This window comes from Stegodyphus dumicola, chromosome 5 (genome assembly GCF_044657685.1).
Source record: "Stegodyphus dumicola isolate Sdum_Otavi_A_Nest chromosome 5, ASM4465768v1".
In the NCBI taxonomy this organism is placed as follows: domain Eukaryota; kingdom Metazoa; phylum Arthropoda; class Arachnida; order Araneae; family Eresidae; genus Stegodyphus; species Stegodyphus dumicola.
The window spans coordinates 188,350,955-189,504,387 of NC_140772.1; the positions used below are offsets into that span (position 1 = coordinate 188,350,955).

Below are 1,153,433 nucleotides of genomic sequence, written 5' to 3' on the forward strand. Positions count from 1 at the left end.
GAATCTTTAGATCATAAAGAATAGATCAGAAAAAATTTTCCGAAAGAATGCCATAGAAATCTCTAGATCAGTAATAATGAACCATCCGAAACCGCCAATAAGCATTGTTTGTAAACATCTATACTCTAGTGCAATATATATATATAATATAAATCATGCGTTCTAATATTGTATATCTCAATTACATTGCACACAGATTATTGTTTTATTGAAAATCTGAATTGTAAAAATTTCACTACTGGAATCTTTATTTGCAAGTGAGTTTTTATAGGTACAATGTGTAAACTGAATTGTAACCAACATGTAAAAACTTCATTAAAATTAATCAACATATTCTTAAAAGCAGACTATTAAATTGGACCTTAATATAACGTGTAATTAAAATTGTAATGAGCAGAATGTATTGTATTACATGTAATGTTATATGCATTGCATAAACAATCAGGCTGTTTAATAATTAATTAAAACATTGTTTAACAGTTTCGCTATAGAATCTCAGCTAAAATCTGTTATTGTAAATCATTAGCATATTTCAATATCCAGTGTAAAACAACTGTTTCAGCAAATATGATACATAAAATAAGCACATCTGTATTAAGAGCTGTGAACTATGTCTCTGTTGTGACATCTCCTCTCTTGTACTGGCCCACCAGGGGCCGAGCGGTAAAGTCGCTGAACACTGGTAGTTTGGTCCGAGGTTCGAATACTGCAAACAGCCTGGCTGCATGGGCGTTTTCATGGTTTTCCCCATGTGTAACCTGTATACGAGCCAGTTTCCCTCAGAAAGTCCTCCACGAAGGCATTCCTCCCCTGAGACAGATAGCCCTAGTGTGCTTTGCCATACTTAAATAAACAAACCAAACCTCTCTTGTTCTTGCGCTTCTTTTAGACGTTTACCTGCCAACTCTCTGAGGATGCAGTATTCCAGCTGCTCTTAGATAACACTGTCGACGGGTCTCACCAAGTCTAAATACTTCAGTATGTGGACCAGCTGTTCTCTTAAAAAAGAAATTCAGAAATTAGACATTCTTTTTTACGATTAATGCATAAGATTTGGATAGAAATTATATAATGACTCCCTTCTTCTTACACAAGAAGAAAAGATAAATAATTAGTGTTCATTGACATAAAAATATTTCTTCGGAAAAGTATTTGTAAAATTATCAAAGATTCAGGAAAAATGCTTCTACTGGAAAGGGAATTTTGGCCATAATTTTTATATGGCGATTCATTCTTCCATTTGGCTGTCTTAGGCTAAGTTTTGATTTCCAACAGCATATTCTCCTAAATTCATTTGGCCACAATTTGAAAAGTATAGAACCATTCATTCTTCAATTTGGCTATCTAAGTTTAAATTTCCAACAACTTATTTTCCTTAAATTCAGTGATTAAATGATAGCTTTCACGCACATTCAGTAGATTAGTAAATATGAATTATTTTTTGGCAATAACAAATGTTACAGTAAGGACAATACGTATGTGTTATTAATTTACTAAATTACTCTTTGATCGCCATTCTTTTGAAGGAAGTATCCAGACTCATAGCTTCTCTTTAATAAAGTCTCGTAAAATTAGTAAATGTCTTTCTTTTATTATGCACATATTAGTTCAGATTTTGAGTGATTACAGATCTGTTCAACATTTTTTAGCGATTATAAATCTGGTTTAAACAGATTATGACTTTCGCACTCATTTATAGGGAAATTTACAAAGTAGGAAAATCAGAAATGAATGCAAAATTTCAAACCAGACTAATTAATTATTAGATGCACAAATGTAATTGATATCTTGAAACACCCCAGAAAAGGAACAGTTTTCAAGAAAAATTAAGGTTTTCAAAATAACATACGCATTATTATTATATAACAACGTAAGCTTTATTTTAAAGAACTGATTACTTAGGAAATGTAAAATTTACGCATTCTTAGGCTACATGTAATCAGTGGTTGAGGTGTTTAATTATTAAATAATTCATTTAGGGATTGGATTCTAACCGTTAAATTCCTCTGCAGATGACTTATCTGTAATTCTTACAATCATGCTTTAACACTATGCTGCATGTTTATCTTTCGTTAATTCGAAACTCATGTTTTCCATTTTAGATCAGTTGTACAAATTTTAGTAGAAATAATTTTTAATAATAATTTATTTCCGGAAAACAAAGGTAATTTACTATAAAAATGCATTTCTTTATCAGTGTATTTCAAGTGTATTTAGGACTTAGCTGAGATATTATTTTCAATAGGAACCTGGCAAAAAATGTTTTACAAAACATTTTCATTCTTCATTTTTTCGCACTTTTAAGGTATAAAAATGTAAACACATTAGTAATGTTTTAACTGTAATTAACATGACGGATAAATTGTTGTTAAAATTTAAAAAGTAGTAACAAGAAAATAAAAATCCATGAAGATCTTATTAATTTTCTGCATATAGTAACAGATTTCCTTAATGACGAAAATGGCTATAACATAGAGTATCAATTTCAGAATTAAATCTTTAATTTTAAACTAAAAGTTAGCTGATGGAGGAAAAGAGAGCATTTAACTTTTCATAAAATACATATTTGAAAGCGACGATAAATAATTTATTACACTATGTTTGGCAACTAATTTGCCATTAATACGTCCATAACATTATTATTATTTTGTCATTTCTGAACCTTAACCTGATAATCCGAAAATTTCAACAGTAATACTTCAAACGAGCACTAAGGCTATTAATTATGTCTCGATGTTTCAAATAAATATGTCAATTCTTTTTAGAGTACCTTGTATAATACGTTTAATAATTTCAACTACATGAACAAAGTTAAATTTAAATTTATGTGTGGAAAATATTTGGTTGTATAGCGTAAAATTAAATGTGGTTTCACAAAATTTGCTACTTTAATGGTACATAAAATGATGCTGATATATCTTCAAAACCGTTCACTATTAATTAAGCACTTTATGTAAAACGAAGTCGTAAAAGGAATCGAGGTATATATTTTTATCAATTTTCTCTTTAATTTTTGAAAATACTCTTCTAAAAGATATGAAAGTAAATTAAAATCTTTGCAATGTAAATAGTATATTTATGAATTTTACTGCTTCCAGCAAATCGTTGATTTTGACAGGTTTTACAAAGGAAACAATTTTGAATCTTTAGTTGGAAATATACTTTGAATTTTTGGAAACAAAGCTTAACTTTCTTAAATAAAATTTTCGACTGAACACAAAATAGTTGCTGTTTTCTTACATTTCTATTAAATCAGCAAAGACAGTATGCAGTATACTTAATAATAATGCAAATAACACCATGAAGAGAAAAACCTAATTTTACTTGCGTCACGTACTTTTTTTATCCACGCATAAACTATGTAAAGTCCATCTTGTAATGGAGTATTTTTGTTTTGTTTTGTTTTGTGTGATATATCTTATCGTGTTCCATTCACAGCTTTTCAGTATAATTTCATTTTTACTTCCGTGAAAATATTTCTTCTTTAATTTCGTATATTTACATGTATTTCTCTGCTCATGTTGAACTCTATTTAAGTTATGGAAGGTACATTAGATTTGAGTTCAATGAATACAATTTGGCGATATGTGATAATCTAATTTCTTTGTTCTTCATCTTGACCATATAATTTACATAATCGTTTTACAGGCAAACTAACAAACACCCGAAGTGCGCTAAATAAAGTATTTTTTCCTCTGTGTGCAGCATTTTTACTGTTCAAATAAATATACTTCAAATAATATTAATGAATAATTAAACGTGAGGTACTTTGTTTTAAGCTTCTCATAATTCATCATTATTAAGAGATGCTTTTTTCTGGTAACTGGCAGTTTAAGCAAAAATTAATTTACATAAACATACGAAACTCCCTGTCACATCAGCTTCTCCTGATACTTCATAAATAAATTCTCACTCACAAAGAAATTTACTCAATATCGTCTTATACTCAATCACTACACAATATCCTTATCTGTCTTAAGAAATAAGAGTAAGTATCAGCTCTATAGACAATTCATATAAACAGAATGAAACCAGGTAATTTTGTTTTATCTAGAACATATGATATGATAGAGAAATTAACTGTATGTGAGTATTATAGATTTTAAAACTGACATTTTAAAATCCATAATACTCACATACATTTGGCTTCAGAAATTTCCTTAGCTGAACGTTCCCAAAATTTCTGCACCGTGAGTTTACGTTATATTATACTTTACGTTAATCTCTCGTACATAAGTTTTATCATTGTGCAAAACGTAAAGTTCAAAATCATTTTTTTGCATATCCACATGTCATAGTCTTGACTCTCGGAAAACTAATATCTATTCTAACATTATTATTCAGATTTAATCAAATTTGTTTATAGTTAATAAAGTAAGTGTCCATATCAATAACTGCATTTCTTAGTAATTTAAATTTGAAAAATCTATTCTACTTTTAACAATGCATCTGATCTAAAACCTTAACAGTATAGCTAATCTAACGCACAATTAAATTATAATATCCAACGGATCCATCATTAGATTTAAAATCGAACAGATATATTTAAGAATATTTTCTGTTATGTTGTATTCTATAAAATATATTTCTAATCTGTTATTATAAAATTCGAAGAGAAAAAAATGTGCATGGCGTGGACGCTCTCAGCTGATAAACGTTTAGATTTCTAAGTAACGTTTTCGAAAATAAAATTACCAACACAGTCTGAAAGAGATCATTGAGCAGTCAAACAATTTTAGTTGTTGGCTTTACAGATTCGTTAAAGAAGATCCTTTAGAGAATTGAGGGCTTACTAGTATTACTAGGCTTACTATTATATATTAGTTTATCTGTCACAGAATTGTTTTTTACAATTCTTAAATGTTATTGGTTAGATATTAAACTAAGTTCTTGTAACCGTTTTCTAAAATAATAGCAAAAAGACCCCTGCCCAGACGGAACATATACAGACAACTTACTACCATCGGATAAAATAAAGTTTAGATCAATTAGAGATGTAGCATCCTTGCGTTAGGCAAAGTGAAAACCGGAAAAAATAGTTTATATTCCTGTTTCCACAAGGAATTAGTTTCATCGAATTTTGATTTAACAGGACTTAGAAATATAATAATTTCTTTTTAGCTGATTTATTTTGAGTTTTTGTTAAAAAAGCTTATTCTTAAACACATCGAAACGAGTTTTATTTTAGGACGATATTTGTACTTAAATTAAAATTTGTGGTATTAACACTTTTAAGAAAGTCATCATTTATTAAATTCCTGAGATAGTTTTGATTTTCGAATTATCTGTTCCTGCTGTTATAATCCAACAATTTGAAACCCCACTAATGCAAATATATAAAAATTTATTTTAGGTTGCAAAATTTTAAAAAGGTCTTTCACTTAATTAAAATATAATGAATAACTGTTTGATGATGTACAGAACAAAGTAACAAAAACACTAATCAAAACGATGATAACATTGAAACAGTGCATAGCAAGAACATAACAAAAAAATGTTTACAAAAGGTGATGGAAGGGAAATGGTTTACAAAAAATTATAAAGGGAAAATGTAACAGAAGTGATTGATTTCTCATATCAAATATATTTCTATATTTTCTGTTCTGCGGTTGCTATGACTAAACTTTATTTCCTATATTTCTGTGGGCCTTTCGTTTTCTGGGCGGTTCCAATGAAGGAACCGTTGTACTGTATAAAAGCATAATTGTATATTTATGTAGTGTGTAATGCAAATGTTTATCAAACATTTGAACTATGTCGAAAAACAATATTTCTTAAGTTAGGGTATATTTTGTCTACATATTCGTAGAGTTAGGATAAGATAAAGAGCTTGACTAAAAAAATAATAAAATTATTACAACATAAAAGTAAAATAATATATTAATTTTTATTTGTAACATCAGCATGCAGTCGTAGCACGAGTTTTTAAACTTACTTAAATTACTTATTTATGGCTGAAAATTTATATAAATATAGCACTATTACATGATAATATTAATTTATTTATTCAAGTTAAAAGTAAATAAGAAAATTTATCACTGAACATAAAATTATTTATTTATCTACTTCTTCTTATGAATGCAGTCTAACTAATACATGTAAGAATCAAACACAAGTTTGTATTTAGAAGATACATATTCAAGAAAAGTATTAAAACCATGAAAGCAAGAAAATTTATATCAGATCTTGATCAGTTTGCACCAAGATGTTCACACAATACTCACTGGTCGACTTTAGAATCATATGAAAATGCTGGTGAAAATTAATCAATTTTTAGCTTTCCCTTCCAAGAAATTGATGCATACATGTTTACACAAAACATAGAAATCCTTTGAAGATTCTTTAGTTTGAACTTTAGAAAACGATGAAAGCAGACAGCAAATCACATGGACACACATACACCACGAAAAAGATGAAGCGAGGAAATGGATGTCTTCGTAATACGTCACCGTAAAAGGAAATGAATTACATAGTTCGTCAGAGGTTGCTTTCTCTAATGAAGCTGAATATTCCGTCTCATAAGGATTTTTATATGCAAGGTGTCCTCTTTTCATATCCTTCGGGTAATCTGTCTGCAAAACAGAATAATATTTCCTTATTAATGTAAGAAACTGATCACATATATATTTAAAATTTAATTCTAATAAATAAAAAAGACAACAAATTTGGACCGGCATTAAGTAAGTAAAATACCTAAAAAAGTTACCGTACGTATCTAAAGAACTTTTCTTACGTCTTAAATTTAAATCTTTTCTTTGATGTGTATAAAGTATGACTCGCCAAAACATTTCTCAAAAGTTTGTAAATCACTCAAAATCCTGGGTTATGTTAAGCTAGATTAGGTTATTTGAGCATGACAAAGACAGTTGTAATATCCACTTGTGGCTATATCGAAACAAAAAAAAAAAATATGAAATAAAAATTTATAATGTGTATTTTTGGTACTTACGGAAAATCCCGTCGAACATTTTTGCCTATTAAAGAATAGACGCCAAACTACGCGATTTTTCGTCAAAAATGGAAATATCTTCTTCAGACACGCTGGGTTTGGTGTAACCTTGATTACACGTGTTAGTTATTATTCTTGAATAGACTCTTTTTTTGCCCTCTATCTATCCTCAAATTTCACAAAATTTGGTAAGTAAACAATTTGTGATTTTTTATTAATATTTGAGGCGAAGAAAAGCATTTCGCGAGACTTATGTTTTTTCGCGAAACTTAAAACCAAGCGGTAATATTTGCATTTACAGTATATCTCCTTAATAAAAAATAATGGAAATTTTTAATGCAAAATTAAATATAAATAAATCATAATATAATAAATTTGAAAGAAAAATAAGGATAGAATACTTTTTATTGTATTTAGTAAATGTTTTTTGTTTGTTTGTTAGTTTGGCGCGATTAGCGCCATCTCTTGCGGTCGACGAGATTTTCCGTAAGTACCGTATTTTTGGACTGATTGCTTTGTCATATATTGAAAATTCAATGGGGTATAATATTTTTATATGAAAGGTATAACTATTCTAAAATTAATGCAGGGAAATTTTGAAAACAGAATTCCTAAACAATTAGAATATTTCTAAAATTTCATTTGGAAGAAGAACAATTACGACAGTTTTCCCCCCGAATAGTTACTTATTGAACTTAATAAACAATATTTCATAAAGACTTTTTTGTTTACTTCACATCCACTTGTCATCACACATAACAATAGAAACATTTAATTTTTAATATTTAATATTTTCCATGGAATTTAATTTTTAATATTTTCCATGGAATCGCTTGCCAGTATCTTGAATTTATGCAGCTAATGCTTCATTATAGCTTTTTCAAGTTTTTTACTTATGCTGATTTTTTTTCAGTCTTCAGACTGTAAGGATTTTCAGACTTAAAATCTGAAGTCTGGAAAAAAAATTAGCATAGGAAAATAATAGAAAGTAAAAGTTAATATATAACTTCAATAAAATGCTTCAATTTACGAGCATAACATAATTCGAAAATGGGATTCTAAATCATCAACAATGGAAAAAGGACTTGCAATCCAAACAAATAAAATGAGTAAAACGAAAATAAATGATTAAGTATATGCCGCAGATGTTTTAATAATCGACTTCGGTGGCGCATTTTTTATAAAAAATAATATATCGATTTAAACTAGTATTTTAAAACAAAAGCATAATTAACTAAGAATAATAAAAAATTAAACAATTTCCACGAAACTAAGTTTTCGTCGATTTTATCTCATTTTAACTACATTTGTATGGAGAAAAATATAAGGCTTAGAACTGAAAAATACAGTTTTGAAATAACTAACGTTAGAAATGTTTTGAATGTAATAAAAAACCTAAATTAACTTGCATTACTAATAGCTTTGAATAATTAGCATTTCAAAGAAATCCTTGCATACATGCATATTTAACAAATGAAACTTTACTGTCAATGTTTTGATGCATTACATCAAGACTTAATTATTTGTTTCTTTCAAGTATGACAGCCTGCGACTAAAACGCAATGGAGGCAAATTAGTTATACTAGGTATTGCGCATGTCACTCCATTTAGTCAGTTTTGGGGATATATATATATATATATATATATATCAGATTCATATTTTGATTCGTATAACGTCAGGCATTCATGATGCTAGATTTGGAAATTACCTATTCTACTAAATAATGGTAATTATTTAAACAGATCATTAGAATTGAACAGATAACGGAAGTTTAAACAGTTTCTAAAAGCACTGTATTTCGAGTCATTGATTTTAATATAAGTAATATGCCATTGTTATCAAAATTAGGATTTAAACATATGCTAGGCATTCATATATTCTGTAACATATGATTTTAACTAGATTATTGACAATAGTTGTGTGCATCAAATGACAAATCAATGACTTAACGTGTTTTCGAAATTTCTTCAGTTTAATAGTACTGATGAAAGCGATTACTCCAAAGCACTATTTTTTCAGTTTCAAATCATTGTTGACATATACAAATAAATTGCAATAATAATTTTAGTACATTACAACGTAGTAAAATATATATATATATATAAGATAAAAAATATGTAAATCAAAATTAAAATTTAAACTAAAGGGAAACTCTTTTCCTCTCTGTTTTAAAAATCGCAATAACTTCCCTGGATTGCGTCATTTCTAGATCATTTCATTTTGCATGGCCTGTGCAGTGCTGATGACGTAATAATTTGAAACTTAAACTTTTTAACTCAAACCAAAACCTTTCTCTTCGTGTGCTTCCATCTTGCATAACTACGCACTTCGGCTTCTCTCTCTGCCCTGCTTGGACGTAATTTCGCTATGCTGCTTCTTATTGCAATAACATCAAAAATGTAAATGTTCTTGGATAGGCACGGCTAGAGTGCCAAGCGAACTAGTGTGGCCACAAATGTGAGTTGCGAATAAAATGGAATTAAAACCGTCTCGACTGCCAAGGTTTTTAAATATTTTCAAGTCAACATTTTAGCATACTACGCAATCAGACTTTCCTCTTTAATATCGATCTACGTACGCATTCAACGCTGCTCTGTCTTTTTCCTTGTGCTATTATATATATATATATATATATATATATATTACGCAGTTTAAATTTTAAATATGTCAACTAATATGGTTATAATAATTTATTACTAAACCTTAAAAAGAGGGAATAAGTTGAATGTACGTTATTTCAAAAATTTAAGTTTTATTATTAATTTTTGCATATAATGTAAAACATAAGTTTTTTCTGGCCTTCTGCTTTTACTAATTCATGGGCCTATTTCATATTCTTACTCTGGTAAATAGCCCTTTACCAGTTAACTTCTTTGTGCATTTTATATCATTAATCAGAAATAAGTTAATTTCTTCTGTTTGATCTTTGTAAAATTTTTGCTTATTGTCCAAACTCGCCCTTTTTGGCCCTGCATGCTTTTGTTATTTTATTTAATAAATGTGGGGCCTGGGCGGTTGTTGGGACTGTCTTTCGTGGGCATTTGGTCTGTTGGACTGCCCCCGGGTTGAATTTGGCTCTGGGTTTGGGCGCGTGGCGTCTTGTAATTCCTCTTTAGGCTCTAGATATAGGTGGACGTGGTGCTATACCGATTAACCTTTTGGTAAAGGGACAGTGCCCACGTCCTCCGTTGCTTATCGCTTACATTCTATCACTGAGTAGATTTACAGTTCCAGTCATTTCTGAGTATGTTAATTTTAATTTTCCTTCTGACATTAATCCTAAAATTGTATATAAATCGTTAATGTTTATTTAACATTATGTAAGAATGTATAAATTTGTATTTAAGAGGTTTACTTTTGATTTTGCGTTTGGATATAAAAGAAAGTTTTAATTTAATAATTTAATTAGTATTAAATTATTACATTTCATCTAAAATGATGTATTAAGTTGAACCTTTTTCTACTGATTTCTCATTTCCTCATTTGCATATATTAATTTGTACAGGTTGTAATATATTTTTATTATTTTTATTATTTTACAATAAGGTGAGAATGTCTTAAGGATCTCGTTTTACTAGTTTAATTCTGTTCTTACTCCAGAAAAATTACTAATTTGATCTTTACTTGGGAAAAAGACGAAGCACTCTCACTTAATTTGTTATTGTGGTTATTGTTAATTGATAGTCGATTAGTTTGTTTCCCTTGACAATCAATTAATCTACGGTCAATGACAATAGCTACCTTTTCAGTACTTTAAATTTTACTTTTTAGAATTTTTACAGTCCAACATATTATTTCTTTACAGTTTTAAAAATTTTTTACTATAATAGAAATCTAAATAACTTATACTTCTTAAAATACTGACTAAAATTTATTCCAATCATTCATTGCTATAATTAAATTTCTGTTGCTTGGAGATGATATAACATAATAATAATAATAATGTTTCAGTATATAATAATGTTTCAGTATGTATAACATAATAATGTTTCAGTTCAATTAAATTATTATTGATTAATTGATTTTAAATGTAGTAAAAGATAGCAGCTAATAATTTCCAAATATTTAGAATATGTAATAACTTTTAATGTTAAATTCCTTTCATTATCAGGACAACGAATAATAAATTCCGGAACAGCATAATGAAAGATTCATGACCACTTATGATAAGTAATTTTCTAAAACCTGTAACAGTAATTAATGAATTATAGAAACAGATAATTATAGTTGTAATTAATTAATATAGTTACATTACATTACCCGCAATATATGCTCTTAGATATTTATTTTAATGTAAATATGCTACTTGAGAAAAGTATGATTGCAATTTTATAAAATCAGCAGAACATTTTCCACGTAATACAAAGCTAAAATTGTTATAACTAAAGCATAATTTGCAAAGGTATAATAAACTTGATTTTAAGATATATGGTTTCTCTGGAAAAAAAGTGAGGAAGGTTTATAACCTTCACATAAGCATTCAATATTTAGAAAGATGGGGAATGTGTATTCGGCAGATAAGTATGGGATGAGCAAAAAATAATAATAATAATAATAATTAAAAATTATATCTCTATATTTTAAATTTATTTGAAAATATGTTACATGTGCGTTCTTCTTTTGAGGTTCATATTTACGAAAAGACTAATTTTTGTCATTATAAATGCCTATTCGTCATTTGGAAAATTCCTCTTGTATTTTAGTTTAGTTTTAATAAGGATACTTCAATACAAAACACTGTTCTCCATCTTCAGCTATGCATCCACCATTTCTACTTCATGCATCCGAAATGCCTTTTGCGAAAACCTTACTAAACATTTTGAATCCATTGACATTAAACCATTCACCATTCTTGCAACTTCGCAAGTGTTTCCGCGAAAACATTTAAGACATTTAAAGAAAATTTTACACAAATTAGGAAAAGGATATTTCCGACAGTGTTGAAGTCAGTATGACTTAAGATCTTTAATTTATATTTCAAATTTTAACCGATTATTAAACGGCAAACAAAAGGCAATAAAGATATTCTTTCATGATATAAAACTTTACTTTTTAATTTTTGTTGTTAAAATATTCTTTAGAAAAAACATTCTACATTTTTTGGGCTGTTTCGTTACCCTGCTACGTGTTTGGTCTGTTACGGTATACATTTTCTTTGATGCATTTGGTAACTGTTCGTTCTGGCCGAAACAACATTTTGTATTACTCTTTCACGTGGCTACGGAAATAGCCAGTTCTCAGAGTGTTGCTATACATTAAAATATGTAAAATTAAGCAATTAGTCTTTCAAATTTAATTGATTTGTAGTTGCTTAACAAATTGATCCACTTAAAACGATCAAAGAAATAATTTCTTTATATTTTAAATCTTTGTTTTTAGTACATTTAATTTACAAGTAACTAAAGTGATAATATTGTCATCTTGTGGAACATGATTAAAAGATATATCTAAAGCCATGTAATTACAGCTTTAAATAAAATAGATTAGTTCTCCCTAAGCAAATCATTGGGCTCATTAATATGTTGCATTTAATCAGGAACTTATTGTGTTGGCATCTATAACTTACATAATTTTAAAATACATGTATAACATACCCAAATCATAAATTTGAACATCTGCAACATTATTGTATTTAATATAATATATCCGACTCTTTTTATTATATATATATATATATATATATATACATAAAACCATACAGAATTATTTGTCTTTCTATAAACGTAAAGCTGAATGAGGATTGGATGCCATTAATTTTATGCGGATGTTTATTAATTATTATTTAATTTGTACATTGCTTGGAAAAATTTATTATTAAAAAAGCTAATAAATTTTATTTAGTTATTTAATATTTAATTTTTTGGGAAAAAACAGTTTACGTATACATAACGTTATTTTATTAAAGCTTCGTACTGATGCTAGAAACGTGTATTATCTAATGTTTTTCATTTTCAACTTAGCTTACCTACCATATGCTACCACCAATCAGATGGATCTAATCTACAGCATTAATCAACCAGATGGTGGATAAATTTCCATTTTTGATCTAACAGTGTTTCGAATTGCAACAAAGGATTTCGTGTCAATATAGTGGGCTAAGTACCTTGAATAATCTTGTAATCCAACTCAGAACAAATACAGCTGATTAGCAATTTTTATCCTTATTGTTGAATAATATATCTATTTGCATCCAAAGTTTTGTAATTGGTGCACCTGAGTTTAACTGCCAATTTATATAATATTTTTTCAGATCGGTATGCAATGTGTGTTATTTAGTTGGTTGCTAAATATCTTTTGCTTTTCTTTATGTAGTTTTTTATTCTAAAGAAATTAATAGTGAATTTCTTTGTAATGTTTTAAAGTTATAAATAAATCCAAACATTTGACAGCAGCACTGCAGACAGAAAATTATAAAATAAACTGTCTAACTCTACTTAATTAAAATTTTGAAAGCAAACTTAAAAAAATCAAAAGAATTTAAAATAGAAAGCTACGACAAAACTGAAACCAAAATTTATTTTATGCATTTTCATTTCAAACGTTGTCATGACAAAGGCGTTTTTTCATGTGTCTAATTATATATCTGATGTTCTGAATTTTATTTATTAGTTTGATAAACACTTAGAATTCCACCCTTTATTGCAATTGGAAGGTTGATTGAAATTTGTACCAGAAGACTTTGAAATTTGATTAGTTTCTAAATGCTAATCGAATTTCTTTCCGTTTCGTATGAAATACGTGTACAGAAATATTAAATAAATACTGTTTAAGAAAACTTTTTCGGATATTTTGAAAGGAATTACAGCGTTTGAATAAATCGAAGAATTTTGCTTCCTGTTTCATTTCTTGAAAATTTCATAAAATAATTCAACATCATTGCTTTTCACTACAATGCATAGTGTTAAAAATTATATTTCTTTTCCAGAAATGATTTTATGGCGTCCAGTTTAAATTAGCTTATTTTTAATGATATGCCGATTTTGATGGTTGCATTTTACTTTGAAGTTTTGATAACCGTATCCAGTTTTTGCAATATCGTTCTTGCACAACAACAATCTTCAATTTCGATTTTTGAATAAGCTGTTTAAACATTTCAGAGCGAAATCATTTCGAAGGAAGTACTGTAAAGGAATAGTGTTATTAAGTAATATAACGGATTATGTTCATTCTTTCCCCTACGAATGCAGCCTTCATCCTCGCCAATCACCTCTTTATCACAGCTTTCAGTGGTATAGTCATTCAATAATGGGGAAATGAAAGTAAGAATGTCTTGGAAGAACTTTACCAAAGCAAAGACTTTAAGGATACTTATCTGTGCTACGTTCTTGCCAGTTATGGCATGTGTTAAAATTCCCCAAATTCACTGCCGATAGCCATAAGACACATAACGACCAGGTAATGAGCCACAGTCTGGCGTCCGACGGCTAGGAGCAAAATGGTGACGCCAACATTGCCTATAAACGAAAGGAAAAACTCATGATTCCTTGGAATACGGGACTGCGCACAGACAATGCCAGATGTGATTTTCACGAAAACTGTCAACAAGAGGCTGACAAGTAAATAACTCAACATCCTTCAGTCCATCATCAAAAACAAAGAAAATTTTTCTTTCATAGAATCTGCGTATATTAGAGAATTCTATAGTATTTCCATTTTCTGCCACACGTGATGTTACTATATCTGTGCTTATCACAGAGCTAAGCATTCACACACCTAGGCATATCTACTTTCTAAAAAACTGACAATTATCTTTACCTGGCCATAACAATTTTTTACACCTTTGAACGAAGTAAAGAAGTACTGTAATCTGCAGAAGTTTGGGGTATTTTATTTCAACGGAAATATCCATTTTGACAGTTCCAGAATTCATTGTGACTATATATTTTTAGTGGTACGTATATACGTAAGGACAGAATAAAGGTATATACGTAAGGACAGAATAAAGGTCCCCTTTTTACAAAACCGATTCTCAAATGGATTATTCAAAATAGACTTTTTTTCTGACGTTTGTATGTATGCAGGTAGGACTGTATCTCGCATTACTCAAAAACGACAAGCCGCAGAACCCTGAAATTTTGCGCATGAGACTACTATACGCTATACCATCAAGTTGTGTACCTCCCTTTTTTATTAGAGTTGGCATAACTAAAATATACCATATATATATATATATATATATATATATATATATATGGTATATTTATATATATATATATATATATATATATATATATGGTATACATATATATATACAATATATATTATATATATATATATATATATATATCGTATATATCCATCCCTCTTACCTGGTTTATGAAAATCCTTACCCGGCCTTTATTTTCCCAATCTTGTTCGTAGTCAAATGCTTCCATGTTTTGACAATGCCAAATTAAAAAAAAATAGTTTTAGACAAATAGCGAAATCTAATTTTTAATGCTTTTAATGGGTCTGTCGATTCTTATACTTACATTTGAGAAAGTTTTAATATTCCTTATAATAAAATAAAAATACAAGAAGTTTGACCCCCGACAACAAATTTGGTCGAGATATTTAATTCTAAAATGTGCTTTCTATCATGTGATTTTCAACTTGTCTTGAGGAATCGTATAATTAAGTTGGAATAATTCAATGTTATAATTGAAGGTTCAATAATTAGTTTAGAATAATTAAATGAAATGCAGCGAAGATTGTTTGTAATTTGATACACTGTACAAGAAAGTCATGTGCCGTCCACATCAAATTTCAATTATGTTTCAAATTACAACAATGAGTAACTTATCACTATAACATAATGAGAACTTGAACAATAATACAAATGCAGAAAAATTTCTTTAAAATTTCTTTTTCTGCTTTAATGTTTTAGATACCTTTAAGATATGTCGGTTATTATGTAACTACTTGTAAGCTGGAAATATAGCAAATTGTTAATTCTGTCAAGTGATGTCGCATTACGCTTACCCTTCCTAACTACCATATTTTGCAGAACTGAAGGAGGCTGGGAAGCGCGAATGTAAGACTATCTAGCGAGGAAAATAGAAATGAATGATGAAAACTAGGATTTTAAAATTCTGAAAACATTGCGAAGGACTGAAAAGGAATTAATGTCATGATATAAAGAAGGAAAATTATATAATCATGCATCAGCCAAACTAAAACAGCTTCAAAACTTCACTTCCAGAAAAACTAATATCTTATGTTTGAAAATGAGAAATAAACATATCTTCTATAGCTAATTCTAACTGGACACTTGATCACAATATTGAATTTAGTTCAGCAAATTTAAAGTTTCTTCTGTTGATGAATTAAATTTCATTGAAATTTTCGTAGCCAAAATGTGCACATTCTTTGGTTAATAATATTAATTCCAATCTCGTTCTGCTTAACGCTTTCAGAACTCTAATATCTTAAATTATCAAATTGTAATGCTGTTTTCCTATACAGGTGGATGCTCTGCCCTGTTCATTGGTTTCGGCATCCTCGTCTATTCCCCCCCCCCAAAAAAAAATTCTGCTCTCGAAGAAGAAAGACTGATACCTTATCTTCTTTGAAATCGAGAGTTTTATTCAAAATCTAAGTCAAATTAAAATAACGAATTTGAAGATGTCGGATAATCTTTATTTTATATAATGTAGTATGCAATATTTCTTTTGTTAAAAATTATCCTTGAATATCATTTTAAAATAATCCTTGCGAAAGGCACGTTTGAATGATCCCACGTGATTAGCTAAGTTAAATCAGAATTAAATTCCTTCTATCTAACTTTATTCCTACAACATTATGCATTCATATAAAAATGCATTTTAGATCTAAAGAAGACAATTTTCAACTATTTTCTTATATCTTTCGAAATTCCCAAGTTAGACCTGTGATTATAACTGATAGTTTTATCCTAATTTATCCTACTTTTTTCCTGGCGTATTATTTTATACTATTCGTTGGTATAAGATGAAAGAAATTGTCTTCAAATATAATTAAATTATGTATAAACATATTTATAGTATACATTTTAAAATATATGCGCTTGTGTTTTAATTAATATAGTATAAGAAGCTAAGATATGTAGGCTATAAATTACCTATGTAATTTTTGCTTGCCTTAATCCTCTTGGAAAAACTTTTCTTGAAATGTAATTGCTTCGGCAATTCCTTACCTATAAAACGCAAAATATATTTATATATATATACAAAATATAATATAATGTATATATATATATAAATAAATAAAAAGAATTTGGAGCTCACTCTTGTAAGTTATTTATAGTAAGAATACATGAAGAAATGATAAGAATAAATGATTAATAGATAAGCGTGAAAGTAATAATTCAGTTTCTTAAAATTATCCTAGGCTCATCAGTGGTCGATTTGTACAATAGCTGAATACTGGTAGTTCAACACGGTTCAAAGCAAACGGGCGGGTTGCGTTGTCGTGGTACTTCAAATATAACATGCATAAAAGTCGTCTGCGAACGTATCATTTCTTCGCGTGCTTTGGCATCTATAAATAAACCAAATGAAGTCATAAAATATCTCAGTGAAGTTCGTACTGTTTCCATATTTCTCTGAGAAACAAAGAAATAGTATTTGTGCAGAAGAAAAATCTCATTCGTAACGAGATGCATGACATACATTTTTATCGTGTACTTTATCGCATTAACCGTTGTAGTTTCTTTCAATATTTTACAGCAGAAAAAGAGCAACGTTTTATGCATTTCGCTTGAAGTTCATAAAACAAGTCGAGGTCTTATTGTAATCGCTTAAGGCAAGCCATTCTTAATGTTCCGTGAAATATAAATATTTATCCTAACATCTGTAGTTTTTGCTGGAATCCACTTGTGCATGCCTTGAGCTTTACAGAAGAATGAATGGTTGAATGACTATATAAGCAATAATTGGCGACAGCAACCGTAATAGAGAAATCCCACATGAGTCATAAAATTCCATTCCAAGCACAGAATATTGCTGTGTCTATAACAAGAATTTTTGAATGTGTTTCTTAACATGTCATTAATGCGAAATACTATTTAGAGTATTTTAAAGAAGTTCATAGTATTTCTACATAGAATGACCTTTGATGCATCATAACAAAGTAACCTTTTCGTAAACACGTTTTGGTGATCATTTTATTACGCCTGACTTCTCTAAATTTCCCAGACACAACAACGCAATTTTTTGTCTGGAATTGTTTTGGGTAGTGGTGAGAATTTACAAGAATTTTGCATCTTGGCAAAAAGATCAACATTGAAGAAATTCAGTGCCAAAACTGAAGATGTCTGACCACAGATACAGAAAAATATAGCAAGTAATAATGTATTTAATCATATTGTTCTGTTCATGAAGATTCGTGCGTAGCCTTTACTGTTTTTCCTTCTAATGGTATAACTCATTTTTCTTTCATATGCATAAAGGTGTTAGGTGGTTTCATGCCGAACCAGCTGTGTACAAACTTTTGCGACTCAAGAAACTCAGCTTTAAAACATCTCTCACGTAGCAAGCAAAACCGTAAGTAGCTTATTCATTAATCTAACGATTAAAACCTATTTGTTAATAATTTCAGTAACTATTTGTCCTTTAGTTAAAATATAGGCTATAATTCTTTATAGCAGTCTAGTTGGTAGTGATCATATAGACACAGCAGTCTGGCAATATTGAAAGATTGTTGGTAGAAAAGAAAATTCAAAACAAATATGTTAGTTGCATTGTACTACACTCATGTATATAAATTAAGGATAATGCCAGCTCCTTCAAATAAAACTTCAGAAACAAAACACACGTGACTTATTCATGAAACCCATTTATTAAACAAAAGATTAAAAACAAAAAAGATGGTGTATGTATGATACCAATCATAAAAACTAAACTTTTTGCTCCTGGGACTAATATCAAAAAATATTTCCCTTACAAAAATTTAACATTATATAGTTGGTAGGATGGTTAATACATTGTATGTCTCCCAGACGATGAAATACAGTCCGTACAACGTGTAGGCTTATAGAAGATTACTCCACTCAGCCAGCAATGCTCTACGAAGTTCCCGAACACATGTAAGAGGTACTTGACGGGCTGCAATTCGTGGGCCAAGGATTTCCCACACATGCTGTATCGTATTCAAGTCAGGTGAGAATGCTGGCTTCCGTAAGGGTGATATCTTCAGATTGAAGGAATTCCTTTACAATGTTTGCACGGTGAAGACGTGCGTTGTCATCTATAAACACAACTTCTGCTCCCACGGCACCCCTAAAAAAACGTACCTATTGTTTCAGAATGGTATCCCGATAAATTTGGCCTGTCATGGTTCCGATCTAAACATATAGATCTGTTCTGGAGCCCAGTATAATTTCACCCTAAACGAGAAATTCACCACCGTAACTGTCTCGTTCAATGATGAAGTCTTGGTGGTGGAGTTCTCCATATGAAAGTCCGACGTGAATCAGACTGCAAGCTAAACCTGGACTCGTCAGAAAACATCAAAAAGGCCTACTGTGACAATGACCACATCGCATGTTCTTCACTTCAGGCTAACCGCTGATGAGAGTGAGTTGCCGCGAGCGGAACACATCTGACAGGCCTGCAAGTATATAGACCAATCTGTCCCAAACGTCTGTACATATTTTGCCTTGAAACTGTCGTACCTGTGGCTGAAGACAGCTGACGAAACACGCCTGATGCTGTGCTCTGTCTACTTCTTTTGCCAGTTACTGCCAAATACCGGCCGTCATTCGGCGCTGTAACTCGGGAGCTGACCTGTGCTATAACGTCTACTGACATTTCCATTATTTTGAAATTGTTGCCAAAGCCTAGAGATGAAACTTTGGACTTTTCAAAATTTCTCGGATACTTCCATATAGGTACTCCTATATTCCATGCGGCCGACAATTCTACCACTCAAAAAATGATCCAAATGCGTCCTCTGTTTTATAACTATTCGGTTGCGATACTGAGCGGCTTACAGAACGCTTGAGCGTCATCTGATGGCTTTCTGTAATTTGTATATTAATCTTGAAAATGTGCTCGATAATTCTACAGGTGAAATTTTTTACTTTAGAATTCGATTTCCGTGCGATTCTGAATTATCCTTTCTTTATAAACATGAGTGCAAAACTGTCCAAAATATCGTCGGTTTCAAATAATGAAATCAGTTTTCTGTGCCAGTGGGCACTCATGATTATCGGTGATTACATATACCATCATTTTTTCGTTTCATTAAATAAATTTAAATAACGTTCACAAAATGTTACTTACGAAGGTTTTCCTGCTTATAATGCATGTTTTTCTGTCTCTAATTTTAACAGTACACATTCTGCATTGAAAGCAATGGGAATAATTGGGGAACAAATCTTTGCGCAGGAAAATTGGAACATATTTACTGACGGTTCGGGTTATGACAATGTAACTGGTGCAGCATTTGTGGTTTACTTGTTTGGTACATAAAGATTTTATGGAAAAATTAGACTTGAAACTTAAAATTCGGTTTTTCAATCCGAATTGGCTACTATCATATTTGCTCGCAATGTACTCATGAAAAACCGACTGTAAAAACATATATTAATATACAGACTTCTTATCTGGTTTAGATGCACTAGCTGATGTTGATAACATTAATATTTTGGTCTCACATATAAAAGAGCTCCTTGTAAATGTTGAGAAAATAAACTGGTGTGCAAAACTTAAGCAGCAATGTAAAAATTTAGCAGATAGCCATGAAATTGCAGAAAATTAGGTCTGGAGATCAGACAATGAACACGTAAGTCAGTAGAAACGTCCTGCGCATGCAAATATCAGGAACGAAACGTCAGAGGCGACGTGAGCATACACAAAACGAGTGATGTCGACGCGCGCAGCTCAACAGTAGAATAAAAGGAAGGACGGAGACGCAATTCAACATATTCGCTGCAAGTGTCAGTGAGTCAGTTCGTGAAATATGGCTAGAAGTAATCACCTGGACGACTTCACACGTGGAAAAATGATCGGAACGCTGGAGGAGGGGCATACTGTCACCAGTGTAGCTGCAGAGTTCATAATCAACAAAAGTGTCGTTTCGCGCGATTGGAAAGCGTTCCAAACCACAGGTACAGCTGTTAGAGAGATTGTTGGTGGTCGCCTGAGGACGACAACTGCAGGGGATGACCGATATATCGTCCTGCAGGCGAAAGGAGGCCGACAGCAGTCAGCAAGCGCCATTGCTCAGCAACTCTGTACAGCAACGGGGCGACAAGTGTCGCGGTTTACTGCGGCCAGACGCCTTCACAAAGGGGGCTTATTCGCCCGCTGTCCTGAGCACTGCCTCTCGTTGAAAGTTGGCCACCGTTTACAGTGGTGCAGAGAGCACAAAAACTGGACAACTGTTCAATGGAGTCGTGTCCTCTTTACAGATGAGAGTCGGTTCAGTACCAGAAGCGGTTCTCAAGGCGTTTTGATTTGGAGAGAGGTCGGGACACAGTTTTATCCCAATAACATCAAGGAAAGACACCGTAACGGTGATCCTGGAGTTCTTGTCTGGGGAGGCATTATGCTGAACGGGCGAACTGAGCTCCAGGTTTTCGACAGAGGGTCTGTAACCGGGGATCGCTATTGTGAGGAGGTAGTCCTTTCCCATGTGCGTCTGCTCCGAGGTGCTATTGGCCCAGACTTAATTTTTATGGATGACAATGCACGGCCACATCGGACTCTTGCTGTTGAGGAGCTACTGGAAAGGGAAGGTATCACTCGAATGGATTGGCCAGCGTATTCCCCAGATTTAAATCTCATCGAACATGTGTGGGATGCTTTGGGGAGACGCACTGCAGCACGCTTACATCTTCCGGAGAACACCCAATAACTCAAGCAGATGCTGATTCAGGAATGGGCACTCCTACCGCAAGAAATGTTGCACCAGCTGGTTCTGATTATGCGGAGACGGTGCGAAGCAACCATTGCAGTGAGGGGAGGGCATATCCCATATTAAGGAACATATGCTAGTTGTTTTTCCTCTTGGATAGAAAATCATGGGTCACGATACTATGCGTTCAATAAAGCTTGTTTTTGTTTGATTCCATAGTATATGCATTGTACTCCTTTTTCAGTTCCGATGCTTTCGTCATCCTTTACGTACATAATACTCTCCTTCATTTCTGCATTTCATGTCTCTCAGTTGATTTCTCATGTAGTTATGGCAAAAAACCCTGCTGTTGCTTAAGTTTTTCACACCAGTGTACATGGAGGGGAAATGAACTGGTTGAAAGCCCATATCTGTGTCATAGGCAATGAGATGGCCGATATTCTGGCCAAAGAGGCTGCTATGTGTAATGCCGAGGATGCGTTCGATATTCAAGCATCAAAAATAATTGTTAACGGTGAAATCAAGGGTTTATATTATGACTGCTAAAAAGAGAAATGGAACATTTCAGGAAAAAGGAAAGATTATTTGTTGAGCTTTGAAGTTTCTAAAAATATGAGAATGCTAGGTGATTTTGATTACAATCAAATATTGACTGGACACGGGGTTTCCCGGCGTACCTGAAAAGATTTAATTTACAAAATAAAAGTCCTCGTAGTTTTTGTAGTGCTGAAGGCAATACACCATATTTCGTCGCAGACAGCGTATTATTGCGATATGTTAGGGAAAAACATGGTAACGAAAAGGAATTCTACTGCCGTAATAAAAATTTTAGATTTGTAAAAGAATTTAATAAATTTTATAAATGGCAATAAAACAACACTGGAAATTTTGGTTTGATATTTTTTAACTGCATTACTGTTTTAATCTTTTGATTTGATATTTTAATTGTATTTTTGTTTGTCTGTGTTGCGTTAACCATGGGGCCAGGAGGGCTGCAGCCCACTCTTATGTTACATTACATTACCATCATTTCGTTATGTCGTTAGAAAAATTAAACAACTTTAGATGCAGTCATTTTAGGATGGAAGTGGCCAAAAGTGTTCCACTACGTTTTAAATTTTAAATTTTGATCTTTATTGTAAAAAATATAAATTATAAGACTCCCAAATTTTTCAGTTCTTCAGATATCCTTAATAATGAAGAATGGCATCAACTGCGAAAATACTTGCAATTAGACAAATCAACAACTTTTTGTTTGGTGTAGATTATAACCAAGATTCTATAGATTTTGACGATGGATAGGCAACGTTTCCTCTTCTTCAGGAGTAAAGAAATCCTGTAGCGTAAGAAGGAGTAACAGGTGCATTAATGCGAAAAGCAAAGTAAAGCGAATGAAACGGTAGCGTAGTTTGTCCACAGAAACAGTAATAGCATGAAAAATTAAGTTAGTAAAACTTTAAAAGCATTATGAAAGACTGTATTGAAATTACCGTGTTTAACTAAACAAGATAATTAATTATGAATGTGAAAAGCTTCAAGAAAATCTAATTCGTCACTGAAGAAGCTTTTTGGATAATTTTTTGTTGACCCAAAGTGAAAATTAAAATTAATCCCTTGACATAAAATAACGCCTGGGAAACGTCATTCATTTCATGCGCCATTGTAGAATTTGATATCTCGGAGACGTCAAGAACTGTCTTCGGCCAATGTCGTGCAGTAGCGATGATTAACCATCGAAAATTTATTTATTTCTTCTTTTCGGACATACGATTCTTATTCTTTGATGTGGAAACTTTAATTCTCTTTTATTTTGACCGATATTTCTCAAACACACTGGCAAGATATGCTATAAATTTTCTGAGAATTAAAATTAGATACTCAGGGCCGACCCTAGCGGGAGGGGGGGCAAGATGGTACACAGCACGTTTGCGGGCAAATCTAAGGGCGGCGAAATGAATATCAAATATATTATATTTCTGTAAAAAAAACGTTAAAAGGCGGTCAATTTGAGTTTGCAATTCAGCGGCCGGCGGTCTAGGATCGGCACTACAGATATGGAATCTTTAACAACCAAACCATGGAATTTATTGATAGGTGAGAAAAAATAAATCCACAAGTATTGTATTTGGCGAGTTGTCCAGAGTACTGTGATATTTATGCTTTCAACAATCACTAGCGCAAGAACTGGATATTTGAAAATATAATAAAGATTACTTTTAATCTGAACGTTTAGAAAATATTTCAGAATTTCATTCCTTGTTCTTAAACTACGATGATGTGATGCAAGTAAAAATAATAAACGAAATCACTGTACACAAATTTCAATTTTTTTTTTTAAATTTTGCGCAAAAGTTTTATGAAGTCAAAATAAAAAAAAATAATGTGGGCTTTAATAAGAGATTATTATTACTAAATCGGTTTAAGCAGCAATATTTTCATTTAATTTTATTTCACACGAAAAACAATTCCTGAGGCATTTCTCGCATTTAAAATATTTATACTTTATTTTCTAAGTATCGAATGGAAAAGTATTTACGTGACTCAAATTCATAAAACCCAAAGACAAATTCCCAGTTGCACATGGACTGAATATTCTTTTGAAATGCATTGCTCCCGGAAATGGAATGCTCAGTGTAGCATTCGGTTTTTCTGGGGGGGGGGGTGGCAAATCTAGAAAACTCTGAATTTTTTAGGTTTAAGAATAGGTATTTTAATGCATTTGGGATATAAATTTTGGGATAAATTAAAAATCTTAATACAATTTAGATTCTTTCTCTCGCTTATATATCAAATTTGCACAAGCATACATATAGCTTTTATAAGTATTTGCATACTTGGGAAAGAATATGTAAGTTGGTTATTTAACTTCGGCTATTTGCCTAAAGGACAGGATGCCTTCGTGCAGGACTTTCTAAGGGAAACTGATGGTATACACCCTCAAGGGGAAAATGCATCTGTAGAGAACATTTTAAGGTAAGTTGGCATGAATTCACATTACGCAAAGTAAACCCATAAAACGACCCATACAGCGAGCATTACATCACTTGGTTTTGTAGTGCATACACATTACTAATTTTATAATTTTACTTGTACAGGTTCCACAAACATATTTTTTACAGTATTCACAGTTTTGTTGCTACTGCATGCCTTAATGTAGCACTGTTTACGGGAAGGGTTGACGCAAGTGCCGCACAGAAAATTTGTGAATTTTGGATGAAACGTACATCTTTCGATACCCTCAGCCGTATTCAAAATAAAATCACGACGGTTGATATTCTTATATTCAGTTGTTTCCTTATAAATTATACAGGCATTTATCACGGCCATTTCAAGAATTAATATTATTAAAAATATATATAACATTAAATATATATTAAATATATTTAAATATATATATTATTAAATTATATATATTAAAATTAAACATTATTATTATATTAAATATTATAATATTAAAAATTTAATATAAATTAAATTATTAAAATATATTATTAATAATATTAAAAAAAAAAAACCTTGAACTGACCAACGGCTGGATGAGGATTTCATTGAGTATTTTCTGGCCATAGGACCCAAAACATCAACACCATATTTGGTCGAATTGTAAAATTTCACAATTTCTGGTGTATTGTTTTCATCAATTGCGATTTCCAATGCCGGGTGCATGGTACTCAGGAGCAGACGTTCTTGTTCTTTTTCTCCTTGATAAGACGTAAGACGTCCTTATATTGTCATGCTTAGCAATCTTACTGGAACAGAGCTCATTCCTCGTATTTTTGAAAGAATAAGGTACTTTTCTTTCTGAACGATATATTGTGCCAACACAGCTTAACCCTGAATTGTTCATTTCTTTTACTAATTTCAGCGGTTTCATCAAGGGAAAAGCTGCATGTTCACCTACTGTTTCCCCAGCTGGTCTTGGTTCGTGTTTTACCAAATAGGGAAACAGTTCAGTAAATATTTTGACTTTTGACTGCACATCAAATTAAAATTTAAAAAAAATCAATCAATTCAAAATTTAATGCCGAATTTGTTAGGACATTTTTAAGCGTATACTGAATAAATCGACATCGGATCTTCATGTGAAATAATTGTTCATCCAACTGTTATATTTTCGTCCGTCTTATAACATTTCAAGCAGTTTTCTATAAAATTATTCCAGATATCCGAAACAAGTGAAAATGGATCAGTTTGCAGTCTCTGGGACTTTGATCTAATTTTCTGTTTCGTGAGTAGGTTCTCTATCAGATGAATCGGATTCACTTGTTTCAGTAGGACAAGTGCAGTCCTCGTCGGATAAACTGGATATAGTTTCGGTATGAAATTCTTCATCTTCATTATCATCAGAAAGCCTTTCAAAAACTTTTAGCATCCCTTCCTTTAGTTAAATATTTTCTACCAACGCTTCTACGCTACATGCTAAACAGATCAGAACAACAAAGCTATCCAAACGAAGTAACGCACATTTATGTCTACTGAAAATTAAAGTTTCTAACACAAGCGAAATGCGCAGACACGTGGCGCGCAAAAATTCCAAACGGGTGTTTTTATTAACCCCTCCTCCTCTTCCCACTCACTTCTGTGAAATATGCAATCTTCCTTACTCAAACTACACTTGGTTTATTTATCAGCAAACCAGAAATAGCTAAAAAAGTCATAAAAATATTGAGAAATCTATAATTTTCTGGATACTGGCAAAATGACGGATATCCTTAATTCATGTATAAACAATAATAATGTGGAAAATAATTAATTAAGCTAAACAAAAATATATCATATAATATTCGGAAGTTTTTAGAAAAAGTCAAAAAGTATTGTTGAAATTTTAAGTTATAAATAGAGAATTAAAAAAGTTGTAGAGACATTAGGTATTTTTTGGAAACAGGAATGATGAAACATATGCAACGTCTTCGCCAGGAATCGAACCAAGGACCTCTGGAATACGCGCCCAGCGTGCAGACCACCACACCACAAAGGCATACCAAGAAGGTGGGTCAATTCTGAATATAACTTCTTATTCGCTGTAGGATCGATTCGTAACGGCCTGGCATATAAGTCCTAAAAGTTGACGAAGCTGATTTTCATTTGGACGGGCCATTGAATACTCGCAGATGCTGTGATTCACAAAATATGTGCACTAAACCAGATATTCTGCTTCGTTACCCAAACGTGACAGTATGGTATGGATTTACTGTATCATTTATTCTGAGGACGAACTTATTCGAGGGGCTAACTTTGACAGATGATATCCTCGTACATCGGATTATGATATGAGGTGCGATTAGGGAACGTTCCCGCCTTTGCACGTACACCAGTGCCTTCCAAGCACAGTCTTAATGCAAAGCAGACATACATTTCAGCGTGTCAAAATGTTTCCAAAAGACTTTTACAGATGATTAGGCCATCAGCTGGCACTTTCGTCACGTGGAGTCTCCCCGATCCCCTCTGGGTTCCAACATTGCCCGAGAGTAAGACCAATCGTTGTATGCTGGTAGTCTGTTATGGGTTCTATCTCGGGTTAATGGCCTGGTTGAATGGTTCCTTTTTTGATTTTTCCCATGTGTAACATGAATACCAGCCAATTTTCGTGGATATTAAGATCTAGTATCTCTCCACGAAGGCATCCCGCACCTCAAGCAGATAGCTCTCGTGAGTTTGCCACATTCTAACAAGCAGTCTAACCCAAACCAAATCTTACCGAACACTAGACCTGAATCATTGTGACTTTTAGCTTTGGAGAAATTTGAAACACCTGGTAAAGAAAGATAATATCCAAGTATGTTACCTGATCTTAAAAAAAGCATTTTGCGACACCTGAATAATATGTCCAGGCACATCCTTTGCTCATCTTTGGGACATGCTTTCAGTTTCAAGTGGTACTCGGAAATCAGAAACCACCACGTTTTGTTGTATCAAAATTGTACAGTTGAAAAATGTAGGTAAATGTATAAATTTAATTCAAAACGTTCTCACGCTGCAATATGTGAAGCTTATTTGGCTTTTTGCTAAATATTTTTCTCTTCCTTTATTACATCCAAAGTTTTACAGTTCTCTGATATATGGTTATTGTTGTAGGCAACTCTGAATAAATTAACGTTGTGAATTCTGTAGAAGACTGTAGGACGGTTCTTGGGATTCTTGAATTACATTAGTTAGAGTTATTATTAAAAAACCAAAATATGACAAAAAGTACTCGAATTTTATTTAAATCACTCAGTTCTTTTAATCGATTAATGGTTATAGCTTTAAAGATTAATTAATGATCCCGTATTCGAATAGCAATATCGTTGAGAATTTTAAGTTTATTAAGATGCATGAGATGGCCAACACTTGCCAGGCCACATCGATTATAAACTTTTTATCATAAAATAATATAAAATTTCATTAAAATGGAAAGATTAAGGTACATCCCAGTCTGTGTATAACTCATAGTCTTGTCCTATAAATACATAAATAAAATTATAACTGTTATGAGCACTGTAAAAGTACTTGAACGATTATTGACTGAAATGTTAATGATTTCTTTACTTTATGCACTTAATAGCTTCACTTGAAATTTTAAAGCGTCAGTGTGCATGTAATATTCTGTTGATAAATGGGAAACATCATAGAGTAAAATATGATGCTGCGGGCTAGGAACCCGTATCATATCAGTTAGAATTTAATATTGAGTAGATACCAGCATTTCAATAATCAGTGCAGAACATTTAAAAATGCATTCAAGTCTAAAAATATTTCTTTTCCTTTCTAAATAATAAAATATTTACTATTCTCTCAGCAGATAAATTCGTCTGTAAACATCTCAATAAAATGCCAAAATATAAATACAGAACTTTTATGGTGAAATCATTCTTATGTTAATGTTTTATGTTTAAACGGAAAAGCTTAAATATGAAAGTTTTCACGGAAATAAGTATTTACCTATTTTATAAAATATACAGTATCATTACGCGATAGACCTGTACTTCTAATCAATAAAAACACTCTTCTCTTTCGTACTCTGATAATATTTTTCTCATTCGAAGAACTAAAGCAGATATTTTTAATCATATGAGAATATCTCTCCCTATGCAACAAATTCAGTCGGAAATAAAAACTCGTTATCAGAACTGTAAACAAAACATGTGTTGATCTTTACAGCTAAAACGAACTTTTTTAGCAAAACGATTTTTTAAAAAATCTTTGACTTAATAAATAACAACTCTAACATAATTTTATGCAATCGAAGAACGGCAAAAAGTAAACCATGTTGAAATTTCGATATTAGTTTCCACCTCATGTTAAAAAAAACTTGTTCATTAATTGCTTAAAAGAGTTTCACGTTTACCATCCTATAGCTTTTCAGCAATTATCTGTAATTAATTCCACTTCCTTTGCTGCCGATAATTTAATTTAAAAAAAAAATGCAGCCTCCTTTCTTTTCCACAGCTCATTAGGCTCCTGAGAGTTAGCGGTTAAAACTGCATCGATTTCAAGCTGAATAACTCTCAAAGTGAATGGAAAAAAAATCATAAAACGCCATTTTATATTGCACGCTTCATGAGCGAAGGTACTAAGGACAAATGATCCGTGCTATATCATCAGTTTTAAAGGCAATATTTCCCCTCAAGTATCTTAAGTTATGCGAAAGTTTCGTGGGAAGCACAATAATGAGGATATTTAATTGTATAGCAAAATTATTTAAAATACACGTTTTAGAGGAATTAAGATTAAGGATACACTAATAGATGTATGAAAATTAATTAATGAATAATGCAATAAATAGCATACATTTGTGCCCATGTTATCTAAGAAGCTAATGATTAACGGTGCTAAAAGTAATCTCAAATATGAGACTTAATTTTAAAAATGATAGGTTTAGAGTAGCCAACTTAGAAGAAATTATATAAGAAAACATGAATCTTTTTCTTGATCATTAAAATTATTACCTTAAAAAAGAAATATAATTTTGGCAAATAATGGATAGTTGAATCATTTAAACCCCCCCAAAACAGTACAGATCGTTGTAGAGAGGCTGCAACTGCCGAACACTGGAATTAAATCTGAACTTCGGCTACCTGTGCAGTATATAGCCTGGATATTTTACTGATTTCTGCAAGTGTAACGTAGTATAAATATTTTTTCTTGAAAAGTCAAGCAAATACAAATACTCCGGTAGCTCTTTGACCAACCAATTAACTACTGATTATTTATTTCCTTTTAACAAAAAACTCAACAAAATGTTTATAACTAATATTTTTGTTGAAGCTTTGATTGAAACATATAATTTATTATCAAAATCTTGCAAATTTTTATTTTTATTATAGCAGGTTATAACTTTCCATTCTAAAATAAAGATAAAAATATTTATTTGATAAATATATCAAATCATACATAAACATTCATGCAAATGTTAATATATGATTAGATGATAAGATATCCTTTGTCAGAAAATTTCCAGGTCAATTAGACGTTCCTCACAAATGAGCTTACAAGCATGGCAGTTAAAAATTTTCCTGCTTGCTTCCAAAGCCTCCAGAAACATTGGCAATTGTGGATAGATAGCCTATTACCCCGAGATAGAGTAATGATTACCGAGTAATGACAGGAGTTAGGATCATTACTCGGTAAGTCAATTTTCTATTTTTTACCACCTTTGTCTTGGAACTTTTCTGACAAAGAATGACTATAACGATAACGATAAAGTTATTAGATGGTTTTAGTACAGGCTCCAATCTACGATTTGTAGTGTATTTCTCATATTTTTTAAATGTACATGCAAAAGCTTGCGCATAAAGTTGTGAATGCGTTCTCATAAATTGCAATTTATCGTTTAATTCAGCGTTATCATGCAAATATAACGTGATGAGAAAAATGGCTTTAGACTAAAACCTAGCTTCTATAGACGTTTTAATGTTAAGCTTGGAGTAAACTAGTAAAACTTAAACTTATCACTAAAATAAACAACGACTGGCTTTATGTGATTACGACAAAGCCTCGAGGACTATCTGTTTAAAGGGAGGGATGCCTTCGAGGAGGTCTTTCTAAGGGAAATTGATTGTATACACTTTACACATAGGGAAAACCACTAAAACGTCCATGCAGCCTACTCTGTCGCGGGATTGGAACCTCGGACCAAACTACCAGTGTTAAGCGACTTTACCGCTTGGCCGCTGGTGGGCCTAATAAATAACGAATTTTAAATGTATTCTGTGCTGGTTTATAAAGAAGTAAGAATAAGTTTTTGTGAACCAGTTAACACAGTTTCTGTCTGCGCCCATTTCTAAATTGTACCACTATGTCCCATAATGACGGAAATATAGATTACGACTCAACAGATGTATGGCTTCAACAAAGTATATGAATTTAAACGCATTCTTTCATACTAAAATATACTTAAAAGCACTAATTTAAAGATAGCCACTAAAATATATCACTATCACATAATTCTAAAAAAATGATACTCTATAAACTTCTAGTTAATTTACGTGTCCTTGGCTACTAGAACCTCGGGGAAGAGTTTAACGACTATTATCTGGTCTTCATAGTCAAATGCAAGTCCATGGAAGGGTTAAATACCCTTTTATTCACTCAATATTTGACAGACAGCCGCTCTCGGGCTTTGAGGAAAGCCTCCACTTGGGTTTAACTTAAGATAGAAAATAAGGAGCTAAAGTAATACTAACGAAATAAAATTTAACTGAAACTGTGGAGAAATAACTAATCGAGTTGGTCCGTAATTAAACCTCACCGGCGAATGTTAACAGGCTCGTACGACTGCGGTCGAACGTGGTAAGATGGACTTAAAGCAACGACGTGACCTAAAGGCAGAACGCGCTGTACTGAGAACTGCTGAGCTCTTTTACGGAAGTGACTGAACTTCCCATTAAATACTAGTTCTATCTCATTTACATAAAACGCTATACTAAAAACTCATTACGGTAGGGAGTTGTAGGTGGAAAACAAGAATTTAAAGCAAATGGTTTCAAAATTAAAAATAACTATTAGAAAACTAAAATAAAGCTTACAACTCTTTAAAATATTTAAGTATAATCTCATTTATAAGTTTTAGGTCAGATGTAAAAAATATCATCTGTTAGCTCAGTTCAAAATAGGTGAATTTAACTTAGCTTTCCTGTATAAGAATTATTATCTGTTAACTCATGAATATAAGTTAGCTTTTCTAGTACTAGCAGATAAATGTGCTGATAATTTTTTTTTAATTTATATATTTAAATCAATAAATTTGTTTGCTTTTACAACAAATACAAATGAAAAACCTAATGAAAACAAGCGAAGTTTTAATTTTAGAGAATAAATGTGAATTTTTTCTTTCGAATAGATGATCTTAGTTGCAAATGAACGCCACTATTCTTGAGGAAGAGTGAGAAAAGTGGTACTAAGAACACCTCGCACCGTTTATTCTCAGGATAATCTCGTTAGAGTTCAAATACATATACAATTAATTATGTTAGTCTGGTCTGATGTATACCAGATAATTAATATTGTTGAGTTATAGCACTGCATACATGTGCAGGTAACTGGATTCTGTCTTCCGGGAACGTGTTTATACTCTATTGAGCTCTGTTAAACATAGAAATTTGTATGTGACATTATATGTTAGCCCAGAACTGAGGTTAACATAAAAGCTTAAATACGATTTTGCAGCTCAAACTATTATGTGGTAGTCTCTGAGGCTATTGCTGAATAATTCACATGTTTTAAATTTTTGCTAACATATCTCCCTTTTCTTTTTTTTTTCCTAAATAGTTTACTTTTTTCCGTCAAGTCTCTATTTTGACGTTCAAAATTTTCCTGTTCTTCGAATGACGTTAATTTTACGTCAGGTATCGAAGCATTTGGTACATCTCCGCAACGTAGTTAATTGCCAGTTCAGAGAGTTGCCCCAATTATTGGCAATAAATTAATTTTACATTTTTTTTTTTCAAATTGTAGTAGTGTATTATATTAGATAACTTGTAGCAGTGTAGCAGATTAGAATAACAAATTGATCCAATCTGAAAATAAATGGAAGAAAGCAACTACAGAAAGCGTTTTAAAATGATAAAATAAATTAAATAATTTATTGTAAAGAGTAACCTAACGTATCAGAGGGATACAATCCATGTCAGTAAAATAATCTGTATTTATATTCATTTTTTAACTTTAATAACGTTAAGACTAAAAAAATTATTCCTCTAGCACAGAATTTATTACAAAAAAAAGAAACAGAAAAATAATTTTCTTTGGTAAAACAGAAAAATAATAAATAACCATAATGACATGAAAACAAGCAAAAACTCAATGGTGTGGATAATATGTTGAAACTAACTCGATACGAAAAGATGATAATCCAGTTATTTGTGTTACGAAAACCACAGATTTGGATTGCAGGAAAAAGACAACTCAACTATCTGGATTAGCTATACCTGCTATTGCTGCAGCTGTGTTCATTTATAGAACTGACTGATTTCAACTAGCAGATATCAATTACTTTAGCATCAAAAAGTAATTGATATCTGCTAGTGAGTTATTTTGGAAACGTTTTATTATATATGTATGTATATGTGTATGTGTCTAAGGTACAAAATATGAAAGCAAACTTCTAAATTTAATTGGCTGTAACCTCTTTTATTTTTTTATTTAATTTGGGGACTTCATCTCTCTGTCTTAAAAATAGCACTACAAGTCTAAACTGTGTCTTTTAATCATGCGATTTTACTTAACGCTTAATGCAATCAAATAATGCCCAATCAAAATAATTTTAAACCAGAAACTTTTGACTCCCTCCCTTCTTTCTCTGCATTACCACTGTGACACACTCTCTCTTCTCGCTTACCCTTTCATCCTGTTAAAGCGCTGCTGCAATCATCTATATTCGCTTCTATCGCAGTAGCATCAAAAATGCTTTGGAAATAGGCACAATTTTACTGCCAAGTGAATTGTGACTAGAAATGTGAATTTAAATAAATATGGAATTTAATCCGGCTTGACTGCTTCTTCTTCAAAATGGATGGATGCTCTAAATGTCAAGTATTTACGCTATGCAACATTGCTATGCTTCTACATCTCAGTGGTCTTACATAAGTGCATCAAAAATTGCACTTTATTGCTTTATTACATACTGAGGTGGTTAACTTAACATCTAACGGAGAGATAATAAATCACAAATGTTAATACAACTTTTCTCTTTTGTTAATTTTGTAAATGAATGCAGGTTTAAAATCGTGCGAATAAGACCGGAGTGAGATATTTCAAGATTGTTTTGTGGAACTTCAATAGTATTTATCACATTGGGATATTGTAACAACAATTTGATTCAATTTTTTTTTTCTGCATGCTCTTCCGAAGCTTATTCTGAACGATAAACAACATTCAAATATAGAGAGGCACTGAGTGTCATTATTGCTGCCTTTTTGGTATGTAGTACAGAAACATGGCAATACAGAAAATACTTACTTTCAGCTTCAAACATTGGTAATCGGCAACAAAAGAATTATTAGTTAATCAATCATAACCAAAATACGAGGTGATAAGGGGTCTTTGCAACATGGAATCTTCGAAATTATAGCTATGCCTGCACCTAAATCGAACTCAGGACTTTCAAGAGGAGCAGTATGCTGTTCGTTATATCGCAAGATTATAAGGTATTTTCTCCCTCGTCTTCACATACCTTCGTGGTATAATTGGAAAAAGTCTTGACGCGTATTCGAGAGGTCCAATGTTTGAGTCCTGGTGAGGGCATCGTACACTTTTCACATTGCCGGCTTCAAAAAAACTTGACTCTATAGTGGCGCCCGAACTAAAAGGTGGTGGACGGTAATTCGTCAACACAAGGATTTGACGATTGGGTCCTTTCATCATCAGTCGCTTTTTAAAAGGCGGCATATAAGGTATTTTCTTCCTCCTTCCCACATGCCTTCGTGGTGAAACTGGAAGTGTACCTGCCGCTTATTCGAGAGCTCCAGGGTTAGAGTTCCGACGAGGCATTGCCCATTTTTCACGTCTCCTGCTTCTAAAAATAACCTATTGACTCTACAAGATCACACAGAAGAAATTCATTTCAAACCTTACAACTGTTTCTACATATTTGTTTTTCAATTTAATTTAGATTAGTACAAAATAAGGTATTTATAGAGCACGATTTTGAAAGCAATTATCAGTGTCTTTATCACATAAGAAGATCAGGAGTCTATTATAATCAATGTCTTTGTCATATAAGATTATTCTTTGATTATTTTGTCTAGAGGTTAGTATATCAGGTCAGCGGCTGATAGGCTCAGGTTTATTTTTACAAAGAGAAGAGATAATCTCTCCGAGGTTTTCTGCTAGAAAAAATTCAAATGTTGTAGAAGTACTCAACAGGTTAGGCAGATAGCTCTAGCATGCTTTTCTGCAATCCAATAAACCAAAATCAATCGGTTAGGCTGCTATGAATAAAATCGTATAAAATAGGCATTGTTCATTGGTGTACCAAACGCATCGTCTATCACCAGGCGATGACATTTTAAAAGATATGTTCATTAATTAAAAAGATTTGATTTAGTTTTGTCGCTATTTCTTTTTCTTCCAAACCTTTTAAAACTGTTTTTCTAATCATGTATATTACTGATTGCTTGCTAAGTGTTTTATTTTCATTGCAGGGAAGTAGCAATAAACTTATTTTTAAAAAATGTTCTTAGTTAATTCTGCATGATTCAAATAATATATTTAATAGCCCTCCCTAGTGTTCAGATTTCAGAATTCGTATCCTCGTTCATTTTCATTTTTTCCTCCATTCTCTTATTTCCATAACTTTCGAAAAGCCTGCGCAAAGAAATATCGACTTCAAGCTTCATTTTGCACTAATGAATCACGTATTTTGTATCTAAATACAACTGTGGTATTTTTCCTCATGTTCATACTTACTTTATTCGCAAACAAAAAATTTCCGCAAAACATTATAAAACAGAGAAAGAAAAGCATCAGGATCAAAGTTTCAACAGAAGTACCATTAGAACTTGTAGAGAGTTCTTTTTGCAAAAATTGCATACAGCACGGAATCTATTTTCGGAAACGATACAAACAGTGCACTGAAAAGTCCGAAGAAATAGCCGGAATACATGACTTTGAACAATGCTTCTTTGTTCCATGAGAGAAACAAACTTTAGGAATTGAAGAAAATACATAACTCCAAAGAAGAAACTTTCCTTCAGATTATGTAGATCTTGGCAAAAGTTCATGAATAATGAATTTTTATTTTTTTACTAAAAAAGTTAGCATATTTTTAATTTCACATTTGCTTCTTAGTGAAAGTTATCATTTAGAAAACATTTTCCTTCGCATCATTAAAACCAACACAAAGTTTTGTTACTGTTGACAACAACTTAATTGCATTTTTAATTACATTTTTATCTTTATTTTTAATTATTTCATGCTTAAGTACATTGCCGAAAAGTAGCTATTGGTTTTTAAAATAGGAGATACATTCTGCTTCTCAAATAATATACATCTTTTATTTATTTATAAATGAATTAAATTATTCAAGCCATGAATCATGCTCAACCAGATTATTTTTCTCGGAAATGTAAACTTTATTCTACAATTTCCAAGTAGTACTTCATTTAACTGTTCTTAAAATGATGATATAACATTAAAAATGCAGAAGCTGTTACAGGAAAGGGAAATAGATACTTATAAGGAAATAGAAAATTATACAAAATTTTTTATAGAATAAATTATTAGCTGTTTACGGATGACCGAGTGAATAATACGACTTGACAACATCCACCAGAAATTAAAACCAGCAATAAATCTATTGTTTATTTTTACTAATTTTTTTCATTTAATTTCTTCGTTTGCTTATTATTAAATCGTTATTATAAGCCACATTCAATAATAGAGAGGGGGAATGTATTAACACATGTGAAACATTTTAACAGGTCACTACTCCATACCAAGGAGTACTTAAGAAAAACTAAACTTGTGACAGAAATCTAATTATATAACAGCATAATTTTAACTCTTACACTAGGACTTCTTAAACTTTTTTCAGTCGCGACCCCTTTTCATCACTGAGATTTTTCTCGCGACCCCTGAACCTTATAATATTTACGAAAATTTTGTGGGACCCCACACCCATTGTGCAAATCCGACACATGCGTGAGTAAAACTCAATTTTTTTCACTTGTACTGTAATATACTATTGCAATTTTAGGTGATTAACTTTGATTTCTAATTTTAAGACATGGAACAATGTGAAAATTTTAAATAAGTAACAGCCGAAATGACAGCGTCACGGGCAAAGCAAGTAAAATGAACGTTTATATTCTAAAAAGAATACGTCGAAATCTTCGTTTTTCTTTGTTTGCATTGTCTTATCTTTATCTATTTTCAGATACGTTGTGTAAAAATATTTGGTAATTGTAAAATTATTATAATAAGTTAAAGAAATATCAAACCTGCTAAACTTTTTGGCGACCCTCGCGGGGATCGCGACCCACAGTTTAAGAAACTTTGTCTTACACTATAGGGGTTCTCAACCGGTGGTACGCAAAGGAAAAGTAGATGGTACGCAAAGAAGCTAAGTATTTTCAACTATTAAATTCAAAAATTAAAACGCCAACATCCTGATTGAATTTTTCCTCTAACACTTGTAAATTTATGCTATCTGAACTTTGTTCAAGAGTGGTGGTGGTATTTTGTAGTGGTGGTACTAAATGTTTTCAATTTTTGTTTAGATGGTACGCTTTAGTCAAAGGGTTGAGAACCACTGCTATTAGATGGTTTTCTTGGGGGGAGCAGGAGGCATGAAAAATATGCAGTACCCTCCCCAGGACTCGAACCGTAGACCCCTCGAATACGCGTGAGGCATTAGAAAAGGAGAGAGAAAATACCTTATTGCGCTTTTTATTGTTTACATTAAGTCCAAAAGACCATATTTCAATGATTCGATGACAGTTTCTTAGGCTCACCCAAAATCTGCCTTATAGAGCACCAATACGGTTAAGAAGATGATAAAGAGATGTGATAGAAGAACTAGGGTATGATACCAGAAATTCACACCTTCAATGATATAAGAATTTAATGTGGCCTTTTCTGGTCTTGCCGCGGTTGTTTGTAAAAATCTAGATTTCTTGCATTGCAGACACACACCCGTTCATTTAGCCGCGTATCATCCGTGATTAGGGAGGAATTTGATGCCAATCAGTTTTAGAGCTTTGTTTTTTTAATAATGTACTTTTGAAACGACCTTGCAGTTCAGGTGCAAAGGAAGTCGGGAAATCACACCCCTCTCTTAAGCAAATCAACGATTTCATACCGTATCTATGGGCACTTCAGATGAGAAACCTAGAGTGCTAAAGGCTGATTTGATCTTTTCTGCATATAAATATTAGCTAGATTCCATAGAGTAACCTTGACCCCGTCTAAATGAATTTTCGCGTAATTTTGCTTTAACGAAGCCCTCCTAGAAGCATGCATTCTAGACGTGTCTCACCTGCTTCTGCCAATGACACCTCTTGACACAATGAGGTTACATCAATTATAAGCGGAAAATTAATTCATCCAATCCAGAATTTTAACGCAAATTTTGTATTGTCAAACATTAATCTCAAATATATATATATACAGTAGTGGCTAAAATTGTGGACACTTTTGAAAATTTTTATGTTTTTGAACTTTGTATGCTTATAGAAAACGTTACGTTTCACAAAATGCAAACTTGTATATATCATTTTAAAGAGAATTTATTACTGAATTCAATACAAAAGACAAAATTCAATTATTTACAATACAAAAAAAGTTAAACAATAATAGTTATCTATATACATTATATAGTGATGATTGCAGTTAGTTATTACTACTTAGTAGGGTATCCTTTATTTTTGATTACAGCTTCACATCAACGTGACAAGAGTTTTAAGTTGACAAGAGTTTTAAGCTTTTCTTTCGTTATTACATGATGCCAGGAAACAATTATAGCCTCAATTAATTCCCTTTTATTTGATGGGCGCCTCATTCGCACAAGAGTTTCGATAGGATTGAGGTCAGGACTTTTTCCTGGCCATGACAACAATTTAATGCTCTTTGTACGAAACCACTCTTTCGATATTTTGGCCGTGCGGCAAGGAGCAGAATCCTGCTGACAAATAAACGAAGCCTCTGATGAAAGGTAGAAGCTTTGGATCTAGAGTAGTTTCAGTGTACTTTCTGGCATTCATTGTCCCATCGATGACATGAAGGCGACCTATACCATCTGCTGACATGCATGACCAAATCATAACACTAACTGGGTTAATCAAAATCGTAAAAACAACCTTGTATTTTGCGTAAGTATAATGAAACACTCAATCGACTTCGAGGGCAGCTAAAGGTCCCTCCTCATCAGGAGAAAGAAATACCAAGAAAGAAGAAAATAAAGGAGAAGGAGTCTCAGAAGCACGTGGTCCTTATCAGCACTGCACGTGGTTATAACTGGATTTTTATTGAATCAATTGGTCGAAAAGGAGTTGCACTGGCCGCCTACTTTTACTGAGCCAGGCTGTCTGATCAAGCATAAAGGACAAGAAAAATTAGCGAAGTTAAAATAGGGAGCGAGGGGCAAATGCACCTTCACGCTCAAAATCTGAACTTCAAATAATGGAAAGCAATCACTGAACGGATTTTTATACCCTCTGGTAGTACCAAACGCGAGAAGGTAACGCCATCTATCGGCAAAAATAACTGAATTAAGATAGTAGAATTTTAAAGGCATTAGGAAGGACTGGATTGGATTTCAAATCATTAACTAAACCTGTTAAATCTTTGTGAATGTGAAAAGCCTCAAGAAAATCCAATTCACCTATGGAAGAAGCCTTTTGGATAATTTTTGCAGATCCAAAATCAAAATTATGGTTAGATGTCCAACTATGATACGCTATTGAAGACTTGTTAATTTCGCCTTTTCTGACATACGATTCATGTTCCTTTATACGAAACTCCAACGCTCTTTTTGTTTGGCCAATATATCTTAAACCACACTGACACGATATACTATAAATTCCCCAAGAATTCAAAACAGAAACGCAATCTTTTAGAATCGAAGGGTGAATTTTATTAATAGGGGAGAAACCGACTAGAAAATTGAATTTCTGGAGAATCCGTGCAATTTTATAGCTAACAGAAGGATAAAATGGAAGCACGACAAGGTCATTAATATTATTTCTAACAGTGGAATGTCTTCTTTGATGGGAATCTGAAAATTTTTTAACAGCTTTATCAATAATCACGGGAGAAAATCCACGGTCAATCGCAACTGCTCTCAAATAATTAAGTTCATTGGTAAGCAAAGATTCAGAGGAACAAACTTTAAACGCGCGGAATACATAATAGTAAAAAGAAGCCATTTTTTGCTTAACAGGGTGGCATGACTTGGCATGGGGTGGTAAACAAACTGCAAAGGGTTTACGGTACACAGTGGTGCTAAAATCAATTTCATTGCGGATTATAAGAATATAAAGGAAGGGAGGGAATTGTTGGATTCAATTTCAAGAGTGAATTGGATGACTGGATCAATTGAATTTATAATAGATAAAATCTCAGATAAATCATCTTTATAACCGTCAAAAAGTGCGAAAGTGTCGTCAACATACCGAATCCAAAGACGAAAAGATAGTTTATCAAATAATTTTATCTCAATATAGTGCATATAAATGTCAGCGAGTACCGTACTGAGAGGATTACCCATAGCCAATCCTTCAAGTTGACAAAAATATGCATTTTGGAAAACAATGTGGGTTTGACTCAGAGAAACTTTAGTAAGCGAAACCAACTCATTAATTTCAGTATGTGTGAAGTGAAATTCCCGAAGCCTAGTTTCAAGACAATTTAGTGCTCCTTCGACCGAGTGCTCTTTACTTCTTAGTAAACAGTTATTTGACATCAAATGAAACCATAATGGATCGAAGTGGAGAAATATTTTTAAGTTTATCAATGACTTCAACAGAATTTTTTACAGTGTGAATATGGTTAGCAAGTAGAGGAGAAAATCTGGAAATTAAATATTTGGCCAAAGGATATGAAGTAGTACCTATGTTGGAAACAATTGGTCGAAAAGGAATACCGGTTTTGTGGACTTTTGGAAGAGCATAAAGCCTAGCGCAATTAGTAATATGTGGAATAAGTGATTTCTTCAACTGAGTTGGCAGAATGTGGGAAGATTTAATAGCACTTTTAACTTACGTGAGGTCCGAAGTTGAAGGATCTTTAGGGATCGAGCAGTATAGGCCTTCATTTATAAGTTTAGAGACTCCAGTAATATATGTGTGTTTGTCCATAACAACTGTCCGCCCTTATCAGCTTTAGAGATAATGATATTAGTATCAGAATGAATTTCACGTAAGATCTCATTTTCCTTTTTGCTAAGATTCAAACCCAAAGATTTGTTGTTAAAATTAACGTTATGAGTAATTAGGTGGCGGATTGTATCCTTCTGCGTTTCCGAAATTTTGGAGAATTTAAAGGCTTTCTCTATAGGGGCGATGATTTGAGGAATTGAAGGTTTACATGTTTTGAAAAGTTGAAATTATACTTTAATACTTTTAACTGATCCTCCGAAAGATTCCCATTGGAGATTTTAACGATGGGGTTAACGTTTACAGTGGGAAGATCAGCTAGATAGGTGGGACTATCCGACTGGTGTGTGAGTTTAAAGGATTTAGAAATAAGCACATTTTTATGCCGTTGACAAACGGTATCGGTTCTAGACCAGGATGTATGTTCAAATGAGGAAAAATTTTCAGTTGAATTAGCAATTTTTAAATGGAGGTAATATAATTCAAATTCAATTTTAGATAAACGTTTGAGCGTGTCCCTTATAACCCTTTACGACTTTGATTGTCACATTAGGGTATTTCTCTTCTAGTCTACTAACTGTGTTCTTCACAGTTGTTTGAATGCAGTCAGGATGTAGCTCTTCTCCTATTCTACGTCTTACATATTTTTGCCCATCACTACCGAATAACGATATCTTAGTTTCATCACTCCATATAACTTGTGACCACTGATTAATGTGTTCCTTTGCCCACTGTAGTCTTTTTTTTTTTTTTTTTTTTTCGTTGCTGAAAATTAAGATAAGGCTTTTCTCGTGGAATTCTACCTCTCAGTCCAACATCTGTTAATCTTCTCCTGATTGTTCTTGAACTGACAGAAACACCAGCATCATTCAGATCACTTCTTATGGCCGCTGATGACATTTTTCCATCTTGGAGACATAGTCTTTTTATTCTTCTGTCATCAATAGATGTGGTGCACCTTTTTCGGCCTTTTCCTTCCTTGTTTTTTATTAAATTTGTCTCCGGATATCGTAAACAAAACTTTCGGACTCCAGTTGTAGTCACTGAACCATCCATCTGTCTTGCAATTTCAGCATAAGAAAAACCACTTTCTTCTAACACAATAATATTACATCGCTTTCTAGGTTTCCAATCTACTCTTTTATTTGATGTCATTACTTCTTGACTAAATATTAAAAATTTTTACAAAAATTCCTACTTGTAATTGCAGTGTATAAGAAACAGGTCCTCCTTCTACGGAACAAAGCAAAATAATGAATTGTTTCAAGTGTAAACATGATGTCAGCTTCTACTGGCAGTTACTAACATTTGATTGGTTCTCAGAACAAGAACAGTGATTGGCCAGGAAAGCTAGACATTACAAACCACTTCATAACTGTGTTTTTTATTTATAGTAAAGTGCGTATAACTTTTTTTAAATTGCAAATAATTGAATTTTGTGTTTTGTATTGAATTCAGTAATAAATTCTCTTTAAAATGATATATGCAAGTTTGCATTTTGCGAAACATAACATTTTCTATAAGCATACAAAGTTCAAAAACATAAAAATTTCCAAAAGTGTCCACAATTTTGGCCACCACTGTATATATATATACAGAGAGAGAGGCGACATCTCATATGTACAAATAAATCTGGTAACGTCCCACCATGTTGTTTCTCTAGGACAAAACACTAGCTGGTGGACTGCATTTCTATTGTGATTTTTACAATTGCATGTTCATACATTCTTCGGTTCTGAACCTGGAAATAAGATATTGCACTTACAGGAAACTAGGTACTGATAGTGAGTGGTGTATGATCTATGAGTGTATTTTAAGACTTTCTGCCTTATACATAGTTTCTGAATTACTAGATGATGCTACCAAAATTTGCAAATGGAGCAAATTTAATAACATAAAAATTGTTAGAGCGTCAAAGATATTTTAAATAACAATTTCATAGAACTGAGTATATTTTGCTTATTGTTTCGTTGCTGCTGAGCAGTTTACAACTCTAAGGAAAGCGTCAAGATTTGGCATAGTGAATAACTTTTGGATTAATAACTATAAATATCACAACTCAGTATTCTAAGACTGAAGAAGAGACATTACATCGAACGTCATCTCTTAGTTTTAGATAGGTACCTCTTAAAAGTTAATAAGGTGTTGCTGGGAGCTTGGCTGTAATATGCAACTGTCAACGGACACTTGAAAATATAATTATCTGGATCACTTCTTTCCCTGCATATGCAGTTGTCATTAAAACAGAGATTCTTTGTGCAAACATACATCCGGAAAGCACCATGCCAGTCGAGTATTGATTTGAGAAAAAGGTAGTACTCTCCATATCTTTTTTTTTACTTGTTGCCAATATTTGTGGAGTATTCTATCTTGGGATACATTATCCCAATCGTTTTTGCATTGTTTATTCTCGATTTTGTTCATATGGTTGGTAAAACTGTTACATTTTAAGGCAGTGGTCCTGATATTCTGAGTCACTTCTTATGTAAGTTGATTTGCTTGTCTGTTATCTAAGACGTCTACGTTAGCTTTTATGCAATTAACTGTAATGCAAAACTGAAGGTTGGTTTGATGTTTCAAAGGATTTCTTGAACCATTGGGAAGCGTGTTTGATATTAAAAAGGTCATAACGGTCTGACACGCTGTCGGATTTAATTGTTAGTTTTGAAAGGTTATGCTTAGTTACATATATAATTCCATAGTCAATTGCACGTATAAAACCTGTTTAATCAAATTCAAATAGCACTAAGTTCTTAGCTCCAACATATAACTAATTCAGATTGTTATCAGATGCAGAAAACTGCTCATCACTTTGGGATTTCATTGCTGCGTTGTTGTTGATCATGAGTTACTATTAGCTATTACGGCCAGCTGTTTGCAACTGCCCGCTAGTTAACAGCTCCTCAGGTTTGTGTTCTAATTTACTTTTTACTATAAAACGTAATTAACGCCAAAACAAATTCCTCGTTACTCACTACATGGTATTGAGAGTTCTCATTCCCTTGATGCAGGAGAAAGGCTTTGAATACTTACCCTTTGCTCGCGGTAGTTATCTTTGATACTTTGATTTGAAGACTGGCCTAAATTAAACTCATAAATCTGAATCAAACTGGACTATATAATCTTTAACTTGGACTTAAACCGAATATTCTAAGTGATAAATTTAATACCCAGCATCAAATTACAAAGAACATGCATAAAACTCATAAAATGAGTTTTGTTTGATTCAGAGCTCGATCGTCTAAAAATAGTAATGCAATTCAACTGGATCTCATATAATAGTAACTGATTGCATGATAGTAACTGGTGCTTTATGAGACAAAATGATTCCAGAACGATTCTCGAAATTAACATCCCTAAATACAAAAAGGATTCTCGAAATTAAAATATTTCAAGTAAGTATATTTTATTAAGTTATATAATTATATCAAGTTAATTTTTTAATTTTCGTTACTATTTCTGCCAACAGATGGCGTTACATTCTCGTCGGTTTAACTCATTTTGAATACAAATACATCCCTTAGTTGCATATTTCTTTGCACCTAATGAAGAGGGGCCTCTATCTGTTTGCCCTCGAAATCGATATGCAGCAGACACAAAGTTGTTGCTTTGCTATTACAAAATATATTTTATGTGTTACAATTTTCAAATTTATTGTTTTATTTTTAAGAGTTGCAAACAAAAGTTTGAAGTTCCCTTGAGAAATTTACATAGCACTAACTACTATTAAGACTCACATTTTTGGCATCCTGGACCACCTCTGAACTTGGTCCACAGCGCAGCACCCATGAATAGTAAAAAGCAGCAAAGAGCAGCTGCAATGAGGAGACTTGGTCCAATCCATGAGAATTCTCCTGATAAAGCTTCATCTGCGTGTTGTTCCCGATAGACTGAAATAAATGAAGTATTGAAATAAATGAAAAAACACCACATCTTTTTAGTTAGCAACCAAATTTTAGCGATTAGAAATAAAAATCAGAAACGAGATAAAAATGAGTTTATTGTAAGGCGACGATGCTTAAGATGCTTATTCATCAACCTAAGAAATTGAATCATCTAAAAATTTACCTTTAAGTACTTCTTAATTACATTTTACAGTAAGTGAGATAAATATGTTCTAATAGGCTGTAACATAAATAGAACAATTTCCAACTCTACTTATCATCTCCATTTAAAGTAACATCGAATGGTACTCATGAAATTAAGTTTTTTTTTTTTAATAAAGCTATTTTGATACTTAAACTGATTTCACTGGAAATATAATACTTCTTTGAAGTGTTAAGAAATACAATAGTGGTTTAATTAATAATATAATTAGAGAGCAATAATGTAAACATAACACTTTACATGCCCAGAGAAACCGAAAGTATCATGTGATTCCCTTAGCTGAGATATTTTGAAACAGAAATTTTGTAGGCTAGAACTGAACTTTCAATATTTCGGAGTAGGAGCATTTCATTAGCGCATACATTAATTATGATCATAGTATTTCTCTGTAGATTAAATTCAAGCAGATCATTTTGGAATGGTACAAAATTCCCATTTGTAATTTAAATAGAGATATAATATAATTAAGAAAATAGTAAAACGACATGTTTTTTTCTGCATATGAATGCCTAAAATTTTCAGTAATAGATAAATAGTGCGGTTTATATATAGGGTGGCTCATATTATATAGACCAATTTTAATTGGCAATTCCGACAGAGTACGCTTAGACATGTGTGTCATACTTACCTTCGTGGACAATTAGGAATCAGAAAATTAGTATTAGAATTATTGAATTTGAATTATACTTTGAGATAATGCATAACGATATCGTTAACTCGAAATGAATGTAATAACTCTTTCTTGTTGCTAGTAAATATCTGTTAATTTTCGTTACTGCATTAGCAACATTATCAGTAACATCATTTAATTTCAATAATAAAATACACATTGTAGAACGCTCTAATTTCAGTGTTTATTTCGAACATTTTACAATTTTAAGTCTTTTACATTTTATACTTTCCCAATATTTAAAATTTCATATGACCCCCATAGGAAAATTTTGCTGTTTTACAAAATATTAGGCTTTATTAATTAAAAACGTTTCCATATCTTTAAGGGCGAAATTCACAAAGATATTCTTACTAATATTTTCTAAATATTGCTAAACATCGATATAATAGTAAATATTATATTACCGAAGATGGCATCTCAAGTCTTTACTTCTTAGGTGCTCCGTAAATTAGTTTTTTTCCCGGATTATTTCAATGATACGTATATCAAAATTACTCAGTTAGTAAATTCGATTTTGAAGATCTACTTGAATGCCATAAAAGATGAAAAAAAAATTTTTTTTTTTTTTTTTTTTTTTTTTTGCTGATTAGGGGGTAATGAACAACAATTTCGACACTACGGATGACACTCCTCCCTGAAACTTTCTTACAGAAATTCTGTTTTTAGAGACTCTGCACCTAAAGCACTGGAACTATAATCATAAAAATGCTCGAAAGTACAAATATATAACCAATATTTAAGGAAGTAAATTAGAAACTGTTTTTTAGACTCATTTGTATAATGAAGTTTAATTAAAAAATTATTCTTTTGATGTCCTTTTGATAACACACTTTTGAAACCGTCTTAATGTGCTACAATCTTTGAACGGAAAACTACTGTTAATTTTAATTTATTTTGGCAACTATTATGTGAATATCAGACGTACTTCGTTAAACAGTTTAAAAATTTTTTACGCATCAAAGCACACTGTAATGAAATACCTCTTTCTTCCATTGGAGAGCGCAGTGTCCATACTCTAACCATCACCGGAGAACTTTTTCCGTTATGATTTACAGCATAGACAACGAATAAGAATTCAGAATCTGTCGGTAAATTAGATATAACAAAATAAGGAGTGACGCTGCTGGTTTGATAAAGCATTTCGTGACTGTGATACATGTACATTTCTAAATTGTACTTGAGATCCGGGTCTTGCCTAGGACCTCGTATGCAAATTATCGTCACAGAGGACATAGTGACATTAGTAGATGTGCAGTTCTGAAGAGTTTCTGGAGGCCCTGAAATACATTAAAAAAAGATCGTCATTAATTATACATGAATTTTTGTACTTACTAATTTATAAATTAAACATTTAAAAATTATATTTATTTAAATGCGATATATGTATTTGGTTTGGTTTAAATTGTTCAGTTCTTTTATTTCAGAGAGCTTTGCCTAAGAAACAAATTTTATTCTTAATACTTTTTTAGCATATAGATACATATGTATGAATAAGGCATAGATGTAAAAGTCATTTCGACCTATTAAGTATTCTACAATTCGAAAATCTCTGTAATCACTGCTGAGTAGAGGCTTGAGGAAGTTTAATGTATGCCATAGGCGTTGCTGAAGATTCTACTGATGTGGTTGTTTCAGTTACGTTTTCCATTAATGAAGCTGATAAGTCATTTTGCTTTACTTATTATCGGAATGGTTACGTTGAAAACCTTGGGTTGTGTGGTAGCTTTTCCTTTCTTTTTGTGGCGGGGCTTGATGATTACTTGTCAGGATTGATGCTCAGTTTTCAATTAGCTTACTGATCTTCAATGTTATTTGAGTAGTTTCGGAGCTGTTTGATAGCATGGTCGGCGTTAAGTCACTTGACTGCGATTGTAGTGTCGTCTGCGTAATAAGCTAGTAAGCCATTGGTTCTTAGGTCAGGTTTTTCTTTCAATGAACATGTTTCCTCCACGAGATTACATAAATACTATTTTTTATTGGAGACGTACATGCGCCATATTTCGATTGAGAACTCGTCATAACTACTATGCATTTAAGCGGTGAAACTGTATTTCACTACATATAATTATACAGATATGATTATTCGTGAAACTGAAGTTCGTATTAGATTAATTTTGCATTTTTATGCATTTGAATAATGAGCATTAGGCAAAATTAGTATAACTATCTAAAATGTAATCTTATCTACTAATTAAATATCTCATATGATAAAATTTACTATCTATACAAATAATACTTACCAATAGGAATTATTGTAAATATACATGGCATCTGTTGTTCACCTACTGAATTTTTTCCCCAACAGTATAGAGTTCCATAATCCCTAGCAGAACGTGGAGTGTAGCTAGCGACGCTTCTTAGCCCTGCACTAGTGTACGAAACGTTGTAATGGCGATCAGCAGTGTTACTAAAACTCCACTTGAAATCCACATTGGTAGGATCAGCTTCCACTTGGCATTCGATGCGCTCCATTTCATCTGCAGGAACTGCATATGTCTTTTGCAATCCGTTACGGCACACAGGCGCATCTGAAAAGTTAAATTTTTGGAAATTAAAACTGAATCAATGTTTTTCAAAGCATGAGGCAATAGCTTCAAGTTACCGTGCTTTATACTAAAAACACGAACAGTTAAAGAACCATGTGAAATCATTATATTACAGAAAATTCTGAGATTTTGAGATAAGAGCATAGGAATTTTGCGAATGTTATGATGATTATTGATGTTAATTATTTAAAAAATTGGTTTCACAATTAATAAAGTTATTTTCTCTCTCCTTAATGCATGCCTTCATGGTGTAACTGGAAGCACGCCTGATTGGTATCAGGCGTGCTTACAGTTACACCATGAAGTTCTGAAGGCATCGTTGATATTTTATGTTTCTTGCTTCTATATACCTAATATGCCTCTAAGGGCATTTAATAATAAATAAGGCTGGACTTAAGTGAATTTGAAAGAGAATTGAAAGTGGCATTTTAACGAATTAAAAATGTCGTGGACCACCAGTCACTACCAAGATACGGCAAGTGGGTCCTATCCTCTCATTTGTCCTTTACGTTGAGGAGAATATTATAAAATTAAACTTGAATTCGTTCATTCGAGCTTTTTTAAGCTCATCGTGTGTTTTGTGTACTTCTGTAACTTTATCCCTAAGGGCCTCTTTGTTACATCGTTTCGAAGAAATTAATGCTTCATTCTTTGTCCAGAACCCCTTTCTTTTAAGGAGTTCTTTAATGCAATTTTTCTTGATGTGCTGCTAAAAATACTCGAGGCCAATTCCATGTCTGAATGTCATCAACACTGGCAATATCCATAGACAAAAACGACAGTTCAGTCAAACTTCAAGTCGAAAAAATCCACAATACATAAAGAATAATGACTCAAATCACACAATCATTTCCCGAGCTAATTCTCCGACGATCATCAGAATTCATAATCAAAATGCACAAATACGCACTAACCCTAACGCACTCCGAATCCGCAAGAAACTTAAATCTGTAGGATTGGTCTTAGATAGATGCAATAGTCGTGCCGTCTCCTCCTCGTCACGAATGGTCACTGTTCCAGCTCCAACTCCCACTATTTGCTGAGACTTTGCTTAGCTGACGTATTCCGGTTCTTAAAGAATATGCCTCTAAATATACAATTCGTTTCTTCTGTTCCTGAAGTAAATTCTTGAAGTCTTAAAGGAAACAATATAGATACAGAGGCCACAACACTATGTGTTGTTCATATTTGAATAACAAAAACGCTCATGCTTACATGACTTCATTTAAAATCAGGTAATTTAGGAAAATCAGGTACATATTTGAAGAGACAAATGCAGGAACGTAGCACAACTATTTGGCTGTAACCGAACTATTTTATCGAACGCCATCTAGTAGCGACGAGAACAACTTACATTCAGTCGACCTCCGGCTGAGATGAGTATAGGTTCTCCATTGTTGTGTCTCCCTAACTCTAAGTTTAGCGTATAGCACGTCTCGCAGCTTCACCACACCACAGGTCCGGGATTCGATCCCCCCCCCCGCTGGGCAAGGTTGACTCAGCTTTTCGTCACTTGACTGGGTCGATAAAATGAGTACCAAGTTCGCTTGGAGACAAAACACCAGGGATCTTGCGACAAGCTGACCACTTGCACAGGGCATATGCTGATGCACTAACCAAGCACTTAGATCGGGATATTTGGCAGACCATTGAATGATGCCAAAACTCTAAATGATGTTGCCTTGAATTAAGTCTCATGATGCGTTGATGCTGAAACGGTAAGTGTGGGCAGTGGCCTCGTCTTATGAGTTCCATAATCGTCAGCAGATTCAGGACTCTCGCACCATGTCAGAATATCGTTTTCAGTTTACTATATCTGAGTGGTTAATTAACGTTTAAAAATGTATTAATGTATTATTCCACTCATGCCGCTATCAGATCAAACCACTAACGTTTACGAATATAACGGCCTTTCATGTATGTCTTGGGGTTCTGTAGGACATAGTATCAAATGTAAGTTGTTTCAACAGTCATTAAACTCTGAATGAATGAACTGAACATTTTCATCTCATGTTTGTGAAGTGTCACATTCCTGCATGTAAAATGTCCTATTAGTGAGCTGAGTTCTTGCACTAGTTAATATTTATATAGATGAAAATGAAGGTTCCATATTTAAGATCCAGTGCAGGTTTCATAGTGTGAATTGCAAAATTTGAGAATTACGCCTTGCAAAACGGTGTGGCGCTAACCTATGACCTTATGAATGATCTGAACGTTGCTCTGTGCATTTACATTCCTCATCCATGTGTTTAGTATGTCTTGTTCCCTTCCACTAGTTCCCACTGCTTCACCCATACACTGATTAGCTTTTGATTAGAAATTTTTATCGTCTGTAGTTGTTACAAACTCCTTCTTAAATGTACGCTGCACTATTACAATTGCTTCTGTATGATTCTACACAAAACATGCTGTTGAACGAGCCAGCACTGTATAGCTACTGATAGTCATGGTCTCTATACATAAAACACATACTGTTTCAATCAGCCGGAGCTAACTCTTCTTATCTACAATTATCAATTTGCCAGACACAGTAGTTCACAAATAGCTGCAGTGAAGGCATAAACAGAGCGCAGTAATAAAGTCCATGCACGTTCTAAATGGACAGTAAAATATTTGGAGTTGCATTGCCTCCAGATAATGTAAACTGTATCTTATTTAAAAATTGTAAATGAAAATGCTCTATTTTGTATTTCAGCTTCTAAAATAATGCTGCATAAAATACAACTACTATCCTTATTTTCCACTCAAAATCTTGAGGTATGCCAGATAATTGCAGCAAACAGGACACAAGAAACGTTTCGTTAAAAATTTAACACTCATCTATTTGCTTTAGCATTTGAAATATTAAAAATGTATACTCTAATTGCCATTAATATTAAAAACTGCAAGCAACCAATTTTTTTTTCTTACATGACGGGAGAATTGTTTTCCATTAACATGCCTCCTGTTTTATTGAGCGATTTTTTTTTCTATGTTTCTATCATTTTCATTATAAAATGGAGTTTTGATGGTCCTGCACTGCATATGTCTTTTATCCCCTCTATTTTAGTTACATGTTTCTTATTATTTCGCCAATGAATAAAGGTTTTTTTATATACTTGTTTTCTTTTCTCCTTTTTGTTTCCGCCATGTACTTCTTTCACCATTGCTAGATAATCTCTTCGTCCTTTCCGAAATTTGAAAAATACATATATACGTTTTTTTTTTTTTTTTTTTTTTTTTTTTTTTTGCTAAATATGAAAGCTTTATTAAGAGTAGCTTTTCATATTCATCAACAAAAGCTAAATACTCAGCAGCTAAATAGAAGGATGAATGTAGCAACTACCTTATTCTTTGCTTAATTACTCTGTGCATTAAATGTTACATTTTATTTTTAAAAATAATTTATCTGATAATATAAGATATCGAAGTATCAAAAAAATGGTTTAAGAAATGACTTAAGCAATTATTACTGTATTGATTTTTAAAAATTTTTACGAAAGCAATAAGGCTATGAAAGAAGAATAAAATACATTTCAAAAATTTAAAATTTTTCTTTATAAGCGCATTATCAGATAAACATACTCTGTATTATTTACAGGTATTGGCAAATTTCAAGTTATTGGATATTACGGTTTGCTCTGTTTAAAGTACTGTTTCACAGACACATGCGTTTACATAGCTCTAATAAATTTGTTAGAATATTATAAATCTTTATCTTAAAAGAGTTAGGTATCTTAGATTTCACAAATCATATGCGGAAAAAGAAAAAAAAATATTAAATGAAATTTCTTCAGAAAGAGAAAAATGATATTCTTCTCATTAATCAACTAAGAATGATAGAATTCAAATGCGCTGTAGTTACAAAACACACAATAATTTATTCGCGAATATTTTTACATTTTGAAACTATCTGTACGAACTCTATAAACGGTCTTAGTATGGTTTATGATTTCAAACTAAATTTTTATCAGCCTCATTTGATTCGTTTATAGAATTAATTCAATAGCTGCCTTCCTGAAGGACATTTGTAAAAATTTTATGTTAACCCTAGAAGAATGCTTCGAAGATTAAAAAGGCAAATATATTGAAATGTTACAGAATTCACGAGATATTTAAAAGGCAGGTATGCTTGCATCACTTTACGTTAAAATGTACTTTCTTTTGTCTTCTTTTCTCTAAGAGAAGGTACGAGTATAAAATGGGGATTAAAATATATAAATTACGTATAAGGCAGAAGTTGCATCACCGAATGCAAATAGGCAACCAAAATTAGTATAAAAGTCCATTCCGCAATCACACCACAACGCCTCATAAGGAGACATGACAGACCTATGCGTCAGTTCGCAAGCAGCTATTGTTTCATGTATCCGAGATAGACAAAATAGAGAGAATGAGTCGAAGACACCATTTTGCATGCTGAAATGTATTGGAGGATGGTTAGAACGTTGCCCGCTGGTGAAATACAATCCGCTGTTAAGAGAGGCAGAGTGAGCTGAATGTGCATCCTAGTGTCATGAATAAACTGTGGAATCGTTACCAAAGCGATCAAAACCCCTATAGAAGACATGGGTCTGGACGCCGGAGAATTAACACAACGTCAGACGATCGCTTCCTCTTGTTATGTACAAGACGCCGTAGATTACTAACAGCACAGTCTGGACGCCGGATAGACAAGTAGAAAGCACGAGATAGTCAAAGAAAGATCTGGACGCCGGAGAACCGCAGACGATCTCTTCCTGTTGTTATGTACAAGACGCCGTAGATTACTAACAGTACAACAGGCTGGCGTCGCATCGCTCTGCAGCTGGAAAATGGCCCATATTAAGCCTAACTCTGTAGCATTGACTGTGAGCCCGACGACCTATGGTTTGTGTTCATTTGTTCTCATCGCATGTCAGAACTCGCTTGAATTGACCCTCTAAACATCGCAGTTGGACACTAGAGCAGTGGAGACATGTACTATTTACGGATAGTCTCAATTTAATATCCAGAAAGATTCCCGGAGGGCAGTGATATCAGGAGAACCAGGGACACGCTATCAGACGCCAAACATCGTCGAAAGAAACCATTACAAAGTAGGAAGCTTACTTGTAAGGGCTGGGATAGAAACGAATGTCAGCACCGACCTCAACGTGATTCATGGTAGTAATTCATTGAATATATAATGTCATTTCATCAGATATCGTGATGAAATTCAACACCCTCTTGTGCATCCTTTTATTGCTGCAATGTGTACTGACGCAATATTTATGGACTAAATGCCTGGCCGTATGGAGCTCCAGTGTTGCGGAGTTGTCTGGAGAGTGAAACCATTCCACATCTGCCTGCAAGATCACAGGACCGGAATCCCATATTATACGTGGGCCATGTTGGGACGACGGATAGTAGTCGCAAGTGTGCCTCCAGGTACCCTCCAAGAGCTCCAACATGAATTACTACAGGAATGGGTGTTACTGCCACAATAAGCGATCAACGGCAGTATTGCCTGCTTGCCACGCCGTTCTCAAGCATACAATTCAAGCTTGAGGGTATCATGCCCATTATTAAAGAAATAGTTTCACTGCAGATTCTTCTGATCCATTTAGTCTTTAGCGGTGTGATGGTATTAATACACGTGTTTTTTATGTCTTTGCTCTATTATTTGCAGTGTGATCTAGTAATGCCGCACCAACCTCTTGGACCATTTTCATATATATCCATTAAATCGTTTTTCTTTAATTTCGTATTTTGCTTTGTTACTTATTTTTTGAAAAGGAGTGTATTTGTGCAATGATTAGAATCTCTTAGCTATCAGTTTTTTCACTTGGAATTCGGTTATTTGTGTACCTCTACTTCAATCTATTAGATGCAACTGGTGCTATTATAGAAACCAATTAGACAATTAAGTAATTTTATTAGAAATAGAAACCAATTAATTAATAGTCTAATTAAATTAAGCAATTTATAAATCCATGTACTTTTTTAAGAGGGAAGTGAGTTCCTCTCACGCAGACTTCATTTTATACGAATACTGTTCCTTGTTACTTTCTCAGCCTCAACTTTTATTGCAATTAAAAAGAAATTCTGATAATTGAAAGGTTACATGATTCGAAACGCATTTAAAGGGTCAGGAAATGTTTCGTGTCTGAACATTATAAAGTTGAAAAATATTTCAGCTTTTAAATGTTAAAGCAGCAAAATTGCGTTTCAGAATTACTTCCGTGTCCAACAAAATTAGTTACAAAATGAATGGAACATTGTAGATTATTTAGCCATTTAATCAATCCTGAAGTCATGAACTGAAAATTCATCTTATAAAATGTTTAAAGTGCTTAAACAGTGTATATGATAAACTAACTAATCAGAGAAGAAACTTTCCAAAACTTTCTTTGGAATAATCTACCTAAAGGATTTTTCAAATAAAACTCGGTAAAATAAACTCAGCTATGAAACTATTTCCCAAAGTGTGTTAATTATTTAACATATACGATATTCTATTCATTTCATAGCATTTTAAATTTAAGGGGGGCATTCTCTTTTGAAACTGCATCTTTGTAACGTTTAATTGAAACATCCTATGAACTGTTTTTGCTATACTCGCTGAATATTGTAGAGTCTGAAAAAATTAACTTTAGTAGATGTTTATTATTTCAATTATCAATGAGTACATTAATTGCTTTTAAATCACTCAATTTTTAACAATTATTGATTGAGTAAATTTGAAAGATTTAAGACACCCCCTGGGAGAAAAATATAAAATCTGACACTAGGAATATAAATTTTCCGAAAAAATATGTTCTAAAGTGTTTCTAATATCAAAATAATTTATATATTTAAATTTAGCATATGCGTAACACTGACGTATCGTTTTACAGCGATAAATAAAACTCTCATTCAGTTTTACGTATAAAACGTTTCTTATAAATTCTTAAAAATAGGTAATAACATAAATTTAAAATAGTTGAATTGATTTTAGTACAAATTCTTCTTTTGTTCTTTGTCTCAGGAAAATTCACTTACTTTTTTTTTCGATGAATACATTAAACTTTGCGAAAACAAAATATTATGATTTTCGTTTTGTTTTCGTTCTTGTATAATTACAGCAAAGCCTCAAAGGCTATCTGCCTTAGGGAAGGGATACCTTCGTGGAGGACGTTCTAAAGGAAACTGGCTCGTAAACAAGTTACACATGGGCAAAAACACGAAAACGTCCATACAGCTAGCCTTTTCGCGGGATTCTCAAAATATTATGATAATCGCTGTAAAACGATACGTCAGTGTTACGCATATGCTAAATTTATATTTACTATGTGAAGTGCAGCATATTTCTACGCACTGCTTCATAAGTCACAAAGCCCTCTCAAGTGCTGAAGAAGCACATATATGTTATAATGTTCCATAATGTATTATAATATTCTATGATTCATGATTAGTTATTAGCTCTAAAATGTTGAAAGCAAATACACTATTATATTCTCCCATCGATGTTGCAGTCTATAAATAGTGAAAATACTATGCTACCTAAGTTATCTGTTGTTTATATGATTATATACTGAGTTATTCTGAGTTATGATGATATAGTTGATAACCTATTTTATCGGGTCATATACAGGGTGATCAGCGAATATGCCCGGATTTCAAAATTAAATATCTATACAACAAAGATCGATAGAATTATGCGGTAAACTGTAGGTTTATTAGCAAAACTGTAAGAATGGTGTACAAAAGTTTATAAAATTTAGTTATGAAAATCGTTAACAGATGGCGCTCTGATCGCAATGACCTATCAATAGCCTTTAAAATGTGCTTCGAAATCGAAAGTGATCAGTACAACTGTTGGCAGAAAGAAAGTGAAATAATGTATTCCATTGAACAATGTGTATTTTGGTTCTGGAATTTCACCAATTAGAACACAGTTCTACGGCAACACGTCGCAGTTTTCAAAATCGATTCAATGTTCCACTTGGACCCGATTCGAAAACCATTCGCAAGCTCTTCGCGAAATTCGAATGGACTGGCAGCGTGGCTGATGATCGAAAGGGAAATGTTGGGCCTAAGCAAACTATAGTCACTCCTGAAAATGCAGCCAAAGTCTCTGGAATTCTTGAGCAAAATCCTAGGAAAAGCATCCGACGGATTGCATCAGAGACAGGTTTGAAGTACACGAGCACACAAAAAATATTTAAAAATAGCCTACGGCTGTTTTTATACAAAATCCAAAGTCATCAGGCCATAACCCATGAAAGCTGTGCTACAAAGGGTTGACTTTGCGAATCACATTCTAACAGTGATCGACAACAACAGATTTGATGTGAGCTGCATCTGGTTCACAGATGAGGCACATTTTCATTTGAAGGGAATCGTTAATAAAAAAACTGGAGATTTTGGGGTACCGAAAATCCTCATTTGTGTGAAGAAAAAGCACTGCATTCGCCTAAAGTTATGGCATGGGCTGCGGTATGCGCCAGAGGCATTATCGGACCCTTTTTCGTACGAGAAACAATAACTACTGAACGTTACGTTACAATTTTGGAACAGTTTGTCAGCACTCAACTAGCGTTGGAGGATCGACCAGGTATCGACTAGTTCCTGCAAGATGGGGCTCGACCACATCGAACAAATAAAGTTTTTCACTTTCTTCATGAATACTTTGGGAATAGAGTAATTGCGTTAGATTATCCTCAATTTACTGATAAAGGAATAGCTTGGCCTCCATATTCTCCCGATCTGAGCACTTGTGACTTCTTTCTGTGGAGCGCATTGAAAGACGCTGTCTATCCAAACTATTCTGCTACTCTAGATGAGCTTGAATCGTTGATTGGTGTTGCATGTGATTCCATTTCCGTCGAGACATTGCAAGAGGTGATGTCAGATTTCATTGTTTGTTTACGCCACCTCATTGTTTCGAATGGTGAACATTTTTAAAAAATTGTATTTTGATTGCAAAGGCTGCTTCACTTTATTTTTTTAATTATTTTTTTTACTCCTTTCAGAGAAAGTTTTCAGTGCAGAGCGCCATCTGTTAACGATTTTCGTATCTAAATTTTCTAAACTTTTGTACACCATTTTTATAGTTTTGCTAATAAATGTACAGTTTACCGCATAATTCTATCGATTTTTGTTGCAGAGTTATTTAATTTTGAATTCAGGGCTTATTCGCTGATCACCCTGCATTTTCTTCATATATGGTATGTGATCTGATACAGTTTATTACGTTATTAAATACGTTTTCAACAGAACTTTTTGAGTAATACCTTTGCGTAAATAAGAACGCCTATCTAACGTAAAATAGAATTAGACGCTTGGCTAATTAAGTAGATGATAAAAAATGTTTTCGTCATAGCCTAACCCCCAAACAACTTGACTGTTTTGAAGCTTTCTAGTAATTTTCTTTTTCAAATACTAATATGATTAATCTTAAGCCTTTCTGTAATCCTCCTATCCCAGCAACACAATTCCCAATCTTAATGTATAATAGTATAGTGTGAAAACAAGTGAGTGGTTGACAGATTTTGTCATCATTCCTAGCGCCAAATATCATGAACCTTCCTCTGATGTTCCCATCTAACCGTTGAGCTCATATCAAGACTATAACTGAAGAGATGAGACTAGTCACATGGTGTTGTATTTGATAGATGGGTGCAGTTACTGTCTACTTCCATGTTCTCGAAATAACTTACACCTTTTCGTTGCTCTGCGTTGGCAACGCGTTTTTAGATTTGTAGTAAATGCAATTCGGTCGCTAGAATGTAGCTGACCTGTAACTGTTCTTACTTAACTTCTAATACTTATTTTTATTATCAGCCGATAGATTGCATTGTAGCCAAGCCGCCTATAGGGGCAGCACGATGACAATCGAGAATCGGGAAGCGAGAGAATGTGATTAAGGTTAAGAATGTTTCTATGCATATAAGTATATATTTACTGTAATAATAAAGAATTTATAAAATGCGAGATTTATCCCTATTGAATGAAAAGTGAAAACCCAACTTAACCCTAGCCGTCCTGGAATTAATAACGGAGATTAAAGATAATATTTCAGAAGCGTGATGATTGATGAAAGCACGCATTGAATGACTCCCGTCTAAGAGCGTGAAAGGAGGGGTAAGTTTCATTTTTTTTTAAATTTAAATGCAAGCGAATTGTAAAATAATTCTAACACAGTATAGAATTTAGAAGTATAGAATTATATTATTAGTTAATATTATGGATGAGAATACAAAGAAAGCTTTAGATAAAGCAAAAACGAAACGTAAAACTCTAAGAAGGTTAACAACACAAGTAATTAACAGAATATCTGAATTATTGGAACAGGATATTATAGATACAAAATCATTAGAAGAATGTGAGATGAATTTACAAAAAAAAAAAAAAAAAAAGCAGATCAGATATTTAAGTTAGATCTAGAAATTGAGAATTTAATTCCTGAGTACGGAGTTTATTAACTCTTGGTGTTGAACTGAATTCATATAGAAGTTTGTTATTTCCACTACCAAATTTATTCCAGATTGCATTGTGCTAGATTTTTATAAACAGCATGAAAAAGACGATTCTTGGAATGTAACAGAATTATTAAAATTTCTTAGAAGAGAAAAAGAAACGCGAGAACGAACATTTTTGTTTCGACAAACAAGGGAAAATAATAAATCAGTTAAAAGCATAGACTATAAACTGTTAGTTAATGAATTTTAAAAAAAGGGGAATACATTCCAGAAATTTAAAGGTAAGCAGCATCGTTCGATTCCTTACGCAACCGCACTTAGTACATTCCAGAAAATTTTCATTTTTTGCAATAATTCTGAGCACAGTTCCGAAAATTGTGATAAGGAACGCGAACAGAAATTAGAAAGTTTGAAACGGAACGGGAGACATTTTTTATATCTGCAAAAAAATCATATGGTTTGCATGTAAATTAAAAGAGCGCTGCTCGACATGTAAGCGTAAACATTCTAGCATGATTTGTGACGCCAAATGCCTCCCGCGTCAGACAGAGAGTGGCGAAGAAATTATGAAAGACAAAATGAAAGATCAAAATAGTGTTGCGATGAATCATGCTGGATTATCTGACGTTTCAACGTAATTGAAGAACAGCAAGTGAAAATGAAAGAGAGATTCGATGGGAAAAGGTGTCGTACACTAATATTTGAGGAAGAAGAAATCGTTGTGATGAGATGTGCTCCTAAGGCTACAGGTCAACCTACCAAAACACAGCCGAAATATCGAGGGCCAGTTATAATAACCGAAATATTACCTAGCAATACCTACAGAATAACTCAACTAGAAGCGAAGAATCGAGGTCACTAATACGATGATAATGACGACGGCGACGATCAAGATACTGACCAGTTATCAAGCTTGGTTCCTCGACGGAATCCAATCAGATCTGCCCGTAAGGACTGATGGAAGTGCTGTTCCCTGTGATTAAGGTGAGATCTTTCCTTTGTGTGTGTATTTATCTACGCATGTTTGCTGATAGAAAACTTTAGAAACTTTTGAACATTAATTGACTTCTAACTTTCGAACATTAGCTGAAAGACTTAGTGCATTTGTTTCGAACTTATCATTTTAGGAATGATAACAAATGAGTTATTTCATATATATATCGTGTATTTGGTAAAGATTTACAGAAAATTCGATTAATATGCTAATGTATAAAAAAAATCTGAATTTATGTATGTGAAAATGTTTTAGTAAGTTTATTATCATATCAGATTTTAGAATAATGTGTATTCTTCTTTGTGCATTAGAAATATGTATTTTAAGTAATGTGTATAGGAGTTGAAGTAGAAAAATGTATTAATTATAAAATTGATTTGTACTCAGAACAATCGGGACGATTGTCGGAACGCACGATGGCAATCGAGAAACGGGAAGCGAGAGAATGTGATTAAGGTTAAGAAGAATGTTCCGTAATGATATGTATATAGGTATATACGAGCATTTACTGTAATAATAAAGAATTTATAAAATGCAAGAGTTATCTCGATTGAATCAAAAGTGAAAGCCCAACTTACCCCTAGCGTTCCTGAGATTAATAACGGAGATTAAAGATAACATTTTAAAACTTAACTGTGCTATAAGATTATTATTAGATGTTTACGTATGAATATTTTATTATTAAATGTTTATAGTTTGGTTTGAATAAACCTAGAGTAGCTGAATTTAAAGATATTTAAAATTGAAATTTCATCTTCTATTTCGGCGCCATTCGAACGCCGGAACGTAAACAGTCGCCCTTCACAGAATGTCATAGTCAACCTCTAATATAGCTTTAATTCAAGGGGTAACTCCAGAGTTTCCATGTGTTGTATTAGTGTATTCTTTCGCGTGTCCCGAAGATGAGTGATTCGAATTTTGAATGACAGTGAGCCATTACGTTTTTTACAAAGTACAGCACAACATGAATATAACTTTTGCAAAACCTTTCAGTAGGTCTATAACAGTTCTGCTTTGGACACAGGTTTTCGAGTGGATCGAGAGTGCAGGTGCAGGTCTTTTTCAGAACGGCAAAATCAACTGAAAGTTATCATTGTTTAGGAAGGATTTTAGCAAAAACAACTGATGATAATATGTGATTTAGTCATCTAATCACATATTATCATCAGTCAGTGATTTAGTTATTTGTCAGTTTATCAGCGAGATTAAATCCTGTACTGCGAAAACGGGTTATTTTCGTGAGACCGAAAATAAAACAGATTTGTATACTTTATCAGCATAATGTGCCATGTGACATGGCACTTTCCATAATGGTGTGATTGACTCCATTACTAAACTAAATACATTTAGAAATGTATTAGAAATATAGAGAATATATTAGAAAAATAGAGAAAACTAAAATACATTTTAGTTTTCTCTCAGCCTCCAAATTCAACTGAACTCAATATTCGTGACTTTCCTTTGTTCTCCAGAATGAAACCTTGTTTAACCCTTTAACTGCTTAAGACGTGTTTAAACGTTTTTGGAGTTTCCTTTAAAAATGCTTAAGACGTCTTTACACGAATTTCAAATCGCACGAAAAATGCTTAAGACGTGTATACACGAAGCCCGAATTTCGCGAAGATTGCTTAAGACGTGTTTAGACGACGCGATCTGGTCTTCCTTCCCCTACCTTTCTGCAGGCGGCTGTCAGTTGACACAAAGGTCTTAATAGGGTGTGAAGTCTGTTTGAAAAGAACACTTTACGGATGGCTCCTGAGAATGAAGAATCATTGTCAGAGAGCAGGTGTGCATTATCTTTCCAACGACTGCAAGCCTGTGAATGAAGATAAATCGTTTTACAACAGTTTGCCTTGTGGTTATTTATACAAATGAAAGTTAAACAGAATCGCTCGTTGTTATAATACATTACCGAAATTTAGAAGAAACAGGAAAAAGTAACAGTTGTAATGTAAGATGTACTTTTTAATAAACCATATATTATACAATGTATTAAAAGTTGACTACAACATCAAGAACAGGATAAAATATAAAATGCTGCAAACTATCTTGTTTGCCCTCGTATTTCAAGTGCGGGTGTTTCTAATGGTATATTTTTCTTTTTTACATTTTGAAATGTTAAAAACGTGCTTTCAGTACGCCTGATTTTTGTATTCGAATATGTGGCTATGTGTTCCTTGTAAACGCGAACTGACATATAAAAATTTCTTGGATGTCGAAAGGAAGATATTCTACTCGAAAACTTCTATTAAATCGAATAAATTCATATGCTGAAAGAATTTCTAGAAATATTTTTTTTTAAATTTTATTATTAAGATTTTAAATACAAAATAGTTTTAAAATCTAGGGAAAAAAGTACGCGTTTTTTGGAAAGAAATTTACCGGTATAAAATAGCATAAAATTAACGGAGTGTAAGTTAAGTAAAACAGTTAGTGTATGGAAGGGTTACATATACTGCGCACGAAAAATTAATCAGAGGAACAATTAGCTAACGAATTAAATTAATTACATTAAAAAATTTCGTTAGAAAAAAAAACCTCTCCAAATGTCAATACTGATAGCAGCACTACAAATGAAAGTTATTAAGATCGTAACTTAATTAATCCTTTGGTACTCAATAATTTTGGCCCACCTGCGGCCGAGCGGTTTAGTAGTTCGGTCTGAGGTTCGAATTTCCGCAAACGGTCTGAGGTTCGAATTCCGTAACGTATATATTTAGCCAGTGTCCATTACAAAGTCCTCCACAAAGGCATCCCTCCTCTTAGGCAGGGGCCCACCAGCGGCCGAGCGGTAAAGTCGCTGAACACTGGTAGTTCGGTCCGAGGTTCGAATCCCGCGAACGGGCTGGCTGCATGGGCGTTTTCGTGGTTTTCCCCATGTGTAACGTGTATACGAGCCAGTTTCCCTTAGAAAGTCCTCCACGAAGGCATCCCTCCCCTTAGGCAGATAGCCCTCGTGTGCTTTGCCATAATTAAATACACCACCACACCACACCACCTCTTAGGCAGAGGCCTCGAGGCTTTGTCGTAATCACATAAAACCAAATCAAATTAAAAACCAATAACTGTGTGTCAGTGATTACTTTGCAAAGATTTTTGATAAAGATTCAAGAAAAGCCCGCAGCGACCTAGTAGAAATTGGCAGTTTGAAGCGAATTTAAATCCCGGTGAATTGGCTGGCTACCTGGCAGTTTTCGTGGATATTTGCTGCCTAATAAGCCAATCTCATTTAAAAAGGTCCTTCACGAAGATCTCCTCTGAGTACTAGTCCTCGCTTGGGGTTAGGTTTAGTTTGGTTTGTTAGATTATGATAAAACCCGCAAAGGGCGATCTGACTAAAGAAAGTATGTTTCGTGAAAGACTGTCGAAGGAAAACTATCTTGTACCCGTGTTGCATATAGGCAAATTCACGAAAACGCCCATGTAGTGAGCCAGTCACATTGGTTTCAATCCGGGTCAAACTATAATTATATTAATAGTCCTCGTGTATTTTATCGTGAGCTAAATAAAATAAAATAAATAAAATCTTATGCTATTGAAATGGCAAAAATTTCGAATTATACAGGCCATCATTTTGCGTCCATTATGAGATTTTGCTCTTTTCCGTTACAAGCTAGCCCACAACGGAACACTGCTAGGTCTGTCCGGAGTTCGAATCCCGGCGAAAGGATTCTGAATGGATGCTTCCGTGTTTTTCTCATGTGTCACGTGTACACAAGTCGGTTTCCTTTAAAAAGCCCTCCAAAAAGGCATCCTTCCTATTATGAAAATTAACCCTCGAGTGCTTGGCAACAGTCAAATAAACCAAACGATTACTACATAACATGCTTAAAATATTTTGTGTTTAAAAGTTTATGCATCAAAGTTGGCTCCCGTTAAGTGAAATATGCTGTTCCTTTTTTTTCTTTGCTTTTATAGCAATGCTCTCGTTTTCAGAATATGAATAAAACATTTTTAATAATGTGTCATTCTATTTGTTTTTTTGTTTAATGGAAAAAAAATGAATTTAAGCAACAAATTTCTTATGTTCCGAAAAATTTTATTATTATAGACATGAGCTGCTGTCAGAAGTGCATTTTCTTACTAGCGCATCTATTTGTATAGAGAAAATTCTTTTGTGTGTGTTGTCCTATAACTGAGAAGATCCTGAGAAATTTGTATAGGGAAATAAAGTTATTAAATTTAAATAAAAATAAAGTTATTTGTGGGCTCTATGTATTTTGAGGTAAGAGTCGAAACACGAGGTATGCGATGAATATAAAATAATGATATATATAGTAAGGATTTCGTCGCTAGACATTCCCAACGAAATTTGCTAAATTTTTCTATATATAGAATCAATGTATATTCCGTTTAGTATATAAATTCAGTGTTATAACACTCTCCTTTATCAGTGTTATTCTGTGTTATATCGAGATTTAGTTACGTCCGGTGTAAGCATTTTATTTTTGTTTTATAAAATTGGTTCGTTTATTAGTATTATGCTTATTAAATACGATTTATCAGGGTTTTAAATCTATCAGACCCCAACCAGTGGCCTTCCTGGCTAAGACCGCTGATGACTACTAGTTCCACTTGCACTGAAACCCAAACTAACAAATTGTCTGCATGGTTGGGTTTCATAGTTTTCCCATGTGTGACATGGATATGAATGAGTTTTAATTAGAAAGCCCACCACGGCGACTAGTCTATCCTTTAAACAGACGATCTCGTTTGTTTTGCCATATTCAAATAATCGGACAAAATTTGAGAACAAAGACTATTAAATGAATATACCATAATAAAATAAAATAAGTGCATATTCAAAACTAAAATAAATGCATATAACGTAAGAAATGAGATCACAACAAATTTTAAATTATTTTTTAATACACTAATTACTAAATTGCATTATTTTCAAATTTTATTTCATTTTTATGTATGTATTAATGCATATTTTATACGTGCGAAAGTGCGCTTGTTTAGCTTATCCATATACATTAAACAAATCTGATTTGAAAATACATGTAGGTGAGATTTTCGTAACTTGAAAAAATTTACTCGCAAAATAATTTCTGAGTAAAAATATATATTAAGAAATAAAATTTTATCTTCCTACTTGGTTTTGCGTAAAACAATTTTAAAATTATCTTATTACTTTTTTTTACATCGAAATCGTATGTGTGGCACTGTGCTGCGTAGATATTGGCGAACTGAAATATAAAAATTATGTGAATGTTGAAAGGAAAATATTCTACTCGAAACTTCAATTAAATGGAATAAATGAATACGACGAAGGAATTTCTAGAAATATTTGTTTTCAAAATTTTATTATTAAGATTTTAAATCCAAAATGTTTTAAAATCTAAAGAAAAAAATATGTATTCCTTGAAACACTTTTGGAAAGAAATCTATCGATATAAAATCTCTTAAAATTAGTGGAGTGTAAATTAATTAAAACAGTTAGTGTACGGAAGGGTTAGATATATTCCGCACAAAAAATTACAGTCAGAAGAACAATTACCTAAAGAATTAAATTAATTACATTAAAATAATTTAAAATAAATTAACATCTGTCCAAGTGTCAATGCTAACAGCATTAGCACGAATGAAAGTTATTCTTTAAATTCCGAACTTAATTCATCCGTCGGTACGCAATGACTGTGTCTTTGCGATTACTTTTTTTATAGATTCTACAAAAGGCCACCAGCGAAGTAGCGGTAAAATCGTTGAATACTAATAGTTTGAAGCGGGTTCAAATCCTGACGAATGATTGCCTGCATACCAGTTTTCGCAAATTTTTGCTGCCCATGTTTAATGTGAATATGAGTCAATTTCAGTTAGCTGTTCATGACCACGTGCCTTGACTACGAGTCCTTGCTCGGGTTGTGTTTGGTTTGGCTTGTTAGATTATTAAGCACGTGAAGGCGATCTGCCTAAGGGGAGGTATGCTTTCGTGACAGATTTTCTAAGGGAAACAATCTCGCATTACAAAAAGCTAAAACCATAAAAACGCTTATGCAATCAGCCTCAGGATTCGTAGCGGTCCTTATATTTGAAAATAAAATATAAAGGCCCTTATAGTTGCTTACTTTTTCTTTAAAGCCCTTATTTTTTTGTTTCTAGTGCTTATTTTTTGCTTTTAGTGCTTTTTTAATGAACGCGCACCTCCCCCCCCGTACCAAAGCCCAAACTAAATAAACAACTTTTCTTCCTTATATGGAACGTCAAATGGTGAATCATACTCCCGGAAATAGCTTTTTCCCCTTTATCTGCATTAACTTAACCTATTGTGTGCTCCAGAGTATAGACAGGTGCACGTCGTTCTATTGCTCAAAGAATTGCAAAAACCGTAGAAAATTCCAGTACATTCGGTATTCTTTTTCTCCCACCCAAATACTACACACGTTTGAATTTCTATCAAGATTTTAATAATTTGCATTCTCGTTCCACGTGGTCAGTTCATATTCGTGTTTATTATGATCGTTATGCTTATATTATGAGCATATGTATGAATATTTATAATATAGTTGCAGTAGCTGCTGAAGTGTACATAAACTTCCAAAAATGGGTGTATATTTAAACAGATTAGCTTTCTGAGGAAAAATATTCGGAATGGCTTAAATAAAAGGAAAGTAATCGAATAGTCAGAATAATTTCTTTTCTTTTTCTTTTCTTTTTTTTTTTTTTTTTTTTTATCCAGTACCAATATATTATACAGTACGGAGGTTTGGAAATTCTCCCCTTCTCTGCAAAATCTCCAATATTTAGGCAGCGGACCTTTTTTTTTTTTTTTTTTTTTTTTTTGGTCACTGTCCAATCGGGACTAAAAGTTTTGCGGTCTACCCAACCCAAGCGAAGAATGATTCTATTCGGGAAATTTAACGCGGACTGTTCAAAATTAGAATCAAAAACACCCCAGATTAGTAAGTCTCTTTCTTTTCCTTTATTTAGTTCTTTATTCTCCGAATACCGGCAGCTGTTGATATCATGTATGGAAGAATTACGCCGCACGTATTGCGCAATAACGTTTGCGGTATTTTGCAGAGATAATTAATTTTGATGTTCAGTCAGATTTATTTATGAACACTTAAAAGAGTTTTACTGTGCTTTCTAAGCAGAATATTTCTCAGTTCCGTTGGTCTATTTTTATATGATGCACATATCGAAATGTCAAAATCATTTATTTAGCCCTGAAATCTAAAGAATGGCTACAATCTCCCCCCCTCCTCTTTTTCCAGTTGCGCTCGACTATATGGAATATTCGGCAATTTCCGAGTATGCGGGTTAGTTAAGCTTTTACTATTAAAGGATGACTGCATGAAGCAATTTCCCGTCTCCTGATTAAAGAAATGTTCCTCTTTTTTACTTAAATTACTTTGCTTGGAATATATGTTAAGGGAAAACTGTTATGCTATGAAAATTTAGAAAATGTTCAGAATTTTGATTTAAATTAAATTATTTAAATATTAATATGAGTGGAAAAATTAATTGTATTTATTATTAGGTGCCAAGCGAATACAATTAATATGGCTTATTATTATTTATTTTCTTTATTTTGAACTGAAATTTCATCATTAAATCTTGTAATATAGTTTAGTTTAGTTCTTCATAGTTATTTTTTCTCTCATTGTAAACTAATTCTGTAAATTGAACTGTCATTTAAAATTTAAAAAAAAAAAAAATAGGTTGTTTTCCATGGTTGAGGTAATGCTCATTCTCTTAATAAATATTGCATTGCTCATATTTTAGATAGCAAGTCTAATTTTTTATTTAAGGTTATGCAGTTGTGTATAATGTAATTAGACAGGTGCTTATTTTTTTTCTTAAAACGTGCTTGAAAAGTGCTTATACGTGCTTATTTTTTTAACTAAAATGTGGCTACGAACCCTGAGCCTGTTCACGGGGGTTTGAATGCAGGTCAAACTACCAGTATGTTAAGAGAAGCGATTTCAAGAATGTTTAATTATTTTATTTAGTTTGTCATAAGCTAAATAAAATAATCAAACATTCTTGAAATTACTGAAATATCAATAAATTCGAATTATACTATGCTACCACTTTTCCTCTAATATGAAATTTTGAGCTTTTCCGTTATCGGGCAGCCCACCAGCGACTGAGCGGAGTCTAACGGAACAACTGGTGGTTCTGTCCGGGGTTCGAATCCCGGCAAACAGGCTGGCTGCCAGGATGATATTCTTAGTTTTCCATATGTGTAACATGTATTCAAGCCAATTTCCGTTAGGCAGTTCTCGAACGAAGTCATCCTTCACCTTAGGCAGATAACCATCGAGTACTTTGCCATAATCAAATAAACCATTATCCATAACATGCTTCAAATATTTTTCTGTAGAAAAGTGCATGCGCCAAAGTTGGCCCCGTTGAATGAAATATGTTGTTTATTTTTGTTTGTTTTTTTATAACAACAATGTTCTTGTTTTCAGAATCTGAATTATCAATAAAATTCTTTTAATAATATACGATTCTATTTTGTTTTTTGTTTAATGAAAAATTAATTTAAGCGACAAATTTCTTACGTTTAGAAAAATTTTCGATTTTCGAAACGAGTTGCTGTCCAAAACGCATCTTCTCGTTGCTGCATATATTTATTTAAAAAACTGTTTGGCGCGTGTGCTTTTGTATTTGAAAAGATCCAGAGAATTTTCAACAGGGAAATAAAGTTATTAATTTTATTGAATTTTGTGGATTCTTTGTGTTTTGAGGTAAAAGTCAAACCATCAGATATGTGATAACCTTAAAATAAGGGTATATATAATCAGGACTTTACTGCCAGACATTCCAAGCGAAATATATTACAAAAAATTATCTATGTAGAATTAACGTATATTCCGTTCAGTATTTGAATTTATCAGTGTTATTACACATCAGTTTATCAGTATAAGTTATATCGAGATTTAGTTGTGTTCGATATTAGAATTTATTTGATTTATATAAATCCGATTTGTATAATAATATTATATTTATTAAATACTATTTATTAGGTTTCTAAATCTGTCAAACTCAATCAATGGCCTCCTGGCTAAGATTTCTGATTACCGCTAGTTCGACTCATATTCGAACCCAAACAAACGGACTGGTTGCATGGTTGAGTTTTGTGATTTGCCCTATGTGTAACATGAACATGAGTATGTTTTACTTAAAAAGTCGTCCATGGGGACATCCATTGCCTTTGGCTGATAGATCTCGTTTCCTTTGCCATACTCAAATAATCTAAAAACTTTTCAAAAAGATTATCAGATGCATATAACAAAATAAAATTAAGTAAATGCATGTAAGAAAATAAAATTAAGTAAATGCATATAACAAAATTGAAGTAAATGTATATAACGGGAAAAAATGAGGTAAAAACAAATTTTTAATAATTTTTCAATACAGTAGTTTTTAAATTGCTTGTTTTCAAATTTTGTTTCATTTTTTAGTATGTACTAATATACAGTGTATCTGTGTGAAAGTGTGCTTGTTCGGCATATCCATATATATTAATTAAATAAATCTGATTTGAAAATCCATGCACTAACGCGCTATTCTCGTAATTTGAAAAACACTAAAGTATTGTCTGAGAAAAATATTTATAAAGAAAATTAAATTTCGTCTCCTTACTCTGTGCTGTGTAAAACAATTTAAATAAGCTTATTAATTCTTTTCTTCTTTATTAAAAACAAATTAGTTTATTTTTCATCTATATATGAAAAATAACAAAATCTTGCTGTCAGAATGCAAATTCTTAAAAGTATAAAACTCGTTTTTTTCGAACAAAAGTTTCTGAGAAATTTCTCTTGGTCAGCAGGTAGTAACAGGACCCCTGACTGCTTTGTTTGAAAAACCCGATGAAGTGTATGATTTTACCCCCAAAAGGTTTTCTTTAACAAAGCAGATGCGGTCCAAATGGCTTTGCTGAGAAGCGTTCGTATTTGAATAGCTAGAAGCTTGAGTTGGAAGACTTATTGTTCCCGAAGCAATCAGTCAAACAGCAATAAAATTTGTTATAGATATTTCTCTCTCTCTCTCTCTCTGTGAGTTCTTGAAATCTTGGAATGGGTGAAAGTTTATTTTGTTTTACATACATAAGGAAACTGCATGTAAAGCAAAATAATTCAAGGCACCCATTCTATGTTAATCATTGTGCGTCCATTCAGCTCTTCGGTTGCATATTAAGAAAGGAAATTCCTATACTGCTTTTGTGTTACTTGTATAGTGAAAGATCTGAAAAAAAACAGCTTCATATGAAAAGATTTTCTCTGATGAACGAATACAGCTGAAAGCATGTTTGTGTCTTCAAGTATATCCACAAAACATGAAATAGTATTGTACTCTTTTGTATTCTATTGCATTTTTATATTACTTCGTGGTAAATTTTTTTATTCTTAAATTTCTCTCTCTCTCTTTTCTTATAATACACAAGTACTCTTTCAAATATGGCTCACCTATGAACCTAAATTTTTATACTATAAAATTTTATATAAAAATTAGCCGTAATCATTAGACACAGCTCTGTGTATATTATATTCTTAAATAACATGCCTCCAATTAATACTAAGAATACTATTGATAAAATTCGTGATATAAGTAATTATGAAAATAGTGTTTAAGCTAAAAACCGATTTGAATCTTTTTTTCATTATAGGGTAACATGAGCCAAACAATTTTCGTTAGAAATATACAATTATGCTAACTTGACACATCAGACAGAAAATATTTTATCGTCATCATCGGCTATGATAAAAGGTTTTTACGCTTAAGATTTTGGATTATGATAAAGCTCACAGGACCTATTTGTCTAAGGAAAAGGAAGTCTTCATGGTAGATTTTTTTTTGTGGGAAACAAACTGTTAATTCACAATTGTACTTGTGAAAAACCCTTAAACCTCCCATGCAGCCGCTAGAGTTTACCGGTGCTCAGCTATCTTACCGCTTGGAGACTAGTTGGCTTTCTGAACTTACGCAATATCTATCTGAATTTGAATATTTGCATAAAAAACGAGCAAAATAAAATGACATATTGTAAATAGTGCATTTTACTGAAATCAAACTTTCTTTGAAAAAGAAAAATTAATTGTAAGGAATAAGATGGATGCATTTAATTAAACGGCGGGCAATAACAGCGCTGATCATATGTTTTTATATAGGAAATCATTTTATTCGTGTTATCGTATAACGAGAAATATCCACAGATTATATTTTACAGTTTGTAAGAAGTCATGGGTTATCTGCTTTAAGAGAACACCTTCGTGGGTAATTTTCGAAATAAAATTGGCTTGAATTCACGTTACGCATCCGGAAAATCATAAAGACCAAAAGCAGCTAACCTGTTTGGTTGCCAACAACAAACTACCAACATCCAGCAATCTTATTCATTCAACTATAGTGAACTTTAATTAATGTTTGTATATTATTAGTAGTATTAAAATAACGAAAATATTTATTCTAATAAAAATTTTTGTTTAAATATCCTCCCTAGTAAGGTGTTTCCTTTGGTTGGAGATTTGTCAATAATAAATGCTATGTTTAAACAAGAACTTTATTTAGAGCATAATGCTTCAAAAATGTATGCTGGAATCCCTAGAAAAAAAAATATCGCCGGAAAATATATCTCTGAAAAAAATATTTAATTATTCATATTCTTATGATTAATTATTAAATAATTAATAACTTTTATAATTATTAACTGCAATGCTTATTTATATTTTACCAAATGTACAGCAGCACTCTTTCTTTACAAAAATACCATATTGAATAAATTATATTGTAAGCTAATGAGTAACAACATTGCTTTGTTTAATTATGATACAATAACAAGCCGAACAAACGTTTAATTGGAAGTCAAACAACAAAAATCAGCGTTATATTTTCAAATTTTCACAATCTAATTTTCATTATATCTTATCTCCTTCATTTGCGCTTTTGCAGCTGAGGATGATGGTTCGGTAAAACCATCGAAACTAGTCCTGTGAAAATTTGAAAATATAACACTGATTTTTGTTCTTTGACTTCCAAATTAATTGCTTTGTTTGTTATTAATATGTCTCATCTTTCCTATTTCAGATAAAGTTTACTAGTGTTTCTTGGACAGGAAAACAAGAATTTTAAATTTGAATCAATAAATTTATGATACACTGAACACAGTTTCAAGTTATAATTCCCTTTTTGAATATCTTGAATGTATATAAAAAAGTAAAATGCAAATTTAATATTAATATTATCACCCTTAAATAACACACAAATATTTCGTTTATTACTCTCAAAACTACGTAATAATTAAGGCAAAAAGAAATTATTTAAAATAATTATTATTTGCATGCAGTTGAAGAATATAGGAAAATGCTGAAAGTTTTAAAGATTTTTAATTAATGACAAAACTACAGAAAATCGGAAATAATACGAAATGTTTCAGCAATATCTCATAAGGAATGAAAGTTGCACCAGATATTTGTCAGAATAGAATTTTAGTGATAGCAGTTTAATCAATTTGCATTGAAATTCCTGTGATAATCAGTGACATACAGATTTAGGTTACTTAGGTTAAAAATGCATAATAGTTAAATATTTAACCAGGTAAATTTTAAAACCAATTTATTTGAAAACTAACAGCTTCGCTGCCAGCCTTCGTCTGGCTTTTAAATGTACCGGGAAAATGGCTGGAGGGAACACCAAACGTTAAATTTAAAAACTGCGTAGAACTTTATTCTGCAGAACAACTTTATAAAAAAGAGTTATTACGTATAACAAAATTACAATGAAATAATATATCCCTTAATACAAATATTAATTATCCTAATAAATAAATTAACCAACTTCCCTTTGCAAAATCTTAAGGACTCAAATGGTATAAAGGAGGTTAAGAACTTTGTTTCCTAAAAAAATCACTCATAACGTTATGAGTGATATGAAATGAGCAATAAATAACATAAATAATACAAAAAACAAAAAATTCTGAAAAGCAAAGTATAATTAATGATATTTTATCTTATATTTTCAAGAGAAAAAAAAATACAATAAAATAAGCTATATTCCTTAATACAAATATTAATTATCCTAATAAAAAATTAACCAACCAATTTCGTTGAAGAAACAAAATCATGCAAAACTTTTCAATATCTTACAAACAGTGAAATAAGCAAAAAATAACATGAAAGCAACTCAAAAAACATAAAATTCCGCGCAGAATTTTACTCTGCAGAACAACTTTATCAAAAAAAATCAATAAAATTGTATTTATATATATATATAAATGACAATGAAATATGCCAATCTCTTAAAAACAGTGACATAAGAATTACGATGAAAAATTGTTGCCAAACCCATATTTCTAAAAGAATGAAACTATTCAAAATGATGCGATTTCATCAAAATCCTATCGACAACAAGACAGGAAAATTGTTGCCAAACTCACATTTTTAAACATGTGAGAAGTGTACTCAGAAGCTTCATTTAAAAAATTCTTTAAAAATACAAAATATTATCATTTTTCCAAAATTATTTTTGTAAAAGCAGTCGCAAGAATGAAAGTTTAACGTGTCCAAAAATCAAAGAAAAATAAATTGTACATTTTTAAAAATAAACTTTTTTAGAAAAAATCCCGTTAAAAAGATGTTAAGCTCCCTTTGTGAAATAAATCCGTATTTAATCGATTTATTGAAACACGAAATTTATTTTAAGTTCGTAAAATAGCTAAGTGCCTACGTTTCATGACGATGTGAAAATGGAGTGTGTAGAGTAAAATCTCGCTTTCCTATAGCCCATATTGTCTCAAAATGACGCGATTTTGTCACGAAACATAAAATTTAAAAAAAAAATTAATTCGAGTTTCGAAAAATTCGCTTCGAGGTGCACTGGATCTTGTCTAGATGCACCTATGTACCAAATTTCGTAGCCGTGGGTCTATTAGCCTACTCGCATCGCGAACGAAAGACACACACACACAGACAGACTCTTTCTTTTATTATATGTAGAGAAGGGAAGAGATAAGATTGTTTAAGGGAAGGAAATTTAAGTTTCGCAGCTGTACCCTGCGGCATTAAGACGGTCATCACGGAGAGTCTAGTCTTTTGCAATTCTCTTGACAGCTCACATCTACGGAACAATATCTAGTAATCAATCTCACTTAGCGAATCACTGAAGTAAAATTCTGGGAAGGATGGGAAATAACAAAAGAACTGCTTGACAATTTTCAGAGGTTTAGGGTTATTTTCGCGACAGTTTCGGGAAGTTCGGTCCAAAACTAGCGACAATTTTAAAGGGATTCGCAGTAAATTACTCGACAGGCTAAGGGTTAAAAGGACAATATTTAGGAGCCTTAGAATACTCAAAAAGCCGCGACCGATCGACTGAAGATCATTTCAATTTTAAAGTTCCAACACTGCTTTGAATAACATAAACAGCGTCTCAGACAATACACGGCTTTCCAATGGAATTATTTTGAAATCAATCGAATGGATTTATTATTTACATGCAAATAAAAATGCTTATAAAAATTACATTATTAACAGATCTCATGACTGCAGGTAACATGAACCAGAAATAATGAAGACAATTGTTTGAAATCTCAGATAATACTCATTGGACCCTGCGACAAATACCTCAATGGACAACTGCATAGCTGGTGTACAAATAGCAATATACATAAAATAAACAAAAATGTCTTAAGTTGGCTTATAATTTGAACAAAATTCTGTCGATTTCGTTTGGCATTCAGACCTAAGTTCCTCTTTTCCAGGGAATAGGTGTTTTGCTCTTGAAGAAGAAGAATACCTATATCTTAATGAGATATAGACTTAGTATTATAGGACTTTATTCAAAGGCTACGTCAACCAATCTCGCCAAGGCGTTTTATTCCTTAATTTGAAATTTTACATTTGCGTTATCAATTTAATAGTGTAACTCTTTTGTGTAGGAAATCAATGAATGACAATAAACGAGCATTAGATGTATGGTAATTAATCAAATGGAAATTAATGAGTAAAGAGAGCAACATATTAAGACAAATCGGACGAAATACTTTTGTTTAAAAACGAAATCATACTTGTTTGAAACCTTATGAGCATTTTAGAATCATGTTCTTGCTTCCTATTTATAAGAATTGCACAATCAGTGGGCTATGCAGTTAGTTACATAATTTTCCTTAACTCAAGGATTTAAAGGGCACGATTTGTTGGCGGACCATGAAATACACCAAAAACAAAAATACGAATGAAAAAAAAACTTTAGTGAAAAACAAACTCTCACGAGCTAGCTTACTGTAACAACATATCTAACAATTCGGAGAACAAATACTGCGATGTTTTTCGTATTATCTACTAGTTTAAAACCATCCCATTCAAAGACAATTTGATTGGAGATTGCAACTTGATGTCTGACCTCTAAAACACAAATATTAAAAAACTAGCAAGCCTGGCGGTCATACGAAATGACCGCTGATCTAGATATTATAAATTGTAATTAAAATGATTTAGCAAAGGTGTCTGCTAATTTAAACTGAATTACCCAGGGCAGGCGGCAAGGACGCCCCTTCCCTTACTGTCCCACGAGGTTTCTCCCTTCTACTTGCTTAATTGCTTAAAGTAGAGTGCAGTGAAGGAAACCATTGGCGGTACATTTCTTAAGAGCCCACCGCTAGCCCAATCAATAAAGGTAATTTAAATAATGAAATGTTAAGTCACATGTCAAAGATCTCTTTGTACACAACATTTCTTGTGTAGATCTTTCCATCATTTTTAAGCTCGCCTTGCAGAAGCCCATCCATTATTTTTAATTTTATGTCCGCTCTTTTACGAACTCTTGAACAGGCAACATAAAGTTGACCGTGTCCAAATGCAGGCTCAGGTAAAAAATGCCAACACGCTTAAGCGTTTGGCCCTGAGACTTATGGATGTTCATAGAAAGGCAAGTTTTACAAGAAATTGTCTACGTCTTCATTGAAACGGCAACCCTGTGCCGTGGCAACTTGACCCTATTGGCTAGTACAGTTACGCTAGCAACCAATAAACTATCGGCGACAAACAGACACTTAAGCCGCATATATTGATATATATTGAGAGAATTAACATTATCTCCTCCGAAACGGCTGGCTCCAGGACTTAGCAAAGCAAGCCGTTGGATTCCGCAGGTCCGTGGCACGCCATTTTAACCATTCGCGTCTTCTTAGGACTTTAATTACCCGAGATATTAATTAAAAACTAATTTTCCACTTTCTTTCTAGGGTTATTCCTATTACAGGGATTTGGCTAAGTGTCAAATTCTTTTTTCTCGAATATCTACGGAAGGGCGCTGAATTGAAATTCGAGACGCGTATCCTCGAATTCCAAAAAATTCTCCGAATCCATCGATACCGTTCTCATCTTCGTACGACTTTAATCGGCCGAGATATTAATTAAAAACTGCGGAAACGTTAATTTCCGGGCTTATATTCCGAGTGGCAACAATAAACCATTGGCGACACACACTTTAGCCGCTTATATATATAAAGACTTACTAAGTGAATTTATTCCCCAAGAATTTACAAAAAAGAACGGAGTAGCAGCATGTTTCCTCGATTTCGAAAAAGCTTTCGATCGAGTGTGGCATGCTGGCTTACTTCATAAGCTATCTAACTTCCTTTTACCAAACAGCTTTATCAAGCTTATGCATTCTTATTTTAAACATCGTACTTTTTAAGTGCGCTGTGGTGAAGCAATCTCTTTAAAAAAAGTTATTTATATTGGAGTAGCTCAAGGCAGTGTTTTAAGACCGAAGCTTTTTACAATATTCATAAATGATATGCCGCTACCTTTTCCTTCTAATAAACTCAAATATGCCGACGACACAGTCATCCTTACCAGTTCACGAAGTCCAAATAATGCTTTAGAGAAACTTCAGCTCCAAGTCGACATTATTAACAAATTTTGTCAAGACTGGAAAATCAAACTAAATACTGATAAATGCTGCGTAGTTCTCTTCCGCAGAAGTATCCCAGTGAATATAAATATTCGACTCAATAACCAAGATATTCCTGTTGCCATCTTATTCGCCCAATAATCCTCTATGCAGTTCCAGCCTGGGCTACTGTCCGAAAAATAGACAGATAAAAATTAAATGTTCTTCAAAACAAAATCTTACGTAGCATAGTGAACGCACCCTGGTTCGTGCGAAATTCTCAAATTCACAAAGGCCTGGATAACAACCCAATGCACGACGAAATCCTAATTTCTGCACACAACTTCTTTCAAGATATGAGAAATTCTCCCTATGAAGTTATTAAAATCGCTAACAGATTAACCCTACTACTGAGCACGTAGTGAAAAGACCTCGAACGATCCACCACAATTCTAAGTGGTGGTAGTGTATATATTGTAAAAAAAAATAAAAATAAAAATAAAAAAAAAAATAAAAAAAAAAAAAAAATACTATTATTACTCTTCAGTTACTATTCAAGAAAGATGAACTTTGCAAAGTTAGGACTTTATTTTTCATCGATGAATTCTTCGTTTTACTACTTATTTAACCAAATTTTTTATTTTTACTTTTTATTTTTACTATTTCATATCGTGTGTTTTAAAATCAAAGTTCGTGGTAACACCAAGTGCTTACTCTCACTCATTAGCCCTAGTGAGCTACATGACCTCATTTTCGCCTTTTACAGTTTCCTATTCATTTAATGATTATATCGCAAGTTTAGATGCTTCTGCTCTTCTAGACTCACCCAGAAGCTTAGACTTTCATTTCGCCTCTCGCCGCCATTTATATAATCACCCATGATATGCCATGATATGCAATTTAGCAAAACTTATTTTATGAGTTCTCTCATTTATTGATCTCGCCTTCGGGCGCGGTGTATTTTTAAATACACCTCTTAAATTTTTAACTTTATGGCCTATGGTATAATGATAATATACTTTTAAGAGCTCTTTGTAGCTAAAGCCAGCAGTAAAGATATGATCCAAGATCCAGTTCGAGCAGAAACGGCATTTTTTAGACCGGGCTACATTTCGTAACAAATTGCTTATTACAGAATTTTTGTTTTTTTATTTTTTAGCACAAAAGTGAGAAAATCGTTTTCCTAGTTTTATATTTTTCAATAGCTTGCGACATCGCGCATAGAAAAAAAAAGCTCACATTTTCTAGAAGTTTAAACAAAGATGAAGTAAAGCAAATAATGTTTTAAAAAAACGTTAGTTACAAAAGAAATCTATGTCAAGACAAAGCAATCAGATAGTAGTTATATGCGACAGGTAAGAAGGTTATACGCGACAGGGGACGTACTTCTGAGAAATAAGCAATTTGTTATGAAATGTAGCCCAGTCTGAAAAATGCCGTTTATGCTCGAATTGGATCTTGGATCATATCTTTACTGCTAGCTTTAGCTACTAAGAGCTCTTACCAGTATATTATCATTATACCATAGGCTCTTACCAGTATATTATCATTATACCAGTATATTATCATTATACCATAGGCCAGTCAAAAATTTAAGAGGTGTATTTAAAAATACACCGCGCCCGAAGACGAGATCAATAAATGAGAGAACTCATAAAATAAGTTTTGCTAAATTGCATATCATGGCATGTCATGGGTGATTATATAAATGAAGGCGAGAGGCGAAATGAAAGTCTAAGCTTCTGGGTGAGTCTAGAAGAGCAGAAACACGTGATCAGCATCCAGCATTTAGATTGGTAGTATGATATGAACAACAAACCTCTTTATGCAAAGAATTATACTAATGGATATGTTTTCGCAGTATTTCAAAATCTCACTTTTTTACGAGAGATAGTAACACAGGAAAATTTTAAATGTATTTTCCTGCAGCGGGAGAAGTTCTGTTACTAGGTTACAGAATAAAGCAAAAATTCTTTCAGCAATTACGATCTAACATTAAGTAAGATTTTAGTAAAGCAAATTAAACCACATAAAGCAAAATTTCTTATTAATATTTTAGTTCTTTTGCCTCCATGCATGATGCTTTAACTTGTAACCATTTGTGGGCATTATTTTTTAAATTAAGGAATGCTATGTTTGCAAATATAATACATTAGCGAAATCTCTCACCTTTCTGTGAGTAGAAGTTTACGCAAATCCTTTGGATCGAAATCATGGTTTGAATACACTAACACAAAATAAAGAGCTGAAAGCTCACAATTTATTGTTTAAATAACAACGTAAGAATAGATCCAGATGACATTTAAAATTCTGAGAATCATCAATCATTTGTTTTCAAAAGAATAATAAAAGAAATGTAAAGCAAAAAATAAAAAAAAACTTTATGAAACTGGGCACAAAAAAACTTGCTTTGGAGTGCAGGGGGAGATCCATTTCCAAAGACGCCTAAAAACGTGTTGTTTCACAAATCCAGTATAAAATTTGCACGATGTTTTCCTAAGTTTTTGCTTTACTTGAATTCAACATTAATATTATTATACTTAGCTATCTCAATGATGTTAACTACTGTTTAGGAAATACTTGAGAGGATGATTTTTGTTAGGATCTTATTGTTCTCATTCAATGCCATATTTTTTATTATTTTTAGTTTTTTCACGATTTCGCTTACAGGTTATATAAATCGAAACCAAATAAAAGACTTACCATGCCAAAATGTACTTTAGAGGATTTCTATACTTTAGAGGCTATACTTTAGAGGATAACAATAAAATATGTTCCAGGTTTCTAGGTGTAGCTGTTGCCACAATAGTGAATAATGTCTTATAAAATTTGAAGAAAGGTGGCTGACGCAAAAACTTCGCCAGTTCAAATAATATTTTATCTCATTTTAAGATTCATATCATATTCTAAAAACAAATGTGTATACAAAAATCGAGAAAAATACGGACTTAAATTTGAGGCAAATCTCTGTTTGTATATCTAACACGTGCAATAAGACTAAGACTAGCACTGTGTGATGAAGTCCCCCTTCGGGTGTTCTGTCTCAAATCTGGTTGTGAAACGGAGCTATATTGTCACCTGTATGGTGCCCAAAAATCTTGCCAACGACAGGAGCGTATGGCCTTACCACAATGGTGGCTTTTCGTGAACTTGTGCTGATATTTGACAGTGAGATTGGTTAACAACAACAATAAATATCTCAATTCTTGTACTGATAAGCACTGCAATGCTATAATTTGAAATTTTTCAGCCTGTACTCCGATAAACGACGCACTATTATGCATTGAAACATAAGTAACTTTTTTTAAAAACCAGGGAATATTAACAATGGTCAGTACTGCAAACCGCGACGGCGCCAGTATAATTAATACTGTAGTCGATGACAAAATTTTAGGTTTATTAGTTTCAAAAGTATTCCTAATACGAAATACTGTATATCTCCATCATATATAACATAAACATCTTTTTAGAAATATTCAGGTTTACATGCTTATTCACTTTCATCTCACTAGCCTTTGACAGTTGATTTCTAGTTGTGACAGAATCTTTATTTATTTATTCATTTTGCTTTAATTTCATTTACTTCAGAGACTGAATAAACTAAAATGCTCTAAAATGGTTTCCAATGAGAAAAGTCTTATACTGAGACATTCCGAATACATGAAAATAACAGTTTCCTTCTTTTATGTCTTTACTGTCTTTAATGTCGATGCAAACTATGAGTGAGAATATGAATAAGGGAATTCTATAAATATTTACGTCGCACCGGTGGAGCAAAATATCTGGTTAATGAAGTAAATTGAATGCAAACATTTCATATATTTGCATTCCAGCTACTCCGTTTAAGGTAACAGATATCCCATAATAACTGACACCACGTAATCGAATAAAAACCTAGCTCTTTAGAAAACTATAGGAGTTTATAATATGTTTTTAGATGGATTACGATTGCATAAACACTCTTTGGTTTGTATTGTAATAATTCCAGTGTTGCTGAAGATGTGTTAATAGTTTTGGTATTTGAATTTGATAAGTAAGTCTCGAAATTGATACGTCCTTTAAAATATATAAAATTACAATATTAGTGCTTGTTCCTGCGTGATTTTTAATGTGTAATGTTCATAATTTAAGTATCTCTTCCGAAATAATGTGCACCGAGTTTTTCACATCCCAGTTTTCAGCTGTTAAAATCAGTAGGAAAAAGGGAGAAAATATACGAATAAATAAGGTAATGTAATAACACAGGCATTTCCTATTTTACTACCTTTCAGGGCAGCTTAAAAGTTTTCTTTATTTTTTATTATGCCTTCAATGTACTTATTTTTAATTTCGTTAATTAATTTGTCACTGGACTTAGAGAGTGCTATAAAGGTGACAAGTAATCAGAATATATACAAGTACTTACATCATGCTTCACATGAAAGGCATGAAGTATCGGTATGGGACATAATGATTTTCGGCAGTCAGATCCACCTTTACAACAGACATAGGTTCTGTGTACTATTTTTTCGGATATTACTATAATACTGGTTTTACCTATTTTAGAGATAGATATAAAACTGGTACAAACTCTCGTCAGGTGAGTTTATGTTAAAAGTACGAACATAGAAGGACACACGGGGGCATCCAATCTGATGATTCATTTCGATTTCACTAAAATGCTGCAAATGTTCATAATTGCCTATTTTATATAATATATATTGAATGGATTTTACATTTTATTAATTAGGTACAAAATTTTGAAGATAATGTTACAAAATATTAAGAAATGTGTCTATTCTTTTTAAATGTCTGAATTTATTAAGATGTACCATTTTATAAGCAATTATAGTTAAGATTTATTAGAAAAATTAAAGATCTTGGGTCATGTCGAATAGAAATTCTCAAAGTACTTGTTATTTACCATACAGTGAGGAAAATAAATTAATAATCTTATGTCTCACGCAATGATACGTCTCCCAGTGACTTCGAGTGATAACAACCAAAAACATTATTTGAGACTATATTGAAGGCGTTTCTAATAATAATTTGCATATCTAAAATAAATTACAATTTTCTATAAAGTAATATATAATTTGTGTAGAATTTTAAATATTCACAGTAAAAACGATGCTAGGGAGATTGATGTAAAGTCAAAGGAGAGAAAACCGCTGTTTCAGAAAAAGAAATTTAGTCAAATAGAGCCCATAGTTTCAGATATAATCGGCTCAGCAATTTCGAAATGAAAAAACAATTATTTGGGGGTTATTCAGAAAAGACCTTTTATCGAATATTTCGGCTAATCGAATCAAGTAGATTTGATGTACTGAGTAAATTTAACTAAATGTTTAATAAATTATTGAGGAGAAACATTCATTTCGACTTATTTTCAAATTATCAAATTGGTGACGTTAACATCACAAACTGAAAAGTAATTTTTTTTCTCCAATTGCACACGTAAAACTGCTCACTAAGAATGATGGCATTTTTTTCAGTCATTTCAATTAAATACTTTTTTTTTTTTTTTTTTTTTTTTTTTTTTGAATTTTCATGAAACATATCAGTAGTTAAGTTCGTAGCTAAACTATTTTTAAAAACATGCCCTTTTATATTTTCATTAATGGGAATCGAAATTTTGATTTCTATTAGCTTCAAATAATATGTTAATATATTTGAAACTATAACATATATATATATCTATATGTTATAGTTTTTATTTCATAATCACATACAAATAATACATTATTTAAAAATATTTGTAAAAATCTTTTGAGGGGGAAAAATCAAACAATTAATTGTATGGCTGTAAATTTTATATTTATATTTTATTGCAATGCGTCATAAACAGTTATTACTAATAATAATACCTGAACTCCTGAAATCTTCTGTTATTGGGTCCTTACGTACTGTTCAGGACAAAAATATACCTTATTGATTTGGATGTGCGTAAACTATAAACAAATCTATGACTATATTTGACAGTTTGATACAAGTAATTAATTATTATCTTCTAGCGCTTCTCCCATTACGGAGTGATTAATTGCTAGAGGCTTGTCATCTGTTGCATTGTTTGCGGAGATACAGTTTTTATGTGGAGATTACTCTAAGAATTTTTCATTAACACCACACTTACATCGTCATTCTTTCGGTAGTAAAGGTAGTTATTAAAGACAATATGGAACAGTTATCAAATTTTTACAGTCGAAATAGTTTATGTATTCTTGAGTAGGTGCACATTAGTAACACATAAATATTATGACATTAAAAAGATTTCGATAAAGTTAACATTCGATTTTTATTTCTTTCTCATTTTATGACTATGTAATATATATATATGTATAAATTATATTAATAACTGATTTTAAAAATAGGAAATACGATATAGTTAAAAATGCAAAATAAATTTTCTTACTTGCCTTTTATAATGAGTCATTCAGTACATGAATTGATTTAAATGAGAAAATGTATGCAATTTTAATTACACTCTTCTGAAAAAAAAAGTACCAGGAAGAAAGTGACTGTTTTTATCTAAGTTAAATACGCGAAAAGTTATAAATAGGTAATGAAATGATTAAAAATTAGAGGCAATAGGACCCGTATCAGTGGCTAGCAACTGCACACGGAATTCAAACCAGTAATTGGTGAACACTTCCCTGGTGGCAATGCATGCTTATAAACAGTGAGTCAAAGAGTGGTAAAGATTCCTAATCTCATCCTGCAATGAATTCCGCTACATATTGGAAATTGTTGCCCTAAATTCGGTACATTTCGGGTGCCCGAATCTGGCAGCCTACCGTACTCCCATATATGTTCGACTGGCGAAATGTCTGGCGACTTTGCTAGCCAATGAAGACTATCAGCAACTCGATGACAGTGTAAAAGAATGCAAACCATTTGGGGTCTAGCATTATCCTGTTAAAAATGGCTCATGAAGGGTAGTTCAAACTGCCGACGAATGTCATTAATATATCACTGCGCTCTTAAATATATATGCAGGTGATTAAGGTCGACCTATTGGCCTAAGAGATATCACCCCCACCATCACACAAAAGGTAATGACAGCGTGCTAATGTAAAACAAAGGCTGATTGACACCGCTGGCCTTTCCCCTCCACAACCGGACCTAATGGTCATCTGCTCGAAGACTGAAGCGGGATTCATAGCTGAAGACTATGCGATGTCTGTCGGTTGGCTGTCATGATGAGCGACTACTTTACCACTCCAGACCACTCTATCGATAATGAGGGGTTTACGGCAGACGTATTAAAGGCCAAGTCAGCGTAACACCGCCTCAACGATTAGTGGTATGGAAGAGGCTGTAGCACGTTAGCTAGCAGACAATGGTGCTGTTAGAGCAGTTCAGGTCTGTTGCACATATCGATCTTGTCTCGCGTTCGTACACCTCCGCCTTCTAGAAACTTGATTCTGCCGATGAAAACCTTGTAGAAACCCTTATTTTCAGCACCTTTGCACAACCGTATCCTTAATCTCAGAACAAACTATGCTAATGAACATTGATATACCAATCGCAATCATTTTAAAAGCCTGAGTAGTAATTAAATACCGAAAGTGCTATAAGAATCTTTAATGCATTTTATTTTTCACAGATATACCAACTAAGTAGACCTGTGCAAATAATTCAAAAGAAATTCTTGAATTTCTGTAATATGCATTTCGTCGCCTATATCCTGTATATCACGACCTTACAGGTCAGTTTCCTTCCTGGATATTCCCAGTTTTGGCTTTCAATCAATGCATCACAAAGACGAGTTTTTCAGCGAGGGGAATGAAACTATTATCCGTGGCTATTTCGACGTATCTTTTCGCCGTCGGGACGTTTTGCCGTCAAGACATATTTTTCTTTATACGTCTGTATTATATCTTGCCATATTATATTGATTGACATTAATATTCTGTTTAGTGTAATATTTCATTCAATTTAATAAACATTTTGTATAAAATAACATATAAAATGTTTTTGCGTACAGTTTTATACAAATATACCGTTACACATAACATACTAATTTTAAGAGAGTAATGTGCTGACAAGACTCCAAAGTAATTCCGTTTGTCATCCAGATTTCACAAAAATATGAATTTCCTGCTTGTATGTGCGATTTCTCTGAACTAGCCGAATGATGTAAATATTGAAACCGCATAATTTTAAAATCAATAATATAACTTCTGATATAGCAGAAATTTAGCCGCAGTTCTCTTTGATACTGACATAATGTTCCAACTAACTATGTGTAATTTCTTTATATCTCATACTTGTAAATAATTATATACATTACAAGCAAACTGTGTTTGGTATACAAAAGGTAAACATAATTTTTAAACTAAATAAATTTAATATAGTATAATACGGCAAGATATAATACAGTTATGTAAAGGAAAATAAGTCTTGACGGCGAAACGTCCAGACGACGAAACGGCCCGAGGGCGAAATGTATCAAAACCAATATCAAATGGTTGTAGCGGGAAATAAAGTTTTCCATCTTTCTCTGTACCATCCATATTATGCCTTAAACTGCACATAAACACCATGTCACAATATATGTAAAAATTAAACGATTCATAATGCATTTTGACTGATCTCCAAAATACATAATGTTGTTATCATAAAATGTGGAACAGTAATAAAGCTTTATTCAGAGAAAAAAAGTGTTTTACTTAATATTTAATGCACTGATGCTAATGCAATGAAAACACAAGTTTATAAGGAGATGTTGTACGGTTTAAATAGATAAATTTTATACATAATGGGCTATAGCATAGCAGAATTTTCTGAATTTTTAATTTACATTTACTTATATCAAATCCATTCGAAAGCTGGCATCAGTTAGAGTATGGTAGCATATGCGTTTTTGTAGTTCTCGAAGCATGAATTCAATAGCTTTTCTAGAAATAATAAATTATTGAATTAATAAGGAATTTGACTCATATTCAATTAGGAAAGAAAGATAATTTAGAATTGAACTTTTCTTTTTTACTAAAACTGCTAATAAGAATTTTAAATAATAACATTCGACTTTTTAAATTACAGTTTAATATTCTTTGCTATTATTAATTTCCCTTGCCAATATAAGCAAATCAGTCAGCGTACTTCAAAAACAATTTATCAGCTTGAAAGTTTCAGTCACCTTATAGTGCTAATTAATTATTTGACATGGTTTAGTATTAATTTAAATTCATTAAAGATAAAATACTATTATTTTTCTGGATATAACAGACAAAATGTAAATATATAAGCAGATTCTCAAGTCATAGCAAAGGAAAATTTAAACTAAAACTGTATTTCAGTGTCAGTGTGTGTTCAATACATAGAAATTAAATTAGTGTAAGAATGTGCTAAATTATAAGGATATTCTTAGAAATTTGATTATGTTAATTTTTATCTCGTTTATGCACGTTAGATGGCATTTCATACGTAAGAGAATTATTGTTATAAATAGCAATTATTATTTAGAAATTATTTATTAAAAATTATTTGGAAATGGTGAAAAAAATATTATCATGGTGAAATTTTTCATAATGATAACAGCATGAAGAGGATATGAGACATATTAGCAACATAAACAATACTTCTTTAATAATCACTGATACATAACGCATAACGTTGTTGAGGCATTAGGTATTTTTTGGAAGCAGGCAAGATGAAAAATTAGTAACCGCCTTCGCCGGCAATCAAACCACGGACCTCTGAAATACCGGGCCAGCGTGCAGAACCACTACCCCACTAAGAAACGCTTGGAAATCGGGAGAAATACCTTATATACTCCCCTTTTTAAAGGACGACTGGGGTTTTTAGGGGACCAATCGCCAAATCCTGGGTATGGAGAATCCTCATCCAATGTCCCTTTAGTTCGGGCGCCACTGTAGAGATATTAGGTTTTTTTTTTTTTTTTTTTTTTTTTTTTTTGGAAGCAGGCAAGATGTAAAATGAGCAAACGCCTTCGCCGGGAATCGAACCACGGACCTCTGGAATACCGGCCCAACGTGCAGAATCACTACACCACGAAGGCACGCTAGGAAAGCGGGAGATATACATTATAACGTCTTTTTACGATTTCAGTGATGTTGACGTACAATGAAGGAGTAGTGACAAACAATTCCAGAACGTCACATAGACTGAAATATTATCCTCAGGATTTTGACATCTCTTATGATTTCTGAAACTCTATTTAAAAAATTACAAGAGTTCTAGCCTGACGACTCTATAGCCATTCATATATTCGCACTGAAAACAAAGACTTATAAATCAATTTTAACTGAAAACAAAAAGAAAAATACAAGTGACCTAAGGTGATACTTCAGTCTGTAAGAATTTCAAAAAGTCCAATGTTTGCCTTTCTTCTAAGTTGTAAATGTTGTTAATTCATAACAAGATGGTGTAAAATCTCATTTTCACCATGGCATTTCGGAACAGAGCCCTTCATTCCGAAGGATATGAAAGAAAGTCTGTTGGAAGTACCTCTAAATAAAATTATGTTAGAAAAATATCAAAAGAAGTATTTGTTAACTTCAAGGTTTGTCACTTGTTTTTGCTATTTGCATTACCATATTAAATTACATAAATACATTCTTTGAAATATAAATTGCTGAAACGTTTGTGACTTTGGGTCACTTTGTTTATCACGGTTTGAGATTACAATTTTTATTATGATAAAGAATGTAGCAAATACTCTACAGCTCAGTCAAGGAAATTTAGAAAATAAATCAATTTCTTATTGGTGGAATGTTTTCACGTTTAAAGTGTGTCATCTGATATTTTATTTGCAAAGCTTTTGAAAACGATAAAGCCTATATCTATCCCAGCGGTTCTCAACCTTGTGACTAACGCGTACCATCTAAACAAAAATTAAAAACCTTTAGTACCACCACTACAAAATATTACTGCCACCACCACTCTTGACCAAAGCTCAGATCGCATAACATTTATAAGTGTTAGAGAAAAAAACTCAATCAGGATGTTGGGGTTTTAATTTTTCAATTTAATGGATAAAAATACTTTGCTTCTTTTTTCGTGCCACCAAATTTGCTCTTGCGTACCACCGGTCGAGAACCCTTGATCTATCCGATCCGGTCATATAAATTTGACATCTTACTTAAATTTCAAACGTTTACATGAGATTACACCAACTATATTTATTGAATAATGCATTTGAATACGTGCATTATTGAATAATTATTTCATTATTAAATATCTAAAACATTTAAATGAAACCAGTCAGTGGGCTATGATCACTGTTCGACTAATGTTGTACGTAATTTATCTGTTTTATCTTTTGTACCTTTTCACTACTGTTTACGTAACACCTGTTATAATACTTTTATTATTTTTTTTTCAAAAACAGAGTCTAGTAATTATATTCTATGCATGAATTAAAATCGAGGGAAAAAATAATCCTAATTTTACAAGTTTACCTAATATAATTATTTCATTTCATTCAATTTCGATGGTTTCAAATAAAACGCCGCAAAAGCATTTTAAGAAATACTCGCTCGTATATAAAGCAGACTTGCATAAAATTCTGAGAAATATAAATTTATCACAAACCAGGCATTAGCAATATTTTCTGTAAAATTTAATTAAGCATTTCCGCTTCACTTTTAAACTAACCATGGAACACGTTATTCAAGTCAAATTTAAAATTATGTTCTCTGCACGAAAATAACGAAATTTATTCGTTGAAGCTTTAGCGCCAGTATTTGAAAATTTCTAACTACTGGCGAAATTCAGAGATGAAATAAATGCACAAAAGTACCATACATAATGCAGTGCGAACATGTAAATAACACGAATACAAATTAACTTTGTTTAAAGATTTATAAGATTTTCACGGAAAGCAGTAGATTATTTCCCTGAGGTATCTTTTCGGATTTCACGAAGATATAGTACTAAGCAATATAATATGTCAGCCGTACTTTTAATTTTGATTTAAAATTCACGAACAATGTCAGCAAAGATGTGATCAACGCAGAGCTTGTTAGTTTCTTGAATTGTGAATTTTCTCATGCTCATGAGCTGAAGGCGAGATGCTTCTTACATAATTTGAAAGTTTAATTTTGCAGAAGCACATAGAGACTGAGAGATATGGCTGATTACGCAATTCAGAATACACTTGAATTTAAATATCTTAATCGTTCATATTGTAATCATACCTGTTATATATATTTTAAACGTTATGTCCAGCAATTAAAGAATAGTGTATAGCTTAGCCAGATTAAACTTAACTACCTAAGCTATACACTATTCTTTATTGATAGAATTAACATTCAAAATATAGAGTAAAACTTTTGTTATTGACAACACATTTAAACATTGCGTTGAAAATAATCCGATCTTAAAGATACCAGCCCACCAGCGGCTGACGGTACCATCGGCTCAACAGCGTCTGAGCTCAATACCGGAGTTCTGTACGAGGTTTGAAAACCGCAAACTGGCTGGCTGCAAGGGTGTTTTCGTGGTTTTCCCCATGTTTAACGTGTGTACGAGCCAATTTCTCTCAGAAAGTCCTCTACGAAGGCATCACTCCTCTTAGTCAGATAACCCTAGAGAGCTTTGCCGTAAACAAATACACACAATATACACACACACATAGGTATGCAGAGACATTAGGATTTTTTGGAAGCCGGAGATGCGAAAAATGAGCAACGCCCTCGCCGGGAATCGAACCATGGACCTCTGGAATACGCGCCCAGCGTGCTGATCACTACAGTACGAAGGCATGCTGAGAAGACGGGAGAAATACCTTATATACTCTCCCTTTTAAAGGGCGACTGGAGTTTTAGGGGACAGAGTCGCCAAATCTTGGCGAATCATCATCTACCACCCTTTTAGTTCGGGTGCCAGTGTAAAGACATTACTATTTTTTGGAAGCCGGAGATGGAAAAAATGAGCAACGCCCTTGCTGGGAAGGGAATTGAACCACAGACCTCTCGAATGCGCACCCAGGGTGCTGGTCACTACACTACGAAGGCATGTTAAGAAGGCGGGAGAAATATCTTATAGTTAATATTGTGGGAAATGTTATGTCATGATATTCTCTAATCCCCTACTGTGTGACGTATGCATTGCGTCAGCATGTGTTTTCCCGCCTTCGGGAGAAGACGAGGACTAGCGGGCAAGCTGTCCGGTCATGATGGCCGAATGTGGGAAATGTTATGTCATGATATTCCCTAATCCCCTACTGTGTGACGTATGCATTGCGTCAGCATGTGTTTTCCCGCCTTCGGGAAAAGACGAGGACTAGCGGGCGAGCGGAGCAGACGTCGCTCGATCGCTCGTATATTATTTCATTAATTGTAATCATAATATAATCTATGTTTGTAAATAGTAATAAATGTGTATTATCAACTATGGTCGTTGCCTTTCCCCAGAATATATTCTAGACTTTTAAATACGTGAATAATGATGCCACAATTTTAAAATCATTTATTCCTATTTCTCATTTAAAAGCCTTTCTGATGAAGATAAATTTAATTTTGTTCAGGGAGCATATATGGACTAAGTATTACGCTTTGTAAGATCGTATATATTGAGAGTTGAGTGTACAATGACTCTTATACGTCATTCCCTTATATGGTAAGCAATTTTAGACATAAAGATGTTATACGGTATTTTCTCCCTCCTACCAGCATGCCTTCGCGGTGTACACTCGGTGCGTATTCGACAGCTCCAGGATCGAAGAGGGCATTGCACATTTTTCACATCTCCTCTCTCAATAAAGCCTACCGACGGTATAAGTGGAGCCCGAACTAAAAGGAGGTGGACGATAATTCGTCACTACATGGATTTGGTAACTGGGTCCCCTCATCTTCAGTGGCTTTTTAAAAAAAGGGGGAGTATATAAATTATAGTTTCCCTCTTTCCCGCATGCCTTCGTTGTGTAATTGGGCACAATTGCGATGCGTATTCGAGAGGTCCAGGGTTCGTGTCTCGGCGAAGGCCCTGGAGATTGCTTTAGTTCCTCGACTCCTAGAAATTCTAAAAAGCACTACAAATGGCGTCCGAATTATAAGGTGGTGGGCAATAATTAGCCATCATGAAGATTTGGAAATTGGGCCTTCTAATGCCAGTTCGCTCTTTAAAAAGTTGAGTATATTAAGCATTTTCTCCGTCCTTTCAGCATGCCTTTGTAGTGTGACGTTAGTATACTCGGGATGTATTCGAGAGGTCCAACTTCGTTTCCTGGCGAAAGCATTGCATATTTTTCACATTTCCCGCTTCTAAATAACATAATGACTGCACAATGTAAAAATAAATTACATATACGTATTCATATAGATGCAACTATATAGGCAGGTACGTATGTATATAGTTATATATATATGTTAAGGTAAGAAAAGTTAAATAAAAATACTCACTTTAATTTACAATACACCTTAACTCTCCATCTGTTGAGTCATTAGCTATATTTCGTATTAGGAAATATGAAAAAATCAACAATGTGTCCGATAAGATGCAAACTTCAAACTTCCAAATATTGCTTACAATTACTCCACGAAATGCATATGCTGTGAAGGAGGAAAACGTTCCTTACATTCTCTCAATTAAACGACTAGGATAGAGGGTGATTGGGGAGGAAGGGGCCCTTTCACCAGATTCAGGTTTTGACTAATTATCGTTTACCACATTTCAGTTTTGACGTCACTTGTAAAGTATCTTAGGATTTTTCAGAGGCCAGAAAACATGAAAAATCAGTGAAAATGCAATCGCCAAAATATGATACCCACCGACAACCAGGCGTATATGCTTTTATTTAAACCATTTATTTTATTAAAGAGGAGAGTGTTCTTTACATATTTTAATTTAGTTATTTTCTCTTTCTTTTCTATAAATAGCAGTTGTTTATAAAACGTCTCTACAAGTCGTAACATTTCAAAATTAACCGCTGTCATGTGATTTTTGCGTAACGCTATTGGCGCAAATACTTACATAATTTTTAACCAATAATAATTTCAAAATTTAACTATCAAACTAAAGCTGAACAAAAACAAAATAATTTTTTAATTGAAACTTTATCTCATTCAGACAAGTAGCATTCGCTTCTGTCTTTTCTGTGTAGCTAAATTGCTGTCACTACTTTTCTTACCGCAACATTTAAAAAAATGCAAATTCACTCAACCATAGGTGCTTTTAGAGCCAGTACGATCATCCCTTAGAGCCAATACGTTCAGCGATGCATGACAAATATTTGTCAATGAAAATAAAGAACTGTTATATCGGCTATGATTGCAACTATTGCTTTACGCATCTGCATGACTTCAACATCCAGATTACTTCTTGTACAGGGTGATTCTAAATTACTTTTACAAATTATGAGGGATGATAGTACTCATCCAGATGAGCAATAATTACCATAGAACATAGGGTCGCATTCCACTCTGGGAGGCAGAAAAGAAGAATATTAGAATTCCAATCTGAACTTACAGCAATATTGTAAGAGCGAATGAACGCGACCACTTTCAAACACTTGTCTAAATTAATAAAAACACTTGTCCAAATTTAATGGACAATGCTCTTGTCAAATTAACTTATAGAGTCATTAGGTTATTTTCAAGCAGCAGACATGAAAAATGAGCAATGCTCTCACCGGAACTCGAACCTGGACCACTCGAATACATGCCGAATATGCTATCGTTACACCATAAAGATATTCTGGAAGGAGGAAGAAGATACCATACATACTTCCCCTTTTAAAGAGCGACTGGCCATTAGGGGACCCAATCGTCAAATCCTGGTGGTGAAGCATCATCATCCACCACAGTTTTTAATCCGGCTGCCACTGTAAAGATATCAGATACACCACAAAGACATGCTGGAAGGAGGGAGAAAATACCTTATAAACTCCTCATAAAATTTTATGAATTGTACTATAAAATTTCCATTTTCAACACATTCACAGGCTAAAATGTGAATAAATAGTATTGTGAAAATTTTGTAGGTATAACGCTGATTTTTGTTGTTTGACTTCTGAATTAGTATTACTTCATTAGAAAAGTAAAAATTCAATAGATCAGATCTCATTCTGCTTTGATAAGCATTTTCTATCTTACTTAAAATACCACAGAAAAGTAGAATTCTACACAAAAAATTATACTGAAGAGTTATCAATTTGGATTCACGACATATTTATCTACATTATTTTACTCCTTGAAAAAAAAAAAAAAAAAAAAAAGGTTTTTTTCCTAACACCGAACATAATTTGTATATCCTACTATAACGACTAAATTTTCAAAATGCATTTGATTCATAGCTGTAGAGGCAAATGATCTTGCCCTTTCTGAGATCGAATACCCTTTAGATTATCTTTTATTTGTTTGAAATTAAGGAAAACATAATATCCAATAATAAAGCAAATTAATTGTGTCAAATCCCATGTTGCTCACAAAGGCCACGAGATATTTCTCTCCCAAATTAAGAGTAACTACATTTGTATGAAATTTATTTAGTAATGTTATATCTACCATTTTGGTTACATTATACCAAACAGCTTTCCAAAATAATATTTCTTATATCAACAGAGCCAATTCTGTGAATGATTTGATACTCATTATAAGTATTTAGAAACTTATAATATCCTAGTTAAATTAGAGTTCCTTGAAAGTTGGAACACTGAAGAACTACGTAGCGACTATTTGCTGAGTTCTTGTAACTAATAAGTACAAAGAAGGGTTAAACTACTCTTTTATTCCAACTGAAAAATAAATGATCAAATGACTCTTTTTCTCAGGCGTTCAATAAGCCTCCACACGGGGCTTGACTCAAAATAGAAAATCTAAAACTAATCTCAATTTAAATCAAACTAACCATCTGAATTTGAACAAAATGAAATAACAGTGTTGGCCCTTGTTTAAGGATACCGGCGTATACTAGCTGGCACATAGAAGTATGACCGAAGAACAGTAAACTTAGACTAATAATAACAATCTAGCCGAAAGGCAGAGCACGCTTTCCTACTGAAGTGACCGGACTTCAGCTTAAATACTCGTTTCTACCCTATTTGCATAAATCGTGTTCCCGAACATTCATTCTGGCAAGGAAACGTTAAGTGAGAAATGAGGATGTATAGAAAAGGCTTGTTCCAAAAACAAAAAATAACTATTAGAAAATTAAAATAAACCCTGCAAACTGCAAAGCGTTTATCAGCATTTTAAATTTTAACAACTTACCATTAAAAAATCTCAGGTGATTATAATAAATCTACAACTCAAAAGCTTCGAAGAAATCTACAGCATACATTAAAAACGAAATATGAAATAAAATACAATACGAAAATAGAAATTCAATTTCATTCTACACTTCAAAAATATCAAAAGTTAACCTGGAATATATGCGCAACAGTAGTACCACAGAAGCATTTATTAAGGTATTTCGTGCTAAATCCTCTTAGCATTTGATATCATTTAGAATAGGAATAGCGAAAACCTGAAAACTCGCGTATTCAACAGACCTCAGCATATGGTCTGGCCTTCTTTCATTTCATAACAAGCGTGAAATAGAGTTAGTATAACGGTAACATTTTTACCAAAATATCACATACATTCATATATCTTTCCAAAGTATTATTATATTATATATACTATATATATTATTTTCTCTCCACAAAGATGCGAAACGCCGTAAATACTATGGAAAACATATCTATTCTATATTAGTCAAAAAATACACAATAATGTTACGCAAAATGAAATACATAACATCATTATTATGGCATAGAAGAATAGACTTGAAAATAAAATAGATTACCCATTTATAAACATCTGAAAGCAGTAAAATAATCCTGGGTTTGTAGATCAGGAAAACAAAACAGTGTATTTCACAGCAGAATTATTTGAGCTCTGCATGCTAATTTTCTATATCTCAAGGTTTCAAACCAATAATAACTAAATCAGACTGCCGTACAATCGTTCTGATCATTAGAAGTCCCAATCATTCAATAACTAAATTATTTAAAATTGTTATAGATGGATATATCTTACGTAAAAGCTCAAATATAATGGATTCATTTTTTGAGCAAAAGTTCACTTTTGTTCAAAAAATGAACTAACTCAAAAGCAACGGAAGAAGCTGTTACAGCAACAAATTAAACAGATCAAGATAATATAATAAATGAAAACTAATGCCTAAATCTGTTCCGAATTCTATCTTACATTTCATTTTTTAAAGCAGGAACAGGATGGCCAGCAGAATAAGCGTAATGCGAGCAGGTGGTAACGTGCCCAGACCATTAACAAATATCGTATATAGACTGATTGAACTCATTCGAATCTATTACAGGCGTAAGAAAAAGCTAAAAGCAACGCAAATAGAAAAGCACAAAAGCTTACCATTTCACAAGTAAAGGAAAAATGAAGCTTAAGTTTCTAAATAACAGGTATATTATTTGTGTCAGGTACATTATATAACAGATAATAAAAAGTATATTATTTGTTATTTGTGAAAATGCTCGGAAAGAATATTTGCTAACTCACTTAAAAATTATGGATCTAATAACAACAAATTAAACTTTTCTTTTAAAATTTAATTATTTTATTTATAAGCCCACGCATAATAATTTTTTTAAGAACATAAGGTGCAAAGGTTTAATTAAGACATTATGAATTTTTTGTGTGTGCTGGATTTATATATGCTTGATCGAACTCTGTGGACTCACGAATTTGGACCAGATTTTTAACTGCATTTTAAGATTTTTATTCCTTTGTTATGTATATATGTTTCAAAATTTATGCATTTAAATTATATATTGTAATATTAAAACTATAAAAAAGTTGGTTATTATTTTAAAAAATAAATCTGCTTGGGCCTTCTTTTTAATGCTGGATGTGGTAACCAATGGTCACTGATAACCATTGGTAAAGACCAAGTGTCTCAATTCATCGTCTACTGAACTAAGCTGAGATCTCGACTACTACAGAGCTAACGTATTTAATTGAGATGAAAGCTTTCAGGTTTTAAAACTGGTATGTACCCTTCTTTTCTTTCATGTAAATTTGCGTTTCTTTATTTTGCTCTAAAATGCGTCTCGTAAGCTTTATAAAAGAAAATTACACGCGGTTGTACATGAAATTTAAAAGTACCTCTTTTGTAATCCGTATGTTACATTCCAAAATTTCTTATACATACTTCTTTTCACGTTTCATTTCAAAACTGGTTTGCATTGGATAACTGAAGAATAGTTTTATTTGCAATGATTAACTGTCAGTTTTATTTGCAAAGTCTACGGCTTCTTTAATTCAAATAAACGTGTTTTACTGCACAAGACAGTTTTATATTTTGGTAATTCTTTTAATTGAAACAGTGAAGTAGATCGGAGAAAGGCTCTTTTTATTGTTAGGAGATATTAAATTGATTCTTACATGTGACACTGGCACAAAACATTAAACTGATTTTTCAAATACATATTTCATAAAACATTTTTATGTAACTTCTTTTGCGCAACTCGTAATGTGGTAACAAGGTTTAGGAACATTGGAAAAGCAAAAACATAACTAGTTGCACGAAAAGCCCTTAAAAGTTAAATTAAGACAGGGAAAGCAAGTTTTCAAAACTACTCTGTTTTAAACATCTTTGTCGTTAACTTAAAAGAGAGTTGGAGAGTGTAGGAGAAAGAAAAGGTACGTGCAAATTAGTTCGTGAGTTTAGAAACTAAACGAACTTTACAAACCCAGTTCTTTTTCTAGATTTCTGCACTTTCCTTTTTTTATTTTTCTCTACTTTCAGGTTTCGGCTAAATTATAGTCGTTATTAATGGGGGAAGATGCACTGTCTAAATCTCGTGATAATACACGCACGTTTGTCTGAAGGTGTGCACGCAGGGTTTGCGAATTTTACTGCGAAATTGAAGAATGCTTTAGTATTAAGTTTACGACTTTGAGCATGATGGAATATTTTTCACGGAGAAATGAATGGAGTGACGTGTAGCAGATTTTGCTGCACTCCATTACAGTAATTTACAGCCATTTGACTCACGAAGATTATAAGGATAGTTTAATGAAGATAATGCTTAAAATAATGATAATCGTTGCTTCTGAACAAAATGACGAAATAATATAGCACATACTGTCGTTTATGTTTTTCAAGTCAACGACCTATACTCTTCATCTTTCCAGAACTGAGTTAAAATATTTTGGAATGTTTCCAAAGAAAAAGCTAGTAATTGTCTTTTTCAAAAGTTACATTCACAGAAAATGAAGTAAAATTAATCTAAAGCGCATATTGTATCTTATAAAATACTTGAAAGTAGTTTACTATTTGACTGACATTAGAAAAGATTGTTACTGTTTAGTTACCATTCGCTTGTAAAAGAAAATGTATAGAATGCTTTACATTACCTTATTTCTAAACGTTTTCTGAGACTTTTATTGGTTTTATTACATTATTTGGTTATAGAGTATTGAAACAGTTGAGCAATGTCAGCTTAAAAGATTATTTGGGATATTACTTTGATTATTTTAGTAAAGGAATACATATTTTAGTAAACAATATTTATTTCATTTGCCCGTATGTAGTCTGAGATCATATCCTCAAGGATTTAGAAACTGCTAAGGGGAGATAATTTACACGATATTAATTAAACTTTTTCTTAAACATTTAACATCGAGCATAGGGTATACTTTATTTTGCATCGAATTTAGAGATTAAATGAAGAAAAAAATTTTCAACACGCTGTCGACATTTAAGCAAATACAAGAAAATGAAGCAAAATTATTATATATTGAAAACCAAATGAAGAGATTTTCAATTAATACATTAATAATGACTTCATTTCATTTACAATATGCATATACTCACGATCTCATTTACAAAATGCACGTACCATTAAAATTTTAAATAATCATACCGTTGCTCTTAATTTTTGTCTCTGTCGCTTTCACTATTTGCCTGATATTATTTTTAAGCCAAGGAAAGTGATACACTGATGTTCACAAATACAAATTTTCATATTAGATTGATTATCTCAAGAACTGGCGGGCAAATTTTAAAAAGTCTTTTTTTTTTTTTCATAATATAAAATTGAATAAAAAATGTGGCTGGTAAGATGATATGGTTCCCTTTAATACGTTGAGCGCCACGCGTATTTCATAGGCAATCCCGTTAAGGCCACTCGCGCCGCTTAAAAGCTCTGGTATTGTAGGATCAGTGATTCTTATCGCAGCAGAATATAGTTTACGTTTGGAACGTGATTCCTATAGACATTCAATCAACACGTTACGCGCCAAGTCTATTTCGTTTTCTTTACCGTTTGGTCAACTAAATAAGATTTTATCGAAATGGATTCGTGACCGGTTTTCCTTTTACAACAAACCAGTTCATTGCAGTTCTTGGCCCCGTGTAGACAAAAATTTTCTTTAGCCCTGAGCATCAATATGTTAGTCCGAGAGTGTGAAAGCAATAGCAGCAGTGAAATTATTCTTGCTAGAAAATGGCCCTGAGTGGATGTATTTTTATCATCTTCTGAAGAGGAGGAGGAGATTGTTGGAGAATGGTATGACCCGAGAATGGCGGCCTAAACGAAAAGTCTAGTGGTTAGCCACAGGTGGCTGACACGGCGTAAACGGAAAGTCTAGTGTCAGCCACAGATGGCTGACGTGGCGCTCAACGTGTTAACATACATACAGCCACCTTAAAATGACTTCCTACTTGAAATGAAGCAGCTTATGAGTCACTACAGAAGGTCGGTCGCTGGCTGAATGAAATAGTGACGCTGATTGCTTCAATGAAAAGCCTAGGTCCAAATTCCGGAGGGGGCATGGATATTTGCAAACGTTTAGTACCTTTGAGCAACGGAACACTCAAAATATGGCCAAGCCGAAATCTTCGAGAGAGCCTACTAATAGGGGTAGATGGGCAAGAGATATCGGTATTCCATCCGGGGCCGAAATTCAGCAGGTAGCAAGGCTCGACGATGCCTAATATGCCTGCTTAGAAGCAGAAGTGCCGGCCTTGCTTCAACCTATACTTGTTGCACTCAGTTTTACACTTAAAACAATTGTGTCTTCAATTCTTGGAGTATTTTGAGAAGAAGCTGATTTACATTTGTTCTGCTAAGAGCGTTTTATACATGTTTTATAGGATTTAAGATTAGAGATCTGACTGGTCAATCCACTGAGTTCACATCCTCACTTTCCAGGAAATCATAATACAAATTAATCTTACATGGATGAGTGTTGTCGACGATAAAGATGAAGTGAAAGCTAACTGAAGCAAAGAAAAACAAACACAGGGCTTTAAGATTCTTCCCTATAGCTCGCAGCAGATACAAGAAGTTGAAGACTTGAAGACCTGTGCACTTGTCCAGCATGATCATCAAACATTCGTTACTATACTGGTACATTTTTCAGAGCTTAGCTTACAAGTGAGGTATCCCTGGGTTTCTCCAGATAAACTTATGGCGGGAGCCAGTACCTTGACTGAATCGAAAAATATCTGTCAAAAGAACAATCCCCTAATGATGCTTGTTCCAAAATCGATGTTGTTTGCACCATGTTAAAGCGAAATTTAACAGCACACTTTTGAATTTCACCTGCAAACAAAAAAAAAAAAAAAACAAAAAAACAAAAAAAAAAAAAAAAACGGCGAAAGTCGCCGAATGAAAACGAACGAAGAACGGAAAATCTGGCTTGCACTTTTAGAGCTCTCTTCGGAGTACTCCAGTTGAACGCGCAATAGAAAATTACGTATATGACACTAAATAGTTGCATTTCTTGAAGCATAATTTTTACCTTTCGTTCATTAAGTTGCGAGAAAAGCATCAAAATATGCAAATTTTCCTAATTTTGAACATTAGTGCGTAGCTGCTCTATCGCCAACTACACTGGTGTTCAGACTTGAGAACTGATGTTAGAATTCCATGAATGATGAATGTTAAATGTTCTCGATATTAGAACTGCTTCGAGTCCAAATAAAAACATTATTCAATTAATTAAAAAAGTTAGTTAATAAAATATTTTTACAATGTTTAATCTTGTCAGGACATTCTAGAAGAGTCTACTGCCCACATAGTATAATCGATTAATAAGAATAAAGTGATCTAAATTTAAAACTGAAAACTGGTTGCAGAATTTGCGGTAGGTATGAATGTTTACTTAATATGCACTTTTAAGGCCAAAAACACCTAATAAATAATATTCTGTGGCAATCCCAAATAGATAACATCGATATGATTTGCACTGTCTTCCCATCTTTGAAACATCATGTAAAGAGAAAAAAGAAATGCAACATCGATCGTCATTTTAGCAAAAGATTACACTGTATTTCAAGACTTCATAAACAATGAATTTTGTTTTAGTACATTCGGTATTCAGTTCTTAGTTAATATTCTTTTCACAGAGGAATTTGAAAACTCTTCGTTTACAGTTAAAATTAGGATATGAAACTTACAATTCTTTCGAGTATATTTTCAGAAGCTGTATCTAACGAAAGAAAATTCAAAAATCCTTAACAAATATTATCTATTCATGAAGAACTGCGCAAAATGTGTATAACTGTGTCTGAAAACTGCGTGTAACTGCGTAAGAAGAACTACGTATAACTTCAAATAATATTTCTCGTCCATCAAGTACATGAAAGAAACAAGAAGAAACATTTCATTGCTACCGTATTTGTTAAGTTAAACACAGATGCTCTAATATTAAAAAGCACAGCTGCCCAGTCGGTATGGCGGTTAGTGATTCTGATTGCCTTAGCCATGGACCCGGGTCCGAATCTTGGAGAAAGCATGGCTGTAACTGTTCGTCCTTTCATAGGAGGCAATGGTGGCCATCTAGGTGTTTGCATAATAAAATGACCACTACTTTCGGCCCGTGTAGTGGCGCTTGGCTAATGACTATTCAATAAAAGTTCCCGGCCATTCAAAAAAATTATAAAAGCAAGGTATACATTTTATTAGTGGTATTATCAATCTACGCCACACTGTAATCTTTAATAAATATGAAGATCTTTACGCGATCATTGACGCAGTTTTATCGGGTGATGCAATCGCTCTAGACCTCGTCTGCGAAGTTTTGAAAAATTGGACACTTTTGCCTAACATTATATGTTATGTGTTTATGCATTAAAGGGAAGATATTTACTTCGTTACCTAATATATAAGCCCATAAAGTTTCTACGTAAAATTATTTACTTCATTAGTCTTTCCTAAACTATCATTAAAATCCATAACCCCTGAAAAGAGAATAAGAATTAATATCATCAATATATCGCTGAACATGAGAAGCTGCAAAAGTTTCCTTCCTAGAAAAATGTGCTTAACAACATGAGTTTATGAAGCATTTTCTCTCTCCTTACCATATGCCTTTGTGGTGTAGTTGAAAGCACTTCCGGCTAGCAATCACGAAGTTCGAATCTTGGAGAGAATATTTGTTTCCTGCTTCGATAAACCTAATAATTCTACAAGTTTCGCTTTGAGAAAAACACAGTGATTATTCTAAATATATATTACTAACACTCTCTCTCTTCTTTCCTTTCTTCTCTACATTACAAGGTCCAACAGCACTTGAGCGAGAAAGTCTATGAACACTGGTAGTTCAACATGGGTTGGATTTGAGGAGGAACGGTCTGGCTGCATGGGGATTTTCATAGTTTTCCTTATGTGTAACCTGAATACGAGCCGATTTTCCTTAGAATGCGCTCTGCAAAGGCATCTCTTCCCTTATGCAGATAGCCCTCGCTTGCTTAATGAAATAATCCAAACCAATCTTTGTATTATGAACTCTGTTTAACCCTTCAACTGCTTAAGACGTGTTTAAACGTTTTTGGAATTTCTTTAGAAATGCTTAAGACGTCTTTACACGAATTTCAAATCGCACGAAAAATGCTTAAGACGTGTATACACAAAGCCCGAATTTCGCGAAGATTGCTTAAGACGTGTTTAGACGACGCGATCTGGTCTTCCTTCCCCTACCTTTCTGCAGGCGGCTGTCAATTGACACAAAGGTCTTAATAGGGTGTGAAGTCTCTTTGAAAAGAGCACTTTAGGAAAAAGTCCTTAGAGTGAAGTATCTTTGTCAGACAGCAGGTATGTATTATCTGTGTGCCGACTAAAAGTTTGTGAAAGAAGATAAATCGTTTTACAACTGTTTGCCTTGTGGTACTTTATACAAACAAACAGGATCAACAACTGCCTTGTGGATTTATCAAGTCAAACAGGATCCGACGTTGTTATAGTACATTGCCGAATTTTAGTAGAAACAAGAAAAAATAAGAATTGTGACGGAGGACGCCTTTATGCCTATATGTTATAGAATCAAATATTTTATTTTTGTATTGAAAAATGATTACAATTTCTGATTCGTCAGGAAAAAATATAAAATGTTGCAACCAGCTTTCTTGTTTGCCTTCGTATTTCAAATGCGTGTTATTAATGGTACATTCTTCTTTTTACATTCTTAAATGTTAAAACTGTGCTTTCAGCATGCCTGAGTTTTGTACTCGTATGTGTGGCTCTATGCTCCGTAGAAATGGCGAACTGACATATAAAAATTATATGAATGTTGAAAGGAAGATATTCTACTCGAAACTTAACTAAATGGAATAAATGAATACGACGAAGGAATTTCTAGAAATATTTAAAAATTTTATTATTAAGATTTTAAATCCAGAATGTTTTGAAATCTAAAGAAAAAATATGTAATCCTTGAAACATTTTTGGAAAGAAATCTATCGATATAAAATCTCTTAAAATTAATGGAGTGTAAATGAATTAAAACAGTTAGTGTACGGAAGGTTAGATATACTCCGCACAAAAAATTACAGTCAGAAGATCAATTATTCAAAGATATGAATTAATTACATTAAAAGAATTTAAAATAAATTAACATCTGTCCAAATGTCAATACTAACAGCAATAGCACGAATGAAAGTTATTCTTTAAATTCCGAACTTAATTCATCCGTCGGTACGCAATGACTGTGTCTTTGCGATTACTTTTCTTATGGATACTACAAAAGGCCGCCAGCGAAGTAGCGGTAAAATCATTGAATACTAATAGTTTGAAGCGGGTTAAAATCCTGACGAATGGATTGCCTGCATACCAGTTTTAGCGAATTTTTGCTACCCATGTTTAATGTGAATATGAGCCAATTTTAGTTAGCTTTTCATGATGACGTGCCTTGACTACGAGTCCTTGCTCGGGTTGTGTTTGGTTTGGCTTGTTAGATTATTAAGCACGTGAAGGCGATCTGTCTAAGGGAAGGTATGCTTTCGTGACAGATTTTCTAAGGGAAACAATCTCGCACTACAAAAAGTTAAAACCATAAAAACGCCCATGCAATCAGGGTTTGAATGGTTCGCGGGTTCACGGGGGTTTGAATGCAGGTCAAACTACCAGTATATTAAGAGAAGCGATTTCAAGAATGTTTAATTATTTTATTTAGTTTGTCATAATCTAAATAAAATAATTAAACATTCTTGAAATCTCTTCACATTACTGAAATGGCAATAACTTCGAATTATACTATGCTACCACTTTTCCTCTAATATGAAATTTTGAGCTTTTCCGTTATCGGACAGCCCACCAGCGACTGAGCGGAGTCTAACGGAACAACTGGTGGTTCTGTCCGGGGTTCGAATCCCGGCAAACGGGCTGGTTGCCAGGATGATATTCTTAGTTTTCCATATGTGTAACATGTATGCAAGCCAATTTCCGTTAGGCAGTCCTCTAACGAAGGCATCCTTCACCTTAGGCAAATAAGCATCGAGTACTTTGCCATAATCAAATAAGCCTTTATCCATAACATGCTTCAAATATTTTTATGTTGAAAAGTTTATGCGCCAAAGTTGGGCTCCGTTGAATGAAGTATGTTGTTTATTTTTTCTTTGTTTTTTATAACAACAATGTTCTTGTTTTCAGAATCTGAATTATCAATAAAATTCTTTTAATAATATGCGATTTTGTTTTTTGTTTAATGAAAAATTAATTTAAGCGACAAATCTCTTACATTTAGAAAAATTTTCGATTTTCGAAACGAGTTGCTGTCAAAAGCCCATCTTCTCGTTGCTGCATACATTTATTTAAAGCAAACTGCTTGGCGCGTGTGCTTTTTTATATTTGAAAAGATTCAGAGAATTTTCAACAGGGAAATAAAGTTATTAATTTTACTGAATTTTGTGGATTCTTTGTGTTTTGAGTTAAAAGTCAAACCATCAGATAAGTGACAACCTTAAAATAAGGGTATATATAATCAGGATTTTGCGGCCAGATATTCCCAGCGAAATACATTACAAAAAATTATCTATGTAGAATTAATGTATATTCCGTTAAGTATTTTAATTTATCAGTGTTATTACACATTAGTTTATCAGTGTAAGTTATATCGAGTTTTAGTTGTGTTCGATATAAGAATTTTATTTGGTTTATATAAATACGATTCGTTTAATAATATTATATTTATTAAATACTATTTCATAGGTTTCCAAATCTGTCAAACCCAATCAATGGCCTCCTGGCTAAGATATCTGATTATCGCTATTTCGACTCATATTCGAACCCAAACAAACGAACTGGCTGAATTTTGTGATTGACCCTATGTGTAACATGAACATTAGTACGTTTTACTTAGAAAGTCGTCCATGGAGACATTCATTGCCTTCGGCTGATAGGTATCGTTTCCTTTGCCATACTCAAAAAATCTAAAAATTTTTCAAAAAGACTAACAGATGCATATAAAAAATAAAATTAAGTAAATGCATATAAGAAAATAAAATTAAGTAAATGCATATAAAAAAAACTGAAGTAAATGTATATAACGAAAAAAAAATGAGGTAAAAACAAATTTTCAATAATTTTTCAATACAGTAGTTTTTAAATTGCTTGTTTTCAAATTTTATTTCATTTTTATGTATGTACTAATATACAGTGTATGTGTGTGAAAGGGTTCTTGTTCGGCATATCCATATATATTAATTAAATAAATCTGATTTGAAAATGCATGCACTAACGCACTATTCTCCTAATTTGAAAAACACTAAAGTATTGTCTGAGAAAAATATTTATAAAGAAAATTAAATTTCGTCTCCTTACTCGGTGCTGTGTAAAATATTTAAATAAGCTTATTAATTTTTTTCTTCTTTATTAAAAACAAATTAGTTTCTTTTCATCTATATATGAAAAATAACAAAATCTTGCTGTCAGAATGGAAATTCTTAAAAATATAAAACTCGTTTTTCTCGAACAAAAGTTTCTGAGAAATTTCTCTAGGTCAGCAGGTAGTAACAGGACTACTGACAGCTTTGTTTGAAAAACCCGATGAAGTGGATGATTTTACCCCCAAAAGGGTTTCTTTAACAAAGCAGATGCGGTCCAAATGGCTTTGCTGAGAAGCGTTCGTATTTGAATAGATTGAAGCTTGAAAGCTTGAGTTGGAAGACGTTTCCGAAGCAATCAGTCAGACAGCAATAAAATTTGTTATAGATATTTCTCTCTCTCTGTGTGAGTTCTTGAAATCTTGGAATGGGTGAAAGTTTATTTTGTTTTACATATATAAGGAAACTGCATGTAAAGCAAAATAATTCAAGGCACCCATTGTATGTTAATCATTGTATGTCCCCTCAGCTCTTCGGTTGTGTATTAAAAAAAGAAATTCCTATACTGCTTTTGTATTACTTGTATAGTGAAAGATTTGAAAAAAAATAGCTTCATATGAAAAGTTTTTCTCCGATGAACGAATACAGCTGAAACATGTTTCTGTCTTCAAGTATATCCACAAAACATGAAATAGTATTGTACTCTTTTGTATTCTATTGCATTTTTTATTACTTCGTGGTAAATTTTTTTATTCTTAAATTTCTCTCTCTCTTTTCTTATAATACACAAGTACTCTTTCAAATATGGCTGACCTATGAACCTAAATTTTTATACTATAAAATTTTACATAAAAATTAGCCGTAATCATTTGCCTTTGTGTATATTATATTCTTGAATACATGCCTGCAATTAATACTAAGAATACTATTGATAAAATTCGTGATATAATTAATAATGAAAATACTGTTTAAGCTAAAAACCGATTTGAATCTTTTTTTCAATTATAGGGTAACATGAGCCAAACAACTTTCGTTAGAAATATACAATTATGCTAACTTGACACATCAGATAGAAAATATTTTATCGTCATCATCGGCTATGATAAAAGATTTATACGCTTAAGATTTTGGAGTATGATAAAGCACACAGGACCTATTTGTCTAAAGGAAAGGAAGTCTTCAGGGTAGATTTTTTTTGGGGGGGAAACAAACTGTTAATTCACAATCAATTGTACTTATGAAAAACCCCTAAGCCTCCCATGCAGCCGCTAGAATTTACCGGTGCTCAGCTATCTTACCGCTTGGAGACTAGTTGGCTTTCTGAACTTACGCAATATCTATATGAATTTGAATATTTGCATAAAAAACGAGCAAAATAAAATGGCACATTGTAAATAGTACATTTTACTGAAATCAAACTTTCTTTGAAAAAGGAAAATTAATTGTAAGGAATAAGATGGATGCATTTAATTAAACGGCGCGCAATCAGTGCTGATCATATGTTTCGTATAGGAAATCATTTTCTTCGTGTTATCGTATAACGGAAAATATCCACAGATTATATTTTACAGTTTTTAAGAAGTCATGGGTTATCTGCTTTAAGAGAACACCTTCGTGGGCAATTTTCTAAATAAAATTAGAACGCATCGGGAAAATCATAAAGACCACAAGCAGCTAAACTGTTCGGTTGCTAACAACAAACTACCAACATCCAGGAATCTTATTCACTCAACTATAGTGAACTTAAGCTAATGTTTCTATATTATTAGTAGTATTAACATAACGAAAATATTTATTCTAGTAAAAATTTTTGTTTGAATATCCTCCCTAGTAAGGTATTTCCTTTGGTTGGAGATTTGTCAACAATAAATGCTATGTTCAAACAAGACATTTATTTAGAGCATAATGCTTCAAAAATGTATGCTGGGATCCCTAGAAAAAATATATCGCCGGAAAATATTTAATTATTCATATTCTTATGATTAATTATTAAATAATAAATAACTTTTATAATTATTAAATGAAATGCTTATTTTTACTTTACCAAATGTACAGCAACACTCTTTCTTTACAAAAATACCATATTGAATAAATTATATTGTAAGCTAATAAGTAACAACATTGCTTTGTTTAATTAAGATACAATAACAAGCCGAACAAACATTAAATTTGAAGTCAAACAACAAAAATCAGCGTTATATTTTCAAATTTTCACAATCTAATTTTCATTATATCTTATCTCGTTCATTTGCGCTTTTGCAGCTGAAGATGATGGTTCGGTAAAACCATCGAAACTAGTCCTGTGAAAATTTGAAAATATAACGCTGATTTTTGTTCTTTGACTTCCAAATTAATTGCTTTGTTTGTTATTAATATGTCTCATCCTTCCTATTTCAGATAAAATTTACTAGTGTTTCTTGGACAGGAAAGCAAGAATTTTTAATTTGAATTCATAAATTTATGATACACTGAAAACGGTTTCATGTTATAATTCCCTTTCTGAATATCTTGAATGTATATGAAAAAGTAAAATGCAAATTTAATATTAATATTACCACCCTTAAAAACACCCAAATATTTCGTTTATTACTCTCTTAAAACTACGTAATAATTAAGGAAAAAAAGAAATTATTTAAAATAATTATTAGTTGCCTGCAGTTGAAGAATATAGGAAAATGCAGAAAGTTTTAAAGATTTTTAATTAATGACAAAAATACAGAAAATCGGAAATAATACGAAATGTTTCAGCAATATCTCAGAAGGAATGAAAATTGCACCAGATATTTGTCAGAATATAATTTTAGTAATAGCAGTTTAATCAGTCTGCATTGAAATTCCGGTGATAATCAGTGACATACAGATTTAGGTTACTTAGGTTAAAAATGCGTAATAATTTAAAATATAACCGGGTAAATTTTAAAACCAATTTATTTGAAAACTAGCAGCTTCGCTGCGAGCCTTCGTCTGGCTTTTAAATGTACCGGAAAAAATGGTTGAACTCCAAAAATAAAACTCCGGAAAAAATGGGGAACTCCAAACGTTAAATTTAAAAACTGCGTAGGATTTTACTCTGCAGAACAACTTCATAAAAAAAGTTATTACGTATAACAAAATTACAATGAAATAAGCAATATCCCTTAATACAAATATTAATTATCATAATAAATAAATTAACCAAATTCCCTTTGCAAAATCTTAAGAACTCAAATGGTATAAAGGAGGTTTTGTTTCCTAAAAAAAATCAGTCAAAACTTTTCAATATCTTAAAAACAGTGAAATGAGCAATAAATAAAATAAAGGAATGCAAAAAAACAAAAAATTCTGAAAAGCAAAGTATAATTAATGATATTTTATCTTATGTTTTCAAGGGAAAAAATACAATGAAATAAGCTATATCTCTTAATACAAATATTAATTATCCTAATTAAAAAATTAACCAAATTTCCGTAGACAAAAATCATGCAAAACTTTTCAATATCTTATAAACAGGGAAATAAGCAAAAAATAACATGAAAACAACTCAAAAAACATAAATTTCCGCGCAGAATTTTACTCCCCAGAACAACTTTATCAAACAAAAAAAAAAAAAAAAAATCAATAAAAATATATTATATTTATATAAAAATGAAAATGAAATATACCAATCTCTTAAAAACAGTGACATAAGAAATACGATGAAAAATTGTTGCCAAACCCATATTTCTAAAAGAATGAAACTATTCAAAATGATGCGATTTCATCAAAAATCTATCAACAACAATAAGACAGGAAAATTGTTGCCAAAATCACATTTTTAAAGATGTGAGAGGTGAGAAGTGTACTCGGAAGCTTCCTTTAAAAAATCTTTTAAAAATACAAAATATTATCATTTTTCCAAAATTCTTTTTGTAAAAGCATTCGCAAGGATGAAAGTTTAACGTGTCCAAAAATCAAAAATAAATAAATAAATAAATAAATAAATAAATAAAAAATAAATAAATAAACTGTACAATTTTAAAAATAAACTTGTTTAGAAAAAATCCCATTGAAAAAGTGTTAAGCTCCCTTTGTTAAATAAATTCGTATTTAATCGATTTATTGAAACACGAAATTTATTTTAAGTTCGTAAAATAGCTAAGTGCCTACGTTTCATGACGATGTAAAAATGGAGTGTGTAGAGTAAAATCTCGCTTTCCTATAGCCCTTTATGTTTCAAAATGACACGATTTCGTCACAAAACATGAAATAAAAAAAAATTCGAATTCGAATTTTGAAAAAATCGCTTCGAAGTGCACTGGCTCTTGTGTAGATGTACCTATGTACCAAATTTCGTAGCCGTGAGTCTATTAGCTTACGCGCAGCGCGAACGAAAGGCACACACACAAACAGACTCTTTCTTTTATTATATGTAGAGAAGATATGTAGAGATAAGATTGTTTAAGGGAAGGAAACTTTTAAGTTTCGCAGCTGTACCCTGACCCTTAAGACGGTCATCACGGAGAGTCTAGCCTTTTGCAATTCTCTTGAGAGCTCACATCTACCGAACAATATCTTGTGTAATCAATCTCACTTAGCGGAATCATTGAAGTAAAATTCTGGGAGGGATGGGAAATAACAAAAGAACTGCTTGACAATTTTCAGAGGTTTAGGGTTATTTTCGCGACATTTTACTAAAAGTTCGGTCCAAAACTAGCGACAGTTTTAAAGGGATTCGCAGAAAATCACTCGACAGGCTAAGGGTTAAATACAACATCAAAAATCAAACTATAAAATTAATTTAGATCAAAATAAGTAATTAACAATTTAAATAAAATTGCAGAATCGTAGATTTGGCGTTGCAAACAAATGACATTAATAAAATATTTTAGCGCAAAGCTGGAATTCAACGTTAATTTGAACTAGATATATTTATATATAAAGACAAAAAGTATGGATTGTTTTTACAAATTCATATTTTTGTTTTCATCTTTCAAAAGAATATATGTGCAGTACAACTTTAGATATTTCCATTTTCCATAATTCCATTTCGAGTAAGCTCTCTAGGTAGGAACTGATTTCAAATCAGTGGAGACTATATCGGTTCCATTAGTAAAGAGATACCATTTCACATTTACTCCTGGGAAATTTCGAGACCCTGCTTCTCAGATTTAGATACACGCAGCAAATGCTTTTTTGTTAGAAGATAATTGTCTGTAAATGAATCACCTTCTTGAATTGGATGAGTTCACGAAAAGATTTAAGTAGTCCCTAGCCGCAAGTTTAAGAATATATTATAGCAATATAACTTGAACTCCGCAAGGTAAAATGCGATATGCTTTCCTTCTGCTTGGATAAGTGCTTTCAAAAATAAATAGATACGCAAATGAATCTTCCAAATGCATACTGAGAACTTAAGTGCAATAATAAGCTCCCATAGGAGCACTTTGGTCTGTCGTTACATGATGAGATTTCAAGAAGTATGAAAACTTCAGCACAAGGCATTAATTTTCAATTGGTCAATAATCAATGCATTATTTTTAAATGCTTTTAAAATATCTTTTAAGGGGACTCATACACCTTAAAACCCGTAAGATGTTCGATAAGGTGACTGTTGCGAGAATTGGGATAACTTATTTATTTTAAAAGCAATTACTACCACCTTTTTACAGCGGACTACATAATATAGCTGCTTTCTGAAATAGTAATCAGAAAGTTTGTGTTGCCACAAATATTTTTATAATTTAATCCGCTTTGTGACAACATTTTTCGTCATGTTTCCAACTTGCGCGCACAGTTTAAAACATTCTGTTTCATAATTTGATTCCATATTTAATATATAGCTTTTATAACATTTGGAAACTACTGTGAACCTAAAATTCTAAAAATTTCATGTTAATTTTTTATTTTATTTTGAGTTGAGATTATAAAATGTATTTTATTAAAAAATTTTTTAATGTTTTCACCCATAAAATTTTTCAATATTAAAATATTTATCAGATTGTTGGTTCAGTTAGAAAATAGTGCCCATATAAAGAATTCCATCAAATTTCAAGTGTGTACCATTAGCCATTTTTAAAATATCATGCGCGCAATGTGGAAACACGGTGAAATATTTTGTCACAAAGAGGATTAAATTACAAAAATATTTGTGGCAACACGAACTTTCTGGTTACTAGTTTCCAAAGCAGCTATATTATGTAGTCAGCTGTAAAAAGTTGGAAGTAATTGCTTTTAAAATAAATAAAATATCCCAATTCTTGCAACAGTGTATATTCGAAGATCATGAGAGGTTTAAGGTGTATGAGTCCCCTTAAGCATCAGTGATACAAACGGTAATCAACAAGTAATCAAAAGCAATAAAAATATATGAGTTAAGAAAAAAGAGCTAACAAAAGCAATAAAATTATGATAGAACTAACTTTGTCGGTATTTAAGATTTAATTAAATATTAAGAAACTTATCTGAAAGCAATCCTAAAGAATTTAATTGAAAGCAACTACAGAAAGAAACTATTTGGAAATGTAATACTAAAGCTTATTATAAGAATCGTTTACATTTTTTACTTCTAAAAATTTAAATTGGTTAGAAAAATAAAATCTTACATCGTATCGCAATGAATACATTATCAAATAGTGCAGTACTGGTAAGATTATACATAAAGGTAAGATATAGTTTATAGGTACACTGTAAAAAAGAAAATGAGACAGTTCTATATCTCCCGTTCTATTGCGCCGATTGAGGAAATTCAAACTGCGTTTTTCATATCTCGAAACCGCGAGTTAGCATATAGTGTAGATGTATATAGCTTTATTCTAATATAGGTATTTTGACAAAAAATCGGAATTTTTCTGAAAAGACATGCCAATTTTTTTTTCCAAATGTTGATTCTACGACTAAAATTATGCAAAAATATTAAATTTTGTAAAATTTGATGCGAAATTTAAAGAGAAATTCGAAAATTTACCTTGGCGTATTTTTTCAGTTGCGCCAAGAATCGCCACTTGGCGAACTTCTTAATTTATGGCAACCTATTTCCCTTTCCCATTTTACATTGTGAATGAGAGAGAAAAAAGTGACTCGTTGTACTTTCAAATAATTTTAACAAAGTGCGTAAAGCATAGTAGATATTACTATTGCCTTCAACAAATATGTCAAATTTCAACGCGCCAATATATAAATCCACGCATAGCTTCGGAAATTTTGAATAAAAAGCTCTAATGTTTTTCAGGTATGCTTAGAAATACATCTGCTTTAAGGTAATAGTAAAAATTTTATAGGTCATAATTCAAAATTTTCTCGAAACATTTGTAAACATTATTTTAAAATACAAATTTAAAAAATAAATCATTAAAAATGGGTGAATTTTATTTGGAATGAACCTAAATTTGAACTGCGAAAGAAGGAATCAAGTAAGTGCTATAAAAAAGAGATATTAAAAAATACATACCAAACTGAACTAACATAACAAATACATACCAAATTGATATTAAAAAATACATACCAAATTGAACTAACATACATACAAATTGAACCTAACATTTTGAGAGCTAATTTTTTAAAAACTTTTCATGCGATTTTTACAAAACTTGGCAGTTTGGCATAATTTGAATCGAATCGAAATATGAAAAAACATTGGCATGTCATTTCAGAAAAAGTCCGAATTTGTGTCAAAATACCTATATTAGAACAATATATAAATCTAATACATATCCTAAGTAGCGCTTTTGAGATATGTAAAACACAAGCTGAATTTTGTCAATTGGCCCAGTATAACGAGATGTATAGAACTGTCCCCCCTTTTTTTTTGGTTCCATGTAAGTTTACAGATAAGGATTTGTGTATTCTGTCAAAAACTCCTACTTGATATCAGATATTTCAATAAAATATTTTAACTAGTCATACCATCACTAATAAGCACGTCAGCTTGCAGTAAAATCTATTTTAATTTACTGTGATCCTCAGTTTAATTCCAATACCAAATAAAGAAAATAGAAGCAATGGATCTTAGGGGCAAAGGAAACGCCCCCAAATTTTCTTTTTATTTTGATAAAATACGCGTACAATAATAGAAGCATCACATAAAAAAGATAATTTTTTACCAATTGCATTTTACTATAAATTACGAAGAAAGTTCTTTCATCTTACACTAAACTGAATTACGAATAAACAGTTCTCATATAAAAAAAAAAAAAATTATCTAAGAAAGATTCCTTTCAGTTCATGATTTCACCAGTTTTTATAGCTTCTACTCATCTACCATGATCAACAAGCCTGTAACCAAGGCTTGAATCAGAATAATATTTAATACTTTAAGAGAAAAATAATAATGGTAGTTTGCGTTTTATTTTGTTAAATGCGAATGCAACACCCACTGAAATCTCATAAAACTAACTTCTTATTATAAAAAAGGAGGTTCAATGTGTGATACTTGGTATCTTTAATAATAGTTTTAAAAATTTAGAATTACATAGTAGCATTGAACCTTTTTAAGTGTAACTGGCCGATTAAAATAATAAATGTATAATTATACTTATTAGTTTTAAATCATTTCTCTTTAGCTTGCTTTCTTTTAAGAACTCTTTTCTGTAACTCATCTTTTCAGCTTTAGTTCTGTAAAAATTATCCAAAACTGTGTTCGTTGTTTAATTAGAAATTTTAAGCCTGCCAGTTTCTTCAAAATCTATCAAACAAAATTATTTATTTATTTATTTGTTGCAGTTATATATTTGCTAAATATTTAAAATGCTTTAGATAGCAACTTTCTTTAAGTTTTTACCTTCTGTTTCTTACACTAAATGACGCGAATCATTGTTACTTCCTTTTCCATTATTCAAGTAGAATATTTATACTCAATGAAGAAGACTGGTGTCTGATTCCCTCAAGGTGCATTTCTCTAAACGTTTTTTTACCACTGGCTAATCTGATTAGATCCTCTAACGCTGACTTTTGGACTCTAGTTCGAATTACTCCAAAAAGATGGCTGCATAGGTATTTTTAAGATTTCTCTCATGTGTAATATCATATTGAACTGATTTTACTTCAATAATTACCCATGAATACACCCTTGACTTTAGGTACTAGATAACTCTTGGGAGCTTTGCCTTGATTCACTGTATAAACAAATTATAAAAACGTACGTCATTAACCCTTTCCGGCACGCTACCTTTTAAAGTTGGAGTTTTTATAAAAAAACGGTAGGCAGTCTAATTAGGCCTAGAGGAGTACACAAGTAAAATTTTGTGAAGAGAGCACTTATCGTTTAATTCTGTTGGTGTGCCCAAAATGGGCACACTGATTGAATAGAGCTTCGAAAAGAGGGCTGAAACGAGCATTGTTGTCAACGAACTGACCGATGAGATGCGGAGAAACAAAGAATGCAGACTCTCAGCTGTCCTAGATTATCGGTGAGCCCGGTCTGGGCACACCTAGGGTTCGCCGTTTGATTTTAGGCAAGATTTCAAGGTAAAAACTTAAAACTAATATAGAATAAGGAGATTAGCCTACAGCCAAAAAATAAAATAGAAATTTATTTTCAAACAATTCCTTTTATACCCTAAAAAAATCTGGAAGATTTCTTTGAAAAATGAGGGTCTTAAAAAACCAAACATGACTAATGGACTGGTTTTTGATGAGCTGCCATCTATTATAAATAAAGAAGGTTCAGAGTAACCTATAAATCCTTTTTCATTCAATTTTTCTGTGCGTACAGAAGGAAATTTTTAAGTGTGTCCAGACCGGACACACTGTGCCGCAAAGGGTTAACAGATTGCTTTCATCTAATTATACAATTCGTAGGTATTCAATACATAATACATTTCATCAATTGTTTTACGCATATATATCGTCAATATTGCGCTTGTTTCAATGACTACTGTAACGTTGTTCAGTTTTATGCTTCTGCACTTTTTCCTACGCTACAGCAAGAAAAAATGCCAAAAGTCTCGATATTTATCCAATATAATCTTTAAAGCTCAGCAAGATGTCATGTCCAACATTGAACGGGAGCGTAACAAATTTACTAGATTTTCATCTCCCGCTTGGAAGAAATTTTTCAATTCACCGAAAACAGAAAATTCTTTAAAAAGAACCACTCTCTTTTCACTTACTTAAATCGGAGCGATTTCCAGAAGAAGAAAAAAAAAGGTATTCAACGGGAAGTTGAACCCAAAATCAAAATAAGTGAAACACATGTTCTTTGCGATATTTCTATTGACCCCATTTCAAAATCCTGACGAAAGCAGAAGTCATATTCCGCCCAAAAAAATCTTAGAATTACCAGAAGGTTCAGAAGTTCGGAGAGAGAGAGAAAAAGGAAGACGTAGTCGCATTGCGTGGCTAAACCGACATCAATCTTCTGTTGGTGACAGGTTCTGGGGAAAAGGTTGATGAAAACAAAGTTTCAGTTTTCGGTCAAATCAAATTTTTTTCTGTACCTAATATTAACCGCTGTATAGATAACTTTATTTGAAAACGAAAGAAGTGCCTTAGTATTATAAGGATACAAATTTATTTCTACAGTCAGTTACACTTTATTTAACAGAAGTTTTGCAAACTGCGCGTTTACAGTGTAGTAAGGTATCGCTGTTGTCAAGCTAAGGAAGACGCAGAGGTTTCGCGATAATATAATAACGTCTCTTATGTTTTCTTTCATTATGTGGTGATAAGTTGCGTATTATTATTATTGCATTATTGTTTTATCTTGATTATAGCACTAATGTGCTATATTATTGTCCAATTATGCTGCATTACTATTATTATTGCTGTTATTATTATTGATATACTATAATAAAAGACTATTTTATTAAATTTAAATAACCCACTATAATCTAAGTTTAGCAGAGAGAGTTGTCAACCGCAGCCTGCCATACAAAACCTCTGCTTCTGTTTCTACTTCGATTTGGTGAGTTTTATTTATAAAGAATTTGCATCATAACTATATATATCCAGTCTGCAAAGAGCAGATGTTTGTTTTGTTAACGCTTTGCATTCCAGTAACTCGGAGCTGAAATGAAAATATATTGTCTGTAATTTACGTTTTTATGTTATTCTGTTTCTACTATGAAGGTAAAGACGGGTGGTCATATATCTGGCAGTCTGGCTCAAGTGTAGAATTGGGTACCTCTTCGATTGGCGCCAAATTTTCCTCAATTTAGGTGATGAAACACCGTTTCTGGTTACTATGATGGTTTTAACTTGGTTTTAGCTTTCTGATTTTTTTATGTGAAAATAGATCGATGTGTACATGGACAAAGTCAAGGCAGCTTGCAATGCCGAGTTTGTGCAATTCTCTGATTTTTTTCAAGTGAAAACAGATCGATTTGTACCTGAACATCGAGTTTGTGCAATTCTTTGACTTCTTATTTTGGTTTTGTGTTGCGGCCATATTGAAATTGTGCCTTCCTGGCGCCGATCTTGGTGTCAAAAATAATCGCCAAAAAAAAAAAACGTGTACCCAATTGTAAACTTTTACCTGATATAAGAAGGTTAAACTAGTGTTTTATACTAAACAAGGAGTTTAACCATATACTGATTCAATAATAATATCTTGAAAGGGCATGGCTCTGTGCGTCTCAGTAAATTCGTATCCTCTGTAATCAGACGCTGTTGTCTAATAACAATGAAAGAGGTATTCAGTACCTAAATCGCGTAAACCTTCGATATTACGAAATTAATTTGAAGGTTAGGTTAGGTTACTTTAATTACGGCAAAGCCTCGAGGGCTATCTCGCCTAAGGGGAGGGATGCCTTCGTGGAGGATTTTCTAAGGAAACTGGCACCTATACACGTTAGACATGGGGAAAACCACAAAAACACCCATGCAGCCATCCCGTTCGCGGGATTCGAACCTCGGACCGAACTACCAGTGTTCAGCGACTTTACCGCTCGGCCGCTGGTGGGCCAAATTAATTTGAAGAATAAAGCGTTAAGTGAATAAATTAAAATATGCTTTTATGTGAACTTCCTAACAGCATTTTACATCAACTATTGGTTTTTTTCATAGCTTAAGGGCCATAAATAAAATAATTCTGTTAGCAGTTCATAATAAGATGATTGTAAAATTTTTGAATCTACGTCTTGCGTACACTATCATCTGTATTAGAACAAAATCTAAAGATTACAATAAATTTTGGAAAACAAGTCTCCTTACAAGTCTCCTTATACATGGTCTTTTATAACTTAAAGAATTTAGCTGCATATGTTATGCAATAATCTGGCTTCAGAGAATGTTAAATAATTCTAACTGTTTATTTGGGTTATATGGAAAGGAAATGCGAATGATTTGGTCATGAGAGGAGCAATGAAAAATAGTTTAAAAAAGTGTCGAAATAAAAGACCCATTCCCTTTTTAGTTCCCGGTAGCGTAAAGGCCCGTCTATACGAAGTGACAAAATTGCTTAGCAACAACGTAAAGATTCATTCGTAGACATAACGTCTCACAGTACAGGGCGATTTTGTTCTTATTTACTCTCAAGTATTAAGCCAATCAGAGGAATCAAAGCCGAGATTGATGGGATTGGTATCCCATAGGAGACCTAATAGGTCTCACAATAAACCTCATAATTTACAAAGTTTTCAATGTTCTTATTTTTCTGTGCTTAATTTTCAAAATAAATTGCATTATTAATAAAAGTAATAATAAACGGCAGGCTTAATATAAGCACAGAATTAACAGTGATTAAAAATGCGAAAAATAAATAAAAGTAGTAAATTGAAAAAATTAATTAGTAAAGCGGGAAAGAAAAGTAATAAATTGTGTTGTAGAGACATTAGGATTATTTTCTAAAGCAAGAGAGATGAAAAATAGCAACCGCCTTCGTCAGGAATGGAACCGGCCCAGCGTGCAGAACCACTACACCACGAAGGACGCTAGGAAAGTGGGAGAAATACCTTATATACTCCCCTTTTTAAGGGCGACTAGGGTTTAAGGGGACCTAGTCGCCAAATCTGAGTCAAAACTAATCTGAGTCCTGAATAAAAAAAATCCCACATATACCTAATACTTTAAATAGAGCCGGAGCTAAATACCTCATGGTGCAGTCTGTACGAGTCCTAAATTCTGCTACAAAGTGCTTTTTTAAGTTCTAAACTTTCACCGCACCTAAACTTTGCATCCCAGTGCTTTCCCTAAATCATAAAAAACATCTCATCCCTTAATTTTGCTGCTTGGTGCTTCCCCAAATTCCAAAAATTTCGTCTTCCCTAAATTCTGCCGTCCGGTGCCGACATATTCTGCCGCCGCTTCTGGATTTATGGTGAATAACATATCATTTTTTCTTAATTAAAATAGCACTAAATGTAATCTTTTGGCCTATGAGTTTCATTAACAAAATCTATTTTTAGCGTATGAAAAGAAATTTTTGTTGAATCTTTCTTCGTCAATATTTCTTATAGCATTTAGAAATCTATAATCATCGCCAAGCGTAATGTTAGCATAAAAGGTTGCCATACTCTTGTTATTCATTTACTAATATAAAAAAAATGTTTAGACATCACTGCATGAGTTATGACTGAAGAAAGCAAAGTTATGAGTATATATATGAGTATATTATATTTTGCTTTCATCAGTTCATGAATTATGACTGAAAGCAAAATATAATAAATAATGACACGCCAAGTCGGCGTCAGGGATATAAAATAGGTGAATTGTTCGGTTTGAGATGTATGCCAAGCAGATACTCAGCTACGGAGCCAAACTCACAAATTTATGCTTACATGATTGTTTTTCCAAAACGAGGTATTTTATTTAGTGTCTAAGTGAAATTAAGAATCGGAATTTTTACGCGAAAATCTCCACATGTTTTATTATGGAAGGAAAAATCAAATGCGCATGCGTAAAGCATACACACACACACACACAAAAAAAATGTTTGTGACTTTGGGGTACAGATTTTAGATCATTCCATATAATGGACGTCCGGATTTCGGACTTTGTACTGTATAATGAATATAAAATTATTATGTTAATAATCAATGGACGTCCGGATTTCAGACTTTGTACTGTATAATGAATATAAAATGATTATGTTAATAATCAATGAATTAATAGAAAATTAATAACTTTATGTAATGATAAAATAAATTATTTTTCGTTACATGTTAAAATTTTAATAATTATTAACGGACTTTTGTTAATTACAGAAAAAAGTAAAACACTTGTTTCCAGTGGAAAAAGCAGAAAACAGATGAGCTAGATTCGATCTCACAACATGCTGCTCTATGCAAAATTTAGCCCATCCTTAATGCGCCAAGTGAATGAGCAAGGATCCCAAATGCCCCGAGTGACCGAGCAGAGACCTAGCCAGCAACTTAAAATAACTAACACTATAGGAACTCTGAAATACGATCAAATGCAAACAAAAGATAAATTAGGCTTTTCTTGTTTGTTAAACGTTTCAAAACATAAATATATAGTAATCCCTTAAACATGAAAAAATATTCTACCAAAATTAGTTAAAGCTAACAAATGATATAAAAAATCATGCTATATACTACCTTTAAACAGGGGTCTTCAAATTGTGTTTCGCGATACCCTGAGTTTCGACGAGTCAAATTTCGGGTTCCGTAAGTCAAAAAAATGTAGGAAAAGAAACCTGCAAAAGCACTCATGCTAGTTGACTAGTGTTTATTAACTAAAAACATAAAGATACATTTAGTTATCTTTGAAAATTAATCAGATGCTTCATGTGTGGGTTGATGACGTCAGGAACGCAATGTCATAGACCTTATAAGTAAGTATCTTGTATCTTGTAAGGTCCATGCGCGATGTACAAGAAAGAGTAGCTCCGGTTTTTCGGTTGTTCAATCAATGTGTTTGCCTGACATATGAGGAAACAAAAACAAAGTACAGAAACAAATTAAATGTAGAAAAAGGACTTCAGATAAAGTCAATACAGCTAGACTCAGACGGTTTGTGTAAAACGATGCGAGCACAGCCCAGTTACTAAAGTTAATGCAAGGATAAATGACACATGGAGAAAGAGTTCATAGTGTTAATAAGTAAGTTACATTCTTCATTATTTTGTAGAGTCATTAGGTTATTTTGAAGCAAGAGTCAAGAAAAATATGCAGTGCTCTAACGTGGACCTCTCGAATACGTGCCGAGTGTGCTACCATAACACCACGATGACATGTTGGAAGGAGGGGTAAGATACTTTATAATTTAACTTCCTCAAAAATAATATAAGACGATATTATTTGGTTGCAACAGTTTGAAAATAATCCCTCCGTTTATAATGAACCAACGCAAAATCCCAGTTCGAGACTGATAGCCTCTTTTGGGTTAAAAACAGTGCTATATTAAAAGCTTTTAAGCAACAGGATTACTGAGCCATGCTCAAGATAAAATCAATCAAATTATTTTGTCATTTTGTATCATAGTGCATCTTGTTTAAAACTATATTAGGGATGTTATCGATTCGCTACTCCTTTGGCAATCAGTAATTCATTTTTAGCGTTCGAATATGTCAGAAATAAACCGCTTACACATCCACCTAAAAAATTTGATGTAGAAGACCAAGTCAGTTTTATAGCACTCTGGTAATTTGCAAAAGTAAAACTTCGACCGGATTTATTCTGAAGAATAAAACAATGTAAATTGTTATAATAATATATGCAATTATATTATAAATACATTGCAAAATGCGTACCAATTTATGTTTAATAGCAAAGTTATGTAAGATTTGTCTGGCTTTCCTAAGTCTCTGACTGAGCATAGCTACAGTACTAGAGTACATTTTACGAAAATAATGTTTTTCTGGGACAGCAAACTTTGGTTGAGAAAATTGCCGGTAATTCATATAAAAGTTGAGAAAGAACTTCGAGGGAAAAGTCTCAAACAATTAGTGTTTAGAAAACAAGACATAAATGAAAAATTGCAGGAAACAGTATAGGATGAAATATGAAAAACAAAATGAAATATTTTATTTTAAAACGGAAATCTTAAAAGCTTAAAATTTAATTCGATGTCATTTTAAGTACTGAAGAAAAATATATTTGCACATTCAGCTTATTACTAATAAGTAAAACTAATATTGTAGATAAGAAATCGTTGTAAATATAAAACTTAATTTTTAGTATAATTTCTCTTAGATAACATTTACTAATTGATAAGTCATTAATTATTTTATTAAATTAAAATTTAAAAGCTCTTTCTGTTAATGAGCTAAATTCCCCGAAATGTCAGTGAGTAGAGGACAACTAATAAGTGTAAGCTTGAAGTTAAATGTAAAGTACTATTATACACATTACAGAATGTTTAATCGTAGAAACGAGCGACTACGATTTATGGCATTTTCTCTAGTTGAAGGAAGTGAAGATTCAGTCATAATAAGAACTAAAAGTAATCTAGGGAAATAAATTCGTTCTGAAATATCTTAGCTGATTTCAGCTTAAAGAGGCAGAACTTTTTTGCATTTCTATTATTAAATGCTAATAACTTTCTTGATTAAAACTTCTGCTCAGTGGGGATAGCTTAACAAACAAGTCGACTTCCAAATTGACAATTCTGACAACTACTGCATTCCTTAGGCATAACATAGACCACTTATCCTTAAAATTATAACAATAGTTTGTTTATCACTGTACCAATTTGAGTGATTTTAAAACATTATGAATTTTACGAATTTATATAAATATAACTAAATATTGTAGAGTTCTGATTATTTTGTGAAGAGAGATATTCTCCCAAATACTTCAGCCCCTAAATTGAATTTAGCTCCTTTATGTTTGAGGGCAAATATTTCGTCATCATTGATTTTACATTCATCTATCCAATGCTATCTCTGTTTTATTTCGTTTATTCACTCTCCTTATCTTTGGACTGTAAAAAAAATCTGTGCCATAAAATGCGTAAAAAACTGAATGAATTCTACTTCCAGTAAAAAACAAATTATTGATCACCAGTTAATTACAAGAAGTTAAAAAACAGCAAAGATGTTAACTTAACCATAACTAGGAAAACTAAGGATTAGGGATAATTGTTATGCGTATTACATTAGGTTTCCATTTTTCGCGCAGAAAATGCAATTTAATATCGAAATAGAACATATAATATCTGACTGTTCAGTTAAAAGGATTATTATATTGTTCGTAAATGAAAGATTTACTTGATTTTATCATTTATTAACATGAAAAGTCAATTTCCGAGACCGTCTTAGTTCAATTTATTCGATATAATTAAGGCTGTACAATATTTATAAATATCGTTTACACTATATATACAATGAATAATGAATTTAAATGCAACGTTTAATAACAATATTAATGCAATTAATAAAAGATGTTTCTACCATTAGACATGTTTCTTTGTTAACAGAATAAATCCTTTACTTATATTATATTACATGTAATATTTTATTTCATTTTTGGTGACTTGCATTCGAAATGTTTTACTTTGAAGCTGAAAGCAGAAAGTAATAACTTGAAAACAGAACACGAAGGTAGCTAAAATGCAATGACTATCAGATTAAAAAAAAAAAAATGCATGTTTTAGGAGTGAAATTAATTTAAATTTAATGCAATTAATGAAATTATGCAATTAATTTAAATAATTTAATTATTTTAATTAATTAATGAAATTATGCAATTATGCATTTAATGCAATTTTCACTCTTAAAATATGCAATTAAGTTAGCTATGGAAAGCCACATACCTGTTTTAAGAATTAAATGATTTAACTATATCTGGTTCTAAACCGTTCTTATATGTATTTAGTTTAGTTTAGTGACGGAGGACGTGGGCACCATCCCTTTACCGTTATGGTTAATTGGTAATAGCACCACGTCCACCCTTATCTAGAGACTAGTGGGACTACAGGTCATACTTTACAGCACTTACGATATCGTACAATATAAATAAATCATACAATTTCCTACATATGCATGATACAGTATATAATCAAACAGGATTATTAAAGCATAATGCTGGTGCGTATACAGTTAAAATGCAAAAGTTAAGATGTAAAATACTAAGTATCGATTTAAGTTATATGACTAAATAATATTATATTATTCATGCATAAAAACCTTTAAAAAAAAAAAAAAAAAAAAAAAAACAATATCCTACATATGCATGATACAGTACATAATCAAACAGGATTATTAAAACATAATGCTGGTGCGTGTACAGTTAAAATGCAAAAGGTTAAAATGCAAAATACTAAGTATCAATTAATTATATGATTAAATATTATTATATTATTCATACATAAAAACATTAAAAAAATAAAATAAATAAATAAATAAATAAAAATAAGTAAATAAATAATGCGCTGTATATATATATACATAGAATATGCCATACAAAATAATACACATAATTAGGAGCAGAATGTGGAATATAGGATCATACAAATACAGGATCAAGTCGTGAGGATCATTGAAAAGTACATACTTAATGTGCTTCACAAATTCAGCCATAAGTATCATTCATACAAATGTAAGCATTCTCGAACAACAAAAATCAATAATGGTGTACCCTCATATTTGCTACAATACACTACACTGGTACAGTAATTTCTTATGAAATATTTTACTTTTACATTTCAGAGACACAAAATTTGATAGAATTTGTACTGAGTGACTATTTGAAAGGGTACGTTAAGACTGTGGTAACTAATAAGCAAAGTAAACATATTGTTTTTCATAGGGGGTGCATAAGATACAGTACAATGATCATTTCATTAGATCAGTCCGTTATAAGAATATCACTAAAATTTATAAATGTAGCATTAAACCAGAGTTTACCACGAAGATTATGTACTTTGCATCAATGCATTATGCCTATGAATGCTACACCTGGCACAGGTCTATTCCAAGACCTTTAACCTTTTCCATAACCTTGTTAATTTTATTAATCAAGTGCCTCTGCTTGATTAGAAATTTGCAAAAGGCTTGACGATTTTGCGAAGGGAATCTGATATGTAAGCCTTCTGTAAGAGGGCATTTTTCAAGGTAATGCTCCGGAGAGCCTAACTCTCCGCAGGTGCAAAAGCTGGAATCGCTTATTTTAAATCTCTCAAAATAAAGAGGGAAAGGGCCATGCCCTGAAATATAACGTGTCAGATGGGGATTTCCACAGCATCTATCTTGTGTAACGTAAGAAATATGGTAATAAGTACGACGACCAGTGGTACTATAATCCCATTCTTCTTGCCACTTACTGATTGCTTTGAGACGTAATGCAGATTTCAAATGTGAATGCGGCCAAGGTATGTGAATTTGTTCAGCAGCAATTCCAAAAGCGGCCTCCTTGGCGAGAGTATCTGCAACTTCGTTTCCATATTCACCCATATGTGCCTTTATCCAAGCTAAGTGGATGTCATGGCGTTGATGTTTTCTAAGGTCTTGTTGAATATCTCTAATGATTTTGGATGGGTGTTCTGGATTACTAATCGCATAAATAGCTGAAAGGCTATCAGACTTTATAGTAGCCTTTAGGATTTGGTGGGTTAGCAAGTAGCGAATAGCTTGCGCTATTGCTACTGCTTCCCCTTGAAAGACACTGTTATTGTTAGCCAAATGGCCCTTCCATTGTGCAATGACACTATTTTTTTGTAAGACAGCAAATGCGCTCCCCACATTTCCTTCAATTTTAGATCCATCCGTATAAATTACTATACTCGAGGGGCTACGGTATTCTGTAGGCGGGACATGCAGTCTAATGCCAACACCATAATCCGCAGGGTGAATGCTGTCAGATGTTAGTTTGGTTTCATATTCCTCCGAAGTAAAATTTTCTTCATCAAATGCTATTGGCTTGTGTAGCTGTATTAACATTTGTCGTGCTGCTTTCTCCTCAGTTCTAATATGCAGTGGGAGCAAACCAGCCAAGACATTTATTGCATCAGTGGAAGTAGTAATATATGCCCGAGTTATTCCTAAGGCAAAAGGGCGCTGAATAGTAGAGAGATGCTTGATTTTTCTCTGCATAGGGAGAGCCCAAATTGCTGCTGCATAAGTTACTAACTTTTCTACAACCGTTGTGTATAAGATCTTTTGGATGTGGTGGTTCAAACCCCACTTGTATCCATAAAATTGTCTTAGTTGTTTGGCGATGGCCAGGGTACGCTTTTTAATAGAGAGAACATGAGGAATCCACGTAAGTTTTTCATCAAAGGTAACACCAAGATATTTTAATTCTTTTACAATTTTGAGCCTCTGACCATTGAGTACAATACGCCGTCTCCTTGCCAAAGAGCCTCCCTTCTTAGGCACCAGTAAAATTTGACACTTATTTTCTGCTATGACTAATTTCAGTTCGTCACAATTTCGCTGGAAAATTTGACAGGCCTCATTGCAGTTCTTTTGCAATTCTTCACGAGAATGTCCCTTGACAACCAAGGCCGCGTCATCGGCATAGGCAAAAATGTTCGTATGCGCAGGCCAGGAAGCATTGAGTAGCTTATTGAGGGTTAAATTCCAGAGTTGAGGACCTGCACAGGAACCCTGCGGGCATCCTCTCGTCTGTGACGTTTCAATAATTCCCGCTGAATGTATAATCATTATTCTTCGATCCTGTAGATAATGATTTATAGTATTAAAGATATTGCTTGGGCAGCCAGAACTTCTTAGAGCCTGCAAGATCGCTGGCCACCATAAGTTGTCAAATGCACTCTTCAGGTCTAAGCTGATGAGTGCTGTATGGAGACCGTGATATTTGTTGTCCATGATAGCCTCTTTGATATCATGCAAAGCGTGTAAAGTGGAAGTTCCTGGCCTAAATCCATATTGCCTGGGACTGAGGATATTATTAACGTGTAGATAATAGCGTAGTCTGGTCATAAGGAGTTTTTCAAACAGTTTACTAAGAGCCGGAAGTAAACAGATTGGTCGGAAAGATGTGGGTTCCGCTGGATTGCGATCTTTTTTCAAAAACAACACCACTTGTCCGATTTTAAACGATTTCGGGAATGTACCCGTAGCTAGCAATTTATTGAAAAAGCTAACAAAGATTGTTGGCTTGGCCAAAACGACTGTTTTAACGATTGCATAATCAATGCCATCAGGGCCAGGGGCCTTTTTCTTTGGCAAATGCGCTAATATATGTTTTAGTTCTTTCAATGTAATATCCCTATCCGGTGGCACGTTGGTAGACATCTGTTCTGTACGTATAGTTGCTTGTTGCTTAGAATCTTCGGTTGGGTCATCCTGACTGAAGACGGAATCCAGGATCTGTATTAATGTTTCCCTTGTGTAGTCCTGAGTAACATTTATTCGTGTAGGGATGTGTAACTGGGCAGGCCTAAACAGCTTTCCAGTCATAATCTTATGATGAATACCATAGATGTTTTGTGACTCTGTACAAAAAGCATGCCATGAATTGATTTTAGCCTGCAAAATTGAACGTTTGTACTTCGCTCTTGCCTGTTGATAAATTGGGAGGGTCTTAGCTGGAAGGTTTAGTCTACGCTCAGTCTTTAACCTTCGACGTAATGCGCGACATTGCCTCTGCTGAATACGAAGTTCACTACTCCACCAATTGATCGTAGTCAGTTTTTTAGTACTACGCTGTGGCAATATGTCATCACACGCTTGCTGTATACACTTTTGTAGAGTCACTGTGAAATTCTCCAATTCGTCTCTAGAGTTCGCTTGAGTTAGCTGTTGTTCAATACCTTCAAACAAATTCTTGACTCTAGTAGTAAAAGCACGTTTACGCCTACCAGGTAGCTTGTAACGAAGAATAATATTAATTGTCGTCGGTTGCTCTATTGAGAAAGTAATGTAACGATGGTCGCTTAAGCTAATTTCATCATTAACCCTCCAGTTTTGTATTAATGGCGCAGCTGAGGCTGAGCTGACCGTCAAATCAGGCCAGCCTTGTGCGTAGATTCTGTCATATGTCGGAGGAGCGTCTGCTGTGTTATGTAAAACAAGATGATTAGCAGACAGAAAATCCTCCAGAAGGCTTCCTTTGTCATTCGTAGAAGCATACCCCCAAACCGTGTTGTGGGCATTATAATCGCCTGTAATTATTTTAAGAGGAATTTTAATCTTTTGCAGGTTATCTGTAAGAAACTGTGTAGTAGCCAAAACATCTGCAGAAGGAGGAGAGTATTGTGAGATAAACAGTAAAGATGCTTCTTGTGCTTCTATAATGATTGCAACATTATCGCGTTCAATTGCTACGATAGCCGGAGACCATTTTTTGTTGCAGTTAATAATAATGGCCCTAGGAGGATATTCTACATTTCCTTGTTGATAAATTGTCCATTGCAATGGAAATCCCACTGCAATTCCGTCTCGCGTGTAAGGTTCCTGAGCCATTATCAGGTCAGCACCAAATTCTGCTGCAAATTGTGCTAGTTGAGCAACTGCTGCTTTTGCTCGCTGTAAATTTATTTGTATACATTTGATAGATAATGTACTGCATATTGTATCTTTATTTATGATGTTTGATAAATCAAGATTAGCAGTATTCTGTATTATCTCGGATTGACTGTACCTTGCGCTGGTATTGTGGGCATTCTGGAGCATAGGCTGGATGGAAGTAGCTGTATTTGGTGCCATAGCGGGAGTTGGCCTCACCACAGTTGATACACTGTTGTTGTTGGGCTGTGCAATCACGGTTCCCATGTTCTTCTGCACAGTAGGAGCAATATTGTTTTCTACTTCTGCAGTCAGCTTGCTTATGCCCATATTGCTGGCATCTAAAACATCGCTGGAGGCCAATATGCTCTGAGACTCTATCAGCCTGCCAGCCGAGCAAGATTTTTCTGTGCTGCATGATGGCTGCAAAGCCTGTCGGCTCACACTCAAAAACCCACTTGATTTTGCCTTTACGACGTTCTTGTAATCGGAATAGGGGTTTAAAGGTGGTGCTAGGCATTCCAGTGACGCCGCTGAGTTCTGCGAGTACTTCTTCTGATTGTGTGGATACCGGCAAGTCATGGACGGTGCATCTTGGCTTACGTTTCCATGGACGGGTGACTTCCGCTGGGATATCTTGTTGTTGAAGCTGTTGTTCGAGGATTTCGACATCTTCAGTGGATTTACAGACAACCTCGAAACCTCCTTTGTTGAGCTTAGAAATTCTTTCTATACTTGCCTGTAGCTTGGAAAGTGGTACTTTAGCGTTTAGCTGCGCCTTTAGCTCAGTCTCTGTGACGTCCGCTTTGGGACGTATGTATAGACTTGGATTTTTATGTTTCTTTATAATCTCTGCAAAAGTTCGTCAAGAAGCTGTTGGCAAAGGTGGAGGTGCCTGTAAATCAGGTGGTTGTTGTGCTATCGGTAGAGGCTGAGAGCGAGCCAATTCACAGCAAAGTACTGTTGATGTATTAACACCTGTGTCTATCTTTGTTGGCTTGGCTGCTAATTCTGCACCTTGTAAGGCCAGCGTCTGCAACGCAACCAGGGAGTCTAATACTCTGGTGCGAAGAACTGTAGGTAAAAGATATTTAGTACTTCTGGTGGTGGCCGCTACCTGTCTAATATCCTCACACAAAATAGCTACTTTCTCTGCGTAAGGCAAATCAGAGGTCAATAAATTAGTGGCGTCTACGTCACTTTGTGAATGCGCGGAATCACCGTCAGTTGGAAACACTGATTGACAGGACATGCTGTCCAAGAACTTTCTCAGAGTTGCAAATTATCACACTCGTAGTGTAACTCTTTATCAAATACTTAACGTAAAATAGCTATTGCTTATTGCTGTATAACAACCAATATATGATAAAATTTGGTAACAATAGGTCCCTTTCACACCCAGTAACAAGAAATTCCAGTAATTAAAACATGTAGTATAATAAGTAAGATACTAAACATAATTAACAGATGAACTATGACTAAAAATTCTCTAAATACAATCAAACTGACTGATTTTTAAGTGCAAGTAGAAACATAAAAATACAAGTAATTAAAATACAGCAATTAATACAGTAATTAAAAGATTAAATAAACATTTCAAGTAATTAAAGGTAAAATACAGAGTGCATAAAGATCAGTTCTCATGTAAAACACATCAAAAGCACGCAACTAGAGCTTTAAAACTAAATTTTTAGAGTTTGTCGAATAGTGTTCAAAGTTATCGAAAAGTTATTCGACGACGAGAGCTATAATGTCGAAACTGAAGATGAAAACGATGGAATTAAAAACACTATGCAAATCCTGTAAAAATGTTAAACATTTTGAAAAAAAAATAAACATACCAGTTCTTGAAATTCCTATTGCAATAGATCCGAAGATATATACATATATTTTAATTAAAAATTAATTTCTGGACATGGAATATTTGGCCGATTTCCTAGGCTTACCAGGGGAACCACGTGGTAGCTAGGCGGGACCCTTCCGTTGCTGTAGCGGCAGAAGTGGTGAACAAAAACATGGTAAATTGCGACTGCCTATTTTCTTTTGTTAGAAGCACTAAAACACAAAACTCTGGAGAAATATCACTCACACACACTTAAACGATGTATCCAAGGACGCAGGAGATATTCACGCACATTTTGATATATAATACACACGTCGCACTCAAAAACTTCCACTGAAAATTGGACAAAAACCAAGAGCTCGGCGTGATGGCGTGCTTCCTCGTTGCATGCGCCGGCGTAATCGCCCTTATATATATTTAAGAAATCTAATAATTTTGTTTATATGAATGACCGACATATTTTTAAATTGATTCTTTCTTTATGGCCACCAGTGGCCGAGCTGTAAAGTCGCTGAACACTGGTAGTTCGGTCCGAGGTTCGAATCCCGCGAACGGGCTGGCTGCATGGGCGTTTTCGTGGTTTTCCCCATGTGTAACGTGTATACGAGCCAGTTTCTCTTAGAAAGTCCTCCACGAAGGCACTCCTTCGTTAGGCAAATAGCCCTCGTGTGCCACAAATAAGTACACATCTTTATGTTTACTAATGATCAGCTTAAAATTATTTTGTAAATGTATAATCATGTCGAATGACATCGCGACGGGAAATTTCCTTCGTGTATTTGAAAATTTCTAATTTTAATCCAAAAATATTATAGGTCTTAGCCTTTTTGCATTTTGAAAACAATTCCATTCAAATATATGTGGGAGACGCAGTGCGATCGTTCCTTAATAATTTCAGATTTTGTGAAAAAAAGACTAATTCCCTTTGAAACGTCAGCCTTTTTCTATTAGATCAACAGTAATTAATTTTTAATGGATATGTATTTCTTAGTACTTTTTTCATATGAATTCCATTACAATTTAAAATTTATACTGAGAATTTTTTTTTTTTTTTTTAAATTTCAATCTTCTAAATAATTAACTTTTAATAAGATTCCTTTTACGAGAGTTTTTACTCTTCGTTTCCTAGGGAATAATCGAGCAAAAATAATTAGATTTAAATTTATACTCCTAACAGATAGCGCTAGATTTTTACCTTTGAAGTCCATTTATGCTTTTTTGATTATTTGCTATATATATTCCAAAACAAGTACTTTTGATTCATGCAGAAAGTGTTTGGGAAATATATTTGACCTAAAGCAAATGTCATTTCAAGCAAGGTACTATAACTGAAGACAATTTTTTATGATACAAAAAAATATTAAAAACATCCTTTTTATCTTGCTCAAAATTCTTGCAAAATATACCCTGCAATGTATGGCGACAAAATGAACTCATTTGTTTCCTCTCTAAGGTTTCTGGAAAACTGTTTTCTAGAGGTACGTTCGAAAAACGTTTGCTCGTAGATAATCCTTTTGTTTCCCGTAGCTAGCAAAACAGAGATAAAAATGAGACAAACTTATATATCTGCGAAATCTTATCTAACTTCTAGAACGAAACAAGAGTATTATTGTTATTGTGCTTGAAGGAAAACAAAAGAATTACAAGCAATTTTTTTCTTTCGTTTTGAGAGAGCACAATTGAAACAGCTTAAAAAGAATTCTGGTTAACTTTTTTCACACAAGTTATGATTTCAAGACAAACTTTTCTTTTCCATTTTTTCTTATCGTGAAATCTAAAGAGATACTTAAACTTGTTTCAGTTAGATGTTGCTTTCATGGAAAGATGTTATTAACGTATTAGGGAAGAATGTTAGTATATTTCTTTTTAACTCGGGACGTTTAATGTTTCAAAAGGTACAGTGATAGTATTTAAGAAAAGTGCGTAAAGATAGAAAATTAGGTTCGCAACCGCTTTAAGTAATCTAAATCGATAAAATAAATAACTGATTAAAAAAAAGTAATGATACTTTTTAAGCGTTATTTTGCGGATTTTAAAATTTAAAAATGTTTAAAAACGCAACACACACGTGTAATGAAAAAGACTTTACAACGTTCATAGCGTAGAACGTAGAATGCAAAATCTATAATGAACAGTAAGATTTTTAGTTTCAGTAGAATTTTGATCCGTAATGAATAGGGAATTGGTAGCCGAGGAAGATTTTAAATCTTCATTTTTATTTTTTATTTTTTATTTTTTTTTTTTTGTTGTTGTTGTTACTTATGCTCACTTGTCTAACAGTAACATCAGCCCAAGGCGACGAAAATTCTTCTGGCAAGGATCAAAAGATACGCCTCTCGTTGCGAACAGCCTTGAGCAACTTGCAGGTGACAGTGAGATTTACCTCAGTTCCGCCCTCAGTTTTGATGGACAGCACCCCGGGGGGGCAGGACTGGTCCAAATGTCCCCTCACGCCTCTCTTCTTCCACCAAACCACACGAAAGAAGTTTCGGCTCGCCGCATATTTAGACTGCCGTCATGCCGCACCGACACTATACAAACATCCACACCTTCTCCGGGATTCAAACCCGGGCCCTTCGGCAGGCAGTCAGCGATGTTAACCTCTATAACGGTTGGGCGGCCTCATTTTTATTTCAATAAACATGTTGCGACCACAGACAACTTGAAGAAAATCTGTGCCATACAATGCGTAAAGAACTAAATAAATTCTGCTTCTAATGAAAGACAAATTACTAATTACCAGTTATTTACAAGAAATTAAAACACAGCAAATATGTTAACTAATAACTTAAGCATAACTAGGAAAACTAGGGATTGTGGATAATTGTTATAGGTATTACATTAGGTTTCCATTAGGTTACATTACATAAGGTTGTGTCTATTTCAAAATATTTTGACAGGTTTGCAAGAAGAATAAAGCATCCGGCAGCAGTTCCGCTAAACCAAGTGCATTGTGTTCAAGGCGAAATCTTAATTCAGATTGAGTTAATTTTGGTTTTCAGTGCATTTTGATTAGATAATTAATACTGCTGTAAATTTATTATTGGCTGTTTGAGCTTTAGTTTCATTTACATCAGTAGTATTATGTAAGTGTCGTATGCTATGGATTAGTCTCGAAATAACCCCGTTTAGACATAGATTACTATTAAGACCGAAAAGCTCGAATCTCAAATATTACATTTTTCTGTTTTAATAGGTTTTTCCGGTTTTACATGAATTTTAAATTCTTTAATAAAAATTTGATGAAATCATTTCACGGTTTCTGATCTCAAATGGACCAAGAGAACGAAACATATTGTTACGAATTTGGTATTTAAAAAGCTAATGTTAGTTCAATTATAAATTAAATGGTTTTATTTCTCGCGCAGTGCAGCGCGTGACGAATATTAAAAGAAAGCTAAGCCGGAAAATTGAAAATACAAGAGCGCGTGCATTAAATAAATAAATATCTCTTTTTGATTTCGAGAAAGTACTGGAAAATTCTAGCGCGTGATTTTAAAATCTTATAAAAGGAGGAAAACATCCCAGTTTGTGGTAGTTGCTTAGTTTGTTGTTGTTTAGAAAACTGCTGTTGTTGATTATAGCGAATTCGCGGTTAGCGTTCTTTAGCTATTTTGAATTACGTTCTATTGTACATTTGAGTAGTTAAAAGATAACTACTGTGAGATATTGTAATACTGCATGATAATTTGAGAAAATTTAAGCATTTTTGTTGTGATAATAAAAAAATTTTTGTTCATTTTTCATCGGACTTGTGCATTTATTTCATAACGAACTCGTACGCACGCAACAATTTTTGGTGTCAGGAGTGGGATTTGAATGCCAATAACAAGAGCGATGGAAGAGCAATTAAGGCATTTAATATCAGCCTTTGCCTCATTTAAAGAAGAAATGAAATTGGGGCAGGAATCCGTTAAGGACGAAATGAAAGCCGTTCAAGCTGGTCAAGAAGAAATGAAAAGAGAAATTACCTGCATAATAGAAAATAAATTTGAAGCTATGGAAGGCAGAATTGACACAGTTGAAAATAAAGTTGGACAAATTGAAGAAAAAGTTTCTTCTGTAAAAGATCAAATTGAAGAAAGAGTTTCTTCGGTGAAAGAAGAAATAGAAGAAAGAGTTTCTTCTGTAAAAGAACATATAGAAGGAAGAGTTTGTGCCGTCCAACACCAAATCGAACAACAAATTGATGATAGGGTTTCTGCAGTAGCCAAAGAAGTGGATATTTTAAAGAAATTCGTAGCGACGGCAGGGAACAATAGTGATGGTTTTAAATTTTTACCCATGCCTGCTCGTCCCTCTCTGAAGTTATCCACTTATGATGGGAAGACCTCCTGGCAAGTGTATAAAACACAATTTTCTATAGTGGCGGATGCGAATGAATGGGATTCCCAAACTAAGGCGAGTCATCTCGCCGCTTCGCTGAGAGTAGACGCAGCGGATATCCTGCAGACGCTTCCTGAAAACCAAAGACTTCACTTCGAAGCTCTATCCGGCGCATTGGAGCTGCGCTTTGGCGAGAAGTGTTTAAAAGACTACAGCAGGCTCCAATTAAAATCTCGTCAACAGAAGCCTACCGAAACACTTCAGGAGCTCGCCACGGATGTTGAAAGGCTGTCACATCACGCCTTTTCGGAGTGCCCGACAGAAACAAGAGAAATCCTGTCGCTGCAATATTTCATCGACGGCATCCGGGATCCTGAAGTACAGAAAGCTCTTCGAATGGCAGATGTAAAGGACATAAAAAGCGCTCTGTTGTACGCCATGAAGTTCGAGGCAGCCCAGCAAGCAACTAATAGAGATCGCTACCCAGTTAGAGCTGTGCGAGTCCATGAGCCAGTGGATCAACTGATGGCTCGTTTAGATGATTTAGCCAGACAAGTCGACGCTTTGATACGGAGTAGGAGGGAGAAGAAAGTGGCTTTAAGGTGTTGGAGATGTGGTAGTGAAGGTCACCTAAGACAGAATTGCAGAACACCCCAGGGTACGGAATATAAAGCAGATGATTTTACCAGACAAGTCAGTGGCTTGAGACGGAACATAAGTGAAAAGAAACTAATTCTAAAATGCTGGAACTGCGGAGTTGAAGGCCACATACGAAGAAATTGCAGAACATCTCGAGGTACGGAAAATAAGACCATTTCCCAGAAACGACGCAGTAAACAAATTAGTGACCATATCGAGGAACGGAGGTTGTCAGATAATGAAAAACCTTGTTTTAAAGCGCTTAAAATTTACAGTGAGTGGCAACAGTAACGGAATGTCCATTAATGGGAATATCGATGGAGTTCCTTGCGATATGATCATTGACACAGGAGCTAATGTTACCATCATTAGGAAAGATTTAGCTGAACAGTTTAAAGATAAACTTATTTGGACGCCATCCTGCGTTACCCTTCAGACTGCGTCTGGTGATAAGATCGACATAACTGGGAAGTTAAACGTGAAAATCACATTTGGAAGTGCCGCCTACCATCACACGGCATATGTGGCGGATATTACAGATCCATGCATACTCGGATTGGACTTTTTAAGGAAATACAATTTTTCCTTAGATTTGAAAAACAACAAACTGCTTTCAGGATCTGAAGACATGACTATCCATCCTAAGAAGGGATCCTCACCTGGAAATGCCGACGCTTTGTCCGAAAGAAACCAGCTCGAGAAACAGCCGAAATCATGCTAGGGTCGAAAAGAAACACCAGACTACCAGCTACTGTCCATCTCAGATGCTCTTCGGTCGAGACCTTCGTCTGCCTTGTGACCGCCTGTTTCATCGCCGTACGGATGCGCCTTCATCGCCTGAGGAACACATCCAAGATGTCAAGGCCCGTTTTGAAGTGATGCACCGTTCCGCACAAAAGCGAGTGAACTTGGCGACGGAGAAAGTGAAGACCAGATACAACGCGAGAGCTACTGGACATAGATTCAACAAAAGAGACAAGGTGTGGTTGTGGAACCCGATTCGGCGAAAAGGAGTCAGGCCTGAATTACAGTCACCTTCGGATGGTCCATATACAGTCCTGAAGAGACTGAATGACGTCATGATCCGTAAGTGTTCGAACTCTAAACCTAAAGTCGTTCATTACGACATGTTAGCTCACTACAATGGCCATAGTACATAATGTAAATAATTGTAAATAGTATCAGACCATGGTCCTTTTTGTTTTTAAATGTGTATTTGATTTGTTTTGTATTTAGTATTTGATAGTATTTCATTTGTTTAACCCCCCGAGCGTTACGGTTTTTTTCAGGAAACGACGTAAAAATAATCGTGTTTTGTTACCATGTCTGTCGCAAAAGCGGCAAGCATTTTTACTCAAACTGCTTCAAAAGCGGGCCCTCCTTACCATGTGGATATAATTAAGCTAATTCTCCCCTCCGTTGAATTTAGCGAGTGAAATTAGTTTTTCTCCCTATGGTATCTTCGTCACGAGACTGGTTGCTAAAATAGTATTTTATCTCCTATTTGGCTACTTTATAATTTGCACACTAACACATATTACTGTATATTACTTGTACCTTAAAATCAAGATATGTGCCGAATACAGAAAGTTAGTCAATACACATCAGTAAGAGAAACTACGTAAAATGCTTTAAATTTTCAGTTTCTTTAAGGAATTGCTTCGATAATGGTGAAAAATTAATCTTGCATTTTTTTATCCTTATTTTTTGAGGAAATATTTTTTAATATACAAAGGGAATTTGTGAGAATTTTTTTCTCTCGTGTTCCAATTTTTCGAATACAAATTATTCGCAACTTATTTTAGTATTATGTTTGTATTTAATTTTCAAATATTATAAGTTTATTCCAGTTTAAAGTGTTAGATTTAAATAATTCTTTAGATTGCACCATAAATTTATTAGTAGTTAGTTATTTATGACACCGTTTTGACTTGTGAGAAATAAATAAAGTATTGTAATCGCGAAACATTTCGATTTTCATATTTCAAAGGAAATTTCCATTTTGAATAGTTCCATCATGACGTTTACACGTACGTATGTCGCATAACTTAACATAAAATGTTGAAATTTTATATTTGGGACTTATGACTAGTTTTAGCGCGACGTATGTATGCATGTATATCGCATACCTCAACAGCAGAATAGATGAAGTGGCTGATGAATGAGATCAGGCAGTTCGGCTTTCATAGAGTAAAATCACTTTGGGGTAGAAAACAAGTAAACAGCTTGGACAAAGGAGCTTCTTGAGAAAATAAATGTATTTTCGAGTTACAATGCAATTTCCTTGTAATTAGCTATACATGAGTTACAATGCAAGTATTTATATACTACGTGCATTATCGAGATGTTAATAGAAACCAAAAAAAAAAAAAAAAAATTCTTTGTAGCAAAATTGTTAACGATATTATTTCTCCAAGACATTTACGCAGATGTGTATTCTTTTCATGAAGGATGAAAAATAAGTTAACAGTTTTTCGAGCAGATGCTCCAAATTATACAGCTTTGAAGATTAAGTAATGAAAACATAAATTCTTATTTCTGGTTATGTGCTGAAAAAGATATTACCCTTTTCAAAGAAAACACCTAATAGCGGAATCTCCAAGTTGACTTCAACGTAAATATACCTCCAGGGGTATATTTTAGTTTACTGAACTCTTTTAGTTTACTGAACTAAAAGCTTACCACCTTTGTACATTTTCTACTTTATATGGGAGACCATTACCTTTGTGCAAGGACAAAAAAGCATCCGCTATCTATTTTTCTCAGTTTTTTCATTTTGTTAACTATGACGAGAAATGGAGCTGCCGAAAATTCTAAATTTATTGCTTCTTCCAAAGACTCTGATTTCAAGTTGTGTATTTGCCGTCTGTTAGTAATTTAAGGCCTTAAATTCAGAAACATCCTTTCATCAGTAATTACAGTACATATAAACACAATATCATTATTTAAATTCAGACTTTAAAAACTTCATTTATGTTAATCTATGGAAAGCGCAATATATATATATATATATATATATATATATATATATAAATGTAGTAAGCTCGCATAAAAGTTACCAAGAGCTGTTGCTCCAAAAATTGCACAAGATGTTTTCTAGACCAAAATTAGTTTTTCAAAATTGTAATTACTACCTTGCTTGATATATATATATATATATATATATATATAAATTTAAGCAGTTTATTTCGTGAAAATTTATCACATTTTTCGTAGGAATTATTAAAACTGTTTTGCATGTAAACTATATATATATGTAAACACACAATACAAAACACTGTGTATACATATGGTGATGTATGTTTGTGAGCATGTGTGCGCGTGTATGTTATATTTCCCTATTATATATCATATCAGTATTTTATTGAAAGTAGTTGTAGACAACATTTAATAAAAAAAAACTGAAAAGTATAGTAAATCTCAAAATGATAGTGCAATTATGAAACTGAATATTACATGAAATCGAAAATTTATGTGAAGCAACTATGGAATGAAAATAAATTCTAGTTAGGTTTCACAGCATACAAAATAACACTTTAATCTAACCACTTGAGTAAAACGAATGCCAAGAAAATATCCTGAAAATGTATATCGGGAAAAAAAATTCTCCGGAAAATGCCTCACGGAAAATATGCACCTGGTTAAAAATATCGCTTGAATAATAAACAATGTAAATATTTTTATCAGGTACATATACACATGCACCTTGAAAAATATTTGTAATTTTTATACTTTGTAGAGATATATAGAGGATTCTTTAGTATTAAATATATTTTTCAATTATTTATTACAAAATATTCTTTCTTACTAAAAATATGCTTAATGATTACATCGTTTATATATCCTAATTAATTATGAATATTTTTTTTAGTTTTTTGTTATTTGTGTTTCGTTTCTGAGAATTATTAAAATTCAAGCAATCTGAATTTTACACAAAAATAAATTCTTTCCTTAGTGACAAGTATAACTTTTGCATTAGAAATTATTCATGATAAATGCAATCTTGCTTTTTTGCCAACAGAATGTTTTGGCTTATTTGACTACATCAAAGCATACTAGAGCTGTCTGCCTAAGATGAGGGTCTCTTCGTGGAGGACTTTTTAAAGGTTAGGTTATTTAATTACGGCAAAGCCTCGAGGGCTATCTGCCTAAGGGGAGGGATGGCGTCGTGGAGGACTTTCTAAGGAAAACTGGCTCGTATACACGTTACACATGATGAAAACCACGAAAACACCCATGCAGCCAGCCCGTTCGCGGGATTCGAACCTCGGACCGAACTACCAGTGTTCAGTGACTTTATCGCTCGGCCGCTGGTAGGCCCCAGGACTTTTTAAAGAAACTGCTCGTATATATGTTATATATACGGAAAACTATGAAAACGCCAATGCAGCCAGCCCGGTCTCTTAGAATCGAACTTAAGTCAGAACTCGGTATTCTGCGACTATTCAGCGACTTTACCGTTCGGCTGACAGTGACAGAATGTCTGCTACCTATACATTAATATACTACATCGGTAGATTTGTTTCCGAGAAAGAGATGCGAAACAGAAAAGATATGCGAATCATATCCATCTCACTGAGATGAATATGATAATTTTCAATGTGCCATTTGGTAGTGCTCTATTTAAATGGTCAACGTGTAAGTTAAGTGCGTGGCCAAATACCAGACAAGACATTTTTTAAAGCATAAAGATAATTAAATGTATTTTAAAAATTGAGTTTGTAATCAAGCTTCGCTATCTAGGAATAAGACATAGCTTGCAGTTAAGTTATATTCTTTCTTAAAAAAATATTTCTTTTGTTCACCTATTAAAAATAACAATCAGCAGCGTGTCTTCTTGAAAATATCCCTAAATGCAACATAAATACACGGCAGATTTCTTTAGGGAATTCTTTACGAAGACATTTTACCACTTAGGTGGAAAACCTTTTGCTAAATTAAACTCTAAATTTACAAAGGCGATTTTATGAGAAAACAGAAGGAGGACTCTATATTGGACTAATAATTAGCAAGTTGCTCATCAGTGAAACATGATGGCAATCTTGTATAAAATGAAAATCAGAACGATATTAATTAAGACACAATAACACGCCGAATAAATACTAATTCAGAAGTCAAACAACAAAAATCAGCGTTATATTCACAAAATTTTCACAGGACTAGTTTCGATGGTTTTACCGAACCATCATCTTCAGCTGCAAAACCGCAAATGAACAAGATAAGAAATAATGATTAGATAAGATAAGAAAGCCTAGACAAGAATAAGCAAGTGGCGCCATCTGTTGGCGAAACCAGAACTAAAACATAATTTTTCTAAAAGCCGAAGGCAAATTTGGATTGGAATTAGGATCGTTAACTAGAACAGAAAGATTTTTATGAATGTGAAATGCCTCTAGAAAATCCAGTTCTCCAATGGAAGATGTTTTTTGAATAATTTTGGCAGCAGAAAAATTGAAAGTGTGATTTTCGGACCAACAATGTTGAGCAACAGAAGACTTCTGTGTTTCCTTTTTTCTAACATATGCCTCATGTTCTTTGACGCGAAATTTTAAGGCTCTCTTAGTTTGACCAATGTAAATTAAACCACACTGGCAAGGAATCCTATAAATACCCCAGGAATTCATATCCGGAATGGGGTCCTTGAGTATAGAAGTTGGAATTTTATTGATGGGAGAATAAACAACCCGAAAGTTAAATTTCTACAAAATATGTGCAACTTTATAGCTAATTGATGGAAAGAAGGGAATGACAACAGAATTTTTATAATCTCCTAAAATAAGAGTGTGGCTTTTAGTGTGTTGAGATGACAATTTTTTAAATGCTTGATTAATAATGTTGGGTGAAAAGCCCCTGTCAATAGCTATTGCTTTTAAATAATTTAGTTCTTCATCAAGGGCTAGTTTGGAGGAGCAAACTTGAAGAGCACGGAAAACATAGGAATAAAATGAAGCTAACTTTTGTTTAGTCGGATGACATGATTTAAAGTGTGGTGGAAGGCAAACCGATGAAGGTTTACGGTAAACTGTAGTACTGAAGTTGGATGTTTTACGTGTGACCAGAATATCGAGAAACGGAAGAGAATTGCAAGTCTCAAGTTCAAAAGTGAACTGAATAGCAGGATCAATAGAATTCATTGTTGAAAGAACTTTATTTAAATCATCTTTATTACCTTCAAACAGGGTAAAAGTATCGTCTACGTAGCGGAACCATGCCGGGAAGTTTAAAGTTTCAAACAATTTTGATTCATAATAATGCATGTAGATATCAGCCAGGATGGGACTGAGGGGGCTTCCCATGGCTAATCCCTCAGTTTGCTTGTAATATTTATTTTGGAAAACAAAATGTGTTTGTTTCAAACAGAGTTGAGTGAGAGAAATTAGCTCATCAATTTCGATGCAAGAGAAATGAAATTCGCGAAGTCTGGTTTCTAGACATCTTAATGCACCCTCCACTGGGACACTGGTGAATAATGATTTTACATCAAAAGAAACCATGAGTAAATTACTAGGAGAAATGTTTTTAACCTTTTTTACAAACTCTATTGAATTTTTTTATGGTGTAAATGTTATTGTCTAATAGAGTGGAAAATCTAGAAACTAAATATTTAGCTAATGGATACGAGGCAGTACCTAAATTTGATACAACAGGGCGGAAAGGAATACCACTTTTATGAATTTTGGGAAGAGCATATAATCTGGCACAATTCGCAACAGATGGGATAAGCGAATGTTTTAAGTTGCTTGAAATGATTTGCGAAGATTTGATCGCAGTTTTTATTTTGGATAAGTCCGAAGGTGAAGGATCTTTAGGGATCGGATTATATGGTCCTTCGTTTAAGAGTTTAGTGACAACATCGATGTAAGTGTTCTTATCCATGACGACTATCTGGCCACCTTTGTCGGCCTTTGAAATGATAATATCCGGGTTAGAATGAATTTCGCGCATTGTAGCTCTTCCCATTGTAAACATCAATAAAAAATCTTCCCATTGTAAACATCAAGCCAGTAGTTAATATTTCTAATGTTAGTCTTTCAGAATAACAAGAGAGAATTCTAAAATATAATTTTAACTTCTCACAAACCTGTAAACCCTCGATTCCAAAGATTTTGGCTCCTATCGAAAAAGCTTTCAAGTTCAGTAAAGTTTCAGATTCACAGAAAGAAATGATTAGGCATCTTATCGCTCATAATGTGAAATTCAATAATAAACCTTTGAAACCAAATCTAACTGCGAGAGAAAGAGCTACAATGCGCGAAATTCATTCTAACCCGGATATTATCATTTCAAAGGCCGACAAAGGTGGCCAGATAGTCATCATGGATAAGAACACTTACATCGATGGTGTCACTAAACTCTTAAACGAAGGACCATATAATCCGATCCCTAAAGATCCTTCACCTTCGGACTTATCCAAAATAAAAACTGCGATCAAATCTTCGCAAATCATTTCAAGCAACTTAAAACATTCGCTTATCCCATCTGTTGCGAATTGTGCCAGATTATATGCTCTTCCCAAAATTCATAAAAAAGGTATTCCTTTCCGCCCTGTTGTATCAAATTTAGGTACTGCCTCGTATCCATTAGCTAAATATTTAGTTTCTAGATTTTCCACTCTATTAGACAATAACATTTACACCATAAAAAATTGAATAGAGTTTGTAAAAAAGGTTAAAAACATTTCTCCTAGTAATTTACTCATGGTTTCTTTTGATGTAAAATCATTATTCACCAATGTCCCAGTGGAGGGTGCATTAAGATGTCTAGAAACCAGACTTCGCGAATTTCATTTCTCTTGCATCGAAATTGATGAGCTAATTTCTCTCACTCAACTCTGTTTGAAACAAACACATTTTGTTTTCCAAAATAAATATTACAAGCAAACTGAGGGATTAGCCATGGGAAGCCCCCTCAGTCCCATCCTGGCTGATATCTACATGCATTATTATGAATCAAAATTGTTTGAAACTTTAAACTTCCCGGCATGGTTCCGCTACGTAGACGATACTTTTACCCTGTTTGAAGGTAATAAAGATGATTTAAATAAAGTTCTTTCAACAATGAATTCTATTGATCCTGCTATTCAGTTCACTTTTGAACTTGAGACTTGCAATTCTCTTCCGTTTCTCGATATTCTGGTCACACGTAACACATCCAACTTCAGTACTACAGTTTACCGTAAACCTTCATCGGTTTGCCTTCCACCACACTTTAAATCATGTCATCCGACTAAACAAAAGTTAGCTTCATTTTATTCCTATGTTTTCCGTGCTCTTCAAGTTTGCTCCTCCAAACTAGCCCTTGATGAAAAACTAAATTATTTAAAAGCAATAGCTATTGACAGGGGCTTTTCACCCAAGATTATTAATCAAGCAGTTAAAAAATTGTCATCTCAACACACTAAAAGCCACACTCTTATTTTAGGAGATTATAAAAATTCTGTTGTCATTCCCTTCTTTCCATCAATTAGCTATAAAGTTGCACATATTTTGCAGAAATTTAACTTTCGGGTTGTTTATTCTCCCATCAATAAAATTCCAACTTCTATACTCAAGGACCCCATTCCGGATATGAATTCCTGGGGTATTTATAGGATTCCTTGCCAGTGTGGTTTAATTTACATTGGTCAAACTAAGAGAGCCTTAAAATTTCGCGTCAAAGAACATGAGGCATATGTTAGAAAAAAGGAAACACAGAAGTCTTCTGTTGCTCAACATTGTTGGTCCGAAAATCACACTTTCAATTTTTCTGCTGCCAAAATTATTCAAAAAACATCTTCCATTGGAGAACTGGATTTTCTAGAGGCATTTCACATTCATAAAAATCTTTCTGTTCTAGTTAACGATCCTAATTCCAATCCAAATTTACCTTCGGCTTTTAGAGAAATTATGTTTTAGTTCTGGTTTCGCCAACAGATGGCGCCACTTCCTTATTCTTGTCCAGGCTTTCTTATCTTATCTAATCATTATTTCTTATCTTGTTCATTTGCGGTTTTGCAGCTGAAGATGATGGTTCGGTAAAACCATCCTGTGAAAATTTTGTGAATATAACGCTGATTTTTGTTGTTTGACTTCTGAATTAGTCAGAACGATATTATTGCAAATTCTTCAATAAAGCATCTAACGTATTGCAAATTAAAAATTTATAAAAGCGTTCTTTATTTTGTGAGTTTATTTGTGAAACTATTTGAGAAATAACCTCATTTTATCTTGTAATATTGGAAAATATTTTCAGCTGTCATTATCTATCACAAATTAAATACTTTGAAAGTAGATTCATTTTAAGCTGTTTAAAATATGATTTGTGTTCGTGCTTAGGGTGAAGAAATGTTTGTGTGCTGTGTTCATTCATAAGTATATGTATTTCGCCAGGATTTTGATTTTGCACTTCCCAGTTTTTATCAAATAATATAAAATTAGCATTTCATGGGGAAAAAACAACATTTTTTGTTTATCTTTAATTTAAACAACAAAGGGATTAGAATTTTTGTTACTTTGCAAAAAGTACTTAGTTAAAAGATGGATTTCGAATTTGAAATGTTTTTGCTATCTGGTTAGTAAATTAATTAATATAATGTAGTATACTACTCAGTTAACTATGTTTTTATTGGGAACCATTTAAGGACATATTATAACGGTGGAAATTACTTTTGTTCTTTTTTAAATTCCTCTATACATTATAAAATTAACCAATTGATAAAAATTTGCATTATACAATAAAATAAGTACTATAACACAACAACGATAAATAGCCTTCTTATATAACAGCCCCAATTAAAATTACTAACTAAAAACAACGAACGTGGAGACATTTCTATTACGTAGTAAATTAAGCTTTAAAATATTTTGGAAGAACTGGTCAGAAATTATGTGAAAGAAAGTGAATCCAATTTTCTTTTAAAAAATTTTCTTATAATGTGTGAGCTTATTTTAAGCCATTTTACCTAGTAATAACAACTTGATATTGTTTCAGGTTAAAAATAATGAATGCAATATCATCCATATTTCGAAATGGGCTTATTTAGTTATGCTGTTATAACTACTAATAACTGTTGATGAAACATTTCCCCAGCAACATAATTTTGATCTGCTATGCAAGTTAATTTATGTGTTTATTTTTTAAACAAATATTGAATCGTCGAATGTAAAAAAAAAAAAAAAAAAAAAAAAGCATTAATAAAATCTTTAAATGCCCGTCTTTGAATTTGAGTTCGAATACAGCATATTTAAAACAAGAGACTATTACAAGACTTTGCTAGGATCCTGCTAGCCGCCCAAGACGCTTTGTTAGAAGGAAACAACTGATTGAAAGCATGTGTTCAAATTATCACATCTGTCATTTATCTGTCGAACAAAAGGTAGGACTTTTGTATGAGTACGTTTCAAAGCTTGTTTTTCCGTTCCGTAAGTACGCGAATCCCCAGGGGTGTAATTAGTCTTTTACAACAAATCTGAACTACTACAGTTCTTCCGAAACGTGAAGAGAATATACTTACGATGACCTTACTGAATAATCTGAAAACCATCTGCTATTCTGAACTATTTTGTACTTTCTTTAAAAATGCAGAAGTTTATAAGTACAGGTTTTTTTCGCATCTACAGTTATTGTTTTCTAATTACTGTCATGTAACATAAATGCAAAAGCATTTAATATTACTGTCATGTAATATTGTTGTGTTATAGTACTTATTAATCTTTCACATAATATGTCAAAACAAATTTCTCTTAAGTCATCTGTTTATGGCTGAAGTTGATGTGTATTTCTTTAATTTATGCTATGGAAGTTAAAAATACAGCGATCAATAAAAAATATAAAAATTCTGCACATGTGAAAATAAAATTATGATGCTTGAACACCATCTCCAAAACAAGAGACTAAATTTTGAAAAAATCATGTTTGAGCTAAAATATTAATGTCTTGCAAAATCTTTCTAACATACTTGACAATTTTCGATAGAGGGACAGGCTTTCTTTTACTGCTTAGACCTAGAGTACTTTTTTTTTACTTCTTACTAAACAATCATAGATCCTTTCCCAGATTTACTAATCAGGTCTTGCTGACCTAAGATGTAATACTTTGATAAAGAAATTCTAAAAAGTTTAGCTTTTTTTATTTCAGTAACTCTGAATACTTATAAAAATTCGGACTACTACAAATTTTAGTAAAACTCATCCTGTGATTCAAAAAGTTGCTTCAGACCGCTGGCGAAGTTTTTAAATTAAAAAGAAACTGTATTTGATATGGTAATGAAGTTAAAATATCATTGAACCTGCTTAGACAATATTCAATCTAAGAATACTACTATTTTAGAGAATTCTATGCATTTCAAATAAAAAATAGCACAAATAATTATTATATATTCAAATTACACACGACTACTGCGTCATTCGCAAACAACATGCATTCAAAAAACAATAAAAAATTTTTTTTTAAAAATATTACAGGTCTCAGATTTTAAATTACGTCCAAAAAGACATTTCTTTAACGTTTTGTGTGGTACCTTTATTTATTAAATATCATGTTCTTTGCACTTACGCCATAAAATTCAGTTCAATAGCAATGTCGATAATTAATTTTAAAATGAGCATATATTTAGAATTTCCGGTACACAATTCCGCGCGCTGGAGATAAAAAGGTTTCCACCCCCGTAGAGTGTTGCTATTGCTTGCTTTGAAATCGTTGAGTTTGTTACTCAAAAATTCGTTAAAGTTTCACAAAATATGAAATAGATAATATCAAATTTGATCTTCCACATGCCCATATTCGTAGGAGGATTACGGCATTCAAACTTGGATGGCCTTTTTTCAAACCTTTTTTTTATCACAATGCCAGAAATATACACACATTTACGCAGATTTTCATTATTTACTTACTTCAAATGTAATGCGGGACTCTAAAATTTGGTGGCAACAGTCTGAAAAGTGATTCGCCGTTTATAGTGATTCAACGCAAAATCGCAAAAACGAAAACAGTATTAGTATTTAAAACAATAGTCTCTCAAGGACTATTGTTTTAAATACTAATAAGCCCCTTTGAACTAATAAATAAAAATATGAAAGGTTTCAGATTTTAAACTGCGTCCAAAGGAGTGTTTTCAACGTTTTGTGTGTTACCTCATTAAATATCATGTTCTATGTACTCAAACCACAAAGTTCAGTTCAACAGCAATATCTCAAAATTATTTTAAAATGAGCGTATCTTAGAGTCTCTCGCGCTGCAGATAAAATCGCTTTGAAACTCGCTTTGAAATCGTTTAGTTTTTTAATCAAAAATTCGTTGAAGTGTTATAAAATATGAAATCGATAATAAAACAAATTTCAAATTCAAATTAGGGCTTCCATTTTTGAAATTTTGATAGCTCTAGGTACCGTTGTTTTATTACAATGCGAGAAACATACGTACATTCATGCAGATTCTTCATTATTTAATTTCTTTAAGTATAATACAGAGCGATAAAATTTAGTGGCAACAATTTGAAAAGTGATCCGCCGTTTATAGTTTTCAATGAAAAATGCCAAAGCGAAATTAAAAGTTCTTCAGGGCAAATTGCCCCTTTGAACTAAAAATAAAGTAAGCAAACATAAATAAATAAAAAAAAAAAAAAAAAATCTGAAATTTTTCAGATTTTAAATTATGTCCAAAGCGGCGTCTTTTTAACGTTTTGAGTGTTACCTTTATTTATTAAATATCATGTTCTTTGCACTTAAACCATAAAATTCAGTTCAAGAGCAATATCGCAAAATAATGTTAAATTAAGCATATCTTTAGAATTTCCGATATACACAGTCTCGCGAGCTGGAGATAAAAGTATTTTTTTTTCTATATATCGTTGCCATTTCTCGCTTTTAAAGCATTGAGTTTGTAAATCAAAAATTCGTTAAAGTTTTACAAAATATAAAATCTATAATAAAACAAATTCCAAATTTGGGATTTCAGATGCCCATATTCGCAGTAGGATTTCGTCATTCAAAATTCGATGGCTCTATGTACCATTTTTTTATCACAATGCGAGAAATAGGCAATCATTTATGCAGATTTTTCATTATTTAATTTCTTCAAATATAATGCAGGACTCTAACATTTTGTGGCAACAGTTTGAAAAGTGAACCGACGTTTATGAGTCCGACGCAAAATGCCAAAACGAAAGCAATAGTCCTTCGGGACTGAAATCTGTTTGGACTAAAAAGTAAATTTTCGTGCTTCTTTTCTTAATAGTATTTCGTTTTATTTATTTACTGCGGTTTTTTTTTAACTGAAATTTGTTACTTTTAGAAAAGTTGCGGGTTATATTTCGGACATTCAGTTGTTAGGCTGTAGGTTGGTTATTTTAATAATTTATATAGCAAAATACAGAAATTTTAACACACCTTTGCCTTTCTACTTGTAGTTATTTTGCGATGAACAATGTAATTACAATTATGTAAGAAAATCAAACTAATTGAATTTTTTTCTAATAAAAATCGCATTGAAATCAATGTACATATAAAGATTTGGAATATTTGAAATGAATTTGAACAGAACTTCATCAAACCAGTATAAGCGACGAATATTGTTCCAAAATGAATAAATAATTCGCCATTATTATTTTTACTATAAAATTAGATTATGCTTCATAAACCCGTTCAAAATACGCTTATTATAAATTACTGTTGATGGCTAATTTTTATTTGAATTATTGCTTAATTATGTTATTCTTTACATGTAATTATATATAACTCATATTAAATGCAGTATTAAATTAAATGCAGTAATTAAATGCGCTATTCGTTCGCTCGAATAATTAAAACTTATAACTTGTCGGTTTTAATTATGTTTCTATATATCCATAAGTAAATTTGTTTAAATATTTCCTAATGCTATTTTTTAATTGAATTCACGAGCATTTCGCATATTTCTGAACAATCAATTTAAAAACTAAAGGATATTTTATGAAAATGTTATCTGTTTAAAGAGACTATTGAAAAAACATGCTTACATGCTACTTTTTCATTTCGCGAAGAATGCCCACGTTTGTTTGTTTATAAACCATTACATGTTCAAGCGTTTTCTTGGCGATTAAACATAGCGGTCTAAAACGAAAAAGAGCAACCTTCTTTGCCTCCTACTGAGAACTGTCATTTAGAGATCTCCAGGGTTCCAGAAATAAGGGGGGCTGGAGACATCTGCACGGCCGCTTTAAAGCGGTCATAACGCTTTCGAGGTCTTCATCACTGACCGCCTAGAACCGTCAGTATCGCTCTCGAACACTTTTCCAGTGACCGCCTAGAAGCGTCCGTAACGCTTTCGAGGTAGGCCGTCTTGACCGCCTAAACCCGGTCATAACGCTCAGAGGGTTAATCTTTGATTTCTTCTCCTATCATTCAAAATGTTAAGAGTATGATGTTCATAACGAAAATTAGAGAACTTGCTAAAATATATTGTAAGATTAAAGATACTTCTCAGCTTCAAGCATTTTAAATCGGATTGGTAGAGAAAGAGTTAGCTGTAGTAGTCTTGGGAAGTCGCTTAACAAGGCGTGCTGCAGTCAGTTGTAACGTTTCCAATTTTAAATAATTGGAAAATTCTTTTAAAATTTATATCCCAGGCTACATGTAGGATTTGAAAACTATATTAGAGAATCGGTCTAATAGATTTAAGTGGGTTAAAACTGAGTTTTGATCACAAGCAAAATCCTGAATATTCAACATTAATTCGTTGATACTGAATTCGATATTGTCAATGTTCGGACCACTGCACCAAAGTTGAATATCGTCAGCAAGTAAGCCAATTATGAAATCACGAGTAATAACAAATTCCAGTCGGGAAATGTATGATGCAAAGTTGCTAGGACTAAATACAATGAAAATTTTGTTTCGATAACTATATTCCACCATCTTCTCTGAATTTCTTCCTCCTTTCATAGACGCGTGATGTTTTAAATTTTCATCGCACATCTTCAATTTCAAGAGTTCACTTCATACCAGATTTTCGTGCAACTGTCCAGCTGTTCTAATACCTACGGGTTCTTCATGGCACTATAGCTTTGTGAGGTTTTCTCCTTTGGTTGACCTTCTACTTAAGAAATTTAAATGGAGACATAGTTTGAAACTACAATATCACACTCGTCATTTTACGACTAATAGTGGAAATGACTCTTTTCGAAGTGACACAGTAACAATGGAAGGAAACGCCACTCACATAGTTTCCAATATATTGCCTGATTCTGGCGATAATTTTCTTAAGAAAGACAAACATGAATACACTGAACGAAACTTAAACGATGACGAAGGACAAAATAAGACGGATCTTTCTGTCGACAAATATCTGCAACAACCAGAAACTGACCTATCGACAACGAAAGGTAAAGGGAATGTTCCAAATGATTATTAAGTTACCTCTCTGAACAGAAGAAATAATGTTATTTTTAAAGTAAGAGAAAGACATGCACCTCTAGTTCTTTCTCTGTATATCACTGGAATTTGAATTTTAGGGTTTAGAAAATAGGTCTCATTACTGCGATTATTTTCAAATAAATCAAACTGCCACTCATGTTTTATTATCTGAGAATCATTCATTCTCTTCTCCACAACTACATTCCATGTTGGAAAAAATATCGTGTTCATCCTACAACGTTTTCGCGAATGCTGATCATACTGGTCCTGTCCAGGCATATTCTTCTTTGCCGCCGATTTTCGCTATCTTTCTGTGTTGTGTGGAGCTATGGAACTATTCTTGGGAAACTATTGCGTTATACTTCTTCTTTCTACTAATCCCTCTTATCTGAACAAGTTCAAATCCCTGAGTTCATTTGCCTTCATAACTTCCAACACAAATTTATGTCTCTTGAGCAGATCTTCACGCACCAATGCAGTACCACTAAAGGGACCTTAGGCAGTAGCTTGCTGATTTTCTACATTTGACGCATCAGGCTAAGAAAATACCCTGAAAACAACCAAGTAAGAGCTGTTTTATCCTACCTCTCGCAGGTGAAAACAAGAACTGTACCAGGACCTGCATTACGATACCATGAGTCTGTCGGAACTTGTCTGGAAGAATTCTTAATTAAAGTATGTCCTTTAAAGCATAGTTCAAGGCATGTCAAACCTTCAGCATAAACCTGAGCTTGAAAGTCCCCTCCGTTTCTATTCTAAGAGCTATATGGTTATATTACAGATTTACATGAGATGAAAACCACTGTAGATGGAGGCATATGGAATGCGACAAAATCTTGACTTTTCGATACCTGTAAATCATTTCAGCTCTCTAATACTTTTCCAACTATGTAGGTATTAGATTACACTTCGGCTGTCCACATTTCCCTAGATAAATGTCGGTCTAAAACACAATCCAGACCCATATTAACAGCTATCAATTCACATCTGAAAACGAAACAGAATTTGTTATTTCCGCCCTTGAGAGATAGTACCTGTCCGCGAAAATTTAATAAAATAACCGTTACTAGTCTGTTCATGTTCATTTTTACTGCGATCTGTATATATCCTAACAGCCTCAAAATGTATTCTATTAGCGATTGCAGTTTTAAGTTAATTATTGCATTTATTGTTCATGTTGTTTGATATTGTAATGCTATAAATGCTATAATGTTTATGCCTCAGTTGCATTTATGCCACAGTTGTAAGTTTAGCTTCCTGTCCAGGGATTGTACTGCCCGGGACGTGCAGTCCTTGGGAAGGGGGCAGTGTTACGAATTTGGTATTTAAAAAGCTAATGTTAGTTTAATTATAAATTAAATGGTTTTATTTCTCGCGCAGTGCAGCGCGTGACGAATATTAAAAGAAAGCTAAGCCGGAAAATTGAAAATACAAGAGCGCGTGTATTAAATAAATAAATATCTCTTTTTGATTTCGAGAAAGTACTGGAAAATTCTAGCGCGTGATTTTAAAATCTTATAAAAGGAGGAAAACATCTCAGTTTGTAGTAGTTGCTTAGTTTGTTGTTGTTTAGAAAACTGCTGTTGTTGATTATAGTGAATTCGCGGATTAGCGTTCTTTAGCTGTTTTGAATTACGTTCTATTGTACATTTGAGTAGTTAAAAGATAACTACTGTGAGATATTGTAATACTGCGTGATAATTTGAGAAAATTTAAGCATTTTTGTTGTGATAATAAAAAATTTTTGTTCATTTTTCATCGGACTTGTGCATTCATTTCATAACGAACTCGTACGCACGCAACAATATTTTCGAAACATATTAGATTTTTATGAAGCTTTAATTCATTTTCCCCTGATAAGTTCTGAATTGGAGTTTCAATAAAATGAGATTAGATTTTATTTGTATAATTTTGCATATGTTCCCTTTCGTATTTTTATTTTTCGGGATTGTTCTACTATGAATTCTCTGTTTAACTGGATAAGTTTTGAGGTTGCGTTAAACCTCTTTTACACTGTTTGAATTATTATATTATATAATAATTGCCTTGCTTTTATTCCAATTTACTGATTAATTTAGATGCTTTAAGTTTATTCTACTTCAATCCTGCACTTATAGCGCAGGACGTGTTTAAAAAAACTTTTATTTGACTTTTTTAGTTCAAATTTTTAGCCTATTCATATACAAGTATTTCTTTCTATATATATCTATCTATCTATATATACGAGTATATATATAATATTTCTTTCAGTTAAACTCAATAGATCATATGAAATGCTAAACAAAATATAGGTAATTTGATCTTTGAAAATTACTATCAGAATGCACAGAATCGATTTCCTTCTGAATCAGCCATGCGGTTTTAGATCAATTACACTGTTACGATGAAACTCTTCATTGAAAAGTGCAATTAACACTAAATTGTTTTATTACTCTTTTGCTTCCTAATTCGGTCCTGCGCTGCTGATATCTTCAAATAAGCCTCTCAAGCACTGAGCTGAGGACCGAGTTGAGGAGTGCACACAACAACGAACACTGTTAATTCGAAGAGAATTAAAAAATCCTGCAGATGAGCTGGCTGAGTGGGTATTATCTTTGATTTCCACATGTGTAGCATGAATATCAGTCGCTTTCCCTAATTAAGTCTAAGAAAGTATCCTTACCCTTTAACAGATAGATTTCATGTGTTTTGTCACAAATCAGGAAACAAACACACTGTTTCTATCCAATCTTTTACATGAATAAGTATTTTATGCGCTAAATCATAATTTTAATAGAATTCTTAAAAACTGTTGCAAAATGTCGATAGAAAACATTTATTAAAAATATTGAAAGCATTTTTAGCTAGTAATCTTTGATACTTATTACGAATCCAGCATTAACCAAGCAGCCAAACCTCATGAATAACTATTGATATATGTATTTTTACGTGTCGTTATATCGTGAAGCTCAAGTACTAATTATGCTATAAATAATGCTAATTATACTAATTCTAAGATCTATAATCTAAACATTTTTCTCAACTCTCTCTTAGTACTTATCACGGGAGATGTGATGAGAACTTCCTCCACCCCTCATTTTCTACCATTCGTCTCTTGAAAATACTGTCGTAACGAACTAATTTTAATTGTACTTGTCTCAGAAGCAAAACCAGCTATGCTTTACCTATGACTCCAAACAAGGCTTTAATATTTGAAGCACTTTATGTTATCTTGTCTAAAACATGTCTAATGGCGAAGTTATACTCAATAAATTTTCAAAATCAAGTATGATCTATTGATTTATTTTTTTAAAGCATTATAACTCGTGAAATGCTAATATTTAATAACTTTTAACAGAAATATAACTTTAAAATACCCGATTTTAATTGCATTTTATTAAGAATAAAATTTGTAAATAATTTTCTACAACTGTAAAAAAATGTTAAATTATAATAATCATTCCTTAAGCCAGCGATTCCCAGTCTGTGCACCGTAAAGCATTTTCTGTGTGATGTGTCACATAATTTTCAAATTTGAAACTTTGTTGTAGTATCTAAGTTCATAACTGCGCAAATTAGAATTGTTTTCATGAATAAAAAACTATTAAATGTATAGATGTATCTTCAGTATGGTTTGAGTGTTAGCCTGTTAAACACTGCACGGCATCTTTGCATTGGTTATAAAAAATACTAGTACCAGATTGATAGTTGAGTGTTATTACAATAGTGCTAATAAAAATAGTATAACAGTAATAATCATACTTCAAAGAGTAGTAATAGTAATAATAATGTTAATAGCAATTCAAACTCATGATTCACTCTGGGTTACAGCGAGAATATCATCATCCAAAAATTTTACGAATTAATACCCTGAAAATCAATTTGTTCTTATTAACGATGTTATGACCTTTATTTAAGAATATTTTCTAGGAAAGGCTGCGAAACTTAATCTTATATTTTATTTTGACAGCGCATTAGAAATTTAATTGTGATATTGGTTTGTGACTATAAGTTACGATATTAAAGAAGCATTTGACATCACGAATAAACATACATCAGCTTTACAATTATGCCCTAAATATTTGTATCAAAGTTAACACGTTAAAATTCTGAAGACCGGTTCTTTCAAGCATTCTAAATAATTTTGCAGAGTAATTCTTCCTTGTGTAAATAAAAGTACACGAAGAACGATTTAAAATTACACACATTAATTAATTAATTTCTTGACAGTAGTTGAATAAAGACGAGGCATTTAGAAAGATTAATGGTGGTCGTGCAATATAATTTGGGAAAAGTTTAGACGTAAATTTATAGCAACTAAAAATATTGATATTTAATTCTATGTGGAGAAAAGGAGCATTAGAGCGCATGCATTTTAACCTATCAATATTATAACGTGTTAAGGAAAAGAAACTGTACAAAGCTGGCCTAGTTAACCTGAATTCAGTCACATCTCAATCCCGGTTCAGAGTATTTAATTTTCGTTTATATTTATGTTCTCATCTGAGTGCTTGTAGTGCGATTGAGAAATTGCTCTCTAAATATATTAACTAAATCCTTGAATCCTGCCTGTTTTCTCTCTGATTTAGACTAAATGCCCCTCAGGGGGTCAAGATCTTTTTTGTTTGTTTGTTTATTTCGGATATCAGCTGTGGGAAAATCCTAGTGTGCCAAATGGAAAGGAATGAAAGTTAATGAAAGATCACTGCAAGTTTCATTTCCACAAAGAATTGTTGTGTCTTCGGAGAAAGTAGCTTGGTTATTTGTCAATGTCAGGCAATTATGTCCTTTCACAAGTGAAGTCGTAAGATAAGTTGCCGAGATTTGTTGGTCTTATCCACCCTTCTTTTATTCAGCGTGTATATGAATAAAAGAAAAAAACCAATCAGCAATACGCTTTAAATTTTCTTTTTGCAGATTTAAATTTCTTATATATAAATCTTTCAAGCCGTAACATCTTTCACTTTTGAGATAATTATTGTTAAATTTTCTTTTTCACTTTTGTAAGATTCTTAAAACTGATTGGAAAACAGCGTCAGCAGACAACTGCTAAAACTAGCCCCCCCCCCGTTTATAGCATATATTAAAAAAAAGAAAACATAAATGCCATTTTTTAATTTTATGGAAAGAAATATATGTGCATTCATCAAAAGACACGAAATAATTTCGAAGGCCTGCACCCTGCTTCAACAGTCTTTTAGTTAAAAGTAGCGCTATCTTCGACTGATACAGTATCTTCGTTCAGAATCACACTGCAACTCACCAGTCAACAGCCACTCACAAAATGATCTATCTGCTTTGGAACTTATGAAAATTTATAATCAGATGAAATTATTGTAATTTGTGAAGTTTTGGTACATCACCACAGCAAGATAACATGCACTTATAAGAACAAAAGAGATCATGAACTTGCTTTTAAATTCCAATCCATGTTCTGCATAGTCAATAGACCTCGCATTCAGCCATTTTCATGTTTCTGAATTTTACAAGGAAGCAGTAGGAGAAAATTGAGCACTAACAAATAGAAACAAAAAATTGCGCAATGGCTAACAAATTAGAAGTTAAATTTTCATGGAGCTCATGTTTTAGTAAAGATTACATGTATCTCTGTAGAATGTGATAAGGAACATTTAAAAAAATAATGAAACGATTTCGATTCCACTTGTACATATTTTATTACTAAACTTGTCAGGTAATTTTTGACTGCCTTCATATTTGAAATTCATTGCAACTTTTTTTAATCTTAATTTAAGTATTCTACTTAGCTTAATGATTTTTGAAGTATGTATTTCATTATACATGCTCATGAAGTATCAGTTACATGCGAAACATTTTACAAATCAAATATTCTTTTAGAAAATTTAAAAAAAAAAAAAAAAAAAAGAAAAAAATTATGAAATGCAGCGGCGATACTGATTTGGTTTCGTTTAACGTGCAAATTTACGTTTCTCTGAGGTCTCAAATTTACATATCTCTGAGGTGTCAAATTTACGTTTCTCTTTGAGTCTCAAATTTGCGTTGTTCTTAAATAAATTTTAAGGTGCTGTTACAAAATATAAGTAATATTAACTGTAAAATTTGTGCTTTATTAAACGACATGCTTCAAAATAAACACTTTCTCCTGTTTTTTCCCTACAGATAAGAATTAATGGTGTGAAATTCAGTAAACATGCTTTTCAATACCTTAATAGCTTCGACATCACGTTTGCTTCAGAAAAAAAAAATGTTAAAATAACTTACACATAGCTCTGAGATTAATGACTCTGCTGTGTCCTGTTCCTTCAGCATTGCTGGCATAACACTGATACCTCCCACGGTGCTTCCTCTTCACTCTGCGAACTAACAAGCTCCGGAAACTGACCACCAACTCTGAGTCATCAGGGTTTAGAGGTTTACCTTCGAACAACCAACCTACTTCGTTTGCGGGAGGATTTGCTTTAACCTCGCAAGCAAAGCGAACGTCGTCTCCTTCTAAGAAAGCAGAGTGTTGCTTTGTGGAGCTACGTATGCTCAGGGATACAATCGGTGGATCTGAAAGTGTTATAATTGATTTTATTAAAATCCATTCAGTTACTGTTTCTAAAAATAAAAGCAAATGTTTCAGATAAAGGTAATGAATCAAAGTGATATTTGTCACTTTATTTTAGTGTATTGTTCCGGTGCACCGGAACAGAACAACTCAACCTGACTCTTTCGCTTTTGGAACTATGCCAAAGAACATTCTTAATTCAGTTGAATAGTCAGACTCAGACGAACGCATTCGCAAGGCAGCTGCTATGCTGTCTATTCTTCACTATTTAGTTCTGTTCTCGTACTTATAAGTGTTATATGTTATTTTCTTGTTTATACTTGTATTGTGCAGTTATTTAATATAAGTTTCATGTTTAAAACGAGGACGTGTTTTGAGTTCCTTCACATTTACATCGCAACATGTATATTAAATCACAATTTCTTAATTAAAGCTGCTGTTTAAATCAATCATTTCTGTTAATAATACTTTATTGAATAATAAAGTAATAAAATGCCAGCGAGGGAAACATCTTTAGTTACATATTTTTAATCTTTTTAAGCCCGACACAAAATTATCGATTCGTGGGCTGTCTTAAATTTGATGGCATGCAAGACTTAGATAATCAAACATGTGTATTCTTCGAAATTGAATTAAGAAAATTAAAATCAGTTAGCTTACAGGCCCACCATCGGCCAAGTTGCAAAGACGCTGAACACTGTTAGTTCGGTCCGGGGTTCGAATCCGGCGAACGGGCTGGCTGCATGGGCGTTTTCGTGCTTTTCCCCGTTTGTAACATGTATACGAGCCAGTTTCACTTAGAAAGTCCTCCACGAAGGCATCCCTCCCTTTAGGTAGATAGCCCTCGTGTGCTTTGCCATAATTGAATAATCCCAGTTAGCTTACTTTAATTAATTAAAATGGTACCAGAAATAATTTTTTGATGTTTAGTTTATGTATAAGGTTTTTATACCATTGGGATAATTAAAACAAATATGAATCTTGATACAACTTTTTCTATTCTTTAATAGAATATATTTGAAATGCAATAAATAAGTGGTAAAGAAATTAATTAAAATATGAATCTTGATACAACTTTTTCTATTCTTTAATACAATATATTTGAAATGCAATAAATAAGTAGTAAAGAAATTAATTAAAATATGAAAAGAACAGTAAAAAAATGCCTTGATTATATAACAATTAAAAGTATTACTTAAGTTTTACTACAATTAAAAACATTACTTAATTTACAATTAAAAGTATTATTACTGGTAGAAATTAAAATTAAGTCGCTTCCTTTTATACCTTCTTTTCCTTGCTTGTTTTTTTTTTTTTTTTTTTTTTTTTTTCAAGAGGGTTTAATATAAGGCAAAGGTATCTAAATTTTGTAAACTGCAAATTGCCTTTCATGATCAGCTGATTTAATACCAGTTCCTTCTAATACCTAAATATTTAAAAACTGATAAACGTTCATACTGTTTTCTTTTATGTCTTCTGTATTACCACAGTATACTCAATATCTTAGAATAAAATGCTTTAGCATTCTTTTACAATGTGTTTATGATAGCTTCCTTTGCTAAATCATTAACTTATTTAAACTACCAACTCCAACTCAAAAAGCTAAATGTATCTTAATATTACGTAGTTAAGTTGGAAAAAATGCAACACAAATTAAAACATGATATGTGGGTGCTGTAAACAGTAATTATTTTTTTAAGAAGTAAAGTTTTCTGGATTCTTTAAGAATTTTACTGGTAATTTTTTAATTTCCTTTCAATTTAAACAGAAAATTTTAAAATGTGTACTAAAGAGATAAAATGCATCTCTGCAAAAAGAATGTCTTCTATTCTTCATTTCAAGTAAAAAATAATCTACATCAAATGTAAATAAATGTACGCTGTTTATATCCGAGTGTCAATAACCAAGCAGGTTTGTAGTTAAAGATGAAAAATATTAGTTTCGTCTGAGTCAAATTCCACTTGCTAAACTGGCTAATAGCTTAGGCCTTGTATATGTAGTTTTCCTGCTATGTGCGACAAATATATAAATCTAAGTTAGTTTTTCTTTGAATAAATGCCTTTCCAATGGTATTCCTGCCCTTAGACAAGCTTTCAATAAAATGTTTTCCTGTTATTAATTTGTAAGTTCATTGCAGCGCTTCCATACTTTCAGGGCCTTCAATAATTCAGGTAACTTTGTATTAACCTTTGAATTTCTCATATGACGATTCTAAATAAAAATTAGTTTCTTTTCGAAATTTAAAGATATCAGCTGAATAATAACACATCTTTTTCATTTTCCTTTTATTCTTGAAGCTTGAACTTAATCGATCTTGACAAGGCATGAGAGGGATGCTGACTGGATTTAAGGCTTCTACTCACTTGTATGGTATTATATGAATGAAATTCTTTTCAATATATAGATTATCTCAGATGATACGTTTCGTATTCATATGATTGGAAGATATCGGAAACGTTTATGAAATAGTTCTTTCTTTCGATAAAATAATCTTCGATACCTTAGAAAGATTCGCATACCTTAGAACTTCCTTAAAATATATATTTTCATCTTTTTATTAAATTATTCAAATAGGAAAGCAATAAAATAAAATTTAAATTGAATTGCGCAAAAAAGAACACAATCTTTTATTCATTTAAAGGTTCCATGGAGAAAATTAAAATGTCGTATAAAAATTACAGATACAAAACAAAATTTCAGTATTTTTGCATCATATTTAATAAAGACGATACAAATTCTGATACTTATTTAAGCAAATGTGCTACGTAAGTAAGTAAACTATGATTTACAATGGTGTTATTATATTTCTTTTAGAACACTCACTTTAAAGAAACGAAAGAAGGCGAAAAGAAATTAACACTTTATAAATAAGAACTATAATTACTTCTCAGCTAATTGTATACAGCTAATTGTGTGCGTGCGTGCAACATTCATTAACGTACAAAATTAATCACTTGATAAATAACATTAAGTATAACTTATATTGCTGATAATTATACTCGTACTTATGATGAAGTATACGTTTTACGTATTTACATAAAAGAGGAAAGATAAATTTATAAATACGTAACATGCGATCGATACAATTTATTCCTTTGTTAATTACATTTAGAATATTTTTTTTTGTTTGTTTTCAGGGAACACTATCGCAAACTAGTTCACCTGGGCTCCAATACATAACCTGAAGCTCCAGGCAGACTCCAGAAGGTTTGCCACCGCTCGAAAAATAACTAATTGTAAGACCAAATCAGAGTTCAAACAGGGCAAAAAACATTCCGCCTATACAACAAAACAGAAAAAGCAAGATTATGCACTAACGCCCTTATAAACTGGTACACTATACTTTAAGAGACTTCTCAGCTGCAAGCGTTGCAAACAGATTGGTAGAGACAGATTTCAAGTGTAGTAGTCTTGCCAAGTCCAGTAACGAGGCGTGCTGCAGTCAGTTGTTATTCCAATTTTTTTTTGAAAAGTTGTATCCAAGCCTACATGTAGGATTTGATAACCATATTAGAAAATCGGTCTTATAAGACTGATACGTTCTCCTTAGGATCTTGTCGTCAGATGTCACCGGACATAAATTTAAAAATATTCAGTCTCTTTCTAGCCTTAGATAAAAGTAGATCGATTGGCTTCTAACAGGTGATTTCAGTGTCAAGGACACACTCAAGGATTCTGGAATTCCTGTCCAACTGTAAGATGTGACCATTTAAGGAAATGTTCCGACTCTAACTGTATAGACGTGTTTTTGTTATAAATAACCCAGTAATAGAGTTAAGTGGCTTAAAATTGAATTTGAGATCACCAGCAAAATCATGAATTTCGAACATTAAGTTGTTTATACTGGATTCGATATTGTCAATGTTTGGACAACTACACCAAGCTACAATACCGTCAGCAAATAAAATAATTATGAAATCACGAGTAATAACAGATTCCATTCCGTAAAAATATAAAGCAAAGATGCTGGGAATAAATACAATGAACAGTTTGTTGCAACAACTATATCCTACCACCTCGGCTGAAATTCTTCTTCCTTTCATAGACGCGTACGGAAAAAACATACATTTGAACTCAAATAAAAATTCAAATAAAAATAAAAGTTCAAATAAAAATTTATTTGAAATGAATCTGGAACAAGTTTCGCGGATGGCCTTCGAAGAATTCCTAATTAACCACTTTCAGAAATGACAAAGTAGCGCAAGATATGAAGGCCAAACTAAATAGCTCCCGATAAATTAGTCTAAAACCCAACAGCCGATGACCAAATAACCCATAAATATTGCCTAAGACCATGCCTTTAGAATTTCGTTCCGTGAATAAGTTTTAAATTTCTTAGTATCTAAATATATGCTGAGGATATAAAAACGTGCTACGACCTCTGAATAAATCAGTAGTTATATCGTACACGAAAATACATCATTAAAAAGACTCACGTGGACACTACTTGACTTTATAACACGGCATATTAAATTTTGCACCTTCTTTTCTGTAGTATACTTCCTTCAATTTGCTGGAATTTAATTAAATGTTCCCTTGAGGCAAGTTGGAAATCAAAACTATTAAATACCCGGTTCAGCATTTGTTGCACTGTGGTTAAATGTCTTGAGAGTTTTTTTTTTCTAGTAAACAGAGTGAATCTTCCTGGGATAAAAATACAGGTACTGCGAGACCGCATAACAACTTAAACATTTGAAGAATTTTGAGAACATTTTCCTGATTTCGATAGAATGCAAAGACAGCTGATACTATTTATTGGAAATGTGTCAAGAATTTTATTTTATTTTCAGAAGAAAAACCACCTACTTTATTGAGTAAAAATACGTTTTATCTTAAAAGAGGGAAGCGATCTATGTTACACATCACGTTCTGGACATATCCTATATTTACAAAATACCGTTCAAATGAATTAGCTGTCCAAGCTTCTCATAAAACGGTTTATTAAATTTTCAAGGAGCCTTAAAATGCATATTTTATTATTCAGTAACAGAGTAAAATATACAGTCACACCTATAATTTGTTTTTTTTTTAAATTTTGATACATTTTTATAAAAAGAGATTTTTTATTTGCGTTTTCTTAAAAAACATCGTAATGTATTAATCAATGAATTTGAAATGTGTTTATTACCTAACTATAAAATTCTAAAATATCTCTGTAAATTTTCACTTCGCGGTTACAGTTGTAATTCCGTATTTATGTACTTCAGCACCGAAAATTTCCGTATAGCAGTAAAATATTAAGAAAAAGACATCAAATATTTATTAATTATTATTATATATATAAGGTTTTGTCCATGAAGTTTCCAATTTTTTACAACAATTACATCATTTTGCATTGTTAAAGTATTCTTGGAATGAAAGAGACCAATATTGTTGGAAAATTAATCTAAACAATATATTTCAAATAAAACTTTATTTTGTTTCTGGAGTGAACTGCTTTCAGAAAGTGATTTAAGTTGCTAATTTAAAGCTTTATAGAAAAGCGATTTGATAATTAGAAACTGTGTTAGGTGGTGAGAGAGAGCCGTAAAACGGTGATTGAAGTGCATAATGCATGTATTGAAAAGTAAAATAATTTTCGTACTTTGTTTCTTGATACCAACAGCGATTGTGGTTTTCGTGCCAACGAATGCTTTGGCTCCCAGCGTTTTTAACTATCTTGAATTGAAGGCAAGTTGTATGCTAATATTGTTTTATATGACAATGTTTTATATATTAATTTGTGCAAATAGAATTAATAAAAGTTATACATACAATTTGAAACCTAATGAAAATAGGAATTTTGATGCAACACAAAATATTCTGGATATATCAATGTTGCCAACTAAGAAACGTATTACACGAGACAACGATATTCTTCTTCCTAACATTTCTACGGAATGTGTTGCATATTATCAAGAAAGAAAAATTTCCCAAGAAATTTCTGCTGTTAATGAAAATGAAGATAATTTTGGGAAAATATTCTGCGGGAACGAAATGAAAACTGATGAAAGTGCAAAACTAAATTATGTCGATTCAAATGATAGCATTAGAAGCTTTTTGATAGAAACAAGAGAAACACTTGTAGAGCGATATCCAGAAATTTCGGATGAAAAGAAATCTCGTATCTACTGTAAGATTCCATTGGCGTATAAGGAGATAAGCATGAGCCCCATCTTCATTAGTAAAATGAACCTGCAAGATGACATTAATTTAATAGATCTATGGACAGAATATGATACAACTCTTTCCCCTTCAAACAGTCAAATTCCTCTAAAAAGCAAGAATACATGTTCTGAAGAAAGCGTATTGACAACGATTAACGAAGAAATCAGACGTGAAATTTACAATGATCTACCGGACATTGATAAAAATTTTATCAATGGTGAAGAATTGAATAGTAAACAATTTCAAGGTTCTGGCAATATCGAATCTGAAGAAGTCGCTGATATAGTTGCTGAAAACTGTGAAGTGTCAAACAATCAAGACACACAAAATGAAACATCCACTAAGATTCAATCTGATATCAAAGGCGAGAGTTCCCTTGAGAAAATTGAGAAGAGCATCAACACAATTTGTGGAGATACACACAATCAAGATTATAGTAATTTAGCCGACCTACCGACAGATAACTTTAGAAAGGATTCCTGTGACACTAATCATTTTACGACTAAGAGTGGAAATGACTCATTTCCAAGTAACACAGTAACAATGGAAGAAAACGTCACTTACGTAATTTCCAATATATTGCCAGATTCTGGCGATAATGTCCGTAACAATGACAAACATGAATACACTAAACGAAACTTAAACGAGAACGAAGAACAAAATAAGACGGATCTTCCTGTCGACAAATATCTGCAACAAACAAAAACTGACCTCGCGACAACGAAACGTAAAGGAAATGTTCCAAATGATTATTATGTTACCTCTCTGAACAGAAGAAATAATGTCATTTTTAAAGCAATAGAAGGACATGCACCTCTGCTTCTTTCTCTGTACTTCACTGGGATTTGTGCTGGATACTTCATTGGAAACTTGTTGAAAAAATGAATTGACTTTTAAACTGCCATTGTTAAGTTCATAAAATACGTCTCATTAATACATTCAAAGCGAAAAAAAAAACTAAATTAAAGAAAATAAACTTTTTAAAACATACGTATTCATGGAATGTTTTAACTTTTAATGTAGTTTCTTCAAATATATTAGAATTGTTTTCTCAAAATTAGAAAGAGTTCGGAATAAAGGCATTTATCAATATTTGTTTGAGAATGTTATTTATGTATATTTTCCTTGCTCAATAGAACATAAAATTGCATTTCAGTTAAATTTGTCTTTTATAAAAAAGTACATGTATATATGGTTTACACTATTTCTCATTGAATTCACTACTTCCTTCTTATTTTACGGAAAGAAATGTTTTGGTCAATCATAAGCATAAAATATGTAAAATACAAATTTAGAAATATATGATGAAAAATGTTGGCTAATATTTCAAGTGCTAATTTAAATATAAATATATTAAATTTAGGAAAGGAAATTTCAAATTTAACGGATTTTAATTTTAAATTTCAAATTTAAATTTATTTTAATTGCTAAGTTAAATTTATTTAACCCTTTCATTAAGATTTAAGCGAATTTCTGCTAAATCTGTGAGTTAAATACTTAGTGGGTTTTAAATGACCTATTTATTAGAACTTGAGTTTAAAATGTTGTGCAGATTGCGGTTCCAAATTTAAATCTCTGCCATTTGTAAGATTTATATAAAATTATAAAAATAAATATAAGTATAAATTAACAATTTTAAATGGAGACACAGTTTGCGGCTACAATATAACATTAGCAAAGCCAATGCAAATATGCGTACTTTTCGTGCCATTATTTTCAAGTACATCAAACGTCCACTCATGTTTTATTATCTGAGAATCCTTCATCCTCTTCTCCACAACTACATTCAATGTTCGAAGAAATACCATGTTCATCTGACACCTTTTTCGCGAATGATGATCACAATGGTCTTGTCCAGGCATATTCTTCTTTGCCGCTCAATTGCTGATCCGCACCGATTTTCGCTACCTTTCAGTGTTCTGTGAAGCTATGGAACTATTCTTGGGGAAATGTTGTCTTTTTCTTCTTCTTCCTACTAATCCCTCTTATCTGAATAAGATCAAACTCATGACTTAATTCGCCTTCATAACTTCCAACACGAAATTAGGTCTCTTCATCAGATCTTCAGGCACCAACGCCACACCACTAAGGCGACCTTGTGCAGTAGCTTCATAGTTTTTACAATTGACGCAATTTGGAGGTATTGTAGTACCACGGAAATATCTCAAGCTATGTAAATAGCCTGAAAACAACCGAGTAAGAGCCGTTTTATCCTACCTCTCGCACTGGAAACCGAGCACAGTACAATAGATACACTACGACACCATGAGTCTGTCGGAACGTGTCTTTAAAAATTTTTAAAGTATGTCTTCTGAGCATAGTTCAAGGCATGCCAAAGCTTCAGCATAAACCTGATACTTGGAAGTCCCCTCTTTTACTAGTCTAAGAGCTATATTATTATATTACAGATTTACATGAGATGATAACGATTGCAGATGGAGGAATGTGGAATGGGACAAAGTCTTGAGTTTTCGATACTTCTTATTCCTTTAAACTCTCTAATACTTCACGAACTATGTAGGTATTAGATTATATTTCGGCTGTCTATATTTCTCTAGACAGATATCGATCTAAAACACAATCCAAAGACACATAAATAGTTATCAATTCACATCTGAATACGGAACAGAAATTGTTATTTCTGCCCTTGAAAGATATTACCTTCCCCCCCCCAAAAAAAAATTTAAAAAATCACCGCTATTTGTCCGTTCATGTTCATTTTTACTGCGATCTCTATATATGACAACAGCCTCAACAGGTATTCTATTAGCGACTTTCAGTCTTAAGTATACAAAATGTTGAGAGGATTTATTAGTCAATAACCCAGATAATGAGTACATAAGACATGTGAAGCTTTAAAAAATTTAAATTCAACAGAAGACGGCCAAACATAAAATTTTTTAGAATTTCTGAGGGGACTATTCCTTATAATTTTTGATTTCTTCTATCATTTAAAATGTTTGGAGTATGAAGTTCATCACGAAAACTAAATAGCTTGCTAAAATATATAGTAAGATTAAAGAGACTTCTCAGCCGCAAGCTTTGCAAACAGATTGGAAGAGAAAGATTTCAAGTGTAGTAGTCTTGCGAAGTCCAGTAACGAGGCGTGCTGCAGTCAGTTGTTACGTTTCCCATTTTTTCAAAAATTGTATCCCAGCCTACATATAGGATTTGATAACCATATTAGAAAATCGGTCTTATAAGACTGATACGTTCTCCTTAGGATCTTGTCGTCAGTTGTAGCCGAACATAAATTTAAAAATATTCAGTCTCTTTCTAGCCTTAGATAAAAGTAGATCGATGGGCTTCTTACAGGTGATTTCAGTGTCAAGGACAAACCCAAGTATTTTGGAATTCCTGTCCAACTGTAAGATGTGACCATTTAAGGAAATGTTCCGACTCAAACTGTATAGACGTATTTTTATTATAAATAACCCAGTAATAGAGTTAAGAGGCTTAAAACTGAATTTGAGATCACCAGCAAAATCCTGAATTTCGAACATTAAATTGTTTATACTGGATTCGATATTGTCAGTGTTTGGACAACTACATCAAGCTACAATACCGTCAGCAAATAAAATAATTATGAAATCACGAGTAATAACAGATTCCATTCCGTAAAAATATAAAGCAAAGATGCTGGGAATAAATACAATGAACAGTTTGTGGCAACAACTATATCCTACCACCTCGGCTGAAATTCTGTTTCCTTTCATAGACGCGTAATGTTTTAAATTTTCGTCGCACTTCTTTAATTTCAAGAGTTTACTTCCATAGTAACAGAGTAAAATATAAAGTCACACGTATAATTTTTTTTTTTAAATTTTGATACATTTTTATAAAAAGAGATTTTTTATTTCCGTTTTCTTAAAAAACATCGTAATGTATTAATCAATGAATTTGAAATGTGCTTATAATCTAACTATAAAATTCTAAAATATCTCTGAAAATTTTCACTTCGCGGTTACAGTTGTAATTCCGGATTTATGTACTTCAGCACCGAAAATTTCCGTATAGCACTAAAATATCAAGAAAAACACATTAAATATATATTAATTATTATTATACATAAAAGGTTTTGTCTATGAAGTTTCCAATTTTTTACAACAATTACATCATTTTGCATTGTTAAAGTATTCTTTGAATGAAAGAGACCAATATTGTTGGAAAATTAATCTGAACAATATATTTCAAATGAAACTTTATTTTGTTTCTGGAGTGAACTGCTTCCAGAAAGTGATTTAAGTTGCTAATTTAAAGCTTTATAGAAAAGCGATTTGATAATAAGAAACTGTGTTAGGTGGTGAGAGAGAGCCGTAAAACGGTGATTGAAGTGCATAATGCATGGATTGAAAAGTAAAATAATTTTCGTACTTTGTTTCTTGATACCAACAGCGATTGTGGTTTTCGTGCCAACGAATGCTTTGGCTCCCAGCGTTTTTAACTATCTTGGATTGAAGGCAAGTTGTATGCTAATATTGTTTTATATGACAATGTTTTATGTATTAATTTGTGCAAATAGAAGTAATAAATCTTATACATACAATTTGAAACGTAATGAAAATAGGAATTTTGATGCAACACAAAATATTCTGGATATATCAATGTTGCCAACTAAGAAACGTATTAGACGAGACAACGATATTCTTCTTCCTAACATTTCTACGGAATGTGTTGTATATTATCAAGATAGAAAAATTTCCCAAGAAATTTCTGCTGTTAATGAAAATGAAGACAATTTTGGGAAAATATTCTGCGGGAACGAAATGAAAACTGATGAAAGTGGAAAACTAAATTATGTCGATTCAAATGATAGCATTAGAAGCTTTTTGATAGAAACAAGAGAAACACTTGTAGGGCGATATCCAGAAATTTTGGATGAAAAGAAATCTCGTATCTACTGTAAGATTCCATTGGCGTATAAGGAGATAAGCATGAGCCCCATCTTCATTAGTAAAATGAACCGGCAAGATGACATTAATTTAATAGATCTATGGACAGAATATGATACAACTCTTTCCCCTTCAAACAGTCAAATTCCTCTAAAAAGCAAGAATACATGTTTTGAAGAAAGCGTATTGACAACGATTAAGGAAGACATCAGACGTGAAATTTACAATGATCTACCGGACATTGATAAAAATTTTATCAATGGTGAAGAATTGAATAGTAAACAATTTCAAGGATCTGGCAATATCGAATCAGAAGAAGTCGCTGATATAGATGCTGAAAACTGTGAAGTGTCAAACAATCAAGACACACAAAATGAAACATTCACTAAGATTCAATCTGATATCAAAGGCGAGAGTTCCCTTGAGAAAATTGAGAAGAGCATCAACACAATTTGTGGAGATACACACAATCAAGATTATAGTAATTTAGCCGACCTACCGACAGATAACTTTAGAAAGGATTCCTGTGACACTAATCATTTTACGACTAAGAGTGGAAATGACTCATTTCGAAGTAACACAGTAACAATGGAAGAAAACGTCACTTACGTAATTTCCAATATATTGCCAGATTCTGGCGATAATGTCCGTAACAATGACAAACGTGAATACACTAAACGAAACTTAAACGAGAACGAAGAACAAAAAAAGACGGATCTTCCTGTCGACAAATATCTGCAACAAACAAAAACTGACCTCGCGACAACGAAACGTAAAGGAAATGTTCCAAATGATTATTATGTTACCTCTCTGAACAGAAGAAATAATGTCATTTTTAAAGCAATAGAAGGACATGCACCTCTGCTTCTTTCTCTGTACTTCCCTTGGATTTGTGCTGGATACTTCATTGGAAACTTGTTGAAAAAATGAATTGACTTTTAAACTGCCATTGTTAAGTTCATAAAATACGTCTCATTAATACATTCAAAGCGAAAAAAAAACTAAATTAAAGGAAATAAACCTTTTAAAACATACGTATTGATGGAATGTTTTAACCTTTAATGTAGTTTCCTCAAATATATTAGAATTGTTTTCTCAAAATTAGAAAGAGTTCGGAATAAAGGCATTTATCAATATTTGTTTGAGAATGTTATTTATGTATTTTTTCCTTGCTCAATAGAACATAAAATTACATTTCAGTTAAATTTGTCTTTTATAAAAAAGTACATGTATATATGGTTTACACTATTTCTCATTGAATTCACTACTTTCTTCTTATTTTACGGAAAGGTACGTTTTGATCAATCATAAGCATAAAATATGTAAAATACAAATTTAGAAATATATGATGAAAAATGTCGGCTAATATTTCAAGTGCTAATTTAAATATAAATATATTATATTTAGGAAAAGAAATTTCAAATTTAACGGATTTTAATTTTAAATTTCAAATTTAAATTTATTTTAATTGCTAAGTTAAATTTCTTTAACCCTTTCATTAAGATTTAAGCGAATTTCTGCTAAATCTGTGAGTTAAATACTTAGTGTGTTTTAAATGACCTATTTATTAGAACTTGAGTTTAAGATGTTGTGCAGATTGCGGCTCCAAATTTAAATCTCTGCCATTTGTAAGATTTATATAAAATTATAAAAATAAATATAAGTATAAATTAACAATTTTAAATGGAGACACAGTTTGCGGCTACAATATAACATTAGCAAAGCCAATGCAAATATGCGTACTTTTCGTGGCATTATTTTCAAGTACATCAAACTTCCACTCATGTTTTATTATCTGAGAATCCTTCATCCTCTTCTCCACAACTACATTCAATGTTCGAAGAAATACCATGTTCATCTGACACCTTTTTCGCGAATGTTGATCATAATGGTCTTGTCCAGGCATATTCTTCTTTGCCGCTCAATCGCTGATCCGCACCGATTTTCGCTACCTTTCAGTGTTCTGTGAAGCTATGGAACTATTCTTGGGGAAATGCTGTCATTTTCTTCTTCTTCCTACTAATCCCTCTTATCTGAATAAGATCAAACTCATGACTTAATTCGCCTTCATAACTTCCAACACGAAATTAGGTCTCTTCATCAGATCTTCAGGCACCAACGCCACACCACTAAGGCGACCTTGTGCAGTAGCTTCATAGTTTTTACAATTGACGCAATTTGGAGGTATTGTAGTACCACGGAAATATCTCAAGCTATGTAAATAGCCTGAAAACAACCGAGTAAGAGCCGTTTTATCCTACCTCTCGCACTGGAAACCGAGCACAGTACAATAGATACACTACGACACCATGAGTGTGTCGGAACGTGTCTTTAAAAATTTTTAAAGTATGTCTTCTGAGCATAGTTCAAGGCATGCCAAAGCTTCAGCATAAACCTGATGCTTGGAAGTCCCCTCTTTTACTAGTCTAAGAGCTATATTATTATATTACAGATTTACATGAGATGATAACGATTGCAGATGGAGGAATGTGGAATGGGACAAAGTCTTGAGTTTTCGATACTTCTTATTCCTTTAAACTCTCTAATACTTCACGAACTATGTAGGTATTAGATTATATTTCGGCTGTCTATATTTCTCTAGACAGATATCGATCTAAAACACAATCCAAAGACACATAAATAGTTATCAATTCACATCTGAATACGGAACAGAAATTGTTATTTCTGCCCTTGAAAGATATTACCTTCCCCCCCCCAAAAAAAAAATTTAAAAAATCACCGCTATTTGTCCGTTCATGTTCATTTTTACTGCGATCTCTATATATGACAACAGCCTCAACAGGTATTCTATTAGCGACTTTCAGTCTTAAGTATACAAAATGTTGAGAGGATTTATTAGTCAATAACCCAGATAATGAGTACATAAGACATGTGAAGCTTTAAAAAATTTAAATTCAACAGAAGACGGCCAAACATAAAATTTTTTAGAATTTCTGAGGGGACTATTCCTTATAATTTTTGATTTCTTCTATCATTTAAAATGTTTGGAGTATGAAGTTCATCACGAAAACTAAATAGCTTGCTAAAATATATAGTAAGATTAAAGAGACTTCTCAGCCGCAAGCTTTGCAAACAGATTGGAAGAGAAAGATTTCAAGTGTAGTAGTCTTGCGAAGTCCAGTAACGAGGCGTGCTGCAGTCAGTTGTTACGTTTCCCATTTTTTCAAAAATTGTATCCCAGCCTACATATAGGATTTGATAACCATATTAGAAAATCGGTCTTATAAGACTGATACGTTCTCCTTAGGATCTTGTCGTCAGTTGTAGCCGAACATAAATTTAAAAATATTCAGTCTCTTTCTAGCCTTAGATAAAAGTAGATCGATGGGCTTCTTACAGGTGATTTCAGTGTCAAGGACAAACCCAAGTATTTTGGAATTCCTGTCCAACTGTAAGATGTGACCATTTAAGGAAATGTTCCGACTCAAACTGTATAGACGTATTTTTATTATAAATAACCCAGTAATAGAGTTAAGAGGCTTAAAACTGAATTTGAGATCACCAGCAAAATCCTGAATTTCGAACATTAAATTGTTTATACTGGATTCGATATTGTCAGTGTTTGGACAACTACATCAAGCTACAATACCGTCAGCAAATAAAATAATTATGAAATCACGAGTAATAACAGATTCCATTCCGTAAAAATATAAAGCAAAGATGCTGGGAATAAATACAATGAACAGTTTGTGGCAACAACTATATCCTACCACCTCGGCTGAAATTCTGCTTCCTTTCATAGACGCGTAATGTTTTAAATTTTCGTCGCACTTCTTTAATTTCAAGAGTTTACTTCCATAGTAACAGAGTAAAATATAAAGTCACACGTATAATTTTTTTTTTAAATTTTGATACATTTTTATAAAAAGAGATTTTTTATTTCCGTTTTCTTAAAAAACATCGTAATGTATTAATCAATGAATTTGAAATGTGTTTATAATCTAACTATAAAATTCTAAAAAATCTCTGAAAATTTTCACTTCGCGGTTACAGTTGTAATTCCGGATTTATGTACTTCAGCACCGAAAATTTCCGTATAGCACTAAAATATTAAGAAAAAGACATTAAATATATATTAATTATTATTATACATAAAAGGTTTTGTCTATGAAGTTTCCAATTTTTTACAACAATTACATCATTTTGCATTGTTAAAGTATTCTTGGAATGAAAGAGACCAATATTGTTGGAAAATTAATCTGAACAATATATTTCAAATAAAACTTTATTTTGTTTCTGGAGTGAACTGCTTTCAGAAAGTGATTTAAGTTGCTAATTTAAAGCTTTATAGAAAAGCGATTTGATAATTAGAAACTGTGTTAGGTGGTGAGAGAGAGCCGTAAAACGGTGACTGAAGTGCATAATGCATGGATTGAAAAGTAAAATAATTTTCGTACTTTGTTTCTTGATACCAACAGCGATTGTGGTTTTCGTGCCAACGAATGCTTTGGCTCTCAGCGTTTTTAACTATCTTGGATTGAAGGCAAGTTGTATGCTAATATTGTTTTATATGACAATGTTTTATGTATTAATTTGTGCAAATAGAAGTAATAAATCTTATACATACAATTTGAAACGTAATGAAAATAGGAATTTTGATGCAACACAAAATATTCTGGATATATCAATGTTGCCAACTAAGAAACGTATTAGACGAGACAACGATATTCTTCTTCCTAACATTTCTACGGAATGTGTTGTATATTATCAAGATAGAAAAATTTCCCAAGAAATTTCTGCTGTTAATGAAAATGAAGACAATTTTGGGAAAATATTCTGCGGGAACGAAATGAAAACTGATGAAAGTGGAAAACTAAATTATGTCGATTCAAATGATAGCATTAGAAGCTTTTTGATAGAAACAAGAGAAACACTTGTAGGGCGATATCCAGAAATTTTGGATGAAAAGAAATCTCGTATCTACTGTAAGATTCCATTGGCGTATAAGGAGATAAGCATGAGCCCCATCTTCATTAGTAAAATGAACCGGCAAGATGACATTAATTTAATAGATCTATGGACAGAATATGATACAACTCTTTCCCCTTCAAACAGTCAAATTCCTCTAAAAAGCAAGAATACATGTTTTGAAGAAAGCGTATTGACAACGATTAAGGAAGACATCAGACGTGAAATTTACAATGATCTACCGGACATTGATAAAAATTTTATCAATGGTGAAGAATTGAATAGTAAACAATTTCAAGGATCTGGCAATATCGAATCAGAAGAAGTCGCTGATATAGATGCTGAAAACTGTGAAGTGTCAAACAATCAAGACACACAAAATGAAACATCCACTAAGATTCAATCTGATATCAAAGGCGAGAGTACCCTTGAGAAAATTGAGAAGAGCATCAACACAATTTGTGGAGATACACACAATCAAGATTATAGTAATTTAGCCGACCTACCGACAGATAACTTTAGAAAGGATTCCTGTGACACTAATCATTTTACGACTAAGAGTGGAAATGACTCATTTCGAAGTAACACAGTAACAATGGAAGAAAACGTCACTTACGTAATTTCCAATATATTGCCAGATTCTGGCGATAATGTCCGTAACAATGACAAACGTGAATACACTAAACGAAACTTAAACGAGAACGAAGAACAAAAAAAGACGGATCTTCCTGTCGACAAATATCTGCAACAAACAAAAACTGACCTCGCGACAACGAAACGTAAAGGAAATGTTCCAAATGATTATTATGTTACCTCTCTGAACAGAAGAAATAATGTCATTTTTAAAGCAATAGAAGGACATGCACCTCTGCTTCTTTCTCTGTACTTCACTGGGATTTGTGCTGGATACTTCATTGGAAACTTGTTGAAAAAATGAATTGACTTTTAAACTGCCATTGTTAAGTTCATAAAATACGTCTCATTAATACATTCAAAGCGAAAAAAAAACTAAATTAAAGGAAATAAACCGTTTAAAACATACGTATTGATGGAATTTTTTTACTTTTAATGTAGTTTCCTCAAATATATTAGAATTGTTTTCTCAAAATTAGAAAGAGTTCGGAATAAAGGCATTTATCAATATTTGTTTGAGAATGTTATTTATGTATTTTTTCCTTGCTCAATAGAACATAAAATTACATTTCAGTTAAATTTGTCTTTTATAAAAAAGTACATGTATATATGGTTTACACTATTTCTCATTGAATTCACTACTTTCTTCTTATTTTACGGAAAGGTACGTTTTGATCAATCATAAGCATAAAATATGTAAAATACAAATTTAGAAATATATGATGAAAAATGTCGGCTAATATTTCAAGTGCTAATTTAAATATAAATATATTATATTTAGGAAAAGAAATTTCAAATTTAACGGATTTTAATTTTAAATTTCAAATTTAAATTTATTTTAAATGCTAAGTTAAATTTATTTAACCCTTTCATTAAGATTTAAGCGAATTTCTGCTAAATCTGTGAGTTAAATACTTAGTGTGTTTTAAATGACCTATTTATTAGAACTTGAGTTTAAGATGTTGTGCAGATTGCGGCTCCAAATTTAAATCTCTGCCATTTGTAAGATTTATATAAAATTATAAAAATAAATATAAGTATAAATTAACAATTTTAAATGGAGACACAGTTTGCGGCTACAATATAACATTAGCAAAGCCAATGCAAATATGCGTACTTTTCGTGCCATTATTTTCAAGTACATCAAACTTCCACTCATGTTTTATTATCTGAGAATCCTTCATCCTCTTCTCCACAACTACATTCAATGTTCGAAGAAATACCATGTTCATCTGACACCTTTTTCGCGAATGTTGATCATAATGGTCTTGTCCAGGCATATTCTTCTTTGCCGCTCAATCGCTGATCCGCACCGATTTTCGCTACCTTTCAGTGTTCTGTGAAGCTATGGAACTATTCTTGGGGAAATGCTGTCTTTTTCTTCTTCTTCCTACTAATCCCTCTTATCTGAATAAGATCAAATCCATGACTTAATTCGCCTTCATAACTTCCAACACGAAATTAGGTCTCTTCATCAGATCTTCAGGCACCAACGCCACACCACTAAGGCGACCTTGTGCAGTAGCTTCATAGTTTTTACAATTGACGCAATTTGGAGGTATTGTAGTACCACGGAAATATCTCAAGCTATGTAAATAGCCTGAAAACAACCGAGTAAGAGCCGTTTTATCCTACCTCTCGCACTGGAAACCGAGCACAGTACAATAGATACACTACGACACCATGAGTCTGTCGGAACGTGTCTTTAAAAATTTTTAAAGTATGTCTTCTGAGCATAGTTCAAGGCATGCCAAAGCTTCAGCATAAACCTGATGCTTGGAAGTCCCCTCTTTTACTAGTCTAAGAGCTATATTATTATATTACAGATTTACATGAGATGATAACGATTGCAGATGGAGGAATGTGGAATGGGACAAAGTCTTGAGTTTTCGATACTTCTTATTCCTTTAAACTCTCTAATACTTCACGAACTATGTAGGTATTAGATTATATTTCGGCTGTCTATATTTCTCTAGACAGATATCGATCTAAAACACAATCCAAAGACACATAAATAGTTATCAATTCACATCTGAATACGGAACAGAAATTGTTATTTCTGCCCTTGAAAGATATTACCTTCCCCCCCAAAAAAAAAAAAATTAAAAAATCACCGCTATTTGTCCGTTCATGTTCATTTTTACTGCGATCTCTATATATGACAACAGCCTCAACAGGTATTCTATTAGCGACTTTCAGTCTTAAGTATACAAAATGTTGAGAGGATTTATTAGTGAATAACCCAGATAATGAGTACATAAGACATGTGAAGCTTTAAAAAATTTAAATTCAACAGAAGACGGCCAAACATAAAATTTTTTAGAATTTCTGAGGGCACTATTCCTTATAATTTTTGATTTCTTCTATCATTTAAAATGTTTGGAGTATGAAGTTCATCACGAAAACTAAATAGCTTGCTAAAATATATAGTAAGATTAAAGAGACTTCTCAGCCGCAAGCTTTGCAAACAGATTGGAAGAGAAAGATTTCAAGTGTAGTAGTCTTGCGAAGTCCAGTAACGAGGCGTGCTGCAGTCAGTTGTTACGTTTCCCATTTTTTCAAAAATTGTATCCCAGCCTACATATAGGATTTGATAACCATATTAGAAAATCGGTCTTATAAGACTGATACGTTCTCCTTAGGATCTTGTCGTCAGTTGTAGCCGAACATAAATTTAAAAATATTCAGTCTCTTTCTAGCCTTAGATAAAAGTAGATCGATGGGCTTCTTACAGGTGATTTCAGTGTCAAGGACAAACCCAAGTATTTTGGAATTCCTGTCCAACTGTAAGATGTGACCATTTAAGGAAATGTTCCGACTCAAACTGTATAGACGTATTTTTATTATAAATAACCCAGTAATAGAGTTAAGAGGCTTAAAACTGAATTTGAGATCACCAGCAAAATCCTGAATTTCGAACATTAAATTGTTTATACTGGATTCGATATTGTCAGTGTTTGGACAACTACATCAAGCTACAATACCGTCAGCAAATAAAATAATTATGAAATCACGAGTAATAACAGATTCCATTCCGTAAAAATATAAAGCAAAGATGCTGGGAATAAATACAATGAACAGTTTGTGGCAACAACTATATCCTACCACCTCGGCTGAAATTCTGCTTCCTTTCATAGACGCGTAATGTTTTAAATTTTCGTCGCACTTCTTTAATTTCAAGAGTTTACTTCCATAGTAACAGAGTAAAATATAAAGTCACACGTATAATTTTTTTTTTTTTAAATTTTGATACATTTTTATAAAAAGAGATTTTTTATTTCCGTTTTCTTAAAAAACTTCGTAATGTATTAATCAATGAATTTGAAATGTGTTTATAATCTAACTATAAAATTCTAAAATATCTCTGAAAATTTTCACTTCGCGGTTACAGTTGTAATTCCGGATTTATGTACTTCAGCACCGAAAATTTCCGTATAGCACTAAAATATTAAGAAAAAGACATTAAATATATATTAATTATTATTATACATAAAAGGTTTTGTCTATGAAGTTTCCAATTTTTTACAACAATTACATCATTTTGCATTGTTAAAGTATTCTTTGAATGAAAGAGACCAATATTGTTGGAAAATTAATCTGAACAATATATTTCAAATAAAACTTTATTTTGTTTCTGGAGTGAACTGCTTTCAGAAAGTGATTTAAGTTGCTAATTTAAAGCTTTATAGAAAAGCGATTTGATAATTAGAAACTGTGTTAGGTGGTGAGAGAGAGCCGTAAAACGGTGATTGAAGTGCATAATGCATGGATTGAAAAGTAAAATAATTTTCGTACTTTGTTTCTTGATACCAACAGCGATTGTGGTTTTCGTGCCAACGAATGCTTTGGCTCCCAGCGTTTTTAACTATCTTGGATTGAAGGCAAGTTGTATGCTAATATTGTTTTATATGACAATGTTTTATGTATTAATTTGTGCAAATAGAAGTAATAAATCTTATACATACAATTTGAAACCTAATGAAAATAGGAATTTTGATGCAACACAAAATATTCTGGATATATCAATGTTGCCAACTAAGAAACGTATTAGACGAGACAACGATATTCTTCTTCCTAACATTTCTACGGAATGTGTTGTATATTATCAAGATAGAAAAATTTCCCAAGAAATTTCTGCTGTTAATGAAAATGAAGACAATTTTGGGAAAATATTCTGCGGGAACGAAATGAAAACTGATGAAAGTGCAAAACTAAATTATGTCGATTCAAATGATAGCATTAGAAGCTTTTTGATAGAAACAAGAGAAACACTTGTAGGGCGATATCCAGAAATTTTGGATGAAAAGAAATCTCGTATCTACTGTAAGATTCCATTGGCGTATAAGGAGATAAGCATGAGCCCCATCTTCATTAGTAAAATGAACCGGCAAGATGACATTAATTTAATAGATCTATGGACAGAATATGATACAACTCTTTCCCCTTCAAACAGTCAAATTCCTCTAAAAAGCAAGAATACATGTTTTGAAGAAAGCGTATTGACAACGATTAAGGAAGACATCAGACGTGAAATTTACAATGATCTACCGGACATTGATAAAAATTTTATCAATGGTGAAGAATTGAATAGTAAACAATTTCAAGGATCTGGCAATATCGAATCAGAAGAAGTCGCTGATATAGATGCTGAAAACTGTGAAGTGTCAAACAATCAAGACACACAAAATGAAACATCCACTAAGATTCAATCTGATATCAAAGGCGAGAGTTCCCTTGAGAAAATTGAGAAGAGCATCAACACAATTTGTGGAGATACACACAATCAAGATTATAGTAATTTAGCCGACCTACCGACAGATAACTTTAGAAAGGATTCCTGTGACACTAATCATTTTACGACTAAGAGTGGAAATGACTCATTTCGAAGTAACACAGTAACAATGGAAGAAAACGTCACTTACGTAATTTCCAATATATTGCCAGATTCTGGCGATAATGTCCGTAACAATGACAAACGTGAATACACTAAACGAAACTTAAACGAGAACGAAGAACAAAAAAAGACGGATCTTCCTGTCGACAAATATCTGCAACAAACAAAAACTGACCTCGCGACAACGAAACGTAAAGGAAATGTTCCAAATGATTATTATGTTACCTCTCTGAACAGAAGAAATAATGTCATTTTTAAAGCAATAGAAGGACATGCACCTCTGCTTCTTTCTCTGTACTTCACTGGGATTTGTGCTGGATACTTCATTGGAAACTTGTTGAAAAAATGAATTGACTTTTAAACTGCCATTGTTAAGTTCATAAAATACGTCTCATTAATACATTCAAAGCGAAAAAAAAACTAAATTAAAGGAAATAAACCTTTTAAAACATACGTATTGATGGAATGTTTTAACTTTTAATGTAGTTTCCTCAAATATATTAGAATTGTTTTCTCAAAATTAGAAAGAGTTCGGAATAAAGGCATTTATCAATATTTGTTTGAGAATGTTATTTATGTATTTTTTCCTTGCTCAATAGAACATAAAATTACATTTCAGTTAAATTTGTCTTTTATAAAAAAGTACATGTATATATGGTTTACACTATTTCTCATTGAATTCACTACTTTCTTCTTATTTTACGGAAAGGTACGTTTTGATCAATCATAAGCATAAAATATGTAAAATACAAATTTAGAAATATATGATGAAAAATGTCGGCTAATATTTCAAGTGCTAATTTAAATATAAATATATTATATTTAGGAAAAGAAATTTCAAATTTTAAATTTATTTTAATTGCTAAGTTAAATTTCTTTAACCCTTTCATTAAGATTTAAGCGAATTTCTGCTAAATCTGTGAGTTAAATACTTTCTGGGTTTTAAATGACCTATTTATTAGAACTTGAGTTTAAGATGTTGTGCAGATTGCGGCTCCAAATTTAAATCTTTGCCATTTGTAAGATTTATATAAAATTATAAAAATAAATATAAGTATAAATTAACAATTTTAAATGGAGACACAGTTTGCGGCTACAATATAACATTAGCAAAGCCAATGCAAATATGCGTACTTTTCGTGCCATTATTTTCAAGTACATCAAACTTCCACTCATGTTTTATTATCTGAGAATCCTTCATCCTCTTCTCCACAACTACATTCAATGTTCGAAGAAATACCATGTTCATCTGACACCTTTTTCGCGAATGTTGATCATAATGGTCTTGTCCAGGCATATTCTTCTTTGCCGCTCAATCGCTGATCCGCACCGATTTTCGCTACCATTCAGTGTTCTGTGAAGCTATGGAACTATTCTTGGGGAAATGCTGTCTTTTTCTTCTTCTTCCTACTAATCCCTCTTATCTGAATAAGATCAAACTCATGACTTAATTCGCCTTCATAACTTCCAACACGAAATTAGGTCTCTTCATCAGATCTTCAGGCACCAACGCCACACCACTAAGGCGACCTTGTGCAGTAGCTTCATAGTTTTTACAATTGACGCAATTTGGAGGTATTGTAGTACCACGGAAATATCTCAAGCTATGTAAATAGCCTGAAAACAACCGAGTAAGAGCCGTTTTATCCTACCTCTCGCACTGGAAACCGAGCACAGTACAATAGATACACTACGACACCATGAGTCTGTCGGAACGGAAGTATGTCTTCTAAGCATATTTCAAGGCATGCCAAAGCTTCAGCATAAACCTGATGCTTGGAAGTCCCCTCTTTTACTAGTCTAAGAGCTATATTATTATATTACAGATTTACATGAGATGATAACGATTGCAGATGGAGGAATGTGGAATGGGACAAAGTCTTGAGTTTTCGATACTTCTTATTCCTTTAAACTCTCTAATACTTCACGAACTATGTAGGTATTAGATTATATTTCGGCTGTCTATATTTCTCTAGACAGATATCGATCTAAAACACAATCCAAAGACATATAAATAGCAATCAATTCACATCTGAATACGGAACAGAAATTGTTATTTCTGCCCTTGAAAGATATTACCTTCCCCCCCCCAAAAAAAAAAATTTAAAAAATCACCGCTATTTGTCCGTTCATGTTCCTTTTTACTGCGATCTCTATATATGACAACAGCCTTAACAGGTATTCTATTAGCGACTTTCAGTCTTAAGTATTCAAAATGTTGAGAGGATTTATTAGTCAATAACCCAGATAATGAGTACATAAGACATGTGAAGCTTTAAAAAATTTAAATTCAACAGAAGACGGCCAAACATCACATTTTTTTAGAATTTCTGAGGGGACTATTCCTTATAATTTTTTATTTCTTCTATCATTCAAAATGTTTGGAGTATGAAGTTCATCACGAAAACTAAATAGCTTGCTAAAATATATAGTAAGATTAAAGAGACTTCTCAGCCGCAAGCTTTGCAGACAGATTGGAAGAGAAAGATTTCAAGTGTAGTAGTCTTGCGAAGTCCAGTAACGAGGCGTGCTGCAGTCAGTTGTTACGTTTCCAATTTTTTCAAAAATGGTATCCCAGCCTACATATAGGATTTGATAACCATATTAGAAAATCGGTCTTATAAGACTGATACGTTCTCCTTAGGATCTTGTCGTCAGTTGTAGCCGGACATAAATTTAAAAATATTCAGTCTCTTTCTAGCCTTATATAAAAGTAGATCGATGGGCTTCTTACAGGTGATTTCAGTGTCAAGGACAAACCCAAGTATTTTGGAATTCCTGTCCAACTGTAAGATGTGACCATTTAAGGAAATGTTCCGACTCTAACTGTATAGACGTATTTTTATTATAAATAACCCAGTAATAGAGTTAAGAGGCTTAAAACTGAATTTGAGATCACCAGCAAAATCATGAATTTCGAACATTAAATTGTTTATAATGGATTTGATATTGTCAATGTTTGGACAACTACACCAAGCTACAATACCGTCAGCAAATAAACTAATTATGAAATCACGAGTAATAACAGATTCCATTCCGTAAAAATATAAAGCAAAGATGCTGGGAATAAATACAATGAACAGTTTGTTGCAACAACTATATCCTACCACCTCGGCTGAAATTCTTCTTCCTTTCATAGACGCGTAATGTTTTAAATTTTCGTCGCACTTCTTTAATTTCAAGAGTTTACTTCCATAGTAACAGAGTAAAATATAAAGTCCCACGTATAATTTTTTTTTTAAATTTTGATACATTTTTATAAAAAGAGATCTTTTATTTCCGTTTTCATAAAAAACATCGTAATGTATTAATCAATGAATTTGAAATGTGTTTATAATCTAACTATAAAATTCTAAAATATCTCTGTAAATTTTCACTTCGCGGTTACAGTTGTAATTCCGGATTTATGTACTTCAGCACCGAAAATTTCCGTATAGCAGTAAAATATTAAGAAAAAGACATTAAATATATATTAATTATTATTATACATAAAATCTTTTGTCTATGAAGTTTCCAATTTTTTACAACAATTACATCATTTTGCATTGTTAAAGTATTCTTTGAATGAAAGAGACCAATATTGTTGGAAAATTAATCTGAACAATATATTTCAAATGAAACTTTATTTTGTTTCTGGAGTGAACTGCTTTCAGAAAGTGATTTAAGTTGCTAATTTAAAGCTTTATAGAAAAGCGATTTGATAATTAGAAACTGTGTTAGGTGGTGAGAGAGAGCCGTAAAACGGTGATTGAAGTGCATAATGCATGGATTGAAAAGTAAAATAATTTTCGTACTTTGTTTCTTGATACCAACAGCGATTGTGGTTTTCGTGCCAACGAATGCTTTGGCTCCCAGCGATTTTAACTATCTTGGATTGAAGGCAAGTTGTATGCTAATATTGTTTTATATGACAATGTTTTATGTATTAATTTGTGCAAATAGAAGTAATAAATCTTATACATACAATTTGAAACGTAATGAAAATAGGAATTTTGATGCAACACAAAATATTCTGGATATATCAATGTTGCCAACTAAGAAACGTTTTAGACGAGACAACGATATTCTTCTTCCTAACATTTCTACGGAATGTGTTGTATATTATCAAGATAGAAAAATTTCCCAAGAAATTTCTGCTGTTAATGAAAATGAAGACAATTTTGGGAAAATATTCTGCGGGAACGAAATGAAAACTGATGAAAGTGGAAAACTAAATTATGTCGATTCAAATGATAGCATTAGAAGCTTTTTGATAGAAACAAGAGAAACACTTGTAGGGCGATATCCAGAAATTTTGGATGAAAAGAAATCTCGTATCTACTGTAAGATTCCATTGGCGTATAAGGAGATAAGCATGAGCCCCATCTTCATTAGTAAAATGAACCGGCAAGATGACATTAATTTAATAGATCTATGGACAGAATATGATACAACTCTTTCCCCTTCAAACAGTCAAATTCCTCTAAAAAGCAAGAATACATGTTTTGAAGAAAGCGTATTGACAACGATTAAGGAAGACATCAGATGTGAAATTTACAATGATTGTTAAGTTCATAAAATACGTCGCATTAATACATTCAAAGCGAAAAAAAAACTAAATTAAAGGAAATAAACCTTTTAAAACATACGTATTGATGGAATGTTTTAACTTTTAATGTAGTTTCCTCAAATATATTAGAATTGTTTTCTCAAAATTAGAAAGAGTTCGGAATAAAGGCATTTATCAATATTTGTTTGAGAATGTTATTTATGTATTTTTTCCTTGCTCAATAGAACATAAAATTACATTTCAGTTAAATTTGTCTTTTATAAAAAAGTACATGTATATATGGTTTACACTATTTCTCATTGAATTCACTGCTTTCTTCTTATTTTACGGAAAGAAACGTTTTGGTCAATCATAAGCATAAAATATGTAAAATACAAATTTAGAAATATATGATGAAAAATGTCGGCTAATATTTCAAGTGCTAATTTAAATATAAATATATTATATTTAGGAAAGGAAATTTCAAATTTAACGGATTTTAATTTTAAATTTCAAATTTAAATTTATTTTAATTGCTAAGTTAAATTTATTTAACCCTTTCATTAAGATTTAAGCGAATTTCTGCTAAATCTGTGAGTTAAATACTTAGTGGGTTTTAAATGACCTATTTATTAGAACTTGAGTTTAAGATGTTGTGCAGATTGCGGCTCCAAATTTAAATCTCTGCCGTTTCTAAGATTTATATAAAATTATAAAAATAAATATAAGTATAAATTAACAATTTTAACTGGAGACACAGTTTGCGGCTACAATATAACATTAGCAAAGCCAATGCAAATATGCGTACTTTTCGTGCCATTATTTTCAAGTACATCAAACTTCCACTCATGTTTTATTATCTGAGAATCCTTTATCCTCTTCTCCACAACTACATTCAATGTTCGAAGAAACACCATGTTCATCTGACACCTTTTTCGCGAATGTTGATCGTAATGGTCTTGTCCAGGCATATTCTTCTTTGCCGCTCAAACGCTGATCCGCACCGATTTTCGCTACCTTTCAGTGTTCTGTGAAGCTATGGAACTATTCTTGGGGAAATGTTGTCTTTTTCTTCTTCTTCCTACTAATCCCTCTTATCTGAATAAGATCAAACTCATGACTTAATTCGCCTTCATAACTTCCAACACGAAATTAGGTCTCTTCATCAGATCTTCAGGCACCAACGCCACACCACTAAGGCGACCTTGTGCAGTAGCTTCATAGTTTTTACAATTGAAGCAATTTGGAGGTATTGTAGTACCACGGAAATATCTCAAGCTATGTAATTAGCCTGAAAACAACCGAGTAAGAGCCGTTTTATCCTACCTCTCGCACTGGAAACCGAGCACAGTACAATAGATACACTACGACACCATGAGTCTGTCGGAACGGAAGTATGTCTTCTAAGCATAGTTCAAGGCATGCCAAAGCTTCAGCATAAACCTGATGCTTGGAAATCCCCTCTTTTACTAGTCTAAGAGCTATATTATTATATTACAGATTTACATGAGATGATAACGATTGCAGATGGAGGAATGTGGAATGGGACAAAGTCTTGAGTTTTCGATACTTCTTATTCCTTTAAACTCTCTAATACTTCACGAACTATGTAGGTATTAGATTATATTTCGGCTGTCTATATTTCTCTAGACAGATATCGATCTAAAACACAATCCAAAGACATATAAATAGCAATCAATTCACATCTGAATACGGAACAGAAATTGTTATTTCTGCCCTTGAAAGATATTACCTTCCCCCCCCCCAAAAAAAAATTTAAAAAATCACCGCTATTTGTCCGTTCATGTTCATTTTTACTGCGATCTCTATATATGACAACAGCCTTAACAGGTATTCTATTAGCGACTTTCAGTCTTAAGTATTCAAAATGTTGAGAGGATTTATTAGTCAATAACCCAGATAATGAGTACATAAGACATGTGAAGCTTTAAAAAATTTAAATTCAACAGAAGACGGCCAAACATCACATTTTTTTAGAATTTCTGAGGGGACTATTCCTTATAATTTTTTATTTCTTCTATCATTCAAAATGTTTGGAGTATGAAGTTCATCACGAAAACTAAATAGCTTGCTAAAATATATAGTAAGATTAAAGAGACTTCTCAGCCGCAAGCTTTGCAGACAGATTGGAAGAGAAAGATTTCAAGTGTAGTAGTCTTGCGAAGTCCAGTAACGAGGCGTGCTGCAGTCTGTTGTTACGTTTCCAATTTTTTCAAAAATGGTATCCCAGCCTACATATAGGATTTGATAACCATATTAGAAAATCGGTCTTATAAGACTGATACGTTCTCCTTAGGATCTTGTCGTCAGTTGTAGCCGGACATAAATTTAAAAATATTCAGTCTCTTTCTAGCCTTATATAAAAGTAGATCGATGGGCTTCTTACAGGTGATTTCAGTGTCAAGGACAAACCCAAGTATTTTGGAATTCCTGTCCAACTGTAAGATGTGACCATTTAAGGAAATGTTCCGACTCTAACTGTATAGACGTATTTTTATTATAAATAACCCAGTAATAGAGTTAAGAGGCTTAAAACTGAATTTGAGATCACCAGCAAAATTATGAATTTCGAACATTAAATTGTTTATAATGGATTTGATATTGTCAATGTTTGGACAACTACACCAAGCTACAATACCGTCAGCAAATAAACTAATTATGAAATCACGAGTAATAACAGATTCCATTCCGTAAAAATATAAAGCAAAGATGCTGGGAATAAATACAATGAACAGTTTGTTGCAACAACTATATCCTACCACCTCGGCTGAAATTCTTCTTCCTTTCATAGACGCGTAATGTTTTAAATTTTCGTCGCACTTCTTTAATTTCAAGAGTTTACTTAAATAGTAACAGAGTAAAATATAAAGTCCCACGTATAATTTTTTTTTTAAATTTTGATACATTTTTATAAAAAGAGATCTTTTATTTCCGTTTTCATAAAAAACATCGTAATGTATTAATCAATGAATTTGAAATGTGTTTATAATCTAACTATAAAATTCTAAAATATCTCTGTAAATTTTCACTTCGCGGTTACAGTTGTAATTCCGGATTTATGTACTTCAGCACCGAAAATTTCCGTATAGCAGTAAAATATTAAGAAAAAGACATTAAATATATATTAATTATTATTATACATAAAATCTTTTGTCCATGAAGTTTCCAATTTTTTACAACAATTACATCATTTTGCATTGTTAAAGTATTCTTTGAATGAAAGAGACCAATATTGTTGGAAAATTAATCTGAACAATATATTTCAAATAAAACTTTATTTTGTTTCTGGAGTGAACTGCTTTCAGAAAGTGATTTAAGTTGCTAATTTAAAGCTTTATAGAAAAGCGATTTGATAATTAGAAACTGTGTTAGGTGGTGAGAGAGAGCCGTAAAACGGTGGTTGAAGTGCATAATGCATGGTTTAAAAAGTAAAATAATTTTCGTACTTTGTTTCTTGATACCAACAGCGATTGTGGTTTTCGTGCCAACGAATGCTTTGGCTCCCAGCGTTTTTAACTATCTTGGATTGAAGGCAAGTTGTATGCTAATATTGTTTTAATATGACAATGTTTTATGTATTAATTTGTGCAAATAGAAGTAATAAATCTTATACATACAATTTGAAACCTAATGAAAATAGGAATTTTGATGCAACACAAAATATTCCGGATATATCAATGTTGCCAACTAAGAAACGTATTAGACGAGACAACGATATTCTTCTTCCTAACATTTCTACTGAATGTATTGTATATTATCAAGATAGAAAAATTTCCCAAGAAATTTCTGCTGTTAATGAAAATGAAGACAATTTTGGGAAAATATTCTGCGGGAACGAAATGAAAACTGATGAAAGTGGAAAACTAAATTATGTCGATTCAAATGATAGCATTAGAAGCTTTTTGATAGAAACAAGAGAAACACTTGTAGGGCGATATCCAGAAATTTTGGATGAAAAGAAATCTCGTATCTACTGTAAGATTCCATTGGCGTATAAGGAGATAAGCATGAGCCCCATCTTCATTAGTAAAATGAACCGGCAAGATGACATTAATTTAATAGATCTATGGAGAGAATATGATACAACTCTTTCCCCTTCAAACAGTCAAATTCCTCTAAAAAGCAAGAATACATGTTTTGAAGAAAGCGTATTGACAACGATTAAGGAAGACATCAGACGTGAAATTTACAATGATCTACCGGACATTGATAAAAATTTTATCAATGGTGAAGAATTGAATAGTAAACAATTTCAAGGATCTGGCAATATCGAATCAGAAGAAGTCGCTGATATAGATGCTGAAAACTGTGAAGTGTCAAACAATCAAGACACACAAAATGAAACATCCACTAAGATTCAATCTGATATCAAAGGCGAGAGTTCCCTTGAGAAAAGTGAGAAGAGCATCAACACAATTTGTGGAGATACACACAATCAAGATTATAGTAATTTAGCCGACCTACCGACAGATAACTTTAGAAAGGATTCCTGTGACACTAATCATTTTACGACTAAGAGTGGAAATGACTCATTTCGAAGTAACACAGTAACAATGGAAGAAAACGTCACTTACGTAATTTCCAATATATTGCCAGATTCTGGCGATAATGTCCGTAACAATGACAAACATGAATACACTAAACGAAACTTAAACGAGAACGAAGAACAAAAAAAGACGGATCTTCCTGTCGACAAATATATGCAACAAACAAAAACTGACCTCGCGACAACGAAACGTAAAGGAAATGTTGCAAATGATTATTATGTTACCTCTCTGAACAGAAGAAATAATTTCATTTTTAAAGCAATAGAAGGCCATGCACCTCTGCTTCTTTCTGTGTACTTCACTGGGATTTGTGCTGGATACTTCATTGGAAACTTGTTGAAAAAATGAATTGACTTTTAAACTGCCATTGTTAAGTTCATAAAATACGTCGCATTAATACATTCAAAGCGAAAAAAAAACTAAATTAAAAGAAATAAACCTTTAAAAACATACGTATTGATGGAATGTTTTAACTTTTAATGTAGTTTCCTCAAATATATTAGAATTGTTTTCTCAAAATCAGAAAGAGTTCGGAATAAAGGTATTTATCAATATTTGTTTGAGAATGTTATTTATGTATTTTTTCCTTGCTCAATAGAACATAAAATTACATTTCAGTTAAATTTGTCTTTTATAAAAAAGTACATGTATATATGGTTTACACTATTTCTCATTGAATTCACTACTTTCTTCTTATTTTACGGAAAGAAACGTTTTGGTCAATCATAAGCATAAAATATGTAAAATACAAATTTAGAAATATATGATGAAAAATGTCGGCTAATATTTCAAGTGCTAATTTAAATATAAATATATTAAATTTAGGAAAGGAAATTTCAAATTTAACGGATTTTAATTTTAAATTTCAAATTTAAATTTATTTTAATTGCTAAGTTAAATTTATTTAACCCTTTCATTAAGATTTAAGCGAATTTCTGCTAAATCTGTGAGTTAAATACTTAGTGGGTTTTAAATGACCTATTTATTAGAACTTGAGTTTAAGATGTTGTGCAGATTGCGGCTCCAAATTTAAATCTCTGCCATTTGTAAGATTTATATAAAATTATAAAAATAAATATAAGTATAAATTAACAATTTTAAATGGAGACACAGTTTGCGGCTACAATATAACATTAGCAAAGCCAATGCAAATATGCGTAATTTTCGTGCCATTATTTTCAAGTACATCAAACTTCCACTCATGTTTTATTTTCTAAGAATCCTTCATCCTCTTCTCCACAACTACATTCAATGTTCGAAGAAATACCATGTTCATCTGACACCTTTTTCGCGAATGTTGATCATAATGGTCTTGTCCAGGCATATTCTTCTTTGCCGCTAAAACGCTGATCCGCACCGATTTTCGCTACCTTTCAGTGTTCTGTGAAGCTATGGAACTATTCTTGGGGAAATGTTGTCTTTTTCTTCTTCTTCCTACTAATCCCTCTTATCTGAATAAGATCAAACCCATGACTTAATTCGCCTTCATAACTTCCAACACGAAATTAGGTCTCTTCATCAGATCTTCAGGCACCAACGCCACACCACTAAGGCGACCTTGTGCAGTAGCTTCATAGTTTTTACAATTGACGCAATTTGGAGGTATTGTAGTACCACGGAAATATCTCAAGCTATGTAAATAGCCTGAAAACAACCGAGTAAGAGCCGTTTTATCCTACCTCTCGCACTGGAAACCGAGCACAGTACAATAGATACACTACGACACCATGAGTCTGTCGGAACGGAAGTATGTCTTGTAAGCATAGTTCAAGGCATGCCAAAGCTTCAGCATAAACCTGATGCTTGGAAGTCCCCTCTTTTACTAGTCTAAGAGCTATATTATTATATTACAGATTTACATGAGATGATAACGATTGCAGATGGAGGAATGTGGAATGGGACAAAGTCTTGAGTCTTCGATACTTCTTATTCCTTTAAACTCTCTAATACTTCACGAACTATGTATTAGATTATATTTCGGCTGTCTATATTTCTCTAGACAGATATCGATCTAAAACACAATCCAAAGACATATAAATAGCATTCAATTCACATCTGAACACGGAACAGAAATTGTTATTTCTGCCCTTGAAAGATATTACCTTCCCCCCCAAAATCACCGCTATTTGTCCGTTCATGTTCATTTTTACTGCGATCTCTATATATGACAACAGCCTCAACAGGTATTCTATTAGCGACTTTCAGTCTTAAGTATTCAAAATGTTGAGAGGATTTATTAGTCAATAACCCAGATAATGAGTACATAAGACATGTGAAGCTTTAAAAAATTTAAATTCAACAGAAGACGGCCAAACATCAAATTTTTTAGAATTTCTGAGGGGACTATTCCTTATAATTTTTGATTTCTTCTATCATTCAAAATGTTTGGAGTATGAAGTTCATCACGAAAACTAAATAGCTTGCTAAAATATATAGTAAGATTAAAGAGACTTCTCAGCCGCAAGCTTTGCAGACAGATTGGAAGAGAAAGATTTCAAGTGTAGTAGTCTTGCGAAGTCCAGTAACGAGGCGTGCTGCAGTCAGTTGTTACGTTTCCAATTTTTTCAAAAATTGTATCCCAGCCTACATATAGGATTTGATAACCATATTAGAAAATCGGTCTTATAAGACTGATACGTTCTCCTTAGGATCTTGTCGTCAGTTCTAGCCGGACATAAATTTAAAAATATTCAGTCTCTTTCTAGCCTTATATAAAAGTAGATCGATGGGCTTCTTACAGGTGATTTTAGTGTCAAGGACAAACCCAAGTATTTTGGAATTCCTGTCCAACTGTAAGATGTGACCATTTAAGGAAATGTTCCGACTCTAACTGTATAGACGTGTTTTTATTATAAATAACCCAGTAATAGAGTTAAGAGGCTTAAAACTGAATTTGAGATCACCAGCAAAATCATGAATTTCGAACATTAAATTGTTTATAATGGATTCGATATTGTCAATGTTTGGACAACTACACCAAGCTACAATACCGTCAGCAAATAAAATAATTATGAAATCACGAGTAATAACAGATTCCATTCCGTAAAAATATAAAGCAAAGATGCTGGGAATAAATACAATGAACAGTTTGTGGCAACAACTATATCCTACCACCTCGGCTGAAATTCTGCTTCCTTTCATAGACGCGTAATGTTTTAAATTTTCGTCGCACTTCTTTAATTTCAAGAGTTTACTTCCATAGTAACAGAGTAAAATATAAAGTCCCACGTATAATTTTTTTTTAAAATTTTGATACATTTTTATAAAAAGAGATCTTTTATTTCCGTTTTCATAAAAAACATCGTAATGTATTAATCAATGAATTTGAAATGTGTTTATAATCTAACTATAAAATTCTAAAATATCTCTGTAAATTTTCACTTCGCGGTTACAGTTGTAATTCCGGATTTATGTACTTCAGCACCGAAAATTTCCGTATAGCAGTAAAATATTAAGAAAAAGACATTAAATATATATTAATTATTATTATACATAAAATCTTTTGTCCATGAAGTTTCCAATTTTTTACAACAATTACATCATTTTGCATTGTTAAAGTATTCTTTGAATGAAAGAGACCAATATTGTTGGAAAATTAATCTGAACAATATATTTCAAATAAAACTTTATTTTGTTTCTGGAGTGAACTGCTTTCAGAAAGTGATTTAAGTTGCTAATTTAAAGCTTTATAGAAAAGCGATTTGATAATTAGAAACTGTGTTAGGTGGTGAGAGAGAGCCGTAAAACGGTGATTGAAGTGCATAATGCATGGATTGAAAAGTAAAATAATTTTCGTACTTTGTTTCTTGATACCAACAGCGATTGTGGTTTTCGTGCCAACGAATGCTTTGGCTCCCAGCGTTTTTAACTATCTTGGATTGAAGGCAAGTTGTATGCTAATATTGTTTTATATGACAATGTTTTATGTATTAATTTGTGCAAATAGAAGTAATAAATCTTATACATACAATTTGAAACCTAATGAAAATAGGAATTTTGATGCAACACAAAATATTCCGGATATATCAATGTTGCCAACTAAGAAACGTATTAGACGAGACAACGATATTCTTCTTCCTAACATTTCTACGGAATGTGTTGTATATTATCAAGATAGAAAAATTTCCCAAGAAATTTCTGCTGTTAATGAAAATGAAGACAATTTTGGGAAAATATTCTGCGGGAACGAAATGAAAACTGATGAAAGTGCAAAACAAAATTATGTCGATTCAAATGATAGCATTAGAAGCTTTTTGATAGAAACAAGAGAAACACTTGTAGGGCGATATCCAGAAATTTTGGATGAAAAGAAATCTCGTATCTACTGTAAGATTCCATTGGCGTATAAGGAGATAAGCATGAGCCCCATCTTCATTAGTAAAATGAACCGGCAAGATGACATTAATTTAATAGATCTATGGACAGAATATGATACAACTCTTTTCCCTTCAAACAGTCAAATTCCTCTAAAAAGCAAGAATACATGTTTTGAAGAAAGCGTATTGACAACGATTAAGGAAGACATCAGACGTGAAATTTACAATAATCTACCGGACTTTGATAAAAATTTTATCAATGGTGAAGAATTGAATAGTAAACAATTTCAAGGATCTGGCAATATCGAATCAGAAGAAGTCGCTGATATAGATGCTGAAAACTGTGAAGTGTCAAACAACCAAGACACACAAATTGAAACATCCACTAAGATTCAATCTGATATCAAAGGCGAGAGTTCCCTTAAGAAAAGTGAGAAGAGCATCAACACAATTTGTGGAGATACACACAATCAAGATTATAGTAATTTAGCCGACCTACCGACAGATAACTTTAGAAAGGATTCCTGTGACACTAATCATTTTACGACTAAGAGTGGAAATGACTCATTTCGAAGTAACTCAGTAACAATGGAAGAAAACGTCACTCACGTAATTTCCAATATATTGCCAGATTCTGGCGATAATGTCCGTAACAATGACAAACATGAATACACTAAACGAAACTTAAACGAGAACGAAGAACAAAAAAAGACGGATCTTCCTGTCGACAAATATCTGCAACAAACAAAAACTGACCTCGCGACAACGAAACGTAAAGGAAATGTTCCAAATGATTATTATGTTACCTCTCTGAACAGAAGAAATAATGTCATTTTTAAAGCAATAGAAGGCCATGCACCTCTGCTTCTTTCTCTGTACTTCACTGGGATTTGTGCTGGATACTTCATTGGAAACTTGTTGAAAAAAATGAATTGACTTTTAAACTGCCATTGTTAAGTTCATAAAATACGTCGCATTAATACATTCAAAGCGAAAAAAAAAACTAAATTAAAGGAAATAAACCTTTAAAAACATACATATTGATGGAATGTTTTAACTTTTAATGTAGTTTCCTCAAATATATTAGAATTGTTTTCTCAAAATTAGAAAGAGTTCGGAATAAAGGCATTTATCAATATTTGTTTGAGAATGTTATTTATGTATTTTTTCCTTGCTCAATAGAACATAAAATTACATTTCAGTTAAATTTGTCTTTTATAAAAAAGTACATGTATATATGGTTTACACTATTTCTCATTGAATTCACTACTTTCTTCTTATTTTACGGAAAGAAACGTTTTGGTCAATCATAAGCATAAAATATGTAAAATACAAATTTAGAAATATATGATGAAAAATGTCGGCTAATATTTCAAGTGCTAATTTAAATATAAATATATTATGTTTAGGAAAACAAATTTCAAATTTAACGGATTTTAATTTTAAATTTCAAATTTAAATTTATTTTAATTGCTAAGTTAAATTTATTTAACCCTTTCATTAAGATTTAAGCGAATTTCTGCTAAATCTGTGAGTTAAATACTTAGTGGATTTCAAATGACCTATTTATTAGAACTTTAGTTTAAGATGTTGTGCAGATTGCGGCTCCAAATTTAAATCTCTGCCATTTGTAAGATTTATATAAAATTATAAAAATAAATATAAGTATAAATTAACAATTTTAAATGGAGACACAGTTTGCGGCTACAATATAACATTAGCAAAGCCAATGCAAATATGCGTACTTTTCGTGTCGTTATTTTCAAGTACATCAAACTTCCACTCATGTTTTATTATCTGAGAATCCTTCATCCTCTTCTCCACAACTACATTCAATATTCGAAAAAATACCATCTTCATCTGACACCTTTTTCGCGAATGTTGATCATAATGGTCTTGTCCAGGCATATTCTTCTTTGCCGCTCAAACGCTGATCCGCACCGATTTTCGCTACCTTTCAGTGTTCTGTGAAGCTATGGAACTATTCTTGGGGAAATGTTGTCTTTTTCTTCTTCTTCCTACTAATCCCTCTTATCTGAATAAGATCAAACGCATGACTTAATTCGCCTTCATAACTTCCAACACGAAATTAGGTCTCTTCATCAGATCTTCAGGCACCAACGCCACACCACTAAGGCAACCTTGTGCAGTAGCTTCATAGTTTTTACAATTGACGCAATTTGGAGGTATTGTAGTACCACGGAAATATCTCAAGCTATGTAAATAGCCTGAAAACAACCGAGTAAGAGCCGTTTTATCCTACCTCTCGCACTGGAAACCGAGCACAGTACAATAGATACACTACGACACCATGAGTCTGTCGGAACGTGTCTTTAAAAATTTTTAAAGTATGTCTTCTAAGCATAGTTCAAGGCATGCCAAAGCTTCAGCATAAACCTGATGCTTGGAAGTCCCCTCTTGTACTAGTCTGAGAGCTATATTATTATATTACAGATTTACATGAGATGATAACGATTGCAGATGGAGGAATGTGGAATGGGACAAAGTCTTGAGTTTTCGATACTTCTTATTCCTTTAAACTCTCTAATACTTCACGAACTATGTAGGTATTAGATCATATTTCGGCTGTCTATATTTCTCTAGACAGATATCGATCTAAAACACAATCCAAAGACATATAAATAGCAATCAATTCACATCTGAATACGGAACAGAAATTGTTATTTCTGCCCTTGAAAGATATTACCTTCCCCCCGCAAAAAAAAAAAAAAATTTAAAAAATAACCGCTATTTGTCCGTTCATGTTCATTTTTACTGCGATCTCTATATATGACAACAGCCTCAACAGGTATTCTATTAGCGACTTTCAGTCTTAAAAATTCAAAATGTTGAGAGGATTTATTAGTCAATAACCCAGATAATGAGTACATAAGACACGTGATAGCTTTAAAAAATTTAAATTCAACAGAAGATGGCCAAACATCAAATTTTTTAGAATTTCTGAGGGGACTATTCCTTATAATTTTTGATTTCTTCTATAATTCAAAATGTTTGGAGTATGAAGTTCATCACGAAAACTAAATAGCTTGCCAAAATATATAGTAAGATAAAAGAGACTTCTCAGCCGCAAGCTTTGCAAACAGATTGGAAGAGAAAGATTTCAAGTGTAGTAGTCTTGCGAAGTCCAGTAACGAGGCGTGCTGCAGTCAGTTGTTACGTTTCCAATTTTTTCAAAAATTGTATCCCAGCCTACATGTAGGATTTGATAACCATATTAGAAAATCGGTCTTATAAGACTGATTCGTTCTCCTTAGGATCTTGTCGTCGGTTGTAGCCGGACATAAATTTAAAAATATTCAGTCTCTTTCTAGCCTTAGATAAAAGTAGATCGATAGGCTTCTAACAGGTGATTTCAGTGTCAAGGACAAACCCAAGTATTTTGGAATTCCTGTCGAACTGTAAGATGTGACCATTTAAGGAAATGTTCCGACTCTAACTGTATAGACGTGTTTTTGTTATAAATAAACCTGTAATAGAGTTAAGAGGCTTAAAACTGAATTTGAGATCACCAGCAAAATCCTGAATTTCCAACATTAAATTGTTTATACTGGATTCGATATTGTCAATGTTTGGACAACTACACCAAGCTACAATATCGTCAGCAAATAAACTAATTATGAAATCACGAGTAATAACAGATTCCATTCCGTAAATATACAAAGCAAAGATGCTGGGAATAAATACAATGAACAGTTGTTGCAACAACTATATACTACCACCTCGGCTGAAATTCTTCTTCCTTTCATAGACGCGTAATGTTTTAAATTTTCGTCGCACTTCTTTAATTTCAAGAGTTTACTTCCATAGCAGATTTTTGTGCAACTGTCTAGCTGTTCTAATACCTACGCGTTCTTCATGGCACTGTTGCATTTTTGCCTTTTCGCCTTTCGTTGGCCTTCTACGTGAATCTTACTTGGCCTTAATTTGATTCGTTTTGTTGAATTTAAGCTGCTAAGTACTTATTCTTCTCCCTGATTCCTTGTTCCTTGTTTTGAGCCTTTCGTGCTCTCTTTGACCTCTCCACCTCGTCTGTAGATTTTCTTTTGGAAATTATAACAAATGTCGGAATTTTGCTCTCTTTACTTCCCTGGCAACTTTTTTGATTTGCTCCAGACGGTTTTTATAGACTTAGATGTAACTACTGCGGCCACCGTTTAGATAATTTGTTACATAATTTCGGATGAATTTTAACTGTATCTCTATCAACCGGCTCTACAATATTTTACTGTGATCGAGAAGGGAATCAGTTCGTTAGTAACCAACTGTTGACCGTTTACGGAAAAAACACACATTTGAACTCCGAGTTCAATTAAAAATTTATTTGAAATGAATCTGGAACAAGTTTCGCGGATGGCCTTCGAAGAATTCCTAATTAACCACTTTCAGAAATGACAAAGTAGCCCAAAATATAAAGGCCAAACTAAATAGCTCCCGACAAAATAGTCTAGGACTTAACAGCCGATGACCAAATAACCCATAAATTTTGCCTAAATTCGTGCCTTTAGAATTTCGTTTCGTGAATAAGTTTTAAATTGCTTAGTATCTAAATATCTGCCGAGGATATAAAAACGTGCTACGACCTCTGAATCAATCAGTAGTTATATCGTACACGAAAATACATCATAAAAAAGTATCACGTGGACACTACTTGACTTTATAACACGGCCTATTAAATTTTAAACATTCTTTGCTCTAGTATACTTCCCTCAATTTGCTGGAATTTAATTAAATGTTCCCTTGAGGCAAGTTGAAAATCAAAACTATTAAATACCCGGTTCAGCATTTGTTGCACTGTGGTCAAATGTCTTGAGAGTTTTTTTTTTCCTAGTAAACAGAGTGAATCTTCCTGGGATAAAAATACAGGAACTGCGAGACCGCATAACAACTTAAACATTTGAAGAACTTTTAGAACATTTTCCTCATTTCGATAGAATGCAAAGACAGCTGATACTATTTATTTGAAGTGTGTCAAGAATTTTATTTCATTTACAGAAGAAAAACCACCTAATTTATTGAGTAAAAATACGTTTTATCTTAAAAGAGGGAAGCGATCTATGTTACACATCACGTTCTGGACATATCCTATATTTACAAAATACCGTTCAAATGAATTAGCTGTCCAAGCTTCTCATAAAACGGTTTATTAGATTTTCAAGGAGCCTTAAAATGCATATTTTATTATTCAGTAACTGAGTAAAATATATAGTCACACGTATAATCTTTTTTTTTTAATTTTGATACATTTTTATAAAAGGAGATTTTTTATTTGCGTTGTCTTAAAAAACATCGTAATGTATTAATCAATGAATCTGAAATGTGTTTATTATCTAACTATAAAATTCTAAAATATCTCTGTAAATTTTCACTTCGCGGTTACAGTTGTAATTCCGGATTTATGTACTTCATCACCGAAAATTTCCGTATAGCAGTAAAATATTAAGAAAGAGACATTAAATATTTATTAATTATTATTATACATAAAAGGTTTTGTCCATGAAGTTTCCAATTTTTTACAACAATTACATCATTTTGCATTGTTAAAGTATTCTTGGAATGAAAGAGACCAATATTGTTGGAAAATTAATCTGAACAATATATTTCAAATAAAACTTTATTTTCTTTCTGGAGTGAACTGCTTTCAGAAAGTGAAATAAGTTGCTAATTTAAAGCTTTATAGAAAAGCGATTTGATAATAAGAAACTGTGTTAGGTGGTGAGAGAGAGCCGTAAAACGGTGATTGAAGTGCATAATGCATGGATTGAAAAGTAAAATAATTTTCGTATTTTGTTTCTTCATACCAACAGCGATTGTGGTTTTCGTGCCAACGAATGCTTTGGCTCCCAGCGTTTTTAACTATCTTGGATTGAAGGCAAGTTGTATGCTTATATTGTTTTATTTGACAATGTTTTCTGTATTAATTTGTGCAAATAGAAGTAATAAAACTTATACATACAAATTGAAACCTAATGAAATTTGGAATTTTGATGCAACACAAAATATTCTGGATATATCAATGTTGCCAACTAAGAAACGTATTAGACGAGAAAACGATATTCTTCTTCCTAACATTTCTACGGAATGTGTTGTATGTTATCAAGATAGAAAAATTTCACAAGAAATTTCTGCTGTTAATGAAAATGAAGACAATTTTGGGAAAATATTCTGCGGGAACGAAATGAAAACTGACGAAAGTGCAAAACTAAATTATGTCGATTCAAATGATAGCATTAGAAGTTTTTTGATAGAAACAAGAGAAACACTTGTAGAGCGATATCCAGAAATTTCGGAGGAACGGAAATCTCGTATCTACTGTAAGATTCCATTGGCGTATAAGGAGATAAGCATCAGCCCCATCTTCATTAGTAAAATGAACCGGCAAGATGACATTAATTTAATAGATCTATGGACAGAGCATGATACAACTCTTTCCCCTTCAAACAGTCAAATTCCTCTAAAAAGCAAGAATACATGTTCTGAAGAAAGCGTATTGACAACGATTAAAGAAGACATCAGACGTGAAATTTACAATGATCTACCGGACATTGATAAAAATTTTATCAATGGTGAAGAAGTGAATAGTAAACAATTTCAAGGATCTGGCAATATCGAATCAGAAGAAGTCCCTGATATAGATGCTGAAGACTGTGAAGTGTCAAACAATCAAGACACACAAAATGAAACATCCACTAAGATTCAATTTGATATCAAAGGCGAGAGTTCCCTTGAGAAAAGTGAGAAGAGCATCAACACAATTCGTGGAGATACACACAATCAAGATTATAGTAATTTAGCCGACCTACCGACAGATAACTTTAGAAAGGATTCTTGTGACACTAATCATTTTACGACTAAGAGTGGAAATGACTCATTTCGAAGTAACTCAGTAACAATGGAAGAAAACGTCACTCACGTAATTTCCAATATATTGCCAGATTCTGGCGATAATATCCGTAACAATGACAAACATGAATACACTAAACGAAACTTAAACGAGAACGAAGAACGAAATAAGACGGATCTTCCTGTCGACAAATATCTGAAACAAACAAAAACTGACCTCGCGACAACGAAACGTAAAAGAAATGTTCCAAATGATTATTATGTTACCTCTCTTAACAGAAGAAATAATGTCATTTTTAAAGCAATAGAAGGAGATGCACCTCTGCTTCTGTCTCTGTACTTCATTGGGATTTGTGCTGGATACTTCATTGGAAACTTGTTGAAAAAATGAATTGACTTTTAAACTGGCATTGTTAAGTTCATAAAATACGTCTCATTAATACATTCAAAGCCAAAAAAAAAACTAAATTAAAGAAAATAAACCGTTTAAAACATACGTATTGATGGAATGTTTTAACTTTTAATGTAGTTTCCTCAAATATATTAGAATTATTTTCTCAAAATTAGAAAGAGTTCGGAATAAAGGCATTTATCAATATTTGTTTGAGAATGTTATTTATGTATTTTTTCCTTGCTCAATAGAACATAAAATTACATTTCAGTTAAATTTGTCTTTTATAAAAAAGTACATGTATATATGGTTTACACTATTTCTCATTGAATTCACTACTTTCTTCTTATTTTACGGAAAGAAACGTTTTGGTCAATCATAAGCATAAAATATGTAAAATACAAATTTAGAAATATATGATGAAAAATGTCGGCTAATATTTCAAGTGCTAATTTAAATATAAATATATTATGTTTAGGAAAAGAAATTTCAAATTTAACGGATTTTAATTTTTAAATTTCAAATTTAAATTTATTTTAATTGCTAAGTTAAATTTATTTAACCCTTTCATTAAGATTTAAGCGAATTTCTGCTAAATCTGTGAGTTAAATACTTAGTGGGTTTTAAATGACCTATTTATTAGAACTTGAGTTTAAGATGTTGTGCAGATTACGGCTCCAAATTTAAATCTCTGCCATTTGTAAGATTTATATAAAATTATAAAAATGAATATAAGTATAAATTAACAATTTTAAATGGAGACACATTTTGCGGCTAAAATATAACATTAGCAAACCCAATGCAAATATGCGTACTTTTCGTGCCATTATTTTCAAGTACATCAAACTTCCACTCATGTTTTATTATCTGAGAATCCTTCATCCTCAGCTCCACAACTACATTCAGTGTTCGAAAAAATACCATGTTCATCTGACACCTTTTTCGCGAATGTTGATCATAATGGTCTTGTCCAAGCATATTCTTCTTTGCCGCTCAATCGCTGATCCGCACCGATTTTCGCTACTTTTCAGTGTTCTGTGAAGCTATGGAACTATTCTTGGGGAAATGTTGTCATTTTCTTCTTCTTCCTACTAATCCCTCTTATCTGAATAAGATCAAACTCATGACTTAATTCGCCTTCATAACTTCCAACACGAAATTAGGTCTCTTCATCAGATCTACAGGCACCAACGCCACACCACTAAGGCGACCTTGTGCAGTAGCTTCATAGTTTTTACAATTGACGCAATTTGGAGGTATTGTAGTACCACGGAAATATCTCAAGCTATGTAAATAGCCTGAAAACAACCGAGTAAGAGCCGTTTTGTCCTACCTCTTGCACTGGAAACCGAGCACAGTACAATAGATACACTACGATACCATGACTCTGTCGGAACGTGTCTTTAAAAATTTTTAAAGTATGTCTTCTAAGCATAGTTCAAGGCATGCCAAAGCTTCAGCATAAACCTGATGCTTGGAAGTCCCCTCTTTTACTAGTCTAAGAGCTATATTATTATATTACAGATTTACATGAGATGATAACGATTGCAGATGGAGGAATGTGGAATGGGACAAAGTCTTGAGTTTTCGATACTTCTTATTCCTTTAAACTCTCTAATACTTCACGAACTATGTAGGTATTAGATTATATTTCGGCTGTCTATATTTCTCTAGACAGATATCGATCTAAAACACAATCCAAAGACATATAAATAGCAATCAATTCACATCTGAATACGGAACAGAAATTGTTATTTCTGCCCTTGAAAGATATTACCTTCCCCCACCAAAAAAAACAAATTTAAAAAATCACCGCTATTTGTCCGTTCATGTTCATTTTTACTGCGATCTCTATATATGACAACAGCCTCAACAGGTATTCTATTAGCGACTTTCAGTCTTAAAAATTCAAAATGTTGAGAAGATTTATTAGTCAAGAACCCAGATAATGAGTACATAAGACATGTGATAGCTTTAAAAATTTAAATTCAACAGAAGACGGCCAAACATCAAATTTTTTAGAATTTCTGAGGGGACTATTTATTATAATTTTTGATTTCTTCTATCATTCAAAATGTTTGGAGTATGAAGTTCATCATGAAAACTAAATAGCTTTCCAAAATATATAGTAAGATTAAAAAGACTTCTCAGCCGCAAGCTTTGCAAACAGATTGGAAGAGAAAGATTTCAAGTGTAGTAGACTTGCGAAGTCCAGTAACGAGGCGTGCTGCAGTCAGTTGTTACGTTTCCAATTTTTTCAAAAATTGTATCCCAGCCTACATATAGGATTTGATAAGCAAATTAGAAAATCAGTCTTATAAGACTGATACGTTCTCCTTAGGATCTTGTCGTCAGTTTTAGCCGGACATAAATTTAAAAATATTCAGTCTTTTTCTAGCCTTAGATAAAAGTAGATCGATGGGCTTCTAAGAGGTAATTTCAGTGTAAAGGACAAACCCAAGTATTTTGGAATTCCTGTCCAACTTGTAAGATGTGACCATTTAAGAAAATGTTCCGACTCTAACTATATAGACGTATTTTTATTATAAATAACCCAGTAATAGAGTTAAGAGGCTTAAAACTGAATTTGAGATCACCAGCAAAATCCTGAATTTCTAACATTAAATTGTTTATACTGGATTCGATATTGTCAATGTTTGGACAACTACACCAAGCTACAATACCGTCAGCAAATAAACTAATTATGAAATCACGAGTAATAACAGATTCCATTCCGTAAATATATAAAGCAAAGGTGCTGGGAATAAATAAAATGAACAGGTTGTTGCAACAACTATATCCTACCACCTCGGCTGAAATTCTTCTTCCTTTCATAGACGCGTAATGTTTTAAATTTTCGTCGCACTTCTTTAATTTCAAGAGTTTACTTCCATAGTAACAGAGTAAAATATACAGTCACACGTATAATTTTTTTTAAAAATTTTGATACATTTTCATAAAAAGAGATTTTTTTTTATAAAAAGAGATTGCGTTTTCTTAAAAAAAATCGTAATGTATTAATCAATGAATTTGAAATGTGTTTATAATCTAACTATAAAATTCTAAAATATCTCTGTAAATTTTCACTTCGCGGTTACAGTTGTAATTCCGGATTTATGTACTTCAGCACCGAAAATTTCCGTATAGCAGTAAAATATTAAGAAAAAGACATTAAATATATATTATATATTATTATACATAAAAGGTTTTGTCCATGAAGTTTCCAATTTTTTACAACAATTACATCATTTTGCATTGTTAATGTATTCTTGGAATGAAAAAGACCAATATTGTTGGAAAATTAATCTGAACAATATATTTCAAATAAAACTTTATTTTGTTTCTGGAGTGAACTGCTTTCAGAAAGTGATTTAAGTTGCTAATTTAAAGCTTTATAGAAAAGCGATTTGATAATTAGAAACTGTGTTAGGTGGTGAGAGAGAGCCGTAAAACGGTGATTGAAGTGCATAATGCATGGATTGAAAAGTAAAATAATTTTCGTACTTTGTTTCTTGATACCAACAGCGATTGTGGTTTTCGTGCCAACGAATGCTTTGGCTCCCAGCGTTTTTAATTATCTTGGATTGAAGGCAAGTTGTATGCTAATATTGTTTTATATGACAATGTTTATGTATTAATTTTTGCAAATAGAAGTAATAAAACTTATACATACAATTTGAAACCTAATGAAAATAGGAATTTTGATGCAACACAAAAAATTCTGGATATATCAGTGTTGCCAACTAAGAAACGTATTAGACGAGAAAACGATATTCTTCTTCCTAACATTTCTACGGAATGTGTTGTATGTTATCAAGATAGAAAAATTTCACAAGAAATTTCTGCTGTTAATGAAAATGAAGACAATTTTGGGAAAATATTCTGCGGGAACGAAATGAAAACTGACGAAAGTGCAAAACTAAATTATGTCGATTCAAATGATAGCATTAGAAGTTTTTTGATAGAAACAAGAGAAACACTTGAAGGGCGATATCCAGAAATTTCGGATGAAAAGAGATCTTGTATCTACTGTAAGATTCCATTGGCGTATAAGGAGATAAGCATGAGCCCCATCTTCATTAATAAAATGAACCGGCAAGATGACAATAATTTAATAGATCTATGGACAGAACATGATACAACTCTTTCCCCTTCAAACAGTCAAATTCCTCTAAAAAGCAAGAATACATGTTCTGAAGAAAGCGTATTGACAACGATTAAGGAAGACATAAGACGTGAAATTTACAATGATCTACCGGACATTGATAAAAATTTTATCAATGGTGAAGAAGTGAATAGTAAACAATTTCAAGGATCTGGCAATATCGAATCAGAAGAAGTCCCTGATATAGATGCTGAAGACTGTGAAGTGTCAAACAATCAAGACACACAAAATGAAACATCCACTAAGATTCAATCTGATATCAAAGGCGAGAGTTCCCTTGAGAAAATTGAGAAGAGCATCAACACAATTCGTGGAGATACACACAATCAAGATTATAGTAATTTAGCCGACCTACCGAGAGATAACTTTAGAAAGGATTCTTGTGACACTAATCATTTTACGACTAAGAGTGGAAATGACTCATTTCGAAGTAACACAGTAACAATGGAAGAAAACGTCACTTACGTAATTTCCAATATATTGCCAGATTCTGGCGATAATGTCCGTAACAATGACAAACATGAATACACTAAACGAAACTTAAACGAGAACGAAGAACAAAATAAGACGGATCTTCCTGTCGACAAATATCTGCAACAAACAAAAACTGACCTCGCGACAACGAAACGTAAAGGAAATGTTCCAAATGATTATTATGTTACCTCTCTGAACAGAAGAAATAATGTCATTTTTAAAGCAATAGAAGGACATGCACCTCTGCTTCTTTCTCTGTACTTCACTGGGATTTGTGCTGGATACTTCATTGGAAACTTGTTGAAAAAATGAATTGACTTTTAAACTGCCATTGTTAAGTTCATAAAATACGTCTCATTAATACATTCAAAGCGAAAAAAAAAAACTAAATTAAAGAAAATAAACTTTTTAAAACATACGTATTCATGGAATGTTTTAACTTTTAATGTAGTTTCCTCAAATATATTAGAACTGTTTTCTCAAAATTAGAAAGAGTTCGGAATAAAGGCATTTATCAATATTTGTTAGAGAATGTTATTTATGTATTTTTTCCTTGCTCAATAGAACATAAAATTACATTTCAGTTAAATTTGTCTTTTATAAAAAAGTACATGTATATATGGTTTACACTATTTCTCATTGAATTCACTACTTTCTTCTTATTTTACGGAAAGAAACGTTTTGGTCAATCATAAGCATAAAATATGTAAAATACAAATTCAGAAATATATGATGAAAAATGTCGGCTAATATTTCAAGTGCTAATTTAAATATAAATATATTATGTTTAGGAAAACAAATTTCAAATTTAACGGATTTTAATTTTAAATTTCAAATTTAAATTTATTTTAATTGCTAAGTTAAATTTATTTAACCCTTTCATTAAGATTTAAGCGAATTTCTGCTAAATCTGTGAGTTAAATACTTAGTGGATTTTAAATGACCTATTTATTAAAACTTGAGTTTAAGATGTTGTGCAGATTGCGGCTCCAAATTTAAATCTCTGCCATTTGTAAGATTTATATAAAATTCTAAAAATAAATATAAGTATAAATTAACAATTTTAAAGGGAGACACAGTTTGCGGCTACAATATAACATTAGCAAAGCCAATGCAAATATGCGTACTTTTCGTGCCGTTATTTTCAAGTACATGAAACTTCCACTCATGTTTTATTATCTGAGAATCCTTCATCCTCTTCTCCACAACTACATTCAATATTGGAAGAAATACCATGTTCATCTGACACCTTTTTCGCGAATGATGATCATAATGGTCTTGTCCAGGCATATTCTTCTTTGCCGCTTAATCGCTCACCCGCACCGATTTTCGCTACCTTTCAGTGTTCTGTGAAGCTATGGAACTATTCTTGGGGAAATGTTGTCTTTTTCTTCTTCTTCCTACTAATCCCTCTTATCTGAATAAGATCAAACGCATGACTTAATTCGCCTTCATAACTTCCAACACGAAATTAGGTCTCTTCATCAGATCTTCAGGCACCAACGCCACACCACTAAGGCGACCTTATGCAGTAGCTTCATAGTTTTTACAATTGACGCAATTTGGAGGTATTGTAGTACCACGGAAATATCTCAAGCTATGTAAATAGCCTGAAAACAACCGAGTAAGAGCCGTTTTATCCTACCTCTCGCACTGGAAACCGAGCACAGTACAATAGATACACTCGTACACCATGAGTCTGTCGGAACGTGTCTTTAAAAATTTTTAAAGTATGCCTTCTAAGCATAGTTCAAGGCATGCCAAAGCTTCAGCATAAACCTGATGCTTGGAAGTCCCCTCTTGTACTAGTCTGAGAGCTATATTATTATATTACAGATTTACATGAGATGATAACGATTGCAGATGGAGCAATGTGGAATGGGACAAAGTCTTGAGTTTTCGATACTTCTTATTCCTTTAAACTCTCTAATACTTCACGAACTATGTAGGTATTAGATCATATTTCGGCTGTCTATATTTCTCTAGACAGATATCGATCTAAAACACAATCCAAAGACATATAAATAGCAATCAATTCACATCTGAATACGGAACAGAAATTGTTATTTCTGCCCTTGAAAGATATTACCTTCCCGCCCCCCCCAAAAAAAAAATTTAAAAAATCACCGCTATTTGTCCGTTCATGTTCGTTTTTACTGCGATCTTTATATATGACAACAGCGTCAACAGGTATTCTATTGGCGACTTTCAGTCTTAAAAATTCAAAATGTTGAGAGGATTTATTAGTCAACAACCCAGATAATGAGTACATAAGACATGTGATAGCTATAAAAAATTTAAATTCACCAGAAGACGGCCAAACATCAAATTTTTTAGAATTTCTGAGGGGATTTTCCTTATAATTTTTGATTTCTTCTATCATTCAAAAAGTTTGGAGTATGAAGTTCATCACGAAAACTAAATAGCTTGCTAAAATATATAGTAAGATTAAAGAGACTTCTCAGCCGCAAGCTTTGCAAACAGATTGGAAGAGAAAGATTTCAAGTGTAGTAGTCTTGCGAAGTCCAGTAACGAGGCGTGCTGCAGTCAGTTGTTACGTTTCCAATTTTTTCAAAAATTGTATCCCAGCCTACATATAGGATTTGATAACCATATTAGAAAATCGGTCTTATAAGACTGATACGTTCTTCTTAGGATCTTGTCGTCAGTTGTAGCCGGACATAAATTTAAATATATTCAGTCTCTTTCTAGCCTTAGATAAAAGTAGATCTATGAACTTCTAACACGTGATTTCAGTGTCAAGGACAAACCCAAGTATTTTGGAATTCCTGTCCAACTGTAAGATGTGACCATTTAAGGAAATATTCCAACTCTAACTGTATAGACGTGTTTTTATTATAAATAACCCAGTAATAGAGTTAAGAGGCTTAAAACGGAATTTGAGATCACCAGCAAAATCCTGAATTTCCAACATTAAATTGTTTATACTGGATTCGATATTGTCAGTGTTTGGACAACTACATCAAGCTACAATACCGTCAGCAAATAAAATAATTATGAAATCACGAGTAATAACAGATTCCATTCCGTAAAAATATAAAGCAAAGATGCTGGGAATAAATACAGTGAACAGTTTGTTGCAACAACTATATACTACCACCTCGGCTGAAATTCTTCTTACTTTCATAGACGCGTAATGTTTTAAATTTTCGTCGCACTTCTTTAATTTCAAGAGTTTACTTCTATAGCAGATTTTTGTGCAACTGTCCAGCTGTTCTAATACCTACGCGTTCTTCATGGCACTGTTGCATTTTTGCCTTTTCGCCTTTCGTTGGCCTTCTACTTGAATCTTACTTGGCCTTGATTTGAGTGGTTTTGTTGAATTTAAGCTGCTAAGTACATATTCTTCTCCCTGATTCCTTGTTCCTTGTTTTGAGCCTTTCGTGCTCTCTTTGACCTCTCCACCTCGTCTGTAGATTTTCTTTTGGAAATTATATCAAATGTCGGATTTTTGCTCTCTTTACTTCCCTGGCAACTTTTTTGTTTTGCTCCAGACGGTTTTTATAGACTTAGATGTAACTACTGCGGCCACCGTTTAGATAATTTGTTACATAATTTCGGATGAATTTTAACTATATCTCTATCAACCGGCTCTACAATATTTTACTGTGATCGAGAAGGGAATCAGTTCGTTAGTAACCAACTGTTGACCGTTTACGGAAAAAACACACATTTGAACTCCGAGTTCAAATAAAAATTTATTTGAAATGAATCTGGAACACGTTTCGCGGATTTCCTTCGACGAATTCCTAATTAACCACTTTCAGAAATGACAAAGTAGCCCAAAATATAAAGGCCAAACTAAATAGCTCCCGACAAAATAGTCTAGGACTTAACAGCCGATGACCAAATAACCCATAAATTTTGCCTAAATTCATGCCTTTAGAATTTCGTTTCGTGAATAAGTTTTAAATTGCTTAGTATCTAAATATATTCCGAGGATATAAAAACGTGCTACGACCTCTGAATAAATCAGTAGTTATATCGTACACGAAAATACATCATAAAAAAGAATCACGTGGACACTACTTGACTTTATAACACGGCCTATTAAATTTTAAACATTCTTTGCTCTAGTATACTTAAAACATGACGCGTCTATGAAAGGAAGAAGAATTTCAGCCGAGGTGGTAGGATATAGTTGTTGCAACAAACTGTTCATTGTATTTATTCCCAGCATCTTTGCTTTATATTTTTACGGAATGGAATCTGTTATTACTCGTGATTTCATAATTAGTTTATTTGCTGACGGTATTGTAGCTTGGTGTAGTTGTCCAAACATTGACAATATCGAATCCAGTATAAACAATTTAATGTTCGAAATTCAGGATTTTGCTGGTGATCTCAAATTCCGTTTTAAGCCTCTTAACTCTATTACTGGGTTATTTATAATGAAAAAACGTCTATACAGTTAGAGTCGGAACATTTCCTTAAATGGTCACATCTTACAGTTGGACAGGAATTCCAAAATACTTGGGTTTGTCCTTGACACTGAAATCACCTGTTAGAAGCCCATCGATCTACTTTTATCTAAGGCTAGAAAGAGACTGAATATTTTTAAATTTATGTCCGGCTACAACTGACGACAAGATCCTAAGGAGAACGTATCAGTCTTATAAGACCGATTTTCTAATATGGTTATCAAATCCTATATGTAGGCTGGGATACAATTTTTGAAAAAAATTGGAAACGTAACAACTGACTGCAGCACGCCTCGTTACTGGACTTCGCAAGACTACTACACTTGAAATCTTTCTCTTCCAATCTGTCTGCAAAGCTTGCGGCTGAGAAGTCTCTTTAATCTTACTATATATTTTAGCAAGCTATTTAGTTTTCGTGATGAACTTCATACTCCAAACATTTTGAATGATAGAAGAAATCAAAAATTATAACGAATAGTCCCCTCAGAAATTCTAAAAAATTTGATGTTTGGCCGTCTTCTGTTGAATTTAAATTTTTTAAAGCTATCACATGTCTTATGTACTCATTATCTGGGTTATTGACTAATAAATCCTCTCAACATTTTGAATACTTAAGACTGAAAGTCGCTAATAGAATACCTGTTGAGGCTGTTGTCATATATAGAGATCGCAGTAAAAATGAACATGAACGGACAAGTAGCGGTGATTTTTTAAATTTTTTTTCTCTCTAATACTCTCTAATACTTCACGAACTATGTAGGTATTGGATTATATTTCGGCTGTCTATATTTCTCTAGATAGATGTCGATCTAAAACACAATCCAAAGACATATAAATAGCAATCAATTCACATCTGAAAACGGAACATATATTGTTATTTCTGCCTTTGAAAAATATTACCTTCCCCCCTCCCAAAATTTAACGAAATCACTGCTACTTGTCTGTTCATGCTCATATTTACTGCGATCTGTATATATGACAGCAGCTTCAACACGATGTTCATCACGAAAACTAAATAGCTCGCTAAAATATATAGTAAGATTAAACTGAGAGACTTTACTTCTTAAAAAATAATTACTGTTTACAGTACCCTCAAATCATGTTTTAATTTGTTTTGCACTTGTTTCCAATTTAACTACATAATATTTGGATACATTAGCTTTTTGAGTTGGAGTTGGTTTATAAATATGTTAATGATTTAGCAAAGGATAATCTGCTGGTGATCATGACCTTTCCAGCATATTTATTAGAGAAGTATATCGATCTGAGATCTGTGATTACGCGAAAAAAAAGAGAGATCCATTAAGGCATATTTTTAGGTCTCCTTCCTTCGGATTTCCACCAAGAGAAAACATCGAGCTTCCTGATTGCCATTCCGAAAAGATAATAAGGTGAAAATAAAAAACGTCATCCAATTTTTCAGTTAAAAGAGAAGAAGGTATGTGTGTCACATTTTAAAGTTCAGTTTTTGATCTTGTTATCGAATTGCACGATAATCCTATCTTAGCAATAGTTATGCTTAGAACCAAGTACAGGGTGCTCTTATTTGTACAATGTTTTAGATTAGCAGGCCGTAGGTTGTTCTCACAATATTTCAATCACTTCGGATACAAGGGTGATGAGTTATTCACCTGTGGAGAGACAGGTCACTTGGGAAGCTATGTTTCCTGTTACATCTATATTCATGTTAAGATTCTAGCAGTGGAAATAAAGAAGCTTTTGTGAAAAAAGTATTATCTAAAACATAAATTTACTGAGAAATTCGGGCAGAAAATGAAGCAAGAGGTGATTCTTTTAGTTAGATACTGCTCAAGATCACTACTATTTTTCTTTAACGTGCAAAATTTGTTAATTAAATTTAATTTCTCAGGACGTTATATGCATGGACAAAAATGAGTATTATAACCTCATTTGTATCTCATTGTAACAGTACCTCATTTGTTAACATTAACGAAGTTGTTTGAGAATTTTTTCCTATTTAAGAAATTTGTTGCAATATTATAGTTTTATATTCTGGAAAATCTGACCCCCCCAAAAAAAACGAAAAAAAAAAAAAAAAAAGAAAGAAAGAAAGAAAATTACAATTTTATAGTATTTGCTATAACAAGAATATTCGAGGACAGTTTGAGCTAGAAAGAACAACATTCGATAATATAACCTTTTCATGAATTAATTAAAATACACTATCGGAATGGATATGAATTATAAAATGTATATTTTTTCACACATTTCTTGAATAAAGGTTTCATTTCCTTTCACATATTCTTTGAATAACTTCTTTTCTATGCGAATTTTTTTTCCTGTTATTAACTTTTAATAATGTTTAATAATTATTTTATTTGACGTAAACAATTATTTTAAAAATACTTAAGTCATTTTTTTATTATTTCCAAACCATTGTTTTCATCTTATTACATTTATTTATATATAGTTAATTGCTTAATGTAACTAAAACACGAGTTATCTTTGATAACAAAATAATATGTATTATTTTATAAAGTGGAACAGAGTATCAATTTTTAAGTACATAAAAAAATAATAATTTTTACTCAATATCATACTAATTAATAATTTAATAATTACTAATTTTTATTAAAAAAAACTTTTCACCGCATTTTAATTTAGAATATCAGGTTTGAAATAAAATTATTAAAGGAGAACAATGGCAAAATGATAAACGTTTAGTTTCATTTAATAATAAATTGTGCAAATGTTTACTAGGTTAAATTCATTATGAAATTTACATCTTTATGAAATCTGAACTCGTATATTTATATCTCATAAAGTCTCTTCGTTGGAAAAATTTCACCTGTTTAAGCAGAACCTTAGTGAAATTCTTTCAATTATATTCTAACAAAAAATTACAAATCAGGTTTAATTAGTTATCTAGTAATAATAATTAGTAAGAAAGAAAAGAGAAAATTAGAAATCTTGTTTATTTCATCAAATTTTATTTCCTATGCTTTCTAATGCAATAAAAGACAAAGAAATGTTCCAGTCTTTCTGGGATAATACATTAGATTTGAATTTAAAATTCTTTCGTGAGTTTTATTATAAATTATAAATCATAAAAAAGAACTGAGAAGAAAAAAGGGAGAGCTAAATAAATAAACAAGGAGTGAATGAGACCTAAATAGCAAACCTCTGATTTCTACAGGGAAAGTTTATAAAATGGTTTAGCAGTATTATGTGGAATGCAAATGTAACAAATCCTAAACTGGGATATTGAACACAACAAAGGAAAAACACAATTATCATTGCATTATTACTGTCAATAAAACTACTAACATATAATATCCTTAGGATGCACTAAATTATACATTACAAATCTAAACAATTAATACAAATATACTTTAGATAATATGTATATGCTTATTTTCAATTCAGTCAACTCAAAAGAGGAAGAATTGTTCCAATAGAGGAAAAGAAGAGAAAGAAGAAAGTCATCGAAATTGTCTTTGCAGTCAATTCAGAATTATTCAAAACTGTCTGTAAATGGGGAACAATAAATATTACTCTTTTATCACATACTGCATTTCATCATTGTATGGCATGATATTTCATAAAAACTACAATTTAAATTCTTTCTAAAGACAGCACTTTAGGTTACATTTACACACGTGTTTAGAAAGAATTCAAATTGTAGTCTTTATGAAATATCATGCCATACATTTTTATTTACATATGTATGTATATTTATTATCCTCAAAACACGTGCATGCAAAGATTGTTATAATGATATTTAATTATCTAAACTAGAATTAAATACATTTAATTATCTAAGCTAGAATTAAATACAAGATTTTGTAAAATTTCATTTTTAATGCTTTACTTTATATTAAGTGAATTTTAAGAATATCAGGCATGAACTCACAAAATTTAAATAGCGTATTTTTTCACATTAATATCAGAAACAAAATTGTTATTAGGTACAGAGATATTATCAAGATTTTGCAAGGTCTTCGGATTTTAATAAATACGCTGTTGCTGTGACAAATGTATCGATATATTTAAAGGCAAGCATTTTGCAACATACAAAACGTATTTAAAATTTCGAATTTTTATTAGTTCTACATTTAATCTAATCCTAATTTTAAGTCACACATTTGTTTAATTTACTTAACTTGGTAAATGATGCCATTCACTAGAAATTAAGCGACTAGCATGATGATAAATAATGTTTTCTGCTATAGAATGAACGATTACCATGATGATAAACAATACTATCTGCTATAAATTAAATTAATAGTATGATTAAGTCATCATATTCATATAATCACTATTATACTTACAATAAGATTAAATACGTTTACTTTCTATAAATGTATGTACTCGCTTTAGTTTATGATAATTATATTTAACACAGAAGCACTTTTTTAAGAACAGGTAAGTATAAACTTATTCATTAAAAAAAAAGAAAGAAAAAGAAAACGCAACATACCTTCGAAAATTTCGTTGGCTTGAAATTGCTTCTATGAATCGCGTTTATCAATTTGTTTAATAATTCTTTCTCTTTCGGAAAAGAGAAAACTTGTACTTTTGGACCATTTGGGTATTTGCCTTTGCAGTTCGGTACACAGCATGTGTAAACCGTATCAAAAATTGGAAAACAAATAATATGAAAGTGGCATAGTCTTAAAATATCTAAAAAAAGGAAAGAAAATGTCGACTATTCTCATGGACGCTTTCTGACCGAGTGACAGTCAGAACTCCGGAAATCCACGCACCACATTCCTAGGTGGGAAGAATTAAGTGAAATGCAATCCCTACTGACATAACGTCACACCTCCTCCTGGGAAAAGTGCCGTAGCCTTGAATCCAGAGGGTGCTGGTCCTGATCACTCAAAAGATTCTGCTGGAAAAACACTTGAAAAAAATTTGCTGCTTTAGGAAATGGCTAAGAGAAGAAACATTTGTTCTCATGCTTAGAAAGTATGCTAATAGTAATATGACAGGATGTACACAGCACAGAAAACTGTGGAATATACAAACAGTACTTTACAATCTTTATATGGGTCATACAGAAATTAAATGCAAAACTGTGAGTATCTTTATAGACAGTACATTCAATATAATATCAGACGGTTAATTGAATGTACGGAAAGTCATATAGCAGATATAATGCTCATTCTTGTCCATGCATGTAACGTCCTGAGAAGTTAAATTTAATCAACAAGTTTTGCACGTTAAAGAAAAATAGTAGTGATCTTGAGCAGTATCTAACTAAAAGAATCACTTCTTGCTTCATTTTCTGCCCGAATTTCTCAGTAAATTTATGTTTTAGATAATACTTTGTTCACAAAGGCTTCTTTATTTCCACTGCTAGAATCTTAACATGAATATGGATGTAACAGGAAACATAGCTTCCCAAGTGACCTGTCTCTCCACAGGTGAATAACTCATCACCCTTGTATCCGAAGTGATTAAGATACTGTGAGAACAAACTACGGCCTGGTAATCTAAAACATTGTACAAATAAGAGCACCCTGTACTTGGTTCTCAGCAGGGCTTAATTTCTAAAATTATTAGTGCCTATGGAAGGCCGTGAGCAAAGAGGAACAAGAGTAAATAAATAAATAAAATGATTATTAAATTCATTAATAATTTTAGAATTAAATGATTAATTACTATCAAATTAATTAATAGCTATTTAATTAATGGTAATAAATTGCTTTTTAATCAATAATTATTATATAATTAAATAATTAAAATTAAATTAAATGTAAAGAGATAAATTAAAATTTAATAAGCGATTTTTAATATAATTTTATTGTTAAAAAAAATTTTGGAGAAAAAATATTTACTGAAATTGCTATTCTGTTACATAAAAGAATTCCTTCTTATTTAGGGCTCCGGTGCGCTGCGGCTAGAATTATGATTTATTGCAAAAATTAAGAAGCATCTGAGCCGGGATCCGGTGAGCTCCAGCGCAATTTAAGCTCTGATCGTTGGGGGGGGAAAGTTCTTTTATCATCACAAAAGTTAAATATACTTAAAATATAGCTGATGAAAAGTCATATAATGTTAAAAAGAGAGCGAAACAGAATGTGGGCGTGAGGGCATGAGTGGGTGGAATCAAAAAAATGAGGGAAATTTTGGTGAGAGAGAATGTTTTCTTTGACCACAGCTCTTTGCTGATATAATTATAGCCATCAAGCGAATGTGTGTCAGAGGTAAAATGAGTTCTGACTCAGAATCCTTCGGAATGGCAAGTTGCTGGTAAGGTTTTTCGCTCCCCGTATTTGGTTACATTAGTGGATATTTTGGTAAGACGATGTATAGAACGTGCTTGACCAGTTTATCTCAGTATTTTACTCTTATTGTACTCACTGTGACTTAAATCCATAACAGTGCACTAGATACGACGGCATGGGGAGACATTTACGCGTTCCTAAACAAACTCCCCTAAATTTATTGCCCTATCTACCTTTCTTAAAGGGAAAGGTTTCCGCATGTGAGTGAGGGGATTATTTTACTTGAACGTCTCATGTTCTCATAAACTCGTATTTCTAGGGAAATAGAGTATTGCAAGATCTGCCTGTTATTAAACTAAAACGTTAGGAATTCAAAATATTTTCCCTTGAAATTGTGGCTCAGTTATATAAAAAGAAGTACCGGAGCTCATCTTATTTACGGCTCCGATGCACTCCGGCTAGAATTATAATTTATCTTAAAAATTTAGAAGTACCAGAGCCAGCCTCCGGTGGGCTCCGGCGCAAATTAAGTACTGAACTTCTCGGCCTCACTCTTGTTAAGATTGGATTATGGTGCAATTCGAGAAAAAGATCAAAATCTGAACTGTAAAATGTGATACACATGCCTTCTTCTCTTTTAGCTGAAAACTGGATGACTTTTTTTTATTTTCTCTTTATTATCTTTTCGGAATGGCAAATCTCAGGAAACTCGATGTTTTCTCTTGGTTCCTTAAAACGTTGAGCGCGGCGCCGAACTTGCTGTCCTTTCCGTTCAGCCGGAAGCGAGCTAAGCCGTATTTTTGTTTAGAAAGTTTCAATACATTTCATTAAAACTAAATTTGATCACATTTCATTGAGACTATATTTATTTTTTAACTTTAATACTGTCGGTCCCGCGGACCGACGCCAGCCAAACGAAAATTCCAGTGCCAGTCCCCAGGGACCGACGCCGGCCACACGGAAACTTCACTGCCGGTCCGCAGGGACCGTCGCCGCGCTCAACGTGTTAAGGTGGAAATCCGAAGGAAGGGGACTAAAAATGTACTTTAATGGATCTCTCTTTTTTTCGCGTAATCACAGATCTCAGATCGATATACTTCTCTTATAAAAATATGCTGGAAAGGGTCGTGATCTATAGTGTACCAGTTTATAAGGGCATTAGTGCATAGTCTTGCTTTTTCTGTTTTCTTGTACAGGCGGAATGTTTTTTGCCTTGTGTTGCTTCTGTCCAGAAATTGTTCCATTTCCTTGATATTAATTCTTGAATGTCCTCTTTTAAATATGATTTGGGCGAGAATTTATGAGTGATTGCGCGTTATTTTTACAGCTGTTCTTTGGCAAGGCGATCTGACTTCTCATTCTCTTTGTTGAAAATCGCGTTTTCACTCTTTCAGTGTATATATTTGTATTCCTATTGCTGCTTGCTGTTGTAAGCATTTTCACACTATAGGGAACTATTGTGTGAAACGAATATTGTTTAAAGCATGTATTTATGAAAGGGACATAATTCTCATACGACAGCACATTCGCCTACAAACAAAACGTACATAAAACAGCACTCGATGCTTTTAGTTCTGAATCGGCTTTAGTTCTCTTTAGTTAATTTACCGCTAAAACGTTTCTCTGGAAATTTTCCGCCAAGAAATGACTCTGTGCCTCTCAATATCCAGCAACGCGAATGAAGGAATTACAAGTACCTACATGTAACGTAATTCCACCTTTTTAAGAACACCATATTTAACTGCTTTTAAGAGGTTTTCTTCTTGGGATGACTGACCTTTCTGACCTAAAACATCCTCATTTAGTTTAAATGACTCGCCTCATTTCTTTCTGCAGCCTTTTTTCTTTTATTACACAAATCGTTCTTCACTTTCCTTTGGAAGTCATCAGCTTGCTTATCTGACCACTTATTCTGCCGAATACATACCTCTTCTGTAGAATTTATGCCACCTCTCTCTCCAAATGTATTACGTAACTATTTACAAAAGTATCAATATATTTATCTGTCCACCTATATTCGGCTAGCCTCCAAATTTAGTACTTCAGCACCAGTTCGAAAAATTCTTCAAACATACCAGAATTCCGCTATTCATTGAAGCCCTTTATTTGCAGTAGCACATTCTGAATATTCAACAGTGCTACTTGGACATTTATCATGCTTCCATACATTAGCCATAATTCCAACTTTCCTTAACATAAACATCATAAATGTTTTCATGGCTTCTGATATTTTCAAAATAATTTGGCTTCAGCAGAGCCCTGTGCCTTACTTCGGAGAATTCTTTAGCTTGTGTGGATTTAAAAAATTGCACCTCTCATGACCAGGTTTATCTAACAAACTTTTTCTGATTATTCCGAAGCAGCTCAGAACCTTGCTGGAGCTAAGTTAAAGCAGGTTGAGCATATCTGTGCGGTTCTACATAGCTTTCAATAATAACTTCACATTTACATGTCAGCCAGAGGGTTACACAGAATCTGAATGAATAGCCAAAATTAACTTCCGCAACATGCGGGAAATTCAGAACAAAGTCGTATTAAAATTATTTAATTACATTAGTATTAAATTACGTATAATCAAAGCAACATGAATCTACTCAGCATTAGATCGAGTTTCAAGTATTTCACGATGCAAATGCGGCTGACGAAGGTAAAGGCGATAAAAAGACTTTAGGAGCAGAAAATTTGTAACAGAGTAATCCGTCAAAAACTGCCGAAACCTCTTTCCCGATTTCAAAAACTGCACGTTTATATTCATTAACTAAGTTGCAACCTGCTGAGAGTGGACGAAACACTACTGCTTTTTAAACCCATTTGAACCCGAAAATGGGGACGACTGTGAATGAGATGGGTGATTCAGTGAAATCGGATTTTCTAGCAGTTAATGAGAAGAATTGGAGATTGAAAATGACGAACGAGTGATCGTGGAGGAACCTTCAAAGAAAAGGCCTGGTCATTAATTTTGATGGTGATGATGATGGTGATGGGAGTGGACGAAAGTAGAAAAAGTAGTAAGGTACATGAACGTTTTAATATGGAATCTCAGCATAATCATTAATTATAAGATTAAATATAAGAGACGTGTATACAGCTATTATAAATCAAAACTTATTTTATTATAATAAATGGTAGAATAGATTTCTTCGTTTAATGCATCTAACTTTTCATACGTTTTTTCTGTGAGGGAAAAACTATTCTGTATGAGAACTTGAAATTTCTTAAACAGAAATTCGAAACTTACTCAATCCTCTTCTCCTTAAATATACGTTTTCGAACGAACTTCAAAGAATTCTTCAACGGTAGTTTACTTTTGCATGAAATAAGATAGAGGGAAATAAATAATTTTCTTCGGAAAAAGGAAAAATAAAAATTTATATTTATTTTGTTGTGAATATTATATTTTGACTTTTTGGAGCAAGGACAAAATAATTTTATATAATTTTGCTCTCTTTTCACAGTATTTGCAAATGAGTTAATTTCTTATGAATTATAAGGACAATTGCGTTTTTCAAAAAATATTCTTATTAGTCAGGAAAAAGGCAGAAACATAAATGCATTTTTATTCTATATACAGTACAGAAGAAATTTTTTTCATGTTAACATAATTTTCTTTAAAAGATAATGATGTGCCACTCTTATGGTATAAGTTACAGAATTAGAGAAACCACGATACAGCTAAGTAAAATAATAATGTTGTTATTATTTACTGTCTGTTGACGTATAGTCTGAGTGTCCCTCTGGAATCAATCAATAAGTTCGGTATGTTAATTAAAGTAGTAGGTAGTGTATTAAATTTAAATAGTTATTTGATCAAAAGTGCTAATTCCCTCCAAAGCTGCTGATCACTGGTGCCTCTTAAAATTGTTGATCACTAGTGAGCTACTGTTTGAGGGTTAAATGGAATTATTCAATAGATCACCGGTATGACGCAGAAAAGATAATTTAGATATAGTTTGAAATTAAAACTAAATCGGACTCAAGTGCCTGAAAAGGTCTTGAAAGAATTATACAAAATTTTTAAATTAAAAGATAACATTGACCGTAACCAAAGACTAGTGACCATCAAGGACACTGGGTACTTACGGGTTTGCAATTTTTAGTATTGGGTAGTATAGTGTTGTTTGAGTGCCAACATTTAGAAAAGCAAGTGGGCAGTACATAATACTTGATAATGTAAACCTAAAACCATTATTACATAATATAACACTCCAAAGGTTTTGGAGACTCTACTGAGGGCATTTCTAACGGCAGTATAAATATCTGTTAAATAATCTTTACCTATAAATAATACTTATCTGATAAATCTATCTCATAAATCCTTATCTGATAAATTATACGCATCTTTAAAATATATTCCCAGGCAGTTTATAGATATGGTGTAATACATGTGACAAAGACTCATAATGTTAAATATAGGGTCCATAAGAAGCCTTACACGCTTTTCATTTATTTCCAAATCAAAGATTCCATTCAGTAGATATTATATCTATTTCTGACAAAATAAATATGCCCAATGAGACAATTACAATCCTTCTCATGAAAATTAGGGAATGTTAACAAATCTATCTCTTTGATACAACTCTTGGATGTCTCGAATCTGTCTCTTAGAGGTCTTTAATTACATCTTTGCCATTCCGAAACTAAGTATGAAGGCAATTAGTGAAGGTTACATAAATTAGAAAATGCTTTGAGCAAGAATAATATATACATATATGACAATAATGTCACCCAGATGATGTATGAAGATGTATCAAGATTACGCTCATACAAAAGCAAAGCATTCTGCGATCAATTTGTATCTGAGATATGAATATTTGCGCATTTTTATGTGGATTAATAGTAATTAGATAATGCTCTACAATATTTTAACTAACCGTATTCTATTATCTGCGTGACTGAAACGAAATTTGGAACATAAATATGTCTAATTTGGAAAATAAAAATACGCATATTCATATATCTGGTAAATTCAATGCAAAGACTTCAGTCATAATTTAGAGAAATGTAATTTCAAAATATACTTACAAGTAATATTCAGATGCCAGCCGTCCTCCAACGCAGACCCACTGAGAAGAAAATTCTCAGCCCTGCACCTGAGATATCTTTTGTGATCACTTCGAGAGGGCCAGAACGACAAAATGCTCGTAGTCCTATTGCCATCCATTGAGAGAAGATCTGTGTGGTTAGAAAGGGGTTCATTATCCAGAAACCAAGACATTCGGGATGCGGGACGAGATCCACCAGAATAACACCGTAGATCTACTTTTCGACCGGCAGTGAAACTGACTCGTTGTGGACTCAAATTGACATCCAAGGGTTTCACTAAAAATAATTAATTTCATGTAATTTCAATGAATATAAATTTTTAAGCACATTTCTTTTAAATATAGTAAAAATATAACCAAAACTAACATAAGCAAAAGACTCACCTGGCCCTTTTTTATTATCTTTAATTAACAAAACACAATTAAGATAAAACATTACAATTAAGGACGTTATAATTACACATTTAAGTTACAAAGTAAATCTCAGGAAACAGCATCTCGAGAAACAACATTCTTAGTTCTTGATTCCAGTACATCGACCGAAGCCTATATTCTTTTTTGACCGGTGTTTCTTCCGGCAATCACTAGGTGGCGCTCATTGAGTCGTGGAGTTACAGACTCCTCCTCTGACTTATACGACGTCTCGGCGAAGAGCCAGAAATATCTTTCTTTGATCTGCGTCGTCTCAGAAGAGGTGCTACAGTCCCGCTATCTCTTGAAACGGGCAGTTCTTAAGCACGTAAGGCTAAGTTGTGATAAGTCCCAAGGACTTCATCTGGCTGAGCAGGATTAGCAATATCATACGTAGTGGGTGAAACTAAATAAGGTGCTTCACGTTTAGGCATGAATTTTGGCACCTTCTATTCTGTGATCTGCAAATAGGATGTAACGTCACCCATACTCTGTCACCTGGTTCGTAAGACGTCGATGACCATAATATATTTTTGTGCTTTTCATATTCTTCATTAAATAGGGATGTTCTATCAGCAGCATGGAATCTAGATGATTCCCTTCAAGCTTCATTGAATCAGGATGATTTATGGCACAGCATAGAATTAAGATGATTCTCTTCAAACTTCACTGAATCAGGATGATTCATTCAAAACTTCATAGAATCAAAATAATTCCCTCCACACTTCATTGAATCGGGTCAAACTTCATTAAACTGGGATGATTCATCAACATCATAGAATCGGGATGATTCTCTTCAAACTTCATTGAATCAGAATGATTCATCACACAACACAAAATCGGGATTATTCTCTTCATACTTCATTGAATCCGGATGATTCAGTCTAAACTTCCTGAATCGGGATGATTCACTTCAAAACCCACTGAATAGGAATGATTCTTTTCAAACTTCATTGAATCGGGATGATTCATCACACAACACAGAATCAGTATGATTCTCTTCATACTTTCATTGAATAGTGATGATTCATCACACAGCATAGAATCAGGATGATTCTCTTCATACTTCATGGAATCGGGATGATTCACTCAAAACTCCGTAGAATCAGGATCATTCTCTTCATACTTCATGGAATTGGGATGATTCTTTTCAAAACTCCGTAGAATCAGGATGATTCTCTTCATACTTCATGGAATCGGGATGATTCACTCTAAACTTCCTGAATTCAACCATTCAACAGCACAGAATCAGGATGATTCTCTTCAAACCTTCGCTCAATCGGGACGATTCATTCAACAATACATAACCGAAGCATACATAACCGATTCAACAATACATAACCGTATTTTTCCTTCGTGTTCCGGCTATTTCACGATGTATAAAATGCATATTTCTTTAGCGGCCCTTATTTTCGAATTTAATGAATGATTCAGAAGGTATTAATTTTAGATGCTACAAGATGCTTGTATTTTCAACTATTTTCGCACATTTCAAACTTTTTTAAAAAAGTGAATTTTTTAAAAATTTTTTTAAAAAGTGTTCTAATTTTGAACTTTTTTATTACATTTTCGGATCATGTACCTGACGATTACTTAATTTTAGATATAAATTTAACTACCTTTCTATTTTTTGACGTTTATAGTTTCCAACATACTTTGAATTTTAACTTGTTTACTATATTTTCACACTATGTACATGACTTTCACTTAATTATTCAACAGCACAGAATCAGGATGATTCTCTTCAGACTTTACTGAATCGGGATGATTCATTCAACAGTATAGAATCAGGATGATTCTAGAAAAGTTCACTACATGGTGTTGGATCTCCCCCTGGCTCGAAGCAGTTCTCTTGAATTTTTGCAAAAAGCGATTTACTTGAGTACGCCGTTTTGTAGGCACATATTTACCTTCGTCACTTCGAAGATTCACTAAAGTGGATGTTCCAAAACTTTCGTTTAATTGTAAATTTATGGATTTGTTTGTCTACATGCGGAATTAGCTCTTTGAGTTGAATCACTTTCAAATTATCTGAGACGGGCAGACCCAGTTCTGTGGTTAAGATATCCTTTTTCTGGTTAGTCCCAAAAATGCCATATTATCGTACTTCCAATATCCGTTGAAAAGTTCAATATTTGTTTGAAGAAAAATTATATGCTTAGAAATTTTATGAATTTCTTAATTACCCTTAACAATTACATAATACTCATTCAGAAGTCAAACAACAAAAATCAGCGTTGTGTTTTCACACTGTGAAAATTTTGAAAATATAACGCTGATTTTTGTTGTTTGACTTCTGAATTAGTATTTATTCGGCGTGTTTTTGTGTCTTAATTACATAATATTTGAAAAACAACATTGAACAAAATCATTAATCTGAGATTACTTCGAAAACGAAACTAACATTTTATAAAAATTGGTACTCTTGTCAATGGACAATAAAATGCATAAATTTAGTAATGCCTATGATGTCTACAAAATCCTGAATGCTTTAAGAAATAAAATTTCGACTGTAGTTCTTTTTGAAAACATAATTAGATGTATATGCTGTTCTCAAATATTACGAAATAATAATTTAAAAATTTTTAAAAACTCACAATTCGAAAATGCAGCAAGTATTAGAATGCCTTTTCAGAATAACGGCAACTAAATATTAATTCAAAAGAAGTATTCTTATTGAATAAAAACAAAACATTAGTGGCACAGTTTAAATAATACAAGTAGTGTGAAAATGCGGATTCAGCGACAGGATCTCAAACTCGCCGGCGGATTGCGGATGAGCCAGCACGCGGAGGCGCAGCAAATAAGGAGTGTTTCGGGATTCTTCATTTAACTGATAAGATGACATCACACTTTATAAGAGATTAACTTTATAAGGGAATGTTGATTTTCCGGAGGTTCTAGGTTAATAGATGTTTAGCCTTTGTATTTTTCCTTCGTGTTCCGGCTATTTCACGATGTATAAAATGCATATTTCTTTAGCGGCCCTTATTTTCGAATTTAATGAATGATTCAGAAGGCATTAATTTTAGATGCTACAAGATGCTTGTATTTTCAACTATTTTCGCACATTTCAAACTTTTTTAAAAAAGTGAATTTTTTAAAAAATTTTTTAAAAAGTGTTCTAATTTTGAACTTTTTATTACATTTTCGGATCATGTACCTGACGATTACTTAATTTTAGATATAAATTTAACTACCTTTCTATTTTTTGACGTTTATAGTTTCCAACATACTTTGAATTTTAACTTGTTTACTATATTTTCACACTATGCACATGACTTTCACTTAATTTGTAGCTACTTTCATACGTTTTAACCTTGGTAATTTCAAACAGGTTCTTAACATTTGCTTATTCCTATATTTTCTGACCATATATGTGAACTTCATTTAACATTAGATGTAATTTTTACCTTGTTTCATGCATTTTAAAACTTAAAATTTTCTATACACTCAGAATTTTACTTTATTTCTTGAATCTCCTGTTCAAATTACCACATTTACTTTACATAATCTTAATTACAATACCCATTTTTATTACTAAATTCATTTTACCCAGAAGTTTTTTCATACTTCTTAACCAATACTCTTAACATATTTGCTATATTTTACGAGTATAATTCCTAAATCACGCGTTATTCAATGTCAGATGCAATTTTTAACTTCTTTTCTAGTTTTTTAGCGTTTTTAGTTTCCAACATACTCTGAATTTTAACTAATTTGCTATATTTCACTATGTACATGACTTTCATTTAATTTCTTTCACTCGTTTTAAACTTCGTAATTTTAAACGTATTCTTAATTTTAGCTCAATTCCTCTATTTTCAGACCATATATATGAGCTTTATTTAATTTTAGATGTTATTTTTAACTTGTTTCGTACATTTTGATCCTTCATAATTTTGAAAGTACAATAATTTCGAACTTCTTTCATACATTTGAACCTTCGCAATTTGTAGCATACCTCTAATTTTAACTTAATTCTTATATTTCCTGATCATATACAGGGTCTTTATTGAATTCAAATATAATTTTGAGCTTATTTCATAATTTTAACCTTCGCAATTTTCAACGTACTTTAAGGTTTATTTTATTTTCACATTATTTGCATGAATTGTATTAAATTGTAGATGTAATTTTCTAACATTTTTAGAATTTTTGTTTCTCTTGTACCATTGATGTTTACGTATTTATCATATTTTCTGTTTATAATACATATTTATTTTAATTATTTTACCATTTCAACTAAATTTACATGTTTAAACTTCTTAAACATACATAGAGCAGAGATATTTTCAATTAAGCATTTTCTTTTATAATCTTAAACAACTATTCATATCCAATTCGTCGAATAACCCTTACATACTCTATATTTTATAGAGATATTTTAATATGACAATTCTACAATTTATCATTCTGTTGTATTCTTACCATAACTGATTCTACTATTTTACTTCATTTATAATTTCCTTGGCATTTTTAACCTTTATTATTTCCTGCCAATTCAGATATTTTCATATATCTGAATGTTCTAGAATGAATGGATGTTCTAGAATGTTCCATATGTATTAGTAAATGGAAAACATTTAATTTGTTAAACAATACTGATTTTGGATCCATATTATCTGATTGGTGATTTATGTGATTACCTGATCCATGATATAGCATATAAATTCATATCTTCCAATATTTTTATTAGTGCCTTGTAAACTAATTTTACGATTGTGTGTTGTTTGCTTGCTTTCATTTTTATATTTAAAATGGGTAATACTTCAGTTTCTTCAATCTCTAGTGATACTACTGCTGATGTATTTATACCTAAAAAAGTTGGTTTTACTATGCTTTATGAAATATATTTTAATATGTTTAAGGTTTATTAAACGTATAATGTTTATATTATTGGGACGTGATGTCCTTAGTGAAACCAAATTTGTGAGAAATTTTTCAAGATGAATATTTTATGGTTGTAACGTTTAAGATTTCAGATGAATTCAGCCATTACAGCCTAAGAAGTGCATACATATTATCAATATCTAATAAATTTCATTTTTCTTATGCTAGTGTTTGTGTATAAGATAGGTGTATGTACATATGTACTAAGATATTCTACTAATTATGAGTTTCTGCTCTTTTCTGTCAGGTATGTCGTATTTGTGATAAAGTGTTTGTTCTAAAGCATAATTTGACTCATCACCTAAAGGTCCATTCAGGAGAGGAATCCTTTCATTGTGTAGAATGTGTAATGTCATTCGTTCGACATAGCGATTTAAATAAGCATATGAAAATTCATGATGAAAAAACATCTTTCCAATGCAGTATGTGTTCCAAGCGATTCACTCGCATTGATAACTTAAAAATTCGTGAAACGATTCAACTTCGAAATTTTATTTGCGAGATATATTTACAAGTGTTCCCGAAAATAGGTGACTTGAATAGACACCTGAAATCTCATGAAAGGAGCTACAAATGTAGAAAACATTTTATCATTTGGAACATCATGAAGCTTCCCATCTTAAAAGATGTACTGAATTTTCGGAAGATTTTACAAGTCCAGAGGGGTTTTAGGATACATATGAAAATTTATAAAGTTACTTTTAAGTCTAAATCCTGCTCAAATTTATTTGGTGAACTTGATAATTTAAAACAGCATGAAGTTTCCCATCTTAAAAATTGTATTGAATGTTCGGAAGTTTTTATAAGCCAAAGGGATTTAAGAAGACATATTAAAACAACACGAAGTTGTGTTTAAATGCAATAGTTGCTCAAAGTGTTTCACCGGTGATGAAGCTTAAAGACAGCATAAAGTTTCTCATGTTAGAAATTGCACCCAATGTTCACGAGCTTTTAAAAGAAAAAGCGATCTTTTACATATCATATTCCAGTCGAGCATGGCCTAACGCGAACTTTAGAAAAACAAAGAAATGCTGATCCTGTCAATGCATATACTGGTGCTAAAATCACAAGTCTCAAAGATATGTTCGCTACTGAGTCGATTTTCTCTAATAATACAGAGAATGATCAAGACCTAGATGTGTTTCTCGAGCACATCAAATCGCAACTTGTAGAAAAATTCAGTGATAATATAGCAACATATCGGTGTCTGAAATGGTAAGCAGATGTTACCTTTAAAATGAGTCTTGAGTGTGAAAATGGGGGAACTGAATACATTTACCCATATTTCCGTAGCAACTGTTTGCAATTATTTAAAGCACATGATATAGAAAGAGCAATTACTGAAGCTTTCGAAAAAAATTAAAGAGAGCTATGATGAGATTATTGAAAATGGCTCAGGATGGATTCTGGAAAAAGTTATTAAATGTGAACTAAACATGGTCAGATACGGAACCTTTTCTTATAAAAGTTAATTATTCACATATAGTAAGAATATTAACTTGAAATTTAAAGAGTAAACTAAAATACAGGCAGGTATCGAATGATGATATTGCAATTGTTAATGTAAATAACTGATGATACATGTATTAAGATAGTGAATGCTGACTTTTATGCAGTCTGAAGCACTACTAAAATATCATTCATAAATCTTCGAATTCATTTTATGTGATATACTTGTGAATTTAATAGTATTTAGTAAGTTTTCTAAACTAAAGGACTAATTCTAAAAGCGTTAGTGTTTAGGTATTTCATTAGACATGTAATACAAATAATGTCGTTTTTCTCAAGCGTTTCCTATGAAAGAATAAATATTATTAATTATCTAGCGTAAGACAGGGTAGTAAGAAAAAATTAGTATATTCAGGGCGCCTAAAATTTAAAACATAACGGCATGAGTGCATGCAATTGGTGAACTTATATTGAACTAAAAGGTATTAAAATTTTTCGGAAAGACTTCTGGATGAGGACATGAAATAGTGAATATGTCCTGAAATTACAGATGAAATTTGGCACTCCATTGCAAAAATTCGGTATTTATCAAGCTAGCCTAAAGCTAATTGGGACTCAAAACTAAAGAGTGGTAACATCAAAGTGTTTAAAAACATGCATTCAGATATGAAGGGTGTTAAAAATTATAACAAAATATCTGAATATGCAGGAAATAATAAAGGTTAAAAATGCCAATGAAATTTTTAAAATAGTAGAATCAGTTATGGTAAGCATACTACAGAATGATAAATTGAAGAATTGTCAAGTTAAAATAGTACTATAAAATATAGAGTAAGTAAGGGTTATTCCACGAATTGGATACGAATAGTAGTTCAAGATAATAAATTAAAATGCTTAATTGAAAATATCTCGGTTCTATGTATGTTTAAGAAGTTTAAACATGTAAATTTAGTTGAAATGGTAAAATAATTAAAATAAATATGTATTATAAACAGAAAATATGATAAATACGTAAACATCAATGGTACAAGAGAAACGAAAATGCTAAAAATGTTAGAAAATTACATCTACAATTTAATACAATTCATGCAAATAATGTGAAAATAAAATAAACGTTAAAGTACGTTGAAAATTGCGAAGGTTAAAATGTATGAAATAAGCTCAAAATTATATTTGAATTCAATAAAAACCCTGTACTTGATCAGAAAATATAAGAATTAAGTTAAAATTAGAAGTATGCTACAAATTGCGAAGGTTAAAATGTATGAAAGAAGTTCGAAATTATTGTACTTTCAAAATTATGAAGGGTCAAAATGTACGAAACAAGTTAAAAATAACATCTAAAATTAAATAAAGCTCATATATATGGTCAGAAAACAGAGAAATTAAGCTAAAATTAAGAATACGTTTAAAATTACGAAGTTTAAAACGAGTGAAAGAAATTAAATGAAAGTCATGTACATAGTGTGAAATATAGCAAATTAGTTAAAATTCAGAGTATGTTGGAAACTAAAAACGCTAAACAACTAGAAAAGAAGTTAAAAATTACATCTGACATTGAATAATATAATACACAATAACGCGTGATTTAGGAATTATATTCGTAAAATATAGCAAATATGTTAAAGAGTATTGGTTAGCAAGTATGAAAAAAACTTCTGAGTAAAATGAATTCAGTAATAAAAATGGGTAATGTAATTAAGATTATGTAAAGTAAATGTGGTATTATGAACAGAAGATTCAAGAAATAAAGAAATTTCTCAGTGTATAGGAAATTGTAAGTTTTAAAATGTACACATCGACCTATTGTCACTTAAAAAGTCAAAGAAAATTGACAAAAATATAATTCTTCTTACTCTTGTAAAAAGCGCCAAACAAATAAGTGGGCGATTCTGCACTTTAGCCGCTGCTTTTAAAAATGCTTTCAATTACATATTTAATAATTCTAAACATGTACTACCCAATTCTTAACTGTACGGAACTACTTTCTTCGCATTGTTTACAAACAGCATGACCTCGTTACACGCCTACGCTCAAATACCGAAGTCACATAAACGTGGTTAAAAAGCATGGTAGGGCGCCCTCAGTCTCGTGTGCAGGGAGTTTAAAATATATGAAAGAAGGTAAAAATTACATCTAAAATTAAATAAAGTTCACATATATGGTCAGAAAATATAGGAATAAACAAATTTTAAGAGCCTGTTTGAAATTACCAAGGTTAAAACGTATGAAAGTAACTATAAATTAAGTTAAAGTCATATACATAGTGTTAAAATATAGTAAACTAGTTAAAATTCAAAGTATTTTGGAAACTATAAACGTCAAAAAATAGAAAAGTAGTTAAATTTATATCTAAAATTAAGTAAACGTCAGGTACATGATCCGAAAATGTAATAAACAAGTTCAAAATTAGAACACTTTTTTAAAAATTACGAAAGTTTGAAATGTGCGAAAATAGTTGAAAATACAAGCATCTTGTAGTATCTAAAATTAATGCCTTCTGAATCATTCATTAAATTCGAAAATAAGGTCCGCTAAAGAAAGAAGCATTTTATACATCCTTCAATAGCTGGAACACGAAGAAAAAATACAAAAGCTAAACATCCATTAACTTTGAACCTCCGGAAAATCAATAAAAGTTAATCTCTTATAAAGTGTGACGTAATCTTATCAGTTAAATGAAGAATCCCGAAACACTTCTTCTTATCTGCTGCGCCTCCGCGTGCAGGCTCATCCGCAATCCGCCTGCGAGTTTGAGATCCTGTCGTTGAATCCGCATTTTCACACTACTAATATACTAGATAAAACCCTTTTCACTTTATAATCATTTCTCGTCTAAAAGAAATGTGTTAATATTATTCATAAAATAAAATAAAACAAAACACATAACTCATTCATTGATATCAATACAGTTATAAAAATACTAAAAGATTTATCCACACCGTAAACGTATATCAGTTAGAACAAAAATAACATTTTGCCACGTAAACACTTCTCGTTCAGAACCGAAACAAAATTTTATTTCTGTTGACTTCTAATGAAAAGAAAATTAATCTTCAATTATTATATGGAATTAAAACACAGGAAATTCAAATAAAAATCAATTATTTAAAGACAATATAAATTCTTAAAGTGCAACATATCTAAGAGGAAACACCAAGAGCTTATACTTTATTATGAATCTGTTTCGTTATTAACGACGCATTCTATTCCATATTTATTAAAGTATTAACGACGTTATAGTTAGAATTTTATATTGCTTTTTAAATGAAAATCTGTTATCTTCTTGTTGAGTTAAATGGTTATTAAGTAAAAATCTCTTATCTGTTATCTTCGGGTGAAGATGAAACCGATACTTTATTCAAATTTATTATTTAAAAAATAATCTTGGGGTGAGGACTTCGCTGGTGGAAGTAGTACCTAAAACCTGGAAAAGAATACTAGTTGATGCTCTGGAGTCCTAAACTAAAACATGGTTTTTTTTCTCAACTGGATAAATCCTTCGAGCCGCACGTTGGGTGGCCAACTATACCCAAAAGTAACATGAACAAAAGTCTCGCCTGGCCTTTTTAAGTAGCGTTAATTAACGAAACATAATTAAGATAAAACACTACAATTACGGGCGTTGTAATTACACATTTTAAGTTACAAATTAAATCTCCGGGAACAGCATCTCGGGGAACAATATGCATACTTCTTGACTCCAGTACATCGACTGAAGGCTATTATTTTTTCGGCTGGTGTTTCTTCCAGCGGTCGCTAGGTGGCGCTCATTGAGCCGTGAGGTTACAAAAATACTTAAGCAATTAATACTAAAAGTGAATATAGTACTAAAAATAGCATATATTTATTTTAAAAAAATTTACAAAAATTTAACTTTATTCAAACATTCCTCTTCATTTAGGATACAGCATTCAGATCATGTAGGATAGGCCCACCAGCCGCCGAGTGGCAAAGTCGCTGAACACTGGCAGTTTGTTCCGACGTTCGAATTCTGGCGAATGGGCTCGCTACATGGGCGTTTTCGTAGTTCTCCCCCACGTGTAACTTGCATACAAGCCACTTTCCCTTAGAAAAGTCCTCCACTAAGGCAATCCTTCCCTTAGGCAGATAACCCTCGAGTGTTTTGCCATAATCAAATAAAACCAAACTAAACTATCATTTCACATTAGTATAAAATACAAGCTGTTTTTTTTTATCAAATGCGAAACACAAATAAATTATTTTTTCTCTTACTTTCTGCGAAAAATGTAGCGATATTGATAATACTGTTCAATAAAAATAAGAGACATATTCATTCAAATTATATTTTAATTTAATCTTGATAAACAATCACCTCATGAAAAATGGAATAAATAAATTACAAACTCTAATATCCGAATATTGATTACAAGAATGATATATAATACGGTATCATTAAAATTAGTTTACATAGCTACCAGCGAATATTACAGGGGAAGTACCAAAATATGATACCGCTGATCTAATCAACAAAATTCCTCTAAATCTTCAAATCTCTCTTCCCCTAATTTTCGATAATGTCGCTAATGGGTACTCTGAAATATGATTCATAATCACTATTATAGTATTCAATTGCCCTGTAATGCATTAGCTTCTCCTATTCCAGACTCATGCTGCTAATTCAGTTGTGCTTTAGCCTTTGAGTCTGAATGAAGATATATGTTCCGTAGTTCTATTATTCTCCATGACGGCGCATAATCCCAAAATTTCAGTTGCGTTGATGAAGATAAATTAAAAATTATTCTAATAGTGGAATTACGCCTGCGTTAATTGCGGACTGCAGTGTGCAAATATCAGTTATTCCACACCTTTGCTATACCTATTTCTTTTTCTTTCTGTTCATTTTCCTGAAATATATTTTTTTAAATTTCAAAATAAAATACTTAAAGATTGAAACAAATTTATATTTAGTTGAAATATGAACTTCTCTTGATGAATAGTCTTCATTAGATGTAATTTTCGGTAATAAATACATTATTTGAAATACATATTTTTAAATATGAAAGTCCATTTTATAAATCTATGTTCGTGCTACTCAGTCAAGATCCAGCATTGCTTCTAAAGCCTATAAGGTATTTCTCCCTTTCTCCCGCCTTCTTAGCATGCCTTTGTAATGCTGTGGTCTGCACCCTGGTCGCGTATTCCAGAGGTCCGTGGTTCGATTACCGGCGACGGGGTTGCTCATTTTTCATCTTTCCTGCTTAAAACTCCTAATGACTCTAAAAGCCCTTCACAAAGCATCTTAACCCATAATGTTTTGTTTCTAATGAGTCAACTGTTATTCTGCTTCAGAACTTAAATTTTGCAGATGATACTATTTATTCAGGTACATGTCAGCAGCTGTACCAGATTTAATGATTTCATTTTTTATAATTGATGTACAAATTTTGTAAAATTGTCCAAAAATTTCCTCAAGACTTGAGACTTCTATAAATTTTCTTCCGCTATCATTTCCTACTTTTATTACTACACTAACTGCGATATAAATCTTCAAAATTTCTATAAAATGTGTAAATAATAAGAAAATAATGTGAATGGTAATAGTACACCAGGTACTTGGCTGCAATCGTCTAAATCAGGGTTTCTCAACCGGTGGTACGCAAGAGAAAAATAGGTGGTACGCAAAGAAGCAAGATATTATTAACTATTAAATTCAAAACTTAAAACCCCAACATCCTGATTGAGGTTTTTCTCTAACACTCGTAAATGCATGCGAGCTGAGCTTTTGTTGAAAAGTGGTGGTAGTAGTAGTACTTTGCAGTGGTGGTACTAAAGGTTTTCAGTTTTTGTTTAGATGGTACGCGTTAGTAAAAAGGTTGAGAACTGCTGGTCTAGATCATATTTTTTTCTCTGTAGGCAAATAAAAGCTTTTTGTTAATTTTTTGGAGTGACTCCAATATTTTCGTTCATGCAAATAATATGAAAGGCTAATAGAGAATGCAAGATATATCTTTTCAGCTATTTTAAAACTAATTTAGGTGAATGTGTACAATACGTAGACGCCCTGCAGTATACTGTGCGGCGAATATGTATTTTGTAAACATTAACAAAAAATGACCTCCTTGTACAAACTATTAAATTATACACATTTTTGTTGCTTTTATTTTAAACTTATTTCCTTGATAATTCGAACTTAATCAACCGATCCCTCAATGCAAGTTCAAAATGACATTAAAAATTGTAAGTTTTGAAATTAAATATCCCGGTCGATTTTTGTCGTTTGGGAGTCAAACTTCTTCTAATTTTATTTTTTCAAATATAAGCATAAGAAGTAGAAGACGGCATTAAATGTTTGATTTCGTTATTTGTCGCCATTTAAATTTTTTTGAAAGCTTGACATTGCGAAACGTGAATACTTTCGTTATTTAAATCATTTCTGTAAATGGAAGTATATGACTACGATCAGTGATTGCGAAAATATATACATATTTTATTCATTATTAAACCTTATAAATTTACATGTGTAAGATACAAATATGTAAATCAAAATTGTTGTTTCAACCAGCAATAGCCTCTTAAGTACCCCTCTCTAGTCTAAAAATAGTAATAACTTCTCTGGACTGCGTCATGTTATAGATCAATCTATGTTACATGGTTTGTTGATGACGTAGCTAATTCAGAAACTTATCAGGTTCAATGTTTCTTCTAACCTTCTTCGGAAACATACAATGACCTGACTAGAACAGAGAGCTTACTAAAGCTATGTTCACTAATTGTAGTAAGTAGACAGGATACAGACGAAGGGTATACAAAACCCTTTATTTTTTTCTTTATATACAATGACTTCCGTACTTCGGAATACAATGACCCTCCACTCGGGGTCTAACTTAAAAGATATCAAAATAAAACTAAACTCTAATTTAACTTTAGAATAAGATTGGCCTTATAATAACAGAAAGCGTATGTAGCACAGAGACTGTGAACACTACAATACGTTTAATTTATCAAGAGGATTAAAACCTCTGGCCTGGAAGGCAAAGTAGCAACTGCGTAACTTCTAAGGTAAGCGGCCTGCTTCGAACTCACGGCTTCCTCTCTTCTGCTTGGCAAAAAGGCCACACTTAAATACTTGGCGTTCGCCAGACAACTTTGCATAAACTCCTTCACGCTTATAATTCTGGCCGGAAGTAGAAAATAAGAAGTGATAGTAAAGATTTAAAATAAAATAAACGTTAGTAAAACTTAAGATCCTTACATACTTCCCGCCAGAGTTAATTAGTTTGAAACTGAGGTCTAAAACGACCTTGTTGAAAACTTTTAGCTCTAGAAACTAACGCGAGGCCAAACTTTTACAATCGTAACTTAGCTAGAAACTAGAAAATTTTAAAAGAAAGAAATTTGTTACAATAGCAGCTCCCGGAATATACAACAATCTTTTTTTCTTTTTCATCTGTACTGCATCAAAACAGGAGCTTTATTCAATTCTGGTTCCTTCCAGAGATCTGGAAGGAAAACTAGTTTAATGAAATGTTACAGAATGACATTGCAAATAACATATAGAATATACTTTTCTTAACATTCTTATTTCATTCATGACTATTTTAATTATCTCTCCCCGTGCTCTCTGACATGTGTTGTAAAAACACCAAACACGAATGTGTTTCTGTCTATGTGTTCAACACTTCCTCCTACAATCAAAACACTAATGTGTTAAAATTCAACATACGAGACCTCTTAACACACCCTAATTTCAACTCTAGACCCTGAGGTACTATTCTGAAAGTGGCTAACTCTAAAGTGTAGCGTCAGAGAGCCTAACTACATCATTCAACCTTTAACACATATTCACCATGATTTAATCTTTACAGTCACACGAATAACAAATTTTTAACATTACTTTCACTTTTACCATATCACGGTATTTCTAAACATTCAAAATAACAGTTCACATGTATACAAGAACATATCAAGATGCCGTTAATTTTACACATTTGAAAACATACATTAGTAGTACATTGTTAACTTCTATTCTTTTCAAAGCAAGTGCCAGTTCTTTCTACATTGAAATAATACTACATTTCAAAAAGTCTTTCAGACTAAAACTTCTTTCTTGTTAGAATGTTTTAAATAAAATTTATACAATAACTTTTTACAATATTTAAGTCTTTACACAACGCTATTATACATCAACTTTAGTTTTACGCGCGAGTAATTGAAAACATAATAAGAAAATCGGTCACAACTCATCTCTCGCCCTTTTGGCGATAAAGGTAGACCTCGCATGAGGTAAAACTTCTTGAAATCTGCCACTTGCAGTAAGAATGAAAGATTAACTTAAGTTTGTAAAGTAACATAAAATTTTACTTATCTTTGTAATATTCAGACATCCTTTTCTGGGCCCAGTCTTTAAAGGTGCTGCAGACCGTAGCTTGGTTGATCCTCCTTCTTGTACGGGCTCGCCCTTCAGTGCTTTCCTCTGGAAGCTTCCGTTTTTCACCACTACGGCCACCCTTGAACATCTTCCTTCTGTCCTCTGCTTGTGGTCTTGGCCGTTTGAAGGCAGCTGGTCTTGGTGGAACCGGGAAACTTCTGTCGTGATCCTGCTTGGACCTCGTTGTTGGCCGTTCAAATTTTTCTTGTACTTTTTCCTCCGCCGCTGATGGGCCCTTCCGCAGTTCGGCGACTTTTGCTGCGGAGAGTTCTGTCGGATGAGTCAATCTTCCGTTTCACAGCCGGGTTATAGTTGCCGTCCTTTCTCCCGGTCTTTTCCACATACGTCGTCCTTCTCCCTTCTTCATTCTGGGGGTGTTCGTGAACTCTGTTTTTTTGACGGTGGAACGGCTTCTTTTTCTTTGTACCTTCAATTTTTCCGCGGGGCAATTTTCTTTTCACTTGCTTCTGTCTTTCATTGGCTTGCCCTTGTACTTGTCGTTTTCCCACCTCTGGAACTTGTACCTGCGGTGTCTGCCGTACCGGATCCTGCAAAAGATCTGAAAAGATTTGCATTTTATTACGGTCATAGAATGGTTTTATCTGGTCAATGTTTGCGGAGCAGGTTTCACCATTTCTTGCCTTTAACACTACAACAGCGTGAGTTATTTTTTCTATAACATATGGTCCTTCAAAGCGTGGAAAAAATTTGGCAGTTTTATCTTCTGGTGCTGAAGAAAGTGAATGCTTAATTTTTAGTACTTCATCCCCTACTTTATAAGTTACTCCCCGTCGTTTCAAGTCATAATACAATTTTTGTTTTCTTTGTGCTACTTCCGTATTCTTTTTTGCTTCTTTTATTAGTTTTTCTATATCACCCATTTTAAATTCTGGGGCTCTTTGTTGCACATAAAATAGTTTATCTAACGGTGTTATAACCTTTCTGCCTAGAAATAACTCAGCAGGAGTTTTGCCCGTTGTATCATGTTTTGCGGTCCTAAGGGCGAAAGCAAATTCATTGACATAGTTATCCCAGCTTTTATGAAAATTTTTAACATAACTACGGGTAATTTTCACTATATTTCTGTTTACCCGTTCCGCTATATTTGATTGCGGCCGATACGTGACCATTTTTAAATGACGTATGCCCAGTTTTTGGCACATGTCTTCAAATATATTACTTACAAATTGAGGACCATTATCCGATATAACTTTTAGGGGCGCCCCGTATTTTAAAATATATTTATTTAAAATAGAATCGGTAACTAATTTCGCGGAGGCTCGTTTTAAGGGAACAATTTCGGTCCATTTACTAAAATGATCAACTATAACAAGGAGATAGCGACTTTTGTTTAACTGACTTTTTGGGAAAGGGCCCAATAAATCGATGCCGATTATTTCATTTGGAAATTCGGATTTAATACTATTTAGAAACCCGGCCGGGCGGAAATTAATATAATTAACGGCTTGACATGTTGGGCAGGACTGGACATACGCCCTTGTTAACTTTTGCAGTTCAGGAAAGTAGACTGCCTCGCGTACGCGTTGAGTAGTTTTTCGAATACCAGCATGAGAAGCTAAAGGGCTGTCATGGAGCTCTTGCAGGATATTTAATCTAAGACTAGCTGGGATAACAGGTCGAAATTCGTTGTTGGAATTCGTAGTTTTTGTATAAAATAATAGACCATCTATTAGTTCGTAATGGGCCGCCCTATTTCTTATCGCCACAATATCTTGGTGGCTAAAATTTTCAGGATCCTTCAAATACTCATAAATACTTCCAAACTCAGGATCCTTACCCAGTTCGGTTATTACAGTTTCTCGGGAATTTATTGTACACGCTGTCAGCATTGCAACTTTTACGGTATTACCCTGTTCGTCTAATTTAATTCGTGACAGGGCATCTGCTACGATATTTTCCTTTCCGGGGGTATGCTTGATTACCAGATTATATTCTTGCAGCTTGAGTGCCCATCTTATTAACCTTGGGGATAAATTTTTTCCAGAGTACAATCTAGTTACCGCCGCATGATCACAATATACTGTTATCGGCGCCTTTCCAAAATAGACTCGGAACTTTTGCACTGCTAACAGAACTGCAAGTGCCTCTCTCTCGGTCGCGGAATAGTTTCTTTGTGTTTGATTTAAAGTTCGGCTAAAAAATGCTACTGGCTGCTGATTTTGCGAAAGTACCGCTCCTACCGCATAATCCGAAGCATCCGCTGAAATTTCTAAATTTTCATCCTTTTCAGGAAATTTCAACACAGGGGCTTGCGTTAATGCTTGTTTTAATTTTTCGAAAGCACTATTGGCTTCGGCCGTCCACGAGAATCTTGCCTTTTTCCTTTTTAATTTTAACAATGGCTCAGCGATAGCCGCAAAATCTTTTATAAAGGACCTATAATATGAACAAAGTCCTAGAAAAGAAGAGAGCTTCTTTGCCGTGTTTGGAGTCGGATACTTTTGTACAGCGATTATTTTTGATTCATCTGTCTCGATCCCTTTTTGCGATATTTTGTAACCTAAATATTTTAATTCAGGGGCTGCAAATTTGCATTTTTCGACATTAACTTTTAGACCGGCCTCATTTAATAAAGAAAACACCTGTCTTAAATCCTGTACATGTTGGTCTAGATTATCACTAGTAATAATGATATCGTCTAAATAGATAAATGTGGACTTTCCGAGAACAGGTCTTAACACAATGTCCATGCATCGCTGAAATGTTGCTGGGGCGCCTGAAAGGCCAAACGGCATTCGCAAAAATGCATAAGTGCCAGACTTGGTTATAAAAGCAGTCTTAGGCACGTCCTCAGGCCTGATCCCTATTTGAAAATAACCATTCGTTAAGTCTAAAGTTGTCATAAATTTGGTTGATTTTATGTTCCTTAAAATTTCTTCTATAATCGGTAACGGATATACCGGATATTTCGTTATGGAATTTAATTTACGGTAATCAATAGCGAATCTCCACCTTTTTGGATGCTCCAAAGGATAATCATTATTTTTCTTACATAAAACCACCGGACTAGCATAACTACTTCAGATAGGCGTTACGATCTTTTTACGTAGCATATCGGTAATATGCCATTCTATAATTTTTTCCTTATTCTTATCATACCGGTATGGTTTTTGACGAACCGGGAATGCATCTCCGGTGTCAATACTATGGTTAGTAACCTGGGTAAATCCTGGAATATCACTAAATAAGGAAGCAAATTCACTTACCACTTGTCGGATTCTATCTTGCTCGTCGTTAGGCAGGTGGTCGAGATTTAACCTTGGCGGTTCAACCTTTTCTACACGCACTGGTTTCATCGTCAGCTTAAGAGACGCTTCATTAAAATCCAGTGTAGCTTGTGCGTCTGAAAGAAAGTCTATTCCTAGTATTAAGTGTGCTTGCAAATTCTTTACTATAAAAAACATCACCTTTACTTGTTCGTCCTTGATACGGATGTACAAAGGTACTTTACCTACGCACTTACATTGTTCTCCTTGCGCCGCTAATACTGTTGTATTATCCGCATTATATATGCGGTATTTGCGAAAATACTTTCTAAAAAAGACTTCTGCCACACAGGAACACTGCGCGCCGGTATCCAGGAGTGCGGTGGCCGGGATATTATTTACCAAGACTTCAATCTTCGGAAGAGTTAAATTTTTCACCATTACTGTATTTAACTTGTAGGAAGAGGGGTTTTCGTGGCCTTCGGATTTCCGCACCCTCTCGTCAGCAGAAATCCGTTTTAGTTTAAATTATTTTTCCTTTCGGTGCTTTCCTTCTTTCTCCACTGGACTTGAGACTTTTTTCCTGGGTTGCTATTGAACTGTCGACTTTCGCCGGCTGTTTTTGAATGCTCGGGTTTCCTTGCCCACTGATTCGCTTTTTCTCCGTAGCCATGTGCTTGAGTTTGCTGTAGTCTTGGCGTACCAAATTGGTTTCGCTGTTGATATTGGCGTCTTCTTTCGACGTCCGCCGTTCTTCTACTTTCAAACTGGATTGCTAGCTCAAATAATTTTTCCAGTGTAGTCGGATTTCTCAATTCAATAAAGTCTTGCACTTGGGGTAGTAACCTCGGCAAAATCACTTGAATTATTTCAGGATCCGGACGGTTTCCATACAAGAGCTTGGAAACGTGAATTTTTCTTAAAATAAAACTCGAGTTTTTTTCCATTCTTTGTTGATATATACTGAAAAGTTCTGTTTCTAATTTCGCACGATCCCTTACAACAGGGAAGGCTTTTAGTAGGGCAGTCTTGAAATTTTCGTAGGTATAGGTGGGACTTCCTGCTTGACCCAAGAGACTTCTGCCGATACATTTGAACCAGTTAAGCGCTTGGCCCCTCAAAGCGCTGGTAGCTAAGGTAACTTTTTGAAACTCGTGCACGGGGTAGAGCATGAAGTGGTCATCCAATTTTTCCAAAAAACTGGTTACCTGTGAGTTTCCATTAAACGTTGCTTCTGGTTTCATCGAAGCGCGCATGGTCTGGACAATATACCCAAATCCTTCCAGGGCGGCAGCTGGCATTTCTGGATTCTGAGCTGTTTCTGCAGGCAGCACAGGTTCTTCTTGAAACTCAGCCATGGTTATTCTTCGTCGGGCGCCACTATCAGGTTCAATGTTTCTTCTAACCTTCTTCGGAAACATACAATGACCTGACTAGAACAGAGAGCTTACTAAAGCTATGTTCACTAATTGTAGTAAGTAGACAGGATACAGACGAAGGGTATACAAAACCCTTTATTTTTTTCTTTATATACAATGACTTCCGTACTTCGGAATACAATGACCCTCCACTCGGGGTCTAACTTAAAAGATATCAAAATAAAACTAAACTCTAATTTAACTTTAGAATAAGATTGGCCTTATAATAACAGAAAGCGTATGTAGCACAGAGACTGTGAACACTACAATACGTTTAATTTATCAAGAGGATTAAAACCTCTGGCCTGGAAGGCAAAGTAGCAACTGCGTAACTTCTAAGGTAAGCGGCCTGCTTCGAACTCACGGCTTCCTCTCTTCTGCTTGGCAAAAAGGCCACACTTAAATACTTGGCGTTCGCCAGACAACTTTGCATAAACTCCTTCACGCTTATAATTCTGGCCGGAAGTAGAAAATAAGAAGTGATAGTAAAGATTTAAAATAAAATAAACGTTAGTAAAACTTAAGATCCTTACAAACTGACCTCAAAATTTCGAGAACTGAAACCTTTTTCTTTATAGGTTGTTATATTAGATAACTGCGCACATTTTTCTTCTAGCTCTGTTGCTGTTAAAACGCTACGTTACTCGCTGACGCATCGCTTTTAGCCTCTGCTAGCTGTTGTCCATCGTTCTATAAATATAACCTGTATAAAATTGTAGGCTGCTTAGCGCACCTTAATAATGTGGGATGGCATCGTTCATTATAATCAGATGACGCGACAAGCTGTGAAAATAAATCTTTTACTTTTCCGATGATAGAAGGCAGACGATTCCGCCATTAAGACGATGACGCGATTAAAAGATGTTTGAATGTAAAGGCGATTCCTTCTCTTCATCTGTAAATAATCTCATCCATTTCCTTCTACGTATGTAATTACTTTGTAGTTTGTATCAACTATTCATGTTTCATTAAATATTCAAGTTTTACATAAATCGGACTAGTTTATTAACCCTTAGACAGCCACCTAAGAAGTAAGTTTAAAAACATCCTATTCCTAGATAGTAAGTACCGATTCTACAATAATGATATGCAATGAAAAATTATGTGTCCTAAGAATTAATTATCAAGGAATAAAATTATATGTGTAATTTACTTCTACGTCTGTCTTCTAGTGTCATCTTTCGAACTATGCAGTAAAGCCGCAGTAAAAAACAAAAGAGGAGGATAACAACTAAATGTTACAGGAAATTGGTTATCTTCTTGCGGGACACAGAAGAAACTTCACTAATGTACAGGCTGGTCATAAAAAAACTTTCCCGATGTATGACCGCATAGCGGCCTATCCGCTCAATCAAAAGAATGAAATTCAGTAGATTGTTATTTGAAAGTATATGCTCTAGATTGTGATTTTTTAAAACAATAGACACGGTTTATGTGACTGTAAAACATTTGTAAATATTCAACGTGCACCGCGTTTCAAGATAGAAAAAGTCATCTTCCACAGCTTTGCAGTTGACGCGATTTCCCGACCTCATTCCAATGGATATCTTATTTTGGGATTATTTAAAATATAAAGTGTACACATCAGATCCACGAGATTTGGGACGCTTGAAATTCGAAGTTATCCGAATTCTTCATACGATGTTACGGTCGTCATTGTTTTCAAGAATATCCCGCATGCAGAGCATTATCGTTTGCGAAAATGAGCAAGTTGAAAACTTTGCAATTCCAATCAAAGTTTTTTACTCTTTCCTTTCTTGTGTTGTCAATGGTCTTTTACAATGCTATGTTTCACTCCGGCAAGTTTCGTCATACGTGTATCGCTCCATTTATAGATTTCAGTGCGCTAATCAGTTTGCCCAGTAAAAAATTCGGTGTTGTCATTCAAAAACCGTGAATAAATCATCCCAATTTCGACAGCATGCCTTCAAATATCTGAAACTTTCGGATTGGTTCAAGGGATAGGCAGTTGCGGGTTCATACATCGGGATAATCTACCCTGTATTTGTTGTTGACTAATGTCCACTTGTCTGACCTATAATCGGCCTAAGGCCTCGAAATACCTCTTGACAAGGAGCAGAAGATTAGCCACAGCCTTGAACACCTTACAGGTGGCAGTGCAACTTAGCTCAGTTCCGCTCCCAATTTTCCAAAGTACCCCGGGGTACTGCTCCGAGGGCCTTCCACTCCTATTCCCCTACTACCAACCCCTTGAAAGGACTTTCGGCTCGTCGAAAGTGCCTCCATGCTACACGGACAATATGCATTTAAAACATCCATGCCTTTTCCGGGACTCGAACCTAGACCTTTGGACACCGCAGTCTGCGATGCTAACCACTTTACCACTGGGTGTCACCCTGTATATGCATTAAAGATAAATAAACTTACTAAAATTTTCCGATAATAATCCACGAAAGGCAAACTAATGTTATTGCAAACAAGTAACGTAGCATATTTGGTTTGCATTTTTAGTTGCTTACTTACTATAGTAGTGAAGTCTCCCCAAAATGTTCAGCCTTGATTTTAACTGGGTGTCACCCTGTATATGCATTAAAGATAAATAAACTTACTAAAATTTTCCGATAATAATCCACGAAAGGCAAACTAATTTTATTGCAAACACGTAACGTAGCATATTTGGTTTGCATTTTTAGTTGCTTACTTATTATAGTAGTGAAGTCTCCTCAAAATGTTCAGCCTTGATTTTACACGATATTGGTCCTTTATTGAAGTTTTTAGATTTGTAGATGTTTACTATCAATATATATTTATAGTCCCAGAAAAGTTATTCCCTTTTGAGTGATAGTCATCATAAGACGTTTTACTCCATTTCTTGTTACTGCATTTATTTCTCGCACGTGAATTTAAATTTTAAATGTGAGAAATTTGGGAAAACAAACTATTCTTCTGAAAGTGGAAAAGAATCATCGTTCGTTTTGTCCAATTTCAATTTTATTTTCTAACCATCGTTTAATGTTCAGTAGCTATAACACTTTTCTGAATACAATATTTCAATGAATGATTTTTATCAGACAACCTTTCTTGCAAAAGCTAAATTTTTCTCCATCTTTTTCAAATTAATCCGTTTCAAACTATGTTAGTTGTTTAATTATGCGTTCCATTTTTCTAAATACAAAATATAATTGTAAATAAAAATATAATATTATTTCACAAATCAATCTTTATGGACCTCTCGAGTTACTTACAACGGATATTTGATGCTTAACGATATTTTGGTTATTGAGCATATTTTTCTGGTTCCACAAAACTTTTTTCATGACCTCCATATGGAGCTTCAATAACAAAATTGAGGCTGACGTTTTGCAAGATCTGAGAATATTTACAAATTTTGGAAAGTACATTGAATTAAAATCGGAGATAGTTGCGCAATTATGGACATTGGACAGTTTACTTTCTACTATCCTAAACAAAAGAACATGTGCAAAGTATCAGTTCGTTACATCTCTGTTGATTCATTTTTATACCATTTTTTGAAATAACTTCTTGTGTCAAAGCACAGAGGTAAATAAATCATACTCTGAAAACACAGTTTTACCGCAAATCTTCCTGATTAATAACAAAGATTGAAAGTCACATTATAATATATGTATGCGAAGACCATGTACTTTTCTCCTATAGTGACATTTACAAATTGACGGATATACATTTTCATTCAACTCTCCTATTTCAAATGCAGTTGTGAAATATAAGCAATGACTCTCTATCTATAGGAAATGTATAAATCTTCTGCACATACAAATGTTTTTCTTCTTATCCATAAAACATTTTTTCCTGGTGTATAAGATGGGGCACTATGAAATATAAATTATGGTCTAAAATAAATATCCTTTCCAGATAAACTTTTAGTGCATTTTTAAAAGTATTCCTTTCAAATCATTTTTGGATATATTTTTAGTTGATAGTAAACTTAGATAAAAATGCACCGTATGAAAGTCGTTCAGTTAAACTATAAGAATTTTCATCTCTCATTTTTAGTAATTTTTCCCCGATTTTTTTTAAAAAAAAATTTTTCTCATTAAAACACATTTTTGATCGTTGCTCAAATTCACATGTGGATAAGTGCAAGCATTAATAATTTCTTCTCCGGTTCAAAATACAAAGAAACCGCGTGCTACCCGGAAGTTTTCCCTTATATTCTAATATCAATGATAAAATATCCGTTATTTATATAATTTTACACGTTTCAGTTAAAGGAATTGTTAAATAAACTTGTCCCTTAGTAGCAATTTATTTTGAAGAACTTTTTTGTCGGATATACCGATTTCAAAACTCAGCTATAAATCGATATTCCTAATACTCAAATTTTTATGTACAAAGCATTAAGACAACTCTCCTTTTATTCTTTGTAACATTAAATAATTACAACGTTTCCATTTTAAAACATCTAAATACGAATATGAAGGCAATTCTCTCGTTGAATTCAAAACATAAGAATACACTTTCCAGTTTCCAAACTCAGAGAAAACACGCGGAGTTATACTGACAACAATACGCGTATATAAATTTAACACTATTTTCCAAATTTAGCCAGTTAATTATTGTTATTTCACTGTATTAAATTAAGGGTAATTGAAAATAGTTACTGCTTTGCAAACGTATTTCAAGATACCTGAAAAATTAAACTTACATTTTAAGTACAATAAACATTAATTCAGATTAAATGTCTGGGAATATACAAAAAAGCTGCAAATTTAAATCCAACTCAATCGGTAGTTCATATGTGTTTCAAAAAATTTTATTAAATGAACTGAATTTGCTTGAAGATTCAATGAATCAATTATCTTGTATGATTTCTTTTTAAAAGAAACATCTATGTATTTTGCATGATTTTATTGCTACATTTTATGTTATATAAAGGTGAAAGTTTAAATATCTAAAATTTTACAGAGAATAACATTGGCCCGAACACAAGAAAATTTCGCATATCAGATGATTTGTATTTGTGAAAGCGTTATACGCAAATATTTAAAGATTTACATGTAAAACAGCCACCCGTATTTTATCTTAATATACTGAACCTTCTCGACGGGAAAGATTAATAAATCATTTTTTTAATATTATATTAAAGAATGTTTGAGTAAAAGTAAGTAAATATATTTCCTTTTGACCTAAAATTTAAGAAAGAGATGGTGAATAGCTTGATCTACAGGGTGGTCATAAAAGCTCGGATATACGAAATTTTAGCAGCCTATCCGCTCAACCAATCGAAATAAAATTTCAGATATTTGTTTTTTGAAGGTATGCGCTCGAGATTGTGATAATTTAAAACAAGACAGCTCTTATAATACGTTATATTAGAGCGAAAACATTTCGAAATTTTAAAATGGCAACAGCCACTGTTTTTCTGTGCAAACTACTCAGCGTACTGAAAAACCATAAATGGCTTTGGAACGATGCACGTATAACGAAAGCTGCCGTGGTAAAGAATTTGCAAAGAGGAGAATTGTAAGGCACCATTGAATACACAGAGCGGTGGTGCATTGACCCACTTTGCACAATCCACAGAAATAGACAGTTGAAATACCAATCACAGAATACCATGTGTAAATCGTCGTCCCTTAACAAATAGTGTGGGAAGACTGTATCTTCAGTAAACGTAGCTTACAAAATGACACTTACAAGGAAACAACCAGGTGAACTGATAAAGCTGTGTTATCTGAACTGGTAAACTGCCACCGACACAGTGCGAATATATAAGCAAAATCATAATTTAAGATTAGGCCAATGTCCGTTAAAAAAATTACACGATTTAGCAAAAACATTTGAAGAAACTGGATGCACATGGGATAGACCCCGATCCGGACGACCATGTGTGTCTGGTGATGTTTTTGCGGAAGGGCATAATACAATTACTGCATGTCTATTACATATTGCAACAAAGGTTACACTCCGTTTGGATGCACCAAAACCTACAGCCCTTAAGTTTCTGCACTGTATTCTGTGGATGTTTCCTTATTGATTCCAGCGTCTCCGGATGTTGCAACCTGGAGACGAGCAACAGCTTGTCGACTTTGGGAATTTTTTCTTTATGAGATATGATAAAGGCAACAGATAGCCGCTGCGGATATTATGGATGGATGAGGTTCACTTCTTCTTAACTGGGAATATAAACAGTAAGAAATGAGTTCAGTGGACTGAGGAAAATCTTGATATGGCAACAGCGCCTGTACACGCAGCCAAAGTGAACATAGTGTACACATTCGTTCCCGGTCCGCACTTCTTCGAAGAGGGTACTTCTACAGTTAGGAAATCATGATCCATCACAATTATTCAGTAAACAATATTGTTGAAGAATCACATAAATTCCAGAATTACAGCAGGAACATATCGTTAACGGCATTGTATGAATGCAAGATGGTGTTCTTCCACATGTCGCCACATGCATTACGCAAGTATTATAAGAGCGCTTTGGAGATAGAGTCCTCTCTAACTTAGCACTTTTGTAGCCACCGCGATCCCCCAAACTTACTCGAGCTAATTTCATGTTTTAGGATTATTTTAAATCTAAGGTGAACACATCAGATCCACAAGATTTATCAGAATTAAAAAATGCCATAAAACCGGAAGATTAACAGATTCCTTCGATGTTGCGTTCCTTATTGTTGTCAACAATCTCCCGCATGAAATGTGTTATCTTTTCTAAAGGTGGGCATGTTGAAAACTTGTAATTTCAATAAAAGTTTTTATCCCTCTGCTCTCTTGTGCGTTTAATTTTGTTCCTTGCAAATGTTCTATGCCGGCAATTTTCGCCATACCTGTACCGTTCCAGTGACATTTATTCTTTCCAATACACTGATCTATTTGCGCAGGAAAAGAGTGAGTGTTGCCAAATAAAAATTTCAAAATGTTTACACTGTAACCGTAACTAAGACAGCTTTATCGTTTCAAATGATCACAATCTCAAACGTACAACTTCAAATAACAATATGTGAAATTTCTTTTCGCTTGGCTGAGAGGATAGGCCACTAGGGTTTCATATATCGGGGAAGTAATTTTATGACGACCTTGTATTTTTAAATGCTAAATAGCCTATACAGGTCGAGTGCAGTTTTTATAGAAACACTTTAGGAAAGCACAAATAGTCTTTCATTCGTATTTATAGTAGTAATAAGTATATAGGTCTACAGCAATACGCGTATTGGTCCAAGTACATACATAAGTATCAAGTAGTAAGTCCAAGTTCGTAATAAGTATAGCGCACCAAATATAAATATATACTCGTGTATATTTAAAAATAAAAAATGAAGAATATAATAGGAAAAATAATTTAATACGTAGAATAATATAAAATTTTTTCAATGTTTTGTAATTTTGATATACGTCTGCAAACAATAGATACAACCTCTTCTGCATTTCGTATTAGACATTTTTTTAATTTTTGTTTCGTAAATTTCTGTTTATTTAAAACTAAGAAAAAATTCTTTTTATTTCGTTCTGTCGGATTTGGGCTATTAATTGTACAATTAAGTTATGTGTCATTATTTTGGATTTTCTCCTAATTTAAAATTTTTATCTAAATATTTAATCGGGGCTGGACTATTAGTTATATACTTTATTGCATTTAATTATTTTTATTTTTTTCAGAAATTAAGATTTTTATTGAAACATTAAACTTTAAATTGTGAAGTTTTCAGCTGAGAAACGGACTAATTTTTTCCTGCTTTCCTCGCAGCTACAAGCAGCTGATGAAGATTCCCGGGAAGTATGAAGTACGTTTGTTACTGTTTTTAAAACTTATAAAAAATAATAAATTGTTTTTCCCATTTTCTCAAGTATATGGAGTAATTATTTTTGAGAATTTCTTTGCTGCTCAGTTTTAGTTTATCTGGTACTTCTTAAATTGCTCTCTATTTTAATCTACATTTATCACCGGGTTATTTAATTTTTGTAGTTTTATTTACTTGCATCAATTTATATAGTTATTGCTTACCCTTTTTGCATTTCTGCCCTCTTTTACCAACTCATTTTTTACTACTTTGCGGTTATGAATACCCTATGTGAATTTACTTTGAATTCAATTAAATTTATGTTATATATTACCACGAGATTTAAGTTTATTTTATAGATTTTAGCTCATTTTATTTAATTATTCAGTGCGCGATTTGGACTTAACTTTTGCTGTTTTATTTGAGTTATATATATTTATGCATACTTCAGTAATGTAAACGTCAGAAACGCATATTTAAAAGCATCTACAAAAGTAATGCTGTTATTTTTTCATCTTTCCTCAATCCATCTTCATGATAAACGAAGAATCTCAATTTTGAATGAAAGTATCCCAAACGATGATTATCTAAACGGTTTCCTAGCCTCTCTCGCCATAAAATCATTATTCATACCAGAAGATATTTGCACATGCAAATTTAAAGCGATCGGTTACATACACACGTGATTTATTTCTCCGCATCCAGTAGGAAATAATACAACAGATGTTAGATCAGTGACATTTCTAAAATTTCATTTCTCGTGGAGAGAAAAGAAACAGAAACACGAATTCTAGGATAAGTTCTTATGCTTAGTAAGTAAATAAAAACTGAAATTTTTATTTTTCTTTTTATCTTTGCACTCTTGAATTTAGAAAAACCTGGATCTAGTTCACTCCGGATTTAAAACATGACTAATAATTTACATGACTCACATTAAGCTGCTATGTACAACTACCAAATATAACTACCATATTGTACAATACACAACTACCAACTCCAATATGCAAATACCAACTCCAATATACAACTACCAAATTGAATTACAAAATTAACCATATTTTAATAATATTTTTTAAAAATATCATTATTGCAAATGGCAAAATTTATCAAATAAACTAACATTTTTTTCTGTCAACAATAAAAATTTTTGTTATATTCAGTCTAAAAAACTATGGTCGAAGATATAAATAACACTAGCAAACTTCTTTTTATTCATAAGGTGCACACATAGAGGAAAATTCCTACTCATTTTTTATTGACCTTACCGAAACGTTCTCTGTCTATTAGTGGCTTATTCCCAGTTATTAACTTCTGCTCAGTACAACAAGAAAACTCCTCAGTATGAAATGGAAATATAAACAAAAACATAAAAATTCGAGAAGCTTACAGATTTTATCCTACGCCCAAAGATGCGTTCTTTAACATTTTGTGTGTTACATTTACTTATTAAAATGTCATGCTCATTGCATTTAAACCGTAAAATTCAATTCAACAGCAATATCACAAAATAAAAAAACAGAATATCTTTAGAATTTCCGATACGCAGTCTCTCATGTTGGAGATAAAAATTTTTGTTTCCCTATACAGTGTTGCCATTGCTCTCTTTGAAATCGTTGAGTTTGTTAATAAAAAATTCTTTAATGTCTGACAAAATATGAAATAGGTAATAAAACAAATTCCAAATTAGGGAATTTAAGATACCCATATTCGGTGGAAAATTACGTTATTCAAAATTTGATGGTCTAGGTACCATTGTTTTATCACAATGCGAGAAATATACATACATTTATGCAGATTCTTCATCATTTAATTTCTTTATATATAACACAGGTGAATATTATTTGGTGGCAACAATTTGAAAAGTGAAACGGACATTTAAAGTTTTCAACGCAAAATGCCAAAACGAAATTAATAGCCCTTCTGGGCTAACGCCATGTGTGCTAACAAAGACTTGAGACGTTAAATGGCCTAAAGCGCCATCTAGGCAGATGGTTTGGGTAACTCTTTGCAAATTGGCTCTTATTACAAAAAATCATATCCCGGAATTGGCACAAATCACCAAAAGTCGCATTTTATGATTTCTTCCTCTGGTAATGTATGAAAAGGAATGTTTTTAAGTGTAACTCTTGGATCATCTTTTTTTTAATCAGAAGCCAAATTAATGATGACATGGGGCGCTGGCAGACCAGGTTCTTATCTCAATGGGTGAAAAGGTTGACTGCGGATCTTTTACTGTCATGTAAAATGAGATTATGAGAAAAGTTTTCTGAAAACGCGCTTCACGAAGGCATTCTTTCAAGGTAGAAAACCTTCGAGTAATTTTCTGAAATGAGTTAAACAAGTACTAATGATCTCATGAATGTAAAACGGAGTAACTTACAGCACTGTTTAATTCGATGAATAAAAGCTAAAGGAACTTTAGCATCTGTCTCTGATGCGTATGTAAAGACGTTAGATTTTTTTAAAGCAGGAATCATGAAAAATGAGCAATGCCCTTGCCGAGACTTGAACCACAGACCCCTTGAATACGCGCCGAGTGTGCTGGCCGTTACACCACGAAGGCATACTAACAAGGCGGTAGAAATACCTTACATACTCCCCCTTTTTAAAGGGCAACTGGGGATTAGAGGACCCAATCACCAAATCCTAGTGGTGGAGAATCATCACCCACAACCTTTTGTAGTTCGGGACCCATTGTAGAGATATTAGGATTTTTCATGCCTCAAGACATGAAAAATAAGCAATGCCCTCGTCGGGATACGAACCACGGATCTCTCGAATTTGCGCCGAGTGTTCTGACCACTACACCTCATGGCATGCTAAGAAGGCGGGACAAATATCTTCTATGTATGTGGTGGGAAGGAAAGCATCTGAACGATTTCCTTTCTGATATAAAATAATAGGCCTTTGCTACACCATGAATAAAGTTTTGACTTTACATAATAATTTCTTGTTCTGTACGACGATGATAAATGATATAGTACACTCTTTATGCTTATACAGTAAAAGTATACATTTCGTCTTTGTTGTATTTGTTACTTTAATTTCATATTAGGGAGGTTTTCCTTTTAAACCTTATATTAAATTAGATAATTTTGATTAGTTTAACTAAGCATAAACTTAATACTAATTATATCTGTTTAACATAATTTTAATGGGAAGATAATATTAATGAACTATTAATTAACAGAGGTTTAATAGAAAGACACTATAATTGAGTGCTAATGCTTAAAAGAAGTTAGAGACACAATATTAATTGTTTCTTAATAGAAATTAGAATCCAGAAGCTGACCAACAATCGTACTGCTGAAACAGTGGAGCACTGTATTTTAAACTATGGCATGGTGGATTCAACTAACCTAATTGATGACTTGGTAGTTCATTCTGTGAATAAAGTGAACCAAAAGCAGTTTCTCGTAAACATATGTTGATAGATTTATTTCCCCGAGACAGATAACACCAGTGTTAGTGGTGTAATTAGTGATAATGATTTACTTTGTTTAAATAGACATAGATACAGTTTGGTTCGACAGCAAATATACTGATTAATAATCCGTATCTTATCATCATAACCGTTATTTTATCTCTATGAGAACCTAAGAAATAAAATATTCCCATAAGAGAAATACCAAGAGTTAAGTAAACTAATCCTTCCTCTTTCAGTTGACCATTTTCAGACAAAACGTCTTGCTTCTAAAACATCATCATACAAAAGAGATAATTAGAAGATTAATTAATGCACCTACAATGACATCGCAGAAATTCTTTTTCATTTTTGGAATGTTTTAAAAATTAGTTCTCTCTTTGAGTACATAATGGGCACACCGTAAATATGTTTAGAATAATGATATTGAATGATGATGCGCATTTATTTTCAGAGCATTTTTCCTAAAAAATAAATTCATGTAAAATTCTTAAAACTAGATGCCACATATGAAATTTTTGCGACTGTAACAACGTATGTAATATATCCTAAAAATATTACTGTGATTTTCTTAAAGATGTTAGCGTAAGAACGAGAAAGGCATATATTCAAGCGTGTAAAGTATATGAGAAATTGCTAGACAGATTGACGTGCCCATAAAATTACATTCTCAACTAGAAAAAAGAGAATGTGCTAGAAAATTTAAGCATTTAAAGTTTTTGTTATCATAAGACTGTAATTGGTTTCCTTGATATAACTGAAATGAAAAAAATCCTCGACACATATCGAGGCTGTCCTGTGAAATAATATTCCAGTGTTATCAAAATAATGAAATAGTTCAAGACTGGGTGTTTGTCGTATTTATAGTGGGAATTTATTGATCATGTGAGGTATTTCGTAATCAGAAAGTGTTAAAATATTAATTCACTCTGCGGGGTAATGGTCACATAGCAGTGAAACAATTCTGATCTGTGACACAGCGTTAAACTTCAGCTGCCTTCCTCAAATATCTATGAGAAATAAGAATTCTGGTAATATCTGCAGTTGGAAGCTAATTTATCAGGCTTGGTCAGAATGCTTCTTTTTGTGATGAAGATTTGAAGAATAATTTCAATAACAGGGCTTAATTTCAACTGTAGCGTTTAGTGGAGAAGCGATTAGTTTGCTTGGGAGATTAGCGTTGACTGAAATCCCAATCTTAAGGTTATTGATAATGTAAATTATCGGTACAAATTCTTTGATATTTCAAATAAGACCCTGAAATCTTCGGCATTAAGCCATACCTGAAACATATTCCCAAATGCTGTTATAACTGTGACTGCATCACGTGAAATAAAATTATAATCGTAAGTTCACCAGCTCAGATTTAACCCACCTGTATCAGATTTCATCGGCGATAGACTTTCTTGCCAGCTTCGTCTACGAAATTTGGTCCGAACACTGCACGGAACCTGCGCTTCAGTTCGTTTCGTAACTTTCGTTGACTGGCCCTTTTCTGTGGTTCATCCACCTTTTTGCAGACATATTGTTTTCCATTGATAAAGATTTAACTGTATAACAGATGGAAAATGCTGCAAATATGCTTTCATATCTGTAAAGATCTGACTTTATGAAACAATTGCTCAAAGGCTTTATAAAGGAGACTCACTCAGTATTGTGTAGGAAGACAACTTAACTAATTTTAAACTTAGCTCATTTAGCTGACTCAATGTGTTTGTCCTGTGGTCAAAAAGTTTATTATCGATTTTTAAATTTCTAAACTGATAAACTACCGAGCTCAAATTTTGTACACACACACTTGGGAGGTGACAACAAAATATGGTGAAACGATTTTTTCAAATGTCGATTCAGATTTTTTTTAATTTCATTTTGAAACGATTTTCCGTACATATCTTCATTTAAAGAAGAAATTAAAAATATCATAATTTTATTTTTTGCACTGTCATACAGAGCGAGAAACAAATCATTTAAGTACAACTTATATGAAATCAATTTGATTGACATTGACATTGAAAAGACGTCATTGACATTGAAAAGATGGAAATAGCAAAATTAAAAATAAGCTTCTATTTAAAACTTCATAAAACAGTTAATAAATTAAACAAAGAAAAATATTTTATCATATACTTCCATAAGTGAAAACAGATTACTAATTCTCTTTGCACTACCCACCTGCAAGTTTATATCATGAATAATAAAAGCGTGGAAGCCCAAACGAGAAAATCTATTAATTTAACTGGATTTTAAAAAATATAAATAATTATCTTTGTAAATTTATAAGGGTACACTGTGCATTTATTATTATTTACTTGATATAAAATTGTAGATTATTTTTTCAGTAGCATTATTAAAAGATAAAAAGCTCTCCAAATATTTTTTGTTTGTTTCTGACGTGATTTTCTTTCTAAAATTCGAAATTCTTAATTTTTGAGCTGAATATTTTATTTTCGAAAATGTTACCTATTAATAAAGACTGGATAAATACTTCAGAGATAACCATGTTTTGTAGTTTAATGTAGTTAACGCTTTGACTGTATTTCGGAAATTAAATGTGTTAAATATATTTTGAGATAACATGCCCATCATTTTAGTAATTTAATATTTTTGCGTCTTATATTTTTAATTTGTTATCGTACAAAATCCAAATTAATCTCCTTTAAAAATACCCTTAATTCTGTAAATTAACTCAGTATCACATTTTTAATTCCCCTATTAAAATGTCCGTCAATTTGCCGTTATAAATTTCACTGCATAATGATTTATTACGCCCAACGAATGTGTAGCACAGTAGCACGCATAAGAAATCTTACATATGGAATTTAAGCTTTGATAGGAACCAAACTACATACAACTGATACTTGAGTCACGAATCCAGGCAACGGATTAAAACCGAATGCTTTCTAAAAAGCTCTAAATCTTACTTTAAAAGGCGATCAATGGCAAATCTAATAATTCATAATTATCTGGATATTTTTTTCAATTAAACTGAACATTTCAAATACATTAATTTCATCAAAAATCCGTAAAAATATAATTAACGAACTGCATTTCATTTAACGGTAATTCGATTCTTTGTGAATTAATTTTAATTCAGAGTTGCTGCATTTATTAAATTTATTTCGAGAAAAGAAAGCCATTGAAATTTGAATGAATTACTTCCACTAATTAAGTTAATGAAATCGAAATGCTCTTAATGATTTATGTAGTCAGTTGGGTTTTTATGAAAAGTGAGATCATTGTCAACTCAGAGCTTTCACTCAGAGTATTAAACGAAAAATAAGCGAGAACAAAATTTTCGTGATATTCATTTAGTATTCACAGTAATTATTATTTCCAGAATAGCTCTGTATTACTTTAGCAGAAATTTCTTAATTACGTTATCATTTATGCAAGAATGGAATCTCATCTTTTTGCGTATCGATCGTTTTGTGTTTTATCTATGATCATAAATTATGTATACTTTAGTTCGATCGTTGTCTTTATTTCAAAAACAAACTTTTAGAAAGTATTGTCTTTTTTTTTCTCTTCGTTTTGTAGTCAGGTTGATAGGTAGAAGATCTTATTTATAACAGGGTTCACCAGCGGTCGAGAGGTAAAGTCGCTGAACACTGGTTGTTCGGTCCGAGGTTCGAATCCGGCGAACGGGCTGGCTGCATGGACGCTTTCGTGGTTTATTCCATGTCTAACGTGTATACGAGCCAGTTTCACTTAGAAAGTCTTCCACGAAGGCATCCCTCTCATTAGGCAAATAGCCCTCGAGGCTTTGCCATAATCACGCACACTTATTTATAACATACTAATGGAGCTCAGAAGGCTTAGCTGTAATATAATAATTTTTAGAATACATAAAAGGACATTCTTAGACGGATGCCTGTCCATTTTCAAGTTGGAAAAGACTACATTGATCTTCTTATTTTTCGCGTAACGTTACGTCATGTTACATTATTACGTCATGTTATTTCGGTTATATGCTTTGCCATAATGTTACAACTAGCTGTTACAACTAGCATATAACCGAAAATCTGCCATGGAGGGAAATGCCCTACCGTCATTGCAGAAGTAGAGAAAAGATCTTTAGTTAAGCTGTAAGGTTTAGTTTTTCCCTAATAAAAAATTTTTACTTTGCAATAAGCCTTTCCTTTACCTTCTCATTTCCCACCTCCTTTTCACTGCCATAATGAGTTTTCGGGATTATGATTTACGCAAATGAGGTAGAAACGATTATATAATCTGAAGTTTTGGTCATTTCAGCAGAAGAGTGTAGAAGATCGTGTTGTGTCTTACGACCGCGTTGTTTGCTGCCAGTCTAAACTTACTGTTATACGATCGTCTGTTATGTTCCTGCTAGTATACGCAGGTAATCTTAAATAAGGGCCAACTCTGTATGTTAATTCTTAGCAGATTCGGCTAGTTACCTGTAATTAGTATTAGATCAGTTTAATATTTTCTGTCCTGAGTTAAAGCCCAAGAAGAGGCTTATTGTAAGCCTGAGAAGGGGGTCATCTGTTAACTGTTTGAGTTGGAATTAACAGAAATTAAAATATTTTTAAATCAATATAACCGTTCTTTGGACATGTTACTTACAAGAACTCCGCGAATAGTTGCTACAGTATTCTAGTTCTTAAGGAACTCTAATATTCAGGGTGTTTCACAGATCATGGAACAAATTTGGAGGGGTGGTGGAGCGTACTGAAACATGCATTTTCTATAGGAATGCAGGGTCTAAAATGGCGGGTTAACGCAGGAACGCAAAAAAATGACACGAGAGGAAAATGTGTTAGTTACAAAATCAAAGCAAAGTGCTTCTTTGTAGCAATACAGTATCCACAATAAAGGTTCAAAAGCAAAGTGCTTCTTTGTAGCAATACAGTATCCACAATAAAGTTAAAATTTTTTATTAGGAAAAACTAAACCCTACAGCTTAACTAAAGATCTTTTCTCTACTTCTGCAATGACGGTAGGGCATTTTCTTCCATTGCAGATTTTCGGTTATATGCTAGTTGTAACAGCATATAACCGAAATAACATGACGTAATAATGTAACATGACGTAACGTTACGACCACCAGCAATAATACATGCTGTGTAACGTCGCAAAAGGGATTGTCAAACATTTTGAAAAACGACAGGCATTTCGCGCACACTTGCAGCCACAATGGATAGTCGTGCAGCAAGGTCCTCCAGTGAGTCAACGTGAGTCTCTTAAATGATGCTCTTAAAATGGCCCCATAAAAAAATCCAAGCTGGATAAATCTGGCGAACGGGGTGGCCATCGAATGGGTCTACCACGGCCAATCCATCGGCCCGGAAATGTGCCATCCAAGTAATTGCGGACCCGCACGTGGTTATGGGCTGATGCACATAACCACATGCAACCACATGCGATCACGAACGACAGCCGGAATATCCTGCAGCAATTCCGGAAGTACCTCTTACAGAAAAATATGATAACATAAGTCATTTGTACGTGCAGGTAAGAGGTATGGGCCTATGAAGTAGTCGTTAACAATACCCTCCCACACATTCAAGGAGAAGCGGATTTGGAATGCATGTGGACGTGTGCCGTGTAGATTATGAGTTGCTCACACGTGCATGTTGTGGCTATTGAATATGGCGTCCTATGAGAAAGTTGCCTCGAGCGTGAATAGCACATCCGATGGGAAATCCGCCTGCGCCGCACACTGCTGCAAGAACCAATGACAGAAATCGAAGAGGGTAATCCGCCTCTTGCAAGGCTTGGACTCTGCAAATGGTATGGGTGCAAACCATTTTCATGCAATACTCTCCAAACGGTGGAATGGCTCAGCTGAGACGACGTGCAATAGCTCTTGTACTTGTCTGAGGTAATTCATACGTAATGATCAAGATGGATTCTTCAATGTGAAGTTGTCGTGCACTTCTTCTTCCACGCCTAGTGTCAGAGGTGGCTTCAAATGACCCGTTATCACACAGAGACTCATGCAACCTCTCGAACATTATGTGCTTCGGCATACATTTGTTCAGTAACCGTTCCTGGTACAACCGTACCGCTGCTTTGCCGTTCCCATTAGCCCTATTACTGTTAGTGTTCCCCCCCCTTTTTTTTTTTTTTTTTTTTTTTTTTTTTTTCCGTTCCTGCCTTAACCTATCACTTTAGACCCTACATTCCTATACAAAAAATGCATGTTTTAGTACGCTCCACCACCCCTCCAAGTTTGCCCCATGATCTATGAAACACCCTGTATATATATTATATATATTAAGCGCACAATTTAAAGGATATTACAGGGCAAAATTTAAAATTCTAATGCTGCGAGTTTCTGCTAGTCTTACAGGAGAAAAACCTTCTTTTCTGTCATTAGACAAGCTTGTGAAGGGAACTGTTTTTAAAAGAAGAACGATAATCCGATAAAACAACCCATAAGACAAAACGTTATAATATAAAGTAGGAGTTATCACTACCTTTCGTGTAAAAAATATTTTTAAAGTCAAAATAACTGCTGCAATGGCGTATAAAAATCGTTTCAAATCGTTTTAATCGTTAATGCGTGAAATTTAAAATATACAGTGAAGTCTATATAAGTTTATGCAATCCAGTTCATATATATGTATATGTCTTCTAGAATCATAAATAGTAGTGAGTACCAAAGAAGTTTCAAACGTAGGGTAATCTCAGTGAACTTCAAAGATGGGTTAGACGAAAGGTCATAATATAGGGAATGGTCAGATGAGTTTGGTAAATTAAGCTAACAAGATAATCTATTAAATATATTAAGTAAAGCTAATAAGATAGTCTATCAATATCCGACTATCGTTTAATCGTTTTAATCTATCAAATCAATCAGGTAGGTCATATCTCCCTAGTTTGACATTACAGCTCGAGGCTTGTTATCTGTCTTGGCTAATGTGGAAATACTGAAACATGCTTGTATACTTAATTGCTGTGATTTAACACATTTTCCCATCATTTAGATTGTATGGACACTGCACTTGCAAGCCAGTTCTAAATCCCCCTTGTCTTTCAAATTAAATTGTTATAAATTCCTGCAGTCTTTGCCCAAAACGAATACTAAATGCTAACTTCGTTAACTAAAGCGAAATATTTACGCAATTAGCGTAACTAATTAAACACATTTCTAATACAGTACATTATGTATTCATGGACTTGATGCCTCACGTACTGTTTGCTACATTTTAATTTTTTAATAATCAGTAACAAAACATGTTTTCAAAGAACATGACAAATTTTAGAAAACGTTTGCTACAAAACTGCTCCTTCAACTCCGAATTAAACTGGAATATTTTGTTGGATCAAATAACTTACAAAATCGATTTCTTGAGCTATTCTTTGCATTAATAGAAGTAGAAATAATGCCAGAAAATATCGCTCTACTTTCTTAAAAGGAGCTATGCAAATCTAGCATATGTCTTACATATTCAATTTCCTAGAAATCCGATGTGTTCAAATATTTTTCACTTGAAAGCAAAATCAAAACATAAACATGCATTCTTGAGAGCACTTTACATTCATTTTTATTTTTTAAAATGGATACTTCCTTTCGAAACGTCTCTTCCTGTTGCTGTACTTGGGAAACGAAGAAATGTGAGAAAGGAATTCAAAACTTAAAAAAAATGTTCATTGTGCCGTCATTTTGTTTCTTTTCTGAAGTCAGCTCCATTTATTAATTTTAATTTATATTAAGCACAGAATTTGTAAATAGAATGTAATAGAATACTGTATTTCAGAAGCATATAACTTGTCTATAGAGCTTAAAATACTTAATACAAATCACTTAATTTTTGAATATTTTCTTTCAATCTGCCTCTGTTATAAAGTTATCCTAAGTATTAATTTTACTAGGATTTAATCACTTAACACACTTTCAGAGTACTTGACTGCATCATTATGTTTCCGCACAAATTTTTCAAATATTTTTATCGATTTTTCAACAGTCAAAATCTGATCTAGATTAATATTTCGAAGTCTCAAATATACTGAACACATTTTTCGAAAGTAAGGAAGGATAATCATTTGTTTAGTATACCTTGATTATAAAATATCAACTGCGTACGACTTTATAAGATAAATTTAATTTATTATAATATAAGATTCATTTTACTATTAAATCTGAATTTTTTCTCAGTAAACAAGGTATAAGTACTTTATTGTCGTTTATTTTGAGTGGTCGAAACAACAGAGAAAAATCTAATTAACGCCTGCAGGTGTAATTAAGGTTAGAAATCCGTAAAAGAGCCGAATGAAATCCTGTAAGAATGTAATAATTATTACTCCTGGTAGTGCTTAATTCTGTTATTCTCGATATTGAATCAAACTATCAACGGATTCAGAATTTTCTTGGTCTGATATTTCAATCTTTGTGCCTGACCTGGTCGATTCACAAACGCCGTTGTTTTTATAATCTTGTTAGATAAGCAATACTCATTCATAGCTTCATAAATTCCAGTTTTCTTAAACACGTTTCTTAATTATTTAAAGTGAAATAATTTTCATGCTTCATTGAACTATTCTTACATCCTTGCTATTGTAGTGTAAAGTAGTAAATGTGTAAACTTGTAAAAAACAAATCTAGCCATTGAATTTTGTAAAAAATTAAATGCATTCTTTGCATGTGTCACTCTAGTTCTGAGGTTACACAAATTGAAATTTTTTAAACAAATTTAGCAAATTCATGACATGATTCCCGGAGAATGTGCAAAAGTCGGTTTATGATGTTTTTCGAATCCATAAACTTAATAACCATTACAATACTTCCTAAGCTAAAATATAGCGAATGAAAAATTACCATTGTCAATAAACATACATTATTTATTTGTTGTTAAATCCAATCTAGGTTTGCCGCATCTACATTTTACTATAAAATTCCATTTTCCTAAAAGGGTATTAATAATGAAAGTATTTAGAAACAGGAGCAACAGTAAAACATTAAAACCTACTAAAAATAGGGAACATCTTTCTCTTTCCAAACACACAAAAACACGAATAAGAAAAGAACAACAACGCTTTCCAGACACACAAAAACATGAAAAAGAAATATGAAAAATGCTATTTCTCTCTTTCTGTGTACCTCATACTATGCTTAAACTTCTACAGTATTTTATTGCATTTATATGTAGATTAATTTCTAATATTCTTTTTATATTATAGCAATTCATATTTTCGTTTTACTTTATGTTGTAATCTACTTTTATTTTAATTTCATTTATTAATATTTGGGATAAATTTAATTATTTAGACTAGCTTTATTTAGTTTTTCTGCAGTTTATTTATAATTCAATGCGTTGCTTATTTTTTAGTATGGCTTAACTTTGATATAGTACTTAACACAAACGAATTATAGTTTTATTTTTTCCACTGCTGTATCACATATTTTTGTAATTATCCCATTTTAAGTTTAAAACTATTAATAATAGCACAAAACTCTTAATATCTTCAAACTGCGTCATTATGCAATGCATTATACTTTACCTCCGCGAAAACATTAATGGCATTTATTCTAATTCTGTTATAATATTTTGCTTAGGTAATGCGTTTTTGTTCACATTCTGCTCTAAAATAAAATTCTGCTCTAGGCTGATAAAGCGAACCAATTGAAATCAACTGAAATGATCAATAAACAAATATTTTCGGAAGCAAACTCCTTGCTAAAAAGAAATAATTATTGTAATATTAATAATTATTGTAATCATTTTACATTCTGTATATAAATTCGTTCAAAAATATTTTAAATAGATAAAATGTAACATTAGATATAAAAGTGTGACAAGTGTGATTAAAGATAAAGGTGCGAAATACAATACTAAAAATAAACGTATGAATGTACGAAGTGTGATTAAAGATAAAAATGTATAACATTATGGCTTCATTGCTAAGCGGAGGAAACTATCATTTTGCTGCTGAGTAGGTTGCAAATGGTATTTGAAATGTTTTTAACTAATTAAACTGCTGGTATAATGCTTATTATTAATAATAACTATTACAAATTACTTCAAATAAATATACAATTAATGAATTAAATTATAATAAAAGGTATAGTAAAATATGTATATTATTTTTAGATTGCTCAGTTTGTTAAACAGATATACGATATATTATTATAATTTGAAAAATAGATACTCCATAGTATGGGATGGAGTAACAATTTCTCTGAGAATCATCATATTGCTGGTCTACGTGGTTGATTAATGCTGTAATAACATTCCGTAACTTAACATAATATGACGCAAAAAAGGAATAAGCAATGCAGTACACAGCTTCTAAACATAAAAGTATCGATAAATTCGTGTTTTGAGAATTAATCGATTGAAATTTAAGAAGAAAAAATTATAATTTATTTATTTAAATTTATTTCGCTAGTTTGCTAAATTTATTTTTCATTTTCAAAGCTTAACTGCCAAAAGAATATATTAAGTGGATAGGCACGACTAAATCAATAATGTCGAATTTCAATTGCTGACAAAGACGAAAAGATATTTGATAAAGCAAACGTTAAAACTGGCAATCTTAGTAAAAAGAAATAAATATCAAGAAAACGGAAGTCTGAATAAATATATGGAATAAGAAACTTCAAAGCATTAAACAATGGGAGGAAGAAAAAATGTAAAATCAAGCAAAGTGTATTTTATTTCCTCTGCATAGCAAAACTGGAGAAATTCCTGCGCGATTTCAAGAGTTACTCGTAATTTTTAGCGGAATGCGTTTAAGAATATACGCTCAAGGGATTTTAAATGCGAGAGTTTTTGTTCCGTCTTATTTCGGTCCTCTACAAACACAAAAGGAGAAAAACCGTAGCTGATAAAAATGGATAAATTTTATCCCTCTTACATTTTAAGATATTTATGTGGGCACATATTTTTTTTGAAGAGATTCAGGAGATATTACGGGGAAAATGCATCTCCCAACCGCACTTTTGTGGAAAATATTCCGAAATGTGGAAAAAAATAGTAAGAACTTGAGGTTCTTGCATTCCTTTCATTCTCGTTGATAACTTTATAATGGAACACTCTTTTTGCAGAAATACGCATAAATAATTACATAGCACATATTTAATTCACGAGAGAGTTAGACGGGTTTTTCCAAAAAAAGCGTTTCTTATCTTATTTGTTGTTTAAAGATGATTACTTAAAATGTATTTTTGAGGTCTTATAAGACTAAAAACATTTAATAATTTTTAATTCATTGGTTGCTCAAAAAAGAGGGTTAGAGGATTTATTTCTTTAAATACTGAGTTAGATTTGTAATTCCAACGAAACCCATCTTCAAAATAATGTAGGGTATTTTATGGTAACTGTTTCAGAACTGCATGTGGGAGGGTTCGGGGTATAAGTATATAAATGGACTTGCCACATAAAGTGTTATATAAAGAACTTTGATTTTTATGTGGGCGTTATGGAGTAAAAATTCTAGCTGGTAAAATATTATTTATGATTGAGTAATTAAAACACAAAACTTTCCATTTGTAATAAGTTAATAACAAAACATTCTTTTTACTCCCATAACTGTGTATAATTTTTATGTCCATGCGAACAGCTACAAGTTTATTAACGTGTTATTCTTACACCATACTGGCCCATTAATAACCAAAACGAGCAGTTTCATATATTTCCTTAAACCTGAGTGAGAAAGCTTATTTCTCAGAGATAAGTAATGAAAAATATGATCTAAGCATTGAATTTCTCCCTGCATAGTTTTCCCACGGAATTTGTTGACTTTTTTATTTGTATGAAACTTACTAAAGCATGGTGAATATTTTAAAAATTACGTTTAGCTTATGTAACCAAATTCATAATTTTAATTGGAATGTTTATTCTGAAGGAGCCATATAAGATGCAAAATGTAATTTCACAGAAGTCTACTAAACGTGATCCTCACAAAGTCTCAGATAACTAGAAAAATATAAATATAAGGGTAAATAATAATAATAAAAAAAAAAAACTGATGCCTTCAGATTTTATATTACGCCCATTGGGACTTTTTTAACCTTTTTTGTGTTACCTTTATTTATTAAATATTCATTGAACTTAAACCATAAAATTCAATTCAACAGCAGTATCGCAAAATAATTTTTAAATGAGCACATCTTAAGAATTTCCGAAACACAGTCTCGCACGCTGGAGATAAAAATGTTTTCTTTTTCGTACATGTTTGTCATTGCTCGATTTGAAATCGTTGAGTTTATTAATCAAAAATTCGTTGCAGGTTTACAAAATATGATATCAATAATAAAACAAATTTCAATTTCCAAATTAGAGCTTCTAGATGCCCATATTCGGTGCAAGATTACGTTATTGAAAATTTGATGGCTCTAGGTACCGTTGTTTTATCACAGTGCGAGAAACATACATACATTTGTACAGATTCTTCATTATTTAATTTCTTTAAATATAACACAGGTCGATAATATTTGGTGGTAACAATTTGAAAAAAGATACGGATATTTAAATTTTTCGACGCAGAATGCGAAAACGAAATTAACAGCCCTACTTAGCTAAAGGCCTTTGGACTAAAACCTATAGCAACAATATTTATTTACGCAGTTTAGTATATATTAGTATATATGGATAATAACTGGTATTAATATTAGTATAAATATTAAGTCCGTATAGAATTTATATTAGTATATATATTAGTACATATGGATAACAATTAGCATTTATATTAATATGTATTAGATTAAAAATTATTATATATATTACTATAATTGGATATTTATATATGCATATTTAGAATTCTGTATTAATAGCTAAATAAATTTTATGGGTGGACCCAAATGTATTTCAGTTCCTTTAACTTTTTTGTGACTTCTGGAAACGATCTGCTGCAATCACTCACGATGGCCGTTGAGAGTTCATTCAATGGATAAAAGTCATGTTTGAATCCAATATGCTGTTGGAAATAACGTGCCGAAGCATGATGAAAAGTGTTATGCTCATTACTCTGTTTTTGACAGCTTTGTTGTACGTAACCTGAGTCCGATTCTCAGAATAAGTAACAAAATAAACATGAATTAAAATTGACTACAAAATTGCTTTAAAAAAAAGATGTAAGTGATACTGCAGGTATTTACTCCAAAGAAAAAGAGATAAGTAAAACTGCAGATATTTTTTTAAACTTTCTATTGCATTTATTACTATAATCCGGATTTCGTTACACAAAACGTTCATGGCAGAACAAAGGTCTATGAAGAAAGGAAATAACGGCATAAAATTACTTTCAGTATATTTTTACTTTTTAATTTATCAGACGCACCAGCTTGAAATCTCTCAGCAAGTTGCAGCTATCCAAAGAAAACAGATCCAGAAAAACGAATTTAGAATTAGTCTCTTTTTTCTTTTCACCTTTCATCTTAGCCCAAAGAACGTTAGCCCAAAAGGGCTATTAATTCCGTTTCAGCATTTTGCGTCGAATTATTATAAATGGCGTATCACATTTCAAATTGTTGCCACTCAATATTAGCGCCCTGCATTGTATTTAAAGTGCATAAATGTATGAATGTTTTTCGCATTGTCATAAAACTACGGTACCTAGAGCCATCAAACTTTGAATAATATAATCCTCCACTCGAACACGGGCATCTGGAAGACCTCATTTGGAATTTGCTTTATTATCTATTTCATATTTTGCGAAATTTTAACGCATTCTTAATAAAAACCTCCACGATTTCAAAGCGAGCAATGGCAACACTGTACCAAAAAAAATCTGATGTGTACACCACATGACTTCCTTGTACGAAATATTAAAATATACGCATTTTTTCTTGCATTTTAATTATACTGGAATGAATTAAATCTATTTCGTCGATAACGCGCGCATAAACCATAATAGAATAAATGCACTCTTTAAAATTCACTATATTTGTTTACCATAGCGACACTCTGGCGCTAGGTTTACTTAACAGCGTAATATTTCCTTCATATTATAACTCAGAATGCACAAAATGTATACCATTTGAAGAATTACCTAATCGTTGCCACATGTTCTATTCAAATACTATAATAAATGTAGAACGATGTATAAAAGAAATTACGAAAACAAAACAAAAAAGAAACAGTTTTTCACAAACGATTCAGTATTTCTCACTCAATTAATTCAATTTTCACTTCGCGAGAACGCAAAAATACATAAAAACTAAAAATATCTATATTAAAAATTACAAAGTAAATCTTAAACACATATTTCCTCGAAAAAATTTCAGAAAGCATTAAGCATGATTTAATTCGCGATAATAAATAAAGGCGTTATCTTTGTTGTTGCGAAGCTTAGTCTCTCTAGATTGGCAACAAATCTATCATTCTGCTGTTTCAAATGTAAACACGTCCGCCATGTTGTCTAAAAATTAGGCTTAACCGGAGTTAAACAGCTTTTAAATTGTTGATAGTTCTACAAATATTACTTGCAGGTTACCTAAAGGCATAAAAACTTTAAACGGAAGATAAGAACAACATAATTCAATCATTTTAAAGCAAAAAATGCACAATTTACATACATATAAGAGTAAAGAACCTGAGATCACTGAGCCGGGTAACAGAGCGGATATATATATAAATATATTTATATACGTTTGGTGCGGCCGATTGCAACTAAAATACGAGGTGCCTATCTACATGTTATAGCAGTCCTACACACAAAATTTCAACGTTCTGAGGCTACTCGTTTTTTAGTTATGCGAGATACATACGTACATACGTACAGATGCCACGAAACATTATCTTCAGAATTCAATTTAAAGCAGTTTTATAATTTTTTAGGGAAAAAGAGTCTTTTATTCTGTCCTTACGTATAGATGTCCTTACGTATAGATGCAAAAACATCGTTAAATTGCATTCGATAGCGGTCAAAATAAATATTTTCGTTGAAATATTCTGCCTGAAACTTTCACGATTACAATACTTCCTTTTTACTTCGTACAAGGAAGTAAAAAATCTGATGTGTGCATCACTTGACTTCCTTGTACGGAATATTAAATTATACCCATTTTTTCTTGCATTTCATTTAAACTTATTGGATTGAATTAAATTTACTTCGTCGATAGCGCATAAACCACAAAAGTATAAAAAGCACTCTTTAAAATTTACTATATTTGTTTACCATACCGACACTCTGGCACTAGGTTCACTTAACAGCGTTATATTCCGTTCATATTATAGTAACTCAGAATACAGAAAATTTATATCATTTGAAGAATTATCTAATCGTTTCCACATGTTGTATTCAAATACTATAATAAATCTAAAACGATGTACAAAAGAAATTAAGCAAACAAAACAAAAAAGAAACAGTTTTTCGCAGACGATTCAGTATTTCTTATTCAATTATTTCAGTTCTCATGTCGCGACAAAGGAAAAATACATTAAAACTCAACATGTCTGTATTGAAAATTATGAAGTAAATCTTAAACACTTATTTCCTCGAATAAATTGGTAACAAATCTACTATTCTGCTGTTTCAAATGTAAACAATGCTGTTTCAATGGCCGCCATGGAAAAAATTATTAGGCTTAGCGACACTTAAACGACTTTTATATTGTTGATAATTCTAAACATATTGCAGACAGATTTACTAAAGTCATAAAAACCTTAACCGAAAGATTAGAACAACATAATTCAATCATTTTAAAGCAAAAAGTGCACAATTTACAAACATATAAGAATAAAGAAACTGAGATCACTGAGCCGAGTAACAGAGTGGATAAATATGTACATGTAATTTATATGCTTTTGGTGCGGCCGATTGCAACCAAAATACGAGGTGCACATCTACATGTTATAGCAGTCCTATATACAAAATTTTAACGTTCTGAGGCTACTCGTTTTTGAGTTAAGCGAGATACGTACGTACATACGTACGAATGTACGTACACACAGACGCCACGAAAAATTCTCTTCAGAATTCATGTTAAATTAGTTTTGCAATTTTTTTGGGGGGAAAAGAGTCCTTTATTCTGTCCTTACGTACAGATGTCACGCAAAAACATCATTAAATTGCATTCGATAGCAGTGAAAATGGATATTTGCCTTAAAATATCATGCCTGAAACTTTTCCCGATTACAATACTTCCTTTTTACTTCGTACAAGGAAGTAAAAAACATTTTTATCTCCAGCGAGCGAGAGTGTGTATAAGAAATTCCAATGCTGTTTCATTCTAAAGATTGTTACTTTGTGATATTGTTGTTGAATCGAATTTTATGGTTTAACTGCGAAGAACATGATATTTGGTAAACAAAGATAACGAACAGAACGTTAAAAAAAAAGCTCCTTTGGGGTAATATAAAATCTGAAAACTTTCAGATTTTTTTTTTTTCATTCACAAATCACATTGGCACTGCCTTATGGTTTCTACAGATATCTGAGTACTTAAGAAGCTTCTAAACGTCCTGTATAAAATTAACTTTTACCATTTAGAGACATTAGGTATTTTGAAGGAAGAGAGATGAAAAGTGAGCAACGGCCTCACCGGGAATAGAACCACGGACCTCTGGAATACGCGCCAAAATTTCAAAATGTCCTTTTACATGTGATCAGAGATCATTTTCCCTTCTCGAAATATATTTAATTTTCTTCAGTTTAAATTCAATGGCAGTAAAGTTATAAGGTATTTCCTCCCTCCTTCCAGAATGCATTCTAGGTGTAATGGTTGCACACTGGGCGCGTATTCGAGAGGTCCAGGCTCGAGTCCCAGAGACGGCATTGCTCATTTTTAATGTCTCCTGCTTCAAAATAGACTAATGACTCTAAAACGCAGTCCGAACTAAAAGGTGGTGGACAATAACTCGTCACCACCTGGGTTTGGCGATTAAGTCTCCTAATCCTCAGTCGCCCATTAAAGGGGTGTATATAAAGTATTATCTTCTTCGTTCCAGCATATCTTCGTGGTATAGTATTAGAACACTTCGTATTCGAGAAATCTAGTGTCGAGTACTGGTGAGGGCATTGCTCATTTTTCATGACTGCTGCTTCAAAATGACTTAATAACTCTACAAAGTGTTTAACAATTTGTTGATTGTTTTCGCTTTAAACAAAGGCATCAACAAAAACTTCATCATATAGTTCAGAATATTGTGCAGTTACTACGCTGTCAGAAATGATTTTAATTTCTATGAGCATTACTTACGGTTTAGAAATATTAGACTATATATAATGAATGCTCTTTGTTTTAAGATTCCTTTTGTGTTTGGAAAAAAGTTTAATATTTAAGCTGCTTCAAAGATCCTAAAAAGCAAATTGCATCGAATATTTGTTATACTCATTCGTAATCTTATTCAAAATACAGGTGCGAGTGCTAGATACTAATCATTACAATAGTGAAAATGCAATGAAGCTTCCCTCTGCACTGAAAAACTTAGTTAAAAGATAACTTTTAACTGTTATCGAATGTAAAGCTCATGTGGTTTAAACATTAAATATTAACATAATTAAACATAAGTCTGTAGTACAGATTTAAAGTATATAGGAAAGTTTTAGCCATAGAGTCATCAAGTCCTTCAACCTGCCATCTGAAGGTCAGACTTATCAATTACTTTTAACTGAGTTTTAAATGCCATTCTTAAAAATACGGTTGTATCAATTATGAAAAGCCTATCTGTGTGTCAATGATTAAATTTCATTAGTAATCAGTAATCACACAAGTTAATAAAAAAAATTTAGTACATTATTTAAAACGAACAAAGAAATTTATCAAAACTTCTAACCAGTAATTGAATTACGCTTTGCTATTATCGTGGAAATATTCAAAAATTTCATTTCAGTTAGCCCTTTTTCAGAATTTTGATTTCAGTTTCTATATGGTGCAAATAAGTATGTACCAACAAATACGCAGCATTTTAAAAGCCTGTTTTGTCAGAAGTATCGTTCTTCTTGGAATATTTCCGCAATCAGATGACCATTATTTTGAAATGTTGTACTTGGGTTAACATTGAAATCATACAACTTTGATTACGAATAATGTGGTTGACATTCTATACTGTATTTGAATGTATTGTTAAAAGCCTGTATCTTGCGGATGAAATCTGATCAAATAAATATGAGACTGCATTCTTCAGACAAGGTCGATTAAAACTGCTTGTGCGCTCAACTCCCCATTCCTTCAGTGCCATTCCAACACCACCTTGCTTTGCTTTTGAAATGGATCAAGAGAATTATATTTGGGATTATGTTATGATTTTGTGATTTAAGAACTTTCTAAAATCTACAATCTTAGACCTGTGCTTAGAAGGCCTAGGTGGTATTAAAGATCTGCCTGCGGAATCTGATACGTTGTAATTCGAATTATGAAACTAATTCAGTAATATAAAACTAATATATGAGTCATAATAAATGGATCGATTTAATGCGTATGGTTGTGAGCAATTATTTTTTATTATTACTCTAGACTGTTAAGAACTCAGTAAAATTAGCAAAAGAATCGAAGTATCTGCATTATCTAATACTTCATAAAGCTATGGAATAAAACTTTCGTCGGGATTCACTGCTAGAGTGAACATTAGAAAATAATTCCAACCTTCAAAAAATGATACAACTTGGCATCATTTTAGTGGAAGATGAAACTGATGTAATGTGTCTATACATCAGAAGTAAATTCTAGAACTTTTTTTGTAAAAGTAGATGAACAGACAGGATGATATTTAACATTTCATAAATTATTAAGGACTATAAATAAGACTGAAGAATCATTTGATCTCATTTTTGAAAAAAAAAGTAAAAAGAAAAAACATTACAGTAATATGTAGTGTATAAAATGGAAGAAAACATACTTATTTAAAGGAAAAACATATCAAGCCCTTAGTTAAAGATGCTGCCTAATTCTCTTCCCTTGATAAATGCGAAATAATAAAATAATTTATTTTGTTAAATCATTTTAAAAGATGACTACCTAGATTTTATTATCACGCATACTTTTTTTTACCATGACACTCCACCTTGATAAATAAAATAATAAACTGAAAGCATAATTGAATCGAGTACTTCTAATACAGCTAATCTACAATTTATTGTGATTTATAAGTATTTTAAATTGTCTTAGAAGCTGACAGACAACGGTTTGTCTCCATTAAAGTGCACAGAGAAAAACGCACGAGCCTGAACAATGTTTAAACATTAATTAATTGCTGTATAGAAGGCGCACAATAGTATGCTCATCAATATTTATTGTGATGCCGATTGAAAATAGCTGATGAATGAGATCTAGAGTTGTACTCGTAAATTTGTTTGGCTTGCACTGTTTTTTTGACTAATGCATCCAGTTTTGGTCGCATGCTTGGTTTTGTCTTTTCATTGTCTATTCCACCACAACAAACAATATCAGGCTGTTTCAGCTGCTGTGTTATCGGTCTGTGTTAATGCTCTCACCAGTATTCGCTGCATACACTAATCGTTACAGTATACTACTGTGTAGTTGGTACACGCTTTTAAACTAGAAATTAATAAAATTTAGAAACCTTTTCTTTACTAAACTACATAAATCATTATAAAAATATTATAACGAATAACCAAGCAATTAAAATAATATAACGAACAATCAAAAACTAAAAAACTACCATGAATACTTCTTTTCGACATATATGACATACATATGTTGAACAATCATGTGTCAAATAACATTAGTACTTCAGTTAACAGGAAACAGTACTTCAGACAGTCTAAATATCATATGTCATCAATCATCAAAAATCTTCTGAAGAGAAAAATGAAATATAAATGTTCCTATTTTTTCAGGAATATAAAAATGTTTTTTGCTAATGGTTGTACTAACAAAATTGTCAAAAAAAATGTCACCTATTTTATTCTGTTTGTATAAGCAGCAGCTATGAATCGCAGTTTATTCCTTTTTATTATTTCAAGAATAAATTGACATTTTAAAGTACAAATTACTTTCTATGAAAGAAAATATTTTTCGTATTATTTTTCTATAGACTTTCCACGTCTTAGAGAAGCTCATGAGCTTGCTCTAACTAATTTTACTCAAATTTAGGAAATTTTATACTACCTTTTCTTTGGTTCTTTCATTCAAAACTAAATACTCAAATTTACGTAAAAAATTAGAACCGATAATCTTTTAAGATGCATTTCTCTGATAGAACGATTTCATAAACGAATGAAATCGCTCCACTCTTCAGAGATAGAAACTTCAAATGAAAGCACTATGCACAATTCGGCCGAAAATTTTCGGCTGTGTTCTCATTTTTAGAAATTTCCTTCCTTCTTACTATGTCACTTCATGATGCATCTTTGTTGTAAAACAGCCAGTCTAACCTTCTCTGTGTATTTCCAACTGTAGTATATGAACTGCCGAAGCCATTACTCTTCAAGGTGTAACTGGATATTTGCTTGACGAATTTTAGAAAGTATGGAGTTCGAAACCCGGCTAGGACAGGATTGATCCTTCATGTTTCCAAAGTTTGAAACGTTCTAAATGACTCTAGAAGTTTTTCTTCTTTTCTTGTTCTGGTTTTTCTTGTCTACAGCCTTAAATATAATTTAATGTTCACCTTGTACTACTGAAGCACTTTAAGAGAAATCACAACTGCAAGAAGCTTTTCTCAATCGATTAACTAAGTTTGACTAAATAAACTCAGTATTTGAGAACTAATATTGAAGTAGAAGTTGATCTTCAGTTTACATCTTTCCATTTGTTTTTCATAACGGGCTTGCTCTTTCCAGAAATTTCGTAGATTTTAATGGTAAGCAGTTTACTGTAAAATTAGAGGAACAGCTTGCAACCCATATGTGAAAATTTTAGACTAGTGCTAGCTGCCTGCCGTTCAACTTGTCACTTGGAGAATAAGAGTGAATTCTGGTTGTAGATTGGTTGGTTTGTCCAGATTTTGAGTAACTATTAGTATAATCATCGATGAACTTGTAGCTTCTGGGGTTCTTAAAAGAAGTTAATTGCAAATACCGCTATGTCCAAGTGACGGGTAACTACGTATTTATTGTATAACGCTTTTAGTTCAATCTTCACAACTGGTGAGGAAGAATTAATTTCAAATGAAAGTAATATCTGTGTCTATTTGCTTGCAGAGTTTAGATATGTAAAGGCTGAAAACTTACCCGAGAACTATAAATAAATAATATAGTGTACTTATAAATGTCGAATCCACGAGTCGCAGTCTTGATAAGGTTTGCGAAAGAAGAGGTTAGCTTCACATTCTTTACATTTTATTTTATCAACTTAAATAATACTATAACTTGAATACGTGGTAGTTGATTACATCTATAATAATTTAGAATTCGATAGTCTAGTTTTCTTCATGCCTTTTCAAGCACAATTAAGCTTCGCGTAAGGACATATGTTTGTAGTCTCGATGCATTGCTTGATGAGAACATGGAAACATGTTACTTGATGTAAACTCCAACTGCCTACTGAATCTTCGAAATGTCGTTTTCAAACATGTTGGTGTAAAAATGCTTAGCTGCACGATTGACGCCTCGGTCCACGTTTTTCATCTGTGGCCTTTTAACATAATAATTATTATTTTGGTGATTGGGTAGATCAAGTGAAATAAATATTAATAGGATCCGAATTAAGAAAATCCTATTTTATTACCTGAGATCTTAGGGATTGTCCATAGTAATATACCTAGGAGATATCCAATTTGCGTCATAATAATAATGCTATAAATCTAGAATTTTATTGCTAAATTTTGCATTTTCTTAACCGAGATGTTTAAGGAAATATTAATATAACTAAATTTCGTAAAATTAATGTAGGCGCTTTGAAATGCGCCATGCACTCAGGTACTTGTAGAAACTGATATTAATAACTCACAAAACTACTACGCTTTAGAAAGTTACTTTCTAGTTTACGAAAGAAACAATCACGCAAAGTTACCCCATCAAAGTACTATGTATCCAACGCCTACGCAAAAAACTCTAAATCCAATATTTTTCCGCCTCTGAGCCCATTTCAATACTCGCTATGGCATCTAGTGTCTTAACGCTTCTTTTTTTATCAGTATTTCACGCCTTACTGCTGCAAGAAAGCAAAGAAGAAAATATATATACACACCTATGCGTAACTCTCTTTCTGTGTTTCCAGCCCACTTGTGACAACTGAGGCGGTTATTTACTTCCACTTGGTTTGGAAAGAAAACCTCCATTACTGTGTCGTTTGCCAAGTGCCCATTCAGTTGCAAGTAATGCTCCCCAAATGCAGTGACGTAAGAAATCTTGCGGTTGGATGCCTTGTAATAGCAAATGGACGAAGGAGGATTGTTGTTTTGTTTATTTCTAGGTAAAAACTGATATCTGTCTGTAAGTGCAGAAGGTAAGAAAACACCGAAATGTACATCAAGGCATTAAAAGTGAGATGTCGTTTTGAAAAGTTATTTCAGGGAATTCGGTATTACTTTCTCATTGCTTGATTTCATTTCACACTTTTGTTGCGTGTCTCGACACAAGAAAACATATATGATAGATAGATCTATCTATCATATATATTTATATCTATCATATATGTTATTTTTATCGATCATATATGTCTATCATATATCTTATACATTTTCTTATCATATTTTATTTCATATATATTTTCTTCATTATATATTTCATATATATTTTATTTCATATATATTTTCTTCATTATATATTTCATATATATTTTCTTCATTATATATTTCATATATATTTTATTTCATATATATTTTCTTCTCAGTTTTGATTTAGTATATAGGGAGAACAACACCATCTGTTGTCGAGTGCTCTAGAGAGACATTCGGAGATTTTAATGCAGTGTTCTGCTACGTTCTTGTAAACTCTAGGTATTGGATCTTATAAATAACTGACAATAATCTTTTAAGAGCCGATTCATTAAAGACGGGCGTATTTTTGGAGGTCAGGAAGAAATATATTGTCAATAACCAATGAACATAATTAATAGTAATTAAACATATTCGTTAAAGAAACTTGCAAGTTTCGTAAAAATTTGATTCCGTTGATGTTTAATTAAATTTCACATTTTTATTTTCAACTGCCCAGCATATTTAAAAAATGAAGAAAATATCCATTAAATTCTATCTATAAATCAGTTCTGTGAGAAACTGAAAAATTTGGTTAATACATTTGGAATAATGCTTTGTTGTTTCAAGGAAATAATCCTACAGGACTAACACTATTCTTAATTAGTTGCTTAGCCAATTAAAATTTTTTAATGGATCTTGATTATGAACTAGTTCGATGAATTCTTCAATGAAACTAATTAAGAACTGTTATACAAAACGATTTATGAAAAGGAAAATTCAATAGTGCTGTGAGAATAGAACACAAACTCATCAGAAATTAACAGAGATTTTTCCAGTGATCTTATGGTCCGTGACACTTAGCCAACGAGATACTTAGCCGACAGCACATTTAGCTGACACATACATTTAACATACATACAGTTAGCCGATAGGATACTTAGCCGTGAAAGCTACCAATTGTATTTAGCCAATAGCCACTTAGCCGATAGAAACAGAACATTTAGCCGACAAGGGCATTTAACCGACAGAACAATTAGCTCACTGGGAATTTAACCAAAAGCACGTTTAACAGAGAACACATTTAGCCGATTGCACGTTTAGCTGACTGCGTGTTCATGTAATAAAAATGGGAAAATGTTTTAGCAAAATTTTTTCATATTTATGTGATAAAAGAGATTGTTTTCAAGGAAAGGCAACGGCTCATTTTTCTCTTCATTAAATGCTAAGGCGCTATAAACTTTAAAATTAGACAGAAAAGCAACCTTATTTTGACAAAAATTTTTTAAATCAATTTCGACAGCAATCGGGCATAGAAGCGAGATTTTACATGGAAAAAAATGGATTGAGCCAAGCAAAAACAAATGTAACGTTATCTGTAGAGGAAAATAATAACGAAACTTGAAAAGCTAAAACATTAGAATTTTAAAAGCAATGAAAAATTAATGTCATAAATTAAAATAGAAAAATTGTTGTTAATGTGAAAGGTCAAAGAAATCCAGTTTAGTTAAGTGAAGAAGCTCTACGGGTAATTTTTATTGATCGTAAATCAAAATTATAAATCAAGCGTCCAGTTATGGTTAACTTTTATAAATGTATTTATTTTTCCTTCTAAACATACGGCTTATGTTTCTTGATGAAAATGTCAACGCTTTTTCAGTTTGAGGGATATATGCCAAACTATAATATCATAATAGGCTGAAACTCAGTAAGAAGTAAAATCAAAGATGGGATTTAAGATGTAATTAAGTAGAAAATTTCTGATAAGTAAGAAAATACATATTTGAACTTATTGAGAATCCAGACAATTTCGTAATTCATAGATAGATAAAACTGTATTATAGCAGTATTATTACGATCATTTTTATGTCGAAATGTGCTTTATAATGAGAAGTGCTAATTTTTCCTCTATTATATACAGTAATGCGCATACATTTTTGTTGTTAATTTTGATGTATTTTTTAATGTTAATATCTATTCAAATGTGTTTCAAATTTTTCTTATTGTATGCGTAAATTTCATTAATTTGCATGCAAATTAAGAACGAAAATGAATGTAATATTTATCAAAACTGAGCATTTCGAAGAGATAAATCCAAAATTATGTAAAATCTTATATTTTTTAATCAATCTTTATTTTAAGACAAATACTTTAATCAAATTTGTTAAATTTATTACAGCAAGAATAAATTTAATTTACACAATCTGTATTTTTTGGAATTAAAATATTTTTGTTTTGTTAGAATTCTGGTTGCTGCATAATGGAGCTTTAATAATTAAAAAAAAATTATCTGCGTTAGCAGACAAATATAACGGATTCAACAATGAATGAAGTAAAATATTTTTCTGCTATCATAAACGATCTTGACTGTTAAATATAATTCTAGCAATCTTTATCATAATAAAGTTTCATCTCTCAAATTGCTCGCATTTTCTACAAGGTCAATTTTCAGGTAGTGTTTCACAACCATCGATAACTTTGTTGTTCAATTCCTAAAGATTACGTCTCTGATTTTAATGCTTGTGGAATTTTAGCTTAACATGATTTATCATGTATCTTGTGAAATTTTAGCTTAACGCGGTATATCATGTCAATGTGGTTTGACTTATATCGACCAGACTGAAAGACCATTGAAATTTCTAATCAGGGAACATGAAATAGTATGTATGAAAATGAGAAATAAACAGATATTTGTTAGCTGATCACAACTGGACACTTAATCATAATTTTCCCTTTCTGTTTACAAAAATTATGCATAAAGCTTTTCAGTTAGTAAATTACATTTATTTGAACCTCTCCACATTAAAGAAATATTTTCTTCTTTAGTTAGTGACACTAATTTTTCAACGTTTTCAAATTTCTAATACCTAGTTTCTTCACGTTTCATTTTTATTTTCCTCAACTACATTTTGCTTTGCTGCATTCATTTATTTTTCTATAAAATTGTTTCGCCCCTATGTGTAATTGCTCCCGAAAACAATTTCAAATTCTTCGAGAAAATCGGGTTGTCCAATTTTAAAATCTATAGGTATAGATTGTTTTGCATTACATAAAGACCAAAAATGCGGTACTTTTCCATAAATGTCCTTGTTGTCTACTCTGGAAAAAGCCTTTTAGATAAATATGGACAAATTTTACTAAAACATTGTCGCATATTTCTTATCTACGCGTACATATTGTCAATTAAACGTACTGTCGGTTAAACGTGCTGTCGGCTAAATGTCTTGTTAGCTAAATGTTCTGTTGACTAAATGTTCACGTTCGTTAGATGCCCCTGTCAGCTAAACGTCCTATCGGCTAAATGTTCGGTTGACTAAATCTCCTGTCGGTTAACTGTCCTTTCGACTAAATGTACGTGTCGGCTAATTGCCTTGTGGGCTAAGTGTCTGTGCTGGATCAAATTACTGTTTATTTCAAAATTGTGAAACAAATCTTTCAACTATGTGTTACTAGAAAACAGAACAGATTTGAAAAAACCCTTTTATATTATACATAACATGAATCCAATTAAAGATCAACATTTTAAAAGTTTTGCTAATTATAGAAATCTGAATTATTGATTTGTTTCTGTGTATAATTTCCACACTCAATCCCAATTATGATCGGGAAAACACTAGGAGAGTTTTATTCCCTAGAAGTTTTAAATTTGTACTGCTGTCAGTCAGTAATGAAAGCAAATGTCCTTTCATTAAAGTTAGCTTAGCGCATAGATAGGACTGAATTTTTGTAATTGCTTAATGTACTTCATTATTTATAAGGTATTTCTCCCACCTTCCTTCTGTGCCTTTGTGGTGTAGTGATTCTGCACGCTGGGCCGGTATTCCAGATGTCCGTAGTTCGATTCCCGGCGAAGGCGGTTGTTAATTTTTCATCTTAAATGCTTCTAAAAAATTCTGTCTTTGTAGTGGCTCCCGAACTAAAAGAGTGTTGGATGATGACTCTCCGCACCCAAGATTTGGCGAATGGGTCCCATAAAAACTCTAGTCGCCTTTTAAAAGGGGGAGTATATAAGGTATTTCCTTCGCCTTCCTAGCTTGCCTTCGTGGTGTAATGGTTCTGCACGCTGGGCCGTTATTCCAGAGGTCCGTAATTCGATTCCCGGCGAAGGCAGTTGCTAATTTTTCATGTCTCCGGCTTTTCCAAAAATACCTAATGTCTCTACAATTTGACTTTCAGGTGTGCTAAAGTTGTATTTTACCATAAACGTCTCTATGTACTAGCTGCGCTTGATTAAGGATTATTTTAAAGTAGACATGCTGTAAAGGATTAGGTTATTTGTTGAAATAATCATTGGAAACGAATAATATTATAACCATTCTCCTTTAACGTTCAAAAGCTTCTACACTCACATATAATTTCGAAGTTGCTGACAAAGTCCGAAGGCTTTAAAATTCTTCTTAACTTTTGTGATTCTCATAAATTATTTTGATTTTTCCCTGCGGATTTTCCTAAATATGCTTCATAGTTTTGTCAGCAAAGCGCTTATTCCCATACTATATTAAAATATATCATCTTTATTTTAATGAGCGATATGTAATGCTTCCCATAAATGCTGAATCACAGTAATTACGGAGATACTATTTACAGTTCAGATAGGTAGGTACAGCTGGAATTTCCCAATGTAGCCATTTGGCCCATGTTACATCTCTAACCATTTGCCTATTTATGTACAGAATTTCCTGATTGGCATTTATATGTTCAGTATCAAACAAACACACTGATGATGTAAAATTTATTTACGAATTGAATTTATTACGTATTTTATAACGCATTAAATTTATGTTAATAATATCCTTAATTAAAATAGCTACACTTTTCATTAGAATACAGAGGAAAATTACTACAGTTTCATCTAAATTCGTTTAGACGTATGGAAATTTTTTAAAAAAATAAATTATACTTTTTAAATATAAACAAAACCATTCTTATAAATACCAGTCCAGCATTAACGGGCATTTATATCAAAATGGTTTTTCGTACCGATTTCTTCCAGAGTTTTTTCATTGTCGAGTTTAATATAAATATATAATTTTTAACAGTAAGAATTTTTAAAAAAATTGTATTGAGATTAATTGCTTAAATTCCACAGTATAGTTTTAAAACTAGAAGCACTTAAATCAACGTGAAGTTTTTATCCTACAAGTAGAGATTAAAGTAAAATCTCTCTTAAATTGCTTTCCTTTGTAGACATGGATCAGATTTTTATATCTTCAATTATTTTTTGTGCTATGCCATGTAATAGCCTTTCCTGATGTTAAAGTTTCTTTTCATCTGAGGCAGGGAGAGAAGAAAAACGAAAGCCTGGGATTGAAAGAAATATCTTTCGAGTAGAACCTCGGTTGTGTAATTCGTTTGCGAGAACACCAAAAAGGTTTCTGCTTAAATCTACTCAAAGTTTTGTTTTGTACGATATTTCTGCTGGCAGGAAAGATAAGCACTTTGAAGTATATTCAACAAAATTCACTTCTTCACAAATGTTTTTTTCTTGGTATCTCTTTTAACGTTCAGTGTATTAAACTCTTTGGGTAATGCGTTCTCACACACTTCTCGGAACTATGCCAAAATGAAAATATGATAGTTGGCATATTATGTCTTTATTTTATCAAAATTTTGATTTAAAATCCATTGGTCTACTTCTATTCGAGTATGTTTCTCTAGGTCTCACGAGCTTTAACAGTCACAAACAAACTAATGAAATAAATATGTTGAAATATGTAACTATTTACTTCGAAATACAGGAAACGTTCAACTCAAAACATGAATGTAGTAAAGAATGACTTAAATTCATTGTAATCCAACGCATCTGTATTCATAGTAATAAAGACCAATTCCATGGTTAATAAATTATGCTTCAACTTCTAAAAGGAAGACAGAGATAAAAGGGAAACGTGCCACAAGTACTAAATGCTATCAGTCTTCAGTATGAGAAGTAAACACTAATGGAGAAAGCAATCTAGAAATGATTCATTAGATACTGCATTTATAATAAATCAAACCGAAGTAATCTCAAATGATTTAATTTTGGCAAATTAATTAGTATTTTCATAACGTAATACGTAATTTTCATAATGTACGAATATTCTTACTTCATGTAAATAGTTATCATTTAATCAGATTGCTTCATAATTACTTTCCAACAGTCCATAACATCATTTTCTCTAAAACTAATGATTGTTTGCTTAAAGTGTAAAACCCAAACATAGTGGTGAATAAATATTGAAAGCATCTGAATCTATAATTAAAATTTCTGAAATGTCATCCTTAAAAATGCTTTTAAATTACCTAGAAATCAAAATATTGAATGAGAATTTCGCTGTTTTAAAGTCTAATTATATTAAAAAACAGAAAAACATGTAAGAGCGTAACGCAAATGTTCAAGAATAAATTCCTCATCTATTTTGCAGATCAAATGTACACAATTATCATGTTGAAGAGGGCTAATATTTCTGTAATTGTGGGATCAAAATATCTATCGAATCAAATTATCTTAGAAAAGTGATTAGATTACTTATCTTAAATTAAAATTTTAAATTACTTATTTGAAATTCCATATTTTAATTTTCTGTCTAGTACATACAGGTTTTATATCATTTCAGAAGATTCTGCTCGCTAGATGTTTACTAAATATTTGAGAAATTCATTTAGGCCAATAGAATATAATCGTAGCAGAAATTTGAACTTCAGACAAGACTCAAGAATAAATAATTTATAGAAGAATACATATTCTTACAATCATTTTCTTCTAGCTACTGCAATTCATTCGACAATTTCAATCACCCTTTTTCCTTCCCAAATCGCCCACCAGCGACCGAAAGCTAAACTCACTAAACACTGACAGTTCGACCTGGGTCTAAATCCCTACAAATGAACAAGAGCGTTTCCATGTTTTTTTTTTTTTTTTTTTTTTCTTCTTATATGTAAAAAGAATACAAGCCACTTTTCCTCGTCGTTCATGAATACATCTTTACATTAAGGCAGACAGCCTTCGCGTCATTAACCATAACCAAATAAACCAAACAAAACTTTCCCAAATCTCCTAAGATTTGTCTTCTCAACATTGATTTGTCTTGTCAATTCTATCACTCTTTAATTTATGAAAACATTGCTGTGACCGTGAAAGTAAGAAATATATCTAGGGGTTAGCCTTACTGAATTGCTTTAATTGATTTAACTTTTGCCCATATTATATCTCTTGTTAACAATCAAATGCTGCAATAAATGTATTTCATGTGCCATTCTGTATGTTTTGGTAAACTTGGAGTATCAAATTATTGAAATTTTTACATAATTTAGGCTCTAAAATTAATTTCTAATCTCAAATTGAATATGGTGTTTTTGTTGTTGATGTGACTAATCTAACTAATCTGATCTAATCAGAACAAGCCCACGAATTTTATCGTGCCAAAAAGTATAAGATGACATGTGTCGTTGGCAAGATCCCTTGAGTACCATCTAGATGGCAGAACAACTGGGATCAGTTCCGATCGAATATGGCATCCCGGGTCAAGTGTCTGAAAGCTTCGCACCCCTGTTATCCTACCCCTAAACCACACGATATACTATTGCACACGATATGCTATACTGTAATATACTATTGCAGTTCTATTGCAATTATACTATTGCAGTTTACAATTTTAAGACATACAACAATGTGAAAATTTTAAATAAGTAACAAACGAAATATCAGCTTCACGTGCAAAGCAAGTAAAATTATCGTTTATATTATAAAAAGAGTGCGTCGAAACGTTTTTGTTTTTTTAATCTATATTGTCTTATCTTATCGAAACGTTTTCGTTTTTCCTTTATTTATATTGTCTTATCTTTATCTACTTTCAGATACATTCAGTAAAAATATTTGGTAATTGTATAATCATTGGCGACCTCTTTTGGGGTCGCGACCCACAATTTAAGAAAGTCCACGCTAGAACATAAATACTGGCCAATGAAAGGACACAAATAATTAGTTTGGTTAGGTTTGTTTAATTATGGCAAAGCGTACAAGGGCTATCTGCCTAAGGGGAGGGATGTCTTCATGAAGGACTTTCTAAGGAAAACTGGTTCGCATACATGTTACAAATGGGGAAAATCACTAAAACGTCAATGCAGTCAACCCGCTCACCAGGACTGGAACCGCGGACCGAGCTACCAGGGTTTAGTGACTTTACCACTCAGCCGCTGGTAGGCTCAGGTACGAATAAATAAGGTGTTTTAAAGTAGCTGCCCCACTAAAAGTCTTTGAAAATTCTGTCGTGAACATTTTGTCTTGCTTAGTCTTGCCTTTTAATAAACATACCAGGAATTAAACAAGTTGGGTTTTTAGACTGTGACATTCTTTCGTTAAAACTATCAAAAGGTCGTTATGTGGTGTCAGTTTTTAATGAAGTAATATCATTACAATTTTTTCCTGCCAGTTTACTTACAGCATCTCGTTTTAAACATAACATTTTATTGTTCTATATCTTTATTTTAACTTCATAAAGTGAGCTTATTTGTCTTATGTTCATGTTGTTGTGAGTTAACTCACTTGTCTGACAGAAACATCAAAACAAGCCCACGAAATTCATTGTGGTAAGAAGTGCAAGATTGCGCCTATCGTTGGCACGAACCTTGAGCACCATACAGGTTATAGTATACGACTCTGCTCAATTTCGCCCCTTTTTTTGATGGTGAACGCACCGGGGGCTGGTTTCCCACCCCATCTTCCCCTACCATCAACCACTCAAGAGTAATATTAGTGGTACTCTTGAGAGGTTGATGGGGCTTGCCGTATATTTGGAGTGCTCGCATACCGCACAGACACTATACATACAAACATCCATGCCTTTTCCGGGATTCGAACCAGAGCCCTTTGGTACAGTAGCCAGCGTCGCTAACCACTAGTCTGGTTGGGCGGCTAGCTTATTGTAATTGTTTAGTTTAAAATTCATTTGGATTTTGAACCGAAATCTGTATATCAAAATTATATCGGAATTCTTTTTTAAAAAACTTTTTGAATCTTTTTTTTAGTTTTTTAAACTTTAATAATAAACTCTCCGAAATGCTCCGCTACAACCTCTGGTTTTCAGATTGTTTTACATAATTGTTCCACTATGGAAATTATTTCTCTTTTTGCTTTTTTTCCCCGAATAAAAATTTAAGTTTTATTTATTAGTCCAAAGGGATTTCAGTCCCGAAGGACTATTGCTTTCGTTTTGGCATTTTGCGTCGGACTCATAAACGTCGGTTCACTTTTCAAACTGTTGCCACAAAATGTTAGAGTCCTGCATTATATTTGAAGAAATTAAATAATGAAAAATCTGCATAAATGATTGTCTATTTCTCGCATTGTGATAAAACAATGGTACATAGAGCCATCGAATTTTGAATGACGAAATCCTACTGCGAATATGGGCATCTGAAATCCCAAATTTGGAATTTGTTTTATTATAGATTTTATATTTTGTAAAACTTTAACGAATTTTTGATTTACAAACTCAATGCTTTAAAAGCGAGAAATGGCAACGTTATATAGAAAAAAAATACTTTTATCTCCAGCTCGCGAGACTGTGTATATCGGAAATTCTAAAGATATGCTTAATTTAACATTATTTTGCGATATTGCTCTTGAACTGAATTTTATGGTTTAAGTGCAAAGAACATGATATTTAATAAATAAAGGTAACACTCAAAACGTTAAAAAAACGCTCCTTTGGACGTAATTTAAAATCTGAAAAATTTCAGATTTTTTTTTTTTTTTTTTTTTTTTTTTTTTTACTTTTACTACAAGGTGCTCCATGAATAAAATGATTGCAGTGGATTGATCTTCTAAGGCAGTGGAAAAAAACTGGAATAAATAAATAGGAAGAAACTGGAAGAAATGAAAAAAAAAAACTGAAGGAAATAAATAATGGTATAAACAGGATAATTCCCTAATAACAATTTTAACTTATTTTAAAATACATGTTTTACTATTTTCGCAATGCAATGAGAAATAACTTTTTTTTAGACAATCTAAAATGTATGGTAGAACCCTTATTCATTTTTAGTATATAATACACTCTGTTAATTATGTAAATTTAGTGTTTTAATAATTAATTCAATGAAACTATGTTAATTATGTAAATTCAGTGTTTTAATAAATAATTCAACTTTGGTTTTTGCTCTTTGTAACAAACGTACCGATTTCTTTTTTTTTTCCGTTAGAAATTGAAATTCAGTTCCAATATCAAAACTCGCGTGAAAGAAGATTTCAAAGTAAGTAGGAAAAGTGCATACATATAAGCACAAATACATATTACCAAAGAAAAATTATTGATGAAGACATACAAATGAAGTTAAATATACAAATAATGAAAATATTTAAATTTACTAGTTTTATAAATGAACAATATATAAATATATTACAATTGAATAATGTGAAAAAACTTCTTCTAACAAATTTTATTCGCCATGAAAGAAACTTGCTAAGCCTACAGAGAATACATCATTTCTAAATTTTTACTTTGTCCACGACCTAGGAACTTGCATGGTGGAAAAGAATGTGTGATTTATAAAATGAATGTGTGATTGTTTCATCATTCCAGTTTCATAGGAACTTCGTGACGTAATTGAGATCAAAATTCTGAAGGGTTCGACCAAATTGTCTTCTCTTTTACATTTACCGATTCATCAACAAAATTTCAGAATAAATAATGCACCAAAAAGAAAAGTTCTGTTAAAATACAAAAGAGGTTTTTTAAATTATACGCAAACCAAAAATAAATTAGTAACATAAATGTTAATATACGAATACAATATAGATAAATATATAAATATGAAACAATTTTAACCTGTTTCTTCCAGCCAGTCTTTGGGAAGATTTTTCCAGGCTGTGGAAGAAATCTGCCAGCTCTAGTCGCAATATGAATCTTACATATTGAATTCGTTTCTTGCATTAAACGTTATGAATCAGTATCCAGTTACTGTAGCTACACATAGTGAGGCATTCTTTTCTAAATGTTCCTTACATTTTCGGTTGCTAAATGAAATCGTCTGTATCTATTCTAATATTTTGCTTTTTATATATACGTATTTGGTTGACTTTGGAAAAAACTTTTCTATGCCCTAATGTTCTGTTAATGAAAGTTTCACCTTGTCTGGAAAAAAACATTCCTGTTAATTTTGGTTACTCAACTTAATTGTTGTTATTTCCTGTTTTGTGAAGGAAATGGATTTAAGCTAATCTCTCAAACTCTGCTATTACTCTACACGTCTAAGTTGATTGCTTCATCATGCATTTTTGAAAGTCACCCGGTAATTTCAGCTAGTCCTTCTGTTTAACATTTCTTACTGTATACTACTATATCATTCCGTCAACAGATTTCTTCCAGTAGCTTTTGCTCATCATATGCAAAAGCTGCTGTGATAAGAAAGAAAAATTTTTAGGTACATTTCGAGAGTTAACAATTTAAAATTATATTACTTACGATATAAGTCAATCTGTACAGAGACTGTGTTAGGAGCCGTAATGTTGTTATTTACGGACCGGCAAGTAAGTGTTGTCAACAAGTCCGATCGTCGAGGAATGAAGGTGTAATCACTTCTTACTTGGCCATGAGCAGAAACTGGTGCACTACCTTTCAAAGGTTTATTTCCTCTCCACCATGATAGAAATGGACTTGGCTTACCTAAATATCAAGTAAACACAAATCTTTTAAATTAGAATTAACTATTACATCTAAAATAGAGATGTTCATCACAAGTAAATTTTGAAACTTTGCATCAAACTTATATGAGTACTCTTCTAATATAAAGTTGTTCATACTGTAGAGTCATCAGGTTTTGTTGAAGCAGGAAACATGAAAAATGTGCAGTGCCCTCGCCGGGGCTCAAACCCTGGAGTGAATATGGAATACGCTTGAGGTATGCTTCCAGTAATATTTAAAGGCGAAAAGATAATAAAGATATGGAAGTCCATTTCTGAATAATATTATTGCTTATTTTGCAATTAATACCATTCATTTCACAACGTTTTTGAGTACGGAATAGGAATATTTCTCTTCGAATAGCACATAACATATCCTTCAATCTACAGCTTGTTTACATGCAACATTACGAAAGAAGAATAAGATTAGAATTAGCGGAGGATATCTCATTTCAAATAATATGCTGTTGCCAGTAATGTTTACTCCAAAATATTTGGTTTTCTTTAGTTCCTTATCGAATTCATACTAAGAATGAGTAAACTTTCTCTGTGCAAAGCCACAGACTCTTCTGAAAACCTTTTAAACCAGAATTAACGTGCTTGCTGCAGAAGTATTAAAATGCAAGCCATCTTCTAAAATTTGCGCTCATCGTTTTGCCAACATTGTGATGCATGCCTTGCAGTCGTTTCTAATTTCAATTTTCTATAATCTCTTATTTTTATTTAGGTATGCCTCCTTTCTGGCCTAAAAATAATATGTTTCACAAACAATAATCAATCAACAAATGGACTGTATACCTTCACTTTTATTTCATTACACTAAGTATAAATAAGATGTCAGCGATGAGAAATAATTGATACAAAATAAGCGAGCCATTCTACATGGCTGTCACAAACACAATTCTATCAATCAATTATCTTGTTGCCACACATAAAGTTCAAAACTAAAGGAAGGAAAACAAAAATTTACGCTGTTTGCAACAATAAAATGAAGCAAACGATACTCACATAAACATCCTGGCCCTCGTGGAAATCCCAAAGGATTTCAACAGTTGGAGCATTTTAAAGCTTCTTAGTCTGTAATAAAAGATAAACATAAAAAAATAATACAAAATATTATATGCGAAGTAGTTCATAGTTTTTAGTCTGAATAGGAAGAGGACACAATTTCACAACTGGTCGTTTTATGACACCATGACCAGTTTTAATACTAACAACTCTGACTCTATGATCTGAGCCCGGATGAACAGCAATTATTCTCCCTAACCTGCATTTAAGAGGCGGAAGATTGTCTTCTTTGATGAGGACTAAGTCATTGACTTCTAAATTGTTTTGACATTTTTGCCATTTAGGTGTTTGCTGAAGTTGAGACAGGTATTCTCGACTCCATCTTTTCCAGAAGTGCTGAAAAACAAAGTCTCACATGCCATCTGTCAAGGTGATTGAAGGAACTATAATTTAGGTCTGGATCAGGTATGGCACTTAAAGACATTCCTATTAGGAAATGACCAGATGTTAATGCAGTTAAATCATTTGGATCAGCCGATGTTGGACACAATGGCCTAGAGTTGTGACAAGCCTCAACCTGCGCTATCAAGGTCTGAAATTCCGGATAGGTCAGCACAGTATCACCAGCAGTTCTTTTTAGATGTAATTTCATTGACTTTACTGCCTATTCCCATAGTCCACCAAAATGGGAAGATGATGGCGGGTTGAATATCCATTTTATTTCCTCTAAAGACAAAAATTTGTGAATTTCTTGATTTTGCTTACATTGCAAATTGACTTGCAGTTTTAGCTCTAAGTTTGCAACACGTGATACAAGATCTTACTACTTTTCGGATAGCAGATCTAGCAGCTATGATCCAAAATTGCTGTCAAATTAAAAATCGAAGATGTTCCGGTGCTGCATGCAGATATTTGACATGAAAGTGTCTAATTATGATTTCTGTCAGATTGTGTTTTGAAGGTAATAAGATTGGATGTTTTTCATTTTCTGATAGTTGCGCATTTTTCAGTGTTCCTCCTGCACGTAACACTTTGTTATCATCTAAAATTGGACACAAGCTAAGGAGGTTGCTGTTTGTAGGTAAGTCCTTTCCCAAATCCAAATATTGAATTTCTTTAGAAAAGTGAAATCGCTGTATTATTCGGACAATACAGAAAGTTGCAGCTCGAATTTCATTACTAGATAAAAAAAAGACGTATTTTTTTCTAGATATGCTACTTTAGAACTCGATATGAATCTTAATATCCAAGCAAATATGCGTTGTAACTTTGGAAATGAAGATATATTTGATATAATAGCAAGTTCCTGTACAGGTTCAGAAACTACAAATGAGACTGTTTTACGTGCATCTGGTAATGCCTCTTCATCTATAAGAATATTTTAGACAAGGCAATCTCACTGCACTTTAACCAAGAAGGACCATTCCACCACAATTGATGAGATAGTAGTTCTGTAGGAAATAACCCACGTGAAGCACTGGATCAGCTGGATTTTCTTTTCCATCAACATGACTCCAGTTCTCAGGTGGTAAGATGGATTGTATTTCAGAAACTCTATTGGATACGAATACTTGCCATTTTTTAGGATCTGACCTTAGCCATGACAACACGATTTGTGAATCACTCCAAGCTTGCACTAAATCAAACTAATGCAGCTTTTACAGACTGAATCAAGCGTGCTAATAACACTGCTGCACATAATTCCAGTCTTGGAATCGTAATAGATTTTAATGATGCTACATGAGTTTTAGCTGTTACAAGTTTAACATTAATGTCAGAGTTATTGTAAGTTTTGATATAAATAACTGCTGCATAACCCCTTTCAGACGCATCACAAAATCCGTGAAGTTCACATCGAAAATAATCAGGTAGCAGAATTTTCCTAGGTATATTTATAGAATTCAAAAGTTTAACTTCTCTACATAGATTTCTCCAATTTCGATCAATCTCTTCTGTTACAGGATCGTCCCATGATAATTGTAATTTCCACAATTGCTGAAGGATCATTTTAGCGAGAATTACAAGCGGAGCTATCCACCCCAATGGATCGAATAGCTTTGCTACGAATGACAAAATAATCCTTTTAGTCGGAACACTTTGATACTCTATTACACCGATATTACATTTGAATTCATCATTGCCCGGATGCCATTCCAATCCCAGAACTTTCAATGGTTTGTCTTCTATTACACGATGAATATTGTCACTATCTGTGTTTGTTAAGCCAGAGGTTTTTAACAATGACGGTTCATTTGTCGACCATTTGTGAAGCTCAAAGCCACCCCTTTTTAGCTGTTGTTCCAATTCGTCTATCAATGCAATACCTTCCGAATTCTCTTTTACACCAGTTAACATATCAGCAACATAAAAATCTCTTAAAACTACATTCTTTGCCTTTGGAAAGTTCAGTCCTTCATCAATCGCTAACTGACTCAAAACTTTGGTTGCAAGATATGGAGCAGCTGCAGTTCCATATGTAACTGTTTTCCAAACGACAAACTTGTATTTGTTTATACGGGCTATCTCTCCATAATATTCTCTGAAAACCTCTATCTTTTTCATGAATCTTTATCTGTCTGTACATCATTTTAATATCAGCGGTTATTGTAATGTTATGAAGTCTAAATCTTAGTAAAATACAAATTAAGTCATCTTGTATTTTTGGGCCTATCATTAGTGTATCATTTAAAGAAACACCTGTGGTTGTTTTAGCGCTCGCATCGAAAACAACTCTCAATTTTGTTGTTAAGCTAGAGTCCTTCAACACAAAGTGATGTGGGATATAATAGTGTTTATTCTCTAATTCATAATCTGCATCTGGCACTAATTCTACGTGTTTTCTTTCTGGCATTCTTTCATAAACTGAATATACTGTTTGTAAATTTCTTTCATAGATAACAGCCTCTTCTCCAAGTATTGAAACCTTCTGTGCGCCATTTCACGGGAGTCACCTAGAATATCTCCATTATGTTTGAATGGTAATGCAACTGAATAACGACCTGATGTGTCTCTAAAATGCGAGTTTTTAAAATGTTCTTCACAAAGTTTTTCTTCATTTGTTAAAGGTTGTACATTTGGAAACTTTTCTAACTTCCAGAAAGAATTTACTAACTCATCTGTGTTTGTATTCAAATGATTTACATATACTGGCTCAAAATTTGTAGATTCAAAATTTGCAGTACCGAAATTATCCATCCCAACCTCGAATTTAGAGCAAATGGTAGATCAGGACCACTTTTGACAATTTCTCCCGTCATTAAATGCAGAAATACATTTACTCCAAATAAAATGTCAACTGGTTGTGACTTGTAAAATAATGGATCAGCTAATTGTAAATCACTGAAGTTATCGAATATGCTTGATGGAAAAGATACATAGGGAATGTTTTCTGTCACCTTGTCCAGTACAAACGCTGATGTTGATACACGAATATCACTTTTAAAATGAGAAGTGAATACTAAATCGACTTCCCCATTACTTATAGTATTAAATTCTCCTAGACATGATACAGAAATGGAAATATCTTTCACTCGTAATCCTAATTTCTTCACACAATCCCTTGAAATAAATGATCTCTGAGATCCAGTGTCACATAAACATCTACACTTCACAAATTGTTGCTTAGAATTTTGAACTTTTATTAAAGCAGTACACAATAAAATGTGACTGGTTTGATTACCTTTTGCATTCGAATCATAATGAGAGGCACAAACAGTGGCTGAAACGTCCTTAGGTCTCGTTAATTCATCTCTTTTAGGGATAGATTGCGTAGGCGGAGATATACTGTTTAACTGAGTTTTATTCTTTGAATTATTTACAGTGTGAAAAATACTGTGATGCTTCTTAAAGCAATGTCGACATGTATTTAAACTCTTGCATTTTTTGACCAAGTGCATATTAGATAAACAATTAAAACAGTAACGATTAGATTTTACAAATTCTATCCTTTGTTGAACCGATAAATTTAGAAATTTCGAACATTTGGCCAAACTATGATCTTTTTTACAATAACCACAACCCAAAGTAGCAACCAGAACATTATTCTTATTTTGAAACACAGATTTAGGTACCTTATTACTTGTTGATTTGCTATTTTGAAGTGTTCTTGCATAGTTTTTTAGGAATTCAATTTAAAGTCGTAAGTTTTGGAATCTCATTAGATTTTAACTGACGTTCCCACCATAATTTTGTAGAAGGGTCTAATTTTTGCAAAATTAAATAAGTCATTAAAGTGTCACCAAAATTATCAATGGTTTGATTCAATACTTCTAAAGAACGAATTACTTCATTAACATTGTCAACTAAATTTAAAATAGCAAATGCTGATTCATTTTGAATAGTTGGTAAGCTTAGAAAACGTTTAATATATGCAAACATTTGTTCTCTCTTATTTGAATATCTTTCGTCTAACAGATCCCATGCTATTTCAAAATTACAATCCGAAATTTGAATGGTTTGAATAATGCGATATGCTTCACCTTTCAACGAAGCCTTCAAATACTGCAATTTTTGAGCATTAGATAAATTTGTATAATTTCTTACACAAGCACTGAAAAGATCTTTAAAAGCTATCCATTCTGTAATATTACCACCAAAAGTCGGTAATGTTAACTTGGGTAATTTAATATTGTCAAGAACCTGTTCTGAAATTACACTATTAGAATTATTTTTACTATTTTGATTTTTTAATATTTTTTCACCTTTAAATTTCCACAAATATATTTTATCTGTGTACTCCTGAACATTATCTATTTCGTTTTCTAATTCTTTAGTATATAAATAGAAAGTAATTAAACTTTCGATTTCAGAATCAAGCTTCCTTAACTCAGTTTCCTTTTGTGTCAATAATTCGACACATTCCTCTAGTTCTATTAAATTAATTTCATCTACAGTTAAAATAGTTTCAATTTTCTTTACATAATTAGTAACATTTCTGCGTAAAACCGTTCTTTTTGTTTTAAAAGTTATAAGTTCACTCATAATTGATCAATTCAAAAACAGAAATTGTTCTTAAATCACTTAAAACAATTATTAAATCGAAATCGAAACACTTTCCTATGCTGTATTACAACAGTGTCCTTAAAATCAGTTATAAACGAACTTTTAGTAGAATATAAATGTTTAAAATCTACTTACCTCACAAAGTGGAATAATGTTTCATTAACCATATACATATTTGCGTTGTTACAATGCGCTTACAACAGTCACTATCTTCACTAGCACTCCGGTTAGACTTTTGACCAACACTAATGATCTTTACTTAATATGTTTCACAAATAATAATCAATCAACAAATGGATTGTATTCCTTCACTTTTATTTTATTACACTAATTATAAATAAGATGTCAGCGATGAGGAATAATTGATACAAAATAAGCGAGCCATTCTACAATGCTGTAACAAACACAATTCTATCAATCAATTATCTTGTTTCCACACATAAAGTTTAAAACTAAAGGAAGAAAACAAAAGAAATTTACACTGTTTGCAACAATAAAATGAAGCAAACGATACTCACATAAACAAATAGTAACTACTCTAATAGGCGTCATTGCAAAATTAATGCATGTTATATAATTCCTACAGAACACTAATGACCCAGACTTTTATATAAACGCTTCGGGCAGTGATCACTTAAATTTCTAACAGAAACGTTTCGTTAACGAACGGGAAGTAACACGATAACTGAAACTAAATCACTGTGAACTCAACTTCTCCCTGGATTCTCTGCTGTGAACTCGCTGCTGCCTACTGCTGATTCCCCCTTAAAAAATGCTTGTTATAACGATGTATGAAAACCCCAAATCTGATGAAGAATGAGTGCATGTTCCGCCCTTTGCAGTATGTAAATAAAATTATGAATGTGCCTCTCAAGAGCAAAGGAATATTTGACCGGTCATGTTTAAAAGTATTTCAGTCTTCTTTTCTAAATTATTACACACACATGTTAAGTATATATATATATATATATGCCATGCCTATTTCAGTGTCGTGGCCAGCTGCACTAGTTTGCGCTGTTAAAAATCCATAGTTCGATCGAGGTGGTCCTACGGATTCTCTGGTGAGTTTAAGTCTAGGTAATTTGGTGGACAGGATATTAAGGTAAAATCTTCCTGGTGCCCTTCGAACCATGGACATACACTGCGAGCTGTATGACACGTCGCACTGTCTTGCCGTTAAATGAAATAGTGCTGAGGAAATACAATCTGCTGGTAAGGGTGGACATGTACCACAAGAACAGATGCGTAGTTCTATTTATCTATCGTACCTTCCGCAATGATGAATGGACACCCCCCGAAAACATTCTCCAGACCACAATTCTTCCTCCTCCAGCTTGGAGTCCGGCCTTCGTCGCCGATGAACAGCAGTCAGCATAGGTGCATAACCAGGCATCAGCTGAGGACACCCATGCACAGTAACGCTCACTGAAGTGTTATTCAGGACATATTTTTGGTAGCCCCTTGGTTCATCTGGGGGATCAGTTGCTTAACAGTGGCACATCTATTCGCCCAAAAGAGTTTGCGCATTCGTCTTTTCACCTCTGTCTTTTGTGTCCCGTGGTGCACCATATTTGCCACATCGCTGAATTTGGATAGAGACTTTTGCCATGCACGGTATACTTTCACCGCACCGGCAAGTGAACACTTTACAAAATCAGACACTTCGGAAATGCTTTTACCCTTGGCAGAGAAGCCAATGATCATGTCCTTTCGGACTTCGGATAAATCTCTCCGTTTCTCCATTACGCCAACGACTGAAATGTTTTCCGCTTCCTTCGGACACACTTTATGTTTCTTCCACTGTTAGCGCTGTCACCTAACTTCTGTGATTGGTCATATAAGATTAAGCCGAAATTAGACGGTAGTCATATTAATGTGACTGGGCTGTGTATATACGGACTTTTGTCTGTAAAATATATATGTGTGCATACATATATAATTATTTGTATGTGTGATATTATGCTTATATATCTATACAAATATAAGTCAAATGCATGTAACAATATATATATATATATATATATATATTACAGCCAAAGCCAGAATTTTAAAATTTCGAGAATAACGTGTATTCAACAACCAAATATCTAAAATCTGAAATATTTAACAACTATTCGTTATTTCGGCTTTGGACTACAGATTTGTGAAACACAAAACAGAACACCAACAGAAGCTGGCCAAGTTCAGAAATCACCTTTCTTTGGATTTAATGATGTTTTTGTTACTTATGCTCACTTGTCTGACAGTAGCATTACCCCAAGCCACTATATGCCTCGTGACAAGGACCGAAACGCCGTTGCATGAAACTCCGACCAAAGGTTCTACACCAATCAGAGTTCGTGACAAGGACCGCAAGCTGTCGTTGTTACGTAGTTAACAGCCTTAAGCACCGTCCCGGTGACTGTGCAATTTAGCTCAGTTCTGTCTCCAATTTAATGGAGACCACCCAGTGGAATAGGGTCCTCCATCCCCTCTCCCCTTCCACCAAACCACACGAGAGGACTTTCGGCTCGCAGCAGCTTTAGAGAGCCGTCATTCTGCACCGACACTATACATTTACAAACATCAATGCCTTCTCCTGGATTCGAACCTAGGCCCTTCAGCACGGCAGTCAGTGACGGTAACCACTACACCAGTTGGGCGGCGGATTTAATGATACATCAAGAAACTGCTGTCTTTGACGGATGAAAGGTGCATTTCCTATTTAAAGATTCAGTTTTTTAAATCTGCATATTTTAAGGAAGTGATTATCTATTCATAAGTGACTTTAGTGATTATCTATTCATAAGCTATTCAAAGCTATTTCTCCCGCCTTCTTAGCTTGCTTTCGTGGTGTAGTGGTCTGCATGCTGAGCGCATATTCTAGAGGTCCGTGGTTTGATGCCTGGCGAAGGCTTTGCTCATTTTTATGACTCCTGCTTCCAAAAAATACTAATGTCTCTACAGTGGCGTCCAAACTAAAAGGGTGGTGGATGGTGATTCTCACACCCAGGAATTGGCGATTGGGTCCCCTAAAAACCCCAGTCTCCCTTTAAAAGGAAGAACGTATAAGGCATTTCTCCCGCCTTCTTAGAATGCCTTCGTAGTGTAGTGGTCTGCACGCATTTTCCAGAGGTTTGTGGTTCGATTCCTGGCGAAGACGTTGCTCATTTTTCACATCTCCTGCTTCCAAAAAGTCCTAATGTCTCTACAAAGTCAAGAGTGACTATGAACTTAACGGTAATCAGTGTATTATGATTTAATTTTAACAATCTGCTTAAATTTATTGCATTGCTACACGGCGGTGACATACGTTTCTAACACTAATACCAATATACATTGGACAAAGTGACCAGTCTGTAAACATACCAGAGGCAATTACTTTGGCAGCGCCTTTTTTCAGTTTATATTTTTCTAAAAATCAATCTGAAAGTACTGCACCACGATGCATAGGTAAAATACTGTTTGACACCAGTACGTACATTTCAACACGTAGGTGATCAGCAAGCTCGACAGTCATCAGCGAACTTATTTAATTTTACTGCATTTCCCTACAGATTGATTGCCTGTTCTCCCTACACACTGAGTGCCAGTGAAACTGTTAGCACTAATGAACAGAGTTTTGTTCATTTCATTGGAGGCAAGTATTAAATAATAGATAATCTTTTATCTTATTATAACAGAGAATTCTTTCTAGAAATGCAAAGTTTAAAATTTATCCGAATTTTATTTACTTTCAATTTGTCCAAGAAATTGAAAAAATAGTTTTTAAGCCTTTTATGTCCAATGGAATTTCTAAAAATCGTCTAATTGAGTTTGATCGCATAAAGTTCCAAATTGCATACTAATTGGAAGGATAATCTATCTGGAGAATTGAAAAACTTAGCTCTTTTTTTTCGGGGGGGGGAGAGGTTGGCCAGATACGTATTCACAACAATTCAAGGGGGAAACTATTATTTTTCTTTTTTAACGTATTTTACCTTAAATAGCTCATTTAATTGTAAAGGATAAAATAATGACAAACAGGAAGATTTTAATTTAATCTGTCTAATTAAATTTGATCTAATTGGCTTTTAATCTTTTGCTTCATCTCTGACTTTTCCTGAAGATGCAAATTAGTAGTGGGCGCACGAAAGTTATGAATGCAGAAATGAAAGTTACGCTCGCCCAGAGATCTTGTGAAAGTTCGTGGTGCTGCGTGTCATTTCAGCCCTTCTTGACTGAAATTACCTTCGGCTGGTTGAATTTTGGGATAAATTAAGTTTAACTTTTCTACTTGTTGATGAGAATTCTAGTTTAAATCAGTAAGAATCGTGGGCGTAGTTTTGTTAATTTATGAAAGCACGAAAGCTTCTAGTATTAATGTGTTAATTTATATTTAGAATGTGTAATGTCTCTTTGATTCTTTTGTCCTACCATAATAACAGATGCTTATAAAGTTCTTCAGTTTTACATTAAATTTGAGTACTTTTCAAAGCAAAACTTGGCAGTAGACCTGATTGCTAACCTTAGTTTGGAGTTAGAAAAGTAATTTTGTTGTTAAGTATCATCTACATCTCTACAAATTAAGCAAAGGTATGACGATTTATTCTCGAGAATTAAAAAGAAACTGACATATAACAGATGAAATCTGATACGTCCAGCACATGACCTCCCACCCATTCCAGCTTCAGACATGCAACAGAGCGAAATAGCATACACATTCCTTCTCATGCCTTGATTTGAAAATCACATAGATTTTAATATATCCTCTGGTCATGTAGTGTTCCTGATTCAAAAATGAATTACCTAACAATCATAAAATTATTAAAAGCAACATATCTTTAGAATTTCCTATAGGGTGTTAACGATTTACATTTCTATTTCAGTCTTTTCGCAGTTTATGATATCAATGTTTAGTTTCCTTAAGCATCACTTTCTTCGCATTTTCGCTGCATAAAATTCATCAAAACTACAAAATCTTTAAAATCAGCATATTCATAGGATTCGCAACAGAGTTTTAATTGTTTCCATAATTTTTTTTTATATTTGTATTCTTATACATCTTATATATTCTTATTCTTTGTATATTTTGTATTTGTATATTATTTTATATAACATTTTTATATATGTGTCATGTTATTTATTTAAAAATAATATATAACGATGTCAGTTGATAGTAGCCTCCTTCTATTTGAAAAGTGATTAACACACTTTACACTTAAGTGTAAAGTGTGTTAATACACTTAAGAGGCTAATACACACAAGTGTTTCATAACGAGACTTCATCATAATAATTAGTTTTTTCTCGTGGCATTTGACATAATGCCGAAAACCCATTTAATGCTTACAAATATAATATGTTATTCTCCATCACATACCTATTTTAAATATCAAATTTGACAAGTTTCAAATTATCTCTTAAAATATCACTTTACTAAAGTCTGCTGAGAGCTTCAAGTATAGTATCTAGTTTATCAGTTTTAGATAAAATTTAATATGGTCTTCTGATTGATATAAAAGTATTAAATATTAAAGTTGGAAAGCTTTGGATAATATTTTAATATAGTTTTACACGAGTAAACTACCACTTTTTTCAAGTAAAATACCTAGATTTTTCATTAAAAAATATTAGGTGCTTCCGGCAAAATTTCACTTCTGCCGCAAAGTACCACTTCCAGTTGACCAGTTTTAGCCAAAATTTAATGTTGTTAAGATACAATAACACGCCGAACAAATATTAATTTAGAAGTCAAACAACAAAAAAATCAGAGGTATATTTTCAAATCTTCACAGGACTAGTTATGATGGTTTTACCGAATCATCATCTTCAGCTGCAAAAGCGCAAATGGATGATGAAATTTTGAAGCTGAGGAAGCCACCATTCTTAGCTGAGGATGATGGTTCGGTAAAACCACCGAACCCAATCCTGTGAAAATATAACGCTGAGAGTCCGGGTGTGATCGTTGTGGTGTGGGATTACAGCAGAAATGATGATAAAGAAGAATTTAAATTTATAGTTCCCTATCTTTATTCACTTAAAATGGCAGATCACTATTCTTTTAGATTCTCCAAAATTACATATCCAGTTATGATTTAACTTAAAAGAAGGTTAAATTTAAGCTTTCGTCGTCATAACTATTCTAACAAAGGGAAGAAGAAGGGACAGAGCAGCGCAAGGTTTTATAGCAGCGATGGCAGGCAGCAATTTGACGAAAATGGCGCTAACTCTACATTTATACTAGCAATTACCGCGGAATACCAGAATGTTCTCGAAAGTACTGGTCTAGGAGGGAAATCCTGAAATTGCGGAAAGTTAATTAGAAGTTGCCTGTTCGCGTAGAGCAAAGCCATCGTATGACGTCACGAAAAAATCTCTTTTGAATCCAATTTAAATTCATTAGTGTTGTAATCACGAAAATTTCCAGGTATCATATTTCAACGAAAATATCCTTTTTGATTGCCATCGAATACACTTCAACGACGTTTTTGTAATAATGGAATTTTAATATAATTTTTGTAATAATGTAATTTTAAGTTACTATCCATTAACAGTACACCATCGCTAAACATTGCGAAGGAAATACATTGCCCATCGTAAATATACCCAGGCTAACTAAGTATGAAAGCTGAATGAAGATTCTTTTAAAATTACCTCTGCATATACATTTATTCTCTAAACTTCGCGTACATAATTCACTTAAAGTGCAGAATAAAATAATAACATTCTGATGTAACGAAACTACAACAGTATGTCCCCAAATCCATTTAAATACTTTAGTTTTCACATGAGTTATCCATTCATGCATTCATATCGCTGTTCTAAACGAATCTTTTGAAGTCTTCTTCTCAAATGTCGCAAATTTAATAAGAAACTAATGAGCTCTACGCATCGATCGGAGCATATCGGTCGCAATTCGATATATTTCTAATGTTAAATCAAAAATGAGATTACATTCCCATTTTCACAAATATTATCTGATTTATTTTTTCTTTTCGCTGTTTTGCCCTTAATTTCATTGCTTCGTATTCGATTCAATTTCATTTATAACTCTTACATCTTATTTGAAGGAGAATTATGTATTGTTATCGGTTAATATTGCCTGGCATTTCTTCGTCTTTCAGCAAGAATGAAAAATGAGTGACCAATATTTCATCTTTCCGTTTCTCTTTTATGCATTTACATCTATTTTATGCCGACATTTTAATATAATATTTATTTTGCAGAGTTTCTGAAAATTCCGCTAATATTTAAAATCTTTTTATTTTTTTTCTATAATTCTTCATTTTATATGGTTTTATTTAATTTCTCTAATATTTATTTTTATTTTACTTAAGACATCCTTTCCTATACGTTCTTGTTTTCTTACCTACGTTTTCCTGCCAAAACGAGTTTTCAGTTTCACGCTTTAAAATAAGGCAAAATGCAAAATAAGAGCAAAATGCCTTTTCAAAATAAGGCAGAAGCTACTATTTAAACTGAGGTCTGAGTTACTTCAACTAGAGATAGTGACAGAGATCATGTTCTGCCTTTCGGCCACGTTGTTGCTATGAGTTAACCTCACTCGTTTACGGCCGTGTTTTATTACTTTTCTGTTAATCTACCTCGGTATTTTTAGATAACAACCAAATGCGCGGTAACAAATCTGTGCAAATTAGCTTGTTTAGTTTACTTGGCCTTTACTTTAATTTCGAATTTGCTATTTTAAATTCAAGTCCAAAGTGTTGGCTTGTTGAACACCCAAGATAAGCCATCTATGAATATATTTGAGTTTAAATAAAAGGATATTTTAACCCTCCTTCGGAGCTGTTATTTACGCAACAATAAATTAGGGTATAATCACTACTCACACCTCAGTCCTAAAAGGTTCTAGCAGTTAAAGGGCTATATTTAAGTTAGAACATTACAACTTAAACTAGGTTCTGGCAGTTAAAGGACTTTGTTTAAGTTAGAACATAACAACTTAAACAATCTTCCGCAAAAATACCCGGTTTATTTTGCTCAAAATGCCTTAAAGCTTGCTTTTCCGTAGTCAACTAATCTAACCCATAACGGAGCTATTCAAATTAGCAGCTAAACAAAGGAAAATGTCAAGAATATATGTTAGTGTACTTGCTCGTATGGGTTTCGAAGTTGCGGTTTTCACTGCACTCATATTACCATCACTCAAGCTGGATTAACGGTGTAGTTTGTTGAATTTAATTTGCTACTTACAACGGTAAATGCGATGAAAAAATGAGTTATATGTTAGTTCTAAGTACGAGTTTTCTGGATATAAAGGTTAGTTGGAATGCTACTAGAGTCATAACAGTAATTAAACTATGTAGCTGCAACAGAAAACGCTATAGCATTTTATTTTGTTCTATACATGGTCTCTCTCTCTTTCTCTCTCTCTCTCTCTCTATATATATATATATGTATGTATATATATTACATATCTTTTTATTTCACATATCAGCTTTTATTCCTAAGCCACAGACTTATACAGCAGAGTATACATAAATCTTTTGACAGAAAAAAAAAACACGTGAAAATGTCAGAAGAAATAAAAAGCTTAATGGTTTCCTACTTGAAAAAGTATGTACCAAAGCCGCTTAACTTTTTTTCGTCTGGTAGCTGGGAAGATGCATTACTGGCGTCAATTATGGCTATGGTTAACATGGGTCTAAAAGTGACAACTTGCGATATATTAGGCTGATTTCATTAGTAGTTTAAGACTAGCATTGGTGCTTTAACGGGTTAATGTATCTCGTTAATTCTCCTTACTTGTTCGATGTCAAGGAGAGCGGTTTCTTAAATGCACCCGTACAGAGATCTCCCTACTCCAGGTTTAAAGGGAATTTTGAAAATGTAAAAAAGGACATTAATGTATAGCCAGCGAATCTTCTAACTTTGTTGCAAATATATGCCTTTTAGAATTCCGTTTAAAAGTGTAGATATGATATTAATTTTCATATATCCTTACGTTAATTATAATTAATGACATTTATATACTGAAAGCTCTAGCATCCTGTAGCTGGAGAATGCCGCACTTTCAAGATAGGGCTGAAGTGCTTGAAGCTAATTACTTATCAATTTGTCCTTGATGTAATTAATATATGACCAAATGATAATACCATAAGAAACAGACAGCATAATGTATAATATCAAATAAAAAGAACTCATACAAATTTAAAATAAAAAGTAGTTTCACCTTAATTAGTGTTATGAAGTGTATTTACGCAAATCAAGCAGTATTTAGAATTGGAAATGTAAATAAAAATGCAGTTGCAAAATAAATTACAAGTAAAGTGTAGAAGACTTTTCATGAACAAAAAATTTAGAATAGTTTTAAATTATTAGAACTCTAAAACGTTCATATGTCACTTTTCAGAATATATTAATTTTTCAGGTATTATTCTGAGCATTGTCGGGTAATGTTGTTAATGATTCTTCTAATAGTGTTCAAAATAAATAATAAATAATCAGTATACTAAAATTTAATTCAATAATTTTTCATAGTTAAGCTGTTATGTCATTTACCCTAAAAATATAATTAACATGAATACATGATTTAATCTGGAATGAATCTGATGAGTAAACGTAATAGTTCATCTCTCTATACGCTAAAATATATCATCTTGAAATGCGATGAACACAAACGCTGAAAAAGTGTATTATTCATCTTAATTCTTTTGTTTTATGACCACTTGTGTCCTAGCTATTCAACACCCCTTGATTTTTAAATTTGTATGTTTATACTCAGTTGATCGATTCACCATTTCAATGAAAACAATCTGGGAAGCATTTACACAGCTAAAATCTTTATAAATGTGAATTCTAAATCTTTCCTAAACTGAAGTTCTAATAAGCCTTTAATTTTAATAACAGTAATAACTCAATTCTTCGCAAGGATCTTCCTGCTTCAAAATGATTCAGCTAAATGGTATATTTTATGTACTTTTAAAGTCTTTGATTGAGAAATAAGCAAGTTCTTTATATCAATTATTTTAAACAAAAAACTATTTTAAATGTAAAGCTAAAAGAATATGGGAGGTATTTGTTAATTAAGCAATTATTATAATTTTGAAAATTATTATAATTTCTCTTTTCCTTATTCTTCGCCAGAATGCAAATTACTTTTGAGCGTACTTATGATTAGGATTTTGAATCTTAGGAAAGTGCGTCTCGCTGTTAGTATTTCTCTCCAGCTCTGTTTCGATTTAATATTCCGGCTTTAGCGGTTTCGAGCACCGGAGTTAATTGCGCGCCTCTCTTGAGACAGCTCATTCTGTTGCATATATAGTCTTAGACTGTGTTATCAACGTTTGAAAAAGTTAGTTCGACAACGTTAAGTTCTAATATGACCACAAGTGTTGATTCCGTTTGTAAGCATACGTTGAGCCATTATGTTGAATTCAAGATCAAAATAACATTTAAGCCTCCTTCAGTATTTTGTAAGTATTTAAGACGTAAGGATAATTTGCTTTCTATCTGGTAGGGTCGGCAGGAATTTTACTAGCTCTAGTTGCAATAGTATCCTTACAAATTTATAGATAATTAAGCAGGTAAACGAGGAAATTGCTCAACTGACAAAACAAAATTAAAAGTGGAATAAAACCTTTTTGAATTATACCTTAAAATCAGATATGTTTCTCCTTAGAAATTTATGTTCATTCATATAAAAAGAAAGTTGTGGAAGCATTATAATTTGAATTCTAGCTTTGCTACTTTTTAAGGTTTCAGGTTCTATTATATAAAACTGTAAATATACCTAGTCTAATTATCAATTATGTATTAATTATTATACTTATTTAATTTGGGTGACTACCATTGTTCATGCGATGCGTGCGTTGTTATACAACAATTTCAAATTAACTAGAAGTGGACTGTACTAAATATTTTATTCGACAACTTTAATCAAATGCGTGTCATCTTTCAAGCGATGACTTACTACTAACAACAACAAAAAAATAAAACTGAGTAAGCATTTACAGGGTTGCTGTAATGAACATCTGCGCCATGCAAGGCGCCAAGAAGAGAAAAAATGACGTAATCTTACAGTTAAATAGTCTTAATGACTTAACATACCCCCCGGCATTGAAGGGTTACTTCAATAATTTCGTGCGATAATACTCATAATAACCTACAAAATTGTACAATTACTACCTTATACAATAAAGCAATACGAATAATATCTCTTAATTCAATATAATAATATTCAATTTTCAATAAAAATTTTATACACAATACAATGTACAATACAAGTTTTATAATAATAAGCTAACACTTAACTAACTTAGGAAGCTTCTTCTTGGGGTAAAATTGCAATTTTTGTAATTCCACGTTTAATGATGCCCTTTGCTGTCTGTATTTCTACTACTCTAACCTTACCGTCAACTCCAGGAAAAATTCTTGTAATGCGCCCTAACACCCATCTACAGACAGGAAGCTCATCCTCCTTAACTAGTACTAGCATACCTATTTTAATATTCGTTTGTTCTACCTTCCATTTTGAACGCTGTTGTAGTGTGTTTAAATAGTCCCTATGCCAACGATTCCATATCAACTGGACAAATCTGGTAGTTCGTTTCCATCTTGAGAGTCTGTTTTCAGGTATATCAATTAATTCGGGTTCTACTATAGCATTCAAGGGTCTTCCAATGAGAAAATGACCGGGTGTTAATGCCTCTAAATCATTTACATCGGAAGATAAGAGAGTAATAGGGCGAGAATTTAAAACAGACTCTATCTGAGTTACTACAGTTAATAACTCCTCGAAAGTCAACCTTGCATTACCTACAATCCGCTTTAAGTGATATTTCACGGATTTTATTCCAGATTCCCATAGTCCACCAAAATTAGGTGCCCGTGGGGGAATAAACTTCCATACTATTCCTTCTTCACCTAAATAATCTGCTAATTTTTTGTCAGGATTTCTAATTAAATTGTTAATTCTTTGCAATTCGGCATTCGCGCCAACGAAGTTTTTTGCGTTGTCTGAGAAAATGATTGAGCATTTTCCGCGCCTAGCAATAAATCTCTTTAAGGTGGCAATAAATGCGTCAGTGGTGAGATCACTCACTAGTTCGAGATGCACTGCCTTTGTTATAAGGCAAATGAAAAGAGCTAAATATACCTTATGAAGAGTTCCTTTCCTCTGTCCCTTGTACCTAATAAAAAATGGACCGCAAAAATCGGTGCCGACATGATTAAAGGGTGAGCTTGGATTTACGCGCTCTGCAGGTAATGACCCCATAATTTGTTCGATAGTGACTGGTTTATTTTTACTACAAATTATACATTCATGGGTAATCTTTCTAGTTAAATTCCTACCTTGTAATGGCCAAAATTTCTGTCTCATAAAACACAATAATGCTTGCGAACCTACGTGTAAATATTTCTGATGATAATGCTCAGCAATCAGCTTAGTTAGTTTGCATTTAACAGGCAAAATTATTTGATGTTTTTGTGAAAACATTACATTGGCCCCTTGTAATCGGCCTCCTACTCTCATTACATTATTTGCATCCAAAAAAGGGTTCAAAGAAAGTAAATTACTTTTATTATTAACGGGTTTACCTTGTGCGAGGGAGTTGTAATCTGAATAAAAACTACATTTTTGAACCTCTCTTACTAAAAAGGATTCTGCCTCATTTAACTCCTTTGAACTTACTCCTCCTGTTCTTCTCTGTGCTCCTTTCTGTTTTGCACACCTAGAGTTCCAAATGAACCTGAAAATATAACTAACAACACGTAATAATTTTAAATAATTGTTAGTGATATCTAGGACATTATCAATAAAATTTGAAGGCAAAGTGCATAAACAAGCAATGTCAGTTCTTTTTCTCAGTTCATTAGAAAATGTCTCTGTTTTTTCTAATTGTTCAAAGTCAATGTTCTTTTTAGGTATGACACCTTTCCACCACAGATCAGCATCATGCAGCTTGTCAAAATTCAGTCCTCGGGAAATAAGGTCTGCCGGGTTCTCCTTTGAACGCACATAATTCCAATGGCATGTATGTGTTAGCTCTTCGATCTGCAACACTCGATTAGCAACAAAAGGTTTTAGTACATGCGGGGCATTCTGAAGCCATGCTAACACTATGGTTGAGTCACACCACAGACATATTTTACTGATGTCCAATTTCAATAAAGGCACCACCTTTGCAACAAGCTGTGCTAGCAGTACAGCTGCGCAGAGTTCCAGTCGAGGTACTGTCAGCGGTTTTAGTGGAGCTACTCTGGACTTGCTGCAAAGCAAATGTGAAGATAAATTATTGTCACTTCTACAGCGTAAATAGATGGCTACTCCGTATGCGTGTTCTGATGCATCTGAAAATCCATGAATTTGTATATCAGAAAAACTATCCTGTAAAACATATCTACTGACTTTCAAATTGTTGATAGATTGCATTGAATCAATAAAAAGTTGCCAATCCTTAATTATCCTTTCGGGTAGCGGATCGTTCCAATCAAGCTTCAATAACCAAAGTCTTTGGATGAAGATTTTTGCTTTTGTTATCCCTGGACCAAGCAGTCCTAATGGATCATAAATGCGAGCAATATCAGACAACACTGTTCTCTTTGTGTAAGTAGTTGGTTTCTTGATCGTTGATTTGTACGAAAAACAATCTATCTTTGGATTCCATAATAATACTAAAGTTTTGATGCTCTGATCGTCATCGAAATTACTGAAAGAATATTCCTCTTGTCCATCCGGAAACTGCAAAAGATCAGGATGATTAGCACACCATCTGTGCAGACGCATTCCTCCACGTGATAATAGGTTAATCAATTGCGACTGTAATTCTTTAGCCTCTATTAGAGTATGGGTTCCTGTGAGTACGTCATCGACATAAAAATCCCTTTGTACTATTGGCGCTGCTAACGAAAAATTATTTTTCTCGTCTTCTGCTAATTGATTAAGTGTGCGTGTTGCTAGATATGGTGCGTTGGAAGTACCGTAAGTTATAGTCTTCAGTCTATAGACCTTAACTGGTTCTTCTTCACTACTCTTCCATAAGATGCGTAATAAATCTCTTTGATGTTCTTTAATCAAAATCTGACGATACATTTTTACAATGTCTGCTGTGAAGGCAATTTTATGCGTTCGAAATCTGCAAATAATATCAAATAGTTCGTCTTGAACTAACCCTCCATTCAGCAGAATATCGTTTAACGAAATTCCAGTAGTCGTAGGAGCAGTGGCATCGAACACTACCCTAAGTTTAGTGCGAGGTTTCTCGGGCCTGAAAACCCCATGGTGAGGAAGATAATATGAGAAACTAGAGCTATCCCCTTCATCAATTTCTTCGGAATGGCCTAATTCATTATATTCCTTAATGAAATCTTCGTATAAGTGTTTCATTGCGGGATTGCGAGTGAAGCGTTTAAGTAGATAATTCAGTCTTTTGCTAGCGTTTTCTCTCGATTCCCCTAAAAGGCTAAGTCCTTCCTCCTTAATTGGCATTTCCACTACATATCTGCCATCATCTTGCCTCGTGTGTGTACGAAGAAAGTGCTGTTCACAAAATTCCTCTTCCTGACTTTTCACTTTTTTTGCTTCATTAATACCTTCAATCTCCCAAAACCTTTTCATGTTGTCAGATAAATTATCCCCATTTTCCACAAACCCACAAAAATTATCAACACTGCCTTGCTGCGGCATGCGTACTGACCCGCTAACGATGTGTCCAAAAACTGACTGATGGAGAATCAGGTCTTGCATATTTATTCTATTTGTTCCCAGTAAATCAAAAAATATTTCGTTAGATAATAAAACATGTATTTGACCAGGTTTATAAAACTCTGGATCAGCTAAACCAATGAGTTGCAACTGCTTAACATCAGGAATGTTTATATATCTAGCAGGCGTTACGCGAGTTATTTTTGGAAGAACAAAAAATTGTAAGGTACGAATAAAATCTCTAGTAGCGTTAGCGATGGTTGTTATAGCTTTTTCCTTAACACTCATAACTGTACCATTGATACCTGAAATAGAAGCGTTTATTTTTCTTTTCTTCAAATTCAATAACTCAGCACCTTCTTTAGTAATGAAATTATTTTGAGAACCGGAATCCAGCAAGGCTCTCAGCGAGATAAATTTTCCATCATTAATTACCCTTAACGAAAATAATTGCAGTTGAAAGTAGAACTTGTTTATTAAAAGAACTGGAAATATTCAACGCAGTACCGTTAATGGACTTTGCTTGGTTGGTTTCATTAGTGTCACTAACCTTTTGGCTGCTTGCCATTGGAGTAAATGTATCAGCATTTGGAGAAAGATTACTGCTTAATTTATTAGTCTTGTTTGTGATTTGATTCGATGTGCCGTTTGCTCTATCGAAATTTTCTTCATTTCGATCAAAATGTAAGAGCGAATTGTGAAATTTCTGACATTTTCTGCATGTATTAGAACTTTTACAGTCCTTGATTGTGTGGACCGAAGATAAACAATTGAAACATAGTTTTTTTGTCTTTACAAATTCCAATCGTTTCTTGACTGTTAGATTTAAGAATTGCGCACATTTCAACAATAAATGATCAGCTTTACAATAAGGACAATTTTTTGAATTTTTCGAAAGTGATGTAAGAGCTTTGGTATTAAATGAACGTTTCGATTCCCCATGCGGAGGTTTGTAATGTGATAGGGTGCGAACGTGTTCCTTCAAAAAACATGTCAGTTGTTTAACCGTTCCTATCTCGTCTTTTTTAAGTGACCTTTCCCACCAACACCGAGTATTTCTATCCAACTTTTCAACTAATAAATAAACAATTAACGTGTCTGAAAATTCTTCCACCTTTTGCTCCAATGCTTCCAAGGATCGTAAACATTCATGCACCTTATCGATAAATTTTAAAAGCGACGAAGTAGAATCACTCGTTTGAGGTATAGAAATTAATTTCTTTATGATAGAATTGATCAAATCTTTTTTGTTGCAATAGCGATCAACCAACAGATTCCATGCTATGTCATAATTCGAATCTGAAATTGGAATGGACTGAATAATATTTAAAGCGTCTGCCTTACACGAACTCTTTAAATATTGTAATTTTTGCGCATTAGTTAATTTGCTATTTTTATGCACAGCTGCGGAAAATAAATCCTCAAATTCAATCCATTCTTCGATTTTCCCACTAAATATTGGAAGAGACAATTTAGGCAATTTTATATCCGAAACAATTATGTCTTTACTCGAACCGTTTTCATTTGAGCAGCTATTCCTTTGAGAACGGATCTCAGAAATTTTTCTTTTAATTTTCAAATGAATTTCATCGAGATTATCTACTACATTTTCCTTTTCCTTAATGAATTCGTCAGTGTCCTTTTCTTCACAATGTGCAAATAAAGAATCGAAAATGTTACTTAATTCCTTTTTAAATTCTAATATTTTTGATTCGTATAACTCCAATAAGGAAATATCTGCTTCATCCACTGTAGAATTTACCTTATTTTCAAACTTTCTGATACTGCATTTTAAACTCTTTTTGTTAGCTTTAATTGCTTTCAATTCACTCATCATGAACAAATAAATAATTTATCACTTACCGTGATTGCAGATTTCTCGACAGCAACACCGGAAATGAACGATGACAGAGTATCCAATCTTAATTGCGTAATCCACACGAAAACGAAAGCATTCCAAACACTCTATATGAAGTTATCCGTAATACAACCAAACGAAAGTATTCCAAATGTTCTAAAAGGTTAATTTTAGCAACGATGTCTTTTACCTGTGGCTCGGCGGGCCATAAAGTGTTCATGCGATGCGTGCGTTGTTATACAACAATTTCAAATTAACTAGAAGTGGACTGTACTAAATATTTTATTCGACAACTTTAATCAAATGCGTGTCATCTTTCAAGCGATGACTTACTACTAACAACAACAAAAAAATAAAACTGAGTAAGCATTTACAGGGTTGCTGTAATGAACATCTGCGCCATGCAAGGCGCCAAGAAGAGAAAAAATGACGTAATCTTACAGTTAAATAGTCTTAATGACTTAACAACCATAAAGTATTTGAAAGAATTGTTCAGCAAAGAGATTGATTTGAAAGGAATCTTCGGACTTCTTCAATGCATATTTATGTGATTCAAAAATAAAAAAAGTTTAATTCATAGAATTTAGCCTTAAATTTATTTTAATGTTTATCTGAAATTAACTATTGGTCTACATCCTGAATTTCACAGAATATTTTTAATGCCCCGCAATGTGACTTAAACCGTTCTTATTCCAGAAACCATGTTCCGTTTTATAAATATCTCTTCTTTTTTCCCTGAGAAGTAAACATGTCTTTTACAGAAGATACCTATAAACACCTTGAGTTTTCATAGTTTACGGAAGTGAAATGCAGGAATGTTTCTTCTTGCGAAAACGTTGGAAGAGATAAACGTTACGCAAATACTATCCCTGAGCTCGCGAAAGCCACCAAAAAATGTTTCGACTGGCTTTTTTTCTCACCTTTACTTCACTTTTATTTTCTTTTATACGACTTGGCGAAACGGAAATAGGTTTAGTTATGTCAAATGTATACTTCTGCAGTGGATACGATACACCTTCAGTTTGATTCAATAACCTACCTTTTACACTGCGTACGAAGGACTTAGAACAATATTCAATTTATGAATGTTGTTTCGAAACTGCAAGTGAAAATATTGCGCGAACGCTTGTGATACATAATATGCTTCCTACTATTCCATTCCATACATTCCTAGATATGAATAAAATAAACAAGCCAAAGTAGGAAAGGTAGGGTGTAAACCAAATGGGAGCTGCCTTGTCGCAGAAAACCATAATTCTTAATACCATATCGCTTTCAGGTCGTCCTGTGCAGAATATTTGAAACAGTTGGTTAGTGGCTTTATTTCTTTAAATAAAGCTCACATACAAGTGCTTATTATTAAAAATTAATTAAAATAAGATAGAAAATTTTATATGAATAGTTTCAAAGTTATCGGGCTACGGTCTGATAAAATGAATCTAATTTTACGTCTTCTTCAGAAAAGATTAGTAAAATGTTTCCGATGTTTTTCATTAACTGAGAAAATCCTTTCAAATGCAAAATTTATCAAATATTCCAGCAGGAATTGACTGAAACCGATCCACTATGTTTATGGGTGACTTAATTTAACACATCTAGGAACAAGCATCAAAGGCGAATACCCCCCCCCCAAAAAAAGCTGCTAATTTGGTGGTTAATTATTGTGTCTAGGACGAAGGTATGTCGATATTAAATTTGTAACAGATCTGTTTATTAAATAATACAAATAATATTTCCTCTGCGATTAGCCGTATCAGTATCAGAAGTTCAGCGAATGCTGGTAGTTCGTGCCCAGCAAGGGGGCTTATTTTATGGTTGGTTTTCCGGGTTTTTCACAGTGTAATGCGAATATGAGATAGTTTGCCTTAAAACGTCCTTCCGAAGACATACCTCTGTAATCATACAGCTCTCATGAGCTTTGCCATGCTCAATTAGTCCCCCGGTCTGTTCTGAAAAGCATGCCTTAAAATGATTGATTAGCCCCTTGAAATCATACCGACGTGGATATGCATCTGTTCATAAAACAGGGTATACGATGTGGGATTTTAGTGATCACGAAGCGGTGAGCGCAGGCCAGTATTACGTACATGCAGAATTACGACTCTAGGAAACCCGACAGTTACATCTATTATTCAGATGCCAACAACTTATATGGTTGGGCGACGCTCCAAACATTATTATATGGAGAATTAGAGTAGATGCAAGCGGAAGGAATAACGTCAGAAACATTATTATAAGAACTTACTATTTTATTTAAGCGAAGTTTGATATTAATTGAAGTGCATAAAATCATGAATTTAAAAAGAAAATATGGTCATATCCCTGTATGGATTCTAATACTGAGCAGCATAAACATAGAGGAGATCTACATATAAAAATTCTGATGACTTCATTGTACGGAATATTAAATTGTACGCAATTTTCCTGCATTTCATAAAAAAGTATTGAATTAACAGTTAGAGAATTTTGAATTAAAGCTACTTCGTGGATAGATCATAAACCACAATGGAATAAATGCACTCTTTAAAGTTCACCACATTTGTTTACCATAGCGACACTTCGGCGCTAGGTTCACTTAACAGCATTACATCTCATTCATTTTATAACTCAGTGCAAAAACATTTATTATCGGAAGAATTACAAGTTCTATTCAAATACTATAATAAATATAAAACGATGTATAAAAGAAATTAAACAAATGAAAAAGATCTGAAAAGTTTCATATTTTAAATAACGTCCAAAGGGGCGTTTTTTCTTAACGTTTTGTGTGTTACCTTTATTTAATAAATATCATGTTCTTCGCAATTAAACTATAAAGTTCAATTCAGCAATATCGCAAAATAATTTTAAAATGAGCATACCTTTAGAATTTCCGACACACAGTTCTGCGCGCTGGAGATAAAACGTTTTTTTTCCTCTAGAGTGTTGCCATTGCTCGATAATAAAACAAATTTCAAATTCAAATCAGGGCTTCCACATGCCCATATTCTATGAAAGATTACGTTATTCAAATTTTGATGGCTCTATCTACCGTTGTTTTATCACTATGAGAGAAATATACATACATTTATGCAGATTCTTCATTATTTAATTTCCTTAAATATAAGACAGGGCCATAATATATGGTGGCAACGATTTGAAAATTAATACAGCCTTTTTAAAGTTTTCAACGCAAAATGCCAAAACGAAATTAATAGTCCTTCAGGGCGAATTGGCCCTTTGGACTAAAACGAAACAGTTTTTCGCAGACGATTCAGAGCCGCTTGCCTAATGAGCATGCGCTACTAATTAATTCAGTTCTTACTTCGCGGCAAGACAAAAATACATAAAATTTCAAAATGTTTTCATTAAAATTTGAAAGATATAGAAAACATAAAACACCAAGTACAGTTAAAACAAAAACAAAAAAAATTTACAATTAAAATTATAGTGTCTACGCAAAAACAAGCTAATAACTTAAATCGTAATTCCAGAATGATTTGAGCAAAATTTAATTCGCAATAGAAAAAGAAAACTTTACTTTTTTGTTGCGAAGCTTAGTTTCTCTACATTGGCAGCAAATCCATTATTCTGCTATGTTTCAAATGTAAACAAACATAGCTGCCATGGTAATGAAATATTAGGCTTAGCTGCACTTAAAATACTTTTAAATGGTTGATAATTCTACAATTATTGCATGCAGGTTTACTAAGGGCATAAAAACATTACTAAGGGCATAAAAACATTAACTGGAAGATAAGAACAACATAATTCAACCATTTTTAAAGCAAAAAATGCACAATTTACAAACATTTAAGAATAAAGAAACAGCTCACTGAGCCGAAAATGGGACGAAAATGGGAAGTGCACATTGTTATAGCAGTCCTATGTACAAAATTTCAACGTTCTGAAGCTACTCTTTGAGTTATGCGAGAGGCGTACGTACGGACGCCACGAAAAGAATCTGTTCAAAATTCATTTTAAATCAGTTTTATAATGTTTGGGGGAAAGAGTCTTTAATTCTGTCCTTACGAACGGATGTAACGCAAGAACATTGTTATATTGCATTCGATAACGATCAAAATGGATATTTTCGTTGAAATATAATACCCGAAATTTTTCGGGATTACAATACTTCCTTTTTACTTCGTACAAGGAAGTGAAAAGACCTTTTTAAATTATGAAATATTTCCAACTGTGGTAAAAACATTGGAAATATAAGTAATAGAGCAAACATGCAACCCGTCAACACGCGTAAAAGACTAAAAACCTCGTTGCTTACCTCAGTTTTAAAGAAAACTTTTCAGTGAGAATCTCGTCACAGTAGAGAGTTTCAGAAACATTTTCACTTTGAATAGCCCAATCTTTGCGGTTTTGTAATTTTAGAGTTGAGTAAAGTTCTCATGTACAACTTCTATTATAACACCACAAAGAAGGGTTTGAAGAGAATGTATCACTGTTACTTACAGACAAAAATACTCTCATCTAGAATTTCCAAACGAAGAATGTGTATGACGATATGCTCCGTCATAGTACCATTTATGACATATCCGATTAGCCTCCTAAACAATCTCTTTATAACACCAGAAGTGTTAAGAGAAATTGATTTATGAAAGATAATATTCCTCAAAAGTAGGATAGAATGTATTCCTTCGTATCTGATACGGGAGAGAAAATGAATTTCAACCACATCGTGAGAAGTAAAATCAAGCATGAAAATTACAAACAGTGTTTTCAAAGTCAGAAATAGACAAGAAATTCAGCACAGAACTGCAAGTGAGGAACACCATCTCTTAGACGCTCGGCAAAATAAATTGAGTCTTTCCTCATCTGATTATAAAAGATATATTTTGAAAATGGTATTCATACACTGGCGTATGGTTATTGTAAAGTACAGCTCGTAACGTAAGGAGAATTGGCGGATGAATTTACAGTGGAATTCTGGGAGGGGTTTGGTGTCTGGGTATTAAAAAAAACATGGCTGTGGATCTGTGAGAGAGGCCCTCAGATGTAAGGAAAATGAGGCATTCGATAAAAACACATGCATGAATGTCTGTTTATATGCATGTATAGCTGTGAAAGTAAGTTGGTGTTACCATTTCTCAGTAAATTCCTATCGACTGTAACAACACTATAACAAACCCACCCTCTTATCCCCACCGTAACATATATTGTTCCTGTTGAAGTTGGAAACTTCAACAGGGAATATATATCACAAATTTTAGATTCGGAGATTTTCAAGCAATTGCATTAAAACCATTCCGCTGATCTTCGAGAAGGATTTCAGCTATTCCAGCTGAAATATTTGGAAAATTATCTTTAAATAATCTAAAAGTCTTCAATAAATGACTCTGTCTCCACGTGACAAAGATAAAACTTTTAGCCCAAAGGAGTGTTAGATTAGAAAGACTATTAGTCTCGAAAAGGAATTTTGCTTTGAATCACTTCAAAAGATTCAAATTATTGTCACCAAATATTATTACCCTGTTTTATTTTAAAAGAAATGAAATAAAGGAGAATGTGCATGAATGTTGCTATGTTTCCCGCATTGTGAAAAAACGATGGTAACTATAACCATCAAAAAATGAATAATGTAGTCCTACCCGAATATGAGCTGGTAGAAACCCGAATTTTTAATTTCGAATTTGTTTTATTATCTATTTCATATTTTGTAAAACTTTAAGGAATCTTTAAATAAAAACTCAACGATTTCGAAGCGAGCAGTGGCAACACTGTACGGAATAAAGCATTTTTATCTCCAGTGCCCGAGACTGTCTATCGCAAATTCTGAAGACATTCTGTTTTTAAATATTTTATGATTTTTTTGCTGTTGAATTTAATTTTATGTGGTTTAAGTGCGAAGACCATGATATTTGTTAAACAAAGGTAACAAAAAGTTAACACCCCCTTTAGGCATAATATAAAATCTGAAAGCCTTCAAATTTTTCCTTCTTTTTCGTGCGGTATTTTATTCAAAGTTGTTTTTTTCTCCGCGACAGTCTCAAAAAGGGATAGCAGATACCACGGTAACCCCCGCTAGCGTTTGCCTCTCGTTAAAAATAAACTTTCCATCTTGCCACCCTCACAAATATAATTCCGAAGCATCGGCACCAAACCACTACTCATGTTCCAGAAGGCACCCAACTACTCCACTCCATATGATCCCACTTCTGGTGACGTCACTGGTCACGCCTACCTCTGCACACTCAGCACATACTCCGTGTGCAGCTGAACTCCTGTTATTTATCTACTGCAGATTAATAATAATAGAATGCGAATTACAGTATGATGCATAAATAAATGTCATACTATGCATTAATTAATACATTTTAACCTGCTATATAAAGTACTTGATATTTCATTATTAAAAATACATTAAAAACTAATTAATTGTCGAATTGTTAAAATCAAGAGATTTCGAGATGTCGAAGCTTCGATTCTTGACAAATGAACATACAGTGGAACCTCAAGATATATTCGAGATACGAGGAAAATATGAGCGAAAAATCCATCTCTAAATAAGAAGCATTGACTCGAGTAAAAATCGCCTCGAGTGCGCTTCTGAGTTGTTTGTTTTCACCATTTAACTTGAAAATAATTATTTCAAAAAAGACTGTTGGCTCAGATAGTGCTGCAAACAAGGCAAATTAATGGTTTCACAGTTAACCATATTCATTGAAAGTAAGTAAGGAATCATAGATAAACATAAGCGTGCTGTAAGAGTGATGGAATTGGTGAAGACTTACGGCCGTTCGACATCGGCGATCTGCACACTCAGCACATATATGGAAGGAGATAGAAGAAATTAAGAAACTTGATGTGGCCAAAAGAGTTACTGTTACTTCCATGCACCGTCCAAAACTTCTAAAAGATTTTGAGAAGCTGTTGTTGGTGTGGATTAACGAGAAGCGATTAAAAGGTGATTCGGTGTCGGTAGCTATCATTTGCGCTAAAGTTAAGAATCTGTACTTGGGCTTTCTCAGAAAAACACCAGGTATCATTTGCCAGTGTTATTTATCAGGAAAATTGATTTATATGTTGATATTTATAAAGGCGCGGAACGGATTAACTAGATTTCCATTATTTTCAATGGGAAAGTTTACTTCTAGATACGAGAAATTTGCTATACGAGCTCAATATTAGAAAAAATTAAACTCGTATCTCGAAGTCCCACTGTACTAGCTTTAGGAAACTTTGATGGCACTGTGACGTTGCAAAGCAAATACAAGATTCATTTTTGTTCCTTACTCAGTTATCTTCACGAGCTTTCGCTATATGCTGATTAATATACCGGTGGTGAACTGATAATTTACGGTTTATATAGCAGACAGTACTCATAATACTTCTTCTCGAAAGTTTGCTTTAAGTCTTTCACATCCGTTTTTTCACTCCAGAAGGTAATCAAAAATTTTTTCGCTTTTATAACTGACCGAAAATGCGTAGTATTTACATAGCATTAAAGTTTATTTTATGCAGTAGTTGCAGAAAGGTGCATAAATATGATATTTAAAGAATGCTTGGCATAAAACGTATGACATATGCATATCCCATGTTTGCAAAATAATTTGAACATTTGCAAAGAACTATACAGTAGAAAAATGCATAAGCTCCATCAAATACAGTCTCTAGAATTTTTGAAGTCATGAAGGTACTAAATTAATACTATCCTCTTCGAGATTCGAATTCCGGACCTCTCGAGTGCTATCCGAACGTGATGTCATTTATCCAACGAAGATTCTTCGTAAGAAAGAAAAAATTTTTATAAGCCCTCCAGCATACTATGGTACTTTAAAGTTTTACGTTAACTAAGCAAGATGCAAAGCCTCCGTTACGGATATCAAGATAAGTAAGTACGTACCAAATAAAAACTTCAGATGCGAGGGACGTGAATGCTTTGATGGATTCGAATGATGCTCAAATGTTAATTAGATGACTTTTTTTTACCTTTTATGACCCTAAGATTTCACTTCCCATTAAAATCATGGACATCATCATGGTCACTTCACCTCCCTTTTAAAGAAGACGATAAATGGGGGGGGGGGTACAACTTCGAGACGAAGGGTACAACTTCTGTTCGGCCTGTTTGGAACTGTCCGTTGCTAAGGTTAGCGAAGTGATTGATACTTAAGCTGATGATATGATATAATAAATTATATCATATCATCAGCTCGGTATTATATCGGTACCCTTTGGCAACATATCTGTGTGAAGATTATCAGAAACATTAATAAAAACTGTTTGAGGTCTTCGGTTGATTTTCTTTAAAGCAACTAAAAAAATCTGATGTGTACACCACATGACTTCCTTGCACGGAATATTAGAATATAAATTATACGCATTTTTTTCTTGAATTTCAATTAAATTGATTCGATTGAATTAAATCTACTTCGTTGACAGCGCATAAACCACAATAGAATAAATGCACTCTTTAAAATTCACTATATTTGTTTACTATAACGACACAAAATTTATATCATTTGAAGCATTATCTTTGCCACATGTTCTATTCAAATATTATAATAACGCTAAAACGATGTATGAAAAAAATTAAACAAATAAAACAAAAAAGAAGCAATTTTTCACAGACGATTTAGTATTTCTCATTCAATTAATTCAGTTCTCACTTCGCAACAATGCAAAAATACGTAAAAACTCAAAATATCTGCATTAAAAATTACGAAGTAAATCTTAAAACACTTTATTTCCTCGAAAACATTCCAGAAAGGATTAAGCATGATTTAATTCGCAATAATAAATGAAGCGTTATTTTTGTGTTGCGAAGCTTAATCTCTCTAGATTGGCAACAAATCTACAATTCTGCTGTTTCAAATGTAAACAAATATGTCCGCCATGTTATATAAAACTTAACCGCACTTAAACAGCTTTTAAATTGTTGATAATTGTACAAATATTGCTTCCAGAATTACGAAAGGCATACAAACCTTAACCGGAAGATAAAAACAAAATGATTCAATCATTTTTAAAGCAAAAAATGTACAATTTACAAACATATAAGAGTAAAGAAACTGAGATCACTGAGATGGGTAACAGAGTGGATATATATATAAATATATTTATATACGTTTAAAGCAGCCGATTGCAACCAAAATACGAGGTGCACATCTACATGTTATAGCAGTCCTATATACAAAATTTCAACGTTCTGAGGCTACTCGTTTTCGAGTTATGCGAGATACGTACGTACGCACGCACGTACGTACATACGTTCGTAGAGACGCCACAAAAAATTCTCTTCAGAATTAATTTTAAAGCAGTTTTATAATTTTTTTGAAGGAAAATAGTATTTTATTCTGCCCTTACGTACAGATATCACACAAAAACATCGTTAAATTGCATTCGATAGCGGTCAAAATGGATATTTTCGTTGAAATATGTTGCCTGAAACTTTTCGCGATTACAATACTTCCTTTTTACTTCGTACAAGGAAGTAAAAAACATTAAACGTTCTAAAGTTTGGGAAGTATGGATGCAGGCTATCGGAATAGTTATTTGGATAACGTAAGATTATACAAGCTACCTAGACTTGCTTTGGGTGTCATAATGTATTGTATCAAAAATAAACTGCGTTTTATCAGGCTACAATTCCTCTTGCTAGAACACATCATCTCTAGCAATACGCAATTTTGGAGAAATTTCCTCTTCAGTAAGCACTTTTATTTCAAGCTTTAGTACAGTGTCTACCTCCTTCCTTGTAAATGAAATGGAAAATAGAAACGTTAGTAATGGAATGGAAAATATATATGGGAGCCTAGATTCTGATTCTGAAGCTATTTTTGGTATGAAATGTGTCTTCGCTATGTTATCATTTTCGGAAACACCACTTCGAAAACATCGCCGCTCAAATGGGAAAGTGGTTAGTGAATCTGACTGCAGTACCACAGGACGCGAGTTCGTATCCCGGAGAAAGCATCAATGTAAAATTGTTTGTCCCTTCATAGTAAGCAATGATGGCCCACATATTATGAATCTCCATAATAAAGTGACCACGCTTCCAGTCTTAATATTGGCCAACGTCTACGACGACTTGGGGGGACTTCGAAAACATCATCAACTGTTTGCTTTTCATTTGACCAAACACGTGAGAACATATATCCTTCTGTTCTTATTATGCTCTTTAAATAAAATTTATGTTTACTTAAACCATAATTGATATATTGTGTTACAAATCGTAACAATGTAATCTTTATAAATTACTTTAGTTATATCAATAAAAAAATATAAAGCTACATTTTGTTAAGGCTTATTTTTATTGCTTTTAAATCACTCACTTTTTAAATAATTGTATCTCAGTTTGAAAAATTAGATAAAGATCTTACGAAATGTCAAATAGCAATATCCTAAGGACCGGTTGTTTGTCAGATTGCTTGAAAAATTGATTAAAAATCCTGTGACTGCTATACAGCTTGCCAGATCGTAAGAATGATAAATGGCGGCATAGTAACGTAATGTTACATAGCGGCCTGAAGCTTCTTTGTAAAAATGTTTCTAAGGTCATTGTCTAGCGTTAAAAATAAAGGTGTATACAGCGACTAATACTTGCTGAGGTACATAAGATGAAAGGCGGTAAAATTATCTTCTATTAATGCAATGATTCTGCAAATATTCAGAAATATTTTTAGATATTTTATAAATTGCTATAAATCTTATCAATTAAATATATAATGTAAATAACATTCATTGTGTATAAATTTGGCGTAATATAAAGCTACAAATCATTAAAATGTATATTCATTGCATTGAAAATCTCTCAGTTTGTTCAGAAATGTAGTTTTAATTTAAAAGATGTTTGTGATAAATATTATAATTATGAATATCTTTAGAAGCTTTATTTCGCAGCAGAAGACTTGAAAAACGCTCAATGCGAACTCCGGATCTCCCGACTGATAGCCAGCCGTGTTTTCCAATAACACTACGAAAGCATACGGTTAGGAGGGAGAAAATATCTAATATTCTCTCTGCGACTGGGGAGGAAGGAATCATTCAACAAATCCTGGTGATGTATTATCCCGTGACCTGTAAGTACGGCGCCACTGTGAAATGTTTTAAAATTGCCAAAAACAGGAGAGATTGAACATTGGCCTATCCGGAATTTTGATTCCAGACTTTTCGATTATTAGTCAAACGTGCTTTTCAGTTACATCACTAAGGCATGCCGTAAGGTGGAAGGAAGTACTTTACAATATATTTCGGATGGCACCGCTCTGACAACAGCTGTTTGCCAGGCCGTGTAAAGGAGGAATTAAGAATTTTATATTTTGTCTAGTGGCAGACTAGTTGGCATAAAAATGATTTCTTGGTAAGGAAATGTGGTGTAAAATTTTGACAGTTTTGAAACAGTTTTGAAAGAACATTGCTATGGAAATTTTTAATATTAGTATTAAATACTGAATAACCAATATGGTGTGTGAAGGACACTGCTATGAAAAATTCTAATTTTAGTATAAAATACTAAATAACTATAATATAGTATAGTGTGAATGTAAATTATTTCATACCAGATGCTTTTTTAAGTATATGAATTTTACTTGCAATAATAATAAAACTAATAATAATTCTATAGGAACAAAAACTTTACATGAAAAGCAAATGTGTACCACTACATAATAGATTTTCTTCTTATATAAATTATAACCTGATTGAGCTATATATATATATATAGCTATCTCAATCAATCCATGATTAATCTGATTTAGGGAAATTTTATTATATATTTATATATATATATATATAGAGAGAGAGAGAGAGAGAGAGAGAGAATATAAAACAAGTTTGTTGATACCTATGATTAGTAGTGCTATTTCAAACAATCAATGCCTCAGTGTCTAATATAGAAATTATAGGGTTTGAATTTAAATTGCACAGGTACTTTATTAATTCACTAAATTTTATCATGTTTCGAATTTACTTCATCTGGAAAGTTTGCTTTCAGCAGTTACTAGTTAGTTCACATCTTATGCTAAATTCTTTCCTACAGCAAATAAGGAAATGCTTTTAATTAGCTAAGCAAAACCACTCTAGCAATTGGTTAAATCATTTTTCATCTGAAAACTAAAATGTCATTACAAGAATTATTTCTATTAACATATTCCTTTTTAATAAAAAATGACCTAGATACTACAAATATACTTGTTAGTTTTTGACTCTCCAGAATTATGCAAGTGTAAAGAGCTGCATGTAACATATTATTTCCACCGCTTTCTTCTCTTCATTCTAGTCCCCAGTAAAATCTAACTTATTAATAAAGGATGAGAACGGTCGCAATTATGTTTTTGGTCAAGTGTAACTGACAGACAAGTAACACCCCACTGATTATATAGAAGCAAAAGGTTGCATGTTAATGAGTTTTATAATTTATTGCGTGCAAGCTGTTATGATGTTAAACAGTCACTTGCAGAATGTAATATGGTTGCTGGACACTAAAATTTTTCAAACAAAATGTATATTCATATTTTTTAGTTACTTCAGCTAAAACCACGAAAATTCTTGAATATAAAGATATCAATTTAATGTCATATAATAATTAAGCATCCCTTTTTCATAGTTTTTATTTGGCATTAAAGCTTGGAACTTTTTAACAGTAAATAACGAAATATTTTGAGCTAATTTACCCCTCTTGATATGTATGTTTAAATGTTATATATTAATTTAATATGTTTTTCATTTATTTGCTGGAAAGTAAAATCCTGAAAAAGTTTTGTGCCAAGTGCTGGCAGCCACTAATCAAAACAGGTATTTAACGTCATATTTAAAAGTGACTGATGCCATTTACATTGCGTGGCGTAGCCTTTTGGCTACTCTGCGTAACTGTATTTTGTCAGAAATATTTGCCTAAAACTTATTAGCTTAATTTATGTAATAATTTAATTCGCTATATATATATATATATATATATATATATATATATATATTGAGAATTGAGAGATTTTTAGATTTACATCTAAATTACCAAAGAAAAATATAAAAAGTATTAAAAAAACTGCTAATGTTTGTAGATAAAGTAAAATATTACTAAGACGTTGCATGCAGAAGACGTACACAATATATTCTAAAGTATACTGTATTAAACTCTATTATTAAACATTTCTTTGATTTAAGAAACATTAATGAAATGGTAAAAATTTGTAATTAGTAATATTTCATCCAATTTTTTTTTTCATTACTGTGTAGGGTTTTATATTTATTTTAACTAACAATTTAAAGTTTAAGTTCAAACTTTCCTATAAACCTTCATTCCCTTAACTGTCAGTGCCAGAATCGTTAAATGCTGTAGCGCGCGTGGAGTAATGCAAATTTCTACTTTGTAGAAAGTATATAAAAGCCGAGTTTCGGTAGGAGAAACAAAGAGTTAGGCTCTAGTCGCCGTCTCTGCCGTAGGTACGTTTGCTTATTGCTGAGTCAAGTGGCTTAATTGCATTTATTTGCGGCCACTAGCTTCGTAGGGGGTTTAAGTTATGGGATCTCGCTGAGCCATGTAGTCTAGAAGTAGTCCCTGTAGTCCCGTTTGTTAATACCTTCAAATTTTTAGTTTCATTAATTGATTTTCAGTTACCGCCCAAACAAAGGCGAAGTTTGTTGCCGTCGAGTTGACGCATTGTAAAACTTCAAAGATTTAATAAAGGGTACTTTACCCTTCTCTTGCGTAGTTTCCTGCTACTCTAGTTTCCGACAGAAGTTCATCTATTGGACTCTACAACTGTACATGAATCATTATTAGTTATAATTTATTTTTGTCTAACATTAGAATAGATTTTGGAAATAAGAAAAATTTAAGGCTTTTTAATAATAAGGAACGTGATCTTTTCTGGCTTGTACGTATACAACGTGTTTTCATGCTGGCAGTAACGTTGGTTTCATGCTACCAATAACGTTGGGGTTGCACACTTTGGAGAATTAAGTTACACTCTTCCAGCAATTGAGTTTTCAGGACATTTACATTTGTAGGAAGAAGATGGTTTCGTCCGATCGATTCATGCATTGAGAACACAGAAATGCATTCAAAACACAGAACAAAATTAAAGAACACTTTCCGAAAACTGTAAAATTGGTAAGCCACAAATCTAAAAATATATTACAAAAAACAAAGTATTAAATTAAAGAGCAATAAAGTTTTTGCAGTGCGGATATATTCATTAATAAATGTAAGTGTTAACAAATCATTAACAAAATGTCGAAATACCAACGATATTTAAAAATTACAACCATAAAGTCTTAAAACATTTACTGTATCTCACACAAATCTTAGCATAGAGTCCTGAGATCCCACCATGGATGTCATTCATCAATTAGAGAGATGAATAGCATCATCAGCCAATGATTGCATAATACCCATACATCAAAAATACACCCAAAATACATTAATGTCCAAGATTATTTTTAGAGGCATGAAATCATGGATTTCTCAGAAAGTGTGATTTACAATTTTATAAATTTCCATGGGATGATACATATAAATACAAAGGCAAAAATACAAACCACTGTATGTGATATAACATAGTAGCATTAAATTAGGAAAATTTGAATAATGTTTTACAAAGAGTTAAAAAATAAAGAACTCATAAAAAATTTAAGGCTTGTGAATAATACGAAAGGCAATCTTTTCTGGCTTGTTAAGTGTTGTCATGCTGGCAGTAACGTTGGTTTCGTGCTGCCAATAACGTTGGGGTTGCACACTTTGAAGAATTAAGTTACATTCTTCCAGCAATTGAGCTTTCAGGGCATTTACATTTGTAGGAAAAAGATGGTTCCTTCCAACCGTTTTTTCTAGGGTGTACCAAACGTTCTCTATCAGGAGAATCACAAGGAGATGATTCTTCTGATATAGATCTCCTGATTAAAATCAGGAGACTCTGCTGGTCACGGTAATCATTAAATGTCTTGATTTTCAAGAAATTCAACAACGAGGTTTGCTGTAAGTGGATGAGGATTATATTCTATAAACAAACGTCATATCCATATGTACCTCTAGAAAATCTTGCATAAACACATCTTTGTCAGGTCTGCTATTTGCAGTGATCATATTCATTACTTAGATTTTTTTTATTAAATTTGAAAGTCCTTATTTAGGAGATTTTATGATCATGTTTTATCATAAAATGTAAATATCTTAAATAATATTCATTTGTGTTTTTAAGTTACAAATGATATAATAAATATTATTACAAAGTTTCATATGATTTTCTTGCATACGTTTTGAGCTATCCTGAGTTTCCAGTTTGTTTTGTAAACCAGTGTATATACTAAAAATGCTTTATTAGCAATTCCGATAATCTGTAGTAGTACTATTATCAGTAAAAGATTCTTGCTTTCAGTTTCCAGAAGAATTTTAAATTTAAGGAAACTCGACGCGACGTATATTACTGCTAAGCATATTTAATTAATTAGTTAGAATTAGGTAGTTCTATCAATTAGAGAATAAAATAATGAAAAAATTATAGAAATAGATGTGAGTAACATGCGTTGACTGATGCTTATTGCATGGTAATTAGAAGGTCCTCGGTAATTTCCATATTTTATCTTTTGTACAAACATTTCTGTGCTTTAATGTTTTTTTTTTTTTTTGAGAAGTTTAAAGTGCTCATTTGTCAGGAATCCTTTAAATGTTGCCAGTTAATTACGCATGACATTTTGGGTTTGTAATCTAATGTCTCCCTTAGATTCGAAAAGGCTGATTAAAGGAAATTCTATTGTAATTTTATTTATCAACCAATGACATTTCAGATACATAAAATATGTAGGCTTTGTCAGATGTTTCAGTAAGATGATGTATGTAGTTCTTACTCAAATTCAAACACTATCTTAACAGGGAGTTTTCATTAAATTATCCGCACATATAATCGGACAAGAAAAACTGAATAATTGCATTTTAACAGAAACATCTAGACACCAAAAACATTTTAATTCTTCTACTTGAAAATAAGATTTGATATGGACAACAAATAACTTCCTTATGCCGCCTGTTAAGTTATATACTATATTTTTGCTGCACTTCATTTAAACTTATTTTCTCGAATTTCTCACATCAAAAATTACAAATTTGGAAATTAAATATCCCGATCAGTTTTTCTATGAGAAAGTCTAACTCCTTGTAATTTTAGTTTTACATAACGAGTGTAAAACTCCCGCAAATAGTCTAAGTGTAGGAACCAGACGACAGCATTAAAAGTGAAATTTCGTTTTTTGTGGAAAATTAATATTTTTTTTTAATTTGACATTGCGAATACATAAATATATTCGTCATTTAAAACACTTCTGCTACTGGATGTGTATGACTAACACCAACATATTTATATATGTGTGCACTTTAGTGCATTTGACTGCAATCTGATATATATATATATATATATATGTGTGTGTGTGTGTGTGTGTGTGTGTGTATGTGTGTGTCATAATTTCGAAGCACAGTCGCGATTGTTGAGTGGCACGGAGGGAAAGCAAGGAGTTGATACCAAACTTGCTTTAACCAATTGTCATATCTATCTGTAGATTTCCATGCACTATAGAATAATTCCTTGTAGACAGTCATAGCAATCAATATAATTTCTTATATACAATTTATACATATTAATGGGGCCACATCATTTTAGCACAGCTTAGAAGATACTTTAGCAAAGACAGAAGCTAGGGAAAGGAATGCAGCGGAAGAGTGACATAACTAACCGCCAGCGGTATTTATACCAAGTTTAATGTACAAGTACAGCTAATTTTTCTATGATTGTTTAGTTTTAGTTTTAGTTGCCTTTTCCAAGCAGCGTTACATACCGTAGAAAAATCTCGAATTTGGGAGAACAGATGAATTTAAGGGGATTAACATTTTATTATATCTTGCATATTATATACAATATGTTATACAATATGTGTGTGTATGCAATTTTATTATATTTGATCGCAATAAAAAAGGGAAATGCATAGCCAGATGTTACAGCAATTCCATGTATAAAATTTCCACGTTCTACGCCTAACTGTTTTTGAATTATACGAGATACATACATACGTACCTGCGTACAGACGTCAGGAAGAAAATTCCTTTGGAATCCATTTTGGAAAGAAGCATCTTCTATTCTGAGTAAAAAACATTGTTACAAACCTGCGAGAGGGAATACTTTGAAGATGCGCGATGAATCTCAAACATGTATTGAGCTTTAGAAACTAACTATGCAGGATATAGTGGAACTAAGAAAAAATATTAGAATATTAAGTTCATTACCAAAATAATTAGAATTGTTTATTTTTGATTTACTTGAGTGGATGTGTTTGTTTTTTTACATCTATGTATGCAAGAACTGTGATCATAGATGAAAGAAATATTAGAAAGCAGAAAAAAATAAAAAAAATTGCATGTGCATGTAACTGTCATTAGAACCTGCTGTTATACACCAAGCTTTATTACAGTAGTAAGCTGCCCTATAAAATAACAATAGTAGACAATAAAATATAGAATGCACATATAGCTGAATTTTTTAAGAAATGTTTATTAAAATTGCTAAAATAACTAACTGAATTTCATTTATGACTGGCTGAAGAAAAGATCAGAAAACGCTTCTCAATATTTTTTTTCATTGTGTATTATTAATAGAAAAAAATTGTGTTTTTTACAGAAACTTTGCTCGCATTGCGAAAGCAAAATGATCATTAATAGTTGCGAGCAACTTTGCCTTCACAGCCTAATTAAACATCATTTTAATGAAACAATCTCGCATCATCAAAAAACGTTAATGACTCTTAAGTCGCTTACCATACAAACAGGCACGAATTTAAAATTTTAATAATCAGTATGTCTTAAATTACACACCTCCGATGGCTTCGCATGTCAGCTTGACGCTCTGTCCCTCCAAGTAGGGGCCCGCCATGCCAATTATTTCTTCGTCGTGGTCGTTTAAGATTACCAGCTTTTGCGGAGGCACTGAAATGAGAAACCAGAAAAAGTTTATTGGATTTTTGATAACGTTTCACAGTTGACGGACAGTCTCGTACTTGTTGATTATTATAAACTATTTTCTGACTGTAGTGTAAAATTTTATGGAGAACAAATTTTGAAAGTACAGAAACAAATATATCCTCTTTAGTATTAACAATTCCTAATTTCAGTTTGCAGTAGTTTTATATTTCCTTTCCTATAAGATAATCATAAACTGAAAATTAATAATTATGTATGTACTTATGTATAGAAGGGAGAGAGAGAGGGGTAGGTAGATATTTATTTTGAAGTTTACGGAAGGCATTTATTATAAAAGGAATTAAGGAAATTAAAAATTTATTCATTTTAATTTTGCTTTTTACAGAAGAAGATATTACTCAAAAATTTTGAAACAGCTAATTAATTCGTTCCTTGATTATTCAGTGCAATAAAATACTGATTTTTTTCTGAAACGTGTATTTATACGAAAGTTTGTTTATAAATTATCTATACATTTTTTAGCACCAGCCTTCTAAATGCAGTGGCCGTAAGTGTATGAGAACTAATGAACACTCAACATGACTTATTGTAAAAGATGTCATTTCTGTTTTAATTTCATAACTCCAATAATAAAGACTGAAAGTGGAAATGTAGTTATTACTTCTTTTGATATTGCAAAGTGCCTGAATGGAATAAATTTAAACTTTAAAAAAACTTTAAAAAGGTAAACTCACCTATGGCATATTTAGGAATGCATGGGAAATTGTACTGGATCTCCTCATGCACTACATTTGCAATTTACGGATTATGATCACTATTAAAATGTTTCAATCAGTAAAATTTCTTAGCTGATTTCTTAGCTAAAGATGCCTTAAATTTACCTATTGATACCAACATTATCATTCCAAAGAGCTATTGGAAGTCCTTTCATTATAAGATGCTTTTAGCTAAGTGAAATGTGGAATATATTTCATCTTGCAATGCTGAGGTCACCAGAAAGTTCTTTCCTTCTGTTTACCACAGACTGCATTCCGAGTCTTTCCTCTCTATTAATTTTAAAGTTTCTCTGTTTTTATCTGGTCAGGGAAAATTTGAAAGTTACTTGTTTCGTTTTAATCCGATAAATCGTTTCGTTTTAAACTAATAAAACAATTTATGTGAATATTCAAAAAGAGTACCTTGGGATGTGGAACATTTGATTTTCTCATGCCCTAAATTTGATGGCCCTAGATTATGCTTGCAGAATGATTTGAAAATGTTCGGAGAGACTTGGATAGTGAACTTAATCTGTTTTCGTGAAGTCCATATTGCTGTTCTCTGTTTTTGTTCGTTTTATTTATCATGTAACTTTTAATGTTTTAGTTAACTTACTTCTGTAAACCCCGTGTTGTACATGGTACCCCGGTGCACGGGGAGTTTGTATGTTCACAAATAAAAAAATCAGTTTACTATTATAAGCATGAAATGATCTTGATGTAAGATTCTAGATGGTTACCAAAATTTCAGCGATTAGTTTTGCAACCTATATTTCTCTTGATTCTGCCTAGTTAAAATGTTCATCCTTTGTTTTGCTATGAATGATCTTATTGAATTTGCGCTATGAGGATTTCACTAGCGAAGTGAAGGAAAGAAATTCAAATTTAAGTAAGGGGAATTTACATACAACGTTTTTATTTAGTCAGTTTTACTAGAATGCAGGATGTAGTTTTTGATACTAATCTATATGATTACAACATTATTGTATTGCCTTGATATTAATCTTTTTTATTGAAATCCTAATCGGATTATATTTTTTGCGTAGAGGGTTTCTTGAGCATTAATTTCATGAATTATTTTCGTTAATCTAACTCTTCGAGAAGAGGTTAAACTTTTTCAGGGAATGTTTTAATTGTAATATATATGAAATAATTTTGTAGGGAATGTTTAATTATGATATATATATATAATAATTTTGGAGGGAATGTTTAATTATCAAACAAATAATGACTACTTTTTAAATTAAGGAAAAGTTATTTGTAAAATGAAAACAAAATATACATTTTGCAAATAAACAGGAAATCCATGTCCAAGTAACACAATTAGGGAGAGCATTTAACTTAATTCAGAATGTTTCTGCTCAATAGTGGCATTTCAGTGATATGTTCATGTTTAATAAATCCGAATATAATGGAAGAAAAGTGCGCCATCACTTTCTTTTTTGATTAGCTTGGATTGCGTTCCAGATAAGTGAAACAGCCGTAAATAAACCAGAGTACATTTTAGATATAAATGAAACTAAATACTTTCTGCTAAAGGAGGAAAACAGAATCCACAGAAAAGTGCTTTATTAATTCATTTACCCATGAATTAACTCCGATTTATTAACTTCCATTTAATCACGAGATTCGAAGAGTTTGTCAATTAAATGCGGCTTTTAACATTAACAAGAGCTTCTGTTACACTTTAATCGAATTTTAGCCAATGGAATTATTAAATCATTTCCTCTCTTAAAATATTATACTTGTTTCTTCAACTGTGTTACTTTAATTTTCGAAATGCAGTGCAAGCAAGGAAAGTGAGATCCTTTCAGATCACTTTAAACCCTTCCCAGGTGTGAAGAATGATTGCTGGATTTAGCGAAATATTACCTTTTACTGTATTTTTAACAACTAAAACATTTTAGCACTGTATGTATTTTAGAACTGTATTTCTAACAATTAGGGCATCCGATGCAAAGGACGATAAAGTGGTGTAAGCAAATGAAAACAAATTTCTGTACTGACGCAAATGCACTGCGATAAAAATATGACTGTTTTTCACTCTTAATAGCATTCTTATGCATGTAGATATATACTGAATAAATATATAAATTAAAATACTGACTGCAGAGTAGAATACAGAACTAAAATCTAGGGCTACTGTCTTATTTTCCACTTCTTCTTCTATACTTTCCCTTCTTCCATAAAATAAATAAAGGTGAAAAAAGGCGTTAGTTCAAACAACGCACGTTATTAAACTAGTATAAATCACGTAATGAATATAAGAAAAAAATGCATCTAAAGATATGCACAATAAAAATGCATATCAAATATAGTCGTATAAAATAAGAAATTCATATAAAATAAAAATGTATATGAAATCACATATGCAATATTTCATGCTCGATGCTGTAAAAGTAAGTCATAATGGTTATCATTTTAAAATAATAATATGGAAGGGAAAGAATTTGTTTTCGTTTGCCTTAATTTATTTAAAACAAAAGTGGTATATCATTATATTCAGCTTTGCATATTGCGTAGAAATATCTGAATGTGTTCGTATAGATTTTATATCTTTTGGGTTTAAATTTAGAGTTTAATAACTTAAATTTTAACTAATTTTCTGTTCCTGTAATATTAAATACTTTTCTTTTCAAAATTACAAATGCTTAAGAAGAAAATAATAAAATATTAATTACAATTTTCAATTTAATTAAAAATTAAATTTCTAAAACTCAACGAATTTTAATTTAATTAAATTAACATTTAGAGCATAATTTTGGCAGAAATTTTAATTTTCAAAACAACAAATACACTCATGTCCATAAATTAAGGATAATGCATTAAGGATAATGCAAAATCAGGCAAAGAAAGAGTTAGAAGCAAAACAAAATTTGACTTATTTGTAAAGCTTATTTATTAAACAAAAGGTAAAGAGCAAAAAGACATGCTATATGTTTGATATTACTAAAAAAATTAGCGATTTTTTCTCCCTGGAGCAAATTACAAAAAAAAAACTATTTACAAAAAAACAATATTACACGGTTGGTATAATTGTTAATACATTGTATTTCTCTCAGACGATGCAATACAGTCCGTACAATGCCTAGGCATGCTGAGTATCAAATTATCGATCTGATCTTAGGGGATATTACACCACTCAAAACGCAATGCTCTCCGAAGTTCCGGTAGACATGTAGGAGGAGGTTGACGGGCTGTAACTCGTCGGCCAAGCATGCCCCACACGTGCTCTACTGGATTCAAGTCCGGTGAGAATGCTGGCCAGTCCATACGGGTGATATCCTCCGATTGAAGGCATTCGCTTACGATGTTTGCACGGTGAGGACGGGCGTTGTCATCCATAAAAACAAATTGTGCGCCCATGGCGCCCCGAATCAAACGTACATGTTGTTCCAGAATGAAGTCCCGATAGATTTGGCTTGTCATGGTTCCAATTTGAACATTCAGGTCAGTTCTGAAACCCAGAAAAATTCCAGCCCAATCGAGCACTCCTGCACCACCGTAACGGTGACGTTCAGTGATATTTTCTTGGTGGTAACGGGTACCTGGAACTCTCCATATGAAAGTCCGGCGAGAATCAGACTGCAAACTAAACCTGGACTCGTCGGAAAACATCACACAAGCCCACTGTTGCGGTGTCCACAATGCATGCTCTCTACTCCAGGCTAACCGCAGGCGACAGTGAGTTTCAGTAAGTGGAACGCATCTGACAGGTCTACAAGCATATAGACCAATCTGCCCTAAGCGTCTGTACATGGTCTGCCTTGAAATTGTCGTACCAGTGGCTGAAGAGGGCTGACGAGACAGGTCTGAGGCTGTGCTCCGCCTGTTTCTTTGGCGGTAACTGCCAAATACTGGTCCTCATTCGACATTGTAACTCTGGAGCGACCTGTGCTGTAACGTCTACTCACATTACCATCATCTTGGAATCGTTGCCAAAGCCTGGAGATCACACTCTGGGCAATTCCAAGTTCGTCTGATACTTCCAGTTGGGTATGCCTACATTCCAGACGGCCGATAATTCTACACGTAAAAAATCATCCAAATGCGTCCTTTGTGTCATAACTATTCGGTTATTGCGCTGAAATGCTTATAAAGCGCCTGCGAACAATTTTACTTCTTTGCCTGTATTCCTTATATATCACTCTCTTACACGTCATTGTGACGTACCATCGGCGTCATCTGGTTACTTCCTGAAATTTGCATATGATTCTAGAAGATGTGTGTAGTGATTTTACAGGTGATATATTTATTTTAGAGTTCGATTTCCGCGTGACTCCGAATTAGCCTTAATTTATGGACATGAGTGTATTTGCCACATTGGTTCATCAAATACTTCTGCATTTAATTAATAATATTTTGACCCGCAGAGAAACTTATGTGGCCTTATGTGCTTATAACAGGATTTGAGATAAAACCAGTATTGCTAGAGGACGAAAGAGATTCTACCCCCATGATTGAAACGTTAAATTAAGAATACCTGTGCATATTGACAATTCGACCCGAGCTCGAACCACAACAAAATGTTGGCTGCATGAGCGTTTTTGTAGGTTCCTCATTTGTTACATGATTATGAACTAGTTTCCTTAGAAAACGTTTTAAGAAATCTGATCTCCTCTTAAACTACGCATATTTTGATATAAATCATTAAACAGGTAGTTCCGTGACCTTGGAAACTTGCAAAATTTATAGTGATTTATTACTATTCAACACGCCCAAATTAACGAAAATTGTTTTTATTTCAGATAAAATTTGGTTTTTAGTCAATGTTTAACTCACACGAAATAATCTCTCTCGCTCTCTCTCTATATATTCTCTATCTACCTATATATATATATATATGTGTGTGTGTGTGTGTGTGTGTGTAATTATGTGCATTAATATTATTATTTTCTTTTTTAACATTAAATGTTCACAGTTTAATATTGCAATGGAAAATAAAATTAATTCGTAACATTTCAAACTGATTTCGCAAAACTATTTATCCCGCTTATCAAATCTTTAAAGAAATATTTTCGTAATTGAAATATTATTTTTTTTTTTTTTTTTTTTTTTTTTTTTTGTAAGCATTTTTACCTCATGCCTCTATTCCTCAAGCAGTTTTACTAACGACGCTTGCGAAACTCGAAAAAGAGGTCATTTTTTACACTACTTATCCGGAAATGCTTTTATGTAAACTGAGATGGTGTTTAACGTTCTGTCAAGAACAACCTCCCCTCCCCTCAACACCGGATGACGTCCTAGTCTTGACAAAAGAGGAAAGTCACGACAAACAAGACAAAAGAGGTGAAAAAAAAACACACAAACCCTCTCCATCATTTTGCTTCATAACTTTTAACAGCAGCAAAAAAATTAATAAAGACAGGATTTTAAGCGCAAGATTATAAAAGATTATTAAAAAGAAGAAAATACTGCAACTCGAGAACATATACTTTAAGGTAAAAAATGCAAAAAAAAAAAATGTACTACGCAAAACAAGCATTGTGTCGATTCCCAAGCTTTTAGTATTCAAGCTCCGATAAGCTGTTAGAATTTGCAATTACCACAACAATCACTGAACTGTATAAAAAAACGGAAATCGCGAGATAAGAGAGGGATTAAAGGTAACATTAGAAAAATAATATTTGTATAATATTTTAAACACATAATGGAGTGGATTTAATGCTTAAATAGAAACAACATGTGTCTGCGGCGTAAGAATATTAATTAAAATATTAGGAGCAGAGCACTTTAAATAAAGAATTTTAAAAACATTTACTCAGAAAAACATTCTTTCTTCTTAAACTTCGAATGAAGAACGAGGGATACAAACGTTTAACTAAATTGTACTTCCTGTTTTATTATTTGCAGTGGTCTGTAACTAAAATAACTGTAGTTTTATTGTATGTAATCAGTTATTGCATACCTGGATTTACCAAGATTTAAGGAAAATTATAAGACATTTAAGGAAGTATATGTCTTTAAGTCAGACTATGACATGTACGCCTTGTATCTCTATGCAGGAGTTTTTCAGAACTTCTTTCTTAACATATCATGGCCAATAAGCCACTCGACCGTGTGGGCGACTGACTGAAAAGAAGACTTTAGAGATCTATACTAAAACGATGCAAAATTTATTTAAGAAGAGCTTTTAGTAGAGAACTTGAAATAGAGCATTCAAAGTAAATGCCGTGTTCTGACTCTATTAAATTTGCAATAGTTACCGGGTTTTCAATGTTTTCAAAAATTGCATTTGGAGGACCAAAAAGGCACCTAGACTAATTTCGTAAGATACTATAATAAATTCCATATAGGACTGAAATAGACACTCGTCAAGCTCAATGGAAAACTCACAGATCACGGAGTTCTTTCTTATCAACCAAACATAGCTGATAAGCGAGCTCAATAGCCATAAACGTAGAACATGTTTTAAGTTACAATACAATGCCCTGCTTTTAAAGAAACGTCTAAAATTTGCCTTACTCGCACATGACTGAAATTTACATAATTTACTAGTCCAAGCGGATATGTGTGACGTTAACTAAGAGAAGGCACTCATCGTGGCACTTGGGGGGGGGAGGAAAGCGAGATGACGGAAATGATTGAATTCTTTCCAAAACACGGTCCAATAATCAACTTCTTTCTAATCACCAAATGTTTCTCTAAAGTCAGAAAATCTTTCTGTTTGACTTGAAGCTGTAGTATCTGATGCGGCACAGAGAATTCTACTTACGATTCTATATATTGGAAGTGATGTCAGCATCCTTGAAAATTTCAAATAAAAAGTATATTATCATGAAAGCTTTAACATTATTTAATTCCACTCCTGCTCTCATTCAGAACTTGGTTTTAACATCAAACGTTCATCAACATTTATTTTGCTTTTGTAACCATGCGCCATTAAGTGACGAAATGCCCATCTTTTAAACTAGAATACTTTTTTGAATGTTGAATACTCTTCTGCCACATCTGTAAATAGTTTATATTCGCTTTATAAAACTCACTGTTCTAACAGAAAACTTTGTAGTTAATTTGTAATTTAATTTGCTTACTTTGTAGAGACATTAGGTTATTTCGAAGCAGGAAAGATGAAAATTGAGTAATGCCCTCGTCGGGACTCGAACCACGGAACTCGCGAATACGCGTCGAGCATGCTGACCACTACACCACAAAGGCATGCTAAGAAGGTTGGAGAAATACCTTATAAATTAACTGTTGCTTTGCTAAAAATGCGTTGCCCACCGGCGGTAAAGTCACTGAACACCGGTAATTCGGTCCGTGGTTCGAATTCAGGCGAACGAGCTAGCTGCATGAGTGCTTTCGTGGTTTTCCATATGTGTAATGTGTGTAATGTGTATACAAGACAGTTCTCTTAAAATCTTAAAATGTCCTCTACAAAGGCATCCTTCCCATTAGGGAGATATCTCTCGAGTACTTTGCCATAGTCACATAACCGAAACCATTAGATTAAAATGGCACATATTTGTGACAAAAGATAAGCCAAAACATTTCTTAAATACTTTAACTGCAGTAATGAAACTGGATTTTATTGCTTGAACCCAATTTTATATAGCTGCTAATCTTCATGCAAAAATAGAAAATGCGTTTTATGGTCTTGTTTTCTCTGAAAAGCTGCTTTATTCGTTTGAAAGAAATCGTGTTTAAATTCTGTGAAGATATTTCATACAATTAAACGATATCTATGTAAAAACGTAACCAGTGTCTGTTAATGAAATTACGCTTCAAGATCCTAAAATCTTTCCTGAAGTATCATTTAATCCAATAGGGTCAGGTATTTGAAAAATCGTTATGGCCAAAAAGTCACGGCACCAAAAATGTTATGGTTTCTTAAAGGTAAGGTACCTAAAAGGTTTCCTACTCTGTTGACATAACACTTAAAATTTTCTAACAACAGTAATAAACTAATATCAATAAGCCCTGTACATTTGCGTTGTGTTTTCGGATTAACCCTGAAATCAATTTGAGATAGAGACGGGTGAAAATCATGAGCACACACACAAAAAGAAATAAATAAACATTGACTGATCTAGAAAAGTGAGCCTATTTATTAAATTCTTCAAGAATTACTTAATCCATTAATTTGTAGGCAATTTATATTCAATCAGAATTGTAACACATTGATGATTACACAATGCAGAATTAACTTAGTAAGCAAATTATATTCAAGCTGAACTGTAAAATATTGCCTTCTACAAATGCATACCCCTACAGAGTAATATTACTTTTATCTTAAACTCAATAATATCAAACTATTAATTCTATTACATTCAGGTAAACACAATCAGATAAAACTTTGGATAAATTAACAATACCCTCCCCGGGGAGAAAAAAAAGAATAATTAACAAGTTATACTTTCCAAAAAAAAAAACATTTCACACAGAATAATCAATACCAATGTAATTCAGGTTATTGCACATAGTAACTTTCTATTTTCAAAAAGAATGATTTAACCGGGTAATATGTTAATTAAAATCAGGCTATTACAACCTACAAGCAATTTAGTCCCTAAGAGGAGCAAAGAAGCTCAAATAATTACACCTTTACCAATCAATCTTCAACATGAAAGAAATTCACAAGTTCAATTAAATAATTTAATGAAGAATATATTTCCTTAACCAATCTAACTAAGTTACATTCACTGTTTCAATTAAATAATTTAAATAAGGATATATTTCCTTAGCCAATCTAATAATTTACTTTATGGACAAACAAAATGATTTCATTAGAATTATGTTAATTTACTCAACTACAATATTTTAATTCAACTAATTAAGTTATTTCAATCACTATTAACTATTTTAGTTATTAGAATTACTATTAGAATTTACTATTAGAATTTACTATTAGAATTTTTTATTTTTTTTCTTTATACATCAGACCAACAAATAAAAGAAAACAAATAAAAAACTTATCTGCGGAATCACAGGCTGCAAGTGAACAGGAGGAGGAGAAATGCCCTCATATTTAAAAAATTATCAAGATGCCAAGGAGGACGGCTGCCGAGCGTGGTAGAAAATGAGAAGAGTTCATAGGTAGATGGATTTTCAATGGAGTCCAGAAGTTTCTAATTGATTTAGGATGCACCAAGGTGGTTCTCATTACTCTGATAGTTGATTTCCGATCCAATATTGAAGTTAGTCGTTGTTCCAGTTAAGTGATTCATTATGTAGTAGCGACCCCGGAGCTAGCAGTGACGGTGTATCTTGCAGGGAGGAAAATAATTCTTAAAGGCGTGAAACATCGAGGCAGATGAAAACTCTATTCATGGAGGAGAGACTAAAATTTTTCTTCTTAACGGCACAAGTACTAGGCATCACCCTTTGTTGCATTTTTCTATTTTAATTATCTTTTGAGTAACTTACATATTCAAACACTAAACTGATGAGACTATAATTTAGTCGAGGTCATGATGCATATAACTAAGTCCCTCGTTCAAAACTCAAGGGCAGGAAGCCCGTAGATCCAAAGGCGGAAAAATGCATTTTCCAAAATAAAATTCAGCAGCCAGCGAGTACAGCGTCCGATGGTAAGTCAAAAGTTCAAAAAAGTGACCTTGTCCCTCAAAACACCCCGTTAAAAGGGAGGACGCCGGACTGCCTAGTTGGCATAACCCACTCTTTGCCGAAAGTTAAAATAGTTGCAACAACAGCATACCCTCATGTTATCAAACTCGCCAAATCCATTACTTTGAAACCTCAACGGAAAATCTATGTCGCCAAACCCTCGCCAAAAAAAACCACCTGTGACAAGGGGAAATTCCTAATTGAACCCTGCAAGGGTGTTGAAACCCTGTAAGGGTTGTTGAAACCCAACGAACTAACAACCCAACGAAAGAACGCTGAAAACTCGCAAAAAGTGACTTTTCAACCGGAAAGAAGGCATTTCATCCCCCTTTAACTAAATCACAAGCAAACGAAGAAAAATCTACTAATTAAAGCTCATAACTGAAATGCAATTAAAGTTAGAAAAACGAAAGTTATGCCAAATTAAAGAGCTAATTTTTCTGCAACTAATGATATTAAATACTAAGAAATCAAATTAATTTTTGACATGAAAACTGAGTTTATTACGTGAAAAAAAACTTATCCATTGTTTGCGTGTACAAGATTCAAGACGCAGTTCGCGTAATTTCGGAAAGCCAAAATATATTACACTAGATTTAATAGGCCAAAAAAGAATATAACCAAACTTGTGTAGCTCAAATTTTGAATAAGTACAAATTAAAATTTTGATTTTTATGAATCTCTGAATTAAATTAAATTCGCTACACAACAAAATCAAAAACTAGAATTTCCTTTTTTGGAGGCCCACCAGCGGCCGAGCGGTAAAGTCGCTGAACACTGGTAGTTCGGTCCGAGGTTCGAATCCCGCGAACGGGCTGGCTGCATGGGTGTTTTCGTGGTTTTCCCCATGTGTAACGTGTATACGAGCCATTTTCCCGTAGAAAGTCCTCCACGAAAAGCATCCCTCCTCTTAGGCAGATAGCCCTAGTGTGCTTTGCCATAATTAAATACACCACCACACCACCTTTTTTGGCGTCAAAAATTGTCTTTTTCATTCCTGTGTTTAGTTGAAGAAGTAATTACGAATCTTAAGGACTGGCATCTTCTGTATAAATCAAATACTTCTTTTAATTTATCTTCATTTATTTATAATGAACAAGTTTTTATATATAAAAAAAAATATCAGTAAGCGAGTACATATACTAAGTTACATATAAATTTCATTTATATGTCAAAGTTTAAAGAAGAAGGAAATGAATTTGATACTCTTTAAACACTCATTTGTAAGTTATTTGTATTACTAAAATTTATATGTCATATTCGTAAAACACAGAATAAAAGGGATACGTAAGAATAAACGTAATTGCTGGTGATAAAGTGCATTCATCGTTTATTGACGATAAAATTCAATTAGGGAAAATGCAAAAATAAAATGCTCAACCGGATATCTGCCATATGAGGCCCAGAAAATGTTTTCAGCACTGACACCACGAACAAAATGCTTTACTTCCTTTTACCATTCTAAATAATATTTGAATTTGACAGCATTTCCCTTATTAATTCTAATATGTAGTGGAAATTAATTTGAGGCAAGAATGTCTTATAACACTTATAAGGTATTTCTCCCTTATAAGTGTTATATGTCAAAGTTTAAAGTTTAAGTTCTCCCGCCTTCGTGGTGTAGTGGTCTGCATGCTGGACGCGTATTCCAGACGTCCGTGGTTTGATTGCCGGCCATGGCGTTGCTCATTTTTCATCTTGCCTGCTTCCAAAAAATACTTATGTCTCTAGAGTGGCGCCTGAACTAAACGGGTGGTGGATGATGATTCTCCATACCCAGGATTTGGCGGTTAGGTCCCCTAAAAAACCTTAGTTGCCCTTTAAAAGGGTGGGGTATATAAGGTATTTCTCCCGCTTCGTGGTGTAATGGTCTACATGCTGGGCGCGTATTCCAGAAAATCGTGGTTCGATTCCCGGCAAAGGCGTTGCTCATTTTTCATCTTGCTCGCTCCCAAAAAGTACTTTATGTCTCTACACACTTATCTATGTGAGAAAATGTATACCGAGGAAAGAAATAATTCAAAATCTATATGAATACATCTTCATGCAGCTTTTTGTTGTTTGTTGAAAAATATCTCTCCAAAGAGTCTAGAATAAAACAGTTATTTTAGTCTCCAGTAGCTTCAAAACATCAGAAAATTCCTAAAGAATATATCCACCATGTTTGTCGTGGAATACTGAACTACCCCTTCCATCGAGGAAGAAATCTAAGTGAGAAACCAAGAAAAAAATTAACTTTCATTGACCTGTTTGCTTCACATAGATTTGCATGACTTCAAAAGATATATATTATGTTTTTCTAATTGTCTACTATATTCATATAAGGTAAATTTTTGTAAGAATTCTTAAACTCGTTCTCTGCTCTTATTTCTATCGGGATTCAACTGTTTGTCAAACTTATGTTTCAGAATAATTTTCTTAGTTGGTAATACAAAAATACCTTATCTGATTTTCAGCGATACAAGTACATGCATATTTATGTTATCAATAAACAAATCTGCAATGATACAAAGGGGGAAAATACTCCCTAGCTGGGCCTCCAATAACACTTTTTTGCCTTTAGAGCCTCCTAATTAAGCCTTTTGAGATCACAAAGAGGAAAAATGTGTTTCCAAATCAGAGGTCAAAGCCAGTTTGCTCTTATATTTGGCCCAATGATTCCCAACTGTGCTTTCAGTTTTTCAATAATAGGATAGAAACCTAAATAATTTGCAATCAATGTTTATGTAGTGTAAAACGCGCATGGGACCAGTCAGTGAACTATGCTGTATGAACTTCAGTGAATTATGAATTACTGAGTCCAACCACATTAACTATATATAAATTACAACCAACTCCAACAGGAATAGAAGTACCCAACGCAATACATTCACAAGACATCTAACCATCTAACGAATCTGCATCATACGATACCAGCTTTATCAATGCTGACTGTTTTATATTACACGCCTACCAACACTTATTCACTAATTAAAATGTCTAATGTATCCTGCAGCACAAGTTTTAATATCCATTGTTCTCGCAACCATTTATAATATTCGTTGTATCTTGAAATTTCGTTTGTATATATATATATATATATATACTGAACAAACTATAAACTTCATTTCTTAATGTGTTATTGCTAAATGGAAACTCTGTAACAAACATCATCTTTTATTATACTAACGATAATCTGTACCCCCTTAGTGATACTGCAGAAATACGCGCAAAACTCCATATACATTGTTAATCCTCGCATAATATGTCTAAACGTAAATCAGCTAAACACGTGAAACATGGACTAGAAAAGAAACACGCTAATGTGACAATCAAAATCGTAAAAACAACCTTGTATTTAGCGTAGGTATAATGAAACACGCAATCGATTTCGAGGGCAGCTAAAGGTCCCTCCTCATCAGGAGAAAGAAATACATAGAAAGAAGAAAATAAACGAGAAGGAGTCACAGAAACACGTGGTCCTTATCAGCACTGCACGTGGTTATAACTGGATTTTTAATCAGAGTTGCGCTGGCCGCCTACTTTTACTGAGCCAGACTATCTGATTGAGCATTAAAAATTAGCGAAGTTAAAATTTACTTATTTTCTTCTTTCTATGTATTTCTTTCTCCTGATGAGGAGGGACCTTTAGCTGCCCTCGAAATCGATTGAGTGTTTCATTATACCCACGCTAAATACAAGGTTGTTTTTACGATTTTGATTGTCACATTAGCGTGTTTCTCTTCTAGTCTAGTTTGTGCTATCAACCGACATTTTCGAGAATATTTTACTGTTTATTGTTTTACCACGTGCACCATTTTATTTACTTCTTTCCACGTGGCCATTAGTTTCTCGGATTTGGTTTATGCTATCAACCGGCATTTTCGAGGAATTTCTATTTTTTATCGGTTTACCACGTGCACGATTTTGACTTTCGTTGCTTCTTTCCACGTGGCTATTGGTTTTCAGTATTGGATGTTTCTCTCCTTTTGGAATGTTTTTGTCATATGTTGATGGAAATTGTCTTCATTATTTATTGGTGTTTTTCCATATTATAAGTAATTACTTGTTTGGGATTATATTTCTTTTGTTCACTTGTTTCTTGCCTGTGCCCTCTTCACAATATGTCCACTGACAGGAACCGATTTTGTAAGTTACGCCTTAAGCGTACGAAATTCTTACATCATCTACAGTTTCTACTTAAATGCAAACATCAAAATATCATTCCCAAATTTATACATGTGAAATGTAGCCTTAAAGCTTCCGTTCACGTTTCAAAAATTTTGCATAAATTCAAATTGGCACTTCTTCGTCACATTATAAGGGACACGCGCAAACGTTTATCTAAAATTGAATTTGAATTATATTACCTCCATTTAAAAATTGCTAATTCCACTGAAACTTTTTCCTCATTTGAACATACATCCTGGTCTAGAACCGATACCGTTTGTCAACGGCATAAAAATGTGCTTATGTCTAAATTTCTTAAACTCACGCACCAGTTGGATAGTCCCAACTATCTAGCTGATCTTCCCACTGTAAACGTTAACCCCATCGTTAATATATCCAATAGGAATCTTTCGGAGGATAAGTTAAAAGTATTAAAATATAATTTCAACTTTTCAAAGACATCTAAACCTTCAATTCCTCAAATCATCGGCCCTATAGAGAAAGCCTTTAAATTCTCCAAAATTTCGGAAACGCAGAAGGATACAATCCGCCACCTAATTACTCATAACGTTAATTTTAACAACAAATCTTTGGTTTCAAATCTTAGCAAAAAGGAAAATGAGATCTTAAGTGAAATTCATTCTGATACTAATATCATTATCTCTAAAGCTGATAAGGGCGGACAGATCGTTGTTATGGACAAACACACTTATATTACTGGAGTCTCTAAACTGATAAATGAAGGCCCATACCGCTCGATCCCTAAAGATCCTTCAACTTCGGACCTCACGAAAGTAAAAAGTGCCATTAAATCTTCCCACATTCTGCCAACTCAGTTGAAGAAATCACTTATTCCATCTATTACTAATTGCGCTAGACTTTATGCTCTTCCAAAAGTCCACAAAACCGGTATTCCTTTTCGACCAATTGTTTCCAACATAGGTACTGCTTCATATCCTTTGGCCAAATATTTAGTTTCCAGATTTTCTTCCCTACTTGCTAACAATATTCACACTGTAAAAAATTCTGTTGAAGTCATTGATAAACTTTAAAATATTTCTTCACTTCGTTCCATTATGGTTTCATTTGATGTCAAATCACTGTTAACTAATGTTCCGGTCGAAGGAGCACTAAATTGTCTTGAAACTAAGCTTCGGGAATTTCACTTCACAGATACTGAAATTAATGAGTTGGTTTCGCTTACTAAAGTTTCTCTAAGTCAAACCCACTCTGTTTTCCAAAATGCATATTTTCGTCAAGTTGAAGGATTGGCTATGGGTAATCCTCTCAGTCCGGTACTTGCTGACATTTATATGCACTATTTTGAGATGAAATTATTTGATAAACTATCTTTTCGTCTTTGGATTCGGTATGTTGACGATACTTTCGCACTTTTTGACGGTTATAAAGAGGATTTATCTGAGATTCTATCTATTATGAATTCAATTGATCCAGCCATCCAATTCACTCTTGAAATTGAATCCAACAATTCCCTCCCCTTCCTTGATATTCTTATACTCCGCAATGAAACTGATTTTAGCACCACTGTGTACCGTAAATCCTTTGCAGTCTGTTTACCACCCCATGCCAAGTCATGCCACCCTGTTAAGTAAAAAATGGCTTCTTTTTACTATTATGTATTCCGCGCGCTTAAAGTTTGTTCCTCTGAATCTTTGCTTACCAATGAACTTAATTATTTGAGAGCAGTTGCGATTGACCGCGGATTTCCTCCCGTGATTATTGATAAAGCTGTTAAAAAATTTTCATATTCCCATCAAAGAAGACATTCCACTGTTAGAAATAATATTAATGACATTGTCGTGCTTCCATTTTATCCTTCTGTTAGCTATAAAATTGCACGGATTCTCCAGAAATTCAATTTTCAAGTCGGTTTCTCCCCTATTAATAAAATTCACCCTTCGATTCTAAAAGATTGCGTTTCTGTCTTGAATTCTTGGGGAATTTATAGTATATCGTGTCAATGTGGTTTAAGATATATCGGCCAAACGAAAAGAGCGTTGAAGTTTCATATCAAGGAACATGAATCTTATGTCAGAAAAGGCGAAATTAACAAGTCTTCAATAGCGCATCATAGTTGGACTTTTAACCATAATTTTGATTTTGGATCTGCTAAAAGTATCCAAAAGGCTTCTTCCATAGGTGAATTGGATTTTCTTGAGGCCTTTCACATTCACAAAGATTTAGCAAGTTTAGTTAATGATTTGAAGTCCAATCCAGTCCTTCCTAATGCCTTTAAAATTCTACTATCTTAATTCAGTTACTTTGCCGATAGATGGCGTTACCTCCTGGCGTTTGGCACTACCAGAGGGTATAAAAATCCGTTCAGTGGTTGCTTTCCATTATTTGAAGTTCAAATTTTGAGCGTAAGGTGCATTTGCCCCTCGCTTCCTATTTTAACTTCGCTAATTTTTCATGCTCGATCAGATAGCCTGGCTCAGTAAAAGTAGGCGGCCAGTGCAACTCTGATTAAAAATCTAGTTATAACCACGTGCAGTGCTGATAAGGACCACGTGTTTCTGTGACTCCTTCTCCTTTATTTTCTTCTTTCTATGTATTTCTTTCTCCTGATGAGGAGGGACCTTTAGCTGCACTCGAAATCGATTGAGTGTTTCATTATACCTACGCTAAATAGAAGGTTGTTTTTACGATTTTGAACGTGAAACATGTTTCAGGAATTATATGCAAAGCATAGTAACATTCTCCTTTTTTGTTCATTCTTTTTTCCTTTTTTCTTTGTGTTCCTTATTTTTTTCTTTTTTTTTTTTAATAAATTTCCGATGAAGGAGATTCGCGTGCCACTGCCATGTGAGTTTCTGTAGATAATTAGAGTGCAACGGCTATGCAAATTTTACCTGTGGCTCTGAGATGGTATTCCTGTTCCTTCTTCCAATTTTTCTTGTCTTGTTGGATTTCACTATACGTTAAATTATTTGCGTTTTAAGTACGCGAATCCTGAATCATTGTATCCATTACCTTAAGAAAGCACTTAGTAAATCTTATCTTAATATGTATCAGATGGAAGAAGAATTTCTTCAAATCTGAAAATGCTGTTGTATAATATCAAACATTCCTTAGATTACTAATGCTCTTACTGGTCAACATTATCGGACATAATGCTTTTTTACTGTCCCTCACACATAGAAAACAACAGTATTTCGTGCAGTTTACTTAAAGTACAAGTTTACTGCATTTATTCAGAATCCAGCTTTCGATTTTCTTGCTAAATCCTTTGGAGAAGGATTTTTTTTTTAAATGCTAACTCAGTATACATAGCAATATATCGTTGTTGCTCATAAATGTCGAACATTGACTCTCTGGCCATCAGCTGTCAGGTTCTCCTGTACTTCTTTATAATATCATTAAAAGATCTAATTCTAGAACACCTCGCTAGATGTTCAGTGGTGTTAAGTTGACGAATGTCACAGCTTGGAGAAATAAAAAACCCTAATTGAAAAAGAAATCATCTTCAGTAAAACTCCTGAAGCACGCCGGAATAAAAAAAAAAACTTTTTTTGAAGAATCAGCAGTAACAGAAATCATTTCATTATATACTTACTCGTTAATTATTTAGACCTTGCGGCTAGACAGTACCATAAATTCAATTTTGAAATCTCTTGAATTTTGCATTTATTACTAAAATTTTTTAATTAAAGGTACAGATATCTCTGTAGAACCAAATGCTCCTGTTTTCGACTAAACTATCTGTTTTTCTTTATAAGTAAAGTACCTCGCAGTATGCAGGTGTCCAATGGAAAGAAATATTACATAAAAAATGCTTCTTTATATATATGTATGCAATCCCATCACATGGAAATTCGTACAGCAATAATACTGACAAAAACTCTTTAAACACTGGTTTAGAGCTAGACAGAATAACAATCCTCTTAAAGGAATTCTGTCTAAAAGATCATGGCAAATATAACCTCCATATTCAATAGAAAATATTACATAAATAAAACAAACTCACAATGTTTTCAACCGTTATCAGCACTAGCGTTCCAGTAGCCTTCTGGCATGGACCTATCGGCATAACCACGGAGTTATTAATTCGATGGAAAAGGATTCTCAATAGTTTCCATCCCAATTTAAGCATAAAGGGATGTAATCATGCATTATCTCATCTTTCTTCACTTTCTCAACGAGATATAAAACTTATATAAACTTGTTTTATCTCAAGAAATAAGACAAAGTAATATCTATTTTTATATATGAATCTAGGTATTTTGATGAATGTTGAAAAATGTACATTCCATCTCAGCGGCTGCGCTGAGCCGAAAAAGGTATAAATCCCGCAGTAGAATCCAATAAGTGCGTAAGATAAACACTGTGTGTCCTCCTTATGTGCCTTATCGACTTGGCCAACAGCCACGAATCATTCCGTGCTGTGGCGATTTCAAGGCATGGTCATCTACAGTGGGACATAGATGTGAGAAATATATTGTAACCTGAATCTAGCACAGTATCCTGGATAACTTTCTAAGCAGGCATGTACCTGCCTAACTAAATGAACTGTTAAGTAGACTCACTTTGTACCAGACAAGTACATTCACGTGTTTCCATTATATGGTTTTACTAATGTCTCCTAGTCTGACATGATATGTTCATATGTTTTGTTAAACTCAAGGAAAGTACCCATTAAATCTTATGTTTTTAACTTAAGCAAGTGTACTTAGGCCTTTGGTAAGGAACCACGTTATAGAGTACTGCGTATCTCTCTCAAGAACTTCAAAAAATCAAGACAACAGCGTGGAAAGTGGAAGAAAAGTAGTAATGTCGCTAGGAAAATCCAGTGGTTGGACTGTCTTTAATGCCACCTGGACAAACACATCATCCATTGGGAAATATCTCACTAGGCTTTCTTTATCTTCTTCCAAAACGAATTATTTTATATGCTAAATCTTTGGAGGGGGGAGAAATTTCTCCTTTTCCAGAGATATTTTGAATAATCTCAGAATCTGTCAAAAGATACAAAAGTCGACTTTCCAGTTTCAGTAATAAAGCTGCTGATTTTGAAATGAATAATAATACACTATATTCAATGAACTGCTGATGTAAGAAACAACACAGAAGACAGATGCAACAGAAAAATTACCATACTTCCTTAATTTGTACTTTGATTTACAATTCAATTCCGATTTATGATTACATTTAGCGGGAAAACACAAGTAGAGTATAAAAACAGTAATTATATCGTGTACAATAATTTTGTATTAAGTAATAATCTTGACATAATAATTAATATGACTGAAGAATATTCGAATAGCTGGCGCTTGACGTCAGCACTAAATTTTATGAGCGGAGAATTAGCGATGTTTTAAATAAACGTTTTCAATATAATAATTTTATGTTACTAAAGAAACTCACAACATGTGGCTGGACATACGGTTCAAGCAAATGACATGGCTGGGCAGACCACAAAATACTAACAAAAGTAATATATACGATATTTAATATTAACACTTTTTTAAAATCTCGATTAAATAAGCATTCTTTTAAATGGGTTAACTAAATCCAAGTCCCTATACGAACATTATTTTAAAAGTACTTACAATTTAAATGTCTTCATTTAAAATTGAAATTACGAACCATGCAAATTGTCCTCACATGTAATATAGCAAATAATGTCCTCTTCTGACGTTTAGCAATTTAATATTAAATTCCTTGCTGTAATATTTTATAATCCCTAAATCATTGATATATTTGTATGAAAAATTAAGGTTTCCCTCATCTGTTTAACTTAAGGCATAACTTATAAAAACTTAAGCATTTAAAAATTCATTTTCGAAATTATTAATTAATTAATATTCACATTTAACATTAAAAACGACTGATCATTCCTCAGAAATTAACCTTCCAAAAATCCTAACACTTTAATAATAAGAAAAACAAAACAGATGAAAATAAATCACTCACAGATTCAGACACAAGAAAAGTCCATAAATGAAACTTGTACCGCCCCCCCCAAAGAAAACTCTGATTGTCGACAAGCACATTGCTTTTTTCAGATCCACTTAAAAAGTGTTCACGACATCGAACTCGCTGAACATCGAATTCGCTGAACTAAGTCCTCAAAAATAATAAGAGAATATGGTAATGCAAAGCAAACTCGTTAAACCGAATTTTTCGTCCTTTTGATTTCTTTCCTCTAACTAGATGAACCATTTTAAGAGTTATAGCACATTCTTTGGAAGCAACATCTCTTTCCATAATTTTTGTGTACAACGATTTGTGGTCAAAATTACTTCTTAATTCTTCAGAAGAGCCGATTACGGAGGTAGAACAGCACCAATTCCCAGCTTCTCATATTAGTTTTATATGAAGACTGGCTAGTTTTCAGAAGCAAGAAGCTCAGGGCGACATCCAGCGAAGTTCCGCATGCATAGCTACGTCTCTCGGCTAAACATGGAACCAAAGGCCCGATGTGAGGCCGGCTCTTAAACATGAAGCCAAAGGCCCGTTGCAAGGCCATCATCTTCCAAGTTGTTTTCTCTTTCAAGATCAGACAAATTCTCATTTCTCCACTCCCATAAGCCTCGAAGAAATCTCGGTTCGCTTCCCACCTCAATTCTACAGGCAGAAAGGCAAACATAAAACTGTGCTTGAACCAAGTGGATCAATTTTCTCATTTTTCATTGTACTATTTTCAGTTTCCCCAAAAGAACAGAAACCCATCTGCTGCAACAAGGACTATCTATCATCTTGACATATGTAACATAAGTCACCCAAACGTGTAAGAAACAAAATTTCTACTCTTGTTTAGTTCCCAAAATACTACAGAGATAAAATCGATTCTACCCTTTTAATTGCAGCTGTAAAGAATTCATTCCATGCCCGTCACCTCAAGAAATTTATCCGTCAACTGCAACATTTGCAACTTTTACAAAGGGAAAATGAAACAAAGACGCCAGTTGTTTCTTTTCTCCACCCAGTAAACGAACCCTCTATAGCAGCTTCTTCCTGATCTAGTCAAACAAACCTATACACAAATTCTTTAAACTGCTCTTTCTTATTGTAACTTCCTATTCAGAGAAAAACATTCCTTGCTTTTCGTGAGAAAAGCAAAGAATCTAATTTAACACAATGAAAGCTTTTATCTGCTGAAAAGAAATTCCCAATACACTTGTCACAAACAAATTCATTTAAATAAAATCCTTAAAGCATTAGCGCTAATTAGTTAATTAAAATGCATTAGCGCAATTAAAATTTGCTAAGTAACAGTTACAGTATAAAAATAGCTTACAAATAATATTCATAAAAACGTTTCTCATTCTTTAAACTTCGGTAGATCTACTTATATTTATTTTAAACTCCGATATAGCTGTATAATGCAAGTGCATATAGTATACATACTTATGAAGCAGTTACATACTACAAAGAGACATCAACATTTGATGCCTCTAGCATCATATGAGTGATAAGAAAACTTTTAAGTGCATAGCTAAAATTAGCGTGCACGAATAGATAGAAAACAAAGCATATTTATTCTGTGATAAATCTTTATTTGACCCGTATCATTAAGTTTTTTAAGTCAAATATTATAAACAAATTTTAAACATTTTATTACTTCATAACTTGGAAAGTGATACTTAACCTAAATACATATTCCCGTTAGCAGATTATAAATTGTTTTAGTTAGGTGTGAAATAGAAAATGGAATATTTAAAATCTTTTCAGAAATTTAATAAAGAAAATCGAAGAGTTAGGAATTTGAAATAAATACAAATTTCATCACTGATATCTTTAATAAAAATGTTGTTCGTTATATTAAAATTTTAGGAATTCTACTGTTATACAATGTTAGTTAAATATATTTTCAACTCATCCTGGAGATCTCCATCTTGATACAAACATACAATTTCTGAACTTGCATCCTATTATATATACGTAAGCATATTTTAATTTTTTCATTCAGAATATAATCTCGATTTTCGAGTTTTATTTTCAATCACTTATGATTCAATCAACTCGGATTATACTCCATTTTAAGTTGTTAAACTAATTTAGATAAATGTTTATGACAAGAAAATTATTCTGTAAGAAATTATTCATTAGGACAAGTTATTCTACAAGAAATTCTTCATTTGTGACAAGAAAATTATTCTACAATTTCTATCCCATTTGACTAGAAACATAAAACACATACGAGACTACATATCATATTTGATTGCAACATTAACCTCAAACATAAAACGTATTTACGAGCTCTAAGAATTTTCCTTTTGTTCAGTTTTTCCTTTTATTCCGTTCAATATTGCTTCGCTATAGAAAGTGATACTTTTCTGAAAATAGACGAAACAAATATGGAGACATTATATCATAACTTTTTTGCAAGCAAGGAATGTTTGCGTTGACTACATACAGCGGTAACTGCATTTCTTCCTTCTAACCGCTCTGAAGTACACTTTCGGAATATCATGTACTTCTGATAGCATTTGGTGTAGCTGAGGACGCGTAAAAATAATGCTATTGTTTATTTTTATCAAAACATTTTGTTTCGCATTTTCTTTTACCGAAATAAGAATATTTCTATAAAAGTTTGCGGAAATAAAATACTATATATACAAAGAAGCAATATTCGCTTTAGTGCCAGCTAGTCAGTATATCAGAATAAATGTAATAAATATGCTACTGTAAATCTTGTTAGAGTTTTAAGAAAGCATTACAGAAAATAAGAGCTTAGTTAGAATTATTTTTGAGATAATATAATTATATATCATATAATTATTTTTTATTATTATCTAAAATTAATTATATCATATAATATATAATTAATTTTCGAATTTTATAATTAGAGTTATTTTCACAACCACTCTTTACTTAATTCTGTAATTAGGTAATATCTGAAAAGAGCTCGTTGCAGAAATATACGAAACGGAAGAAGAAAGTACCAGAATTTTGTAGTTGAATAAAAATTGCATTTAATTAAAAAAATTAGCTTCATAATTCAAAGAAACATTGTCGTTAATAAATAAAACAGTTCTTTCGAGTACTATGCAAATACCTAATTCATAATTCGTTTACGTTTTAAGGAAATATTTATTAATGCGTTTATTTTGAGAAAAAATTTTTCTAGTTTAAATTTATCCATATGCATAAAACTGTAATTACTATTAACTGCTTTTCGTAATAGATTCATTTGTTTGCCCAGTCACTAGATATGAGCTTAATTAAATAATACGTTGTATGGAAGCATAAATTTTTAAAGCATCCGAATGAACAAAAAAATGCATTCGACATCTGGAACTGAAGTCCTAAATAAGTTCATACATAATACATTTTGGGTGATCCATCATTATAAGCAAGTCACTAGAAAAGACAGATTATTTAGTTAAAGCAAACATTTTTAAAGTATTTTGTGAAAAATTTGACTATTTATTTTCTTCCAAAAATACTCGTATGTATAATTTTTTAGATATTTTGGATATCTTAAGATGCTGTTGTTAACAGCTTTTCCTCATAAATTAAGAGCTTATACATATATATAATGTTTAAAAGGTAATAATATTTCATTAAACTAGTTAAATGATATGGGATATTATTATTATTTCAAAGCTAGTTAATTATTTCTGGTAATAGTTAAGTTACATTCATAACTTTAAAGCATGTTATTAAAGGGTCCTTTCATCACAAGAGATAATTATGCAAGCCTCTTAATTTTCATCGATTCATTTTCCTAATCTCTTAATTTCCAGCCAGAACACAAATATCTGATGCGTCATCCAGTTTTCAACTCTCTTTCTATATTATATATATATATATATATATATAATTAAAATTCTAAATTATATATATATATAATTTATACGTATATATATGCGTGTGTGTAAGATAAAAAATCTGAAAGCAATCTTCTAATATTAATTGTCTTATAACCTCTTTTATTTTTTCGAGGACTTCCTGTCTCTGTCTTAAAAATAGCGCTATTAAGTCTAAACTGCGTCATTCAAATTACTCATGTGATCTTACGTTACGCTTAATGCAGATACTTCTTGCCCAATCACCAAATTGTAAACCAAAACTCTTTTAATTAAAACTGAAACCTTTCGAGTCCCTCGCTTCTTCCTCTGCATTACTAATACGACACGCTCTCTCTTTTTCGCTTACACTTTCATTCTGGCAAGATGCTGAGGAAATCATCTGCGTTCGCTTCTATCGCCATAGTATCAAAATAGCTCAGGAAATAGACACGATTTGAGTGCCAATTGAATTCTGGCCACAAATTTTAACCCAATTGTGCGCTGATAGCAGAAACAAGCGGTGGTAATAATGCAAAATAAAATTACAATTTATTTTTTATTTAAGATTTTTAGATCAAATTTTCATTTATTCTTTTGTTTTTGCATATATTAGATTACTTCCTTTTCATATGTTTTTGGACTCGGTCCACTCTTCCTAAAATTTTCATTAGATTTTAAACTTTATAAGTTACTTAGTATGCTTGACAGTTTAAATATTCAGCTTGGGATTTATTTTCTCTCATCTTTCTTCGTCGTGTAACGGTACAAATCTCGTCACGTATTCGAGAGCTCCAAGTTCGAGTCTCGGTGAGGGCATAGAACAATTTTCAGCTTCCTGACATCAAAAATCCTAATGACTGTACAGTGACGGCGGAACAGAGACTCGAACCTGGACCTCTCGAATACGCACCGAATATGCTAACCGTTACATCGCAAAGGAAAGCGGAAAGAAGAGGAAAAATACCTTATATGCTCTCCCTTTTAAAGGGGACCCTATCGCCAGATCCTGGTTGTGAAGAATCATCATTGACCACACCTTTTAAAATAAATCACTTTTTAAATTGTTGCCACCAATTATTAGAGCCCTGTATTATATTTAGAGAAATTAAATATAATATTAGGCAAATAGTATTATATTTAATTTCTCTCTCTGGCCTAGAGTTTATATTTGCCATAATCAAAATAAACCAAACTTAAACTAAACATTTTGAGGTTTTATACAATTTAGTACAATACACACGTAAGTAAATAATAATTACCTAACATCTTTTTGCAAAAGCCTTGCCTTGCCCGCGAAACGCACGTTATTATTAATAAATAGCGTTATTTCAGAACAACTTTCATGTAAAATCAGCATTACTACAGCCCTTATTTTAATCATACGGTATGATACTTTATTTTACATCTTTGTCGAATAAGAGTGCCTCTTGTGTGAGCCTCACTTAATCTCCTAAACTTTTGCTAAGAAGTATTCTCTCTTCTCTTAATGTTTAAATCTCAAAGATTCCCCTTTCCTGCAGATTAAAGCTTCAATAATTGTAATTTCTTCGTATAATTCTTAATGCATAGTTATTAAATTAATTTCCTGTCAGAAAACTTGAAATTTTACCTCATTTATAGTATCTGTAGCTTTCAAACTCCAGCTAATGGTTTTTCAATGTTTTATAAATTAACCGTCCTGACCCTCCTGCTTAACATCTGTCTTACTCGGTGCAGTGAGATTTCATGATCATTATGATTACTTCTACTTACGGTAATTTCAGTGCTGCATAACTGTTAAGGAGCAGCTGACTTTTCATATTCATCGCAACAAAACGACAGTGCTTCAGCGGAAAGAAATTCGCCCTTGGCCAATTTTATTTTATGATTATTATCTTCGAATCTTTTCCATGAAATGTGTAATTTTCAACAGTTATATTTTTGGTGCTATATTCTTAATTATTGTTAATGGTTTTACCTGAGTTAATTATAGGGAAGAAGGTTACTTTATATTTTTTGAATTATGCTCTTACGAGCATATTCTTAACTAAAAATAAATTGCGGTATTGTTTTTCAATATCCTTTAAGCCTAGTTTTCTTTCACTATTTTTACTGAAAGCTATAGGCCTAATAGAATTGAATAAGGATAGAAATTTCGTTAACTAGAACGTGAACTGGACCTGTACGAACCTGGACGTCTCGAATACGCGCCGAGTGTGCTACTGTTACATCATGAAGGCATGCTAGAAAAAGGGAGAAAATACCTTATACAGGTAATTTAAGCCCCTCTTTTAAAGGCGACCCTTTAAAAGAGGTAGGTCCCTCTTTTAAAAGGTAGGTCCTCTTTTAAAAGTTGACTATTTACGCCCTTCCAGCATGCCTTCATGATGTAAGGGTAGCACATTCGGTCATGTAGCGGATGTAATGGTGACATGATGTAATAGTAGTAACGGTCTTTGCTAGAGCATTGCTCATTTTTCATACCTCCTGCTTAAAAAAGTCTAAAGACTCTTATTCGTAAAGAAGTTATCAACGCGCATTTGTCAGTCTCTAAAGATGTAAACTCTAGGCCTTCAGAGAATTTTGAAGTGATTTGAGGAAATAAAACTTTGAGAGGACAAGTTCTAAGAAATATGGAAGGTGACACAAAATAACTCGACTATACTCAATAAGTTTCTTTGGCATTCATCGAAATGTGAGGCCACGCATTGTGAAGAGAGAAGACCTTCGACGACTGGTCAATTCTGAACGCTTTGTTTCGATTTCCTTTTAAAATTGCCTTTCGGAAACAGTATTTTTCCGAATTTATTGTCTGATTTGGTGGTAAAAACTCTTTGTATGTAACTCCTTTCTAATCTCATAATACACAAAGCATTATATTGAGTTGCAACACCCCTTTCAAAGTTAATAAAGGAGATTCTTTTGACGTGGTATGACAATAATACGTGGTATGACAATAAATAATACATGGTATGACAAAAATGAACTTGCGGGTTCTCCATTTTGCACGGAAACGAAACTTCTTACCACATCACATACTAGAATTACGCAGCGTTTGCAGAAAGGACCGCATTTAATGTCAGGTTCTGTCAAGATCACTTCTTTTTCAGAACTAAGTAAATAATTAAAAGAAAAAGGCCTTTCAAATTGACAAACAGCAGAACTTTTCAGATGACCCGCGATCAGATTACAAAAATATTCTGTCAATTGTTTTAGAGGAAATAGTTTGAGTAAACTATTTTATTGCGTTAATTTTAGCTTGATCTTGATATGAAAATCACAACAGATGATTTAGAAGAACACTAGAACGAATTTAGAAAGTAAGCAACTTTACAGAGTTCTCAATTCGATCTATAAATAAAATCTTCTATTGAGAATTGCGCAGAAATCAGAATCGAATGTTAACTTATAGAATACCAGAAAACTGCTCCGCGGATTTAGAGTCGGGATTAAATTCACTAACAATCTTTGAAGCGAAAAGTGAAGAGAAATGCAATGTAAAACTGACGAAATTTATCACTGAACAATTACACAGCATGTTAAGAGGTTTCAGGCGTGTTGAGATAACTTCAAAAGCTCAATTCGTAAGCTAGGATCACTTAGTAAAAAAACAATGAAACTAACTAAAATATAGGTGTCTCTAAGAAAAATTATGATTTCTCTGTTGCGTTGTTGAAAGAAAGATACATTCGTAACGAGGCTTACAGTTTGATTCGATTCCGCACGTATTAATAATCTGCTGAATTTACATCCTATGTATTCTACAACAAATGTAAAAGAGTTAAAGTAAAAAAGTTATACAAAGCTAGTGAAATCCAAATGAAGAATATTGAATCATTGAGAGTAGAATTCAGTTGCTAAGGTAGAATGTTAGTTTCCATGCTAATAAAAGTGTTCTTGATTCTTTAGAATTTGAAGGAAGTTTACAAAGGTAGAGCGTAAGATTAATCAGAGTTGCTAAAATGTCTAAAATCCGAAATCCGAAAGACGAAACTAATGTTTTTATTCTGTTTAAAAAAAAAAAAAAAAGATAATGAATTACGAGTTAAGAACACTGAATCTTTAGTTGTAAATTAAATGTTCGTAGTTTTTCATCGGAGGAAAGAATATTCGGAAAAATATTGGAAAGGAAACCTACACTACTCTGGCTTTCATTCGCCTAAAGAAATAAAAAGCCAGTGATTCAACATATTACTGAAAATGAAACGCATTGCAGGTAATCAAAAGTACGAAAACGTGCCTAAGTTTGCAGCAACAGCTCATCTCTAAATAATTCTAATAATTCGTGATCGAATGTTACAGAAAACGACTTATACATAATTTCCCTACGTCGTGAATTACAAATTGCTAGAGAAAATGTCATAAATAATTTGAGTAAATTGAAGTTGAAAACTTTATTTGATCTCAGAAGACGCAGATATTTCATTTCAAAGAGCGTCTCAGAAGTTGCAAGTTGTGGGTGAAAAAAAAGAGAATGTTCCGAGCAAATTAATCAGTTAAAGAAAAACGTTATAGTATTAATCAACGAAATTTTGCTGACAGCTAAATCGACGCTGAAGTTCTGAAGATCGATTTTATTAACGAGGCTCCTCTGGTATCAATGGAAACTAGAAATTATTGTTTGTAATTAAACTATGGCTAGCTTTATAAGGTATTTCTCCCCCTTCTTAGCTTGCCTTCATAGTGTAGTTGTCTGCAAGCTGGGCGCGTATTCCAGAGGTCCGTGGTTCGATTCCCGGCGAAGGCGTTGCTCATTTTTTAATCTCTCCTGCTTCCACGAAATACCTAATGTCTCTGCAAGCTGACTAAAGTTTTAAGGACAAAACTGATTTTAAAATATATGTTCTATTAGAATTAGATTACTACTGGAAACAACTGCTTGCTTAAATGCATAAATTGTCCATGAATACGGTAGTTTCATATAAGTTTTATTAATTAACTAATAATAACGATAAATAAATAATAATAATACATCCACAGATTTTTGCAGGATTCAAACCAATTGTAAAAGCAGACATTTATTAAAATCCTAATTATGAAGTTAACATTATCAGGCTCAATGTTTTTTCTAACCTTCTTCGGAAACATACAATGACCTGACTAGGAACAGAGAGCTTACTAAAGCTATGTTCACTAATTGTAGTAAGTAGACAGGATACAGACGAAGGGTATACAAAACCCTTTATTTTTCTTTATATACAATGACTTCCGTACTTCGGAATACAATGACCCTCCACTCGGGGTCTAACGTAAAAGATATCAAAATAAAACTAAACTCTAATTTAACTTTAGAATAATATACGTGGAAGATTGGCCTTATAATAACAGGAAGCGTATGTAGCACAGAGACTGTGAACACTACAATACGTTTAATTTATCAAGAGGATTAAAACCTCTGGCCTGGAAGGCAAATAGCAACTGTGTAACTTCTAAGGTAAGCGGCCTGCTTCGAACTCACTGCTTCCTCTCTCTTTCGCTTGGCAAAAAGGCCACACTTAAATACTTGGCGTTCGCCAGACAAACTTTGCATAAAAACCTTCACGCTTATAATTCTGGCCGGAAGTAGAAAATAAGAAGTGATAGTAAAGATTTAAAATAAAATAAACGTTAGTAAAACTTAAGATCCTTACATACTTCCCGCCAGAGTTAATTAGTTTGAAACTGAGGTCTAAAACGACCTTGTTGAAAACTTTTAGCTCTAAAATCTAACGCGAGGCCAACCTTTTACAATCATAACTTCGTTAGAAACTAGAAAATTTAAAAGAAAGAAATTTGTTACAATAGCAGCTCCCAGGATCTACAACAATCTTTTTTTTTCATCTGTACTGCATCTAAACAGGAGCTTTATTCAATTCTGGTTCCTTCCAGAGATCTGGAAGGAAAACTAGTTTAATGAAATGTTACACAATGACATTGCAAATAACATATAGAATATACTTCTCTTAACATTCTTATTTCATTCATGACTATTTTAATTATCTCTCCCCGTGCTCTCTGACATGTGTTGTAAAAGAACACCAAACACGAATGTGTTTCTATCTACGTGTGCCACACTTCCTCCTACAATCAAAACACTAACGTGTTAAAATTCAACATAACGAGACCTCTTAACACACCCTACTTTCAACTCTAAACCCTGAGGTACTATTCTAAAAGTGGCTAACTCTAAAGTGTAGCGTCAGAGAGCCTAACTACATCATTCAACCTTTACCACATATTCGTCATGATTTTAATCTTTACAGTCACACGAATAACAAATTTTTAACATTACTTTCACTTTTACCATATCACGGTATTTCTTAACATTTAAAATAACAGTTCACATGTATATAAGAACATATCAACATGCCGTTAATTTTACACATTTGAAAACATACATTAGTAGTACATTGTTAACTTCTATGCTTTTCAAAGCAAGTGCCAATTCTTTCTACATTGAAATAATACTACATTTCAAAAAGTCTTTCAGACTAAAACATCTTTCTTGCTAGAATGTTTTAAATAAAATTTATACAATAACTTTTTACAATATTTAAGTCTTTACACAACGCTATTATACATCAACTTTAGTTTTACGCGCGAGTAATTGAAAACATAATAAGAAAATCGGTCATAACTCATTTCTCACCCTTTTGGCGATAAAGGTAGACCTCGCATGAGGTAAAACTTCTTGAAATCTGCCACTTGCAGTAAGAATGAAAGATTAACTTAAGTTTGTAAAGTAACATAAAATTTTACTTATCTTTGTAATATTCGGACATCCTTTTCTGGGCCCAGTCTTTAAAGGTATAGCAGATAGTAGCTTGGTTGATCCTCCTTCTTGTACGGGCTCGCCCTTCAGTGCTTTCCTCTGGAAGCTTCCGTTTTTCACCAGTACGGCCACCCTTGAACACCTTCCTTTTGTCCTCTGCTTGTGGTCTTGGCCGTTTGAAGGCAGCTGGTCTTGGTGGAACCGGGAAACTTCTGTCGTGATCCTGCTTGGACCTCGTTGTTGGCCGTTCAAATTTTTCTTGTACTTTTTCCTCCGCCGCTGATGGCCCTTCCGCAGTTCGGCGACTTTTGCTGCGGAGAGTTCTGTCGGATGAGTCGATCCTCCATTTTAAAGCCGGGTTATAATTGCCGTCATTTCTCCTGGTCCTCTTCACATACGTCGTCCTTCTCCCTTCTTCATTCTGGGGGTGTTCGTGAACTCTGTTTTCTGGACGGTGGAACGGCTTCTTTTTTTTTTTACCTTCAATTTTTCCGCGGGGCAATTTTCTTTTCACTTGCTTCTGTCTCTCATTGGCTTGCCCTTGTACTTGTCGTTTTCCCACCTCTGGAACTTGTACCTGCGGTGTCTGCCGTGCCGGATCCTGCAGAAGATCTGAAAAGATTTGCATTTTATTACGATCGAAGTAGGGCTTAATTTGATCAATATTTGCGGAACAGATTTCACCATTTCTGGCCTTTAACACTACAACAGCGTGAGTTATTTTTTCTATAACATATGGTCCTTCAAATCGTGGAAAAAATTTGGCAGTTTTATCTTCTGGTGCTGAAGAAAGTGAATGCTTAATTTTTAGTACTTCATCCCCTACTTTATAAGTTACTCCCCGTCGTTTCAAGTCATAATACAATTTTTGTTTTCTCTGTGCTACTTCAGTATTCTTCTTTGCCTCCTTAATTAGTTTTTCTATATCACCCATTTTAAATTCTGGGGCTCTTTGTTGCACATAAAATAATTTATCTAACGGTGTTATAATCTTTCTGCCTAGAAATAACTCAGCAGGAGTTTTTCCCGTTGTATCATGTTTTGCGGTCCTAAGGGCGAAAGCAAATTCATTGACATAGTTATCCCAGCTTTTATGAAAATTTTTAACATAACTACGGATAATTTTCACTATATTTCTGTTGACCCGTTCCGCTATATTTGATTGCGGCCGATACGGGACCATTTTTAAATGACGTATGCCCAGTTTTTTGCACATGTCTTCAAATATATTACTTACAAATTGAGGACCATTATCCGATATAACTTTTAGGGGCGCCCCGTATTTTAAAATATATTTATTTAAAATAGAATCGGTAACTAATTTCGCGGAGGCTCGTTTTAAGGGAACAATTTCGGTCCATTTACTAAAATGATCAACCATAACAAGGAGATAGCGACTTTTGTTTAACTGACTTTTTGGGAAAGGGCCCAATAAATCGATGCCGATTATTTCATTTGGAAATTCGGATTTAATACTATTTAGAAACCCGGCCGGGCGGAAATTAATATAATTAACGGCTTGACATGTTGGGCAGGACTGGACATACGCCCTTGTTAACTTTTGCAGTTCAGGAAAGTAGACTGCCTCGCGTACGCGTTGGATAGTTTTTCGAATACCAGCATGAGAAGCTAAAGGGTTGTCATGGAGCTCTTGCAGGATATTTAATCTAAGACTAGCTGGGATAACAGGTCGAAATTCGTTGTTGGAATTCGTAGTTTTTGTATAAAATAATAGACCATCTATTAGTTCGTAATGGGCCGCCCTATTTCTTATCGCCACAATATCTTGGTGGCTAAAATTTTCAGGATCCTTCAAATACTCATAAATACTTCCAAACTCAGGATCCTTACCCAGTTCGGTTATTACAGTTTCTCGGGAATTTATTGTACACGCTGTCAGCATTGCAACTTTTACGGTATTACCCTGTTCGTCTAATTTAATTCGTGATAGGGCATCTGCTACGATATTTTCCTTTCCGGGGGTATGCTTGATTACCAGATTATATTCTTGCAGCTTGAGTGCCCATCTTATTAACCTTGGGGATAAATTTTTCCCTGAGTACAATCTAGTTACCGCCGCATGATCAGAATATACTGTTATCGGCGCCTTTCCAAAATAGACTCGGAACTTTTGCACTGCTAACAGAACTGCAAGTGCCTCTCTCTCGGTCGCGGAATAGTTTCTTTGTGTTTGATTTAAAGTTCGGCTAAAAAATGCCACGGGCTGCTGATTTTGCGAAAGTACCGCTCCTACCGCATAATCCGAAGCATCCGCTGAAATTTCTAAATTTTCATCCTTTTCAGGAAATTTCAACACAGGGGCTTGCGTTAATGCTTGTTTTAATTTTTCGAAAGCACTATTGGCTTCGGCCATCCACGAGAATCTTGCCTTTTTACTTTTTAATTTTAACAATGGCTCAGCGATAGCCGCAAAATCTTTTATAAAGGACCTATAATATGAACAAAGTCCTAGAAAAGAAGAGAGCTTCTTTGCCGTGTTTGGAGTCGGATACTTTTGTACAGCGATTATTTTTGATTCATCTGTCTCGATTCCTTTTTGCGATATTTTGTAACCTAAATATTTTAATTCAGGGGCTGCAAATTTGCACTTTTCGACATTAACTTTTAGACCGGCCTCATTTAATAAAGAAAACACCTGTCTTAAATCCTGTATATGTTGGTCGAGATTATCACTAGTAATAATGATATCATCTAAATAGATAAATGTGGACTTTCCAAGAACAGGTCTTAACACAATGTCCATGCATCGCTGAAATGTTGCTGGGGCCCCAGAAAGGCCAAACGGCATACGCAAAAATGCATAAGTGCCAGACTTGGTTATAAAAGCAGTCTTAGGCACGTCCTCAGGCCTGACCCCTATTTGAAAATAACCATTCGTTAAGTCTAAAGTCGTCATAAATTTGGTTGATTTTATGTTCCTTAAAATTTCTTCTTTGATCGGTAACGGATATACCGGATATTTCGTTATGGAATTTAATTTACGGTAATCAATAGCGAATCTCCACCTTTTTGGATGCTCCAAAGGATAATCATTATTTTTCTTACATAAAACCACCGGGCTAGCATAACTACTTGAGATGGGCGTTATGATCTTTTTACGTAGCATATCGGTAATATGCCATTCTATAATTTTTTCCTTATTCTTATCATACCGGTATGGTTTTTGACGAACCGGCAATGCATCTCCGGTGTCAATACTATGGTTAGTAACCTGAGTAAATCCTGGAATATCACTAAATAAGGAAGCAAATTCACTTACCACTTGTCGGATTCTATCTTGCTCGTCATTAGGCAGGTGGTCAAGATTTAACCTTGGCGGTTCAACCTTTTCTACACGCACTGGTTTCATTGTCAGCCTAAGGGACGCTTCATTAAAATCCAGTGTAGCTTGTGCGTCTGAAAGAAAGTCTATTCCTAGGATTAAATGTGCTTGCAAATTCTTTACTATAAAAAACATCACCTTTACTTGTTCGTCCTTGATACGGATATATAAAGGTACTTTACCTACGCACTTACATTCTTCTCCTTGCGCCGCTAATACTGTCGTATTATCCGCATTATATATGCGGTATTTGCGAAAATACTTTCTAAAAAAAACTTCTGCCACACAGGAACACTGCGCGCCGGTATCCAGGAGTGCGGTGGCCGGGATATTATTTACCAAGACTTCAATCTTCGGAAGAGTTAAATTTTTCACCATTACTGTATTTAACTTGTAGGAAGAGGGATTTTCGTGGCCTTCGGATTTCCGCACCCTCTCGTCAGCAGAAATCCGTTTTAGTTTAAATTCTTTTTCCTTTCCGTGCTTTCCTTCTTTCTCCACTGGCCTTGAGACTTTTTTCCTGGGTTGCTATTGAACTGTCGACGTTCGCCGGCTGTTTTTGAATGCTCGGGTTTCCCTACCCACTGATTCGCTTTTTCTCCGTAGCCATGTGCTTGAGTTTGCTGTAGTCTTGGCGTACCAAATTGGTTTCGCTGTTGATATTGGCGTCTTCTTTCGACGTCCGCCGTTCTTCTACTTTCAAACTGGATTGCTAGCTCAAATAACTTTTCCAGTGTAGTCGGATTTCGTAATTCAATAAAGTCTTGCACTTGGGGTAGTAACCTCGGCAAAATCACTTGAATTATTTCAGGATCCGGACGGTTTCCATACAAGAGCTTGAAAACGTGAATTTTTCTTAAAATAAAGCTCGAGAGGTTTTCCATTCTTTGTTGATATATACTGAAAAGTTCTGTTTCTAATTTCGCACGATCCCTTACAACAGGGAAGGCTTTTAGTAGGGCAGTCTTGAAATTTTCGTAAGTATAGGTGGGACTTCCTGCTTGACCCAAGAGACTTCTGCCGATACATTTGAACCAGTTAAGCGCTTGGCCCCTCAAAGCGCTGGTAGCTAAGGTAACTTTTTGAAACTCGTGCACGGGGTAGAGCATGAAGTGGTCATCCAATTTTTCCAAAAAACTGGTTACCGGTGAGTTTCCATTAAATGTTGCTTCTGGTTTCATCGAAGCGCGCATGGTCTGGACGATGTACCCAAATCCTTCCAGGCCAGCAGCTGGCATTTCTGGATTCTGAGCCGTTTCTGCAGGCAGCACAGGTTCTTCTTGAAACTCGGCCATGGTTATTCTTCTACGTTGGGCGCCACTATCAGGTTCAATGTTTTTTCTAACCTTCTTCGGAAACATACAATGACCTGACTAGGAACAGAGAGCTTACTAAAGCTATGTTCACTAATTGTAGTAAGTAGACAGGATACAGACGAAGGGTATACAAAACCCTTTATTTTTCTTTATATACAATGACTTCCGTACTTCGGAATACAATGACCCTCCACTCGGGGTCTAACGTAAAAGATATCAAAATAAAACTAAACTCTAATTTAACTTTAGAATAATATACGTGGAAGATTGGCCTTATAATAACAGGAAGCGTATGTAGCACAGAGACTGTGAACACTACAATACGTTTAATTTATCAAGAGGATTAAAACCTCTGGCCTGGAAGGCAAATAGCAACTGCGTAACTTCTAAGGTAAGCGGCCTGCTTCGAACTCACTGCTTCCTCTCTCTTTCGCTTGGCAAAAAGGCCACACTTAAATACTTGGCGTTCGCCAGACAAACTTTGCATAAAAACCTTCACGCTTATAATTCTGGCCGGAAGTAGAAAATAAGAAGTGATAGTAAAGATTTAAAATAAAATAAACGTTAGTAAAACTTAAGATCCTTACAACATTTTATTAAGAAACTTTCGCTAGTTAACTATAAGAGATATTAAAGTTGAATGTCAAAACAAATGATATGTAAAAAGGGGATCCAATATTTCAAAAATTTCGAAGTACTTTAAAGTCTAAAGATACTAGATACAAGGTGCGATTTCCCGCAAATAGCTTTTGAATGAATGAAGAAGTAATATGGTACTTACGGTTAAATGCATCTAAAACTTGCTCAGAAAATTCAAGATTGATTCTACCCTCCATGATCGATATAAAGAATTACAGAAAAAGAAGATTTTGACCTCAGATATCTTTTAGTCGCATCAGGACAATAATACCTCTATATTGCGAACTCCTTATGATGCCGCATCTCGTGTTAAGGACTGCGTTTTATTAACTGATTACTTGGATTTGGGTCCAGACCTTTAACCAGCATTACTAAACATGCTTACTCGATATCGACAGCCTAACTATAGAGCAGGTCTTTATGAATATTGCCTTAGATGAAGGAAAAGGCTGTAAAGTTTCTTTAGTTAAATAAAGAATTAGAAACCATTTATGAAATCTTATTATATAACCAGAGTTATTGTCGAAGCAAATCCCGCCGCTTTATGTTAAGAGGAACTTTCAATGTATACACACAAACATATGAATAAAAATATTCGAAATGCGTTTACTTTCTTAGATCTGTGCTTACATGTCTCTATCAGGAATTGAAAGAACAGGTAATGAAGAAGAAGCCATAGAAAAGCCTGATAATATTATCAGACTTATACTGAAGGAAGCTAATTTCAATATGAGAAAACGATGAAAGACGAATAATGAAGCCTTACAGAAAATTTGCAAGAGGAAATTGCAGACTACCTCAGAAACTAATATCAATAAAGTCTTAGCGTATGCAGCATACTCCCAACTAACTGAGGTAATACTAGAGACGGCGTTCACATTTAACTCGAAATCATTTATAATCAGCAGATAAAAATACGTATAATTAGCAGAAATTACTATTAATAATTAACCTGTATGTTTAAGCAGTTCAATTTCAGAAAGATGTTCATCTTGTTTTGAAAATTCAATCAACAATTAAAACAAGCAACACATGCTTCAGAACAAAACATATAACACTATTCCGATAAGGGTAGATGGCAGAAAGAAAATTAATACATGTGCACTTCATTTATTTTTGTAATTTGTTTTTAATGGATGATTTAAATATCATTAATAGAAAAGGCGAATGTGTGTGCCATGGACGCAGTGTTAAATGCTCCTATACTTTCTTATATTCGATATATTCTTTATATTTGGAAACCAAAGTGATAAAAGTATCCAAATGATTTGCTCCGGACATCTTTAGCTGTAAAATTTATTACTGCTTGGAGTTGCGAAAAAGAATTTAAAAAAATTGAACAAATTTCTGTTTATTTATTTAGTAGCCCAAAGGGACAGTTTGCCCAGAAGGACTATTAATTTCGTTTTGGATTTTGTGTCGTCCATTATAAAACGGCGTTTCAATTTTCAAATTAGTGGCACCAAATATTAGAGCCCTGCATTATATTTAAAGAAATCAAATAATGAAGAATCTGAATGTATGTATGTATGTTTCTCGCGCTGTGAAAAAACAATGGTACCTAGAGACATCCAGTTGTGAATAATGTAATCTTCAACTTGACTGTGAGCATCTGGAAGCTCAAATTTGGAATTTGTTTTATTATCTCATATTTTGTAAACCTTTAACGAATTTTTAATAACAAACTGAACGATTTCAAAGCGAGCAACGGCAACACCATACGAAATAAAAGCATTTTTATCTCCACCGCGTAAGACTGTGTATCGGAAATTTTAAAGATATGCTCTTTCTAGATATTTTGTTCTATCGCTGTTGAATTGAATTTCATTGTTTAGAATATGATATTGCGAAGAACATGATATTTAATAAATAAAGGAAACACAAAAAAAGTTTAAAAAACGCTCGTGTGGGTGTAATATAAAATCTGAAAGCTTTAGCCTTTTTTTTATTCTTTTGGTATATTTATTCACAAAATTTATCTGAACTGTTAACCCACAGAAGTATTAATTCAGACCTGAAAACAATTGAGAATATTAAAATATTTAATTTTTCTTTGTTTTGAAGCTGTGGATAGCAAAGATTTGTAAAGTAATTTAAAATGGAATCTTTTTAAATTTTTATTTTGGGAAGTTTTTAAACTTTTATTTTGGGAAAAAGGTAAATCGTTATTTTTATATATTTAAAACTGTCAATTTGAAGATTCTAATACAGCGGTTGCCAATCCTATGCCCCTGGACACCATGACGCCCTCCGATCGTTTAACGTGTGCTGTGCGATCGCAATAAAAAGTTTTAGTTTTCAATAATTCTATGTAAAGGTTTTCTCATTTTTAGAGAAATAGAAGTTGCGTTCAACATAGATACCGCACAAAGCAAAGCGCGACTTTTTTTATGGGCATATATTATTAATTCAATCTGACTATTCACCATAAAAAAAATTACCATAAAAAAAGTAAATGGTGCTCGCAGTCCAACAGATATTCTAGAATGTGCTCTTAGGAACAAAAGGGTTGAGGACCCCTGTTCTAACAATAGACTCCATAGGATTTTAGAAGTCTTATTTTTAAGACCTGATTTTATGATTTGGATTCTCTGAATTGTTTTGGTGCTGGATTTAAAAACATCAGATGAAGCAGTTTTAAAGCATAAGTTGCCTATTTTGGTTATCTCTTTATTTAGTTATTATATTGTTATTTAAGTTATTATTTCTAGCGTTAGCCGTACATCGGCATCATGATTAATATACGATTCAGAAAAACGGAGAGAAAAAAATGGCAAAGAAAGAGGGGCGAAAACTTTAAAAAAATGCTGCACGTGTAGCTGCACCTGGCAGTATTCCAAAAGTAATAATTACGTACTTTCTTATTTAGTAAAAAGAAACATTTGAAAAAAGAACTTGTATAATACATTTTATTTTAAATGTTTTTGTTCTTCATTTTTTTTTCTTTTTGCTGCCATTCTGAACTATTAAAAATTATTATAACTTTGACACCAGTTAGGATTACAAAAAGTATTACAAAAGCAAAACAAATTATTATATTTAAAAATATGCATATGTACGTAAAAATATAAACTGACATTTTGATTTAGTCCGATACAGATGCACACAGCTGATCGATGTTTACGTTTACAAGCAGTGATTTCGAAAAATGAGCGTAATCAAAAGCAATCTGAAAGGTATCATTGAGTAGTCAAAAAATTTTATTTTTTTCAGAGCGATCGAGACATGACGGACTTCATCGTAAAATGAAGAAATTGTGCAACGCTGTACAAGACACAAAAGCAGATTAACCTTTTAGATTGATGCAAACATGGCTCGTTTTGAATAATAATGCTGCAATCTATTTCAATTAAGAAACCAGTCTAAGACGAGTTTGTCTATAACTAAGTTTAGGAACATCCTAAGATAAACTCAGTACCTTATTGTTTGAAAGATGTCGAAGTTCTGGAATAAAATAAAGATGTTCACAGGAAATATGTATTAAAATATATATTCGTGCTTATGTCAGATGTGTAAATAAAATAAGTGATTTTGCTGAATGACAAACCAGTAGAGTTTATAAGTATATCGCATCTGCATGGAAAAACAATATTCCCTACTGAAATGCAATGAAAGCAAAGCAAAACAGTTAACATAATGTATGACATTAGGAAAATGTTTCGTTAATTACAGTCTGTTAGGTTTTTTTGAGAGCAAAGAAACGTGAAAAATGAGAAATGCCCTCTCCGGGTGCTAGACAGACAAGCTGTCTACTTACACCACGAAGGCACGTAGTAAGGAATGAGAAAACTTAATGATAAAAAGCATCTATAAATAAGTGTCAGTTAGATACCTTGTGACAATCTGTTTTAGTTAGATGACAAATATATGTACCCTTCTAGCTATGTATAAATCATAATATATTTTATTATACAATGTATCAGTTAGATGTTGCTAAAAATTAAATCAAGGTATGAATTTTTAAGAAGTCCATACATTGCTTTTATTGCTCAGCCTGTTACGCAATGTTCTACTGCAACTCGAAAGATAAATTAATAATTTCGTACATCATCAACGAAGACTCGCAAATCACCAAGCTACGTAAATGATAAATTAGGCAAGGTCTGTGAATCAGAATTTTACCAGCCTACGTAAAGGCCGTGGTAGTGTAGCGAAATAAAACATGTTTGTGATTTTTAGTAGCAGTATTAGACTGATTGTCAAAGAATCCTTAAAACAACGGCAATTTAAGACATGTTTGTACTCGTATGTTAAATAACATGTGTTAGGACATTTTGGAATCTACAATACTTACCTATTACTTTGAGGACTACTGTATACATATAAGTTCTATCCCATCTGTAATCGACTCGGCAGTAGTACACCCCAGCATCACCTTCTTTTACAGATACCAGCTTCAATACAGGAGGCCAAGGACTTGGATCAAATGTTGCTCTACTTCGGAGTTTGTCAGAAGGAACGTGCAAGGAATGAGTACCTCCTTCTCTAGCATCAACAGTATAGACGGACATCACTTCATCATCCTTGTACCAAAAGATACATTTGATACCGCTCTCTGGAGGGCGCTGGGGTACTTGGCATGGCAAGTGAGCTGTAGAGCCCAGGACAGCTTCGAATTCTGGCAAGACATCTAAACCATGAAAAAAATGTATTAACCATATTTTAGACATCTTTACATAAGAATATCTCTTTACATCAAATGAGTGAAATGCTTACGGGAAATTAATAACAGTAATTTCATATATTTCATTTTAGTTTTCAAAATAAATGCGATTAAGTAAAATAAATTTTTTGTATTACGAAATGTTTTTGATGCATGTTATTTCAAATTACCCTCTTATTGATGATACTGACAATGCACGTCTTCATATTTTTATCTCAAAGCACCTTTACGACGATATCTATTTTTAGAGGTATTAGAGCCATTTTTAATGTGATCCGGTTGCTTAATAGTAGAATAAAAGATATCCAATCCTTATTTTAGAAAAAGCGTATTTATTACTTATTACTTGTCACCAAATTATTATACCTTATTTCTGTTATTATTCCAAATACTTATTTCTGTTATATTTCTCTTTATATCATTGGCATAGATGTTACCTGATTAGACGCTTTGCATAGTAATTAATGTAATGCAAAGCATTCAGCTAATTATATTTCGTTAACAATAATATTTTCGTAGCTTTTATATCATTTTTTTAAATATTTATATATATTAGAGATTTAAATTAATCATAGTTCATTTATTTAAATTAAATATATCCTTTTTTATGCATTTAAAATTTATTTCATTTACATTTTAAGCATCTGTTAAGTATTGCTACGATTTTCCAGAGAATGAAACCACCAAGAAAACGCTTTCTTGGTAAGAGCGAAAAATCGCTAAATGCTGTAAAGGTACAAACCCTTGGCGGGTTTTTAGAGTGTTTTAGAGGGTAGTTTTTTTTTTCTCAAGGCTATTAATAAATGGTTACTGATTAGGAAGCTAAACCAGTGGTAATAATAAATGACACAAGCATACAAATTTAAACATTTTATTTCTTACATCTTACTATTTATAAGTTGCTTAAGTAAGAACAAACACTTTGAATGAGGAATAAAACTGAGCAATATTTACATGTACTTTTCATTGGCAATAACTTTTTTAGAAAGTCTTTTTTGGTTTTAATCTTGTAAAAATTTTTACAAGCTAATCTGATATTAATTTTACATGCCATCAAGCATTTAACCTTAGATTCCTTCATCAAACCCCTATCATCAGTCTATGCGTTGTTCATCAACGAAAATACTCTCTTAACTGGTGCTTATGTCTTAAGTAAGCAGAAGGTATACTCAACAATCTTGATCAGATTGGGGGCTGCTATGTAATTCTCCTTGAAGTGACCAAACAGCCTGAGCCATTTTTCTTTACTTGAAATAAGCAAATCTCTGGTAGTCTCTTCTTACATCCTATGTGCCCAGTTTGACTGCAAATACTCCTTAGCAAGCACAACTTCATCAAACAGCTGATCATTGTTCATTTCCATATCGGGTATGTCAAGAAGACTGCTATTAATAATTTCAGGAGAAAGTTCGGCGTTTTACAACAACAATAAACAGCATTTGTTTTGGTCAGAGTGACTCATGAAAACTTTTTATCGTTTCCAAAACTATTCTCCCAGAGTCCAGGTATGCAATGCATCTTTCATAAAAGCCATCAAGTCCTTCTTTTACACTGTTACGGACTTGCTCATCTAGACTCCTGTAGATGTTCTTTGTATAAATAAAGTGTGAAGTGTGGATAAAGTGTGAAGCCTTTCTTTCTGTCAGGTTTCTTTTGAGAGGTTTATGAGCTTCAGCAATCTCAAAAGCTGTAGTGTTATCTTTTTCAATTACCGGGATGGTCCTGTTAATTAGTGCAAGCTGTCCGTGGACAAACCACAAGTATAGCTCACCCGTTAAATCAGTAAACAAGTTTTATATTGTTGATGGGCACATTTTTTTTCTAATAAAATGCTTTCAGACCATCAAAAATCTGCAGAATTCTTTCCAACGCGGGCATCATTGATAGAAATCGGGTTGTTCCCATGTTGAATGAGCTCTCGGTACTATATCTCGGTATATTCACAAAATTATTTTAGTTATACGAATTGTGTATATGTGGTAGTATTTAATATTCACTAGTAAGGCCTCAGTATAGATTGGGAGACTATCTACTGCCTATAGGACCTTATTTTCTTACCACTGGACCTTATTTTCTTACCACTGGACCTTATTTTCTTACCACTGGACCTTATTTTCTGGACTTATTTTTACTGGACCTTATTTTCTTAAGAGGGGGTAGTCACAGTTAATGTGAATTCTAACCGATAATTTATCGTGTTGGACAATTTTCTGCGTCCAAAAATTAAAGAGTATAGGAATACAACCTAGAGGATTTCTTGTTCCAAAAAAGTGGAACTGCGGTCCATACAGCACATCGTTCACGCATATTTTGCAAACAACGTTCCAGGTCCTTACGTGAGGCCGTGCCGTGGTCACCGCGCTCGCCTGATTTAAGTCTCCGTGATTTTTTTCTTTGGGAGTACCTCAAGGCCTATGTTTCTAAACATCGATCTCAGTCTTTGGACCAGCCAGAGGAAACTGTTCAAAAAGAAAGTGAAGAAATTTCTCTCGGCTTGCTAGAAAGAGAGATTGAAAACGGCTTCAAATATGTATCAGCCGTCAAGGCAAATTTAAATAACAAAAAAATGTTATAAACCTACATTTAGGAAATAAAAAGTTTCTGATGATACCTCGTGGCATTTTTTAGTCCTCTTTGAAATGTGGAAGTTATTTCTGCTGCACCCCATATATGCACTCTTAATAGTTTTATCTCTCATATATTTTGAATTTTAATAAATACCTATTTTTTATCTAATTCTTACAGTATCTAATTTATAATTTTTATAAATATCTGAAGAGGTTTTTGAATTGTAATTTGCATTGAAAGCTTGTCATTTTTGCATCGTTAAGTTTAAACACACTAACTGAACTAAGTTGCAAACCGCTGCACTTAATCTTTTTAATATCTGATAAATACTTAATAAATAATATAAATTCTAATTAATTTAAATTATTACCTTTTAAGCGAAATTAAAGTCGCATTTATAAATAATAATAACTATTAGGAACTAGGAAATATTCTTCGATTTAAGACTAATAAAAATTAAAAGATCAGTATGCATTTTACAAAGGAAACTACAAAGGATTTTGATCTAAAAATGGTACTTTAGGTTTAAAAGTACTTAACTTTGCTGAAAATATTTAGCTAGTTTTAAAGCAAAAATCATGCGTCATATAATTTTTATTCTATTAACAAACTGAGCTGAAAAAAAGCAAATATTAAGCAATTAAGACAGGAATGCACGCACAAAACTAGTTACCCAGAAGGAAAATAATTTCATTATGAAAATGTATTCTTTTCCCCGAAACAACATTAACAAATGCCTCTCATTTTCACCTCCCTTAAAAAGCTCAAGGCGTTAGTTGCGTTTCATTCTTTTCTTGACTATAATTCATCATCCGTAAGTTAAGAACAATAAGCGTACTATTTCTTGGAGCCACAGGTAGGATGCTTAAAATCATTTAATGTGCATGAGACCAACTACTTTAAGTGCTAACTCTTATTAAATAAAGTAATTTTAATTACAGAATAGTTCTTAACAATTAATGTTGGAGGTAATGTTTATCGTATCTCCGTTAATATTCTTTTCTGTCTCGCCACTGCGAAAAGATATCATCAAAAAAAAAAAAATTGTGATGATGAATTCCATCTAATTCCTTAAGGCGCAGTGGAACAAAATTCAATTAGAACTATTTCTCTCCGCACGCGATTTATACATTACAGTAATCTCGGTGCCAGAAAGTGGTGAATTTAAAGAATTATTAGAAAAGCTTAGAAAATGTAGAAACCAATCATTTAGATTTCATAAATAAAATATTCTAAATGCTTATGGAGTAAATCTAAATGCCCTTAATCGCCGTGGCATATAATATATACAATGTATAATTTAAAGAATGTAATCTTAAAATAATATGCTCTAAAAGAAGGTGAAATTTTTAAATTACTTTTAACTTCAGAATGATGTTTCTAAAATGACAAATGAAACTTTGCACTCTATAATAAGTTAGCTGTCATATGAATGGAACGGAAATTCAATTCGATATTAAAACGTAAAATATGTTTTTCATTTGTCTGATTGTTCTCCGTAATTTAAACGCCTCTTTTTTAATTCTTAAAGCAAATTAATGCAATATGATGGCTTTTCTATGTACCTGCATTTTAAATATCCTATTTTCCTTGGAGTATCAGTTTTGAAAAAGTTTTAAAATTTAGATTTTCTTTTAATGAACCTAAAGTCAAAATAAATAAAAGGATATGAGATAAAACAGTGGTAGAGACTTCTTCGACAGAATGAACTTTTCTTCGAAGTGGGTCAAAACTTTGATATGTTAAAATATACGTTAGTGTCATGGTTGCTCGAAAATAACAATTCTAAACTTTGCTTTCAAATACCAAGAATATATATCTAACTACAAATATTCTAAAATGAGGAATCTTATTAAAATAGTTTCAATACTCAAGCTTTTCGCTGTTTGGTAGAAAAGACGTGTAATTCGTGGTCTTTTCGTTGCAGATACTCGTAAAATGTCCATTATTCTTTAATTAACTTTAAAAAAATTCCGTACATTTTGCGTAAAATTTGCTGTTATATGCTTAAAAATGCTTTCAACATAACACCCATAAAGCTAATAACAAATGCTACTTTTTCGAATACATGACAAATAATTTTCAAAAGCGAACAGCTTATAATTATCCTCTAAATTTTAGCTCAAATTTTCCTGATTTTTTATAGAAAACATGTCCGTTAAGATGCTTTAAATCGGTAAATTTGTTTTTGAATATCTCTGCAAATGTTTCCTCTTAAGTTATTAATTAAAGCAAATTATATATTTTATTTAAACGGAGATTTTATTCTGCAGGATGCAGAGTTCCAATATTAAAATCTAGTCAAAATATAGATTCTCCTCTTTGTAGGTAAAGGGAAAATATCAGTTCTCTACTATAATTTTACCAAATTTTGTAATTCACTGTACATATCTAAGATCTATAGTAATAAATCATGTAAGAAATACTATTTTTTTTTCGAGTAGCATACATAGAGACATTCATTTTCATATATTATATATCACATATCACTGCTCAGTTAAAAATTGAGTTATAGTATGTGAATGTAATTAATTCTTATTTAGAAGACTAAGAAAACTCACACTTATGACTCTCGAAATCAAAGTTGTGAATAATATTCTTCCGCTGATGCATCGGATTTGCCCGGCGCGCTAGTGCTTTCTATCAACACCTCCTAACAAAAGAGAGGAAGTGTTTTGTCTCTTTTCAATGCATTGGCAGCCAGTCAAAGCTGTAGTTCGTATTACTATTAGTGGTTGCAATTTTGAACACTTCTGGTGATACTGTATTGTTGCAATGAAGCACATTGCATTGATTTTGTAAATAAAATAGTTTTTCCTCCCGTGTTATTTTTTGCTTTTGTACTTTAGAGTTTAGACCAAATATTCCTATACAAAAAGTACATATTTTATTGCGCTTAATCACCCCTCCAATACTTTGAAAGATGTAGTAAAATTTAAGAAATCAATTTCCTCAGTTCAAGAATTTTAAATACGTTTGACTGAAAAGTGACCACTATATGATAGGTGATCTAATAGCTAACAAAACAAAATCCTTTATACTTTTAAATATCAATTCTGAGAATACCCGTTTTGATCAAAGCACATTAGTAATCTACACTGGCAAAATATCTTGTAAATTATGGGCTTTATAGTAATTTATTCACCACATTTTAACCTAGTACAGTACAAAGTCTTTAATCGGACGTCCATAATCCGGACCTCAAAGCTACAAAATTTATGCGCATGCGTAAACGTATTATGCGTTTACGCATGCGCGTTTAATGTATAGCTAGGCTAAAATTATCTAATTATCTATTTAAGTTAATGTTGCAGATTGTGCTGTTTCTTAATCTTCTAATTGGATCCGGCTTATTATCTTTTGCAGACTGTTAGAGCAATTTTATAAAAATTAAGCTTGAACTTTCGATTATGTCAAAAACAGTTTCCAATCCTGGAGCTACAAAGAAGCTACAAAGCGATAGCATGTTTCGATGTCAGTCAAACAAAAAGTGGAATTGCTGCAAAAAAGGGATAAAGGCATGAAGAAAGTGACAAAGAGATTAGTGAAAACGAAAAAATTTCGATTGACAAGTTAGTCGGTATTCTCGGCACAGTATTACAGGATTTGAACAGTGGAACTTTGTAACTGAACAAGAAATTATGTCTGTTTATAGAATTAAAGGGAAAGTATTAGCACAAAAAACGAAGCAACTTAAACAACTTGCATTGAAAGAAATGTTTAATAAAGTAAACAAATAAATATTAAGCATTTTCTTTTTGTAAAATTTGGTACCCTTTAAATGAAAGAAATGTTTAATAAAGTAAACAAATAAATATTAAGCTTTTTTTTTTTTGTAAAATTTGGTACCCTTTAGATCATAATTGCTCTTTATTTCATTTCATATTTTGAATTGTATAATTTCTGCATGCCATCTTACCAAATTTAAATTGATGATCTATAATCCGGAAAAACCCCTAATCCGGAATCGCCGAAATCCCAAAGAGTCCGGATTACGGACTTTGTAGCGTAAAAGAGTATTTAAATAATTATATCTGCGGAGAGTATATACAGCTTTCTGAGAATTCGAGATGAAGGAAATGTGAAGGATGCAATGCGGTAAAAACTAGAATATGATTAATTTGAATAATATGTAAAATTTTATTATTTTGCTAACATATTTCTTCTTTTTCCTTAATTTTTCTATAATTATTTAACTTGTGTAATCCAGATATACGTAAATAAATGGCAAGTAAAATTAATTTGACTGTATAAAATAACACACACTGTAGTATTTACTATTAATAAAACAGTGTTGGGTATTTAGTCTGACGAACATTATTCAAAGTGTGAACTTGTAAGGATTATGTTAATTTTATTAACAGTTAAATTTTAAGTTAAAGTTCCTTTCCTGTCAAATTCTTAACTTCAACTTACTACTTCCGGCCAGAACGTACTTTTGAAATCTTGCTGAATATTTAATGAGAAGGAGCGGTATTTAAACTACGAAGTTACTGAGACAGAGAGAGAATCGAAGTTTCTGAACTACGCGCGTCTGCCTTTTTGGCCGCTCTCTCTCTCTCAAAGCTGTTTTTACGCTCGGCCGTACTCAGGCCCTTGCTAAGCTTCGTAGTAAAATAAGTTAAGGGGGCCAACTCTAATTAAACCTTGATAGCTTTGGCTATACTTATTTAGTTAATCTTAGTTTTAGTTTAATTCTTAGTCTTTTAAGTTCAAGTCCAAAGTGCGGACTTTACTTGTACACTCCCAGGCGGAGTTTTGTTAAATCTTATTGAAATAATAAAGGGTTAGTTACCCTTCTCTCTTGTTGTTTCCTGCCATCGAACTCTAGCGATTATTCGCTTATCAGCTCTTAGGTTCCTCACTTCCAACATTAACTTAGAATTCCAAAGTGAATTATGTGGAATTGTATGTATTTAATTGTAGAGACATTAGGTTATTTTTAGAAAGCAGGCAAGAGGAAAAATTAGCAACGCCTAGACCTCTCAAACGCGCTAAGTGTGCAGACCACTACACCACGAAGGCTCGATAAGAAGGCGAGAGAAATACCTTACATACCCCCTTTTAAAGAGCGACTGGGGCTTTTTAGGGTAGCCAATCGCCAAATCCTGGATGAGGAGAATCATCATCAACACCCCACCCTTTAATTTGGGCGCCACTATAGGGATATCAGTTATTTTTTGGAAGCAAGGAGAGATGAAAAATATGCAACGCCTTCTCCAGGAATCGAACCGTGGACCTCTGGAATACGCGCCTAGCGTGCAGACCACTACACAACGAAAGCTCGCTAAGAAGGAGGGAGAGATACCTTATATAATCTGCTGTAAATTTCAGTTTTCTTGATTTTAAAACTTTTAATTCCATTTAGTAGTGTTGAATTCAATGTTAATAAACTTCCAGAGGTAATAAGTCAACAAATATCACACGTGGAAATTAAGAGTTAAATAAATGTATCACCCACCCTTATATAAGCTATTTATTTTTAAAAGAAATACGTGGTCAATAACAGGCTAAATAGTTCTCTTTACAGCAGCAACATTAAAACCTTTACTCTCATGCTTTCCAGTCGACTTAAAAATGATTATTATCTCATTAGACCGAAGAGTAAGCAACTTTTTATAATTAGAATCAGTGAAAAAAGTAGATACAAATTTATTTTAATGTACATGAAAAGTTTCCCAAGCGAATAACCTGCCTGTATCTAATTCACTTATACCTAAAAGCATTTATTATATACGTCAGTTTAAATAACTTAGATGATGAATATACTGCACTTAACATAGAACAAATTTTTCACTCCTAGCGGTACTGCAATTTATCATCAACTCAAATATTAATTAAAAGAAAGATATACAAATTGTTCTGGTTATTTAAAGGATTTCTCCTTCTCTATTCATAAAACTCAAAATTCTGGATTTACCAGAAATAATAAAGGTATAACAATAATATTTCAAAATAAATATTGAAACTAAAATTAAGACAAGTTCTCCTGTACATTCTAACGGAGGAAAAGTATTTTATATAGAATTCCAATACAAATTATATTAATATGACTCCGTTTACATTTTACCCCAAAGAGAGTTCGGTACTAAATAAAAATTTTAATTAAACTCTTATTTAGAATATTAGTAATAATATTCATTGTATTTGCGATTTTGCCTACTAAATGTACTCCATGGTAACGTACACCACTAAACCGATGTAAATCCAAGGTTTGCCTCTCTCTCTTTGTGTGCATGAGAAGACTGTGTCCTTCTGCCGCCCTGGTTATTGACGTGGCCAGTAGCCGTAATTTTCTTCAGCATGGTATGGCGATCTGATGGATAGAATCCTAACGTGGAAAGGATCTGTTAGTGTACAGTGGAAAGAGGAATCTAGATGAATGTTCCAAACAGCATTTATATGGAGTATCATATGGAATCCTTACAGCCAAGTTACCTTACGATATCAGATGAGTCAAGTTAATCCCCCCTGTTATCCACCCATCTTTTTTATGTCATATCTATTCCTCACATGTCATAGGTTGATATATCCTGTTCATCGGTTTTGTTAAGCTCAACAAGCACGTATACTCTTTTGATAAAGAGCCAGGTTTCACACTACGCCAAAACTCGCACCATCACCAAATTAAAATTCAATAATTAATATTATTAGTGTCATTAAAATGCGTTCTTTCAAGGTTAAATTTAGTTTAGAAAATAGTCCGAAGAAGGCATCATTGTTAAACAGGAAAGCTAATTATGCTCCACCATTTCTTTGACTGCCATATTATCGTGAACTGTCATTAACTAGTACTATATACATGTTTTGTTTCAGTTTGCAGGCCTACGAATTTTAACACAGATATATTTCAACAGACACAGAACTTCAATTGCATGACACTGGTTTATTTGAAAAATGTAATATTCAAAATAAAAAGGATAAATTTTATTAGTGTTAAAGTTATAAAAAGACAATCTTTAAAGTTAGCATACTTACATTGTTTGCACTTCTCTTAAGTGCTTTCTTTAGTCAATTCTGTTTTTTTATGTCTGCGTATAGCAATCTTTTCATTACCTGTCTAGAAATTTAATATTCCACTGATATGTTATCGACAATATTCTTTGTATTATTAACAACAAATTTAAGGCATTATTTTGCTTAAAATATAAGGTATAGATATACGAGGTCAATGTACTCTTCGACATGGTATGTTTATAAGCTTTGATAACTCTGTAGATAAAGGAGAAAACCCTTGTTTAAAAGCATAGGCATTGAAAAGCGTTATTTACATAATACAGGTAACTAGTTTTAATACTTTCAATTTTAATATTTCTATTTGAAAGAGAATAACTACAATATTTTTTAATTAAAATTTCCTTTAAATTCTTAAAACCGAATTTCTAGACAATTTTCTCCACATTTTTTGCATTTGACTTTTCTTGTTAAATCCATTCATATCAATCCAGGCATTCATTAAACTCTTAGCACACTTCATATTTTTTTTTTTGTAAATAATGTTGCGCTTCTTTCAGCAGCTCATCTAGGCAAAAGGGGATGACCATTATCCTCTTTAGCAATTCTGAGGTGTAAGTCTTCATTTTTTATTCCGTTTCTTGATACGGAGACAATGACAATGGGTGACTTTTCTTTAAATAAGTGGAGTTACATCTGAGGTTATGAAATTTATTTTTGAAAAACATCTATGAAAGTAGAAAACTGCTTTGGATTTTGGATATTTCTTTCTTATTGTTGGGTTTTCTTTTTACAGCAGTGTTTGACGGTTTTCACTTCATTATAAATATTTTCGCATTTAGAAGTTTAATTCCATGTTTCTCTCTATCAATTTATTTTTACTGTATAATAAAGATGTTTCTCATCGTAAAAATAAAAACATAACCTTCTATCTGAAATGTGTTTGCGATTGAAAATTTTCAAAGCAGACGGTATTCAATTACGTCAGACCATAATGTATCTTCAGAATGTGTTGTTACAATTGTTTGATTCTGATAATTAATTCGTGACGTTTACAGTTACTTTTTTTTCATCTAAATTTTAAAATGTGCAAATAGCTTCTGAATTTGAAACAAAACATTCTGCATGTAAAAGCGATTTAATCTCTTTGAAGAAGGTATGGAGACAAAAGCTAATTTATTAAATCTTAGAAACTGCTCATTAATTATTTGGAAACTAAATAGATGAACGTTACTTTGATCTCACTCGTTTGGATAAAAGACAATGAGATAAAATCAGGAACGAGCAAATAACTATCATCCTTATTCTTTTCGAAGTCATTTGTCAAGTCAATAAAGATTAAACGTGTCCTGCTCTTTTCTGTACTTTAGTAAAAAAAGACCTACTAATATCTGCTTTGAATCTGTGAGTAGAAGATCATACAAATTTGCATTTCAATGTTCTACGTTTTACTTAAGTGTTATAATTCAGTCAATTTTGATATAAATTCGCCTTTTAAATTGAACAATAGTAAGCTCATAACATACTAAAAGCGACAATAAATGACTTTTTGACTTAAAAAAGACATAAAACTTATTGATCGTTTGATATATTTATTTAATCTAAAAATCAAATTGAACTAAACTGAATTCTAATATGAACTGAGAATGAAACTGAAAAGTTAGTTCCATAGTTCCTCCATAGTTCCATAGTTCTTCTCCATAGTTCTCAGTTTGAGGTTAAACTGAGAATTTTTTGTTTACCCTCAAACTCTCCTATCTCCACTCACTTTCTCATTAGCTTTTCTTAGGAAATACAACTTTATGTAAATGTGAAAATAATTTAAAAACGACTTAAGAATCGATCGAATCTTAAGCATTTGTCTGTTCAAACAGATTGCTTAGTTTCTCTTTCGTTAGCTTCTTGCTGTCTAGCACTATTTAATACTACTTTTCTAATGATTATTGATCCTTTAGATTATTATCATGCTGATTTAATTTAAACAAAGATCACGACAGTTATCTGTTTAAGTTCAGAGTTGTCTATTCCAGGAGTAGGTCTTAATAGACAAGAACAGGAATGGACAACAAGTATATGGCAGAGCAGTTTTTAGTAGATCACTGCCAACATGAAACGGAGAGTACAACATAGCATAAAACAAACTCGCCGGAAAACAAACGGTTCTGTGTTCTTCCATAGGTGACATTCCCGTTCTAACCATCAAAAAAAATTGATAAAGTGGTATTCTACGTCACCTATCATCCGCTCGTTGTCCAACACGTCACGTTGAGAGCTTCTTCGCACCCCAATTTTTTAATTTCTGGTATAATAAGGCTCAAATTTGCATTCCTGTCCTCCTTGTTTAATATATAACATTTATCATACTAGTAACACTGTTACCTTTTAACGATTTTAAGAACAATTTTGAAACTAGTGCTGCAATTGAAGATCTGTAATTGTCTCGAAATACAGCGATGCGATAGCTCGAATAAAATTAATGAAAATGTAAAAGAATATCTATATAACGTCATTTAGAAATATTCTTATTTTTAACTTCATCTTGGTGAATCCTCAGATATAAATGTCCCAGCACAAATCCTTCTTTTTACTACTATGGTTTTTGAAGATCGTACATCTAAAGAAGGATTGTTGCACTTGATTTAATTGCAAGAAAGGGTTAGAGACTTAGGTATGATATTCAACTCTTCTTAAAAGTTTACTCACTTCAATAACAGTAAGGAAGAAAAGGAGCAATGGTGTTCGCCGAAAACATCGCGGACGAAAGCACCGCAGGGAAAACAACGCCAGACGAAACCATCGTTGTACCGTCGTGAGAAAAAAAGACAGCAAAACAAAAATTGCGTAGGTCCAATAGATCGTTGTATAAAACATTGTCGTCGTAAATGATAGCAGTTCAAAAATATTGCTGTTTTAAATCATTGTCGTAGAAAATGCCGCCATAAATGTAAAGCACCTACAGTTTATAGCTTCACGATAATATCGCAGACATGTGTTTTTCTTGTTTTACAAATTTTAAATGTGTATTTGGATACTGATTTGAGAACTTAATAAAGAATGAGAAGTATTTTTACCTCTAAATTTCATATTTTTGAATTAGTTAATAATTTTTTGCTAAAAATAGCAAGAAATCTTAAACATTCAAAAACTGAAAATGAGTAAAAAATTAGTGCTTCTCGCAACAGTTTATGGAATTTTAAGCGTATGTAACTATTAAAGTACATTGTTTAATTAATCTCTTTTATAAAGTTTTGTAATTTTTTTAGACTTTTCCTGAATTTTTCTGAATATCTATCTCATGAAAAGTAAAGTCTAAAAAAGATTAGAATAGGGAAGATGAGGATATCGATGTTTTATCGATGAGGATATCGGTATCGAGCATTAGGATAACGATATTAAAATTGTTGAATTAATTAGTGCATTTTCACTTTTTGATTGGTTAAATCTCCTTTCTTCATTCTTAGAATCGGTTCTTCAATTTAATAATTAAGTCCATAACGTATAATTCATCCTAAAAAGAAGAAAATAAAGAAATTCTGTAAAATAAACTTTTACTTATAGCTTTTAAAAATAAATGATGACCTAAGGAGGATAATTGATCATTTATTTTAATGAGAAAAAAAGATTAAATAATTCTCTTTACAAAATTTATCTACAGTTTTACAGCCTTCAAAATAAAAGCATGAGCACCTAAATAATGAAATCTAATAATCGAATTGTAATGCCCAAACCAGATATTCTCACATGGTGCATCCCACTATACATGCTCTTCCCATAGGCCCCGCGGCAGGAAAATGAATTAAATCAAAATTGATATGAAACAAAAATCAGAAACGAAATAAACCTATAAATTACATTCTGCTAGAATTTGCTTAGTTCAATTTCGCTTCTTCATCTCCTTCTTCAAGTTCAATTTCTTCTACCAGAGAACGCTATCGTCCGAATGACATGCGATGCAATCGCGTGCAAGCGATTGTTTTTGGAACCCATTACATAGTCGTGTTCCTTGTACTTTAAATAGGAATTACCATTCGTATGCCTGTTACCTTTTGCGCGGACGTTTCTTGTGAAAGATTTCGCTAGATCGTGTTTTATTTGATTTATAATCCTTTTTACTAATTTTTCTGTTTCACATGGATACGTGAAAATAAGTTAAGTATTTTTAAATACATACTGATATTTGTGCACAGTAATAAAGCATTTTTAACTATAGTAGTTAAAATGTTCTTCATGAAGAATGAGATCAAAGAACAACAAAATCTTTAGTTTAGTTTTTGGATCAGATCGGGAATTGGTGAGCATAAACCTGTCACTGTTTTATCTTCAAAAATTCTCAAATAGATGATAATATAAGAAATATTCCAAATTACGCCCACATTTATTTTAAGAATACTTGCGTGTAGTAGACGCAACTAAGGGACTGAATTCCAAAACTAATTAATACGTTGTTTTAATGCTGTTCTTAACTAACTGAGCAATTAAGGTTAAACTTTTAAACGTGAGACTCAATTTTTTTAACAGAACTAAGTTTTTTTGCGGGGTGCGTAAACGTGTTAGCATAAAAAACATAAGAATTTCTCTCTTAGTCTCACAAGCTTCGGAGGAAGACATCTAAAAACTGCGTAATGCTCATTCTGTGACTGAGTTAGGAAAACATTTACAATTCGTCTGAAAGTCCGTTTAAAAGCATAAATGTTTCTTTGAGATACATTATTCAAACTGACAGCGTGAGAGGAAACAAAAGGCTCAAAGAATTTAAAGCAAAAGAAGAAAGAAAGGAAAGGAAGCGAAAGTAATCAAACTACCATATTACGGGCACTAAAATTCTTTTTATTGCTATAGCCTTCAGAGCTCTGAAACTTGACAAATTCCCACCTGGTTTCTTCAGAAAAGCTGAGTAAAGAAGAACTTAAAAAACAAATTCGACATAAACTCTCCAACACGAAGTAAAAACAAAGTTGCACGTAATGCGAAGTGAAAAATTATATCATTTTCCCTAATTAGAATTTTTAAAAATGAGTTCAGGATTCTTGACTCAAACGCGTTCTCTGCTACATAAAAAGAATTTCGTATAACAGTCTTTCCACGGACTGTACAGTAATAGACTAGGTTGAAGGAAACTTAGTTTGTGAACATGTTGTGTGGTGTTTTTTAGTTTAATCCGAGCTAGAGGAGGTTACTATTTAACATTTCCGTGTTATAAAATTTGACCCACGCATATGAAAAAAAAGATTAAGAAAATTGCTGAATTTTTTGTAAAATTAAATTACTTTGTCCTGAATGTGATCGGGACAAAGTCAAATAAGATCCCAAGATGAACATGAACTACTTCGAGAAGTTGCTTTTTATTGTGAATTTGGAAGAAAAGTAAGTTCAGTGAAGAACCTGTATAGAACTTGTAACAGAACTTGATATAGACCTTGAATAGACTATAATAAAATAAAGTAATAAATAATAATAAAATAAAGTGAAACAAAGTAATATTTTCATCAGGTTTTTGAAAGAATAACACCTCTAGATACTCTAAATCGCATCACACAAAAATGGTAATTTGTGTGATCAAAATCATTGAAAATATATTTGACATTTTGATAAAATAATCGCATCAAACTGCTTGCCTCTTCTTTTACACTTACGATTAAATTAAACCAAAAATAAAGATAGCAATTAACGATAACGATAATTACATCGCCGAAATATTTTAAACTCTTATTTAAGCCATTTTAATTTCTCAAAAATGTCAAGTAAATTAATTTACTTGACATTTTATAAGTAATCAACTAAATTTACTTAACAATTTTAAAGTAATCAATTTCTAATCTGTATTTATTCTGCAGTAATGTTTTACAAAGCTAAAACACGTTCTTAAAATACATTATCACATGCTAACAAAATGAAAAAAAGTATGGAATCGTCTTAAGAATCAGTTATTGGGTGTTCTTAAAATAGCTTCAGCAAAAGAGTTATTTTTAACATCAAAGTTAAAATAGCTTTAGCAAAAAAGTTATTTTTTTAGCATCAAAGTTAACTAAACAATTGTACCACCACAGAAAATGTAATTAGACAGCATTCAAATCCCATTTCTGAAATCCATATCAAAATCACAATTATTCATAAGACCAATGCTACACAAAGAATGCTTCCATGTGTAAGACTGCAATTTACCTAGCCAATTTAGTTTTATTGGAACAAAGGGGGTTGGTCCAGAAGGATTATTAATTTCGTTTTGGCATTTTGCCTTGATTCACTATAAATGTCGGTTTACTTTTCAAATTATTACCACCAAATATTAGCACTTTGTGTTATATTTAAAGAAATTAAATAATGAAGAATCAGCATAAATGTATGTATTGTTTATCGCAATGTGATAAAACAGAAACAACGGTACTTAGAGCCATTAAAATTTGCATAACGTAATCTTCCACCGAATACTGGCCCTAATTTGGAATTTGTTTTATTATCGATTTCATATTTTATAACACTTCAACGATGTTTTATTAAGAAACTCAACGATTTCAAAGCGAGCAATGGCAACACTGTACGGGGGGAAAAAATGTTTATTTCCACCGAAAACGAGCCCTGTGTAATGGAAATTCTAAAGATATGTTCATCTTAAAATCATTTTGCGATACTGCTGTTGAACTAAATTTCATGGTTTAAGTGCAAAGAACATAATAAGGTGTAGAGGTTATTTTGAGGCAGGAGACATGGAAAATGAGCAAAGCCCTCGCCGGGACTCGAACCATGGACCTCTCGAATACGCGTCGAGCGTGCTGACCGTTACACCACGAAGCGGGAGTTAAGAAAGCGGGAGAGATACTTTATAAAGGTAACTCACAAAACGTTAAATAACACCCCTTTCGGCGTAATATAAAATCTGAAATCTTTCAGATTTTTGTTTTATTCTCTTTTTTTTTTTTATTCATTTACTTCTCGTTTTTGTTCAGCCATGTTAAGAACATGTAAATTTTTTTCGGGTTTAAGATGGAACATTAAAGTAAGAAAATTCTGAGAGAGATCTAAGGAAAATCGAAAACGCTGTCCATGGTAATTCTTCTGACGACAACTTGGAAATTTTTATATCTATCCGTACTTAGAAGACGAAAATAAATTCCTCGCCGGCAATTGCTAAGTCTGAAGTTAACTTTTAAGTTAATTTTCAGCTATATTTTTGAATAAGAGAATTAGTTGAATGCTATACTTTTTGCCTTAACTGCTTAAATGTTTGCGTTCATTTAAACTGCATTATAATCTTGAGCTTTAGCGTTAGAAGGTACTGTAGGCGTATGTGTTTTGACTTTCCTTAGCTTTTGATTCTGCAATTGTAGGAGCAAATAAAAGAGTTTTAGTCTGACTTATATTTTGGTGTGGAATTCCATGAACAGTAAACACAAATAAAAAATTTCCGTTTAACTTTTATTTTAGTGTTCTTTTTCGCAATTAATGAAAGATTATGGTGGGAATCAAAAATCACAAAACTCTGAAAAGGTTTCAGATTTTAAATTTCGTGCAAAGGGACGTTTTTTACCATTTTGTGTGTTACCTTTATTTATTAAATATCATGTTCTACGTACTCAAACCATAAAATTCAGTTCAAAAGCAATGTCGCAAAATAATTTTAAAATGAGCATATCTTTAGAATTTCCGATACAGAGTCTCGCGCGTTGGAGATTAAAAGTTTTTTTTTTTTTTTTTTAGTGTTGCCATTGCTCGCTTTGAAATCGTTTAGTTTGTTAATCAAAAATTCGTTGCGTTTTACAAAATATGAAATCGATAATGAAACAAACTTCAAATTCCAATTAGGGCTTCCACATGCCCATATCGTATGGAAGATTACGTTATTCAAATGTTGATGGCTCTAGGTACTGTTGTTTTATCACAATGCAAGAAACATACATACATTAATGCAGATTCTTTATTATTGCCAAAACGAAATTAATAGTCCTTCAGGGCAAATTACCCCTTTGGACTAATAATCTAGGCAGAACGTATCGAATTTCGTTTAAATCATAGATATAAGAAAGACTAAAGTTTTTTTAAAATTGACTCTAATGAACTATTTAACTAAAATTGTTTAACATTCTGTTCTAACGAATTCTTTGTTTCTCATTTAACTAGATGTGTAAAACTCGAAGAGCAGAGATAAAAGTTAACTGAAAGATGTACTAAAAGCTAAGACTTGTAATATAATTAAAAGTTATTAAAACTTAGATACCACTGTTTGTGTGATAACAGAAATACGCTTATGTATGCTTTATGTAGAAATACGCTATATGTACAATAGTGATAATAACTTTCAGAACTTGACAACATCTGCTCCATCAAACCAGTCTTTAACTTTGCAAGCTACAAAGCACTCATAAAAACCAGATCGGCATACAGATGGCCAATTTAAAGAATAAACTGCTTTGTATGCATTATCAAAGCTCTATCTAAATTGCAAATGCGCTCGTATTTATACTCAACCTAGTTTGCATTATAGCGAAGGCTGATGGAAGAAATGGAAGTTACAGAAAAGAGTTAACGTAAAATTAACATGTTAAAGAAAATAAACCTTAAAAATTTCACTAAGGTACAGAAATCAAATTCATTTTAACAATGAAACTGTAGTCAGAAGTCTAGAACTTGAATATCGTTTTCAGGAAAGATCAATGAGATAAATAATGTTAGCTATGCATCACAATGTGGTAAAGTACTGATATCCACTTTACTGGAAAAAAGATTTCTATTAAAATTAAGTTTATAGCTCTTCAGAAAAGTTTTCAGGATAAATACATCATAAAATTTAAGCCTGAACACATGTTTGCATGTCATTAATTTCGCTTCTTTCAATGACTTTTCTTCCTAGAAATAAGAGCTTAAGAATACTTTCATTAATCTTTGCTGCCAAGGGAAAGGAAGCATATCCCAATATTTAGCGATACATGACAAAAGGAATTAGCTGAAAACCTATATTAAATCAATATCCTCTTTGCCGTTGCTTTTTTTTACCTTAATCTCGGATGCCCTATTAAATGTCAAATAAAGGAGGCTAAAAAGGTTTTTGATCGTTGAAAGGTTATGATTGCTGCTTAATTATGGGTCTTTTTTTCTTCTACAGAAGACTTTTTTGTTGTCATTTTATCGTTACTGTAATTTCATAAAGGCGGTATGTGCTAGATTCATCGTCTTTCCTTCGTTATGAAGCCATTAATTTTACATCACTAGCAATAATATTCATTACTAATAATAGCATCAAGAAAGAACTCCAGGTACATTTCGGAGGAATGACGACTTTATAATTTGAAAAATTTAAACAAGAATTTTTGATAACATCCCACAAAATATAATAATATAGACAAATACGTAATGCACTGTTTTTCTGGCTCTTTTTTGAGAAAGTGTAAGAAAACTGTAGTTTTGAGACAGTGTAAGAATAATAGCTGTTTTGTTAAATTAAGATTTTCTTTTTGATCCTGTTTATCTTTTGATTACTACTCAACAACATTTCCTGGTTGCTTTCATCTGATTCGCTTAGAAATCTTAGTTATATGCTGCATAGGGAAGCTGATCTAATATTTATAGTTACATAATTAATATTTATAGTTACATAATACAAGCAATTAATAGCCCGAAGCAGATAAAATATCCTCTTTACGAGAACTCTGTTTAAAGCAAATTTCGCTTTTATCTGAATTCATTACTACCAGCTCGTTGTGATAGAGCATATGTATCATGTGTAGAAATCTGTAGCAATACTAATTTAAAGCACCTTTTCACATCATCTTAAGCTTCAAGTGAAATTTTAACTAGAACATGTAGAAAAGTTCTCGGTGTAAATTGTTATGTTGAACTGCTCAAGCGTTTCTTGTAACATCTCTACGAATAAGAAACTTAAATTTCCCTCGTATTTTGCAATGGACTCCTAATAAAATATACTCCCATTTATTGTACTCTAAAACTGTTATATTCTGTACAACTATAGGCCCACCAGCGACCGAGCGGTAAAGTCGCTGAACACTGGTAGTTCGGTCCGAGGTTCGAATCCCGCGAACGCGCTGGCTGCATAGGCGTTTTCGTGGTTTTCCCCATGTTTAACGTGTATACAAGCCAGTTTCCCTTAGCCCACCAGCGGCCGAGCGATAAAGTCGCTGAACACTGGTAGTTCGGTCCGAGGTTCGAATCCCGCGAACGGGCTGGCTGCATGGGTGTTTTCGTGGTTTTCCTCATGTGTAACGTGTATACGAGCCAGTTCCCCTTAGAACGTCCTCCACGAAGGCATCCCTCCCCTTAGGCAGATAGCCATAGTGTGCTTTACCGCAATCTCAATAAACCAAACCAGTTTCCCTTAAAATGTTCTCCAAGAATACATCCCTCCCCTTAGGCAGATAGCCCTCGTGTGCTTTGCCGTAATTAAATACACCTATCTACACCTATGTACAACTATAGTTTCTTTTAAATGTATTGTTGTTATTCAAATGTAAAATAGGCTACATAAGTTGCTTGCAAAAATTCCACACAGATGTCTCCAATTCTTTCTTCAATCAAGTTAAATAGAAAAAAAAAATAAATGTAATGCATTTTCTTATTAATTCCTGTGACAAATTTCTAGCCGTAAAAGTAAAACCTACAGAAAAATAAGTGTGAACTTAAAGAAATATGTGCAGTTATTATCAGATTATTGTTAAATCAACAAACGCTTTTCATAAAATTCGTCTTTCAAACAATGGACAGAAATCCAATTATTTCTTAATAAGCAGAAAAACTATTTTTGGCATTTAATAAAGATATTTGAATCATCAATTGAAATTTTGAATTATTTAAATACGTGAGATCCTTTTTATAGAAGTAAACAGTTTAATTTTTTCAACGCAATTAAAACAAACAGCGGTAAGTATTTGGCCACGGAAATAATTTCTTACACAGTTTGCATTTACACAAATAGAACTGCCTGGAAATATATAAAAAGGGTATACATTGCTTTGTGTAGTTTAACAGAAATAATCAGAGCGGAAACCTGCGTGCTGAGAAAATTATTTAGTTTTAGATCTGCTAAACGGTTTTTCTACGTATTTTTCATAAATTAAATTGGAAGGTAGCGCAGTGTTTGCTTGCTCATCGTTTTTTTTTTTTTTTTTTCTAGAAACCAAAAAAGTAATAAATATTTTCTTTTCATGAAACTCTGAAAGCATCGTGACCTCAGTAAATTTGTTTAGGAAATCTTCGAGATGGGAAAGAAGTATTACTTCACAGACTAAATAATTTGAAGTATTTAGAGTAGAATTCATATTAGTTGTATGCTCATCATTTCTCGATCATTAGTTGATGCAAATGTAAACAAAGAACATACCTATTAATATTTGGAGTCATGCGCTCAGTTCCTAAATTAGGTTTTTCAGTTTATAGTCATTTATCTTAAACTTGCAGTAATATTAATACAGTTTGCAGTAAGTATATTTTTCAAATAATATAAAAAAGCAAGCGATAATTTGCCTACGAGTAGTTTGCTGTCTTTTTATTAAATTATCTTTGAATTTTTGTATAAAAGCAATGTATAATTTCGCTATGAGTATTTAGCTGCATTTTTATTAATTTACCTTTAAATTTTTCTTCTTTAAATGATGTCTCAAAAACGGAATTCTTTTTTGTAAAAAATATTTTGCCTGGAATTACGCCTGCAACTTTATTTTTCCCTAAATTTTCTCTGTTTTTCTACTTTATATGTCAGTATCATTAATAACATAGTCATTTCCTTTTCATTATCTTGGGCAAACTATTGCCGTACCTTAAGTTACTATACGTAATAATTTTACAAGCAAAAGGAAAAAGCAGTCAAACATTTTATAAGCTGTCAAAGTGAAAACGAGTAAATTTTCAAGAAGCGAGTTACTTTATGCATTATTAAGTACAATTTAAATTCCTGTATTATTAAAACTCCATATTAAAAGTTCTCAAACAGTAGATATTTTTATTCTTTATAGATAAAGAATTCAAATTCTATCTCTAAAACTCTCAGGTTAATCTTGAAATTACATTAGCACGTGAATTTATTCGATTATCGCAAAGCACACTACAGTTTACTGCTCAAGTGAATGTTATGTTTCTTACATGTAACGTGAATATACGCAATATACGCCAGTTTCTTCCTGAAGCATTCTACCCTTATTAAAAAAAAGTTAATGTATTTTGACAGGAACTATTTTAAGTCTCTCACTGCTTTTTAAGCGAGTATCAGTGATACAGTTATATGCATAACAGTTGAAATGATGTAATACTATTATTATATATGAAACTTATCGAAACATAAGATTATTTCTACCTATGCATTTGTTCACTATTAATAAATTCAATATAATAATGACTTTTATTTGATTATTTCGAATCTATTTTCATTTTGTTGCATAGAAAAATGGAATTGGTGTACGTTTCCTGTCTAACCAAATATACTTAAATAAAATTTAATACGAGTAGCTTATAAAACCAAATCATAGCTGTATTATTAAGCAATCAAATATTTATATCTTTTTATGCTATAAACCCAGTATTATAATATGCAGGAGTTAATAATCTTGAAACCACCAGGAAATAACAAGGTGTGTATTAGCATAATGTGTAAAGTTTATTTTTAAAGTTTATGCATTATTCAAATTCCTCGATTCTATCGAAATTATTTTTATTCCCATTGCTCAAGTCATAACATATGTAAATTTACCTGGAATAAAAGTATCGTTATACACTTAAAATTAGAATCGCAGTTGTTGGCACTGCTATGATTATCCATGCTAGGCGAACACAGTGATTTCTTTTCAAGTTTGTCTGGCAGTTTAAATTAAACTATGATAAATACCACACTCGATTCTGTAAGCAACTGTCTTAATTGAAGTTAACTGTACTTCACTATAATTCAATGAATTTACAGTTCATTTCTAACAGGAATTTAGTACGTTGTGCGTTTTATATTTTCATACATATTCGTTTGAGAATTATTATAATCTTGATTAACAATTAGTTTATTGTCATTTTATTGCAAAGAGTAGAAGATAATACGTTACATCTATTTTGAGTAGTAATAGCAGCTGTTAGTTTTATTTGATAGCAATTTCGGTGCTGTGTTCTTTTGAAACACTTTTGTACTCAAGGTACGTGTGCAGCCAATAACTGGCCTAGACTGCTTCTAAACCAGTTTTTTCCTATCCAAATTAGTAGATTAATACTAAGATTACCCAAATTAGTAGACTGAAAAGGCTTAGAGGCAGAATACAGACCAGAATACTTTTATAATGGCTAGATTTTTCAGAGCATAGTTATTTACAGGATTAAGACATAAAACTCTAGGGTTTCCTTTAGTTAAAATTAACATATTATTCAAATTTTTGTTACCTTTTCTGAACTCCTCCTTCCCCTCGCATTTCCTTGCCATGATGTAAATTTAAATTTAAGTGAAGTGAGTATTTAAACTGGTGAATATCTGAGTTTAGTCAGAACGTGTTTTCGCTAGTCAGCGCATATTTCTTTGCTGATCTTGCCGATAAGCCCTTTGGCCATTCGAATAATACTCACGAATGTTAGTTTTTTTGAGTCAGACTAAGCTAGCCGTAACTTAAGGCGCTAATCCAGCACTATTCTATTTGACTTGATTTATGTTATAACATTTAAGTTCCGCCGCAAATTACCAGTGTTATTGTAAAGCACGAAGATAGTGCATTTTGTTCTTATTTCGAATTAATAAAGGGTTATTTTCCCCCTTCTTCTGTGATGGTATATACTTCACGCTTGTACAAGAATTCGTCAGGTTCATTTGAAGGAATAAATTTAGTTTATGTAGCCTAAAAAGGCTAGCTCTTATGAAACAATAACTAAATCTCCACAATTATAGTTACTACTAAATATGAAACATATGTTTGGTTCTTCATAATATCTTTTGCATAATACATAGTATCATTTCGAAGAACAATGGGCATAATTAAATATCCACTCGTAGGAAAATATGCATTCATTTACCTTGATGATATAATTACAGCAATGATAGCAGATGTATAAAAGATGCGAAGTGGTATACTGAAAAATGCAAAATTAAACTTACATATACAAATGCTTCTGCATAGAGCAACATAACATTTAGGATGTTAAACTACTCAGAATGAAATAGAAATATGCGATTCAAAAATAATTCAAAACATTGCTCAAAATACCTTTACTGTTATCTTTATACTCATACCAGGTATCATTTATACAACATGAAGCAATAATAAATTACCTTTATTCCATTTCCAAATAAAACCCGAACTATTTTTGGAAACTGCCATGCACTGAAAATTAGTTTTTTTATATTTAATCTTGAGCTTTTATTATAAAGCCTCTGCTTTAATTAATAATGTACCGTTTTATGCTCATGGATTTTTACATTTTGCGTAGTAAGGAAATGGTTCCAAAAACGTATTACCTGTTATCTTTCAGTTAAATTATTCTGAATAAATCAGGCCTAGAATTATTTTCAACTCCTTTCCCCATTGGCGTTCATATCATGTCAAACAGTCAAGTAAAGGAAGTCAGATGCTGGCAGCAGATTTATTTCTTTGGGATATTTACACTTCAATCTCTACTTCAACAGAGCCAGATTTAGATTTGATAAGGCCTTAAGCTATTTGAGATATGGGTCCCTTTATAAGTCTGTTATAATATATTTTAACACTACGTAGAGACATTAGGTAAACTGGAAGCAGTCAAGATGAAAACTTAGCAGTCGCCTTCGCCGGGAATCGAACCACGGACCTCTGGAATAACGGCCCAGCGTGCCGAACCACTACATCAAGAAGACATGCTAGTAAAGTGGGAGAAATATTTTATAACTGTTTATACTATATTTTAATTTTGGGGGCACCAAGTTATAGCTTGTGTTCAGATGAGAGCTATAGGTTTATACAATTTTAAGACTGCGCATCACATGCATATATTACAACTATTCATCTCGGTGCTGTTTCATTAAATATTACATCTGTAAGAGACAGAAAATGATCGATTCAAAGCCATGACCATACATCTTTCCTCAAATCGCACAGTCTGAATGAATCTGTTTGGCATTTACCAGTTTAACAACACAATACATCCGTACAGCAGTGAAGGTACAAATGGATTACATGCATAATATGAGTTTCAGTTCAAACGCAAGCCTGCCTTTCTACATATCAGTACACATCTAAGTAGTTGAGGTACAATCCCATAATGAAACGTCCTTATTTAAACTTACCGATAACTGTGGATGTCAAAATTCCTTCAATGATATGTATTTCTAATAAATAAGAAAAATGTTTATGATAGAAGAAAAAAAAGCAGAATAAAACTAATATTCTTTTATTTCATTATTTTCAAAGTACAAATATCTTTTAGTACGCATTCATAAGTTTATTGCATTTCTCCGATTTTGTGTTCTTCTACGAATTGAGGACTCGTAGGAATCCACATCTACCCAGTCAATTTAGTATCATTTTTCAAATTACAATTTCTTCTGTTTATAACTTTTTATGTCGCATTCTAATAATTATAACTATGTTTTAAATCTTTCAATATATTGAATAAATGGGATAAAGTTACCTGTAAGGCTTCGGTGATTAATGCTGCAATTTTTAATTACTTAAGTCTTTAGACAAAGCTGTTAGACAATTTTGTATGACCTCAACTTTTGTTAAATACCTTACAAATGTTTCCTTCCAATAAAGCTTTACAGTTTGTATATATTTCGCGCTTTTAAATCACTGTTTGTTAATTATTACAATATTTCAAAATGTTAATATCATTGACCTTCATTTTTATATGAAGGTCAATGATATTAACAATGCTCAAATCGTCTCAAGTAACGCTGGACGGAAAGAAAGGTTAGGCGTCGAAAGAGGCTTGAAAATTTGACTTACTGCGTCAGCTTGTTAATCTGTGAACGAAAATAATTAGTCTTTAAAGGAATCTAAAATATTCTCCAATGGAAAACTTTCCATTCTGTAGTAAAATAGAATCCTTTTAACCGGCGGCAACAGACCCATGACGGTTCCGAATAAGAGGTCTTTCGGGACAATTAAATATACATTTCTAGAACTTACTTGCTCATTTTTAATGATGCTATCTGTAGACATTCCAGCATACAAAGCACGCCGGTAGTGTTTTTGAACTTACGGCCAAAATTAAATAAGTAATAATTGAAAATCATACAGATTATTTGAAATTAAAACGAATCATAACTTTACATTTCAGAAAAACAAAATTGAAAAACATTTTAAAATTACCATATTTATTATCACATAAAAATTAAGAATTTCTTAATATGATGGCATATAACTTCGAAAGTCTGTTTAATTTTAAGATTGTCTCCGTATTTTTAAAAGTTCTCTGTGAATACAATAAAGCTTTAAACATCACGTAGATGTTTAAATAGACGTAGACGAACATTTCTCGCGAAACCTTTGAAAGTCTGCAACATTTTGTTAATTTTTCTTTCCACGTAACTTTCTTGCTCTACATGTCATCGTCATTTTCATCCAGCTTCCTTCTCATCATTATCTTACTCCCTTTCCAATATATTATCGACTATTTCGTTGTCATCTTGAGAGAGTGCGGCGGGAACAGAGTTGTCGCATCCATTCAGGCCTGCACGTCCTGCACGTCCTCTTCGCTAACACTAATCTTTCCCGAATATGCAAGTAAATCTAAGATATCTGACAAGGGCACCGGACGTGTTTTATAACTAGCAGCATTTTTGTTACTCAATTTGTCATATTCAACAGGATCACAGGCCCCAATTTATACAGCGATTATATTTCCAAGAAAGGGATAAAGTAAATATGACGTCCTTCAGTGCGTATTGTTTCTGAGAATCCTGGACACTACTTCCAAAGTTCACATATGAAAGCATAAAATGGATTCGGTAGTTGACTTTTATAGTTTGGATGATTCCTTAATATAAAAATGTTAGATCAGTCTTGATGCTCTAGGTATCAGAAGCATAACATAAATGTTTTCAGTACCTAAGGCTTTAGATTGTTAGACCATTACATAATTTTTTACCTTACAGGCTTAAATTTCGGATTTAAATCTAGACATTCAAAAGTGCAGTTTGACGGATAGCTAGGTACCAGGGATTTTATTGCATATAGTACACATCAGTAATTGTCAACAAGTCGATCGCGAAGCGATTTTTGGTCGATCACAGCCAACACGAGACGATCAACATGAAAGCCCTACTTAGTGACTCATAAAAAGAAATGGCCGTGGCACTTTTACTATCACAGTTTACGATTCGCCTTTCTTCCCAGTTGTTGAGAAAGGGCGAGTGTCAATAGGACGGGTGGGATGTATCCTGATATGTAATATAATCGCATCATTACTGGTCTGGCTGATAAATATCGGTTTATGCAGGATGGCAGGACGCGTTTATGCAATATGGCGGAATGCCAGTAAGGCTGGATGCTTTTATGCAATATGGGGTGGAGCACCATCCCGCATAAAAGCAGGATGCTATTATGCAGGATGGTGCTCCACCCCATATTGCTACACATGTAAAAGACCTCTATCACACATCGTTTGGTGAGGATCACATGCTGAACCGCTAGTTCCCTCATGCTTTGCCCTTCAGGTCCCTAGATTTCAATTCGTGTGATTATTTGTTGTAGGGTTACCTGAAATTACAAGAATACCGCGATCGTCTGCCCTCATAAGGGATGCTAAAAGACAAGATCCGACGGCTCTTTCTCACCATACCTACACATATGCTGTACAGCATTGCCCCTCGACTACGGCTGTTGTTGAGAAATGACGGCCGACATGTTGAACATTTGTTAGAAAGAATACAATCTTTGCTAAAAATCAATTGTTATGCTAATTATTACTTTTTCTGTCATGTGAAGCATCATCTGTTGGCTGTTTTAAGAACTTTTCTTTGCTTTCAATAAAACCTCATGGCATTTCAAGCATGTGTGTTAGTTCTTATCTCTCTATCTACATCATTCAATGAATTATTGAATTTTCAAATGTTAACGGACTTTTGGATCACCCGGTCTATCTCAATTTCTGTGCTAAAAATAAGGCAGTTCAATGCTAACCATTATAACCTTTGAGGTAAAAGCAGCATATGCTAATCATTATCCCAATAGGGCAGAGTACCTATCTTTTGTTGGTACGACTGGAAGTTTCTTTTAACTCACTTAAGGTATATGATTCTACAAACATGACAATGTAATTAGTTTTTAATATCATGTTAAAGTTTGAATGCATCAAAAATACCTCTCCCTATCTTTAAAAACATTATTTCCAGTCATCGCACTCTGTAAAAAGAAATACAACATCCATCGTAAGAATGATCCTTTTAAAAAAGTACAAATGTTTCACATCAGAAATGACCATTTTAATCAATGTGTGCTCTATTTCTACAATTGACCAGTTTTCTACTTGCTTTGGCTTTTGATCGTTGAATATCGCCACGCTCCACCACTCAACTCTACTTGAACATACTTCTGGATCTATCGTCCAGCGGCTAACGATTTCCGATACGTTCCATTACAGGTAAATGTATCCCGATAAGAAATAAAAAGAAAGTCGAAAATGGCGGCCATCTTCACCAACTTTCGTGAGGATTCCACTTGCCGATATTCAATTCCTCAGAAAAAGTCGAATACAAAATTATCTCTCACAGAATTCTGAAACTGTATAAAGTTTTCCTCTTTTTTAATTCGAACAATAGTAGATTGGTTCATTTCTTATCTAAAATAGGAGCTTTAAAATGACTTTTTGCATAGCCTATATTCTCTGAAATGATTTCTTTAACTAATGGAGCAAAAGACTGCGTATTTAAGTAAGATAGTGGGACGATTTCGAGCCATTTTATGGTTATAAGTTGGCATTTTTCTAAATATAATGGATCTAAAACTCCTTTTTTCTCCAATATCTCATTCGCTTCCGTCTGAACATCCTTTCGCTTTCCGTAGATTTATTACAAATATAATAACTGTCTATCATTTAAAAGAAAATTTGTTGAGGAAAAATTTTAGCTTTCTTTTCGCATGTCATCCATATTTGCATTTCACGTATATTTATCTTTAAAATTCTAATCGTGTTATAAAAATTATGTTATATTATGATATGTTACATATAATGTAATCACCTTCATCTATTTAATCACGTTCGAAATAGCTCGGTTTCAGAATTATGACCACAAGGCTTCTTAAATGCAAATTTACAGTTGTAATTATAGTCTAATATTATATGAGTATTTTAAATAAAACAGTAGAGATATTTGTACATGGTTATTACAGATTTATAGGGTGGTGCCAAGTCAATTCCGTGTTATGGATTTCACTTCTTCATATTTATATGATCAACTTGTCGCAAAATTTTAAACACACATGTGGAGATTTCAAAATGCACCATTCAATTCATATTCAAAATATATCTTCATTTATGTATGCTACAAGCTGTAAAATTAATTGTAGCATATATGAATTCCATTTTTAAAAAGGCGAACATTATGTCCGAAAGCATTTAAGTTTTAAAACATGCTAAGTATTTATTTATTATTATCCTGTAACCAGGAGTTTCAAAGGCAGTATGTTAAGAATCCGTGAAGTCTCCAAAGCATTCTCCGGTGACATTTGCAGTTCAAGAATTTTAGTTATTTGTGTAAAAGCAACAGCCAAGTTTTTCTACGCAAATAGTGGAAAAGTGAAAAAAAAAAATGTTTCACGCATAATTTGGAAAAATGAACAAATCACGATACCCTTAAAATTAGTATTCCTTAGGCAAACATTTGAAAATATTGCGACAGTGATTGCAAATGAAATGATACCGATTGTAGATGATGCAACATTTAGAACGGGGTATTGATATGAAATAATACAAATTGATGGAGTTGTAAGCTATAAGAAAATCTAAAACTATCACCTGTAGGTTTACCAGAAAAGGGATTCACCAAAAATGTCTTCTGTATCATTTCATGGCAAAGATTTATGGAAGCATTTTTTTTTTTTTTTTTTTTTTTTTTTTTTTTTTTTTTTTAAGTCCAAAGGGGCTTTGTCCCTGAAGGACTATTGTTTTCGTTTTGCGATTTTGCGTCGGACTCATAAACGTCGGTTCACTTTTCAAACTGTTGCCACAAAATGTTAGAGTCCTGCATTATATTTGAAGAAATTAAATAATGAAAAATCTGCATAAATGATTGTCTATTTCTCGCATTGTGATAAAACAATGGTACATAGAGCCATCGAATTTTGAATGACGAAATCCTACTGCGAATATGGGCATCTGAAATCCCAAATTTGGAATTTGTTTTATTATAGATTTTATATTTTGTAAAACTTTAACGAATTTTTGATTTACAAACTCAATGCTTTAAAAGCGAGAAATGGCAACGCTATATAGAAAAAAAATACTTTTATCTCCAGCTCGCGAGACTGTGTATATCGGAAATTCTAAAGATATGCTTAATTTAACATTATTTTGCGATATTGCTCTTGAACTGAATTTTATGGTTTAAGTGCAAAGAACATGATATTTAATAAATAAAGGTAACACTCAAAACGTTAAAAAAACGCCCCTTTGGACGTAATTTAAAATCTGAAACATTTCAGATTTTTTTTTTTTTTTTTTTTTTTTTTTGTTTGAGGATACTGTGATAGGTTATGCCATAATTTAATATGATGCAACTGTGATTACTTCTTCGCACGAAAGATAATCTAAATAATTTATTTTCTGTATGAAGAGCTCTTAGATAGATGGAAAAGGTGGTGTCCACACATTGAAGAGGATTTGACACTGCTCAGGTGGCCATCAAGGTACCCTGACCTAATTCTCAGTACTTTTTTTCTTTGGTTATATATTAAAGACAATTTTTATGTGCTCCAACTTTCAACAATATTATACAGGCTTTAGTACCGCTTCGCAACTGTTTTGGTAATCAACGGAGGAACAGATTATGTTACAAAGCATGTGGGCAGAGCTGTATTACCGCCTGAATGTATGGCTAAAACAAGCAAGCATATATTACTTCTTGGACGTATGTATAAAACAAGCAAGCAAATATCGAACTTCATTTATAGTGTTATAACAAATATTTTACTACCATCTTATGTATCCATTTTAACTTAAAAGGGTTTACGAAATGCAGCATTTTGAAACTAGATGTGTAGAGTCATTAGGTTTTTTTGAACTAGGAGATGTGAAAAATATGCAATGCCCTGACCAGGACTCGAACCTTGACCTCTCGAACACGCGCCGAGTGTGCTACCGTTACACCATGAAGAGAGGAGAAATGCAGAAAGGAGGGAGAAAAACCTTATAAATGAATCTTTTGCAATAACTTTCTATTACCAATAACAAACCAAAATAAGAATCAAAACAAAATAAGAATATTTTAAATATTAGATAATTATTTAAAATATTCTTATTTTGTTTTGATTTCAGCTGTTTCTGTTTATGCTATTTAACTTACTGTTACTATTATTTGAGCATATATAACGGCTGACCATTCAGCAGCTACTTTTGTCATATTAGGTACATTTGGTCCCACCATACTTCAAAATACTTTATCTCTTCTACTGAATATCCATAAATATCACGTGCATATCAGGTATAAAAGTTTTGTATATAACGGTATATTCTTCCAAAACAATGTTATCTACAAGCACTTTCACGTGAGTACGTAACAGCTGTTTTCCATGCGTGTAGACAATCCTTCAAGTAAAACTTTCAAAAATTGTCCTTTGAAAAGTCAATTAACTTTACCTGTTAAGTTGTCAGTTACGTTAGCGACATCAATTAAGCTTTTTTGAGTAAGACATTTTAATCAGGCGAATTTCTACCTTTCGTAAAAGTTCAAAGCTATTTGTGCGTATAAAAATAATGGTTTATTGAGAACGGATTTAAATTTTTATATATTCAATGGTAGTTAGTTATGAAACTTAAAGGAAGGAGACAACATGAAGCATGAGCTTTAAATTAATTTTAGAATTAAATGCAGATTTCAATATAAACAAGATAAAATTAATTCATTTTATACTCGTTTTAGCCTTTTCCAAGGTACATCAATGGAGATATGTTTCTGAAATATGCCTGGATGAAATCCTAAAATATTTTTAAAAAAAAAGAATTTGGAAATAAGCATTTGCTTTAAAATGAAGTTTTGAATTTAGATTTAATGTGATAAAGTTAAAATCAATTTTTAAAATATTCATGGAATATTAAATCAAAACAATTAAAATTAAATCATTTATCTAGTTATTATCTGTCTCAAAGAAGCAAGCCAAAAATAGGAGTTACTTTGCTTATTACAATTAATTACAATTTAGAAAAGCGTTAAATTTTAGGAAAGGTATACGAAAAGTTGGAAATGTAAATCCGTTAAACAAACTCAAGTACACATACTGAAGGAAATGAAGATTCCATTACTACAGCAATTCAACTGAATAAAAGTTCTTAATATTTAATACTTTTAAAATTCAAAAATAACTGATATAGCGATACCTTGGAAAAGGGTGATATGTGAAAGGCAGTTGCATTCAACAATATTTCAGTTGCATTCAACAGAACTTCTTTTAGTTCGTATGTTTACAGGAACGAACTGCATTACGTACAGCTCATCTAAATGAAAAGTCGTATTCGATATTGCAATTAGTTTCAGCAATATGTTATGAAAAATTGTCAACCAAGAATATTTCAGTGGTTAATAATTTTTCAGTCATTACAACTAAAATTTCTTCGGAATATAAAGTGCCCTTTGTTCTTCTTAAACAACAATTAATATTGTTACGAAATGTACAGGCGCGGTGGGATAGCTTCCTACAAAACAGTTTTAGGGTTGCCATAAAATGGCAAGGAAACGCAAGGTTGCCACATTTGGCGAAAAATCGGCCATTTGGCGATATTGACGACAAAATTGGTGATATGCCATGGACGGATGGAGAATCTTCTGGAACGAATTGTTACCGGTTTAGCAAAGAATGTTCTCAAACAGAAGCCAAAAATTATATAAACCCTGAGAGTGAATGCGAGATAGTTAGTCTCGAGTTAGTTAGTTCGTGCGGTGTCAGTCGCGTTGACAGTCGGTCAGCGAGTGCCGAGTGGGTCGTCGAGTGCACTGAAAGAGTCTCTTAGAGTATCACGGTTAGTGCATTGTCGAGAGAGCGTGTTGAGCTCCGGGAACGACTGAACCGAAGAGTTGGGAGCTGTGCTCTGTGTGTCGTCGAGTGCATCGCGAGTTGTAGCATGGAGAGTCTCGAGAGTAGGCGGAGTTCCGAGAACGACCGAGCAGAGTCGGGAGCTATTCTCCGGGGCTTTTCAGTGAAGCTGTCTCCACCGTTATAGCCTGATAACCTGAAGGCTGTGTCGCTGATTTTTCCAGCGAGTGTATAGTAAGTCTTTGAAGACTGTAAAAACGTGATTTTGGAGCTGTCCTGATTAATATTGGCTAAATAAAACTGTGTTTCGATACTTCATCAAGTGTCGTCGTCATTCTGTCCAAATCTATGAACCCCGTACGAACGTGTAGGAAGGAAATGGCGTAAGAATATAAATTTATTATACAATCTTTTGCATGAGATCAATGTCTTCAATCATATTTTTAGGATTGAATTGATTGAAAACAAGTCATTCTTCTCTTTTCTTTATATTATACCTTCTTTTAGGTATAAGCATCAAATCCAAAAAAGGCATTTCAGAATCCGGCGTAATATATTTCCATGCTGTATTTCTACTGCTAGTTGAAAATTTTTGTTCTTTATATAACCAGTTTTTGGATGATTTCCTTTCATTCGTGAGTATATTCAAAGCATACATTTTATCAGCAATCGCATATTCTTCAACAACTATCCATTTATTAAAGCGAAAAACCCATTTTAACCGTTTAAAACCTCCAATAGCTTCCCCTACTTTTATGTTTTATTTCTTTAACTTCATTCAAGTCATTTTGAAGACTTAATGATTCTTTCTGCTGAAATTTCCATTTAACTTAATAGAATTTTTTTTTTTTTGAGTATTTAATCTATAAAGATAATATATGCTCCCCCATTGCCGTTCTAAAACTGTTTTCAATCATCGCTTTTGAAAAATAAAACATAGTACCTGTATCGTTGAATTTGTATTGATTTTACTTAAATAAATTTCAGGTTTGGTTATATACAGATTTTTTACGGCCTGTTTAATAAGGAGGCATCTTCATGAAATTTAATTGCACCGAGTTTTCATTCTAATGCTGGCCACCATTGATTCTTATTCGCAGAAACATTCTTCTAATCAGGATGCTCTCAGGACAAAGAAAAAGAAAATAAGTGTTGCTGTCGCCGCTAGTCCAACATGGGATCTTTGGTTTTCCGGTCGAATACAATTAACAATGTACAACTAAGTCCACAGAGGGTATTTTTAGCTATTTGCACGATTTCGTATTTTCTTTTTATGTTTTTAACTGCTTTTAAAACTAAATTAGTACACAACGGCTTTACAAAACAAGGACATTTAAACAGCTTCACTGCAGGTTTCCAATTGAATATTGCCCATAAATTAATATCAAATCCTGATATAGTTCATGAATGCAGCCCCGAATATTGCAGATACTGCACATTACTAAATCAAACCCGAATGCTGAATGATCCATATTAAATACAGATTGCCATCAGGTAGCCAAATTACTTTTGGAACTTTAAATATATAATAACCGCCATCAAATATAATAACCGTTATCAGTATAATAACCATCATTAATATAACCTCATCAAATCTTAATTTAGAAGTCACACAACAAAAATCAGCTCTATATTTGCAATTTTTCACAGGACTAGTGTCCATGGTTTTACCAGACCATCATCCTCAGCTTTCAAAGAGACTCTTTGGCAACTGAGAATGATGGTTCAGTAAAGCTTTCGAAATTAGTCGTGTGAAAAATTGCAAATATAAGCTGATTTTTTATGTGTGACTTCTAAATTAATATTTGTTTGGCGTGTTATTTTTACCTGAAATACCTGAACTGGAGGTTTACAGAGAGGGAGGAATTAGTCGAAACAAGTGCTATGCCTGGCAGCTAAACGGCCCTTACACGGGGCAGGAGGCCCTTACACGGAGCATGGAGTAGAACTGAGTTTGGATGAAAGAAACGGGCAGCTCATATCATGCTGCTTCAAGTCTATGCCACACTTCATCAAATGTATTAGACGGAGAAGGATGGCGGGCCACTCTTTCAGCAACCCACGAACAGGTGGTTTCAGTGGCTGACAGGTCTGGAGACCATGCAGGCCAGGGCAGCAGTTAAATACCCTATGTATCGAGGAAGGTCAGAATACGACGTGCAGCATGTGATCTCACATTATCTTGTTGGAAGATGGCGTTTGGCAGACCTCGAAGATAGGGCACAACCACAGGACGTAAGATGTCAGAAATGTACTGATCTACGTTTAAATTACTGTCGATCCGAACTACAGATGTACATGTCGTGTACCCAATGGCTGCCCAAACCATCACACCATGTCCAAGGATTCTATTCCGGTATCGAAAGCCGAAGTAATGGTCGCCATGCTGATAGTGCACGCTGCTGCAAACATCGACGCACTGTACAAGCGGATACTGGACGTACTGCAAATATGCCTATTTCCTGACTGATGATCCGTGATGTGGTTTTACGGTTTTGCAGGGTTACGTTTTCAGGGTTTTTACGGTTTTCGTTTTACGGTTTGCCTCACAATATGTCTGTCCTCTCGGGCGTTTGTCATGGAAGGGCGATGAGACCCTGCATGCCGTTCATTATGACCTTCAGCAACCCACTGTTTCTATATTCGTATGACAGTGGTTGGATGTCGACCTGTATGACGGGCGATATCAGGGAACGATAATCCACACTTTTGATAGGCAACTATCCTACCTTTATCGAATTCCGACACTTACTGGTAAACATTTTTAATTCTTATTCAAGACATAACAAGGTATTCTGAGCAAACTCCAACCTTACAAAGCTCTTTCCGAATGAGAAATCTACTACAAAACTTTTCGTTTATGCAATGCTTCAGATGTCGTTTCTCCCTCCTGCGTAGTCTAAATGCGCTTGAAATACTAATCATTTGCATATCCCAGCCTTTTCTTCTTTTTATGTGATTTTAATCGTCGTGAGATCATCCCTTCCTAGTATTGCAATTTTAATGTCCAGCAGTGTTTTATATTTACCTTACTTGAGCATTAACTATTCATTTAACGTAGTATGCATAAATATTGAAAGCTCTCATTAATATATATCACACTATTTGCGATTCAATTGAAAACTTTCCTTTTAACAATATGTTGCTAATTAAACGAACACCCTTAGAAAGTTTTTAAAATGCAGATTTTTTAAACAATACTATTAACATTTATAACATTTTTTACATTTACAGCATTAATATAATTAATAAAAAATATATATAACATTATATACTTCCGATACATCAAATTTTTATTACATTTGTTTTGTAAGTGCTTGTCGATCCACACTACAATACCAATAGTTAAATTTGAATAGCCTTAGTATACATTTTTAAAATGATCAGATTAATGTTTGAATTTATGTGTACAAAAGACAAAACGGAGTTTCGATCGAATAAAAGAGTGCTGCTAATGTTTTCAATCCGGTTTTCGCTAGTCTAATGCTGAATGACGTTTGAATGTCGAAATACGTCAATATTCTAACTGTCCTTGCATGATAATTTATAATATATTACTTTAATGATTAACGGTACTTTAATGTCTCAATAAAATAAGTTTACTTAAAGAGTCGTTTCAGTTATTCCTTTATATAGAAGTATTTCCGAAGTTCTCATATAGATGAAATATTTTATTGCAAATACAACTTTATTAAGAGATATATTATTAGTATTTAACACACCGTTAGATACCTCCTTCTTAGATCTTCTCGTGAACAAATCATGTAACTGTAATCGATCTAAACACATAAACGTAAAACAGGCAAAGCGTAATAAAAGTATTGGAAATGTACTTACCGTTTTCCGTACTGATAAAACATATACACATGAAAACAAAACTCAAAGCTAGAGGAAGTGATTTCCTTCTCGGCATCATCTGAGATTCAGAGATGTTCTGACATCATTTAGCAAACGGTTGCATACTTCTCGCTTGTGCACTAAAAAAGGAAAAAAATCTTTAATCTACTTCGCTTGAAGTTCACGATTGAACACATTTTTTAGAATCTAATATTACAAACATCTCGTATGCTTCCATTTTAATAAGAAATGCTTTGAAATCTGAGCTGTTACCTTCAGGAAAACTATTTATGCTTTTGCTGTTTCTTAATTTTTTCTGAATTTTTTATAAAGAAAAGTGCTGAGATCTTGAATTTTCTTATAGTTTGCAAAATAAATTCAGATAGTGTGTGGAATTAAATAGCAGACTTATTTTCAAACATGGGGCATATTTTATAAACGAAATCGTTTAAATAAATGTCCTCATTTTTTAAGAATCTTTTAAGAGCTATTTATAGTGATATTAAATATTGCTATACATTTATAACAGATTTAACTAGCTCTTCATAGAAAATATAATTTATAAAAATGACATATTCAGCAAACACGCGAAATGATTATTTTTAAATTATGATGTTTATGCTTCGAAAAATTTTCTTCATTACGATATTTTTTGAATTAATCTGTCTCATCTGTTTCTTACTGTATTTCAAATTCATGAAAACAGTGGAAAAAAAAATTAGAACGAAATGACTAACGTTTCAATTACGAAGTTCAATTACCTTTTGTTACTTAAGCTTTAATTAAGTTTCAATTTAAACTATGACATCTCCTCTCTTTTTCAGGTTTTCGACGTTAAACATTTGGAATAAATGTGGGTGAAACCAGTACCAGAAAAGTGGAAATCGGTTAAGAACTCGGTTGATTCTTCCGCTTATTTTTTTTTTTTTTTGTTTGTCCTTAATTAACCCGATTTAATACTTTTAGTCGATTAGAATATACAGTTTAACTGGACTTAATGAAGCTAATCTCCGACATACAATGGTCCGACTTTTCTGTTTTACGATGGCATTAAACCAACGCACATTCATTTGAAACGACGTGTTTAATTTATAATTTTTTTCCTCGCTATGTAGTATGCTGTACTGTAAAATGCATATAATATTAATGGGTAAGTGTAAAAATAACTATATCATATATGTTTTTGATAGTTCTAGAAAAATACATAATCAAAAAAATAAATAATAGATTGTAATAGAATTGACGTTTCCTTGGGGGATTATAATTGTGAAGTCCGCTTATAAGGTATTTTCTCGCTCTTTCAAGCATGCCTTCGTGGTGTAACGGTTAGCACACTTGGCGTGTATTCGAGAGGTCCAGGTTCGAGTCCCAGCGAGGGAATTGCTCATTTTTCCCGTTTTCTGCTTCAAAATAACCTAATTACTAATTCAGAAGTCAAACAACAAAAATCAGCGTTATATTTACAAAATTTTCACAGGACTAGTTTCGATGGTTTTACCGAACCACCATCTTCAGCTGCAAAACCGCAAATGAACAAGATGGGAAATAATGATTAGATAAGATAAGAAAGCCTGGACAAGAATAAGCAAGTGGCGCCACCTGTTGGCGAAACTAGAACTAAAACATAATTTCTCTAAAAGCCGAAGGCAAATTTGGATAGGAATTAGGATCGTTAACTAGAACAGAAAGATTTTTATGAATGTGAAATGCCTCTAGAAAATCCAGTTCTCCAATGGAAGATGTTTTTTGAATAATTTTAGCAGCAGAAAAATTGAAAGTGTGATTTTCGGACCAACAATGTTGAGCAACAGAAGACTTCTGTGTTTCCTTTTTTCTAACATATGCCTCATGTTCCTTGACACGAAATTCTAAGGCTCTCTTAGTTTGGCCAATGTAAATTAAACCACACTGGCAAGGAATCCTATAAATACCCCAGGAATTCATATAAGGAATGGGGTACGTGAGTATGGAACTCGGAATTTCATTGACGGGAGAATAAACAACCCGAAAGTTAAATTTCTGCAAAATATGTGCAACTTTATACCTAATTGATGGAAAAAAAGGAATGACAACAGAATTTTTATAATCTCCTAAAACAAGAGTGTGCCTTTTAGTGTGTTGAGATGAGAATTTTTTAACTGCTTGATTAATAATGTTGGGTGGAAAGCCCCTGTCAATAGCTATTGCTTTTAAATAATTTAGTTCTTCATCAAGGGCTAGTTTGGAGGAGCAAACTTGAAGAGCACGGAAAACATAGGAATAAAATGAAGCTAACTTTTGTTTAGTCGGATGACATGATTTAAAGTGTGGTGGAAGGCAAACCGATGAAGGTTTACGGTAAACCGTAGTACTGAAGTTGGATGTGTTACGTGTGACCAGAATGTCGATGATGATGATGTTTTAGTTCTAGTTTCGCCAACAGATGGCGCCACTTGCTTATTCTTGTCCAGGCTTTCTTATCTTATCTAATCATTATTTCCTATCTTGTTCATTTGCGGTTTTGCAGCTGAAGATGGTGGTTCGGTAAAACCATCGAAACTAGTCCTGTGAAAATTTTGTAAATATAACGCTGATTTTTGTTGTTTGACTTCTGAATTAGTATTTATTCGGCGTGTCATTGTATCTTAATAACCTAATTACTCTACAGGCGTACACGCCCGAACTAAAAGGTGGTGCATGATGATTCTTCACTACCAGGATTTGGCAACTGAGTCTACTAATCCCCAATCGCCCTTCAAAAAGGGGGTATATAAATCTTTTTCTCCCTCCACTCTGCATGCCTTAGTGGTGTAACGGTAGCACACTCGGCGCGTATTCGAGAGGTCCATGGTTCGAGTCTCGGCGACGGCACTGCTCATTTTCCACATTTCTTGCTTTAAAATAACCTAATTTCTCTACACTCTAAATCATTTTCAATCTAGTACATCGTACATTGGCTCCAAAATGCACTGATCAAATAACCATCAAATTCTTTGATGCAAGAAAATGTTCTACTGGGTACAGAAGTTGTTTTGGTCTTTCAATAGAAGTTCCATTGAAAAGTATCGAGATAATAGTTTGTAATTCTCCATTGCATCTAACATGTGTATCACTCATTGATCTTGTGAATCTCATTAGTCTAGGCAGCTTATCCTCACATACATGAAAAACGGTGCCATTTTTGTTTGCTTTATGGTCTCCGTAGTTCTGCGAGGTCTGATAATAGCTTTAGCAAATATGCTGATTGCCACTTTATAAAAACCCTCATTTTTGTTGAAGAAGAAAAGTTGAAAAACTGCCCTAGCTCACAGTTTGAATCCAGACCTTCCGATGCTCTTTACGGGCTTTCCTATTATGTTACTAAGGCACGCCATAAAGGAGGAGAAAAAACTTACAACATTCTTCTCAAGCTTTTGATTAGTTACTGTAAATGTTTATATTTTGTGCTTGTAAAACTTATCTAACTGAATGGAATCAATTGAGTTGTAAGAGAGAGAAATCAATCTTTCATTGAGAAAATATCAGAATGTTAATTGTTCTGGTTCATCATGATTTTTTGATTACAATTGACTACGGTTAAGAAAAGGGTAAAGATGATTTTCATAATCTTCCTGCAATAAATTTTAGGCTATTATTCGTTCATTTTGTCATATATTCTCCTTGCAACCTTCTCACAAGACTTTTCAAGATTCTCCAGCAGTATCAGGAAAAACATTTTGCCTTGTTTATTTTAATTATGGCAAAGCACTCTAGGGTTATCTACCTAAGGGAATGGAGGCCTTCATGGAGGACGTTTTAAAAGAAACTGACTCTTATATAAGGTATACATGAGGAAAACTATCACGCAACAAATTCGTTCCCCGGGATTCGAAAGCTGGATTGCACTACCAGTGCTCAGTGACTTTGCCGCTCGGCCTTTCCAGAAAAAAAGACATATCAGTGTTGATCCAGTCTTTCTGCAAGCAAACGAATTTGCAATTTGTACTTTAAAAATACTTAAACTTAAGGGTATCTTAAGTATAAACACTTGTATATGAATTTCGTTTTAGCATTTTCAGTAAATTCAATGAAATTTCTATAGCACTTCTGATAATGCAGATTTAAATTTATTGGTTTTAACTGATTATACTCTAATTAATTAGCATTCTAAAGTAAACTATCACATGGTATTATGCTAGTTTTCTGTATGCTATAATCTGACATCATTTAAGTCGAGAAATAATTGCGTTTCTTTTTTTATTTTCTCTGAGAAATTATTTGATCATTATCTATTTTGAGAAATGTGTGTTCGGGAAGCATTTTCCAAGTGAATTTCGCTTATACATTATACATTTAAAACATTATAAAATTACAAAACGGTAATCCAGCTATACCATTAATTTTGAACGAAGTACCAAATCATACTTGCTGTAATTCCCATATGCAGCATTATTGAAGAAAAAAGCACATCAAAAGCCTTCTTCATTACTACCGTCTACTTTGGGAAGGCTAAAATTTATAACTCCGCCAATTTAAATAACAAATTACTTTTATAATTAAGCGTGCTTTCCATTGGACTACAAAGAATCAAAATGTAGCTTTAATTATTTGTGAACTATGTCTTGTATTCCTATTAACAAATTGCTACCATGCAGGCGTTATTCATTTGGTCTGGTGAAAAGCAGTTATGCATCCAAATTATATGTGTGTATAATTTTTCTTCTCATTCATATAGGTTTGAAAAACCGAGAGCTTCTATCTAGATAGAGTCAAAAATCAATTAAGTATGTATAAATAACACAAATTTAAAATTTATTTCTGATTCTAAAGAATATTTTTCTTTGAAAAAGTGAAAATATCTAACAATGAACAGAATATTAGATTAAGATTTAGGAAACTGTTCTTTGATATGCAGTTGGAGTTCTTTGATATGCATATGGAGCACTTCTACATATGACGCTCTAATTCGGTGACTGTAGAAGATGAACTTCATTATTCTTGCCTGGTCAGAAGGTTCCCAGCATATGTTTTAAAAAGCTACAAAATCTATTCTCCGTAAACGACAATTACTTATACATGAGGTACTGCTGTTAAAACATTCTTCTGAAAATTTTGATTTTATGAAATAACTTCAAAAGAAGCTAATTTCTTAGAGCATTACGTCACGTTAAATTACGTTGCCATGGCCTTTGTAATCCACTCTGTGGTAAGCACTGCTGTAGATACGAATTCATCTCTCAAATCTCTTGTTCTGTGCAACCAAACTGGTTGATGTAAAAACAATAAATATAACCCTTATTTTATTTCTCAATGTTAAGGTGACCATACGTACCGAATTTCCCAGGACAGTCCCGAATTTTCAGTCCCTGTCCCAGTTTCTTATAAGTCTTTTTTTTTTTTGGTGGCGAATGTATAGCATTTGTCCCGAAAAACTGTAATGTAAGAACATAAAAGTGTAAATGCATATAGTTATTTAAGTGATCTGTATTATTTAAATAATGCATATTGTAAACAGAGAATACAAGCCTAAGAGATGCGCACCATACCGGCCGCATAAACAGTTGTTTCCCTGTCTAATTTTTACCTTAAAAAAATTGTAGTCTCTCTTAGAAAATATAGTGAATTAGAGTTTCTCAAAGTATTGCTTCCTTTTACTTGGTATCTGGTGAAGACCATCTGTGAAACAAAATGAGTAGTGAGGACAAAATGAGACGAAAGTATTAATTCAAGTGACCGCCATCAGTCGACGAATAAGGTGAGTTTCTCGTGGAAGGTCCAAATCAGTGAATTTAAGAGTCTAGTACGAATAAAAAATAATAAGGATGGAGAATGTCAGATGTATATTTGTGTTTTTCTCTGGGGAATGGAGAATATCTAAGAGAGTTGCTTCAGTTGTTAGGATGAGTGAATAGAAGAAATTTCTGCCAAGTTTTTTAATATAATTTTGAACTGTGTCTACTTTGAAGGTGAGTTTTGGCAGCGTGCCCCATACAGGACTAGCATAGAATAATTTTGGTCGCAGTATCGATTTATATAGCATGAGTTTATATGAAGGGGCCATATGGCTTCTTCTTTCAAGAAGTGGGCGCAAAGTTGCAAGCATGATATTAGTTTTTGCACAGTTTCCCTGAGATGTTTCTGAAAGTCAATTTTTAACTAGAATGCCTGCTAGATATTTGACTTCGTTAATCCAGTTAATTTCTTCATCAAACTTAAGACGTCTTGGTAGTGGAAAATTAGTTTGTCCTCTACGAAAAATTATTGTTTTCGATTTTTCGGTATTAATTACAATCCTCCAAAAAGTGAGCCAGTTTCCTAGAAGGTAATGTTGAAGAAAGAGCTGGACAACTGTAACAGCAGAAGCTTGGATCATAATACAAGTAACATCTGCGAAAAGAACTATAGTAATTTGTGGGTCTTTAGGAATGTCGTAAGCATAAATGTTATAGAAATATGGTGAAAATACTGATCCCTGGGACACTCCAACGAAGAGTTTTCTCATGGTAGAAACAGTATTGCCAATTTTCACTGCGAAGATTCTGTCTTGGAGATAGGAACCAATAAGTCTAATACAACGATCGGGAGTGTTCATCTTGATAAGTTTGTAGATAAGTCGCCGATACCATACCCTATCAAAAGCTATCCCAATGTCAAGGAAAATGGCTCCGCTAGGAAATTTACAGTCGAAACCGTCAGTAATATAGTTGATGACACGAAGCAGCTGGTGATTAGTACTACGAAGATGACAGAAGCCAAACTGTTCTTCTGGAATGCAGGAGCTCTCTGGAATAATTTGATTAAGATGATATAGAATAATTTGTACGGCTATTTTAGAAAATGAACTGAGAAGGCTGATTGGGCGGTAATTCTGTGGAAACGCGAAATTTTGATGCGGTTTTTTGAAGACGACGATGATGGCATGTTTCGATATATTAGGAAAGTAAGAGAATTGTATGATGGAGTTGATTATCTTTAAGACAAGTGATAGCATTGATAGGAAGATGTTTCAGCGCTTTGGTAGAAATACCATCGACACCGGTAGCATTTTGGGGTAAGTTCAAAGGACCTGGGAGTTTTAAGAAGGTATTAACAGTATCATTAACTTTAGAAATATGATTGTTATCGTAAGGGGTAGTATTGGGAGTAAACGTTTCTTCTAGTATATCAGCAAAGGTGTTAGATTTGTCTTTCTCTGAATAAACCATTCCGTTGGTGCCATGGAGTGGCAGAATTTGCTTGAAGGGTTTCTTAAATTTCTTTGAAGTCTCAAAAAGAGAATTATTTTCTGTTGCAAGAGAGCTGAGGAAGTTTCCCCAGCTTTGCGTCTTGAAATTACTAATGTCCTTTTTGATGTCACATTGAGTAGTATTCAGGTGCGTTTTGAGTCTTGGTTCTCTTGTAATTTGCCATTTTTATTTCTGATACGATTTTTGCATCTGGTTTTTTGTCTTATGTTGGCTGGAAGAGGAAGAAAAGGATGGGAACTGATAAATTTATTGGTAGAGAAATTGATTGCATGTTGAATATAGGTTGTAAACTTCTTGATTTTAGACTCAATATCGTCTTCATTGATGATGTTGGGGTTTCCAAAAGTTAGCAATTTGGCAATTATAGTAGAGGTTATTGGATAGAAAAAATCAATAATAGGAGAGTTATTGTAGCCGTAATGCATAGGCTGATCAGTGGCATGAATAGTATAATTTTTATTTTGAATTATGCTAAATATTTCTCATCCTTTTCTGTTGCTAGCTGTCTCCAGCTTGTCATTAAAGAATATCTCCAAACAAGAGAAAATGGGTGATAAAAAATATTAGCTGCAGTAGAAGGTACTTTTACATACCATACTATTTGCCACAAACATAGCTTTAGGCCTGTAGACTGTATGTTTAAGCTGCTTTAGGTGGAATTTGAGTCTAAATTTACATATTCATGAACCAAGGCCGAAGAAATAGCACTAAATATTATCATGCCTTTAAGAGGGTTTGTAAAAATGTACATTTGTTTCGTTCTTAACTGTGCTCCCAATTACAAGAAAATAAAACGTTTTCCAATATTTGTTAGATTTATAGATTGGAGTTATTAAGTTTGAGTAAACATTTTAGAATTTAAATCTGTTCCTGGTTAAACATCCGATATTAGTAGCAACAATTTAGCATTAGTTTCCGCTACTGAAAGGGTACATTGAATATTTTTACCACTGAAGGCTTATTTTCAATCTCAAGAAAAGTGTTTCATGCTTATTTTAAAATTCTTTGAAAATCCACTGGCTTGGCTACATTTTATTAACATTCAGACTTCAATATTTTCTAAAGTTTCACTACAACTGAAAATCAAACTGCATCTGTTTTTGATGTAATTTCTTCAGTACATGATCTGATAGCTTAAATATTGAGCGATACAGAAGATAACTTAATGCATTAAATTAAAAAAAAAAACTCAAAAAACCAACACGTCACAATACGAAGTTATTGAATTCCGAAAAGCTATTGTTTCATTTTATCACACTGCTGTTATTAATTTAGCGAAATGGACAAAAAAAGTATTTCGAGAGATGGAAACGTACGGTTGTATCACATTAAATGAAATACCTTCTTGAAGTCAAGTTCAAACAGCCGTTTTATTAATTAATAAAATTGTACCACATGAAAAACTAATGGAAATTGATATATATGAGGAATATGTTTATATTCAACAATATATCACAGAAGAAATGATGAAATAATGTTGGAATGATAAAAAATTAAGATGTGCCCAGTTTAGAAGTGGAGTTCAGAGATATTTGAAGGGTAAGAAGAGCAAAAAAGAAAACGATGTTAAAAGATATATTTATGCTTCAGAGAAATATATGGCTATTTCATCAAAATAATTTAGAAAGGTTGCAAATTTATTATTTTATTTTAAAATGAATACTGCGTTTTGATTTATTCTTTAATTAATCAAACCATATTATATACCTCTATCAAAAAATAAAACAAAAATTATTTATTTTGATTTATATATAGAAAAAAAGAGATATCTACATACAACCTTCACCACTATAACAACAATAATAAAATAATTTTTAAATAAAAATCAAAAAATTATATATATAGCGTCCCTAAGAACTTCGAAATCTGGTCATCTTATCAATATACGTATTTGCACTAATCTAATTCATAGTACCTTTACACTGGAATTACGAAACAGTTCATCTGTGACCCAAAATATGACATCTTCGTTTTAAAAATTAATCTTTATAATTTTTTTATATTTCTTAAATATTTAAAACGATTTCGAAAATAAAATTTCATTGAATTTAATCAACTACATTTTTTCCAAGGAGGTGATTTAAATAGAATTATAACAGCAGGTCATCTTTGATTTATTCTTTAATTACTCAAAAAATATTATATATTTCTATTAAAAAATAAAATAAAAAGGATTTATTTTCATTTATATATAGAGAGAGAGATCTGCGTACAATTTCCACCACAATAACAATAATAAATTAATTTATTTGTAAAAAAAATTAAAAAATTATATACATAGCGCCCCGAATTGAACTTCGAAATCTGCCGTTTATCAATATACGTATTTGAACTAATATAATTCATTGTACCTTTACACTAGAATTACGAAACAGTTCACCTATGACCCGAAATATGACATCTTCGTTTCAGAAAGTAATCTTTATACTTTTTTTTTACTTTTCTGAAATATTATTATGATTTCGAAAATAAAATTTCGTTGAACTTAATCAATTACTTTATTTCCAACGAGGTGGTGTAACTAGAATTATAATAGCAGATCATCGTTAATCCAAGGCAGAGAAGGTCTATTATGTTTCACTTCGTCTTCATTTCACTTCCTTACTGAAATTCGATTTATATGAGTAGTATGAAATATACTACTCATCTACTCATCATTATTACTATTTTACAAGACCTGAGAGTGTTTTCACAAGACGTGGAAATATTTCACAAGACATGGCACTATTTCAGAAGACGTGGAAATAATTGCAAACGGGCCAAGATAGGAAAGAAAATGGTTCAAAAATGTCCATAAGACGCCTATTTAAAATTTCTTTTCTCACTGTCAGGCCATTTTTTGTTAATCTCAACATTTTGAATGCCGTTATTTATTCTTCATTTTGAATGTTCTTTAATGTGTATGTTAGAAATGCAGCACTTCAAAACTCATTTTGTCTCTAGTAAGCTAAAAACTTGCGATGTATTTCTAAGTACCGTACTATCTTCCCACATATAAAAGCTGTTCTTTCACCTGAGAAAAAGTGCGAAATATTTATATGACTTTCAGAGAATGGACTTTGTGCTTTCCAAGAACTCATCAGACAAAGAAGACGGTTTAGTAAAATACTTTTATCTACTTTGATGATGCAAAGAAACACCTTTCTATTAAACGTAAAATGAACAAAATATAAATCTCCTTAGCTTCTCTTCGTTTTGTAATGTCTTATCAATATCAAAAGAACAGAGTTGTATTTCTCCTTAACATATCCCGTTTTTCAACAGAAATTCCTCAAAAGGAAAAAAATGACTTGAAGTCATATGCTTGTACAATTCCGCTGAGTTTGATGTTGATGATGCGGACCAAACGGCTAGGAAGTGCTACATTGTGACGCTGGTCAACGCGTGCTTTCCTATCCAGAATAATCTAGATCTTACCTGATTGAATGTTTTTGTAAATTTTAAATAAACAACACATTAGAGAATCATAAGAAAAATTTATATTCAGAACTTTTCAGAAGTATTAAGAAAGAAGTTTATTTCAAGAAAGCCTAAAGTATCACTTCGACAAAATTAAACCTGAACATTTTCAAACATCGGATACTTTACCAAGGTGTGAAGTGCAAATCTACCAAAACTATAACTGGGTATGATCTGAGTGCAAACATTTTTGTTTATGAGCTGAGATCCAATCAAAATCAAAAAAATAATTTTGCTTCGAATGCGGGAATTAAAAATACTTTAGCAGTTTATGACATTATTATAAAATAAAGTTTTATTACTGTGTTATAGTACAAAAAGGAATTATAATTCAGTTTTAAATAATAATTTTAAATAAAATTTTCTCATACTTCTGACGAACTCAAGGTTCTACAACAGTAAATGATGTGACAAAATTCAAATTATGCCTTATCCTTTTGTATCAACTTTTAGAATGTAAATTGATGAAACTGCTCCGATAAACTATAAGACTGAAATATTAAACAAATAATTAATCCAGCATTCAAACGCAAAAGTTTAGCTAAATGGCTATGCAGAATATGTAAAAATTTCTCGTAAAGTATTAATATTCTGAATTCATATTAATTTTTTGAATTTCTAAAACATCAAAAATGTATTTTATACGAAGTAAAAAGGAAGTATTGTAATCGCGAAAAGTTTCAGGCAGCATATTTCAACGAAAAAATCCATTTTGACCGCTATCGAATGCAATTTATTCTTTTCCTCCAAAAAAAATTATAAAACTGCTTTAAAATGAATTCTGAAGAGAATTTTTCGTGGCGTCTGTACGAACGTATGTACGTACGTATTTCGCATAACTCAAAAACGAGTAGCCTCAGAACGTTGAAATTTTGTATATAGGACTGCTATAACATGTAGACGTGCACTTCGTATGCAATCGGCCGCACCAAACGTATATAAATATATATATATATATATATATATATATATATATATCCACTCTGTTATCCGGCTCAGTTTCTCTACTCTTATATGTTTGTAAATTGTACATTTTTTGCTTTAAAAATGATTGAATTGTGTTGTTCTTAGCTTCCGGTTAAGGTTTATATGCCTTTAGTAAATCTGTATGCAGTATTTTTAGAATTATCAACAATTTTAAAGTTGTTTAAGTGCCGCTAAGCCTAATAATTTTTTTTGATGGCGGCCATTGCTTGTTTACATTTGAAACAGCAGGATAGTGGATTTGTTGCCAATCTAGAGAAACTTAGCTTCGGAACAACAGAGATAACGCCTTTCATTTATTATTGCGAATTAAATCATGCTTAATCCTTTCTGGAACTTTTTCGAGGAAATAAAGTTTTAACATTTACTTCGTAATTTTTAATACAGGTATTTTGAGTTTTTATGTATTTTTGCCTTCTCGCGAAGTGAGAACTGAATTAATTGAACGAGAAATACTCAATCGTCTGAACGAGAAATACTCAATCGTCAAAAAACTGTTTCTTTTTTGTTTTGTTTGCTTAATTTCTTTTAAACATTGTTCTAGCTTTATTACAGTATTTGAATAGAACATGTTTCAACGATAAATTTTGTACATTCTGAGTTATAATATGAACGAAATTTAATACTGTTAAGTGAATCTAGCGCCAGAGTGTCGCTATGGTAAACAAATAGAATGAATTTTAAAGAATGCATTTATTCTGTTGTGGTTTATGCACTGTCGGCGAAGTAGATTTAATTCAATCCAATAAGTTTAAATGAAATGCAAGAAAAATGCATATAATTCAATATTCCGTACAAGGAAGTCATGTGGTGTACACATCACTTTTTTTTTTTTTTTTTTTTTACTGTTATAAACTTAATTACTTTTGAGTTTTTAACATAATTTATGCAGGGATAAAGTGTTAAAAATAGTACTCCGTTTTATTATTCCGAGATAGACTCTAAAATCAAAAGTATATCGTTTCATTTATTTTGAAAATATTCGACTTAATAACAAGATCTTAAAAAGTGTGCTTTGTAGAGCTTTCTTTGAAACTATGCATTAAGCAAAAAAGAAAAGCGTTCACATGAAACTAAAATTAAAGAAGAAGAATTTTCGTAAAGAAAAAAATTAAACAATAACCTTGGTATGTCAGGGAGCATAATTACTTAACCCATTTTTATTCACGTTGCTTAATTTACATAATTATTGGAGCCATAGGAATTTAAAGAATTTTGACGGGCGAAAATATTTCATCCACTTGAAAACTGTAGTTGTCGTAAAAGACTCTTTAATCTCAGCTTCTTGAACAGTACAAAAACAGAGAGCTTATAGAAAATAAAATTGTAGATAATACTCAAGAACAAATTATGCTTTTCAATTTGTTTTACTTGTCTAGGAAATAAATAATGGTCTAACATAGAATGGATACTTTAGATATCACAAATTAATGGAATTTGACAACATTTCTTTTATCAAAGTATTAAATATCAATTCGTTATCTGAATTAAAACTTTTGTTTTTATCAGCTGAGATTGCACTTTATACTATATTTGCATTTTAATTTATTTGATTGGAATATATATATTGATGATGCAATAAAGATGCTCAAAATTAATCAACGGAATATTTTAAACCTATAAATGAGAAAGTCAGTTGGCAACACTGATTTCTTTAGATAAATGCAGTATACCAAAAAGAAAACTGACACATTTGGGCACCAGTATAATGAACTACGATTTTAGAAAAGCATATTTTTGTCCACAAAAAATGAAACACTATTAAAACCACATTCATGCCATCTGAAGCTTGTGTGATGAACCTGATTCTGAGAGGTTATGTATATGAATAGCAAAGCAGCATGAATGTAAATGTACTATAGGAAATGGAGAAGCCGTACCAGCAGACTGCAAACTTGAACTGCGACAAATACTGCTACAATCTTGTGGTGATGTTGGACCCAGTGCAATTACATTGGTACGATTATGAAATAGTAGGTTGAGAAAGCCGAACTCATCGACATAAAGATCGCAATGATCCCATTACTTCACCGAGATAGTCTAATGCAGTTTGGACACACCATGCAGAAGCTAGTTTCCTCACGAGGGTTTACACATTATTTACAGTATAGGCACATTTTTATGGCACCCATTGCTTCAGCAACCTATTAACTGCACCTAATTTGCATCATCGGTAATCGTTCTTAAGAACATTGCGGATGGATGAACAAATAATACAATCTTTACAGACGATTCCCTCTTTTGTACGTAGACCATATTGATCGCATCCATCATTCTGGTATCGCACTGACATACTGAGTTGGGCATTATGTATCGCCATCCCGACATGGCAAAATGTGCTGTGGTAGAGGACGCCATTGAATCCAGTTTTGCTTCTGGCTAGTACACATTTCTGGTGCGATGAATAACCACCGTTAAAATTCTGAGGTGTTGGACTCTGTGATTTACTGAGTTGGGCATTATATATCGCCATCCCGACATGGCAAAATGTGCTGTGGTAGAGGACGCCATTGAATCCAGTTTTGCTTCTGGCTAGTACACATTTCTGGTGCGATGAATAACCACCGTTAAAATTCTGAGGTGTTGGACTCTGTGATTTACTCTTATTTTAAGGACCTATGTAGTTACCAGTAGGATAATCCACGACCACATGCGTTATGCAACGTATGGTAATTCCCGGATTCTCATCATTTCTGCATATATAGGATTTATTGCCTACTAAACACTTTTGGTCCGTAATCCATAATGACAATACAGATCTTCCAGACCTACAAAAAATTAATTTTGGCGACATTTTGCTATTGCACGTACAGTCAGTGTAACAAACCTTGCTGCTGTATCTTTCTTACTAGATTATGATATTACGTATATATGAATTATTTGTAGCACAAGGTCAAAGTTGTAAATGCAACAAACCTTGCTACTGTAACTATTTCTTTCTGCTAGCGAATAATATAGATTTTGCTTCCACTGATCGGGCATTATTCAGTTTGGTCACTACCTTAGGTCGGAAGTCCGCTGAGCGGTTAAAATAAAAATAATATGAAATACTGCGCGGACTGATATATCTCAAGAACTCATTCATCATCTTTGGCCTTGGGATAAGTCACTTAGCAGCTGTTATTACCCCACATGACATAGTGATTTTGTTTTACATTTTGAACAAATCGACTAAATGTTAATAGAAGTTATGGCAACCTCGTGTTATAAGTTATCGGTATAATAAATAGGACTTTGATAGCTTTTTTTCTTGTACTCTTTCCCTTATTTTGCTGTACATTAAATAGGACCACAGTTGCGCAGGACCACAGTTGATATTATTTAATAGCAAGAAGAAATTTGAATTAATAATCATGTAATTCTAATAAATTCGTTAATAATTTATTTTGAAATTTCTTAGCCAAGGTAGCAAAACTTACTCATTTTTCACCTGATAGTCTAAAAGCTTTAATTTATTAGTTTCTATTGAATTGAACTTTATCATTGATTACAATATTCGATTATAATAAAATATTTCCTTATATCAACATAAAGTTCCAGAAAAAGTTTTAGTAATTCTTGATAGCACATGAACTTTCCGATTAGCATATCCAGCATTGACGTAAAAGGTTAAATGTTCCAGTTTTATGAATTTAATTTCATTTCAATTAAATAATATCTTAGTCATAAGAAAAATGGCCACAAGAGAACAAACATAGTCCCTAATGCATTGATTGTTGTTATATATTTTTAATCTTGTAAGGTTTTAATTTAAACTAACCAAATTTCTTTTATTTTAAGTTACCCTTTCCTCTAAACTCTTATTTCAACTTCCCTTCAGAATGAGCGCGCGGTTCAGCTTTATGCTAATTTGTGTTGGAGCCAAGTTTTGTATTTAAAGGTTAGTGAGGAATTTCTCAAGTGTGAAAGAGCTTTTAGTCTCAGACCACTTCGGCTCGGTGGACGTTCGCCAGATTAGTTAGTATTTAAATTCTTAAGCCTTAGAGCTATTACTCTAATACTTATTGAAGTGATTTAAGTGCGTTAGTACTTAGCTAAAGCTTGCTACGCACCATAGATAGGCCAATCTTGCGTTTAAGCTCTGAGAACTGCGACTATTTGAATTTCTACTTAAGCTTTACTTTAAATTGTTTGATTGTTCAGTTTAGAAACAAGCGGGATCATTATTTTTCTATTATCACTCCCGAGCTGGAAGTTACTGTAAATAGTGATTTAAATAAAAGGGTCTTTTACACCCTTCGTACGTTGTAATTCTTCCAGCACTCACAAGAACATAGCTGCATTCAGCTCACTGTTCGAGATCAGGACCTTGATACTGTCACCATTATGTTTGCCAAGAGTATGCATAGAAAACTTAGTCCTGACAATCTTAGCTTCCTGATGTTGTTTTCAAAACAGTTTTTACAGTATTAAACAATTGCGCGATCTCAGTTAGCTTTCTTTTCTATAAATATTGTATAATGTTATGAATATGAGTAAATAATTTTTTGTAATATTTTCCCAAATATTTGTAATGTATTAACGTAAATATGCCTACTTTTGCTCTGCAATTTGCAGTGCGGTAAATTTTCATGTATTTTTATATAATTATGCGTGTGCAGCATCATAAACATTCCTTAAACTGAGAATCTGAAAATAGATATGAATATATTTCAGGCAATCCAGTGATCAAACTGAGTTAGTCTGCTGCATTTTTATTTCAAAAAAGGGATGTTATCTTCTGGACTAGAACTCCGGAGTTAACGATTGCTAACCGGACTTGCTTCCAGTTGCACCACCTTGCATTCGTCGCATTCCTTCACTCTCAAGATAATCAATCATCAATGCAAGGTGATAGGGAAGAGCATTATCGACTGTTAGGAAAAGGTCATTGATGATTTCACCAGTAAATAGCTTGATATAAGTATCTCTGTATCTCTCAGCCTCATGTTTGTGCTGGTAAAAAATATATCGGTCGGTGTGACTCTCTAAAATCATGCCCACTTGTGTCATAATTCATCAACTCTGCTGTGCCAATACCTTTCACGAATGTTTTCTGGTTTATTAGGTGTGTGTTGCTTCCTCCAGAATGTGACACTTGGGAAATAACTGTCTAAGTAAAAACGAACTTCATCAGTAAAGAGAACCGAGTCCATGGTACTCTAATCATAATGATATCTGCACCACAATGCAACAAGGTGCATTTCGCAGCTCGAATTAGTGACACGTAAATCATAAACTTCCTACCCTCTTTTATGCAGCCTGTTACTCACACCACTACGCCTGGATAGTGGAGCTGCTCGGTACTGCTTTGCAATCTGGGCTGACGTCAGTTGTCTAACTCTTCAGCAATCGTTTCCAAGTAACGATCGTGAGGGTTTGTTATGACACATTTGCCACCTTGCCCTGACTGTGTGCACACATCATCAGAGATTGTAAACCGTTTCCAGAACATTTACATGAAGATTTTGTTTACCTTTAGATCTTTACAGACTTGCATTAGTGTCTTCTTGCCTGCATTCCCTCAGTCGCACGCTATTTTTCATAATCAATCAGACGACTTTTCAATATGTTCTATATACCACACGCAAAGGTTTTATCTAACTACTCATATAACCCTTGAAATTAGAACTTAAAACTCTCCTTACAATCCTTTCCACAGATTCTGAAAGACCGGGGATGACATTTTGCACATTTCTATGTAGAAGGCATTGGACTACATGATGATGTTGACCGTGTACTATCAACCAAAAATTGCATAAGATGTTAATGTTGATCATGAATTACCAGCCAGTAACCTTTGGTCGAACTTCAGTTAAGAGAATTAACATTAAGCACATTTTTGTAGTTTTTCCTCAATGTTTTCTGCCAATATACAAAAACATTGTTATTCATAGTAATTTTAAATTCATTTTTATTCAAAATATAAATTAATATTTGGGAAAACTGAAAAATACTTTTATTTAAATTTACTACTTCCTTCAAACTGAAATACAGACTTTCACAAAAATGATAATTCTGCAAATAAATAAAGCAAAGCAGCATTCTGCCCTCTTAAGATGATAACGCGGAGGGGGCCTCTCAGATATAAGTTGTAAGGTGCTTCCTTCCTGCTTACTGCTTGAGTTAGTAGCATAATTGGAAGCAAATCCGATTAGATATTGAGAACAGCGCTTCCAGTCACAAATTTAAAAACAAACTTAGATTACAACTTTAAATAAGTCCAGGAAAAACCTAGTTTTTTATCATACAGTAAAGAAATAAGATTAAATTAATATGCATAAATACCTATTATTTAATTCTAATTAGAAATTTAATACCATTCATTCCCTCGACATTTATGTTTCGAAGTTTTTACATTTTTTTTCCAAATTTTTTTATTACCTTTTTCGACAAGTTCCTTGTATGACTTCTTTTACCAGTTCTAATTTAGGTTTTCACGTACAGCAAATTTGATGAACTCTTTTTATCGCCTGTTTTTCTATTAGCCGATAAACCACAGTTTCTGTTTTAAGTGAGTTTCTGGCTTTTAGTTTCATATAGTTTATTAGAAAGCCCGGCGGTCATACGAAATGACCACTGTTCTAGATATTATAAATTGTTGTTAAAATGATTTGTGCAAAGGTGTCCGCTAATTAAAACTGAATTACCCAGAGCAGGCGGCGGGGACGCCCCTTTGCTTACTGCCCCACGGGGTTTTTCCCTTCTACTTGCTTAATTTCTTAAAGTAGAATGCAATGAAGGAAACCACTGGCGGTACGTTTCTTAAGAACCACCACTAGGTCTATAAATAAAGGTGATTTAAATAATAAAATGTTAATTCATATGTCAAAGATCTCTTTGTACACAGCATATCTTGTGTATATCTTTCCATCATTTTTAAGCTCGCCTTGCAGAGGACCATCCATTATTTTTAATTTTACGTCCGTTCTTTCACGAACTCTTGAACAGGCAACATAAAGTTGACCGTGTCCAAATGCAGGCTCAGGTAAAAAAATGCCAACACGCTTAAGCGTTTGGCCCTGAGACTTATTGATGGTCCTAGCAAAGGCAAGTTTTACAGAAATTTGTCTACGTCTCAATTGAAACGGCAACACTGTGCCATGGCAACTTCATCCCATTGGCTAGTACAGTTACGCAAGCAACCAATAAACTACCGGCGATAAACAGTTAAGGCGCATGTATCTAAGATTTGGAAAGAGATTCTTTCTGCGCTAGCCACAGAGTGAGATAAAATGGTTAGTTAAATGTCATAAAGCTAGATAAATCATAATTTCATAACGTTAGATAAGTCTTATGTTTAGAATTATTAAAGACCGTCTTTTACATTACCTAACAGATACCAAAACTCAAGGATGATTTTGTAAGAGATTTCGATTTAAGCGAAATGATCCCATTCATCATCTAAAAAAGTGATGGAACTGGCGTCGCTCGGATCGCACGCCACCCCCATTTGACATAAATTTTATTCAAACATTTGAAAATACAGATTTTATTAATTTTTGTAATAATTATACTTCTGTCTAAAAATATATAGGCGCAGTTACGAATTTCTGCACTAATAATCGCTTTGTTTGAGAATACATTAATATATGAGCAACTGTTTTTCCACAGCTGAAAATTAAGAAGAACGTAAAACGACTGATGAACATCTACAATCCGTGTTGAAGATATTTTTCTAGTAACTTCTTTCTAAGGCTACAAACTTTATCAGAATCGAAACACATCAAGTGCCAAGTTGCAGTGAGAAACGTCTACAAGCATTAACATATAAATGTAGTGCCGATCGCTTGGAGCTGTGATGAAAACCAGATGCCGTGACGTCATTCTCTCTACGAGCTGCGAAGGCGCCAAGCAAAAATTAGGGAAATTACCGTTTTGAGATGATAGGCGATTGACGTGAAAGCAGAGACGCTGCTTCTGTTCAAAAAGAACTTTGACGAATCATTACTTGTTTAATTCTCTTAAATGTTAAATTTATGTAATAATCGTTTGTCTAATTAAAATGTCTTTCGTTAATTAATTTGTTCATCGTTTAAAATCCCCCGGCCATCCGGGGGTGGACTGGCCCTCCAGGACACTTAAACATATATACATTTATTTATGCGTCGAAGAAAAATTTAATTAATGACAAGAAGAGACTAAGTTGTCATTATTTATTCTCAAGTGTCGTCCCACTTGGAAAATTTTCTCCGAACATTCGGAAGATTTTGTAATTTGTTTATTTTTAATTTAAATTAAAGCAAATTATTTAATCATTGATTAAACATCTTAGAATTATTTTAAATAAATGCGAGTCTGAACACCTAATATAGAATAATCAATATATTTGAACACCAAAGTGTATCCAGATACTTCAGATTTCAGATAGAAAATAAACGAAAATTTGCCCTTTTTTTCTCTTTGTGTTATTATTATTTAGATTTTTTTGATTAATATTGTATGCAAAATTTAAAATTTATTAAAATATTGTTTTACTTTTTAATAAAACACGTTTATTTTGCTAAAACAATTCTGGTGCATATAACATGTTAGTAATACGAACGGAAACTATAGAACCGTGCAAAAACTTTGAAATCTATTTATATTGTAGCATTTTGTGAAAATACTGGAAATATTACAAATTATGATCAGTATTGTAATACTATCCAATTAAGAAAATTTAAATTTTATTAAATGCATAAAGTTTTATTGTGTTCATGAGAAATAAAATAAATTTTTAATTTAAATTAAAATTTACCTTGATAATGAGATACTTTTGGAAAACAAACCTTATCAACCCAGATAACAATCAAAAGTCCCAGATCTGGGTTGAAAATCCCTCTCATGGCAGCCCGGATCTGAACGTCTGGAGTAAGAGTCCACAGGAAAGCACTGCCCATTTTTCCCGTTTCCACTTTCTAGGTGTAATGACCTTGCGGATTAATAAGGCACCGTGAGGAAAACGACACCAACATTTATTAAAAAATTAACTTTCAAAGAATAATAGAAAAAAAATTAACATTTAAAGAATAACGGCAAACTCGGAGCACTACCTCGCTCCTACAACATAATTAACCTACCACCTGCCTCCTCTGAGGCTAACATGCCACTGTCCTCTCTCTTACTTGCTGGGCTCTGCCAGGCAGCTGATTGGCTGGCTCACCGCTGCCAGATACATGACACCCCCCCGGTAAGATTGTGCTACGCCAAAGCGAAGCAGAATCTGAAAACTGAACCAGCAAATACAAACTTAAATTGTATACTCCACATAGCAAATTAATTTTAAAATATATGAACATGTATACATGACATAATAACATACTTTGAAATAAATGCAATAAACATTCATCTCACAACAGATGAACAGATGGCTTGATACAATACCGGAGTTCTATAATAAAACATATATGCAATACTATTTCAAAACACACTATTATAATGCAATATTAAATGGAAACCAGTAATTTGATTTTCAAAACAGATGGAAAGTAGCTCTCGTACAATTCCGGAACAAAAGAAAGTAACTAATGCAAAGTTTTAAAACATATTAGTTCATACTTAGTTCACACCTATTTCATTCACCCACTAGTCTTGAAAGACCATCTGCATTTTTTAATTGTGCACCAGGGCAATGAGAAATATGAATATTATAGCGCTGAAGTGCCATTGCCCACCTCTGTAATTTGGCTGAATGCGGTGCCGACTTATACAAATATAATAATGGATTATGGTCTGTGATCAGCTCGATATTCGATCCAAACACCCAACACTCGAACTTTTTTAATGACCACACAACGGCATAAGCCTCGCGTTCAATAGTTGACCAGTTCTGCTGAGTTTTCGAAAGTTTTTGACTGGCAAAGCTGATAGGATGCAAACTGCCTTTGCTGTCTCGTTGTGACAAGCAAGCACCAACACCATATGAACTAGCATCACACTGTATGGTGTAAGGTTTTTCTGGTTCTGGAGTGTACAGTTTTGGTGCTTCACACAGTCGACGTTTCAGTTCTTTAAATGCTGATTCCTCAACATCAGTCCATGGAATTATCTCAGGAATTTTCTTTTTTGTAAGCTCCGTCAATGGGCGAGCTATTTCTGCATAATTCTTTATGTAATCACGATAATAGTTGAATAAGCCTAATGCACTCTTTAGAGCAGTCTTTGTTTTAGGACTTTTTATAATTTCAATGGCATGTAATTTTTCAGGATCAGGTTGATGTCTTCCAGCTCCTATTATATGTCCTAAATACTTTATCTCCGAACGTGCAAAAACACATTTCTTCACGTTCACCGTAAACCTGAGATCACTTAATGTAGTTAGCACAGCATCTAAATGTTGGAGATGCGAATTCCAATCTGGTGAAAAGATAGCAATATCATCAATATATGCTTTGCAAAAATCACTATGTTTTCTTAAGGCATCATTCATCACTCGCTGAAAAGTAGAAGCTGCATTTTTTAATCCAAAAGGCATCACTTTCCAACGATACTGGGAACGATGTGTCTTGAATGATGTTAAATCACGACTTTCTTCTTCTAAAGGTATTTCCCAGTAACCTTTCAAGACATCTAAACAGGTGATAACATTCGCGTGTCCAATTTTATTGATTAGATCAGTCACATTCTCCATTGGAAAATCAACAGGCTTAGTTACTTGATTCAACAACCTGAAATCAATACATAAACGCATACTTCCGTCTTTCTTGGCAACACATGCGACTGGGTATGCTATTTCAGCTTCACTTGGCTCAATAAGACCCAAGCTCTCCAATTCCTCGATCTGTTTATCTACTTCAGGTTTCAAAGATTCTGGGATCTTATAGATGTATGGCTTTTTTCTTTCAGCTCCAGGTAACAACCGAATTCTATGTTCACCAACTCTGGCTATTTGGATCTCCCCAGAAAATAACGCGATGTGCTTGAGTAAGAGCTCGTGTAATTCCTTTTGTTTGCTATCCTCTAAATGACTAATATCCACCTCGATGTTCCTTCTAGTTACTGCGCAATCTCCTTTATTTGGAGTGGTATGAATTTCCCCAAACTCAGAATCATCTTCAAATATCACTCCCACAGTTTGTGCTCGAACATAAAATTTTCTTATTTTGTTCACATGAACATGCCTCACACTCCCATCGGGTAATTTAACTTTGTAAGAATGAGGATTTACTCTTTCAACAATTTCACCTGGACCTGTCCACCTAGCATATAGCTTGTTGCTAGAGTCTGGTATAAGTAAATATACTAGATCACCATTTTTAAATTCTTTCAAACTTTTGCGACGGTTAAAATAATATGCATAAGCTTCTTGTTTTTCTGCGGCAGATAAAGAAGCGAGCTCAGATGCTTTCTCTAAATTTATCTTTAATTCTTGTAGATAATCAACTGCTGAATTACTCAGATTAAGAGGTAATGGTATTTCACCGGACCATGATGATTTTAACACAGCTAAGGGACCTCTAGCTTCACGACCGTACATAAGCATAAATGGAGATACACCGGTAGTGCAATTTGGAACTTCACGATACGCAAAAAGTAAATAAGGTATGTGCTTGTCCCAATTAACAGGATCTGTGCGAATTACATGATGTAACATTTGTTTAAATACCCGATTCCATTTTTCCACTGAGCCGTTTGATGCTGGGTAACCAGGTGTCGAAAAACGAGGATGAGTTCCTAACCTATTTTCGAATTCTTGAGTTAATTGTGAGGTAAAATTAGTGCCTTGATCGCTACAAATTATTTCTGGAATACCGGTTCTCATAAAAATATCTAAAAGAGCCTCACAAGTAGCTTTAGCAGAAAGACTTTTTAAAGGTATGACTTCTGGCCATTTTGAATGATTATCTATCAAACACAAACAATATTTATGTTTCCTTCCTGAAGGAGGTGAAATTTCACCAATAATATCTATATTTACTGTATGAAAGGGATATGGCGCGCGAACAATAGGAGTAATCGGAATTTTATCCGATTGTCTTTCCGGACTTTTTAATTGACATCTCTCGCATGTTCTACAATAATTTTCTACATCTTTGGATATGTTCGGCCAATAAAATGAAAGCTTAATTCTTTCTTTAGTTTTCCTCATACCTAAATGATTTCCGAATATGGAATCATGAGCTAATTGAAGGACTTTATTTCGATAATTCTCGGGCAAAACTAACTGTTGTATGTTTTCCCCACAAATTTTTTCTTTATGAAATAATAATTCGTCCTGTAAAAAGAAATTGTTCTTCCCTACTTCTGCGTCCTTAAAAGAATTTATCAACGTTTGGCAGTTTCTCTGATCGACCTTAAATTTATTCGATTCCGAATAACTGTTTAGTCTTTCATCATTCTGATTCGCAACTGAGCTATAAAAGAGATTTACATTTGACAGTTCAACGGCGCCAACCTCAAGTTGTTTTTGTTTATGAGTTTCCGGTTTCGTCTCGGGGAAGACTGTTGATTCATTCTCGTCTTCAAATATGCGATCCCATACATCTGGTGTAATTAAACATTGGACATTTAGCTTATCTGTCAACGCGAAAAGAGCTTCTACGCGCGAATATAGACAACTGTTTGGTTTTTTGTAATAAATGGGAATAGTTGCTAACGTTGCCTCTATGACGTCGCCAAATGCGGAACTTAAAATGATTTTACCCTTACTTTCTATTTTTAAATCAGGAATTAATGTAGTGTTCAAAATTGGTATTTCCGTACCTGAATCTTTTATAGCTTCTACTTGCTTCCCTGCAATGTAAATAGTAATCTTTTCCAAGGAATAAAAATTAAGTTTTCCGTCGGAACACTCGGGTTTTTGTAAATGTTTAGAATTTACATTTGTAACAACCGCATTGTCCTTCGACTTACTTGAAGTGTTAACTTTCGGTTTGACCGGGAAATTATCGTTCTGTTTATTGGACCTCTCAAATTTATTTCGCCTGTTCGGGCAATCCTTAGCCAAATGTAAACTGCTACTACACACATAACATTCTCGCTGTTTAAACGAATGTTTCTGTTCATTTACCACTAAATCTTTTCTTAGCGCTGGTGGAATATATTTAGAGTTTTTGTTGTATGAAGAGTTTTTATTGTATGAATCACGAAAATTAGCGCGTTTTTCACCTCTTATGTCATCAAAAGATTTACCTTTCGCGATGAAATAAGTGTCGCATTCCTTCGCTAGTTCTTCTGGACGTAGCCAACTTTCACCTTGTCGAACTGCAACATGGCACGCTAAATCACTATCCAATGTTTGAAAAAGTTTGTCAGAAATTATTAAGTTAATTAAAGACTCAAAATCATTGACGTTTCTACTTTTACAATAATGGATCCAACATGATCTTAAACGAGAGGCGAACTGCAAATGAGTTTCCCCCGTCAACCTTTGAGCTTGGCGAAAATTTTCTAAACATATAATTGGCGATGGTTCATATTCCTTAAGAATTAAAGATTTAATTTTTTCATAATCTTTCAAATCATCATCTTTAATATATACTAGAATATTAGAGGATTTATCACCTATCAGTTTAAGTAAAATTTCAGACTTAAACTCATTTGGTACGTTCTTATGCTTAAAAGCCCTTTCTATGGAATCAAAAAATAAGTTCCATGCTTCCCCCTTTTTAGGTACAGAAATCGATAATGCCTGTACAGCTTTCAAAAGCTTATCTAATGAAAGTGTATTTTCTACGTTATTACTAGATTCGTTGCTACTTTCGATTTGCATCAAACGCAATTTCACAATTTCTTCTGACTTTTTCCTCTCTTCAACCGTAGTATTAAGAAATTCAGTAACAAAATCTTTATCTTTCAAATATTCTTTAGAACTTAAAAGCTTATCTTTTAATTCTACAACTTTTAAACTAGAATCGGCTTCTTCACCTAGTTCCTTCAACACCGAAATCAAATCACTTTTAACTACTCCCTTAAACATATTTAGAAGAAATTTTCCTTAAAGTTACAACAAAAATTTCTCACCTTTTCTCCAAAATCCAGTCGGCTTCGTTAGCTCTGATTCTCAATCGAGAGCGTGCTGTAATGACCTTGCGGATTAATAAGGCACCGTGAGGAAAACGACACCAACATTTATTAAAAAATTAACTTTCAAAGAATAATAGAAAAAAATTAACATTTAAAGAATAACGGCAAACTCGGAGCACTACCTCGCTCCTACAACATAATTAACCTACCACCTGCCTCCTCTGAGGCTAACATGCCACTGTCCTCTCTCTTACTTGCTGGGCTCTGCCAGGCAGCTGATTGGCTGGCTCACCGCTGCCAGATACATGACACTAGGTAAATCTAATTGATTTTACAGTCACTTACAATTAACAGTAAAGGGATAAAAAATTGCACTTTTTTAAATCCCATTTAAATATTACAAATTCAAAAATATCTATTAAACTTATGAGCCGCCTGCATCTCAGGATTATATGGGTACCAAAATATTACTGAAAATAAAAATTTATCAAATGAATTTTTCGTTTTTAATTTCAAACTGTGTTTCAAATTTAGTATTTTTCAATACATGTAACAATATGTTATGTGGAATACGTTATGTTTAAACTAAAAGAAATGGTGATTAAAATCATAATAAGATTGATAATACTAATTAGTAAACACAGAAATCAATATAACTTTATTTAGAACCTTAAAATTATTCTCCACGCGTATTCAAAGTCGTTTTATTCACATATGGCCTCCCAGACGGTATAGTGGTTAGGGGAGCCTACTGCTGTACCGAAGAACAGTGGCTTGAATCTAGGAGAAGGCTTGGTTGTAACCATCCGTCCTTTTATAGCAGTCAATGGTGGTCACCTATTAGATGCCTCCACAATAAAATGGCTACCACTTCTGGCCTTAGGAGTGGCCATTGCTCAATAAGTAAATGCTTGCCATTAGATAAACTAAATTACTCACATATTGAGTTCCTGCACAAAATAAAAAGATCTATTTTCAGCAGGGTTCACTGTATGTAGTATGAATAATAAAAGTTAAGATTATAACTCCTGAAAATCTGTCACATTATAAATCATTAGCTTGCTTACTATTACCTACTGTTGTCACATTTAAAATAAATGCAAAATAGTCTCTAGCCTCAGCTATTTAAATTAAGAAATGTCTTTCAGTTTGCTAGAGTCCCTTATTTTTTGATCGAAATCCAAAAAAAAGTATGGTACGGCACATTTTTACCTGTTGCAGTAAAAATGTGCGGAACCACTACTATATAAAACACTGTTCGTACTAAAGAGTAATAACACTACAAACCTTATTGGTTCATGAAATATTACAAGCTGGTGGGTAAATTATTCGTAAAGAACATGCTATCGCGTGATTACTACGTTTGCGCTATAAGTTTTCATGGAAATATTTTTGCATAGTTTTATTTAACAGTACAATATTGTATTCTTTGAAACTAATCTTTCCCCCTCATTCTAAATAATAAATGTTTTTGCGAAAAAAACAATTTTATTAAATTAGACCAGTAAATGATGTTTCTTTGTCAAATGCTTACAGATAAAGGAGATTTTATACGTATTTTGCTTTTTAGAAGTATACAATTTGGGATTTTGTTTATTTCTATAACTTTTATTGGTATAAAATGCGGCCAATAGAAGAAAAGCATGTTTCATTCTCTTTGCAGCAAATATGCACCTCATTAAAATGTAAGAAAAAAAATTATCTATATCTTTCGAATATCCGGCCAATCTGTGATGTGATCTTCGTAACGGGATTCTGTCACGAAGGTCAAATAATTGGAATTTCAGTATAATTATCATTAGAGTGTATATTTAGGTTCATAATGTGTAGACGTTTATGTTTACAAATTCGGATAATTTGCAGCTTGCTTCGCTAGTAAATCCCCAGTGTCCTTAACGAATATTATTCCCTAACAACAATTATTTGCTTATTAGATTTTTTGACAAATATTAAAATTAAGCTAGAATCGCTCGCTATACCCAGTTTTTAAACTTTGCAGTACTGCTGCGGTTCAGTAAAATAATACACTTTTAGAATCAAAACTGAAATTTGAATTTGAATCAAACGCTTTATGTTGGTATGTATTTTAAATCAAAATAGGGACTTGAACTTAATTCAAACACTTTAATGCTCGTATTTTTACTTTAAATTAACATGACAGATTTTTTTAATAAGGAAAATAAAAGCTGTCTGTTTTATGCAGCAGGTCTGTCTTTTTGGGTATACCTAATAAACAAAAATGCATAAGCGCGAATGTTCCTACTTTATAAATATTACAATTTCTTAACATCAAGTCATGAAAAGTTGAAATTTTAAGGTTTACGTTTCCCTTTAACTCTTATAAAAGACGTATTGATAAATACATTTCGTATACGTATTTTATGAATACATTTAACTTTATGAAAATCTTAACCTTATACTAAGAAAATAACGCTTTTCTGTTTATTCAAAATTATAATATTTTGCTGCATTTTGGGAGAAAAAAACATATGCTTAAATTCTGAATTCTCAGGCTATCTTACAAATGATATCTCATGTTGTTTATAATTTTAGAGCACCTTTGACTACCTATTAAAGTCTGCTCCTTCCTAAAAAGCACATGTTTTTAATATACAGAATACATTCACTAGCACAAATTCTCCATTAAAGTTAAAACAGCACAAATTTATATGTAAAAATCCTTCAATTATATGTGAAGTATACAGCGTATAAGTAATATATTAAACCCAATTTGTTCAACAGTATAAACCACAGTGTAATATCGACAGTGTATAACATTATAAACCGCAGTGTAATATTCACAGCGTATAACAGTCTATCACAGTTTATGTGAAACATAATAAACCATTTTGAACGATTACATAACTATGGTTGCAAAAAGGAAACAAAACATGAAAGCTACTTCGTTGAAAATGAACGTGTGATAAAATTAAATTAATAGCTTCTAAATTCCTGATAAAATTAAATTAAACTTTCTTACAGCCAAGATTTTCTAACAAAAATGATAATAAATTTTAATGCTTACTGTATGAAATTATAAGAAATAACATATGTAATAAATTTCCAACAGTGAATTAAGAATCGTTAAAGGAAACTGAAATTGACCATTCTATTCAATGTTATTTTAATTAATAAAATTATGCTATTTAATTTTAAGAATTGTTTATTTATAAATACACATGAGACGTGTTATCATATTTTAATTTCTAACATTTATCTTATCTGAAAATAAGCGGTGAGAACCTTAACGAGGGTTGAGTGACAAAGTTGTGGAAATAATAACACTCCAAAATTTTTTAATTAACTTAAAAGGAAATGTGTCTAAACCTAATACAACAACACTAATGCTTATAAGCTGAAGGATAAAAACTCTAAACTTTAAAGTAGGTAATAATCTTATTTCGTATTTTAAAAAACCTCAATGTATTTCCTACTTTTTATTATTTTCCGTTTAATATTAACAGTTTAAGCCTTTGAATTTTACAACTACTTCCTTGAAAACAATTTTCTTTATCAGAAATTACCATTCTTATATTTACCATCGTTAATCCTTCTTGCGATTCTTTTTAGACCTCTAACAAAGATCATTAAAATGCATTATTTTTTACTTTATACTTCTTGATGCATTTTGACCATTTCAAGACAATCTTTCGAACTCTCTGAAAATATCAATAGGATCATTTTAACTTGACTTCGGTAAACATTTTGCTTCCCGAGAACACTCATAATGCCGCCATTACCTCGTAAGTCCTAAAACTAGGTATATAATTGAAATAAAACCTTCTAACGATTTCATCCCACGGTTACAGGTGATTTTAGTTTACATTGGAGGTGGTCGCTTTAGACAGAATCATTATCAATAGTATTCATAATTTTTATGGATTGATAATGGATAAAATTTGGTCAACTTTTGTTTACATTCTCAGAAATCTGATCTAGTATGAAGCTGATGGCGAGTTTGATAAATTTCACTATATGAATGAATTGATTTCATTGTATGAATTTCTTTAAAACGTTTTTGAATCTCATTGTACGTACGAACTATATGTCATCTGTCTTAACAGCTCTCTAGCCATTTTTATTTGCGTGACTGTGTGCAAATATATCTAAGAGAGCGAAAGATCACGCGAAGTACGATCTTCATTATCTTATTGCATCGCTGGCATTAAATGAAAGCTATCTAAAACGGCAAGAAATAAAAATAGATGTAATAGATAAGAAAAGTCATAGTAGGAAATCTGAAGTAACGCATGATTTCCGTCAGATCATATGACGGGTTGTCTGAAGGTGCAGGTTGCAAGCTTCTGGGACTTAACAAAAATTTATTTTAAAAATAGCTCTCATAAATATGTAATATGTTGTATATGTATTTAATTATGGCAAAGCACACTAGGGCTATCTGCCTAAGGGGAGGGATGCCTTCGTGGAGGACTTTCTAAGGGAAACTGGCTCGTATACACGTTACACATGGGGAAAACCACGAAAACACCCATGCAGCCAGTCCGTTCGCGGGATTCGAACCTCGGACCGAACTACCAGTGTTTAGCGACTTTACCGCTCGGCCGCTGGTGGGCCAATATGTTGTATAATATGCTTTAATCCGTGAAATGGATAGCTGTTGAGGGTAGGTTTAATTGTTGTCGAGGGTTTGAAATGCAATGTTGTTGGGAGTATGTTAATTTAAGTCTGAGTATATTTTCTTTTTGTAATTCTTTTCTGATGCATTGCAGTGTACATATTTTAACAATCTTATGTCGTTAAATCTTAAAAGTCTTACGGAAGGAACGTTTAAGAGAATGGAACGCGGATTTTTATCGCACTTGTTTCTTACAAAGCAGTGGCGGTGCTAGAAATTTGCATTGAAAGGTATCACTTCTTATTCCAAAAGTAATGATGTCGAATACAAATTACACATTTACAGAGACTGAAGAAATTATATATTACGCTTCTGAGGGTGAATTTTGCAAACTACTTTTATGCATCACAGTCAAAAACGTTTTAGCGAGAAACTGAATAATGTATGTAAAATATAATACAGATTTCACAAAAAGTAAATATTTTGGATTGTACGTAAGTATATAACGACTGGTTTGCAACTGGTTTCGAAAGGTTTTCAAAACCAAAACTATAAGAGTAGGTCAGATATACAAAATTAAACCATACTTGCGGCAGAAATGCCATCCGCGTATGCTAGAGAAAATCGTTTTTCTTTCCACCAGAAGCACTGTAGAGACATTAGATACTTTTTGAAAGCAGGAAAGATGAAAAATGAACTCGCCGAGACTCGAACCACGGACCTCTCGAATACACATCGAGCGTGATGACCACTACTCTTCGAAGGCATGCCAAGAAGGCAGGAGAAATACCTTACATACTCCCCCTTTTAAAGGAGAACTTAAATGAGGGGAGTTCACGACCAACAGCATTTGACGATTGTGTTCCCTAATCCCTGATTAGACATTAGGTTATTTCGAAGCAGGAGAGATGAAAAATCAGCAATACCCAAGCCGGGTCTCGAACCACGGACTTGTCGAATACGACGGAGCATGCTGACCACAACACTACGAAGGTATATAAAAGGTGGCAGAAATACCTTATATACTCCCGCTTTTAAAGGGCGTCAGGGAATTAGAGGACCCAGTCGCCTAATTCTGGTGGAGGAGAATCTTCATCCACCACCTCTTTAGTTCAGGCGCCACTGTAGAGGCATTAGGTATTTTTTGAAAGCAGGAGAGTTGAAAAATGAGCAATGCCCTCGCCGGGAATCGTTCCATGGACCTGTGAACCTCTCGAATACGCGCCGAGCGTGCTCACCACTACACTACGAAGGCATGCTAAGAAGGTGGGGGTGAGATACCTTATAGCATCATTGGCTAATTCGTGTCCATATACTACATAAATTTAGTGAACTTTTATATGCTGTTATGGACGAAATGACTCCACTCGTGAACTTTACAAACTGCAATAAACCTTTATATCTGAAATAACCCATGGACACCTACCTCTTTAGCATTATTATTACAATTAATTAAAACATTGTTTTGCCATCACTATCTGATTATGTTTATCTGTTTACTAATTATGTTTATCTCCTTTTATGCACCAAAACAGATGTTCAATTTAATTTTTGAATTTCAAATTGTATTCAGACTATTTTGTAATCTACTTATGTCCCACATCATTATTTTTAATAAAGACTGGATGCAGGACGTACGGTGTAATTGCACGATGTACCATAATAGGCAAACTCTAAACCATTTGGAAAGCTTCAATCTATGTAAATTCTTATAAAACTTCCTATTCCCCCCTTTTCTTAAGAATTAGTATGGGAAGGTAATTACCATTTGACCTATAGTACATCGCTGGTGTTCCCATACTTTTACCTATACTTATTGAGGTGATATTGAAAGTCTGCATTGTTAGTTATCAAAATTACCCGAGTCGTTCCCCATTTATTTCTTTCTCTGGAACCACTTCAAAACCTTGCTTGAAAGATCTTTGCAGCTATTAACACAAAACTCGCCGCGAATGTCGTTGAAAGGCTTTGATGATCTAAGCCGTCGATGTTACCGAGATGTATTGCCGCGGATTAGATTAATTTCCTCTGAAAATGTAAACATACGTACATGTAATAAATATGTTGTAGAATTAGCTTACTTGCATGCCTTTATTTTTTTTATTCTTCTTGACTTGTAGCACATTTTCCTGTGTAAAAATGATTTTTTCCTCCAGAACCTACGTTTAATGTTTGTCTATGAATATTCAGGCATTACTGTTGAATTACTATGAAAGGTCTTACTATGAAACACTAGAAATGTTTCAGAAATCGGAATTTATGAAACATTTCCAATGTTTACATTTGCCGTTGAGTCTTTATATTTTCTGCGACATCAAACTTTTGACTGCAGATAATTCTGCCGTTTGAATAAGAAGTCAATTACTCAGCTAATCTTAGCTTCTAGTTCCTTTTAGTTTTAAAGCATCGTTATTTCTCATACATCTCGCTTTTATCATCCTTGATTTCAATACTTTGCAGAAAACGAAAATTTGACTTATTTTTAATAGGTATAATGTTTTGCAGTCGCGTTATTTCCATACTGCAATAGTTTGAAAGCGAGACTGATTATCTAAGATGAAAGATAGTAGTTCTGTCTATCAGTTGAAACTGGTGCTGAAAATGAGTTTCTTCTTAAGCACTTACTATTAAGTTCGTCACTTTAAATACGAGTTCCTGCACAGGGGAAACTAAAAAGCAAATTTAAAACGGCCTCCACTGAAATCATGTATTTTTTGAAAATGTGGTTTATTACACTGAGGAGTATGCACGATGCTTTCATCAGTTGGGGGACGTAAGGATGAGACATGTTGCTTCGCGCTTTGTGACCGTATAAAATATGTTAAATCCTTATTTTTTCATTTTTACTGATATTAAAAAGAAATTTAAAACCTTTTAGCATAATTATTCACACAATACATTAAAAATTAACAACTTAATAGATTATACAGATAATGTTTTGTCTAATTTTTTCAGATTCTTTACTTTTTTAAATCTGAATAATATCTTTTGATATTTTCACATTTTTGGTCAAAATTTTGCCTGTTTATTAATTTTTATTTAATATTTTTCGAGATTCCCTTCAAAAAAAGTAAATTACTTTTAAAATTTTTATGCGTGCAAAAAGGAATGTTATTTTTTATACCTTTTATTTTTCATTTGATTTTTTTTTTTGGGAGGGGGAGTAAGAAAGTAAAAAGACATTATTCTTATGTAAGATATGCTAGTTCTTTGACTAAACATAATGTCATTGCTTTTTAATGCTCGCATTTGTTCAAAACTTGTTTTTCTAAACGTAATAACGTGTCTTCTCATATAAGCTCTCAAATTCTTTGTCTTCAGAAAATTGCTATGCCTTTGGAAGAAGAAAAACGGTTGTAGTTTGAAAAAATAAATTTTAATTAGAAGTACCTTTTTTCATATACTGGCGTTTCTAACTGTTCGTCGTCGAGGTTGACACATGATAAAAAAACAGTTTGCTTTTCATTCAATAATTATGTCTCGCAATATTCCATGAAGCTATTGTTATTTTGTTGTAGGATCTGATGGAGAAACATTCGAAAAGCCTCTAGTTTACAGAGCAGATAATGTTACCGATCACATCTTTCAAAATGTTCTTAAAGAAAAGCAATTAATAAGTAATATTTTAATGAAATGAAATGAGCAATGAAAATACCTTTAGAAGAAGCTGTTTTTAAAGATTTAAGGTTGTCACATACGTAGGTTAAGAATGTATTCGAGATCCCGATCGTAATACGGGAAAAAAATCTAGCAGCCCTGAATTCTAAACTCTCCAAAAAACGTTCCGGTTCCTTTGCATGAAAAAGAACTGCGGCAGTCATCAGATCATGCAAGAGCTTGGTAAAATAAAATACAAAAATTAGTTGCACCACTCAAAATCTTTTCTATGAAATCTGTGAAAACTCTAGTGTTTAGATTTTTTCTATTTTATGACTACAATATTGAAAAAAATTGACTGAAAATGAAATCTTGAAAGTTTACAATTGAATATTAGGGATCATGTAAAAGACACCTAAAACTAAGTCTTCTCGTTGAAACGAAACGTTTTATACACATACAAAATACTGTATGTGATGAAAAATTGAGGAATGAAAACCTACCACTTCGTGTTTCTTAACGACTCCCCAAATGAAGTCCTTTCAGAAGCTGATTATAAATATACTGAAAATGGTCAAAACACATATGATACTAAACGCTTAGTATATTATCGTTATTTGAATATGAAAACGAATGTGCGCTTATTTGAAGTTTTAAAAAAACCTAAAAAACCTTTGCTTAAATTGCTATGAGCGTAATCCTTGCCATGTGTATACTGCACTTGCAATAGCCTGGCAAGCTTATTTAAAGGTGACTAGAATTAACTTAGATCTTTTATTTGATTCTGATATTTATCTATTTTTGAAAAATTCCTCCTTGGTGAGAATATTATCGTAAGTCGCTGTAGTAAAATTATTAATAAATACGTCAACAACTGCATTCTAAAATGGAACATTAAGAATATAATGTATTCAGATGCGAAAAATTTATATAGTTTAGCAACTCATTAAGGTATCTAACTATGTTCGACACCTAAATTTTGAAAAACAGCACAAATAAATCAAATATTGGTGTTATTTTAGTAGAACACTACTTAAGCTGACAAAAATAGGTGATAAACTTACTATCAAAGCATACTTTTTACTTCTTTTTGCATCCTGGGTTAAAAATATATTAAAAGTTTAGGATTACTAGATATGCTCCCATAACAGCATTATCAATATTTTACTTTTTTTCACTTACATTTATTAAGGCATAATTAAGTGGACTAAAAGCTAAGTGACAAAGTAAAATGTCTATGAAATATACTTGTTTGGGAACATGCACTTTCTATTTTTCGAGAAATTTCTCTCTTTTCCTTTACAAAATAATATGCAAAAACTATAAATATGTGCATAACTCTAAACTTTTATATTATTTGATTCACAATATTATACAGAATACTTGTGGAATGTTTCATAAATTTACTACAGGTAACTCTTTTAATTATATTTCTTGTAACAGAAAAATTTTTAAAAATCGTTTTTTCAAAAAATAGGTTTAATATAATGTAAACACAAACATAATGAAACGAAAATGTTGCCAAACGTTAGACTGAAACTGTGAAAATAATCTTGTTCTCGAGCACTTAGTTATACATAAAAAGTTCTAAACTGAACGTAAAAAATGAGTTCAAATGAAAATTTCTCACCATAAAGGTATTTAGAGCAGTCTGTGTACCGTTAAAGATCAACTTCCAGCCTTTTTAAACGGCAACTTTTGTTTCACGATGTAGCACAAGAGCACCCATAACTCTACTTCTAATCGCCCGAGAGACAAAATAAAAGTAGTTTGGGGAAGCTAAAAATACAAGCTTTAAAATAAATTAATAAGATTTTTTTTAACATTTTATAAAAATTGACGATTAAAACGTACTCGAATATATTAAACCTCTTCCAAAACGCAAATTTAGATGATTATCTGATGAATCAACAAACTTATTCAAAATTGATAATGTTGACAACAATGAAGAACACAACTGTCTATTAGAGGTTGACCTAAAATATCCGATAAAACTTCACGGTCTCCATAATGGCACACGAACAGTTGCAAATCAATGCTGAAATATTTTCACCCCATTACAAAAATCTATTGCATAATCAGCATGCTTTATTTCCTGGAAATATTAAGAAACCTATTCCTCTATTATATAAGAAAAACATATATTTATCACATTCAAAGAACTTCAAGCAGTACGTTAAATTAAAAATAAATTTGGAAAACATACATCGAGTTACTGAATTCAGACGAAACATCTAGATGAAGCCTTATACAGAATTCACTACAGAGCAGAGACGGATGGCTAGCAAAGAAATAATTTTAAAAAAAAAACGTGTCTTTAAATTAATAAACACTTCTGTAGGTAACTAATAAAAACTGTGAAATAAGACTAAAAATTTTGAAATCGTAAATATATGTGTTTAGTGTGTACTAAAGCATGCTTGTAAAATCTTTCTTCTTCGCAGACTTTTAAAACTTTAATAACTTTTCCCCTAATTTTGCTCAGTAAACAAGAAAAACAATTTTTCAAATTAAATCCAGTTATATGCGAAGTGTTCCAAGTTTGATGTTAAAAGAGCCGATACGTTTAGTTTCATTACAAAGCGCAATATTACTGTTTACTGACATGATTCTTTATATTACGAAAAGATAGATAACGTATATGAAGGTATGGTAAGTAATAAAAATTGTTTCAATTTACCTGATTTTCATGAAACCCACTTTGAATATTCCTCTAAAAACAAAACATCATATGAAACTTGAAAGATGAATTTTCCACATCTTTTGCTGCTGAATGTTTAGGATTAAGAGTGAATATGTATAGCCTCATCTTAGATAAAGCAAAGAAAACATGCTAAATACATTTTGAAAAACATGGTCACGCATGATGATTACAAGCAATGTCCCCTTAGAAATGGACAGTTTAGCTCGAGAATGATGAAAATTGCATTAAAGTGTTATAGAACCAGTACTGTGAAAAAGAAGAAGATAGGTCTGATTGCATTTGATGAAAGCGATAACTTATATCAAAGATTTTAAAATTGAAAAGATTTTAAAGAACATAAATAAATAGTAAATTTAAAAACTATAATAATTAAATATAATGCATTAGGTAGGAAGTGAGATAAAATACGACTGCAAAGGACGTCCAATATCCTATTATGTTACTACCTCTTCCCTGATATGATATAGGGTTTACTAAGGGAAATTCTTGATGAGGCTGGTTTGTTTATTAAGTTATACGTCACACATGGGAAAAACTACCGAAAACGCCCTTAATTCCAACTCTAGCCTGAACTACCAGTGTTTAGCGACTTTTACCACTTGGTCGCTGTTGGACACTCGTTGCTGAGGTGTGGGCACCTCGATAAACCTTGCAGATGTAAGACATAAGAAAAATTAAACAAAACTATCCATTTTTATTATTCAAAGACGTAAAAGTTACTCGTAATTTTAAGAACTGAAGCAATGTAAAACACTGGGCAATAAACACAAACGAATTAGAAATATAACACGGATAAATATTAAAAGCAAGAAAATAATTAAACATAAAATTAGGACATTATTATTTCTTTTGATTTTGAAAAATATGTCATTAAGTTATTGATTCGATATATAATGTGTTAATAATTGTGGTAAGGGTTAAAAATTCATGTCATTATCAGTAAAAACTAAAAGACCAGTACTTAACCCATTTTGTAGCTAAAAGAAAAAGAAAATAACATCTTGAGCAAAACTTTAATATAATGTGCCTCAGCACATCTCCAACTGATAAACACATCACGCTTACTCCTTCTGTTAGTTGTTATCACTTGCATTTTGAGTAAAATAGGGCTTACACGTGAAGCCATGTCAAAAACGTATCTCGCATTGTGCTGGAATTCTCATTTTTCCAAAATAAGAAGTAAATCAAACTGGATATATGCTGCTTCATCTGGTCGAATAGAAAGATTCATGACATTGAACGAAGCCTATATTTCTAGAATGAAAATTTTATCGCCTAGAAAATATTTATATTCTGCTAGAATCATAGAATTGGCGAGTAGAAAGCAAAACTTTCCTACTTCCTTTCACGATGAAAAAACATTTGTGCATAAAGCTTCGCTATATTGTTAAAGTATTACTTTTTTCATCACATAAATGTTTTTAAACATCTAGGAAGAGAACACAGCTTGTAGCTTCAGTAAAGAAATGAATCTAGTCAATTTATTCTACATAATATCCCTTTTCAATAAACTGGCACTATTTGAAGTTTATGACCAGAAAAAGAAATATATTTGTTATTTTGCAGCACCCAATTTATTTTCCGAATTCATCTTTTCAAAGCCATCTGTTATTCTCCCAAGATCAAATCTCAAATTATTGGAAGTTATTTTACGACACTGATGGTGCCCTCGCCATCCAGGCAGCTTCAAACAAGAATTTAAAACAATGTACCTTTACCTTGTCAATGGCAATTCTTCTACGCACTTCATGATGTTTCAAAACTTGGTGTTGGTTCCAGAGGAATATGCTTCGTATAAATAAAGGTTGATAATATGCTACAATAACTTATATTTATCGAGCAACAGACTCACTTTCAAACTGCCATATCGTATATGCGCGGTTTCGGCTTCTCTGACATGGTTGCAGTTGAGCCTTGGGTCTGGCTTCGAATCCCAGAGATGATACGGGTGTTCGTAAGTGCATAATGTCTTTGTTACGTAAAGGCACTTTAAATATTGTCCAGCCGAAAGTTCTTCCGACAGACTGAGGATAAGGGAAGAGGTGTGGAAGACTCTGAAATACGTCTTGAGGAGATCTTCATCAAAACTGGTAACCTTTCTCGCGGATATAATTAGGTCGTTCTCTATGGTACTCTCTGAGAAAAGTTTGTTCTGATAACATGGCTAAATGGTTCGGCCATTCCGAGGAATGATTAACTAGCAAAGTTTCCAGATATTGGAGAAACCATACATGCTGTTTTTAAGATATACTCGCATTATATTCTAAAGCGACATTTATTGGACAGTTTTATGCCAGCAAATCATTATATTTGAGATTCTATGTAGAATTTTCTCTGTGATACTTTTTGCGCAGTTTTTCTATTTTCATAAAACACCATTCCAATTACTAGGATCAAAATGATAATCTTAGTACTCTCTTTTATCAGTTCACATTTTAAGGTGCACAGAGAAAGTCATACAAAAATAATGAGAAAAAAAATGACTTTCCTAGTTGATTAGTAAGAATAATTGCAAACCAGCAAATATTTCTTTCATGAATTCAAGCAGTCTACAGATTCTATTACATCACTGGTTAATTCGATAAAAAAATATCTTTGAAAAATCCCCAGCAACAGTGTATATTTTGAAACTAATTTGAAACTTATTTTTGTAGTCACGCTATCCATAAAAATATTCACACACCGTGGTTTCTCTGAAATAACAGATGGCGAATTCACATTAGACTTTAGACGACTAGAAGGCATGAAATTTAAGGGGTTTAAAAGATTCGAATAAGAATAGATCTTCCAAATCTGTTAAAAGCATAGTAACAGACATAAAGAATACTTAAAATAATAAGGTACATTCTAGACAACTGTGCTGCTCTTTCAAATTAAGGCAATATGAAACACTTCTTCCGCTCATCCTTAATGAAACATCAGTCATTTATTGCAAAACACTCATTAAACACTAAATATTTTAAGCGGTTTATTTAATTCTTTTAAACAGAGGTGTAAACATGCTAAATTTATTAATTCAATATGCGTACGCCTATAAATTCATTCATATACTATAAATTAATTAATATGCTTAATAATCATTTAATTTGGTGCGCCAATTTATTACTGATTTAACGGCGGAAAGCATTCCTGTAAGGAGTATTAGATTATTTGGCTAGAGAAAGGCCGCTTTCGTGGAAGGTTTCCATTGACTCGTATTCGCGTTATAAATGAGGAAGGCCAAGAGAGCTCCTATATGCATTCAGACCGCTCAACGAAATTTAAACCTGAATTTAAGCTTAACGCAGGTCGTGAAAGATGAGATTCAATAGTAATGTTATAGTGGCTGTAGTTACACATTACCATATTTCTAGAAGCTCTCTCACTACTCTACCGTAGAGTCAGAATAAAAGTGTCGTGAACGATAGAACGCGAAGCCGAATAATTACAGCTATTAGAGCTGGAAGGAAACTAACAGCCGTAGCGCTCACGCAGTACCAGAAGCGGAGAAACAATATCTATCTTGAAATCCCAAAGCCTCGGTTTAAATACTAACTATTTATGGTTGCATTCTGATGAAGAATACTGAAAGAAGAACTTATAATAAAGGCTGAAATTATAAATAATTGGTTAGTTAACATAAAATTCCTCACATGTTTAATGAATTGCATACCGTAATGTAATAAAATGAGGAATGTATGTAATGTGTTGGTTTGAGTAGCAAATACCCAAGCATTGTGGGCATTGAAAACGTTAGTGCAGAAGAATTCTGGTTGCAAATCCCAATTCGAATTTAGTTTCTTACAAAGTGTTTTAGAATACATCCGTACTTACTTGTATTGATCATCGCAGCTATTGCTGACTTTTAATTAGGAGGTTTGTAGAAGGTTTGGGGTAATAGAAGTCGATTAAGTAAAGGTTAACTAGAAGGTTTGTGTCAATTCTGTGGCAGGTCAGTCGATCAACGATATTTTATCAAACGCATGCTTTTACTTCTTGTCTCTGTGTTGCATTCTAATAATTTTCACATTATTTTAATATTTTTATATAACTGTAATTGTAACTTGTCCAAACAGTAATTTCAAATAGCGTCTAAATGTCCCAGGATTCCCAGGATTATATTAAATCGATTGTTTAAGTCGACAAAACGCCACTGCTTAATTTTATGGATTGTTAAAATTTCCCATATCATGAATTTTCTCTTTTCAGGAAATTTACAGTATTTCTATAAGTGCAATAAATGTATGTAAAATAAAGAGTAATTTTAGTTCTCTAAATAATGTTTTCTACTTTCATTAATATATAATACTTGTACATTGAAATGAAGGCTATGAAATTATTCGCAGTGTTGTATTTAAGTATTGAACTGAAAGGAAAAGTCGTACATTTAAGTCAAATGCTACAAGTTACATATGTATCTCAAAATGAATGATATGTGGAGTATAGAGATAGGTCGAAAAGTTTGGTTTTTGCTTCAAATGATTTGCCAGAGTTTCGTTTTAAGTTTGTTTTTATTATCTATTTCATATTTTGTAAAAGTTTAATGAACTTTTGGTTAACATACTCAATTATTTCAAAGCGAGCAGTGGCAACACTGAACGGAGAAAACACTGTTATCTCCAAATGCTCGAGACTGTATATCGGAAATTCAAAACGTATATGCAGTTCTTAAATATTTTGTACTGCTGTTGAATTGACTTTTATGTGGTTTACGTGCGAAGGACATGATATTTAATAAATAACGGTAACACATAAAATTTAACGCCCCTTTGAGGGTAATATAAGATCTGAAAGCTTCCAGACTTTTTTTTTAATGTGGACTCCGAAAAAAAAAACGGAAATCAAATCTGCCATTCCAGAGAATGCACCAAATGATAAGAAAAGAAATAACATTATTCTTTTATAGGATACCAGCATTAATGCTCTAAATTTAAATTATATGAACTAAGAAACAAAATATTCATGCAACTTGTCTTATTACGATATTCATTACACGGCGATGAACTGTAACTGAAGTTGTAGGGTCGCGAGATTGCCTCTATAGCTTAAAAATGCATTGTCTGGTATTTACAAAAGGGTGTGTGATTATTCTTTTCACATATTGATTATTCTTTTCCCATACTGCCTTCATATTCCTCTCTTTCACATTAAAATATATTCAGAAGAAAATCTCAAATTATATGCAGGATTTATAAGCTAACAATTAAAATAATCCTTTCCTAATAACATATAAAAATAAAAGCTTCTCTGAATATTTATTACCCAATCAGGAAGTGCTAATTGACAGATTAATTCAAAATTTTGCGCATAGCTTGGTATTTTGGCACTGGATTCATTTACTACACATGTCAACAATCATTTCGAATTCCTGCTCTGTTCACGGGTATATCCTAAAAACTGTGGTAACTAATGGGTCCCCTAATCCCTAGTCGCCCTTTAAAAGGCGGGAGCATATAAGGTATTTTCTCCCTCCTTTCAGCTTGCCTTCGGGGTCTACGTATTCGAGAAATCCAAATTCTACTCACGGCGAGGGCATTGTTTATTTTTCATATCTCCAGTATCAGACAAAAACACCTAATGACTCTACAGCTGAAAAGAAGTAAAGGATGAAATGATGAGTAAAATATTATGATTTAAGTGACCGACGAATGGAAACTGCAAAAATTATAAAGAAGTCAGAATATTCTTATTCCGCAGATTTATATTTTTAGTGCGTCCGTAACTTTTAGGATTAACCTGGGTAATACAGATAGTTTCAAATAAAACAGAGTTACTCAGTGGAAGTATTGAAATGAAATCGAAAGCAACGTGTTGTATCTTATGATTGATTGCTTTAAAGAAGGAAAACTTTTATTGCTCTGGTTACTGCAAAAGAAATTGAAACATTCCATATTTTTTAATCAATATGTTACTTTCAAATTATTTTAAACCCTCCTTTCAGAACTTATCACTTTACTTGACAACATTAAAAAAATTTTATACGCTCTTATTTAAATCTTGAATAATCTATAACAGCGCATTCTTATTTAATTACCTCCTAACTTTAAGAAAAAGCAAATTTATGTCTTAAATATTAAGCTGACGTTAATTTAAAATGACATGTAACTTTCTTTTTCTTTTTACTTAATTAATCTTCCAACTCTCTGCCGCATTTCAATTTTGATATTGAAGCAGACGCAGAAAAGAAATCATAGTTTCCTTATTCCAGCTTTTTACGCTTATAAAATTATTAATGGTTTTCATTAAAGGAGTAATTGTTTTATACTGATAAAGAAATAAAAGCATTTCTTTTCATATGTTTATGGTAATATTAAAATAAAATTGAAATCAAAATAAGTTGATTAATCCGTATCAGCAATTTAATGCAATAAAAGAAAGTATAATTACTTTGCCATATAGTATGGCATTTTCCTATACATCCTTTACGTTGTGCATTCATGCCTGTTAAAATATAAAACAGAATAATGTAATACTGTATTAACGCAATAACATTTCATCCAGAACTATTAAACGACTATATAATTAATGGAATAAAAGACAATATATTTTTCTTTATTGACGTTAGTCTTCTGGAAACCATTCTTGCTTTAGATTCCGAGCCGCACATTTGAATATTGTTTAAATTATTTTTCATTTATCATCAGCTTTCATTTTAAAAGAAAGCATATTTAAGTATTTTTAATAAAGGTATGATATATGAAGCGTTTTATAAATTTCCTTCCAGAACACCTACAGCATACCAAACTCATGAATATGAGGATTTCTTATATGCAAGCTCTTTCTTTTTTCTTGCAAGACAATGCCCAGAATGCAGACTTATCTAATATGAGAAACTGCCGTATAATCTACTAATGTAATAATTTAATGTATTTAATTCATTAAGGCTTTATAATGTGAGCTTAATGTCATTATTTTATAAAAATATAAAATATACGCTATTTTGTAAAATTCTTTTATAATATAGTGCATATTTAAAGAGATAGAAATTTAGTATTTTGTCGGTCATGTTACTGAAATTAAAAGTATGTTTGTTTTCCTCAATTGGTTAAGATAGATTTAAGTCCCACGTGGGGTTTGAGTTTGCAACACTTTGCACAGTATGCACCATACTATAGCATATACCATTGCATAGCAAATCAAGAGTCGGTATCATATATCGAATTGCTTGATGTTAATGAGCAGTCTCTTGATTTGTTTGGACAAAGTGCAGTATTTCTTATCTCTAGAAATTTAGTTTTATTTATTTAGTCATTCGTATTTTATTAGATCCAAATACGCTGCTTGCAACAAGTACCGCTGTAAATAACTATATTTATATTCTGCTCTTACGGTAAACTCTGTATAGATAAATCCTAACTTTTACAATCATTTTTTAGTTTTTATATCTCCACTTAAGTGATTGTTTCAAATATAGCATATTTGGAATGATTTTTAATTACAATAATGCAATGAATTATTAAAATGTTCTGTTTATAGCTTATTTTAACTAATGTTTTTACGACTATTTTTTATTTTAAAATATTTATTTATGTTATCTTTCAAACATAAAATGCTTTAATTGATTTTTGATGACAGTAATGAAAGGAATCATTAAAATGCCTTGTTTATATCTTATTTTATTTCATGTTCTGTATTAACGAATAGGTAAAATATCAATGAAAACCTCTTCTTAAGAATACATTAGAAAGGATTTAAATTTATCCGAAGTAGGTAATTCGAAGAGATGAAAGTGCTTAAGGCTACAAAGAATTCGTAACATATTTTTAATACCGCTATATTCAATAAAACGCTCCAAAGCAAGTGAATTAATCCTATTGTGCAAGAAAAAACGATTTCAAGCCTGAACTCCATCTAGAAATCCCAATGGTGTTACCTTAACCGACGCGCGTTCGTCGCGCAACCTAAAAGAGTCAAATGAAAATCGCGTATTCCACTTACCGTAATATCAATTAAGATCCCTCCTCAAAGCAACGAGTCCGTCCACAGACAGATGGATGGCAAGGAATCTCCCTATAGTCAGTCTCTGATGGTATTTAACAGACAGCTGGAGAACAACTCAACTCCACCACCGCTTTTGCTTAAGAACTTACTTAACCAAAAGCCGTTCGGGCACTAATCTTGTTTACCGCGTGGAAGCTCCTGTAAAAATAAGCCAACTGCTTCTCACACCTTAGCTGTATTTTTTTTTACCTCCATACTTCGAGCTGATCCCCTCTTTGCCAACATCCACTTATAATCGCTCTTGTGTAGTCTTAGCTCCTCCTTCTTTTAGTTAGTTCCCCCTCTTTGCATCCCCCGAACGAAAATTTTCAACCCCCTTCCCCGACACTCTTCATCTGACTGGTTTCAAGTTTATACCTGGAAAGTAACAGGAATAAAGTGCGCTTCCTTGTCTTTAAATAACACAGAAGAGATAAAAATTGTTCGGCTATTGCATCCCGTTTTGTTAAGCAGCCACGATAGCTGGCGGGGGGGAGGTGAGTGGATGGTGGCAATAGGGGGGTGGAGCAAAAACAAAGAAGGGGGAGAAGAGAAGGGTTATCCCAGACTAGTTAGAGCAACCACTCCTCTCTCTTTCTCTCTGTGATGCAAGATCTTGCCACTACACCCCCCTCATATCCCACCTTAAAAAGTTTTCTCCTATAGGGTGCAAGGAAAAGTACAGAAATATTCATTTAAGAAAGGCATAGCGTGCACGTTATGCAGTAAGAGCAGTCGCAGTTCTTTTTCCCACAATACTTAATTTGCATTCGCCTTGGGCGCGTGCGTGTTTGCGCGTGCATTGCACGCGACTGGGGGTTACATATATACTGTTTTAGGGTTGGAGCCCTGAAGACGAGAGGGGAGAAGGAAGAGTAGTGATGGTGGTAGTGGTGGTGGCGAGCGAAAAGAATAACACGAGTAAAGAATTAGGAGAAGGAGGGTGTAGAGGATAGATAGAAGCAAAAGAATGTTTCACGAATAATATGAATACCAAAATACTAAACAAAACACTAAGAAAAAATATTCTATATCTAATATTTTTACCCGGCAAGTATTTTGCGGACGCTAAAAATCTTGGGGTTCTCCAAAGACGAGGGTAAAATTTGCATTAAAATGCAAATGAAGATTTTTGGCTGAGTGTGGTTGCTGTTCTTTCTCCTCTCTCCCGTCTTCCCTTCCAACCGCCATTCCCACTAATTCCATCCTTTTTTAGAACTTATGGCTTATGATTAACATATTTGCTGCTGCTGCTTCATTGCCTGATGGGATAGATGATGCTTTCTCTGCGAAGAAAATCGGTTTTTAAAATCTCTTCCACCCCTCTTTCTCTCAAGAGGGGTGGGGAAAGGGTATCTGACATACGGGGATCTGAATCGTTTAATCCTACTGGAAGGTTCTCACTTATGTTTACTAGCTAAAGCACTTAAGGAGAGAATCCGCATACATATTCGAAAGATGAAATTTTTCGAAAGGATTGACAGTTTGATGGAGATAGTATATTTTTTTTTTCTTAGCAATATACAACTTGATAAGTATGTCACATTTTTATATTTTCTTTTTTAATGCTCATAAATCTCGCGATTTACTACTTTGTCAGCTCCCTAATTCTTTGCAAGTTAATTCTAAGATGCGTTAAGACTAAAGACTTCATCACCTAATTTTAAAAGACGAACTCTCTCTCTCTTTCTTCTAAATACGTGTATATATGACACGTCTACATAAGTATACTACATATATATGATACGTCTAAATAAGTATACTACATATATATGTTACTTTTAAATAAGTAGTATAAGTATATAATAACTTCTAAATAAGTATAATATGAAATACTGTAAATTTGTTAAATAACTGAATATACAGATTGCTTTTGTTGTTGCTCATATCATTTATGTAGGCAAATATAAGTGCAGCCCATTGGTTAACATTGTTCAACCATTAGCTGTTAATCACACATCATAAATATTATAATACTTGTCCTGATATAATATCGCATAAGAAAGTCGATATAATACCGAAATTCTAGGGAATGAATGCAAAACCGAACGACTGGACACCAGAACTAAAAACTAAACAATCTTTTCAGGTTAAGTTCCTGGCGATGGGCTGAGCTTCTATTTAGGGTTTCCATTATTTTATGCATAGGTAATAAGAATACTAGGTGGAACTCTCGTACGAAATCTTCCACGAAGACATCACTCCTACAGGAGATATACATCAGTTGTTTTTCTCGTCTACCTCCTTTCCGCATGCCTTCGGGGTGTAATTGAAAGCATACTCGATGCGTATTCGAGAGGTCCGTAGTTCGAGTCCCTGCGAGGGCAATGCACATTTCTCGCGTCTCCAGCTCCAAAATAACCTGAAACCTCTACAAGTGGCACCTGAACTAAAAGGTGCTGGACGACAATTTTTCACCACCAGAGTATGGTGATTGGGTCTTCTTAATCTCCAGTCTCCCTTTAAAAGGGAGAATATATAAGGTATGTAATGTATTGTATTAAGTATCAGCTCCGTGGTGTAACTGAAAGCACATTTTACGTGAAGTTCAGAGTTTCTATGCTTGATCCTCAGAGAGGGCATTAAACATTTTGCACGTCACCTGCTGCAAAATAATCCTGACTCTACAACTTCTGTTTACAGAAAAAATACTTTCTTTTAATATTTTTCTGTGAATGTAATTTTCTCTATAATACTGTAGAGATATTAGGTATTTTTTGGAAGCATGAATCATGACAAATTAGCAACGCCTTCGCCGGGAATCGAACCACGCACCTCTGCAATTCCGCCCCCAGTGTGCAGACCATCACACCACGAAGGCATGCCAAGAAGGCGGAAGAAATACCTTATAATAAATTAAGTTTAAATTTCCCACAAATAAATTTTATTTAATGAACTTTTTTCTTTTAATTTATATGTATAACAATATATAGAGAATATCAAAATTATAAAAACGCTTTACTTATTACTCAGGTTCCTTTACGCGTACCCCAACACCACTCATAAACAAGAAATCCAAGGGAGTGTAGAAATAAGTCTTAAAAAATATGACTGATTTTATCGATGGTATTTCAAGTATTTTATTTGTCTTTAATATAGTACATTTCAAAACAGTTTTACAAATCTTAATTGTCATAAAACTTAATTTGCGTATAATAACTGTTTAATCTTAACACTTTGGAGCTTTCTATGAGTGTCACGGGATTTTTTTCTCTTCGATAACTCTACTACCTAAACGCAGACTTCGCTCGAGTCTCCGTTTGTACGACTTTTCGCTGGTCAGTTTCCTTCCATAATTTACGTCATTAGCGTAGTCGTGTGGACGCACCATTGTACGGAATTCAGCATCTTCATCATGATCATCGTCAGAAAGCTTTCAGTAAATGCATCACATCAATTGCACCTTAAAAGATCACCACATGTCATGCTCCTCTTATTAATTCCCTTTCTCAAAGCAATAATTTCTTTCATTGCTCCAATAATCCATTGATGACATATTTGAATTATGGCTGTGGTATTTCCTGACAAACAATATATAATTTCAAAACAGAGACAAAAGAGACATTTATTCTATGCGCTGTGATGTTGCCAGTACGAAGAAAAATATAATTTAATTTGTTAGGTTTAATTAAATAACGTGTCTAGGAGCAATGCACGATAGTACAGATCTCTTTCATTTGCATCATAAATGTTTTTAGGACAGTTCTCAAAATAACCTGAGATAATTTATGCTATCTGTCGAGCAAAATTGCTCCTGAAGCGGATAAATCAGCATATTGTGTTTACTGTTAATGCGTTTGTAAAACATGTTTCCTTCACATTGGGATATTTTGCTAATGGGAAAATTGTAGCAAAATATGGCATCAAAAATTATCTTCCCTTATTTTAATGATTAATCTTTTAGCTTTCTGCCACATCTTATGGTTCGCTGTCATATCTTTTCATGAATTTTCGTAAGTCTTCTTCCGTGCTTTCTAAACATTAACTTTTCCCACTATAGATCTGTTTCTTGCTTTAATTTTCAAACAATATCTTCACAATTCCTTAGGACCTTGTATAAAAGGGATTAAGAAACATTTAAGTTAAAAGTAGATTTCTGTTAACTCTGTAGATACATTAGATATTTTCGGAAGCAGGTAATAGGAAAAATTAGCAACGCCTTCGCCGGGAATCGAACCACGGACCTCTCAATTACGCGCTGAACGTGCAGACCACTACACCACGAAGGCTCGCTAAGAAGGCGGGAGAAAATACCTTGCAACTTAAAATGCAAAGTTCAAAATGCAGCGAAGAATTTTTTGCGCTTAAAAGCATGATTATTCAAAACTCCAGTTGCGTTAAACTGGTTAGTCCAGATACTCTTGGTGAAACTTGAAAACCGATTTTATTTATGTATGATTAACTTGTATCAAATAGAGAGAAACATGCCAATATAATATTTAAAATTAATCAAAAAAAAATTTTAGTTTATAATAGATTTTTTTTTTTTTTTTTTTTTTTTTTTTTAGGAATAAAATGTTTTATTCCTAAAAATTTTCAGGAATAAAATGTTTTGAAGAATGCGTTTTGCTTCTGAAAAAGTGCAAAGTGCGTCTTATGCCTTATTATCCTTGAAACCGGTAGAGCTATTTAAAATATGAGCTAATTTTATGACATATATTATTTTCACTAATAATGATTTTAACTTGTTAACCTTTCCTATCCCTCCTGATCTCTCTTGCGTTTCCGTACCAGGATGTAAATTAGTTAGGGTGAACGAGAGAGTATTTAAACTGAAGTAGCGAAAAGGTTAGTTAGAATATGGTTTCTCTATTAACAGCGCAAGTTGTTCTACCAGACTTTGAACTTCTCATTCCTGCCGCTGAAATTAATATCTTTTCGTAGTAGGTTTATGAGTCAGCCCTCAAGGTTAGTCCTGTAATACTATTTACTTTTGAATTTAGTTTGTTGTATTATCTTTTACGTTCCTTACCTCGTGGTTGGTGACTGTGTAAGCACGTAAGTCCGAATCGTCTCCTAATTATTGTGTTCAATAAAAGGGTCTTTTACACCCTTCTCCTGCTGTATTCATTTTCAAGTCTTTGAGAGAGAAGTCGCAACACATACCTTCAAGTAGATCTAGTTGCATTCCATGTTAGTAAAGAAGACTAAATCCTGCATTTTGCACGCGAATAAATCCGCACCAATGATTCAGTGCAGGTATCCATGGAACCCTTAGCCATCTTAGTAAAGAAAAGTAGAACCTACCAACTATGGCTACTTGTTTTTCTTTAAATAGTTGCTTAAAATAAAATCCATGTTGTTTGGTGACTTATTTCCTTACTTATAGACATTTCTGTTGTATCTGGCATTTTGTATACTTTATTTGGATCTTATTTGACGAATCTATATTTTATTTCTCGACTTCAGCTTAAAAAATTCATTCTTTAATAATGTGATCATATTAAGAGAAATGTGGATCGCAATAAGCAATGCAGTTTCGATGTTTTCGTATACACCGCAATTCGATAGCACTAATCTAATGATAACATGAACGTTATCATATCAAACAGCTTCTACTGTGATCATAATTTCTTTTAAAGTATGCTTACTCAAGGTCTGTGGTCACAGACAGTTAATTATTTCATTTTATTTAATTCCAAGTTAAAAGTTGTTATAATATTTCTCAATTTATCTATGTTGCTAGATAAAATGTATTATTGAGACTAACTTATTGGATAGAAACAAACTGTAATAATCTTTCTTTCATATTTAGCGTCTTTGCAAATGTGTTGTCTCGATAAGTTTTCGAATTGACGGAGTTTTTATAATCTTCATTAACAGCTTAAATAGATCTAGATTCCCCCCCCATTAATATCTAAAATAAATATCGCTGAGTTACCCAAAACATTTTCAATCTAAAAATGAATTTTTGATAAATTTTTAACTGATTTTAGCCCGAAAGGTCAACTTATTTTAGCTATTTGTCTCGAAATGAGATTTTGCTTCGTTTTACTATAAAAGGTGTATCACTTTTCAAATTTTTGCCACCGAACGTTATCGACATGTATTTTTAAATTTGAATATTGAAGAATATGCATGTATGTGTGCATTTTCCTGGCAATTGCGAAAAAACGATGGTACCTTAAGCCATCAAACTTTGAATGACGTAGATCTCCACCCGAACATGTGCATCTGAATGCCCGAATTTTGAACTTCGAGTTTGTTTTGCTATTTAATTCAAATTTTATAAAACTTTAATGAATTTTCGATTAACAAACTCAACGATTTGAAAGTGAGCTATGCAACAAACAAACATATTCATCTCCATAGCACAGCACTGTCTAACAGAAATTCGTGCTGTTTCTAAATATTTTGTGATTTTGCTGATGAATTGAATTTTATGAGAAGACATAAGAGCGAATAACATGATATTAAATAAGTAAGGTTAACACACAAAACATTAATAATAAAAAGGGCAAAAAAAAATCTGTTTAAGCTATCTTACAAAGAAAACTGGACATTGATATGATGAATCGAGAAAGGACTGGAAATAAATAGAAAAAATATATGCCTACACTTAAACACTACATCTGAAATCATAATGCTGCTTTTAAAATCTCATGCTCCTCGCTCCAATGTTGCTTTTAAAAGTTTCGTGATTTTGATGTTGAATTGTATATCGACGTGCAAAGAAAGTGATATTTACTAATAGACAGAAAAAAAAGTATGTTTTCAGAAGTTAGCGTAACAACAGTCTGGTAGACTGAAAGCTCAGCAAGAGCGTGAAAAACTGTAACAAACCCTTTCGGGATATCGTTATTATGTGAAATGTTTCAGATTTTTTTAAACAAAGCAAAACTAGTTAATCAAACTGAGATTTTAATTTTATTCGCACAACAGCATAACTAACACCTAAAGAAAACAAGCCATTTTAGTTTTCTTCCAGTTACTACCAAGATAACTTGTTTTTCATTCTTTAGCCAAGCCGCCATAAGTAATGCTTATTGATAGCATCTTTCAACGGTTATTTAGAAACGCATTAAAACTTTTAAGCGATAGAGAAAAATTAACGGATGATTTAGATTTTCGAACGTCATCAAAATGGCGTCTTTCGTAAAAGTCGTTTGCGTGCTTATTAATCGTCAAATGACTGAGCACTTAATGAGTGAGGAATCACGCTTCTCTAATTTTTTATTCATTCTAAATGAACTGAGATTATTTCATGCATGCGATGGCAACAATTAGAAGCAAATTAAAAGTCGATTAAGCTGATTTAGTTTATGCCTTAAGAGGCTGAATTGACGTAAGCTAAAGCAAAAGAAAGTGCATGAGAGAGTTATCAACAAAGATTGTTGTCAATATATGCGAAACGTGATGTGAAACCTTTTGAAAGTAAAGTAATTAATCTGTTTACTTTTTACTTCTTTCAGCAAAAAGAACCCAAACTTAACATTTGTTTACTGTTAATACCTTCAAATAATTTTCTTAAAATTTCATTGCTAGAAACACATAATTATTTTGAGAGTAAACAATATTTTGCGCATCCTTTAAAATTTTAATGTACATACATCAAATTTTGCATAATCTTCACAAGTCATTATATTTTATTTCTGCTTGATAATTATTATATATACATATATGTTTGTCTAGTCTTGAAGCAAGAATAAAACTTGCATTTTTTACGAACGAATGTTAGTATAAGTATATTGCTAATATTGTAAATTATGTAAATATATTCATTTTTGATTTTATGGATAAGAACATATATTTTAGTTTTGATATATGCTTTCTTTGCAATCTTAGCTTTTAAATTCCTGCTGGAAACATGGTCACAGGAAATGATGGAATAAATGTTTTGCTCATGCTGTACACGTTTAGTATTTTCTTACGGAACGCCATTAGAAACTTCCTTTTCCGAATTAAAAAGATAATTTTTAGGACTAGTACTGAATTAGACCATAGCAGATGTGAGATCAATGCTTGCCTTGCTCTTCTAATACTAAAATTAATTTTAAAAATCGTACAAATATCCTGCTTCTGCAAAAACAAGCATTTTGTAAGTTCTTATAAACAAGCTTTTTGTATAGTAAATCGTGTTTACGTGGACAGCGTTGCATTACATTTTATATGCTTTATAGAGACATTAGGTTTTTTTAAAAGCAAGAGAGATTAAAAATGAGCAGGGCCCTCGCCGGGACTCGAGCCACGGACCACTCGAATATGCGCCGAGCCTGCTGACCATTACACCACGAAGGTATGCTAAGAAGGCGGGAGAAATACCTTAGATACTCCCCCTTTTAAAGGGCGATTAGGGTACCCATCGCCAAATACTGGTGGTAAAGAATCCTCATCCACCACCTTTTTTTAGTTCGGGCGCCACTGTAGAGACATTAGGTTCTCTTTGAAAGCAGGAGAGACGAAAATGACCAATGCCATCGCCGGAACTCAAACCACGGACCTCTCGAATACGTGCCGACCATTACACCATGAAGGCATGCTAAGAAGGCGGGAGAAATACCTTATAGCATAACTGACGTTAAACATTAGAAAACATAAATACCAGTATCCTTTACCAAACTGATTATTTACAGGTTTTTAGGTTTTAGTTTAAAAGCAGAAATACGTTTTTCTCCATGCGTTATTTTGCAATTGTTCCTAAATTTTCCTCACTTTTAATAATCTAATTTTGTTGTGGGACGTTACAAAGGAAATTCGTCATAAAAAATGCAAAATGTAATTTCGAATTGATTTCATCTATTACAGCGTTATATAAATTCCGTAAAATACTTTGTAATTTCTATAAGTGAACAGATTTCGTTGGAATATTAACTTGATTTCTTACTTACCAACGTTAATTGGGCCTCAGTTATTACATGTGAGCTCGAAACTGATAAAAACACTGATTCCGCTGCTTATATATTCAAATTAAATCCTTTTTATGTTTGTTCTCTGTTTTTACACCATTGCAGAGATACATTAAGAATTGTATCTGAAGAAAAAGTGTAAAAACTGAAAACGCATGCTTATTAAATCTGGTCTTCTTTGGTAGCATCAAATGTACGAAACTTCTAAAACCTTAAGTGAATTCTCACTGTGTCTTGTAATGTATCACAGAGTCTGAGGAAAGGTATAAAATAAACCTTTTATGTAATTAAAGTAAATGTTAACAGAAGACACCACTCGTGCTTGCAGAATAGAAAGAATTTATGGCTTAAATTAAAAATAATGACCTAACTAACTAAATACTAAATGTAAGTAACCGAACGGTTACACAGATAGAGAAACGCGGAAGTGGGCTCTGACCTAATGCGAGAATAACGCAAAGCCTGAAAATACAGCTATCAAGAAAGAAAATAGCTAATGCGGCTTTCAGCAAGCGAAACACGCTCTGATTCTACTGTTTAAAACAAAACTTCCTTTAAATACTAACTTTTTTCGGTCTTATCTGAATATAAGCAAATTTCATACTTACATTCTGACAGGGAAATAGGGCAAAGGGTAAACCATCTGAGAAAGCCTCCGTCCTAAGGACAAACCAAGCAGAGTAATTCTAACTCAGAGGAAAATTCGAGAGAACCTGGCCGAGCGAATGTTTGTGGCTTAAGCAGAGGTAACTGATGTCTCTTTAAGTACCCTAGACGTCTTGGATGGCAATGTTGCATACATTTCGCTGATGTATGTTGCATACAATAAAAATGCGTTTCCTAGAAGGCGAAGTTACATTACATTGCATAACACTGCATTTACATTATATTTAAGTTATACATATGATAAAACAGTACAGAGTACGATACATCATATTACAGGAGGATACAGGGAGGTATACAATACATTAATTAGTGTGCAGTTTACATTGCATTACATTTAAATTATGCTAATTGGGAAACAATACAGTAAAGAATTAATTACATTTCTTGAGTATACCGTACGGTATACGATACATTAATATCAGTGAATACAGATTTAACATGTACTGTCTGAAATTACTTAGAATGTTAGCATAGTTGAAGAAATGACATGAGTATATACCAGAAAGAGCAATATCCAGGTAACATACATATACTACATGGGTATATACAGGTAGAATACATACTGTTCAAATTAGAAAACAGAATAGGATATTGGATACATTTGCAGATTAGGGGGGAAGACGGACTAAAATGGGGTAGAATTTTGCATATACTTTATGCAGATTAAATGCTAAGTTGATGACATTCTATTTTTTATTTCAGTACGTAAATTTGTAGCACCTTGATGAGTTTTGTATGTGTTGCTGGGTGCGTTGCGAGATGAAGTGCCCATTGTACCTGATACCCTAGGGATGAAGCCATGCGTCCGTCTTCCAGTGCTGGAGTATTCCATCTCGTTTGCCATTGTGTTATTAACCATTCATATGTTACCTTTTTGAGGTAAGAGCTTGGGAGTGGTAACAGGGAAATACAAAACTAAAAAGACAGAAAATCAAATTAGCATAAAATAACTGATTTGTAAACCTTGTAACGTTGCGCGCCTCCAACTTGCACGCAACCAAGAGGTGACTGTGAAAACTGGATAAAATACAGAGTCTTGTGAAGGGTTTAAGTCCCTTTTTATTCAACGTAAAAATTACAATTGCGTGCTCTTGACGCTCACAGACTGCGCCAACTCGGCGCTCAAATAAAAATAATAACCTGAAAAGAAACTAAAGACAAGACTCTAACTACGAGGCTCTCTAAAATAACTAACTTACCGCGTTTTACAATACCGCTGCTAATTCAGCAGACTTGAAGCTCACTTGAACGATTAACACTACTTCCCGGCAAGCACATAGGCCGAAACACGGGGTTCTTCAATTTCTCGCTAACTACCTCCGCGCTCGTGAAGTAAGAATATCATACACCGAACTCGTTTCCTTCCTATTTAAATCATAATACTTCCGCTGATAATTTGAATCCTTGCGCGTTCTACTAAAATTTACATATTCTGGCATTGGCAGTTCCAGGGGAAAGTAAGGCTTGACAGGAAAGATAGTTTCAACTTAAAATAAATGTTAGTTAAAATAAATATAAACCCTACATTTGCCGCTGCCAGAATTTGGAAAACTTGGAAGCAGGTCCTACAAACGACCTGTTGTAAGTTTCTCTAATTCTGAACTAACTGGCGAGAACCTCGTTTACACAAAAAAAATCTTATGTAACAAATTGTATACTAAAATTCTGTTGATCGTTATAAAGCTCTCTTCTTACAGCAACTTTTCCTGGACTTCATCAATCAATCTTGGTCTTTCCTTCCAGCATCTGGAAGGAATAAGTATCAGTATCTTTCTAAATACATTATAATTTACACTTTCTTGACACAATAAATTTTTGTTTTTAAACGATTCGTTTTTCTTACTTATTGCTTAATTCACATTCATTCAATTTTTCAAGCATTAATTTAACTTTACCCTGGCTCTTCACCGTGTGTGGTGTCAAACGGGAATATTCGTGTTTTAGACTTACAACACTTCCCCTAACCACCATGATTTGTTAGAATTCAACGACCAAATAGACACACCTTACTCGACATTCTACAACTCAATGAGCTACTTTAATATTCTTAAAAAGTCAAATGTAGGTGGAGAACCCTACAAAACACATTCATTCTAACTTCCCCCTCATTCATCTTTAAACATGCAGGCTTTCGCTCTACAGCATGACTTTATCTACAATTTAATACTTAAATTTTGACTTCATTGCTTTTAAGCATTCACTTTTAGCATCTACAATTTTATGCTTCTAGACTAAATTCTACTTTTACATAACATTCAAGTATTTACGTACATTTACAAAATTTTAATACATATGATTTTTACAATTTACCATAAAATGAATAAGAGAAAATAAATTTTTACTTTACTCATTCTTCGCCAAGCTGGCGGCACTGAAACTAAAATTCTTATTAATACAAGAATACGAAGTTATTTTTATCTTCGGCCAAATTTTGACTTTAACATAACAGAATTAGTCTTTCGACCAACAGAAAATGCTTGTTTTTAGCTTTTACACTTAAAGAAAATAATACTTTTGCCTTAGCTAAATAAAGTAAAACAAAACTAAGTCTCAACCGAGACATATTGACTTTCGTCAAAACATAGAACTTCGTACTTATGCATAACATTTCGGAACAAAAGAGAAAAAAAATTTATAGAAGGTTTTAACTTATCTTTGAGTTTTCGATGCTTGAAACTCCGTCATTCGTTTTTGGCAAAATTGCTCCCAAGTTAGAGGTTTCATGGATGTCAATCTTCTCCTTATTGACCTCCGAGTGTCGTCCACATTACTTTTTCTTTTGCGTCCTCTACATGCTGGCCTCTTGGCGGAGTAATCGTCTGGTTGTTGGCATTTCCGTTTTTCCCTGGGACGGCTGGTCTTGACGTCCTCCCGTCTGGAGTCCTTCTTGAATTTCTTCTGTTCGTCGTATTTTTGTGCCTCCTGTTGCCGTTTCAGTTTCCGGAACGGCGGCCTTGCTGGCACCTGACTCTGTGGCCGTGTGCGCGTTCTCCTTGATGTATAATTTTTCCTGCAATCCTTTGTAGGTGGTGTTTTTCCCTTTACCACGGTTTCTTTACCCGGTGCATCTGTATTTTTGTTTTTCTTAAACGCTGGAGTCTGAAAGTTATTTTTTCTTTTTGATACCGACGTCCGGGTTGTAGAAGGGCTAGGTCTCTCTTCAGTTCTCTGTTTCTTGGGTGGTGGAATAGTTGTTATCTCTGGACCTTCTATTTCGTTTAGACTTGAGTCCTGCAAGAAACTTTTAAGGATTTCAAAATCATTTGGATTATAGTATTTTTTCACCTGGTCGGGACTTGCTTTACAGATTTCCCCTCTCTCGTTCTTAAGATATAACACTACTCCTTTGATTTCCTGAATTACATAGGGGCCTTCAAACTTTGGAGCTAGCTTTGCCGTAAAATTGTCTGGGGCACTTGATAAAGAAAATTTCCGCTTCAATACTTTATCCCCAACTTTAAAATCTGCTTCACGGCGTTTTCTATCATAATATATTTTCTGCCTATTTCTTGCCGTATCCGAGCTTTTAAGCGCCTGATCAATCAGCTTTTGCACATCATTTTGTTTAAACTCGTGCTCTCTTTGTTGCACAAAGAATAATTTATCTAAAGGCGTAATTAATTTTCGGCCTAAGAATAATTCTGCTGGAGTTTTTCCCGTAGTATCATGATTTGCCGTTCTTAAAGCATAAGCTAATTCATTTATGTAGCCATCCCAGCGCTTGTGATGTGTGCTCACGTAACTGCGAATTATTTTTACTATGTTTTTATTAACTCTTTCTGCTATGTTAGCCTGTGGTCTATACGGAACCATTTTGATATGGCGTATGCCAAGTCCATTGCATATGTTTTCAAATATTTGACTAATGAATTGTTTTCCGTTATCGCTAATGACTTTTATCGGTGCACCGTATTTTAAAGTGTATCTGTGTAAGAATGCATCTGCGACTGTTTTGGCTGACGCGCGTTTAAGTGGAACAATTTCTGTCCATTTTGAAAAATGATCTACTATTACTAAAAGAAAACGATTTTTATTTAACTCGCTCTGGGGAAAGGGACCAAGAAGATCTATGCCTAAAATTTCATTCGGAAATGTAGCGCGAATGCTATTTAAGTACCCGGCCGGGCTGTAATTAATATCATTTATTAACTGACATTGATTGCAGGACCTGACATACGCCGTTACTATTTTGTATAATTGCGGGAAATATACCGCCTCGCGTACCCTTTTTAAAGTCTTTCTGACCCCTAGATGGCCCGCTGTTTTTGCTTCGTGCAACTCCTTCAAAATGCTTAATCGAAGCGAGGCTGGGATGACTGGTTTATACTCAAGATTTTCGTTTGTTGTTTTCGTATAGAATAATAAATTATCTATTATTTCATAGTTTTTTGCTCTATTTCTTATCGCATCAATATCTGTGTGCTCGAAGCTTTCGGGGTCTTTCAAATAAGCATAGATATTTCCAAATTCAGGATCAGCTTTCAGTTCAGTAATAACCGTATCTCTAGAATCTAAAATTTTTGAAGTCAACACAGCGCATTTAAGTTCATTTCCTTCATCGTCCAGTTTTATACGAGAAAGTGCGTCAGCTACATTGTTTTCCTTACCCGGTTTATATTTTATTGTGATATTATATTCTTGGAGTTTTAAAGCCCATCTTATTAACCTGGGCGTTAGGTTTTTCCCCGAGTAAAGTCTACCAACAGCCGCATGATCCGAAAAGACTGTTACTGGCGATTTGCCGAAATAAACTCGAAATTTGTGTACAGCCATTAATATGGCTAATGTTTCTCTTTCTGTAGCTGTATAATTCCTTTGTGTCTGATTCAATGTTTCACTAAAAAATGCCAGAGGATGGTTATTTTGCATAAGAACCGCACCCACCGCATAGTCTGACGCATCTGCTGCAATTTCCAGGTTTTCGTCCCCCTCCGGGAATTTTAAAACAGGGGCATTAATAAGCGCTTCTTTTAATCTTTCAAAAGCTGTGTTAGCTTCCGCTGTCCACGTAAATTTACCCCTTTTTCTTTTGATTACTAAGAGTGGTTCAACAATATTAGCGAAATCTTTTATGAAAGATCGATAGTAAGAACATAACCCAAGGAAAGAAGAAAGTTTCTTGGCGGTGTTGGGCGGTGGGAAATTCTTAATAGCTTTTATTTTTGAATCTTGCGTTTCTATACCCTTTTGCGAAATTTTATAACCGAGATATTTAAGTTCTTTAGTTGCGAACTTGCATTTTGAGGCGTTAATTGTAAGACCGGCCTCTTTTAATAATTTAAAAACTTGTTCTAGATCATTAATGTGTTGTTCCAACGTACTACTCGTTATAATTATATCATCTAGATAAATTAAAGTTGATTTTCCTAGGACAGGCTTTAGAACAATGTCCATAGCTCTCTGGAATGTTGATGGGGCCCCACACAACCCAAAAGGCATGCGTAAATATGCATAAGTGCCCGATTTTGTTATAAACGCGTTTTATGTATATTTTCGGGTCTCATAGCTATTTGATAGTAGCCAGACGTTAAGTCCAAAGTAGACATATATCTTGTCGATTTGATCTGTCTAATGATCTCGTCTATAACCGGCAAAGGGTAAACTGGAAATTTGGTAATACTATTTAGTTTTCTGTAATCAATAGCAAACCTCCAAGCCCTTTTATCCGAAGGAGGAAACTCGTTCTTTTTCCTACATAGTACGACTGGACTCGCGTACTCACTATTTATGGGCGTTATTATTTTATTCTTTAACATCTCCTGAGTATGTTCTTCGATGATTACGTCTTTTTGTTTGTCATACCGATAAGGTTTAGTCCTACAAGGTTTTTCGGCATTTAATTGAATCTTGTGCGTAACTATTTGGCAGTTTCCTGGTTTTTTTGAAAATAAATGAGAAAAATTACTCACCACTTGCTGTATTGCTTTCCTTTCATGGTCATTCAGATGGCTAAGGTCCACTTGCGGTGTCTCCACAGGTTCCACCACCCTCTGGTCCATCTCCAACACTACGGAACTATCTTGAAAATTTAATTTGGCCCTCGCGGTCCTTAAAAAGTCCATACCTAAAATAAGAGAGTGTTGCAGGTCTTTCACCACAAAAATTAATACTTTGAGACTTTCCTCTTTTACCTGTAAGTTTAATGATAATTTCCCGATGCAGTGACATGTTTTTCCTTGCGCCGCTATAATTTCCGTATTTTTGGTTTTAAATAATCGTACCCTATAAAAATTCTTTTTGAAGAAATTTTCACTCATAAAATTTCCTTCTGCTCCTGTATCGATGAGGGCTTCTACTGGTACATCGCCAACCAGGACTTGTATAATTGGTAGCTGTGAGTTTCTTACGATGACCGTATTTAAATGTCTATTTGAGGGTTTTTTTAAAACTTCCGGGGTCTGGACCCTCCCTTTCACAGGCCCCTCTATTCGTTTAAAGCTTTCCTTTCAATCTGTGTCTTCTGGGTACGCGGATGTTTATTTTCAAATTTTCTTTTTGGGCCTTGACCTTCGAGTTTCGATGCGTTAGCTTGATAGCTCTTTCCCCCATAAGAGCGATTTCCACTTCTGGTTTCCTCATTTGAAGATTTCCTTCGGGTACTTTGAGAATACGTTGCCCCTCTCGCTTTTTCCGCTATTCTGCGATTTTGAAACTTCACCGCCAATTCGAAGAGTTCCTGCAATGTGCTTGGGTTTCTAATTTCAAAGTAGTCTTGAACAGCGGGTAACAATCTTGGCAAGATTATTTGAATAATCTCCGCATCGGGTTTCTTCCCATACAGCATATCCGTTAGCTTGATTTTTCGTAGAATAAAGTCCGCCAATTCTGCTATATACCGTTGATAGAAACTATATAGTTCGGCTTCCAGCCGTGCGCGATCTTTCACTATGGGGAAGGCCTTTACTAACGATTTTTTGAAATTTTCAAATATATATGTCTGGCTTCCAAATTCCCCTAATAAAAATTTGCCTATATTTTTCCACCATAGCGCGGCCTGTCCTCTTAGTGCTGATGTGGCGATGGCAACTTTTTGTCTTTCAGGAACAGGGTAGAGCTGAAAGTGGTTTTCTAGACCTTCTAGAAATACCGCCAGCGAATTTTTTCCGTCGAAATGGACGTTTGGCTTGATTGACGCTCTCAAAGTCTGGACCAGGTATCCAAATCCTTCTAACTGGTTTGTCATTTCTTGGTGTTGTCCAGCGGCTTCCATCCAATTTTCGGCCATTTCAGTTCGATAAGTGTTCGGGCGCCAATGTTACGTTGCGCGCCTCCAACTTGCACGCAACCAAGAGGTGACTGTGAAAACTGGATAAAATACAGAGTCTTGTGAAGGGTTTAAGTCCCTTTTTATTCAACGTAAAAATTACAATTGCGTGCTCTTGACGCTCACAGACTGCGCCAACTCGGCGCTCAAATAAAAATAATAACCCGAAAAGAAACTAAAGACAAGACTCTAACTACAAGGCTCTCTAAAATAACTAACTTACCGCGTTTTACAATACCGCTGCTAATTCAGCAGACTTGAAGCTCACTTGAACGATTAACACTACTTCCCGGCAAGCACATAGGACGAAACACGGGGTTCTTCAATTTCTCGCTAACTACCTCCGCGCTCGTGAAGTAAGAATATCACACACCGAACTCGTTTCCTTCCTATTTAAATCATAATACTTCCGCTGATAATTTGAATCCTTGCGCGTTCTACTAAAATTTACATATTCTGGCATTGGCAGTTCCAGGGGAAAGTAAGGCTTGACAGGAAAGATAGTTTAAACTTAAAATAAATGTTAGTTAAAATAAATATAAACCCTACAACCTTAAAATTTTCCCTGCCAGAATTTAAGCATACGCAACAGAGGCCTTTAACGACCTCATTAAGAATGTAAATTCTAACTACCTCTGAGCAAACTGCTTATACACACACTGGCCAATGAATTAGAAACCCAAGATCAATATTCTATTGGACCACCTTTTGCATGGATAACTGCTCTGATTCGTTTAGGAATCGAGTCTACACGCTTTCGCAGTACATTTACGTCCATAAAATACTATGCATTGGCTATGCAGCTTTTTAGATTTTATTAAACTAAATGGAAAAGGAGAGTGCTGTCGGATGCGTCTTTTCACCATATCCCACTCATTTTCTATGAGTGTTCGGACTATGCGGTGGTCAGGGAAGGTGTTGGAAGTCAGACTGATGTTCAGCTAACCATTTTTCAACCTTCTGGCCCGATGTATAGTTGCATTATCGTTCATGAAATAACTGTCGCCATTAGGGTAAAAGGGCTACATTGCAGGGCGCACTTGATCTGCCAGTATATTTAGGTACTTCATGGCTATTTGTTTACCCTCGAGGAACACCAGGGCACCACTTCCTAGCCTGCAGAACATGCCCCATATCATTATAATCCCACCAAATCCTTGCACAATGCGTCTAAGGCAAGATGGATTCATTGCTTCATGGGGTTCTCGCCAAATTCGACGTCTTCCATCAGTGCAAAATAAGGTGTAGCGTGATTCATCCGATCACATTACCCGTTTCCGAGCCTCAGATGTCCAACATCTTCTTTCCCGACACCATTGCAAACGAATTCTTGCATGTCGGGCAGAAATGTGTGGGTTTTCTCACAAGCACTCGACTATGCATTCCTATCCTCTGCAATTCTCTGCGCATGGTTCGAGCTGAAATCTGTTATTCAGAGCCTTTATTGACGATTTATGTCAGTTGAAGTACAAAAGTCCCTGTTCTGACGTACAATTCGTCGGAGACGACGCTGATCACTCTCTTGGAAAATTGTGCTCGAACCGCAGTTACGTCTTCTAGGGAAGGACTGTGAGTTCTGATTCCAACTTTTAAAAACCTTTGATATGGCTGTTTTTGAGAACCCAGTGAGATTTTCTGTCTTCGAAATCGAGGCCCTTGTTGAACGGTCACATACAATAAGCCCTTTCTGAAATGGTGAAAGATCTGTCCTTTTTTTTTTCCATTTTACTTGATTTATCGTGAAAAGCACTCTTACACCTTACTCATACTAGCATTCTAACCACGTGTAACCCAGGTCATAAAACGAATTTGCATACTTCATCTGTAGCACGCATTCAAACGAAAATTTCAAAGGTTTCTAATTCATTGGCCAGTGTACGTAGTAACATGTAACTTAAGCTGAACTAATTAAAATTTATATTTACATTACAAAGAGCTGTATCTTGCACACATTTCTTCCATTTATAATATTTCAGGGGCTGAATTCCTTCTAGATACTTGGAAGGAAATAGATTTTAGCAGAAAAAACTCAAAAACACTGTACATTACTTCAATTCAAATTACTTCATCTAAATCTTTCTCTTATTTAAACATTTCATTTCGTTTAAATTTACCCGAACTTTCATTCCACTCTTGTATTCTGTCAATAAAATCTCTTTCTCACTACTCTCTAGTAAAAATATTATGTAAACATAGAAGCCAGTGTCATTTGTGAAAGTGGCTCAAGTCTACCACCTAACCTACAACCTACATGTTTGAAATTCGGACTCACTAGACCTAAAAAGACCTTACTTTCAAATTACACCTAGTTACTAACAAAAACTTTAGCGTTGGCTAGCGTTGGCATATTACCTTAAACGCAGGCACGCAGCTAGCTTTTTCCTTTTAACTTAAATTTCTCTTAATTTAGTAGCTTGCTTTTAAATGTTTCATTCACGCTATATGATTTTAATTCCTACAACTCTTCAAGTTTTAACATACTTTAGCAGATGTATTTGGCAGTACTTTTTAAAATTTTCAATACAAAACATTAGACATACTACATTAAATGGAACATTTACAATACATTAAATTATGCAAATTCAGCTTGCACTTTACATAAAGGCAAGCAAGTTGCTTAGAATTTCTTTATCTTTTCGCTAACTCTACCTTACAACAGTCTCTCAGACTAAAATACAGTTCGCATTTCTAAACTAAATTAGAATGAGTATGAATAACTGCAACTGAACTTCCAAAGATTCTTTCTTCGTAAACAACTGAAATAACCTCACTTAAATCAAAATAGAATAGCAACTCTTATACTTTTGGACGTAAATTCCACTTATCTTTTTTTTTTTTTTTTTTTTTTTTTTTTTTTTGTATTCTTCCATTCTTTTCTTTACGAAGCCCTGCCTGGTGGGATAGAATTCCGCTTGCTGAACTGGGACCCTTTTTTATTACGGGATTGAGTCTCCTCTTTCGCTGGGGACTTGTTCTTCCTTGGCTCGTCTTGCACTCTCAGCACCTTCCTTCGGCTTTGAGGATTCTCTGTCTCCGCTGCTCGATTCCTTGGTTTTGAATTTTTCGTTGGGTTTTTCTTCACTTCAGGAAACACGTAATCATGGAATTTCTACGATCGAATTTGTGTCGTGGATAATTATTCATTTCGACTCTTATTCCGTAGCACCATCGGCATCGATTCCCATTTGTGCTCGGGTTCTGGCGATGCGACTTTCCCTTGGACTCTTTGCCAAATGTTGACTATCCTTCGGTTGTTCTTTTCTCCTACTGAATTCCTTTCGTGTTGCCTTATTTCTTAGCCCTTTGGCCTTTTTAGGTTTTGGCCTTCGATTCTGCCTGCGGTCCTTAATCTCTTCGGTTTGTCCTCCATATTTGTGGTTGCTCCTCTCTTTCTGACCGTCACCTGTGCCTTCAAATTCACTTGCTCTGTGCGGCTGTTCCTTGTTGATTTCGCGTTTTCTTGTTGAGTCTCCTGAAAAATATCCTTAAAAATTTGCATTTTAGTCCAGTCATAATATGACCTAATTTTATTCACATTTGTCACTGTCTATTCCTCATTTCTATCTGTTAAGGAAACTACTGATTCTTGAATTCTTTCATTTAGGTATGGGCTTTGAAATCGTGGACAAATTTTAGCTATTCTGTCTTCCCTCGACGATCATAAAGAGTGCTTGAACTTTAAAACTTGGTAAACACCTTGTAATTCATTTCCCAACTTCCTTCATAATATAATTTTTATTTATCTCTTGCAATATCCGATTTTTTTACTACTTTATTTATTATATTTTGCATATCATTCATGCTAAATTCTGGGCCTTTCTTCCTCTTAACGAAAAATGTATCCAGCGGCGTAATTGGCTTTCGATTAAAAATAGTGTTCCGCAATTTTTTCCGTTGTATCATGACTAGCTGGTCTTAATGCAAAATCCAGCTCATTTACCCCTCTATCCCAGCGCTTATAATAGTTTTTCACATAACTACGTGTAATTTTAACTATGCTCTTATTAACCCGTTCCTCTATGTTAGACTGCGGCAGATAAGGTACCATTTTTAGGTGGCGTATGCCAAGTCCTGCTCACAACTCTTCAAATATTTGACTAACAAACTGGCTTTCCGTTATCGGAAATTAATTTTAACGGAGCTCCGTATTTTAAAATATCTTTATTTCAGAAAGAATCAGCAACCATTTTAGCCGGGGCTCTTCTTAGAGGGAATATTTCTGCTCATTTAGAGAAATAGTCCGCAGTGACAAGTAAATATATGTTTTTATTTCGCTGCGAGGGTATGAACCTAATAAACCTATTCCGACTAATTCGTGTGGAAACCTTGCTTTAGATTATTTAAGGGGACTCGTACACCTTAAAACCCATAAGATGTTCGAATAGGTGACTGTTGCAAGAATTGGGATAACTTATTTATTTTAAAAGCAATTACTACCAACTTTTTACAGCTGACTGCATAATATAGCTAGTAATCAGAAAGTTTGTGTTGCCGCAAATATTTTTATAATTTAATCCGCTTTTTGACAACATTTTTCGTCATGTTTCCAACTTGCGCGCACAGTTTAAAACATTCTGTTTCATAATTTAATTCCATATTTAATATATAGCTTTTATAACATTTGGAAACTACTGTGAACCTAAAATTCTAAAAATTTCATTTTAAATTTTTATTTTATTTTGAGTTAAGTTTATAAAATGTATTTTATTAACAAAATTTGTAATGTTTTCGTTCATAAAATTTTTCAATATTAAAATATTCATCAGATTGTTGGTTCAGTTAGAAAATAGCGCCCATATAAAGAATTCCATCCAATTTCAAGTATGTAACATTAGCCATTTTTAAAATATCATGCGCGCAAGGTGGAAACATGGCGAAATATTTTGTCACAAAGAGGATTAAATTACAAAAATATTTGTGGCAACACAAACTTTCTGGTTATTAGTTTCCAATGCAGCTATATTGTGTAGTCAGCTGTAAAAAGTTGGAAGTAATTGCTTTTAAAATAAATAAAATATCCCAATTCTTGCAACAGTCACATATTCGAAGATCATGAGGGGTTTAAGGTGTATGAGTCCCCTTAAAGTGCCTTCCGGGCTATAATTAACAGCGTTATTTAAATGACAAGTATAGCACAACTTGACATATGCACTTATCAACTTTTGCAACCGTGGAAAATACACAGCCTCACGAACTCGTTGTACTATTTTCTAATTCCCAGGTTGTCAGAAATAGGCTAATCGTGCAATTAATTTATAATATCTAACCTTAAACTCGCTGAGACAAGCGGTCCAAGCTCATAATTCTGATTCGTGATTTTCGAATTAAAAACAAAAGATTATAAATAAGTTCGTAGCTCTCTACTTCTTATTGCCGTAACGTCCACGTGCTCAAAATGATACAGATCCTTCAAATAATAATAAATATTTTAAAATTCTATATCCATTTTCAGTTCCTTTATAATAGTTTCGCGTGAATCAAGTATTTTTGCCTTAAGCATAGTACACTATACAGTATTGCCTTCCTCATTCAACTTTGCTCTTGAGAACGCATCAGCCACCGTGTTTTTCTTTCCCGGAAATGTTTTAATAATTTAGTTCTTGAAGTTTAAGGGCCCATTTAATTAATATTAGAGATAAATACATTCCTCAATAGAAACGCCCTACTGCCGCATGATCAGAACAAACAGTAATGGGTGATTTACGCAAGTAAACTCTGAATTTTTGTATAGCGAACGTTTCTCGCTCTGCGGCACTGCATGGAATTAAGGGTTTTACTGAACCACCGGTTGACCTTTCTACGTGAGAACTGCATCCGCTGCGTGGGCAGGGGCATTTGTAGAAATTTCTAAATTTTCGTCGCTTTCAGGAAACTCTAACCCGGATTAAAACTTGTTTTAGCTTTTCATACGCTGCTTCTTTGCAGTATTGGCGGAGGATAGTTTTTGATTGCTATTATTTCAGAAATTTCGGTTTCAGTTTCTTTCTTGATATTTTATGCTTCAAGTTACGAAGTACTGAAACAGCGAACTTACATTTGGTGGCGTTTATTTTTAGTTCAACTTCATTTAGAAGCAAAAATACTTCATGTAAGTCTTTAATATGATCGTCTGTTGTTTCACTCTTGATTATAAAATCGTCTAAATAAATTAATGCATTTATGCCAAGGAATGGTTGTAATATCCTATCTATGACCCGTTGAAAAGTGACGGGTGCTCCGCATAAGCCTAACAGCATTCTCAAGAAAGCGTACACGCCGGACTTCGTAAGGAACGCAGTTCTAGGAACATATTCAGGAGGCTTCACGTCAAAGCGGAAATAACCGAATCCAACTTTGTCATGAATTTTGTAGATTCAATTTTTCTACTGATTTCTTCAATTATGGGGAAGGGATAGACAGGATATTTACTTATGCTGTTAACTTTTCAGCGGCGAATCGCTGATTAATCAGTGGCGAATCGCATGAGAGATAATTTTTTTCTACACAGCACCACCGAGCTAGCATAAGACCCCTTTTTGGTGTTATAATTTTACTTTTTAACGTTTCTTCTATATGGTCCTTAATTATTTTCTGTTAAATTTCATCATAAAGATAAAGTTCGGACCTCACTGAGGCCGCATTGTCTGAGCCTATCGAATGCTTCACGTTATGAGTGTAGCCTGGACACTCTTCAAATAAATTTGAAAACTCATTTACCAGTCCTTTTAACTTTCATCTTTCCTCCCGCCCAAGTGATGTAATTCAACTTCCCGTGGCTGCTTTCGTCTTTTTTTTTTTTTCCAGCTTGTTTATCTGTAGCTGTAAAACAGAATCTTGAAAGTGACGATGAGCCCCTGTCGCTTTCAAAAAAACCTTCCCCTAACATTACGGCAGTTCGTGATTAATTTTCTCACAACAAAGAAGATTTCTCACAACAAAGAAATGACTTTTAAGTGTTTATCCTTCGCTTGTATGTACATGGAATAATATCTTATCGATGCATGTGCACTGCTTGCCTTGGGCGGTGATAACTTTTGCCCACCTAAGTAAAGTGTCCGTATGTTCGAACATTCTTAAAAACAAAGACGATTCTGAGATAAAACTACGTTGCGCTTCAGTATTGGTCAATGCTTCTGCATGGATATTATTTAGTAACATCTGCACAACCGGCAACTCAAACGTTTTCACTACTGCGGTATTTAATTGAAATTTTAAGGGATTATTTTGAGTCCAGAGTAACTATACCCTTACCTTGAGTACCCCTTCATAGTTTAAACTGTCTCCCTATTTTTCCCTTTGCCCTTCTTTTTCCCCCCGACTGCTACTCACGTTTGAATCTTTTCCTCTTTCATCGAATGTCTCTTCTAGCCAAACTGTGGCCTTCGCTGAGGCGTTGGCCTAAAACTTTACCTATTTGACCGCTCTCCATATCTTGTCATTCGTGCTTTTTCTGCCACTCGTCGATTTTTTAACTTAGTTACTAATTCAAATAGGCTTTCTAAATTCGTTGTGTTCCAAAGCTTTAAGAAATCTTGGATTGGGGGCAGTAGCCTTGACAAATTAATTTGAAAATTTCTTCAGCCAGCTTCTTGCCTTGCGACAAATTAAAAATCTGGACTTTGCGTAAGATAAAATCTGTCAGGTCTTCGACTTTAAATTGAAATTTATAAATAGTTGAACCTGGCCCTATCTTTTACAACGGTGAACGCTTTAGTAAGAGCATTTTTTAAAATTCTCAAATGTGTAGGCACCACTTCCTGACACATTTAATACAAACTTTTCAATGCATTTGTACCAAGTGGAGGCCTGGCCTGTAAGTGCAGCGGTGGCACTATTAACTTTTTGTGCTTTTGGCTGTTAGAATAGGAAGTGAAAATTCAGTTGTTCAAGAAAATTCATTTAGAGCTTCTCCCGTCAAAAATGATTGCCGGTTTCATCGCAGCCCTTATTGTGTCAATAATAAATCCAAATCCCTCCGTGGGATTAACTACAATCGGCGGAACTTGCGACATTGAGGGGTCCAAACTAAATCTTAAAGTTCCTTGTGACATGGTTCCTTTCAAATTTCGGTTACCAATATAGATTCTGGTCTTCTTAGATAGCATATAATTAGACTAGAAATCTTAAAGACAATTAGCGAGTTATAACTACCACAGAGACACAGAGGCAGGGAAGGTTGTAAAGGACCCTTTATTTAATCCAAATAAAGTTTAACAGTCGGCACCAACTTTGGCTTATAGAAGCCAATATTTTCGGCTTTTGACTTAAATCAAAGATAACGGATGACTAAAAACTAATGAAATTAATTATAGGCTTCAGAGCATAACTAGCACGCAAGCTGTCTCTGATCGAAGTCGGCGTAAATAAGCCTAATAACAAGAATACCTAAACGCCACAGAATTCTTATCAAAAGAATTAAATTTAGCAACGTGGCCTTCAAGAAGGCAGAACACGCTTTTATTTTACCCTCTAAAACATTCCTTTAAATACTTTGCATTTTCTTCCTCATATGAATATCGCGCGCTCCAGAAATTTCCGCACGGAAATAGAAATGAGTCTAATAGAAAAAGGTATTAACATGAAATAACGTGTTAGAAACTTAAATGATACTTTATAATTTAATTTAATTTTTATTAATTTCACTGACAGTAAGATTTAAATTGCCTGAAACTTATCAAAGTCATAAATATTATCTAAAATTAAAATCCTTTGTTTAAAAGCCTTTCTTTGAAAAGTGACGATTATTTTAACTTCTACATTTTCAGATGAGAATTAGTTAGTGAGGTAAATTATTTCTCAGGCAGTTCGCAAAAGCCTAATTGAGCAAAATTACGGTGAGTATGACAAAAATTTTAAAAGAACAGGAACACAAAGAAAATCCACGAAAGATTTCTCTTACAGATGGTTAGAATCATAAGTGTCTAACTATTTCAAACATCTAAAGTGCATGGTCCAACAAAGTTGTGGCGTTGGCATAGAGCCCATAAAACTATTCTAATGATCCATATTAAATAATAACCATAATATAACCTATGTTGCTATTATGCCTCGTAAAATCACATTTACCTTATAACCCAAAAGATATTCTATAGGGAAAACCCATGACTATAACGTAATGTAATTTCTTTTACGTGGAAAAGAAGTTCCTTTTTTGAAATCCACTACTGCTATGGCAATCCGATGGAAGTTAGAACAAGGTGTGACACATATGACTATTACACCCAACAGGCTATTCGAATTTTAATGAAGAACACCCCGGGGAGAGGATCAAAAGAACTTCCAACCATCTCTCCTTACCTCCAAACCACTCGAGAGACTTTCAGCTTGCCGTATATTAAGTTTCCCCATTATACACTTACAAATATCCAAGCCTTCTCTGGGTTTCAAACCCGGGAACGGCTAGACTCATTAGCCACTGTACCGAATCAGGATGGTCTATCCGAAATATACGTGCCCCCCCCCCAAAAAAAAAGGAAATGGAAAAAGAAAAAAGAGAAAGCAAAGGAAGTATAAACTGGCAAATTTCAGGAAGTTCTGCCAACGGTCATAACCTAACCACAACATTCAAAAGTCAAACAAGTTTTTCTCAGGTTGCATACTTAATTGAAATTCTATACAACGTATTTGCAAGATCGTAGATACGTTTGTTGTTCAATGAGATTGGAGTACAAAGCTTGTTAAAATGTAACAAACTGTATTATTCAAATTTTCTGATGAAATGGTAATCGGTATCGCATATATTTGTTGTTTACATAATTTTGCCCACACATAAAATTATATTGAATTAATTAATTTTACTAAAAGTGAGATTGCTGCAGTTTAAATTTCGTTTCGAATATCACAAAAATTCTTTCAAAATTTCACCTTTTTTAAACAAATTATTAGTTGCTTTTATCCTTAAAACTGTTGTTCAGTTATTTTAGTAAACAAAACATGTACACCTTGCAGTCACACAGACACACACAAGAAAAGAGAGGACAGTTCTATATCTCTCGTTCTATTGGGCCGATTGACGAAACTTGCTTTTTCATGCCTCTAAAACTCGACTTAAAATATCTATTAGATTTTTACATATAGCAGTATTCTAACATAGGTATTCTAACATAGGTAAAATGGGACCTTTTATATGGCATAACTATTTTTTTCATATTTCGATTCCAAGCCTCAAATTATGCCTAAATATGAAATTTTGTAAAATTTGATGAGAAATTTAATGAGCAAACTCAAAATTTGTTCTGGCCCACTTTTTTCAGTTTGCGCCAAGAATATTTCACTTGGCAAAATTGTTAATTTATAGTCATCAATTTTCCTTTCCCTTTTACTGTGCACGAGCGGAATAAAAGGTGCATCGTTCATTCTTTCAAATAATTTTAATGAACTGCGTAAATCCTTTTTGGCGTTATTATCGCTTATAACAAACATTCCAAATTTTAAAACGCTCCAATATATAAATTCACATATATCTTCGGCAAATTTTAATAAAAAGTTCTAATTTTTTGAAGGCATGGCTGGAAATTCAAAATATTTTTCGAAAAATTTATAAAAAATACAAATTTTAAAAGCAAATCAGAAAATAGTTCGTAATTTTTTTGCATTGAACCTAAATTTAGAATTGTGAAAGAAGGAATCCAGTAAGTTTAATTAAAAAAAGTTACTAATATATATATATATCAAGCAAGGTAGTAATTACAATTTTGAAAAACTAATTTTGGTTTAGAAAACATCTTGCGCAATATGCTGCAAAATAAGTAAAATATAAAAATTGTAGTAAGCTGGCCTAAAAGTCATCAAGAGCTGCTGCTCCAAAAAGTTCAACACGTTTTAAAAAATTAACACATATGAAAATCAAACCATTAAGCGGAAAATGGTAAATTAGCCCAACTCGACTTCCAAACTGGCTTTTCAAGGGAAATTTAATTTATTTGAACGTCGAACCAAGCTAACCCCATTACGCGTTTCGCCGAAACAGACAATTGAAACTTTTTCGCTACAAATTTTTTTTTTAATTTAGACAAAGTGTCTTGGAAATTTTAATTGTCTGAATTCTCTGTTCCAATTTCCCGACGCGTCCGCACAAAATGACACATTAAGGTGTTAAAATATATTAAACTATACCGAAACATCTTAAATCTAGACTAAAATCAAAATTAAAATCAAAAATAAAATCAAAAATAAAATCAAAATAAAAACGAAAATAAATAGCGGTCAGCTATTAGTCCTAAATATACAAAAAACATACGGGCTGGGCCTGCAAGCTTAAAGATTAACAATTTAATTTTTTATATATTTTAGAAATCTGTAATGAAAATCTGTAATTAAAATAAAAGAAAATTAAGATGATAACAAACTAAGTGGGTCTTGCTAAGACCAAGAAAAAGTTGTAACAAAAGAAACAAAAAACTGACCTGTGGCGATGCAAAGCTCTCCCTCTTAAAGCTAGTTGAAAAGTGGTTGAAATTCCTTTCTGTGTACTTCAGTCGTATGACGTATGTAGGGGGGAGCGAAGTTCTGTGGGCATTAGCCAATACGAAGAGATTGTCCGTGATCTGCAACTCGTCTCCTATTATCGAAGGGGGCGGAAACCTCGGAAAAACGTGAAAAGATCTCAAAAATGGCGTCTGGCATGTAGTTGGATGGAAAAAGTTTTGTCTCGAAGTGAAAATGGCTAACTCAGCTAAAACTACAAAAACTTAACCATTAAAGCAAGAGTAAAAGGAAAAAAACAGTCATTTGTTAATAAAGTTGTAATTCTTCAAGCTAGCGGGTGATCAAGCTACTATGAAAAACGAAAAGGCCCGATTTGTTAATAAAAGCAGTAAAATTGGCCATTATACAAATTTAAAACTATTTACATAATAGTATTTAAAAGTTAAGTGCCAAAATTTTGGAGGAAAGAGAATGAATAAACAAGAATTATCTGTATATATAGAGAGAGAGACTATGATTCAATTAAAACTGAGGAGCTAATTGTTTGAAACTACTCTTACAATTTTTACAAATAATTTGAGCATATTTAATATTTTCACATAATTAATAATTAATTATATGAAATTATTTTCATATAATTATTAAAATTCAATTTTTATATAATTTGAGTCGTAGAATTTAAATATGGAAAAAAATTGGTACATCATTTCAGAAAAAGTCTGATGTTCAAATACATTTTTACAAAAACAGCTGTTTATAAATCTAATATATATCCTACGCCACGCTTTTAAGATATAAAAAATGCAAGTTAAATTTCGTTAATCAGCCCAGTAGAAAGGGAGATACAGAATTGTCCCAGCCCCTTTTTAGCCTAAATGGGCGTTACAGCCAAAGGCTTGTGAACGGGGTCTTTAGTCGAATCTGCTCCTGTGAACTCAAAATGGTATTTTACGCCATTTCACTTTCTGTGTTGATTCACTTTTCAAACCGTTGGCTCCAAATATTATCGCCATGTATTATATTTAAAGAAACTAAATAATGAAGAATCTGCACGAATGCATTAATGTTTCTCGCACTGTGAAAAAACAACTGTACCTAGAGCCATCCAATTTTGAATAACGTAGTTCTCGAACTGAAAATGGGTACTTGGAAGCCCGAATTTTAAATTCTGAATTTGTTTCATTATTCATTTCATATTTTGTAACACTTTAACGAATTTTTAATAAACAAACTCAGCAATTTCAAAGCGAGCAATGGCAATACTGTACGAAAAAAAAAATCATTTTTATCTCTAGCGCCCGAGACTGTGTATTGAAAATTCTAAAGATATGCTCTTTTTAAATATTTTTTTTATATTTCTGTTGAATCGAATTAAGTGCGAACGGTTTAAGTGCGAAGAACATGATATTTAATAAATAAAGTTAATACACAAAACGTTACGAAAACGTCCTTTTGGGCGTAATATAAAATCAGAAAGCTTTCAGATTTTCTTTTATTTATTTATTTGTGCAAGTTTACCTTTCATTCGTTTTCGGTTATATAATACAGGCTCTTTAATGCTAAAACTACTGAAGAATGGAACACATGTACAAATTTCAAAGGCATTATTAAGGCATCTAAAGTCATCATTTGCTTAAACATTCTCACATTTTATTTTAAGCTTCAGTGTGCAATAAGGCATTTGTAGTAAAATGCAAGTAAAATTATGAATAGTTTCGCTCTTTAAACTATTTTACGTATAGCTGTGTAAAAAAATATATAGTTCAAAAATAAATGTGAATATATTTTTCTTTGTTTTTATCTAATATTTTAACTCTCTAAAGCAAGAAACCTTAATTATGTAAATTTAAAAAATTGGACACAATTATAATATAATCGTTTATCTAAAATAGCTAAGATCTTTAACGTCATTTAATTAAGTTATATTGGAAGTAATAACTGTATACATTACTTCGGATAATCAGAACTGAGCAATATTTGCTCATCAGCATTGCGGTAGAGCAAATATAATGTATTATAGAACTACCATGCACAGTACAAAGAAAAGTTTATATATTAAAAATGTCAAATGTTTTTTTTCCAAGTTTTACATTATGAAGAATGACATTATAAAGTTCAACCGGCGCCAAATGAGGAAAATATCGAATTTCATTCTAGAAGAATGCATTCGTATTGAGGGATGAGAAAATTTCAGTTCATTCGGTATTTTTGCATTCCATATCTCAAGAACTTAAAACACTCAAAAGTTTCAAAGGCCAATGAATACAGAGAGAAAAACCTGCCAAGAGAAATTAAAAGATTTTCAACTTTGAATATAAACTACAAACTTACGTGAAAGAAAATCGACAAAAATGCTTAACTGCAGTTCATAGCACAAATCCTACCTCATTCTTCTGGAATTAAACATGAAGTGGATTTAAAAAATTACAGCAGCAATATGTAATTTTCAAAAGTGCTTCCCCAAGACCAAAAGCAAAACAGAGATGAACAGCTTAAAATTTCACTTTCAATTGGAATATTTCTCCTGTAAATATATTAATTTCATGAATAATAAAGAAACTAAGATTGAGATAGAGCAGCAGAGTAGAGTTTGGTATTTATAAACATAAGTTAAAGGTCCATTGTATAGAAGATGAATATTTTTCAACCTCAATGGTTAACAAAGATGTATGCAAAAACCAAAACGTAAATTTGCATTTCAAATTAAACCTAAAGGACCTAAAAATAAATCGACCTAAAATTAAAAGACCTAAATATAAATCGGCAAATAGTGTATGGGATAAACATGAGATGTGTAATGCATATTTTCATATTTTTTCGACCAAGATAGAAGGTCAATTTTTTTAATTTTTTTATGAATTTCTCATTAGCAATAAATTCTAAAAAAAACTCAGCCAACCATTTAAGAATCATTAGTAATATTTATATTTTATATATACATATTTTTTCCACTTCACTAATGTTACATTACGCTATTTTGCATAATTTCATGTTTGCTTACATTTTTATGAAATAGTCTCATTAGAATTTTCGATGTCCAAAATGTTCAGGAAACAGAAGAAATCCGCAAAGCGATTGCCGAGGTTCGACCTCTGACTCCAAATACGAGTCGAGCATGCTTCCACCTATACCAAGAAGTCAAGCAGAAAGGAGGGAGAAAATAAATTATAACTGTATATTTCTTTTCATATGTTGTATTAGTTGAAATGTGTAAGTAATTATTGCCTTCTGCGCGAATTTATCACAATAAAATTATAATTTGAAAATTATATGCTCATAGCTGTTAAACTCTTGCAAATAAAAGCAATCGATTATCGATTGAGTTCTTGTCTCTTATAAATAGTTCCAATAAAACCGCGGGTGACAGATGACGGAGGATGGGGGCACCTGGCGTCTAGCAGACGTAACCAGCTGCATGCAATTGTCCTCCACTATCCAGCAGTTATGAAAGAATATAAAAATTTAGTTAAGATACACTGGTGTGCAAAAATTAAGGACGAAGTCGAAAAATTAGCATATCAGCTGAACGAAGAGGCAGAGCGGACAGAAAGACCAATTGCATTGCTGAATATATGCTGTTTTGTTGACTAAAGGGAAGTCGTTGTGTGCGAGAAAGTCTTACATGACTTGGCAGATGTCAGGGCTGCAATCGTGATCATAGTGTGACATATATTATCCACAGTCAAACGATTTCGTATAATAAAGCGTCTGTGAGTATAATAAAGCGTATAGCGTCTGCACGTTATTGAAGTACTTACGTAGGTGAGTGCAGTAAAACCGCAGATATCGCCTTTTGAAATCTACCAAGACTGGTACCTATTGATGAAACTACTCTAGCTATTTATATTATTGACTAAATACAGCCATATTTAGCGGTTGTATCAAGTATCCTTAATATCTGATTTGAAAAGCTTGGGGGAATAATGGAAAGAAATTCTGGAACAAAATTCTAGATCTTTCCCTTCTTTTTTAGAGACTGGCAAGAACAAAGAGTTTATATTCACTCTGAAGAGAGAAATCCTGTAAATTTGTATTGAGTTATAGCTTAGTGAACGTGCTTGAATCTTTATTGTGGCTTTCAAAGAACCCCCTTACATTTTCTTAACATGAATTTTCAAGTGCTTATATCCTCGATAATGCTACATTCGGAACACGTTTGGCGAATTATCTGGCATATAATTCACCATTTTACCTCAACCTTATTAAGTGTTACCGTTGCAGAGCGGCAGTAAATGATCAAGTTTTTCTTTCTACCCATTTGCTTATTCCGGAGTTCAAACAAAAGCTACTAATACTGTATAATATTGTTAGGAATTTTGGATTTAAATAGATAATTTTAGCAAAATTATAATTAAAATAGTAATATCTCCCTGTGCAACGCGGCGCGAGACAAATTTTGACTGAAGGCTATGTCGGATGATTAAGAAAAAATACAGGAGAACGCGCACTTAACATTGAATAAATCGATTGAAGGCTGTAAAAAGCGAGAGAGAAAACGTCTCAGCTCAGTTGCTTAGTTAATGTTATTGCGAATTGTAGTTCAATCTATTACGAGCCCGTACACACGTAACAATATGTATATATATTACAGTCGATATGCTCAAAAAAGTGTATAAATTTATCTGTGTTTTTGCAATCGTTTTGAATTTATTTATGCTTCTGATGCCATAATTTCGCTTTTTTTTTTCTCATTGTTTACTTTGTCTGTAGGAGTTACATTGATAAAGACACAGGTTACTTTTATTGTTTTCCTAAAATTATTTTTTAATTTTAAACTTCAAGTTGTGTCTTTGTCGATTCAAAAACATACTGTTTATATATTTACTTCTTTCGTTGCACCAACCCCTTGATGACGATGCAGCGAAAGATACAAATTTCATATTTTAGTTTTGGTTTTGGCATACTATTTTTGTTTTTACATATTTTTGGTTTTGCCCCCCCTCTCCCTGTATCTTACAGTTTGCCTCTGTGCTTTTCGTTTTTTTTTTTTTTTTCCAAGAGTGATTATTTTTTTATTTTATTTTGCATTATTATCATGACTTGGAGCTGTTATTAACGCGCGATTGGATTACATTTTGAATTTTTTTTACTTTGCATTTATTCATTTATATAGAGAGATATAAATACAAATATAGATATAGTATATGTATAGAGAGAGAGAGAGTGAGAAATATATATATATAGAGAGAGAGAGAAGCAAAAAAATATGAAATATGCTGAAGTAGAAAATTATAATCGCCAGGAGCAAAATGCTTGGAACACACACATTCTTGATGAAACCGATTTCCTACTAGTTCTCTAACAAATATCTCTCTTCGAATAACAAGGATATTAAATCCTAAGGAAGAGTTTGTAAACTTAGTCTTAAGATTCGGAAATTTATGGCAATTTTTTAAAGTTTGGAACCTTTCAAAGTACACTGAGGCGCAAAAAAATCAATATCATCGTTTTTTTTGTTAAACCCGTCGGACGGTTAGCCGATAGCCAGTGGAAACGCCAAACTCACGACTAGTTGCGCAGAGATATGTTTTCAAAATCTACGCATCAGTATTCTTTCAATGCTTGGGATTTAACATTTAGAGACATTTTTGTTTGAGTGTGGTTGAATGGCGTGGTGGTGTATTGTTGCAGCTTTAGTTCTTCCTCATTGTTAAGAGGAAATTAAAATTTCTAATGCATTTTTTCCTTTCATGAATAGTGTCTTAAATGTATCTATTCGTTTTAATGTGAATTCAACTTTTTTGGCGAAACTGGTGAATTAGGTGATTTTTTTCGTCAATTTCTGCATGTATAAGTTAGTAAAAATTATATTTGTAATTGTTTAATTTATTCTCAAAGCAAAATTATATATTCACTGTATATAATTTCTTCGTGGTTATCGTTATATCGTAAAATTTAAGAATGTATTTATCTGGATGAAAAGCAATATTATTTTTTAATGTTTATGGAGAAATCTTCAGATTGTAGTTGCAGACTTAATTATCTTATAGTTCTTACTCAATTCAAAGAATGAAATGTGATTTACTTAGGGGTATGGAGCGATTCATAGATTTGGCGTTTTCTGTCCTAAATTTTTTCTAATTTCGTATCTAAACAATTATGTATATGTATTTCTTATATAGAAATGTTAATTAATTTTTATATTTCAGTAAATAGCTTATATAAGTTGAGAAATACACTCATGTCCATAAATTAAGGATAATTCGGAGTCACGCGGAAATCGAACTCTAAAATAAATATATCACCTGTAAAATCACTACACACATCTTCAAGAATCATATGCAAATTTCAGGAAGTAACCAGATGACATCGATGGTACGTCACAATGACGAGAGTGTAAGAGAGTGATATATAAGGAATACAGGCAAAGAAGTAAAATTGTTTGCAGGCGCTTTATAAGCATTTCAGTGCAATAAGCGAATAGTTATGACACAAAGGACGCATTTGGATGATTTTTTACGTGGTAGAATTATCGGCCATCTGGAATGTGGTCGTACCCAATTGGAAGTACCAGACGAACTTGGAATTGCCCAGACTGTCATCTCCAGGCTTTGGCAACGATTCCAAGATGATGGTAATGTGAGTAGACGTTACAGCACAGGTCGCCCCAGAGTTACAACGCCGAATGAGGACCGGTATTTGGCAGTTACTGCCAAAAGAAAAGGCGGAGCACAGCCTCAGACCTGTCTCGTCAGCTCTCTTCAGCCACTGGTACGACAATTTCAATCCAGACCGTATACAGACGCTTAGGGCAGATTGGTCTATATGCTCGTAGACCTGTCAGATGCGTTCCACTTACTACAACTCACTGTCGTCTGCGGTTAGCCTGGAGTAGAGAGCATGCACTGTGGACACCGCAACAGTGGGCAGTGGGCTTGTGTGATGTTTTACAACGAGTCCAGGTTTAGCTTGCAGTCTGATTCTCGCCGGACTTTCATATGGAGAACTCCAGTTACTCGTTACCACCAAGAAAACATCATTGAACGACACCGTTACGGTGGTGCAGGAGTGCTCGTTTGGGGTGGAATTATTCTGTGTTCCAGAACTGACCTGCATGTTCAAATTGGAACCATGACAAGCCAAATCTGTTGGGACGTCATTCTGGAACAATTAGTACGTTTGTTTCGGGGCGCCATGGGCGCACAATTTGTGTTTATGGATGTCACCGCCCGACCTCACCGTGCAAACATCGTAAGCGAATGCCTTCAATCGGAGGATATCACCCGTATGGACAGGTCAGCATTCTCACCGAACTTGAATCCAGTAGAGCACGTGTGGGACATGCTTGGCCGACAAGTTGCAGCCCGTCAACCTCCTCCTACATGTCTACCGGAACTTCGGAGAGCATTGCTTTTTGAGTTGTGTAATATCCCCCAGGATCAGATCGATAATTTGATACTCAGCATGCCTAGGCGTTGTACGGACTGTATTGCATCGTCTGGGAGACATACAATGTATTAACAATCATACCAACCATGTAATATTGGTTTTTTGTAAATAGTTTTTTTTTTGGGGGGGTTATTTGCTCCAGGGAGAAAAATTCGCTAATTTTTTTAATAATATCAAACATAAAGCACTTGTTTTTGCTCTTTACCTTTTGTTTAATAAATAAGCTTTACAAATAAGTCAAATTTGTTTTGCTTCTAAATCTTCCTTTGCCTAATTTTGCATTATCCTTAATTTATGGACATGAGTGTATTTGTCATGTATAAGCGTGAATGTGAAAAACTGAAATATGATATATTCTTGTGTTTATATTCTTTGTTGAAGAAATTTACGCATTTTTTGTATATGTGTCTGTGTTTTGTTTATGTTGGATGGTCAGTGGTGCTAAATATCTATGCAATCTAGCCAATATTTTAGTTATGTGCCCAGTTGGCAGCGTTTATTGCAAAGTAGTTTAATAATGCTTCTGTTTGAGCCTGTTTAGGCAGAAGCATTAGCATTGTATGCTCATTTGAGCCCAAGTATAGCATGTTTAACCAAAAGCTTAACGTTCAGTGCTTTTTTTTTTTTTTTTTTTTCCTTGAAAGATTCTAGCCCCATTTCTAAATGTATTCTTTTTCTGTTATCGATCGAGAAATTGTGTAAAAATTTCAAAATAATTTCTAAGTGCTTCAAATGTTCTTCCCAAGTTTGCGAGAATACTGCAATATCGTCAATATAGGGTACAGAAAATTCTTCACAGTTTCTTAATAATCCTGCCATCAAGCGTCTGAAATCATATAGTGATTTTTTTTAGCTCGAAAGGTAACCTTAAGGGTTTAAATGTTTCAAAACTTGTCAAAAAAGCAGCGTAACGCTGAACTCTTTTAGTTAGTGGGATCTGCCAGTAACCTCGTGTAAGATCTAGAACAGTTATATATCTGGCAGATGACACTTTTTCCACTAAATGTTCAATTTTTGGCAAGGGAAAATATTGTGTCCTAGTTGCCTTGTTCAAGCGACGGTAATCAATGCATGGTCCTGTCTCTTTTCCAGGAACATCAGGCAGTATGAGTGGAGAGGTAAAATCCAATTCATCTGGTTCTATTACCTTAAGTTTTATCATCTTTTTCTACTTCAGTTTTTAAAATCTCGGTTTGTCTGGCAGGCATCCGATAAGGTTTTGCGCATATTGGTCTTTCTGCTTCTAATTCTATATCATATTCATTACATCCTGGTTCAGTAGAGATAATACAGGAATGCTTGTATATCAACTGCTTTAAATCTTTTCGTTGGTCTTCAGATAATAGTGAATTCAACTGGATGCCTTGCAAAACTTCAGACATTTCAGTATCTGCGCTATAATTTATACTCGGTATTTCATCTTCATAGCCGTTTAACCTGTCTTCTAAACATAGCAAGTTTATATTTTCTGCTCGTTGAAAATATGGTTTCAACATATTAATGTGCTACACCTGAGTTTTATTTTTCTCGTGAAACTAGACTACATAATTTGTCTCTGATAATTGTTGAACTGTTTTTCCAGGACCTACCCATTTAACTGATAGTTTGTTTGGCTTCGATGGAGCTACAACTAGAACTAAGTCTCCTTCTTGAAATTTAGATTCTCGGCCTTGCGATCATACCAGAGTTTTTGCCTTTCTTTGGCTTTTTCTATAATGAATGATGCCTTTTCTTTGAAAATAAAAACTGAACATGCTGGACAGTGTGTTCTTGACATTTCCTCATTCGATTCATTAGTTCAAAAATATAGTCCACTATATTTTCTTCCTCTTCTTTACAAGATAATTTTTCGTACAATAACATAATTGAAGTTCTTAAGTTTCTGCCATCAACTACTTCTGCAGGCGAGTCACCAGTACTGTTGTGAGTAGTCGTTCGAAGAGCAAATACAGCCTGAGGTAAAATTTTATCCCAGTCCGGACCAGATTCTAGACATAGGACTCGAAGACTTGTTTTCAAAGTTTTATGCATCCTCTCTACAGGATTGCTTTGTGGGTGGTAAACAGAACTTTGTACAACTTTAATTCCGAATTTTTCTAGGAAAAATGTCAGCGCACTCGTGAAAGATGTAGCTTGGTCGGTTTGGACCTCCTTTGGAAATCCCATTAGACTAAAAATTTCTAGGAAAACATCAACAATTGTGGTTGAACAAAGATTTGCGACAGGAACTGCATTCGGATATTTTAAAGACATGCAGATTGCAGTTATAAGATATTTATTTCCTGAAGGTGTGACGGCCGTCAACATTTATTTTTGAAAATATTTCTGAGGTAATGGACATTTTCAAAGGTACTTTCTTTTTATCTTGCGGCTTTTCAATTCTTTGACATTTGTCACAAGTTTTAACAAAATTCTCGACATCTTTGTATCAATTTGGCCAATAAAAAGTTTTTAATAATGCATCTTTGATCTTTGTTGCGCCAAGATGAGCTACTGTTTCTTCATGACAAATACTCCTCAACTGTTTCCGATATTGTTCAGGAACAACAATCTTTATGTTCCATCATAATCTTCTTTTTTGAAAAAGAGGATTTGATCTTTCAACATATACCTCATACTTTTCGAAAATTTTATTTTAGCTTCTTCATAATTCGGCTTCAATTCGACGCTCTCTTTCTGTTCTTGTATAAATATTTCTGTAGAGGCCTTTATCAGATCTAATTCTGAGCGTTCATATTTCCCAGGAGGCAAAATTTCATTTTTAGTCAATGTGTCTTTGTTGTTAAGTTAACTTTCAGAATTTAACTTATTTTTTGAGGCCATATTTTCCGTTTCTTTTAGTCGTCGCTGTTCAGCAAGAGTTTGTATGGCGTTTTTGAACTTCTTCATCTAGTTTTGCTTCTTCAAATAATGCAGCGGTTTTGCTACCTAGAAGATACCTTCCATGATCTAATGAATCTCTTAACACCGCAGCCTTTGTTATTATATGACCAAGATCACCTTCAAGCTCTACCTCAGCCAAAGGTAAGCACACTGGATGTTCTTCCAGAGGTGCTCGTATACATACGGTCTCACCCGTATACATGAAAGGCTGTACATACTTTTGGTAAATTAAATCCAAAGTTTCACTGGTGTCTCTAAGTATGGGCATCTTATAGCCATTTACTTTACCTAGGCTGATATATGGAACCATATTATCCTTAAAACTATATTTGGAAAATTCTTTTGAGGATACAGTTTCATTGGATAATATAGTTTCTAAATTCTTCTTGAGTTTACATAACATATTGGAGATTTCGGTGGGTAAAACACCCAAAAGATAATTCACTAAATCTTTCTCAGGAACCTGAGCCATTTCAGTTTTTCTCACAAAATTTATCAAATATAGTCCCATTTCATCCCTTTTTTTCGTCAAACTTTGGAGTAATTTGTGACAACTGGATTTTGTTGTTCGAGGTACTATTCCGTTTTGAGGACCGTAAAAAATTGCAGAGAAAATGTATGCGCAAAAGCGCCAAATCTAGCAAACGTACTCATTTAACAGCGCGCCAAATCTAGCGTACTATATTTCTTAAGCCGCCATTGAAATACTAGTTTAATTTTTAAATCCTTTTTTTGATTTTAAATTCTTTTTTAATATCCTATGGATTTAACAATTTGGGAATTGCCCATGACGAAAAGTAGGAAATAGAATTTTGGGTAAAGTGCAGAATCGCCCACTGTTTGACGCGTTTTTAAGAATTGCATATACTCGGTATCCATAAACACATCGACCTATTTTCACTTTAAAAAAAAAAATCCCAGAATTGCAGAAAAACGGCACTGCGCACACCCTTGGCTTTATCTATGTACAAATCGACATATTTTCACTTAAAAAGTAAAAGAAAATTGGCAAAAATCCAATTGTTTTTACCCTTGTAAAAAGCGGCAAACAAATAAGTGAGCGATTCTGCACTTTACCGAGAATATTTTTAAAGAAAAGGCATCATTCATTATAGAAAATTATGTTTGAACAACCAGCGAGATGAAATTATGCTTTAGCGATTACGTCGGTAGCGAAATAGTGATGCAAGCATCCATTCAGTTATGTTTAGCAATTTTTATGTAAATTATAATAATGATTTGAAATAGTTATTTACTCTTATGCTTCCATTCAGTCGTGTTTAGCCTTTTTCATATAAATTATAATAATAAAAATGTATTATATGAAATTAACCTTTCATCTAAATTAAAACATCAATCTTAGATAGTTATTTGCTATTATACTTCCTTTCTTGCCGCAATTCTTTTTGGCATCATTGGCATCAACAATAGTTTGGTGATTTTTTACGGCCCTCGAAACTGAAGAGTACCAAATATTCTAATATTAAATTAATAAATTTACCATTCTAATACAAGAGTTCAAATTTTATAATATTAATATTCTAATATTAACGTAATAAATTTGCCACTCTAATACAAGAGCTCAAATTTTAAAAGAACATTAAATATTTTGGCATTTTAATCCAAAAGCTTAAATTTAGAATATTGTTCTATTAGTTGAATTCAATAATAAGAAGCAACATTTTCATACAAAATGGCGCAGTATTCATTAAAACTTATACTCACAAGTATTGTATTTTCTTTTGTTTTAAATAAACTCTGATTTCACCTTTCAATCTCAGCGACTACCACCAGATATTTATTCTTGTATACGTCTGTAATGAAGTTTTAAAGAAATCTCGCCATTTTTTGAGCGAATAACCAACTTTATTAATCAAAACTTGCAGAATAATTGAAAAACAGGTTTAAGCGCGCGCATCGTCTGCGGTAATTTGCATTTCTTAGTGGAATTATCTTGGTAGTGTAGCAACGCAAATACGTTACACTAGCTATTGTGATTGATTTCAGATTTATCGACTTATCAAGGGGATAAACTAATCTACCATCAATTAATAACAACTAAAGATAGTGAAAGTGTTTTATCTTTCTTCCGACTAAACATCAAATTATATTTCTGCTAGAGACAAATCATAAGTACGAATAATTTAATCAAAATAAAAACATTAGTCCATTGAAACCAAAAAATATTACTAATTTATAATGTTTACAACAAAATAAATTAGTAATAATCTTTTAAATTTAAGTTGGTCACTAAGAACATAACTAAACGAAACTAGAAATAACTAAAATGGATGCTCACATTAGAATTCCGACACTCTCATTTTCAAACTCAAATACAAAAGTAATAGATTTTTAACATTTAAAATAATTCAAAATCAAAAGAAAATCAAAAATGACAAAAATCCTTAAAATTAGTTATTTAAACAAAAAAAATTAAAGATCAAACCCTATGCGTGCGTGTGCGTGTATGTGTGCCAGTATATGTGTTGCTTTATCTATATAGCATGTATTTATGTATGTAACATGTATTTATACGGCATGTATTTAGACATGTAACATATATTTATGCATGTAACTAGTAGGATTTAGGATTTAGGAACGGGAAAGACGGGCGCCTTTACCATTTGGTTAATTGCTTTAGCGCCGTCTCCCCACTACGTGATCCCAGCCGTTTATTTATATTAGCAAACCGATACATAATTTGAAATGAATACAAAATTTGCAATGATACATAATTGAAATGAATACATAATTTGAAATGAATACATAATTTGAAATGAATACATAATTTGCAATGATACATAGTTTGGAATGTAAAAAAAAAAATTGAAGCATAATGTATAAAATAGCATAATTATAAACGTACAGAATTTTGAATGTAATACAAAAATTTTAAACATAATATATGACAGAACTCTTTAAAATATGTGCGGAATTTTGAATATAATATGCGACGAAAAGAAATAGTAGTGATGAAGAGTAGTTTGTAGTTCCAACAAAAGTCTATAGTTCAAAGTCTATATTCAGAATTCACAGTTCAAAGTCTATAGTCCATATTCTATAGATATAGTACAAAATCTATAGATCAAAGTCTGCAAGTTAAATATTTTGTTTATGTAATTCATGTATATTGCTCAAATTTGCAGATTTTGCAGATCAGTAGGATGTAATCGGCGCATGTAAGTAGTAAGCCCTCGTACTCGGGCGGGGGAAGTGACTTCACAGAAAAGAGGAATGGTCATCGCCATCTTTAATCACGTGACAACCGGAAGTGGCGGACTGGAATGATGTCATGTATAACCTTTTTTGTGTGTGTGTGCGGCGACGATCCTATGTTTTCAAAGTGTTTATTTTTTGTGGAAACGACCCTATTTTTTCAAAATTTTATTTGTTGAACATATATTTTTTTGGTTTGTAGCAACACGGGCGGCTAAAACCCACCGAGAACTGAAAAAATTCAGCTAATCAGAATAGAATAAGCCACCGCCGAAGACTGTTTTTGGCGACCAATTTTTTTTGCCAGCAATTGAAGGTTTTGTTTTAGATGTATTTTCCGCTCGTATTCCTCTTTTCGTATCTTTTGATGTGTATACGAGCCAGTTTCCCTTAGAAAGTCCTCCATGAAGGCACCCCTCCCCTTAGGCAGATATCCCTAGTGTGCTTTGCCATAATTAAATACACCACACCACACCACACGTATCTTTTGATGACGTCTTTTTCGCTTCGATTTTTAATAATTTTCTTATTTTAATTTCCATAAAAGACAACGAAGTGAATACGGAAAATTCTGTGGATTCTCACGTGAAATGTTTATAAAACTTTCTAGCTTGTCACCGTGAAAAAAAGGTGTATAGTGTTGTATCGCAAAACTTATTTTCTAAATTGGACATTTCGCTTCATTTTGTAGCGCTCAAAATTACAGAGAGCATTTATTTTTTTATCACCAAGTAAAACGTGCAGATGAAAAAGGGCTTTCTCAAATTTTCCTGTGCAAAAGATATGTTGCATATATATCATTATATATATATAAATTGGCTAAATTTGGGTGCCTTATATATATATATATATATATATATAAGACACCCAAATTTAGCCAACACAGCCACAAGCTCAAAATTACAGAGAGCATTTATTTTTTTATCACCAAGTAAAACGTGCAGATGAAAAAGGGCTTTCTCAAATTTTCCTGTGCAAAAGATATGTTGCATATATATCATTATATATATATAAATTGGCTAAATTTGGGTGCCTTGTATATATATAAAAGACACCCAAATTTAGCCAACACAGCCACAAGCTTAATTTTTTTTTTTTTTTTTTTTTTTTTTTTTTTTTTTAGAACGTTCCTAAATGCTAACAAATTAGAATTTAAGTTTTTAACTCTTTCTAAAATGTGTTGCATTTTTGTGTGATGTTTGCTTTTTAAGAAATGTAACACATTGAATAAATTGATAGCAAAAATCTCAAATATACTATATTTTTTAAAAATTTAATATGCAATTTTTAAATTGTTATGCTTATCTAATAAAATCTGGAATTCTCTCCTAATTTCAACACATAAGAAACGTACATATGTTAGGAAAGTCTTCCATATTTTATATTTTAACCTCAGTTCAATTAAAGTACTTGATTTATATTTTATTTCCAAAATAATATTTTCTCACAGAAAACTAGGTGCAATACTTTTACAAACATAACATATGTAAAGGATTAATGCATGTAACAAAGAGATTTTTAGAAAAAATGTTAGTAGCATAACATGAGGAATGTAAAATGTGAGGATTTTTATAATGTGTTATATATTAGATATATGCAGTTCAGAATCATCCGAAAAAAAGCCCATGAGTGGTAAGACTGCTGAACACTGATAGTTAGGTTTATATCCGAACAAATGTGATTTTGGACACATTTTCCTCAGCCTACCTGGTCTGATGGTCTCCATAAAATATTAAATGAAAAACAAAGTATTTGTACCCAATATTATACCTGATCTGCAAACATGATTACTGTGGCTGTGGAGACTAACATGCCAGTGAAACTGTTATGTGTCTTGCAGATATTACACAAACACATCAGCTAGAGTACTCTATCAAGCAGTATGAGGATAGGTACCATATAACCAAATATGCACATATCCAAACATTTGTAATTATCTATTTTAAAGTTACAGACTTCCAATACGATTAGAATTTATATTTCTGTAATACTTACTTATGAATCTTCTATGAAGCATACTTATTTTGCTTAAATGTATTTCCAAAGTACTTTATTTTGATACAACCCGTGGTTTAGAAAAATTAATGTTTCTGACATTGAAGAGCAGATAAAAGCATATCATACTTAGCGGACAAAAACATGTAAAATTAAAGTAAGGCAAAAATAGCAGCTTAACAAAAAATCTTGTGTCATTTTAAAAAATTAACTGACATATGTCCCTCTTCTTCAGTTAACAAAAATTGAAAAAAGGTTTTTATTCCTGGCTTTTTGAAGAATGTATATCAGATAGCCCTCGAAATTAAAAAGAATTATTCAAATTCTGCATCAGTCTAAGCTTTTGTGATTTATTTTAACCTTTAAATTCATGACGTGTCAAAATTTTGAATTTTGTGACAACTGTATGTTTTTGAGAACCTGAGATCAGAGGTGGATTCGTTCAAGCAGCATTCCAAGTTCTTCGATTACATGCTTGCAATGACTCCGCATGAAAAATCTACAAATTAAATTCGCCAAAAACTTTATCAAGTGACATCTAATGCACTCAGTAAGTTTATTCTGTCTGTGTGAGGAAATCAGCTGTTTCATTACCATCAACGAGGAAAATGAACCTGCTTGGCAATTACTCTGAGTTGAAAGAGTCTTGAAACTTATAAAGATGTTTTCAAATATAGCTTTGATATATGTATATACAAGCAAAATCTATTTAGCCTATTCTTAGTATTAGTAATATTAGGTATTTGCAACATTAAATGAGGTACAAAAAGTCCATTATGATATCTTCATAGATGAAATGTACGAAGTTTGCACGAGTCCTTTGTTCAATTTCTCTAGCAATTGCAAACCCAGTGTTCTTTTTGTTTGCTAACTGTTAATTTCATGGAAAACATACGTCTTTCATGTTGTAACCATACTTTAACAAACATTAAATTTTACATTAAAACATGAAATATAAACAAATGTTTTTGGGATTTTTATGTAGATGGTTTTAACATGAAAACTGCAAAATGAAATTCCTAATAGTATAAAGGAAGGTACAGTTATTAAGGAGAAGAGGTGAAGCTAAACTGGCTTTAAGCTCGATGAAAAATATTTCCACAATAAGATCTTCTTTGACTCGCGAAAGGTTTCAGATTTAAAGACAATGTTAAATGGGGAAACCTTTAACACAATGTAAAAACTTTTTGAAAAATCTCTGCTTGGTTCTTGAAACCTCCCAAATGATCAAATTAGGTGAGAGAAGAAATTAGTGAGTAGCAACTTCTGGCACAAATTGTGCATATCATGAAATTTGTTCACTATTTTATGTAATTTCCATGATTCCATTTTATGATATTTCTTATTTCATTTTTTTCATGCACAGTTAATTTTTTCTGTTTTTGTAAAACTTAAAACATGTAATTATAATTGGTATTTTGATATTATAAAATAAAGTGTGTGCTCTTTGTTAATATTTTAATAGCTCACCACTAGATATTTTAATCAAAATTTTATTTAAGTTAATAAATTGCAGTTTGCCCAAAACATCAGATTATGTTGCATAATATGAATATTTTTAATAAATACTTAAACTCTGTAAATTTTAAGTTTTCAATACTATATTTTAAAATATCTTTTGCACATGTATCATATGCATAATCATAAAATATAATCTGAAGTTGAAAATTTCAGTTGTTTCTTTTCTATGTACAAATAAGTTGTTTTTATCAACTTAACATTTCATTAGCAATTTCTCAACATAACATTGGCCCCCTAGGAACCAACCTTAAATCAAGAAAGATAGACTTGTTGTTTAACATGTTAGGTATTGGGAAAACATAACATTAGTGTAAACCATTGTAAAACAATAAATGAATGTTAATTGTGTAATTAAATGCACACTTATACCCAGATACCACCCATTTATCTTTAAGCCATTTTTGACTATTATACAACAATGGTATAAGAAACTGAATGATTTTAATTTATTAAATCTCCTTGGGGAATAACAATTATAAACAGAGTCATTTTTGTACAGTTATTCTACTACTAGGCACAATTATTCCAAATGAAAAAGAAAATGCAGTTTCCAAATCAATTGCGATATGAAGTATGATACATCATGTAATGACTGATAACTTCATCCGAAGATTCTGGAGCAGACTGAAATGAGAAACCTTCTATAAAAAGGTCACAAAATTTTCACACTGAGAAAAATTATTACCATCTTCCATAATTAGTATTTATCAGTAGTGGATAAGACTAACGAGCACTGATAGTCTGAACACTGGTGAACAGGCTAGCTGCATGGGATATTTCTCATGTGTCGCATAAATAGAAGTCATATTTTTTTTAATATACTTCATGAAAATCTTCTACCCTCAAGAAGATACTATTTTCATGCTTTGCAATAATAAATTAAGCAAATAAGAAAACATTCTCATTTACTACCATCGATACAGAACTCAAAAATAAAAAAATTAAAAAAATAAATAAAAAAGTGGAAATGATAGCAAATTATAGGAACGTAGGCAGCAGATGTGCAGGCTACAGTATACAATTTGTTGCTCCTTAGTAAATAAAAATTAGAGGCATCCAGTGGTGGTAGCTGTTGTTGGAATATTTTATTTACACAGAAAAAGAAAATGCATGGGATTTCAAGAAAAATTGTACAGAATTTCTGCTAGGGATTAATACATGGCATCTGAAATCATAATCAAATGAAATTAAAATTGCAGATTAAAGACTGTGTGATTACAAACTCTGGAGACTAGTTAAGGTGGTAAATTAGGGCATATTATTCATGTAGTACATAGCAGCCCATACAGTTTAATGTAGAGTGTAAATACTCCACGGAATCGCCATGACTAAAAATTGATTGTGCTAATGTTGCAAGGCTTTAAAAATTACATCTTTATTTTTGCGTAACACAATGAAATGAAATAGATTTATTTAGATGCAGAATAATGCATAAACAAGTTTCATGTTAATTTCTCAATTATTTGTTCTTTTGGGGGGTATATTCCAATTGGGTGTACTCCAACTGCGCGAATCAAAATTTCTTCCCCTATTGCCTGCCGGGGGAACTACAGGGTTACAATTTCACTTTTCGAAGCCAATTGTAGCAATGAGAAAATAAAAATAAGGAAATAGAATTACATATCACAAGACCAAGTAAAGAATATCTAACAAGCAAGCTAATTATTTAAATAACAGTAATAAATGCGAGAGCTAACGAAGGAAGTAAAAGGTATTAGTGAACATACATATTGACATTGCAAACATCTTTCATTAATTACAATATTAGACCAAAGAAATATTGGATAATAATATCATAAACTAAATAATTTATAAAGCATACCGATTATATTTTTTATAAATTACATCAATAATAGTCATGCTATCTGAATTAGACTGGAAAATTTAATATAGGATAGCAAAAGATTATTCGGAACCCAAGTGTGTTTAAAGTGTGATAGAAATATTTTTGTTAATTAAAGTAATCATGTAAATGTTTGCAGAAATTAATAGTTAGATTTAAAAAAACTTAACATGAAATCTATTATATCAACATTATTATGCTTTTGGAACACTGATGTAAAATTTTAAATAAATTTAAATTATTATTAAAATTAGATTAAATTAGATAATTAAAAGAATTAGATAAACAGTACTGCAAATAAATGTAATCAATCAGTCCTCTCAATAAATAAAAGCTTATTCTTTTAACAAAATATTAAAAATTAGGATGCAAAAGTTTGTGTAATATACTTGGAAATATCTGAATAACATTAGCAAGCCGTTTTAATGTATACTTTTTACTTCCTTGTAATTTTTGACCGCTATTCGAATGCAATTTAACGATGTTTTTGCGTGACATCTGTACGTAAAGACAGAATAAAGGACTCTTTTTCCACAAACGAATTATAAAACTGATTTAAAATGGATTCAGAAGTGATTTTTTCATGGTGTCTATACGTACGTATGTATGTTTGTATGTATGTATCTCGCATAACTCAAAAATTAGTAGCCTCAGAACGTTGAAATATAGGACTATTATAACATGTAGATGTCCACCTCACTTTTTTGGTTGCAATCGGCCGCACCAAACGTATATAAATATATATATTGTTGCGTGCGTACGGGTTCGTTATGAAATAAATGCACAAGTCCGATAAAAAATGACCAAAATTTATTATTGTCAGAACAAATAAAACAAAATGCTTAAACTTCTCCAAAGAAAAATCGTACAATATCTCACAGTAGTTATCTTTTAACTACTCAGACGCTCAGCAGAACTTAATTCAAAACAGCTAGAGAAATCTAATCCGCGAATTCGCTACAGTCAACAGGAGCAGTTTTCTAAACAAACTCTTAAAACAACAATTAATTGAATGCCAACGCCAATGATTAAAAGTTACGGAGTGCCTATGGTTCAAAACCATGTACTTCTTCATCAGAATTAAATAAAAGCGAGCAGAAATAGGAAAATTGCATAAGTATTTAACTTGATGCTCACTAGATGGAGCCACATGACTCGAGAAAGGTTAGGGATAGCAAGAATTTATAAAACTTGAATACATACTTTTTTTTAAGTTTTTAGATTTTTAATCATTTTTCGTATTTTTATTTATTTATTTTTTTGGTATTTTGTATTTTTTTACACAATACAACACTAAAGCAAATAGCGGAGAGGAAAGATTTTACAATTAATATTCTCATTGGCATGTGGCATAAAATAGGAATGCAAATAATGTAAAGTTATCGCGAGAAAATATTCAAGGCAGAATTAGTTTCTGCGGGAGATGTGATTATATAGTGAACAGAATGATAACCTTGCAAAATGACCACTTCTTAGTTGCAGGAAAAGATGTTGGCATATCTTTAGTAAATGAAGTGGCAATAATTATATTATTAGTAAATTATACGGCAGCTCGTTGAGTAGACGTCCTTCCTTCACGGCGCGGCGTCAGGAACTGGTGTTGGATCCATTTTCCATGTTCCACTTTATGCCGCGATTAGCACTTAGAATTACGTGCTCTGTTCCGGCAGTCATAATGTAGTTGCTACGAGGAGCCCTGAAAGTAAAGAAATGCGTGAGCTTGTCTAGTCTAGTCTGTACGGCTATTGCCGAAATGTCGCGCTATTGCGCAACTTATCCGGCTCTTGAAAAATATGCCCGGAGGGCGCATGACTTTGATCATTCTTGACAATTTGGTGAGGTCAAAGGTGGTTTACAGGGGGCGACCATGAGTTGCAAAGCCATTGAGAGGCGAGCGCAGCGAGAAATTCACGAAACAGGAGCCGTGAGAAATCTGTGTGACATGTTTGTGTTGTTATATTAAAGAAGACACAGACAATATCCGACAATTTCTTTCATGACATGTGAAGTAATACAAAACATGAATAAAACAAAACATAATCTTGCAATATTGATAATAATAACTACAAATAACCTAAAATTAAAAGGATACAAAATATTGATACAAATACAATTGAGAACTTAAAATATATACACTATATACCAGAACTGTGCACAATTAGCATGATATATTATATAGGGAAATTTAAGTCCCGGGCGAGGTGGGCCGCGAGTGGACGTAACGATGCATCTTCTTCTAGAATTACATAATTCAAGACATTAAGGTCTGTCATGTGATTACATTCTTGAGCCTTTTTAAAGAATTTAACATTGGCCTTATGCAAATACATTTCCATGGAATCCATTTTAAGGTCACGATGTAGGGTCTGATTGGAGACATAATAATGGGCGTTGGTTATCATCCTTAGACATTTGTTTTGAGTAATTTGAAGCTTGCTTAACTCCTTTTTCTGAACTGTTGCCCAAGCGGGAGATGCGTACGCAAAAATAGGCCGAATTATGGAATTGTAGATGTGTCTTTTCCTCTTCATATCTAATCTGGAGGTCGCAGACAGAAGTGGCGTAAGACTTTGAATGACCCCAATGGTCTTGCCTCTGACGTAATTTATATGATCTTTCCAGAGGAAATTTGAATTATATTTTAGTCCTAAATAAGTAGCGCTTTTGACAATAGGTACGACAGTATTAAAGAGTTCCAGCTGGACAGTCAAGGGATGGTTCATTTTATTTTTCTTAAAAATCAGAAGTTTGGATTTGTCAGCATTTATTGCAATTTTCCACATGGCGCACCATTGTTCAAGCTTGGGCATAAATCTTTGTAGCTTCTTTACGGCAAAATTTGGCGACCCAGACTTGACAGCAAAGACTGTGTCGTCTGCATAGCAACCCATGAAGAAGTTTTGATCCAGATGTTCTGCAGGTAGGTCTGCTACGTAGAATAAGTAGAGCACAGACCCTAAAATAGACCCCTGCGGGACTCCGGCCTTCACATGCTTCTTATTTGAAATACTTTCACCAATTCGAATAAAGAATATCCTGTTGGACAGAAAAGAGTGGATAATTTTTATCAACTCGCTGCTGAATTTTAAGTTGATTAACTTGTAAATAAGCCCCTCATGCCAGACGCGGTCGAATGCCTTCACCACGTCCAGCATGAGTAAGGCAACGTATCTTTTGTTGTGCAATGCACTGCCTATGAACTCATTCAATCGCATTAGCTGCTTTGTCGTAGAAAGGGCTTTCCGAAATCCGAACTGTTCGAGTTGTAGTTTATCAAGATGAGGCTGTATACGGCTAAGGATAATTCGTTCAAGTATCTTGCCCATACTGGGAAGCAGGCTAATGGGCCTGTACCCTTCCGGTTTCGTCAGATTTTTTCCCGGCTTGGGGAGCACAATCATCTTTGCAGTCTTCCATATCCGTGGAAAATAACTATTGTACAGGCAAGCGTTTAAAATACCTGTGAGACGGTTGACCATATTAATAGGCAGCCATTTCAGCGCCACGTTGTTCACATTATCCTGCCCAGGGGCCTTTCTAATCCTGAGTTTCTTAATAATGTTCAAGATTTCTTGAGGCGAAGTGAGTTCTAAATGACTTTGCATATCGTTTGTACGTATCCAATCTGTCACAGTGGAGCTGACAATAGTTGAAAACTCCTGATTGCACGGGGCGGTATTCGGAGTGAACTGTTTATCGAAGTGCTCAGCAAGCGTGTTACTTTTCTCCATGTTCGTGAGCGCAATGCCTTGTTCATGATAAATTGGCCTATTGACAGTGGTTTTATTTTTTAACCCATTAACGGTTTGGCCCGGATTTTCTCGTTCTTTTATGCAGGTCTCTTAACGGTTCGTTACGGATTATTGTTAGTTTAAATGTACCCTCGAAAACGGACAGTCCCGTGTTTTTGTATTATCGAAAAAACACGCTAAAAAGGACTAGCCCGTATTTTTGTATGTCTTCCAACCCCCAATGCCTAATGCAATACTGACGACAATGGGTAATGGCTGTCATTAGCGTGGGGAGAAATCTTCTTGATGTTTTGGGATAAAGGCCTTACACTGACTCTAAAGAAACAAATTTATTGCCAGTTACAAAGTGGATGCATATATAAAGGGATTTAAGAATTTCCGTTTTAGAGCAGTTATGGAATAAAAAATAGAATTTTTTACAAAATGAACGTTTACCTATAAGAGCATTTATGAATTAAAACGAGAAAAATAAAAGTAATAAATGCAAACATAAAAATCTGAAAATGCAAATCTTTCAGATTTTACATTAAGCACAAATGGCGTTTTTTTAACGGTTTGTGGGTTACCTTTATTTTTAAATATCATGTTCTTCGCACTTAAACCATAAAACTTCAGTTAAACAGCAATACCGCAAAATAAATTTTAAATGAGCATATCTTTAGAATTCCCGATACACAGTCTCGCCCGTTGAAGATAATTTTTTATATTTTTATTTTCATACAGTGTTGCCTTTGCTCGCTCTAAAATCGTTGAGTTTCTTAATTCAAAATTCATTGAAGTTTTACGAAATATGAAACATATAATAAAACAAATTCCAAATCTCGGCTTCGAGATGCCCATATTCGGGTGGAAATGTACGTTATTCAAAATTGGATGGGTCTATGTACCGTTGTTTTATCACAATGCGAGAAACATACATATATTTATGCAGATTATTCATTATTTAATTTTAAGGCAGATAACCTCGAATGCTTTGCCGTAATCTAATAAACCAAAACCATTATTTAATTTCTTTAAATATAATACAGGGCTGTAATATGTAGTAGCAACAGTTTGAAAAGTGAACTGACATAGTTTTCAACGGAAAATGAAAAAAGGAAGTTAATAGACCTTCTTGGCTAACGCCCTTTGTTTTAAAAATAATGTATCGTGTAATTTAATGGGAATACGAGATTAAATAATTCTCTTCAAGAAATTTATCTACAAATTTATATCACGAATAACAAAAACGTGAGGCTGTCTTGATAAATTTATAAATATTATGCATCTGACAATGCGATTCAATTATTTGATTTCGTAATTTAAGGACCTATGATTCTTCTTATAAAACTGTACAGGAATTTAGCAAAGAAGCTATTAAGTAATCTCTTATTACCATTAATCTATATGATAAATTATTATTATTATTATTACTTTTGGTTCAGTCTTTTACTTCCAAGTATCCTTTTACCTCAAATAATCGAAAAGATATATAAATTTAAAACAAAATTCGCCCCAAAATCAGAAATTAGGTTACGAATTTCATGCAAATTTTATTTCAAAAGCTATTTTACGCTCTGTAAAATGATGCAAACTTAAAAATTTTGAGATTTTTAGTTTATTCTTAAATGGAAATATGCGCAAAAAATTTCTTCGACATTAAATTTTAAAAACTCTAAATCGAATTATTATCATCCGTAAACGGTGTGTGTACAAAATTTGAATTCAATAGCTTATCGATAAGTAGTTCAAAAATCGACGACGAGCTTTTGATTAAACACCGTGAATGAACTGAATACAATTTTTGGAACAGCTCTATTTTTAAGCACTTTGGAAAGATCGGTAAGTTGTTGATATAGCATAACCGTTATTTTTATAACATTCTTGGCATTATGAAACGTGTAAGTGACATTCATAAGCGATTCCCGACAGTTCTGTTCATTTGTCAAAGTGGCTGCTTTTGAAAATATTGTGAAGCTCACTCGATGTGCTCCACTATCTATGATACTCATTAAAGATATTTAATTATGTTTTATTTCTATACAGAAATACTGGTAAAATTAAGAGGTCAAATATTTAATTATTTGAGTTATATAACTACTTATACTGTCTCAAGAAATTTCGAGTCATTTTGTAAAAATAATCTTTTCTTTAAAATTCCTTTTTCCCTCTACCCCCTATGCTTCATAACTTTATTACTATTCTGATGAATGGAAGGTTTGTAGAGACATTACATTTTTTTTAACAGCAAGAGACATGAAAAATGAGCAATGCCTTACCCGGGACGCGAACCACGGACTTCTCGAATGCGCGTCGAGCGTACTGAGACCACGAAGGCATGCTAAAAGGGCGGGAGAAAATACCATATATACTCCCCCTTTTAAAGGGCGACTGGGGATTAGGGGACCGAAACGCCAAATCCTTGCGGCGGAGAATCATCATCCACCACCTTTTTTGGTTTGAGTGCCACTATAGAAACATTAGGTTATTTCGAAGGACATGTGAAATAGAAGCAATGCCTTCTCCGGAACTCGAACCACCAATCTCTCGAATACACGCCGTGCGTGCTGACCATTACACCACGAAGGTATGCTAAGAAGGCGGGAGAAAATAACTTATAGGTTATGAAAACCAAAAGTTGAGTAGGTAGTCTAACTAATAAATGCTCTACAAATACAACTTTTAATATTTTAGCAGAATTTTTTGGAAACGTATTTATATAGATTGTTGTAGAAATCGACACAGTTTGATGCCAGTTTAGAGAATGGGTTGTTTATGAGCGTATTAAAAATGCTTTTCCCACTCAAAATGTTAACTACTTTAAAATAATAATTCATAATCGCACTGAATCTGATGTTTACAATTATTTCCCCTGAGATTTCTTTAAAAAGAAAGAATTACAATTGTGTTTAATGCAGAAAATTTAATGGAATTGGCATCTGCGCAAGAGGACGGAAACTATCAGGGAGGAGTTTCTAAGGAAAACTAGATTTCCTTTACATTGAACGTAGAAAACCTTCACCGAACAAGCGTGTTCAACAGGATTTGAACTTATGTAGGATTACCAGTACTCAGCGGTTTTAGAGCTTGGCCACTGGGGCCCGCAGACCGATTAAAAATCTTGTTTAGAAACCTTTTATCTTGATTTAGTGTGACAGGTGCCGTAGTTTGAAGGTTAGGATTACTTGAATACAGCAAAACACACGAGGACTATCTGCTTTTAAGGAAAGATATGCCTTCATAGAGGACTTTTTAACGAGAAAAGTCTCATATTCATGTTATACATAGGAAAAAACATGGGAAAATACCATTCAGCCATCGTATTTGTTCGTCAGGGTGTAAATCTAAGTCGAACTACCAGTATTTACCGGCCACTAATATGGCCATATTTTAATAGGGGAAATAACTGTTGGATTGTAAGGCATCTAAATTAAGAAATAAAAAAAAAATTCACTTCTGAGGTAATTTTAAACCCAAATTAAGTTTTTTATCATAATTATGAAAGAGTTCAACTCATTTGCTAATTTTCAGATCGTTAAAATTAGTGTGGCTGTAATGAATGATTATTTAGAACTGTTACAGGAAACAAATACATCAAAAGTTTCCTTTAAAATATCAGGAATTATTGAAAAATCTTCTGTAATTTATAAACGAGAAAACGTATTTAACCAGATTTTACATGTGTGAAAAAATAATGAATTTTGATCTCCCCTAGTAGAGACATTTGTAATTATATTTCTAGTTCCAAATTCAAAGTAAAAAATCTAGGTGCCTGAAGCCAGAGAACACTATCGATTCTTCTTGGCTTCTATTTTCAGCGACGAAATAGATCAACTGCATGGAATTTTTATGATTTTTCTCAACATGTAAACTAAATGCTTGTAAGTGTTTCTTAGAAAGCTCGTCGGAAGTAGAATATCTCTATCTTGGTAGATAGATATCGTGTGCTTTAGTAAATTTAGCAAATCTAAACACAGAGCCGACAGTACTATGTTTGAGGCCTTTCTCTAACATAGTCGAACAGTGAAATTACTCTACATCGCCCTCTTGTACTTACTTTTATACTTTTATCTCAATATTATATATTGCATCCACAAAAATTTCTCTAAATTAATGTTATTTGGATTCGAAAACCATTTTATGCTTAAATACATCTTTCCAGATGTTTGTCTTTTACTCACTGAGAGTCAATGCTTCTTGAAGATGTCAATTCATGAATGAAAAATTATTTCTTGCTTTTCCGGTTTCCCCTAACCGTTCCCACAAAAGCCGAACATTTGGGCAAAAACAGCCCTCCTATGATGTTAATTCCTTAGTAAAAGAGAAAGCATTGAACGGGGTAAAGTAGTAGAAATCTTGACTTTCCTTTTCACTCAAAATTCAAGCATTCCCAAAATCTACTATAAAAGATATACTTCCTAAGGTATAAAATTTTTGTGTAATGAAATTATAAAATGAAATATATATATATGCATTCTAATATATACATATGCTAAAATATGAATGCATATATATATCATTGATTATATATATATATATATATATCATTGATGACATATATATATCAATTAAACCATTAGACATACTTACACACATACATATACAGATATAGAATCACATAGTATCAGTAGGTGAAAGAAGAAAATAAATCCTACCGGTGAAAGATTGCTGAAGAAATTCAAAGCATAATGAAAGTTTCTTTCATCTTGGAATCAAAGAACTTTTTTACCGCTTTAGTTTTTGGGAGACTATTAGATTAAAATGTAATAAATAAATAAGTATAGGGAAGAAAAATAAATCTTTAAAGGAAGAAAAAGGAAAAATAGAACCAAACAAACAAATCATTTTCAGCATTAAAACCAATTTTAAATGCGACAGTATATTTTTCTGCCGACACGAAAACTTAAAAAAATAGACAGAAATCTGCATTGTTTCACCTATCAATATACGACAAATGGAAAAATGATACAAGAAAAAGTAAATTTGAAAAATTTGCGAAAGCGGAATAATTTCGAATGCTGCACAAACAGAAAGATACCATGCAGAGACATGCATGGTATTTTTTTCGAAGCAAGAAATGCGAAAATTCAGCAGTGCCCTCATTGTGCTTCTAATAAGGAGGTCTTCCAAATTCTAGCTGGAAGGACTTCCATTTATAACAAGATAGTGAGAATGACATAATTCCTTTATTATTTGTTTCATTTAAAGGGCGAGAGAGAAGAAGCATGAGGCACTGTCGAAATAATTCATGTGTTAACGAATTATCGTCTGACATGTTTTCGTTGAGGTGCCATTGAAGAGACATAGCGTTTTTACGAGGAAAAAAAAAATAAAAAATAAAAAATAAATAAAAACACGAAACATCCGTTATCCTATAGTCCGATCTACTATCACTTACACCCCGAGTTCAAATTCTAGCTGGAAGAAGCTCCATTGAGCAATTTCCAGCTCAAAGAAGAATGAGATAATTTCTCATAATCAATACGGATATATAACTGATGATTCTAAAATTTTATTATCATTAAGACTGGAAAAAATACACGATTTAATTCATTTTCATACATTTTAAAAGAAGTTAAATTTTTCAGAGAGTTACTATAAAATATTTATTAGAATGTCAAATTTAAGCATTTCAATTATTTATATAATAAAGGATAAATTTTATATTTATATAATAAAGAAAAATCGTTGATAATATCACTCTGATTTTAGTGGAGATATTTTAAGAAGTACATAAGTGAAAGCTGGAGGAAGAAAAACTATTTCAAGTTATATGTTTATCTTAAAAGTAACGAGAGAAAAACTATGTTAAAAGAAAAGGCACGCATATCGAAATTGTTTCCTGTGCTGCTGACAAATTGTTATATGGCATACATACTATAATGTTCATGAATAATTGATTGCTACTAGATTAATACAGGCATAGCATATTTCTAGGGACTGATTTGCTGCAATTTCCAATTTGATTTTTACATACTTTTATATTTAGGACACTAATTACATCACACTGAAGATTACTCAATGCAATAATTCCATTGCAGTTTTATAGAAAATTATAAAATTTTCAGTTTCAATAAAGAATTATATAATATTTCGATGACTCAGCAGGTAACATAATTTATTATCTTTCAAGTTTTTTTCGAAAACACCTCGGCAGATATAGAATCAGCCGCAGACTGTACTAACTTTAACAAGCGCAGTATCTGAGTGTTCACATTTCTGTTTATAACTGCAATAAGAACAAGTATAAGTTTGAAAATTTTACCGATGGCTATGTGGATAAAAGAGATGATCATAAGTATTTTGACCTGGTTTTGGTTTCTGGTCAATACGTTGGCTGTAAGGAAGATTTCGTGATTTTTTCCATGTGAACTAGTTTTCTTTATAAATTCCTCTAAGTCTTTCGTTAAGTACATACAAAGTTGCTACATTAAACATTAGTAAGTGTTTACATAGGTAAACATTTTAAAAGCGACTAGCGTAAAGAAAGATTATTTAAATTATGTTTTTAAAATGCAAATTCAGAACACTGAAAACCAAACAGTAAACATTATAAGACTAATTTAATAATCTTTGGTTTGGTTTACTTGAAATCTTTACTTAAAAAAACGTTGAAATTTACAATGTTTACAACAAACTATTATTCTGCCATATTCATCGATTGCGTTAATCAAAATCTAAAATTATTTAACGTAAAATGTAATTATCCGAAAATTATGTAAAATGAGAATTTTTTCCCACTATATCTGTAGCTTACAATGGCTAGAAAAAAAAGATAGCTCTAGATAATGAGTATTTCTACAATGAAAAAACTCTATTGACTAGAAATAGTCTTTGGAGACCTTAGTGTCAGTTAGCCTGCGGAGCTCAGGTTCCCTTCCAAGTCGTTTTCTTTTCCCAGGAGGCAGGGGTAGAAAGGATTCTTCCCGATTATTATTACTTTTAGCAAAGACGTTTACAATTATCTATTCAATCCTTGCTAATCAGACGAATTTGGGAAGTAAGGGAAAGTTGTAGATAAATTTTGCTTCTTCCAGTGCCAGTTACAAATCGTACAGTTTTTCAATAACATTTGAACTATACCATTAACGTTGCATATTACTAAAATGTACTTGTTCTTTAAGTGAGTGAGTGAGAGATTATGGCGCAAAAACCAAAGATGATTATAGCACGCCAAACACGAGATGGGATGATTACAATTGATGACTTAAAATTCAATAAATAAACAAGTAGACAAATGTACCAAATCCAGCCTTGTTCTTTAAAGTCCTTGATCTGTTCTAAAAATAATACCGCAGAAGTTTCAGAAATGAAGTACAATTTAAAGCTACTTAACATTTGTATGCATATAAAAAAGTAAAACTGTTTAAAATGCATATAGTTTAACGCTTCCTGTTTTATTTGGAATAATATTTCAAAAATAAAACTCGTGTTGGTTACGACCCAAGCAATACTTAACGGGATAAAGAGCCTTACTTTGATACTGCATTCAGTTTTCGTCGTTTTAATAAAATCCATTATGATACTAATGCTGGTAATTATAAGCTGCATTTACGGATACAGAAGTATGATTAATACACTAATATCACAGAATATACGTTTTTTATGCTCTGACAAGTTTTGTCAAGATACCAATTTTTAGTTCATATACAAGTCGTAAATTCCCTAGCCAGATTCCTTTTTTATATAAATAGATGCATAGAGGACAAAATGGAACAGTTAATTATATTTTTTATTCTTTTACAAAATTTAATTCTTTTAGATATAATTTTTAACGGTAAACGATATTCTGCTAAGTTATAATACAAAAATTATTACTAATAATAATTTATATCCTAATTTAATAATATTTATATCCTCATTTATATCACTCAAAACAGAATTGGAAAACTTATTCAAATCATATTTAATCAAAACATTTTACGAAGTTTGGGGAAAAAGGAATTTTGGGGTTTGTTTGACTTTTAACTTTGAATTCAATCATTAAAACATTTTTACCGTGTTTCATCATTCATATGATAATTTCATCATTCACATTAGCAAAATAATTTACTAAATAATTCTTAGATGTAATAGTATTCTTGTTTATCTTTTGTTATATGACTAAAAATAAATAAAAAAGCGGCTGGTATTCAATATTTATTTTTATTTAATTACAAATACTTGGCTATTGGTACTTAAGACATAGTCTTTCCATATTATCACTTTTCTATTCGGCCTTGAAATTATGTTAACGACCTAATAGAATTCGGAAAATCCTATGATTGCATAAAACTGCGGGAGGTGCTAATAATGACAAATTTTAAATGAAAATAGAAATTTATTTAAATAAATTTATTTAAATTCTATTTGTGCGAGTCTGCTTTATGCATTTAATCTATCAAATGCAGAAAAGTGAGAAAAATCCATCCAACACAGAGAAATAATTTTTCTAGTCTGTGCTAAGATTGTATCAAATTCATTTAAACTTCCGTTTAAATTCGAAATGCGATCTCTCAAATCAACGAAGGAGTACATTTTTGGCTTTAAATTCCACATTAGTAGCAACTGTATAATAGCTAAACGTACCCAAAATATTTGTAGAAAACCGCCAAAATTCTAGAAATTGCTATAAAATCCCGAAAAATATTAGGAAGATTATTGCTTGCCATTTCCATGCTGAAAAGATCAAGCGTTTACGAGGATGAGCTCGACTGTTAACGAACAACTTGTGGAAAAAATTCAACGCTAAAATATAAATATGTATGCCAAATTTTCCAAAAATTCCTGATAAATATTGTACTCTCATCGTAAATATATATGGACTTATAATGTGATGAAAACAGTCGGTAAAAGAATGAATTAAAATTTAATTTCCAAAAATAAATTGGCCTACAAAAACTAAATAAAATAGATTAGTAAATAGTAAAAAATTGTGTAACAAAATAAATAATGATCTTTCTTAAAATACTGCCCAATAAAACATGTCGAATAATTGAAAATTTACAAGCTTGGAAGTTAAAATTCTAAAAAGATTTCGGAAAATTCGGCCGTCACATGTTAAAAGAAACAAGTCTACAGGCTACTAGTACAAAGAAAGAGGAGGGAGACGAAACGAAACGCAAGCCATTCAATACCGGGGAGGCAATTTTATGGCTTATCCATCACACTAAGGGGAAGCAAACATACTGCCTTAGGCTGGGCCATCTTAGAGAGATTTCAGAAAACGAAAGCGATTTTTTGGAGGGGTTTGTTGTCTGACAACGCGGCCGTTTTCAAAGCCTTTCGTTCCGAGAGGCGGGCTCGTTGATGGGTTAATCGTCTTACAAAAGACCAGAAAGAGCTACTTGGTTCATTAAAGCTCTCAATCTTCTCATTCCAGAGTTCTTTGCGGTGAATAATGATCTGCTTTTTAATCTCTCTGCTAAGTCTATTCATCTCTTTCTTCGTATTTGGATCACAGGTAAGATGATACCTTTTCCTAAGTTTATTTCTGTCTTTGATGAGATTTTTGATCTTATTAGGTAACTTATCAGTAACCTGTCTTCTAGGGATTTTTCTAGTAGCCGCTTTATAGGCATTTTGAATATCTAGCGTAAGCTGATTGGCAGCAAGTTCTATGTCATCTGGTGTGCGTAATCTAAGATTATTATTGTGACATTCGGCGAGAATTTCATGAAAGACCTTCCAATTAATCGTATTGATATGCTCATCCATGACATCCTTGTACGTACCTAGGGTCTCAATGACCGGGCAGTGGTCCGAATCCAGTTCTTGAAGTACTTCTAGATTGAATGAGAAGGAGATGGTGGAGAGGAAAATATCCAGAATGTCACCAGTATTTGAATTTTACGGTAGATAGGTGTATTCACTAGGAACATGAAAATAGACTGGGTAATTTTAATAAATTCAGATAATTTAATTCCATTTTTGTTCGTTCTTCTGTGCGTGAGCTGGGCGATGCAGGATAGCTAAAGTGTAGAAGGAGGGTGTGACAAACGTCACATGAGCACGAGATGACATCTGAATGGTGCAGTTCATTATGTTGTAAATACGATACAATACAAAATAAAAGAGAGAATATAAGATAAAATACAAAATAATAAAACATAAAGTTCTTGATTAGATAATCCCTATTTACATATGTACAAGTCTCAGCAAAGCATTATAATCTGGAGAAATTAGTAGCAAGTCATAAGGCACAGGTCACGTGGGAGGCCACCCTCCGGAGTCCTGGCTCTGGTGAATGCTGCTTCATTTTTTAAAATTAGAATTTGTGCAGTCAGACTTTGAAAATAATAAGCAACTATTTACGTTGGAAAGTTCTGGTTGCTGTCTAGCATGAAAGCAGCGAAGGGACGGAGATGTCTATCTTCATTCAGTATTTCATACTGAAACAAATTAAATTTGTCTAGATGCTCACAGTCCTTAGCTTTCCTGAAGAAATTCTTATTAGTTTTACGAAGGAAATTGCCCATAGTCTCAATTTTGAGGTCCTTGTGTAAAACATCGTTGCGTACAAAGTAATGTGCGTTGGTTATGAGTCTTAAGAAGCGATTTTGAATTACTTGAAGCTTCTTTAAATCAGACGAAGACACAGTGGCCCAGGCTGGTGAAGCATAGGTCATTATTGGTCGTAAGATCGACAGGCAGATAAGTCTCTTTTTCTTTAAACTAAGTTTGGAGAAACGACCTAACATGGGATATAGACATTTTACGACATAGATCGTTTTTTGTATTACGTGATAGATATTATTTGTCCAAGTCATTTTACTATTTAAAATTACACCAAGGTATTTTGCTTGAGTCACAACAGTGATAGGTTCGTTGAAAAGATTGAGTTGATTTTTGAGTTTCTTTTTCTTTTTCCTTCTGTAGATGATAAGAAGCTGGGATTTAGAGGCATTAATTTGCACTTTCGAGTTCTTACGCCATTCTTCGATGAGCGGGATGTGATCTTGAAGTTTACGGACGGCATGATTCACATTAGCAGACTTTACTGCTAATGCAGTGTCGTCTGTATAACACGCTAAGATGGAATTATTGCTGTGAAGAACAGTTGGAAAGTCCTCAGCATAAAACAGGTAAAAAATAGGTCCTAAAACATTTCCTTGTGGAATTCCACTGAGTATTGGGCGCTCGGAGGAGTAAGAACTGTGTAGAGTCACTTTGAATTTCCTGCAGGTGATGAAAGATAAGATAATAAGAACAAGTTCTCTTTCAAAATTGAAGTCGATAAGTTTGGAGATGAGACCCTCATGCCAGACGCTCTCGAATGCTTTCGCCACGTCTAACATGAGGATAGCAACATTTTGTTTACAGTGCAGGTAACTGGTGTTGGACTGCGATATACTGTATTGTACTGGGTTTCTATTGCCGGAGCAATACTTCCCAGTCATGCGAGGAATTCCATGCGGAGCCTGGTATTAGAAAATTCCTGATTGAGTTTCCTCTGAGGGGAGAAATAACAGGGAGAAAGGGGATTACGGCGCAATTTTCGTCTGGGCTCAGGAGCTGACGCGAGCTATTTGCAACACTGGTCCAACCAAGAACAAGCCCAAAGTAATTAAAGTCCATAAGATGCTCGTAGCCTGCTGGCACTTCACTGTGATTGGTCGAAATATTGATTGGAATCCTTGTCAGAAGACATGATGTGGAAAGATGCACACGGAGCGTCAGCATGGAGTACTGACGAGTAACACTTAATTATTGGCTTGCCTAATTGAGTGTGCAGCATAAGGTCGGATGAGCAAATCGTCCGGGATGATTTCATCATATACTCAAAGTTAGCTGTACTGTTGGCCTTTGCTTTCCTAAAAAAGTTTCCATTTGTCTTGGATAAGTAGTCTTTGATATAATTAATATGAAGGTCGCGATGTAAATCTTTATTTCTAATATAGTAGGATGCGTTCGTGATGGTTCTCAGGATCTTATTTTGCAGAACTTGCAGCCGATGAATTTCACTTGCCTTAGCACTTGCCCAGGCCGGGGAGGCATATGTGATAACAGGCCTGACCATTGCAGTGTAAAATCTTCTTTTGCGTGCAAGGTTTAATCCAGAGTCCTTAGAAAGTAGTGGGTAAAGCTTTTTCACAATGCCGTACGCTTTTCCACACACACTGTTTATGTGTGCATTTTCCCGAAGAGCGTAACATTACAGGTGAGGGGTCTGTGGTCTTGAATTTTCTGATAACTAAAACTTTTGACTTCTCCGGGTTGATCTGAATTTTCCATCGTTGACACCATGCTTCAATATTAGGAATAATCTGCTGAATCCTTTCCAAAACGTGGTTTGGTCGTCGGGACTTCGCGATGATGACGGTGTCATCCGCGTAGCATGCTAATATAATATTAGGATCTTTATAATTTTGGGAAGTCATTTACGTACAAAATATAAAATATTGGTCCATGGATACTTCCTTGTGGGACACCAGCGTAAATTTGATGTGGTTTTGAACTAGAATCTCCTTGCCGCACTGAAAACGTTCGGGAGTTCAAAAATGAGCTGAGGATGAGAATAATTTCCCGAGGAAAATTCAAATTGATGAGCTTAAAAATAAGTCCTCTATGCCAGACGCGGTCAAATGCTTTTGCCACGTCTAGCATGAGGATAGCTGCACTATTTTTGTTATGTAAAGCCGCTTCAATATATTCAGTGATTCTGACTAACTGATGAGAAGTGGATAGTCCTCTTCGAAAGCCATGTTGTTCATCCGCCAGAATATCGAGAAAGGTTTAATTCTATTGTAAATGATTCTTTCAAGAATCTTTCCCAGTGTCGACAGGAGGCTAATTGGTCTGTAACTGGCCGGTTCATCGGGAGGCTTGCGTGGTTTTTGTATCACAAAAATGCTTGCACGGGGGTGGAAAATATGAATGTGTCAAACAAGCATTGCAGATGCTAGTCAGCTTGGTTCTTTAAAAAAACATTGGTTCTTTAAAACAACAAGACAGTGGGGCAGGTTCTTCATCATTCTGTTCGTAATTTTATCACTTCCAGGCTCCTCTTTTGAGTTGGTGTGCTTGACGATATCTTTTATTTCTTAACGAGTAGTGAGCCTGATCGTGTTGTTCGGTGTGCTAATCTCAAGCCATTCTTGAACAAAATTGTCAATATCAAAGCCACTATTCTTCGGAATCACATTCGGAGTGAACTGCTCGCTTAGATGCTTTGCGAAAGTGACAGCTTTTTCCTTATCGGTATATGCAAAACCGTGTGTTGTTTTTATTGGCTGAGAATGGTGATAGACTCTTTTCAGGTTCCGAGCGAAGTTCCAGAATGAACCGTCATCCAGATTTAAGTTATCTATTTTGTAACTCCATACTTCGTTTCGTTACTCGCTGATGAGAGCTTTAACCTTTTGAAGACGGTATAGCCATTATAGTGGCCATAGAGTCCTCTCTTTGAAAAGACGGGGTTGTCCACTTTAGTGGCCATGTCTTTTTTCCCCATTTTCCAGGCTGAAAAGTGGGGTGAAATGTCAAATTTCACGTCCCTAGGGTTTTAACCACTTATCTCTTTCAAAGGTCTTCCTTTTGCGATATAGATGCACCCCTCTGAGAATCCATTAAACTACACACAAGAATCTTTGTTGCAGATAGGAGGTGATTTCTGAAAGAGGGGAAAGCATTCAGTTCAAAATTCCCCGTCCTTTGGTAGCCTTTACTGTTACCAAAGCCTCGGCCTCAAAACGTTAATGTGCCTTGTGAGTCTATTTATGTCTGTCTTAATAGCTGGATTCCAATCCTTACTGTACTGTTTGCAAAGTCTGTTCCGTTGAGTAATAACCGCTCTGATACGTGCAGGAAGTGTGCCGCCACTTTAATCTTTTTCTCGTCTGGTAAGACATGCGTGTAGTATTTTATTCCTTTCCTGTTAAAGAAAGCAGTAGTTTCTCTGTGGGAATCAGTCTTGGAGACTTTTATGTCAAACTGATAATCCCCGTTCATGCTTGCATTATAATCCTGGCATTTATGGTCGTCTAACAGCTTAATTAGCTGCTTCCATGTGATATCAGCATCTTTCACCGTAATCTGCGGGATTTTAGCTTTACGTTGCGGATATTGGAATCCATCTGTAACGTCATCCTGTGAAGCTTCTGTATTGGTCGGTTGAACGGTGACTTCGCTGGGGCTCTCCTGATTGGCCGGCGCGGTCGTGGCGTTCTCCGTCGTGACGGCTTGGGAGCAGGAATGCTTTCCTGTAAATTACACTTAGCTTGCACTCCAAATGGAATTACCTCTTTAGCCGATTCCGAAAATTTATGCTTGATTTGTTTTTTCTTTTTCTGATTTTTATTAGGTTGAGGAATCACTGAAGACGATTCAGCTTCTGGTTCGTGATTACCGTCGCTTTCGTCGTGGAGGATAGCATATCTGTTGTTCTGAAATTCGGCTTTAGGTTCCGTATCGCCGGTGATGGGGCTGCACGGCCTTTTATTTCTGACTTGTTGAAACTCCATATCTTCCGGTCCTTGTTCCTCTGAATGCAGCTTCGGAAAATCCTGAAGATTGAAGCCTGGACACAGGGATTGAAAGTCAGTCCCGTCATCCATCAGGAAGAACATAACCTTGGTCAGGAACTTTAGCGTAAGCGCTTCATCAAGGTTTAGGGTTTTGAGTTCTCCGAGCCTGACGAATTCTTCAAACATTTGCAGCAGAAAAGCCATCTTGGTTCACACTTGTAAATTCTTGAAGTCGCGAAAAATAAAATTAAATCAGTACAAATGTACTAAGGCCGTTTTACAACACGTCGGTCACTGAAGACCTATGTGAAAACCTTCTATATGCTAACACTGGTACTGAACAGAAATGTAATCAGAACGTAGCACAGAGCGAGGGGAACTACGCACCTTCACGCTTCGAGTGTCAGGTCCGAATCCTGGTGTTGGAGGGCGGTGGCTATGCTTTTTATGTGTGGGTAGATGCCGTAACCCCGACCAATGATGGCTCTTGGTCTCTTCTTTGAGTTGCGAATCTCTGGATCGTATGCTGGTAGCTGTTGTTATGCTCGGTTATCAGCCTGCTCAATTTTGATGAATAAATTTTGACTAAGTTTTTTAATGACATAACCCACAGTTTAACGTTTAAGTCCGAATGAATCACATCTGCACGGACGTACCAGGCTGCGTGCAGGGCCATACGTAATGTTTTACTCTGAAAGGTTTGAAGTTTTTTCACATGAGTTTTTGCAGCCGTACCCCAGATAGTACAAGCATACAAAAATATGGGTCTTATAACAGAGGTATAGAGAAGGATTTTGTTTTTGACTGACAGATGACACTTTCGAGATAAAAAGGGGTAAAATTGGGATCTGGCAGCCTTCGCTTTATTCAGAGTATGGTTAATATGAAGGTGTCAGAGTAATTTTGAATCAAGTAACACTCCTAGGTACTTGTAAGAGTTTGACAAGGGAATATAGTCGTTGAAAAACCTTAAATTAATGGTAGGGTACGGGAGGGGGCCTCGTTTAAAGATCATAGCAGCACATTTAGCAACATTAATTTGGATTTTCCAAGTAATGAGCCAGTGCTCAAGGCTTGAGAGATATCTCTGAATGTTGTGAACCAAGTTTTCAAGGTGTTTGTTTTGAGCTAGGATGGCTGTATCATCTGCATAAAGTGCTACAGTGATACCAGGTGATTTTGGTATGTCATTTATAAATATATTGAACAAACTTGGTCCGAGGAGACTACCCTGAGCTACACCGCTGAGAATTAGACTGGGAGCCGAAATGATAGAATTAACTCGTACAGAGAAAGATCTATTAGCAGGATACGAGTTAATTATGTGAATTAACTGAGCCAGAAGATCAAGTTGTATGAGCTTGATAATAATTCCTATATGCCAAGTCCTATCAAATGCTTTGGCAATATTAAGAAAAAGTGCGCCAGTAAGCATTTTGCTACCAAACCCTTCGTGAATAAACTTCAATATCCTCAGTAGCTGGTGCGTGGTTCAGTGTTTTGCTCGAAATCCAAATTGTTCATCAATCAGAACGTTGTGATATCGGAGAAAATCATTCAGGCGTTTAAGTAGCACAAATTCGTATATTTTAGATAACGAAGATAAGAGGCTGATAGGTCTGTAATTTTGAGGATTAGAATGGCTCTGGTCAGGTTTTGCAATAGGCACGATAAGTGCCCTCTTCCAGCTTTGAGGAAAATAGCAATGCATGATCATATAATTTATAAACATTACTAAGAAAAATAGATAATTGGAGGGCAGGTATTTAATCATACGATTCGAGATAAAGTCCAATCCAGGTACTTTTGGGGCTTGAGCTTGGTAATATACTCACTTACTTCGGTCATGGTTGTGTACTGTATTTCTCTCTTAAAAGGAGAGGGAAGGAAGCGTACAACATCTTGTTGGAAAGAATTAGCGTTGTTCGCAAAAATTCCTTCATTATGCGGTGTGAATTGGGTTTGGAGGCAGTCAGCAATTAATTCTGCCTTCTCGGTGTCTGTATGAGCCACCACTGCATCCGTAGCTATGGATGGATTGGATTATTTAATTATATCAAAGCACACGAGGGCTATCTGCCTAAAGGGAGGGATGCCTTTGTGGAGGACTTTCTAAGGGAAACTGACTCGTATACACGTTACACATGGGTAAAACCACGAAAATGCCAACCCGTTCGCGGGATTCGAACCTCAGACAGTACTACCAGTGTTCATCTTCTTTCCGTAGCTAAGGACGGAATGTGTGATTTGTGTTTACGTAGTCTGGCTGATGCACGCCAAAGACTGTTGTCATTGGTCGTTAAAGACTGAATGTAGTCCGAGTATTGTGATTGGTAGAATTGTTCACATGATGCCTTGAACTCATTTTGGAGAATACGAAGTTGTAATTTTAAATCAGGATTCCTACAGCTTTGCCAAAGTCTTCGTACTTTATTCTTTTCTTTAATTTTGGATTTAATTTCAGGAGGAAGTTTACGAAAACTGGGTCTAAGGGTGGGTTTTGATACTTCTTTATAAGCACCAGGTAAAGTGGGCGTTAATTGATCAATTGCCGTTTCTGTATCATGGCTGGATTTAATTTCGAGGGAGGGTAGAAATTTATTTTTAAGTTTAAATCTGAAATTTTCCCAATTTGTAGACGAATGCCGAAGAATTTGGATTAATAAGATTACAGCTAAAGTCGATGATCACGGGGTTGTGATCTGAGGATAAACAGTTTTCCACAGTCACGCTGTATGAAAAAGGAATGTTTCGAAATAGTGCCAAATCAATGAATGAAGGGGCTCTCCGTGTATCATATCTAGTGGGGGATTCCGGCGAAATAATTTTAATCTGAGCGCACTGAGCCCATTTTAGGAGGCCACGACCAGCAGGGTTTGATCTACGACAACGCCAATGCTGATGGTGACAATTTAGATCACCAGCAATAATCGAATTATTTGAGAAAGCGAGCAGTTTGTTAAAGTCTTCCACAGGTAATTTACCTCCTGGGGGAAGATAGGCAGAGACCAGTACAAGGAAAGGCGAATTTTGAATAAAAATTTCAATAATCGTTGCCTCGAGTTTAACTGATTTGAGAGATTTTCCTCCTTTTTATAAGCTTTCTAAATCACGCGTGAGATTGTTCTAGCAATTTCTCGAAATCAAAAAGAGATATTTATTTCTTAAATGTCAAAAGTACGTGCTCTTGTATTTTTAATTTTCCGGCTTAGCTCTCATAATATTTTTCGCGCGCTGCACTGCACGGGGAATGAAACAATTTAATTTATAATTCTACTAACATTAGCTATTTAAATACCAAATCCGTAACAATGTTATATATACCCACTGTATTACTCGGCTCAGTGAGTTCAGTTTTTTAACTCTTATATGTTGGTAAGTTGCGGGTTTTTTTTTTTTTTTTTTTTTCCTCCTTTTAGAATGATTTAGTTATGTTGTTCTTATCTTCCGGTTAAGGTTTTTATGCCTTTAATAAATCTGTAAGCAATATTTCTAGAATTATCAACAATTTAAAAGTTGTTTAAGTGCGGCTAAGCCTAATTACTTTTACCGTAGCAGCCATATTTGTTTACATTTGAAACAGCAGAATAATGGATTTATTGCTAATCTAGAGAAGCTAAGCTTCGCAAAAACTTCTTTCATTATTGCAAATTAAATCATGTTTAATTCATTCTGGAATTTATTCGAGGCAATAAATATTTAAGATTTACTTCGTAATTTTTAACACAGATGATTTGAGTTTTTATGTATTTTTAACCTTGTCGCGAAGTGAGAACTGAATTAATTGAAGGAGAAACACTGAATTACCTGTGAAAAACTGTTTCTTTTTTTGTTTGTTTGTTTAATTTCTTTTATGCATTGCTTTAGATTTACTTTCGTTAATTGCTTTGTAGTACAAAAATTTTCAGACGACTTGCAGAAGGTTTCGTAATTTTCTTGCGAGCAATAAATTTATCTTTAAAATATTCCTTGAATAGCTAAATTATGGAATAAACATGTTAAGAAAATTAGATGGAGAAATAATTCTTAATTTATTGATATCCATATAAACTCTATGCTTTTGGGAAAATTACATATAATTTGCACCGAGGTATCAATCGCAGAAACCGAGTTAATTTCTTGCTTATTTTTTCTTATTAAACGGATTTGTAAAGAGATATGCTAAGGTAAAGTTGAAAATTTTTGCAGTATTTTCAAAGAATAAATTTAAAAAAGTATTTTCTTCATGAACTGAAATTTTTACAATACATTTTTCCACAGTAAATATGTACAAAAAAAGAAAGAGCTGGAGATCTCAGGGATTAAAAACTCGGGTCGAACTGTCAATGTGTATCAATCTTTCCACTTGATCTTAAGATCTTTTGAAATTAGGCTGAACAATATATTAAAGAAAATAGAAGATACAGCACGTGTAAGAACAAAAGTGGGCTGAATTCTAGATTTACCTGTTTGATGAATGAGTTAAACTTATCTATATGCCATTATGAAATATTAAGAATGTAGCAAAAGCATCAGCGAAGAAGGCGATGACAATTTAATCATTGTAATCTAAATGTATTATCAGTATCTGCTGTTAATCTCAATACTGCTGAAAAATTATAAAGGAATTATATTACAAATCACATGAAACTTGTTGCATTATAAATTACAACAGCTAGAAATATTATTAGCATGATTTAGCGACCATCTTTGTTTACAAATAATTTCAAATAATTAATTTTACAAATAATTTAGTCTGAAACTAGATTTGAAAATAAGCTGCATGCTGAAGATTAATCTTTACCAAGGTATTAGAAATATCTTCTGTTAACTAGAGTTACCATGTAAGAATTTATAAAAATTATCATTTAAGTATAAATTGGGATAAATACAATACAAAATACATAAATTGTATGTACATGAAAACTTTAATACAATGCAACAATATATGAAAAACGAATGAATTAAAATGGAACTGAAAATCCCAAGATATGAATACAAGGAAGTTCTTTTTTTTTTTTAAATATAAAAATTCTGCAGATGCTTATAATTACTAATTTATAATTAAATGTGTATTCGAAAGTACATATTTGCCAAAGTACATCAGGTAGAGTAACTGGAAAACAGAATAAATATATAAACGTTTCTAATATTAAAATATGGAATTTGTAAGAAAATTAAATAACTTCAATGACTAAAAATGGAAAGCTTAATACGGCATATATTCCAATAATATTAGTGTGAATTTAGAACTACTTAAGAAATCCAATTTTTAGATTTAATAAAGAGAATTTTTTTAATTTAATTAGAACTGTTTACCTAAAATGGTAAATTTTAAAGTTAAAACCTTTCTGCGATCTAAGAATATTTTTTAATATTTAGCTAGACAAGAAAACTTATTTAAGGTGCGCTACACATCCGATATTTCATAGGTTGAGTATGTATCAGTTTTATATATATATCATTAATCTATCAGTTTTATTATTCAAAATTGATATATGTCAGCAGCTAAAATCTACAACTCGAAAAGTTTTAATTCTTATAAAGAATAAAAAAGATCTGACTCATTATTCTTTTAAGCATCATAAAACTTTAAAATGAGTGTAAAAGAAATTCATTTTTACTTTAGCGCACGCCTGATTTTAATTTAATATTTGTTTTGTATGCACATTTTTTACAATATTTGAAAAACGGTAATAGTGGCTTGTAGTCTCAATAAAATGTCCCATTAATGGTGATAAATGTCATTTTGTAACAACCATCTTCTTGGAAATTCAAGCTCCTAGAAAGAGGGAACAGCGAAACGTCGCGCAGGTTCGAGGATTAGAGAAGAAGGGGATCTTCGATTAAATTTCGCGCAGTTCGTATCCTACCCTTTTGGGAGTTACTGGGTTACCTGATTATGGTAAATTTATTGGGTTATTTTATGACTTATCCCACATCAGCATTTTAATACATAGATTCTCTGAATAATCATTGTGTTTCTATATTTCATTAGGAGCTTATGTTAGTATGGTTTTGTCTACGGAAAAATACACAAAAGAAAGATTTATAAAAGTTTTAAAAGTAGTTTAAATAAAAAAATATATATATTCTTAAAATATTTTTCTTTATTGGATTTTACGATGTTTACAGTACATGAAATAATAAGAACCTAGATATCACCAAGCATTTTCAAATACACAAAGGAGCTCAGAAATTTCACAATACAGTAATTTTTATCAATTATTATTATTAGTAGATTTAATTCAATCCAATAAGTTTAAATGAAATGCAAGAAAAAATGCGTATAATTTAATATTCCGTAGAAGGAAGTCATGTGGTGATTGGTCACACATCAATAATTTATATAAAAAAGGCTAAACATAACTGAATGGAAGCATAAGAGTATATAACTATTTCAGATCATTATTATAATTTATACAACAGGGGTGGCCAAGCTCCTTGGTAGTCCAAGCCATGTTTCAAAATTTGAAATTTTTCTCGAGCCGCAATTAAATAAGTATTTAAAAGGTATGCAAAAAAAGTTTTAATTTTTTTTTTTTTTTTTTTTTTGTTTGTAGAATTTATATTTATTGAAAACATATAAATAAAAGTTACAAAATGTGTGTATTGAATTTAAATATTAAAAATTAAACACATTTATTTTACTTTTCTTGATAATTCTTTAATATTTGGTGAATAATTGGTGACAACACTTCTCAGGAATTCTTTGAGATCCTGGTTAGTTAATAGTGATCGGTGTTTGGATTTCACGAATTTTAAAGTGAAATAAAATGATTCATATAAGCACGTTGTTTCGAGTATTGAAATAATTCGACAAGCAGCCTTTTTTAATTCAGGATACTTCGATTCTGGTACAAATTTCCAAAATTCAGTAATCGGCTTCGACTTGTATTTTAATTGTAGAGCTTTATCTCCTTGCATCTCTATTAATTCTAATTTTACATTTGCTCTTTGGGTCATAATTATATTGGAAATGGAAAACTCACCTTGAATTGTGTTAATTTCAAATGGATTCGTAAAAAAATCAAAAGACGATTCCAATATTATACAAGAAAAACTCAACGAGTATATAAAAAACTAGAAGTAATATTGACGGAATTCCAAAATAGATTTGAAATTCTATTTTGGAATTCCGTCAATATTCCTTCTAGCTTTTTTATATACTCATTCAGTTTTTCTTGTATAATATTGGAACAAATTTTTTTAGTTCGAGGAAAATGACAAAATGTTTTATTTTTAATGTCCTTTTGAAAAAGCTGTAATTTAGTTTGAAAACTAAATATGCACTGTGAGAGATCAGATATTATTTTATCTTTTCCCTGCAATTGTAAATTCAGTGTTTGCAAATGTTCCATGACATCAGTCAAACATTAAATCTTGTAACCACTCGTCATCGTCTAATTCTGAAGAGTTATTTCCTTTTCTTTTAGCAATGCACTTATCGGATCAAACAAATCTACAAATCGATTTAATGCGTTGTAGCTAGATAACCATCTAACAATGGAAAAGAAATTATTGTCATTTGGAAGTTCTTCGTCCTTTAATTCTTCAAGCAAATTTTTGAATGGTCGATGATTTTTTGCATTGATACGAATGCAATTTACAATATGTAACACTGTTTCACTGTTTGTTCATCAGGATATTTTAAATATTTTGTAACGAGATGCTTTTGGTGAAATTAATTGATGCAGTGAATCGGAATGAATTGTGGAATTTGAGAATCGTCTCTTTAAAGCCCAATAAGACCGATTTTTTTAACCCAGCATTGCCGCAGCTCCATCTGCAATGCTTACAAGCTTATTAAAAGGCACATCAAAAGTTTTCATTATGGAATTTAATGCATGTTTAATATCGACACCTTGGGTTGAATCTTGAAGTTCCACTAAATCTAACAATTCTTCTTTAACAACGAAGTCAGGTGAAACAAAACGTATGAAAACTGCCAATTGCGGAAGATCTGTGATATTTGTCGATTCGCCAAGGGCTAAGCTGAATCCAATACAGTTCCTCAAATCGTTTTTTAAATTATATTCAAGAGATGTATTAATTGCAGTTATGCGTCGTTCGGTTGTGTGTCTTGAGATGGGAATTTTCGAAACAGTTTTGTGTAATGCTTCATTTTTAGGATCTAAAACTTTAAGTACATCTTCCAAGTTTTTTTTAATACGGTCTCCCTCTCCATACGGGCGTTTTGCACGACAATATTCCAGTCAGTAACAAAACTGGCTTCAGTCACATTATTAGCTTGATTGGTAAAGGTCATCAAAATTGACTGTTGTTTATTTAAATAACATTTCAAAGAAGCAAGTTTATCTGATCTTAATTTGGAATTTGGTGGATACTGATTAGAAAACTGGGGATGATTGGTTTCATAATGTTGACGTAAATTGCTAGCTTTATCATTTTTGACCGTGGAATTATAAATAAAACATAATGCTTTTCCGTCATTGTCAATAAAAAAGAAATTCTCCTCCGACTCATTATTAAAACATATATTTTCTTGCTCGTATTTTTTTTTTTAATTATTTTTTTATTTATTTATTTATTTTTTTTTTTTAATTTTCGTCCTTTGTCGTCATATTTTTAAAAGAACTGGAAATAAATGAAGAAATTTAGAAAGTACAAGTTTTGTGTTATTAAAACAATAACAACACGTGTTACATACTACGAAACAAATTATAGCTAACTTACCAAAAATTCCAGATTACAGATTATATCCATAGCAAGAATGATAGAAACTGTTTTCTCCGGAGCACAATGTCCACTGTCCGTTGCAATGGAAGTTTACAAATTCTTAATCGGTCTGGAGTCGGTCGATTACGCAGATCGTCATTCGTCGAGAAGCAATCGGCCGGACAAGGCCTTGGCTCCCATATGTTTCTTATTATTCACGAGGCAGTCGAAGGGGAAGAAAATCCGACGAACGGAAACTGTCACGCCACTGTTTATGTTCGTTCGCGCACTTTTCGATGAGTCATTCTTAACTTGGACGGAAAAGAAATTTGTTACAATGTTGCACTTAGTCTTCCATATTTGTTGTCAGTAATTAACCCTTTCGCCGTCCTCTCCTGTCCGCGAAAATTTCCCCCCAGCCGCCGTTTGTTTTTCCTAGCGTGTAATGTTGTTTCCTCTGTGTACATCATAACTTTCCATACATGACTTTCGTAGTGGATGAATGTCAATGAATATTAAGTAAAATTATAAGGAAATAAAGCATAATGGAAAAATAATAATATCTCTGCTTATTTTTAACAGCACAATAATTTGATAAAATCTGACCCAGGCGGTTCACTCCTCCCATTTTCTTATTATCTTTTACAATTATTGGTTTTTTATTGTTCTTTTCCGTGTTCCAACATCAATCATCGAGTTATTATGGACTGCACTCATCAAACGTATATCCTTCTTGTCTTTCCAATTCACAACCTCATTTTTCCTCTTTTTCTGCTGAGTAGACGTTGAAGCCATCTCTCACTGTAGAAGAACGCTTGAGGCGCGTTACGGCCGCCCAGCGGAAGTTTCACTTGAACGCGCTAGACGCGTTACGGAAGACAAAGAGGTTAAAAGACATTTTGAAACACATACGGAACGATAATTTTTGAAAATATAATAACACAAAAATGAAAACGGAACTCAGGTACATTTATCGAGAGCCTCAAATAATCCTTCAAAGAGCCGCAGGTTGGCCACTCCTGTTATATAAAAAGAGATAACTGAATGGATTCCTGCATTGCTATTTCGCTACCGAGTTATCGCTAAGGCATAATTTCATCTCGTTGGTTGTTCAAACATAATTTTCTATAATCAATTATGTCTCTTCTTTGAAAACATTCTAGTGCAGACATTTTGTCATGGGCAATTCCCAAATTGTTAAAACTATGGGATATCAAAAAAGGATTTAAAAATTAAACTAGTATTTCAATACCGTCTTAAGAAATATAGAACTATCTAAAACTATTATATCCATAGCAAGAGTGATAGAAACTGTTTTCTCCAGAGCACAATGTCCACTGTCCGTTGCAATGGAGTCCGTTGCAATTTGAAATCAGAGCGTACGCTAGATTTGGCGCGCTGTTAAATATGAGCGTTTGCTACATTTGGCGCTTTTGCGCATACATTTTCGCTGGAATTTTTTTACAGTCCTCAAAACGGAATAGTACCGAAATCGAATAACTAATTATAAATTATGCATTAAAATATTTACAAGAATTTAATTTAACTGAAAATTATTCAGGAATTTAACTTGAATTATGCAGGGGATTCTAAAAACTACTGGAAATTGTCATTCATATCGGTACAATTAAAACTACTTAAATTAATTTTTAACTCAAAGCAATTTAATATGAATGTTAAATTTAGGATGTGCATAATTTGAATATATACTGCATATTCTTTAACACATTTGTCACCCAAGTAGCACATGATGTAGCAAAGACGTTGCAAACTGGTCCGAAAGGCTGCAAAGTGGTCGTAGTCCTTGCTACGTCATGTGCTACTTGGGTAACGTAATACATTTTTATACATTACAGATTAAAATAAAATTAGAGAGAAATACATTATAATTTAAAACATAAAATTCCAAAATTTATAAACTACTCATCAAAACATGAAATTAAGTGCATTAATATAAACATTGGTTTAAGAATTACAAGTTTAAATTTAAAATATGCATTCCTTCATTATATAGTGCCCACCAGCAGCCGAGTGGTAAAGACGCTGAACACTGGTAGTTCGGTCCGAGGTTCACATCCCGCAAACGGGCTGGCTGCATGGGCGTTTTCGGGGTTTTCCCCATGTGTAACATATATACGAGCCAGTTTCCCTTAGAAAGTCCTCCACGAAAGCATGCCTTCCTTTAGGCAGATAGCCCTCGTGTGCTTTGCCATAATTGAATAATCCAATCCAATCCATCCTTCATTATATGTGAAAAGAAAAATACCAAATATATTATTTTCCCTAAAATTAAATTAAGGAATGGCTTATCTGATAGATCAATAACCAGAAGCCTATATCATACAGATATAAAAGCAATCGAATTATTTTTTACCTTTAATTCAGGAGTTATTGCTGTATCAAAGGGAATGTGGATGAAAGAAATTAGACGACAAGGAATATGGCTGAGTGATTACAATAAGGAGGAAGGTCCTCTACTGCAACATAACAAAAATATAACTTCTCATTGGAGCAGATATTGCTGGGAAGTTGATGACTGGCAGAGTGAGGAAATTAAAATGCGGATGAACTGCAATTGAAACTTATTTAGGGTGGACAGTAATAGGGAAATTACCAAATGTGTATACACATGAAGATACTATTTCTGTTTTATCCTTGTTCATTAATGAAAATCAGTTGCCGATCTTTGGAAGCTTGAAGCTACTGGTATCACCGATCCGCCAGAAAGCCTTCTAAAACAAGACTTGCAAGCGGCTACGTTGTATAAATTTCGCGAAACCATAAAACGGGATAAAGATGGTAGATATACAGTATCGCGGCCGTGGTTGGAAACACATCCGCCAATTTCTAATTGTCGAGAACTCTCTGAAAAAAGACTTTTAACTACTGTTCGTAAACTTATTGCTAACGGTCACTTGAATGATTATCAAGAAGTTTTTAAGGACTGGATTCTACAAGGTATTATAGAAGAAGTTCCATTGCAAGAGCAAGTCGGACACTATTTGCCGCATCATCCAGTAATCAAGCATTCTTCCGCTACTGAAATCAAACCAGTATTCGACGCTTCAATACATGAAAAGAATTTTGGGTACTTTTCCGTTTCGTCGGCGCAAATCTCGCCAAGAAGACGTTATTGTCTACAATATACAGTATACACATAAAAAATGTTAACAAGTGTTAGTTCTTAAGAATTTTTTATTTTGAAGGCATAAACATCTTATTATCGTTTAAAATTTTGTAAAAAACCAATAAATAAAGACAATAAATTTGTTAAAAGATATTAATTTGATAATTTACGATGGTTTTACGGTTCAACATCCTAATTCGCCGGTTCATACCACGTGACCCCATGTGATCTCATCTCACGTAAACTACGCTATAAAAATCTAATTCTGTCAGTAATTATCTACATTAATTTCAAGTTAAATTTTAATTTGGAATACAAGTTTAAATGAAACAATTATTTCAATTCGTACGAATAGATTACGCAGAAACTACGTAAAACCGCAGTGCTTTAGTTCGCTAGTGCATTCTCATTAGAATTGATGAATTAACACCTGACATTGTCTTTTCTATATTTTCGCCTTCGGATGAGCAGTGTGATTGCATCCTAATTGACTTAATTACCGCGAATGGCCTTAAGGCACAAAATTGAACTATCTGGTAAAAATGCTATGTAATTGTATGCCAGTATTGAAAGAAGCAATCAATCTGATAAAAAATAGCTGTGACTTGTTTTAATAATGAGGCGTAAAAGGTTACCAACGAGGATATTCCATTTGTTTGACATCAGTTGTACCATTATTGGCAACTTTGTCACCTGCGCCGCCAAAACGGAAAAGTACTGAATTTTTTCCTCTCAATTCCTGCTTAGAAAAGGGTCCCAATCTTCTAGAACCTTCTATACTTTTACGATTTCGATTGAAAAGATATGGAGTGACATTTGATATACGTCAAGCCTTTTTGCAGATAAATTTGAATCCACAAGCTAGAGATTATTTGAGATTCTTGTGGTATAAAGATGGCGATCCAAATAACTTAGTGATCTATAGACATTGCAAAGTACCATTCTGAATAACTTCACGCCCTTTTTATTAGGTGCTACTCACTTGGATAATGGGGGGGGGAAGAAACTCAAGAAACAGCCAGGAAATTGAAAGAATCATTTTACGTCCATAGTTGCGTGACCAGTTTTGACAGTTTGGCAAAACGGATAATGTCAGATGCTGAATTTGAGCTTCGGGACTGGCAATACAATACACCTGAAAAAAAAATTATGATCCTGGATTATTTTCAGAAAATGAACCTTTTTTAAAGGCAAGCGAAAATACAATAAATTGTATTTCTGTATTGGGCCTCGTATGAGACGTAAAAAAAATACTTTCAGCTGTGACACAAAAAAATTCCTGCTCAAGAAGTAGCGAAAAGGAAAATATCCTCAGCACAAGCGATTTTCGACCCGATTTGGATTCTCTTGTCCTTTGAAACTGCTGCCGAAATTATTATTACAAGACTGTTGCAAATCAAAACTATCGTGGGATCAAGAAGTGCCAGAGAAGATTTCGAAGAAGTTTAATTTAAGGCATAGTCAAATTCTTGAATTGAAAGATATTAAAATTCCTCGTTGGATTGCTAAACGCTGTCAAATTTATGAGCCTGATAAATGGAGCCGGCACGTGTTCTGTGATGCCAGCAAAATGGCCTATGCAGCATGCATATTTATTAGAACAGAAAATGATGAAGGCGTACATTGTCAGTTAGTGCAAGCTAAGTCCAGAATAGCTCCAAAGAGAGTGAAAACAATACCTCGCTTAGAATTATTACCTTGCCTAATTGGTGCTCGACTAGCTGCAGTGGTTACAGACTGAAGACTTACATCTAACGGACATTAAAACTTTTTACTGGACAGATTCCAGCAATGCCTCTCTGTTGGATTAAACGAGAAGCTGTTTGGTCTACATTCGTGGGCATTAGAGTTTAACGAAATTAGAAAAGTAAGCAGCATAAATGATTGGCATCACATTCCAGGTTCACAGAACCTAGTAAATATCGCTTCAAGAGCGTGTACCGCACGACGATTAGTGAAGGCTCAGTGGTGGAAAGGCCCAGAATGGCTGAAAAAAAAACTTAAGGTTTGACACTTATTATGAACTAGTACAAACCCGACAAATCTATAATAAATTCGGGGAAAAGAAAATGTGCTCTAACAGCTACCAACGTTATAAATAAGAGAGATTTATTCTACAACAGATATTCGTCACATAAAAAGATAGTAAGGAGGATAGGTTGGATGAAACGATTCTGCAAAAATGCCAGAAATTTACTTAAGATCATATTTTCGGTAACATTACTTTTGCAAAATATGCAGAAGCAGAAAATATTCTTTTAAAATTAATCCGAGAAGAAAGTTTTGAATCTCATGAAGACAAAACAATCGTATCATTGCAACCTTTTCTGGATGAGAAAGGACTGATACGAACTACGAAAAAGATCTCTCAGAGAAACGACAGTAGAAATTTTCGATTTCCGATAATTCTTCCTTCCGATTCTTGATTAGCCAACCTGTTAATCAAGGAAAAACACGAGGAAAATTCTCCTGCAGGTGTTCAAGCCTTAATGGCAATTCTGAGAGAACACTTTTGGATTCTCAAATGCCGGCGTACAGTTCGTCATGTAATAAAAAACTGTGATCGCTGTAGACGTTTTAAGGTAACTAATTTTGACGTAAACCGCATACCATTGCCAGGGGAGAGAATAACAGACTCTGCAGTTTTCCAGATTACGGGTGTCGATTTGGCTGAACCTGTATACCTTCGAGGCCAGAAGAAGGCATGGATAGTGATATTTACATACGCCGTTTATCGGGGAATACACATTGAAACTGTTACTACTCTTTCCATAGAAACATTTATGCAAAGCCTGAGAAAAGCCATACCTCGGAGAGGAAGACCAAGTATTATATATTCAGACAATGGTACTAACTTTATGGGAACTAATAACCTTTTCCAAAAAATAATTGGAAGGAAGTGGAGGGTGGGGAGGATGGTGGGAAATATTGATTAGAATTATAAAGGACATGTTGAAGAGTATTTTAGGCAGGACAAGCCTAGATTAGAATTTTAATCCAACAGGACAAGAATTACTCACTGCGTTATATGAAGTTGAAAATGTCGTAAATCCGCTCCTTTGACATACATATCGTAAGACATTCAAGATTTAATGTCTGTAAATCCAAATATGTTTTTAAGGGACAATGTAGAAGGTTCTACGATTGAATTTGATCACATAAATGGAACAGAGCTGAATAAGCGTTGGCAGTATCGCCAGAAACCTGAGAGAAGATTTAAGAAAAAGACTCAGAGCTGAAGTCTTACGACTACTTAAAAATTCTAAGAAAGCCGGTAAAATCAAAAACAAATAAAATTAGGAGAAATGGTTTTGGTTGGGAATGAAAACAGTAAACGGATTGATTGGCAGCTAGGAAGGATAATTAAGCTGTATCCACGGAAGGATGGACATGTTCGTGTTGTTCAAGTAAAAACAAGGAACGGTGACATAGTAAGACCACTGCAGAATACTTATCCTTTAGAAATAGGTGAGCAAGCAAACGAAATGACGGTTTTGCAGTCTATTCCGGATGGAAGAATGAAAGCACACCTGAAATCTCCCCCAGTTATTTCCAGAATGGGACGAATAATACATAAGCCAAAGAGACTTGTTCTGTGATGTTGGGTATAGTTCCATCGTATTCAAGGTGAGGAGGTTGGTACGAAATCACGAGCTGATAGACAGAGGGCGCTGACTAACAACGCTCGAGCAATGTAGACGTTTTTGAAATAAATAAACAGTTGAGACCTGAGGGACGGAAGAAAAAGGGTAGTATGTAAAACAAATGAAGAACCGTAACAAATTTTGGTGATGTATATGTTTTGTAAACAGACTGTAATAAAGTTGTTTTAATAGTTTCACATTTTTGGATTTGTGAAGATCTACTCGGCAGTCAGATTGAACGTAAGTACAAAGTAAATTAGATTTATTAATTTGATATTTTGTATTTTTACGTAACGTAACAATGCCCTTAATTTATTTATAAGGGTCCATGCTATAGGTTTGGTAAGTCGAAATAATCCTAGAATCATCAGCATCAAATGTGTTATTTCTATCATGAAACACTCGAGTTTCCAAAAAGTATCCGCGACCTCCGCCGTCTGCAGTTCAGCTCTAAAACGGCAGTCAGAAAGTTAAACGGCAGCTACTCAGCCGAAGGAAAATTTTCCAACGCGTCGATCTCTGTAATGATCGAGACTTGCTCTTTGTCGAGTAGATCGCAAAAAACGACCCGTTTTTCCTTGCCTTGAATACTTTGTATATTCCGTAAGAGGAACCAACACATTGATCAGTGAACGAGACAGTGGAATGATAGGTCGGCTGTTGGAGACGGCTGCTGCAGACAGACGATTACGTAACGGCTGTGCGAAGTCCACAGAAGGAGCGCCGCATTTGATTGGACTATTTTTTATTATTCTTATTTTTTTTTGCCTTTAACTGCGAACTAAGCGGGGAAATTCCCTTTTCACTCAGTTATATGTATGCACTTGATAGAGTAATGTAAAGTTTTCAGCTTGTGTGAGATATCCATATTAGTAAATCTTTATGTTAATAATCCCTGCTGTGATTATTTAATTTGTAACCTGCACGTTGTAGCCCTGTGAGTTGCAACATAGTAAACCTGGCGTCCGCTACTTTATATTTTTGATGAAATGTGGATATAAAAGTCTTTAAAGCAAAACGAAAGTCGCTGAGAACAGCGTTTACGGTATGCTGCAACGATGTAGCTCAGAAGATCGAAAACAAAAGTTTAAAAAGTGACGAAGTCAGTACGTTGTTTAAACAGATTCAGGACAAATTCACACGTTTGGAAACAACTCAAGAAGAAGTTTCGAATTTGTTGCTGACTGATGATGCCCTTCAAGATGAATATTCCGAAGATTTTTTGAAAGCAGAAGGATACCGAGACAAGATCTGCTTAATTTGTTCCCTGTTAGAAAATGTAAAAAAAAAAAAAAAAAAAAAAAAAAAAAAAAAAAAGGCAAATTCGGTTACGGAAAGAACAACAACCGAGCAAAAAAGGAAATTCAAGCTTCCGAAACTTGAATTGAGTAAATTTAGTGGAGAACCGAAAGACTTGCTTTTTGGTCCCAGTTTGAAAAAATTCACAACGACCACTCCATTGTGGACGAAGACAAATTTCAATGTCTTTTACAATGTGTGGTAGCAGATTTTAAAGCGTCAAGACTGGTAACTAGTTTTCCGCCAACTAAAGAAAACTATTCAAAGTGATTGCACAACTTAAAGAACGCTTCGGGAGAGATGAACTTTTGGTTCAGATTTATGTACGGGATCTACTTTCCATAGTAATGAAAAATGCTGCTGGTAGGATTAAAGTAGATTTAGCTGAACTTTATGATTTACTTGAGAGCAAGCTTATGGCACTGGACAGCCTCGGTAGAACTAAGGAAAAATTTGCATAATTTTTGGAACCACTTGTTCAGTCCTGTTTACTAGAAACTGTTCTACGTGCGTGGGAAAGAAGCCGCTCGATGGAAGATACTGCGTCACAGCAAAATAGTGCGCGTTCGTTGGATAAACTTTTGTGCTTTCTTCAAAATGAAGTGCAAAGTGAGGAAATGATTAAGCTCGCTCCTACCGGGTTGGGAGCTTCACCTTCTGCGCATTCGCGTCCCCATTGTGATGATCCGGGTTGATCTACATCTGCTGCCTTGGTAAATGTTCAAGATATTACAGGTAGGCGAAATTTACGTTGTATTTTTTGTGAGAAATCACACAATTCTTCCGAATGTTTTTCTTCTCGCAAAATGTCTTTAGAAGATAAACGAAAGCTTTTGGTGCAAAAGCGCGCCTGTTTCGCTGCCTACGAGTTGGACATAGTTCACGGGCATGCAAAACTAAAGTAAAGCGAAATGAAACTTTTATTTTAAGTAATGTGTTGTCTAATCAGTCAACTGTTAATGGAAATGTGTATTTGCAAACACTTGTTTTAAAAATAGTATTTGAGGGTAGACAACTTACAGTTCGTACGATTTTGGACAGTGGTTCTCAGAAATCTTATTTTTCAGAAAGGGTTATCGCGTGTTTGCAACTGCGTCCTAAATCGAAACTAACCATTATCCACGGTTTGTTTGGGTGGGGAGAGAGACAAGTCCTCATTCCCATTTAGTGTTTGATGTTAATTTAAGAAATTTTGAGGGTACTTATGACCATAACTTTGAAGTGCTTTCTCAAAACAAAATATGTGGATGTGTTCCAAAAGTAGTTGATCCCAATACCCTAAAAGAATTAAAAGAAAGAAATATTACCTTGTCTGATTTGCAAGCTAAAGAATATGACATTGAGTTGCTTTTAGGAGCAGATGCCATTGGGGACATTATTACTGGCAGTTTTCTGAAACTGAACTCTGGTGTAACTGTAGTTGAGACTAAATTCGGATACACTGTGATTGGTAAAGTAAACAGCTTATCTAAAGAACCTACTTCAGCTACTATTTCAGCATTACTACAAAATAATTTGTGCAATAATGTATTTCGTTGCATTGTGCTAATCTTAGCGTAACCGAACTCTGTAATTTAGATGCCATTGGCATAACAGACCCAACTGAAGATGTTAAACGTAAACTTGCTCACTCTGACACCGTTAAGCAATTTAAAGAGAATTTAAATGTTCTTCGTGATGGCCGATATGAATTGCCACTACCCTTTAAATCTGAAATTCTGTTACCTAACAATAAGTCTATGACTTTAAAAAGGCATCAAAGAATGTGTCAACGAATTAACGAGGAAAATCAGTTAGATGACTATAAGGTAGTTTTTAAGCAATGGGAAGACCTAAAAATAATAGAAAAGGTTCCTGAAACTGAAATTGATATTTTCAGTTATTATTTGCCCCCATAGACCTGTTACAAGGCATACTAGCCAGACAATGAAGGTAAGGCCGATGTTCGACGCTTCAGCCCGAGAGAGAAATCAACCATCCTTAATGACTGTTTAAATAGAGGGCCGAACTTAATTGAACACATACCTGATATAATTGACAGGTTTATATTCTGTTGGTTTATCATCGGACATAGAAAAAGCATTTCTTCAGCTGAGTATTATCCCAGAACACAGATATTATTTGAAGTTTTTTCTTCCAACTCTTGAAGAACTTATGATTTACAGACACTGCAGAGTGGTGTTCGGCGTTTGTTCGTCTCCGTTTTAACTCTCTGCATCGATAGAGCATCTCTTGGATAATTCCCCAGCCCCGAGTTTGACGATGTGACCCAAAATTTAAAGCATTCGTTTCATGTTGACAGTTGTGTTACTGGGGTTTACGATATCAAACAGCAAGAAAGTTTTATAGTTAAGGCGACAGAAGTAATGGCTCGGGGATGTTTTAACCTACGGGGTTGGGAAAGTAATGTTCCAGGTCATTGTATTTCCTGTAGTTCAGGTATAACTTCTCTTCTTGGAATCTTATGCGATTTGGATAACGATACATTAAAATGTAATGTTAATTATTCAATGGATAATGAGATGATTAAACGTAATATTTTGGCTATGGTGCATAAAAAGTTTGATCCGCAGGGTTTTTTGAGTCCAACTACCTTATTACCTAAGTTACTATTACAGGATGCCTGGACTATGAAATTAAAATGGGATGATCTCTTGCCAGATAACATTCAGAAAACTTTTCAGAAGTGGCAGGATGAAATTAATTATCTTGAGAAAATTAGTATTTCACGATATGTAGAGATAAATGAGAATTCAGAGCTGCATCTATTCGTTGATGCTTGTAAGAGCTCCTTTGGTGCATGTGTTTGCATTAGAACTGTAACGCCCGTGGGAGTCAAAATTCGATTGATCAGAGCCAAATCCAGGGTAGCGCCTTTAAAATCTCTGACGATACCTTGGTTAGAATTGATGGCCTGTTGCATTGGCGAGAGACTGGTTCACTCAGTATACGCCGCCTTGGATTTGCCTGATTGGAAAATTATTGCATGGAGTGATTCTATGGTAGCACTTTGGTGGATTAAGAACCGTGGTGATTGGTCACTTTTCGTTGCGAATAGGGTAAAAGAAATAAACAGTCTTCTTCCTTCTCAGTGTTGGCGCCATGTTCCAGGTGATTTAAACCCGGCAGATGTGCTTTCAAGAGGCAGTTCCCCTCGTTCATTTTCAGATTCTCTTTGGTGTGAGGGTCCGTCCTGGCTCCTGGAACCTAACAACAACTGGCCACTAAACCGTTTGGCTTACGAGACCTCTGAGGTAGAACGAGAAAAAAGGAAGGTTAGATTGTGTAACCTTAATTCAGTTGAAGAGGAAATACCTTGGTATGCAATTAGGTTTTCGAATTTTCAATCCTTCATTTAGTGGCATGGATATTGCGGTTTGTAAAAAACGCAAAAAGTAAACGTGCATTTCGAGAGACTGGAGATTTAACCTTTCATGAGACGGAATATGCAGAAAAAACTCTTATAAAAATGTACAAAATAAGTATTTTCTCTCCGCCGACTCTGTTCCCAATATGAGTGTCATCTCAGACAGAGAAGGTATAAAAAGGGTGAAAACGCGCATTACAGAGCGATCAGACGACCCTGAATTTATCTGTCTAATGAATTTACCGGACCGGTGCATTTTCACCCAGCGTCTGATAGAATATTATCATTTACAAAATTGTCACGCTGGAACCCAAATATTACTTAGAATATTAAGAGAGCGATTTTGATTGTGAGGGGCAGAAGACCGGTCGGGAAAGTCGTAAAACGTTGCGTAAGATGCAATCGATACAAGGCCAAGAGTCCCGGTTACGAGCCGGTGTCGCTACAAGGCGATCGTGTCAATGACGCAGCGGTGTTCGAGGTAGTAGAAGTTGATTTGGCAGGACCCTGATATGTGAAGGGAGGTGAAAAAGTTTGGATTGTTTTGTTCACATGTGCAATATATAGAGCCGTTCATTTGGAATTGACTTCCTCATTTTCTTCCGACGCATTCTTGTTGTCATTGAGACGATTCATAGCCAGAAGGGGGAGCCCGAGAATAATTTATTCCGACAACGGAACTAATTTCAGAGGAGCACAAATAGAACTTAGTAACACCGATTGGGAAAACGTTTTGAGGCAAACGGCTATACAACGTATAATATAGAAGTTTAATCCTCCCACAGCTGCTTCGTGGGAAGGCTGGTGGGAGAGGTTAGTTAGTGTAGTAAATGAACTGTTGAGAAGGACACTCGGTAACGCGGTTCTTACAACCGAGGAGTTGTATACAGCATTGTGCGACTGCAAGTCAATAATTAACTCTAGACCTCTTACTTATCTGTCGGAAAATCCAGATGATTTAATCCCACTTTCCCCAGCCATGTTTCTCATCGAGAATCGTAGCTTAGGTGTTCCTGATGTTGATTTCTGCGATTCGAAAGGTCTTCGAAAAAGGGCTAGACATTGCCGAAAACTACTTAATGATTTTAGGAAAGAATATTTAGGCCTTCTGGTCCAAAATAAGAAGGATCCAGCGTCAGAGCTACGGCTGGGTGAAATTGTCCTAATAGGAGATGACGTAAAACAACGGATGCATTGGCCTTCAGCTAAGGTCATTCGACTAATTCCTGCGAAAGATGGCAAGGTGAGAACTGTAGAACTAAAGACTCAAGCTGGTACGCTGCTTCGTCCCATTTAGCGAGTCTTTCCATTGGAAGTGCAGTTAACGGACACACCCACTGATCTCATACACGATAACTCTTTTACTAATCCTATATCTTCTATTTCTAGTGATGAGCATTCAGATTCTAATGATTCTTCAAATGACTGTAGTAACATCCTGCAAGGTGCTAAAGTGTCAAGATTTGGACGTGTGATCAAGGTGCCTCAGAAATTGGATCTCTTCGACCAGTATGTCTTTGAGGCAACCTGAAGTCGACTCAAAGAGGGGGAGAATGTTGGAGACGGCTGCTGCAAACAGACGATTACGTAACGGCTGTGCGAAGTCCACAGAAGGAGCGCCGCATTTGATTGGACTATTTTTTATTATTCTTATTTTTTTCTTTTTAACTGGGAACTAAGCGGGGAAATTCCCTTTTGACTCAGTTATATGTATGCACTTGATAAATTAATGTAACGTTTTCAGCTTGTGTGAGATATCCATATTAAATCTTTATATTAATTATCCCTGCTGTGATTATTTAATTTGTAACCTGCACGTTGTAGCCCTGTGAGTTGCAACATCGGCAGTTCGAAACACGCTGCCTGCTTTTATCACCTGCTCCCTGCATGATTGCCTCTAAGTAAAGCCTCTATTTGATTAACTTATGCTATTTTAATGTTATGTGCATTTTTTGATATTCAGGGACGGAGCTTGGGCAAAGGGCAGTATTTATTGCGACCTGCAGCCACATACGACAGGATCTTCTGACACTAAGCTGATTCTAAGCCTCATGCCATGTAATAATAAATTTAAGTTTGGAGTTTAGTTTGGAACCCGCGCCAGCGGTTTGTCGTGTTTTTGCTAGTAATAAGATTTGTAATTCGATAAAATGTTAAAGTTAAAATTTTTTTACTGTTATTCATGAATAATTATTAACTTTGATTGTGTTTTCTATATCTGATTAATTTACGATGGGGAATGCTGAGATGAGAAAATTTTTATGTTTCTGTCTACTCTTAGAACTGTAGTGTTATCATTATTTATGTTATTCTTTCCGTATTTATTTGTGCCTTATTATTAGTTTAAATAGAATAATAAAGTTCTAATATTTTCTATTGTGTACAAAGTTAAAAATGAATGGAGTAAAAGAGGAGTTACAAGATTCTTTGACAGAACAGACCATGGCTTCGGAGGAAACTTATGATGTGAATTCCACTGAGAAAAAGACTAAGAATTCAGATTCATACGGTATGTACTTTAAAACCTTTTCTGATTCGTCGAGTATGTACTTTTAAAATTTTTTATAAATAAATGCAATCTCTGTATTTCCTCATGAGGAGAGTTAGAAATTTATGTCGGAGGTTCTGTTCGAACTTATAGTTTTTTCACGAATATGTGAAATTGATTTTACCGTTGAAATACAGTGGCACATATTTGATTTCACATTTGTGCCTTAGAGAAGTGACTTTTACTTTCACGTGTACTATTTCGTATCTTTTTTAAAAACCTGTGTTTTTTCTAAAAAAAAAAAGCTTATTTAATCTTCCAGCACGCACGCGTCGTATTTTTTACGACATCTGTTATTTTACCGTTTTTGGCACGAAAAACGACAGAAATGAGTGAATATTAATAATAAATTTGTTAAGAAATAAAATATTAATCTTGTTGCAAAATATAAATGATATCTTATTCGAATATAAGTAAATTATTTTTTTAAGTTCTTATGTTAGCGAAATGGAAAAGCAGTGATGTATTTCATTATAGAAAATTTTAAATTTATTATTTAATAATTATATTTTAAAATCGAAGCTAATTTTAATATTCATCAAAGGCAAGTATAGACAAATAAAAAAGGAAAACACTTTGGTAGGAAAAAAAGTAAGTTTAGCATTACTTACTTCTGCAAGAAAATTTAATTCTGACTGGTTACAAAAACACACTTTGGTAAAAGTATAGTTTAGGGTACCCCTTGGCGATTTTTTGTGGTACATGGATACCGATTTTGTTCAATTTTGTTACTCGTTAGACAAACAATTGCACAAACTCGGTATCCATGTGCATATCGACTTATTTTCACTTAAAAAAAAAAACCTCGTATTTCACAAAAATGGCATTGCGCACTTCTTTATTTATGTACACGTCGACCTATTTTCACTTAAAAAAAATCCCAGAATTGCACAAACTTGCATTATGCACTCCCTTTACTTTGTCCATGTACACATCGATATATTTTCACTTAAAAAGTCAAAGGAGCACCAAATTCTACAATATAGGCAAACAAAAAATACATAATCTCAATAAAACACATTTTAAACCAAACAATAAAATAACATAAAAAAAGGAAAAACATGTTATACGTTTAAGCACTACCAAAAGCAAATATTCACTTACCATGATTTTCGAGTTCGCTTCGTACACCCAGAGCCACGTAAAAATCAAAATATCAATCATACTCAGATGACTTTTTTCAAACCAGGTACTCTTTCTGATCGAACGCTTCACATAGTGACCATCTAAACCTCTTTTCCTACAAACCCATTCAAATCCATCTAAACGGTTTTAACACACACCACAAAAATGCTTACAAAACATCCTATGATCTAAAATTTCCCAGAATCATGCACCCGATTACGTCACAATAGGGTTTCCATAACATTCAACTACTCAGGCTACTATAAATGAAACAAGAACTTGGCGATAAATCAAACAACTTCGCCATAATACGAGGGGTACCTTAAAGTCTACTCTACCCTGCACTTTAAACTAACTTTAATATTTTTATTTATTTTTAAAAACCAGAAATAAAAGAAAATAAGGAATAAAAATTGTTGTTGTTCTCCCATCCAAAGGTTTTCTTATCTTCCGTTTCTTCATCAGATAATTATTGAAGAATGTGAGCAAAATTACACATATTTTTTTGCCACGAAAACTGGTATAAAATTAACCAAACCAAATGTATTCAAATTAAAATAATACACGGCAATTAATAACACAAAATTACAAAATATTTGAGAAAAAAAATTTCGAATTTTCATCCATGACCACACACGTGTCGTAACTTTTACAAAAAAGCTACCACGTAGCACAAAAGCCCAGGAAAAAAAAAAAAAAAAAGTCAAAGTACTTCTTGTTGGCACATTCAATGATGTGGGAAAGGATAGAAAGGAGGAGTAGAAATGACATGCAAATGTCTCAGCTTTGATATGCAAAAAATATGCATTAAAAAACTGAATTTGTCGTAAATTTTGCGCATACATGCGTGCTGGAAGGTTAAAAAAAATTAAGAAAATAAACTGACATAAGTATTCGGACTGTTTGGACAAGCAGTTTATATTTAATAAAATCATGAAAGTAATGGCACATCCAATATTTAATTAGGCTAAAATGCAGATTACGGTCCAGTCGTCAAATGACGCGAAATTGCGCCAAATCTGGTAACCTCTTGGCGTCATGAAAATTGTTAGGGTTTAAGGTTACAGTTTATAATATTAAGGCGGGCTTTTTGAATTTTCGTCATTTCAAATCAAAATTCTCGTGGTTTGTGTGAGCAAACTGGCTGGCGTCAAAAGAGTTGAACGTGTGGATTTTACTTATTTAATTCAATTGCAAGATAAGGGCGAAAGGCGTGTGATAGAATGGTGCATGGATTATGTATAAATTTATTGCTTATTACAATTTCTTAAATTTAGTGATAAAACGTTTACTCCATTTTTCTACTGTCTTAAAAATGGTATATGATATTATGAAAACTTTTAATATTGTTGATCCTATAAAATACATAGTTATTAACTTTCAAATACTCTTTTGTTGTTTTTCTTGAACTCCGGTTTTAGATATTTTTGGATGTTTACAGAAGTAATTAAAATTTGCGGTTGATCTTTGGATTATGGTAACTTGGCGATTTTTTGGCGACCAATTCTGCTACAGCAACCCTCTACTTTTTTTTTTTTTTTTTTGCCGCCATTTTGTCTTCACAAAGTAAAGACATGCTCCTTTTCTTTTTCTTTTTATTTTTATAACACTTTCTCCAACAATCTACTAGCCGAATTACACTTATGCTAGAAATTGTATGTAACAAAACTGCTTAATCATGACAAATATTAACTGGAAAATTGGGAAAAAGTGCACAATCGCAAACTCCTTGCGTGTTTTTCAGAATAGCACATACACATAAACCATTTACACGTCGACTTATTTTTACTTCTCAGAATTGCAAAATAATGGCATTGCACACACTCTTAACTTTATCCATCTACACTGCTATTTTCTCATAAACTACAAAAAATTTGCACGAAAATGCAAAAAAATTCTGTGAATCTTTAAACTCGGTAAAAAGCACACGTATGAAATTACCTGATCGCGAAAATGTATATATTCTTTCCAAGGATGAACATTTCCACGTATAAAATAAATAAAATATCCCAAAAATTTTTACCTCTAAATTATCTATTATATTATAAACGTCACCAACGAATTCATAACGCAAACATTACAAATGGTTACGAATATTTAAATTATTTCCATACACGTTTACTTCAACTGAAACGTATACCAAATTCCTACAAACATAAAATTCACAAAATAACTATCATTTAATTAAAATATCACTAAACCATGTACACGTCGACTTATTTTTACTTAAAAAAACATCCCAGAATTGCACAAAAATGGCATTGCGCACACTATTCACTAGTGATGGGCAACTTCGGTACATTCTTGTACCCGGTACGAGAGTAACGGGTACAGACAAGTACGCGGTACAAAATACCCGTTACTCAAAGAACCGTTACTTTGAAAAGTACCGAAAACCGATTTCAAGTACTGAGTACCCAAGTAACGATTTGGAGTACCGAAGTAATGAAATACCGGAGTAACGGTTTTCTGTACCGGAGTACCCTAGTAACGGTTTACCGTACCGGAGTACCCTAGTAACGATTTGGAGTACCGAAGTACCTTAGTAACGATTTGGAGTACCAAAATACGCAGCTAACGATTTTGCGCACTAAAAGAACTCTGCCACGTCACCACGTGTTTGATTTTATCTGTACGGAGTAAGATTTTGAATATCAGAAAACATGTCAACTACGGAAGTGTCTGATGAGCAGACCATTCATGGACACAAGGAGCGCATATCACCATTTCGCAAATACAACCAGATACTACTGTCCTCGTACCAAAACCGAAGTGAGCTGAACCCTCATCGATCCTCCAGTAACGAATACCGAAATACCGAGAAGAGACGCATATTTTCGTTACAAAGTAACGAATACCGAAAAGCAGCCGTTTCGGTACAGAAGTAACGAATACCGAAAAGTACCCATTTCGGTACAGAAGTAATGAATACCGAAAAGTACCGATTTCGGTACTGAAGTAACGGGTACTTGGATGTACCGATTTTCAGTACCAGTTACAAAATACCCGGTTCGGTAGTACCGACTCATCACTACTCTTCACTATATCCATGTACACTGCTTTTTCTCATAAATTAGAAAGATTTCACGAAAATGCATGAAAATTTTATGAATCTTTAAATCTGGTAAAAAGAACATATATGAAATTACCTGATCTCAAAAAGTATATACCCTTTCCAAAGAGGAACATTTCCACGTATAAAATAAATAAAATATACAAAAACTTTTACCTCTAAATTATCTATTATATTATAAACGAATTCATACTGCAAACATTACAAATGGTTACAAATACTTAGTGTCAAATAATTAAATTACTTCCATGCACGTTTACTTCAACTGAAACGTATACCAAATTCCTACAAACATAAAATTCACAAAATAACTATCATTTAATTAAAATATCTCTAAACCATGTACACATCGACTTATTTTTACTTAAAAAAAATCCCAGAATTGCACAAAAATGGCATTGTGCACACTCTTCACTATATCCATGTGCACTGTTTTTTTCTCATAAATTAGAAAAATTTCACGAAAATGCTTGAAAATACTCAACGTATTCTACTCAAACGTATTCCAAAATACTACAAACATATAACTCACAAAATCACGATCATTAAATTAAAATATAATTAAGTTAAAAAACACTACTTAAAATATAAATAAGCACATACATTAAATTAATAAAAATTAGATTACAATCCTAATTACTTTAAACTAAATCATTGCTAATAACAATTTTCCAATAATATCATATTAATTTATTTACTCCTTACATTTAGAACAATGCATAAAAATAATATCCTCAAATGATTAAAAATACTAACTTACCTAATCTTCAGAATCTTCATTACGTGGCATGCACACTTCCACTATTTCACACAACACACAATGAAGCTTAATACAAAATAATATAGTACTACAGTTTTCCAAATTCCCCCCCCCCTTTTCCGATTAAAGAACTGTAATTCGTCCATTAATGTCACATGACATATCTCATGATCTCTCATTTCCCTCACACAAAATAATGCGTAATCGGAACTGAGTACTTCTCACATTATTACCAAAGTCCCAGGTAGTAACCTTTATTGCCTCCAAAATGTCGCCAAACTACCAGTTACCATATTCCAAAGATCAGCCAAATTTGCAAGCATCTAATATGGCGATATGATGAGTTAGCGATTTTCTAAAACGCGCAAAAACATTCGATTTGGTGACTTGGCGATTTTTTGAAAACGTGCCAAACTGGACCGTAATATGCAGTTTTATCCTTTAACTAAAATTACACTTTTCATGTGCTTTGGTGTTGATTTAACTGATTCTTTCAAGTAAGAATATTCCATCCCTCCAAAAATTGTGGTACTGTTCTGTTATCAAGAACAGATTCAGATATTCTTAAAAACTGATGATCTGGCAAAAAATTTGAAGCATAAAAATAATCTCCTAGTGCCGGTTACGGAAACATCCCCGAGGGCAATACGGATATTTGCAAAATTGGAAAATTCTTAATGTAAATTAAACAATTTCAAAGAAACGTGAAAAATGAATTAACAAATTAAGATTAATGACACTTCGCATATCATTTAAAATGTCTGAAAACATTTGCACTTTTCTTATTTAATTGAGTTTATGCTGCTACCATCACACAAACTCGGTTAAATAATAGTCTAATTGGTGACCCCAAGTGATCTCACCTAAACTACGCAATAAAAATCTAATTCTGTCAGTAATTATCTACATTAATTTCAAATTAAACCTTAATTTGGAATATAAGTTTAAATGCTAGAATTATTTCAATTTGTACAAATAGCTTACTCGGAAATTATGTAAAACTGCCGTGCTTTACTTCAATAGTACCATTATCATTAGAATTGATGAATTTAACCCTTGGCTTTGCCTTTTCTATATTTTCACCTTTGGGTGAGCAGTGTGATTGCATCCTAATTGACTTAATTACCTTGAATGCCCTTAGGGCATAAAATTGAACTATTTGGTATAAATTATATGTAATTGTATGCCAGTATTGAAAGAAACAATCAATCTGATAAGAAATGACGGTACTATTCTGTTTTGATGGCCGTAAGAAAAATGCAGCGAAAATGTATGCGCAAAAGTGCCAAATCTAGCATATGTGTTGATTTCAGATTGCGTAAGTTTATATAGTTCTATATTTCTTAAGACGCCATTGAAATACTAGTTTAATTTTTAAATCCTTTTTTGATATCCTATGGATTTAACAATTTGGGAATTGCCCATGACGAAAAGTTGGAAATAGAATTTTGGGTAAAGTGCAGAATCGGCCACTGCTTGACGCATGTTTAAGACGAGTATATTTGCACATACTCAGTATCCATTTGCACATCGACCTATTTTCACTTAAAAAAAAAATCCTAGAATTGCACAAAAATGGCACTGCGGACACCCTTGACTTTATCTATGTACACATCTACCTATTTTCACTTTAAAAGTAAAAGAAAATTGACAAAAATCCAATTGTTTTTACCCTTGTAAAAAGCGGCAAACAAATAAGTGAGCGATTCTGCACTTTACCGAGAATATTTTCAAAGAAAAGGCATCATTCATTATAGAAAATTACATTTGAAAAACCAATGAGATGAAATTATGCTTTAGTGATAAGTCATAGTTGCGAAATAGCAATGCAGACATCCACACAGTTATGTTTAGCAATTTTTATATAAATTATAATAATGATCTGAAATAGTTATTTAGTCTTATGCTTCCATTCAGTCATGTTTAGCCTTTTTCATATAAATTATAATAATAAAAAAGTATAATATGAAATTAACCTTTCATCGAAATTAAAACATCAATTTTAGATAGTTATTTATTATTATACTTCCTTACCGCAATTTTTTTTGGCAGCATTGGCTTCAATAATAATTTGGCGATTTTTTACCGCCCTCAAAACCGAATAGTACCGAAATGGCTGCTACTTGTTTTGAAAATGAGGCGTAAAAGGTTACCAGCAAAGATATCCTGTTTGGCATCATTTGTACCATTACTGGCGACTTTATCGCTTGTGCTGGCAAAACGGAAAAGTACCCTTTTTTCTAAAGTAAACATTGTAATGATTTTAAAAGTAAACATTGGTGACCTCATGTGAACCAATCTGTTGGCAAGTTTAACAAAGCATGTGGGAATGATCCCATTAACAGAACAATATTAAAATTTCATTTAAGAAATTAATAAGCTTTTGAAGAAATGTCATGTTTACTTATTCTTTTCATCAACTCACTTCATATATGTTCCAATTTAAGTTGATAATGATTCATGTCTGAAGAATATGGAGGAGTTTTGATAACTTCAGGATCGTTTTATTATAACCACAGATGAATATTTAGTTCTGCATGTTGAGGATTATTAACCTGATAGAATTTAAATATATTTTTCAAGTTTTTTTTTTTTGAAATGCTTTCAGGTTTTCATTAAGATTATTTATATATTTTTACTGAACCATATTATTTTCTATACAATGTAAATTTCTCATCCAGAAGCTACAAAACATGCTCAAACCATCACGCTTTTGTCTTCATTTATGCTCAGTAGCATGCAGTAAGTTTTTCAGATTAAATTCTTCATTCAAGTTTTGCCTCACTTAATCTATTAGACCCAAATGATCTGCAAATATAATATTATTTCAATATGATAAATATTTGCTTACCCATCGATTTTGTAAGCGCCAGGTATATTTTCATTGTCATCCGTATGATGAAGAATTTTTCCTTGCTGATAACCCACTGTATCCATGTTCCTTAATGACTGTTTCAACATTTTCAGGGTTAATTTTAATTGCGAGTTATTTTTAAAATATCTGCTGCATAAGTTTTAAAGCACTCATTTTTGGGTTTCATTTAATTTTCTTAGGCTAAATCATAGATTTTTTTTGTTAGCGGCTGAGCAGTAAAATCGCTAAACACTGGTAATTCAGTCCAAGGTTCAAATCCCGCGAACAGGCTGACTGCATGGGTGTTTTTGTGGTTTTACCCATGTGTAACGTGTATACGAGCCAGTTCCCCTTAGAAAGTCCTCCACGAAGGCATTCTTCGCCTTAGGCAGATAGCCCTCGAGGCTTTGCCGTAATTAAATAACGTAACCTTTTTGTTAGTTTGCAATATGGTGCAGACTTCATTGCATTTTGAACAGTTCCACTCAACTTTAATTCATCAAGCCTAAAGCTTTCCCATCTAAATATAAATAGTTAAGATTTTAACACCATTGATTAGCAGCATCTTGCCATGTTCACTTCAGATATAAACTGTCAATATGCAGTCAAAAGTCGTTAACCCGGACTCGTCGGGACTTCGGCGATTCCGGATTATCGATTTTTCCGGATTATAGATCATCATTTTAAATCTGGTAAGATGGCATGCAGAAATTACAAAATTAAAAATATGAAACCATAATTTATGAAATAAAGAACAATTATGTTGTAAAGGGTATCAAAATTTACAAAAAGAAAAAGCTTAATATTTATTTGTTTACTTTATTAAACATTTCTTTCAAAGTAAGTTGTTTAAGGTGTTTCGTTTCATGTGATAATACTTTCTCTTTAATTCTATTAAACAGACATGATTTCTTGTTTATTTACAAAGTTCCGCTGTTCAAGTCCTATAATTGCTGTATCAAGAATACCGACTAATTTGTCAATCGAAATTTTTTCGTTTTCAATAACAACTGTGTCACTTTCTTCACTATCGGAAGTGAATTATAATGACGAGGAACTTGATTTAAATCATAGACGGAATACATCGAGATGAAATACTACATTTTGTAAGGAATTATGAGCCAAATAAAATAAAAACATCTGGCCTGAAGATAAGGATAGTGCTGACAGATCAACTTCCTATTCATTCCCCCCTGCCGCTGCAGAGCAGCGTGACATTGATAAACAGATTTCAGATTTCGAAACATACTTTCGCTTTGTACATCCTTGACATATTAGTAAGTATATATCGGAAATTTTATTTGACATAATCGAAAGTTCAAGCTTACTTTTATAAAATTTCTCTAACAGTCTGCAAAAAATAATAAGCCGGATCCAATTCGAAGATTAAGGAACGACGCAGTCTACAACATTAACTGAATTAGATAATTTTAGCTTAGCTTATACCGTCCGTTATACATTCAACGCTCATGCGTAAACGTATTATGCGCTTGTGCACATGCATATTTGCAGCCGTAAAGGTCTTACGCGCACGCGTAAACGCCTATGCGCATGCCTTAACGCGACACATGCGTAGAAAGTTTGTAGCTTTGAGGTCCAAATCATAGATCATTCCGGATTATGGGTGTCCGAATTAAAGACTTTTGACTGTATTTTACTAAGCAAGTAAAAATTTACAAATGCAGATGATTATTCTTATGATATAATTTAAAACCAAAAAATGGCATTAAGAATGTCTTCAAAACATCCCAACAAAAGTTACTAGTGTCCAAATCATTACATGAGTTACTTATTGACACTTGTGCAGTAAATTATTTTATTGCAGAAAAATGATAATTTGGTTAATCTTTGGATTATGGCAACTTGGCGAAAATTTGGCGACCAACCCTGCTACAGCAACCTGCTAGTTTTTTTTTTTTTGGACGCCATTTTGTTTTCACGAAGTAAAGGCATTTTTTTTTTTACTCAACATTTTTTTTCCAACAATCTGCTAGCCAAATTACGCGTATGCTTGAACTTTTATGGAACAAAATTGCTTAATCATGACAAAGATTAGGTGCGAAATTGGGAGAAACTGCAGAATCGCCAACTGCTTGCCGCATTTTTAAGAATTGCATGTACACGGTATCCATGTACATGTCGACCTATTTTCACTTAAAAAAAATCCCAGAATTGCAAAAAAATGGCATTGCGTACACTCTTGACTTTATCCATGTACACTGCTAAAGTCCTAGCTAGCCCTTTATCGCCTTACCAAAATGTCACCAAACTACCTGTTACCATATTCCAAAGATTAACCGATAATTCTTATTTTACAGTGAGCTAGTCTTAAAATAGAGGAAAACATAATACGTTAGGAAAAAATTTGGAATTTATATTTCAATATTTTACAAGATCTGTGCAAATAAATTTCAAAATACAAGCATCATAAAACAAGTGTGAGCCACTGTAAATATATGTTTGCTAATCATTCAAAATTGCATTGCAGTATGCATATTAGACTTCTCAATTTTTATTTGAAAGTAGAAAGCTTCGAAAGTTTTATTTAAAAATGGAAAGCTCCAAAATTTTTATTTTGAGTGCATATGTTAGGAAAATGAAATTGTGATAAATTATGTATTTTAGCTGAATGTTCTGTGTTTCTGTCTTATGTACAAAGTATGATTTTTTTTTTTTTTTTTTTTTTAGATACAAAATGCTTTTTTTAACTTCGGAATGACATAAAATGATGTTAAAATTTTTCCTTATTTATTCTAATTTTTTTCTTTGTTATATTCTGTAAATTATCTGTGCTGCCCAACTGGGTATAGTGGTTAGTGTCGCTGACTGCTGTGCCATAGGGCCCAGGTTTGAATCCTGGAAAAGGCATGGGTTTTTGTAAATGTATAGTGTCAGTGCAGCTTGGCAACACTCTAAATATGCGGCAAGCCAAAAGTCCTCTCTTGTGGTTTAGTGGAAGGGGAGAGGTGTGGGAGCCCTCGGACACCACCTCCCCTCCGGGTTGCTCTCCATCAAAATTGGGGGCAGAACAGAGCTAAATCACTCTCTCACCTGAATGGTGCTCAGAGCTGTTGCCAATGGCAGGCATAATCTAGTGCTCCTTGCCACAAGGTATTTCGTGGGCTTGGGCTGACTATGTCAGAAAAGTGAGTATAAGCTACTAGCAAATTATCTGTAGTTTAGTTTACATTATCTGCGAATCCTATACAGTGCCAACTTGCATAAATTTGACATGAAAAATTTTTGCGACATGCTTAAATATAGAGGATCTATTTAGAATAGCAAAATATATGCAATATTATATCATCAGCTAGTGCTTTAAGAAAGTAGTTGTAACATTTCTTGCATTTATATTTGTGACTTTCATTATTTAGATTGCATATAATTTCTGTTTTAAGTACTGTTTTTAATTAGTTGTAAATAAAATTAAGGAGACATTATGGTGATATTTTAAACCATATTTTTAATGTTGATGTTATATTAACTCCTTGCCAGTCTTGCATGAGGCCAGTGCGGGGAACTACTATGCAGAAAAAAATTAGTATTTTTATTTCATGAAGCACAAAATGAGTTCGTTTTTCCTTTGGCATATTCATTGAAGACTTAATTTACTATTTTCATAATAGATGCTGTTCTTGGTCATACTTTTTCACTAAATTTCAGTTGGTGGAAGATGTGGGCATGTTCATTTGCTCAGCTAAACAAAGACACGTATTAGGAATGAGAGTTTTGCTTTCATGCGTATAGTTTGTCCCCCCCCCCCCCCCCGTGAATTTTATATCTAAAGGGTTTTTTTTTTTTTTTCAATATCTGATTTAGACATTGATGAAGAATATAGTTTAGGTTATTTGGGATCAAATACTGATATTTCTACCAATAAATGTACGGAAATCGATGATGATATTGATATTTCTTTGTGTAGAAATTGGGAGCCCTTATGTTTGGATAACCTTTCTCCTGCCTCTCTAAAGTTTCTATTTCAGCCAACACAAGCAGGTGCAACAATTGATACCTCAAAGCCTGTATAGTGCCTCAGCCTGTATAGTTATAGCATTTAAAATTTTATTGTTTTACTAAATAACCATTTTCTAACTTTAATATTGGTATAAAGAACAAAACTAAACAGTCAAAAAATTTTACATTTTTGGTATGTTTTTCTGAAATATGTGCCACAGTTAAAGGGTTCAGTTAAATATCAGGAGCACAAATATTGATGGTATTTTAGCATTCTTGTCAGTTTAATTTTCTGCTTTTCTATCTTTTTTCAATGTTTTTCAGTGTCTATATGTAATCATTTCTGACTGTTAATGCAAAATGTTTTGGAAAGAAATAGCTTTCTTTCAAAATTGTATTTGCAATGCAGAAATGTGTTATATACTGCATTATAAAGTTTAAAAGTATACTGCTGCAGTAGTTGGTAGGCAAATTTATGATTAGGTGATAAAGTTGTTATGCACATTCTTTCTTTGATAAGACGCAGGAAAAAATCACTGATGATCGTGTTCTTTATCAAAGAAGAACAAAGAACAGAAGGCATTCATTCTGCACACTTTATTTGATCCAACAATGAAAAACTTGTGTAATCATGTATTGAACAAAACTGAATATAGGAGCATAATCTTTTTTTCCCCCATCAGGTAACTTATAACATGATTTGATATTTCAATAACGGTGTGCAAGCAAGTAAATATTTTTGCTTTGTGAAACACCTTGTAATTAAAAAAATATTAAGGTTAAACTATAAGGACATTTGTTTTGACTGTATGTATGCTTGCAGAACGTTTATAGTTTTCTTGTTTAATGAGGTAGAAAAATTAAATAAATAATTCTGCTTGAATTATTTATTTAATTTTTCTACCTCATTAAACAAGAAAACTATAAAAGTTCTGCAATAATTCTGCTTGAATTATCTTGCTAATGTTCAATGTTTGTTTAAGCTGTATTTATTATGTATAATTATGAAAATATGTATGGAAATTTAAATTTACTTCAAATTTATTGAGCATAATTTTATGAATTGTTAGGTTTAAGTAAAGTAAGAAAAGTTAATGATTGCTAAGTCTGTCATTTTAAAGATTATTACAATAATGCATTTTCTATTAATTTATACTGATTATTTTGTTACCAAACAGCTGATTCTGATCCTGTAGTAGAAATTCCAAGCTTAACTGGAAGCCAGGAAATTCGGAGGTCCCAGATAACTAGTAAGTTTGTTTAGGGATTTGTAAAATATAGCTTAACTTTGAGATTAATTTAAAAGTAAACTGCATTACAGCTAAAAGTTAAAGAAGCCCAAAAATTTTACTTTCATATGTAGTGTTTCATTCCAGTTTTTCATTTTACAGAAAATACAACTTACTTGTGTAAACAAAATTTATTATGACTTGTATAGTCTAGTTTTTGTAATATTTTGATTGTGCATCCAATGTGTATTAAATAAAATTTATGTTGAATTACTTCTGCGTTAAATAAGTTGTGCTGTGTAGATATTAAATTGAATTTCCAATTTGCATTGATCATCATTAGTCAGTTTTACTTTTGTGTATGTTTTGTAACAATTAATAATAAATCACACTTTCTTAATCCTGAATTGCACCAATGCTATTTTTATTTTTTCTTGCCAATGCCACTATAAAAACAGATACCATTATGTACTTACTTTTCTGTGTACATAAACATATTTTTATCCATTTTTCTTGATTTCAAGATTTTAAGGCTGGGTGCAAGATTATGGGAAAAGTTATGCTGTGAGCTTAGAATCGAGTGAAAACTATTCCATAATTTGAAAGATAAAATGAGAAAATTACAATACTTTCTGATTACTCATTCAATATAGTTATCAGCATTCAGTAGAATTGCTGTTTTTTGGTATGTTTTAAGAGTACATGCAACAATAGATAACCCAGCATGCACATACTACATGTGTGGAATTATGTACTTTTATGTTTAACTGTTGTTTTGCTGAACAGTATCTATTGATTTTTAAAAATGTTGTACATTAATATGTATATTTATATGTACCACATTGTTGTGAATTTAGTGAAATTGTATGTATATTGTACTATCTGTTGTATAATGTAACTTGAAATGCCTCAAAAATGTTAAACTCCACAGAAAAAAGTGTTACAGGGGCAAGTCCATTTAGGGATTGGTATGATACCACCAAGCTGGCATTAGTTTTTGTTGCCAAACTTGTATAAAGTTGCTAGACTTGGCAGTTATTTGATGACATGTTCAATCCCCGTGTAACTCTAATTAGTCTTACCCCGTATGTAACTGTATCTGGCCATATAGATAAGTATAACTACATATGCTTTTCAGTAATTTTGAGAAATCAAGGTGCTGAGAATTTTTCGGTGGACATGGGAAAGCTATAAAAAAATAGAGGGAGCACAGTTTTCAGTTCAGTTCAGATTCGATTTCAGAGTTTATATCAGAGTAATGAGAGATTAGTCTGTTATCTTATGCATTGAAGCTTTGTATATTATGTGGTGTTCAATGTTTTTATTAGTTTGAAGTGGTAACTACTATTTGTGCTCTGTCTTACCGAGAAGAGTTATATGAGTACTTTCGTGAAAAGTTCCAGAACTGTAAAGTGTTTCTTTTGGGGAAATGACTTTTATCAAGCTATCACCAGTTCTATGTGCATTCAATCTGTTATTGAACCCACTGGAAAGCCCGGCGGTCATACGAAATGATTGCTGTTCTAGATATTATCAATTGTAATTAAAATGATTTGTGCAAAGGTGTCAGCTAATTCAAACTGAATTAATTACCCAGGGCAGGTGGCGAAGATGCCCCTTTTGCTTACTGCTCCATGGGGTTTTCCTCTTCTACTTGCTTAATTACTTAAAGTAGAGTGTAATGAAGGAAACCACTGGCGGTACATTTCTTAAGAGCCACCGCTAGCTCAGTAAATAAAGGTGATTTAAATAAAAAAATGTTAATTCATTCACATGTCAAAGATCTCTTTGTACACAATATTTCTTGTGTAGATCTTTCCATGATTTTTAAGCTAGCCTTGCAGAGGACCATCAATTATTTTTAATTTTACGTTCGTTCTTTCACAAACTCCTGAACAGGCAACATAAAGTTGACAGTGTCCAAATGAAGCTCAGGTAAAAAAATGCATACACGCTTAAGCGTTATTGAGTAAGCGTAAGTGAGACTTATTGATGGTCATAGCAAAGGGAAGTTTTACAGGAAATTGTCTACGTCTCAATTGAAATGGCAACCCTGCGCCGCGGCAACTTCACCGCATTGGCTAGTACAGTTATGCAAGCAACCAATAAACTATCGGCGACAAACAGACACTTAAGCCGCATGTAATAAAGATATTTATTTATTTCATTTTATTTGTTTTTTCATCGTTGCCGATTTTTACCATTTGCATATTTTTGAATTCTATTATATATAGATGTTAAATTTATTTATTAAATGTTAAATACACGTGCTTTTGTAGTTTTAATTTTTACAGCTTAACTTTCTCATAATATTCGTCACGTGGTGCAATGCATAGGAATAAAACAATTTACAGTTACGCAAGCAACCAATAAACTATCGGCGACAAACAGATGTTAAATTTATTTATTAAATGTTAAATGCACATGCTCTTGTATTTTTAATTTTTCCGGCTTAGTTTTTTCATAATATTCGTCATGTGCTGCATTGAACGGGGAATAAAACAATTTACAGTTACGCAAGCAACATATAAACTATCGGCGACAAACACTTAAGCCACATATATATAAGATGTGCTCATAACAATATAGTTTTCCCCCCTCATAAAATGCTTTGTTTTATTACTTATGAAGCCAGAAAGATTATTTAAAATTTATGAAGGAATGCAAACATTTTTCATTAATGAGTAGCCCATTTTCTAAAGGGCTGCAGATAATCAAAAAGTTTAAATAGCATTTATAAGTTTATAGCTATTTAGGGGTTTATAACTGTAAGTCTATAGCTGTTTTTGAACGAAAATAGCATTTATGAGTTATATTAATGTTTTTTCCCGGTTTGGTTCATTGAAACATTGAATTGTTTCACCTTACTGAAAAATTATTGTGCTTGCTAATTTTATTTTAAAAGTAGTTTTGTAAGCATTGTCCTCTAAAATTTATCTCTTGATCTGAAAGAAAAACTTTTCAATATAAAATTTCAGATCAGGGAAAAAGGTTTAGTTTACCTTAGTTTGGTGTACGTTTTGAATAAAAGTATCAATTTTGAGAGCAATCAAAGGTAGGTTTTCTTCTTCAGGATTTTCCCCCCAACTATTTTATATCAGAAGCACTGGCCAGAGTAAAAAATGAATGTAGTATTCATTGAAACACGCCAATATAAATTTTAAAATTAGGCAAAAAAGTAACTTAAGCTTGTTTTAGATATTGAATAAAACTTAGCTAAGAAAGTTCATATTTAATGGTCCCCGAAAAGAGCTCTTTTAAAGTTAAATATGGCTTATCTGTAGAGATTGTCAATAGAAATGCCAGGTGGAATAGCAAAACAGTTTGCAGGATACTAGATGAGTATCTATTTAAATTAACAATGAGAACATGAGGTATATTATGAATTAAATATATTTTTATTTAAATCAGTCAGATTAGAAAGTAAATAAAATAATATTCTTAAGCATGGAATCAATTGCTTTTAAATAGATTAGTTTGTTATCAACTACAGATTTATTGAATTTGAAGGAAGGATCTTGCATTTGTTTTTTGGCCACTGACTCAGGTGAAAGTAAAACAATGCATTTACAGTGGATGGTATTTAAGTAAATCATTTACAGTGGATGGTATTTAAGTAAAATCATGCTTTGAGACAAATAGCCTCCCCTTTTTAAGAAAAAATAAATGGTGTTTTTCTATTTCGCCGCCACAAATCTCACCAAGCAAACTTTATTGCCGACAACATACAGTATACACATTAAAAATGTTAACGAACGTTATTTCTAAGAATTTTTTTATTTTGAAGGCATGAAAATTTTAATATTGTTTAAAGTTTTGTAAAACCCAATAAATAAAAACAATAAATTTGTAAAAAGACATTAATTTAAGAATTTATTATGCTTTCATGGTTCAACAAGCTGATTCACCAGTTCATATCACAACCTTAAGTGATCTCATCTCATGTAAACTAATCTACACCAAACTAAAACAATTCAAAATATTTATCAAACTAAGGTTGCTTTTTTGCCTGATTTAAAATTTGTTACATTTTAAAATATGTTTTTGATGGAACCAAAAAGTAAAATTTTAAAATGTTGTTTTTTAATTGTTTGTATTATTTTCTTTATATATATTTTCACTGTTGAAAGAAAAAGATATACAGTACAAAGTCCATAATCCGGACTCTATGAACTGGAAGTTAATTTGTCAGCACTATCCTTATTTTCAGGGCAGATGTTTTTATTTTATTCGGCTTATAATTTCTTACTAAATGTAGTATTTCATCTCAATGTAGTCCGTCTTTGATATGATTTAAATCAAATTCCTCATCATTATAAATATCATAAATACACATCAAATAGTTTTGTGGTTGCAATTTTCTAATTTCGACTATGTGTAATGTATGCTTTATGCATGCGCGCGTTGAAAGAAATGTTTAATGAAGTAAACAAATAAATATTAAGCGTTTTGTTTTTTGTAAATTTTGATACCCTTTAGATCATAATTTCTCTTTATTTCATAAATTACGGTTTAATATTTTTAATTTTATAATTTCTGCATGCCATCTTACCAGATTTACATTGATGATCTATAATCCGGAAAAACCGATAATCCGGAATCGCCGAAATCCTGACGAGTCCGGATTAAAGACTTTTGACTGTAGTAAACGGATTTTAAAATATTTACATTATTGGCAAATAAAACTTCTTTTTGCTTCCTAGATTCTGATATCAAAGCTTTGGTGGTGAGATGTACCTCATGCACACAACAAATAAATCATTTTGAACCTGATAAAGTACGAAAACATCGTCGTTTGAATGTAATAATATGTAAGGTATGTTGGATCTTTTAATTAAATGTTTTTAAAGATTTCATTTCTCATTTCTGTTTAATGATGCCTTATAATATGTACTAGAATGATGATGTAGAACTATATTTAAAACACCTTATTCTATATTTTTGCAAAATTGAATACTAACACTTTTTAATCGTTTAATAATCTAAATTTAAAACTTTAATTTTGAAGTTTTCAAGAAGAACCATAAAAAACTATCATTAGTCTACCTAAATGAATAATCTGTCTTGTTCCACAGATTTTATTTAGTATTAAAATTCTTATTGCAGTTGTGTTTTTTAGTTTGTTGTGATGGAAACATTATCCAAAATACCTGGGGGAAATGGTTAAAATATAAAAGTTTAATTTTGCAAAAATAATTAAACATTAAAATTCAATGAAAAAATTTTACTGTTATAAATGTAAAACTTTACGTGAAAACATACTGTTTAAAGAAAAAACTAATTAGAATGTACAGTGCTCAATTAGAATGTACAGTGCTCACTGTTCATTTTACTGTATATTGCTCATACTGCAGTATATTGTTACCTGAGTGCCTGTTAATTTAAAACAGATTCAAAATCCACTGGTTTGTTTTCAAAAATACTATCAGATTAAAACATGATTCTTTGAAATACGCATTAAAACAGAAAATATTAATTTATATGGCAGTATAAAGGCACAGCATTTAAAGATATTGATTGTACTTGCTCACATATTTCTCTCTCTCTTTTTTTCTTCTAATTTCACTGCCTGGAAGGTCAAATTATGCAGCATTTGCAGCTTTTTAAAGAATGGAAATGAAGATCTATAAGTTTGCGTAGATGAATTAACACTTCCTATTATCGTCTTCACTACATTTTATTACATTATTATTCTACATTTTCCAATGTTACATAATGTAGCTTTCCGGTTTTGAATCCATGAGAAGCACTCTGAATTGCATGTAACTTTTTTTTATTAGCATGGGTTCTGGTTTGACTTACCTTTAAACCTCTTTCACTGAACCCTTTTTACAGCACTTTATCCAGTTGGTTGAACTTATTTATTTGTTTATTTATTTAATTTTATTTAAGTATCAGTACTTGCAGGAGTAACAGATTCAGATCATCAGACAGAAAATTTTGTAATTTTTCATTTTGATTTTTATACCATATGAATTAATTTCATACAAGCATTGTCAGAAACAATCTGAATATTTAGAAAATCACGTCCCAAATATGTTCGTGCATTGATATTTCAATCTCTTTTGTGAATATTATTTCTGAACTTTAAGCATTTTTTGTGCTTGTTGACCATGTAATGGATACATTACCTTGCACCATAAAACCTGCAGTTTCATGTTGAAAAAGAATCACTGAGAAAAAAGCATTGTCCTTTCCTAAAGTGTTTATCACCTGGTTTTAAAAATATCTAAACCACTAGTTCCAGGTAAACAAACCACTGGTTAAATTCAAAAATATTTTTCTTTTCCCACTTCACATTTAATTAAGTATTATGAAACAGTTTGCCAAAGCTTTTGTTAGGTTACTTACTTTCTTTAAGAAATATTCTTCACTTATGTTAATAAATCTTTATTCTTGCATTACTTACATATCACTGAAACGATACAGCTGAAAATACAAAATTACTATATGCGTTTCAAAAAAACATTACCGTTCAAAATCAGCTTCCAAGAAAATCTGCCCTTTTGTTGCCACTCGGAGAAAACATATTTAAAATCAAATCAATGCATTGTGTTTACATTTGGGCATCCTGACTTTGTTACGGCATCAGAACATTAAGAACTTATACTTAAAAAAATTAAATCTGTAATATTAAAATTTATACAAGGTGCGGCTATTAATTTTCAGGACTACTCTAATAACACCAGAACAGATGAGGAGAAAAACTTAACCTTTTAATATGTTTCGAAGTAATCTGCATTGGCCGTAACACACTTTTGTGCTCGGCTGTGTAAGTTGTGGAAACAACTTGTAAAGTCCTCTTTCGGAAGGCTCTTCAATGTTGACGTCATGTTTTTCTTGATGTCGTTAACATCCACAAAGCGTGTTCCTTTGATCGCAGTTTTGAGTTTGGGAAGCAAAAGGAAGTCTGCGGGGACCAAGTCAAGAGAGTGTGACCGAACATTCCCAAACTCAAAACTGCGATCAAAGGAACACGCTTTGTGGATGTTGAAGACATCAAGAAGAACATGGCGTCGACATTGAAGAGCCTTCCGAAAGAGGACTTTAAAAGTTGTTTCCACAACTTATACAGCCGAGCACAGAAGTGTATTACGGCAGATGGGGATTACTTTGAAACATATTAAAAGGTTACATTTTTGACATCATCTGTTTTGGTGTTATTAGAGCAGTCCTGGAAATTAATAGCCACACTTTGTAGTTCGAAAGCCTTAAACTGTCATATAGATTCACCGTCCTGGTCTATTCTTTTTCCGTGTCCTACTTTTAGTAGTATGCGGTGTGTTGTTTTCTTTATCATTAACACTAATGTCATCACCATCATCATCATCCTCCTCTGATTCAGCTTGACACTGCCATGATTTTAATTGGCTCATAGGAGCTGTCGTACTAAAGAAACATCCTTTCACCTTCTCTTCTAATTGAGTTGTTCTATAGGTATCACTTGGTGAAACTTTGGTAACTACCAAAGGCCCTCGAAATTTTGGTTAATTCTCCAGTTGATTTAGGTACTCTTCTCATATAACTACTATCTCTTCTTGTTTGAATGTTAAGTAATTGCTTCTCTTCTTGTCATAATTTGCTTCATTTTCATCTGCATATCTTCAGTTCTCTTTCTAGCTTCATTCTGTAAGATTACTGGATTCTCCCATTCATTTGTATCTTCATATTTCTATTTCTGATGTTTAAATTAAGGAGGAATTTTTGTTGGACCTCAAATTCGAAATCTTATTTAGATTCCAAATTTGAAACAATGATGAATAATTGTGAAACCAAAGCATGGTTGAGTTTTAAACAGGTGAATGAAAATTTTTTAGTGAACGAGAAACATCTAGATCACAAAACTACTGTAGAAGACATGCTACAAAAATTAAGATTGCTCGGATGCAACATGAGTATTAAGTTACATTTTTTACATGCACACGTAGATTGCTTTCCAGAGAATGGAGGAAAAGTTGTAGTTCATTTGTATATAAGCTACACCAAAATAATTTTCAGATTTGGAAAATCATAATTACAAACCTTTCATTTTTAAGGTTAGTTAAAAATAATAATTTAAATTAGTCAAATTTGTATTCATTCAGTAATTTTTATTTTATCAATATGATTTACTGGAAAAATGTGTTTTATAAATACTTCCCCCTTTTCTTTAATAGTTTCCTTTAATAGCTTTATATTACATATTGTTACTGTTTCTGAGATCTGTCGTGTAACAAAATTTGCTATTTTGATATACTGAGTATTTTCATTCCGAAACATTTTACCTGACTGTAACTTATGTAGGAGAATAGATTGATCAGCATTAAAATTGATGCAAGGATAGTAACTTCAAGAAGCACAGGCAAAAATTTATTTTTCCACATTTGAGCTTCCTTTTTTAAAATAGATGTTCTCACTGCAGTGAAACTTGTAAAGCAGTCCACAACATTAAGAACGACCACAATATTAAAAAATTTCCTTTATTGTCATTCTTATGAGAATGATTTTGCTATACATTTTGAAATTTATTTTTCAGTATTTTTTCCCCACTTACCGAAGCCAAGCAGTAAAGTTGCTGGACTCTAGTAGTTCGATTCCAGGCGAATGGGCTGGTTGCATGGCCATCTTCTTGTTTTCCCTGTGTCTCATGTGAATGCAAGTCAGTTTCCTTTAAAAAGTTCTCCATGAAGGCATCTTAGGCAGGTAGCCCTAGCATGCTTTACCATTATAATTAAACCAAAGAGATCAATATTTTCCCATGATTTTTACTGTAGTAGCAAAGGTTGAAGTTGTAATTCTGCCAAATACTCTTTGAATAAAAGAATGTCATTTGGTACCAAAGTTTGTTTCTTTCTCATAATGTAGTCAGTGGGATAAATTCAAACTGTCTATAAGTAAACATAACTGTCATTTCTGACCCACTTAACAAAGAAAAAAGTATAAGTCAAGATATTTCTTAGAAGTCACTATCGATTATCAGCAGCTTTTTGTATTGTTCAAAAAACCAGCACTGTTTCATCTCTGTTCATACATGCCTTTCGTGAACCTGAGAAAAGACAATTTTAATTTTCTACTGTCATTTTTTGGTTTAAAGACTCATATGTGTTAAAAACACATACCTTTTGCAGATGCACTTTTTGTTCTCTTTACTGCATCAAAAACAAATCTTTTGCCTTTCTTCAGTATTAATTCTTTTGTTGTGCTTTGACAAGTTTGGCAGTTATCAACATTCTCATAATTTTAAAATTGATTAAAAGTTTTGATCTGATGATTTGTGAGCAATTTTGTTACCAAATATAATAATGTTATTGTGATATCATTTAACTAAAAATTGTAATTATGTTATTGAGAAAAATAGCATTAAAATAAAATATTACTATCTGATTATCCCATGTTTTTGTGGCAGTTTTTTGAATATCTTGATTCTGAAATTTAAACACGGTAACAGACAGAGTAAATAAAGCAGAGTTTTTTAATTATGTTTTAGCAAAAACAAGAAAGCTACTATATTTATTTCAAAATTATTTTCATTTAAGTAATTTTTTATTATAACTGTGTCACTCTATTAAGATATTCAATTATGTATTAGTTTTCTGTGTAAAAATCATTTTACACTTTTTTCTGAAATTTTTTTTCAAAATTTTCTAAATTTTATTCTTAAGTAAAAATTTGGGGGGGGGGGAGAGAAATAACAAAATGAAAAATGTATTAATGGTATTAAGTTTTAGTAGATGTAGTTTAGAGTAAGACTGTGATGAGTTTATCACTTTATTTGGAGAATCCTTGGAAAAAACTATGAAAAAGAAGTTATCTGACTTTTCTATGGTACCTACTTATAATTGCAACTGTTAGTATGTAAACAGTGCCAAAAGCCCTCATGTTAATAGAGTGTGCCAAAGCAGCAACCTTACTTTGAGTTTTTCTTGTGTCTAGCAGATTATAATTGATTGTAGTTAGGACTGTCGCCTGTTTGATGATGGTTTGTGAAGAATTCAATAGGGTTCTTTCTTTAGTGCAATTCACAAACAAGAGTTGTACATTTCCATTATGCATCTGCCCCCACATTTGGACATGTGAGTACATAATGGAAAAGTATCGTGAGTGTGTGTGCCATATGTAAACTATTCTAATAACCAGAAATTATTTGCAATTAAAAAACCCAACAAAATGCATGGCATGTGCATAATAAAAGAGTACTACAAACAACAAGGCTTAACCAGAGGATCATAATAATCAGTTTCAAATACAAGTGGAACTGAAAAGAAAGTTTAAGTATTAAATGATGATTCTGATTCTGAATTTGAAGATGATGATGATAAGGATATCTTTTCTACTTTGGATCTCAAATGTCTTTATCTTGATAAATTTCTGTTTCCTTTATTTTTTCTTTTAATTCTGTGATTTGCACTATGACAAATTGCAAAAAATGGTTCTATTTTTGCAGTTTGTTATGGTGAAAAGCAACTTTGGAAAATAATTTTTCTATTAAAAACTTTGAATTTTGATAGTTGAAAAGATTATCTGAATGCATATTATATCATTTCATAGTTTTTTGAAGCTATTTTCAGAACTGAAATTACTAAATGAAATAAAATTACCAATTTTGCACATTCTAAATGCATACAGTTTATTAGAACAATGGAATTTTCAATTAAATCAGAAGATTCAAAGAGGAAAAAAATTATCGAAGAAAATGTATACATAAGAGGAAAAAAAATTTTTTTTTCAAAGGGCTGTTGTGGAAGATAATAATAAATTGCAGGTACTTTAGAGGATGATGCAGAGACTAATAGGAACATTAATTGTTCAGTTTGCTTATTGTAATTTAATAAAATAATTTATAAAAGATTAAAATATAGATAAACTCAAATTTTAGATTAAAAAGACACAAATATTTTGTTGTGTTATGGTTTTATATATTTTAATGTATAATTGTTCTATCTTTTTAAAACTGATATAATAAATTATATATATAATTCTTTATTTCTTACAAAATTTTGTGGATTATGATTTCAGTATTGACGTTTTCAATGAATATTTTTCATAAGAGAATTTTTTAATTATGACCAGTAGGTTTTTTTTAATAGTATAAATCTTTTTTAAAATATGTGTTAATAAATGTTTCAAGAAATTGTGTTAAATAATTGTGTAATTAATGCACAATTGAATTCATTCAAGGCACAAGGACAGAGAAAATATTAATCACTTGAAAACAACTTTTTGAGAGTTGGTTTTGTTCTCAAACTTGGTTTTATTAAACATGTTTTGCGTTAAATATTAGACTATTTAATAATAACCTGTACTACAGTCAAAAGTCGTTAATTCGGACACCCATAATCCAGAATGATCTATAATCCGGACCGCGACGCATGCGTAGAAAGTCTTTTATGTCTAAGACTTTTACGGCTGCAAATATGCGTGTGCACATGCGCGTAATACGTTTATGCTTGCGCATTTAATGTATAACGGAGGGTATAAGCTAAGCTAAAATTATCTAATTCAGTTAATGTTGCAGATTGCGTTGTTCCTCAATCTTCGAATTGGATCCAGCTTATTATTTTTTGCAGACTGTTAGAGCAATTTTATAAAAGTAAGCTTGAACTTTCGATTATGACAAAAAGAATTTCCGATTCTGTAGCTGCCAAAGGATCTACAAAGCGAAAGTATGTTTCGATGGCCATCAAACAAAAAGTGGAATTGGTGCAAAAAAAATGGATAAAGGCATATCCTTCGTTTCTCAAACCATTCCGAAATCTGTATCAATTTCACGCTGCTCAGCGTCCCGAGGGGGGAAAACGCCGAAACGCCGTGGCGCGCAATGAATTGGAAGTTAAATCTGTCAGCACTATCCTTATCTTCAGGGCAGATGTTTTTATTTTATTTCGCTTATAATTCCTTACTAAATGTAGTATTTCATCTCGATGTACTCCGTCTTTGATATGATATAAATCAAATTCCTCGTCATTATAATTCGCTTCCGATAAAGAAGAAAGTGATATAGAGGTTATTGAAAACGAAAAAATTTCGATTGACAAATTAGTCGGTATTCTCGACACAGCAATTATAGGACTTTAACAGCGGAACTTTGTAACTGAAGTAGAAATTATGTCTGTTTATAGAATTAAAGAGAAAGTATTATCACATAAAACGAAGCAACTTAAACAACTTACATTGAAAGAAATGTTTAATAAAGTAAACAAATAAATATTAAGCTTTTTTTTTTTTTTTTGTAAATTTTGATACCCTTTAGATCATAATTGTTCTTTATTTCATAAATTACGGTTTCGTATTTTTAATTTTATAATTTCTGCATGCCATCTTACCAAATTTAAACTGATGATCTATAATCCGGAAAAATTGATAATCCGGAATTGCCGAAGTCCCGACGAGTCCAGATTAACGACTTTCGACTGTATACTATTTATATTCAACATTGTTAATACGTACCACATGCCTCTTTTATGCTCAGAAAAATATTCATTGCAAGAGTGAAGGTGGTTGCATAGATAATTGCTTTAGTTTATATACTTCTATTTATTCACAGATCTATAATTGTTTTTCATTCATATTTTTTTAAAGGTCCTTAAAAATCTGTAATTTTTATTTAAAGAAATAAGTGCAAACCCTGTAGAAATGTATATGCATAGCATCTTGTTTTGCTCTAAATAGATTGATATGCTGTTTTGTTTTCTTATCTCATGGAATGTGAGATTCATTTCTAATTTTTAAAAATAATGCAAGTAAAATGTTTTAAAATATATAGAGTGGAAATGAATCTCAATGCATAACTAAATTTATAAAAGTGGTTACTTTACTTGGTAGGTTAATTTTATATCAGGTATTTAATGAAAGGGAAAGAATTATACACCAAAGGGAAATTATTTTGTAATACATTAAAATAATATACATTGCTGTTGTTTTATGTGATGATTGTGTATATATGTAGATTTTTGTGCATTTAGATTTTCCCATTTTATTTTTAATAGAGATTGAACTTAAATACATATTTTTGCCTCCTTTACAGGATTGTGAATCATTTTATGGTTGCAGTGACTTTTCCCAAGATGAAAATGGTTATTATAATTACTGCACATGGTGTGGAAATGGAGGAAAACTGTATTTATGTGATGATTGCCCAAATGGTTTCTGTAGCACGTGTGTGCGTCGAAATTTTGGACGAGCTGAAGTCTCTAAAATGAATAGGGATGGTTGGAAGTGCTATCTGTGTAACCCAAGGAAACTGAAACAAAAAATACTGTTTTATGAGTTGATTAAAAGTTTCAGTATAAAGGAAAGTATCAAAAAAGAAAAAAGGTTAAGTGTTTCTACTGCAGATAATAAAAATATAATTGCATCTGAAAGTTGGGTGACGGCGTCATTTGATAGAACTGATGATGAAAATAAAAATTTCCAGAAAAAAATTAATAAATTGAGAAACATTGAAACAACTCATTCTAAGAGCCTAAAACATATTGTTAAAAAATTTGAACAACTTATTGTTAATCATAATTCTGAATTAAAAAAAATCATGAAAGCTTTACTACAACAGTATTCTGTGTTTGTAAATTCTAAACTTAAAACTGATAGTGCTAATGAACAGCTTGAATCGGCAAATTGTGAAAAAAATGTAAATGTGATAGATTTAACTGAAGATGTTGGAAGTAAAGATATAGATTCTAAGTCAAATGAGAGTGTAAATATTTTATCAGTGAATGAAACTAATAAGGATGTATGTGTACAAGAAGCTGATGGGGATAAAAATGATACTTCTTTCAAAGATAAACTTGAAGAAAATGCTTCTGTTGAAGACTCTGTTCTTAATTCTGCTACTGCAGATGAAAAAACTGAAGTTTTAGATGCTAATCTTAAAGCCAAAATGGCATTACTTGATGATTCAGATTCTGAAAGTTGTAGGGAAGGAAAGATCCTTTCTACTTCCCCTTCAAAATCTAATGATTCTAAAAATAAATTATTGAAAGATGGCAATAAAGATAACAACAAAATATCAGTTTCAAATACAAGTGGAGCTGAAAAGGAAGGTGGAGTATTAGATGATGATTCTGATTCTGAATTTGAAGAAGACGATGATAAGGATGATGAGGATTTCAGTCCATCAGCTTTCGATTCAGATAAATTTATCCCAAATAAGAAATCAAAGAAAAAAGTGCATCAAAAGTTAAAACATTTGAAATCAGATAAAGACATTACTTCTTCAGATGAAGGATCTAGTTCAGAAAAAAGTGTTGTTAAGGATAAGCATGAAAGAAAAGTGAAGAAAAAATTTTCTAATATTCCAGATTATGAAGATCCTAAACTGAAATTAAACGCAGTGGTTCTTGTTCAGAAGTGTGATAATATATTAAATGGTGAAACATCAATAAAATTGGAAATCGATAAGATAGCTGAGCTCGAAAAATTAGTAGATCGTTTATGTAAGTCTCCTGTACGGTCTAAAAAAAGAAGCAAAGGTATTAAGCGTACCCCTTTAAAAGACAGGAATTTTAAAGGTAAATTGTAGTATAATTTTTTAATATGTTTCTAACTTTTGAGATGCATTTTATTATTTTCTTTCAATATATAATTCTATGGAAATTTTGCATACTTTTTTCCTTTAATTTTAATTTTTGTTTACTTAATCAGAAATAATTAAAAATTTTTTTCTTCTGTAAATGTAATATCCCCAGCCCCCAGATTTTTCACACAGTAGCATCATTGAGTACTTTTCCAAAAGCTGTTTGCATCATCTTTAAAATATGTTAAAAAAAGTAAATACAGTGCAAAGTCTGAGATTGGACGACTCATTGGGACTTCGGCGATTCTGGACATGGGATTTTTCCAGATATTAGATCATCAATTTAAAACTAGTAAGATGGCATGTAGAAATTATAAAATTAAAAATATGAAATTGGGATTTTTGAAATAATGAAGCATTTATAATCTAAAGGGTAACAAAATTTACAAAAAAAAAAAAAAAAAAAAAGGTGTAACATTTCTTTACTTACTTTATTAAGCATTTATTTCAATGTAAGTTGTTTAAGTTGCCTTTTTTTTTTTTTTTTTTCCTCTAATATTTTCTCTTTAATTCTGTAGACAGTGTTAATTTCTTGTTCAGTTACACAGTTCCATTGTTCAAGTCCTGTAATTGTTGTGTCGAGAACTCTGACTAACTTATCAATCGGAATTTTTCTGTTTTCAGTAACCTCTCAGTCACTTTCTTCACCATCAATAGCGATGTTTTCTGGATCTAGAATCATACTACAGATTTTGCCATCTGTTGATTGATTGGGGCATTGTCATTGCAATGAAAAACTGTTATATTGTCTTCATTTATTACCGCTTCTCCACATTTCTATACAAAATCCATTAACTGAACAATTTCACCAATATATGAAAACCTTCACATTCATGGCTATCATATTCATAATCCTCACCATGAAATTATGGCACCTGACCATAAATTATGCCAAGCATTTTTTAAAGTATCTTGAGACACATCCTCCCAGGATCTTGCAATCCTCTACAAGGATTTTAGGCTAAAATATTTCAAAATTCTTGAATAGTCTTACTGTTATTCAAAAAATTTAACATGGATTTTAAAAATTCTACTTTATATTTGCATTTCAGTGTATGTTTTTTTTCCAGTATTCATAGGCTGCATTACAGACATACAATTTGGAGAAAAGAATAATATGGATACGTTATCTTTCATTGAAACTTTAAGTGAAGTATGAGCCAAACAGTTGTCTGCAATCAGAATAATCATGAGGTAAACCCACCAAATTGTGCTGAGCCTCTGAATGAGTACGAAATGATTTTCAAATGAATCATTCATTAACACTTGTATCATCCATGTTCTTTTATTTGCACGATATGTAACAGGAAAAATCTTTACTCCTTTAAATGCTCAATGTTGTATATTTTTTCTGATTATGAAAAGTTTACACTTCTGCATTCTTGCAGCATTTGCACATGCTAAATTTGTTACACAAGTTGGAGCCTTTTCTATAGAGGTTGTCAAGTTATTTTGTAATACATATTGCCGGAAAAGACCAGTTCCATCAGCGCTGTAAATTTGTTCTGGAGATAACTTTTTCACCATTAATGGGTTCAAAGAATCCATCTGCAAATAGTTCAGCAGCTTCAGTATCAGCTGAAGCTTTTTCACCTGAATTTTTTAATTGCCTTATACCATGGAGATTTTTAAATTTCATAAACAACCTATCGAATATACACTAAGTTTTTACATTCATTTCTTAATGAAATATTTTAGCTTGAGCCATTAGCATTGGAGCCTATCAATGGCACGCCCTCAATGTGATGCTGTCTGACACATTCTGTCATCTATTTTTCATAATCTTCACTTTTAGCAAAACGAATAATTGGGTGTCAGAATCCACAAAAAATTCAAAAAGTTCCTTTTTCTTTTTTCTTATGTCATATACAATTGACTTTCGAATGCTATACTCCTTGCATAATTTATCCATTTCTTGCAGCAATTGCACTTTTTGTGTATTGGATATCGAACCATGCGTTTGCTTTGTAGATTCTGTTGCAGCTCCAGAATTAGAAACTCTTTTTGACATACCATAATTTCCGGAAGAAATCCCGCATCAGTGTAAACGGCACACTCAAGAAAAATGGTGGGAAAAAAATTTAAATTACTCAGAAATGCCGCATCAGTGTAAATGCTGCAATAGATTAAATTGCACATGATGTTGTGGGCCGTATAGATGCAAAATCTCAACATGTGTCCTGATATATGACATATCAGTTAAGAAAAATGCATGAAATGAAACCATAACTCAAAAATAAATTAAAGGTAAGAAATGTTGAAAATATATTTACGTTCACGAATATACTTATATTTACCCACTAAAGAAGTCCATATTTGTAATACTCAGAGTATATTATAAAAAATGTTGCAACAACGAAATATTAAATTTGGATGACAAAAAGAAATTTTAAATTTTACTTACAAAACAAATTACAGCAACCTGTACATCATATGAAGCCATCAAAATCTGATTCTTCATTATCTGAATTAAAAAGATTTAGTAAATCCTGATCTAAGTCTTCCAGATCGTCACATTCATCCTCTTGGTTTACAGTCTCTTTATCTAAGGGTATAATTTCAGCTTCTTTGAACCCTGCTATTATTGACGATGTTTTTACTGATTTCCACACACTTCCTACCCACTTTGCAACTTCTTCGTAAGATGCTGTACGCATTTTACCACTTTTGGTATACGCATGCAATCCTTCACTCATCCAACACTCCCACCGCTTTCGGACTTCAGCTTCGAATTATTTATTACCTGACAAATCTATTGGTTGTAAGATTTTTGTCAAACCATCAGGAATTATTGCTACGGTCGTAGACATTTTTTGAAATTTGGTTTTCACTGACTCAAGTAAAAGAGCACGCATGGAATCCATTATCAATAACCCTTTTGGTTGGGAAAAAGATCCCTTACGACACTGCCAAACTTTTTGTAGCCACTCATGCATGATTGTTTCGCACATCCAGCCGTTCTCGCTTGCACAAATAATTGCGTCATTAGGAAAATCTCCCTTCGGAATAGTTTTTCGTTTAAAAATGATCATCGGCTTTAGCTTGTCACCGTTTGATGCACAGCTAACACACATGTAAATGACATTCTTTCATGTCCCGTCTTAAGCACAGATACAGTTTTAGCACCAGTTTCATCAACAGTTCTGTTTGCAGGAGAGTCGAAAGCTAATGCCGTTTCATCCATATTTATTATCTGTGACCAAAGAAGTTTTTTTTTTTTTTTTTTTGTCAATAATATCTGTCACATAATTTAGAAAAGATGCCTTTTTATTCTGCTTGTCCATTGGTAATTGTTGCCCGACTGTTGTCCTAGGACGCACAGAAGTATTTTTTCTTTTCATAAATCTGCTACACCAGCAAGGCCCTCCTTTGAAATCATTTATGTTCATTTGTTTTGCTCTAAATTTTGCTTGTAAGCGAATTTTTACAGTCGAAATTGCCATTCCCTTTCCTTGTTGCTCCTTTATCCAGTTTGCAAGGTCCTCCTCTAGATTTGGCCACCTTACAGTACCACTTCTTTTGGCTCGTTTCTGTTGTAGCATATTTTTAAGTTCTTTTTTGGTTCTCCAATGTCGAATACATCTCTTGTCCACTTCAAACTCTTGAGCTGCTGCTCTATTTCCAATTTGTTCAGCACATGAAATTACATTAAGCTTAAAACCAGCAGTATAGCTCTGTGCCGTTTAGGTGCCATTTTAAAAAATTTACGCTCCCTTCTTACTTAAAAACTATTCAACAATGACTTTTACCTGAACTGATGGGATCTGTATCTGGCAGAATGCCAAGAAAAATTGATTCATGCTGAAGGGAAAATAGTCAGAGTTCGTTATTGCAAGGCAGGTGGAGTCATGTCCGCCTTTGAAAAAAAATTGCAGAAAAGTCAGGTGTGGGGAGAGGATGGGTGTTCGCTTATGCGTCAAAGTATTATGCTACCAGCGTATCAAGGACTATAAAGAGACTACTATATTCTAAAGTATTCATTTATTTAAAAACATCACTCAGGTATATAACATACAATTAATCTTCAATAAGCCTAACTAACTACAGAAACATGTTTACCTAATTATATAATTGCCCTGCTGCCACTCTCATGAAACCAAACTAACTACAATTATTAGTGACCAAAAAGTAAAAGTAATAAGTATAAAATTAAAGTAAAGTAAATACAAAATACATTGTTTTGAAATCCAACAATGGGTCCTGAAAGATTCATGGAATGGCTGAGGAGAGAGACTATTCAAACTGATGAGAATGCTGATTTGAAAGGGGGAAGAATGTTATTGTTCTGAGATCACATTTAGGTTGAATAAGGCATGTAGGTCTGTTCAAGGGAAAGAATGTAAACAAAATAACGTTCACAAAAAGCAACTGAGCGGTCTTTTGCGTGGGAACAGCACCAGTCTATGTACAGTGACAAGGCCATCCAAACTATGTACAATGACCATCATAGGAAATATTTTATTTTTAGTGCACTTAAACGCCGTAGCATTTCTTCCAGAAATTACGGTAATTGAAATTTCATAGAATTGCTGTAATAAAATTTAATTACTAAAGCAATTAATTTTTATTATTATTACAGCAATTAATTTAATTAATTTTCATAGAATTGCTGTAATAAAGAAAGGCTGCAAAAAATAATAAGCTGGATCAAATCAGAAAGTTCAGCAACATCCCAATCTGCTATATTGACTGAAATTCTTAGGAATCAGTATTTATAATCAGATTCTTAGGAAAAGTATACTTTTAGCCTTGCTTAATGGCATCCATTATCTATTATTGATTAGGTATCATGAGATTGGTAACAAAAGACAAGTTGTTCCTCTAAATTTTGTCTTGCTTCTATCACGCATTGAGACAATTAAGCCTGAATTATTATTATCCTTACATCTACTTCTTCCACATGCCTAAGCCTTATCAGAGTCCTGAATAAATAAATTCCTACATATACTTAAGATTTTATCAAGGGCTGATGCTAGATATCTTACCACCTGATGCAGTCTCTGCATGTTCTAAATTCTCCTACCAAGTGCCTCCCTAAGTTCTGATTTTTTGCTGCCCCTAAATTTTAGATCCCAGTGCTTCTCCCAAGTTCTAAAATAGTTTTCATCCTTTAATTTGGTTGCTCAGTGCTTCTTTAAATTAAAAAAAATTTGGCGAATTCTGCCGTCCAGTGTGGCCATACGAGCTCTAGTGCCGTTCTGGTTTTATGTGAAAACAAATCAGTTATTCTTAATTAAAATAGTGGCTTTAATCTTTTGGCTTATAGGCCAAAAGATTAAATGTAATCTTTTGGCCTATAAGTATCATTAATAAAATCTATTTTGGACATATCGAAAGAAATTTTTTTAAAACTTTTCCTCGTCAACATTTCTTAGCGCATTTAACTTAAATCTGTAATCATTACCAAGTGTAATGTCAATATAAAAGGTTTCCTTACTTTTTATTATTAAATTACTATTATTAAAAAAAAGTTTAGTCATCGCTGCACTAGTCATTACTCAAGTTGTCATGTGTTGTTAAACATGTGGTGATGAAAGCAAAATGTAATAAATAAGGATTTACCAGGTTGACATCAGGGATATAAAATATTAGTAGGTATAAAATCAATTATATTTCTATGTAGAATGTTTCCGTTTGATACGTATGCCAAGCAGATACACAGCTGTGGAGCCAAATTATTGATGACACAAATTTATGCTAAATTGTTTCTTCAATATGGAGGATATGGACTTCTGGTATTTATTTAGTGCCGAAGTGAAATTAAGAATCGAGACTGTCCGCGCTTAGTTATAGTGGGAAAAATCAAACACACATGCCTAAAGCATACAAAAAAAGGTGAGCATATTGGTGGTTTTGAGGTGTGATGAAAGCAAAATGTAATAAATAATGATTCACCAGGTTGACATCAGGGATATAAAATATTAGTAGGTATAAAATCAATTATATTTCTATGTAGAATGTTTCCGTTTGATACGTATGCCAAGCAGATACACAGCTGTGGAGCCAAATTATTGATGACACAAATTTATGCTAAATTGTTTCTTCAATATGGAGGATATGGACTTCTGGTATTTATTTAGTGCCGAAGTGAAGACTGTCCACGCTTAGTTATAGTGGGAAAAATCAAATACACACGCCTAAAGTATACGAAAAAAAGAAGGTGAGCATATTGGTGATGTTGAGGTCTAGATATTGGACATCCAGATCTTGGACTTTGTACTGTATTTGTTTTTTCTGAATTGGCATTATTCTTTCCTCACATATTACAGTTTTTTTATGAATGTTGTTTTTAAGATGAACAAAATTTAATTAAATGAAGGGATTCTAGTTCAAGAGTGTTATAATTGTAAATCTCATGCATGATCTGAAAATTTAACTAAGTTGTTAAGCCTATAGTTTGGGGGAAGGGGCACCAGAAGTTTATGTTTAAACTGTAATTTTAAAAAAAAAAAAAAAATTGATTTCTGTTTTTTTAGCTATGTTTATTTCATTTTGAGTATTTTAGAATTTTATAAAAATTTTGGAATTATTGTTTTTCTATTTTAGTTTTTGTATACTAAATCTTAATTTTTTCCCTCCAGTAGAGACATGTATTTTTGTAATCACTCAGTTTGTTGATTTGAAATAAGCCATATAAAAAGAAGACACTTTTGCATTTTATTACACAAATATGAATTTATTTAGATACAAGAGACATAAAACTATTACTTACAAAATTAAATTTGTTACTAATTTTAAAATGCCTACCTTTAAAAGACCAAGATTTACTCCTGCATATTACTGTGCAGCTTTGCCATGTATTAGTTAAGAGTACATTTTATGGCTGTGGTGCAGTTAACTCGCTCCTCTTGAAACCCTGATACATTCCTTGTGGCAGTCATTTGCCAGAGGAAACTTCATACATATCACCTTGGCAAGTTTGTCAGACTTCTTGTATTTTTTTTCACAATGAGTATTAAACTTTTCCAAATATAAGTATAGAAACTGAGAGAATGCATTAAGAAATAAATTCATTATTTATCCAAAAAAAATTTTTTTTAATTAGCCATTGCTAAAACATGAGTATTTTCCGCATTTAAAACTCTTCTGTAGTTGGAAGTACATGAGTATACAGTGACTTCCAAAAGTGTTCGTACACTTACGATTTTAATTGAAATAGGGCTCTATGCATTAATTACACTGGTTATCATAAATTAAGGAAAAATCACGATTACTGAAAAAGATACATGTAGAATTTTATGGAACTTACCCACAATATACAACACATAGTAAGGTATCGAATAACATAAAAAGAAATTACCAGACAATTATGGTAGTATAGAAATTAGCACATATATAAAATGAACAAATCGAAGATATCAGTTTGCTATAGTAAAGCCCTGTTCACAAGAGCAGATTCGACCGGTAGCGAAAACCGGTTCTTTCAACGTGTCCCGTTCACAAGCATTAACATGGGATAAGCATTAACTGCCTCACCAAATTGGAGGTAGAACTTCGTTGAATGTTCCTTACCTCTCGGAGCAGGGCAAATGGGAATATTTCCCGTACTATACTGCGCGGTTCACTTAGTTATAGTTACTGCTCGCTGGACTGTCTGCCAAACAGTCGGGCTGATAGATGTCTGGAGATGTTATAGCATCCCTCCCCCCCCAAAATTAGATAGAACTGTACAAGATACGCAAATTATAGACAAATACAGACAAGGTTATCTGATGCTAGGTATTCCAGAAATATCGTTCAAATTAAAACTAAAGTTAAGACAAGTGCATATCGGCTTCAACGCAACAAGGGACTCGGTATCTTTTGAATGATTTTTTAATAAAAAAAATTAAGCATTTTCATCTACTTTTTATGAATATTATTAAATGGTTTTGTGAGACAAAATAATTTTAAGCTGAAAAAATGTTTTTGCTAGTATTTTTTTTAATTTAAATTTTTAAAAAAAAATTTTACTATTAAAATGTCTTTCTTCTCCTACAATTTTCAATGTCTACCCCCAGTTTTTTTTTTATTGTATTTATTAGAGAGTTCTTAATAGCTTTAAGGAATGATTTTGCAATTGATGAATTAGTTTCTGATGGGGAAAAAATACACTTTTATCTAAAATCTTGAAAACAAATATGATCTCAGTTACATTTTCATTTCAAATAATTTTTTCCTTTCAGTATTTTGCAAAACTCATCCTTGTTTCTATAAAGTATATAATTTTAAATAAGCAGTAAAAATAATAAAAATTTAGTCCGTATCTGTATATATTTTAGGACTTTAAGTAAAAGGATTTATTGAAAAAAATGCAAAAGGTTTCTCATTTTGCATTTGCAGTTTAAAGACTACAAACTGTCTAAATAGACATTTAATGATTTCAAATCTTTAAAATTTTATTACAGAATTTCAGTACACACACACACATATATATATAAATCAAACCTAGTGCTATTAAATTGGTAAATATAAACATAAATTACAAACCTTTTTTTAAAACCTTATGTGGCCAGAAAAATTGCAAAAACTTGTAAAATGCAAGCAGAATTTTTCTTTACCTGTTTTTGTTTTGTAAAACACGTTCAAAACAATTTAATACATTAATTAATTATAATATTGTTGCGTGCGTACGGGTTTGTAATAGATTGATAATAGTTTGTAAATGATTGCCATTGCACTCAAATCTGATGATAGCTTAATTAAATTTATTTTATCAACAGAAACATTTCAAAGTTCTGGAATTTTCCACAGAAATACTCGTACAAGTGTTTAGAATATCACTAAGTATAATCAGTAGTTATGCTTCAATCTAATAAGAACGTTAAACACAGCGGAATGCAAAACGCATCCTAAGAGAAAGTTAACTCAGAAATATCTCCGATCTAATGCTGAACTAACAATTGGCAACAATAACAACTATTTTTATGACATAAAAATTGTCATAAAAATAGTGTAGTATAATGAGATTATTACTTTGAAACCGATGTTTCGAATTGATGCCCAAGAAGAACCAATATTTCCCATTCTCCTTCATTGCACATCTTTCAAAAAAGTAAAAAAATCATCCAATTAATTTCCTGTATCATTTTTTTAAATGCGAAAAGTTTATTTTATAAGCTGTAAAAATGTCGGAAGTTAGTAACCGATATATTTTTAGATATGAAATTTTAAAATTAATGGCCATCAAGAAGTCTAAAAATATGAACGATTTTCAAAAATTCTCTCAAAATATTTTTTTAAAAAATTACGCTAAAAATTTTATTTAATTCTTTTTTTCCTCCACAGTGTGTTATGGTGCAAACTATAATATTCTGAGATTCTCAGTTTATTTGTTAATATTTGCAAAAAATCGTTTCAACTTTAAATTTGAAAAAAATCTGATCCTCTAAAAATCAAAAGTGTGCAACCACATCCACAAGCAGTGTATGTACAAAGTTTGAGTTCTATATCTTATCGCGAAGCAGTTTAAAAATCCATGACCATCTTTTAAAAATAGCGTCAAGCACCGAGAGTGAACTAAATAACAGCTTATAAAATAATAATTAAAAAGCATATATTTTTCAGGAACCATCACGAAAGTTCAGGTACCAGTTGTGAAAGTCCAGATTACAAAATTAACAACAGTAAACAACGTTAAAAATGTGTAAACAGTATTAGAATCTGCCAATTCGGAGACGTGATTGTTCACAGAGGCTTAGGTATAAAGGGGAAGGAAGACGGTGGTCTTCTGAATGGGTCTTAAAGACGAAACTCTTTCATGTCTCCTTTTTCTCCCCTTGCTAATGGAAGCTGTGCGAAGGAGCGTTGCATGTGGACGGGGCTTAAAAATACCTTCACTATGAAATATAATCGCCTCTAAAAACAATACAGCACATTCAGCGATGTGTGATGCTTTCAAGTATGCGGTCTATCAGTTCCATTGGAAGCGAGAACCATTGCTCTTGCAAAGCAGTTGCAAGCACGGCAAGGATCTAAGAGGGAGGATTGAGACAGCTAGATGTCTCCCTAAAGCATCCCAAATGTGCTCGATAGGATTCAAGTCCGGGGATCGAGCTGGTCACTCCATGCGCATAATATTTTTCTGTTGAAGATAATCATATATTATGTGAGCCCTGTGTGGTCTTCCATTGTCGTCCTGTAACAGGAAAGCATCACCTATCGCCCCGGCATATGGGCGCACATAAGCATCAAGGATGTCATCTCTATAAACATGAGCATTCGCGGTTCCCCTTGGAAAAGCATGGAGGTCTGTGCGTCCACCCAAAGAGATGCCACCCCAAACACAGACACTGCCTCTTCCGTATGCATTTCTTTGACGGATGGTAACGGGTTCCAGGTTCTCTCCATATCAAATAACGCCTACTACCACTTTCTAGACTAAACCTGGACTTATCCATAAAGTGAATAGCCCTCCACTGCTCAGGTGTCCAGTGGACTTGTTGTCTTGCCCACTGTAAACGGTCCCTCCTATAGCGTGACTTGAGCGGCACGCAAATGGTTGTTCGCCTCGCATACAGACCACCTTTGTGAAGCCTTCTACGCACAGTTGACATTGACACCAACGTTCCGGTGGCTGCAGCAAGGGAGTATCTAAGAAGAGTCGGAGTAGCGGTTCTATTCCTGAGTGCGCATAATGTCAAATATCGGTCATCGGCGCTCGTCGTAGCAGTTGGTTAACCTTGGCTGAACCTCCCAGGTGCCGAATCTGCGATTTGAAATTGCCTCCAAAGTCTATGAACCACAGAAAGACTCACATTTAGCCATCTGACCACTTCTGTTTGACTTTGCCCTGCCTCTAGTCTCCCAATGGCTTTCTGTCGTAGTTCTGCAGGCAAATGATGCCTGGAGGTCATTGTTACGAATTGGCTATCTAAGATTTCTGATGTCACTATCACAGTGAAATATGTAGGCTTGGTCTCAAACATAGACTTTTATGCTCCTCACAGATGATGCATTCCGAGTGCAGCGCCACTAATTTGCATATTGGAGTTTTACTCAGCTACTCTTTTACTTGGCAACATATACAAATTTTAAATGGTTTGGCTTATTTTTGTGATTTTTCCTTAATTTATGATAACCAGTGTAAAAGTAAACTTTTTGAATGAGATTTTAATAATAAGATATATAATCTATTCGTAACAAAATTACATGAAATATTTTTTAAATCTAGTGAAACTTTGTTTTTAAGAAATTAATAATAAAAAAATGACAAACATTCTATCACACAAAAGTCTTCGTACACTGAAATATTTTTGAATAAAATCAAAATTAGAATTATCGTTTGCCCTTTTTTTTAAATTTTTGCATTGTGGTGGCATTTAAAAAATCGTTTGCTTTAATTTTTTATTTGTTTACTTGATAATATTATATTTATTATTGAAAAATGAGTCACAGTCGTAAAGAAATTACAAACAGCATTCGAAAATTGATAATTTTTCACCATAGTAGTCGTAAATCAATTCAGAATATTGCTAAATTAGTTAATTTATCGCATACTACAGTGCAGTATGTGATAAAACGCTTTAAAGAAGAAAATCAGATTGAAAACAAGGTAAGAAAAAGTCGACTGAAAAAGTTAACTAAATGTGATGAGAGATTTATTATCAGAAAATTTGTGAAAATCCCACGTTTGAGTGCTGTAAAAGTTTCTGCAGAATTTATTAAAGTTTTCTTCAATTTTACCTGAAACTGTTCAACGAATTCTCAGAGAAGCTGGAATATGAGGTCAATCCCCCAAAAAAGGTCTCCTATTTTTGGGGGACGTAGAGAAAGTTTTAATACGGTTGTTGGCAACACTGTTGTGAGTGGTGCTTTCTGCACTACCACATAGGCATGCAGGCGCTTCGCTCAGATGTTCAGTCTTGGCTTGGCAGCCATTCGAAATGGAGCTCCCGATAAACGTTACCGCGAAGTGCGCGCATTTATTCGATTTTTGAACGCAAAAGGCGTTAAACCAGTTGAAATTCACCGCCTATTGACGGAAGTGTACGGACAGTCATGCATGGATGTCAAAAACATTCGCAAGTGGTGTAGAGAATTTACAGCTGGTCGTATTGAAATTCATGACGAAGAAAGGGGCAGGAGGCCGTCAATTGCCGACGAGACAATCGCGAAAGTTAAGGAACTCGTGCATAAAGATCGGAGGATCACTCTGGATGCTCTCTGCATTTTGGTTCCTGAGGTTTCCAGAATAACCATCCACAGCATTTTAACGGAAAAGTTGCAATATTGGAAGGTGTGTGCAAGATGGGTGCAGCATATGCTGACAGAAGACCACAAACAGCAGCGGGAAAGGAAACACAAACGGCAAAGGAACATTTGTCTGGACGGCGGTTCTGCTCCGATGATGAGGTGAAAGATGAGGTTCAACGCTTCCTGAAGGGCATGGCGGCAAGCTGGTGTGACATGGGCATTGTAAAACTGCCACAGCGTCTACAAAAACGCATCGACCGAAATGGTGATTATGTTGGAAAATAAAGCATTCTTCAATCTTTAAAGTGATGTAGCAATTATAGAAAATAAACGGTTCTTTGTATATCTAAAAATATAGGAGACCTTATTTTTGGGATTGCCCTCGTATATGGGCGTTCTGCCCGTAAAAATTTTTTTGTTAGTGAGAAAAACAGAAAGCTTAGGCTTTCATTCGCAAAATCAATGATAAATACATCCGAAACGTACTGGAGTAATGTCCTATTTGTTGACGAAAGCAAATTTAACATTTTTGGTTCCAATATTTGAATAACTGTATGGAGAAGAAAAAATGAGGAACTTCATTCTAAGAACTTGGAACAGTTAAGCATGATGGTGGAGGTGTGTGTGGGGTTGCATGGCGGCATCAGGACTAGGTAATTTGTTATTTATTGCTGGCATAATGAATCATTCTCTTTATTTAAATATTTTAAGAGACGATTTAAAATTATCAGACCAAAATTTGGGTATTGGAAATACGAGGGCCATCCAGGAAGTAGATTACGTTTCCGTCTGTGTCCGCTAGTGGCGGGGCTAGCGCGGCCATCTTGGGGTCAGAGCGTTGCGCAGCTCAGTCTGCATCTAGCCGTGCTAGTGAGAGGTTCGTGCTGTGCTCCGTTCAGATACTGTGACGGTTTGAAATGTCTGCGTTAATTGAAAATCCCGCGAGCTGCGAGGTGCGCTCAGTAATAAGGTTTCTGACTGCAAAAAACTGTAAACCGATAGAAATCTATCGGCAGCTTCGTGAAGTGTATGGGGACAACATTATCACTGAAGGTGGAGTGCGTCAGTGGGTCATAAGATTTCAAAATGGCCGAACCAATGTTCACGACGAAGATCGAAGTGGGAGACCCAGCATAGTGACCGCCGAACTTCTCGAAAAAGTCGATGCTAAAGTCCGTGAAAATCGAAATTTCACAATAACGGAACTTTCTTTGAGTTTTCCACAAATTTCGCGAAGTTTGTTGCACGAAATCATCAGCGAAAAGCTTGGTTACCACAAGTTTTGTGCAAGATGGATTCCAAAAAATCTTGACAGAGGACCACAAAAATCAGCGAATGGCTGCAGCGTTGAACTTTTTGGACGCTTACCATAAGGATGGTGACTCTTTACTCGATCGCATCGTTACTGGTGACGAAACATGGGTGAAACATGTGAACTGTGAAACGAAATTGCAATCAATGCAGTGGGGGCACACAAGTTCTCCCCAAAAACCCAAGAAATGCATGCAAACAATGTCGGCAAGGAAGATGATGGCGACTGTTTTTTGGGACAGAAAAGGTGTAATTTTGGTGGACTTCCTGGAAAGAGGCACTACAATAAACTCTCAAAGGTATTGCCAAACTCTCCAAAAACTCAGAAGAGCAATTCAAAACAAGCGCAGAGGAATGTTGAGCTCTAAGATCTTGTTGATTCACGACAACGCCCGGCCCCACACGGCAAATGTCACTCGTAAAGTTCTTGAATCTTTTAAGTGGCAGTTGTTTCCTCATCCGCCGTACAGTCCCGACCTGGCACCGAGCGACTTCCACCTATTCCCAGCAATGAAGAAGTGGCTGGCTATGCAGCGTTTTGATGACGACGCACAGCTGCAAGAAGAGGTAACGAAGTGGTTGAAGGCGCAGGCGGCCGAATTTTTCGACGAAGGAATTTCCAAGCTCGTACATCGCTACGATAAATGCCTTAATTTGTATGGTGACTATGTAGAAAAGTAGTATTTGAGTGTGGCTTTCATCTGTATATAATAAAATTTGTTTCCTATACTTTGTTTATTTTTTTATTCCAAAACGTAATCTACTTTCTGAATAGCCCTCGTAACTTTATTTTTAATCATTATAACGATCCTGAGCATACGGCTCTCAACGTTCGCCTGTGGTGTCTCTAAATTGTCCACAGGTTTTGAAAACACCACCTCAGTCGCCAGATTTAAACCACGTAAACACATTTGGAAAGAACTGGAGGTTAAAGTACGAAAACACGACATCAAAACAAAAAGCGAACTGAAAACAGTCATGATGGAAGAATTGATGAACATTGATACAGAAATTACAAAAAAACTAGTAAAATCTATTCCCAGACATTTAAAAGCTGTTGTGGATGCTAAAAGATATCCTACTAAAAATTAATTTAACGAAAAATGAAAATATTTACTAAAGATTTTTTTCAAGTGTCTGTCAAGATTTTTTTTAAGTGTCCGAAGACTTTTGTGACATAAAATGTTTGTCATTTTTTGATTATTAATTTCTTAAAAATAAAATTTCGCTATATTTTAAACATATTTCATGTAATTTTGTTACGAATATATTATAGATCTTATTATTAAAATCTTATTCAGAAAATTTACTTTAATAAATGAATAGAGCTCTATTTCAATGAAAATCATAATTATATAAACACTTTTGGGAACCACTGTATGAGTACAACCAATGACTGCAAAAATAAAGTTCAGGTAAGGAGTTTAAGCTGAGTAAGGGTGTTGGTGTACACTGAAGAGACAAAATATTATAACCACCTTCTCAACAACATGTTGTGCAACCTTTGGCCTGCAAACTAGCTGAAACTCACTTTGGCATGGATGCCACAAGTTCTTGGTAGATAACTGGAGACAGGTTGTACCCAGTGTCTCGGCAGTGGTCATGCAAAGTCGAGATATTCCAACATGGAAGTGTTTGAACTCTGAGCTGCCATTCCATGACATCCCAAGTGTGATCTGTCGAGTCAAGATCCAACAAGTTAGGTAGGTGCCCAGGACATTAATTGGAATTAGTTCTTAAGTTCCTTAAACCACTCAAACACAATTCGAGCCTTTTGACATAGTGCATTGTCTTGCTGGAAGATTTCATTTGGGAAGACAGATGCCATGTAAGGGTGCATTTGATCTGTAATTATGTTCAGATAGTCTGCAGCTTTCATTATCTGTTCTACCACAGCTAAGAGTCACGGAAACACCCGTGAAAACATCCCCCAAAATATAATACTGCCATTACCAGCTTACATATGACCTGCTGTACAGGGGCCAGTGGAGCAAATGTATGCCTGGAAGATAGCCTACTATTGACAAGACCATAAATGTAATCAATGAGAAATCATGATTCATCTGACCAGGCAGCTGTCTTCCACTTATCCATGGTCCAGTCTCAATATTCCCAGGCCTACTGTAGGCATAGTTGACAATGACGCTTAGTCAGCAGAGGCACTCAAGTGGAGCATCTACTCCTTAGTCGCATAACCAACAGTGTCTGAGGAATTGTGTTCCGAAACACTTGCACTTGGATCTGCACTGTATTGAGCTGTCAGCTGAGCCACTGTCTGGCACCGATTTTTGTTGTGCCAAGCGGACAGTCTCCGATGTACTTTTTCTTTGATGACACATGAACGTCCAACACTGTGGTTTTGTCATCATACATCAACTTTGCATAAATACTAATAGCGGCCAACAACAGTGTGAACAATTTACCAATCATGCAGTTTTGGAGATACTCGTTCCGATTCATCAGGCCACCCTCTGTTAAGTTTTCTTAGCAGACTTTACCATCACTCGCCAAAGTAAGTGCAAGAATGATTCCTTACCTTCTCCGGGTCATTCTCAATCACATGCCCTTCATGTCATTCAGATGAGTTCATTTAAAAATGTGCTGATGGTCATGATGTTTTGGCTTGTCAATGTACACATATACTTTTGTTACTACTGATTGCAATGAAAAAAGCAAATGCACAACTAGATGTTATAGTAGTCTGTTATACAAAATTTCAACATACTATGGCTAATCTTTTTCAAGTTATGCAAGATATGTAGCTATGTACAGATGTCAAATGTTCTCAAATGGAAATTTATTTCTCATTCGTCTGAGTCCAGGTATTGCCTTTCCCAAATATTATCTGTTTAGGTCAATGTAGCATTTTTTGTAGTAAAAGCTTCCACAATAAATGAAGATTAGTATAATAAATGAACATTCTGAGACAAAACAAAAAGAATTTTTTAATAAAAGGCATTGAAAAATTGTTTGAAAGATGGTCAGATCGTTGAAAATGATGGAGACTATTCAATTAATTTTATGCATATGATTAAATTTATGCTACAGTTCCCCCCATTTGAAATTGTTTATCTTGTGCAGCTATTTCAGATCAATACCATGTTTCATTTGATTTTATTATTACATTCACTCCTTCTAATATTAAGTCTTAAAATTTGTAGGGATGTTTTACCTGTTCTATTTTTAAAAAAAATTATTTTATGCATTATGGAAATATGCAGAAATGAATTTGAAATGAAAGTGTAATACAAGCTGCACATGTATTAAGCTTCGCCTTTCCAAGTGGCACCAAATCATTGATTAAAAAGCTAGTAAACATACACATTATTTTAGGATAAGAGGATTTCAGTAATTCAGATAAGAAGGCACCCCTCCTTCACTTAAAAAAATCAGGCATTTGATATGTACACTGCAAATTTTCTCTCGTTTTAAAATGCTGTTCATTATAGAATATTCTAAAAAATTATCAGACAAAATTTTTATACTATTCTATATCTTATGCAAATTGTACTAGTTGATTTGCCAAATGCTTTATAAAATTTCTTAACTTAGAGTGGAACAAATAAAATTGCTTTGCTATAAACAAGAAATCAAAATTATTATACTTTTACAAAGTTATTACGACAAAACAACAGGAATATTATAGCACACAGTATCCAAAAAGGCAACTTATTAAATGGAAGTGTCAAAACGCAAACAGCCACAAGAAAAGAAAAAAAAAAAAAAATATGAAAAGTCTCAGATCGCAACAGTCGCTCAAAAGATTAAGATTTTCAATGCTCTCACTGAGATCGCTGCTGTCAACCAGTCTGCTGTTGCACTTTCTCCTGCTAACTGATTTCTTTTTGTCTTTTTAGCTGTATTACTAACCTTCTAATGATCGCATTGTTTTCAAGAAAACAGTAAAGAAAAGTGTGTATTTTTTATTAAGAAAGTTGCTTAAAAATAAGCATATGATCAATATAGACAATCATTTTTAATTTTTGTAATTCTTTTTAGCTTGAAATCAAAATTTATAAGAAATAGATAATTTTTTATCTTTTTGGTACATTTCTTTACATCACTCCAGCTCAGAAATATCAGGGGAACAAGAAATAGAGAACAAAACCTCAACCTATAATTCAGGGTTCGTACGGTCCTTAAGAGTCCTTAAATTTTTTGGAATCTATTTTTGGTCCTTAAAAGTCCTTAATTTTGGCCAAAGTCAGCAGAAGGTCCTTAATTTTAATCATCTAAAATTTCTGTGTGTTTTTACGACTGCCATTTTGAGTGTGAATTAGCATTTTGGAGGAATATTTTTGGCGGTTCACTGCCGTATATATGGTAAATCTTTTGAATGGGTTTATGAGTTATAATTTAGTCTCTAAGCAAGAAGTGAAACATAAGAATTTCGAAATTCATTTTTTTCTAATAAAGAGCTTTTAAACAACTTTTCGCTTTTGAGGATGTGAATTCTTTTATCAAACAGTTCTAAATTTGGCGACTTTTCAACATTTTGGCGATTTTAAGATTAGTTTCTATAGAAATTTTTAATTCCGAGATCTGAGAATTTTTTGACGACTTTTTTTAAAACATCGTAACATTGATAAATTTCATTTAAATAGCGGGTAATATATTGAAATTATATTTAAAAAAGAACATTAAAATAAAACATTTTCATTTTTTGCTGTCATATTATAAAGTTTCATTTTGAATCTGAAAAACAAACAAGGTATAATGCTATGAAGCACAATTTATGAAACAGCTCTTAGCAAAAGCAAAATTAGCTATGTAATTAATTAAAAATGTCTTGTTTTTAATTTTTTCATAGTAAGAATTTTTCCCATGTAATTGTCTCAGATTATTCAAAATTATCAGAATGGGCATCAGTTTTCCCTATAAAATTAATTTTATACTTTTTCCCTCCTTTTTTTTTTCCAAAATATTTCTTCTTTTTGCTGTTTTACTTTTTTTGCCGTCGCAGCGCGCAATGAACTGGAAGTTGATCTGTCAGCACTATCCTTATCTTCAGGGCAGATGTTTTATTTTACTCGGCTTATAATTCCTTATTAAATGTAGTATTTAATCTCGATGTACTCCGTCTTTGATATGATTTAAATCAAATTCCTCGTCATTATAAATATCACGAATACACATCAAATAGTTTTGTGGTTGCAATTTTCTAATTTCGAGTATGCGTAATGTATTCTTTATGCATGCACACGTTGAAAGAAATGTTTAATAAAGTAAACAAATAAATATTAAGCTTTTTTTTTTTTTTTTTTTTTTTTTTTTTTTTTTTTTTGTAAATTTTGATTTACTTTAGATCATAATTGCTCTTTATTTCATAAATTATGGTTTCATATTTTTAATTTTATAATTTCTACATGCCATCTTACCAGATTTAAACTGATGATCTATAATTCGGAAAAACCGATAATCCGGAATCGCCGAAGTCCCGATGATGGGAGTCTCGATGCAAATGAAGTCCCGACAAGTCCGGATTAAAGACTTTTGACTGTAGAAAAAAAGAGAAAAATATATTTATAAAATCTTTTAACTTGTCTTGTTTTAAACAAATGCACTAAACTGTAAAAAAATAACTTTTAGTTCTTGCAGAATTCTTAGATATATGTGATTAAACATGAAATTAAGGGGCTGTTAAAAATAACAGATTTGAAATTGCTGAAAAAAAAATTGAAGAAATTGCTGAAGGCAGACATAGCAAATTGAATATTATAATTCTTATACCACATTTTTTTGGAAAACACTCCTTTTCTTTGTTTTAAAATTTGGTAAGTTTTGAATGAGGAAAATATGATTAAGAAAGAAAATCACCACCTTTGAATGCTGCTCAGATGGGATAGTGTTTAGTAACTCTCACTGCCATACCAAAGGACTGGATTTGAATCTCGAATAAGGCAGGGATGTTGTAAATGTATAGTATCTTTGCAGCATGGGTGTTCTAAATATATGACAAGTCGAAAGTCCTCTTGTTTAGTTTGGTGGGAGATCCTCACACTTGTCCCTGGGATGTTTTCTGTCAAAACTGGCCTAGAACTGAGCAGAAAACATACCGTCACCTGTATGGTGCTCAAGACTCACACCAAATGACATGTGCAAAAATGTACTCCTCGTAGCAGTAAAATTCCTGAGTTTGTTTTGAGTGCATTGAACAAATGAGATCCAACCACCACTACCTTTGAATATAAGAACATTTCACCTAAATCAGTGTACTAATGCAGCATGCATGATGTCACTCTGCAAGATTCTTCCTACTAACCCTTTGACGCGCGCGAAATTATTTTTATAATTTTTTTAACGAAAAACTCTAGAATTTGAATATTATGATCCTAGAGACAAATAATATATGAATTTTAAAAAATCTGCTCTTGCCCATTGTTTTATGGGTGGTGGTCGCACTGTGAAACCACCGTGCGTCTAGGACTTTGAAACTTACCTAGGCAGTAGGAAAAAAAAACTTGCCTTTTTCCGTGCGCGTTTCCAATAAATGACGAAATTTACTAATTTAAAAAAATGCATGTAAGAATTGCATAATATATATATATATATATATATATATATATATATATATATATATATATTACATTATTTTACAAACTAAATCGTCAGAAAAATTAAAAAATAAATGTTTATGTAATTTTTCTATCGCAGTGTGAAAGTATAAGTACCTACATAATAAGGACATTTGGCTACATGGATTAAAAAACTCAGTAAAATAAGGATTAAAAAAAAAAAAGACTCGTGTTTTTTTTTTTTTTTTTTTTTTTTTTTTTTTAATTTCAAAGAACAAATATTTTTTGTGACACTATTCAAAGCATCTTTTGTCTTTTTGGTACATGCATAGACCCACATTGTACGTTTCGCACGTGTGTCTTCTTCTATGATGTTTCTTCCTGTTGTGCCATATATGGACAAATAATTTTTGAAATCAACATTTTGCCAACTTTTTCTGTGGCAGGGAAAAAAAAAAAAAAAAAAAAGTCTTAAGCATAAGATACGGAAGAAACTGAATTTTAATTTATTTCTTATTTACATTACGATATCTATGTTTTATTCTTACATAACACTGTTATATTGCTACAAATATTTTTATTTTCTTTGTACAGTTGAACACTGTTGTAAAGAACTCAGCTTATAACAAACGAATCCTTTGGCCATCCAGTTTCCTGAATATTTGATGTTATTTTATAACTATAACGAACTTCCAAAGATATGAAAATCGAATATAGTGAATTGTATAGATATCTTTGATTGAAATTTTAAAATATTTTTCTAGAATTTTGGAAAGTTTTAATTAAAAAATTATTAACCCTTAAAATCATTCTGTTTATGTATTAGAATTCACATTTATAAAAGAAAATGCATTTACATTACTTTTATCTTCACCCCCCCTTTTCTTTGTGTCTAGGTCAGACACAAACAGAAGGTCTAGATAACAGGTGTGAACCCAGTCCTTGGAGAACTGGGGTCAGAAGAAAACACCTATAATTTGTTTTTATAGTAACATGATGCAGAAGCATTTCTTGCTAATGTAGAGACTGGAGAGGATAAATAATGTGCTTTTTTACATGTGAAAAATAATGGCTGTCCTGTCAAGTCTTGTTCACTACTACAAAGTCTTACACATTCTAGAAAATCCCTTTTAAAATCAAATCATAACTGGAAACTTTTATTCTCAACGTCACCAGTAAACTAAACCTTGATTAAAAAGTATCCAGCCGTTGTTAACCTTCTGATGGCACAGCTTTGGATCTGTTTATAAAGACGTGTATTTAAATAGCATTTATTACCTAAATTTGTGTAAGCACTTGTTTTAGTGTCTTTGTTTTTCATAAACTTCTGTTCATTAAAATGATAATTGTATCAATAAATAAAGTAAGAATGCAAAATATTTTATATTATAATCTAAGATGCAGAAGGGGACAGAAAGTCTCCTGACTGGATAAAGCCGGTCATGCCATTTTGAATTTTAACAGTAAAAGTGTCATTCTACAGAAAGAGTACTCTTTAAAACAGACTGTAGATAAAATCAGAAGAATGAGATGGGAGATGTTACCTCAGCTGCTGTATTGCTTGACGTTACATTCTCTGAGTAACAATTATTCTAGTTATTGCAATATCTCTTGAGTAGATGAAAATTTGAAAATGTAAAAGAATTGAAAATTTGCCCATTAGGTGGGAAAAAAAAATCATTGTTAATGAGAGTTATTATTTTATTGACTCAGATTGAAAATATAGTATAAAATTATTTGTCTTAATTTGATGAAAAATGTGATATTTTCCAATCCTTCTTATAACACCAAGCCTAATAATGCTAAGCATAATACTGCACATCTTCAATATTTGTCCTACAAGATAATGTCACTTTAATAATTTTTATTTTACTGTTCAATTTCTTAACACATATTTGCACTGAGAATTTAAATGTTAGAACAATACTTACTGCTGAATCAATATGTATTAAATTCAGAAAATGCTTAGAACTAGCAGTGATGTCTATCATTATGTTTTTCATAGCTTTTAACTCGCATGTTGTTTTGTGTCAGAAAATGAAAATGAACAGTATTTTTCAATGTAGTATAATTTTGTAAAATTTTAATATTCAAGTTCAGCCAGTTCATGTTGGTTCATAGGTCCTTTAACATGTTTATTAAATACTATTACTATTTTTAAAATATAAAAAAGTGAATATTTACTTTTAATATTCTTTTTCCATATGATATGCACCTACTTATTTTATATTTCAAATTTAATTTAAGCTAAAAGAAAACTGAATGAATCATCAAGTTCAATTTCTTTATCTTCATCTGATGAAAGCATGCCAGAAAAAAGGGTAAGTGTGTAAAATAAAAAATTATGTTAATTTTTAAATCAAAACTATGTTTTGTCATTCGGGAGGGGGGATTTTTGTGCACTTTTAGTGATTGTTTAAAACGTCTATAGGGATCTGGAATTCAGATTTTGTAGATTTTCATAAATGTCAAACCAAAATTGTTCAGTTTTAGAGTTATTTGTTTTCAAGGTATTAAATTACTATACATTTAGATGTGTATGTGATAAAAAAGAGAAAAAAACATAGCAGTGTTGTTTGGCATAGAACGTAGATCCATATTGATGAGGAAGAATACTGATTGTATAGAATACTGAAAATGCTGATCCACGATGAATAAGAAATTTGACATTCTAGACACTTTTAATTCCGCTTTTATTTAAATCCATATTTATAGCCACAGTTAGTTCACTAACTGTCGGAACATTTACATTTTTTAATACAATTGCGACAGGAACAGAGCTGAGCAAAATAACATCTAAGCAGCAACAGAGTTACAAGAGAAGATAGCGTTTATCCAATATTGCAGCTCACGAAAGAAGGTTTTGGTTTACAAAGGTTTCAATTATCAAGAGTTTAGGTTCTGAAGTAACTATATTGTCAGTGTTATGCAAGCTTTGTGGCATAGATTAATCTAGAAATGATATTTTTAGAATAAGGAGAAAATAACCACATTAAAAAAGAGCAATTAAAAGGCTGTTATTAAATTAAATTATAAAGCTGATTTACATATTTTTCATCTTACATATATATATATAAGAAAAATGAAGACTATTTAAAAGATTAAATTAGCAGTGTGAATTAATTTCCTGTCTCTGTTCTAAAAATAGTAACCTCTATTTGCACTGCATCATTTTGAGACTAATCTATGTCATATGGCTCTTATGTAATTCTGATGATGTAAATGGAACCAAAACTGAAACAGCCAATAGTAATTTTATAGCAGTATTAGCTATCCAATCAAACCATACATAACTCAGCCTAACCAGTTTATAACTCAGTCTGAATTAAGATTTCACTCTGCACATAACGCACTTGCTTTCTACGCTTTGGCCTAGCTCTCCTTCTTTCTTTGCTGCACATTTATCAAAAATGTAAGCTTTCTGAAACAAGCACAATTAATGTGCCAACTTGATTGTGCTGTATTAAACATGATGTGCCAACTTGAATGTGCTGAACATGTTTACTGAAATAAAAGCTGAATTAAACATACCTTGACTGCAAATTTCTTATTCATCGTGAATTGGATTTTCAACATCTCTGAATTGTTTAAATTCCTGCTGTTCATTGCTTCTACATTTGTTTCTATTATATATATATTATATATATGTGTGTGTGATGATTTATTTTGTTGTAGGTAACTTGATATTATTATATGGCAGCTTAATTATGAAAGGCACTGATTCACTTTTTAGTTATGGCTGAAAAAAACTGCCACATAGTTAGGTGGAAATAGCAGTCTAGTGGGTGATCGGATGGAATTTCGGAAGAAGCACAACCAGCTTGGCAGTTAAACATCATTTATTTTTGGATGGTGAATTTCTTAGCACATACTTTCTTACACAATTTTAGATATACAGTTACATCTTGTGTAAAGGAGAAGTATTGTTTTATAAATAAAATTTAGAATCATTTTTGAAAGTTTCTAAAATATAAGTTTCTAAAGTTGTTGAAGTAGCCGGAGGATCACTTCGAAATTCTTGCAGTCTTGCGGGAATCTTTCATAAAATGTATTTTCATCAATATAAAATCAAAATACTTTTAGGACATAGTTATGAAATTCTATTAAAATGCAGTTTAACCTATTATAAAATAAAGTGATATTTTCATATTATATACCTGTGTATTAATACACAGAAATGAAAAAAATACAATATAATTTTAAAATTTGATAAAAATGGACAGGTCCTCCACAGGGGAATTACCATAACAACTTTCTGATGCCTGTGGGATGCTATACAGTTAACCTTAAAAAAACCTCCATTTCTTATACAAGGTTACAAGGCTTCTAACATTGTGTATATATAAAAAGAATCAGTGTATTTATTTGCTTTTATGGCCATAAAATTCTTTATATAACTTACTTGTAATAAAAAATAAATATACAAAATTAAACTTCACGCTAAGACAAATAACTTATGTAATGACATTATGTCTTAGAAATTTAGTAAACATCATTTTACATTGTCCCAAAGTAATAATTTTAAGAAAAACTTTTAGTTAAAAGAAGGCAGATTGAGAGAAAGTCAAATTTGGAAGTAAAAATATCAAAATTAAATTTTTGAATCTTCATAATTGTTTAAGGGAGGCATTTTAAATTTTACCATACAATGTTAAAGAAATTTTGAATACATCCATTCATTAATTATTGTGTAGAACCACAACAAATTTCAAAATTTTATAACTAATTCTCATTCCATTTAACATCTTTTAAATAGTTTTCTTGACATTATGCTTTTTATTATTATTCAGATATTTCAAATTAGAGCTGGAAGCCCCCACAGCTTTCTCCAAATACTTACATGTCCATCTTAAAGGGCAAATCCATTTGAACTAATAGTGTTCTGCACCAGTGGGCAAGGGGGTCTGTGGCAGTTACTTTTAAAGAGGTCGACATTCCTTGTTTAAAGGCAGCTGGCTTTTTTTAACTGTTCTAAAACACCCCAATTTATAAATAAATAAAAAAAATTTTCACACCATGACAAAAATTATAATTATAATGAAAAAATTGTAAAGTAAATAAACTTTTTCAAAGTTTGTGTTGACTTCATTCTTAAAATAATTAGTAACTTCTTAGACTTCAGATTTTTAAACAATAACCTCATTTTTAAAATAATTCAAAATAATATAATAATTTAAACAGTAATGCAAAAATAAATTGTGTTCCCTAAATAAAATATTAAAATTCTTTAATTTGTTAAACCAAATTAGCAAAATTCAAATTTCTAATACAGTACAAAGTCTGTAATCCGGACTCGTCGGGACTTCGGCGATTCCGGATTAGGGGTTTTTCCGGATTATAGATAATCAATTTAAATCTGGTAAGATGGCATGCAGAAATGATACAATTAAAAATATGAAACCGTGGTTTGAAATAAAGAGCAATTATGATCTAAAAAGTATCAGGATTTATAAAGAAAAAAGCTTAATATTTATTTGTTTACTTTATTAAACATTCATCGCTTTGTCATGATCATCACTTTTAGCATAATGAACCCTTTTTCTGTTAGTCATTGCAAGTGTGGTGTCGGAATCCACAAAATATTCAAAAAGTTCCTTTTTCTATTTGCATATGTCATACACAGTTGACTTTCCAATATCATACTCCTCACATAATTTTGAGACGATTATGCATATAATTTTGAGACTTTATCCATTTTTTGCAGCAATTCCACTTTTTGTTTGAAGGACATCGAAACAAGCTTTCGCTTTGTAGATCCTTTGGCAGCTCCAGAATTTGAAACTCTTTTTGACATAATCGAATGTTCAAGCTTACTTTTTATAAAATTACTCTAACAGTCTGCAAAAAATAATAAGCCGGATCCAATTAGAAGATTAAGGAACAGCGCAATCTGCAACATTAACTGAAATAAATAATTAGATAATTTAGCCTAGCTTATACCGTCTGTTATACATTAAACGCACATGCATAAATGCATTATGCACATGCATAAATGCATATGCACATGCGTAAACACATTATACGTTTACTCATGCGCATAAAGTTTATAGCTTTGAGGTCCGGATTATAGATAATTCCGGATTATAGATGTCTGGAGTAGAGAACTATATAATTTTTAGTTTTTGTTCAAATGATGCTATACTTTTAATCCATTATAAGAAGAAACAGTATTATGCATTCAGCTTTGCAGTATAATAATAATGATGATCAAGAATTTCTATGTGATATTTCTGATTGAAAATCATGTTTTTTTTTTTCTTTCAAAACTGTATTACAAAACTAAGGATCAAAAGTAGATGAATAAATCATCCTAGAAAAATCAATCACATTTTTCAGTAGAGCTTGGAAGAGAAAATAAATTTTGAATTTTTTTTTTTTTTTTTAATGAAGAAGATTGCTGAAGCATAATTCATACATTGGAATAGTTGTAGTAATAAATAATTTACAGAAAGAGTGATAGTCATGATAAGCACTAGATTGTGTAGTTGAAAATACCTCGGAATATTCGTATGCTTTAATTCACTTTCGTTATGCTAGATTAGTTTTTTGAAAATGATTTCTTTTCACCTTAAATGTTTATACATGTTTTAATTTTTTTTTTTGGAGGGGGGGGAGATCAGAAACATTTGATGACAAGAAGTGTGGCAAGGCACAATGATTTTGCAGACGGAAATACTACATCTTTTCTCCATTTCCATTTTTGATTTTGCTGGTATTTTATCCACTGAAGTTAGTGGCAGAGATTCATTTCCTGGCAACTTGAATAATGTGCTGGTGTATTTTGTTGTAGATGGCATGTTACATGACAGCTCGATTAGGAAAAGCACCATTTCACTTTTTAGTCAGGGTCGAGAAAACTGTTGTGTAGTTGGCTTGCAATTCTAATCATTTACTAGAATTACGTTCTAGTAAATGACTAGAATTACGTTTACTAGAATTACGTTCTAGTAAATGACTGCATTGAATTTCAGAAGAAGCACAACCATCTTGGTAGTTAAATGTCATTTGTTTATGGGTGACAAATTTCTTAGCACATATTTTTTAAATTAGCAGAACAATAGGGATTGTAAACATACCCCACAATTTTAGACACGCAATTTGATCTTATGTAATGAAGAAGAACTAGCAGAGGCTAAGCAACATGTTGTGAGCAGGAAGGCAAAGTGGCAAAAGAGTATGCTTTAAACAGCTGTTTTCTGCTTTTTTATAGAAGCAATGATACCAATGTAGAAATATATCCAATATTTACTTTTTTAATCCTTTGGCTTCAGAAATTGAGTATACTTAATTTGTATTTTCCATTTTAGAAGAAGATTCTGCATGTATTCTACATACAGCACAGCTAATTATTAAAACTTGAAATGAAAACAGATCCTTTAATAATTGTGTAAGTTTTGGTGCAAATACAGCATCAGTAATGGTAGGCTTAAAGATTGATGTTGCAGCCATTTTGAAACAAGAAAACTCAGATTTCTAGGTTATGAAATATACCTGTCACCTTTTAAATTTAGAAGCTGAAAAACATGCAACTTCTTTTTCAATAAATATAGATAAGTTCCTTATTGATGTTTATTACTATCTTGAAAAGTGTTTTAAGGTTAAAGAAAAATTGAAACACATTCAACAGCAGCATAATTCTGAACTAAGAAATTTCTCAACCAATGAAACCAAATACATTTATATTATGTAATGGAAGGAGTAAATGTTTCTCAGGTTAAAATAGAAGGATTTATGGAAAGATAGGAAATACCTAAAATAAATGAATATATGGTTACTACTTCCATTTTTAAAAATAGAGACACACACCTTCAGCAGCAACATAATGCTGAACTAAGAAAAATTTTGAAACATATAAATGGGTATTTATCTAAAATCCTGAACCAATGGGACCTAATCATTGGACCATTTTACCAAAATTTGTAAAACTAACTGTTGTTTTATTATCTGTATTATGTAAATTATAGTAAGATGGCCCAAAAAATACTGAAGATTTGTTAATAGGGGCTGCATCTAATGAAATTATGAAAGATGTTCCAGATGAAGCTAAAAAGAAATTTTATTTACATATCAGAAGTACTTACATTATCTAACAGAAAGGGTAAATGCTTTTCAAGTTAAGATAGAAGGATTTATTGAAAGATATAAAATACCTAAAGTAAGTGAAGATATGACTACTACTTCCATTTTTAAAAGTAAATGTGAGAAAAATTAATTTCATGAATAATTGATAACTAAATTGACAGTTTTCTGAAGAATACAACAAAAAAATAAAATAAAGTTTATCCAGATGTCTCTGTGAATGAAAAAAAAAAGAATTGGTGGTGGTATAGCATGCAGTTCACCTAATGTTCTTAACATTTTGACTTATAAGTAGTTATTTTATTAAGGATTTCTACTAACAGTGTTAATATTTTTTATTAGGTACCTCAGAGTATTTACAAAAGGAATAAAACATGAACCAGTACTTGCTTTTCTTACTTTTTTAAAGTAGTTCAGTTAATTTACTAAGCCTAATTCTCTACAGTGCTATTAAGTTTTATGACTCAGTTATCTTAAGTAAAACACTGCTTTGATTTGGTGTGAGAACATGATCTTATTTTATCAAGGGTTTATAAATATGTTTATATAGTTTGTACTACATTTTTGCGGTGAACCACACACTATACTAAAAGCAGATTAATGAGCCAGATGCTATACTGACAAAAAAAAAAAAAAAAAAAAAAAAAAAAAAAAAAAAAAAAACAGCATGCTGTACAGGGGGGGGGGGAATCCTCAACTGGGGAAATATATGCCAGTTGCTATAAGTTTATCTCCTGAAAAATATGTATGTTGTGTTCAATGATTAGTGATTTGTTTAAAGACATTTTATCAAAATTTGTAAAACTGACTGTTGTTTTATTATCTGTATTATTTGTATTATGTAAATTATAGTAAGATGGCCCAAAAAATACTGAAGATTTGTTAATAGGGGCTGCATCTAATGAAATTATGAAAGATGTTCCAGATGAAGTTAAAAAGAAATTTTATTTACATATCAGAAGTTACTTCTTTTAAGTATGAAACTGTGCAGTTTTCTGAACAGTCAATTAATATTTTGTGAATGAGTTGCAAATGTTTTTACTGTAACGGCTTCTAGCAGCTGCATCTTTTTCTGACGTAAGAATTTTTGAATAGCTTTCTAGTTTTATTTTGCTTAATTTTCAAAGACAAAGGTATTAATGTTTCAACTAATAAACTCTAAATAAAGTTTTTCAATTTACAGTTAGAAAATTTGGATAAAATTATAGTGTCGACAAGAACTGATACTCAATGGAGTCTAATTAGAAGATTAAAATGTGCTAATGGAAAGTATAGTGAACCCTCTAAAATAACTTTGGCCATCTTGACAATTACCCAAAGCAGTAAGTTAGTAGGCCATGACATTAATTGGAGTTTTATCTTTACACCCTTAGAACCACTCCATCACAAGCCTTGCTTGTCCGGCTGGAAGATTCAATTTCTAGCTAGGAAAACAAACACTATGTAAGGGCGCAACTGATCTGCAATTTCGTTCATAGTCTGCAGCTTTTGTGGTATGTTCTACCACACCTAAAGATCCCAAAGCTGCCCATAATATTATTTCCAAAGCATAATACTGCCACCACCAGCCTGTGTATGACCTGCTGTACAGGAAGAGCAAATGTTCGCTTGGAAAATTACCTACCCTGACACGACCATCGACATGATGAATGAAAAATCGGGATTCATGTGACCAGATAACTGTCTTCCACTTATGCATTGTTAAGTCTCAAAGCTCCCGGGCCCACTGTAGGCCTAGTTGACAATGATGCTTGGTCAGCAGAGGCACATTCACACAGCTACATGTTCAACAGCGTCAGCTGAATTATTTTCTAAAACACTTATACTGGGACCTGCATTGTATCGGGCTGTCAGCTGAGCCACTGTCTTCCACCAATTTTGCTGCACCAAGGGGGACATTCTCTGATGTCCTTTTTTTCATGACACATGGACGTCCAATACTTTTGCATCTACTGCTGTTTCACTGTCATTTATCCAATTTGCATAAATATTAAGAATGGTAGATTATGGACAGCCTGCCACTAATGCAGTTTTGGAGATACTCGTTAAAAGTCTTCGGGCCATTACAATCTACCCTTTATCAGATTAGCAGCCTTTCCCATCTCTCGCAAAAGTAAATGCAAGAATACTTCCTTACCTTCTCCAGCAGTAGTTAGATACCATTTCCACTTAATCAGATGCCCTTCATGTCATCCAGATGAGATCTTTGAAAAAATGTGATGTTTTGGATCATCAGCATATTAAAAATATTTAAAAAAAAAAAAAAAAAAAAAACCTGTGGTAGTTCTTAACACTCCATCATGAATTCTAAAGGTATGCTGATTTTAAACATTTTGTGATTTTGCTGTTGAATTTTATGTGGCGTAAGTGCAAAGAAAGTGATGTTTAATGAATAAAGTTAAAAAGACACAAAGTTAATAGAAATAAAATAAAGGTTATAAATTCAATGAAAATTTAAAAAAAAAGTCTAAGATGGTTGACATCTTAATGTCACTTAAAAGAAACTCATTTTTCCTGCAATGTCAGCTCTTCTGACATTGGACATTCAAATTGTTTATTTTCTGTCATTTGGTTGTCATTATTCATTGTTCTTCCATTGTTCCGATTTTATTTGTTGCTGTCGTGTATTCTCGGTCATTTCTCATATGATAAATGCTTTAGCTCTTTGATTAACCAATTTTGTGGCATCTCTTTATTTAAAAAATGATTGAATGAAAAAGTTTAGGTTTGAGACAAATAGCTCTTTCGGGCTAATAATATAAAGACAAAAAAAAAAAAAAAAAAAAGTTGCGCAAGTCATCTTATTAAGGCCCATATCTCACGGCGTTTGTTTCACACGAACAACTGTTTCGGACAATTTTTCTGCCTGGTTTACTATTGAAAGAAAAACATGCGACTTTTTCCTTCCTTTCGAAAAAAGTTGCAGGTTGTTTGTTTTCAACCAATCAGCTATCAGCGCCGAATGCTGTTAGCTTGTTTGTAATGAAGAACCAGTTTCCCCTGTGTTAACCCCAAAGTGAGCTGTGGTGATTGGCTGTTGTGACAAAGCAGAAAAATTGTTCCAAACAGTTGTTCTTTCGAAACAAACCGACGTGTGATAGCAGCCTAAGAAAGCTGAGCATCAATATGGTGAACTGAGAACAGACTGAAAAAACATTAATGGCAGCACTTAAGGAATGTTAGGAATTTTAAACATAATGCTGCTGTTAAAATTTTTTGTTGTTGAATTTTATGGGGGTTAAATGTGAAGTGATGTTTAATAATAAAGTTAAAAAGATGAAAACATATGTTTGGGTAAGTTATGTTGCTAAGAAAATTGAATGTTGGTGTGATGAACTGAGAGAAGAATGAAAAAATAAAAAAATTTACTGCAACACTTAATATTGTATTGAGAATTGTAAACATATGCTGTTTTTAATTTTTTTTTTTTTTTTTTTTTTTAAATTTTATTATTGAATTTTATTCATAAGTGCAAAGAAAACAAATGTTTAGTAATAATGTTAGAAAGGCAAAATAAGGCATGGTGCATGTATGTACGGAAAAATTCTGATTTTTGAGTTTGGAAGGTTGGCAGGTCTGAATATGTACATGTTGGTACTACTGAGAGTCTGAAATAATATTTTGAGGGGACAATGAATTTTTATTAATTTGTAACTTTTATATTTAATACTTAATCTCTAATGTAATAACAGGAATAATATATTTTTATTTTGTTACTGTTCATTTTATGTAACTTATTTCTTAGAATTCTGTAATCTTGTTTTTTAGGAAAAGAAACATCTTGATGTTTCAAAAAAATCAGATGGACCTGCTGATCCAAATATTTTAGCAAAGAATGAATTGCTTCAGTCTGATAGTGAGAGTGATGCATTATCTTCAGGTAATGTCATATGTTGTAAAAGGGAATAATTTATTGCAAGTTTTTCTGTTACAAGTTTCACTTTGTGATAGTTATAAAATAATAACACCACTCTGGTTAAGCCTGTCGTGTGCTTGTCGATAACAAAAACTGGTGATATGTAAGATGAGTTAAATTAAGATCGACAAATCAAGTTTTGTTTGCTCAAAGAAAGATATATATTAAAAATCAACTAGAGAAAGGAAGAAAATAATGAAATTTAAAAGGATAATTTAATACCTTTTCCAATCTTGCTTTTGTTTTTTAATTTATTATAAATATAAATTGTAAATTTATGTAGTATAACCATAATATTATATACATAAGTTACTAAAATTAAATTAAGTTCTTAAAAAATGTAAAATTTTCAAATTAATTATTTTTCTTTTCATCAAAAAATTTTTCAAAATAAATACTAAATACATTTACTGGTTATATAATACCGATAATTTAGACTTGCTATTGCCAACAATCTTTTCACTCATTACAGCAGCAAAGAATGAAAAATTACAAATAAATGATAAATCGAGTACAGTAAAATTCCAAAAATCCACCCACATCAGGGCCAAGGGTTGTGAAATTAGTGAATTTTGCAGATTATAAATAATATCTTTCAGACTTTCTTTTTATTTCCACCCTTTAATTTTTGCATTATATTTTGATTGGTTGCACATAGATAAAAAAAATTATAGTTTAGGAATTATTTTATCAGGATTTATTGCTTATAAGGTATTTTATTAAATTGAATATATTTCTATACCCCCCCCCCCCCCGAAAAAAAATCAGTATGAAAGAGAAATGTGGCTGAGAGAAAAAAGGATGTATGATAGGGATTTTTTTTTTTTTTTTGAATAACTTTTATAAAAACTCATTGAAGTACACTAATATCTTGGTTTACATTACCCAGTTTTATGCTGATTTGCCATAATGCTGTTTTAAAAATAAGAAAATTCAATTTTCATGTTTCTGTGTCTGATAGCGGTTGATTGTTACTTTTCAATGAGAATAATTTTTTAAAATATCACTATAGAATTGAATTGCATGTTATTAGGCTGTAGGTACAATATGAGCTATGAGAGGCATTGCAAGAGAGCGATTGAGTGCTGGTCTATGTTCAATATGATACAGTGCGGATGTGCAGTAACTCTCATCGTAATTTCCATCAGTCCACTCATTTCGTAATTTCCATCAGTCCACTCATCATATTGCTTGGGTTGCATTTTAGCTATCAGGCTTTTTTTTTAACATAATAAGTTACTTTCGTGATTTGTGGATTATTTTCCATCTTCATAGTTTTGAAGAAAGGAAAAACTATTTTTTTTTAACATAATAAGTTACTTTGGTGATTTGTGGATTATTTTCCATCTTCATAGTTTTGAAGAAAGGAAAAACTATTTTTTTTTTTATTTTGTTAAAATTGCGATGGATTCTTCTAAAAAGAAAAAGGCAGCTTGTTTAGAAATAAAATTGAAGTGATAGATTGATTTGAAGGTGGGCAGCGACAAGTTGGCTTCACAAGTTCCTTAAGTTAGCCCTTCAGTTATATGAACAATTCAGCGAAACTCGGGAAAAATTAAATCTTCTGCTACAGCATCATCAAATATGTTAGCAAAAAAGTTACAAAATTCAGAAACTGTTTTTGAAGAAATGGAACAACAACTCAGTATTCGGATTGATTATAAAACACAGCATAAGATTTCCTTAAATCAAGTTATAATTATACCGGAAGCAAAAAGCTTTTTAAATTTTATGCAGAAAGAAACAGTTTTGTGGTTAGTTGTGAATGGTTTGATCAGTCCAAAATACGAAATAACATTCACAATTTGAGGATTGGTGGTGAGGTATCTAAGGCTAACATGAAAGCTGTGAAAGAATTTCCACAAATGTTAAAGAAAATTATTGCTGATGAAAACTTTTCATCACAAGCTGTGTTCGTTGTGAATAAAATCCATTTATTTTAGCAGAGGATGCCATCCTATATCCATTTCACAAGAAAAAACGTGTAGTCCTGTACCAAAAGCCACTCTCCTTGTTTTTAGCAGGTAATGCAAAAGGTGACTTTAAACTCAAGCCTTTGCTTACGTATCATTCTGAAACACCGTGATTTAAAGCAATTTACAAATCAACACTTCTTATGACTACACTTTTCATTCTCGACAAGACAATTAAAGGACTTGAGGAATGTAACGTTGTAACTGAATAAGAAATTTTGTCTATCTATCCAATTAAATGAAAAGTATTAGCTAAAAAAAAAAAAAAAAAAAAAAAAAAAAAAAGCATTTTAAATAATTTACATTGAAAGAAGTGTTTAATAAAGCAAACAGATAGTACTGAACTTGTTTTTGTAAATTTTGATTCCCTTAAGATAATAAATGCTTCATTATTTCATAAACCACTACTTCATGTTTATGTATGTTTAGTGAAATGTACATTATACATGTGTAAGATTCATTTTAAATGCATCATTTAATAAAAATGTAGTGGTATAAATAAACAAAATTTAAAATATTTGTTCATTTTAAAACTGCATGTCTGATAGAAGCATTAATTATTAATTTTCATTATTAGGATATATTAATTAAAATATGTGTTAAAGTAACTTAATAAATTAGTAAATGTTGTTTGTTAATATAACATTTTAAATATTTTTCCTGGTTTTTGCCAGTTGTTGCCATTTTTTACCTGTTTCAGTGTATTATAAATAAGTTTCTGCCACCAGCAGAACGAAATTATTGTCTCCCATTTGCAAGTTAACATTGTTCAACTGTCCAAACAGCCAGAGATTTGGCTCCAAAACTACAAACTTCCCCTCTTTAAATATCTTGTGAATGAGGTACATCCTTTCATTAAAATACCGCTGGTAGTTTATAACTGAAATATTTTTCTTTTAATACAGTGCTTTAATTTCTTGATCATATTTCAAGATACACACACGCATAGTATATATACCAGAGTTCGTTTGGTCCTTAAAAGTCCTTAACTTTGGCCAAAATTGGCAGAAGGTCCTTAATTTTAATCATCTGAAATTTCTGTCTGTTTTTACGACTGCCATTTTGGGGGTAAATTAGCATTTTGCAGGAATATTTTTGGCGATTCACTGACAAATATAGCTATTTTTTTAATGAGTTCATGAGTTATAATTTGTTTCTATTTGTAATAGAAATAATGGTGGGATACTCGAGTTTCTGAGCAAGAAATGAAACATAAGCATTATGTGCCTGCATACGAAGCACTTTTTTTTTTAATACATAAAATTTTAATTAAACACACATATTTTTGAGTAAGATGAGATATAAAACACTGAATTTAAATGAGATTTTACAGAACTTTTTATTAATTTTTTAAATATAGGTAATATTTGGTAAAATTTTAGTGAAAATTTTCATTTATGCCAGATCTTCTATGATAGATTCTAACAAATATACTTCAAAAATTTTTACAACATTATATAAATAACATACTTACTCGTGTTCTGTAGCAAAGGATCTGCTGTACTTAAAAATTTTTTTGAAATATTCCAAACTTGTTACAAAAACTCAAAATTAAAACAAAAAAATCCTCTTTTCTTCTAAATACTGTCAATAAAATCAAAAAATAAATACAAAGAGGCCAGATTTTGCTACAGAACACAGCTAAAGACGAATAAAATATTTTGGCAAAATTTCATTTCAATATTCTAAATACATTTTGAGAAATTGACGTAATCGCAATCAAAAGTAATGAAAAACACAGTTTCTCAGAAAATGCATTTAAAGATTTTAATACAGCACAAAAATTTTTTTAACCACTTTAAACCTTTAAAACTCGCCATATTTGTATGTTAGGCCCTTTTTTGCTTTATTCTTAACTAATTTTGACTTTCTTTTAGCATTTTTCTGGATAACTTTGTTGCTTGTAGAGATTGACATTTCGATTTCTGAATTCGCTGTTTCTCTATTCTCATGTAGCTTTCAAGTATAATAGAATTAATTTGTATTTCTAGATACCTGAAACTAGGTAAAAGTCCTAAATATCTTGATTTAAATAATAATGCAGCAATATGTGCACCTAAAAGCAATGTTTTCAATTGGACAAAAGCTTCTTTAGGTAAAATAGTTCTCAAAAGGTTATTAAAATACTCATTATTGATTTGAGTCTTCCCATGTTAGGCATTTTATCAGCAGTCACACAGTGAAAGATATGTTGCTTTTGCGGCTTTTATATTGTTTAATAATTAGAAAATAGCTGTTAAAGCTTATTGTTTACATTTTTATGACCCTTTAAATGTCAACTTTCGGCATCCAAAAATTCACTTCTGGTTTATTATTTATACTATAACTTTGCTTCTAGTTATCATAAAATAAAAAATAAAGCATTTTTGGAAACCTAAATGTGTGGCCTATAAAATGAATAAATAAAACAAAATCATAAAATTTTCACCAAAACGATGAATTTAGAGTAGGCATAATTAGGCCTAACCTTAAAAATTATTTCTTTTTTTGTAATGAAGAGCTCTCAAACAACTTTCCGCTTTTGGTAATGTGAATTCTTTTATTAAATGGTTCTAAACTTGACGATTATCAACATTTTGGCGATTTTAAGATCGGTTTTTATAAAAAATTTTTAATTCCGAGATCTGGGAATTTTTTGACGATTTTTCTAGAACATTCTAAGATTGATAAATTTCATTAAAATAATGGGAACATATTGGAATTATATTTAAGAAATAACATTAAAATGAAGCATTTTTATTTTTCACTGTCCTATTATAAAGTTCCAGTTTGGCCACATATTATACAATTTTTTGAATCTGAAAAATAAGCAAGGAATAATGCTATAAAGCACAAAGTTTACAAAACAGTTTTTAGCAAAACAAAATAGCTATGTAATTAATTAAAAATGTCTTTTTAATTTTTTCATGTTAAGAATTTTTCACATTTATCAGAATTCTCAGAATATGCATCAGTTTTCTATATAAATTTCACACTTTTTTTCTCCGATTTTTTCTAAAAACATTTCTGGATTTTTGCTGTCACAGAATTGGTAGGGGTAATTTTTCTTCAGGATTTTAGACATTGAAGCTTGGAAAGTCTAGAAAGATTTCAAGGCAAATTTATAGACCCCATGATTCTAGAAGATTCCAGAAAAATGTGATAAAATGAAAAATGTCTCCATGGTAGTAACACGCAATTTCTTACATTTTGGAGAACATCTAGAAGAACAATGAAAACATAATAGTTGAATGTTTTACTTCTGATTCTAGAATCGCTTTCTTAACATTTTTATCTTCCCTTTATTTTCTCTACTTTTCACTAGATACAAGCATGGAAAATATCAAAAGTACTTCTAATCTTATCATATGAACAGGCATTATGGAAAGGAATTTTTTTATGAATAAAGAAATTGAAAACTGACAATTTAAAAGATTCATCTAATATGTCTTAATGCATCATACACAGAGCTGGCACTAGGCATTTTGCCACCTGATGCAGTCTCTGTGGATCCTAAATTCTGATGCCTGGTACCTTTCTAAATTCTGCTTTCAATGCCTGCTCTAAATTCTAAAAGTTTTGCCATTTCTAGATTTTTTTTGCTCGGTGTGTCCCTAAATTCTAAAAATTATGCCACACCAGCTCTGTGACTAGACCTTACCATGTGTATTTCATATTTCTTCTGAATGTTCGTATTACTAAAGAAATAAAATTAGCAGCTTTTTCCATACATTCTAAATGCATTTAGTCTTTTAGAATAACAGAAGTCTTTAATTAAATCTCAAAAATTTAAAGTGAAAAGGAAACATGTTGAAAAAAGAAACTAAATATGTAAAGAGAAAGAAAATTATTCTTCAAAGATATGTACAGTTATTATGTAAATTACCCAGTTGTTTCCAGTTTCAGCCTTTACTATAATTTCCCATTTATATTTTCTCATCAGAATGCAAATCACTTAGACAGTTTTTAAACTGAGTTTTTTGGAGTGTAAGACGAGTGTTTCTGAACTCCTTTTGCTCCCTGCATTAGTTCCTGTCATCTCTGATGATTTGTAATTATTAGTCTTTCCATTACTGCTGCTGACATTTGAGTTTATTATGACAATAGAGTTACTGAACCAGATTAAATTGAAATTAAATTGTATAGTTTTGGACCACTAGTCCATATTTTTAGTTTGAATGTCACTCTTCTTGTTTAATTATATCACCACAAACTGTATTTTATTTTGTTAGCATAATAACATGCCTATATGTTCAAAGTTCTTTTTGAATAAGAATCTTATTTAAACCGTTATTTAAATTTATTGTCTGATTTATAGTTACTTTCAGACATAGTGATAATTTGTTTCACGTATGTCGGGGGGGGGGGTCGGACTATTTAACTTTTACCAGATCAAGTAAACCCTCATAGGTAGTACATTGTGGAGAGGTTGGCAGTTGGGAGATAAAACACTCAGAAACTAATGAGAACATTGTTTTGCATATTGAGACAAATTTCTAATTGTTAGAACACATGCTTAAGGAGCAGGAAATCGATATAAATTAGCCAAAATGTCTGGGCAGGCCTTCAAATTAAAAAGACACATAATTATTTTGTTGAGTTTTATGTTTTGTAGCTTTTAATGTGTAATTATCCTAATATTGTTTAAAAATCAATGTCATAAATTGCATGTATTTTAAGCTGTGAAATTTTATGTGATTGTGATATTAATAGGGTTTTTTTAACAAATATTATTAAAAAGTAAATTTAATAGTGGCCATGTAAATCCATAATGACTAAGGTTATCTAATACCTAATTTAATTATAACTAAATGCATTCCCTTAAAAATTATCTCTATATTAAAGCAAGTTATTGCCTTTCGTTAACACGCTGAGCCTGGCTTCGGTCCCTGGGGACCGGCACTGGAATTTTCGTTTGGCTGGCATCGGTCCGCGGGATGACAGTATTAAAGTTAAAAAATAAGTATAGAGTCAATGAAATGTGATCAAATGTAGTTTTAATGAAGTTTATTGAAACATTCTAAACAAAAATATGGCTTAGCTTGACACATATTACAATACGAAACAACTATTTTGGTAACATTTTTGGCTATCTTGCTTCCAAATAGTTTGGAATTGTCATCATAACATTTCGAACAATACTTTCGGACTTTATGTGCGTCTCCTTCCTTTTTGTATAATTTATAAATAATTGAAGTCGGCAATATTGCACCGCTTGATCGCTCGTTGCCGGCTGAACGGAAAGGACAGCAAATTCGGCACCGGACTCAACGTTTTAACCTTTGCCGTGGTCACAAGGTAAAAAACAAAAATATAAAAATTCATGTGAAACTTATTCTTTGCATTTAGTGAGACTTAATGCAAAACAACTTATCACCATTGATGCTTTAGTGGCTTAACCTTAAAGTATATTAACTGAGTTACAACCCCATCACCGTTGATGCTTTAGTGGCTTAACCTTAAAGTATATTAACTGAGTTACAACCCCATCACCGTTGATGCTTTAGTGGCTTAACCTTAAAGTATATTAACTGAGTTACAACCCCTGGAACTCTATGTGACGCTACTACATTAACAGCATCAGACAGAGGTCAGCTAACTTTCAAAACTTGCTTAACTGTGCCTACATCAGGCCTTTCAGGTTTGTTCTGATCAGCAGGTTTCTTAGCCACTATTTTGTTATGAATCATGCTGATTATGATTTTAATGCTTTTTTAACCTATGCTGCTTGACGTAAAATCTACTTGCTATTTACTAAACCTCTAGACTGAGCAAGTATGTCACAAAATGAGACATTAAAAAAAATGGCTAACTGTTAGTTAAATCTAACTAAAATGTCACTTATCTTCTTTCAAATATATCCAGTTATTATAAGTGTAAAATATGTAATGCTACTTGATAAATTTCATAAAATTAATTTTATTCTCAAACATATTAATAATTATGTTAATTAAGTTATGTTTAATAATAATGCATCCTACTCATGTTCAGGCATAGATATAATATTTTTAATTGAATTTACTCAGTTTCCATTTGCTCATAGGTCCGTAATTTTTTTCATTAATGGTCCTTAAAAGTACTTAATTTCTGTATGCAGAAATGTGTACGAACCCTGATATACATATATATGTGTGTATGTATATAGGGTTACCCGATTTAAGATCAAATGGAGAATTAGATAAGTACTAATCTACTTTATTATGAATTTACTAAGGTGAATGAAAAGATAAGTGATGGAAGTGACAATGATTAAACTGACGTAAAGAATTGCGACCCCCACATAGATCTGGAAATCCTTCACAGTTCATAGGATAGTTTCATGTTATCCTTATAGTTCATCATCTCTGGCAGAAAATTCAGATATCTTCAAATGGATTGTCAATTTGTGCGGAAGACCACCATTCTTTCAAAACTCCTGGAGTACAAGCTGTCTGCTCACCTCATAGATTAGGGTTTCTTAAACTCTGAGTTATGACCCCCCTGGGGGTCACCAAAAATTTTATCAGTTTTGATATTTCTTTAAATTATTATAATACTTTTACAATTACCAAAAAGTTTTACACAAGTTATCTGAAAATAGATAAGGTTAAGGCAATACAGACAAAGAAAAGAGGAAAATGTTTCAAAGCATTCTTTTTACAATAGAAACAGTCATTTTACTTGCTTTGCACGTGACGCTGTCATTTCGTCTGTTACGTATTTAAAATTTTCACATAGTTCTATGTCTTAAAATTAGAAATTAAAGTTAATGACCTAAAACTGCAATAGTATATTACAGTACAAGTGAAAAAATTGACAGTTCCTCCTCACGTGTCAGATTTGCGCAATACTTAACGGGTACCACAAAATTTTTGTAAATATTATGGGGTCCTGTTGGTCGCGAAAAAATATCAGTAACAAAAAGGTGTCGCGACTGAAAAAAAGTTGAAGAAACCCTGTCATTGCTTACAGAGAACGCATCTGTTCATCGCCAGATCTTGTACTCGTCTGCATCTGGGTGTTACTTCCACTGCTCTGCAAGCTGCACTGTGCTGACGACACACCTCGCTATATTCTAGGCTATATATTTGAGAACTTACCACAAGGTTAAGTAATTAAAAAATTAATTGAAAATTTTTTGTTTATTTTGCATAGATATAATGTTAGTTAACAAATTGCATTCAGATGATCTGTGTTTCTCAGATTGAAATCTATAGACAATTACTACAGCCAATTGCAGGAAAATTTTATATTTAGATTCTGATGTTGTAAAGAAGAAGAAAGCTAAAAAAGTACCAAAATCTAAGACAAAAAGTGAAGAGGATTCATCTGATGATTTTCAGCCTCGAAAAAAAAAGTACTGTAAATTGCTTCGTGAACCTATCTCATTAAAGGATGATGAATCTGATGCAGGAGAGAAAAATGCTAATGATAAAAAGTGAGTAGTTGTCTTTAATGAGCTAATTAATGAATTTTTAATTACTATTTTACTTTTTAGTCAATACTTTTTTTTTTTTTTTTAGATCTCATTAATTGAGAAAGAGACAGCATTAAAATTTGAAAATTAAAAAAAAAATAATAATAATAATAGTATATGAACTTTAGATTACTGTATTATTTCTTGTATTTCCTTCCTTAATGGATAAATAGATTTTGTGCAAAACATTTTCCGTAATTTTTACTTTTTTATTTTTATTTATTTCAAAAGAGCAATGCATTTCAAAGTTGTTGTCTCATGCCTTTATAGTTCTTTCAGTACTTCACTTTCAAGATGAAGTAAGTGAAAATAATTGACTAATAGAGTAGCCGACTACTTTGGCTTTGTTATGATCACAACTATTATTTTTTTTCCTACTATTTATTTTTATGTGAAGGAAGAAGTGGATTAAAATATGTATAATTCTTATGCTTTTAAACAGCAATGAAGTACAGTCAAATGTCGTTAATCCGGACTTGTCGGGACTTCGGTGATTCCGGATTATAGATCATCAGTTTAAATCTGGTAAGATGGCATGCAGAAATTATAAAATTAAAAATATGAAACCATAATTTATGAAATAAAGCACACTTATGATCTAAAGGATATCAAAATATATATAAAAAAAAAAAAAAAAAGCTTAATATCTATCTCATTAAAGGATGATGTTTGTTTACTTTAACAGCGGAACTTTGTAATTGAAAAAGAAATTATGTCTGTTTATAGAATTAAAGAGAAAGTATTATTACATAAAACGAAGCAACTTAAACAACATCGGAAGCGAATTATAATGACGAGGAATTTGATTTAAATCATATCAAAGGAGTACATCGAGGTGAAATACTACATTTAGTAAGGAATTATAAGCCAAATAAAATAAAAACATCTGCCCTGAAGATAAGGATAGTGCTGACAGATTAACTTCCAATTCATTGCGCGCCCCGCCGCAGAGCAGCGTTAAATTGATAAACAAATTTCGGAATGGTTACAGAAACGAAGGATATGCCTTTATCCATTTTTTGCAGCAATTCCACTTTTTGTTTAATGGACTTCAAAACATACTTTTGCTTTGTAGATCCTTTACATATTAGTAAATATATATCGGAAATTCTATTTGACATAATCGAAAGTTCAAGCTTACTTTTATAAAATTGCTCTAACAGTCTGCAAAAAATAATAAGCCGGATCCAATTCGAAGATTAAGGAACAACGCAATCTGCAACATTAACTGAATTTGATAATTTTAGCTTAGCTTATACCGTCCGTTATACATTAAACGCGCAAGCGTAAACGTATTATGTGCATGCGCACACGCAAATTCGCAGCCGTAAAGGTCTTACGCGCATGTGTCAATGCAACGCATGCACAGAAAGTTTGTAGCTTTGAGGTCCGGATTATGGGTGTGCGAATTAACAACTTTTGATTGTAGCTGTATAAACAGTAAATATTTTATCTTAAATTCTGCAAAGGATTTAAATATTTTTGGTTACTCTCTGACATAAGCGCTACGCGTAATTAAAGCATTCTTTTTTTGTGAAAAAAATACAATAAGCTAAAAAAAAGGACTCGCTGTAAGTTAAATGGTTACAATTTTAAATTTGAACCTGAAATATTTAAACTAAAGTAAGCCTCCCCCTGCCTTTTTTTAATAAGAAGAAAAATAAATCTATAATTAAATATGAAATATATATGAGAAATAATTTAAAGTTTTTTTTTATTACAGTGTATCGAGAATGTAATAACAAAACAATATTCAAGGATATTTCAATAGGCAGTGCTAGCATTTTAGTTTACTTAGATGAATGAAGCTTTTACTTTACAGTTAAAAGTTTTATTTACATTGTAATAAACTGCAATAGATTTTACTCTTTTTATTATGAAATGTAAATGGAAAATTCTTAAAATGCATAGGATTAAATGAGAAGGATATAAGTTTTGAACACATTTAATTAATTTACAGCTACATTTTATCATGAAATTATTCACCTGAGTAAACATATATATGTATATGTGTATATACGTATATACAGTCAAAAGTCGTTAATTCGGACACCCGTAATCCGGAATGATCTATAATCCGGACCTCAAAGCTAAAATCTTTCTGCGCATGCGCCGCATTGACGCATGCGCATAGGCGTTTTACTCGTGCGCGCAAGACATTTACGACTGCGCATATGCATCTGCGCAAGTGCAGAATACGTTTTCGCGTGCGCGTTTAATGTATGACGGACGGTATAAGCTAAAATTATCTAATTATCTATTTCAGTTAATGTTGATAATTGCGTTGTTCCTTAATCTTCAAATTGGATCCGGCTTATTATTTTTTGCAGACTGTATGAGCAATTTTCTAAAAGTAAGCTTGAACTTTCGATTATGTCAAATAGAATTTCCGATGCTGGAGCTCCCAAAGGATCTAGAAAACGAAAGTATGTTTCGGTGTCCATCAAACAAAAAACGAATTGCTACAAAAAATGGATAAAAGCATATCCTTTGTTTATCTAACCGTTCCGAAATCTGTTTATCAATTTCACTCTGCTCTGCGCGGGGGGGGGGGGCAGTCGCTGCGCGCAATGAACTGGAAGTTGATCTGTCAACACTATCGTTATCTTCAGGGCAGATGTTTTTATTTTAGTCGGCTTATAATTCCTTACTAAATGTAGTATTTAATTTCGATGTACTCCATCTTTGATATGATTTAAATCAAATTCCTCGTCATTATAAATATCACGAATACAAATCACATAGTTTTCTGGTTGCAATTTTCTAATTTCGGCTATGAGTAAGGTATGCTTTACGCATCCGCGCGTTGAAAGAAATGTTTAATAAAGTAAACAAATAAATATTAGGCTTCTTTTTTGGTAAATTTGTATACCCTTTAGATCATAATTGCTCATTATTTTATAAATTACGGTTTCATATTTTTAGTTTTATAATTTCTGCATGCCATCTTACCAGATTTAAACTGATGATCTATAATCCGGAAAAATCGATAATCCGGAATCGTCGAAGTCCAGACGAGTCCGGATTAAAGACTTTTGACTGTATATATATAATTACAAAACAATTCTTTTGAAAACAAAACACAAACGTACCTAGTTATTTTCATGCATTAAGCTGCAGACATAAAGTAAGAAATTTAGAACTAATATTTTGGAAAGACCAGAAATTGAAATTTTAATAAATTTCAAATAATCATAGAAATGCAACAATAAATTTAAAAATTTTAAAACCAAAACTTTTCGAACAAGCAAAACCCCTCTTCAAAAATTAAGAAATTTAAAGAAAAATGAACAATAACAGAAGAGGAATTCAATCAATCTCAATGTCACTACATCATGGAGGTTGAAATTTATTAATTATAAATTTCAATTTCTTGTCTTTTTGAAATATTAGTTCTAAATTTCTTACTTATATATATATATATATATATATACATATATATATATATATACACATATACAGTACAAAGTCTGTAATCCAGACGTCCATTATTCGTAATAATCTATAATCTGGGCCTCAAACAAACGCATGCGCGTTTAATGCGCACATAGCCTTTACCCATGCACCCTTTCGATAGTGAAGAAAGTGACAGAGAGGTTATTAAAAATGAAAGAATTTGGATTGACAAGTTAGTCGGTATTCTCAACAGAGCAATTACAGAACTTGAACTTTGTAACTGAGCAAGAAATTATGTCTGTTTGTAGAATTAAAGAGAAAGTATTAGCACAAAAATGAAACAACTTACATTGAAAAAAATGTTTAATAAAGTAAACGAATAAATACGAGGGCTATCCAGAAAGTAGATTACGTTTTGGAATAAAAAAATAAACAAAGTATAGGAAACAAATTTTATTATATACAGATGAAAGCCACACTCAAATACTACTTTTCTACATAGTCACCATACAAATTAAGGCATTTATCGTAGCGATGTACGAGCTTGGAAATTCCTTCGTCGAAAAATTCGGCCGCCTGCGCCTTCAACCACTTCGTTACCTCTTCTTGCCTTCCATCTTGCACAAAACTTGTGGTAACCAAGCTTTTCGCTGATGATTTCGTGCAACAAACTTCGCGAAATTTGTGGAAAACTCAAAGAAAGTTCCGTTATTGTGAAATTTCGATTTTCACGGACTTTAGCATCGACTTTTTCGAGAAGTTCGGCGGTCACTATGCTGGGTCTCCCACTTCGATCTTCGTCGTGAACATTGGTTCGGCCATTTTGAAATCTTATGACCCACTGACGCACTCCACCTTCAGTGATAATGTTGTCCCCATACACTTCACGAAGCTGCCGATAGATTTCTATCGGTTTACAGTTTTTTGCAGTCAGAAACCTTATTACTGAGCGCACCTCGCAGCTCGCGGGATTTTCAATTAACGCAGACATTTCAAACCGTCACAGTATCTGAACGGAGCACAGCACGAACCTCTCACTAGCACGGCTAGATGCAGACTGAGCTGCGCAACGCTCTGACCCCAAGATGGTCGCGCTAGCCCCGCCCCTAGCGGACACAGACGGAAACGTAATCTACTTCCTGGATGGCCCTCGTATTAAGCTCTTTTTTTTTTTTTTTTTTTTAATTTTGATACCCTTTAGATCATAATTGTTCTTTATTTCATAAATTATGGTTTCATATTTTTAATTTTAGAATTTCTGCATGCCATCTTACGAGATTGAAACTGATGATCTATAATCCGGAAAAATCGATAATCCGGAATTGCCGAAGTCCCAACGAGTCCGGATTACAGACTTTGTACTGTATTCAAGACACTATTTTTAATTTAGGCATTTTTTGCACTTGTATAGTTGTATCATCTATAAAATGATCTATGATCTATTACACTTAGGAATTATTTATGTATTTAAAAATAGGTGTCTTTTTCGCTTTGAACTTTCTGAAACTATATTGTTATATATACTTATTGATAAGAACAGATTTTCAAAATGCAGCTTGCAGTTAGGTCGAAGAGTGGGGTCAAAATGAAAAATATTTCCTCTATGAGATACACCAGCTTTTGTGTTTTTATGGCCCTTAGTAAGTGTCACTATTTAATCTTCTTGAGTGTGACAGGTATGCTGTTCAAGTTGATTTGAACAGTACTTCTTGTAGCTGGTGAAAATGCTATATATATTATTAACTGAGAGAGAATGCTATTTATCTATTATTAACTGAGGCCAGTTTCAAATGTAAAAAGTTTATCTCTGGAAGATAAAAAATATTTGAGTTTTGCAGGATAGTGAAGTGGTTAATAACTGAAAAATGTGAATCAGTGTTACCAGATAAAATCTTATTCTTTATTATTATCCTTAAAAAATTCAATCTCTAAATTTCAAAATGAATGTTCATATGCTAGTGCTAATTTCAGAGAAAAATATGCCATTTTTTTTATAGACCATGAATATATTTTGTATTTTATTAGTATGATTATGCCTATATTTTCAATATGAAATAATACTGCTTTTAGAAAAATTAAAAAAGATGCAAGTAAGAAAAGAAAACAAGGTTCTAAAGAAGGTGAAGGGTCTTTAAGTTCAGATGAAACAACTACTAGTGAATCTGAGAATGATGGTAGTAGGAAAAGAAGAAAAAATGCATCCAAAAACGCAAGTAAAAGGCAAAGAATTAAGAAACCAGCTGTTTCGGGTAGTGAAACAAATGAAAGTGATGCAGAAAAAATTCCTGGAGTAAGTTTGATTCTTGATCATTATTTTAAGCACTGATAATCTTTAGCATATTTTTCATTTATGTCTGTAGTCACAGTAAAATGTGTTTCTGTAGGATTTTATTCTCGAGTAAAACTGATGCTGTGTTTTTATTACTTACTTACCTTATATATATTGAAGGAAATTTCAATTTTAGTTCTGTTTTTGTCTTAATATCTGTCTAATGCCTAATAAATGATAGTTTCTTTGATCTTCATATTTCACTGGTATTAAAGGTGTTCCACCTCTCGGCTGATGGTGCCTTACGTTCTGGTAAAATATAAATTTGTTGTCTCATCCGAGTTATTAAAATGATATCAGTAATGCCCGATATTGCATCACTTGGGTGAGTTCATATCCTGGATAAGAAATATTTCTGATTGTAACGTCTTTTCTGAGCATAAGAATTTTAAGTTTGTCAATACTAACATGTCTAAGGTTAGCAGTGCAAAAGGATTGTATGAGGCCTTCAGATTCCATTCTGTGAATGCTCTTGATTAAAACAGCATTTAAAACACAAGTAAACTACAATTTTTCTTGTGTGTCTACTACTTTTATTTCATGAAGTTCATTTGAACAAATCCTTTTGTTATCTTTAAATGCTATTTCTATGAAACTGGTTAATTAAAATTTTATTGAATAAATTATTTTTAATTTTGAAATTTATTCAATAATTTGGTAATGCTCTTCTGACATTTTTCCAGGCTTTTAAATGTTGATTTCGAAGTGTGATGAATTCTAATTTTAGGAATTAATTTTTTTAAATTGTTTAAGGAGCAAAATTACCTGTAGGTGGTGCCAAATGATCATTTTGTATTCTGTTTTGGTGACTTAGCCTACTTTTTCTGGGTATAAACGAATTTAAATTAAATAATATATACCGCAAAAATTTTGATAGTTACCTCTTTACAGCAGACTAATTTGCCATACATATAAAATTTGTTTCTACCTTTATAATTTGCACTTCCAATGCATACAGAAATCTTTTAATGATTTAAAATATATAAATTATCTCATATTTATTGGTATATATTTCTTTATATACAATATATTTCCCATTTATGTATTAAAATCACAAAACAATGTTAAAGCAAGTTTCATAATGACCAGTTTTTTTTATTGGAATCACCTCTTTTGCATAAACAAATTACTAGCTATCTGTATGAATACCATGCTGTAATTCCTGATGGTAAGTGAGAGTAATGTATTGATAATCATTAATTCATATTAATAAAAAAGCATGCTTTAGTTGTTATGATATAATGTATGGGTTGATTGATATGAAATATAACTTAATTGGCTTGATCAATCAAAAATTAGTATTTGAGTTCATTCTATAGTAAGGGGGGGCCTAGCTATATTGGCTAAGTATGTACATGATTATGAGAATTTTCCTGAATACTGGTTTGGCCATGCTGATTTGAATAATGTACCATTGATTTTCTGGCCCCTTTGACAAGAATCAAATGTTTGCACCCTCATTTCACAGGACTTGCTCATGTAGCGGCTAGGCAGTGTATTGATTCATTTGATCAGGCTGTACCATCCAGGTATGATGAAAATATGTCGTATCATCTACACTATTACAGTGGGTATTCACATCAAACACCTCTGCATGAAAACTATAGCTGAGTTCTCATTTCATGTTATTTGTTTATGTATATAAAATAAATCCATTGCAGCAATCATATATACTTTCTATTTGTTCCATTAATTTTGAGTTTTCCTATGTAATATGCATTTGTCAACTGTAATAAATTTTTCATAGTTTTTATGAAAACGGTTCTAGTTATATGATCTTATACATAAAATTAATTTTTTACAAAGTTTCTGATATTTAGTAAAGGAACTAAAAACTGTGAAAATTTGATGGTTTGTTGCGAAGTCTTTATTTTAAGCATGTACTCTTGGCAGACTTGCATTTTACTATTTGAATTCATCCTCTTTATTACGTCAAAAGCGAGTTCTTCACTTTTTGGTGTGAAAATTCTTTTGTTGTGCATTAATGCATTGTTGGTAACATATCAGCATTTCAGCAATTTTAAGACCACTTTATCTACTAAAGATATTGGTTCGGCAATTTGGAAATTTCATGTTGATTTTTTAACAAATATAACAATGTAATTACAATATGATTAAAATAATGATAGTATCTTAACATTACATTGTCAGAAAAAGTACATTAAAATAAAACATTATTTTCCTCTGTCATGTTTTATCTTTTCCGTTTGGTGATTTTTAAATATCTTAATTCTGAAATTAAAACTGGATAATAAATGTTAGAAAGCACTTTCTTCCCTGAATTACTTTTGAAGAGAAGTTAAAAAAAAAAAAATCTTTCTGTAAATATGTTAAAATTAATCTCATTTGCCTAGTTTTTTGTTTCTTATGTTAAGCGTTTTCTTGTGTATAGTTGTTTCAAAATATCTAGATATGTGTCAGTTTTCTCTTTAAAACGCATTCTATGCCTTCTGATTTTTTTTTTTTTTTTTTTTTTTCCAAAAAAGATTTGGTTTTTAATTTTACGAAATTGGCTGGTATAAACATTTATAATGAGTTTAAAGTTAAATGATATAAGCTAGTTATTACTACTAGCTAAATTATTATTATTGTTGCCTGCACAATTTAAGGAACATATAATTATTCATTTTATTGGATTCACGTTAAAATTTGTTCAGCGGAATTATGCAGCTGAAATCAAAAGTATTTTATGATTTATTTTGACAACTTTTTAATACAACATTAAAGAACATTACTGTCATTTTCACAGCAACCAAAGTTCATGATTCTGGACAGATATTTCAACCCTTATGCATGCAAGTAAAGCATTTTTACCATCGTAAATATAACCTATGTACCAACTTTTGCAAATTAATTTTTATGAAAACTCTGGTTTTATAATTTTACACTTGAAGTTTCTTTCCTTACAGATTTTGTGTTCATTTTGTAAAGCTCCCAAAACTCATTCCGTTATAGAAAATTGTCACCAAACCATTTTTATCACATCTATTTATAAAACTACAGGGTTACCATCAGATTATGTGGTGAAGAACAGTAATTTGACAGTAATCCTATCATCAATTTTGAGATTACAATTTTCACTATGTGATCGGACAAATCCACTTTTCCCAAGAATAGGAAGAAGTATTGCAGTATTTTATCACCTTTAATTTTTTAGTCTATGAGTTGCTAGGTTTGGAAACTCACAGACTAAAAAATTTTCGCTTGGTTAATCACTCTTTTATCAGTTTTAAAACGTATCTAGCTTGCAGTATTTGAGTTGGTGTGTGATAATTTCTTCTCATTTTTTTTAGTGTGAATAAAAATCACATTACTCACACAAAAATCACATTACTGTGATGTCATCAAAGTTTCGATATGAAAAATTATGCTGCATACTTATACTTATTAAAATATCTGACTTCCTTGTGTATAAGTTTTTTGCATGGGGGCAGATTTTATCAAGCTAATTTGGAAACATGCTATAAATTGACAATTGCAAAATATGTCAAATATTGTTTGGACAGGATTTGATAAAATGTGTAAGAAACAGTATTGCTAGTATTTTAGATTAGCCTGCAAGGATGGGATTCTTTGTATTGAAGAATCATGCTAGGGAAATATTTTTGCATTTTGTAACGTAGATATGATTTTATAATATCTTGTGATGTTATGAAACATCTGAAATTAAAAAAAATAATAATAATCTGAAAACTTTCAGGTTTTATATTATGTCCAAAGGGTTCCCCCCCCCCCATTTACATATCCGTACACGTTTTGAGAGCATTAGAGCTAACTCCCCTTTGAGATAAAATTATTTAAAAACAGCATATCTTTAGAATTTCTGATAGACAGTTTCACAAGCTGGGAATACAAATATTATATTCTGTACAGTGCATACAAATTCAAGATTCAGGCTTCAGGTGCCCATATTCAGGTAGAGGACCATATTATTCAAAATGTAATGGATTTAGGTATTGTTGTTTTTCACAATGCTTACATTCATGTAGATTCTTTATTATTTAATTTTCTTTAAAAATGTAATACGATTTGAAAAGTGATACAGCCGTTTATAGTGATTTGATGGAACTCCACGTACTCTCGAGACTCTCCACGCTACAACTCGCAATGCACTCGACGACACACAGAGCTCCCGACTCTTCGGTTCAGCCGTTCCCAGAACTCAACACGCTCTCTCGATGATGCACTAACTGTGATACACTAAAAGACTCCTTCAGTGCACTCGACGACCCACTCGGCATTTGCTGCCCGGCTGTCAATTTGATCCGACTCCGCACGGACTGACTAACACGAGACTAACTATCTCGCACTCTATGAGGCACTCACACTCCGCTTACTAGCAGGGTTTATATAGCTTTTGGCTTGTGTTCGAGAATATTCTGGGCTAAACCGGTAAGAATTCATTCCAGTAGGTTCTTCATCCATCCATTTCATATCACCAAATGGGGCAACCCTTCCTTCCGTTGCCATTTTATAGCAACCCTAAACCTGCTTTGCGGAGAAGTTATTTTACCGTGCCTGTACATTTCATAACACTGCCCCCTCCCAAGGACTGCACGTCTCGGGCAGTACAACCCAATACATAAGTGTACATGTGTGCACGATTTTAAATGCGGACTTACGTAATAGTACCTATCTCAACAATGCGCAGATGTCGCTGTAGGGTTTTATTGCTGCATTCTGTGTCGGAGATTGGTGATGAATCGAGTGTCACATAAAAATATCGTAGATAATGTTATCATGTCACTAGGCAGCCCTGAGTGTTGTGCTGTACACTCAGGGCTGCCTAGCAATAGATGTTTGTATATCCTCCTTAGTTGTGGTCTGGATGTCAAGCAGAGCAACTCGAAGTGTTTCATTCCAGTTATTGTTCTGTTGAACCTTGAGAGACTATTTTAAGTGACAGTGAAATCTCTAAACAATGCACCATTTGGCATTGAATGATAGACTGTCGCTGTGATTCTGTTTGTTCCCAAAATGCAAGTTAACTCTGCAAACATTGCGTATCTCATTTGAAAACCTTGGTCAGTTGTTATAACTGATGGGCAGCCAAAGCGAGATATCAATGAATTGAAAAGATCTCTGCAAATAGTTTCCGTTTTCATATCAGGGATAGGTATCGCTTCAGGCCATCTGAAAAATCTATCTTTTAAAGTCAAAAGATACATGTTGCCTTCTGATGGCAGTAACGGGCCAACAATATCCATATGGATTTGTGAAAAACATGCATCAGGAAGAGAGAATGTACCCAAAGGTGCTTTAGTGTGTCTGGTTATTTTCGATCACTGGCAAGAATCGCAGGATTTCATCCAGTTTTTGATATGACATCTCATATAGGGCTTATACATAAGGAGAAAGATGAGTTTCGTAGTAGCTGTGATTCCTGGATTCAATAGATTATGCAGGTGATTAAAGATGAGTCTGTGAATGGAGTTTGGCATAATTGGACAAGGAACAGCAGTAGATATGTCACAAAGAATGTTACCATCGGAGTATTGACACGGCTTGAATTCTAGCTGCAAAGATGATGTATTGTTTTTTGAGAAGGTTTTGTACCTCCGCATCATACTATTGAGCTTTGAACTTTTTTTTAAATCCAAAAATAGAGATTTTGTTATGGAATTTCAATTCTCAAAAGCGTGTCAGCAACAACATTTTTAGAATCTTGCATGTGCCCTAATATCAGTAGAATACTGAGAAATAAAATCTAAATGGCGTAATTGCCTAGGTGAACATTTGTGAGGATTCTGCTTAAAAGCGTGTATTAACAGTTTCTTATCCGTATAAATTTGAAAATTTCTGCCCTCTAACATGTGTCGGAATTTTTTGAATCGCAGAATAAATAAAAAATAATTCCCAATCATACACAGACTATTTCTGCTGACTTTTGTTCAGTTTTATAGAGAAAAATGCTATAGGTTCCCATGTTTGTTAAGACAACTGCATAAGAGTGCCGCCTATTGCGACATCTGAAGCATCTACCCAGATGCTTAACTGGGCTCTAGGAATAGGGTGTCTCAAAAGCAGGAGCAATAGCATTTTTGGCAGCAAGGATTAATTTGCATTTTCGTTCCAATTTAATGGTGAGGATGTATTCTTAACACAAGAAGGAGATTTCTTTTTATTGATATATCTTTCTAACAATTTTATTAAAGGAGAAAGAATGTGTGCTGCTTTAGTTATGAAACATCTGTAAAAGTCTAAACATGTCTAAAAATCGGCAAAGCTGAACGAGGGTGGTAAGTTGAGGGAAATCTAAAATACATTTGACTTCATCAGGAAGAGGTTCAATTTCAATTTCGTTTTCACTAAGGTGAAAACCTAATAAATCAATTGGACGTTTGACCAAAGGTGCATTATGAAACATTTATACAAAAGTCCATATTCCTGAAGTTTTGAAAATAACACTTTCAAATTCCTTGAGCAAGTTGTCGACGAAAGCACAAACACCTTCTAAATCTCACATGACTTAAAATGTCTGTAAAACGTTGAAAAATCACTGATGCCAAATTGCATATAAGTACTTTCGAATAAACTGAATGGTGCACATATGGCAGTTTTGTGAATGTCGGCAGGGTTGATTGGTATCTGATGATATGCCTTCATTAAGTCAATGTGACTGCAAATTTTAGTACCGTGCAGTGAGGCAGGGAAATCAGCTAAGCATGGAAATAGGGTATTTATCTTTTATTGTTAGTGCGTTGAATGCACGATAATCTCCTACAGATCTCCATTCTAAAGTTCCCCATTTTTGAAACAAATAATAAATAAAAAAGCAAACAGAATAATCTATCCTTTTTGAACTGCTCCTTTCTTTATTGCGATTTGACAAGCGATCTCAAGAAAGGAAAGTACTATCAATATGTGTGTTTAATTTTTCTGGTTCTTTAAACAATTTATCCTCAATAGATGATTGACTGCACGAGTGTCTGGGGTTGGATTTACTTCAAAGATTCTATCAGCAATCTCTGCAGCTTTGTCTAAAGTTAAATCGGAAACAGCTGCCAAAATAGAATGAACTGCCGAAGAATAATTTCAACATTAAATTATCAGAAGTATTTAAGGATTCCGCTCGTCATTTCATATTCTTAAACAAATCCGAAGGTTTTCGAGAGCCTAATTCCTCTCCAGATAATAATTGGTGAATTTCTTGCTGAGATGATTCTCCCAATTGGTTTATTAACTCAATTTTAAGCTTTGTATAAGAATTGGTTGGGTTGGGTTTCATAAATAAATCCGGAACTAATGATGCAGTATCTGGAGAAACATGAGCAACTACATAATTATATTTGGTAACTGATTCTGTGATAGGTTTGGGGGTGGCAAGAGCAAATGTACTTTCGCACATAACAAACCATAAAGCTGGGTCTGATTGGTTATAAACCGGAATTTGGACGGCATATACCTCAGACATTGTGTTGTGCAAGGTTTAAACCAAAACAAAAGTAAAAATTCTACTACAGAAAATAATGTACGAATAATAAGTAGAAAACAAAATGGTAAAATGAACTGTAATTGCTACTCATCTGTGATATGGAGGATAAAAATAGATTTAATCCCAAAAGTTCTGGTTTGGAGGTCTCTAGATGGCAGTCCATCAAAAGCGAAAGTGCTTGCGAGCTATTCGCATGGCCTGATTTAGCGAAGCCCAGAAGTCACCATTATAGTGGTTGTTGTGGATCCCAAGGAGTTCTAGTTGTGCATATTACATTAAATGTTTTCACTGTATTAATCCAGAACTTTCAGAAGACATATTACACAGCAAAAAACGATATTTAGTTCAAGAAAATGCGTGTTTTTCCTCCTCGAACAGCTGGTCTGTCTCTCTCTTTTCTCTGTGCGCTTCTACCTTGGGTTACAATATTTTTTCAGCACACACTCGGAGGCACGCTCCTTATGACCACCACACTACTTTCGGTTTCTGGTTTTTAAACTTATTATCTGCTCTCATTTTGTCATAAACTTTTAGTCCTTTTTTTAATTCAGGTATTGTTTTGCAACCATAGACTATTTTCCGCCAAATTTGGAATACAGTCTATGACATATTTAATTAAAGAAGCATTTTCAATGTTACCTCACGAACACGTTTCTTTCATTTTCAAAAAATATTCATCTAAAGATTCATTGGGCATTAATTTACACTTACACAACATTTCATGCAATTCAGCTGAATTAAAAGCTTTACCAAATTCAGATTTCAAAAGCTTTTTTAACTTATTCCAGTCATTAACTTTAGTTTCACCCTGAACAAATAGGTGAATAAATTTCACCTTTTAATGATCTTTTAGTAAAAACTAATGTATGCAAATCATTCAATTTTAAAGAATTTATAACATCTTCAAATTCATCAATCCATTTATCAACATCGTCTTATGCATTATCAGAAAAGGGATTAACAATACTTTCAATATCCGAAAAACTGAGATGAGTTTAAAATGATCTTGAATTGGAAACTGCATACTGTTATTTACTTTAGGCTCATTAAAACCAGGATTGTCTCTTTGATTATCATTAAGCATTACTTCAAAAATTCTATTAACAGTTTCGTCTTCAATATCACAATTTTCTTCATGCAAAATATTTTCAAATAGTAAGATAAATCACTAAATCACACACACACACACACACACACACACACACACAAAAAAAAAAAAAAAAAAAAAAAAAAAAGACACTTCAGGTTGCTACTTTCATTTTCAAACCCTCTGAATTTATGCATAGTAGATTATGAACTTTAATTAACTCATTTAAAGAAAAGCTATTCTTTACTGTTAGCTATTTGCTTGTTAAATTCTTCAGAATCTGGTTTAAATGTAAAGCCAGGAAATTCATGTCATCTTTTACAGTTATTTCGGTCACCTTCAGCATTAAAAATAAACTTATGCAAAATTCTGATTTCGGAACTTTTACCCTTCTTTAAAGCTGCTCTCAGTCCTGGAATTTTTACTAATTTCATATTGAAAAGGAAGTTTTCTATTCACCCGACAGATGATCGTCTTCAACTGGTAATCCAGTACTTTGGAATTGTAATCTGAAAACAGTCTAGCAATGGACAATTCAACACTTAGAATAGTTTGCACTACTGTTGGGCAGAAGAAATTTGTGAGTTTACCAATTATTCGGAACATATTATAGCATGAGTTAAAAATAACTATTTTATTATAAAATTAATGAGATGAATGAAATTATGATTAATGCTGAAATGAACATATAACTGGTGATAAATGATATTGACCTAAGCAGCCATAACCCCGCAATTAAGTAACGTTGACAAAGAGACACAGTTCACGTAGTGATTAAGTTTCACAGAACTGTCAATTATGAGGGCATAACTGGAAGTCTTAAATCCTGTAACAGTCCTCGATATAAACTAGGCAGGGCACGTCTTACCCTCATATGGCTAGCTATAGTACATCGTCGTCAGCTTGCCTTACAAGGAACTTGAGCCTCGAAGGAAACTGTCTGTTTCCCACAAAGTCTTGCAGCCTCTCTGCTGCTCTGTGCTGCACACTGGCATCAGATGGTGTCATATCTCTAGGTAGAAGCAGAATCAAATGGCATCAATGAATATGCCTCCCCCCCATATATATGTATATACAGTCAAAAGTCATTAATTTGGACACCCATAATCCGGAATGATCTATAATCTGGACCTCAAAGCTAAAAACTTTCTGCACGTGCGGCGCGTTGACACATGCGCATAGGCGTTTACGCGTGCACGTAAGACCTTTTACGACTGCGCATATGCGTGTGAGCAAGCTCAGAAAACGTTTTCGCGTGCGCGTTTCATGTATAACGGACGGTATAAGCTAAAATTATCTAATTATCTATTTCAGTTAATGTTGATGATTGCGTAGTTCCTTAATCTTCGAATTGGATCCGGCTTATTATTTTGCAGCAGACTGTAAGAGCAATTTTATAAAAGTAAACTTTAACTTTCGATTATGTCAAATGGAATTTCCGATTCTGGAGCTCCCAAAGGATCGTACAAAACGAAAGTATGTTTCGATGTCCATCAAACAAAAAGTGGAATTGCTGCAAAAAATGGATAAAGACATGAAGAATGTGACAGAGAGGTTAGTGAAAACGAAAAAATTTCAATTGAGAAGTTAGTCGGTATTCTCGGCACAGCAATTAACGGGACTTGAACAGCGGAACTTTGTAACTGAACAAGAAATTATGTCTGTTTATAGAATTAAAGAGAAAGTATTATCACATAAAACGAAGCAACTTAAACAACTTACATTGAAAGAAATGTTTAATAAAGTAAACAAATAAATAATCATCTATGACATGTCGCCAAATGGTTTTTTTTTTTTTTTTTTTTTTTTTTTTTTTGTAAATTTTGATACCCTTTAGATTATAATTGTTCTTTATTTAATAAATTTTGGTTTCATATTTTTAATTTTATAATTTCTGCATGCCATCTTACGAGATTTAAACTGATGATCTATAATCCGGAAAAATCGATAATCCGGAATCGCCGAAGTCCCGACGAGTCCGGATTAACGACTTTTGACTGTATATATATACAGCCAAAAGTCTTTAATCCGGATTTGTCAGGGCTTTGGCAATCTCCCCCCCGCGCAGAGCAACGTAAAATTGATAAACAGATTTCGGAATGGTTAGAGAAACAAAGGATATGCCTTTATCCATTTTTTTTGCACCAATTCCACTTTTTGTTTGATGGCCATCGAAACATACTTTCGCTTTGTAAATCCTTTGGTAGCTACAGAATCGGAAATTCTTTTTGTCATAATCGAAAGTTCAAGCTAACTTTTATAAAATTTCTCTAACAGTCTGCAAAAAATAATAAGCCAGATCCCATTAGAAGATTAAGGAACAATGCAATCTGCAACATTAACTGAAATAGATAATTAGATAATTTTATCTTAGCTTATACCATCCATTATACATTAAACGCGCATGCGTAAAGGTATTATGCGTATGCGTAAATGCATTATGCGTTTATGAATGCGCAGAAAGTTTGTAGCTTTGAGGTCCGGATTATGGATGTCCGGATTAAAGACTTTTGACTGTATATATATATATATATATATATGATAGCTGTAATGGATTGCAAACGGTGTATTACATTTACGTAACTTAGCAAGGCATAATTAGAAGAATGACAGTTGTACCCAAATTCAAAGTAATTTTATTATTAGATAAAGCAATTCTTCAATATTTGATTCAGTATTTGAATCCATATCATTATGGGTGCAATATGCATTCCACGATTTTTTATAGCTTAGCAGATCTTTAGGCAGTGGACAATATAGTTATTAGTGTATATGTTATAGGTATGAGTGACGCATACTAGCATAAGTAAGGGAAAGTGGGAAAGGGATAGCACATTTAGAAGAAGCATGAGAGAATTGTAAAAATGTTTTGGTTCTTAATCTGAAATTTTAGTCAGTGATCGGGTAAAATATAACTGCATTGCGGCGTGTAGTGCGAGATGACATGTTGTGGATTAATTTTGAAATGAAACAGTTAAGATTGCTATGTTTTGAATATTTACTATTTTTTAGGACAGAAAGGGGAAATCTCCAAATTAAAATGAAGAATGTAAAAGGACTGTTGCCATATGTAAGAGTTGAGGAGTTTGAAATTAAGATGATAGTCGAATGCAGTATCTGAAAAATTAATTAATAAATTAATCAAGAGATAAACATTAAATAAAAATTAAATTATGAAAGGTGGGCTGCGCCCCAAAAGGAAGGGCCTAAAACAAAACCATAAACATTTCAAAATAAAAAGCAATTAAATTTTAAATAAAAACACAATTTATTCGCCAGTATTACACAGGAAAGTTCCAAAGACATATTTACAGTGGTCGAAAAACTACAATAAACACGCAGAAACAATCAGTAACACAGCCTTCAGGCTATAATGGTGAAAACAGCTTTACGGAAAGCACTCAAGTACAGTTTCTGACTCGGTTCAGTCACTTTCAAGCTAATCTCTGAACTCAAGACACTACTACTGAACTCAACATACTGCTTAGATACTCTCCCGATATTCCGCATATGAATAGAGCATTTATAGCTTTTGACCTAACTTTGAGAACATTCTTGGGAACACCGGTAAGAATTTCTTCTAGGATGTTCCCACGCCATCTATGGCATGTCGCCAAATGGTTGTTTTTGTGCCGAATCTGGCAACCCTGCCTTTTTTTTGCAAAAAATGGATCTCTCTACCTAGCTCAGCAGGTGCAACTCTAACCTAGCTCAGCAGGTGAACATTTCGTAACATTATATATATATATAGTTCGTAAAAAGAATTCCACTGGGAAAAATAAAGATCAGTGTGCTATACAAATAAATTAAGAGCAATGAGCTAAATTTTAAACAAATGAAATAAAAAAACTGCTAAAAAAATATAAATGAAAGACGACTGTTTTAAAACATAGTTATTTATATGCTTGAAATGTAATATGTTGGAAATTGAGAAAATAAAATTGAAGTAGTGAATTCAAATAAATTAATCATTTTAAATAAATTAATCTGAAAAAGAAAGTAAAATCTGAAGGAAGAAAAGTCTGTGTTGCTATAAAAAACTTTGTGGTTTATGTATGGAGGGAATATGTGCAAAGTAAAATTAAAATGACCTAATGTGTAATTTTTAGAGAATTAAGCTAATAAAACTGAAAGGAATTAGTTTATTAATATGTGTGATTTTTAGATATTGAATTTCTTAGTTAATGCAATCAAGTGAAGTACAAATATTTTTTATTCTTGGTATGTGGTTGATAATGGTGTTTTCAAAAACTTTTTTGGAAATATTGGAATTCTAGTGAATAAGTTGAATAGTAGGACAAAAATTTTAATTACTGTTGAGAGTTTTAATGTGCAGGTAATTAATTTCAAAATTATTGGAGTTGGTTTTATTAAGTTTTACACTTAGAATAAATGTTGGCTGTTTCATTTAACTCATTAAAAGTGATAAGGTTTTCAGTGTATTTAAAAAAGTAAGATTAAATTTATCAATTTGATCATAATTTTTATAAAATTGGAAACAGGATTATTATTTGTGGGATTGCAATTAATTTCTATGAAAATTTTATAATTATATTTGTTAAAATTTTGCAAAAATGAATATTTAAGATAGGTTATCCATATATCTAAATTCAATATGTTTACTGAGTGCTGGAAATAATTCGGAAAGATGGGTTATATATAGTGTTGCATACTTACAGGTTTGTAATATATTGAATATACAAGTCTGATAATAGGTTAATAAAATTTATTTTATCAAAAGAAATATTTCAGAACTCTCCAATTTTCTGCAGAAGTAATCATACAGGTGTCATGGTGTCACACAGTACAACAAATAGTTATGCTTCAAAGTACTAAAAGCAATTCAAACTTCAAAAATACACTGCAATGCAAAACACATCTAAAGAGAAAGCTAACTCGGATATCTTAGTTCACACGGAAGTAAACAACTCACAACAGCAATACGTGAGAGCAGTTATTGTTGCTGTGAGTCCGTCTTCGTCCTTAAATAGTTTTTCAAGCGGCCGTGAGATATTTCTAGTACTTTCTGCTTCTTGAAATTACTGGAAAGAAATATGAGGGTGAAATTACAGTTACAGCTAACATCGTGGTCAATTAACATTTAGTCAGTCTCAATGCATATTATGGTGATGCAGAGACTGAACCAAATGGTTTCCAAACCTGGCTACTTTTGGCCATTTCTTGCCGAATTTGGCGACATGATAAGTTGTCAAAAACGTTGTCAGCTTGGTGATGTCGCCAAATTACCATGATACCCATTTACTCAATGTTAAACGTACTTGCTTGTGTATTCTCACTTTTCCATCATAGCGTCCTCTTAAAATTTGTCTTGTGCTACATTACACAGAAAAATACAACAATTTTACATATAATTCTACTAAAAGTATCTAAGTACAAAATTTGTAACAATATATATTGTTGAGTGTAATGTTGTATTTGTTGTTTGTATATATATATTATGCTCTTGTTGAGAATGAGACGTTTTTTAAGTATTAACTGCTTAATAATTTCTTTTACTATGTTATTTATTGCATGCATGTATTTATTTTTAATCTAACTACATTCTAACATTGTTAATTGTTATGTATAGATAGATCATAATTTTTATAGCATTATAAATTTTATATATATAAATTTATGCATTTTTCTTCAATAGTCACAAGATACTCCTTCAGGAAAAGGCAGAAAAAATATTAAAAAAATAATATCAGAGAAAAATTTAGCTCAAGAAACAAAAGAAGCCCAACTAGAAGAAAGTGAAAGGAAAAAAAGGGTTCTAGAAAGGCAAAAATTGGTATGCATTTTCACTGTAACAAATTCTTTATCAATATAAAATTGATATCATTGCAAGATATTTGAATCCTCTTTCATTTACTTTTTGTTGTATAACACTTCAAAGTCATACATATTTATAGTGAATTTATTTGAAATGAAGTATTAGTGTGATGGAAAGTGAGACACTGCTAATCAACTGAATTAGAGGGTTTTCTTAATGGAATAGACATTTTAAATATGGTTTGGGTGTTTTACTTATGTATAAAAATGTCATGTGTATGCAATATGAATTCTGAATCTCTAGTAGTATATTAGTTGTCATCAAGCATAAAAATTATATTTGAAATACATGAAGCATTTTTATTTGAAACAGTGTGTTTAATTTTAATTAAATATAAATATCTTTTTAATTATATCTAGTATTATTATTAATAAACCCAGTCTTAATGCTGGTAATTGTTGATGGGTAATAAAAAATAGTTTTTTTGATCAAAGTAAACAGTTCTGGTAAATTGCATATTTTATTTATTTATTTATTTATTTTTTTTTATTTTTTTTTTTAAGGGGGGGAGTAAATGAAAAGTCTGGTATATAATCTAAAATGAACAATTTGGAGAAAATTGTTCATTTCAAGATATATAAGCAAATGACGCTCTAATAATACATTGTATGGAATTCCAATAATTTGCAAATCCCTTCAATCTTGGCGTATTTTTGAACCTACATAAACAAAGTTTTGAGTTTCAGAAAATTCAGTTCTGGGATGAATTTATTGACAGTTTTTGTTATACATATATGCAAATTAATTTTTTAACAAAATAAACGCTTTATTAATTGCTTATTTTCATTGGAAAATTTAATTACCATATTTGTCGGTGTATAAGACACACTTTTTCTCTTTGAAAATAGATCTGAAAAACGGGGTGCGTCTTATACGTCGATACTCATATTATCCGGAGCTATGCATATTTTTCCTTGTTCCGGACGTGACAGAAAGCTATACTTCCTTTTAATTAGTAAGAATGCGATTACAAATATCTCAACACCTTTTGGCGTGTGGAAATATTACAGTTAAATAGAGTTCAGTGAATGTGCATGCGCTGTGTTTGATAATCACAGCTGGGTTCGTTTAAACTTTCTAATTTTTGTGAACGACTTTTAAATGCGTGAAATTTCTACTGTTGAATTTTTTAAAATTTGTTGCCAGTTATGGCTCAAAGAACAACGTCGGAATTGCGATAACATAGTATACAAGCTACGTTTGATTGCGTATGCTAAAGAACATGGAAACAGGGCTTCAGAGAGGCATTCGAGCAACCCCCAGCTGAGAAAATGATAAAAACTTGGCAGAATCAGGAAGAGGATCTAAAAAATACAACTTACAGTTAACATAATCTACAAAGGGTAACTGCACAATGGCCTGAGCTTGAGGCTAAGCCGAATATTTGGATTTCATTTTAGATACATCTCTACTTTTAAGGGTACATTTAATAATTTTCTAAAATTAATTTTAAATACATCGATCTGTCTGATACTTATTTACAAAGAATTTATTTCTGAGTTCAAATTTTACATCTCTAAGCCTTATCGAAACTTCTTTTTATTTATTTTTTAATAATCCATGCAAATAGAAAAAAATTCTTCAGAATGGCATTTATTGAGATTTTTTTTAAATGAAAAATGGGAAAATGTCAAAGAAAAAAGCCTAAATGATGCAGAATTTTTTAAAAGTAAAATCCAAAATTTCAATTCTAACAAATTTTTTGTATTACTGCTAACAGATAAATGTAATGAAGGGAAGTAGCAAAGGTACGGTGTTTATGAACAGTATTATTTACTTTCACTATAATTTAAGAGCATAAGAATATTTTTTTAAATATTTTCCCTGGTGGATATGCAGTTTTTATATATGTCAAATATTTCAGTACATTTTTTTGTAAAAGAGGTCTTTCATTCTCTAGGAATTCCCTCTCATTTCTTTCTTTCTCTCTGCTGTATTTCCCTCTTGTTCTGACATTATTTCTGTTTAATTTATTTTTCATGTCTGTTAAACCTGAATTATTTTATTCATGAGTTTCTTGAAATAGCAGATTGTGAATAATTATTGATTTTGTAGCAATTGGCACTCATTATTGAAAGTGAAAATGAAACAGACTTTTCAGGTTTTAAAAAATCTCATGCAAAAGTTTGCTGAAACTTTACCAAAAAAAAAAAAAAAAAATGGTATTTACCTGTGCTTTTAAGAAAAGAACATGCTTTAGATACGATAATTTTCAAAGGTGAGGTTCCTATTACATACAGTTGACTGATGATGGCATTGTTTCAAATGTGTTTAATCCAGTTGATAAAAATTCAAGACCCAAATCTGATAATGAGAAAGCAAAAATTACTGTCGATGGGAGTTAAGCAGTAGACCAAAAATATCTAAATTTTCCCAAAAAACAAAATTTTATCATACACCGGAAAATAATGACAATACCTAGACTTTAAAATAATAATAATGATGAAAGAGAAACTTAAAATGCTGAAACAAGCAACCATGGATTGTCCACAAATATAAAATTAATCATTTATTATATAAATGCGTGTGTATAATTATATTTAAAAATAAGATTGTTTTACATTTAAAAATTCTTAATATATCAACATGAGATTGTTTTAATTATTTATGTGCAAATAATCTAAATATTTTTTTTAAATTAGAAAAATATTGCAAATAAATTCAAAAGGCATGGCCTGTGATCCACAGAATTCACTAATCCAGGGACATTTTAGTTCTGAGCTGTATGGATTAAAGAAATTCTACTCTGCAAGAACTTAAGTACCTTGTGTTTGAGAGTTTTTTGTAATTATGTGTGTATTTCTTATCACTGCTAAAATAATATAGTTTTGTACTTGGTTGGAGCACATAGGTTAATTAAGCGATAGTTACTGTATGCTAGCTGCTTCTATTCAGAAATCTTGGTTTGATTACCACTTACATGATTATTATTAAAACTATTATGGTCTTTATAAAAAAGATGATGTATTATTTTTAAAGCATAGTCATTTAACTCTGAAATATTAAAATACTAAATAAATAGCAGGAAACTATTAAAAATACTAGGATATGTAATCTTTGTTATTAAATAATGAAGACTGTGTATGTATGTGTATTCATATGTATATAATGTGTATGTATATACATGTGTAAGTACATACATACATTGTGGAAAGCAACAGCACCTAGAGCCACCAAATTTCAAATGCATACATTCCTCCATTTGAACACTATCTAATGTAAAGCTCCTATCTAATGTAAAGCTCCAGCTTCCATCAGCTGGAGGTTAAACTGTGAATGCAACTCCATTATCATTCATATTTTGGAGTAAAGTTTCTGGGGAGCCATCAAACATGGACAGCTTTTGATGTAGGATGTATTGCTTTTTGAAAATTTTCTTATTAGCAATATAAAAGTAAAGTAATTTTCCATTGTACATGTTCATCAAGATCTGTGAATGTTCAGATGCTGTTTTCATAGTAACTTGATGATCATTCGTGATTGTATCAAGCTCAGTGTTGATGTTTTTTCTGTATTACTGTCTTAGTTGCATATCCTTTCATGGCTCATCCAAATTGATTTTGCTTCCACTTATAAAAACAGCAATCCACTGTTTAACAGTTGCAGATAATGAGCTTCATTTTCTAACGTCTACAGCAGGCCCTGGCAAATTTCTGTTACAATGACATGTTTCTGACAGAGGTTATGGATCATTCCCTCGGTACCATTTTCTTCTTTGACAAGTAATTTCCGACTTCAGAAAAACAGAAAAAGAAACATTAATTTTATAACATTTTGCAAAATTTTCAGTTATCTTACAAATAATAAGAGCACAGACATGCACTCTCTCATCATTTCCATTGACATCCAGGGAGCGTTCGACACCATCTGGTGGCCAGACATTATCAGCAGCTTGTCCTCTCTTTCCTGCCCTGGTGTGATAATAGATCTTATTAGAATTTACCTGGACAACAAAGAAGTCCAGATCACGCTGAATAATGACATCATCACCAAAAAAAAAAATTACTCGTGGCTGTCCTCAGCGTTCATGCTTAGGTCTGACCCTGTAGAATTTAGCATTCCAGTGTTTCAACTTGCGAACATTGCATTCCAGTGTTTCAACAACCTTCACGAAGTCAAGATTCTGGCATGTGATGATGATTGTAGTGGGCCACAGTGACATCCAACAAAGATCGGAGGATTGTCTAGATATCTTTGTTCAATGGGCCAAGGAGCATAAACTTGAAGTAAGTGCAGAAAAAACACAAGCCATGATATTAGGACGTCGTCATCCCCTTAGGAGAAGAACCCATCTAAAACTACAGGGATATTCATTAAAAGAAGTCTCAGAAATGGCATACCTAGATCTCTCCTTTGATAATAAACTTTCATGGACTCCTCATCTTAAAATTCTCAGGCAGCGCATTGTGCAATCTCACTAACGGTATGAAACATACTGTAAGTATGAAATGGGGCATTCCGGCAAATCTCCTGAAATCTTGGTACAAAACCATTTTGAAATGCATTATTTTGTACGGAGCCTCTATCTGGGGTGAGAACCTCACTTCTACCACGAGGAAAACTTTTCTTTCCATACAAAGAAATCAACTGTTCATCTGTCAGGCCTATCGGACTGCTCCAATGTTTGCTCTACAAGTCATAGCAGGTCTTCCCTCTCTTGATCTTGTAGTCGAGAGGGAAGCCGCAGTGATAAGAGCTACAAAGCTTAATAAAAATACATCACTGTGGGAACAGAGCATAATCCACTCAGACCATGAAAAATACAAATCTCGTTATCTTTGTCATCCAGCACAATTTGATCTAATGAACACCATCCATATAAACTCAGATTCTCCAGCGAAAATGATCATGCATTATACACTGATGGATCTAAGACAGACGCTGGCACAGGATGTGGATTCTGCGAATTGGACAAAGGCAGCATTATCTTCTGGAAACGAAGACTGAAAGAAAGTAATTCAGTGTTTCAAGCAGAACTCGTAGCCTTACATGCAGCAACCAGCCACAGTCGTAGGAATGGTCGTAATCAAACTCATATTTATACAGACACTGCCTCAAGCCTCCAAGCACTTTCAAGCATGCACAGCAGGAGCCCTCTGGTTCACAAAATACAGAGAACTCTCCTCGGTATCCCTATACCTTTTCGTCCTGTACTCTGTTGAGTGCCAGCACACATAGGAATACTAGGAAATGAAAGTGCAGACGTTGTGGCTAAAGAAACTGCCAGTAGCGCATCCTTACTTAAGTGTCCAACAACACTTCCAATCTCGCTGCTAAAGCATTCCACATGCAAACTTCTCATAAGACAATGGCAAACCCACTGGAATGATGCCACAACAGGTCGACGTACACACTTTTAAGTGTAAGCATGGATCTGTAGAGCAAAACTGGCAGCATGTCACATTTCCTAACAGGACAAGTATCATACAAAGCCTATCTGCATAGGTTTGGTTTATCCAACACAGACATCTGCAACTGTGCGAAAGTGGGCAATCCAAACCACTATTACTTTGAATGCTGCTTGACGAAGTTCCATCTATAAAAACCAGCACCCATATTTCGTGCAGCATGGCGGAATAATTCAAAATAACAATGTTGCTCTATTGAAACTACATGCTATCACTACCTACTGCGCTGCAAAAATGCAGTAATCTGGAACAGCTCTCATCGCAGTCATTTCCCAAGTAACTAAATTATGGTTTCAGCTGCTGTAATATAAGTATTTAATTTTTTCTTTATATATATATAACTATATATATAATGTAAAATATAAAAAATAGGACAGCTTTGCTCTTTACGAACCAGCAACCTTTAATTAACTTTCTGCGATTCAGGATCTTCCCCCGAGACCAGTAATTTCCAATATATTTGTGCCTGTTACATAACCGCTACTATAAATAACGAATGCTCACGTCTCCTCGTGCTATACTTCTCGCTGCTGCCTAACTAATCTTTCCTTTTGTTAGAATTAGTTATGATACAGAAAGTTTAAATTCAATCGTACTTTCGTACTTAGTTTAAATCACTTTGAATATGTAATTTGGAGAATTTCATATGAAGTAAAACATGATCTATGGTGAAAATTGAATTAAAGCTATGGAATAAAGATGTGTAATTAAAAGCTAAATCATCTTGTCTCGTCATTTGGATTTCACCTTACCACTCTGCAAAAGCAATGCCTGAACTTTAATGCCAAGCTTCATCACAACTGCTGCAAAATATCACACACACACATACATATATATATATACATATATTTTAAAAATTTTTCTTTTTATATATATATATAGTTATTTAACTGTTTTATTATAAAAATCTTTGTTCTCTCGAATCAACTTCTTGACATATACAAATATTTGTACTCATCTGGTGTAATACATTGTTTCATACAGTTAGCTAACTTTTGTAATATAAGTGTTCATTCCAATATAGTAAATATGCCAATTTAACACATGAAATACCAATAACAATGTTGCATAATATCATTTATATATATCTGTAGTGTAAAAATCTTTCTTTGACATTGATTGTCATCACTTAAATGTAGCATATTTGACTTATTTATACACCAAATGCGGTATTCATTTAATGCACTGCCAAATGCATATATGTGTATACATATATAATTTCCCTTATATGAGTATATAGTATTGAATTATGTTATATGAATGTTCACATGTAATACTGTGCTATTTAAAATATCTTGTAACAAAAGAAAACAAAATGAACAACAGGCCTTGTATGCCAATGTAACTGATTTCCACAGAAATGACGTTCAATTCCGTACAAACTAGGATGGATGTCATCTTTGCAGTGTATAGTATAGTATGGTCATCTTACAAAATTTCACTACCTGTCACTGTTTCTTTCGGTGAGGTTCAAAACTTTTCATCCTTCTTAAATATGATTCTTTTGAATGAATATGATGAACATGCCTTAGCATAATAAATTATAGCAGTAGTAACAGTAATGGTAAAGCTTATTTCGACTTTGTCTGCAAATCCATGAGTTAATATAATTAGACTTGATGTGAAGCTTTTCAGAAAGTATACCTTTGAATAAAATTTTACTATGTGTGTGTGATTATGGCAAAGCCTCAAGGGCTATCTGCTTAAAGGGAGGAATGCCTTCGTGGAGGACTTTCTAAGGGAAACTGGCTCATATACATGTTACACATGGGGGAAAACCACGAAAACGGCCATGCAGCCAGCCCGTTCGCGGGATTCGAACCGCGGACCGAACTACCAGTGTTCAGCAACTTTACCACTCAGCTGCTGGTTGGCTAAAATTTTACTAAGCTGTACATATATCATTCAAAATTTATTTTGGTCAAAATATCTTTTTTTCAATTTTATTCTGATTACTAAGCCAAATTTTTTATGTTTCTGTACCACGGGCAACAGCTCATGATTCCTGTCCCTTACTCGAATACTTCTTTTCACGTCAGGTTTCAATAGATAGTGAAATTTCCTTTAAGGCTGGATTATCTGTGCATAATGTTAAACATCTATTACATTGTTGTAAAAAAAAAATAAAAATAAAAAAAGGACTACACCTTAGAAGCATGCATTGGTTGCTCCTGAGCAGTAGAAGAGAACATTGATGATAGGATAAATGTGTAATACTGACATTATGATATATTGGTCACTAATGTTTTTGGTTAAAGTTAGGATAAATTAAAAAAAAAATTTCTCATGAAAGAATTTCATTTTCATTGTCTCATATCTGATATTTTATAGGACTTGATACATTTAAATAACATTGTATAAATATTATTTATGTAATAATCTGCCATTTTTCTTTCCCTAGTACAATGTAATTGTTGATACCTCTCAAGATGGTCAAGAAATTATAACTCGAAAATTGGTTTTAGAAGTTGATCCTGTGTCTAAGGAAGAAACAGTGGAAGTTCATCCTGATTTAATAGAAAAATTAAAACCACATCAAGTAAACGGTTTGTTAAGAACTTTTATTCTATATTTTATAAAATTTATCCATTTATTATTACTATTAGGTAGTTGAGAAAGTTCTGCCTATTTAGAATTACGGCACGTGTATTTATTTTGTTTGAAATTAAAACTCATTCCTGCAAAAACAAATTATTGTCTGAAAAGAGTAACTTCTGCTGATGTTATGAAGATTTCCATGTAAAATTGAATTGGCTGAAAAGTTTTGTCATTCTCTCATTCACTTTCATTTCAATCGTTGAAGCCTTTTTTTTTTTTTTTTTTCAAGAGCATAACTCCATGGTAAAAAAATATAGCAGTATCTTATAGTGTCAGGATTATGTAGTAAATAGGGTAAAATTTTGCAGCTTAGCTCTATTATTCTTTGAGAGTTTAGTCAAGACATATGAGACGCCAAATTTTTCAAAAAAAAAAAAAAAAAAAAAAAACTAGGTTTGGCATGGCCAGGATTACACTTTCAGTACTTCAGTGGTTGTGGTTGGGAGGGAGACTAGGCCAACATTAGATATCTTGTCACCTTGTGCAATCTCTGCACGTCCTAAATTTTGTTGCCGAATGACTCTCCTATATTCTAAAATTTCTGTTATCCCTAATTTTTGCTATTGATGTTCCTCTAAATTATAAAATTTTTGCCGCCCATAAATTCTAACACCCAATGTGGCCACACAAGTTGCAGTTGCTCTGGCACCAGTTTTTTGGTGGATCAGGATTATTCTACCCGAATAATAAGTGAAGCTCCAAGCCCCGGTATTGCCATGTTATTAAATTTAAACTAATTATCAAAAATCCAGAATAATCAAAGTAACCAATGAATCCCGTATTTAAAAAATTTAATGAGCAAAAAGAAAATGAATTTATTAATTGACCAAAATTATGTACTTTAGATGCCCAATTAAATAAAAGCGAGGCAAAATTATTAGCTGCTTGTTCATATATAATAGATGAGTTTCCTGTAAATGATCAATTATTAAAACACGCTGAGGTTCCTGAGATTAACCTGAAAACTAAAGTTTAATTTTTCCAATTCATTTTAAGGTGAATAGTTTTCTGCCTGTTATTGATGAAACTTACCTTAAAAGTAAAAAATTATGTATATCAAGTAAATAATTTAAAAGTTCCAAATGTTATAAAACTAAAAATTATGAATGGGTCCATTAAATACAAAGTGAATCCAACTGCATTTTGACCAGATTTAGATACAAAATTGCCTAAAGCAGTTGTTTCTATCATTAAATAATGATATCTGTGTGTGTAATCTTTGCATTGTGGAAAAATGTCAGCACATTGAACAACTAACTTTTAAACACTCATAGCCCTCTACCCAGACATGTGCACTTTAAAGCCTAAATTTTAGATTTTTCACTTTGGTTTTTATTTTTGAGATTTTTCTTTTTCAAATTTGGTATTTATATTTAAAAATTCACTTGGCATGAGAGCTTATGCCTACCAGAAAACCTTTTCCATTTAACATTTGGGTTGATGGTGTATATGACTGCTTAGTAAGACTGCATATTCTGCCTATTCTATCTTGAGCAGCGGCACATATGATGTTTTTCTACAAGATATTCTGCTGAAATTTCTTTCCAAAGTTCCACCACCTCTTTGCATACAAATGCTGATGCAGCATGATGAAATGGTGGTTTACTTTTAGGAGGAACATCAGAAATTACCTCCATGCTATTTATAGTCCCTGGATTTGGCAAAGTGGACCAGTTCTTTGGCCATTTCTAACCAGATCTGATATGCATAGATTTCTTCATTTAGAACATTGAAAAGCAGGATATATAAAAGTCTCATTGAATCCAGTGAAGGCTTAGTAGCCAGACTGTTAGTTACTGCTGGAAATGTGCATGAAATGCCCGAGGTATGCTAATCTGTGTCCTGCCATTGCAAATGTTGTATTACTCTTGGTTGTTGCACTTTTGAGCACCTTTTGAATTTGAATCATTAAAATATTTATTTCTTTTTACTTTATTTTTCTTCTAAATTACTTGTTGCACAAGGAAGATATGAAAAAAAAAAAAATTCTTTTTGTGCCAATAAGGTACCATCACTTCATACCAACTGTCACAGCAAGTCTTTACCTTTTTTCAATCCAAATTTCTTTTCGATGGTGGTAACGAACCTTCACAGCATAAACTATAAAAAGAGTAGGTTGAAGTCATGTGCTCTCTTTTTCCTCCCCTTGCCTCACCTTCTAGTGTGTTCTGTGGAATTGACAATGAGGCCTTCAAGAACTGGGTAATTTTTCTCCTGATGCTTCGTCATGAAATATTTTGTGCGAGTGGTAAAGACGTGATAATGGTGTTGGAATATATAGTTATTTCTCTTCTTCATCTACTCCTATGATCTATAGGCACCCTGTTCGACAAGATCAATTAGCATATGTTGTGATGTTCATTGATATATTTCCAGTCAGATTTTTCAGACAAGGGCATGCGATCAAGCCATGTCGGCAGACTTTTCCTCGTGCTTCTTCAAGTGATCTTTTGAACAGCGGGATACTTTTTGCCCTCATCTTGCGCTAATTGCCTTGCTAGTATGACATCAAAAAATGACACATGTATTTAGTGATGTTTTCAAGTTTCACATTTTTTTTTCTTCTTGTGTATATATCTCATGGATGAATTTGTGAAAGCCATTGTGACTGAAGCCATTATTTCTTTGTAATGCCAATATTTCTATTGCAATTTTAGATTTGAAATAAAACTGGTTTTTCACAGCTAAAATTTGTGCTGAGCATATTTTGTTACTATACATGGATAAGACCATTTCATTTTACTTAATTTTTGGTTATTAGTCACACCACAAAATTATCTTCATATTATAACTTATTGGGTTATTGCAGTCACAGTATTAGTACTATTATCTGAATATTCTTCCTTTGCCTTATTACCGACCATTAATTTAGTACTACTTCATTATAAATCATCTGGGTTATTGTAGTTAACATTTAGCACATTTAATATAACACCAACAATGTGCCAACAAATTGTACATACAGCATGAAGAATTGAAGACATGAAGCATGAAGAAATTTCATGTACAATTTCTGTATACACATAAAATCTGTTTATTTTGATCCCTTATCACATTTAAGATTACCCTGTATATGAGTTAAACATCTTTTTCCAAATCATTGTAATTCTTATTAATTTAGAAATCAAACAACAAAAAGCTCAATGGTCTTTTGCAGCTGAGAATGATGTTTCGGTAAGACCATCGAAACTTCCCGTGAAAATTTGAAAATATAATGCTGATTTTTGTTGTTTGACTTCTAAATTAATATTTGTTTGGCATTTTATTGTATCTTAATCATTGTAAGTCTTAGTTTTTACATTTTATTTTGAAATACTATAGAAGTAATATTTGTTATGAATGATGTACTATTATAAATTCAGGGTTTGTACGGTCCTTTAAAGTCCTTAGGTTTTTTTTTTTTTTTTTTAATTGATTTTTTTGCCCTTAAAAACCCTTAATTTTCATCATATGAAATTTCTGTTTTCATGACTGCCATTTTCAGTGTGAATTAACATTTTGGATTTTTGGTGATTCATTGGCAAATATCTTTTTTATGTGTGAATAGGTTCATGGAATATGTTGTTTCTATTTCTAATATAAACAGTGGGATACTTAAATTTCTGAACAAGAAATGAAGCATAAGCATTTCAAAGTTATTTCATTTTTTCTAGTGAAGAGTTCTTAAACAACTGTTCACTTTTGAGAATGTGGATAATTTAATAAATGGTTCCAAATTTGGCGTCTTATCAACATTTTGGCGATTTTAAGATAAATTTTTATAGAAAATTTCTTTCAACAATATTTTTTAAAACATTATAACATTGATTAATTTTATTAAAATTGCCAATATATTGAAATTGTATTTGTAAAATGTAAAGTTTGTCCATTATGTGATAGTTCTTTTTTTTTAATCTTACTTATGTTTTTGAATGGTTTAGATGCATGTTTATGTACTCTGTATGTATTTCTTTCATTTGCTTCGCTGTGATGAGTTGCTTTACCAAGTAAATTCAATTTTTATAATGTTCTTAATGCCCGTCCACATGAGTACGCTCGCGACGCAGTTGACGCAACTTTTTTGATGCCGGCGTAAATTCGCATGACGCAGAATACATAAAACTGAGTTCGCTCCTGTTCAGCTTTTTCGTCCGCGACTCGCGTGTATAACCAATAGCCGACCGAGTTCTTATCACTTGTCATAATCAGAAAACCTTCTTGCTTACCTGTTTCAATATGGCATCAGAACCACACAGAGATGAGTTTTTGCTTAGAAATATCATAACTGTATACAGCAATAAAATAATCAGCATTGTTCACACCATCTTCAGATTTCTCAAACCATATATATTGGTATAAATTTAAAATTCTCATTAAAGGGGAAAACTGTATATTTATAAAGCAATGATCCGACCAGTATATCCATATGCTTCACCTATTTATAACACCGTAAGTAATAGGAACCTAAATAAATTACAGTTTCTACGAAATCAAAGTTTCTGCCTTACAAAATTCTCCTTAATTACTATAAATATTGCCTATATCATGTGTAATAGATAGCTCTATAAATATCCTAATATTAAATACACCAAAAACTAAATTCAGCAATATAACAACTTCTAAAATAAAGCAGTGGACTGTGAAAGAGTATTCAATAAAATACAATTATGAAATTTTGGAGGAAAGTTACAACTTGTGTCATACAGCAATCATTTATTAAAGTTTAATTAAATTACCTTTGCAGCGACTTCTCCTTGTTACATTATTTTTCATAAATACTACTATCACAGATAGCTGAGTGGTCAGCGCACTGCTTTGCAAATGGAAAGGTGGCAAGTTCGAACCTCACCCGTAGACAGCATATAATTCAGTTAACTTTTCTCATTTTGAAACGTGTTTTTTATATTTAATCATGAATCATTATATTCTTATTTTACCTATTATTGTTGTTTTCATTTCTTATTTTATTCATTATTATTATTGTTTTTAATTTAGTTTAAAAATGTGCATTGCAAATAGAAATCCTTATGTAATAATATATCTGTATCTCTTTATCATATATCATCTATAAATTCTCTCTTTATTTTTACTTTATTGCATATTTTATCATGTACATAATTTCTCATAAACTGTCCAAAGTTTGAACCTCATTCTAAATTCAAAAATAAATAAAACGAAAAACAAAAGACCAATTGAGGGGGAATTAAAAAAATGTGAAGTTGGTTTTATTATATGGTGGATGGTGTATATAAAGAGAATTAAGTAATTTAATTCTCTTTATGTATTGTATTCCAAACCAATTTTATAAATCCTAATTTTCATACAATATCGAATCTGCAAGTCTGTCAAACTGGTTCTGAAGTAATTAAAAAGCAAGTAATATATATATATATATTTTTTTTTAAAATTAAGTCAATTCCTACTTGGTCCACAAAAAAAAATTAAAAAATACAAAAAAAAAAAAAAAATAATAAATAAAAATACAAACAGAATTTTTTTTAATTAAAAATTTAAAAAAAAATTAATATGTGAAAAAGCTAAAGCTGTATTAACATGAAGTGTCATTCACTACAAGTTTAAAAAATTATATTTGAACTTGAGTGGGGGAATAAAAAGCATTTTATGTACTGAAAATTTGAACAAGATATAGGGAGAGTGTGAGCTAATAGTAGGAATTTAATAATTCCGGATATTCATTTTGCAAACAAGGCAGTCAAAAAAAAAAAAAAAAAAAACCTCTTTGAACAGGTTGCTCTAAATAAATCTTTTGGACCCATTCTTGCCATTTTTTGCGGTTGTGCCTCTGCTTAATAATTGCACTTAATAGTAAAGTTTCAGCTATAAAAAAAAAAACATCTGATTCGGACAACTTGCGGCAAACATACAGAAGCACAGCGAAGTAATAAGATACAGCTCTGTTGACGCTATATTACAGCGTCACGTGATTTTTGCGCAAAATAATTCTATTGGTTAAATGCACTCTTCGCAAGCGTACTCGCTTGGACTCTTTTGCGCTGGTAACGTAAAAGCACGTTCGTCAGCTACGTTTCGAGCGTACTTGTGTGGACGGGCCTTTAGTCATTTCATTCTTGTAGTTACTGCATAATATTAAATTATTGATATTAATTTAATATGCTTAGTGAAGGAAATGGTAGCATTTGGTCGTGTAAAGTGAATTTAAAATTGTTTTCCGTTTGGGACAGTGCCTTGTGTTGAAGACTGAATTTATGTAACTATTTGTATAACATTCTAAAAGAAGTCCTAGAAAAATAGTCAACATGATTTTGTTGTAGACCATTAATGTTTTATTTTTTTCACTTTAAGAAAAATTTTTGAGTTATGAGAAACCATACCATAGTTCCTTTGTGATAGCTAGTAATGTGACTCATGAAAAGTTATGATACAAGTATTTCAGCAGTCTGAGTTGTAGTCCTTAAATGCCAAGCATGTCTTGTAAAGTACCATGCAGATTTGCTTCTGCTTTGTTGTTAACAGAATATTGTAGACTTTCTCATATAGCCAAAACTTCTTTCAAAATGTGCTTATTCTCTTGCTTCAACATTCATGGATAATGATTGTTTTTTTTGTTTAAAGACTTTATTAATCACTTGATCATTACTCGTTATTGAGGGCCTGCGCTTGCCAGAATGTAATTTTCTCTCCATTGCCATTTTGCCGTCTTCGAAGCATTTATACCACTTCTTAATTTTGTTATGCAGTGGCATCATCACTAGAAGTTTTCTAAATTTTCTGATTATTCTCACTTAGTAGTAAAATATGGTATAATTCTACTGCTTCAGTTGTATCATCATTTCCAAGATGCTGACACTCCAATGAGCATTTAATTGCACTTTCTTAAAACACATGTCAATGCAGGTGATAGGTGCTGTCTGCAAGAGAAAAATTTGTGTCTGCACATGAGAGTGCTCATTGTCTATTTATCAGAAGCTATTTTTGATACAAACAGTGTTGGATACTTTTTGAATTGATCTTCATTTTCCTGAATTTTGATATTTTTAGTATTAAAGTGTTTTTAATCTAAATTTTCGTGCCATTTTTTATTTCTATATGCATGCATTTAACATGAGTAAAATTTTGTGCATTAGTTATCATTCGATTTAATCATATCAATTTTTTATGATTTTTTTTACTGCAAATTTTTAATAGGCTTATATTTTCTTTGCAAATTCAGGAGTGAAATTTATGTGGGAATGTACCATTGAATCTCTTAAAAGTCTGGAAACAAAACCCGGATCTGGTTGTATTTTAGCTCATTGCATGGGCCTTGGGAAAACTTTACAAGTTATTGCTTTCTTGCATACATGTTTAACCAATAAATATGTCAATAAGAAGATAAAAACAGCAATGGTTATTTGCCCTTATAATACCGTATTAAACTGGTCCAAGGAATTTGAAATTTGGACAGAAGGTATTGATGGACAAATATTGGTAAGCAGTATATTATCTTTAATTTTATAAGTAATACTTTTGGCCTTAATTTAACTATTTGTACATAATTTTATATATTAAAAGTATTTGATTATTCAGTTCACCTGTTTTTGCTGTTTCTAGTTTGTCCCCTTTCATCACTTTTAGCTGCTCTTCACTTTAATTTTAAAATTATTTCTGAAAATGTAAGTGCACATCTTACTGACAAATCAGAAAATTCAGTGAAATTTTGATGCATGATTATATTTATTTGTTCTTAGTATTATTTTATGTGGGACAATTATTTTATGCAGGACATTTTCAATTCATAGTAGATGTTGTATAGGGTGTCTCAACAAAACCATTGGATTTAGTGTACAAAAAAGTGCATTGTCTTCAGAAAACATAAAATATTTTAACATATCTACAACAGGTAAATGTTTCAATTTAAGAATGAAGAATAATGTACTGCATATGTCTTCTGCAACTTGCTCTGAAATTCCACACTCTCTTGATGAAATTCATTATTCCTTTTTCATATATCTGCCTATCAAAGTGGCTAATGATGCATTTAATATTTTTGGGGGGGGATTCTCATCAAAATAGGATTTTTTGAGATCTACAATAATACAGTCACACAAAACAGCAATATTTTCAACAGCTAGACTGAGAGCGTGTTGATTTACTGTCTGCTATTTCTTCACCAATCTGCGATTTGTTGTTTAATTAGGTGCAATTTTACATCCAAAGATTGCATGAAGCTCCCTAACAGTCTGTGTATAACTAGACTTTCTTAAACAGAAGCTGGCGGCTGACAATCACCGTTGGCCACCCACTACTTTACTTAAAAGTATATGTGCTTTTAAAGATTTACTAAAAGAATGGTTTCTTCTAATAATGTAGATACATATTATTTTCATTTTATTTTACTTTATATAAATATTATATGTATCTTTATTATATGCAGCTTAAGTGTCTGTTTGTCACCGATAGTTTATTGGTTGCTTGCGTAACTGTACTAGCCAATGGGGTTAAGTTGCCACGGCATTTAAATAGTCCATATACACTTATACCATACATGCAGTTATCATTGTTTTAATTAAATTATCATGGTACTTAAGAACATTTAAATATTTTTAATTCATACAATTATTGCTTATTATGCTTTTAACTATATTTACATATGCAGAGTTGCCAACTCTCCCGATTTTCGACCGCTCTCCCGCCAACCCGATTTACAATATATTTCTCCCGACTTTTTCTTATTCTTAATATTTCTCATGATTTTTATGGAACTTGGCTTAATACTTCGTTATATGAACAAAAAAAAAAAAAAAAAAAAAAAAAAGTGATTTTGGACGTCTGAAAGCAACTGGATTTTCTCTAGATTATATCTAAAATAAAACCTTGCGAATCAGATGAGAATTTCTGCTTTGTGAGTGACAGCATATGTATCCAGAAACGTCATTCTCCAGTTCTCCAATGGGCAATGAGCTCCACTGCGTGTCATCTGCCATATATTAGCCAATGAGCACAAAGCAAGCTCAAGGCCGTTATTTGGATGTTCTTTTGTTATTTCGTTCATCTTGTTCTGAGTTGTGTGAGTACACGTGCCTTTGGGAAATAGTTTTAGAAATTATCGTCTTTTGTTATGTCTGCGAGAAAGGTGAAATACTCATGCACGTTTCAAAAATCGTACACAGTTGACTTTCCTTCCATTATTTCTTCAAGGAAATGTAATAAATTTGCGATGTGTACCATCTGTCGTTGCGATTTTTCGATTTTACATGGTGGAAGGGCAGATGTTCTCAAACATGTGCGTACACAAAAACACAAGGACAACATGAGTTGTTTTGAAAAAAACGAAAAATTAAATTTTTTTATATATTAAACTTGCATGCGCATAAAGTTTGTAGCTTTTAGGTCCAGATCATGGGCGTCCGGATTAAAGACTTTGTACTGTGCAAAGTTTAATTGTGATCCTCTTTCTGCATATGATTCCAATTTATGTACATAGTTATGTATATTTGTTTCCATTTTTCTTTATAATTAATTAGCAGTATATCCATTCCTTGGTCAGATGATAAGAAAACCAATTACCAAGGAGAAAATATTAATTCTAAAAATTCAGAAAACTGGTCAAATAGATTCTTTTTTGAAATGTACTTTACCTTGTTTATTATTGACTACAAAAATAAGTTTAAAAGTCTTGATCAAAATTCCGGTTTTTGGCATTAATATCCGTGTAAAATAAAAAGAAAATTTTATTGTGGTTTTTCTGTTATTCTGTATTATTGCTTCTTTAATAATTTTTTCTAATCCTATTTTAATATAATGTAATGAGAAATATCCACGAAAAGATAGCAAAAGAAATGCTTGCTAAATTTTTTTTATAATAATTTTTAATGCAAATGTATGTTTTTTCTGCTCTTAAGACTCTTTTGCTATGTATATTAAATCTGAAGTAAAAATATAACAAGAAAAGCTTAATGGAAACACATGAACACCCAAAGTAATGTGCATTACAGGAATAAATGGGAAATCATATCTTTCAGGGGACGTAATACAATATTATGCATGTATAATAATAAGGTAAAGAAAATTAATTACTTGAACAGCCTTGGTGTGCACAGGGTTCGTACGGTCCTTAAAAGTCCTTAGGTTTTTTTGGAATCTATTTTTAGTCCTTAATTTTGGCCAAAATCGGCATAAGGTCCTTGATTTTAACCATTTGAAATTTCTGTCTGTTTTTACGACTGCCATTTTGAGTGTGAATTAGCATTTTAGAGGAATATACTTTGCGATTCACTGACAAATATGGTTATCTTTTGAATGGGCTCATGGGTTTTAATTTGTTCCTATTTCTAATATAAATTGTAGGATACTCGAGTTTCATAGTGAAACATCAGCATTTCGAAATTGTTTCATTTTTCTAATGAAGAGCTATTAAACAAATTTTTGCTTTTGGAGATGTGAATTCTTCTACGAATCAGTTCTAAATTTGGCGACTTATCAACGTTTTGGCAATTTTAAGATCAGTTTCTATAGAAAATTTTTAATTCCAAGATGTGGGAATTTTTGGACGGTTTTTTTTTAAACATTGTAACATTGATAAAAAATTTTTAATTCCAAGATGTAGGAATTTTTGGACAATTTTTTTAAAACATTGTAACATTGATAAATTTCATTAAAATAATGGTAATATATTGAAATTATATTTAAAAATAATGTTAAAAACATTTTTAATTTTTGCTGTCATAATATAAAATTCCATTCTGACCACTTATTATACAAAATTTTTTGAATCTGAAAAATAAACAAGGTATAATGCTGTAAAGTGCAATTTACAAACAGTTCTTAGCAAAAGCAAAATATCTATGTAATGAACTAAAAATGTTTTATTAATTTTTTAAGGTAAGAGTTTTTCCCATGTAAGTTATCTCTAAATATTCAGAATACGCACCAGTTTTCTCTATAAAATTAATTCTACACCTTTTTCCCTCTGATTTTTTCCTCGAAATATTTTTGGCTTTTTGCTGCTACAGAATTGGTAGGTGTAATTTTTCTTCAAGATTTTAGACATTGCGGCTTGGAAAGTTTAGAAAGATTTAAAGGAAAGATTTATAGACCTATGATTCTAGAAGATTCCAGAAAAATATGACGAAATTAAGAATGTCTCCATGGTATTAACACATAATTTATGTGTTACTTGAAGTTTGTGCTGAATTTCTTACTTTTTATAGAACGTCTGGAAGAACAATGAAAACATAACATTTGAATGTTTTACTTCTGATTACTAGAATCATTTTCTTAGCTTGTTTATATTCCCTCTATTTTCTCTACTTTTTTACTAGACACAAACATGGAAAATATCAAAAATGCTTTGAATCTTATCACATGGACAGGGATTACAAAAAGGAATTTTTCTATTAATAAAGAAATTGAACACTGACAATTTAAAAGATTCATCTTATATGTCTCAATGCATCATACACAGGGCTGGCACTAGGCATTTCCTTCCTGTTACTATCACCTGTGGATCCTAAATTCTGCCGCCTAGTGCCCTTTTGAGTTCTGCTTCCAGTGCCTGCTCTAAATTCTAAAAGTTTTGCTGTTACTAGATTTTGTTGCTCGGTGTGTCACTTAATTCTAAAAATTTTGCCACAATAGCTCCGTAACCAGCCTTTATCATATATATATTTCATATTTCTTCTGACTGTTCAGATTATAAAGAAATAAAATTAGCAGCTTTTTTTTCTATACATTCTAAATGTATTTAGTTTTTTTAGAATAACAGAAATCTTTAATTAAATCCTGTAATTCTAAAATAAAAAGGAAACATGTTGAAGAAAGAAAGTGAATACATGAAGAGAAAGAAAAGCAAAAAAAGGGGGGGAAGAAAAGAAAGGAAAAAAAAAAAGGCGATAGTTCTATCTATATGTTCTGTTCTACTGGGCTAATTGATGAAATTCAAATTGCCTTTTTCATGTTTCGAAAGCATGACTTAGGATATATATTATACATAGCATTGTTCTAATATAAGTATTTTGAAACAAAATCATACTTCTTCTAAAATGGCATGCCAAATTTTTTCCATATTTCGAATCAAGATGCAAATTATGCCAAACTACCAAGTTTTGTAAAAATCGCACAAGTTGTTTTTAAAGAATTAGCTCTTCACTATTAATTGAATTTGGTATATATTTGTTAATATCTCTTTTTTTTTTTTTTACTAAACGTTTTTTATTCTTTTTTTCACATTTCGAAATTTAGGCCCATTTCAAATAAAATTCGCCCATTTTTTATGTTTTATTTTTAAAATTTGTTGTTTTTAAATAATTTTTATAAATTTTTTGGCAAAAAATTTGACTATAAAATATTTAACATCATCTCAAATCATGAAAATAACAACATCTGTCAACCGACTCAAATTATACCTAAATATTAAATTTTGTAAAATTTAGTGTGTAATTTATGGAGAATAAGTAATTAGCAATTCAAAAATTTATCTTTCCCTATTTTTTTCAGTTTGCTCTAAGAATAATTCACTTGGCAAACCTCTTAGTTTATAGTAATTTATTTTCTTTTCCTTTTTTTCAATGCAGATAAGTGGGGGGGGGGGAATCATCCTTCATGCTTTCAAATATTTTTAACAAAGAGTGTAAATTACATTTGGCATTATTATCACTTATAACAAATATGCCAAATTTCAAAATGCACCAATATGTTAATTCATGTATATCTTAGTAAATTTTAAATAAAAACTCTATTTTTTTGCAGGTGTGCCTAGAAGTACATCTACTTTAAGATGATGTTAAAAAAAGAGATATATATACCAAATCCAATTAACATTGATGAGCTAATTTTTTTTTAAAACTATTTGCGCAATTTGTACAAAACCTGGCAGTTTGGCATAATTTGAGTCATAGAATCGAAATATGGAAAAAAAAATTGCATGTCATTTCAGAAAAAGTCCGATTTTGTGTCAAAATACTCTTATCAGAACAATGCTTTATATAAATCTAATACATATCCCAAGTCACACTTTTGAGACATGAAAAATGCAATTTGAATTTCGTCAATCGGCCCAGTAGAACATTAGATATAGAACTGTACCCCCCTTTTTTACTGCCTTGTACGACGTAAAAAGGAAGTATTGTAATCACGAAAAGTTTCAGGCAGCATATTTCAACGAAAATATCCCATTTTGATCTCTTTCAAATGCAATTTAACGATGTATTTCCATGATATCTGTATGTAAGGACAGAATAAAACACTCTTTTCCTCCAAAAAAATTATAAAACTGCTTTAAAATGAATTCTGAAGAGAATTTTTCGTGGCATCTGTATGAACATATGTACATATGTACGTGTCTCGCATAACTCAAAAACGAGTAGCCTCAAAACTTTGAAATTTTGTATATAGGACTGCTATAACATGTAGATGTGCACCTCGTATTTTTGGTTGCAATCGGCCGCACCAAAAATACATAAATATATTTATATATATATATCCACTCTGTTACCCGGCTCAGTTTCTTTACTCTTACATGTTTGTAAATTGTACATTTTTTGCTTTAACAATGATTGATTTATGTTGTTCTTATCTTCTGGTTAAGGTGTTTATGGTCTCTAGGTCCGGTTAAGGTCTTTAGTAAATCTGTGTGCGATATTTTTAGAATTATCAACAAATTTAAAGTTGTTTAAGTGACGCTAAGCCTAATAATGTTTTTGATAGCGGCCATTGCTTGTTTACATTTGAAACAGCAGAATAGTGTATTTGTTGCCGATCTAGAGAAAGTTAGCTTCGCAAAAACAAAGATAACGCCTTCATTTATTATTGTGAATTAAATCATGCTTAATCCTTTCTGGAATTTTTTCAAGGAAATAAGTGTTTAAGATTTACTTCCTAATTTTTAATACAGATATTTTGACTCTTCATGTATTTTTCCTTTGTTGTGAAGTGAGAACTGAATTAATTGAATGAGAAGTGCTCAATCGTCTGTGAAAAACTGTTTGTTTTTTGTTTTGTTTACTTAATTTCTTTTATACATCGTTCTAGCTTTATTATAGTACTTGAATAGAATATGTGGCAACGATTAGATAATTCTTTAAATGATATAAATTTTGTGCATTCTGAGTTATAATATGAATGAAATATAATACTGTTAAGTGAACCTAGCGCCAGAGTGTCGCTATGGTAAACAAATAGAGGGAATTTAAAAAATGCATTTATTCTATTATGGATTATGCGCTGTCGGCGAAGTAGATTTCATTTAATAAGTTTAAATGAAATGCAAGAAAAAATGCATATAACTTAATATTCCGTACAAGGAAGTTATGTGGTGTACACATCAGATTTTTTGCGTACAGTGTACATGTAAATTACCCAGTTGTTTATAATTTCAGCCTTTACCAGCCATAATTTCCCATTTCTAATTTTTTTTTATCAGAGTGCAAATCACTTAGATGGTTTTTAAACTGAGGTTTTTTTGAGTGTAAGTTAGTGTGTCTGATTTCTGCTTGCTTTCTGCATTAGTTCCTGTCACTTCTGATAATTTTTAATTATTCGTTTTTGCATTATCGCTGCCGACGTTTGAATTTGTTATGACGATAGTGTTTCTGAGCCAGCTTAAATTTAAATTAAATTGTATAGTCTTTGACCACTAGTTCACATTTTTAGTTTGAATTATACTCTTCTTGTTTAATTACATCACCACATGCTGTAATTAATTTTGTTAGCATAAGAACATGCTTTTATGTTTTAAGTCCTTTTTAAATAAGATGCTCATTTAGACCTTTGTCTGACTTTGTAGTTGCTTTCAGACATGCTTTGACAGACTTGTAGACAGACTTTGCTTCACATCTCTTGGGGGGGGGGACTATTTAACTTTTGCTACTAGATCAAGTAAGCCCTCATAGGTACATGGTAGAGGATGTGTTACTCTTGTTTTTTTTTTTTTTTTTTTTTTCAATTAGTTTTTTTACCTGGTTAGCTATGATGGCAAATCTATTCAATTATGAAGTAATTTCTGTAACAAAGTTAGCTTGTTCAGAGATGTATTGCATCTTCAAATTATGACTGTAATTGCATAGCCTACCTAGCAAGTTTGCCTGTAGGTGACTTTAAATTTAAAATCTGTTTCAGTGGTTGATGATGAGATGCCACAGTAATCTCTTGACGATCAAATATAACCATGGAATTTATTCAAGGCTCCTTACAAGAGGAAGGGCTTGTTTTGTAGTTGAGTAATTTCTCTTGGGGGCTTACAACAAATGACTAGCACATTCTATTGAATGTCCCTCTGAATCTTTTCCTTCTCATAATACTACATCCAATGCATAGTTACTGGCATCCGTTTGAATCATGCAAGGCTTTGTTTCATCATTTTGCTTTAAGTTTGTTTTAATGTCTGGAAAGAATTTTCTTCCCTTGGTCTCCATGTCTAGTTTATGATCTTAGTTAGATTACTTAGATGTCTAGCTATTTCTGAAAATTTCAGTATGAATCTTCTATACCAGGAACAGATCTGCAAGAAAGACTGTACTTGTTTCACATTTCTTGGAACAGGCATTTTCTGTATAGCAGAGGTTTTTATATAGATCAACTTCTACTCCTTCACTAGTAATCCAGTGACCAAGATACTTCATTTTTACTGCAAGCAAAACTGCATTTCCCGCGATTTGCATTAAGTTTAAATTGCAACTCGCTAAAAAACTGCTTCTGTATCGGCTACATGTTTTTTGAAAGTCTTTGATAATTTTATAATATTATCTAAGTAAGAGAGATTCTAACACATTGGTAAGTTCCAAAACAGCAAACAAATGCTTTTTTATCTCTATCTGTAGGGGAAATGTTAACTAGATCCAGACTGGCAATCACTGGTTGTCATATATGGTGTATATTTAACAACATGCAGTAAGTTGTCTTAGGTAATGGATGTGAATCTGACATTGTAACAGCATTCTGTCCTCCGTAATCAGTGCGAAGTTGGACTTTTCAGTTTGGTGTAGGCACAAGAACTACAGGCACAGCATACAAAGACTCACATTCTTCTATTATTTTCATTTCCAACAGAGTATGAGGTTGCTTCTTTAAAATGTCCTTCTTGGCTGTAGTCATCCATATGGGAATACTGAAACGTGAGGATTATTTCTGATATTTATATGATTTTCAATATAAGGCTTCTCGCCATGGTTGGAATATAGTCTTATATTTCATTAACAGAGCATTGAGTTTTTTCCTTTGCTTTTCAATTAAATGTCTTCTTTTATTTTCTCTTAATCGAAATGTATTGAATTCCACATTATTTTCTGGATGCTCGGTGATTTAAAACATCATCACTAAAGCTAAATTTATGTTTAGGTTGTCGTGGAAATACCATCTATTATTTGGAAGGTCTAAAACAGTTCCAGCTCTGTATAAAAAATCAGTCCCTGAAAGCATTCTGCTAGCTTTTGCTTGATACAAATAAAATTATTTGGAAGATCGTCCTTCAATTTTAATGTCTACTTGGATCATATAAACTTCTCTTTCTGTCTGGAGACCATCGGCAAGCATAGCATTCATACTTACTTTCTGAAATTCTATTCCTCTTTCTCTCAAAAGACGATATAACATTTCTCTCATTATGGTATGGTTGGCTGCAGTGTTAACACATACAGTTCCAATCAACTAATTTATTTTTACTCTCAAAAGGGTTGTCTGAGGTTCCTTGACAGAATGTCAGAATGTCTCAACGTCTATAGCTCTGAAATTAGCTTCTGCTTTCTTAAGAATGAGAGCAGATGAGGTATTGGGGATTTTCGATCACATGTTTACAACTGCATAAATTGGATTTTCAGCCCCTTAGTTGGGCTGCCAGTTTATGAAAAGGATGTACAATTCCCTACTTCGAATAATGATAATAAACAAATTTGAAGGCATTCAGATTTTATATTATGCCCAAACAGTTTTCTTTTTCCACATTTTCAGACATATACGTATTTCTAGAGCATGGCTAATGTCACATTCTACAAGATGAGACTGAAAAGTAAGGTGTCTGATGTCATAATAATAACTGTATCATATATTTACATATAAATACATCACTGTGCTTCAAAGTAGCTCCCACCTTTTACAATACTCTTCTGACAACGTTCATACAAGTTCTGGAAACTTTTGAAAAAAGTCCTCCTTTGAGACTGTGTTAAGTTCCTTGGTAACAGCAGCTTGAATGTCTGAGATGCTTTAAAATCGGTGTTCCTTTAGTGCCGATTTCAGTCATGGAAAAAGTCTGCTGGCGCAAGATCAGGGGAATAAGGAGGGTGAAATAACTGTAACCTTCTGCTGCACGAGGAACCATCTAACACACATTGCAGTATGAGGGCATGCATTATCATGCGTGCATTATCATGAACACTTGCCTGATGCAGCAAGATGGGAATGAACACCACGAATATGAACTAGGAGGAGCTTCATAACATGGCACTAAATTCACCATTAACTATTTGACCTTCTGGTACGTATTCTTTATGGATAAATCCCTGTGCACCCTATTTTTCTTTTCTTTGGGGGAGGGCGGAGTCACAATTGTTCCTTTTTTCAAATAAATGTTCTTTATATTATATTTTTAATTATAATTGTTATTAATTTAAGTAATTTTTTCTTTTTCGAATTAAATTTTAATTGTTTAAGTTGCATGGTTCCTTTTGAATAACTGTTTTAAAAATTTCTATTTTCCCATTCGAACTGTGTAGTTTAAATAAAAGGTGCATCGTTTATTTTTTTTTCAAATAGTTTTCTGTGTAATTAATTTTTTTGTCATAATTATTATTTTAGGTAATTTTTAAATTTTTAAGACTTTTATTTTAATTATGTTGCATTGTGTCTTCAGATAATTGTTTTAAAATTTTCTATTTATTCATTCAAACTGAGTATTTTAAATATATTTATTAATATAAATTTTCCAGGCTTTGATTTTATTAATTTGAATTGTGTTTCTTTCGGAAGAATACTGAATATATTAAAAGAGAAAATACAGCAAAGCACAGTTTACACACCTTTCAATATTCCGTTCAGAATATATATATAAATAAGAAAGATGTATAATCGACATTTGATGACTTGCATATATTGCTTTAAATAGTTTTAACATTGTGCTAATTGCTTTATACAATTTTATCATCCAACATTTAGTTTCTTAAAATGTTATTCATACTTTAGTCAAATATTTTATTTTTGAAATCGCAAGAATCAAATATTATAAGATTAAAAAGTTTTAACTTTAAAAAAAATACTAAATTTTATGCAAAAATTTATTTTTTTCTGCTTAATGGCTTGCTCTTTTTCTTCAGGCATTCTGCAAGTATTATTAAAAAGCATCCAAATTTCAAAACATCTTGGTATTTCTGACATTCATTTTAAATAAAGTTATCGCCTTCCATTTCATAAAAGCTCACAAATGGCCAAGAGGTAAAGTCACTGAACACTGGTAATTCTCTCCGGGGTTCGAATTCTGGCGAATGAGCTGGTCGCATGGCGTTTTTGTGGTTTTTCTCATTGTAACGTGTATGCCAGCTGGTTTTCATTAGAAAGTTCTTCACGAAGGCATCCCTCCTTTTAGGCAGATAGCTCTGCTTTGCAATAACTTAATAATCCATTTTACAGTATTTGGTCAGAGCCTTTATCAATCTTTAGAGGCTAAGCATTTTGAAGGCATGAGATGAAACGAAAGGCTGGTTTCAACAAAAGGGAAAACATCTTTAGGTGACATCCACATACATCACTGGATAAATTCCTGAATATTCAAATAATTCGACTAAGAAATCATGGGATTCTCCGTTTATGATGATATGATGTTTTATAACGTAATTAAAATTTATAAAAACATATAGTCTAAAACCAGTCGCTCTTCACTTTAATCTGCAATGGTATTGTTTTTGTTTTTTCCATTAGCACAAGCTCAGTTGATGGTATTTGCTGGTGTACACACCCAAGTGTTTTCCGTTTGAACACCCAAGTTCCTTGAAGTATTCTGAAAGTATATTCAAAAGCATCCAACTTTTCGAAACGCCTTGGCATTTCTGACAGCCAAATTCTCCTTCAAATTTTTGCTTCCTTTTCTCCAATTTTCTTCTTTCCTTCTACATTTATTTTCAGTGCTCACCCCAAGAAAATTAAGATTTTTCGATTGTTATACCTCCATAAATTTTGCATTCTTGTCATTTTTTAAAAAATATCAATTACATCAACTACGTTTCAGTTGAAAGCAGCTTTTCATTTTCTAGGCATTTTGACTATAAATAAAGTTTAAAGCAAAGTCCAAAGGATACAAATTTTAGTAAAATGATTTTTTGTTAAATGACAAACAAATAAAACAGTCCAGCAGTGTTTATTCTGTACCACTGAGTGACCCGTTTATTATATCGGCTAAAAACAATCTAAATCACATTAAAGATTATGTTTTTATACAATCTATATCATGAGAGAAAATTAGCTACTTCAAACATTCTTTCAAAGAGGATAAATGTAAAAATTTATACTTATGTATATAATTTTTAAAGCTGGGACATGACCCAATATATCAACATTCTGTTTGCTTAAAAACATTGTGAAATAAACATTAAACAAACTTTCTCAGTTTTAGACAATTCAATTTAAATGCAGTCAAAATAAAGTAGCAGACGATAACACGGTGAAGGTAAAAATTTATTCTTACAAATATTTTTTAAAAAAAGGGGGAAGAAAAAAAGAAATTAAAGAAAAGTTAAAAATTTTAATAATATCATCTATAATTTTAAAAAAAAGTAGCTTTTCATATAGTATTAATAAATATTTATTATGCATCATTGAGGGAAAAAAATTATATAATTAATTCTCGTTAAAAATTTATTTGAAATTTAAGGTTAAAAATAGCAGTGGGAATTCACTGTAACAAAAATCCATAAACCACATTTGGTGTTATTATCACTCAGAAAAAGATACCAAATTTCAAAACGTGAAAATATGTAAATTCATGTGTATCTTAGAAAATTTTGAATAAAAAAATCTTGATGATGGTAAAAGTTTTATAGGTAAAAGTTTTATAGTTATATTCAAAATTCTTTTCTAAAATTTATTTAAAAATAAAACACGAAAAATAGGTGAATTTTATTTGAAATGAACCTAAATTTCGGAATGTGAAAGAAAAAAATCAAAAAGTTTAATAAAAAAGGACATATAAATAAATATATGCCGAATTCTGTTAACATTGAGGAGCTAAAATTTTGAGAGCTAATTTTTTAAAAACTACTTGTACGATTTTTGCAAAACTTGGCAGTCTGGCATAATTTGAGTCGTAGAATCGAAATATGTAAAAAAATTGGTATGTTATTTTAGAAAAAGTCCAATTTTCTGTCAAAATACCTATGTTAGAATAGTGCTGTATATAAATCTAATATATATCTTAAGTTACGCTTTTGAAACATGAAAAAAGCAATTTGAATTTTCTCAATCGGCCCAGTAGAATGAAAGATACGGTACTGTCCCCCCTTTTTTTTTCGCAGTGTACATACATACATTCATATAAATTCCTCACTATTTATTTTCTTTAAATATAATATAGAGCAATAATACTTAGTGACAACAATAAATAAAAAGTGATTCAGGCACGTGATGTGATTCAACACAAAATCCTGTTTTGAAACTAATAGCCAATTTGTGCTAATAAACCTCAACAAAATTATGTTTAAAATATTTTCCTTTAAACAAAACATGAAAAAAGAACTACAAACATAATATTTACAGCTTAATGAGGATTGCATTATGTTATACCATAGCACCTCCAAAGATTATGCAACCCTCTCTTGGCTGTCTGACAATGGTGGCAAAATCAAATTCAAATCCTGGGGTGGGGGTGGAGCAAAGTTCTTCCTTTAAGTTCAGTATGAGGGGAGAAAAGTTTTGATATGTTACAGCCATAAGTTAGGATATATTGGTTATTGGTTATAAAGTAAAGGTGTAAATTTTTAAGATTGGGAACTTACAAATCTAATTTCTGTCTCTATTAAATCATGATGTTTCTGAAAGTATGAACGTTCCTTGCATTGTTAAGAAATGAGAGCACCTAGAAACACCGAGCATGTGCATCTCAAAGCCTGATTTTTTTAATTTCAAATTTATTTTTAGCATAAAGGAGCAATTTTGCCAGATGGGGTGTTACTTTCCTTTTGGCATTTTGCATTGGTTCGCTACATATGATGTTTGACTTTACAAATTGTTGCCACCAAATATTAGAGCCCTGCATTATATATAAAGAAATAAAATAATGAAGAATCTATATAAATCCATTTATGTTTTTTGCATTGTGATTAAACAACGGTACCTAGAGCCATCAAATTTTGAATAACATCTCCACTCGAATATGGGCATCTGGAAACCCAAACTTGGAATTTGTTTTATTATCTTTTTCATATTTTTATCTCCGCCGTACGAGACTGTGTATCGGAAATTCTAAAGATATGCTCTTTTAAATATTTTGTGATATTGCTGTTGAATCGAATTTTTAGGGTTTAACCTTTTGAATGTGAATTGAAAAAAAAAAAAAAAAAAAAAAAAAAAATGCCACTTGGTAGGAAAATATTTGGTGCCAGCTGGGTAACATAAGGTGAAACATGCACAACTGGTTTGCATATACGACTGTGATTATGATACAGTGAGTTTCTATGTACTTTTTAACCCAGCAGTAATTTTTAAACCTTTCGTGGAGCATATATTCATGTTAGTAGTCAAAGGATTAAGTGCAAAGAACGTGATATTTAATAAATAAAGGTAATACACAAAACATTGTAAAAAATGTTCCTTTGGGCATAATATAAAATCTGAAAGCTTTCAAATTTTTAGTTTTTTTTTAAATATATATCTTATTTGTATGAATTTCATGTATTACTGATTACATTTATTATATATAAATTTGGATAAAAAAAATTTTCCTACAGTAAATCAGAACTGTTGCCATTCGGTGCAATGTAGGATATTTATCCTTCAGTTTTAGTTTAGTTTAACACCCTTGGCTATTTAAAAGTAGTTGCCACTGCCTGAAATAATACTTTTATCTTCCATGCACCAGGATGGTGCCATTTAGTTGAGCATAAAATATTTAGCTTTCAAATTTAATGAATCTATTATTGAATTACAAACAAAACTATGTAAAAGCAAAAAAACACAGTTTTTAAGATTATTCAGATGTTATTCTATTTTTTTTAATTTGTTTCATTTACATGAAAATGCCTTTAAATCATGGGATGTGTAATTAGAAATAGTGAATATTTTTATGAAGTAACTCTCACTGGACAAATTAAAATCATTTTATATTATTTCTTTTCATAATAACTATTTTAGGTGGCTGGCTGTGCAAGTCGCTAGTAAATTACAAAATAAATAATTGTATGTAAAATGCCGTTATGGTCGTGACTAATTTTGCTTGTCTGAAATCAGAACCAGCCCACAAAATTCATCATGGCAAGGAGGCAAGATTGCGCCTGTCATTGGTAAGAACTTTGGGCACTATACAGGTGACAGTGTGAGTTTTCTCAGTTCTGCCTGCAATTTTGAAGGACAGCATGCCAGAGGATAGGACCAACGATTTCCCATCCCTTTTCCCCTACTACCTGTCCTTAGAGGGGACTTTCAGCTTACTGCATATTTAGAGTTAAATTAATATTAAAGTTATATTTTTATCACCAATTTATTAGACCCACACGGGCAGACTCAAAAAAAAAAAAAAAAAAAATCCCTAATGTCGCTATTGGGTCGCATTCAAATTAGCATTTTCAGAGTTTTTAATTAATATCTCAGCTGATTAAAGTCTTACGAAAATGAGAATAGTATCGATGGATTCCGACAAATTTTGGATTCCGAAAAATATTTCTTGAAAATTTCATGATCGGTTAAGTAATTAAAAAAGCGTAACAAACAAACAGACAGACAAACAAACTCACATTCACATTTATAATATTAGTAAAGATATACATTGAGTATGAAATATGACACACATCAAGAAAATATGAGATTTACAAAACAAAGTAAACAGTGAATTCAAAATCCTAGCTTTAAAAGGGAGGTATGTATGAAATAAAATTTTATAAAATATTACTTATAAAATTAAAAATTAAAAAATTATTAAAAAAATAAATTTATGATTAATTTCTGTCTATTTAACCCCTTAACTGCCGCGGGCATATATATATATATGCCTTGCTCAGCCGATGCATTAAATGCCCCGAGGGCAAATATATGCACTTCCAAAATACTATCAATTGCTTTGCGCTGCTACCCGTAAAATTATTCGCTAAGCTTTGGAATGCAAAACTGTTGGAAAATATGACCTATTGTAACCCTTTCTGCATCATCTCTCCTCCATGAAGTATTTCTAACTTTTATATAAGGCTTAGTTCTTATTTTAAGGGGATATAGTAGTTACTTCTACTTCGTTTTTTTCACTGCCACTGTTTGTATTAAGAACGGACTGTTCTAGCCTAATTAAGATGCAAAAACGAAACTTGATGTAACGTCATTTGGAAAGCTGAGTCGTGCTGATAGCTGATTGGTTGCCGTGAGATGACGTCATGTCTACTTCAGGTATAAGTATCTCGCATCGCTCTGCCTCATTCCTAACCAGCTCAAAAAAATAAATTCGAGGAACTAAACCCTGAAGACAATATGGAAGCAGAGGAAGGTGAATTTATTACACCCAACAAAAAAGCAGGACACATTCCCCCTATAGTCTTAGCAGACTTCACGGGGGATTGGGATAAGATGAAAGAAGATTTTGAAGAGCAATTAAATATCAAAAAATATCTTGGAAACCTAAGTGGAGGTACACTGACCATAAGAGTTTATGACTCAGACCACTACCGCACAGTTACTGAATACCTAACTAAACTACGTATTCCTTTTCATACTTTTAAACTCAACAGTGAAAAGCCTATCAAGGCAATAATTAAAAAACTTCCAAAAACAGCTAATATGGAACTAATCAAAAACGAAATTGCCCAAGAAGGTATCCCAATTCAAAAAATTCGACAAGTAATTCACACTATTGAAGGAAAGAAAGTTCATCTTCCTATTTTTATAGCAGAATGTACTAGAAATAAAGAAGGTAAAAGAATATATGATCTAAAGAAACTCAGAGGTCTGGATGTCTTTATCGAGCCTTTTAAAGCTCGCCCTGGACCCATGCAGTGCCATAAGTGCGAAAGGTACGGGCACACACGGGACAAATGTCACTATAAACCTTGCTGTTTAAAATGTGCAGAGCCTTATGAAACATTCACTTGTAAACAAACAAAAAATGACAACAAACTCCCTGTCTGTGCCCTCTGTGGGCAAAATCACGTTTCTTCCTTCAAAGGTTGCAGTAAACATCCTTATAATGTTCAGAAGCAAATCGAAGAATTTAAAGCTTTAAAAGAAGAAAAGAAAAAAGAACAATTTAAATTTAACAAAAAGGATTTTCCTTCACTCCCTGAGAACAAACCAAAAAATGCATGGAATACTTCCAAGGAAAATGAAAACACTAATAAAACAGAAGACACAAACTCAAACCCACTTGGCTTTTTTAACTGGATAAAAATCCAATTCACTCAAGTTAAAGAATTCTTCCGGAAATTTAAAACAGCAAACACAATATTTGACAAACTAGAGGTCGGTATGGTGGCCTTCGAATATTTCTCAAATCTAAACTATGAATTTTAATCAAACTTATAGTCAAATAAATTTTATCTCAGCTACAAATAGCTTCTTAAAGATTTGTTACTATAATGCAAACGGCATCAGATACCAACAAGTGGAAATTTCAAATTTTCTTACTAGACATAACATTGATGTTATGCTAGTAAATGAAACCCATCTCCGCTCTTGCGACAAATTTAAAATACAAGGCTACCGCATCTACAGAAAAGACAGAAGACATAATAGAGGAGGAGGAAACGCAATTCTCATTAAAAACCATATCAAAACACCAAATATGATTTAAACCCTGCTTGTACTATAGAAAATGCTGCAGTACTTATCTATAGTGGTTTTAGAGAACCTTTTCTTTTTATCTCCGTCTACAATCCCCCCTCAAGCACTCTTAATCTCAATAATCTGAAACTACTTACTGAAAATAACTACCCCACCTTAATAGCAAGTGATTTAAATGCTAAACATTCCTCTTGGAACTGTAGAGTCACAAATAGAAATGGAGAAAATTTAAGCAACTTCATCCACAATAGTAACATCAATCTCATTGCTCCCAATCACCCAAAGCACTATACGCACAACGGACTAGGAGATATTTTAGATATAGTTTTGATGAAAAACCTTCCTAATATTCCTAATCTTGATATTCTCCCAGAACTTTCGTCTGACCATCTCCCTATAGTCTTCAACTTCTATGGATTTTATCCCCCTCTCCCTAAAGCTCATACAAAAGTAAATTGGTATATGATTACCGAACAGCTAAATTCTGTAAACAGCAGAGCCACACTTCGTTATGACTGTGATATTGAGCTGGAAATCGCCAGAGTAAACTCCAAAATTCAAAACGCTATCAATAATTCTACCTATACAGTCAAGAATAAAAATCCCTATGGCATCCCAGAAGAAATTAAATCCCTTATACAAGAAAGAAATAGACTTAGAAAAAGATAGCATATTACTCGCAATCCTACTGAAAAACATCATATTAATTATTTAAACAGAAAAATAAAAGAAGACATCGCCACCCATCGATCAAATTCGTGGGATAATTTCCTAGAAAACATGGATCTTTACCCAAAATCTGTTTGGAAAGTAGCTAAATCACTCAGAAATCTTTCACCTAATCAAATTCACTCCCTGTATCACGTGGGCAAATTTCACCACTCCAAAGACTTCATTGCTGAAATTCATGCAAAAGAATTAGAAAACATTTTTAAGCAACATGAAAATAAAAATTCTGATCACAAAAAAGATATTAATTACTCTGTCAATAGCATCCTCAACAGTCCCAGCATTAATTTTTTTACACCTGCATCTCCAAACGAAGTTCAGCAAATTATTAAAAAATTAAAGAAGCGCAAAGCTAAAGGATATGACATGATTTCTAATGAAGCGTTGCAAGCTGTACCTAGAAGATGCATAGTCTTAATTACAAATATTTTTAATGCTTGTATTAGACTCAGCTACTTTCCATCGCAGTGGAAACACTCGATCATTGTTACCATCCCGAAACCAGGAAAAGATCCAAAGCTAGCAAAAAATTACAGACCCATCAGTCTTCTGCCAGCGCTTCAGTAGAGTAGCTCAAGGCAATGTTTTAGGACCGAAGCTTTTTACAATATTCATAAATGATATGCCTCTACCTTTTCATTCTAATATACTCAAATATGCCGACGACACAGTCAACCTCACCAGTTCACGAAGTCCAAATAATGCTTTAGAGAAACTTCAGCTCCAAGTCAACATTATTCACAAATTTTGTCAAGACTGGAAAATCAAACTAAATACTGATAAATGCTGCGTAGTTCTCTTCTGCAGATACAGAAAAAATATCCGACTCAATAACCAAGATATTCCTGTTGCCAACTCCTATAAATACTTAGGTGTCTATATTGACAAAACCCTAAATTTCAAAGATCATATTCAATATGTTACAAATAAGGCTAATGCTGCTTTCATTGCTCTCTACTCATTAATTGGAAGAAACTCTAAGTTAAACCTCCGTACCAAGAAAAATATCTACATCTCACTTATTCGCCCAATAATCCTCTATGCAGTTCCAGCCTGGGCTACTGCCCGAAAAATAGACAGACAAAAATTAAATGTTCTTCAAAACAAAATCTTACGTAGTATAGTGAATGCACCCTGGTTCGTGCGAAATTCTCAAATTCACAGACCTGGATAACAACCCAATTCACGACCAAATCCTAATTTCTGCACACAACTTCTTTGAAGATATGAGAAATTCTCCCTATGAAGCTATTAAATTGCTTACAGACTATGACCCTACTATTGAGCACGTAGTGAAAAGACCTCGAACGATCCACCACAATTCTAAGTGGTGGTAGTGTATATAATGTGGGGAAAAAAAAAAAAAAAATTACTATTCCTTTGCAGTTACTATTCAAGAAAGATGAACTTTGCAAAGTTAGGACTTTATTTTTCATCGTTGAATTCTTCGTTTTACTACTTATTTAACCAAGATTTTTACTTTTACTTTTTATTTTTATTATTTCGTATCGTGTGTTTTAAAATCAAAGTTCGTGGTAACACCAAGTGCTTACTCTCACTCATCAGCCCTAGTGAGCTACATGACCTCATTTTCGCCTTTTACAATTTCCTATTCATTTAATGATTATATCGCAAGTTTAGAAGATTTTCAAGTGTTTCAAAAGACATAGGACTCTTAAATTCACAGATAGATGTTGCTTTTACTATGTTCGAACTTTATTTATTTCCAAAAACTACAAAGTACTTAATTTTTCGAACTCTGACTCCTCGACCAATCTAAATGCCGGACGCTGATCACGTGTTTCTGCTCTTCTTGACTCACGCAGAAGCTTAGACTTTCATTTCGCTTCTCGCCACCATTTACGTATATAATCACCCATGTTATGCCATGATATGCAATTTAGCAAATCTTATTTTATGAGTCCTCTCATTTATTGATCTCATTTTCTGGCGTGGTGTATTTTTAAATACACCTCTTAAATTTTTAACTTTATGGCCTATGGTAAAATGATAATATACTGGTAAGAGCTCCTAGTAGCTAAAGCCAGCAGTAAAGATATGATCCAAGATCCAAGCTCATTCCTTCTGGTTCCTGTTTCTTTGCTTCTTGGTGTGCCGTTCCAGCCCCCATTGGAAGACGATGTTGCGATGCGTGCCAGCCAGCGACTAGTGCTATGGTTTCAGTCTACAAGATGACTTTTCCTGGATTCTCAAAAGAGGTTATGATGTGAGCGACTGCCATGGCCGGCATCCTGTCTTCATGTAGGCGACATCTTCAGCACAAGTGTTTTTCCCAAATTAGCGGCGATGATTTCCCAAGCTGTGACTTCTCGTGTGTAACTACAGTGAGCGGCGTTTTGCCGGTTAAAGTGCTCTCGAGGATTTAATTTTAATTTTTCAGGTGCCTTTTTGACCACAAAGCATGGACTTATTGAAAGTGTAGCGAATTTCACTAAAAACGCTTAATTTCTGTTTAGTGATATGTTTTTCGCGGGTTGAATGCCAGTATTTGGAGATCAGGTAAAATATTCTTTAATAGTGTAATATTCTTTTAAAGGAAAAACCCTTGGGGTTAATGGTTTATCAACTAAGTGTAATTTTTGATAATGATTATGTTATACTCTTTAAGTTTCTGATATTGATTAAATTTATTCATTGTGTTTTTATTTTTATATATTGTTAATAAATTGGTTAAGTTTAAAAACTTTGGTCTTCAATGTCTGCTCAGTAGCTTAGGGAGCTTCTATTGCTACTTTTGCTAAAAGTTTAATTTCTAAACTTTGCTTTTGCATCAAACACCACAATGACCTTGACAAAGTATGCGAAGGAGGATACTATTTCAGAGAAGTGTGTGGAGAAAGGGGGGGTGTCTAAAGGGGTGAAAGTAATAACTGCTCGGTATTTGCTGGAGTTGTTTGAGTAAAACATTTTTTTTTTTTTTTTTTATTCTGTGTCCTCCGTTTTTGTTTACTTTTTATAGTATGTTTCAGGAATAAAGAAAAACCCATTTATCTTTTTTGAATAATTTTTTGATGAATTGCTTGTGCTTCATATTGTTACTGAAACTAACCGTTTTGTAGACGAGTATATGAAGTAACACCTTGCAAATGAAAAATCAAGAAAAAAATCGTGGCATTAAACCAGTTCAGAAGAAATATATGTTTTTTTAGGCATACTGATTTCACAAGGTATAACACTGAAACCTGATATTACACTTTACTAGTCTAAAATGAATTGATCAAAACTCCATTTTAGGCATCTTTTTTATTATAAAAACACCATTCTTATTATACTTTTCCTCAAAACATTAAATTTTGTGCATTCATTTTTTTCTTTTATTCTTTATTTTGTGAAAGTAAACTGTTTTTAGAAAGTAAAACTTGCACTTATTTTCCCCCTAGTACATCGTATAACTATGCGTGCCTGTGGGAAAAATCGTGGCACTGGGAAATGAATCTTGTATGTTTTCCACAGCAGTTTAGGGGTTAACAAAATTAGAATATATAATTTACTTCTTTTCTAGATATTTTAAATTATTATTGTTTAGAGGAGCAATAAAAGTTTCCTTTTCGTCTTCCTGGTTATTCAAGATATCTATTTGAATTATTGAGGCATGAAATAACATAATTATACATTTATGTATGCATACATATGCCATGTAATGCATTGTTCTTAAGATGTAGGACTCTAATTATTTTAATTATAGTTAATGTTTGTTATGTTGGTGATATTAATATATTACGTCTGTGGAAAGAATTTAACCTTTTAACTGTCATGCCCGAGATAATCTCGGGTACAGCACTGGTGTTCGAAAATGTCACGCCCGAGTATTACTCGGGGTAATTTTTTTTTGAGTGCATCGTATTGTTATACCCGAATATATATCGGGAGATGTTTATTTCGGCTTCATCTTTTTGTCAAACCCGACTGTATCTCGGGAAAAATTTGACCATTTGTGTACCCAAATCATCAAAATAACTTGACAGTTAAAGGGTTAACACAGTTGTGCAGCTATAAACTTATTCCAGTTAGTTCATCTTGAAGTATAATCTCTTAATCTCCACCCTTATATTCGCACTCTTAACATTTCACATTTTGCATTGTGAAAAATCTACAATACCTAGAGCCATCAAAGTTTGAATAATGTAGTGCTTCACCCGAACATGGGCACTAGGAAACCCAAATGTTGAATTTTTAGTTTGTTTTACTATCTATTTCAAATTTATTTATTTATTTATTTATTTATTTTTTTATTATTATTTTTTTTTTTTTGGATTAAGAAACATGGCAATTTCAAAGTGCGCAGTGGAAACACACTATGCAGAATGAAATATTTTTATCTCCAGCATGCAAGATTGTTTATCAGAAATTCTAAAAACATGCTGCTTTTAAATATTTTAAGCCCAAAGTGTCATTAGCCCAAAAGCTCTCGAAAGGTGTCAATGGAAAAAATGGCCCTTTTAAGTGTAATATAAAATTTTAAAATGCTTCTCCCCCCCCCCCCCCCCGCATGTGTAGGGTGTATGTTGGGTAGTTGTTGGGATGATCTGATATATTATTAATCATGCTAATCAGTAAGTACACAGATATGCATCTTGAAATAATGCAAACAATTACAATTGTATATATGGGAAGGGGGAAAATCTAAAGCATGAATTGAGAGGGTCATTTGATAATTATAACCAAGAAAATGCTGATTACTTATGCTCTTTCTGGGAACTTCTCCTGCTTGGGGGTTCAAGTTCCTATTCTGAAGTAATGTACTACCGTGTAGTTATAAAATTTTACATTAACAAATAGGGAACATTTTGCTTCAAAAAGAGAAAGTAATTAAATTTTTATTCGCATTTTGAATTTTTGTTCTTAACTTATCCAAAAACATTCTTCTGTTGGTAAATTAGATTTTTTCTTAGACTTCCACATTCATCAAAATGTGTCAACATTAGTTAAGACGACTTAATTCTAATCTTAGAGCTAACAAATTTCAATCTACATCAAAACTTGTAAACTTCATCTTTTATAATAAATATGTATAACTGAATGAATGTTTAGTAATTGGTAAAATTCAGTCTAAATTTGGCATTTATTTCTAAGAGGTTCAGCATATTTCATGGAAATGCATAAATTGTTCTGTAGGAATATGGTAGCGGCTGAGTTGTAAGTCACTAAACACTGGTAACCTGAGCTAAATCCTGACGAACAGGTTAGTCGCATGAGAGTTTTCATAGTTTTTCCATGTGTAATGTGTGTATGAACCAGTTATCCATAGAATGTCTTCCATGAAGGCATTCCTGCCCTTATACAAGGTATGCCTAGTGTGCTTACTTATAAGTAAAATAGCAAAAAGAAAGCCTAATTATTCACATTGCTATCATAAATAAACTATGTTTAATTTATTTAGAATGAATTCATGTTCTCATATTTTAAAATGCTTTAGTTGCTTTATTTATAAGAAGATATCCTAGAATAGAAAATTCATTCTTATTCTAAAATATATAAATATTTTAAAATTTTAATGGAATGTTAGTAAACTTTTATATTTAAAATTATATTTCTCATGTTTTAATTACTGTTTTATGCTTTCTCTTAAAAAAAATATTGTGCTTACTTTTTTCCTCCCCTTCCTTCCATGTGAGAATTTTAAATATATTTATGTTCATTTGAAGCATGTGAACTTGTTGATTGTTCAAATGTTAGAACTTGAAAAATGCTTTTGAATATTTCAAGGTCCATGAGATGATTCTTGCCAAAGATAACTATACAAGAGTTGACATTTTAGATTATTGGCAAAGAGAAGGAGGAGTGCTTATAATTAGTTATGATATTTTTCGGAATTTGGTTTCTGGAAAGGGCAGGTTGCGTTCAAAAGAAAGGAAAAGAGTTCAAGAATTGTTGCTTGAAAAAGGTAAGAGATCGATTTTTTTAATTTTATTTGCGGTAAGACAATAAACCAGATATAATAGTTGGTCGTAGAATTTTTTTAAAATTTGTAGTGATGTGTGTATATTAATCTGAACATATTTTAAAATTTTCACTCTGGTTTACGCCATTTCATAGATGCAATAGTTCTTCATGTTGTTTTGCTATTTGTCCTAATTTTGTTGTAACAACCATAAATTAAATCATTTTGATTTCTTTTGTTAAATCAGATCTTTTATAATAGTGTTATTTTTTTTTTAATGGAATGAAATTGCAGAAAGAATTGTAATCAATTGCAGGAAAAGATATTTACACTTTTATGTGCAGTAAATGTTGAGATTTTTGAGAATAAATGAGAAAACGCTTTTATGTGCAGTAAATGTTGAGATTTTTGAGAATAAATGAGAAAACGCTTTTATGTGCAGTAAATGTTGAAATGAGCAAGTAAGATATTTACGCTTTTATGTGCAGTAAATGTTGAAACTGTTAATAGTATTCTTAAAATGTATTAGAAAGTGGTGTAAAACTGCTTGACAGAATTCTTGGCAATGGCATTGACTTGAAAATTAAATCAAAAGAAAATTCTTAGATTATCAATTTTGATCTTCGAAAGAAAAAATTACTGGTTCATTCTGGATGTTAGAGATGCAAATGCTCTTAATGTAAGTAAGAGACTTCTGATTTTCTTCTGTACTTAATACCATCCTGTATTGCATCACCTTGCTCTTATTTTGAAAGTTTGTACAATTTTTATATAGAAATTTTGAAATTATTTTGAAAGTTTTGTTGATTTGAATTATGTTCAAATCACGTTTGTGATTTGAATTATGTGTGAAGTTGCTTGTTATTTGAAATTTTGAAATTATTTTGAAAGTTTGTATAATTTTTATGTTATATTTGGTAATTTTTGCATTTTAAATTACTTGTCATTTCTTTAGATTACTTATGAAAGAAAACCAAGGCCTTTCCATATCATGTGGAATATGGTTTTGGGAGGGAAACAGAAAATTTAGTAAATATAATGCCATATTTATTTGCACATCCTCCTTTTCCTGTTAATTTTACAGGCGTGAGAGTTTTCCACGTTTTCGCAGAATTCCGCTATTTTGAACGTCACCAGGGCTGTTTCTGAGATCAATGCAGAACCGTTGAGAAATCGCAACTGGCAAATGTGTATGTGTGGAGGGGGGCATACTCTCTCTCTTTCACTTTTCTTTGTTTACACTTATTTTCGGAGGATGTCTTATTTTACAAAAGGTTCCAAAAATCATGATAGGGCTTATTTTCGGAGGATGTCTCATTTTCAGAAAAAGACTGTATCTGTGGAAGACTTTGCCATTGAACAACCCATTATTAAAAAGCATATCAGGAATTGATCCTACAGCCAGAGGTCCCCATAGTACCTTACTTAAATTAAAAAGATTGCCTGAATTAATCCAAAATGTTTTGACACAAGAAGACAAAATTTCATATAATTTAGAAGTGCATAAATACCAAATTGATAAAAAATTAGCTTTAAAATTAGATATAGATGGAAAAATAATGAGACTTGATGAGTGGTGGGCCAAAGTATTTGCAGATGGCAGTTATCCAGCTTTATCCAAAATGGTAAGAGCTATTTTAAGTTGTTTCCATGGGCCACAAGTTGAGAGTGCTTTTAGTTCTATGAGCAGTGTGTTAGACAAGGAGTGTGGTCGCATGAGTATAGACACATTGTCTGCTATACAAACAGTAAAATACAAATTTTTGAGTGCAATAAGTCAGCTCTGGAATTTTTTAAAAGGGATGACCACTTGCATTCTCCAGTACACAAAACTCTATGTAAAAATTTAAGGAATGCTCATAAACTGTACAAAGAAGAGCTAGAGATAAAAAAGGAGGAGCAAGAATCTAAAAAAAAAGCAATTAAACATTGCAGAAAATAAAGAAGAAAATAAAAAAGTATCAATGGATTGTATAAAAGCTGCTGAAAAGAAATTGAGACTAGCTCGCAAATGGAAATTAGAAAAGTTGGCTGCAAAAGTAGCAAAAAAGAAAAAGCTTTTTCCCTAAAAATTTTTAATCAGGATCGAGTGAGAATGAAACGAAATAGTTATTTTTTATATTCCTCCTTTAACTATGGGTTATTTTGTAACTATATTATCTCATATAACTACTTTTTCTGGTGTTATATAAAGTACCGTTTATTGAACTAAAAGTGAAGATAATTGAAAGCTATAGTAACAGTTTTATATATATATATAAAACCTGTCATTGCCTGAAAATGGGCAGTAATATATAACATAAGTATGTATATTAGTGTGTTTTAATGTTGTGTTCAGTATTATTCATGTATCAGTTGTTAAATTAAGTTACATAAAGAGCATCTTAAAGAAGGTTAATTCATTACATTCTCTTGGTGATTTACTGAGTGGAAGATAAAATTAATAGCAAAATAGTAAGTACAAGTATTATTTTACAGGGTTGCCACGCTACCTGGAGAACCGGGAAAAGTCAGGGAATTCGAAAATTGACCAAAATATTCAGGGAAAAGTCAGGGAATTTAAGTATTTTTGTCAAAATCTGGAAAAGTCAGGGAAGTTCATACAACGATTCCGCCAAAAAAAGCGATTTTTGCGCCGACGTCGGAAGAGATAACTTTTTTGGCGAATTATGTATCACGTGAGTGTCATTCGGGTAGCTGGCATAGAGCCAATTTTCGCAGCTCCAATTTGATTGTCTTTTAGAAAGGCAAAGCAACTTTCCCGCAACTTTTGGTTTCCAGTATTCTCGAGAATCGCATGTGCAGTGCATGAACTAAAAGTACCTGTTCTCGTATAAAACAAAATGGGTTTAATCCTAGTATACGGTACCATGGAGGTTAGAATCAAAGAATATGTATTGTAAAGAAGGAAAACCTCTCTGCAACAGACGTGGCTCCGTTCCATCATAGAGGGAAACAGCTGTGCATGTCTGATATATCTGTTGCCAAAGCTCGAAACCGATGTCGAAGTTCGAAGGTCACGTTATCAAGAGTTCATAAAATGAATATCGTTTAAAATTTCTTTAACGACTTGCGCTAAAAAGACGTGCCACGCACGTCGAGATGCTTTTGTCTCAAACCGTGAGCGACGTGAACACCACGTCGATAAGCATTTATCGCAAAAATGAAAATAACGTGGTGCACACGTCGCCTAACAACGAGATTGTTTATTTCTCGAGTTACAGCTCTGGATTGCACTCGCAGATGCGGAGCGGCGTAAATGAGACACTTTAACGCTTGTTATATTGTAGCGCACGGCACCGCAACCTTGAAGTTTAGTCTTAGCGCAAGTGGTTAAACTCTAAAGGAAAAGAAAATATTTTTTGGCGCAAGTAAATTAATTCATGGATTAGTTATTTTCAGGGGAAAAAAAAACTACGAAAATCCGTTTTTAATTTTCGCAATAATTTTAAAAACGGATTTTCGTAGTTTTCTTTTTGTCAAAGAGCGTTTCTTCTTAACACGTGTTTCTCAATTTCCTGTACACATCGCGGAGAGGGAAATTCTGGCCGTCAGGTTCCGTCGCCAAATCCCTTGGCAAATTTTTCCTCCGCATTCTAACGGCGTAATAGCATTTTACTTGTATGGAACCTTTTCTTCTTTACATAGACGTTCTTTGGTTAGAATAATAATGAGATTTGGCGACATCATGATGCGCAGTAAACGGGTCATTTTGGTCTTGGCGAGAATTTTCAAAATCGTGCCAAAGCCTTACCGTATACTAGAATTTTACCGCAAAATCTTTTTAAACCTTTTTTTTTTTTTTTTTTTTTTTTTTTTTTTAAATAAATACCTTGCCATTTTGCAGTAAAATAAAAAATAGTAATCAGTCGTCATCTAGGCTAGCCATGTAATACAGTCAAAAGTCGTTAATTCGGACACCCATAATCCGGACCTCAAAGCTACAAACTTTCTGCGCAAGCGTCGTGTTCACGCATGCGCACAGGCTTTTACGAGAGCGCGTAAGACCCTTACGGCTGCGAATATGTTTGTGCGCATGCGCGTTTAATGTGTAACGGAGTTATACGCTAAGCTAAAGTTATCTAATTCAGTTAATGTTGCAGATTGCGTTGTTCCTTAATCTTTGAAATGGATCCGGCTTATTATTTTTTGCAGACTGTTAGAGCAATTTTATAAAAGTAAGCTTGAACTTTCGATTATGTCAAATAGAATTTCCGATATATATTTACTACAAAGCGAAAGTATGTTTTGAAATCCGAAATCTGTTTATCAATTTCACGCTGCTCTGCGGCAGAGGGGGGGGGGTCAGAAACGTCATTATTAGATTATGATAGATTAGAAAGATTATGTCAAATAGAATTTCCGATATATATTTACTAATATGTAATTTGTATCTACAAAGCGAAAGTATGTTTTGAAATCCGAAATCTGTTTATCAATTTCACGCCGCGGATTGGAAGTTGATATGTCAGCACTATCCTTATCTTCAGGGCAGATGTTTTTATTTTATTTGGTTTATAATTTCGTACTAAGTGTAGTATTTCATTTCGATGTACTCCGTCTTTGATATGATTTAAATCAAGTTCCTCGTCATTATAATTCGCTTCCGATAGTGAAGAAAGTGACCCAGAGGTTATTGAAAACGAAAACATTTCGATTGACAAATTAGTCGGTATTCTCAACACAGCAATTACAGGACTTGAACAGCGGAACTTTGTAATTAAACAAGAAATTATGTCTGTTTAATAGAATTAAAGAGAAAGTATTATCACATGAAACGAAGCAACTTGCATTGAAAGAAATGTTTAATAAAGTAAACAAATAAATATTAAGCTTTTTCTTTTTGTAAATTTTGATACCCTTTAGATCATAATTGTTCTTTATTTCATAAATTACGGTTTCATATTTTTAATTTTGTAATTTCTGCATGCCATCTTACCAGATTTAAACTGATGATCTATAATCCGGAATCGCCGAAGTCCCGACGAGTCCGGATTAACGACTTTTGACTGTATAACTATATTCGCTAAAATATCGTTGATTATTCTAATTCAATTTTTAAGTAATTATTTTTATGTTATTCATATAATTTAATGTTGCTTCTTCCCTCTAAATTTATTTATTATTAGTAAATAATATTTCCAAATTTCAGGAAATTTTCTCCGGCATAATCCTGAAATTAATTATAGCAGTCTGATGACATACCATCACGAAATTTAATGCACATATTTTTTCCTTATGTATGCTGCGAAATAAATATAAAATACCTCAATTTATTAAAATAGATTTCTTTCTTCCGTTTAGCTGCAGAATGTCTGAAAAAAAAAAAAAAAAAAAAAAAAAAAAAAAGCCTTATTTTGTTCCAGATTGGGAAGATTCTAATCTCAATCTTCAGTGGAGAAAACAACAACTATTATAATTATACTTGTGTTTTCAAGTGTTAAGGTGCCTTTTAAGAACATACCTCACGCAAATTAAATTTACCTAAAATCTAACCTAACTATTTAGCATTGCGTTGTGATTTATAAGGACCGGATTAGCCTCGTGTTGAACTGGTGATGATCATGAGTAATAATTAAATAAAACATACATTTGTTATCCAATGTATATATCTTAAATTTTATTAAGTGGAAAACTAAACAAAATTATCAAACAAAGTATACCAAGAATAATTAAGAATAAATGTCCTCTGGGATTTATTGAATAATTAAGTGAATTTGCTACACAATACAAGTAATACCATAATTAATTTACCTCTTAGCACAGCCAATGTACATTACGCAGATAGACTGGAATTTTCTTGAAACACACCTGGAAAACCTGGAAAAGTCAGGGAATTTCATTCTCCTGTTTGAGTGGCAACCCTGATTTTAGTTTAATTATATGTATATATTTTATACTTCTTATATTAAAAAGTTGTTATTTTATAAAAAAATTTTTTTTTTTTTTTTTTTGAGGTCGCACGTGCGCATTTAGTTTTTGTGTAATTTTGTGTTTGTTCAGCTTTTTTTGCCAACTTGCACTTTCATGCCTGATTTTACCATGTAAAAGTAGGAGAGTGGGACACAGGGTAAATACTTTATCTGATGTGACAACGTAAATGATAAACATAGCACATTAAAAAGCATACATAAAGATAGACTAATATTGTAATAATGTATTTCAGAGGACTTATAAATTTTAATTGTATTCTTATTTTTACACAAAGTTCTTTCCTATTTGTATATTTTGCATTGTTATCATAAATCAGTTTTCTGAATGATATGCTGGAAAAAAATTGAGGGGAAATACATAAAAGGGAGAAACATGTGAGTGAATATGGTAGTAGTTATCAAATTAAGTAATGCAATAACTTTCAGATGAGAAAAAGCTTTATCTCTACATATAATAAAAGGAAAAGTCTGTCTGTGTGTGTCTTTCTTTCATGCTGCATGTAAGCTAGTAGACCCAGGGCTATGAAATTTGTTACATAGGTGCATCCAGACAAGAGCCAGTGCGCTTTGAAGTGACTTTTTTTTTTCCTTCAAAATTCGAATGAGTTTTTTTATGTTTTTTATGAAATTGCCCCAAATCCAGAATTCTGTCTAATTATATCAGCAACAATGGCTGCATGCCATTGTTGCTGATATATGGCTGTTGCCATTGTTTCTGATATCATCACTGTTGCCACTCAGAAAAATGAGGGCAAAAATTAGCATTTTAAGAGTTTTTAATTACTTTCCAAAATTAGATGGCTTTGATATGACTAGCAAAAGTTAAATGGCTATGATATGACTGCTGGCACATTTTCTCAGAAGATTTACCTAAAGTATCATTTTATTTTAATGCATCATCATATATTGGGCGTTGTTAAAACGTAATGCTTTTTTGTATATTTTTTCATAATTCTAATGTGTAAAATTCAAAATTTCAGGGGGGAAAAAACTATTCAAACTGTCGAGTAAGAAAATGTGTGAAAAAATTTGACTCATCAGACATGGCATGGAATTATTTTATTGTAGAATTTTTATAAAACTGTTTATGTAGTTATGGTGGTGGTTAAGAAGAAGGATAAAAATTATGTTTTAACAGATGTTTAATACACATCTCATGAAATCAGTTTGCTAAAAATTCAAGATAAATGTGTTTTTTCTGGTTTGCTCTATACATCAGACCTGTGTGCAAGGGGGGGTGGAATTTCAACAAAGGAAAAAAAGTTGGAAGAACTTGCAGAGTCATTGGTCCCTTTTTTATGGTACTTTAATCCTTTGAGGGGTGGTATATAAAATAATTTAAATTGTTAAAATTTTGCATGAACAATAACTTATGGACCCTAAGGACACAAAATTGAGACTTAAAAAAAAAAAATCTAGAGCGAAATCCTAAATTTTGAGAGCCGGTATATATTTTATACCAGCGCCCCTCTAAGACATTTTTTGCCAGGTAGCTGCCAATTGTTAATTTTTGTTTTTTAAATTAATTTTGCGTACTTTTTTATGTGCATCTGTAGAGATGGGTGCTTGAATATAGTTATGTAAGTCTAAAGACAAACCGAAATTTTAAAAATAAAATTTATGTTTTTATGCTCTTTGATGATGCAACCCGGCTGAACATACTTATGTAAAATATGGGTAAAAAGCTTTTGAACTTGATTTAAATTCGATATTATTATTTTATAAAAAAAAATTAGTAAATATGACACTGCATGTGTAAATCGTATCATGCTGCAACTGAACTAGTATAATATTACAAGAAGATATAACAGCTGAAAAATTTTAAAAAAATGAAAAATGATACCCGCATAATATGTATCGCTGTATGTGCTGTATTGCTTCTAGATGCGATCATATTAAAGGTACTTTTCCTATAGCAAATTGACACCTTCAATTTGTTCATTTTATACATGTGCTAATTTCTATACTACCATATTTGTCTGGTAATTTCTTTTTATGTTGTTTGATACCTTACTATGTGTTGTATATTGTGGGTAAGTTTCATTAAATTCTACATGTAACTTTTTCAGTAATCAGTTGCTACTTCACATATAAAAAGTTCCTTCTGCCAAATTTGTGACTACATACTACATGAATTTCCATTCAACAGTATAGTGATTTCACATGTTAAAATTGCATGTGTCTGGTCTAGCAAATGCATCTTTTTTTAAATGTAAAATACTTTTTGAATATATTTTGAGGTTTCTTTATTTAGTTTTGAAAGATGTTGATACTGATAAATCAAGTGATAAACTGCAATTATAATAAAGTTATAAAAAAAGCAAAGAGTGATATCCACCAGAGTGTAATTAAAAAAACTTGGAAGGTGCTGGTGGAATTTTAAAATACAGTAAACTGAATGAATATTGACTGTCTTGGTAATGGCTGGCTCTTAGGGATGGGGGGGGGAAGAGAAAAGAAAAAAAAAAAAAAACTATGTGATTTTGAGTATAGTTACTAAAACAAAACTAAGATTGCACATTAGTGATGACATATAAACTTTTTTCTGCAAAACCAGCCCTATGTAGCAAATTCATTTCAACAAAATTATGATTCTTCTTTTTTAGAGAAAGCAAAATTAGCCATTGGTGTTAACAATTATATGAAGCCTACTTATAAAGTGTTTTTATATGAAAAGGAACTTTTTTTAACATGTTAATACATTTGTATCTCTAGCATTTAAGAATTAGTAACTGCACTTGCAAATAGTAATTAGATGCTATTTAAAAAATCATTTTCTTCCTGTGAATTTTATTCCTTAAAACTTTTTTTGAAAAACTGAGAAAATTTGCTTGAATTGTGAGTTTGACAGTTAGCACTTCTACCTTGTGCATGCTTCTACTGCTTGACAGCAACTTCTTGGAGCAGGCTGTAAAGTAGATCTGCCTACTAAAAAGCAACATTTTTCAATCGTAATGAAAACAAAGGAGTTAATTCAAGCAAAAAGCAAAAAATAATTATTCAGTATAGAAATACTAATTTTTTTTTTTTTTTTTTTTTTAGTCCAAAGGGGCTATGTCCCTGAAAGACTATTGTTTTCATTTTGCATTGAAAACTTTAAAAGGCTGTATCACTTTCCAAATCATTACCACCAAATATTATCGCTCTGTATTATATTTGAAGAAATTAAATAATGAAGAATCTGCATAAATGTATGTATGTTTCTCGCATTGTGGTAAAACAACAGTACCTAAAGACATCCAATTTTGAATGATATAATCCTACTGCGAATATGGGCATCTGAAAGCCCGAATTTGAAATTTGGAATTTGTTTTATTATCAACTTCATGTTTTGTAAAACTTTAATGAATTTTTTTATTAACAAACTCAACTGTGGGAAATTCTAAAGATATGCTTATTTTAAAATTATTTTACAGCATTGCTGTTGAAATGAATTTTATGGTTTAAGTGCAAAGAGCATGATAATAAATAAAGGTAACACAATGTTAAAAAAAACGCCTCTTTAGACAAATTTAAAATCTGTAGCCTTTCAGATTTTTTTTTTTTTTTTTTTTTTTTTTTTTTTTTTTTTTTTTTTAATAGTCCAAAAGGGCTTTTCATTGAAAGGGCTATTTATCTCAAAACGGCATTTTGTGTCGTTTGACTTTCTGCTTTGATTCACTTTTCAAATTGTTGCCACCAAATAAAGATTCTGGATGAATATTTCTCGCAATAAAAAAAAAGTAGTGCCCAAAGCCATCAAATTTTGAATAAGGTAGTCCTCCAATGGAATATGAGCACTTGGAAACCTGAATTTTGAATTTGTTTTATTATCCACTAGCCACTACACGGCCTGCCTTCATCTGGCTTTTAAATGTAATGGAAAAATGCATAAAGAGAACACCAAGTATTAAATTTAAAAACTACACAGAATTTTATCAAAAAAACAACTTTATCAAACAAAACAATTTTATCCAAAAAACATTTTTATCAGAAAAAAATCAATAAAAATGTAGTCTCAGCATTTTTATTAATTACCCTAATAAAAAAATTAACCAACTTTCCATACAATGGGGAATTTTATAGAATTTTTTTCCCTACTGTAAGTACTGTAAAAATCGTAAAAAAACTTATTTTTAAAAGTTTTTCTGCACTGAAATATTGATATTTAAAAAATAAATTTTATGTCAAGAAATCAATTATACCTTCTATAATAAACAGTATTTTTTTTTCTAACTGACAGATATGATAGTTTATTTTTAAAAAAAATATTAAACTTGATCTTCCAAAAAACGAACATTGGCATGTAAAAGGTTAAGATCATGCTTATATTTAATGAGCTAAGATTTACATTTTTTTTTTTTTTTCAGTTATAAGACATGAATATTATGAATAATTTTTATTTAGTGACGCGTTTCTTTTAGCATATTCTTGTAATCAATATCGCTCTTTAATTACCATGATTCATAGCAAAAATATGCATCATTTGAAATCTTTTGCATGTCACCTAGAGAACTACAGAAAAGGGAAAAAAATTAGAAAGGAAATAGAGCGTAATGTAATAAATACAAGCGTTAGTAAAATCTTTAGATTTTACTAGATGGTTTGGTAGGAAATGTTAGATGTAATCTTTATTGAGTTCAAATAAACTATTTGATATGTATTTTTCCAATTATTAAATTTTTTAAAGGATAATATCTTAAAATATATTTGCTTACTAAATTTGAAGGTAAGCACATTAGTTTCTTTCAGTACTTCTAAGAATTTTATTTTGATAAGGTGTAAGAACCATACCACATTGTCTCATTTTTTATAAAATTGCTTTTAATAATATATTTTAAAATGTAAGGCAGTGTGCATTTGAATATTTTACTGAATTAGGGTAGAGATTTATAATGCATCTTCTCCCCAAAATCTGAACTGGAAACTTTGAGTTAAGGAAGTAAAGAAAAGAAAAAAAAAATGGTTGTAATGACAATTTAATGTCAGTTTTACCAAGTATTTTATTTTGAATTATTTCTTTTAAAATAAGTGTTATTAAAATTATATGTAATTTTCCAGGGCCTGATATTGTAATTTGTGATGAAGGACATGTTTTGAAAAATATACAGTCTGCAATATCAAAAGCTACTTCCCAGTTTAACACAAAACGCAGAATAGTTTTAACTGGCACTCCTTTGCAAAATAATTTGCAAGAATGTAAGTTCTGAAAATATTTTCTGTATAAATTCATGCATAAACTGTAGTATAACTGTATATATATGTATGTCTAACTTATTTTTATATATGTCTCTGGAAGGACATCTTTATGTGTTTTGAATTTTGTACATACATAAAGAATTCAGCTGTCAATATGGAAAAAGGATATAATCAAGTTTGAAAGTAAAAAAAATAAAGCCCTTTTTTAGTTCCGTGTATGAAGTAAAAAGGAAGTATTGTAATGACGAAAAACTTGGGGTATCATATTTCAATGAAAATATCCATTTTGACCGTTATCGAATGCAATTTAACGATGTTTTTCCATGACATCAGTATGTAAGGACGGAATAAAGGACTCATCCTCCCCAAAATAATTATAAAATTGATTTTAAATGAATTCTGAAGAGATTTTTCACGGTGTCCGTATGTACGGACATATGTATGTATCTCGCATAACTCAAAAATGAGCCATACAGTACAAAGTCTGTAATTCGGACTCGTCGGGACTTCGGCGATTCCGGATTAAGGGTTTTTCTGCTTTATAGATCATCAATTTAAATCTGGTAATACGGCGTGCAGAAATTATACAATTAAAAACATAAAACCGTAATTTATGAAAAAAAGAGCAATTTTAATCTAAAGGGTATCCAAATTTACAAAAAAAAAAAAAAAAAAAAAAAAACTTAATATTTATTTGTTTACTTATTAAACATTTCTTTCAATGTAAGTTGTTTAAGTTGCTTCATTTTTTGTGCTAAATGCGCATGTGTAAACATTAAACACACATGTGTAACATTAAACTTGCATGCGTCAGTTTGTGGCTTTGAGGTCCAGATTATAGATCATTCCGGATAATGGACATCCGGCCGGATTACAGACTTTGTATTGTATATATGTATCCACTCTGTTACCCGGCTGAGTGGGCTAAGTTTCTTTATTCTCATATGTTTGTAAATTGTGCAGTTTTTGCTTTGAAAATGATTTGAGTTGTGTTGCTCTTATCTTCTGGTTAAGGATTTTATGCCTTTAGTTAACCAGCAAGTAATAACTGTGGAATTATCAACAATTTAAAAGTTTTTTTAAGTGCAGCTTAGCCTAATCTTTAATTACCATTGTAGCCATATTTGTTTACATTTGAAACTTGGCAAAATAGTAGATTTGTTGCCAATCTAGAGAAGCTAAGCTTCACAACAACAAAGATAATGCCTTTTTTTATTATTGTGAATTAAATCATGATTAATCAATTCTGAAATTTATTCAAGGAAATAAGTGCTTAAGATTTACTTCGTAAATTTGAATATAGATATTTTGGGTTTTTATGTATTTTTGCCTTGTCGCGAAGTGAGAACTGAATTAATTGAATGAGAAATACTGGGAATTGTCTGTGAAAAACTTTTTTTTTTACTTCTTTCATACATTGTTTTAGATTTATTATAAGTATTTGAATAGAACATGTAGCAACGATTGGATAATTCTTCAGATGATATAAATGCTGTGCATTCTGAGTTATAAAATGACCTCATACAACTTAATTGTTATCACGAAGCCTTGACTCCCCTTTCCACGGCCGCACTATCTTTGCCTTCGCGTGGGTGCATTCATACCTTGATTTATTTATATATGTAATTGGTCTAAGGCATATGCAAAACGAACTGGTTAAACTCCTAATGTTATTGTGTACCAGTATACCAGAGACTATTAGGATTAGTTATAAAATGAATGAAATGTAATGCTGTTAACACTTTTGCGCACGTTACTCTTTAAAGTTGGAATTTTACCAAAAAAATTTGTAGGCAGTATATTTAGGCCTAGGAGAGTATGCAGGTTTAATTTTATAAAAATTGCACAAACCGCTTCCATTTTGTGGTTGTGTCTGAAGCGAAGACACTGAGCTGCGATGGGTGTGCATTGCTGTGAAGCACGTATTACAGTAAAATACTTTGTCTATGATTTAAAAACAGTAGAATCTGATCTCTGTAGCAGATTTAGCATAACCCAGATTGCTCCACGGGAAGGCCTGCTACTCTACACCCCCCCAAAAAAACCGGGGGGAAAGGAAACTCTCATTGCTTCAGCGATGCTGAGACCTCTTCGAATCATTTACACAATTTAAAAATTTATAAGAAAAATAATTAAAATACTATAATATTTACAATTAATTATTTACTAGAAAAAATAATTATTAAATATATATACAAATAAAAATCTACAGAAATCGAAACTAAGCAAACTATGCACGCACGATGAAAGCAAGAGGAAAAAAGGGTCTGCTCTCGCTGAAAATCAAATAGCTAAGTGAAAACAAAGCACCAGGGTCTTCAAAACCCAAAACAGAATAAAAACAAATATAAATAAATCTGCGCTCTTAGCCTTCCCCGTGTTTGAAACACGAGATCAGTTTCTGTGACTCACTCCCACGTGAAAGGCACTAGCAGTACAGTGTGTTCAGTCTGAACACACCATACACAGAAGGCTTCACTTCTGTGAACAGAAGAACACCATACACAGAAGGCTTCACTCAGAAGGCTTCACTTCTGTCTGGCTTGAAATACGCAATATTTCAAAGATACAGAATAGGCAGATTAGCATACGAACAACAAAATTATATAAAGTTTTTTTTTTCATTGATATTCTTTATATTTTAAAAAAAATCTGAAACATTTCTTTGAAAAATCAGTGTCTTTAAAAATAGAATATATCTCAGCGTTAATAATTTGCTTCTGTTGTACTGCCATCTATTATTCATAAAAGAGATTAAAAATAACCATTAACATAGTTTTCGTGATATTTATCGATTATTTTCAGTGTCTAATGATTGTAAAGAGAGCATTTATTCTGTTGTGATTTATGCGCTGTCGACGAAGTAGATTTAATTCAATCCAATAAGTTTAAAGGAAATGCAAGAAAAAATGTGTATAATTTAATATTCCATACAAGAAAGTCGTGGTGTACACATCAGATTTTTTAGAAATGATCAGAGATTAGGTTGCATCAAAAATTCATAGATTTGTTTTGAATTTTGAAAAAATGAATAGTTGTTTTAAAAGCATATACCTGCCCCATGAGTTCACATTTTTCAGCAGCAATGTCTCCTTTTAAAAAAAAATTCATCAGTAGATGGTACTGTAGCATTTGAAATGTAAGTATGCAAATGATTTACAGTAAAGTAATCTGTCCATCCGTAAAACCTCAAAATTTTGTTGATTTATAGTCACAGACTCTAATGATGAGTTATTTTGGATTTAGTTGATACTACATTTTTTGGTAAAATTATTCTACTTTAGCAGAAAATCAGCTAATTCAGCTTTATAACAGTTTTGTATGCAGAAGCAGATGAAAATATACAGAGGTTCAATGACTGTGATAGTAAAAAAAAAAAAAAAAAAATCCATCTATTTCAAGAAAACATGGGCCCATGGAGGTCATTTAGCAAACCATTATAATCCAAACCATGTACAAACTGTATGGTGGCACGGGTGGATAGTCGGCATATTAGCAATATTCACGATAAAGAGCAAAAACCATACACCCACCTAATTTATCAGTGTTGCAAATCTTCCATAGTATGCTACAGTTTTAGTCTTCTAATTTGAATCAACTTTAACTGATAAATTGTAGAAATTTATAAAGGCATAGGGAAAATGTTGCTGATGATTCCACAATAGATTTTCAACATCCTTTGGATAGATGAAATACATCATTACTATATAATTACTAGTATATAGTGTGGCTGCATGGCTTCATCATCATTGCTGCATTTTTTTAACAATTATTTGCAACTGCTTTGAATAATTATTTGCTTATTAATGACTCAATGCAGCGATATCTAAAAAAAAATTTTTTATATTAGTAATTGAATAAGAAACAGTATGGTAACCTTTTATATTGACATTATGCTTGACTTAAGTTAAATGCACTAAGAAATGTTGACAAGGAAAAATTTAGCAAAAATTTCTTTCTCTATGCTGAAAATAGATTTTGTTAATGATACTCATATGCCAAAAGATTACATTTAATGCAATTTGAATTAAGAATAACTTATTTACATAAACCTAAAACTCGCGCCACAGTTCGTATGCCTGCACTGGGCGGCAGAACTTCCGGAAGCATTGAGGAACAAAATTAAGGGCTGAAAAAATTTTTAGAATTTAGAGAAAACACTGGGACCCAAAATTTGTGGAATTTAGAACTTAATTTTATGAACAAAAATTTAAAACTTAGAGAGGCCGCTTTGTAGCAGAATTTAAGATCCACACGGACTGCATTAGACAATAAGATATCTAGCGCCCAGCCCTCGATAAGCCTTAATTTATTTATTCAGAACCCAGATAAGCTTTAAACACGCGAAGATCTAGACGTAAGTGTAATAAATAACTAATAAAATAGACTTAATAGTCTCAGTGCAATATAGAAGCATGACAAAATTTTGCAGAACAACTTTTCTTTCGTCACCACAATGCATAGCCAGTAGTGTATAATAGGTTCTTTTAAGCTAGACTAAAATTATACTTTACTGATTCCAAAGTTATTTCAGTTAACAAAGCTGATTTCAGTTAACATAGCAAATTGCACTGTTCCTTAATTTTTCTGATTTGATCCAGCTTATTAATTTTTGTAGGCTGTTATTATTGCAGCAATTTTATGAAAACCAAAGTTTGAATTTTTCAGTATGTTGAAAAGAGTTTCTAATTCTAGAGCTGCAACAGGATCTACAAAGCGAAAACATGTTTCAATGTCCACTAAAACAAAAAGTGCAATTGCTGCAACAAATGGATAAACGTATATCTGTCTCAAAATTATGCTATGGAAAGTCAACTGTATACAACTAAGAAAACAGAAGAAGAAATTTTTTGCCTTTTTTCTGGATTCTGACACACCACTGTCAATTAATAACAAAAACATTATGCTAAAAGTGACAATCATGACAAAGTGATGATTTAAATGATGGGTCAGAAAGCTAATGGCCCAAGCCAAAATATTTCATGAACAAATGAATTTAAAAACTGAGTGCAACAAAATTTAAAAATTGGTATGGTAAGGCAACTAAAAATTTCAGGTGAAAATCTTCAGCTGATACTGAAGCTGCTGAAATATTTGTAGATTAATTCATTGAACTCATTAACACTGAAAAATTATCTCCAGAACAAATTTACAATGTTGATGAAACTGGTCTTTTCTGGCAATATGAACCGCAAAATACCTTGGCAACCTCTGCAGAAAAGGCTCCAACTGGTGTCAAAGATTTCAAAGCAAGACTAACAATTTTAGCATGAGTAAACGTTGCACGAATGCACAAGCATAAACTTTTTGTAATTGGGAAAAATACACAACTTTGAGCATTTAAAGGATTAAAGATTTTCCCTGTTATTTATTGTGCAAATAAAAGAGTGTAGATGATACAAGCATTAATGAATAATTGGTTTGAAAATCATTTCATACATGAGGCTCGGCAACATTTGAATTCCATTGGTTTATCTGATAATGCAAAATTGTCCTAATTCTAGACAACTGTTTGGCTCATACTTCACTTAAAAGTTTTAGGGAAAGATAAGGTATCTGTATCAGTTTTTCCTCCCAATTGTACATCTGTTATTCAACCTATGGATATTGGAATAGTGTGCACTCTGAAATACAAATATAAAGTAGCCTTTTTAAAATCCGTGTTAAATTTCTCGAATAATGCAGGCATGAAAGTTTTCTGCGTTTTCACAGAATTCCGCTTTTTTGAGCGTCACCCGGGCTGTTTCTGAGATCGATGTAGAACCGTTGAGAAATCCCGACCGGCAAATGTAGAGGGAGGGATAAATGGAAAACACGCTCTCTCCCTCTTTTCTTTGTAAAAAAACTTTACATCATGCCAGAGATTGCGAAATACGTTGTTTTACATCAAGGCGAAGTAGGTGGGGCTTATGTGGGAAGACGGAACTAGAATATGGAATCAAAGAAGAGCAAGCAACCGTCAAACGAGAGTTGACTTCAATAATTTCAGCAATCGGTTCTGGCGCCATCTGTCGGACATACGGATAACCACAAAACTACCGTATTTACGCGAATCTAATGCGCATCGTTTTTGGCCAAATGTAGTATTCAAAATTGGGGTGCGCATTAGATTCAATGGCGCATTAGATTCGAGTGCAAAGTTCGCCGATGACCGCGAATTGACCCCGACAGGAAAAATTAAGCGTGCTGCACCGCACATTGTTGCACTGAATTTCTGTTGCCTGGAAAAGCATCGAAGCACTAAAGATTGTGAAATCTTTCAAGAAATGCTGCATTTCAAATTCATTGAATGGCAGTGAAGATGACGAGCTCTAGAACGCCGAGGATGACGATGATGATGATGAGGAAAGAAGAAATGAATCTGCGTCTGACGAAAAGAGCTGCGAGGATTCCAGTAATGAAAACAGTGAATAAAGACGTTTACTATTAATCACTAATTGTAGAAACTGTTAGCTAGATAGAAATGTTACGATTTATTTCATGTTCATATTTTACGATAGGTACCGTATATACGGTAGTGGTAATTAACAGTGATTGTTTCACATAACAATTGCCCACTAATAGGTTAATTCTATGTTCTACTACTTTATGTATAAATCCATTGTTGTATAAAATATGGTATCTAAATTTAAATAAAATTATCATACCATTAATTGATAGTTTATATACAAATCCACTGTTGTATAAAATAAGATTCAATAAATTCCTCATATCATTGATGCGCATTACATTCGCCGACAAACAATTTTTTTATTATTTAAAGTTTTAAAATGGGGATGCGCATTAGACTCGCATAAATACGGTATATGTAAAAATTTAAGGAATGCTCATAAACTGTACAAAGAAGAGCTAGAGATAAAAAAGGAGGAGCGAGAATCTAAAAAAAAAAAAAAAAAAAAGCAATTAAACATTGCAGAAAATAAAGAAGAAAATAAAAAAGTATCGATGGATTGTATAAAAGCTGCTGAAAAGAAAATTGAGACTAGCTCGCAAACGGAAATTAGAAAAGTTGGCTGCAAAAGTAGCAAAAAAGAAAAGCTTTTTCCCTAAAACTTTTTAATCAGGATCGAGTGAGACAGACAAAATAGTAAACTTTTAAATTCCTCCTTTAACTATATGTTATGTTATTTTGTAACTATATTATCTCACATGACTACTTTTTCTGGTGTTCTATAAAGTACTGCTTATTGAACTAAAAGTGAAGATAATTGAAAGTTATAGTAACAGTTATATATATATATATATATATATGTATATAATTTATCAAGCAAAGCAGTAATAACAATTTATGAAAAACCAAATTTGGTCTAGAAAACATTTTGCGCAATATGCTGCAAAATAAGTAAAATATAAAAATTATAGAAAGCTCGCCTAAAAGTTACCAAGAGCTGCTGCTCCAAAAGGTTTAAAACGTTATCAAAAATTAATACACATGAAAAGCAAATCATTAGACATGTAAAACATAAATAAAATTAAAAAACTGAAAAAGTTAAAAAGTAAGCGGAAAATGGTAAATTAGCCAAATTCGACTTCCAAACAGGCTATATATATATATATATATATATGTATATAAAACCTGCCATTGCCTGGAAAGCAAATTTAAAGCAAAAAAAAAAAAAAAATGAGTAAACATATAAAAGATTTAATTCTCGAACTAATCTACAATATCATTTAAATTCAGAAGCATAAGCAAATCAAGTGCAAAACCAATCCATGAAAATAAATTCACTAATTTAGCAAATTAAAATTAATCCAAACAATTTTTTAAAAAATGCATAAGTGAAGGACTGTTGAGCAGGCAGGAGACAGACTTATCAAGGGAAGTTGCCTCCAAACCTAACTCTCCAATCATTCAATTCGTGTTTCGTCATTCATGCAGGCAAGGGTAAAAGTCAAAACCAAAAGTAAAAAGTTAAGAATGTCCAAAAAGAAATACCAATAAAGTGGTATCCTTAGAAATTAGCATTTAAGAATTAAAGTTTTAAAAGGAAAATATAATGAAGTCTTTTGAGAAACAAGCAAGTAAAGTCAAGTATTAAATTAAACTTTAAAAAAAAAATGAATTTTTATAAAAAAAATCTAGAAACTAATGTATTTTAGAAACCCTTATCTACAGAAAACTCCCCAACAGGAATATGCATATCAATAAAAAGAAACTAAAAAAGAACTAGACATAATCCATATAAACCAATAAGAAACATAAAGAACTAATTCACAATTTTTAGAAAACAAATATATACTTAAAAATATAATTTCATATCTAGAAAATACTTAAATACTACATAAAAAATTTTAAAAATACCTAAAAGCAAGTAAATAGTAAGTTTTAATTCTAACTTACCTACTAAATGAGCATTGGGGTCTGCAAAAGTGTTTTTCAAGAGAAGTAAGTGTGTTCTTCAAATTAATTATATAGATGGCGCTTATGTAGGTAACGTTGAGTGCCAAGCTGCTATCTTTGTTATATTAAAAATTTTTTGCAAACATTTATATTAAAAAAATTAAATTAAAAATCCTAAAGGTATGTAATTCAAGTTTTAATTTTAACGATAAATTACTTAGGGAGTTAAGCCAATCAAGAGAGGTAAGTTTGCTTGAAGTAAAATAGAGTTAAGTGGTATTGTGAATTAATAAATGTAAACTGTTTGTAATGTGAAATGTGTGTTCTGTTGAAAAATTTAATTTGTTTAAATTTATATTAGTGTGTTGTAATGTTGTGTACAGTATTCATGTATCAACTGTTAAATTAAGTTAGATAAAGAGCATCTTAAAGAAGGTTAATTCATTACAGTCTCTTGGTGATTTTATGTATATTTTTAATACTTGAATTGACTTATTCTGTTTCCCGTCGATAGCTATATATCATTATAAAATAACACCACACACATTACACAGAAATAACATGCTCTAATTTTCAATACATTTATTTCCCATAGCGACTCTCTGGCGCTAGGTTTCACCTCACAGAGTAACATATGAATCGCAACTTTGAATGTACCACAAAAATCAAGTTTCTCACAGAATATGTTTCAGTGCCAATTCTGGTGGCGCATGCACCATTAGCCAAGATTCCGCTCTGGCGCCAAGCATTTCTAATACAAAACACTCCCGGCGTTGAAATTAATAATTTCAAAACTATTATTTTAATAAATGTAAATATAAAGGCACTACAATAAATTACTTCACAATAACAAATCACAATATTGAAAAATATACATTCAAATTATTACAACAAATACCAGTTTATAATAGAAATAAACCATCATTCTACAGGAAGTATACATATATCTTGAACATTTCATTTCAGCAAATGCTGATTAGGCAATCTTACAGTTACTACTCTTATTTTGTTATCCCTACCATGGAAAACCTCAGCTATTTTCCCCAGTAACTATTTGGTTGAAGGCAAATTTTCATCTTTTATTAATACAAGAGTTCCCAACTGAACGTCATCCTTTAAAAATTTCCATTTGTGACGTTCTTGTAAATTATTAAGGTAATCACATTTCCATAATTTCCAAATTTTTTGTGTATACCTAGTGATTCTTTGCCATTTAGAAAGTCTGTTTTCATTTATGTTCGATAAATCTGGCTCAGCTAGAGTTGTGATAGGTCTACCAACCAAAAAGTGACCTGGGGTCAAAGTTTCAAAATTATTGTAATCAGCTGAAATTGGAGTAAGAGGTCTTGAGTTCAATACTACTTCAATTTCAGTTAAAATAGTTAAAAATTCTTCTAAAGTTAAACACTGATTACCAATAACTCTCTTCAAATGACTCTTAAATGATTTAACCCCAGCCTCCCAAATTCTGCCGAAATTTGGCGACTTTGGAGGAATAAATTTCCACTCTATACCTTCAGTGGTATAAAAACTCGCTAAATTCTCATCTGGACACTCAAAAAATTTTTGCAATTTTTTGAGTTCTACACTAGTACCAATAAAGGTTTTAGAATTATCACTCATTTATTGCAGTACATTTTCCCCTTCTAGAGAAAAAAACGTTTTAAGCTCGAAATAAAAGATTGGCTAGTTTGGTCTGTCACAAAGTCTAAGTGTATGGCTTTTGTACTCATACATACATAAATACTGCGACATAAATTTTGTTCAAAACTCCCTTACGTTGATTCTTAAACTTTATTGCAAATGGGCCGCAGAAACCAACACCAGTTATGTTAAATGGGTATGATGGTGTGACACGCTCTTTGGGCAATTTGGCCATTATTTGTTGAACTGTGATAGGTTTGTTCTTAAAACGTGTCACACATCTGCAGATGATCTTTCTACAATTATTTCTGTCATTGAGTGGCCAGAATCTTTGTCTTACCTGATATAAAAGTGATTTTGATCCTAAATGAAAATGCTCTAAAATAATAGTAGTTAAATGATGTTTACTAGGTAAAACTATAGGGTGTTTACTATTACCGGGTAGGTCCGAATAGGACAATCATCCACCCACTCTAATTAGCCCCATGTTGTCAAGAAACACATTCAGTGATGCTAATTTACTTTTGAGGTTTACACACTTACCTCTTTTCAATTGATTTATTTCTTCTTGAAACTCACTTTTTTGGGCCTCTAATAAAATATACACCTCAGCATCCTTTATCTCTTCTAAAGTAAGTACTCTGTACCTCCTTACCTGAGGGTTCTTAAGATTATGGATAAACCTGAAAATGAAACTTACAATATGAATAAGTTTAGTATAATTAGAAGACAAATTAAGAATATCATTAAAGAGGTTTGGTTCATTACATGCAATTAAAACTAAGTTAGAATCGTTATGCAGTTCATTGTCCTTTTTAAGTTCATTTGGACACACTTCTTCAACTACCTCAATTGATAAGTCCTGATGAGGAATCTCTGAGCATGTTAGAAAGTTACAGCATGACCACCATTTGGAACAGTTCACAAGAAAGTCAATTTGAACACCACGCATCATAACATCTGCTGGGTTCTCTTTTGTTGAACAATGGAACCATTCTGTCGGCTGTGTTAACTTCCTAATCTCGTTAACTCTGTTGGCGATGAAAAATTTCCATTTGGTACTGGTACCTTTAATCCAGCATAGCACTATTTTGGCCATCAGTCCAATAAAATATTCTCGAGGATTTCTTTTGATGGAGCAATTTTTTCACTCTAGAACCTAAACGCGCTGCTAGTAATGCACCAAGTAATTCAAGACGAGGTATCGTAATTCTTTTCACAGGTGCAACACGACATTTTGATGCAACGAAACTCACAGAAATTTCTTCTTGCTTACCCAGTTTTGCATAGACAACAGTACCATATGCCTTCTGACTGGCACCTGAAAAGCAATGGATCTCTATGGAATCGGCTTCGGGATTCAAAATGAATCTTGGAACTGCAATTTTACTTAGATGATGACACTCACAGCACCACTTTTCCCACTCTTGACAGATATCTGTAGGTAGTTCATCATCCCATGTCAATTTTCAAACCCAAAGTTCTTGTAGCAAGAATTTAAGTCTAACAGTAAATGGAGTTATTAACCCAAAGGGATCAAAAATCTTCCCGGCAGTTTTCAAGATGAACCGTTTCGTATTACGCTTATTCTTAAGGAATTCCATCAAACTGTCTGTATCTACACTCAGACTGTCTTCATTAGTATCCCAAGATCTTAAGTGTCTCGTTTGAGTCATTGATTTTATGTGGATGGATCTCGAACTCTTTTTTTTTTCCCATTTTCTCATCAGCTCAGGATCATTGGATACCCATTTACGCAAGTTCATATTTGCTGCACTCATAATTTGTTTAGCTTTATGCGATAAGCTTAGAGCCTCATCTATACTGTCCTGTCCAGTAATAAAGTCATCAACATAAACACAAGAATTCAATATTTCAAATACATCTGACTGCTCATCTCGATATTTTCTAATGTGTTCTTTAATTGTCGCAGCCAACAAAAACAAACTTGGCTTAATCCCAAAATTTACGTGCTTGAAGCTATATGTCGCTAGTTTTAGATCATTTAATTGTGTGTTTTCCACAAACAGGAATCGCACTGCGCCTTGATCCTTTTCTGCCAAAACAATCTGCAAAAGTGCTTTTTCTACATCCGCTGAAATTGCAACTTTTTTAATCGGAAATTCATTAGCAGATGGAACATATTAGGATTTAAATTTGTCCCTGTCCATAGGCAATCGTACAGCAATAGCTGCCCGAACTCATGTGAGCTGCCATCAAACACTATTCTAGTCTTCGTTGAAGCACTGGTTTCCCTAAATACCGGTTGGTGTGGTAGGTAAATTACTGGTTTACCGATAGGTATATTTCCATCTGACACTTTCTCAATAATACCTTGCTTGAGATAATCATCTAATATTTCACTATATGTAGAAAACAGTGTTTTGTCATAATTCATTCGCTTTGCAAGAGTTTTTTATCTATTTTCCGCTACTCGGTAATTATCAGCTAATTCACTCCAGTCCCTTTTCCAAGGTAAAGTAACCTCGTAGCGACCAGCTTTAAAACAAACTGTCTTATTAAATATTTCGAATGCTTTGTCTTCCTCATGACAATAAGGATCATCTTTAATTCCTAATGATTCTATTTCAAAAAACATTTTCAATTCACTCTTCACTCTCTGAATTATCATTTATTAACCCACAATACGATAAATTATTTCTTTGTGAATCATTTATATTTCCACTAACTATATATCCAAACACACTATTTTGTAATATCAAGCCTGTGTTAGGAACATAGATTTTACCAGCTCGTAACATATCATAAAAAATTTCCGCGGCAAGCAACAGGTTTACTTTCTCTGGTATATAAAATTCCAGATCCGCTAAATTCACCTTCTCAGGAATCGCAAGGTTGCTAACATCGATAAACTTTGTGGGAGTTAAACCTGCTATTTTTGGAATTACCAACTGTTTTTCTTTTTATTGCAGTTAAAATACCTGATATACTGCAAACCGAAATATTTGTCTTTTCCCTTTTTAAATTAAGTATGTCTGCTAATTCAGTGGTACAAAAATAAGAAACTCTTCCACTATCACAGAACGCTTTCACCTTAATTAAAGTTCCATCATTAGTCTCAATGAATACAAAGACAGTAGATAAAATCACGTTTTTCCACTGTAGCGGCTGTAAAGGTTTCGTTTTGAGTTTTAGCTTGAAATGCAGGTGCATATACATTTAACGCAGTGCTGTTTTGATCACCCAACTCCTGATCTGAAGTGTCTGCTCTTTCTACTGTGGTGCCAACGGAATTATTTTCGTTTTGATAACACAAGAGAAAACTATGTTTTTTCTTACACTTCTTGCACAAGTAATTAGAACGGCAATTTCTCACACCGTGCAAATTAAAACAACAAAAACATAAATTCTTTTTTTTTTCACAAATTCTACCCTTTCTTTTACACTTAATTTCTGAAATTTAGGACAATTAAAAAGCTTGTAATTTCTCAAATTACATAACCTACACGAATCCTGCATATGTTTTTCATTTGCATTAGAAATGACAGCGGTAACTCTATGTGTAACTTTTTTTTTTTTGTGTTAGTCACACTATTTGAAGCGTTGAGAGTTCTTGCATGTTCTTTAAGAAATTCTATAAGATCTGTTAAATTAGGCAAATTCTCTTTCTCTAATTTTCTTTCCCACCATATTTTCGTGTTAGGATCTAATTTTTGCCCTAAAATGTATGCAAATACATTGGAAGAAAAACCATTAACACTCTGATTTAAAACTTCTAATGATCTGACGCATTTATTTGTAATGTCAATTAAGTTTAATATTGCTGACGCAGACTCATTTTGCATAGGATGCATATTCATAAATCGTCTCAGATGAGCATACACTTGTTCACTGTGATTAGAGAACCTTTCTTCTAGTAATGAAAAGGCTAATTTATAATTAGAGTCAACTATGGATATTGACTGCACAATACGATAAGCATCTCCTCTTAGCGCAGATTTTAAGTACTGTAATTTGACTGCATCTGCTAAATCAAGATTTGAATCAACACTGGCTAAAAAGATATCTTTAAATAAAAGCCACTCATGTAAGTTACCCGAAAACGTTGGCAAAGTTATTTTGGGTAATTTAACATTGTTCTCAGTATTCGTGCAAACCGAAGACTCCGATTTAATTTCTTTGGAAAGTTTAGCTAATTTACGATTTAATTCGACGTCTTCATCTAAGAGAATATCGTTAATCTCTTCTTTCTCTTTTACATAAGCATCAATACTTTCTTCCGTACATAACCTGAACAAAGAATCGAAATTATAATTTATCTCTGTCTCAAACACTTTAAACTTATTCTTCAGTACTTCCAAGTCACTTCCTTGGACATTTTCGTCCACAACCTTTTGTTTTAACTTTGTTAAATGTGTTTTTAATGTAAGTTTTTTCGCTAATATCTACTTTAGTGACATTTTAATTAGCAAAAGTCAATAAACAAATAAAGAGCTTCAAAAAGGTACAATGAGCTTCAGAAAGGGGAAGGGTACTTACCCTTTTGTTTCTACAGAACTTCAATCTGAAAGTATCCTATGTAATTCTTCGTTTCACAAAACCGAAAGTAAATTCACAGTCTCATAAACTTCATTAGCTGCTCCGGCTCGACAGACCAAAAAAACTTGAATTGACTTATTCTGTTTCCCATCGATAGCTATGTATCATAATAAAATAACACCACACACATTACACAGAAATAACACGCTCTAATTTTCAATACATTAATTTTTCATAGCGACTCTCTGGCGCTAGGTTTCACCTCACAGAGTAACATATGAATCGCAACTTCCAATGTAACACAAAAATCAAGTTTCTCACAGAATATGTTTCAGCGCCAATTCTGATGGTGCATGTGCCATTAGCCAAGATTCCGCTCTGGCGCCAAGCATTTCTCAGCTAATACAAAACAATAATTTTTATATTAAAAGGTTGATATTTTATTAAAAAGTTTTTTTTTTTTTTTTTTTTTTTTGGTCGCGTGTGCGCATTTAGTTTTTGTTTTGTGTCCGCGCGTTGTTCACCTTTTTTTGCCAACTTGCACTTTCATGCAAGACTATTCAAGAATTTTCGAAACATTTTAGCATAAAATCTGCTGAGCACCACAAGATCATGGAAGACTTATGTCCAGCTACCAGATTTCATGTTTGAGAATGATGAAGATGATAGTCATGAATCTGAAGGTTTTCGGATATTGCAAATGAACCTTGTAATTTTCCAATGGATGGATTTTGTAAAGAAATGTGGAGAAGCGGTAATAAATGAGGTGATGTAATAGGAGTTTTTCATCGTAATTACAGTTCTCCAATCATCGATCAATTAACGGATAGTAAAATCTGTGATATGGTTCTGGACCCAGAAAATTCTGCTACTAATGGTGAAGAAAGTGATAGAGAGGTTATTGAAAACAAAAACATTTCATTTAACAAGTTCGTCGGAATTCTCGACACAGCAGCCAAAAGTCTTGAACAATGTTACTTTGTAACTGAACAAGAAATTATGTGTCTGTAGATTTAAAGAGAATCTATTAGCACAAAAAAGGAAACAACTTGCATTGAAAGAAATGTTTAATAAAGTAAACAAATAAATATTAAGCTTTTCTTTTTGTAAATTTTATTACCCTTTATATCATATATACTTCATTATTTCATGCATCATGATTTCATATTTTTAATTTTATAATTTGTACATGTCATCTTACAAGTTATAAACTGATGATATTGTATGTAGAAAAGTCCCAAATATCAGAAAAATTCCTATCAGTCTTCCAAATATCCAGGTAGCAATTCTGCGGAAATCAATAAAAGACAATGTGATGAGGCCATCTATTCCAGCTCCAGCTGACAAAACAGATGGGTTGTCTTCAGAAGCTCCTGTATTTTTATTTGTGTTTCAGCAGAATTCCATCATGTCAACCTAGAGTATTTCGTCTCATTTTTAGCTTTCTTATATCTGCATGTACCAGTTAATTTTTAAATTTGTGTTTCCAGTTACACCATGAAGTCATGCGATAGGAAGAAAGAAAATGTCTCACATTTTCCCTCACTTGGAAAGATGACTGAACCCATTCAATAAATCCCATGGTGATAAATTATTGTTCGCTATAAACTTGTAGGGCAGTTATTTATCTTTTGCAAATAAAGTTAAAATGTCAGATTACCTACTTTTATACATATGAGTGTAATGCAGCATAGAGTATATTTTTTATTATTTTATTTAATAGCTTAAAATTTAATGAAGTGCACAATGTACAGGGTGTTTATAAAGTCCCGGACCCATTTTGATGTTTAATAATTCATAAAATAATAAAGATAGATTAAAATTAATAACATAAATGGTTAGATAGACTTAAAAAGTTTCATGACCCTTGTCAATGAACTTTGATGTGTGCCCCCTTCAACGCATGGAAAATATCAAGTCGATATTCAATTTCACGCCAAGTACCGGCAAGCATGTCAGTGTCCACAGAGGCTGTTGTGGTTGTAATTCTGGCTTTTAGGTCATCAATGTTCGGCATTCTCCTCCTGTAAACGTTGTCCTTTACAAATCCCCAAAGGAAAAAGTCCAGCGGCGTTATATCAGGTGATCTGGGTGGCAAAGGAATTGGACTTCTTCGCTCAATCCATCTTCCTGTAAAATAGTCATTCAAAGAACTACGAACGATGGTACCCCAATGAGGTGGTGCACCATCTTGTTGCAAAAAGACATGTGGCTGAAGCTCTTCTAGTTGGGGAAATATGAATTTTTCCAACATGTCTTTATATTACTGATGAGACCGTCTTTTCTGTAAAAAAGAAAGGCCCAATGACTCGGTCGTACATTAGTCCACACCACACAATAACCTTTGGGGAATCCCTTTGTGCCTTTGTGCTTTGTGTATACTAGAACTAACACATCAAAAGTAAACATAACATTGCAATAGTTGCAAAAAACAAAAGAGACAAAAATGCAATTAATAAGCAAACGATCTTTAGAAAAGTACAGATATTTAGACTGGAAAATGAAATTATCTAAAATTAATAACATGCACAGACGATATTTACAAAAGTAAAGATATTCAAGCCTGAAAAGGAAAATAAATAAGTTATTCCATCAATAAATGCCATAAGTTTGTTTATATCTTCATTATTTTATGAGTTGTTAAACATCAAAATGGGTCCGGGACTTTATAAACACCCTGTATTTTATTGTACAATTTACCGTGTACTTTATTGTAACTTTTTTGTTGGCAATATCTTACAGCTCATAATTTGTCAATGAAATTTGACTGCATTTTTGTTTGTTAGGTAAATATCCTCTTTTATATATTTATTGTTATCAGCAGTTTACATATCTGTGGTAAGTTTTAGAGCATATTGCCTGCAAATATAAAGCAGTTGCTATGTATAAATGCATAATACAAAATTATCGCCAGTATGATTGATAAAAATTTATATATTTTTTCATTATTCTGTTTTACTATAATGCGCCATTTGATTTGTTTGTTTACTTAAAGATCATTGCATGTTGAGCTTCGTAAAGCCTTATCTTTTGGGTACAGCAAAAGAATTCAGAAATCGATTTGTTAATCCTATAATAAATGGACAGTATGATGATTCTACAGCCTATGATGTTAAAATTATGAAGAAACGAATTCATATTCTTCATAAACTTCTGGATGGATGTGTTCAGGTAAGTCATTTTTCATAGCTGCTGTAATTCTGCAATGATATTCTTTCAGTTTTTAATCAGTTTGAAACTTTAAAAAAATTTTTTTGTGTGTTTCAGAGGTGTGACTATTCAGCTTTGACAAAATTTCTGCCTCCCAAACATGAATTTGTTATAAGTGTTAAATTAAGTGATGTCCAGATAAAAATGTATCGATGGTATTTAGAAAATAAATCGCAAAGAAATCTTGAAAAAAAGCAAGGTTCAACACTTTTTAATGACTACAATGTAATGAGAAATCTATGTATTCATCCTTATATTTGTCATACACAATTTTTGCAGCAGGAGAAAAGAAGGGTATGTAATGTATTCTTTTCTTAAATTTAAGTCTTAAAGTGTTATATTAAAGTTTTGTGATCTCATCAGAAAGGATGCATATTTATGATAAAAATCATATTATTTTGGATATGGTACTTACTTGTTAAGGCAACCATCTTGGCACAATTTGGTGATTTTTTACAGATGATATGGTAAAAGTTACATATCAGGTGCAATCTGGTGGTTTTCACAGCATTTTTTAGAAAGATTCCCAAATTATCGATATTTATCATAAGTCAGTAAATATCTACACATAAAAATATTATCAACATATGAAAAGAAAGTACACTGTAGCTATTTAAAATACAAATTTGATTTATTAAATTAGGATTATGGGATCCATTAAAAAAATAAAACACTTCCCTTCTTTTCCAAAACTTTATGTAGCTTTTTTGTTTTGGCTCTGTTCTTCACCCGAAGTACATAGCAATCTACTTCGTTTAAAAAAACATCAGAAAGTCAATCCTCAGCCAGCAGCGGCAATCTAGGAAATGCAATTTCTGTTGGTTCCCTTTTCATCAAAATTCCATATTCCAGCAGAAATTTTACCACAATTTCTTTTGTTAGTGGCAAATTCCTCAAGCTCATATTTTAAAACTAAGTTTAAAGAAGAAAAAAAATCATGATTTGTTTATAAAACTGTTTTAACTTTTAAAATGCAACAAATAGGAATGCATACAAAAATAGTGACATTGCTTGACTGAAGAGTTGTTTTGAGCATGGTTGCCATAAATCGGCACATTCTGAAAAATTGGCAACTTCCACTAACTTACTTAAGTACTAGGAATATTTATATAAATTCCATTTGTGTAATTACTGTTATAAAATATTGCATTTACCATAATATTGCTTGCTTTAAAACATTCCCCTCCCCCTTTTTTTGAGATTTTGCAATATTTTTGCAAATTTAAGACATTGATTTTAGAATACATTTCTTGATTTCATTACTGTAAGCCCCCCCCAAAAAAATACTAAGAAAATCAATAAATAAATTAAAGTTTTTAAACATATTGTATTGGATAATGAACATCAGATCCTGCTGTTGAGAAGTATAAATATTGTAACCTGTTATATCTTCTATGAAAATGTAAATCTATGGTACCATCTAAGTAAGGAATACAATAAGGAATAAGTAAATAAACAAATGCACAACTTATAATTCCTTGTCGGGTAAATGAATATATCAAATGCAAAGAATGACTGAATAGACTGATAAAAAAATAAATAAAAACAAGATGGCAGTCATCAAAAACATAAAATATAACATATTTTGACTTATGAATATAACACATTGTAATGATTATTTTCATTTCCATGTTGAATACTGGCTATTTAGATAGAAAATCTGTTCATAATTGTGTCTGTTAATGAGTAAGTACTAATATGTCAGACAAATATTTTTATTACATTTTCATATTTTATGCTCTGTTGTTATCAAATAGTTATATTGTTAGTAACTATTTAAGATTTTGTATTTGTTAGTAAATATGATTCTTTTTTAAGATTTCTATTTAGGATTCTATTTACTAACAACAGAGTAGATATAGTATTCATCTACTAATACAGAAATTGTAGCTTCCTCTTCAATTGATATTATCCAAGTGTGTTTCACATTCCATGTTCTAATTTCTCTGAGGTGGTCTTTTTGTCTTTATTATCCCAATATATGCAGTAGTATTTTAGCAATCCATGTTCAGTTTTGAATGTAAACAAAGAAAATTTTTAATTTAAAACCTTGCCCTTCCAAATTTAATGTCAGTATTTTTTCTTGTGGTTATGTTAAAGTGAATTTTTGACAAAAATATGCTTTATGTATGACATAATTTAAATTAATTACTAATTTGGCAACAAAAAACTTATTTATGAACTGGTTGCTGCAGGTTGCATGAGATATTAATTAAAAACTCTGAAAATGCTAATTGGCAATTTTATGAAAACTAACAACAGAAATTCATACTACGATAAAATTTGTCTGAATTATAAAGCAGCAAAATTAATTATTACACTGAGTTTGTAGCTTACTTTTTTTCTTTTATTAATTTATGTTCATGATAAAATTCTACTAATAATTTTTATTGTATAATCTTTTTTTTTTTTTATTTTAAGTTACTCAGAGATGATGATGAGGATATGAGTGATTTTATAAATGATGAGTCAGAGTCTGAAGCCACTTCAAAAGAGTAAGACTTGTTTCGTTTATAATATTTGCTCTAAAGAAAATGTTTCAGGTAAGCTTTATTTTTAATCATTCTCTTTTTTGTGCAGGGGGACTAGCTCAGATGAGGAAGAAGTAATTAGAACGTATAAGACAAGACGACATCAAGGTTAGCAGTTTATCATGATTAGTTTATTTGCTTCTTAATCTTCTATAATTCACATTAAAAATGTATCCAGTAAAATTCTTACTCTGAAATAACTATCATAAGTTTTATACCTAAAATAAGTTTGTTTTTGATAGGTTAATTTTATTCTAATATTGGGGGGGGGGTAACTTATGCTGTTAAATTGAATTAAGTGTTTAATTTTTTATGGGAAATATCGAATTTGTATTGCTTGGTTTCCTTTATAAAAAAAATCTTCATATTCCACGAAATTTTACGTATAGTTCAAATCAAAAAAAAGTTTTTATTCAAACTTATTTATTTTTTTAAGGAAATTTTATTATTAAATGGAAGCATGAAATAATATTCATTTTATTGACAAGCTGAAGATTTTTAATTATGTTGATTAGATCATGTTATGATTGCATATATCAGATGTGAGCAGCATATTCCTGGAAAAATAGCCAAACAGATTTTAGTACAGATGTATAAACACTATTACATCCATCAACCACTGATTGTATGACATTGTTTAATATCACTTGGAGCTTCAGTTGCCCCCTTCAGTACTGTTCATTTTTAGAATTATTGATGTAAAATATTAAGGAAAATGAAATATTAATTCCAAAATGCATAAACTTTAATAATTTTACCATGAATCGTTTTGCATCTCATGCCAAATAGATACCATTTAAGCATTCACATAATTAAAATTCATAATTAATTATTATATCTTGATGAGTAATTTTCTTGTTTTTCAAAAGCCTAACTGTACAATTGACTCACAGTTAGTGCAAAATAAATCATCATCCCACCAATAGCAATAAGTAGAATAATGACTCCTGTGTATTATTACAACTGGCATAACTGATTTCAAAGAGATATACTTTCTTTCAAACGCAGCATCTTTCATGAATCACTGTGCAGATTATCTGTGTGAATTTATAATTGCACTCCTGCCTGACAGTTTGTTTCAAATGGAGTATTTACGAAGAACCCTTTCTTATCTGATCACAGAAATCTAATACCATTAAGCAAGAAAATTTATGTGTATAGATGTCCATTATACATAATAAATGCAAAATGTAGTGCTTATGTACCATATTTAATTATATGAAAACATTTTAAATGTCATTACTTTCAAAATATTATTTATGCATGTCAACAGGGTGGCATTCTGCATACTGAAGAGTATACTGCATTCCTTTGCAAAACATGGGCAAATGAAAACTGTTCCCATTCTGTTCTTTCCTCTTACAATGCCAGAAAATTGGCAAATAGCATACTGTCATATTATAGCTACAAGAAAATAATATTTATTTTTTACAAATGAATTTAGTGCAATTTATTTTTATTTCGTAGTAAATTAGAGGTAATTTTTTTCTGCATTTAGGTTTACTTTGTACTTTATATTATATTTATCTAATCTGTGTTCCTGAATATCTTCCAAAATATCAAATGACAGAATATTCTGTCTGTATCTTCTAAAAGTTTGAAGTGCAGATAAAAATAAAACTGAAATGCCTTTAAAGGACATAATTTGCAGATATTTATTTTAAAAAATTTCTTAAGGCAAAAAAGTACACCGTGTTTCAAAAAGAATATAAGTATTACAAAGTGTTATTTTGACCAAACTAGCGAGTACTGCTTCTCGGCTCGGCTATTGACGAAACGAATACATAGTCTAATTTATATTAATAACCGTTAGATATGAGTTGTCTTCTGTTTTGCGTGGTAACTGTCACATATTTAAAATGGCTACTCTACAGTAGAAATCATTTTGTGTTCTCGAGTTTGCGAAGTGCAATTCTGTGATTACAGTGCAAAGACGTTTCAAGTTAAGGTACCAAAGTAATCCTCTGAATGGGTGGAACATTCGCAGATGATATTGACAGTTTGTAAAGGAAATAGTCCTGGTCACCCATGTGTTCCCGACAAAAACTTTGCACGAATTCAAACTGCTTTTCAATGTAGTCCTTCAAAATCAACTTGTCGTGCCAGTCAGGAGTTACAACTGCCTACAACAACGATTTGTTGTAGGCAGTTGTAGGCATGTTTTGAGACATTGGTTGGTTATGAAGCTGTACAAGTTACATTTGTTACAGGCTCTGCATCCTGATGACAAACTCAAACGTTTGTTGTAACAAGATTATTGATACTATTGACAATGATAACACTTTCGCACAACACGTCATGTTCAGTGTTGAAGTGATTTTTCACGTCGGTGGTCATGTAAACAGACAAAATGTTCGAATTTGGGGCCTACAGAACCCACATGCAGCCATTGAACATATTCAAGATTGGCACAAAATCAATGTGTTTTGATGGAAACGCGGATAACGGTCAGCAGTAGCTCACTATATTACAAAACTGGTTGTTTCCGAGGCTGCACGAAGACAACTTAAGTTTTCAACAAGACGGGGCACACCGTCACTGGTATCGCCAAGTGCATGATTATCTGAATGAAACTCTACCGAACCATCGGATTGGTCGTCAAGGAGCTGGCGACTTAGCATGTCTCAAACTCGACTTAGCTGGCTTCCACAGTCACTGGATTTGACACCCTGTGACTTCATCCTGTGGGTTTCATTAAAGACAATGTTTATGTTTCACCACTCCCACAGAACCTGGAAGAGGTGAAGAACCAGATCCATACTGCCATAACATCAGTGACAACGGACATGCTTGCCCAAGTATGGGAGGAAATCGAGTATCGATGTGATATTGTTCGTGTCGCTGATGGAGAACATATTGAACATCTGTAATCTGAACTTGAGAGCTTCGAACGTGTGTAAAGTTTATATTTGTATGTCATATAGTTTAAAAAATATGTGTTTTCGAAATACGTATATTCTTTTTGAAACACACTGTATAAGAAATTAAGAGCAGAAGACTTTTTTTAACTACATAAATACAAAATTCATTAGCTGTTTTGTTGTTTATAATGTCAAAAAAAGTGTCTTTCCCCCCCAGTTGTCACAAAATAAATAAATTTTTCAGTGACAAAATAAATGTTTAAACCAAGAATGAATTTAGCAACTTCATTGTGCTATTTTTTTTATCAATTTTGAAATCTGAAAAATATTGTTATAGAACAAATTTAGATCTTGGTGAGATCTTCATTTTGGACAAAAGAAGATGCCTGCAAAGCTGTATATAGCTGCAGTAATAAAAGCAATGGAATTTTAAATAGACTTATAAATCATAAAATTTGTTCAAAAAACAAAAATTGTCACTTTAAGATTTAGATATCTGCCAATACCAGGTAAAATTATGTAAAATTGCTAAATCTAAATAAGAGAAGCAGAGTTATCCATGGATATTTCTTCTTCTTTCAAACAATACAAATTGCAATTCAAAAGTCCTTATCATAAAAACAAAAACAGCAATATCTCAGTTTGCTTCAATCAAAAAGCATAAATAGCTAGTACTCGAAAGTACTTTTTTTCCCAAGGGAAAGAATGCGCATTGAAAAATATGAAATTGGGTATGTGTATTGTGAAATTATAATACATCAATGTAGAAAATTTTGTTTTTATAATACATTTGAATTTGCGAGTTTTCTAAATAAAGACAAAGTATCTTCTTCAATTGTTAATTTTCCTAAAGTGTTTTACACTATTAAGAAATATTTGAATAGATTGTACTTTATTTGTTGCTTCAGGTAGAAAATAAACATTTACAATTACCTAATACCATGTACAAATACTAATTTTCAAAAGAATATAAGTGAAAAATTTATTTAATTAATGTTGTTATTATCAGTATTAACTGTACCAGTGGAATGACTTTTTTCACTACAGAGATAAATCAGTAGTTGGATGATATGATTAACTAAGTGATGAACCAAACAGGACTAAATTGTGACTGCAGAATTTAACAATCTTAACTAATTAAAAAAATTATAAAGATTTCCTATTTAGTCCTTTAAACTTGTGTAATATATATTTTATTTTATATGCTGTGCTATATTTACCAAGGCTAGTATTGAAATAATACAGCCAGTTTTGAAATGTACATGTAATACTAACTCCCACACTTTAATATAATTTATATATATTGGTGGTAAGCACCATGCTGCTTTCAAAAATTCAGGATATATCCTTCATAGTCACAATCTTCTGTGAATGACTATATAACTGTTTAAAACACATCTCTAGTTCTTTGTTAATGATATCTTTGATAGCATCTTTTAAAGCTGCATGAGTATTTTCATCCAATAGTTTTTCTAATTTAACCTATATCCATTCTCAGGAATGATTAGAGTATTTGTGTTGATCTCATGGAGGCAGTTGACAAGGGATCTATTGTTTTTCATAATATCATCATGAAATTTAAATGTAATGTTTGCTTTATAACTCTCAAACCAAATATCAATATTCTGTGTCGCCAAGTATCCATAATTTCTGTGGATGTCAATCTGTGCTGAGAGATAGTTATTAACTTATGCATTTATTCCAAGTTCATTCTACTTGATTTTGCGGTTAATAAATATTATCTGAATTTTTGTGATTTAGTAGCAAGCACATAGAAAGTTAGAAGTTGAGAATTGGCTCCGTTTTCGACAGTGTTCTGGCGCACAAGTAATTTTTTTTTTCTTCTTCTGTTGTCTGGCTTAAACATACACGAGAATACCCCACCAGTACCCTCATTGTTTACTAATCTTTTCTGTCAAGCTTGCTTCTTTTATCTTTGCCCAAAGATGAAAGCATTCTCGAAGAGGCAATATTTTTATGATAATGGTTTTGCAAAAGCAAAAATTCAATAACAGTGTTGTTGATTTTAGGTGACATTTAAATTTGTGTTGCTACTAGTGAAACTTCAGGCGACTCAGATGTTCACACAACATGTATTGAGCTGACTAAAATTACCTGCACATGTGAACAAGCATGTTTGTAATGGTTCTAGGCAGTTTTGACCTAGAATCTCACCGAATGGACTAGAATTTTCTGCAGTGATGAGTCATATGATATGACACTAATCAAGGAAGCTGTATCTGAAGATGATCAGGACAACAATGGGATACTCACCTGATTGTTGTCCATTGTATATGTATCCAATATTCTACACCCCCTTGTGTCACTCTTCCCTTTCAGGCAGTAAATATTTAGATTTCACGAGATAAATGCCTGGCCACATATCTATTGAATGTCTTTGTGCTTATCAGATACTTCTCTGATATGCCAGGTGTATTACTTAAAGGGTAATATAAAGTGTAAAGTAATAAAACTAATTCTGTTATATTATTCTTATGTATAAAGTTCCTGAGTTGATGTATATTACCTCAATTTGTAACTCAACTATCGAGTTTTTCATATTAAAGAACTTGACATTTTAAACAAAAAAAGTTTTTATTCAATTAAAATTTGTTCTGATGTGAATCATTGCAGGCTCAGTTTTGCAAAATACAAATTTGTTCTCAAAATACATAGTGATTCTGCATTATTATTCAAGAGCAAAAAGGGGGAAAAAAACTTTAAACTTCAACGATTCATACTAAATACAGAAAATGCAAAAAATGCAATATAGGCTATTTATCCTGAAAAATGCATCTGTTTGAGATACTATTTTGAACCCTGTTGCTTTTGACTTGTATCTGTGTATTGAAAAAGAATTTATAAAATATACTGATAGGCTATCAAGCACTGATGATCATTTAAATTTTTATCTGATGAACATTTTGATAATTGAAAATTAGTTACACCAAAACATTGTGTAGACTGAGGATTCCTATGAATTCAGTATTTCATGCATTATTTCATTTCCTTAACACTCCGTCGGGCGCATCTCAAAACTTGCAGCATCGGGCGCGCTGTATTTGTCAGATACTTCTTTATTTTATGTGTTTTCTGGTGATCTGTATTACTTTAAATTTTATATTTTTATTCTTTTTAGATCCAGGCTTTTACACCCAGACCCTTTTTTTTATATATATTTTTATTTTTTATTTACAATCACTATTACTCAGGTTAAAATTCCGTTTAAAAACACACACAATTAAACATGTTAATACAGTTGAAAAAAAAAAAATTTAGATATGGCAATATTGTTCACAAATAATTAATATTACATAAAAATACATAATATGAAATGACAATAAATCAGTTATACTTCGATTCTAAATTTAAGTTTGGTTTTCATTTGAACATTTCTGACACATCATTACTGCATGTTCCAAACAAATATATTCAGTACGTTTAATGCAGGAATATTGGGTCGATCTACTTTTCTTATTTGTTTGACAGCACCTTTTGTGTTTATTTTGGTTATTGGGAACCTTTGCTGTTTTTTCCTTCTTCAGCAGTTGGTCTGTAGTTTTGAAGTTTCATTTGCAAATCCTTCGATAAATTAGGTTTAGTAATGCGCCTAACAACTTCTTCATTGACTAATTCCTTCACCAGTATTTTCAAATACTCTCTCCTGTTCTGAACAGCATTCACATTCAGTTATTAAGAACAGTATTCTTTTCCTTTAGATTTCACAAAACAGGAGGTATTTCTTTTTTATTCTTTCTTATTGTTCTAACGTAAGAAAGTTTTTTATCTTTTAGGACTTATACAACATCAATAAAGGTAAACCAATTATGTGCAGTGATATTGCGACCGCTGTTGAAAATTGGTTCCGATAATCGCAGAACAGCATCTAGTGGGGAATTACTGACACTAAATGGGCCTTCGGGCTGTTTTCCGGCATATATTTCTAAATTCAGTATATAAAACGTTTTAGCATCAACTGCTGCAAAAATTTTAATGCCATGTTTATTTGGTTTTGATGGAATATACTGGTGAAAAGGGCATCTTCCTCAAAAACCTTCTAATTTCTCATCTATCATAACATTTTGTCCCACGCAATAATTACGCTTACATTTTCCCACAAATTTCTCAAAACTTTCTCTAATAGGTGCTAATTTATCTGTTTTTGTTCTCTCGTTCCTCGTCTCTTTATCATCAAATCTACAGCATCTTAGAAGAAATTTAAATCACTTCAGACTCATTACCATTCTAAACATCTCAATACCCATTCCATCAGTAGACCACAGTTCTTCCAAAATTTCTCAATTACTTCGTAAAATGCTGCGCTAATAAAAGTAAACCTATAAGTGCTTTTATTTCAATGATATCTGTTAGTCTTGCATCTCTTTCTCTACTAAATAGATCAAAAATTGTAAAAATGTATTTATTAACATATTTCACAATTATTTCCAATATTTAATCAGATAAAAAAATATTTCCAAGAGTCGTATATAGTTTTTATACCTTTCACATTTCTGATTACTCCAGGTAATTTTGTGGTAATAGTCTGTGATCTAAATTTGACATTTTTTCTTCTGGGCAAATTTGCCCATTTAGTGCTTTTGTCTTTTTCTACATAAAAATCACCATTGTTAGCATCTTCATCAAGTTCTGAGTCATTATAATCACTTTCAATACTTTCAGAATCCACTTCAAATGTTTCTAAAATATCCACTTCATCATCACTTTCATCAATTTCTTCAGCATTTATTTCCTCATTTCCATCACTAAACAGAATATTATGGACTAGTTCAAGGTCTTTTTGATTATTCAAATCTAAAAAGCGTTTAGCACTCTTGATGGGAAAAATAAATAAAAAATCTATAAGAAATCTCGATACTTTCATAAAGCTTCAGGAGACAAACGTTATAGGGCGCTTGCATCTGACAGATATGTTATGTAGAAAAAAATTAAATTTAATTAAATTCTTTAACCATCTTTTAAGCTGACTACTTGGTGCCGCGACAAAAAAAAAAAAAAAAAAAAAAAAAAAAAAGAATATTACTCAAATCAAAGAAAAATCAATTTCATAATAAACAAAGATCAATCAAATAAAACAATCGTATATCATATCTTATCAATCGTATAGTGGTATTGGTTTAGTGCAATAGGGTACGTTTTGAAGCCCACTAGGGAAAAATCAATTACCCCAATTCAATAAAACTCCATGTTTCTTAAAAGCCTCCCAGCTCAAACAAATGGAGGGACATGACAGACCACTGTAAATTAACACACAAAATAAACAAGTGCAATTAAAAATTCTAAATCAAACACATTTATTAAATTCTTGAATGTTACAGTCAAAAGTTGTTAATTCGGACATCCATAATCCAGAATGATCTATAATCTGGACCTCAAAGCTAAAAACTTTCTGCACATGCGCAGCGTTGACACATGCGCATAGGCGTTTACGCGTGCGCGTAAGACCTTTTACCACTGCGCATATGCTTGTGCGCAAGTGCAGAATACGTTTTCGCGTGCGCGTTTTATGTATAGCGGACGATATAATCTAAAATTATCTAATTATCTATTTCAGTTAATGTTGATGATTGCGTTGTTCCTTAATCTTCGAATTGGATCCGGCTTATTATTTTTTGCAGACTGTAAGAGCAATTTTATAAAAGTAAACCTGAACTTTTCGATTATGTCAAATAAAATTTCCGATTCTGGAGCTCCCAAACGATCGTACAAAACGAAAGTATGTTTCGATGTCCATCAAACAAAAAGTAGAATTGCTGCAAAAAATGGATAAAGACATGAAGAAGGTGACAGAGAGGTTAGTGAAAACGAAAAAAATTTCGTTTGACAAGTTAGTCGGTATTCTCGGCACAGCAATTATGGGACTTGAACAACGGAACTTTGTAACTGAACAAGAAATTATGTCTGTTTATAGAATTAAAGAGAAAGTATTATTACATAAAACAAAACAACTTAAACAACTTACATTGAAAGAAATGTTTAATAAAGTAAATAAATAAATATTAAGCTTTTGTTTTGTAAATTCTGATACCCTTTAGATCATAATTGTTCTTTAAATTACGGTTTCATATTTTTAATTTTAGAATTTCTGCGTGCCATCTTACGAGATTGGAACTGATGATCGATAATCCGGAATCGCCGAAGTCCCGATGAGTCCGGGTTAACGACTTTTGACTGTATTATATTACTAAATAATGGATAGCTGATCAGTAATCCTACCACATATTTTACTATGAAAAGTAACACATAATGTCACACGCAATTACAGCTTACAAAAAATTAATATACGTTAAGATGGAAGATAACACATACAGGGTTCGTAGCGGTCCTCACAAGTGCTTATAAGTCCTTATATTTGAAAATAAAATATAAATGCCCTTATAGGTGCTTACTTTTTCTTTAAAGCCCTTATTTTTTGCTTTTAGTGCTTTTTTTTTAATCCTTTGTTTTTAATGAACGCGCATTTTTTCCCCGTACCAAAGCCGAAACTAAATAAACACTTTTTCTTCCTTATATGCAACGTCAGATGGTGAATCATACTCCCAAAAATTGCTTTCCCCCCTTCCTCTGCATTAACGTAACCTATGGTGCACGAAAGAGTACAGACAGGTGCACGTCGTTCTATTGGCCAAATAATTGCGAAAACGTAGAAAATTCCGGTACATTCGGTATTCTTTTCCTCCCACCCAAATACTACACACATTTGAATTTCTATCAAGATTTTAATAAATTTGCATTCTCGTTCCGCGTGGTCAGTTCATATTCGTGTTTATTATGATCGTTATGCTTATATTATGAGCATATGTATGAATATTTATAATAATATAATTACAGTAACTGCTAAAGTATAGATAAACTTCCAAAAATTTGTGTGTTTTTACACAAATTAGCTTTCTATGGAATAATATTCGGAATGGTTTAAATAAAAGGAAAGTAATCGAATAGTCAAAATAATTTCATTTTCTTTGCCAATACATTATACAGTACGGAAGTTGGGAGTTTCTCCGCAAAATCTCTAATATTGAAGCAGCAGACTTTTTTTTTTTTTTTTTTTTTTTTTTCTGTCACTGTCCAATCTGGATTGAATAGGACTAAAAGTTTTTGCGGTCTACCCAATCCAAGCGAAGATTGTTTCTATTCCAAAAATTTAATACAGTCTGTTGAAAATTAAAATCAGAAACATCCCAGATTAGTAAGTCTCTTTCTTTTCCTTTATTTAGTTCTTTCTCCGAATACCGGCAGGTGTTGATTCCGATTGCGTAATATCACATATGAAAGAATTACGCAATGAAGTTTGCAGTATTTTGCATTGGTAATTAATTTTGATGTTCAGTCTGAGATTTGTTTATGAACACTTAAAAGAGTTTTACTGTGCTTTCTAAGCAGAATATTTCTCAGTTCCGTTGGTTTTTATATGATGCACATATCGAAATGTCAAAATCATTTATTTAGCCTAAATTTAAATCTAAAGAACGGCTACAATCTACCCCTCTTTTTCCAGTTATGCTCGACTATCCAGAATATTTGGCAATTTCTGAGTATGTGGGTTAGCTTTTACTGTTAAAGGATGACTGAATGATGCAATTTCCCGTCTTCTGATTTCAGAAATGTGCCTCTTTTTTACTTAAATTAGTTTGCTTGGAATATATGCTAAGGGAAAACTGTTATGCAATGAAAATTTAGAAAATGTTCAGAATTTTGATTTAAGTTAAATTATTTAAATATTGATATGAGTGGAAAAATAAATTGTATTTATTATTAGGTGCCAAACGAATACAATTAATATGGCTTATTATTATTTATTTTCTATATTTTTAACTGAAATATCATCATTAAATTTTGTAATATAGTTTAGTTCTGCATAGTTTTTTTCCCTCTTATTGTAAACTAATTCTGTAAATTTAACTGTCATTTAAAATTTTAAAAAAAAAAAAGTTAATTGCTTTCCATTGTTGAGGTGATGCTTATTCTCTTAATAAATATTGCATTGCTCATATTTTAAATTAAAGTCTTAATTTTTTCTTTTAAGGTTATGCAGTTGTGTATAATGTAATTAGACAGGTGCTTATTTTTTTTTTCTTAAAATGTGCTTGAAAAGTGCTTATAGGTGCTTATTTTTTTAACTAAAATGTGACTATGAACCCTGACATATCTCATTCCAAAATTAACATACTCATATTAATTTCTAAGTTTACTATTTTTGACATTCAATAGCTCAATTAAGCTGGTAAAACAAATCTTTAAACCTCTATTTACAGACTTTAAATTAACTAGTTGTTATTCAAAATATTCTAATCATATAGTAGTTTATATATATAAAATAAATGATTTTCATTTAAGTAATTTGAAAAGATAGAGAGGTAGACAAATTTAAAAATCACTCAGATTTTCCAGAATATATGATCTTGAGGCAAGTGTCCAATTATTCTCACGGAGGAAATCTATTTCCTTGAGCCAACACCTTGATCATAGTTAATAAACTAACACTCGCACATTGAAGTCCTTTTTGTAAACTAACCGCCAGATCAGGGAAAAGTGAAAGTTCATTCTTCAGGAACATATTTCTGTGTGGAACGTCTATGGGGCAAGAACCACAGGTGCCGGATAGTAATAACAAATACTTCTACCTGGGAACGTCTATGGGGCAGGAACCACAGGTGCCGGATAGTAATAACAAATACTTCTACCTGGGAATGTTTATGTGTCTGGAACCTCATGTGCCGGATACTAATGACAATACTTTTGTTTGGAACTTCCAAGTGTCAGACATATTCACTTCGGGAATGTCAGATTTTCGGTTTTCTGTGAAGTTATCTGGAGATTCGGGTGAAGAGGGAAAATGTGTGGTAAATTTTTTGGTAAATTGCTCTTTACATCTCGCACTAAAGTAGTAAGCAGCTCTCAGTCAAATGCTCTTTACAGCTAGCACACGTTTTTCTAGTCATCTCGCAGGAAAATGTTCCTTTCATATCTCCACAAAACTGTTAAACATCTCGCAGAAAAGAATGCATCCACTAGAGCAAGGGGGGGGAAACGCAACTCAAGCCCTCTTGCTCAGGAAATCCGCAGCAGGGCAAAACACCCCTCTTTCTTTTCTTTCTCTTTTACATCGCCGCTGCTCAAAATCATTCTGTATCAGACTCCAAAGGAAAAACCATAACCGGAGCTTGCTGGAGCAAGACCCGCAAGGGGTCAAGCCCCCACTCTTTTCTCCTCTTACTCTTCGCTTGAAAATTAGAATCAGAATGAATCCTACCCTGGTGCAAGTACCCAGGAAATCTCGGTTTACCTCACCAAGAAACGCCTCAAAATCACTATTCAAACAACATTAAAATTAAAAATTTAACCAATCTTAAGGAAACTTGGACTCCCTCTAGCCAACTAGAAAAAAGGTAATAAATAGCCTCTAATACTCTCAGAAATTCAGAACTTTCTACAAGATGACAGACCCTTTCTTTCCCACGCAACAGAAAAATGTTTCCCACCTATAACTCTGTCAAAAATTGCCACCTCTTAGAACTATTCGCCTCTGAACAAGCAAAACACGTGTTTTCAACCCCCGCAAAAAGATAGAAAATGCAGCTGGGCAGTCCGACCTCTAACTTCTAAAGAAGCCGACTCGTGAGAAACGGAAATGCACCCACGCCCTTTTAACTGTAACACATATTCTGCCAAACTAAAGGAGCTTTCCCGTAAAGTTTAACAATATTAAATATTATACATTAATTTTAAATAAGCTCAATACAAATTCATTAAACACAGTAAAATAATACGTAATAATTATACACAACACAAAATACATAAGAATTTTCCATAACAGATATAAATTTTCAAATAAGCTTAAAAACAGGAAATACTCCTACACTGAACTGGTCGTTACTGCATTCCAAAGCAGGGGGTGGCCAGATGGACAGATACTGATAAGGTCAAAGTCGTGAGAAGAAGTTTAAAGGGACAAAAACAGAGATTTTGACACACCTGTATCTGTCAGATCAACGTGCCTGATGGAGTGTCAAATGAAATTACTCTTGTTACTGTTGTATCCTTTAAACTGGAAAAAGCTGTAGAAATATTTGACTAAATTTTTCAAATAGTTACGTCTTTTTGCAGATGTCTGTTCATGCAATGAGAGCAAGCAACTATAGTAAAAATAAGTAATTATTTTTATAAGTAGAATAGTTAAATACTTGGAACTCTCTTTAATATTTCACTGCATTTCTCATACCTTTAATTTTTTGTGCAAAAATTTTTGTAATTGCAGCAAGTTAAAATCTGTAAAATTCTTAATTATTATTGATATCATCAGTGTCCACAAAAGTTAAGAAATTCAGTTTGCCTTTTAATTTTTAAACAGAGAATGGGGCTAAGTATAATTGTAGCATGAATTTTTCTGCACATAATCTTAGCACATGTTTCTTAAAGACAAAAGAACTACTTTATTTCTTTTTTCCAAGATGCCATTAATTATTTAATGCAAACCTTAATTTCAGTATCATTAACAGAAAAGGGGGTGGGCAAATCAGTTAAATTGATAAGAAATTGCTGAAATATGTTTAAGTTTTTTAAATCAAATTTTCAACCTAACAAATCTAATTTTCTCGTATTTAATAGAAGTTGATCTGATACATTTAAATTCTGTTTATTTATTATTAAAATCTGTTTATTTTAACCCTTTCTTTTGAATCAGTAGCAAAATTTAGTTTTTCTGAGCTGCTAAATTATTTCATATTATTCACTGTCAGAATTTACTTCACATTGTATTGAGCTGCCTTTATCATTATTCAAATTCATAATATTTTTGTAACTGATCCTTCAATGGTATATTGATTGAAATGTTGAGTTGCTGGCATTGGCCAGTCACACTGCCAAAAATCTCAACTAAACCTCTTGAACAAAATTTACCAAAACATATCACTGCCCAATTAAAGAAAATAGACTAAATGTATCTGTAATGAATATTGATAAAAGCAAGTATTAAAGTAAATGATTTATTGAATAATGATTAAAAGCAAGTATGATTTCATCATTTATATGTATGTTACTGTGAAAGACCAAAATTGGAGAATGTCAACATATACCAAATACGTTGATGAAAGACCGAATATTTGGTTAGATTATTGTATATTTGGATCATCACCAGTGTATGTCAACAATTACAGATATACTGGTGGAGGTCGAAAAGAGAAGTCGAGTTCAACAGAGGGGCAACTGTCTGTTGCCAAATCCTTTCCTCTGCTGTGATTGAAGTTATGTAGCATGTATTTGTTATACTCTAGAACACTGTTTGTCAGTCTTATGGTATGCACCATGTTTTCTTAAATTTTTTTTTTTTTTTTTTTTTTTATCCAATACCCTAATTTATAAGATACAGTCAAATACCGAAAATCCACCGACCTGAAATCTGCATTGCCTCTCAAAATATAAACATTCAGTTTATAGGTTCCGGAAACCACAACATTGAGCTCGAAATATCGAAGAAAAAATACTTACCAAATAATAATGAGTCATAACGGAAATACCAAATTATTGATATCATGATAAAAGTTTTTTCCCCTCTAATTTGCATCGAGATAAGAAAGCAGACGATTCACTCAACTCTTCTTTCAAGTTCACGATTCACATTGTTATATTTTCTGAGCTTTGTTATTTCACAAGATTATTTAGTGCTGCCTTTTTTTTTTACCGTGATATTTTGTGGATAAATTAAGAATATTTAACATTTCAGCCCTTTTTAATACAATTACAGATAAGAAACGCACTCATGATTTTACTGCTTACAACGTTGAAAAACGTAAACACGTTGCATTGACGGTAATGCAAAAAGTGCAAATTCTGCAAAAGATGGATACAGGTTAATTTTATAGCAGAATCATATAGAATTGCGATACGATTGTGTATGAAATATGGAAAAATAAAGAAAAACTGTTGAGATGTTACAGCAACAGTGATTCTAACACCGGAATCCGAAACCGGAAATCTTTGCGTGAGGTGAAATCGGCATAACTCGATGCTGTGTATATATAATACAATGAATAATATAATCAATTTATATATGTAGTAATAATTTAATGCATATAATAAGTTATTGCAATAATGTATATAATAATTTAACTAAATGTATCTAATATGCCTTATATATTTTGCACTTTTACCATGAATATTATGAAATATTTTTTCTGTCCTGAAATCCGCACAACCTCTGGTCCCAAGCTTTGCGGATTTCTGGACTTCTGCTGTATATAATTTCTAAAATGTATTTCATTTCTTGAGACATACTGTATTGGAGGGTTGAAAAAATATAAGAATTTGTTATTTGTAACTGGTATTTAATCTTATGTTTCTTTTTCTGTTCATATCTAAATCGTGAAACTTATACAGTCAAAAGTTGTTAATTCAGACACCCATAATCCAGAATGATCTATAATCCGGACCTCAAAGCTAAAAACTTTCTGCACATGCGCCGCGTTGGCACATGCGCACAGCGTTTTACGTGTGCGCGTAAGCCCTTGACTACTGCGCATATGCATGTGCGCAAGTGCAGAATACGTTTTCGCCTGTGCGTTTAATGTATAACAGGCGGTGTAAGCTAAAATTATCTAATTATCTATTTCAGTTAATGTTAATGATTGCGTTGTTCCTTAATCTTCGAATTAGATCGTGCTTATTATTTTTTGCAGACTGTAAGAGCAATTTTATAAAAGTAAACTTGAACTTTCGATTATGTCAAATAGAATTTCCGATGCTGGAACTTCCAAAGAATCTACAAAACGAAAGTATGTTTCGATGTCCAACAACAAAAAGTGGAATTGCTGCAAAAAATGGATAAAGACATGAAGAATGTGACAGAGAGGTTAGTGAAAACGAAAAAATTTCGATTGACAAGTTAGTCGGTATTCTCGGCACAGCAATTAACGGGACTTGAACAGCGAAACTTTGTAACTGAACAAGAAATTATGTCTGTTTGTAGAATTAAAGAGAAAGTATTATCACATAAAACGAAGCAACTTAAACAACTTACATTGAAAGAAATGTTTAATAAATAAATAAATATTAAGCTTTTTTTTTTTTTTTTTTTTTTTGTAAATTTTGATACCTTTTAGATCATAATTGTTCTTTATTTCATAAATTACGGTTTCATCTTTTTAATTTTAGAATTTCTGCATGCCATCTTAAGAAATTTAAACTGATGATCTATAATCCGGAAAAATTTATAATCCGGAATCGCCAAAGTCCCGATGAGTCCGGATTAACGACTTTTGACTGTATATGTATAATGTAAACTTATATATTTTAAAATTATAGCTTTAATATTTATAAGTTTTATTAATAGTTAATCATTCTTAAATTATAAAATTATAGTTTTTGCACAGCCACATAAATGACAGGGTTTGTAGCGGTCCTTACAAGTGTTTATAAGTCCTTATATTTGAAAATAAAATATAAAGGGCCTTATAGGTGCTTATTTTTTCGTTAAAGCCCTTTTTTTTTTTTTTTTTTTTTTGAACGCGCATTTTTCCCCATACCAAAACCGAAACTAAATAAACAACTTTTCTTCCTTGTATGGAACGTCAGATGGTGAATCATACTCCTGGAAATAGCTGTTCCCCCTTTCTCTGCATTAACGTAACCTTTGGTATGCGCGAGAGTACAGACAGGTGCACGTCGTTTTATTGGTCAAAGAATTGCAAAAGCCGTAGAAAATTTCCGGTACATTCGATATTCTTTTCCTCCCACCCAAATACTACACACGTTTGAATATTTATCAAAATTTTAATAATTTGCATTCTTGTTCCGCGTGGTCAGTTCATATTCGCATTTATTACGATCATTATGCTTATATTCTGAGTATATGTATGAATATTTATATAGTTGCAATATAGATAAACTTTCAAAAATGGATAGATAAACTTTCAAAAATGGATAGATAAACTTCAAAAAATGGGTATGTGTGTTATAAGACAGATTAGCGTTCTAAGGAATAATATTCGGAATGGCTTAAATGAAAGGAAAGTAATTGAGTAGTCAAAATAATTTCATTTGTTTTGCCAATACATTATACTGTACGGAGGTTCTTCCCTTTCTCCGCAAAATCTCGAATATTGAAACCGTTACAGTTCACTGCAAAACAAGCAACAGACTTTTTTTTTTATTTATTTATTTCCAATCTGGATTGAATAGAACTAAAAGTTCTGCCGTCTGCCAACTCAAGTGAAGAATGCATTCTGGAAATTTAATACTCTCTGTTCAAAATTAGAATAAAAAACACGCCAGATTAGTAAGTCTCTTTCTTTTCCTTTATTTAGTTCTGTATTCTCCGAATACCGGCAGCTGTTGATTCCGATTGCGTAATATCACATACGGAAGAATTACGGCGCACATATTGTGCAATAACGTTTGCGATATTTTGGAGATTTGCATTTTGGTGTTCAGTGTGAGATTTGTTTATGAACACTTAAAAGGGTTTTACTGTGTTTGCTAAGCAGAATATTTTTCAGTTCCATAGGTCTATTTTTATATGATGCACATATCGAAATGCCAAAAGCATTTATTTAGCTGAAAAATCTAAAGAACAGTGGTTACAATCTACCCCCTTCCCACTCCTCTTTTTCCATTTACGCTTGACTATCCTAAATATTTGGCATTTTCCGAGTATGCGGGTTAGTTTTACTATTAAAGGATGAATGACTGCATGAAGCAATTTCCCGTCTTCTGATTTCAGAAATGTTCCTCTTTTTTACTTAAATTACTTTGCTTGCAGTATCTGTTAAGGGAAAACTGATATGCAGTGAAAATTTAGAAAATGTTCAGAATTTTGATTTAAGTTGAATTATTTAAATATTAATATGAGTGGAAAAATAAATTGTATTTATTATTAGGTGCCAAGCAAATACAATAAATATGGTTTATTATTTATTTTCTATATTCTGAACTGAAATTTCATCATTAAATCTTATAATATAGGTCAATTCTGCATAGTTTTTTTTTTTTTTTTTTTTTTTCCCCCACTCATTGTAAACCAGCTCTGTAAAGTGAACTGTTATTTAAAATTTAAAAAAAGAAGAAGAAAGAAAGGTAATTGTTTTCCATGGTTGAGGTAATGCTCCTCTTAATAAATACTGCCTTTCTCATATTTTAAATTACAAATCTAATTTTTCTTTTAAGGTTATGCTGTTGTGTATAATGTAATTAGACAGGTGCTTATTTTTTTCTTAAAATGTGCTTGAAAAGTGCTTATAGGTGCTTATTTTTTTAATTAAAATGTGGCTACAAACCCTGAATGAATTACTGCAATTTACAATTTGTAGTTTTTATCAAATCAGAGTACGTTGAAGTATAATGACTTGGTAGCTAGTTGCTGATAGCTTTTCACTTTGTGCTAAGTAAAAATGAATGTAATGAAAAATGAAAATATTATGTCAGCTTATTTTTCTTGTATATATGCTCAACCACATGTTTTTTGTTTAATGGTTAAAGTTCATACTTCTGTTTTGTTTTTTAAAAGCTGAAAATAGTGAGACTGAGTCAGAACCTGAACCTGAGAAACAATGGTATCATGAATTCATTTCTGAGGAAGATAAAAATAAAATTGAGCTGAGTGGGAAAATGGTTCTTCTTGTGGATATTATTAAAGAATGTGAAGCTATTGGTGATAAAATGTGAGCTTTAATAATTTTATATGTTAAATGTTATTTGTATGTTTAATTTAGTAAGAATATCACTAGAAGGATTTAATAGATACTTGTATCACAGCTATCTGTTAATCTGAAAATATGCATTTTTAATGCATTTTGATCCTAAAATGGGGAAGTTGACAAATATTCTAACTATTGTATGTATAACTAATTTTTTTTTAATTTTAGTTTTAAAAAAAAGGTTTCATGATGTGATTATCAAAAAGGAATTTCTGTCAGTAAAATAAGAGCTCTTAGAAAATTTTTTCCTTCATCTGAATATCATACTTTATAGTTATCAGCATTATTTTAGAAGCAGCATTTTAAAAAATGTACAGTTCCTTTGTAAGGACTTGAACTCCAGTTCTTCCAGGTGATAATCAGATATGTTTTCCATTTACACCATGAAGGCAAGTGGTAAGAAGAGAGACCACCTTTACATTCTGTGCCACATAAATGGCAAGTGTGAGTAGAAGAGGGCCCAATCACCAAACCCTGGTAATGATGAAATATCATCCACTACCTTTTAGTTTAGGTGCCACCTTATAGAGTCATCAGGTTTATTGTGGATCAGTTATCATGCAAAGTAAGTAATTCTCTCTCTGGGCTGTGGACCCTCTAATTGCTAGCTGGGCGTACTTTCCATTTACACCTTGAAGTAGTCACTCAATACTCAATTTTAGTAGTAAATGAAAACTAATTGTTTAATTAATTACAAAAATGAGAATTACCTCCATTATTACTCTACAATAAAATTATATTCAGCTCTTAAAAATTAGAAGTTTTCAATTGTATTAAAATTTTAGCCTTACTCAGAGCTAGCAAGTTGTTTAAGTGTTTTTTAAGTAGTTAAAATTGACGTGACAAATGAGGTGAGAGGATATATTTTCATCTTGTATTTAGATTCCATCTCTCCCAGTTTTAATTCATACCCCCTGCTAGATCACATCTCCCATTTTTTTCATTTTTAGCATTTACTAAGTGAAAATATCCAACAATAAATGATATTTATTGAGTTAATGGAACTTACATTATATAAACTCCATCCCTCTACCGATCTTTCAGTGTTAATTTTTATGTTAAATTATGTTTGAGTTGTCTTAATCTACTGTAGACATGTGTGGAACTTTTTATAAAGATTCAATCAGTGTTGAATCAGTTATAATTTTGTCTTACATCACTAAATCAAATATTACCAAGTTTATCCACACAATAGTATATACATTAAATGATAATTTTACTTTCATCATATTCAAAAATACTTTGATTAAATAGAAGCTTTCCTTTGCTATTCAGGCTTTTTTTTTTTTTTTTTTTTTTTTTTTTGTTGTTGTTGTTGTATAAAAATGCAAGAAAATTACAGGATGAAACTAGCAAAGAACATCAAATTTAGAATATTTAGTTAAATATTAGTATATTTTACATCAGAATCATATTATAAATAGTTGAACAGCCTTAATCATGCATCATAGATATATGCTCACATGAAAATAATCCCACTGATAACTAAAATACATAGAAATATCCTTACAATTATCAATCGATTTAAACGTCTTACTCCTAGACCTTTTAAAGAAAAATTATTTGATCATTTGAAAAAATTATTGGACAAATGCTCATATTAACCTTTTCAGGGGCGGTATATAAAAGGATGAAAACTGTAGTAAAATTTTGCATGTACTGTAATATTTTATACCATTGCCCCCTGTATGACATTTTCCCCCCCTATAACTGCCAATAGTTTATTTCTGTTTTTTATTTACTCTATTTTTGCATACTTTTGATGTGTATCTATAGAAATTGAAGTTTGAATGTAGTTATTTTAAGTTTGGAGCCAAAATGTAGAAGACCACAGTTTTCAATCAAAGTGTGGAATCATTATGAAGCAGCCTTCGATAAATCTTCAAAAACAACAAATTAATACAAAGCTTTCATAAGGTACTAAATTCATTATTTAATTGTAGCCATCCTAGTATGTGGTATTTGTTTGACGGACTGAAAAAAGATTTAGCCAGTCAATGTTTATTACTAGCTATTGTAAACACAAAGCATACTGAAGTTTAAAAAAAAAAAAAAAAGAAAGAAAGAAAGAAAGAAAGAAACTATGAAAAGGTTACATTTGGTAATCGCAAATCATGTAAGAAACTATGATGAAATCGATGATAAAATTATATATTTACATATATTAGTTAACATTCAGTAAGATAGTAGAGACATTAGGTATTTTGGAAGCAGGAGATGTGAAAAATGAGCAAAGCCTTCATCGGGAATCAAACCACGGACCTCTGGAATACACGCCCCACTTGCAGACCACCACACCACTAAGGCATGCTAGGAAGGCTGGAGAAATACCTTATATACTCCCCCCTTTTAAAGGGCGACTAGGGTTTTTTAGGGGATCCAATCACCAAATCCTGGATGTGGAGAATCATCATCCACCACTCTTTTAGCTCAGGCTCCACTGTAGAGACATTAGGTATTTCGGAAGCAGGAAATGTGAAAAATGAGCAAAGTCTTCCCCAGAAATCGATTCACGGACTCCTGGAATAAGCACCCAGCGTGCAGACCACCACACATGCTAAGAAGGCAGGAGAAATACATTATAAGTTTATGTAAAATATACATGGTTTATATAGTATAATAAGGTATTTTATGTAATTTAAATAAAATGATTATTTCTATCTGCTTATTCTTCTAAATGTTTATATTATAAAATGTGTAACTTACTGTTATTTTTTTTAATAATTAAAATTGTAATAGTTTTTCACTGTATATTCTGTTTCATTTTTCTTCCTTCCACCTCTCTTTTTCCTAATTCAAAACAGCCCATTTACTAATCTGATATAGCAACTAAATTTATACATAAGTTATACAGTTTTATATATATATATATATAATTTAAAGTAAAGTAGAAAGAACAAACAATAAAAGACCTATGTGGTCAAAAATTTTGTGCATTGTGCTGCAAAATTAAGGAAATTAGAAGATAAATTTTAGTATGCACGCTAAAAAGTTGCTGAAAACTGTGACTTCGCGAAAACTTCAACATAAGCAAATTTAGTTGCAATGAATTTCGTTAAAAGAGAAACATACAACATTTTAATATTTACAAGTAAAAATTAACAAAAATAGTAAGCTATATGTTAAACTAATTAAGTATATTTAAAACATAGTAAAAGAACTAATCAATTGATCGAAATAAAGATAAAATAAAAATTAAGAAGCGGTAAATGGATGATTAGCCCAATTCGAAGTTCATTTTGGCTCGTCAGGGGAAACTTTTTCAATGAATTTCGAACTAAGCTAATTTTATCACGCGTTTCGCCGAAACAGGCAATTGAAACTGCACGCAACACTTTTTTCAATGAATTAAATAAACTATGTCAAAAACTTTAGTCTCAATTCTCTGTTCCAATTTCCCGACGCGTCTGCTTACATTAACACATTAAGGTGTAAAAAGGTAATAAATAAATAATGGAAAGGAAATGATGTATAGAAAAAAATAATTAATAGCGATATGCTGTTAGTCAAAATATACAATATCTTATGGGTGGGCCTGCGAGCTTAAAGAGTTAATACTTTGTAAAAATACCGTAAATTATATTTAAAGCAAAATGGAAAAATATAATAGACGAATTGTAACAAGGGTCTTGCCAAGACATATTAAAAAATCTTTAAGAGAAAAAATTATTAAAACAGACCTGTACCATTGCCGTCTTCCTTGGTCAATGAGCAAACTCGAAAAGGGTGGGCAAACCCCGAGCGTTACACACTGCTCCCCATCTTGCCAGGTGACGTAGAAAGGGGGGAAACAACGTCACTGGGAAAGAGCCAATGTAAAGTGACTAACCATTGGCAGAAAACCTGAATCATTGCAAAGGGGGGTAAAAGGTGTTGAAAAATGCGGAAAAGATTCAAAATGGCATCTTGTCTTAGTAGTTTGAAGAAAATTGGACTGGGTAAAAGAGAAAATGGCAAATTCAACAAAATATTACCTAAAATAGCCTCTAAAGTAAGCAGAAATAATGAAAAAATAGTAATTTGTTAATTAAAGTGGTAATTCTTCAAGTTAGGGCATTCAAGCTGCCAAAAATGAAATAGCCCATAAGTTAATTTAAGTGGTTAATTTAAGTGTTGAAATTGGTTAATTTAAGTTAATTAAGTAATTTCAACACTTAAATTAACCAGTTGGTTAATTTAAGTGTTGAAAAGTTGAATTCTCTTCGTTTGTCATAGACTTTCCAAAATTTATTATCTATAATGTGCAAATCAAGGTAGACTATATCATGTTGCACGGTATTTGTAATATTAAGTTTTAGGCATGAAGGGTAGATATTAGCATTTTCAAACTTGTTGAAGGCTATTACATCATCAATATATCGAAAGATGTGTTGGTAAAATTTATGATCTTCCTTATTGAGTAAATGTATAAAAGTCAATTCTTTTGTAAAAAGGAATAATTCACAGACAGAAGTTGAAAAATTACCTCCCATGGGAATTCCCTGTATTTGCTTAAATATGTTGTTGTTGAATTGAATATAATTATTGAAAAGTATGCATGAAAGAAAAAGTTGCCATTTTTCTGCATTTAATATTGTAGAAAATTGGGGAAATATTTCAGGAAGAGCAAGTAAACTTTTATAAATTTCTTCAAGTGGCAAATTAGTATAGAGGTTTTTAAAGTCGTAGCATTGGATATGTTCTATTTTAAGTGTATTTAAGATTATTAGAACATGTTCATTACTTGAAATTAACCAGTTGCAATGTAGATCTTTAAAATCATAATTATTAATGAGGTCACGTATGAGATGAAGTTTTTGTGCAAAGAGATAATCTATTTCCTTTAACTTTTTGTACTATTGGCAATGAACCTAAATTTGACCGGAGTCTTATGAAATTTAGGTAGTGCATATAGATTTGCAAATCTGTTATTATATTTGCGAGGATGGATTTTAAGTTTTTTATGAAGTGCCTTAAATTTATTGAGAATATTAGTGTTGGTAGTAATCTTTTTATAGGTGCAAGCTCTATTCAATTCTTTATTCAGAAGCTCAAAATAAAACTTTTTTCAAATAACACTAAAATTGTTGCTAGCTTTGGCAATCTTTTTGATGATAAAGTTATCTTGCTGTTTCTGAATAAGAGTTTCAAGATGCCTTTTATTGTGTAAATAATTGAAATTGGGTAACTTGAAAAGCATAAGCTGAAATTCTTTAATTAGTGAAGCTTTCCATTCTAGAAAAGTAGTAGTAGGTAAATTGGTACTATTACTAGCTAAAATAATAAATTTATCAAGATCATTATTGAATTGTTTAAGGCAAAAGTGCTGATTAATACTGAAAGTTGAAAAATGCGGAAAAGATGGACGAAACTTAATGCCAAGTTGCATAATTTCTCATAAATGCTCATCTTCAGTGATATTGAGATCTCCTGTAACAATATGCTGGTGATACGGATCTACATATTTATTGTAAACAGGAAGTTTGCAATGACATATACTATCTTCTATTATATTGTGGTGGTTGATAATTAGTTGTCCTAAGGTCTTTTCAAATGTAAAGCAGGGCTTGATTTGAAGTGGTTGGTCAGGTAGCAAGTGTTGACATTTTTAAAAATGCTTGGAATTTTTAACTGATCGTAAGAAGGGTGCTTGAATTGTATAGTACAAAAAAAATTTTTGTGAAAAAAATTACCATTCTTTAATTTAAAATTGCAAAAGTCTATTATCGGATCTTTGACTATTTGGAAACGTTGAGACTGTTGATCAAGTATTTTAATTAGATTCCATAAAATAACATTCTTAAAAGTATGAAGAAATTTAATGGGATTTTTTGCTAATATTTTATTTGCAAGGAAGGAATTTAGATTTTTAATAATTAATTTCAGATCTTGTGTGGAAAAAAATTTTTGTTGTTAGAATTACCTCCTCTTGTTCCTCTGGGAGTAATAGTGCTGAAAAATCTAAATTGTCCATATATAGAAAACTTCTGGATGATTGGTGGTATTAGATTGGCATTAAGTCCTTAAGGATAAAGTGACCTTTTTTGCAGTATGTAAATGGATTCTTTAAACAGTCTTAATTTAGTATCAGGTACAATATCAAGCATACTAATTTCAATGTTATCAAAATTATGTATTTGAAAATGTTCAAGAATTGCAGTTCGTTGTCTATCTTTTGTGAGATTGGTGTTGTTATTTTTAAATTTTTATATGAGATCTATGGTTATTAATTCTGAGGTTTAGAGGCTTTTTAGTTTGCCCTATATATGTGAGAAAACATTCTTTACATGTTATTTATTTGGTAGATACAATTGTAAATCTTAAAGTGATTAAGTATCAAAGTGATTGTTGTTTAAAAGATCTAGAAAGAGAAGGCGTAGCATTAGCCTTACATGTTTTACAAAGCATGTTGCTTCATTTAATTATTTCATTTAGTTTAATTATTTCATTTAGTTATTATTCTGAGTCAGTAATTAAAAGTAAAGAGGGATCTAGCCTGCTTTACAGTGTGTGTTTTTTTTTTTTTTTTTTTTTGAATTAAGACTAACCTATCATAAAGGTGGAACTGTGAACAGTATCCGGCAATTTATTAGCTATAGCTTAAAAAAATTTATATATATATATATATATATGAGGCCAATCCAAAAAAAAGTCTCCTATATTTTTAGATATACAAAGAACTGTTTATTTTCTATAATTGCTACATCACTTTAAAGATTGAAGAATGCTTTATTTTTCAACATAATCGTCATTTCGGTCGATGCATTTTTGTAGACGCTGTGGAAGTTTTACAATGCCCATGTCATACCAGCTTGCCGCCATGCCCTTCAGGAAGCGTTGAACCTCATCTTTCACCTCATCATCGGAGCAGAACTGCCGTCCAGACAAATGTTCCTTCAACTTAGGGAACAGGTGGAAATCGCTGGATGCCAAGTCCGGACTGTAGGGTGGGTGTGTGATGACGTTCCAACCAAAATTTTGCAGGAGATCGATGGTTTGATGGGCGTTGTCGTGGAGAATGCTTACACCCTTGCTCAATATCCCTCTTCTCCGGTTCTGAATTGCACTTCTAAGTTTCTTCAGTGTTTCACAGTACCTGTCAGCATTGACTGTTGTCCCAGCAGGCAGAAAGTCGACCAACAGTACCCCTTTCCTGTCCCAAAACACAGTTGCCATGACTTTACCAACAGATTGTGTTTGCTTGAATTTTCGTGGCTTGGGTGAAGAGGGATGCCGCCACTCACGTGACTGTTGTTTTGTCTCAGGTGTAAAGTGGAATGCCCAGGTTTCGTCACCCGTGACAATCGAGTCCAAGAAGTTGTCCTTTTCGTCTCCATAGCGGTGAAGAAATTCGCGGGAAGAATCAACCCGTTGCCGTTTGTGGTCTTCTGTCAGCATACGCAGCACTCATCTTGCACACACCTTTCGATATTGCAACTTTTCCGTTAAAATCCTGTGGATGGTGCTTCTGGAAACCTCAGGAATCAAAATGCAGAGAGCATCCAGAGTGATCCTCCGATCTTTATGCATGAGTTCCTCAACTTTCGCAATTGTCTCGTCGGCAATTGACGGCCTCCCGCTCCTTTCTTCATCATGAATTTCAGTACAACCGGCTGTAAACTCTCTACACCACTTGTGAATGTTTTTGACATCCATGCACGACTGTCCATACACTTCTGTCAATAGGCTGTGAATTTCAACCGGTTTAATGCCTTTTGCGTTCGAAAGTCGAATAACTGCGTGCACTTCGCATTTGGCGGTAATGTTTATTGGGAGCTCCATTTCGAATGGCTACCAAACCAAGACTGAGCATCCGAGCGAAGCGCCTGTGTGCTTATGTGGTAGCGGAGAAGGCACCACTCACAACAGTGTTGCCAACAACCGTATTAAAACTTTCTCTACGTCCCCAAAAAATAGACCCTTTTTTGGGGGGATTGCCCTCGTATATACTGATACTTTTTTGCGCTTAAAGCTGCGAAAAAGAAATATAATTTAAAGTAAAGTAGAAAGAACAAACGATAAAAGACCTATATATATATATATATATATATACCATAGATGTTTTGGTAATTTAAATAATTTTTCTTTGAAAAATTCAAGTAGGTGTACGATGTTCCACCGAATCCACTTATTTCTTTTAATTTTCCTCGAGGTTATCATCAGTCATTAGTGCCAATCATATTTCACTAACATCTACTACAGAGTACTATTCCTTTTGGATTTTATACAGCAATAGTTTTTGATAACTGTTTTTCTTCATTTATAATAATGATGTCATGTATTACATCAACAACCCTTTGTCATCTACTATATCAGCGGCTCTCAACCTTTTTGATTAACACGTACCATCTGAACAAAAATTGAAAACCCTTAGTAACACCACCACAAAGTACTACTACCACCACCACCACTCTTGAGCAAAGCTCAGATTGCATAAATTTACGAGTATTTGAGAAAAAATCAGGATGTCGGGGTTTTAATTTTTGAATTTAATAGTTAAAATTACTTTGCTTCTTTGCATACAGGGGATAAATGTAGTAAAATTGCATATGAAGCATAATGAAAAATCTTTTTTTTTTTTTTTTTTTTTTTTTTTTTTTTTTTTTTTTAATTTGAAGATAATGTGTAATTGAATAAGAAAAAGTAACATGGATGTTGCATGGAGTTATGTAATAAGATAACACAATTTATTTTAATGGCTAGGAAACAAAATTTGCAAAGCTCAAACTAACCAGTGTCTTAAAATAGACTGACAATTTTCTAAATTTTATAATAGTTAAGGTTTTTTTTTTTTTTTTTTTTTTTTTTTCTCTCCAGCAAATTCATGTTCCCGGGAGGACTTTCCGTTCCGGAGTTTCTGGTTTTAGTTCATCAGAAACATTAGGCTTTCATTTTTTAGTGGACATTTAGTTAAGTATGTAGGTATGAATTGTCACAATAATTAAACAAGCAAAATACAAGTTTTCACAATAAAACTAAGAACATGTCGTAAAGTTGAAAGTAACCTATAGCGCATGACGTACATCGATTAAAATCATACTCGATAATCATGCATCGGCGCAACAAACCAAACGAAAGGCAAGAAAATGTTTTGAGGTGGGTCGGTGCAGAGAGGTGAGACAGGGCAATATATCTTCATTTGATAATTCTGTAGAGTGACACTGAGAATTATACTGCATGCCATCATACATACACCTGCACTTTATAACTAAATATATGTTTTTTACTTTTTATTACATCAATATCAAGTAGAAATTATTTTTTTAACTACATGTGGTATAAATTTTTTTATCAATAGATTCCATGAAATGTTACAGTTATATTAGTTATGCAACTATATATATAAATTAATGATTGATTGTGAATATTAGACCAGCCTTCTAGAATTATACATATTTGAGTAACTCAAACATTATTGCATTACATGTTTCCTATATGTCAGTTAATAATGCACCACTTAGTTACTTTTAAATGAAGGCTCATATCCAGGATTCATTAATTTTATAAAATGAGGATTTTTACACTTCAGAATAATGCATTTGTAGCCCCCCCCCAAAAAAAAAATAATACCTGCTGGATGATCCATTTTAGATTTTTGGGATGACTTTTTTTATGACATATTTCCTTAAATAATGCATGGTTGTTTTGAATTGATGCATTCATTCATAGACTTATACTTGAGAATAAATAAAAATAAAATGACATACTTTCTTATATTGTACTAATATGACTTGTTTAAAATATTTTATGCAGTTATTATTTCTTTGAAAAGGATATTTTTTAATTGGTTTCCGTAATTAGAATCTCTTTAGAAACATTGTGGGTTATTTTTATCTTTGCTTTTAAAACATGTCCTATCATTTGCAAAATTAAGAGAATATCTGATTTTAATCACATGATTTCCCCCTTTTCCAAATCTGATATTTAAAATCGGAATTTATATCATTAATTTAAATTAGGTGATTAAATTCTTTGACATCCTGATTGAACTGATGAAAAATATCTGCTAAATAATCTAGCATTTGCTCCTGCATGATCCACAATGAAATTTTGAATAAGATGCTAAATGTTCATCATTAGTCTTTTCAGAATTATCTGGATTGTTTATCTTCAAGTATTGCCACATTTAAACATTATAATCTGTAGAAGCATCACCACATTTTAACCACTAAAACCTATAGAAAAATTATAAAATGAGAAATAAATTTGGATGAAATAAAAGTGAAATATGTGATCCAACATTTATTGTGTGCAGTCACTCTAGATTCTAGTCCATGATAATTGAAAAACAGTCTTTGGCTGTTTGTGATTAGACTCGCGTTGCATGCGTAGCCTTGCAGTGCCAATGTACAGTTTAACGAAAACTGCTAAAGAATAAGTTAATCTCTCCTTCCATTTAAAAAACAAATTATGTATATATATATATTTTTTAAGAAGTGAATTGGTAATGCAAGTGACAAAGAAATTTTATCAACTGTTGACAACATGCAACCAGTCTAACTCAGTATAGCCGAACAGCCAAAGCAGTTTTTCAATTATCACTGGCTAGAATCTTGTTACAGTCACACACACTTACCCCATCGAAGTTACCAAAGTGCAGTAACGAATTTTTTTTAAAAAAAATCTTTTATTATGACATATGTGTTATTTCCCTATTTCTTGTAAAACTCGTAAGAATATTTAGTGGAACCTTAAGGTTCTGGTTGGGAATCTCTAATATATATATATATATATATGATGTGTGGTGATGGCAATAAGGAGCGCGCCTTGCGCCCTCCGATAAGTGTGGCAACCCTAGAGGAGAAGTTTCTTACGAGTAGCGAGCAGAGCGAAACAGGCAGGCTGTCGGGCAGTGTGCGCGAAGTTCCTAAATAAAGCTTAATTTTTATCGTGCACTATGTCTTGTTAATATTATATTAATGCAGTAAGAACATAATCTGTGATATGGAATTCGAGGATTGGTGGTAAAACATAACAGGAAATCACCATAATGGTAACCCGGACTGTGTTAAATCGTATGAACAGTTCTCAAGCACTTTCGGTTTTGACTACAAGCCATCACTCAAGATCTCCAAACCAGAAGTAATGGATTACATCGGTTTTCATCCTCCGAATCACAGATGAGTAGTAATTATAGATCATTTTATAATTCTGTTTTCTACTTATCATTTAATTTAATTTTCTTTAGTTAAATTTTTGCTTTTATTTTGGCTTAAAAACCTTGCACAATGTCTGATATATGCCGTCTAAATTCCGGTTTATAACCGATCAGACCCATCTTTATGGTTTATTATGTGTGAAAGTACCTTTGCTCTTGCCACCCCCAAACCTATCACAGAATCCATTACTAAATATAATTATGTAGTTTCTCATCTTCCTCCAGATATCGCATCACTAGTACGGGATTTACTTATGAAACCAGACCCTATTGATCCATATGCAAAGCTTAAAACTGAGTTAATAAATCGTTCAGGAGAATCTTCTCAGCAAGAAATTCGCCAATTATTATCTGGAGAAGAATTAGGTTCTCGAAAACCTTCCGATTTGCTTAGAAATATGAAACGTCGAGCAGAATCTTTAAATGTTCCTGATAACTTAATGTTAGAATTATTCCTTCAACGTTTGCCTTCGACTGTTCAGTCTATTTTGGCAGCGGTTTCCAATTTAACTGTAGACAAAGCTGCAGAAATTGCCGACAGAATTTTAGAAGTAAATCCAACCCCAGGGACTTGTGCCGTTTCTCGCACAGTCGATCAGTCTCTTGAGGATAAATTATTTAAACAAATAGGAAAATTAAACGTATTGATCGCATTTCTCTTTCTCGTGGTCGCTCGCCAAACCGCGGAGATCGCAATAGAGAAAGAAGCAATTCCAAAAGGAGAGATTATTCTGTTTGCTGGTATCATAGACGTTTTGGGAAAAAGTGTAGAGATGACAAATGTACAAAACCTTGTTCATGGCAGGGAAACGAAACCAGCAAAGAATAGAGGTGACTTATTCTTTGCCTCAAGTTTCACGTCGCCTGTTCGTTCGTGACCGTAGAACAAACCTTTCATTCTTGGTCGATACCGGCTCTGATGTGTCCTTACTTCCTGCAAATAATTCTCAAAAACGGAATTCGTCCCAACAAACACTTTTCGCTGCTAATTCTTCTACTATTCATGTTTATGGTCAAAAAACACTTTCTTTGGATTTCAAATTAAGACGACAGTTTACATGGACTTTTCTTATAGCAAATGTTAGTACACCCATTCTTGGAGCAGATTTTCTCCATTTCTTTGAATTGGTGCCTGATCTCAGAAACAAATGTCTCAAAGATTTAAAAACGCATTTTAAAACCGTCGGTTGCGTGAAAAATGCAAGCATTTATTCAGTAAAAACTGTATTTAGTGATACACCATATCACAAAATTTTAAAAGAATTTCCTTCAGTTACTAGATTACCAGATCCTAACCAACCTGTTAAACATAACACCGTTCATTATATCATAACTAAAGGTCCACCTGTGGTTGCAAAACCTCGTCGGTTAGCTCCAGATCGCTTAAAAATAGCAAAACAAAAATTTCAAACTATGATGCAATTGGGGCATTTGAGACCTTCAAGCAGCAATTATGCATCCCCACTTCACATGGTTCCAAAAAAGGGAAGTCTGGAATGGAGACCTGTAGGAGATTATCGAGCATTGAACGCTCAAACGATAAAAGACAAATACCCTATTCCATGCTTAGCCGATTTTACTGCTGCATTGCACGGTACTAAAATTTTTAGTCATGTCGACCTGATTAAGGCATACCATCAAATACCAATTAACCCAGCCGACATCCACAAAACCGCCATATGCATACCATTCGGTTTATTCGAAAGTATCCGTATGCAATTCGGCTTATGCAATGCATCTGCGACTTTTCAACGTTTTATGGATGAAGTCACGCGGGATTTAGAAGGCGTTTACGCTTTTGTCGATGACTTGCTCATAGCCTCTAAAGATTCTGAGGAACATTGCAGGCATTTGAAAGCTTTATTTTCCAAACTTCAGGAATATGGACTTTGCATAAATGTTTCAAAATGCACCTTTGGTCAAACATCTATTGATTTCTTAGGTTTTCACCTTAGTGAAAACGGAATTGAACCTCTTCCTGACAAAGTCAAATGTATTTTAGATTTTCCTCAACCTACCACTCTCACTCAGCTTCGCCGATTTTTAGGCATGTTTAACTTTTATAGATGTTTCATACCTAAAGCAGCACATATTCTTTCTCCTTTAATAAAATTGTTAGAAGGCTATATTAATAAAAAGAAATCTCGTTCTCGTGTTCAGGATTCATCCCCACAATTAAATTGGAACGAGAATGCTGAACAAGCCTTTATTGCTGCCAAAAATGCCATTGCTCAGGCTACCCTTTTGAGACACCCTATTCCCGGAGCCCAGCTAAGCATCTGGGTAGATGCCTCAGACGTCGCAATCGGCGGCACACTTATGCAGTTGTCTCAACAAACATGGGAACCTATAGCATTTTTCTCTATGAAACTCAGTAAAAGTCAACAGAAATGGTCCGCGTACGATAGGGAATTATTTTCTATTTATTCTGCAATTAAGAAATTCCGACACATGTTAGAGGGCAGAAATTTTATAATTTATACGGATCAAAAACCGTTAATATACGCTTTTAAACAGAACCCTCATAAATGTTCACCTCGACAATTGCGCCATTTAGATTTTATTTCTCAGTACTCTACTGATATTAGGCATGTGCAAGGTTCAAAAAACATCATTGCTGACGCTCTTTCAAGAATCGAAATTGATTCCATAACAAAATCTCCATTTTTGAATTTTAAAAAATTTTCGGAAGCTCAAAGGCATGATCCGGAGGTACAAGACCTTCTCAAAAACAACACATCATCTTTGAAACTGGAATTTAAACCGTGCCAATATTCTGATGGTAATATTCTTTGTGACATATCAACAGACATTGCTCGTCCATTTGTTCCGAATTCCTTTCGCAGACTCATCTTTAATCATCTGCATAATCTGTCACATCCAGGAATTGCAGCTACTACGAAGCTTATTTGTTCTCGTTATGTATGACCCTATATGAAACGTCATATCAAAAATTGGGTGAAATCCTGTGAATCTTGCCAAAAATCGAAAATTACTAGGCATACTAAAGCACCACTGGGCACATTCTCTCTTCCTGATGCACGTTTTTCAGAAATCCATATGGATATCGTCGGACCGTTACCTCCATCAGAAGGCAATGTGTACCTTTTGACTCTAATAGATAGATTCTCCAGATGGCCTGAAGCCATTCCCATCCCGGATATGAAAACGGAAACCATTTGCAGAGCCATCTTCAACTGTTGGATATCTCGTTTTGGCTGCCCATCGATCATAACAACAGACCAAGGTTCTCAAATGAGATCCGCACTTTTTGCAGAATTCACGCGCATTTTGGGTACGAACAGAATCACAACAACAGCCTATCATCCAATGTCAAACGGCATTGTTGAATGATTTCATCGACATTTAAAATCTTCTCTCAAGGCTCACGAGACCAATAACTGGACTACCAGCTGTTATGCTTGGTATTCGGACAGCCGTAAAGGAAGATCTACAGTCATCTTGTGCTGAACTGGTGTACGGCACAACTCTCAAGCTGCCTAGTGATATGATAACGTCATCTAAGATATCTCCGTATGACACACAATTTATCACGAATCTTAGGCATAGAATGCAACAATTGAATCCAATAGCAACATCTGCACATTGCCAAGAAAAATGTTACGTAAGTGCTACCTTAAAGTCGTGTACGCATGTATACTTACGTGTCGATCGAGTAAAGCCACCTCTGTGCCAACCATATACAGGTCCGCATAAAGTTCTTTCTAGAACGGACAAAACTTTCACAATTGATATTAACGGTCTGAAATCTACTGTGTCTGTAGACCGTGTGAAACCAGCCTATTTGCTTTCGGACTCTAATTTGCCTGAACTGAAAACAAATAAAGACTTAAAGACAGTTCAGAATAAATCTGCAAACGAACTCTCTAAGACACAAACTGTCACCAGAACGGGAAGACATGTTCACTTCCCTAAGAAACTTGCTTCTTACATAACAATTTAAAACATTTCTTTTAAAATTCATATCTTAACATATTTCTTGTTATTTCATGTTTATTATATGTGTCAATACCTTGTTATATATTGAATTTCATTTTGATCTTTTCTAATTTTATATTCTAATTTTGTAATCATGTAAAAATACCCGACAGCACGGATACTCTGAGATAATTTCATAACCTATGTCGTTCCTTTGAATAGCCATTAAAGGAACTGGGGGGAAACTCTGTGGTGATGGCGATAAGGAGCGCGCCTTGCGCCCTCCGATAAGTGTGGCAACCCTAGAGGAGAAGTTTCTTACGAGTAGCGAGCAGAGCGAAACAGGCAGGCTGTCGGGCAGTGTGCGCGAAGTTCCTAAATAAAGCTTAATTTTTATTGTGCACTATGTCTTGTTAATATTATATTAATGCAGTAAGAACATAATCTGTGATATGGAATTTGAGGATTGGTGGTAAAACATAACAGGAAATCACCATAGATGTAGAAAGTTGAATGAATTATCTTAACTAGGGATATTTATGGGTGAAATGAATGTTATATGAGTGTTTTCTCCTAAAATATTTATTGAGAATGTTTTAATGCAAAAAAAAAAAAAATCATTGGTTTTTCTTTAAATTTTAATTAAGGGCAATTCATTTTAAAATTTGAGATTTCACAGGGTCTTATAATGTCTCTCTTTTCAGTGTCGTATTCTCTCAATCATTACTAACACTTGATATGGTTGAAGTGATTCTGCAGTATCTTGATCAGCAGACTCCATCAGATCTTGATATGCAGCGAGACGCCATTGGGTCATGGATTTCTGGAGTAGACTATTTCCGAATGGATGGTTCAACTTCTGCTGACTTCAGAAAAAGTTTTATAGATAAGTTTAATGACAGAAATAATGAAAGGTAGATTTTTCAATTAATGGGTTTTGAATTTATGTTACAATCTCTTTGTAAGTTAATGGCAATGTTAATTAAAAGCAGTGGTGCCCAACGTTTAACTTGATATGAGCGAATTTAGAATTAATAAAATTTTGGCAAATCTCAATTATAAATTGTACTTTTAACGTTTCAGTTATAAATGTATATAATGCACAAACAATAAAAATATGCAATGTAATATATTAAAGGAAAAGTGTAATTATGTACTCTTTATTACTATTTGTAAAAAATTCAATAGAATGCTAAATAAATACAGGGAAATCATATTTGTTATGCGAAATTTGGCACAACATGTTTCTGCAATTGTACTGTACATACAGTGTTATGCCTAAATTCATGCCATCATTCAGATGATAGTTTGTTGTCCTGGATCTGAACTTTGATTTGAGAAGTTCGTTGTTGAAAAACAATTTTTTCAAAGGTAAGTTGATTCAAAGTAGGAGTTTAACCTTTGAAAATTTCTTGTACAAATATTTTTTTCATCTACGAGTATCCAAAAATCTGTGAGTGACATTCTTGTTAATTGTAGATCCAACAAAAAATCAATTATTTGCATGTGTGTGACATTCTTGTTTTTAATTGTAGATTCAACTGAAAGTAAATTATTTGCATATCTAGATCAGAAGAATTTTTATTTAACACATTTGCAATTTGTTGCAATATTTTGGAAATATTAGTATCAACAAATGAGTTTGAAATGAATGAAGCATTGGATTGAATTTTATAAAAATTAGAAAATTTAATTCCGATTTTTTTTTTTTTTTTTTTTTTTTTTTTTTTTTTTTTTTAAGCTCGGTGTGTCTTTTGGAATATTGAATTGTTTCAATTTTCATTTATTTTAATTCTCCAGATTTGTAAAGTGGCAAAAGTTACTGTTCTTTTATTTGAGATATTCACAAATTTAATTTTGATTTAAATGCATTTGTATTTCATATCAACTCAATAAGAGTTTTCTCTTTACCTTGAAGTTCAAGATTAAGTTTATTCATTTTGGTTACTATAAGAATGTCTTCAAGTCATCATGGTTATTATGTCTCCTAGAAAGGTTAGATATCTGACTATGATCATTAAGTTCTCCATAAATTTTGTTTCTGGATTCTAAAAACTCTTTTATAACTGGAAGAAGCTTTGGAAATCATTGTAGGACTTTTCTTTTATTAAAGGTTAGGTTATTTAAATACTGCAAAGCCTCGAGAGCTATCTGCCTAAGGGAAGGGATGCCTTCATGGAGGACTTTCTAAGGGAAACTGGCTGGTATACACGTTACACATGGGGAAAACCATGAAAACACCCATGCAGCCAACCCGTTCGCGGGATTCGAACCTCAGACCGAACTACCAGTGTTCAGCGACTTTAGTGCTCGGCCGCTGGTGGGCCTCTTTTACTAAAGGATTGTGAAATTAAGGTTCGATAGTCAGCATCTAGTTTGTCAGTTGATACTTTGAACAATCTATTCTGAAGTGCTCTAGCACAAATAAAACTGACAATTTTTAGAACAACTTTTATCACATATTCATAATATAAAAGTTTTGTACATAATGCATGCTGATGTATTATGCAGTAGTAGTTAAAAACGCTTGGAGTCATCATCACTCTTGTATGATGTTCATGAAACCAATAACAGTAGCAAAGTAGCAAACCAATAACAGTAGTCAAAGAAGATGTGCTGTCTGCTGTTATGTGAACACAAGTACTTTAAACGGAAGATAATTTTAATAATGTGGTACACATCCGCTGTGTGTGGCAAAACTGGCAGTACATCTTCCTTCACTGAGCAATCATTGAAGGCTATTTACTTTAGCTACATTGCAGTTATTTGTTGATTCATCACACTGTAAACTTAATGCATTTTTGTAATTCATCTTTTACTTGTCTTTAGGTATTTTCAGACAGAGCTTCTTTCTCAGTGTGACAGAATTTCTAGATATTGAACATGTTGGATAGCTGACATAATATCATTCTTATTTTTATCTTTTTAGAATAAAATCTGTGATGCAGCAAGCATTGCTTCTTTAATTATTTGCCATCCTGAAGTTGTTGTTTTAAAGTCTAAAGGGGCTTTGTCCTGTTTTCGCTTTGCGATTTTGTGTCAAATCACTCTGAATATACGTTTCACTTTTCAAACTGTTGCCACCAAATGTTATCGCCCTGTATTACATTTTAAGAAATTAAATAATGAAGAATCTGCATAAATGTATGTATTTTTCTCACATTGTGATAAAACAACGGTACCTAGAGCCATCCAATTTTGAATTATGTAATCCTACTGCGAATATGGCATCTGGAAGCCCAGATTTGAAGTTTGGGATTTGTTTTATTATCATTTTCATATTTTGTAAAACTTTAACAATTTTTTTATGAACAAACTCAAGGATTTCAAAGCAAGCGATGGCAATGTTGTACAGAAGAAACATTTTTATCTCCAGTGCATGATACTGTGTATTGGAAATTCTAAAGATACGCTCAATTTTAAATTCTTTTCAGAATTCTTAGCGGTCCTTATAAATGCTTGTAAGTCCTTATATTTGAAAATAAAATATAAAGGCCCTTATAGGTACTTACGTTTTCTTTAAAGCCCTTATTGTTTGTTTTTAGTGCTTATTTTTTTGCTTTTAGTGCTTTTTTTTTTTTTTTTTTTTTATGATCGCGCTATTTTTCCTGGTGCCAAAGCCGAAACTAAATAAACAACTTTTCTTCTTAATATGAAATGTCAGATGGTGAATCGTACTCCCGGAAATAGCTTTTCCCCCTTTCTCTGCATTAACATAACCTTTGGTATGCACGAAGAGTACAGATAGGTGCCCGTCGTTCTATTGGTCAAAGAAATCCGAAAGCAGTAGAAAATTCCGGTACATTCGGCAATCTTTTCCTCCCACCCAAATACTACACACGTTTGAATTTCTATCAAGATCTTAATAATTTGCATTCTCGTTCCGCTTGGTCAGTTCATATTCGTGTTATGATCATTATGCTTATATTATGAGCATATGTATGAATGTTTATAATAACATAGTTGCAATAACTGCTGGAGTATAGTAAACTTCCAAAAATGGTTGTGTTATAACACAGATTATCTTTCTAAGGAATAATATTCGGAATGGCTTAAATAAAGGGAAGGATAAGCAATCGAATAGTCAAACTAATTTTTTTTTTTTTTTTTTTTTTTTTGGCCAATGCATTATACAGTACGAAGATTGGGAGGTTCTCCCCTTTCTCCGCAAAATCTCGAATATAACTGTAACATTTTCAAAACTGTTACAGTTCGCTGCAAAACAAGCAATGGACCTCTTTTTTTTTTTTTTTTTTTTTTTTTTTTTTTGGTGTGTGTGTGTGTCACTCTCCGATTTGGTTTGAATAGGACTAAAAGTTCTGCAGTCAACCAACCCAATTTTCCGAAAAATGATTCTGTTCGGGAAATTTAACGCCGTCTGTTGAAAATTAGAATGAAAAACACCCTAGTTATTTAGTTCTTTATTCTCCCAATACCGGCAGCTGTTGATTCCGATTGCATAATATCACATAGGGAAGAATTACGGCACATGTATTGCGCAATAACGTTTGCGATATTTTGCAGAGATAATTAATTTTGATGTTCAGTCCGAGATTTGTTTATGAACACTTAAAAGAGTTTTACTGTGCTTGCTAAGCAGAATATTTTTCAGTTCCATTGGGGTTTTTTTTTTTTTTTTTTTTTTTTTTTATATGATGCACATGTCGAAATGTCAAAAGCATTTATTTAGCGGGAAAATCTAAAGAGCGGCTACAGTCTACCCACTCCTCTTTTTCAAGTTACGCTCGACTGTCCGAATATTCGCCAATTTCCAAGTATGTGGATTAGTTAATCTTTTACTGTTAAAGGATGACTGCATGAAGCAAATTTCTGTCTTCTGATTTCAGAAATGTTCCTTTTTTTTACTTAAATTACTTTGCTTGCAATATCTGTTAAGGGAAAACTGATATACAATGAAAATTTAGAAAATGTTCAGAATTTAGATTTAAATTATTTAAATATCATTATGAGGGGGGAAATAAATTGTATTTATTATTAGGTTTCAAGCGAATACAATAAATATGCCTTATTATTATTTATTTTCTCTATTTTGAAATGAAATTTCATCATTAAATTTTGTAATATAATTTAGTTCTGCATAGTTTTTTTTTTTCTCTCATTGTAAGCTAGTTCTGTAAATTGAACTGTTATTTAAAATTTTAAAAAATAGTCATTATTTTCCATGTTTGAGGTAATGCTTATTCTCTCTTAATAAATACTGCATATCTCATATTTTAAATTACAATTCTAATTTTTAAGGTTATGCAGTTGTATATAATATAATTAGGCAGGTGCTTTATTTATTTTTTTTTTTTTCTTAAAATGTGCTTGAAAAGTGCTTATAGGTGCTTATTTTTTTAATTAAAATGTGGCTATGAACTCTGTCTTTTGCTCTTAAACTAAATTTTATGGTTTAAATGCGAAGAACATAATATTTAATAAATAAAGGTAACACACAAAATGTTTAAAAAATAGCCTCTTTGGAGGCAATTTAAAATCTGAAACCTTTCAGATTTTTTTTTAATTGCATGTATATGTGCAACTTTTAAATGATGCAATCTTATCAATCTTCATTTTATTTGCACTATTTGTTTATATTGATTGCTGTCAATAAATGTGGTTTCCAATTTACTGACATTTTCTTAGACTGCTGGTAGAGAGGTAGTCAGTTCAATCATTCGTTCTTAAATTAATGAAAAAGTATTTCTGTTCCTGTACATCATTAAAATTGTAAGTTGCAAGTTTTTTTTTTTTTTTTTTTTTTTTTTTTTTTAGCCCATATAATGTGTTAGCTGGTGACCTATCTGTACTCATTAGAATGACATACAATATTATTAATAAGCTAGGTTTATTATTGATCCAGCTGTATGCTTTGAATCAACACATCGCTATCACATTCATCAGATTTTTTCCAACTCTCATAGTTCTTAATTTTGTGCCTTCTAACAGCAACTTTCATACAATACCATCTATTGGTGTTTATACTTTCGGCTATTCTGATGTCAGGGACTGGCATCGAATTGGAATAAGGTTTAATTATCATCTGCAACATTAAAAATATTTTTTTCTTTAAAATAATGTTAGTGAAAAATAAACAATGGATTGAAGGCTATATTTTTGCACTGTCTGAAGAGAAATACTCTTATTCAGTTATTAAAAAAAAATGTGAGAAGCATGGGTTTTATATTTTTTACACGTAAAATAAGTGGCATAATGAATATGAAATGAAAGAAACATCAAAGCTTACATCTGACTGGGGTAAAGGCAAAAAACCTATATTGGAGTTTACAGCATGCACAAAATTTGTCATATTACTTTTTATTTCTGTTAGATTCTCAGCATATAATTTAATGTGTTTACACTCCATTTTTCAATTGCACAAATGGAATTTTAACAGCATATCATATGTTAAGCATGTCACATATTTTCCCATAAGCCAACATTTTATCATTTAAAATAACTCTCCGAATAATAAGGACATATGGCTGTGTGTCATTATTTGCAATAAACAAATTCGCAATTAATATGATTTCATCAAATTCTGATTAAAACCTTAGCTTTACCCAACGTCACTGTAAATGCGGGATTTACATTTCCAATTCCAAATATTTTTTTTTTTTTCTTTACTACTCTATCGGCAGTACCAATTTCAGAGTGCTAAAGACTTTATTAGACTAATACTGCTTCCTGTATCTATCAAAAATTCAGTCGGTTCACTGTTGAAAATAATTGCTTTCTTCAAATACATTGAAACATCAAAAAAATTCATCGCAAGACTACCTTGATCTTTTTTTTTTTTTTTTAATCATCCATCAATTCTATGTGACTCTCAGTCTGATGTAAAAAGCTGTTGGCACCACAAATCAAACTAGAATGTTTATGCTTGCATGTCAGGCAGTGCTCTTTTAATTTACATGGCAAGGTCCGTTGCTTGTTTTGCAGCGAACTGTAACAGTTTTGAAAATGTTACAGTTATATTCGAGATTTTGCGGAGAAAGGGGAGAACCTCCCAATCTTCGTACTGTATAATGTATTGGACAAAAAAAAATGAAATTAGTTTGACTATTCGATTGCTTTCCTTTCCCTTTATTTAAGCCATTCCGAATATTATTCCTTAGAAAGATAATCTGTGTAATAACACAATTTTAATTTACCTGGCTTTTAATTACATCTTTAATTTACATCATGATTTTGTTGCAGGCATAAAAAACATCTTCCATTTTGTATTAAACTTTTGACTTTCTTCTCACATTCTTTATCACAATTTTCAGAACTGCGTTGAAAATTATTGCAAAAAAGGCAAATTTTCTGAAATGTGCTCAGTGCAGTTGCGTTAGAAATCGAATCTGGCTTTTTCTCTTTAAACTTCTGGAATCTATTTCCTTTCCCCAAAATTTATTATTAAGTAAATGTTTATGTTCTATGCTAGGGTTGGCCAAACTTCATGTCAGTAAGAGCTACACGTTTGAATTCAGGAATGTTCGAGAGCCGCATCTAGATTTTCTAAAAGCCACAAGTTTATATTTACATCATTATAGAAGTAGTGGAGGAGGTTTTAAATAGAAAGAAATCCCCGATAACTTTGTAAAAAGGGTCTAAACTAATTAATTACTTCCTTTTGGACACTGAATAATTTTAGTTTACCATATTTCATACATATATTTTATATGCATGAGCCGCACAAGTTGCCTGTGAGAGCCATATCAGGCTCGCGAACTGTACTTTGGCCACCCCTGTTCTATGCTTTTAACTGATCATTATTATTCCCTGTTTGTTGAAACAAAAATGTTCATTCTCGTGTTTCTATTTTCCTCCAAAGAAATTTTAATAATTCTGTTTTGTTTCAAGAGTCACCCTTTTCATGTTGTCTATAAAACTGGAATGTCTATAAACACAATAGAATCTGGAATAAATTTGGTAAGTAGTGGGAACAATGAACTTCTATATGAATTCATTTCAACACCAAGAGTTTGCAAACCACATACTTGGATTTCTGTTGTATCATACAGCTCCTGCAACTGTTTATAATGGGAGGCCGATTTTACAGCATTTAATTTAATGAATGGTTAAAAGGAGATCTTACAATAATTTCTTGTTTTTCCATACCTTTCTTAAAAAAATTCTGCCACTAAATCATAATTATTTTCTGATACCAATTATCCTTGAATACTAATTAAGGCTGGTCCTTTTAAGAAAGCTTTAATATAGTTATGTTTATCTAGTTTAGATAAGCGATTGTTGCTATGAGTATTGTTATCTGTGTCCAAAATTCCTGAAACTTCTTGAAATCACTGTCAAAAGGTTTTGCATGAAGTTTTGGAAAATTTATTTTGGATTTGTCTGGTTCACTATTCGAAATAAGAGAATTACTCTTTAACGACAAATCTGTCTTATTCCTATCTGAATTCTGCAGATAATTCTTGACTTATATCTTGTCACAAATAATCCTTTCTCTATATTCCTGATTATTCTCAATTTCCGTTTTGAGGTCTAATACTTCAGGAATTAAATTTTCAATTTCTAGATCTAACTCAAATATTTTTTCTCATTTTTTTTCTAGATTCATCTCACATTCTTCCAATGATCTTATATCTACAATATCTTGTTCCATTAATTCAGATATTCTGTTAATTACTTATGGTGTTGACTTTCTTAAGATTTTGGATTTCATTTTCATGTTATCTAAAGCTTTCTTAACATTCTCATCCATGATAATAACTAAAAATATAATTCTTTACTCTTAATATTGTTATAAATAATTCAATGTAAATATTCTACACTTTAAGAAAGCATTCAAATTTCAAATCAAAACGTACTTTTTCTTCAACGCTTATAGTGCGTGAGGGTAATAGGTACTCATTTGGTAGATATTAATCCCTCTTCTGAAAATGTTATCTGGTGACCTAGTTTTACTTGTTAGAATGGCACACACTATTATTAAACTAGGTTTATTAATGAATTAATTATTTACACATTTACATCCAGCTGTATGCTGCAAATCAACGCATTGCTATTACATTCGTTCACGTTCTTTTGTCTCTTTCTCACCTCACAACTTTGTATCTCTAATGGTGGCTTTCTTACAGTGCCATCTATCAGTGCTTACAGATGACATTATTTGGATAATCAATATCTATTACAACTTGTGATTACCATACACAGAAGAAGCAAATTTTATACCTGTATGAAACTGCCAAATCAGCTACTTTGCGCACAACTTTGATAATTCATTTTTGTCTTCGCTGCCAAGTTACTGAGGGTGGTACTGTAAAATAATTAGTTATTGTGTGGCAGATGTACTCATTAGAACCGTCACATAAAACTACAGCATTTTGTTCAGGCTGAAGCAACCAACCTTGACATCAGTATTCATATATTATATTGAGAGCAATATTTATGCACTAGGGTCTAGTGTAAAATAACATGTTTGCTGCATCTTTTAGTGTGTAACATAGTTTGAATTCAACTTTCCCTTTCCCCTTTTGCTGCTTAACTTCATAAAACTGAGAAAGAACCAGATGTGCTGTGTGAGCCACATCAAAAGTTCTCTTGAGCTACATGTTAGGTATACCTGGTTTAAAGCATTATATTATAAAGAATCACAAAAAGTTTAAAATCATATTTTAATGTATTCTTAGTATATTTTTTTAGAGGAAGAAGTAATAGAAGTATTTAATATAATCATGAAATGAGTTACTAGTACACTCTTGAAGATCAGCTCCTGCGGGCGACTGACTGAACCCTTTTGAGATGGGTGCCTCAGTCACTGAACCATTCTCTTGGGACGGGCCGCTGACAGGATGCATTGTCTTGTTGGTATGGGCAGTTTATGCTGCTAGGCTTTGGGAAAAAGATTCACATAAATTAAATTTTGTAATGTAGTTTTTCCAATTTTGAACACATTACAGAGGCTGTTCGCACATTTTTAGATGACTTTGTTTTTTTAATTAAAAAAAAAAAAAAATCGCTTGCATGGAAATTTTTTGAAAAAATTGCTATGATACGATCTGCTATTTGTTAATTTTGTTTTCGTGCAAAATGGCACTTCTAACAGTGGACGGAAGACTATGTTTGTGCTCTTTCTGAAAAAAATTATTTGCATTTAATTATTAAAAAATCTTGTGGAAGCCACGATCTTTCGGTGTCTAAAGCAACGATAGATAATTTTGTCCAAAAGAAAGTTTTAAAATGTTTTGTTTGTTTTGGCCTCAAGTGGAAGAATTGTTCCAAATACATATCCAATGAAAAAACTGGATGTTCCAAATTTTGCAAAATTTGGATCTTTAATATTAAAAGAAACTCTGCAAGTCAAAGGACAGTAGCAAAATCATTAAATTGCTGAATGTCAACTGTAAACAAAGTGATTAATGCTGATTTTAATCTTAAAAAGATGAAAAAACATAATGCGTGTCGTCTTTTTCTGTGACATATTGCAGAATGCGCTGCAGAATCTTTTATAAGAAACATATCTAAGATATCTAAGCAAAAATGGCAAAATGTTGTTATAATAATAGATGAATCTTGTGTGTAATTAAATGACTGCAATAAAAAGAGATCCCTTATTATCATCAAAGAAGAGGGAAAAATTTAAAACGTGGTTCAAAGAATCTAAAGTTTTTCAAAAGGATTCATGATGATTGCTGGTATTTCATATAATGGCAAACTAAAAATAAAGAGAGCGGAGAAAAATGTCAAGATCAATTACACATATTATCAGGAACATATCTGATACCCAGTTTTCAAACATGAAATAACTTCTCTTTAGCCACAATATCATCAAGCAGTAGAACTGCGTCAAGACAAAGCAGGCAGCCATGCATCAAAATCCACTGTTAATATCCTGTGAAAAAAATGGAACAGGAAAGGGGTATCAAGCCCCTACCCTTCACTCATATCCTTACTTAATATTCTGATGGATATTATGATGGGTTCTGATGACACTTAATATTCCCATGGATTTTTGCACTTTTGGATTCTTAAAATGCAGGTTGTCCTCCAACGTCAACCTACAGCCCTCCTTGGACTTTGGAAAGTTGTTCAAGAGGAATGAGATAAAATAACTATTCTGATACCATAAAAAGCTCTATTGTTTTTGAAATTGTGATGTCGAAAGATAATGAAGAATAAGGATTATTAAACAGAAAGCTTGAAACATTTTAGGTAAAATTTTTCTGCAAATAGAATGAAAATTGTCTAAAAAACGTGTAAAGAGCCTCTGTATAAGAGAAAAATTCAGGTGCTTGTCAAAATTAATATGAAAGCTTTATCATTATATTTTCCTTGCAATTGGAAGTATAAAAGATTTTCACTGAACAATATACAAAATATTCACCTCAGTGCTAGCCATACTGTAAGAGGAATGGATAAAACCTCTTAAATGATAGTACATGTATTCCCATAATGCCAGAAAGAAAAGTGTTCTGAAGCATGAAGTCTTGCCCATGTGTTTATATCAGTTAATGCAGTTAATAGTCAGCTCTGCTTATTTACATTATTCAACCCATGATTTCCGCTTTGATTCTGAAACTAAATACTAAAAGTTAAAAATATTGCAATGGAATAAAGGTCAGTATACTACACTCTCGATAAATTCTGCCATAACAGATATACAGCTACATCTATTGACAAAAAAAAATACTAATTAAACATTCTGTTTAAAAATTCATATGTGGGACTTCCATCCTTACACTGCATTTAAATGGTGATTTACATCTGGCTGTGTGATACAGTTGAGAACCAATGCAAATATGAGACATCCATCCCGAAAGGATTTAAAGTTACCACTATTTCTGAAAGCATGCAGAAATGTCCGTGTTGACAATTATAATAATATAAGATACCTCTTCCTACTTGGACTGTAATCATCAAATGCATATAATGGTAACCTTCAAAATGTTTTATTTTTGGCATCAAACTAAAATATTTTATGTGTTCAACAAATCTCGGAAGTTATGTTTCCAGTTCTTATTGTAACAGTGAAACTCTTTTTATGGATCACAGTTATTAATTTTAATCATTTATTTTATTTTCTTCCTGGGTAATATTATTTATCATGTAGGTAATTCAGCAAATACTATATAGTACCGTTTGTATAGTCCATCATAAATTCCTAACATATTTGTATAAATTTTATATTTACTCTGTGTGTAGCTGGTAACATCACAAATCAATATTCAGATGCCATCAAAGACAGTACATTTTCATTTTTGACTGCATTGCAAACCAGTATATTTATTTCTAAGTCGACTGTGTGCACTCTGAAAACAGATTAGAACGATGATTGCTATTGATTCTAATTCTGTTTCTGTTGTTATTAATATCACATGTGTGATGTAAGCAGCACAAGCCGATGAATTATTATTATGCCAAGAAGTAAAGGATTGCGTCTGTGAATGGCCAGAGCTTTGAGCACCAAACAGGTGAGAGTTCTGCCCTAATTTTGAGAGAGGCAGATTCAAGGGTCTTTTGGCTTGCTACATATTTGTGTGCCACCATGCCGCACAAATACTATACATTTACAAACATTCATGCCTTCTGTGGGATTTGAATTCGGGCCTTTCATTACAGCAGTCAACTTCTCTAACCACTTTCCCATCTGGGTGACCCATCTAATTCTAAGAAGCAAAAGGTCCTTTTGCTGGAGGAAGGTAGGAAAAAGGCAACTGTCTCCATAACTGAAGCTCTTAGTTCTGCATTAAGTAAAACAGGCTATAATATAGTGGTTGATGGAATTGATTAATAAAAAGACCACATCAGATTGGGTCATTTCAATACACGCATATTTTTATGAGCAAAAAAAAAAAATTTTTTTTTTTAAGCAAAATATATAATAAAAGATTTTAGGACTTTTTCCTTTTTTTGGCTGTGCCAGTAGAATACATTTTTTGTTTCAGAAAATAAAGTAAACTTTTCTCAAGATTTTGAGAAGTATTAAATAATTTCATAAAATTATGGTAAACTTTTCCTCAACTTTTGCTTTATTGCAACATTATTTTATTTTTCTGCAGTTAATTTCTAATTTATTAACAAACCTGTGTACCAAATTTCAATATTTTTCTTTAATTAATGTCAAAAGACTGAAATAGAAAAGATTATAATTCAAATTGACGATGTATAAAACCTCTTATGCTTTCTAAGATGGGCCACCTCAGCAAGAATCTCTAATTCTGAGAATAGTGATAAATAATGACATTGAACCATGTTGGTTGTCATCTTTTCGAAGATGACTGACCTTCATAAAAGATTATTGTATCATCTTGTAGAGATTCAATGTAATTAATTGATTTTGAAACTGACTTTTTTTTTATGTGTTTGATATTATGTGTTCTTGTCTATAATGTTTTGTGCACATTTAAACACCAAATATGTTAACTTTATTTATCCATTCAAAAATTTCTGTGCATTACTCTAGAGCTCGTCTGTTCCTTATATCTACTAAAGCTGGATCATTGGGTACTAATCTGATTGGTGCAAACAGAGTTGTGATTTTAGATGCTTCATGGAATCCTTCTCATGATGTTCAAGCTATTTTTAGAGTGTATAGATTTGGCCAAATTAAACCAGTGTATATTTACAGATTACTTGCACAAGTAAAAAATTTTCATTTTCCTTTCCATTTAAATTACTGTAATTCTTAATTTGTTTTATCATTGAAATTAGCATGATTATTTCTCCCTTTCTCTCTACACCCTCCTTTATTGTAATGAAAATTTGTATGAAATATATATTATGTTTAATAATATGTCACAATTTAATTTAAATACTTTTGTGAACATAGACTGTATGGTTTTAAGTTACAGCGCTTAAAAGTAACTGTTTTTTATGTATTTCATTTTGGCTTTATTGGTTGAGAATTTCAAAATCAGGAAAATGATATTTCTTTTAAATTTACTTATTAATTAAGTGTAGGACGTGTTGCTGTTGGTATTACAGTTTTCTGTTACCTCACTCAAATACTTATATCAGTAGACTGTTCCAACTATGGCTGTTAACTAAGAGCTGGCTATACTATTATCTGGCATTACAAGGGGATAGTCATTGTATCGGTATTGAGGTTATAGAGGTACTTAAGATATTATCTGATATAACTTGAGCTGTTGACATTCTTCAAACTTAAAAGCATTAGCTTGTCTGATGAGTAATTTTAATAAATGTGCTAGAGCAACCTTTCCTTAACTCTGTTTTTAGCCTTTAAGTTATTCATGCCTTGACCATACTGTTTCTCAAGTATAATTGGAAAATTGCTAGACCCTGATAGTGCAGTTGTACTAGATTTTTTAAATGTAATTAGAAAAAAAATCTTAGAACATAAATGGCACTCTTCGGTTTTGTTTCACAGATAAATTGATCTGGGTGATAGATAGATCTTTATACTGATAATCAAAGTACATTTCTTCAGATTAATATTGAAACTGCATTTTTCAATATAATCTGTATTGATTATCCTGACGTATTGTAGACCTGATGCACATTCAAAACCATATTTTGAGAAGCAGCAGAAATATTTGTATAATCTTAATAAGGTCAAAATTCCATACAGGAGTTATTTGCAGTCATTTTACCCTTTGAAGAGATTTCTAAAAATGTGGAGCATCACCATATTTAATATGGCTTCATTTTCAGAGCTGAAAGCATTAAAAATGAAATGAGATGACAAAAATTTTGCCATTTTAAAAAAGAAAAATTATAAGATCAAGAAACTGGTAAGATCCTGCTTAAAGTGGGGAATGCATTCCAATAAGTTTCAGCGCTAAATAAAACAGCATTAAACAACTCCATCTTAACACTTAAATAATGGGGATAAGTGAAACAGAAAAGAGAATAAAGAAATTTATCACTTTTTGTAGCATTTATTGTTAAGTACTGTTTTAGTTATAGACCTTCCCTTTCCTTTTTTTTTTTTTTTTTTTTTTATAATGCTGATTTTTATTCATAAAAGCATTTATGAAAATTTTAAAAAAAAAGAAAAGAAAATTGAGTAAAGAAATTATGTCTTTGTTTCTTCCTGGTTAGACTCTCTCCTTTTGTTGTTGTTGTGAAGATATGATCTAGCATTGTCACAGTGCATCAGTGACACTTTGCCTTGCCTTTGAACTTTTTATCAAAATATAAGCCATTTTGCATAAATTATCCATAATTTTTGTTATAGTGACTGAACTTTTCTTTAAAGAAAAAATAATCCTTTTACTCCTCAGTTCATCAATATTTTGCATTTACATTATTCAACCCTCTTTCATTAGTTAGTTTGACAATACTGTCAACATCAACAATGGATTTTCTTGTATCAACATTGTTGCTTAATTCCAGCCATATATGCTTTCAAACATTTCTCGGTCATTTCATTCCGAAAAAAATTGATGTTCTTAACAGTATCCATGATATTGTAATTTTTCTAAAAATTTGTAATGGATTGTTTATCGGTCAGTTGTTGGAATATCCACCACAGATAAGTTTTAAAATTTGATATTATACCTTGGTTGGATTAATAAAATATTGTTTGACAGCAAGAAAACCATTTCTTATGGAATCACATTGCTAAGTCAGACAAATGCTTTGGATGTCTTTGAGCATTATTAGGGAGAAGTAAAACTTTAGATTTTATAAACTCACAGTAGCATTTAACAGATGGACAAAAATGTTTGGTAAATCAAATATCAAACATCATATGTTTTTTTACTTCTAAAATTGATTTTTATCAAAGCCTGTTCTTATGAACGAAATCTATACTAAAAAAATCTTGGTTACAAAAATGTGCTACATATTTTAACTTTCAAATACATGGAAAATTGAGATGTATAATTAAAAAAATATGCAATTTTGTTAAAAACAAAAAATTGAACAGTCAGATGGTTAAGAGTCTGTCGAATATGAGAAATGAAGTCCTCGTATTTAATTCATCATCCAAAATATAGGCTTTTAATTCCAATTTGGCTGCTGCAGCTCTAAGAATACTTGTAGTTCGCTGTGTTACTTTGAAAAAGTACCTTTTAACATAGTAGCATTTTCTTGCGACCATTGAAATCTTGGTTGTTTTTCTTGAATACCATAGGTATAAGTTTGCCTTGATAGCATCTTCACAGGAACTTGATTTGCGAAAGATAGGGCATCAATTTTATCTTTGTATTTTTGAAAAATTTAACATTCGGAAAATGAGATGATATGAGAAATATGAGATACACCCAGCAGCAGTTCCGCAATGGACATTGAAGCATGCTTTCGCTTTGTAGATCCTGTTGCACCTCTAGAATTCTTTTTTCGAGATAACCGAAAGTTGAAACTTTAATTTTTTTAACACTGTAATAAATTGCTGTAATAAAAACAGCCTGCAAAAAATAATTATACTGGATCCAATCAGAAAGTTAAGGAACAGTGCAATCTGAAATTCTTTGGAATCAGTAAAATATAATTTTAGTTTAGCTTAATAGCATCCAATTTACATTAGTGGCTATGAATGTCTGGGTGGCAAGTGAAGATCATGACAAAGCGATGACTGAAGGGGTCAGACAGCATCACAGCTAAGGCGTGCCATTGACTGGTCAAATGCTAATGGCTCAAGCTAAAATATTTCATTTTACTAAGAAATTAACTTAAGAACTGATTGTACGTATTCGACAGGTTGGTTAACAAAATTTAAAAATTGCCATGGTGTAAGGCAAATAAGAATTTCAGGTGAAAAAGCTTCAGCTGATACTAAGCTGCTGAACTATTTGCAGATGAGCTCATTGAACTCATTAATAGCTAAAAGCTATCTTCAGAACAAATTTACATTGCTGATGAAACTGGTCTTTTCTGGCAATATGTACTGCAAAATACCTTGGCAAAACCTACAGAAGAGGCTCCAACTCATGTCAAGGTTCCAAAGGGAGACTAACAATTTTAGCGTTGCACAAATGCTGCAGGAACACGCAAGAGTAAAATTTTCGTAGTTGGAAAAAATACATGACTTCCAACATTTAAAGGAGTAAAGTTTCCCGTTGTATATCGTACAAACAAAAGAACATGGATGACACAGGTGTTAAAGAAGGATTGGCTTGAAAATCATTTCATACCCTAGGCTCAACAGAATTCTTTTAGTTTACCTGATGACGCAAAAATTGTCCTGGTTGTAGACAACTATTCGACTCATACTTAATGTTTTATTGAAAGATAATATATCCGTATTATTTTCCTCTTCAAATTGTATGTCCATCATTCAGCTAATGGATATCAAAATAGTGTGCATGCTGAAATGCAAATATAAAGTAGAATTTTTAAAATCTACTTTAAATTTCTTGAATAATGTCAAGAATATTAAAGAATTTTAAAATATTTTAGCATAAAATCTGCTTTGTGGAGCATCGCAAAATTGTGGGAGGATGCGTCTCCAGATACTTTAAAAAATACTTGGCATAATTTATGGTCACAGTGAGGATGATAACCTCAAATGTGAAGGTTTTCGGATATCGCAAACCAAAGCTTAAATTTTCCAATTAATGGATTTATTTTAAGAAATGTGGAGAAGCGATAATAAATGAAGACGATATAGCATAAGTTTTTCATTGCGATGGCAATGCTCCAATTATCAGTGAGTTAATGGTCAGCAAAACCTGTAGTATGGTTCTAGATCCAGAAAATACCGCTACTGATAGTGAAGAACATGGCAGAGAGGTTATTGAAAATGAAAAAATTTCGATGAGCAACTTAGTCGGAATTCTCAACACATCAATTATAGGACTTGAACAATGGCACTTTGTAACTGAATAAGAAATAATGTCTGTCTACAGAATTAAAGATAAAATATTAGTGCAAAAAATGCAACTTAAACAACTTATATTGAAAGAAATGTTTAATAAAGTAAACAAATAAATATTAAGCTTTTTCTTTTTGTAAATTTTGTTATCCTTTATAATTATAAATACTTCATTATTTCATAAATCATGATTTCATAGTTTTAATTTTATAATTTGTACATGTCATCTTACAATTTTTAAACTGATAATCTTATATCAGGAAAAATCCCAAATCCGGATATCGCTGAAGTCCTGATGAGTTCAGATCTTGGACTTTGTACTGTATACTCTCTCAATTTGCAATGAAGTTACAAATATAAAATCTCAATATATTGGCTCAACAACCTGAAAACTATTAATAAGAATTGCTGAATGTTAAAAAGAAAGTTATCTGCAAGCTCTCTGCTGTGAACTATTTATTCTATGAAAATATCTTTCATAGTACATGTCAGTAGTCATGGAATAGTCAGCACATGTAGTCAGTTACTTTGCTGAGCATCCACACACCATTTGAATGGAACGAGGCCAATTAATCAGCAAACCCCAATATAAAAAATTTTCAAAATTAGAGAAGCATATGAAATTCCCTCCAAGCCATGTTATATCAGAAACCTTCCTATCATTCTTCCAAATATCCAGGTAGCTATTCTGCAGAAATCAATAAAAGACAATGTGATGAGGCCATCTATTCCAGCTCCAGCTGACAAAACAGATGGTTTGTCTTCAGAAGCTCTTGTATTTTTATTTGTGTTTCAGCAGAGTTCCATCATGTCAACCTAGAGTATTTCATCTCCTTTTTAGCTTCATTTTACCTGTAATGTACCAGTTAATTTTTAAATTTGTGTTTCCGGTTACACCGTGAAGTCATGCACTAAGGGGGAAGAAAATGTGTCGCATTCTCCCCCACTTAAAAGATGACTGAACCCATTCGACAAATCCCACGGTGATAAATTAAATTGCCGCACACTTGTAGTGCAGGGCCAGAGTTACTAGGTTTGTCAAACCAGGAAACATAAAAATGTATGGTGCCCTCACAGGGATTTGAAGTCCTTCGATAATTAAGTGGATGTGCTTCCAGTTTCATAAGGAGGGAGAAAAAACCCTTCAGAACATACTAGCATTTTTTTCTTCTTGTAACAAATCCTGTTTCCAAAATAATAATAATAATTCGTCTAATTTCCTGAACTGAACTCTAGAACCAGAAAAAGTTTTAAATACAGAAAGAAGACTAAGAAAATAAAAGTAACTGTGACAGAAATATAATAATGACAAATATGTTCAGCTAAAATTTTCAATATAGAACTTGCCCATTTAAAATACAAGTGATTGTGTTGATTAAAAGTCAAAATAATCTGATCATCAATTTTGTTTATTTAAAAATAGATGGTAAAGACCATACAGAAACTTCCAGCTTTTAAAAAAAAGTATGAAATCGCACCAAATTGGCTTTTATTCCTGTTATAGCACCTACTTTTAATAATAATGTAATTAACATTGTAAAATGTTTCAAATGCTACTACTTTCACATTATAGCTTATATTCACATTTCATAGATGTTCTACTAAAATAAAAATAGCTTGATATTGTCATCCATAGTTAACTTAATCTTTGGATAGTTCTCTATTACATCTGTAAAGAATATCACTCTGCAAGATTCATTGTGCTGTAACTTGTGAACATTGTGGCAATAAATGTTAAACTTATGTCAAAAAATGAAAATATGAAATGTATGCTTCATTTGTTTTTCCAATAATGAAATCATAGTAGTCGCATACCTAAAAGGAGTAGTCCACCCGGTGAGGCACATTTTTAAGGCCTGGCCTTTCCTATGAAATATCACTTTTATAGGTGCTAATTTATATGTATCATTGAAACAAAAGGAAGAATTAGGATTTTTTGGAATATGATGAAATTCACCTAGGTTATCTGTTTAATGGTAAAGATGTCTTTGATGAAGATTTAAGTTCTCACTGAGAGTTTAGAAACTGGAAACAGACTCATATTCATGTAAAAGGGCAGTGATCTATTCACATTAAATGTAGGGTAAGTCACGGAAGGCTGATGCACCGAAAAATGCCCTGAGCCAATTTGACTAGTATTCAGTGATCTTATTCACTCTGTGATTGGTGATGTGAAGTATCACAAGATGCTGAATTAAGATAAAAAAATTATTTATGATTAAATACAGTCTCCAAATTGTATTTCTAAATATTATAATACTAGTATGAATTTTCCTTCCAGTTGCTGTAAATGTTGCTTGCTGGGTTGAATTTTTCTAAACCCTGGTTTATTAAGAAGCACTTAAGGCCTAAAGATGGATGCCTTGGATTAGAAAAAAAACTTATGAGGTTTACAGAGCAGCAACTACATCAGAAAAACAAACTTCAAGAATGTCATTGATGATTTTACTAACAGAAAGACAAGCTAAATGAAATATTAATTTCGGCATTCTAAAAATTAATACACAGTTTTATTTATTTCCATTCATTTAATTTTGATATTTTGTTCGGTTTGTAGTATACATTGATGGGGGTGGCAAAGAGATTTGCTCTGGGTGTTCCGCTGAATCATGCCTATTTTTATTATGTACAGTTTTTCAGGCATTTGTCAGAGAAAAGGCAAGATTTGCAAAGCTTAATAACCTATGTCATAAACTCTAATCTATACTATTAAAATCTCTGTGTGTCGGTCTGTTTGTAACATCATCTCCTCCAGTACAGCAGGGAGGGGTTCGAGAGAGGTATCCCTGTATTACAAAAATGCATAAGAAGCTATTTAAACTATTCTCATTTTCATATGATTGTAATTAGCTAAGATATTAATTAAAAATTTTGAAAATGCTATATTGTCAGCAAAAAAAAATATTTGCAAATTGTTTGTTGTGGATTGTGCGAGATATTAATCTTTGATTGTTGTAAGATATTAATTAAAAACTCTGAAAACACTAATCTGGCAACAAAAAATTTATTTATAAATTGATTGTGTGCTTGAAAAGCCTGCTCATCTGGCTCTGCAATCTAAAATTGTGAGTTGATAAGACAGGCAGATTTGCAATATAACCCCATTTTTCTCAGCATCCCTATAAGAACTGATAAGAAACGTGTATCATTAAAAAAGTGTTTTTATTCCTCACTGATAAATATTAATTATACCTCATAAAAAATGTTATTCGTTATCAGCAAAGGACTGAAAATTAAACACAATGACTTCATTTTACAAAATAACTTCAACTTATTTTCTGTTTTTATTAAAGAAATCAGTAACATGAGATATGGTAATCATTCTGTAATAATTATATATATTGAAGTGTTGATGTCTGTGTAGTATGGCAATGACCATTTATCTTAACTTATAGCAGCAACAGTTGATAATCATTTTCAAAGAAGCATTGTCTTCACTTGATGATATTTGAATTCACTTTGCTCTAGTTTATGTATGTTTAGCTGTTCCCCCCCTTTTTTTTTCCCTAGTCATTGTTATATACTGGGTGATCTAATAGTAATAGGAAAAGTTAAAATTCAGTAATTGAAAAATTATAGAACACAGTGTGCACAATGTCATTTTCACAGAAAGTTATATTTTTTAATCAGTTTATACATTGGTGCACCAGCATAGTTCACTATGCAGCTAGATTTAAAAATATTAAGTTGTCATTCATGACAGTGGCTGTCAGACTTGGCAGAATACTCTGTATATCATTAAAGAGGGTTCGGCTGTAACTCCTGTCATGTTTTGTTTTGGCAAGTAACTTATCTCCATTCAATGTAGCCAATAATATCAGCTGACCCCTGTACACCTGTGATTTCAAAGCTGTTTGTTGGCAAAGAACAACTGAGGGACATGGTCATCATCAAATGTCGATCGCATCAGGTACTGGATGGAATCTGTGTGGAAGCACTCCAGCCTACAGCGTCTCACAAAAGTGATGGGACACTTGTGCTTTACAAAAGCAAACTGTAATAAAATAAATTAAAAAAACATGTCAAAAATTTTTGTGGGTGTGTTTCATACTTAAATTTAGTAACAATTATTACATAACATACATTTTCTCAAAATATTAAAATAATAATTTAATAAAAATACAATTGTTTAGAACGGAGCAAAAAATGGCTCACATAAGTGATGGGACACCACTAGATACTACTACGTACTACAATAAAAATATTTTTTGGGGTTTTTATTTTTATTCAAAAGCAATTAGCAATCATTTATAAAATCGTCTGCAGTCTTTCTCTCCAGTTTGTTTTGGAATTTTTGTGTTGTTTAGCTCTGTGTAGCCATGAATGCTAAACGAAAAGAAACCTTGCCTGAAATTCGAAAATTAATTATTAGTTTGCATATTGAACACGAAAAATCTATTAGAGAAACTGCTGAAACAGTTAACAAGAGTCATTCAACAGTTTTCAATATCATTAAACGATATAAAAAGAATCATATGATTCAGGATAAAAGAAGACCTGGCCGACCGTCAAAGCTATCCAATGGAATAAAGCGAATTATTGTTCAAAATATTAAAAAAAATCGAAGAATGAGTGCTCCTAAAGTTGCTGCTGATTTACAAGCATTATATGGAATAATTGTTAATCCTGAGACTATTAGAAGAGTAATTCGATCTGCTGGATATCACGGTAGAGCAGCCAGGAAAAAATTCTTCATAAGTGAAAAGAATAGAAAACTCAGACTGGCTTTCGCAAAATCCAACATAAATAAGAACTCTGATTACTGGAATGAAGTTATATTTGCTGGTGAGAGTAAATTTAATATATTTGGTTCTGACGGTAGAATCTTGGTGTAGAGAAAACCCAGGAAAGAATTTCGCAAACAGAACTTGGTGCCAACAGTAAAACATGGTGGAGGAGGAGTTATGGTATGGGGGTGTATGTCGTCCGCTGGAGTTGGTAATCTTGTTTTTATTGACAGTATAATGGATCAGTACAAGTATATTGACATTTTAAATCAAAATTTGAAATCTTCAGCACGAAAATTGACCCTTCATAACGATTTTAAATTCTACCAGGACAATGACCCCAAGCACACTGCTTTGAACGTTAGACTCTGGCTGTTGTATAACTGTCCTGAAATAATAAAAACACCACCACAATCTCCAGACTTAAATCCCATAGACAATATTTGGCAAGAATTGGAATCAAGAATTCGCAAACACAACATTTCTTCAAAACAACAATTAAAATCATTGCTTCAAGAAGAATGGGGTAAAATCACTCCAGAAATCACAAAAAAATTAGTCGAATCCATCCCAAGAACATTAAATCACGTTTTAAAAGTAAAAGGAAATCCAACAAAATATTAAAACATTTTAAGAAGTAAAATTTTTGGATAAATATTTGATAGAAAAGTAAGTGTCCCATCACTTATGTGAGCCATTTTTTGCTCCGTTCTAAACAATTGTATTTTTATTAAATTACTATTTTAATATTTTGAGAAAATGTATGTTATGTAATAATTGTTACTAAATTTAAGTATGAAACACACCCACAAAAAATTTTTACGTTTTTTTAATTTATTTTACTACAGTTTCCTTTCGTAAAGCACAAGTGTCCCATCACTTTTGTGAGACACTGTATATGAATGTTACACTATGAAATACTTGCTCTGTTGAAAAGAGGGATGACAGCCAATGTGCATTGTTTTCTATCTGTTGAAAGGTCCAGTTTTCAAATTTATGATGTCATTTAAAAATGATTAGTTTCACTAATGAGCATTGTAATATTGACTATAAATGCTCTAAGGAAAAAAGTTGTCAAAAAATTCAAAATGACGCTGCTATATCTGCGCAAAGTTGACTCTCTTTTCCTCCCCTTTTTGTTGGTGCAGTGCTGGCTGTAGGTCATCCTAATTATCTGAAATTAAAAATTCAGGACACTTTTTAAAAAATCAAAAACAATTTTTATTGATTTTAGTTATTAATGTATCTGATTTCAGGTTGGATGTATATTGGAAGAAAAGGAATAAAGGTACAAAGTGAGAAAGTCATTTTTAATTATAATTTTAAAAAACACCATTTTTTCATAATATTTTGGGGAATTTAAAATTTCAAGGCAAAACCTGTAATGCTCAGATGGTTGAAGTTTTCAATAGGAAAAGCTAGTTGTCAAGTAATTGTTAAGTGGGCATATGGCTATGTATCTCCCTTCCCCTTCCAAAAAAAAGTTGACTAGTATGTTGGCTAGGATCTGTACCTAGGCAGCCTTGACATTGATGGTACACGCACCTGGTGCTGGAAAGTGCAGTCTACACTGTTCGAAAGGCAGGTGGTTTCAGCCATCTGAGTAGTGGTGCAGTAGCCAGTCTTTCTTCAACTGTTCACTCTGCATCCTGCATGGTGTGGTGCATTGATCCTTGTGAGCTCAGAATCCCTAACTAAAATGGGGTGTAACACATGGGAAGCCTTGTTGTGTATCCTTAAAGGAATGTGGTACAAGTAACCTGATGAATAAATACCACTATATAAGCTTAATCTGCAATGCCAGAGCTATGTAATATATCTTTCTGGTCTGCAAAACCGTCTGTTTGTGCTGTTAATTTGTGTTTCTTAGCTGTCCAGTCCTCTTCTGATCTGCCTTGGCTCCATGGGGACTTTTTTAGGTCTCCTGTTTGGATTTACAACATTAAAAATACTTTCTTCAGATATTAAATAAATTTTATAAGCAATTAAAAAATGTCAAAAAATTTGACTCTTTGTGACCCTTTACCCTTAATCTTAGGTATTTCTTTGCATGTCTCAAAAAATAACATCAACTACTAGCTATAATTCTTTTATTATTGAATTTTTACTCTTTCTGTTATTTTTTTGAATCGTCTGCTATATTATTTTTTTAGTAAATTTTCTTTTATTTCTTTATTCACATAACAAGATCTGATAAATATGATACTATTCAGTATTTAAAAAATATTGCATATAATTATTTAGTATGTTGCATAAACATATTAATGTTATACTATTCTATTTGGCTTAGTTTCTGTATAGGTTAGTGTGTATAATCAAACTTTCAAATTGATTTTTGACTTCTTTATACCAAATCACTGCGCTTGAAGTTTTGCTCACATAAATTTTTTGATGAAAATACAAATTTTCACATTGACTTTCTTAAATGTTGATATTATTTATTTATTGGACTGGCTTTTCTCTTATAGCCTTGCTTACAGTTAAAGTAAAGTTAAAAACAAAGTAAAAATTTAGGTCAACACACCGCAAATATGTTGACCAAAAGTCCTTTTTAATTTGAAGTTCATTTGCTGTCTCTAAATGTGCTAAATTTTGAAGGTTTTTCAATGTTTTTTATGCAGCTGCCAATGGTGATTGATTTTTAAGTCAAGGTTTAATCGTTTAATCCCTCATTATTAACAACTGATATTTTTATTGCATTATTTGCAATATTGAACCTATATATGGAACCTATATATTTTCATTTTCTTTTTGCTATCGTACTGAGGAAATCAACAGCATAAATGTACTTTCATTTTCTTTTTGCTGTCATACTGAGAAAATCAACAGCATAGTTTCATCACTCATTACTAATGTTGATCAGCATTCTTTCTCAATTTTTTTCTAAAAAATAGAGCTTAATGATAACATCTTAATATTACAGACCTATGTTGCGAAGACCAAAGAACTGTGCAAATTATTTTCATGCTAGATTAATATTATGGACAGTGCTAGATTTTTATATCACTGTAGATACTATATTTCTCTCCTGAAAATTCTGGTAATTGATAAGACTTAAAAGTGCCATTCTTTTAAAACATACTGTTTAGACATTTTTAAGTGTATTCTAGTCTGGTTAGCTAGAAGTGAATTAACTGGGTCTTTAAAAAAAAAAAAAAAAATAGTATGTTTATTGAAGAATTATGGGAAAATTTAATCACAAAACTTCAAAATATAGCAAAATTATTTGAGAAATGTAAAAAGGAGGAGAACATGTTTCGAATTGCAGTAGTGATCGCTGTTGATGTTAAAGTATATAGGAATTTTTTTATCTACAAGAGTATGTAATTTAATTGCACATAATTCAGAGTGTATAAATATTGTTAAATCACAAAATTGAATTAACTACAGTCTTTTGTTCCTTATAAATTCCTCTCAAAATACAGGAGAATACAAATGAAAGTATTGTTCTGTTCTGTTTTGATTTATGCACCTATTTTCAGTGCTCATTTAATTTACCAACCAAATGAACTTATTCTTAAACTCCAAGGAAATAAGGTGTATTGTTAATAGAACTTTTCTGTTAATATTAACCATGATTTTGGATTAGGTATGAACACTATCTGCAAAATTACCAGAGTTAATCATGAGGGGACTGTATTCACTGTCATTTTTTGTGAAAATATGCATTTGGACCTACTTGATTGTTTTATCTAAATTTTTCCTGCATAAAATTATATGTGGTTCTTTATTGCATTCATGTTGGATTAAAAAGACAGTAGCTATTATCAAAGTATATATTTTTATTTATTAATTTCTTTATGTATTCTTGCTAAGCTGTTGAGGTGTATTTGCCTTAAAAAGATGCCCTTATGAACTTTCACAAAAACTGATTCATGTACCTGTTTTACATGTGAGAAACTATCAAACCATGCAAAACTGGGTGAATCCATGGTGAACTAAAAATATACATTGGATTTGAGTCAAGTGTTTTTCTTTCTGTTTCAATAATATGATTCTGTTCTGATAATAATATAATTCTGTTTCAATAATATTTCTTCCTGTTTCAATAAATACTAAATTTTCTATGCTAGAAAATAGATAAGGTGGTCATATTTTAAAACTTCATATAAAATTATGTTTAGTATATTTATATATACATGTTAAAAATTGTTATCGTAAGGTTAAGGTTGCCACATTTTCTCTTTCAATAACCTGTGTTTTTAAGAAAACATGTTAACAAAAGTTCAGTCAGTAATCTGTGGCATTTTCTTTGAGCAAATCACACTGCACATATTACTACATTTCTTTTAATTTTCTCGTACTTTTTAGAGAAAAATCTTGAAATCCCAAAAGAATTTGTTTCATAAAAATTTTATCTGTTTTAATGTGGAAAATGCTTTAAAAAAAAAAATCTTCTGCCACAGAGTTTTATGTATTAGCATGAATAAACACATGTAATTTTTTGAAAGATTATTATTAATTTTATGTTATTAAATTTTTAAAGCATAATTGAGCATTTAAAGTGCATAATTTTACAAACCACCTTAACAAAATTTGACCTAAAATTTCATGTTTTGAGTGAAATGTAAAAACTATGGATTTTAAATTAATATATAATGTATATTTATTATTTATGTGATATAATTATAACATTTATTTTAGTTTTGCAATAGATTAGGGTTTATATTATACATATGATTTCTGTTGTCTAAACATGTTGCATATTTGAACTGAGAATGAAAGATATAATGTAATATTTCTTAATTTTATCTAAGTTGTGCTAAAACATTGATTTTTAATCTCTTGTATAATATATTTAAAAATAGGAAATTTATATCATATTAATGTAATTGAAAATAGGGTACAATGGAAGAAAAGATTTACGATCGTCAAGTGACAAAACTCTCATTATCAATTCGTGTGGTGGATGAGCAACAGATTGATCGGCATTTCAATGCTGCAGAATTAGCTGAATTGTATACATTTAATCCAGATTCAACTTCTAATCGCCCAACTCCTATGGTTCCAAATGTATGTTTTTATTATTTTGCTTCTTATCATGATCAGATTTTTTGTTATTTGAGATATATATTTACATTTATATATAAGAATTTATTGCTCTTTCTATAATATCACTCCTAATTTTGGCTATTACTTGAATAGCAGGATTTCCTTTTTGTTATTTGTTAAATTATTTTAGGTAGTGTGGTCAGTGATTTGAAAATGTTGTTAAAATGGACTTAAGATCCTGATGTTAAAAAGGAGTTTTTGTTTAGTTTTGGGATTAAAGGTAGCTGTTTCACTAAGCCTAATGTCTGTGACTGGGTACGCAAGTATTACTTTTCTGAGGAGAAATTCACTACAATTTATTTTTTATTTTATTTATTTATTTGAAAAATGTTGCTCTGTATTTTAGCACTAAATATTTTATACTCTTTACCAGTAATCAGGTATTTAGACGCCAAAGTTTTTTCCTTTTCTGGAAGACTAAGGCTACCAGAAATAGCCATCAACCCTGCACTTGGTCAGTCTGACAATATTTAAATATTGTTTTGGGAGAAGCCATCTACTATTTGCAAAATTTAACCAAGGGTGAGGCCTGCAATCCAGAGAAGTATGGCTCCCGGGGACACTTTTCCAGTAATATTTAAAGGATTTAACCCAGGCCTCTGAAATTTGGAGCTAGAGGAGGGGAATACAGTCAGTCAGTATTCTCTGAACTCATATATTTTGACAAAGGGTTATCTGGCTGACTTACCAGCTTGAAATCTGTTTTACCTCTGCATTTGTTCATATAATTTTTTTTTTTTTTTTTTTTTTTTTAGTCCAAAGGGGCTTTGTCCCTGAAGGACTTGTTTTCGTTTTGCGATTTTGCGTCGGACTCATAAACATCGGTTCACTTTTCAAACTGTTGCCACAAAATGTTAGAGTCCTGCATTATATTTGAAGAAATTAAATAATGAAAAATCTGCATAAATGATTGTCTATTTCTCGCATTGTGATAAAACAATGGTACATAGAGCCATCGAATTTTGAATGACGAAATCCTACTACGAATATGGGCATCTGAAATCCCAAATTTGGAATTTGTTTTATTATAGATTTTATATTTTGTAAAACTTTAACGAATTTTTGATTTACAAACTCAATGCTTTAAAAGCGAGAAATGGCAACGTTATATAGAAAAAAAATACTTTTATCTCCAGCTCGCGAGACTGTGTATATCGGAAATTCTAAAGATATGCTTAATTTAACATTATTTTGCGATATTGCTCTTGAACTGAATTTTATGGTTTAAGTGCAAAGAACATGATATTTAATAAATAAAGGTAACACTCAAAACGTTAAAAAAACGCCCCTTTGGACGTAATTTAAAATCTGAAACATTTCTTTTTTTTTTTTTTTTCCCCTTTTCATTGTCTGTGTACAGCTTACTGCATTTCCCTCTTACAAACACAACCTCTTTTAAGTGCACCTACAAAGGCAGCTGAAGTCAAATACAAGGCCAATTCCAAATGTATGGCCGTGGTTACAAAAGAGCTGTCTGGAAATCCATGCAACTCAATTGTTATAGCATCTTCTGTTGTGATGCATCTCTCAATCTTTGTGTTATTTATTGTATGTAAGGACTTCATAAATCTTTGCCACTTCTTTTAAGTTTCTTCTGGTAAAACCTCATTCCAAGCTATCTTCCGTAGCCTTAACGTTTCCATAAATATCTTTGCTTTTAATATAATAGGACCTAGCAATCCCAATGTGTGAAATAGATGTACTATCATTGACAGTACAGATATATCACATAGTGTGTAAAACTGCATCGTTATATTTCACCTTAAATGAAAAATTATCTTCCTGGGTCTCTTCAGCTTTTAAAAAGGTGTAAGTTGACTTGTTACTATTGTTAAGCTTATTATTATTGCTACATCACTAGTTAAGGCTCATGCCTCCTTTTTTAAAAGTTTCAATAAATTGATATTGTACTTCTATAGCATCCTTTAATGTCTTAGCTCCTGATAAAATGTCATCCATATAGATATCCTTAATGAAAATTCCTTGGACTCATCTATGTGTAGTTGTCGTAATGTGCACATTTCTAAGTATGGAGAACTTACTATTCCATATGTCACAGTCACTGATTCGGAGATTTACTCGTTTATCTGTTTCTTCTTTCCAAAGTATTCTTTGAAGTTTGCTCTCTTCTGGGGATCCAAATCATACAAAAGGAACATTTTCTCTGTATTGGCAGTAAATGCAAAGAGATGCTTTCTAAACTTAACCATTAAATCAAAAATATCTTGAATCAACTCTCCGTTTTACTGTAGTGAATTTAATAAGTTTCCTTTATTTGTAAGACATCAAAGGTTGAATACCACCCTAAACTTAGTGAAATTTCTCTCAGGTCTGTACACTCCTAAATGGGGTATAAAATATGAATCAGTCTCATTTTCTTTTTCTATTGCTTCGTACATGTGTCCCATTTTCTCATACTCTGTTAAAAACTCTTTGTATAATTTTAAGTAATCAGGATCTAAATCTTTTCTGCAAGGCTGTTAATTTTCTCAAAGCAAGGTCTTTTGACTGTCCTAGGTATGAGGGGCCTTACTTTAAAGGCATAGTTACAACACACCTACCTGAGTTACCCCTTTTATGAGTTTTCTGAAAATGCTCTTCATATATTATGGTTTCTTTATTTTTTACTATCTCCTTTTCAGCAGTTTTTATCCTTCTTAAGCATTCTCATTGTTTGTTCAATGTCATATGTTGTTTTCATCAACCCACAACGTATGTGTTTTTGTTCTTGTGATGTAACGCTTCCAGACATAGTAAACACAAATACCCTGTTTTGGGAAAAAAGGCTTGAGTTTTCCGAACGAATCTGTTCAGGCTTAAATATTTCAAAGAAAACTTCAGCTCCTAAAAGCATCTCTGTACATGCTCCTAAAAGCATTTAAAATTCTTATCAGCTAATTTTAGGTTACAAAATTTTTGCACTTTAATATGAATTTTCCTTGCAGGAATCAAATCTTGCATGATTTTTGGTACTAATAAAAGGTCTAAACTCCTTGCATAACTTTTATCTTTATTACTAACACATGCTGAGACTCTTGTTCTAATTGTAAACAAGGAATCATTTAACCCAGAAAATAAAAAAAAAAAAAAAAAAAAAAAAAAAAAAAACTGTAGAAATTTTAACGAGCAGGATTTGACAAATTGGTGTTTTTGTGGACATAATTTCAGGCACCAGCATATTTTAAGCATTGTCTATCAGTTATAAAATTTATATGAGTCTGCAGAATAGCTTCCAACAGAATGTTTGTGTTGCATTTAAAATTCTCAGTTGCTTTCAACATCAATAAAATGTTAAAACTGTATTATATAAACACAGTATTTTAATTTTTTTTATTTAGGATCGTCTTCTTGCCGAAATGCTTATTAGAAATAAAGACTGGATTGTTACATATCATGTGCATGATTCACTTCTTCAAAATGAAACAGAAGAAGATCTTACTGAAGAAGAAAGGAAAGCAGCTTGGGAAGAATATGAAAATGAAAGAGAAGGACGTACCACTGCAAATATTGTCCCAGGTTTTAAAATAATTTTACTACTGATAAATTACTTATGTATGTGACTTAAAAGTTAAGTGTACATGTGAAAAGTTTGGTAAATCAAATGGGTTTAACATGTAGGAAATTTTTTTCAGTATTCTTGGGAATTCAGAACCAAATTAGTCATACTGAATTTTGCATGATTGCTAGACTAAGCCTTAAAAACAAGAATATCATGATAAATGCATAATCCAAATAAGATGAAATAACATATATTGTAGTATTAAAATTTAAAAACACTGAGTATAATTTGGAGGGTTTAAAGCCGGTATCACTCATTTAAAGCACTCAGATGAACAACTGTTTAGTATAATTTTTCTTTGTCACATAATATAAAACAGCCAGTCACTGCAGATCACTTTGGGGTTACCATGTGTAGGGGAAACTAGTGCTCCATTATGATGATAACAAGGGATTCAATGCTGGTAGCTGATTAGTTGAAAACAGACATATAATTTTTTCAAAAGATAAGAAAAATTGTTGAAACATTTGGTTCGTCCAAAGCAAATGGCTGTATGATAGTAGAAGTGGTTGGTGGTAGTGACAATGATGCAGTGAATTCCTGTGAGACAGTGGATGGTGTATAAGAGAAAGGATCTGTTGTATGCTTGAGGGTGCCACAAGGCTTAAAATGTAATAGTATACTTGATTGCTTAGATTGATTCATACTTTTAACAGTGTAGCTTTTCATACACTTTAGAAGCATTTGGCAAAAGCCATAAAACTCGGTGTTCTTTTAGATTGAAAGTCATATTTTTAGTCATTGGGTAAGACAAATGTTGAATGATATTTTTGCATTTTACCTTTTTTCATAAACCAAATAAGTTATGAGTCTTTTTTAAAAGTAAATGTGGCTGCTTTTGCCTTTATTACATGTGTTGTCATGCATAAAAGGTAATCATCCATGATTTATAGGCATAGCTATTAATTAACTTTTTATACAATTATTTATTAAAAAAGTAAGTAAATGTAAATGAAGATATTTTAGAGAAACAATTGAAAAAAAAATTTATGTCATAATTTTATTTTGTTGCTATTGTGTTCTAATCATTTCACATTTTCTAATCCTGTAAGAAAATATCTATTTTTTATTAATTCCTTAGTCATTGTACCCATCTCTCATTTAAGCAGCCTGTTCAAATATATTTTATTATGCCCATATATGATAGTAGAAGTGGCATAGGCTGCACTTTTGCAGTAAAAAGTCATGGAAATTCCAATTTTTATTGCACTTATACCAATTTTATTTGCACAGCAGATTCACAGATGGCAGCACAGTACTTGTAATTTGATTATATAGTAGTATACAGATTTAGAATATTTTTTCCATTAGAAGATGCTTTGAAAGGTTCAATTTGAGTACTTGTATTTTTTCATGCTTAACATGTGGAAAATGAGTAGCTCAAGTGAACAAAATTTAAGTCTTCAAGAATCAGGAAGTGATTCAGAAGGCAGCCTTTTTTCAGATCAGAATCAAAAGCAGCAAACGCTACCATGACCACCTTGCCAAGAATGTAGGAAGTGTTTGACAAGAAGACAATCATCAGAGACCGTGCAGTCTCCTGGCCCCTTTGATTGCATGATCTCTCCCTTGTGAATTTTACCTGTGGGGCAAATTGAAGAGTCAAGTGCACTCAAATAATCATCAGGCACTGGAGAAGCTGCAGCAGAACATTGAAAATGCTATTGTTGCTATCCCTGAGACAGCTGCTTAATGTGTCTCACAGTTTGATAAATCAAGAACAGTGCTGCATTGATGTCAATGGTAGCCATTTCCAACCCTTTCTTGTATGGGAAACTCTCCTGTTCATAAAAAAAAGTCATTTCTTTGTAAATCTTATAAATATTTTCTATTTTACCCACCCTATACGTACCAGAAAGATACTTTATTTTATCTTGGATTCCAATGTTTGTCAGTATCTTCACAAGCTGTTATGACTTTGGTGATGCCATTATTGAAACCAGACTCCTGCATCACCTTAGATAATTATTACATTTTACCAAAATTATGTGATATCCTTATGTTTATTTTATTTTATTTCATTTTATTCCCCCCCCCAACTTGAACAACCTACAGAGGAAAAAAAAAAAAACTGCCCGAGAATGTAAAGTGTGTTCATTTAAGAAGAATGCAAATGGAAAGTGAGTTAAAGAAATGAAGTATTGTTGTAAAGATTGTAATGTAGGACTCTGCTTATTGTATTTCAAACTTTATTTTAATTTTTGAAAAAAATATTATAGCTATTACTGATGTTGAATAAAAGCATCATCATTTGCAAATAATACTGTCCATTATTTGAAGCATACATAACAATTCTTTCTCTAAAAATTACATACATTTCATAAATGCCTGCATTGAAACTTTTCTGTTTATCTTGTATATGCGAGGAGGAAAGCCAAATATAAGGTAAGTAATAAGAATAAAAAAATTTAGTATTATTTATATGAATTTATTTTGACTTTTATAAACATTAAAATCATCAATAAAAAATTTGATGATTTTGAATAAGTTTTGTTAAACTGTGCTCCAGATAAGGGATTAAAAAAGTATGTGTACCTTTCTTCAATTTAAATAAAAAAGTAAATATTTTGGCTTTTTGCATGTTTTATCTGATGAAAATACAAATATGAAGATGCAGTGCTATACTTCTTAAACATTAACATGATACTACTATAGTTCTTAAGTGTCGTTGTTTTCTAAGGAATACATCAGTATAATTTGATAATATTATGTTTATAAATATATTTAGTAGGTATTAGTTTGTCTATAGTTCTCTGTTGTAAATTTTTTGATTAAAATCATGTAGTATAATCATTCTGATTGCATTCCACATAAAAACGCATGTGTTAACCCGGTAGCACTCGCGCGGGGTGACTGAGTCACCCCAGCCTCATAAAACCTTTCATTCTGGAATTTCTATTTATCCGCTATGAATCAGCCCTTCAGTAGCTAACTTTTAAACGGTTTTCTTTCAATAGCACCTGCCAGCAGCAGGTGTTTTTCTTTTGTTGGGGAGGAGCAATCATTTCTTGGAACGCTACATGCAACTGGGGTAACCTGGGAACCCCCGTGACCAGATTTGTTCTGAAATTTCTCACTTTAGCTTCTTGCTTGCATAGATTGTGCATGTGTGCTATACTGTAGTCGTTCGAAAATGGCTCTCAAACGAAAAATGACAGATTATGAAAAAGAAATGGAACACTTGAGAATGTTATTGGATACTGTGGAAACTTCCGATGAAGAAATGGATACTGCTAGTGAAAATGAAGTAGATCAAGAAATTTATAGCAGTCATGACAGCGACAGTGAGTTTGAAGCTGAAAATAAAACGCTTGAATCTAATGAAAAAAGTGACAGTTATATAGGAAAAAATAAAACAGTTTGGAAGAAAAGTAAACCGAATCAGAAGGTAAGAACCAGTTCCTGTAATATTATAACCCACTTACCAGGTCTGAAATCAGTTGCAATAAGTATTATGGAACCAATTGAAAGTTGGGAACTTTTTATGGATTTCAATATTATAAAAAATATTGTGGACTGCACCAATATTTTTATTGATAAAATATCCGAAAATTTTCAACGGAGTCGAGATGCTAGGCATACAGATGAAGTGGAGATGAGAGCACTGTTTGGTCTTTTATATTTATGCGGATTGCATAAATCTTCTCATGCTAATGCAAAAGACTTGTGGGACGCTGATGGCACCGGAATTGAATTATTCCGAAAGACAATGTCTTACAAACGATTCACTTTTCTTCTAAGGTGCTTGAGATTAGACAATGTAAACGATCGCGAAGCTCGAAGACAGTTGGATAAGCTGGCAGCTGTGAGAGATTTCTTCAGCGATTTCAATAAAAAATGTCAAGAAATATATTCAGTTAGTGAATATGTTACAATAGATGAAAAGTTGGAGAAATTTCGTGGCCGATGTGCTTTTCGCCAGTATATGCCGAAAAAGCCGGCAAAATATGGAATTAAATTATTTGCCGTAGTCGATGCCAGGACATATTATACATATAATATGGAAATTTATGCGGGGAAACAATCGGATGGTCCTTTCAAAGTTGATTATTCGCCATCTGAGATCGTAAAACGACTTTGTGCTCCATTATTTGGATCTGGGAGGAATATAACCATGGATAATTGGTATACAAGTTACCCGCTAGCAAAAGAGCTCCTATCAAAGAAACTCACTGTAGTGGGAACTTTGAAGAAAAATAAAGCTGTAATTCCTGCTGAATTTTTAGAAACAAAGAAAAGAGAAGTATATTCTTCCATGTTTGGATTCCAAAAAGACATGACATTAGTATCATATGTTCCAAAGAAATCGAAATGTGTAGTTCTTCTGTCTACAATGCATCATGATGACACGATAGATGAAAACTCTGAACAAAGTAAGCCAGAAATAATCCATTTCTACAATGGAACGAAAGGAGGAGTAGATACTGTTGATGAAATGTCTACGCTTTATTCAACAGCTAGGAAAACAAACAGGTGGCCTATGGTGATTTTTTACTGTGTTTTGAACGTGGCTGGTATAAACGCGCGAGTGTCACTTATGTCTACTAAAAATCCTCCCTTGCAGTATAAAAGTAGACGAATGTTTTTGAAAACATTGGCATTATCTCTCGTAAACCCACAAATAAAGAGGAGATCAAATATGCAAATGTTACCCAGAGAATTACGAGAGAAAATGAATCAGAATTTCTCAACAGAAAGGAATGCCGTTTCTGAAGAGAACTTGCCAAAGAGAATGAAGCTTGGTAAAGGACGATGTACAATATGTCCTCGAGCTAAGGACAAAAAAACAACAATTTCTTGTATGAAATGCCAAAATTTTACTTGCAAGGATCACTCTAATTATGTTTGTGACAAATGTGTTTAAAATTCAATAAAGGTATGTAACTGATTTTTATTTTGTAATTGAGTAAGTTTTTTCCTATAAACATTAGTAGTAGAAATTAACGTAAATATATTTTCAAATTAATATTCATGCTTTAGAATATACTAAAAAACTGTATTTTATACCTTTTCAATTTATTTGCACTTAAGTTTATATGTGTATATTGAATTAAGCTTAAATTTATCGGTGGGGTTATACAGGTACCCCGCGCGACCAAAATGTGCTCTGTTTAGCGCGCGCCTTCCACCGGGTTAAAAATGTTTTAATTCTGCTGTGGACATCATTAGCATTACTGTTTGAATATGTTTTTATTTCGTACTGTTCTGTTATCAGGAACAGATTCAGAAATGTTTGTACGTATGGATGTATGTGTGTACATGCATACACACATATATGCACATACATGCACACGCACATACATTCATACATTTCTGATTCCGGTCCCAATAACAGAACATTACTTTTTATTTAACTGAAATTTCTCTTTCATAATCTACAGAGCAACTTTTTGCAACTGGAAAATTGACAAAAATATTACACACAGTAGCACATTCTGGTATTTTTCAAACATAATTCTTGTATGATTTATGCTGTCCCAATTAGTTTAAATTATTAATTACTGTATATCAGTATATTTTAATTGTTTAGAAATTTTTTTGAAAGTTAAACAAACCATGGTGTATTCTTATTTTTCTTTCCTTCTTTGTATAGGTATTCAGAATTTACCAGGTTATCAAGGCATATTCAATTATTATCAGGAACCAAATTTTGATGAAGCTGATTATCAAGGACCACTTATTCCAACTGTTCAAAAGATAATGAGTGATTTAACTACTCATATTAATAAGCAGGTAATATATAATTATGTTGTACAAATTTTTATATCAAGTTATCTTTTCAACTGACTAAAGTAAAGTGTTATAAGGAAAAAAAAAGTCAATAGTACATGAACTATTGTCCAAATCAACATCACTAGTTTTGCAAATCTTTACAGCTTTGCAAGACTACCTATGCTGATCTGCAAATTTCTTGCTCAACTCGTTTGCATGACAAACAATTAATCTAACTGACCCATGCTCTGTTTTTAAGCTTCATCCCATATTCCCATAGAGCCATGTTTTTGCATAGAATGCAAAGTGATAAAGACAAAAGAGATTTTATTGCCTTCTATGAAGCAAAGGAAGTATTCTAATTGAAAAATTCGGGGTATCATATTTCAATGAAAATATTCATTTTGATTGCCCTCGAATCCATTTAAACTATATTTTTGCATGATGTCTGTACATACAGATACTTTTAAAGGATTCTTACCTCTAAAACGAATTCTAAATTGGAGAATTCAGAAGAGATTTTTCGTAATGTCTGTATGCAGGTACACATAACTCAAAAACGAACAGCCGTAGAGCATTGAAATTTTGTATATAGGACTGCTATAACAAGTAGTTATGCACCTCCCTTTTTCGTTACAGTCGGCTGCACCAAACGTGTTTGTGTATATATATATTCCCACTTTATTACCCTGCTCAATGAGTTTTTTTTTAATTATTATTATTATTATTACATGTTAGTAAATTTTAACTTTTTTATTCTTATATGTTGGTATAAGAATATATATGAACTGAACCAACATATATAATGTGTATATATATATTGGTTCAGTTCATTTTTTTGCTTTAAAAGTGATGACTTATGTTGTTCTTATGTCCTGGTTAAGGTTTTTATGCCTTTAGTTAATCTGCATGCAATAGCTAAAAAATTACCAACAGTTTAAAAGTTTAAAAGGCACTAGGCCTAACAAGGCTGCCATTTGTTTACATTTGAAACTTTTAGTAAAATAATGAATTAAATTAGTTTTTGCACCAATATCAGTATCCTTTTGCCCAGTAGGGGCCAAAATACGACTGTCAGTTTTGTGTACCAAAAATTTTATCTTCCTGCCTGCTAGCTAAATCTGTGTGTAATTTAATAGGCCATACAGAACATCTTGTTTTGTCCACTTCAGATTTTTTTTTTTTATTTTTTTATTATTTTATTTCTGATTTTAGTAAATATGCAACTTTTTCTCCTAAGTGAAATAAGCGATTTTGAATATTTAGTATTGCTATTTGTTCTAATTTATATCTGGTTATATCACAAGAATTTAATTTGCAATTGGAATTGCTGTTTTATATGTATTTAATACTCTGCAAAAGATGGTTTAAAGCTTTCTTTAAAAGTGTTGGGAACATGTTAATTATCCAAATTGGTAATTAAAATATTGATAGGAGTATGTTTTTGTTCTTTTTTTTCCTGCGTCGTGCAGTTTAAAAATGCATGCAAACATGGCAAGATATTTAAGCTGTAAAAATATCAAATAACAATCAGTTTGTCCTTTTTTTATATGATCTAAACAAAAAGTTAAAAGTTTAAGTCTATTGGACGGGGGAAAAAAGAAAATCGTTTGAGGTTGTTTTTTTTTTTTTTTTTTTTTTTTTTTTAAATTAATCATAAATTACAAGCACGCATTTTTTCCATATAAAACCTCTGTTAATGTAAAATTTTAAGCAAGAAAATTTTACTTTTCTGATAGGAACTCTAATTTTTTCTACAAGAAAAATTACATTCTTCTATTAGCCTTGTTTAACAATCATAAAAATAGTATATGAAAATTTATCTCATTCAGCATTATACTTGAGCACAATCATTTTGTGTTATACTCACCAATGTTGGAATTTCTTTTGTATTTGGAAACTATTTGCAGTAAAGGCTAACTAGTTTATTACTCTATAGTTTTAAATGTGAATATATATTTAAAGTGATTTCAGCAATGGCTAGTTAGCACATAGATTGCTGGCCATCTATGTGTTCTTGTCCTGGCCTTCAAACTCACCAGACATCACTCCTTGCATTTTGGGAAGGGGTATATTGTTGTTTTCTTCTGCTGTTACCATCTTACCATGGTGAATTCCATTATCCATGCCATTGCATCAGACACATCTGTTGTGCTTCAGCTTATGAGTTTTAAATGGACTAGAGAGTGGATACAATCCAATCACATTAATGCAAATACATGTCAAAAGCCAGAATAATAACCTTTCACATCGCTGACCACTGCAAGACATGCGAGAAGAGAGTCACTGAAGTTAGGAATCTGTAGGATGCCGATTCCAGTGTCGTGGCTGCACTAGTTTGTGTGGTTTAAGATACATGCTGTGAACAAGTAAATTAAGGTGGTTCAACAGATCCTCAATTAGGCTTAAGTCCAGAAAGTTTGGTGGCCAGATGAATGTGGTAAACTCATCCTGGTGCTTTTTGAACCATGTATGTACACTGTGAGCTGTATGACATGTTGAACTGAACTTTCTGCATAAATAGGTAGCCCTCCCCAAATTTACTCGTAATTCTGGCAGATTTTTCTACAACATCCTTTTTCCACCTTTTTCGAGTGCCTTATTCATATCTTTTGTTCCCATTCTGAAATATTTCTAAACTCATTGATAACAGTGGGTGGAAGGATCACATTTATGGAGTTTACACTTTGCCCTTCTTGAAGTTTACACTTTTCTCACAGCAATTAAGTGTACGACCATGAAATCTTTCTCTGAATTTACATGCATACATACAGTTATAAGATTCAGTTTTCTTGCATAAACAGCTACTAGACCTACTTGAAAGTCTGTTATCGACTTATTGCTATGAATAGAAAATGAATGCAACAGGGTAAGAGTGTAAAAAAACCCTTTTATTTAACTCAATTATATACAGACAGCACAATCTTTCTAATTACAAATCCACCATCCACTTGTGACAATAAAACTAAAAATAATAGTAAGCTAAACTATATTTCTAAAGATATGCTAATGGTTCAAATCTACGCAGATTAATTTAATCCAGCAGGTTGGCTCAGAAACCTATACTGGCATGATATTAAACTTTCGTAGCAAGAATGCGAAGCCGCGTTTCAGAATTCAAATAGCTGGTAGGAACAACATTGTGCACACTGAATAGTGAAACACGCTCTGACTAACCTTTTTACTTCTTCAGTTTAATACACTCTTGTTCAAGAATTTTTGCATTCTGGCAAGGAAATGAGAGAGAAACAAGAGATGACAGAAAAGGCTAACAAACTAAAATACGTATTAGCAAAACTTATATATACCTCCCACAGTATTACTGTTGATAACTTCAGATTTCAAAGATTAGGTAAACAATCAATCAGGCTCTCTAAAACATTTTGATTTTGCTCCTCTTTATGTATGTCATTGGTCTCTTTGTAATGGCTCCATTAGGAGCTGCACAGTTCAAATTCTATAGGCATTCGAAATGTTAATTCATACTTAGAATGGCAGCTGCAGAAAAGGGATGAATGTCAAATAAGCAAAGAGTTTGGAAATTTTAGCCAAAATCTAGGACTTTCAAGGATTAAAAGTTGTCTACCCCTCAGAACAAACATTATATTTTTAAAGACCATGTACACCCTGGCTTAATAACAGTTGATCTGTTTATATGTTAGATGTTCTCTATGTGAGAGTTTTTTGGGGCAGTAACATTAATGTGACCACTACCTACTTTCAGCATAAACCTGAAGTAACCAGTTGCAGAAGCCAGGTGGCACGATAAGCAGTGGATGATATACAAAGGGTGCTGCTGGAGGAAAGCAAAATATATTGCAATTGTTGGTGTAATGCAAAAATGGAGCAATTTATTTGATGCCCAAAAGGATCTAATCATCAAAAGGCAAAAAACATTGGCTGTAGGGACAAGGGCTAACGCTTTTACGAAATGGCAAATTTTGCAAACTGTTTGAGTGCCACTGTGGTTAAAGTTTACATAGCAAAAAGACAATATCCAAAATCCAATGTGGTGTACCTTGTGCTTTAGATGATGATACAGATGAACAACACCTGTAGAGATGCATTTGTGTAAATAGATGAGCAACCGCTAAGTAACTGACCATCCAGATAAACCAGGAGGACGGCAGCAGTACGTTAACAAAAGTTCAGTGAATGTTGCTGCGTACAAAGGTCCAAAGCAGATTCCTGGTCAAGGCACCTATGCTGACTGCTGTTCATAGGTGACGAAGGTTGGAATTTGCATGCCAGTATCACAACTGGATGTCCACTGAATAGTGACAGGTGGCTTTTTCTAATAAGTAACAGTTTATGCTCCATTGGATAGATGGTGTTGGCATATACGACATGAAACATCTGAAAGCAAACACCCTACAACAACTGCCAGCAAGGCAGTGTAACATGTCATACAGCTCACAGTGTACATACATGGTTCAAAAAGCACCAGGATGAGTTTACCACACTCATCTGGCCACCAAACTTTCTGGACTTAAGCCTAATTGAGGATCTGTTGAACCACCTTAATTTACTTGTTCACAGCATGTATCTTAAACCACACAAACTAGTGCAGCCACGACACTGGAATCGGCATCCTACAGATTCCTAACTTCAGTGACTCTCTTCCCGCATATCTTGCAGTGGTCAGCGCTGTGAAAGGTGATTATTCTGGCTTTTGACATGTATTTGCATTAATGTGATTGGATTGTATCCACTCTCTAGTCCATTTTAAACTCATAAGCTGAAGCTCAACAGATGTGTCTGATGCAATGGCATGGATAATGGAATTCACCATGGTAAGATGATAACAGCAGAAGAAAACAACAATATACCCCTTCCCAAAATGCAAGGAGTGATGTCTGGTGAGTTTGAAGGCCAGGACAAGATCACATAGATGGCCAGCAATATATATGCTAACTGGCCATTTCTGAAATAACTTTGAATATATATTTATATTTAAAGCTATAGAGTAATAAACTAGTTAGCCTTTACGTCGCAAATTATTTCCAAATACAAAATAATTCCTTTCTTTTATTCTTGTATTTGTGAGTATGGCACAAAATGATTGTGCTCAGGTATAATGCTGAAAGAGATAAATTTTCATATACTATTTTTATGATTGTTAAACAAGGCTAATAGAAGAATGTAATTTTTCTTGTAGAAAAAATTACAGTTCCTATCAGAAAAGTAAAATTTTCTTGCTTAAAATTTTACATTAACAGAGGTTTTATATGGAAAAAATGCGTGCTTGTAATTTATGATTAATTTAAAAAAAAAAAAAAAAAAAAAAAAAACCTCAAACGATTTTCTTTTTTCCCCCGTCCAATAGACTTAAACTTTTAACTTTTTGTTTGCTGCCAATATCAACATTTACATGTTCAATTACCATATTTTGATCTTACTTGCTTCTAATAAGCATGTGATAACTAGGCTTTTCATAATATAGATTATATGAAAAAAGGACAAAATGAACGTTATTTGATATTTTTACAGCTTAAATATCTTGCCATGTTTGCATGCAATTTTAAACTGCACAACGTAGGGGGGAAAACATACTCTTATCAATATTTCAATTACAAATTTGGAGAATTAACATGTTCCCAACACTTTTAAAGAAATCTTTAAACCACCTTTTGCAGAGCATTAAATACATATAAAGAATAAGAAGCATGTCTTATATATTTGGATGGCTTCATTATCATCAGAAAAAGTTTTGAAGAGCATTAGGAAGGTGCTTCAAATTTGAAGGAAGCCAATCTAAAGGTAAAAGCTGCCAAATGTAAGTTGTTCAGATAGGAAGTGAATTTGCCATGTCATCTCTGACGAAGGTATGTGTCTATTCAAAAAACCTGTCACCAGTTAAAGATTGGAGACATCCCAAAAATTTCCATTGATGGAAACATTTTGTGTTTTGCACCTAATACAGGAGATTTGTAAAGGATTTTTCTTCCATCACTAGACCCCTTAACAAACTGACACAGAACACGCAAAAGTTCTTGTGGACTTCAGAATGTGAGGATGCATTTAACAAAATGATGAAGGGTTTAACATCTGTGATAAATTTGATGTATGCTCAGCTCAGAAAACCATTTATTCTCGATATAGATACGAGCAACGAGAGTGTTGGTGCTCTTTTGTAGAAATAAATGGTCAAGAACATAACGTAGAATTCTGGAGCAAGTGTTTATCTAAGCTGCAGAGGAATTATGATAGTTTGAATAGAGTTGACCAGAATAGAGTTGCTCGCCATAGAAGCCGTGAAACATTGCCACCATTACATCTATAGCAGAAAATTGCTGCTCCACAAAGGCCATGCATCCTTGACTTGGCTATTAAATTTCAAGAATCCTGAATGCCAAATAGCCAGATGGGTACAGAGACTCCAGGAATACGACGTGACTATGCATCCCCATAGGAAAGAAATATCACAGAGGAACACTGATGCCCTTCCCAGAAAGCTGCCAGTATTGTTCCAGAATCAAAACAAAATACAAACTGGTGAATCCGCTCACATAGTCAGGTTACAGCTTCAACATAAGCTTTTCGAGACCCATGTAGTGATGAAGTTATAAAAGAGTAGTTGGAAGATGGCAACATTAAACCCATAATTGATATAATAGGGTCTGTGGTGATCCACGGTTTGAAAATGGTTTCTGAATCAGAAGAGATTTGTGCACTAACCTAGTGCTTCGCATTAGAGAGTAAAGAACATCTATGATATAAAAATATACTTTTATTTACACAGCGAAAACGCGCAGCAACATTATTAACGAAAGCTCATTCTCCTAATAACATACTTCTTTTTACACTCCGCTTGAGCATGCGCAATGACAATTACCAAAGGAGCTTGGCAGATACTGCCATCTGTTGGATAAACTATTCGCTACAGGGTCTTTAAATAGGAAACATACCTGGCAGAATATTTTGATCTGTAGTTCTACGGCAAAACAATGTTGGACTCTCTGGGACTCGCTTCATGTTCAAAACAACATCTTGTAGGAGGAGTTTGAATCAGATGATGTAAAACTATTCCAATACAACTGATACTTTGGAGATCCCGGATGTAAATAAAGAATTATATAACAGTCCAACAGAAGGCCATTTTGAAATAATGAAGGTTTTGCATTGAGTTTGAGAGTGCTTCTACTGGCATAATGCAAGGACTGACATATAGTAAGGGTGTCAATCTTGCAATGGCTGTGTAAGCCGGAAAGTACTGAAGAAATGCAACCAAGGGCGGGTGTAACATTACAGTGTAGGACCACCTTTTGAATGCATCGCCTTTGATATCCTGGGAGCTCAACCACAATCTGCTGATGGTAGCAAATACATCATCTTTGGCATTCATTGCTTTACAAAGTGGCCTGAAGCATATCCTAACTCTGATCAAGCACCTGTCATGGTATCAGAGGTTATAATACAGCATTTGATTTCCAGTTTTGGAATGCCTCTTTAATTAGCCTTTTTAGTATCTCTTAGTTTGATCGAGGAAGAAATTTTATCATGGGTTCTCTGAAGAAATTCTTAAGGAATTCTCTGGAGTACTCAGCATAAACAGAACCCAAACAATGCCTCTACATCTGTGATCATACGCATTGTAGAGAGGTTTAATCGAATCATCCATAATAATATCTGAAAGATGGTTTCCTGAAATCAACAGAACTGGAAGCAAAAGCTACGTCTGTTCTTATCGACTTATTACATTGCTGTCCAGAGACTACCAACTATTCCCCATCCCAGATGCTCTTTAGTCAGGACCTTCGCCTGCCTATTGGTCTGTTGTTTGGTTGCCCTCCAGATATGCCTTCATTGCCTGAGAATTACATTTCAAGATCTCCAGGTACGGTTTGAAGTGATGCAAAATTTTGCATGAGAGCAAGTCAGCTTTGCAACAGGGAAGATGAAGATCCCATATAGCACAAGAGCTATATGACATCGATTCTACAAAGGTGACCGCGCAGCAGCACCACAGATCCGGGGTTCAATCCCCGCGCTGGGCAAGGTCAACTCAGCCTTTCATCCCTTGATTTCCATCCCTGGGGTCGATAAATTGAATACCAAGTTTGCTTGAGGACTAAACACTGGGGGTTCTGCGACAAGCTGACCACTTGTTCGGGGCATATGCTCACGCATCGCTGGGCCCACGGTCAAGAAAGCAGATTTCGGAGCATTGCTGGCTAGGGCCACTGAATTTAGTTTAGTTTAAATGACTGTCTCACTAAATTGGTGAGATATTGCCAAGCTGGTGTTGGATTTGGCAACTAATTTTTCTTGACAGCCAGGATAAAACTATATAATCTCAGAGAAAGCATCAGTTTTCAGTTCAGCATCAACTTTGGGAATATTGCTCTTTAGATGTACTTTGCATTAGGTTGTGTTAAACATTCTTAGTAGTTTGAGATGCAACTATAGATTGGGCTCTGTGATACTGAGAAGAACTGTACAAGTATTTTTGTTAAAAGTTTCAGGAGTGTAGTGTTTCTTTGGGTAGAATAAATTTTATCAAGCTATCATGCATAATGCGAGCATTCAATCTATTACTAACCTGTATGCATGCATAATAATATCTAAAAGATAATACCTTTTATTGTGACGACATTGAATATCTTAATTCATAATTTTAAACAAGATAATTACAGTTAAAAAGCAGAATCTCAGAACACCTTTTTAGGGAAAAGAAAAATGCTACTATAATCATGTTAAAATTAATTTCGTTTCTCTAATTTTTTATAAGTCTAAATGATGAAATTAATTGAAACAATTTTTCTTCAGTTTTAATCCATTGACACAAACAGTGAAATTCTGCGGTTAATAGCATGATCATCAAGAGAGAATACATATAAACAGTTCACAAAAAAAGGAAATGATTTCCGCATTAAATGAAAATGGAATGGAAACCCAATTTTTAAAGTATCTTTTCGAGGTGTGCATGGATATCGTCTAAGTAATCTGTGCAACAGCTGTGGGCTTGTTCATGTCTCCATTATTGATGTCTGTGCATGCACATAGAGGTGACTCTATTAGATTTTCCTATAAATAAATGCGAAAAATAAGTAAGTTTCAAATAATACAGTTATTTCAAGTAGGAAAATAGATTTTGGGCTTAGGCAGAAAATAGTTATACAGTCAAAAGTCTTTAATCCGGACTCGTTGCGATTTCAACAATTCCGGATTATATATCATCAGTTTAAATCTGGTAAGATGGCATGCAGAAATTATAAAATTAAAAATATGAAACTGCAATTTATGAAATAAAGAGCAATTATGACCTAAAGGGTATCAAAATTTACAAAAAAAAGCTTAATATTTATTTGTTTACTTTATTAAACATTTCTTTCAACGCCCGCATGCATAAAGCATACATTACGCATAGTCGAAATTAGAAAATCACAACCAAAAAACTATTTGATGTGTATTCATGATATTTATAATGACAAGGAATTTAATTTAAATCATATCAAAGACGGAATAAATCGAGATGAAATACTCTTTTTAGTAAGGAATTATGAGCTGAATAAAATAAAAACATCTGCCTTGAAGATAAGGATAGTGCTGACAGATCAACTTCCAGTTCATTGCGCGCCGCGACGTCCCCCCCCCCCACACACACACAGAGAGCAGCGTGAAATTGATAAACAGTTTTCGGAATGGTTAGAGAAACAAAGGATATGCCTTTGTCCATTTTTTGTAGCAATTCCACTTTTTGTTTGATGGACGTCGAAACATGCTTTCGCTTTGTAGATCCTTTGGCAGCTGCAGAATCGGAAATTCTTTTTGACATAGTCGAAAGTTCAAGCTTACTTTTATAAAATTGCTCTAACAGTCTGCAAAAAATAATAAGCCGGATCCAATTAGAAGATTAAAAAACAACGCAATCTGCAACATTAACTGAAATAGATAATTAGATAATTTTAGCTTAGCTTATACCATCTGTTATACATTAAACAAGCATGCATAAATGCATATGCGCATGCGTAAAAGTATTATGCACAGAAAGTTTGTAGCTTTGATGTCCGGATTATAGATCATTCCAGATTGTGGACATCCGGATTAAAGACTTGAATGCATTAGAGAACTTTAAAGAAATCTTTTATATTATACATGTAAATGTGAAAGTATTATAGTGTTCTAATTAAATAGTTGAAATGAGGAAAGCATCACTTTACTTCAGATAATCTAAAAGATATGTATTTTCTGTTTTGGAAATGGGAAATATAATTTGATTTCTAATGTATTCTTTATTCACTTGCTTATTTTTCAGTATCCACATGCTTCAGCTTTTCAAAAGAATTGTCAACTTCTGCGATCTGTGCATGCAATTAGAGCTGCATTTCAAGAAAAGCATGTAAAGATTATAAGAATGAAGCAAGAGGTATTGATTTTTCCCCCCTTTTCTTCTTCTCTGTTTGTTTTTATTATTATTATTATTATTATTATTATTATTTATTTATTTATTTATTATTATTATTATTTTTTATTTATTTATTTTTTATTTATTTAACTAAAGTGCATGTGGAGTATATGTTTTTTATGAATTTGTTGCTTTTTTATATAAATATTAATAACACTCTAAAGTGTTTATTTGTGCTCATTATATCTTCCAATTGTTACTATCTTTAAGTGCTTAAAATGTTCCCTTGATTCTTTAATGTAGAGTTTAAAGAATATTTTTTTATTTAAAAATATTGGATTTGTATTGTGTTTTCTAACTCATTATAAAAGCTGTAGCTGTTGATTAACCCTTAGCCTGTCGAGGGATTTTCTACGAATACCTTTAAAAACTTCACTAATTTTAGCCCTTAAAATGTCAGGAAAATAATCCTAAACCTCTGAAAAATGCCAGCTATTGCTATTGTTAGTTCTTTTCCCTCCCAGAACACTTGATCAAGGGTTCCGACTGTAAGTGAGATGGATTACTACCTTAAATATTAGTACCCGTAGATGTGAGCTGTCAAGAAAGTTTCAAAAGACTCGTTTCTCCATGATGACCATCTGAAATGCTGCAGGGTACACGTACGAATACTATCTTAAAAGTTTTCTTTCCTCTTATTTTGAAACAACTTGGCTTTAAAATTTACCCGCTGTTTTTTTAATTATTATAAATGGTTAATCTAAATTACCTAAATCTCTGGGTCATTAATTATCATATGAATTTCAATGCAGATTGGTGAAACTGCTTTTAATAAAATCCATATTAAAAATATCTGGTGCAATATTCATTCTTTTCTGTGAGATTCCTGAAACATTTGGAAAGCAATATTTATAGTTCGATTCCATTTGATACTATTTCTGATTTTCTGTGTTTTTGTCATAAATTAAAAATCTTTAAATCTTTCAACATTTTCCTATATTCTTCATTTACATGCAGATATTATTTTTTTTAAATAATGCCTTTTATTTATGGATATTTATTAGATTTTATAGATATTTATAGATAGATATTTTGTACATATTTAGCATAATATTTTGTATAATTATTCTGAAAAACATCTGTTTTATTATTTCTGCCAAATTTAATCAATTTAACTTGATGTGGCTTTTAAACTTGCTCTTTAAATTAACTCTAGTTAAATATTAAGGAGATTTCAAAATTTTAACTTTTCAGGCGTATTTAATGCTGAAATTTACTTAGTTTTTAAAATGGATGTTATTTTCTGGAAAGATTTCGTTTTTTGAATGAACAATATATACGTAAAAATGTATACAAATCTGCTTTTTTTAAGTAAAGTTAAATATTCAGCGAGATAAAATTTAGTAACTGTATGTCTGAAATTCAAGGGCGAAAAAATATTAGAAACTCAATATAGCAGAGAGTGGTTACTTGCATGCATGAGAATAAATAATACACAACATACCTGTTGGGAGTTTGGAACACAAGTGAAGTTTTATTGGAGTGCATAGTTATAGAAGAATATAAAAAACAGTGGCACCATCTATGGGCCAAGAACATATTTAAAGCTAACCTTTTTTACACTCCCACTTTAGGTTTAAATATCATCCTAATTAAATACAATGAGAAATTACATCAGCACACTTACATATAATAAAACATTAAATTACATTGGTCTTCAGTTTAAACCCATCATTTTTGCACACATTTCATGTTTTGCACTGTTTACATTTTTTGTCAAAAAGTCTGCAATCATATCATTAGTAGTCTTATATTGTATGTCAATGTGCTGAAGTTTCACAGCTTCTCGCACGAAATGATGTTGTATATCAATATGCTTTGATCTACCATGATACGCACTATTTTTGCTGAGATTAATAGCACTGTTGTTATCGTAGTATAATAATACTGGCTTTGCAGTAATAATCCCAAGTTCTTTAACAATTTTGTTGAGCCATATGGCTTCTTTAGTAGCTGCAGAAAGAGCCATATATTTGGCTTCTGTTGTACTAGTTGCAATGGTAGGTTGACGCTTACTACACCATGACACTGCACCACCTCCGATGAGGAAAACATATCCAGTGGTTGATCCTCGATCCCCAGCATCACCTCCATAGTTTGAGTCGCTGTAACCAAGGACATCAGCACTACAGTCCTTTGAAAAAGACAATGTAGCATCTGTAGTGGCTCGAAGATACCGCATGATGCGCTTGACAGCATTCCAGTGAACCCTTGCCGGATTATTGGAGAACTGGCTAAGGAAATTCACAGCATAAGTTATATTTGGCCGTGTTGCTTGAGCTGCATAAAGAAGACTCCCAATGGCAGCCTGATAAGGAACAGGTAGCTTTTGTTCCTCACTAGTTGGTATCTGCAGTTTAGATAACACTTGATTTTGGTCTAATGGTGTTTTTACACCATGAGATTCATGCATATTATATTTGCAAAGCATACTCTCTACATACTGAGTTTGACTAAGGCTAATGGACCCTTTAGTTATATCTCGTTCAATTTTAATTCCTAAGCAATAATTTGCTGGTCCCAAGTCTTTCATTTCAAATTTTTCTTTAAGTTGTTGTTTTACCCAATTTTTAAGTTCTATGTTATTACTAAAAATGAGTAAGCCATCAACATAAATAGTAACAATAACAAGATCTTTATTTTCATTTATTTTAATATAGACACAACTATCAAAAGAACTTTGCCTCAGTCCCATTTCTATTAAACCCTTTTCTAACAGTTGGTACCATAGTCTACCACTCTGCTTTAAACCATCTAATGCTTTGTTTAATTTTAGGACCTTTCCCTTTAAGTTTTGCTTGTAAAATTCACTGAAACCGTCTGGAATTTTCATATAAATGTCTTCATTTAAAGTTCCCTGTACAAAAGCCATTACAGCATCCATTTGGTCAATTTCCCAATCATATATAGCTGCGTAAGCTAATAAAACTCTTAATGTTACGTATCGGACAACTGGTGCAAATGTTTCAGTATAATCTATTCCCTCAATCTGAGAATAGCCCTTAGCAACTAAACGTGTTTTATATCTTTCAATCTTGCCTACTGAATTACATTTAATTTTGAAAACCCATTTACAATCTACAATGTTCTTATCATAAGGTTTATCTGTTATTTCCCATTTGTTTTTAATATGGCCTAATATAGTCTCACATATAGAATTCTTCCAATGGTTTGCATCATTGCCCCTTAATGCTTCATCAATGGTTTTCGGTTCAAAATACACACCATTTGTTGTTGCTGCCAAAGCTTTAACAAAGCACATACAATCTAAATTTGGCATTAGCATTTCTGGCATCCCATGTGTGTCAAAGTCCTGATAACTCTTTGGAAATCTAAGTTTTCTGTTTCTAGTCAATGTAGGTAGCTCATCAACTACACTACTGTTATCATGGCTATCATTTTGAGCAGTATTATGTTCATCGTGATTAGAATTAATACTAGTATTAACTAATTCATGATCAGACTGAGTATTATCATTAACCATCCCTTCCATTTCACCGTTCTGATCATCAGCTATTGCATTCTCAGTATCTGAAAATATCGTAATCACGCTCCCACTGAATGAGGATTCATCATAGAATTTTGGCATATTACTTGCCCTTTTGTAGTACATTTCATTTTCCAAAAATTGTACATCTCGTGCATTTATTATTTCATAAGTTTTGGGATCTATTAACCGATAGCCTTTTCTATCTTGACAGTACCCAACAAGCATTAATTCCTTTGCTTTTATATCCCACTTTTTCCGTTTTGGTTTTGGAATGTGAGCAAATGCACGACATCCAAACACTCTCAAGTATTCTAAATTTGGCTTATCCCCATACCATTTTTCATAAGAGGTCATACCTGCAACTGCAATAGTTGAAGATAGATTTTTACAGTGATTTGCAGTCTGCACTGCTTCAGCCCAATAATTTTGATCAAGGTGAGCATCCAGCAACATTGATCGTGCTCGCTTTACAAGAGTTCTGTTACTACTTTCAGCTACACCCATTTGCTCTGGTGTAAATGGAATAGATTTTTGATGCTGAATTCCATTTGATGCTAAATAGTTATCCATCTCATTGTTTACATACTCAGTACCATTATTTGAGTGTAAGATTTTGATTGCTTTGCCAGTTTGCCTTTCAACAAATGCTTGAAATATTTTGAATTTTTCAAAGACTTCAGATTTATTTTTCAAAAAATAAAAAAAGTCATTCGCGACAAATCATCAATAAAACTAATAAAGTAGCGAGAACCACCAATTGATATAACATTTATAGGCCCACACAGGTCACTGTGTACTATGCCTAATAACTCTTTTGCACGCTTAGCTTTTCCCTTGGGAAATGGTTGTCTATGCATTTTGCCTTTAATGCATGACACACAATTTAACAATTTTCTGTTAAATGTAAAACCTTCGACCATATCTTTTAATCTGGTCATTCCTCCTTCACTTAAATGGCCCACTCTTTTATGTAATAATTCTTTTGAAATATTTTTAGCGGTAATTAAAGCCCACTCATTACATAAATCAAGAGAATACAAATTATTTCCCATATCTGTTCCAGTAGCAACTAAATTTTTACCATCATACACAAAACATCTTTCGCTTGTAAAAGTACTAACCATTCCAAATATTTTATTTAAATACTTAATGGACAGCAAATTGGCTGTTAACTTTGGAACGTGTAAAACATTACTAAAAGTTACAGACTCCCTTTTTTTATTTCTAGATAAGAGGAAAGTTATTTTACCCTTACCCTCTACTTCTATTACTGAACTTCCTGTTTTTATTTGATGAATACTAGCATCCTGATAATCATCTAATAATTCTTTATGTGGAGTCATGTGGTAAGAAGCACAAGAATCCATGTACCAAATATTTGGATCTGGATTAGAATTAGCTACACTAATTTCCACTACATAAGCTTCTTCCCCTTTTTCATGTTTTAATCCAACATTAGACATTTTGTTAAACTTGTTTTCATTATATCTACCCTTTTTGAGAGGTGACTTCTGACAATCGGAGCTTTTGTGGCCAAACAAATTGCATTTAAAACATTTTCCTTTAAAGTACCTTTTGCCTCCAATATTTTTATTAACAAATGCATATTCCTTACTTTCATTGACTAAAGGGTTTTGAATCTTTGGCTAACAAGCGATTTTTAACATTGTCAACTGTTATTGCCTCACCACAATTTTTCAAAGCCATTATAAGAGGTTCAAACATATCAGGTAAATTAGCTAAAATTATTCCTGCAATTAATTCTTCATCATGTTTAACACCAGTAAATTTTAACTGCTGATAAGCTGAAATGGCCCTATGTAAATAGTCAGGCATATCCTTATAATCAGTATAACGGGTATTCACTAATGTTTTAATTATTGAAACCTTTCTCGTGATTGCCTTATCCTCATATGTTTCAGCTAATACTTTCCAAGCTTCCTTTTCACTTATTAAATCCCTTATATCATTAAAAATAATTTCACTAACCCCTTCAACTATATATAACAGAGCTTTGGTATCCTTTACTGGATCTTCTTTTGTACCCTCTACATAAGCCCATAAATCTAATTTAATAAGATGCATTTTCATGGAAAATTTCCAATCCATGTAATTTTCCCTTCCACTCAATTGTTTGTGACTAAATGAACTTTCTCCCCTTGGCATTTTTCCTTTTTTTAACTGTAATCAACAAGAGACAAAAATTATAATTTGAGATAAATTCAAATAAATTTTCTATTGAATTAATTTTATTCTCAAAGAAACATTTGCCCAAATAATTAACAGTCAAAAATATTTGTACTAGTTAAGCTTTTGCAACCATGTGCTTTGGCTAACCCTAACATAACCATGTGGCCAATTTTGGTTAAAGTAATTCTAAAAAAATTTACAAATAGAATTAAATAAACAAACTAACTTAACTAGTCATTAGATTATTTATCCTCATTTCTTAATCTGGCCTGGGCCCATAACCTATTAGAAACTCAATATAGCAGAGAGTGGTTACTTGCATGCATGAGAATAAATAATACACAACATACCTGTTGGGAGTTTGGAATACAAGTGAAGTTTTATTGGAGTGCATAGTTATAGAAGAATATAAAAAACTATCTATTTCGCCATCTATGGGCCAAGAACATATTTAAAGCTTACCTTTTTTACAAAAAAAGATTTTTATGATTATACGTGGATAGCTGTTTTGAAAATGGGTTTCAAATGTGACTTATTTTTCATCTGATTTATGGAAACAAAAAATTAAGTGATTTCAGGAAATAGCATAAACATTTTTTTAAAATATCTTGTCGATCTCAAAGAATGTGCCCTTAGTATAAATAAATAATAATAATGCCTTTGTTTCTGCTTTTTCTTAAGCAATAATTTCGAGATTTTTTAATACTAACATTACGGTATTAACTTTTAAACATATTATCTGTTTTTAAAAGCAGTAAACAAAACATTTATGAGTTATTTAAAGGCTGAAACGGTGATAATATCAATTTAAAATTTGCATTTCACTTTTTTTATATACGCTACTCTATTCTGAAAGGGAATTTTAACCCGAAACAGTCTTTATAAATTTTCAGTTGATCGTGAATTTATTGACTAAGTTTAAAAATTCTTGCTTTCCTGTCCTTGAAACACTAGTACACTTTGTCTGGAAAAGGATTAAAAACATTACTCTATAACAGAAAGCTGAAAAGGAAAAATGACACATAGTTGATAAGAAAAAATGCAATGTTGTTATTTATTAGCTTACAATATACTAGTTGTTCAATATGGTATTTTTGAAAATAAAGGGTATTATTGTACATTTTGTAAAAAATAAGTAAGCATTATATTTAATAATTATAACAATTATTAATTAGTTAAGAAGACATTATAAGAATAAAATTCAAAATTTTTAAGTGAAATATATTTTTCGAGGATTATTTCTTTCCTAGGAATCCCAGCATTCAATTTTTTGAAGCATTAAGTTCTAAGAAATTGTCTTGCTTCAATGCAAATTTAATTATTCACATGAAATCTCGAACCAAAGAAAATGTCTTAAACAGCAGTTTTTATTAGTATAAATATTTTAATTATTTTAATACTAATAATAATATACAAACAAATATTTAAGTTCACTGCAGTTGAGTGAATAAGAATGCTGGATGTGTGATGTTTGTCCTGGATTTGTCGCTGGCAACCGAACAGGTTAGCGCCTTGGTGTCTTTATAATTTTCCCCATATGTAATGTGAATTCAAGCCAATTTAATTTTGAAAATTTTCTAAGAAGATATTCTCTTTAAAACATATAATCCATGACTATTTTAACAACTGTAAAAAAATTATTTATGAATATTTTTTGTTTTATGACAACACGTGCAAAATAATTTTCGCTGAAAAAACATACACACCAGCGCTCCTTATCGACTGCAGTTAAGTTAACTGCATCATTCTTATTCTTTACAGTATTTTTTTCCGAAGATTTTTTTGTCAGTAAAATGCACTATTTATAATCTGTCATTTTATTTTGTTCTTCTGTTATGTAAATAATCAACTTAAAATACATATTTCATAAGCTGAGAAAGCGCAATAACGGTCGAGAGGTAAGATAGTTGAGCATGTTAAATCCTAGCAGCTGCATGGGAGGTTTGGAGGTTTTCAATAAGTGGATTGTGAATTACCAGCCTGTTTCCCTAAACAAAGCTCTTCTTTTAGGTAAGTAACCCCTGTGTGCTTTACCATAATCTAAAATCTTTGTCGGGAATTCTTTGGCGCATGTTACCTTATTATAAAAAAGGGTTCAAATTGATTTTTAGCTTAAACATTATTTTTAGTATTAATTATAACATCAATTGTATCAATAGTATTCTCAATATTAATCGCAGGTTTGTATTCATAAATATAATGTACACAAATGCGGCAGGTAGAATAAATTTATATGAAATTTTATATCATAAAAATTTAGATTAGAATTGTTCACAGTACTTGAGGATTATATGACGAAAAGAGTCGCGTCTCGTAAAGGACGTTTAAAGGGAAAGAATTCGTATTTTGATCACATGAGGGATAACCACAAAACCTCCCCTGCAATTAACACATTTGCCTAGATTTGAAGTCCTTCAAATTACCGTCTTTTGCGACCTTATCGAACTTAGCTCTCAGGGTTCACTCATATTTAAAAAATTGCTTGTGTGTTATAAGAAAAGAGGAACAGAAAAATTTAGAAATCGAAAAATTTAGAAAAATGTAGTAAGAGCGCAAAAAGAATTTAATTCACTTAACCCTTTGTTGCATCGTCTACTCTAGTAGAAAAAAGTTTTAATTTGTTTATTCTTCTGTAAATACCTTAACAGATTCCATTTCTGTGTTTATTCATTCTAGAATTAACGCAGGAATTCATTATCAGAACTTTCAACTGCCGATCATAGATGGCTGTATAGCATCACTAAGTAAAGCACTGCTATTTGGAAAATGGCTGCTACTTCTGTTTCGAAGTTAGCACAGTTTCTCATAGTAAACATTATATAATATTGCTTACATTTTCTTATACTGCCATTTTTTATTCATAATTAGTCATTTTAGACATTTTATTTTAAATGTCAGTTTGAGAAAATTGTGGAGCGAGTAGATAAAGATCTACCGAAAAGAGTGAATTGAAACCCAAATGTACAGCTTATCAAGCCAAAACACCACTGGAAATGTTGGCAAGGAATTTCTAGAACATTTGACATTTGAATCCAATAGGTACAGGTTACAAAATCGTAGCAAAAGAATTCAATCACAATCGACGAAATGAAGGTACAGAAGACAGAAATATGTTTTCAGCTGAGTTCATTCATCAGAGAAAAACTTTGCATATAAAGCTGTTTTTTTTTTTTTTTAAATGCTCCACTATAAAAATAATACAAAAAACAGCATAGAATTTTTTTTCTCACGTTCACCAAATGCACGCATTACCCTTTCCTGGATTTGAAGAACTCACAGAAAGAAAGAGGGAGTAGAAATGTTGACAACAAATTTAATTGGTCTCTGACTGATTGCTTTGGGAACACGAAGTCTTTGCAAATGGTTCTCAGAAGCTATTCGGGCAAACAGGGCCAACGGGTTTAGTTATACTATTTTACAAAGCAGAAGCCAAAGATAAAAGTGGCCACCCCATATTTAGAGAAAAGGTCTTTCGGTGGTGAAATCAGTCAATGTCTTCTTCAAGGGTTTGCCTCTTATCTGTTTATTTCATCCACAAGGAAATAGCACGGGAACATGTGTTCAAAAGACCATTTTTATACTTCTAAATACTTCAGGTTTGACAGCAAGATTTAAAAAAAAATAAGTTGTTTTCGATTTAAGAAAAGTAATAAGCTAATTTTTAAATTGTTTTACACAAAACCAAGTAGGGAGATAAAATTGTATTTTCTTAATACAGTCAAAAGTCGTTAATCCGGACTCATCGGGACTTCGGCGATTCCGGCTTATCGATTTTTCCGGATTATAGATCATCAGTTTAAATCTCGTAAGATAGCATGCAGAAATTCTAAAATTAAAAATATGAAACCGTAATTTATGAAATAAAGAACAATTATGATCTAAAGGGTATCAAAATTTACAAAACAAAAGCTTAATATTTATTTATTTACTTTATTAAACATTTCTTTCAATGTAAGTTGTTTAAGTTGTTTTGTCTTATGTAATAATACTTTCTCTTTAATTCTATAAACAGACATAATTTCTTGTTCAGTTACAAAGTTCCGTTGTTCAAGTCCCGTAATTGCTGTGCCGAGAATACCGACTAACTTGTCAATCGAAATTTTTTTTGTTTTCACTAACCTCTCTGTCACCTTCTTCGTGTCTTTATCCATTTTTTGCAGCAATTCCACTATTGTTTGATGGACATCGAAACATACTTTCGTTTTGTACGATTGTTTGGGAGCTCCAGAATCGGAAATTCTATTTGACATAATCGAAAGTTCAAGTTTACTTTTATAAAATTGCTCTTACAGTCTGCAAAAAATAATAAGCACGATCTAATTCGAAGATTAAGGAACAACGCAATCATTAACATTAACTGAAATAGATAATTAGATAATTTTAGCTTACACCGCCTGTTATACATTAAACGCACAGGCGAAAACGTATTCTGCACTTGCGCACATGCATATGCGCAGTAGTCAAGGGCTTACGTGCACACGTAAAACGCTGTGCGCATGTGCCAACGCGGCGCATGCGCAGAAAGTTTTTAGCTTTGAGGTCCGGATTATGGTTGTCCGAATTAACGACTTTTGACTGTATATATATTTTCTCAGAGATTATTTTGCGAGTAAATTTCTTCAAGTTACGAAAATCTCACCTACACGTATTTTCAAATCAGATTTATTTAATGTATATGGATAGGCTAAACAAGCACGCTTTCGCATGTATAAAATATGCATTACCGTAATTTCTGGAAGAAAGGCCGCATCGGCGTAAACGCCGCATTCGAGAAAAATGGCGGGAAAAAAAATTAAAATTACACAGAAACGCCGCAATAGATTGAATTGCGCGTGACTCCGTTGTGGGCCGTATAGATGCAAAAACTCAACCTATCTTCACTATCTGAATTAAAAAGATTTAGTAAATCCTGATCTAAGTCTTCCAGATCGTCACATTCATCCTCTTGGTTTACAGTCTCTTTATCTAAGGATATAATTTCAGGTTCTTTGAACCCTGCTATTATTGACAATGTTTCTACCGATTTCCACGCACTTCCTGCCCACTTTGCAATTTCTTCAAAAGATGCTCTACGCATTTTACTGCTTTTGGTTTACGTATGCAATCCTTCACTCATCCAACACTCCCGCCGCTTTCGGACTTCAGCTTTGAAGGATTTATTACCTGACAAATCTAATGGTTGTAAGATTTTTGTCAAACCACCAGGAATTATTGCTTCGGTCGTAGACAATTTTTGACATCTGGTTTTCACCGACTCAAAGAAATGAGCACGCATGGAATCCATTATCAATAACCCCTTTGGTTGGAAAAAAGATCCCATACGACACTGCCAAACTTTTTGTAGCCACTCATGCATGATTGTTTCGCACACCTAGCCGTTCTCGTTTGCACAAATAATTACGTCATTAGGAAAATCTCCCTTCGGAATAGTCTTTCGTTTAAAAATTATCATCGGCTTTAGCTTGTCACCATTTGCGGCACAAGCTAACACATATGTAAATGACATTCTTTCATGCCCCGTCATAAACACAGATACAGTTTTTGCACCAGTTTCGCCAGTATCTGGCAGAATGCCAAGAAAAATCCATTCATGCCGAAGGGGAAATATGTCAGAGTTTGTTTTTGCGAGGCAGGTGGAGTCGTGTCCGCCTTTGAAAAAAATTGCAGAAAAGGCAGGGGTGGGGAGAGGATGGGTCCTGAAAGATTCGTCGAATGGCAGAGGACAGAGACTATCCAAACTTATGAGAATGTTGATTTGAAAGGGGGGAGAATGTTATTGTTCTGAGATCTCGTTTAGGGTGAATAAGGCATGTAGGTCCGTTCAATTGAAAGAATGTAAACAAAATAATGTTCGCAAAAAGCAACTGAGTGGTCTTTTGTGTGGGAACAGCACCAGTCTATGCACAATGACAAGGCTATCCAAACTATGTACAATGACCATCATAGGAAATATTTTATTTTTAGTGCACCTAAACGCCGCACCTGCTGAAAATTTAAGTTTTAAACACGTAAACGCCGCGGCGTTTCTTCCAGAAATTACGGTAATACATGCATAAAAATGAAATAAAATTTGAAAATAATGCAATTTAGGAATTAGTGTATTACAAAATAATTAAAAATTTGTTGTGATCACATTTCTTACGTTATGTGCATTTATTTTAGTTTTGTAATATGCACTTATTTTATTTTATTATGGTATATGCATTTACTAGTCTTTGTTCTCAAATTTTGTCCAATTATTTGAATATGGCAAAGCAAACGAGATCGTCTGTCTAAAAGATAGACTAGTCGCCGTAGTGGGCTTTCTAAGTAAAACTCATTCATATCCATGTCACACTTGGGAAAACTATGAAACCCAACCATGCAATTTGTTCGTTTGGGTTTCAGTGCAAGTGGAACTAGTAGTAATCAGCGGTCTTAGCCAGGAAGGCCAGTGGTTGGGGTCTGATAGATTTAAAACCCTGATAAATCGTATTTAATAAGCATAATACTAATAAACGAACCAGCTTTATAAAACAAAAATAAAATGCTTATATCGGACGTAACTAAATCTTGATATAACACAGAATAACACTGATAAAAGAGAGTGTTATAACACTGAATTTATATACTAAACGGAATATACATTAATTCTATATATAGAAAAATTTAGCAAATTTTGTTGGGAATGTCTAGTGGCGAAATCCTTATTATATATATCCTTATTTAAAATTCATTGCGTACCTCGTGTTTCGACTCTTACCTCAAAACACATATAACCCACAAATAACTTTATTTTTTATTTAAATTTAATAACTTTATTTCCCTATACAAATTTCTCAGGATCTTTTCAGTTATAGGACAACATACGCAAAAGAATTTTCTCTATACAAATATATGCGCTAGTAAGAAAATGCACTTTTGACAGCAGCTCATATCTATGATGGTAAAATTTTTCTAAACATAAGGAATTTGTTGCTTAAATTTATTTTTTTCATTAAACAATAAACCAAATAGAATGATACATTATTAAAAATGTTTTATTCACATTCTGAAAACGAGAACATTGCTACAATAGCAAAGAAAAAAAAGGAACAGCATATTTCACTTAACGGGATCCAACTTTGACGCATAAACTTTTAAACAGAAAATATTTTAAGCATGTTATGTAGTAATCGTTTCGTTTATTTGATTGTGGCAAAGCACTTGAGGGTTATTTTACATAAGGGGAAGGATACCTTCATGGTGAACTTTCTAAGGGAAACCGGCTGTGTACACGTGACACATGAGAAAAACACGGAAGCATCTATGCAGCTAGCCCTTTCGCCGGGATTCGAACCCCGGACAGAACTAGCAGTGTTCCGTTGTGGGCTAGCTTGGGTAACGGAAAAGAGCAAAATCTCATAATAGAAGCAAAATGATGGCCTATATAATACAAAATTATTGCCATTTCAATAGCATAAGGTGACTTTCGCGATATTGTATTTTATTTTATTTAGCTTATGATAAAATACACGAGGACTATTAATATAATTGTAGTTTGACCCCGATTGAAACCCCTGTGACTGGCTCACCACATGGGCGTTTTCGTGAATTTACCTATATGTAACACGGGTACAAGATAGTTTTCCTTCGAAAGTCTTTCATGAAACATACTTTCTTTAGACAGATTCACCCTCTGCGTGTTTTATCATAATCTAACAAACCAAACTAAACCTAATCCCAAGCAAGGACTAGTACTCAGAGGAGATCTTCGTGAAGGACTTAAATGAGATTGGCTTATTAGGCAGCAAAAATCCATGAAAACTGCCAGGTAGCCAGCCCAATCGCTGGGATTTAAACTCGCTTCAAACTGCCAATTTTTACTAGGTCGCTGCAGGCTTTTCTTGAATCTTTATCAAAAATTTTTGCAAAGTAATCGCGAACACACAGTTATTGGTTTTTAATTTGATTTGGTTTTATGTGATTATGGCAAAGCCTCAAGGGCTATCTGCCTAAGAGGAAGGATGCCTTCGTGGAGGACTTTCTAATGGACATTGGCTCGTATACATGTTACACTTGGCGAAAACCATGAAAACGCCCATGCAGCCAGCCCGTTTGCGGAATTCGAACCTCAGACCAATCTACAGCAACTTTACCGCTCGGCCGCTGGTGGGCCAAAATTATTGAGTACCAACGGATTAATTAAGTTAGGAACTTAATAACTTTCATTTATAGTGCTGCTATCAGCATTGACATTTGGAGAGGTTTTTTTCTAACGAAAATTTTTTAATGTAATTAATTTAATTCGTTAGCTAATTGTTCCTCTGACTGATTTTTTGTGCACAGTATATGTAACCCTTCCATACACTAACTGTTTTACTTAACTTACACTCCGTTAATTTTATGTGATTTTATACCGGTAGATTTCTTTCCAAAAAACACGTACTTTTCCCCCTAGATTTTAAAACTATTTTTTTATTTCAAATCTTTATAATAAAATTTAAAAAACAAATATTTCTAGAAAATCTTTCAGCATATTAATTTATTCGATTTAATTGAAGTTTTCGAGTAGAATATCTTCCTTTCGACATCCAAGAAATTTTTATATGTCAGTTCGCGTTTATAAGGAACCCACAGCCACATATTTGAATACAAAAATCAGGCATATTGAGAGCACATTTTTAACATTTCATAATATAAAAAAGAAAAATATACCATTAAAAACACCCGCAGTTGAATTACGAGAGCAAACAAGATAGGTGTTTGCAACATTTTATATTTTATCCTGTTCTTGACAAATCAGAAATTGTAGTCAACTTTTAATACATTGTATAATATATGGTTTATTAAAAAGTAAGTCTTACATTACAATTGTTACTTTTTCCTGTTTCTTCTAAATTTTGGTAATGTACTATTATAACGAGCGATTCTGTTTGACTTTCATTTGTATAAATAACCACAAGGCAAACTGTTGTAAAATGATTTATCTTCATTCACAAGCTTGCAGTCATTGGAAAGATAATGCACACCTGCTGTCTGAGAATGATTCTTCATTCTCAGGACCCATCTGTAAAGTGTTCTTTTCAAACAGACTTCACACCCTATTAAGACCTTTGTGTCAACTGACAGCTGCCTGCAGAAAGGTAGGGGAAGGAAGACCAGATCGCATCGTCTAAACACATCTTAAAGCAATCTTCGTGAAATTTGGGCTTTGTGTATACATGTCTTAAACATTTTTCATGCGATTTGAAATTCGTGTAAACACGTCTTAAGCATTTTTAAAGGAAACTCCAAAAACGTTTAAACACGTCTTTTTAGCAGTTAAAGGGTTAAGTATAGTAAGGGGATAATAATTAAATTTCGAATTTGATATAATTAACTAATCAGTTAAATTAAAATAATGTATATTTCTGGATACAAGCCAATAAATATATAAACCAAGATGTAATTTTTAACTGCAAATGTTCGGTCAGAATTGAAATCCTGTATATAAGCCAAATTAAAAATCACCTTTTAAATACAGCGATATATATCGCGGTGTGTGCAAATAAATAATTGCCAGTTTAACAAGATCTACCAAATTTTCTATTGAAAAATAGGTGTGAGAGCATTATAAAATAAAAGGACCTTTTTTACACCAATAGATTCTCTTTATAATTCCTGTCAGTGTTTTTTAATATGCATAGTATTTAGCATTCTCGCAACAGCACTGTGAATTTTACTTTGGTTTGCAGTTATGATAATCATTTTCAAGCAGTCATATTCAGCAGTTTTTTCCCCTCAGTTGCTCTGTTGCTTTTAATAATAAAATAAATTTTTTATTACTCCTAAATTGTCAGAGATACCTGAACAAAAAAAAAAAAAAAAAAAAAAACTATGTTTTCTGCTGTTTGTAAAATTCTATTCCATTTCAAAAGTGTAGTTATATTACCAGTGTCTTTTTTATAACATGTTCTTAATTATGTAATCTATTTCCTTACTTTTATTTCACCGAATGCTGAGTACTGCCTCATACTTTTCTTGTATTAAGAAACTCTTTTGCAGCACTTTATGACACCAGCTCGAACAACTTCCCGGATATTTTGGCATTTTCACCCCTTCGACTGGTTTCACACATAGTTAATGTTTGGTCTTAATTGTGCATTTTTTCCAAATTTGATACATAATCATTGCTTAAATTATTGTTTCTACAAAATTAAAAAATACTCAAATCGTTCAATAAGGGTTGGGCCTTCAGCCCATTTACCCTGGTGCTAGTATTTTCTATTGTGAAAACAGCCAGCCCCTCACAATAACATGAGGGTTTTTTTTTTTTTTACCCTCTCCTGTCCATAAGAATTGTGCGCAATATCGAGACAGTGTCTTTTGTACATGTGTTGAAAACACTTCCATCTAACCAACAACCTACATGTTAGCAATATTGATGCACTAGACCTCTAACACCCTCAATTTTAAAACTGCACATAATGGGCAAAAAAGAACGTGATTTAAACTTGAGTGTTGACTGGAGAGCCTAACTTAACTTGTCCAAATAGCTAGGTTTTCTTTTAGCTTTATTTCTCTCAATTTTGGTAGCTTGCGTCTAAGCATCTCATTCATACAATTGAATTCTTATAACTATGCGAGTCTTATATTAGCTATAGTTCTTATATATATAAGAATACTTTTCACAGGCAGTACATCTTATGTTTGCAGTATAGTATATCATACATTCAGAGTTGCCATCTTTCCCAACTTGGACATGAGACTCCTGATTTCCGATCGTTCTCCTGCCAACCCAATATTAAAATATTTCTCCCGACTTTCTCTTATTCTTAAAATTTTTCATGATTTTTATGTAGCTTAACTTAATAGATTGTTATTTGCACCCAAAAAAAAAGTGATTTGGGGTACCTGAAAGCACTTGGTTTTTCTCTAGATTGCATATAAAAGAAAACCAAAGTTGTTTCATCAGTAAGAAATTATGACACTCTTCTGTCCTGTGAGTGAGAGCACATGCATCCAAAAGCATTGTGTTTTAGTTCTCCAATGAGCATCGAACATCACTGCATGTCATCTGGCAAATATTAGCCAATGAGCACAAAGCAAGATTGAGGTTGTTATTTTGTTCATCTTATCACTGAGCAGTATGAGTGCACATGCTTTCGAGAAATAGTTTAAGAAATTACGATCTTTTGTTTTACTTATGTCTGCAGAAAAGGTAAAATACTCGTGTATTTTTCAAAAATCATAACCAGACGACTTTCCTTCTATTATTTCCTCAAGAAGATGTAATACATTTATGATGTGTATTGTTTATAATTTATTTTTTTGGTTTTTCAATTTCACATGGTGGAAGAGCTGATGTTCTCAAACATGTGCATACACAAAAACACAAGGACAGTACGAGTTATACTTTTTTTAAATCAAAAAATCTGAAAGCTTTTGGATTTTATTTAACACCCAAAGAGACTTTTTGTTAACCTTTTGTGTGTTACCTTTATTTATTAAATATCATTTTCTTTGCACATAAACCATAAAATTAAATTCAACAGCAGTATCACAAAATAATTTTAAAATGAGCATATCTTTAGATATTCCAATACACAGTCTCGCACGCTGGAAATAAGGTTTCTTTTTTCTTTTTGGTAGTTTTGCCATTGCTCACTTTGAAATCATTGAGTTTGTTAATCAAAAAATTCGTTGAAGTATTACAAAATATGAAATCGATAATAAAACAAATTTCAAATTCCAAATTAGGCTTCCAGATGCCCATATTCGGTGAAAGATTACGTTATTCAAAATTTGGTATCGTTCTAGGTACCATTGTTTTATCACAATGTGAGAAATATACATACATTTATGCAGATTCTTCATTATTTAAGTTCTTTAAATATAACACAGGGGATAATATTTGGTGACAATAATTTGAAAAGTGAACCAACATTTAAAGTTTTCAATGCAAAATGCCGTTAGAAGTCCTTAATTTTGGCCAAAATTAGCAGAAGGTCCTTAATTTTAATAACATGAAATTTCTGTCTGTTTTTACGACTGCCATTTTGAGTAGAATTAGCATTTTGGAGGAATATTTTTTTGCAATTCACTGATGTATATGGTTATCTTTTCAATAGGTTCATGGGCTTTAGGTCATGTACATGGGTCATGTTTCTATTTCTAATATAATGATGGGATACTCGAGTTTCAAAGTACGAAGTGAAACATAAGCATTTCGAAATTCGTTTTTTCTAATAAAGAACTCTTAAACAACTTTTCGATTTTGGGGGTGTAAATTCTTTTATTAAACGGTTCTAAATGTGGCAGCTTATCAACATTTTGGCAATTTTAAGATCAGTTTCTATAGAAAATTTTTAATTCCGAGATCTGAGAATTTTTCCATGATTTTTTTTAAAACATCGTAACATTAATAAATTTCATTAAAATAATGGTAATATATTAAAATTATATTTAAAAAATAACATTAAAATAAAACATTTTTATTTTTTGTTGTCATATTATAAAGTTTCATTTTGGCAACAGTATTTTGAATCTGAAAAATAAACAAGGTATAATGCATAAAGCACAATTTACGAAACAGCTCTTAGCAGAAGCAAAATTAGCTATGTAATTAAATTTAAAAATGTCTTTTTAATTTTTTCATAGTAAGAGTTTTTCACATGTAATTGTCTCAGAATTTCAAAATTCTCAGAATATGCATCAATTTTCTCTATAAACTTAATTTTACACTTTTTCCCTCTTTTTTTTTTTTTTTTTTTTTTTTTTCCCTCAAAATATTTCTGGTTTTTTGCTGTTACAAAATTGGTAGGGATAATTTTTCTTTAGGATTTTAGGCATTGCAGCTTGGAAAGTTTAGAAGGTATAGACCCACTGTTTGGACTGTTTAACATTTACCAGATCAAGTAAACCCTCATAGGTAGGAGATAAAGCACGCAGAAACTAGCAAGAGCATTGGTTTGTATATTAAGACAAATCTCTAATAGTTAGAAAAGATGCTTAAAGAGAAGAAAATCTATATAAACTAGCCAAAATGTTTGGGAAGGCATCAAATCAAAATGATGGATAAATATTTTGTTGAGTGTAGTTAATACAAAATGTAAATGTTTTGTAGCTTTTAATGTGTAATTATCCTAATATCGTTTAAGAATCAATGCCATAAATTACATGTATTTTAAACTGTGAAATTTTATTAGATTCCTATTTTAATAGGGCTTTTTTAACAAATACTGTTAAAAAATAAATTTTAATAGTGGCCATGTAAATCCATAATGACTAAGATTATCAAACTACCCAAATTAATTATTTATAACTAACTGCTTACCTTTAAAAATTATCTCTACATATTAAAGTGAGTCATTGCCTTTCATTAATACTCACTGTGGTCACAAGTTAAAATACAAAAATGTGAAAATTTAAGTAAAACTTATTCTTTGCATCTAGTGAGAATTAAAACAATACAAAACAACTTACCACCTCTGGTGCTTTAGTGGCTTATTGGAACCTTAAATTTTATTAACTGGGTTACAACCCCTAGAACTCTACATGAAGCTACGAGACTAACTGCATCAAACAGAGCCTGACTAACTTTCAACACTTGCTGCTCATGGCTACATCAGGCCTTTCAGGTTTGCTCTAATCATCAGGTCTCTTTCTAAACAAGCAGCAGCGGTGACAACAGCCAGTCTTTTGTTATGAATCATGCTGATTATGATCTTACTTCTGATTTTAAATTATGCCATTTGATATAAAATCTACCTGCTATTTACTAAACCTCCAGACTGACCAAGTATGTGACAAAATGAGACATAAAAAAAAATCAACATAAAGCTAACTATTAGTAAAACATGTCACTTATCTCCTTTCAAATATGTCCAACTATTGTAAGTGTAAAATATTTAATGCTACTTGATAAATTACTTAAAGTTTATTTTATTCTCAAACTTATTAATAATTATGTTAATTAATTTATTTTTAGTAATAATGCATACTACTTAGGGATCTATTTTAGTTATAGGATGGTATTACAAAAGTGAAATTCAGGCATAAATAATATTTTTAATTGATATTATTCAGTTCGCATTTGCTCATAGGTCCTTAATTTTTTTTCATTAATAGTCCTTAAAAGTACTTAATTTCTGTGTACAGAAATGTGTACAAACCCTGTTTATCGACCCACTTCAGGGGTGAAAGGCAGAGTCAACCTTTCCCAGCCCGGGGCTAGAACCCCGAACCTGTGGTGCAGCTGCATGACATACTAGCCACTTCGTCGCCAGGCATTTATGTCCCTTTTCCTTCTTAAAATCTCTGTCAGAATTTGCTCTGGTTGTATGTACTCCTTTTGTGTGACATGCATAGCTCATTCACATATAAATAAAAATTCCATATTTGGACTATATCAAATTTACTATCATATGTAGCTCGAAAGATACACAACTCAAAAGCTCATACAACACATTTCTTAAAAAAATCTATGATTTATGCTATAAAAGGAATTGCACTCAAGGATCCATGATTTTAAGGAACACACCGTCTTGTTTCTTGCAACACTACATCTGTGTGAAACCAGAGCACAGTTAATATCTGTATTTAATTTTGTTTTGCATCAGTACATAAGTCATTACTAGGTTTATTCACATAAAAGTATGTGCATTTATTATTAATTTTATATTCATCATATTCCTTAAGAGTACTTTATAAGCATCTTTTCCCTAGTCATAATTTTTTTAATCTAAAGTAAAATTAGAAGTTCTTGTCAATTTTACCATTGACCCAAGATTATGGTTATACCAAATGGTGTAAGAAATCCAAAACCAAGTAAAATTTTTCCATACTGCATTCTCGCTTAATAATTACAGTACAAAGTCCTAAATCCGGACTAATCAGGACTTCGGCGAGTCCGGATTTGGGATTTTTCTGGATATTAGATCATCAGTTTAAATCTAGTGAGACAGCATGTAGAAGTTATAAAATTAAAAATATGAAATCGTAATTTATGAAATAATGAGGTATTTATTAATCTAGAGGTGGTATCAAAATTTACAAAAAAAAAAAAAAAAAAAAAAAAAAAAAAGCTTAATATTTATTTGTTTACCTTGTTAAACATTTCTTTCAATGTAAGTTGTTTTAGTTGCTTCATTTTTTGTGATAATACTTCTTTTTTAATTCTGTAGACAGACATAATCTCTTGTTTAGTTATATTGTTGAAGTCTTGTAGCTGCTGTTTCGAGAATTCCGACTGACCCTTCAATCGAAATTTTCTCGTTTTCAGTAACTTCTCTGTTACTTTCTTCACTAACAGTAGAGGTATTTTATGTATCTAGAACCATACTACAAATTTCGCCATTCATTAATTGATTCATGATTGAAAAGCATTGTTATCACAATGAAAAACTTCTTTTATATCATCTTCATTTATTACTGCTTCTCCACATTTCTTTAAAAAATCCATCCGTTAATTGGAAAATTTCACCTTTGTTTTGCGATATCCAAAAACCTTTAAAATTAGTGGCTATCATCATCAAATTTAGCTATCCTTCACTATACATATTTGCATCATGAGCTTGGGGACTAACAACAAGTTGTACCATTAAATTTTATCTTGCTTCTATCACGCAGAGACAATTAAGCCTGAATTGTATTAGTTTAGTTATTTATTTTGCTTATGTCTATTTCTTGCACATGCTTAAGGCTTATCAGAGTTCTGAATAAATAAATTCCCACATATACTGAAGTCTTATTGAGGGCCGGCACAAGTTGTCATATTTTGATAAACATGTGGGGATGAAAGGAGAGTATAATAAATAATGATTCACCAGGTTAGCATCTGATCAACGATGTATCCATGTGGAAAGTTTCAGTTTGAGATATGTGTCAAGCAGATACGCAGCAATGGAGCCAACTTACTGATCGTACAAATTTATGCTAAAATGATTGTTTCTTCAATACCAAGGGATTTTATTTAGTGTCGAAGTGAAATTAATAATCAGGACTCTCCATATGTTTTATTATGCGCAGAGGGAGAATGAAATAAGCATGCACAAAGCCTACAAGAAAAAATGTTGTTGGTGGTTTTGAAGTCCGGATTTCGGACTTTGTACTGTATTTGCTTGTAAGCTTTGAGTTTGAGATATTTATGTATATCGTCATGCTTGATTTCTTCCCCAATTTATGGTTGTAATTGGTAAAAAAAAGTTCCAGTAAAAGTTTTAGCTTAATCACTGGTCATCTTTAGGTTCCACAAGAGAACCAAAGAAATTCATCTTGGTGTTCGAATTTCGTAATTACATTCCGTGATTTGATTTGATTGTGTATGAATCCATCCTTGGCTTCTGCACCACGCGCTGCCAATTGCACTTCTGGGACCAGTCTCATATGCTTGTCTACTATTTGAGAATGTCAAGGGAACTTTCCTATTTCAAACTGTGTACTGCTTCTAATCAATCTTATGTGTTCGTCACTGAGGTTCAAGGTAGCCGGTGGTTCCAAGGGATTGTTACAGTGATTCATCTCAAAACACTCCTCTGTTTTGAAATTTAATTTGGGAAGCATAAATTGTCATATTTTCCCCTTCCAGTTAGTTTTTCTTGTTTTCAGTATTCTTATCAGGCCAAGTTAGTATGTGCTCATTCATCTTCCAGTATCGCCAACAGGATGTTTTCAGAGTGAGCAAAATAATAGTTCCTCTGTTTAACTCTTTAAAATTTTCTGGCAAGAATGAACTTTCCTTGATCATTTCATGAACATGACATGTTCTATGTGCTGCTCTTGGGATTTTTTAAAATTTTAAACTAGGATGACACATAAACTTTTATAACACATTCAGCTAACAGCTTCAAGTCGTCTGTTGGTTTGGCAGTTGATACATAAAGGCAAGGAATTCTGTTGGCTGTAGTGAGCCATCTTGAGGGGACTAGCTTTCTAAGACTTTTGTTTACTACGTCTGAAGGGCACTTCTCCAAGGATACTGCCTTAGAAGTATCAAGGAGGTATTTTTGATCAGTACTGAGATCTTTTTTGGCAATTTAGGATAGGTCAACTGGAATAGAGAACCTGTCATGAGAAGGGTTTCACATATTTTCATGGATTTGCCTATTGTTCCAGAAAACTGTTGTGTCGGCCCAGATGTGTATTTCCATCAATCTTTCAAAAAAGATGGCGAAAAGGCAATTCATACATGTGCAACAAGCATACAGTGCAATGCAGTTAATGACCAACCAAAGATCCACTTCTAGTTGAAGCCATCTTAGTCCAATGTAAGCAATGACTTATAAAGCAGAACTGGCAAAACACCAAATAATTAACACTAAAAAGTCATTGAAAAATCATGGAAGCCACATGATTGCTTATCCCAAGCTAGAACCAATAGTGAGATTAGAACCCGTTCTGCGTCTAATAGCATATATTGGCATTGAATTTGATATTTTGGTGGGGGAAGCAATTTCTCACACTAATAATGGCATTTTTGACAAAGAAATTCATGAAAAAAAGAATAAAACCATTAAAAAAGACAGTAAAAATATTCAATTGAGGTGTGGAACTTCCATATGTGAATATTTTGGACTGAAATTTGAATACAGTTTTTTCTAGCTCATTTGAAACCATTATAATGACTCAAGCATTATGAATTTAAAAAAAAAAAAAAAAAAAAAAGATTTTTCACTTTACTCTAATATGCATCCTTGTTTAAGATCAAAAACCAAGTAATAAGAATTTAAAATCATTTTTCTTTCATTCATAAAAAATTGTCTCTCCACACCTCTAGATTCAAAATTATGACAGTGTAATTTACCATTAAGTGAAAATAAAGCTGTTGCACTTAGAAAGGAATATTTTACTCTTCACACAAATTTATGAGAAACGGATATAAAATGAGGTTAAATATCATCATGAAATGCATTGTGAATAGCAAGCAAAATGGCCATCCCATCAGAATAGCAAGCAAAATGGCTTTGTTGTTTGGAAACCAGCACTCATATATAAAATATTGAAAAACTGTTGGGTTCTGTGAAGTGGAGAAATAAAAAACGACATGATAGAACTTGTCAAAACCTTCAGTCATAACTGGCTGAGTTCATATGGCAACAATAAAATGCCTGTAATGTGTTTGATGCTATTTTAGCTGCTATTACTGATTTATAGCTATCTAAAAAAGAAATTAATTTTTTTCAGGTTCTTATAATTGATTGTACTTGAAAGTAAATGAAATTGCTTCTTTTTATACATTTATTTCCATTGTTTAAAAGTTTTTTTTTTTTTTTTTTTAAATATGGCTGGAAAATTTAATATATCTAATTAAATATTTTGGATCAGAATCATATATATAATCCAATAATAATGCATTATAAAGTGAATTTAAGTCAATTTAGTGTTCTTTTAAAATGGCATTGCTACACAATAGAACTACACAATGCAAAAACCTTCCAGAAACTCCCTGTTTCCATGTTACAAAGTTGACAGCTGTGAATTTTATCTTAAACAATTCTAGATTTTGTTTTTAAGGGCTCTCCTGGTAAATTTGGTTACAGATGTATCCATTTCCATGAAACAATTCCTTATGTCTGAAAAGTATCTGATATGAAATGAAAGTGTCTTCACAAATGAATTTGTTTCAGAACAACAGCCAAGTTGAAATGCACAGTATGGTACTTTTTAACACCTGCTTTCCACAAAGATGTAATAATTGCTTTCTGCCTCTGAAGAGTTCATGCTGCCTCCTACCACACTAGTTTGTTAGCCTCTTACATATATTGGTACAATACAGAAATGAGATACAAATTATGTGGTAATTATGTTCTCTCAAACAGTACTAAATCTGTGTTTTGAGTTTTTAAATCGCCAGTTATTTTTTTGTATAAACCAAGAATTTTTAGCAATCTTTTATTGCTGAAATGTTGGGGCTGCCTTATATGTGAATTCAAAATGATTTAAAATAATTTGATTACAGAAGTAGAATTATAATTTAAGTAACTGAAAGAAATATATCATTTTTATTTTATTTGATCTGAATCAAGTTTCTTAATATTGGTAGCTGACTAAAAATTTTTTTACCAATCCTTTCACATTTGTGCTTGAATTAAGTTGAGGTGAATATCATTATCTTCTGTTTCACCATTGTTTTCATCCACTTCATAGGTAATATATTCATTTCCATCAATAGCATTGCTCAGCAAAAGTCAGAGCCTTGAATCTAAAACTAGCAGAATATGTGGTTCTTTTTTTTTTTTTTTTTTTTTTTTTTGTCTTTGACTGTATAGCAGAGATTTGGAATCATTCCTAAAAGCAAGAGTGCAAATGAGGGAGAAATATCTTATCATTTCTTGATAGTTACTACAGTTGTGAACTGGACTAAAATTTGTGTTATTGACAAAGCATTCAAAAGTTGGGAAAACTGAGAAAGAGAAACTGCACAGAAAGAGGAAGTGCATTATTTTTCAAATGGAAGTTGAAAATGAAAGCATTTACTTTCAACTCATCTGATAGATTTAAATAAATTTGACTATCAGTTAGTTATTCACAGTTTTAGTGATATATATGTATATAGTTAGATTTATGAGACAATTTAAATTTGGTATATGGTTTTCAGTTTTGATTGAATTTTTTAATAAAATCTTACCTGTTGGATTATGCAAGAATTGGCCTTTACTCGTAAATAAATTGTACTTGTTCATAATGCACATTGCACATGTATAATAAACTTTTTTTCTCTTTAGTTTGTTTCTCGTGGCTCTGTTCCTTTAGCAGTTAATAAGTATTTAGATGAACTGAATGTGATTATCAAAGATATTAGTAAACAACATGAAGTTATATTCAATGTAAGTTATTTTATTGTATTGCATGCATGTTTAAATTATTTTTTGATTCATATAATTTTATCATCCATAATTTGCTATTTGAATTTTTTTTAATTTTTCTTATATAAAATGTGTTTTTAAGTAGTATACAGTAATAAGTGTGCTACATTAATGTTTTTTAAATATATATATTTTTTGTATAAAAAATTAATTAAGGCTTTTTACTTTAAATCTGTTGATTCTTTTTAACCCTCTGAGCAGTGTGGGGTTTGGGATCTGTCATGAAGTTTTGTATTTAAATAGTCTTTATTAGTTAAATTTGTATATTTCCTTATTTTATTCTTTATTTTCATAAACTTGCATTTATTAAGATGACTTTTATACTATAAAAAAATTAAGGAGCAAAATATCTTAAATTATAAGCCAATATATACCAAGTGACAAAAAATCTAATGACTGACTTTATCTGGTCATGGCACTCAGAGGGTTAAGTAAACTTTTAAAATTTTAAATCTCTGATTCAATGCTGAGAATAAACAATGTTATTAACTAATGCAAAATATTTAATGAATTAAGGCTGGACTATTAAAAACTGGTATCAGCAGTCTCTATGTTTTAAGCTAAACTAAAGGGGTGGGCTGTACTAAAGAAATAAAACAACTGTTATTGATGCATTATAAACATTCTACAGACATGTTCTGGCCTATTGCTGTGCGGTCTAAATGGATAGTCCCCCCGCCCAAGTAATATGAATGAGTTTGATAAGAATCTCCCATTTAGAAAGTTTACTATCTGCATGATGTGATAAATCAAGTTCAGGATAAAAGGTAATTGAATATCCGGTTAGAAAAACATCAATTAAAGGTCTCAAAATTATTCACATCTGTTGAGAGTTGAGAATTCCTTTGTAATGGTTCGTTTATTGCATGAATAATAATTATTTTTAATTTCAAATATTTTATGTTTTAGCACGTGTTAAATTAACTTTCACATTTTGTTAATATTGGTATTTATTTATTTTTTTGTTAAATGGCAGCAAATAATTGTTTGTGGTGATTTTGTTTTCAAATTTTGATTTTCTTATGCTGTTCTACGTAGCAGGCCTAAAAAACAATATATAGTAAGCTTACTTAATCAGTAGTGCTTCTTTCCATTGTAATTCAGTTTGAATATCAGTAGTTAAAGGCCATATATTATTAGCTCAGTTTAACTTCTGAAATGACAACAAATGAGTCTTCTGAAACTATTGTGAAAGAATTGATGCAGTCAGTAGAACTTCATAAGGTGATTGTAAAAATACCCTCTTTGTTTGCACTGATAACCCTGAGCCTTTTTTTTACTTCCTTGTATGAAGTAAAAAGGAAGTATTGTAATCGCGAAAAGTTTCAGGCAGCATATTTCAACAAAAATATCCATTTTGACCGCTATCGAATGCAATTTAACGATGTTTTTGCGTTATATCTGTACGTAAGGACAGAATAAAATACTCTTTTCCTTCAAAAAAATTATAAAACTGCTTTAAAATTAATTCTGAAGAGAATTTTTCCTGGCGTCTGTACGAACATATGTACGTATGTATCTCGCATAACTCAAAAACGAGTAGCCTCAGAACGTTGAAATTTTGTATATAGGACTGCTATAACATGTAGATATGCACCTCGTATTTTGGTTGCAATCGGCCGCACCAAACGTATATAAATATATTTATATATATATATCTACTTTGTTACCCGGCTCAGTGATCTCAGTTTCTTTACTCTTATATGTTTGTAAATTGTACATTTTTTGCTTTAAAAATGATTGAATTATGTTGTTTTTATCTTCCGGTTAAGGATTTTATGCCTTTTTTTAGAATATGCAATATTTTTAGAATTATCAGCAATTTTAAAGTTGTTTAATTGCTGCTAGGTCTGTTTTTAATGGCGTCCATTGATGTTTACATTTGAAACAGGAGACTAGTGGATTTGTTGCCAGTCTAGAGAAACTTAGCTTCGCAACAACAAAGATAACGCATTCATTTATTATTGCCAATTAAATCATGCTTAATTCTTTCTGGAATTTTTTCGAGGAAATAAGTGTTTGAGATTTACTTCGTAATTTTTAATATAGATATTTTGAGTTTTTATGTATTTTTGCCTTCTCGCAAAGTGAGAACTGAATTAATTAAATTAGAAATACTCAATCGTCTGTGAAAAACTGTTTCTTTTTTTGTTTTGTTTGCTTAATTTCTTTTATACATCATTCTAGCTTTATTGTAATATTTGAATAGAATATGTGGCAACGATTAGATAATTCTATTCTTTAAATGATATAAATTTTGTGCATTATGAGTTATAATATGAACGAAATATATACGTTAACTGTTATATATAATTATTGGATTATGTAACAGTTAACTTAGTTTCCGTTATATAATTATTATATAAGTTAACTGTTATATAATTATTAATACTGTTAAGTGAATCTAGCGCCAGAGTGTCGCCATGGTAAACAAATAGTAGTGAATTTTAAAGAATGCATTTATTCTGTTGTGGTTTATGTGCTGTCGGCGAAGTAGATTTAATTCAATCCAATAAGTTTAAATGAAATGCAAGAAAAAATGCATATAATTTAATATTCTAATACAAGGAAGTCATGTGGCGTACACATCAGATTTCCCCCCCCCCAAATTGAAGTTCACTTCAAAATCAGTAACATTGTTTCAGAAGAAATGAAATTTAATTATTTAGTTTCATAACTTAAGCCAAAGTTCGTTGAAAACATTTGGGATATTGAAACAAGCGAAAGTGCTACAAAATAATCAATTTCTAAAACTGAACTGTTACATTTGTTTAAGGAAAGCAAAAATCTACGCTTTAAATGTTTGATCGTTAGTATTGAGTTTGGCAACATGAAACCAAGCCAGCTTTAAAAAAAAAAAAGATCAGTTGTTGCTACTGATGTATCTAAAAATTTAATTAAAACATTATGCCTTTAGAAGCTACGTGATTCAATAAGAAATATATTTTTTAGTTAGTGATGAAGATTTAACAAAGTTAGCTTACACATTGAGCGGCAAGCATATTTCTTAGGCAATCCCGTTCAGGCCATGCACGTCGCTTAAAAGCGTAGGGCCAGCGATTCTTATCGCAGTAGAAGATAGTTTACGTTTGGAACGTGATTCCTATAGACATTCATTCAACACGTTACGCACTAAGCCTGTTTTGTAAATAGTTACATTCTATGCAAACATATTACAAAGCAGAAAATTAGCATTACTGAAGCCCGGAAAGAATTAGCGCTATCCCTTACAAGTTGTGGGAAAGAAGATATTCCATTGAACAAAAATGCAAGAATATCTAAAAAACGACAACATAAACTCCAAAGAAAACCAGGAAAAGCCTCTGGAGTACGGAAATATTGTAAATTATGTTATGATAAAAATGCAACTGAAGCTGGTAGAGTAATGGCCAGAAAAAAGACTAAGACAGTTGTCACATTAGTTAGCAGCTGTAATATAGAACCGTTTTTATGCTTACGTGTTTCAGTGAAATCCATTAGTTCTGTAATGTATCAAAGTTAAGTAAATTTTAAATAATTTTTCTGTAATTCCATAAAACAGTGTAAATTGTATAGTTATATATCATGTTACAAGCTGTCAGCCACAGATGGCTGATGCGGCCTAAATGGAAAGTCTAGTGTCAGCCACAGATGGCTGACATGGCACTCAACGTGTTAAAATTAATAATATGAATCACAAACCAGAAGTATTTATTCTTAATGCACCTTCCATTTCTATAAATGATTTGTTGCATAAAATTGCTTTTCTTGAACGAAAAAATAATCAAATTATCATTCAATCAAGATGAAGGGATTCAAATTCATGTGCATTTTAGGTGGTGTGTGTTGTTGCTGTAGATAAAATGAGGATAGCTTGGCTCGGTAATATTAACATTTTTATTTAATACTAGAAAAGATATATATTTCAATACACGTTTACTTATACACAGTCACACTGACTGCAGTTCACACGATAAGCATTTTTGCAGGTAGCAAGTCCACGTAGGTAAAAAATCATAAAAGTCATATTACAGCTACGAAGACATCACGAAGCAGAAGACCGGTGAGCACGTGCTTCACCAACAACAGCCAGGAACAGAGTTAATCGCATAGTTTCTTTACGCGAAGTCTCACGTGACTACTGACATCACTTCACTGATTACCAACTGGATTTGACAGGTGGTGCCATCTCTTGAACAGAATTTAAACTATCTGTGAGAACACTACATGATGTGGAAGCTGATTCGTAAAAAAATATGATCTCAATGGCAAATTTTATTTCCATCACTTTTGAATTAGACCAAAATGCATTCTAGAGAAATATTGCCCACCTGTGCACTTGGGTAAACAGCCATTCCAAAAACCATGAAAACACAGATGGAGGTAGATTCAACAGCAAAGTTTTCTGCAGAAAATATGAGGGATTGTTGCACATTTCTTTTATTTGTTCATGACTGACGTTTAAATTTGCTCTTTCTTGCCAGTAGTGGTGCTGATGTAAGCATAATTCCAGCTACTTCTCAGAATAAATGTAAAACTGAATACGAACTGTATGCAGCTATTGACAGAGACATCTCCACATATAGTATAAAACTGCTAAGCTTGATTTGGGATTATGCTTTCATTTTCAGTTTCCATTCATAATTGTGCTGATGTTACAAGAGTATTTTAGAAGTTGACTTTCTTCACAAATATAACTTACTTATTGATATAAATAAGAAAAAATTAATTATGGGTGTAACACAGCTTATCGTCCAAGTCAGGGGTCCAGTGTCATGCTGAATGTGAATAGATATTCAGTCAGACAAGGAAAAAAGAACAGAATTTAGATCATCACTTTCACTTAGATGCTACAAAGAATGTTATGGTGATACATTCTTAAAGAAAATTAAGGCAGTAAAATTGTCATCTCTCAGTGAAACTTAAATTATATAAATTCCATCAACTCCTTCTGCATTTAATGTGTAACATATTTTTTCTTATTAATTTTAATTTGATCTGATTGTTTGAATCTACTGTAGACATTTGTGAAAATTTTTATGAAGATTCAACCAATGTGTAAAGATAATACTTGAATTTAATTTCGTTTTGCGTCAATAAATTGAACATTAAGTTTGTATAACTGTACGTACATTGATTATTATTTTTATTATTATATTTGACATACTAAACAATTAAAAACTTTTCTTTATGTTCAGGATTTTGTTAGTATAAAAATTACTATACATCAGAACCACATTATAAATAGTTCAGTAGCTTGAATCAGACATTATAAAATGAATTTAATTTGACATTCTCTCGATATTGTATTGCTGCATAGCGTGAAAACTTCCTGGTTTTTCAAATTACTTGGTTAGAAACTGTGTATGTGTTTTCAGATTATTATTTAATTTATACTGATTTCTAATGTCATAATTCCCTTGTTATAATATTATTTCATATTTCTTAAAGCGTGTGTCTCAAGATCAGCAAAAGTTAGAAGCTATAAGGAAAGCATCAGCTCAACAGCCCATTATGAATACTGCTCCACAGATAAGAATACAACAACGTCCAATGAATATAAGACCTGGGACATATGCTAGAGCAACTATCGGTGGCAAGCAATATAATATTCCCTTACTAAATAATGTATTTGGGAATCAACCCCAGAGGTTTGTTTTTCACACTAAACCACCTGTTGTTCCTCGCATGGCACATCCTTCAAATCCTCCAGCACATCCTTCAAATCCTCCATTTCAAGCATCAAATTCGACATCTTCACAGCCCATAGTTACTGAAAATGATTGCTATATCTTACCAGATAAACAAGCTGAGGAAAAAACAACTCATACGTCATCTGTTACAATTGAGGAAATTGAATAAATGATTGGAAGTAAGGTATTATAGTATTGTATTTGTAATGGCCATTAAAGATGGAAATTTGCTAGTATTACTGTTTAAGGGCTTAAAGTGATATATATATATATATATATTTTTTTTTTTTTTTTTTTTTTTTAGGAGAAGGCTTTAAAGAAACAAGTCTTTGGTAATTCTTCGTTCATGCTGAAAAATTTCAAATCATGACTTGAATAGAAGTCTCTGTAAATAAATAAATGTTTGTGGAGTATTTACATCATTTGTTTATATACATATTCCCATTTTTGGCAATATTCATTATATCTTCTTTTGCATAAGATGTATACAAGATAGCCATCATCAGTATTTTCTGTATGAACTTTCATGTCTGAATCTAGATTCGATTCTCCATGCTTTGAGTGTATCATCATCTTATATACGTGTTACTTTTGTACATGAAAAGTTAACACATTTTAACTGAAAATCATCCATGCAATGAAACATTTTTCTTGGAAATATTTTTATAACAATATTCAGTTATAGTAAAATATTTGCTTTTGTTTATTTAATATCATGAATTTCTTCATAATATATAATTCTGTAGAAGAGTTTTCGTGTGTGTTTCTAGAATTTGAATTTTAAGCAAAAATTATATAATATGAAGAAAATAGGTATGTTAGGGAAAAAAAATGTATGTAAACTATATTACGATTTTTACCTTGCAATTTGCAAAAATGAAATTTTTGTAGTAACTTCTTTGTTTTAAATTTTATGTGTAGTGGTTATAAAAAGGAAATATAATTCCATTTTTAGTGATAATTAACTCCCTAGCTACCTTTTTAATTAAATATTGTGCTCAGAAAATAGTAATTCAAAATAAATAAAAATTTCAGATTAAATTATAACTTAAAATGAATTAAGTTATCATGAAGAAATATTCTGTGTGTTTTCATTTTTAATCCGATCTGCGTTCTGTTACTAAGACCTAATTTAAGTGTTTCAGTTTGTGTATGTTGCCTTTTAGATTGTACAATGCACAAAAAAAAGGGGGGGACAGTTCTACTGTCTGTCTACGAGAAGAATAGCTCCTGCCACAGTTTCTGGTGGGTGGTGGTCGCTATAGCAACAGGGCTAGTATATTTCAAATAGGGACAAATCAGGTGTTGCTTTATTGTTATTTTGTTTTTGGCAACTGTTGGCTGGAGGAAAAGAATTTATCATTCGTCCTTTAGACACCCCAATGGAAAATTTGTTGAGGTTCGTTTCTATGGCAACAGACAGCTGTAGACTAACTGCCGAGAGTTTTCCTTATGATAGACAGACTGTACATCTCCTGTTCTACTGGGCCGATTGACAAAATTCAAATTGTGTTTGTCATGTCTCAAAAGCGCGACTTAGGATATATATATCACATTTATATATAGCATCATTCTAATATAGGAATTTTGACACAAAATCGGACTTTTTCTGAAATGACATGCCATTTTTTTCCATGTTTCAATTCTATGGCTCAAATTATGCCAGACTACCAAGTTTTATAAAAATTGCACGAGTATTTTTTAAAAAATTATCTCTCAAAATTTTAGCTCCTCGGTGTTAATTGAATTTTGTATATATTTATTAATATCTCATTTTTTATAAAACTTTTTCTATTCTTCCTTTCACATTTCAAAATTTAGGTTCATTCCAAATAAAATTCACCCATTTTTTTATGATTTATTTAAAAAATTTATATTTTTTAATAATTTTAATAAATATTTTGAATTATAACCTGTAAAGTATTTACCATCATCTTAAAGTAGGTACATTTCTAAGCATACCTGTAAAAAATTAGACTTTTTTTATTCAAAATTTTCTGAGATATACATGAATTTACATATTTGCATGGTTTGAAATTTGGCATCTTTTTGCGGGCAATAATAACACCAAATGTAGTTTATGGATTTTGTTACAGTGAATTGCCACAGCTATTTTTAACCTTAAATTTTAAATAAATTGTTACGGAAAATTAATTATATGAAATTTTTTCCTTCAATGTTGCGTAATAAATATTTATTAATACTATATGAAAAGCTTTCCCTTTTAAATTATAGATGATGTTATTCAATTTTAAATTTTTTTTATTTCTTTCTTTTTTACTCTTTTTTTTTTTTTTTTTTTTTTTTGTGTGTGTGTGTGTAACAGTAAATTTTTACCTTCGACGTCTTATCGTCTGCTACTTTACTTCATTTAAATTGAATTGTCTAAAACTGACAAAAGTTTGTTTGATGTCTATTTTTACAATGTTTTTAAGCAAACAAGATGTTGACACTTTAGTTTATGTCCTAGCTTTAGGGAAAAAAACATATATATAAACATAAATTTTTACATTAATCCTCTTAGAATGAATGTTTTAAGTAGTAATTTTCTCTTATGTTGTAGATTATATAAAAAACATCTACTTTGATATAGAAATTTTTAGGCTTAAAAACTCTAAATAATATGATTAAAATTTTTTGCATCCGATATAAGAATCGGGTCACACTGTGCTACAGGAAAAGCGCTGCTGGAGTGGTTTATTTCTTTCTCATTTAACAAAAATCTTTTAATTAAAATATTAATCCTTTGGATTTTGTTTTAAACTTTATAGTTAAAATGTCTAGAAGCTGTCTTCAGCTGAAATGCATTTAATGCAACTGATATTTTAAAAAAAAAAAAATCGACATGAATGCAAAATTTATGGAAGTATAACAAACTAAAAATCTTAATTTTCTTGTGTCAGCACTGAAAACAAATGTAGAAGGAAATCAGGCAGGGCGGAAAGCAAAAATTTAAAGGGGAATCTACTTCAAGGAAGTTGAGAGTTCAAGGAGAAAACACTTGAACGTGTGCACCAGCAAATAGCAGCAATTCAGTTTGTGCTAATGGAAAAGACAAAAGCGATATAATTGCAGATTAAAGTGATTTTTGACTATATGGTTGTATAAATTTAAATTACTTCATAAAACATCATATCGTATCATAAACGGAGCATCCCATGATTTCTCAGTCGAAGTATTTAAAGATTCCGGAATTTATCCAGTGACGTATATAGATATCAGCTAAAGACATTTTCCCTCTTGATGGAAACAATCTTTCATTTCATCTCACACCTTCAAAATGCTTAGCCTGTAAAGAATGATAAAGGCTCTGACCAAATACTGATGAAATGGATTGATTTGGATTATTGCAAAGACGGGCTATCTGCCTTAAAGGGGGGATGCCTTCGTGAAGAACTTTCCTCGGTGAAACCAGCTCGTATACATGTTACACATGAGAAAAAAACACGAAAATGGGCATGCAATTAACCCGTTTGCTAGGATTCGAACCCTGGAGCAAACTATCGATATTCAGCGACTTTACCGCTCGGTCGTTTTGGGGCCCTTTTTGAAATGGAAGGCGATAAATTTATTTAAAATTAATGCCAGAAATACTAAGGTGTTTCAAAAAGTTGGATGCCTTTTTAATAATACTTGCAGAATGCCTGAAAAAAAAAAGCAAGCCAATTAAGAAGAAAAAATAAGTTTTTGCATAAAATTTAGTATTTTTTATATTTTTTTTATTTTTTTATTTTTTTATTTTATGGTATTTGATTCTTGCGATTTCAAAAATAAAATATTTGACTAAAATATTAATAACATTTTAAGAAATTAAATATAGAATCATAAAAATTGTGTAAAGCAATGGGCACAATTATAAAACTGTTTAAAGCAATGTATACAAGTCATCCTAAATTAAAATGTCAGATATATATATCTTTTCTGAACGGAACATTGAAAGGCTTGTTAACTGTGCTTTACTGTATTGTATATTAACATTGCAGTCTGGGTCACAAAGTATTCTTGCGAAAGAAATGCAATTCAAATAAAATCAAATTCTGGAAAATTTATATTAATAAATGTATTTAAAATGTGCAGTTCGCTTGAATGAATAAGAAATTTTAAAACAATTATCTGAAGAGAATGCTCACAAAAAATTAAAATAAAAGTCTAAAATTTCAAAAATTACCTAAAATAATAATTCTGACTAAAAAATATAGTATGAAGAAAACTATTTGAAAAAAAAAAAAAAATAGTAAATGTTGCACCTTTTGTTTAAACTTCACAGTTCAAATGAGTAAATAGAAATTTTTAAAACAGTTATTTGAAACAAACTGTGCAACTTAAACATATAAAATGAAATTTGAAAAAGAAAAAATATTTAAAATAATAACATAAAAATATAACATAAAGAACATTGTTTGAAAGAAAGAACGATGTGAATTTTTTTCCTCTTATGCTCAATGTAAAATGGCGCAACTAAAAAAAAAGTGCCAATATAAATTTTTCAATTTCTCCAAAAATTTCGGACCAAATTTTACAAAATTTAATATTAATTCATAATTTGAGTCATAGAATCGAAATATGTAAAAAAAATAGTCCAGAAAAGCCTGATTTTGTGTCAAAATACCTATGTTAGAATAGTGCTACATAAAAATCTAATATATATCCTAAGTCGCTCTTTCGAGACATGAAAAACACAATTTTAATTTTGTCAATTGGCCCAGTAGAACGGGAGATATAGAACTGTCCCCCTTCCTTTTTTTTTTTTTTTTTTTTTTTTTTTTGCACAGTGTATATACAGTGGTTTTTAAGCAGTGTAATTGCAAGTTGCTTTCATAGTGTGCATTTTTTATTAAAAAATTGTGTGATACTGATATCTAGTTTTTTTTAAAGGTGTATAATTTGATTAAAAATCTATAAATAGTGTACAAAAGTTTTTATTTGTATAAACTTTCTAGTTACATTTAAAAAAATACATAAAATAGCATAAGTTGTCAAATCTCTGCATTTCAAGTATCTCTCTCTTCTTTAAGCTGAAACTCTAATTGAGTATCATCAAATTTTTATTCTTTCTTTAAGAAAACATGTTATAAAGTAATCATCTGTTGCTGTGTCAAAAAAAAAAAAAAAAAAAAATATTCTTTCTATAAGGAAATTTTGTCAGATATATGAGTTTTCAACATGATATAAAAATTACAGTTAAGTAAAAATCAACTTTACATTGATATTGGTGTCTTAGGAAAAGAGTTTCCTAACAAAACAAACAATTCTAAGGTTAATTTTGTTATAGAATTTTTGTAAAAATTAAAATTTTTATGGTATTTCTTCTTTATTTTTGCAAAACTGTGGTTGTAAGTTTTATAACTTTAATCATCAATTTTGTCATTTGAATAGTGTCACTCAAAAAAATTTGTGAGTGTCAAAATAAAAATAATCCATTACTTCATACGTTTAAACTAATTAGATATTTTGTGTTTTAGGCATTACAGTCTAGTTTATTACAGCTTAAATATCCTGCAATTTTTATTGATCATACAGGATATCTTAAAAATTTACCCAAACACAAAACATTGTAATTTAATATGTGTTTATGCAGTTAGGAACAGTGTTTTTTGTAGCAGTTTTATATGCGTCACAATGTGGTATGTTACATATACATCTGTTTTATATTTATGCCAATAAAAGCACTGTTGTACTGAAATATCTGGGGATACTATTACTTGGGTAGCTTTGTATAAATTTTTATATCACCCATAAACAGTTGTTGCTTTTTTAATTTTTATTTAAATGTATTATGAGAAATGATCATTGTACAGCTTTCTTTCATGTAGATTAAATTGGTCAGCATAAATTTTCTGAACAATTATTCAGATTAGTGAAATGAAAATTCTTGAGGATAGGTATAAATGAAAAACAAAAGGCTAGATATTGTGCATATCTTCTAATTGAGTAAAATTTCAAAAGGTGTTTTTTTTTTTTTTTTTTTTTTTTTTTTTTTTTTTTTTTTTACTTTGCAATATTCATTTAGAAAAACTGAAGTTTATCAGTATAATAAAATTATCTTAAAAGTTGTATTTGTTTCTTAAACATAATAATGATAAAAATCTCAACTATACCCAGCCATGTATGCTACTTAAATACACATTGGCATACATTCCTTGCAAATCTTTTTACTATCAACTAATTGGACATGCTTGCTGTAATCAGTCCCCCAGCATAAACTTTGTTTCCATCAGTTTCTAAATGGCCTTATATATTTGTTCTGTGCATTTTTACTTCTTTGTATGAAGTAAAGGAAGTAATGTAATTGAAAAATTCAGGTATCATATTTCAATGGGAATACGCATTTGGACAATATAATTAGCCATCAAATGTTGAAATTTTTTATATAGGATTGCTATAATACCTATTTGTGCACCCTCCTTTTTTATTGCAATAAGCAGAAACAAATATGTGTGTGTGCAAGTGTATACACACACATACACACACACATATGTATATCCATCCCATCCTTACCTGGCTTAAAAATCTTCACCTGGCCTTTATTTTTGCAATCATTGATCATACTCATATGCTTCCCATTACATTAAAATGGTGAAAATATTCAGACTCAGGCATGGTCAAATTTAAAGAAAGAATATAATTTTTTACCAGTAATGAAATCTAATTTTTAATAGTCTCCTGTATCCTATACTTATATTTTGGAAAGTTTTATACTTGTTTTGGAAACAATAAAATTACAAGAAGTTTGACTCACATATGGCAAAAATTGACCAGGATATTTAATTTTAAACTACAATTTCTTATGTCATTTTCAAGTTACCTCAACAAAAAATGTGTGTAATTTATTAGGCCATACAAGGAATTCATGTAATGTCTTATCAGATTGTTTCTTATTTACTTATTAATGCCTGGCTGAATAATATCAATTCCTCGTCATTGTATAAAATGTGAAAACTTATGCCCATAAACCTATGTAAAGTAGTGAATACGAAAAAGATACAGGGATACAAGTCCAAGGTAGTGAATAATTAGCAAAATTTTGGTTGACTTTTTTTTCAAGATAATTCATTCTTTGTTACTGTGATTGTAAGTCCTTTGTATGATTTCCAAAATCTTATTTATGTTTTCAGCATGCAGGGGAATTATCTAAAAGATCTGATTTCTTTCTCATTACTTATCGTATTCCACATAGTATATACATATAGCCTATTGATAAACAAATGGAAGTAACATAAATCAGAAAAACTATTTTTCGAAAAATTTTATTAACAATATTTTCTGCATTAATCGAAAAAAATATTTAACTATGTTTTCTATTGGATGTATGCAGCCTTTTATATTCAGTGTCATATGTTTTGGGTAAGTAGTTTGTGCAGCTTTTTATTTGGCTTGCTATCAGCAAATTTATTCACCAAATTATTAAATGTATTTATTGTTTAAAAATCCTATTAATATATTTGTTTGAATGTGGAACATTCACCTAAATATTATGTAAATAAAAACTGTGTAATATTCAGTTGAACATGTAAATAAAAATGTCGAAAATATGTGGTTCACAATAAAATGTTTTCATTGACATATACTAGTAACTTTTAATTTTTATTTGGAATTTAAACTGTGAACATAAGCAAACTCAGTCCTTACAAATTTTATTACATTATTATAGATTTTAGTCATCCCACTAGTTGTTGCTTGGATCTAAGATTCCTAAATAAATGTAAATTATATTGATTGTTGTTAAATTTTAAATGATTATTGCATTGTATTGTAGCTGAACTCTAGACAGTAAATAAGAGTTTTAGGTGGCTACAATAAATAATTACAAAGATTCAAAATACAGTACAGTAAATGGGTTGAGAATTATCGAATTCTGGATAGTTGAGTGTATGAAAAATGGAATTAACGCTAGAAAAGGGAAAATTGGAAAAATTTCGGCTATAAAATTATAAAAACAACCATCTTATTTGTTACCAACTTGAATATCAAAAGCTTATATTTAAACTATAAAAGATTTCGGGAAAACAAATCGCATTTCAGTCATAAAAGCTGACGTATTTTATTTTTATTTCGATTATTATGAAATCCTGCCAAATATTGGAAGAGATATTGCCAATTGTTCCAGTAGAAGTTTAAATGAACAGATTGTTCTTTAGTTAGTTAGATAATAAAGAGATACAAATTATGGATATAGATTATGAAAAACTGAAATCACCTATCATAATTTTAGTGGCTTATTCTGCCTTTTATCCCCCTCAAATGGATTAAAAGCTATTTTTTCGTGATTTATGTACGATTCGTAAAAAAAAGGGGGGGGACATTTCTAAATTTCCCATTCTGCTGAGCCAATTGACGAAATTCAAATTGTGTTTCTTATATCTCGGAAACGCGACTTAGGATATGTACAGTCAAAAGTCGTTAATCCGGAATGATCTATAATCCGGACCTCAAAGCTAAAAACTTTCTGCGCATGCCACACATGCGCATAGGCGTTTACGCGTGCGCATAAGACCTTTACGACTGCGCATATGCTTGTGCGCAAGTGCAGAATACGTTTTCGCGTGCGTGTTTTATGTATAACGGACGGTATAAGCTAAAATTATCTAATTATCTATTTCAGTTAATGTTGATGATTGCGTTGTTCCTTAATCTTCGAATTGGATCCGGTTTATTATTTTTTGCAGACTGTAAGAGCAATTTTATAAAAGTAAACTTGAACTTTCGATTATGTCAAATAGAATTTCCGATGCTGGAACTCCCAAAGGATCTACAAAACGAAAGTATGTTTCGATGTCCATCAAACAAAAAGTGGAATTGCTGCAAAAAACGGATAAAGACATGAAGAAGGTGACAGAGAGGTTAGTGAAAACGAAAAAATTTCGATTGACAAGTTAGTCGGTATTCTCGGCACAGCAATTACGGGACTTGAACAGCGGAACTTTGTAACTGAACAAGAAATTATGTCTGTTTATAGAATTAAAGAGAAAGTATTATCACATAAAACGAAGCAACTTAAACAACTTACATTGAAAGAAATGTTTAATAAAGTAAACAAATAAATATTAAGCTCTTTTTTTTTTTTTTTTTTTTTTGTAAATTTTGATACCCTTTAATTCTTTATTTCATAAATTACGGTTTCATATTTTTAATTTTAGAATTTCTGCATGCCATCTTACGAGATTTAAACTGATGATCTATACCCGGCGAGTCCGGATTAACGACTTTTGTATTAGATTTATACGTAACTTTGTTCTAATATAGGTATTTTCACACAAAATCGGACTTTTTCTGAAATGACATGACAATGTTTTTCCATATTTCGATTCTACGACTCAAATTATGCCTATATATTAAATTTTTTTAAATATGGTGCAAAATTGACAGAGGAATTAAAAAAATTATCTTGGCGTATTTGTTCACTTTGCTTAGTTCGCTAATTCACTTGGCGAACTTCTTAATATATGGCAACCTATTTTCCTCTCCCTTTTTACATTGTGCATGAATGGAAAAAATGTCACATCATTCCTACTCAAGGAGATTAGAATAGAAGGAGAGAAGGTTCAACTCAAATGGTGAAGCTTGGCGGCCATGTTACTATGATCGCTGTGACTTGTGCAAGGAAGTCTTTAATTGCAAAATTTTTTTTATTATTTTTTTTTTTCTTTTCTTTTCTTTTCTTTTGAAACATGTCAACTTGTGTTGCATATGGATGCACAAATAGATTTTCGAAAAAGATTCCTGGGATTAGTTTTCACGCGTAAGTATTGATTTTCTTTTTTTATGTAATTTGATAACTATGTTAAAAAATATAACAATGTCATGTTGTTTTCTTTCCAGATGTGAAAAAGAGGACTTAATAATAATCTGAATATGTTAAATACATTTTAATGTTTCTGTTTGTAGCTGGTATCTTCGTTCCTTAACATACAGTGATATATGCTAGGATTTAAACTGCATAATTAGGACGTTTTAGGTAATTCGTTTTATAATTTTCATGAAAAGTAAGAAATCATTTGTTACCATTTTTATGAATTCTAAAGGTGTTAAATAAAGCAATGCTTTTTTTTATGTATTAATTATTCATTTTACGTTTTATGAACCTTTGTGAATATATGGAAATTTCCTGTTATGTTTTTACCACCAATCCTCAAATTCCATATCACAGATTATGTTCTTACTGCATTAATATAATATTAACAAGACATAGTGCACAATAAAAATTAAGCTTTATTTAGGAACTTCGCGCACACTGCCCGACAGCCTGCCTGTTTCGCTCTGCTCGCTACTCGTAAGAAACTTCTCCTCTAGGGTTGCCACACTTATCGGAGGGCGCAAGGCGCGCTCCTTATCGCCATCACCACAGAGTTTCCCCCCAGTTCCTTTAATGGCTATTCAAAGGAACGACATAGGTTATGAAATTATCTCAGAGTATCCGTACTGTCGGGTATTTTTACATGATTACAAAATTAGAATAGATCAAAATGAAATTCAATATATAACAAGACATAGTGCACAATAAAAATTAAGCTTTATTTAGGAACTTCGCGCACACTGCCCGACAGCCTGCCTGTTTCGCTCTGCTCGCTACTCGTAAGAAACTTCTCCTCTAGGGTTGCCACACTTATCGGAGGGCGCAAGGCGCGCTCCTTATCGCCATCACCACAAATATAATTTGTGCATTTGATCAAGATAAACTGTTCTGTTGTTAAAATTTTTTTGCATAAACTTACAAATTTCTGGGCCGTATAGTGATAAAAGTAAGTAAAATATTTGTGCAATTGAACATGTGGAAAGATGTATCCAAAAATTTATATAGGTATATTTCTGTAATTCAGCTTAATTCAAGGCAATTTCTTTGAGATTCGTAAATATGAAATATGATGATATTTTTTGCACTGTTGCATTTTTTATTCAATATCAGACAAAGACATTTTCCCATTATGCGTAGAAATTTTCTGATCAGGAAAAGCATTAGAAATAAGTTAGAATTTAATAAACTTTTAAGTTTTATAACTTAGAGATGCACTGAGCTGAGCAACCATCTAAATCCATCATCCCTTAATGAGCTGTCGTTTTTGACATGTATAATGCAAATCTATTCCCTGTTTATTTTTATCTCTATTTACTTAAGCATTTTAGATTTTTTGATTCCATGAAGTTATTTCATTTACTGTAGCTTAATCAAAATTAACACTTTTCGCAGGTTTTCCACTATAATGTCTTCCCTAAATACTTCCCTAAAATACTTCTAAAAATTGATAGATGGCTAAAGGTTACAATGTGTTTTTTAATTGAAATTAAGAATTATTTTAATTTTTATGCCAATGAATGCTTTAAAAAATTTGCATCAAGTACCAGTCTCCTGAAATTAGCTATTACAATAACTGCAATAGCCAATAAATAATATTTGAATTTCTGTTTTAGTGTAGTACAACTTAAAGCTGAAGTATTTAAGCATATAAAAATAACTTTCTTTCCTATCTCCTAAATTTTGTATATGAAATGATTCTTTAATAAATTATGGTAATATTGTGAATAAATCAGATGTATCACTTCTTAAAAGAGAAATTAGAAAGTACACCCAACAGGTTGCTAATAAAACCTAAACAAATTCTTGAAATATGCAGAAGCATCATTTTTAAAGGCTTTAATGCATTTAGATTTCGAACTATTTCTTAATGATTTTCTGTACGTAGTAAATTACGGATATCATCTTTATAACTTTAAAACAAGAACTTAACAATAGCAAAGCATTTCGTTATAAATTTATCATATTTTTCTCAAAATACATGCAAGGAACAGCTTAGAAACACGTACGTTTTACTGTCGTAATGCAATGTTTTGAAGTTAGAAACATGGAAGCCGATTGTTCGGTGGAGTTTCATTCCCCCGATAGTGGAGAAAACTGCGAACCCCTCCCTCCTTCTATTCTAACCTCCTTGTTTCTACTTCCAAATAATTTTAACAAAGTGTGTAAACCACATTAGATGTTATTATCGCTTTCAACAAATATGCCAAATTTCAAAACCCTCCAATATATAAATTCACGTATATCTTCGTCAATTTTGAATAAAAAGGTCTAATTTTTTGCAACTATGCTTAGAAATACAGCTTCTTTAAGATGATGGTAAAAATTTTATAGGTTACAATTCAAAACGTTTTTCGAAAATTATTTAAAAATACAAACTTTAAATATAAATCATAAAAATTGGGTGAATGTTATTTGGAATGAACCTAAATTTCGAACTGTGAAAGAAGAAATCAAGGAAGTGTAATAAAAAAAGAGATATTAATAAATACATACCAATTTGAATTAACATTGAGGAGCTCAAATTTTTAGACCTCATTTTTTTAAAAACTACTTTGATTTTTACAAAACTTGGCAGTCTGGCATAGTTTGAGTCATAGAATCGAAATATGAAAAAAAATTGGCATGTCATTTCAGAAAAAGTCCGATTTTGTGTCAGAATACCTACATTGGAACAACGCTATATATAAATATAATTCATATCCTAAATCGCGCTTTCGAAACATGAAAAAAGCAAATTGAATTTCGTCAATTGGCCCAGTAGAACGGGAGATATAGAACTGTAGCCCCCTTTTTTTCCCCGCAGTATACGTATGTATGAATGTAGCTCGCATAATTCAAAAACAGTTGGCTTTAGAACGTTGGAATTTTGTATAGGGAACTACTATAATATCTATTTATGCACATCTCCTTTTATTTTTTTTTTTTTTTATTGCAATCGGCAGAACCAAGTGTATATATGTTAGACACAAATACCCTTGCCCAGCTAAAAAGCCCTTACCCAGTCTATTTTCGCAATCGTTGGTCGTGATGATACACTTCTACGACACTTAACCTATCGATACCTTCCATGACTACTCTTCTTGGTGAAGTGTTTTATATGACGAAAATATTCATGTTTTGACAATGCCAAATTAAAAAAAAAGAAAATTTTCGACAAATAACAAAATTTAATTCTTAATGCCGTCTCTTTGTTCTTGTACTTAATTTAAGAAAGTTTTATAGTCGTTATGAAAAAAATAAAATTATGATAAGTTTGATACTCGCACGACAAAGATTGACCAGGATATTTAATTTCAAAATTTGAGATTTTTGATGACATTTCCAACTTGCTTTGAGAGATTGGTTAATTAAGTTAAATAATTCGAGGAATAAATGAAGTGCTGCAAAAATGTGTAATTTATTAGGCTATATAAGAAATTCATGTAGTGTCTCATCAGATTTTTCTTATTTACTTACTTGCCTGATGTCCAATGAATGATATCAATTCCTCGGCTTTGTATAAATTGGAACAACTTACGTATAGAAAGGAGTGAATATCAAAGAGATGTATAAATACAAGTCCAAGGTAGTGAATAATTAGCAAACATTTTTGGCAGATAATTCTGTCTTTGTTACTGTGAGCTTAAATCATTTATGTCATTCCCGAAATCCTGTTTGTGTTTTCAGGGGAATGCAGGGGAAACAAAATCAATTTATTGCATACATTTTATTAGTACAGTCAAAAGTCGTTAATTCGGACACCCATAATCCGGACCTCAAAGCTAAAAACTTTCTGCGCATGCCACACATGCGCATAGGCGTTTACGCGTGCGCGTAAGACCTTTACGACTGCGCATATGCGTGTGCGCAAGTGCAGAATACGTTTTCGCGTGCGTGTTTTATGTATAACGGACGGTATAAGCTAAAATTATCTAATTATCTATTTCAGTTAATGTTGATGATTGCATTGTTCCTTAATCTTCGAATTGGATCCGGTTTATTATTTTTTGCAGACTGTAAGAGCAATTTTATAAAAGTAAACTTGGAACTTTCGATTATGTCAAATAGAATTTCCGATGCTGGAGCTCCCAAAGGATCTGCAAAACGAAAGTATGTTTCGATGTCCATCAAACAAAAAGTGGAATTGCTGCAAAAAACGGATAAAGACATGAAGAAGGTGACAGAGAGGTTAGTGAAAACGAAAAAATTTCGATTGACAAGTTAGTCGGTATTCTCGGCACAGCAATTACGGGACTTGAACAGCGGAACTTTGTAACTGAACAAGAAATTATGTCTGTTTATAGAATTAAAGAGAAAGTATTATCACATAAAACGAAGCAACTTAAACAACTTAGATTGAAAGAAATGTTTAATAAAGTAAACAAATAAATATTAAGCTCTTTTTTTTTTTTTTTTTTTTTTTGGTAAATTTTGATACCCTTTAGATCATAATTGTTCTTTATTTCATAAATTACGGTTTCATATTTTTAATTTTAGAATTTCTGCATGCCATCTTACGAGATTTAAACTGATGATCTATAATCCGGAAAAATCGATAATCCGGAATCGCCGAAGTCCCGGCGAGTCCGGATTAACGACTTTTGACTGTATATCAATTACTTTTTCTCTAGTAGAAAAAAGTATTAGGTTGAAAGATAAATATTATTCCTCCTTCCTTAAATTTTGTGGCAGCTTGCTTTTTGAAACTTGTAGAATATTCAGAGTGGCAAAGGACAAAAAAGAAAATTAAAGTTACTTTATCTAGAAGCTTGGTTAAGGCGGCGATTATGACTTCCTCCAAGAAAAATCTGCCAAGATCGCTTTCCAGATTGTCGCCAGGTATATGCATAGCAAGCATAGAAAATGAAAATTAATTAAAGCCACTTAGAAACTTGGTTATGCCTGGGATAACTTTTCTTCTCGAAGGAAAAGATGTCAAGATCCCTCTCAAGACTAATAGGCATGCTGGTTGTCTAATGCTGCAAATGAAAAAAAAGATAAAAACTCAAGAATAAAAGAACTTGACCGATATTAAGCCTAATTTGGTAGGATAAAACTTCTAACATAATGGATAGCCAAATCCAGCTGAGTGAGGTCTGTGATATTCTTACAAATTTGCACGATGAGGAGGATCACTTAGTAGTTGACTCGAATCTCCTGCCAGATGATAGCACATTAGAAGCACTGAAAGGGATAGTACAGAAGGAGCGCTTTAGAAATAGCATTGAACGTCAGAATGAATGCTCTCCAGTAACTGAGGAGCAGTTGAGAAGATTTTATTGTATCAAGATAAGCATAGCTGCAACAGTCATCAGTTGCACGGCATATTCAATGGTAAAAAAATAAAATATATCTCAAAGTTTTCAGATTTTATATTATGCCCAAGGAAGCGTTTTTTAACGTTTTGTGTGGAACTGGAAAGTTAAACCTTTTGGAAATAGCTGACAAAACAAAGGAGCGGTGTGAACCATTGTTCAGGAAAATTCTAACAATTTCCTGCTCTTTTCCATTATCGATTTAAGGCTGAATATGTTTTCAATATAGTATTCTTTTTTGCCGAGTTCTCCTCTTCGCGCATCCTTAGAAAGTCCTCCACGAAGGCATCCCTCCCCTTAGGCAGATAGCCCTAGTGTGCTTTGCCATAACCAAACCTCTTCGCGCATGCGCGATAAGACTATCATCTCTGTGCGACTGCAAAAGAGAACTTTCGCCTTCTGTTTTTACAAGTTCATGTACGCGTTTTACTCATCGCTGAAATTCCTGTTATTTATTGCCATGTACGTATTTTGATTAATTGAAGAATTTATTTTTCTAAATTGGGTGTCTAGCCATTAATCAGACCCCAAATTAGTGACTACGGCATTAAAAACAACACGTTTTTAATCGTTCGAACATGTTTGTTAAAGACGATACTATCGTTTCAACGCAAGCACCTGAAATCAACAGAATCTCAGTTAAAGTACCGCCGTTTTGGAAAGATAATCCAAGTATTTGGTTTCGCCGGGTTGAAAGCCAATTTTTTAACAGTGGGATAACTACCGATATCACAAAATACCATATAGAGACTGACATCTTAAGTCAGGTAAATGATATAATTGATCCTCCTCCAGTTATTGATGCTTATGACACTCTTAATAAAAGATTGATTGAAGTATTTTCTGACTCTGAAGAACAAAAATTAAAAAAACTTTTGAGAGACATTCATTTAGGCGACAAACGCCCATCAATGCAAGAACTGGCTGGACCTCTCGTCGGAACTGAATTACTAAAATCATTGTGGCTTCAACGCCTCCAGCCCAGATGCAAGCTATATTGGCCTCTTCTGATATCAAACTTAAAAAATTAGCAGCTATGGCTGACAAAACCTCTGACATCATGAGTCCTACTGAGCTTCATGCAATGGACGTGAAATCGAAAGTAACTAATTCTACTGATACAAGTGATGCTCCCAAACTCTTATGCGGAGGTCTTGAAGAGTTATGTCTAACGGAAGTAGAATTTTTACTTTTTATTTTCTCTTGAGGGGAAAATAAGTGCCCTCGCTGATTCGATGATTCATAATTATTAATTGAAAAGGATCTCTCACAGCTTCGAATTTCTTTATTAATGAATTGCAAAAGAGTTTTTAAGTCAAATTCTTTGTCGCCTTGAATGCGATTAAATTCTAAAACGAGTTCTGAAGCAATTAATTTCATAAAAATTGGTTTCAATAGATTTGCATCTGATTCACTTGTAATTCCTGTCTCGACGCTCAAAAGATTTTCAATTTAAATAAAAGATATCATTTAAAGAATTTAAGTCAGTTTCTTTTCCGATTAATTGTTCCAAAAATGCTTCGAACTGATCAACTGTTTCGTTTTCTTTGCTAATAGTAACTTCTATTTTGTTAATTAATTTCGTCAACAACTTTGACAGATTTTCAGCCATATTTAATTTCTATCTAGGTATAATTCAGTTTCATAATTCAATAAAGATTCTCTTACCTGGTTTTCGGCTGAGATGCACCAAATGCGCATCAGTGGTTTGAAGATTCAGTGGTAGTCCAACTTTCTAATAGTGTGGTGTTCATAGTATTACATAAAATTTCAATTAAGGCAATCAATAAAATATAAATTGATTTAATTATATATAATAATGTAACAATCTCAGAAATCTCACATCATCACTACGTCACATCTTCCATCAACTATCTGAACACACTCAATGGCGCTCTCAGCGCCCTCTAGCATTACGCGGGTCTTACCAGGTACTTTTAGTTAAGTTACACTGAATACGTTAAAAAGCTATGGGACTCAGCAAAAAAAAAAAAAAAAAAAAGGGATCATATTTACTTGTTGAAAAAAGTATTCCCAGTTAAGAAATTTTTATATTCCAAGCTGGAAAAAGGCGACAAAGTTTCTTTTCCATGGCTGGATATTAATTCTAGATGTATATTCGTTCTTTAAGACTTTGAGTTCTCCTTCACAAATGTGACTATAATTCAAATTTAAAATACGCTGCAGTGTGGATATTCTTCAGTGTAGTTAAGAATAATTCCATTTTGTGTACCTTGTTAAGAAAGTCAAGGCTGCGGTAAGCTCAATAATAGTTGTGTTATGAGATTCTGTGGTAGATGCGTGGCATCATGTTAAGAATCCAAGTGATGTTTTCACAAGAAAAAAAAATCAAGGTTTAGAAAATCTTTAGTGGTGTTAGATGGGTGTGCACAATAAAATCCAAGATATTTTTTGTAAAGTGTTTCAAAGAGTTAATGTGTATTAGTAATTTAAAGGAAGCCTTTTGTTGAATAAAAAAAGTGTTCTGTGTATATTCTTGTAATGCCTGTAGTGTAAAATAATATTAATAAGTGAAATAATTTTGGGCATGTATTTGAACTAAAACTGGGTAGACAATAATTAGAAATTTAGTATTTTTGACACGTGTTTGAAATAAAGAGGCTAGACATGCCCATATATTGGTTTGAGTGAACTTTATGCTATGAAAATTTATTACTGCTTATAAGATTTGCTCCAAGTCAGTATGTCTTACAATAAAAAAAACATGTGCAAGTCTGTATTTATTGTTGGGGAAAAGGAATCAGAAATACAGCATGAATATGTTTTAAAAGCAGGATAAATATGTAAACAGAAATTAGAAAATGTAAAATTTACGTTTGTCAGACATAGTTTGGTGAATCCTTTGAATAAAAGTAAGATGTGTAAAAGAGAATCCATGTTTTCTATAGTGTTCCAAAAAATTAATACATTCATTAATAGTTAGTACAATGCATTAGAAGGAAACGTTTTGAGTATTAAGTGTTAGTAGCATAAAAAGTAAGAAATGTAGCATTCCAATCAAATTGTAATAGAAGAACACTGTACGTCAGGGATGTCAAACTCATAGGTACACTTGGGCCAAACAAACAAGGTTTAACTTTAGGCTGGCCAAAAAAAAAAAAAAAAAAAAAAAAAAAAAAATCAATATTTATAGAAACGTAGATTTATTTCGAATAATACAATAATAAACATATATATATATATATATTTATATAGAAAAGAACAAGAAAAATTTAATGTTTACGTCCTGATACTTGACATCTCTTCTCTGCTATTATCTTTCCTATTTCGGGAGAAATTTTGTTTGCAGTGATAACTTTCAACGCTGACCCAAGGTGAGCATCATTAATACGGTTTCTAATAGGAGAATTATTTTCTTTCATGACTGAAAATAACTGCTCGCACCGATAAGGGCTACCAAACATGGAAATAATTTCATATGCGAATTTTCGAGTATTTTCAAACCCGGCTGGTAAATATTTGTAAAATTCAGGCACGCCCACTTCAATGAATTTTGCTTTCAAATTTGAGTTGCATTGAATCTCGATCACCTCCATTTGCATATGGCTGGGTACTGAGTCAATACTTATTGAGAAAATCGAACAAAACAAAAAAAAATTGTCTTCGAGGGAACTAAAATCATTAATCCTCGTTTCAAATTCAGTTGTTAAATTTGCTATTTTTTTCTGCGTATTTTTGATACGAACAAGTATCATCTAAACTTGATTTGTTCGTGCTGCACGTCGGGAAGTGCGTCAAATCTTCATTTTTAAGTTGTTTTTCCCAAAGAACTAGTTGACATTTGAATGCTTTAATTATGTCAAACATGTTCGTAATGGTATGATCTTTTCCTTGTAACGATAAATTTAAATCGGTTAAGTGTTTGGTTATGGTGGCTTGGCAAATGCGGTCGAGAGCAGGAGACTGACGTTAATTACGGAAGGGGAAAGTAAACGGCTGTGTCAGGGATCATAAGAGGTGATATATTTAAAAAAAAAGTGTTTTGAGGTCTCATTCAGTATCAGTATCTCAGAAATAAATAATGCACATGGTATCAGAATGGAGACAAATTACATAAGATACGAAAAGTTATATTTATTTGTTTATTAACATTTCATTATTACATTGTTTTCGTATAGGAATTTCCTTCCACCCCCTCTGAGCAATACGAACAGGTACATGTAAGTCGGCTGAAAAGCACTGCTATAAATAAATAATCCAACCCAATTCCAGTTGAACAGCGCTTATTAATACTAATTGTTTACGGAAAGCATCCTAGTTTTTGAAAAGCTTCGTATCATCTAACATAAAATTAATTAATTAATCATTTTAAGAATGATTTTGTGTTGAATATGGCAAAACATATGAGGGTTGGCTAGGCATGATTTCATGGAGAATTTTCTAAGGGAAATGGGCTCATATTTACATACCTTAAGATTATAAGTATTGATTAACATTTCCTATAACTACTTCTAATTGAGGCTTTCTAAGAGCAACCCCCTTAATTTTGACTCGCAGCTTTTAATTTTAGACTAAAATATGAGCATAGAATCTACCTTTAAACAATGGGATTTGTTTTTAAACACTGTGGCATGAGAGTGCCTAGTAATAATAGTTTTAGCGTCGCTAAGAATCATTTTCTGGATTCTATTGATTTTTTTCCAAAAGATATTAAAAGCTGCAATTGACAAGTATGAGCAATGCATAATACATACATACATATATAACGTAAGCATACCATAAAGAAAAATGAACCCCCAACAAAAGCTGATCGACTGCTATTGAACTCTAAAGAGGGGTTTATCAGAGGGAAAAGGGCAATTAAAATCAATTTAAAATTCCATTTAATTGATTTTAATTATTTATTTACTGTATCGATTTATTACTTATTGTAATGGATTGGAATATTTGAATATGAATTAGATGAATATTTAAGAAAAATATTATGACTGCGAGAATAGGAAAAAAAACATTTTTTGAATATTTACTTTCTTATAGAATGCAGATGAATTCATTTTTACTCAACGAAAATCAAAATTTAGTAGCTAATTAATCTGTCTTGTATCGACCACTTTAGTTCAGATTCGTATTAATGTGCACTTTTTTAAAAAAAAATTAAATGCTTCAAGAATAATTAATTAGAAAAAAGCATAATTCTCTTCTTACCCTTAAATTCTTCAATAAAGAAACTGCATTTTCAGCTATAACCAAGTGAAATAATTTTCTAAATATAATAAGCATGAAAAATAAGGTACATAAACAGCTTGGAAATGGAACTAGCATTGAGATTCTCTTTAAGAAATATGGTGAAGCTTAACAAAAAGTCTACGAAGTGAAGTAATTCCGTAGAATATTTTCTAACTCTTTATGATTAAATTGCACTCAATTATACTTTATAAACGACATGTAAATACTATTTAATGTATATGTGTGGATGTGTGTGTGGCTCACTAGCGGCTGAGCTGTAAAGTCGTTGAACTCTGGCAGGTCGATCCGGGGTTCGAATCCGGATCGACGGGGATGGCTGTATTGGCGTTTTCGAGGTTTTCCCCACGTGTAACGTGCATAAGAGTCAGTTTTGCTTAGAAAGTTCTCCACGAGGCACCCTTATCCTTAGGCAAATAACCGTCGAATGCTTTGCTATAATCAAACAAACCAGACCAAACAATAGATATATAAATAAGTAGCTTAAAAACTGCTATATTTTATGTATACTCATTAAGTAGTATTTCAATATATATAATGATTAAAAGAAAGGAAAAGTCGGATCCTAACTGATTGTATATAATGTAATCCCTATGTAGGCCCTAAACAATTCTTTCTCACTTAAAGTCGTAACCCAAAAAGATAACAAATTAAACTTCAGATACGTACACAATAGTGAATCTAATACAAAATATAAAAATAAATTATATATGTACGAAACCTAACTAACTATTTATATTGATATTACGTAAATATACGTATGGTAATGAACATTGTATAAATAAAGATATTTTATACCTTATTCTATATTTGGTTCCATTTATATATACCTATACATAGATATATATAATTTAAGGATTATAGTAGTAGTTAATACTACTACATATAAAACACAAAAGTGCATAAATAATGTATTTTTCAATATTATTTAACTTCATTCTTAGGAATTTTCTGCAGTCTAGTTTGCGTTATTTTATTCATAAGTCTCAAATAAAAACAATTATTGTTTATATGCCATTAGAAAATTAACCAAAAAGCAGCGACCACAATGTAATTGAGAAACAGTCCTTAGCCGTGAAAAGGTTGAAAGCCATTCGGTTATGACTATTATCTCACATACTCAGCTACTTCGCATACATGGAACATAGCATTCGAAATGAAAAACTCAATATTTACTACAAATTCATTCGTGTAACAAATATCTGTCTTTCTACACCTATGGCTTTAAAAAAAGATGGTATTTATCTTACAGTTTATCGTTAAGTAATACATTTTCATTGTACAAAATTGCATTCATTCGAAGAATTCAATTTGTATTTTCCTGTATATAAAACTGAAAGTAGAGAAGTTAGATGTTTAAACAACCCCCGCATTTTCTCAAGATCCCTAGCGAGATTGTCCGCACCTTGTCAGCTCTCCCCCTGAAAAAAGGGATTGTAAATTTATGACCTGACCGCAAATGAGGGTATTTCTTTGGTTATATCAACTAAGAAAGATAAATCTTGTATCCATATTGGATCGTAAAACAAACTTACGTCTTGATTTTTCGTTTTTAAAAACTGACATATTTCTTCTTTCAAATCCCAGAATTGTTTGAGAATCTTGGAGCAAGATAACCAACGTACCTCGGTATAGTAGGACAAACCCGAATATTCACTATCTAACTCACTTAAGAAAGCAGTGAATTGACGCTGATTTAAACCTCGAGATCTTATAAAATTTATAACTTTTTTTATATATGACAAAACATTCTTCATATTTATTACTTTCGTGCATAGAACTTCTTGATGTATAATACAATGCATATGATTAATGTTTGAACCGTGAATTTCACTAAGTTATTTTCTTAGTAATGCTACGAAGCCCTTGTTTTTCCCGGTCATTGATGGAGCGCCATCTGTAGCTACAGAATTTAATTTTGCCAAAGGTAGATTGTATTTCTGCAGAAGTCCAAAAACGCAAATAAATATATCTTCTCCTGTGGTAGTACCAGGCATCGGTATTAGTTCCAGTAATTCCTCAAAAATGTTACAATTCTTGTCACAAGAACGAAGAAACACTGCTAATTGAGCTTTGCCACTAATGTCCGTGCTCTCGTCACAGGCAATGGAGAAACTTTCGAAACTAGATGATTTTGCTTTGATCTGATCACTTAAATTCGCGGCTAAATCAGTAACTCTTTCCGCAACTGTATTTCGAGACAATGAAATTGATTGAAAAGCCTTCACATTTCCAGGACAAACAATTTCTCCAGCTTTCATTAGGCATGCCTTGATGAAATCACCGTCAGTAAAAGGCTTCGAATGTTTAGCTATCAACTCGGACAAGATATAGCTTGCATGTACCGCCGCTTCACTTTCTTGCAATACTTTACTAAACATGGACTGTTGCTTTTTCACTCCTAACTTGAGCTCTTTCAACTTTTCTTCTCTCATTCATCCTTCGTAATTGTTATCTTTCGATTTGCGTTGCTCGTAATAATGACGTTTAATATTATATAACTTTGGTACATTAATAGTATTATTACATATCAGGCAGATTATTTTATCTTTTATTTCACAGCAAAAATATTCTAATTCCCATTTTACTTGGAATATTCTATGTTCGTCAGCGATTTTTCGTTTAATTTTACTACCACTTGGTTTTGATATAGACATACTGAATACAAAGGGCTGGAATAAACACGGTTAACGTTAAAAAGTTAACAAAAATTTATTCTTTCCACAAGAGATAAATCAAAATGCTGAAATATTTCTTCAAAAATATTCTAACAATATCACAAAATGTCAAATGTTTAGCAAAAAGCAATTCAAAAGAGAGAAACAGCGAAATCGCTACAAATCAATCACAGCATTAAGTAAACAAACAGTTCGCTAGAACTACAGCTACTACTGAGATGAGTTGTTTTTGCGGATGGCAACAGCAATTACGAGATATTTATTTATTAGGTATTAAATGCACGCGCTGTTCTATTTTTAACCTTCCAACGCAGCTGTCTTTTCAAAAATCGTCTGCGTTGCTAAGGGAACATGAAGCAAATCTAATTACAATTCTAAATAAATAAATAACTATGAAATCCGTAACAATATGAATTAAGTAATAATTAATAATAAAGCAAAGTGCATGCACCAATATATCGTACAAAACTATGACTGGAAAACTGAGACCATGAGTTCGGCTATCGGGGGATGCGTACAAGTTCTGAGTGCACGTGTCCCCCAAAAGCCGAAGGTAGCTGAACGCAAGCTACTCACACGCATTTGTAATTTAAGTAGTGTGTGTGTCAGCTCGCTGTGAGTAATCTAACAACACTGAATAAATTATCGTTAATTACTTATCAGTAAACATTTCATTTTTTTCTTCGTCGATATTATTTTATTATTATATATTATTATTTGCCGATATATTGGCCGGGCCGCAAAAATATTTGTTGCGGGCCGCGAGTTTGACATCCTTGCTGTACGTATTGGTTTAAATTTTTACAGAAAATATCCATCCAGAGAGAAATTATATGCACGTAAATTCTAGCTTAAATTTTGTAGAAAGAGAAATTTATATAAGTTTACGTTTGTAGAAATGGAGCCGTAACATCATGTTGTATTTAAAACAAGGGAAATAAGTTAAGAGTAAAATAAAAATACGACACGAAAAGTTTTCAAGAATAGAAAAATTTGCATTTATAAAAACGAAAAAAAACTAAAATTTACTCTTTGAATTAAAAATACATTAGTGAAAAATAAAAACAAAAACTGCATTTGTGAAAACAGAAGTGAAAAATATGAAAATAAATATTACATTTTTAAAATAAAGTGAAAAAATGTAAAACAACCTTTTTTAAAAAAATAAAAAGCGAAAAGGAAAAATTAAACTTGCAAAAATAAATATGACTTAAAAAAAAAAAATAAGTTTAAACATAGAAAACTTTTTAGAGTAAAAAAAGTGAAAAGGAAAAAATTTGAGGAAAAAACTTTTGTAAAATAAAAAAGTGAAAAGAAAATGTAAATTTACTTGTGTAGAAACAAAATTGTGGAAATATTAATTTTGGACAGTAAAATTGACGTTTACAAAACAAAACGTATAAAATGGAAGGAAAAAAAAACTGATAAATTCAATTCAGTAAGCTTGAAAAAAAGAAAGCAATAAAAATATGCCTGTAAAATAATAAAGAAAAAATTTTAACTGTGGGAAAATCTTACATTTAAAACAACAGAGAACAGAGTAATGATTTAGAAAGCTATAAGAAATCTATGGCCGTTTCAAGACACAAAAACGCTGATTGGCTAAAATGAGATAGATATTGTTAGCGAGAATCTGACTGGTCATTAAGATTGTGTACGCCCGCCATGGTGGATGCAGAAAGCGTGAAGTGGTTTCTTGACTTGTGTCGAATGGAAAGAGAGTGACAGCGCGCTTTTACTTTGCATCAGATAAAAGAATGTCTGGTACAACAAAAGGATGATAAGAAGAATCGAGATGGTACAATGAGACATTTCACTTAGCCGCCATCAGTCGGCGAAGAAAGATGTAATGAATGAAAATAGACCAGCAATGTGAAAAAAAGTTGGATCAGTAAGGTAGTAAGCACTTCAAATAATTAACAAAATGTTAGGTAAGAATATCCGAAGGATATTTGTGTTTTTCTCTAGAAAAAGGTGAGCATCGCAAAGAACTGATACAGCTGTTTGGATGTAGTACAGAAAGGAAAAAATTTGTTGCAAGTTTTTTTATATAATTTTGTATAGTATCAGTTTGAAGATTTGTACAGTATTGATGGTTGAAGCTTGAGTTAGGATAGAGATATCGTCGGCAAATAAGGTGATAGTAATATGAGATTGTTTTGGAATGCCTTTAGTATAAATATTGTAAAGAAAAGGAGAGAGAACGGAGCCTTGAGGGACACCTTTAGTAATATTTCGTGTAGTTGAGAGGGTGTTTCCAATTTTGACAACAAAAGTGCGATTTCTGAGGTAAGAGGCAATTTGTCGAATAAAGTGGTTCGAAAAATTGAGCTGAATTAGTTTGAATATAAGTCCTTGGTGACACACTCTGTCAAAGGCTTTGGCAATATCTAAGAAAGTTGCGCCGATAGGAAATTTGCAGTTGAATCCATCAGTAATGTAATTGATAACATGGAGAAGCTGATGGTTGGTGCTGTGCAGATGTCTGAATCCAAGTTGTTCATCAGGAGTATAAGAGCTAGGAGGCATGATTCGATTAATATAAAACAGAATTATTTTTTCAGCAATTTTAGAAATTTAAATAAGTAAACTGATAGGCTGAAAATTTTGAGGAAAAGTAGACCTTTGATGAGGCTTAGGTAGGACAACAGCTGCATGTTTCCATACTTTTGGGAATTAAAAAGAGCTTGATAACTGAGTTAATTATTTTAGTTAAGCACGTAATTGCATTAATTGGAAGATGCTTGAGTGCTTTGGAAGAAATGCCATCACATCCAGCAGCTTTTTTAGTTTTTAAAGAGCTAATAAAATCCGCAACAATTCTCGGAGAAGCGAGAAAGGTGAAATTTAGTGGTCCAGGGCTATCGAGGAAAGAAGATACTGTGCTATTGACTTAGGTGATATGATCATTATCATATTGGGAAGCATTGGGAGTAAAATTATCTTCAAGAATGTCAGCGAAAGTATTGGCTTTATCTTCATCAGAATAAACAAGTCCATTTCAACCATGAAGTGGAAGAATCTGCTTAAAAGGCTTTTTGAATTTACGAGCAATGTCATAGAGAGAATTCTCTTCATGTTTAAGAAGTTGCTCCACCGTTGAGATTTAAATTCCCTGATATCTTTTTAATGGTCTTTTGGTCTTTTGAAGAACGTTTAGGTGAGCTTTAATTCTTGGGTCTCTAGTAGATTGCCATAATTTCCGGATGCGATTTTTATATTTAATATTTTGCCTTATGTTATTCGGAAGAGGAAGAAAATGATGATTACTGATGAATTTATTGGTAGCAGAACTTAAAGCTTGTTCAGCATTGTTGGTAAAATTTTGAATTTCCGTGTCTAAGGCTTCTTTAATGCTAATGCAAGGATTTCCTGGTATAGTTTCAGTCAGAATTTGAGAATATTTATTCCAATTGGTAATTCCAATGCTGCGACCTAATGCAGGAAGGAAGCAGATGATATTAATTTCAAGCAAGATAGGATTATGATCAGAAGATAAAGCAGGAATAACAGAAGTTTGACTATTGTAACTGAGGTTATTTGAAAGAAAAAGTCAATGATGGAGGAGCTATGATAATCAAATGTGTTGGTTCATCAGGAGCATGTATAACATAATTTTTATCTTGGATCAAATTGAAAATTTCAGTACTTTTTCCATTGCTTGCGCCAGGATTCCAACATTGGTGTTTCGCATTAAAATCACCACCTACAAGAGAGGGATAATTCGAGTCCAAAAGATGTTCAATTTCAGCTACAATTGGTCTATGATCCGATGGAATATAAATATTGGAGATTATGAATCTGTTAAATTTAATTTCAATTTCAATAGAATTACTCTCAAAAGAAGTAGATTGGTTTTGTTAAAGTTGATGCTGTATACTCCTTTTAACGAAAGTAATAATTCCACCTCCTCGCCCTGTAGTTCTATCAGATCTGAAAGTAGCATAATTTGCATAAAGTACTTTGTTTGCAGGTTGTAAGTGAGTGTCTTGTATTAACAGAATATCCTGTTCTAATTCAAGAATAAGATCACCCGATTCATTCTTTTTGTTATTTAAGCCATTTGCATTCCAGGAAATAATTTTAAAGTTCCTCATATTGACGTTTTTAGGCATATTAAATGTAACTGCAGACTTTATCAATGATGTTAACTATGATGATGATTTTGTCAATAGCAGATTTTTGTTTTTTCATTTCTTTTAGGCCTTCGGTTATTGTAGTCCATATATATAGTTTTTAAAGATACAAAATTCAAAATTTCTGAGAGCGAATTATTTGCTTCTGGGGTTCAGCGATGTGCGCATTTTGGTTGTTTTCTGGATTTTGTGTTGAGAGGAGGGAAATCATTTTTATGCAGATTCCATGGATTTCTGATAGGAGGTTGGGTGGGAGTAAATTTTGATGTATTTTGTTGAGGTCTTGCTGGGCACTGAGAGAAATTTGCCTAATGTGGTCCTTTGCAGTGATAACACGTTGCAGGTTTATTCTTGTCAACAGGACGATTTTGGGGTTCATGGTTATCTCCACAACGTACGCAACCCAGTCTCTAGTACACAGAAGCGAACTATGAAAAAATTGCTGACATCGGTAGCACTGGGGTGGGCCGGGCTTCCGTTTCAAGTATTCAGCCGAAATATTCATATGTCTGATGTGTTTTAGGTCAAAGATTTTGGTGACAGAATCCGTTTTTTGAATTTGTATTAAAAAGAGCGGTATTGGTTTATTTTCTTTTCTATTCCGCATTAAGGTTATACAGCTAACATTAAATCCTTGGTTATTTAATTCTTGGACGATATACTTAGTGTTCATCGTAGTTAGTAAACCTCGGATAACGACTTTGAGTACTTTTCCATCTCGTAGTTGGAAAGTGTGAGCTTTTAGTTTCGTTTTTTCAATTATTTTTCGGACGTAGCGGTAAGTATCAATATCAGGGAGCTCAATATGTAATTTTTCACCTTGTTCGGTTTTTCACAGTGTTCCCATAATCTTTTTGCCAGTTTGTTTGCTTAAATTAGCAAGAAACTCTGAAGTGGTTTCGGTATGCTGGAACGTGAAAGCTATGACATTTGCGTGTTTCCCCAAGCCTAGAGACGTCCTGGTTGTTTTTCTACTCAACGCTGTAATCTGATTTCGTTTCAAAGAATTTCCTAGCACAGTGGTTTTGGCATTCGCCTTCTATGCTAGACGTTGCGGGTTCCAATCCAAGCTGTGTTTTTTTTAAACTCATGGAATTACTTAAATTTTATTCATTAAAATTATTGCATTAAATTCAAATTAACTAAAATTAATGACGTACTAAACTAATTTGAAAAGATTAAATAATTAAGAATAATGTTATATGATTAAAAATTAAACGTGCTAAACGAAAGTATTTTTCCAGGCACGTGGCTCATGAAATCATTGCTTTAAAGTGAATCGGTGCGTTCGGCTTACTCAGCCACGTTCCAAACATCCAATGCCACTTGTTTATTTACAAGTACTCTCACACCCCTTCATCGACCATCTGTTTGCTGTCCATGACATGTGGGGCACAGAGGTCAGCACTGAGCGTTATCGCGGCTGTAAGGGCCCTACTCAATGCTTTCGGTGTCAGGGTTTCTTCCACTCTTCGTAAGTCTGCACCTTACAAATCCGTTGTGTGAGATGCTCTGGGCCACACTGGGCTTCTGAATGTACCAGACCCATGGATATTCCTGCTACTTGCTGCAAATACAGAGATCACCCGGCCAATTTTAGATCTTGTCCTCGTTTCCCAGGCAATCAACGGACTCGTGGTAACAAATCCACGCCTAGGAATAGGGCCGCTGCCTCGGCAGCTCCATCTCAGGGCACTACAACCACCACGGCAAACGCCAAACCACCAAGACATCCCGCACATGCTCGCCCCAGTGGTGTTAACCCTTTGAGTTATTCAGCGGCAATAGGGAATGTTACCATAGAGCCAGGATGTGATTCCAGACATCCAATACTGCCGGTTACTTAAAAAACTAAAGCTGTAACCGCAGCTTTCACTTTTGTAACCCCAGCAGTCACTTCAGCAGAGAGTGCCGACTCGGACGATATTTTCGCCTGCACTCTAAAATTCTTGATTGCAATCTCCCGCGACCCAGCGGTAAACAAACATATTCTGTTTCTTGCTTTCAAAAAGGCTATGCCAAAGCTTAGGCAGGCTGACGCCTTAATGAGAGCATTCTATATATATGAAAGTTATATTAAACTTTCAGACCGATTCGGCTAAACTTTCGGCCTATGTCTCCTGTTATATTTGCAGAACCTACAATTTACGGCCTAAAATTCAACTCCCAACGTGATATAAGACCTGTCACAAAAACCTCACTCTCCATTTGTACTTGGAATGCAAATGGTATCTATAATAAGATCCATGAAGTGAGAGATTTCATTGCAGAGCAAGATCTTGATGTACTGTTGGTCCAAGAGACCCATTTTATCCCAGGGCGAATTCCCATAATTGGGAACTATGACATTGTATACTCGACTGACAGGGTGTCATATGGCAGACATGCAAGTGGTGGCACCTGTATCTATGTGAAACATTCGATTAAACATCACATGATAACCCCCCCCCAAATCTGGAACATGTGGTAGCGACTATTATCAAAATTTTTATACAAAATTCTCCCCCCTTACAATTGTTTCGGCATACCTTCCCCCAAAAGGAGCTGCTCGTGGGAGGTATGTTTTTCCTGTCTTTGATAAACTTCTCACAATCTCAAATGACCTAATTATTGCTGGTGATCTAAATTCATGCTATACCGCTTGGTTCTGTCCTAATAAGAACAGGTTTGGCATTAGTCTAAATTCATGGGTTCAGAGCTCTAGTGTACAGATCATAGCTCTTACTACCCCGTAAGAGGGTCCCCTGCAGTTCTTGATCTGGCTGCTTTTTATAATGTTTACTTAAATTAATGTCGCTAAATGTGTTGCCACTTTATTTATCCGAAGTACTTTCCCAAATTTACTTAACTTGCAGTTCTTCGGAGAACCAATTCCCTAGGTTCCTACCTATAAGTATCTAGGAGTGATACTTGATTCAAAATTAACTTGGCAAAGTCATATTCAAAAAACAATTTCCAATGCGAAGGTTGTCAAAACGCAATTACTGCCTTTTTTCGCTAGCGACCTGTCCACGAAAAACAGGATTTTGCTCTATAAATCAATGATAAGGCCAATTCTGATATATGCTAGCCCGGTTTCGGGCGCAGCAGCAATTACTAACAGGAAACGTATCCAAATTTTTCAGAACATTATGCTACGGCAAAACGAAGACATTCATAATGCAGCCAAAATTCTCCCCATAAATCGCTTTATACAGCGACTTTCGGTTAACTTTTTCCAAAAGTTTCCTTCGATCGGAAAGCCCGTACTCCACAGCCTCCCTGTTTATCATTTTATTGTTCAAATTGAATTGAAATATGATAGCCGAGACATAAAACGCAAGGCTCTACCATAGTCTGCCACGGCTTTGCAGTCTGGTTAAAGTGATTAGTGATCTGGTTAAAGTATTATTTAATGATTAGTGAAACTGATTAGAGTAATTTTCTGTTTTTAGAAGGTATAATAAATTTATATATATATATATTTAAATGTGAGTATTTTCCATTATTTGCATTTAAAAAATAGCTAAACTTTGAAATATTAATTAGTTTATATTTAAATTTAATTCATTATTAAAATATATATTTTCTTCCTATATATTTTTATTATTTGAAAAATATTTTTGTCGTCGAGAAAATTTTTCTGATTTCTTAAAAAAAAATGGTGTCCTGATGTTTGACTGTTGTAGGTTGGCAAGTATGACTTGGTTCATCAAGTGTGAGTTTAGTGCTCGAATAATGAGCATTGGCTTAGTAATAAAATTACCAGAAGCGTTGCTACATAGAAGTAGAGTTACGCGGTCTTTGGCAACTTTAAAGGCCAGGAGCGGTTTTTTTTTTTTTTTTTTTTTTTTTTTTTTTTTGAAATATAGATCCTGTAAGGCATATTTTCCCCATGATGATATGGGCGCTAGGCGCACTGAAATTAAAGTCTTGGTTGGGTTGTACTCTTACAGGGAATTACTTTTTTCGCGCTCAGAAAGTTTACATAAGATTACAATACTGGAAAAGAAAGCAAAACGCAGCTGTCGCGCAAAGATTAGCAAAGTCGTACAAAGACCGAGTATCGCGCAAGCACTTGGCCACAACGGAACAGCAAAAACGAACGTATATCCGTGGTGGTTCCTGAAATTCCTGTCTAAGGGTAAGTCAAAGACATTCTTTGGGTAAGTTTCTGCTTTCTCCGCTGATGCGCTGTGTCAGTTAACCCTTTGCGGCTCAGTGTTCCACTGCATGGATCACCCAAATTGAATCGCTTCTGAAACCTTTAAATTCAACCGCAAATAGATAAAAATGCCTTTATAATATACTTTGAACTTTTCTTTTTAAACAGGAGATAGCAGCATATCACAAGGAGACACAGAATTTTCATTTATTATGTGTTATTAAAATCCACTTTTTTTCAAGTAATTTTCTCTATTTTTTTAATGATATAAAAAATTTTATTTGGAAAAAAATTAGGCATAATTTTGCTGGTCCTACTCCAAATTATTTGTTTTATATTTTTTTTAATCTTTCATACAAAAACCATACGCAGAATCATTGAATGAAACCGGGTGTTCCAGTAGCGGGAACACTGCGCCTTTAGCGATCTCATGCTGTTACGAATCAGAACATCTGTGCTTAGGAGAGAACATCCGTTGTTTACGTTTTCTGTTTCTGTTGTTTTGGGGGGGGGGAATGAATTCAAACAAAGCAGTATTGAGGGGTGAGGTGCCAAAATCACACAAATGACTAAAAACCGAACTCGGCAGCCTATGCCCCTATTCCAAATCCAATTATTACCTACTTCCAACGTTGAAGAAATTTACAATATCACTCACATGTCACTTTTTATTGTACAAATTGAAAAATATATAAATAAGAACCTCATCCCTCAATGCCATAACTGCCAGAAATGGCATCACTCATCTGACAATTGTTTTCTATCCCCCCGTTGCGTTAAATGCGCCGGGGACCACAGATCTGCAAAATGCCCCAATAAAGGTTTCATCGAAAATCCAGTTTGTGCCAACTGTCAAAATTCTCATCCTGCCTCTTATATGGGGTGTGTAAAATTCCCCAAACCACGAAATAGCACTACACAAGGCCCCAGGAAACTTTACTCGGAAATATTAAATCCAAAAACGCATACTGTACAACCTATCTTATCAACCAACCAAGAACCAGCCCCCACTTACAGCCATAAAACAGTACAACTTCTTTCAAACAAACCCTCAGCTTCTATTAATTTCAAAAATAAACCAAGCCCAAACACGTCCGGATTTCTTGAATTATTCCAAGTCATGCGTGAAATTGAATCTATTTTCGGCTGGCAACAAATTACAAAATTAACGAATCTACTCAAGAAAAATCTCAATAACCTTAGATCCGCAGAAACTCAAATGGATAAAATGTACATCCTATTTATTATCATAGAAGAGCTCAACAAACCTGAACACGAATAAAAAAAAATAAAAAACTTATATATGCAAATAACTTCGCTGTTATTTAATTAACTGAATTACGTATATCCAATTGCATAAAAACCTAGTTATCCTTTGCTCAAGTTAATACTAAAGCTTTTTGCCTTTAACTCTTTTGAAGTAAAATTTAGCTGACTGCCTACAAAAAAAAAAAAAAAAAAAAATCCATTTATCTTTTCAAGTCCAGCAGACTTCCCTCAATCCTCCCTTCCCACTACCATTCGGCCTTCCCTCAAAATTAGTATGGACTGAAAAGAGCCTTAGCCCCTCCCCCCTAGCACACATGACTATCGCACTAACTATCAACGCTCTTCTGGTTAACTTCGATGCTTTCCTGACTTCAACTCATTCAGCCTTCTGCCGCCACCACTGCTGCCTGCGAGCTCCTCCGATGATAACCATCCTTAATCGACGTTCCCGTTGCCATATTGCTTATCCTGCTTCCCAGACTCGAACTGAATCTCAAGATCTACTACAACATACATGAAAAGGAACTTATGCCTCACTTCAATTGCTAATCCTTGTTTTATTCACGTTCAGCAAAAGTTCGGAAACAGACCCATGCACTCGACTGGGATGAGGGTTTTCTAATCCCAGGAGCCCACAAACACCTGAACTTCGTTCACGCATCGGGTGACGTGTGTTTTGTGTTATGAAAGCTCTAATATCGGCATCTCGAATTTTTTGGGAGTAGTTTTTTTAGGCGGGAATTTTATTAGTAGCTTGATTCATCTTTACTTAGACATGCGCGAATTTTTTGCTGTCGCATTTTAGTCTAATTCCCATTTATTTTCAATAATTGTGTAGATATTTTTTATGTATGTATATATTATAGGCTTGTTTTTCTTTATTGTTAATATTAATCGTAGTTAATTTTTTTATTACTAATTTTCCATAAATGGCGCGGAGAGGTCTAACTCTTTCCAAAAATTTGTAAATATTTTTGTATATAGGACTTGTGTATATAGATATTTATCCCATTTATACGTATATATTCAAGAATATTGTGTATATCCAGGAAACCATGTATACAGCCATAATACAGAGTTTTTTCATTCTTATACAAACGCTTCTACTCATTTTCGTGCTTCACTGTAATGCTCGCTTAGTCGCACTTTTAAAAGCTCTGGCGGCGCAGTATTCCACCTCATGGAACACCCACAGAATTAAAACGGTAAGGGAAATTTTTACAAAATTTTACCTGTATACTCCTTTAGGACTAAATAGACTGCATACAACTTTTTTTTGTTGAAATTCCGACGTTAACGTATAGTGCGCCGCAAAGGTTTAAAAGGTTAATCTAACTGGAGACTAGGAGGAACCACACATTTTCAAAGTCGTGTTGCGAAAGTACCGCGTTTTTTGCAGCCATATTGGAGCGAAAACGCTTGTAAAGGTACCGCGTTATAGAAGGCCTACCCATAATTCAAGATTATTTAGGTTTCAGATTATCTTATTAACTAAAAGTTAGGTAAATGTTTGCACTGGCATTAATGAGATTGATGAGCCTGCCGATTCTTTCATACCTGTTTTATGTTCATGGATGTATGCTGTTGCTGTATAGTTACGTTGTAGTTGTTAAAATCTCACTTCTCTGACCAAATCAGAACAAGCCCACGAATTTTATTGTGGCAAGGAGTGCAAGATTGCGTCTATTGCTGGGACGAGCCGGCTTGGCTCAGTTCCCCTGAAGTTTTGAAAGAGAGAACCCGGGGGGGGGGAACGGGTCCGAAGGTTTTCTACTCCTCTTCAATCTAACACCAAGCGACTCGAGAGGACTTTTGTTTCATCGTATATTTTGAGTTCCTATGCCCCACAAGACACCATTAAACAAACATGTATGCTTTTTCTGGGATTCGAACTCGAGTCCTTCGATACGGTAGCAGGCGTCACTAATCGCTATCCCATCTAGGCAGCGCCAAAATTATGGTTTTTTTAAATCCTTTTTTTATTGATAAAATAGAGTAGGATGTAGAGTGAATGGTATAAATTTCACAAAATTGTCTTGGAGGGAAAATGGTATATGATTGCTATGTGTAGCTTCTAAACTCTGAGATTTTCAATTATAATGTGTAATAAGTAGCTAATCTGAATTTTACTTTTTGTCTTTTTTGGAAATTTGGCAGGACTAAAAGAACAAGCTTCGAGAATCACTTGTGGACCGTGGACCACAGACAGAAACGCTGGTATACAACATCCTTTTTTTTAGTTAGTTAACGCAACATTTTTTTTACCAAACTCTTCTGTCGAATATCATAAGGACTAAAATTAGGGATTGAGATTGCAATAAATTCCTTTCGCTTTACCATTAATCCAAAAAAGAGATCAGAGACTTTCATATGGCATCGTTACTAGTTTCTGACTCAAAAGCCTGAACTTTACTGGGGAAATGATACTCGCATATCAATTTATAGGACAAAGAGAAAATGCTATATCTATAATCTCTCTCTCTCTCTATATATATATGGATATAGATATATAATGTAAGAAAAGCTTATGAACTAAACAGAAAGGACCTGTGAGGTCAAGAAATTTGCGCATTATAGACCTATAGGAAGATCTTGGAATAGAAACAAATACCCTAATACTGATTAGTATCCTTTACAGTGATCTGTGAGGTCGCGAAGAGATTAAAATTATTGTGCTGAAGCTTTTAAGCAGAGAAAAAGAAATAATTAAACAGAATACTAAGAAACAGAACACCAGCTTCTTCTATTTAATATTTGAGAAAAATTGCCCTTTAGTTGCACGCACCTTTACTGCATACTGCAAGTGCCGCTACCAACACCCCGTTGGCTATGCATGCGCTGTTGTTATTATTTTCTGTTGCCATATTCCTAAATTTGCATCAGTAAAGGCTCAGAAAATATTTCTAACATGCAAACGAAGCTGCGGGTAATAGGTAATATCATAAGTACCAGAACTATTTACGACACTGATATCACAATATATTTATAAGGTTAGAAAAATTCAGTTCTAAAAGTTTCTTGTCACAGGGAAGCTTACTTTCACCCGCTTTATTTTCAATTTATACGAACGACATTCCACACAACCCCCTCACTACACTAGCACTTTACGCAGACGATACTGAAATCCTCCACCAAAACGCGTCTATGGCCGCAGTTGTACAAACATTACAAGAACACATCCATGCACTAGAGTCCTGGATGATAAAATGGAAAATTAAAGCGAATGTAGAGAAATCAGAAGCTGTTTACTTCACCTACAAAACCAACCTGGATCTGGATATCACCCTCGAAATGTATGGTATCACTATTTCTTGGGTCAAGCAAGTTAAATACCTTGTAATCATTTTAGACCAAAGACTCACATCGGCCCCACACGTTACATATACTTTAAACAAGTTTCGGGGTGTTAAAGCTTTACTCAACCCCCTAATTGCCCGAGTTTGTCTATTCAAAATAAAGTTGTTGTATTTCAATCCATTTTGCGTCCCATCATCACTTATGCCTGTTCAATCTGGAATTCCCTTTGTGACACAATTATGAAAAAAATTCAACAGGTGCAAAATATGACTTAGACAGATGGCAAATTGCGCTGGCTCATTAGGAACGATGCAATTCATCGTGAACTCAATGTAGAAAAAATCAACGTCTGCTTTGCAAAAACTGCAAGAAAATTTTTCAGGAGGGTATTTCACTTTATGAATAGGACTATAATTACCTCTATCCAGGTAATTATAGTCCTATTCATAAAGTGAATAGGACTATAATTACCTGGATAGAGACAACAGAAAACGACCGAAAGCGGTCCTTCTACTCGTACATTTAAATACGTAAACTGTGATAGTTTTCTCTATTCCCCTTGATAATTTACCTTAAAATCTCATTTGTTCACCTAATAATGATTTATTTTCATTTAGTTATACTCTGCTTTATATCGCGACATAGGTGTCGCCATCTAGGGTTTAATTTCTTAACAACTGCTAGACTCTGAAAAATATATGTCGCCATCTGATAGAAAGTTCTGTCACATAAGTTTTGTCAATATGTTATCTACTAAATTAACTCAGTTATTTTGTATCTCCTCCAGCTTAATCTTTATCTTAATTTAATTCAATAGAAGTAAATCTTATTACCTTACATGATCTTTTTTTTACTTCAAAATAGACTCGCACCATTCAATAATATTGTTCATTATGTTATTCCTTTAACCCATCCCCCCAACCAATGCCTGTGTTGCAAGTGGATGCACTTCCTTTTCAGATTCACCATTGGCCAAGACGACCAGTGGCTCCGCCCTCTTCACTCAAGTACCTTCAGAGACAACACCTTCAACTCAGACGAACTCTCGCCATTCTGATGCTAGCACGAAGTAACAGATATGCATTACTGCATGCATAGGGTATTGATAACACTTGCATTTACACCACCGGACATCTACAGGAGAACTATCTCAACGCTTGCTGTATCTGAAGACTCTAAAATTGCACTTTTACGAGATTTTTTATCTCAATTACGAACTCTGTCACGTTAGGTTAGAAAGGATATGCCTTTTTCGTACGAGTTCTACACATGATGTGGTTTTATAACCCGGGTGCCTGCTGACAAGTGTTTCTAACACCTGAGTCTTCTAAAAGTTTCTTGCAGAAGAGACTTAAACTAATATTGACTTTTTATCGAAATATCAAAGCCCTGGAATACAAAATGTTCGATATGTTGATCTTTTCTCATATCCATTTGAAATAATTTTCCTTACATCTCTTCACTGATAAGCAGAAATCAGACATTCCCATCTAGTGAAGGTCATGCTACCCCTAACCTCCTCTTTGAAACTCTGAAATATAAAATAATTTGCTCTTCTATGACTGTTACGTTATGACTGGTGGGATCATAGCATTATGGTCATATACTGGAGCTACTAGAGTAGCTAGTGATATTTGTGCAATGAAAGTACAGTGAAGAAGCTAGGACAGCAAGAAAGGCCGCGCTAAAGTTACGAGTGTAGTATGCATATGCCATGTTGGTCAACTGTGATGGTTACCAGAATTCAGTATCTTTTATTTACTTTTATATGCTGTTGAAATGAGCGTAGAAGACATGCATGTGATTTTAAAAGTATCAGTATCATCTTTTTGTAAACTTCAAGGGGGCCCCTATGGTGTCTGATATTTATTAACAAGGTTCAATTACCGTTTTCTAAAAGAAATCTAATTATTAAATTTCTAACTAAAAAAAAAAGGAGTATAACGTATCGTGCTGTGTTAAACAAATTCAAGTAATAAGATTTGCTGAAAATCGTTACCTAGAGTGTTGCGTATTTTTATTTTTTACCTTGTTTATGGCTAATGATGGTGTTCATGAAATTGGACACCATCAAGTCCAAGTTGATTGTAGGCTATAAGATGAAAACTTTAACTCTGTAAAAAGCATCCTGCTATTTTACCTGATAAACACTGTTTAAAGAAACATGTTTTCCTATATTTGCTTGAGAATTATTTAGATAGTGGTGCTGAATTATTACTTCATCATGTTCTGCAAGTCTTTCTGCCGTTAAATGCCTAATCGTCTTTGTATAAAAGTTGCTCATAAATTTTCACGGCTAGGCCAACGAGTACAAATCAATTTCTAGATAACTTATTTCATGATACAGTACATCAAAATTATGCTTTTAATTTCATGGACACTGACTTTTGTGGTCTCTTCTTATCAGGTATAAAAACCGAAGAAATTTTGCTTCATGTTTGTTACATTTTCATTCCTTGCAATGTATGCCCTATATTCAGAATTAGTTCAGGATTTTACATCTCAATATTTTGTTGCTGCCTTATGAAGATTTCTTGCAAGACGTGGTAAAAGTAGCAGAGTATTGAATGATAGTATAAAAACGTTTATTGAAGGCCACAATGAAATTAAAAACCTTTATATTGTTATTAAATAGCCAGATAAAATATTGACGACTATTTATCTATAGAAAGAATTGAACGAAATTTTATTCGTCTACAATCCTGGAGTTTTGGAGAACTAAAGACTTTAAAATATCATATAAAGCGCTGTACAAATAATGCAAAAATAATTTTGGAAGAGTTTCTTACAGTTGAAAATCAAATGGAAGGAGCACTTAATAGTCTTTCTATTTTTCCTGTACCTAAGATGATCTCAAAATATTATCTTCTGTGCATCTGGATAGGTCTTTCAATTATTGACATACCTGAGTAAGATTTTAGCACTTTGCCCCACAAAATACTACTGTACTGGCGAAGGGAATGAAACTGTCAATAAAATACGAGTAGTAAATGTCATACTGCCAAATTTAAAGGAGCTATTTCTAAAATTTGCATTTCGTCGTTTGAAGACAATGTTGAGAAATCACAGCTATATATATTAAACTTACTAAATTACACTATTGTATATTAGGTTAGGTTATTTGAATATAGAAAAGCATACAAGGGATATCTGTGTAAGGGAAAGAATGACTTTCTAGGAAATCTGGCTGGTATTCACATTAAACATGAGAAAAATCAACCATCCAGACAGCCCAGGTCGAACTACCAGTATTTCTCAGTCTTAACAACTAGGCCACCGATATGCATACTAGTGTACGATTAATAACAAATAATTATTTCTTTTCCTTGGACCTGAGAGGTTCGACGGGGAAAGGGGTATTGCACCATAATATTTTCGGCCATATAATAAGCCATTTGTCTGAGGACAGAGAAAGTGCACTGAAGGGGGAAGATCGTGAAATTACGGAAAGTTAATTAGAGCTTGCATGTTCGCGCAGAGCAAAGCCATAGTATTTTTTATAATTAACACACACGCACATACATATGTATTGTTACGTTACATTCTTCTTTCACGTTCGTACGGGGTTCGTGTGGATTTGGAGTGAATACCGACGACACTTGTTGAAATATGGAAGCATACTTTATTTAGACAATATTCATCAGGACAGGTCGAAAAACACGTTTTACAGTCGTAGAAGAACTACTATAAACATGCTGACACGATCAGCGACACAGCCTTCACACTATCAGGCTGTAACGGTCGAGACAGCTTCGCTACAAAGCACCAGAGTACGGCTCCCGAATCTTCGGAATTTCACGTACTCTCGCGATGCACTCGACGATACACAAGAGTATAGCTCTCGACTCAGCACAGTCTAAGACAAAACTCGACGATGCACTAACTCGCGATACATTCGACGACCAACCCGGCCCTAGACTTCGAGACGCTCAATGACTGACTATCAGCTAACTAAACGAGGCACCCACTAACTGACTGTGGACCAGCAGGGTTTATATAGCTTTTGGCTTGTGTTCGAGAACATTCTGGGATAACCCGGTAAGAATTCGTTCCAGAAATTCTCCATCCATCCATGGCATATCGGCAATTTTGTCGCTAAATGGGCGATTTCTCGCCAAATGTAGCAACCATGCCTTCCTTTGCGCATTTTATCGCAACCCTAAACCTGCTTTGCGGGGAAGCTATCCCACCGCGCCGGGACATTTCGTACCAATATTGTGGAGCAAGTTTGTGGGTTCAGTATTCACTTTAGAAAAATTATTCTATATTATTCAGTTGAATTCTTGTTTGCATGGAATGCGTACACAGCATTTGTTTTAAAAAGATCCTTTAAACTCTTAAACATGTATTCCTTATTCCTGTATTCCCATTTATAAATAGTGCTAAAACCAAGCTATCTTAGAAAAAAAGAAAATATAACATAAAAATAACAATTAGAGAAGAAAATTCTTAAAATCTGTAATATAAGAATAATTTTCGATTCTCGCCAAATGTGACAACCCTGCCTTCACTTGCCATTTTATGGCAACCCTAAAACTGCTTTGCGGGGAAGCTATCTTACCGCGCCTGGACATTTCGTAACATTATATATATATATATGTGGGACGGCATCGTTCATTATAATCAGATGACGCGACAAGCTGTGAAAATAAATCTTTTACTTTTCCGATGATAGAAGGCAGACGATTCCGCCATTAAGACGATGACGCGATTCAAAGATGTTTGCTTATAAAATACGATTCCTTCTCTTCATTTGTAAATAATCTCATCTATTTCCTTCTATGTAATTACTTTGTAGTTTGTAGCAACTATTCATGTTTCATTAAATATTCAAGCTTTACATAAATCGGACTAGTTTATTAGCCCCTAGAGAGCCACCTAAGAAGTAAGTTTACAAACATCACATATTCCTAACAGTAAGTACCGATTCTACATATATATATATATATATATGTGTGTGTGTGTGTGTGTGTGTGTGTGTGTGTGTGTGTGTGTGTGTGTAGCATATAAAAATTTATGGGAAAATTATTTAAAACCTAGCAAAATATTTGGAGCATATTATTAACTTAATTAGCAACAGCGTTTTAAATTCCTAATTTCAGTTTAAATGCATCCACTTTCATTCTGCGTAACTCACTGAATACAGAAACGGAATGGTTTTCAAGTGGGAAGGGGATTGTAATTGAGTCTGATTGGTATCTTTCTCTCAATAACGTTACATCAGAATATAATTGAATTCCTCTTCTTTATTTATTTTTCTGGCACTGGTCTATTTTTGTAGTATTTATTATTTTTAGGTTTTAATTTCATATTTTGAGTCTCATTATGTATTTATTGGATACCTTGAAATTTATTAGTATTGAATTTCACTCTCTTTAAATCTTTGTGTGGAATGGGTTCTAAATTTCTTACATTTCGTGTATATATATATATATATATATATATATATATATATATAATGGCACTACTGGCTATTAAAATTGCTGCAACGCCATGAAAAGAAGCAAATACAAAAATGATATTCATTACACGTAAACAGTATGGCATGAAGACAAAATGTTTAAATTTGTAAGCATTTTAGAAGTTAAGAGGGGTGCGAAATTAGTAGTAGTACTGACTGTTTTAGCTGGCAGAGGTTGCAGCTAAAACGGCCATTACCCCATTAGGCATGGAGTCAAACTTGGCTGGGATGACAGAAACGGCAACTCATTCCACTCTGCTTCAAGTCTATGGCACACTTCATCGACCGTATTTGCTGGAGAGGAGTGGCGGGCCAGTCTGTCAGAAACCTGTGAACAAATGCTTTCAATACGTTCCAAATCTAGAGACCGTGCAGGCCAGGGCAGCAATCTAATACCCTGTATATCGAGGTAGGTCAGAACTCGATGTGCACCACGTGGTCTTCCATTATCTTTTTGGAACATGGCATTTGGGTGCCTCGAAGATACAGCCCAACCACTGGACGTGAGATGTCAGAAATGCACCCATCTGGGTTCAAATTACCGTCGAGCTGAGCTAGAGATGTGCGTGTCGTGTACCTAATGGCTACCCAAACCATCACATCAGGTGCAGGGCCCCCTATACCGATATCGAATGCAAGCAGGCGACGTGCGGTTCCCTCGGACACTCCAGACACGTATTCGGCCATCAGAATACTGCACGTAGAACAGGGACACGTTTGAAAAAGCCACATTGTGCCACTCCTATCCCCAGCTTCGTCGTCTGGCGTACCAGAGTCGCCATCTCTTTCTATACTGCATTGTCAAGGGAAGCCGAAGTAATGGTCACCCTGCTGATAGTCCACGCTGCTGCAAACGTCGACGCACCTTACGAGCTGCTACTTGGCGTGCTGCAAACATGCCCCATTTCCTGACTAATGGTCCGTGATGTGGTCGTACGGATTTGCAGGGCTGACCTCACAATATGTCTGTCCTCTCTGGCATTACTCATGGAAGGGCGTTGAGATTCTGCATGCCCTTCAGTGTGATCTTCAGCAATCCATTGATTACATATTCTTATGATAGTGGCTGGGTGTCGACCAGTGCAACCGGCGATATTACGAAACGATAATCTACACACTTTCGAAAGTCAACGATCCTGCCTGTATCAAATTTGGAAACTTGCTGGTAAGCATTTCCTCTGCTTATTCGAGGCATAACACGATATTCTGAGAAAACTCTAGCCTTTCAAAGCATTTTCTGAATGAGAAATCCACTGTAAAACTTTTCTTTCATGCAGTGCTTCAGATATTGTTTAAATGTGCTGAAATACTAATCATTTGCATAAAAACAACTTCTTCTTTTCATGTGATTTTTGACGTTCGTCAGATCATTCCTTCCTAGTGTTACAATTTTTAAGAAATATATATGTACACTTTTATACTGCCGATTGGCGATTAAAAAGGAAGGAGCTTTTGCACAACTAGATATTATAGCAGTCCCGTATACAAAATTCTAATTTTCTACGGCTAATCGTTTTAGAGTTCTGCGAGATACATAGGCACGTACGTATTTAGAGACGTCACGAAAAAATGGATTTTCAATCCACTTTAAATCCATTTTACAATCCGTCCGGAAAAGAAAAAAAAAATCCTTCATTCTGTCCATACGTACAGACGTCATGCAAAGAAATAGTTAGGCAAAGGTCAAAATGGATACTTTCGTCAAAATATGATACACAAAATTTTTTGCGATTATAATACTTCCTTTACTTCGAACAAGGAAATAAAAATGAAAAATTGCGTAGCAGTCGTCGTTATCAATATACACTCATGTCCATAAATTAAGGATAATGCAAAATCAGGCAAAGGAAGAGTTAGAAGCAAAACAAATTTGACTTATTTGTAAACAAAAGGTAAAGAGCAAAAAAAAGATGATATATGTTTGATATTATTAAAAAAATTAGCGATTTTTTCTCCCTGGAGAAAATTACAAAAAAAAAAACCTATTTACAAAAAAAAAACAATATTACATGGTTGGTATGATTGTTAATACATTGTATGTCTCCCAGACGATGCAATACAGTCCATACAACGCCTAGGCATGCTGAGTATCAAATTATCGATCTGATCTTGGGGGATATTACACCACTCAAAAAGCAATGCTCTCCGAAGTTCCGGTAGCCATGTAGGAGGAGGTTGACGGGCTGCAACTCGTCGGCCAAGCATATCCCACACGTGCTCTACTGGATTCAAATCCGGTGAGAATGCTGGCCAGTCCATACGGGTGATATCCTCCGATTGAAGGCATTCGCTTACGATGTTTGCACGGTGAGGACGGGCGTTGTCATCCATAAACACAAATTGTGCGCCCATGGCGTCCCGAAACAAACGTACATGTTGTTCGAGAATGACGTCCCGATAGATCTGGCTTGTCATGGTTCCAATTTGAACACGCAGGTCAGTTCTGGAATCCAGAATAATTCCACCCCAAACGAGCACTCCTGCACCACCGTAACGGTGTCGTTCAATGATGTTTTCTTGGTGGTAACGGGTACCTGGAGCTCCCCATATGAACGTCCGGCGTGAAGCAGACTGCAAGCTAAACCTGGACTCGTCGGAAAACATCACACAAGCCTACTGTTGCGGTGTCCACAATGCATGCTCTCTACTCCAGGCTAACCGCAGGCGACAGTGAGTTGCAGTAAGTGGAAGGCAGCTGACAGGTCTACGAGCATATAGACCAATCTGCCCTAAGCTTGTGTACACGGTCTGCCTTGAAACTTTCGTACCAGTGGCTGAAGAGAGCTGATGAGACAGGTCTGAGGCTGTGCTCTGCCTGTTTCTTTTGGCAGTAACTGCCAAATACCGGTCCTCATTCGGCGTTGTAAATCTGGGGCGACCTGTGCTGTAAAGTCTACTCACAGTACCATCATCTCGGAATCGTTCCCAAATCCTGGAGATGATACTCTGGGCAATTCCAAGTTCGTCTGAAACTTCCAGTTGTGTACGCCCACATTCCAGACGGCCGATAATTCTACATCGTAAAAAATCATCCAAATGCGTCCTTTGTGTCATAACTATACGGTTATTGCACTGAAATGCTTATAAAGCGCCTGCGATCAATTTTACTTCTTTGCCTGTATTCCTTATATATCACTCTCTTACGCTCTCGTCATTGTGACGTACAATCCGGGTCATCTGGTTACTTTCTGAAATTTGCATATTATTCTTGAAGATGTGTGTAGTCATTTTACAGGTGATATATTTATTTTAGAGTTCGATTTCCGCGTGACTCCGAATTATCCTTAATTTATGGACATGAGTGTAAAATCGTATTCGGAAACTCTGGCAAAGAAGCTTCTCCTGAGCAACTGGGTCACTTGCATAGCAAATTATAAATTAACTTATTGCTTGAGGGTGGGGACTTGACAAACCATCAAATTTATCAATAATCAAGCGTGGTGAAAGAGCCTTATTGTAGAAGCATGAGTTAGGGGACAGTCGTAGTTATTAACTATTCTGTATCTATATACGTCTCTGTCAGATAATCATTCTTAAATAGTCTTCTATCAAGAGAATGAAAGTATTTTTCTTTCATCTAAAATACCATTCAAAAACCATTTCCATCATAATTCATCATTTATTTCTAACCATTTGAGCTGAAAAACGTTTTTATTTGGTTTAACCTCGAAGTGTTGCATTTTACGTCCTATATTTACTTTCCTTCTTTAAATATACTGAATTCATACATGAGAGGCTATCTTGCATCAAACTCCGTTGTTTTTCATACAAAATACCCTAAAACGTATTCGGTAATTTAATACATGAGGTTGTCTTATATTGGCAAAAGCTATACTCGTTAAAATTAAATAAAAGTAATGGTTACATTGAAATAATGGAACAAATTACAGTAAAATCTTGAACTGACTTGTTAAAGAGAAATCGTACAGCTTCAATATAAAAAGTATTCTTTTTCAGATTCTTTTTTCTATAATATCTCAGAACTTGGGTTAAAGGTTGCCTGGAGACATTTTAATAATACTGTTAACTACAGGTTTTTTCCAATGCTAAAAGTTGCCTAAATTAAACAGCAGTACTTTCAAACACAATCAGGAGATAAATAAAAGTATTAAAGTCTTTTATTGTTTCTATATCACTTATAGGAAGAAAAAATACCTAGTCTTCGATTTATTGGAGAGTCTCAGGGAGGCAGTCATCAAGACCCATTCCAGGAGGTCATTTATCACTTCCGCAAGTTTGGTAGTTACTTCTTTTCTCAGGTTTCGCTCGAGTGACTTTTATTGGGCCAAATATTTTACACACCAAACGTAGGTTGCGCTTTGTTATTTCTCTTGATTTATCGATAAAGCTGTACAAAAGGCGAACTTAATACATCTAGAATGGCATGGCACTATAAGAGATTATTTTCATTCATTCCTATACGTAATTGAGGATCCATGTTCCGACATCCAAGTTTTACACAATTTTGTTTTACATACGTATTAACCTTTTGAACAGAAAGGTTAAAATATTATATGTAAAACAAATATATATGTAAAAATTGTGTTTTGACAAGACTATGTGCTTAATTTATTTAAATTAATTATTTTTTACTTAATTCACTAATTAAATTATTTAAATTGTTATAGGTGTGAAAGCAATATTTCATGCAATTTAATGACGTTAAAATGTAAGCAAGAATTACAAATTCTTCGATGGAATTACTTCAAATTTCTGATGGTAACATATTTTGCTAAACTGACCCATAATACGTACTTCGCTGTCACACACAGTTTGTCCAAAAGTGTCTGAAAATGGTTGGAAAACACTTATTGCAAACCTCGTGGTTAAAATTCAAGATATCTTTGCACCATCTCAATAGAAATATTGTAAATGTACGGAAATATTTGTTAATATCATTTCACTTGAAAGCAGACCTTTCAAAATACAAGTGTACTGGCAGTGTTCTGTTCTTTTGAAAGATAATTGTTTATCATTCAAAGTTGCATACCAAACCATTCCTAAGGACCCGGGTTCGAATCCTGAAGAGGCCCACCAGCGGCCGAGCGGTAAAGTCGCTGAACACTGGTAGTTCGGTCCGAGGTTCGAATCCCGCGAACGGGCTGGCTGCATGGGCGTTTTCGTGGTTTTCCCCATGTGTAACGTGTATACGAGCCAGTTTCCCTTAGAAAGTCCTCCACGAAGGCATCCCTCCCCTTAGGCAGATATCCTCGAGGCTTTGCCATAATCACACACACACACACGCACTCGAATCCTGAAGAAGACATGGATGTTTGTAAATGTATAGCGTCGGTGCGGTATGGCGACACTCTAAATATGCGACGAGCCGAAATCCTCTCGTGTGGTTTGGTGGAAGGGGAGAGGGGTGCGAGACCCTCGACACAGAAGTGAGCTAAACCTCACCTCAATGGTGCTCAGGGCTGTTGCCAACGGCAGGCGTATTCTAGTCCTCGTTGCTGCGAGGAATTACGTGGGCTTGGTTGATTACGTCAGACAAGTGAACATAAGCAACAACAGATAACAGGCAGAAGAATTGCAAGTTTATTACATGTTGAAACTATTTTTACAGTAGTGAGACTAGTGCAGCGGCATAATGAAGCAATAAAGTTACAGAAGACAGATTCAAACAATAAACTTGTATTTTTGTATCCCTTTCTTGACAAAAACGTGTACTATGAGTCTTTGAAAGACTAAGAAATAAAATTCTTCATTCAGATCAAAAGTATCAAATTATTTTGAAAAATTATGATGTTACAAACTTCATTATCAAATATCTACATGGTAGGCTTTTGTTAACATTATTCTACTCCGGACAAAAATCTTTAGATAATTAACACCCAAGAGACAGTAAGAAAAAAATATTTACAAACGCATGGAGTGCTTCCAGAATACAGCGGATTTGGCGTATTTGATCATGGCTGATCTTCTGTCTGCTTGTATTTTACTAAAAAGATTTTTTTCAAATTAACATTAAGATTTTAAACCAGTCAAGTGTTATGTTTGTCTGTTTATATGCTTTTCTACTAAGACGTTGTAAATGATCTGTGTTTTGAAACATTCCTTTTGCCACTGAAATGATTTTCTGAGGCCTTGAGAAATGTTTTCTGATGCAAGCACAAAATTTGTAGAAGCTACTCGAAATGAAAGAAAAATAACAATATCACATTTGTCTAACTTGAGAATAATTTTGTGAGTGAAACTTTTTATTGGAATTTTATCTCATTTTCAGCCTTCAATTTTCCTACCTCTTTGAGAAGCAGGCAGAAAACAAATGAAAGTTCATTCAAAATAACTGTTGGCATAGTGTTGTTGATTTTTAATTTTTGAAGATTTTACCACTAATATCTCAAATAAAGCCATATTTAAGACTACTCGCAGCTTTCTTTAATGATCCTAACGACGTAAGTTCTTTTATGCCTGGTTGTTTTACTGTGTGATCTTCTTTGAATTCAGTGCGTAGTTATGACTCAAAGCTTTCTAAAATTTATCTTACATGGCCTTTTTAATTTATCTTACAAGGTCGTTTTCAAAGTTTTTTGGAAACTTAATCTTCAAATTACTTTTCTGATATATAATAAAGGCAAAAGTGGCTGAAAGATAAATCGAACATAAAAGTGAATAATTTAGTATTAGCAGAAGAGGAAATTCTGTCCCTCTTGAAACGAAAGCTTCGCAGAATTAGTGAAATGCATCTAGGAGCTGATAAGAAAGTTCGGGTGGTAAAGTTAAGGACTTCTTTCAACGAAGTAAAACACTCTTTTGGAGAAACTATTTCGGGTGGTAAAATTAAGGACTTCTGTCAACGAAGTAAAACACTCTTTTGGAGAAAGTATCTCCATTCGTCATAGTCTAAAAGAATTAAGCAGTTATACTTATTCACATACTTTAACTTCCTAATTTCATTAGAATCGCAGCGTTTTTAAATTATTTACGTTATTGTTAATTATTAGTTGTGATTTATTACGTTTATTGTTAATTATTATAATTATATTTTATTTTTGGCATACATCATCGCGGCGGAGGACAACTGGTATTCATTTACCAACTTTGAGAAAACAGTTTGTGGGATCGTCGCGTGAGCCATTCACTAGGTGCTAACATCCGATTAAAAAAATTGAAATGCCAAAAAATGCTCGAGAACCAAAATTAAATCAAGCTTGAACCATGAAAGATGGTAACGAGGATTAATCCTTTAACTGGCAAATAGAGAAAACACATGTTGCTTCATAGCAACTATGCCAGATAAAGGATTAATTAATAATTTAATGTACATGAGTCACACTGTGGCTGCTGCGGTAGTATTGAAGATTGTAAATGATTGTGAAAGGAACGGTTTGTATATTCATCTAATGGAAGTACTTATCTTAATATTATCGAATGGATCTCGTATTTGGAACTATAGAACTGGACGCTCCTCAAGATAAACCAGGGGCTATTAATGAAAGGTCAAGTTAATCCAGGAAGCTAGGATTTCTATTGTAACCTTGAATCACTTTGTTCAGAGTATTCCTTACATTTTACACATCATTAAAATGATTGCAAAAATGTCTGCTTTAATGAAACTTAGCATTCAGGATTTCAAGCAACTGAGATAAAATTTCTTATTGATCTATATTAAATCTGATACTAATGCAAGAAATGATAAATGAGAAAAATAGAAAGGAAAAACTTTCCAAAATCTGGGTTAACATTTTGGTAGAAACATAGTTTGAAGGACATTTTATATGTGACATTCACTGAGATTTTTATGAATCGTTTGTTGCTTAAGGTTGAAAAAAAATGTTTGTGAACACTCAATTAAGCAGTGAAATAAACAAACACTAAAAAATACTTTTCCTAAAGAGTGAACGATTACAATCTCCAGTTCAACCATAAAATGATATTTCCCTCTTTTTTCCCTACAAACTCTTAGTCATTAAAGCGTGTTGCACTTTTTTTAAGCTTCATATCTCCTAAGCTTTGTTTAATGGTGCAATTTATTTTGTTTTCTCACTTTTGTAACCAAACTAGATTTTAGGAATTAATACACGATAGTTGATGGAATGCTTGTGGTTGCAATAACCTTTCACTGAGACATAACACAATATTTTTTGCATCTTGCTAATCTGTGCCTAACTTAATTTTGAGCTCCACCATAAAACTTAAGGTTGCATAAATTATATTAAAACACCCTGGTCATAGGAAAGATAGTTTCTTTAAGGTCTTTAGATTGAAAATTAGATCACTTTTGAGTTACATATGGATAAACATAAAGAAATGTGGAATGAACCTGTGGAATAGGTTCTGTTTATTCTTCGGAGATTGAACTAAAGAGGAACAGTGAATAATCTCATCATTTTACCGCTAAAGAGGAGGGATACGTTCATGGATTACTTAATGAGGAAACCTAACTCGTATTCACTTTACAAACGAGGAAAGCCATTAAATTAAACGATACGGCCACCTCATTTGCTTGAGTCTGAACTAAAAAAAGTCGCAATTAAGCGCAGTTGGATGCAGTTTGGAAATCTCAGCTCCTGTTTTGAATCTTGTTCTATGAAACAGTTTATTAACTATTAGTTTTTATTTTCAAGTTTTTGTGGATTGTGGTCTTTAAGTAACATGTAAGAGTTCGTAGGAGTTCATTTTCCTTTTCTAATACTTATTTTTTTATTTTGGAACAAGCTTTTCCTTAACTTTCTTATTTCCCACCTACGATTCTCTACCCGAATGACGTTTTAGGATCACGTTTTGTGCAAATGAGACAGAAACAAGTATTAAGTTGAAATCTTGGTCACGAGCCTAGAAAACCGTTAGAAAAGCGTGTTCTGCTTCCCGGCCACGTTGTTGCTAAAAGTATAATCTTACTACTATTCTGCTGTATTAATATGTACCTGCTAGTATTCGCCGGTGATCTTAATAAGGGCGAACTCTGTTAGCTAATTTTGTGCAGCTTCGGCTGGTTTTATTGTAGGTAGTATTAGATTAGTTCTTATTTTCTATCTTGAGTTTAAGCCCGGGTGGAGGCTTATTGTAAGCCCAAGAAGGGGCCATCTGTACAATTATATTCAGTTGGAATATAGGGTAAATTTAACCCTTCTTTGGACTTGCCATTTGCGTGCGAGAATTTTGCGATAAGTTGCTTAACAGTTCTTAAGTATTCTGACTTGCAAGGATTACTAATTTAGCTAAGATATTACACGTTCATATGCAAAATCAATGGAATTGTATCCGATACAGTATGTATTCGCAGGCTAAAAATGCATTTTATTTAGAATTCATTGGCATTCGTACAGAATCAAAAGAGTATTCTTATTTAACGTTGCGTTTTTTTTTTTTTTGATTTATTTAAAAATAAAATAAGTTTTTCCCTTTAATCATCTATAACAGAGTTTCCCGTCACGTATATCGGTCATTTGAGTCATAAATCGATTTGAAAAATATATTCTCAAATAAAAAAGTTATTTTCGTTGGTTTCGATGAAATATTAGAATTGTCGTGTTACTGATACCCAGTATGCCCCGCACCAATGTGTTATTGCAAAAATGTCCCGAAGAATAATAAATGAATGACATTTGACACTTCTATATTTTACAACATAAATATTTTTCGACAAAATCGATATAGGTTGAACCAATTTAACTTCCGTTTTTCTTACAAAAACTTTCTTGTAACAAAAGCTCATTAACTTTAAATTCCGCATATTTATCATATCTTAGTATGATAAATGTTTGAGTTGAAAGCATTTAGGTTTTGGAGAAGGAATATTAACCAACTGTCTGATCGAAAAATAATGTTGTAACAGGTATCTGAAACATAATCAGTGGGTTGAGCATTCGCTCAATGATGTATTTAATCCATAAATTCCCGTTTTAGTTAAAATAAGTGCTTTTAGCCGATAGTAAGTACATAAAAATATAATTGTGCAAATAAAATTAAAGAAATATAGCCTTCATTTTTAAAATTTTTAAAGACAAACTATCACTCATCCAAAATTTTATTATTATAAACAAATGAATTTTCTATTAAATCTGTTTAAGAAATGTCGAAATGTTGGTGTTTATATCGCATGCTTACACAATCCTTTTTCGAGCATATTTGTTTCATTCACTTAGCTTTAATACGATGTATATTTGAAAGAAAAACAAAGGAGAAAAAATAATGCCCAATGTTAATGCCACTTGCCCCAGTATTTTTACTTTTCCAGCGTAGCTTGTCACCTTTAGATTTTTTTATGTTACATTACACAGAAAAATAAAACGATCTCACAAGTAATTGAAACTGTCTATATCTATATACAAAATTCGTAACATAAATATACATTCTGATGTAGGAATTCAAACATTTCACTATGTATCGAAAATTACGCCTAGCCGATTAAACTGAGTTATGTTAAATTTTACTTTAGTCACATTACTTTATAAAAGTACTTATGAGATTAATGACATTAATTATGAAATAGCAACAATGTCAGTTCTATAAAAAAATTAAGTTGGTTGTAGGAAATTTTGTTTATCATTTTTTCACTTCATACAAAGCATTTTAATATAAATTCAGAACATGTTTGAAAAACAAATTTATGATTTGTAAGATTTATAAGCTAGTATATTTTAACTTAATTCTTGAACAAAACCACTGGCAGTCTTGTTTTGGATATAAGTACATCCATGTAAATTTAAACATTTTCCTTTCTTAAAAAAGTACTGGGGAAAAATATCATGACAAAGTAAGTAAAGTACATCAAGTATGATGGGGTCAACTGGATTTTGTTTACGTTTTATGACCTACTCGTACATCTAAACGAATCACCAGAATCGTAAAATACTTCACGGACCAAGGTCAATAATGTTATATGTTCAACTAAGCTAACTGTACGTAACTGTAGTGAACAAGGAGTGCCATCTAGTGATTTAAAAAAATTCTAAAAGAATGTGTATGTGTGAGAATGCATAAATGCAGTACCCGTCTGGAAGATCAATGCAAGCGGTGATGCGCAATGCATCACCCGGCTGCTGGCGACATTTGGGAGTGATGCATGTATAATAAACCCGTTTGCAGAGGGGTTTTAGTTTAGCAACATGCCGTCGTGAAGAGATTTTATGAACCATAAAATTTAATTCAATAGCAATTTTACAAAATATATAAAAAAATCATATCTTTAGAATTTTTTATACGCAGTTTCGCGCGTTGAAGATATTTTTTTTTTTCCGTACAGTGCTGCCATTGCTTGCTTTGAAATTTTGAGTTAACCGAACATTCATTAAATGTTTTACAAATTATGAAATAGAAAATAAAACAAATTCCAAATTTGGGCTTCCAGAAGCTTATATTCGACTGGAGGACTGCGTTATTCAAAACTTGATGTCTCTTGGTACCGCTGTGTTTTCACAGTGCGAGAAAAATACATACATCCATGCAGATACTTTAATTTCTTTAAATATAATGCAGAACTCTAATATTTGGTGGCAATAATTTGAAAAGTGAAACGCCGTTTATAGTGAACCAGTGCAAAGTGCCAAAAAGAAATTAATAGGCTTTCTGTGCAAATTGCCCCTCTGAACTTAAAAAAAAAAAAAAAAAAAAAAAAAAAAAAAAAAAAAAAAAATTACTATCTCCAGCCTGAGAGACTATTCATCGGAAATTCCAAAGTTATACTGTAAAAATGTTGTGATTTTGTTTTTGAATCGAATTTTAGGTGGCAAAATGACGAAGAACGTGATATTAAATAAATAAAGTTTACACACAAAACGTTAATAATAAAAACACAAAAAAAAGTTTTCTAAGGCCATCTTAGTAAGAAAACGGAACATTCATATGATGAACTGAGAACAGACTGAACAAAACAGAAAAATGTATATTACCTTCAGGAATTCTAAACGTATTCTGCTTTTAAAATTTTTGTAATTCTGCTTTTGAGTTGTACTATATGGCGTAAGTGTGAAGAAAATGATGCTTAATAATAAAGCTAAAAAGAGAAAAAGAAAAACATTAATTAGTAGAACTGAGTGTAACAGCAGACTGATAGACTGTGAGCTCAATGAGAGCGTAAAAAAACTTAACAAACCCTTTTGGTCGATCGTTAAAATCTGAAACCTTTCAGATTTTTATTATTTTTTTCGTTTATTTATTTTAGTATACTTTGACTAAAAGACAATTATTTTTTCAGGATAAAATGAAATTACATTTCGAAGCTCATATGGTAATAACAGTTTGATGAATAGCCATAATCACAATGCCTTAATCTGCAATGATTGTCACTCACAATAGCCACAATCATAATGCGTAGTCACAGTTTGCAGAATAGCATTTATCCCAATTTAAAGAATAACTATAAATAATAATATTAAAGAATAATAGATAATATTAATTGACTACATTTTATAATCAAAATAACGTTTTTAATTTGTAAATAAAATAAATCGTATTATCTGGATAATTTTCAAAATCCGTTATCGAAAACATTCAGATTTTTTTCCTTGACATGAAAATGGCATCTTGTCAAAATATAGATACAGCACATGTAAAAACATGAATGAAATATGAAACTCTCTTTTCACCATACCTCAATACTGCTTTTAAATACTAAAAAAACGTTAAAAAAATTAACTCTAATTTTAAATTAACACGGAATAATTTTCCACCGCTTTATTTTTAAAGCGTTCAACACAGTTTTTTCATCACGCATAATTAATGCCGTAAAATAGAAATAAATGATGTTATACTGACTCCAGTGAAAACTGACGAAGCGAAAATAAATTTTTACTCAAGCTTGTCACTATTCGAATGCGGATATTTACTAAAAAATTAGGTAAATATACTCACAATTAAATGGGTTTAGTGTTTCTGTTAAATTATTTTAACAGAAACACTAAACTAATTTATGTTCTTTGCATTACAGTAGTTGAAATAAATATAAGTAATAAATTTAAACAGAAAAAGTTTCTGGGCAATGACTAACAGAATTAAATATCTTTAGTTAATTAATTTGTGTATTTTACTGGTGCATAAGGAAGTATTTTTAGAAAATATATATTATCATCAGAAGAGATGTTTGCAAATCCTTGGCGTTATTCATTTAGGTAAGATACATTTTTCTGAAATGTTACACTTTTATGTACCTAAAACATATATTTAATTGTCGCTATAATTACTAGAGATTATTAGACTTTGTAATTGATCAAAATGATTTAGCCGGAAAAAATTATTAAAAAAATTATTCATTTAAGATATACTAATAAGTAAGAAACACATATTATGTTTTCCTTACCAACAAGAACCAGATAGGAAGAATATGCTCCTTTCTTCATAAAGAAGCAGTTAAAAATATTTTAATAATTTGTTTTGTTTTACGTTTCTACGGTACGTAATATCTGAACATAATAAATTTTATAAGCATAATAATAGGTTTCCTTTTATGCTTGGCTATAGTAGACTTAGGATAAACTTTATGTAAAAATGATTTCTCTAATACACTAAATTTCAACCAGCACCTAGTGAAGTCATTTAAAAAATAAAAGAAAAATAGAAAGAAAGAAAATATATAAGAGTTCAAATTTTACGGATCGTCCATAAGGATTTTTTAAGGTGCTATCGCTTCCTTGAGCTCGCAGCCTGCTCTTGCTCTCACTCCTGCTGCGATATTAAATGTTGGCATATATTTTTTTTCTATTTTGTTCGCTCTTTTCACAGTTTCTAATATCAACGTTCAATTTTCTTAGTATGACGGCTCACAAAACTTTGCCTTTCATTATTGACGCTTTGCACATTAACCCTTCTTAGTAAATGTCACGTTCTTCATACTTACAAAAAATAAAAAACCCAATTCAACAGCAAGACCGCAAAACGTTTAAAAACGGCATAACTTCAGAATATCTGCTATACAGTCTGGGAAGTTGGAGTTAAAAATGTTTTGCTTCGTACAGTAGTGCCACCGCTGATTTTCCAAATCGTTAAGTTTGTTTGTAGAACCAACAGGTTTTTCTGAAGCAGTAGTACATGAAAAACGAGCAATGCCACCACCGGGATTCGGACCTGGACCTTTCGAATACGAGTCGAATGCGCTACCGTTACACCACGAATCCATGCTGGAAAGAGGAAGAAATTCCCTAATACGTTAATAAAAATTAATTAAAAATTTACAAAATATGAAATATAAAATTCGAAAGTAAAAATTTCGGGCTTCCGGATGTCGGGGATGGCGGACTACGTTATTCAAAGTTCGAAAGCTGTAGGTATCGTCGGTTGTTTTACAGTGCGAGGAACACATGCAGATTCTTCATTAAATTAATTTCTTTAAAAATAATACAGAGCGATACTATTTGGTGGCAGCAATTTGAAAAGTTAGGAGGACTACTGCTTTTTGTAATCTGTTTAGGAAACATGTAAGTATCCTGAAAAGAACAGTGAGTTTACTGGAAGTTATGTTCCGTAAAACAATCGGAGAGCTAACAAACATAACAAGGATTTAATTACACTTTATTCTCCAAGAATTACGGATGCTCCTGCACTTCGGGATACAGAGACCACCCACTTGTGGTCTGAACGTAAGAAAATAAGAACAAAATAAGCTAACTAAATTTAAATAAGAGCTAAACTCGAATATACACCAACGAATTAGTGTTATTCATCGTTTACACACATGAATAACACTACGATTGGCCTTTCAGATTTTTACGTATGTAATATGCAAACTGCGGAAAACTACAATACGTCTTAGATATCAAGAGGACTAAACGTCTGGCCTTAACGTCGGACAGCAACTAACTTCAAAAGCGCGTAAGTAAAGTGGCAAAAGGGCTCACTCTCTCTCTCTCTTAACTCTTCTTTGGCTTAAAGCCACAACTTAAACACTTAAGCGTTAGGAAGCACAATTTGCATATACAGATTAGAGCGTTTATTCTGGCCGGAAGTGGAAAATAAGAGAGGAAAGCAAAGTTTTAAAATAAAATAAACGTTAGTAAAACTTAAGGTCCTTATAAAGTGATAGAGCCGCTTATAAAAAAAAAATCCCGTTTCAAGACTAAAGCCCATTCCCGTTAAAACTCTTTTGTGCTAATAAAATGTTTCAGAATTTTACAAGCTATTTTATTCGTTAACAGGCAACTTAAAAAAAAAAAAAAAAAAAAAAAAAAAAACCGTGCGTTTCAAAACGGAAATAACTGCGATTTGTTTTAATCTCCTTTAAAAAAAGCGAGGGAATAAATTACTCCGTACAATCTAATGATTGGTTGAATGAGCTTTTGTGTCTAAATCTTTTGATAAAGGCGTGCATGATAAGTTATTTTTATTATTATTTCTAGCTTAAATTTATAGAAAAGTTTTAAGTTAATCCAAAATTTAAATTTAAGAACTTTAAATTAAGAAATTCAACGATATCAAAGCCAGCAATGGCAACACTGTAAGGAATATATATATATATATATATATATTATATTTATCTCTAGCGCGCGAGACCGCGTATCGGAAATTCTAAAGATATGCCCTTTTAAATATTTTATGATATTGCTGTTGAATTGAATTTTATGGTTTAAGTGCGAAGAACATGATATTTAATAAATGAAGGTTAACACACGAAGTGTTAAAAAAACTCCTTTTTTTGAGGGGTGTAATATAAACTACAAGTATGAAAGCTTTCAGAATTTTTAAAAAATTATTTCGGTTAATAGAAGCAAAATGTGCGAGAAAGTTTAAAAATTGTTTGGATGCATGTGAGAAAGGTTTTAAAAAAAAAGTTTTCTTTTTCAAGTAAAAAGGAGTAACACATTAATGTTAAAAATGGGATTTAACAGTAAAATATATTCACCCTCTGGTGTATATAGGAACTATTTATGGATTTACAAGAATATTTACAATTGGTTTAGTTTATGGGCCCTTTCTCGTGCTATTTCAAGCTATTCATTTGGAAGGAAACATTAAATTATTGGCAATGTGTTGAGGAAGAAAGCTCTATCACTCTGCGTTTGCTTGCATCAATACAACATACATCATAATGCAAAACCCAGTGCTCCAAAATGTTAATGCATGAACGAAAAATACATAGTCCCTGTGGTCTCACTAAATTGTTCTATATTTTGAATTACTGTGCTATGAAAAGCAATTTCATTCCTTCGACAACAGCTTTACGCTCATCTCTAGAGTAGATTAAGGCGTCAAAAATATTCATAATTATTATCATCCAATCTTACCATATAGCTCTTACTCCACAGCTACATTTCAGGTGAGTTCACATTAATTTATAAGGTTCTTAGCCTCCGCCTTCTTAGCGTGCTTTCGCAGTGTAGTGTTCTGCACGCTGCGCGCGTATTCCAGAGGTCCGTGGTTCGATTCCTGGCGAAGGTGTTGCTCATTTCTCAAGTATCCTGCTTCCAAAAAAATACCTAATGTCTCTACAAAGTGGCGGCCGAACTGAAAAGGCGGTAGATGATGATTCTCCACCCCCATGATTTGGCGAAAGGGTGCCCTAAATCCCAGTCGCTCTTTAAAAACAGGGAGTATAGAAGGTATTTATCCCGTCTTCTTAGCGTGCCTTCGTGGTGTAATGGCGTATTCCAGAGGACCGCGGTTAGATTTCCGGCGAAGGTGTTACTTATTTTTCAACTCTCCTGCTTCGAAAAAATACCTAAGGCCTCTACAAATTATATGAAAGAGAATTTGCATCGTAACGGCTAATTTCAAAACTAATCATTTCTTTATATACTAGCATACTTTCATTTTTCGTTTTTTTTGGGGGGGCAGGTAAAAAATTTTATGTTATCGTGTTTGTTTTTACGAAAAAAAGCAAAACTTAAGCTTGTATATCTGGTAGATTTGTAAGGATCTTAAGTTTTACTAACGTTTATTTTATTTTAAATCTTTACTATCACTTCTTATTTTCTACTTCCGGCCAGAATTATAAGCGTCAAGGTTTTTATGCAAAGTTTGTCTGGCGAACGCCAAGTATTTAAGTTGTGGCTTTTTGCCAAGCGAGAGAGAGGAAGCAGTGAGTTCGAAGCAGGCCGCTTACCTTAGAAGTTACGCAGTTGCTTGTTGCCTTCCAGGCCAGAGGTTTTAATCCTCTGGATAAATTTAAACGTATTGTAGTGTTCACAGTGCTCTGTACTACATACGCTTCCTGTTAATATAAGGCCAATCTTCCACGTTTATTATTTTAAAGTTAAATTAGAGTTTAGTTTTATTTTTATACTTTTACGTTAGACCCCAAGTAGCGGGTCAGTGTATTCCGAAGTACGGAAGTTATTGTATATAGAGAAAAATAAAGGGTTTTGTATACCCTACATGTGTATCCTGTCTACTTACCACAATTAGTGAACATAGCTTTAGTAAGCTCTCTGTTCCGAGTCAGGTCCTTGTATGTTCCCGAAGAAGGTAAGAAGGCATATTGATCCTGATAGTGGCGCCCAACGAAGAAGAATAACCATGGCCGAGTTTCAAGAAGAACCTGTGCTGCCTGCAGAAACGGCTCAGAATCCAGAAATGCCAGCTGCCGCCCTGGAAGGATTTGGTTACATCGTCCAGACCATGCGCGCTTCGATGAAACCAGAAGCAATATTTAATGGAAACTCACCGGTAACCAGTTTTTTGGAAAAATTGGATGACCACTTCATGCTCTACCCCGTGCACGAGTTTCAAAAAGTTACCTTAGCTACCAGCGCTTTGAGGGGCCAAGCGCTTAACTGGTTCAAATGTATCGGCAGAAGTCTCTTGGGTCAAGCAGGAAGTCCCACCTATACTTACGAAAATTTCAAGGCTGCCCTACTAAAAGCCTTCCCTGTTGTAAGGGATCGTGCGAAATTAGAAACGGAACTTTTCAGTATATATCAACAAAGAATCGAAAACCTCTCGAGCTTTATTTTAAGAAAAAATTCACGTTTTCAAGCTCTTGTATGGAAACCGTTCGGATCCTGAAATAATTCAAGTGATTTTGCCGAGGTTACTGCCCCAAGTGCAAGACTTTATTGAATTAAGAAATCCGACTACACTGGAAAAGTTATTTGAGCTAGCAATCCAGTTTGAATGTAGAAGAACGGCGGACGTCGAAAGAAGACGCCAATATCAACAGCGAAACCAATTTGGTACGCCAAAACTACAGCAAACTCAAGCACACGGCTACGGAGAAAAAGCGAATCAGTGGGCAAGGAAACCCGAGCATTCAAAAACAGCCGGCGAACGTCGACAGTTCAATAGCAACCCAGGAAAAAATTCTCAAGGCCAGTGGAAAAAGAAGGAAAGCACGGAAAGGAAAAATAATTTAAACTAAAACGGATTTCTGCTGACGAGAGGGTGCGGAAATCCGAAGGCCACGAAAACCCCTCTTCCTACAAGTTAAATACAGTAATGGTGAAAAATTTGACTCTTCCGAAGATTGAAGTCTTGGTGAATAATACGCCAGCCACCGCACTCCTGGATACCGGCGCGCAGTGTTCCTGTGTGGCAGAAGATTTTTTTAGGAAGTATTTTCGGATATACCGCATATATAATTCGGATAATACGACAGTGTTAGCGGCGCAAGGAGAACTATGTAAGTGCATAGGTAAAGTACCTCTGTCTATATATCCGTATCAAGGACGAACAAGTAAAGGTGATGTTTTTTATAGTAAAGAATCTGCAAACACATATAATTTTAGGAATAGATTTTCTTTCAGAAGCACAAGCTACGCTGGATTTTAATGAAGCGTCCCTTAAGCTGACAATGAAACCAGTTCGTACAGAAAATGCTGAACCGCCGATGTTAAAACTTGTCCACCTCTCTAATGACGAGCAACGAAGAATCCGACAAGAGGTAAGTGAATTTGTTTCGTTATTTAGTGATATTCCAGGATTTAATCAGGTTACTAACCATAGTATTGACACCGGAGATGCAATGCCAGTTCGTCAAAAACCATACCGGTATGATAAGAATAAGGAAAAAATTATAGAATGGCATATTACCGATATGCTACGTAAAAAGATCATAACGCCCATCTCAAGTAGTTATGCTAGCCCGGTGGTTTTATGTAAGAAAAATAATGAATATCCTTTGACGCATCCAAAAAGATGGAGATTCGCTATTGATTACCGTAAATTAAACTCCATAACTAAATATCCGGTATATCCGTTACCGATTATAGAAGAAATTCTAAGGAACATAAAATCAACCAAATTTATGACGACTTTAGACTTAACGACTGGTTATTTTCAAATAGGGGTGAGGCCTGAGGACGTGCCTAAGACTGCTTTTATAACCAGGTCTGGCACTTATGCATTTTTGCGTATGCCGTTTGGCCTTTCAGGGGCCCCGGCAACATTTCAGCGATGCATGGACATTGTGTTAAGACCTGTTCTTGGAAAGTCCACATTTATCTATTTAGACGATATCATTATTACTAGTGATAATCTCGACCAACAGGTACAGGATTTAAGACAGGTGTTTTCTTTATTAAATGAGGCCGGTCTAAAAGTTAATGTCGAAAAGTGCAAATTTGCAGCCCCTGAATTAAAATATTTAGGTTACAAGATATCTCAGAAAGGAATAGAAACAGACGAATCAAAAATAATCGCTGTACAAAAGTATCCGACTCCAAACACGGCAAATAAGCTCTCTTCTTTTCTAGGACTTTGTTCATATTATAGGTCCTTTATAAAAGATTTTGCGGCTGTCGCTGAGCCATTGTTAAAATTAAAAAGGAAAAAGGGCAAGATTCTCGTGGACGGCCGAAGCCAATAGTGCTTTCGAAAAATTAAAACAAGCATTAACGCAAGCCCCTGTGTTGAAATTTCCTGAAAAGGATGAAAATTTAGAAATTTCAGCGGATGCTTCGGATTATGCGGTAGGAGCGGTACTTTCGCAAAATCAGCAGCCCGTGGCATTTTTTAGCCGAACTTTAAATCAAACACAAAGAAACTATTCCGCGACCGAGAGAGAGGCACTTGCAGTTCTGTTAGCAGTGCAAAAGTTCCGAGTCTATTTTGGAAAGGCGCCGATAACAGTATATTCTGATCATGCGGCGGTAACTAGATTGTACTCAGGTAAAAATTTATCCCCAAGGTTAATAAGATGGGCACTCAAGCTGCAAGAATATAATCTGGTAATCAAGCATACCCCCGGAAAGGAAAATATCGTAGCAGATGCCCTATCACGAATTAAATTAGACGAACAGGGTAATACCGTAAAAGTTGCAATGCTTACAGCGTGTACAATAAATTCCCGAGAAACTGTAATAACCGAACTGGGTAAGGATCCTGAGTTTGGAAGTATTTATGAGTATTTGAAGGAACCTGAAAATTTTAGCCACCAAGATATTGTGGCGATAAGAAATAGGGCGGCCCATTACGAACTAATAGATGGTCTATTATTTTATACAAAACCTACGAATTCCAACAACGAATTTCGACCTGTTATCCCAGCTAGTCTTAGATTAAATATCCTGCAAGAGCTCCATGACAGCCCTTTAGCTTCTCATGCTGGTATTCGAAAAACTATCCAACGCGTACGCGAGGCAGTCTACTTTCCTGAACTGCAAAAGTTAACAAGGGCGTATGTCCAGTCCTGCCCAACATGTCAAGCCGTTAATTATATTAATTTCCGCCCGGCCGGGTTTCTAAATAGTATTAAATCCGAATTTCCAAATGAAATAATCGGCATCGATTTATTGGGTCCTTTCCCAAAAAGTCAGTTAAACAAAAGTCGCTATCTCCTTGTTATGGTTGATCATTTTAGTAAATGGACCGAAATTGTTCCCTTAAAACGAGCCTCCGCGAAATTAGTTACCGATTCTATTTTAAATAAATATATTTTAAAGTACGGGGCGCCCCTAAAAGTTATATCGGATAATGGTCCTCAATTTGTAAGTAATATATTTGAAGACATGTGCAAAAAACTGGGCATACGTCATTTAAAAATGGTCCCGTATCGGCCGCAATCAAATATAGCGGAACGGGTCAACAGAAATATAGTGAAAATTATCCGTAGTTATGTTAAAAATTTTCATAAAAGCTGGGATAACTATGTCAATGAATTTGCTTTCGCCCTTAGGACCGCAAAACATGATACAACGGGAAAAACTCCTGCTGAGTTATTTCTAGGCAGAAAGATTATAACACCGTTAGATAAATTATTTTATGTGCAACATAGAGCCCCAGAATTTAAAATGGGTGATATAGAAAAACTAATTAAGGAAGCAAAGAAGAATACGGAAGTAGCACAAAGAAAACAGAAGCTCTGTTATGATTTGAAACGACGGGGAGTAACTTATAAAGTAGGGGATGAAGTTTTAAAAATTAAGCATTCACTTTCTTCAGCACCAGAAGATAAAACTGCTAAATTTTTTCCACGATATGAAGGACCATATGTTATAGAAAAAATAACTCACGCTGTAGTAGTGTTAAAAGCCAGAAATGGTGAAACCTGTTCCGCAAACATTGATCAAATCAAGCCCTACTTCGATCGTAATAAAATACAAATATTTTCAGATCTTTTGCAGGATCCGGCATGGCAGACACCGCAGGTACAAGCTCCAGAGGTGGAAAAACGACAAGTACAAAGGCAGGCCAATAAGAGGCAGGAGCAAGTGAAAAGAAAATCGCCCCGCGGGAAAATTGAAGGTAGCAAGAAAAAGAAGCCGTTCCACCGTCCAGAAAAGAGAGTTCACGAACACCCCCAGAACGAAGAAGGGAGAAGGACGACGTATGTGAAGAGAACCAGGAGAAATGACGGCAACTATAACCCGGCTCTAAAACGGAAGATCTACTCATTCGACAGTACTCTCCGCAGCAAAAGTCGCCGAACTGCGGAAGGGCCATCAGCGGCGGTGGAAAAAGTACAAAGAAAATTTGAACGGCCAATAACAAGGTCCAAGCAGGAACACGACAGAAGTTTCCCGGTTCCGCCAAGACCAGCTGCCATCAAACGGCCAAGACCACAAGCAGAGGAGAAAAAGAAGGTATTCAAGGGTGACCGAACTGGTGAAAAAAGGAAGCTTCCAGAGGAAGGCACTGAAGGGCGAGCTCGTACAAGAAGGAGGATAAATCACACAACTATCTGCAATACCTTTAACCCTTTAACTGCTTAAGACGTGTTTAAACGTTTTTGGAATTTCTTTAAAAATGCTTAAGACGTCTTTACACGAATTTAAAATCGCACGAAAAATGCTTAAGACGTGTATACACGAAGCCCGAATTTCGCGAAGATTGCTTAAGACGTGTTTAGACGACGCGATCTGGTCTTCCTTCCCCTACCTTTCTGCAGGCGGCTGTCAGTTGACACAAAGCTCTTAATAGGGTGTGAAGTCTCTTTCAGAAGAGCATTTTAGGAAAAAGTCCTTAGAGTGAAGTATCTTTGTCAGACAGCAGGTATGTATTATCTGTGTGCCGACTAAAAGTTTGCGAAAGAAGATAAATCGTTTTACAACTGTTTGCCTTGTGGTACTTTATACAAATGAAAGTCAAACAGGATCCGACGTTGTTATAGTACATTGCCGAATTTTAGTAGAAACAAGAAAAAATAAGAATTGTAACGGAGGACGCCTTTATGCCTATATGTTATAGAATCAAATATTTTATTTTTGTATTGAAAAATGATTACAATTTCTGATTCGTCAGGAAACAACATGAAATGTTGCAACCAGCTTTCTTGTTTGCCTTCGTATTTCAAATGCGCGTTATTATAATGTTATATTCTTCTTTTTACATTCTTAAATGTTAAAACTGTGCTGTTCTTAAATGTTAAAACTGTGCAGCATGCCTGAGTTTTGTACTCGTATGTGTGGCTCTATGCTCCGTAGAAATGGCGAACTGACATATAAAAATTATATGAATGTTGAAAGGAAGATATTCTACTCGAAACTTCAACTGAATGGAATAAATGAATACGCTGAAGGAATTTCTAGAAATATTTGTTTTAAAAATTTTATTATTAAGATTTTAAATACAAAATGTTTTGAAATCTAAAGAAAAAAATATGTAATCCTTGAAACATTTTTGGAAAGAAATCTATCGATATAAAATCTCTTAAAATTAATGGAGTGTAAATAAATTAAAACAGTTAGTGTACGGAAGGGTTAGATATACTGCGCACAAAAAATTACAGTCAGAAGATCAATTATTTAAATATATAAATTAATTACATTAAAAGAATTTAAAATAAATTAACATCTGTCCAAATGTCAATGCTAACAGCAATAGCACGAATGAAAGTTATTCTTTAAATTCCGAACTTAGTTCATCCGTCGGTACGCAATGATTGTGTCTTTGCGATTACTTTTCTTATAGATACTACAAAAGGCCGCCAACGAAGTAGCGGTAAAATCGTTGAATACTAATAGTTTGAAGCGGGTTCAAATCCTGATGAATGGATTGCCTGCATACCAGTTTTAGCGAATGTTTGTTGCGCATGTTTAATGTGAATATGAGACAATTTATTTAGCTTTTCATGATGACGTGCCTTGACTACGAGTCCTCTCTCGGGTTGTGTTTGGTTTGGCTTGTTAGATTATTAAGCACGTGAAGGCGATCTGTCTAAGAGGAGGTATGCTTTCGTGACAGATTTTCTAAGGGAAACAATCTCGCACTGCAAAAAGTTAAAACCATAAAAACGCCCATGCAATCAGCTTGTTCACAGGGGTTTGAATGCAGGTCAAACTACCAGTATGTTAAGAGAAGTGATTCCAAGAATGTTTAATTATTTTATTTAGTTTGTCATAAGCTAAATAAAATAATTAAACATTCTTGAAATCTCTTCACTTTACTGAAATGGCAATGACTTCGAATTATACTATGCTACTACTTTTCCTCTAATATGAAATTTTGAACTTTTCCGTTATCGGACAGCCCACCAGGGACTGAGCGGAGTCTAACGGAACAACTGGTGGTTCTGCCCGGGATTCGAATCCCGGGAAACGAGCTGGTTGCCAGGATGATATTCTTAGTTTTCCATATGTGTAACACGTATGCAAGCTAATTTCCGTTAGGCAGTCCTCGAACGAAGGCATTCTTCACCTTAGGCAAATATCCATCGAGTACTTTGCCATAATCAAATAAACCTTTATCCATAACATGCTTCAAATATTTTTATGTTGAAAAGTTCATGCGCCAAAGTTGGCCCCCGTTGAATGAAATATGCTGTTTATTTTTTCTTTGTTTTTTATTACAACAATGTTCTTGTTTTCAGAATCTGAATTATCAATAAAATTCTTTTAATAATATGCGATTGTATTTTGTTTTTTGTTTAATGAAAAATTAATTTAAGCGACAAATCTCTTACATTTAGAAAAATTTTCGATTTTCGAAACGAGTTGCTGTCAAAAGCGCATCTTTTCGTTGCTGCATATATTTATTTACAGCAAACTGCTTGGCGCGTGGGCTTTTATATTTGAAAAGATTCAGAGAATTTTCAACATGGAAATAAAGTTATTAATTTTACTGAATTTTGTGGATTCTTTGTGTTTTGAGGTAAAAGTCAAACCATCAGATATGTGATAACCTTAAAATAAGAGTATATATAATCAGGATTTTGCGGCCAGACATTCCCAGCGAAATAAATTACAAAAAATTATCTATGTAGAATTAATGTATATTACACATCAGTTTATCAGTGTAAGTTATATCGAGTTTTAGTTGTGTTCGATATAAGAATTTTATTTGGTTTATATAAATCCAATTCGTTTAATAATATTATATTTATTAATTACTATTTACTAGGTTTTCAAATCTGGAGGCCATTGATCTGATTATTGCTATTTCGACTCGTATTCGAACCAAAACAAACGAACTGGTTGAATTTTGGATTTTACCTATGTGTAACATGAAGATGAGTACGTTTTACTTAGAAAGTCGCCCATGGAGACATTCATTGCCTTCGGCTCATAGATCTCGTTTCCTTTGCTATACTCAAAAAATCTAAAAATTTTTCAAAAACACTAACAGATGCATATAACAAAATAAAATTAAGTAAATGCATATAAGAAAATAAATTAAGTAAATGCATATAAAAAAACTGAAGTAAATGTATATAACGGGAAAAAAAAAAAAAAAAAAAAAAAGAGGTAAAAACAAATTTTCAATAATTTTTCAATACAGTAGTTTTTAAATTGCTTGTTTTCAAATTTTATTTCATTTTTTAGTATGTACTAATATACAGTGTATCTGTGTGAAAGTGTGCTTGTTCGGCATATCCATATATATTAATTAAATAAATCTGATTTGAAAATCCATGCACTAACGCGCTATTCTCGTAATTTGAAAAACACTAAAGTATTGTCTGAGAAAAATATTTATAAAGAAAATTAAATTTCGTCTCCTTACTCGGTACTGTGTAAAAAATTTAAATAAGCTTATTAATTTTTTCTTCTTTATTAAAAACAAATTAGTTTCTTTTCATCTATATATGAAAAATAACAAAATCTTGCTGTCAGAATGGAAATTCTTAAAAATATGAAATTCGTTTTTTTCGAACAAAAGTTTCTGAGAAATTTCTCTAGGTCAGCAGGTAATAACAGGACCACTGACTGCTTTGTTTGAAAAACCCGATGAAGTGGATGATTTTACCCCCAAAAGGTTTTCTTTAACAAAGCAGATGCGGTCCAAATGGCTTTTCTGAGAAGCGTTCGTATTTGAATAGCTTGAAGCTTGAAAGCTTGAGTTGGAAGATGTTCCCGAAGTCAGACAGCAATAAAATTTGTTATAGATATTTCTCTCTCTCTCTCTCTGTGTGAGTTCTTGAAATCTTGGAATGGGTGAAAATTTATTTTGTTTTACATATATAAGGAAACTGCATGTAAAGCAAAATAATTCAAGGCACCCATTGTATGTTAATCATTGTACATCCCCTCAGCTCTTCGGTTGGGTATTAAGAAAAGAAATTCCTATACTGCTTTTGTATTACTTGTATAGTGAAAGATTTGAAAAAAATAGCTTCATATGAAAAGTTTTTCTCCGATGAACGAATACAGCTGAAACATGTTTCTGTCTTCAAGTATATCCACAAAACATGAAATAGTATTGTACTCTTTTGTATTCTATTGCATTTTTTATTACTTCGTGGTAAATTTTTTTATTCTTAAATTTCTCTCTCTCTTTTCTTATAATACACAAGTACTCTTTCAAATATGGCTGACCTATGAACCTAAATTTTTATACTATAAAATTTTATATAAAAATTAGCCGTAATCATTAGACACAGCTTTGTGTATATTATATTCTTGAATACATGCCTGCAATTAATACTAAGAATACTATTGATAAAATTCGTGACATAATTAATAATGAAAATACTGTTTAAGCTGAAAACCGATTTGAATCTTTTTTTCATTATAGGGTAACATGAGCCAAACAATTTTCGTTAGAAATATACAATTATGCTAACTTGACACATCAGACAGAAAATATTTTATCTTCATCATCGGCTATGATAAAAGATTTATACGCTTAAGATTTTGGATTATGATAAAGCACACAGGACCTATTTGTCTAAGGGAAAGGAAGTCTTCAGACTAGATTTCATTTTTTTTTTTTTTTTTTTTTTGTGGGAAACAAACTGTTAATTCACAATCAATTGTACTTATGAAAAACCCCTAAGCCTCCCATGCAGCCGCTAGAATTTACCGGTGCTCAGCTATCTTACCGCTTGGAGACTAGTTGGCTTTCTGAACTTACGCAATATCTATCTGAATTTGAATATTTGCATAAAAAACGAGCAAAATAAAATGACACATTGTAAATAGTACATTTTACTGAAATCAAACTTTCTTTGAAAAAGGAAAATTAATTGTAAGGAATAAGATGGATGCATTTAATTGAACGGCGGGCAATAACAGCGCTGATCATATGTTTCGTATAGGAAATCATTTTCTTCGTGTTATCGTATAACGGAAAATATCCACAGATTATATTTTACAGTTTTTAAGAAGTCATGGGTTATCTGCTTTAAGAGAACACCTTCGTGGGCAATTTTCTAAATAAAATTGGCTTGAATTCACGTTACGCATCTAGAAAATCATAAATACCACAAGCAGCTAAACTGTTCGGTTGCCAACAACAAAATACCAACATCCAGCAATCTTATTCACTCAACTATAGTGAACTTAAACTAATGTTTGTATATTATTATTAGTATTAAAATAACGAAAATATTTATTCTAATAAAAATTTTTGTTTGAATATCCTCCCTAGTAAGGTATTTATTTCCTTTGGTTGGAGATTTGTCAACAATAAATGCTATGTTTAAACAAGACATTTATTTAGAGCATAATGCTTCAAAAATGTATGCTGGGATCCCTAGAAAAAAAGATATCGCCGGAAAATATATCTCCGAAAAAATATTTAATTATTCATATTCTTATGATTAATTATTAAATAATTAATAACTTTTATAATTATTAAATGAAATGCTTATTTATACTTTACCAAATGTACAGCAACACTCTTTCTTTACAAAAATACCATATTGAATAAATTATATTGTAAGCTAATAAGTAACAACATTGCTTTGTTTAATTAAGATACAATAACAAGCCGAACAAACATTAAATTGGAAGTCAAACAACAAAAATCAGCGTTATATTTTCAAATTTTCACAATCTAATTTTCATTATATCTTATCTCGTTCATTTGCGCTTTTGCAGCTGAAGATGATGGTTCGGTAAAACCATCGAAACTAGTCCTGCGAAAATTTGAAAATATAACGCTGATTTTTGTTCTTTGACTTCCAAATTAATTGCTTTGTTTGTTATTAATATGTCTCATCCTTCCTATTTCAGATAAAATTTACTAGTGTTTCTTGGACAGGAAAGCAAGAATTTTTAATTTGAATTCATAAATTTATGATACACTGAAAACGGTTTCATGTTATAATTCCCTTTCTGAATATCTTGAATGTATATGAAAAAGTAAAATGCAAATTTAATATTAATATTACCACCCTTAAAAACACCCAAATATTTCGTTTATTACTCTCTTAAAACTACGTAATAATTAAGGAAAAAAAGAAATTATTTAAAATAATTATTAGTTGCCTGCAGTTGAAGAATATAGGAAAATGCAGAAAGTTTTAAAGATTTTTAATTAATGACAAAAATACAGAAAATCGGAAATAATACGAAATGTTTCAGCAATATCTCAGAAGGAATGAAAATTGCACCAGATATTTGTCAGAATATAATTTTAGTAATAGCAGTTTAATCAGTCTGCATTGAAATTCCGGTGATAATCAGTGACATACAGATTTAGGTTACTTAGGTTAAAAAAACGTAATAATTTAAAATTTAACCGGGTAAATTTTAAAACCAATTTATTTGAAAACTATCAGCTTCGCTGCGAGCCTTCGTCTGGCTTTTAAATGTACCGGAAAAATGGCTGAAGGGAACTCCAAACGTTAAATTTAAAAACTGCGTAGGATTTTACTCTGCAGAACAACTTCATAAAAAAACTTATTACGTATAACAAAATTACAATGAAATAAGCAATGTCCCTTAATACAATTATTAATTATCCTAATAAATAAATTAACCAAATTCCCTTTGCAAAATCTTAAGAACTCAAATGGTATAAAGGAGGTTAATAACTTTGTTTCCTAAAAAAAATCAGTCAAAACTTTTCAATATCTTAAAAACAGTGAAATGAGCAATAAATAAAATAAAGGAATGCAAAAAACAAAAAATTCTGAAAAGCAAAGTATAATTAATTATATTTTATCTTATGTTTTCAAGGGAAAAAATTACAATGAAATAAGCTATATCCCTTAATACAAATATTAATTATCCTAATTAAAAAATTAACCAACTTTCCGTAGAAGAACAAAAATCATGTAAAACTTTTCAATATCTTATAAACAGTGAAATAAGCAAAAAAATGACATGAAAGCAACTCAAAAAACATAAAATTCCGCGCAGAATTTTACTCCACAGAACAACTTTATCCAAAAAAAAAAAAAAAAAAAAAAAAAAAAGTCAATAAAAATATATTATATTTATATAAAAATGACAATGAAATATGCCAATCTCTCAAAAACAGTGACATAAGAAATACGATGAAAAATTGTTGCCAAACCCATATTTCTAAAAGAATGAAACTATTCAAAATGATGCGATTTCATCCAAAATCTATCGACAACAATAAGACAGGAAAATTGTTGCCCAAATCACATTTTTAAAGATGTGAGATGTGAGAAATGTACTCGGAAGCTTCATTTAAAAAATCTTTTAAAAATACAAAATATTATCATTTTTCCAAAAATTTTTTTGTAAAAGCATTCGCAAGGATGAAAGTTTAACGTGTCCAAAAATCAAAGAAAAATAATCTATACATTTTTAAAAATAAACTTAAAAAAAATCTCATTGAAAAAGTGTTAAGCTCCCTTTGTTAAATAAATTCGTATTTAATCGATTTATTGGAACACGAAATTTATTTTAAGTTCGTAAAATAGCTAAGTGCCTACGTTTCATGACGATGTGAAAATGGAGTGTGTAGAGTAAAATCTCACTTTCCTATAGCCCATTATGTTTCAAAATGACACGATTTCGTTACAAAACATGAAATAAAAAAAAATTCGAATTCGAATTTCGAAAAAATCGCTTCGAAGTGCACTGGCTCTTGTGTAGATGTACCTATGTACCAAATTTCGTAGCCGTGGGTCTATTAGCTTACGCGCAGCGCGAACGAAAGGCGCGCACACACAGACAGACTCTTTCTTTTATTATATGTAGAGAAGATATGTAGAGATAAGATTGTTTAAGAGAAGGAAACTTTCAAGTTTCGCAGCTGGAGCCTGCGGCATTAAGACGGACATCACGGAGAGTCTAGCCTTTTGCCATTCTCTTGAGAGCTCACAGGTACTGAACAATATATGGCAATCAATCTCACTTAGCGGAATCATTGAAGTAAAATTCTGGGAGGGATGGGAAATAACAAAAGAACTGCTTGACAATTTTCAGAGGTTTAGGGTTATTTTCGCGACATTTTACGGGAAGTTCGGTCCAAAACTAGCGACAGTTTTAAAGAGATTCGCAGATAATCACTCGACAGGCTAAGGGTTAAAGACTGGGCCCAGAAAAGGATGTCCGAATATCACAAAGATAAGTAAAATTTTATGTTACTTTGCAAACTTAAGTTAATCTTTCATTCTTACTGCAAGTGGCAGATTTCAAGAAGTTTTACCTCATGCGAGGTCTACCTTTATCGCCAAAAGGGCGAGAAATGAGTTGTTACCTATTTTGGTATTATGTTTTTCAATTACTCGCGAGTAAAACTAAAGTTGATGTATAATAGGAATGTGTAAATACTTGAATATTGTAAAAGTTATTGTATAAATTTTATTTAAAACATTCTGGCAAGAAAGAAGTTTTAATCTGAAAGACTTTTGAAATGTAGTATTTCAATGTAGAAGAATTGGCACTTGCTTGGGAAAGAATAGATGTTAACAATCTACTACTAATGTATGTTTTAAATTGCGTAAAATTAACGCCATGTTAATATGTCCTTATATACAATGTGAACTGTTATTTTAAATGTTAAGAAATACTGTGATATGGTAAAAGTGAAGGTAATGCCAAAAATTTTAAACTGATTCGTGTGACTGTAAAAAGAGCCAAATTATTGTGAATATGTGTTAAAGGTTGAATAAATGTAGTTAGGCTCTCTGACGCTACACTTCAGAGTTAGCCACTTTCAGAATAGTACCTCAGGGTTTAGAGTTGAAATTAGGGTGTGTTAAGAGGTCTTGTTATGTTGAATTTTAACACGTTAGTGTTTTGATTGTAGGAGGAAGTGTGGAACACGTAGACAGAAACACATTCGTGTTTGGTGTTCTTTTACAACACATGTCAGAGAGCACGGGGAGAGATAATTAAAATAGTCATGAATGAAATAAGAATGTTAAGAGAAGTATAATTGTATATGTTACTTGCCATTTCATTGTGTAACATTTCATTAAACTAGTTTTCCTTCCAGATCTCTGGAAGGAACCAGAATTGAATAAAAGCTCCTGTTTAGATGCAGTACAGATGAAAAAAATTTGTTGTATATCCTGGGAGCTGCTATTGTAAAAAAAAAAACAAATTTCGTTCTTTTAAATTTCTAGTTTCTAGCGAAGTATGTTTGTAAAAGATTGGCCTCGCGTTAGATTCTAGAGCTAAAAGTTTCAACAAGGTCGTTTTAGACCTCAGTTTCAAACTAATTAACTCTGGCGGGAAGTATGTAAGGATCTTAAGTTTTACTAACGTTTATTTTATTTTAAATCTTTACTATCACTTCTTATTTTCTACTTCCGGCCAGAATTATAAGCGTTAAGGTTTTTATGCAAAGTTTGTCTGGCGAACGCCAAGTATTTAAGTTGTGGCTTTTTGCCAAGCGAGAGAGAGGAAGCAGTGAGTTAGAAGCAGGCCGCTTACCTTAGAAGTTACGCAGTTGCTTGTTGCCTTCCAGGCCAGAGGTTTTAATCCTCTGGATAAATTTAAACGTATTGTAGTGTTCAAAGTTCTCTGTACTACATACGCTTCCTGTTAATATAAGGCCAATCTTCCACGTTTATTATTCTAAAGTTAAATTAGAGTTTAGTTTTATTTTTATACTTTTACGTTAGACCCCAAGTAGCGGGTCAGTGTATTCCGAAGTACGGAAGTTATTGTATATAGAGAAAAATAAAGGGTTTTGTATACCCTACATGTGTATCCTGTCTACTTACCACAATTAGTGAACATAGCTTTAGTAAGCTCTCTGTTCCGAGTCAGGTCCTTGTATGTTCCCGAAGAAGGTAAGAAGGAACATTGACCCTGATAGATTGTTCTGATAATACTTTCCAAAATCCTGAAACTGCAGAAGTTTTATTGAGGATGAAGAATTTATTGATTTTGATAAATATGCAAATTTTTCTAGCATAAGAGTAGTCATCCACAAACACCGAGAAGGCAACTTCAAATTTTAATATTTCTCAGCATTGTTAACCGTTTATAAAGCAACAACATTTGCAATAGAAATTTTGCGAAACAGCTCAAAATAATTAGATCTGATTGAAGTACTTTTGAAGTACTTTTCTGAAAATAAACACTGCTGTGCTCACGTATTGTTAGAGGTAGAGCAAATTATTGGAAGGTAATTAATTTGTTCATTGATTAAATCACGTAACTTCAGTGCAAGCGTTAATGAGTTTTGAAGGCGTACATTCTAAGATTTTGATGGAAAAATCAATCATTTATTCTTTAATTTATAGAATGTCCTTTATAAAGCACATAATATTTATGGAAGAATTAAACGAGAACTTGCAATATTTTTTTCTTTAAAAATCAAAATATAACTTTATAAATTTTGATGTTACTTTGATTAATTTGATTAATGTAACTTTTATAAGTTTTGAAGTTACTTTGATAATTATGTTTTTCAATTCTTTGTTAGTTTTTGCTGCCGAGAATGCTGTTTAGAAGATAGAGTGGTATGTTGGCTGTGAGATAAAATGGAAATAACGAAGCGCAAGAACTGTGTTTAGGTGTAAAGAAGTAAAATGTAAGACTGGAAAAATGAAAATGTCGGATGTAAATTTAGTTTAAAACTTAATAGGAATCAATTTCGTTTTATTAAATTTAATGACAGAAAAGAAAGCTAAATTAAAAAGAAACTAAATCTTAATAAATTTCAAAAATTAGTAAAATAACTTTTTTTAAATATTTTTTTTTAAATTAAGGGGTAAGTTGGAAAAAGAAAAAAAAAAAAATCAGTTTTTAATTTTTTTTAAATTACTCCAATTCATAGAAAGTGCACTAGTATCTGTCTGTTTTCAATTAATAGTAAGTGCATTACTATATTAACTAATAGAAAGTGTATTACTTGCCATATAATGTATTTTGAAAAGTGCGTAACTTTCCGATTGCATAAGTGAAGAAGGGTAAAGACTAAAAATGCTTATGATGCCATCAGAAACTAGTACACTCATAAAAATACGTCATATTGCAGGATTTTCAAATTACGTCTTTACACTTGAGGAGGCTGTTTTCAGTGAAGGATTGGAATAACGTTTTGCAAAAAACCCGGAAATTTTATCATCCAGTTACAGAGGTTTGTTTATTTAAGTATTAGAAGAGCACACGTCCTATTAAAAGGAAATACTTCGTGGAATATGTTTTAAGGCAGCATGTTCGTATTTGTGCTAGTATACGAACATGTTCGTAATTACGCTATGGTGCATGTGCTTTACGCTATGGTGCATGTGCTTTACGCTATGGTGTATGAGCCAACGCACGTGTAACTAACCTGTTATTCGCCAGAACTCGAATTTGGGAATACGATTATTTGTTAGCTGCTAGGTGAAATTACACAGTTTTATTAAGGATGCATTCAGACTTTTACGTTGCTTGTAAACTCATATTTCATTTAAAATAAAATATTTTCTTCCTCTCCTGTTGTGATGAAAATATTTTACACCATAGAATGAAATTATCTTTCAATTTTACCTTAAAATGACACATAAAAGTTTCTTACAGATAATTATGTAAGAGTGCGTAAGTTATATACGTAGTAAAAAACATTACTTGTGACTCTAAATTTAAATTTCAAAGTTAAAAAACATACAGATAAAAAATAGAGTCATATAAAGCGGCGTGTAAAATTTATTTAAAGAGTATTTTATATTTTTAAAAAACAGTTACGTTAGAAAATTGTTAGCTATAGCTTAATGGTTTAGAAACAAAACTAGAACAAAACAAACTATCAAATACTTTAGTTTTATCATTAAACATGTTAACTGGAGCATTAAATTTCGCGTATCTGAAAACTAATAACACTGTTCTAAATAAAGTGTTTTAATATTCTCAGACAAAATAAACTCATTACTTAGGAGAAAAACGTAAACTTAATAGACAAAAAGGAAACGGTTTTAAGTAAAGAATTAATAAATGAAAAGCAATCATTCCAAGGCGTGTTTTAATTAAAAAGCGTCCAAGTGTAAGATTTGAAATAAAGAACTCCTCAAAACAATCCTCACCAAATTACTTCCAAAGCTCGGAAATATGCAAAATAAGGACGAGTTGCGAAATTATTATTCCTTTTAGTAAACGAGTCAATCTAACGAGAACTGTGGAACTGCGGTTTTACGTTATGAAATAATAATGATGTATATTAATGTTTTAGAGTACAGTTAAGTGGACGTTACTTTTTAAAATGAATGGTGAAGCATATCTGTTATTTAACTTTTCATGTAAATGGCTTTATTGTAACTATCTGATTAAAAAAAAAATATGGATGACGGATTTAAAATTTGCTGATTTATTTACAATGTCCATATGAACATATGTGCAAATTTTTGCTGCAGTTACGTGAGTGCCATCTAAAGTCTAACTGCTAAGAGATAAACAATACTTCCTACAAGAAAAAATAATAACAAGTACAAAAAAAGTATGTTGTTGGGAAATGTTCAGCCACAGTAAGATAGCTTCTCCGTAAAGTGGGATTAGGGTTGCCAGAAAACTGCAACGAGAGGCAGAGTTGAAAGATTTAGCGCAAAATCGCCCGTTTGGCGAGAAAATTGGCAATATGCCTTAGAAGGAGCGAGAATATTCTAGAACGAATTCTTAGTGGTTTACCCCAGAATGCTCTCGAAGTTAGGTTAAACGCTACATAAACCCTGCCTGTACGCAGATTAGCAGTGTATCGTGAGTTTTATCGTGAAGAGTATCTTGAGTGTGTTGAGTTCTGTGAGAGATCCACCGAGTTGAAAGCTGTATTTAGTATTTTGCCGTGAAGTTGTTTTCACCATTATAGCCTGATATCCAGAAGGCTGTGTTGCTGATTGTTTCAGTGTGTATATCGTAGTTTTTCAACGATTGTAAACGTGTCATTGGAACTCTCCTGGAAAATACTGGCGAATAAATTATGTTTTGATACTTTTTGAAGTATTATAGTCAATCACTCCAAATGCAAGAAGCCGTAGATCGTAACAATATTATTGTGAGGCAATTTAATATGGGCTTTGTGCGTAAATTTGTAAAGACTGATTTACGAGAGCACATTACTGTCCAAGCGGGGAAGTCGCTGATTAGCAGGGAACGGGCTGGCTACATGGGTGTTTTTCCCAGGTGTAACGTGGATTACAATATAGGGCAAGATAAAGAAATCCAAACAAATAAGCAAAAAAGAGAGAGAGAATACTTCATTCAAGGTCAGAGCAAACGTAGGAGACATGATTTCATTTTTATAAGTATTAACAAAAGACTTCAAATTATACTTTTTCAAAAGAATTCAAAAATTTGCGTTCTAATACATGAGAGAAAAACAAACGAGAATTAGCAAATAACATTTAAGAGAGAAATATCTCTCATATGAGACATTTCTGTGGAATATATTTTCCACTAGATGACTAAAAGTAATTTACTTAATTTACAATAATCCTCAACAAGTAATTTGATGGAAATAAATTGCTGAAGTTTTGTGCATATTGCTGCTCCAATTTCTTTCACGAAATTGAACTGAAATGCTTCGCTCTCGATAAATTCAAACAACGGGAAAATAAGTGAAAGGGAAATGAAAAATGAGTCGATGATTTAGACGTCCAGAAAAGACATTAATTCTGACGCCGGGAAATAGTTCAAAGTGGAAACGGGAAACGAATCGAAAAATGAGAAGCCGGTATTTGAACCAAAGTTATTGTTGAACCGGCTTACGCTTGAATCTCATTAAAAGTACTGGCATCGTTCTACTTTCTAGTAAAGTAAAGATTATACACAAGTTCTGCTGGGAAACGATTTGTTTCTACTTCGAACTTACTGCTCGACTAGTTATAATTAGTAGTTCATATATTAGAATGGAAGCATGATTAAAAGAGTTGAAATTCAGATAACGCATACAAATGATGCATAGTTTTTGAAGCAAGAATATTAACCGATGTTTGTAACACATGTACTAGTTTCTGTTTTAATCTGAGAATGGGAAGTGTTGTTCTCACAGCTAAAATTTCTGTTGTATTGAATTCTGTTAAGTCCGCATATTAGAGAAGCAAAATGAGAGTGTCTATGCTTCATTTAGCATAGTTTAGCTTTTAGCATCTTTTATCTTTTATGATGATGAGGATCAATTTTAATAAGCAATTGAATACTTAGGAAACACATTAGAGATATATATATAGAGAGAGCTGTAGTTGCCTAGATATATAAAGGAAAATTCAAAAGCATGAATTTTTTATTTAATTGAATATGGCAAAGAGCACAATACTTATCTGCCTGCAGGAAGTAATGCCTTCGTGAAGGATGTTCTAAGGGAGCCAGGCTTGCATTTACCAAACATAACGATTCAAATATATTAATGTTACAAATCAATAAACCATTAAATTTTGAATGGATATATAGGAAACAAATATGTAAAATAAGAGGTGGAATTTAATAAAAAGTGTTTTAAGAAGGAAAACGTAGGAAAAATGTGGATGTATGCCAAACTCCAAATTTATAAAATACGAGTGTTTTAAAATGACTAGCTGGTTTATTTCGCCAAGATAGCTAAAACTACACATACTACTTGAGACAAAATATTTGGTTTCTTCCGCAAACACCATTTATTGGTTCAAAATAAGTTATATTTTTTTTGTTTTAATAACAAATAGAAATAATTTAATATGATCATGTTATTTACACTGCTATCAAAGAGATTCAAAGAAAAAAAACAAATACTGTTTGTGGCAGCAAGAAAAACATAACTAAACTAATAGTTAAAAGTGTATAAATTTAGTAGTTTATGAAAAAATAATTGTTCATGTCAATAAATGAGCGAAAAGTAGAACAATCAATAATTAAAACGAAATATCCCAAACTGGTATTCCTGAATGAATCAGGTAAATGTTTACCAATTCTTTAGTAGAATGGCCCACCAGCGGCCGAGCGGTAAAGACGCTGAACACTGGTAGTTCGGTCCGAGGTTCGAATCCCGCGAACGGGCTGGCTGCATGGGCGTTTTCGTGGTTTTCCCCATGTGTAACGTGTATACGAGCCAGTTTCCCTTAGAAAGTCCTCCACGAAAGGCATCCCTCCTCTTAGGCAGATAGCCCTAGTGTGCTTTGCCATAATTAAATACACCACCACACCACTTTAGTAGAATGTTGTAGTAGTTTTCAATCACTTCTGTCAAAGCTAGGTGATGAAAGTTCGTCAAATTTTTTCTTCCTGTCATTCGTGACGACACCTAAACTAACCAATCAAATAAACATTTAATGAACGCTATAAAATTTCAGGTCTACACAAGCTGGAAACCGCAACAAGTTCTCCACATTATTTCTCAAGAAAAAAGAGTAAATTAAAAACAAATAAGTCGTTTACCTTATTTAACTTATTCAGCGGCAAAAGCAGCAAATCAGAATCCAGGAATTCTGAATGATTCTTTTACTTCCATCATTAATTATTATTATTTAAAAATATTTAAATTTAAATACTTTATTAATATCATTATTATTTTAAAAACGAAAGTATATCTTGATCCCTCAAGGTCAATATTCGGAAAAGGCTCAAAGATAGAAAATTTAGATTGAGAAGTATTGGGCTGAAAAAATTCTTGTTGTGATTTAAAGCCATTTTTAAAAATCACGCCTGAACATTTATGCAAATGCTAAAAAGGTTTCTCACTAAAGTTGTTGCTCTGCCAAGGAAACTTTATTTTATAGAATAAAAGACCATACATTTAAATAAGTAAATAATCAGTTAATAAGAACATTATTTCTAAACAAAGACTCTGACGATCCACATAAATGCAGTCCGTTCATGGGATATGAAAAACAGTGCCGTAAATGTGGTTTTAATCAATTTGAAAGATTTTAGCGCTCTTAACACTTGACTACTGGTACGGATATGTACAATTAACGTTACGTAATGTAGTCTGAGGTTTACTTCTAAATAATTTTTTATACTTGCGTCTATTTAACTAATTTAGAAAAGGATAATCACTATAAAATAAATTCAAAATGATATTTTTTTAATTGTTCGAATATTTAGTTGTTATGTAAGCATATTTAAATCTTAAAATATCGATTTTTTAAGATGTGTAAATGTAAAATAACACAGCTATCCTCAAAATTTTTTTTTTATTTTGAAAATCATTCAACTATAACACCTCTCGCTTTTCAAACAAGAAAAAGAACACGTTTATGAGCAAAAAGAAAAGACAGAACTAAAACTGAATAGAAAGTCATTATGAGTTAGCCTTCCAATCTCTACGTATTATTCATTAATGTCTGAAATAGTAAATGCGAATGCGTAAAAGCTCTACAAAGGTGAAATAAATGTAGTCTGGAACTTAACAATTCATTACTTGGATAAATATTCAGTGATAGAGAAATATTTAACGCGTTACAAAGTTTAATATGCCTAAATAGCAGGAAAATGAACGTTATAGACATCACTAATAAATATCATGTGATAAAGTTATTTTAGCCATTAAATATTCATTTTAGCAAATTTTGTGTCCTTAGAGAATCTCAGCTGGATATAATAAATTTCACCACCCCTTAAATTTCTCCTAAAGGTCATTTGCCAGCAATCTAGTGTATTATTCGTTGGAGTTTACAAGTCTATCCGAATTAGAGATTTCTCAAAAGATGGATTTAGAAGCGTAGTCTAATCTGAAGGACATCACTTCTTCTAAACTCTTCTTAATTACGTTTAACAGTATATTAAAAGAGTATACGTATCGCAACTGACAAATTTTACAGAGTTCAGAATAAATCTGGTGAAATTCATGAAGCTTAGATTGCTTCGAACTCAAATTTCATGCATCATGGACTAAAAGAGAATATTAAAAAGCTCTAAGTACTAGGAGACTTAGAGAACAGCATTATCGATGAGATCATAAACACCGATGATGCGACACTGTGATGAAATATCGAAATCATATATATGATCTGCAAGAAACAAAAGCGTCAACGTGTGCTTGATGGAGGATATCGATCAATTTACACATATGATACTCTTCATACGTGTTTTATGTAAGATAAAATTATGAAATGACAATTTATATGCAGTTATTCCGAATGTAAGTGGAAACCTTCAGGGTGAAATCTAGAATTGGTTGAAAACATGAGTGTGGACATTTTTTCCTTGCAGTCGGGTCTTAGATATACCTTTTCACTTGACAAATTTCTTAAAAAGAGGATAATTTTATAAAAAAAAATGCTTCAGCCCTTTGCGGATTGGACTACTGCAAAATAAAGTATCCAGTTCATGATGTGGTTTCATGAAGCAAAATTCTTTCCTAGTGAAATAGTAATATTAGATTAATTAGTTGCAAAAAACAAGACTGCATTTTTATGTCGAACATTCATAAATGTACAATTAATAAATACTTTCAAGAGACCAAACTAAGTAACGAATGTTGTTTCTACCCAACGTAGCTTGGTTTGGTTTGGTTGGTAATGGCAAAGCAAAGTTGGGCTATATACGTAAGTGGAGGGATGTTTTGATGCCTTCATAAAGGCCTTTTTAAGTTAACCCACGATGGAACTATCATTCAGTAGAACGAGGAAATAGTTTAACTTGTTTCATTTATTTTAAGGGCTAACGTGGAACATTTGCCTAATTCTAAACAATTTTTCTTGAGTTTTAAACAACAAATAGCCTTTCAGGACAAGTTGTCTGCAATAAACGGATGCAAGACATTTGGGGAAACTATGTACTCAAAATAACTACTTCATTACCATTCAGAGAGCATTAAATCCAGAGGTAAGTGATGATTCCGCTTCGTTAGCAATACACACAAATTTATTTACATATAATACAATGGTTAAAAGCATTATTATTAGGCACACACCTGCATCATTATTAACACCTTCGATCTTTCATTAAAACTAAAGATAATTATAGAATAACATCACAGACAGGACGTTAGTCCCAACTAACGGCGGGAGCTATCAATTCATAACAAACTGCACTTACTACTGCATAACTTAGGAGGAGGGAAGAAAACATCACGACAACTTCAGCCGTTTCCAGTGATTTTGGTCGTTTGAATGAAGTGGAGTCTCGAGCATTTTGGTCTGCAAAGGGTTAAAAGTACCACATATTCATTTAATGAAAGGGATATCTTCCAATTTCCACTAAAGAATTCTTCTTAAGCGCTGGCGAGCAAAAAAATTATATTTTCGCTGGCCAAGCAAAATATATTTTCTCCATACAGGTATACAAATTTCACCGTATTTCTCAGCAAATTGTTCGTCGGTCATAAAATATTTCTCTAAATAAAAAAATAATCTGACCCTGGGGAAGCATTTAAGGCTTTTTCGACGAAATTTAATGTCATACAACAGAAAATCAAATCAGCATAAATAACACTCTCTACTTACAAGACTTCACATTTATCGCAAAAATATTACTTTATTTCCAATTTCTCAAGATCAACAACTTATTAATTATTTAATGCAGAATTTTTATTTGAGATTGTGGTTGTAACTTTTCTTAGAGAACCCATTTTTTTCAGAGGAATGCCTACTTACAAAACTTAAATTACGTAAATATAGAGGAATTTTACATTAGATACCCACAGAATCATTCTTATTAAAATAACATAAGTTTAAACCTGGAAGTTTCAGTAACAAATCGATCCCAAAAGCTGAGCTGCGGCAAATGTTGAATTAATGAATTTAGTTAAAAGGTGTAACAAGAGAATACGATTGATATGCCAAAGACAGCATGTTTGTTCCAAAAGATCAGACTGTAAGACAAGATTCTTTTGAACATGAGTAGGAAAGCTGTGCACTACAATACACAAGGATTTACAAAAGATTCATAGGCATATTGCATTTGTCAGTATGGTATGACAATTGTTGTATGTCTTTATAAAACAAAATGTAACAAATAAAAAGAAACGAACTTTCATATTAAAAATACTAACTGAAATCTAGCCAATTTTACAGCTTAACACTCGATGAAAATATACAAGCGATGAAACAGAAACGACAATATTTAAGAGAAAATTATTGCAGTTTTAAACATTACAGAAGAATTAGTTTATCAAAATTCATGGTAAAAGGGAATGTAATTTTGAATGATTAAAAGCATTATAAATCTCAGTTTTAAAGAGCTTCAATTAATGAAGCTTTAGCAATTGAATGAAAGTATAATAAATATTGAAACCTGATTATAAAACCAGTATTGGGTCATGTCATTACAATACTATTATATCATTCATCAAAAGGAGCTCGAAAGATCATAGACGTGCAAAGTGAAATTTCAAAGACATTCCCTGCAACCAAATTGAGCCAATCACATGCAGTTCAAGGTTTTCCGTTCTTAATTAGCTAAGGAGGAATTCCAGGTATTTTGAATGGTAAAATAATTTCTTCGATGGTATTATTTCGCTTCAAAAGAGCGGTGGTAATACCTGAAGTCTGGATAGCACCTTTAGAAATAAAGGCGTTTTCAGAAACTAAATGAAAAAATACTCTATGAATGAGGACGAGTGGTTAAATATTCTGACGACTATAACGCTAAATGTGTAACAGGTTTAGTGCAAGACGAGATCAATTAATCACTAAATTGTACTATAGTGTTTAAGCTTTTATGCCAACATTTAGTCACCTAAATAGTTCGTCATGAATAAGGTTTCTGTTTGCCCCTTATCAATAAGGCTGCTTCTGACAATGCTCCATAAAATTTTGAAGGACTGAAAAATTTACAATAAATTTGTGGGAAAACATTACTGCTTTCAAGACACACGAAGGCAAAATGAAGATATTTTCAGATCTATTTGGGCCGATGACAATGTGATAATACTAAAGCTGAGTTATTATTTAGAGCGGAAGATGTAAAAAAATAAGAATGCTAGATATGAATCTTTGCTAGATATGGAGCTTTTAGATTTTCCAGGTGGGTAGCATCATATTCCGAAAGGATCCACACAGATCAATGCCGTAATTCCTTACAAATGATGCCTCCGATATATTGGATTTTGAAACAATCTGAATTGAATTTTACTTGAAAGAACTTCCGTAAATTATGGCTTTTTAACATTTTCTCAAAAACAAGTATTCTCCCACTTACTTTATTTGATTTATTTAGTCATTTTCATAGTGTTACTAAGATTAGACACTTTCAAGAAAGAAAACCATAAAAAAAAAACTGAAATTCCTTTTATTTTTATGGTTTTTAAAAATGAAAAGTGAGAATATTACCAAAATCCTGCCCTTTCCTGCATTAAACATGAAGATAAATATTAATAAACTTGAAAATGTCGCGTATTCACTTAGCTCACTTCTAGCTTAAACAATTTTTATTATATCAATATTAAAATGCAAATTTGAGATACCTAATTTTAAGGTCCATGTCTACAAAGGTTTCTTCTATTATATCTGTCGGAATTCAGTTCGCGTGGGATGTTTAAATTTTTTATGGCTACCGTTATAGCGCAATTGACTGTTTGCTTTATTATGAGTCAACCCGAACCGTTGATTCGTGAACAGTGTATGAAAACTTTAAATGGTGTACATGAAAAGTTGCGCAATCCTCCTCTAGATACTTCAGCAAAGAATGCTTTGCTGATGTTGATCGATGTATTTATATTTTGTGATCAAAATTCCTTAAAAGACAAAAACGTTATTGCTGCAGTGCTTCCATATTTTAAGAAATACAGAAATCTGTAAAGAATTCAGAATTCATTCATAACAACTTTCTAAACGCATAACAGATTGATAAAGCGTATAATACATTAAGCTGCGTGGAAAATACACTCATAATGAATGTTTTATCACTCGGCAAGCATACTTCTGATTAATTAATAAATCACTTTAATGGCCCAGGCTTGTTATTTTCGATTTATCTTTTCTCGCAAAATGAGATGAATGAACTCATTTCTCCTCTGGATAAACTCTGGTATTGATTAATTTTTAATGAATGCAATTACAACCAAATAACGAAACGGTATTGCGTAAAAGCAGATATTACCATTTGACATTTCAAATCGTAGCTATAATCAAGCGTATTTTTGGAATACATCATCTTAGAATTTTGAATTTCTGTTATGTGCGAAGCAGTAAGGGTTGATTAAGCAAATTTGTAGCATCACGTTTGATCAAAGCTGATTTTACGCCATGTAACACCTCGCTTTTAAATTTTTCATCTGAGCGAGTTTGCTTTTGGTCCTCTGATATTATATATATACTATATAAGTTCGTTACCTAATGGATAAGAATGGGAAATGGATTATTTTTCCCTAGGGAATAAAATTGATTTACATACTTTTTAAAATTTCGAAAATTTTCAAGTCATAAAATTTTAGATATTTCAAATTGTGCTTGAATGAAGATATAACCCAACGTTATTTATCAATAAGAAAAAGAAAAATATCATATTGTTAAATTTCACTATATATTTTCTTATAGAGAAATTGTTTTACTCTTAAAAATTATCATAATTTTACTATTTGATCTTTATACTTTTTTAAGCGCTATGTAAAAACATTTTAAAGTAGTATTTATTACAGCCTCATAGCATTATATATACTTGAGCATCAGGAAAGTGTTAAACGAGTGGCGTGAATTTCTTAAATGTACGAAAAATATATGATATATGTACAAAAAATAACCGATTATAATTTCGAAGTGTTGCTAATCAGATCCCAAATGTGTTTCATCAAAAAGAAATCTGGTTATTCATTGACAAGAGAAGTGTTTAACAAATAAGAGGGTTATCATTAGAAATTATTTCCGTATGTTGCCACGCATTATCTTGTTAAAATGCAAATCCTGGGATCCTCGAAAGGAATAATGGCACAGCGAGGCATCGAATATTATTGACTTGACGCCAGGCTATTCCCGGGCTGGGCAAGGTCGACTCAGCCTTTCATCCCTTGATTTCCATCACTTGGGTCGATAAAATGAGTACCAAGTTTGCTTGCGCACTAAACACTGGAGGGTCTGCGACAAGGTGACCACTTATTCAGGGCATATGCTTACGCATCCCGGGGCCCACGGCCAAGAAAGGAGATTTCGGGCACTGCAGGCCTTTGCTTATTAGGACCATTACTCCACTGAGTTTAGTTTTTAGTTTAGTTTGACGCCAGGCTAAAAATACATCACCAATGATAAGTCCATATCTCCCTCCTGTCGGGTGACGGAAGATAGTCAAGTCAGTATCCACTCTTCCTGGACCTCTCTAAACGCGCCTTCACTGAAAAATCGTGGCTCATTTCGTAGGAGGATTTATTGCTTAGGACAATTATACGCCAATCAGCGAGATTTCGGACTGAATGAGCTTGGCACCTTTCCAAATGCGCTTTCATTGTGCACAGGAAAGGGTATTCGGCACAGGGACCACCGTGAACAAAGACCATTCTCTAAATATCTTACCAATACTTTGCATATGTATTCCGGTTACATGGTTGATCGTTTATAATGATAAATAAGAGGCTGTGAGATCTTTTTTGAAAATCGCTTGGTCCTCATATTGTATCGAACGCTGTCTTCTTGACATTGTGCTCTGTCATAGTTCAACCACTCTCCATGTTCTCCCTCAAATGGAAATATTAGCTGTTCTTTGTCGTACGTCCAACTGTTCTTTGATGGGATCTCCTGAAACCGACATTTTCAGGTAAATCTGTTAAAATTTGGATTTGCGCAAGCCTATCGTGTCATGGTAAAAGGAAAATTATAGGTTGTTACTATATATATATACGTGTGTGTGTGTGTACATACATAAGTACATTATTATTATTATTACTTATTATTCCTCCGCCTGCTTCACCTCTCAATGGGCACTACAGGTCAGTTATGCTATCCTGATCGTTGCACCAGCAACCGTTGTTTTGGTTGTTTATCTTTTCAACTTTATTATAAATAAACAGATTTAACAATAATGTAATACTTTTGTTGAGTGCTCCTACTTACAATATTTTGGATATGTTAATATAAAATTAGCAAAAAGGGTTAGTTAGTTTAGAGATATTTACATATATACATGAATGGAGGCTTGCTGCCTTTACATTGCGTCAGATACCTAGACCCGGTTATCTGCTATGATCATGTGTCTTTTAGAATAGACATACTGTATGAATACATAAGTATGTAACAGAATTTATTTTTTTAAGTTCATCGCATATTCAGGTCGGAATAAATCACATGCAAGTACAAAAAAAACAGAATCACAATGGCAACCAGCAAGAAATTGGAGGTGGCTAATGAAACCGAGAATTTCAGAAACGCAGAGAGCAGTGTTCGAATTTGGATATCGTTTCAAATGACAGGTACAGCTATCCAAACGACTAGTAGTTGTCAGCCAGAAACAACCACAGCGGTAGAGGACAGGTTCAGACGAGAGAAGATCGAAGGCAAATAATGATGAAATCATAAGATATATGCAACGCTTAACTGCAAGCACAATATTGCATTTTATAATGGCCATGGTACTACGCATAGACAGCTTATTGCTGATTGAGCAATTAGATATAGGCCTTTGTTGTCTATCAGTGAAAGATGGCTTTTCTAGTGGTGATAGAAACTCAAGAAATGAGAAGTTCAGCAATGGAATTGAATTCTGTTTAGGATTAGATCTAATTCAGACCCGCTGATGGTTCTAGACTTCTGAGTCCCTAAAGATAGCAGGGAATATCGCTTCTACTATATGATACAAAAGTATCTGTTTAGATATTGAAAATATCTTATTGGCCGTGGCCGTGCAGAGATCTCCATCTTCTAAGAAACATCAGTAAATAGAGACCGAGGTCTTTTCTTTACGAGCTTTCTGGAGCTTTTTTGAATTCCAAGTTCCTCTTTATGGGTGACTAACGTTGCATATTACAGGAAACGAGCTGCAGAAAGTTAAAGTTAAGATATTCTTTGCATGTATTGACGTGCGTGATTCCCGATTTAACTCCAATCGTATCCAAAGTATAAGATATTATCGGGAGTTGTGTAGTAGCAAGTCTCCAGCAACCGGGAACTGCTGTTATCGGTGCTTCAAAAGGAATTGGTCGTGATACCTCAATGAAGTCTATGATGATCTCGCCATGAACATGAATAGAAATCGCTCTAGACGAAATTATAGTGCTGATTAATTAATATATTAAAGCCCTCATTGAGTCATTTGATTAGAAACAGTTCAATGGAAAAAAAACATTTATCTTTTTGAGAAGCTTTTGAAGAAGCGTATTGAGATAAAGGTGGCACATTTATGAAGGATGTTTTATGTAAATCAAGACAAAAAGTTTTTTAGTGGTCGTCCGGCAATAAGATGTCTATATTGTATTTAATATTTGTTTTTAATCTCTATCTTGTAAACGTTATCGTAATGGCTACACTTTTATCCCAGGGCTCATCCATACAAATTAGATTTAACTTTCTACGATTTCGTACTCAGATTATAGTGCACGGCACACCGCTGTAGAAGAGTTCTTATTTCTGAAACATTTAATGAAGACTGCTGATTTAATGATGGAAACTATCTTTCATAAAAATGTTGGCATTTTTACTTCGGGGCGGAAATGTAAAGATTTATGGTGAGCACAGGTTAGAATGCATGCCGGGATAATAATGGTGCATGTTGCATATCGGTTCTCCTATTACGATAGCGAATGGAAACATTTTACAGTACTAGGTACATAAAGTAATTTTTCTAAACTCAAAATTTCGATATCGAAGAAGCAAAAAACGGAAGGTCGCATCATCTGAAATGGTACTCAATAATATTTTTGAATTAGAAAATTTAGAAAATTGTTTTGCTGTTACAACAAGTTAATCATGACACTGATTCTTTATATAATATGTTAAAAGAGTGAAAACATAATATTAATAATTGTATAGTAATATATAATAAAGTTAATAATATAATTTTCTTAAAAATCTTGTGTTTCTCTCTCTTTTTTTAAATTTATAGCTAAATGGAACCTTGTTTTTGCGTATGCTTCTCATATATTTTCTTTGATAGTATTCAAACTTGTATAAATAGTATAAATTCAAATTTCTGTAATAGTTTTCAAATTGTTTGGTATTAGAGCATATAACAGGTAATAAAAATTGCATAACTGAATTTATCGAAAACCTTTACGTATCTCTAATATAAATACTCGAGTGCGGAAACACTTCAGCTCGCTTTAAAATAATCAAGAAATCTCTAAAATTAAACAGTTAGGGGTAAAAAAAATTAAGCTTTCTCTAAGTGCAGAAATGTTTGCAGATAAACTGTACTGCACTTTATAATTTATGTCTAATGCTTTATTTAAAAACCTATTTTATATTTCAGTTAAAAGAATTCTAATTAAGTAGAATTTAATATCTAACAGAAGGTACATATGCAGCATAAATTATAAAGAAAACGTAAATTAAAGATCTAGAAATGCCATTTCTTTTATAATTTTTATTGCTGAAAACACAGACTTACATTCATTTAATTCAAATACCAGAACACGAATCTCTGTTTACTAAGAATGCGACGAAAATCAAAAAGGATTTTATACGCTCAGAAGGAATCCGAGGTATTAAATATTTCACCTGTCATGGAATTCGTTTAAAAATGATTAAATATCTTAGTGATATTTGATTTCCACATTCTGTTGTGATATCAGTACAATTGCTTTAATCATTGAGCATTTATAATTAAAGACTGAGAAATTTAATTATGAGTTTTATTTTAATTCACTTTGGGTTTTACACTAGACTCGAAAGAAGAAAAATTGGAAAGAAGAGAAATTCTGATTTAAAACAAACAATTTTCGAACCGAGAGTGATATAATTTCAAAAAGTTGCATTAATATGAAATAAAAAACATAATCTTCGAATGCATATTATTCAATTAAGAACATGATTTACATGCCAAATTTCTTGCATATTGTACATGAGTCATTATAATGCACAATAAAAAGTATCTTAAGGGGACGGAGGACTTTAAAATTAGTTTTTTAAGTTTTTGTGTTTTCAACAAGAAATTTTATGCAAATAGGTATTATAACATCAGTTTATAAAATATATGCTCAAAATTTAAATTTATTTTAAATTAAAATTTTTAAAAAAATAATTAATTATCATTTTAATTAAAGATTCAAAATGCTCCTTGCACGCTAATTTTCAATATTATTTTCTAATTTTTCTTTTAGTTAGTTATAAAAACTTGACAAAAGTTTTTGCGCATCCGTTATTGAAAACGATGAAGCAGAAAATTTTAAAAAAGATTTTTGTAAACTTAAACCCAGTTTTCGGATAAATGTGATCTTTTTTTAAATATTATCACAAGTTTAAACTTCTTAATAACCTTATATCTAAAACTGCATACACAGATCTACTGTAACATACAAAAAGGTAGTTTTTTCCACATATCATTCATTTTTAACTAAAAATGAGACGCTTGGAGCATTTTCAAGACATACGAACTCCGAAAAAATTTGTTTTCAGAAATCCAAATTTAAAGTTTTTCTTCAAACTTACCTTTAATACATGGTCATGAGAAACAACAAATTAACTTTAAATATGAATATGTAGACACTTATTTAACTACTATATCGTATCATTTAACTATTTTTAATATCATAAAATTAAATTTGAGAAAAATAAACATATCGCAAATTGGTATGTGATTCGAAGTTAGAGGTAGAAACAGTTTACGCATTATATCCAATGAAACTTTTAAAATTCACTCGCATCATATGTTTTACCTTCATTTGTTACATTTACATTATCTTTTAGTGCTTTACAATAGTTTTTACTATTTCTGCTTTTTCCAAGCAGGTAAACTTCTCTTTTTACTTTGGTTCAAGCGACGTTGATCAGACTTTTTTGCAACGAGTAGGGAGAACGAGTTCCTGTTTTACGCGTATAGCATTCTCATAACCAAAGTTAAATTCATTAATAGTTGTCAATAATTGACATTTCTAGCCTTTCTTGTTTGAAAAAAAAAAACACTTCTTTTGAGCAAATATATAAGTTATAACATCAGTAAATAACTGTTGAAATATATTTTTTAAATTTTCTCCAAAATTTAAAGGGCAAAGTTTACGTTTTTTTACACATTAAAAATGCTTGTAACTTAGTTAAGACACAATAACACGCCGAATAAATAATAATTCAGAAGTCAAACAACAAAAATCAGCGTTATACCTACAAAATTTTCACAGGACTAGTTTCGATGGTTTTACCGAACCATCATCTTCTGCAAAACCGCAAATGAACGAGATAGGAAATAATGATTAGATAAGATAAGAAAGCCCGGACAAGAATAAGCAAGTGGCGCCATCTGTTGGCGAAACCAGAACTAAAACATAATTTCTCTAAAAGCCGAAGGCAAATTTGGATTGGAATTAGGATCGTTAACTAGAACAGAAAGATTTTTATGAATGTGAAATGCCTCTAGAAAATCCAGTTCTCCAATGGAAGATGTTTTTTGAATAATTTTGGCAGCAGAAAAATTGAAAGTGTGATTTTCGGACCAACAATGTTGAGCAACAGAAGACTTCTGTGTTTCCTTTTTTCTAACATATGCCTCATGTTCTTTGACGCGAAATTTTAAGGCTCTCTTAGTTTGGCCAATGTAACACAGAGGTCTTCTGTTGCTCAACATTGTTGGTCCGAAAATCACACTTTCAATTTTTCTGCTGCCAAAATTATTCAAAAAACATCTTCCATTGGAGAACTGGATTTTCTAGAGGCATTTCACATTCATAAAAATCTTTCTGTTCTAGTTAACGATCCTAATTCCAATCCAAATTTGCCTTCGGCTTTTAGAGAAATTATGTTTTAGTTCTGGTTTCGCCAACAGATGGCGCCACTTGCTTATTCTTGTCCAGGCTTTCTTATCTTATCTAATCATTATTTCCTATCTTGTTCATTTACGGTTTTGCAGAAGATGATGGTTCGGTAAAACCATCGAAACTAGTCCTGTGAAAATTTTGTAGGTATAACGCTGATTTTTGTTGTTTGACTTCTGAATTAGTAATGCTTGTAACTTCTTTAAAAATTAGAATATTTGATCTCGGTTTTTGCATATGATGTAGTTACGTATATGGAATATTATGAGAGTAAAAAAAACAAATTCAAAATTTTGGTTGATTTTTATCAATTTTAAAGTCCACCGTCCCCTTAAAGAGTAGAACCCAATCAACGGAGCACCAATTAACCCAATAATATTGTGTCAACTATGGCCTGGATAATTATTATGCACAATTAACGGAGTCAATGAATCGACAACCCAGTGCTCTACGTGCCTTAGTAAAAGCTTCATCAAGATGTGTCTTATTTTATTGTAGCAAATCCGTCGAGGACTATCTGCTAGAGAGGAGGAATACATTCGTTGAGAGCTTTCTAAGAGAAACTGTCTCGTACTGATGTTAAACATGCAGAAAACCACGAAACCTCCCATGCCCGTTTGCTGCAATTTGAGCCTCGGACCAAAATATCAATATTCAGTATATGTACCGCTCAGCCGCTTACGGTCTCAAGATACACGAAGTCTTTAGTTTAATACGAAACGTTTATGTATAAAGTTCAGGAATGAATTTGATAAAGAATTTATTAGCTTTGAAATACACGTTTTTTAACCGTGTTCAATATTATAATAATTTTTCAATGTTGTTTTCAGTTAGTGGTAAAATCCTTTCCATTATATACAGAAATCTGGAAAGCAAAATCACGTTGCTGCAAAGTGACGATATGTGACCTCTTTCAGTTAAGTTATTTCATTATTATAAAAGTGGATCTCTCATCAGTGGAAGAATTAGAAAATCACTTGCAAATAACTTCAGCTAAAAGTTTAATAAGTTTCGTACAAATGTTACATAATACCTTTAATGTGAGATGTAAAATATTAATATACTACTATATATATATATATTTCCAAGTCTGTTTCTTCTTCACTAGGAGTCCTAAACCAGTGATAGCTTTTATAGATTCAGGAGGGAACGGTGTCAGAATTTTGTTTATCTGTTAAGTATTTAGGTTTAGTTTAAGAATATAAAAAAATACTTTTATTCAAGTTTTGGTATTTAACAGCATTTTCTATACTTGTGTTGTTAAATTTATAAAGCACTCTAAACTACATTCTTCCTCCTTTTCTCATGCCCTGTGGTGCAATTGGAAGCATACTCGACAGGATTAGAGTTGCAGTACCGGCGAGGGTATTGCACATTTTCCAGGCTCAGCACAATAAAAGAAATCTGCTTTACAGTGGCGTCCGAAATAAAAGGTGCTGAAAAATAATTCGTCACCATCAAGATTCCTCTAAAGTCGCCCTTTAAAAAACGAGGGTATATATTTTTCCCTCCTTTGCGCATGCCTTCGTGGTGTATTTGGAGCATATTCGATGCGTATTCGACAGGTCCAGAGTTCTAGTCCCGCCGGTATATGAGTACAATATACACTGCCTGGACAATGGCTTATATTTGGCCAATGACAATCCAGATGATCATCAACGTTAACTCCGCCTACGATGATGAAGTCACAAAGCCTGAAATTTGTATCATCGACATGACATTTTTAGTCGAAAGGGGCTTTGTCCCTGAAGGATTATTGTTTTCGTTTTGCGGTTTTGCGTTGAAAACTTTAAAGGGCTGTATCACTTTTCAAATTGTTGCCATCAAATACTATCGCCCTGTATTATATTTGAAGAAATTAAATAATGAAGAGAATCTGCGTAAATTTATATATGTTTCTCGCATTGCGATAAAACAACGGTACCTACAACGGCGAATGTAGTCATATAAACATAAGCATGTTTCGCGTCCAATGCTGCAAACTTCGAGCACCTGTTGTAACATCCAAGCTGTCGTACACCATTTGTATTCATGTACAATAGATGTTTCAAATTAATCACTCTTGTTTCTTTTCCCATCTTCTACCTCTGCTACCACTTACCCCTGACACTTCCGGGTATAGGTTCCTATGCAATTCTTAATCCTTATGGCGTGCCCTACCTCCACTAGAAGTTTTTCGTAACATCTACAGTACACCCTGTATATACATATACCCATCCGCTTACGCGGCTCAAGTGCGTACGCGGTCTTTATTTTTGCAATCGTAGGTCGTAGTCGTTTACTTCAAATTACAGAAATGTTTTAAATGACGAAAATATTCATGTTTTGGTAATATCAAATAAAAAAAATGTAGTTTCGACGAATAGCGATATTTAACTTTCGGTAATTAACTTACGATTTAACTTACGATATGTAACTTACGGCTTATAATACGGTTTCTATATATACTTTTATATCTCATGGTTCTTATACTTACATTTGGGAAAGTTTTATACTTGCTAAGAAAATATAAAAGTATAAGAAGTTTTACTCCCGCATGACAAAAAGTGAAGGGGATATTTAATTTCAAAATTTGAGATTTTTAATGCCATTTTCAAATTACCATAAAGGATCGATTAATTGAGTTTAAATAATTTGGGGAATAAGTTTAAATGAAGTGCAGCAAAATCGTGTGTATAATTTCATAAGCCACACAAGGAAGTCATCCGATGCCTACATCAGTTTTTTTTATAATGAAATTCATTACGCAAAAGAAATCAGATATTTAAACGAGGATTTATTCTGAAAATTTTCATGATAAAAAAAAAAAAAACAAATACTTTTGTATTAACAAGAAAAGAGATTTAAAGTTATTTCCAAAATCATTCTATACAGTCTTACATCAAATTTCGGTTATGATGGATATGAATTTTTACATATCATAATTAAAATGAAAGCTTATTAAATGTACTTTTATTTAGGGAGCAGTAAACCTTCTAATGACGCTTTTGAAAACAAAATTGTATAGCCAGAACTATCATGAACCTTATTAGAACACTTAACATAGCATAGTATTAGGCAACATTTTAAAAGTAATTAAAACAAAGCATAATTGAATAGGTATTTTATATTCTTCTATTCAGTACATGAAACAAATAAATAAGTCACAACCTAACATATTATGAAGGCCAGGAAAAGACTGAGTGATATCGATGCTGACAACAGAAATGACTCATTATTCAGTTGCAATTTCGGCAGTTAATTAGAAATTGCATCTAACTCGTTCGGCGGCCTCATGGGTTGATTTAGCTCACATTTGTAAAATGAGACACCGAACATGCTTTCATTACAGTTAATAGATTTATTAACTAACCAGAACAGAATATAATCAAGACGAGCGCATTAGTTTTGCGAACTCTCGCTAATGGAAACCTTTCGTTAAACAGCATAAAACACTATCATTTGCGACGTTCAATTTGAAAATTTTTGAAAATTACAGTAATAGAATGTGAATTTAGAACGAATGGAAGTTCCTGGCTTTAGAATTGCATATATTACGGCTAATGTAGTTTTCTTGCGAAAGGGCTTTTAAACAGGGGAAGATTTGTTTCCTTTTCTTTACTGTTATACAGGTTATTCAAGAAAGGTATTAAAGCTACAAGCTTTATTTGCTCATGTTTTGAATTATGGACTTCAAACTTCATATTTTCTCAAGTAAATTAGAGAATTTTATTAGAGCCTTCGAGGTGGAACTGTTGTATACGAACGCCCTCCCATGACTAACGTCCGACAGGAGAGACGTATTGCGAGGTCAGCCCTGAAGAACCGTATAACCATGTCACGGACCACTAGTCAGGAAATGGGCATGTTTGCAGCAACTCCAGTATCCAATCCTACAGATTGTCGACGTTTGCAGCAACGTGGGCTATCAGCACGGCGACCATTACTTCGACTTCCCTTGATAATGCATGGAGAGAGATGTCGACTCTGGTGCGTCAAACGAACAAAGCTGGATACATGAGTGGCACAATGTCGTCTTTTCAGACGAATCCCGGTTCTGCGGGCAGTATTCTGAGGACCCTATACGGGTCTGAAATCCCCGATGAGACCGCACGTCGCCTGCTTGCATTCGATATCGGCATAGGAGCCCTTCACTTGGTTTGATGGTTTGGGCAGCAAGTGGGTACACAACACGCACATCTCCAGTTCGAATTGACCGTAATTTGAATGATGATTTGTACATTTCTGACATCTTACGTCCAGTGATCGTGCACTATCTTCGAGGCCTACCAAATGCTAGCTTCTAACAAGATAAAGAAAGACCACATGTTAAAAGTTGTGTTCTGACCTTACTCGATACACAGGGTATTCGTCAGTTGCCTTGTCTTGCACGGTCTCCAGATCTGTCACCCACTGGAAACTTCTGGTCATGGGTTGTTGAGAGACTGGTACATCTCAGTACATCATGCAATTTACATCTCAGATTAGTTCCTATTGTAATATAAATTGTTTCGAAAATTGAATTAACTGTATTTGTTAAATAAGGAAAAAAAGTGGGATCTTTGGCGGTTAAGAAGCGTGAAAAGAGGAAAAAATAGCGTTACTAAATAGGTTTAAAGATTCTTTTGATAGGTAACGTTGCTAGCTACCATATCGTTCGATTTAGGCTCGAATCTAAGAAGATGCTTGTAAGTGGATAGCGTCTGCATGGCAGGGGCTCTCAAAATACACGACGAATCAAAAGTGCTCACCTGGGGTTTGGTGGTGAAGAGAGAGAGCTGGAAAATTCTTGAACCCATCCCTCGGGAGATTTTCTTCAATATGACTTTACTATCAAATGAGTGAGATGCGTCACGACAAAGATTGTTTCAACAATTTTATAACAAACGGAAAAAGCATTTTAATAATCTAGATATACGATATGACGAGTTAATACACATAGCATAACTATTCCACTTCCTTCTCGTCATTGCATGTCTTCAAGGTCTTTATTAATGTTTCTCAGTTGAACTTTTAACGCTTTCTGTTGGTTTTCCTTCCTTAAACGTTGCTTTACTTACTCGTTATTTTTATGTTTGCATCATCTCGTTTTCTTAGCTAGCATAAACTGCTACTAGACATACTTGAAAATCTGTTAGCGGCTTATCGCCAAAACTAGAAAATGAATGCAACAGGGGTAAAGTGTATAAGTCCCTTTTCAGTGATCTACAGACGGCACAGTCTTTGTGCTTACAAATCTACCATCCACTTGTGGCGATAAAATTAATGATAAACTAAACTAAATTTAAAGATGAGGTAGTAGTTTAAAACTGCACAAATTAATTTAATGTAGTAGGTTGACTCAGAAACCTGCAACTGCCTGATGTTAAACTTCGGCGGCAAGAGTACGAAGCCGAGATTCAGAATTCAAACAGCCGGTAGAAACAACGTGCACACTCAGTAGCGAAACACGCTCTGGCTAACGTTTTTTCTACTTCAGTTTAAATACATTCTCATTCGCCCTAACTCGTTTACATCCTGGCTAGAAAACACGAGAGAAACAAGAAATAACAGAAAAGGTTAACAAATTAAAATAATTATTAGTAAAATAATATAAACCTCACATGTCTATGACTAAATTATTAGAGTTTTAACAAAACATATGCTGCTCTTTTATATTGATTGCATTACGAAGGAAACGATATCAAATATTTTGAGTTGTAAAGTTGCAGTAGTAATCTATGGTAGTACATGAGATCATTGGCATTATTCGGATATTCATAACAGTTTTGTATCTTTATCATTTTCATGAAATTCATACCAATGAAAAAATAAAAAAATTAACACTTATAATGATATTAAATAGAGGTTTATGTGACTGTACTGCATTGTCAATTTCTCTGCCTTGAAGAGAGTTTGAACATAATGATCTTAACACGTTTTTAAATCTACTTCTGCCAGCCGCTTCCTTTTGCTTTGAGAGCTTCAATACAGTAAAAGTTAACACATATGAATAAAATAAAAATCGAATTTCTAGCCAATTTTAAAATTTTCAGTCCATTTAATTATAATCTGATTTATTCTGAGTAACCTAGGTTATAATAGTTGGACTACTTTAAATTTAGGGCAAGCATGAAATTATTATTAAATGTTATTAATCCTTAACTTCAAACAGCGTGCAAATATACAAATATGTAAATTTTCCTTAAAATGAGACCACATAGTTATACAATGTATAATCTCATTTTATAATGACAATACGCTATACAGCATCTTATAAATGAAACTAATCCATTATAACATTAGTGGATATTATTGTATAACATTATTGTATTTCGATAAGTATAACGTATTTCGATAAGTAGCACCTAAGCAGAATTGATGTCTCTGGGTAACCATTAGTTACCTCAGTGATCTGAAGACAGCGTAGTACTAAACAGAACACACCTGGTACTACACAGAAGCAGGTCTGATAAAGGAACATATAGGTGTATCATACTGAATTCAGTACTCACAGACAGTGAGCAAATGCATATAAGTCAGAAATTTAAGATATAAAATTCAGTGTTCACAAATTTTATATTTATAACAGCCGGATATATTATAACACAGTTGTTTCATTTACATACATTTAAAAATAAACGTTTTCCTTACTACTTAAATACCGCAATTTAAAATATAGTTACAGATGCATAGGACTATAACAATGAAATGATTATAACTTATAATATTTTTTCAAATTTAAAAGATGATATACCTTTGAACTGGGAGATAGTTTCGCATGCGCTTTATGATTCCATATTACTAATAAATCGGCTATCAAAGTCCTCTTTGCTGCCGACCAGCGGTCGAGCGGTAAAGTCGCTGAACACTGGTAGTTTGGTCTGAGGTTTGACTCCCGCAAACGGGTGTGCTGCATGAGCGTTTTCGTGTTTTTTTTTTCCATTTATCAGGTGTATACCAGCTAATTTCTCTTAGAGCGTCGTCCACGAAACCATCCCACCTCTTAGGCAAATAGCCCTTGAGACTTTGCCGTAATCACATAAGCCAGCCAATCTAAACCAAACCAAAGTCCTCTTCAGTTTAACTTGATTTTCCGAATTATTCAGCTGCGAAGTATTTTCATTTATTCTCAGCACACTTCTAAAATAATCACCGACTGTGAAGTTGAAACATCTGATAAAGCTGGTCTAAGATAGCTTTTATTGTAGAGAGTTTGAACCTCTCCAATTGTTTCCAAATCCACATAAGTTAAAAAGATCTAAAATGGTCATATAATGTCATACGATTCGTTTTGAAAACGCTCGTCATCAATAATAGTTATGTTAATTTATATGAATAAATAAAAATAGTTAAAAAGAATTTATCAAGAAAGAATAATTTTGATTTAATTGGTTGCAAATGTATAAAAGTCTTCTAGAATTCTAAAATGCACCTGCCCATCAAAAAACTAATTTTAATATAAAGTTAAAAACTAATTTTCGCGATCTTTCCAAATATCAGTAACCTAACCTAGAAATCTATCCTAGATTACGACTGATGATCTTGATGGCTGGAATTGTTCCCCAAAATAATAACTAAGCAAGGATGAGAATGAGTATTCGGTATCTTAAAAGATCAGAGGGATCTTTTCTGAATTAGTAGTGAATGGAAGTTTCTAAGCCAGAATAAAATCAATGTAAGAACCTTGTAAGATTAAAATACGTCCAGAATTCGTTTATAAATATAGGCTGTTCTTTCCTTTATTACTTTTTATATATGTCACGTTGCAAGATATTTCCTCCGCCTTCTTAGCATGCTTTCGTAGTGTAATGGTCAGCACACTCAGCGCGTATTCAAGAGGTCCGTGGTTCGATTCCCGGCGAGGGCACTGCTCGTTTTTCATCTCTCCTGCTTCGAAATAACCTAATGTCTCTACAAAGTAAAGACTTTTTTTTTTGTTTGTATAGTTTTGCTATGTATAGTCATATTAAGAAACTAAAATTACGCACAGTGAGATTATTAGTTACATCAAACAACCATTTTCATTCCCTGTTTTTTACCTTACTGTGCTACATTATATATTACTTTAATAACTTGTGATTATTTAAATTTTTACATAGAAAAAATAAACGTTTCTAATGCTATTTAGATTTTCTACTAAAATTTGAGTTAAAATTTTATTTTTAAAGTTAAACTTGATTAAAACATATTATTAATTTTGAATATCAAGGTGTTGCTGAATCGCTAGAAGACTCAGCTCAATTCGAAATGTTAAAGACAGCAGAAAAGGCAAAAAAGAAAAAAAAAAAAAAATACGAAGCTTTCCTAAAATGATTTGCATGTGATAGAGTAATTAAAATTCCGGGGAGACTGAAATTATAAAATTATTATTTAGAAATAATTATAATAATGTTGATTTTATAATTTGATTAAGTATCAATTTTTTTCTGCAGAAAAACGGATACTTTAATGTTAATATTTATGTTAACATAACTTCTTTGAATTAAGTTGACTTTATGGGAGAATGTTAGTTACACTCCCGTTTTTGTCAGTATTTAACTAGGGCAAACTTGCAACATTGCTTAATATTCGAGAGATAGATATGTAAACAAGAATCTCTTTTCGAACTTGCGGTGTAGTGAATAATAACATTATGTTTTCTTGCTAAAACGGGAGTTACTTTCTTGGCAATTTAAATGTTGTTATAGTTGTTTAATCAATTCTAACACCTTGTTTGCTTTAAAAATATTATAATAACAATACGGGTGGGACCGAATCCCTCAGATTATCTAGCGAAATGGTCTAATTTTAGCTTTGAAACGTTTGCTTCTATTTGTTGAAACTAAATATTAATTATTATATTCAAGAATTTGATAAAAAAAGCATTAATCGTAGAAAAATATAATTTTCGCATCAGTTCATGGGTATATTTTCAAAAAACAAGTAAATATTTATATATAATCGAGAACTATTTATCTCAGAATTCGTTTTTTTATGCACGTATAAAACAGAATTACTTTACAGCAGTTATTAAAACATCGGACATTTATTGTTAAATTGAACTCGTGTCAAGAGTGTTACTTGTCAAGCATACAATGCTCTTGCACTCGTGCAGAGAACTGTTTTGTGTGTAGGCATGGGTTCCGTAACGAACCTGTGCTCTGTAGTCAATGATCGTATAAACTGTATAGCCTACAACCACTATTTAATTTTTAATTCTTTAAGTAATTTATTTTTTTAAAACTTTAATGATCCCTTAGTAATTATATTCGTAATCTCAAATTGTGTCCTTTCGTTAATGTCAAAATAAATTAAATTACATGATTGCGATGATGATTTCACATCCAGTTTCTCAAAGCGTAATCACATTTTCTTTAAAACAAACTTTCGAAAGATGAAGAGTTACAAACTGATAGGATTTCCTCGAAAGGGAAATGCAGAACTTGAATTTCATACACATTCGTGCTGTCAAAATCGGGGCTATCTGCTAGCCTGCATAATTTGAACCATTTCTTTAAATGGAACTAAGATTTAAATAGATTCCTTTTCGTGCAACCTTTTTGAGACGCACTTTATAATATATATTACTTAAGGTAAGATGATAAGGTGTATAAGAAAATACCATACCTTACGGCTGAATTAATTATTTTGCAAAGTGACATATGTAAACATTTTTATCTTGTACACAAAGAAATTGAGCCTTCAACGTTCTCTACAATATGTGAGAGGTTAGGAGAACAAACTGACAATTCGTTTCAAACATACAGTGTCAGCTCTTCACATATTTCATGCACAAGAGGAAGATTTCGATTCTGTGCTTTTCCGTGTTGGTCTGCTATGAATATGAAACTGGACTAAAGTCCTCATAAATACAAAAAAAAAAAAAAAAAAAAAAAAAAAAAAAAAAGCTCAGCAGATTCAGCACCGAAAAGATAATACTTTAGATACAAATATGATATCAAGGATATTCTCTGATAATTTTTTATGCAATTATCTTCTTGCATCATGAAAGGCGTTATTTATAAATATTCATTTTTTTTTTACTTCCTAGATTTCCTAAGACGATTTTTTTTTTACTTTAGACAATAAATTTAAAACGACATCGCATGTATTCTTTGTTCAAAATAGATTGTTGACAAAAAGTGTTTTCAGAGAAATTTGACCTACCTGAGATTAGATTAAATTACAGAATTGTTAGATGGTTCAGCTGTTAATTGGTAAAGAGCTAATAATTCGACTCGGCAACTTGTGCAAATATAACTTTATTATTCAGAATCGTTTTCTTTGCAGTTAGGCTTTGTACATTTCAACAGCAAAATCACAAAAATTTTAAAAGCAGCATAACAGAATATTTTTTAAATTTTTGCTGCAGTGTTTAGTATTGGCTCCATTTTTATATTTTTTTCAGTCTTTTCTCAATTTATCATATCAATGTTCAATTTCCTTGGTAAGATGGCTTGCAAATTTTTTTTTTTACAATAAACTTTTTATGGGTTAACTTAATTTATTACATATCACTTTCTTTGCACTAACACCACATAAAATTCAATTCAACATCGAAATCCTAAAATATTTAGAAACGAAGTATTTTTATAATTTCTATTAGTTTTCTTGGTAAGATGGCTTGCAAAACTTTTTTCTTTTTTAATTATAAACATTTTATGGGTAAACTTTGTAAGGTATTTCTCCCTCCTTCCTAGCGTACCTTCCTGGTGTAATGGTCAGCACACGGAGCCGGTATTTCAGAGGTCCGTGGTTCGATTCCCAGAGAAGGCGATTGCTCATTTTTTTCATTTTTCCTCCTTCCAAATAACCTAATGTCCCGACAACTTAATTTATTACATATCACGTTCTTTGCACTGACACTATAAAAATTCCATTCAACAGAGAAATCCTAAAATATTTAGAAACGGACTGTTTTTTAAATTTCCATTAGACAATATGGCCAGCGGGAAATAAAGATGTTTTTTATTCCATGCAATGTTGCCATCGATCGCTTTCAAACTGTTGAGTTTTTAATTAAAATTCATTAAAGTTTTACAAAATGTGAAATAAATAATAAAAGATGTCTAAGTTAATTCTACTCATTCTATGAAATTTTCATTCTATGAACGTTCACTCTATGAAGCTCAACTTTCATTCCGTGACAATATTGAATATTTTGAATTAGATAGATCATGAATTATTTTTTAGTCCAAAGGGGCTTTGTCCCTGAAGGACTATTATTTTCGTTTTGCGATTTTGCGTTGAATCACTATAAATACCCGTTTCACTTTTCAAACTGTTACCACCAAATGTTAGAGTACTGCATTATATTTGAAGAAATTAAATAATGAAAAATCTGCATAAATGTATGTATATTTCTCGCATTGTGATAAAACAACGGTACATAGAGCCATCCAATTTTTAATGATGTAAACCTTCTACAAAAATGGGTATGTGGAAGACCAAATTTTGTTTTATCATCGATTTCATATTTCGAAAACTTTAACGAATTTTTAATTTACAAACTTAATGATTTCAAAGCGAGCAATGGCAACACTCTATGGGGGGGGGGAGAAACCTTTTTATCTCGAGCTCGCGGAACTGTGTTTCGGAAATTCAAAAGACAGGCTCATTTTAAAATTATTCTGCGACATTGCTATTGAACGGAATTTTATGGTTTAAGTGCAAAGAACATGATATAAAATAAATAAAGGTAACACACAAAACGTTAAAAAACGCCCCTTTGTACGTAATTTAAAATCTGAAAACTTTCAGAGTTTTTTTCTGTTATTTAAACTAGGCTGATTGAAACGAAAGCCTATTTTCCTATTCAAGCAAAACTGAGAAAAAGAAAGAAATATAAAACAGTGTACAATATAAAAATCCGTTCTTTTTTTTTTCTTATTCTTTATAGTCTACCTGTCACATGAATTTAAAAAGGACAAATAAATATGCTTGTTTTGAGGATTTTATTCCTATAAAAACATACGCTTTTTTCTCTCGTCTGATAACGTATGATTTTTAGTTGCAATCAGTGTCGAAAGAGAAAATGATTGTCGCTGTTTATTTTTCATTAACTCTGAAGAAAACGCTTGAATCTAGTATTATAAAAACATTGATTAGAAAGATATTTTGAATTTTACTTCAAACGATTTCAGAATATTCCAATAGAAATCGAATGTAATATGATGAAGACTTCATAATTATCATAAAGCTAAATTCATTCAGTCAGATTATAATGGAAGGCAACTTAATAGTCTTACATGTTTCCTTTACAAAGTATCATAACTGAATATTGAGTCACGAATAATTTAATGGAGAAATTGCGGACACCGCTTTTTGAAGACCCTTCAAGATTTGAATTGCAATAAGCTTTCAAAGCTATGAATTGCAACAGACAAGCTGCTTCTGAGAGAAACTTTAAGTATTATGCTGCAACATATACTATGTCCATTAAATATATCAGCATACATGAATACTGTGGATTAAAGTATACTGAAATTTCGCCGAAATACATAATATTAATATTAGACATAGTGATTTCAAAGAGCACCAGACGTAAAGTGAGTGAGTTATTTTCAGATTAGTACAGTTTCTCATCCATTAACAGTCTAAGTAGAATGTGACCAAACTGTTGATGTATTCCATAACTACAAAAGGTGTTGATATATTGTATTCTAAGTCATTGCAGGCATAGTTATGAGACGTTTAAAGCAATTTCTGGCACTAAAGGAGAGAGCATCTTGCTTTCTTACTTTGAATTTGTGTATGTGTGTGTGTATCTGATGTATTCCACAATGCCAAAAGGATGCATGCACTCTAGAGTGCAAAACTTTCGAAATCATGAATCATGGACAAAAAAGAATTTTTTATGTTGCAACAGTTTTATGTTGATTTCTTAGCCCGATTCGATTATAAGGTACTTCTCCCGCCTTCTTAGCGTGCCTTCATAGTGTAGTGGTCAGTATGCTGGGCACGCATTCCAGAGGTCCTTGATTCGATTCCCGGCTAAGGCGTTACTCATTTTTCATCACTCCTGCTTTAAAAATACCTAATGTCTCTACAGTGGCGCCCGAACTAAAAGGGTGGTGGATGATGATTCTCCACACCCAGGAATTGGCGATTGGGTCCCCTAAAAAAAACCCCAGTCGCCCTTCAAAAGGGAGAGTATATAAGGTATTTCTCCCACCTTCTTAGGATGCCTTCGTAGTGTAGCGGTCTGCACGCTGGGCGCATATTCCAGAGGTCCGTGGTTCGATTCCAGGCGAATGCGTTGCTCATTTATCATCATTCCTGTTTTAATAATACCTAATGTGCACTCGTGCTTTAATAACACGATGACTTCTTTAGTGTTATCTAATAACCCCAGTATTTCACTATTCTCACTATTAGAATAGGATATTACAATAATAAGATTTTTATATTAAGTTTTTCCAAAATCTCTAAACATATATCATCAATTTAGGGAAATTTAAAAAAAAATAATTAGAATTTTCAATAATCGATTAAATTAAAATTCTCACATCCTAAGATGATCATCCCATACCATCTTGGAATTTTCACATATGACAACAAACTACCGAGCGTTTTTAAAACAAGAATGATAAAAAAATATTATCCGTTGATTGCTCTTATACTTTTATTACGTAATTTTATAGAATATTTTAACTAATATAATGAAGTAGGAATTTGAGCATAAGTTTCCATTCTTCTCGATCTTATTTCGCTATCTCTTGATCTCCTTGATGGGTGTGGATAACACATCTCATTTTTTTTCTTTCGCTTATTCCATTTATCCGTTTATTAGTCTAACTTTTCTTCTCTCTCTTAAGGTTCAAGAATCACTATAAGGTAATTAAATTTATTAAAGAAAACTTTTATCATTTTATAAATAAATATTCTTTAGGCTAAATTTTGCATTTAGTGTTCATTTTATAAATCGCATTTTAAAATTTATTACATAAAACGATACCTAGTATAGTCCAACTGATCTGGTTGGAGAATTTCAAAAAAAGCTAAGTTTTAATTTAGCAAAATGAAATGAAATGAAATTAAAACAAAAAATATTTTTAATTTAGCAAAATGAAATGAAACGAAATTAAAACAAAAAAATATTTTTAATGTGCAAATTAACTTTCTCCTTTCATACAGTCAAGTCCCTTACTGTGTGGTATATTTTTATGCATAGGTTTCAATGGTGTACAGTTTCATGCATATTTCACTTTTTTTCTGGTGTTCTCCATTATATACAGTATATGAAATATATATGTATCTATGCTCAGGACATCCATTTTTGAATTCTAAGAACTACCGCTGGTGGAGAAAATGCGCCTGCTTTAATGGAATTTTGAATAGCTACATCACGCACGTCATCCAGAATGTAGGCAAGCATGGCGTAAATTAACGGCACTAGTATGAAGACACTAACGAAACATATCACACCCCATTGTGCTAAAGAAGCATAGCATACCCCATTGTAAGCATGCTTTTATCGGTTTCGAAACTTATTTTTCTGATGTTACTAATAACGTAAGGGAAAGTGGGCAATAACTTGGTTTCAATGAGCTAAAGTCAATTCACCAGACCATACACTCATGAAACAGTTACTAATGTAAATTAACAGTGGATTATGAAAAATGAAAGAATAACTCAGACAACGAAAACTGTACTTAAATTCCTTCACGAGAATTAACAGCTGAATTATTATAAAAATTTGTTGGATTGTTTTAAACCTTGTAAAAGAAAATTACAGAAACTGATTCAAATATTGAACGTAGCCTAACAATTCTTAACCAATAAATAATCGAATTCGTTGCTAGAAAGTCATGTACGAAGGAAAAAGACCATAGTAGAATACGCAGTCATCCGTTTTAAATTTTTAAGAAAAAACAATTATTACGAAAAATATATATTTTTAAAGTTAAGTTTCTAAAAAAAGACATTCGAATTTATTAATCATGTTTTACTTTTTTTGAAAAATAGGGAGTTACTGTTTTGAAATTAATTATAATTTTTGATATGCATTTAGTTGCCTAATTATTTCAGTTTAAAAAACTGCCCAAGATACTGGCGAGGTACCCTTTACATAGAGCAAATTATTGTTGCACTTTCCGATTTTGAATTGAATTTGATTTCCGATTTTGAATGTAAGACAATATAATGTAAAGCATTAGAATTAAGTATAATGAAATTAATTAGTCATGCAAATTAAACTTTTTCCATTTCCATTTCTTTTAATTAAGCTCACTATTTTCATACAACATTTCTACTTCGATTTAATATATATAATAAATAGAATCTTAAAAAGCAAAGCTTTCAATGTTCGGTTAAAATAATTAATTATGAACTTGCATGCTGTGCGCTTACCCTTTTAATCATTATACTTTTTTTACGATTCATTTGCGATAAAAAAATCCTCTACTATTTGTAATTACATTTTAGTAGTGCAAAGAGATGTTTTTTAGAAAGTTGGTACACGTATCTATTAAAAAAAATGAAGTTGTGAGTTTTTCGCTCATATCCCTTCTGAGTGTTTATTACTGTCCTTACTGTTTATTATTGTTACTCTGTAAGGATTTATCCTACCAAAGAATACCCTATAAGATATTTCAAGTCCCGACGGGGGCAAAAATCATTTTACATGTCTCTTCTTCAAAATAACCTAATAACTCTACAGTGGGCGCCCGAACTGAAAAAGGTGGGGGATGATGATTCTCCACTCCCAGGATTTGGCGACTGGGTCCTTTAATTCCCAGTCGTTCTTTAAAAGGGGGAGTATGTAAGGTATTTCTTCCGTCTTCTTAGCATGCCTTCGTGGTGTAATGGCGAGCACAGTCAGCGCGTATAGTCAGTCGCGGTCCGTGGTTAGAGTCCCGGGAAGGGCACTGCTCATTTTTCATCTCTCCTACTTCGAAATAACCTAATGTCCTTACAACCTCTCTAACTAGTTTACTATTACTAGTTACTTACTCTATAACTAGTTTACTGTATATTTTACTATTTATTATTGTTATTGTTGCTCCGTGTATTTATTAGCGTACGTTAATAATATTGTTTAAATATATCGTTTTATTTTTCAGCCTAAGAATGTCTCCCTCGTTAATTTCGTGAACTTTTCTAACACCTTATGCTTTATATAAAAATATAGTTTATAAGTTATTTTCTTCCTCGTTCTAGCATGCCTTCGTGGTGTAACAGTAGCACACTTGGCGCATATTCGAGAGATGCAGGATTATAGTCCCGGTGAGGGCAGTGCGGTTTCCTTGTTTCGAAAAATTATAAAATGATTCTACAGTGACGCCTGAACTAAAAGCTGGTGGAAGATGATTCTTCCCTACAAGGATTTGGCGATTGGTCCCCTAAACACCAGCCGTCCTTTAAAAGGTGGAGTATATAAGGTATTTTCTCCTTCTTTTCTGCATGAACAGTAGCACACTCGGCGCGCATTCGAGAGGTCCAGGTTTGAGTCCCGGGGAGTGTATTGCACATGTTTCGCGTCTCCCAGCTTCAAAATAACTTAATGTCTCGACAGTTTTCTCTTTTCTTCCTATTAAAAAAGGAGTTTTATTGCTAGCGGGGAGTGTTACTCTGGAGATATATTACATATATTCTATGTAATATAATTGAATTAATTTATTTGAATTAATTGTTGTTTCTTTTAAATTAATTGTTGTTTCTTTTAAATTAATTGTTGTTTCTTTTAAATTAATTGTTGTTTGTTATATATAGTTTTCAAAGAAAATTTGACCAAATGTATGTGATCTCACATTTTTGTGAACAAATTTTAATTTTTACTCGAAATAAATATGAAATGCTAATTGTTACCCCGAAATGAATATGAATTTAAGTTATTATTATGTTGACGTTATTCACGTATGTCAATGGGCCCACCAGCGGCCGAGCGGTAAAGTCGCTGAACACTGGTAGTTCGGTCCGAGGTTCGAATCCCGCGAACGGGCTGGCTGCATGGGCGTTTTCGTGGTTTTCCCCATGTGTAACGTGTTTACGAGCCAGTTTCCCTTAGAAAGTCCTCCACGAAAGGCATCCCTCCCCTTAGGCAGTTAGCCCTAGTGTGCTTTGCCATAATTAAATACACCACACCACCATCACGTATGTCATCTAAATAAACTAATTTGAATATTTATAAGAAATCCTAGGATAGCTTGTGATTTTTTGCATTATATTGTAGAGGCATTACGTATTTTTTTGGAAGCAGGCAAGAAGAAAAATTAGGAAACGCCTTCGCCGGAACTCGAACCACGGACCTCTGAAATACCGGCTCAGTGTGCTGACCACTAAACCATGAAGGCAAGATAGGAAGGCGAGAGAAATACCTTATATACACCCCTTTTAAAGGGCGACTGGGGTTTTTAGGGGACCCAATCGCCAAATCCTGGATGAGGAGAATCATCATCCAACACCCTTTTAGTTCGGGCGTCACTGTAGAGACATTAGGTATTTTTGGGAAGCAGGTAAGAGGAAAAATTAGCAAACGCTTTTACCGGGACTGGAATCGCGGACACGTTAGGAACGCGGAAGAAATACCTTATAATATAGCCATCTGTACTACTAAATTTCGAAAATAAAACCATTTGAAATAAGGTGCATTGTTTTGAAAAATCATATATTATAGCATATTTTCTTAGATGATAAACGCAATAATGTTTTTTCTCTACGTTTCTCATGGTTTGCTAAAAGGGAAGCAATTAAAATAGTAACTACTAAAATAATTATGAGCAAACAATTCAAAATTAAATTATGTCAGCACGTAACCAATGTAAGTTTTCAAATACAAAATTATTTACAAATTAACCTTTCTTAAATAGTAACTTGTTCATGAGCAGTGAATTTTCATTAGAAAATGAGATACAATTATTAGGTGCGTCTATATAATAATATACGCAGCATAACTATTATTCAGTAGATGAATTTCCTTAGTTTGTGCAAAAAGGAAAAAATTCGAAGTTAACAGCTTGCTTCCATGAAAACCATTAATGCGCTTTCAGAAACAATCGCTATTATACTGGCAAAAAATATATCATTTTTTGAGACTCTTTGATGCGTTCAACTTCATATTCTGAAGCACGTATATCTTAAAAAGAAAACATGCCTGATAAATAGGGCCCAATGAATCGGATAAAGTTGTCACCCCATGTTTCATAGCAACAATAAATGCCACAGTACCTCTACTTCCGCAATTCCTTTCTTAGCTGAGGCAAATTGGCCAAGACAGAGAGAAAGACTGTCATCTGAGGCACATCTTTTGCATGTGAAAGGCTTCATGAATATAAACATGAGACAATGAATCGCTTGCCTATCACTTTCTGGTTTTCAGAAAGGTAGGGAAAGGAAGTATATCCGCAAGCTTTCGATGGATATTTGTTTGGTAATCACTTTCTCCTTTATCCTCTCGATGATCTCTAGGTGAATGTTGCTATAAAGGAACTATTGATAGGCTCAAATTCAATAACTTGAAGAATACTTAGATATTTATAAAGATGCATTTCTATTTTTTTTTTTTTCAACATAAGGTTTTTTTGTAAAGAATTCCAAAAGTTTTACACGGTTAAATTGAAAACAAATTAAATTAAATTAAATTTTATCTTGCAACGATATTGTCATAATTTATAGATTAATAGAAGGTAATTTTGTTTTAGATTAATAAAAATTATAGCACTTAGATCGATTTGATTGGTTTAAAAAGAGCGAGAAACTTGCCACAATTTCAAAACAATAGTTACCTTCATCTTCAATATACTACACTGTACCATCAAATTAATCATCAAATCAATTTTGGTCGTTTTAGGCAGCCATGGAGCTTTTGTAGGGAGCTTCAGAACTTGAACAATGCCTCCGAACTAGTAAACTATGTGGTAAAATCAAGATGTTATAAAATTAGTGAATAGTTAAATGAAGATTAAAATTTTTAACCGTCACCAGGTGTAACCTTTTCTTGAAATAGAAACTTATATTTGAAATTGGCATTTGCATATAATTCTGTTTTGTGGTAATTAATGTATGAAATTCTTGAAACAATAGTCGGCTGTAGAAAATTGGGTCTCAAAACTAATCTTGTTCTTATTAACATTATTCCGACGACATTGACATCCGTATATATTTGACATTGGTAAAATATTCTTGCTTTATTCTTGTAACTGAAAATTTTTGTTGAAAATATGCTTTTTGAAATGCTCTTAATATTTTGCTCCCAGAGTCAATCGGTCTTTATAGTTTTTTTTTACTAGATATTAATTGTTAATGTATGTCTTCAGATCTCTCTTACACGTAAAGAATTTTTGATGAAAACTTTTCTCTTCGAAGTGCCCCCGTTTATCCACATATGTAAAAAGATGTGTTATCTTTTTCCGATTTGCTAGTGATGCCACATCTTAAAGCTGTTACCAGATCCTCTAAAATCTATTTCGTTTTCTTACTAGATAAGTATTTGAATCTTTTTACTTAATTAAACAAGCCTGTTCTTTTTATAGTTTAGTTTACACAAACCTGTACTGGACTATTTGCTGAGTTCTAACTATATTTTATTAGGTTTCACAAAGCATGATTGTTAATTAAATTATATGTTATGGATACTTTTACTCTCTGGTGTAACACAATTTATATTGTCTGATATGATTGGATGCATTCAGTAGATTTTAGAATACTATATAATGTATTATAATGTAATACCTTTTCTTCACATGTGACAGTATTTGTTTTGCAGGCAAGAATAGTCGCATGAATACGCTGATCTTTATTATGGTATTCCTGATACTTAGTGCAGCTTGAAAAAACTTTTGTTTACTATATTGAACTGCCTATATGAAAAATGCTGTATATGAACTGTATGGGAATTGTAACTTATCAGTTTAAAGAAATTATGTCCAATAGTGCATATAATATTGTTGCGTTCTTACGGGTTCATGGATTTGGAGTGAAGACGAATGATGAAGTATCAAAACCAAATTTATTTAGGCAGCATTACTCAGGACAGCTCAAAAAAACACGTTTAAGTCGTCGAATGATTACGACAAGCACGTTGAAACAATCAGCAACACAGCCTTCAGGCTATCAGGCTATAACAGCAAAGACAGCTTCACGGCGAAGTACTAGAGTACAGCTCGTGACTCGACTCGGTCGTTCACTGAACGTACTCTCGAGATTCTCCACGCTAAAACTGGCGATACACTCGATAACCAACTCGACACTAGACTGACGATATACTCTACTCGGTGTCCGCCGAAAACATCGCGGCAAAAAACATCACGGACGAAAGCATCGCGGAGAAAACAACGCAAGACGAAAACGTCGTGGTACAAAACATCGTTGCAGAAAAGAAAGCAAAGAGAAAACATCGCAGTTCTGAAACATAGTGGCACAAAATATCGTCACTGAAAATAAAGCGGTTCAAAAACTTTTCAGTTTAAAAACATCGCCGTCGAAAGTATCGTGGCAAAAAATAAAGTACCTACAAATCATCTCATGACGATAACATCACACACTTGCGTTTTTCAGGTTTTAAAAGCTGTAAATGCATTTTTACATAATGATTTGGGAGCGTAAGAAGAAAAGAAGGATGTTTTTACTTTTATATTTTTGAATGATCGAATAAATTTTTACTGAAAAAGTAAGAAGGAAACTTAAGCATTTAAGAATTGAAAATGAGTAGATAATTGATGCAAGTTACAGCCTTAATAGAATTTTAAATTTACATAGTTAATTTACAAAGGTCATTAATAAATTAATCTTTTTTATAAAGTACTTCTTTATAAAGTAAATATACAGCTTTTAAAACCTGAAAAACACATGTATGCGATGTTATCGTCATGCGTTGATTTCTAGGTGTATATTTTTTACCACGCTATTTTCGACGACGGCGTTTTTAAACACCGTCGTCGAAATTTTGTAACAGAATGTTTCGCTACAACGATATTTTGTACAGTATGTTTCAGAACTGCGATGTTATCTCTTTGCTTTCTTTTATTCCACGATGTTTTGTACCACAACGTTTTCGCCTCGCGTTGTTTTACGTTTTCGCCTTGCGCATACAAGCAGGATTTGAATAGCTTTTGGACTGCCTTCGAGAACATTCTGGACCAAACCGGTAAGAATCCGTTTCAGAACTTTCTCCATCCGTCTATAATATTAATAGGGAAATAAGTTATAATTTAATAGGGAAAGAGATGCAATATCCCGTGGAGGATACGTCGAATCGATGAGTGAGGCACATTCAATATCCTTCCAGCTATGCAAGCACTGGAACTCCCCGTGGATGATTCCTCCGCTGTATCATTCACAGTGATTTCCAATGCAGTAATTCGGCCCTTCGCCAACGAGGGTCTTCCACTTCGTGGCAAAGAGCTAGTTTCCTCGAACCGTTTGATAAGGTTCAGTATTCCAGAACACAGTTTGGGGCCACGTGTGTTTAGGGCAATTTCAATCTAGAAACGTAGCACTGACACCTTTTCGAATGTCAAAATAGTCTCTTCCAATATTCATTGTAGATGGAATTTTGTTTAACGAATGCGGTATTCTCATATTCCTCCGAAAATGGTGAAGCATGTTGTATAAAAGGCAACGATGAACATTTCAGCTATATGGATCTCTAGAAATGTTAACAGAAAAAACAGTTGGAACGACTATTACTATCCGCAATTTGAAGATTATTATGCTTCTTACAATTTATAATGAATCGTTTGCAGTAAGTCTCCATGCAAATAATTTTGCAACGAGATGAATAATGCTTGAATATTTGCTTTATGGGTGCGACTTTTTTCTTTGAAACAAAAATGCTAATTTAAACCATATTACTGTATGATTGCCGACAGTAGCTGGGTGTTGCCAGGCAAGTAGAGAAGCATCGCAAAATCCTTCGTGCTGAATAATGTAATACGTTGTAAGTACGCATACATCTCGGAGTTTTACAGTTATTGATGTGACCGAATGCCTCTTGGAAATTCAACTAGTTGTCTGAGAGGTACTGGGGAATAACTAAATATCATACCTCTTATCAGTTATAATTTATGCTAAACCATTTTGACCTCTATAAAGCAAAGAGCTAACCTATATAATGCAAGGAGCTTTGGTCCTAACGGAATCAAAATGTCGGCAGATTCTGCCAATATTGATCACTTCATTAAAGATTAAGGGGACGCTGCAACGTGGACCCATTAAAGGAGAAGCTACAACGTAGTTTCGAAACCGAAATTGTCAGAAGATAAATTCCCAGAAAGCCCTAAGAGTTTCCAGTTATCATTACCGAATATCTTGATGCTGGACTTCTGTGAGCAGCGTTCTTTGAACTCAGTTAAGAATTCCGCGAAATTTGCATTCCGTTTTCTGTAATCAATTAAATCGAATATATTTCATTTCAGACTGATATTTCTTTTATTTATTGTACTTGTAGCTGAAAAACAGTCCTTCATACACATTTCTGTCATTACTATTAATCCTCTACAGAATCTATAGAATATCTTATTCCTCTATACAATCTATAGAATAACTTATTCCTATATAGGATTGATAAAATAAAATAATACAAAATAAAATAAATGATTTAAATATCTAGTAGTTAAAACGATGCTGAGGAAAACTATGGGCAGCCGTTTTTACCTTGCATGTACACTGCGAAAAAAAACCCGGGGGGGGGCAGTTCTATATCTTCCATTCTACAGAGCCGATTTACAAAATTCAAATTGCGTTTTTTATGTCTCAAAAGCGCGGCTTAGGATATATATTAGATTTATATATAGCATTGTTCTAAAATAGGAATTTTGACACAAAATCGGACTTTTTCTGAAATAGCATACCATTTTTTTTTCATATTTCGATTCTACGACTCAAATTATGCCTACATATTAAATTTTGGTACGAAATTTACGGGGAAATTCAAAATGTTTTCAGTTTGCGCCAAGAATAATGCACTTGACGAACTTCTTTAATATATGGCAACCAATTTTCCTTTCCCTTCCATTATGCGGAAGCGGAAAATAAAGCTCCTCGTTCCTAGCATTTTACATTGTGCATGAGCGGAAAAAAAAGTTACATCGTTCTTACTATCAATTAATTTTAGCTAAGTGTCTAAACCACATTTGATGTTTTATCGCTTTCAACAAATATATTCTTGGGAATTTTGTATCTCGCATCTTGGGAGTATATCTTGGGAAATTTTGAATAAAAAACTGTAATGATTTGCATATATGCTTAGGAATACTACTTTAAGATGATTGTAAAAATTGTATAGCTTATAATTCAAAATTATTTTTGAAAAATTTATAAAAATTGTTTAAAAAGGCAAATTTTAAAAATAAATCATAAAAAATGGGTCAATTTTATTTGGAATGAACCTGAATTTCGAAATATGAAAGAAAGAATCAAATAAGTTTGATAATAATTAGAGATTAATAAATGCATACCATACTCAATTAACATTGAGGAGCTAACATTTTGAGAGCTAATTTTTTAAAAGCTTCTCCTGCGATTTTTACAAAACTTGGTAGTTGGGCGTAATTTGAGTCGTAGAATTGAAATATGGTGAACCATTGGTAAGTTATTTCAGATCAGAAAAGGTCCGATTTTGTGCCAGAATATTGGAACAATGCTATACATAAAATCTAATACATATTCTAAGTCGCGCTTTCGAAGGATGAAAAACGCAAGTTGAATTTCGTCCATCGGCTCAGTAGAACGAGAGATATAGAACTGTCCTTTTTTTTTAGCAGTGTAAATATACCATCATCAGAATCGTATCTCGATAATATCAACTGATGATTCTTGCTTTCAAAATTTGACAATTGACCTTACTTCACGATACATATTCTCCACGTCAGCTGTGAAAGCTACTTTAGAGAATCAAGAATTGATTAAAATCTTGAAAATATTTATCTTTATTTCTGACCTACCGCTAAAAGTGAATTTAATGACATGTCATATTCAGATTTGCAAGGTGTATCAAATACTACTGTTAATCGTATAATTGTGCATTAGGGTTTAATGACTATATGATAATCAAGGTAAAATATTTTCTTCTTCCGAAATTTCAGGTAAATTATAACCGATCACTAGCATATGACTTAACTGCAGATATTGATAAATAAAATCACTGTGCAGTTTTTGATTTCCAAATATTTTTTAAAATTTTTGTGGCATGAAACGTAACCGAGAAACTGTTAAAGGTTTTAAATCACCTGGTTTCAGATGCGTTTTATAAAATGGATGTTTTACGGAAATTTTTATTCTGAATTGGCACGAAATGGGCTATAAAAAGGCGATTCATAAAATTGTTCTCCTTTAGTCAGAGATTCCTTTTCTGTATCTAAAATTTCCTACCTTGTCCAGAAACGCTTGCATTTGCACTCAATAATTAATTCATAAATATTTAACAGTGAGTAACATTTAGCGTAGCCTTCAGTAGTTTTCGGGATAGAGCAAAATTTTGAATTCTCCCCGATTAATTATTTCGGTGATTAACAGCTTGATCTGGTAATGAAATAGAAAAAATATTATCTGAGCCTATAATCATGTCAATGCAGTTTAGCACCTCAAAGCGAAAATCGCTTGTGAAATGTTCTGAGAATAAGAAAGAATTTTAGATTTAACTTTTTAGCTGGAAGCGGAGCAGTTAGTTTGTGTAAAATGAATGCTGTCAATATAAGCTGAAGTTTTCTCATTAAGATTCTGAAAGCTCTATGCAGTCTTTCGTGATACCAACTTAAGAATTTGCTAAATCTAAAATAGGAAAGATAGAATTTTTCTTAGATATATCTACTGTGTTTGCCCAGGCTTCAGTTATGAATGTTTCTATTGGCTGCGAGTCGAGCGCCCTTCTAATTAACCTGATCGGATGAATCGTTCTCTAAAATAAATGCCGTCGGTAGAAGTGAATAAGCCGAATCTACAGATTAAATTGAAGCATTTGCATTTGTTTATATAATCTTCTTAGCTGATTTACCCTTAAAGAGCTGAGAATGTAAGAGTATTATGAATTCGCATTAAATGCGGACATGGCATGCTTGTGACTGTTATTCTCGTGAAAATTTGAATGATATTTCTGTTTACAAAAATAATATGCAAATCTTTAATTGCATTCAAAATCCAAACGCTTTTCAAATAGACAGTTTGTGCATAATTTGTTTTTGGCGAAAGAAGTGTTTCCTTTCTTTAGCGTGCAATTCTTTAAAATTTATATTTCATGATTGTTTTGATAGTTGAAGCACCATTTTATTTTAATGATGCAAAATTTTTAATCTTCTAAATTACTTGTGCTGGATACCGAAATATGTTTTGTAGAGGCATTAGGTATTTTTTGGAAGCAGGCAAGATGAAAAATTAGTAACCGCCTTTGTCAGCAATCGAACCACGGACCTCTGAAATACCGACCCAGCATGCAGAACCACCACACCATGAAGGTGGGAGAAATACGTTATATACTTCCCCTTTTAAAGGGCGACTAGGGTTTGGGGGGGGACCTAGTCGCCAAATCCTAGGTGGGGAGAGTCATCATCCATCACTCTTTTAGTTCAGGCGCTACCGTAGAGGCATTAGGATAATTGGAAAAGCCGGACAGGTGAAAAAGTAGCAACCGCCTTCGCCAGGAATCGAACCACGGACCTCTCGAACAGCGTCATAGCGTGCAAATCAACTACACCACAAAAGCACGCGAAGAAGGTGGTATAAATACCTTATAGTTTGATTATCGATTATGACACATCAATTAATGATCCTTTCATATAATGAAATTTTTGTATTTTAGAAGTTGTTTCCCTTTTATGAATACATGAAATATAGAAATCTTTAACTGATGTCCAGTCATCATATTTACCACTGAAGGATTCAGTTTTTAAGCGGGGTAATATAACATTACTATTTCTGTATAGTTTGATCACATGGATCAATAGATGCTCATGATTCGTTTTAACTTCAAAATACTTTGCATTAATCTTCCATTTCCGGTAATTCCTCAGATAACTACGAGTCTGTGACATAAAATGTAGGGTAAATGATATCTAAATTCGGAATTTAAACGATTAATTCGTTTCTGCTAAGCGATGCGTACGACTTTGTCTTCTTTTAGAATCGAATATTCGAGTGAGTGCTAATTTAGTTTTCCCAAGAATTTTCTTTGCATGTGCTTCAACCATATTTCATAGAATCAAAATACTAAAGATAACTTCATATTAATATTAATGCGAAAATGTAAAGTAACTGAAGGCTAAAATAAACGTATCTGTGTCTTGATCTGACGAATTCAAAACATCTCGACGAGCTGCCTCTAGATATATACCGTCGATCAGCACACGCCGCACAAGAATTTTTTGACACACGCACCATACATCAGAGATGAACTGTTTACAATATGCAGATGAAAGCAGAGCTGCATTTACATGTACAGCGCGGCAATACAAACGAGTATAGCGATATTGTAGAATATTCTGTTAATTAACCTGTGTTTTAAGGTTAAAACCTTTACTTAACTTCTTCCTCTTCATAAGAATTTAAATTAGTTAATGTGTATAAGCCGAGGTTTTGGAAGTTTTAATGTTAGAACTTTTGGCAGCCTCGCATTACAGTTACGTACTATCGTTAGCTATTTCAAAGTTATTCCGTCTTTATTTATTGCTAGTCTATGCTTAAATTAAGCGCCGTTAGTTATCCTGAACAAGTTTGTGTAGTCTATTTTGAATGTAGTCGCAGATTACGTGATCTAATACTGAAAATAACTACATCTGATGTTATGTTAAATACCCATATGTACCGTGGATTTGTCCGTAGCACACGTAGTGCCTTCGTTTCATTTATGTGTTAAGTATAAAGGTCATTTTAACCTTTTTCCGGCTTGGTCATTTATTTTAGACTAAAGCGACAACTTGCTTTTCAGTCTACTAGAGTTTTATGGACTTTGCGTTAAAATTGTAGACATAGCAGAGCCCTACATTTGCTCCCAACTCTATAGCGAACCGTGCAGGAAAGCACTGAAACTTTTATCCAGCCTCCTCCCCTTCAAGGCTCCAAGTTCCAGCTGTACCAACAAGTCCTGCATAAAGACTCGGATTTATTACAGACACTATGCGTACATCGCACATGAAATAATCAAATAGTTTTTGACGATAGAAATCTGGTGTTTGCGTTTTCAGAAAGCCAAAGAACGCATTTTGTATTATTTGGAAAAGTAGAAAACGTAGCCATAGCAACAGCTGTGATATGAGATCAAGTACTGAAATGGTATAAAGGCATTGAAAAAATATTTGCTACTCGAACAATGGTGTAAAAATTATGAGCTTGATGCATTTAAAAACTCATTTTTGCGAGCATTCCCCAGGATTAAATACTCATGTCCAAAATTATGTTTACATGCATAAATTCACGGATTTCTCAGAGACTATGACTTAGAATTTAATGAATTTTCGTGGAATCATACATAACATGATGACACATAAATGCAAAAGAAAAAATTGAAGATCACCTCATATGATATAAAATTGTAGCATGAAACAATAAAAATGGTAATAAAGTGTGACAAAGAGAGTTAAGAATAAAAGGAATGATTCAGAAAAAGAATTAAGTCTTACGAATTTAATATGGAATATGATCTCCCCTGACTTGTACACACATATCACAACGTGTTTTAAGGCTGGAAATAACGTTGTTAACCACAGTTTGGGGAATTAATCTCCACTCTTCCAGCAATGCCGTCTTCAGAGCATTTACATCTCTAGGAGGAGGATGTATACGTGCAATTGCTCTTCCAAGGTAGTCCCATAAGTTCTCTATCGGGTTAAGGTCAGGAGAGTTTGGTGGCCAAGGTATTCGCTTAATGTCTTCACTTTCAAGGAATTCATCAACGAGGTTTGCTCGATGTGGACGGGCATTATCATCCATAAATAAAAAGTCAGGTCCATATGCACCCCTGAAAAGTCTTACATAAGGATCTAAGACCTCATCTCGATATATCTGGCCTGCCACAGATCCGCTGCTGAACACGTGTAGGGGCGTACGTCCATCGATCATTATTCCACCCCATACCATCACACCTCCACTACCGAAACGGTCACGTTCCACAATGTTCGAGGGATCATTTCGTGTTCCTGACTCCCTCCAGATGTAAACACGTTTAGAATCACCAGTTAAACTAAACCGCGACTCATCAGTAGAGAGAACATGGGACCATTGATGTTCAGTCCAGTTTTGATGTTCTTTACACCAATTAAAGCGATCCCTCTTTTTCTGTGAAGACAGTAAAACACATACCCTTGGCTTTCTGGCATAAAGGCCTTTTTCATTAAGCCTTCTGTATATTGTTTGCCGTGATGCAACAGTTCCAGTGGCGGCTGCAAGCTCTGAACTTAAGTGGCGAGCAGTAGCCTTTCTGTTACGATGGGCAGTTAATGCTAGATACCGATCTTCAGAAGCAGTTGTCATTCGTTTCCGACCTTGTCCAGGCCTCCTTACAACACTTCCATCATTTTGAAACTGTTTCCATAGCTTAGAGACTGTCTGTCTTGAAATATTCAGACATGTGGCTGTTTCCATGATTGACTGCCCTGCTTCTAAACGGCCGATAATTCGCCACTTTACAGATTCTTCCAAATGATACTTCGAAGCCATAACAGACCGCTTTGAGTCCCTACACACTGAAATCATACGCTATGTTGCAGAAATTCACTCAAATATTCAGTTTGCGCAAAGCGCTTGATTCACCTTTCGATGACGTAACGCCTAGATTTGCATATCACAAACCGTTTGATTACTTTTGATTGGATAATGCTAATTAGGCTTGGTTTTCACACATTCCCTGCAAATACGGATCACATTGATTCGATATTTCATTGAATATCATCATTTTTGGGTATGTAAAGATAATTTTGGACATGAGTGTATAAGACCGAGTGGGAAGTGGAAACTTATGGTAAATACAAGACTAAGACGGATGAGCTAATTGATTTCATGCTAAGAAATGTTGCGAATGTGATATATGGAAAAAAATCCGATTTAGAAGTTCTTCATATAATATTATCTAGGTTTTTGCCACCTGTACAGCTAAGAAACGCTAGCAGGTTAGAACAGCTTTTCGAGTTAACGGTTAAATTTGAAAGACGTCAAGTCTCGGTGAATGTGCATAGGTGGGAGAACATTGACTACCAATAAGTATTTAGACACCTGTGATAGATAAGAAAAACTAACTTTGTTCAAAATCAATAGTTGGTAGAGCCTCCACGAGAGGTAATTACAGCGTGGACCCTCCGGGGCATACTTTCCACAAGTCCTTGTATGACAGCTAGTGGTATTTTCTTCCACTCGGAAGAAGACATAGAAGTTCCTTCACCGATTTTGCACGGGTAGTGCACCCTGAATTCGGCGATGCAAATCGTCCCAGAGGTTCTCGATAGGGTTCAGGTCTGGACTCTGGGCAGGCCAGTCCATTCGATGAACTCCATTGGCACCATACCAAGCCTTGGTTAACGTCCAAACATGACAACTGGCATTGTCGTCCTGAAAGTAACAGGGGTCCAATCCATAAAACTGCCACAACGTAGGAAGCACATTGTCATCCAAAGTAGTGCAGTAGGCATCGGAGTTGAACTTACCATGAATGGGGACCGAGGTCCCAGCCCATAATAGGAGAAACACCCCCAGACCATAATTCCACCTCCGCCGAACTTGACTGTTGGCACAATGCATGCTGGCAGGAGACGTTCTCCAGGTAGACGCCAGACCCAGACCCTGCCATCCGAACGGTAAAGGGTGAGCCTTGATTCGTCACTTCAAAGAACCCGTTTCCACTGATCTACGGCCCAATTTCAATGTACTTTGCACCACATTAACCGAGCAGCGCGGTTGGACTTTGTGATCAAAGGCTTATAGGCAGCAGCACGACCATGAAAACCAAGCAGATGTGCTTTCTTATGGATGGTATTCATTGAAACAATACTCCCGGATGCCTGTTGAAACGTACACAAGAATCATGCGGTAATATTATGTCTGTATTCTGGGAAGAAATTTTCACCAAGGCTAATAAGATGGGATTTCAAATTTCAAGATTAGAATTTAAAAGGCAAACCTGCCCCCAGCGAAAGAAAATTCTATGACAGATACCCTATGAAAGATTAAGATAAATGACGAGGGAAAGAATTGAAATATGTTATGTCGACTTAAAAAAATTTCAGATTCACAGAAAATAATCATTCTATAATTGCAAGCAGATCTATAATATAAAAATATCTACACGTATTTAAAAGACCCCGGTAGCTCTGAGCTTCATGACATAATTAAACGAGAATTAGGAACAAGCTACAAATTCTGAAATCATTGATAACCTCGATAGGAACAAGCTAGAACGATGAATTGCGACTTGTTATTCCAGCGAAGTTAAGATTAAGTATTTTACATGAATTACGTGATCTACCTCTTAAGGTAATTTTGGAATAAGAAAATCAACGTAGAGGATTAAGGAAGCTATTTATCTTTAACAGATATTAAGATTTGTAGCTGAATATTTCATGTCCTCTAACAATGCTAATAAATTAAGAATATTAATTTTAGCTTGGTTGGGTACCTAAATTGCATGTAAGTTTCATTCTGTTATGAAATCATAGAAATTGATCTGTTAGGCTCTTACCACAGAGTAAAAATGTAAGAAGAAGTATTTGCTTGTGATTATGGGTCGTTTTCTGAAGTGGGTACAAATAATCCGTCTTAAAAATAAATTTCTGAGGATAAACTTTTAAATAAAGTTATATTAAAATAAGAAGTTCCAATAAATGTAATCTCAGATAATGGCCCGTAATTAGTAAGTTAAAGTTTTGAGAAAGTGTTCACGGATATTGATGCGAAGAATTTTAAAATGGTTTCTTATTGGTAACATTCGAAAATCATTGAGTGAATAAAAACACCTAAAAAACTCTTACCTCAACACAAGAAAAGGTACACCCTTGTTTTAGCATATTATAAGAATTATGTTCTCATTCCTTTCTCTCCATCAATTAGCTATATAACTGCAATATATTTTACAGAAATTTAACTTTTGAGTTGTTTATTCTCCTATCAATAAAATTTCGAGTTCCATACTTAGAGACCCCATTTCGGATATCAATTCCTGGGATATTTACAGGATTTCTTGCCAGTGTGATTTAATTTAAATTGGTAAAACTAAGACAGCCTTAAGATTTCGTGTAAGCGAACATGACGCATACGTTAAGGAAAAGAAAACACCGAAGTCCTCTGTTGCCCAGAATTGTACGCCCGAAAATCACACTTCCCCATTTTTTTACAGCCAAAATTATTCAAAATACATCTATCCTTGGTCAATTAAATTTTCTAGAAGCCTTTCAGGTTCAACAAAACTTTTTTCATCGAAACTAGTCCTGTGAAAATTTGCAAATGTAACGCTGATTTTTGTTGTTTGACTTCTAAATTAGAATTTGTTCGGCGTTTTATTTTAATTTAACAATGTATCAAATATTCTACATATATGTTATTTTTAAAGAATTTGTGACCTGGCTGCTGAATTTTATGTGGTGCAAGTCAGATGAAAGTGATGCTTAATTAAAAAAAAAAAAAAAAAAACGTTCTTTAAGTCATTCGATTAAAAAACCTAAACATTGATATGATGAACTGCATAAAGTTTCGAAATAACGGAAGAAGCATGGTAAGATTCAATATCCTATCGTGTCAATTCTACGAATATGCTGATTTTAAAAATTATATGAGTTCACTGGTGAATTTTAAGTAGCGTAACTGCGAGGAAAGCGAAAGTTAAAAAGACAAAATGGCTTTGTTAGCAAGACTTACTTCAAGAGCAGACCGGTAAATTGCGATCTTAGCAAGAGCATAAAAAAAAAAAAAAAAAAAAAAAAAAAAAAATTAAAAAAAAAAAAAAAAAAAAACTTCTGGTGCGACATCAAAAGCTGAATCTTTTCAGATTTTTTCCCCTTTTCCTTGTTATTAGTGTTAACGAATTTATTTTTTTTTCTGCCATGCTATCTTCCTCTTCCGCCGCCCAGGCGATATAGTGGTTACTGACAATGACTACTCCCGGATTCCAATACCGGAAAAATCATGGCTGTAGCAGTCGTCCCTTCATAGCAGGAAACAATGACCACCTATTAGGTGTTTCCATAATGAAATATAGAAGCATCTAATAGGTAGTCATCGAGGCCAAAGGGCAACGGCCAAGCCCTTGTAGTGGCGCAAGGCTAACGGCTATTAAATAAAGCGTTTCACGGTTATAAACAATCTTCCTTTTCAGGTCGCTATCCAGTTTATGGCAGCATTTTTTGTAAGATGATAACCTAAGCAGGTGTAAATGTCTGCTTGGTTTTTTAAGCAATATGAATAAAGTATGAGCAATTGACAAGGGAATAAATTAAAGATTTAAATTCTAAATTTCAAGTTCCAGTTTGTAATGAATTACACAATAAAAGTTTTGTTTATTATCATATCTTATCAGAGGTAAGATAAAGGTGCTATATTTCTACTGGTAACAAAGATCACAAACATGCAGTACAAAAATGTTAACAAACGCATCATTCAATGATGATAACAAGAACACAATGCATGGCCACAAAACTGCGTTTCTCTTCCCTTCTCATGCTGATAAAAGTATTCTTAATACATTTCTAGAAATTCAATTTTAAACTCCCTAAAGTAAATTTCTGAAGAAAAAATTTATCGCTACTAGGTATTATTTCTTTTAACTGTCAAAAATATTTCACAGGCGGTTAGAGTTTACTCATTCTAGCTTTTTCCTCCTTATATATCTCATATTTTTTCCCTTCTTCCCCATCTCCTGCTCTAGCACATAGACGAGATAAGGGTATGCTCATGGAAATAATACTGCAAAAGTTTGGATCCGAAATGTATTTTATTTGTTACTGAAAATACAGGTTGATGCTGAGTGTATTATTGGCATTTTCAATTCCAAATTTTAGTTGTATTCCATGAGTCTCGAGTTCTATACCTGCCAAAGCTTAAATCAAAGTCGAAGCGCTTCTAGGGATTATATATTTGTGTATTTCCGTCGTATAGGTTTTCCGTTTTGATCCTAAAATGGACGTTAGTCCCAAATGGGATATTAGTTTCGAAACGGTATTTTGCTTTGAATCACTAAAATTTTTCGTATCACTTTTCAAAGTGTTGCCACTAAAATATTACCGCGCTGTATTATATGTAAAGGAATCAAATAATGAAGAAACTCCATGAATGTATGCATGTTTCTTGCATTGTAAAAAAAGCGGTACATAGAGTGATCAAATGTTGCTTTAATATCCATTTCATATTTTGTAAATCTTTATAACTTATTTTTGATTAACAAAGTCCAAGATTTCAAAGCGAGAAGTGTCAACACTGTACGGAATAAAGCATTTTTATCTCCAGCGAGCGAAACTGCCTAGATATGCTGTCTAAATAAGACTAACTATAAGACTATCTAAAGATATGGCTGTTTCTATGCTCTGTGATTTTGCTGTTAAATTGAAATTTATGGGCATACGTGCGAAGAATGTGATATTTCATAGCTTATAAGTTAACACACAAAACATTAATAATAAAAGGACAAAAAAGTTCTGTAAAGTCATTTTATTAAGAAAACTGAACATTAATATTATAAACTGAGAAAGAATGAAAAAATAGAAAAAATATATTCTGACACTTAACGCTGCATAGGTAATAATTCTAAACATATGCTGCTATTAAAAGTTTTGCAAATTTGCTGTTGAATTGTGTACAGTGTATGTGAGATGCTTAATAATAAAGCTAAAATGACAAATAAAGGGTTAGCAGGAGGGAGTTCAACAGCAGACGTGTAGACTGTTCAACAGCAAAAAACAGTAGACGTGTAGCTCAGCGAGCGTGAAAACCTAAACAAGCCCTTGGCGGCGACCGTTAAAATCTGAAACCTTTCAGTTTTTTTTAAACGCAGAAAGCAATTGAAATTTTTCATTGAATCTTCTAGATAAAAATAACGATTTTACGCTCAACGCATGTTTCTTCTAGGAATCATGCACAGAACATTTTTTTCAGAATTTTCCAAGTTTGTTTCAAACGTTCAGGCTTTTGTTTCATTCAAAATAATACCTTGCAGATAAGCGCAAGAAAACTACCGGCATACACAAATGCATTTCGAAATGCTGCAAAACTTAATGAGTAAAAAAATGGGTTTATTTAATTAAACTAAATTTATTTATACTGAATCAATCATAAAAGGAATAATGGGAAAGAAAATTATGTCATTAAGTATTTAAGCCCCAAATCTCAAATATATTTAGTTATAAGGGAAATAAAAGATTCGTATGGGAATGTAAGAAGGTACAAAAATCCCACAACATTCAAATATATTGAAGTTAGACAATAGTTAATTGATACACGATCATACATTAGATCCTACAGGCATTTATAGGTCATTTGATATCACACAGGAGAAGTCACCTAAAAACCATATTGGAGTAAGTCATTATTTGAGTTCTAACTTCTTGAATATTAAAGACCTTTTTTAGCCCAAATGGATCTTGCTCTAGAAGGGCTATTAGTCTAGAATGGCATTTCGCGTCGAATCACTAAAAACGTTGAATCACATTTCATATTGTTGCCACCAAATATTATCACCCTGTGTTATATTTAAAGAAATTAAATAATAAAGAATCTTTATGTGTGTATGCATGTTTCTCGCGTGATTAAAATACGAGGTACCTATAGCCATCAAATTTGAGTAACGAAGTCCTCTACCCGAATACGGTGGCCTGGAAGCCCGAATTTTTAATTTCGAATTTGTATTATGATGTATTCCATGTTTTATAAAACTTAAACGAATTTTTGATTAACAGACTCAACTGTTTCAAAACGATCCTCTACGGAATAAAAAATTTTATCTCCAGAACACGAGGCTATCTATTGGAAATTCTAAAGGTATGTTTCTATATTTTTTAGCTCAAATGCTCTCGAAACATATCTGAGTGTGTAAATGGAGAAAAAAAAATTCTGAAAGCTTTCAGATTTTCTACTACGCCCAAAGAAGCGTTTTTATAAAGTTTTGTGTATAACCTTTATTTATTAAATATGTTCTTCGCACTTAAACCATAAAATTCAATTCAACAGCAATATCACAAAATATTCAAAAGAGCATATCTTTAGAATTTCTGATACAGTCTTGCGCGCTGGAGATAAACATGTTTTTTATTTCTTGTATAGTGTTGAAATTGTTGATTTTCTTAATCAAAAACTCATAAATGCTTTACAAAATATGAAATAGATAATAAAAGAAATTCCAAATTTGGGTTTCCAGATGTTCATATTCAGGAGGAAATTTAAATTAAAATAAAACAATACTTTAAATTTTTTGTAGATTTTTAGATTAGAGTCTAAATTAATAAAACACCGTGAAGATATTATTCACTTATTTTTACATTTTGAAAAATTAAAATACGTGTGTAAAAATTATTTCGGCATACCATTTCTATTAAAATTATTAAAGAATGTTACACACTAATAAATTTCAGAAGACAGTCACTGAATGGCATTTAAGGGAGAAACTAAATCTCGAAATAGTCTAACTTATTTATTAACCGACTCTAATTTATTTATTAACCGACTCCAATTTATTTATTAACCGATTTTAATTGAAATTGACGTCATATATACAAAATTTTGAAATTAAGTAGACAGGTCAATTTTCTTTTGTACAGAGGTCAAACTTTTTACTTTTTATAATTAATGTAAAATTTTATAGGAAGCAGGAGACAACACAGAGTGTTAGATTTACTGGTCACGTTTACTAAAACAACGGCCGTGTAAGGATTATTGTAGACATAATGCACAGCGACAGAAAGAAAAAAAAGGGACAGTTCTATATCTCCCGTTGTACTGGGCCGACTGACGAAATTCAGCTTGCGGTTTTCATGTCTCGAAAGTGCGAATGTGGTATATATGTATTAGATTATATATATATATATATAGAATATATATTAGATTTATATATAGTATTGTTCTAATATAGGTATTTTTACACGAAATCGGACTTTTTCTGAAATGACATATCAATTTTTTCCATATTTCGATTCTGCGACTCAAATTTGGCCAAATTGCCAAGTTTTGTAAAAACCGCAGGATTAGTTTTTAAAAAAATGGCTCACAAAATTTTAGCTTCTTAGTTTTAATTGAGTTTAGTATACATTTATTATTCTCTCCTTTCTTTTATTAAACTTATTTGATTCTTCCTTTCACAATTCGAAATTCAGGTTCATTCAAAATAAAATTCCCCCATTTTTTATGATTTGTATTTCTAAATAATTTTTATAACTTTTTGAAAAAAATTATATTATAATGTATAAAACGTTTACATTCATCTTAAAGTAGACATATTTCTAAGCATACTTGCAAAATCTTACAGTTTTTTATTCAAGATCTCGGAAACTGGTGAAGCTTCGGCAAGTATATTCGAAGATATACGTGAATTTATATATTGGCGCGTTTTGAATTTGGCATGTTTGTTTTAAGCGATAAAACATCAAATATGGTTTAAACACTTTGTTAAAATTATTTGAAAGTAGAAGCGATGTTTTTTTTTTTTTTTTTTTTTCCTGATCGTGCACAATGTAAAAAGGTAGGAACGAAGTGCCTTTTTGTCTGCTCAGGCATAATAGAAGAGAAAGGAAAATTGATTACCCTATATTAAGAAGTTCGCCAAGTTCTTGGCACAAACTAAAAAAATTGGACCAAGATAAATTTTTGAATTTCTCCGTGAATTTCGCACCAAATTTTAAAAAAATTAATATCTGGGCATAATCTGAGTCGTAGAATTGGAATATGAAAAATAATTGGTATGCTATTTTAGAAAAAGTCCGAATTTGTGTCAAACTATCTATTTTAGAACAATGCTATATATAAATGTAATATATATATCCTAAGTCACGCTTTCGAGACATGAAAAATGCAATTTGAATTTTGTCAATCGGCCGAGTAGAACGGGAGCTATAATAGAACTGTCCCTCCCCCCCTTTTTTTTTAAGGGAAGCAAGTCAGTTTCTAGGCCGCAGATAGCAAACCATTAAGTAATAACTGAAAACGTCTAACGACAAATTGGAGCTTTGCGAACATTGTTTTTCAAAGAACTACGAAGTTTTGTTAATAAAGTGTTTGTAAGAAAACACTGAAATAATTAGGAACTTTTTATCAAGTAAGTACTTCCTTCTTTTAATTCAGCGCATTTTAGTTATTTTTAGAACCAATTTTCGTTGATGATCATATTTAATTGATGAAGGCATACTATTTTAAATAAATTTATTTTAAACATTCATCGCGTCGTATGTGAACACTGAGACATTCATTACGTTCAAGCATGCAGGGAAGTGATGAATAGTACATTTTTCAGTACTGATAAATTACAGTTTTAGGAAACGTCCGTCTAATATCAGGTTTTCTGTCACGCTAACTTTTCGAGCACGCGAGTGCTAGCCAGAAGAATAAAGATAAATCTTTATAGAGCGTGCTATATTCATTATAAATTCAGGGAGTCAATTAATGTTATTTTGTCACACAGAGTAATCAAGAATATATTTATCGATTTTTTTATACAGGATTAAACATATGCCCTTATTTAGATGCTTTCAAATTCGTCATTATATTGCTCGCATCATTCTGAAATTCATTTAAAGACATTTATTCCCAATTTTCTATTTAACCGAACTTTTTTGCCTTTACTGTAGTCAGCAACTGATGCTTATCTGCTTAATGATTATGTGAATAAAATAATACACAGTCAAAAAATATCAAACTAAAACGGACAGCACATATCTGGCAAACGCATGTGTTGTGTAGAGAATTTGTCTGATAGCGTTATAAAGACTAGGTGAATGATTTTCTGATTTATGGAAATCTTAATTTATTTGATTCTGAATTATTTATTTTAATGCTTTAATTTTGGGGAAAAACAGATGCTTTTGGGAATATTAATTAGTTTAAAAGAATATTATTTATTTTTCTTTTATTTGCAATTTTCGTACAAGCTTTGATTCATTGTGAAAAGAAACAGGGAAAGGGAGGCAATTTTGCTAAGTCATGATTTCGCGCGCTTTGTCCTTTAGAATGTTCTAGAAGGAATTTCATTGTGCAGTTGACCTTAGGACAGGAAGTACGTGACAGAAGGGTCAGAGGTTGCCACTTGACTTTCGATGTAAGTCATTCAGGTTTTTGGCGATTGAGGGTCCGGTTTGGCTAATTGAAGAAGGGCGCGCATGCGCGATCATCCTTATTTCCGCATTCAGGGGTTGAAAACGCAAATTTTGCCAAAATTAAGGGGGCGATAATTGAAGCCATAGTGGGAGCCCGCGTTTGTGAAGGAGAGGAAGAAAATTCGAGTTTGAATCACTTTTTTTTTTCGTGTGAGACTTTTCGTGCGAGGCTTGGCGAGACTTGCTTGCGGAACTTACTTTGGACGTTACTCTTGAAAACTTGCTCTGGGATTAAGCGTTCTGAACGATGTAATTTACGAAGAGAGATGCTCCCCGGCCGCGTTTTGACTAAGAGGCGAGAGACTTTACTCACTTACTCTTCTTACTCTTGGAATCACTTACTGGGTGGACTTACTTACTTTTAACCTAAGACTGTAACTTCGAGCTTGCTCTTGGGATGAGCAAGAACAGGCGAGCCGTAATTGCCCAGAGAGACGTTTCCGGCCGGGAGCTGCAAACATGCTTCCTTGCCGCGTTCTGGTTAAAAGGCGAAATTGAACCGGGCGAGTGACTTAAGACTTTCAAGACCAGGCGGACAGCCGTGCTGGGCAGCAGTGCTCCTGTTTCTGTTTTCCAGTGTAAAATAGCTTCGTCGTTATGAAAACCAGTTAACCTGCGTGTGTGTTTCGCCAATAGTGCCAGGACAGGACGATGTCTTCTGAAACTTCCATTTGTGACCTTAAAAATGAGCCCCGCCGATGTCAACGCTTATTAGGATACGAGTCCTCCACTTCAAGACGTCCTTACAAGATAAGTTATATTTTTTTGTGTTTGAACTTTAAGTAAGGTTTCAACGACTTCCTTGGAATGTAAAATAACAACGTCGAATCTTAAATTAATTCTCAGGCTTTCAATTGTTTCCCTTTCCCCTTCTAAATTGCCGAGACAAACCTTAAGGTTTTTATATGAATTAGGATGTAATAATTTAAGTTGTTTGTGTAATCTTCCTTAGAGCATATGTGAATTGCAAATAATATGTTCTCCTTAACCTCTAGAAATTATAGATCGGGTACCCGTTAAATTAAAGAGTCATGTAATAGATTTGCAAATCATGAATTTAAATGTAACAAAAAGTAAATGTCAAATTGAAGAATTCCCCTGTGTCTAAAATAAGTAAATTAAAAGGTAACACAAATAAGAAATTAGACTATTTGATGACGATAAGATTTAATTTTTATTGTGAGGAATTTGAATAAACTGATATTTAATCTGGAAACCTATTACTTATGTGTTCTTTATATCTGTTATGTGTTTTTCTTATATATATATTGATTTTACATGTTGTTTATTCGATCCTCTCACGGCGCGAACCCGGATGCATTTTCACAACGCAATGCATTAAAAATTCACTTATATGATCACTAAAAGTTTGGTAATTAGCAAACTCTTAAGAGTTTAGTTTCGCAGTTGATATTTAGCTAGTTACGGTTTCACCTGTCTGTTTCTGCATTAGTTTCCTCCCTAAGAGGAAATAGTAACACAGCATTGGTGCCCATGATTTTTTCGGCAAAGTATGGTAACAAAGCATAGGTTTTCTCTCATAGAATCAGAACATAGGTTTTTCTTATTTAACACATGGAACTGAATTAGTGACCTCAAGTATCCTTTATAATTCGAGCCCAGTGAACCGTAAAATTTCCGTTATGGCCCACGTAAAAATTCCGTTATCAAGACTAAAAAATTAATGTGATTAGACATAAAATCTGCCCGACTTGTTAATAAGATTCCTTACTAAGATATATTTTCTCATCAGTTCGGTTTTTATTATAGCTAATAAACAATTAACGTTTATAGGCGCTGCATCAGATTAATAGAATATAATAAATGTTTGCACGCAGCGCAATCACAAGCAAACAAATGTATTTCTTAGAAGGTCCAGCACTTTAATGAATTGGCTAAAACGTTACCTGCCTCCATATTCTTATATACTGTTGCATTTCTGTAAATTCTTTCACCTATATCTGCATACTATTGGCCCAAAATACAATTAAAAATGCATAATAAAATTTAAAAATAAAATAAAAAAAAATATATCTGAAAAGTTTCAAATTTTAAATTACGTCTAAAGGGACATTTTTTAACGTTTTGTGTGTTACCTTTATTTATTAAATACCATGTTCTTTGCACTTAAACCATGAAATTAAGTTCAATTGCAATGTCGCAAAATAATTTTAAAATGAGCCTATCTTTAGAATTTCTGACACACAGTTCCGCGAGCTGGAGATAAAAAGGTTTTTTTTTTTCCTCCGTAGAGTTTTGCCATTTCTCTCTTTCAAATTGCTTAGTTTGTTACTCAAAAATTCGTTAAAATTTTACAAATATCAAATCGATAATAAAACAAATTCCAAACTTCAAGTTCGGTCTTTTACATGCCCATATTCGTAGGAGGATTACGTCATTCAAAATTCGATGGCTCTAGGCACCGTGCTTCTATCACAATGCGAGAAATATACCTACATTTTATGCAGATTTTTCATTATTTAATTTCTTCAAATATAATTCAGGACTCTAACATTTGGTGGCAACAGTTTGAAAAGTGAAACGGACATTTATAGTGATTCAACGCAAAATCGCAAAACGAAAACAATAGCCATTCAGGGACAAAGTCCCTCTGGACTAAAAAACTGATTAAAATGTAATAGATATGTAACGGATTAATCAACTTATCGGCCATTATGTATTGTAAGCATTGTTGGGCAAGAATCATGACTCACTATAAAAGGCTTGTAAAAAAAACGGAAAAGTTAATCGACCGCTAGAGATTGCTATTTGTTGCCATCTCCCTTACAGCTTGCGAATCTGTGAATAATACGAGGGCTGTAAATTATGTAATGGCAACATAGGTATAAATCAATTTTTAATGAACTTACAAGTGCAATTGCATTAAATTCCTTCTATGTAAGAACCAACAAAGCTTATAACCTTTTGCGAAATGTCGGGAAGCCGTTGTAGACCAGTGGCAAGGTGTTGATTGTTGATGTGAGCGACCGAGCGTTCTACTGCGTGGAGTACAGATGAAACGTCAGGAAATCGGTGACCTCGGAGGGGTTCCTTCAACTTCGGAAACAGATCGAAGTCACAAGGACTCATGTCGGGTGAGTAGGGAGGGTGTTTCTGGATTTCCCATTGCCACTGTAGCAAAAGGAGAGTGGCATTGTGTGCGACATGGCAACGAGCGTTGTTATGCAATACGATAGGGAGATTGTTGTGCAATAAACGTGAACATTTGCGCCGCATAGCGGGTGGCAGATGGTGCTGTAGAAATCGGCAATAGTAATCTGCGTTGACAGTTTGTACTTCAGGTGCAGCATGTGTAAGAATCACACCTTCCCAGTCGTATGCCATAATCAGCATAACCTTCACCCGACTGGGTTCCTGTCGAAATTTCTGTGGACGTGGCGAACATTGGTGACACAATTCATTTGATTGACGCTTTAATTCAGGCTCATAGGCTCTTGCCCATGTCTCATCAATGGCGACAATACGCTGCAGAAATGCGTCTCCTTCATTGTGGTATCCCTCCAAATGGGTGCCAGTCAGTGCATACCAGTGCCATTTCTGTACTTCGGTTAGTCGATGTGGAACCCAGAGGGAAGAAAGTTTCCTCATGTTGAGAGATTTCTTCATTATGCGCCACACCGTTTGATGGCTCAGACCAACATCTAAGGATAATTCTCGGACAGTCCATCGGCGGTCTATGGTAAGGAGACCGCTCAGGATGTCAGTCTGCTCTTGCGTAATGGAAAGCCGACCTGTGAGTTGCAAATCCGCAATCTCATTCCAAACCGAACGAAATGCTTGAACCCATCGTGCTACTCTCCTATACAATAAAGAATTTGTGCCTTAGGCTTCCACTAATCCTCGATAGCATTCTGTTGCATTTTTGTCACGTGCAACTTCGAGTTTAAGCCACGACCGTTGATCACCTTTTGAAAACATGCTTTAGAGCGATGGGAACGAAACTCCTCACTTTAACGCCACACAACAACTACCCTTCTAAGCAGATCGACTGTTTTTTTGCACTCTACACATCGACAACAGAGCCACCTCACCGCTCCCATATCCTATTTGCTCATGCCCGCTTTTCTGCGAGTTTCAAGCTTAAGTTGCCACTATTTAATTTACAACCTCGTAGTTTACGGCGATACCCCGTCCACGTTCCTCATCCTCTTATCACTCCTCTGCAAGGCAAAACCATTTACTGTAGAAGTGTAATTTTGTAGTTCATTGTCTAACTAATCTCTGCTGGGAAAAAAAAACCGCGAACACAGTATTTGCTCAATGTTAAATTGTTTGCTCAGTTCTGAATTTTCACATCATGCCGCTAAGTTTCAAAGCTAAGAGTGAGCAATAAAAACTTTGCAGAAGCCTTTTAAACATTTTATTGGTAGTTGAAAGATGTTCAGGACTGTTATATTGTTTGTTAGGTTCTTTTAAAGGAGGAAGGCATGTTTGCTGTACCATATGAAGGAAGTTAAATCACTTTATGCTGTTACAAATGAAAGGAAATTAGCATAGATTAAAACTATCAGTTTGTAGCATTTGGCATAGGCTTTGGTCGATTTCTACTATTTTGTTCGGCCATTCGATTTAAAGCGAAAGCTCTGTTTAGAATGTTATGAGTGCAAACTTTCCCCAGGTAATTGTTTCAATCTATTATTTCTATGCCGGTTATATTCATGTGACATTATAGGGCCTATTAATACACTTTTTTGGATGGTATTAATCCCTTAAATCCCTTAACTTCCCTTAACTTGGAAAATAATACGCTGCTTGCTGTTCTGGAGAAGAAAAGTCCAAATTTTAGTGATTTTTTTTCAAAAATGCAAGAAAAATACAGCAATAACAGTTAATTTATATCCTTGTTCATAAAAAGTAAGAGGACGTATTGAGAATTAATCAGGGTTACATCAAACGAAAGCACATATGTTATGAATGTGTTGTTATGTCATTCGTATCCATATTTGGAGCTAAATCGCTCTGCTTGGAGACTCTTTTGTCTTGATAATACTCAAGTACCAAATAATTTTTAGCTTCCTGGGTTAAAAAGCAAAATCAGCTACTTTCTTGATTTACTAAAAAGTCAAATTTTCTTTAGTTACTAAGATTCAAATTTTTCATTATTAATAGATTATATATTTTTAGCTGCAAACTTTTTGCCGTTCATTATTTTTGTACTCAATTAATAATTTTAGGAAACATTAAATATTAAATATATTTATAATATAAAATACTATTCTCCATAGAGTTAAGATATGAACATTGTTAAAAATATATGTTTGAGAGCAGATGCCTTATAATGTGTATGACTGCAACTTTATTTTCTGTGTCAATGCAATATTAATCCATGTAAAGCCGGGCAATCAGACCCACTTCCATTATGAATCCGTCTAAAACTCATATTGAAAGAGTATAGTATACCAAGAACGGCAAACCTAAACCATACAAGCCACTAGATGGCACGCGAGAGGTGTTTTGGTGGCACGCCGCATGTGCATATTAAATTTCTTTTATTTGCTTACATTCACTGAAAACATTTAAAAAAATAAGAAAAGGAAAATCTTCAAGACTAACGACCGTCAAAGTTGGATTCAGAAACGAGCACGAGCATGAACAACATTAATAACTAAACAGTAAGTTAAACAAGGAAGTTAAAACCAAAATAGCAAGTTAATAACTTAATTTAATAACTAAGTAGCAAATTAATAATTAAACAGCAAATATAGTTACAAAATATAATTCGACAATTTGAAACCAAAGCAGGGGTTTAAAGATTATTTTTAGAAAGAAATATACCAAATGGCACAATACACACCTGAAACCGTAATTTAACTGGCACACTGATCTAAAATGGTTCTCCGCCCTTAATATGTACCTTATCTTGAACCTAGCATACATTCATTTAAAGATGCAGAAGGTAACCCTACATTTTTTTCAGATCATTTTATATTATATACGTTGTCTTATGCTACAAATCAATAAAAGTTCTGCTTGGAAAAATTCATTAGTACTTTTTGACTAGTTTTATTTAAAATATAATAAATTCCAAATTCGATATAGTAGTTTCGACTTCTAAACTATATTCAAAATATTTATTCACATCATAATTTAAGTAATTTTAGACATCAAAGTTGCAAGAGAACGAAATTTTAAATATAAGAGCACGAAAAGTAAAATGATTTATTATTTTGTTATAAACATATATTTATTGAAGGTTTATTATTTACAAAGTAGTACAAAATATTTTGCCGTTTTCGACATATATTTGTAGGGTATTAATTATAATATCGCTATTTGAACAGGCAGAGTATTACTTTAAAATGAAGCCTAATCTATCTATATGTAAATCAAATAAAGTAGTGAAACACATGTGTGAAGAAATGCTCAGTAAGATTCATTCTTTCATTTTAAGAATGAAAGAACAGCGTTTAAATTTAAGTTAGAAATGCAATATTATCTGCGCTGAAACTCTAATGGAAGCCTTGCGCAATAAATATTCGTCGGCGTAACCAAATGTAAATTTTATTGAGAAAATCTCATTCCATCCTCGTATGTAAAAGAAGTAATAAAGCCAGAATTTTAAGTTACTTTAAACTGGTGCTCTTTCGTCTTCGTTATAAAAGTAAAGTTATTGATATAAAAGAGTTACAAATCCGTAGCGAAATCTAACATTTGTGCAGTTTTTTATCTTTCTCGAGGAAGGATAAAATTACAACTACGTATACTAGAATTCCTGGCGGCTATTAGCTTTACAGGTCCTGTGGCTCCCAGAAGGGTCGTTTGAAAATTCGGATTCAAGAACTCTGCCTCGTCTCTAAGAAATATATTTTAATAAAAAAAGACATTAAAGGTCGACATGCGCGAATTTGAAATAAATATGCCTTAGCTCTTTTAAATTTCTAAAAGCGAGCCGTAAGATTCTTATATCTACGTCCAAATTATACTTTTTTGTAAATTATTTTTATTGGTTTTAAACATTTGTTCAATGTGTAATGCAGCTGAAAGGAATTAATTAAAACATTATCTAGCAAATACTGATCTTTGTACAAATAAACATGTATCATAAGAATAAATTTTTAATCAATAAAAACAGAAAATCTTACTATGTATGATTTGATGAATGTATTTCATTAAACAGCAACAGCTACAGTAAATTCCAATACTTGTAGACATATACAGATTTGCATATTTATAGCATTATATTAATTATTATATCATTCACTAAAAGTGAAGCTCTTCTACTCTGAATTAAAAGGAATACTGAGCAAGAAAACAAGATATTTAAGAAATAGCATATAGTATGTAATATACATTCATCAAATTAAGGGGACAAGAAAAGCTTTAAACTAACTTTATTAATTGTCTATAAATTAAGTTTATAGACATGAAACTGTAGAAAGGAACATGAAGCGTTTAGCGTTTAGCACAACAAAGGCCTATTTCGATAGAAAGATGATTATAGTAGAATCAAGACATCAGAGGTTGCCCGAAAGCACGTGAAACATCTGCAGTAGACGTGCGCAGACCATGTTGATAAGCGAAAAGAAGATGAAAGTGTTTATTGAAGACGTTTGTTGCAAGCAAGTTCTATGTGTAATGTCGCTGAAGGAGGCCCCTTGAATGACTTCATATACCAAAGGATGTTTGATAAGCTTGAACAAGTGCATAGTATGATAAGTGAAGCCTCAGAGTTTGATATCGATCAGGCTGCCTTATTACGTATTTCAGACCTTTTCAAAGCAACTGTACAGCTGTGAAAAAGGCTGATGGTGGTTAGCTAGGAAACACAATGTCAATGAATTATCCGCATATCATTATAAAAGCGAAATGACAATGACATCAGTCCGCGGAAACATTGAATATCACCAGCTTACGATAACTAGGGTGTCATCTATAACGGTTTACTATGGTCAGACGTTTCTTAAGTCGTTCATTCCTCGGTCGTCCTGAGAATTGCATTTCATTGATGGCTGTCTATAGGTGCGCCGTTTAAAAAAGGAAAAAGAGCACAAAACTAGATCTATCATCAATGTAATTACTAACTTCTTTCCAGCTGAAAGTCGTATCAGAATCGCGAACGCTTAGTTTTAGTACGACAATATATAGAGAGATATAGGACCCTGCTTCTTTCCGGCAATAAGAGGGAAAGAGATATTTAGATGAATTGGGAGCACTTATTTGTTGAGGCATTATGTTAAATATTTGCATTGACCTTAGATTTCAGCGGGCATGCTATGTTAATGGAGATCTCTGTTATCAAGAAGTGGCTCTTCCCCATGTGCGTCTGTTCCCAGGTGTTGTTGATTCAGATTTTTTTAAAATTATGTTAAGGCCAGAGTATACCAGCCATGTGCTTTGAAGGAGATGCTAGAGAAGGAGAATAACATTCGAATATATTGGCCAACTTATTACCCTGATTTAATTCACACAGATCATGGCGTGAAACTCCTTAGGAAGATGTCGTTCCGTATGATACGTTCCACCGTGCGCATGCCAATATGGCGAAATTTGGTGCGTACAAAGTTGCGTAATACCATAAATGAGGAAGCACGCAGCAGAATCATCGCAATAATAGACACACGCGTTCAATAATTTTGATAACCTGAAAGTTGTCATGTTAAAGGTATAATCAAATAAACATGCTTTTAAAGTTAATTAGCTTCGTCTTCATCAAATTACATGCAATTTAGATTGAAAAATATATTAGTTTTATTTCAAAACGGCTTTAAAATATGTTGCGCCATAATGTGTAACTAATATCAATAGCAATAATTTATTTACATTAAGCGATTGTTTTATATGTGTTGCGTCATATAAAAAGTCTCCGAGGTTTTTTGGTACATTTTAGAACAAAACTTTTCTTCATTGAAAACCAGTTTTAATCAAGTACATATTGACGATTATTATCTATGATCGTTTGCCATTTTTCGGTTACCTTCATAATTCCATCGGTGTAGAGCTTCTGTGGTTTATCGTCGAAAAACTTGGGCGAGTGATTTTCAGCGACTCTTCGGTCGACCAGTTTTTTACCATCAACAGAGTTTTGCAGAGACCAAAGAAAATGGTAGTCATACGCTACAAGGTTCGGGCTATATGGTGGATGCATCGAAATTTCTCAACCAAGTTCCGTCAATTTGTTCTAAGTCATTAAAGATGCGTGTGGCCGCGCATTGTCATGATGGAGCACAGTTCCGTTTCTTTTGGCCAATTCTGATCGCTCTTTCTGTATTGCTTCGTTAAAACGTCGAGTTGTGCACAGTACAGGTCCAAATTGATGGTTTCGCCAGGTTGCACCAGGTTGCAATTTATGTGGCACCCAAATATTGAGCTTCGTTTTGTAACCTGCTCTTTCCAAATGATTACAAATTGTCATATTATTTAGTGCCTCTGCTATTTCCTGACAGCTTACGCGCCGGGTTTGCTCTACCAGTTACAAAATTTCATCGACTTTTTCAATGACTGGCCGACCAGAGTGAGGTGCATCTTTGATATCGAAATTTCCGGAACGGAATCGAGCAAACCCCTTCTGGGTCCTTCGTTCACTCACAGCATTCTCACGATACACTTCACAAATTTTTCGGCATGCTTTTGCAGCCTTTTTACCTTTTTTATAGTTAATCACCAATATAACGTTTTACACAAGCAACGAATTAGAAAACTATTTACACAAACAATGGAAGCTGAATGTCATCTTTTAAGCACATGTTTGTTTGAGACAATCGGGTGAGTGTTGCCGGATATATCAACACTATCTAGTGGCAAAAAAACGCGGAGACTTTTTATATGACCCAATATATTTAGGCGATTAACTTTGACTTATGGGATCGCAGAAGTAGTTCTATCATATCTTTCCTAACTTTGTATGAAAACTACAAAATTTCATAAGACGTTAGGGAAAAAATAAATTTTTTAAGCTATCAAGAAGTATGTGTCCGTTTAAATTCTGTGAAATCCGATATGGCTATTTTATAGAAGTTCTAAAAATGTTTACTGATCATTTTATTTTATTTTAATCAAATTAATTTTAATTAAATTAATCTTAATTAGTGCTTTCGTTTATTTTTTTATTTTGAACTGTTTCATGAATTCAGAGTCATCTAGATATAACTCAGAATTATATATTTATATACTAGATATAATTTTGTGACTGTGTTCAAAATTCTTCAGCTGCTCGTTGAAAAATGACAAGGAATTTTCAACAGTTTTGCATATTTCATACCCGTTTTATTACACTGTATTCATACCCGTTTTCTTGCACTGATTGTTATTTTTCAATTTTGATGCAATTTATGCGCAATTCTTGCTTGAAGTTTAAAATTTAAAATTTTTAAGTTTTTAAATTTTGATTTCGTAATTATCTTTTGGTCCTACGTGCATATATATGTAACTGAAAAGTATTTTGAAGCTTCAAACTCAATGATGGAAGATTACCTAATTCAAAGAAAGCAAACAGTCAACACATGCAGGAAATTAATCTCGAAATAACAGCAAATTAAACCATAAGTAAAAAAAAATTCAATTAAATTCATAATATTGCTGCTTTTTTGCATGGAGCTACGAAGAGGAATATCAACGAGATGTGTTTCTGAATTATATTTGAATGAACTGCTAAAATGAAGCTGTAACTTTTTTTTTCAGATTCGAAACTTTATAAAATTTTTTAATGTAAACTCAAAATAGAATGTTTGAAAAAAATTGATAAACACTTGAAACATTTTTTACAAAATCATTATTGAATTAAATTAATAAATCCAGTTAAAACTGCTCCGTTGAGAATCGCAAGAAAAATGTGTTTTCATATTTACCATTACAAGTTAGAAAAAAATAGGAAATGAGTAATTCCATGGAAAAAATACAATATACAATTCAGTCAAAAAAAAAAATTAATATGAAAGTTATTACTTCTTATATTATTACTTCTAGTAATAATATAAGAATATTCTTCTTATATTATTATTATAGTTATTACTTCTTATCTAGTATGAAATCTTCTATGAAAGTTATTAGGCTCCAATCTATCTTATATGAAAGTTATTAGGCTCCAAGGACCAAAATAAATTAAGGCTGTTTTGAGCAATTATTACAAAATGGTGTCTATAACCAATGAAGAAAACGAATACAGGAACTTAAATCTCCTGCTAATTAAAAAAAATTCCGAAAGTTTCAATATAATTTGAAAAAAGCAAAAGGACAAATTAGCCAAGATGCAATTAATGTGGGCATTTGCAAGTTATTAATAGTGTTACAGTATATTAGTATGTACAGTCTAAAAATAAAAGTATAATTCTAAAATAATATAACATTTTTCACATCTCCTTCAAAATAACCTAATAAATCTACGAGTGAGCTAGAACTAAAAGGTGGGGGACGATAATTCTTTACCAACAAAATCTGGAAATTGAGTCCCCTCATCCCTAGTCGCCCTTTAAATTGGGGGAGTGTGTGGCCTTCGTAGCTTAGTTGAAAGTATACTCGACACGTATTCGGGAGTCTAGGGTCCGGTAAGGGCACTGCATATTTTTCATGGTTCGAGCAACAGGAAACCTAATGACCCTACAAAGCTAGCAACAAAATGGCGAATAAAATATTGCCCTGGCTTATAGCCTGAATTATTAGCCATAAAAATCGATTAGAAACTGTAACAATGCATTAAAATTAGAAAATCAATTCAGAAGCAAAGCACCTGAAAGCATCAATAGTCAAAGTAATGAGTAATAAAAATAACCAAAGTAGTATGTTACCTGCAAACACAACCAAAACCCTTGCGCTGCAATTCAAAATAACTGAATTTAGCTAAGTTTGAATTAAAGTAGGAATTAAACCATCTCCAGGAGTATTTAAATAAATGCACATGGTACTATATACTTGCGCAAGATACATTTGAGTATACATATGAGTGAAGTGTACGGAAAAATGGTAATATATAATTCTGAAATTTGAATAAATCCATTTTGCTCAAATAAGGTAATATGCTATTTTCTACAGGTGATTAGACTTTAGGTTTTTTCCAAACATTCTCTGAATGCAGCTCTGAAAATTATATTTGAGAATATTTGCCTAATAGTGTAAAAGACAAAACCCAGTTTTATGTGATTCAAGTTATGCATTTTTAGTAATTTAAGAAAATAAATCTTCTAAAGGAGCTAAAGTTTGGCTTTAAAAGTACAAAAAGAGATTTAGTATCACTTATCTGTTCCACTGATAATTACAAATCGTACCAAATGCATTTTTATAAAATGCTCTTCTTTAACGTTTTAGATGGCTACTATACAGGTAAAATTTTCTCCGAGTTTTTTTTCACCCGAGTAATTGAAGGAGAATCTGACAAAATATAATTAGGATATTAATTTCTTAACAGACTGTTTCCCAGACATATTGGACAACATATCATAAATCATGACTTGATAAATTGCTTCGAGAACGAGTTAGCAACTTTCAACGTTTTTCGATCTGTAGTTATCTTACAATAGTGTGACATTTTCCAAAATTCACTCGACCATTAATTTTCTTCACATGTAATCACTTTACTGCAGTCAGTAACTTACGCTTATCATAAAAAGTACTTTTAAACTCTACTGAAATTTAAGAAGAAAATTTTAGATGTGGGAAAGTCATAATTTTAAACACAAAGGATTTGACGATGTAACCAATTTTTAAGAAATCCAGATATTTGGATTAAAGTATTTTCTTTTTAATTTTTAAATTGCTTAACTTACTATGATTTTGGATATTTGGGTTATAGTTCTAAAATTATGCATAGATAACGTAATTCTGATATAATTAAGCAAAACCACGCAATAAGCAAATTACATTTAACCCTTTCGAGACGGCGCGCTTTTAAGACGGGACGGATAACAGTGAAAGGGAATCGTCCCACAGGCCGGGAATTTTGCGTCCGCTAAGCCTAAATTTAAGGAGGAAAAAACACACAAAAACGTTTATATCCTTAAAGGGGGGGGGTAATAAGTTATGGTATTATTTTAGATTATTACTTAACTCTTTGAGGGGCAGGAAAAGGCAATTGACGTTTTTCAGCAAAACTCTTGTTTTATTTACTATATGAGGTGATACAATGAAATTATTTGCGACAATTAGACATATTTTGTCCAAGACCCATGAAAAAAATGAACACTTCTGGTAGTTAGTGTCAGGGACCATCGCCCACTGAACACATTCCTACAAATCAGTCTCTATGGTAATCATGGAATTTTTTTCTTTTTCAAGCACTTTGCATGTGCTGCATTTCCACACTGTTCTTACAGGCTTTTCCTTGGTGCTGCAGAGTGCACATCGTCGTGATGTTGTCTTCGATGGCTGGTGCTTATTTTCTTTAAGACGAATTGCAGCATCACTACTGGCTTATATTTCTTGATTGCCATCTAGTGAGCTACAAGGAAACTTCAGTAACGGTCAGGTTTGAAAACCGTTCACAGGAGTGAGTAATATGTTCAATAGAAGAGGTGGTTATTGTAGATATCCACCGCCCTTCAAAGAGTTAAGCTATCATATATATTTCAAAATTAGCGTTTAATATTCTTTTCCTCTTACTTTACATGTAAATATATAAAAAGAATTACTTATTTACTTAGAATTACTTAAAATTAATTTTAGAAATAATTTTTGGAAGCACTATTCAAATTATTCGAAGTTTTAATTGATAAGATACATAAATAAACTTTTAAATTAATAAAAAATACAAGAAAGACTGTTTACAAGAAGAAGTAACAAAAATTTTTCACGTGATCTGCAAGGCAGACAAAAAGCTCAGTCTCTGACAAAATGCCCATATGAGAATCACTACAAATATCGCTCTCTAACTCTTAAGAAAATAAATCATCACTCTCATTTATATCACTAATCGGCTCATTTACCATTCGTCTGATAAATAACGCTTAATCGCTATAATAAACTGAAGTCAAGGCTTTCCGAAAAAGGGAACTACGCGAAACATAAGCGATGAAAGCAATGCAAAACGTAATAAAACATCAGCAACTCTAAAAGACCCTGGAATGTGATCAAATTGAAGATCAGAATCCTAAAACTATATTCATATCAAAAGTAATGGACACAGGACGAAATCTAGTGATTTTTGAAATGTTCCAGGACACTGGCATAAATGTGTGGCCGTTGGGGGTGAATGAAAAAAGACTTGAAAACGAGAAAAAGTTTTACGTAACTATTGAATTTTCGTTTTCAAATTTGAAAATACCCTGCATAAATTGGGCTCATTTCTGTTCTCCGCTACAGCCTAAAAAAGTACAGTAGGTTTGTTTCTATTGAAATCAGAGCCTTTAAAATAACTGCGTGTCAAAAATTACAAAAGTAATATATGGAAATTTGTAATTTTCAGTTATTATATTTTGCAATGTATGATACAAGTAATTTCAGCTGTTGATTTCAACAGTAAATGTTTCTGGAACTAAATATCGTGATGATTTGTAAGCAGTCAATTTTAATTTAAATGTTAAAAGCTTGACACAAAAAATAAATTACTGAAATAAATAACATGAAAATAAAATGTCAAGTGGGTAACAATTTGTACTTTGTAAATCATTCCTTATTATACAGCACTAATTTCTATGAAATTTGAGTTTTTGCAACTTTTAAATTTCTGAATGCTGAACTATGTATCTCTTACTCATCTTTCTGATTTTGAGGATTACTTAATAATTATTACACGCCATCTACAATTTTAAAAGTGATTAAATGTGTGTGATGAGTATTATAAATGATGAAAAAGTATTGCTTTGGGAATTCTTTATTTTTGGAGAGCTTGTTAATATTCTAGATAAATTCAAGTTACTTTTTTGGCTAGATCTTTACTTAAACTGGGAAGGACTGTTCGCTTAGTTCAGCACATATCAATATCAGAACGTGGAAAGGGTGAAGAGACTCTTTTATTCAACTCAAAAAAAGTATTTACAGTCAGCACTCCTGCTGCTTACAGTGTGAGCCAGTATGTTCGGCTATAACCCAAATAGAAATACAAAATCAAGCCTAAGTTTAAATAAAATAAGCAGCCAAAGCTTCACAGAGATAATTAACGCGAGTTGGCTTTTGACCCTACCACCGACGTAGACAAAACAGCAATTAATATGCACAACCGTAAAATAGCAGGGTTAACTATCAGGGAAACGGCAGAACAGGCTCTGTCTGAAGCAACTCAGACACTAGGTTCAATGGAATCTTTCTACGGTACTTTTCATAAGGCGCGAAAATGAAATATCATTCTGGCAACAAATTGTGGGTTGGAAACAAAAACAATAGGAAAGATTGCTTCAAAATAAAATTAACTGTTAAATAAATTTAGTAAATCTTCAGAAGCTAATATTTAATTTAACATAAAAAGTGCTTTATAAACCAATATTTTGCTCTGGGGCATTTTATCTTAACGTTTCTTTAGTCTGAATTGAATTCATTAACTGAATAAGAGGAATTATAGATGTCAATAAAAACCAATTCTTATACCACTAGTAGGGAAATGTTCAGTTTATAATATAATGAAACGACCCAATAAAGGTTTTGTCACAAAGTTTAAGTTCTACATATGTCTGTATGTTGATTTGAGACAAGATCTCGAAGGTTTGTTGTTAGCAAAAATGGTTAAGTGCCAATATTCTAGATGCTACCTACGCCAATGTCATCTATATAGTAGTTTAAATTACATGTGTCGTTATATTTGTGGAATTCCTCTTCATCGTGATATTCTAATCATAGAATAAGGCTTAAATTTAGTAATGTCTAGCGGAACATATACACTGACTCCAAATGGAAATTAACTGGGTTTTAATGAGGATTTTCAGATACATATGAAGTAGAAAGGAAACAAATACATAAGTATATATTTATAGATCAGCGGTAGTCAACCTTTAGAATATCACGAACCACTGCATATATAATTTTATATTTGGCGGACCATTAATATGAATTAAAAAAAACCCTTAAATCAGACCTTAAAAACAACATATTAATACGCAAAAACAATATGCAACTTTCCAATACATGTAATTCTAATTTTCATTTGTTAATATAATTTTCGAAACATTTGGCGTTCAGCAGCATGCCTTTATGGAAATTAACGCCCTGATTATGAATAACAATTAAAACACTATTACTGATACACATATTTCGTTCACACTGAAAAAATATATGAGAAGTACAAAAATTTTACTTTCTTGTTACAGAACGCTTCACATTTCCATATCACTGAAAAGGAACTTCACGAACAGCAATAACAAACAGGCAAACGCAAAGCAATATTAATAAACTGAAAGTGTTATGCCGTCAATTTTTAATTATTAAAAACGTAATAATATTCGCTTACTCAGCAATGGCGCCATAGATCAACAGTTAGAACAAACAAAATCGGAAACTTCCAGTGATGCAATTATGAAAAAGAATGCAGATGGTTCTCATAAAAATCCATCAATTTGCCTATTGACACGGATATAAACTGTATTATTAACGACTGCAATAGCATATGTTTGTAATTCAAAGGAAAAAGAAGTCCAGTTCGCGCTGTTATCGATAACAGCAACATATCCATGGATGCCAACTCTCATTTTCAAATGTCACTAGATACACCTGCAAAAGAAGCTAAAAATAGTCACTAAATTCAGAAGGAATTTCGCTAAAAGTAGTAGCTAAGATAAAAGAAAAAAGTATAATCCATATTCCATAATAGATTTTGCTACTCGTCATTTTTTAAACTGAATCTTCATAAAAATATAAATAATGTCCCAATTTTTTGCGGACCATCAAAATGTTTTCACGGACCTTCGGTTGGCGACCGCTGTTATAGATGATTTGTTTCACTAAATTAAAGTTGGACGTCTTACCATTCATGCGCATCATCTCTTTCGTATGTCTTCCCTTTGTGCTACCGCGGCATCGTCTGTTCTCCTTCAGCTTCGTTTGATGGCGAGGAGCACCATTTATCCGTGGTGGAAGATGCCATTCTACATACTTAAGTTTAAATTATAACAGATGTTTTCAGTTTATATTTGTGAGAAATTTTATTGTCGATTTATGTAAGTTTATACTCCGTTTCCAGTTAGACGTTAACTCCGTTTATTGCAGTATACCCCGTCTGCAGTTGCCTTTACGCTACCAGTTTCCATTTAACTGTAACCTTAAACAAAGCTGTGATTTCTGGTGACGTAAACGAATTCCCATCACTGCGTTTAGCTGACTTTCTCAAGTGTAAAGAAACGAAACCTGAAAAAATTCGAAAACGATTCTTTATGAAACGTTTGTGTGGAATATTTGTGATGACTGAAGAATAATGTCTTATATTATTCTATTTACTGCTTTATTTACTGAGAGACCTCTCAAAATGCTGTTATTACCTTTTGGAAATAGAAACGCTGAAGCAGAAAAGAACACTGAAAATCTCTGGCTCAAACGTGGGTAAGATATGTTTAATTTCATCAGCAAAATATTTGTGGATCCTGCAATGCCTACTTATCTCTATTACAGCGCATTAAGCTGAAGCGATTTTTTTTAATGATCTCGTTATAGTGGTCTCGCATACCTGCGAAACAGTTCTACTAACTTTTTCTTAACATTATCGGTGGTAAAATTACTTTTGTAGGTTAAGAAGTTAGAACATTTTCTGTATTAAAAATCGGGTGTCCTAAAATCTATTTGAGTAAAGTAACATGATAGTCTTTCAAGAATTTTCGCAAAGCTATTTAAAAACGTAAAGAAAGAACTATACTATAGTGAACTATCCTTTGAGTAGCAGATGGGCCGAGCGTTAAAAGCTCTGAATACTAGTAGTTCGGCCTGTGATCGAATCCCGGAAAACGAGCTGGCATGGTTGATTGTCGTGTTTTTCCCATGTGTAACATGGATACGAGCCGATATCCCTTAGAAAGGCGAAGATTTTCCTTCCCATAGGCAGATAGCCCTTGCGTGTCTTTGCCCAATCAATTAACCTAACCTAACCTTTGAACAGTAGATGCTTTAAAGCCATAAGACTGCAGTTTGTCTTTAAAAATTTCCTTTTTGCGCGTCCACCTAAATTCTCTCCAATTAGTTTTCCAATATGAAAAATGAGCAGGGTGAATATTTCAGCGGGAAAATATTCAGTGTCGAGGATGAATAATTAAAACTGTTGGAGTCGCAATTTGTTTCCATACCTCTAGGACGTCATGAGAGTTATCTCTAAGGCCACGTGACGCAGAAAAATGCATGTTGTCATCTTTCAAAGATTTTCTTCGTAAATGTATACATGAATTCAGGTACTCTCATTTACGTTTCAACTATGTGTCATAACAAGTTCGTGTTTGACAAGAAGCTTTCGATTATACATTTCAGGAAAAAGCGACAATATTACCAGCCTTAATATATAAGGGTCTCATGAGAGCACTTTTTAAAATTTACTTCTAATAATATGCGAACTTTCTTTTCGTTTAGTTTCTTATTTTTTCGAAGAAAAAGCCTGACTTACATTCATGGACGTGATCTGAAGTTATTTTCTGACAAATAAGATCTATCAATACTTTACATCTTGATTAAATATTTGGTTCAATACATTATATGATTGTCTGGGATTTCGGTGATTCTTGCCCACCAGTGGCCGAGTGGTAAAGTCGTTGAACACTGGTCGTTCGGTCTGAGGTTCGAATCCCGCAAACGGGCTGGCTGCATGGGCGGTTTCATAGTTTATCCCATGTGTAACGTGTATACGAACCAGTTTCACTTAGAAAGTCCTCCACGAAGGCATCCCTCCCCTTAGGCAGATAGCCCTCGAGGCTTTGCAATAATCACACACACATTCGGTGATTCTTTCTCTTTTTGTCATTTCTAGCCTCTGATTAAAACTGATATACTTTCTGTCATTTGAAGTAGTTTTACGATCAAAGCCGTTTCAGATATCTCTAAAATATGTGTACACGTTTTTAGATATTGCTACAATTGATTATTTATATACAAAATTTAATAAGCTCACCAGTTCTTTAGGGAATAAAAACGACTCAACAGATGAGGGGCCTCTTCCGAATCGAATCAAATAGGATGATTGCAGAGGTATTTTCGTTGTATTTTTCACGATTAATGTAAAACCTAGCGAATTTTTATGTAAGAATTCTTCCACAGAAGCCTTCATTTCTTTCGGCAAGTAATTCTCGCGTTCTTTGCTAAATAAAACTAAAAAAATAATCATATATACCGAATATTATTATGGTAATGCGATATTTATGGATATGAGAAATTTGTGTTCTGTAAAATTTAAATAGCGGAAAGGAATTTTTAAAGACTTACTAATAAATGCAACTAATATTTATTGGCTAGTGTGTGAATATTATTTGCTCTAATTAAGACATCATATACAGGAAAGTCCTAGAAATATTCGGAATATTAATAGATGAGACACAAGGCAAGGATTTTTACAAATTTTTTGATTGTAAAATCAGTTATGTTTTCATATATTAAATTCTTATATCTGTGTGTCGACAAATATTCATGCAAATACATGACAGTCTTTCAAATTCCAGTCGTTTCCTAAATTGCACTTCATTTGACTTAATTACCTTTTCCAAAAACCATTAACTTTTATTTCTATCCATAAAAGAATTAAAAATCTGAAAAAAAGCATCAAACATCCAATTAATTTTAAAAATATGAGGAAATATTCTGCTGCGCTTCGATTTAAAAAGGAAAACGCATATGAGAGAAATCAAAATTTATCTAAGAGCCAAAATAATTAGTTTCTTAATTACTTAATATAGTAAATCACTTTACATCGGTTTGTATACTCTCGTTAAATGTTTGCTAAATTATTAAAATTAAGAATATATGCTTTTTTATCGTTTCTTTTCTTTTTTATGCTGAATTTTATTACTAAAATTTTACGTGGATTTAAGACTTCTATGTCCTTTTTATTAAATAAAATTAATTTTTCTCGTAATTTATCGAAATGATGAAATACATTAATCAAATTGTAATTAAGATTATGATTTTCCGAATGGAAAAAAAAACTTGTTTTTTATGTAAGAAAAATATTTTACTGATTAATTTTGGCTGCGTTTCGTAATAAAGAATGTTAAATAAAATTTAAAATGAAAAATAAATATTTTAAAATTACACCCTTTCTTTAATAAAAAAGATAATCTGTCTTAGAAACATTTTTGTGACTTAATTATCAAAGGATTTAAAAACTTTTGTTCATAGTTCTTTCGACAAAACATTTTGAATTTATATGGTAGAATTTTAAAACAGAAAAGTGCGCGTCAATGTAATTAAAAGTACATGCATTCACTCCAGTTACATTTGAAAATTTATTACCTTATTGTACCAATCTTAATTTTATTCAGATGAATTTTTGTTTTTAAACAAAGTGTTTATCTACCCTCTTCGCAATAACTTATTTAAAAGGAAACATCACTTACTCATTTGATATGCCCACATTCTCAGTTAAAATATTCATAACGATCGTTAAATTGCTTGCTCGTATTATTTCGTCTTAAAACTAATTAATTTATATCATTAAGACTTCTGAATTAGTAATTTATATCACTTTATGAAATGAACTTTTTTTGAAATGATTTGTTTTTTGTAAATAAAATTTAATTTAGCATATATGTAATAAAGTAGTAATCATCATTTACTGCAAACGGATATTCTTAGTATCTTTCATTTACCTTAAATTTCCTGTTACAAATATTGCAAATTAAGGAAAAGAGAAATAAGCTAAAATTAAAAATACGTATTTTTTGATACCTACCTAATAAAATTAATTTAGATTAGATTAGGATTACGAACATGAAATTTAAATGAATATGTATTAGACAGATAAAGGATTCTCATTTCTGAAGATGCTAAAACTCTCTATACATAAACATTTCCTTGAAAACAGTACTTTTTTATGTAACTGGTGATAAAAGAAGAAAATACAAAACTTCGTAAAATTTACACGCAACTATAGCCATTAAAGATACCAATAGATAGAATTTCAGAGTTAATAAATTATAAACCTCACATCCTTAGCATACAAAGATTTCAAAATTTCACATATTCCACATAAATTTCTTAACAGAATGCAAAGCAAATAAAATAGAAAACAATAAATTTAAGAATAGGGAAAAACTTGTCTTTATTAAATTCTTTCCCCTTTTTTGGCTTTGTGAATTTAATAGCATGCAGTTACTCATATTCACGAAAACATGAACGCTGACATTAGGATTCAACCCAAAAACTCTCTTTTAAAAAACATGTTTTATTTTAAACTGTTTACCACAAAGACGAAGTGAACATTTGATATATTTAACATGAGGCAAGTTGCAAACAACTGTGTATATAAAAGATAAATACCAGTGCTTGGTCCTTTCAACTCATAATCCCGAAGAACTATCATCGGTTAGCTAATTGCCACTAATTCTGACCTGGTGCCAGACCTTAGTGCCAAGCTTTAATTAATAATAAGTCTACTTACAGCTGTTAGTAAGTTCTTGCTTACATGTGTTTTCTCGTTATAACTTAGCAAGTGTACCGTGCAACGAATTTAAGTAATAATAACTCAGCTCTGAAACACTGCACTATATTATAATTATCTGCGACGTTTTATTTCTGTATGAAGTTCCTTTTCATATATTCGGTTTATATGAAAAGTGACCAAAAAAGAGCAATCTAAAATCTTAAAGTTTTAACAAAAATTAAAACGAAACATTATAGATTAGCAGTTTAGATTATTTATTGAGATTTTTATGAAGCTAATTTAGTGAAGATCTGTTTTTGATAGGCAGGAGAAGCTTACAGTAAAAATAGTGTTTTATGTATCATTAAAAAAATTAATTTCACTCTTGAAGCCTATCTTAATAGGCACATGGAAATGGGCACTTATACTTCTAACTAGCATGGGAAAAAAGAGCTATATAAAATCTTAACTTCTCCATTTAAATGAAACCTGAGATGTTCGTAAACCTAATTCAATGAAAAACTATTTTTAAAGGCTTATGCGATATAAAAGAGAATTAATTTTCATTTTAAAACATAACTCAACGTTAACTAGAAAATGGGAATTTACAGACGTTCTTACTAATCAGTCCAGTCCAGTTCAATAAAGTTATTTTACAAATTCCATGTTGCTATAGCACAGCAACTTATGCTATATAAAATTAGAGTGCTGATACAAAAGTGTTAGTTAACAGTATAAGCAAAGTAAGCAATTTTCAAAAAATTATATATGAAATATTTTCGAGCATTCGCAGACTTAAAGCAAATTTACAGAGTTGTATCAAACTACAGGTAATACCAAAATTATCACTTGAATTTAAAGCATATATAATAGGATAAATCTGCGGTATATATAATGGACGCACAGTTAATATTTATTTAAACTGGACCAGGCAGATCTCATTCATGTACAATGGAAATCCCAGCGAAGGTGGTGTTAATGGTAGTAAAATGATAATGTTGATGCAAAAGGTTTAGTAACAGCACAGCATACACTAAATAAGCAATTTTCAACAATTTATATATATAAAACATTTTCGAGCTTTTGCGTACTTAAAACAAATTTACCGAGTTGTATCCAATTACAAGCAATATTAAAATTACCACTGAAATATAATGTAAAACCACAGAAGATGTGATAAATCTACCATATATATAATGAAAATATAATACATGCAGAGTAAAAATTTATTTAAACTGAGCCAGGCAGATCTTGGGCGGAATGAAAATCTGAGCGAAGGTGGTGTTATTGGTGGTAATGATGGTGGATTAATTTAAGTTGGGATATGTGTTGAGAGAACGCCACAGGAAACTGGACTGGCAAGTATCAATGAAACGAAAAGTGTCGTAAATTAGCATATAACCACAGTTTATGTTTAGCATCTAAGGAAAGCAAATAACTAACGTCTATGATTGCTTTGGCTTTTATAGATGCTTCAAATATCAGATTAGTTACATTGCTTTACCCAATGCATTTTTTGTCAAATTTTGTAAGCGTTCAAAACATCCAGCTATTGATGCATTTAACATTGCACAATAATATGCCATAGCATATACCGTATTTGACGGTATATGCTACTGGTATTGCATTCTGTATTCTTAGTATAGAATTCCTAGTATTCTAGAAATGAAAATAGAATATTAGGAATGTGAATTTCAAGTTATCTAGCAGTCCCTATTCTTAGAATAATACGAAATTACGAAAAAATTATATTGAGTGTAAAATAAGAAAATAATGAATAATAAATTTGATAATACGGATAAAGGGAAAATTTAAAATTTGCCTGAAATTTTAACATATTAAGATACAGTAACATGCCGAACAAAAATTAATTTAATAGTCAAACAAAAATCAGTGTTATATTTTCAAATTTTCACTGTACTAGTTTCGATGGTTTTACCGAATCAACATCCTCAGCTGAAAAAGCACAAACGAACGAAATAAGATATAATGATAAGATAAGACAAGAAAGCCTGGGCAGGCGAGAAGCTACTGGCGCCATCTGTTGATGAAATTAGAACGGAAACATAATTTCTTTAAAGGCTGAAGTCAAAGATGGATTGGAATTAGGGTTGTTAACTAGAACAGAAAGAATTTTTTGGAATGTGAAATGCCTCAAGAAAATCCATTGCACCAATGGAAGATGTTTTTTGAATAATTTTGGCAACAGAAGAATTGAAAGTGTGATTTTGATGGGAAAAAAATGGGAAGTGTCTATTTTCGGACCAACAATGTTGGGCATCTGTGTTTCTTTTTTTCTAACATATGCCTCATGTTGCTTAACGCGAAATTTTAAGGCTCTCTTAGTTTGGCCAACGTAAATTAAACCATACTGGCAAGGAATCCTGCAATTACCCCAGGAATTCATATCCGGGATGGGGTCCTTGAATATGGAACTCGGAATTTTATTGATGTGAGAATAAACGACCCGAAAGTTAAATTTCTGCAAAATACGTGCTAATTTATTGATAAATTCAGGAACTGTATCACAAATATTTGTAATTTCACTCAATTACTTTATAAAGCATTCTTCATATTTTCCAAAATTTCACAAAATTTCGGTTCTATCATATAATAATCATAGGAAAATAACATTATAAATAGTCACATTTAATCCGAAATCAGAATGCTCCAACAGTGTTCAGTATCGCTAACAATTCTGATGCATTTAATTCAAATATATTCAGTGAAATGAAGTGTGATACTATGTTAATTATGGAAATATAGTTACAGCAGTTTGTAGCAGGAATATATTAGACAGTAGTCCACCATTTTCACGAATAATGTGAATAATAAATCAGAGTACGTAGCCCTTTCAACACGCATGTGTCATCCATCTCTACCCGGGGGATGAGAAGCGAAAGCTTTGTGACTCAACACTATTTCTGAAGGTCTGCAAGGAAACATGATATGTAGTTGCATTTCTCTAACTTCATTATATTATACAACTCATTTAAAACGAGGAAGAGGTCATTAAGTTCTCGTCTCATCTTCATAAGCCTCCAAATCCTTGTGGAGTAAATGCCATTGATAACTCTAGAGTGAAACAAAGTGCAGTCAGGATTTCGTAATTAACAACACTTCTGTATCCGCGCAAGTTTCTTACATATTTTAATATAGAAAATGAATTGTTTAACTAAGACTGCTAGGTATTCGATTCGCTTTTCAAGGAAAATCTTTAGAAATGTAAGACAAAAATTTAATTAAATGTTTTTCATGAAGAGTATGTTAATATTCTTTAATAAATTGTTGTCCACATTTTCTTATCAACGAGAGACGATGTTCGTAGATTTATAGTCTGTTTTAGAAAGATAGCTACAAAATTTGTTTAATTTAACAAGAGCTCTTGACAACTATTTCCAAATTTAAAGCTTCTTAAAGTAACATGCATAATTTTATGAGAATACGTATCACAATTTACGTTGGATGGTTATATATAAATTAAATTAAAATTTTTATTTGGTCTACATAAAATAAATATTCTAGTTAGTGAAATGTCTGTCATGCGTTAAGATATTAAGGTGATCTCTTAATGCACAATGCTCTTAGCGTTACATGAAACATTCGCTAAGAGGCTTAATAATTACATAACAAGTATAATTATACACTCAACAATTTTTTTTCAATGAACAGTTACATATTTAATGAAGAATTCTGTGCAAACCACGAACAGTATATAACAGACGAAAATAATTAGTAGCTTTTGCTTTGAAAGTGTTCCTTATTTTTGGTTTTTAAATTCTTGAATTACTTTTAAAAGTTATGGGAAATTACTTCATATTGATGAATAACTTTGAAGAGTCACTAAATTTGTCGAAATAGAATATATGATAAACATACAGCGTAATCACCGAACTTCCCGGTTTCCAGCTGGACGTACTTCCAATTGTAGTACAAAGAGGAAAAAATAATATAAATTCTCTACCACTTTACAGGGCGATTGGGGAGGCGGGGACCCAATTTAAAATTCAAGAGGCGACAAATTATCGCCCACCACATTTTCGTTTGGACGTCATTAGGCTTATCGAAACAGGAAACATGAGCAATGTGCAGTGCCCTCGCTAGAATTCGAACTTCTGACTTTCCGATACTAGTTGAATTTGTGTGTAATAACAATAGGAAGGCAAGGTGTAAGGTAAAAGAATAATCACTTACATTTCACCCCTCTCTTAAAGGGCGACCGAGTCTCCCTTTAAGACTCAAGGATTTAGTCACCGAATCGTGGTAACGAATTACCATCTGCGGCATTTTAAATCTGTCTCCACTTGTAAATTATATTAGATTTACGAAAAAAGGATCATGAAAAAATCAATAATACGCTCCGATATGAAGTATATATATATGTGTATGACACATATATATATACTTCATATCGGAAAACGTACCAAAAAATTATTTTTCTTTCTGTAGAAATTTTAAACCTATTTTCTAAATCTGCATGCAAAACTTCAGCTCATCACATATCATTATGGCCATAAATTTTAGCAGTTTGAAATACGTAATAAAACATTTTCGGGAACAGCAAATGCATCGCTACATTTTCGATAAATCCTATGCTGATTTATAGATTTGCGACTGTGTTCTTCGTTTAAATATGAAGAAAACTAGCCGTGAAAACTCATACAGAGCCGTGATGAGCTTGGATAGTTTAGCAGCACAAACCTGACTCCCGACCCCTTTTTTCTCGCTTCCCAGAACGTGCAATGTTTTTTCACTAGTAGCGAAATCTGGCGACCCACAAACTGAGCAACTCTCGGAGCATAGAATCGAGTCCCAAAGTAGAGTTGTATCATGATCTTACAAAAGAAATTCACTTGAAACAACGGGTAGAAGGGGAACTTTCGAAATCCTTTTAGCTAGCATTGCAATAGGAACTGCCTCTCAACTGAATGTGAGCTATCACAATTTTAAAGTCAATTTTCATATAAGACACTAATAAATAAAAAATATTTTTTTCTCCTGGGTAGATCAACGCTATTCAACATCCCTGAATGTGACAAGTAGGCGATTTTATAAATATCATGGCCGCTGGAGGAAGGGGGCAGAAACATTTCGAAGGTCAATTTTAAAAGCATAAAATTCATAGGAAACACGAAAAACAAGAAGAAAATATTTGAATTTTGTAGAATTTTGAAGTAAATAATAAATTAAATAATTATAAAGCTAATTTGTTAAATATTAAATAATTGATTACAAATCGAATGCGATTTTGCATTTTTCTGTTACTTGTTGAAAATGAATTTGTTTATGCGGACGAAAAGGAACATTATTTCCAAAAATTTCTAAATGTGCTGATCTAATGATTAGTCCTTGAAAAAACTTTTATTTTTCCTTCAGCTTTAATATTGTAATGTATTTTATAGAAGTCTAGTTAATTAGATGATATATGATAAATTAAAGACGTAACTAAATTTACAAATGAGAAATTTTAACAACAAATAATTTTGTGCGTTGACCGAAATCTGTAAACATAATAATATGTGCTAATGAAATAATTATATTTCTAGTAAGAATAATAACAATGCAAATATTTCTACAATAATATACGTGCTAACTTGAGATACGAATATTGATAAGCGATAGAGCGAAATAAATAGGAACAAAGCTCTTTGAAGTCGAGTATTGACTCAAACACAAATATTTGTGTATTGCTATGAGATACAAAACTTAAAAATAACGGAACGAAATAGTCACAAAGCTCTTTGAAGTCTAATATTGACTTAAACATAATGCGGTTAATAATTGTTTGGAGATGCTTTTAATAATAACAGAAATTCTATTTAAGCAATTTATGAATAAAATTAGACTTTGAAAAAAGTGTTTTTAGAAACTATACATATGTCAGGACCATTTACAAAATTCGCTACTTGAATAGTTTTTATCTTAATATACCTACATTCGACGTATTTTATTTACACATTTTGCATGTAAACGCATACATAACGCTGAAAATATTTCAAGGAAGCAATAATCGTACAATTGTGCAGGAGAACAGATCAAATTTTTCAAAATTAATCTGAGCCTAATGAATCAGAAAATATATTTGTTTACAGAAAAATCACTTAATTGCACTCTGTAATAACAATATTAAATCCCTCTGACACTTCCTGTTTAATAACAAATTCGCTGGAGAATTAAAAGTTCATTTATATACTTATTCTTAATTAATTATGTGCTAACTGAAACGAGGTTTCCGTTTTAATAGTTGGCTGGCCAGCGGCTGAGTGGTACAATCGCTGAACACTGGTAGTTCCTTCAAGGGCTGCAATCTCGGCGAAGAGGATGCCTGCGAATGCTGTTTCGTTGTTTTCCCATGTGTAACGCGTATACTCATGTTCCTTCAGAATGTCCTCCAAAAAGGTATTCCTCTTCTTAGGCAGATAGCCCTCGAGTACTTTGCTGTAATCAAGTAAATGAAACCTTTTAAATAGTTGTTTGTTAATTTCAAATATCTACAGTTATTTTTAAAAGTAAATTGCTTCTTATTAATATCAGGGCCAGAAATTTGCTGTAATGCAAATTAAATTGAATCTCATTGTTGATCTTATATCTCATTAATCAATTTCATCTCAAGTTGTTTTATTTTGTGATACATATTTAGAGATAATTACTTTTCAAATATTTTTAAAAATTAAGAATTTTACGAAAGTTTAACACTCCTTTTCGACAAGAGTATTAAAATTTTGTATGAAAATATTTATGACAACAACAGAACTCAGTTTTACAGAAATCAAAGTTATGTGCTCAATTTCGAGACGAAGCATTTCATAAATGTACTCAGATAGAAATTTCAAAATAATTGTCAACCTTCAGATTTAAATCATATAATGTCAGTTGCAATTTTCAGTATCTTTACCCTCCCGTTCGAAAATTGGAAAGTCTGGAAATTACATTTTTAACAGCAAGAATCAGATTCTATTAATAAATTCTTTGTAACAAACAGTATATAAGCAAAAAGTGTTATTTGTTATCCACACTTAACCGTTTGTTTTTGAATCTTAGAACTAGAGATACGGCAGAAATATATGTTGTAAGGACAAGTAGAAAACTGAATACAATAGAGCAATATTGTTTCAAAAACTATGAGTATTGCTTGTAATATTAACATCAAAATAATTGCTTAATATGTAAAAATTTAACCCAGTTTCTAAGAGCTAAAACTTCAGGTCACAATAGAACAATTTATATTAGAATTAGGGAATGACAGGATGTATGTGGAAGAAGATGACTTTAAAAACTCGTATTTGCCTCTTTCTCATATAATATCTTATGTTTGTAAAATATTTTGGTAGAATTTTAGAAAGTTAACATTTTGCATAAAAGCTAAATTGTCTTGAAAAGGGCGTTTTGTTGAAATGCCTGTATATTTTGTGAATATTTCAATTGTTTTACCGTTACTATTATGCAAATGTAAAAGGAAAATGCCTTCTTTTAGGAGCAGTATGAGATTTTTTTCCCTCTACTAAACTTCTTTATTGGAAACGTTGCCCAACCCATATTAGATTGGTGTGTATTTAATTATGACCAAGCACACGAGGGCTATCTGCCTAAGGGGAGGGATGCCTTCGTGGAGGACTTTCTAAGGGAAACTGGCTTGTATACACGTTACACATGGGGAAAACCACGAAAACGCCCACGCAGCCAGCCCGTTCGCGGGATTCGAACCTCGGACCGAACTACCAGTGTTCAGCGACTTTACCGCTCGGCCGCTGGTGGGCCTCAACCCATATTAGAAATCCATTTGGTACCTACGTGCTATTGCAACCACCTTGACGCAATTTTTGGCGATTTTTTGATGGCTGAAAATGTGAAAGTTACTTGACATGTGCAAGTTGATGGTTTCCGCGCCTACTTTTTTCGAAAGATTCCGGAACTATTGATATATATCGTAAGTTTTATGATATCGTAAGTTTTATGATCAACATAGTAAAAGGAAACATGCTTATTAATTTAAAGTACAAATTTGAATTATTAAATAAAGATTATGATATACATTAAAAATAAAACACTTACAATCTTAGTCGAATCAGTCTGTAATGTTTTTTATTTCCGTTATTCTTCTCCCGAAATACACAGCAATCTGCTTTCACTTAAAAAACTCAGAGAATTGCGGAGACTCAGTTTCGGGCAATCTTCGGCAACAGCGGCTATCTAGAAAACGCATTTCCTTGTTGTTACCTTTAGAACATTTTCAGCAAAATTCTGTATTACTTCCGAAATTTTGTAACATAGTTTCTCCCATTGCTGATGAATTCTCCGAGCTCATATTTTAAAACTAAATTTAAGGAAAAAATTATCACGATTTGTGTATAAAATCCATTGGAACTTGGAATAAAACAAAATAGAACGCATACTTTAATGGCGGCATTGTTTGACTAAAACTATTGTTATGGGCAATGGTTGCCAGAAGGGTGGTTATGCGGTTGCCAGAAGGGTGGTTATAAGAATAATCCTATTATCGAGGTATAGTTACAGGACAACACTTAAAAGAAGTGGCAAAATCATATATATATATGGAAACAAAAGAGAACTGCACGTGAGAGTAAGGAAAGAGAACTGCACTTTCATCATCGCCTCTATTGTCCACTATCAAAGCTTAAATCTCCCAATAGTGCGCGGTAGGGACCAGGTTGACTATTTCGATTCTACAGTGATGTGCGATTAGTAATGTTGTATTCTGGATAGTCTATACAGTGGATCTAAGCATTTTGAGTTTCTGATTAGTTTTATAGCGGTAGTATTTCAGACGAGAATAGTCTCTACCAAACCTTCGTATGATTTATAAGAATAAACTGCAGACTATGTACAAGACACTATGTACTAGATTATAAACTATGTACAAGTCAATAGAATAAGATATAATAATTTTTGTGGAAAAAATGAAATTTGAAAGCAACGAACTTTGCTAGAGAGGAAAATCTCACAAATTTATTAGTTTAACTAGAACAAAAAATCACAAATTTTCATTGTGACTGCATTGTGTATATTCTTCGAAAAATCCTAAAGTAGAATTTTTTTCGAGTCAGCTGATATCTCAAGACAAAAAGGTTTATATCGTGCTCTGTATGCAATAAGAGAGAGTTTATGCAGAAACAAAGAAGAGCATGCTGTCCATTAGAAGTTTAAAGGTTCTAGATAGCCACATTACAATGAGTAAGCCACTTATTTAAATTATTTTTTAACTTAACCCTTTCGTTGTTTTAAAATTCTCATTATTGGTTTTGTATCGTGCACATTACCGTACAGCAACACCTATATTGAAGTGACACTTATTTTCGTTAATATTACAGAAAATTAAATATTTATTTTTTAAAAATAGCTGCGCCGCCCAACCGAAATAGTACTTAGCGACGCTGATTCCCGTACCGAAGAGTCCGGGTTTGAATCCCGGAGAATACATGGATGCTTGTAAATATATAGTGTCTGGGCGGCAGGAGGCACTCTGAATATGCGGCCAGCCGAAAGTCCTCTCGAAAGGTCATGGGAGACTTTCAGACCGGTGATCCCTCAAGATTTCAAGATTAGGGGCTGAACTGAGCAAAGCCCTGGTGCTACCTGTATGATGCTCAAAGCTGTTGCCAACGACAGGCGCAGTCATGCACTTCTTGCCACGACGAATTTTGCGGGCTTGTTCTGATGTTACTGTTAGACAAGTAAGATAAGTTACAACATCAACAGGAGTAGCTGCATACAGTATTTCATAATCGAATACATTCGTTTCAGTCTTGCTACGCTCGTACGTTTAAAGCAAATTAGAGTTAAAAGACATTTAGTAAACCGTTTCTGAAGTTACCTTCTTTGCTTTCTGAAATTATCTTCTTTGTTTATTCTTCTGATTTATCAAAGCATTTAGTAGTTTCAAAACTAGCTTATGGCAAAACAGGTCTACATTTAAAACATTTTTGTTTATTTTAACCACTTTTGATTGATTTTTAAGTATCAGATTCTTTGATTTACTTGAATTTATCGAAAAATTTCCAGTTTGAAATCTATTGAATTTATCAAAGAAATGAATTAAAATAAAATTCAACTTGAGCATATACACTGGTGTGCAAAAATTAAGGACGAAGTCGAAAAATTAGCATATCAGCTGAACGAAGAGGCAGAGCGGACAGAAAGACCAATCAGGAGATGTACGGTAAGTAAGTAAGGTGTAAGTAAGATGTAAGTAAGGTGATGTACGGTAGCACATGCGCAGATATGCAGGTAGACGTAATGGACGAGTGTCTGACTAGTATAAAGCATGTTGTCGGTGTAAGATCAGTATTTCTGGCAAAGAGATTGCACGCCGTATAGCAGTTAAAATCACACCGAGTTGCTGCCTCAGCGAGAAATGGCGAATAATCAATCTGTTAGACGACATCTGGATGCTTTCACCCGAGGTCGAATTATTGGGAAGTTGGAGGAAGGCCGCAGTGTGACAAGTGTGGCTGCAGAGTTCGGAATTGCTCACAGCATCGTTTCACCACTTTGGAGACAATTTCAAACTACAGGAACAGATATCCGGTGTTTTAGAAGTGGTCGTCCACGAGGAACCACACCCGCAGATGACCGGTATATTGCCTTACAGGCCAGAAGAAACAGGCGGCAGACAGCGGGAGAAATCGCTCGACACACGACACAGGCAACTGGACCACCGATATCGCGTTTTACTGTGGCCAGAAGACTGCACGGTGGTGGTCTGTTTGCACGACGCCCTGTACGGTGTGTACCTCTAAAGCCTGCCCATCTGAGAAGGCGTTCTCTGTGGTGCCGGGAACACCGGAATTGGAGAGACAAAGAATGGGGACGAGTACTCTTTACAGATGAGAGCAGATTCAATCTGAGTAGCGATTCTCATTGCATACTCATCTGGAGAGAGCGGGGAAGCCGCATTCATCCCTCGAACATCATTGAAAAGGACAGGTATGGAGGTGGCGGTGTTCTCGTTTGGGGAGGCATCATGCTGGGTAGTCGTACAGACCTTCACATCTTCGACGCAGGTTAAGTCAACGGGACCCGTTATTGTAACGAGATTCTTCTTCCATATGTGCGTCTTTTTAGAGGCGCTATGGGTCCGCAGTTCCTTTTCATGGACGACAATGCACCATGTCATCGCACAGTAGCTGCCGAACAGCTATTAGAGAGTGAGGATATTGAACGTATGGATTGGCCGGCACGATCTCCGGATATCAATCCTATCGAGCATGTATGGGAGTTTCTAGGCAGACACTTGGCAGCTCGTACCTTACCACCAGTAACGATTCCGGAGCTTCGATTGGCGCTGCAAGACGAATGGACAGCAATGCCTCAACAACTCATTGACACCCTCATTCTCAGCATGGGCAGACGCTGTGAAACCTGCCTAGTAGTCAGGGGAGATCATATCCCCTATTAAAGACCGGATGTTTCTTGCTGGACACCCATCACAGGGATGTTTCGGCCTTCAGTCGCATTGCGCTCCATGCTACTTTTTAAATAAAGCTTCTTTTTATCCCTCTGATTTCTCTTTTAGTAAATGTTGCTTACATTACTCATGTCCTTACGTATTGGGGATCTTACGGTATTAAATGTGTTGATTTGGAAAGCTTTTGTGCAAAGTTATATTGAAAAAACCGTCTAGTCCTTAATTTTTGCACACCAGTGCAAAAATTAAGGACGAGACAGTGTAGATCTTTCGCTCTACTGGGATTTAAACACAAAATTTTTGTGATGATTTAAGAAATTAAGGATTCAAACGAAAGCTTTATAGACACCAATGGTCATTTCATATATTTAACTTATTCGTTGTTATCTGGTTGGGTTCAATTGCGTTAGATATTTAAATATGTCACATACCCTATTTTAATGGACACATATTCACTACAGGGGAATATTCATGTGTTTCTGTTTATTCTAACGTTTGAGTGAGTAATACATAAACTAAGACACAATAACACGCCGAATAAATACTAATTCAGAAGTCAAACAACAAAAATCAGCGTTATATTTACAAAATTTTCACAGGACTAGTTTCGATGGTTTTACCGAACCACCATCTTCAGCTGCAAAACCGCAAATTTGCGGTTCGGTAAAACCATCGAAACTAGTCCTGTGAAAATTTTGTAAATATAACGCTGATTTTTGTTGTTTGACTTATGAATTAATACATAAACAGTTTAAAATTACTCACAAATGGCATTTATACAGAAAAAAGAAATTATATCCTAATTATGTTTTTTTCCTTTCTTGTGTCCAATTTTAGAAAATGCTTTATAAAAACGAAGCTTAATGAAAAAAACTAAAGCATTTTAATCTTCATTTTTAAAAATGAAAATTTAAAATCTAAAACAGTAAATTGCGGCCTTTTTTCTCGCAACAAGCAATTAGCATTTTTAATATAAAGATTCTGTTCTGACTTAAACTTTAAAGTAGACTAAAATGTTAAATTGTACACCCTAAATTACAAATTTTATTGTCAATAACAAAATAAAATTGTATTTAAAAAAATTTGAAATTAGACTGTAATGAACATTTTAATTGCAAAGCTGATAAAATCTGAAACGTTTCCGTTTTCCTTTTCTTTTTCCTCTATTATCCAAGCGAACCGAGAAAATTAAATTAGAAAATAAAATAAAAATTTTTAATCCTAAAATGAAGATGTTTTCTAAAATAGAAAATCAAATCAAAAGAAATAAATACTGTTCGCTATTAATAGCTAAATGAAATCAACTCCGTTTCCGAAAGAATTTAAGACATACGTTGAAAGGGTTGGAAACATTTGATTTAATGTAATTTCCTTCGAAACAAAAATAAAACAAATCCTGCATCATGGTTTCTAGAAGAGATCAAAGCATTTCAGAAAAATATGCTTAAAATGCTTGTTTATTGGAAAGTGTTTCGATAAAGTACATTTTTTAAAAAGTTCCAGTGATGTGTACACAAGAACGAGAAAAGCCTTGCGATTATTTGCTAATTTATCTTAATTTTTATTTCCATTTAAAGACCGCCAAACGTTGACAGTCTTTGGCTTAAACAAGTTTCGATTGGACTTAAAATCTTTAAAAGGATTTATAAGTCAATAACTCTGTATAAAAAATACACCAGACAATAACTCCATAGGAAATGCGATAGGTTTTAAAGAATTAAATTCAACACAACACCGCCATACATCCAGTTTTTTAACATTTCTGAGGGGACTATTCCTTTTTAATCATTGATTACTTCATCAGTCATTCAAAAAGTTTCAAGTATAATGTTCATCACGAAACCTAAAGATGTTCCTAAGATATATAGTAAGACTAAACATACATCTCAACCGCAAGCTTTGCAAATCAGATAGGTAGAGACAGATTTCAGCTGTAGTAGTCTTACAAAGTCTAGTAACAAGGGGCACACCAGCGGCCGCGCGGTAAAGTGGCTGAAAACTGGTAGTTCGGTACGCGGTTCGAATCCCGAACCTGGCTGCCTGCATGGGTATTTTCGTGGTTTTTCCCATGTGTAACGTGTATACGAGCCAGTTTCACTTAGAAAGACCTCCACGAAGGCATCCCTCCCCTTAGGCAGAGAGCCCTAGTGTGCTTTGCCATAATTAAATACACCACCATCAGTAACAAGGCGGGATGCAGTCAGTTGTAACATTTCAAATATTTGAAAATTTGTATCCGAGGTTAAATGCAGGATTTGATAACCATATTAGAGAATCAGTCTTATGAGACTGATACATTCTCCTTAGGATCTTGGCGTCAGTTGTAGCCAGATGTAAATTTCAAAATATTAAGTCTCTTTCTAGCCTTAGATAAGAGTAGATCGAAGGGCTTATAACACGTGATTTCAGAGTCATAGACAAAACCAAGGGTTTGGGGATTACTGTCGCAATGAACTATGTGACCACTTAAGTGAAATGTTCGAACTGTAAATATATAGATGTCTGTTTCTTATTGTTACAAACCTAGTAATAGAGTTAAGAGGATTAAAACTGAATTTGGGATTACCAGGAAAATCCTGAATTTCTATCATTAATTTCTTTATACTGGATTCGATACTGACAATGTTTGGACAACTACACCAAGCTACAATATCGTCAGAAAATAAATCAATTATGTAGTCACGAGTAATAACAGATTCCCTTCTGGAAAAGTATAATGCAAAGATGCTGGGGCTAAACACAATGAAATTCTATTGAGGCAACTAGATCCTACCATCTCGGCTGAACTTCCTCCTTTTATAGACGCGTGATGTTTTAAATTTTCATCGCACTTTTTCATTTTCAAGAGTTTACTTTCATAGCAGATTTTTCTGCAACTGTCCATATGTTCCGAAACCTACAGGTTTTCCATGGCACTGTTGCATTGTGGGCTTTTCGCTTTCGTTGGCCTTCTATTTGAAGCGTACTTGGCCTTGATTTGAGTGGTTTTGATGTCTGATAAGTACTTGCCCTTCTCTCTGAATCCTTGAACCTCGTTTGGAGCCTTTTATGCTCTCTTTGACTTCTCCACCTCATCTGTAGATTTTCTTTTGGAAATTATATCAAATGTTGGATTTTTGCTCTCTTTACATCCCTGGCCAACATTTTTATTTCTCTAGACGGTTTCTATAGGCATAGATGTAGCTACTGCGGCCACCGTTTAGATAATTTGTTATATAATGACAGATGAATTGTAACTCTATCTTTATGAACCGGCTCTGCAATATTTTACTGTGATCGAGAAGGAAATCAGTTGGTCAGTAACCAACTGTTGACCGTTTACGGAAAAAAAAAAAAAAAAAAAAAAATTTGAACTCCGAATTAAAATAGAAATTTATGTAAAATGAATCTGGAACACGTTCCGGGGATGCCCTTCGAAGAAGTCCTAATTAACCACTTTCGGAAATGGCAAAATAGCCGAAAATATAAAGGCCAAACTAAATATCTCCCGATAAAAAAGTCTAGGACCAAACAGCCGATGACAAAATAACCCATAAATTTAGAGTAAGTCCAAGCCTTCAGAATTTGGTTCGGCGAATAGGTTTTAAATTTCTTAGTATCTAAATATATGCCGGCGATGTAAAAACGTACCACGACCTCTCTGCATAAAACAGAAGTTATATCTTGCACGAAAATACATCATTAAAACAAGTTACGTGGACACCACTCGGCTTTCTAATACGGCCTATAAAATTTTGCACATAATTTGCTGTACTAAACTTTCATCAATTTGCTGGAATTAAATTAAATGTTCCCTTGAGGAAAGTTAACAATCAAAACTATTAAATACACTGTTCCACTTTTCTCGCAAGGTGGTCAAAAGTCTTGGCAGTTTTTATGTATAATAAACAGAGTAAATTTCCCTGGGATAAAAATACAGGTACTGCGAGACTGCATAAAAATCTAGACATTTCAGCAGTTTTGAAAACATTTTCCTGATTTCTTAGAATTTTCAATTCAGCCCTGATTTACTACTTGATGAATAGAGTTATTAGCTTTGGCTAAAATGACAGAATGCAAAGACACCTAATATTGCTTATTGAAAATGTGTTAAGAACATTATTACATTTACAGAAAAAAAAACACCTAATTTATTGAGTAAAAAAAACGTTTCAACTTAAAAGAGTGAAGTGATATAAGTTACACATCACGTTTTGGACATATCCTATTTTTACAAAATACCGTTCTAATGAGATAGCTCTTTAAGATTCTGATAAAACGGTTTATTAAATTTTCAAGGAGCCTTAAAATGTATATTTTATTATTCAGTGACAGAGTAAAATATACAGTCACACTTTTAAATTTCTCTTTTTTTTAAAATTTTGATAAATATTTATGAAAGAGATTTTTTATTTGCGTTGTCTTGAAAAACATCGTAAAGTATTACATCAACGAATGTGAAATGTGTTTATAATCTAACTATAAAATTCTAAAATAACTTTTTAAATTTTCATTTCGCGGTTACAGCTATAATTCCGGATTTATGTACTCCTGCACCGAAAATTTTCGTATAAAAGTAACATATTAAGAAAAAGACATTAAAATATTAATTAATTATTATTATACAAAAAAGGCTGTAACAAACCAAAGGGGCTTGTTTATGAAGTTTCCAATTTTTACAACAACTCTAGCTTTTTACATTGTTAAAGAATTCTTGGAATGAAAGAGATCAATATTGTTGGAAAATTATTCTGAACAATACATTTAAAATAAAGATTTATTTTCTTTCTGGAGTTAACTTTAAGTTGATTTTAAGTGATTTAAGTTGCTCATTTAAAGCTTTATAGAAAAGCGATTTGATAATTAGAAACTGTGTTAGGTGGTGAGAGAGAGCCGTAAAACGGTGATTGAAGTGCATAATGCATGGATTGAAAAGTAAAATAATTTTCGTACTTTGTTTCTTGATACCAACAGGGATTGTGGTTTTCGTTCCAACGAATGCTTTGGCTCCCAGCGTTTTTAACTATCTTGGATTGAAGGCAAGTTGTATGCTTATATTGTTTTATATGGGAATGTTTTATGTATTTATTTATGCAAATAGAAGTAATAAAACTTATACATATAATTTTAAACCCAATAAAAATAGGAATTTTGATGCAACACACAATATTCTGGATATATCAATGTTGAAAACTAAGAAACGTATTAGACGAGAAAACGATATTCTTCTTAGTAACATTTCTACAGAATGTGATGTATATTATCAAGATAGAAAAATCTCACAAGAAATTTCTGCTGTTAATGAAAATGAAGACAATTTTGGTAAAGTACTCTGCGGGAACGAAATGAAAACTGATAAAAGTGCAAAACTAATTAATGTCGGTTCAAATGATAGCATTAGAAGCTTTTTGATAGAAACAAGAGAAACACTTGTAGGCCGATATCCAGAAATTTCGGATGAAACGAAATCTCGTATCCAATGTAGGATTCCATTGGGGTATAAGGAGATAAGCATGAGACCAATCTGCATTAGTAAAATGAATCAGCAAGATGACATTAATTTAATCGATCTATGGACAGAATGTGATACAACTCTTTCCTCTGCAAACAGTGAAATTCCTCCAAACAGCAAGATTGGATGTTCTGAAAAAAGGGTATTAACAACGATTAAAGAAGACATTACACGTGAAATCTACAATGATCTACCGGACTTTAATGAAAATGTTATCAATGGCGAAGGATTGAAAAGTAATTCATTTCTTGGATCTGACTATACTGAATCACAAGAAGTCGCTGATAAAAAAATGCTGAAAACTGTGAAATACCAAATAATCAAGACGCACAAAATGAAACATCCACTGAGAGTGAATCTAATAGCACAGGCGAGAATGCCCTTGAGAAATGTGAGAAGAGCATCAACACAAAAAGTGGAGATACACACAATCAAATTTCTAGTAATTTAGCCGATCTACCGACAGATAACGTTAGAATAGATTCCTGTCACACTAGTCATTTTACGACTAATAGTGGAATTGACCCTTTTCGAAGTGGCACAGTAACAATGGAAGAAAACGTCAATCACGTAATTTCCAATATATTGCCAAATTCTGGCGAAAATGTCCTTAACAATGAAAAACATGAATACACTGAACGAAAGTTAAACGAGAACGAAGAACAAAATAAGACGGATCTTTCTGTCGACAAATATCTGGAACAACGAGAATCTCACCTAGCGACAATGAAACGTAAAGGAAATGTTGCAAATGATTATTATGTTTCTTCTCTGAACAGAAGAAATAATGTCATATTTAAAGCACTAGAAGGACACGCACCTCTACTTCTTTCTCTGTATATCACTGGCATTTGTGCTGGATACTGCATTGGAAGCTTGTTAAAGAAATGAAATGACTTTTAAACCATTTTTATGTACATAAAATACGTCTAATTAGTACTTTCAAAGCGAAAAAACCAAATTAAAGAAAATAAACTTTTTAAAACATACGTATTGACGGAAAGTTTTAACTTTTAATGTAGTTTTCTCAAATATATTAGAATTGTTTTCTCAAAATTAGAAAGAGTTCGGAATAAACGCATTTATTAATACTTGTTCGAGAATGTTATTTACGTATTTGTGTACCTTGCTCAATAGAACATAAAATTACATTTCATTTAAATTTGTCTTTCATAAAAAAGTAGATGCATATATGGTTTACACTATTTCTCATTAAATTCACAACTTTCTTCTCATTTTACAGAAAGAAACGTTTTGGTCAAGAATATGTATAAAATATGTGAAATACAAATTTAGAAATATATGAGGAAAAATGGCTAATATTTTAAGTGCTAATTTAAATAGAAATATGTTATGTTTAGGAAAACGGATTTCAAACTTAGCGGATCTTATTTTCAAATTTCAAACGGATTCAAATTTAAATTTATTTTAATTTCTAAGTTAAACTTATTTAACCCTATTATTAAGATTTAAGCGAAGTTTCGATAAATCTGTGCATTAAATACTTAGAAGGTTTTAAATAACCTATTTATTAGAGCTTAAGAAAATGTACAGATTGCGGCTTCAAATTTAGTTCTCCGCCATTTGTATGATTTAAATAAAAGAAATATAAATTAAGAAATTTAAATGGAGACATAGTTTGAGACTACACTATAACATTAGCAAAGGCAATGCAAATATGCGTACATTTCGTGCCATTATTTTGAAAAGCACTCGTGTTTTATTATCTGATATTACTTTATCCTGTTCTCCACAACTACATTAAATGTTGGAAAAAATACCGTGTTCATCCAACACCTTTTTCGCGAATGGTGATCATAGTGGTCCTGTCCAGGCATATTCTTCTCTGCCGTTCCATGTCTGATCCGCACCGATTTTTCGCTATATTTCAGTGTTTCGTGGAGCTATGGAACTATTCTTGATAAAATGTTGTCTTATTCTTCTTCTTCCCACTAACCCTTCTTATCAGAATAAGATCAAATGCATGAGTTCATTCGCCTTCATAACTTCCAATACGAAATTATGTCTCTTCAGCAGATCTTCACGCACCAATGCAGCACCATTAAGGGGACCTTATGCAGTAGCTTGATGGTTTTTTACATTTGACGCAAGTTGGAGATATTTTAGTACTACGGAAATACCTCAGGCAAAGAAAATACCCCGAAAACAACCGAGTAAGAGCTGTATTGCCCTACCTTTTGCAAATGAAACCAAGAACGGTACCAAGACCTGCACTACGATACTGTATAGTAATACTACAAAACTGTGGGAACTTGTCTGGAAGCATTTTTAACACTAGAACAGCCGAATTTCAGACTAACCGAAAACCGCCATTAGGGGTCAATTTGACCCTCATAAGAAATGTAAGTAGAAACACAGCAAATGATTGAAATGACCACGTAAAAGAGTTTTTAGAGGTTTTTATTTATTTTATATACTTTAGAATTTTTTTCATGCAATTAGCGCGAATTAGCACATATCTTTCAATGTAAGATTACAAAAACAAAAACAAAATCTTTGAAAAACAAACAAAAGATACAAATGCAAAAAGAGGAAAATAGAACATATGCAAAAAATTACAAAAAAACATAAATTGGGAATAAACACGTAATGTTTTCCAAAGTTTGTTATACATTACCGCAGGTGATACAATATGAACGCTTGACAGTGACAGCAACACATTTCCCACAAATTGGTTTCTGACATCCCTTACAGCTGACAACAGTTTTGTTTTGTCCCTTGCAACTTTAAAATGCACATTTCTTTCCTTTAAGTGTCTGTATTTGAGCAATTGGGGGGCATCTGTTGCGTAGTGCACCAACTCATAGTTCTTCCACGAGTGCAAGAATAAATTCTCGACGGGAAATAGAGGTGCCCAAGGATTCTTTGAATATAATCTAAGCATTGAGTTCAGCAATGTCAAGGACGTTGTAAAAACATGTACAGGCCACCTGCGACTTCCACTAATTGTACTATATTTCCTCAGCATCTGATCTGCGACATCAATGCCACGTTTTATACTGTTGTAGTAAGTGACAGTGTTCGGTTTTTCTTTTTGCTGTCGTCAACAAACACATTACTGTGCGTCGTGCTCAGAATCACGACATTCGTTTTGCTCTTGCACCTATATACTGTGAGTGTTTTGTCTCCATTTTTTAGTGCAAAAGATGAATATCGTGGCGAAGAATTTTCACGAGCAATGGGAGTAATTCTCGCTTATTCAGAAGCATCGTCCCCACAACTGTGGTCTATTTCGCAGAAAGTTCATCTGCAAGTTTCACAGAAGTAAAAAAAAATTGTCAGTTGTGACATTGAGTCCGGAGTTTAGATGTGGTTGCAGTAATTTGAGAACTACACTTTCTCCAAGTTGTAAATTAGTTGGTCGTTCTTCATCCTTGCCCAGATAAGGATAACCATTCAAAACATATTTGGAGTTTACATCAGTTGCTAGCCAGAAATTGATGCCAAACATGTCCGGTTTATTCGCCATATACTCAATAAATATACATCTTGATTTACAAGGCAACAATTGTTCATCAACGGTTATTTCTGATCCAGGATTATAGCATAAATAAAAGTTTTCCATTAGCTTGTACCAGGTTACAGAAGCGAGAGCAAATTTGTTAGTGGCAAGACGATCAGCTCTGGTGCTTCGGACATCTGAAAATTTGAGATACCGCATTATTTCACGGAACTGATTGCGTGACATTGTTTCTTTGAACACAGGTGGTACTCAATTCTTGTTCCACAAATCATCTGCACAAAGTTTTGAATGGCCTAGTGCTCTTAGTGTCGTTTTTCTTATGAGGGTCAAAATGACTCCAGTTGGCTGTTTTAGGTATATCTGCGATTATTTGTTTAAATAATTAACGTAGAAATATGAAAAATTGGCATGGTATACTTGGAAACATTTAAGAAAAAGTAAAAAAATATCAGCTTCGAAGCTCAGCTGTATGTTAAAAAAAAAAAAAAAAAAAAAAAAAAAAAACGCGTAAAATTGGAAAAAAAGGTCAAAATGACCCCAACGGCGCTTCTAGTGTTAATTAAAGTATATATTTTAAAGCATAATTCAAGGCATGACAAAGCTTCAGCATAAACCTGATTCTTAGAAGCCCCTCCGTTTCTAGTCTAGCAGCTATATTATTATATTACAGATTTACATGAGATGATAACTATTGTAGATGGAGGAATGTCGAATGGAACAAAGTCTTGAGTTTTCGATACCTCTAAATCCTTTCAGCTCTCTAATACTTCTCCAACCATGTAGGTATTAGATTACACTTTGGCAGTCCGCATTTCACTAGATAAATGTCGATCTAAAACAAAGCCATATTAATAAAGCCCTATAAATAGCATTCAAAAGCCATATCAATAGCTATTATTTCACATCTGAAAACGAAAGACAAATTGTTATTTCCGCCCTTAAGAGATATCACCTTCCCGCGAAAGTTTAAGAACATCACCGCTACCAGGCTGTTCATGTTCATTATTACTGCCTTCTCTATATCTCACAACAGTCTCAACAGGTATTTTATTAGCCATTTCCGGTCATAAGTATTCAAGATGTAATCAGAATTTATTAGTCCATAATCCTGTATGAAAGAACTCACCAGACAATGAGTCCATAAGAGTTGCGATACGTTTTAAAGAATTAAATTCGACAGAAGATGGCCATACTTCGAATTCTTTATCGTTTCTCAGGGGACTGTTCCTTTTAATCTTTGATTTCTTCTCCTATCATTCAAAATGTTAAGAGTATGATGTTCATAACGAAAATCAGACAGCTTGCTAAAATATATTGTAAGATTAAAGATACTTCTCAGCTTCAAGTATTGTAAATCGGATTGGTAGAGAAAGAGTTCAGCTGTAGTAGTCTTGGGAAGCCGCTTAACAAGGCGTGCTGCAGTCAGTTGTAACGTTTCCAATTTTAAAACATTGGAAAATTCTTTTAAAATTTATATCCGAGGCTACACGTAGGATTTGAAAACCATATTAGAGAATCGGTTTAATAGAATTAAGAGGATTAAGACTTAGTTTTGATCACCAGCAAAATTCTATATATTCAACATTAATTCGTTGATACCGAATACGATATTGTCAATATTCGGACCACTGCACCAAAGTTGAATATCGTCAGCAAGTAAGCCAATTAGGAAATCACGAATAATAACAAATTCCAGTCCGGAAATGTATGATGCAAAGTTGCTGGGACTAAATACAATGAAAATTTTGTTTCGACAACTAGATTCCACCATCTTCTCTGAATTTCTTCCTCCTTTCATAGACGCGTGATATTTTAAATTTTCATCGCACTTCTTCAATTTCAAAAGTTCACTTCATACCAGATTTTCGTGCAACTGTCCAGCTGTTCCAATACCTACGGGTTCTTCATGGCACTATAGCTTTGTGAGGTTTTCGCCTTTGGTCGACCTTCTACTTAAGAAATTTAAATGGAGACATAGTTTGAAACTACAATATCACACTCGTCATTTTACGACTAATAGTGGAAATGACTCTTTTCGAAGTAACACAGTAACAATGGAAGAAAACGCCACTCACATAGTTTCCAATATATTGCCTGATTCTGGCGATAGTTTCCTTAAGATAGACAAACATGAATACACTGAACGAAACTTAAACGATGACGAAGGACAAAATAAGACGGATCTTTCTGTCGACAAATATCTGCAACAACCAGAAACTGACCTATCGACAACGAAAGGTAAAGGGAATGTTCCAAATGATTATTACGTTACCTCTCTGAACAGAAGAAATAATGTTATTTTTAAAGCAAAAGAAAGACATGCACCTCTAGTTCTTTCTCTGTATATCACTGGCATTTGAATTTTAGGATTTAGAAAATAGGTCTCATTACTGCCATTATTTTCAAATAAATCAAACTGCCACTCATGTTTTATTATCTGAGAATCATTCATTCTCTTCTCCAGAACTACATTCCATGTTGGAAAAAATATCGTGTTCATCCTACAACTTTTTCGCGAATGCTGATCATACTGGTCCTGTCCAGGCATATTCTTCTTTGCCGCCGATTTTCGCTATCTTTCTGTGTTGTGTGGAGCTATGGAACTATTCTTGGGAAACTATTGCGTTATTCTTCTTCTTTCTACTAATCCCTCTTATCGGAACAAGTTCAAATCCCTGAGTTCATTTGCCTTCATAACTTAAAACACAAATTTATGTCCCTTGAGCAGATCTTCACGCATCAATGCAGTAACACTAAAGGGACCTTACGCAGTAGTTTGCTGATTTTCTACATTTGACGCATCAGGCTAAGAAAATACCCTGAAAACAACCAAGTAAGAGCTGTTTTATCCTACCTCTCGCAGATGAAACCAAGAACAGTACCAGGACCTGCATTACGATACCATGAGTCCGTCGGAACTTGTCTGGAAGAATTCTTAATTAAAGTATGTCCTTTAAAGCATAGTTCAAGGCATGTCAAACCTTCAGCATAAACCTGAGGCTTGAAAGTCCCCTCCGTTTCTAGTCTAAGAGCTATATTGTTATATTACAGATTTACATGAGATGAAAACCACTGTAGATGGAGGAATATGGAATGCAACAAAATCTTGACTTTTCGATACCTCTAAATCATTTCAACGCTCTAATACTTTTCCAACTATGTAGGTATTAGATTACACTTCGGCTGTCCACATTTCCCTAGATAACTGTCGGTCTAAAACACAATCCAGACCCATATTAACAGCTATCAATTTACATCTGAAAACGAAACAGAATTTGTTATTTCCGCCCTTGAGAGATATTACCTGTCCGCGAAAATTTAATAAAATAACCGTTACTAGTCTGTTCATGTTCATTTTTACTGCGATCTGTATATATCCTAACAGCCTCAAAATGTATTCTATTAGCGATTGCAGTTTTAAGTATTCAACACGTTATGAGGGTTTATTAGTTACGAACCCTTATCAGGTTCAATGTTTCTTCTTACCTTCTTCGGAAACATACAATGACCTGACTAGAACAGAGAGCTTACTAAAGCTATGTTCACTAATTGTAGTAAGTAGACAGGATACAGACGAAGGGTATACAAAACCCTTTATTTTTTTCTTTATATACAATGACTTCCGTACTTCGGAATACAATGACCCTCCACTCGGGGTCTAACTTAAAAGATATCAAAATAAAACTAAACTCTAATTTAACTTTAGAATAAGATTGGCCTTATAATAACAGAAAGCGTATGTAGCACAGAGACTGTGAACACTACAATACGTTTAATTTATCAAGAGGATTAAAACCTCTGGCCTGGAAGGCAAAGTAGCAACTGCGTAACTTCTAAGGTAAGCGGCCTGCTTCGAACTCACGGCTTCCTCTCTTCTGCTTGGCAAAAAGGCCACACTTAAATACTTGGCGTTCGCCAGACAACTTTGCATAAACTCCTTCACGCTTATAATTCTGGCCGGAAGTAGAAAATAAGAAGTGATAGTAAAGATTTAAAATAAAATAAACGTTAGTAAAACTTAAGATCCTTACATACTTCCCGCCAGAGTTAATTAGTTTGAAACTGAGGTCTAAAACGACCTTGTTGAAAACTTTTAGCTCTAGAAACTAACGCGAGGCCAACCTTTAACAAAAAATGCTTCGCTAGAAACTAGAAAAATTTAAAAGAAAGAAATTTGTTACAATAGCAGCTCCCGGAATATACAACAATCTTTTTTCTTTTTCATCTGTACTGCATCAAAACAGGAGCTTTATTCAATTCTGGTTCCTTCCAGAGATCTGGAAGGAAAACTAGTTTAATGAAATGTTACAGAATGACATTGCAAATAACATATAGAATATACTTTTCTTAACATTCTTATTTCATTCATGACTATTTTAATTATCTCTCCCCGTGCTCTCTGACATGTGTTGTAAAAACACCAAACACGAATGTGTTTCTGTCTATGTGTTCAACACTTCCTCCTATAATCAAAACACTAACGTGTTAAAATTCAACATACGAGACCTCTTAACACACCCTAATTTCAACTCTAGACCCTGAGGTACTATTCTGAAAGTGGCTAACTCTAAAGTGTAGCGTCAGAGAGCCTAACTACATCATTCAACCTTTAACACATATTCACCATGATTTAATCTTTACAGTCACACGAATAACAAATTTTTTAACATTACTTTCACTTTTACCATATCACGGTATTTCTAAACATTCAAAATAACAGTTCACATGTATACAAGAACATATCAAGATGCCGTTAATTTTACACATTTGAAAACATCCATTAGTAGTACATTGTTAACTTCTATTCTTTTCAAAGCAAGTGCCAATTCTTTCTACATTGAAATAATACTACATTTCAAAAAGTCTTTCAGACTAAAACTTCTTTCTTGTTAGAATGTTTTAAATAAAATTTATACAATAACTTTTTACAATATTTAAGTCTTTAGACAACGCTATTATACATCAACTTTAGTTTTACGCGCGAGTAATTGAAAAACATAATAAGAAAATCGGTCACAACTCATTTCTCGCCCTTTTGGCGATAAAGGTAGACCTCGCATGAGGTAAAACTTCTTCAAATCTGCCACTTGCAGTAAGAATGAAAGATTAACTTAAGTTTGTAAAGTAACACAAAATTTTACTTATCTTTGTAATATTCAGACATCCTTTTCTGGGCCCAGTCTTTAAAGGTGCTGCAGACCGTTGCTTGGTTGATCCTCCTTCTTGTACGGGCTCGCCCTTCAGTGCTTTCCTCTGGAAGCTTCCGTTTTTCACCACTACGGCCACCCTTGAACATCTTCCTTCTGTCCTCTGCTTGTGGTCTTGGCCGTTTGAAGGCAGCTGGTCTTGGTGGAACCGGGAAACTTCTGTCGTGATCCTGCTTGGACCTCGTTGTTGGCCGTTCAAATTTTTCTTGTACTTTTTCCTCCGCCGCTGATGGCCCTTCCGCAGTTCGGCGACTTTTGCTGCGGAGAGTTCTGTCGGATGAGTCAATCTTCCGTTTCACAGCCGGGTTATAGTTGCCGTCCTTTCTCCCGGTCTTTTCCACATACGTCGGCCTTCTCCCTTCTTCATTCTGGGGGTGTTCGTGAACTCTGTTTTTTGGACGGTGGAACGGCTTCTTTTTCTTTGTACCTTCAATTTTTCCGCGGGGCAATTTTCTTTTTACTTGCTTCTGTCTCTCATTGGCTTGCCCTTGTACTTGTCGTTTTCCCACCTCTGGAACTTGTACCTGCGGTGTCTGCCGTACCGGATCCTGCAAAAGATCTGAAAAGATTTGCATTTTATTACGGTCATAGAATGGTTTTATCTGGTCAATGTTTGCGGAACAGGTTTCACCATTTCTTGCCTTTAATACTACAACAGCGTGAGTTATTTTTTCTATAACATATGGTCCTTCAAAGCGTGGGAAAAATTTGGCAGTTTTATCTTCTGGTGCTGAAGAAAGTGAATGCTTAATTTTTAAAACTTCATCCCCTACTTTATAAGTTACTCCCCGTCGTTTCAAGTCATAATAGAGTTTCTGTTTTCTCTGTGCTACTTCTGTATTCTTTTTTGCTTCTTTTATTAGTTTTTCTATATCACCCATTTTAAATTCTGGGGCTCTTTGTTGCACATAAAATAGTTTATCTAACGGTGTTATAATCTTTCTGCCTAGAAATAACTCAGCAGGAGTTTTGCCCGTTGTATCATGTTTTGCGGTCCTAAGGGCGAAAGCAAATTCATTGACATAGTTATCCCAGCTTTTATGAAAATTTTTAACATAACTACGGATAATTTTCACTATATTTCTGTTGACCCGTTCCGCTATATTTGATTTCGGCCGATACGGGACCATTTTTAAATGACGTATGCCCAGTTTTTGGCACATGTCTTCAAATATATTACTTACAAATTGAGGACCATTATCCGATATAACTTTTAGGGGCGCCCCGTATTTTAAAATATATTTATTTAAAATAGAATCGGTAACTAATTTCGCGGAGGCTCGTTTTAAGGGAACAATTTCGGTCCATTTACTAAAATGATCAACTATAACAAGGAGATAGCGACTTTTGTTTAACTGACTTTTTGGGAAAGGGCCCAATAAATCGATACCGATTATTTCATTTGGAAATTCGGATTTAATACTATTTAGAAACCCGGCCGGGCGGAAATTAATATAATTAACGGCTTGACATGTTGGGCAGGACTGGACATACGCCCTTGTTAACTTTTGCAGTTCAGGAAAGTAGACTGCCTCGCGTACGCGTTGAGTAGTTTTTCGAATACCAGCATGAGAAGCTAAAGGGCTGTCATGGAGCTCTTGCAGGATATTTAATCTAAGACTAGCTGGGATAACAGGTCGAAATTCGTTGTTGGAATTCGTAGTTTTTGTATAAAATAATAGACCATCTATTAGTTCGTAATGGGCCGCCCTATTTCTTATCGCCACAATATCTTGGTGGCTAAAATTTTCAGGATCCTTCAAATACTCATAAATACTTCCAAACTCAGGATCCTTACCCAGTTCGGTTATTACAGTTTCTCGGGAATTTATTGTACACGCTGTCAGCATTGCAACTTTTACGGTATTACCCTGTTCGTCTAATTTAATTCGTGACAGGGCATCTGCTACGATATTTTCCTTTCCGGGGGTATGCTTGATTACCAGATTATATTCTTGCAGCTTGAGTGCCCATCTTATTAACCTTGGGGATAAATTTTTTCCAGAGTACAATCTAGTTACCGCCGCATGATCAGAATATACTGTTATCGGCGCCTTTCCAAAATAGACTCGGAACTTTTGCACTGCTAACAGAACTGCAAGTGCCTCTCTCTCGGTCGCGGAATAGTTTCTTTGTGTTTGATTTAAAGTTCGGCTAAAAAATGCTACTGGCTGCTGATTTTGCGAAAGTACCGCTCCTACCGCATAATCCGAAGCATCCGCTGAAATTTCTAAATTTTCATCCTTTTCAGGAAATTTCAACACAGGGGCTTGCGTTAATGCTTGTTTTAATTTTTCGAAAGCACTATTGGCTTCGGCCGTCCACGAGAATCTTGCCTTTTTCCTTTTTAATTTTAACAATGGCTCAGCGATAGCCGCAAAATCTTTTATAAAGGACCTATAATATGAACAAAGTCCTAGAAAAGAAGAGAGCTTCTTTGCCGTGTTTGGAGTCGGATACTTTTGTACAGCGATTATTTTTGATTCATCTGTCTCGATCCCTTTTTGCGATATTTTGTAACCTAAATATTTTAATTCAGGGGCTGCAAATTTGCATTTTTCAACATTAACTTTTAGACCGGCCTCATTTAATAAAGAAAACACCTGTCTTAAATCCTGTACATGTTGGTCTAGATTATCACTAGTAATAATGATATCGTCTAAATAGATAAATGTGGACTTTCCGAGAACAGGTCTTAACACAATGTCCATGCATCGCTGAAATGTTGCTGGGGCGCCTGAAAGGCCAAACGGCATTCGCAAAAATGCATAAGTGCCAGACTTGGTTATAAAAGCAGTCTTAGGCACGTCCTCAGGCCTGATCCCTATTTGAAAATAACCATTCGTTAAGTCTAAAGTTGTCATAAATTTGGTTGATTTTATGTTCCTTAAAATTTCTTCTATAATCGGTAACGGATATACCGGATATTTCGTTATGGAATTTAATTTACGGTAATCAATAGCGAATCTCCACCTTTTTGGATGCTCCAAAGGATAATCATTATTTTTCTTACATAAAACCACCGGACTAGCATAACTACTTGAGATAGGCGTTACGATCTTTTTACGTAGCATATCGGTAATATGCCATTCTATAATTTTTTCCTTATTCTTATCATACCGGTATGGTTTTTGACGAACCGGCAATGCATCTCCGGTGTCAATACTATGGTTAGTAACCTGGGTAAATCCTGGAATATCACTAAATAAGGAAGCAAATTCACTTACCACTTGTCGGATTCTATCTTGCTCGTCATTAGGCAGGTGGTCGAGATTTACCCTTGGCGGTTCAACCTTTTCTACACGCACTGGTTTCATCGTCAGTTTAAGAGACGCTTCATTAAAATCCAGTGTAGCTTGTGCGTCTGAAAGAAAGTCTATTCCTAGTATTAAGTGTGCTTGCAAATTCTTTACTATAAAAAACATCACCTTTACTTGTTCGTCCTTGATACGGATGTACAAAGGTACTTTACCTACGCACTTACATTGTTCTCCTTGCGCCGCTAATACTGTTGTATTATCCGCATTATATATGCGGTATTTGCGAAAATACTTTCTAAAAAAAACTTCTGCCACACAGGAACACTGCGCGCCGGTATCCAGGAGTGCGGTGGCCGGGATATTATTTACCAAGACTTCAATCTTCGGAAGAGTTAAATTTTTCACCATTACTGTATTTAACTTGTAGGAAGAGGGGTTTTCGTGGCCTTCGGATTTCCGCACCCTCTCGTCAGCAGAAATCCGTTTTAGTTTAAATTATTTTTTCTTTCGGTGCTTTCCTTCTTTCTCCACTGGCCTTGAGACTTTTTTCCTGGGTTGCTATTGAACTGTCGACGTTCGCCGGCTGTTTTTGAATGCTCGGGTTTCCTTGCCCACTGATTCGCTTTTTCTCCGTAGCCATGTGCTTGAGTTTGCTGTAGTCTTGGCGTACCAAATTGGTTTCGCTGTTGATATTGGCGTCTTCTTTCGACGTCCGCCGTTCTTCTACTTTCAAACTGGATTGCTAGCTCAAATAATTTTTCCAGTGTAGTCGGATTTCTCAATTCAATAAAGTCTTGCACTTGGGGTAGTAACCTCGGCAAAATCACTTGAATTATTTCAGGATCCGGACGGTTTCCATACAAGAGCTTGAAAACGTGAATTTTTCTTAAAATAAACCTGGAGAGGTTTTCCATTCTTTGTTGATATATACTGAAAAGTTCTGTTTCTAATTTCGCACGATCCCTTACAACAGGGAAGGCTTTTAGTAGGGCAGTCTTGAAATTTTCGTAGGTATAGGTGGGACTTCCTGCTTGACCCAAGAGACTTCTGCCGATACATTTGAACCAGTTAAGCGCTTGGCCCCTCAAAGCGCTGGTAGCTAAGGTAACTTTTTGAAACTCGTGCACGGGGTAGAGCATGAAGTGGTCATCCAATTTTTCCAAAAAACTGGTTACCTGTGAGTTTCCATTAAACGTTGCTTCTGGTTTCATCGAAGCGCGCATGGTCTGGACAATATACCCGAATCCTTCCAGGGCGGCAGCTGGCATTTCTGGATTCTGAGCTGTTTCTGCAGGCAGCACAGGTTCTTCTTGAAACTCGGCCATGGTTATTCTTCGTCGGGCGCCACTATCAGGTTCAATGTTTCTTCTTACCTTCTTCGGAAACATACAATGACCTGACTAGAACAGAGAGCTTACTAAAGCTATGTTCACTAATTGTAGTAAGTAGACAGGATACAGACGAAGGGTATACAAAACCCTTTATTTTTTTCTTTATATACAATGACTTCCGTACTTCGGAATACAATGACCCTCCACTCGGGGTCTAACTTAAAAGATATCAAAATAAAACTAAACTCTAATTTAACTTTAGAATAAGATTGGCCTTATAATAACAGAAAGCGTATGTAGCACAGAGACTGTGAACACTACAATACGTTTAATTTATCAAGAGGATTAAAACCTCTGGCCTGGAAGGCAAAGTAGCAACTGCGTAACTTCTAAGGTAAGCGGCCTGCTTCGAACTCACGGCTTCCTCTCTTCTGCTTGGCAAAAAGGCCACACTTAAATACTTGGCGTTCGCCAGACAACTTTGCATAAACTCCTTCACGCTTATAATTCTGGCCGGAAGTAGAAAATAAGAAGTGATAGTAAAGATTTAAAATAAAATAAACGTTAGTAAAACTTAAGATCCTTACACCCTGTCTGAAGAAACACACTAGGCAATGAGTCTGTAAGAGATGTGAGAGCTGTTAAAGTATTAAATTCAACAGTAGACTGCCATACATCCAATTTTTTAGAATTTCTCAGGGCACTGTTCTTTTTCATCTTTGATTTCTTCTCCTATCATTCAAAATGTTTGGAGTATGATGTTCTTCACAAAAACTAACGTTTTCAATTTTTGAAAAGTTTTATTCCTGCCTACGTGTAGGATTTGATAACCATATTAGACAATCGGTCTTATAAGACTGATACGTTCTCCTTAGGATATCAGGACTTGTGTTCCTCTTTACTTGCTTTGGAAACATTAACTGTCCTGACTCGGAACAGGGAGCTCACTAAAGGTATGTTCAATAAATTGTGAAGTAGACTATGCACACAGGAAGGGTATACGAAACCCTTTATTTTTTCTATCTTTACAGAGATTTCCGGACTTCGGAATACAGAGACCAACCACTTGTGGTCTGAACGTAAGAATATAAAAATATTAACTAAAACTCTAACTAAACTAACTTTGGATTAATAAACAAGTGCCTAACTCCAAGATTGGCCGTTAATTAACAAAAAGCCGTATGTAGTACAGAGAGCTGCTAAAACTACGATACGTTTAAAATTATCAAGATGATTAAACCTCTGGCCTTGAAGGCAACCAGCAAACGAGTAAAACTACTATGGCAAGCGGCCTGCTTCTAATATCTCCTTTCTCTCTCTTGCTTGGCAAAAAACCGCAACTTAAGTACTTGGCGTTAGCAAGACAAATTTGCATAAATAAGTTAAAGCTTTTAATTCTGGCCGGAAGTAGGAAATAGGAAGTGGTAGTAAAGATTTAAAATAAAATAAACGTTAGTAAAACTTAGGATCCTTACAAAAATCTTGTCGTCAGTTGCAGCCGGACGTAAAGTTCAAAAATTTTACTCCCTTTCTAGCCTTACATAAAAGTCGATCAATGGGCTTATAACACGCGATTTCAGAGTCAAGGGCAAAACGAAGGATTTTGGTATTCCTGTTGGCTTGTAAGATGTGAACATTTAAGGAAATGTGTCGGACTCTTACAATATAGACGTGTTTTTGTTATAAACAACCCAGTAATAGAGTTAAGAGGATTAAAACTGAACTTGTGATTACCCGGAAAATCCTGAATTTGCAACATTGAATTGCTTATACTGGTCTCGTTATTGTCAATGTTTGGACAACTACACCAAAGTAGAATATCGTCAGCAAGTAAACCAATTATGAAATCAAGAGTAATAACAAATTCCATTCCGGAAGAGTATAATACAAAGGTGCTGGCACTAAAGAGAATGAAAATTTTGTCGCGACAACTACATCCCACCATCTCGGCTGAAATTCTTCTTCCTTTCATAGATGCTTGATGTTTTAAATTTTCATCGTACTTCTTTAAAATCATGAGTTCACTTCATAGCAGAAGTTTTTGCAACTGTCCAACTGTTCCTATACCTACGGGTTCTTCATGGCACTGTTGTTTTGTGGGCTTTTCGCCTTTCGTTGGCCTTCGACTTGAAGCTTCCTTGGCCTTGATTTCAGTGGTTCTGACATCTGCTAAGTACTTGCTCTTCTCTCTGAATACTTGAACCTCGTTTGGAGCCTTTTATGCTCTCTTTGACCTCTCCACCTCGTCTGTAGCTTTTCTTTTGGAATTTATATTAAATGTTAGATTTTTGTTCTATTTACTTCCCTGGCCAACATTTTTATTTCTCTAGACGGTTTCTATAGACATAGTTGTAACTACTGCGGCCACCGTTTAGATAATTTGTTACATAATGGCAGGTGAATTGTAACTATATCTCTATGAACGGGCTCTGTAATATTTTCCTGTGATCGAGAAGGGAATCATTTGGTCAGTAACCAACTGCTGACCGCTTACGGAAAAAAATACATTTGAACTTCGAAGTCAAATAGAAATTTACTTAAAATGAATCTGGAACAAGTTTCGCGGATGCCCTTCGAAGAAATCATAATTAACCACTTTCAGAAATGGCAAAGTAGCCCAAAATATAAAGGCCAAACTAAATATCTCCCGGCAAAAAAGTCTAGGACCAAACAGCCGATGACAAAATAACCCATAAATTTAGCGTAAGTCCAAGCCTTCAGAATTTGGTTCGGTGAATAAATTTTAGATTGTTTAGTATCTAAATATATGCCGGCGATATAAAAACGTGCCACGACCTCTCTGCATAAATCAGAAGTTATATGTTGCACGAAAATACATCATAACAAAAACTTTGTGGACAACACACGACTTTCTAATACGGCCTATCAGCGCTCAAAACAAAACTAAAAGACCTGCGATGTCCAAAGAATCTTTACCAACTGATCGCAAGCTACCTCACAGAACGTCAAGTGACCTACAAAAGAGACGGCTTAAATATCACGATGAATTACCACAAAGGAGCCCCACAGGGGTCTAATATCGGACCCATCTTGTGGAACATAATTGCAGACTCAGCGCTGAACATCAACTTTGGAGACAATGCCAAGATACAAGCTTACGCCGACGATATTATACTCATAATAAACGGAGGCAATAGGACAACAATAGAGCGTAAAGCAGACGCAGCACTCAAATTGCTTGCAAAATGGAGTCAAGACAACAAACTGTGTTTCAGTATTGAAAAGACACAGATGATAGTCTTTCCAAAAAGTTCAAAAATAGACGCGAATCCACCACGCATAAAGTGGGAAGGGCATCCATTGCGACGCCAGAATACCATTAAATACCTCGGATTCACGCTTGATATGAAGCTCACGTGGGTATCACATCTTACGGAAGTCCGAGATAAGACGCATCGAATCATCAATAAACTAAACAGGATAATCACAGACAAGTGGAGCCAAAAGGGGCGCCTGTTAAAACATCTATACCTTAATGCAATTGAACGCATGATCCTCTACGGCTGCCCAGTCTGGATGAATGGCACAGCAAGAATATGTCAAAAACTACATCAAATACAGCGAGTAATCCTGTTAAAAATCACCAGTGCGTATAGCACTACATCAACCGCAGCACTTCAGGTCTTAGCTGTCACGCTCCCACTCGACCTAAAAGCAGAATTAGAAAGATCAATCTATCGACTTCTACATTACAAAGAGGACCTTCACACTAAAAAAGATTTACATCTATCATATGCCAGCATAGAAAGCTTCCAAGATTCCCCTAACTTACATCCAGGAGATCTACCCATCCTTTCCTGGTGCAAATCGCCACCCTCAGGACAGCAAAGAGAGATTTTTTCTGACGGTTCAAAAATTTCAGGACGAGTAGGGGCAGCATTCACGGTCTTTTCGAACAATGAAGAAATTTATCAAGCACAATTCCGTCTAAGCGATCATGCTTCAGTCTTCCAAGCCGAGTCCCTAGCACTCAAAGAAGCAGCACTATGGTTAGGTACACAACCAGCAGCTCACACTTCATTCTTCACAGATAGCATGAGCGTTCTGAATGCGCTGAATTCCTTTCCTCCTAAACATCCGCACACGGCAGCACTTAGAGAGATCTTCTTGACGTTAGGCTCTTCCATACCTTTAAAGATCAACTGGATAAAAGGACATACCGGGCAGAAAGGCAACGAACGAGCGGATGAACTAGCTAAGACTGCAGCTCTCAAACCAGAAATTGACAAGGAAGTTCCGCTTTCCGCAGAAGTTGCAAAAAGGCTCCTCAAGGCAGCATTTCAAGAGACATGGGCATCACGATGGCAGGAAGAAGAGACAGGAAGATTTACTTACAACATCTTCCCAATACCTTCTCTCAAGAGGCTGAAATGCAACCGACTCTTCCTCCAAGCCTGTACCAACCACGGGAAATTCCCAGCGTATTACAGACGTTTCCTCAGACGGGACGTCAACTGTTCATGCGGTTTTCGCGGGGAAGACGCGGACGCACTTCATTACCTGCTCTCCTGCCCTCTGACAGAGCACCTTCGACAGCAGGTCTTTCCTTCCGACTACATCACATCTCCTGTCAATAGACTGTTCACGGACTATTACTGCAACAAGGGCATCTTAGAGATAATGAAGCAAGTGAATGAAAATAATTATATCCAAGAAACTACAGATTAAAGTAAAATGTAGAAAGGCGGCCTAACCGTCAGATTGCTAGCAATGAATAGGATAACTTCCTAACCCTGTAGTGCCATTAACTCAGTTTGGCAGAACAGGTTAAGTAAAGTGACCATATATAATACGGCCTATTAAATTTTACACATACTTTGCTGTACTACACTTTCCTCGATTTGCTGGAATTAATTTAAATGTTCCCTTGAGGCAAGTTAACAATCAAAACTATTAAATACACTCCTCCACTTTTCTCGTGAGGTGGTCAAAGATTTTGGAAGTTTTTATTTATAATAAAGAGAGTAAATTTCCCTGGGATAAAAATACAGGAACTGCGAGACTGCATAAAAATCTAGACATTTCAGCAGTTTTGAAAACATTTTCCTGATTTCTTAGAATTCTCAATTCAGCCCTGATTTACTACTTGATGAATAGAGTTATTAGCTTTGGCTAAAATGACAGAATGCAAAGACACCTAATATTGCTTATTGAAAATGTGTTAAGAACTTTATTCCATTTACAGAAAAAAAAAACACCTAATTTATTGAGTAAAAAAAAACGTTTCAACTTAAAAGAGTGAAGTGATATAAGTTACACATCACGTTTTGGACATATCCTATTTTTAAAAAATACCGTTCTAATGAGATAGCTGTTTAAAATTCTGATAAAACGGTTTATTAAATTTTCAAGGAGCCTTAAAATGTATATTTTATTATTCAGCGACAGAGTAAAATATACAGTCACACTTTTAAATTTCTCTTTTTTTTTTAAATTTTGATAAATATTTATGAAAGAAATTTTTTATTTGCGTTGTCTTGAAAAACATCGTAAATTATTACATCAACGAATGTGAAATGTGTTTATAATCTAACTATAAAATTCTAAAATAGCTTTGTAAATTTTCATTTCGCGGTTACAGGTATGATTCCGGATTTATGTACTTCTGCACCGAACATTTTCGTATAGCAGTAACATATTAAGAAAAAGACATTAAAATATTAATTAATTATTATTATACATAAAAGGCTGCAACAAACCAAAGGGGCTTGTTTATGAAGTTTCCAACTTTTACAACAACTCTAGCTTTTTGCATTGTTAAAGAATTTTTGAAGTGAAAAAGATCAATATTGTTGGAAAATTATTCTGAACAATACATTTAAAATAAAGATTTATTTTCTTTCTGGAGTGAACTGCTTTCAGAAAGTGTTTTAATTTGCTAATTTAAAGCTTTATAGAAAAGCGATTTGATATCTAGAAACTGTGTTAGGTGGTGAGAGAGAGCCGTAAAACGGCTATTGCAGTGCATAGTGCATGGACTGAAAAGTAAAATCATTTTCGTATTTTTTTTCTTGATACCAACAGGGATTGTGGTTTTCGTGCCAACGAATGCTTTGGCTCTCAGCGTTTTTAACTATCTTGGATTGAAGGCAAGTTGTATGCTTATATTGTTTTATATGGCAATGTTTTATGTATTTATTTATGCAAATAGAAGTAATAAAACTTATACATATAATTTTAAACCCAATGAAAATAGGAATTTTGATGCAACACGCAATATTCTGAATATATCAATGTTGCCAACTAAGAAACGTATTAGACGAGAAAACGATATTCTTCTTAGTAACATTTCTACGGAATGTGATGTATATTATCAAGATAGAAAAATCTCACAAGAAATTTCTGCTGTTAATGAAAATGAAGACAATTTTGGTAAAATACTCTGCGGGAACGAAATGAAAACTGATGAAAGTGCAAAACTAATTAATGTCGATTCAAATGATAGCATTAGAAGCTTTTTGATAGAAAAAAGAGAAACACTTGTAGGCCGATATCCAGAAATTTCGAATGAAAAGAAATCTCGTATCCAATTTAGGATTCCATTGGGGTATAAGGAGATAAGCATGAGCCAAATCTGCATTAGTAAAATGAATCAGCAAGATGACATTAATTTAATAGATCTATGGACAGAATGTGATACAACTCTTTCCTCTGCAAACAGTGAAATTCCTCCAAACAGCAAGATTGGAAGTTCTGAAAAAAGCGTATTAACAACGATTAAAGAAGACATTAGATGTGAAATCTACAATGATCTACCGGACTTTAATGAAAATGTTATCAATGGCGAAGGATTGAAAAGTAATTCGTTTCTTGGATCTGACTATACTGAATCGCAAGAAGTCGCTGATATAGATGCTGAAAACTGTGAAGTACCAAATAATCAAGACGCACAAAATGAAACATCCACTGAGAGTGAATCTGATAGCACAGGCGAGAATTCCCTTGAGAAATGTGAGAAGAGCATCAACACAAATATTGGAGATACACACAATCAAATTTCTAGTAATTTAGCCGATCTACCGACAGATAACGTTAGAATGGATTCCTGTGACACTAGTCATTTTACGACTAATAGTGGAATTGACCCTTTTCGAAGTGGCACAGTAACAATGAAAGAAAACGTCAATCACGTAATTTCCAATATATTGCCAAATTCTGGCGATAATGTCCTTAACAATGAAAAACATGAATACACTGAACGAAACTTAAACGAGAACGAAGAACAAAATAAGACGGATCTTTCTGTCGACAAATATCTGGAACAACGAGAATCTCACCTAGCGGCAATGAAACGTAAAGGAAATGTTGCAAATGATTATTATGTTTCTTCTCAGAACAGAAGAAATAATGTCATTTTTAAAGCACTAGAAGGACACCCACCTCTACTTCTTTCTCTGTATATCACTGGCATTTGTGCTGGATACTACATTGGAAGCTTGTTGAAGAAATGAAATGACTTTTAAACTACCATTTTTATGTACATAAAATACGTCTCATTAATACTTTCAAAGCGAAAAAACCAAATTAAAGAAAATAAACTTTTTAAAACATACGTATTGACGGAAAGTTTTAACTTTTAATGTAGTTTTCTCAAATATATTAGAATTGTTTTCTCAAAATTAAAAAGAGTTCGGAATAAATTCATTTATTAATACTTGTTCGAGAATGTTATTTACGTATTTGTGTACCTTACTCAATAGAACATAAAATTACATTTCATTTAAATTTGTCTTTGATAAAAAAAGTAGATGCATATATGGTTTACACTTTTTCTCATTAAATTCACAACTCTCCAACTCTCTTCTCATTTTACAGAAAGAAACGTTTTGGTCAAGAATATGTATAAAATATGTGAAATAGAAATTCAGAAATATATGAGGAAAAATGGCTATTATTTTAAGTGCTAATTTAAATAGAAATATGTTATGTTTAGGAAAACGGATTTCAAACTTAGCGGAATTTTTTTCAAATTTCAAACGGATTCAAATTTAAATTTATTTTAATTTCTAAGTTAAACTTATTTAACGCTATTATTAAGATTTAAGCGAAGTTTCGCTAAATCTCTGCATTAAATATTTAGAAGTTTTTAAATAACCTATTTATTAGAGTTTAAGAAAATGTACAGATTGCGGCTTCAAATTTAATTAATGTTTTTGATAAACATTCACTTAATTTTGTTGAGTTTTTAAAAATTTATGTAAAATTTAAATAGAAGGTATTTAATTATAAAATTAGATAAGTTAATTTACTAATTTTTTTATTATAAAGATCTTAGAAAGACGGTATTATTTAAATATTTAGTAGGAGGAAGATGGTAGTTATAAAACTTTAAGGAAACTGTTATTCCTAAAATTAATAATAGAAGAATTATAAAAATATTCAATAAAAATTAACTTAAATTGAATATTTAAATTTTAATAGATTCATAAAACCAGATATAAAATTATTCGTAGGCGTTTAACTTCTAAAAGTTTCTTAAATTTAATTATGAAATATTAAGAATTAGGAAATATTAGATCATAATTTTTCGGGAAATTTAAAGATAAATAGGAGTATTTAAAAAATCCTGATACAAAAGGAACAAAAAATTTGTTTAGAAAAATTAAAAAATTTTCCTTTTCAGTAATAGATTAAAAATTTTTTTTAAAAATAATAAAATAAATATTTTTATAAAAAAATATAATTATAGAAGTTTATTATCCTCTTTTTAGTGTAAGTAAAATGCTATAAAGCTTTATAGTTCTCTTGATGCTCTTTCTAGAACATCAACTTTGTTACGACTTACCTTTTCTTAGGAAAAGGGTGACGGGCGATATGTGCACATTGTTTTCTATTTCACTTAGAAATATTATTATTAAATTACTATTAAATCCTTTTTTTTATTTTAATTTATAAAATATTCCTTAAATTTTATTTAAGGTAACCCATTTAATCTTAAATTTGGATTACACCTTGACCTGAATTTCTAGAATAATATTATGAATATATTATTTGAATTAATTCTATGTACGGTGGTATATAAATTTTTAAATAAAATAAGTGAAAATTATCGTGGATTATCGATTAATAAACAGGTTCCTCTAATAAGATAAAATGCCGCCGGGATACAAAAGTTTATTTGAAAAGATTATACTACTTAAAAATTTAAAAAATACTAGGGTGTCTAATCCTATTTTTAAAAATTTAATTCAACTAATTTAATAATAGAAGAGTTAAATAAATAAAATTTCACTTAAGTATTTAAAAAATAAAATATAAAAAAGAATAGTAAATAAAAATAAAGTTATATCAATAGTTTAACCGCAACTACTGGCACTAAAATATTGTTGATAAATTAATTTATCACCATTATCTTTTTATAGTATAATTGGGTAGTAAAGTTTAAAAAGAAATAGTTATTTAAATCTTTATGTAAAAGTTTATTTTAAAACTGTATTAAATAATTAGGCTATTAGATTTAGAGAAATCCCTATAAAAATCAAATTTTTATGTGCAATTACACTTTAATAGAGGAAAAATAAAGAAAAAAGAGGTCTAAATCTCCTGTTGAGCTAGGTCTAAAAAGAGGTTAAAAAAATTTTTGTGCAAAAATTTTTTTAATGCTATTATAGCGGTATATAGAACTGATTTTTAGGTTATTTATTAGGTATTTTTTACAAAATTTTAAACGTTGTATTTAACATATATTCGAATGGAATTTCTTAATATTTTACTACATCTTAATATTCGAAAGAGCCATCTGTAGTAAACCTTGGAATCACTATTTTCTCGAGGCCCTTCCAGGCGGAAAAGGAAAGGGCCTCGAAAAAGAAAAATTAAAAATTAAAATTATGGTGAGCGGTCGATTTTGGAGTATTTTGGTCATTTACAGATATATTTTAATTTATATTCTTTATTAACCTTTTTCTTTTCTTTCTATTTCTTAGGTTTTTAATTATTATGTTCATATATTATATATATATATAGAATATTTTTGTTATATTTTTATCCTCATGTTTTTTTTTCTATATTTATGAGCATGAGGAATATATTAATAATATAGTTATAGATAATCCCTTTTTTAAACTGTTATATATATCAGCTAATAAAGCTAATGGGTTCATACCTCATAAATGAAATTATTACAATTCCGTCTTTATATTTATTTATAATTATGTATATGTTAAGATTTATAATTGTATTAAGATGCCAAGATTGATTTTTAATTTGATTTGGATTAGAATTAAATATAATTAGATTTATTGTTTTAATATATAAACGTTATAGTATAATTTCGGTTGAGTCATGTTTAAAGTATTTTTTTGTTCAAAGTTTAGGATCTACAATTTTTATATCTTTATTTTATTTTAGGGGAGGCGTTATAATTATTTTAGGTTCTGTCGTTTTAACTTATAAATTAGGGGGAGGTCCCTTTTTTTTTTTGATTTCCTTCATTTTGTGATGGAGTAGATTGAATAGTATGTTTTATATTAATGAGATTACAAAAAATTATTCTTTTATTAATTATAGTTTTGGTAATGAATAGAATTTTATGAGTTATAATTGTGATCAGATTAATTGTTGGGGTGGTGGGTTCTTTTTCTCAAAGAAGAATTAAACGGCTATTTGCTTATTCATCTATTCATCATATTGGATGATTAATTATATGTCAGATTGAGAAAATAGGATTATGAATATATTATTTGATTATTTATTCAATAATTTTATTAAGAGTAGTTATTTTATTATTAGAGGAAGAAATTGTAAGAATAATGGATGTAGATAAAATTAAAAATAAATGATTGTTTGTATTTGGAATATTAAATCTAGGAGGGATACCTCCTTTATTAGGTTTTTTTTTTAAATGATGAGCTTTAATGAGATTTGTTGAGTGTGATTTAGTAATAGTGATATACATAATTATATTATCGGTAGTAATATTTTATGTATATTTTCGTATAGTTTATGATGTGGTAATAGGATTTAAGATGGAGAGAAAATGAATAGAGTCTTTTTTCTATAAAAATAATAAAATTGATATTTTATCAAATATAGGAGTATTGTTGGGTCTAATGGGTGGAGTAATTTTAGCGATTTTATAGAATAGTAAGATAAGAATTCTGTTAGCTTTCAAGGTTAGAAGTGGAAGCAAATATGAATTTACAGTTCATCATCAATATGATTTCTAAAGTTAGAATATTAAATTTGCAATTTAATGTTTTAAATTAAACTAAGTTACTGCGATGAATTTATTCAACTAATCATAAGGATATTGGGACATTATATTTAATTTTTGGAGTATGGTCTGCAATATTAGGAACTTCAATAAGAATAATTATTCGTACTGAATTAGGACGAACTGGACGATTGTTAGGAGATGATCATTTATATAATGTAATTGTTACTGCTCATGCTTTTGTAATAATTTTGTTTATAGTTATACCTATTATAATTGGTGAATTTGGAAATTGATTAGTACCCTTAATATTAGGAGCTCCTGATATAGCTTTTCCTCGAATAAATAATTTAAGTTTTTGATTATTACCACCTTCATTATTTTTACTAATTATATCATCTATAGCTGAGATGGGAGTAGGAACAGGTTGAACTGTTTATCCCCCTTTGTCTTCATTAATAGGACATGCAGGTAGATCAGTGGATTTTGCTATTTTTTCTTTACATTTAGCTGGTGCTTCTTCTATTATAGGAGCGATTAATTTTATTTCTACAATTATTAATATGCGTTCATATCGTATAACTATAGAAAAAGTTCCTTTATTTGTATGATCAGTATTGATTACTGCAGTATTATTATTATTATCATTACCTGTTCTAGCAGGAGCAATTACGATGTTATTAACTGATCGAAATTTTAATACTTCTTTTTTTGATCCTTCTGGAGGAGGTGATCCTATTTTATTTCAACATTTATTTTGATTTTTTGGTCATCCTGAGGTGTATATTTTAATTTTACCTGGATTTGGAATTATTTCTCATGTAATTAGTGCTGCTGTAGGGAAGCGGGAGCCTTTTGGAAGATTAGGGATAATTTATGCTATAGTAGGAATTGGAGGTATAGGGTTTGTTGTGTGAGCTCATCATATATTTTCTGTAGGAATAGATGTTGATACACGAGCTTATTTTACTGCTGCTACTATAATTATTGCGGTTCCTACTGGAATTAAGGTATTTAGATGAATAGCTACTTTAAGTGGATCAGATTATAAAATAGATGCTCCTATATTGTGGAGTATAGGGTTTTTTTATTTATTTACTTTAGGAGGAATTACGGGGGTAGTTTTATCTAATTCTTCTTTAGATATTATTTTACATGATACATATTATGTTGTTGCTCATTTTCATTATGTATTAAGAATGGGGGCAGTGTTTGCAATTTTGGCTGGAATTACCTATTCATTTCCTTTATTTTTTGGTGTAAAATTAAGAGAAAAGAAAACAATTTTACAGTTTTACTTAATATTTATTGGAGTTAATTTAACTTTTTTTCCTCAACATTTTTTAGGATTAAATGGGATACCACGACGTTATTCTGATTACCAGATGCTTATTTATATTGAAATGTAGTTTCTTCTTTGGGATCAATTTTATCAGTATTTGCTGTAATATATTTTGTAGTAATTGTGTGGGAAGGAATAGTAATAAAGCAATCTGATTTTATAATTTATCATGTAAGTTCTTCATTAGAATGAATTAATAGAACACCTCCTTTAGATCATACTTTTAATCAGTTGTAATTAATAAGTGATTAATTTTTGCCAATTTGAGGAAATGTATATTTTCAAAATGCTTCTTCACCTGTAATGGAACAATTAATTTTTTTTCATGATCATTCTATAATAATTATAGTAATAATTATAGTATTAGTAGGTTATATTTTGTTAAGATCATATGTAAATAAAAATTATAATTTAGGAATGTCTGAAGGACAAGAGTTAGAAAGAATTTGAACAGTTCTTCCGGCCATTCTTCCTATAGCTATAGATGATATAATTAGTAAAATTAATGAAGGTGGTAATAATCAAAAACTTAAATTATTTATTCGAGGAAAAGCTATATCAGGAGCTCCTAATATTAAGGGTACAAATCAATTTCCAAATTCACCAATTATAATAGGTATAACTATAAAAAAAAATTATTACAAAAGCATGAGCAGTAACAATTACATTATATAAATGATCATCTCCTAACAATCTTCCAGTTCGTCCTAATTCAGTACGAATAATTATTCTTATTGAAGTTCCTAATATTGCAGACCATACTCTAAAAATTAAATATAATGTCCCAATATCCTTATGATTAGTTGAATAAATTCATCGCAGTAACTTAGTTTAATTTAAAACATTAAATTGCAAATTTAATATTCTAACTTTAGAAATCATATTGATGATGAACTGTAAATTCATATTTGCTTCCACTTCTAACCTTGAAAGCTAACAGAATTCTTATCTTACTATTCTATAAAATCGCTAAAATTACTCCACCCATTAGACCCAACAATACTCCTATATTTGATAAAATATCAATTTTATTATTTTTATAAAAAAAAGACTCTATTCATTTTCTCTCCATCTTAAATCCTATTACCACATCATAAACTATACGAAAATATACATAAAATATTACTACCGATAATATAATTATGTATATCACTATTACTAAATCACACTCAACAAATCTCATTAAAGCTCATCATTTAAAAAAAAAACCTAATAAAGGAGGTATCCCTCCTAGATTTAATATTCCAAATACAAACAATCATTTATTTTTAATTTTATCTACATCCATTATTCTTACAATTTCTTCCTCTAATAATAAAATAACTACTCTTAATAAAATTATTGAATAAATAATCAAATAATATATTCATAATCCTATTTTCTCAATCTGACATATAATTAATCATCCAATATGATGAATAGATGAATAAGCAAATAGCCGTTTAATTCTTCTTTGAGAAAAAGAACCCACCACCCCAACAATTAATCTGATCACAATTGTAACTCATAAAATTCTATTCACTACCAAAAACTATAATTAATAAAGGAATAATTTTTTGTAATCTCATTAATATAAAACATACTATTCAATCTACTCCATCACAAACTGAAGGAAATAAAAAAAAAGGGACCTCCCCCTAATTTATAAGTTAAAACGACAGAACCTAAAATAATTATAACTTCTCCCCTAAAATAAAATAAAGATATAAAAATTGCAGAACCTAAACTTTGAACAAAAAAATACTTTAAACATGACTCAACCGAAATTATACTATAACGTTTATATATTAAAACAATAAATCTAATTATATTTAATTCTAATCCAAATCAAATTAAAAATCAATCTTGGCATCTTAATACAATTATAAATCTTAACATATACATAATTATAAATAAATATAAAGACGGAATTGTAATAATTTCATTTATGAGGTATGAACCCATTAGCTTTATTAGCTGATATATATAACAGTTTAAAAAAGGGATTATCTATAACTATATTATTAATATATTCCTCATGCTCATAAATATAGAAAAAAAAACATGAGGATAAAAATATAACAAAAATATTCTATATATATATATAATATATGATCATAATTATTAAAAACCTAAGAAATAGAAAGAAAAGAAAAAGGTTAATAAAGAATATAAATTAAAATATATCTGTAAATGACCAAAATACTCCAAAATCGACAGTTCACCATAATTTTAATTTTTAATTTTTCTTTTTCGAGGCCCTTTCCTTTTCCGCCTGGAAGGGCTTCGAGAAAATAGTGATTCCAAGGTTTACTACAGATGGCTCTTTCGAATATTAAGATGTAGTAAAATATTAAGAAATTCCTTTCGAATATGTGTTAAATACAACGTTTAAAATTTTGTAAAAAATACCTAATAAATAACCTAAAAATCAGTTCTATATACCGCTATAATAGCATTAAAAAAATTTTTGCACAAAAATTTTTTTAACCTCTTTTTAGACCTAGCTCAACAGGAGATTTAGACCTCTTTTTTCTTTATTTTTCCTCTATTAAAGTGTAATTGCACATAAAAATTTGATTTTTATAGGGATTTCTCTAAATCTAATAGCCTAATTATTTAATACAGTTTTAAAATAAACTTTTACATAAAGATTTAAATAACTATTTCTTTTTAAACTTTACTACCCAATTATACTATAAAAAAGATAATGGTGATAAATTAATTTATCAACAATATTTTAGTGCCAGTAGTTGCGGTTAAACTATTGATATAACTTTATTTTTATTTACTATTCTTTTTTATATTTTATTTTTTAAATACTTAAGTGAAATTTTTATTTATTTAACTCTTCTATTATTAAATTAGTTGAATTAAATTTTTAAAAATAGGATTAGACACCCTAGTATTTTTTAAATTTTTAAGTAGTATAATCTTTTCAAAAAAACTTTTGTATCCCAGCGGCATTTTATCTTATTAGAGGAACCTGTTTATTAATCGATAATCCACGATAATTTTCACTTATTTTATTTAAAAATTTATATACCACCGTACATAGAATTAATTCAAATAATATATTCATAATATTATTCTAGAAATTCAGGTCAAGGTGTAATCCAAATTTAAAATTAAATGGGTTACCTTAAATAAAATTTAAGGAATATTTTATAAATTAAAATAAGAAAAAGGATTTAATAGTAATTTAATAATAATATTTCTAAGTGAAATAGAAAACAATGTGCACATATCGCCCGTCACCCTTTTCCTAAGAAAAGGTAAGTCGTAACAAAGTTGATGTTCTAGAAAGAGCATCAAGAGAACTATAAAGCTTTATAGCATTTTACTTACACTAAAAAGAGGATAATAAACTTCTATAATTATATTTTTTTATAAAAATATTTATTTTATTATTTTTAAAAAAAATTTTTAATCTATTACTGAAAAGGAAAATTTTTTAATTTTTCTAAACAAATTTTTTGTTCCTTTTGTATCAGGATTTTTTAAATACTCCTATTTATCTTTAAATTTCCCGAAAAATTATGATCTAATATTTCCTAATTCTTAATATTTCATAATTAAATTTAAGAAACTTTTAGAAGTTAAACGCCTACGAATAATTTTATATCTGGTTTTATGAATCTATTAAAATTTAAATATTCAATTTAAGTTAATTTTTATTGAATATTTTTATAATTCTTCTATTATTAATTTTAGGAATAACAGTTTCCTTAAAGTTTTATAACTACCATCTTCCTCCTACTAAATATTTAAATAATACCGTCTTTCTAAGATCTTTATAATAAAAAAATTAGTAAATTAACTTATCTAATTTTATAATTAAATACCTTCTATTTAAATTTTACATAAATTTTTAAAAACTCAACAAAATTAAGTGAATGTTTATCAAAAACATTTCTTATAGAATATAATTATAAGTAAGATCTGCTCAATGAATTTTTTAATAGCCGCAGGTTTCCTCTGCTAAGGTAGCATAATCATTTGCCTTTTAATTTTAGGCTTGTATGAAAGATTTAACACCTTAATTTCTTTCTTTAATTTATTTAATTATATTTATCTTAAATATAAAAAGATATTTATTATTAAGAAAGACGATAAGACCCTATTGAACTTTACTTTAGTTTAGCTGGGGCAGCTAATTAATTATTATTTTAATTTTATTTCTTTAAATAAATTGACCCAATTTATTTGATCTTTGATCAAGTTACCATAGGGATAACAGCACAATATTTTACTTAAGCTCTTATTTAATAAAAAGATTGTGACCTCGATGTTGAATTAATATTCTTTTTGGTGCAACTACTTAAATAGAAAGTCTAAAACTATGTGTGGTTCTTCCACACTTCTTTCTTTCTTGTTTTTTTTTTTTTTTTTTTTTTTTTTAAATTTATTTTCAGGTGCTGTCTTGATGTTCCAGTGTTGCTGATCCGTGTTTTCGAGGTCGAAAAAGTGTCAGATGGCCGAGCTGTAGTATCTGGAAGTGCGACACAACCACCAGACGGCCTCACCGATGCGCCAGCAGCGAGGTGAAATAGGAGTAAGACAGAGACTCTTCTGCTATCCCACGCGAAGGTGGTGAGATGTCTGTCTACACGTTAAGGTGTAGAATAAGGAACTGTAGTTTTCCACGCGAAGGTAGTAAATTGACTGTATAATACATCAGCAAGTGCGAGTAGGCACTAATCGGTTATGTGATAAGACTGGTAAAACTATACAGAATCCTGTTTGTATCAAACGGCACTTGTATTTAATCTAATTTGTACCTTTTCTGATTATCTTTATTAAATGTTCTGTGGTGTGGAAAACAACGTTGGAATTGTTATTTAGCATCTTCAACTCCCCCACTATATATATATATATATGTAAACACACAGAACAAAACACTGTGTATACATATGGTGATGTATGTTTGTGAGCATGAGTGCGCGTGTATGTTATATTTCCCTATTATATATCAGTATTTTATTGAAAGTAGTTGTAGAAGACATTTAATAAAAAAGAACTGAAAAGTATAGTAAATCTCAAAATGCCATTATGAAACTGAATATTACATGAAATCGAAAATTTATGTGAAGCAACTATGGAATGAAAATAAATTCTAGTTAGGTTTCACAGCATACAAAATAACACTTTAATCTAACCACGTGAGTAAAACGAATGCCAAGAAAATATCCTGAAAATGTATATCGGTGAAAAAAATCTCCGGAAAATGCCTCACGGAAAATATGCATCTGGTTAAAAATATCGCTAGAATAATAAACAATGTAAATCTTTTTGTCAGGTACATATACACATGCACCTTGAAAAATATTTGTAATTTTTATACTTTGTAGAGATATATAGAGGATTCTTTAATATTAAATATATTTTTCATTTATTTATTACAAAATATTCTTTCTTACTAAAAATATGCTTAATGATTACATCGTTTATATATCCTAATTAATTATAAATATTTTTTTAGTTTCTTGTTTTTCTTGTTATTTGTGTTTCGTTTCTGAGAATTGTTAAAATTCAGGCAATCTGAATTTTACACAAAAATAAATTCTTTCCTTAGTAACAAGTAAAACTTTTGCATTATAAATTATTCCGATAAATGCAATCTTGCTTTTTCGCTAACAGAATGTTTTGGCTTATTTGAGTACATCAAAGCATGCTAGAGCTATCTGCCTAAGAGGAGGGTCTCTTCGTGGAGGATTTTTTAAAGGTTAGGTTATTTAATTACGGCAAAGCCTCGAGGGCTATCTGCCTAAGGGGAAGGATGGCTTCGTGGAGGACTTTCTAAGGGAAACTGGCTCGTATACACGTTACACATGGTGAAAACCACGTAAACAGCCATGCAGCCAGCCCGTTCGCGGGATTCGAACCTCGGACCGAACTACCAGTGTTGTTCAGCGACTTTACCGCTCGGCCGCTGGTGGGCCCCAGGACTCTTTAAAAAAACTGCTCGTATATATGTTATATATGCGGAAAACTATGAAAACGCCCATGCAGCCAGCCCGTTCTCCTAGAATCGAACTTAAGTCAGAACTCGGTATTCTGCGACTATTCAGCGACTTTACCGCTCGGCTGACAGTGACAGAATGTCTGCTACCTATACATTAATCTACTACAGATGTATATTTGTTTCCGAGAAAGAGATGCGAAACAGAAAAGAGATGCGAATGTGCCAATTGATAGAGCTCTATTTAAATGGTCAACGTGTAAGTTAAGTGGGTGGCCAAATCAAGTAAATGTTTTAATGATGTATCTAGCATCTAGATATGATTCGAAATTTTTTTGAATTGGAAAGGCAACGATCAGTTTACAAACAAACTTAAAAATAATTCAACATAATATTCATTTTCAAATACTATTCTAATTTTCGAAGTTAAAATGCCCAACAATTCATATAATTAATGCCGTCGTGCTAGTACATTTATAAAGACTTACTGGTTTACCTTGCGTCCTGTGGTGGTGCAAGTAGTAGCAGATCCAGCTAGTAAAATTGGAAGATCTGTGGTTCGAATCCCGGTCCTTAAGGGAGGAGAATATAAGGAATGATCTTTTTTTTGGGGGGGGGTGCCCTTGTAAGGTAAATTGACAGCACGTCTAGATGAATAAGTTTCAAGATTCATGATTGTGATCCAAGCCTCATCAGTTGTTAAGATACACCTCTGAATACTGGCAGTTCGACCTGTTTTGGGTTCGATCACAAGCGAACTGACCGGCTGCATGTTTGGTTCTTGTGGTTTTCCCCCTGTATAATATGCTAGTTTCTCTCAGAATGTCCTCCACGAAGGCATCCTTCCTCATAGGCAGGTAGCCCTCGCAGCTTTGCGTTATTTAAATAACTGAATCGATCATGATTTTGATCCTTCCAAGGACGTTTTGAGTTTACATGTTTCATGGCTTTACTATTATTAATGAATTCCACTCAGGATGTTATCCAAAAATATATTAACAACTCAGATTTTTCGAGAACTTTTTTTTCTATCTGAATACCCAGTAAACACCTTTGTTATGCGTGAAAACTATTATTCATCAGTTTCCACTGAGGGATGGTAATTGAAAGAAATATGATTATTTTCTAAAGCTTAAATGTGAGCTTTAGTATGGAACAAGAAAGATACTAGGATGCTGAAACAATGAAATTTTTATTAATTACATAAGAATAAACTGGCGGTTCTAGCTTCATTAATCGTTCACATTATGCTATTTGTAATTATTCAACTTAGAGTGAATCACTTAGTTTTAAAAAGCAAGTGATTTATGCATTTACAATTACCAGACAAGGCATTTTTAAAGCATAAATATAATTAAATGTATTTTAAAAATTGAGTTTGTAATCAAGCTTCGCTATCTAGGAATAAGATATAGCGCTGCAGTTAAGTTATATTCTTTCTTAAAAATATATTTCTTTTGTTCACCTATTAAAAATAACAATCAGCAGCGTGTGTTTTTTAAAATATCCCTAAATGCAACATAAATACAAGGCAGATTTCTTTAGGGAATCCTTTACAAAGACATTTTACCACTGCTAAATTAAACTCTAAATTTAAAAAGGCGATTTTATGAGAAAACAGAAGAAGGGCTCTACATTGGACTAATAATTAGCAAGTTGCTCATCAGGAAAAAATAATGGCAATCTTGGATAAAATGAAAATCAGAACAATATTATTGCAAATTCTTCAATAAAGCATCTAACATACTGCAAATTAAAAATTTAAAAAAGCGTTCTTTATTTTGTGAGTTTATTTGTGAAACTATGTGAGAAATAACCTTATTTTATCTTGTAATATTGGAAAATGTTTTCAGCTGTCATTATCTATCACAAATTAAATACCTTGAAATTGGATTCATTTTAAGCTGTTTAAAATATTATTTGTGTTCGTGCTTAGGGTGAAGAAATGTTTGTGTGCTGTGTTCATTCATAAATATATGTATTTCGCCAGGATTTTGATTTTGAACTTCCCAGTTTTTATCAAATAACATAAAATTAGCATTTCATGGGAAAAAAAAACAACAACATTTTTTGTTTATCTTTAACTTAAACAGCAAAGGGATTAGAATTTTTGTTACTTTGCAAAAAGTACTTAGTAAAAAGATGGATTTCGAATTTGAAATGTTTTTGCTATTTGGTTAGTAAATTAATTAATATATTGTAGTATACTACTTAGTTAACTATGTTTTTATTGGGGGAACCATTTAAGGACATATTATAACGGTGGAAATTACTTTTTTTCTTTTTGAAGTTCCTCTATACATTATAAAATTAACCAATTGATCAAAATTTGCATTATACAATAAAATAAATACTGTAACACAACAACAACGATAAATAGCCTTCTTATACAACAGCCCCAATTAAAATTGCTAACTAACTAAAAACAACAAAAGTGGAGACATTTCTATTATGTAGTAAAGTAAGCTTTAAAATATTTTGGAAGAACTGGTCATAAATTATGTGAAAGAAAGTGAATCCAATTTTCATTTTAAAAAATTTTCTTATAATGTGTCAGCTTATTTTAAGCCATTTTATCTAGTAATAACAACATTATATTGTTTCAGATTAAAAATAATGAATGCAATATCATCCATATTTCGAAATGGGCTTATTTAGTTATGCTGTTATAACTACTAATAACTGTTGATGAAACATTTCCACAGCAACATAATTTTGATCTGCTATGCAAGTTTATTTATGTGTTTATTTTAATAAATATTGAATCGCCGAATGTAAAAGAAAGCATTAATAAAATCTTTAAATGCCTGTCTTTGAGTCTGAGTTCGAACACAGCATATTTAAAACAAGAGATTATTACAAGACTTTGCTAGGATCCTGCTAGCCGCGCAAGACGCTTTGTTAGAAGAAAACAACTGATTGAAAGCATGTGTTCAAATATCACATCTGTCATTTATCTGTCGAAGAAAAGGTAGGACTTTTTATGAGTATGTTTCAAAGTTTGTTTTTCCGTTCCCTAAGTACGCCAATCCCCAGGGGTGTAATTAGTCTTTTACGACAAATCTGAACTACTGCAGTTCTTCCGAAACGTGAAGAGAATATACTTACGATGACATTACTGAATGATCTGAAAGCCATCTGCTATTCTGAACTATTTTGTACTTTCTTTAAAAATGCAGACGGTTATAAGTACAGGTTTTTTTGCGCATCTACAGTTATTGTTTTCTAATTACTGTCATGTAACATAAATGCAAAAACATTTAATATTTATTTAGTCTTTCACATAATATGTCAAAACAAATTTCTCTTAAGTCATCTGTTTATGGCTGAAGTTGCTATGTGTATTTCTTTAATTTATGCTATGGAAGTTAAAAATACAGCAATCAATAAAAAATATAAAAATTCTGCACATGTGAAAATAAAATTATGGTAAAATGCTTGAACACCATCTCCAAAACAAGAGACTAAATTTTAAAAAAAATCATGTTTAAGCTAAAATATTAATGTCTTGCAAAATCTTTTCTAACATACGTGACAATTTTCTATAGAGGGACACGCTTTTTTTTACTGCTTAGACCTAGAGTACTTTTTTTTTACTTCTTACTAAACAATCATAGATCCTTTCCCAGATTTTACTAATCAAGTCTTGCTGGCCTAAGATGTAATACTTTGATAAAGAAATTCTAAAAAGGTTAGCTTTTTTTATTTCAGTAATTCTAAATACTTTTAAAAATTCGGACTACTACAAATTTTATTAAAACTCATACTATGATTCAAAAAGGTGCTTCAGACCGAAGTTTTTAAATTGAAAAGAAACTGTATTTGATATGGTAATGAAGTTAAAATATCATTGCACCTGCTTAGACAATATTCAATCTAAGAATGCTACTATTTTAGAGAATTCTATGCATTTTAAATAAAAAATAGCACAAATAATTATTATATATTCAGATTATACACGACTACTGCGTCATTCGCCAACAACATATATTCAAAAAACAATAAAAATAAAAAAATTTAAAAAAAAAATACGTCCAAAAGGACATTTCTTTAACGTTTTGTGTGCTACCTTTATTTATTAAATACAATGTTCTTTGCACTTACACCATAAAATTCAGTTCAATAGCAATGTCGATAATTTTAAAATGAGCATATATTTAGAATTTCCGGTACACAATTCCGCGCGCTAGAGATAAAAAGGTTTCCACCCCCGTAGAGTGTTGCTATTGCTTGGTTTGAAATCTTTGAGATTGTTACTCAAAAATTCGTTAAAGTTTCACGAAATATGAAATAGATAATAAAACAAATTCCAAATTTCAAATTTGGTCTTCCACATGCCCATATTCGTAGGAGGATTACGTCATTCAAACTTGGATGGCCTTTTTTCAAACCTTTTTTTTTTATCACAATGCGAGAAATATACATACATTTACGCAGATTTTCATTATTTAATTACTTCAAATGTAATGCGGGACTAATAACATTTGGTGGCAACAGTCTGAAAAGTGATTCGCCTTTTTCTAATGATTCAACGCAAAATCGCAAAAACGAAAACTGTATTAGTATTTAAAACAGTCTCTCACGGACTATTGTTTTAAATACTAATACGTCCCTTTAGACTAATAAATAAAAATATGAAAGGTTTCAGATTTTAAACTACGTCCAAAGGAGCGTTTTTAACGTTTTGTGTGTTACCTCATTAAATATCATGTTCTACGTACTCAAACCATAAAGTTCAGTTCAACAGCAATATCTCAAAATTATTTTAAAATGACCGTATCTTAGAGTCTTTCGCGCTGGAGATAAAAATAGGATTTTTTTCGTACGGTGTTGACATTACTCGCTTTGAAATCGTATAGTTTTTTAATCAAAAATTCGTTGAAGTGTTATAAAATATGAAATCGATAATAAAACAAATTTCAAATTCAAATTAGGGCTTCCACATGCCCATATTGTATGGAAGATTACGTTATTTAAAATTTGATAGCTCTAGGTACCGTTGTTTTATCACAATGCGAGAAACATGCGTACATTCATGCAGATTCTTCAATATTTAATTTCTTTAAGTATAATACAGAGCGATAATATTTAGTGGCAACAATTTGAAAAGTGATTCGCCGTTTATAGTTTTCAATGAAAAATGCCAAAGCGAAATTAAAAAGTCCTTCAGGGCAAATTGCCCCTTTGAACTAAAAATAAAGTAAGTAAATATAAAAAAATAAATTTTCGTGCTTCTTTTCTTAATAGTATTTCGTTTTATTTATTTACTGCGGTTGTTTTTAACTCAAATTTGTTACTTTTAGAAAAGTTGCGGGTTATATTTCGGACATTCAGTTGTTAGGCTATAGGTTGGTTATTTTAATAATTTATATAGCAAAATACAGAAATTTTAACACACCTTTGCCTTTCTGCTTGTAGTTATTTTGCGTTGAACAATGTAATTACAATTAGGTAAGAAAATCAAACTCATTGAATTTTTTTCTAATGAAAATCGCATTGAAATCAATGTACATAAAAAGATTTGAAATGAATTTGAACAGAACTTCATCAAACCAGTATAAGCCACGAATATTGTTCAAAAATGAATAAATAATTCGCCATTATTATTTTTACTATCAAATTAGATTATGCTTCATAAACCCGTTCAAAATACGCTTATTATAAATTACTGTTGATGGCTAATTTTTATTTGAATTATTGCTTAATTATGTTATTCTTTACATGTAATTATATATAATTCATATTAAATGCAGTAATTAAAAGCGTTTCGTTTCGCTCGAATAATTAAAATTTAAAACTTATCGGTTTTAATTATGTAGCTATATATCCATAAGCAAATTTGTTTAAATATTTCCTAATGCTATTTTTTAATTGAATTCACGAGCATTTCGCATATTTCTGAACATTCAATTTAAAAACTAAAGGATATTTTATGAAAATGTTATCTGTTTAAAGAGAGTATTGAAAAAACATGCTTACATGCTACTTTTTATTTCTCGAAGAATGTCCGCGTTTGTTTGTTTTTATAAACCACTACATGCTCAAGCGTTTTCTTGGCGATTAAACATATCAGTCTAAAACGAAAAAGAGCAACCCTCTTTGCCTCCTACTGAGAACTGTCATTTAGAGATCTCCAGGGTTCCAGAAATAAGGGGGGCAGGAGACATCTGCACGGCCGCTTTAAGGCGGTCATAAAGCTTTCGAACACTTTTCCAGTGACAGACTAGAAGCGTCCGTAACGTTTTCAAGGTAGGCCGTCTTGACCGCCTAAACCCGGTCATAACGCTCAGAGGGTTAAAGCAAAAGAAAGACATGCACCTCTAGTTCTTTCTCTGTATATCACTGGCATTTGAATTTTAGGATTTAGAAAATAGGTCTCATTACTGCCATTATTTTCAAATAAATCAAACTGCCACTCATGTTTTATTATCTGAGAATCATTCATTCTCTTCTCCACAACTACATTCCACGTTGGAAAAAATATCGTGTTCATCCTACAACTTTTTCGCGAATGCTGATCCTACTGGGCCTGTCCAGGCATATTCTTCTTTGCCGCCGATTTTCGCTATCTTTCTGTGTTGTGTGGAGCTATGGAACTATTCTTGGGAAACTATTGCGTTATTCTTCTTCTTTCTACTAATCCCTCTTATCTGAACAAGTTCAAATCCCTGAGTTCATATGCCTTCATAACTTCCAACACAAATTTATGTCTCTTGAGCAGATCTTCACGCACCAATGCAGTACCACTAAAGGGACCTTAGGCAGTAGCTTGCTGATTTTCTACATTTGACGCATCAGGCTAAGAAAATACCCTGAAAACAACCAAGTAAGAGCTGTTTTATCCTACCTCTCGCAGGTGAAACCAAGAACAGTACCAGGACCTGCATTACGATACCATGAGTCTGTCGGAATTTGTCTGGAAGAATTCTTAATTAAAGTATGTCCTTTAAAGCATAGTTCAAGGCATGTCATACCTTCAGCATAAACCTGAGGCTTGAAAGTCCCCTCCGTTTCTAGTCTAAGAGCTATATTGTTATATTACAGATTTACATGAGATGAAAACCACTGTAGATGGAGGAATATGGAATGCGACAAAATCTTGACTTTTCGATACCTCTAAATCATTTCAACGCTCTAATACTTTTCCAACTATGTAGGTATTAGATTACACTTCGGCTGTCCACATTTCCCTAGATAACTGTCGGTCTAAAACACAATCCAGACCCATATTAACAGCTATCAATTCACATCTGAAAACGAAACAGAATTTGTTATTTCCGCCCTTGAGAGATATTACCTGTCCGCGAAAATTTAATAAAATAACCGTTACTAGTCTGTTCATGTTTATTTTTACTGTGATCTGTATATATCCTAACAGCCTCAAAATGTATTCTATTAGCGATTGCAGGTTTAAGTATTCAAGACGTTAAGAGGGTATATTAGTTACGAACCCTGTCTGAAGAAACACACTAGGCAATGAGTCTGTAAGAGATGTGAGAGGTGTTAAAGAATTAAATTCAACAGAAGACTGCCATACATCCAATTTTTTAGAATTTCTCAGGGCACTGCTCTTTTTCATCTTTGATTTCTTCTCCTATCATTCAAACTGTTTGGAGTATGATCTTCTTCACAAAAACTAACGTTTCCAATTTTTGAAAAATTTTATTCCTGCCTACGTGTAGGATTTTATAACCATATTAGACAATCGGTGTTATAAGACTGATACGTTCTCCTTAGGATATCAGGACTTGTGTTCCTCTTTACTTGCTTTGGAAACATTAACTGTCCTGACTCGGAACAGGGAGCTCACTAAAGGTATGTTCAATAAATTGTGAAGTAGACTATGCACACAGGAAGGGTATACGAAACCCTTTATTTTTTCTATCTTTACAGAGATTTCCGGACTTCGGAATACAGAGACCAACCACTTGTGGTCTGAACGTAAGAATATAAAAATATTAACTAAAACTCTAACTAAACTAACTTTGGATTAATAAACAAGTGCTTAACTCCAAGATTGGCCGTTAATTAACAAAAAGCCGTATGTAGTACAGAGAGCTGCTAAAACTACGATATGTTTAAAATTATCAAGAGGATTAAATCTCTGGCCTTGAAGGCAACCAGAAAACGAGTAAAACTACTATGGCAAGCGGCCTGCTTCTAATAACTACTTCCTCTGTCTTGCTTGGCAAAAAACCACAACTTAAGTACTTGGCGTTAGCAAGACAAATTTGCATAAATAAGTTAAAGCTTTAAATTCTGGCCGGAAGTAGAAACTAAGAAGTGATAGTAAAGATTTAAAATAAAATAAACGTTAGTAAAATTTAGGATCCTTACAAAAATCTTGTCGTCAGTTGCAGCCGGACGTAACGTTCAAAATATTTACTCCCTTTCTAGCCTTACATAAAAGTCGATCAATGGGCTTATAACACGCGATTTCAGAGTCAAGGGCAAAACGAAGGATTTTGGAATTCCTGTCGGCTTGTAAGATGTGACCATTTAAGGAAATGTATCGGACTCTAACAATATAGACGTGTTTTTGTTATAAACAACCCAGTAATAGAGTTAAGAGGATTAAAACTGAACTTGTGATTACCCGGGAAATCCTGAATTTGCAACAGTAAATTGCTTATACCGGACTCGTTATTGTCAATGTTTGGACAACTACACCAAAGTAGAATGTCGTCAGCAAGTAAACCAATTATGAAATCACGAGTAATAACAAACTGCATGAGTATAATACAAAGGTGCTGGCACTAAATTGAATGAAAATTTTTTGCGACAACTACATCCCACCATTTCGGCTAAAATTCTTCTTCCTTTCATAGATGTTCACACTGTTCCACTTTTCTCGCAAGGTGGTCAAAGGTCTTGGCAGTTTTTATTTATAATAAACAGAGTAAATTTCCCTGGGATAAAAATACAGGTACTGCGAGACTGCACAAAAATCTAGACATTTCGGCAGTTTTGAAAACATTTTCCTGATTTCTTAGAATTTTCAATTCAGCCCTGATTTACTAATTGATGAATAGAGTTATTAGCTTTGGGTAAAATGATAGAATGCAAAGACAGCTAATATTACTTATTGGAAATGTGTTAAGAATTTTATTCCATTTACAAAAAAAAAAAAAAAAAAAAAAAAAAAAAAAAATCTAATTTATTGAGTAAAAAAAAAACGTTTTAACTTAAAAGAGTGAAGCGATATACGTTACACATCACGCTTTGGACATATCCTATTTTTTCAAAATACCGTTCTAATGAGATAGCTGTTTAAGATTCTGATAAAACGGTTTATTAAATTTTCAAGGAGCCTTAAAATATATATTTTATTATTCAGTGACAGAGTAAAATATACAGTCACACTTGTAGGGTTTATATTTATTTTAACTAACATTTATTTTAAGTTTAAACTATCTTTCTTGTATTCTGAGTTAAATAGAAAGGAAACGAGTTCGAGGTGTGCTGTTCTTACTTCAGGAGCGCGGAGGTAGTTAGCCAGAAATTGAAGAACCCCGCGTTTCGGCCTGTGTGCTTGCCTGGAAGTATTGTTAATCGTTCAACGTGATCTTCAAGTTTGCTGAATTAGCAGCGGTATTGTAAAACGCGGTGAGGTTAGTTACTTTTAGAGAGCCTTGTAGTTAGAGTCTTGTCTTTAGTTTCTTTTCAGGTTATTATTTTTATTTGACTGCCGAGTTGGCACCGTCTGTAAGCGTCAAGAGCACGCAATTGTAATTTATTACGTTGAATAAAAAGGGACTTAAACCATAAACAAGACTCTGTCTTTTATCCAGTTTCCACAGTCACCTCTTGGTTGCGTGCAAGTTGGAGGCGCGCAACGCTACATTGGCGCCCGAACACTTATCGAACTGAAATGGCCGAAAATTGGATGGAAGCCGCTGGACAACACCAAGAAATGACAAGCCAATTGGAAGGATTTGGATACCTGGTCCAGATTTTGAGAGCGTCAATCAAGCCAAACGTCCATTTCGACGGAAAAAATTCGGTGGCGGTATTTCTAGAAGGTCTAGAAAACCACTTTTAGCTCTACCCTGTTCCTGAAAGACAAAAATTTGCCATCGCCACATCCGCACTAAGAGGACAGGCCGCGCTATGGTGGAAAAATATAGGCAAATTTTTATTAGGGGAATTTGCAAGCCAGACATATACATTTGATAATTTCAAAAAATCGTTAGTAAAGGCCTTCCCCATAGTGAAAGATCGAGCAAGGCTGGAAGCCGAACTATATAGTTTCTATCAACGGGATATAGAAGATTTGACGGACTTTATTCTACGAAAAATTAAGCTGACAGATATGCTGTATGGAAAGAAACCCGATGCGGAAATTATTGAAATAATCTTACCAAGATTGTTACCCGCTGTTCAAGACTACTTCGAAATTAGAAACCCAAGCACATTGCAAGAACTCTTCGAATTGGCGGTGAAGTTTCAAAATCGCAGAATAGCGGGAAAAGCTAGAGGGGCAACGTATTCTCAAATTACCCGAAGGAAATCTTTAAATGAGGAAACCAGAAATGGAAATCGCTCTTATGGGGGAAAGAGCTATCAAGCTAACTCATCGAAACTAGAACGTCAAGGCCCAAAACGAAAATTCGAAGATAAACATCCGCGTACCCAGAAGGCACAACTTGAAAGGAAAGCTTTAAACGAGTAGAGGGGCCTGTGAAAGGGAGGGTCCAGACCCCGGAAGTTTTAAAAAAACCCTCAAAAAGACATTTAAATACGGTCATCGTAAAAAACTCACATCTACCAATTATACAAGTCCTGGTTGGCGATGTACCAGTAGAAGCCCTCATCGATACAGGAGCAGAAGGAAATTTTATGAGCGAAGATTTCTTCAAAAAGAATTTTTATAGGGTACGATTATTTAAAACCAAAAATACGGAAATTATAGCGGCGCAAGGAAAAACATGTCACTGCATCGGGAAATTATCATTAAACATACAGGTAAAAGAGGAAAGCCTCAAAGTATTAATTTTTTTAGTGAAAAATCTGCAAAATTCTCTTATTTTAGGTATGGAGTTTTTAAGGACCGCGAGGGCCAAATTGAATTTTCAATACAGTTCCGTGGTGCTGGAGATGGACCAGAGGGTGGTGGAACCTGTGGAGACACCGCAAGTTGACCGTAGCCATCTGAATGACCATGAAAGGCAAGCAATACAGCAAGTGGTGAGTAATTTTTCTAATTTGTTTTCAGAAAAACCGGGAAATTGTCAGATAGTTACGCATAAGATACAAGTAACTGCCGAAAAACCTTGTAGGACTAAACCTTATCGGTCGACAAACAAAAAGACGTAATCATCGAAGAACATATTCAGGAGATGTTAAAGAATAAAATAATAACGCCCATAAATAGTGAGTACGCCAGTCCAGTCGTACTATGTAGGAAAAAGAACGAGTTTCCTCCTTCGGATAAAAGGGCTTGGAGGTTTGCTATCGATTACAGAAAACTAAATAGTATTACTAAATTTCCAGTTTACCCTTAGCCGGTTAGAGGGGAAATCATTAGACAAATCAAATCGACAAGATACATGTCTACTTTGGACTTAACGTCTGGCTACTATCAAATAGCTATGAGACCCGAAGACGTACATAAAACCGCGTTTATAACAAAATCGGGCACTTATGAATTTTTACGCATGCCCTTTGGGTTGTGTGGGGCCCCATCAACATTCCAGAGAGCTATGGACATTGTTCTAAAGCCTGTCCTAGGAAAATCAACTTTAATTTATCTAGATGATATAATTATAACGAGTAGTACGTTGGAACAACACATTAATGATCAAGAACAAGTTTTTAAATTATTAAAAGAGGCCGGTCTTACAATTAACGCCTCAAAATGCAAGTTCGCAACTAAAGAACTTAAATATCTCGGTTATAAAATTTCGCAAAAGGGTATAGAAACGCAAGATTCAAAAATAAAAGCCATCAAGAATTTCCCACCGCCCAACACCGCCAAGAAACTTTCTTCTTTCCTTGGGTTATGTTCTTACTATCGGTCTTTCATAAAAGATTTCGCTAATATTGTTGAACCACTCTTAGTAATCAAAAGAAAGAAAGGTAAATTAACGTGGACAGCGGAAGCAAACACAGCTTTTTGAAAGATTAAAAGAAGTGCTCAGCAATGCCCCTGTTTTAAAATTCCCGGAGCGGGACGAAAACCTGGAAATTGCAGCAGATGCGTCAGACTATGCGGTGGGTGCGGTTCTTATGCAAAATAGCCATCCTCTGGCATTTTTTAGTAAAACATTGAATCACACACAAAGGAATTATACAGCTAAAGAAAGAGAAACATTTGCCGTATTAATGGCTGTACAAAAATTTCGAGTTTATTTCGGCAAAGCGCCAGTAACAGTCTTTTCGGATCATGCGGCTGTTGGTAGACTTTACTCGGGGAAAAACCTAACGCCCAGGTTAATAAGATGGGCTTTAAAACTCCAAGAATATAATATCAGAATAAAATATAAACCGGGTAATGAAAACAATGTAGCTGACGCACTTTCTCGTATAAAACTGGACGATGAAGGAAATGAACTTAAATGCGCTGTGTTGACTTCAAAAATTTTAAATTCTAGAGATACGATTATCACTGAACTGAAAGCTGATCCTGAATTTGGAAATATCTATGCATATTTGAAAGACCCCGAAAGCTTTGAGCACACAGATATCGATGCGATAAGAAATAGAGCAGAAAATTATGAAATAATAGATAATTTATTATTTTATACGAAAACAACAAACGAAAATCTTGAATACAAACCAGTCATCCCAGCCTCGCTTCGATTAAGCATTTTGAAGGAATTATACGACGCGAAAACAGCGGGTCATTTAGGGGTCAGAAAGACTTTAAAAAGGGTACGCGAGGCGGTATATTTCCCGCAATTATACAAAATAGTAACGGCGTATGTCAGGTCCTGCAATCAATGTCAGTTAATAAATGATATTAATTACAGCCCGGCCGGGTACTTAAATAGCATTCGCGCTACATTTCCGAATGAAATTTTAGGCATAGATCTTCTTGGTCCCTTCCCCGAGAGCGAGTTAAATAAAAATCGTTTTCTTTTAGTAATAGTAGATCATTTTTCAAAATGGACAGAAATTGTTCCACTTAAACGCGCGTCAGCCAAAACAGTCGCAGATGTATTCTTACACAGATACATTTTAAAATACGGTGCACCGATAAAAGTCATTAGCGATAACGGAAAACAATTCATTAGTCAAATATTTGAAAACATATGCAATGGACTTGGCATACGCCATATCAAAATGGTTCCGTATAGACCACAGGCAAACATAGCAGAAAGAGTGAATAAAAACATAGTAAAATAATTCGCAGTTACGTGAGCACACATCACAAGCGCTGGGATGGCTACATAAATGAATTAGCTTATGCTTTAAGAACGGCAAATCACGATACTACGGGAAAAACCCCAGCAGAATTATTTTTAGGCAGAAAATTAATTACGCCTTTAGATAAATTATTCTTTGTGCAACAAAGAGAGCAAGAGTTTAAACAGAAAGATGTGCAAAAACTTATTGATCAGGCGCTTAAAAGCTCGGATACGGCAAGAAATAAGCAAAAGCATATTATGATAGAAAACGCCGTGAAGCAGATTTTAAAGTTGGGGATAAAGTATTGCAGCGGAAATTTTCTTTATCAAGTGCCCCAGACAATTTTACGGCAAAGCTAGCTCCAAAATTTGAAGGCCCCTATGTAATTCAGAAAATCAAAGGTGTCGTATTATACCTTAAGAACGAGAGAGGGGAGATCTGTAAAGCAAGTCCCGACCAGGTGAAAAAATACTATAATCCAAATGATTTGAAATCCTTAAAAGTTTCTTGCAGGACTCAAGTCTAAGCGAAGTAGAAGGTCCAGAGATAACAACAACTGTTCCACCACCCAAGAAGCAGAGAACTGAAGAGAGACCTAGCCCTTCTACAACCCGGACGACGGTACCAAAAAGAAAAAATAAAAACTTTCAAACTCCAGCATTTAAGAAAAACAAGAAGGCAGATGCACCGCGTAAAGAAACCGTGGTAAAGAGCAAAACACCACATACAACGAATCGCAGGAGAAATTATACATCAAGGAGAACGCGTCCAGGGCCAGAGAGTCAGGTGCCAGCAAGGCCGCCGTTCCGGAAACTGAAACGGCAACAGGAGGAACAAAAATACCAGGAACAACAGAAGAAATTCAAGAAGGACTCCAGGCCGGAGGACGTCAAGACCAGCCGTATCATGGAAAAACGGAAACGACAACAGCCTGACGATTACTTCGCCAAGAGGCCAGCATGCAGAGGACGCAAAAGAAAAACTAATGTGGACGACACTCGGAGGTCAGTAAGGAGAAGATTGACGTCCATGAAACCTATAACTTGGGAACAATATTGCCAGAAAAGAATGACGGAGTTTCAAGCATCGAAAACTCAAAGATAAGTTAAAATCTTCTATAATTCTTTTTTTGTCTTTTGTTCCAAAATGTTATGCATAAGTACGAAGTTCTATGTTTTGACGAAAGTCAATATGTCTCGGTTGAGACTTAGTTTTGTTTTACTTTAGCTTACTTAACTTTTTGTTTTACTTTAAGGCAAAAGTATTATATTCTTTAAGTATAAAAGCTAAGAATAAGCATTTTCTGTTGGTCGAAAGACTAATTCTGTTATGTTAAAGCCAAAATTTGGCCGAAGATAAAAATAACTTCGTATTCTTGTATTAATAAGAATTTTAGTTTCAGTGCCGCCAGCTTGGCGAAGAATGAGTAAAGTAAAAATTTATTTCTCTTATTCATTTTATGGTAAATTGTAAAAATCATATGTATTAAAATTTTGTAAATGTACGTAAATACTTAAATGTTATGTAAAAGTAGAATTTAGTCTAGAAGCATAAAATTTTAGATGCTAAAAGTAAAATGCTCAAAAGGAATGAATTCAAAATTTAGGTATTAAACTGTAGATAAAGTCATGCTTTAGAGCGAAAGCCTGCATGTTTAAAGATGAATGAGGGGGAAGTTAGAATGAATGTGTTTTGTAGGGTTCTCCACCTACACTTGAATTTTTAAGAATGTTTAAGTAGCTCATTGAGTTGTAGAATGTCGAGTAAGGTATGTCTATTTAGTCCTTAAATTCTAACAAATCATGGTGGTTAGGGGAAGTGTTGTAAGACTAAAACACGAATATTCCCGTTTGACACCACACATGGTGGAGAGCCAGGGTAAAGTGAAATTAATGCTTGAAAAATTGAATGAATGTGAATTAAGCAATAACTAAGGAAAACGAATCGTTTAAAAACAAAAATTTATTGTGTCAAGAAAGTGTAAATTATAATGTATTTAGAAAGATACTGACACATATTCCTTCCAGATGCTGGAAGGAAAAGACCAAGATTGATTGATGAAGTCCAGGAAAAGTTGCTGTAAGAAGAGAGAGTTATATATATACACAGAAATTTAGTATACAATTTGTTACATAAGATTTTTTTTGTGTAAACGAGGTTCTCTAGAGTTAGTTCAGAATTATAGAAACTTACAACAGGTCGTTTGTAGGACCTGCTTCCAAGTTTTCCAAATTCTGGCAGCGGCAAATGTAGGGTTTATATTTATTTTAACTAACATTTATTTTAAGTTTAAACTATCTTTCCTGTCAAGCCTTACTTTCCCCTGGAACTGCCAATGCCAGAGTATGTAAATTTTAGTAGAACGCGCAAGGATTCAAATCATCAGCGGAAGTATTCTGAGTTAAATAGAAAGGAAACGAGTTCGAGGTGTGCTGTTCTTACTTCACGAGCGCGGAGGTAGTTAGCCAGAAATTGAAGAACCCCGTGTTTCGGCCTGTGTGCTTGCCTGGAAGTATTGTTAATCGTTCAACGTGATCTTCAAGTTTGCTGAATTAGCAGCGGTATTGTAAAACGCGGTGAGGTTAGTTACTTTTAGAGAGCCTTGTAGTTAGAGTCTTGTCTTTAGTTTCTTTTCAGGTTATTATTTTTATTTGACCGCCGAGTTGGCGCAGTTTGTGAGCGTCAAGAGCACGCACTTGTAATTTATTACGTTGAATAAAAAGGGACTTAAACCATAAACAAGACTCTGTCTTTTATCCAGTTTCCACAGTCACCTCTTGGTTGCGTGCAAGTTGGAGGCGCGCAACGCTACATTGGCGCCCGAACACTTATTGAACTGAAATGGCCGAAAATTGGATGGAAGCCGCTGGACAACACCAAGAAATGACAAGCCAATTGGAAGGATTTGGATACCTGGTACAGACTTTGAGAGCGTCAATCAAGCCAAACGTCCATTTCGACGGAAAAAATTCGGTGGCGGTATTTCTAGAAGGTCTAGAAAACCACTTTTAGCTCTACCCTGTTCCTGAAAGACAAAAATTTGCCATCGCCACATCCGCACTAAGAGGACAGGCCGCGCTATGGTGGAAAAATATAGGCAAATTTTTATTAGGGGAATTTGGAAGCCAGACATATACATTTGAAAATTTCAAAAAATCGTTAGTAAAGGCCTTCCCCATAGTGAAAGATCGAGCAAGGCTGGAAGCCGAACTATATAGTTTCTATCAACGGGATATAGAAGATTTGACGGACTTTATTCTACGAAAAATTAAGCTGACGGATATGCTGTATGGAAAGACACCCGATGCGGAAATTATTGAAATAATCTTACCAAGATTGTTACCCGCTGTTCAAGACTACTTCGAAATTAGAAACCCAAGCACATTGCAGGAGCTCTTCGAATTGGCGGTGAAGTTTCAAAATCGCAGAGTAGCGGAAAAAGCTAGAGGGGCAACGTATTCTCAAAGTACCCGAAGGAAATCTTTAAATCAGGAAACCAGAAATGGAAATCGCTCTTATGGGGGAAAGAGCTATCAAACTAACTCATCGAAACTAGAAGGTCAAGGCCCAAAACGAAAATTCGAAGATAAACATCCGCGTACCCAGAAGGCACAACTTGAAAGGAAAGCTTTAAACCAGTAGAGGGGCCTGTGAAATGGAGGGTCCAGACCCCGGAAGTTTTAAAAAAACCCTCAAAAAGACATTTAAATACGGTCATCGTAAAAAACTCACATCTACCAATTATACAAGTCCTGGTTGGCGATGTACCAGTAGAAGCCCTCATCGATACAGGAGCAGAAGGAAATTTTATGAGCGAAGATTTCTTCAAAAAAAAATTTTATAGGGTACGATTATTTAAAACCAAAAATACGGAAATTATAGCGGCGCAAGGAAAAACATGTCACTGCATCGGGAAATTATCATTAAACATACAGGTAAAAGAGGAAAGCCTCAAAGTATTAATTTTTGTAGTGAAAAATCTGCAAAATTCTCTTATTTTAGGTATGGAGTTTTTAAGGGCCGCGAGACCCAAATTGAATTTTCAATACAGTTCCGTGGTGCTGGAGATGGACCAGAGGGTGGTGGAACCTGTGGAGACACCGCAAGTGGACCTTAGCCATCTGAATGACCATGAAAGGTAAGCAATACAGCAAGTGGTGAGTAATTCTTCTAATTTGTTTTCAGAAAAACCGGGAAATTGTCAGATAGTTACGCATAAGATACAAGTAACTGCCGAAAAATCTTGTAGGACTAAACCTTATCGGTCGACAAACAAAAAGACGTAATAATCGAAGAACATATTCAGGAGATGTTAAAGAATAAAATAATAACGCCCATAAATAGTGAGTACGCGAGTCCAGTCGTAGTATGTAGGAAAAAGAACGAGTTTCCTCCTTCGGCTAAAAGGGCTTGCAGGTTTGCTATCGATTACAGAAAACTAAATAGTATTACTAAATTTCCAGTTTACCCTTAGCCGGTTAGAGAGGAAATCATTAGACAGATCAAATCGACAAGATACATGTCTACTTTGGACTTAACGTCTGGCTACTATCAAATAGCTATGAGAACCGAAGACGTACATAAAACCGCGTTTATAACAAAATCGGGCACTTATGAATTTTTACGCATTCTCTTTGGGTTGTGTGGGGCCCCATCAACATTCCAGAGAGCTATGGACATTGTTCTAAAGCCTGTCCTAGGAAAATCAACTTTAGTTTATCTAGATAATATAATTATAACGAGTAGTACGTTGGAACAACACATTAATGATCTAGAACAAGTTTTTATCCCTTTCTAGCGCTTTTTAGTTTTACTCCCTTTCTAGCCTTACATAAAAGTCGATCAATTGGCTTATAACACGCGATTTCAGAGTCAAGGGCAAAACGAAGGATTTTGGAATTCCTGTCGGCTTGTAACATGTGACCATTTAAGGAAATGTGTCGTACTCTAAAAATATAGACGTGTTTTTGTTATAAACAACCCAGTAATAGAGTTAAGAGGATTAAAACTGAACTTGTGATTACCCGGAAAATCCTGAACTTGCAACCTTAAATTGCTTATACTGGACTCGTTATTGTCAATGTTTGGACAACTACACCAAAGTAGAATGTCATCAACAAGTAAACCAATTATGAAATCACGAGTAATAACAAATTCCATGAGTATAATACAAAGGTGCTGGCACTAAATAGAATGAAAATTTTTTGCGACAGCCACATCCCACCATCTCGGCTAAAATTCTTCTTCCTTTCATAGATGCGTGATGTTTTAAATTTGCATCATACTTCTTTAATTTCAAGAGTTCATTTCATAGCAGAATTTTGTTCAACTGTCCAACTGTCCTATACCTACGGGTTCTTCATGGCACTGTTGCTTTGTGGGCTTTTCGCCTTTCTTTGGCCTTGTACTTGAAGCTTCCTTGGCCTTGATTTGAGTGGTTTTGACGTCTGCTAAGTACTTGCTCTTCTCTCTGAATCCTTGAACCTCGTTTGGAGCCTTTCATGTTCTCTTTGACCTCTCCACGTCGTCTGTAGACTTTCTTTTGGAAATTATATCAAATGCTGGATTTTTGCTCTATTTACTTTAATGGCCAACATTTTTATTTCTCTAGACGGTTTCTTTAGATATAGTTGTAACTACTGCGGCCACCGTTTAGATAATTTGTTACATAATGGCAAATGAATTGTAAATATATCTCTATGAACGGGCTCTGTAATATTTTCCTGTGATCGAGAAGGGAATCATTTGGTCAGTAACCAACTGTTGACCGTTTACGGAAAAAAATACATTTGAACTCCGAAGTCAAATAGAAATTTACTTAAAATGAATCTGGAACAAGTTTCACGGATGCCCTTCGAAGATATCCTAATTAACCACTTTTAGAAATGGCAAAGTAGCCCAAAATATAAAGGCCAAACTAAATATCTCCCGATAAAAACGTCTAGGACCAAACAGCCGATGACAAAATAACCCATAAATTTAGCGTAAGTCCAAGCCTTCAGAATTTGGTTCGGTGAATAAATTTTAGATTGTTTAGTATCTAAATATATGCCGGCGATGTCAAAACGTGCCACGACCTCTCTGCATAAATCAGAAGTAATATGTTGCACGAAAATACATCATAAAGGAAACTTACGTGGACAACACACGACTTTCTAACACGGCCTATTAAATTTTACACATACTTTGCTGTACTACACTTTCCTCGATTTGCTGGAATTAATTTAAATGTTTCCTTGAGGCAAGTTAACAATCAAAACTATTAAATATACTGTTCCACTTTTCTCGAAAGGTGGTCAAAGGTCTTGGCAGGTTTTATTTATAATAAACAGAGTAAATTTTACTGGGATAAAAATACAGGAACTGCGAGACTGCATAAAAATCTAGACATTTCAGAAGTTTTGAAAACATTTTCCTGATTTCTTAGAATTTTCAATTCAGCCCTGATTTACTACTTGATGAATAGAGTTATTAGCTTTGGCTAAAATGATAGAATGCAAAGACAGCTAATATTACTTATTGGAAATGTGTTAAGAACTTGATTCCATTTACAGAAAAAAAAAACACCTAATTTATTGAGTAAAAAAAAACGTTTTAACTTAAAAGAGTGAAGCGATATAAGTTACACATCACGTTTTGGACATATCCTATTTTTACAAAATACCGTTCTAATGAGATAGCGGTTTAAGATTCTGATAAAACGGTTTATTAAATTTTCAAGGACCCTTAAAATGTATATTTTATTATTCAGTGACAGAGTAAAATATACAGTCACACTTTTAAATTTCTCTTTTTTTTTTTTTTTTAATTTTGATAAATATTTATGAAAGAGATTTTTTATTTGCGTTGTCTTGAAAAACATCGTAAAGTATTACATCAACGAATGTGAAATGTGTTTATAATCTAACTATAAAATTCTAAAATAGCTTTGTAAATTTTCATTTCGGGGTTACGGGTATAATTCCGGATTTATGTACTTCTGCACCGAAAATTTTCGTATAGCAGTAACATATTAAGAAAAGGACATTAAAATATTAATTAATTATTATTATACATAAAAGCTGCAACAAACCAAAGGGGCTTGTTTATGAAGTTTCCAATTTTTACAACAACTCTAGCTTTTTGCATTGTTAAAGAATTCTTGGAATGAAAGAGATCAATATTGTTGGATCAATATTGTTAAAATAAAGATTTATTTTCTTTCTGGAGTGAACTGCTTTCGGAAAGTGTTTTAATTTGCTAATTTAAAGCTTTATATAAAAGCGATTTGATAATTAGAATCTGTGTTAGGTGGTGAGAGAGAGCCGTAAAACGGCGATTGCAGTGCATAATGCATGGACTGAAAAGTAAAATAATTTTCGTATTTTTTTTCTTGATACCAACAGCGATTGTGGTTTTCGTGCCGACGAATGCTTTGGCTCCCAGCGTTTTTAACTATCTTGGATTGAAGGCAAGTTGTATGCTTATATTGTTTTATATGACAATGATTTATGTATTTATTTATGCAAATAGAAGTAATAAAACTTATACATATAATTTTAAACCCAATGAAAATAGGAATTTTGATGCAACACACAATATTCTGGATATATCAATGTTGCCAACTAAGAAACGTATTAGACGAGAAAACGATATTCTTCTTAGTAACATTTCTACGGAATGTGATGTATATTATCAAGATAGAAAAATCTCACAAGAAATTTCTGCTGTTAATGAAAATGAAGACAATTTTGGTAAAATACTCTGCGGGAACGAAATGAAAACTGGTGAAAGTACAAAACTAATTAATGTCGATTCAAATGATAGCATTAGAAGCTTTTTGATAGAAAGAAGAGAAACACTTGTAGGCCGATATCCAGAAATTTCGGATGAAAGGAAATCTCGTATCCAATGTAGGATTCCATTGGGGTATAAGGAGATAAGCATGAGCCCAATCTGCATTACTAAAATGAACCAGCAAGATGACATTAATTTAATAGATCTATGGACAGAATGTGATACAACTCTTTTCTCTGCAAACAGTGAAATTCCTCCATACAGCAAGATTGGATGTTCGGAAAAAAGCGTATTAACAACGATTGAAGAAGACATTACACGTGAAATCTACAATGATCTACCGGACTTTAATGAAAATGTTATCAATGGCGAAGGATTGAAAAGTAATTCATTTCTTGGATCTGACTATACTGAATCGCAAGAAGTCGCTGATATAGATGCTGAAAACTGTGAAGTACCAAATAATCAAGACGCACAAAATGAAACATCCACTGAGAGTGAATCTGATAGCACAGGCGAGAATTCCCTTGAGAAATGTGAGAAGAGCATCAACACAAATAGTGGAGATACACACAATCAAACTTCTAGTAATTTAACCGATCTATCGACAGATAACGTTAGAATGGATTCCTGTGACACTAGTCATTTTACGACTAATAGTGGAATTGACCCTTTTCGAAGTGGCACAGTAACAATGGAAGAAAACGTCAATCACGTAATTTCCAATATATTGCCAAATTCTGGCGATAATGTCCTTAACAATGAAAAACATGAATACTCTGAACGAAAATTAAACGAAAACGAAGAACAAAATAAGACGGATCTTTCTGTCGACAAATATCTGGAACACCGAGAAACTCACCTAGCGACAATGAAACGTAAAGGAAATGTTGCAAATGATTATTATGTTTCTTCTCAGAACAGAAGAAATAATGTCATTTTTAAAGCACTAGAAGGACACGCACCTCTACTTATTTCTCTGTATATCACTGGCATTTGTGTTGGATACTGCATTGGAAGCTTGTTGAAGAAATGAAATGACTTTTAAACTACCATTTTTATTTACATAAAATACGTTTCATTAATACATTCAAAGAGAAAGAAAACCAAATTAAAGAAAATAAACTTTTTAAAACATACGTATTGACGGAAAGTTTTAACTTTTAATGTAGTTTTCTCAAATATATTAGAATTGTTTTCTCAAAATTAGAAAGAGTTCGGAATAAATGCATTTATTAATACTTGTTCGAGAATGTTATTTACGTATTTGTGTACCTTGCTCAATAGAACATAAAATTACATTTCATTTAAATTTGTCTTTCATAAAAAAGTAGGTGCATATATGGTTTACACTATTTTTCATTAAATTCACAACTTTCTTCTCATTTTACAGAAAGAAACGTTTTGGTCAAGAATAAGTATAAAATATGTGAAATACAAATTTAGAAATATATGAGGAAAAATGGCTAATATTTTAAGTGCTAATTTAAATAGAATTATGTTATGTTTAGGAAAACGGATTTCAAACTTAGCGGATCTTATTTTCAAATTTCAAACGGATTCAAATTTAAATTTATTTTAATTTCTAAGTTAAACTTATTTAACCCTATTATTAAGATTTAAGCGAAGTTTCGATAAATCTGTGCATTAAATACTTAGAAGGTTTTAAATAACCTATTTATTAGAGCTTAAGAAAATGTACAGATTGCGGCTTCAAATTTAGTTCTCCGCCATTTGTATGATTTAAATAAAAGAAATATAAATTACGAAATTTAAATGGAGACATAGTTTGAGACTACACTATAACATTAGCAAAGGCAATGCAAATATGCGTACATTTCGTGCCATTATTCTCAAAAGCACTCGTGTTTTATTATCTGATGTTACTTTATCCTGTTCTCCACAACTACATTAAATGATGGAAAAAAATACCGTGTTCATCCAACACCTTTTTCGCGAATGGTGATCATAGTGGTCCTGTCCAGGCATATTCTTCTCTGCCGTTCCATGTCTGATCCGCACCGATTTTTCGCTATATTTCAATGTTTCGTGGAGCTATGGAACTATTCTTGATAAAATGTTGTCTTATTCTTCTTCTTCCTACTAACTGCTACTAACTACTACTAACCCTTCTTATCAGAATAAGATCAAATGCATGAGTTCATTCGCCTTCATAACTTCCAATACGAAATTAGTATGTCTCTTCAGCAGATCTTCACGCACCAATGCAGCACCATTAAGGGGACCTTTTGCAGTAGCTTGATGGTTTTTTACATTTGACGCAAGTTGGAGATATTTTAGTACTACGGAAATACCTCAGGCTAAGAAAATACCCCGAAAACAACCGTGTAAGAGCTGTTTTGTCCTACCTCTCACAGATGAAACCAAGAACAGTACCAAGACCTGCACTACGATACTGTATAGTAATACTACAAAACTGTGGGAACTTGTCTAGAAGCATTTTTAACGCTAGACCAGCCGAATTTCAGACTAACCGAAAACCGCCATTAGGGGTCAATTTGACCCTCATAAGAAATGTAAGTAGAAACACAGCAAATGATTGAAATGATGCTGAAATGACCACGTAAAAGAGTTTTTAGAGGTTTTTATTTATTTTATATACTTTAGAATTTTTTTTCGTGCAATTAGCGCGAATTAGCACATATCTTTCAATGTAAGATTACAAAAACAAAAACAAAATCTTTGAAAAACAAACAAAAGATACAAATGCAAAAAGAGGAAAATAGAACATATGCAAAAAATTACAAAAAAACATAAATTGGGAATAAACACGTAATGTTTTCCAAAGTTTGTTATACATTACCGCAGGTGATACAATATGAACGCTTGACAGTGACAGAAACACATTTACCACAAATTGGTTTCTGGCATCCCTTACAGCTGACAACAGTCTTGTTTTGTCCCTTGCAACTTTAAAATGCACATTTCGTTCCTTTAAGTGTCTGTATTTGAGCAATTGGGGGGCATCTGTTGCGTAGTGCACCAACTCGTAGTTCTTCCACGAGTGCAAGAATAAATTCTCGACGTGAAATAGAGGTGCCCAAGGATTCTTTAAATATAATCCAAGCATTGAGTTCAGCAATGTCAAGGACGTTGTAAAAAACATGTACAGGCCACCTGCGACTTCAACTACTTGTACTATATTTCCTCAGCATCTGATCTGCGACATCAATGCCACATTTTGTACTGTTGTAGTAAGTGACAGTGTTCGGTTTTTCTTTATGCTGTCGTCAACAAACACATTACTGTGCGTCGTGCTCAGAATCACGACATTCGTTTTGCTCTTGCACCTATATACTGTGAGTGTTTTGTCTCCATGTTTCAGTGCAAAAATCGTGCTGAAGAAGTTTCACGAGCAATGGGGGTAATTCTCGCTTATTCAGAAGCATCGGCCCCACAATTGTGGTTTATTTCGCAGAAAGTTCATCTGCAAGTTTCACAGATGTAAAAAAATTGTCAGTTGTGACATTGAGTCCGGAGATTAGATGTTGTTGCAGTAATTTGAGAACTACACTTTCTCCAAGTTGTAAATTAGTTGGTCGTTCTTCATCCTTGCCCAGATAAGGATAACCATTCAAAACATATTTGGATTTTACATCAGTTGCTAGCCAGAATTTGATGCCAAACTCGTCCTGTTTATTCGCCATATATTGAATAAATCTACATCTTGGTTTACAAGGCAACAATTGTTTATCAACGGTTATTTCTGATCCAGGAGTATAGCATAAGTAACAGTTTTCCATTAGCTTGTACCAGGTTACAGAAGCGAGAGCAAATTTGTTAGTGGCGAGATGATCAGCTCTGGTGCTTCGGACATCTGAGAATCTGAGATGCCGAATTCTTTCACGGAACTGATTGCGTGACATTGTTTCTTTGAACACAGGTGGTCCTCAATTCTTGTTCCACAAATCATCTGCACAAAGGTTTGAATGGCCTAGTGCTCCTAGTGTCGTTTTTCTTATGAGGGTCAAAATGACCCCAATTGGCTGTTTTAGGTATATCTGCGATTATTTGTTTAAATAATTAAGGTAGAAATATGAAAACTTGGCATTGTATACTTGGAAACATTTTAGAAAAAGTAAAAAAATATCAGCTTCGAAGCTCAGCTGTATGTTAAAAAGAAACGCGTAAAATTGGAAAAAAAGGTCAAAATGACCCCAACGGCGCTTCTGGTGTTAATTAAAGCATGTCTTTTAAATCATAATTCAAGGCATGACAAAGCTTCAGCATAAACCTGATTCTTAGCAGCCCCTCCGTTTCTAGTCTAGCAGCTATATTATTATATTACAGATTTACATGAGATGATAACCATTGTAGATGGAGGAATGTGGAATGGAAGAGAGTCTTGAGTTTTCGATACCTCTAAATCCTTTCAGCTCTCTAATACTTCTCCAACCATGTAGGTATTAGATTACACTTTGGCAGTCCGCATTTCACTAGATAAATGTCGATCTAAAACAAAGCCATATAAATAAAGCCCTATAAATAGCATTCAAAGGCCATATCAATAGCTATTATTTCACATCTGAAAACGAAAGACAAATTGTTATTTAAGCCCTTGAGAGATATCACCTTCCGGCGAAAGTTTAAGTACATCACCGCTACCAGGCTGTTCATGTTCATTATTACTGCCATCTCTATATCTCACAACAGTCTCAACAGGTATTTTATTAGGCATTTCCGGTCATAAGTATTCAAGATGTAATCAGAGTTTATTAGTCCATAATCCTGTATTAAAACACTCACCAGACAATGAGTCCAGAAGAGTAGCGATAAGTTTTACAGAATTAAATTCGACAGAAGATGGCCATACTTCGAATTCTTTATCGTTTCTCAGGGGACTGTTCCTTTTAATCTTTGATTTCTTCTCCTATCATTCAAAATGTTAAGAGTATGATGTTCATAACGAAAATTAGAGAGCTTGCTAAAATATATTGCAAGATTAAAGATACTTCTCAGCTTCAAGCATTGTAAATCGGATTGGTAGAGAAAGAGTTCAGCTGTAGAAGTCTTGGGAAGTCGCTTAACAAGGCGTGCTGCAGTCAGTTGTAACGTTTCCAATTTTAAAAAATTATAAAATTCTGTAAAAATTTATATCCGAGGCTACATGTAGGATTTGAAAACCATATTAGAGAATCAGTCTAATAGATTTAAAAGGATTAAAAGTGAGTGTTGATCACCAGCAAAATCCTGAATATTCAACATTAATTCGTTGATACTGAATTCGATATTGTCAATGTTCGGACCACTGCACCAAAGTTGAATATCGTCAGCAAGTAAGCCAATTATGAAATCACGAGTAATAACAAATTCCAGTCCGGAAATGTATGATGCAATGTTCCTGGGACTAAATACAATGAAAATTTTGTTTCGACAACTAGATTTCGCCATCTTCTCTGAATTTCTTCCTCCTTTCATAGACGCGTGATGTTTTAAATTTTCATCGCACTTCTTCAATTTCAAGAGTTCACTTCATACCAGATTTTCGTGCAACTGTCCAGCTGTTCCAATACCTACGGGTTCTTCATGGCACTATAGCTTTGTGAGGTTTTCGCCTTTGGTTGACCTTCTACTTAAGAAATTTAAATGGAGACATAGTTTGAAACTACAATATCACACTCGTCATTTTACGACTAATAATGGAAATGACTCTTTTCGAAGTGACACAGTAACAATGGAAGAAAACGCCACTCACATAGTTTCCAATATATTGCCTGATTCTGGCGATAATTTCCTTAAGAAAGACAAACATGAATACACTGAACGAAACTTAAACGATGACGAAGGACAAAATAAGACGGATCTTTCCGTCGACAAATATCTGCAACAACCAGAAACTGACCTATCGACGACGAAAGGTAAAGGGAATGTTCCAAATGATTATTAAGTTACCTCGTTACCTCTCTGAACAAAAGAAATAATGTTATTTTTAAAGCAAAAGAAAGACATGCACCTCTAGTTCTTTCTCTGTATATCACTGGCATTTGAATTTTAGGATTTAGAAAATAGGTCTCATTACTGCCATTATTTTCAAATAAATCAAACTGCCACTCATGTTTTATTACCTGAGAATCATTCATTCTCTTCTCCACAACTACATTCCATGTTGGAAAAAATATCGTGTTCATCCTACAACGTTTTCGCGAATGCTGATCCTACTGGCCCTGTCCAGGCATATTCTTCTTTCCCGCCGATTTTCGCTATCTTTCTGTGTTGTGTGGAGCTATGGAACTATTCTTGGGAAACTATTGCGTTATTCTTCTTCTTTCTACTAATCCCTCTTATCTGAACAAGTTCAAATCCCTGAGTTCATATGCCTTCATAACTTCCAACACAAATTTATGTCTCTTGAGCAGATCTTCACGCACCAATGCAGTACCACTAAAGGGACCTTAGGCAGTAGCTTGCTGATTTTCTACATTTGACGCATCAGGCTAAGAAAATACCCTGAAAACAACCAAGTAAGAGCTGTTTTATCCTACCTCTCGCAGGTGAAACCAAGAACAGTACCAGGACCTGCATTACGATACCATGAGTCTGTCGGAACTTGTCTGGAAGAATTCTTAATTAAAGTATGTCCTTTAAAGCATAGTTCAAGGCATGTCATACCTTCAGCATAAACCTGAGGCTTGAAAGTCCCCTCCGTTTCTAGTCTAAGAGCTATATTGTTATATTACAGATTTACATGAGATGAAAACCACTGTAGATGGAGGAATATGGAATGCGACAAAATCTTGACTTTTCGATACCTCTAAATCATTTCAACTCTCTAATACTTTTCCAACTATGTAGGTATTAGATTACACTTCGGCTGTCCACATTTCCCTAGATAACTGTCGGTCTAAAACACAATCCAGACCCATATTAACAGCTATCAATTCACATCTGAAAACGAAACAGAATTTGTTATTTCCGCACTTGAGAGATATTACCTGTCCGCGAAAATTTAATAAAATAACCGTTACTAGTCTGTTCATGTTCATTTTTACTGCGATCTGTATATATCCTAACAGCCTCAAAATGTATTCTATTAGCGATTGCAGTTTTAAGTATTCAACACGTTATGAGGGTTTATTAGTTACGAACCCTGTCTGAAGAAACACACCAGGCAATGAGTCTGTAAGAGATGTGAGAGGTGTTAAAGAATTAAATTCAACAGAAGACTGCCATACATCCAATTTTTTAGAATTTCTCAGGGCACTGTTCTTTTTGATCTTTGATTTCTTCTCCTATCATTCAAAATGTTTGGAGTATGATGTTCTTCACAAAAACTAACGTTTCCAATTTTTGAAAAGTTTTATTCCTGCCTACGTGTAGGATTTGATAACCATATTAGACAATCGGTTTTATAAGACTGATACGTTCTCCTTAGGATATCAGGACTTGTGTTCCTCTTTACTTGCTTTGGAAACATTAACTGTCCTGACTCGGAACAGGGAGCTTACTAAAGGTATGTTCAATAAATTGTGAAGTAGACAATACACACAGGAAGGGTATACGAAATCCTTTATTTTTTCTATCTTTACAGAGATTTCCGGACTTCGGAATACAGAGACCAACCACTTGTGGTCTGAACGTAAGAATATAAAAATATTAACTAAAACTCTAACTAAACTAACTTTGGATTAATAAACAAGTGCCTAACTCCAAGATTGGCCGTTAATTAACAAAAAGCCGTATGTAGTACAGAGAGCTGCTAAAACTACAATACGTTTAAAATTATCAAGAGGATTAAACCTCTGGCCTTGAAGGCAACCAGCAAACGAGTAAAACTACTATGGCAAGCGGCCTGCTTCTAATAAATCCTTCCTCTGTCTTGCTTGGCAAAAAACCACAACTTAAGTACTTGGCGTTAGCAAGACAGATTTGCATAAATAAGTTAACGCTTTTAATTCTGGCAGGAAGTAGAAAATAAAAAGTGATAGTAAAGATTTAAAGTAAAATAAACGTTAGTAAAACTTAGGATCCTTAGGAAAATCTTGTCGTCAGTTGCAGCCGAACGTAAAGTTCAAAATATTTACTCCCTTTCTAGCCTTACATAAAAGTCGATCAATGGGCTTATAACACGCGATTTCAGAGTCAAGGGCAAAACGAAGGATTTTGGAATACCTGTCGGCTTGTAAGATGTGACCATTTAAGGAAATGTGTCGGACTCTTACAATATAGACGTGTTTTTGTTATAAACAACCCAGTAATAGAGTTAAGAGGATTAAAACTGAACTTGTGATTACCCGGAAAATCCTGAATTTGCAACATTAAATTGCTTATACTGGACTCGTTATTGTCAATGTTTGGACAACTACACCAAAGTAGAATGTCATCAACAAGTAAACCAATTATGAAATCACGAGTAATAACAAATTCCATGAGTATAATACAAAGGTGCTGGCACTAAATAGAATGAAAATTTTTTGCGACAACTACATCCCACAATCTCGGCTAAAATTCTTCTTCCTTTCATAGATGCGTGATGTTTTAAATTTGCATCGTACTTCTTTAATTTCAAGAGTTCATTTCATAGCAGAATTTTGTGCAACTGTCCAACTGTTCCTATACCTACGGGTTCTTCATGGCACTGATGCTTTGTGGCCTTTTCGCCTTTCGTTGGCCTTGTACTTGAAGCGTCCTTGGCCTTGATTTGAGTGGTTTTGACGTCTGCTAAGTACTTGCTCTTTTCTCTGAATCCTTGAACCTCGTTTGGAGCCTTTCATGCTCTCTTTGACCTCTCCACCTCGTCTGTAGATTTTCGTTTGGAAATTATATCAAATGTTGGATTTTTGCTCTATTTACTTCCCTGGCGAACATTTTTATTTCTCTAGACTAGGTTTCTTTAGACATAGTTGTAACTACTGCGGCCACCGTTTAGATAATTTGTTACATAATGGCGAATGAATTGTAAATATATCTCTATGAACGGGCTCTGTAATATTTTCCTGTGATCGAGAAGGGAATCATTTGGTCAGTAACCAACTGTTGACCGTTTACGAAAAAAAATACATTTGAACTCCGAAGTCAAATAGAAATTTACTTAAAATGAATCTGGAACAAGTTTCGCGGATGCCCTTCGAAGAAATCCTAATTGACCACTTTTAGAAATGGCAAAGTAGCCCAAAATATAAAGGCCAAACTAAATATCTCCCGATAAAAATGTCTAGGACCAAACAGCCGATGACAAAATAACCCATAAATTTAGCGTAAGTCCAAGCCTTCAGAATTTGGTTCGGTGAATAAATTTTAGATTGTTTAGTATCTAAATATATGCCGGCGATATAAAAACGTGCCACGTCCTCTCTGCATAAATCAGAAGTTATATGTTGCACGAAAATACATCATAAAGAAAACTTACGTGGACAACACACGACTTTCTAATACGGCCTATTAAATTTTACACATACTTTGCTGTACTACACTTTCCTCGATTTGCTGGAATTAATTTAAATGTTTCCTTGAGGCAAGTTAACAATCAAAACTATTAAATACACTGTTCCACTTTTCTCGAAAGGTGGTCAAAGGTCTTGGCAGTTTTTATTTATAATAAACAGAGTAAATTTCACTGGGATAAAAATACAGGTACTGCGAGACTGCATAAAAATCTAGACATTTCACAAGTTTTGAAAACATTTTCCTGATTTCTTAGAATTTTCAATTCAGCCCTGATTTACTACTTGATGAATAGAGTTATTAGCTTTGGCTAAAATGATAGAATGCAAAGTCAGCTAATATTACTTATTGGAAATGTGTTAAGAACTTTATTCCATTTACAGAAAAAAAAAACACCTAATTTATTGAGTAAAAAAAACGTTTCAACTTAAAAGAGTGAAGTGATATAAGTTACACATCACGTTTTGGACATATCCTATTTTTACAAAATACCGTTCTAATGAGATAGCTGTTTAAGATTCTGATAAAACGGTTTATTAAATTTTAAAGGAGCCTTAAAATGTATATTTTATTATTCAGTGACAGAGTAAAATATACAGTCACACTTTTAAATTTCTCTTTTTTTTAATTTTGATAAATATTTATGAAAGAGATTTTTTATTTGCGTTGTCTTGAAAAACATCGTAAAGTATTACATCAACGAATGTGAAATGTGTTTATAATCTAACTATAAAATTCTAAAATAGCTTTGTAAATTTTCATTTCGCGGTTACGGGTATAATTCCGGATTTATGTACTTCTGCACCGAAAATTTTCGTATAGCAGTAACATATTAAGAAAAGGACATTAAAATATTAATTAATTATTATTATACATAAAAGGCTGCAACAAACCAAAGGGGCTTGTTTATGAAGTTTCCGATTTTTACAACAACTCTAGCTTTTTGCATTGTTAAAGAATTCTTGGAATGAAAGAGATCAATATTGTTGGATCAATATTGTTAAAATAAAGATTTATTTTCTTTCTGGAGTGAACTGCTTTCGGAAAGTGTTTTAATTTGCTAATTTAAAGCTTTATATAAAAGCGATTTGATAATTAGAATCTGTGTTAGGTGGTGAGAGAGAGCCGTAAAACGGCGATTGCAGTGCATAATGCATGGACTGAAAAGTAAAATAATTTTCGTATTTTTTTTCTTGATACCAACAGCGATTGTGGTTTTCGTGCCAACGAATGCTTTGGCTCCCAGCGTTTTTAACTATCTTGGATTGAAGGCAAGTTGTATGCTTATATTGTTTTATATGACAATGATTTATGTATTTATTTATGCAAATAGAAGTAATAAAACTTATACATATAATTTTAAACCCAATGAAAATAGGAATTTTGATGCAACACACAATATTCTGGATATATCAATGTTGCCAACTAAGAAACGTATTAGACGAGAAAACGATATTCTTCTTAGTAACATTTCTACGGAATGTGATGTATATTATCAAGATAGAAAAATCTCACAAGAAATTTCTGCTGTTAATGAAAATGAAGACAATTTTGGGAAAATATTCTGCGGGAACGAAATGAAAACTGATGAAAGTGCAAAACTAATTAATGTCGATTCAAATGATAGCATTAGAAGCTTTTTGATAGAAACAAGAGAAACACTTGTAGGCCGATATCCAGAAATTTCGGATGAAAAGAAATCTCGTATCCAATGTAGGATTCCATTGGGGTATAAGGAGATAAGCATGAGCCCAATCTGCATTACTAAAATGAACCAGCAAGATGACATTAATTTAATAGATCTATGGACAGAATGTGATACAACTCTTTTCTCTGCAAACAGTGAAATTCCTCCTAACAGCAAGATTGGATGTTCTGAAAAAAGCCTATTAACAATGATTAAAGAAGACATTACACGTGAAATCTACAATGATCTACCGGACTTTAATGAAAATGTTATCAATGGCGAAGGATTGAAAAGTAATTCATTTCTTGGATCTGACTATACTGAATCGCAAGAAGTCGCTGATATAGATGCTGAAAACTGTGAAGTACCAAATAATCAAGACGCACAAAATGAAACATCCACTGAGAGTGAATCTGATAGCACAGGCGAGAATTCCCTTGAGAAATGTGAGAAGAGCATCAACACAAATAGTGGAGATACACACAATCAAATTTCTAGTAATTTAGCCGATCTATCGACAGATAACGTTAGAATGGATTCCTGTGACACTAGTCATTTTACGACTAAGAGTGGAACTGACCCTTTTCGAAGTGGCACAGTAACAATGGAAGAAAACGTCAATCACGTAATTTCCAATATATTGCCAAATTCTGGCGATAATGTCCTTAACAATGAAAAACATGAATACACTGAACGAAACTTAAACGAAAACGAAGAACAAAATAAGACGGATCTTTCTGTCGACAAATATCTGGAACAACGAGAAACTCACCTAGCGACAATGAAACGTAAAGGAAATGTTGCAAATGATTATTATGTTTCTTCTCAGAACAGAAGAAATAATGTCATTTTTAAAGCACTAGAAGGACACGCACCTCTACTTATTTCTCTGTATATCACTGGCATTTGTGCTGGATACTGCATTGGAAGCTTGTTGAAGAAATGAAATGACTTTTAAACTACCATTTTTATGTACATAAAATACGTCTCATTAATACATTCAAAGAGAAAGAAAACCAAATTAAAGAAAATAAACTTTTTAAAACATACGTATTGACGGAAAGTTTTAACTTTTAATGTAGTTTTCTCAAATATATTAGAATTGTTTTCTCAAAATTAGAAAGAGTTCGGAATAAATGCATTTATTAATACTTGTTCGAGAATGTTATTTACGTATTTGTGTACCTTGCTCAATAGAACATAAAATTACATTTCATTTAAATTTGTCTTTCATAAAAAAGTAGATGCATATATGGTTTACACTATTTTTCATTAAATTCACAACTTTCTTCTCATTTTACAGAAAGAAACGTTTTGGTCAAGAATAAGTATAAAATATGTGAAATACAAATTTAGAAATATATGAGGAAAAATGGCTTATATTTTAAGTGCTAATTTAAATAGAATTATGTTATGTTTAGGAAAACGGATTTCAAACTTAGCGGATCTTATTTTCAAATTTCAAACGGATTCAAATTTAAATTTATTTTAATTTCTAAGTTAAACTTATTTAACCCTATTATTAAGATTTAAGCGAAGTTTCGATAAATCTGTGCATTAAATACTTAGAAGGTTTTAAATAACCTATTTATTAGAGCTTAAGAAAATGTACAGATTGCGGCTTCAAATTTAGTTCTCCGCCATTTGTATGATTTAAATAAAAGAAATATAAATTAAGAAATTTAAATGGAGACATAGTTTGAAACTACACTATAACATTAGCAAAGGCAATGCAAATATGCGTACATTTCGTGCCATTATTTTCAAAAGCACTCGTGTTTTATTATCTGATATTACTTTATCCTCTTCTCCACAACTACATTAAATGATGGAAAAAAATACCGTGTTCATCCAACACCTTTTTCGCGAATGGTGATCATAGTGGTCCTGTCCAGGCATATTCTTCTCTGCCGTTCCATGTCTGATCCGCACCGATTTTTCGCTATATTTCAATGTTTCGTGGAGCTATGGAACTATTCTTGATAAAATATTGTCTTATTCTTCTTCTTCCTACTAACCCTTCTTATCAGAATAAGATAAAATGCATGAGTTCATTCGCCTTCATAACTTCCAATACGAAATTAGTATGTCTCTTCAGCAGATCTTCACGCACCAATGCAGCACCATTAAGGGGACCTTTTGCAGTAGCTTGATGGTTTTTTACATTTGACGCAAGTTGGAGATATTTTAGTACTACGGAAATACCTCAGGCTAAGAAAATACCCCGAAAACAACCGTGTAAGAGCTGTTTTGTCCTACCTCTCACAGATGAAACCAAGAACAGTACCAAGACCTGCACTACGATACTGTATAGTAATACTACAAAACTGTGGGAACTTGTCTAGAAGCATTTTTAACGCTAGACCAGCCGAATTTCAGACTAACCGAAAACCGCCATTAGGGGTCAATTTGACCCTCATAAGAAATGTAAGTAGAAACACAGCAAATGATTGAAATGATGCTGAAATGACCACGTAAAAGAGTTTTTAGAGGTTTTTATTTATTTTATATACTTTAGAATTTTTTTTCGTGCAATTAGCGCGAATTAGCACATATCTTTCAATGTAAGATTACAAAAACAAAAACAAAATCTTTGAAAAACAAACAAAAGATACAAATGCAAAAAGAGGAAAATAGAACATATGCAAAAAATTACAAAAAAACATAAATTGGGAATAAACACGTAATGTTTTCCAAAGTTTGTTATACATTACCGCAGGTGATACAATATGAACGCTTGACAGTGACAGAAACACATTTACCACAAATTGGTTTCTGGCATCCCTTACAGCTGACAACAGTCTTGTTTTGTCCCTTGCAACTTTAAAATGCACATTTCTTTCCTTTAAGTGTCTGTATTTGAGCAATTGGGGGGCATCTGTTGCGTAGTGCACCAACTCGTAGTTCTTCCACGAGTGCAAGAATAAATTCTCGACGTGAAATAGAGGTGCCCAAGGATTCTTTGAATATAATCCAAGCATTGAGTTCAGCAATGTCAAGGACGTTGTAAAAAACATGTACAGGCCACCTGCGACTTCAACTACTTGTACTATATTTCCTCAGCATCTGATCTGCGACATCAATGCCACATTTTGTACTGTTGTAGTAAGTGACAGTGCTCGGTTTTTCTTTATGCTGTCGTCAACAAACACATTACTGTGCGTCGTGCTCAGAATCACGACATTCGTTTTGCTCTTGCACCTATATACTGTGAGTGTTTTGTCTCCATTTTTCAGTGCAAAAATCGTGCTGAAGAAGTTTCACGAGCAATGGGGGTAATTCTCGCTTATTCAGAAGCATCGGCCCCACAATTGGGGTTTATTTCGCAGAAAGTTCATCTGCAAGTTTCACAGATGTAAAAAAATTGTCAGTTGTGACATTGAGTCCGGAGTTTAGATGTTGTTGCAGTAATTTGAGAACTACACTTTCTCCAAGTTGTAAATTAGTTGGTCGTTCTTCATCCTTGCCCAGATAAGGATAACCATTCAAAACATATTTGGATTTTACATCAGTTGCTAGCCAGAATTTGATGCCAAACTCGTCCTGTTTATTCGCCATATACTGAATAAATCTACATCTTGGTTTACAAGGCAACAATTGTTTATCAACGGTTATTTCTGATCCAGGAGTATAGCATAAGTAACAGTTTTCCATTAGCTTGTACCAGGTTACAGAAGCGAGAGCAAATTTGTTAGTGGCGAGATGATCAGCTCTGGTGCTTCGGACATCTGAGAATCTGAGATACCGAATTCTTTCACGGAACTGATTGCGTGACATTGTTTCTTTGAACACAGGTGGTCCTCAATTCTTGTTCCACAAATCATCTGCACAAAGGTTTGAATGGCCTAGTGCTCCTAGTGTCGTTTTTCTTATGAGGGTCAAAATGACCCCAATTGGCTGTTTTAGGTATATCTGCGATTATTTGTTTAAATAATTAAGGTAGAAATATGAAAACTTGGCATTGTATACTTGGAAACATTTTAGAAAAAGTAAAAAAATATCAGCTTCGAAGCTCAGCTGTATGTTAAAAAGAAACGCGTAAAATTGGAAAAAAAGGTCAAAATGACCCCAACGGCGCTTCTGGTGTTAATTAAAGCATGTCTTTTAAATCATAATTCAAGGCATGACAAAGCTTCAGCATAAACCTGATTCTTAGCAGCCCCTCCGTTTCTAGTCTAGCAGCTATATTATTATATTACAGATTTACATGAGATGATAACCATTGTAGATGGAGGAATGTGGAATGGAAGAGAGTCTTGAGTTTTCGATACCTCTAAATCCTTTCAGCTCTCTAATACTTCTCCAACCATGTAGGTATTAGATTACACTTTGGCAGTCCGCATTTCACTAGATAAATGTCGATCTAAAACAAAGCCATATAAATAAAGCCCTATAAATAGCATTCAAAGGCCATATCAATAGCTATTATTTCACATCTGAAAACGAAAGACAAATTGTTATTTAAGCCCTTGAGAGATATCACCTTCCGGCGAAAGTTTAAGAACATCACCGCTACCAGGCTGTTCATGTTCATTATTACTGCCATCTCTATATCTCACAACAGTCTCAACAGGTATTTTATTAGGCATTTCCGGTCATAAGTATTCAAGATGTAATCAGAGTTTATTAGTCCATAATCCTGTATTAAAACACTCACCAGACAATGAGTCCAGAAGAGTAGCGATAAGTTTTACAGAATTAAATTCGACAGAAGATGGCCATACTTCGAATTCTTTATCGTTTCTCAGGGGACTGTTCCTTTTAATCTTTGATTTCTTCTCCTATCATTCAAAATGTTAAGAGTATGATGTTCATAACGAAAATTAGAGAGCTTGCTAAAATATATTGCAAGATTAAAGATACTTCTCAGCTTCAAGCATTGTAAATCGGATTGGTAGAGAAAGAGTTCAGCTGTAGAAGTCTTGGGAAGTCGCTTAACAAGGCGTGCTGCAGTCAGTTGTAACGTTTCCAATTTTAAAAAATTATAAAATTCTGTAAAAATTTATATCCGAGGCTACATGTAGGATTTGAAAACCATATTAGAGAATCAGTCTAATAGATTTAAAAGGATTAAAAGTGAGTGTTGATCACCAGCAAAATCCTGAATATTCAACATTAATTCGTTGATACTGAATTCGATATTGTCAATGTTCGGACCACTGCACCAAAGTTGAATATCGTCAGCAAGTAAGCCAATTATGAAATCACGAGTAATAACAAATTCCAGTCCGAAAATGTATGATGCAATGTTGCTGGGACTAAATACAATGAAAATTTTGTTTCGACAACTAGATTTCGCCATCTTCTCTGAATTTCTTCCTCCTTTCATAGACGCGTGATGTTTTAAATTTTCATCGCACTTCTTCAATTTCAAGAGTTCACTTCATACCAGATTTTCGTGCAACTGTCCAGCTGTTCCAATACCTACGGGTTCTTCATGGCACTATAGCTTTGTGAGGTTTTCGCCTTTGGTTGACCTTCTACTTAAGAAATTTAAATGGAGACATAGTTTGAAACTACAATATCACACTCGTGATTTTACGACTAATAATGGAAATGACTCTTTTCGAAGTGACACAGTAACAATGGAAGAAAACGCCACTCACATAGTTTCCAATATATTGCCTGATTCTGGCGATAATTTCCTTAAGAAAGACAAACATGAATACACTGAACGAAACTTAAACGATGACGAAGCACAAAATAAGACGGATCTTTCCGTCGACAAATATCTGCAACAACCAGAAACTGACCTATCGACGACGAAAGGTAAAGGGAATGTTCCAAATGATTATTAAGTTACCTCGTTACCTCTCTGAACAAAAGAAATAATGTTATTTTTAAAGCAAAAGAAAGACATGCACCTCTAGTTCTTTCTCTGTATATCACTGGCATTTGAATTTTAGGATTTAGAAAATAGGTCTCATTACTGCCATTATTTTCAAATAAATCAAACTGCCACTCATGTTTTATTACCTGAGAATCATTCATTCTCTTCTCCACAACTACATTCCACGTTGGAAAAAATATCGTGTTCATCCTACAACGTTTTCGCGAATGCTGATCCTACTGGCCCTGTCCAGGCATATTCTTCTTTCCCGCCGATTTTCGCTATCTTTCTGTGTTGTGTGGAGCTATGGAACTATTCTTGGGAAACTATTGCGTTATTCTTCTTCTTTCTACTAATCCCTCTTATCTGAACAAGTTCAAATCCCTGAGTTCATATGCCTTCATAACTTCCAACACAAATTTATGTCTCTTGAGCAGATCTTCACGCACCAATGCAGTACCACTAAAGGGACCTTAGGCAGTAGCTTGCTGATTTTCTACATTTGACGCATCAGGCTAAGAAAATACCCTGAAAACAACCAAGTAAGAGCTGTTTTATCCTACCTCTCGCAGGTGAAACCAAGAACAGTACCAGGACCTGCATTACGATACCATGAGTCTGTCGGAACTTGTCTGGAAGAATTCTTAATTAAAGTATGTCCTTTAAAGCATAGTTCAAGGCATGTCATACCTTCAGCATAAACCTGAGGCTTGAAAGTCCCCTCCGTTTCTAGTCTAAGAGCTATATTGTTATATTACAGATTTACATGAGATGAAAACCACTGTAGATGGAGGAATATGGAATGCGACAAAATCTTGACTTTTCGATACCTCTAAATCATTTCAACTCTCTAATACTTTTCCAACTATGTAGGTATTAGATTACACTTCGGCTGTCCACATTTCCCTAGATAACTGTCGGTCTAAAACACAATCCAGACCCATATTAACAGCTATCAATTCACATCTGAAAACGAAACAGAATTTGTTATTTCCGCACTTGAGAGATATTACCTGTCCGCGAAAATTTAATAAAATAACCGTTACTAGTCTGTTCATGTTCATTTTTACTGCGATCTGTATATATCCTAACAGCCTCAAAATGTATTCTATTAGCGATTGCAGTTTTAAGTATTCAACACGTTATGAGGGTTTATTAGTTACGAACCCTGTCTGAAGAAACACACCAGGCAATGAGTCTGTAAGAGATGTGAGAGGTGTTAAAGAATTAAATTCAACAGAAGACTGCCATACATCCAATTTTTTAGAATTTCTCAGGGCACTGTTCTTTTTGATCTTTGATTTCTTCTCCTATCATTCAAAATGTTTGGAGTATGATGTTCTTCACAAAAACTAACGTTTCCAATTTTTGAAAAGTTTTATTCCTGCCTACGTGTAGGATTTGATAACCATATTAGACAATCGGTTTTATAAGACTGATACGTTCTCCTTAGGATATCAGGACTTGTGTTCCTCTTTACTTGCTTTGGAAACATTAACTGTCCTGACTCGGAACAGGGAGCTTACTAAAGGTATGTTCAATAAATTGTGAAGTAGACAATACACACAGGAAGGGTATACGAAATCCTTTATTTTTTCTATCTTTACAGAGATTTCCGGACTTCGGAATACAGAGACCAACCACTTGTGGTCTGAACGTAAGAATATAAAAATATTAACTAAAACTCTAACTAAACTAACTTTGGATTAATAAACAAGTGCCTAACTCCAAGATTGGCCGTTAATTAACAAAAAGCCGTATGTAGTACAGAGAGCTGCTAAAACTACAATACGTTTAAAATTATCAAGAGGATTAAACCTCTGGCCTTGAAGGCAACCAGCAAACGAGTAAAACTACTATGGCAAGCGGCCTGCTTCTAATAAATCCTTCCTCTGTCTTGCTTGGCAAAAAACCACAACTTAAGTACTTGGCGTTAGCAAGACAGATTTGCATAAATAAGTTAACGCTTTTAATTCTGGCAGGAAGTAGAAAATAAAAAGTGATAGTAAAGATTTAAAGTAAAATAAACGTTAGTAAAACTTAGGATCCTTAGGAAAATCTTGTCGTCAGTTGCAGCCGAACGTAAAGTTCAAAATATTTACTCCCTTTCTAGCCTTACATAAAAGTCGATCAATGGGCTTATAACACGCGATTTCAGAGTCAAGGGCAAAACGAAGGATTTTGGAATACCTGTCGGCTTGTAAGATGTGACCATTTAAGGAAATGTGTCGGACTCTTACAATATAGACGTGTTTTTGTTATAAACAACCCAGTAATAGAGTTAAGAGGATTAAAACTGAACTTGTGATTACCCGGAAAATCCTGAATTTGCAACATTAAATTGCTTATACTGGACTCGTTATTGTCAATGTTTGGACAACTACACCAAAGTAGAATGTCATCAACAAGTAAACCAATTATGAAATCACGAGTAATAACAAATTCCATGAGTATAATACAAAGGTGCTGGCACTAAATAGAATGAAAATTTTTTGCGACAACTACATCCCACAATCTCGGCTAAAATTCTTCTTCCTTTCATAGATGCGTGATGTTTTAAATTTGCATCGTACTTCTTTAATTTCAAGAGTTCATTTCATAGCAGAATTTTGTGCAACTGTCCAACTGTTCCTATACCTACGGGTTCTTCATGGCACTGATGCTTTGTGGCCTTTTCGCCTTTCGTTGGCCTTGTACTTGAAGCGTCCTTGGCCTTGATTTGAGTGGTTTTGACGTCTGCTAAGTACTTGCTCTTTTCTCTGAATCCTTGAACCTCGTTTGGAGCCTTTCATGCTCTCTTTGACCTCTCCACCTCGTCTGTAGATTTTCGTTTGGAAATTATATCAAATGTTGGATTTTTGCTCTATTTACTTCCCTGGCGAACATTTTTATTTCTCTAGACTAGGTTTCTTTAGACATAGTTGTAACTACTGCGGCCACCGTTTAGATAATTTGTTACATAATGGCGAATGAATTGTAAATATATCTCTATGAACGGGCTCTGTAATATTTTCCTGTGATCGAGAAGGGAATCATTTGGTCAGTAACCAACTGTTGACCGTTTACGAAAAAAAATACATTTGAACTCCGAAGTCAAATAGAAATTTACTTAAAATGAATCTGGAACAAGTTTCGCGGATGCCCTTCGAAGAAATCCTAATTAACCACTTTTAGAAATGGCAAAGTAGCCCAAAATATAAAGGCCAAACTAAATATCTCCCGATAAAAATGTCTAGGACCAAACAGCCGATGACAAAATAACCCATAAATTTAGCGTAAGTCCAAGCCTTCAGAATTTGGTTCGGTGAATAAATTTTAGATTGTTTAGTATCTAAATATATGCCGGCGATATAAAAACGTGCCACGTCCTCTCTGCATAAATCAGAAGTTATATGTTGCACGAAAATACATCATAAAGAAAACTTACGTGGACAACACACGACTTTCTAATACGGCCTATTAAATTTTACACATACTTTGCTGTACTACACTTTCCTCGATTTGCTGGAATTAATTTAAATGTTTCCTTGAGGCAAGTTAACAATCAAAACTATTAAATACACTGTTCCACTTTTCTCGAAAGGTGGTCAAAGGTCTTGGCAGTTTTTATTTATAATAAACAGAGTAAATTTCACTGGGATAAAAATACAGGTACTGCGAGACTGCATAAAAATCTAGACATTTCAGAAGTTTTGAAAACATTTTCCTGATTTCTTAGAATTTTCAATTCAGCCCTGATTTACTACTTGATGAATAGAGTTATTAGCTTTGGCTAAAATGATAGAATGCAAAGTCAGCTAATATTACTTATTGGAAATGTGTTAAGAACTTTATTCCATTTACAGAAAAAAAAACACCTAATTTATTGAGTAAAAAAAACGTTTCAACTTAAAAGAGTGAAGTGATATAAGTTACACATCACGTTTTGGACATATCCTATTTTTACAAAATACCGTTCTAATGAGATAGCTGTTTAAGATTCTGATAAAACGGTTTATTAAATTTTAAAGGAGCCTTAAAATGTATATTTTATTATTCAGTGACAGAGTAAAATATACAGTCACACTTTTAAATTTCTCTTTTTTTTAATTTTGATAAATATTTATGAAAGAGATTTTTTATTTGCGTTGTCTTGAAAAACATCGTAAAGTATTACATCAACGAATGTGAAATGTGTTTATAATCTAACTATAAAATTCTAAAATAGCTTTGTAAATTTTCATTTCGCGGTTACGGGTATAATTCCGGATTTATGTACTTCTGCACCGAAAATTTTCGTATAGCAGTAACATATTAAGAAAAGGACATTAAAATATTAATTAATTATTATTATACATAAAAGGCTGCAACAAACCAAAGGGGCTTGTTTATGAAGTTTCCGATTTTTACAACAACTCTAGCTTTTTGCATTGTTAAAGAATTCTTGGAATGAAAGAGATCAATATTGTTGGATCAATATTGTTAAAATAAAGATTTATTTTCTTTCTGGAGTGAACTGCTTTCGGAAAGTGTTTTAATTTGCTAATTTAAAGCTTTATATAAAAGCGATTTGATAATTAGAATCTGTGTTAGGTGGTGAGAGAGAGCCGTAAAACGGCGATTGCAGTGCATAATGCATGGACTGAAAAGTAAAATAATTTTCGTATTTTTTTTCTTGATACCAACAGCGATTGTGGTTTTCGTGCCAACGAATGCTTTGGCTCCCAGCGTTTTTAACTATCTTGGATTGAAGGCAAGTTGTATGCTTATATTGTTTTATATGACAATGATTTATGTATTTATTTATGCAAATAGAAGTAATAAAACTTATACATATAATTTTAAACCCAATGAAAATAGGAATTTTGATGCAACACACAATATTCTGGATATATCAATGTTGCCAACTAAGAAACGTATTAGACGAGAAAACGATATTCTTCTTAGTAACATTTCTACGGAATGTGATGTATATTATCAAGATAGAAAAATCTCACAAGAAATTTCTGCTGTTAATGAAAATGAAGACAATTTTGGGAAAATATTCTGCGGGAACGAAATGAAAACTGATGAAAGTGCAAAACTAATTAATGTCGATTCAAATGATAGCATTAGAAGCTTTTTGATAGAAACAAGAGAAACACTTGTAGGCCGATATCCAGAAATTTCGGATGAAAAGAAATCTCGTATCCAATGTAGGATTCCATTGGGGTATAAGGAGATAAGCATGAGCCCAATCTGCATTACTAAAATGAACCAGCAAGATGACATTAATTTAATAGATCTATGGACAGAATGTGATACAACTCTTTTCTCTGCAAACAGTGAAATTCCTCCTAACAGCAAGATTGGATGTTCTGAAAAAAGCCTATTAACAATGATTAAAGAAGACATTACACGTGAAATCTACAATGATCTACCGGACTTTAATGAAAATGTTATCAATGGCGAAGGATTGAAAAGTAATTCATTTCTTGGATCTGACTATACTGAATCGCAAGAAGTCGCTGATATAGATGCTGAAAACTGTGAAGTACCAAATAATCAAGACGCACAAAATGAAACATCCACTGAGAGTGAATCTGATAGCACAGGCGAGAATTCCCTTGAGAAATGTGAGAAGAGCATCAACACAAATAGTGGAGATACACACAATCAAATTTCTAGTAATTTAGCCGATCTATCGACAGATAACGTTAGAATGGATTCCTGTGACACTAGTCATTTTACGACTAAGAGTGGAACTGACCCTTTTCGAAGTGGCACAGTAACAATGGAAGAAAATGTCAATCACGTAATTTCCAATATATTGCCAAATTCTGGCGATAATGTCCTTAACAATGAAAAACATGAATACACTGAACGAAACTTAAACGAAAACGAAGAAAAAAATAAGACGGATCTTTCTGTCGACAAATATCTGGAACAACGAGAAACTCACCTAGCGACAATGAAACGTAAAGGAAATGTTGCAAATGATTATTATGTTTCTTCTCAGAACAGAAGAAATAATGTCATTTTTAAAGCACTAGAAGGACACGCACCTCTACTTATTTCTCTGTATATCACTGGCATTTGTGCTGGATACTGCATTGGAAGCTTGTTGAAGAAATGAAATGACTTTTAAACTACCATTTTTATGTACATAAAATACGTCTCATTAATACATTCAAAGAGAAAGAAAACCAAATTAAAGAAAATAAACTTTTTAAAACATACGTATTGACGGAAAGTTTTAACTTTTAATGTAGTTTTCTCAAATATATTAGAATTGTTTTCTCAAAATTAGAAAGAGTTCGGAATAAATGCATTTATTAATACTTGTTCGAGAATGTTATTTACGTATTTGTGTACCTTGCTCAATAGAACATAAAATTACATTTCATTTAAATTTGTCTTTCATAAAAAAGTAGATGCATATATGGTTTACACTATTTTTCATTAAATTCACAACTTTCTTCTCATTTTACAGAAAGAAACGTTTTGGTCAAGAATAAGTATAAAATATGTGAAATACAAATTTAGAAATATATGAGGAAAAATGGCTTATATTTTAAGTGCTAATTTAAATAGAATTATGTTATGTTTAGGAAAACGGATTTCAAACTTAGCGGATCTTATTTTCAAATTTCAAACGGATTCAAATTTAAATTTATTTTAATTTCTAAGTTAAACTTATTTAACCCTATTATTAAGATTTAAGCGAAGTTTCGATAAATCTGTGCATTAAATACTTAGAAGGTTTTAAATAACCTATTTATTAGAGCTTAAGAAAATGTACAGATTGCGGCTTCAAATTTAGTTCTCCGCCATTTGTATGATTTAAATAAAAGAAATATAAATTAAGAAATTTAAATGGAGACATAGTTTGAAACTACACTATAACATTAGCAAAGGCAATGCAAATATGCGTACATTTCGTGCCATTATTTTCAAAAGCACTCGTGTTTTATTATCTGATATTACTTTATCCTGTTCTCCACAACTACATTAAATGATGGAAAAAAATACCGTGTTCATCCAACACCTTTTTCGCGAATGGTGATCATAGTGGTCCTGTCCAGGCATATTCTTCTCTGCCGTTCCATGTCTGATCCGCACCGATTTTTCGCTATATTTCAATGTTTCGTGGAGCTATGGAACTATTCTTGATAAAATGTTGTCTTATTCTTCTTCTTCCTACTAACCCTTCTTATCAGAATAAGATAAAATGCATGAGTTCATTCGCCTTCATAACTTCCAATACGAAATTAGTATGTCTCTTCAGCAGATCTTCACGCACCAATGCAGCACCATTAAGGGGACCTTTTGCAGTAGCTTGATGGTTTTTTACATTTGACGCAAGTTGGAGATATTTTAGTACTACGGAAATACCTCAGGCTAAGAAAATACCCCAAAAACAACCGTGTAAGAGCTGTTTTGTCCTACCTCTCACAGATGAAACCAAGAACAGTACCAAGACCTGCACTACGATACTGTATAGTAATACTACAAAACTGTGGGAACTTGTCTAGAAGCATTTTTAACGCTAGACCAGCCGAATTTCAGACTAACCGAAAACCGCCATTAGGGGTCAATTTGACCCTCATAAGAAATGTAAGTAGAAACACAGCAAATGATTGAAATGATGCTGAAATGACCACGTAAAAGAGTTTTTAGAGGTTTTTATTTATTTTATATACTTTAGAATTTTTTTTCGTGCAATTAGCGCGAATTAGCACATATCTTTCAATGTAAGATTACAAAAACAAAAACAAAATCTTTGAAAAACAAACAAAAGATACAAATGCAAAAAGAGGAAAATAGAACATATGCAAAAAATTACAAAAAAACATAAATTGGGAATAAACACGTAATGTTTTCCAAAGTTTGTTATACATTACCGCAGGTGATACAATATGAACGCTTGACAGTGACAGAAACACATTTACCACAAATTGGTTTCTGGCATCCCTTACAGCTGACAACAGTCTTGTTTTGTCCCTTGCAACTTTAAAATGCACATTTCTTTCCTTTAAGTGTCTGTATTTGAGCAATTGGGGGGCATCTGTTGCGTAGTGCACCAACTCGTAGTTCTTCCACGAGTGCAAGAATAAATTCTCGACGTGAAATAGAGGTGCCCAAGGATTCTTTGAATATAATCCAAGCATTGAGTTCAGCAATGTCAAGGACGTTGTAAAAAACATGTACAGGCCACCTGCGACTTCAACTACTTGTACTATATTTCCTCAGCATCTGATCTGCGACATCAATGCCACATTTTGTACTGTTGTAGTAAGTGACAGTGCTCGGTTTTTCTTTATGCTGTCGTCAACAAACACATTACTGTGCGTCGTGCTCAGAATCACGACATTCGTTTTGCTCTTGCACCTATATACTGTGAGTGTTTTGTCTCCATTTTTCAGTGCAAAAATCGTGCTGAAGAAGTTTCACGAGCAATGGGGGTAATTCTCGCTTATTCAGAAGCATCGGCCCCACAATTGGGGTTTATTTCGCAGAAAGTTCATCTGCAAGTTTCACAGATGTAAAAAAATTGTCAGTTGTGACATTGAGTCCGGAGTTTAGATGTTGTTGCAGTAATTTGAGAACTACACTTTCTCCAAGTTGTAAATTAGTTGGTCGTTCTTCATCCTTGCCCAGATAAGGATAACCATTCAAAACATATTTGGATTTTACATCAGTTGCTAGCCAGAATTTGATGCCAAACTCGTCCTGTTTATTCGCCATATACTGAATAAATCTACATCTTGGTTTACAAGGCAACAATTGTTTATCAACGGTTATTTCTGATCCAGGAGTATAGCATAAGTAACAGTTTTCCATTAGCTTGTACCAGGTTACAGAAGCGAGAGCAAATTTGTTAGTGGCGAGATGATCAGCTCTGGTGCTTCGGACATCTGAGAATCTGAGATACCGAATTCTTTCACGGAACTGATTGCGTGACATTGTTTCTTTGAACACAGGTGGTCCTCAATTCTTGTTCCACAAATCATCTGCACAAAGGTTTGAATGGCCTAGTGCTCCTAGTGTCGTTTTTCTTATGAGGGTCAAAATGACCCCAATTGGCTGTTTTAGGTATATCTGCGATTATTTGTTTAAATAATTAAGGTAGAAATATGAAAACTTGGCATTGTATACTTGGAAACATTTTAGAAAAAGTAAAAAAATATCAGCTTCGAAGCTCAGCTGTATGTTAAAAAGAAACGCGTAAAATTGGAAAAAAAGGTCAAAATGACCCCAACGGCGCTTCTGGTGTTAATTAAAGCATGTCTTTTAAATCATAATTCAAGGCATGACAAAGCTTCAGCATAAACCTGATTCTTAGCAGCCCCTCCGTTTCTAGTCTAGCAGCTATATTATTATATTACAGATTTACATGAGATGATAACCATTGTAGATGGAGGAATGTGGAATGGAAGAGAGTCTTGAGTTTTCGATACCTCTAAATCCTTTCAGCTCTCTAATACTTCTCCAACCATGTAGGTATTAGATTACACTTTGGCAGTCCGCATTTCACTAGATAAATGTCGATCTAAAACAAAGCCATATAAATAAAGCCCTATAAATAGCATTCAAAGGCCATATCAATAGCTATTATTTCACATCTGAAAACGAAAGACAAATTGTTATTTAAGCCCTTGAGAGATATCACCTTCCGGCGAAAGTTTAAGAACATCACCGCTACCAGGCTGTTCATGTTCATTATTACTGCCATCTCTATATCTCACAACAGTCTCAACAGGTATTTTATTAGGCATTTCCGGTCATAAGTATTCAAGATGTAATCAGAGTTTATTAGTCCATAATCCTGTATTAAAACACTCACCAGACAATGAGTCCAGAAGAGTAGCGATAAGTTTTACAGAATTAAATTCGACAGAAGATGGCCATACTTCGAATTCTTTATCGTTTCTCAGGGGACTGTTCCTTTTAATCTTTGATTTCTTCTCCTATCATTCAAAATGTTAAGAGTATGATGTTCATAACGAAAATTAGAGAGCTTGCTAAAATATATTGCAAGATTAAAGATACTTCTCAGCTTCAAGCATTGTAAATCGGATTGGTAGAGAAAGAGTTCAGCTGTAGAAGTCTTGGGAAGTCGCTTAACAAGGCGTGCTGCAGTCAGTTGTAACGTTTCCAATTTTAAAAAATTATAAAATTCTGTAAAAATTTATATCCGAGGCTACATGTAGGATTTGAAAACCATATTAGAGAATCAGTCTAATAGATTTAAAAGGATTAAAAGTGAGTGTTGATCACCAGCAAAATCCTGAATATTCAACATTAATTCGTTGATACTGAATTCGATATTGTCAATGTTCGGACCACTGCACCAAAGTTGAATATCGTCAGCAAGTAAGCCAATTATGAAATCACGAGTAATAACAAATTCCAGTCCGAAAATGTATGATGCAATGTTGCTGGGACTAAATACAATGAAAATTTTGTTTCGACAACTAGATTTCGCCATCTTCTCTGAATTTCTTCCTCCTTTCATAGACGCGTGATGTTTTAAATTTTCATCGCACTTCTTCAATTTCAAGAGTTCACTTCATACCAGATTTTCGTGCAACTGTCCAGCTGTTCCAATACCTACGGGTTCTTCATGGCACTATAGCTTTGTGAGGTTTTCGCCTTTGGTTGACCTTCTACTTAAGAAATTTAAATGGAGACATAGTTTGAAACTACAATATCACACTCGTCATTTTACGACTAATAATGGAAATGACTCTTTTCGAAGTGACACAGTAACAATGGAAGAAAACGCCACTCACATAGTTTCCAATATATTGCCTGATTCTGGCGATAATTTCCTTAAGAAAGACAAACATGAATACACTGAACGAAACTTAAACGATGACGAAGGACAAAATAAGACGGATCTTTCTGTAGACAAATATCTGCAACAACCAGAAACTGACCTATCGACGACGAAAGGTAAAGGGAATGTTCCAAATGATTATTAAGTTACCTCGTTACCTCTCTGAACAAAAGAAATAATGTTATTTTTAAAGCAAAAGAAAGACATGCACCTCTAGTTCTTTCTCTGTATATCACTGGCATTTGAATTTTAGGATTTAGAAAATAGGTCTCATTACTGCCATTATTTTCAAATAAATCAAACTGCCACTCATGTTTTATTACCTGAGAATCATTCATTCTCTTCTGCACAACTACATTCCACGTTGGAAAAAATATCGTGTTCATCCTACAACTTTTTCGCGAATGCTGATCCTACTGGGCCTGTCCAGGCATATTCTTCTTTGCCGCCGATTTTCGCTATCTTTCTGTGTTGTGTGGAGCTATGGAACTATTCTTGGGAAACTATTGCGTTATTCTTCTTCTTTCTACTAATCCCTCTTATCTGAACAAGTTCAAATCCCTGAGTTCATATGCCTTCATAACTTCCAACACAAATTTATGTCTCTTGAGCAGATCTTCACGCACCAATGCAGTACCACTAAAGGGACCTTAGGCAGTAGCTTGCTGATTTTCTACATTTGACGCATCAGGCTAAGAAAATACCCTGAAAACAACCAAGTAAGAGCTGTTTTATCCTACCTCTCGCAGGTGAAACCAAGAACAGTACCAGGACCTGCATTACGATACCATGAGTCTGTCGGAACTTGTCTGGAAGAATTCTTAATTAAAGTATGTCCTTTAAAGCATAGTTCAAGGCATGTCATACCTTCAGCATAAACCTGAGGCTTGAAAGTCCCCTCCGTTTCTAGTCTAAGAGCTATATTGTTATATTACAGATTTACATGAGATGAAAACCACTGTAGATGGAGGAATATGGAATGCGACAAAATCTTGACTTTTCGATACCTCTAAATCATTTCAACTCTCTAATACTTTTCCAACTATGTAGGTATTAGATTACACTTCGGCTGTCCACATTTCCCTAGATAACTGTCGGTCTAAAACACAATCCAGACCCATATTAACAGCTATCAATTCACATCTGAAAACGAAACAGAATTTGTTATTTCCGCACTTGAGAGATATTACCTGTCCGCGAAAATTTAATAAAATAACCGTTACTAGTCTGTTCATGTTCATTTTTACTGCGATCTGTATATATCCTAACAGCCTCAAAATGTATTCTATTAGCGATTGCAGTTTTAAGTATTCAACACGTTATGAGGGTTTATTAGTTACGAACCCTGTCTGAAGAAACACACTAGGCAATGAGTCTGTAAGAGATGTGAGAGGTGTTAAAGAATTAAATTCAACAGAAGACTGCCATACATCCAATTTTTTAGAATTTCTCAGGGCACTGTTCTTTTTGATCTTTGATTTCTTCTCCTATCATTCAAAATGTTTGGAATATGATGTTCTTCACAAAAACTAACGTTTCCAATTTTTGAAAAGTTTTATTCCTGCCTACGTGTAGGATTTGATAACCATATTAGACAATCGGTCTTATAAGACTGATACGTTCTCCTTAGGATATCAGGACTTGTGTTCCTCTTTACTTGCTTTGGAAACATTAACTGTCCTGACTCGGAACAGGGAGCTTACTAAAGGTATGTTCAATAAATTGTGATGTAGACAATACACACAGGAAGGGTATACGAAATCCTTTATTTTTTCTATCTTTACAGAAATTTCCGGACTTCGGAATACAGAGACCAACCACTTGTGGTCTGAACGTAAGAATATAAAAATATTAACTAAAACTCTAACTAAACTAACTTTGGATTAATAAACAAGAGCCTAACTCCAAGATTGGCCGTTAATTAACAAAAAGCCGTATGTAGTACAGAGAGCTGCTAAAACTACAATACGTTTAAAATTATCAAGAGGATTAAACCTCTGGCCTTGAAGGCAACCAGCAAACGAGTAAAACTACTATGGCAAGCGGCCTGCTTCTAAAAACTCCTTCCTCTGTCTTGCTTGGCAAAAAACCACAACTTAAGTACTTGGCGTTAGCAAGACAGATTTGCATAAATAAGTTAACGCTTTTAATTCTGGCCGGAAGTAGAAAATAAAAAGTGATAGTAAAGATTTAAAGTAAAATAAACGTTAGTAAAACTTAGGATCCTTAGGAAAATCTTGTCGTCAGTTGCAGCCGAACGTAAAGTTCAAAATATTTACTCCCTTTCTAGCCTTACATAAAAGTCGATCAATGGGCTTATAACACGCGATTTCAGAGTCAATAGCAAAACGAAGGATTTTGGAATACCTGTCGGCTTGTAAGATGTGACCATTTAAGGAAATGTGTCGGACTCTTACAATATAGACGTGTTTTTGTTATAAACAACCCAGTAATAGAGTTAAGAGGATTAAAACTGAACTTGTGATTACCCGGAAAATCCTGAATTTGCAACATTAAATTGCTTATACTGGACTCGTTATTGTCAATGTTTGGACAACTACACCAAAGTAGAATTTCATCAACAAGTAAACCAATTATGAAATCACGAGTAATAACAAATTCCATGAGTATAATACAAAGGTGCTGGCACTAAATAGAATGAAAATTTTTTGCGACAACTACATCCCACAATCTCGGCTAAAATTCTTCTTCCTTTCATAGATGCGTGATGTTTTAAATTTGCATCGTACTTCTTTAATTTCAAGAGTTCATTTCATAGCAGAATTTTGTGCAACTGTCCAACTGTTCCTATACCTACGGGTTCTTCATGGCACTGTTGCTTTGTGGCCTTTTCGCCTTTCGTTGGCCTTGTACTTGAAGCGTCCTTGGCCTTGATTTGAGTGGTTTTGACGTCTGCTAAGTACTTGCTCTTCTCTCTGAATCCTTGAACCTCGTTTGGAGCCTTTCATGCTCTCTTTGACCTCTCCACCTCGTCTGTAGATTTTCGTTTGGAAATTATATCAAATGTTGGATTTTTGCTCTATTTACTTCCCTGGCGAACATTTTTATTTCTCTAGACGGTTTCTTTAGACATAGTTGTAACTACTGCGGCCACCGTTTAGATAATTTGTTACATAATGGCAAATGAATTGTAAATATATCTCTATGAACGGGCTCTGTAATATTTTCCTGTGATCGAGAAGGGAATCATTTGGTCAGTAACCAACTGTTGACCGTTTACGAAAAAAAATACATTTGAACTCCGAAGTCAAATAGAAATTTACTTAAAATGAATCTGGAACAAGTTTCGCGGATGCCCTTCGAAGAAATCCTAATTAACCACTTTTAGAAATGGCAAAGTAGCCCAAAATATAAAGGCCAAACTAAATATCTCCCGATAAAAAAGTCTAGGACCAAACAGCCGATGACAAAATAACCCATAAATTTAGCGTAAGTCCAAGCCTTCAGAATTTGGTTCGGTGAATAAATTTTAGATTGTTTAGTATCTAAATATATGCCGGCGATATAAAAACGTGCCACGTCCTCTCTGCATAAATCAGAAGTTATATGTTGCACGAAAATACATCATAAAGAAAACTTACGTGGACAACACACGACTTTCTAATACGGCCTATTAAATTTTACACATACTTTGCTGTACTACACTTTCCTCGATTTGCTGGAATTAATTTAAATGTTTCCTTGAGGCAAGTTAACAATCAAAACTATTAAATACACTGTTCCACTTTTCTCGAAAGGTGGTCAAAGGTCTTGGCAGTTTTTATTTATAATAAACAGAGTAAATTTCACTGGGATAAAAATACAGGTACTGCGAGACTGCATAAAAATCTAGACATTTCAGAAGTTTTGAAAACATTTTCCTGATTTCTTAGAATTTTCAATTCAGCCCTGATTTACTACTTCATGAATAGAGTTATTAGCTTTGGCTAAAATGATAGAATGCAAAGTCAGCTAATATTACTTATTGGAAATGTGTTAAGAACTTTATTCCATTTACAGAAAAAAAAACACCTAATTTATTGAGTAAAAAAAACGTTTCAACTTAAAAGAATGAAGTGATATAAGTTACACATCACGTTTTGGACATATCCTATTTTTACAAAATACCGTTCTAATGAGGTAGCTGTTTAAGATTCTGATAAAACGGTTTATTAAATTTTAAAGGAGCCTTAAAATGTATATTTTATTATTCAGTGACAGAGTAAAATATACAGTCACACTTTTAAATTTCTCTTTTTTTTAATTTTGATAAATATTTATGAAAGAGATTTTTTATTTGCGTTGTCTTGAAAAACATCGTAAAGTATTACATCAACGAATGTGAAATGTGTTTATAATCTAACTATAAAATTCTAAAATAGCTTTGTAAATTTTCATTTCGCGGTTACGGGTATAATTCCGGATTTATGTACTTCTGCACCGAAAATTTTCGTATAGCAGTAACATATTAAGAAAAGGACATTAAAATATTAATTAATTATTATTATACATAAAAGGCTGCAACAAACCAAAGGGGCTTGTTTATGAAGTTTCCGATTTTTACAACAACTCTAGCTTTTTGCATTGTTAAAGAATTCTTGGAATGAAAGAGATCAATATTGTTGGATCAATATTGTTAAAATAAAGATTTATTTTCTTTCTGGAGTGAACTGCTTTCGGAAAGTGTTTTAATTTGCTAATTTAAAGCTTTATATAAAAGCGATTTGATAATTAGAATCTGTGTTAGGTGGTGAGAGAGAGCCGTAAAACGGCGATTGCAGTGCATAATGCATGGACTGAAAAGTAAAATAATTTTCGTATTTTTTTTCTTGATACCAACAGCGATTGTGGTTTTCGTGCCAACGAATGCTTTGGCTCCCAGCGTTTTTAACTATCTTGGATTGAAGGCAAGTTGTATGCTTATATTGTTTTATATGACAATGATTTATGTATTTATTTATGCAAATAGAAGTAATAAAACTTATACATATAATTTTAAACCCAATGAAAATAGGAATTTTGATGCAACACACAATATTCTGGATATATCAATGTTGCCAACTAAGAAACGTATTAGACGAGAAAACGATATTCTTCTTAGTAACATTTCTACGGAATGTGATGTATATTATCAAGATAGAAAAATCTCACAAGAAATTTCTGCTGTTAATGAAAATGAAGACAATTTTGGGAAAATATTCTGCGGGAACGAAATGAAAACTGATGAAAGTGCAAAACTAATTAATGTCGATTCAAATGATAGCATTAGAAGCTTTTTGATAGAAACAAGAGAAACACTTGTAGGCCGATATCCAGAAATTTCGGATGAAAAGAAATCTCGTATCCAATGTAGGATTCCATTGTGGTATAAGGAGATAAGCATGAGCCCAATCTGCATTAATAAAATGAACCAGCAAGATGACATTAATTTAATAGATCTATGGACAGAATATGATACAACTCTTTTCTCTGCAAACAGTGAAATTCCTCCTAACAGCAAGATTGGATGTTCTGAAAAAAGCCTATTAACAATGATTAAAGAAGACATTACACGTGAAATCTACAATGATCTACCGGACTTTAATGAAAATGTTATCAATGGCGAAGGATTGAAAAGTAATTCATTTCTTGGATCTGACTATACTGAATCGCAAGAAGTCGCTGATATAGATGCTGAAAACTGTGAAGTACCAAATAATCAAGACGCACAAAATGAAACATCCACTGAGAGTGAATCTGATAGCACAGGCGAGAATTCCCTTGAGAAATGTGAGAAGAGCATCAACACAAATAGTGGAGATACACACAATCAAATTTCTAGTAATTTAGCCGATCTATCGACAGATAACGTTAGAATGGATTCCTGTGACACTAGTCATTTTACGACTAAGAGTGGAACTGACCCTTTTCGAAGTGGCACAGTAACAATGGAAGAAAACGTCAATCACGTAATTTCCAATATATTGCCAAATTCTGGCGATAATGTCCTTAACAATGAAAAACATGAATACACTGAACGAAACTTAAACGAAAACGAAGAACAAAATAAGACGGATCTTTCTGTCGACAAATATCTGGAACAACGAGAAACTCACCTAGCGACAATGAAACGTAAAGGAAATGTTGCAAATGATTATTATGTTTCTTCTCAGAACAGAAGAAATAATGTCATTTTTAAAGCACTAGAAGGACACGCACCTCTACTTATTTCTCTGTATATCACTGGCATTTGTGCTGGATACTGCATTGGAAGCTTGTTAAAGAAATGAAATGACTTTTAAACTACCATTTTTATGTACATAAAATACGTCTCATTAATACATTCAAAGAGAAAGAAAACCAAATTAAAGAAAATAAACTTTTTAAAACATACGTATTGACGGAAAGTTTTAACTTTTAATGTAGTTTTCTCAAATATATTAGAATTGTTTTCTCAAAATTAGAAAGAGTTCGGAATAAATGCATTTATTAATACTTGTTCGATAATGTTATTTACGTATTTGTGTACCTTGCTCAATAGAACATAAAATTACATTTCATTTAAATTTGTCTTTCATAAAAAAGTAGATGCATATATGGTTTACACTATTTTTCATTAAATTCACAACTTTCTTCTCATTTTACAGAAAGAAACGTTTTGGTCAAGAATAAGTATAAAATATGTGAAATACAAATTTAGAAATATATGAGGAAAAATGGCTTATATTTTAAGTGCTAATTTAAATAGAATTATGTTATGTTTAGGAAAACGGATTTTAAACTTAGCGGATCTTATTTTCAAATTTCAAACGGATTCAAATTTAAATTTATTTTAATTTCTAAGTTAAACTTATTTAACCCTATTATTAAGATTTAAGCGAAGTTTCGATAAATCTGTGCATTAAATACTTAGAAGGTTTTAAATAACCTATTTATTAGAGCTTAAGAAAATGTACAGATTGCGGCTTCAAATTTAGTTCTCCGCCATTTGTATGATTTAAATAAAAGAAATATAAATTAAGAAATTTAAATGGAGACATAGTTTGAAACTACACTATAACATTAGCAAAGGCAATGCAAATATGCGTACATTTCGTGCCATTATTTTCAAAAGCACTCGTGTTTTATTATCTGATATTACTTTATCCTCTTCTCCACAACTACATTAAATGATGGAAAAAAATACCGTGTTCATCCAACACCTTTTTCGCGAATGGTGATCATAGTGGTCCTGTCCAGGCATATTCTTCTCTGCTGTTCCATGTCTGATCCGCACCGATTTTTCGCTATATTTCAATGTTTCGTGGAGCTATGGAACTATTCTTGATAAAATATTGTCTTATTCTTCTTCTTCCTACTAACCCTTCTTATCAGAATAAGATAAAATGCATGAGTTCATTCGCCTTCATAACTTCCAATACGAAATTAGTATGTCTCTTCAGCAGATCTTCACGCACCAATGCAGCACCATTAAGGGGACCTTTTGCAGTAGCTTGATGGTTTTTTACATTTGACGCAAGTTGGAGATATTTTAGTACTACGGAAATACCTCAGGCTAAGAAAATACCCCGAAAACAACCGTGTAAGAGCTGTTTTGTCCTACCTCTCACAGATGAAACCAAGAACAGTACCAAGACCTGCACTACGATACTGTATAGTAATACTACAAAACTGTGGGAACTTGTCTAGAAGCATTTTTAACGCTAGACCAGCCGAATTTCAGACTAACCGAAAACCGCCATTAGGGGTCAATTTGACCCTCATAAGAAATGTAAGTAGAAACACAGCAAATGATTGAAATGATGCTGAAATGACCACGTAAAAGAGTTTTTAGAGGTTTTTATTTATTTTATATACTTTAGAATTTTTTTTCGTGCAATTAGCGCGAATTAGCACATATCTTTCAATGTAAGATTACAAAAACAAAAACAAAATCTTTGAAAAACAAACAAAAGATACAAATGCAAAAAGAGGAAAATAGAACATATGCAAAAAATTACAAAAAAACATAAATTGGGAATAAACACGTAATGTTTTCCAAAGTTTGTTATACATTACCGCAGGTGATACAATATGAACGCTTGACAGTGACAGAAACACATTTACCACAAATTGGTTTCTGGCATCCCTTACAGCTGACAACAGTCTTGTTTTGTCCCTTGCAACTTTAAAATGCACATTTCTTTCCTTTAAGTGTCTGTATTTGAGCAATTGGGGGGCATCTGTTGCGTAGTGCACCAACTCGTAGTTCTTCCACGAGTGCAAGAATAAATTCTCGACGTGAAATAGAGGTGCCCAAGGATTCTTTGAATATAATCCAAGCATTGAGTTCAGCAATGTCAAGGACGTTGTAAAAAACATGTACAGGCCACCTGCGACTTCAACTACTTGTACTATATTTCCTCAGCATCTGATCTGCGACATCAATGCCACATTTTGTACTGTTGTAGTAAGTGACAGTGCTCGGTTTTTCTTTATGCTGTCGTCAACAAACACATTACTGTGCGTCGTGCTCAGAATCACGACATTCGTTTTGCTCTTGCACCTATATACTGTGAGTGTTTTGTCTCCATTTTTCAGTGCAAAAATCGTGCTGAAGAAGTTTCACGAGCAATGGGGGTAATTCTCGCTTATTCAGAAGCATCGGCCCCACAATTGGGGTTTATTTCGCAGAAAGTTCATCTGCAAGTTTCACAGATGTAAAAAAATTGTCAGTTGTGACATTGAGTCCGGAGTTTAGATGTTGTTGCAGTAATTTGAGAACTACACTTTCTCCAAGTTGTAAATTAGTTGGTCGTTCTTCATCCTTGCCCAGATAAGGATAACCATTCAAAACATATTTGGATTTTACATCAGTTGCTAGCCAGAATTTGATGCCAAACTCGTCCTGTTTATTCGCCATATACTGAATAAATCTACATCTTGGTTTACAAGGCAACAATTGTTTATCAACGGTTATTTCTGATCCAGGAGTATAGCATAAGTAACAGTTTTCCATTAGCTTGTACCAGGTTACAGAAGCGAGAGCAAATTTGTTAGTGGCGAGATGATCAGCTCTGGTGCTTCGGACATCTGAGAATCTGAGATACCGAATTCTTTCACGGAACTGATTGCGTGACATTGTTTCTTTGAACACAGGTGGTCCTCAATTCTTGTTCCACAAATCATCTGCACAAAGGTTTGAATGGCCTAGTGCTCCTAGTGTCGTTTTTCTTATGAGGGTCAAAATGACCCCAATTGGCTGTTTTAGGTATATCTGCGATTATTTGTTTAAATAATTAAGGTAGAAATATGAAAACTTGGCATTGTATACTTGGAAACATTTTAGAAAAAGTAAAAAAATATCAGCTTCGAAGCTCAGCTGTATGTTAAAAAGAAACGCGTAAAATTGGAAAAAAAGGTCAAAATGACCCCAACGGCGCTTCTGGTGTTAATTAAAGCATGTCTTTTAAATCATAATTCAAGGCATGACAAAGCTTCAGCATAAACCTGATTCTTAGCAGCCCCTCCGTTTCTAGTCTAGCAGCTATATTATTATATTACAGATTTACATGAGATGATAACCATTGTAGATGGAGGAATGTGGAATGGAAGAGAGTCTTGAGTTTTCGATACCTCTAAATCCTTTCAGCTCTCTAATACTTCTCCAACCATGTAGGTATTAGATTACACTTTGGCAGTCCGCATTTCACTAGATAAATGTCGATCTAAAACAAAGCCATATAAATAAAGCCCTATAAATAGCATTCAAAGGCCATATCAATAGCTATTATTTCACATCTGAAAACGAAAGACAAATTGTTATTTAAGCCCTTGAGAGATATCACCTTCCGGCGAAAGTTTAAGAACATCACCGCTACCAGGCTGTTCATGTTCATTATTACTGCCATCTCTATATCTCACAACAGTCTCAACAGGTATTTTATTAGGCATTTCCGGTCATAAGTATTCAAGATGTAATCAGAGTTTATTAGTCCATAATCCTGTATTAAAACACTCACCAGACAATGAGTCCAGAAGAGTAGCGATAAGTTTTACAGAATTAAATTCGACAGAAGATGGCCATACTTCGAATTCTTTATCGTTTCTCAGGGGACTGTTCCTTTTAATCTTTGATTTCTTCTCCTATCATTCAAAATGTTAAGAGTATGATGTTCATAACGAAAATCTACATCTTGGTTTACAAGGCAACAATTGTTTATCAACGGTTATTTCTGATCCAGGAGTATAGCATAAGTAACAGAGAGCTTGCTAAAATATATTGCAAGATTAAAGATACTTCTCAGCTTCAAGCATTGTAAATCGGATTGGTAGAGAAAGAGTTCAGCTGTAGAAGTCTTGGGAAGTCGCTTAACAAGGCGTGCTGCAGTCAGTTGTAACGTTTCCAATTTTAAAAAATTATAAAATTCTGTAAAAATTTATATCCGAGGCTACATGTAGGATTTGAAAACCATATTAGAGAATCAGTCTAATAGATTTAAAAGGATTAAAAGTGAGTGTTGATCACCAGCAAAATCCTGAATATTCAACATTAATTCGTTGATACTGAATTCGATATTGTCAATGTTCGGACCACTGCACGAAAGTTGAATATCGTCAGCAAGTAAGCCAATTATGAAATCACGAGTAATAACAAATTCCAGTCCGAAAATGTATGATGCAATGTTGCTGGGACTAAATACAATGAAAATTTTGTTTCGACAACTAGATTTCGCCATCTTCTCTGAATTTCTTCCTCCTTTCATAGACGCGTGATGTTTTAAATTTTCATCGCACTTCTTCAATTTCAAGAGTTCACTTCATACCAGATTTTCGTGCAACTGTCCAGCTGTTCCAATACCTACGGGTTCTTCATGGCACTATAGCTTTGTGAGGTTTTCGCCTTTGGTTGACCTTCTACTTAAGAAATTTAAATGGAGACATAGTTTGAAACTACAATATCACACTCGTCATTTTACGACTAATAATGGAAATGACTCTTTTCGAAGTGACACAGTAACAATGGAAGAAAACGCCACTCACATAGTTTCCAATATATTGCCTGATTCTGGCGATAATTTCCTTAAGAAAGACAAACATGAATACACTGAACGAAACTTAAACGATGACGAAGGACAAAATAAGACGGATCTTTCCGTCGAAAAATATCTGCAACAACCAGAAACTGACCTATCGACGACGAAAGGTAAAGGGAATGTTCCAAATGATTATTAAGTTACCTCGTTACCTCTCTGAACAAAAGAAATAATGTTATTTTTAAAGCAAAAGAAAGACATGCACCTCTAGTTCTTTCTCTGTATATCACTGGCATTTGAATTTTAGGATTTAGAAAATAGGTCTCATTACTGCCATTATTTTCAAATAAATCAAACTGCCACTCATGTTTTATTACCTGAGAATCATTCATTCTCTTCTCCACAACTACATTCCATGTTGGAAAAAATATCGTGTTCATCCTACAACGTTTTCGCGAATGCTGATCCTACTGGCCCTGTCCAGGCATATTCTTCTTTCCCGCCGATTTTCGCTATCTTTCTGTGTTGTGTGGAGCTATGGAACTATTCTTGGGAAACTATTGCGTTATTCTTCTTCTTTCTACTAATCCCTCTTATCTGAACAAGTTCAAATCCCTGAGTTCATATGCCTTCATAACTTCCAACACAAATTTATGTCTCTTGAGCAGATCTTCACGCACCAATGCAGTACCACTAAAGGGACCTTAGGCAGTAGCTTGCTGATTTTCTACATTTGACGCATCAGGCTAAGAAAATACCCTGAAAACAACCAAGTAAGAGCTGTTTTATCCTACCTCTCGCAGGTGAAACCAAGAACAGTACCAGGACCTGCATTACGATACCATGAGTCTGTCGGAACTTGTCTGGAAGAATTCTTAATTAAAGTATGTCCTTTAAAGCATAGTTCAAGGCATGTCATACCTTCAGCATAAACCTGAGGCTTGAAAGTCCCCTCCGTTTCTAGTCTAAGAGCTATATTGTTATATTACAGATTTACATGAGATGAAAACCACTGTAGATGGAGGAATATGGAATGCGACAAAATCTTGACTTTTCGATACCTCTAAATCATTTCAACTCTCTAATACTTTTCCAACTATGTAGGTATTAGATTACACTTCGGCTGTCCACATTTCCCTAGATAACTGTCGGTCTAAAACACAATCCAGACCCATATTAACAGCTATCAATTCACATCTGAAAACGAAACAGAATTTGTTATTTCCGCACTTGAGAGATATTACCTGTCCGCGAAAATTTAATAAAATAACCGTTACTAGTCTGTTCATGTTCATTTTTACTGCGATCTGTATATATCCTAACAGCCTCAAAATGTATTCTATTAGCGATTGCAGTTTTAAGTATTCAACACGTTATGAGGGTTTATTAGTTACGAACCCTGTCTGAAGAAACACACTAGGCAATGAGTCTGTAAGAGATGTGAGAGGTGTTAAAGAATTAAATTCAACAGAAGACTGCCATACATCCAATTTTTTAGAATTTCTCAGGGCACTGTTCTTTTTGATCTTTGATTTCTTCTCCTATCATTCAAAATGTTTGGAGTATGATGTTCTTCACAAAAACTAACGTTTCCAATTTTTGAAAAGTTTTATTCCTGCCTACGTGTAGGATTTGATAACCATATTAGACAATCGGTTTTATAAGACTGATACGTTCTCCTTAGGATATCAGGACTTGTGTTCCTCTTTACTTGCTTTGGAAACATTAACTGTCCTGACTCGGAACAGGGAGCTTACTAAAGGTATGTTCAATAAATTGTGAAGTAGACAATACACACAGGAAGGGTATACGAAATCCTTTATTTTTTCTATCTTTACAGAAATTTCCGGACTTCGGAATACAGAGACCAACCACTTGTGGTCTGAACGTAAGAATATAAAAATATTAACTAAAACTCTAACTAAACTAACTTTGGATTAATAAACAAGAGCCTAACTCCAAGATTGGCCGTTAATTAACAAAAAGCCGTATGTAGTACAGAGAGCTGCTAAAACTACAATACGTTTAAAATTATCAAGAGGATTAAACCTCTGGCCTTGAAGGCAACCAGCAAACGAGTAAAACTACTATGGCAAGCGGCCTGCTTCTAATAACTCCTTCCTCTGTCTTGCTTGGCAAAAAACCACAACTTAAGTACTTGGCGTTAGCAAGACAGATTTGCATAAATAAGTTAACGCTTTTAATTCTGGCCGGAAGTAGAAAATAAAAAGTGATAGTAAAGATTTAAAGTAAAATAAACGTTAGTAAAACTTAGGATCCTTAGGAAAATCTTGTCGTCAGTTGCAGCCGAACGTAAAGTTCAAAATATTTACTCCCTTTCTAGCCTTACATAAAAGTCGATCAATGGGCTTATAACACGCGATTTCAGAGTCAATAGCAAAACGAAGGATTTTGGAATACCTGTCGGCTTGTAAGATGTGACCATTTAAGGAAATGTGTCGGACTCTTACAATATAGACGTGTTTTTGTTATAAACAACCCAGTAATAGAGTTAAGAGGATTAAAACTGAACTTGTGATTACCCGGAAAATCCTGAATTTGCAACATTAAATTGCTTATACTGGACTCGTTATTGTCAATGTTTGGACAACTACACCAAAGTAGAATTTCATCAACAAGTAAACCAATTATGAAATCACGAGTAATAACAAATTCCATGAGTATAATACAAAGGTGCTGGCACTAAATAGAATGAAAATTTTTTGCGACAACTACATCCCACAATCTCGGCTAAAATTCTTCTTCCTTTCATAGATGCGTGATGTTTTAAATTTGCATCGTACTTCTTTAATTTCAAGAGTTCATTTCATAGCAGAATTTTGTGCAACTGTCCAACTGTTCCTATACCTACGGGTTCTTCATGGCACTGTTGCTTTGTGGCCTTTTCGCCTTTCGTTGGCCTTGTACTTGAAGCGTCCTTGGCCTTGATTTGAGTGGTTTTGACGTCTGCTAAGTACTTGCTCTTCTCTCTGAATCCTTGAACCTCGTTTGGAGCCTTTCATGCTCTCTTTGACCTCTCCACCTCGTCTGTAGATTTTCGTTTGGAAATTATATCAAATGTTGGATTTTTGCTCTATTTACTTCCCTGGCGAACATTTTTATTTCTCTAGACGGTTTCTTTAGACATAGTTGTAACTACTGCGGCCACCGTTTAGATAATTTGTTACATAATGGCAAATGAATTGTAAATATATCTCTATGAACGGGCTCTGTAATATTTTCCTGTGATCGAGAAGGGAATCATTTGGTCAGTAACCAACTGTTGACCGTTTACGAAAAAAAATACATTTGAACTCCGAAGTCAAATAGAAATTTACTTAAAATGAATCTGGAACAAGTTTCGCGGATGCCCTTCGAAGAAATCCTAATTAACCACTTTTAGAAATGGCAAAGTAGCCCAAAATATAAAGGCCAAACTAAATATCTCCCGATAAAAAAGTCTAGGACCAAACAGCCGATGACAAAATAACCCATAAATTTAGCGTAAGTCCAAGCCTTCAGAATTTGGTTCGGTGAATAAATTTTAGATTGTTTAGTATCTAAATATATGCCGGCGATATAAAAACGTGTCACGTCCTCTCTGCATAAATCAGAAGTTATATGTTGCACGAAAATACATCATAAAGAAAACTTACGTGGACAACACACGACTTTCTAATACGGCCTATTAAATTTTACACATACTTTGCTGTACTACACTTTCCTCGATTTGCTGGAATTAATTTAAATGTTTCCTTGAGGCAAGTTAACAATCAAAACTATTAAATACACTGTTCCACTTTTCTCGAAAGGTGGTCAAAGGTCTTGGCAGTTTTTATTTATAATAAACAGAGTAAATTTCACTGGGATAAAAATACAGGTACTGCGAGACTGCATAAAAATCTAGACATTTCAGAAGTTTTGAAAACATTTTCCTGATTTCTTAGAATTTTCAATTCAGCCCTGATTTACTACTTGATGAATAGAGTTATTAGCTTTGGCTAAAATGATAGAATGCAAAGTCAGCTAATATTACTTATTGGAAATGTGTTAAGAACTTTATTCCATTTACAGAAAAAAAAACACCTAATTTATTGAGTAAAAAAAACGTTTCAACTTAAAAGAATGAAGTGATATAAGTTACACATCACGTTTTGGACATATCCTATTTTTACAAAATACCGTTCTAATGAGATAGCTGTTTAAGATTCTGATAAAACGGTTTATTAAATTTTAAAGGAGCCTTAAAATGTATATTTTATTATTCAGTGACAGAGTAAAATATACAGTCACACTTTTAAATTTCTCTTTTTTTTAATTTTGATAAATATTTATGAAAGAGATTTTTTATTTGCGTTGTCTTGAAAAACATCGTAAAGTATTACATCAACGAATGTGAAATGTGTTTATAATCTAACTATAAAATTCTAAAATAGCTTTGTAAATTTTCATTTCGCGGTTACGGGTATAATTCCGGATTTATGTACTTCTGCACCGAAAATTTTCGTATAGCAGTAACATATTAAGAAAAGGACATTAAAATATTAATTAATTATTATTATACATAAAAGGCTGCAACAAACCAAAGGGGCTTGTTTATGAAGTTTCCGATTTTTACAACAACTCTAGCTTTTTGCATTGTTAAAGAATTCTTGGAATGAAAGAGATCAATATTGTTGGATCAATATTGTTAAAATAAAGATTTATTTTCTTTCTGGAGTGAACTGCTTTCGGAAAGTGTTTTAATTTGCTAATTTAAAGCTTTATATAAAAGCGATTTGATAATTAGAATCTGTGTTAGGTGGTGAGAGAGAGCCGTAAAACGGCGATTGCAGTGCATAATGCATGGACTGAAAAGTAAAATAATTTTCGTATTTTTTTTCTTGATACCAACAGCGATTGTGGTTTTCGTGCCAACGAATGCTTTGGCTCCCAGCGTTTTTAACTATCTTGGATTGAAGGCAAGTTGTATGCTTATATTGTTTTATATGACAATGATTTATGTATTTATTTATGCAAATAGAAGTAATAAAACTTATACATATAATTTTAAACCCAATGAAAATAGGAATTTTGATGCAACACACAATATTCTGGATATATCAATGTTGCCAACTAAGAAACGTATTAGACGAGAAAACGATATTCTTCTTAGTAACATTTCTACGGAATGTGATGTATATTATCAAGATAGAAAAATCTCACAAGAAATTTCTGCTGTTAATGAAAATGAAGACAATTTTGGGAAAATATTCTGCGGGAACGAAATGAAAACTGATGAAAGTGCAAAACTAATTAATGTCGATTCAAATGATAGCATTAGAAGCTTTTTGATAGAAACAAGAGAAACACTTGTAGGCCGATATCCAGAAATTTCGGATGAAAAGAAATCTCGTATCCAATGTAGGATTCCATTGGGGTATAAGGAGATAAGCATGAGCCCAATCTGCATTACTAAAATGAACCAGCAAGATGACATTAATTTAATAGATCTATGGACAGAATATGATACAACTCTTTTCTCTGCAAACAGTGAAATTCCTCCTAACAGCAAGATTGGATGTTCTGAAAAAAGCCTATTAACAATGATTAAAGAAGACATTACACGTGAAATCTACAATGATCTACCGGACTTTAATGAAAATGTTATCAATGGCGAAGGATTGAAAAGTAATTCATTTCTTGGATCTGACTATACTGAATCGCAAGAAGTCGCTGATATAGATGCTGAAAACTGTGAAGTACCAAATAATCAAGACGCACAAAATGAAACATCCACTGAGAGTGAATCTGATAGCACAGGCGAGAATTCCCTTGAGAAATGTGAGAAGAGCATCAACACAAATAGTGGAGATACACACAATCAAATTTCTAGTAATTTAGCCGATCTATCGACAGATAACGTTAGAATGGATTCCTGTGACACTAGTCATTTTACGACTAAGAGTGGAACTGACCCTTTTCGAAGTGGCACAGTAACAATGGAAGAAAACGTCAATCACGTAATTTCCAATATATTGCCAAATTCTGGCGATAATGTCCTTAACAATGAAAAACATGAATACACTGAACGAAACTTAAACGAAAACGAAGAACAAAATAAGACGGATCTTTCTGTCGACAAATATCTGGAACAACGAGAAACTCACCTAGCGACAATGAAACGTAAAGGAAATGTTGCAAATGATTATTATGTTTCTTCTCAGAACAGAAGAAATAATGTCATTTTTAAAGCACTAGAAGGACACGCACCTCTACTTATTTCTCTGTATATCACTGGCATTTGTGCTGGATACTGCATTGGAAGCTTGTTGAAGAAATGAAATGACTTTTAAACTACCATTTTTATGTACATAAAATACGTCTCATTAATACATTCAAAGAGAAAGAAAACCAAATTAAAGAAAATAAACTTTTTAAAACATACGTATTGACGGAAAGTTTTAACTTTTAATGTAGTTTTCTCAAATATATTAGAATTGTTTTCTCAAAATTAGAAAGAGTTCGGAATAAATGCATTTATTAATACTTGTTCGAGAATGTTATTTACGTATTTGTGTACCTTGCTCAATAGAACATAAAATTACATTTCATTTAAATTTGTCTTTCATAAAAAAGTAGATGCATATATGGTTTACACTATTTTTCATTAAATTCACAACTTTCTTCTCATTTTACAGAAAGAAACGTTTTGGTCAAGAATAAGTATAAAATATGTGAAATACAAATTTAGAAATATATGAGGAAAAATGGCTTATATTTTAAGTGCTAATTTAAATAGAATTATGTTATGTTTAGGAAAACGGATTTTAAACTTAGCGGATCTTATTTTCAAATTTCAAACGGATTCAAATTTAAATTTATTTTAATTTCTAAGTTAAACTTATTTAACCCTATTATTAAGATTTAAGCGAAGTTTCGATAAATCTGTGCATTAAATACTTAGAAGGTTTTAAATAACCTATTTATTAGAGCTTAAGAAAATGTACAGATTGCGGCTTCAAATTTAGTTCTCCGCCATTTGTATGATTTAAATAAAAGAAATATAAATTAAGAAATTTAAATGGAGACATAGTTTGAAACTACACTATAACATTAGCAAAGGCAATGCAAATATGCGTACATTTCGTGCCATTATTTTCAAAAGCACTCGTGTTTTATTATCTGATATTACTTTATCCTCTTCTCCACAACTACATTAAATGATGGAAAAAAATACCGTGTTCATCCAACACCTTTTTCGCGAATGGTGATCATAGTGGTCCTGTCCAGGCATATTCTTCTCTGCCGTTCCATGTCTGATCCGCACCGATTTTTCGCTATATTTCAATGTTTCGTGGAGCTATGGAACTATTCTTGATAAAATGTTGTCTTATTCTTCTTCTTCCTACTAACCCTTCTTATCAGAATAAGATAAAATGCATGAGTTCATTCGCCTTCATAACTTCCAATACGAAATTAGTATGTCTCTTCAGCAGATCTTCACGCACCAATGCAGCACCATTAAGGGGACCTTTTGCAGTAGCTTGATGGTTTTTTACATTTGACGCAAGTTGGAGATATTTTAGTACTACGGAAATACCTCAGGCTAAGAAAATACCCCAAAAACAACCGTGTAAGAGCTGTTTTGTCCTACCTCTCACAGATGAAACCAAGAACAGTACCAAGACCTGCACTACGATACTGTATAGTAATACTACAAAACTGTGGGAACTTGTCTAGAAGCATTTTTAACGCTAGACCAGCCGAATTTCAGACTAACCGAAAACCGCCATTAGGGGTCAATTTGACCCTCATAAGAAATGTAAGTAGAAACACAGCAAATGATTGAAATGATGCTGAAATGACCACGTAAAAGAGTTTTTAGAGGTTTTTATTTATTTTATATACTTTAGAATTTTTTTTCGTGCAATTAGCGCGAATTAGCACATATCTTTCAATGTAAGATTACAAAAACAAAAACAAAATCTTTGAAAAACAAACAAAAGATACAAATGCAAAAAGAGGAAAATAGAACATATGCAAAAAATTACAAAAAAACATAAATTGGGAATAAACACGTAATGTTTTCCAAAGTTTGTTATACATTACCGCAGGTGATACAATATGAACGCTTGACAGTGACAGAAACACATTTACCACAAATTGGTTTCTGGCATCCCTTACAGCTGACAACAGTCTTGTTTTGTCCCTTGCAACTTTAAAATGCACATTTCTTTCCTTTAAGTGTCTGTATTTGAGCAATTGGGGGGCATCTGTTGCGTAGTGCACCAACTCGTAGTTCTTCCACGAGTGCAAGAATAAATTCTCGACGTGAAATAGAGGTGCCCAAGGATTCTTTGAATATAATCCAAGCATTGAGTTCAGCAATGTCAAGGACGTTGTAAAAAACATGTACAGGCCACCTGCGACTTCAACTACTTGTACTATATTTCCTCAGCATCTGATCTGCGACATCAATGCCACATTTTGTACTGTTGTAGTAAGTGACAGTGCTCGGTTTTTCTTTATGCTGTCGTCAACAAACACATTACTGTGCGTCGTGCTCAGAATCACGACATTCGTTTTGCTCTTGCACCTATATACTGTGAGTGTTTTGTCTCCATTTTTCAGTGCAAAAATCGTGCTGAAGAAGTTTCACGAGCAATGGGGGTAATTCTCGCTTATTCAGAAGCATCGGCCCCACAATTGGGGTTTATTTCGCAGAAAGTTCATCTGCAAGTTTCACAGATGTAAAAAAATTGTCAGTTGTGACATTGAGTCCGGAGTTTAGATGTTGTTGCAGTAATTTGAGAACTACACTTTCTCCAAGTTGTAAATTAGTTGGTCGTTCTTCATCCTTGCCCAGATAAGGATAACCATTCAAAACATATTTGGATTTTACATCAGTTGCTAGCCAGAATTTGATGCCAAACTCGTCCTGTTTATTCGCCATATACTGAATAAATCTACATCTTGGTTTACAAGGCAACAATTGTTTATCAACGGTTATTTCTGATCCAGGAGTATAGCATAAGTAACAGTTTTCCATTAGCTTGTACCAGGTTACAGAAGCGAGAGCAAATTTGTTAGTGGCGAGATGATCAGCTCTGGTGCTTCGGACATCTGAGAATCTGAGATACCGAATTCTTTCACGGAACTGATTGCGTGACATTGTTTCTTTGAACACAGGTGGTCCTCAATTCTTGTTCCACAAATCATCTGCACAAAGGTTTGAATGGCCTAGTGCTCCTAGTGTCGTTTTTCTTATGAGGGTCAAAATGACCCCAATTGGCTGTTTTAGGTATATCTGCGATTATTTGTTTAAATAATTAAGGTAGAAATATGAAAACTTGGCATTGTATACTTGGAAACATTTTAGAAAAAGTAAAAAAATATCAGCTTCGAAGCTCAGCTGTATGTTAAAAAGAAACGCGTAAAATTGGAAAAAAAGGTCAAAATGACCCCAACGGCGCTTCTGGTGTTAATTAAAGCATGTCTTTTAAATCATAATTCAAGGCATGACAAAGCTTCAGCATAAACCTGATTCTTAGCAGCCCCTCCGTTTCTAGTCTAGCAGCTATATTATTATATTACAGATTTACATGAGATGATAACCATTGTAGATGGAGGAATGTGGAATGGAAGAGAGTCTTGAGTTTTCGATACCTCTAAATCCTTTCAGCTCTCTAATACTTCTCCAACCATGTAGGTATTAGATTACACTTTGGCAGTCCGCATTTCACTAGATAAATGTCGATCTAAAACAAAGCCATATAAATAAAGCCCTATAAATAGCATTCAAAGGCCATATCAATAGCTATTATTTCACATCTGAAAACGAAAGACAAATTGTTATTTAAGCCCTTGAGAGATATCACCTTCCGGCGAAAGTTTAAGAACATCACCGCTACCAGGCTGTTCATGTTCATTATTACTGCCATCTCTATATCTCACAACAGTCTCAACAGGTATTTTATTAGGCATTTCCGGTCATAAGCATTCAAGATGTAATCAGAGTTTATTAGTCCATAATCCTGTATTAAAACACTCACCAGACAATGAGTCCAGAAGAGTAGCGATAAGTTTTACAGAATTAAATTCGACAGAAGATGGCCATACTTCGAATTCTTTATCGTTTCTCAGGGGACTGTTCCTTTTAATCTTTGATTTCTTCTCCTATCATTCAAAATGTTAAGAGTATGATGTTCATAACGAAAATCTACATCTTGGTTTACAAGGCAACAATTGTTTATCAACGGTTATTTCTGATCCAGGAGTATAGCATAAGTAACAGAGAGCTTGCTAAAATATATTGCAAGATTAAAGATACTTCTCAGCTTCAAGCATTGTAAATCGGATTGGTAGAGAAAGAGTTCAGCTGTAGAAGTCTTGGGAAGTCGCTTAACAAGGCGTGCTGCAGTCAGTTGTAACGTTTCCAATTTTAAAAAATTATAAAATTCTGTAAAAATTTATATCCGAGGCTACATGTAGGATTTGAAAACCATATTAGAGAATCAGTCTAATAGATTTAAAAGGATTAAAAGTGAGTGTTGATCACCAGCAAAATCCTGAATATTCAACATTAATTCGTTGATACTGAATTCGATATTGTCAATGTTCGGACCACTGCACCAAAGTTGAATATCGTCAGCAAGTAAGCCAATTATGAAATCACGAGTAATAACAAATTCCAGTCCGAAAATGTATGATGCAATGTTGCTGGGACTAAATACAATGAAAATTTTGTTTCGACAACTAGATTTCGCCATCTTCTCTGAATTTCTTCCTCCTTTCATAGACGCGTGATGTTTTAAATTTTCATCGCACTTCTTCAATTTCAAGAGTTCACTTCATACCAGATTTTCGTGCAACTGTCCAGCTGTTCCAATACCTACGGGTTCTTCATGGCACTATAGCTTTGTGAGGTTTTCGCCTTTGGTTGACCTTCTACTTAAGAAATTTAAATGGAGACATAGTTTGAAACTACAATATCACACTCGTCATTTTACGACTAATAATGGAAATGACTCTTTTCGAAGTGACACAGTAACAATGGAAGAAAACGCCACTCACATAGTTTCCAATATATTGCCTGATTCTGGCGATAATTTCCTTAAGAAAGACAAACATGAATACACTGAACGAAACTTAAACGATGACGAAGGACAAAATAAGACGGATCTTTCCGTCGAAAAATATCTGCAACAACCAGAAACTGACCTATCGACGACGAAAGGTAAAGGGAATGTTCCAAATGATTATTAAGTTACCTCGTTACCTCTCTGAACAAAAGAAATAATGTTATTTTTAAAGCAAAAGAAAGACATGCACCTCTAGTTCTTTCTCTGTATATCACTGGCATTTGAATTTTAGGATTTAGAAAATAGGTCTCATTACTGCCATTATTTTCAAATAAATCAAACTGCCACTCATGTTTTATTACCTGAGAATCATTCATTCTCTTCTCCACAACTACATTCCATGTTGGAAAAAATATCGTGTTCATCCTACAACGTTTTCGCGAATGCTGATCCTACTGGCCCTGTCCAGGCATATTCTTCTTTCCCGCCGATTTTCGCTATCTTTCTGTGTTGTGTGGAGCTATGGAACTATTCTTGGGAAACTATTGCGTTATTCTTCTTCTTTCTACTAATCCCTCTTATCTGAACAAGTTCAAATCCCTGAGTTCATATGCCTTCATAACTTCCAACACAAATTTATGTCTCTTGAGCAGATCTTCACGCACCAATGCAGTACCACTAAAGGGACCTTAGGCAGTAGCTTGCTGATTTTCTACATTTGACGCATCAGGCTAAGAAAATACCCTGAAAACAACCAAGTAAGAGCTGTTTTATCCTACCTCTCGCAGGTGAAACCAAGAACAGTACCAGGACCTGCATTACGATACCATGAGTCTGTCGGAACTTGTCTGGAAGAATTCTTAATTAAAGTATGTCCTTTAAAGCATAGTTCAAGGCATGTCATACCTTCAGCATAAACCTGAGGCTTGAAAGTCCCCTCCGTTTCTAGTCTAAGAGCTATATTGTTATATTACAGATTTACATGAGATGAAAACCACTGTAGATGGAGGAATATGGAATGCGACAAAATCTTGACTTTTCGATACCTCTAAATCATTTCAACTCTCTAATACTTTTCCAACTATGTAGGTATTAGATTACACTTCGGCTGTCCACATTTCCCTAGATAACTGTCGGTCTAAAACACAATCCAGACCCATATTAACAGCTATCAATTCACATCTGAAAACGAAACAGAATTTGTTATTTCCGCACTTGAGAGATATTACCTGTCCGCGAAAATTTAATAAAATAACCGTTACTAGTCTGTTCATGTTCATTTTTACTGCGATCTGTATATATCCTAACAGCCTCAAAATGTATTCTATTAGCGATTGCAGTTTTAAGTATTCAACACGTTATGAGGGTTTATTAGTTACGAACCCTGTCTGAAGAAACACACTAGGCAATGAGTCTGTAAGAGATGTGAGAGGTGTTAAAGAATTAAATTCAACAGAAGACTGCCATACATCCAATTTTTTAGAATTTCTCAGGGCACTGTTCTTTTTGATCTTTGATTTCTTCTCCTATCATTCAAAATGTTTGGAGTATGATGTTCTTCACAAAAACTAACGTTTCCAATTTTTGAAAAGTTTTATTCCTGCCTACGTGTAGGATTTGATAACCATATTAGACAATCGGTTTTATAAGACTGATACGTTCTCCTTAGGATATCAGGACTTGTGTTCCTCTTTACTTGCTTTGGAAACATTAACTGTCCTGACTCGGAACAGGGAGCTTACTAAAGGTATGTTCAATAAATTGTGAAGTAGACAATACACACAGGAAGGGTATACGAAATCCTTTATTTTTTCTATCTTTACAGAGATTTCCGGACTTCGGAATACAGAGACCAACCACTTGTGGTCTGAACGTAAGAATATAAAAATATTAACTAAAACTCTAACTAAACTAACTTTGGATTAATAAACAAGTGCCTAACTCCAAGATTGGCCGTTAATTAACAAAAAGCCGTATGTAGTACAGAGAGCTGCTAAAACTACAATACGTTTAAAATTATCAAGAGGATTAAACCTCTGGCCTTGAAGGCAACCAGCAAACGAGTAAAACTACTATGGCAAGCGGCCTGCTTCTAATAAATCCTTCCTCTGTCTTGCTTGGCAAAAAACCACAACTTAAGTACTTGGCGTTAGCAAGACAGATTTGCATAAATAAGTTAACGCTTTTAATTCTGGCAGGAAGTAGAAAATAAAAAGTGATAGTAAAGATTTAAAGTAAAATAAACGTTAGTAAAACTTAGGATCCTTAGGAAAATCTTGTCGTCAGTTGCAGCCGAACGTAAAGTTCAAAATATTTACTCCCTTTCTAGCCTTACATAAAAGTCGATCAATGGGCTTATAACACGCGATTTCAGAGTCAAGGGCAAAACGAAGGATTTTGGAATACCTGTCGGCTTGTAAGATGTGACCATTTAAGGAAATGTGTCGGACTCTTACAATATAGACGTGTTTTTGTTATAAACAACCCAGTAATAGAGTTAAGAGGATTAAAACTGAACTTGTGATTACCCGGAAAATCCTGAATTTGCAACATTAAATTGCTTATACTGGACTCGTTATTGTCAATGTTTGGACAACTACACCAAAGTAGAATGTCATCAACAAGTAAACCAATTATGAAATCACGAGTAATAACAAATTCCATGAGTATAATACAAAGGTGCTGGCACTAAATAGAATGAAAATTTTTTGCGACAACTACATCCCACAATCTCGGCTAAAATTCTTCTTCCTTTCATAGATGCGTGATGTTTTAAATTTGCATCGTACTTCTTTAATTTCAAGAGTTCATTTCATAGCAGAATTTTGTGCAACTGTCCAACTGTTCCTATACCTACGGGTTCTTCATGGCACTGATGCTTTGTGGCCTTTTCGCCTTTCGTTGGCCTTGTACTTGAAGCGTCCTTGGCCTTGATTTGAGTGGTTTTGACGTCTGCTAAGTACTTGCTCTTTTCTCTGAATCCTTGAACCTCGTTTGGAGCCTTTCATGCTCTCTTTGACCTCTCCACCTCGTCTGTAGATTTTCGTTTGGAAATTATATCAAATGTTGGATTTTTGCTCTATTTACTTCCCTGGCGAACATTTTTATTTCTCTAGACTAGGTTTCTTTAGACATAGTTGTAACTACTGCGGCCACCGTTTAGATAATTTGTTACATAATGGCGAATGAATTGTAAATATATCTCTATGAACGGGCTCTGTAATATTTTCCTGTGATCGAGAAGGGAATCATTTGGTCAGTAACCAACTGTTGACCGTTTACGAAAAAAAATACATTTGAACTCCGAAGTCAAATAGAAATTTACTTAAAATGAATCTGGAACAAGTTTCGCGGATGCCCTTCGAAGAAATCCTAATTAACCACTTTTAGAAATGGCAAAGTAGCCCAAAATATAAAGGCCAAACTAAATATCTCCCGATAAAAATGTCTAGGACCAAACAGCCGATGACAAAATAACCCATAAATTTAGCGTAAGTCCAAGCCTTCAGAATTTGGTTCGGTGAATAAATTTTAGATTGTTTAGTATCTAAATATATGCCGGCGATATAAAAACGTGCCACGTCCTCTCTGCATAAATCAGAAGTTATATGTTGCACGAAAATACATCATAAAGAAAACTTACGTGGACAACACATGACTTTCTAATACGGCCTATTAAATTTTACACATACTTTGCTGTACTACACTTTCCTCGATTTGCTGGAATTAATTTAAATGTTTCCTTGAGGCAAGTTAACAATCAAAACTATTAAATACACTGTTCCACTTTTCTCGAAAGGTGGTCAAAGGTCTTGGCAGTTTTTATTTATAATAAACAGAGTAAATTTCACTGGGATAAAAATACAGGTACTGCGAGACTGCATAAAAATCTAGACATTTCAGAAGTTTTGAAAACATTTTCCTGATTTCTTAGAATTTTCAATTCAGCCCTGATTTACTACTTCATGAATAGAGTTATTAGCTTTGGCTAAAATGATAGAATGCAAAGTCAGCTAATATTACTTATTGGAAATGTGTTAAGAACTTTATTCCATTTACAGAAAAAAAAACACCTAATTTATTGAGTAAAAAAAACGTTTCAACTTAAAAGAGTGAAGTGATATAAGCCAAATTAAAAATCACCTTTTAAATCCAGCGATACATATCGCGGTGTGTGCAAATAAATAATTGCCAGTTTAACAAGATCTACCAAATTTTCTATTGAAAAATAGGTGTGAGAGCATTATAAAATAAAAGGACCTTTTTTACACCAATAGATTCTCTTTATAATTCCTGTCAGTGTTTTTTAATATGCATAGTATTTAGCATTCTCGCAACAGCACTGTGAATTTTACTTTGGTTTGCAGTTATGATAATCATTTTCAAGCAGTCATATTCAGCAGTTTTTTCCCCTCAGTTGCTCTGTTGCTTTTAATAATAAAATAAATTTTTTATTACTCCTAAATTGTCAGAGATACCTGAACAAAAAAAAAAAAAAAAACTATGTTTTCTGCTGTTTGTAAAATTCTATTCCATTTCAAAAGTGTAGTTATATTACCAGTGTCTTTTTTATAACATGTTCTTAATTATGTAATCTATTTCCTTACTTGTATTTCACCGAATGCTGAGTACTGCCTCATACGTTTCTTGTATTAAGAAACTCTTTTGCAGCACTTTATGACACCAGCTCGAACAACTTCCCGGATATTTTGGCATTTTCACCCCTTCGACTGGTTTCACACATAGTTAATGTTTGGTCTTAATTGTGCATTTTTTCCAAATTTGATACATAATCATTGCTTAAATTATTGTTTCTACAAAATTAAAAAATACTCAAATCGTTCAATAAGGGTTGGGCCTTCAGCCCATTTACCCTGGTGCTAGTATTTTCTATTGTGAAAACAGCCAGCCCCTCACAATAACATGAGGGGTTTTTTTTTACCCTCTCCTGTCCATAAGAATTGTGCGCAATATCGAGACAGTGTCTTTTGTACATGTGTTGAAAACACTTCCATCTAACCAACAACCTACATGTTAGCAATATTGATGCACTAGACCTCTAACACCCTCAATTTTAAAACTGCACATAATGGGCAAAAAAGAACGTGATTTAAACTTGAGTGTTGACTGGAGAGCCTAACTTAACTTGTCCAAATAGCTAGGTTTTCTTTTAGCTTTATTTCTCTCAATTTTGGTAGCTTGCGTCTAAGCATCTCATTCATACAATTGAATTCTTATAACTATGCGAGTCTTATATTAGCTATAGTTCTTATATATATAAGAATACTTTTCACAGGCAGTACATCTTATGTTTGCAGTATAGTATATCATACATTCAGAGTTGCCATCTTTCCCAACTTAGACATGAGACTCCTGATTTCCGATCGTTCGCCTGCCAACCCAATATTAAAATATTTCTCCCGACTTTCTCTTATTCTTAAAATTTTTCATGATTTTTATGTAGCTTAACTTAATAGATTGTTATTTGCACCCAAAAAAAAAGTGATTTGGGGTACCTGAAAGCACTTGGTTTTTCTCTAGATTGCATATAAAAGAAAACCAAAGTTGTTTCATCAGTAAGAAATTATGACACTCTTCTGTCCTGTGAGTGAGAGCACATGCATCCAAAAGCATTGTGTTTTAGTTCTCCAATGAGCATCGAACATCACTGCATGTCATCTGGCAAATATTAGCCAATGAGCACAAAGCAAGATTGAGGTTGTTATTTTGTTCATCTTATCACTGAGCAGTATGAGTGCACATGCTTTCGAGAAATAGTTTAAGAAATTACGATCTTTTGTTTTACTTATGTCTGCAGAAAAGGTAAAATACTCGTGTATTTTTCAAAAATCATAACCAGACGACTTTCCTTCTATTATTTCCTCAAGAAGATGTAATACATTTATGATGTGTATTGTTTATAATTTATTTTTTTGGTTTTTCAATTTCACATGGTGGAAGAGCTGATGTTCTCAAACATGTGCATACACAAAAACACAAGGACAGTACGAGTTATACTTTTTTTAAATCAAAAAATCTGAAAGCTTTTGGATTTTATTTAACACCCAAAGAGACTTTTTGTTAACCTTTTGTGTGTTACCTTTATTTATTAAATATCATTTTCTTTGCACATAAACCATAAAATTAAATTCAACAGCAGTATCACAAAATAATTTTAAAATGAGCATATCTTTAGATATTCCAATACACAGTCTCGCACGCTGGAAATAAGGTTTCTTTTTTCTTTTTGGTAGTTTTGCCATTGCTCACTTTGAAATCATTGAGTTTGTTAATCAAAAAATTCGTTGAAGTATTACAAAATATGAAATCGATAATAAAACAAATTTCAAATTCCAAATTAGGCTTCCAGATGCCCATATTCGGTGAAAGATTACGTTATTCAAAATTTGGTATCGTTCTAGGTACCATTGTTTTATCACAATGTGAGAAATATACATACATTTATGCAGATTCTTCATTATTTAAGTTCTTTAAATATAACACAGGGGATAATATTTGGTGACAATAATTTGAAAAGTGAACCAACATTTAAAGTTTTCAATGCAAAATGCCGTTAGAAGTCCTTAATTTTGGCCAAAATTAGCAGAAGGTCCTTAATTTTAATAACATGAAATTTCTGTCTGTTTTTACGACTGCCATTTTGAGTAGAATTAGCATTTTGGAGGAATATTTTTTTGCAATTCACTGATGTATATGGTTATCTTTTCAATAGGTTCATGGGCTTTAGGTCATGTACATGGGTCATGTTTCTATTTCTAATATAATGATGGGATACTCGAGTTTCAAAGTACGAAGTGAAACATAAGCATTTCGAAATTCGTTTTTTCTAATAAAGAACTCTTAAACAACTTTTCGATTTTGGGGGTGTAAATTCTTTTATTAAACGGTTCTAAATGTGGCAGCTTATCAACATTTTGGCAATTTTAAGATCAGTTTCTATAGAAAATTTTTAATTCCGAGATCTGAGAATTTTTCCATGATTTTTTTTAAAACATCGTAACATTAATAAATTTCATTAAAATAATGGTAATATATTAAAATTATATTTAAAAAATAACATTAAAATAAAACATTTTTATTTTTTGTTGTCATATTATAAAGTTTCATTTTGGCAACAGTATTTTGAATCTGAAAAATAAACAAGGTATAATGCATAAAGCACAATTTACGAAACAGCTCTTAGCAGAAGCAAAATTAGCTATGTAATTAAATTTAAAAATGTCTTTTTAATTTTTTCATAGTAAGAGTTTTTCACATGTAATTGTCTCAGAATTTCAAAATTCTCAGAATATGCATCAATTTTCTCTATAAACTTAATTTTACACTTTTTCCCTCTTTTTTTTTTTTTTTTTTTTTTTTTTTTTTTTTTTTTTTCCCTCAAAATATTTCTGGTTTTTTGCTGTTACAAAATTGGTAGGGATAATTTTTCTTTAGGATTTTAGGCATTGCAGCTTGGAAAGTTTAGAAGGTATAGACCCACTGTTTGGACTGTTTAACATTTACCAGATCAAGTAAACCCTCATAGGTAGGAGATAAAGCACGCAGAAACTAGCAAGAGCATTGGTTTGTATATTAAGACAAATCTCTAATAGTTAGAAAAGATGCTTAAAGAGAAGAAAATCTATATAAACTAGCCAAAATGTTTGGGAAGGCATCAAATCAAAATGATGGATAAATATTTTGTTGAGTGTAGTTAATACAAAATGTAAATGTTTTGTAGCTTTTAATGTGTAATTATCCTAATATCGTTTAAGAATCAATGCCATAAATTACATGTATTTTAAACTGTGAAATTTTATTAGATTCCTATTTTAATAGGGCTTTTTTAACAAATACTGTTAAAAAATAAATTTTAATAGTGGCCATGTAAATCCATAATGACTAAGATTATCAAACTACCCAAATTAATTATTTATAACTAACTGCTTACCTTTAAAAATTATCTCTACATATTAAAGTGAGTCATTGCCTTTCATTAATACTCACTGTGGTCACAAGTTAAAATACAAAAATGTGAAAATTTAAGTAAAACTTATTCTTTGCATCTAGTGAGAATTAAAACAATACAAAACAACTTACCACCTCTGGTGCTTTAGTGGCTTATTGGAACCTTAAATTTTATTAACTGGGTTACAACCCCTAGAACTCTACATGAAGCTACGAGACTAACTGCATCAAACAGAGCCTGACTAACTTTCAACACTTGCTGCTCATGGCTACATCAGGCCTTTCAGGTTTGCTCTAATCATCAGGTCTCTTTCTAAACAAGCAGCAGCGGTGACAACAGCCAGTCTTTTGTTATGAATCATGCTGATTATGATCTTACTTCTGATTTTAAATTATGCCATTTGATATAAAATCTACCTGCTATTTACTAAACCTCCAGACTGACCAAGTATGTGACAAAATGAGACATAAAAAAAAATCAACATAAAGCTAACTATTAGTAAAACATGTCACTTATCTCCTTTCAAATATGTCCAACTATTGTAAGTGTAAAATATTTAATGCTACTTGATAAATTACTTAAAGTTTATTTTATTCTCAAACTTATTAATAATTATGTTAATTAATTTATTTTTAGTAATAATGCATACTACTTAGGGATCTATTTTAGTTATAGGATGGTATTACAAAAGTGAAATTCAGGCATAAATAATATTTTTAATTGATATTATTCAGTTCGCATTTGCTCATAGGTCCTTAATTTTTTTTCATTAATAGTCCTTAAAAGTACTTAATTTCTGTGTACAGAAATGTGTACAAACCCTGTTTATCGACCCACTTCAGGGGTGAAAGGCAGAGTCAACCTTTCCCAGCCCGGGGCTAGAACCCCGAACCTGTGGTGCAGCTGCATGACATACTAGCCACTTCGTCGCCAGGCATTTATGTCCCTTTTCCTTCTTAAAATCTCTGTCAGAATTTGCTCTGGTTGTATGTACTCCTTTTGTGTGACATGCATAGCTCATTCACATATAAATAAAAATTCCATATTTGGACTATATCAAATTTACTATCATATGTAGCTCGAAAGATACACAACTCAAAAGCTCATACAACACATTTCTTAAAAAAATCTATGATTTATGCTATAAAAGGAATTGCACTCAAGGATCCATGATTTTAAGGAACACACCGTCTTGTTTCTTGCAACACTACATCTGTGTGAAACCAGAGCACAGTTAATATCTGTATTTAATTTTGTTTTGCATCAGTACATAAGTCATTACTAGGTTTATTCACATAAAAGTATGTGCATTTATTATTAATTTTATATTCATCATATTCCTTAAGAGTACTTTATAAGCATCTTTTCCCTAGTCATAATTTTTTTAATCTAAAGTAAAATTAGAAGTTCTTGTCAATTTTACCATTGACCCAAGATTATGGTTATACCAAATGGTGTAAGAAATCCAAAACCAAGTAAAATTTTTCCATACTGCATTCTCGCTTAATAATTACAGTACAAAGTCCTAAATCCGGACTAATCAGGACTTCGGCGAGTCCGGATTTGGGATTTTTCTGGATATTAGATCATCAGTTTAAATCTAGTGAGACAGCATGTAGAAGTTATAAAATTAAAAATATGAAATCGTAATTTATGAAATAATGAGGTATTTATTAATCTAGAGGTGGTATCAAAATTTACAAAAAAAAAAAAAAAAAGCTTAATATTTATTTGTTTACCTTGTTAAACATTTCTTTCAATGTAAGTTGTTTTAGTTGCTTCATTTTTTGTGATAATACTTCTTTTTTAATTCTGTAGACAGACATAATCTCTTGTTTAGTTATATTGTTGAAGTCTTGTAGCTGCTGTTTCGAGAATTCCGACTAACCCTTCAATCGAAATTTTCTCGTTTTCAGTAACTTCTCTGTTACTTTCTTCACTAACAGTAGAGGTATTTTATGTATCTAGAACCATACTACAAATTTCGCCATTCATTAATTGATTCATGATTGAAAAGCATTGTTATCACAATGAAAAACTTCTTTTATATCATCTTCATTTATTACTGCTTCTCCACATTTCTTTAAAAAATCCATCCGTTAATTGGAAAATTTCACCTTTGTTTTGCGATATCCAAAAACCTTTAAAATTAGTGGCTATCATCATCAAATTTAGCTATCCTTCACTATACATATTTGCATCATGAGCTTGGGGACTAACAACAAGTTGTACCATTAAATTTTATCTTGCTTCTATCACGCAGAGACAATTAAGCCTGAATTGTATTAGTTTAGTTATTTATTTTGCTTATGTCTATTTCTTGCACATGCTTAAGGCTTATCAGAGTTCTGAATAAATAAATTCCCACATATACTGAAGTCTTATTGAGGGCCGGCACAAGTTGTCATATTTTGATAAACATGTGGGGATGAAAGGAGAGTATAATAAATAATGATTCACCAGGTTAGCATCTGATCAACGATGTATCCATGTGGAAAGTTTCAGTTTGAGATATGTGTCAAGCAGATACGCAGCAATGGAGCCAACTTACTGATCGTACAAATTTATGCTAAAATGATTGTTTCTTCAATACCAAGGGATTTTATTTAGTGTCGAAGTGAAATTAATAATCAGGACTCTCCATATGTTTTATTATGCGCAGAGGGAGAATGAAATAAGCATGCACAAAGCCTACAAGAAAAAATGTTGTTGGTGGTTTTGAAGTCCGGATTTCGGACTTTGTACTGTATTTGCTTGTAAGCTTTGAGTTTGAGATATTTATGTATATCGTCATGCTTGATTTCTTCCCCAATTTATGGTTGTAATTGGTAAAAAAAAGTTCCAGTAAAAGTTTTAGCTTAATCACTGGTCATCTTTAGGTTCCACAAGAGAACCAAAGAAATTCATCTTGGTGTTCGAATTTCGTAACTACATTCCGTGATTTGATTTGATTGTGTATGAATCCATCCTTGGCTTCTGCACCACGCGCTGCCAATTGCACTTCTGGGACCAGTCTCATATGCTTGTCTACTATTTGAGAATGTCAAGGGAACTTTCCTATTTCAAACTGTGTACTGCTTCTAATCAATCTTATGTGTTCGTCACTGAGGTTCAAGGTAGCCGGTGGTTCCAAGGGATTGTTACAGTGATTCATCTCAAAACACTCCTCTGTTTTGAAATTTAATTTGGGAAGCATAAATTGTCATATTTTCCCCTTCCAGTTAGTTTTTCTTGTTTTCAGTATTCTTATCAGGCCAAGTTAGTATGTGCTCATTCATCTTCCAGTATCGCCAACAGGATGTTTTCAGAGTGAGCAAAATAATAGTTCCTCTGTTTAACTCTTTAAAATTTTCTGGCAAGAATGAACTTTCCTTGATCATTTCATGAACATGACATGTTCTATGTGCTGCTCTTGGGATTTTTTAAAATTTTAAACTAGGATGACACATAAACTTTTATAACACATTCAGCTAACAGCTTCAAGTCGTCTGTTGGTTTGGCAGTTGATACATAAAGGCAAGGAATTCTGTTGGCTGTAGTGAGCCATCTTGAGGGGACTAGCTTTCTAAGACTTTTGTTTACTACGTCTGAAGGGCACTTCTCCAAGGATACTGCCTTAGAAGTATCAAGGAGGTATTTTTGATCAGTACTGAGATCTTTTTTGGCAATTTAGGATAGGTCAACTGGAATAGAGAACCTGTCATGAGAAGGGTTTCACATATTTTCATGGATTTGCCTATTGTTCCAGAAAACTGTTGTGTCGGCCCAGATGTGTATTTCCATCAATCTTTCAAAAAAGATGGCGAAAAGGCAATTCATACGTGTGCAACAAGCATACAGTGCAATGCAGTTAATGACCAACCAAAGATCCACTTCTAGTTGAAGCCATCTTAGTCCAATGTAAGCAATGACTTATAAAGCAGAACTGGCAAAACACCAAATAATTAACACTAAAAAGTCATTGAAAAATCATGGAAGCCACATGATTGCTTATCCCAAGCTAGAACCAATAGTGAGATTAGAACCCGTTCTGCGTCTAATAGCATATATTGGCATTGAATTTGATATTTTGGTGGGGGAAGCAATTTCTCACACTAATAATGGCATTTTTGACAAAGAAATTCATGAAAAAAAGAATAAAACCATTAAAAAAGACAGTAAAAATATTCAATTGAGGTGTGGAACTTCCATATGTGAATATTTTGGACTGAAATTTGAATACAGTTTTTTCTAGCTCATTTGAAACCATATAATGACTCAAGCATTATGAATTTAAAAAAAAAAAAAAAAAAAAAAAAAAAGATTTTTCACTTTACTCTAATATGCATCCTTGTTTAAGATCAAAAACCAAGTAATAAGAATTTAAAATCATTTTTCTTTCATTCATAAAAAATTGTCTCTCCACACCTCTAGATTCAAAATTATGACAGTGTAATTTACCATTAAGTGAAAATAAAGCTGTTGCACTTAGAAAGGAATATTTTACTCTTCACACAAATTTATGAGAAACGGATATAAAATGAGGTTAAATATCATCATGAAATGCATTGTGAATAGCAAGCAAAATGGCCATCCCATCAGAATAGCAAGCAAAATGGCTTTGTTGTTTGGAAACCAGCACTCATATATAAAATATTGAAAAACTGTTGGGTTCTGTGAAGTGGAGAAATAAAAAACGACATGATAGAACTTGTCAAAACCTTCAGTCATAACTGGCTGAGTTCATATGGCAACAATAAAATGCCTGTAATGTGTTTGATGCTATTTTAGCTGCTATTACTGATTTATAGCTATCTAAAAAAGAAATTAATTTTTTTCAGGTTCTTATAATTGATTGTACTTGAAAGTAAATGAAATTGCTTCTTTTTATACATTTATTTCCATTGTTTAAAAGTTTTTTTTTTTTTTTTTTTTTTTTTAAATATGGCTGGAAAATTTAATATATCTAATTAAATATTTTGGATCAGAATCATATATATAATCCAATAATAATGCATTATAAAGTGAATTTAAGTCAATTTAGTGTTCTTTTAAAATGGCATTGCTACACAATAGAACTACACAATGCAAAAACCTTCCAGAAACTCCCTGTTTCCATGTTACAAAGTTGACAGCTGTGAATTTTATCTTAAACAATTCTAGATTTTGTTTTTAAGGGCTCTCCTGGTAAATTTGGTTACAGATGTATCCATTTCCATGAAACAATTCCTTATGTCTGAAAAGTATCTGATATGAAATGAAAGTGTCTTCACAAATGAATTTGTTTCAGAACAACAGCCAAGTTGAAATGCACAGTATGGTACTTTTTAACACCTGCTTTCCACAAAGATGTAATAATTGCTTTCTGCCTCTGAAGAGTTCATGCTGCCTCCTACCACACTAGTTTGTTAGCCTCTTACATATATTGGTACAATACAGAAATGAGATACAAATTATGTGGTAATTATGTTCTCTCAAACAGTACTAAATCTGTGTTTTGAGTTTTTAAATCGCCAGTTATTTTTTTGTATAAACCAAGAATTTTTAGCAATCTTTTATTGCTGAAATGTTGGGGCTGCCTTATATGTGAATTCAAAATGATTTAAAATAATTTGATTACAGAAGTAGAATTATAATTTAAGTAACTGAAAGAAATATATCATTTTTATTTTATTTGATCTGAATCAAGTTTCTTAATATTGGTAGCTGACTAAAAATTTTTTTACCAATCCTTTCACATTTGTGCTTGAATTAAGTTGAGGTGAATATCATTATCTTCTGTTTCACCATTGTTTTCATCCACTTCATAGGTAATATATTCATTTCCATCAATAGCATTGCTCAGCAAAAGTCAGAGCCTTGAATCTAAAACTAGCAGAATATGTGGTTCTTTTTTTTTTTTTTTTTGTCTTTGACTGTATAGCAGAGATTTGGAATCATTCCTAAAAGCAAGAGTGCAAATGAGGGAGAAATATCTTATCATTTCTTGATAGTTACTACAGTTGTGAACTGGACTAAAATTTGTGTTATTGACAAAGCATTCAAAAGTTGGGAAAACTGAGAAAGAGGAAGTGCATTATTTTTCAAATGGAAGTTGAAAATGAAAGCATTTACTTTCAACTCATCTGATAGATTTAAATAAATTTGACTATCAGTTAGTTATTCACAGTTTTAGTGATATATATGTATATAGTTAGATTTATGAGACAATTTAAATTTGGTATATGGTTTTCAGTTTTGATTGAATTTTTTAATAAAATCTTACCTGTTGGATTATGCAAGAATTGGCCTTTACTCGTAAATAAATTGTACTTGTTTATAATGCACATTGCACATGTATAATAAACTTTTTTTCTCTTTAGTTTGTTTCTCGTGGCTCTGTTCCTTTAGCAGTTAATAAGTATTTAGATGAACTGAATGTGATTATCAAAGATATTAGTAAACAACATGAAGTTATATTCAATGTAAGTTATTTTATTGTATTGCATGCATGTTTAAATTATTTTTTGATTCATATAATTTTATCATCCATAATTTGCTATTTGAATTTTTTTTAATTTTTCTTATATAAAATGTGTTTTTAAGTAGTATACAGTAATAAGTGTGCTACATTAATGTTTTTTAAATATATATATTTTTTGTATAAAAATTAATTAAGGCTTTTTACTTTAAATCTGTTGATTCTTTTTAACCCTCTGAGCAGTGTGGGGTTTGGGATCTGTCATGAAGTTTTGTATTTAAATAGTCTTTATTAGTTAAATTTGTATATTTCCTTATTTTATTCTTTATTTTCATAAACTTGCATTTATTAAGATGACTTTTATACTATAAAAAAATTAAGGAGCAAAATATCTTAAATTATAAGCCAATATATACCAAGTGACAAAAAATCTAATGACTGACTTTATCTGGTCATGGCACTCAGAGGGTTAAGTAAACTTTTAAAATTTTAAATCTCTGATTCAATGCTGAGAATAAACAATGTTATTAACTAATGCAAAATATTTAATGAATTAAGGCTGGACTATTAAAAACTGGTATCAGCAGTCTCTATGTTTTAAGCTAAACTAAAGGGGTGGGCTGTACTAAAGAAATAAAACAACTGTTATTGATGCATTATAAACATTCTACAGACATGTTCTGGCCTATTGCTGTGCGGTCTAAATGGATAGTCCCCCCGCCCAAGTAATATGAATGAGTTTGATAAGAATCTCCCATTTAGAAAGTTTACTATCTGCATGATGTGATAAATCAAGTTCAGGATAAAAGGTAATTGAATATCCGGTTAGAAAAACATCAATTAAAGGTCTCAAAATTATTCACATCTGTTGAGAGTTGAGAATTCCTTTGTAATGGTTCGTTTATTGCATGAATAATAATTATTTTTAATTTCAAATATTTTATGTTTTAGCACGTGTTAAATTAACTTTCACATTTTGTTAATATTGGTATTTATTTATTTTTTTGTTAAATGGCAGCAAATAATTGTTTGTGGTGATTTTGTTTTCAAATTTTGATTTTCTTATGCTGTTCTACGTAGCAGGCCTAAAAAACAATATATAGTAAGCTTACTTAATCAGTAGTGCTTCTTTCCATTGTAATTCAGTTTGAATATCAGTAGTTAAAGGCCATATATTATTAGCTCAGTTTAACTTCTGAAATGACAACAAATGAGTCTTCTGAAACTATTGTGAAAGAATTGATGCAGTCAGTAGAACTTCATAAGGTGATTGTAAAAATACCCTCTTTGTTTGCACTGATAACCCTGAGCCTTTTTTTTACTTCCTTGTATGAAGTAAAAAGGAAGTATTGTAATCGCGAAAAGTTTCAGGCAGCATATTTCAACAAAAATATCCATTTTGACCGCTATCGAATGCAATTTAACGATGTTTTTGCGTTATATCTGTACGTAAGGACAGAATAAAATACTCTTTTCCTTCAAAAAAATTATAAAACTGCTTTAAAATTAATTCTGAAGAGAATTTTTCCTGGCGTCTGTACGAACATATGTACGTATGTATCTCGCATAACTCAAAAACGAGTAGCCTCAGAACGTTGAAATTTTGTATATAGGACTGCTATAACATGTAGATATGCACCTCGTATTTTGGTTGCAATCGGCCGCACCAAACGTATATAAATATATTTATATATATATATATCTACTTTGTTACCCGGCTCAGTGATCTCAGTTTCTTTACTCTTATATGTTTGTAAATTGTACATTTTTTGCTTTAAAAATGATTGAATTATGTTGTTTTTATCTTCCGGTTAAGGATTTTATGCCTTTTTTTAGAATATGCAATATTTTTAGAATTATCAGCAATTTTAAAGTTGTTTAATTGCCGCTAGGTCTGTTTTTAATGGCGTCCATTGATGTTTACATTTGAAACAGGAGACTAGTGGATTTGTTGCCAGTCTAGAGAAACTTAGCTTCGCAACAACAAAGATAACGCATTCATTTATTATTGCCAATTAAATCATGCTTAATTCTTTCTGGAATTTTTTCGAGGAAATAAGTGTTTGAGATTTACTTCGTAATTTTTAATATAGATATTTTGAGTTTTTATGTATTTTTGCCTTCTCGCAAAGTGAGAACTGAATTAATTAAATTAGAAATACTCAATCGTCTGTGAAAAACTGTTTCTTTTTTGTTTTGTTTGCTTAATTTCTTTTATACATCATTCTAGCTTTATTGTAATATTTGAATAGAATATGTGGCAACGATTAGATAATTCTATTCTTTAAATGATATAAATTTTGTGCATTATGAGTTATAATATGAACGAAATATATACGTTAACTGTTATATATAATTATTGGATTATGTAACAGTTAACTTAGTTTCCGTTATATAATTATTATATAAGTTAACTGTTATATAATTATTAATACTGTTAAGTGAATCTAGCGCCAGAGTGTCGCCATGGTAAACAAATAGTAGTGAATTTTAAAGAATGCATTTATTCTGTTGTGGTTTATGTGCTGTCGGCGAAGTAGATTTAATTCAATCCAATAAGTTTAAATGAAATGCAAGAAAAAATGCATATAATTTAATATTCTAATACAAGGAAGTCATGTGGCGTACACATCAGATTTCCCCCCCCCAAATTGAAGTTCACTTCAAAATCAGTAACATTGTTTCAGAAGAAATGAAATTTAATTATTTAGTTTCATAACTTAAGCCAAAGTTCGTTGAAAACATTTGGGATATTGAAACAAGCGAAAGTGCTACAAAATAATCAATTTCTAAAACTGAACTGTTACATTTGTTTAAGGAAAGCAAAAATCTACGCTTTAAATGTTTGATCGTTAGTATTGAGTTTGGCAACATGAAACCAAGCCAGCTTTAAAAAAAAAAAATAAGATCAGTTGTTGCTACTGATGTATCTAAAAATTTAATTAAAACATTATGCCTTTAGAAGCTACGTGATTCAATAAGAAATATATCTTTTAGTTAGTGATGAAGATTTAACAAAGTTAGTATTGAGTTTGGCAACATGAAACCAAGCCAGCTTTAAAAAAAAATTAAGATCAGTTGTTGCTACTGATGTATCTAAAAATTTAATTAAAACATTATGGCTTTAGAAGCTACCTGATTCAATAAGAAATATATTTTTTAGTTAGTGATGAAGATTTAACAAAGTTAGCTTACACATTGAGCGGCAAGCATATTTCTTAGGCAATCCCGTTCAGGCCATGCACGTCGCTTAAAAGCGTAGGGCCAGCGATTCTTATCGCAGTAGAAGATAGTTTACGTTTGGAACGTGATTCCTATAGACATTCATTCAACACGTTACGCACTAAGCCTGTTTTGTAAATAGTTACATTCTATGCAAACATATTACAAAGCAGAAAATTAGCATTACTGAAGCCCGGAAAGAATTAGCGCTATCCCTTACAAGTTGTGGGAAAGAAGATATTCCATTGAACAAAAATGCAAGAATATCTAAAAAACGACAACATAAACTCCAAAGAAAACCAGGAAAAGCCTCTGGAGTACGGAAATATTGTAAATTATGTTATGATAAAAATGCAACTGAAGCTGGTAGAGTAATGGCCAGAAAAAAGACTAAGACAGTTGTCACATTAGTTAGCAGCTGTAATATAGAACCGTTTTTATGCTTACGTGTTTCAGTGAAATCCATTAGTTCTGTAATGTATCAAAGTTAAGTAAATTTTAAATAATTTTTCTGTAATTCCATAAAACAGTGTAAATTGTATAGTTATATATCATGTTACAAGCTGTCAGCCAGCGGTGGTCGATGCGACCTAAACAGAAAGTCTAGTGTCGGCCACAGATGGCTGACGTGGTCTAAACGGAAAGTCTAGCGTCAGCCACAGATGGCTGATGCGGCCTAAATGGAAAGTCTAGTGTCAGCCACAGATGGCTGACATGGCACTCAACGTGTTAAAATTAATAATATGAATCACAAACCAGAAGTATTTATTCTTAATGCACCTTCCATTTCTATAAATGATTTGTTGCATAAAATTGCTTTTCTTGAACGAAAAAATAATCAAATTATCATTCAATCAAGATGAAGGGATTCAAATTCATGTGCATTTTAGGTGGTGTGTGTTGTTGCTGTAGATAAAATGAGGATAGCTTGGCTCGGTAATATTAACATTTTTATTTAATACTAGAAAAGATATATATTTCAATACACGTTTACTTATACACAGTCACACTGATTGCAGTTCACACGATAAGCATTTTTGCAGGTAGCAAGTCCACGTAGGTAAAAAATCATAAAAGTCATATTACAGCTACGAAGACATCACGAAGCAGAAGACCGGTGAGCACGTGCTTCACCAACAACAGCCAGGAACAGAGTTAATCGCATAGTTTCTTTACGCGAAGTCTCACGTGACTACTGACATCACTTCCTTCACTGATTACCAACTGGATTTGACAGGTGGTGCCATCTCTTGAACAGAATTTAAACTATCTGTGAGAACACTACATGATGTGGAAGCTGATTCGTAAAAAAATATGATCTCAATGGCAAATTTTATTTCCATCACTTTTGAATTAGACCAAAATGCATTCTAGAGAAATATTGCCCACCTGTGCACTTGGGTAAACAGCCATTCCAAAAACCATGAAAACACAGATGGAGGTAGATTCAACAGCAAAGTTTTCTGCAGAAAATATGAGGGATTGTTGCACATTTCTTTTATTTGTTCATGACTGACGTTTAAATTTGCTCTTTCTTGCCAGTAGTGGTGCTGATGTAAGCATAATTCCAGCTACTTCTCAGAATAAATGTAAAACTGAATACGAACTGTATGCAGCTATTGACAGAGACATCTCCACATATAGTATAAAACTGCTAAGCTTGATTTGGGATTATGCTTTCATTTTCAGTTTCCATTCATAATTGTGCTGATGTTACAAGAGTATTTTAGAAGTTGACTTTCTTCACAAATATAACTTACTTATTGATATAAATAAGAAAAAATTAATTATGGGTGTAACACAGCTTATCGTCCAAGTCAGGGGTCCAGTGTCATGCTGAATGTGAATAGATATTCAGTCAGACAAGGAAAAAAGAACAGAATTTAGATCATCACTTTCACTTAGATGCTACAAAGAATGTTATGGTGATACATTCTTAAAGAAAATTAAGGCAGTAAAATTGTCATCTCTCAGTGAAACTTAAATTATATAAATTCCATCAACTCCTTCTGCATTTAATGTGTAACATATTTTTTCTTATTAATTTTAATTTGATCTGATTGTTTGAATCTACTGTAGACATTTGTGAAAATTTTTATGAAGATTCAACCAATGTGTAAAGATAATACTTGAATTTAATTTCGTTTTGCGTCAATAAATTGAACATTAAGTTTGTATAACTGTACGTACATTGATTATTATTTTTATTATTATATTTGACATACTAAACAATTAAAAACTTTTCTTTATGTTCAGGATTTTGTTAGTATAAAAATTACTATACATCAGAACCACATTATAAATAGTTCAGTAGCTTGAATCAGACATTATAAAATGAATTTAATTTGACATTCTCTCGATATTGTATTGCTGCATAGCGTGAAAACTTCCTGGTTTTTCAAATTACTTGGTTAGAAACTGTGTATGTGTTTTCAGATTATTATTTAATTTATACTGATTTCTAATGTCATAATTCCCTTGTTATAATATTATTTCATATTTCTTAAAGCGTGTGTCTCAAGATCAGCAAAAGTTAGAAGCTATAAGGAAAGCAGCAGCTCAACAGCCCATTATGAATACTGCTCCACAGATAAGAATACAACAACGTCCAATGAATATAAGACCTGGGACATATGCTAGAGCAACTATCGGTGGCAAGCAATATAATATTCCCTTACTAAATAATGTATTTGGGAATCAACCCCAGAGGTTTGTTTTTCACACTAAACCACCTGGTGTTCCTCGCATGGCACATCCTTCAAATCCTCCAGCACATCCTTCAAATCCTCCATTTCAAGCATCAAATTCGACATCTTCACAGCCCATAGTTACTGAAAATGATTGCTATATCTTACCAGATAAACAAGCTGAGGAAAAAACAACTCATACGTCATCTGTTACAATTGAAGAAATTGAATAAATGATTGGAAGTAAGGTATTATAGTATTGTATTTGTAATGGCCATTAAAGATGGAAATTTGCTAGTATTACTGTTTAAGGGCTTAAAGTGATATATATATATATATATATTTTTTTTTTTTTTTTTTTTTTTTTAGGAGAAGGCTTTAAAGAAACAAGTCTTTGGTAATTCTTCGTTCATGCTGAAAAATTTCAAATCATGACTTGAATAGAAGTCTCTGTAAATAAATAAATGTTTGTGGAGTATTTACATCATTTGTTTATATACATATTCCCATTTTTGGCAATATTCATTATATCTTCTTTTGCATAAGATGTATACAAGATAGCCATCATCAGTATTTTCTGTATGAACTTTCATGTCTGAATCTAGATTCGATTCTCCATGCTTTGAGTGTATCATCATCTTATATACGTGTTACTTTTGTACATGAAAAGTTAACACATTTTAACTGAAAATCATCCATGCAATGAAACATTTTTCTTGGAAATATTTTTATAACAATATTCAGTTATAGTAAAATATTTGCTTTTGTTTATTTAATATCATGAATTTCTTCATAATATATAATTCTGTAGAAGAGTTTTCGTGTGTGTTTCTAGAATTTGAATTTTAAGCAAAAATTATATAATATGAAGAAAATAGGTATGTTAGGGAAAAAAAATGTATGTAAACTATATTACGATTTTTACCTTGCAATTTGCAAAAATGAAATTTTTGTAGTAACTTCTTTGTTTTAAATTTTATGTGTAGTGGTTATAAAAAGGAAATATAATTCCATTTTTAGTGATAATTAACTCCCTAGCTACCTTTTTAATTAAATATTGTGCTCAGAAAATAGTAATTCAAAATAAATAAAAATTTCAGATTAAATTATAACTTAAAATGAATTAAGTTATCATGAAGAAATATTCTGTGTGTTTTCATTTTTAATCCGATCTGCGTTCTGTTACTAAGACCTAATTTAAGTGTTTCAGTTTGTGTATGTTGCCTTTTAGATTGTACAATGCACAAAAAAAAGGGGGGGACAGTTCTACTGTCTGTCTACGAGAAGAATAGCTCCTGCCACAGTTTCTGGTGGGTGGTGGTCGCTATAGCAACAGGGCTAGTATATTTCAAATAGGGACAAATCAGGTGTTGCTTTATTGTTATTTTGTTTTTGGCAACTGTTGGCTGGAGGAAAAGAATTTATCATTCGTCCTTTAGACACCCCAATGGAAAATTTGTTGAGGTTCGTTTCTATGGCAACAGACAGCTGTAGACTAACTGCCGAGAGTTTTCCTTATGATAGACAGACTGTACATCTCCTGTTCTACTGGGCCGATTGACAAAATTCAAATTGTGTTTGTCATGTCTCAAAAGCGCGACTTAGGATATATATATCACATTTATATATAGCATCATTCTAATATAGGAATTTTGACACAAAATCGGACTTTTTCTGAAATGACATGCCATTTTTTTCCATGTTTCAATTCTATGGCTCAAATTATGCCAGACTACCAAGTTTTATAAAAATTGCACGAGTATTTTTTAAAAAATTATCTCTCAAAATTTTAGCTCCTCGGTGTTAATTGAATTTTGTATATATTTATTAATATCTCATTTTTTATAAAACTTTTTCTATTCTTCCTTTCACATTTCAAAATTTAGGTTCATTCCAAATAAAATTCACCCATTTTTTATGATTTATTTAAAAAATTTATATTTTTTAATAATTTTAATAAATATTTTGAATTATAACCTGTAAAGTATTTACCATCATCTTAAAGTAGGTACATTTCTAAGCATACCTGTAAAAAATTAGACTTTTTTTATTCAAAATTTTCTGAGATATACATGAATTTACATATTTGCATGGTTTGAAATTTGGCATCTTTTTGCGGGCAATAATAACACCAAATGTAGTTTATGGATTTTGTTACAGTGAATTGCCACAGCTATTTTTAACCTTAAATTTTAAATAAATTGTTACGGAAAATTAATTATATGAAATTTTTTCCCTCAATGTTGCGTAATAAATATTTATTAATACTATATGAAAAGCTTTCCCTTTTAAATTATAGATGATGTTATTCAATTTTAAATTTTTTTTATTTCTTTCTTTTTTACTCTTTTTTTTTTTTTTTTTTTTTTTTTTTTTTTTTTTTTTTTGTGTGTGTGTGTGTGTAACAGTAAATTTTTACCTTCGCCGTCTTATCGTCTGCTACTTTACTTCATTTAAATTGAATTGTCTAAAACTGACAAAAGTTTGTTTGATGTCTATTTTTACAATGTTTTTAAGCAAACAAGATGTTGACACTTTAGTTTATGTCCTAGCTTTAGGGAAAAAAACATATATATAAACATAAATTTTTACATTAATCCTCTTAGAATGAATGTTTTAAGTAGTAATTTTCTCTTATGTTGTAGATTATATAAAAAACATCTACTTTGATATAGAAATTTTTAGGCTTAAAAACTCTAAATAATATGATTAAAATTTTTTGCATCCGATATAAGAATCGGGTCACACTGTGCTACAGGAAAAGCGCTGCTGGAGTGGTTTATTTCTTTCTCATTTAACAAAAATCTTTTAATTAAAATATTAATCCTTTGGATTTTGTTTTAAACTTTATAGTTAAAATGTCTAGAAGCTGTCTTCAGCTGAAATGCATTTAATGCAACTGATATTTTAAAAAAAAAAATCGACATGAATGCAAAATTTATGGAAGTATAACAAACTAAAAATCTTAATTTTCTTGTGTCAGCACTGAAAACAAATGTAGAAGGAAATCAGGGAGGGGGGAAAGCAAAAATTTAAAGGGGAATCTACTTCAAGGAAGTTGAGAGTTCAAGGAGAAAACACTTGAACGTGTGCACCAGCAAATAGCAGCAATTCAGTTTGTGCTAATGGAAAAGACAAAAGCGATATAATTGCAGATTAAAGTGATTTTTGACTATATGGTTGTATAAATTTAAATTACTTCATAAAACATCATATCGTATCATAAACGGAGCATCCCATGATTTCTCAGTCGAAGTATTTAAAGATTCCGGAATTTATCCAGTGACGTATATAGATATCAGCTAAAGACATTTTCCCTCTTGATGGAAACAATCTTTCATTTCATCTCACACCTTCAAAATGCTTAGCCTGTAAAGAATGATAAAGGCTCTGACCAAATACTGATGAAATGGATTGATTTGGATTATTGCAAAGACGGGCTATCTGCCTTAAAGGGGGGATGCCTTCGTGAAGAACTTTCCTCGGTGAAACCAGCTCGTATACATGTTACACATGAGAAAAAAACACGAAAATGGGCATGCAATTAACCCGTTTGCTAGGATTCGAACCCTGGAGCAAACTATCGATATTCAGCGACTTTACCGCTCGGTCGTTTTGGGGCCCTTTTTGAAATGGAAGGCGATAAATTTATTTAAAATTAATGCCAGAAATACTAAGGTGTTTCAAAAAGTTGGATGCCTTTTTAATAATACTTGCAGAATGCCTGAAAAAAAAAAGCAAGCCAATTAAGAAGAAAAAATAAGTTTTTGCATAAAATTTAGTATTTTTTATATTTTTTTTATTTTTTTATTTTTTTATTTTATGGTATTTGATTCTTGCGATTTCAAAAATAAAATATTTGACTAAAATATTAATAACATTTTAAGAAATTAAATATAGAATCATAAAAATTGTGTAAAGCAATGGGCACAATTATAAAACTGTTTAAAGCAATGTATACAAGTCATCCTAAATTAAAATGTCAGATATATATATCTTTTCTGAACGGAACATTGAAAGGCTTGTTAACTGTGCTTTACTGTATTGTATATTAACATTGCAGTCTGGGTCACAAAGTATTCTTGCGAAAGAAATGCAATTCAAATAAAATCAAATTCTGGAAAATTTATATTAATAAATGTATTTAAAATGTGCAGTTCGCTTGAATGAATAAGAAATTTTAAAACAATTATCTGAAGAGAATGCTCACAAAAAATTAAAATAAAAGTCTAAAATTTCAAAAATTACCTAAAATAATAATTCTGACTAAAAAATATAGTATGAAGAAAACTATTTGAAAAAAAAAAAAAAAAAAAAATAGTAAATGTTGCACATTTTGTTTAAACTTCACAGTTCAAATGAGTAAATAGAAATTTTTAAAACAGTTATTTGAAACAAACTGTGCAACTTAAACATATAAAATGAAATTCGAAAAAGAAAAAATATTTAAAATAATAACATAAAAATATAACATAAAGAACATTGTTTGAAAGAAAGAACGATGTGAATTTTTTTCCTCTTATGCTCAATGTAAAATGGCGCAACTAAAAAAAAAGTGCCAATATAAATTTTTCAATTTCTCCAAAAATTTCGGACCAAATTTTACAAAATTTAATATTAATTCATAATTTGAGTCATAGAATCGAAATATGTAAAAAAAATAGTCCAGAAAAGCCTGATTTTGTGTCAAAATACCTATGTTAGAATAGTGCTACATAAAAATCTAATATATATCCTAAGTCGCTCTTTCGAGACATGAAAAACACAATTTTAATTTTGTCAATTGGCCCAGTAGAACGGGAGATATAGAACTGTCCCCCTTCCTTTTTTTTTTTTTTTTTTTTTTTTTTTTTTTTTTTTTTTTTTTTGCACAGTGTATATACAGTGGTTTTTAAGCAGTGTAATTGCAAGTTGCTTTCATAGTGTGCATTTTTTATTAAAAAATTGTGTGATACTGATATCTAGTTTTTTTTAAAGCTGTATAATTTGATTAAAAATCTATAAATAGTGTACAAAAGTTTTTATTTGTATAAACTTTCTAGTTACATTTAAAAAAATACATAAAATAGCATAAGTTGTCAAATCTCTGCATTTCAAGTATCTCTCTCTTCTTTAAGCTGAAACTCTAATTGAGTATCATCAAATTTTTATTCTTTCTTTAAGAAAACATGTTATAAAGTAATCATCTGTTGCTGTGTCAAAAAAAAAAAAAAAAAATATTCTTTCTATAAGGAAATTTTGTCAGATATATGAGTTTTCAACATGATATAAAAATTACAGTTAAGTAAAAATCAACTTTACATTGATATTGGTGTCTTAGGAAAAGAGTTTCCTAACAAAACAAACAATTCTAAGGTTAATTTTGTTATAGAATTTTTGTAAAAATTAAAATTTTTATGGTATTTCTTCTTTATTTTTGCAAAACTGTGGTTGTAAGTTTTATAACTTTAATCATCAATTTTGTCATTTGAATAGTGTCACTCAAAAAAATTTGTGAGTGTCAAAATAAAAATAATCCATTACTTCATACGTTTAAACTAATTAGATATTTTGTGTTTTAGGCATTACAGTCTAGTTTATTACAGCTTAAATATCCTGCAATTTTTATTGATCATACAGGATATCTTAAAAATTTACCCAAACACAAAACATTGTAATTTAATATGTGTTTATGCAGTTAGGAACAGTGTTTTTTGTAGCAGTTTTATATGCGTCACAATGTGGTATGTTACATATACATCTGTTTTATATTTATGCCAATAAAAGCACTGTTGTACTGAAATATCTGGGGATACTATTACTTGGGTAGCTTTGTATAAATTTTTATATCACCCATAAACAGTTGTTGCTTTTTTAATTTTTATTTAAATGTATTATGAGAAATGATCATTGTACAGCTTTCTTTCATGTAGATTAAATTGGTCAGCATAAATTTTCTGAACAATTATTCAGATTAGTGAAATGAAAATTCTTGAGGATAGGTATAAATGAAAAACAAAAGGCTAGATATTGTGCATATCTTCTAATTGAGTAAAATTTCAAAAGGTGTTTTTTTTTTTTTTTTTTTTTTTTTTTTTTTACTTTGCAATATTCATTTAGAAAAACTGAAGTTTATCAGTATAATAAAATTATCTTAAAAGTTGTATTTGTTTCTTAAACATAATAATGATAAAAATCTCAACTATACCCAGCCATGTATGCTACTTAAATACACATTGGCATACATTCCTTGCAAATCTTTTTACTATCAACTAATTGGACATGCTTGCTGTAATCAGTCCCCCAGCATAAACTTTGTTTCCATCAGTTTCTAAATGGCCTTATATATTTGTTCTGTGCATTTTTACTTCTTTGTATGAAGTAAAGGAAGTAATGTAATTGAAAAATTCAGGTATCATATTTCAATGGGAATACGCATTTGGACAATATAATTAGCCATCAAATGTTGAAATTTTTTATATAGGATTGCTATAATACCTATTTGTGCACCCTCCTTTTTTATTGCAATAAGCAGAAACAAATATGTGTGTGTGCAAGTGTATACACACACATACACACACACATATGTATATCCATCCCATCCTTACCTGGCTTAAAAATCTTCACCTGGCCTTTATTTTTGCAATCATTGATCATACTCATATGCTTCCCATTACATTAAAATGGTGAAAATATTCAGACTCAGGCATGGTCAAATTTAAAGAAAGAATATAATTTTTTACCAGTAATGAAATCTAATTTTTAATAGTCTCCTGTATCCTATACTTATATTTTGGAAAGTTTTATACTTGTTTTGGAAACAATAAAATTACAAGAAGTTTGACTCACATATGGCAAAAATTGACCAGGATATTTAATTTTAAACTACAATTTCTTATGTCATTTTCAAGTTACCTCAACAAAAAATGTGTGTAATTTATTAGGCCATACAAGGAATTCATGTAATGTCTTATCAGATTGTTTCTTATTTACTTATTAATGCCTGGCTGAATAATATCAATTCCTCGTCATCGTATAAAATGTGAAAACTTATGCCCATAAACCTATGTAAAGTAGTGAATACGAAAAAGATACAGGGATACAAGTCCAAGGTAGTGAATAATTAGCAAAATTTTGGTTGACTTTTTTTTCAAGATAATTCATTCTTTGTTACTGTGATTGTAAGTCCTTTGTATGATTTCCAAAATCTTATTTATGTTTTCAGCATGCAGGGGAATTATCTAAAAGATCTGATTTCTTTCTCATTACTTATCGTATTCCACATAGTATATACATATAGCCTATTGATAAACAAATGGAAGTAACATAAATCAGAAAAACTATTTTTCGAAAAATTTTATTAACAATATTTTCTGCATTAATCGAAAAAAATATTTAACTATGTTTTCTATTGGATGTATGCAGCCTTTTATATTCAGTGTCATATGTTTTGGGTAAGTAGTTTGTGCAGCTTTTTATTTGGCTTGCTATCAGCAAATTTATTCACCAAATTATTAAATGTATTTATTGTTTAAAAATCCTATTAATATATTTGTTTGAATGTGGAACATTCACCTAAATATTATGTAAATAAAAACTGTGTAATATTCAGTTGAACATGTAAATAAAAATGTCGAAAATATGTGGTTCACAATAAAATGTTTTCATTGACATATACTAGTAACTTTTAATTTTTATTTGGAATTTAAACTGTGAACATAAGCAAACTCAGTCCTTACAAATTTTATTACATTATTATAGATTTTAGTCATCCCACTAGTTGTTGCTTGGATCTAAGATTCCTAAATAAATGTAAATTATATTGATTGTTGTTAAATTTTAAATGATTATTGCATTGTATTGTAGCTGAACTCTAGACAGTAAATAAGAGTTTTAGGTGGCTACAATAAATAATTACAAAGATTCAAAATACAGTACAGTAAATGGGTTGAGAATTATCGAATTCTGGATAGTTGAGTGTATGAAAAATGGAATTAACGCTAGAAAAGGGAAAATTGGAAAAATTTCGGCTATAAAATTATAAAAACAACCATCTTATTTGTTACCAACTTGAATATCAAAAGCTTATATTTAAACTATAAAAGATTTCGGGAAAACAAATCGCATTTCAGTCATAAAAGCTGACGTATTTTATTTTTATTTCGATTATTATGAAATCCTGCCAAATATTGGAAGAGATATTGCCAATTGTTCCAGTAGAAGTTTAAATGAACAGATTGTTCTTTAGTTAGTTAGATAATAAAGAGATACAAATTATGGATATAGATTATGAAAAACTGAAATCACCTATCATAATTTTAGTGGCTTATTCTGCCTTTTATCCCCCTCAAATGGATTAAAAGCTATTTTTTCGTGATTTATGTACGATTCGTAAAAAAAAGGGGGGGGGACATTTCTAAATTTCCCATTCTGCTGAGCCAATTGACGAAATTCAAATTGTGTTTCTTATATCTCGGAAACGCGACTTAGGATATGTACAGTCAAAAGTCGTTAATCCGGAATGATCTATAATCCGGACCTCAAAGCTAAAAACTTTCTGCGCATGCCACACATGCGCATAGGCGTTTACGCGTGCGCATAAGACCTTTACGACTGCGCATATGCTTGTGCGCAAGTGCAGAATACGTTTTCGCGTGCGTGTTTTATGTATAACGGACGGTATAAGCTAAAATTATCTAATTATCTATTTCAGTTAATGTTGATGATTGCGTTGTTCCTTAATCTTCGAATTGGATCCGGTTTATTATTTTTTGCAGACTGTAAGAGCAATTTTATAAAAGTAAACTTGAACTTTCGATTATGTCAAATAGAATTTCCGATGCTGGAACTCCCAAAGGATCTACAAAACGAAAGTATGTTTCGATGTCCATCAAACAAAAAGTGGAATTGCTGCAAAAAACGGATAAAGACATGAAGAAGGTGACAGAGAGGTTAGTGAAAACGAAAAAATTTCGATTGACAAGTTAGTCGGTATTCTCGGCACAGCAATTACGGGACTTGAACAGCGGAACTTTGTAACTGAACAAGAAATTATGTCTGTTTATAGAATTAAAGAGAAAGTATTATCACATAAAACGAAGCAACTTAAACAACTTACATTGAAAGAAATGTTTAATAAAGTAAACAAATAAATATTAAGCTCTTTTTTTTTTTTTTTTTTTTTTTTGTAAATTTTGATACCCTTTAATTCTTTATTTCATAAATTACGGTTTCATATTTTTAATTTTAGAATTTCTGCATGCCATCTTACGAGATTTAAACTGATGATCTATACCCGGCGAGTCCGGATTAACGACTTTTGTATTAGATTTATACGTAACTTTGTTCTAATATAGGTATTTTCACACAAAATCGGACTTTTTCTGAAATGACATGACAATGTTTTTCCATATTTCGATTCTACGACTCAAATTATGCCTATATATTAAATTTTTTTAAATATGGTGCAAAATTGACAGAGGAATTAAAAAAATTATCTTGGCGTATTTGTTCACTTTGCTTAGTTCGCTAATTCACTTGGCGAACTTCTTAATATATGGCAACCTATTTTCCTCTCCCTTTTTACATTGTGCATGAATGGAAAAAATGTCACATCATTCCTACTCAAGGAGATTAGAATAGAAGGAGAGAAGGTTCAACTCAAATGGTGAAGCTTGGCGGCCATGTTACTATGATCGCTGTGACTTGTGCAAGGAAGTCTTTAATTGCAAAATTTTTTTTATTATTTTTTTTTTTTTTTTTCTTTTCTTTTCTTTTGAAACATGTCAACTTGTGTTGCATATGGATGCACAAATAGATTTTCGAAAAAGATTCCTGGGATTAGTTTTCACGCGTAAGTATTGATTTTCTTTTTTTATGTAATTTGATAACTATGTTAAAAAATATAACAATGTCATGTTGTTTTCTTTCCAGATGTGAAAAAGAGGACTTAATAATAATCTGAATATGTTAAATACATTTTAATGTTTCTGTTTGTAGCTGGTATCTTCGTTCCTTAACATACAGTGATATATGCTAGGATTTAAACTGCATAATTAGGACGTTTTAGGTAATTCGTTTTATAATTTTCATGAAAAGTAAGAAATCATTTGTTACCATTTTTATGAATTCTAAAGGTGTTAAATAAAGCAATGCTTTTTTTTATGTATTAATTATTCATTTTACGTTTTATGAACCTTTGTGAATATATGGAAATTTCCTGTTATGTTTTTACCACCAATCCTCAAATTCCATATCACAGATTATGTTCTTACTGCATTAATATAATATTAACAAGACATAGTGCACAATAAAAATTAAGCTTTATTTAGGAACTTCGCGCACACTGCCCGACAGCCTGCCTGTTTCGCTCTGCTCGCTACTCGTAAGAAACTTCTCCTCTAGGGTTGCCACACTTATCGGAGGGCGCAAGGCGCGCTCCTTATCGCCATCACCACAGAGTTTCCCCCCAGTTCCTTTAATGGCTATTCAAAGGAACGACATAGGTTATGAAATTATCTCAGAGTATCCGTACTGTCGGGTATTTTTACATGATTACAAAATTAGAATAGATCAAAATGAAATTCAATATATAACAAGACATAGTGCACAATAAAAATTAAGCTTTATTTAGGAACTTCGCGCACACTGCCCGACAGCCTGCCTGTTTCGCTCTGCTCGCTACTCGTAAGAAACTTCTCCTCTAGGGTTGCCACACTTATCGGAGGGCGCAAGGCGCGCTCCTTATCGCCATCACCACAAATATAATTTGTGCATTTGATCAAGATAAACTGTTCTGTTGTTAAAATTTTTTTGCATAAACTTACAAATTTCTGGGCCGTATAGTGATAAAAGTAAGTAAAATATTTGTGCAATTGAACATGTGGAAAGATGTATCCAAAAATTTATATAGGTATATTTCTGTAATTCAGCTTAATTCAAGGCAATTTCTTTGAGATTCGTAAATATGAAATATGATGATATTTTTTGCACTGTTGCATTTTTTATTCAATATCAGACAAAGACATTTTCCCATTATGCGTAGAAATTTTCTGATCAGGAAAAGCATTAGAAATAAGTTAGAATTTAATAAACTTTTAAGTTTTATAACTTAGAGATGCACTGAGCTGAGCAACCATCTAAATCCATCATCCCTTAATGAGCTGTCGTTTTTGACATGTATAATGCAAATCTATTCCCTGTTTATTTTTATCTCTATTTACTTAAGCATTTTAGATTTTTTGATTCCATGAAGTTATTTCATTTACTGTAGCTTAATCAAAATTAACACTTTTCGCAGGTTTTCCACTATAATGTCTTCCCTAAATACTTCCCTAAAATACTTCTAAAAATTGATAGATGGCTAAAGGTTACAATGTGTTTTTTAATTGAAATTAAGAATTATTTTAATTTTTATGCCAATGAATGCTTTAAAAAATTTGCATCAAGTACCAGTCTCCTGAAATTAGCTATTACAATAACTGCAATAGCCAATAAATAATATTTGAATTTCTGTTTTAGTGTAGTACAACTTAAAGCTGAAGTATTTAAGCATATAAAAATAACTTTCTTTCCTATCTCCTAAATTTTGTATATGAAATGATTCTTTAATAAATTATGGTAATATTGTGAATAAATCAGATGTATCACTTCTTAAAAGAGAAATTAGAAAGTACACCCAACAGGTTGCTAATAAAACCTAAACAAATTCTTGAAATATGCAGAAGCATCATTTTTAAAGGCTTTAATGCATTTAGATTTCGAACTATTTCTTAATGATTTTCTGTACGTAGTAAATTACGGATATCATCTTTATAACTTTAAAACAAGAACTTAACAATAGCAAAGCATTTCGTTATAAATTTATCATATTTTTCTCAAAATACATGCAAGGAACAGCTTAGAAACACGTACGTTTTACTGTCGTAATGCAATGTTTTGAAGTTAGAAACATGGAAGCCGATTGTTCGGTGGAGTTTCATTCCCCCGATAGTGGAGAAAACTGCGAACCCCTCCCTCCTTCTATTCTAACCTCCTTGTTTCTACTTCCAAATAATTTTAACAAAGTGTGTAAACCACATTAGATGTTATTATCGCTTTCAACAAATATGCCAAATTTCAAAACCCTCCAATATATAAATTCACGTATATCTTCGTCAATTTTGAATAAAAAGGTCTAATTTTTTGCAACTATGCTTAGAAATACAGCTTCTTTAAGATGATGGTAAAAATTTTATAGGTTACAATTCAAAACGTTTTTCGAAAATTATTTAAAAATACAAACTTTAAATATAAATCATAAAAATTGGGTGAATGTTATTTGGAATGAACCTAAATTTCGAACTGTGAAAGAAGAAATCAAGGAAGTGTAATAAAAAAAGAGATATTAATAAATACATACCAATTTGAATTAACATTGAGGAGCTCAAATTTTTAGACCTCATTTTTTTAAAAACTACTTTGATTTTTACAAAACTTGGCAGTCTGGCATAGTTTGAGTCATAGAATCGAAATATGAAAAAAAATTGGCATGTCATTTCAGAAAAAGTCCGATTTTGTGTCAGAATACCTACATTGGAACAACGCTATATATAAATATAATTCATATCCTAAATCGCGCTTTCGAAACATGAAAAAAGCAAATTGAATTTCGTCAATTGGCCCAGTAGAACGGGAGATATAGAACTGTAGCCCCCTTTTTTTCCCCGCAGTATACGTATGTATGAATGTAGCTCGCATAATTCAAAAACAGTTGGCTTTAGAACGTTGGAATTTTGTATAGGGAACTACTATAATATCTATTTATGCACATCTCCTTTTATTTTTTTTTTTTTTTATTGCAATCGGCAGAACCAAGTGTATATATGTTAGACACAAATACCCTTGCCCAGCTAAAAAGCCCTTACCCAGTCTATTTTCGCAATCGTTGGTCGTGATGATACACTTCTACGACACTTAACCTATCGATACCTTCCATGACTACTCTTCTTGGTGAAGTGTTTTATATGACGAAAATATTCATGTTTTGACAATGCCAAATTAAAAAAAAAGAAAATTTTCGACAAATAACAAAATTTAATTCTTAATGCCGTCTCTTTGTTCTTGTACTTAATTTAAGAAAGTTTTATAGTCGTTATGAAAAAAATAAAATTATGATAAGTTTGATACTCGCACGACAAAGATTGACCAGGATATTTAATTTCAAAATTTGAGATTTTTGATGACATTTCCAACTTGCTTTGAGAGATTGGTTAATTAAGTTAAATAATTCGAGGAATAAATGAAGTGCTGCAAAAATGTGTAATTTATTAGGCTATATAAGAAATTCATGTAGTGTCTCATCAGATTTTTCTTATTTACTTACTTGCCTGATGTCCAATGAATGATATCAATTCCTCGGCTTTGTATAAATTGGAACAACTTACGTATAGAAAGGAGTGAATATCAAAGAGATGTATAAATACAAGTCCAAGGTAGTGAATAATTAGCAAACATTTTTGGCAGATAATTCTGTCTTTGTTACTGTGAGCTTAAATCATTTATGTCATTCCCGAAATCCTGTTTGTGTTTTCAGGGGAATGCAGGGGAAACAAAATCAATTTATTGCATACATTTTATTAGTACAGTCAAAAGTCGTTAATTCGGACACCCATAATCCGGAATGATCTATAATCCGGACCTCAAAGCTAAAAACTTTCTGCGCATGCCACACATGCGCATAGGCGTTTACGCGTGCGCGTAAGACCTTTACGACTGCGCATATGCGTGTGCGCAAGTGCAGAATACGTTTTCGCGTGCGTGTTTTATGTATAACGGACGGTATAAGCTAAAATTATCTAATTATCTATTTCAGTTAATGTTGATGATTGCGTTGTTCCTTAATCTTCGAATTGGATCCGGTTTATTATTTTTTGCAGACTGTAAGAGCAATTTTATAAAAGTAAACTTGAACTTTCGATTATGTCAAATAGAATTTCCGATGCTGGAGCTCCCAAAGGATCTGCAAAACGAAAGTATGTTTCGATGTCCATCAAACAAAAAGTGGAATTGCTGCAAAAAACGGATAAAGACATGAAGAAGGTGACAGAGAGGTTAGTGAAAACGAAAAAATTTCGATTGACAAGTTAGTCGGTATTCTCGGCACAGCAATTACGGGACTTGAACAGCGGAACTTTGTAACTGAACAAGAAATTATGTCTGTTTATAGAATTAAAGAGAAAGTATTATCACATAAAACGAAGCAACTTAAACAACTTAGATTGAAAGAAATGTTTAATAAAGTAAACAAATAAATATTAAGCTCTTTTTTTTTTTTTTTTTTTTTTTTTTTTTTTTTGTAAATTTTGATACCCTTTAGATCATAATTGTTCTTTATTTCATAAATTACGGTTTCATATTTTTAATTTTAGAATTTCTGCATGCCATCTTACGAGATTTAAACTGATGATCTATAATCCGGAAAAATCGATAATCCGGAATCGCCGAAGTCCCGGCGAGTCCGGATTAACGACTTTTGACTGTATATCAATTACTTTTTCTCTAGTAGAAAAAAGTATTAGGTTGAAAGATAAATATTATTCCTCCTTCCTTAAATTTTGTGGCAGCTTGCTTTTTGAAACTTGTAGAATATTCAGAGTGGCAAAGGACAAAAAAGAAAATTAAAGTTACTTTATCTAGAAGCTTGGTTAAGGCGGCGATTATGACTTCCTCCAAGAAAAATCTGCCAAGATCGCTTTCCAGATTGTCGCCAGGTATATGCATAGCAAGCATAGAAAATGAAAATTAATTAAAGCCACTTAGAAACTTGGTTATGCCTGGGATAACTTTTCTTCTCGAAGGAAAAGATGTCAAGATCCCTCTCAAGACTAATAGGCATGCTGGTTGTCTAATGCTGCAAATGAAAAAAAAGATAAAAACTCAAGAATAAAAGAACTTGACCGATATTAAGCCTAATTTGGTAGGATAAAACTTCTAACATAATGGATAGCCAAATCCAGCTGAGTGAGGTCTGTGATATTCTTACAAATTTGCACGATGAGGAGGATCACTTAGTAGTTGACTCGAATCTCCTGCCAGATGATAGCACATTAGAAGCACTGAAAGGGATAGTACAGAAGGAGCGCTTTAGAAATAGCATTGAACGTCAGAATGAATGCTCTCCAGTAACTGAGGAGCAGTTGAGAAGATTTTATTGTATCAAGATAAGCATAGCTGCAACAGTCATCAGTTGCACGGCATATTCAATGGTAAAAAAATAAAATATATCTCAAAGTTTTCAGATTTTATATTATGCCCAAGGAAGCGTTTTTTAACGTTTTGTGTGGAACTGGAAAGTTAAACCTTTTGGAAATAGCTGACAAAACAAAGGAGCGGTGTGAACCATTGTTCAGGAAAATTCTAACAATTTCCTGCTCTTTTCCATTATCGATTTAAGGCTGAATATGTTTTCAATATAGTATTCTTTTTTGCCGAGTTCTCCTCTTCGCGCATCCTTAGAAAGTCCTCCACGAAGGCATCCCTCCCCTTAGGCAGATAGCCCTAGTGTGCTTTGCCATAACCAAACCTCTTCGCGCATGCGCGATAAGACTATCATCTCTGCGCGACTGCAAAAGAGAACTTTCGCCTTCTGTTTTTACAAGTTCATGTACGCGTTTTACTCATCGCTGAAATTCCTGTTATTTATTGCCATGTACGTATTTTGATTAATTGAAGAATTTATTTTTCTAAATTGGGTGTCTAGCCATTAATCAGACCCCAAATTAGTGACTACGGCATTAAAAACAACACGTTTTTAATCGTTCGAACATGTTTGTTAAAGACGATACTATCGTTTCAACGCAAGCACCTGAAATCAACAGAATCTCAGTTAAAGTACCGCCGTTTTGGAAAGATAATCCAAGTATTTGGTTTCGCCGGGTTGAAAGCCAATTTTTTAACAGTGGGATAACTACCGATATCACAAAATACCATATAGAGACTGACATCTTAAGTCAGGTAAATGATATAATTGATCCTCCTCCAGTTATTGATGCTTATGACACTCTTAATAAAAGATTGATTGAAGTATTTTCTGACTCTGAAGAACAAAAATTAAAAAAACTTTTGAGAGACATTCATTTAGGCGACAAACGCCCATCAATGCAAGAACTGGCTGGACCTCTCGTCGGAACTGAATTACTAAAATCATTGTGGCTTCAACGCCTCCAGCCCAGATGCAAGCTATATTGGCCTCTTCTGATATCAAACTTAAAAAATTAGCAGCTATGGCTGACAAAACCTCTGACATCATGAGTCCTACTGAGCTTCATGCAATGGACGTGAAATCGAAAGTAACTAATTCTACTGATACAAGTGATGCTCCCAAACTCTTATGCGGAGGTCTTGAAGAGTTATGTCTAACGGAAGTAGAATTTTTACTTTTTATTTTCTCTTGAGGGGAAAATAAGTGCCCTCGCTGATTCGATGATTCATAATTATTAATTGAAAAGGATCTCTCACAGCTTCGAATTTCTTTATTAATGAATTGCAAAAGAGTTTTTAAGTCAAATTCTTTGTCGCCTTGAATGCGATTAAATTCTAAAACGAGTTCTGAAGCAATTAATTTCATAAAAATTGGTTTCAATAGATTTGCATCTGATTCACTTGTAATTCCTGTCTCGACGCTCAAAAGATTTTCAATTTAAATAAAAGATATCATTTAAAGAATTTAAGTCAGTTTCTTTTCCGATTAATTGTTCCAAAAATGCTTCGAACTGATCAACTGTTTCGTTTTCTTTGCTAATAGTAACTTCTATTTTGTTAATTAATTTCGTCAACAACTTTGACAGATTTTCAGCCATATTTAATTTCTATCTAGGTATAATTCAGTTTCATAATTCAATAAAGATTCTCTTACCTGGTTTTCGGCTGAGATGCACCAAATGCGCATCAGTGGTTTGAAGATTCAGTGGTAGTCCAACTTTCTAATAGTGTGGTGTTCATAGTATTACATAAAATTTCAATTAAGGCAATCAATAAAATATAAATTGATTTAATTATATATAATAATGTAACAATCTCAGAAATCTCACATCATCACTACGTCACATCTTCCATCAACTATCTGAACACACTCAATGGCGCTCTCAGCGCCCTCTAGCGTTACGCGGGTCTTACCAGGTACTTTTAGTTAAGTTACACTGAATACGTTAAAAAGCTATGGGACTCAGCAAAAAAAAAAAAAAAAAAAAGGGATCATATTTACTTGTTGAAAAAAGTATTCCCAGTTAAGAAATTTTTATATTCCAAGCTGGAAAAAGGCGACAAAGTTTCTTTTCCATGGCTGGATATTAATTCTAGATGTATATTCGTTCTTTAAGACTTTGAGTTCTCCTTCACAAATGTGACTATAATTCAAATTTAAAATACGCTGCAGTGTGGATATTCTTCAGTGTAGTTAAGAATAATTCCATTTTGTGTACCTTGTTAAGAAAGTCAAGGCTGCGGTAAGCTCAATAATAGTTGTGTTATGAGATTCTGTGGTAGATGCGTGGCATCATGTTAAGAATCCAAGTGATGTTTTCACAAGAAAAAAAAATCAAGGTTTAGAAAATCTTTAGTGGTGTTAGATGGGTGTGCACAATAAAATCCAAGATATTTTTTGTAAAGTGTTTCAAAGAGTTAATGTGTATTAGTAATTTAAAGGAAGCCTTTTGTTGAATAAAAAAAGTGTTCTGTGTATATTCTTGTAATGCCTGTAGTGTAAAATAATATTAATAAGTGAAATAATTTTGGGCATGTATTTGAACTAAAACTGGGTAGACAATAATTAGAAATTTAGTATTTTTGACACGTGTTTGAAATAAAGAGGCTAGACATGCCCATATATTGGTTTGAGTGAACTTTATGCTATGAAAATTTATTACTGCTTATAAGATTTGCTCCAAGTCAGTATGTCTTACAATAAAAAAAACATGTGCAAGTCTGTATTTATTGTTGGGGAAAAGGAATCAGAAATACAGCATGAATATGTTTTAAAAGCAGGATAAATATGTAAACAGAAATTAGAAAATGTAAAATTTACGTTTGTCAGACATAGTTTGGTGAATCCTTTGAATAAAAGTAAGATGTGTAAAAGAGAATCCATGTTTTCTATAGTGTTCCAAAAAATTAATACATTCATTAATAGTTAGTACAATGCATTAGAAGGAAACGTTTTGAGTATTAAGTGTTAGTAGCATAAAAAGTAAGAAATGTAGCATTCCAATCAAATTGTAATAGAAGAACACTGTACGTCAGGGATGTCAAACTCATAGGTACACTTGGGCCAAACAAACAAGGTTTAACTTTAGGCTGGCCAAAAAAAAAAAAAAAAAAAAAAAAAAAAAAATCAATATTTATAGAAACGTAGATTTATTTCGAATAATACAATAATAAACATATATATATATATATATTTATATAGAAAAGAACAAGAAAAATTTAATGTTTACGTCCTGATACTTGACATCTCTTCTCTGCTATTATCTTTCCTATTTCGGGAGAAATTTTGTTTGCAGTGATAACTTTCAACGCTGACCCAAGGTGAGCATCATTAATACGGTTTCTAATAGGAGAATTATTTTCTTTCATGACTGAAAATAACTGCTCGCACCGATAAGGGCTACCAAACATGGAAATAATTTCATATGCGAATTTTCGAGTATTTTCAAACCCGGCTGGTAAATATTTGTAAAATTCAGGCACGCCCACTTCAATGAATTTTGCTTTCAAATTTGAGTTGCATTGAATCTCGATCACCTCCATTTGCATATGGCTGGGTACTGAGTCAATACTTATTGAGAAAATCGAACAAAACAAAAAAAAATTGTCTTCGAGGGAACTAAAATCATTAAACCTCGTTTCAAATTCAGTTGTTAAATTTGCTATTTTTTTCTGCGTATTTTTGATACGAACAAGTATCATCTAAACTTGATTTGTTCGTGCTGCACGTCGGGAAGTGCGTCAAATCTTCATTTTTAAGTTGTTTTTCCCAAAGAACTAGTTGACATTTGAATGCTTTAATTATGTCAAACATGTTCGTAATGGTATGATCTTTTCCTTGTAACGATAAATTTAAATCGGTTAAGTGTTTGGTTATGGTGGCTTGGCAAATGCGGTCGAGAGCAGGAGACTGACGTTAATTACGGAAGGGGAAAGTAAACGGCTGTGTCAGGGATCATAAGAGGTGATATATTTAAAAAAAAAGTGTTTTGAGGTCTCATTCAGTATCAGTATCTCAGAAATAAATAATGCACATGGTATCAGAATGGAGACAAATTACATAAGATACGAAAAGTTATATTTATTTGTTTATTAACATTTCATTATTACATTGTTTTCGTATAGGAATTTCCTTCCACCCCCTCTGAGCAATACGAACAGGTACATGTAAGTCGGCTGAAAAGCACTGCTATAAATAAATAATCCAACCCAATTCCAGTTGAACAGCGCTTATTAATACTAATTGTTTACGGAAAGCATCCTAGTTTTTGAAAAGCTTCGTATCATCTAACATAAAATTAATTAATTAATCATTTTAAGAATGATTTTGTGTTGAATATGGCAAAACATATGAGGGTTGGCTAGGCATGATTTCATGGAGAATTTTCTAAGGGAAATGGGCTCATATTTACATACCTTAAGATTATAAGTATTGATTAACATTTCCTATAACTACTTCTAATTGAGGCTTTCTAAGAGCAACCCCCTTAATTTTGACTCGCAGCTTTTAATTTTAGACTAAAATATGAGCATAGAATCTACCTTTAAACAATGGGATTTGTTTTTAAACACTGTGGCATGAGAGTGCCTAGTAATAATAGTTTTAGCGTCGCTAAGAATCATTTTCTGGATTCTATTGATTTTTTTCCAAAAGATATTAAAAGCTGCAATTGACAAGTATGAGCAATGCATAATACATACGTACATATATAACGTAAGCATACCATAAAGAAAAATGAACCCCCAACAAAAGCTGATCGACTGCTATTGAACTCTAAAGAGGGGTTTATCAGAGGGAAAAGGGCAATTAAAATCAATTTAAAATTCCATTTAATTGATTTTAATTATTTATTTACTGTATCGATTTATTACTTATTGTAATGGATTGGAATATTTGAATATGAATTAGATGAATATTTAAGAAAAATATTATGACTGCGAGAATAGGAAAAAAAACATTTTTTGAATATTTACTTTCTTATAGAATGCAGATGAATTCATTTTTACTCAACGAAAATCAAAATTTAGTAGCTAATTAATCTGTCTTGTATCGACCACTTTAGTTCAGATTCGTATTAATGTGCACTTTTTTAAAAAAAAATTAAATGCTTCAAGAATAATTAATTAGAAAAAAGCATAATTCTCTTCTTACCCTTAAATTCTTCAATAAAGAAACTGCATTTTCAGCTATAACCAAGTGAAATAATTTTCTAAATATAATAAGCATGAAAAATAAGGTACATAAACAGCTTGGAAATGGAACTAGCATTGAGATTCTCTTTAAGAAATATGGTGAAGCTTAACAAAAAGTCTACGAAGTGAAGTAATTCCGTAGAATATTTTCTAACTCTTTATGATTAAATTGCACTCAATTATACTTTATAAACGACATGTAAATACTATTTAATGTATATGTGTGGATGTGTGTGTGGCTCACTAGCGGCTGAGCTGTAAAGTCGTTGAACTCTGGCAGGTCGATCCGGGGTTCGAATCCGGATCGACGGGGATGGCTGTATTGGCGTTTTCGAGGTTTTCCCCACGTGTAACGTGCATAAGAGTCAGTTTTGCTTAGAAAGTTCTCCACGAGGCACCCTTATCCTTAGGCAAATAACCGTCGAATGCTTTGCTATAATCAAACAAACCAGACCAAACAATAGATATATAAATAAGTAGCTTAAAAACTGCTATATTTTATGTATACTCATTAAGTAGTATTTCAATATATATAATGATTAAAAGAAAGGAAAAGTCGGATCCTAACTGATTGTATATAATGTAATCCCTATGTAGGCCCTAAACAATTCTTTCTCACTTAAAGTCGTAACCCAAAAAGATAACAAATTAAACTTCAGATACGTACACAATAGTGAATCTAATACAAAATATAAAAATAAATTATATATGTACGAAACCTAACTAACTATTTATATTGATATTACGTAAATATACGTATGGTAATGAACATTGTATAAATAAAGATATTTTATACCTTATTCTATATTTGGTTCCATTTATATATACCTATACATAGATATATATAATTTAAGGATTATAGTAGTAGTTAATACTACTACATATAAAACACAAAAGTGCATAAATAATGTATTTTTCAATATTATTTAACTTCATTCTTAGGAATTTTCTGCAGTCTAGTTTGCGTTATTTTATTCATAAGTCTCAAATAAAAACAATTATTGTTTATATGCCATTAGAAAATTAACCAAAAAGCAGCGACCACAATGTAATTGAGAAACAGTCCTTAGCCGTGAAAAGGTTGAAAGCCATTCGGTTATGACTATTATCTCACATACTCAGCTACTTCGCATACATGGAACATAGCATTCGAAATGAAAAACTCAATATTTACTACAAATTCATTCGTGTAACAAATATCTGTCTTTCTACACCTATGGCTTTAAAAAAAGATGGTATTTATCTTACAGTTTATCGTTAAGTAATACATTTTCATTGTACAAAATTGCATTCATTCGAAGAATTCAATTTGTATTTTCCTGTATATAAAACTGAAAGTAGAGAAGTTAGATGTTTAAACAACCCCCGCATTTTCTCAAGATCCCTAGCGAGATTGTCCGCACCTTGTCAGCTCTCCCCCTGAAAAAAGGGATTGTAAATTTATGACCTGACCGCAAATGAGGGTATTTCTTTGGTTATATCAACTAAGAAAGATAAATCTTGTATCCATATTGGATCGTAAAACAAACTTACGTCTTGATTTTTCGTTTTTAAAAACTGACATATTTCTTCTTTCAAATCCCAGAATTGTTTGAGAATCTTGGAGCAAGATAACCAACGTACCTCGGTATAGTAGGACAAACCCGAATATTCACTATCTAACTCACTTAAGAAAGCAGTGAATTGACGCTGATTTAAACCTCGAGATCTTATAAAATTTATAACTTTTTTTATATATGACAAAACATTCTTCATATTTATTACTTTCGTGCATAGAACTTCTTGATGTATAATACAATGCATATGATTAATGTTTGAACCGTGAATTTCACTAAGTTATTTTCTTAGTAATGCTACGAAGCCCTTGTTTTTCCCGGTCATTGATGGAGCGCCATCTGTAGCTACAGAATTTAATTTTGCCAAAGGTAGATTGTATTTCTGCAGAAGTCCAAAAACGCAAATAAATATATCTTCTCCTGTGGTAGTACCAGGCATCGGTATTAGTTCCAGTAATTCCTCAAAAATGTTACAATTCTTGTCACAAGAACGAAGAAACACTGCTAATTGAGCTTTGCCACTAATGTCCGTGCTCTCGTCACAGGCAATGGAGAAACTTTCGAAACTAGATGATTTTGCTTTGATCTGATCACTTAAATTCGCGGCTAAATCAGTAACTCTTTCCGCAACTGTTTTCGAGACAATGAAATTGATTGAAAAGCCTTCACATTTCCAGGACAAACAATTTCTCCAGCTTTCATTAGGCATGCCTTGATGAAATCACCGTCAGTAAAAGGCTTCGAATGTTTAGCTATCAACTCGGACAAGATATAGCTTGCATGTACCGCCGCTTCACTTTCTTGCAATACTTTACTAAACATGGACTGTTGCTTTTTCACTCCTAACTTGAGCTCTTTCAACTTTTCTTCTCTCATTCATCCTTCGTAATTGTTATCTTTCGATTTGCGTTGCTCGTAATAATGACGTTTAATATTATATAACTTTGGTACATTAATAGTATTATTACATATCAGGCAGATTATTTTATCTTTTATTTCACAGCAAAAATATTCTAATTCCCATTTTACTTGGAATATTCTATGTTCGTCAGCGATTTTTCGTTTAATTTTACTACCACTTGGTTTTGATATAGACATACTGAATACAAAGGGCTGGAATAAACACGGTTAACGTTAAAAAGTTAACAAAAATTTATTCTTTCCACAAGAGATAAATCAAAATGCTGAAATATTTCTTCAAAAATATTCTAACAATATCACAAAATGTCAAATGTTTAGCAAAAAGCAATTCAAAAGAGAGAAACAGCGAAATCGCTACAAATCAATCACAGCATTAAGTAAACAAACAGTTCGCTAGAACTACAGCTACTACTGAGATGAGTTGTTTTTGCGGATGGCAACAGCAATTACGAGATATTTATTTATTAGGTATTAAATGCACGCGCTGTTCTATTTTTAACCTTCCAACGCAGCTGTCTTTTCAAAAATCGTCTGCGTTGCTAAGGCAACATGAAGCAAATCTAATTACAATTCTAAATAAATAAATAACTATGAAATCCGTAACAATATGAATTAAGTAATAATTAATAATAAAGCAAAGTGCATGCACCAATATATCGTACAAAACTATGACTGGAAAACTGAGACCATGAGTTCGGCTATCGGGGGATGCGTACAAGTTCTGAGTGCACGTGTCCCCCAAAAGCCGAAGGTAGCTGAACGCAAGCTACTCACACGCATTTGTAATTTAAGTAGTGTGTGTGTCAGCTCGCTGTGAGTAATCTAACAACACTGAATAAATTATCGTTAATTACTTATCAGTAAACATTTCATTTTTTTCTTCGTCGATATTATTTTATTATTATATATTATTATTTGCCGATATATTGGCCGGGCCGCAAAAATATTTGTTGCGGGCCGCGAGTTTGACATCCTTGCTGTACGTATTGGTTTAAATTTTTACAGAAAATATCCATCCAGAGAGAAATTATATGCACGTAAATTCTAGCTTAAATTTTGTAGAAAGAGAAATTTATATAAGTTTACGTTTGTAGAAATGGAGCCGTAACATCATGTTGTATTTAAAACAAGGGAAATAAGTTAAGAGTAAAATAAAAATACGACACGAAAAGTTTTCAAGAATAGAAAAATTTGCATTTATAAAAACGAAAAAAAACTAAAATTTACTCTTTGAATTAAAAATACATTAGTGAAAAATAAAAACAAAAACTGCATTTGTGAAAACAGAAGTGAAAAATATGAAAATAAATATTACATTTTTAAAATAAAGTGAAAAAATGTAAAACAACCTTTTTTAAAAAAATAAAAAGCGAAAAGGAAAAATTAAACTTGCAAAAATAAATATGACTTAAAAAAAAAAATAAGTTTAAACATAGAAAACTTTTTAGAGTAAAAAAAGTGAAAAGGAAAAAATTTGAGGAAAAAACTTTTGTAAAATAAAAAAGTGAAAAGAAAATGTAAATTTACTTGTGTAGAAACAAAATTGTGGAAATATTAATTTTGGACAGTAAAATTGACGTTTACAAAACAAAACGTATAAAATGGAAGGAAAAAAAAACTGATAAATTCAATTCAGTAAGCTTGAAAAAAAGAAAGCAATAAAAATATGCCTGTAAAATAATAAAGAAAAAATTTTAACTGTGGGAAAATCTTACATTTAAAACAACAGAGAACAGAGTAATGATTTAGAAAGCTATAAGAAATCTATGGCCGTTTCAAGACACAAAAACGCTGATTGGCTAAAATGAGATAGATATTGTTAGCGAGAATCTGACTGGTCATTAAGATTGTGTACGCCCGCCATGGTGGATGCAGAAAGCGTGAAGTGGTTTCTTGACTTGTGTCGAATGGAAAGAGAGTGACAGCGCGCTTTTACTTTGCATCAGATAAAAGAATGTCTGGTACAACAAAAGGATGATAAGAAGAATCGAGATGGTACAATGAGACATTTCACTTAGCCGCCATCAGTCGGCGAAGAAAGATGTAATGAATGAAAATAGACCAGCAATGTGAAAAAAAGTTGGATCAGTAAGGTAGTAAGCACTTCAAATAATTAACAAAATGTTAGGTAAGAATATCCGAAGGATATTTGTGTTTTTCTCTAGAAAAAGGTGAGCATCGCAAAGAACTGATACAGCTGTTTGGATGTAGTACAGAAAGGAAAAAATTTGTTGCAAGTTTTTTTATATAATTTTGTATAGTATCAGTTTGAAGATTTGTACAGTATTGATGGTTGAAGCTTGAGTTAGGATAGAGATATCGTCGGCAAATAAGGTGATAGTAATATGAGATTGTTTTGGAATGCCTTTAGTATAAATATTGTAAAGAAAAGGAGAGAGAACGGAGCCTTGAGGGACACCTTTAGTAATATTTCGTGTAGTTGAGAGGGTGTTTCCAATTTTGACAACAAAAGTGCGATTTCTGAGGTAAGAGGCAATTTGTCGAATAAAGTGGTTCGAAAAATTGAGCTGAATTAGTTTGAATATAAGTCCTTGGTGACACACTCTGTCAAAGGCTTTGGCAATATCTAAGAAAGTTGCGCCGATAGGAAATTTGCAGTTGAATCCATCAGTAATGTAATTGATAACATGGAGAAGCTGATGGTTGGTGCTGTGCAGATGTCTGAATCCAAGTTGTTCATCAGGAGTATAAGAGCTAGGAGGCATGATTCGATTAATATAAAACAGAATTATTTTTTCAGCAATTTTAGAAATTTAAATAAGTAAACTGATAGGCTGAAAATTTTGAGGAAAAGTAGACCTTTGATGAGGCTTAGGTAGGACAACAGCTGCATGTTTCCATACTTTTGGGAATTAAAAAGAGCTTGATAACTGAGTTAATTATTTTAGTTAAGCACGTAATTGCATTAATTGGAAGATGCTTGAGTGCTTTGGAAGAAATGCCATCACATCCAGCAGCTTTTTTAGTTTTTAAAGAGCTAATAAAATCCGCAACAATTCTCGGAGAAGCGAGAAAGGTGAAATTTAGTGGTCCAGGGCTATCGAGGAAAGAAGATACTGTGCTATTGACTTTGGTGATATGATCATTATCATATTGGGAAGCATTGGGAGTAAAATTATCTTCAAGAATGTCAGCGAAAGTATTGGCTTTATCTTCATCAGAATAAACAAGTCCATTTCAACCATGAAGTGGAAGAATCTGCTTAAAAGGCTTTTTGAATTTACGAGCAATGTCATAGAGAGAATTCTCTTCATGTTTAAGAAGTTGCTCCACCGTTGAGATTTAAATTCCCTGATATCTTTTTAATGGTCTTTTGGTCTTTTGAAGAACGTTTGGGTGAGCTTTAATTCTTGGGTCTCTAGTAGATTGCCATAATTTCCGGATGCGATTTTTATATTTAATATTTTGCCTTATGTTATTCGGAAGAGGAAGAAAATGATGATTACTGATGAATTTATTGGTAGCAGAACTTAAAGCTTGTTCAGCATTGTTGGTAAAATTTTGAATTTCCGTGTCTAAGGCTTCTTTAATGCTAATGCAAGGATTTCCTGGTATAGTTTCAGTCAGAATTTGAGAATATTTATTCCAATTGGTAATTCCAATGCTGCGACCTAATGCAGGAAGGAAGCAGATGATATTAATTTCAAGCAAGATAGGATTATGATCAGAAGATAAAGCAGGAATAACAGAAGTTTGACTATTGTAACTGAGGTTATTTGAAAGAAAAAGTCAATGATGGAGGAGCTATGATAATCAAATGTGTTGGTTCATCAGGAGCATGTATAACATAATTTTTATCTTGGATCAAATTGAAAATTTCAGTACTTTTTCCATTGCTTGCGCCAGGATTCCAACATTGGTGTTTCGCATTAAAATCACCACCTACAAGAGAGGGATAATTCGAGTCCAAAAGATGTTCAATTTCAGCTACAATTGGTCTATGATCCGATGGAATATAAATATTGGAGATTATGAATTTGTTAAATTTAATTTCAATTTCAATAGAATTACTCTCAAAAGAAGTAGATTGGTTTTGTTTAAGTTGATGCTGTATACTCCTTTTAACGAAAGTAATAATTCCACCTCCTCGCCCTGTAGTTCTATCAGATCTGAAAGTAGCATAATTTGCATAAAGTACTTTGTTTGCAGGTTGTAAGTGAGTGTCTTGTATTAACAGAATATCCTGTTCTAATTCAAGAATAAGATCACCCGATTCATTCTTTTTGTTATTTAAGCCATTTGCATTCCAGGAAATAATTTTAAAGTTCCTCATATTGACGTTTTTAGGCATATTAAATGTAACTGCAGACTTTATCAATGATGTTAACTATGATGATGATTTTGTCAATAGCAGATTTTTGTTTTTTCATTTCTTTTAGGCCTTCGGTTATTGTAGTCCATATATATAGTTTTTAAAGATACAAAATTCAAAATTTCTGAGAGCGAATTATTTGCTTCTGGGGTTCAGCGATGTGCGCATTTTGGTTGTTTTCTGGATTTTGTGTTGAGAGGAGGGAAATCATTTTTATGCAGATTCCATGGATTTCTGATAGGAGGTTGGGTGGGAGTAAATTTTGATGTATTTTGTTGAGGTCTTGCTGGGCACTGAGAGAAATTTGCCTAATGTGGTCCTTTGCAGTGATAACACGTTGCAGGTTTATTCTTGTCAACAGGACGATTTTGGGGTTCATGGTTATCTCCACAACGTACGCAACCCAGTCTCTAGTACACAGAAGCGAACTATGAAAAAATTGCTGACATCGGTAGCACTGGGGTGGGCCGGGCTTCCGTTTCAAGTATTCAGCCGAAATATTCATATGTCTGATGTGTTTTAGGTCAAAGATTTTGGTGACAGAATCCGTTTTTTGAATTTGTATTAAAAAGAGCGGTATTGGTTTATTTTCTTTTCTATTCCGCATTAAGGTTATACAGCTAACATTAAATCCTTGGTTATTTAATTCTTGGACGATATACTTAGTGTTCATCGTAGTTAGTAAACCTCGGATAACGACTTTGAGTACTTTTCCATCTCGTAGTTGGAAAGTGTGAGCTTTTAGTTTCGTTTTTTCAATTATTTTTCGGACGTAGCGGTAAGTATCAATATCAGGGAGCTCAATATGTAATTTTTCACCTTGTTCGGTTTTTCACAGTGTTCCCATAATCTTTTTGCCAGTTTGTTTGCTTAAATTAGCAAGAAACTCTGAAGTGGTTTCGGTATGCTGGAACGTGAAAGCTATGACATTTGCGTGTTTCCCCAAGCCTAGAGACGTCCTGGTTGTTTTTCTACTCAACGCTGTAATCTGATTTCGTTTCAAAGAATTTCCTAGCACAGTGGTTTTGGCATTCGCCTTCTATGCTAGACGTTGCGGGTTCCAATCCAAGCTGTGTTTTTTTTAAACTCATGGAATTACTTAAATTTTATTCATTAAAATTATTGCATTAAATTCAAATTAACTAAAATTAATGACGTACTAAACTAATTTGAAAAGATTAAATAATTAAGAATAATGTTATATGATTAAAAATTAAACGTGCTAAACGAAAGTATTTTTCCAGGCACGTGGCTCATGAAATCATTGCTTTAAAGTGAATCGGTGCGTTCGGCTTACTCAGCCACGTTCCAAACATCCAATGCCACTTGTTTATTTACAAGTACTCTCACACCCCTTCATCGACCATCTGTTTGCTGTCCATGACATGTGGGGCACAGAGGTCAGCACTGAGCGTTATCGCGGCTGTAAGGGCCCTACTCAATGCTTTCGGTGTCAGGGTTTCTTCCACTCTTCGTAAGTCTGCACCTTACAAATCCGTTGTGTGAGATGCTCTGGGCCACACTGGGCTTCTGAATGTACCAGACCCATGGATATTCCTGCTACTTGCTGCAAATACAGAGATCACCCGGCCAATTTTAGATCTTGTCCTCGTTTCCCAGGCAATCAACGGACTCGTGGTAACAAATCCACGCCTAGGAATAGGGCCGCTGCCTCGGCAGCTCCATCTCAGGGCACTACAACCACCACGGCAAACGCCAAACCACCAAGACATCCCGCACATGCTCGCCCCAGTGGTGTTAACCCTTTGAGTTATTCAGCGGCAATAGGGAATGTTACCATAGAGCCAGGATGTGATTCCAGACATCCAATACTGCCGGTTACTTAAAAAACTAAAGCTGTAAGCGCAGCTTTCACTTTTGTAACCCCAGCAGTCACTTCAGCAGAGAGTGCCGACTCGGACGATATTTTCGCCTGCACTCTAAAATTCTTGATTGCAATCTCCCGCGACCCAGCGGTAAACAAACATATTCTGTTTCTTGCTTTCAAAAAGGCTATGCCAAAGCTTAGGCAGGCTGACGCCTTAATGAGAGCATTCTATATATATGAAAGTTATATTAAACTTTCAGACCGATTCGGCTAAACTTTCGGCCTATGTCTCCTGTTATATTTGCAGAACCTACAATTTACGGCCTAAAATTCAACTCCCAACGTGATATAAGACCTGTCACAAAAACCTCACTCTCCATTTGTACTTGGAATGCAAATGGTATCTATAATAAGATCCATGAAGTGAGAGATTTCATTGCAGAGCAAGATCTTGATGTACTGTTGGTCCAAGAGACCCATTTTATCCCAGGGCGAATTCCCATAATTGGGAACTATGACATTGTATACTCGACTGACAGGGTGTCATATGGCAGACATGCAAGTGGTGGCACCTGTATCTATGTGAAACATTCGATTAAACATCACATGATAACCCCCCCCCCCAAATCTGGAACATGTGGTAGCGACTATTATCAAAATTTTTATACAAAATTCTCCCCCCTTACAATTGTTTCGGCATACCTTCCCCCAAAAGGAGCTGCTCGTGGGAGGTATGTTTTTCCTGTCTTTGATAAACTTCTCACAATCTCAAATGACCTAATTATTGCTGGTGATCTAAATTCATGCTATACCTCTTGGTTCTGTCCTAATAAGAACAGGTTTGGCATTAGTCTAAATTCATGGGTTCAGAGCTCTAGTGTACAGATCATAGCTCTTACTACCCCGTAAGAGGGTCCCCTGCAGTTCTTGATCTGGCTGCTCTTTATAATGTTTACTTAAATTAATGTCGCTAAATGTGTTGCCACTTTATTTATCCGAAGTACTTTCCCAAATTTACTTAACTTGCAGTTCTTCGGAGAACCAATTCCCTAGGTTCCTACCTATAAGTATCTAGGAGTGATACTTGATTCAAAATTAACTTGGCAAAGTCATATTCAAAAAACAATTTCCAATGCGAAGGTTGTCAAAACGCAATTACTGCCTTTTTTCGCTAGCGACCTGTCCACGAAAAACAGGATTTTGCTCTATAAATCAATGATAAGGCCAATTCTGATATATGCTAGCCCGGTTTCGGGCGCAGCAGCAATTACTAACAGGAAACGTATCCAAATTTTTCAGAACATTATGCTACGGCAAAACGAAGACATTCATAATGCAGCCAAAATTCTCCCCATAAATCGCTTTATACAGCGACTTTCGGTTAACTTTTTCCAAAAGTTTCCTTCGATCGGAAAGCCCGTACTCCACAGCCTCCCTGTTTATCATTTTATTGTTCAAATTGAATTGAAATATGATAGCCGAGACATAAAACGCAAGGCTCTACCATAGTCTGCCACGGCTTTGCAGTCTGGTTAAAGTGATTAGTGATCTGGTTAAAGTATTATTTAATGATTAGTGAAACTGATTAGAGTAATTTTCTGTTTTTAGAAGGTATAATAAATTTATATATATATATATTTAAATGTGAGTATTTTCCATTATTTGCATTTAAAAAATAGCTAAACTTTGAAATATTAATTAGTTTATATTTAAATTTAATTCATTATTAAAATATATATTTTCTTCCTATATATTTTTATTATTTGAAAAATATTTTTGTCGTCGAGAAAATTTTTCTGATTTCTTAAAAAAAAATGGTGTCCTGATGTTTGACTGTTGTAGGTTGGCAAGTATGACTTGGTTCATCAAGTGTGAGTTTAGTGCTCGAATAATGAGCATTGGCTTAGTAATAAAATTACCAGAAGCGTTGCTACATAGAAGTAGAGTTACGCGGTCTTTGGCAACTTTAAAGGCCAGGAGCGGGTTTTTTTTTTTTTTTTGAAATATAGATCCTGTAAGGCATATTTTCCCCATGATGATATGGGCGCTAGGCGCACTGAAATTAAAGTCTTGGTTGGGTTGTACTCTTACAGGGAATTACTTTTTTCGCGCTCAGAAAGTTTACATAAGATTACAATACTGGAAAAGAAAGCAAAACGCAGCTGTCGCGCAAAGATTAGCAAAGTCGTACAAAGACCGAGTATCGCGCAAGCACTTGGCCACAACGGAACAGCAAAAACGAACGTATATCCGTGGTGGTTCCTGAAATTCCTGTCTAAGGGTAAGTCAAAGACATTCTTTGGGTAAGTTTCTGCTTTCTCCGCTGATGCGCTGTGTCAGTTAACCCTTTGCGGCTCAGTGTTCCACTGCATGGATCACCCAAATTGAATCGCTTCTGAAACCTTTAAATTCAACCGCAAATAGATAAAAATGCCTTTATAATATACTTTGAACTTTTCTTTTTAAACAGGAGATAGCAGCATATCACAAGGAGACACAGAATTTTCATTTATTATGTGTTATTAAAATCCACTTTTTTTCAAGTAATTTTCTCTATTTTTTTAATGATATAAAAAATTTTATTTGGAAAAAAATTAGGCATAATTTTGCTGGTCCTACTCCAAATTATTTGTTTTATATTTTTTTTAATCTTTCATACAAAAACCATACGCAGAATCATTGAATGAAACCGGGTGTTCCAGTAGCGGGAACACTGCGCCTTTAGCGATCTCATGCTGTTACGAATCAGAACATCTGTGCTTAGGAGAGAACATCCGTTGTTTACGTTTTCTGTTTCTGTTGTTTTGGGGGGGGGGGGAATGAATTCAAACAAAGCAGTATTGAGGGGTGAGGTGCCAAAATCACACAAATGACTAAAAACCGAACTCGGCAGCCTATGCCCCTATTCCAAATCCAATTATTACCTACTTCCAACGTTGAAGAAATTTACAATATCACTCACATGTCACTTTTTATTGTACAAATTGAAAAATATATAAATAAGAACCTCATCCCTCAATGCCATAACTGCCAGAAATGGCATCACTCATCTGACAATTGTTTTCTATCCCCCCGTTGCGTTAAATGCGCCGGGGACCACAGATCTGCAAAATGCCCCAATAAAGGTTTCATCGAAAATCCAGTTTGTGCCAACTGTCAAAATTCTCATCCTGCCTCTTATATGGGGTGTGTAAAATTCCCCAAACCACGAAATAGCACTACACAAGGCCCCAGGAAACTTTACTCGGAAATATTAAATCCAAAAACGCATACTGTACAACCTATCTTATCAACCAACCAAGAACCAGCCCCCACTTACAGCCATAAAACAGTACAACTTCTTTCAAACAAACCCTCAGCTTCTATTAATTTCAAAAATAAACCAAGCCCAAACACGTCCGGATTTCTTGAATTATTCCAAGTCATGCGTGAAATTGAATCTATTTTCGGCTGGCAACAAATTACAAAATTAACGAATCTACTCAAGAAAAATCTCAATAACCTTAGATCCGCAGAAACTCAAATGGATAAAATGTACATCCTATTTATTATCATAGAAGAGCTCAACAAACCTGAACACGAATAAAAAAAAATAAAAAACTTATATATGCAAATAACTTCGCTGTTATTTAATTAACTGAATTACGTATATCCAATTGCATAAAAACCTAGTTATCCTTTGCTCAAGTTAATACTAAAGCTTTTTGCCTTTAACTCTTTTGAAGTAAAATTTAGCTGACTGCCTACAAAAAAAAAAAAAAAAAAAAAAAAAAAAATCCATTTATCTTTTCAAGTCCAGCAGACTTCCCTCAATCCTCCCTTCCCACTACCATTCGGCCTTCCCTCAAAATTAGTATGGACTGAAAAGAGCCTTAGCCCCTCCCCCCTAGCACACATGACTATCGCACTAACTATCAACGCTCTTCTGGTTAACTTCGATGCTTTCCTGACTTCAACTCATTCAGCCTTCTGCCGCCACCACTGCTGCCTGCGAGCTCCTCCGATGATAACCATCCTTAATCGACGTTCCCGTTGCCATATTGCTTATCCTGCTTCCCAGACTCGAACTGAATCTCAAGATCTACTACAACATACATGAAAAGGAACTTGTGCCTCACTTCAATTGCTAATCCTTGTTTTATTCACGTTCAGGAAAAGTTCGGAAACAGACCCATGCACTCGACTGGGATGAGGGTTTTCTAACCCAGGAGCCCACAAACACCTGAACTTCGTTCACGCATCGGATGACGTGTGTTTTGTGTTATGAAAGCTCTAATATCGGCATCTCGAATTTTTTGGGAGTAGTTTTTTTAGGCGGGAATTTTATTAGTAGCTTGATTCATCTTTACTTAGACATGCGCGAATTTTTTGCTGTCGCATTTTAGTCTAATTCCCATTTATTTTCAATAATTGTGTAGATATTTTTTATGTATGTATATATTATAGGCTTGTTTTTCTTTATTGTTAATATTAATCGTAGTTAATTTTTTTATTACTAATTTTCCATAAATGGCGCGGAGAGGTCTAACTCTTTCCAAAAATTTGTAAATATTTTTGTATATAGGACTTGTGTATATAGATATTTATCCCATTTATACGTATATATTCAAGAATATTGTGTATATCCAGGAAACCATGTATACAGCCATAATACAGAGTTTTTTCATTCTTATACAAACGCTTCTACTCATTTTCGTGCTTCACTGTAATGCTCGCTTAGTCGCACTTTTAAAAGCTCTGGCGGCGCAGTATTCCACCTCATGGAACACCCACAGAATTAAAACGGTAAGGGAAATTTTTACAAAATTTTACCTGTATACTCCTTTAGGACTAAATAGACTGCATACAACTTTTTTTTGTTGAAATTCCGACGTTAACGTATAGTGCGCCGCAAAGGTTTAAAAGGTTAATCTAACTGGAGACTAGGAGGAACCACACATTTTCAAAGTCGTGTTGCGAAAGTACCGCGTTTTTTGCAGCCATATTGGAGCGAAAACGCTTGTAAAGGTACCGCGTTATAGAAGGCCTACCCATAATTCAAGATTATTTAGGTTTCAGATTATCTTATTAACTAAAAGTTAGGTAAATGTTTGCACTGGCATTAATGAGATTGATGAGCCTGCCGATTCTTTCATACCTGTTTTATGTTCATGGATGTATGCTGTTGCTGTATAGTTACGTTGTAGTTGTTAAAATCTCACTTCTCTGACCAAATCAGAACAAGCCACCGAATTTTATTGTGGCAAGGAGTGCAAGATTGCGTCTATTGCTGGGACGAGCCGACTTGGCTCAGTTCCCCTGAAGTTTTGAAAGAGAGAACCCGGGGGGGGGAACGGGTCCGAAGGTTTTCTACTCCTCTTCAATCTAACACCAAGCGACTCGAGAGGACTTTTGTTTCATCGTATATTTTGAGTTCCTATGCCCCACAAGACACCATTAAACAAACATGTATGCTTTTTCTGGGATTCGAACTCGAGTCCTTCGATACGGTAGCAGGCGTCACTAATCGCTATCCCATCTAGGCAGCGCCAAAATTATGGTTTTTTTAAATCCTTTTTTTATTGATAAAATAGAGTAGGATGTAGAGTGAATGGTATAAATTTCATAAAATTGTTTTGGAGGGAAAATGGTATATGATTGCTATGTGTAGCTTCTAAACTCTGAGATTTTCAATTATAATGTGTAATAAGTAGCTAATCTGAATTTTACTTTTTGTCTTTTTTGGAAATTTGGCAGGACTAAAAGAACAAGCTTCGAGAATCACTTGTGGACCGTGGACCACAGACAGAAACGCTGGTATACAACATCCTTTTTTTTAGTTAGTTAACGCAACATTTTTTTTACCAAACTCTTCTGTCGAATATCATAAGGACTAAAATTAGGGATTGAGATTGCAATAAATTCCTTTCGCTTTACCATTAATCCAAAAAAGAGATCAGAGACTTTCATATGGCATCGTTACTAGTTTCTGACTCAAAAGCCTGAACTTTACTGGGGAAATGATACTCGCATATCAATTTATAGGACAAAGAGAAAATGCTATATCTATAATCTCTCTCTCTATATATATATATATGGATATAGATATATAATGTAAGAAAAGCTTATGAACTAAACAGAAAGGACCTGTGAGGTCAAGAAATTTGCGCATTATAGACCTATAGGAAGATCTTGGAATAGAAACAAATACCCTAATACTGATTAGTATCCTTTACAGTGATCTGTGAGGTCGCGAAGAGATTAAAATTATTGTGCTGAAGCTTTTAAGCAGAGAAAAAGAAATAATTAAACAGAATACTAAGAAACAGAACACCAGCTTCTTCTATTTAATATTTGAGAAAAATTGCCCTTTAGTTGCACGCACCTTTACTGCATACTGCAAGTGCCGCTACCAACACCCCGTTGGCTATGCATGCGCTGTTGTTATTATTTTCTGTTGCCATATTCCTAAATTTGCATCAGTAAAGGCTCAGAAAATATTTCTAACATGCAAACGAAGCTGCGGGTAATAGGTAATATCATAAGTACCAGAACTATTTACGACACTGATATCACAATATATTTATAAGGTTAGAAAAATTCAGTTCTAAAAGTTTCTTGTCACAGGGAAGCTTACTTTCACCCGCTTTATTTTCAATTTATACGAACGACATTCCACACAACCCCCTCACTACACTAGCACTTTACGCAGACGATACTGCAATCCTCCACCAAAACGCGTCTATGGCCGCAGTTGTACAAACATTACAAGAACACATCCATGCACTAGAGTCCTGGATGATAAAATGGAAAATTAAAGCGAATGTAGAGAAATCAGAAGCTGTTTACTTCACCTACAAAACCAACCTGGATCTGGATATCACCCTCGAAATGTATGGTATCACTATTTCTTGGGTCAAGCAAGTTAAATACCTTGTAATCATTTTAGACCAAAGACTCACATCGGCCCCACACGTTACATATACTTTAAACAAGTTTCGGGGTGTTAAAGCTTTACTCAACCCCCTAATTGCCCGAGTTTGTCTATTCAAAATAAAGTTGTTGTATTTCAATCCATTTTGCGTCCCATCATCACTTATGCCTGTTCAATCTGGGGTTTCCTTTGTGACACAATTATGAAAAAAATTCAACAGGTGCAAAATATGACTTAGACAGATGGCAAATTGCGCTGGCTCATTAGGAACGATGCAATTCATCGTGAACTCAATGTAGAAAAAATCAACGTCTGCTTTGCAAAAACTGCAAGAAAATTTTTCAGGAGGGTATTTCACTTTATGAATAGGACTATAATTACCTCTATCCAGGTAATTATAGTCCTATTCATAAAGTGAATAGGACTATAATTACCTGGATAGAGACAACAGAAAACGACCGAAAGCGGTCCTTCTACTCGTACATTTAAATACGTAAACTGTGATAGTTTTCTCTATTCCCCTTGATAATTTACCTTAAAATCTCATTTGTTCACCTAATAATGATTTATTTTCATTTAGTTATACTCTGCTTTATATCGCGACATAGGTGTCGCCATCTAGGGTTTAATTTCTTAACAACTGCTAGACTCTGAAAAATATATGTCGCCATCTGATAGAAAGTTCTGTCACATAAGTTTTGTCAATATGTTATCTACTAAATTAACTCAGTTATTTTGTATCTCCTCCAGCTTAATCTTTATCTTAATTTAATTCAATAGAAGTAAATCTTATTACCTTACATGATCTTTTTTTTACTTCAAAATAGACTCGCACCATTCAATAATATTGTTCATTATGTTATTCCTTTAACCCATCCCCCCAACCAATGCCTGTGTTGCAAGTGGATGCACTTCCTTTTCAGATTCACCATTGGCCAAGACGACCAGTGGCTCCGCCCTCTTCACTCAAGTACCTTCAGAGACAACACCTTCAACTCAGACGAACTCTCGCCATTCTGATGCTAGCACGAAGTAACAGATATGCATTACTGCATGCATAGGGTATTGATAACACTTGCATTTACACCACCGGACATCTACAGGAGAACTATCTCAACGCTTGCTGTATCTGAAGACTCTAAAATTGCACTTTTACGAGATTTTTTATCTCAATTACGAACTCTGTCACGTTAGGTTAGAAAGGATATGCCTTTTTCGTACGAGTTCTACACATGATGTGGTTTTATAACCCGGGTGCCTGCTGACAAGTGTTTCTAACACCTGAGTCTTCTAAAAGTTTCTTGCAGAAGAGACTTAAACTAATATTGACTTTTTATCGAAATATCAAAGCCCTGGAATACAAAATGTTCGATATGTTGATCTTTTCTCATATCCATTTGAAATAATTTTCCTTACATCTCTTCACTGATAAGCAGAAATCAGACATTCCCATCTAGTGAAGGTCATGCTACCCCTAACCTCCTCTTTGAAACTCTGAAATATAAAATAATTTGCTCTTCTATGACTGTTACGTTATGACTGGTGGGATCATAGCATTATGGTCATATACTGGAGCTACTAGAGTAGCTAGTGATATTTGTGCAATGAAAGTACAGTGAAGAAGCTAGGACAGCAAGAAAGGCCGCGCTAAAGTTACGAGTGTAGTATGCATATGCCATGTTGGTCAACTGTGATGGTTACCAGAATTCAGTATCTTTTATTTACTTTTATATGCTGTTGAAATGAGCGTAGAAGACATGCATGTGATTTTAAAAGTATCAGTATCATCTTTTTGTAAACTTCAAGGGGGCCCCTATGGTGTCTGATATTTATTAACAAGGTTCAATTACCGTTTTCTAAAAGAAATCTAATTATTAAATTTCTAACTAAAAAAAAAAGGAGTATAACGTATCGTGCTGTGTTAAACAAATTCAAGTAATAAGATTTGCTGAAAATCGTTACCTAGAGTGTTGCGTATTTTTATTTTTTACCTTGTTTATGGCTAATGATGGTGTTCATGAAATTGGACACCATCAAGTCCAAGTTGATTGTAGGCTATAAGATGAAAACTTTAACTCTGTAAAAAGCATCCTGCTATTTTACCTGATAAACACTGTTTAAAGAAACATGTTTTCCTATATTTGCTTGAGAATTATTTAGATAGTGGTGCTGAATTATTACTTCATCATGTTCTGCAAGTCTTTCTGCCGTTAAATGCCTAATCGTCTTTGTATAAAAGTTGCTCATAAATTTTCACGGCTAGGCCAACGAGTACAAATCAATTTCTAGATAACTTATTTCATGATACAGTACATCAAAATTATGCTTTTAATTTCATGGACACTGACTTTTGTGGTCTCTTCTTATCAGGTATAAAAACCGAAGAAATTTTGCTTCATGTTTGTTACATTTTCATTGCTTGCAATGTATGCCCTATGTTCAGAATTAGTTCAGGATTTTACATCTCAATATTTTGTTGCTGCCTTATGAAGATTTCTTGCAAGACGTGGTAAAAGTAGCAGAGTATTGAATGATAGTATAAAAACGTTTATTGAAGGCCACAATGAAATTAAAAACCTTTATATTGTTATTAAATAGCCAGATAAAATATTGACGACTATTTATCTATAGAAAGAATTGAACGAAATTTTATTCGTCTACAATCCTGGAGTTTTGGAGAACTAAAGACTTTAAAATATCATATAAAGCGCTGTACAAATAATGCAAAAATAATTTTGGAAGAGTTTCTTACAGTTGAAAATCAAATGGAAGGAGCACTTAATAGTCTTTCTATTTTTCCTGTACCTAAGATGATCTCAAAATATTATCTTCTGTGCATCTGGATAGGTCTTTCAATTATTGACATACCTGAGTAAGATTTTAGCACTTTGCCCCACAAAATACTACTGTACTGGCGAAGGGAATGAAACTGTCAATAAAATACGAGTAGTAAATGTCATGCTGCCAAATTTAAAGGAGCTATTTCTAAAATTTGCATTTCGTCGTTTGAAGACAATGTTGAGAAATCACAGCTATATATATTAAACTTACTAAATTACACTATTGTATATTAGGTTAGGTTATTTGAATATAGAAAAGCATACAAGGGATATCTGTGTAAGGGAAAGAATGACTTTCTAGGAAATCTGGCTGGTATTCACATTAAACATGAGAAAAATCAACCATCCAGACAGCCCAGGTCGAACTACCAGTATTTCTCAGTCTTAACAACTAGGCCACCGATATGCATACTAGTGTACGATTAATAACAAATAATTATTTCTTTTCCTTGGACCTGAGAGGTTCGACGGGGAAAGGGGTATTGCACCATAATATTTTCGGCCATATAATAAGCCATTTGTCTGAGGACAGAGAAAGTGCACTGAAGGGGGAAGATCGTGAAATTACGGAAAGTTAATTAGAGCTTGCATGTTCGCGCAGAGCAAAGCCATAGTATTTTTTATAATTAACACACACGCACATACATATGTATTGTTACGTTACATTCTTCTTTCACGTTCGTACGGGGTTCGTGTGGATTTGGAGTGAATACCGACGACACTTGTTGAAATATGGAAGCATACTTTATTTAGACAATATTCATCAGGACAGGTCGAAAAACACGTTTTACAGTCGTAGAAGAACTACTATAAACATGCTGACACGATCAGCGACACAGCCTTCACACTATCAGGCTGTAACGGTCGAGACAGCTTCGCTACAAAGCACCAGAGTACGGCTCCCGAATCTTCGGAATTTCACGTACTCTCGCGATGCACTCGACGATACACAAGAGTATAGCTCTCGACTCAGCACAGTCTAAGACAAAACTCGACGATGCACTAACTCGCGATACATTCGACGACCAACCCGGCCCTAGACTTCGAGACGCTCAATGACTGACTATCAGCTAACTAAACGAGGCACCCACTAACTGACTGTGGACCAGCAGGGTTTATATAGCTTTTGGCTTGTGTTCGAGAACATTCTGGGATAACCCGGTAAGAATTCGTTCCAGAAATTCTCCATCCATCCATGGCATATCGGCAATTTTGTCGCTAAATGGGCGATTTCTCGCCAAATGTAGCAACCATGCCTTCCTTTGCGCATTTTATCGCAACCCTAAACCTGCTTTGCGGGGAAGCTATCCCACCGCGCCGGGACATTTCGTACCAATATTGTGGAGCAAGTTTGTGGGTTCAGTATTCACTTTAGAAAAATTATTCTATATTATTCAGTTGAATTCTTGTTTGCATGGAATGCGTACACAGCATTTGTTTTAAAAAGATCCTTTAAACTCTTAAACATGTATTCCTTATTCCTGTATTCCCATTTATAAATAGTGCTAAAACCAAGCTATCTTAGAAAAAAAGAAAATATAACATAAAAATAACAATTAGAGAAGAAAATTCTTAAAATCTGTAATATAAGAATAATTTTCGATTCTCGCCAAATGTGACAACCCTGCCTTCACTTGCCATTTTATGGCAACCCTAAAACTGCTTTGCGGGGAAGCTATCTTACCGCGCCTGGACATTTCGTAACATTATATATATATATATGTGGGACGGCATCGTTCATTATAATCAGATGACGCGACAAGCTGTGAAAATAAATCTTTTACTTTTCCGATGATAGAAGGCAGACGATTCCGCCATTAAGACGATGACGCGATTCAAAGATGTTTGCTTATAAAATACGATTCCTTCTCTTCATTTGTAAATAATCTCATCTATTTCCTTCTATGTAATTACTTTGTAGTTTGTAGCAACTATTCATGTTTCATTAAATATTCAAGCTTTACATAAATCGGACTAGTTTATTAGCCCCTAGAGAGCCACCTAAGAAGTAAGTTTACAAACATCACATATTCCTAACAGTAAGTACCGATTCTACATATATATATATATATATATGTGTGTGTGTGTGTGTAGCATATAAAAATTTATGGGAAAATTATTTAAAACCTAGCAAAATATTTGGAGCATATTATTAACTTAATTAGCAACAGCGTTTTAAATTCCTAATTTCAGTTTAAATGCATCCACTTTCATTCTGCGTAACTCACTGAATACAGAAACGGAATGGTTTTCAAGTGGGAAGGGGATTGTAATTGAGTCTGATTGGTATCTTTCTCTCAATAACGTTACATCAGAATATAATTGAATTCCTCTTCTTTATTTATTTTTCTGGCACTGGTCTATTTTTGTAGCATTTATTATTTTTAGGTTTTAATTTCATATTTTGAGTCTCATTATGTATTTATTGGATACCTTGAAATTTATTAGTATTGAATTTCACTCTCTTTAAATCTTTGTGTGGAATGGGTTCTAAATTTCTTACATTTCGTGTATATATATATATATATATATATATATATATAATGGCACTACTGGCTATTAAAATTGCTGCAACGCCATGAAAAGAAGCAAATACAAAAATGATATTCATTACACGTAAACAGTATGGCATGAAGACAAAATGTTTAAATTTGTAAGCATTTTAGAAGTTAAGAGGGGTGCGAAATTAGTAGTAGTACTGACTGTTTTAGCTGGCAGAGGTTGCAGCTAAAACGGCCATTACCCCATTAGGCATGGAGTCAAACTTGGCTGGGATGACAGAAACGGCAACTCATTCCACTCTGCTTCAAGTCTATGGCACACTTCATCGACCGTATTTGCTGGAGAGGAGTGGCGGGCCAGTCTGTCAGAAACCTGTGAACAAATGCTTTCAATACGTTCCAAATCTAGAGACCGTGCAGGCCAGGGCAGCAATCTAATACCCTGTATATCGAGGGAGGTCAGAACTCGACGTGCACCACGTGGTCTTCCATTATCTTTTTGGAACATGGCATTTGGGTGCCTCGAAGATACAGCCCAACCACTGGACGTGAGATGTCAGAAATGCACCCATCTGGGTTCAAATTACCGTCGAGCTGAGCTAGAGATGTGCGTGTCGTGTACCTAATGGCTACCCAAACCATCACATCAGGTGCAGGGCCCCCTATACCGATATCGAATGCAAGCAGGCAACGTGCGGTTCCCTCGGACACTCCAGACACGTATTCGGCCATCAGAATACTGCACGTAGAACAGGGACACGTTTGAAAAAGCCACATTGTGCCACTCCTATCCCCAGCTTCGTCGTCTGGCGTACCAGAGTCGCCATCTCTTTCTATACTGCATTGTCAAGGGAAGCCGAAGTAATGGTCACCCTGCTGATAGTCCACGCTGCTGCAAACGTCGACGCACCTTACGAGCTGCTACTTGGCGTGCTGCAAACATGCCCCATTTCCTGACTAATGGTCCGTGATGTGGTCGTACGGATTTGCAGGGCTGACCTCACAATATGTCTGTCCTCTCTGGCATTACTCATGGAAGGGCGTTGAGATTCTGCATGCCCTTCAGTGTGATCTTCAGCAATCCATTGATTACATATTCTTATGATAGTGGCTGGGTGTCGACCAGTGCAACCGGCGATATTACGAAACGATAATCTACACACTTTCGAAAGTCAACGATCCTGCCTGTATCAAATTTGGAAACTTGCTGGTAAGCATTTCCTCTGCTTATTCGAGGCATAACACGATATTCTGAGAAAACTCTAGCCTTTCAAAGCATTTTCTGAATGAGAAATCCACTGTAAAACTTTTCTTTCATGCAGTGCTTCAGATATTGTTTAAATGTGCTGAAATACTAATCATTTGCATAAAAACAACTTCTTCTTTTCATGTGATTTTTGACGTTCGTCAGATCATTCCTTCCTAGTGTTACAATTTTTAAGAAATATATATGTACACTTTTATACTGCCGATTGGCGATTAAAAAGGAAGGAGCTTTTGCACAACTAGATATTATAGCAGTCCCGTATACAAAATTCTAATTTTCTACGGCTAATCGTTTTAGAGTTCTGCGAGATACATAGGCACGTACGTATTTAGAGACGTCACGAAAAAATGGATTTTCAATCCACTTTAAATCCATTTTACAATCCGTCCGGAAAAGAAAAAAAAAATCCTTCATTCTGTCCATACGTACAGACGTCATGCAAAGAAATAGTTAGGCAAAGGTCAAAATGGATACTTTCGTCAAAATATGATACACAAAATTTTTTGCGATTATAATACTTCCTTTACTTCGAACAAGGAAATAAAAATGAAAAATTGCGTAGCAGTCGTCGTTATCAATATACACTCATGTCCATAAATTAAGGATAATGCAAAATCAGGCAAAGGAAGAGTTAGAAGCAAAACAAATTTGACTTATTTGTAAACAAAAGGTAAAGAGCAAAAAAAAGATGATATATGTTTGATATTATTAAAAAAATTAGCGATTTTTTCTCCCTGGAGAAAATTACAAAAAAAAAACCTATTTACAAAAAAAAAACAATATTACATGGTTGGTATGATTGTTAATACATTGTATGTCTCCCAGACGATGCAATACAGTCCATACAACGCCTAGGCATGCTGAGTATCAAATTATCGATCTGATCTTGGGGGATATTACACCACTCAAAAAGCAATGCTCTCCGAAGTTCCGGTAGCCATGTAGGAGGAGGTTGACGGGCTGCAACTCGTCGGCCAAGCATATCCCACACGTGCTCTACTGGATTCAAATCCGGTGAGAATGCTGGCCAGTCCATACGGGTGATATCCTCCGATTGAAGGCATTCGCTTACGATGTTTGCACGGTGAGGACGGGCGTTGTCATCCATAAACACAAATTGTGCGCCAATGGCGCCCCGAAACAAACGTACATGTTGTTCCAGAATGACGTCCCGATTGATTTGGCTTATCATGGTTCCAATTTGAACATGCAGGTCAGTTCTGAACCCAGAATAATTCCACCCCAAACGAGCACTCCTGCACCACCGTAACGCTGTCGATCAATGATATTTTCTTGGTGGTAACGAGCACCTGGAGCTCTCCATATGAAAGTCCGGCGAGAATGAGACAGCAAGCTAAACCTGGACTCGTCGGAAAACATCACACAAGCCCACTGTTGCGGTGTCCACAATGCATGCTCTCTACTCCAGGCTAACCGCAGGCGACAGTGAGTTGCAGTAAGTGGAACGCATCTGACAGGTCTACGGGCATATAGACCAATCTGCCCTAAACGTCTGTACACGGTCTGCCTTGAAATTCTCGTACCAGTGGCTGAAGAGAGCTGACGAGACAGATCTGAGGCTGTGCTCCGCCTGTTTCTTTTGGCAGTAACTGCCAAATTCTGGTTCTCATTCGGCGTTGTAACTGGCGACCTGTGCTGTAACGTCTACTTACATTACCATCATCTTGGAATCGTTGCCAAAGCCTGGAGATGACAATCTGGGCAATTCCAAGTTCGTCTGATACTTCCAGTTGGGTACGCCCACATTCCAGACGGCAGATTATTCTACCACGTAAAAAATCATCCAAATGCGTCCTTTGTGTCATAACTATTCGGTTATTGCACTGAAATGCTTATAAAGCGCCTACGAACAATTTTACTTCTTTGCCTGTATTCCTTATATATCACTCTCTTACACTCTCGTCATTGTGACGTACCATCGGTGTCATCTGGTTACTTCCTGAAATTTGCAAATGATTCTTGAAGATGTGTGTAGTGCTTTTACAGGTGATATATTTATTTTAGAGTTCGATTTCTGCATGACTCCGAATTATCCTTAATTTATGGACATGAGTGTAGTTGTTGTTGGAAAATATAGCTTATTTTTAAACTTTTTAATGCATCATCTCTCCTCCTTGAAATGTTTATTTAGCTTAGTCCTTATTTTAATATAACATAGTAATTACTTCTACTTCTTTTCTTGCTGCCACTGTTTGCATTGAAAACGGACTGTCTCAACCTAATTGAGATGCAAAAACGAAACAACGTTACGTCATCTGAAAAGCCGATTCGTGCCGATAGCTGATTGGTTGCCGTGAGATGACGTCATTCCTACTTCTGCCATAAGTATCTCGCGTCGCTCTGGCTCAATGCTTCTAGTTCCTGGTTTACCGGCTGGTGTGTGAGCGGTTTCCAGCCCCTTCCAAAGGATGCCTGCAGTCCGGTGAAAGGATGCCTTGATTCCGGTTTACATGATAATGGTTCCAGATTGAAGTTCTTCAGTTCCGGGGGCTGTCCTGTGAGTGACTACCGTAGGCAGCGTCCATGTTTCTTCAAGGAGGGTGGAATTAAGTACAAACGGCGTTAGGCCGGTTTTTAAGTGGTTTCACATTTAAATTTTTCAGGTGTTTTCTTGACCATTGATTATGGACTTATGGAATGGGTAGCCTGCTTTATTTTTAGGCGGCATAGTCACTATTTAGGACTTTTTTCATTTTTTTTTAAATTTGTTTGTATAGAATGCCAGTGTTTTGGAGTACAGGTAAAAATATTTGATGAATGATGATTATGTTATGTTCTGCCTAATACTCTAATATTGTTGAAATTTATTTTATGTGTTTTTATTTTTTTTATTATATTGTTAATAAATTGGTCAAGTTCAAAAATCTTTTATTGTCTTCAATGTCTGCACAACATAACTCAGGGAGCTTTCATTGCTACCACTGCTAAATGTTTAATATCTTTAAACTTTAAACTTTGCTTTAGCATCATTTTGGTTATGGACCCAGTAACTGCTGAGTTATTTTTAGTGCAGACTTTTGAAGTTTAAAGTTAATTTAGGACTTAAGAGATTGGGGGGCGGTTTTTGTTAAAATTCAAATATGGCTACTGTTAGTGTCATGCATAATATTGCTAAACTTGATGCATGTAATTATTTTACCTGGTGCAAAGATATGAAGTTTGTCTTGAATGAAAAAAATGCATGGCTTTTGGTCAAAGGTGTTGAGAAATGTCCTGATTTGAATGATGTTAAGGGTATTGCAAAAGAAATTATTGCCGACTTTCAAAATAGAAGTCGATTGGCATTATCGTTAATTTATATGAATGTAAGCCCTGAATATAGAAACTTGATATGTGAAATTGATGACCCAGTAGTGGCATGGAATACGCTTGCCAAATATTTCCAGCCAGATTATAGGTCAAAACATAGGTCCCTGTTTTCAGAGTTCTTAAATTGCAAAATCAAGCCAAATGAAAGTATTAGTTTCTTTTCTTCTAGATTAAAACGAGTAACTGAACAGTTAGCTGATATTAATCAGGCTGTAAGAGACTCATATATATGTTTCCAGTTTCTTAGGTTCCTTCCAGATAAATTTGATCAAGTAGTTCAGAATATTTTGAGGTGGCCAGATGAAAAGTTCATTTTTAAAAATGTTGAACTTGAAATTCTAGCAGAGGAAACGCGTCTTAATTTAAGAGAGATGGATAGGGAAAACTCCAATAAGACTATAGAAGTTCAAAGTACTCACTGTGAACCCAAATTTAAGCAGATTAAAGGGCTCAAGTGTTATAAATGTGGCCGTCCAGGTCATATTCAAAAATACTGTAGAATGAGAGGTAATTTTTCCAGATTACCCTCACCTGCTTCTTCTGTTTCCTCAGCTGTATCTAGTAGTAATAAAACATCTTCTAAGTGTAAGAATAAACCCAAGTTGAGTAAAAGTAATAATTCCCATGCACAGTCCCATTTTATAGCTCAAGCCAATGTTAACAATTTGGAAGAAAATGATGATAGTTGGATCTTTGATACGGCTGCATCTCATCATTTTTGTAAAAATCGTGAATTGTTTGATACTTTTTCTCCTGTGAAAAATGAGAATATGCTAGTAGCTATTGATGGGGTAACTTTTCCAATTCATGGGAAGGGTACTGTTAAAATGAAATTTGGGGATACTGTTATTTTGCTTAAAGATGTGTTATATTCACCTGAACTAAGACGAAATTTAATATCTGGACCTAGGGTGGATATCAATGGAGCAAGATTTTATGGTAAAAATGGGCAAATTAAAGTTACTGATGATGAGAATTCAACTTTGTACAAGGCTAAGTTGATAGGAAGTAACTATCATGTGTTCCCGAAAATAATCAAAAAGGGGGGCAAATCTGTAAAATTTGAGGCATCCGCAGTTCAGAATAATAACGGTGAATTATGGCATGGTCGGTTTGGTCATATAAATTATGATACTATTGTCAGGACTAGTAAGAGACATTCAGTTCGAGGTCTTCCTGTGTTAAAGCACTCACCTAATTTGTTTTGTGAACATTGCCAAATCATTAAGCAAAGACGAATCTCCTATAGACCTTTAGAAGGTATTCAAGTAAAGAGACCGCTTGAAAGGGTTTTCTCTGATGTATGGGGACCTATTAACATTCCAGGTAGGAATGGTGAACGTTATTTCGTTTCCTTTATTGACGAATATTCTCGTTATGTGGTAGTGTACCCCATTGTGGAGAAAAGTCAGGTGTTTGAAGTATTTGAAAGGCATATAGCACGTGCAGAAAGATCTTTGAACCTTAAGTTGAAATACTTTAGGACTGACAATGGGCGAGAATATGATAATGATCAATTCAGGTCATATTGTAATAAAAATGGTGTAAAGCACGAATTTACAGATGTCTATACTCCAGAACAGAATGGAGTTTGTGAGAGATTTAATCAAACAGCTCTAAATAATGTACGTGCAATCTTACACGATAGTGGAATGAGTTCTGAATTTTGGTCAGATGCAGTAATGTATTTTGCATATTCATTTAATAGAATTTGTCATAAGGGCCAAGATAGAACCCCATTCGAATTATACACTAAGCGGAAACCATCAGTACGTCATCTTAAGGCATTTGGAACGATTGCCTATGTGGGAATTCCAAAGGCTAAAAGAAATTCTAAACTTGATCCAAAGGCAACAAAGGGCCGATTAATTGGGTACAGTGTACGAACAAAAGGGTACAAAATTTGGTTGGAAAATGAACAAAAGGTAGTGGAAACCCTAAATGCTACTTTTAAAGAGTCGATTGGAATGCAGAAAAGTGGCAGTGGAGCTGCACTGGGCACCCTACCTGATTTGGAATCTGAAGAAAGGGTAGAGTTCCAATCTACTGACACTCCAGTTGGCTATTTTCCTGAAATAGAGGAAAGAACCGATACCAATGTACCTTCTTCTACAATTGGCACTGACACTCAATCTACATTGAGACAAGTAACTTGGCTTCGTAAACTTGTTCCAAGGCCAGACGGCACTCGTACGGATGTGTATTATTTTGAGAGGGGGTGTAATCAAAGACTACGATCGCCAAATGATGTAGAAAGGTATTGCACTGAACATAATATTCAGTATGATCCTACCTTGTTTGATTTCAAGGGAAGCAATACTTATAGTGGTGAAATCGACCCAACTGGTACTCCTTCAACGTCGTATACCCGAGATAGCTGACTAGATGTTTCAATTCCAAACACTTATAACCAGGCAATGAAATCTGCAGAAAAGCTTAAATGGATAGAGGCAATGGAAGAGGAAATGGCCAACATGCGAAAGCATAAGGTATGGCATCTTGTTCCACTTCCTAAAGACAAGACTCCACTAGGTTGCAGGTGGATTTTTAACATTAAACGTGACGAATTTGGAAACATTGTTCGTTTTAAAGCTCGTTTAGTGGCTCAAGGTTATCGGCAAATTAAATACGATACCTATGATGAAAACTACTCTCCTGTAGTCAACTTTTCAGTAATACGACTCTTTTTCTCCCTTTTAGTTGCACACCTAGGATGGGCAAATATACAATGTGACGTGAAAAGTGCCTATCTCTACGCTCCTTTATCAGAGGAAATTTACATGTCCCAACCTCAGGGTTTTGTGGAGCGAGATAAAGAAACTTTTGTGTGTCGTTTAGATAGAGCCTTGTATGGTTTGCATCAGAGTGGCCGATTATGGTACTACGAGTTGGATAGAACACTATGTAACCTAGGGTTCATCAAGTTTGAGTGGTGTAATTGTGTCTATCGTTTTAAAGATTTTGTCATTCTGTTGGTTTATGTTGACGATATAGTTGTGTTTGGGAAAAGTGAAGTTCAGGCCAAAAGGATATTAAAAGTCCTGAGTTCACATTTTGATTTGAAAATTTTAGGTAAAACAAGAAAGCTTCTGGGTGTGGAATTTGAATATGAGAAAAATAGTGTTTTAATTCATCAGCAATTATATATAGAAGACATAGTTAATCGGTTTAAGTCTTTTAAAATACAAATTACTTCCCTTCCAATAGTTAAAGGTGTGAAATACTCAAAGTCTCAAAGTCCCAGTACACAAGAAGAAACGACTGAAATGATGAATTATCCTTATAGAAATGTTTTGGGATGTCTATCGTTTCTTTGCAATCGTACTCGTCCGGATATAGCTTATGCTGTTAATATATTTTCTCAGTTCCAAAGCAATCCTGGTAAGTTTCACTGGGAAGGATTACTTAAACTTTTAGGGTACGTTTCCAATACCAGACAGCACAAACTCAAGCTGGTATGCAAGGAACTGAAGCTCAATATATATTCAGATTCGGATTTTGCTTCAAGCAGGGATGATATGGTGTCTATTGGTGGACAAATAGCTTTGTTGGGAGAATCACCTGTATCTTGGCGTACGTTTAAAGAAAGGGGAGTGAGTTTATCTACTATGGAGGCTGAATTTATCTCCATGACTGAATCAGCAAAAGAATTAGTTTGGTTTAAAAACATTGTGGATGAATGCATTCAGTTTAAAATTGCAAGTAACTATGTTTCGAGGCCAATATTGTTTGCTGATAACATGGCTGCTATATGTTTTACAAAATCACCCATTGAAAACTCAAGGACAAAACATATAGATGTGAAACTATTTTTCATTCGTGATCTATTGAACAGGGAAATTTTTGATTTAAAATATGTCCCAAGTAAAGATAATCTGGCTGATCCCATGACAAAACCGCTGACTAAGCATAATCTGGTTAAATTTTGTGGAACAATTTTCTTATGAAATTTGTTTTTGTGTGTATTTAAATTAAGAGTTTTGTTAATTTGAAAAATATGTTATAAGTCATATATGATGGATATTAGGTAAATGTAAAATTGTATAGTGTAAAATGTTGCATGAGTGACCAGGGCCCTGGGTAAATGTATTGAGCGTATGATCATATATATGACTTTGTATTGTTTTGTAACATGTTGGACTTTCTTGTTACGGTAAAATTTTTGAATAATGGGATAAGATTTTCCCAAAGAAAAATGTTCTTAAAAATTTCTGAATGAAATTGTGATATTTATTTATTCTTGTTTTAAATTTTTGTACAGATACTGGCATTCGGTTTATATTTCAGGTCGGAGATGATGATGTGGGGGGCATTTGTTGGAAAATATAGCTTATTTTTAAACTTTTTAATGCATCATCTCTCCTCCTTGAAATGTTTATTTAGTTTAGTCCTTATTTTAATATAACATAGTAATTACTTCTACTTCTTTTCTTGCTGCCACTGTTTGCATTGGAAACGGACTGTCTCAACCTAATTGAGATGCAAAAACGAAACAACGTTACGTCTTCTGAAAAGCCGATTCGTGCCGATAGCTGATTGGTTGCCGTGAGATGACGTCATTCCTACTTCTGCCATAAGTATCTCGCGTCGCTCTGGCTTCTAGTTCCTGGTTTACCGGCTGGTGTGTGAGCGGTTTCCAGCCCCTTCCAAAGGATGCCTGCAGTCCGGTGAAAGGATGCCTTGATTCCGGTTTACATGATAATGGTTCCAGATTGAAGTTCTTCAGTTCCGGGGGCTGTCCTGTGAGTGACTACCGTAGGCAGCGTCCATGTTTCTTCAAGGAGGGTGGAATTAAGTACAAACGGCGTTAGGCCGGTTTTTAAGTGGTTTCACATTTAAATTTTTCAGGTGTTTTCTTGACCATTGATTATGGACTTATGGAATGGGTAGCCTGCTTTATTTTTAGGCGGCATAGTCACTATTTAGGACTTTTTTCATTTTTTTTTTAAATTTGTTTGTATAGAATGCCAGTGTTTTGGAGTACAGGTAAAAATATTTGATGAATGATGATTATGTTATGTTCTGCCTAATACTCTAATATTGTTGAAATTTATTTTATGTGTTTTTATTTTTTTTATTATATTGTTAATAAATTGGTCAAGTTCAAAAATCTTTTATTGTCTTCAATGTCTGCACAACATAACTCAGGGAGCTTTCATTGCTACCACTGCTAAATGTTTAATATCTTTAAACTTTAAACTTTGCTTTAGCATCAGTTGTTCATAATAGTGTTGTTTGTAACTGCACTGTTTAAAACAGGGACAGACGAGGCCTCCGGGAATTCAAGTTATTTTCTTTGAAGCCCCGGTAGCTGTGCCAATCTATCTCATGGTATCGATCGTTTTACAAACTAATGAAAAATTAATCATAACTGTTGAATTCGTGCAGAATGGAAATGTAAAATAAGTAAGAAAAAGACTGAATTATACTGAGAAATAAAATAAACGGAGAATTTAACGGTAAGTTACTTGTTACCGAGAAGTCATCAACATTATTCTCTTTCATGTACGTGCCCCCACGCTTTGGAAATTGCTCGCTGTTCGCTAAAGAGAAGAACCTTCACAAGAGTGCCCTGAGATAAAGGTATGAGCAAATTAACGAAGTTGGTTTTTTTTTTTTTTTTTTTTTTTTCAAATTAAAAAACGAATTTCTTAAGCAGCTGCAACGATTGCAAATTAAAAATTGAATTTCAAAAGAGAGGGGGGGGGGAAGAAGGAGAAAAAGATAATTATTAAAATAATAAATTGAAAAAATAAAATCATTGTCATTAAACTATAGTAATGACTTTGTTTCTCTTTAAATATCTTCTAGGAAAACGTCTCCCCCCCCTTAGGCAGATAGCCTTCGTGTGCTTTGCTTTAGTCAGCTAAGCAAACCGAATTGATAATAAATTATCGTAGCCGCATTTTAAACGTAATTTTATAATGTGCATTTTACACAGGCTAATTGACTTTTTAAATCTGAATTAATACAAAGGAAACAAAAATTGGAATTAAAACATGAAATCTATATTTATGGCTTGTATTTTTGGATAAATTCATTTAATCTTTATACATCATTCAAAGTCAATAATATAATATTTAAACTGTAAGCAAATAATTTTTTTTAATTAAAAAGTGTTTTGAAGAATTTTTCATTAACCTTATTATTATTTTCCCCCATTTTTTGCTATATTTTTAATAATGGTTTCAAAATTCTCTTTTAAATCTCTCTTTTTAAATAGATGCAAGACATAAACTCATTTCTATATAGGTATGTTGATGAATTGTGAAGCAGATTTATTAAACCTAACAGGAAACAAAGACATCCAGGGCGGAGAACATTTTTCTAAAAAAAAAAAAAAAAATCAAAATAAAGAAGTTTTGTTTTTAATAACCCTTGTGAATTTTTTTGTAGTTTTATTTATTAAATATATTTAAAAGCTTTCAGCATGCTTGTTTCTTTTTTGTTATTTTTATTACTTTATTATATTGTAGAGTTCCTCACTTTGTAAAGGCTAAATTGCTGTTGAACATGAGGAATCTTTAGAACTAATAAGCGAATAATCGCTTAAGTTCCTGTGACAAGAAACAACAAGATGGAAGGGTAAATAACCCTTTATTATTCAAATAAGATTTAACAGAACTTCGTCTTGGAGTGTACAATAAAAGCCGACATTTGGGCTTGAACTTAAGAGGCTAAGAAATAAACTAAAACTAATCTAAACTAAAGAGATGTAGCCGAAGCTATCAAGATTCTAACCGAGTTAACGCTAATTGACTGCGAAGCTATCAAGGGCCTGAGTACGGCCGAGCGTAATAACAGCTTTGCGAGAGAGTAGCCAAAAAGGCAAACGCGCGCAAAACAGAAACTCTGATTCTCTCTAACTCACCAAATAAAACTTCGCGGTTAAAAACCGCTTTTCCTGATTATATAATCAGAAAGATTCTAAAATACGTTCTGGCCGGAAGTAGTAAGTTGAAGTTAAGAATTTGACAGGAAAGGAACTTAAAATTTAACTGTTAATAAAATTAACATAATCCTTACAATATTTAGTATTCTTTTGGGTTTATACAACTTTTAATGTTCTTTAAAATGCAACAAATACCAGAATACATATCCGTATAAATACATAATTGTTTAAAAATATTTAATTTGTATTTCACACAAATGGAAAGTGACATGTACCGTTTTACACTCTAAAGCCCTAATATAGATCAAATAGTTTATACACTAGATATTTAACGGGTGTTTAGCAATAAGTTTTGAATTTCTTATTTTCTTTTAATGTAATAACTAAAATATTTTATGTTTTAATTGCAATAATTAAAATATGTTATGTTTTAATTGCTTTTTAAACTTAAATATTATTGCCGAACAAATCGTATATTGAATACTTTGTAACTTAATTTTTAATCATCTGCATCTTCAGTCTTAAGACTTTCAAATGTCTGTGAACTAATATCCTGCACCAATGAGACCAACTACATGGGTTTCTGATTTACATTATTATATTATTATATTGTATCCTGCTTAATTTAGTATATAATCCGCAGACAGCCTTTTTTGAATATGCAAAAACCCTATCCCAACGCCGTTGACTCGGAAGTATTTTCTCTCAACAACTTTCTTTCTTATGTTGTTTTATCCTGTTACAAGTAACTTTACTCGTCTTACTTTACATAAATATGCATGGAAAGTTAGTAAATAAAAGCTTTAAACCCCGAAGGAAAGACTTCTCATGGCAATTAACCACAAGTCACGTTTTTATTTGGTTTACCTCATTAAAAGACATGAATAGAATAATTAATTCCGCATTATTATAGATCTTTGTTTTGATTTACACTTACATCATAAAGAACTGAATTGCATCATTAAAGGAGATTGCTTTATCCTACATATCTATTTAAATATAGCTTACTTTAAGTTACTTTGATTATTTCGAGAGAATGGGAAATAGTAATACTGTTATGCAATTCTAGTAACTGATATGTTGATATTTATCACTTTTCAATGAAAAGAACAGTAAGATAACAATTCAGTTTAGTGACTTTTTATTCTTAGAGCGAACAAAATGGGAACAGAACGAAAAAGAAACAGTTTAAGAATCAAAGGTTGTAAAAAATAATCGGGAATCAAACGAATATGTGGATTTGGCGCGTCAAGTATTGCAGTAATTCTGCGGGTAGACACAATTTCGCCAATGTGTCGCCAATCGTTAGACTTGCACAACAATGCCAAAACATTCGGTCAATATTAGTATATTAGAGGAAGTATATACTCTGCATTTTCTTACCACATGTGCACGAAGATCGAAAATTGAAAAATTATTATTAAACGTAAGAAAAGATTTTTAATTAAAGCTTATTTATTTCACTGACTCTTTTACTAGTGGATATTTCAGTTATTAAAAATGCCAGCTGACAATGATAAGGCAAATTTACTACTTAATGACGTTTTAAATGAATTTGTTGATGGTATTGCAAATGAAGATGAAGAGTTACAAGGAACGACTATCAAAAGCTATAAATTGTCTAATAATTTTGAAAAGAAAAATGTAGATTCAAGGTAAGGTTTTCCATTTCATTGATTAATTTATTTTTGATTTTCCTTTCATTATTTTTAAAAACATTAATTTAAATTTGTATAATTCAGCAAAAGCTAATAACAGTGATTATAATAAGTAATAATTTTAATTTTAATTTAGGCATACATGCTGCAACATGTATAACACTAATGTAAAGTATAAAAATTCATCATAAAATATATTGCTTGTCCACGTCTAAAACAAAGTAATTTATTACTTTAAAAGAAATTAGGATTTGTACAAATAATGTTTTTATAATATATGCTAATAAGAAGAAACGACGAAAAGTTTTTGATAATTTTTAGTAAAAGCAAATTTAAATCAGATACAAAAGTTCAGTTTTTTTGTTTGATTGATTAATTAATTTTTATTTTTTTACAGCCTTTAAAAAAGTCCTGCTTAATTTAGTTTTATTCATTGATGAAACTTATTGTACTAATTGCAATAAGAAATTATTTTAATTAAATATGAGCATCTACGACGCAACCTACATATGAAGAAAAAGATATTTTGATACATTAAGTACAGTCATAAATAAATAGATTACTCGCCATTCATTGAGGCAAAAAATTATTTATATTTATATAAAACAAACGGAGATTTAGTATGAATAAAATAATTTATGGAAACAAAACATTTTTTTAAATTTATAAATCGTACCAATAAAGTGAAAATCATTTTACGAATCATGTGAAATATTAACAAATATATATATTAATCAGATTTCAATAAGATATATTGCCCAACTGACAATATACTCATTTATTGATTGATTATGGCACAGTACGACAGCTGTCTGTTTACTTCGAAGAGGATTTTCTCCTGCCGGAACTTGGATTATTTTCATGTTACAGGTGGAGCAAAAACGCCCATAATATCAGGCGAGTTTCCTGGAAGAAAAATCGAGGTCAAACTGCCAGTGATCAGTGATGTTGTGTCAAAGCACTCGTTAAAGTTGCAAGGAAAGTAGAAAAAGTAAAACAGTTAATCCTGTTAGCAAAAGATTTTTGCCGCATTAGCTTGTTGAATTCACCAGTATTAATCATTCGAAATAATGAAAAATATTGCGTAATTTTACCGAAATTCGGATTAGAACAATTATTTAATATATGCATAGCGTGTGAATTGTATTACAAATATATCCCATGACATATAAAACATTTCATTACGCAATTAGTACTTTTTCATTCTTTAGTATGTGCTGCCATCTAGTACAAGATCTGAGAAACATAGCTATTCTGAATGCTATTTTGAAATGTGTTCTTTCACAACAGCAACTATGCACGGTCGTTCCTAGCGGGGGATGAAGTGCGTAAAAGTACGCGGGCGGCCAAAATCAGGAACGACCGGACACTCGTGATACCACTCCTAAATATTTTAAATTCATTGTAAGTACTTGTAAGTACTTTTTATACAATTTTATCATATTAAGTACTTAGTGAGTATGAAATAAAAATTTTATTAATCACTGAGGGTTTTTTTTTTTTTTTTTTTAATTTGGGGGCGGCAACTTCGGGAAAGTACATTGGCAGCCAGTGACATAGAAACGGTCCTGAAGCTATTATTTAAAAAAAAGCACCTACAGTGGTGCGTTCAACGACCACGGCATCGACGATGTTCAACAACGCGATTCGTCTATGGCGTGGTGTCGTCTTTTTGTTGACACCATCATGATGGCTATATCTGTGAGTACTTATTCTGAGGGTCATGAATGTTGGAAGCTTGCATTTTTCTTCATCATACCGGTACAGGGTATGGATTGACAGTATGCAGTGCCTTTGAGTATGCATTCCGTTAGCCCTAACTCCCATATCCAATACTTTGACCAGCCGCAGTTACAATAACGAAGTTTTAATGCTGATGGCTGTGCCATATTTCATATCTTCGAGGTCTTCGTCACTCCATCTTCAACAGGTTGTAGAGTCATTAGGCTATTTTTGAAGAACATGAAAAATGAGCAATGCCCTCGCCGGGACTTCTCGAATGCACGCCGAGTGTGCTAACCGTTACACCGCGAAAGCATGCTAGAAGAAGGGAGACTCTACTTATCTGCCTTATATATTCCCTCTTTTAAAGGGCGACTGCAGATTTTAGGGGACCTAGTCACTAAATCCTGATGGTGAAGAATCATTATCTACCACCTTTTTTATAGTTCGGGCGCCACTCTAGAATCATTAGTTTTTTCCCTTTTTTTCTTTCTCTTTGTTTTGAAGTAGGAGTATATAAAAAATGAGCAATGCTCTCTCCGGGACTCGAACCTGGACCTCTCGATTAGACGCCGAGTGTGCTAGCATTACACCACGAAGGCATCCCGAAAGGTAGGGAGAAAATACCTTATATACCCCTCTTTTAAAGGACGACTGGGGATTAGGGTACCCAATCGCCAAATCCTGCTGGTGAAGAATTATCACCTTTTAGTTCGGGCGCCATTGTAGATTTATTTTAGAATTTTTCGAAACAAGGAAATAGAAGAACGGGCAATGCCCTTGCCGATACTCGAACCTGGACCTCTCGAATACACGTGGAGTGTGCTAACCGTTACACCACGAAGGCCTGCTAGAGGGAGGGAGAAAATACTTTACAGGTTTGAGCATGGCCTGTTATGACTATAAGACCAACTTGTATGGTTAGGTAGGTAGGGCTGCTCCCGCTTCTGGTACCTTATAAGGTTAGTCAGACTGCATGCTGCCAACGCTGTCTTAAGGGGACTCATACACCTTAAAACCCATAAGATGTTCGAATAGGTGACTGTCGCAAGAATTGGGATAACTTATTTATTTTAAAAGCAATTACTACCAACTTTTTACAGCTGACTACATAATATACCTGCTTTCTGAAATAGTAATCAGAAAATTTGTGTTGCCACAAATATTTTTATAATTTAATCTGCTCTGTGACAACATTTTTCGTCATGTTTCCAACTTGCGCGCACAGTTTCAAACATTCTGTTTCATAATTTAATTCCATATTTAATATATAGCTTTTATAACATTTGGAAATTACTGTGAACCTAAAATTCTAAAAATTTCATGTTAAATTTTTATTTTATTTTGAGTTAAGTTTATAAAATGTATTTTATTAACAAAATTTTTAATGTTTTCGTCCATATAATTTTTCAGTATTAAAATATTCATCGGATTGTTGGTTCAGTTAGAAAGTAGTGCCCATATAAAGAATTCCATCAAATTTCAAGTATGTACCATTAGCCAATTTTAAAATATCATGCGCGCAAGGTGGAAACATGGCGAAATATTTTGTCACAAAGAGGATTAAATTACAAAAATATTTGTGGCAACACAAACTTTCTGGTTACTATTTTCCAAAGCAGCTATATTATGTAGTCAGCTGTAAAAGTTGGAAGTAATTGCTTTTAAAATAAATAAAATATCTCAATTCTTGCAACAGTAACATATTCGAAGATCATAAGGGGTTTAAGGTGTATGAGTTCCCTTAAGTTTCCTGAATATTGGTCGACGAGGGGTCCAGAAGGAATGTGTCCAGAAGGAATGTGTATGGGATTTAAACGGCTCCTATTCACAAATGTACGAGATGATATACTCTTGTCTACATCGATGTTAGGGATTATG

The 1,153,433-nt window shown here is 32.9% G+C and overlaps 4 protein-coding genes across 16 annotated transcripts in view; 3 read left to right on the forward strand and 1 right to left on the reverse strand.

The window, feature by feature from the left end:
• Positions 1–5,942: 5,942 nt before the first annotated feature.
• On the reverse strand, positions 5,943–519,367 carry LOC118200382 (adhesion molecule nephrin-like). Of its 8 annotated transcripts, none has more exons than XM_085817481.1 (13): positions 519,196–519,367; positions 421,273–421,446; positions 400,906–401,045; positions 364,052–364,387; positions 323,396–323,506; positions 282,896–283,096; positions 218,043–218,339; positions 155,298–155,588; positions 48,080–48,367; positions 46,820–47,116; positions 44,797–44,949; positions 17,029–17,103; positions 5,945–6,572 (listed from the first exon to the last, which is right to left on the reverse strand). In XM_085817481.1, exons 3-13 carry the CDS (start codon positions 400,982–400,984, stop codon positions 6,529–6,531), a joined length of 2,172 nt encoding a protein of 723 aa, XP_085673607.1. In that variant the 5' UTR covers positions 400,985–401,045; positions 421,273–421,446; positions 519,196–519,367; the 3' UTR covers positions 5,945–6,528. The 8 variants fall into 8 exon arrangements, with proteins under 8 accessions (XP_085673609.1, XP_085673610.1, XP_085673607.1 ...); XM_085817479.1 differs by having other exon boundaries at positions 5,946–6,572; positions 421,304–421,446; XM_085817480.1 differs by lacking the exon at positions 519,196–519,367 and adding an exon at positions 445,274–445,583 and having other exon boundaries at positions 5,946–6,572; positions 421,304–421,446.
• Positions 519,368–532,620: 13,253 nt separating this feature from the next.
• On the forward strand, positions 532,621–812,609 carry LOC118206101 (uncharacterized). Of its 3 annotated transcripts, XM_085817487.1 has the most exons (28): positions 532,621–532,739; positions 533,003–533,123; positions 546,107–546,178; positions 550,861–550,973; positions 559,161–560,643; positions 582,956–583,029; positions 592,556–592,667; positions 601,892–602,072; positions 607,578–607,797; positions 622,015–622,152; positions 630,004–630,148; positions 637,372–637,628; positions 661,548–661,725; positions 672,696–672,833; positions 690,314–690,489; positions 690,586–690,822; positions 692,950–693,023; positions 693,109–693,167; positions 711,438–711,591; positions 727,408–727,617; positions 740,115–740,292; positions 754,001–754,171; positions 757,549–757,726; positions 763,363–763,502; positions 773,740–773,850; positions 799,234–799,335; positions 804,805–805,230; positions 805,351–812,609. In XM_085817487.1, the coding sequence occupies exons 2-27, from the start codon at positions 533,009–533,011 to the stop codon at positions 805,213–805,215; spliced, it is 5,427 nt and encodes a 1,808-aa protein (XP_085673613.1). In that variant the 5' UTR covers positions 532,621–532,739; positions 533,003–533,008; the 3' UTR covers positions 805,216–805,230; positions 805,351–812,609. The 3 variants fall into 3 exon arrangements, with proteins under 3 accessions (XP_085673613.1, XP_085673612.1, XP_085673614.1); XM_085817486.1 differs by having other exon boundaries at positions 532,707–533,123; XM_085817488.1 differs by having other exon boundaries at positions 532,707–533,123; positions 804,805–805,225.
• A 276,738-nt stretch (positions 812,610–1,089,347) lies between these two features.
• On the forward strand, positions 1,089,348–1,103,031 carry LOC118199172 (uncharacterized). The gene is made up of 3 exons (XM_085817485.1): positions 1,089,348–1,089,474; positions 1,095,202–1,095,627; positions 1,095,749–1,103,031. Exon 2 carries the CDS (start codon positions 1,095,265–1,095,267, stop codon positions 1,095,610–1,095,612), a length of 348 nt encoding a protein of 115 aa, XP_085673611.1. The 5' UTR covers positions 1,089,348–1,089,474; positions 1,095,202–1,095,264; the 3' UTR covers positions 1,095,613–1,095,627; positions 1,095,749–1,103,031.
• Positions 1,103,032–1,149,325: 46,294 nt separating this feature from the next.
• LOC118200600 (ATP-dependent translocase ABCB1-like) overlaps positions 1,149,326–1,153,433 on the forward strand; it is a 137,473-nt gene continuing 133,365 nt past the window's right edge. The window contains exon 1 of one of the 4 annotated variants that reach the window (XM_085817492.1): positions 1,149,326–1,149,827. In XM_085817492.1, the coding sequence (XP_085673618.1) occupies positions 1,149,673–1,149,827 (155 nt within the window). In that variant the 5' untranslated portion in view covers positions 1,149,326–1,149,672. The remainder of the gene's footprint in view (positions 1,149,828–1,153,433) is intronic. The other 3 variants (XM_085817490.1, XM_085817489.1, XM_085817491.1) reach the window with 3 other exon arrangements.

What these genes read in the sequence shown, in the direction of transcription:
- LOC118200382 (XM_085817481.1), bottom strand. Translation starts at nt 400,984, where the DNA reads ATGATGCCGAGAAGGAAATCACTTCCTCTAGCTTTGAGTTTTGTTTTC. An exon ending in CTGGCATCTGAATATTACTT is followed by an intron (nt 155,589 to 218,042) that starts GTAAGTATATTT and finishes TAACACTTTCAG; the next exon opens with ATCCACCGATTGTATCCCTG. An exon ending in GGCAAGCAAAAATTACATAG is followed by an intron (nt 6,573 to 17,028) that starts GTAATTTATAGC and finishes TCTGTTTTGCAG; the next exon opens with ACAGATTACCCGAAGGATAT.
- LOC118206101 (XM_085817487.1), top strand. Translation starts at nt 533,009, where the DNA reads ATGAATGGAGTAAAAGAGGAGTTACAAGATTCTTTGACAGAACAGACC. An exon ending in AAAGCATGCCAGAAAAAAGG is followed by an intron (nt 583,030 to 592,555) that starts GTAAGTGTGTAA and finishes CTTGTTTTTTAG; the next exon opens with GAAAAGAAACATCTTGATGT. An exon ending in AATGACAGAAATAATGAAAG is followed by an intron (nt 727,618 to 740,114) that starts GTAGATTTTTCA and finishes GCATTACTCTAG; the next exon opens with AGCTCGTCTGTTCCTTATAT.
- LOC118199172 (XM_085817485.1), top strand. Translation starts at nt 1,095,265, where the DNA reads ATGAATACTGCTCCACAGATAAGAATACAACAACGTCCAATGAATATA.